Below are 949,626 nucleotides of genomic sequence, written 5' to 3'. Positions count from 1 at the left end.
TTACATAAAATGAAGGGACCCATACCAAAGCCCACATTTGAATCTCAGGACAATGAAGTCGACAGGAAGCTACTCTCTCCTCCCCCGGGTTACTACAGAGCCACAGACTGAGCGGGTGCTGTCGCCTGGCGGGGTGCGTGACACCACGTCTTCCACGCCCTCCCAACGCGTCCGAAAGGCTCCTCGCCGGACCACCCCAAACCGCCCCACACACCAAAACCAACCACACAAAAAGAAACGACATTGGGAGCTGCTCCGATCGGGAAAACCCCTTCTCCAGCAGCAGCGCAGCCATTCCCTCCGCTGCTCCGCCCGCACCCCTGCAAACTGCTGGGGCGGAGGGGGCTGCACAAAGCCAGGAGAGCCAGAGACGATTCAATACGTGGACACTTGGAGGGGAAGCCGGGACGCAGCGCCCAGGGACGCAGGGTTGGGGGGCGGTGGGAAGAAGGGGCGCCCCCGCCGAGTCCCAGGTCCAGGGCGGGGGCGGTGCGCGAAGCCTCAGGGAAAAGCCCCTCGCCGCCGGCCCGCAACCCCTCCCGCCGCGGGCCGCGCCCGAGCCCCCGCTGCAAACCCGAAGAGAAGGATGTGGAAAGGCGGAGGCGAGGGCATCGGAGCGCATCACTCACCCCTCACTGCTGAGAGGGACCGGACGCGGGGGCGAGGCGCACCGCGTCCCGTGAGTCTCTCGCAAGCGTCCTCCCTCACCCTGTCGTCATCGCCGCCGCCGCGGTCGAGCTCTTGGCCTCTCGGCGCCGTTGGGCAATAACGTTATTCCGCACACGCGCCGCACATACGGGTAACAAGGAGCGGCCGCCCAGTGCGCAGGCGCCCGGGGAGAGGAGCCCAGCCCTACCCCTGGTTGGTCCGGCCCAGTCCCGGCGAACTCCTACTGCGCAACCGCCAAGCACAGACAATGAAAAGGGGTTGTGCGGGGGGTGGGGTGGGGTCTCACCCACAGGCCTCTCCAGCTGCCGACTGCGCAGGCGTATACCAAAGACCAGCTTCAACAATGAAGTGGACCGGGCTTTAGCTGGGACCGCAACTGGCAAGGACTACAGTTCCCAGCCGGCAGTGCGCCAACTCCAAACTGTGGTCGGGTCGCTGGGCGTGCTAAGATTCGTAGTGTCAGCCGCCTTCACGATCTACGCTGTTAAGGAGATTCAGAGCTTCTTTTTTTGAGAATTTATTTCGCGTTGTTGGCAGATGTTGCGGCTGAAGGGTTTTGAGCTTGTTATTTGCGTTCTTGAGAAGGCTCAAGGATCAACAGCATATAAGCGAATTTAGAAGAGTAAAGGCTTTCAGTGAGCCCTTTCTGTCAGTTAGGTGGTCCAGACAGCAGAATGGGATGAAGGCAGGACTAAGCCTGGCTGGGCTACAGAAATGGGCGACTCCAAGGAGTCTCTTGGCAACCGGAACTTGCCTCCAAACCGCCAAAGCTTGAGCTTGGAGCGCGTTGCCCTCTGGGAATTGTAGTGTCATTGGGAGGGCTCTTAGGAGCTTCGACACTGTAGGCCCGGACACTGCGGACTACAACTTCCGACGTTCACCACGAGGGCCCGTGGGTGGGAAGAGGCCGAAGAGCTCAGTCCGGGATTCTGTGCTCCCCAGGGACAGCAGCAGCAGGAAGTCGGTGGGCCCCTTCCGGGGGCTGAGGCCACTTGCTCTCCGAGGGGAGAACACTGGACCCTTCCCCATACAACTCCTATCTCTGGGCCCCGAGTGTGTTCATGGCGAAGTCCCCGGAGAACTCTGCCCTGGAGGAGATTCTGGGGCAGTATCAACGGAGTCTCCGGGGTGAGTTGCTCGGAACCTCTGTGCCCTAAGCCCCTTGATAGCAGGGCCTAATGGGCGGGAGCTGACCGGGGGCGTTTCCTAACACCTTGGTTCGGCCCTAGCCAGAACGCAGAGGAAGAAGATGGATGTTGCTGTGGAAAGATTAAATAGTTGTGTTTGTTTTTACGTTTAAGCAACGTTGTTTCCCTTGATTCCCATAGTTACCTGAACCAACTGCCTGATCTTTTCTTGGGCATCTTTTTTACCCGGCGCCCGCAGAAACTCTTGGACGGCTCAATGCCAGTTTTGCCTAGTTCCCATACTTTATAATCCAGTAAATTCCTGATGCGCTCTTTTTACACATTCAAATTATGGTGTAGTGGATTGAATGTGATTTATTGGACCAGGAAAAAAAAAACCCACTAATAATTATTTTAATCACAACAGCTTTTATTTAGTGGTCTAGGCTATTTCATACATTAAATTACTTAAAACTTACAATCTTGTGAATGTCCCTCTTCTACACATGGGGAAATAGAGGTGCAAAGAGGTTAAGTTAGGCCAAAGCCAACACAGCTAGTTAGTGACAGAGCCAGGTATTAAATTCAGTCAGGCCCATCTGCCTTAAAAGCCTATGTTTTTCTTTATTAATCATATTACAATTACTATTACTGAAACTTTTTAGTTAATTCAGGTTTTAATACTATAGTACCCTATGGGTAGCTGAAGAAGTGATATACTTGTAGATAGCTCTATCATCTTGAACATCATATATAACATCTAGAAACCTCATTTCTCTTATTTTAAAGTAGAAGTTATGATGTTGTCTACAGGGTTCTTGTGAGGAGCAAATAATTCATGTAAAGCAGTGATTTTCAGGCTTTTTTTTTTTAATCTTAGCCATAAGTAAGAAATGTATTTGGTATGGGACATAGACATATAGACTAAAAGAAAAGTTTCATTAAAGAATATTTATTCTACTAGATGTAATTCACCCTACTTTCTGTTCTTTTGCATTTTCTTAACCATTTAGGCTATGACCAACAGCTTAAAAAATATTTAAAGCATTTAAAACACTGACTCATTTATTTAGTATCATTTATTTATCATTTATTTAGAGCCTGGGTAGTCTCCAGTGTCGGGTAGCCTCAGGCCAAACAACCAACAGGGAGGAAACCCACTCCCACCAATCAGCAGTCAAATGGATTAAAGTTTTACTGAGCTCTGCCCACCAGAGCAACAGCCAGCTCTACCCACCACTAGTCCCTCCAATCAGGAAACTTGCACAAGTGACTTAGATAGCCTCATCCAGCAGAGGGCAGACAGTAGAAGCAAGAAGAACTACAACCCTGCAGACTGTGGAACAAAAACCACACTCACAGAAAGATAGACAAGATAAAAAGTCAGAGGGTTATGTACCACATGAAGGAACAAGAAAAAAACCCAGAAAAACAACTAAATGAAGTGGAGATAGGCAACCTTCCAGAAAAAGAATTCAGAATAATGATAGTGAAAATGATCAAGGAACTCGGGAAAAAATGGAGGCAAAGAAGGTCAAGAAGATGCAAGAAATGTTTAACAAAGACTTAGAAGAATTAAAGAACTAACAAACAGAGATGAACAATACAATAACTGAAATGAAAATTACACTAGAAGGAATCAAGAGCTGAATAACTGAGGCAGAAGAACAGATAAGTGACCTGGAAGACAGAATGGTGGAATTCACTGCTGTGGAACAGAATAAAGAAAAAAGAATGAAAAGAAATGAACATAGTCTAAGAGACCTCTGGGGCAACATTAAACACAACAACATTCACATTATAGGGGTCCCAGAGGAGAAGAGAGAGAGAAAGGACCCGAGAAAATATATGAAGAGATTATAGTGGAAAACGTCCCTAACATGGGAAAGGAAATAGCCACCGAAGTCAAGGAAGCGCAGACAGCCCCATACAGGATAAACCCGAGGAGAAACATGCAAAGACACATAGTAATCAAACTGGCAAAAATTAAAGACAAGAAGAATTATTGAAAGCAGCAAGGGAAAAATGACAAATAACACACAAGGGAACTCCCATAAGGTTAACAGCTGATTTCTCAGCAGAAATGCTACAAGCCAGAAGGGAGTGGCATGATATAATTAAAGTGATGAAAGGGAAGAAACTACAGCCAAGATTACTCTACCCGGCAAGAATCTCATTCAGATTTGATGGAAAAATCAAAAGCTTTACAGACAAGCAAAATCTAAGAGAATTCAGCAAAACCAAACCAGCTCTATAACGAATGCTAAGGGAACTTCTCTAAGTGGGCAACACAAGAGAAGGAAAGGACCTAAAAAAACAAACACAAAACAATTCAAAAAATGGTAATAGGAACATACATATCGATAATTACGTTAAACGTGAATGGATTAATACTCCAACCAAAAGACACAGGCTTGCTGAATGGATACAAAACAAGACCCATACATATGCTGTCTACAAGAGGGACACATTCAGACCTAGGGACACATTCAGACTGAAAGTGAGGGGATGGAAAAAGATATTCCATGAAAATGGAAATCAAAAGAAACCTGGGGTAACAATACTCATATCAGATAAAATAGACTTTAAAATAAAGAATGTTACAAGAGATAAGGAAGGACACTACATAATGATCAAGGGATCAATCAAAGAAGAAGATACAACAATTATAAATATATATGCACCCAACATAGGAGCACCTCAATACATAAGGCAACTGCTAACAGCTATAAAAGAGGAAATCAACAGTAACACAATAATAGTGGGGGACTTTAACACCTCACTTGTACCAATGGACAGATCATCCAAACAGAAAATTAATAAGGAAACACAAGGTTTAAATGACACAATAGACCAGATAGATTTAATTGATATTTATAGGACACTCCATCCAAAAACAGCAGATTACTTTCTTCTCAAGTGTGCATGGAACATTCTCCAGGATAGAACACATCCTGGGTCACAAATCAAGCCTCAGTAAATTTAAGAAAATTGAAATCATATCAGGCATCTTTTCTGACCACAGTGCTATGAGATTAGAAATGAATTACAGGGAAAAGAATGTAAAAAACACAAACACATGGAGGCTAAACAATGTTACTAAATAACCAAGCGATCATTGAAGAAATCAAAGAGGAAATCAGAAAATAACTGGAGACAAATGACAATGAAAACATGATGATCCAAAACCTATGGGATGCACCAAAAACAATTCTAAGAGGGAAGATTATAGTTATACAAGCCTACCTCAAGAAAAAAGAAAAATCTCATATAAACAATCTCACCTTACACCTAAGGAACTAGAGAAAGAAGGACAAACAAAAGCCAAAGTTAGCAGAAAGAAAGAAATCATAAAGATCACAGCAGAAATAAATGAAATAGAAACAAAGAAATCAATAGCAAAGATCAATAAAACTAAAAGCTGCTTCTTTGAGAAGATAAACAAAATTGATAAACCATTAGGCAGACTCATCAAATAAAAAGAGGGAGAAGAAACAAATCAATAAACTTAGAAATGAAAAAAGAGAAGTTACAACAGACATGGGAGAAATACAAAGCATCCTAAGAGACTACTACAAACCACTCTATGCCAATAAAATGGACAACCTGGAAGAAATGGAAAAATTCTTAGAAAGGTATAACCTTCAAAGACTGAACGAGGAAGAAATGGAAAATAGGAACAGACAAATGACAAGTAATGAAATTGAAACTGTGATTAAAAACATTCCAACAAACAAAAGTCCAGGACCACATGGCTTCACAGGTGAATTCTATCAAACATTAGAGAAGAGCTAACACCCATCCTTCTCAAACTCTTCCTAAAATCTGCAGAGGACGGAACCCTCCGGAACTCATTCTACACGGCCACCATCCCTCAGATAGCAAAACCAGACGAAGATACTACAAAAAAAAAAAAAAAAAAGAAAACTACAGAGCAATATCACTGATGAATATAGATGCAAAATCCTCAACAAAATACTAGCAAACAGAATCTAACAACACATTAAAAGGATTACACAACATGATCTAGTGGGTTTATCCCAAGGATGCAAGGATTCTTCAATACATGCAAATCAATCAATGTTATACACCATATTAACAAATTAAAGAAGAAAAACTATATGATCATCTCAATAGATGCAGAAAAAGCTTTTGACACACCTCAACACCCATTTGTGATAAAAACTCTCCAGAAGGTGGGCATAGAGAGAATCTACCTCAACATATAAAGACCATATATGACAAAGCCACAGAAAACATTGTTCTCAATGGTGAAAAACTGAATTCATTTCCTCTAAGACCAGGAACAGGAAAAGGATGTCCACTCTAACCACTATTATTCAACATAGTTTTGGAAGTCTTAGCCATGGCAATCAGAGAAGAAAAAGAAATAAAAGGGTAACAAATTGGAAAGGAAGAAGTAAAGCTGTCACTGTTTGCAGATGACATGATACTACACATAGAAAATCCTAAAGATGCCAACAGAAAACTACTAGAGCTAATCAATGAATTTTGTAAGGTTGCAGGATGCAAAATTAATGCACAAAAATCTCTTGCATTCCTATACACTAATGATGAAAAATATGAAAGAGAAATTAAGAAAAAACTCCCATTTACCATTCCAACAAAAAGAATAAAATACTGAGGAATAAACTTACCTAAGGAGACAAAAGACCTGTATGCAGAAAAGTGTAAGACATTGATGAAAGAAATGAAAGATGACACCAACAGATAAGAGAGATATACTATGTTCTTGGATTGGAAGAATCAATATTGTGAAAATGACTATACTACCCAAAGCAATCTACAGATTCAATGCAATCCCTATCAAATTACCAATGGCATTTTTTTTATAGAACTAGAACAAAAAAATCTTAAAATTTGTATGGAGACACAAAAGACTCCAAATAATGAAAGCCATCTTAAGGGAAAAAATGGAGCTGGAGGAATCAGACTCCCTGACTTCAGACTATACTACAAATCTACAGGAATCAAGGCAATATGGTACTGGCACAGAAACAGAAACATAGATCAATGGAACAAGATAGAAAACCCAGAGATAAACCCATGCACCTATAGTCAACTAATTTATGATGAAGGAGGCAATGATATACAATGGAGGAAAGACAGTCTCTTCGATAAGTGGTGCTGAGAAAAGGGGACAGCTACATGTAAAAGAATGAAATCAGAACATTCCCTAACACCATACACAAAAATAAACTCAAAATGGATTAGTGACCTAAATGTAAGACCAGACACTATAAAACTCTTAGAGGAAAATATAGGAAGAATATTCTTTGACATAAATCAGAGCAAGATCTTTTTTGATCCACCACATAGAGAAATGGAAATAAAAACAAAAATAAACAAATGGGACCTAATGAAACGTAAATGTTTTTGGACAACAAAGGAAACCATAAACAAGACGAAAACACAACCCTCAAAATGGGAGAATATATTTGCAAAGGAATCGACAGACAAAGGATTAATCTCCAAAATGTATAAACAGCTCATGCAGCTTAATATTAAACAAACAACAACTCAATATAAAAATGGGCAGAAGGGCTTCTCTGGTGGTGCCGTGGTTGAGAGTCCGCCTGCCGATGCAGGGGACACGGGTTCGTGCCCCGGTCTGGGAAGATCCCACATGCTGCGGAGCGGCTGGGCCCGTGAGCCATGGCTACTGGGTCTGCACGTCCAGAGCCTGTGCTCCGCAACTGGATAGGCCACAAGAGTGAGAGTCCCATGTACTGCAAAAAAAAAAAAAAAAAAAAAAAAAAATAATGGGCAGAAGACCTAAATAGACATTTCTCCAAAGGAGACATACAGATGGTCAAGAAGCACATGAAAAACTGCTCAACATCATTAATTATTAGAGAAATGTAAATCAAAAGTACCAGTTAGAATGAGCATCATCAGAAAATCTACAAACAACAAATCCTGGAGAGAGTGTGCAGAAAAGGGAACCCTTTTGCACTGTTGGTGGGAACTATGTTCTCCACTATGGAGAACAATTCGGAGGTTCCTTAAAAAAACAAAAATAGAACTACCATACAACCCAGCAATCCCACTAATGGGTATATACCCAGAGAAAACCATAGTTCAAAAAGACACATGCACCCCAATGTTCATTGCAGCACTATTTACAATAGCCAGGTCATGGAAGCAACCTAAAGACCCATCGATAGATGAATGGATAAAGAAGATGTGGTATATATATACAGTGGTATATTACTCAGCCATAAAAAGGAACGAAATTAGGTCATTTGTAGAGACGTGGATGGATCTAGAGACTGTCATACAGCATTATATAGGTCAGAAAAACAAATATCGTATATTAATGCATATATGTGGAACCTAGAAAAATGGTACAGGTGAACCAGTTTGCAGGGCAGAAATTAAGACACAGATGTAGAGAACAAATGTGCGGACACCAAGGGGGGAAAGTGGCAGGGGGTGGGAGGGTGGTGTGATGAATTGGGAGATTGTGTTTGACATGTATACACTGATGTGTGTAAAATGGTGACTAATAAGAACCTGCTGTATAAAAAAAAATTAAATAAAAAAAGACAGTTACTAGAGCTGCTCTCTCTCCCTACCCCCATGTCCCCATCCCTCCAGCCTTGTGTCATGTGAGGACAAAGGTAGAACGCAGCTATCTGTAAACCAGGAAGAGAGCTCTCACTGTCACCCAACCTTACTGGCACCCAGATCCCAGACCTCCAGCCTCCAGAAATGTGAGAAAAGAAATTTCTGTTGTTTAAACTACCCAGTCTAGCTCTACTGCCTCAGCTTCCCAAGCGAGCCCTCTGGCTGCCAGGGCACCTCCTCTTATGGAGTAGGAGCAGGATGGTCAGAGGGCTGCAGCAGCACCAGCAGCTGTGAAGTCGCCTGGCCCCCCGATTGACTGGCACAGTGGAGAAACCACCTCATAAACGGAAAAGCAGGTGTGTGGCTGACAGGGTCTTGGTGCTCTGGCCGGGTGCCAGTTCTGAGTCTCTGAGGTGGGAAAGCCGACTTCAGGACATTCGACCACCAGAGACTTCCCAGGCCCACATGATATCAAATGGCGATAGCTCTCCCAGAGATCTCCATCTCAACGCTAAACCCAGCTGCACTAAATGACCAGCAAGCTACAGTGCTGGACACCTAGTGCCAAACAACTGGCAAGACAGGAACCAACCACACTCGTTAGCAGAGAGGCTGCCTGAAATCATAATAAGTTCACAGACACCCCAAAACACACCACCGGATGCATCCTTGACTACCAGAAAGACAAGATCCAGCCTCATCCACCAGAACAAAGGCACCAGTGTCCTCCAACAGGAAACCTACACAACTCACTAAACCAACCTTACCCACTGGGGACAAACACCAAAAACAATGGGAATTACAAACCTGCAGCCTGTGAAAAGGAGACCCTAAACACAGTAAGTTAAGCAAAATAAGAAGACAGAGAAATACACAGCAGAAGAAGGGGCGAGATAAAAACTTACCAGACCAATCAAATGAAGAGGAATTAGGCAGTCTACCTGAAAAAGAATTCAGAGTAATGATAGTAAAGATGATCCAAAATCTTAGAAATAGAATGGAGAAAATACAAGACACATTTAACAAGGACCTAGAAGAACTAAAGAGCAAACAAACAATGATGAACAACACAATAAATGAAATGAAAAATTCTCTAGAAGGAATCAATAGCAGAATAACTGAGGCAGAAGAACGGATAAGAGACCTGGAAGGTAAAATAGTGGAAATAACTACTGCAGAGCAGAATAAAGAAAAAAGAATTGAGGACAGCCTCAGAGACCTCTGGGACAACATTAAATGAATCAACATTCAAACTATAGGGATCCCAGAAGAAAAAGAGGGAAAAAAAGGGGGGACAGAGAAAATATTTGAAGAAATTATAGTTGAAAACTTCCCTAATATGGGAAAGGAAATTGTCAATGAAGTCCAGGAAGCACAGAAAATCCCATACAGGATAAATCCAAGGAGAAACATGCCTAGACAAATATTAATCAAACTATCAAAAATTACATAAAAAAGAAAAAATATTAAAAGCAGCAAGGGAAAAACAACAAACAACATACAAGGGAATCGCCATAAGGTTAACAGCTGATCTATCAGCAGAAACTCTACAAGCCAGAAGGGAGTGGCAGGACATATTTGAAGTGATGAAAAGGAAAAACCTACAACCAAGATTACTCTACCCAGCAAGGGTCTCCTTCAGATGCGACAGAGATATTAAAACCTTTACAGACAAGCAAAAGCTAAGAGAACTCAGCACCACCAATCCAGCTTTACAACAAATGCTAAAGGAACTTCTCTAGGCAGGAAATACAAGAGAAGGAAAAGATCTGCAATAACAAACCTATTAAGAACAAATTAAGAAAATGGTAATAGGAACATACATACAATAATTCCCTTAAATATAAATGAATTAAATGATCCAACCAAAAGACATAGACTGGTTTAATGGATACAAAAACAAGAACTGTATATATGCTGTCTACAAGCGACCTACTTCAGACCTAGGGACACATACAGACTGAAAGTGAGGGGAGGAACTTCCCGCATCCCCTGCATTGGAAGGTGGATTCTTTACCACTGGACCACTAGGGAAGTCCCTCCATCAGTTTTTGAACTGATAGATTGTGCATATCCATACTTTGGAATACTACTCAGCAAAAAAAAAAAAAAAAAAAAAGGAACAGAATATTACTCAAAACCATGAATGAGCTCAAAAACATTATTTCTAAATGAAAGAAGTCAAACACAACAGACTCAAACTGTAAGATTACACTCACATGAATTTCTAGAAAATGCAAAAATATAGAGACAGAAAGAAGATCGGTAGTTGCTCTTGGCTGGGTTAGGGAAGAGGACTTCCAAGACGGGTGGAACTCTTCTAATATCTTGACTGCAGTAGAGATTATGTGACTGCATACAAATACCAAAACTCATCCCACCATACACTTAAAATTAATGAATTTTATTTTAAGCAATTTATGCCTCCATAAAGCTACTTTTTAAAATATAAAGCTAAAAAAATTAGTGCTAAAGATGACAGAAGTTCAATGATCAGAAATAAATCATTTGTATAATAATGGCTTTAGAAACAGATGCCCAGTTCTTCCATGGTCCAGCTTCTAAAACAAGGGCTATTCACCTCAACATCATTTGGCCAAAGGATGGATGACTCTTTAGCTCTTTTTCCAATTACCAGGGTGTCTTTCACAATCCAAGTATTTTCTTTGCCCTTATTGGTGTTAATACATCATTTGTATTAAAAATATTAATAAAATCAATTATAGCATAATTTTTAAAATGTTTGAGTAAAAATGCTTAACCTAAAATGTACATGTATAGTAATAAAGTTTCAGCCTTCAGAAACCAGGGAGGGGAAGAATATTTGGGGATCAAAAATATCCTTAGCACTCCTTAAATGACATTCCTCAATATTCACTCAAATATTTATTAAACTACATGCTAAATTCTTTCTAGGTGCTTGTGATACATCATTGAGCAAAAGAGATGTGAGTCAGTCAGGAGAGACAAACTCTTCCAAAATTTTAATGGCTTCCACGACAAAGGTTCCCTTCTGACTGATGCTGTCTGACGATTGCTGGTTAGCTGCAGTTCTGCTGCACATTGCTTTCCCTTTGGACCCAGCCTGCTGAAGTAGCAATGAAAAGACACAATATTATGAACTCAAAAAAAAAAATGACTGACTCCAAAAATATTATTGCTAAGTGAAAGAAGTCAATTGCAAAAAATGTCATGACAGGATTAAAAAAAAAAATTGTAGACCACATGCTTGTTCCTAAAACTTTTGACAACTGGAAGGTAATTTTATGCTGTTTCCACAATACACTCTTAGGATCCCAAAGGTAGAGAAAGAACTAGAATGCACCTGAGCAAGGGGTGGAGCCAGTGGGGAGAAGGGAGACTAGAATGTGTTGAACACCCACCTGGTGCCAGGCATTTCTCGTACAATGTTGCACCTCTGCTCACATGTCATTAATCAGAGCAAGTCATGTAGTCAAGTCAATGGGCTGGGGGAGGTATAATCCTCTCCAGAGAGCATCATAGAACATATGTGGATAATAATACAGTTTATCTGCTACCTATTATAATATTATATAATAATACAGAAGGAAATAAGGATTATAGAAAAAATAGTAGTACAGGGTACAGTGGATCAGATGCAACAGTATAGAGTATGATGCAGTATTAAAGAGCTCTCAGGGTAGTCTTCAGTGAGAAGCACAGATTTGAAGGAATGAGGGAGCTGGCCAAGTGCAATCTGAGGATAGAGCATTCCAAGGAGACAGAACATCTGGCGTGAAGACCCTGCAGTAAGACCCTGCCCAGGATTCTGTAGGAACAGTACAGAGGTCTGTGTGGCTGGAGTGGAATAGGAAGGAGAGCATAGTAGGAGTGGAGGTGATCAGGTAATGGGGTCGGAGCAAACAGACAAGACTCTGTAATCACTGTAAGAATGTGAGCTTTTGTGCTGAGTGAAATGAGGGCCAGTGCTGGGTGATGAGCAGAGAAATATCTGATCTGACTTACAACCTATGTCATATCTTAAAAAGATCTCTGGCTATTGCACTGAGGCCAATGAGAAGCAGGGAGACCACCTGAGAGGTCAGTGCAAGAATCCATGCAAGTGGTGAAGGTGACAGCCTGGGAGAGAGCTGGAGAGGTGGTGAGAAGTGGTCAGATTCTGGGTATGTTCAAGGTAAAGTCAATAGGATTTTGTAGGACACTGGATGTGGGTGTGAGAGAAAGAGGAGAGGCAAGGATGACGCCAGTGATTTTGTTTGTTTGTTTATTTGCCTGGGCAACTGGAAGGATGGAGTCGCCCTGAGGTGGCAAGGCTACAGGGGAGCAGGTTTAGTGTAAACTGGGAAATCTGGGGTTTAATTTAAAACAGGTTCAATCTGAAAAGTCTGCAGGGTACATAGGCAGAGTTCCACTCCACTCTGGGTCAAGCAGGGCTCACATTTCTATCGTCCGTCCGGTGTCTTAGAATGCCCACTGGTACCAGAAGCTCTCCGACCTTGGGAAGGTCACTAGTACATTCTGTCTCTCCTCATCTGTACAGTGGGGTAATCACACATGTCCACAGGGCTGTTATGAGCCTCCAGTGATAAATGTACATGGCAGAGCTCCACAAGCTCAAACATGGGATAGAAAATGGTCTCACAGTTGCTGTGGCTGCTGTGATTCACGGTGGTGTTCTCATAAAAGAGGCCAGCTGGCTGCTTTGGGATGAAACACACCAAATAAATTATACCAGAGTCTCAAGACCCAAGGTATCAAAAACTACAATTTGGAAACACTGAAGTTATTGAATTTTTTTCTTCCTTTGATAGGATAGTTTTTCATTCCAATCTACTTCATTCTGAGATAAATCCCTGTAGAATTCCTTGAGCAACATAAGATCTTTTGGTGACTCAGATAAAATCAGAAATGACATAATGCCCTGTGACCTTAGTTGGAAGCTGTCCCACACCAGCTGGCCACCAGGTCTGGTCCCAGACCCTCAGGACCAGACAACACTGAGGCCAGCTACTGCTGAGCCCTGTGCTCCATACCCTGGGGAGCAGCAGAGCACAGACGGAGAGCCAGTCCTGTGTGGTCAGTAGCAGTGGGGACACACTTTGAGTCACAGGCCTGGAAGTGAGAAACAATGTTCCACTGGACCACATGACGTGGGCAAGCTGCTCATTTTCATAAGACTCTGCTTCCATTTCTGTAAGATACAATGGTAAGTTCACCTGACCAAGTCTGGGGAGAATGAAGTGTGACACTGTGTGTGCAATGCCTGGCACCAGGTGGGTATTCAACACATTCTAGTCTCCCTTCTCCTCCCTGGCTCAGGTGCATTCTAATTCTTTCTATGCCTTTGGGATCCTGGGAGTGTATTGTGGAAACAGCATAAAATTACCTTCCAGTTTTCAACTCAACATGCCCCCAGACAACTTCCTTTCTCTATCAAGACCATTATGACTTGGTCATACATTGATTACCTTGTGGAATCAATCCCCAGTTCCCTATAAGAGAGAAGACCTGAGAATGCCTCATTATTAGCTTTCCCTCCTTCCCTGTTTCACTCTCCCTAATCCTTCACTCCCATCTTCTAGAAACACTTGCCAAAATTAGAAAATCCTGGAAGCTAATTAAGGCAACAAAATAGGCAATTATGTTAAGTAATCTTGTGATAGATTATCAAGAGACTTTGGAGAAATCCTCTCATCTAGCCTCTGCAACTAAGGGAAGACAACAGCTAAGTCATTGAAGGAAGAACCATTGTATTTAAAACAAACAAACAAACTCGGAAAAATGAAATTCTAAAATCTTTTGTAGTAATTCCAGTATGTATTCAGATCTCCATTGTGTATAAACTTTCCTGGATAGAAGGCAGGAGATACAGAGGCCTGCATGTTGGACACAAGCCCCAGTGTCTAATTGCATGAGCCAGTGTTGCACTTAATGGATTTTGCCCTTCTCAGCAATGCTAGCTCAGTTTCACAAGAGCAGTTCGGTGCCAAGTCAATTCTTTTTACATTCTGTCTCCTTCAAGTGTATGATAAGTAGATCTGATGAATTACTCTCCTTGTTAGACATGCCAGAAATTCAGTATCAATTTCAATCTTTTAACTGATTGACATTCTTAAAGCATAAATCAGATAAGAGAGGGCAAGGAAAAATATCTTAAAACACCTTTTCTTTAACTTGAAACAATTCAGGCATACAAAAAAGCACAAAAGATAACAAATTCTATGGCATACCATCAAGATGAGACAGTTATTAATACTTTATCTTAATTGCGTTGAACTCATTATTTTAGCAAACAAAAATGTTACATTTTAATAAAATATTACAGCCCAGCTAAAGGCCCACCCAATGTCCATCCCCTTCCTCTTCTCTCCATCCTCAGGGATAACTTGATTCAGAAATCAGTATGTGTCATTTCCACATATGCTTTTATTCTTCTTCTGAACAAATATGCACCCATAAACAGTATATCAGTTCCCTGCATTCTAGCTTTTGTTGCTGTTGAGAAGTCTAGTTGTAGTCCTTGGTTTAAAAATTTTTTTTCTCTTTCTCTTTAATTAATTCTAAAATTTTCTCTTTGACTTTTGTGTTCTACAATTTCACTACAGTGTAACCAGGTACTAAAGAAAAATGTATCAGGCTTGAGATTCACTGTGATTTATATATCTGAGGATCTGAACTCAGATTTCTGGAAAAAGACCCTCTTTCTTCCTCACACATTGCCCCTTTCTCATGCCCAGTCACATTTTGCCTGAGGTGGCTCATGTGACAATTGCAGTTCTGACCGCCTACCACTCACACACGCACACTACAAGGCTCATTTCCTCTCTTTGCATGAAATAAAGCCCAAGCCTTCTGGGCACCAAGAAGCCGTGACAGCAGTCTCTCAGCAAGATCACAGAATCAGCTCTGCATTTCAGTTTCCTTTTTAATTCTGGCCCCTGGGAATTTTTGAATTCAGTTATGCTTTAAAATTAAAATTAAATGAAAAATGTTATGTTTTATCCAATGTTTCTAGACACTAAAAGGGAGCAGGATTTTATATCTGGCTGATATTGCTGGAGCTAAAAAGCCAGGACAAAATATCTTAAAATATATCTTCTTGTGGATTCCTCTCTCCCTCAGGATATAATAAGAGGCAATAGCTTGAAAGTCAGAACTTAAGCTTAGGGGGACCCTGGGGACAGTATCTGCTGATCCACTGGATATAGATTATGAATATAAGAGGCAGGCATGTCAAGTCAATGCATATATCACTCACCTCCCTGAAGATTTTCAAAGGGGACCTACCCTTGTAGCCTGCAGAAAACTTAAGACAGTGACTAGAGATAAGGTGAGATTTGATCCCAGAAACTGCTGAGTGATTGAGTGGAGGTGGGGGGAGAAGAATGGTGAGGAGACAAGAAGCCCCAACATGCAGAAGTTTCTCTCCAGCTCCACAAACCCCTGCATTGCTTTGTGAACTCTGACAATTATGTGTCAGGGCTGTTGCTGGGCTAGGAAACCATCTTCAATGTGCAGTAGCCCAGAAAGTTCCAAAAGGTCAGGAACTTTTGGAACAGCAGGCCTTAATGCTGTACTCCAGTGCCAACCACAGTGCCTGAGATAAGTAATGTTCAATAAATACTTCTTGAATGAATAGAAAATCTCATACATTTCCAGAGGGCTGAAGTGCTCTGGCTAGAGAGGCATGGGGAGTTCACAGCTGATTTACAGTGAATCCAAAGAAACTTGTTTTTCAAGGCCCTTCACTTGCATCAGCCCCTTCCAAAGTCCCGGATGGACTTAGCCATGTGTGGACACGTTCATATGTTTTGTATAAAATTTGCAGTTGGTTAAGGCTACTGTCTCTTTTCATTATGAATCCCCCTCTGACAGCATTTAGCTTGCCATCAGGTGACATCAGAATGATCATGGGCATGAGATCCAGATAAAGGAAATTTGATTTGGGGATGTATTTTGTATCGGTTTACTAGCATATAATTATGTGGTTCACAATCCCTTGGTGCAGTTAAGCTGTTGCTACCTTTTCCCGTGTAGGAATGGTCTCTTGAAACCTTCCTACCAGCCACTGCTGCCAACTAACTCAACCTGCAAGGTGAACTCAACCTGCACGGTGTAACCTGATAGTGCAGACATGATAGGAAAGTGCCCAAAAGCACCCCATACAGGCAGTATGCGGTTAGTGGAGAGAAACAAGGTCTTCAATGCGTGGAGCTAGAAGCTGGTCTATGGAAACACCCTTTCCATTATCTGATGTATAATCGTGTATAAGCAGGAAAAGTGGTTTTCATTGATGCCTAGTCAAAAATTGAAGTTCTCTCCTATCACGAATATGTTTGTGAATGCAGCATAAACAATTATAAGTGTACCATTAATTGGTTTTCTTTTTCATGGGAATAGCAAAAACATAGAATTCATCAGAATTTCTGTGCTTATATGGCACAAACTTAACAGCAATACTGTAAACAGCAAGTCCACCAATGTATGAAGTCTCTTGTTTTGTGCACCCAACTATCAAAAAGCAAACTCGATCAACCATGCTAGAGGAAAGACAAATATCTTTCTATTCTCTTGGTAGAAAGTGATATTACAAAATTGTCATCACATGTAGAGGCCATCAAAGAAAATAAAGCCCAGAAATGCAGGGAAAAAAATATTATAGAGGTTTTTTTTTCTGGATTTGGCGATGTTGAAACCAAGCAGGACACTGCAGGGCCCTCCTGGGTACAAAAATCTTTCCATGTCCCTGGTTTCTAGTTTGTAGGAAAAAGGTTTCAGCCTCTTAGACTTTCCCTAAGTTCCAAAGCACAGATTCAAAAAGCTACTAGTTAGGGGAATGAGGAAACAAAGGAAACAAATGAAAAGCATATCCTCCTCAAGGGATATACATAACAATCTGATACACATCTCTGCATTCTACAGGAACTAAGGCCTCCACCCAGGTGGAGGATGATACTTTCAGGCTGAGCCAGGACATAGGCCCCAGACTGGTTGGAACCTGAAGGCTGATGACTGAGATTCCTGGAACCCTACCCTGTTACCCCACCAACAACCAATCAGAGGGAGGCCAAATACTCTACAGCCCTCCCCCCACATTTTGCCTATAAGAACTCTTCCCTGAAAACCATCCAGCAGTTGGGGCTTTTTTGAGCATGAGCTGCCTTTTCTGTTCTCCTTGCTTGGCCCTGCAATAAACCTTGTTCTGTTCCAAACTCCACTTTTCAGTCTCTTTGGCTTCACTGTGCCTCAGGCATATGAACTTGGGTTCAACAACAATGTTGCGGCATTTTTACAGCTTTTGAAACTTGTAAGTAGTTGCATCTCATTCTAAATAAATGTCATCTAAATGTCATCTCATTCTAAATAAATATTCACTTAAGTGCCAAATTTTATATTTGTAATTTTGTGTTCCTTGCCTTCAGAATGGCCCCATAAACAGTCTAAGCTTCAGGCCCACAAAACGTGCTCCACCCATGGCAGAAGCACCAACCTCCCAGGGATCCTACTGAAGAGAAACACTCTTCACCCTCTCCTGCATCCTTCACAGACTGACCCGAGGATGCAGGCTTCCCGAGGCTTTCCCAGCCTGCTTGGCCATGGAGAGGGGGCCACATGCTGGCACCGCCACCCCTCCAGCCCTTGGTCAGCAGCGTGGAGGCTGGATGGGTGCTCACCTCTCTCCTCTGGCTCCTAGCTTTTGAGAGTGAAGCTGAAGGAAGTGACGCCCAGGCTATTGGGTGACAAAACTGGATGTACATTTAATTTGTTATAAATAGAGACACTTTGGGGAGTGAAAGGGGCAAATTAATAATTGCCTGGACTGTCCCAGAGGAACTGACCTGGACTCAAACCCTGGCTCTGCTCCTACCAAGGATAGTCTACAGAATTCTGAAACTGATCAGGACCCTGTGGGGCTCCTAGGCACAAAAGCCTTTCTGTGTCCCCTATTTCTTGATTTCAGGAAATAGGCTTCATTCAGCCTCCATGACCTTCCCTGAGTTTCAATGGGCAGGTTCAAACAGTTGCTAATTAGGGACGGATAGTGTTGTGGAGACAAGGGAGGAACAGTCAAGAAATTACCAATGACATTTTTCACAGAACTAGAACAAAAAAACCTTAAAATGTGGATGGAGACACAAAAAAACCCCAAATAGCCAAAGCAATCTTGAGAAAGATAAATGGACCTGGAGGAATCAGACTCCCTGATGTGAAACTATACTACAAACCTATAGTCATCAAAACAGTATGGTACTGGCACAAAAATGGAAATATAGATCAATGGAACAGGATAGAAAGCCCAGAGATAAACCAACACACATATGGTCAATTAATCTATGACAAAGGAGGCAAGACTATACAATGGAGAAAAGACAGTCTTTATAAATGGTGCTGGGAAAATGGGACAGTTACATGTAAAAAATAAAATTAGAACATTCTTTAACACTATACACAAAAATAAACTAAACATGGATTAAAGACCTAAATGTAAGACCAGATACTATAAAACTCTTAGAGGAAAACACAAGCAGAACACTCTTTGGCATAAGTTGCAGCAATATCTTCTTCGATCCATCTCCTAGAGTAATGGAAACAAAACCAAAAATAAACAAATGGGACCGAATTAAACTTAAAAGCTTTTACACAGCAAAGGAAACCATAAAGGACATGAAAAGACAACCCTCAGAATGGGAGAAAATATTGGCAAAACAATGTGACCAACAAAATTAGTCTCCAAAATTTACAAACAGCTTATGCAGCTCAATATAAAAAATGCAAACAACCCAATCAGAACATGGACAGAAGACCTAAATAGACATTTCTCCAAAGAAGACATATAGATGGCCAAGAGGCACATGAAAAGATGCTCAACATCACTAATTAGTAAAGAAATGTAAATCGAAACTACAATAAGATCTCACCTCACACGAGTCAGAATGCCCAACATCAAAAAGTCTACAAACAGGGCTTCCCTGGTGGCACAGTGGTTGAGAGTCCACCTGCCGATACAGGGGATATGGGTTCATGCCCCAGTCTGGGAAGATCCCACACGCTGTGGAGTGGCTAGGCCCATGAGCCATGACTGCTGAGCCTGCCTGTCTGGAGCCTGTGCTCCGCAACGGGAGAGGCCACAACAGTGAGAGGCATGTGTACCGCAAAAAAAAAAAAAAAAAAGTCTACAAACAATAAATGCTGGAGGGGATGTGGAGAAAAGGGAACCCTCTTGCACTGTTGGTGGGAATGTAAATTGGTACAGCCACTATGGAGAACAGTATGGAGGTTCCTTAAAAAACTAAAAATAGAACTACCATATGACCCAGCATTCCTACTCCTAGGCATATACCCAGAGAAAACCATAATTCAAAAAGATACATGCACCCCAATATTCACAGCAGCACTATTTACAATAGCCAGGACATGGAAACAACCTAAATGTCCACTGACAGACATTTGGTACATATATACAATGTGTATACATATATGTACCACACCTTGTATACATATATACAAGATGTGGTACATATATACAATGGAATATTATTCAGCCATAAAAAAGAATGAAATAATGCCATTTGCAGCAACATGGATGGACTTGGAGATTATTTTACTAAGTGAAGTAAGTCAGACAGAGAAAGACAAATATCATATGATATTGCTTATATGTGGAATCTTAAAAAAATGGTCTTAATGAAATTATTTACAAAACAGAAACAGACTCACAGACTTAGAGAACAAACTTATGGTTACCAGTGGGGAAGTGTGGTTGGGAGGGATAGATTTGGAGTTTGGGATTGACATGTACACACTGCTATATTTAAAATAGATAACCAACAAGCACCTTCTATATAGCACAGGGTACTCTGCTCAATACTCTGTAATAACTGAAATAGGAAAATAATTTGAAAAAGAATAGATACATGTATATGTATAATTGATTCACTTTGCTGTACACCTGAAACTAACACAGCATTGTTAATCAACTTTGCTCCTATATAAAACAAAAATTAAAAACAACAACAACAACAACAATGCAGCCTTGGAACAGGGTCCTTGTTCCCCCCTCACGGGATATACATAACAATATCTTTGAGCTGTTTTGCAGATACTGAAACCCTCACCTGGTGGGAGAAGTTAACTCTGCTGACCACAAGCGTGTAGACCCCAGACTGGTTGGAACCACAAGGTTGATGATGCTGATGCCCACTTACTGCATCACCAACCAATCAGAAGAATATCCATGATCTGATCACACTCTCGTTGAACCATTATTATAAAACTCACTACGCCCCTCCAGGTCGGGACACACAGTGAGGACATTAGCCCACTGTGGCCCCCTTTGTCTGGCAAAGCAATAAAGCTATTCTTTTCTACTTCACCCAAAACTCTGTCTCTAAGATTTAATTTGGTGTTGGGGTACAGAGGCCAGATTCATCTTCAATTCCACACTGTGTCAAGCTGACCTCAGAAGTCACCCCTGAGAGGCCTACTGTCCTGGGAACCTGGCCTGTTGGTCCTCTGCTGCTTCCGTGCAGCAAGCAAGTCAAGGGGAACTTTCCAAGCTGTCCACAGTCCCAATTGCCCAGACACACATCCCACAGCTTTTCTTCAGGGATGCAGCTGCCTCGCAGTGGCGCTGCTCTGAAGCTATAGCGGGTTCTCCCCTTCTCTCTGGAGACAGAGGTCCTCATTTTCTAGGATGGAAGAAATCCTTCTCTCTTGGAATTCCAACTAAATTCTGAGAATCTGCTTTGTTTCACTTCTCTAAAAGTCATATGTATTCCCGTAAGGGCTTTGGTCTCTAAAACCTCAAAGCCAGAGAGAATTACAGTTGAGTTTTGCTTTCTCTCCTCCCCAGAGACTATGAGCAATTGTGGCCAAAGGGAGAAATATGATGGAAAACAAACTCTCAAAATACTGCCCTGGTCAGTAGTGCCTGGTGTATAGAAGGGGTTCAGTAAATGCTAGGCTTTTTTTCCGGGAAGTGGTACCATCATCACTAGGCCAAGTCACTGGCAATCTTTGTGTGGGCAAAAGTGAAATGAGCAAAATATCACGCAGCTTAAGGAAGAATAACATACGAATGCAAGAGTGAGCATCTGGCCAATCATTTATTAAGGGAACAGGAAGAGAGGCAGGATTACTGTAAAGACAGCAAAATATGTTTCTGCCTCAAATCTGAGGAAGAGAGCAAAGAGTGAAGTATCTGAAGGTCACAGAATACAAACTAATATAGCAGGAAAATACATCAGAGATCAGCTAGTCAACCTCCCTACTCCATTTTACAGACAATGAAAGTGAGGTGAGAATTGAAATCACTTGCCCAAAGCCAAAACTACATTAAATTTAGTTGCAGATTTCTAATTCCACTGAGTGGTTTTCTACTGCTTTTATACTATTTTGTCTCCTCATGACTGAAAATAAGGAGGATTGAAAAAGTCCGTTGGACCCGAGTTCAAATCTGACTCACACTTACTTTGTAATCTAGAGGCTCTTATTTGACTCATCCTCTGCTCTTTCTGTAAAATGGGATGAGTAATTCTTATCTATAATTCTGGGCTGTTGTGAAGATTAAATGAAGTACTAAAGGACCTAGCACAGTGTCAGCACATAATAGTTGTTCATTTTAGACTGATACAGTATTGACTCTTCATGTGTGTCTTGGCTTCCAGTTCTCCCAGTGCAACTCGTTTTGGTAAACTAAAAATCTTCATAAGAAATATCCCATTTTCTGTTTTTTAAAAAGAACACACACATGTCAAAGATTTTATTTAACTCGTTATTTAATGAGGGAACCAATAAGATTTTAAAACAAATACAAAGGAAAATGTAGAGTACAGACATCTATAGGCAAGGAGGAATGCTAATAGGTGCAAAACTTGTCACTTCTAGAGCAATCAGTTGCACCTTCACCTGACTTTACATTTCCTCTCCTCCTCCTCACCTCCTTCTCCTAATAGTAGTAGAAAGTAGTAATAATATCACTTTTAATTCTTCTTTTTTGGAAATAACTTTATTCACATATCTATTTTATATAGATACAGATAATAGATATGTTATAATTCAACTATTTAAAGTACACAATGAGTGGTTTTTAATATATTTACACAGTTGTGCAACCATTGACACAATCAATTTTAAACATTTTTGTCCCCCCAGAAGAAACTCTGTACCATTTAGCTATAACTCTCCAATCCTTCCATCCCTCCATTCCAACCATAGGCAACCCCTAGTCTACTTTTTGTCTCTCTATATTTATCTATTCTGGATATTTCACATAAATGGAATCATACAATATATGGTCTATTGTGACTGGCTACTTTCATTTAGCATAATGTTTTCAAGGTTCAATCATATTGCAGCATGTATTATTACTTCATTTCTTTTTAATGGCCAAATAATTTTCCATTGTCTGGCCCATTTTCTCTTACACTGACTACTTTTAGTGAGCTCTTTCTCTTAAGAAGTAAAATATGGAAAATTCAGAGATCTAATGGGTTAGGACATACCATTTCCCTTGAGAAGAACAGATACTTGCTACTAATGTCAGTTTCCCCATCCAAGCTACAGTCTCCAATACCCTTGGATTTTGGCTATTTTTCTGAAATTTATATTTGCTTCCAAACAGGTAGTGCAACCTGGGTAGAAGTATTTCCCACTCAGGTCTTGGCCAGTTTTCCACTGTTGGCAGGCACAGCGAACACTTCCATAAATCCCATCTCTGAAAAAACAGCATAAAACAAAGGTGTTCACAGAGACTACCAGGCAAATGCGGCAGTCTGCTTTGAAGGCCTGAGGTCTGATCTGGGGGTATGTGCTTAGAAATGTCAAAAGAAAATAAAGCTCCCCTTCCCTCTTGCCTATTCTCAGTGAGCTGTGGGTGAGTGAAGATTGCCTCCCTGGCTCCTGCTGGCCCTTTATCTGCCCTTTCACCTAGCACTGCCAGCACTTAGTGTTCTTTCAGAATGTTGGCTTCTCCTTCAAGTAAGCATCCTAGAGGACCACTTAATTCCTAGGAAATTAATGATTCTGCAGGAAATTTACATTTCTAGAAAGAAACCCACAAAAAGGGCCCATATGGCTTGAATAGAATCTCTTAGTGGGGCTTCTTGAAGCCCCTCCCTTCAAATCAAATGCATAATTCTGGTTCAAGTACAATTGAGATTAGAATTCAGCTTGCTCCTTTTTTACCTACCCATCCACCCACCCATCCATCCATCCACTCATCCATTCAACAAGAATTTATTCAACACCAGTTTGGTCAGTCTTCAAGCCTAGTGCTAGAAATAGGAGAGAAATCTGGACTGAAAACATTTTCATAAACTGTAATGAAATTATTTGTCTGTCTCCTCTGGTATACTTTGAGTCTTCATCTCCTTAAGGGAAGCATTGTATTCATTCCTAGATGATCAAATAAATATTTAAAAAATAAATGACTGAATGTATGTCAAATACCCAGCACAGTGCCTGTCTCTGCTGGTGGTGTGGTGTCTCTTCACTGGAAGCTGCAGATCTCTCCAACATGGTAACAAACCACAGAACCTGAGCTGGGCAGAGTTTTAGCACACTTATTTCTGTCAGGAGCTAAATGATAAGGACTTCAGTTCAATCATATTTCTTCACAACCATTGATTGTTTTTATCTAAAGAAGTCAATCCCAACCCTTAAAGTTTTAGCAGGTTGCTTAGTTCCAGATTGACCCCAGAGTGGGTGGCAGCAGATTTGGAGAGGTGACAGCAACATGTCCTAGTATGAGGACGCATTGGAGAGCTAAGAATCAGTGTAGGAAGGCAGGAAAGAGATGCGCATAAAAAACAATTTGAGAAAGTAATTACATGCACCAAAGTTATAGGGAAATATTCATGACTTTCTAACACAGATCAACTTTGAGAAATAATTTACATACAATTGAAAAGCACCTTTTTAAGTGTACAGTCTGATGAGTTTTGTCAAATGTATTCACCCTTTAACTACCACCATGCCAAAAACTCTCTTGTGCTTGTTTGTAGTCAATTTCCTCTTTTACCCCCACTCCTACCCATTACAAGCTCTGATCTGTTCTCTGTATTACAGATGTTTTGCTTTCTCTAGGATTTCACATAAATTGAATTATAAAGTATGTACCAGTTTGTGCAAGCTTCTTTAGCTCAACATGATTTTGAAATTGGTCTGTGATTGTTGCAGTAGTTTGTTCCTTTCTATTGTTGAACAGAATCTCATTTTATGAATGTAGTATCACTATTTACCTATTGGTGAACATTAGTATGTTTCCAGTTTCTGGCTATTACAAATATAGCTTCTGGGAGAGACCTTCAAGATGGTGGATAAGTAAGACGTGGAGATCACCTTCCCCCCAACAAATACATCAGAAATACATCTATACGTGGAACAACTCCTACAGAATACCTACTAAACACTGGCAGAAGACCTCAGATCTCCCAAAAGGCAAGAAACTCCCCACGTACCTGGGTAGGGCAAAAGAAAAAACAGAGACAAAAGAATAGGGATGGGACTTGCACCAGTGGGAGGGAGCTGTGAAGGAGGAAAGGTTTCCACACACTAGGAAGGCCCTTTGAGGGCGGAGACTGCGGGTGGCAGAGGGGGGAAGCTTCAGAGCCATGGAGGAGAGCGCAGCAACAGGTGTAAGGAGGGCAAAGGGGGGAGATTCCCACACAGAGGATCGGTGCCGACTGGCACTCACCAGCCCGAGAGGCTTGTCTCCTCACCCGCCAGGGTGGGCGGGGCTGGGAGCTGAGGCTCGGGCTTCAGTTGGATCCCAGGGAGAGGACTGGCTGCGTGAACACAGCCTGAAGGGGGCTAGTGCACCATAGCTAGCAGGGAGGGAGTCCGGGGAAAAGTCTGGAGCTGCTGAAGAGGCAAGAGACATTTTCTTCCCTCTTTGTTTCCTGGTGCATGAGGAGAGAGGATTAAGAGCGTTGCTTAAAGGAGCTCCAGAGACGGGCACGAGCCGCGGCTATCAGCGTGGACACCAGAGACGGGCATGAGACGCTAAGGCTGCTGCTGCCGCCACCAAGAAGCCTGTGTGAAAGGAAGGACAGGTCATGACCCACACCGCCCCTCCCTGGAGCCTGTGCAGCCCGCCACTGCCAGGGTCCCAGGGACGTGATCCAGGGACAACTTCCCCAGGAGAACACATGGCGCGCCTTAGGCTGGTGCAATGTCATGCTGGCCTCTGCCACCGCAGGCTCACCCCACATTCCTACAACCAAGATAACTCTACCCAGCAAGGATCTAATTATGATTTGACCGAGAAATTAAAACCTTTACATACAAGGAAAAGCTAAGAGAATTTAGCACCACCAAACCAGCTTTACAACAAGTGTTAAGGAACTTCTCTGGGCAGGATACACAAGAGAAGGAAAAGACCTACAATAACAAACCCAAAACAATTAAGGAAATGGGAATAGGAACATACATATCAATAATTACCTTAAATGTAAATGGATTAAATGCTCCAACCAAAAGAGATAGACTGGCTGAATGGATACAAAAACAAGACCCATATATATGCTGTCTACAAGAGAACCACTTCAGACATGGGACACATACAGACTGAAAGTGAGGGGATGGAAAAAGATATTCCATGCAAATGGAAATCAAAAGAAAGCTGGAGTAGCAATTCTCATATCAGACAAAATAGACTTTAAAGTAAAGGCTATTACAAAAGGCAAAGAAGGACACTACATAGTGATCAAGGGATCAATCCAAGAAGAAGATATAACAATTGTAAATATTTATGCACCCAACATAGAAGCACCTCAATACATAAGGCAAATGTTAACAGCTATAAAAGGGGAAATTGACAGTAACACAATCATAGTAGGGGACTTTAACACCCCGCTTTCACCAATGGACAGATCATCCAAAATGAAAATAAATAAGGAAACACAAGCTCTAAATGATACATTAAACAAGATGGACTTAATTGATATTTATAGGACATTCCATCCAAAAACAACAGAATAAACTTTCTTCTCAAGTGCTCATGGAACATTCTCCAGGATAGATCATATTTTGGGTCACAAATCAAGCCTTGGTAAATTTAAGAAAATTGAAATCATATCAAGTATCGTTTCCAACCACAATGCTATAAGATGAGATATCAATTACAGGAAAAAAATCTGTAAAAAAAAAAAAAAAAAACACACATGGAGGCAAAACAGTACACCACTTAATAACCAAGAGATCACTGAAGAAATCAAAAGAGGAAATCAAAAAATACCTAGAAACAAATGACAATGAAAACACAATGACCCAAAACCTATGGGATGCAGCAAAAGTAGTTCTAAGAGGGAATTTTATAGCAATACAATCCTACCTTAAGAAACATGAAACATCTCAAATAAAAAACCTAATGTTACACCTAAAGCAATTAGAGAAAGGAGAACAAAAAAACCCCAAAGTTAGCCGAAGGAAAGAAGTCATAAAGATCATATCAGAAATAAATGAAAAAGAAATGAAGGAAACAATAGCAAAGATCAATAAAACTAAAAGCTGATTCTTTCAGAAGATAACTAAAATTGATAAACCATTAGCCAGACTCATCAAGAAACAGAGGAAGAGGACTCAAATCAATAGAATTAGAAATGAAAAAGGAAAAGCAACAACTGACATTGCAGAAATACAAAGGATCATGAGGGATTACTACAAGCAACTATATGCCAATAAAATGGACAACCTAGAAGAAATGGACAAATTCTTAGAAAAGCCAGCCTTCCGAGACAGAACCAGGAAGAAACAGAAAATATAAACAGACCAATCACAAGCACTGAAATTGAGACTGTGATTAAAAATCTTCCAACAAACAAAAGTCCAGGACCAGATGGCTTCACAGGTGAATTCTATCAAACATTTAGAGAAGAGCTAACACCTATCCTTCTCAAACTACTCCAAGTATAGCAGAGGGAGGAACACTCCCAAACTCATTCTATGAGACCCCCATCACTCTGATACCAAAACCAAATAATGATTTCACAAAGAAAGAAAACTACAGGCCAATATCACTGATCAACATAGATGCAAAAATCCTCAACAAAATACTAGAAAACAGAATCCGACAGCACATTAAAAGGATCATACACCATAATGAAGTGGGGTTTACTGTAGGAATGGAATGATTCTTCAATATACGCAAATCAATGTTATACACCATATTAACAAATTGAAGGATAGAAAACATATGGCTATCTCAATAGATGCAGAAAGAGCTTTTGACAAAATTCAACACACATTTATGATAAAAACCCTGCAGAAAGTAGGCATAGAGGGAACTTTCCTTAACATAATAAAACCATATTTGACAAACTCACAGCCAACATCATCCTCAATGATGAAAAACTGAAAGCATTTCCACTAAGATCAGGAACAAGACAAAGTTGTCCACTCTCACCACTATTATTCAACATAATTTTGGAAGTTTTAGCCACAGCAATCAGAGAAGAAAAAGAAATAAAAGGAATACACATCGGAAAAGAAGTAAAGCTGTCACTGTTTGCAGATGACATAATACTATACACAGAGAATCCTAAAGACTCTACCAGAGAACTACTAGAGCTAATCAATGAATTTGGTAATGTAGCAGGATACAATATTAATGCACATAAATATTTTGCATTCCTATACACTAATGATGAAAAATCTGAAAGAGAAATTAAGGAAACACTCCCATTTACCATTGCAACAAAAAGAATAAAACAGCTAGGGATAAATCTACCTAAGGAGACAAAAGATCTGTATGCAGAAAACTATAAGACACTGATGAAACAAGTTAAAGATTATACAAACAGATGGAGAGATATACCATGTTCTTGGATTGGAAGAATCAACATTGTGAAAATGACTATACTACCTACAGCAATCTACAGATTCAATGCAATCCCTATCAAACTACAAATGGCATTTTTCACAGAACTAGAACAAAAAATTTCACAATTTGTATGGAAACACAAAAGACCCCAAATAGCCAAGGCAATTGGCTTTGAGAAAGAAAATGCTGAGAAAGAAAAATGGAGCTGGAGGAATCAGGCTCCCTGACTTCAGACTATATTACAAAGCTACAGTAATCAAGACAGTATGGTACTGGCACAGAAACAGAAATATAGATCAATGGAACAGGATAGAAAGCCCAGAGATAAACCCACGCACATATGGTCACCTTATCTTTCATAAAGGGGGCAAGAATATACAATGGAGAAAAGACAGCCTCTTCAGTAAGTGGTGCTGGAAAAACTGGACATCTCCATGTAAAAGAATGAAATTAGAACACTCCCTAACACCATACACAAAAATAAACTCAAAATGGATTAAAGACCTAAATGTAAGGCCAGAAACTATCAAACTCTTAGAGGAAGACATTGGCAGAACACTCTATGACATAAATCACAGCAAGATCCTTTATGACCCACCTCCTAGATAAATGGAAATAAAAACACAACCAAACAAATGGGACCTAATGAAACTTAAAAGCTTTTGCACAGCAAAGGAAACCATTAACAAGATGAAAAGACAACCCTCAGAATGGGAGAAAATATTTACAAATGAAGCAACTAACAAAAGATTACTCTACAAATTTACAAGCAGCTCATGCAGCTCAATATCAAAAAAACAAACAACCCAATCCAAAAATGGGCAGAAGACCTAAATAGAAATTTTTCCAAAGAAGTTATAGAGATATAAAGGATGCTCAACATCACTAATCATTAGAGAAATGAAAATCAAAAGTACAATGAGATATCACCTCACACCAGTCAGAATGGCCATCATCAAAAAATTTACAAACAATAAATGCTGGAGAGGGTGTGGAGAAAAGGGAACCCTCTTGCACTGTTGGTGGGAATGTAAATTTATACAGCCACTATGGAGAACAGCATGGAGGTTCCTTAAAAAACTAAAAAATAGAACTACCACAAGGCTCACCAATCCCACTATTGGGCACATACCCTGAGAAAACCATAATTCAAAAAGAGTCATGTACCACAATGTTCATTGCAGCTCTATTTACAATAGCCAGGACATGGAAGCAACCTAAGTGTCCATCAACAGATGAATGGTTAAAGAAGATGTGGCAGATATATACAATAGAATATTACTCAGCCATAAAAAGAAACGAAATTGAGTTTTTTGCAGTGAGGTGGATGGACCTAGAGTCTGTCATACAGAACAAAGTAAGACAGAAAGAGAAAAACAAATGCCATATGCTCACACATATATATGGAATCTAAAAAAAAAGAAAAAAAGAAAAAAAGAAAGGTCATGAAGAACCTAGGGGCAAGACGGGAATAAAACGCAGACTTGCTAGAGAATGGACTTGAGGATACAGGGAGGGGGAAGGGTAAGCTGGAACACAGTGAGAGAGTGGCATGGACATATATACACTACCAATCGTAAAATAGATTGCTAGTGCGAAGCAGCCGCATAGTACAGGGAGATCAGCTCAGTGCTTTGTGTCCACCTAGAGGGGTGGGATAGGAAGGGTGGGAGGGAGGGAGACCCAAGAGGGAAGAGATATGGGGACATATGTATAAATGATTCACTTTGTTATAAAGCAGAAACTAACACACCATTGTAAAGCAATTATATTACAATAAAGATGTTAAAAAAAAACAAAAACAACACAAAAATCCTAAATATAACTTCTGTGATCATTGTATTACAAGTGTTTTTGTGGACATGTGTCTTCATTTCCTTTGGGTAAATATGTAGCAGTGGAATGGCTGGGTCATACAGTAGGTGTATATTTAACTTTATAAAGTATTTCCAAAGTGGTTGTACCGTTTTTCTGTTACTTTTTCTCATGCTGTTTACATTATGAGATTTTCTAGGGCAATTAAGAATTCAAGGTAAATTTGTTTTTCTCTTGAAAGGAAGACTGTAGACTACAACCATGGGCACAGACTGGTAATAGAAAAACAGACATGACAAAGTTCACATATTTTTCCAAATGTTGAACATAAAAGTCTAAAAATAGCTGACAGTGTTGGCTGTGAAGGTTTCCATTTATCACTGAGGAGACACAGTAGAAAAGCAAGTGATCAAGTGGGAAATGGGTAGGGCCAGAGCTCTAGACACTTGGGAGCAAAAACTACAACGGAAAAAATCACAGAGCGACTGACTCTCTCTCTCTCTCCACACACACACACATACGTATATATAATCTAAAATTTTAATATATACATTATAAATGTACATTATACTATGTATAAATATATCTATTATATATGTATATATATATATATATATATATATATATAATTTAAAGAAAAAATTTTACACATTTCATTTCAACTTTGACAAATTTCTTTCTCAATCAGGGAAAATCCAACATCTCCCACCCTCATAGCTGGCATAGGAGATCCTCTTATAATTTATTTACAAGTGTCAGGTCATGCTCTGTTGGTCCAAAGGTTATTTCCTTTTCTCCAATTTGCTCTGCTCAGAGACAAGTATTGTAACGAATAGCTTAAGAGGCAGCTCCCTGGTCACAGGTCTGATATGGACTCACTAGATACAGCCATTCTATATTTGCAGCCCTGGATTTTGTCTCTTTAAAACAACAGTAGAGCAGAGTCAGGTCATAATTTGACATGGTTCTCCCTGAAGAACTCAACATCCAGATTTCTAGGAGACAGTTCATTATCTCTCTCAATGGATTTGTGTTCCATGTAAGGAAGACATTCTTAATATTTGGTCATTGCTTATGCTTGTTACCACTGGAGAAGTTTATTAGGATCCCCAGCTCAAGGAGTTCTACCCAGAAGCAGAGGAAGGACCCAATGACCTCTTCAGATCTGTGGTCACTGTCCTGAGACAAAGCACTGAAGAGCGGGAACAGGGCACTGGCTTGTCTGGCTGTACCAGTTGTCTGCTGCATGAGAGCCAGTGGAGGGTGGCTACAAAGAATTCGGACTTTCAAGTTAAAGAGCTCTTGATTAAATCCCAATGGGGCTGCTGAATACACTTCTTAACCTCAGGAAGCCTCAGTTCCTTTAACATATGAATAATAACAGCTTGCTTATTATAGTTTTTGTGAGGATTAAGAGAGATAATGCATGTAAGCATGTAATATACTGGCTGGCAAAAAATAATCCCTCACTCAGCACTAGTTATTTTATTTATAATAAAATAGTTTGAGTTTCAGCCTCAAACTTCAAATATGGATGAGGTGGTTGAACTACATGATGTCTAACATCTTGAGATCTAATTATACTGTGCCTCAAAATTTAAAGAACTTTCATACTTCAGTTTGTTAGACCTCATAGTAGTAGTGGCAGTAGTAGTAGTAGTAGTAGTAGTAGTAGCAGCAGCAGCAATAAAGTTATAATAGTAATAACTCTAAAAAGACCATAATCAATTAACAAATGTTTGTTGAACATTTCAGTATGTACACTGATACTAAAAAAGAATACCAAATATTCAACAAAAACCAGTTCCAGGTAGTGATATGTGCTAGACAAATTAAGTGGGGCCAGTATGGAGCTTTGCCTTATGGTCAAGATGCAGGAAAAGAAGCAAGAAGGGGAGGTATGAAGCTAACAAACCACACTTGGAAGAATGGAGGGAGTAGGGAACTTACTAAGGCTAGAAAGATGTTAAGTCTCAATTGAGAGCTGCAGAATTCAGATATTCCTTTGCTGGACTTCCATTATTCTGGTCATTCCAACAATCAAATAAAGCAAACATGGATTTCTCTAAATTGAGAGAGTGCCTGGGACTAATTTCTTCGAGAACTTGCATGCAACTTCAGCAAGAATTCAGCTGCTTAGTGGGGTCCCTCAGGGAACTGGCAGCAGAAGCACAGCACTGGAGAAGCTGCCTCATACCTTATCTAAAATCCAGTGTTAGTGATATAATGAAAGTGACTTTCAGGTGAATCAACAGACTATGGGCCTTTTGGTAGCATCTTTAGGATTTTCTATGTATGAAAATGCTACTAGAAAATGACTAGAGCTAATCAATGAATTTGGTAAGGTTGCAGGATACAAAATTAATATACAGACATCTCTTGCATTCCTATACACCAACAATGGAAGATCAGAAAGAGAAATTAAGGAAACAACCCCATTTACCATCACAACAAAAAATAAAATACCTAGGAATAAACCTACCTAAAGAGGCAAAGACCTGTACTCAGAAAACTATGACACTGATGAAAGAAATAAAAGATGACACAAACAGATGGAGACATATACCATGTTCTTGGATTGCAAGAATCAATACTGTGAAAATGACTGTATTACTCAAAGCAATCTACAGATTCAATGCAATCCCTATCAAATTACCAATGGTATTTTTCACAAAATTAGAACAAAAAATTTTACAAAGTGTATGGGAACACAAAAGACCACGAATAGCCAGAGCAATCTGGAGAAAGAAAAATGGAGCTGGAGGAATCAGGCTCCCTGACTTCAGACTATACTACAAAGCTGTAGTCATCAAAACAGTATGGTACTGGCACAAAAACAGAAATATAGTTCAATGGAACAGGATAGAAAGCCCAGAGATAAACCCACACACATACGGTCACCTAATCTATGGCAAAGGAGGCAAGACTATACAATGGAGAACAGACAGTCTCTCCTATAAACGGTGCTGAGAAAACTGGACAGCTACACGTAAAAAATAAAATTAAAACATTCTGTAACACCATACACAAAAATAAACAACATGGATTAATGACATAAATGTAAGATCAGATACTGTAAAACTCTGAAGAGGAAAACATACGCAGAACACTCTTCGACATAAATTGCAGCAAGATCTTTTATGACCTACCTCCTGGAGTAATGAAAATAAAAAAACAAAAATAAACAAATGGGATCTAATTAAACTTAAAAGCTTTTGCATAGCAAAGGAAACCATGAACAAGATGAAAAGACAACCCTCAGAATGGGAGAAAATATTTGCAAACGAAGCAACTGACAAGGGATTAATCTCCAAAATATACAAACAGCTCATGCAGATCAATACCAAAATAATAAACAACCCAATCAAACAATGGGTGGAAGGTCTAAATAGACATTTTTCCAAAGAAGACATACACATGGCCAAAAAAGACATGAAAAGATGCTCAACATCACTTATTATTAGAGAAGTGCAAATCAAAACTACAATGAGATATCACCTCACAGCAGTCAGAATGGCCATCCTCAAAAAGTCTACAAACGATAAATGCTAGAGGGGATGTGGAGAAAAGGGAACCCTCTTACACTGTTGGTGGGAATGTAACTTGGTACAGCCTCTATGGAGAACAGTATGGAGGTTCCTTAAAAAACTAAAAATAGAACTACCATACGACCCAGCAATCCCACTACTGGGCATATACCTGGAGAAAAACATAATTCAAACAGATACACACACCCCAATGTTCATAGCAGCACTATTTACAATAGCCAGGACATGGAAACAACCTAAATGTCCATCAATAGAGGAATGGATAAAGAAGATGTGGTACATATATACAGTGGAGTATTACTCAGCCATAAAATAGAACGAAATAATGCCATTTGTAGCAACGTGGATGAACCTGGAGATTATCATACTAAGTGAAGTAAGTCAGACTGAGAAAGACAAATATCATGATATTGCTTATATGCAGAATCTTAAAAAAAATGGTACTAATGAACTTACTTACAAAACAGAAGTAGACTCACAGGTGTAGAAAACAAACTTATGGTTTCCAGGGGATAAGGGGGGCAGGGACAAATTGGGAGGTTGGGGATGACATATACACCCTACTATATATAAAACAGATAATAAGAACCGACTGTATAGCACAGGGGACTGAATACTCTGTAATGGCCTATATGGGAAAAGAATCTAAAAAAAGAGCGGGTATATGTAAAAACGATTCACTTTGCTGTACACCTGAAACTAACACAACATTGTAAATCAACTATGCTCCAAAAAAAAATTTTTTTTAAAAAGAGAGAGAGACAGACTATGGGCCTAACTACACCAAACAGGGGAACCAAGGGGAAAGGGGAGGTTGGAAGTCAGACCACAGAATGTTCCCAGAAACCTGAATAAAAAGTATTTAATTAAATTATTTGTTGAGCAGTATGCACTTACTTTTAAGAAACTGTCTATTGGGAGAGAGCTATGTAAACAATCCACTGGGATGTAAGGGCGAATGTGATCCTCCCTCTGACATCATCAACTTATTTAACTAATTTTTATTTTCTGTTATCTGTTTCCCTATTCTAGAATATAAGGTCTGTGAAGGCAATCATTTACTTCTGTTCACCTACAGTAACCTCAGTGCCTATGTATGTGTTAGGCACTCAGTACACAGTTGTTGAATAAACATGATCTGGGCTATAACAAGGGGTTATGAGAACACAATGAAGAGAAGATTTTGTAGGGCAAGAAATCAGAGAAGGTTTTCTGAAGAAAAACAGGAAGGAGAACCATTTCACAGTCATAGACCACTTGGATTAGAAGGGACTTGGATATCAAGATGCTTTCATTCTGCAGATCAGAAGATATAGAAACACATTTTTAGGTAGTGAGGAATGGGTCTGGAGCCTAAGCTTCTAAGTCTAGTTTCCTTTCAAAAGTTAGGATCCTGTCAGGCAGAGACATATACGGCAAGCAAAACCAAAGACAGATGAAGGAAGCAAAACAGCACAGACATTTAAAAATACAGTATACCCAGGAAATAGAGATTATTAATTTAGAAGGAAGAAACACGTGTATATATAGTGCGGGAAGGGAAGGGGAAAAAGTAAGTATGTGGCGCAGCCCTTTGCTGTGGCCCAGTCAAGTGAGGGAAGCTTTATGAAGAGGTCGGTGGGACTCTGAAGAATGGAAGGAATGTGCATAAGCAGGAAGGAAGGGGAGGAAGAAGCAGTACACAGAATGGTGAAGAAGCTCCAGACTGTCAGGAACTCATGGTGGAGAGTCTGTACCAGGTGTACATTGACATAGAAAAAGAGCCACATTATGGAAAGCCTAAAAAGGTCAGGCCGGGAAACAGGATGCTGAATGATAACATTATTATTATTGTTAACAGGGAAATATTCAAGACTCTTGGGAACGAATGATACGATGAAAGAAAATGAGTCCAAATGGATAGTTCTTAAATTTAAGATGTATTTTAAATTCTTTTTTGTTCCCCAAATATATCACTGTCATAAAGTTTTCTGATGACTCCAGGCCAGTGAAAAATAAAGGCTGTGCATGTACCTATTACATTAGCGTATTAAGCTAAGAGAATTAAATTTGCTATAATTTGCTAAGAAAATATTTTCTTTTTTAGCCCAAAATAGTATGAAGTTTTACAGTTATCACATATTAATTAAAACTGAAGAATTTCTTCTTTTGCTAAACCTTGGAAAATGATATACAATTATTATATAAATTGATGAAGTATTAGCAATCCAGATGGTAGAAGAAATAAAATGTACAATCAACTGCATAAAGTTCCAGAAACACTTTATTTAAAAATGGAGCTGTAAATGCATAACAAAATAACATAAGTAATAAAGGTAACAAAAATAAATAAGGAGAATAATGTATTCATACAAAATAAAAATAACATAGTAAAAGGCCAAATGTTTGTAATTGAACAAAACTGTGTAAACACTTAAATGATAATGTAAGTAGAATAGATGCTAATATTTTCCTAAACAACTCCTTACCTTCTACTTCCATGTTGATATAATCAGTACTCAAACATTAAACAAAGAGGAAACAATGGTGATTACTTTGTTGTATTTTCTTCAAATGGATTGACCCTGTTTTAATGTTTCACTTATTTCTTCAAAGCAATTGTATCTTTCCATTCACGCTCTTTAAAATCATTTTTTCAGTCTTCCTTTATTAGACAGAATTGGGAATTTAGGTTTACAAGGAAAACAGTCCATTTACCCTTTTTTTTTAATTTAAAGAAAAATATGAGATCCATTATACAACAGACTTTTGTTTTTACATCTCTACAAAACAGTTTTTTTGCATCTTTAACTGGCCCAACAGTACAGGATTTTAAAAAATCCTGTAAAGTTTTGAAGTGAACAGAGCTACTTTCTTAAAAACAAATGTAGCACAGGATTATTGCTGAAATATTAAAGAGTATTTCATAAAAGTTGCAAAAGTTGCAGTTTTAACCTTTATAGACTGATGGGGTCAAGGTCTACTAATAATATTTAACTGAATTAATAAGATACACCCAAATTATAGTGTTCTGGAAACATAAAGATAAGTACTTTCTTTTTAAACTTATCCAAATGTGAACTTACTGGAAGGAGAAAAAACAAGTTTATAGAAGATACTTTTCATAAGCTTCCTGTTTAGCACAGGCCCAAAGCCTTGGTCGTTGTCGCCTTGCAGGGTCCTTATAAATGTACACGACTGAGACAGGATTTACTACTGGGTCCTACAGGGAAACACACAGAAGCAACTCATCGCTTGGGAATGAAACTATCCACTAATCTTATGACTACTGGTTCTCCAAGTTTCCTAATGCCAAAAATTTTAACTTCATGACCATTTCAAGGGAAAATGTTTTTTCAACTGTCACATATAAACTTGGTAACACAGGACCAATATACATGTTCTTAGTTTTAAAAATATACTCCACCTAAACTATCTGTCTAGTTTAATCCTTCTAATTGTTTGCCCTAAAATGAGACAAAATCTTACTTTCATTAAAAAAAAATGGTAAAAAGTGCCAAATTTATCTTTTTGAAAGTGGAGTAAAACACTGTGGGGTTAAAACAAATACAGTTATCAATATCCTATATACAAAAAAGAAAAAAAAGATGGTTAGTCCTTACTGACATACAGATATGTCCACCTACCACTCCCAGCGAATCTTAGTGCAAACGTAATAGTTCATCTCCATAAACCCCAAGAAAATTTACGCAGCAACAAAGTTATATAAATCACATATATGTTGGAAAATTTTAGAACACAAGAAGGACTGTTTTGAAAGGTCAGTTTGACTGTGGAGAGTAATATGTCATTGTATCCAATGGTAATGAATACTAATATAAATCCTATTATTTAAGAAGCAAATATAAGTGTTTAACAAATCTGTACAGATGAAGAGGAAGTCCATTTCAGGGAGCAGCTTGGCACAGGATACATGGGGGTCAGAAATGTTGGGTATTTAGTTTGCTTGTAGGTCACAGCATGGCTTAAAGAAAAAAAACAAAGATCTATGAAGGGAAAGGATGCAATTATCTAATTCAATTTGAAAATCATAAAACCACAAAATGTGAAACTGTCACAATCTGATTTTTCCTCTATGTGCATCAAATGGTTACCTAAATGGTTTGAAAGGATTACTATGACTCCACATTATAGATAAAAAATAAATAAAATTAAGAAGACAGAGATAACAAGATTGTAGTTGACCAAGCGTTCTTATTTTGTATAAATCAACACTATGCTGCTTCCAATATTCCTAGTCATTCCACAGGTAATTATTTCTAACAAGCAAGAGAAAGTCATTCATGTACTGTAACATCTTCCTCTTCCCCATCAGGGTTGAACCTACTGAAATGTGCACTGAAATCAGCCTCAGATTCGGCATTCTCAAATTCAGCTGAGACTGAAACAGCAGCAGGATGAAGAACCCTAGCTTCTGGTTGGCAAAGTGTCGGTGTCTGACCCGGGCTGCTGTGGTTATTCACAGGACTGGACTTCTGTTTTGATGGAGATGGCAAGATAGCACTGGGAAATCCCATGTTGTTCAGAGCTTCCAGAGTTCCATCTGGGTCAATCATAGCATTAATTGCTGAAAGAAAAAAAAGAAATAGAGGGAAAAAGATATAATTGTAGATACAGTTAAATCTGGATATGAATATTGCTTATGACTTTGATAATATTTCAATTACTGATGCTTATATGGGCTTAAATTTGGCTAATCCTTTGAATTCTATATTTTAAACCCCACTTTCAGGAATTCTGGGGCTGATCTATACTGTGGATTATAAAAACCTAAAAGCTTTCTATGGTCCCTTGAGTAGGCTACTTATGGGCATCTGAGCCTGCTGAAGGACTAGGATTTGGAGATATGGAATTCAGGAAAGATCTTTTTGAAATATGCTTTAATCAATATAAGAGGATGATGAAAACATTGGTTACGATTTAAAGAAACACTCCTGGCCTTATTTATTACTCAGATAATTGGAGATTGGTTGCTAAAATGCGGTTCAGAGTAACCTGAAAGTTGAGGAGGCCGAAGTAATATCAGCACACTCTGAATGCTACCACAGCATGTTGTCCTTCATCCTGGTGAGAGTGCTAGGGTATTAGCCATGTACAAGTATATATGTACCAGTGGGCCATAAAGTTCCCCTCATAGCCCAGATACTAATATCCCGTGGCAGCCCCAGCAGGCCAAATAGACCTTGCTACCTCATGGGAAGGGCCAGATAAAAACCAGCTTTCAATCCAAAAGATCCTTGCGTGGACAAGGGAAAATCTTGGACAGTGATTTTCAACTTGGCATTGGGTAGAGTGGGGAGTTGGGAGAAAGAAGCACCATAGATACAAGAATTATTTAAGAGGTCCTTTTAAAAGCATACTCCCTCCTACCAGCTAAAAATCATGTAAACAAGCCACTTTGCCTCATGGGGGTTATACTATACCCTTAGGTGTGCTGAGGCTGAAAAAAGGTTAAGAATCACTTAGTAGGACCAACATATCATGCCTCTGATAATTCAATCAACAAAGACAGTAGAATTAGCAACTAACTCTGGAATCTGCTTGTTGTACCACTGGGGACTTCTAGGTCAAGACACACATAGGCATAAATGCATAATTAAAGATCTGACATACACCAAAAACAATGTCCCTGTTGAAGTTCAGGAGGCCCCCAGTCTCTTTCTTTTTCTTCTCTACCTCCTCCTTCTGGTCCCTGTGTCCAATATGCACTCATTTCTTGTGGTTTATCCAAATGATTATTATTTATATTATAACATAAGTTCATTTGGGTTATACCATATATATAATTTAAGAATTATCAAATCAAGTAAACAATGCTAATAAGCATTTTCAGCTGCATATACACATTTTAATATTTTATATACTTTTCATATACTATTATTTATATATAAATAATAGATACTATATATAATACTATGAATTATAACTTCTAGCCTATGTGCCTAGAATTTAACTTTATTATATTTTTAATTATTTATACTGGTTTTAATACTTTCTTTTTATGAGTAATTTGAATATGTAGAACGTTATATCTTTATCCATACATCATTACACTTAATCAAACAGTGTTCTAATACTTAATAATATTTTAGAAATACCACTTAGAATGTACTTGTCCCAAACTGCTAGCTCTTTACACTTAATCAGTAGTAAATTTACCTTGTAGCTGCTTTTCAGCTCTTTTTAGCTCCTGTAAGATAGAAGAAATCTCCTGTAGGGAAAGCAATGACAAAACTTAGCTTACTTTAATTAAAACATTTTTATTTGATTTGATAAGCAATGAACCTCACACTAATCTTATTTGGAATCCTTAATATTATTGACATGGCACCACATCTGTAGCAACAGGATATGAAATGATTCATGATATCCAGTAAACAAGATTCAAATTTTAAAATCTTTAATGTTGAAACAGATTTTTTTTCAATGAGATAATGACAGAAGATGAAAAGTTCAAGATAATAATAATAATAATAATAAGCAAAGATTCTGAAAAACTTGTATTGATCACTCTTGCAACAACTTTGTAAAAGTGCTTAAGGATTTACTTTGGAAAATGTATAAACTGCAACCTCGGTTTTAGGATGAATTCCTGAACAATAAAAATCTGTAAAAATTTTTGAGGAGGAGACAAGCAATCTATTAAGTAAATAGAAATGACTCATGTCAACTTATATTTGAGTTTGGCTCCTATTTAAAAATTGCTTATTTATAACATATAATTATTACAAGAACAAGAGTGTATAACAGTGAGAAACATAAAAGCTTCCTCCATACCCTCTGCAACTTTGAAGCAGTCAACATTTTAAACCCCCGTGAGAGAAAATTGAAGGCATAAAATTCCCCAAATTTGTGCACTTATATCTTCTTTTATAAATGTCAATCAACAGTTTAAAAATAAGCATATCATTCCCTGAAAACAAAACCTTACTTTAAAAAAATGTTTTAATATTCAAGAAAAATGATCATACCATGCTTGAGGTTTTCACAATAGGGACTTCACTTTCAGCTCTTAACTTGCTTTCTATTTCATCCCAATTCCGATCTTTGTCTTTAAATAATATTCTATAAATAAAAAAATAAGCATTTTACTTTTCATATTTTAAAAACATCACATTTTTAATGATAATACAAAAGCAATGTATCTTTTCAAAGCTAAAAAAAACCACTAAGTGTTAACACGAACTGTGAATTAAATACTGAGCCAACATTACCAATAAACTCATTTATGTGAGAGATTTGTACTAATAAAGTAACTGACTGGTTATGAATACACACATAAACCCTTTAGTACTTATTCTTTACTGAAAACCAAATATAAAACAAATGTAGATGAATAACCCCAAAACTTTGTCTAATACTTGTAATTAACCATATAACTACCTTTTATAACAAAAACACAACTTCGTTCATATAGAACATACGCAGTATAAATATAAGATGAAAACGGGTTGAATTAGGTATAAACAACTGTGTCTGTTAAGACCTCTTTAAATAGGAAAAGGCTTCATATTGATTGAGCAAAGCATGTACATTATTTCAAAGGTTGAAAGCTAGAGTACTTATGCTGCTTTTCTTTAAAAATCCTAATTCTTGTTAGTATATTTGTACATAATAACCTATTATTAACAGTTAAGACACTATCCTTTTGACAAAAACAATTGCTAATAAAGATCCTTATGTTCAAAATTAATTTCAAGTATCTTAATTTATAAAATAAAGGACCACAAAATTTTGACTTGTCTTTCAAATGTGGTATGCTTCTCTCTTCAATCTAGAAGACATGATTCGGCAGCTTTAGAGAGCTGTAAATACTAGGTACCTTTTTAGTTTCCATTTGAATTTCATCATTGGGCTTGGAAATCTAGTTTAACTGCCTTATGTAAAAACCAACACTGTACCAGAAAGTAAAGTATTATTATTAGAAGCTGATCAGTATTTAAGTAGTAAACTAAATTATATTTTTATTTGTATTTCTTCAAAGTTCAATGTGCTAGGTTCAACTTATTTAAAAACATGAAATTCATAAACATCTAATCAAGTCTGAAACATCAACAATTACAAATAACCATACTTAAAAAGGCAACAATTGTTCCAGAATCCTATATAAGAATATTCTTCTGATCTACTGTTAAAATTTCTATACCCAAAAGACTAAACATCCTTGCCAGCTATCTAAGAGCTGTTATCCTAATGACTATGATATTAAGGCATAAGAAATTATTATGTGCTCTATAAAAGAGTCCTTACAGCATTAGGATTGGTGAAAGTAAGAAAACAATGACTATTTCATGGACCAACTTAGAATTACAATGGACTCATACAATATAAAAAGTCTGTGCTTAGCCACACTGAAAATTCAGTGAATTTTGCCAGAAGGTGGTTACTGAGTATAACGCTTGGGCTTTTTCAAACTGTTAAACCACACACATTTCACCTTTGCTGAAAATGTCTTAGAATTGTCACCTGAGGTTCCTAACTCACACACACACACACACACACACAAATGTCCCCAGAGTTCTAAGCCACTGAAGGGATAAAAAACTTAAAGACAATATGTCTTTATTGATAAGTTTACCCTTACCAATTTTCACATATAGCTATGAGTTTTAAAGAAGCTTAATTTCCTAGAGAGTAATAATTAATAATCATTCATCAACAAATAGTAACAAATATTGTACATTCTAGTCACTGTATGTTTAGACAAAGACCCCTACTCTCACGGAACTTACATTCTAGCTCATTTATTTGAGCAGGCAGCTGTCTTTGCCACCTACATGTGATTTGTCTTAATTTCATTATTTTGCTTTACCCTCTGTATTTTACTATTCACAACTTCTAATCCATCTAAGTCCAATCACCCCTTTTTATTATTAAAATTTATTTTATTATTTAAAAAATATTTTTATTATTAAAATCATGTTACAAAGAAGTAAAAGGTATAATAACAATATATTTTCACTGGATCTTTCTAAATTAAAAATGTGCACATTTTCAGGTTTATAACTGATTTAGAGAAATTACATTAGTTGCAGGCTCTTCATAAATAACACCATTTTCTAATTTCTGATTTGGCTTATAAATGAGTGCATTATTTTCATTTTAATTGCACTCAGTGATTAAGTCATTAGTGCTCTAACATCATCTTAGGTGGGGTATTGTGTATGTGTTCCTTTAATGACTACATCACTCCCAAGTTTGCTGATCCCATCATCTGCCACAAGTAAGAGAGCTCTCCTTCACATGACAAACCATTCTCCTATGATTTACTAATCAAGCATATGCCCAGAGACAAATGAAGCTCTCCCTTTCCTGGCGTAAAGCCCAACTGAAATTTGTAGGAAAAAAAAAAAGTCAGCTTAATCAATTAGTTATTACACATGAATTAACAAACCTTTAGGGCCCAATCATATGCCTACTATTTAATACTAGGAGACATGCCTTGAGTTGGGCTCAAGTACTCAGTGTAGTTGAAGGTGATATATAATGTTATCATTTTGAATTTAATTCCACCAAAGGGATATCCTAAAACTAGAGCATTATGGGAGGGTTATTAACCAAAGGACTAAATTAATGAAATAAACATCAATTAACAGAAACTTATATGGGAATAAAGTCTCCAAATTCAATCACTGATTGAATGATTTTTTGACTGCACATTATTTGTCCGGCACTGTTTTGATGCCCTCACAACTGAGTGCAGAAGGCAGCCAAGTAAGCAGGTAATTACAATTCACTGGGATAAGTGTAAGAAGGGAAATATAGGATGTGATACTGTGGGAACCCGTAGGAAAGGCACTTGAGAAAATTCAGAGAAGGGTTCTTAGAGATATTGCCATGCAATTTAAGTCCTGAAGGATGGGAGAGGTGTTGGACACTCGAAAACTGGGTCTAGTTGAGAGGGCTAGGGGATGATGAGAGATGACAATGGACATACTTCATGGAGGGAATTGAGGAATAGAAAATTCAATACAACACCGTCCCTATACACAAGATTCTGGCTAGCGAAGGGGTCAGACACTGAAAAAATTATTGTGATTCAACATAAATAAATAGCAAAGGCATTAGAAAATCTAGTTTTTGACGATCTACGGCCTTTTTACATAAATTTTCTGAGTCTTGCAAGAGTACTCATTTTGTTCTCTTTACTGATGAGGAAGCTGTACCTAAAGTTTGAGGTCTCATAAAAGATGCCCTAAAATTCTGTTAATTTCAAATACTTACTATTATTTTGTGGAAGAGTAAATTTTTCTGATTATTAATAAAATTAATCTAAGTGATTACAGCTGTTAGCTCTCAATTACCAAGGGGCTGATTATTTGGGACATCTGTTCTCTTTTTGTCCCCTTCGTGCTGTCTAGCATATAGCTATAATATCTAAAAAGGAAAGAACATGCTAGTGGCAGCAGTAAGGTTCAGTACCATTGACTTCATGAGTTCCCAGAAGCTGTGGTAGCAGGCTTGCAGAAAGTGGAACAGATGGTAACAGAAGCAAGGATGTTTGAGTAATACAACAATACCTGATCTTTCTAGCTGTCTTCTCTATGGACTGTCTTATCTTCCTAGAAAACTGAAAGACGGATGACAGCAGCAGATTATCTCCCATGACCTGAAACATGAAAAGAAAAGAACAGACATTAAAATAGTACTGCTCTATTGGATAACCACCAAGAATACTAGTCACAACTCACTACATTTAGGAGCATTCAATATTTATGCTAATTTTAATAAAGATCAATGAAAAATCTAATTAGAGTAATGTGTAACTAAATTGAGAAAGAAAAGTAAATATTAACAAAGGAGTTTTTTTTGTTAAATAACTTGTCAAGTTTCCATGTTATTTTTATCATATAACTTTCATAAAACAATCCATATTACCTAATCTTCAATTACTATCATGATCCTGTCCCTCATGCTTCCTATTCAAATGATCATAAATGGGAAAATGTAAGTAATTTATTATCTTTCAGTGTCTGACCCCTTCACTAGCCAGAATCTTGTGTATAGGGACGGTGTTGTATTGAATTTTCTATTCCTCAATTCCCTCCATGAAGTATGTCCATTGTCATCTCTCATCATCCCCTAGCCCTCTCAACTAGACCCAGTTTTCGAGTGTCCAACACCTCTCCCATCCTTCAGGACTTAAACTGCATGGCAATATCTCTAAGAACCCTTCTCTGAATTTTCTCAAGTGCCTTTCCTACGGGTTCCCACAGTATCACATCCTATATTTCCCTTCTTACACTTATCCCAGTGAATTGTAATTACCTGCTTACTTGGCTGCCTTCTGCACTCAGTTGTGAGGGCATCAAAACAGTGCCGGACAAATAATGTGCAGTCAAAAAATCAATCAGTGATTGAATTTGGAGACTTTATTCCCATGTAAGATTCTGTTAATTGATGTTTATTTCATTAATTTAGTCCTTTGGTTAATAACCCTCCCATAATGCTCTAGTTTTAGGATATCCCTTTGGTGGAATTAAATTCAAAATGATAACATTATATATCACCTTCAACTACACTGAGTACTTGAGCCAAACTCAAGGCCTGTCTCCTAGTATTAAAGAGTAGGCAAATATTCACCAAATGATAGGCACACAGAGATCAAGAAAATTATAATCCTTGTTCTCCACAGTGGGAAAGATAATTTTTAAAAACTTACTCAAAATAGTAAGTTTTAATGATGGGGGTGTTAACACCCCAGTTGAACTTTATGGGCAAAACCAAGGGTTAGCAAACTTCTGTAAAGGGCCAGAGAGTGAAGACTGGGGCCATATGGTCTCTGTCACAACTATGCATCTCATTATAGCAAAAGCAGCTACATTATAGCAAAAGCAGCTGTGTCATAATAAGACTTTATTTACAAAACCAGGTGGTAGGCTGAATTCGGCCTGCATCCTGTAGTTTGCCAAGAGCTAAACCATGAAAGGCACAGCTAGTGTGGAATGCTAGAAGAAGGACTGAACTTGGGACTAGATATGGGTTCTAAAATCAGTTCCTTACATTGTCAGAACTATATCTAGACTCTGTAAAAAAAAAAACCCAGAAAATAAGATATGGCCTTGGATGTTAAGATGCTTTAAACACTGGTAGGGGAGATAACAACAACATACAGGAAATATTATTAAATATTTTTATAAAAACAATGTAAATAAGTACTAATTGTGATTCACTGCTTTACGAACTCTAATGAAAGGGAGTTCAGTGAGCGGTGGCATTAATAAGGAAAGTATCATGGAAAACCAGAACTTGAGTATGATAAGTATTTGAATTTAGTGAGGGATAAAAGGTAACTTAGGGTGTGAAAAGCAACATAAAGACAATGAAAGGCTAAATAAGCATAATGGTATTTTGTGAGCCTTGAGAAAAAAGGCCAAATAAGAGTAGAAGACATATATTAATTAGGAAGGAGTGAGAAAGGGCAGGATAGTCTAAGGTAGATTATAACATAGAAAGGATATCTCTCTTTTCTACGTCATAGAGTTCAGTATCACAATGTATTAAATTTTTTTCTGATTATCAACTATGAGATAACTATCAATCTAAATGTTTCCATTCTCTTTAAAAATATAAACTTCTATAGTTTTATTACATTTGGAGGAATTTATCTTCCTAGACCTCAGGACAAGTAAGTATGAATAAGATTAGAGAATGGGCCCTTCCCCTGAAACCAAGTACAACTTATCAACTATCAGGACAAAGAAAGTGTGTTCTAAAACCATCTAGCATATTATAATTGCAGTTATGGAACTAGCTACAGTGCTTCTCCATCAGGTAGATTATTTTCTACTCTGTACTACTGCAAACATATATATTCTTATACACTAACTTTTACCTCCAGTTCCGTATATCCAGTGATCCACAGATGTGGTCCTAGCAACAAGAGAGACACATGGAGCAAACCTGAACTCAACCTACAACTTTTAATTGTCCAGCTGAGCAGTACCACCAGTTAACCCACAGGTGTGTGATAAATAAATGCCTATTGCTTTATGCCACTGAGATTTTTGTGGTCTGTTATAAAGAAACAGCTAACTGCTATACTCTACCTCTAGGTTTTTTCCATCGCAGCTCCCTGTCTCCCTCCGCCCAAGGTAAACAATGTCCTGAATCCCATTTATCATTCCCTTGCTTTCCTTTTTATATAATTTGTTAGATCTATTTCTGTCCTAAGTATATATTTTTATTTTATTAATTTGTGACAAAACACATTATATACAATCCTTTGAGAATTACTTTTTTCATTAAATGTTTTATTGCTAAAATTCATCCACATTGTGGCATGTTGCTGTAGTTCATTTGTCTTGATTACTCCATAAATTGTTCAATTTGTGCACATACCAGTTAATACATTCAATTTTCTTCAGATATAAACACTTAGATTGTTTCCAAGTTTTGTTACTGTCCACACCGCTATTATAAATATCCTTTTGCTCTCAATGGGAAAGGGTATGCACTAGCAGCAAAACTACTAGATAATGGACTATGTTTATGCTCAACTTTAGGAAATAATGTCAAACTGTTTGCCAAAGTGACTGGACCAATTTAACCTCACTAGCAACAATAAGAAATCTTATGTATCCACATCTTCTCCAACATTTAATATTTTAAGACTTTTTTATTTGTTGCCAATTGAATGAGTATAAAATAATCTCACTGTAGTCTTGAAAAGTATTTCTCTGAACACTCATGAAGTTGAACATCTCTTCATAGGCCTTGGGTACTTTCAGTGAAATGCTGTGCATGTTATTTGCAGATTTTTCTACTGGGATGTTTTTGCCTTTTTAAATTGATTGTAGGAGTTCTGATATATTCTGTATACTAATCCCTTGTTGCCTGTATGTTTCACATAGTCCTTTAACATACTCAAATTTACCAATCTTTTATTAAAGTCAAAACTTTTTGTGGCTTTTAAGAAATCATTCCCTACTGCAATGTTGAAAGATATTTACCTACATTTTACTAAAACATTTTAAAGTTCTGCTTTTGACCTTTAGGAACTAAATTCATTTGGAGTTAATTATTTGTATTTGATGTGATGTCAGGATGAAATTCCATTCTACCCATAAGGACAAGCACTTTTTTTCCCAGCCCTATATATTGAATAATTCTCATCTTTTTCCCACCAATGGGGCATGCCTCCTCTTGCCATTTGTTAAAGTTTATGGTTTACTCACTTCATCCCTGCTCCAGGTTCTCCGCCTTGTAATTGTTAAGTGATCAGGAGGCTCTGTTGGTTGAGGTCTTGGACCACTAGACCGACAGTTGTTTCCTTCTGGTGTTTTAGAATGAACTAATGGAGGGATCTTCCGGAAGTTGAGGCTTTCATCAAAAACACGATCAACTAACTAATAGGACAAAAGCAAATCCTTATGAGCACAGAGTAATTTGGAAAAACATAGATATTGGCATTCTAGTTTTTATAATTAGAAGGCATTCCATTCTCAGGTAGTAATAGAAGCATGAAATCTTCAATAAACCAATTACTTTCTTTTTATAAGCACTTCAAAGGTGTCTGTTTTATAAAATAAATGTTCATCTACATCGATTTTATTTTCAAAATCCAAAATATGTAACTATGTTAAATTTGAGTCTTCCATGGATAAAGTTTCCCCTAAATGGAAAACACAGATGGTAAATAGAAAAAACTGAGCCATGTAGATGGACAAGGAGTTCATTTTACTCACATTGCCTTGCCCGTGTAAAATAATCTTTCTTTTTCTTTTAGTTTCCTATCTTGTTTTTTCCTTTTTTTCTCCCCAAATCCAGGTGCCAAATTTCTTCACAGATAAATAAATTGCAAATTATAATTAAGGTTACAAAAGAAAAAAGGTTTTTTTAATTCACAAAGTATTTTTTGGTCTTAGATAAACTTTTAGCAATGTTACAGAAATGACATATTCCAGTACAAATGATATACTGCCATCTACAGTGCAAATTATACACATACGGTACAAAGTAGCTCAGGTTTACTGAAGAAGGAATAAACTCTAGTACAATAATAAGAAATAAAGCCAAAAGGAAAAAGTGGAAGTCTACTCAATGAAATGTTTGAAAAAGTTTACTGGGTCTGAGTGAAGGTACAATCATGTTAGGTAAAATTTAGTTAGACAGCTGTGAAAATAATACCTTCATCATTTAAAGTGTACCAGAGGAATTGTGTATGTCTTGCCACCAAGAGGATTCTTTTGTTTTTCACCAATAAGAATGATTTTTATATACAATTACAATTGATCACTGTGGTAACAAAACTCTACACAGGTTGATGAAACATCATTTACCAAATTAGACAACACATAAAGGGGGAAAAAAACAACCAAAAAAATGACCATTAAAGAATAAGATTATAAAGGTGACAAAAAGCAACTGAAGAAAATTTTAGTAGTACAGTTTACCAGAATTAAATTTGTCAAAGAGGCTAGCCATTTTTGGCTACTATTGAGAACATTACTTTATAAAATTAAGGGAGTGGAATGAATCATCAATATTAGGGGCTGGCAATTTTTTTCTGTAAAGGGCCAGATAATAAATATTTTAGGCTTTGCAGCCATACAGCTTCTGTCCGACTACTCAGTTCTGACGTTGTAGAATAAAACAGCCAGATGATAATTAAACAAATTAGTGTGGCTTTGTCCTAATAAAACTGTAATTCATTTTTCAAAATGCCAATCTTTTGTTTGTAGCTCTGCACCAAATCAAGAGAGCCAACATGGCCAGACTACGTTATTTTTATATTATATGTTAAAGGCACCTTCTTGAGCCATGTATGTACATGGTGCCCCCTGGAGTGGGAGGGCAGGAGGCCCTGGTTTTGGAAGGGCAATAGTCTATATATGCTAACTTACATTGCAGAGTTCACAAGAGTGTTTCAAAACTGGATACACATATTTGAGTGTGTGTGTAGGTATATTTCAATTTTTGAAGAATCTTTGTGTATACATATGCATGTGTATATTCATCAACAGAATTATTTTAAGTCGTGAAAACTGTAGAATTTTTCTCTTTCTTTGCTACTAGAGATAACTCCTAGTTAAGAAGCTATGTAAAATTTACAAAAACTTTATACAACTATTTATTATTTATACATTTACCAAATTTGGGTTTGCTTTTCAGATACCGTTTATTTTCATATTTTACAAAGTGCTTATTTTAAATCATTTTATAGCTTCATGTTAATAGTAGACAAAATGTTAGCCTTTACTAGTTTTGTTATAAAAACATAAAAGAAACTTGTTAAAGCAAAGTTGGAAAAGGCAGAGCTTCATGCAAATAGGAAGGGTGGACATAACTAAAATAAACTAAGCAAAAAGCTAAAAGCAAAAGAAATAAAGAAAAGAAAGAACCTTATGCATTTCTCCATGAAGATCTCCTACCTCTTCTCTAGTGTCTATGGCAGAGCCAGGGGTGGTGGCAGCAGTGCTTACTGTGGTACTAGGGGCAGTGCCTGATGAAGTCACTGAATCTATCTCTCCTGCTACATCGTTGATTTCCCGAGCAATGAGAGCAAGATCTTGGCTGATCCTGGCAATAATTTTAGAAAAGAAGTTTAATACTTTCAAATAACAGGTCTAGAAACAATCATTTTGATAGAATCAGTTACATAAGTTGTATATTTAGTTAAAGATTTGTACTCAAAACTTAAGAATTTTTGGACATGCTATTAACTATTTGATACTCAAAGTCTTAAACTTGAATTCCAAATATTAATAAAACTAAATTGTACATCATCTACAAGTTGTCACTTTGAAAAATACATGTTAAACACCTGAAGTAGTGATATGTCTTTTAAAAATACACTGTTAATGTTAATGACTATACAGGAGTTATTAAACTTGGGGGTGGTGAACAGAATTCAAGGAGTCCATGAACTTGAATGAGAAAAGCAATTACAACTTTATTTTCACTAATCTCCTAACTGAAACTTAGCATTTCTTTCAATTATAAATACAAGCAATAAACAACAGTGGTATTAGCAATACTGCTGATTTTTGTCAGCAAAAGTAATCACATTATAGTTGCTACAAGTACCTCAAAACACTTAGTCATCACTATTTCAAAATTACTGCAGTTCATTAAACCCACAGCAATAACATTCCATTTAGTATGTTAACAGAGAACCATATATTACTATATACCTTTAAAAATATTTTGATAACTGTATTTCAATATAATTGCATTTCTTTGTCATTCTAAGTATTTTACGTTTATGCATTTAGAAACATTCTTCTGAGAAGAGCTTCCTAAGCTTCCCCAGACGGCCCAAGGGGTGTACGGTACCAAGGTGAGGAACTGTGACACAGCATGGCACTTTACACCACATACCATACTTCACAGTACACAATATGTCATTTGAGGGTCACAAGGTAGAGGTAGAGCTTGTGAGGTAGAACTTATCTGATTGTGAATAAAGACACATTTTCGGAGAAAATTACTGGCTTGCTCATGACCACACAACTTAGAAGTAGCTAAGACAGGACCAGATTCCAGGTTTAGAGCTTATTTCCATAAAGCCATTTATTTGTATTTTTAGCTACATGGATTGAAGAATTAAATAATTGTTATTGGTGATAACTGAACTAAGTTATGCATCCACTGCACATGATCTCTATTTGGCTACTTCCACAGGGAAGGTTTTGGAATGACAATATTTGTAAAGTACCTGTTTTAAGATTCCCAACTCTAAAATCCAAAGCACAAAGTAACAGTTTTTTAACTTATGCAAAATGTGAGCTTGAAAGACTTTCAAGGAATGCAGTAATTGCATAAAAACTTAACTACAGATTTAAAAAGAAAAGCTATGTTGAAGCTTATGGCCCAACAGAAGCAATCTGTGGTCAATTCCTTTTTATCTACCAATAAATATTTACTGATCTGGCCACTGTGGTAGGCCCTAAGGGCTGCAATGGTGAATAAGCAGACAGGGTCCTTGGCTTCAGAAGCTTAGAATTATATTCTCAAATAATCAAAACCAATACTTACCATTATATTATAATCAAAACCATTATAAAGAAGCTTTATATTCACCAACTCTAATTCTTACAACCACCATGTAAGAGAGGTATTAATCAGCTTGTTTTGTAGATGAGGAAAATCAGCCTCAGGAGAGGTTATGAAACTATTTTTTGGTTAAGGTCACAAACAGTAAGTGGTGTAACCAGATCTTTCTATATGTCACACTGTATCTCATATTACCATTCCACATCTAATTTTTAAAAACTTGTTAACTGTTGATATAATTCTTTTGAGAATGGGTGTAAACTGTTTCCTTAGATAAAATATTCCACTCTTGTAATTTCCTAAAATAAATGAACTAGGATGAGAAACAGAATAACCCAGTTTAATGAGATAAGAAATAGACAACTTTTACTTATCTAACCATCTATTTTATTTTTGAAGTTTTTTATGCAGACATTTGTATGATGAAGCTTCTGATATTTGTAGAAAGCAGTAATGAATTAATTAGAAAAAACACAAACAACAGCAATGTCAACATGTTATACAGTAAAAACTGTACTACAATGAACTCTTAATGTATATACCACATATACTGTTCAGTTAGTAGGCATCCAAAAAGCTTTCTTTTAATTTACAAGTATGTTGCATATATACCAGCTGTTTCTTTGCATGGCAATTCCTATCTTAAAACTGACTGAATAATATAGACCATTAACTTAATTTAGATCTGCATTGCTTAAAAATCTTAGCACCTACTAAAACCAGTATTAGGCATTCTAAAAGACATATAAAATTATCAAGAAAAAAAAGCCAAAGTTATGAATATCTTCAGAAATAACAGTTTTATGACTCAACAGAGAGTATGGATCTATTCATATGGTGGTTCAATCTAGGTTTACAAATTAATTCTCTAATACTTCTAGATTACATTTATTAGAATATTTTACAATAATGTAGTTCTTTATATCTCTTGTATCCTGTGTTCTTTCTTTGATCTCCAAGTTTATAACCCCTGTTCTTATTCTCAATCTCCACCTCTATAAATCTGCTGAAGGAGGAAATTCTAAAATGAACAGACCTTTTATCTGGAGTTTTGCTTCCATCTGCTTCCTTTGCAATACCAATAAAAACTCAAGCCTTCTATTTAGAAAAATGGATAATTTTCACATTTAATTTTATTTTATTACAAAATATGGATAGGCTAACAGTCCTTAAGGAAGGAAATATAGTTTCAGGGTTAAGTTCTATAACATCTATGCTAATTTTGTCTACCTTAGTGTCAGAACCAATAATCCAATTTCAAAACTTTTGTAGAAATGAATATGCAGTATTTGTAAAAAGGTGGGGTAATGAGGACATACTTTATGAAGTTTATGATTTTCTCAGGTGAACTATCTCAGTAATGTCCCTTTTCTTATTTAAATCAATTAAAGGTTATTTCTCACTGAAGGGTTAAAAACAGGGGAAAATATATTAATAACACACTTTGGGTATACTGGAAGTTTAAAATATTGAAAATGAGAGTCCTTGTGAAATGTATGTCCTATTAAACATGCAATATTTGCAAGTGTGACCTAATAACCATGATAGAAACAAACTATCAGACTTTACTGACTTAAATTGCCAACATTAACAGTCTTTTAGGTTTTAAATTAACTGAAATGGAAAATATCTGCTTTATCTTTTTAAGAGCATATTAAGTTTCAAAAGTTTTTATATGTAATAGAGTTTCAAAGGATATACATATAAACCATGAGCATGAGACTGCCTTTGATATTACTGGAAAAAAGGAAGTGATGAGCTACTAAAGAAGTATACTAGCTTTAGAATCCTAACATTGAAACGAATGATAACAAATCAAACCTCTTGTTACTTTAACACTGGATAAGAGATTATAACTGTAACTTGACTTAGATTTTTTTTGGCGGTATGCGGGCCTCTCACTGTTGTGGCCTCTCCCGTTGCGGAGCACAGGCTCCGGACGCGCAGGCTCAGCGGCCATGGCTCACGGGCCCAGCCGCTCCGCGGCATGTGGGATCCTCCCAGATCGGGGCACAAACCCGTGTCCCCTGCATCGGCAGGCAGACTCTCAACCACTGCTCCACCAGGGAAGCCCTACTTAGCTTTTAAGAAATAATTTAGTCTACTTTTTAAATGACAGGAGTGATTAAAATATAAAATTAGTTTTAGGAGAGACATTAAGGGTCATTCCAGAAAATCTTATGTTGAGTCTGACTTTATAATAAAGACTCAAAGAAGCTTAGCTCTCAAGAGGCATGAAGATTAACTCATATACTTGACCTAGCTAAAGACTACAGGAAAGGTTCACAAGTTTCCTACTGATAAGGAAGACCTTATTCTTCTTTTGGTGGAAACTCTCAGTTATATTTATTATATGTTGATGGCATTTTGATGCAATATTACAAAAAACCTTAATGAAAGAATTATGGCAATCCACATCTATTGTGGGCATTTAATGAAAGCATGGAGAACTGGGAGAAATAGGTAATCTGAGCCACAAAAGACTGGCTTAGGTTGGGAGAGTAATGAATTGAAATTGGAAGCTCTTTTGGGTAGCCAAAGCAATTTAATGGCTGGCCCAAATAGAGGAATAAAGTATGTAGAATCTATTTCTGGCCATCAAAAGAGGTAGGGATTTAATTATATATATTTTTAAAAAGTTACCTCCCATTTTCTTCAATGAAACTAAGTTTAAATGCGAGCTTAGCACCACAGATAAGTTATATTTACTTAAGTGTAGTCTCTAAACTTATGAATATGCTTCAAATAAACTGAGCAAGTAATGAAGAGGTAATGGTAAGATAACTTTGAAGGTCTTAGCACACTCTTGGCCATCAATAAACAGTTCCTAAATAAATGAGAAAAATTAAAGAAACAACCACCACCACACCACCCCATGCCATCTCCACCAGACACAAAGTCTGCAAGTTAAAAGAAGATGATGTGAAGTCACCTGACAGGAAAATACTGCCCTTATTCAATGAGCAAGATTTGAGATAGCCAAAGTACATGCAAAGAGGTAGTATAAGGTACCCTCAGGTCAGAGAATATGATGAAGGCATAATATCTAGGAAATGCTGAGAAACTATACAGAAACTAAAGAATAACTGTCATTTGACAGTTATTCTGGGCAGATGTTTTGTTTCTACCCTTGCTATTTGGATCTGGCCTAGCCCAACAGAACAAACAGACACAGGCTGGACCTGGACTTCAGCTATTTTGAACCAATAAAGCTTAAAACTGACTGAACAGATGTACTTTATTCCTTGATAATGTAAGTTTTATCTCTATGGTGTTTTCTCCAAAATAAAAAATACTTTAGTATTATTAAAGCTCACTTCCACACATACCCCCAAATATAGTATATCCTTTAACTGTATTGCCATTAAAAGACTTTTTTAACTAAAATATATTGCTATGCATAGATGTTTCATTACATTACTTTATAGATTATAAGGAACCCCATACCACTTAATTCTGGCCACTAAATTAACCTGACTCTTACCAAAAATAAAAAATAAAAAAAAGCTTTTAGTAATGTAGTAAAATTACAAGTATTTGGTTTTTCATCATTAAGATTACCATACATTTGTAATTTTAATTGAAAATATTATTTAGGCTTGAAAAATATAAACCATAGTTCTATTTAAAAATTTTTAAAAATGTATTTGATAGGTATTCTTATTTAAATTTCACTAATAAAAGTATTATATGTAAAAGACTTAGTAATAATAAAAGCCTTTTCCCTCTTGACATGAAGTGTCAGATGACTTTACTTTGGAGGCCATCAAATCAGGGAGTAGGACTCATTAGGTGGATGCTCTGTGATACATTTATTTAACAATCATTTCAATATTTAAAAAAAAAACAACAGACCACTTACATATCAGTGTTATTATTCTCAGGTAAAAAAGAACATTTTAAAATAATGTCTGGATTGAAAATGTGAACAAAACCTTGGTTGAGATTCTTAGGTTTCCTATTTGTATAGGGTAAGCCTAATAGAATATTTTATAAATTATAAGAATATAGCATTGATTCTGAAACTCCAATTACATCTGGAGTCATAAAGAAAACAGAAAGCTCACAATTAAGTTCTAAATATAATCATATTTGAGTATACACACACACCACACTTTCTCTGCACTCCACTTAAATATAACATTTATTGATAGCTTACTATATGTCAAGCACTAGGTCATGTACGTGCATCAGTCTGTCAACTCTCAAGTTGGCACTACTGTTATGTCCATTTTATGCATGAGATCACTAGAGCCCAGTTACTTAACTTGTCAAGGGTCATACAGACCTTGTGGGTAGAGCTGGGTTTCAATATAGAAGGCCTGATCCCAGAGTCCACGATTTTGATCATTCAGCCATACTGCATCCTTGTAATTTAGGTTATACCTCTGAGTTCAACAGTATTCTAGGTTCACTCACCATTTCCTGGCAATATCGTCTATGACCACAGCTTCAAGTATTTTGTCTTTGACTTCCAAAACGATGATTCTAGCTCTCATCAGCTTCCTATGTTGCAGAGCCATACACTTTCACATGGCTGTTCCTTAAGTACCTTAAAGTCAGTATGTCCAAAACGAAGCTTGTCTTCCTTCTTGTCTTTTGTCTTCCTTATTCTTACCAATATCCATTTGAACAACCATGGAGTCATGCTGGCAATCATCAAACGCTGTCAACTGTTACACGTCCGTATCTCCACTTGTACCCTCACTAACACTATCTTGTCTCAGGTCTTCAATATCTTGCACATTAACTTCTAGAATAGATTACTAGTTTATCTCTAGGCTCTCTTCTCTCTCAAACAATTCTACAAAATGCCCTTCAGAGTTACTTTCTTTTAATATAGATCTTAAGTTACCTTCCTTTTCAAAAATCTTAAAGTTTCAACATACATAAAATAATACGCACACTTTGTAGCTGGCATTCAAAGTCTCCTATTATTTAGCTGGCTCCATATTATCTTCAATTTGGTCATCCAATAACTATACACCTTTACATCTTATACTTGGACAAACTTCGTATTTTTTAAAACCTCTTCTGTCACTCTGCCTGTATCAACTGCACACAACACTTTTGCTTCTTTCCTCTGACTCTGAACTGAGGACATCCATGTCTAAGTCATCTTTACAGTTCACTCACGCTAAACACTACATTCTGCTCATAGGAGTTGCTTAGGAATTCTTTGTTGAGTGGACGGGGATTACACGCATATACACAATATATATAAAGAACTTACACATACAAAAACTTGATTCAAAACAAAACTGCAGAGGTGTAAAGGTGCAAGAGGATCTCACCTTTGCAAATAATACCTTCAATCAACATTAGGATAAAATATTATATTGCCTTTATGATTTAATCCTCTCCTATAACATATCTATAATGAACTGGTTGTTAAACCTTAAAATAAAATATTGTTAACTAGAACTCTCTCCTAAAAAATTTAATGTTACAGTGGAATGTGTAATAATGAATCTAAAACACTGAAATATCTTTAAGTGCATTGTGATTCAAATGAGAATGATATAATCTTCCAGTATAATTTTTAGGTTAAATGTATTATATTTGATAATCTGCAAAGGTGGCATTATAGCTTTGTTTACCCTAAAATTCATAAAGGTATAACCTAAGAAATTCCCAAGGGAAGCAAATCTGTATCTGTGTTATAATGGAGAAACTGGGACAAGCGCTATTGAAAGCACATGTATTGGGGGTACCTGGAAAAAAGTTTCCTCTTCAAATTGAAAGACTAAATATATTATATTTTGCTTATATTCTTTATATTCCAGATGGAATTTTTGTGCTTTAAGTTTAAACGAAGGTAAATAATTACTATGTACAGACTTACAAAGTGCTGGTTTAGTAATATAGCTCTAATATCTAAACAAATAGACTATGACAAAGCAGAAAACATTTTGTAATAAATTAAAATCACTATTGTGCTTTTCAAATAAAAGTATCTTTACCTATTACTCTTTAAAAAGTATTGCTCCAGGGGCTTCCCTGATGGCGCAGTGGCTGACAGTCCGCCTGCCAATGCAGGGGACACAGGTTCGTGCCCCGGGCCGGGAGGATCCCACATGCTGCGGAGCAACTGGGCCCGTGAGCCATGGCCGCTGGGCTTGTGCGTCCGGAGCCTGTGCTCTGCAACGCAACAGTGAGAGGCCCACGTACCGCAAAAAAAAAAAAAAAAGGAATTGCTCCAGCATGTGAGTTTTCTTAAGTGAAAGTGGTAGCCAATTTAAAGAAATAAAGCTATGTATTTCTCCATTCTATTTAGTATGTGATTCATAGTTATTTGAAAATAAATTTCCTCATATTAAGCAAACTTATCAGCGTCTTACGGGAACATTAAGTATCAACATTAACTTTCTTTCCTTGCATACTTCCTATCCTCCCCCCGCCTTTTTAAATTTCTTAATAAACAAAAAGAACTTTCTCTTGCTTTGAGATGTATGGCTGAAAAATATACCTTGAAAAATTAAATCCCAATAGCAAGTTTTATTAGCATAATGCTACTAAGAAACTGGAGGAAAAAGGCATGAAATCATTAGAGGTTAAACAGCCTAGCTTTAGAGTACTACTATAGATAATAAAATATACATAGACAAGGGTAATAAAATGCACATACTAACAAAATAAAACTAAGTGAAAATATAACAGACAGTTCTTTATTCACTTTCCCCTTTGTATCATAATTCTTTTCTGTTTAGGGGCAGGGAAGTGGGTTTGGCCCAGAAGAAGGTGTTTAGTGTTCTAGTTTGGGGTAGAGATCTTGAGACACAAAGCCTCCTAAGAAAAAGCAGAACACTCTAGTTCCCTCAGGTACCCCTTGAGCTCACGTGGTGAGACTTCTGCATGGGAAGGAGAAAATGATGAGACAAGAGCAAGGCCTGCTGTTGCCAGCTGTGACCACAAGAAAAAATGTAGTGTCAAGATTCTCTCACTAACAGTTTTGTGGGCCCATAATAATTCATGGGTCCCAAAGCACATATATGCCTGTACTCTAATCAGAACTGGTTTATAATGCTTCAATAATTATTGTCATTTATACGGCCAAAAAACAATGTTTAAGCAGCGTAATGAGATTAGAAGGGCATGTTCTTTAAGAACTAAAAGCAATCACAAGTGAATAGTCATTAAAGACAAAAAACCCAAAAAACCAAAAAACCTAAACATTAAACTAATGAGCCAGAAAAAAACAATTCACAGAAGTCCACAGAGTAAAGAAAACAAAAGATGAACATCATAAAATCATCATAAAAGTTTTTTTAAAAAGCATTTATGAATTATTATAAATAAATTCTTTAATAAATGTTGTCAAGTATAAAACTTGAAGATTAGGGTCTTAAACTAAAGGCAGAAATGATTTTAGCATGTACACAGTGAAAATGTTTAGGTAACATGTGGCATACTTACAAACTTAAAAAACCCTTAACTACTATAGCATTTGAGTAGAGCCTCTCTTTAATGTTCAACTACAATGTTATCAATTAAAAATCACATCCACAGCATGAATTTTACTTTTTATTATGTAACCTTAAGGTTATTATAAATACATTTATTTAACATTCAAAATAATATTTTCATTTAATTATTAAAGGATTGTACTGACTGTATCTAGTGAACTCACCAAAGTGTGAATAATAATCTGACTAACTCTAATTCTCCCCAGAGAACATTAGCAACATCTCTAACAAGTACACTATTATCTCTTTGGAAGGTAAAAGGAAAGTAATCAAAAATTTAGCTGCACAATTCTCAATTATGTAGAGCTGATACTGACTACCTTTCAAAAATTATATTAATTCATCAGTATCTCTACTAGAAATAAGAAAGGACGGTTTACCAAAATAAATTAATTCTACAATATGTAAGTAGCACTCACATTAAAAATACCATATGAAAAAAAAAAGGATAGATAGTAATACTACCAACAAAACTAAGTTCATAGTTATCTGTGGATTTCATTCCTTGGACTATTAGTACAAACCAAGTAAAAGCTAAACTTGTTATCAAGTTGAAACAATTTCAACTCTTAGAGATAACCCATTAAAACCAACCTGGCTATTTCTTCTCGATGAGCAGTCCAATCTCGGATGTAGTCTTCCTGTTCTTTTATCCGGTGTTTGAATGAAGAACTAGTAGGCATTGCTGACCCAGAGCTCTGCAATCGAGTCGTTTTCAGGGCTGGAGAAGTACGTAGACGGGTATGTTTAGGGGAATTACGGTTTGATCCAAATTCATCTTCTGAGGTGGAAGCATAATCAGTAGGAAAGCGCCTCCATCTTGAATTTACTAAATTAGTTTAATTATTAAAAAAAGAATTATTATGTTATCTTTTAAAAGAGGTAAAATAAAAATCATGATTTCAAAAACACCATGAGAGCACACACAGCACAACTTTCAATAACTGATGTACACATACCTCACAAAAGCCATAAGTCTACTACTCCTTAAAGATAGAAACACTATACTTTGGTGAATTAAAAACAATGAGGAATTAAGAACAATAGAAAGATCACATTTTCTGTAGCATGGTGAATAAACATTCAGATGAAAAATTCACTAATGACAAACAACTAAGCAAGCTCTATTCATAAATGTTTAACTCGGGTACTATTTAATTGCAAATATTTCTCATTTAAGTGACAATATGGATTTTTTTTTAATGATAGCAACAACAACAACAAAAAATAAAAATAAAGGAAAAGATTTCCTCATGCCACATGGACTTTCAACATGGAGATGGTAAAAACCCTCTTTTCCCAACATACAAATATGCATAATTCCTGCTGTGGAAATTATGCCTTATGGCAGGAAAAAAAAACATTACCTCTGTCACTCAACATCCTGTTATGCTATGATTGGAAAAAATCTTTTTACACGGTAAAAACACAACAAAGCATCTTTAGTACAACTGCTGCTTTGACACTGAACGCATATGGTGAAAGCAGACAATGGCAATAAAACCTACAAGCTATTCTCACAACCACTGACATATATGGCACAGAAGATACTGACAACAGTCACATTAAAGAAAGTGGCAATCACTTTCTTATTTAAGGTTAGTAAAGATTTAAAAAATGGTTTTGCTGACACATTTGAAAATCAGAAGACAAATTAATGCAGACAGATCACTACTACCGTTAATATAAGAATCAAACATAAAGTGTGAAGCATAAAGTGGTAAAAAACAGGGAGATAATGGCTAATTCATGGTAAACTTCAAAAGGGCAGGAATTATGCCTATTTAAGCCACTAACGTGTACCTAGCACTTAGGAGAGTGTCTGGCTAACAAATGTTTAATAAATATGTTTGAATAAATGAATTAATTCCTAGATACTGACCATTTCCTTTTCTCAAATTAGAAAAAACTAGTAAAAAGCATGAGATGTTTTTGGTGGCTCAAGTGATAAAACCTTGGCTCCTGGTATAAGTTCCAACTGCTATTAATATTAGAAGAGTTTTCTTTCTCTCTCTCTCTCTCTCTCTCTCTTTTAAAACAGAAACTGACTCTAGGCTGTGTAGGTTTGTGAAGTCTAGAATTCCTTCATACTACTCCACTAGAATTTTATGCCTTTCCTTTCTTTTCCTCCCCTAACTACATTTTTGCCTGGGGCTCTGTAAGGCTGAGTTGGCTCTCAAACAAAATTGATACACACTGCGTCCAGTACTGCTTTAAGAACAGAGAAAAAGAAATCTGTAATCAGGACTACATCATAAATCAGAGCCTACCCATTTGTCTGGATTCAAACTCCTATTTGAGAGAATGAAGATAGGCAGAACCTTCACGGCTTTCTGTAAAAGTGTATGTAAATACATATATGGAACTCCAGGTAATTAATCATAGAGTGTTTTGAAGGGAGTAATAAATATAATTTCTGATTTTAACATTATATTCATTAACATAAATATTACTTTTACCATGGTGGAAATTTACTCATTTCTAGACATTTGAAAACTCCTTAAGTTGAACTGACCCTGAGACGTGAAAACAATTTTAGGAAAAGTTAAGGAACAAGAACAAAGAAGTTTTTTTAAAAAAATAGAAATATGGCAAGGCAATTAGATATATGGCAAACAGATCTATACTTTTTAATAAAGGCATTTCATTAAATGCTAAATGCTCTTTATTTTGCTATCCTAGAATATGATTTATAAAAGGAAATTCATAAATAAAAAAACATCATTTGTTAGAGTAAAGTTCCTGATTTTTGATGTGGAAACTATATAACCACACCTAAAACTGAAAATTGGAGAGAAGACAAAACCAATAACAAAGAGTTATAATAAACTGCAGAAGATATGAAAACATAAGCAGGTATTATAGAACTCAGGTAGTTAATGTAGAGGTAATTTAGAGAGAATGGCATCAACGGCTGATAGATTTCATGAGTGGCAGAGAGCATGAAAGCAGAATGAGAAAGTGAGAACTAAGTGCTAAATGTCAGGTGACAATATATAAGTTGAGCCACATTAGAATTTAATTTTAACAGTCTAAAGTCTTGAGGTCAGAGAATCATTACATTTTGGAGAAAGGAATAAAAGAGAAACTTCTTTTTCAAATGAAATTCATAAACTTTCCACCTATTTTTATAGGTCTATCTAGAATCCAGTAAGAATACTGAAGCTTCTAATAATAACTTGTAAAGGGGGAGAGGCAATATGGGGGCCCGGTGGGAGGCACAAACTACTGGGTATAAGATGGGCTCAAGGATGTATTATTATACAACATGGGGAATATAGCCAATATTTTGTAATAACTGTAAATGAAAAGTAACCTTTAAAATTATATAAAAAATTAAAAAATAATGGAAGGAAGGAAGGGAAGGAGGGAGGGAGGAATGAAGGAAAATAAAAAGAAAAGCAACCAAAAGAACAAAGCATATTTTAAAACCTGAAAGGTAACATATTTAGGTTTGTTCTCCTGAAACTGAGAGATAAAATAAGTAGGACATAGCAGAAAAGGAAAATATGATTAATAAGTCTTCAAACAATTAAAGGTTATCTTTACCAATGGAAAGCCTATCATACACGGTGTGCTATGAAGCAAAGCTCGAGTTAATCTCTGGACAAAACTTGGCTTGTGTAACAGCAACGTGTAGAACTGAGAAGTGAAACGATGACTACTGGTGGAAAAGGGACTGGGAAAGGGAGTTTAAAGTCAGGACCTCTGACCTGTTATTTGTCGAAGAACTTCTCTCAATACCTTTGCATTCTTAATCTTTGCTTCCAAACTGTAACATCAATACATTTTATCTGAAGAAAAATCCCTATAATCTGCTAGCTACTGCAGAGCAAACTTCAAGAAACAATGTTTTTAACTTTCCCCAGTGCCTTATTTCATAGAATTTTAGAAAAAAATGACCTCAGACATTAGATAGTCCAAATTCTTGAATTTATAGATAAAAATCAGGCCCAGAAAGGTCTTGCATTGCTTAAATCAAAGTTTAAGCCAGGACTACGGACTCCCAGAGTGCAAAATTCATTCCAAGTGCTTTACAAAAAATAAATATTTTATATTTAAAAAAAAACATTTCAAGTTAGACTAATTTAAAAAAAAAGACATCCTAGACTTCTCACAGAATGACTGTTTTTGTGATATTTCTTTTACCAGTGCTGAAAAATTTTTTTAGTTTTTTCTTGAATTTCATCATGCTTAGGTAAAATCATTTAGAGAATTAAATGTAATTTTATATCATGAGGCTTATTTCATACATTTGTACTAATAAGGCATTTCAGATAAATCCTTAAATTGAAAATTTGTATTGAAGGTATCTGAAATGCCAATGTCTAAGAAGCTTCTTGGGTTGATGAAGTGCTAGACAGCACATATAATAAAATGAGAAAAAGTTTTAAGATGGGCTTAATTCATTTTGTAGCTAACCTGAAAATTATTTTAGCTACATTAGTTAAAAAGACTTATTTTAGTTATAAAATTATGCAACACTCCCTCTTGTGGAAGTAATAAACTACTACATTCACTAAGAAAACATACTATCTATGATGTATAAATAATTTAAAAAGGGAAAAAGATTTATTAGGATCATTTATCTGTGACTGTTTTGATTTCTTTTACTGTTAACCAAAATTCTGTTGACATCAAAACACATCCACATCTACAGATGTAACAAATACATTTCAGAAAACAAACGTTGCATCTTCATACTTGTATCAGAATATTTTTGTGGGAAATTAAGCCACAAACACATTTTACATGTATATTTATAAGCAAGTAGCAATAAGACCATTTGAGGGAAAAAATCCCTGACAGTGTTCTGTATTGGTCTTTGACCTAAGAAAAAATAACTCAAGCCATGCATGCCCAACTTTTAACTCCTACCATCTATAAATTTTGAGGATTAGAATAAAAGTGGGAAAGCAAACGGTCTAAAAAAATTCTAAGATGTTAACATGATTTAAAAAATTTTTAGAATGTGTACTTAAAACATAATGAAAACCAACTGCTTTACTTTGATAATTCAGGGTACTAAGTTTTAAATGTATCGTATAAAAATAAATCTGGATATTTTAATGTAACTTCATACTGAAGGATCATTGAAGAAATTTTGGTGGTATGGGGGGAAACTGAACTCCTAAAAACAAACTACATCAGAATTAAAGAAGCATAAAAGAAACCTTACTCCTAATTTTGCTAAATCCGATATTTCCATGCTTCTATTTTTATCACATATATTTCTTTGAAAAGCTTTTTTTTAACATAGGTTAAAATACAGCTTCCTCTGGAAGCTTGCACATAAGTAGAGACAATTTCTCAGAGCTAGACTGGTTGTGGTCAAAAAAGCAATAGGTTGGGAATTAAAAGCCTTGGATTCTCAACCTGTTCTTGCTATATATATCTATGTGACCAGGGCAGGTTATTCCATCTCTTGGTCTTAGTTCCCTAAACTGAATAACCCTTCGAACTATTAAATTCCATGACTCTAATTATTTAATATACTGCTAGTAAGTATGGAGAAGGCCAAGATCACACACCTCAGTTTGCCCTAGGAAATTTCATTAAGCAATTCAAGGTACTTTTTGGACATAGAAAGATGTTTATCAAGTTCTGCATTCAAAGAAGCAGAAAACAAAATATATATGGCATCTTATAGCTGTTTCTTAGACTTGCTGAAGTAATCATATTTGGTTTGCATCTCAAATAAGCCCCTCTGGTAAATACTGAGGAATAAAATCCGATCACTCATGTGTTAAGAGCTAGATAACTAGTACCAAAGGAAGAGTTACCAAGAGTTTCATGCTACTTGGTAACATACAACTTATGTCACAGCTTATGTTAAGACAGGAGAATACTTAAACATTTTTATGTACTTAAATAGACATGAGGTGAAGAAACAAGCAATGTGGCAGAAGAAATCTGGTAAGAGTACACACCATAGAATGCAGCACAAAGAACTGTGAACTGAAGAAGCAGAGCCACATGGAACAACAGATAACAACACTGGGGAAACATAAATCAAGTGAGAGTACTTTTAAAATACTTGGCAACAAACCCATGAACCACCAACCAAAGCTTGAAGTGTAGAAACAAGGAGGACAACAGTAATAAGGGAAATGTCATCTGTTCTTTTGGAATCAAGACTGTATGTTATCTATCTTCAGCTTACATCCATGATGATCATCATCACCTCACCCATAGACCAGGAGAGAGATGGAATGTGAATGGAGTGGAGGAAAGCAGCAGTGAAGAGGAGAGAGGAGGAACAAAAAATGAAAAAAATAACACTCGCAAAGTACCACTAGTTTTGGGTCTTGTAGGCTATATTGTGATAGAAGTCAAAATTAAAAAAAAAAAGATTGCACACCAACTTTCCCTTTACTCTTCACTCAAGACTTAGGGCTCACTTAGATGACTGATGAAAATGAATCTTCAAGTCTTTTAACAGCTGGTTTCCCCTCAACTGTCCTTTTCAGCCACACCCACATATGAAGCTGATTATGAAGTGATGAGACCATGTTTACAGGATACACACCAATATCTGTCTTAGTACTCTTTGATCACATATGTATTCTCACTGGCTATGGCTTTGAATATGAAGTATATAAACAGACAAATATGCCAGAAGCAGTTAATTCTGGTGGGGAGAAAGTAGCTTTTGTAATTATTACAATCAATGACAGCTAATTACTCTCATTAGTTAAATGATATAACGGCACCTTATGAGATAATGCTCATAACCAGTTAAATTTCTATAGCCCAGTTTCACCCTCGTGCTTAGTGACTGTCTCTCAAATCCATCTTCTTTCACTGCAATAAATTAAGGATCAGTTCTCACCTGCCCCGACCATAAACAGATTTAACTTAAAAAAATACAAGATGTTTCAAAATAAATAGGAAAAAAGGATAAAACCGATTATTTCATTTGGCTCTGAAAGGAGAAGTAAAGGGTATACTGCTTTTCTTCAGACTCTTAGAATTATGTGAAGATGTTTAAAAGTTAAACATGTCTTTAGAAACACAATATTAATTTTTATTAATTTCTATTGTATAAACTAGATAATAATTCCTACTCTAACTTTGACACACAAATCCAGATACCTCACCAACTAGACAATTAAAATTCCCAAATCGGTTCAATATACTTCTAATTTTGAAATCACTATTTTGTACCAGGACATTAATTGGAAGTGTGTATAACTTCTGAATTTTCCATTTACTAAGCTAAATAAAGTAATTTTTATAGGAACAAAGCCCTCTACAGCATGAGTTTTCTGATGAAAATTTTGGGAATCAACACTAATATTTAATTTTTTAAAAAAGGAGTCCCAAAACATAAAAGAAATATGCTAATATTATAAAAAGTCTGGATCCCATTTACCTGAAGGAGAGCCATGTGTTGAGGTCATACTTTTGACCTTGGAGTCAGATAGTTGAGAGATACTGTTAGCTCTAATTCTAGGAGAAAATTTATCTGAAGGTACTAATCTGGCTCCACTTCTAATGATGGCTTCTGCGGTCCGTGAAGAGGCACTGCTTCTAGAGATTGTTGCTTCAGAGTCACTGCGAGCTGATAATGAGCCAAGCCTTGTTCTACGAGGCTGAGCTAACAAATCAATCCTAGAAATGTTACGCCTTCCTGTGGGAGGTTTCGATGTCGAACTTGTTGTGGACACTTCAGAAGCCACAGATGCTTTGTCAGCATCGGCGAGTTCACTGTCTGAAGCTTCACCAAGTCGGGCTCTGCGCAAGAGGGAAGTCCTGGTGGGTCGTGGCCTTGGGAGAGTGGTTGATTTACTGGATGAACCAGGTGCTCCAGGAGAAGTCTTGGATTTAGTTACTTTACTTCCTTCCAGTTTGGAATGTGCATGCTCATCCGCTGAGGTAAGTGGAGTCCTTCCGTCAGATTTACAAGAGTAAGTTTCCTGATCAGATGACATAACATCAGAGATGGCTGAATGAGGTACACTAGAGGTTTGGTCATCATCTGTTAAATCTACTGAAGGCTGCCTTATTCTTCCACTGGACTGCACAAATTTACGACCCTCTGCCCTAGAACCTACGTCTGTGGAACGACTTTTTGTTTTCTTTTCAATTTTCTCTCTAGCACCTGAAGATGATGACTTTGTAACATCTTTGGAAGGAGAACCTGTGGAACACCTATCTTTATAGAGACTAGTGAAACTCTTTCGCTTTTGGGTTGACTTCCTTTCAGTCTCTCCAGTAACCAGGCTGATTGTACTAGCTGTGTCCACATCAGATTCAGGTGAAATGGAGTTGTCTCTGTTATAACTGGGAGTATCTGGGCCTTCATCAGTTTTATTATCTTCACGCAGTTTAGCTTCTAGAAAAGCCATTACTGCTTCTGTGTCTTTTAGAATAAGGGTTGTGTCCAAACTAGAATCAGTATCCATAGAATCACTTCTTTCTCGTATTCTGCTGGCAGTTGTTAACGCTAAAGAAGAGGATGTAGATGAAGCCTGTTTATTTATATGGGGAATAAGTTCTATGGGTATGTTGGGGCTAGGTTTTTCTATAGTGAAGCTTCCTTGCCGCACTAATGACTTGGAGGATTCCTTCTTGTCTCCTCCCTTTGAAGTCTGACTTTTCAGAATTTCCTCAGCTTTTCTTCGCTTACTCTCATTTTGTATCACTCTTTCGCCTTTGCTTATAGAAAGTCCTGGAATTTTTTCTTGAGGTTGTGACTCCTGTTTGAAAGGTTCCTCCCTACATCTATCTATCTGACCTGAAATATTTTTTGAAGAAGATAATTTAGTAGGTGTCCACTGTGCCTGTTCCTTTTGTTCTTGTTGCTGGATTTTAGCTAATGTTTGCTTTACAAAAGAAGCTTCCTTATCAGTTTCACTTTTCTCCTTTCCAGAATAAGAGCTGCCTAAGTGAAGCAGGGTTTTATTATCTCCACCACTTTTAAGAGTCTCACCATTTACTGCCCTGTTCATTTTACTCAGGACTCTCTCAGCATCCTGTTTATCTTTCTGGTATACCTGTGTAGGTGCTTCTTTCTCCTGAAGTTCCGTGTCTTGCTTTTCTCCTATCTCTGACCTCTGTGCTATAACCTTTGTTCTGGAGCTCTCAAGAGACTTTTCTTCATTTGGAAGCTGGGGAAGGGTTCGTCTCTTTCTCTCTCCCTGACTAGCCAAGGAAGTTGCTGAGCGAGTACTTCTCACTGAAAGGCCAGATTCACTGATATCTGTATCTATAAAATAAAACAACAAATAAGGAACTTACTGGGGCAAACGAGTATCATATTATCTTAGATTCTGAAGTTAAGAAATGGCTTAAGTATAAAGTAAAACTTTGAGTAAATAAGCCAATATTGTGACAGTGTAGTTTAAAAAGAAAATACAATGCCAAACTGCACAAATAGGTAGATTACTAATAGAAGAGTCAAGAAAGCAAATTGTATGAGATGAAAATCAGGGTCATCTGATCTTAAACCTACATCTGTTGCTCTCTTTTTTCCCTTAATGTGTTTTATGGCAGAGAAGTTTACTGTGTTCATTCTTGCTTTTGTGACTTGTCGCATCTGTGAAGTTTCGCTCACAAAAAATGGACTCTACGTAGGGTACATAGAATTGCAAAAATAATGACTAATAAACACTGTTTATTTGTTATACTTTGAATTACATAGTAAAGAATAATAATACACCTGTTTTTTAATAAGCATTATTATCTACTGAAATAATGACAAGTTTGGATTTCCTAAGTAAAACAGAAAATGTAGAATTTTAACAAGGTTGTCTAAAGAAAAATTCAAAGTTCATTAAAAGATTTTTAAAAATTATAACACCGGAAAAAGGTGACAGGACCTGCCATAATTTTACAAACTGAGGTATTTTTAAATTATGATCTTCTGGTATATTAAAGCCTCAAACTGAGAAGCCAATGAGAAAATATATAACTTTGATTTTTCCATGTGAGAGACTTTGAGAACACTACTTAAGGAGGACTTTCCTGACTGCTTATAAACGGAATGTATTTCTGAGAAAATGGATCTTTTTAGGGAAATATAAATTAACATATAAAGCATTTAAATCTTTTGGGGATAAGTGGGAAAAAGATAATAGATATAGCTTCTGTGGGTCTTTTCTTCCTTTTATAATTCTAAAATTTTGGCATTTAAATTTCATAGCAATACTATGGTTATAATGTAGGAAAATACCTAATAACTTACTGATGTAACTTTAATTTAGCAATTAATCATGTTATTTGGTTATGTCTTATCTCCTTCGTGCTACGTGAAGCATTAAACTGTAATAGCTATTTTATCTTTTTGTATTTTTCTAGGATTTCTCACACTGTCCTGGCTCCTAACACACTCAATGAATATTTGACGAGAACATTTTAGATTATAAGTAGATTTATCAGCCTATCTAAGAAAGTTCATTTAGAACATGAAACAGGAATGAAATAATGAAGGCCAAGTACTATTAATTTTTATTACAAGTATAAAATTTTGCTTTCCACAGCGAATAATCATTTTATAATGATTCTTTTGTAAATTTGCCTAGCCTCTCTGTCTGTTTTCTTTGTTTCCCAAACAGTAATCAGTTTATGTGAACCAAGTTGCAAATTACTCTGTCTTTCCCAAGATTTTTGGTAATATTAAAAATTACTTCTAGCTTCTATGATAAATTATATAGCTTTTCTAGTACACTGATGTGTACCTTGCTCAAGTACTTGCTGACTAATGTTTACAAAATTCCTAAACAGATTTCTGGGTGCCACAGGTCAAAGACAAAACAAATTTCTATTTCCATTGCCAATAATACAACTAAGAATACAGGTAAAAAGCCACATACAAATTCTCCTTGAGAGTTTTATTTTTAATTAAGAACGTAATTAACTGAATCTAATAACAAAATCATAAGAGGCATATAATTTTGTGTTTTTTTAAAGAAACTTTATATTTCAGTTCACAGAAATATAATAAAAAGGTAATAAAAATCATATTACATAGGTTTGCAGATGATGTATTAAGTAAATTAAATACATATTAAGTAAATTCTTTTTCATTGAACGTATGGCATAAAGTGGCATTTAAATATTTGTTGTGTTAATGAATGGGATAGTTTGGAACTGTGTTAGTCTTATTTTTAAATTTTCATTTATATATATGTTGTATATATATAAATTTGTGTGAGTATGTATCTATATGCTTCATCTACAAATTATCTCTTTATCTTCAGTTAGGGTTATATTTTAATGATATCTACATTTTTATTGAAAATAAAATCTATATACAGTATGAGCATGAGACTACGTGAATATGTTTATTTAGGTTTAATTTACATCTCACTATATAGATTTAGCTTATAGTATTTTAAAAACTGATGTATGATTCACAGAAAAAAAGAAAGAAGGAAAGAAAATACCATTCTCTAAAGCAACAGGTACAGACAACTCCATTATCCTTTCTTCTTGATCATGCCTTGTATGATTGGCAGCCAAACTAGCCCATTGTGAAACCCAACGCTTGTTTCCAGATGAAGATGTGCCTTCCTAAAGGAGAGAAATAAGAGAATGCAATGACCTAGTCTGGTCAAATCTGATTCTTGTGTTCAGAGAATTCCATTTCGTCATTAAATTCCATTTAACCTATCATACAAAGCAATATTTAAACCTCACATTGATATATTATCATGTACTAAATTTCCTTATATATAAATTGAAGATTTTCTAGGCACCTCTTTTAACTACAACATTATTCCTGTGAATGTAGTATAATTTTCTGTACTTATTAAGTATAACAATGGTACTAAAATAAACTCTTAGAGCTTAAAATTTACTGCTACTAAATAAACTCAGGCGTACTACAATAGCTTTGTGGCTACCACAGTGAAGTTAGTTCTACTCCATTCTACAGAACAGAGTTTAAAGACCTATTTCTAAGTTGTTCTCCAGCCCTCTAAATGTTTCCAAGAATCAGACTGGTTCCAGAGTCTCAAGGAGTATTAAATCTCCCAGGTCATGTCTTCAGGGATTTCAAAAACAAACCCAAAGCTTTAGGCTTCTTTCTACAACACTTTAGTACTTCCAATAGAAGCTAGAAATGACTCAATCTTTAAGGATTTTTGTATAACCAGTCTGAACCTAGACCTGCCCCTGTCTACATCTGTCTTTAAGGCAAGTACTTAGTCAACTGTGAAACAGAATTTAATTCATGATATGCTTCCACAGACTTATGGATGCATATTGGTAATTCTTAAAACTAGGTCAATCTAGGCATTTAATATGGAAGATCTAGGAGGACAGAAAAAATGTTTCCTCACTGAAAGTTTAAGCCAATGCTTAGTATTGAACCTGTAATGACAACTAAGGAATGGATAGCTCTGACCACATTTTATTCTCAATTATTCAAAGCAATATTTTATTAAAAGTGTCAAATGACCGGCTAGAAACTGATAAATATTTCATATAGACTATATACTATATGATTTCAAGAATAATAGATTAAAATAGGAAGTTGTACACATAGTGACATACATACAGTGAAGCCTAAGGGTACCAAAGCCTGCTGAATCTTTGAATTTCCTCCAAGGTTTCCTGGGGGCTGCTCACAGTTCTGAGACTGAAGGAAGTACCAGTACAAATCATGCTAGGAATACCCACAACAGGGTGGGTTTCAAAGACACACATTTATGTAGACTCATTCTGTGCAGACTGTTCTAATGGCTTGTTTAGGTGACTCCTTCAAAGGTAGGTACATACTCAGGCTATATATAAATTTACTTGGCATGGGCTGAGGGGATAGAGAGGAGAAGAGGAAGTCCTACAAGTTCACAATCACCAGCACCCTTTCTAGATTAATCAGAATACTAAAACATTGCTTCAAGTAAGTATCACTCGCTTTCAATAATTACACATCTCGTAAAACAGAAATCAAAATAAAAATTCTCTAAGATGAAGGAGGAAAAAAGAATACTAAAATACAGTAATTGTTTTGACAGTTTTCAGGAAATAGCAGGCCATAAAGGAAAAATTTTTACATTAATAAGCAAATATGTATGTGTATTTAGTTGTCTATAAAGAATACTTACATTTCACACAAATACCTCATTTATATTTTGTTTTATTTATATCTTAAGATTTTATTTTATTTATATTCAACATTTATTTACTACTTGTATATTATAAATTAACTCATTTCCTGAAAGGCAATATATGAATAAAAGAATGAGTTAAGAAATCAAGTCTCCTTGAGGTTCAAATTCTGGCTCCACAAGGTACTAGTTTTAAGACACTGACCAAATTAATTTCTACATACTTCAGTTTCATTATTTGTAAAATGGTGCGCAGAAAGCATCCAGTGAATGTTAGATCTTGTTAGCTGAATAAATTGTAATTAATTAATAATTCTCAGTCATATACTTTTTTTTAACACTTCTTTCTGACATTATCAGTGTAGAATGAAATTCTAATATTTCGGATAAGGGAATAAACATTTGTTGACTGCCTAAATCTCAGACAATTACGATGCTGGGTACTTTCTAGGCTTCATATCCTTCCTTGTAAATAGGTTTTATCAAAAATGCCATTTGTATAGATGAGAAAACTGAAGATGAGAGAGGGGAAATGACTGACTCAAAGGTATTCTGTTAAATGTGGCAGTTCTGGGATTTGCACTCAGGTCCTAGAAGCTCTACTATACTATACTGACTCCAAAACTATCTTAACCAAGCCACCCTTAATTAATTTCACATTATTCTAGTTACATCCTGGGCTGCACTACAAGGGCACTTATTTAGGTTTCTGTTATATCTATCAGACACTACCATACATATGTTCCCTGGCATGACAGATCTTTCCATTCCAAATACATGACCTCCTAGAAAGTATATGCAGTGTATATTTTTTTGTCTTATCTCAAAATGTCAATTAGATTAGTGAGCATATAGCTCATTAATTGCTTACTGAAATTTAACATTTTCACTCACTGACAAAAGCATATTAATTTAAAGTATTTTATAAGAGGATATATCAATTGTTTATAATAATATACAGTTGACCCTTGAACAAAGGTGGGGGGGTGGGGGGAATAAGGGCTCCAACCCTCTATGTAGTCAAAAATCCATGTATAACTTTGCAGTTGGCCCTCTGTGTCCATGGTCCCCAATCCATGGATTCAACCAACCATGGATCATGTACTACCATAGTATGTACCTAGTGAAAAAAAATCTGTGTGTGAGTGGAGCTGCACAGTTCAGACCTGTGTTGTTCAAGGGTCAGCTGTAATTACAAATGATAAAAATTTATATTGTGTGCAAGTAAAAAATATGAGAAAGATGTGTATACCTCTGAGCTGTGAAATCCAGGTGTACTCAGTGGTTTTCTTTCTTCCATTACTACTGCAGCAGAATTGAGAGCCCAATCTTTTACCAGATCTTTATGTTTTTCTTTGATAACAGGCCTATTATAATCTTGATTGTCATCCACTCCAAATACCTAGGAGGAGAAAATTACTCTATAAATGAAAAGTCTGAGTACCAGATTAATATGTGAGTATTATCAGTAACTTCAGAGGCAAATAATATCAGGTTAATTTCATAGGTAACTTCAATAATGAGGGAAACTTGTTTAAAGATAGGGTAACATCCAATAGGAGTAAGAGCTGGAGACGAAAACAGGGCAGTGACAGCTTATGTAAATGTAAATGTCCTTTTTAAACATTTAGCAAAATGTACTATTTGATAATAAATAAGAGATATTCAGGATATTACATTTGTTTTGTTAAAAGATGTTTATAATGTTAAGCATTACAATAATGCCAAGAGTTAGGAAAGAGTACCACAGCTTGTCTCTTTGCTGTTATTTTTGAGGAGCATGTTGGAAGCTTAAAGGTATGGCTGATTTTATCTGTTCCTTCCCTAATAGATGCTTAACATTTACATATATGAGTTAAAGTTATACATATAGTTTTCTAAGGTCCTAAGTAACAGATTTTAACGTATGATCTTTGTATAGAATATACCATAATTCTCAAACTTTATATAGACTATAACATAATTTTTAAACTTAAAGGCCTTTGTCTGAAATGCAGATTCCTGAGTCTGTGCACACAGATCAGCATTTTCAATAAGAAGGGTGCCTATGGTCAACACTTCTGAAATATTCTAAACACAGAGACCAACAATCAATCATGTGCCTTTAAGGGCAGTTACCTGAGTCTTACTCATTTATTGGCACATAATAGCCCCTGAATAGACTGGGAAAAGGTTATAACTAAATAAACTTTAACATTCTGTTTTACTATTAAGCCTACTTCGTTCCCAATGCTTATTATTTAAAGCATAGTTACTTAGGACCTTAGAAAACTGTATGTATAAATTTAACTCATATAGGTATTTATGTGGCTCTAATTATCAAAATAAAGAATAATCATGTGTTTCAATTAGCACTTTGTAGAAAGGATCTTTAGAACATAACCAAAGAGCCTTCATTTGCCACCAAAAAGGGGAAAACCCTTAGGTTAAACTATTTTCCAGAAACCTTTTTAATGATATAGTATACCTAGCTGATAAATTCTGAAGTCCACATTTAGTAAAGCAGATACCAAAGTTTCAAATTCACTAAACTTGGAAATGTTACCACTAGATGGCATTACTTAATATTTAATTCAAATATAACTATAGTTTTCAGGAATTATGATTTAATATTCTGTTGAATCACTCAATATTTTAAATTATCTTTGCTTTAAGAGCAAATTGTGTATTATTAACTTTAAATCAAATATAAATTTTAATAATATATGGAAGCACAGTGTACAGAAGGAAAAAAACAAACCTGCTTCATTTTGCTAAACAGCAGAATTAGTAAGTTTAACAAGAACAGCAATAAAACCTGCGAAGTATACCTTTCCATGTGCTCTGCCTTCAACCCCACTTATAAAGAAAGAAATTAGAACTACTAAGTTATTTGACTATCTTAAAATAAAATTTTAAAATTATTTCTAACTCAAGTCACTTAACTCTACGTTTACTGAAGTTTATTTCCTTATTTGTATAATTACTAGAAAAAAATTACAGTTCAAGTTTGGAAGTAAAAGAAAAATAACCACATGTGATTACTTGCATGTTGTATCTCTCTGGCATGTTAATTTACAAATTACCTTCAGTTAATTTCTGATTTGATGACATTTAATTCTAATAGTGGACTTCCACAACTTGATTTCCTCAAATATCTAAGCACCAGCAGTTTCAAATATATTAAATCTCTCCAAATCGCTTCTGACACTATTTTGAAATAATAACAAAAGACCCCCACACACAGAGAACTAATGTTTTTAGGGACGGGGACTGAAGTTGTACAGAAAGAGTACTCAGATGACTTTCTACAGATTCCTCTTAAAACATTAGAGATAGCTGTGCATATATATCTGTCAGAGAAGTAGCAATTTATTTTCCAAGCAAGTGATAGGGCCTGAAGTACAGCTGTATGAGCAAAGAAGCCTTCAAAGTTCATACCCGTATTTTTGATAGTGTTTTGAAAAATTAGTAATAGTTATAACTAGCTCAGCTTGAAATCCAAACTGTCATCTTCGTGTCTAGGTACAAAAAATCCACAACTTTCGTGTGAAAACAAAGACAGAAACAGCTATACTGTCTATGTACTTTGAAGCTATAATACTTTCCATATCTAAAAAAGTACATATAATCTGACATGCAATACAATGCTTAAACAGAACTTAAGAGCTCCTCAAAGCAGAGACCAAGTTTGCTAGATTTTCTCATCTTTTCATTCTAGCTTTTGTCCCTAGGTGATTCCACCCATATCCAAGGCTTCACTTAAATCACCAACTGTAGACAGCTGCTCACCTATCTGTACTTTCTCCTCCTAGATGGCTCAAGGGTATTTCAAATACAGTATACTAACCCAGGCTCATGAATCTCTTCTCTTCCCCACTCTGACCGGGGCTCAATTAAACCCCCAAACCTGATAGAGTACAAACTCAGGTGTCCCTCACTCAGCTAGGAACTTTTTTAGGCTACAAATCTAAACTGAGGAAGGGAGAGAGATCAGATATCTGTCCAACTTTTATGCTTCCACTCTAAGTAGTACCCTCCTCCCCAAGTTTGTCAGTCAGTTTTTAATTCTTCTGAAGGGCATGGGGAGGAAGAAGGAGTGGTATGGGAACAGAAAATTTCTTTTTGAACTTATATTCTCTGAGCTCTCTGGGACTGGCAGTTTAAAGATAACTTATTTATCTTAGGGGTTGGGAGTGGCTTTCATGTGCTCTCTCCTATAGTTCCCATGATCCAGGTGGATGCATCTCTATATGGGGGAGTGACCTGTGACCCTCCCCACAGCCTCTAGGTTTAGGGTAAGAAGACAGAATTATGGAATGTGTTCTCAATCTTTTCTTTTGAATATGTGTATGTGATAATCTGGCATTTCACTTTGGGATTTCACACCTATATCTCATTGACTACTTTAAACAATTTTAACAACCTATTACTGAGATAGGTACTTGTTATTTGTAGGCTACTGGGCTCACCACCATAGGGCATTTAATATATATATATATAATATAGATATAACTCAGTCCTTGCTCTCGAGGAGTTTAGTCCAAAACAGGAGCTTAGAAAAAAAAAAAAGAGAATGTCACCTGAACCATGCAGGGGTATTTTGCAGTTAAAACAATATTTCTATAAGAACCAGACAATATTTTTAGATTTTAGTTTTAAATTTAAAGAAACTAAACATTCTTCAGATGATAAAGGGCTAGTATATATAACACAAACCAAGCCTATGCAAAGTTTGCCCTTGGTTTTTCACTAGCATATTACCATTAACGACATTTTTGTTGAAAAGTTCAGACTATACTAAAAATGCCCACCGTATCTAATTCTGAAATTGGAGGTTGGGGAAGGGGGAATAATGGTATAATCAAACCAAAGAACACAGGATTAACTTTCATGGGGGTAAATATTCCACCTATTGAATACTTGTAAAGAGAGGTCAAATTACATTTGGCAACCTCAGACATAGGTGGCTTGCTTCTTGTGACAGAAAGTGGAGACAAAAGGGGTGGGGGAAGGGAGAAGACTTAGGCATAGAAATACGATAATACAAATGTAGAGTAAATTGGCAATTCCATAGCAATAGTTCTTTATTTATTACTTAAAAAATTTTCCAAATCAGTTGAAATTCAGAATTCATCTTTCCACAGAAATGAGAAACATAATAGGTTAAATATCAAGCTCTTGTACGCCTATTTTAAAATAACAACTGAAGAATGGTACTGCATTAGTATACTGATCATATCAAAGGGTCTAAGTAAAAATGCACTGAAGTTTCACCCTCAGATGATGAGAACGTCTCTTTCTTCAATGAGCAAGGACCTCCTGGGTAAGGAGAGCAGGGTCTCTACCAGTTCAAATCAATAGTAGAGGTTCTCATGGTTTATGGAAATCACTTCACATATAAATAGTTCAAGAACTATGCAGAATGCTAGCCGCTAACATCAGGGAACAAAATCAGGAAGATTTAAGAGGAGAATTTTTTTTAACTTGTAATTTTCCATGAAAATCTAATTTCATTTTAAAAATGCAAAGTCCCACAATTTCAGTGGAATAAATGGTTCTGAATGTTTAACATTGTTATTTTTGTAACATATTTTTAATCAACTTCTAAATTGAAAATTCAGACAAAATTGTTAGAAAAAAAGGAGTTCAGAATGGGGGTAGGAGAGATATTTTATAATTTATCATGGTATACAAATAAACACATGTATATGCATGCTCATGTAGCATTACCCACAATAGCCAAAAGGTAGAAACAACCCAAATGTCTCTTAATGGATGAATGGATAAATAAAGTGTGGTATATCCACACAATGGTATATTATTCAGTCATAAAAAGGAATGAAGTGTTGATGCATGCTATAGCACGGATGAACCTTGAAAAGATATGCTAAGTGAAAAGCAGCAAGTCATGAAAGGCCACATACTATGAGATTCCATTTATATGACGTGGCCAGAATAAGCTAATCCACTGATGCAGAAAGTAGATTAGTGGTTTCCAGGAGCTGGGGGACGGAGGAATCTGAAGTGACTGCTTAATAGGTATGGGATTTCTTTTTAGGGTGATGAAAATGTCCAGGAATTAGACAGTGCTGATGGTTGCATAACACCGTGAATGTACTAAAAATCAATAGACTGCACACTTTAAATGGCTAACATGGTAAATGTCATGTGAATTTTACCTCAGTTTTTTAAAAACGGCACTATCTGGACTTACCTTCTTCCTTTTCACCTGTCTGGGTAAATCTTTGTCCCCTCCCAAAATCTATCCTACATCCTTGATTCTTCCCATTCCTTAGGAGTCTTACAGCCACAATCTCTTCCCTTTCCAACACTGTTTACCATTGTTTTTCTATTAGCTCCTCCTTCTGTATACTCAAATCACACTCAGGTCTATTCTAATGCTTCTATAGTTAAAATGTCCGATTTCTCTCCTCTTTATGGCTTATTTCACTGTCATGAATTCTTTTCTTTCATCCCTAAAATCTGACTGCTCATCAATGACCATCTTACCCTTCCTTTCCTTGCCAAAAAGATTCTTAAGCACTAAGTCGTTAGGTAGGTACCACTAGAAATGCAAAGGTATCTCTAGTTTTCTACTAATCAAGGCAATTCCCCTGAAACTTATACATTTCTTCTGACACAACCATGTTTCTTAGTACAAGAAATCATGTTTCTTAGTACAAAGAGAAGCTTATAAAACATACAAGGTTTTAAATTATACATTTTAACAAGTTACTTTGAAATCAAGATATAAACTAGTTTCAGCACGTAAAATACAGGAAAACCTGTTTGTGGAGGCCTGATTGGATTTAACCAATCTACAAATTCAATGAAATAATTTAGCTAATATATAGCTAACCACATACAAATATTGATAAAAATGAAAAAAGCATGTCAAAAATTTTTCTTTCTCATTCATTCATTCAACAGATATTGAGTGTCTACTACTACTACCAGGCACTGTTCAAGGCACAAGACATACAGAAATGGTCAAGGCAAATAAGATCATTCTAGAAAGGACAGAAAGAAAATAAACTAGCTAGAGGTAAGTTCTATAAAGAAAATCAAACATGGTAGTAAGAGGGGAATGCTAGGGCTATTTTAGGTAGGGTGGTTAAAGAAAGCCTCTGAAAGTAAATTATGAGAAGGAAGTAGGCATGGAAAAACAAAACAAAACAAAACCACCACACAGGGAAGAGCTCATTAGACTAGGGCACAGTAAGTGGAAAGCCCCTTAAAAGCAGGAAAATAAATAAGATCTCATATAATAATAGAGAAAGGAAAACAGGGGTAAACCTATTAAATGTTAAGCTTTTGACTGAAAAATAGGTAAGGGTTCCCTTATGAAGCTTTGAGAATTAATATAGCAGGATAGGGTTTCCTATACCTAAGAAGAACATGGGGGTGCTAAGAAGGGGAGAGGAGCATCAATCAGAGTGACCAAAAGTAAATTCTCCTGATAGAAAATTTTTTAAAAAATTGTTCAGTGAAGAGACCGCAAGAAAGAAGATTAGTATAAGAGGAAGAAAAATCAAGCTGTCATAATTTACCTGTTAAGAACCACTATTTGCTTCGGCCCATTAACTGAGATTATTTCTGGATTGACAGGAAGTAGAAAAAAATGTTAAGTCAAAACCCCAATGCAGCCTCTGTTATCAATGTCCTCTCTTATGACTCAAGCTCTTATTTGATCTCTTATCCTTTAGTTCCCATACATCTTGATTGGGTGTTTGAGTGGACTTTGAACATGCCTCCTTCCTCTGTGTTCTAACTGGCACTCTCTACCTAGATTCTGACTCTGGTTTATCATAGTTCCCTGGCTCTGACTTGGACCTAATGTAAAATCTTGCTGTGAACTTGAGTTTGGAATATCTCCATTCCAAACTGCTTAAACCTGGATCTAGGTTCTCAGCACGGACTTCCTCTGGGCTGACGCACCACTGTAGATGTTCTTCATTCCAGGTTTCCAGTCTTCTTATAGTTCTCTTGGTTCTGGATTTTTCCCTACCACCTGCTGCCTATAGAATCAGCACTGATAGATACAAGGCCCCATGAGGGGAGCGAATATGCTAATAAGAGGTATTTGGGGAGTCAAAACTCAGGAAAGGAGAAGTATCTGGAAGAACTGGTCTATGGTATGAAATTTATGGAGAAGAGAAACACTTTTTCAAGAGAACCTCAAGCCCTCTGCAATGACCAATTTTTCTCTTTTCATTTAATATTTAGCTTTCTGTTTTCACTACAACTGTTTCTCATTTAGCTTGAAAGGCTATGAAGCAGCCCTGACAACATCCTCCTCTTCCCTCAGCAGTACTGTGGACGAAGGAGTGGGGAAAGAAACTGGTACTATGATGGGTTCTCTAGGTATCATCGGGAAGTCAAAGGAGGGAGGTCTAGGGGAGATTATCATTGCAATGGAAGATAATTACCTTTAATCCAGGCAGTTAACAGCACTTTCTTATTATAGCGCATCCCCATGTAAGCTTAGATGTAAAACTTAAGAGTTCTTTATAAATAACAGACATTTGTGTTAATATTATAAAAGGTAAATTTGGGGACAAAGCATAAAATAAGTTTATCTACTGACAAACACACAACACAAAAGTACAAACCAAAATGCTGTAATCCCATAACTTGGGGGTTGAGGTGTGGATATCTCAGCACCTTTTAACTACCTAACAGTACAACCAGGACTGAAAAAGATAATAGGATTTCAGCTTGATCACCTCTTTAAAGAGATCCTATTTTAACAGTATGCAACTTCTCCTGAGTTCAGATGGAAATATATGTTCTGCTTATCTTCTCTAGACCCAGAAATACAATGCATTTTGGGGAAGAACTGAAAAGGCATTCTAGTACTTATATTTAATATCAGTGTATCATGTAACACTGCTGCTTACTCACTTTTTGAGTAAGTGAGTTTTTGATTCCAAGATACTATTTCCTTTTGGTTTTCTCTTAGTCCTCTGTTTGATCCTCCTTTATTCACTCTTATTCCTTTGTCCACCCATACTGGTGTTGCTAAGAATTCCATATTTGCTTCTTCTCAGGCTATACATTCTTTCCAAGTGATCTCATCTATTATTTTGCATTCACATCTACTCTCTTATAATTCCAAAACTGTTATTTTAGCCCAGACCTTTATATCTTTCCTAAGATCCAGACCTTTATATCCAACTGACTACTGGATATGTCAGCAGCTTTTTAATTGTCTTCTCTTCTTCCAGCCTTTCTAATTTTCAATCCATTCTTCACACTTACAACAGTGATTTGCACATCACTGCCAGATTTTAAAGTTTTCAATGATTCACCACTGCCTTTAGCATTAAAAAATCTAAAGTTCTGAGTACGATATGTAGGGGCCTTCAAGATCTAGTCCAATCTCATCTCTCTAAAAGTAACTGTGGTCCTCTGAACAAGTCCTCTACCCTCCTGTGCTTTTGAAAAGGTTGCTCCATATTTTTGGAAAACCCTCCTTGACCATACCTGTTAAAGGATTAATTCCACATGTTTCAAAATGAGCTCAGTTGGCAATTAAATTCAATATTTATTGAGGACATTTTATATACCAGGCACTAGGTTCCTGCAGTCATGAAGTTTATATTCTTGTGTGCAGATGCACGCGCGTGTGTGTGTTATAGGGGAGTGGGGAGGCAAATAAATAAATGGGAAACTATCAACTGGTTACAAAGCTTATGATTAAAATGAAACAAGCTGCTTTGACAGTGACTAGGGGAGGTTTTCTTAGATTGGATAGCTAAAGACTTCTCTGAGGAAAAGATATTTAACCTGAGATCCCCTCATGTAAACTATTGGGTACCCTTCCTTGAACAGTTTGTTTATCAAAGCATTCATCATACCATTTTTAATTCATATGTTTTTACTTGTGTATTTCTGTCCCTCCAAATACTTAGTTATTGAGGGGAAGAACCCTGTCTTTTCAATTTCAATCTCTCTCTCCTAACACAAAGCCTGGCACATGGTTCATGTTGAATAAAGGTTGATAAAAGTATAAATTAATGAAATAAACCAGCTCTCAAATAAGGGAGTAAAAAGGGAAAGAGACCACATTTTTTCAGGACCAAACAACAATTAAATTCAGATGGACAACAGCTGATGGTCCCAACTTCCATCCCACACACCCTAACTTCAAAAGGGAGAAAATGGATGACAGAGCTTACCCAAGCAATTTGATATGATGCTTGAATCTACTCCCATCCTCCCAAAGTCCTTCTTATGCCTTGATTCTGACTATTTTTGGTCTTTGTTTTCTTCATGCCCACAGGTTACCTCATCTTCTTCAGACATTTGTTTCCCCAGAGCCTGACTTTAGTTAGCATGAATCTAACCTCTAGCTTTAACCACAGCTAGTAGAATCTCAGCTCTTTTTCTTTGGTATTCACAAGATAATGTAGTGATTCTTGTTTTCCCCTAGACTTATGGTCTTAGCTTTGTTTTCTGGTTTATACAAACCAAGAATGACTCTGAATTACCTACTTAGTCACATCCTGACATTATTCCCTTAAATGAATCCTGCTTTAAAATCTTGGTTTCCTTTATCCATAGTGTGACCATATAATTTGTCATTGAAACTGGGGCTCTTTTTGAAAATGAAAAAAAGATGCTTATGATAATTATAGATAGCAGGTATACACCAGGTTTTGTGGTCCCTCTCTCTATCCAGCAGTTTACTTTTAAAGAGTCTCATCTGCAACAGTGACTTCTTTCTTGGCTTTCTGCTATTCTGGCCAGGCTATTCCCTCGCACTGTACCTTCCACTTGAACCTCAGATTTGGCCCTTTCAATGCTGAGGAACTTTTCAGGATTAATCAATACCTAGTGTAGAGATTCATATGTGGAAACTCCTAGTAAGGGTAATAACATAGCTAACATTTATAGACCTTTCACTGTAAGATAGGCATTGTAATAAGACTTTTATATATTTTACTGAATTCTTTTCATAACCTAGTGAAATCTCCTCCAGTTTATTAAAAAAATAAATACAGGCTTAAAGAGGTTAGTTTACTCGAGTTTACTCAATGTACTTTATCTAGTACATGTAGGGTTTGCACTTAATCTCACATCTGTCTGCCTACAAGTGTTCACGTTCTTAAATACTACAATATAACCCCCTCACTGTAAGATCTTTTAATAGAGAAAACATCAATAACTATGAATGAAGTATCCATAAACCGAACAAAGCTATAATAGGATAAAATTAATATTAATCTGAATTTTAAAACTTCTTAGCATTCTTTTTTTTCCAAAACCTATCCTTTTATTCTCTATTTGACAGTATTTTAAATAACACTATACTTGTTCTCAATAACCAGAGGAAAAATTATAAACTTTAAAATAATCTGAAAGAAATGTCATTATTGATTCCCAATGATGAAAATAATTCGAAATCACCAAGAGTCATTTTCTATTGCTACCACCGTGTTTTTAGGTTTCCTTTAATATAATCAGAAAAATCACTTTATCTGTTTCTTAGTTGCTTTATTTTGCTTATTAACAATTTTCATAACATCTATTTCCTAAATTAATGGTTCTCTAAAAGTTTGGAAGTCTGTACCCCAACAGTAAAAAATTTTGATCATGTGCTCCTCAATAAATGGATACTAGAAATTACGTACATACACTATAGAACACGCTCCTAAATAGAAATAAAAACTATGAAATTAAAAGTAAACATAGGGCTTCCCTGGTGGCACAGTGGTTAAGAATCTGCCTGCCAATGCAGGGGACCCGGGTTTGAGCCCTGGTCTGGGAAGATCCCACATGTCACGGAGCAACTAAGCCCATGCGCCACAACTACTGAGCCTGCGCTCTAGAGCCCGTGCTCCGCAACAAGAGAAGCCACAGTAATGAGAAGCCTGCGCACAACAAAGAGTAGCCCCTGCTCACCACAACTAGAGAAAGCCCGTGGGCAGCAACAAAGACCCAACGCAGCCAAAAATAAATTAATTAATTAAAAAAAAAAAAAGTAAACATAAATCCAGGGCTTCCCTGGTGGCAGAGTGGTTAAGAATCCACTTGCCAATGCAGGGGACATGGGTTCGAGCCCTGGCCCGGGAAGATCTCACATGCTGCGGAGCAACTAAGCCCACGTGCCACAACTACTGAGCCTGTGCTCTAGAGCCTGCGAGCCATAACTACTGAGCCCACGTGCAACAACTACTGAAGCCTGTGCGCCTAGAGCCCGTGCCCCACAACAGGAGAAGCCACTGCAATGAGAAGCCCGCGCACTGCAACCAAGAGTAACCCCTGCTCGCCGCTACTAGAGAAGGCCCACGTGCAGAAATGAAAACCCAATGCAGCCAAAAATAAATAAAATAAATAAATTTATATATATAAAAAAAGTAAACATAAGTCCTAATAATTTTCCTGTATCCCAAAGGGTTATTTACCTCGTCTTCTCTCTAAAAGACCACTCTGTAAACTCATCATGTGAACTAGTGCATCTCAAATGTTAATGTGCATATGAAACCTGCTTTTAAGCAGATTCTGATTCAGTATGTTTAAGATGGGCCTGAGATTTTGTATTTCTAACAAGCTCCCTAATGATGCTAATGCTGCTCACGTGCTGAGTAATAAGAACTTGAACAAGGGATTAATGTTTAGCCAAATTTATGTTTCTATCTTCCAGCGGATAAAATATACAGCTGATTCTAAAGTCAACCTTCCATTACTGGGAGCAAAACTACTCTTTAAACCATACAACAATCATTATACACATTAACCAATAACATCAAAAAACAAATCTGAAATGTAAATAATCATCATGACTAGGTATACACTTGGTTAAACTCAGAGTATCATAAACACACTGATTTTGTTTTTATACACTTTTCTATCACCACAGACAGCACTGAATAGAAAGTAAGAGAAGAAACTAAGGAAAAAGAACAAAATTGATTAAAACATATGTATTTTCATCTGCTTCCAAAATTAGTAGGCAGGAAACCTTTGTTTATTATCAGTTAATGTTCATGTTTATATTAACAGAGTCATAGCAATCTGGTTTTGATTTTTAGTTTTTAAATAAATGCAAAGTGAGAATGGCCAAAGTATAGCATTTGAAAAGTCAATCTTAAATTTACACAACTTTAAAAGGTCCAACCAGCTTATACGTACAGGACTTTACATATGAAACTCGGGCAAATTCAGAATATAAGCAGAATAAAATCAGAAAGCATTTGGGTCTTATTGTTAGTCTTGCAGTTCCCTAACAAAATCCTAAAGTTTCAAAATACTGACTACATGAAAACATTTTATACTCTCTAGTAATTTCCAATAGTAATACACCACGAGAAAACTAACATCATACCCAAATTTCAATTATTTACCTTGTCAATCATTTTTCTTGCTTCCACTTCCTCACTGTTGGGATTCTCTAACTCAATGGTATAAGTACCCTTGTCACTTTGGTCATCATCATTATCCTTTTCAGAAGCAGCAGAAGTAGCTTGATTTTTTAACATTTTATCCATCTCCTGGCTTGGTCTGTGCCCCAGACTCCCTGAACTTCTTAATAATGCAGTTTGTAGGAAGGGAATTGACACCGATGGCTCCTCTGATTTCTGTTTTAACAATTTCCCATGTGGAACACCATGCCCCCCTCGGTGGTGCGCAGAGCTAGTCTGTAAAGACAAAGAAACCACTTTGGCATCTGCTGTTGGAGATTTTGTTTTTTCAAGTTTTGTATGTGGTGCTGAATAAGTAGTTTCCTGACACAAGATTCCCGTACTGTGAGTAAAAGAATAGGACCTTCTTTTTCTGGGATTGTCTTCATCAAAGAATGCAATCATAAAAGCAGTTTGACTTACAACAGCTTGGTCTTGATGCTTTTCAGTAGCCTGGGTCTTCTGTAGCTTTTTCTGTTCTGAATGGTGGCGCCTTAAGTGTTCCTCAAGAGTTGCACGTTTGCTAGAGCGCCTGTGAGCCCCAGCATTTTCTGAGTCGCTTTGTGTACCATCATCATGTTTATTTCCTGGACACAAAAAAGAAACCACATAATAGAGAAGGAAAAAATCCCATGTAGAAAATTAGAAGCACATACAAAAGTGCTGCTTGTTTGGCCCCCTTCCCCTTTTCAATCAAAAGTCATATGTTCTTTTCAGTAACAGGCTCTGCAAACTTCCCTCAATTGCAATGCTTACATTCAAATTTTATCAACCAACAATGAGTCCTTTATAAACAACTGAATAGGATTACTTTTCTTTATCCAAATTTTAACTTTATAATGGTTCACCAATGCCTTAACAGATAAGCAATGCTATATCTCTGTGACACTCTGTATTTATAACATTAAACATTAATCCTGCCTTTAAACCTTATACTTTATTTAAGCAATCAAAAATTTATTTTTAGCATTAGAGAGAAAAAGACAGAAAAAAGTGTGATCCCACTGAAGTGCTTATCACTACATAGGAAAAGAGAATGCAAATGCCATAAAAAAAAGTGATGAAACTTAACTTTCAGTGACGTTCAAAACTTCCAAAAGTATAGCATACCTTGCCTTTTTAATATAAAAATGCAAATTTGTAGTTTCCACCATTTATTGTACAATTCTTTACAAACCTCTTTCTAGCTATGAGAATTTTCGCAATTTTGCATGTGTGCTCATTTAAACTCTGGTGGCTTCAGCGAGTTAAATAAAGCATGCTAAAAGGCCTAGCATGGAAAAGTGCAGTCTATGAAATCCTACATAAATCTACCAGACAAATGGCATGGTGCTAAATATAACTAGATAAAAATATGTCTTCTCTGTTAAACATATAGAGTCAAGTTAGAATACCGTAGTTGAATTTTGAAAACATCAGCTTCCTACCAGAGGTTTTTTTGTTACCCTTCATAGTTCTATTAGGGATTAAATGTGAAACTTTACGAAAATTACTTGATGTTTCACTGATTTAGAATTCTTATTATCTAAATAATAAGTACACTAGAAGAAATAATCAAATGACAATTATTATATTATTATAGCATGAATTTAATGGAAAGTCAAGAGCTATTCTATGCATGTTTTAGATTGAATCACAAATGAGGGCTGAATCACAAATGAGGGCTTAAATGATAGCTCTTTAGAAGAAAGCTATAAATTACTCTAGTCAACCACATGTATTCCAATACTTCCAGGACTAAATCTGAAAATCTTTCTTCAAACTAGCAACTACTGAAAATGCAATCTGAAAGGAAAAAAATGGTGTTTAATTTAATTAATGGAATTCGTGCCTTGGTAATTAAGCTAGGAATCATGGATAGACAGGTGGAATGCAGATATTTGCTAGTTCAAATACAAAACTCACTAAAAACAGGACATTGTACAACCTATTTCATGTTGCACTGGATGCACTGAAAAGGAATCCAGTTTGTGAGAGCTGTAAATAACTAAACTCCCATATTTCATGTGTAGTAAGACCAGATAACCCATATCACACACATATACAATATGAAAATGTCATCTTTACAGAATTTAGTTCTTGTAACACCATACAAACAGTTGGCACTTAGTTAGCATCAGGTCCTTTCAGTATCTTTTCTTTAAGTTTTGGGTTAAAAATTCTCTATAGATTAGCCATTTTCTTTTTTCAAAAATTATTATTCTTTTTGCATTTCTCAGTGTTATACAAGATAACACATCTGATCAGAACTGCAATTTCTGTTCTTACTTAACAAAAAAAAAAATCACTTGGAACTGTTCTTAACAAGATTCTTTCTGTTTTGTCTATTATTAATCAGTCATTAATATGTTGAAGTTTTTTCAGTATTTTTAAGGGTAGATTAGCTGTACCTAGTCAGGAGTTGTGGCCAAAAAAAAGCTGCAACTCTCCTAAAGGGTAAAATTGTATGGGTTTTGTGAACATTATTTTCTTTAACTGTCCCAAAGCGCGTGCACGTCACTCTTGCAGGAGCAAAGTTGTTTTGTTTTGCCTACTTTCAAGTTTTTGACTAAACAGTTGCTGAAAGTCTATTATTAAAGTACAGTTATAATAAAAGGGTGTAATAAGAGTTTTTTGTTTTTCATTTGTTTTCTTTTTTTTTTTTTCTGGCCACACTGAGTGGCATGCGGGATCTTAGTTCCCCCAGCAGGGATGGAACCCGTGCCCCCTGCAGTGGAAGCATGGAGTCTTAAACACTGGAACTCCAGGGAAGTCCCATAAAGGTACTTTTTAATGGTGTCTTTTAAAAGGATATTTTAGCTCATTTTTGTACATTTATTAAGGGTGGTCTAAAAAAGACGATGTCATTTCTAAATTTTCAAAGTTCACACTACTTTTTATATTAGAGGATATCAGTATTATTTTATCCAATTCATAAAAATGATCAATTTACAAATGGGTAGCTTTCATTTGTGAGCTTTAACCTATATATATCAATACAGGTATAGGTCTCAATTATATATTTGCTATTATCTAGTAGGAGTAAAGACAACAATCACATGTTAAAAGTTCATATGCCAGGTAACTGCTTATGATTATAATTAAATATAGAAATAGGCCCTGACAAAGAATTAGGTAATCACACTATCTCACTATCCTGAAATGCCTTAGAAATAAATCAGAAATAGGTATTTCTTCATTAGCTGAATAGAATCCCAAGCCATAAAGTACAGGTTAAACCAGGGTCAGTCTTGTCAATTATAGTGAAGTCATTCATTGTTTATTCAAATTACTGAGTACCTATCACATACTCAAGCCCCAGGAAAGAGATATAAGGCAAGTAATATATAATCTCTGACCTCAACAAGTGTTCTTTTAAAGCTCTTTAACTTTTTGTATAGTAACAGAATGGTCAGATTAACATGCAATCTTTTCCCTTACAGACAGCTTGTTGAATAAAATTAAGACAGAGTAACATAAAACTGTATTCAGAAAATTCTAAATTAATTAAATTAGCAAAATCAATGGAAAAAAAATGATCAGTTGATACTTCGATGTACAGGTATAAAGAAAGATTTTACTAACTTTCATCAACTATTATACTAATAAAACATATATAATAATTACTTCACAAATAAACCTTCAACTACAATTTTTATAAAAGTCTTACTAGTGAAAAAATTCTTAATTCAATTAATTCCCAATATCTCTAAACAAAAAAAAATTTTGTTTCATGACATGAGTAACCTGAGAAGAGTTTGAAACACTCTACCAACAATGTGACTATATTACCAAAGTAGAACTGTCATCCCATTATCCAATGGCTTAAAACTTTCAAAATCTACATACTGCTATTTTACAGGAAGCACATAATAGAGAAGAACAGAATTAAATATATCTTTTCCTGAAGTCAAGAAAATGATGAGAACTGCTTTCTAGGGAATTCCACTGGTGAAATGAATGAATCTTTTATTTCCATAAGAAAAAGAAACATATTTAATGGCATAAATACAAATTTACAAAACCAATCTGGTTTTGGCAAGAAAATGAAGGCAGACTGTTTTGAATGAGTAAGTTGGATGTGGGCAGTTTGGCTGGCTTTTGAGCTTTAAAATCAAATATAAACCTTCAAAAATGCAGAAGCTTTATACCATATAGTTATTTATCTAATAATAGGCTGGTAACTGTGAAGACTGAACTTTACCATAAAATAGCAAGTTCTAAATGATCAATTCACTTTACCTTTCAACCTTTTTAAGTAAACTGGAACATCACTTTTAATACTTTTGGAATCCTCTTCTGATCTTTCCCATACCATCTGAGGAGGGTTGTTCTGTGCCAGCCAGTCAGCTACTTTGTTTTCTGGTGCCATCATTCCAGTTTGAATCCCTGGCAGGTCTTGTGTTCCAGGAGAACACTTCTTTGATTTGTGGCGCTGATCAGAAGTAAATTTTGTCACATGATCTCTAATAGTTACTTTCCCTGGGGTACTGTCATCAAATTCAATGGTAAATGAAGCATGCCCTGCACCTGTTGTATGAGAACTTGGTGTGTCTTTTGTTGAGATTTCATGAGTAGTGCTCTCTGTTATTTGTGATGGTTGCTGAAATTCTTTCGTAGGGATTTCAAAATAACTTGGTTCCCTACAGAAAGGAAAAAGTACTTCTTCATTTGCAGCTGCAGATTGTTCCTCAACTTGCTTGGCATCTATGCTGCACCCTAATAAGAAAAATAAGAGAAAATTCAAAATATTTGGAAGCTTCTAGCACTTGAAGAAGTATAGTAATTGCCACTTGTATTATTCCATGGAAATCAGAAGGCAGATCATAGTCTGGATGAAAAAGAATGGCAAATGTCACAGAAGAGAAATAATTCTGATTATAAACGTAGCATTCAGTTACCAATAGGAGATGCAAGATAAGCAGCGCAGTGGCAAAAGATAGCAAAGCAGTTAAGAGATGGACCTTGCATGGCTAGGTCCATATTTTTTCCAACTTGGATCCAGAAATCATCAAAGTACAAAAGAACTGAAATCAAATGGAGATGGATATGCATGTTCAATGTACATATAGAGAGAGATAGAAAAAAATATAAACTTCCTTATCAAGTAAGGAGGATGAAATATCTGAAATATCTATGAAAACAAGTAAACTTCCAAAGGAGAACAGGTGCTCAAATGAAGAAAGAAACATGACCTCAATATGTAAGCAATGTTCTGGACATAATGATTCCACTTACCATTCTTCACCATCACATTCAGAGACATTACTTTTAGAAGGACAAAAATAATATTACCAATGTGTGATCCTTATAAGAAAATAGATACATTTTATAAAAAATAAAAGAATGACTAAAGATAAAACATGTGGTTTGCTTGTGGCATTGCAATCCAAGCAGCAGTATGAAAACAAGTAAGTTAAAAATAGACAATTCAGTTGCCAGACAATTAATTCCACAAGGAAATTCAGGTACATTTCTATACAGCAGAATACATCCAAGTGTCAAAATCCATGGAGGAAAAGCTGAACTATAAATCTCAGATCAAAAAGAGCTGGCATAAGTAAGCAACTCTGGAACACTGTTCCTCTGTTGCCTCAGGGACAAATATGAAGGTATAAAAACAAATGCATTTATATATAAAATATGTGAAGGCACATAAATGAAAATGATAACTGAACTGCTTTAGATGTGTTATCAGATACTGCAAATGCAAAAAGAATTTAAAGATTAAATTGCTCTGTTTTTCAGGAAACAAAAGAACTATTAGCAAGATGGTAAAGAGTGAATTCAAATGAAAAATATTTCCCTAAGGCTCAAAAAAGCATTCCTTTTAAAAAGAGATTGACAGAAACACCCTTTGCAGATAATTTATTAGGAAGGAAAGGCAATACGGGGGGGACGAGGTTGTTTCTAATCATTTTCTAATTAAGTGAAGTATTGGGTCTTGACACATTTTTTCAAATATCAAATATGGATGGGATTCTTCAGGTGCTATAATCAGTTTCTTAGCAATACGGTGAATATGAAACAGTCATAAAGCTGTTTGCTTTTAGGTTATAGAAGAATGGGACAGCAACATTTCTGTAGTCAAATGTGTGGCACAGGGTATTAGAAGACATCAAGTTCCACTTCCAAAAAAAAAAAAAAAAAAAGTGAAAGCAAACTACACAGACAGTAAACAGAATATATAACAAAAACAATTTTCAACATAAAAATTATCCTTTTCAAAATCTACTTTTTCTCAATACTGAAAATGAAAACAGTGTATCAAAAACACTCTACACTATCAAAGCAATAATTCTACACACTTTCTGGAGGATAAGCATATACAGGATTCTTAATAACCTAAGTCACGTTTTAAAAACTTCTTTATTACAGAGTTCATTTATCTTTTCCTTAAAGTATCCACTTGAGTGTTTACTCTGAAGGCCTGTCACTTAAAATTTCCATGAGAGTAATATGCATTAACTACTTTACATACATAAATAAACTCATTAATGTTTTTATTTTTTCAACATTGATTTATTTACTATGTATCATGTACTGTATCAGTACTATGTACTGCACTTGATCAATTTCATATAGTACAACTGGTTTACAAACCTATCCTACTGGCTCTGATGCTTGCTCAACTTTGGCAAGTGACTTCTTGCAATTTTCAGCACCTTTAGGAGAATCTACTTTACAATTAATCTCCTAACATTCACTTTTCAGCTGTATTCTATTCAGAATCAAACCTGTTAGACCTGCCTTCTGCTGACTTCTCAGCTTCCGTTCTATCCTTCTTGGATGGCCGTGTGGCTGACAGGGTCTTGGTGCTCCAGCTGGGGGTCAGATCTGAGCCTCTGAGGTGGGAGAGCCGAGTTCAGGATATCAGACCACCAGAGACGTCCTGGCCCCACATAATATCAAACGGTGACAGCTCTCCCAGAGATCTCCATCTCAATGCCAAGACTCAGCTCCATTCAATGACCAGCAAGCTCCAGTGCTGGACACTCTATGCCAAACAACTAGCAAGACAGGAACACATCCCCACCCATTAGCAGAGAGGCTGCCTAAAATCATAATAAGGTCACAGGCACTCCAAAACACACCACTGGATGCAGTCCTGCCCAACAGAACGACAAGATCCAGCTTCATCCACCAGAACACAGGCACCATTCCCCTGCACCAGGAAGCCTACACAACCCACTGAGCCAACCATACCCACTGGGGGCAGACACCAAAAACAATGGGAACTACGAACCTGCAGCCAGCGAAAAGGAGACCCCAAACACAGTAAGTTAAGCAAAATGAGAAGACAGAGAAATACGCAGCAGATGAAGGAGCAAGGTGAAAACCCACCAGACCAAACGAATGAAGAGAAAATAGGCAGTCTACCTGAAAAAGAATTCAGAGTAATGATAGTAAAGATGATCCAAAATCTTGGAAATAGGATGGAGAAAAAATAAGAAATGTTTAATAAGGACCTAGAAGAACTAAAGAGCAAACAAACAATGATGAACAACACAATAAATGAAAGTAAAAATTCTCTAGAAGGAATCAATAGCAGAATAAATGAGGCAGAAGAACAGATAAGTGACCTGGAAGACAAAATAGTGGATATAACTACCACAGAGCAGAATAAAGAAAAAAGAATGAAAAGCATTGAGGACAGTCTCAGAGACCTCTGGGACAACATTAAACACACCAACATTCGAATTACAGGGGTCCCAGAAGAAGAAGAGAAAAAGAAAGGAACTGAGAAAACATTTGAAGAGATTATAGTTGGAAACTTCCCTAATATGGGAATGGAAATAGTCAATCAAGTCCAGGAAGCACAGAGACTCCCATACAGGAGAAATCCAAGGAGAAACATGCCAAGACACATATTAATCAAACTATCAAAGATTAAATACATAGAAAAAATACTGAAAGCAGCAAGGAAAATAAAACAAATAACATAAAAGGGAATCCCCGTAAGGTTAACAGCTGATGTTTCAGCAGAAACTCTGCAAGCCAGAAGGGAGTAGCAGGACATACTTAAAGTGATGAAAGGGAAAAACCTACAACCAAGATTACTCTACCTAGCAAGGATTTCATTCAGATTCGACAGAGAAATTAAAACCTTTACAGACAAGCAAAAGCTAAGAGAATTCAGCACCACCAAACCAGCTTTACAACAAACGTTAATGGAATTTCTCTAGGCGGGAAACAAAAGAGAAGGAAAAGACCTACAATAACAAAGCAAAAACAATTAAGAAAATGGGAAAAGGAACATACATATCAACAATTACCTTAAATATATATGGATTAAATGCTCCAACCAAAAGACACGAACTGGATGAATGGATATAAAAACAAGACCCGTATATATGCTGTCTACAGAGACCCACTTCAGACCTTGGGAAACGTACAGACTGAAAGGGGGATGGAAAAAGATATTCCATGCAAATGGAAATCAAAAGAAAGCTGCAGTAGCAATTCTCGTATCAGACAAAATAGACTTTAAAATAAAGACTATTACAAGAGACAAAGAAGGACACTACATAGTGATCAAGGGACCAACCCAAGAAGAAGATATAACAATTGTAAATATTTATGCACCCAACATAGGAGCACCTCAATACACAGGCAATTGCTAACAGCCATAAAAGGAGAAATCGACAGTAACACAATCATAGTAGGGGACTTTAACACCCCACTTTCACCAATGGACAGATCAACCAAAATGAAAATAAATAAGAAAATACAAGCTTTAAATGATACATTAAACAAGATGGATTTAATTGATATTTATAGGACATTCCATCCAAAAGCAACAGAACACACTTTCTTCTCAAGTGCTCATGGAATATTCGCCATGATAGATCATATCTTGGGTCACAAATCAAGCCTTGGTAAATTTAAGAAGATGGAAATAATATCAAGTATCTTTTCTGATATGCTATGAGACTAGATATCAATTACAGGAAAAAAACTGTAAAACTCCTAACACGTGGAGGCTAAACAATACGCTATTAAACAACCAAGAGATCACTGAACAAATCAGAGAGGAAATCACAAAACACCTAGAAACAAATGATAATGAAAACATGATGACTGAAAACCTACGGGATGCAGCAAAGGCAGTTCTAAGAAGGAAGTTTATAGCAATACAATCCTACCTCACGAACAGGAAACATCTCAAATAAACAACCTAACCTTACAACTAAAGCAATCAGAGAAAGAAGAACAAAAAAACCCCAAAGTTAGCAGAAGGAAAGAAATCATAAATATCAGATCAGAAATAAATGAAAAAGAAATAAAGGAAATGAGAGCAAAGATCAATAAAACTAAAAGCTGGTTCTTTCAGAAGAGAAACAAAATTGATAAACCATTAGACAGACTCACCAAGAAAAAAAGGGAGAAGGCTCAAATCAGCAGAATTAGAAATGAAAAAGGAGAAGTAACAACTTACACTCCAGAAATACAAAGGATCATGAGCGATTACTACAAGCAACTCTATGCCAATAAAATGGACAACCTGGAAGTAATGGACAAACTCTTAGAAAAGCACAACCTTTCGAAACTGAACCAGGAAGAAATAGAAAATATAAGCAGACCAATCACAAACACTGAAATTGAAACTGTGATTCAAAATCTTCCAACAAACAAAAGCCCAGGACCAGATGGCTTCACAAGTGAATTCTATCAAACATTTACAAAAGAGCTAACACCTATCCTACTCAAACTCTTCCAAGATATACTAGAGGGAGGAACACTCCCAAACTCATTCTATGAGGGCACTGTCATCCAGATACCAAAACCAGACAAAGATGTCACAAAAAAAGAAAACTACAAGCCAATATCACTGATGAACATAGATGCAAAAATCCTCAACAAAATACTAGCAAACAGAATCCAACAGCACATTAAAAGGATCATACACCATGATCAAGTGGGGTTTATCCCAAGAATGCAAGGACTCTTCAATATATGCAAATCAATCAATGTGATACACCATATTAACAAATTGAAGCAGAAAAACCATATGATCATCTCAGCAGATGCAGGAAAAGCTTTTGACAAAATTCAACACTCTTTTATGATAAAAACTCTAAAGAAAGTGGGAATAGAGGGAATTTACCTCAACATAATAAAGTGCATATATGACAAACCCACAGCCAACATTGTTCTCAATGGTCAAAAACTGAAACCATTTCCTCTAAGATCAGGAACAAGACAAGGTTGCCCACTCTCACCACTACTATTCAACATAGTTTGGGAAGTTTTAGCCACAGCAATTAGAGAAGAAAAATAAATAAAAGGAATCCAAATCAGAAAAGAGGAAGTACAACTGTCAGTTAACAGATGACATGATACTATACATTGAGAATCCTAAAGATGCTACTAGAAAACTACTAGAGCTAATCAATGAATTTGGTAAAGTAGCAGGATACAACATTAATGCACAGAAATCGCTTGCATTCCTATACACTAATGATGAAAAATCTGAAAGAGAAATTAAGGAAACACTCCCATTTACCATTGCAACAAAAAGAATAAAATAGCTAGGAATAAACCTACCTAAGGAGACAAAAGACCTGTATGCAGAAAACTATAAGATACTGATGAAAGAAATTAAAACAGATGGAGAGATATACCGTGTACTTGGACTGAAGAAGTCAAAATTGTGAAAATGACTCTACTACCCAAAGTAATCTACAGATTCAATGTCATCCCTATGAAACTAGCAATGGCATTTTTCACAGAACTAAAATAAAAAATTTCACAATTTGTGTGGAAACACAAAAGACCCCAAAGAGCCAAAGCAATCTTGAGAAAAAGAAACAGAGCTGGAGGAATCAGGCTCCCTGAATTCAGACTATATACTACAAAGCTACAGTAATCAAGACAGTATGGTACTGGCACAAAAACAGAAATATAGATCAATGGAACAGGATAGAAAGCCCAGAGGTAAACCCACACACATATGGTCAACTTATCTTTCATAAAGGAGGCAAGAATAAACAATGGAGAAAAGACAGCCTCTTCAATAAGTGGTGCTGGGAAAACTGGACAGCTACATGTGAAAGAATGAAATTAGAATACTCCCTAACACCATACACAAAAATAAGCTCCAAATGCATTAAAGACCTACATGCAAGGCCAGACACTATCAAACTCTTAGAGGAAAACATAGGACACTCTATGACATAAATCACAGCAAGATCCTTTTTGACCCACCTCCTAGAGAAATGGAAATAAAAACAAAAACACACAAATGGGACCTAACGAAACTTAAAAACTTCTGCACTGCAAAGGAGACTGTAAACAAGACGTAAAGACAACCCTTAGAATGGGAGAAAATATTTGAAAATGAAGCAACTGACAAAGCATTATCTCCAAAATATACAAGCAGCCCACACAGCTCAATATCAAAAAAAACAAAGAACCCAATCCAAAAAAGGGCAGAAGACCTAAATAGGCATTTCTCCAAAGAAGATAGATATACAGATTGCCAACAAACACATGAAAGGATGCTCAGCGTCAGTAATCATTAGAGAAATGCAAATCAAAACCACAATGCGGTATCACCTCACACCATTCCAAATGGGCATCATCAAAAAAATCTACAAACAATAAATGCTGGAAAGGGTGTGAAGGAAAGGGAACCCTCTTACACTGTTGGTGGGAATGTAAATTGAAACAGCCACTATGGAGAACAGTATGGAGGTTCCTTAAAATACTAAAAATAGAAGTACCATATGTCCCAGCAATCCCACTACTGGGAATATACTGTGAGAAAAGCATAATTCAAAAAAAGTCATGTACCACAATGGTCACTGCAGCACTATTTACAATAGCCAGGACATGGGAGCAACCTAAGTGTCCATCTACAGATGAATGGATAAAGAAGATGTGGCACATATACAGAATGGAATATTACTCAGTCATAAAAAGAAACCAAATTATTTGTAGTGAGGTGGATGGACCTAGAATCTGTCATACAGAGTGAAGTAAGTCAGAAAGAGAAAAACAAATACCATATGCTAACATGTATATATGGAATCTAAAAAAAAAAAAAAGTTCTGAAGAACCTAGGGGCAGAACAGGAATAAAGATGCAGACTTAAGAGAATGGACTTGAGGATGCGGGGAGAAGGAAGGGTAAGCTGGGACGAAGTGAGAGAGTGGCATGGACATATATACACTACCAAATATAAAACAGACAGCTAGTGGGATGCAGCCACTTAGCACAGGGAGATCAGATTGGTGCTTTGTGACCACCTAGAGGGGTGGGAGGGACACGTAAGAGGGAGGGGATATGGGCATATAAGTATACATATAGCTGATTCACTTTGTCATACAGCAGAAACTAACACAATGTGAAGCAATTATACTCCAATAAAGATGTTAAATAAATAAGCAAACCTATCCTATCTATCTATCGTCATTCATTCATTCATTCATTCATTTTGCTCTCCACATCCTTACAGGTAACAGAGTAACCCTGAGAACAAGGGTTAGTAGTTTCCTACTACCACTACCTGAATACCCAAATAAAATGATGTGGCTGAACTATGAAGCAATAACTACAAAAAGCTGGCCCAGAGGTATAGCATTTATCATTTACTTGTTATTCACGATTCAAATGAGTATGTTTCCAATTTTCCTCCCTTGTGAAAAAAAACTTCACAGTTAATACTGACATACTTTTAATATGTTTTCACATTATAACACATTAAAAAAGCAGAGATCAACAACTGCACATAACTATGTTTAAGATTATTATTTCCTAAGTTAGTCCTACTTCAAAATTGCCTTTACTCCAAGGACTAGAAACCCTGAGACTTACACAAGTTAACACCTAATTTAACCAGAAATCGCTTATCTAACAATGTCAAGCAGCACAACAGAGTGGAAAGGCAGCATATATGATATGATTAGTGGAAAGTAGTGAGAAGATTTGAAATCAGGTAAGTCCTGTCTCTATCAGTCCTTAATTCTCATTTTCCTCATTGTTAAATGAGAAAATAATATCTACCCATAAGATTGTTGTGAAGATTCAGTGAGATAAGTTATCCAGAAAAAGTCTGGCACAAAGTAGGCACAAAAGTAAATGTTTCTCTTACTTTTCCTCCCCCAACTCTTCAACATAGCTAATTAGGGAAACAAGAAGCTAAAACCAAAAATCTAACTCTAAAATAAAAAACCCAAGACAGATATGACAACACCTATATCCTCATATTTGTGATCTTTACTACCAGGAAAGTCCTTCATTGAGAACCTTTTTTGACTATTTACTCAGATTACATGTGGCAAATCTGGAGGGGATATAAAAGCAAGGATTAAGGTCAGACATATTGCGCTAAGAAGAGTCAAGTTGTCGAGATAAGACAAAAAACAATCAAGAGCAGACACACGGCTCAAAAACACAGTAGTTCAGAACCATTCATTCAGTATATGGAGCAAACAGTCTTACATACTTCAAGTCTCCCAAAGGCATCACTGTAATGTATCATAGTTCAATCACTGATGTTCATAATGATGCTTCTGAGTCATAAAGCAAACATTTAAATTATATTCAGCCTTCTGTGCTTAAGAAGGCAATGACATGGGTAATTCATTTAATAGAAATATAGGAAATGGTTAAACTTAGAAAAAAATTTCAGTTGTAAAAGTAAAGTTCAGTCATCTGGAAAATTCATTATGTAGAGGAATTCATTTCTCTGAAGATGATAAAACCAGATCAAGTGTGGGCCTGGTATATTTTGGAATTGTACGCCCACTAGAAAAATTATTAGGGGTCTTCTAAATTAATATAGAAAAATAAAACAGCTTTCCTCTTTCCGTACACTGACGAAACATTCTGAAATTTATGAATTTAACATGCATTTCTATTCAAAACCTATTTTGCTTATACTAAAGTAAACTAAATTATATACTAAAATACTAATATTTTATTTATACCAATATTTTATTATTAATCTCAATTGCTAGATATTTAAAAGTATTTAATAACTGATTATGCTAGAATTAATTATGTTTATCAAAATCAGAAGAGCAATATCCTTAAATTCTTAAGGTATTTTATGATTGTGTGACCTTCCAGGGAAACTGATAACATACATAATTCAGAAAATATGTTCCCTTCATTCTTCTGTACTAAATTAAATGAAATATTAAGCTGTTTCAAGATGATAAAGACTATAATTATGAAGGCAAATTCTGCTTGAGATATCCATCCAACCTAGTATATTCAAGTACTTCAAATTACAAAGACTGGGAAACTCCTTTTACCAAAAAGGAACTACAACTCAAAAGTTTTCAAATTTAGTTTAATTAGATTAAAAATCAGTGTAAAAGAGCCAAAAATCTACTCTTCACAGTTGTACACACCTTTTCAAACTGTATGCAACACTTAAAGGTCTTTAATTGTAACCTAAGAAGTGTTTAAACCGTTTAAACCAAGTTAGAAGGTAGAAGAGCATACCTGATCTAAAATGAGGACAAATTCTCCTTTAATAGGACTCAAATATTCACACAATTTCAGGAGAACGTGATTGCTCTAATATTTGCTTCTAGGGTTCTTTGGGCTTTAAGGGAAATTGGTAGGAGATTCTGGATACACATGGACCCACAGAAAGGGACATAAAAAGTTACTAGGTAGTAGATTCTCTATTATCCTTTCTGGAATGTTCACCTTTCAAAATAAATACTAAGATTTTACAGTCTAAAAATTGGTAACCAAGAAGCAAATAACTTTTTGCTTTTACCAAAAAAGCATGCTTAGAGCACAAATAAACTAATCATTTATATTTCATAATCTGAAACACTAAAAAAAAACCTTAATTTCAAAATGACCAAGTGAAATAGCATTCAATACGCATTTTCAAATTTGATTCTACAATATATGCTGGCATCATAAATTATTTCAAATTAGTAAACTGTTTCTCTCACCCTATATTTTAAAAGACTACAAATGATAAATCTGAAACAATAACATCCTCATACTAATATAAGAAAGCAAATGAGACTCTCATTAAGGCTTTTAATCAGCTGAATCTGACAGAGTGCTTCAAGCTACTTAACAAAAGACGTGCATCACTTAATTCCTTCTAACTCAAAAATAATCCCAAGATTATTAGACAGCTTTTGTCATCTGGCAGAAAAGATACTCAATGAGACACGCCACACAGCTGGTAATCATTTAAGAATTTAGTTTCATTCACATGGATGAAATTACTACTGGATGTTTCACAGTTTGAAATTCATTTCATTAACTTAGGTATGAGAGATCAATTTTTTATGTCAATTTGTTTTTGGAGTGCTTGTTTTAATCTTTATACTATACGAAGTATATTCTTTTGGAGTGACTGTGTGTGTGTGTGTGTGTGTGTGTGTGTGTGTAATGACTGCTGAAATGTTAGCTGTTTGTGGTTAAGAGCATGGACTCGAGTCAGGCTACCTGGGTTCAAATCCCAGCTAAACTACTTGCTAGCAGGGTGACCTTGTGAATAAATTCACATAACCTTGCCGCCGTTTCCTTATTTATAAAATGGGGATGATAACAGTAACTACTTTTAGGTATCACTGTGAAAGGATTAAATGATTAAACATATGCAGGGCACTAAGAAGAGTGTCTTGATAAAGCAAGCACCACCGAAGTGTTAGCTGTTGTTAATAAGTCATGGTTCTGTCTCCAGGACAAAAATTACATTTACTGTATTTACATTTATTATAATTACATTGATTGTATTCTAGAAGATATGTATTTCAGACTTCAAAAGTTCTTTTGTGTGTGAGGGTGGAAGGATCTTTAATGGCCAGATAAACTCAGTATCACAATTATTTTCAGAATTTGGCAACAGTTAAATTCTGCTGTGTTTTCTTCTAAGTTAACCACCAATTATTAGCACATTTTTTTTCTCACTCTCCTCTCTCTCTCTCTCTCTCCCCCTTCCTTCCTCTCTCTCTCCCCCTCCCCTTCTCTCTCTCCCTCTCTCTCTTTCTCCTAGATGGCTCTAGTACACAGTGATAATATAATATGTGATTCCTGAAGGAACTTATAGTTTAGATGAAAAGGCGTACACACAAAATACTGAAGGAAAGTGTTACATATTAGCAATAGATATAAACAGACATACCCTTTAGAATTTTATATTACCTGATTTATGTGTATACATGTCTGTGGGAGAAGAGCAGGCAGGAATTAGTCTAATTTATGTGGAAATGCACTGGGAGAGAGCACTAAACAACTGGTAGTGGGACGCAAGGCTAAGAAAGTGGGACAAAATTAGAGAGAACTTTGACATAATACCTATTGGGCAAGCAAAAGGAAGCTACTGTAGTTTCTTAAAGAAAGGAAAAAAAAAAACGGCAGCTTAGATTTATTATACAAAATGAACTGCAGAAGGGTTGAAACTGGAAATAGTTCAGTTATGATTAATGGAAAAAAAGGGCAACAGAAGTAGGCAATATAATAGATGAGGTGAAAGGAAGGGAAGACACAAAGATTTCATATAAAGTAGACATTCTTGACTGCCTTCCAAAATCCATTTCCTATTCCTCCCTCCTACAAGAACTCCAACATTCCCAGGTATCTCTAACTCTTCCCTGATACAGCTCATGTGCCTTAGGGGGAAAACTAACCCCATATTCAGCTTCAGGATGGGTACAATTGGCTTAAGGATAATCTCATAACCCTTGCCAGGGATTGGTTCAGAAATAAGCAGGTGACCTACTCCTGAACCCATGAGAGGCCAATGAGATGACAAATGTGTTGAAAACTTTGGGGAGAGTTTCCAGGGGTTCTTCTAGAAGCGACCTTTGCTATTTCCCACTGGATGTGATCAAAGCAGCATGCACTCCAACTGCTACTGGCAAGCAGCCTATGAGTACGAGGGGAAACTCCCTCAGTATGCAGCCACTGTGAATAGAAGGGCAGAAAGTCCGAGAGAAAATAGCTAGCTGATGACACCATTGAGATGCTGCATTAACCAATCCTGAAGAGGTTCAGTTATTTATTTTAGCCAGTAGAATTCCTTCCTGTTTAGTCTCAGGTGGCATTTCTATTATTTGCATTTGAGGGTATGCTAAATAATACTAAGTTTCTGAGCTTGAACATGAAGAAAAAAACGTGTTGGCCACAGAAACAAGGAAACTGAGATGGGAATTTATTTGCAAAGTTGACAACTTTCAGTTTGGGGCACTTTAAGATCAAGTTGATAAGGCCAGCTTTCTAAGACTTGTACTCTGGTGAAATTAGAGCATATTTAAGCACCAGTGCTCTTATTCTCCAGCTAATAAAAACCTCTTATTTACCTTGTAGAATTATGGTCAAAGGTAGAAAGTTGACAGAACTTCTGATGGAATCTATCCTTAACTCAGAGTCAAAGTTGGCTTTCCATACTGCTCCCTGGTGCCTGTATTTAATTCCTCCAGTTCTAATCCTTATCTGCTATTATCACAGAAACTGGCTGTTCATCCTTCAGTGTTGATGTCCTTGTCAAGTCCTTATGTGACAGACAACTGATACCTCCATTTATTTCCTGGAAATCTTGATTTTCTGGCTTTTCACTTAGCTCATTACTCAACTCCTCCAGCAACAAAAGATTATGTTCCTTGACTATTTATCTGAGAATGTGATTCAGAATTATTTCTTCCTTCTGGCTGCTCAACAGCTAATCTTGTTGTTACCATACCCCAACAAATTGGGCATGCTGAGATTTTAAAGAAGTTTTAAACTTCATACATTTTGAACATAATAAAAAATTTTCATTTAAAAATATGATTATATGTTTGTGAATCTAATGAAAACACACAAAACTAGTTTGTATTTACTATTTTGGTCTAATTAAAACATTTAAAAAATTATTTTAAAATACTTAAAATGTCCAATTATATTACTTAACTATATATCAAGTTTTAACACCCTCATAAATAAGTTAAATAAGGAAAAATATTTTAAATAAAAGTGATTTACAAAGATATTAGAATTAATACTTTATGAGAGAATCATTCATAATAAATAAATTTAATTTAAAATGACAATGTCATTAAAACATTCATCAACTATTTTTAACATATTAAAGAATAGGGGACATCTCTTTTAAGGGTAGACAGATTTTTGCTTTGATGATAAGTTCTTCCTAAAATACCTACTTAATGTCATAGTCTGAGCTTTTTTTACCTGATGTTCCAGTTTCATGATTTTTCTCTTCAGGCTTGCCATTTGACTTGAAAGCTCTTTGTTCATCCACCTCATCATCCCCCCACCATGATGGTTGCCCATATAATGGAGTACCACGGGGCATAGCAGAAGTATCTGGAAAGAGGTGGGAAAAATCTGTCTAAAGCATATGAAACAGAAAAAAAAAAAAAAAAGCTTTTGCAGAATGCTAGAATCGCCCAGTTGATTTATTAAATGAAGAAGTACAGCTGACCCCTGAACCACATGGGGTTAAGAGCCTCAACTCTCCCTGCAGTTGAAAATCTGAGTATAACTTATCGTCAGCCTTCCAAATCCACAGTCCCCCCATATATGCAGTTCCACATTCGTAGATTCAACTGAAGTGGATCCTGTAGTATTGTAGTGTTGACTACTGAAAAAAAATCTGCATATAAGTGGACCTGCATAGTTCAAAGCAGTGTTGTTCAAGGGTCAGCTGTATAGTCTAGATAGCTGAAAAGTACTCTAAGTTGAATAACTTAGTATTTGTGAATCTCATTCAATATTGAACATGATGAAATAAATGAAATTCTGCACTGGCTATTATCTAAGTAATGTAAACTGCTATAGCCCAATAGCTTTTTGTCAAAGTGTAATTAGTTCTTTGGTATATAGAAATGGCTCATAAATCTAAATATGAAGGCCAAAACTAAATTTTGGTATAAGTGACCATTTTTTCTTTTTTTTATTTAAACCTAAGGGCATTGCACAGTAATTAAATTTAAACTAGCTGTTAACTGGACTAACAGATTTATATCTGAGCAATCTGGTAATGTCTAGCAGTTTTAAAAATATCTTTTGTATGAATGGGATTATCTATATAAAATATATTTTACAGTTCCTGGAATACTATAAATACGATAATTATGATGATGTAGGCATTATTGGACATTTCCTTTTCATTCATTTCAGTTACAATCCAGAAAAAAAAGTAGCAAACATGAAATAATAAAAATAGTATAAGGCAAATTATACGTACTTTCCTCAAATATTTAAATGTATTAAACACACCTATATACAACTGCCATATAATTATATGTTTTATAATGCTTTCTAATGAAGCACTGGCTGCATTAAAACCCACTCTGAAATTGTCATTGTTATCATTAATTATTTTTATAAGGATATGGCCAAGCTTTTGAGAACAAAGCATGCAATGTCTTCATAATCGAGTATAAATACGATATTTTGAAAGAGGTTAACTTACCTATGGCTTTTTCCTCAGATTTTAGTGCTTCTGTAGCTTTGTGCGGCACTTCTGCCGTGGTATCTGCTACCTTTGAATCTATGCTTTTGGCACATGCAGATTTCAATAATTCTGATTCTGAAGATTTTTGGGACAATTGAAGCTGAATGGTAAACTTCTCGTGCTATAAAACATTTTAAAATGGAAGTGAAATATACCTGAGTGAAATCAACCCTAGTAAATGGTAGATTTACAAAAGAAATAAGTAAAAACTTTTTACCTTTAGAGCTTCTTCAGGGACCCTCATTTCTCCTCGTACTACAGTGAAAAGATTTGTATGTAAACAGGGCTAAGGAAGAGTATCATATCAAAATTCTGATAATCAAGCTTAAAATGATCAAAGATAATATAGAAACTGTCCTATTTTCTACAGGTAGTTACAGTAGAATGACTATATTCCCTTTAAGAATTAAATGTTAAAATATGCTCACAAATATAAAAATTTTTAAAGACTAAATAAAATCTTAAAATCTAGCAAGTAATTCTAAACTTAGGTAATCATGGCCTTCAAGAAGCAAATAACTGGATGATTAACTGAAGCACAAAAGACATTTTCAGTTCTCTGGAACAATAATATGACCACAAAGAGAAAGCAGCTGGATCAAACTATATTGATAGCTAATCACAAAAATCTAAAAAGAAGTACGTCATCAGTGATTACCCAACAGTAAATCCTGAAGGAATTCAATTACTCCTTCTTCACAAGCATTGATAAAATGAAGTTCATCTTGAAAGTGCAAAAGAAATGCTATAATTAGGGTCTTAACAGCAACTACAACCACTCCTTCCCCCCATGAATTGCAATCAGGGTCATACTACATTATCAAACAACTGATTCTATACAGATTAGAACCAAAAGCTAGATATAATGAATGCTTTCATTATTATACCAAAAAGAACAATGCCTCTGTATATTAAAAAGATCTTTCACTAAACAGTAGAGGTCACATTTCTCACCATTACTTAACCCCGTAATGAAAGGACTTTTATAACCACATATTAATTCTAGTCTTCTTTACCAATTCAGAGCACCCATGACTTCAAGCGTAGAAAGCTTTAATTACCACGTGGGAGAAAAACAGACTTCCCATGCATAACAAGCAGTAAACTTGTTAACGAGTATTTGACCCATAGTTCTACTCATTAAAATAATAAAAACTCAGAATTTTTTAGAATTGTAAAGCGCTTTGGGAATATCCTGTTCAATTCCATTAACCAGCCTTCCCATTCTATAGATGAGGAACTTGAGGACTAACGGGGCAGAACCCAAGATAACAATCTAGTCAACTGAATACCAGGTCTAGGGGTTTCCTATCAGTTTACACTGCTTCCTATAACTGTGAAGTAATAAAATTTTCCTTTTTTGTTATGTACATATGCTGATACACATTTGTTGGTATATATGACAATATACAGTTCATAACTAAGTATAGCTAATAAAAAGTAAGAATCTAGTAACTTTGTTTTACCCCCAAGAAACTTACTAACAGCTGGAGAAGATTCATAGCATTCTTACATTTTCAATGTTAAACACAGTATCTTAAAAATATTGAAAGCCATTTCTATTTTTTTCAATGAGAAACAAATGATTTTAGCCTGTTGTGTTTTCTGATGCTTCTAGATTCTCCTGGGACAGCTTTTAAGGCTATTCCTCAAGGCTAGTCTGGGGTATTCTCTTTAGATTTAGACTTTTTTAAGATCAAGGAAAACTTATAAGAGGGTGTAACTCATAGGTTTACACACTTTACCTTACAAAAAAACTCCTGCGTGGGGCACCAAAGCCCTCAAAAATCCTTCTGTTTAGGTCATAAATTTACCTGAGAACTCTGGTATGACTACGAGATTTTGAGACTGCCCTAACTCCAGCTTTTCCCTCCAAAGCTACTATCTTCCTAGTGGTACGGACCCAGGTAACAGTTTCTAACTTGGTTAATTCAGAAAAATGACAATCTAAGGTACAATTACTTATGATGCCAATAAGTTACAAAACATACAATACAGTAATATTAGCTATAGTTGTATGTCAATTATATCTGGTATATCTCTTGCATTCTTTTACTTTTAACCTGTTGTCTCTACATTTGAATTAGGCAGCATATAGTTGGTCTTACTATTTCATTCCATCTACCAACTGGCCGTTCCCGTTCCTCTCCTCAGGCCACCCTATTCCCTAAGACACAACGACACTGAAATTAGGCCAATTAATAACCCTACGATAACCTCTAAATATTCAAGTGAAATGAAGAGTCACACATCTTTCACTTTAAGTTAAAAGCCAGAAATGACTGAACTTAGTGAGGAACGCACGTCAAAAGCCAAGACAGAACCAAAGCTAGGCCTCGTGTGCCAGTCAGCCAAATTGTGAATGCAGAAGGAAAGTTCTTGAGGGAAATTAAAAGTGCTACTCTAGTGACCACATGAATGATAAGAAAGCCCAATAGCCTTATTGCTAACATGGAGTAAGTATGAGTGGTCTGAAAAGAAGATCTGACCACAACATTCTCTTAGGCCAAAGTCTAATCCAGAGCAAGGCCCTAACTCTCTTCAATGAAGGCTGAGAGAGGTGAGGAAGCTACAGAAGAAAAGTGTGAAGGTAGCAGAAGTTGGTTCATGAGGTTTAAGGAAAAGAAGCTGTCTCCATAACATAAAATTGCAAAGTGAAGCAGCAAGTGCTGATGTAGAAGCTACAGCAAGTTATCCAGAAGATCTAGCTAAGAATTATAATGAAGGTGACTACAATAAACAACAGATTTTCAGTGTAGACAAAATAGTCTTCTTTGGAAGAAGACACCCTCTAGGACTTTCATAGCTAGAGAGAAGTCAATGCCTTGGCTTCAAAGCTTAAAAGGGCAGGATGACTCTCTTGTTAAGGGCTAATGCAGCTGGTGACTTTAAGTTGAAGCCAATGATTACTTACCATTCTGAAAATCCTAGGGCCCTTAAGAATTATGCTAAATCTACTCTGCCTGTGCTCTAACAGTTCAACAATAAAGCCTGGATGACAGCACACCTGTTTACAAGATGATTTAATGAATATTTTAAGCCTACTGTTTGAGACCTACTGCTCAGAAAAAGATTTCTTTCAAAATATTTCTGCACAATGACAATGCACCTGGCCACGCAAGAGCTCTGACGGAGATGTACAAGATTAATGTTGTTTTCATGCCTGCTAACAACATCTATTCTGCAGCCCATGGATCAAGGAGTTATTTCAACTTTCAAGTCTTATTGTTGAATAAATACATTTCATAAAGCTGCCATATACAGTGATTCCTCTGATGGATCTGGGAAAAGTCAATTGAAAACCTTCTGGAAAAGACTCACTATTCTAGATGCCGTTAAGAACATTCATGATTCATGGGAAGAGATTAAAATATCAACATTAACAGGAGTTTGGAAGAAGTTGATTCCAATCCCCATGGGTGACTTTGAGCGGTTCAAGACTTCAGTGGAACAAGTAACTGCAGATGTGGTGGAAACAGCAAGAAAACTAGAATTTAGAAGTGGAGCCTAAAGATGTGAGTGAATTGCTGCAATCTCATGATAAAATTTGAATGCATGAGGAGTTGCTTCCTATGAAGGAGCAAAGAAAGTGGTTTCTTTTTGTTTTTTGGCTGCACCGTTTGGCATGCGGAACTTCCCCGACCAGGGATCGAACCTGCACCTTCTGCACTGGAAGTGCAGAGTCTTAACCACTGGACCACCAGTGAAGTCCCAGAAAATGGTTTCTTGAGGTGGAAACTCCTCCTCATGAAGATGCTGTGAAGATTTTGAAATGACAACAAAGTATTCAGAATAATGCATAAACTCAGTTGATAAAGCAGCAACAGGATTTGAGAGGACTGACTCCAATTTTGAAAGATGTTCTATGTGCATAAAATGCTATGAAACAGCATTGTGTACTACAGAAAAATTGTTCTTGAAGGGAAGAGTCAATCGATGTGACAAACTTCACTGTTGTCTTATTCTAAGAAATGGCCACAGCCACCCCAACCTTCAGCCGCCACCACCCTGATCAGTCAGCAGCTGTCAACACTGAGACAAGACCCTGCACCAGTAAGAAGATCAGGACTCGCTGAAGGCTCAGACGATAGTTAACATTTTTTAACAATAAAGTATTTTTAAATTAAGGTATATATAATTTTTTTACACATAATGCTATTGCACACTTAATAGACTCCAATGTTGTTCATAAACATAACTTTCATACTCATTGGGAAACCAAAAAATTTGTGTGACTGGCTTTTTGCAATATTGCAGTGGTCTGCAACTGAAACCACAATATCTCCAAGGTATGTCTGTACTTAGGGGAATTTTTTTTTTTTGGCGGTACGTGGGCCTCTCACTGTTGTGGCCTCTCCCGTTTCAGAGCACAGGCTCCGGATGCGCAGGCTCAGCGGCCATGGCTCACGGGCCTAGCTGCTCCGCAGCATGTGGGATCTTCCCGGACCGGGGCACAAACCCGTGTCCCCTGCATCGGCAGGCGGACTCTCAACCACTGCGCCACCAGGTAAGCCCTAGGGGAAATTTTATAGCACTAAATGCCTATATTAGAAAAGAAAGAAGATCTTGAATTATCTCAGCTTTCACGTAGAAGAAATTAATAAAGACAGCAGAAATCAAAAAGAAAACAATAACAGTAGCAAAATTCGATTAAACCAAATTCAGTTAAACCAAATTTAAATGGATTTGGGGGAATATTCTTCCCATTTTCTCCACAATATCTGCTCTACCCACAGAATATGCTGTCAGTTAATGGTGACTCCATTTTTCTAATTGTTTAAATCAACTGTAGTCTTGTATTCATCCTTGACTCTTTTCTTTCTCTTAGTCTACATACAATCTAATCAAGAATATTCAAGAATATTACTGGCTCCATCTTCAACATATGTGCAGAATTCTATCATTTCTCACTACCTCTGCTTCTGTCACCCTGGTCCAAACCTCCATTATTGCTCACTTGGAACTACTGCCAACTACTGTAACAGCCTCCTAACTGGTCTCCCTCCTTTCACCGCTGCCCACTTAACCCCTTAGTCTTTGAAAGAGTAACCAGAGGATTCTTTTAAATATATAAGTCATTATCACATCACTCCTCTGATCAAACCCTCTAATGGCTCCCCATTTCACTTAAAATAAAAGCCAAAATTCTTATAGTGGCCTATTTAGAGTGATACACTCTGGCTCCCCATATTCTCCTTCTCTTCACTGGCTCCAGCCACACTGACTTCTAATTCTAAGGCTGTTCCTCAAATATGGCAAACATGTTCCTGGTTTAAGTCTTGCACTTAACTCTTCTATCTGCTTGAAGAGCAGTTTCCCCGGATAGATCCATAAGGCCAGCGTCTTTACCTGCTCCATTGCTGGCTTCTCAGTGAAGTCTTCATGAATAGCCTTTTTAAAATTATAACTTCTCACACACCAGCACTAGCTCTCTGTCTCCCATTCACACTTTTTCTCCATAGAATTTATCACCCTCTGTTATCCTTTTTGTGCGTGCTGTCAGTTCCCTCCAACTCCATTAAAGTATAAGCTCTAGGAGGACAGAGACTGTGGTCTGTTTTATTTAGTACTGTACCCCAGACTGCAGGGACTATGCCTGGCACGTAGGAGACATTTAATAAATAATTGTAAAATAAATGAACTTAGGCTTGCTTACCTGCTACATTTCTGGCCATCTGGAGATATATTAGCTCCTTCTAAAGTTTATCTTGATTACTGCAGCATTTTACTATACCTCCTGAGTTTATAGTCATTTTTTAAACTTGGATATTTCACTACTTGCTTTTCCAAATCAATTTCTCTGGTTAGAAAAAAAAAAACTTTTGGCAGATAAATTCTGTTTCTTAGTTCCAGTCTCAATTCATGGTAAAATGTTCTTTCTATTGCTGTGGCATTTTAATTAAACAGTTTTCAACTACAAGGTATAACAGTTTGTAGACTAGCTAACTATTAAACTTAAGTTTAATTATGAATAAAGCATGATAGTTACTTCAGTCTGGTATCGGAATATATTTGTTTTTAAAATTTCATCCTATCTAATAAAATTTCTGCCACTGAAACAGCCCAATGTTCATTTATACACAATCCTCAAAAATCAAAAGCAATATGCTACATATATATATATATTTTTTGCAGTACACGGGCCTCTCACTGTTGTGGCCTCTCCCGTTGCAGAGCACAGGCTCTGGACGCGCGGGCTCCACGGCATGTGGGATCCTCCCGGAACGAGGCACGAACCCGTGTCCCCTGCATCGGCAGGCGGACTCTCAACCACTGCGCCACCAGGGAAGCCCTGAGATGCTATTTTTAAATAATGAAATCAACTGAGCCTAACCTGAGGATCTGGGTAGTCGTTCTGGCTCAACACTGATTTACAGCCCTGAAAAAGTCCTTGGGAACAAAACATTTGTCCCAGGAATTTTCAACAGAAATATTGTGAGCAAGTATATAAGGAAATATTAGTTCTCTATTAAGAAATCATTATACAATCTATAAAAGATGAGTTGCTTCTCAATAGCTTCTTCTTGATTTAAAATTCAAAATAAACTTTATAGAGTTTTACTGAAACCCAAATTTCCTACTATTTTCTCATGTTTTGAAACAGCTGATGTCAAATGAATTGAGTTACTTAAATTCAAAATATACCTGTATTTACTTTTTGATGAAACTTCTGTTGGTAGAAAATAACCCATGAATCAAGGCTTTAATGCTAATTCCTAATCATTTTATGTGATACATATTTTTTAAAGGATTTAAAATATACAAATCAAAGGTATTAATGTTTAATGGTTTCATTTTTCACATGCTGCTTTGACTCTACAAGTATAAAGGTTATATGATGTGCTACAAAACTATTTTTTTCATAAATTTTAAGTTAAATCTAAAATAAAAACTAGTTATGCTCTAGGAACAATTTTAAAGTATCAGTACATTTACTTTACCTAAGTATCAGCTCTACTTAGCTGAGACATTTTCTCTACTACAGTGATAAAAGTACATCCAAGTTGCCAGTACATTTGATACATTGCTTAATATCAAAGTCCAGATACATGCAGTAAATGAAAAAATTAAAAGTGAAAAAAAAACATTCAGCATAATTGTAATATCTATATTTTAATTAAATGTAAACAAGTTCTTTTTACAAAGCTTTTTGCCTTGTATGAATAGAAATGCTTTGATTCTTCTTCATCCAATCATGCCCCTTCTCTTCACTAGTGATTCTTTACTAGGAGAACACCATCATATCCTTATTCAGTTCTTAGCATCCTATTTTCAAACAAAAGAATTTTAAATACATGCTAAATGCATAATGTACTTAGTCAGGGAGTGTGGGTCTCAGAAGACACAGGATATGGAAAAATTTGAATTGAACAGGCAACAGAAATGGAATGCATAAAATGGAGTAAAAGTGGGGACAGAAGGAAAGACAGGGTTAAATTCTTTACATTCCTCCTGGAGGCTGACCTGTGTCATTATCATTTAACCAGGAAAAAAAAAATCCCTGGGCTGGGCTACTATTACACACTCTCTGTCCTCTCCCCAGTTACATTCTTTGATACCCAAACTGCATATATAATAGCACTGCAGGGATACTTCTGCTGAAACTATAATACAGAGTGAGGAGAAAAAAAAGAGTCCATCAACTTTTCCAGGATTATTTTTAGGAACAGGCATTATAACCAAAAAAAAAAAAGTATTATTTTTAAACATGTATTTTAGTTTGGAAGGGCACAGAGACTTCCAGCATGCCTATATTATGAATTCTTATGTCTCAAGAAATGTTAATTTATACTGGAGTAAAGATTTTTGAATAAATTTAATAAATGCACGAAATCAATAAGGATATCATATCCAAATCTCAACTTATCTTCAAGTTTCAAGGTGATATAAGTCTGTTCTGGAATTCTTACATCATTCACAAAAGTCTACAAGAGAAAAAAAAAGATGTTAAGTTGATATATGAAGTATTAATTATTAAAATTTAGACAAGCAAATACTCAAACCTTATGCTTTAAAGTTATATCAAATGGTGGCTAATACAGCTTGCGTATCATCATAAAATGCGCTATGCATCTTATAGGCTAATAAATGATTTCATACTAAGCCCTTTATGACCATTACAAGTAACACACAAAGAACCAGGGTGCGGTTCCTCTGAGTCTACTATGCTGCCATGATAAATTTAGGCACCTAAAAATGACGTCAAGAAAAGCTCTGACCTGAAGCTAGAAATTGTAAAGGGTAAAATATAATATAGTTCTCAATATACCATCAGGGCCCACTGGACTCAATTTTAACTTTTCTGGACAACTGTAATTATCTGTGAGGATTGAGATTTCATCATTTTTATTCCTAGAAGTCTTCCAAGGAAACAAAAAGAAAATTTACTTAAAAAAAACTGAATAAAACTCATTCTATTTTACAATTGCCAATGAGTCCTTTGGACCCTTTTATGAATTTAAGATACATTATAGGACCCTTACATGAATCTAAGATACATTATAGATACATTATTTTTTCTGTATGTTGAAACATTGTTTCATCATCATCATCCCATAAGTATTTGAACTTATCAATTACTTCTAACTTTGTTGAAAATGACTGAAATAATAACAGAAGAATGGAATTACCTAGAACATCACTATCCAACAGAAACACTGCAAGCCACAAATGGAAGCTACACATATACTATTAAATTTTCTAGTAGGCACTTTAAAAAGGCAAAATGAAAGAGGTGACATTAATTTTGATAATATACTTTAAATTTAACCCATACATCCTAAATACTACTATTTTAACAAATAATGAATATGAAAATTAAGAAGACATTTTACCATTTTTTTTTTACCTTTTTATTTTTAGACTAGTCACATTTCAAGTGCTCAACAGACACACATGGCTAGTGGCTAGTGCAGCAAATAGCACAGAGCTAGATGGATGATACAATTGTGAAATAAATCATTACTATTGCATCAACCTTTAGGTTTCTTACTGCATGGCCCAAAATATTGCACCATCTTCCCAAGAAGATATAAAAGACATCTGGAGACACCATCTTTGTCTTTTTTTTTTTTAAGCTATCAAAGAGCACAATTGAGAATTCAGAATTTTTTATTTAACATCCATAAAGGCAAAGAGAAAAAAAAAAAAAGACAGGAAGATATTTCATAATTATAAGGTAAATACAAAAAGTAGAGCAGCAGCACTCACTCTAGACTAAAATAACAATAAAATGATAATAGCGTAAGCAAAATATCAGACTGGGAGTCTTCAGATGAAGATAATCCTAGATGAATTTTCCCTAACACAAGAATTGATTAGAGAAGAATGTTTCCAAAGTCAAAAAGAAACTAAGATCTTTTTCATCCAGTTAGCCTAAATCAATAAGAAGAATCATGCAATATTTTTTAACATGAAACTGATGATTCTGTATTTTAAAAGAAATTTTGACAGTTTTCTCTCATCTTCTAGTGTTTGTGTTTCAATACTCATTTGATTTAGTATGTAAGTGGACAAATGATCAAGGCGGGTATCTATACAAAGGTAACTAGAAGGAAAGAGATGACATAGAAATAAAATTATTGAATTGATCTTGTAACTGTTGTACTGTTTTACAATTATGGAAGAAAAAGAAAATGACTTTCCTCTTAAAATTTTAAAATGTCAAAGTCTTAAAAATAATGCATTTTGATAATGCAAGAGCAAGAAAAACTAGAAATAATGGTAAGCTAGAACTAGCTAGAGATGTCCTTGAAATCTGAAATCAATATTTATAAAATAGATATATATCCCAGAGAAGGCATGACAGCTAATGAACAGATAGTGGCATTCAAAGAACAATACCCATTTTGCATGTTATGTACCTTTCAAAACCAGGAAAATATGGAATAAAAATTTGAGTCTGTCATGCCTCATTTTTTATTAAAATTTCAAGTTGTTCTCTCATCTTTTCTTACTTGTGTAAACTATTTGTAAAAAGACTTAAGAGGTCCATTGGACACAGATGGTTAATGGTGATGACTATTTTTCCTGGCAAACTAGAAGTTAAAAGACCTAGAATTCTCTAGATTTATAAAACATAGAACAATGTTATACTTAATTGCCTGGAATGTGAACATCATATAAATACCCAATATGTTTTTCTTTGATAAGTTGAAACTTTAAAAATTACTTTACTCTTCCCTTTTAAATTTCATTTTTCCTATCTTTTATGTTATTGGATTTGAGATGGCCACGATACCTTACTTGGGAAGGTTCCCTCCGTAATGAGGAAATTTAGAAGGGTCCTGAATGTTATACAGTAAAATATATAAGGGGATTGGGTTGTTATGATCATGTTCTCAAATTCCTTTGCATAGCTAGCACTTTGTAACACGTCATAGAATACCAGTTTCTAAATCTACCAAAAACAAACAAAAAAATTAGAACTTGTAATCTTATTCCAGATATAAGGAGAGAGCAGAATACTGCTAAAACTCAAGATCACACATTAGTATGATTTATGAGTAATCCTAAATAACAAGTTTCTTACATGCTTCACAGAAAGACTGAAATGTTAATACAAAGAAAATTCAAAGGCTTCAGGCATTTATAAACTCAAATTTCAGGTTCATTTCCAAAACGAACATTCTTAGAGTGTTTTAAGACTTATATCTTGAGTTTACCAAAATATTCTATATTAATTACAAAAGAGAAAAGCTGAGGAAAATGATGGAAAAGAGAAGAATAAAATAAAATGTTAATTAACTGATGTTTGGTATGCAGAAGATAAATAATTAGGTACATGGTATAAGAGAGATGCCACAGTTCTAAACCAATTTATTTAAAACTGTCTCAACCTAAAATACCATAATTACTCAAAAGGCCTAAGATGAGCTCTAAGATTCACTCAAAGCTTATTGCTTGACTCTCTTAAATGTTAAGCACCTATTGTTTTTAACATATGTACTAGGTACTTTCAGAGATTAAGAGACACTTAATTTTAACCTGCTGGCATTTATGACAGAAATATTCCGTAAGGTCTAAAAAGGCTCAGGATATATGAGCCAGACATGAAGTTTCCACTCGCAAAATGTAAGTGAAAACACTTGGGAGCAAAAAGTCTCCTGACGGTTGAAAATTATAAAAGGAGAGAAAATTTCAAAGAGCTACAGGAAAAAATCACTTAAATAAATCAATTATGAAGCATTTTAATAAATTAGATATGGAAAGAAAAAGGTTTTGTTTCTTATGTCAACATCATTTGATCACACCTCTACCTGGTAGGTAGGACAGGTGAGGACAACGAGGCACAGGGTGCAAAGCAACAATCAAGCTCTCAGAGTTCAGAAGCAGAATTACTGGGATTCAAATTCAGCTCTCTGAACTACAAACCCCACATTCTCTGCACATCAAGGAAGCCTGGGTGCCCAAGCCAGGCCAAGCCAGCTCCCCAAACTCCCCCAACCAAACCACTAACCTCAGAGAAGCAAACCAAACCAGATAAATATCTATTTAATTTACATACAAACAAATCATATAATTGACAGTATAAAATCATATAACCACCATGTACTGCATTAATGCTCTGGGAAATGTGAATGGAGTGGCCAGCAGCACAACCACCTCAATCATGCTGCCAGTGAGAAAAGTCTCGTCTTCTTCCTCTAACCACTCCTTTCATACCTTCCTCCTTCTATGCCATACTGGTCTGATGCTGCAGGAACGTCAGTGTGAAAGGGGACACAGCATGGGCTGGAACACAAGGAGGTGAGGTGGAATGGGATGGGAGTGGTACGACAAAGGTCAATGGTGGTTATCAGAGAGGTGCAGGTACTCCAGTGCATGGAGGGGGCAGGAAGAACTGAAGGCAAACAAGGGCTCTCATAGAAAGAGAAGCTTCGAGGGGCTTGCAGGGAAATAGCCTACTATCACATCAGCTACCGAACCAGTTCCAGCTTCCCTAAGCAGAACAACCTCATTTCTGGTAGTAATAAAAGCAAGTGTGGACCTAGGTAATTTGGGAGAATATTTTAGGGTAGGGTGAAAGGACATGAGAGTGGAAGTGGTCACAGGTAGTTATTTATAAGTTGAGTTTAGTTGATAAGTGCTTTCCAAATAATTTAACTGTGTATGTATTCACTGAAAAGTATGTAGACTACAGGATGCTAAACTTGTTTTAACTGCTTTTCTTACCATAACAACAACAATAGTAACTAACACTTACTGAACTAGGTGTTTAAAACTATTAACTTATTTATAGCTTCACAACAACCTGAGAGGAGTACCATTTTACTATTTCTGTTAAAAAAACTGAGGAAAAGAAAAATTAAGTAACTTGTCCAGGGTTACCTCACTAGTAAGAATTCAAGCTGGGGTCATAACCACCTATACTGTGCCCCCTCTGAAATTACTACTTTTAACCAGATGCTCAAATTTCTAGAATTATATGAATGTTAAGAATAAATAGGCTGTGGATAATAATCTACAAGTTTTCCATGAATAAAATGCATGATAGCTGGTAGTTCACAGACTTTGGCTACCAAAGTCCATTCTGGCATATTTCTTAGGCTATCCATTTGGGTAACAGTGCATTTATCCATTTGTGTAATATTTTGAAGTTCTGTACCAGGCACATACTCACATGTATTGTCACATTTAATCTCATAACAGTACTACAGAGCAGGGATTATCATTTCACTATTTTAAAGTTGAAGACAGGTAACTAAATTTTGCATTGAGGCTTCACATTCATAACCTTCAACTCATTACATTTTCATACAACTTTGGGAACTAATATGAATATATATGAGGAAACCGAATTTCAGAGAGTTTATGTAATTTGTCCAGGGTTATAATGCTGGTAAATTACAGACTGAGATTCAAATCTAGGTCCTGATTTCAAGTTCAAAATGAAGATGTCACTCTCTGTGAGTTATTGTATTTCAGACAATTACTGAGTACAATCAAATTATAAGAAAGGTCAGCCTAGATAAACTTAGAAGTTAATATTTCACCTGATATTTTTTAAAACCAACATCAATAATTTTTATATTTGATCACAATGTTTTAAAAGACTAAAACACTGTGATGTAATTCTCACTTATTATTTTCCAAGATAAAATGTAAAGACACCTAAGAATAGCAATGTGGTCAAGACGAAACATTCTAGGCTTCAAAACAGAATATAACATTGTTAAAATATTCCACATATAAAAGTGGATTAAAATTTTTCTCTATAAAGTCTTTCATATAGAAAATTCATTCAATTCCATTCAAAAAGATTTACTGGGTTCATGCACTGTGCAGAACCTTGTGCTAGGCACTGCGGTGTACTTACCAGAAGCAAAAGGCACATGAACTGTTCAGAAGCACATAATTTAGCACAGTGAGAGATATGCACAAGCAGATTTAATACAAGGCTCATAAAGCATCCAAAACAGAGATTAAAACAGAAGTTTGTAGGTGCGGAGAAGGAAGAGAGTAACTCCTTAAATAGCACCTTGGAATCGAAATGCTTCCTGACAAGGCCCATGGTAAAACAGTTTCTACCTCATCTGCCTATCTCCTTCTACTTTAATCCATTCAACATGTAAATAAGTCAATATTCTTAAATACCTTTTCTCTGCTCCCTTCAAGAAGATGTAGAATTTGGATTTTACTTTAAAAGTAAGTACAACTTTTACACATGACAAGGCAGATGGAAGAACTACTGGGCTGCAGAAAATCTAACAAGTTATTTGGAGAAGGAGACAGTATAGTAGGAAAACTACTGTTTTGGAGGTACGGCAAGGAAAATGTGATGGAGCATGAATCTGGAAAAGTGGGTGATGCCAAATGTGAGGTATTTCAATTCAAACATGAGGAATTAAGACAGTTTTATGTGTCATGAGAAACAAATAAAGGTGTGAATAAAACTAACATAAAAACATGCCTACAAAAAAACTATCTCAGTGAATAAACATAAAAGTCCTTCAGTAGCAGGCCAATTCAGGACAAGAAAAAAAAAGTTTTACCATATTTGCCAAATTTCTGCAGATGTTTTTCCATATAATGTTTAATGTATATTTTGAAAAGAAGCAGCAGTTAGAAGAAGTTTGGATACATTTAATTTCTGTTAAAGTCATTTCAAGAAATTCAACGGCACAGATCTGAACAAAATTATATTTGCTTATGTTAGCAGAGCCATGAGAAAATTGAGAAAAAATAAGATAAATTATTCAATACTTTAGCATTCTCTTATTCTGCAGCTACTTACATTCTGCCAACGTAGAAAAATCAAATGAAGAATTAGGAAAAAATTCACTGCAATAACACAAAAATCTTCAATGTAGGAAACCAAAGAAGCAAAAATAAACACTAGTATTTAGATCATATACCACATTTGTTAAGGTAAATGGATGTGTTTCACTCCTTTTTACTCTAGTATAGAAGATCCTCCAACCATCTGGTACCAAACCACGTTTGCGTCTTTTTTTTCTAAAGTTAACCCACACCTCTCTGCCTCCCAAGAGTGCTTTTTTGCATTCTTACTGTCATGACTTTCCACTGCTTTATCACATATAAATTCAAGCCATTCAGTAAGGGCAAGCTTTCATCTTAACCTCCTTAAAGAAGTCTTTTTTTAACCACTGGATAATAACAACCAACAACCATCTGAATTCCTGTTAAGTATTTACTACCAACATCATTTCTTGGGAACATGGGCTACATTCATATTCTGCTGTATGGTCCTCAAAGTGCTATGTACCTAGTAAGCACTTAAGTAAGTGCAAACTAAAGAAAAGGAAATATAACACAAACAGGATTTTGTGTTATATATGTTTTCTTACAGTATTAAACAAAAATTCAAATAAGACAAAAAGCAAACTCTTAACTTACCCCATTTAGGCTGCCCAAATCTTTCACCAAATGTTCATCAGTAGAGGCATCATAATTGATTACAGCATGTTGCTTATCCACACTACGAGACTGAAAGAAAATTCTTTAAGTTAATAAACACAAGAAAATGCTAGAATAAATAACAAAAACAAAGACTTTTGTCTAAATACTTTATATTAATAAGATAGCAGATAAATATAGGGAAATACCAAAGTAAAAGTAGATTCAATAAGATTTAAACTGTTACTATTCAACAGAAATTTGGCATCACTTCCCAGAGGAAAGCAGCCAAAATTTTAAGACATTCTTTTCTACCAAAGTCACACGTTCTACTTTTGAGAGAATTTAATTCAGTTGACTTTGTTGAATGTATCGAACGACAATAGTTTTTTTTATAATCTGAAATTCTTATATGGAAATATGTGAATTATAATTTTATGTTTTATATACCTCACTGTAAGAAAAATTACCATATAGGATTTACATCTTTCAATACCAAAGATTAAGGGACACAATGTAGTATGTTCCTGAATAAAATTATCCTCGCTTAAAACATGGGTTCTAAAACTCATGGGAGAGGTCTAAGAGAGAAAGAGAAAGTCAAAAAAAGGAATCAGAATGGCAAACTGATTTTTGAAAACTGCTTTTAAGTCTCTTAAAGTACACACACACTCTCTTTCTCCAGAGCTTAGTGAGTTATCTGCAAATGGAAGTAGCTCAGAGATGAACTACAAGCTTTTGGAAATTTGTATCCAAAGGAAATATCACTACAGTCACAGGAAGAAATAGTCTGAGAACCACTGAACGTGAACTCAACAACCATTTACTACTGGTTTACCATGTGAACCTTGGTATACTAAAAGCAAAGGAAGCATCCAAAATGGGGAGGAGTTATAATTTTCAGTTTCCAGTCCAGCATGTAAGGAGCTTGAAAGTCATCGTTCCTATCCTCATAACAAGAAAAAAGTTAAACTAAAAATCAAAAACTTGTCTTAGTTTCATCAGAAAATTGAGGTCATAAGGTCAACTGCCACTCTGAAATCTGGAGAGACAGGCGAATACAGAGAATCATAGCTCACTGCGAGCAGTTGAAACGACTGCTGCAACCACCAACTGGTGGGAAAGCTTAAAGGTTAAATGATTAATTGATGGAAACTTGAATGTCAACTAGCTTGAAAGCAAGAACTCCTGGGGGCACAGCCTTGGCGGGAACATCATTTTTTCATGAGTTTTACCTCCAGAAGCCCCACAAGGACCTCAGGGTGAGGATTGGAGAAAAATCTTCTCATGCTTCTGGCATGGTAAGGGGGAAAGTAGTCATTTTGAAATACACCCATTCTGTTCTCCTCAGTAAGAGCCTGTCCTCAAGGAAAACTACTTTTCCAGAGCTCACCCAAATCAACCAGTGTGGGTTTTACCAGAGCCTAACTGACATGGGAGAATGGAAATACCCAACTGCAGCCTCAGCTAGCCTTCCTGTCTCACCTAAGGAGGTGAACAAAAAAAAAGCTGAGATGTACTTGTGAAGGTCAAAGACTGAGAACTAATAGTACTTCAGCATGCTTCCCCTCCTCCCAAACCTTACCATCATATCAACAGGGATTTACAAATAACTATTATTATTACCATTACAGTGGGAGTTTCAATACAATAGAAAAAACTGTAAAGCACTATATAAGAAGGAGCCTCTAGGAAAACTCAAAGACAACAGGGGAGAAAAAAACAAGGACAGTATAGGAAATATTAACCTCTGACACTTGTAGCTATAACAAACAGTAAAGACAGCCTTACTCCTAGCCACATTGAAAAATAGGAAAGGTCAGCAACTAATAAAATAATAATAAAGATATAAATCCTAGTTGAAATGATCCTTTCCAAATAAATGTTATGAAAATTAAAAAGTCCCTTACCCAATTAGCTTAAATTCTATATTGAAAAAGTTTTGGTCTTTCCTTTCAGCACACAAAACTCTATATTAAAATAACTGACATTAGGAAGAAACAATATGTGACCTAAAGCAATCTTCCAACAAAATCTAAAGATTTATCATACATACACTTTTATTCTTCTTAAAGGTTGATCTGGGGAGGGGGGTTGTTTTGTTTTTTCTGCAATCTCAATTTCTCTAGCACAAACTGCAAATCTCAGAATTAAGAGTAACTTCATGAATAGTACTATTTACCCCCACTTCTCTACAGCTTGCCTGAAAAACCATCTATTATAGCAAATTAGACTGCTGCAAAACACCTGCATTAAATCTAAAAGTTACTTAAACTTTGTTTTGGTTTTATTGTCATGTTTAAACTGTCACTCTGTTTAAATTAATGAAGTACTAAATTCAGTTATTAGGGTGATAAGAAGCAAATGAAGCACGAAAAATATGAAGCACTACAAAAATAATTTGTCCTAACTGTGGATTTATCAAGTTGAATTAGTCTAAGGAAGAAAAAAAATCTCTACATGTTGTAAGGCAAGTGAGAGTTCAAGTATATGCAACCTCTAAATAAATAGTGACTAGACTACTATAAATAATCTCTCTGTGAGGAAGAGAATACAGAGAAAGGGCAGAAGTTCTTAGAAGAGAGTGTGATGGAATTCAAGGGGAAAAAATCTAAACGAGACTTGAGGAAAAGAAATCAGAAAGGAAAGTGAAAATTACTGTTAGATATGGGGGAAAAAAAAATCAAATGGCTGCTCATAGAGTCAGGGAATGGCAGCTTTTGAGGGAAGTCTACATGGCTCAGAGATATGGAGAAAAAACAGTTTGAGGAGGAAATAATTTGAAGCGGCCAATTCCCTAAGTTTACAACTTGCTAGAAACCTGGAATATTCTGAATCTGACATGCACCCTGCCCTCAAATCGTTTATGGGGGTAGATAATACAAGAACACCTACTACTAAACGTAGAGCATACTTAAGAAAATGAGAGTCCACTGAGATGCCACTACAGCTTCGGAGATTGGGGAGTGAAGGAGTGGGCACATTATATGGAACCAGAAAAAGTATCTTTTTTCTTTGTTTAATAAAGACCTTAATAACTTTTTGAGAAGACTAGTCTTATGAACTCAAGGCAAGGGATATCATCGGTTTAGAAATCACAGGACAAGTCATTGCATTTGTGTAACTCTTCAAAAAATAACAGCCAATGAAAGCAAATAAAAGTCTGTTCTTATTTATCACATGTATTCAAGGTATCAATGTGTTTCTGTACCCATCACAGAAACTAAGCAGGAAACCAAGATTATAGAAGGTAATATGTCAAGTAAGTGGTCAAGAAAAACTGAGGGAATAAAAAAGATTTGTTATTTACATCTAACCACACAAGCATTAAACCATTTTCATTTCCAGATAAATTCACACTTCCTCTAGATTAAACTGAGCCAGGAGAAGGTGCACTGCAACTTAATTTTCACAACCCATTTGAGCTTTTCAATAAAAATTTAATAATCTCTCAGAAACATATAATTTAAACCCTGACAAAGACAGCTAACTTCATCAAATTTCTAATACTAATGGAAAAACCTTAGCTGGTCCAGGTTTAAATCACAAAGATAGTCAGTTTTGACCAGATCTCTTATTTGTTCCACCTTATGCCTTTGGTAAGAATGCAAGACTCTCTAGTCACTATCCCCTTATAGTCATTTCCCCCACAAGAGCCTATGCCTCTTCCCTCATAAGTTTTACTTTCTACAAAGACCCTCTTCCCAAGGCTTTTACACTATACTCTTGAGAATCCTCCTTACTTGAAACTCCTCTTCATTCTCAAGCTCTTAGGGTTATCTCTTACTTCCTTCCTTTAAAATCTGGCTTTCCCCCTGAGAACACTATTTCCACGACATTCCTTTAAAGTGGAGGATATCCTCCTAAATCCAATATTCTGTTGAGTTCAGAGATGCAGTCTGAACTGCAGTCCAGTCTACTATTGTGGCTTCTAGACCATTACTTTCCCCCTCTAATGAAAAAAACTTTTTACTTTTCTGAAGTTCTTGTTATCCACCTATATATAAGTATAAATAAATATATATACACACTATATATTTACACACACACACACACACACTCACCTCCCAGGTTGCTGCAATCATTTGCGGTCATTCTAACTTTTTGACTTAAATTTTGGGGTAATGGTAAATTCAAATTCCTACTTCTTCATGGTTGATTTTAAATGTCTCTGTAGATAACCCATATAAAAATCTAGCCTTCTCTACTCCCACAACCCAAATCCTTACTATATCTTGTCATACCACTCCCACTGCTAAACTTTATCATGCAAAATTGATTCCACCTATGGAATCTAAGCCATAGTATTTTTCTCTGTGACTACATTCTCCTATTCTTACAGTTTTCTCAATTACTTACAATAGTTTACTAGTATATTACCTAAGTCCTTTGACAACAGCAAGATATCTAATATTCTGACCCCTTCCTTTTCACCCAAGCAACCACATCCTATAACTCTGACTTTACTTCCTTCTCTATATAACCTAGATTCCCCCCTGGCTTCAACTATTCCCTTTATGCTCCTAATCCCCAAATCTCTACCTTCTTCATGGACTACCCTGCTCAGCTTCATATATTTATTTCCAGTTTTCTGTAATCTGAGTATCCCTCAGGAATCTCAAACTCACTATCTTATTCCCCAAAAGTACACCTCCTGAACCGCTACTTCATCTATTTCCATGCCCGAAAGGCTAGGTCTTACATTCTTTTTCTCTCCCTCGTTCATTATATATAACTAGAAAGCACAGCCTTCTATTTTCAATCTCTCTCCTGCTCTGTCTTCTTTTCTTCATTTTAAATGATACTCTCTTCCTTAGAAATTAACTGTCTCTTCCTAGATTATTATAATCATCTAACTGCTTATACCAATTCCAATCTCTAATCCTAAGCAGTAATATAGAATACTAGTTTAAAGCACAGGTGTTGGAGTCAAAAAGAACTGGTCCAGCCACTTGCCAGTTGTGGGACCTTGGTAAAATTACTAATCTTTGTATAATCATTCTACAAAAAGGTATACCTAGCTCACAGATTTTTTTTGTGAGGATTAAATGCATGAGAAGCATCTGAAAAGGCAATATCGCTCTGCTTAAACACTCCTCAATCCTCTTACTGGCTAAGGTAAGATACACCAAGTCTTTAATATAGTACACAAGGCCTGCCAAGATCTGGCCTCTTCTAATGCCCAAGTCTTAATCTCTCAAAATGTTTGCCTTCATATCTTATATACAAACTATAAGGAACTATTTTAATTTACCTAAATAGACACTGAATGCCATGCTATCTTCAATACCACGCACTCAACCACACTCTAACCTTCCAGAAACCATTTATTCATCTTCTACGATAATTCAGCTAAAGCCATCTCCTCCAGAAGTCTTTCCAGATTTCACATTCCCACATTTCCTTGCAGGCACAACTGACCAATCTCTTTTTTCTGTACCCCATACCAACTCTCATCACTGTCCTGTATCATACTATTTATACCCACTTGTTTACATACACATATCTTTCTACTAGACTCTAAGCCTTAAAGGACAGAGAGACCCTATCTGTATACACGTTGGATATGAAATGGCTATTATTTCTTTCCCACTAAAAATATGAGAGAAAAAGACACAAATACATGGATACATATGTTAAGAAAAAATTAAAAAGAGAAAGATTGCCACTGTATGTCTCATCATTTAAAAATTTTAAAAGAGGGGCTTCCCTGGTGGCGCAATGGTTAAGAATCTGCCTGCCAATGCAGGGGACACAGGTTCGAGCCCTGGTCCAGGAAGATCCCACATGCCGCAGAGCAACTAAGCCTGTGTGCCACAACTACAGAGTCTGAGCTCTAGAGCCCATGAGCCACAACTACTGAGCCCACAAGCCGCAACTACTGAAGCCCACACGCCTAGAGCCAGTGCTGTGCAACAAGAGAAGCCACTGCAATGAGGAGCCCGCACAACGCAACAAAGAGTAGCCCCCGCTCGCCACAACTAGAGAACACCCGCGCGCAGCAACGAAGACCCAACATGGCCAAAAGTAAAAAAATAATTAAAAAAAAATTTTTTTAAAGATAGTGTAGCTGAAAGGTTCTTTAAAAGTCCAGTTGCATTTTTACAGTCATAGTAATAAGCAGTGATTTATCCTTTGCTATGTGCTCCAAAGGATAGATGAAAATTACTAACCTATAATCTTCAAAACACATTCTGTTGTTAATACATCATACAAAAATTAAAATATTAAAACAGTGAGTCAAATATAATTTTATTATATTTTCTATTATGCATTAGGAAAGCTACTTAATTAGTATGATGATGATTCTCCAAATAGAGCAAAATTCATGCATTTGGTACAATTTAAAAAATTTATGAAGATAAATTAGAATTTAGATATGAACTTTTTTCAAAATGCAAATCAACTTGTATACAGAGGAATCCAATATATTGTAATAAAACACAGTGACTAATCTGAATCTTAATTTATCTTAATTTTATCTTATTTATCTTATTATCTTATTTATCTTAATTTTATCATCTGTAAAATGGAGATAATTATATCTTTAAGAAATTCTTGAGGAACAACTGAACCAACATAAATGAACACTGAGAACAAGAGAAAGTATTATTCAACTGCATGGTACTTTTAATAGTAGTAATATTGTGTATCACTCAAAACAAAGACAGTATAAACTTTACCTAATAATTATACTTTATACCTTTCATTCACGGCTCTCTAAGATTTATTTTACATAATATGTCTTATGGAGCATAGCACTATATAATCATCTTTCTATAGCAAGACAAACAAGCACAGCAAGTTCATTAATTTGCTATGGCCTTCCAAGGTAAGTGGCAGAAACAAAACTCGAATTCCAGAATCCCTTGTTTAATCACCAAATCTTTAATATCCAAGCACATTTTCTTCTCAATGACCACATTCTTTAGACTACCATTTTGGAATGAGATGAAGTAACAAAAAAAAATTCAAAACATTTTTTTTTGTCATAATTAACAAAAAAATGTAATTGTAATCAAACAGAGTGTATGACCTCATGGATCATTTGTTTCCATTTTGCAATGGGTTTTAAGCTACATTATCATCAAAGTATTATTTACAATGCCAGTAAATCTATTTGTAGTTGAAACCTTTACAGATAAGAAACTACTGAAAATTATTCAGAGGCAGAGATTCTAAAACCTAACAACTAACCAGTTGTTTCCTGTATGTTAAAAATAAAGGGTTTTAAACCATAAATACTATATTAGGTTAACAAAATTTAAAGGATCTTTTATTTACTCATTAAAAAAGCAAATAGTAATTATTTGTATTTCTAACAATTTTACTTATCACAACAACTGATCTAACCAATGTAGAACCATTTCATCTACAAAACACCTTAAAATGAAAACATAACTTCATCAACTCTACAGCTCTAAGTTTTCAAAACAAATATATTTCACTAATATTTATATACTTGTAAGTCTCCACTTCTCCATACAAGAGCTTAGTTCACTTTTCAGAAATAATATAAAAAGAATAGTAAATTTTAAATAATCCATTTATTTTACTAATATGCTATGAAAGACTAAACCATTTATTTATTTATTTTATTTTACTTTTTACGGCTTAGCCTTTCTTTTTTTTTTTAACATCTCTATTGCAGTATAATTGCTTTACAATGGTGTGTTAGCTTCTGCTTTATAACAAAGTGAATCAGTTATACATATACATATATCCCCATATCTCTTCCCTCTTGTGTCTCCCACACTCCCTATCTCACCCCTCTAGGTGGTCACAAAGCACCGAGCTGATCTCCCTGTGTTATGCAGCTGCTTCCCACTAGCTATCTATTTTACATTTGGTAGTGTATATATGTCCACACAATTCTCTCGCTTTGTCCCAGCTTACCCTTGCCCCTCCCCGTATCCTCAAGTCCATTCTCTAGTAGGTTTGCGTCTTTCTGCCTGTCTTACCCCTAGGTTCTTCGTGACCATTTTTAATTTTAGATTCCATATATATCTGTTAGCATACGGTATTTATTTTTCTCTTTCTGACTTACTTCACTCTGTATGACATACTCTAGGTCCATCCACCTCACTAAAAATAACTCAATTTCGTTTCTTTTTATGGCTGAGTAATAGTCATTGTATATATGTGCCACATCTTCTTTATCCGTTCATCTCTTGATGGCCACTTAGGTTGCTTCCATGTCCTGGCTATTGTAAATAGAGCTGCAATGCACATTGTGGTTCATGACTCTTTTTGAATTATGGTTTTCTCAGGGTATATACCCAGTAGTGGGATTGCTGAATCGTATGGAAGTTCTATATTTAGATTTTTAAGGAATCTCCATACTGTTCTGCATAGGGGCTGTATCAATTTACATTCCCACCAACAGTGCAAGAGGGTTCCCTTTTCTCCACACCCTCTCCAGCATTTACTGTTTGTAGATATTTTGAAGATGGCCATTCTGACCAGTGTGAGATGATATCTCATTGTATTTTGATTTGAATTTCTCTAATGATTAATGATGTTGAGCATTCTTTCATGTGCTTGTTGGCAATATGTATATCTTCTTTGGAGAAATGTCTATTTAGGTCTTCTGCCCATTTTTGAATTGAGCTGTTTTTTTGGTATTGAGCTGCATGAGCTGCTTGTAAATTTGGGAGATTAATCCTTTGTCAGTTGCTTCATTTGCAAATATTTTCTCCCATTCTGAGGGTTGTCTTTTCGTCTTGTTTATGGTTTCCTTTGCTGTGCAAAATCTTCTAAGTTTCATTAGGTCCCATTTGTTTATTTTTGTTTTTATTTCCATTTCTCTAGGAGGTGGGTCAAAAAGGATCTTGCTGGGATTTATGTCATAAGAGTGTTCTGCCTATGTTTTCCTCTAAGAGTTTTATAGTGTCTGGCCTTACATGTAGGTCTTTAATCCATTTTGAGTTTATTTTTGTGTATGGTGTTAGGGAGTGTTCTAATTTCATTCTTTTACATGTAGCTGTCCAGTTTTTCCAGCACCACTTATTGAAGAGGCTGTCTTTTCGCCACTGTACATTCTTGCCTCCTTTATCAAAGATAAGGTGACCATATGTGCATGGCTTTATCTCTGGGCTTTTTATCCTGTTCCATTGATCTATATTTCTGTTTTTGTGCAATACCATACTATCTTGATTACTGTAGCTTTGTAGAGGAGCCTGAAGTCAGGGAGCCTGATTCCTCTGGCTCTGTTTTTCGTTCTCAAGATTGCTTTGGCTATTCGGGGTCTTTTGTGTTTCCAAACAAATTGTGAAATTTTTTGTGCTGGTTCTGTGAAAAATGCCATTGGTAGTTTGATACGGATTGCATTGAATCTGTTGATTGCTTTGGGTAGTAGAGTCATTTTCACAATGTTGATTCTTCCAATCCAAGAACATGGTATACCTCTCCATCTATTTGTATCATCTTTAATTTCTTTCATCAGTGTCATAATTTTCTGCATACAGGTCTTTTGTCTCCTTAGGTAGGTTTATTCCTAGATATTTTATTCTTTTTGTTGCAGTGGTAAATGGGACTGTTTTCTTAATTTCACATTCAGATTTTTCATCATTAGTGTATAGGAATGCAAGAGATTTCTGTGCATTAAGTTTGTAACCTGCAACTTTACTAAATTCATTGATTAGCTCTAGTAGTTTTCTGATAGCATCTTTAGGATGCTCTATGTATAGTATCATGTCATCTGCAAAGAGTGATAGCTTTACTTCTTCTTTTCCAATTTAGATTCCCTTTATTTCTTTTTCTTCTCTGATTGCTGTGGCTAAAACTTCCAAAACTATGTTGAATAATAGTGGTGAGAGTGGGCAAGCTTTTCTTGTTCCTGATCTTAATGGAAAAGGTTTCAGTTTTTCACCATTGAGGACGATGTTGGCTGTGGGTTTGTCATATATACCCTTTATTATGTTGAGGAAAGTTCCCTCTATGCCTACTTTCTGCAGGGTTTTTATCATAATTGGGTGTTGAATTTTGTCAAAAGCTTTCTCTGCATCTATTGAGATGATCATATGGTTTTTCTCCTTCAATTTGTTAATATGATATAACACATTGATTTGTGTATATTGAACAATCCTGGCATTTCTGGGATAAACCCCATTTGGTCATGGGGTATGATCCTTTTAATGTGCTGTTGGATTCTGTTTGCTAGTATTTTGTTAAGGATTTTTGCATGTATGTTCATCAGTGATATTGGCCTGTAGTTTTCTTTCTTTGTGACATCTTTGGTTTTGGTATCAGGGTGATGGTGGCCTCGTAGAATTAGTTTGGGAGTGTTCCTCCCTCTGCTATCTTTTGGAAGAGTTTGAGAAGGATAGGTGTTAGCTCTTCTCTAAATGTTTGATAGAATTCGCCTCTGAAGCCATCTGGTCCTGAGCTTCTGTTTCTTGGAAGATTTTTAAACACAGTTTCAATTTCAGAGCTTGTGATTGATCTGCTCATATTTTCTATTTTATCCAGGTTGAGTCTTGGAAGGTTGTGCATTTCTAAGAATTTGTCCATTTCTTCCATGTTGTCCATTTTATTCGCATACAGTTGCTTGTAGTACTCTCTCTCAATCCTTTGTATTTCTGCAGTGTCAGTCATTACTTCTCCTTTTTCATTTCTAATTCTATTGATGTGAATCTTCTCCCTCTTTTTCTTGATGAGTCTGCCTAATGGTTTGTCAGTTTTGTTTATCTTCTCAAAGAACCAGCTTTTAGTTTTATTGATCTTTGCTATTGTTTCCTTCATTTCTTTTTCATTTATTTCTGATCTGATCTTTATGATTTCTTTCCTTCTGCTAACTTTGGGGTTTTTGTGTTGTTCTTTCTCTAATTGCTTTAGGTGTAAGGTTAGGTTGTTTATTTGAGATGTTTCTTGTTTCTTATGGTAGGATCGTATTGCTATAAAGTTCCCTCTTAGAACTGCTTTTGCTGCATCCCATAGGTTTTGGGTGGTCATGTTTTCATTGTCATTTGTTTCTAGTTATTTTTTGATTTCCTCTTTGATTTCTTCAGTGATCTCTTGGTTATTTAGTAGTGTGTTGTTTAGCCTCCATGTGTTTGTATTTTTTACAGATTTTTTTCCTGTAATTGATATCTAGTCTCATAGCGTTGTGGTCAGAACGGATACTTAATATGATTTCAATTCTCTTAAATTTACCAAGGCTTGATTTGTGACCCAAGATATGATCTATCCTAGAAAATGTTCCATGAGCACTTGAGAAGAAAGTGTATTCTGTTGTTTTTGGATGGAATGTCCTATAAATATCAATTAAGTCCATCTTGTTTAATGTATCATTTAAAGCTTGTGTTTCCTTATTTATTTTCATTTTGGATGATCTGTCCGTTGGTGAATGTGGGGTGTCACAGTTCCTTACTATGGTTGTGTTACTGTCAGTTTCCCCTTTTATGGCTGTTAGTATTTGCCTTATGTATTGAGGTGCTCCTATGTTGGGTGCATAAATATTTACACTTGTTATATCATCTTCTTGGATTGATCCCTTGATCTTTAGGTAGTGTTCTTCTTTGTCTCTTATAATAGTCTTTGTTTTAAAGTCTATTTTGTCTGATATGAGAATTGCTACTCCAGCTTTCTTTTGATTTCCATTTGCATGGAATATCTTTTTCCATCCCCTCAGTTTCAGTCTGTATGTGTCTCTAGGTCTGAAGTGGGTCTCTTGCAGACAGCATATATTCAGGTGTTGTTTTTGTATCCATTCAGCCAGTCTATGTCTTTTGGTTGGAGCATTTAATCCATTTACATTTAAGGTAATTATTGATATGTATGTTGCTATTAAAATTTTCTTAATTCTTTTGGGTTTGGTATTGTAGGTCTTTTCCTTCCCTTTGTTTCCTGTGTAGAGAAGTTCCTTTAGGATTTGTTGTAAAGTTGTTTTGGTGCTTCTGAATTCTCTTAGCTTTTGCTTGTCTGTAAAGGTTTTAATTTCACCATCAAATCTGAATGAGATCCTTGCTAGGTAGAGTAATCTTGGTTGTAGGTTTTTCCCCTTCATCACTTTAAATATGTCCTGCCACTCCCGTCTGGCTTGCAGAGTTTCTGCTGACACATCAGCTGTTAACCTTATGGGGATTCCCTTGTATGTTATTTGTTGTTTTTCCCTTGCTGCTTTTAACATTTTTTCTTCGTATTTAATTTTTGATGGTTTGATTAATGTGTCTTGGCGTGTTTCTCCTTGGATTTATCCTGTATAGGACTGTCTGTGCTTTCTGGACACGATTAACTCTTTCCTTTCCCGTATTAGGGAAGTTTTCAACTATAATCTCTTCAAGTATTTTCTCAGTCCCTTTCTTTTTCTCTTCTTCTGGGACCCCTATAATTCGAATGTTGGTGCGTTTAATGTTGTCCCAGAGGTCTCTGAGACCCTCCTCAGTTCTTTTCATTCCTTTTTCTTTATTCTGCTCTGCAGTAGTTATTTCCACTATTTTATCTTCAAGGTCACTTATCCATTCTTTTGCCTCAGTTATTCTGCTATTGATCCCTTTTGGAGAATTTTTAATTTCATTTATTGTGTGGTTCATTACTGTTTGTTTGCTCTTTAGTTCTTCAAGGTCCTTGTTAAACATTTCTTGTATTTTCTCCATTCTATTTCCAAGATTTTGGATCATCTTTACTATAATTATTCTGAATTCTTTTTCAGGTAGACTGCCTATTTCCTCTTCATTTGTTATATCTGGTGGGTTTTTACCTTGCTCCTTCGTTTGCTGTGTCCTTCTCTTTCTTTTCATTTTGCTTACCTTACTGTATTTGGGGTCTCCTTTTCATTGGCTGCAGGTTCATAGTTCCCGTTGTTTTTGTTGACTGCCCCCAGTGGCTAAGGTTGGTTCAGTGGGTTGTGTAAGCTTCCTGGTGGAGGGGACTAGGGCCTGTGTTCTGGTGGATGAGGCTGGATCTTGTCTTTCTGGTTGGCAGGTCCATGTCTGGTGGTGTGTTTTGGGGTGTCTGTGGCCTTATTATGATTTTAGGCAGCCTTTCTGCTAATGGGTAGGGTTGTGTTCCTGTCTTGCTAGTTGTTTGGTATAGGGTTTCCAGCACTGGAGCTTGCTGGTCTTTGAGTAGAGCTGGGTCTTGGCGTTGAGAGGGAGATCTCTGGGAGATTTTCGCTGTTTGATATTACCTGGAGCTGGGAGGTCTCTTGTGGACCAATGTCCTGAACTTGGGTCTCCCACCTCAGAGGCACAGCCCTGACACCTGGCTGGAGCACCAAGAGTCTGTCATCCACATGGCTCAGAATAAAAGGGAGAAGAAATAGAAAAAAAGAAAGAATAAGATAAAATTAAATTAAATTAAATTAAAAAGTTATTAAAATAAAAATTAAAAAAAAATTTTTTAATAAAGGAAAAGGAATGAAAGAAAGAAGGGAGCAACCAAACCAAAAAAGAAACCCACCTATGACAAGAAGCGCTAAAAACTATAGTAAAAAAAGACAGACAGAACCCTAGGACAAATGGTAAAAGCAAAGCTATACAGACAAAATCACACATAGAAGCATACACATACACACTTAGAAAAAGAGAAAAAGGGAAAAAAAATATATATATCATTGCTCCCAAAGTCCACTGCCTTAATTTTGGGATGATTCGTTGTCTATTCAGGTATTCCAGAGATGCAGGGTACATCAAGTTGACTGTGGAGAGTTAATCCGCTGCTCCTGATGCTGCTGGGAGAGATTTCCGTTTCTCTTCTTTGTTTGCACAGCTCCTGGGTTTCAGCTTTGGATTTGCCCCTCCTCTGCATGTCAGTCACCTGAGGGTGTCTGTTCTTCACTCAGACAGGATGGGGTTAAAGGAGTAGCTGACTCGGGGGCCCTGGCTCACTTAGGCCAGCGGGAGGGAGGGGTACGGAATGTTGGGAGAGCCTGTGGTGGCAGAGGCCGGCGTGATGTTGCATCAGCCTGAGGCACGCCGTGCGTTCTCCCAGGGAAGTTGTCCCTGGATCACGGGACCCTGGCAGTGGTAGGCTGCACAGGCCTCTGCGAGGGGTGGTGTGGACAGTGACCTGCGCTTGCACACAGGCTTCTTGGTGGATGCAGCAGCAGCCTTAGCGTCTCATGCCCGTCTCTGGGGTCCGTGCTGATAGCCACAGCTCGCGCCCATCTCTGGAGCTCCTTTAAGCAGCGCTCTGAATCCCCTCTCCTCGCGCATCAGGAAACAAAGAGGCATGAAAAAGTCTCTTGCCTCTTCAACAGCTCCAGACTTCTCCCGGACTCCCTCCCGGCTAGCTGTGGCGCACTAGCCCCCTTCAGGCTGTGTTCATGCCACCAACCCCAGTCCTCTCCCTGGGATCCGATGGAAGCCCGAACCTCAGCTCCCAGCCCCAACCTGTCCCGGCGGGTGAGCAGACAAGCCTCTCAGGCTGGTGAGTGCTGGTTGGCACCAATCCTCCACGTGGGACTCTCTCCACTTTGCCCTCTGCACCCCTGTTGCTGCGCTCTCCTCCGTGGCTCTGAAGCTCCCCCCCGCCCGCCACCCACAGTCTCCGCCCGTGAAGGGGCTTCCTAGTGTGTGGAAACCTTTCCTCTTTCACAGCTCCCTCCCACTGGTGCAGGTCCCATCCCTATTCTTTTGTCTCTGTTTTTTCTTTTGCCCTACCCAGGTACGTGGGGAGTTTCTTGCCTTTCGGGAGGTCTGAGGTCTTCTACCAGTGTTCAGTAGGTGTTCTGTAGGAATTGTTCCACATGTAGATGTATTTCTGATGTATTTGTGGGGAGGCAGGTGATCTCCACGTCTTACTCTTTCGCCATATTGAAGCTTCTCAACTAAACCATTTAAAAACTAAATACAATTTGCAAATACTTGTTCTTACTTCCATACAAAAGATGTGTCTTTCTGTATTAAGAAGAGTTCCATTAATTTGTAGCACTGATTCTGACTACCAGGTAACCATGAAGCCGATCAAATCATGGAACTTTTTCAGAGAATACACTGTGTCTAGGGCAGTGCTAAAAGGAGTATGCTCCTATCAGATAAAGGGCAGAAGTATCTTTAGAGGTGGAGTCTGAGGAACAGGTCAAAAGTGGTTTTTTTCTTGCCTGATCATGGAATTTCACCAACTTCATATTTTATTTTTAAAATAAAGCATAAATTTAAAAATAGTCATAAGTAGAACAGATGCCCACATCAGACTCATTGATGAATTTTAAATAAAAATGTTATTTTAATGTTTGACTTCTTATAGTGGTAATAGTGGTTTTTGTGCTTTAAAAATTATTGATTTTCTTTTAATTTCTGTTTTGATTATAATACCTGAATCAATTCAAAGATGTTTTAAAATTCTATTGCCATTGATTTTCCTCTAGATTTTTCACTGTGGTAAAATATATATAACATAATATTTGTCATTTTAACCATTTTCATTGTACAATTCAGTGGCATTAATTAAATTTACAATGTTGTGCAATCATCACCATTGTACAATATCCGATTCCAAAATTTAACACCCCAAACCATACCCCTTTCTAAAATTTTTTCATCACTCCAAACAGAAACTGTAACTGTAAAGCAATAACTCTTCAACCATCCTTCCTCTAGCCACTGGTAACCACTAATCTACTTTGTATCTCTATGAATTTGCTTGTTTTAGATATTTCATGTAAGTGGAATCATACATTTGTCATTTGTTTCTGGCTTATTTCATTTAGCAGAATGTTTTCAAGGTTCATTTCTGTTGCAGCATGTATTCAAACTTCATTTCTTTTTGTAACTGAATAATAATCCATTATATGTATTGATATATACTGCATTTTGTTTATCCCTTCATCTGTTGCTGGACACTTGGGTTGTTGTCACCTTTTGGCTACTGTGAATAACACTACAATGAACACTGACTTAAATACAAGTATCTGTTTGAGTCCTAGCTTTCAATTATTCTGGGTATAGCCTACTAGTGGAATTGCTGGGTCATATGATAATTCTGTTTAACTTCTGAGGAACCACTAAATTGTTTTCCACGGCGGCTACCCCATTTTACACATTCCCACCAGCAAATTACAAGAATTTCAATTTCTCCACACCCTTACCAACACTTATCTTCTTGTTTTTTTTTGTTTTTAACATTACTGCCATCCCAGTAGATATGAAGCAGTATTTCATTGCAGTTCTGATCTCCATTTCTTAATGACAAATGATGTTGAGTGACTTTCATGTTATTATTAGCCATTTTTATATCTTCTTTGGAGAAATGTCTACTCAAATCTTTTGACCATTTTTTAAGGGGATTGTTTGTATATCTGTTGTTGAGTTGTAGGAGTTCTTTATATACTCTGGATATTATAAGATATGTATGGTTTTGCAAATATTTTCTCCAATTCTGACAGTTGTCTTTTTCCTCTCTTGATAGTATCCTTAGATGCACAAGTTTTTAATTTTGATGAAGTCCAATTTACCTACTTTTGCTTTTGTTGCTTGTGCTATTGGTATCACATCTAAGAATCCACTGCCAAATCCAAGGTAATGACGATTTATCCCTATGATTTCTTCTAAGAGTTTTATGGCTTTAGCGCTTATATTCAGGTCACTGATCCATTTTGAGTTAATTTTTATATATGTTGTAAGGTAGGGGTCCAAATTCATTCTTTTACATGTAGAAATTCGGTTGTCCTAGCTTTATCTGTTGGAAAGACCACTCTTTCCTCTACTGAATGGGCTTGGTCTCAAAAACCTACTGTAGCAGTTTCCTTGGGCTGCCATACAAAAGTGCCATAAATTGAGTGGCTTAAAACAGTCCAAGTGTATTCTCTCAAAGTTCTGGATTCACGAAGTCCAAAATCAAGGAGTTGGCAGGGCCATGTTTCCTCCAAAACTTCCAGGGAAGAATCCTTCCTTGCCTCTTCCAGTTTCTGGTAGCCCCAGGTTTCCTTGGCTTCTGGTAGCGTAACTCTTAATCTCTGCTTCTATCTTTACATGGCTGTCTTCTCTCTGTGTCTGTCTTCTCCTCATCATATGACACTAAGTTATATTGGCTTAAGGTCCACCCTAATGACTTCATCTTAACTTGATCACATCCTCAAAGACCCTATTTCCTAATAAGATCACATTCACAAGTATGGGATATTAGGACTTTGATACATCTTTTGGGGGGGACACAATTCAAACCATAACAGCCATAGATATATGGGTTTCCTTCTGAACTCTTCATTCTGTTCCATTTGTCTGTACGTCTACCCTTATTCCAGTATTGCTAGCTTTGTAATAAATTTTGAAGTTGAGAAGTGTGAGTTGTGCAACTTTATTCTTCTTTTTCAAGGTTGTTTTGCCATTTTTAAATTTTGCCAAACTTCGCCAAACTCTTCAGAAACAAAAAATCTTTAATCTGTCTTCATTATGGGTCACATTTTCCTGCTTTTTTACAGGCCTGATAATTTTTTATTGGCTAACAAACACTGGGAATTTTACCTTTGTATTTCTGTATTCCTATAAATATTCTTAAACTTTGGTCTGGGACACAGCTAATTTACTTAAAAACAGTGTGACCCTTTTGAGTACTGTTTTTAAGATTGAGATAAGAGTAGAACTCAGACTAGGGTTAATTATTTCCCCACTACTAAGGGGTAGAGACCAATGCCCTGTGAATTGTGAGGTTTTCCAGTCTGGCTATTAGCAACAGGCACCATTCCTGACCCTGTTAGTGCGGGTACTGTTAACTCTAATTAACAGGGGACTTTTTCCCCTGCCCTTGGGTAGTCTCTTCACATATGTGTGCTGATCAATACTCAAATGCATACTCAAGGGTAATCCTCCACAGAGTTCTTTCTCTGTGTAGCTCTTTCCTCTCCGACGGTGTGTCCTGTGAATTGGAACCCATCTTGGTCTCCTTGGACTCTCAGCTTCCTCCCTCCACCTCACAAATTGTCAGACAACTTACATTTGTTACACATAATCCAGGACACAGACACCTTACCAGTCATGTCTCTTAATCTTATCTTCATGTAAGAAAAGATTTATTCTGCAAGTTCCTAAACAGCCATTCCCACATTTCCTAAGATACTGCTCTGCTGGTTGATACAAATGCCACATAGAAAGTACCTCTTCCACTCTCTAATGAATGAGTTCCCCCCAGTTTGAACCTAAGATATGTTTCAGTTACAAGGGGCCTATATCCAAATAGAATCATTACTGCCTTCTTCTCAGTTGCTAGTCTCACTATTCCATCTCACTGAGGAGCCCAGAAAAATCTCTGTACTATTCTATTTCTCTCATTGAATTTCTTTAAATAAGGTTTCATTATACATGTAACTCATATACTCATATAGCTATACAGTGGCTTTACTTTTACTGTCTCAAAACTATAAAATAAGTTCTTTAATTTTAAAGTAAAAACGTACGTAAACATATGCAAATCTGACTTTTCTGGGGACAATGTAGGGTTTCTCAGTCTCAGCACTATTGATATTTTTGGCCAAATAATTCTTTGTTGGGTGTGTTTGGTGGGGGCGGTATAAGGGGTATGAAGAAGTATGTTATATACTGTAGGATGTTTGCAACCCCCCCGGTCTCTTGACCTTTGCCTACTGAATGTCAGTAGCAAACACCTCCAACCCTCTACCATGCACAACAATCAAAATGGGGACTTCCCTGGTTGTCCAGTGGGTAACACTCTGCACTCCCAATGCAGGGGCCCAGGTTCAATCCCTGGTCAGGGAACTAGATCCCAGTGCAACTAAAGATCCTGCAACTAAGAAATCTGCATGCTGCACCTAAAGATCCTGAATGCCACAACGAAGATCCCATGTGCCGCAACTAAGACCTGGGGCAGCCTAAATAAATAAATAAATGACTAAATAAATAAATAAATATAAAAAACAAAATCAACTGTCTCTAAAAAAAAATCAAAATGTCTCCAAATACTGCCAAATATCTTTTGGGGGAGTTGGGGGGAGGCAGGATCACCCCAGTTGAGAAACAATGGGCTAACAGAACAAATCTCTCTATTCTAAGTATTTGTTTACAGTTTTCAACCAACAAAAGCGGGGAGGGCAAGGGGATAAGACTCTATTCTAGATTGTCAGGACCTATTAAAGTAACTAAATGTCAAAAACCTGGGGATCCATTTTTCTAATTACTTTGCTCAAAAACATCTTAAAAGGGCTTCCCTGGTGGCGCAGGGGTTAAGAATCCGCCTGCCAACGCAGGGGACAGGGGTTCGAGCCCTGGTCGGGGAAAATCCCAAATGCCGCGGAGCAACTAAGCCCGTGCCACAACTACTGAGCCTGCGCTTTAGAGCCTGTGAGCCACAACTACTGAAGCCCCTGCGCCTAGAGCCCGTGCTCCACAACGAGAAGCTACCACAATAAGAAGCCCGCGCACCGCAACGAAGAGCAGTCCCTGCTCACCACAACTAGAGAAAGCCTGCGCGCAGCAATGAACACCCAACACAGCCAAAAATAAATTAAATAAATAAACAAATTTAAAAATAAATAAATTAATTAAACAAATCTTCAAAGTATGTTTTAAAAGTAACTCCTTTATACATAATTCAGCAAGTGCCAACAATCTGTATGCTCAAACTACTGGAAGATATTATAATGAAAACCTCTAAAAGAAAAAGAGAGATTAATTCCAGTATCAATTAAGTACCCATGATTAAAATTCAGTTTTACTTCATGCTATACTAATTTTATGAATTATTTACAAGTCTTATTTTAAAAGTGTAGAATGTGAAACTTCTTACTTCTTAAAAACAAACTTCACTACTCAAAGCTCTCATTTTTCAAAATATAATCTCTGAGACTTAGAACTTATTTTTACATGATACAAGGGGGAGAAAATTTATTAAACTAGTAACTAGAGCTTAAAGAGGGAGGGCCAGAAAGTTCAAATGTTAAGCAGAGTTGCTCTCCAAAGGAGTAGAAAAATATTTCATGTCAGTTCCAGGTTTTGAGTAGACACATACAGAAGGCAGACACAATTACCTGCAACATGAGCTCACACTCGTCTCTTCCAACAAAAATCATTTCTCGTGGCAGCCTGTGGCGAGTGCCTCCACTGCTCACCAAAAACCAGGATGTTAAGCTCATTTTCTGCTTAGCTTCTAAGTCTTTGGCAAAGGTACGTCATCCTGCAGAGAGAGATTCAGAAAAACATACATTTAGATATTTTCAACTTTAGTATCTATTCACCAAACCCTTGGAATAGAACTGCATTCAACATTTACCCCTGACTACATAAATAAGACAGTCCACGAGTCCCAGGAAACAACATATCCACCAAATTCTCAGCAGTAAAGTAAGTCCATGGACTCCATTAAGAGTTCACTTAAAAAGGAATACATTAGGCAATTAAGTAGGTAGTCAACTAATAACATTTATCATATCTCTATAGCTTATAAAGGTCTACAATTCTCAAGTAAATGATCACATTAGTATCATGTTAACTGCAGTAAACACTAGCAATGTTATATAAATAAGTTCTCAATTATAAATGTTTTGAGAAAGACACTCAATTCAAATGAATATATTTGATATCTGATTAAGAGCTAACAATGGACACCAAAGAAATTGCTTCTTTGTCTACCAAGTGTAGACCACTTAATGCACTTTCAAAAACATGAAATTTCAATTTCTCTGTCCTAACATGTATGGTACTTTTTTTTTTAAAGTGAATGGTTTTTTTAAAAAAATTTTATTTATTTTATTTTTGGCTGCACTGGGTCTCCATTGCTGCACTCGGGCTTTTCTCTAGTTGAGGGGAGCGGGGGCTACCCCTTGCTGTGGTGCACGGGCTTTTCACTGAGGTGGCTTCTCTTGCTGCGGAGCACGGATCCTAGGCGCGTGGGCTCTAGAGCACAGGCTCAGCAGTTGTGGCGCACGGACCCAGCCACTCCACCGCATGTGGAATCCTCCCAGACCAGGGCTCGAACCCGTGTCCACTGCATTGGCAGGCGGATTCCTAACCACTGTGCCACCAGGGAAGCCCTATACTGTACTTTCTAAATATGTTTCTTCTAGAGCAGCAGCTCCTAAACTTTTTGTCCTTAAGACTCTTTTACACTCTTTTTTTTTTTTTAAAGGACCCTAAAGAACACTTTGTTTACATGGGTTAGATATATTAATATTTACCGTATTAGAAATACTGAGAAACTGGTATGTATTAATTCATTTAAAATGATCAATAAATCAATTTTACAGAAAAAATGGCTAACATTTTAATGAAGATTTACTATATTTCCAAAACAAATAATTAGTGAGAAGAATAGCACTATTAAACAATTTAAAAAATCTCTTTAAGTTCTGGCTTAATAGAAGATTTTCATATCTGCTCTGAATTCAATCTGTTGCCATATACTGTTTAACTTAAAATATTTAAAGGCCTAGCTTCATACTTATTCCCAGATAAGTAGTGGGAAATGGGAAATTTATTTTAATAGTCTTTCCAAATAACTGAAGATAGTTTTCTTTGATACTACATCAAAACTTCACAGGTGGTAATTTCCTGAAAGTTATTTATAACATGGAATCTGAAACTTTCCATACATTTTAACATGAAAATCCATCTTCTGCTTTGAAGAGATTTTGTAACACTGTGCATTGGTCATTTGAAAAACACTGGTTCCCTGAGTTACACAGATCTTCCAAGTGACGACACATTTCATTATACTATTTTAAAATATCACCTTCATTTATATCATCACCCATCTCATCTGAAGTCTTTAATTACTGGGCAGCTGTTAAGCAGCAGACTCAAGCTCCTAAAACTCTAATTTTCTCTTAGAAAATTTTGCCTAAATTTTACTGGCAAAAAAATACTGTCAATTCTTTTCCTTGACGTGACAGGTTTATACTGTCTGCTAAATACTCAGGTCTACAAAACCATAATTTTTGTCTGTCAGTCATCGTTTCAAGTAAAAATCATGTTCTATGAAACAACTGGCTAGTTCAGCTCACAACTCAAACAATTACACAAATGCTTTTTCTTGAGACAACCATGGCACTTTGGTATACAGTGTTAAGTGCTTTATGTGTAGCTCCATTTAGTCTTACAAAACACTAAAAAGATGTAATTCAAAGGTCAAGACTTAATAAACTTAATCATTTTTAACACTGCATCAAGGACATTCTTAAGTGAAACTGGCTTTTTTTCTTATCTGCAAGTGCATGCCAGTGAAGAATATGATTGCTATTAGCATAGTATGGTGCCAATGCCTTGACTAAGGAAGCAGCAGCTTTAGCCACCATTGTTTTTCCATATTATCAGTTCAAAGGTCTATACAATAAAAAAGCCAATAATGTTTTGATAGTATTATGAAAATAGTTTTGACCTCGTGACCCTTGAAATGGTTTCAAGGATTCCCACAGGCCTGTTGACTGGGCTCTAAGAATTACTAGTATCTTAGAGGATGTGACTATGTCATTAAGAGCATAAACTTAAGAGTCAGACAGACTGGTGGAGAAGTCTGACTCCTGGTTCCACCACCACTTATTTCCACATGACCTTGGGCAAGTTACTTACCCTGTGTCCCTTAGTTTCCTCTTGTGTAAAATGGGAATAAGGATAGTATCTACTCAACAGTTTTTTTCTTATTGATCAAAAGAATATTACTTGTAAATATTTTTCCCATGAAATTCCCATATACATTCTTATATGATTTAATTAGAAGCTATACTACAAAACAGTGAAACGAAACATTCTGCAATAAGAAACACATCTATATATCAAAAAAGAAACCTTTAAAATGTAGAATTTCATGTTAAGGTAAAAATCCCATATATTATGAATTTATCTACACATATATGAAACAATTGGTTTCACCAAAATAAGCAAATAATTTTCTGTAAAGTTAGAACAATTACGTCTTACTCCCTTCTCAATTTATTGAATTGATATGGTTAATTTATGTGGATTCTTAAATCTTCCATTCACCTAATTCCTTGATGCAAATGTTGTTGTTAGTCTTCCATCTGTCTACTTTCTGTCAAAATGCTTTTTAGCATTTTATATGTATGTCCTGGCCAAATCAACAGAGAATCAAAAAAATTTTACCAGAAGAAAAAACCTTCCATCTAAATATGGTACATAATTTGCATACTGCCTTTCCAAGGAAAGACAATTTTAAAACATGACATTAATAAGTAAGTCAACAGTTATAAACTCATTTAAGGGAACTGAAGAAAAAAACTTGTCAGCATTTGTATGGGCAATGTCCATAAGACATGTTAAAGGAAATCAAATTAACCTAAATACAGTAAACGAAACACCAGAGCCAACCATGGGCAATAAGAACAGTTTCCAAACATTTTTTAAATTACAAAGTACTATGTAAGCATGATTCATATGCTACAAAAATATTTTAAGTATTTAGACAATAGCAAGCATAATTATATACCAATATGTAATATATAACTCCACAATATAAACATACAGTAATTATATAACTATATAAAATAAAATAAAGTTAAAATAATGGCTTTTTATATATTTTATTTTGACTTTCAGTGACACTTAAAAGGTAACAAATATACACATTTTCTAAAAAACAAAAATGAAACGCATAATCCTCAAGATGAAGGGTATTTATTTACTGGGGTGGGACAGTGACCATGAGTCATCTTCTAGTTTTTTCTACAATGGGAGGGAATGAGATATGATATAAACCCACTGTCTCTCAGTTCTCACATGGGACTCTATTCCCTTATCTAAGACAGCTTTCTCACTGGTCCCTTAGTTGCAATGCTCTTTTCCTCCTCACTGAGTTAATACTGACACTTGCACATGGGTAAAACTGAAAACTGAGCTTCCTTCCTCAGTGGCCAAGGCAGAAGTTTCAGCTCACCTTCCTCTAAAGGGCAGGAAAAGGGGCCTTTGGGTTTGCCGATTGGACAGAATATGCCCAAGGTCTTGACTTGGGCACTTCAGATATCCTATCTGTAAAAATGAAAAGAAAAACAAAATAACCCAAAACAACAAGAAGAGAGCACATCAAGATAAAATGAGATATAGATATGCTATCCTGTAGTATCCAGCATATTGGGAGGCACTCAATTTATGCTCATTGCCTTTTCTCCCTCTCCTCCTAATCTTTTCTGCCAAATAATACAATAATGCCATAATTTGAGACTCAAAATACATCAACCAAACAATAAACATATGTTGAATATCTTCTATGTCAATGTTCTAAAATTATTCACTTAAAGAAATAATTTAGGGTAAAAATTACGGCAATATAATATGCCTTATAGCTTACTCATAAAATTAAAAATACTATAACCTTTATTTCATACATATTTCAATTCTGAAAAGTACATTTAATGGATCACTGATTAAAATTCCTGTAACACTTTCTCAAAGCACAAATAGTTTTCAGGTCATACTGGGGATCTAAAGACTGAAGAGGATGGAGGACCACTGACCTTTGCAAAGATTATAGTCCCAGACCTTATTACAACTCAAGTACAGCCATAAACTATAACCTTTGCCCTATGACTTTGCAATTCCTCCAATTAAAGGTGGGAGTATAACTTCCCACTCCATAACTCTGGGCTCTGCCTCATGACTTGTTTTGGCCAGTGGAATGGTGTTAATAGCTGTGATTGAAGTGGAAGCTAAAATGTGCTTGGGCAATTGGGTTTGACCTCTGGTACCTCTGCCATTACCATAGAAAGAACACGCCCTAGCTAGCCCATTACTTCAAGAAGAATGAGACACATGTAGAACAGATGTGTTATCTAACACAGAACTTGAAGCAGGCCCTCAGTTATCATTCAACCCTTAGCTGAAAAATAGAATTAGTGTTGTTTTAAGCCATTGAGCGATGTGCAGTGATTTGCTTCATCACTGACTATAATGCACAAAAGGTGAGTATAATTTACTGAAATATAGTATCTTTTTAAAAGTACACTGATAGTCCAATACACTCACTTGAATATTTTCAGAAATACACAATTGAAATTTTGTTGAAATTGTTCCCTTTTTCCCAGTTTCTTCATCTCAGAATGGTAACATTTATTTGTATAATTAAACCTAAGGCTGTTATGTGTTACACAACTACAAATTGTAGATAAAGGAAGCTTATTTTAACAAGAAGTCCAACAAGGAGAGAATCCAGCTATAGAAGAAGATGCAAGATCACTTTTTCTTTGGGAAAAAGGTCAACATCTATAGTTTACTTTTTCACCATCTGGAACAGCTCAGTTTACCATAGGAGAATCCTCCAATCTCCCCCCAAAGTGGGCAAAGCACAATAATGATGCTGTGGGAGCCAAGTCAAGAAGAAATAACTGGGGGGAACCTCACCATTCCATGTGAAGAGTTTCTATGTATTTATCTCCTTGGTTAAGCATAGCACCTTATCCCACCCTTGAATGAGCTTGATGGTCACATGTTTAGAGTCTCTCTGATTTAGTATCTTCGGATAATAAACCTCTAATCTTTTGTGGGAATAGGGGTTTGGGCAATGGAGCCTACTAGTTCTTTATATGAACTTAACTGATTTTCTTGGTTTCAGTCCACCCTGCCTTCCAAGATAACTGGTATCTCACATTCCCAAGCCTTTCCAAGATTCTATGAGAATTCCTTTTTTTCTTTATTTCTTCCTCCCACAGCTCCCCCTCTTCCAAAACTTTCTCAACTTCTCTTCCCAAGTAGCCTCCTCTCATTCTCTTTGTATTAGTGAGACTGGGAAGGAACAGAGAAAACTCCAGGGGCCCTATTCAGTATACTTCTAGAAAACTGCTTCTTTTATCATATGATTTTGAAATAAAATAACATTAAAATAAACTAGTTATTCAAAATATAATAAAATATCTCAATGATCATATATTATCACAATTTTCTTTAGTGTCATAATCATTGTTTCCTTTTCTTTTTTCCAGATTGACTCAAGAACGTTAGCTACTCTTAAGAGAAGTGAATTCCCAATGATAATATCTGCTCTCCATATCTGTAGTTTGGTTACTTCATTCTAATTGCATTGATTTCAAACTTCAGGTTATATGCTATTAAAATTACAAACACCAGCTATGATTCAACAGAAGCTAAATAAAAGGGGCAAAAGTCTCCACAGTCATGCTAATCTAACTCTGGATATGCCTCCAAACAATCCCGGGACAAATGAGCATTGTATAGTTCATCAAACAACATATGATATGCTAATGTTTCCATACTCTCAGATGAAATGGCTAAAAGAATATTCTTGGTAAATTTATGAATTTGGAAAGAAGTTACAATAAGGAAAACTAATGGATCAGTTCAAACACTTATGTATTTCAAGGTACTTCTTCATAAAACCTTTGTATTAAATTCTCCTATTAAAACAGAAAAAGGCAAGCTGGATAAAATAAAAGGATCCATCTTCATGCTATCTATGAGAGAGTCTGTATATGTAAGGACACAAAGAGGTTGAAAGTAAAGGGATAAAACAAGAAATTCCATGCAAACAGGAATCAAAAGAAAGCTGAGGTGGCTATGTTAATGTCAAATAAAATAGATTTTAATTCAAAAAAGCTTACAAAAGACAAAGAAGAACATTATATATTGATAAAAGGTTCAACACAGCAAGAAGATATAAAAACTGCAAACATATACACACCTAACAATAGAACATCAAAATATATGAAGCAAAAATGGACAAAATTAAAAAGATAAGTAGACAGTAGAACAGTAACAGTGAAGACTTCAATGCCCCATTTTCAACTATGAAAAACAACCAGACAGAAGATCAATAAAGAAAGAGAAGACTTGATAACACTATGAACCAATCTGACCTAACAGATACATACAAAAGACTCCACTCAACTATAGCAGAATCACATTCTTTTCAAGTGCACAAAGAATATTCTCCATAATAGACCATAACGTTAGGCCTAAAACAAGTCTTAATGAATTTTAAAAGAAGAAAATATTACAGAACTTTTCTAGTCACAATCTAATGAAATTAGAAATCAATAACAGCAGGAAAGCTGGAAAATTCTCAATATGTAAAAACTAAACAACACGCTCTTTAACAATGAGTAGGTAAAAGAAGTAATCGTAAGAAAATTAAAAAATAAATTGAAACAAATGAAAACAACAATACAGAATAACAAAACTCATAAGATTTGCTCAAAAGCAGTCCTAATAGAGAAATTTACAGCTGTAACTACTATAAAAAAAAAAAACCAAGCAAAAACAAGATCTCAAATCAATAATCTAAATGCACACCTTAAGGAAACCAAACCCCAAAGCAACTGAAGCAAGAAAATAATAAAGATTACTGTTTCTAGTTGTGGCCTTTCTTTTTTGCTTAAAGAAGTCACTTTAACGTTCTTGTAAAGTTTGTTTGGTGGTGCTGAACTCTTTTAGTTTTTGCTTGTTTGTAAAATTTTGATCTCTCTATCAAATCTGAATGAGAACACTGACAGGTAGAGTTTTCTGGGTTGTAGATTTTTCCCTTTCATCACTTTAAATATATTATGTCACTTCCTTCTGACCTGCAGAGTTTCTGCTAAAAAATCAGCTCAGTCCCTTATGTGTAACTGTTGCTTATCCCTTGCTGCTTTTAATAATCTCTTTTTATCTTTAACTTTTGCCATTTTAATTACAATGTATCTTGGTGTGGTGCCCTTTGGGTTGATCCTGTTTGGGACTCTGTACATCCTGGACCTAGATGTCTGTTTCCTTTCCTAGGTTAGGGAAGTTTTCAGCTGTTATATCTTCAAATATGTTCTCTGCCCCTTTCTCTCTCTCTTCTCCTTCTAGGACCCCTATAATGTTAATGTTTTTACACCTGACTTTGTGCCAGTGGTCTCTTAATCTATTCTCATTTTAAATTTAAACATTTTTCTGTTGAGCTTGGGTGACTGCCACTACTCTGTCTCCCAGTTTGCTGACTGTTCCTCTGTATCATCTAACCTACTGCTGATTCCTTCTAACATATTTTTAAATTTCAGTTACATATTCTTCAGCTCTCTTTGCTCTTTACATTTTCTAACTTTTTGCTTAACACCCCACTTACATCAATGAACAGATCATTCAGACAGCAAATCAATAAGGAAACATTAACCTGAAATGACACATTAAAATGGATGGACTTAATATATATAGAACATTCCATGCAAAAGCAGCAGGATACACATTCTTTTCAAGTGCATATGGAATATTCTCCAGGATAGGTGACATGCTAGGCCACAAAATAAGTCTCAGTAAATTTAAGAAAACTGAAGTCATATCAAACATCTTTTCCACCAAAATGCTACGAGACTAGGAATCAACTATAAGAAAAAAACTACCCAAACCACAAACAGATGGAGGCTTAACAATATGTTACTAAACAACAAATAGGTCACTGAAGAAATCAAAGAAGAAACCCCAAAATACCTGTGGACAAATGAAAATGAAAACACAATGATCCAAAATCTATGGGATGTAGCCAAAGCAGTTCAAAGATGGAAGTTTATAGTGATACAAGCTTACCTCAGGAACAGGAAACAAGAAAAATCTCAAACAACCTAACATTACACCTAAAGGAACTACCAAAAGAAAAGCAATCAAAACCCAAAGTTAGATGAAGGAAAGAAATGATAAAGATCAGAGCAGAAATAAATGAAAAAAGGGGCTGAAAAACAATAAAAAAGATCCACAAAACTAAAACCTAGTTCTTTGAAAAGATAAACAAAATTGATAAACCTATAGCCAGACTCATCAAGAAAAAAGACTGCCCAAATCATAAAATCAGAAATGAAAAAGAAGTTACAACCAATGCCACAGAAACTCAAAGGATCATAAAAGGTTACTGTGAACAATATTATGTCAAAATGGACAAATTCCCATAAATGTACAATTTTCCCAATACTGAACAGGGAAGAAACAGAAAAGACTGACAGACCAATTACTAAATAAAATTGAATCAGTAATTTAAGAAAAAAAAAAAAAAAAAGCCTCCAAACAAAAGTTCAGGACCATATGGCTTCACAGGTGAATTCTAACAAACATCATTACAGAGGAAGGAACTTTTCCAAACCCATTTTATGAGGCCAGCATCACCCTGATAGCAAAACTAGACAAAGACACTACCAAAAAAAAAAAAAAAAAAAAATCACAGGCCAATATCACTGATGAACCCAGATGCAAAAATCCTAAACAAAATATTAGCAAACCAAGTCCAACAATACATTATAAAGATTATACACTGTGATCAAATGGGATTTATCCCAGGGATGCAAGGACTTTTCAATATCTGCAAATCAATCAATGTGATACCACACTAACATACTGAAGAATAAAAATCACATGATCATCTCAATAAATGCAAGAAAAGCTTTTGATAAAATTCAGCATTCATTTATGAAAGAAACTCTCCAGAAAATGTGTTAGCAGGGGAACATACCTCAACATGATAAAGGCCATATATGACAAGCCCACAGCTAACATCATACTCAATGGTGAAAAGCAGAAAGCATTTCCTTTAAGATCAGGAACAACACAAGGATTCCCACTCTTACCACTTTTTTTAAACATAGTTTTGGAAGTCCTAGCCACAACCATCAGAGAAGAAAAAGAAACATGAGGAATCCAAGTCAGAAAGGAAGGAGTAAAACTGTCACTGTTTGCAGACAACGTGATATTACACATAGAAAATCCTAAAGATGTCACCAGCAAACTACTAAAGTTCATTAATGAATCTGGTAAACTTGCAGGATACAAAATTAATATACAAAAATCTGCTGCATTTCTACATATTAATGATGAACTATCAAAAAGAAAAATTAAGAAAACAATCTGATTTCCCATTGGATCAAAAATAACAAAATACCTAGGAATAAATCTAAGGAGGTAAAAGACCTGTAACCAGAAAACTGTAAACACTGAAGAAAGAAACTGAAAATGATACAAATGAAAAGATATACCATGTTCATGGATTTTTAAGAATTTATATTGTTAAAATGTCCATAATGCCAAAAGCAAATAACTAGAACAAATAATTCTAAAATTTGTGTGGAAACACAAAAGACCCTGAATAGCCAAAAGTAATATTGAGACAGAAGAACAAAGCTGGCAGTATCACACTCCCTTATTTCAAACCATACTATAAGGCTACAGTAATCGTAACAATATGGCACTAGCCTAAAAAAAGACACATAGATCAATGGAACAGAATAGAGAGCCCAGAAATAAACCCATGCTTATATGGTCGATTAGTCTATGACAAAACAGGAAAGAATGTACAGTGAAGAAAAGACAGCCTCTTCAATAAATGGTGTTGATAAACCTGGACAGCTACATGCAAAGGAATTAAACTGGACTACTGTCTCACATCATATACAAAAATAAACTCAAAATGGATTAAAGACTTAAATGTAAGACCTGAAACCATAGAACTCCTAGAAGAAAACACAGGTAGTACACTCTTTGACATTGGTCTTAGCAATGTTTTTTTGGATATATGTCCTCAAGCAAGGGAAGCAAAACAAAAAAATAAACAGGTGTGACTACATCAAGCTAAAACATTGTTGCACTGTGAAGAAAACTATCAACAAAATGAAAAAGCATCCTACTGAATGGAAGAAGATATTTGCAAATTATGTACCTGATAAAAGGTTAATATCCAAATGATATATCTGATAAAGGGTAAATATACAAAGATCTCATGCAACTCAACATCAACAGGAACATGAAAAGATGCTGAACACTGCTAATCAACAGAGAAACGTAAAGTGAAACCACAATGAAATATCACCTCATACCTGTCAAAATGGCTACCATCAAAAAGACCACAAATAACAAATGTTGGCAAAGATGTCGAGAAAACAGAACCCCTGTACACTGTTGGTGGGAAAATCAATTGGTACAGCTACTTTGTAAAACAGTATGAAGGTTCCTCAAAAAACTCAAAATAAAACTACCATAGGATCCAACAACCCCACTCCTGGGTATGTATCAGAAGAAAACAAAAACACTAATTCAAAAAGACATATTGGGGCCTCCCTGGTGGCGCAAGTGGTTGAGAGTCCGCCTGCCGATGCAGGGGATACGGGTTCGTGCCCCGGTCTGGGAGGATCCCATATGCCGCGGAGCGGCTGGGCCCGTGAGCCGTGGCCGCTGGGCCTGCGCGTCCGGAGCCTGCGCGTCCGGAGCCTGTGCTCCGCAGCGGGGGAGGCCACAACAGTGAGAGGCCCGCATACCGCAAAAAAAAAAAAAAAAAAAAAAAAAAAAAAAAAAAAAAAAAAGACATATTGAATATACACCCCAATGTTCATAGAACCATTATTTACAATATTCAAAATATGGAAGCAACCTATGTGTCCATCCATCAAAAGATGAACGAATAAAGAAGACATGAATATATATTTATATAGAATGAAATACTACTCAGCCATAAAAAAAGAATGAAATTTTGCCATTTTCAACAACATGTATGGACCTGGAGGATATTAGGCTAAGTGAAATAAGTCAGTGAAAGACAAATACTGTGTGATATCACTTATATGTATAATCTAAAAAATAAACTAGTGAATATAACAAAGAACAAACAGATTCACAGATACAGTGAACAAAGTAGTGGTTACCAGTGAGAGAGAGGAAAGGAAAGGGGGAGGGGCAGAATACAGGTAGGGGATTAAGTGGTACAAACTATTAAGTATAATATAAATAACCCTCAAGGATATATTGTACAGCATCAGGAATATTTTATATAACTATAAATGGAGTATAATCTGTAAAAATTTTGAATCACTATGTTGTACACCTGAAGCTAATACAATACTGTAAATCAACTATACCTCAATTTAAAAAAAAAAAGGAATTAACACCAATTCTTTGCAAACTCTTCCAAAAAACTGAAGAGGGAAGACATCCTAATTCATTCTATAAGGGCAGCAATACCTGATACCAAAGGTAGACATAGAAACTACAAGAAAAGAAAACCACACTAAGATATTACTGATGTAACAATCTTCAACAAAACACTGGCAAACTGAATTCAGCAGCATATTAAAAAGGATTATATACCATGGCTTCATGTGATTTATTCCTGGAATGAAAAGATGGGTCCACATATAAAAATGAATCAAGGTAATAGAGTATAATCATAAAATGAAAGGCAAAAATGATCAGAAATTGCATTGGTTAATTATGCAGACTGATGCAGAAAAAGTATTTGACAATATTCAAAATCCTTTCATGATAAAAACACTTACTAAAGTAGGAAGAGAAGGAAAATTTTGAACATGATAAAGGCCAAATATGAAAAGCCCACAGCTAAATTCATACTCAATGGTAAGAGACTAAAACCTGTGCCCCTAAAAGCAGAAACAGGAAAAGAACACCTTCTTTCATCATTTCTATTTAACAAAGTACTGGAAGTCCTAGCCAGAGTAATTAGGTAAGAAAGAGAAATTAAAGGCATCAAAATGAAATGGAAGAAGTAAAATCACCTCTGTTCAAAGATGACATGATCTTATATGTAGAGAACTCTAAAAGGTCTACCAAAACAACAACAAAACCCACACTACCTCAGCTAATGAATGAATTCAGAGAAATTGCAGGATATAAAATTAAGTAAAAAATCAGTTGCATTTCTAGTTATTAGCAATAAACAATCTGAAAAGGAAATTAAGAAGAAAATTCCATTTATAATGGCATCAAAAAGAATAAAATACTTAGGAAAATATAACCAAGATGACCCAAGACTTATACCCTGAAAAATAAAAAACACTGCTGAGAGAATTTAAAGGAGACCTAAATAAATGTGAGGACATTCTGTACTCACAGATCTGTTAGGTGATAAGACTACGAAAGCAATCTACAAAGTCAGTGTGATCCTTATCAAAATCCCAACAGTACTGTTTGAAGAAAAAGAAAAATCCATTCTATAAGTCATATGGAATCTCATGGGACTCTGGATAGCCAAAAAAATCCTGAAAAAGAAAAGCAATGTTGAAGAACTCACATTTCCTTATTTCAAAACTTCCTACAAAGTGACAGTAATTACAACAGTATAGTGCTGCATAAAGATAGATCTATATGCTAATGGAACAGAACAGACAGCCCAGAAATAAATCTTCACCTATATGGTCTGTTGGTTTTCAACAAGGGCGCCAAGAACATTCAATGGGAAAAAGACAGCCTTTTCAACAATTAGTGCTGAAAAAATTGGATACCCACATGCAAAAAAATAAAGTTGTACTCTTACCTAATACCATATACAAAAGTTAACTCAAAATGGATCAAAGACTTAAGCATAAGAGCTAAAACTATGTAAAACTCTTAGAAGGAAAAAGCAGATAAATTGGACTTTATCAGAACTTAACATTTTTGTGCATCAAGGGACACTATGTAGAGAGTGAAATGAATGGGAGAAAATATTTGCAAATCATTTATCTGATAAGTGACTCATATCCAGAATATTATTAGGGAAATGCAAATCAGAATCACAATGAGATACCACTTTATACCTATTAGGATGGCTATTATCAAAAAATGAAAATAACAAGTGTCGGTAAGAATGTGGAGAAATTGGAACCCTGTGCATTGCTGGTGGGGATGTGTAAAGGTGTAGCTGCTATGGTTTCTCAAAAAGCTACACAGAGAATTTCCATATCATCCAGCAATTCCACTCCTTGGTACATACTCAAAACAACTAAAAAAATGTGGACTCACGCAGATACTTGTACACCAATTTTCACTGCAGCATTATTCACAGTAGCCAAAAGGTGGAAACAACCCAAGTGTCTATCAACAGATGAATAAAAAATATATATGTACATATAAGGGAATATTATTCAGTCATAAAAGGAAGTGAAGTTCTGATACACGCTACAACATGGATGAATCTTAAAACATATTATATTATGCTAAGTGAAATACGACAGATGCAAAAGGGCAAATACTGTATGATCCACTTATAAGAGGGACCTAAAACAGGCAAATTTATACAGTCAGAAAGTAGAATAGAGGTTATAAGGGGCTGAAGGGAGAGAATAAGAAGTTGTTTAATGGGCACAGAATTTCTGTTTGGGATGACGATAAAGTTCTAGAAATAGTGGTGTCAGTTACACACTGTGAATTTGATGTCACTGAGCTGTACACCTTATGGTTAAAATGGTAAATTTTATGTTATATATACTCTACCATGATTTTTAAAAAAGTGTTATTGACAAAGAAAGGCCACTCAAGTCCTCTCTCTGCCTTGATTCCACTGTTCTTAAATTGGAGACATAGTAAAACTTTATTTCGTTTAGTTTTGTATTTGGTTCTGTCTATCTTAGAACAAGGTATTTTGGACATTCAAGTTTTCCACAGAAGTGAGAATTTTTCCTTAAATCAGGGATTGGCTAACTTTGGCCTTCTGCCTACTTTGTGAATAAAGTTTTAATGAAACACAAACCTTTTGTATTACAACAGTGGAGTTGAGTAGTTCATACAGAGATCATACGGCTTGCAAAGCCTTAAATATTTACTTTCTGGCCCTTTATAGAAAGTCTGCCTTAAAGTATCAACATCAGTTTTTTTTTTTTTTTTTTTTTTTTCGGTACGCGGGCCTCTCACTGTTGTGGCCTCTCCCGTTGCGGAGCACAGGCTCTGGATGCGCAGGCTCAGCGGCCATGGCTCATGGGCCCAGTCGCTCTGCAGCATGTGGGATCTTCCCGGACCGGGGCACGAACCCGTGTCCCCTGCATCGGCAGGCGGACTCTCAACCACTGCGCCACCAGGGAAGCCCTCAACATCAGTTTTTAGTTTTACCATTTTCAATGAAAATATTTTAAAATATATTTCATATTTACCCACCTTTTACAATGCAAAATATTAACTACTGTATTTAACTCTACTAGTAGCTCATGATCATCACTATTATCAATAATTATTAAACTATGCTGTAAAAGTGATTTCATCAGAATATATAAGGAATATGGGCTATATCTGTCCTAATACTATCTGTTGATAGTTCTGCTTTTCTGAGACCCCGTACTCACATCATACATGTTTCTTCTGTCTTCTCGCTTCTCATCAGTATTTATTTTTCACTTTAAAGCCCCATTCCCTCCTGCAAGGCCTTAAAAATAACATAAGTATATTTCAACTAGGCTCAAAACGAACAACAAGAATCTGAATGAGGGCTCTTGTGAATAAACTACATGTGTTTTCATTTGAAAGATACATTTTGTCACTCCGCAAGCTTTAGTTTATTTTTGGATCTTTAGTTGTAGGCAGCAGAATTCTACAGGTGAGATGCTATTGTAAAATAGCATTGTATCTCCCTTCCAAATTAAAGATCAAATTAAATAAGGATATTGAGTTCTTTGAATTCAAAGAAAGGAACTTGATATACACAGAGTATGGAAGAATTTTATCTAAAGAGGAATTAAGAGACTAAAAGATTGGCCCCAAAACTTACTAGTATAGTTTCAGAGATTAGACCATATGGAGTATGCTTACCCATTAATCATGAACATATAATTAACATGTGCAAGGCTTAGGTTTAGATTTAACAAGCTAAATAGATTCAGGGTCCTGAGAGTTCTATACGTAATTCTGAAAAATCAAAACTCTAAATACATGTGCATGTGTTTTGGGCATGAGAGAAGGTAAGAGCTTTCATCACAAAAAGTAAAAACTCCAGGAAATCTCACTAAAGAATTACAAATATTAACGTCTATTATTGAGAAATGAATAAATTTTCTTGCTTCATTTAAAGCGATTAACAATGTAACTAAAACACAACTCAAGACTCTTCCATTTCCCATAGCATCAATTTCTAATACTGGAAAAATTTAAATCGAGAAGCCTACAATCTTAGATATGTAGACTAGACATAAAATTCTGTTGTACATTCTATGGGTTATGATGGCATGTATCTACCATTATGGTATCTTAGAGTATCTTCATTGCCCTAAAAACCCTCTATGTTTCTCCTATTCATCCCTTCCTGCACCAACCCCTGGCAACCACTGATTTTTTTTTACTGCCTCCATACTTTTCTACAACATCATATAATTGGAATAATACAGTATGTAGCCTTTTCAGATTGCTTTCTTTCACTTAGTAATATGCATTTAAGGTTCCTCTGTATCTTCTCACAGCTTGATAGCTCATTTCTTTTTAATGCTGAATAATATTCCACTCTCTGGATGTATGACAGTTTATCCATTCACCTGTGAAAGGACATCTTAGTTGCTTCCAAGTTTTGGCAGTTATTAATAAAGCTGCTATAAATATCACATCTTTTTAACCTATCATACTGAGAACCCAAAAGATATGTGACTAATTTTTAAATAAATGTATAAATTCAGGACTACTATTTCACATTTTCCCCCTACTAAATCCCTAATAGAAAATATCCTCAACACTAAAGGCTCTGCCTCTGACACCTTATATTTCTGAAAATGAAAAAAACATTAGGGATGCATTTCAGCTAAGGACTCAGAATCAAATAAGGTACAGATATGATTGATCATATGCTATAAAGGCAAATAAACATCATTTTCTATAATCTTTTACTTATAATAATAGATAGCATTTATTGACCATTTACTGTATGCCAGACGGTTCTAAGAACTTCATACACACACATGCACACAGCTTTTTAACAACGAAAATTATGTAAGTTCTAGAAAGTAGACAAACATTATATAACAGTTACACCAGAGAACTCTTGTTTTACAGAGTACTACACAATGAATTAATCTATTTTTTCTTCATTCATAAAGTATGTACTATGCACTAGTAACAGGGAAAGAGTGATAAGACAGAAAAAGTTCATAATCTCATAGAAGCAAAAATAGACAAACAAAAGCTAAGTAAATGAATAGGACAACTTCAGTGACAATGGGAAGACTGAAACATGAAAAACAAGAACAGCATGATGTAACAGTTCTAAGGTGGTGCTGTTTAGGCCGGGTGGTCCGGGAAACGTGTCTGAGAAAGTGACATATACTTAGAACATACTCAGAAATTCAACTCTGCTGTATAATTAACTTGATATGGGAGAGATAATGAAATACATTCTTGGGAAAAATTTATTCCTTTTAAAATCCCCACCCCCATTTGAGACAGTACAGTTAATCCCCAAAATTAAATCCACAGCTGTGCTTTTTTTGGATACCTACCAAGATACTTGTTCATGAGCATGTGAACAAATTCTGTACTGGGAAAACTTCTGCTTTCATATACTCTTGATTATTTTGGAACGACTGCTCCAAATTTTACCTTTATAATCTGCCACATACATTATTAATTAAATCTTGAAAAAACCAAATACATGTGGAGAAAAAGCCTAATTTACAACTTTTGCCTAAAACAGCATTAAAAGGTAAAAAATTTTTTCATTAAGGAAAATGAAGACGATATTCCAAATATCAATAGTCATACATTCTATATCTGAGTTTACTATATACTTTCAAAGGAAGACTTAGATTTGAGATTTGATGATATACTTTTCTACAAATTGTCGAGGCATTAAAAGTTTCTGCCAAAGGACAAGAATAAAGATACAGACGTAGAGAATGGACTTGAGGGCACTGGGAAGGGGAAGGGGAAGCCGGGACGAAGCGAGAGAGTAGCACTGACATATATACACTACCAAATGTAAAATAGATAGCTAGTGAGAAGCAGCTGCACAGCACAGGTAGATCAGTTCGGTGCTTTGTGACCACCTAGAGGGGTGGGATAAGGAGGGTGGGAGGGAGACGCAAGAGGGAGGGGATATGGGAATATACGTATGCATATAGCTGATTCACTTTGTTATAGAGCAGAAACTAACACAACACTGTAAAGCAATTATACTCCAATAAAGATGTTAAAAAAAGTTAATATTAAGGATGAAATTTTCCTATTTAAGGACTATTTCAGAGAAATAAGAATATGCATTTCAAAGACACAAAAGGAATTTTTTCAGTTTCTTATACAACATCACGAAGACAAGGTATTTTTAAAACACCCTTCAAAGCATAAAAAAAAATCTAAGAAGCAAACACTAAATGATTTATATGTAAATGCCTGTATAAAAAATCAGTTGATCTTCCTTTTGTTCACATAAACGTCTTTTTAAAGAAAAAAAAAGTTTCTACCAAGTTTTCTCTGCCAGTTTATGAAAAATGTAAAGGCTGACTTGTTTTCTTTTCTAGAACTGTACAACTTTGTTAAAACATAATTTTGGTGTTTTACACTAACAAATCAAGACTCAGATTCAAATATTTATCACGTACCTCCTTTGTTCCAGTAACTGTACTAGGTGCTTATACTTTCATACAAGCATGAATGAAACAAAACAAGCATGGGAGAAACATTTTTCCCTTGAAGAAAGCTGAAGTTAAATGACTTAACCAAGGTCACAAATCTAGCTGTAGTAAACAGGAGCTATCCGAATTCAAACCTGGGCTTTCAGATACCAAGTTCAGGGGTTCTTCCACAACTACTGTCACCTTTGTATTTTCCTCAAGTATGCCTTAAAATGGTGCTGGTGATGTCAATTCCTATAGATGAAGATTTGGCTAAAGAGTTTGAATATGACTGAAAAGAACGTATTTTTACCTAGTAACATGTTCTGTGACACTGTCTTTTTACACAATAAACACTGACAGGTCGTGCAAAATTCAATCTATTTTCAATCTACCTCTTAGCTTCCTGATGGGCTACCAGTAGTAGGTTCCAAGGTTTTCTCCCTGAGAAGTCCATAGACAAGGAAGAATGAATCAATCAATTTATATTAAAATCAAAGACCAAAAATCAATGATCCATCTAGAGGAATGGTACAAATTCAGTAAACTGGGGTACAGCATAGATCAGAAACCTAGAATTTGAAAGAACAGTAAACTATCTCTAAGCTCAATGCACAACTATGAATCTGAAAAACTTTGTCAGGTCAACTATTACCAGGAGCAGGAAAAGGTGCACCAAGCTGTCTCAAAGAACTGAAAACAGAACCTACAGGAGGGAGTGACAGTGGAAGAAAGCAGCTTGAGTTAAGGGTTTATAAGAGCCTGAAACCCAAATGTTTTTGATTCACCTTTCTTAGTTCACTCTATGACAACAAATAGTTTCCTATGACTGCATTAAACAGATAAAATCATGTCACACTACTAAAGACCAACCTATGGGGTAAACGCCAGCAAAAGGAAAAATATATATTAAATTAATTAGTCAGAGTCCTGTTGAGATTTCTATTAAATTTTATTTGAAGTAGTTTACTGCTTCCATTACATGTTCGAGAATCCATAAAAAAGATATAATAATCCTGCATTTCATAGATATCCATTAATTTCTTATTCATATCCCATGCAGACTTAGATCAGACACTTTCACATGATCAAATAAAAATACTCAAAATATGAAAAGCAGTAAATAATTTTTATTTCCAGTAAGTGCCTAGAGACTCAGATTCATAAATTTCATAATTATTCTTACCTGCTCTGGATATAAGCCCTTATTCTGTCCTTATTTTTAACACTGATATATTTGATAAAAATTTTGCTTTTGCTTCCTTCATTTATTTTGGATCCAACACAGAAGGTTTACTCAAACTCTAATACATTTTTAAGAAGTGATCTTGATCATTATATTTGAATTTTGTAAAATAGTAAACTTACTTTTTAGAGTATATGGTATATATACATTATCAGAGAAAGACTCAAATCTCCTAATCAGAAAGCAATTTTGTAACAGAACTCAGTACCCATATTAGTAAATTTGGATTTCCAAGGCCAAGGTAACTTTTGGATTTTGAGCATGATACCCTTAGACAGCAACTTATTTTAAAAAGTAGCGTTACTAGTTTTAATAAATGTTATTTCCTGTTAAGAAACTATAATCCAATTCTTAAGACTAGCTCCTTTTACACGCAGCAAAGTTGGAATATAAAAATACAAGTGCCCTATTAGAATCTAAGGATATCTTACCCTTTCAGAATCTATGTCCTTAAAATTAATGAACTTTCAAATAAAGGGATTAATATATTATCATATGTTTTAAGAGCTTATTCTATTTTAAATGTAAGTTTTTGCATTTTGAAAATTTGTTTTACAAAAGAACTGTTAAGAATGTGCTTTAAAATGATTAGAAAGCATGAAAAAATGTTTAAAGCCTTGAAAAAAATAAAGTACAGACAGTATATAACTCACCTAAAAGAGCTCTCCTTCCTTCTGTTGAGTGCTAGGCTTTAAAAAAATTTTAAAGTCTTGAAAAAGAAAATAAAGTACAGAAAATAAAGTACAGACTAGTCTGCTTTTGCTAATCCACTTCCTCACCTTTCAGCCATTCTTGAATTTACCCTATCTTCTGAAGGTTTACTGAATTTTTGTCCTCTCTCTTCCTCTTAACTGCCTTACTGAATCATAATCAAAAATGACCTCATAATTGCTAAACCCAATGATCATTAACATTCCAATTACATCACCTCTCAGTATCGGTGACCATTCTTACCTTCTAGAAACATTACTTTGGTTTCTCTGACTTCTGTGGCCACTCCTCAATCTCTTTGAAAGTCTCTACTTTCTCTTTAAATCCATGTTTTTAGGAGGTTACTTCCCAATACATGTTCGTTTTAAGACTTCTTTGAAGCTACTGGACTTCAAATACAGTTTATTACATTAAGTCATGCATCTAAGTTTCAAGTCAAAACCTCTTTTATAAGATGCAGACCTTAATTACTTAGAAATCATTTTCAGTTCCAAGTCCCCACTCACCTGTCAAAATTAATCTGAAAAAAAAAATGCATCATTCCATCTTCTGAACAAAATCTGCCTTCCTCCTGTTTTCTCTATCTTGATAAATGGCAGTATCAACCACCCAGGTACTCTCTCTCACAACATCCCTTTATTTAGATAAATCACTGATGAAACGTGTACACGAAAACACATATTTTCTAATTCCTCAAAAAGACCCCTTCAGCTTGGACTGACTGGGTTGACAACATGGGAGAGTAGGGATGGGGGAAATGGGCTGTAATTGTGAAGACTAAAGAGACAGAAATTTAGAAAGTACTAGGGCACAGGAAATACACAATGTCTTGACTTAGAATGCTGAGGTTGGAGGGAAAAACTACAAATTGCACCCAAGAAAAAGAGAGAAAGGGAAGAACAAGTCAGAGATTAGAAATATTAGTGACAAAACCAGATACCTGAAAATCAGATGAAAGAAAATGGTTGTCAAGATAGCATTCTTTGATGAAATACCCATCTTATACAAACCTCATATCTTTGGGGAGCAAGGGTTATGAACTTGCAATTAACCTAAATACCATTAGCAAAAAAGGTGCCAGTTTCCATTAATGAATTATGTTCTGAATGTCACTAACAATAATTACTAGACACTGAATAGCCCAATTCTCTTTTCCCTAAGCCACCCTCCCCAAATAAATTTCTGAATTTCACTTTACCTTTCATTTAATTGCACTCTATTTGCTCCCACCTCTCCAATTTACAAATTTTAAATTCCTTATTCCATATAGTACATCTTTAACATTCTGGAATTTGTTACATGAACCACTTAAAATCTTAGGGTCTAACCGTGCTCTCTTACTACAAGCAAAGGCTCTTATTTTTCGTGAATAGCCCAACACAGAATTTTTCACATAAGTGAAGGGTAGGGGAATAGTCGAAGTGGAAGGTAGTGAGATGTAGAACTGAGAAGAAATATTTCACTCCTGGATTTGCAACTGAAGGAAATAGCAAAATTACCAGATTAGAGAAACAGTGTATGTTTCATTCAATAGCTCTTCAGCTTAATCAAAAACAAAAACCAAATTATCTACCATTCCTCTTCAAAAGCACACACACACAGATGAACATACACACAATGAATACCCCTGTCCTCCAAAAAAGGAATAGCTCGGTGTCATCAGTGTCAATTTCGTAAGCTAGCTATTTACAGAAAAATTGAGTTCAGTAATACTACTGGAATAGAAAACAGTATATTGCATTTTTAAACTATTGCTTAATATGATAATGGTTGTTGGAAAATATTTCAAAAGCACATTCAGAAAACTTAAAACTGAAACAATATCAAACGATTTAAGAACCCTTTTCTTACACACACACACACACACATGGATGTCTACAGTTTACTTGGAAATGGATCAAAATGTAAGATAGACTGATGAATAGACAATGGATTTATGACCAGATATGTGATAAAACTAACATAATATTAATGGTAGAATCAAGATGGTGGGTATATGAGTAGTCACTATGAAACTGTTTCAATTTCCCTGCCTGCTTGAGAATTTTCATTAAAAATACTAGGAAAGAGATATGGGGACATACGTATATGTATAGCTGATTCACTTTGTTATAAAGCAGAAACTAACACACCATTGTAAAGCAATTATACTCCAATAAAGATGTTAAAAAGTATACTAGGAAAAAAATCCACAAGAACAATAATAAATCACATACACACAGGCCCTGTATTTAAAAACAAAAACTTACCTCACGAATTAACTCTGGTGAAAAGAAATAAATAGTTTAAAAAGTAAAAACTCTGAGACCAATATATGTAAAATCTAAGGAAGGTACCCAAAGGTGTACTGATAAAAAAAATTTACAGCCTTAAGTGTTTTCCACTGAACTGAAAAATAAAAATAAACTTACTATCCGACAACTAGTAGAAATAAGTATTAAAGATTTTTAAAAATAATAAATTAAAAACATAATGACAAATCAAAAAGCTCATTCTTAAAAAAAAAAAAAAAAAAGTACTAAAACCCCTGGCAGATTTTTTTCTTCATTCCTCACAAATATTTAGCTTTGTAAAAGGATGTAACTGGGACTTCCCTGGTGGTCCAGTGGTTAACACTCCGTGCTTCCACTGCAGTGGGTGAGGGTTCGATCCCTGGTCCCTGATCGGGGAACTAAGATCCTGCATGCCTCATGGTGCGGCCAGAAAAAAAGGTGTAACCACAGACATGATCTTTTCAATTTACAGAATAATTATATCTACAATTTGAGGTTTCTAAATTTGAAAATCTCGAGTGAATAAACTTCTAGGCAGATAAAAATGACATAAGTGACTCAAAAACAAGTAGAAACTTGAATAGACCTGAAAACACTATTAAAAACTAAGGCCTTAAATACCTGTTTGAGAGTTCCTTTGTCATCTTTGAGATCATAAATAAATCAATAAACTCAGTTTAATCTCAATCAAAACCCCAAAAGGGGGCTTCCCTGGTGGTGCAGTGGTTGAGAGTCCGCCTGCCGATGCAGGGGACGCGGGTTCGTTCCCCGGTCCGGGAGGATCCCACATGCCGCAGAGCGGCTGGGCCCGTGAGCCGTGGCCGCTGGGCCTGCGCATCCGGAGAGGGCCGCGTACCGCAAACCAATCAACCCCAAAAGGATTTTTTCAAATGAGCGTAACAAAATAACCCTAAAACACATCTAGAAAAAAAAAAGCATACAAGGATAACTAGGTAAATTATATGACACCAGAATAGGCTAAGGAGAAAAGTACCCATTTGTAAACAGATACTATAAACCTATGTTATAATACGTGGTAATAATATAGCAGTGCAGGAATAGGCAGCAATCAAATGGAATAAAAGATCCAGAAATAAATCTATGCATATTAAGAAGACATTTCAAATTGTGATAATGAAGCGTTATGCAATACATGACAAAAGGCTATATATGTGCCTAAATATATTTTAGATAAATTAACACATTTCCATGTAAAAATTCAAATCATAAATTCTACAAGAAAAATATAGGTATGTATTCAATAAAATTTTGTGCAGTGGGATTACTTCGTAAGAAAAAGGAAAGAAGAAATTAGGCTATATACAAGTTAAAGCTTTTTGCTGGGTAAAAATAACAAACTTAAAAGGCAAATGGTAATCTAGGAAAAAGAAGTTGTTACAAGTGAATATGATGAGCTATTCACTAAAAATAAGAGCCTTTTATTTTAGAAATAAAAATAACCAATAAGCATTTTTAAAAACCCTTTCAGATGTATTACTAATAAGAGAAATTTAAATAAGGTTTTTAGTTTATCAACTGGGCAAAAATTTTAAAAAGATATGTAATACCCAGCAGTGGTGAAGCATTGAAGAAACACAATTTCATACCCCAACGAGGGAGGTGTACTTTGGCAATAGACTGAGGTGGGGAGGGGGCAGATGGAGTATTATCAGTACGTTAGAAAATTAGAAAAGGTTTTAGAACTCTACATGTTCTTTGATACAATACATTTCTTGAAATAGTGGGAAAGGAAAATACTGATTTGCACAGAAATTCAGTTAGAAATGTCCACTATAGGGTTGTTTACAATTTTAAAAAACATCCTTAATTTCTATAAATTGTAAGTAAATTATAAGCTTCGTAAAATGAAAGTTTAATCTCATGATAAAATGTTATCAGATTAAACCAAAATAGACAAGAATATGTAACAGCGGTGTCACTAGCTAGTAGGATTGTAAGAGTGTGTTCTTCCTGACTTAATGGTATTTTCTAGATATTTTGAAGTTATAGTCCTATTGCCTAAAAAAGCTTACCACAGAAAGTCCTCTATTTGCAATGTTCCTTTTTCACCAAAATAAAGATTTTATACTTACTTCTCCATCATCAAGGGCATTCATCTCCCCTACCCTCCGTTTCATGAAATCAGTTTCTAGCTGGCTGACTGGAGTTCAAGACCCCTAATCAACCCTTAAGCTTTGAATGTGAGAAATCCTTATCCAGTAAAAAGCTAGTTAAAATAGGAAAATGCTCTTTTTTGGCCTGGAAAAAAAGTAAGCTAGGCTGCTTACTTTTTTCTGACTTCATTCTCACTTAGACACAATGCTTAGAATTGAAAGATGTGCTTACGAATGGAGAAAGTTATTATTTCAAAGCCTCTTTCTGGCCTCATGTCCTTTCCTCCAACCCCAAGAGTATTGTTAAATGATGTGGAAAACTGCCTGTGGGGACAGAATGCACAAGAAGTAAAAAACTATTCCTACAGAGTCAGAATGAAAACATACTTCTATTCATCACCCAAACCAAAACATTTCTTCAAATCTAACACTATCAAGTGGTACCACACTTGGGGCACTGGGAAGGGGATCCCTACGTGCAATTATACCTTTCATGTCTTTTATGTCGATCTCATTTGTTTTACAAATAAACCTCTGAGGTAGTTGGACTACTGCCAGCTTTATTTTACAGATGAAGAAACTGAACTTCTGAAATGATGTGACATGCCCAAGATCACACAATTAATGCCTCTGAAGCAATTCCTGATAGCAAATTCTTCTCAGTGAACAGCAACCATCTCCCCTGTACAAATCTCAGTAGCAAAGAAGCCACATCAATCGACCTAAGAAACAGCAGCAATATATTTGTGAGTAAAACTTTGTTCATGGCTTTAGATTTAGTAGTTTCTGGGGGAGAATAATAATGAACATCTCGGGAATTCCCTAACAGTCCAGTGGTTAGGACTCGGCACTTGCACTGCAGTGGCCCAGGTTCAATCCATGGGTGGGGAACTAAGATCCTGCAAGCCGCATGGAGTAGCCAAAAAAAAAAAAAAAAAAAAGAACATCTTCACTGATAAATGAGAATAAAGACAGGTCTGATAATAACTTTTTCAGAGATAGTTAACAAGGAAAAAGGATATAACCTGATTTCTTAAGAAATGTTTAAGTGATTAAAGGTGGTATAGTTGACTGATCACTCCTTATCTCTAAACATACTTCTTAAAAAAAATTTTTTACTTTATATTATTTTATTTTGGCCATACCTCGCAGCTTGCGGGATCTCAGTTCCCCAACCAGGGATCAAACTTGGGCCCCATGCAGTGGAAGCGCAGAGTCCTGACCACTGGACTGCCAGGGAAGTCCCTAAACATACTTTCTTTACTTGTCTTCTGGGACACCACACTCATTACCTCACTGGCCACCTCTTTTCAATCCTTGATGGCTCCTTCTCTCTTGCTAAGCTTTCACTATTGGAGAGTATCAGGTGCAATTCTTTCTTGGACCTCTTAATCTAATTACTCTCAAACTCTCAACCTAAGCGATGTCTTCCAGTCCTAGAGCTTTAAATATGGTCTACTGGTGATGCTTAAAATTTAAATATCTTCAGTCCCAACCTCTCCTCTGAAATCTAGACTTGAGTATTCAACTGCCTACTTGATTATCTCCACTTGGACATTTAATAGACATTTCAAACCTAACATGTCCAAAACTCTTGATTTTTTAAAACCAGAACCTAATAACTCACTATCTCCACCACTACCACTCTAGTCTAAACCATTAGCACCTCAGTTTAAAGTATTCCAATTGTCTCAACTCATCTCCCTGTTCCCATTCTTTTCCCCTCCAGTCTATTATCCACAAAACAGCCAGAACCATATTTTAAAAATGTAAGCCAATTCTTTTGTCACTCCCCTTCTCAAAACACTCCAATGAACTCTCAAGGCATTTTAAACAAAGTCAACCAATACAATCTCTATCCAACCTCGTTTCCTCCTATTCTTCCTTCCTCTTGCTCACTCATCTCCAGCCAGTGGCCTCTTTGTTCTCTGAATTCATTCATCCCACTCCTGTCCAGGACCAGAGCACTCTCCAACCAGATATCTACATGGTGTGCTTCCTCACATAATATAAGTCTCTGCTAAATGACACCTTCTCAAAGAGTGGTATTCCCTAACCAGCCACTAAAATAGTAGCTCTCAATATGCCTCTTTTTTTGTATAAAGAGGCTATCTTTAGTGTAAAAGGAGGTAAGTAGGTTAAAAATATATACTGTATTTACTTAAACTGAAAACAAATTCACGGGAAGGATACATGAAAAGTTACCTATTAACTCAGCAGATAAGGTAGATGGGTGGGAGGATTTTTCACATTGTTTGTTTTTAAAATATCGTTTGATTTTTTTTGAACCATTTTAATATTATTTGAATGTCTGTTTAAAAATAAATAAAAAATAGCAGTCCACCACTCTCTATTTCTTTACTCTAATTTATTTTTACTCACAGCATCTACACTTACTTGACTTCATATCATATAATTATATAATTATCCATATCTCCACCAGACAGTAAGCTTCAACCAACTCCCTTAGTACTAGAGAATATAATGATTTTCTCCTTAACTAAAAACAAAACATTGAAATGGTTTTCATTATCTTTGTGTCACCTTTTTCCTCCAGCACACTTTATTTATATAACTTTTATTCTATTTATAAATTTGCATGGTATGTCCTTGGCTATATCCAATACATGCACAAGATGAAGACATAAGAGGGCTTGCTTGTTAAATTTGTAAATGTCAAAAAGCCAGGAAGAGAAGCTAATCCCTTGGATGACAGAATCATTATTCAAGAAGGTTTCAAGGACTTCCCTGGTGGCACAGTGGTTAAGAATCGCTTGCCAAAGCAGGGGACACAGGCTCAAGCCCTGGTCCGGGAAGATCCCACATGCCCCGGAGCAACTAAGCCCGTGCACCACAACTACTGAGCCTGCGCTCTAGAGCCCGTGCTCCGCAACAAGAGAAGCCACCGCAATGAGAAGCCCACGCACCACAATGAAGAGTAGCCCCCACTCACCACAACTAGAGAAAGCCTGTGCGCAGCAACGAAGACCCAACACAGCCAAAAATAATAAAATTTTAAAAAAGATCTCAAGTTTTAACTACACTCCAGTAGATGATAATTAAAAGGGTTAAAGGTACATATTGCTTAAAAAACATCATCTACGTGTATATACAGAATGGGAAAGATTTTAACATACAAAAGATGTGGGTTTATGTTGCCTACATCAGTGATTTCCAGACAAATTTTTCAAAAAACAAAATAGGAAACTACAAAGGTGGCCTCTCCCGTTGCGGAGCACAGGCTCCGGACGCGTAGGCCCAGCGGCCACGGCTCACAGGCCCAGCCGCTCCGCGGCACATGGGATCCTCCCGGACAGGGGCACGAACCTGCGTCCCCCGCATCGGCAGGCGGACTCTCAACCACTGCACCACCAGGGAAGCCCCAAAAGACTAACTTTTTATTGCTTATGCAAAAACACAAAAACAAAACCCGAAGACAAATATCTAAAGAAACTTACCGACTACTAACACTATCATTTCATAAAAAAAGGTTATTTTAACATTAGAAAAGTAGAAATACAGAATGTAAAAAACAAAAAATTCCTTGAATTGGATAAATATAACTTGAAAAGCCACATAACATTTTTCTCTCATTTTTTTGCTTAGAACTGGCAAGACATTACTGTTGTTAGAGTTAATGAAATTTTAGACCATAAACACAAGTGTATCGCTTGAATCAAGAAAAGGGGTAATTTCACTACACTGCATTCAGACCACAACTGCAGAACTAAAGCTGGAAACAGAATCAGGACAAAAAAGAATAGCACTGGGCTTCCCTGGTGGCGCAGTGGTTGAGAGTCCGCCTGCCAGTGCAGGGGACATGGGTTCGTGCCCCGGTCCGGGAAGATCCCACATGCGGCGGAGCGGCTGGGCCCGTGAGCCATGGCCACTGAGCCTGCGCGTCCGGAGCCTGTGCTCTGCAACGGGAGAGGCCACAGCAGTGAGAGGTCCGCGTACCACAAAAAAAAAAAAAAAAAATAGCACTGACAAAACTGATTGTATCTAGTGATAGAGATGAGGAAAGTAAAGGAAACTGTATCACATGAAATTGTAGGGGTTGTAGTATTTAATTTAGAAGAGGGAGAACTTAACAGAGACCCAATATATTGAGAAAAACCTTACTGTATCTTACTCTTAAAGACAGAACTGCAACCAACGGAAGAAGTTACACAGTAAAGCAGATACTAGCTCAGTTTAGTAAAATCTTTCTGTTACATTTTTCAAAAGTGAAATTACCATCCTATGCCCATTTTTTCATGCAAGTGTTTCTCATGGAAAAGCTGGACTCAATAAGATCTCAGGGATATTAGTAGTAAGCAGCACATTGTTTGAGATGATTTCTAAAGTCTCCTCTAATTCTAAAATTTTGTGAATTAGAAGGGAATAAATATTGCCTTTTATAACTTACTGAAAAAGATGAGTGGAAAGAATTTGGGCTTTAGTCAAAAAGACAAATGTTCAGTTATAGGCTTTACCACTTAATAATGTGTGACAGAGAGGCAAAATTATTCACTAACTCTGGACCTTAAGTATTCTGAACTTTAAATGTAAAATAATACCATACTTACACAACTGCTGCATGAATTATGCATAGACACACACAATGTCTGGCACTTAGTAAGTGCTTAATACATAGTAGATATTACTCACTTATTCAGTAAATAATATGTTCCAAAGGATAATATTTTCTATTATTTATTAGCCATTTATATACTTAAATAAGGACTTACTCTCTGCTGTCTCGTTCTTTGCTTTTCAAACCTAAGCAATGCACGCTTAGGATTCATTTCCACTTCCATGCTTCACATAATCTCTATTGGATGAAAGAAATTTTCATAACCTTGCTTTTGTTGGTTTCCTTTCTACCTTTGACACAAAAGTGGGGTTTACTTTTAATACATGTCAACTATGTCATTCATTTTGGCAAAAGAATTTATAATATACTGTTGCATAATCATTTCAACTAAACTGGACTATATATCCAGTTTAATCAAGCCTACTACCAGACAGATGTTTTCTTACTCTTTTAGATAGCCCACACTGGCTACCTCATTGGTGAGCACTTCTCTCAAGAAATATCTGAGTAAATAAAGACCCATTTCACCAAGGGTAGTTATTAGAAATCTTGGTTATTAACAAAAGTTTACGAAATAAAAATAGTCTGAGGTTTCTCCCCATTAGATGAAACCCATTCCTTACTGAAACATATCAATACTTAATGCTCCAGCCAATATTATCTACCCACCAAAATTTTTCAGATGGTATTTAATTCTTTTTTTTCTTATACTTGCAAAATAATTGACAACTATACAGATATTTTAGTTGGCAATTTAGTATCATGCTGTCTGTTAGATATTTATTAGAACAGTGTACTGCTTAACCCCCCAATGTTCATGATAAAGAAGAAAAAATATCACTACAGAATTTTGTTGAATAAAAAACATGTTGACAAGTTTAAACATATACAGTATTCAGTACTAGATGAATGATATCAGATGCAACAATAAAACTAGGGTGTTTTTTTGGGGTTTTTTTGCGGTACGCGGGACTCTCACTGTTGTGGCCTCTCCCGTTGCGGAGCACAGGCTCAGTGGCCATGGCTCACGGGCCCAGCCACTACGCGGCACGTGGGATCCTCCCGGACCGGGGCACGAATCCGTGTCCCCTGCATTGGCAGGCAGACTCTCAACCACTGAGCCACCAGGGAAGCCCAATAAAACTAGTTTTGGGGTCTTTTTTTTTGAAGTGATAAAAGGAAACAAGAAACTGATACTTGTAACAAATAAATCCCTAAGCATAGAATTGTTAAAAGCACCTTGATATTTACATTAATAGACATAACGGATGATAATTTTACAGTGTAAAGTTGGAAAATGTGCAGATGGTTATTTACTTCCATACAAAGTAATTTTAGCACACCACGAAATTTAACAGTAAAATACATTTCAAGTTTGATTTAATATAATTCCACATGGTGAATTACAGATTACTTTTTTTTTTTTTTTTTTTTTTTTTGCGGTATGCGGGCCTCTCACTGTTGTGGCCTCCCCCGTTGCGGAGCACAGGCTCCGGACGCGCAGGCTCAGCGGCCATGGCTCACGAGCCCAGCCGCTCCGCGGCATATGGGATCCTCCCAGACCGGGGCACGAACCCGTATCCCCTGCATTGGCAGGCGGACTCTCAACCACTTGCGCCACCAGGGAGGCCCCAGATTACTTTTTAAGTAAATTGAAATTTAAGAGATATACTAATTCTTTTTTAAAAGTCTACTAAAATACAACTAAAAATAGAACTACCATATGACCCAGCAATCCCATTACTGGGCATACACCCTGAGAAAACCATAATTCAAAAAGAGACATGTGGGCTTCCCTGGTGCCGCAGAGGCTGAGAATCTGCCTGCCAATGCAGGGGACACGGGTTCGAGCCCTTGCCTGGGAAGATGCCACATGCCGCGGAGCAACTGGGCCCGTGAGCCACAACTACTGAGCCTACACGTCTGGAGCCTGTGCTCCGCGACAGTGAGAGGCCCGCGCACCGCGATGAAGAGTGGCCCCGCTCGCTGCAACTAGAGAAAGCCCTCGCACAGAAACGAAGACCCGACACAGCCAAAAATAAAATAAAATAAATAAATTTAAAAAACAAACAAAAAAAGAGACATGTACCACAATGTTCACTGCAGCACTATGTACAACAGCCAGGACATGAAACCAACCTAAATGCCCATCGACAGATGAGTGGATATAGAAGATGTGGCGCATATATACAATGTAATATTACTCTGCCATAAAAAGAAATGAAATTGAGTTATTTGTAGTGAGGTGGACACCTAGAGTCTGTCATACAGAGTGAAGTAAGTCAGAAAGAGAAAACCAAATACCATATGCTAACACATATATACGGAATCTAAAAAAAAAAAAAAATGGTACTGATGAACCTAGTGGCAGGGCAGGAATGAAGATGCAGACATAGAAAATGGACTTGAGGACACAGGGGAGTGGGGGTGGGAGGGCAAAGCTGGGGCAAAGTGAGAGTAGCATCGACATGTATACACTACCAAATGTAAAATAGCCAGTGGGAAGCAGCAGCATAACGCAGGGAGATCAGATCGGTGCTTTGCAATGACCTACAGATGTGGGATAGGGAGGGTGGGAGTGAGGCTCAAGAGGGAGGGGATATGGGGGTATATGTATGCATACAGCTGATTCACTTTGTTGTATAACAGAAACTAACACAGTATTGTGAAGCAATTATACTCCAATAAAGATCTATTAAAAAAAAAAGTCTATTAAAATACAATTAAGGGATAAAAAGTATAAGACAACAAAAAAGCACTTTATGGCAAAATCAACTTAATAAAAGAGCACAAATTCAATTTTAATAAAAAAGTTCAACATGAATTATTTCCTCAAAAAGTAAGCTCTTGTTTAAGCTGAAAATAATAAAATTCATTAATTGAAGAAAACTGAACTTCATGGGTTCTTGTTATGTAGCAATTTCATTTTTCAGAGTTTATAGAGTTGATCATATTATAAAATACTACCGAATAGCAGAAAATATTATTAAAATATGGTTACTGATAAGAAGTGGGGAAAAAATTCCAACAGTTTCCATTTTTATGAAAAGCCCATATTAAGACATCTCTTCCTATATCAGTAAGTTAATTTATAAAACTATAGTTCCACTTCATTAGAATTATTACTTTCACATCAAAAGAAAAAGACTAGACTAATACAACTATGAGGTATCAATGAACTTGATTGTCACAGACAACTCAAAGAGCAGGCAGAGAAGCTTTCCATAAATTTTCACAGGGTTGGGGGACTAGGGGACACAGCTGAAAAGAGCACACTGTAGAAGAGACCTTGGTTTTATTTGACTCTGCCTTTCATTAGCAGTTTGGCTTGGACAGCCAAGTCAGTTAACTTTCCAAGTTTTAATGTCTTCCTCTTTCTCTGTCAAATGCATTTAGACTCTTCAGTTTTAAAACACCAAAATTCTACAATATCTGCAAAGTTAGGAAAAAGTAAAAGCAGCACTGGTTTTACTTTTTAAAAAACAATGGCAGAAAAATACAAAATGGTTTGTAACTTGCAATGTAGTATTTCCAGAGCTGAATTCCTAAATCATTGCAGCATACCCAGCTAGGGTTATATCAGCGAAGATCTGGATACCGTATTCATAATGTCACTCTCTCCTCTCACATCATTCCTCCACCTGCTCCTCCCCATCCGGCTTCAATCTCTCTTTTGCTTGTTTTAACGCCAGCAAACGGTTGTAAGCTTAATAATCAAATCATTTTAAAAGATATATTTTCAATCAAGTATGTTATCTTCACCACATTTCTCCCAACTGGGTGAATTTTCATTAAGAGAATAAAAATATGAATAAAAAATTCAGAAAGAGAAATGTACCAGGCCTATGTTTTATTTTGAATGCTTAAAAAACAAAACGGAAAGATGTATCCTAACCTATTCCCTTAGGAACGTGAATGCGTTACCCACTCTATGAAAAAACATTCTGCTGGTTCATTTTCCTGCTACACAAACAGCTTCGTCGTCAGGCCCTTCCTGGTCCATTCTTCATCGTGAGCTAGTAATTTTATACTGATCACCTTGGCAATGTTTGGACAGGCACTGTCCTTGTCTTCCAGGAGCTTACATTCTCCAAGTACTCCGCTAAACACTAAAAAAACAGATACTATGACTTAGGGTACAAATCCTACATCTTCCCGCCCCTTGTTAGGCAGCTGCTAATTTTTCTTTTCCTTACATAAAATGAAGGGACCCATACCAAAGCCCACATTTGAATCTCAGGACAATGAAGTCGACAGGAAGCTACTCTCTCCTCCCCCGGGTTACTACAGAGCCACAGACTGAGCGGGTGCTGTCGCCTGGCGGGGTACGTGACACCACGTCTTCCACGCCCTCCCAACGCGTCCGAAAGGCTCCTCGCCGGACCACCCCAAACCGCCCCACACACCAAAACCAACCACACAAAAAGAAACGACATTGGGAGCTGCTCCGATCGGGAAAACCCCTTCTCCAGCAGCAGCGCAGCCATTCCCTCCGCTGCTCCGCCCGCACCCCTGCAAACTGCTGGGGCGGAGGGGGCTGCACAAAGCCAGGAGAGCCAGAGACGATTCAATACGTGGACACTTGCAGGGGAAGCCGGGACGCAGCGCCCGGGGACGCAGGGTTGGGGGGCGGTGGGAAGAAGGGGCGCCCCCGCCGAGTCCCAGGTCCAGGGCGGGGGCGGTGCGCGAAGCCTCAGGGAAAAGCCCCTCGCCGCCGGCCCGCAACCCCTCCCGCCGCGGGCCGCGCCCGAGCCCCCGCTGCAAACCCGAAGAGAAGGATGTGGAAAGGCGGAGGCGAGGGCATCGGAGCGCATCACTTACCCCTCACTGCTGAGAGGGACCGGACGGGGGGGCGGGGCGCACCGCGTCCCGTGAGTCTCTCGCAAGCGTCCTCCCTCACCCTGTCGTCGTCGCCGCCGCCGCGGTCGAGCTCTCGGCCCCTCGGCGCCCTTGGGCAATAATGTTATTCCGCACACGCGCCGCACATACCGGTAACAAGGAGCGGCCGCCCAGTGCGCAGGCGCCCGGGGAGAGGAGCCCAGCCCTACCCCTGGTTGGTCCGGCCCAGTCCCGGCGAACTCCTACTGCGCAACCGCCAAGCACAGACAATGAAAAGGGGTTGTGCGGGGTGGGGGGGGTGGGGTCTCACCCACAGGCCTCTCCAGCTGCCGACTGCGCAGGCGTATACCAAAGACCAGCTTCAACAATGAAGTGGACCGGGCTTTAGCTGGGACCGCAACTGGCAAGGACTACAGTTCCCAGCCGGCAGTGCGCCAACTCCAAACTGTGGTCGGGTCGCTGGGCGTGCTAAGATTGGTAGTGTCAGCCGCCTTCACGATCTACGCTGTTAAGGAGATTCAGAGCTTCTTTTTTTGAGAATTTATTTCGCGTTGTTGGCAGATGTTGCGGCTGAAGGGTTTTGAGCTTGTTATTTGCGTTCTTGAGAAGGCTCAAGGATCAACAGCATATAAGCGAATTTAGAAGAGTAAAGGCTTTCAGTGAGCCCTTTCTGTCAGTTAGGTGGTCCAGACAGCAGAATGGGATGAAGGCAGGACTAAGCCTGGCCGGGGTACAGAAATGGGCGGAGCCTCCAAGGAGTCTCTTGGCAACCGGAACTTGCCTCCAAACCGCCAAAGCTTGAGCTTGGAGCGCGTTGCCCTCTGGGAATTGTAGTGTCATTGGGAGGGCTCTTAGGAGCTTCGACACTGTAGGCCCGGACACTGCGGACTACAACTTCCGACGTTCACCACGAGGGCCCGTGGGTGGGAAGAGGCCGAAGAGCTCAGTCCGGGATTCTGTGCTCCCCAGCGACAGCAGCAGCAGGAAGTCGGTGGGCCCCTTCCGGGGGCTGAGGCCACTTGCTCTCCGAGGGGAGAACACTGGACCCTTCCCCATACAACTCCTATCTCTGGGCCCCGAGTGTGTTCATGGCGAAGTCCCCGGAGAACTCTGCCCTGGAGGAGATTCTGGGGCAGTATCAACGGAGTCTCCGGGGTGAGTTGCTCGGAACCTCTGTGCCCTAAGCCCCTTGATAGCAGGGCCTAATGGGCGGGAGCTGACCGGGGGCGTTTCCTAACACCTTGGTTCGGCCCTAGCCAGAACGCAGAGGAAGAAGATGGATGTTGCTGTGGAAAGATTAAATAGTTGTGTTTGTTTTTACGTTTAAGCAACGTTGTTTCCCTTGATTCCCATAGTTACCTGAACCAACTGCCTGATCTTTTCTTGGGCATCTTTTTTACCCGGCGCCCGCAGAAACTCTTGGACGGCTCAATGCCAGTTTTGCCTAGTTCCCATACTTTATAATCCAGTAAATTCCTGATGCGCTCTTTTTACACATTCAAATTATGGTGTAGTGGATTGAATGTGATTTATTGGACCAGGAAAAAAACCCCACTAATAATTATTTTAATCACAACAGCTTTTATTTAGTGGTCTAGGCTATTTCATACATTAAATTACTTAAAACTTACAATCTTGTGAATGTCCCTCTTCTACACATGGGGAAATAGAGGTGCAAAGAGGTTAAGTTAGGCCAAAGCCAACACAGCTAGTTAGTGACAGAGCCAGGTATTAAATTCAGTCAGGCCCGTCTGCCTTAAAAGCCTATGTTTTTCTTTATTAATCATATTACAATTACTATTACTGAAACTTTTTAGTTAATTCAGGTTTTAATACTATAGTACCCTATGGGTAGCTGAAGAAGTGATATACTTGTAGATAGCTCTATCATCTTGAACATCATATATAACATCTAGAAACCTCATTTCTCTTATTTTAAAGTAGAAGCTATGATGTTGTCTACAGGGTTCTTGTGAGGAGCAAATAATTCATGTAAAGCAGTGATTTTCAGGCTTTTTTTTTTAAATCTTAGCCATAAGTAAGAAATGTATTTGGTATGGGACATAGACATATAGACTAAAAGAAAAGTTTCATTAAAGAATATTTATTCTACTAGATGTAATTCACCCTACTTTCTGTTCTTTTGCATTTTCTTAACCATTTAGGCTATGACCAACAGCTTAAAAAATATTTAAAGCATTTAAAACACTGACTCATTTATTTAGTGCCTATTATATGTTAGACATACCAAATGCTGGAGGTACCATAAGGAACTAGACAAAGTGACTGTCCTCAGGGAGCCTCTGGATTAATGCAGTGAAGCATGATAAACAAAATAATTACAGATTACTATGATAAAAAAGAAGGGTGAATATCAGTGCTTGGCACATAAGCACTCATTAAATGTTAGCTGCTATTTATAATTGGTACTTGTAGCAAAGTGAAGATTTTTCAAGGAGATTAGCAAATGTATCTTCTAGTGAGTCTAGACTTTGAAAGGGTTATTATTTATTGTTTGATTAGCAAATTTATCTTCTAGTGAGTCTAGACTTTGAAGGGGTTATTATTTATTGTTTCCATCTGTCAACAGTGTTACAAACTATCAACATTCTCAGTATTCAAACTGCAAGAATAAAATAATTGGTCTGAATGAATACCTTCATCAGCCTACTGATGTTTCAAGAGCTGTTAGATACAGAAATAACCACTTGTAACTTTTCATTTGAAAGCAAGAAAAATACTGTGCACAATAATACCAGTGGCATTTAATTTTTGAGGTTGATAAAAAAATCTTGTTTTCCATTATGTTTCTCCTAGTGATTCTCCTCCTTTGACCTTAATTTGAACCTTTATTTAAGTATTAGAGGCTATTTAATATTAGACTTGATGCAGTAGTTAATTTCAAACTAATGTTATAGTACTATATTTAATACCCATGTTAATGCTTTCAGTAATTATAGTGAAGAGTTTTTATTCAAAGATAATTCATTTTAAAATAAATTTAAAATTTAGTGTTATAACAATATAAAGTAGTGAAAACATTTATAATCAAGAGCAAATAAAGCAGAGACAAAAGTTAGTTTGTTTTTTATTAATTTTTAGTGATAGTTTTAACAATGAATCAAGAAATGAAACTTGAAATTTTTCATGGGTTTTCAGGACTCATTTTATGGTTTGTTAAGTAGCATTATAATTTTTAGGTTTATTTAGTTTATATAATAGCTTATGGAAGGAAACAAAACAGAACTAATATAGAAGTGAAGCATGATCAGAAGTTCTTCACTTCACACGTATAAATTACCACTCTTAGATAGGATAATTCCCTTTAACGTCAAAATGTGTCTTTCTGAATAAACACAGTATGGTGGCATTATTTTGTATACGAAATTTCATTATTTTAAGCGTTTTGTGCCTAATAACTTGAGAATTGTGTTACTATGCAGTCAGATAAAATGCAATTTAAAGTTCTTTTGTTTTGTTTTGGTTTTGTCTATCCACCATTACTTCCCCAAAATGGCTTGTCTAGTTCATGCTTAAAGAAAAGGTAATAGGTATTCTTGCTCTTTCCTCACAAGTTATTCCTCTGGTTTCTAAATAACTGTACATGTAATCATTACTAATTCTTTCAGTTGTATTTAGCAAGGAAGTGGGCATATAAAAATGCAAAATGCTTTTATAATTTTCCCATGATAGTCTCTCATTTTATATAGCTTTTCCTCATTTCTTTACTTGAAACACAATTTTTGGTACTATTGTAGTATATGAAGAATTTGAAGTTCTGATGTGTAAAGCAGAGTCAATGTTGCTTTCTTGCTTTTAAAACTTAAGAATTCTTGCCTCTCCTTGAGTTTGATGACCCTAGAGCAGCCATGGAAGTAGAGAGCCCAACTGCAGGCTCTATGCTCACCTCTTATTCTTTCCCTGACACCTTTCAGATGTAGTCACCCTCTAAGGATAACTTCTGCTTTGGATTGTCTGTGCCCCCACTGTAAGAATTGGACTGGTTGAAAGACTTCTTCAAAGTAAGAGATCTGGCAGAAAAACTAGAAAACTTCATTGCCCCACAGATCTGTAATATTATTCCTACATAGTAGATGATCTGAAAGTTTTCAGTGCGGTATAAAGTGGGCATATCCCAGGTATCCTGGGAGTCACAGAGTTTAATCTAGAACCAGAAGTGACTTGGGAGGTATTCTGGCAATATGGTTAGGTGTTCATTCACTCTTGGCATCTAAAATTCAAGACTCACAGAATTATATTGATAACTGGGCAGAATAGCAACTACCCCTCCTCTAATTTAAATTCAACACATCATAGTGCAAGGTCATGAGGTATAAAATAAACTAATTTATAGCCAAGAAAGGGTCAGGGAAACCAGAATAACAGGAACTTCAGGCTGTTTTAGATTTTGTACACTTGAATGTAGGGATATGATGTTAGAAAGAAGGAGAGAACTTGTTAGAAATTCAGTGTCCCAGCCTTAACAACTGAATCACGTTTCGTCTATTGCTGCAGTGTTAGCTATGGATACAGTTTTATACCTGTATACATGACTCACCTATTCTCCAACTTTCTGGCCACCTTTGATTGAGTGGGCATAAAGAAATGGAACAAACTTATACCGAGACAGGAATACATAATTTACTTTCTATATACATTTTATATGCTGATTCCTCCTTTTTCTTTCAACATTTTGGTGTTTTAGACTCTAGATTGAATTTGTGGAAGAGTATGATATATTCAGAGAAGAGAATGTGGAACTAGGATCCAAGTTACAACTCTTACTGTTGCTTTTCTAATAACCATCTCTTACCTTAGGCAAGTTAATAAACTGTTCTTGGATTCTTGTTTCCTCATCTGGAATATGAAGAGTTTGGACTAGGTGGAGAATTATTGCCTTTAGGAGCCAAGCAGATGGCAAAATATGTGATGGAGTCAGTGGAAGACACTAGGGAATGATGAGGCTCTGGCCAAACTGGGCATTTTATGCTTTTCCTAAAAACATTCCAGTTACTTTCTTGCTCCCTCCCTCTTTTTTCCTTCCCTGTCTCTTATTCTTTTCCCTTTGTCCTATACTGTGTGGGTCAAGCAAAACACATGAGAGCTTGGTTTGCCTTTAGGCACTACCTCAGACCCCTGGATCTGTAATGTCCCTTCTATCAACACTGGATTGGAACACATGAATGATAATGGTTCTGTTTCTGTCTTGTAAAAATGAGAGTAAGGAACTAGGTTCATAGAAAGTGACAGGTTGAATATGGGAAGAAAATATAAAATTGGGGGGGTGATCCTTTTCTTTGTAAGTTGATCTAGTTTGATAAAACTGAAGATAATATTGATGGGCCAATTGTACACAAGTAAAATATAGAGCATCTTTCTGATTCCTACAAAGTGTTTTTTTTTCATTCCACAGAAGGACTCACATCTGTGGAAAGCCAGTGTTAATCTTGCTAGTCAATGCTTTGGTCACTGAATTAACCAGAAGTGATATCATCAGGACCTTTGGCAGACTTGAGAAAACCTGTGTATAACTACTTAAGTAAAAGTTCCTCTTTTTCTCAGTTTTACTCATCAGACTTGTATTTCTTCTTCTTTTTGTTTTTGCTTTTCTTAAATGTTTTCTAAAATTTTAAAATATTCTTTGCCATATACAGTATATATTTATGCACACACACATATTCTCTACAGCTAATGTTTGCTTATGTGTTTAACTCTGAGCCTCATTGAGACCAAGACAGGCAACAACGTAATAAAAGCTCTGGAAGCATTTATTATGAAATGAGAAAATTATTTTGGTGTTTTAGTGCAGACTGAAACATATCTCTCTTTTCTAAAAATTAAAGAAATGGAACTATTGGCTATTAATAAATAAGGATTGGTAATGCAAATGAAGTTTGTAAACATTTGAGTTTACTTTTTTGCTGATAAAATTTACATATATTCATTTTTTGTTTTATATACTTATGTGGCTTTTCTCAGTAGTTTTAACATTTATGACTATTTCTTCTACCAGAATAGCAAAAAGCTAGTAGAATTCCATTTTTTCTTCCCTACTAATAATGAGGTAAAATAGGCAAAAGACAGGATTTAGCAGCCCAAAAAGGGTGTTTTACAAATAAATAGTCATCCTGAAATAATGTGGTTCAGTGGTTCAGTGGTTCAGTGTTATGAGATTGTAAGGGCATTTTCACATGTTGGACATGTTTGGACAGGAAAAAGAGATGAAGTTGTTCTCAAGCTTTTGAGGTACTGAGAATAATTATATTAACTCTTGGGATTTTTAAAAGACTTAAACTCTGATCATTTTACCAGTTTTTGCTGAGGTTTTCCACCTTTTCACTTAGTGATACTCCTTTGAGGATCAAAAGGTAGGGAAAGTAGCTTGACATGCGCTTGTGTACTTGCTAAAGCAACCTTGATTATGGGAGAGCTTCATCAAAGCCCACTGGAATATTTAAAGGAATGATCACCTAAAGTAGCTCTGAAATATGGCCTTAGAGTACAACTGTTGCTTCATGTATTAGGCCTGGAAACAAAATGAAACTAAATATGAACTTCAAGTTTTTAATTACAGTAGATATAACAACTCCAGATACCTGGATCAGAAGTGCCTCATGGTAGTGATGGCCATGGGTTGTGCACTGCCTACCACAGTGGCAGGATGGCTCGCTATCCTGACCACTTTTCATCAAGAAATACCTGTAGTTACAAGGTAGCAATGTGGGAAGTTTCTCCTTAAAACCGAACAGGGGCTATCTCGTTTTATTAATCTAAAGCAGCAATTATCAACCAGGGTGACTTTTTTTCCATCCAGGAAACATCTGGTAATGTCCAGAGGCAGTTTTGGTTGTCATAACTGGCAGGGAGGAGTCTACTGGCATCTAGTGGGTAGAGGCCAGGGACGCTGCTATACAAACACAACACATCACCTTACAGTCAAGAATTATCAGGTCCAAATTTCAATAGTGCTAAGATTGAGAACCATGATCTAGAAGTAGCAAGGCATTGCTCATAACATTTACTTTGTGAGAATCATACTTGAGAATAATTACAATTAAGGGTACAGATTGTATTTGCTGATAATTTTACCTAGGTTCTGCCAGTCTGGCTAGGATTACTTCTTTATCAGGAAAGTGACAGGTGTATAAGTCCTCTCAGTTGGTGCCAAAAAAATACCAGGTGTATCCCTCATAATGCATATAGTCAATCTTGATTTGCCAGCATCCATCCATCATTAATGATCTTCTAGACACTGCTCTCTTAAGATGTTTACATTCTTGTTCGGATTATCTTTCACTCCTGGCACCAACCATTTTCACGTTTTTCAGCTTTTAGAGTCTTATGATAGTATTTTTTTTTGAGATTTTGTAGTTTCTGCACACTACTTTTAATCTCTGTCATTATTATAATTGCCATTTACAAAGCTCTTTTTCTCTGATTTTGGATTATGCTGTTTTTATCTTGGTCATACTACCTGTCAGTTCCCTAGTAAACAGTGACAACAATCTTCTGAACTACCTGAGGCCCAGTCAAGTGTGGACAGACACATATGTCTCTTACCTTGCCATGGTTTCATTTTTCTGCTTGTCTGTCCTGGTCTAAGCGTGTTTTAAGAACTGCGGCTCGTCTCATGCATGGCCTAGGGAGGTATGGTTCATTGCATGTTTTCTGAGAGACAGCTGAGCACTTCACTGGATGTGGTTCCGCCTCCCTGTCACCAGGATAATCCTTGTTCACATCTCCCAGTACAGATGGAGAATGTAGACATCAGTAATCCACAGTACGTATATAAGTGATGATCCTTCCTAGACAGGGACATATTTGCCTTTTGTTCAAAAGCATCTTGATGAAGAGAGGCTCAGTGTTGAGCTAGGAGTTAGAGAGTAGAGCAACTGGATTACAAAAATGAATAAAACAGACTTAAATTTCTCGGCAGTCAACAGCTTAATAACCTTTTCAGTGCTCATTGTATTGATTGATATTTGGATAGTGGACCAGCAGAAGTAGTATTTACTTACATTTATGTTCATATGATCCTGTAGGACTCAGAGGTTGTATTTGTGTTTGTATTCTTTTTTTTTTTTTTTTTTTTTTTTTGCGGTACATGGGCCTCTCACTGTTGTGGCCTCTCCCGTTGCGGAGCACAGGCTCTGGACGTGCAGACTCAGCGGCCATGGCTCACGGGCCCAGCCGCTCCACGGCATGTGGGATCTTCCCAGACCAGGGCACGAACCTGTGTTCCCTGCATCGGCAGGCGGACCCTCAACCACTGCGCCACCAGGGAAGCCCTGTTTGTATTCTTAATTAAGTTTAATTTTTATTTTTCTTGTGATGAGAACGTTTGAGATTTACTCTTCAAACCTACAACACAGTATTATTAATGATAGTCACGGTGCTGCACATTATATCCCAGGACGTAGTTTAGTTTAGTTTATAACTGGAAATTTGTAGCTTTTGACCCTCTTTGTCCATCTTGCCCACACACCCAACCCCTGAATCCATATTTTTCTAATTAAAAACCCTCTTCTCTTTTCCCCTCTATCACTGTTTCTTTTCTTTTTCTTTCCTAGCATCTTTATTAGAGTATAATTGCTTTACATTGTTGTGTTAGTTTCTGCTGTATAACAAAGTGAATCAGCTATACGTATACATATATCCCCATATCCCTTCCCTCTTGCATCTCCCTCCCACAATCCCTATCCCACCCATCTAGGTGGTCACAAAGCACCTAGCTGATCTCCCTGTGCTATGTGGCTGCTTCTCACTAGCTATCTATTTTACATTTGGTAGTGTATATATGCCGCTCTCTCACTTTGTCCCAGCTTACCCTTCCCGCTCCCCATGTCAAGTCCATTCTCTATGTCTGCGTCTTTATTCCTGTCCTGCCCCTAGGTTCATCAGAACCTTTTTTTTTTTTTTAGATTCCATATATATGTGTTAGCATATGGTATTTGTTTTTCTCTTTCTGACTTACTTCACTCTGTATGACAGACTCTAGGTCCATCTACATCACTACAAATAGTTCAATTTCGTTTCTTTTTATGTCTGAGTAATATTCCATTGTATATACGTGCCACATGTTTTTTTTTTTAATGCAGCTCTGCTATATAAAACATGCCTCTTTTTTAAACATCTTTATTGGAGTATAATTGCTTTACAATGGTGTGTTAGTTTCTGCTTTATAACAAAGTGAATCAGCTATACATATACATATATCCACATATCGCCTCCCTCCCACCCTCCCAATCCCACCCCTCTAGTGGTCACAAAGCACTGAGCTGATCTCCCTGTGCTATACGGCTGCTTCCCACTAGCTATCTATTTTACGTTTGGTAGTGTATATATGTCCATGCCACTCTCTTGCTTTGTCACAGCTTACCCTTCCCCCTCCCATGTCCTCAAGTCCATTCTCTACATCTGTGTCTTTATTCCTGTCCTGCCCCTAGGTTCTTCAGAACCTTTTTTTTTTTTTTTTAGATTCCATATATATATATGTTAGCATACAGTATTGGTTTTTCTCTTTCTGACTTACTTCACTCTGTATGACAGATTTTAGGTCCATCCACCTCACTACAAATAACTCAATTTTGTTTCTTTTTGTGGCTGAGTAATATTCCATTGTATATATGTGCCACATCTTCTTTATCCATTCATCTGTTGATGGACACTTAGTTTGCTTCCACGTCCTGGCTATTGTAAATAGAGCTGCAATGAACATTGTGATACATGACTTCTTTTGAATTATGGTTTTTTCAGGGTATATGCCCAGTAGTGAGATTGCTGGGTCATATGGTAGTTCTATTTTTAGTTTTCTAAGGAACCTCCATACTGTTCTCCATACTGGCTGTATCAATTTACATTCCCAGCAACAGTGCAAAAGGGTTCCCTTTTCTCCACACCCTCTCCAGCATTTATTGTTTGTAGATTTTTTGATGATGGCCATTCTGACCCGTGTGAGGTGATACCTCATTGTAGTTTTGATTTCCATTTCTCTAATGACTAGTGATGTTGAGCATCCTTTCATGTGTTTGTTGGCAATCTGTATATCTTCTTTGGAGAAATGTCTATTTAGGTCTTCTGCCCATTTTTGGATTGGGTTGTTTTTTTGATACTGAGCTGCATGAGCTGCTTGCATATTTTGGAGATTAATCCTTTGTCAGTTGCTTCATTTACAAATCTTTTCTCCCATTCTGAGTGTTGTCTTTTTGTCTTGTTTATGCTTTCCTTTGCTGTGCAAAAGCTTTTAGGTTTCATTAGGTCCCGTTTGTTTATTTTTGTTTTTATTTCCATTTCTCTAGGAGGTGGGTCAAAAAGGATCTTGCTGTGATTTATGTCATTGAGTGTTCTGCCTATGTTTTTCTCTAAGAGTTTTATAGTGTCTGGCCTTGCATTTAGGTCTTTAATCCATTTTGAGTTTATTTTTGTATACAGTGTTAGGGAGTTTTCTAATGTCATTCTTTTACATGTAGCTGTCCAGTTTTCCCAGTGCCATTTATTGAAGAGGTTGTCTTTTTTCCATTGTATATTCTTGCCTCCTTTATCAAAAATAAGGTGACTATATGTGCGTGGGTTTATCTCTGGGCTTTCTATCCTGTTCCATTGATCTATATTTCTGTTTTTGTACCAGTACCATACTGTCTTGATTACTGTAGCTTTGTAGCATAGTCTGAAGTCAGGGAGCCTGATTCCTCCAGCTCTGTTTTTCTTTCTCAAGATTGCTCTGGCTCTTCGGGGTCTTTCATGTTTCCATACAAATTGTGAAATTTTTTGTTCTACTTCTGTGAAAAATGCCATTGGTAGTTTTATAGGACATTCCATCCAAAACAACAGAATGTACTTTCTTCTCAAGTGCTCATGGAACATTCTCCAGGATAGATCATATCTTGGGTCACAAATTAAGCCTTGGTAAATTTAAGAAAATTGAAATCATATCAAGTATCATTTCGAACCACAACACTATGAGACTAGATATCAATTACAGGAAAAAAACTGTAAAAAATACAAGCATATGGAGGCTAAACAATACGCTACTAGAAGAAATAAAAGAGGAAATCAAAACTACCTAGAAACGGATGACAATGAAAACAAAACCCAAAACGACCCAGAACCTAAGGGATGCAGCAAAAGCAATTCTACGAGGGAAGTTTATAGCAATACAATCCTACCTCAAGAAACAAGAAAAATCTCAAATAAACAACCTAACCTTATACCTAAAGCCATTAGAGAAAGAAGAACAAAAAAAACCCCAAATTAGCAGAACGTAATTAAGTTTATATTCAGCCCATAGTTGGTGCTGGAGAGAAGAAATCAGGATGTATTGTGAAATCTCTTACTGTCCTCTCAGAGAGGAGAGGAAATGAGTATTCTTTCCATCTCTCGTTTATAGACAGTTAAAGCTGTGCCCATTAAAAGTGGGACAGGAAACCATAACTGGAACCTCCTGTCTAATCTGGTTTCCTTACATGTAAGCAGCAGATAACTGCATCTGGGGAGCAGTGTTCTTAATAAGGATTATGGGGCCTTCAGTTGCAATGGCTCCAGTTGAAGAGCAGTGGGGTTTTATATGTCTTGAAAGATCTGAGTGTTGTTATTCCTCAGGATTAACTCTGTTTGTCTGTTGCAGTGTATAATTATGTTAGTATGTATATATTTGAAAAACATTTAACATGTTTTGAAATGTAGTATTGAAATGACTTTAAAATATCACTTACCTCCTTAGTTTTAGTTTTAGGACACAGTTCTTACAAATTCCTTGTTTCCATCTCTTATGCTAACAACTAAAGTCACTCGTTGGAAAAAACCCCTAACCTTGTGTAATCACTTCTCTTTGGGATGGTTGTTGAGTTCAATATATTACTATTTCACATAATACTATTTTCATAGTGCAATTTAACACATGGTCTTTGAATGTTAAAAATTCTAAAAGATTAAACAATATTAGGAAAGGGATTAAATACGCTCATAAATCTCTGCCATCATTGTAAGCTAATGAAAGAAGTCTACCTATAAGGATTTACAACTACACAATTTTTTTCAGATTTCCTTTCCTTTTCCTAATATCGCTTATTAGCTTTTAGTCAGATTAGGTATAAATAAATAATTATCCTTTGTCTTATAGATGAAGTCATTTGATGGCTCCACAGAGCACACTTATAGTGTAATTCAAACCCTCTCTTTCCTTTTAATGGATGCAGTAAGGATAAGTGCTTTATTCATAGATTTCAGTGCATTAAGTCTAACGCTGTGTGAACTAAATTGCTTATCAAGTAACACTTTGATTTTCCTTTTTAACAAGTCTCTTTAGAAAATACTGAGTTATTGAAAAACTATTGCTGCTTCTCATTTTACTAAAACCAGGAATGCATCTTATCTGGACTTTTTTAAACTCATGAGGAGTAAAAGGAGACCAGGCTTGGTTAGTTATCAATTCCAAATTCCAGTCAGAGAAAGGTCTGCGTGGAAACAGGATTGATGTGGAGAAAATTGTAGTGGTAAATTCCCTGGGTCTCTTGTGTAGTTAGTAGTAGAATTTCACTGTTGAACCCTGACCTAAAAAAACTGTTTTCTTTAGTTTAATCAAGGTAGAAAATGAGTTGCTGTAAGCAAAGAACCTATATTAGAGATTTTGTAAGATAGAGAATATTTTTTTCTATTAAGTTAGTTTTTTAAGTTATTTTTTTCTGGTTTCAAACTTAAATTAATGAGCTTGGAGGAAGTATAATCTATGTTTCAAGGTCCTGTAGAATATATGTTTATAAATATATTTCCATCCATGACTGGTAATGAAAAGATAGCTGTTTTATAGCTTTTTTAGGGTTCCCACGTAGGTAGTAAGGAATAGGAGCTTTTTCTCCTGAGTACACAAGACGAAATAGATATAATTGTCAAGGAAGGGCCTTGGTCAGAAGAAAGAGAGAACTTCATTGGCATCATTGTTATGTGTTGCTCTGAATTAGGGAAAGTTTTTACTTAGAAAAAAATCTCTGAAAATCTTAAGAATTATTTAGATAGAATCCATTTGAAATAGATAATAGCTATACATGAACTTGCATGGGAATTCATCTTTTTCTAACATAAATTTCTATGTTAGATATATGTAAATATTTGGTAAATTTATGAATTAAAAATAACTTTCAAATACAGATGTCAAAATTTGAAAATGATGAGTGAAATCTGGGTTTCAGTTCTAATGTACAAGGAACATTTTTTTGTTATAGTTAATGTTTTCTAGATTGGAACTGGAGAATTTAATCATAAGAGATTAGCAGAAATAACAAGTTTAAACCTGAGGAAGTAACTGGACTTTAATTAATGAAATTACCAATTGATTGCCTTGTTCTCCAGTTGTCATACATGTAAAATATCCATAAAATGGGGTAGAATTATTAGTAATGTCATCACCAGTATCATTAGTATATTATTATAGTATAGTATTAACATATGGTACAGTATAATATTACTATATTAGTATAGTTCTGTTATTAATGTAAGACTTTGATCCTTTGCTGAAGATTTTTTTGGGTAAATATTTCACTGAATAATTATTTCAGTTCATCTATTGCTACTTAACAAGACACTAAAGCTTGATGGCAGAAAGCAACAACTAAAAGCATTTGTAGTATCTCTCACAGATCTGTGGGTTAATTGGACTCAAGCTGGGCAGTTTTCGGGTCTCTTTCATGCCATTGTAGGTAGATGGCCTCTGGCGCTGCAGTCATCAGGAGACTCCACCGGGCTGTTAGTGGGGCTGGGCTTCTCTCGTTCTCCCTGTGGTGGTCTGAGGGGCTTTCCTTTCCACATGGCCTCTTCACAATCTCTCCAGCAAGGTAGCCAGACTTCCTACTTTGTTTGGCTTGGAGTTTACAAAAACCAGAGTTCCGAGAGGTTAGAAGCAGAAGCTACCAGATATTTTAAAGATGTGACTGGTCTGGCGTGGTGTGCCTTCCATTGCATTCTCTTGGTTAGTGCAGGTTACAGGCCCACTGAGTTTCAACCTGGGAGAGGACAGGGATGTGAGGCTGGGTTCTTTGGGGGCTATTTTTAGAGATGAACTACTAGAATAATATACCTTAAAATACTTCATTTTGACTATTTATGTTAAGTATGTGCTAGTGAGTTTAAGCTTCAATTCTAGGCGTAGTCAGGTACACTAACCAAGAATTTCTACATAAGCTGTAGTCAGCCAGCAGTACGTAAGTACGACTGTAGTACAGAGGCTGCCGCTATAAGCATGTCAGCTGTTCAAATCTTGATCAAAACTAGGCCAGGTAGTCATATGTCTGTTGCTGCTAGAGGGACATCTGGCCCACAGGGACAAGGAGGCCTCCTTGGGCAGGAACTTGGTGTGGTGGTGTCCCTTTTGCCAGTTTTGCCCACCCACCCCTCTCCAGAAGGGGTAGGGGAGTCTTAGGCATTGAGGGGTTAGGATAGTGCTTTCCCTGTGAGGCTATTGTTTGGAGGATTGGAGGGGGGAGAAGCTCTCCCATTCAGTCCTCCTCAGCAGTAGAGCTATATATAGTGAATATCAATCAATCACTGAGGTGTCAGGGACCTTAGAGATCATCAAGTCTAACTTCTAACCCATGAACTTAATCTCTCACTTCCTCTGGCATGTTCCTCAGCAAGCTAGAAACAAAACTATGCTTTTTTCCCCATGAAGTATGAGAAATGATTGCTTTTCCTTTAGAAATTGTCTTCTTGAGTCAGCGTACCTTTGGTCGCCCAGATTTCACTGGCCCTGATTTTCATCATGTTGTTACAGATCGTGCCAACAGAAGCATTCACCAATTGAAATGTGCCCTGAGAGAAGGTGATGTCACTATTGGAGAAGATGTAATGGATCCTTCTTTTAGTACCAGTGTAGGAAATGAGGATTCTGGGAATGCCTGGCGTGAACTGCAACACAGCCATGCTGGTGAGTGTGAATGTCAGTCCTGACCTGAATGACACACAGTGAATTCTTTAAACTCCATACAGTAATGACTCCAATCTATCCTTTACTGCTAGGATTTTAGTCGAGAAACACAAATCAGCTAATCTAATTCCCTTGCTTATTTTTTTTTTTATTTTGACTTCTCAATGCCTATAGGATGTTGTAGCAGTATTTCCTTAAGATGAATCCAAGCTGCCTCTCCAGCCTTATTTTTCTGTTTTCCTTTCAACTGTCTATCTTTCAAGCCATGTTCTAATCATACCAACCTATAGCCATGCTTCTATGCTTTGCATGAGCCACACATTCTAACTGGATTTTTTTCTCACCCTTTTCTGCTTGGTAATCTCCTGTATATCCTTCACGGTATTGTCTTCTCTGTGAAAACAATTATGTGCTTCCTCTTCATAGCACTATGCATAGCTTAGGTCTACCTAGAGCTTATTATATTGTTGTATATCTGTTAGTTATATCCCTCTTGCTCACAAGCAAGGTTCTTAGCTCTTAAGTGGTAGAGGTTTTCTTGTTTGTCTTTGTGTCCCCAGTCAGTAGCACATTTTGTGGTGCATAATACATATTTAAACAATATTTGTCAGATTGATGGATGGATAGATGGGTGATAATAAACCATGGATCTAAAATAAGGTGAATAAACCCATCACTTTTGCTCCATAGTTAATCAACTCAAAGCTTTGCTATGCCAACAAGCAACTAAGGAAAGTGAGATATCTCCAAGAAGACAAAAATTGTCCCCTTTGGTAAGTATCAGCTTTTGCAACCTGACAAAAGCATTATTTTTCTAACTATGTTTTAATTTTACTGTGTCATTTTAGTAGTACATATTGTAAACAGATACTGAGCAGGGCCTGCTAATAGTGTAAAACATTAAAAGAAATTATTTTCCCTCTGATTATTTTGGCTGAAGAAGAGAGACTTACATGGCAGAGAGAATTCTGATTTTTTAATTTATTATTCACTTGAAAAATGTGAGTGAGGAAATAGTTTGGAGAATTTACTTTGCAACTGTTAGCAAATATAAAAAAGAAACAATATATGGAAAAGATTAACCATTGCTTTTTTAGAGGGGCATATCTATATTTTATTATTTTTAGAATTTACTGTTTAATTCTAGCAGTCCTTTGTTTTACTCTTTTATGTAATCTTATTCTAAATTTTAAAATATATGGTTATAAATTTGTGTGATACAAGAAGCTGTACTCTGCTTCTTCTGAAGCTGTTTTCTCTTGCTGTTGCTTTGACGGAGTGTATTATTTCTGACTGAAGCAATGTGATATAAAGCCTGAGGTAGGTGGGAGGGCAGGGTAGGTGTGAGGGAGAGTGGGTGTGAGGGAAGGGTACTGTGAAGGAAGGGTACTGTGAGGGAAAGGGTATATGTGAGGGAAGGATTTGGCCAGGTTTAAATGGTCAAAATAATAATCTAGGCTTTAGGTCTATCTAGGGTCTATTATGTACTCTCTCACAGGGTTTTTGTAATAATAAGATAAGATCATATATTTAAAATTCTTTAGAAACCTATGAAGTATGACACAAATATAAAATGTCATAGCAACAATAACTACCTTGCATTTTTTTTTTTTTTTTCTTTTTACGGTATGCGGGCCTCTCACTGTTGTGGCCTCTCCCGTTGCGGAGCACAGGCTCCGGATGCGCAGGCCCAGCGGCCACGGCTCACGGGCCCAGCCGCTCCGCGGCATATGGGATCCTCCCAGACCGGGGCACGAACCCGTATCCCCTGCATCGGCAGGCGGACTCTTAACCACTGCGCCACCAGGGAGGCCCCTACCTTGCATTTTCAATGTCCGTGACAGTTGGATACTAAGGCTACATGCTGGAAACTTGGAGACATGTCAGTTTCCTTTACTCACAGATGAAATGTCATAAGAGTACCCTTCAATTAACACTTCATTCCAGCCTGACACATACTTTCATGTTTAATTCCCACTTTAGAGAAATGTACTACGTACTCCTATTCAATATTTATAGGTATAAATTATAATTTAAAAAAATATTTCATCATTCAGTGAATTTATTACTGTTGACTCCTAGTTTCTAGAATGCTCTTAAGCACACATGGGTGGAGTACTTTTAAGTCTAGTAGATTAAGGTGCTATATCTGTTGAATGCTCAGACATGCTTAGTAGCATTTTAAAGATAAAATTGAGCAGTGATATTACAAAACTTATTGACTTCAAATAGGCAAGAAAACTCTCAACAAAATCATCAGTTGTATATACCAATATGCAGGTCTATTTATATTGGAGCTATGTGAAAGAATGGAAATTAGACTCTAAATGTATATGACCTACATGTGATGATTATAAGCCATAACCATGGTAAGTAGCTTTTGAAGATTTTACCCTTTAGAATGCAGTTTCATAGCCAATATGACATATGAGAAATATGTGGCTGTATTGATAGTGAAACTGAGGCAGTGTTGAGATAGAAAATGTCTAAACATTATTACCTGTTATTTTAAAATGTGGACATCCAGATTATAATAAACCCTTCAAAGTATATACAAGTTATTTCATATGGAGATTTTCCACATGACATAAGCTTGTTTTTAATTTTCACATTGACTATCCCCTATATACACATAATAATAATTCATATTTGTCTATGTACCGAACCCCTTTCTATTAATATTAATTATTATAATTAGTTACTTTCTACTTAACACAGATAATTCATTTAATTAAAGTCTCTTTGGTTTTTAAATTTATTAAATATTCCCAGAAGGAAAGCTCTACTGAATTATTTTGCCATGGGAGCTGGTACTTCATCATTTATAGGAATTTCTGCTGGATTGAAAAACAAAATGATTGTGTGTCTCATCTCAAGCATTCCTCTGGGTTCATCTAACTGGTTGAACCTCATTTTCCCTTTCCTCTCTTCCTCTTTTCTTTAAATAATATCATCGTATGATGTATGATTTATAAACCATTTTATAATCATTTTAGGATAAGCTAAGATGTACATTAAAAAATCAATTCCAGGACTGCTGCAGAAGTAAAGAGAATTAACACTTTTTATGATGTCTCTTCATTGAGTCCTCAGTGCAGTGTATCTCAGTTTATGTATGTATCTGCTTCGGCACTCTAGTCTTAGAGGCTCCAGAACAGCAGTCTCGAATTGTCTTGAGTACTAGGGTCAAAAATCAAAAATCAGGTTTTGCTAACGTACTCCTTAGTAGATAGAATTTTACCTTACTGACACACATTTGGCACATTTGTCTAAAGAATCCCTCCTTCAGGCAGCTTGTTCTGCAATTTTAGCTAGCAGTCCTCTTCTATGGTGGTTTCTTGAAGAGCTGTCCCTTTATCTCAGAATTACTGAGTAGGATATCACATTTTCAGATGGCTCAAATAGGCAGTTCATTCCAGCCAATTATACTACTCCAGCATTTTTCCATTTGCCATATGCTTTTTACAACCACTTTCACTGTCCATCTTTAAAAAATGATATTCATATCCCTGATTCTTATCTATTTGTAGAATTTATAGAATAAAGAAATAAATACTATTAGCCACATTGTGATCTAGTCTATGTTTTTAAATTATTTTTTATACAGCAGATTGTTATTAGTTATCTATTTTATATCTATTCGTATATATATGACTGTCCCAATTTCCCAATTCATCCCCGCCTTTCCCCCCATTGGTGTCCATAAGTTTGTTCTCTACATCTGTGTCTCTATTTCTGCCTTTCAAACTGGTTCATCTGTACCATTTTTCTATATTCCACATATATGTGTTAATATACGATATGTGTTTTTCTCTTTCTGACTTACTTCACTCTGTATGACAGTCTCTAGGTTCATCCACGTCTTTACAAATGACCCAATTTCATTCCATTATATGGCTAATATTCCATTGTATATACGTACCACATCTTCTTTATCCATTTGTCTGTCGATGGGCATTTAGGTTGCTTCCATGACCTGGCTATTGTAAATAGTGCTACAATGAACAGTGGGGTGTGTTTGTCTTTTTGAATTATGGTTTTCTCTGTGTATAGTCCCAGTAGTGGGATTGCGGGGTCATATGGTAATTCTATTTTTAGTTTTTTAAGGAACCTCCTTACTGTTCTCCATAGTGGCTGTATCAATTTCCATTCCCACCAACAGTGCAAGAGGATTCCCTTTTCTCCACCCTCTCCAGCATTTGTTGTTTGTAGACTTTCTGATGATGCCCATTCTAACCGGTGTGACGTGATACCTCATTGTAGTTTTGATATGCATTTCTCTAATAATTAGTGATGTTGAGCAGCTTTTCATGTGCCTCTTGGCATTCAGTATATCTTCTTTGAAGAAATGTCTATTTAGGTCTTCAGACCATATTTTGATTGGGTTGTTCGTTTTTGTAATATTGAACTGCATGACCTGTTTTTATATTTTGGTGATTAATCCTTTGTCCATTGATTTGTTTGCAAATATTTTCTGCCATTCTGAGGGTTGTCTATTCATCTTGTTTATAGTTTCCTTTGCTGCACAAAAGCTTTTAAGTTTCATTAGGTCCCATTTGTTTATTTTTGTTTTTATTTCCATTACTTTAGGAGGTGGGTCAAAAAAGATCTTCCTGTGATTTATGTCAAAGAGTGTTCTTCCTATGATTTCCTCTAAGACTTTTATAGTGTCTGGTCTTACATTTAGGTGTTTAATCTATTTTGAGTTTATTTTTGTGTATCGTGTTAGGGAGTGTTCTAATTTCATTCTTTTACATGTAGCTGTCCAGTTTTCCCAGTGCCATTTATTGAAGAGGCTGTCTTTTCTCCATTGTATATCCTTGCCTCCTTTTTCAGAGATTAGGTGACCATAGGTGCATGGGTTTCTCTCTGGGCTTTCAATCCTGTTCCATTGATCTATATTTCTGTTTTTGTGCCAGTACCATATTGTCTTGATTACTGTAGCTTTGTAGTGTAGTCTGAAGTCAGGGAGTCTGACTCCTCCAGCTACGTTTTTTTCCCCTCAAGATTGCTTTGGCTATTTGGGGTCTTTTGTGTCTCCATACAAATTTTAAGATTTTTTTGTTCTAGTTCTGTAAAAAATTGCCACTGCTAATTTGATAAGGATTGTATTGACTCTGTAGATTGCTTTAGGTAGTATAGTCATTGTCACAATGTTGATTCTTCCAATCCAAGAACATGGTATATCTCTCCATCTGTTTGTATCATCTTTAATTTCTTTCATCAGTGTCTTATAGTTTTCTGCATACAGGTCTTTTGTCTCCTTAGGTAGGTTTATTCCTAGGTATTTTATTCTTTTTGTTGCAATGGTGACTGTGATTGTTTCCTTAATTTCCCTTTCTGATCTTTTGTTGTTAGTGTGTAGAAATGCAAGAGATTGGTGCATTAATTTTGTACCCTGCAACTTTACCAAATTCACTGATTAGCTCTAATAGTTTTCTGGTGGTATTTGTAGGATTATCTATGTACAATATCATGTTATCTGCAAACACTGACAGTTTTACTTCTTCTTTTCCAATTTGTATTCCTGTTGTTTCTATTTTTCTCTGATTGCCATGGCTAGGAGTTCCAAAGCTATCTTGAATAATAGTGGCGAGAGTGAACATCCTTGTCTTGTTCCTGATCTTAGAGGAAATTCTTTCAGTTTTTCACCATCGAGAATGATGTTTGCTGTGGGTTTGTCGTATATGGCCTTTATTATGTTGAGGTGGGTTCCCTCTATGCCCATTTTCTGGAGAGTTTTTATCAAAATGGGTGTTGAATTTTGTCTTAAGCTTTTTCTGCATCTATTGAGATGATCATATGGTTTTTATTCTTCAGTTTGTTAATATGGTGTATCACATTGATTTGCATATATTGAGGAATCCTTGCATCCATGGGATAAATCCCACTTGATCACCGTGTATGATCCTTTTAATGTGTTGTTGGATTCTGTTTGCTAGTATTTTGTTGAAGATTTTTGCATCTATGTTCATCAGTGATATTGGTCTGTAATTTTCTTTTTTTGTAGTATCTTTGTCTGGTTTTGGTATCAGAGTGATGGTGGCCTTGTAGAATGAGTTTGGGAGTTTTCCTTCCTCTGCAATTTTCTGGGAGAGTTTGAGAAGGATGGGTGTTAGCTCTTCTCTAAATGTATGATAGTATTTACCTGTGAAGCCATCTGGTCCTGGACGTTTGTTTGTTGGAAATTTTTATTCACAGTTTAAATTTCATTACTTGTGATTGGTCTATTCATATTTTCCGTTTCTTCCTGGTTCAGTCTCAGAAGTTTGTGCTTTTCTAAGAATTTGTCCATTTCTTCCAGGTTGTCCATTTTATTAGCATACTTTTGCTTGCACTAGTCTCTGATGATGCTTTGTATTTCTGCAGTGTCTGTTGTAACTTCTCCTTTTTCGTTTCTAATTTTATTGATTTGAGTCTTCTCCCTCTTTTTCTTGATGAGTCTGGCTAAAGGTTTATCAATTTTGTTTATCTTCTCAAAGAACCAGCTCTTAGTCTTATTGATCTTTGCTATTGTTTTCTTTGTTTCTATTTCATTTATTTGTGCTCTGATCTTTATGATTTCTTTCCTTCTACTAACTTTCGGTTTTGTTTGTTCTTCTTTCTCTAGTTCCATTAGGTGTAAGGTTTGATTGTTTATTTGAGATTTTTCTTGTTTCCTGAGGTAGGATTGTATTGCTATAAACTTCCCTCTTAGAACTGCTTTCGCTGGATCCCATCTGTTTTGGATCATCGTGTTTTCATTGTCATGTATCTGTAGGTGTTTTTTAACTTCCTTTTTGATTTCTTCAGTGATCTCTTGGTTATTTAGTAACATATGGTTTAGCCTCCATATGTTTGTGTTTTTAATGTTTTTTTCCCTGTAATTTATTTCTAATCTCATAGTGTTGTGGTAGGAAAAGATGCTTGATATGATTTCAGTTTTCTTAAATTTACAAGGCTTGATTTGTGACCCAAGGTGTGATCTATCCTGGACAATATTCCATATGCACTTGAGAAGAAAGTGTATACTGTTGTTTTTGGATGGAATGTCCTATGAATATCAATTAAATCTAACTGGTCTATTATGTCATTTAAAGCTTGTGTTTCCTTATTAATTTTTTGTCTGGATGATTTGTCCATTGGTGTATGTGTGATGTTAAAGTCCCCCAATATTAGTGTGTTACTGTCATTTATCTCTTTTATAGCTCTTAGCCTTTGCTTATGTATTGAGGTGCTTCTCTGTTGGGTGCATATATATTTATAATTGCTATATCTTCTTGGATTGATCCCTTGATCATTATGTAGTGTCCTTTCTTGTCTCTTGTAGCATTCTTCATTTTAAAGTCTTTTGATCTAAGTGTTGCTACTCCAGCTTTCTTTTGATTTCTATTTTCATGGAATATCTTTTCCCATCCCCTCACTTTCAGTCTCTATGTGTCCCTAGGTCTGAAGTGCATCTCTTGTAGACAGCATATATACAGAGTCTTGGTTTTGTATCCATTCAACCAATCTGTGTGTTTTGGTTGGAGCATTTAATCCACTCACATTTAAGGTAATTATTGATATATATGTTCCTATTACCATTTTTTAATAGGTCCTTTTCTTCTCTTATGTTTCCCTCTTAGAGAAGTTCCTTTAGCATTTGTTGTAGAGCTGATCTGGTGGTGCTGAATTTTCTTAGCTTTTGCTTGTCTGTAAAGCTTTTGATTTCTCTGTCAAATCTGAGTGAGATCCTTGCCAGGTAGAGTAATCTTGGTTGTAGTTTCTTCCCTTTAATCACTTTAAGTATATCTTGCCTCTCCTTTCTGGCTTGTAGAGTTTCTGTTGAGAAATCAGCTGTTAACCTTATGGGAGTTCCCTTGTATGGTTTTTTTTCTTTCTTTTTTTTTTTTTTTTTGGCTGCATTGGGTCTTCATTGCTGCACGCCGTCTTTCTCTAGTTGCGGTCAGTGGGGGCTACTCTTCATTGTGCACGGGCTTCTCCTTGTGGTGGCTTCTCCTCTTGTCATGTGGGCTCTAGTCATGTGGGCTTCAGTAGTTGTAGCATGAGGGCTCAGTAGTTGTGTGTTGGGGGCTCTAGAGTGCAGGCTCAGTAGTTGTGGCACATGGGCTTAGCTGCTCCACAGCATGTTGGATCTGCCCAGACCAGGGCTTGAACCCATGTCCCCAGAATTGGCAGGCAGATTCTTAACCACTGTGCCACCAGGGAAGCTCCCCTTGTATGTTATTTGTCATTTTTCCCTTTTTGCTTTTAATAATTTTTCTTTGTCTTTAATTTTTCTCAGTTTGATTACTATGTGTCTCAGTGTGTTTCTCCTTTGGTTTATCCTGCCTGGGACTCTCTGTGCTTGCAGCACCTGGGTGTTTCGTTTTCCATATTAGGGAAGTTTTCCACTATAATCTCTTCGTATATTTTCTCGGGTCCTTTCTCTCTCTCTTCTCCTCTGGATCCCCTATAATGCGAATGTTGGTGCATTTAATGTTGTCCCAGAGGTCTGTTAGGCTGTCTTCATTTCTTTTTATTCTTTTTTCTTTACTCTGTTCAACAGCAGTGAATTCCATCATTGTCTTCCAGGTCACTTATCTGTTCTTCTGTCTCAGTTATCCTTCTATTGATTCCTTCTAGTGTGTTTTTCATTTCAGTTATTGTATTGTTCATCTCTGTTTTTTGTTGTTTAATTCTTCTAGATGTTTGTCCTTTAATTCTTATAGGTCTTCGTTAAACATTTCTTGCATCTTCTTGATCTTTGCCTCCATTCTTTTTCTGATGTCCTGGATCGCCTTCACTATGATTATTCTGAATTCTTTCTTTGGAAGGTTGCCTATTTCCACTTCATTTAGTTGTTTTTCTGGGGTTTTATCTTGTTCCTTCATCTGGTACATAGTCCTCTGCCTTTTCATTTTGTCTGTCTTTGAATGTGGTTTTCATTCCATAGGCTGTAGGATTGTAGTTCTTCTTGCTTCTGCTGTCTGCCCTCTGGTGGATGAGTCTATCTAAGAGGCTTGTGCAGGCTTCCTGATGGGAGGGACTGGTGGTAGGTAGAACTGGGTGTTTCTCTGGTGGGCAGAGCTCAGTAAAACTTTAATCCGCTTGTCTGCTGATGGGTGGGGCTGAGTTCCCTCCCTGTTGGTTGTTTGGCCTGAGGCAACCCAGCAGTGGGGGCTACAGGCTCTTTGGTGGGGCTAATGGCAGACTCCCGGGAGGGCTCACGCCAAGGAGTACCTTCCAGAACTTTTGCTGCCAGTGTCCTTGTCCCTTCAGTGAGCCACAGCTACCGCCCGCCTCTGCAGGAGACCCTCCAACACTAGCAGGTAGGTCTGGTTCAGTCTCCTGTGGGGTCACTGCTCCTTCTCCCTGGGTCCTGATGCACACACTACTTTGTGTGTGCCCTCCAAGAGTGTATTCTCTGTTTCCCCCAGTCCTGTCAAAGTCCTGCACTCAAATCCTGCTAGCCTTGAACGTCTGGATCTCTGGGAATTCCTCCTCCCGTTGCTGGAACCCCAGGTTGGGAAGCCTGACGTGGGGCTCAGAACCTTCACTCCAGTGGATGGACTTCTGTGGTATAAGTGTTCTCTAGTTTGTGAGTCACCCACCCAGAAGTTATGGGATTTGATTTTATCGTGATTGCACCCCTCCTACAATCTCATTGAGGCTTCTCCTTTGTCTTTGGATGTGGGGTATCTTTTTTGGTGAGTTCCAGTGTCTTCTTGTTGATGATTTTTCAGCAGTTAGTTGTGATTCCGGTGCTCTTGCAAGAGGGAGTGAGAGCACATCCTTCTACTCTGCCATCTTGAAGCAATCTCCCTAGTCTATGTTTATACTATGTTTATATGACATCAGTGCTAAATTGAGTATGGAGATGGTATTAACTGATTCTTTGCTAAATCCAAACATCCTTCATTTGTTTTTGGTTTTGCCTTAGAAGTCATCAGAATATGAGGAAACTGATATGACTGCTATACACAATTTTGTTCCCATCATCAGTGACCAGTCTCAATACATTCATCATTTAGAGGCAGAAGTCAAGTTCTGTAAGGTAAGTTTCTCATTAAAAATTTAAGCCAACCTAAATTAAAGTTGATATTAATAATGCCTTGTATGAAAATTTGCTATTATTAGTCACGTTTATAGCAATGCATTTACAGTTGCCATCTTTATATGAGTGAAAAGACTGATGTGTAATAGGAGCTTCTCAGTCTTAGGAATGATACTCCTGACTATGCCATTTCTGAATATTTAATTTCCCAGTAGTCTATAACTATGTCTAATATTTTGATAATATTCTCTCATGTTTCAGAAATTTTCCTTTCCACCCTGTTTACTTTAGCCCAGCTTATGGCAAATGCTTTGGAATAGTAATACCAATCATTCTCCCATACTTATCAACCTATTGAAATTGTTGTGCAGCAAGTAGGGATTCTAAGCAGTAGATTAGATCTACCCCATGTCAGTATAAAGGTTCTTACCTTGACTTTGAATATGTATAGCTCATTGGGGTACTGATACTTATGATCAAGAAACCAGATGTGTCACCTATGGCATGTAACTAGATGTTACATGTTGCATGACTGTATGAACTGTATGAACTTTAGTAATGTCATTAATGCCATTGGAGCCTTTCTGCCTTCCCAAAGTATGTTAATGTTTTAGTTTTTTGGGTTTTTTTTAATATCAGTGCATCAGATCATGTGATATTTTTATAGGAGTTACTGATATCTTTTTTATCAGTATTATATGTATTATATTTTCAACGTTTGGCTACTCTTCCAAGGTGTAAGTCTGATAGGTAACTTAAGAAACCTTTAAACATTTAATGTCTTGAGTTTTCAAGGGAGTTTCCTGATCTTAGCATGTCATTTTCTCTTTGTTCTTGAGGATACAACCATTATTATACAAGTATTCTTGGATTACCAGAAAAGCTGAAATAATATCCTAGGACTCAGTCCATTAATAAGCTTCTGTTAATTCCTAAAATGCTGTGGGTAAAACTTAAGAGATATTGTAGGGGAAATAAAAGTTTAGCTCTGCCCTTTTAGTGTCTTTGGTTGGACCTTAAAATTAAATTGACATAAGACAGATTAACAGGATGAAAGGATACCCATTTATTTAATGCAGGATTTATGTGACATGGGAACCTTCATAAGGAAGTGAAGACCCGAAGAAGTGGTGAAACCTAAATGTTTTTATACTTGGTTGAACAAAGAGAGGCAGCTGTGGAAGTGTAACTAAAATATGTGGGGAGGTAAAGAAGATGAGTTCTTCTAACAAGGTCTGTTTGTACAGATTTCTCTCAGCCTCTACTTCTTGTCTCTGGTGATAAGAATGTTTTTTTCTTCCTGGTGTAGGGAGAGCATCTTTCACGTGAGAGTTTTATTCCTGCTTTCAGGAAGAAAAGGGGAGGTCAGAGCACTCTTTTGTACCTGCTGTTTTTCACATGCCCTTAGCTCAAGATAATTCTTCCAAAGTGACATATTAGGGGATGGCAGATTCTGCCACTCTGCAATATACATCATAATAAACTTACCATCTAGTTGAGAGCACTGTTAACCTATGAGGACAACAGCAGCCCTTTAGAAGATATAGTGTAGCCATTTATTTTGTGGTATAAACTATAATTATAATGAGAGAAGAAGGTTACTAAAAGCTAGTGTCTTTGGAGATGTTTTTATGGGAGAGAATAATCTTAAGGCGTAGGATCATTAGATCAGCAGAAGGGAGATGAACAAATTTCAAAGAGAAAACAGCAACAATGAAAGAATATATTCAGGATGAATATGATTTATTTATGGGGGACATGAGACATCTATTTCTAAATTCTTACAATGGAGGACATCTCTTAGAAATAATTAAAATAATGCTGAACTGATAAAATGGAAGATTAAAAAATCCTTGAAAGTCAGACAGAGTATAAATATGATGCATTTTAACAAGTGAGTAAGATAATGAAAGTAATGTTTAAGGGCCTAGAAATCTTATTAGTTTGATTAATTAATAGACTTTATTTTTTAGATCAGTTTTAGGTTAACAGAAAAGTTGAATGGAAAGTACATAGTGTTCCCAGGTACTCCCATGTACTTCATAGCTCCACAGCAGTTTCCCCTGTTATTTACATCATGCATCAGTGTAGTACAATTGTTTGTTACAATTGATGAGCCACTATTATTACATTATTATTTACTAAATTCCTCAGTTTACATTAGTGTTCACTCTTTGTGTTTTATATTCTATAAGTTTTAAAAAACGTATAATGACATATACCCACCATTACAGTAGCATGCAGAATAATTTCACTGCCTTAAATATCATCTGCACTGTGCTATTTATCCCTTCCTACCTGCTAAACCCCTGGCAACCACTGATCTTTTTACTGTCTCCATAGTTTGGCCTTTTCCAGAATGTCATATAGTTGGAATCATACAGTTTTGTAGCCTTTTCAGATTGGCTTCATTGAGTTCATAATATACATTTAAGTTTCCTTCATGTCTTTTCATGGCTTGATAGCTCATTTCTTTTTATCACTGAGTAATATTCCATTGTATGGATATAACATAGTTTGTTTATCCATTCACCCATTGAAGGAAATCTCGCTTGCTTCCAAGTTTTGGCAACTATGAATAAAGCTACTGTAAACATTTGTGTAGAGGTTTTGTGTGGACATAAATTTTTTACTCATTTGGGTAAATACCACAAAGCACAATTGCTGGATTGCCTCGTAACAGTATGTTTAGTCTTTTTTTTTTTTTTGCGGTACGCAGGCCTCTCACTGTTGTGACCTCTCTGGTTGTGGAGCACAGGCTCCAGATGCGCAGGCTCAGCGGCCATGGCTCACGGGCCCAGCCGCTCCGCGGCATGTAGGATCCTCCCGGACCGGGGCACGAATCCGTGTCCCCTGCATCGGCAGGCAGACTCTCAACCACTGCGCCACCAGGGAAGCCCTGTTTAGTCTTATAAGAAACTGCCACACTGTCTTCCACAGTGGCTGTGCCATTTGTTTTCCTGCCAGCAAAGAATAAGAGTTCCTGATGTTCCACATCATTGCCAGGATTTGGTGTTGTCAGTGTTTTGATTTCTAGTGTGTTAAAGATATGTTTTAATTTCAATTCCCTGATGACATACAGTGTTGAATATTTTTTTCATATGCTTATTTTCCATTTATATACTTTCTTTGATGAGGTATCTATTCAGGTCTTTTTTTTTTTTTTTTTTTTTTTTTTTTTTTTTTGCTGTACGTGGGCCTCTCACTGCTGTGGCCTCTCCCGTTGCGGAGCACAGGCTCCGGACACACCGGCTCCGCGGCCATGGCTCGCGGGCCCAGCTGCTCCGCGGCATGTGGGATCTTCCGGGATCGGGGCACGAACCCGTGTCCCCTGCATCGGCAGGCGGACTCTCAACCACTGCGCCACCAGGGAAGCCCTATTCAGGTCTTTTGCCCATTTTTTTAATGGTGTTGTTCATTTTCTTATTGTTGAGTTTCAAAAGTTCTTTATGTGCTTTGGGTACCAGTCATTTATCACATATGTCTTTTGCAATTCTTTTCTCTCAATTTTGGCTTGTCTTTTGATTTTCTTAACAGCGTCATAGAGCAGAAGTTTTTAATTTTAATCAAGTTCAACTTATCAATTTTTTAATCAATTTTTTTCCGTGGAATTGTGCTTTTGGTATTATATCTAAAAATATTGTGAAACCCAAGGTCACTAATATTTTCTCTTATTCTTCTTCTAGCTGTTTGATTATTTTGTGTTTTACATTTAGATCTGTGCTCCATTTTGAGTTAATATTTGTGAAGGTATAAGATCTGTGTCTAGATTTATTTAAATTTTTTTTCCATATAGATATCCATCTGTTTCAGCATCATTTTTTGTAAAGACTATCTATATTGAATTACCCTTATTCCACGTTAAAGATCAGTTAACTGTACTTGTGTAAGTCTATTTCTGGGCTCACCATTCTGCTTCATTGATCTATTGGTCAGTTCTTTCACAAATACCATACTGTCTTTTAAAAAAAAATTTAAATTTTTCATTTATTTATTTTTGGCTGCATTGGGTCTTCTTTGCTGCGCATGGGCTTTCTCTAGTTGCAGCAAGCAGGGGTTACTCTTCATTGAGGTGTGCGGGCTTCTCATTGCAGTGGCTTCTCTTGTTGCAGAGCACGGGCTCTAGGCATGCAGGCTTCAGTAGTTGTAGCACACAGGCTCAGTAGTTGTGGCTCACGAGCTCTAGAGTGCAGGCTCAGTAGTTGTGGCGCACTGGCTTAGTTGCTCTGTGGCATGTGGCATCTTCCCAGACCAGGGCTCGAACCCATGTCCCCTTCATTGGCGGGTGGATTCTTAACCACTGCGCCACCAGGGAAGTCCTACACTGCCTTGATTATTGGAGCTTTCGAGTAAGTCTTGAGGTCTAGTAGTGTCAATCTTCCAATTTTGTTCTTTTCCTTCAATATCATGTTGGCTTTTCTGGGTCTTTTGCCTCTTTATATAAACTCTAAGATCAGTTTGTAAATATCTACAAAGTAACATGCTGGAATTTTGATTGAGATTGTATTGAAATCTATCAAGTTAGGAGGAGGTGATATTTTGACAATATTGAATCTTCCTCTCCACGTACATGGAATATCTCTCCATTTATTTAGATATTCCTTGATGTCTTCATCAGAGTTTTGCAGTTTTATTCTTATAGATCTTATACATATTTTGTGTAGTTTATACCTGAGTATTTCATTTTTTCAGTGTTAATGTAAATGGTATTGTGTTTTTAATTTCAAATACCAATTACTCATTACTGATATGTAAGAAAACAATTGACTTTTGTATATTAATGTTGTAATCTGCAACCTTGCTATAATCACTTATTTTAGCAGTTTTTTTTGATTCTTTGAGGTTTTCTTCATAGACAATAATGTCATCTGTGACAAATACAGCTGTCTTTTTAAAAATTTTCTTCTTGTATAGCTTTTATTTTCTTTTCTTGCCTTATTGTATTAGCTAGGACTTCTAATATGATGTTAAATAAGAATGATGAGAGGTGACATCATTGTCTTATTCTTGATCTTGGTAGGAAGCCATCTATTGTCTCACCGTGAAGTACAATGTTAGCTATGAGTTATTTGTAGATGTTCTTTATTAAACTGAAGATGTATTTCCTTTATTCCTAGTTCACTGAGGTTTTTATCTTGAATGCCTCCTGGATTTTGTTACTTGCTTTTTTTGCATCTATTAATATGATCCTATGATTTTTTTTCTAACTTGTTGAATTATGTTATTTGATTTTGAAATATTGAGCCAGACTTGCATAGGTAGATTAAATTCAATTTGGTCCTGTTGTAATTATTTTGATATATTGTGGGATTTGATTCACTAATATTTTGATGAGAATTTTTGCATCTGTATTCATGAAATATTTTGGTCTGTAGTTTTTCATTCCTATAGTGTCTTCACCCGGTTTGCGTAGTAGGTTAATGCTGACTTCGTAGAATAAGTTAGGAAGTATTTCCTCTGGTATTTTATAGAAGATATTTTACAGAATTGGTCTCATTTGTTCCTTAAATGTTTAACAGAATTCACCAGTGAACCAATGTTGGGCCTGGTGCTTTCTGTTTTGAAAGATTATTAATTATTTATTCAATTTCTTTAATAGATGTAGGCCTATTCAGGTTAACTGTTTCTCCTTTTGTGATTTGGTAGATTGTGTCTTTCAAGGGGTTGGTTCATTTTCTCCAGGTTATGAAATTATGGATATACAGTTGTTCATAATATTCCTTTATTATCCTTTTAATGTCCATAGGATCTGTAGTGGTATCATTTCTGATATCAGTAATCTGTGTCTTCTCTCTTTTTTTCTTAGTTAGCCTGGCTAGAGTCTAATCAATTTCATTGATCATTTCAATGACCAAGCTTTTGGCTTTGTTGCTTTTCTCTGTTGATTTCCTGTTTTTAATTTCATTTATCTCTACCCTAATTATTTTTATCTTTTCTTCTGCTTACTGTGGATTTAATTTGGTTTTTTTTGTTGTTGTTTGTTCATTTTAGTTTCCTGAGAGTATTGATTTGAAATCTTTATTCTTTTCTAATATTTTTCCCTGATTTAGTTGCATCGCACAAATTTCGATTTGTATTTTCATTTTTGTTAAGTTCAAAATATCTTCAGTTTATTTCTTGAGATTTTGTCCTTGACCCGTATATATTTAGAAAGTGTTGTTTAACCACCACATATATTGGGAGTGTTCCAGCTATCTTTCTGTTATTGATTTCTAGTTTAAGTCCATTATAGTCTGATAACATACTTTTTGTGATTTGTATTCTTTTTAATTTGTTAACATATGGTTTTAGGCCACAGAATATGGTATGTCTTGGTGAATGTTCTGTGTTAGCTTGAGAAGAATGTGTATTTTGTTGTTGTTGTATGCAGTAGTATATAAATGTCAATTAGATCCAGTTGATTAATGGTGCCATTCAGTTCAACTATGTCCATACTGATATTTTGCCAGTCTGCCAGATCTGTCAATTACTGATAGAGGGATATTGAAATCTCCAACTGAAATAGTAGATACATCTGTTTCTCCTTACAGTTCTATCAGTTTTTGCCTTATGCATTTTGATGCTCTGTTGTTAGGCACACACACATTAGGATTATTATGACTTCTTAGAAAATTGACCTGTTTATCAATATGTCATGCCTCTTTATTATCCCTGATATTTTTTTCCTTAGTATGAAGTCTGCTTTGTCTGAAATTAATACAGCTACTCCAGCTTTCTTTTGATTTATGTTAGCATAGTATGTCTTTCTCCATCCCTTTACTTTTAAAGTATCTGTGTCTTTAGGTTTAAAGTAGGCATCTTGTAGACAACATGTACTTGGGTCTTATTTTTTCTGACAGTCTGTCTTTTCATTGGTATAGTCAGATCATGGATGTTTAATGTGATTATTGATATAGTTAGATATCTATCATACCTACCATATTTGTTACTGTTTTCTATTCATTGCCCTTGTTCTTTATTTCTTTTTTTTGTCCTCCACTTGTTTTGTCTGCCATCTCTGGTTTTGAGTGACCATGTTATATGATTGCATTTTCTCCTCTCTTAGCATATCAATTGAACTTCTTTTTTTTTTAACTTTTATAAGTGGTTGTCCTTGAGTTTGCAGTTACATTTACCACTAATCTAAGCCTACTTTCAATGAGCACTTCAGGGGTTGGGAAAGTTCCTTATAACAGGGTGACCAGTTCCTCCCTCCTGACCCTTATGCATTGCTGTCATTCATTTCAATTATCCATAAGCTATGATCACTACATACACTATTGCTAATATGATACTGAACAAACTGTTACCTGTTAGATCAATTAACATTAAGAAAAATAAAAGATTTTACTTTATCTTCATATATGCCTTCTCAAATGCTCTTTCTTTCTTTATGTAGATCTGAGTTTATAACCTAAATAAATTTCCTACTTTCTGAAGAGCTTCTTGTAACATTCCTTGCAAGGCAGGTCTACCAGAGACAAATTTCCTAATTTTTGGTTATCTGAGAAAGTCTTTATTTTTCCCTCACTTTTGAAGGTTGGTATCACTGAATGCAGAATTCTAGGTTGGTGGTGTTTTTATCTTTCAAAACTTTAAATATTCCATTGCATTCTATCCATGCTTGCATAGTTTCTGAAGAGTAGCTGATATAATTCTCATCATTGCTTCTTGATAGGTAAGGGTATTTTTTTCTCTGACTTCTTTAAAGAATTTCTCTTTGTCTTTGATTTTCTGCAGTTTGAATATGCTATTCCTGGGTGTGCATTTTTTAGTTTTATCTTGCTCAGTGTTCTCTGAGCTTCTTGGATCTGTGGTTTGGTGCTTATAATTAATTTGGGGAAATTCTCAGTAATTATTGCTTCACATATTTCTTTTCCTTTTATTATTATTCCACAATTCTTGGATATTCTCTTCTGTCTTTTTCATTCTTTTTCTTCTTTGCATTTCAATTTGAGAAGTTTCTGTTGACAGTTCTTCAAGCTCACTGATTCTTTCCTTTGTTGTGTCCAGCCTAGGGACTTCCTTGGTGGTCCAGTGATTAAGACTTTGTGCTTCCACTGCAGGGGGTGCAAGTTCGATCCCTGGTTGGGGAACTAAGATCCTTCATGCCACGTGGCATGACCAAAAAAATAGGGGAAAAAAAAAAAAGTTGTGTCCAGTCTATTAATGAGCCCATCAAAGTCAATCTTCATTTCTACTACAATGTTTTTGATTTCCAGCATTTTGATCTTTTTCTTAGTTTCCATTACCCATCTGTTCTTTCATGTAGACAACTTTTTCCATTTGACCCTTTAGCATGTTAATCATAATTACTTTAAGCTCTCCATCTGATAATTCCAACATCTCTGCTATATCCAAGTCTGGTTCTATGCTTGCTTAGTCTCTTGCATCTGTGTTTTAAGTCTTTTAGTATGCCTTCTAATTTTTTGTTGAATACTGGACATGATGTACTGAGTAAAAGGAACTGGGGGAAATATGCATTTAATGTGAGGTTTTTTGTTTGTTGTAGGAGTTAGACTGTGTTTACTGTTTGCTGTTAGTATAAGTGTCAGAGGCTAAAATTTCCTCTAGTGTCCTGGTTTTTGTCTCCGCTGTTGTCTCTGGGCTTCCCTCGAGAATTCTTCTTTTTTTTTTTTTTTTTTTTTTTTTGCGGTATGCGGGCCTCTCACTGTTGTGGCCTCCCCCGTTGCGGAGCACAGGCTCCGGACGCGCAGGCTCAGCGGCCATGGCTCACGGGCCCAGCCGCTCCGCGGCATATGGGATCCTCCCAGACCGGGGCACGAACCCGTATCCCCTGCATCGGCAGGCGGACTCTCAACCACTTGCGCCACCAGGGAGGCCCGAGAATTCTTCTTAAATACATTCTGAGATGTGCAGTTATTTTAGTGTATTCACTTGTTATGATATAAGAGCCCTTTTGATGTGGTGGTAGGGTATGGGAGTATGGGGAGCATTTTGTAGTCCTATGATTAATTCTCAGTCTTTTAGTGACCCTGTGCCCCTTGGCTATGTCCTTCACAAGTGTTTCTCAGTCTCCCCCTCCCCTTAAGTGAGATGGCAAGGCTAAGAAGCTGGAGTTGTTTTTTTTCCCTTCCCCCAGTTCACTTTGGTTCTGAAAAAATAAAATGTTTTTTAGGCTCTGGTAAGATAGTTTCTCTTGAGGCAGGCCTGTTTAAAAAGAACAGAATGCTTTTTGGTTACTTTTCTTCTCCTACTGGAGGAAGCAGGAGGGAAGTTTTCACTAGTCTTTGCTGTAAGAACCTGGTAGTGTCCTATAAAAGTGTAGGAGACACCTTCTCCCCAGAGACTGGGTTCTCCTGGAGTTTTTAATTCAAACTGGTCTACACTAAGCTTCCAGCATTTCATCAATTACTTTATTGATATATTTTTCTACCCTGGCACTGGTCCCCCCAGAAATTTCTGCTCTGGTAGGTTGTGGTTCTCAGGAGTGCCTGTCTGTCTGTCCATTTTGAGGGATAATAGTTTTCCCTGTGACCTTAATTCTCTGATGGATCTAAGAAGAGTCGTTGATTTTTTAGTTTGTTCAGCTTTTTTTCTTATTGTGAAGATGGCAGTGATGTCTTCCAAGCTGCTTATATGGCAGACCAACAACTGGAAGTATGCAGTGTTTGTTTAAGTACAGTTTTCAATTACAGCTTTGATTTTTTTTCTGAATAAAATAATTGAATGGAATTTTCATATATTGTGCAATAGTTTTTTACACAACCAGTGTAATAAAAAATGATTGCACAATTATACTGGTAATGAAGATTAAGTTAAGTATTGTACCATCAATATATCAATATTTTTCACATTTTTTCAGGGTGAGATGCAACTTGATAGCTTTTCTAATTGCTATATACTGGTAATTCTTTATATTATGCCCTGCACGGCCAAGGAAACACTCTTTAAGAACTCTCCACCAAACTATTTCACTCATAATTTCCTTCCATCTGGCTAGCAGTTCATAGATATTCATTGTAACTTTCCTTGCCTTTCTATCTCAGTGTCCTCTATTATCTGTGTAGTCCTCTGTCAATTTTCAACAAGTTATTGGCATTTGAGCAAGAATAATAATATATCTTACCTTATTTTTCAGCAGTCTACCTCATTCTTAAAAGTCTTTTAGATAAACCCTTTAATTAAAGCATTTCTGTAAGCCTGCAAAAAATTGTCAGAAACCACACAGTCCTGTGATATGGCCATTAGCAGGTCCTCTACTATCTTCCCCCAGCCTTCTCTTTGTTAGCTAATGCTTGAGTTTCTTTCCTTGTCTAGATGTAATTATAATATTTCTGAAAATGGATAGACAGCATCAGTCTTCCATGCTTTATATCATATTGGATCATCTAGTAATCAACAAAAAAAAGCACTACTTCAAACTGCTTAATGTATGCAGTCCACAAGTGGCATTTCTTAAAATAAAAGAAAAAAATGCTTAATGTATTTGGTATTTGTTTCTGTTTTTTATAGGAGGAACTCTCTGGAATGAAAAATAGGGTACAAGTAATTGTGCTTGAAAATGAAAGGCTCCAACAAGAGCTGAAATCTCAAAGGCAAGAGGAAGCAATGAGGGAACAAACACTTCTGGATGCATCTGTAAGCATTTATTTAAACGATTAAACTAAAATACATAGTTTGAATGTTGCCTCCTACCCTTTCCCCCTGCCTTCTTAACTGCTTAGATTTTTTTTCTGGCAGTTTGGCAGAAGTGCTATGCTGGCATTCACTTGGGGCCTCAAAAATTAAAATTCACTATTTTAATTTATTGGTGGAATGAATCCTTAAATGAAATGATGTAGTGATGCCTAATATCCACTCTGGTTTCCTTTCTGAGCATACCATTTATGTTTTTTCCATATGGAAAGAGCAGGTCTGAAAGCAAGAAGTATGTAATATAGGAAGGACTTGGTAAAATCCAGCAACTATTCAGAACTGTAGCTTAGATTTCTGTTGTATTTCTCTAAATTTTCTTTGAACTTTGAGTTCCAATAAGTCTAGTTAGCATGGTGTAGCGGGAAGAACACTGACCTGAGGGTCCAAGATTCAAAATGTTAATCTTCCCATTGTCCCTAACAAGCTGGGTGTTGAACAAGTAATTTTATGGGACTTTCAAGCATGAAACCTCATGAGTCCTCTGTTTATTTATTGGCATTTGAGAAATTCACCAATATTAGCAGTTCTTAATCTTTAATGTGAATGGCACTCACTTGGGATATTTGCTGACAGTGCAGATCCTGGGCTTCATTCTCTGAGAGTCTGATTCAGTTGGTCTGGGCTAAGTCTTTGAGTTAAAAATATGAATTATTAGCAAGCTGCCTAAGTGAGTCTAGTATCAGTGGACCACATTTTGAGGAACAGAGAATTAGATGATCTCTATAATTCTGTGACATAAAACTTTTATTATGATATTTAAATAATGTTTAAGCTTAATATCTCTTTATGAATTGTCAGAGATACTTCTGCCTTAAAAATGTTTTTTACTCTTTTGCTATAGGATGTAGTTAATCACAGCTTATATTATTATATTATTAATATTAGTATTTAAAAATTTCATCTTAGTTTCTTATTATTTTCGTGTCAATTTGAAAATGATATAGCCACATAGAAAGTACTTAGAAGTAAGTTCATTTTTAAAATAAGTATATTCTTTTGCTTTTCCTCCAAATATGCAGCGAACAGTGACTCAGTTATTCATAGTCTTCAATATTTATACAATGGAAAGAAGTGGAAGATGGGGAAGTGAAATAAGAAAGGAAATTAGGCAGAGAAGTGAATCAGAGGGCAAGAGAAGTGAGTAATGCAAAAGGGGAAGGAAATGATGGTAAACGCTCACATGCTTTGCCATGTGAACAAAGGAAACTTGCTAAAGAAAACTACAGATATACAGACTATAGAAAGCATAAAGTTGTAGAGAGGTTTTTGTTTAAACGTTCACATGAGCTAAAACATAGTGCTAATATTGAAACGGTTGTTGCAGATGTGTCAGGTGACCTTGATATCTATTTTAATGTTAGTCTTCTGTGTTATTTTGTTGTTACAGAATTGTTACCCCCCACTTTTTACTTGTGTAGGTGAATTGAGGCATTTCAGCAACCTATGCATGGTGTTGTATTGAGAGTTTTGAGGTAAATGAAACTATTTAGAATATCTTGAATATAAACAGATCAAGAGATATTATCTTCTTTTTTTTCTGCACTCTTTTTAATGAGCCTATTACCATGTTGATAGTAAATCTTGCCAAAGCTGTTGGCAGATTTGAATATATATTTTCAAAGTTTCTTAATGCTTTCTTTGGAAAAACAATTGAAATAGTTATATAGTAATAATTAGTATTTATTGATGACTACATGGCTATGATATGACAGGTACTGTATCAAGTACTTTCTTTACATTATATTATTTCAATTTTATGATAGCCACACAAGGCAGGTGTTGTTATGTCTATTTTCAGGTGATTAAATTAAGGTACACAGCAGTTAAGTAACCAAAGTAACTGGTCTAATGTCACAAAGCTGGGACTCAAACAAAGGACTATCTGACTCCACAAATCCATCTACCTGGCCTCGAATTATACTGCCTTTCTGCCTAGATTAGGTATAGCTTGTCAATATTGAACCAAACCATCTTCGTTTGCCATGGACTGGGTCTTGGATGGCAGCCTACATGACTTTTAGCTTTTAGCCTAGTTTATGACCTAGCAGTTGAAGAAGAAAGCAGATTATTTCTAAAAAACTAAAACCATTCAAAGAGTACTTCATTTCTATCTTCATTTTTCATCATTTTTCCTTCTTAAGGGGCTTTTCTTGAGAGTTCAAAAAATTATATTAAAATATGCCTTTTATTAGAAATTTTGGCATGTGTGGTCAGTCAAAGATCTAGCAGATTTTTTTTTAAGTAGAAAATTTCTGAGCCATTTCTTTCCATGTCTCTTCTCATCCCCATCCATTCCAACCCCTCCCCTCAGTTAAGAAATCAAAGGTTTTCAGTGATCTTCAGGGATGTAAATGTAATTTGATTTTTGAAATCTTGGTCAAATATCATTGGAGTTTTTGTTTGTTTGTTTTGTTTTTTGCGTTACGCGGGTCTCTCATTGCTGCGGCCTCTCCCGTTGCGGAGCACAGGCTCCGGATGCGCAGGCTCAGCGGCTATGGCTCACGGGCCCAGCCGCTCCGCGGCACGTGGGATCCTCCCGGACCGGGGCACGAACCCACACCCACTGCACCGGCAGGCGGGCTCCCAACCACTGCGCCACCAGGGAAGCCCCATTCGAGGTTTTTAAAAGCTATCTGTGAAAGAACAAAGTGTCAATTAGATTAGCACTTCTTTCCAAAGAATAACAATATTTTATATAGTAAGTCAGTGATCTATAGTCTACATACTGTCTCCAGTTTCTCCATAGGAAATTAGTACCAGCCTCCTTCATTTCTCTGCAAGACTATTTTGAATGCAATCACATCTTGGGTGATTTTTTCCCTACCTACAGAATCAAGTTCAAGCTTATTAGCATTGCATGCTTTACTTTTCAGACCCTTATTTAACTCTCTAGCTTCTTCCTTTTTTTGTTTTTTAATTTTTTTGTTGAAGTATAGTTGATTTACAATGCTGTGCCAATCTCTGCTGTACACAAAGTGACTCAGTTATACACATGACAGACATTCTTTTTTTATATTCTTTTTCATTATGGTTTATCACAGGCTATTGAATATAGTTCCCTGTGCTATATGTTAGGACCTTGTTATTTATCTATTCTAAATGTAATAGTTTGCATATACCAACCCCAGAGTCCCAGTCCATCCCTCTCCCTCCCTCCTCCCCCTTGGTAACCACAAGTCTGTTCTCTATGTCTGTGAGTCTGTTTCTGTTTTGTAGATAGCTTCACTTGTGCCATATTATTGATTCCACATATAAGTGATATCATATGGTATTTGTCTTTCTCCTTCTGACTTACTTTACTTAGTATGATAGTCTCTAGTTGCATCCATGTTGCTGCAAATGGCATTATTTCATTCTTTTTTATGGCTGAGTAGTATTCCATTGTATATATGTACAACATCTTCTTTATCCATTCATCTGTCGATGGACATTTAGGTTGTTTCCATATTTCGGCTGTTGTGAACAGTTAGAGCTTCATCTTCTGACATTCATTGCCTTGTGCTTCAATCTTTAGTAATGCTGAATTGCCTAAAGGTCTCTGGCAGGCACCAAGCTGTTTCACGCCTCTGTGAGTTTTCTCATGATGTTCTCTCTTCTTGGCATGCCCTTCCCATCTAGCTTACTCTTTTTCACCCTTCAGATATCATACCAGTGTCAAAACTTCTCCAGAAAACTTTTCTTGACTCTCCAGTTGCTCTTAGTATCCCTTTTCTGTTCTGGCATAGTCCCCCATGCACACCTCTGGCCTAGCACTTGCCTTGTTAAATTGAAATTATCTGCTTGGGTGTTTCTCTTCTTCATTAGCCTGTAAACTCCTTGAGAATAATATTGGTCTTGCTCATTTTTATCCCCCTCCCCAAGCTTTTAGCACAGTGCCTGAACATAGTAGGTACTACACAGAAGTTTCCACTAAACTGAACTTCCCAAAGAATATGGAATAGAATCTCAGAATACTACTTTGGAGGAATGCAGTTTACTACATTCTAACATATGACACTGCAGTATAGTTCTGTGTTTGGGGACATGTCCTCATTAATACTACTGTGTCCCTTGGCCCTTAGCAGGAGTTCAATAATTACTTGTTGAATAAATTAATATAAGTATTTTAGTTCTTGGTTCACACATAAATCACCCAGTTCTTTGGGCTGCTTATTTCATTGAATGTTGAAAGAATGCCGAAGTTCTCAAGCTGACAGTGGGTTCACCAAATTCAGTCTGTAGGCATGTTTTGTTTGTTTGAAAAACTGACTCAATATTTAACACTGTTTCAGTTGAAGAGCCAGATATCTGCCTCATCTTTTTAAAAATCAAAAGATTTTTTGGTAATGTGAGTTGGTATTCACACATGGCAGCAATTGACTGAAACTGAGTAGTGACTACTTCCTTTGGTTGCTCTGTCATGGTCCCTACCATTACTTTCTGAATCCTTGACGTTCAGGCTGCATGTCAGTTCTGTTTATCACCATGCACTGTTTTTCTTATTGAAGAGAAATAATTTTCTGAAAAGGCAGAAGAGCATAGTGGTTTAGGACTCTGGAGCTAGAATGCCAGGATTCAGATCCTAGCTCTGCCACTTATTAGCTACTTTCTACCTCCGTGACTTTTAGCAGTTACTCTGTGTGACTCAGTTTCCCCATCTATAAAATGGAGATAACAGTGAAACTTCTCTCATAGGATTGTTGTAATGATTAAACGTGTTAATATATGTGGAAGACATAAAACAGTGTCTGGCATGTAGAAAACATAAACATCATATGTATTATTATTATTATTAGTCATGCCTTTATGAAATGTGGAAAATGAAAAACAAACCAAGAGAGGTTTATGTGTTTCAAGAGTATATGTCTTCAAAGAAGTAAGAGATAAGTTCACTTGTTCAATATACTGATATCCAGCCCTCTTTGCTCATTTACGTTATTGCCTGTACCTGTAGGAATGTGACTTTATAACACTTGTTTGGAATATGACCCTAATAGCTTGAAAATGTAAAATAATTCTTGATTTGTATTTAGGAGCATCTGCTCTTTTTCTTATTCCTTTCATCACAGATAATAATCAGTATTCCATTTGTAAAGTATGTATATTGATTTAAAGTTAAAGGCTGAATGCAAGTACTTTCACATTTTATTTTAGGGAAATATACAGAATTCTTGGATTACAACAGGTGAAGATTCTAGGGTGGATGAAGCTGCCAAGAGATCATTTTCCCATGGCAATGCAGATATTATCAAAGCTGCATCTGCTAGTGAGGCTGAAAAATGGAAACTAGAACTGGTGAGTATTTGGGTACTTTTCTCTTAGGCATCTACTTTTTTGGGTACTTTTTTATTGTGGTAAATATATATAACACAAAATTTGCTATTTTAACCATTTAAAAATTTAAGTGTATAATTTATTTACACTAAGTACATTCACAGTGTTGTGCAACATCAACACTATTCATTTCCAGAACTTTTTCATCATCCCAAACAAAAACTCTACCCTTTAAACAATAACTCCCATTCGCTTCTCCCTGCAACCCTTGGTAACCTCTTCTACTTTCTGTCTTTGAGTTTGCCTATTCTAGGTACTTCATGTTAAGTGGAATCAAATAATATTTCTCCTTTCATCTGGCTTGTCTCAGTTAGCATAGAGTTTTCAAGTTTCATCCATGTTGTAACATGTATCGTAATTTCATTCCTTTTTTTAAAAAAAAAATTAATTATTTATTTATTTCTGGCTGTGTTGGGTCTTTATTTCTGCGTGAGGGCTTTCTCTAGTTGCGGTGAGTAGGGGCCACTCTTCATCGCGGTGTGCGGGCCCCTCACTGTCACGGCCTCTCTTGTTACGGAGCACAAGCTCCAGATGCGCAGACTCAGTAGTTGTGGCTCACGGGCCCAGTCGCTCCGCGGCATGTGGGATCCTCCCAGACCAGGGCCCGAACCTGTGTCCCCTGTATTGGCAGGCAGATTCTCAACCACTGCACCACCAGGGAAGCCCCCTCATTTCTTTTTAAGGGTGAATAGTATTCCATTGTACATATATACCACACTTTGTTTATCTATTCATTTGTTAATGGATTTGGGAGGGTTTCAACCTATTGGCTATTGTGAATAAGGCTGCTATGAACATTGATGCACAAGTATCTGTTTGAGGCCCTACTTTCAAGGCATTTGGGTATATACTCAGAAATGGAATTGTTGGATCATTTGGTAATTCTTCATTCTTTTTTCTTTCTGCTTCTCAGACTCAATAATTTCAATTTTCCTATCTTCAGATTTACTGATTCTTTGTTCTGCTGCCCATATCTTCCCTAAAATCTCTCTTTTTTTTTTTTTTTTTTTTTGCGGTACGCGGGCCTCCCACTGCTGTGGCCTCTCCCGTTGCGGAGCACAGGCTCCGGACGCGCAGGCTCAGCGGCCATGGCTCACAGGCCCAGCCGCTCCGCGGCATGTGGGATCCTCCCGGACCGGGGCACGAACCCGCGTCCCCTGCATCGGCAGGCGGACTCTCCACCACTGCGCCACCAGGGAAGCCCCCCTAAAATCTCTTTAGGGAATTTTTCATTTTAGTTTTAGTTGTTTTCATCTCCAGAATTAGTTTGGTTCCCTTTTACAATTTGTTTTCCTGACTTCCTTTAGTTCTTTGTCCATGTTTTCTCTTAGCATTTTGAACATATTTAAGACAGTTGTTTTAAAGTTTTGGTCTAGTAAGTCTGATGTCTATAGTTTCATTAGCATGGTTCCTGTAAATTTATTCTATTTCACTGAGTGAGCCATGTTTTCTTCTTTCTTTGTATGCCTGGTGATTTTTTTTGTTGTTGAAAATTGAGCATTGAAATGTTATACTGTGGAAATCAGATACCCCATTTTTTTTAAGGTTTGCTGTCTTTTTTATTGTTGAAGGCTGTAGTAGTCCTTTTGTTTTAAGAGTTTTCCAAACTATTTCTGTAGGAACTATCCCTTGTCATGTGTGATCATTGAGGTCTCTGTTTCATTAGCTCATGGTCAGCTGATGTTTGACAGATTTCTTTGCCAGGAGCTGAAACAAACAACAACAAGAAAAACACCAAAAAGTCCCCCCAAAATAGAAAAACCAACTCTCCAAGTCTTTGCAGTTTGGCTGTGCTGGTCTTCACCATTCAGCTAGGCTTGCTCTGAGTCTAGAGATCAGCCTGAGTGAAAGCTTCAGGTCTTCTTAGGACTTTTCTGAGCATGCATTTTCCCTGGGCATGTTTGTGGCTTTCTAAACTCCCCCTATACACAGATGCTTTTGAATGTCCTAATTTCCCAAAGAGTCTAAAATAATTCTATTTTAAGATCAAATGATACTTTTAAATCCTCTGATCTGGGTAAAAACAACACCAAGAATGGAATGTTCTAGGGAATATAGAGGGAATCAGTTCTGCTGTCATTATCATCTACAGGTGTTGTTATAGTTTTCTAAAGGCTCTTTCTGGCCCAAATCTCCCTGTTCTTTCTCATTCCCTAATTCAAGCTTTATTCTACTATTTAGGAAAGAGTTCCTTTCTTTAAAAAAAAAATCTGAAAGACTAAATTATATGTTTTTTTCCAGCTGAATAAACTATAATATCTACTTAATACCCATAGGATTAAGACCAATCTCACAAGCCATCTACAATTTGCTTCAAACTACATTTCCAGACTCACTTCTCACTCTACTGTCACACTCACAAGTATTGGCTATAAGCATGCAGACCACTCACTACTTGCTACTTCATAAACATATTTCCCAATTCCATTTCTCTTTGAAGAATTGACTTTGGTTTATGCAATCATCCCTACCTAAAATATTTCCTTCTTATCCTCTACATATTGAAATGTTTCCAGCCTGCCAAACTTAGTTCAAATGTCCCCTCCCACTCTACCTTCCCTGATTACATGCTTCCATTCCTCCTTTTCCCACATTAGAATTATTTTCCCTCTTATGCCTTCTCTTAGTGTTCTATTTATAAGTATTATAGGTTCACTTTTTTTATCCTGTGTGTGTCAAAGGTCACATCTGTGTGCATTTGTGTGCTTTATGTTCCAAATCTTTCTCACTTTTTTCAAGTATTTCACTCTTACACTTACCTCCTCTTGTTCTTGTATCTTTTATCCCTCTTGACTGGGTTATTTTCAGCCAAATATGTGCTTTACTAGCTCCCATCTTAAAGCAAACAAACACAAAATATGTTCTCTTCGTCCTACATTTCCTTTGAACTATCACCCAGTTGCTCCCCTTCATACCAACGTCTTTCCAAACAGTTGTCTATACTCATGCCTCTGTTCTTCACCTCCCATTCTCTCTTCAACATACTTTATTTGAGCTTCTCCCCACCTAGATTCCCCTAAACTGTTTCTTTCCAAGGTCATTAATAACCTCCATATATCAGTCCTCATCTTCCTGAACCTTGGAGCAGCATTCTGTAATATGTACATTAGTTGATCATACCATCCTTTGATTTTTCTAATGAAACAATTTAACATAAATTCAGAGAAGTATGCAAAACAAAAATGTACAGCTTAATGATATATCTCCAAATGAACAAGCATATAATTTTCACCTGTAAGATGTCTAACATTACCATGTCCCAGAAGCCCTGTTCATACCCACTCCCAGTCACTGCCCCTTCATTCTCTTAAAGCTAATCACTATCTTGACTTTTATGAAAATTGATCCCTAAGCATGATCCCCAAACACCCGAATTGATTTCTGCCTGGCTTTTAAAACATTACATAAATTGAATCACATAGTACATATTATTTTTTGTCTAGCCTTTTTTGTTCAACATTATATATGATAGATTCATACATGTAATTGCATGTGTAAGAAGTTTGTTTATTTTCATTGATGGGTCTACTGTATGACTATAACACAATCTATGTATCCATTCTATTGTTGAAAGACATTGGTATTTTTTCAGTTTGGGGCTATTGTGAATATTGCTGCTATGAACATTCTTTTATATGTCTATTGGTGTGCATTGTACACATTTACATTGGGTATGTACCTTGGTGTGGCACTGTTGGTCGTAGTGTATATATATGTTCGATTTGAGAGATAGGGCAAACTTTTCCAAGGTTGTTTTTACCAGTTTACACTTCTGTCAGCAGCATATGAGTGATACCATTGCTCTGTATCCTTGCCAACACTTGATATTCTGTTTTTCTGATGGGCTTGTAGTGCTATCTCATTGTGATTTTCATTTTCATTTCTCTGATTACTCATGTGATTGAACATCTTCTCATATATTTATTGGCCATTTGATGTGCTCTTTTGTGAGATGCCTGTTCTAATATCCTACTTACTGTTTTGAATTATCTGACAATGTTTTTTTTTAAGTTCTTAATATATTATGGATACAAGCCCTTTTTTGGTTATATCTGTTAAAACCTATTTTCCTACTCTTATGGCTTGCCTTGGAACTCTCTTGAGAGTTTTCGTTTTCTCTTTCTTGATTAGAATTTCTTAATTTTAATGTGGTCCAATTTATCAGTGTTTTCCCTTTATTTTTTTAGTGCCTTTTGTGTCCTATATAAAAAGCGTTTCCCTACACCCAAGGTCATGAAGATATTCTCCTATATTATCTTTCAGAAACTTTATAATCTTGCTTTTTACATTTAGAACTACAGTGTACATGGAATTTATTTTTGTATCTGATGTGAAGTGTAGGGGGTTACTTCTTCCATAGGGTTATTTATATATCGCAGCACCACTGTTGAAAAGACAATCATTCGCCTGCCACATTTGTTATAAATCAGGTGTGTGTATATGTGTGAGTCTGTTTCTGGGCTTTGTGTTTTATTTCCTTGGTGTCTGTGCTACTACTTCTTTGTGCTACTACTATCCTGTCTTGATTCTTATAACCCCGCATCTGGTAGACCAAGTCTTCCAACATTGTTCTTTTACCTGAAGAATGTCCTGACTGTTTCTTGCCTTTTGCATTTCCAAGTACATTTTAGAATTAATTTGTCAAGTTTCAAAAAGCCATTAAGTGGTTTTGATTGAGATTACATTTAAGGTATAGGTCATTTGCTGGGGGGAGGAATTGATACCTTTACAGTAATATATTGTGAAATATTAAAATCACGTATCACTCTATTTAGGTCATCTTTAATTTTTGTCAATAATCTTTTATAATTTCTGAGCAAAGGTCTTACATATCTTTCTTTAGAATTAATTTCGAGACTAGTTATGATATTATCATAAACAATATACATATTTAAAATTTTTCATTTTCTAACTCCTCAATGCTGGTATAGAGAAAAGCACGTGGTTTTTTGTATTTTGACTGATTCCTACTTTCTTTTGAAAGTAGTGTAAGCAGGGTATTTTTTCCCTATCCTTTTACTTTTAACATAGTTGTATTTTCATATTTAATATGGGTTTCTTGTGAACAGCATATAGTTGAGTTTTGCTTTTTTTTATCCAATCTGACAATATCTGTCCTTTAAATGTGATTATTTATATACTTGGGTTTAAATCCACTATCTCGCTGTGTCTTTTTTCTCCCATCTACTATTTCTTCACCTTTTTTTTTTTCTGCCTTCTTTTGAATTAGTTGAACATTTTAATGGTTCTATTTACCTCCTTTTCTCAGTCTGGAAAAATCTTTAGCATCAGCTTTCACCTGGTTGCTCAATTCAGCAACCCAGGGTATTTTTAATGTCTTTTTCTCCCCCACATCTATTCAATCATAAAATTCTGTCAACTTTACATGACATGATAGAAATCCTAGAAGGGAACATAGGCAAATCATTCTCTGACATAAATCATAGCAATATTTTCTTAGATCAGTCTCCCAAGGCAAAATAAATGAAAGCAAAAATAAACAAGTGGGACCTAAAAGCTTTTGCACAGCAAAGGAGACCAGCAACAAAACCTATGGAAAAGGAGAAAATATCTACAAATGATGTGACCAACAAGGGGTTAATATCCAAAAATACAAACAGCTCATATAACTCAATATCAAAAAAACAAACAACCCAATAAAAAAATGGGCAGAAGACCTAAATAGACATTTTTCCAAAGAAGACATACAGATAACCAACAGGCACATGAAAAGAGATTGTTAGAGAAATACAAATCAAAACCACCATGAGTTATCACCTCACACTGGTCAGAATAGCCATCATCAAAAAGTCTACAAATAATAAATGCTGGAGAGAGTATGGAGAGAAGGGAACCCTCATACACTGTTGGAGGGAATGTAAACTGGTGCAGCCACTATGGGAAACAGGATGGAGCTTCCTTAAAAAACTCAAAATAGAGCTACCATATGATCCAGCAGTCCCACTCCTGGGTATTTATCTGAAAAAAATGAAACCTCATATTTGAGAAGACACATGCACCCCAATGTTCATAGCAGCACTATTTACAATAGCCAAGACGTGGAAACAACTCAAGTGCCCATCAACAGACAATTGGCTTAAGAAGATATGTTTATATATATATACATATATGTAAAATGGAATATTACTCTGCCATAAAAAGAATGAAACACTGCATTTGCAGCAACATGGATGGGCCTAGAGAATATTATACTCAGTGAAGTAAGTCAGACAGACAAATACAAACACTATATGATATCACTTATATGTGAAATCTAAAAAATAATACAAATGAATCTATATACAAAACAGAAATAGAATCACAGACATAGAAAACAAACTTATGGTTACTGAGGGAGGGAAGGAGAACCAAATTAGGAGTATGGGATTAACAGATGCAAACTCCTATGCATAAAATAAATAGGCAAGAGGATTTACTGTATAGCGCAGGGAATTATATTCAATATCTCATAATAACCTATAATGAAATGTAATCTGAAAAAAATGTATATGATTAAATCACTTGGCTGTGGACCTGAAACATATACAATATTGTAAGTCAACTATACTTTAATAAAAAAATAAATAAAACTTAACACTAGGACTTCCCCGGTGGCACAATGGTTAAGAATCTGCCTGCCAATGCACAGGACATGGGTTCGAGCCCTGTTTGGGGAAGGTCCCATATGCCGCAGAGCAACTAAGCCCGTGCACCACAATTACTGAACCTGCACTCTAGAGCCTGTGAGCCATAACTACTGAGCCCGCGTGCCTAGAGCCCATGCTCCGCAACAAGAGAAGCCACCGCAATGAGAAGCCTGTGCACCTCAATGAAGAGTAGCCCCTGCTCACCACAACTAGAGAAAGCCCACGCACAGCAATGAAGACCCAATGCAGCCAAAAACAAATAAATAAAATAAATAAATTTATAGAAAAATAAATAAATAAAATTTAACACTAAATTAAGAGAAAAAAATTCTGTCAATTTTACTTTTATATACTGCTTTGTACTAAATCTTTTCTATCTTTGTTGCTTGATTTCTCTTATTCATGCACTTATCTCTCACCTATTGATGTTTATTTGCAATGTCTTCATTTGTGATGATCCCCTTTTTCCACCCTTCAGAGTAATTTAAGATTCAATACTGATAAAAGATTTCAATGTCCATCTAATACATCAACTACATAGAGACTTTTATTTAGTTGTATAGACTAAATAAAAGTCTTCATATTTTTATTCTTCTCACTGACCACCTTACCTAATCAGCCCATCTCTATCTACTCTTCCACCTAGCAGTCTACATTCTAGTGATACTGATTGGCCAAATATATAGCATGCCTTCTCCAGCTTCTGTGCCTTTTGCTCTATTGGAAATCATCCTTCAAGTCTTTGCATCTCCTCCAATGAAGGCTTCTGTACTCTTCAGCTGAATTACAAGTTCCTGCCTTTCTGATTTCATTTTACCTTCTGTATTTTCATTAGAGTAAATTATAAATAGTTGTAATTGTTCATCTGTCTTTCTGTTCCTTCTTAAAGCTTCTGGAGGTTAGTGGTGTCTTCGTCTTAGAAACCCAATAAATATATGTTGAATTAAAGAAAAACTGGATATCAGCAGAGGCTTGTAGATTGTATATCACTTTGGTCTGTCATCCTGTGATTTATAGCATCCTTTTTATCATTCATCCAGAACATATTTTTTGGTATGTCAGCTATGCAGCAGTCGCAGTGGGAGATTCCAGGAAGATTTGATCCTTGTCCTCATGGACCTAACAGGTTATAATTGGTTTTGCCTAGAGTCACACTTTTTTTTTTTTTTTTTAACACAGTGAATCAGAGAGGTACTCTCCTGCTTTTTATTTATTTATTATTATTTTTTTATATTTATTTTTGGCTGTGTTGGGTCTTCGTTTCTGTGCGAGGGCTTTCTCTAGTTGTGGCAAGCGGGGGCCACTCTTCATCGCTGTGCGCGGGCCTCTCACTATCGCGGCCTCTCTTGGTGCGGAGCACAGGCTCCAGACACGCAGGCTCAGTAGCAGGCTCACGGGCCCAGTTGCTCCGCAGCATGTGGGATCCTCCCGGACCAAGGCTCGAACCCATGTCCCCTGCACTGGCAGGTGGACTCTCAACCACTGCGCCACCAGGGAAGCCCCGAGTCACACTTTTTTAAAAATAGGAACTGATGTATGCAATTTTGAAAAAAAAATTTTTGTTAGTAATCACCATTTTATGACTCAGTAGTTCTTTGCAGGCTTCCCGCTCAAAAAAAATAGAGTATTTGGGGTGGACTAGGGAAAGTGATTCCAGAGGGGACTCAATGATCTTCCTCTTGGGTAAAAAGAAAAAATGAATTTAATATTAATAATTAAAATTTGCTTATAAAACACAGGAAATGGAGAAATATACATTTTTTTTTCTTTTCTAAAGGAGAGACTAAAACTTACTTATGAAGAAAAGAGTAAAATCCTGGAATCTCAATTGATGTTTTTGAGGTAAAGTATTGATCATCCATTTAAAGTTATTGGCAAAACCATAATGATCTTAAAAATATGTTTGAATGTTTGCTGAAATGCCAGTTTTAGTCAATATAGGAATTACTTGATGCTATTTTATATGCAATATATAAAATTTGCTAAGGATGGTAAAGGATAAGGGGATTTGTGAAGTCCTTTTTCAAATCCCATTTCAAAGAACTGTGAGCTAAATTATAAATTTTATCCCTTTATCAGTTGTAAAATATTTGTATTTTCCCATAGAAAAAAGAATCAGAAGCTGCTCTTATAGAACTTGTTTTTAAAATAAAATAGTGTAAATAAAGCACTTTAATTTTCAAATTACAAGCAAGTATTTTTTTCCTCTGTAGGTAGTCTTCGTCTAATTTTTAAATTGCAACAATAATATAATAGTTTGAGAATTTGTATGCATGGTGAATTTGAGTATATATGAATTTTCATGTACTTTTTGATATGTTTTCAAAAATCCCAATAAAACCTGTATATTATAGATTAACCATTAGTACTTTGTTATATATTATGAGTTGGAAAAGATAGGAATTAATTTTTTTTAAATTAAAGGTTAATTGAAATAGTGGTAATGAAATATTTCCAAATGAAATAACCTTTAAAATATTTTTATAATTTTATTTTGATAAGTCTAATTTGAAATAATATTTAACATCTTCCAGGCTGTACATTGTCTAGAGGCAGAACTAGAGTAATACTAAGAACCAGAATTCATGGCTTTTGTTGCAAATGTTATTGTTCATTTATTTTAATATACCCTTATGCTTTTCACGCCTCATAAGGTTGAGGATTTCTCTAGAGATCTTTACTAGACCTTTCATGAAGAAACCTAAACTTTTAAAAGGTGGTCTAATTTTTGGTTTCTTTATTTGCTATATGTTGATTTCTATTGTGTTTTGGTTCTTCAGGGTTTTTTTTTTTTTTTTTGCGGTATGCGGGCCTCTCACTGTTGTGGCCTCTCCCGTTGCGGAGCACAGGCTCCGGACGCGCAGGCCCAGCAGCCATGGCTCACGGGCCCAGCCGCTCCACGGCATGTGGGATCTTCCCGGACTGGGGCACAAACCCGTGTCCCCTGCATTGGCAGGCGGACTCTCAACCACTGCACCACCAGGGAAGCCCCGGTTCTTCAGTTTTTAAAGTGATATATTTCTAGGTCATTATATTTATGGGAATGTGACTTATTTTGTCTCATTAACAATTCAACTATGCAATCTTTAATTACATTAAAACGTCACTTTGCAATGGACCAGACTTTGTTTCCTGCATCCTTCTATTTCTTCATTTTCTTTTAGTGTAATGTAAGATTATTTAAAGAAGCATTTTCTTAAAGAAAGAAATAAAATCACTACTCTTATAAACTGGTTTTATGTTACCTATTTGTTTTTAATTTTCTTTTTGCCATTTCATGTAACTGAATCTACTTGAGTGTTTTGAATTTGAACCTGACAGAAATAGTAATGGAGACTCTTTGACTTTGGAATGTACTTCTAAAGTTCTTTTTAAGGCTTTGAAAGTCAGACTTTTTCTACATGATACGTAGAAAGAAAACTTACTATGTTGTAGATATCATCTTGGGAATATGACATAAACAGCTCCTTTTTTTCTGTTTCAGAGAGTCATTAGATTAGCTTTTTTTAACCCTTAGATTTCCTGTAGATCTTTTCCACCTCTCCCAGGCTGTCTCAAAGCCCCCTAAATCCCAAGAGTCGAGGTAGTATGTGACAACCAGGTGTCTTGATTATTGGCTTCTCCTTTGTGACAGTGAACAAATTAGGATAGCTATAAATCTCTGAATTTAATAGAAACAGCAGAGAATAGTCTGAGCCAGAGGTAAAATGCCTGCCTTCAGCAGTCTAAGAATTTAAGAACAACTTTTTCCTTTTTAAGTTAGGAAGTTTTTAAAAAATACAGCATGAAAGGGATGTGTATGCAAGGAAGCTCAGTTACCCAAGTTGACTTTACCAAAGCTTTTTTGGGGAGGGGGAGGAAAATACAACCCATATACTGGTCTTTTAATCCTTGACAAGTCAACTTGGAGAAAAACCTCATCCAAGAGCTATCCCATTAAAACAAACAAACAAAGAACACACATACACAGTTCCTCAGCCTTTTCTTTACCAAGTTGCATATTTCCAGCTAATAGCTGCTACTTATGAAATCTTATGTCTGGCAAGTTCTATCTAACTTCTTTCTGTAGCCCACTCTCTTTTGAAGCAATTCTTTGTAGATTAGATAGTTTTTTTTGAATTTAATTTAATTTATTTTTTTATACAGCAGATTCTTATTAGTTATTCATTTTATACATATTAGTGTATATATGTCAATCCCAATTTCTCAATTCATCCCACCACCATCACTGCTCCCCCACCCACTGCTTTCCCCCCTTGGTGTCCATACGTTTGTTCTCTACATCTGTGTCTCTATGGATAATTTTCTTTTTTTTTTTTTTACTGAAGAAAAATGAACAGTAATAAATTACTCATGCATAAAATCCATTTTCTTTATGTGATCTTTTAAGGTTGTCTTTACAAATTTTAAGGGGTTAACATTTGAAATGGGATCGGGTATTTCCCTCAATTCAAGGATATCGTGTTATGTTGCTCCACCCCTTTATTAAGAGAAACTATTTAGGATTTGTGTTTGGAGTTTTATCTTTTTGCATGGAGATAGGATCCTGTGAAAAGAAAGCCAGTATCAGAGGCAGACTAATCTGTTAAAATCTTAAAACAAATTGAAATTTAATATTTTCAAGGCTCATTTTATTCAGAGTGTCAATTAGGATAATCACACCTACATTTTAGGGCTGTGGTAAGAAATAACAAGGTACTGTATGTAAAGCACCTAATAAGGTAAGCACCAGTAAATGATAGTAGTTATCAGTATGATGATACATTTAGAAGTAGTATACTTTTATCTGGCCATTTGCTGGAGCTTTTTTCCCTTCTTTTTAGGAAAGACCTAGTTGAATATCAGAAAAATTGTGAAGATCTTAAAGAGCGACTAAAGCATAAGGAGTCTCTTCTTGCTGCTAATATTTCTAACCATGTTGGTGGTCTTTGTTTGAAATGTGCTCAGCATGAAGCTGTTCTTTCCCAAACCCACAATAATGTTCACATGCAGACCATTGAAAGACTGTCTAAGTAAGTATGTTTCTATATGTGGAGTCTTTGGCAACATGGAAACTCATGTCTTTAAATGGGCACAGTAGTTTTTTATCCCCATGCTAAATCGCATGTTAAGCTTCAAATAAAATGGATTTTAAAAGGTCCCTTCATTGTAGCTTTCTTAAAGACAGAATATGTGGGTTCTGCCAACTGTGTATAGCCATGTCATTTTGGACAAATAATTTTATCTTCCTTGGTTTCAGTCTCATCTGAAATGAGAGAATTTAAATAGATAACCTTTATAATTCTGTTCATTTCTATAACTCTATAATTGCAAATCCAGCACTATTCATAACAAAACTGAGTTTGAGAGGAATTCTTTCGATTTTGCCTTATTTTGGATATCCCTGCTGTAGTATAGGTAAAGTGAGTTTTTATCAAGTTTTTATCATGTGACTGTTATGAAGAATATTATGAGTACACTGGAAGAAGGGCCCACTATATCCCATTATTAATATTTGAGGATCGACTAAGGACAAATTACAAATGAGCTTTTATGGAGTCAAAGTTTTCATCTAGGCTGAAATACTACAATTTTCTGTGTACATCTTTTTTGTTTTGTTTTCAGTATTCCAGAGGAAGCCCTTTCCTATGAAAATTATATTCTGTAGAAGTTGAGAATTATTATTTAATATACCATCCAGGGCCTCCCTGGTGGCGCAAGTGGTTGAGAGTCCGCCTGCCGATGCAGGGGATACGGGTTCGTGCCCCGGTCTGGGAGGATCCCATATGCCGCGGAGCGGCTGGGCCCGTGAGCCATGGCCGCTGAGCCTGCGCGTCCGGAGCCTGTGCTCCGCAACGGGGGAGGCCACAACAGTGAGAGGCCCGCATACTGCAAAATAAATAAATAAATAAATAAATAATATACCATCCAATGATGATTTATAGAGGGTGTTCTCTCTCACATGCCTTCTACTTTTCTCTATGCTCAAGGTCACCTCTCTCTGTCTGTTTGGGTTCATTTAAATAGTTCAAACATCACTTCCTCTTAGAAGTATTCTCTCACCAGCCTCACCCCATTTTGTCCTCAATTGATTTGGGCTCCTTCCTCCTGTAATTTTATAATATATTGTGTATACTTGCAGACAGCAACTGTGTTTGTTTATTTCTGTATCCCTGGCTTCTAGCAGAGTACCTGGCCTACAGGCATTTTGGCATTTATTGCTTAACATCAGAGATTGTCTGATTGGAACTGGTGTTGGGAGTCGAAAGACTTGGTCAATAAAGTTGGTTTTGAACTTTGGACAAATGACTTTACTTCCCTAAGTTTGGAGTCTTCTTTTGTTTGAGGGAATAATACCTACCTCTTGGGATATTATAGAGGCAGCTTAGCCTTGTGACTAGAGCACTAGCTTTTGAGTCAATCTGCCTGGGTCCATACTTTGGTTCTACTGATAACTTACTATGTAACCTCACAAAAATTACTTAATTTCTCATGCCTCAATTCCCCCATTTGAAAATGGAGATAAAAGTACCTAATAGTGTTATTTTTGAGGGGACATTGAAAGAATACCTATATAGTGCTTAAAACAGTTTCTGCCATATTGTAAATGCTCTATAAATATTAAAACCCTTCCGTACCTCGCATACTTTAGAAGCAGTCAAATTGTCTGGTAGCCATGGTTTCTACATATGACTAACCTATTGTCTGTTGTATAAAAACTGCATTTCTCCAGTGGTAGTTTTCATGATCTACAGTGGTAGTCCTGCTTTTTCTTAAATATTATATTAATTCTTAAATATATTATTAACTTACTCATATATATTTAACATAATGACAATTTATTAAGTATGTTAAATATATTTTCAGATACAAGTAACGTGTAGTAAACATTTCTTATATGCCAAGGACTGTGCCAGGAAATTTAAAAACAATCTCTTTTAATCTTAGTAAAAGCATTGGTGAAGTAAATACATTACCCTCATTTTACAACTAAGGAAACTGAGGCTCAGAGAAGTTAAAAATTTGCTTGTTGGGCTTCCCTGGTGGCGCAGTGGTTGAGAGTCCGCCTGCCGATGCAGGGGACACAGGTTCGTGCCCCAGTCTGGGAACATCCCACATGCCGCAGAGCGGCTAGGCCCATGAGCCATAGCCACTGAGCCTGTGCGTCCAGAGCCTGTGCTCCGCAACAGGAGAGGCCACAACAGTGAGAGACCTGCGTACCGAAAAAAAAAAAAAAATTGCTTGTTTATATTTGAAAAAAATAATGGAATCATACTTCACAAAAGTAAATTCAAGGTGGTTTAAAGACCTAGATATGCTTCTAGACTACAAAAGTATTAGAAGAAAATATAGAAAAATATCTTAATGGCCTTGGGCTAATTAAAGTTCTGAGCATGATGAGGAAAGTGAGAGTCATGAAGGAAAAAAAAAAGATAAACTCGACTCCATTAAAACAAAACATTCTTGTGATACAATATTGCAAACTAAAAAGATGGGAAAATATTTACATTTTATATAGCAAAAATTTTGGTACAATGTATAAATAATTTCCTTTGAAAGAAACAGAAAAGAAAAACTGCCCAGTTGCAAAGTGGATATAGATTAGGAACTGGTAAGCAATAAAAGAGGAAGATAATACATGAGGAAGTATTCATTCTTTTTTTTAATTGAAGTGTAATACTATGTCATAGTACATAAATACATAGTCACAATATTATGTTAGTTCCAGGTGTACAGCATAGTGGTTTGATAATTCTATACATTTGCAAAATGATCACCACAATAAGTCTAGTAATATCTGTCACCATGTGAAATTATTACGATATTATTAACTATATTCCCCATGCTGTACATTTCCTCCTTTTGACTTATTTATTTTGTAACTAGAAGTTTGTAGTGCTTAATCTCACCTGTTTTACTCATCCTTCCAAACCCCTCCTCTCTGGAAACTCCCTGTTTGTTCTCTGTATCTATGAGTCTGTTTCTATCCTGTTATGTTTGTTCCTTTGTTTTGTTTTGTTTTGTCTTGTTTTTCAGGTTCCACACATAAGTGAAATCATATGGTATTTGTCCTTTCTCTGTGTGACTTATTTTAGTTAGCATAATACCCTCTAAGCCCATCCATATTATTGCAGATGGCAAGATTTTATTCCTTTGTATGGCTGAGTAATATTTCATTGTTTATGTATGTGTATATACACACATACATCACATACTCTTTAATCCATTCATCTGTTGATGGACATGTACGTTTCTTCTATATCATGGCTATTGGAAATAAGGCTGCAATGAGCATAGGGGTGCATACATCCTTTTGAATTTCTGTTTTTGTTTTCCTCTGAAAAATACCCAGAGGTGAAATTGCTGGATCCTATAGTAGTTCTACTTTTAATTTTTTGAGGAACTTCCATACTGTTTTACCTAATGGCTTACTAATTTACATTTCCAACAACAGTGCTCTAGAGTTGCCTTTTCTCCACATCTTTGCCAACACTTGTTATTTGTTGTCATTTTGATGATAACCATTCTGACAGGTATGAAGTGCTATCTAATTGTGCATTTTCCTGATGATTAGTGTTGCTGAGCATCTTATCATGTGGCTGTTGGCCATCTATTTGAATTCTTTGGAACAATGTCTATTCAGGTCCTCTGCCCAGTTTTTAATCAGGTTATTTTTTTATGTTGAGTTGCATGAGTTCTTTGGATATTTACCCCTTATCAGATATATTGTTTGGATATTAACCCCTTATCAGATACATAGTTTACCAATATCTTCTCCCATTCAGTAGGCTGCCTTTTCATTTTGTTGATAGTTTCCTTCACTGTGTAAAAGCATTTTAGTTTAATGTAGTCACACTTGTTTATTTTTGTTTTGTTTCCCTTGTGAGATGTATCAAAAAATATTGCTAAGACCAATGTCAAAGAGCATACTGGCTATGTTTTCTTCTAGGAGTTTTATAGTTGCAGGTCTTACATTTAATTCTTTAATCCATTTTCAGTTTATTTGTGTTTATGGTGTGAAAAAGCAGTCCAGTTTGACTCTTTTGCATGTAGCTGTCAAGGTTTACTAACACCATTCATTGAAGAGGCTGTCTTTTCCCCATTGTATGTTCTTGGCTACTTTGTCATAGATTAACTGACCACGTAAGCATGGGTTTATTTCTGGGCTCTCTATTCTGTTCCATTGGTCTATGTGTCCATTTTTGTGCCAGTACCATATTGTTTTGATTACTGTAGCTTTGTAGTATGGTTTGAAATCAGGGAGTGTGATACCTTCATCTCTATTCTTCTTTCTCAACATTGTTTTGTCTATTCAGGGTCTTTTGTGTTTCCAAACATATTTTAGAATTATTTTCTCTGGTTCTGTGAAAAATGCCATTGGCATCTTGATAGGGATTGCATTGAATCTGTAGATTACCTTGGGTACTATGGACATTTTAACAATATTAATTCTTTCAATCCATGAACAAGGGATATCTTTCCATTTTTTCTGCCATCTTCAGTTTCTTTCATTAGTGTTTTATAGCTGTCCAATTATAGGTCTTTTACCTCCTTAGTTAGATTTATTTCTAGGTATTTTATTCTTTTTAATGCGATGGGAAACTGGATTGTTTTCTTAATTGCTCTTTCTGATAGTTTATTGTTAATGTATAGAAATTCAGCAGATTTCTGTATATTAATTTTGTATCCTAGAACTTTACTGAATTCATTGATGACTATTATTTTTTTGGTGGCATCTTGGGGATTTTTTACATATAGTATCACATGACCTGCAAACAATGACAGTTTTACTTCTTCCTTTCCAATTTGGATTCCTTTTATTTCTTGTCTGATTGCTGTGGCTAGGACTTCCAATACTATGTTGAATAAAAGTGGTGAGAGTCAAAATTAAATAAGTTGACTGTGTAGAATAAGTGGAGCTGCAAGTATCATCTCACACCAGTCAGAATGGCCATCTTCAAAAAATCTACAAACAATAAATGCTGGAGAGGGTGTGGATAAAAGGGAACCTTCATACACTGCTGGTGGGAATGTAAATTGATACAGCCACTATGGAGAACAGTATGGAGGTTCCTTAAAAAACTAAAAATAGAACTACCATATGACCTAGCAATCCCACTACTGGGCATATACACTGAGAAAACCATAATTCAAAAAGAGTCATGTACCACAATATTCATTGCAGCTCTACTTACAATAGCCAGGACTTGGAAGCAACGTAAGTGTCTATTGACAGATGAATGGATAAAGAAGATGTGGCACATGTATGCAATAGAATATTACTCAGCCATAAAAAGAAATGAAATTGAGTTATTTGTAGTGAGGTGGATGGACCTAGAGTCTGTCATACAGAGTGAAGTAAGTCAGAAAGAGAAAAACAAATACTGTATGCTAACACATATATATGGAATCTAAGAAAAAAAAAAGTCATGAAGAACCTTGAGGCAAGACGAGAATAAAGACACAGGCCTACTAGAGAATGGACTTGAAGATATGGGGAGGGGGAAGGGTAAGCTGGGACAAAGTGAGAGAGTGGCATGGACATATATACACTACCGAACGTAAAATAGCTAGCTAGTGGGAAGCAGCCGCATAGCACAGGGAGATCAGCTTGGTGCTTTGTGACCACATAGAGGGGTGGGATAGGGAGGGTGGGAGGGAGGGAGACACAAGAGGGAAGAGATATGGGAACATAAGTATATGTATAACTGATTCATTTTGTTATAAAGCAGAAACTAACACACCATTTGTAAAGCAATTATACTTCAGTAAAGATGTTAAAAAAAATATTACTCGGCCATAAAAAGAAACGAAATTGAGTTATTTGTAGTGAGGTGGATGCACCTAGAGTGTGTCATACAGAGTGAAGTAAGTCAGAAAGAGAAAAACAAATACTGTATGCTAACACATATATATGGAATCTAAGAAAAAAATAAGGTCATGAACCTAGGGGCAAGGCGGGAATAAAGACGCAGACCTACTAGAGAGTGGACTTGAGGGCATGGGGAGCAGGAAGGGTAAGCTGGGACAAAGTGAGAGAGTGGCATGGACATATATACATTACCAACTGTAAAATAGATAGCTCGTGGGAAGCAGTCACATAGCACAGGGAGATCAGCTCAGTGCTTTGTGACCAGCTGGGAGGGTGGGAGGGAGGGAGATGCAAGAGGGAAGAGATATGGGGATATATGTATATGTATAACTGATTCACTTTGTTATAAAGCAGAAACCAACACACCATTGTAAAGCAATTATACTCCAATAAAAATGTTAAAAAAAAAACCAAAACCAACGCAGCCAAAATAAATAAATAAATAAATTTATTTATTTAAAAAAAAAAAAAAGAAGTAAGGGTGCCTGTTAAGCACCGATTGGCTGGGGCTTGAAATGATTGCTTAGTTACAAGGAGGGATCTTGAGACCATCAGGTTGCAGGTGGCAGCTGCCAGCAGATACTGTTTTGAGAATAGGTGGTGGTGTCCTTGAGTCTGATACTGTGATAGGGAAGAACAAATCTGACTCCATATAAAATCTGTTCCTTTTATTTTAACCTTTGTATTCTATGGCTTTTGCTTCAAGTTAATAATGTTGCCTATAGCCTAAAGTATACAGGATAGCGCATTCTCAAGGTTCTGACCTTTAAGAGTATAACACTTTTCCATTCATATAAAGATAAAAAGTTGAAGAACAGAGAGTAACATTTGTTTTGTTGGAGGTTTACAGGAACATTGTGACCTAACCTTCATGGATGAAGGATTCCTGCACCAAGAAGTTTGCAACAACCAAACTCACCCCTCCCTCAGCTTGCCCTTAAAAATATTTTGCTGAAACCGTTCAGGGAGTTAGGGTTTTTTGGGGGATCAGTCCCCCATTTTCCTTGCATGGCCCTGCAATAAACCTTTCTCTGCTCCCCCTGCCCCCCTGCCAAAAAATAGTGGTGAGAGTGGGAATCCTTGTCTTATTCCTGATCTTAGAGGAAATGCTTTCTGCTTTTCACTGTTGATTGTGATGTTAGTTGTGGGCTTATCATATATGGCCCTTATTATGTTGAGGTATATTCCCTCTAAACGTTTTTTTTCTGGAGAGGTTTTATTATAAATGAATGTTGAATTTTGTCAGAAAGCTTTTTCTGCATCTACTGAGATGATCATATGGTTTTTATTCTTCAGTTTGTTAATGTGGTGTATCACACTGATTGATTTGCAGATATTGAAAAATCCTTTCATTCCTAGGATAAATCCCATTTGATCATGGTGTATGATCCTTTTAATGTATTGTTGGATTTGGTTTGCTAGTATTTTGCTGAGGGTATTTAATTTCCATCTAGGTTCTTCAGTCTGGTTTTGGTGTCAGGGTGATGCTGGCCTCATAAAATGGGCTTGGAAGAGTTCCTTCCTCTGCAGTTTTTTTGGAATAGTTTGAGAAGGATAGGTATTAACTCTTCTCTGAACATATGGTAGAATTCACCTGTGAAGCCACCTGGTCCTGGACTTTGGTTTGTTGGGAGATTTTTTAAATTACTAATTCAATTTCATTATGAGTAATTGGTCTATTCATATGTTCTATTTCTTTCTGGTTCAGTATTGGGAGATTGTACATTTCTGGGAATTTGCCCATTTCTTCTGGGTTGTTCATTTTATTGGCATAATATTGTTCATAATAATTTATTATAATTCTTTGGGTTTCTGTGGTGTTGGTTGTAACTTCTCATTCATCTTTTCTATTGTTGTTTTAGTCTCTATTTTGTTTATTTCTACTCTGATCTTCATGATTTCTATCCTTTAGCTAACTTTGGCTTTTGTTCTTCTTTTTCTGCTACCTTTAGGTATAAGGTTAGGTTATTTATTTGAGATTTTTCTTGTTTTCTGAAGTACGTTTGTATCTATAAAATTCCCTCTTAGAACTGCTTTTGCTGCATCCCATAGACTTTGGATCATTTTCCTTTATCTACAGATATTTTTTATTTCTTCTTTGATATCTTCAGTGGCCCATTGGTTGTTTTTAGCATATTGTTTATACTCCATGTATTTGTGTTTTTTTTTTTTTTTTTTTTTTTCTTTTTGCGGTATGCGGGCCTCTCACTGTTGTGGCCTCTCCCGTTGCGGAGCACAGGCTCCGGATGCGCAGGCCCAGCGGCCATGGCTCACGGGCCCAGCCGCTCCGCGGCATATGGGATCCTCCCAGACCGGGGCACGAACCCGTATCCCCTGCATCGGCAGGCGGACTCTCAACCACTGCGCCACCAGGGAGGCCCTATTTGTGTTTTTTGTAGGTTTTTTTTCCTCATAGGTGATTTCAAGGTCAGAAAAGATGCTTGATATGATTTCAATTTTTTTTTAATTTACTGAGGCTTGTTTCATGTCCTAGCATGTGATCTGTCCTGGAGAATGGAAAGAATGTATAATCTGCTGGTTTTGGATGAAATGTTCCACATATATCTATTAAGTTATTTGGTCTAATGTATCATATAAGGACAGTGTTCCCTTATTGATTTTTCTGTTTGGATGATCTGTCCATTGATTTAAGTGGGATATTAAGGTCCACTTCTATTATTGTGTCAGTAACTCCCTTTATGGTTGTTAATATTTGCTTTATGTATTTAGGTGCTCCTATGTTGGGTGCATATATAGTTATACTTGTTATATCATCTTCTTGGATCAATCCCTTGATCGTTATATAATGTCCTTCTTTGTCTCTTGTTACACTCTTTGTTTTGAAGTCTATTTTGTCTGATAAAAGTATTGTGCTCCCAGCTTTGTTTTGATTTTCATTTGCATGGATTATCTTCTTCCATCCTCTCACTTTCAATCTGTGTGTGTCTTTAGATCTGAAGTGAGTTTCTTGTAAGCAGCATATATACAGGTGTTGTTTCTGTATCCATTCAGCCACTCTGTGTCTTTAGATTGGAGGCTTTAGTCCATTTACATTTAAAATAATTAGTGATAACTCTGTATTCATTGCCATTTTGTTAATTGTTTTGGGGTTATTCTTGAAGTTCTTTTCTGTCCCTTCTTCTCTGCTATTTTCCTTTTTCATTTTATGACTATTTTTAGTTTCTTGTTTGTACTTCTTTCTCATGTGTGTGTGTGTGTCTACTACTCTGTCTTCCAGTTTGCTGATATTTCCTATGTATTATCTAACCTACTATTGATTCCTTCTAGTGTATTTTTAAATTTCAGTTATATATTCTTCAGCTCTGTTTGATTCTTTTTGTATTTTCTAAGTTTTTGTTAAACATCTTCCTGTGTTCATCCACTTTCCTCCCAAATTCATTGTGCATGTTTATGATCATTACCTTGAACTCTTTATTAGAGACTGCTTATCTCCACTTCACCTAGTTCTTCTTTGCAACTGTTATCTTATTTTTTTTTTTTTTTTTTTTTTTTTTTTTTTTTTTTTTTTGCGGTATGCGGGCCTCTCACTGTTGTGGCCTCCCCCGTTGCGGAGCACAGGCTCCGGACGCGCAGGCTCCGGACGCGCAGGCTCAGCGGCCATGGCTCACGGGCCCAGCCGCTCCGCGGCATATGGGATCCTCCCAGACCGGGGCACGAACCCGTATCCCCTGCATCGGCAGGCGGACTCTCAACCACTTGCGCCACCAGGGAGGCCCTGTTATCTTATTTTAAAAGGTATTCATTCTGTTATTATTCAAGGAAATACCATTTTAAAAATGCCAACTATCAAATTGGTGAACATTTTAAAAAGGTCTCAAGAACGATGAGGCTATGAATAAGTGTGTATTTTCATACCCTGCTGGTGGAACTATAAATTGACACTACTTTGAAGGGTAATTTAGCACTATTCATTAATATTTAAATTATGTATTACACATTTCAAAATCTACCATAGAGAATGTATGTATGTGCATAATGGGGCATTTGTAGGAACTCTTTTTGCAGCATTATTTGTGATGGTATCATGATATTTTGATTTAATAAGAAATATGTATTTTGGTCTTCATCTCCTGTTCCTTGCATAGAGCTCCTAAAACTCTTATATTTTTCTAAGTGGTAAAAGTAATAGGTACATATTTTGTACTAATATTTGGGTTTTGTCCCCTGCTTCTGAAATAGGTTGTTATTCTTAAGAAGCCCATTTCATCCACTCCTCTGAGTTTATGTTAAGTAGATGACTTTTGGAAACCCACTAAGGATGGGAGTGCTGGTTGCCACAGAAACCATCCATATGATTAGAAGATTGGAATTTTCTGTCTCTACTCCCCAACCTTTAGGAAGGGGAAGGGCTGGAGATGGAGTCCAGTCACAAATGGCAGTGATTTAATCAAGCATGCCTATGGAACTTCTATAAAAACCCTAAACAATGGAGCTTAGGGAGCTTCTGGATTGGTCAAAACATTGAGGTGGTAGAGGGTGACACTCCCAGACAGGGCATGGAAGGTCCACACCCCTTCCCGCATACCTTGCCCTAGGCATCTCTTCTGTTTATCTGTTCATGAGTTGGGTCTTTTATGATAAAGGGGAAATAGTAAGGAAAACACTTTCCTCAGTTCTGTGAACTGTTCTAGCAAAGTATTTAATCCTAGAAGGGGTCATGGGAGCCCATGATTTCTGGCCAGTTGGTCAGAGATACAAGATACCTGGGACTTGCAGTTGGCACCTAAAGTGGAGGACAGTTTTGTGGGACTGAGCCTTAACCTGTGGGGTCTGCACCAACTCCAGGCAGATAGTGTCAGAATTGAGTTAGTGTCCACTGAGAATTAAGAGAAGTGCTGTATGTGGAAAACCTACACATGTGGTATCAGAAGTGTTGTGAATACAGAAACTGGGTGTAGGAGAAAACAAGAGGTTTTTCTTTTAGATGTGAACAACCTAAATATCCTTCAAAGAAGAATAACTAAACTGCAGTTGAGATAACTATGAAATTTTATGCACAGCCAAAAAAAATGATTGAAGTAGATCTATATGTACTAATGTGGGACTAAGCTCCAAAATATGTTGTTGAAGGAAAAAAATAAAACCAGATGAGAAAGACATACCTGGTATGAAACTGTTTGTATTCTTTCAGAGGTCCATTCACAACCTTATTATATATTTTCTCCAGGTTCATACATATGCATAGAAAAAGATATGAAAGAATAAACACACAATATTTAACAGTGATTACCACTGGAGAAGTAGAAGAAGGCATTGAAATGGAAAGTATGTGTTAAATAGGTCTCTAACCATATTGGTAATTAATTATAAGGAGAAAGTAATGAAAATTAATTTTTAAATGGAAAAAGCATATTCAAAGTCATGCAGATAAAGAGGATAGTCTAAGATAAACTAAGTCTGACAAAACCAATCAACAAATAAAAAACTTTTTTCCCCCTATTATATTGCATTTCATATTATCCTTTTAGGTCATGAGAAAAATATTTTGAAAGGAAGCTACAGTGTTTACATTGATTCCAAGTCTGGCAGTCATTTAGAAATTAGATTCTTGCTCAGTTATATATTTCTTTGTCTCTATCCTAAATTTCAGCTCTTAGCCTCTTAAAATAAATGTTAACCTTCTCAGTTCGGTTTTCTGCTTTTGTCAGCATGTCATTGGCTCATGTTCTACCTTAATAACAGTATACTATGGAAGGTTTCTGCTTTTATTATAAATGAAAATCTTTGTCTATATGACCTAAGCTGGTGTTCAGTTTCTTTCAGTTTACTAATGCAGAATGCTGAATACTGAGTGTATGCTGACTTTGAAGAGTGACCAAAACTTTTTACATTTGGATTTCTAGTTTGAAACATAATTAGAAGCCTGAACCCTCAAAGAACTGTATCATAGTATTTCCTGCATGACTCTAATATGGATTTTTAAAAAGTTATATCCCAAATATGATAAATCAAAAGAGTTTCCTGGTCTCTATTCAAAATGTAGTATTGTAACACTAGTTTTAAGCTACGTTGTTGATTTTTTAGCATGTAATTTATTGACTCTGTGACATAACATTGGGCAGCTGAAAAGGAGAGGATCAGGCACAACTTGGAGACCAGACAACCCATATGTTTGTGGTGTTTTGTTAGGGCACTTGGGACTTTTTGGAGAGAATACTTAACGGCTGCTGAGTACATTGGATATAATTTAAAAGTTGGTTTGAAGTCCTTATAGTATTTTTTAATTTCTGCCTTCCACTCAGACCTCATTATGTCATGAAGTAGGTAAGAGCAATAATAACTGCTCTTTCTTTCTTAATGATCAAAATACTTTCAAATGGGAATCACGGTGGAACTGCTTTATATTAAATTCCTTTCTGTAGCTCATAGTGCCTTGGAGGAGCTTCAATGTACTTTTCAGACAGGAGAAATGATTACTACTGTACTATCCTGGGACTTCAGTCCAGCTTGTGACTTGGGGCTGTTTGATTGGCAATCTTCTGTATAGCTGGCTTTGAAAGACTATGAATAGGAACTTCCCAGAAATGAGGAAGAAGGAAATGTTTTAGTTAGCCCTCTAGACTTTCTTTTTAAAAACAGTGATAATACTTATTAACAATGCTTAATAAAGCTTAAAACTGCTAGCAACTGTGGAATAACTTAAGAATTAAAGGCACTTCTTAGGCACTCCATATTTCAAGATGAAGCTCATGTATATATCAGCCCAACTCTCTCTTTTCCTTATTTTAAACATTGGCCAAGATTATTCAGGGACTTTCTCCTTTTTGCTCTGATTGTTACACTAGGCTCCTTAAATACTACATGCTCGTTAGTTCATCCCAGAACTGACACCCATGCTTCTTACCTCATCTTCTGTCTCAGCTGCTCTTTCATCTGGATCATGATGGCATGTTACAGAGTTAATGCTGTATTGCTTGTTTTGTTTGAAAAACTCCTTGATCATATTCATCAAAATATTCCCATGGTATTTTTAAGCAGTTAAAGAACTTTTGCCTTGGAAGATGGTAGCTTGGAGAACTGCCCTCTCATTCTCACATCATGTAAATTTGTAAAATTTCCCATTGTGAGAGGCTCACTCAGGCCTGGCATTGGGCTGGCCATGTAGACTTTTATATGGATTTATTTAATCCATAAGATTGGATCCTTACTATTTTACATGCCAACGCATTTTGGCATTCAGTTCAATTCTATCCCCAAGAAATAGCTTAGCCTAGGGTACTTCTGAAAATTGCTAAGGAAGGGATCTAGGGATCTAGGCAAGTGTCAAAACCCGTGGGATAAGATTTTGTAAAATGATGAACATTATATGTGTAACCAGGGCACTTGAGTGATTCAACAGTACTACCCATTGAAAGAAGAAATATGTTCATAAGTAGGTGAAAGTTTTTAATTCATAGAGAAGGGTGAAAAAGAGGATTGTGAAGGAAGATGAAAAGGAAAGGACATATGTTTGTTCTATTAGAGAGGAGACTCGGCAGTGTAAACAAAATCTCAGTAGTCCCTTCTTACCATGGTTACTTCTACTTTGAAGTACAATCCCCACCTTCCCTACTTTATTACTTTTTTCTCCTTTTCTGCCCCCCACCTTTTAAATTTTTAAAGTATTTCCTTTTTTTGGGGCTTCCCTCTCCAGCCCTCAGTGTGCCAGTCCTCTCCATAATTGGTTATTATCCCACATGGATGCAGTCCTGCCATGAACGCTCACAGCTTTTCTGGCTGCTCTGCCTGCCCCTCACCAAGTGAGGACAGAGGGTCTTTCTCTGGGGTGTGCTTGAATATGTGCTGAGCTGGCCTGCCCTGGCTCTTCTTCTAATACATATTAATGCTTTTTTTTCCTGACGTATGAATACACGATCATTTGATCATTTGTTGTTTTCAATATTCTTTTTGTGCTGACAGAGAAAGAGATGACTTAATGTCTGCACTAGTTTCCGTGAGGAGCAGCTTGACAGAGGTGCAGCAAAGAGAAGTCAGTGCTTATGAGCAGGTGAAACAAGCTGTGCAAATGACTGAGGAGGCCAACTTTGAGAAAACCAAGGCAAGTCTAATAAAATTAAAACAAAGGCATGCCATAATTGCCTTTTTTTTCTTTTCTGAGTATTTGTTTGGTTATTCTCCATAACTAAACCCTTTTTTCCAAACACACAAAGTGAATACCAGTTTGTTAATGTTGACTTTCTAAATTAAACAAATTTGCTCTTTGGAGAATTCTTATTCCCCTGCAAATTCTCTTGCTGTATCACTATTGAAAGAATAGTATTATGATGTGATACAGTACTGTGAGAGACTTGTATGCTTAATCTTTTTATTTGCTGATAACTTTTAATGCGAAGTTAAACTATTAGCACCCATAGTCACCCATTTGTGTATGCTCATGTATGTGAAGACAGATGTTTTTCCTCTATACCTGGGAAAGTTTGAGAACATCCAGATATGCCACAATAATAATATATGTGTACTTAATAGCATCTTTAGCTATGAGTCTGTATCCATTGTGTGCTTAAGTCAAACACATTTAATGATAATGATAATGACAGTAATAGTTAACACTTAGTGATCAGGCAGTGTTCTAAGCACTTTGAATAGTAGGAGGTTACTGATGATTCATTGCTGTGTTTGGGGGCCACACCTTAAACCATTAAAGTTGCTATGTATTTTCCCTAAACACACTAGCCACGCTTCAAGTACTTAGTAGCCACATGTAGCTAGTGATTACTGTATTGGTCAGTGCAGATATAGAACATTTCCATTATCACAAAAAATGCTTTAGATAGCATTGGTCTAAGCCATATAGTAGCATCACTATTTTATTAAACTATTGGACTAATCAACTTTATATTAAGCTGCTCCTCAGTCATTGCCTTACCCATTTATCTCTATCCAGGTCGTCTTTAACTCTTCCTAGACCATTTGACCCTCATAATGCCCCTATGCCTTTTGAAACTTATATTCATTCTGACCAAATGCCCTAACGTATTTTGTTTCCTCAAACACTCTTACTTCTTCATTTGGAGACTGACTCTAGCTGTCCCTTGCTGATGTTATGACCCTCAAAACCTCCAGGGAAGCCCTTTGCTGTTCATTTCATCTCATGTGGCTGTGATGGAGGGGTCAGCATTCATATCACCCCATACTGCTGTTTCCAGGCCTTTGCTTTCGTACCTACTCCTAACTCCTCTTTGAAATTAGTTTACCACTTCTCTTTGAAATCATCGTTGATTCTTCTCTCCCTAATTTTTTTTTTTTTTTCTTTTTGCTGTATGCGGGCCTCTCACTGCTGTGGCCTCTCCCGTTGCGGAGCACAGGCTCCGGATGCGCAGGCCCAGCGGCCATGGCTCACGGGCCCAGCCGCTCCGCGGCATATGGGATCCTCCCAGACCGGGGCACGAACCCGTATCCCCTGCATCGGCAGGCGGACTCTTAACCACTGCGCCACCAGGGAGGCCCCTCCCTAATTTTAATCAATATAAACTCTCAATCTAGAAGACACTGTTTGACATTTTTTTTTAAAGAAAATCATCCATCACTTGGGTTTATAAAATAGTTGTAAGATCTTTGACACTTTTTAAGAGCTTTAGCCTCTGACACTTTTCCCCCTTGTCACGTCCTTTCAGGCTGCTATAACAAAGACACCTTAGACAGGGTGGCTTAAACAACAAACACTTATTTCTCACAGTTCTGGGAAGTCCAAGATCAAGGCACCAGTAGATTCGGTGTTTGGTGAGAGCTCACTTTCTGGTTCATAAACAGCTGACTTCTCACTGTGTCTTCACATGGTGGAAGGGGCAAGGGAACTCTTTGAAGTCTGTTTTATAAGGGCACTAATCCCATTCATGAGGGCTCCACCTTCATGACCTAATCACCTCCCATAGGGCCCACCATCTAATTCCATCATATTGGGGGTTAGATTTCTACATGTGACTTTTGGAGAGGCACACACATTCAGTCCATAGCACCCTCTACTTTATTTCTTTTCATCATTCTGAAAGGTTTCCACATCCATACTGTTAACATATGCAACATCTTAGTCCCAACACACTTTGCTTTCCTTAACTCTAACATTTTCTCTGTTCTTCTGTAACTCCCACATGAACTGAAGGGTCCACGAGATCTCAAACTCTAAAAGTGATCTCTCTGACCAGAGCCTTTTCTCTTCCTCCCTATCTCAGTTAAATCTACTCAGTGTCCTCATAACTGCCTCCAGTTCTTCTACCTCCTCTCATATCTCATTTTATCTATTATCTTCAGGCTGTTCCTCTTCCCTTTCCATTTAGATGTGAATTTTATGATCTCAAACTAACTTCATTATATTCACTTCATCAAAACAGCTGTGTTGTATACCCACTGAATGGCACTTTTGTCCACTGTCATGCCCTGATTGGGAACTGGATGTCATCCTCTCCTTTGGCTTCCAACCAATCACTAAATAGGAGTTTTAATCCCTGAAGTTTGCTTGAATTCTTTCCTCACTGTCACCTTTCTTGTTCAGGATACCATCATCTCTGGATTCATGAATTATAACAGCCCTTGTCTCTTTTCCTTCACTCCATTCCCTACAATGCAGCTAGAAGTGATCTTTCTTCAAAGCAGATTTGATCATGTGACTCTCTGACTTAAAATCCATCAGTGATTTCCCACTGCCTTCAGGGTAATCTCCAAACTACTTCACATGCTTATGAGGTCTGTCCTAATGTGCTTCCTTTCGACCTTTAGTGTCACTTTTTACTCTCCCCCAACAAACTCAGCCCCTGTCAGCTTGGAAAGGCAGTAGAATTTAGAGGTTGGTCATGGTCTTAGTAGAGTTAGCGAGACCTAGATTCAACTTCCAGCTCCACCATTCACCAGCTGTGTGACCTTGGGCAAGTTATTTAATTCTCTGTGCCTCAGTTTTTCTTCATCTGTGAAATGGAAATAATATCTGACACATAGGATTTTAATGAGGACTGTATTTTAAAATTTATATCTGTTATCTTATAGAAACTCTAAGTAGTTGTGGTGATGGTGATGGCTATTAATCCCTGTGTTTATGCCATGCTTTTTCTAGCCTCTGGGTCTCTGTACATGCCATGCAAATTCTTCTCCACACCATTGCTTGGATATTTTTTCATCCTTCATGCCACTGTCTCTAGAAAATCTCTGATCTCCCATGTCTAGATTTGATGTACCTCTTATGTACTTTAAAAACAGGGTTTCTCAACCTTGGCATGATTGACATTTTGATGTACATAATTCTTTGTTTTAGAGATTGTCCTCCACGTTATAGGATATTTAGCAGCACCTCTGGCCTCTACCCACTAGATTCCAGTAGCACATCCCTCTCCCCCAAGTTCTGATAACCAAAGATACCTCCAGACACTGCCAAATGACCCCGAGGGGGGTGGTGCACAATTGCCCCCAGTTGAGAACTACTCATTACAGCATTTATCAAAATGTATTATTATTGGTTATTTGTCTGTATCTTTCATTAAACTTTAAACTCTCTGGCAGGAAGTAACTTGTCCATCTTGTCACTATTAAACCCCTAGTATCTTACATAGTGTTTGGTAAGTAATAGGTACTCAGTAAATATCCGCTAAGGGAATTGCAGTGCGCTCTCAGTAACACTCTAGAATTCTGTTATTCTTACCTTTCCAATTTAACTACTTTACCAGTGCCACGTGAAAGTTAAGCCAAATCATACATGTTTTTTCCTATCATTTTCAGCCTATCGAGTGTTACTGAGGGAAGCCATGTAAGAAAGCAACAGAATGAATTCCACAGGAGAGTAATACCAGTCACGTTCAGTGTATAAGTACTGTTTAGCAATTCTTTTCTTTGCAGTTGACTACCACATAATACTTTTCTAAATTTTATTTTATTTTATATTTTTTAACATCTTTATTGGAGTATAATTGCTTTACATTGGTGTGTTAGTTTCTGCTTTATAACAAAGTGAATCAGCTATACATATACATATATCCCCCCATATCTCCTCCCTCTTGGGCCTCCCTCCGACCCTCTCTCTCCCACCCCGCTAGGTGGTCACAAAGAATTGAGCTGATATCCCTGTTCTATGCAACTGCTTCCCACTAGCTAGCTATTTTACGTTTGGTAGTATATATAACTCCATACCACTCTCTCACTTCGTCCCAGCTTACCCTTCCCCCTCCCAGTGTCCTCAATCCATTCTCTATGTCTGTGTCTTTATTCCTCTCCTGCCCCTAGGTTCTTCAGAACCTTTTTTTTTTTTTTTTTTTTTTTTTAGATTCTATATATATGTGTTAGCATACAGTATTTGTTTTTCTCTTTCTGACTTACTTCACACTGTATGACAGACTCTCCGGCCATCCACCTCACCACAAATAACTCAATTTTGTTTCTTTTTATGGCTGAGTAATATTCCATTGTATATACGTGCCACATCTTCTTTATCCATTAATCTGTCACTGGACACTAGATTGCTTCCATGTCCTGACTATTGTAAATAGAGCTGCAATGAACATTGTGGTATGTGACTCTTTTTGAATTATGGTTTTCTTAGGGTATATGCCCAGTAGTGGGATTGCTGAGTCATATGGTAATTCTATTTTTAGTTTTTTAAGGAATCTTCATACAGTTCTCCATACTGGCTGTATCAATTTACATTCCCACCAACAGTGCAAGAGGGTTCCCTTTTCTCCACACCCTCTCCAGCATTTATTGTTTGTAAATTTTTTGATGATGGCCATTCTGACCCGTGTGAGGTGATACCTCATTGTAGTTTTGATTTCCACTTCTCTAATGATTAGTGATGTTGAACATCCTTTCATGTGTTTGTTGGCTATCTGTATATCTTCTTTGGAAAAATGCCTATTTAAGTCTTCTGCCCATTTTTGGATTGGGTTGTTTGTTTTTTTGATATTGAGTTGTATGAGCTGCTTGTAAATTTTGGAGATGAATCCTTTGTCAGTTGCTTCATTTGCAAATATTTTCTCTCATTCTCAGGGTTGTCTTTTCGTCTTCTTTATGGTTTCCTCTGCTGTGCAAACGCTTTTAAGTTTCATTAGGTCCCATTTGTGTATTTTTATTTTTATTTCCATTACTCTAGGAGGTGGGTCAAAAAGAATCTTGCTGGGATTTATGTCATAGAGTGTTCTGCCTATGTTTTCCTCTGAGAGTTTGATGATGTCTGGCCTTACATTTAGGTCTTTAATCCATTTTGAGCTTATTTTTGTGTATAGTGTTAGGGAGTGTTCTAATTTCATTCTTTTACATGTACCTGTCCAGTTTTCCCAGCACCACTTATTGAAGAAGCTGTCTTTTCTCCATTGTTCATTCTTGCCTCCTTTATCAAAAATAAGGTGACCATATGTGCGTGGGTTTATCTCTGGGCTTTCTATCCTGTTCCATTGATCTGTATTTCTGTTTGTGCCAGTACCTTACTGTCTTGATTACTGTAGCTTTGTAGTATAGTCTGAAGTCAGCCTGATTTGTTTTTTCTTTCTCCGTTTTTCTTTCTCAAGATTGCTTTGGCTATTCAGGGTCTTTCGTGTTTCCATACAAATTGTGAAATTTTTTGTTCTACTTCTGTGAAAAATGCCATTGGTAATTTGATAGGGATTGCACTGAATCTGTAGATTGCTTTGGGTAGTATAGTCATTTTGACAATGTTGATTCTTCCAATTCAAGAACATGGTATATCTCAAGAACATGGTATATCTCTCCATGTGTTTGTATCATCTTTAATTTCTTTTATCAGTATCTTATAGTTTTCTGCATACAGGTCTTTTGTCTCCTTAAGTAGGTTTATTCCTAGCTATTTTATTCTTTTTGTTGCAGTGGTAAATGGGAGTGTTTCCTTAATTTCTCTTTCAGATTTTTCATCATTAGTGTATAGGAATGCCAGAGATTTCTGTGCATTAATTTTGTAACCTGCCGCCTTACCAAATTCATTGATTAGCTCTAGTAGTTTTCTGGTGGCATCTTTAGGATTCTCTATGTATAGTATCATGTCATCTGCAAGCAGTGACAGCTTTACTTCTTCTTTTCCGATTTGGATTCCTTTTATTTCTTTTTCGTCTCTGATTGCTGTGGCTAAAACTTGCCAAGCTATGTTTAATAACGGTGGTGAGAGTGGACAACCTTGTCTTGTTCCTGATCTTAGTGGAAATTGTTTCAGTTTTTCACCATTGAGAATGATGTTGGCTGTGGGTTTGTCATATATGGCGTTTATTATGTTGAGGTAAGTTCCCTCTATGCCTACTTTCTGGAGGGTTTTTATCATAAATGGGTGTTGAATTTTGTCAAAAGCTTTTTCTGCATCTATTGAGATGTTCATATGGTTTTTCTCCTTCAATTTCTTCATATCACATTGATTGATTTGCATATATTGAAGAATCCTTGTGTTCCTGAGATAAACCTCACTTGATCATGGTGTATGATCCTTTAAATGTGCTGTTGAATTCTGTTTGCTAGTATTTTGTTGAGGATCTATGTTCATCAGTGATATTGCCCTGTAGTTGCCTTTCTTTGTAACATGTTTGTCTGGTTTGGGTATCAGGGTGATGGTGGCTTTGTAGAATGAGTTTGGGAGTGTTCCTCCCTCTGCTATATTTTGGAATAGTTTGGGAAGGGTAGGTGTTAGCTGTTCTCTAAATGTATGGTAGATTCGCCTGTGAAGCCATCTGGTCCTGGGCTTTTGTTTGTTGGAAGGTTTTTTTTTTATTTTTTATGCAGTATGTGGACCTCTCACTGTTGTGACCTCTCCCTTTGTGGAACACAGGCTCTGGACACGCAGGCTCAGAGGACATGGCTCACAGAGCCTAGCTGCTCCACAGCATGTGGGATCTTCCAGGACTGGGGCACGAACCTGTGCCCCCTGCATCGGCAGGTGGACTATCAACCACTGCACCACCAGGGAAGCCCTGTTGAAAGATTTTTAATCCCAGTCTCAATTTCAGTGCTTGTGATTGGTTTGTTTATATTTTCTATTTCTTCCTGGTTCAGTCTCAGAAATTTGTGCTTTTCTAAGAATTTGTCCATTTCTTCCAGGTTGTCCATTTTATTGGCATATAGTTGATTGTAGTAATCTCTCATGATCCTTTGCTTTTCTGCAGTGTCAGTTGTTACTTCTCCTTTTTCATGTCTAATTCTATTGATTTGAGTCTTTTCCCTTTTTTCTTGATGAGTCTGGCTAATGGTTTATCAATTTTGTGTATCTTCTCAAAGAAACAGCTTTTAGTTTTATTGATCTGTGCTATCGTTTCCTTCATTTCTTTTTCATTTATTTCTGATCTGATCTTTATGATTTCTTTCCTTCTGCTAACTTTGGGGGTTTTTTGTTGTTCTTTCTCTAATTGCTTTAGGTGTAAGGTTATGTTGTTTATTTGAGATGTTTCTTGTTTCTTGAGGTAGGATTTTATTGCTATAAACGTCCGTCTTAGAACTGCTTTTGCTGCATCCCATAGGTTTTAGGTCATCATGTTTTCATTGTCATTTGTTTCTAGGTATTTTTTGATTTCCTCTTTGATTTCTTAACTGATCTGTTGGTTATTTAGTAGTGTATTGTTTAGCCTCCATGTGTTTGTATTTTTTTTACAGTTTTTCTTTCCTGTAATTGATATCTGCTCTCATAGCATTTTGGTCAGAAGAGATAGTTGATGATTTCAGTTTTCTTAAATTTACCAAGGCTTGATTTGTGACTCAAGGTGTGATCGATCCTGGGGAATGTTCCATGAGCACTTGAGAAGAAAGTGTATTCTGTTGTTTTTGGATGGAATGTCCATAAATATCAATTACGTCCATCTTGTTTAGTGTATCATTTGAAATTTGTGTTTCCTTATTTATTTTCATTTTGGATGATCTGTCCATTGGTGAAAGTGGGGTGTTAAAGTCCCCTACTATGACTGTGTTACCGTCAATTTCCACTTTTATGGCTGTTAGGATTTGCCTTATGTATTGATATGCTCCTCTGTTGGTTGCATAAATATTTTCAATTGTTTTATCTTCTTCTTGGATTGATTCCTTGATCATTATGTAGTGTCCTTCTTTGTCTCTTGTAATAGTCTTTATTTTAAAGTCTATTTTGTCTGATATGAGAATTGCTACTGCAGCTTTCTTTTGGTTTCCATTTGCATGGAATATCTTTTTCCATCCCCTCACTTTCAGTCTGTATGTGTCCCTAGGTCTGAAGTGGGTCTCTTGTAGACAGCATATATATGGGTATTGTTTTTGTATCCATTCAGCCATTCTGTGTCTTTTGGCTGAAGCATTTAATCCATTTACATTTAAGGTAATTATCAATATGTATGTTCCTATTATCATTTTCATAATTCTTCTGGGTTTGTTAGTGTAGGTCTTTTCCTTCTCTTGTGTTTCCTGCCTACAGAAGTTTCTTTAGGATTTGTTGTAAAACTGGTTTGGTGGTGCTGAATTCTCTTAGCTTTTGCTTGTCTGTAAAGATTTTAATTTCTCCATCAAATCTGAATGAGATCCTTGCTGGGTAGACTAATCTTGGTTGTAGGTTTTTCCCTTTCATCACTTTAAATATGTCCTGCCACTCCCTTCTGGCTTGCAGAGTTTCTGCTGAAAGATCAGCTGTTAACCATATTGGGATTCCCTTGTATATTATTTGTTGTTTATCTCTTGCTGCTTTTAATATTTTTTCTTTGTATTTAATTTTTGATAGTTTGATTAATATGTGTCTTGGTGTATTTCTCCTTGGATTTATCCTGTATGGGACTCTCTCAGCTTCCTGGATTTGATTGACTATTTCCTTTCCCATATTAGGGAAGTTTTCAACTATAATCTCTTTAAATATTTTCTCAGTCCCTTTCTTTTTCTCTTCTTTTTCTGGGACCCTTATAATTCGAATCTTGGTGCATTTAATGTTGTCCCAGAAGTCTCTAGGAGTGTCCTCAATTCTTCTCATTTTTTTTTCTTTATTCTGCTCTGCAGTAATTATTTCCACTATTTTATCTTCCAGGTCACTTATCCGTTCCTCTGCCTCAGTTATTCTGCTATTGATTCCTTTTAGAGAATTTTTCATTTCATGTATTTTGTTGTTCATCATTGTGTCTTTGTTCTTTAGTTCTTCTAGGCCCTTGTTAAACGTTTCTTTTATTTCCTCCATTCTATTGCCAAGATTTTGGATCATCTTTACTATCATTACTTTGAATTCTTTTTCAGGTAGACTGCCTATTTTCTTTTCATTTGTTTGTTCTGGTGGGTTTTTACCTTTCTCCTTCATCTGCTGTGTGTTTCTCTGTCTTCTCATTTTGCTTAACTTACTGTGTTTGGGGTCTCGTTTTTGCAGATTTCAGGTTCGTAGTTCCTGCTGTTTTTGGTGTCTACCCTCAGTGGCTAAGGTTGGTTCAGTGGATTGTGTAGGCTTCGTGGTGGAGGGGACTTTGCCTGTGTTCTGGTGGATGAGTCTGGATCTTGTCTTTCTGGTGGGCAGTACCATGTCCACTGGTGTATTTTGGGGTGTCTGTGGCCTTATTATGATATTAGGCAGCCTGTCTGCTAATGAGTGTGGTTGTGTTCCTGTCTTGCTTGTTGTTTGACATTGGGTTTCCAGCACCGTAGCTTGCTGATCATTGAGTGGAGCTAGGTCTTAGCGTTGAGATGGAGATCTCTGGGAGAGCTTTCACTGTTTGATATTACATGGAGCCGGGAGGTCTCTGGTGGACCAATGTCCTGAACTCGGCTCTCCCACCTCAGAGGCACAGCCCTGACACCCAGCTGGAGCACCAAGACCCTGTCAGCCACATGGCTCAGAAGAAAAGAAAGGAAAGAAAGAAAGAAAGAAAGAAAAAAGTAAAATAAAATAATTTTATTAAAATAAAAAATTATTAAAAATTTAAAAAATTAAAAAGTAATAAAAAAGAAAGAAAGTAAGACGAGAGCAACCAAACCTAAAAACAAATCCACCAATAACAAGCACTAAAAACTATACAAAAAAACAAAGAAAAAAAACGGATAGATAGAACCCTAGGACAAATGGTAAAAGCAAAGCTCTACAGACAAAATCACAGAAAGAAGCATATACATACACAGTCACAAAAAGAGAAAAGGGAAAAACGTGTATATATATATATATATATATATATATATATATATATATATATATATAAAGGAGGAAGAAAGCAACTGAATCAATAAACAAATATACCAATGATAATAAACTCTAAATACTAAACTAAGATAAACATAAAACCAGAAAAAAATGAGATACAGAAAACAAACCCCAAGTCTACAGTTGCTCCCAAAGTCCACCATGTCAATTCTGGGATGATTCATTGCCTATTCAGGTATTCCACAGATGCAGGGTACATCAAGTTGATTGTGGAGATTTAATCTGCTGCTCCTGAGGCTTCTGGGAAAGATTTCCCTTTCTCTTCTTTGGTCGCACAGCTCCTGGGGTTCAGCTTTGGCTTTGGCCCCGCTTTTGTGTGTAGGTCGCCTGAGGGCATCTTTTGGGAAGTCTGATATTTTGTGCCAGCATTCAATATGTGTTCTGTAGGAGTTGTTACACATGTGGATGTATTTCTGATGTATTTGTGGGGAGGAAGGTGATCTCCACGTCTTACTCCTCCACCTTCTTGAAGGTCTCCCTGCCACATGTACTTTAGACTAGACAGGAATGCCACTTTGTTCACTTTCCCAACTCCACTCTTAGCACCTCACTCTCAATAGCTGACCTATTTTACTGGGATCACAACCAACTGACAAGAGCCTCATCAACACTTTCTCATCCCTCAAATGTGTCTTCTCATTTTTTTCTTTCTTATCTGGTCCTCTTACTTCCCTAGATGAATCTCTCTAAGTTCTTGATATCTCCTACTTCCAGGGTTTCAGGGACATTGAGATGTTTGTTATCACATCTTTCTTGTATCTTCCATCCTTCATTCTCCATTGTTTTTACCTTTGTAGCTTTCCATTCACTTCTGAACACATTGCAGTCAGTCTTTTAACAAATTGTAGTCTGATTTCATGCTACTGAATTGGTCACATTATGATCACCAGTCACTTCCTGATTACTAAACCCAGTGAATTCATCTCAGTCCTCATTTGACCCAACTCCAGGAAGACATTAATTGTACTAGCATAACATATCATCATTTCCCCTTGATTAATCTGATGTTTCACTCTGTGGGTCCTCTTTGCATTGCTCTTGTCTACTCTTCCACATGTCTTTTAACTTGTTTTCCACAAGCCTAGAATGCAGACATTCCTCAGTCAGTTCCTAGCCGTCCAGCCATGTTGTCCTAATTTCCAGGACTTTGTGTCTCCCCCTCACTTGACCACCCCCACATTGTGCCTTTAGCTCTAAGAACTCCTCTGTGCCCCAGACCTACATTTCTTGCTTCTACTAGACCTCTTATATGGATGATATGCCATTAGCATCTGAAACTCTACACCACCAAATTGTAAATTCTCTCCTCCTTACTGTCTATCACTCCTTTTCCTTCTACAATTTTCTGTATTATCTTTTCTCAGATAATGGTATTATCATCGTACAAACAGCCCTGGCTTGGAACCTTTAAAATATCTTGGGTCCTCCCCATTCCTCACTGTCAACATCCAATCAGTTATCAAACTCGCACCATATCTTCAAAAACCCCTACTAAGTTATGCCCGCGGCTTCCATACCTATACTCCTGCTCTGGTTCAAGTCTTCACATACTCTTATGCAGCCTATTGCAATAGCCTTCTAATTGGTCTCCCTCAGGTCTCTTTCAATTCCAGTATATCTTTCACATTGCTGCCAAAGTTTTCCTAAACTGTAAATCTCTCTGTTCAGGCAGCTGTCTTCTTGCAGTAGAATAAAAGACAAATCCTTAGCATGACCTTCCAGATCTTTCACTATATGGTCCCACTCTAACTTTTCTAGCCTTATCTTTCACTACAAGTTTTCATATAACCTATGCTGTTTCTATAACATGACCTACAATTGACTATTTCCATGAATTTGCTCATGCTGTACTTTTCTGCACTGTATCCATCTGTGAAGTATCTATTCATTCTATGAGGGGCAACTCTGATGGCAGTCTTCCCAGAAGTTTTCCCCAGCACCTTCTTGTTTGAATTAATCTCTTCCTTCTCTGTATTCCTAGTGAGCTGTGTATAATTTTTGTGGCTGTTTACATAGCCCTCTTCACCAAAAGACCTTAAAAACCAGGTCTGTGACATCTATCATTGTATTCTTCGCATGGCCATTTACATATTAATTGTACAATAAATGTTGTTGAACTGAAGTAAAGTTAATTATTAGCTTTAAATATGAGTATGAATTTTTGTAATTAGTGCTTTTAAAATCCTAATGGTTAAGAACTAGAAAGGCTGTTGTGTATTGTAAATCTGTTTTTCACTGAGTTAGTAATAATTCAAGGATTGATTTCTAAGCAGTTTACAAAATGCAGTGCAAGTCTGGTAGTTTTTATCTCTAAGGTATGTTAAAACATATTAGGGGAGAAAATATTTGCAAGCGAAGCAACTGACAAAGGATTAATCTCCGAAATATACAAGCAGCTCATGCAGTCAATATCAGAAAAACAACCCAATCCAAAAATGAGCAGAAGACATAAATAGACATTTCTCCAAAGAAGATATACAGATTGTCAACAAACACATGAAAAGATGCTCGACATCACTAATCATTAGAGAAATGCAAATCAAAACCAAAATGAGGACTTCCCTGGTGGCGCAGTGGTTGAGAGTCTGCCTGCTGATGCAGGGGACACGGGTTCGCACCCCTGTCCGGGAGGATCCCACATGCTGCGGAGCGGCTGGGCCCATGAACCATGGCTGCTGAGCCTGCACGTCGGGAGCCTGTGCTCCGCAACGGGAGAGGCCACGGCAGTGAGAGGCCTGCATACTGCAACAAAACAAAACAAAACAAAACAAAACAAAAGACACAATGAGGTATCATCTCACACTGGTCAGAATGTCCATCATCAAAAAATCTACAAACAATAAATGCTGGAGAGGGTGTGGAGAAAAGAGAACCCTCCTGCACTGTTGGTGGGAATGTAAATTGATACAGCCACTATGGAGAACAGTTTAGAGGTTCCTTAAAAAACTAAAAATACAACTACCATATGACCCAGCAATCCCACTACTGGACACATACCCTGAGAAAACCATAATTCAAAAAGAGACAAGGGGCTTCCCTCGTGGTGCAGTGGTTGGGAGTGCACCTGCCAATGCAGGGGATGCGGATTTGTGCCCCGGTCCGGGAGGATCCCACATGCCGCAGAGCGGCTGGGCCTGTGAGCCATGGCCGTTGAGCCTGCGCGTCCGGAGCTTGTGCTCCGCAACAGGAGGGGCCATGGCAGTGAGAGGCCCACATACCGCAAAAAAAAAAAAAAAAAGAGAGACATGTACCACCATGTTCATTGCCGCACTATTTACGATAGTCAGGGCATGGAAGCAACCTAAATGTCCATCGACAGATGAATGGATAAAGAAGATGTGGCAGATACATACAGTGGAATATTACTCAGAAGTAAAAAGAAACAAAATTGAGTTATTTGTAGTGACGTGGATGGACCTACAGTCTGTCATAAAGAGTGAAGTAAGTCAGAAAGAGAAAAACAAATACCATATTCTAACGTGTATATATGGAATCTAGAAGAATGGTACTGATGAACCTAATAGCAGGACAGGAATAAAGACACAGATGTAGAGAATGGACTTGAGGATGCCACGGGGGAAGGGGAAGCTGGGACAAAGTGAAAGAGTAGCGTTGACATATATACACTACCAGATGTAAAATGGATAGCTAGTGGGAAGCTGCTGCATAGCACAAGGAGATCAGCTCGGTGCTTTGTGACGACCTAGATGGGTAGGAGAGGGAGGGTGGGAGGGAGGCTCAAGAGGGAGGGGATATCGGGATATATGTATACATATAGCTGATTCACTTTGTTGTACAGCAGAAACTAATACAACATTGTAGCAATTATACTCCAATAAAGATGTATAAAAAAAAGTATTAGGAATTTTGCTTTCTGAGGTTAAAAAGTGAAACAGCATACATATTTTAATTTTAAAACCAACTACTTTATTACTGAGTTATGAAATGGTTACTTTCTTCTTATAGTTCTTTAACATTTGTTGCCATCTAGTGTTCTATTTTGCATATTGCATGCTAAATAAATAGAAGCAATTACATTATATTACATTAATATTGTATTATATCATGTCATATCATATTCAGTCCTCCCTCTTTATTGATGGGGGATTGGTTCCAGGACAGAAATCTGTGACTGGTTGAAACCTTGGATGCAGAAACTGTGAATACAGAACCTGCAGATAAGGAGGACAGTCTATATGTACTTTTACAGTGCAATGAAAACACCTGAGAATTTTATTAGAAAATGAATCTATAACATGAGAAAATTATAATGCCATGCATGGATTCAGTTGTGTAACTTCTTTGGATCAAATCCCTATTCTGCCACTTTCTAGGTCTGTGCTCTTGGGCAAGTTACTTAATGTCTCACAGCCTCAGTTTCATCAACAGAGTGATAAAAGCCACTTAAAATTCAGTGAGAGAGTTAAATAAATTAATCCATGTAAGCCATTTAAGAAAGTATATGGCACACAGTAAGTGATCAATAAATGTTTTTGTTTTTCTTTGAAATTTTTGAGTCATTACAACTGGGAATAATTTTAAAAGGGAGAAAAAATTAACCTGGGAATAAATGAAGGTAGAAAAGTAGAGGTTTTTGCAGTGATGTTTGGTAAAGCTGCAAGATAAAAAGGTTAACTAGGCCTTAGACCTGCCTGCCTCTATTGGAAGGGAAATTGTCAGCTTTGGCATGATGTTCCCCTGAGCATATCTATAATGAGATAATCCTCTAAAGAGATTTTTTTTTTTTTTTTTTTGCGGTATGCGGGCCTCTCACTGCTGTGGCCGCTCCCGTTTCGGAGCAGAGGCTCCGGATGCGCAGGCTCAGCGGCCGTGGCTCACGGGGCCCAGCCGCTCCGCAGCATGTGGGATCCTCCTGGACTGGGGCACGAACCCGTTTCCCCTGCATCGGCAGGCGGACTCTCAACCACTGCGCCACCAGGGAAGCCCTAAAGAAATATTTTTAAAAAAATACCAACCCAGAAGGTTGAATAAATGTCCCCCCAAACTTTTTTTTCCTTTTTAAGTATTCAAATTATTGTTTTCCTTAGGCGGCAGCGGAATCAGAAAGGCAAGAATTAGAAAACCGAAGTAAAAGGAAAATCAGAAAAGCCTTGAGCATTTGATTGCAAGCACAAATGTAGAATATAATGTTTCTTGATATGTACACTATCTTCTACAAGACAAAAACAAATTATAAATATCTTGAAAATGGGAGATAGGGATAGACTGACTGATAGGTTCCTAGTAAGGACGAGCTTATAAATTAATAATGAGTAGTTTGCATTATTTGTAAATTAAATGCCTAAAACATGTTGAAAATCATTTTTATGTTGTGGGCTATATTTCATAAAAATGAAAGCATTTTCATAAATTTTTAAGTTTATGTTCATAAGTATGGACTCTACTATTCCTCATAATTCTTTAATCCTATAATCATGAATTCCTTGATCACAAGGATATCTAGGAACCTAACACTAGCACTTGGGAAGGACTTTTATATTTCCTAAAAGAGTTTCCCTATTTTAAGAATTGAGTTGACTAGGTACAAATTTATTTTGGAAAATGTTTTGACTCCATTAAGATAGTAGTGCATACTTTTTGGTTTAATAAAACTAGGACTGGGAATATCAAGTCCAATAAATTATGTTTTGAAAAATGTGTTACTGTGGCCAACAAAGAATGACCACAAATAAATTTCCCAGAAGAGAAAAGACCCTTTGAAGACTGAGTCTACTGGAGGGTGAGGGTTGTGTAAATCCCCAACTCCCTAAGACCTACAGCCATTTCCACCAAGAAAGGGATTGTGCTCAGGGAAAGGAAGGAGCCACGACCTTGGGAACTACTAGGAGAAATGGCAGCCGCAGATCCCAGACTAACTTGGTCTCCTGTGAAGATCCATCAGTTAATTGGGTTGGCCAAACATCTTACAGAAAAACCCAAACGAACTTTTTGGTCAGTAGTCCTTGAGGATTCAGTTATATGCCTTTACTGAATGATTATATGGAGTATAATCAGGGAGTACTGAGTCATCTGGGATTCTGAAAACTAGGAGAGTGAGTCTTAGAATTAAAAGACAAAGCTTTAATGGAAAGAATGTATAAATATTTATTTGGTAAACCCAAATCTTGTATATGAGGATCATTGTAAGATTAAATGACTTTTCTAATTCCAAATGTTATGTAATATTTTCTTCATTGTGACCAGACATATATATTAAAATCAAAATAAATAAAAGCAAAAGCTATTTTATATGGAATCATTGGCTACAAACTGAGAGTGATCAATATCCAGTTTTTAACCTAATATTTTTATTCAGTGTTTCGTTACTGCTTTCATACTCACCATCACCTCTCAGTGGTGGCTACTCCTCATAGAATGCCATCCATGAAACCAAGGCTTCAGCAGCGGTTTTGTTTAAGTGATTTACAACTTCTCACTTGTGCTTTTTGTTTATATCATCTTAGCATTAGGCCTCTTACCTGTCAGGATCACTTACTGTTCCTTGTTCTTGAATTGATTGAATTCTTTGAATTGACTCTTTAGTTGCTCTTCATGTTAACCTGATCTTCAGCAGTTCCTTCCACTGTTCGTATACCTAATAAGGTTGATTCCTGAGTTTTTATTCAATGAAAAACCTTCTGATTAAATATATTAGTTTATAGTCCATAATCATTTTAGTCTTTCATGATATTCATATATCAGTGAACATTATGAACATTTTTATTAGGTTCATAAAAATATTTTACACAAGAGCAATTGTGTTCTGAAGTGCAAAAATCTCTAATTCATAGTATTTCAAGCTCCAAGGGTTTAAATTATTGAAAAATGATGCTTTTCCATTTCTTTTAAAATCTAATGTAAAATTTTATTTTCCAGACATTTTCAACTAGAATTGGACTTGGGACTAACTCCCTAGGAGAATCTTTTTTTCAGGCATTTTATTCGCTTATCAGTAAATCCGGGACAGTTGCATTTTATCTTCATTTTTTATGCCTAGGAGTGTGGAACATTTCCAGAAGAGTTTGAAAGAAATTAGGGTTTAATGCTCTCATGATAAAAAGAAGAAAATTCACATATCCTAAATATTTATTGTCTATATTTATTATAGCTTTCACCAGAGGGAAGCATAGCAATGCATAGAGCTTACAGTGCTTACTGAGACTGCTTTCATCTCCATTAACAACAACTGTGACTATCAAATTATAATTACATAGTATATAAGTCATATGAGACTTGAGTTTCTCTCAATTCAGGGGAACACATAGAGGTTGAGTGAGGAGGATATGATAAGGAGCCACTGGGATGAGACTAAGACACCATAGTATGACTCAGATTCTCTATGTCAAGCACCTTAATTTTATTTTTTTCTTGAGATTTTGAATTTAGTTTATTATTGTATAATAAACTGTGTTATGTATAATATATGTGTTATGCATGTATGTATAATATATGTGTTATGCATAACGATATTGTAAATATAGCCAAAAGGAAGTTAGAGAGAATTTACTTCTGGAAATTCAGAGTGGGAAATTTAAACTAAAGGACAATTATCGACTTTTAAATTGCCAGAAATGAAATATAACACTTCTCATTTTACAAAACTAGGTGGTAAATGCTATTTCGAGTCTTTCCTTATCTAAACTTGATTATTACCTAATTTTTACTTTAGTTATGTGTGTAAGGAGAGTGAACCAAATCTTATCTTACTTCTATTTAAGAAAACTCAGTTATTATATAATGTTAAACAATAAATGCCTGTATTAATGATAAATACATCTCATCTTAAAATTTTGATCTGTTTATCATTTAAAGTACAAATAATTTTTAACCATGTCCAGATGAAAAATAAGTTAAATTAGATACTTATATATTTCTTGTAGTATAAACATGATATATAATTGAAAATACTAGAACACTTGTTTTTTCTGATCCCCTTTTATAAAATTCAGACTCCTCTGTGGCCCTTATCAAGGTTTGTTACCTGAATTTTCTTAGTTGATTAGTTAATATAGCCTTAATTGTGCAAACTGAAATATGTGAATAAATACATTTGAATACATATAACATTTGAATACATGTAACATATGAATCAGTAAGTGGTGTTGACAAACAAATATAAAAATATTCTTTACTTTGACTTTACAGTGAGTTGTAACTATTTTAAATAAAATCAAAGCTTAATTGTCTCATTTCCCTCTTATTTCTTCTAAATTCTAAGGTCCCATTTCACTCTGTCTTATTCTGGCAGGCTTTAATCCAGTGTGAACAGTTGAAGAATGAACTGGAGAGGCAGACAGAGCGACTTGAGAAAGAACTCGCATCTCAGCAAGAAAAAAGAGCCTTTGAGAAAGAGATGATGAAAAGAGAAATAACAAAAGAAAGAGAGGACATGGGCTTAAAGGTATTTAAAGGGTTCAATTTGTTATCCACATTGCAGAAGAAATGTTTGTGGTGATGTAATTGATGAGTCTACAGGCTGCAATTCTTGAATGATCTTTATTTAAAAAATGTTTTTAATATCTTTATTGAAGTATAATTGCTTTACAATGTTGTGTTAGTTTCTGTTGTACAACAAAGTGAATCAGCTATAAGTATACATATATCCCCATATCACCTCCCTCTTGAGCCTCCCTCGAATGATCTTACATGTTTAAACCATTTAAGTAGCCAAGTTGCTTATAACTTAGAGTTCATAAAAATTTTCTATTCTTCAATGTGTTTCTCAATAAAAGTTATATTCTCTGACCTTTCCAAAGAAAATAATCAATTAGATTTCATGATAGGAAAATGTGAAATTTACTCTAATCCTGCCATTCTGTTTGATTCCCTTTCTGTTTGTCAGAGGAGAGCAGGTGCTCTGCAGATACCCAGATTTTATTTCAAGTTTGGTTAAATCAAGGAGAGATGACTCCCCCATTTCATCCCCCACTCCTAAATTAGCCTTTAAGAAGGTAAAACACTTGTAAGAAACCAAGTAACCAAAAAAAAAAAAAAGTGATGATATACTCTGTACAAAATACATGAAGGTACGGTATAGAGTACCATGAGAATGTGTAACAGGCAAATATAACTTAGTCTAGGCAGTCATGGAAGACTTTCCTAAGAAAGAGGTTTTGCAAATGAGGCTCAAAAGAGTTGAGTAGGAGTGGTCAGGTGAAGAGTTGAGGGGAAGAGTTTCAGACCCAGGAAAACAACACTCCCAAGGCTCTGAAGCTAGAAAGCATCATACTTTCTAGGAATTTAGAGAGGGCTCAGGTGACTGGAGCATAGGAAGTAAGGGCCAGAGTAGTGGAAGATGAGTTTGGAGAAGTATGCAAGACCAAATCATGAATGGTCTTAAAGTCCATGTCAAAGGTTTTAAATGTTATCCAAAAGTGAAGGGAAGCCATTGAATGGCAGTAAACTGGGCAGTGTCATGATCCCATTTATATTTGAGAAAAATCATCTGTCAATAGATTTGAAGGAGGACCAGAATAAACCCCTGGAGATCAGGTGGGAGGTAATTATAGTAGTCTAGGTGGGAAGTGTTGGTATCTAAGACACATTTTTCAAGGACTATTTCAGATCACTTTATTCCCCTCAAATTCTCTACCATACCACCTCTCCCCTCATTCTCGGCAGAGAGCCTTACTTCCCTAACAAAGAAAGTTGACAGCCATTAGATGGTAATCACCTTATTTATCACCCCCCCACCTCTGCCTAAAGTAAAATTTCACCTGTACTGCAGCCGTGTCAGAATGGGAGTGGCTTAATCCTAATCCTTTCCTCTTGCTCTGAATCCCATCCTCTTCCACCACCTCAGGGACCTATTTCCATTAGTTCTCCACTCTCTTCTGAATCTTCAACCTTTGTCCTTCACTATAGCCTTTTCCTTATCACCAGGAAAATAGTCTCAAATTTCTCTCACCTGTTGAAAGAAACAATCTTTCTTCTAATCCAGTCATTCTCAATCTTGGCTACACAGAAGTTCCAAAACTCTCATTGCCCAATCTGCATCCCAAACAAATTATGGGGGAATATCTGAGGGTAGGATCTAGGGGTCAGTATTTTAAAAAATTGTCCAGGTGATTCCAATGTGTGGCCAAGGCTGGAAGCCACCTTAGTAGTTCCATATCCCTCCTTACTCTTCCCCTTAATAATCAAGTTTCTTGAAAGATTTGTCCATACATGTTATCTTCATTTTCTTACTGCTCATTCACTCTTCAGCGCACTACATTTCAGCTTCTGTGCCCATAGCCAATGAAATTACCATTGCTGTGTTCACTAGAGACCTCCTTGTGCTATTTTTAGTGAATATTTTTTCGTTCTTATTCTCCTTAAAAGGTTCTGTTTCTTTGATTTCTCTGAATCATATTCTTGATTTGGGAGAATGATGATGTGTGCCTTTTAGGTTACTCTGAGTTTAAGCTGCCTTTGAGATAATGAAGGAGACACATCCAGAAAGCACCTTGATAGGAGGTTCTAGAGTTTAGCAGAGAGCTTTAGATTTAGGTGTGTTTAGCACTACTGTGGCTTTAATTTCATGTATATGCTGTTGATTCCTAAATCTTTAGGTCTCTAGTGAGCTTCCAAACCAGCTGCACTTCCCATCTTCCCTCTCATAGTAGAACCACTCTTCATTCATCCATTTGCCCAACTCAGAAATCTTGCTGTCATCCTTGTTTCCTCCTTCTCCCTCACCCTTTACGTCAAGTCATCAAGTTCTAGAGTTTCAGGCCCTTACTGATTTTACATTGCCCTGTCTCTCCATCCCACTGCTCTCCATATCTCACCCTTGGGTGATTCCTACAGCCCCAAGTGGTAGAAGCCCCTTGCTTCTAGCCTCACCTCCTTATCTGTTCTCTTACCCAAAGATCCAAGGATGATCTTTCTAAAATGAACACGTCAGTATGTCAGTCTCTTGCTTTAAAATCCTTCTTGTCTCTCTATAACCCCTTGGATAAAATTTAGGATCTTTTACTATAGCATAAAGATTGTACATTTTTTCCCTCTCTTTGGTTCTCCAGTCTCATCTCCCTTCTCTTTTCTTCCTTGTATTACCACCATACTGATCTACTTGCACTTCCTCAAATGTGCACACATGCCAGTCTGCCATACTATTTTTTCATTTCAGGATTTTTCAGGGCTTTGCCCCTCCCCACACCCCCCACCTCACCCCCATTGCCTAGAGGAATCTTCCTCTGGCCTTTCTGACTGATCCTTCAGAGTTCTCGATACCACCTCTTCTCACAGTCTCCCAGTGATAAATTTTTGGGAGCCCCTCCTATGGGCTTCTATAACTCAATTTATTGCAAAGTCTTATTGAATTATCTCCCCTAATTTACTATGATTCCCTTGCATATATGGTTTGTTAACATCCTTATTGCCTTATTGCCACATTCCTCCCACATAAAATGTGTTCAGTATATATTTATTGAATGAATACAAGGGGAATAAAAAAGGGAAGGAAGAAGTCCCCATGCCATTGGAAAGGCATGACTAAAATACTGAGAGTTCAGAGGATCAGAACAGATTTCTGTCTGCAAGAGATCACGGAACACTTGGTAGAGAAGGTGGCATTTTAACTGAGCTTCAAAAAAACAGGCAGGATTTAGAAATGCAGAGTGTGAGGCAGATGTACCAACATGAGTAAGGTATGGAGGGAGGTAAAGTTGCAAGCTGAGCTTTGAGAGAGAGAGAATGAATGGCGTCAAGAGCAAAGATCAGCTACCCTTCATGCCTAGGAGACTTTTTTTCTGGGTTGTTTAGTGGAAACTTTTGCCTTGCTGAGTAGTTCTACTATGTAAAAATATGTTGATGAGAATTCCTGATAAGAAGAAATAAAGGAAGTCTGAACTGTGCCAGGGAATATTCCAGGTGCTTTTTGTATAACTTTCTTAAACTGGTAATTTTTCATGAATGAAAATGGCAACAGAAATACAATGCATTTCTTTTTTTTTATTTATTCATTTATTTATTTTTGGCTGCATTGGGTCTTCATTGCTGCACGTGGGCTTTCTCTACTTGTGGCGAGCGGGGGCTACTCTTTGTTGCGGTGCGTGGGCTTCTCACTGGCACTTCTCAAGTGCCTTCTCTTGTTGCAGAGCACAGGCTCTAGGCACGTGGGCTTCAGTAGTTGTGGCACAGGGGCTCAGTAGTTGTGGCTCGCGGGCTCTAGAGTGCCCGTGGCATGTGGGATATTCCCCCACCAGGGATTGAACCCATGTCCCCTGCACTGGCAGGCGGATTCTTAACCACTGTGCCACCAGGGAAGTCCTACAATGCATTTCTGAGTCTGAGTCCTTTTTTTCTTTTTGCCTCCATTAAGCCTTATTTGACATTTAATCTGAAGATCCTGCCCTAAATAAAGATGTATGAATAAAGAGCTGGAAGTGATCCTAGCACTGAAGCAAGTACTCTCACAGAAAGTGGCAGAAAGAAGCTCTGAAGTAAAAGGATTTAGTGTTGAATCCAATTTGACCTTTATGTGACCTTGAACAATTCATTTAACCTCTCCAAATTTCAGAGTAGTAGATCCTTGGTTGATCTACTCAAGGAATTGATAGGATTAAATGAGAGAATGTTTTGAAAGTACCTAATATAATACCTGGCTTAGGTTAGACCATTTAACAAATTTTAGCTTGTGGCTATTATTCTTACTCTAGTGAAAGAGAGAATTAACTCTATTGGGTAGATTTCTTGGACCTTTGTGTTAGTAAAAGCAGACAAATTTTAATATAAAGTCCAGCTTTACTTTTTTTTTTTTTTTTTTTTTTTCTTTTTGCGGTATGCGGGCCTCTCACTGTTGTGGCCTCTCCCGTTGCGGAGCACAGGCTCCGGATGCGCAGGCCCAGCGGCCATGGCTCACGGGCCCAGCCGCTCCGCGGCATATGGGATCCTCCCAGACCGGGGCACGAACCCGTATCCCCTGCATCGGCAGGCGGACTCTCAACCACTGCGCCACCAGGGAGGCCCCAGCTTTACTTTTTATTTATTAGCTTGAATGAACTTGGGAACATTACTTTTCATTTTTTCAACTGAAAGTTAATCCAATACATTCCTTTCCAAAGGGAATTAAAAGAGAAAATTATCACACTGCCTAGCACAGGAAGTTAATTTAATAGGGAGTCTGAACAATTAATCATAACGTAAGTTCTCATGGTTAGTGCTGGAGCAGGTGTCTCTGCTTTCCTAGTGGTAGGAATGCTCGTGAGACTTGTAGATTTTCTTTCCTTCTTTTTATTATTTTTCTTCTTTCCTTTCTTCTTACTGCTTAAAAATTTCATTCGTGTGGGAAGCTCTAGGAGAGCAGATGCCTTCTACCTAGACAGATTTTGAATCATTCCCCCATGAACAGTACTTGCTGTGAGTTTGCCTGTTGGCATCAGTAATAGTCTTTGGTTGCACTACACCACTAAGTTAGTTCGTTCAATCAGTCCTTCATCTATTTATTGAATGCACCCTGTGGTTTGTGAATTTTCTCAGTTGGTTCCCTTGAAAATAGCCCATTGCTAGAATCCTTAATTCTTGTACCTTTTTAATGAGGAATGCCACTTTATACCACGTTCAGTACACTAGGGACTGCTTTAGTGTAGAGATTTCTATCAAGCTCTCCCATCCTGGGTGTCCTTGTCTCTTGCTTGCCCCTGTCAAAGTTTAAAGGACTTATGTGATGTCAACACCCTGGACATCCAGCAGTGTTGCAGCTGTCTGTGTTACTTCTGCCCCTGCAACAGATGTGGATGGAGAAGCTCCTGCAGTGTAGTGTTGACTTCCAGATGGTGGGCATGGAGAAAAAGAAGGTGTGACAACAGGAGGGGAGGCCTTGAGAAGTGGGTGACAGAAGGGAGCAGACAGGTAGTGGGCAGAGGAATGAAGTGATGGGTGGCAGAGGGAAGGAATCATATGAAAGGTGTATGATTTGTTACATGCTATAGAAACTGACTCAGAATTTACCATTAGCAAAATAAATTTCTGCCCATTTACTTCAAAAAAACCACACAATATTAATATGTTTACCATAGATCCACATAAATAAGTAATATATGGTTTTTAGTAGCTGGTAATTAAAGTTTGTTATTGTTGTATGGTTCCAGAAAAGCTATAATTACATATTCATAATATGCTTACTCATGAACTTGAATTTTTAAATTAAGAAAATTCAATTAATATTTTTGATTTGTTACATTTAACCTCTTTTGACCTTTAATTTTTGTTTCAGATTGTAATCTGCATAAGGATAGTTTGTAGCTTGGTATTAGTAAAAGTAATTTTATGTGCAAATTAGATTTGTAGCCAATCTCTTGATGAAAGAAGGACATGTAAACAGCCATAAGTTAAATGTACAATTCTCCACAATCCCCAGGAATGTTAATTAATACATCTACCGTCTAAATTAGAAAATAGCTACTAGGGCTCATTATTTTCAAGTTGTCAATTTTAATTAGTTGACAAAGGTAATCTTGATTTTTATTACAAAATTTTAGTTATTGATTTCAGTTGTAAAACTGAATTCACACCCATGTTAGTGTACAATGACAGGTTTTAAATATTATTTCAAATTTGTCATCAGTTTGTATTTTACCTGATTAAAAACTGATAGCTATCCCATATGTTTTGATCTGGGGCAAGGTAGCATTTCTTCATCACTTTAAAACTACTAATACAAATGAGAAATTAATAGCCTAGAAAAGTTTGACCTACTGGAGCAGAGTAAAATGTAATTGCAAACCAAAAACTATAAAGATTAAATCTAAGGTCTAGAAAACATGTCTGACCCTGGGAAGAAAAACTAAGAACCTGATATCCATATAGTCCCTCAGAAAAGCCATTTATTCTAATGATTCATTCATTCATCAAACATTAAACATATACCTCTTGAGAAAAATGCTCTTGAGGAACATCTAGTCTAATGAGGAAACAGACAACTAAAAACAGTGTGATGTGTTAAGTACTGTGCATGTAAATAATTTTAGTTGAGAAATAATATATCAAGAAAATTTGAAATATATTTTAACATGGAGGATAAATTCAGCACCTTTATTTTGTGTCTACCATAGTACAAAATTACTAAAATACTTCGTGTTTTTTAAAATACTATTTTATATTCTTATTGAATTTTTCAGATATTGGGCACATCTTTATAAGGTGGTAAAGGACATAAAACTTTGGTATTCTTACAGGGTTAGTATAGCATATGGAAGTTTCTTAATAAATATCTGCTGATTGATTCTATTTTTAATATTTAAAAAGCATGGTGACTATAGTTAACAATACTGTACTGTGTATTTGAAAGTTGCTAGGAGAGCAAATCTTAAAAGTTCTCACCACCAGAAAAAAAAGAAAATTACGTGAGGTGATAGTCAAGGGTGATGAATTGAGAATGCAGAGCAATGGAGATACCCAATCCACAGAGAAATGACTTACAGAGAGAGCCCAGTGGCCATGCTGAGACTCTACTAATTCAAGATATTTAAAATATTTTTGTCAAATGACATTATCATTTAGGACTTTTATTTCCTCGTACAGACGTTGACCCTATCTGAGAGTATTGCCCAACTGGAGACTCAGGTGGAAAAGATTACAAGAGAGAAAATTTCGGCTGTTAATCAACTAGAGGAAGTTCAAAACCAGCTTGCTTCCCGGGAAATGGATGTCACAAAGGTACAAAGAGAGATTTTAGTTGACTAATTACTTAAATATTTTAGTTGAAAATTTTTTCGTAGTGTAAAAAGCTCAAAAAGAAGTCTGGAGTATAAAAAATTTTGTTATTTCAAGATAATAAAGGTCCACATAATGGTCATTCAGCAAACATTTACTTATTATCAGCAGGCCCTTTTCTGGGTGCTGCAAATACAAAGATGAATTAGACACAAATAACGTCCTCAAAGAGCTTAAGGATTAAGTTGCTGAGACACACTTGTAAATAAACAAGTTTTATTACTTTAATTATTGAATATCTGATAAAACTTGTACATCTGAATTAGTCAACTAGGAGTAATTTTTTTTTTTTTTTTTTTTTTTTCCTTTTTGCGTTATGTGGGCCTCTCACTGTTGTGGCCTCTCCCGCTGCGGAGCACAGGCTCCGGATGTGCAGGCCCAGCGGCCATGGCTCACGGGCCCAGCCGCTCCGCGGCATATGGGATCCTCCCAGACCGGGGCACGAACCCGTATCCCCTGCATCGGCAGGCGGACTCTCAACCACTGCGCCACCAGGGAGGCCCAGGAGTAATTTTTTGCATAAATTTGATCTTCACAATAATACTAAAAGACATGTATTTATTTATAACATGAAAAGTGTGCTTAACATAATTCTCCATCTCTCATTCCTTTCAGACCTGTTCTCTAAAATCACGATTCTAATACTACAACTTCTTATTCTGTTGGTCCTTAAATTTATACTTTACACTGTGGTATCACCGTGTCTGCACTATGGGCATCACAAACTTGTGAACCAAGAACTAAAATGCTTAATGGTCTTAACTGGCTAAGGTACATGTTTAAGAAACACTAGAAGTCTGTGTAGATTTCAGTAATCATTGCTTTAAAACTAAGTAACAAAATATGGACATGCATGATGTAATAAATTAAATCAATTTATTTTTCATCAATACATACACAGATAATTTTATTAAAATGCATACCCATTTCATACTGCATTTTACTTCTCAACATATTTTCCTAAATTTGGACACATTTGTAATGCCATTATTGTTTTATAACTCAGTAATTTAAATTAACTTTAATATATATTAGGAAAGGAAGCCTATTTTTTCTCTTTTTTCCTTGAATTTATATAGTTCTTCATTTGCTTTCTAAAATTTAAGCTAGCTAATGTAGAAGCTTAAAATATCCTATTTGCCAACATAATTGATGTTTGTGTGGAGGTAGGGGTAGAAGTAAGGGAACTGGTGCAGAGAGATGGAAATGGTTAACCTGGATTGATAGGTGAAAGCTATGATGAGGATTTTCAGTTCATTATAAAGGACAACTTTCTGTTGAAATATGATACAGTAAAGAATGATTACTTGTCTTTAGAACTGTCCAAAAGGACTCGAGCATCAGAGGAGTGCCTTAAGACTGCTTCCAACCCTGGGATAATATAATTCTAGTTAAATTTAATTTATTCATTTATTTTAGATGAAATTTAAGTGTTACAGATAAACTTAGCAAATGCATTTTAAACTGAAATTAGTGAGGCAAGGAAACTTTAAAAATAAAATTAAGGGGTACAGTCATTTTAAACAGGACCTAATGCTTAGATATTTATTATGTATAGTAATTTTGTACTGGTGTTGGGTTTTAAACACCATGGTTGTATAACTGTTATGTTCTGGTATTATAATTGGGGTCTTTAAATTTTATTCCTATATGTAAATCAAATAGATTGGAATAGTGAAGAAAGTCAGTTAAGGCTCCTCTAATTTTTTTCTGTAATTCTTAATTTTTAAATTTTATTTAGCTTTAGTAACTTTTTGTGAATTACTAATATTTTTGAAAGGGGAAGGATCAACTCTTACATATTTGAATTTCAGATACAATTTGTAGTAATTTTATTCTTTTTTAGCTTTTTGAGGGTCACTGGGGAGAAGCTTAACTGACTTTTTTTTCTGTATTGTCACTATAATTTTTGAACACAGATTCGTTTATTTTTAACGTATTTTTTATTTGAACATAGGAAATACATATAGGTTTTATAAGATTCTAATACTTCAATAATGATGAAACTAATTTCTAAAATTCTAATGATCATTTTTGGAGAACTACCAAAATTGTGAGGTCTCAAACAGGTATAGCCATTAGATGATACATGATTTTTAAAAATTTGTATTTGTAACTTAGAAGCTGACTTAGCAGATGTGTGTATTACTTGATCTCTCTACAAGTTCTCAGTTATCTCAAAAGTTCATAACTTCTTTATTTAGATTTATCTGCTAATTGTATTTTCCAAATGTATATATCTGTCTGTAGATGCCCTGGATTGAAAAAAAAAGATTATATAAAGAATGATACACAATTTTAAGATACTGAGTGTGTTTATTATTTAACAATATGTTAAAGTCATTTCACTTACATGTATATTTTCCTTTTATGTTGAATGCCATAGCTATTTTAAAAGCAGAGTGGGCTTAGTCGCAGTCTATGACTTTTAACTTTCTTAATTTAAATATATAGTATTGTGCATGGTAAGATTGACATAATCTGCAAAGCCTACGGTAAATACCGGCTGGGTAATACTCTACTCCTAAATATTGATAATATAGTCTATTAGCAGAGAGAAAAATACCTTTATAAATTTCCTTAAATAAAAGTCTAACTGATAAAGAGTTTAAAGGAAAGTTTTTAATATAGAGTATCTATATAACCATGACAATTTGAATGAATAATGACATAGCTTAATATTTTAATTAATAATTTTACCTAGTTAAAAGCAAGATGATAGTGCATTTTAGATGATAATATGCAATTGAAACTATTATTTTACATGAAAAATCTTGTATATATCACTTAAATTCCCTGGTTATGCATTTCTTTATCTGTCATGTGAAATTGTAAGACTCAATAACATCTGATATTGCCTCCACATCTTAACAGAATATATTGAATATGCTAATAGAAAATGCCATTCTTAGAAAAGTTCTATTGTATTTTATTTATATGACCTCTAGGGGGCACCAAAAGATCTAATTGCAGGCCTTGCCTGGTAAATTCCAGCAGCTATTGATCTAGTTTTTATAATCTAACAGGTGTGTGGAGAAATGCGCTATCAATTGAATAAAACCAAAATGGAGAAGGATGAGGCAGAAAAGGAGCACAGAGAGTACAGAACAAAAACTAAAAGGGATCTTGAAATTAAAGATCAGGTAAGATTTGATAGAAGCGTAACTGCAGCAATTAAAGACATAACTAATGTTTTTTTCTGAAATGTTTGTGGTTTTAGTCCTAAGTCATTCATTTCTATTATATTGTTTCTAACTAATGGAGTGATCCAATTTATACTGTTAAAAGAATTTCATCTACAGTTGCCTAAAATTATCACCTTTCACATGAAATTGTGAGAATACAACTGCATGCATATGAAATTACAATCTGACAGGTCATAAATATACATTTGGATATGTGTATCTATTACTTACAAAAGTAAAAGAAAATGTTCTAATGTTCATTTTGAACCTAAAATATATGTACATAAAGTTCTTTAAAGATGCCAACTTGCATCCAATTTTAAGTGAAAAAGTTTAAAATTTGTGAGATGAGATGAGTTGATATGTAAATATGTCAATCAAATTGATCGTTGGCAGAGTGAAACCAGTTTTAACTAAGATAACCATGAATACGTTTGCTCAGGAAACCTAAATACAGTAAAATTGGAAATGTTAGGAAAAAAACTGCTCCTTACTTCAATTTCAGTTTGAACAGATGTTTTACATTATATCTTTGTTGAGATCATGTAGATACTTCAATTTTAATTGACAACATGGATAAAGTTTTTAGAGAGGCAGTTCTAATAGGCTGACTTTTGATTTTCTAATTTTGTTATAGTACAAAACATTGAACACTTTCATTCTTTTTATTCAGTGAAAGCAGGTTGAGAAATCTATTCAATTAAAATAAGACTGAGTCCTCAGTGTCATTATTTTAAAGAAATCACTATGGTTTAAAAGTGGGTAGTCCTAAATAAATTTTTTTGAAATATATTTCTAGTTCAACACTTTTTACTGTATTTTCCAACATATCTCCCTTTCAACCCAATCAGCTCTTCTATGCAAATGATGCAAAGACAATTGGGAAAAGTATTGAAAATGAAAGTGATAATGAAATTTAGTACAAAAAGTTTTTCAAGTTGTAACTGAAATCCCTGGCATTAAATTAAAATCTAAATAACCAAAATCAAATTATGCTTTTGTATCACTATATTCAAAGTGTTCTAACGAGTTTTAAATTTTCAGAAGAATTTTCCTTGTTAACATGTACAAATAATGAAACTGTTGATATTTCATTCCATCCAGTTGGGGGCGTGCCTGATAGTGGAATTAAAAATCCTTTCTATCAGGAACTGAAGATCTAGGATTACTAACCAACACAGAACTTTCCTTTTATGATATATTATACAACTTTTTAAAAAAGGTATCATATTGGCATGCTCACTAGCATTATTATATACCTTTTCTGTTATTCTGTAGCATCTGCCAGCATAACATTTTGGACTAACTGGAAAAATACAGTAAGGAAGAGTCTCTGAGTTATTTAAAAATTACATTTTAATATTCTAGAGAGAGAACACTATAGGAATAATAAGGTTATAATATCCCTTGTAAATGAATAATGTGTGTAGAAGTATTTGTAATATTTGTCTTTTAGTGCTATATCTCATTTTAATTAATCACTAATGAGGTGGAGGCTAAAGTTGCAGGATTATAAAAGGAGCAGTTTTCATTTGTAAATATTTCCTGCTAAATAGTGAAACATTGACAGTTTTTATAATGATTTTAGTATTATTTTTAGATAGAGATGTGCCTTTTGAGGACGTCAGAGATGTGATGTGCTTATTACTATTTTTTCTTGGACATAATTTGAGGAAATCTTATAGGTACTCCTTGTAACTATTTTGTATTGAATAGACAGTTTAAAAAAAAAAGAAAGTAGTGGCGTCTCATTCCATTGATGATCTGGAGTAGCAAAGCAGCAATTGTTCTTTGGTCTTTCAGCCATGACCTGACCTTCTGTCTTTATGACTGAAGAGCTACTTTGCTTGGCTACCATCTGCACTCAAGAGAGAAATTTACATTTAACTTTTAAAAGCTGGGCATGTTGAGTGTTTATCTGAAGTACCTATAAAGTGTATTTTACTTTTAAAGTGTTACATATCGTGCAATTCAGAATAACAAGAAGGCTATCTCTATGTTTACAAAAAAGGGGGTTCCTTGTAATATAGTCATTTTATTTATATTTTTGTTAATCTGGCTTCTTACATTTTTAAAGTAGATGGGAATCTGTCAGATTGGAATGTGGTGAGAACAAGAGCTTTTTGATGTATACAAAATAGGGCAAATGGTTGACCACCCAAATCATTTTCCTTGTGACCCAAGCCTTGACTCTGGCATAATTAGAAGGAAAGGTTAGGAGAGTAACAATGGCAATCTCTTCCTCCCATTTTCTCCTTTTCTTTTTTTTTTATTGTGTTAGGAACTGATGGGCAGATTATCCTTCCCATCAACTCCTTTGTATCTCTTCAGTTTAGAGAGCTCCTGTCAGCCTCAGAGGATGCTTCTCGCACTAAAAAAAAAAAAAAAAAGACATTTGGTATGAAGGAGAATGAAAAATCTGTGCCCTGATTTTTATCAGAAACTTTTTGTAGACAACAGTTATACACACACGTGCACTCCATTATGGAAATTTAAAGACATATATGAAGATAAAGAGACTATTATAATGAATTCCCACATCTCCATCACCTAGGCTCGTCATTTTGCCAATCCTATTCCATCTACCTCACAATTTTTTCTCTCCTTCATCTTCACCGTCATTGTCATCTTCATCTTCTTTGTCATCCTTTTCTTCTCCATCTTCTCTTCCTCTTCCTCTTCTGTCTTCCCTCTCTTCTGCTTTTACTGAAGTATGTAAAGCAGATCTCAGACATTGTGTTATTACCCAGAAATGCTTCAGTGTGCATCTACAAAGGATTTTTTTCACAATCACTGTCATCATCATACCTAAAAATATTAATAATTCTTTAATATCCTATAATGCCCAACCCATATTCAAATACCATCTCTACAGTGTTTGTTTTACAGTTAGTTTATTCAAATCAGGGAAACCTGTGTTTTTGTATGTTAGAATGTTATGGTATTACCTTCTTTAATAGGAAATAAAGGGAAATCTTAGAAACATTTCAATTTTCTTTGTTGTTATCAATAAATTTCATGCATAATGTTTTGATTGTGCTTTATATTTATAAGGTACCTCCTCACCATTCTAAGGAAATGAGTTAATCCTGTAGCAAACTGTCTGAAGGAAATGGCTACCTTGCAGCAACCCCAATCATCATATTCTGAAAGGAGCCCCTTAGTCTGAAATCCAAAATACATAATTAATTTCAGAGCCTTACATTTAAGATTTAGGAAGGCTGCAGGAAACCTGTTATTACCCTGATGGTATGAAGGTTAGCTGACTCTGAAATGAGTGATGCATAAGTGGAATTTTCTTTATTAGCTTCCATTTTGGTAGATGAGTCTCAGAAGATGATTCTTTACAGCCCCTAATCTTTGATCAGGGCCTAGTACCAAATGAAAACACAAGGCCCTTTGTTCAAAAAGCAGGAAAAAAGTGATGTTAAAGGTACTGAATTACAAAACGTTTTCCTTTCTCCTGCAGGCAGCCTCTCCTCTCTCTCTCTCTCTCCCTCTCCCCTTCTCCCTCTTCCTCCCTCCCTCTGAATGTCATGGTGTTTTTATTTGCTATTTAATGTTGTACTCCCTCCAGCACAGGGATATTCATGTTGGGGGGAATGCAGACCCCCATAGGTGCCCCATGACTGGGTGTACAGATGAATCCATGGTTTCTAGGTTCTCCATGTCACTAGCCACAGAACCTATACACCATGCCCCGGTGGGGAGGGGAGAGAGTCAGTCTTCTCCCAAGGTGGTCAGCTGGGCAGGCCTCTAGAGACTGCAGCCTCCACACAGGGAGACACTTGGTAGAGGGGTCAGGGTGGGAAGAGGCTCCACGCTGGGTCCGTTGACTGTGCTGTAGTGCTGCCAGGAGGGAGGAGGGATAGTCAACTCTGTGTCCTACCCTCAGGCGATAGGGGTGTACACACTCAACCCAACCTTTCCCAGGCTCACATCCAGGCTCCCGCCAGAGGTAAAGGATAACGGCAGAACGAATGCCTCCCCCTAACACTGCCATGACCTGGTCCCACCCAACATGGAGAGCAGCAAGGTCCCAAGGCAGGGGCCAGGAAGAGGAAGCTGGAAGGTAACAAGTGTCCAAGAAGTGCCCCAGGGCTGCCATGAGTCAGTGGAGAGACAAGACCACAGATGTGAGTGGGGCTTCCATTGTACCATCAGACTTCACCTATAAAACACAAATTCTAATATAAAATCATTAAGAATCTTAAGACATTGACCACAGAGCATTAAACTGCAAGTTCAGGGCCCTTCTAAACACAGGGCCCTGTATGAGCACACTGATCACATGCCCATGAAGCCACCATGGCTATGGGGATAGGCAGATAGAGATTTGATGCACTAATGCACACATATATACTCCTACTTACATATGCAGATATGAGTGCATGTTTAACATGCGCAGGTGTCCTGTATCTGTAAAAGAAGCCTGGCCAGCTACAGAGTATGGGCCAAATCTGACCTGCAGTCTGTTTTTACAAATAAAGTTGTAGTAGAGCTCAGCGACACTCAGTTGTTGATGTATTGTCTATGGCTTCTTTCCTGCTACAAAGGCAGAGTTGAGAAGTTGTGGCAGAGACCCCATAGCCCACCATGACTGAAATACTATCTGAGCCTTTAGAGAAAAAGCTTGCCAACCCCTGCCCTGAGTATAAAGATAAAACTTTGTTTCCCCTGCCCTGCTAGAGTGTGGAGTTTTGAGATTGAAGACTTATCAATCTTAAATTATAACTTAATGGTTTTAGAGTGTTTTGAAATACAGACAACGTGCCTGATCCCTGGTCTCTTAATCATCTAATGGCATCAGCAGGTGAGTATATGATTGGTTATAGTCTTATTATCTTATTATTAGTGGCACATGGCTTAAAAACTGGCTTGGATGAGAATACACATATACATAAATAAATTGTTTTATATTACAACATTTTTAGGTTGGTTCAATTTCTTTCAGAGATAAAAAGACTTTCTTATCAGTATTGTGTAAGTTATAACTTTGGAGTTGTGGCTAATACTGAGTAGGAAATGTTGAAGTTCAAAATTACCTGAAGGGGGTAATCAAAGCAAATATTTAAGGCTAGAGCACATATACAAAAGAAATAGATCAGAAAATTTTGGCTAGAAAATGAGCACAAAAAAAGGTTTGAGTGTTGCTCGTACGTACAGCAGTATGACTCCACAGTTTAATGCTGACATTAAAAAATGTGTACTGTATCAACACAGGAGTTATTTCCTAAGTTCAGTTGAATGAATTACATTGTTGGGGGTAGTACTGCTATTTTGTATGGCTTTGTGTAAATATGAGAGGAAGCCCAACACGTCCTAAAGGTTAAGTCCTACGTAAGGCCAGAGAAATAAAAGTAATAAAGAAAACTTGAAGAATTGTACCTTTCTACTTAGAGAAGACTAAAGCATTGCTTCACTATCTTTAAGGACTTGACAGATAATTTCAAGGAGAAAGTTAAACACCTGTTCTCAATCTTTAGTATGGAAAGAATAAGAACAAAGAGATTTAATCACAGCAACTGGAAATCACAGCAGCCTGAAATAACTTTCTGACAGTAAGAAGATTGAAATAGATTGCTACAACAGGCCATGGAACTTTCTTCCCTGAAATTTTTAGTTTTAAACGGTAGCAGTAATATGCTTTACCTAAAGACCCAACTAATGGACCTCTGAGGTCCATTGTCTTTTATTTGATTCTGGAAACATCCTAGGAGTATTTCACTGTATGTGTTAAACTGGCTAGTAGTGATATTTGTCTTTTCTACTCGTAATTTAGCAACTACAGATTAAAGAAAAATCCCATTCGTCTCTGTTCTCTCTTATGTATCTGTAATGCTGTATACTCTCCTCAGAAGGCTTTTGGGGAATATATTGAGATAATGGATGGCTTCTGAGAGCTAGACTTCAGAAACTATCCAACTACCACCTGCAGTCTCACTTCTATCTCTAAAAAATGACTGGGATTGGGCCACTTGGGCATGCCGTTAGTACATGTAATCACTTGGTCCTGGTGATGACAGAGTTGCTCTCCAGTGTTCTTCACACCGTCTTTCAGTGCTGGAGGCTTAGCACATTCGTTTCCCTGCTCCTCACTCAGACCACAGCCATTCGAGAGGGCTTGGCCTGCCCAGACCAGAGCGCTAGGCACTGTGGGGTGATAACTAGAAGACCAAGGTCCTGCCCTTAGGGGGTTTATATTCTAGTTTAAGAGACAGAGTACACATTTGAACATGCGTTAAAAATACTTGCAAAGTAGCATATCGACAAGTGCAAATTAATGTAGTGTGAACTTCATGCTGGCTACAGCCCATAAGACAGAGAATCTGGTTCCATGTGTGTGATGCAATAAAGCTTTTTATTTTTTTTTAAATAGCATCTTCCCTAAGTATGCCCTAAAGCATTGTTCATCATACTTAGATAAATTTGTGTTCTTATCACAAGCTAACCAAGAATTCTGAGAAAATTCTTCACCCTGGCATATGTCTAATAAATCAGCTTCTTTTGTTCTTGTGCTGTGTGATGCTTGAATGGAACAAATAGGATTACGTAAATACTTTAAAATATCTCCATTTTTTAAAATGTTATCAACTTATTATTTTTCTAAAACACCATATAAAGTTAATTTCTCCGTTTAAGATTATAATTATGTTTGTGAGGTCAGAAAAATAGCAGTAAAAAATTGAGTTTGATTTTTTTGAACAAAGAAACAGTTCCAAATCAATCCAGTGAAAAATACCAAGTTGCAGATCCTTGGGGCATTTAGCATTAGTAACTTTAATAATGATTTGGGCCATGGTTTTAGGTGGCAGTATATGTATATCTCATTCATAAAACCACTATGGAAATTCATATGTTCAAAAAAGTCATTTGATTTTCCAGCGAAGATGATAATGCTATTCACCATAATAATATATTTTTTTAAAAAATCAAATATGCACAGAAACAATATATATGAAAGTAGCAATATAGGGCTATTTAGAGATAAGGGCACAAATAAGAAACAAAACAAGCCCTTTTAGAAATAATACGCCTTATGGGATAAATATTTAGAAATAAATGTGTGCCTTTGGATAGGAATATAAAACTGTAAAGTGAAGTCAAGAAATATTTGTGTGTTTTAAGGAAGTCATAAGATTCATCAACTATTGGTCCTAAAGAAATACAGTTTTTGCCGTGTTTCAATTTCAGTGGATGATTCATATTTTGGTCCTTAAAAAATTTGTGCATGCTTATTTTGACCTTAAAAGTTGACCCAGCCATCTAACCTTACAGGTTATCTTCTCTGATTACCAAGTCTGCAATTCTGGTGACTACCAGGTGGCAGCAGTTCTTTGAATATGTTTCCATGCAGGCCGGCAAACTGAGTGGTATTGACATAGGACAGCTACAGATGCTTTTTTTTTTATAGTCCATAAATATTAGTACCAATATCCAGTATATTACTAATTACTACATATGTATACATTTAAAAAATATTTATTGTATAAACATAGACACATTCACAGAAGCCAATAATTCCACCACCCAACAGAGCAAATTGTTTTCATTTTCTGTTTTACCTTCTACTTTTTGTCCATATGCATATATAATATTTTCAAGTAGTAAGCATAGCCTAGATGTAATTTTGGTTTTTACTTTTTCCACTTAACAATATCTTAAGCATGTGTTGCTGCCTTCTCTTCATAGATCACTTTAATATGGCCATTTACATGTACTTTCAAAGGAAAGTGATAAGTCATATTTTGAAGAGAACAGATACTGTTATAAATTTAGAATCCTTTTGCCCTAAACTTCACTCGTTTTTTTTTTAACTCAATAACCATATATTGCGTGCACTGTGCTGGCCTAGAATGAACCTTCTGTTCTTAAAAAAGGGAGTATATAAGACAGGTTTGCAAATAAATATATGTCAAAGAACATAATAACTATCATTAGCAAACTACCGAAGGGTATGATGATTTAGGAGAAGGAGAGAGGGCAAACTTGAAGGATGGTAAGGATGTTGCCCACCATAGATGGGAGACGAAGGCATTTAGGTTGGAAAATGGCAGCTTGAGCAAAGGAATGGGGATAGGCATGCAGGGGAAGGAGGAGATGTTCAAGGAATGCATGTGTCTTTTGATTCCATAGCATACTTGTATCACTGACCTCAGTATCTCAAGTGCCACGTCTCTGTTATAAAAGATTGCCCATAGAAAAAAGTCTTCTATAAGGTTCAGAATCCCAAGCAATTGCCTACTTATAACATGCTGCATGTCCTACAGTCAGGCACAGAAGTCATATTATATTTTGGGAATATTTGCATAAGTTTTTCATTTCCTTTGTAGTGTTTTCTATGTAATGAGACAATTTTAAGATTTTCAACATCATTTTCAGATGACATACAAAAAATGTCATCTTATTAACAGTGTCAGAATCAAGTAGGATTAGTTTTCTAGAAATAAAAGAATTGACAGTTACTTTAACGATTTGTAGAAGATTTCCACATGACTAATAATGGAAGGTGAAACACAGAGTGTACAGGGTAATATTTTACCTGTGGACTGTGAGTCCAAAGACTTGATTTGACTTTTCAGCTAACTTCCTGAGCTAACCTCTCAGAGCCTCATTTTCTTTCCCAGTGAAATGAGAAGCTTGGATAAGTGAAAGCTAAGTTTTTCTTTATGTCTAAATGCCTATGTTTTCAGAAACATAGGAAATATTTCTCTGTTCTTAATTATAAATTAAGTATTAATAAAATCAATAAAATTACATGGAGTCTCAAGTGTCATTCCAAATTTCCCATTCACTCTGATTTTATAAAAATGACACTTCTGTTATGATAAGAATGAAATTTTACTGTCATCAATTTTAGGTTTTATTCTTTTCATTATGATGAATAGTAGAACAATAAAACATCTAGCCTTTTAAACAGTTGAATTTAATTACAAGATAGATACCATTTAATCTGCAATAAGGATTAAAGTCCTAGTCTGAATTAAGAATGAAGGTCTATTGGAAGGATTTCAGTCAACAGCAAACTGCCCAAGATAGTATTTTGGAAGAGCAGTCACTTTTCAGGAAGCCTGCAGAATTAAATACCCTCAGTCAGAGTTTCGTATCTGTGTGAACCCATGACCCCTGGGAATATATTGGTAACTCCTTTGGAGAAAAATGGCATTAATAGTTAATGCTTTCACTTTCAGTTTTTCCTTGGTGCTCTCATAAATCCAGCCATGGAATGAAATGCTGTGGCAATTCTGGATCTAGATGACCTAGAATATGATCATATTTTTTTGTATTTTGATTTTTTAATCATCAGAATGAGAACAAGTTTTTAATTCTCTTAGAGATTTCACATATCCCTGGCATGTTCCCCTGACCTTCATTGGAGTACAGTGTGAGAGGCTGCCCTAGACATAGATTCTAGATATAACTGCAGGCTGCTCATGACTATTAATAAATTGCAAGATGTTTAGATTTTCATGCTACTATTCTTAAGAGATGGTCAAGGTAATTTAACCCTTCTCGGTGTTAACATCTGTATTTAAGTGGATCACTTACACTAACATTTAGATTTTAGGGGAAAGACAAGAAAACAGCAGTGTCCTTATTTCTGACCTGCTTTCTGACTTCCCTGAGAATTTTTGGCATTCCCTGTGGAGAATAGAGAATTCTTTTCTGTATAGAATCTCTCTGCTTACAACTGAAGTTCTGATATTCATTCATATTCATCCTCTCTCTCTTTCTCTCTTCTTCCCCTCCACCCCCTGTCACTGCCGCACCCCCCCCACCCCAGCCATGGTAATAAAACATGCAAGTAATAGCATTGGCCTGGCTTCAGAAGTCATGAGTCAACTGTGGTTGAAAGTCCCCCGTAAAGTACAAGGGAATGCTCGTGTCTTAGAGAGAGTGGCAGCCAAGGAAAAGGGGGAGGTAAAAACTTTTAGGGAAATCTTAAGAAGATGGAGGAGAAAGAATTATTGAATTCTTTGACATGAAAGATTGTCCCATCATTGCAAGTACTACCTTTTCTTTTGGGTCCTTCTTTCACTTGCTCAGAATTATCTGCATAGAAATCTGAACTCACTCATTTAAAAAAATTTATTGAAACATAGTTGATTTACAATGTGTTAGTTTCAGGTGTGCAGCAAAGTGATTCAGTTATATATATATATATAACTACATATATAGTTATATATAGATTCTTTCCCATTATAGGTTATTACAAGATATGCTGTACAGTAGGTCATTGTTGGTTATCTGTACATGTAGTCGTAGATACATTTTAATCCCAAACTCCTAATTTATCCCTCCCCTGCTTTCCCCTTTGGTAACCATAAATTTGTTTTCTATGTCTGTGAGTCTGTTTCTGTTTTGTAAATAAGTTGATTTGTATCATTTTTTTAGATTCCATATATAAACGATATCATATGATAGTTGTCTTTCTCCGTCTTACTTCACTTAATATGATAATCTCATACTGAGAGGTAATTGTCATATCCTAATTTGAATTAGAAACTTTAGAGTGTCATTTTCAACTTGTCTCTACACTTAAGTTTATCATAGAAAAATAGGGCTGGGTCAGCGATTCTTCCCTAAGTAATTGAAAGTCCACTGTGTGTACAGTGATTGAAGCTGTTTAACGGTTTATATATCAAGAGCCAGATGTTTTGGTCTAAAAGGGGATTTAGGCAAATGGATGAATCAAATATCTATTTATATATTTAAAAATCTAAGGACAAATATCTTTGTGTGTGTGTACATATACAGATATATGTATGTATGTGTATATATATATATATAGATATAGATATATGGCACATATATCTCACTAATACATAATATAAGAAGTGTGACTTACTGATAAGCAAGCTTTTCTTTTTCTTTTTTTTTTTTTTTGCGGTATGCAGGCCCCTTACCGTTGTGGCCTCTCCCGTTGCATAGCACAGGCTCCGGACGCGCAGGCTCAGCGGCCATGGCTCACGGGACCAGCCACTCTGTGGCATGTGGGATCCTCCCGAACCAGGGCACGAACCTGCGTCCCCTGCATCGGCAGGCGGACTTTCAACCACTGCACCACCAGGGAAGCCCAAGCAGGCTTTTCTTGAGCAGAGCCTGAAATCTCTAAATGCTGAATTTAGGATACCTTTGACTTACTTCATCAGCCAGGAGAGAACAAAGGACTCTTGAGTTGTTCCAGTTATAAAAACAAGAAAAGGAGAGTAGAGGAAAAGGAAAAAAAACAAAGTAGGAAGAGAAAATGAGAAAGATTTTAGAAGGCATTCTAAAGACATTTACACTAAGAACAACTGGGCTTTCACCTCTATTTACTCTGCTTCACATTCAACTATAACTTAGAAGGGGCCAACATGACCACAGATCCATCATTATATTCTATCCGTATTTTCAGGAGGGATCCACAATCATGGATTTTTTAAAACTGTAATTGCTATAGCTACTTTTCGCCACCCCCGTTTCCCCCAACCATTGCTGGTTGTTAAGAGTAACTTAATATAGCTTGGCATTTTTCAGGAGATGTTTTCTAACCACATAGCAATAAAATTCATGAAGGTAATTTTTATCTTTAGACTCCCTTGTTTCAGTGGCTTCATACGAAGGATCAAAGGGAGGACATCAGATAGTAAAGGGCAGTAGCTTGGTGGGTACTGACAGCCAAAAAGACTTTAATGACTTAGTTTGGCCCCTTCATTTCATAAATGATTAGACTGTGAGTAAGCTGAGAGTTAATACCTCATTTTAATGCATTCATTTGTCTAACTAAAAGCTACTGGTAACCTGTTAGGTGTCACTAACAAATAGGTACTGGGGTTGCATTGAAAAATAAAATATATGTATTGCTCATACAACTCTTATAGTCTGGTGATAAAGTTGAGTGTGATAAGATGAAGGCTCAGTGGAACTGTAGCTTTGTTTGGTGGGAGAGAATTCAAAGTGATTTTACACAACAGTCAATCAGTTTTCAACATGGAAAATAAGAAAATTCAATGGGTGAAAAATAGTTTTTCAACAAATGGTGCTGGGAAAACTAGATATCCACGTGTAAAAGAATGAAGTTGGGCCCCTACCTTATATTATATATAAAAATTAATTCAAAGTAGATAGAAAGACCTGACTGTAAGAGCTAAGCTTACAAAACTCTTAGAAGAAGACATAGGCATAAATCTTTGTGAACTTGAACTAGGCAATGGTTTTCTTGGATATGACACCAAAAGCATAAGCAACCATAGAAAAAAATAGATAAATTGGATATCATCAAAATTAAAAACTTCTGTGCTTCAAAGGACATCATCAAGAAAGTGGAAAGAAGCCCCACAGAATGGAAGAAAATTTTTACAAATTACCTATCTGATAAGAGACTTGTTACTAGGATGTATAAAGCAGGCTTACAGTTTAATAATAAAAAGGTAAACCATTTCCAAAGCAGGCAAAGAATCTTCATAGATATTTTTCCAAAGAAGATATACAAATGGCAAATAAGCACATGAAAAGATGCTCATCATCATTAGCTATCACAGAAATGCAAATCAAACCGAAAATGAGATACTACTTCACACCTGCTAGGATGGCTATAATCAAAAAGATAGATAATAACAAGTGTTGACGAGGATGTGGAGAAATTGGAGCCTCACACTGCTGGCAGGATTATAAACTATGCAGCTGCTTTGGAAAATAGTCTGACAGTTTCTCAAAAGTTACCCCGCAATTCTACTACTAGGTCTATACCCACGAGAAATGAAACATGTCCACACAAAAACATGTTGATGAGGTACATCCCTGGTTGCTCAGTGGTTAAGAATCCACCTGCCAATGCAGGGGACATGGGTTCAAGCCCTGGTCCGGGAAGATCCCACATGCCGTGGAGCAACTAAGCCCACGTGCCACAACTACTGAGCCTGCGCTCTAGAGCCCGCGAGCCACAACCAGTGAGCCCGTGTGCCACTACTACTGAAAACTGCGTGCCTAGATCCTGTGCTTTGCAACAAGAGAAGTCACCGCAATGAGAAGCCCACACACTGCAACGAAGAGTATTCCCTCCTCGGCGCAACTAGAGAAAGCCCGCAGGCAGCAACGAAGACCCAATGCAGCCAAAAATAAATGAATAGATTTATTTTTAAAAAAATGTTCATGAGTGTTCATATCAGCATTATTCATAATAGCCCAAAACTGGCAACAACCCAAATGTTTATCAACTAATAAATGGATAAATAAAATGTGATTATCTATATCTATGTCTATACAGCTATATGTTGGCAATAAAAAAGAATGAGGTACTGATACATTCTACAACATGGCTGAACCTTGAAAACATTATGCTAAGTGAAAGAAGCTTGTCACAAAAGACAACATATTGTATAATTTATATGAAATGTCCAGAATAGGCAAATCTATAGAGACAGAAAGATTAGTAGATGCTTGGGCTAAGTGGGTTGGGGGCAAATGGGGAGTACTGCTAATGGGTATGGAGTTTCTTTTGGGGTGTTAAAATGTTCTAAAATTGATCAAGGTGGTGGTTGCACAACTCTGAATATACTAAAACACATTCAATTATATACTTTAATGGGAGAGTTGTATGTGAATTATGTCAATAAAGCTGTTATTTAAAAAAAGATTCTACCATAAAATTCATATTTCAACCTAGTCTGGAGGGGAACAGAGAGAGTGGGAAGGGAAAGCCATTCAGGCAAAAGGGACAGAATATGCAAAGACACTGTTCCATATACACCTGGAGGGCAAAAGGAGGCATAAGAGATGAGGATAGAAACACTGAGCCCCAGAAAACTATTATTTGCCAGAAGTGTCTGTAAACTACTATGAAGTCAGAGTCCATATATTATTCATCAGTGTATCCCTGGTATCCAGCTCAGAGAAGGCCTACCGTAAGTTTTATCTGATAGTTCAATGAATGAGTAAATGAATGCCTAAGTGAACTAAAGAATGAACTTTAAATAATTAGTAATAGTACCTAAACTAGATGACAGATCCTCTAACTCCTAGTTTACCTTTGTTGTGCTATATCAAGCAGAAAGTTTTTTTAAAGTTTTTATTTTTATACAATTCAAAAGGTTACTTTCCATTTACAGCTATTACAGAATATTGGCTTTATTCCCCATGTTGTACAATACGTCCTTGAGCCTGTCTTACATTCAGTAGTGTGTACCTCCCACCCCCCGCACCCCTACATTGCCCCCGCACTGGTAACCACTAGTTAATTCTCTATATCTGTGAGTCTGCTTCTTTTATGTTATATTCACTAGTTTGTTGTATTTTTTAGATTCCACATATAAGTAATATCATGCAGTATTTGTCTTTCTCTGTCTGACTTATTTTACTTAGCATAACGCCTCCATGTCCATCAGATTTCATTCTTTTTTATTCCATTGTGTGAATATGTGTGTATATATATATATATATATATATATATATACACACATATATATATATACACACACATATACACACAATGTATATGTGTATATATATGTATATATATATATATATATATATATACATACATATATATACCACATCTTCTTTATCCATTCATCTGTTAATGGACACTTAGGTTGTTTCCATGTCTTAGCAATTATAAATAATGCTGCTATGAACATTGGGGTGCATGTACCTTTTCAAATTGGTGTTTTTGTTTCTTTCAGATACATACCCAGGAGTGGAATTGTTGGGTCATATGGTAGTTTTAGTTTTAACTTTTTGAGAAACTTCCATATTGTTTTCCACACTGGCTGCACCAATTTATATGCCCATCAGCAGTGTACAAAGGTTCCCTTTTCTCCACATCCTTGTCAATATTTCTTATTTGTAGACTTTTCATTTATAGCCATTCTTACTGGTATGAGGTGTTATCTCATTGTAGTTTTGATTTGCATTTCCCTGATAATTAGTGATGTTGAGCATCTTTTCATGTGCCTCTTGGCCATCTGCATTTCCTCTTTGGAAAAATGTCTATTCAGTTTTTCTGCCCATTTTTTAATTAGGCTGTTTTTTTTATGTTGAGTTGTATGAGCTGTTTATATGTGTTGGATATTAATCCTATATTGGTTATATCATTTGCAAATATTTTCTCCCATTCAGTAGCTTGTCTTTTCATTTTGTCAATGGTTTCTTTTGCTGTGCAAAAGCTTTTAAGTTTAATTAGGTCCCATTTGTTTATTTTTGCTTTTATTTCCTTTACTTTAGGAAAAGGAAAAAAAATCCAAAAAAATATTGCTGCGATGTATGTCAAAGAGTGTTCTACCTAGAAAGTTTTAAAATCAGGATGAAAATAACTTCTTTTATAAAGATATTTATATTTCAGCAATTATATTTGTTTAAAGTGTTTGATCAGTCTTTTTATATGCTGCCATTCTGGTAAGTGTATAATGATATCTCATTGTGGCTTTAATTTGCATTTTGCTAATGATTAATGATATTAAACATCTTTTCAGATGCTTGCTTGCCATCCCTATATCTTCTTCCGCTATATCCACTGCTATACTCTCGCTCAAGGTACTATCATTTTCACCAGTGTTATCACAGTAATGTCCTAATTGGCTTCCTTTTTTCTGTGCTTCAACCCATTTTAGTCCCTTCACAGACAGCAAGGACAAATCTTGTCCCTCTTCTGATTGCAACCACCAGTGGTTCCCTACCTTAGTCATGGTAAAAGCCAAAGTCCCCACAATTGATCTACAAGATACTGCACAGTCTGGCCCTCCTGTTACCTCTCTGCCCCTCATCTCCTACTTTTCTCCTACATCACTCTGCTCTAGCCACATTGGCTTCCTTGGGTTCCTTGCGGTTCCTCAAACACATCAGATACAATCCCACTTCAGGGCCTTTGTCCTTGCTATTCCCTTTGCCTGGAACACTGTTCCCCATGATAGCCTTATGGATCACTAGCTTAATGCCTTCAAGTAATTGCTTTAATATTTCCTCTGTGAGCCCATCCCTGACCACCTTATTTTAAATTGTACACCACTCCCCAAGTACTCTCTTTCCCCTTTCTGCTTTATTTTACTCCATATCTTGCTCACTTATTGTGTTTGTTGTCTGTTTTTTCCTTGCCACGATATTAGCTTCATGAAGTCATGTCCCCCCTCAGGCCATACACAACATATTAGCAAAGGCAAATGTGAATTGAATCACGTTGTTCTTCCATTTAACAGCTTGGAGTGTCTTCCCATGTGCATTTAGAAATATAAATCCAAACTCTTTTCCATAGCTTACCAGGCCCTGTATAGTCTGATCACCAATTGTCTTAACATCTACTCTTCCTATCTACTTTTCTTTTCTGCATTCACTTGAGCCTCATGGTTTTCCTTTAGCTTCTCAAAGATGCCAAGGCCTTTGGACAAACATCTGCCTTATATGTTCTTTTTCTGTCTTCCTGTGCTTAACCACCTCTTTCTCTTTCTTTGGTTTCTGCTTAAATGTCTTCACTTCTCTAACTATTAATGTATATCCCCTTGCACTGCTCCATTATTCTCTCATAGTACCTTGTTTCCTTCATGGAACTTATTATAATGTTTTATTATTTTTTTTACTTAAAAAAATCTGTCTTTTTCATTGGAATGTAAGTTTGAGGTCAGAGACTCTTACTTGTCATATCCACTTTTGTGTTCCAGTGCTTCAGTGCCTAGCATACAATTAGAGTCCCAGGAACTGGATAGGTGGGTGGTTAGGTAGCAGGAAGTTCAAAACCTGAAAGTAGATTGCCTAAAGTCAAATTCTCACCTTAATATCTACTACCGGTGAACTTGGTCAAATTACTTAATATAGCCAAGCCTCAGTTTTCTTATCTGTAAAATGAGGATAGATAAAATTACCACTTTATAGTGTTTTGTAAAAACCTTGAGGTAATCTCTTAGCCCAGTGCATGACATTAATAAGTGATCTATAAATATTAATAATTATTATTTTTACGAATGCTGTTATGATTATTATCCACATTCTATATCCTCATTTCTCTCTCCTGTGTTCTATTTTATCTAGTTGCTTTAAAGAGTCATGAAGATAACTAAATATGATATTTTTGGTATGACCTCAGCAGTACATAGAAGTGGAGCTGTCATCTAAGCTTATATTAATCTAGCTTCAGAGCCAGTTATCATTTGGGTTATGTGTTTATCAAAACTCTTAGTGAGCTTAAATTCAGTTAAAACCTCTAATGGCATAAGTCTACTGCCCTACAGTTGGGCAGTAAATACAGATATTTGCATTTGTCTCTCTGAAACTTGATCATTTTAGTTTGGACCTATGGTGTCAGCTTGTCTGAACCTTTTTGGACTCTGTTTTTAACATTTCACCATAATAAATTTGTCCTCTCAGGTTTTTGTCACAGGCAAATTTGATCATCGTATCATTGGGGTCCTCATTAAAGTCAGTGGATTAAACAGTATAACATGAAAGGCAGGGCAGAGCCCTGCAACCTGTTGCTAAAGACTTCCTTATAGCTTGGTATTTTCCATTCTGCCTTACGTATGATTTTTTTTAACTGATGTGTTTGTTTTCCTGTTTAAGATTCAGACCATTTACCTTCTTCAAAATATTTCTAGTCAAATCAAAAAATATTTACTTTTGTACCTACTATGTACAGTTAGTGTGCTTAGGTACCACTGAGCCATGTGACAGAAGATTATAGTGGTGGCAAATGGTGAAAAATTAGGCATGGGTGGCTAAGAAATCAAAGTGCCTTTGTAAATATGGAGTGGATTAATAGTTGGCAGGATTTAAACCTGTGCTGGGAAACTCCCAAAGGAAGGGGAATGGGCCTGCCTGGAATTTTAGTTTCTTCATCTAAATAATCTGGATAAATGGACTAAATTGGAAATTTAAGGAATTAGAGTCTACAAAATCATTTTTTTGAGATTTCTTCTATTGATTCTGTTGACCTACTCTCATTTTAAAAGTGTTTTGTCCATATACATATATCAAATCATTATGTTGTACACCTGAAAGTAATACAATGTTTATGTGGCAATTATATCGCAATACAAAAAAAGTGTTCTGTCCTAATCATTACCCTATATTTATCTGTTTTATACCTATTTCATTTTCCTCTATGAAAATGAGTGAAAGCAAGAATTATGTGTTTTGTAATTATCACAGCATATAAATTCAGTACTGCATATGAAAGTGTTTTCTAAGCTATGAAAAGCTGTATACATATATAGAACTTTTATGATTGGATAGATGGTCAATAAATTGAATAGATGGATTTACTCCTTTGTATGTGGATGCTATTAATTTGAAAGAATCATACTCCAAATTAACTAAAGCATCTACTTTACATTGAAGCCTTCTTGCCAAAATTAGTTAGAAGATATAGGTGGTTTTAGAGTTAAAGCTTAGTACAATGAATTGCTTAAGTTCCCCAAATAGTATTTTACAGAAATATTTACATAATCCACAGCTAAAGTGAATTTTCTAAAATCTCTCCATAAGGTGAGATTACGTACGCCCTGTCTCAGTACAGAAGGATTTTTTTTCAATCAGTTGTGTCTCTAAAAATAAACCTAGTTTTCTTGTTATTTTAACAACAAAATTATTTGCTGTTTCCTCTTCACATAAGAACATCTCATTAATTTTGGTGAAAATCCTCCAACAAGATAAGATTAAATTGTCCAGTTTTCCAGTGGAAGAGGATCCATTTTGTGTCACGAGCAGAGTAGAAGCAAAGAGGTGAGTTGAAGACAGATTTGCTGTTTCAGTGGTCAGAATATTTTGAATCCAAGTATAAACGTTCAGGGAAGAGCCTGTAGGTCTGAATGCTCTAGGAATGCTTTCAGTAATGTTCCACTTCTCTTACTCTTTAGAGTTTTAGAGCCAGAGCATTGATATGATGTTCTCTGTAATCAGGTACACCAAGGAGTAATAGAAACTGGGTAGGTAGAAAGAGAGGTGACCTCACAGAGGTCCAGTGTATTTGTATGGGAAAGAACAGGAGCTGTGTTCCATCATCTGTACTGTTAAGCGTCCAGACTCCTTGGATAGAGGTTTCCTTTTCTCAGTCATGTGGAATTGATTTAGTAAAAAATTAAAATATGATTTCCTATAAAATAAAATCATTCCATTTTAAGTAGGGAGATCTTGAATAGGTTTGAGCTTTTCTTGGTTTGAGAGAACAGAAATATTTTGTACTAAACAGTAATGTTGATAAAAATAAAATCCAATAAATATATTTTCCCTAAATTAACAAATGATGTATATTGTCTTATGAAACTAGCTTTTTAAAAAGGGGGTCTGAGTCTTAAACTTGTTCTGATTGTCAGAGATTGACAGAATTTAACTAATAAGAGAATACATAGAGAAAAAAGGAAAACTTCTTGTTGAATAACAGTTGTCAGAGAAGAAACAGATGATATGTTTTCTTTATTGCATTAAAAAATTAATTATTGCCAATAGAAGCTTGTTTGTGCTCATAACTGAGTTAGCTTTGTGGTTTGGCATTATTCCATGTTTGAAGGGAACTAGGTATGGGCGAAGAGCATGAAGCCTGGGTTCGAGCCCAGTTTAGTGGGCCTCAGTGGGTCATTCAATCTCACTGGAGGCCAGTGCTCTCATCTGTAAAAGGAGGGGATAGATAAAGATGATAACTGAGGTGTCTTCTAATTTTAACTGTGTCCTTCTTTAAAGGCCTGTGCTTTTATTAAACAAAATCTTGATGTAAACAGGGGAGTTAAACTCCCAAATGTTTCAGGGTCCTTTTGGTTGGAACACATTTTTGTAGAAGAAATATAGCCAGCACAATATTTTTTTTTTATGTAATAGAAAATTTTAATTTTAATGAAGTCCAGTTTATCAATTATTATTATTATTATTATTATTTTAATTTAATTTTTTTTATTTTTTTATTTTTTATTAGTTTCTGCTTTATAACAAAGTGAATCAGTCATACATATACATCTGTTCCCACATCCCTTCCCTCATGCATCTCCCTCCCTCCCACCCTCCCCATTCCACCCCTCTAGGCGGTCACAAAGCACCGAGCTGATCTCCCTGTGCTCTGCGGCTGCTTCCCACTATCTATCTACCTTACGTTTGGTAGTGTATATATGTCCATGCCTCTCTTTCGCTTTGTCACAGCTTACCCTTCCCCCTCCCCATATCCTCAAGTCCATTCTCAAGTAGGTCTGTGTCTTTATTCCCGTTTTATCACTAGGTTCTTCATGACATTTTTTTTCTTATATTCCATATATATGTGTTAGCATACGGTATTTGTCTTTCTCTTTCTGACTTACTTCACTCTGTATGACAGACTCTAGGTCTATCCACCTCATTACAAATAGCTCAGTTTCGTTTCTTTTTATGGCTGAGTAATATTCCATTGTATATATGTGCCACATCTTCTTTATCCATTCATCCGATGATGGACACTTAGGTTGTTTCCAGCTCCGGGCTATTGTGAATAGAGCTGCAATGAACATTTTGGTACATGTCTCTTTTTGAATTATGGTGTTCTCAGGGTATATGCCTAGTAGTGGGATTGCTGGGTCATATGCTAGTTCTATTTTTAGTTTTTTAAGGAACCTCCATACTGTTCTCCATAGTGGCTGTACCAATTCACATTCCCACCAGCAGTGCAAGAGGGTTCCCTTTTCTCCACACCCTCTCCAGCATTTATTGTTTCTAGATTTCTTGATGATGGCCATTCTGACTGGTGTGAGATGATATCTCATTGTAGTTTTGATTTGCATTTCTCTAATGATTAATGATGTTGAGCATTCTTTCATGTGTTTGTTGGCTGTCTGTATATCTTCTTTGGAGAAATGCCTATTTAAGTCTTCTGCCCATTTTTGGATTGGGTTGTTTGTTTTTTTGTTATTGAGCTGCATGAGCTGCTTATAAATTTTGGAGATTAATCCTTTGTCAGTTGCTTCATTTGCAAATATTTTCTCCCATTCTGAGGGTTGTCTTTTGGTCTTGTTTATGGTTTCCTTTGCTGTGCAAAAGCTTTTAAGTTTCATTAGGTCCCATGTGTTTATTTTTGTCTTTATTTCCATTTCTCTAGGAGGTGGGTCCAAAAGGATCTTGCTGTGATTTATGTCATAGAGTGTTCTGCCTATGTTTTCCTCTAGGAGTTTGATAGTGTCTGGCCTTACATTTAGGTCTTTAATCCATTTTGAGCTAATTTTTGTGTATGGTGTTAGGGAGTGATCTAATCTCATACTTTTACATGTCCCTGTCCAGTTTTCCCAGCACCACTTATTGAAGCGACTGTCCTTTCTCCACTGTACATTCCTGCCTCCTTTATCAAAGATAAGGTGACCATATGTCCGTGGGTTTATCTCTGGGCTTTCTATCCTGTTCCATTGATCTATCTTTCTGTTTTTGTGCCAGTACCATACTGTCTTGATTACTGTAGCTTTGTAGTATAGTCTGAAGTCAGGGAGCCTGATTCCTCCAGCTCCGTTTTTCATTCTCAAGATTGCTTTGGCTATTCGGGGTCTTTTGTTTTTCCATACAAATTGTGAAATTTTTTGTTCTAGTTCTGTGAAAAATGCCATTGGTAGTTTGATAGGTATTGCATTGAATCTGTAGATTGCTCTGGGTAGTAGAGTCATTTTCACAATGTTGATTCTTCCAATCCAAGAACATGGTACATCTCTCCATCTATTTGTATCATCTTTAATTTCTTTCATCAGTGTCTTATAATTTTCTACATACAGGTCTTTTGTCTCCTTAGGTAGGTTTATTCCTAGATATCTTATTCTTTTTGTTGCAATGGTAAATGGGAGTGTTTCCTTGATTTCACTTTCAGATTTTTCATCATTAGTATATAGGAATGCCAGAGATTTCTGTGCATTAATTTTGTATCCTGCAACTTTACCAAATTCATTGATTAGCTCAAGTAGTTTTCTGGTAGCATCTTTAGGATTCTCTATGTATAGTATCATGTCATCTGCAAACAGTGACAGCTTTACTTCTTCTTTTCCCATTTGGATTCCTTTTATTTCCTTTTCTTCTCTGATTGCTGTGGCTAAAACTTCCAAAACTATGTTGAATAAGAGTGGTGAGAGTGGGCAACCTTGTCTTGTTCCTGATCTTAGTGGAAATGGTTTCAGTTTTTCACCATTGAGGACGATGCTGGCTGTGGGTTTGTCATATACGGCCTTTATTATGTTGAGGAAAGTTCCCTCTATGCCTACTTTCTGCAGGGTTTTTATCATAAATGGGTGTTGAATTTTGTCAAAAGCTTTCTCTGCATCTATTGAGATGATCATATGGTTTTTCTCCTTCAGTTTGTTAATATGGTGTATCACATTGATTGATTTGCGTATATTGAAGAATCCTTGCATTCCTGGAATAAACCCCACTTGATCATGGTGTATGATCCTTTTAATGTGCTGTTGGATTCTGTTTGCTAGTATTTTGTTGAGGATTTTTGCATCTATGTTCATCAGTGATATTGGCCTGTAGTTTTCTTTCTTTGTGACATCCTTGCCTGGTTTTGGTATCAAGGTGATGGTGGCCTCGTAGAATGAGTTCGGGAGTGTTCCTCCCTCTGCTATATTTTGGAAGAGTTTGAGAAGGATAGGTGTTAGCTCTTCTCTAAATGCTTGATAGAATTCGCCTGTGAAGCCATCTGGTCCTGGGCTTTTGTTTGTTGGAAGATTTTTAATCACAGTTTCAATTTCAGTGCTTGTGATTGGTCTGTTCATATTTTCTATTTCTTCCTGATTCAGTCTTGGCAGGTTGTGCATTTCTAAGAATTTGTCCATTTCTTCCAGGTTGTCCATTTTATTGGCATAGAGTTGCTTATAGTAATCTCTCATGATCTTTTGTATTTCTGCAGTGTCAGTTGTTACTTCTCCTTTTTCATTTCTAATTCTATTGATTTGAGTCTTCTCCCTTTTTTTCTTGATGAGTCTGGCTAATGGTTTATCAATTTTGTTTATCTTCTCAAAGAACCAGCTTTTAGTTTTATTGATCTTTGCTATCGTTTCCTTCATTTCTTTTTCATTTATTTCTGATCTGATTTTTATGATTTCTTTCCTTCTGCTAACTTTGGGATGTTTTTGTTCTTCTTTCTCTAATTGCTTTAGGTGCAAGGTTAGGTTGTTTATTCGAGATATTTCCTGTTTCTTAAGGTGGGATTGTATTGCCATAAACTTCCCTCTTAGAACTGCTTTTGCTGCATCCCATAAGTTTTGGGTCGTCGTGTCTCCATTGTCATTTGTTTCTAGGTATTTTTTAATTTCCTCTTTGATTTCTTCAGTGATCACTTCGTTATTAAGTAGTGTATTGTTTAGCCTCCATGTGTTTGTATGTTTTACAGCTCTTTTCCTGTAATTGATATCTAGTCTCATAGCATTGTGGTCGGAAAAGATACTTGATACAATTTCAATTTTCTTAAATTTACCAAGGCTTGATTTGTGACCCAAGATATGATCTATCCTGGAGAATGTTCCATGAGCACTTGAGAAAAATGTGTATTCTGTTGTTTTTGGATGGAATGTCCTATAAATATCAATTAAGTCCATCTTGTTTAATGTATCATTTAAAGCTTGTGTTTCCTTATTTATTTTCATTTTGGATGACCTGTCCATTGGTGAAAGTGGGGTGTTAAAGTCCCCTACTATGATTGTGTTACTGTCGATTTCTCCTTTTATGGCTGTTAGTATTTCCCTTATGTATTGAGGTGCTCCTATGTTGGGTGCATAAATATTTACAATTGTTATATCTTCTTCTTGGATTGATCCCTTGATCATTATGTAGTGTCCTTCTTTGTCTCTTCTAGTAGTCTTTATTTTAAAGTCTATTTTGTCTGATATGAGAATTGCTACTCCAGCTTTCTTTTGGTTTCCATTTGCATGGAATATCTTTTTCCATCCCCTTACTTTCAGTCTGTATGTGTCTCTAGGTCTGAAGTGGGTCTCTTGTAGACAGCATATTTATGGGTCTTGTTTTTGTATCCATTCAGCCAGTCTGTGTCTTTTGGTGGGAGCATTTAGTCCATTTACATTTAAGGTAATTATTGATATGTATGTTCCTATTCCCATTTTCTTAATTGTTTTGGGTTCGTTATTGTAGTTCTTTTCCTTCTGTTGTGTTTCTTGCCTAGAGAATTTCCTTTAGCATTTGTTGTAAAGCTGGTTTGGTGGTGCTGAACTCTCTCAGCTTTTGCTTGTCTGTAAAGGTTTTAATTTCTCCATCAAATCTGAATGAGATCCTTGCTGGGTAGAGTAATCTTGGTTGCAGGTTTTTCTCCTTCATCACTTTAAGTATGTCCTGCCACTCCCTTCTGGCTTGTAGAGTTTCTGCTGAGAGATCAGCTGTTATCCTGATGGGGATTCCCTTGTGTGTTATTTGTTGTTTTTGCCTTGCTGCTTTTAATATGATTTCTTTGTGTTTAATTTTTGACAGTTTGATTAATATGTGTCTTGATGTATTTCTCCTTGGATTTATTCTGTATGGGACTCTCTGTGCCTCCTGGACTTGATTAACTATTTCCTTTCCCATATTAGGGAAGTTTTCAACTATAATCTCTTCAAATATTTTCTCAGTCCCTTTCTTTTTCTCTTCTTCTTCTGGAACCCCTATAATTCGAATGTTGGTGCGTTTAATGTTGTCCCAGAGGTCTCTGAGACTGTCCTCTGTTCTTTTCATTCTTTTTTCTTTATTTTGCTGTGCAGCAGTTATTTCCACTATTTTATCTTCCACCTCACTTATCCGTTCTTCTGCCTCAGTTATTCTGCTATTGATCCCATCTAGAGTATTTTTTATTTCATTTATTGTGTTTTTAATCGATGCTTGATTCGTCTTTAGTTCTTCTAGGTCCTTGTTAACTGTTTCTTGCATTTTGTCTATTCTATTTCCAAGATTTTGGATCATCTTTACCATCATTATTCTGAATTCTTTTTCAGATAGACTGCCTATTACCTCTTCATTTGTTAGGTCTGGTGGGTTTTTATCTTGCTCCTTCTCCTGTTGTGTGTTTTTCTGTCTTCTCATTTTGCTTATGTTACTGTGTTTGGGGTCTCCTTTTTGCAGGCTGCAGGTTCGTAGTTCCCGTTGTTTTTGGTGTCTGTCCCCAGTGGCTAAGTTTGGTTTAGTGGGTTGTGTAGGCTTCTTGGTGGAGGGGACTACTGCCTGTGTTCTGGTGGATGAGGCTGGATCTTGTCTTTCTGGTGGGCAGGTCCACGTCTGGTGGTGTGTTTTGGGGTGTTTGCGGACTTTTTATGATTTGAGGCAGCCTCTCTGCTAATGGGTGGCGTTGTGTTCCTGTCTTGCTAGTTGTTTGGCATAGGGTGTCCAGCACTGTAGCTTGCTGGTCGTTGAGTGAAGCTGGGTGCTGGTGTTGAGATGGAGATCTCTGGAAGATTTTCGCCGTTTGATATTATGTGGAGCTGGGAGGTCTCTTGTGGACCAGTGTCCTGAAGTTCGCTCTCCCACCTCAGAGGCACAGCACTGACTCCTGGCTCCTCAATTTGGGATGATTTGGTGTCTATTCATGTATTCCACAGATGCAGGGTACATGAAGTTGATTGTGGAGCTTTAATCCGCTGCTTCTGAGGCTGCTGGGAGAGGTTTCCCTTTCTCTTCTTTGTTCTCACAGCTCCTGGGTCTCAGCTTTGGATTTGGCCCCGCCTCTGCGTGTAGGTCGCCGGAGGGCGTCTGTTCTTCGCTCAGACAGGACAGGGTTAAAGGAACAGCCTCTTCTGGGACTCTGGCTCACTCAGGCCGGGCGAGAGGGAGGGGCACGGAGTGCGGGGCGAGCCTGCAGCGGCAGAGGTCGGCGTGACGTTGCACCAGCCCGAGGCGCGCCGTGCGTTCTCCCAGGGAAGCCGCCCCTGGATCCCAGGACCCCTGCAGTGGCAGGCTGCACAGGCTCCCGGAAGGGCGGTGTGGACAGTGACCTGCGCTCGCACACAGGCTTCTTGGCGGCGGCAGCAGCAGCCCCAGCGTCCCACGCCCGTCTCTGGGCTCCGCGCTTTCAGCCGCGACTCGCGCCCGTCTCTGGAGCTCCTTTACGCGGCGCTCTTAATCCCCTCTCCTCGCGCACCAGGAAACCAAGAGGGAAGAAAAAGTCTCCTGCCTCTTCGGCAGCTCCAGAGTTTTCCCGGACTCCCTCCCGGCTAGCTGTGGCACATTAGCCCCCTTCAGGCTGAGTTCTCGCCGCCAGCCCCAGTCCTCTCCCTGCGGTCTGACCGAAGCCCGAGCCTCAGCTCCAGCGCCGCCCGCCCCAGTGGGGGAGCAGCCAAGCCTCTCGGGCTGGTGAGTGCCGCTCGGCACCGCTCCTCTGTGCGGGAATCTCTCTGCTTTGCCCTACCCAGGTATGTGGGGAGTTTCTTGCCTTTTGGGAGGTCTGGGGTCTTCTGCCAGCGTTCAGTAGGTGTTCTGTAGGAGTTGTTCCACGTGTAGCTGTATTTCTGGTGTATCTGTGGGGAGGAAGGTGATTTCCGCGTCTTACTCTTCCGCCATCTTACCCGGAAGTCTCCTTACTTGTGCCAGCACAATATTTAAGGAAGAGAAATTTTATTTGATAAATTAAAAATGTACACTGGGGCTTCCCTGGTGTTGCAGTGGTTGAGAGTCCGCCTGCCAATGCAGGGGACACGGGTTCATGCCCCGGTATGGGAAGATCCCACATGCAGCGGAGCGGCTGGGCCCGTGATCCATGGCCGCTGAGCCTGTGCATCCAGAGCCTGTGCTCCGCCACGGGAGAGGCCACAACAGTGAGAGGCCTGCGAACCGCTAAAAAAAAAAAAAATGTACACTGAAGTCTTGAAAGTTAGGTGCAAAACAGCCCAAAACCTATCTTGTATTTTCCCTTCAGGAATCAGAATATTTAACCAACATTTTTCTGAAAACTCCTATAAAAGCAACATTGAGTATAAGAGTTTTAATTTGTTCTAGTTGCAAAATAATAAAAATGTGTACAGCATCTGAGACAAAATAGTTATGCCAGCATTCCCTGTTTTTCTAGGTAAGAATAAATGAGCTAATTTATTTTTACACAATTTTTAATGGCTGATAAAATAACTGAAAAATCATGCTTATTATTGGAATAGGAACAGCTTTATTTAATAGGTTTTTTTTTGGAAATTGTGATTTTTGTAGTTGTCAGTACTTTTATATCTACTCTAAAAACTTTTTGGCTTTGAAAAGTATACTTGAATATTATATTGGTATTCCTGTAACGATAGTATCTGAAAAAATACTACATTAAAAAAAATACTACATTTAAAGCATTAAAGGAAAATATAGGAAATTATTGAAATTCCACATTGCACTGAACTTTATGCTGCAATTCATGTAAAGTAATAGTCTCAATTTTGAAAAAAACGATTTAATTTGGGATTATAAATAATATCCTTAATGTCTTTTAAATATTTTTAATCTTATAATGAGAACCTGACATCATTGTAAATACATTTAGTAATAAAAAGATATTTTATAAACCATAAATACATAACAAACTTCACATATTTAAATTTACTTATAATGTTTCTGGTGGCAAAATCAGATATAAGTTTAGAATTAGCAGTATTTTCAGTTCACTTAAATTTATTTATCTTTATAGATAGATAAATATAATAAATAAATACAAAGATATAAGGATATCTTACTTGAAAATGCCTTTCATTCTCTTGTTTATTAAAATTGTTTTAGTGTGGTTTTATATTTACTCTTATTTTTTATTTGTGTTTAGTCACATTTCTACACATAAAGAATGCTGCAATATCAAGAACACTGTAATTAGTAGTGGACAATATGACCAGTTATTGTAATCATATATTCTAATGTATTTTTTTTTAACATCTTTATTGGAGTATAATTGCTTTACAATGGTGTGTTAATTTCTGCTATATAACAAAGTGAATCAGCTATACATGTACATATATCCCCATATCCCCTCCCTCTTGCGTCTCCCTCCCATCCTCCCTATCCCACCCCTCTAGGTGTTCACAAAGCACCGAGATGATCTCCCTGTGCTATGCAGCTGCTTCCCACTAACTATCTGTTTTACATTTGGTAGTGTATATATGTCCATGTCACTCTCTCACTTCGTCCCAGCTTACCCTTCCCCCTCCCCATGTCCTCAAATCCATTCTCTATGTCTGCATCTTTATACCTGTTCTGCTCCTAGGTTCTTCAGAACCTTTTTTTTTTTTATTCCATATGTATGTGTTAGCGTACGGTATTTGTTTTTCACTTTCTGACTTACTTCATTCTGTATGACAGTCTCTAGGTTCATCCACCTCACTACAAATAACTCAATTTCATTTCTTTTTATGGCTGAGTAATATTCCATTGTATATATGTGCCACACCTTCTTTATCCATTCATCTGTTGTTGGACCCTTAGGTTGCTTCCATGTCCTGGCTATTGTAAATAGAGCTGCTTCTAATGTATTCTAATGTATTTTAAATTGAATTATTCTATTGGAAAATATTCACAGCTTTAATATACAGAGCTATAAGGAACAAAATTATACCCAAAATGTAGTAATATAATCTTAAAATTATGGGTAGACTTCATTAACATGAATCCTGGAGCCTTAATATTAATGCTTATAAGACATTTTCTGCTATAAATTTTTATAAGAACTAGACAAGAGTATGGCAGTAATTTCTGTTATTTACCATAGCCCAGATGATTATAAATTTGAGGAGGAAATGATATAACAGTTTAGATGTATCACTGAGTTTGCCTTTTAATCAAAATGATAGGAAATTAGTTTATATTTTAATAGTTATAAAGGACAAGAAAGAGAGTGAGATGAAGAGTAGACAGATTGGATATATATTTGTAATTGGCCACCTGGATTACCTATATAATCCAGGTTATATATATAATATATAATATACATACTATACGATGTCTGGCACATAGTAGGTACATAGGTACTCAAAAATATTTATTCTATTGAACTGAGGGGTTGGGAAGGAATTGTTTAAGGGGGAATAAAGTAACAGTTTGTTTTTCTAAATTGGAATTATTTTATTTTATTTTTACTTTGGTTGGTTTTCTCAATTGGTAATAAAACTATTTTTCAAATGGTGATAAAAGTCAACTAACTGTATTGAACATTTGAGCTTGCAGTAACTATTTGTAGATTTTTTTCTTTAGTAATTTTTTTATCTTCCAGTTTTTATACTTATTAGATTGTTCCTCTTTCATCAGAGAGAAAAGCATATCAAATAAATTTTTTGGTCTTTGAAAACACCAATCTTTTTATATAAAGATGTCCCATCAGAAAAGAGAACTTCCTGCTTTTAATACAGTTCACTTTGAGAGGAACAACTCCAGGTTTATTTTTCTTTTGAATGTACTTATTGTAGCTAGCAAAATACTTTTGAAGTGTCTTCAAAAGGATTGGGTTAGAGTTAGGTCTAACATTTTTTAACATGAATTACTACTATTAAAAAATTGTGTTAATTTGTTAGGAAATGCACGTCAAAGACTCCTTTGCATTGGTGACTCTTATCTCAGAAACAGTGGGGTTATCTTCCCTGACCACCCTCTCCTGCCCCTCAGCCAAAGGACCATGGCCCCAGTTCTCAGGAAAGAATGGAAGGAGTCATAGTTTATTCTTGGCTTTTTTTTTTTTTTTTTTTACTAATGTCTTATTTATCTTATAACTGGAAGTTTTTACCTTTTGACCACCCTCACCCATTTTATCCACCCCCTCACTCCCCAACTCTGGCAACAACCAGTCTTTTCTCTGTGTCTATGAGTTTGTTTTTTTTCAGATTCCACATATAAGTGAGATCATACAGTATTTGTCTCTCTCTGTCTTACTTATTTTACTTAGGATAATGCCCTCAGGTCCATCCATATTGTCACAAATGGCAGGATTTCCTTTTTTATGGCTGCATAATGTTCCATTGTGTGTGTGTGTGTGTGTGTGTGTGTGTGTGGTGTGTGTGTACCACATTTTCTTTATCCATTTATCTGTCAATGGATTCTTAGGTTGTTTCTGTGTCTTGGCTGTTGTAAACAATGCTTCAATGAACATGAGGGTGCAGATATCTTTTCAAGATAGTAATTTCATTACCTTTAGATAAATATCCAGATGAGAAATTGCTCAATTGTTTGGTAGTTCTATTTTTAATCTTTTGAGGACTCTCCATACCATTTTCCATAGTGGTTGCACCAATTTACATTCCCATAAAGTCAGTTTTATATTTTAACATTTTAAATGTAAAATGGTTTCTCCTTTTATTAAATTGGAATGTTACATTGGTGACATAAGTTTCCTTCTAGAAAATAAGAAGCCAAACAGTTATTTTTTGAGCCTTTCTTTGTTTTAAAAGTTATAACATGGGTGGTTACAGCATATTAAAGGATTTCCTCCATAAGTACACAGAAATTTAGACCTGCATTAGTCTTTTTAGTTATATTCTCTCCACAAAAAACATTACAAGACTGTTTAAATGTCCCCATGCAACATTTTAAGATATGTGCAGTAGAATAGATGCCATAGGATTACCATCTTTGTAAAACAAGAAACTGCCAAAGATCTAACGTGTTTTGAGTTTATTAACTCCACTAACACAGCTCATGGTACTGCTGTGAATAAAACACAGAAATATTCTCTTGGATGATAATTCAGTTAGGTGGGTTTGTAAGCAATCAAGCAACCATTCCTAGGAAGTTTTTACTTACAGATGCATTAAACTTTGTAGTTGTCCAGTAGTCAGGTATTACTGATTCAGTCAACTTGCAACTGGGAGTGGGGGGAGGGTAGGAGACAGTGTTCAGAAGCTGGTTTCAAGTCTTTGAAGTTACAGCAGACCCTTGATGTTTCTAGGGACAAATCCCAAGGTCTTCACTAATGACAGCAAAAGCAATTAATTCCTCCTGTTAAATATAGTAAAGTACAACTGACCCATTCAACCTCTAGAATGTTTATAAATAAAGAACTAAAATTATCTATGAGCCCATTGAAATAAATTCTACTGCTAAAATAAACTCAGCATATTTCACTCCAGTGTCATGACATTTCAGGAGTGGGTTATGCTCTAAATTTAATTGGAAAAGTAAAGGTCAAAATTACTTTCTAAAATCTTTTAAATCACTCATAATTTACATAGTCTACATGGATTTGTATGTATTGATTTTTTATGTGTTGAGCCATATATTCCTACTACATTGGAGACATTCATACTGTTTCTCAAAAACTTTTTTTTTTTTTTTTTTTTTTTTTTTGGCTGCACCAGTAGGTCTTGCGGGATCTTAGTTCCCTGACCAGGGATTGAACCTGGGCCCTCAGTAGTGAGAGTGCGGCCTCCTAACCACTGGACCACCAGGGAATTCCCTCAAAAACTTTAATTCATATCATTTTACTTTTATGTTTGGGACAGATTACTGTTTATTCAGACAGGGACCAGATATAAACAAGTTAGCTTGTGTTTGAGAGCTCATGTATATGAAATATATATTTGTTATAGGAATTATACTTAGTGTGGTGGGATGCTCATACTGTGAGAGGTACACATGCACTTTGACTGATGAAGGGCTCAATAGATTCATGTCTCACTCTTCATATTCATTCCAAGATGTCCACTTACTGAGTTGAATGGTATTCAGAGTCACTTACACTTCTTCCATTTCTTTCTTGCTGTTAGACATTGAAACTCCATCATATATTCCTGTTGCAGTAATGTTAACTCTCAGCCATCTGATTCTGTGATCATAATGAGTGAAGACAAGGATGAAATGTACCACACAGCAGGGCAATGTGAGATTGCATCCACTGAGGGCCCTTGACATCAAACTATAGAACAGAAACAGGGGAGCTTCCAGGTAGAAGATGATGAATTCAACCTGGGTAGGTGGCAGGTATACCTCTGAAGTGGTAGATTCTTTCTTATCATCATGATAGATGGCTATCATTTTTAGTGCATCTCTTGATACATTTTCTGGCATTGAACCAATGCAGAATTTATTCTCAGACCATTTTAACTCCACATCATTGATAGATGCTGACCATGTGGTATGGTCAGCAATTAGCAGATTTATATAAATTTAAAGAATCTTCCATCTTCCTTTATAAATTGAAGAATCTTCCATTTACTTCAACTTTGTGTTATTTAACTTCACTTCTTTTTACCCACAGTGTGGGGTCTTTTTATCCATTTTGATCTGTGACCTGCAACTAGCTCTTAGTCATGTTCATAGCAACCTAACAACTTTTTTGCAATGCATCATTTCAAAAATTTATCACCTCTTTTTTATGGCTTTCCAGCAGTTACATCTTATTTCAGATTTTACCTCATCCAGAATCATCTTAATTCTCTGTATTTCCAACAATACCTAAACTCTTAACATCAGCAGACATAAAAGGCCAAGATCTCTCTCTCCATGGTGTTTACAGTGTGAATGTGTAAGCATATGATGATTTGAATGTTGTTAATACTGCACCGTTTTAGAACACTGAAAGAACATAGTAGAATTGGGGACAAAAAAAAACCTCAGTTTTTTTTTTTATATAAATTTATTTAATTAATTAATTTATTTTTGGCTGCATTAGGCCTTCATTGCTGCACGTGGGCTTTCTCTAGTTATGGCAAGCAGGGGCTACTCTTCATTGTGGTGTGTGGGCTTCTCATTGTGGTGGCTTCTCTTGTTGTGGAGCATGGGTTCTAGGTGCACGGGCTTCAGTAGTTGTGGTGCGCAGGCGCAGTAGTTGTGGCTCGCGGGCTCTAGAGTGCAGGTTCAATAGTTGTGGTGCACAGGCTTAGTTGCTACGTGGCATGTGGGATCTTCCTGGACCAGGGCTCGAACCCGTGTCCCCTGCATTGGCAGGCGGATTCTTAACCACTGCACAACCAGGGAAGTCCAACACCTCAGTATTTTAAAGAAAAAAAAATTATAGACTTTATGAGTGGCCTGATATTTTGTCTGTGATGAGAGGGCAAAGCAAGCCCTTTATCTACTCCTAGCAAGCATAAAGCATTTATTAAACCAGCCCAAAAAAGTAGTGCTATCACCTCAGCTCTTTTTTTTTTATTAGTTTCTGCTTTATAACAAAGTGAATCAGTTATACATATACATCTGTTCCCATATCCCTTCCCTCTTGCGTCTCCCTCCCTCCCACCCTCCCTATCCCACCCCTCCAGGCTGTCACAAAGCACCATCAGCTCTTTTTTGTATACTGACCACAGAGCTGCAATGATTCTTATTTTTGCCCATGAACTTTCTGGCATCACAGAACAGCAATGTGAGCTTGGTTTAACCAAAAAGGCTGCTGTATTGTCACAGTGTAACAGAATCAGCTTTGTATCAGGTGTCTTAAATTCTTCTCTTCTTTAGATACATACTTTTAGAAAGGCACTTCTTTTTCTGCCAGAGACCCATGTCATCTGTTTTGAAAACTTGTTTTGAAAGCTACTGTAGCTCTAAGGAAGTGCTTCTGAGTATGCGATCAGTTGATGCCACTTCTCTTATCATTAAGGAAAGAAAAAAAAAAACTTTTATTAAAATCATTTAAAGAATATTTGCTTAGAGTAAGAATTGATTTAGTAACCAAAAACTGAAAAGTTTCACTGAAATGTTACATACTGTACTGGGGAGGCTAAAAGGTCAAGCGCCAGGTTGACTTTCATGCTGTGTAGAATCTTTGTGATGTAAACTTTGGGACCTGAGGCTAAGCACATCCAAACTCCAGTTCCTCGAGGCTACCCCTAAAGTCTCATGGGGAAACGCTTCTTCAAAGTGAATCTTGGCCAGCGCTTTGCAAATTGAGAGCCCTGTGTTTGCTAGTGTGATGTTTGATCCCAGCCATCTGAATTAATCTTCTCCCAGTGTCTGTCTGTGTCTTCTACCCATGCCAAATTGCAGGCCAAGAGGTTTTAGAAAGCACATCGTGTCATTTTTTTCTTCATCTTCTGTTACATCCAGAAGGTTTGTGTAGGGAGACAATATACTGTATAGTGAAAAGATTATAGGACTTGAAATCAGACTAATCCCATTTTGAGTCTCATCTCTGCCACCATATAATTTTGTATAAGTCACTAAATGTCTGTGTCTGTTTTCTCATCTGTAAAACAAGAATAGGATATCTACTTTTACAAGATTGTCATGAACACAAAATGAGATTAAAAATACAAAATTTAAAAGTACAGAATGCTAATACAGCACCTGACACGTGGTAAGCACTCAAAAATGATAGCTGGTATCAGTGTTACTGTTAGGCCTGAAGTAAAAACATATTAAATCAATGTTGTGTGCCCTCAACAATGATACCCATGATAACAGCAACCTTCTGTTACCGAACTCAAGTTTGGCTGCTTGCCACTCAAAAGCCAATAATCGAGGGGCAAGTCTCGATAGAAAGGAAAGGTGCTTCATTCAGAAAAGGTAGCGATCTGGGGAGAAGGTGGACTTGTGTCTAGAGACCAACTCTGAAGATTCTGCTCAGCCATGTCAATATTTAAAGGGAAAAAGGGGAAGCAATCGTAATCATTAAGGCAGGAGGTCAGATTCTTCATCATCTTTCCATTGCATGCAGACCTGCTGACTTCGTCTGATCTTCCTTGGGATGCTGTCTTGCTCATGTGGTCCACTTGCAGTTGGAGGCTCTCTTGCCCACATGGTCCAACTGCACCTGTGGGGTCCACCTGCAAATTTACTAAAGGGAAGCTGGGGGTAGAGAGTCAATCATTCTTTAACTACTTAATTCTTCATTCTTACTCCTTCTAATCCGGGAAAGGAATCAATAGATTAGGCAAGGCATTGTGTACATTCAGTAAAGCAGAAATCAGGAACTAGATTAAATGTTGCCTGGTAATCTTGTCTTTATTATCAAGACTGGAGGAAAACAGGAATGAACAAACAGAAAAGGGGCAAAGGAGCTGCTTACACTTCTACATCTACTACAGTAAAGAGGACAGCCATTTTGTCCATTTCTAAAATGACTTTCTTACTACTAATAATATCTTTGTATTTACCTAGGCTGGTTCTCCAAGAGTCTGGTTTGGAGAGTGAGTCTTAGAAATAAATTTGACTATATCCTAGACCAGTGTTATCAAGTAGAATTTTCTGTGATGATGAGATATTTTACACCTGCACTGTCTGATATGGCAGCCATGATCCATATGTGGCTGTTGAGCACTTTTGTGATTAATGCAACTGAGCAACTACATTCTCTATTTTAATTAAATTAAATTTAAATAGCCACAGGTAGCTAGTGTATCTCCAGACAAAAGCTTATTAATGATTTGATAAAATCATTCTTAATATCCAGGAGTTAATAAAAGTATCAGGGGGTGAATACTCAATTTCTAATGAGTACATATTTTTTACCCACACAGAACTTGATAGAAACTATTGTTTATCTCCCAAGCGATAGATGGTTATGTTTTATTTTTCAATATCATATGCCACTTTACTTTTCTAAATATATTCTATGAATTCATCCATTGGGTTCTGAGTGATAAATTCATATTGTCAAATTTTCTCAGCTTCAAAACCACAGGTTCTTCTTTCTCACTATGCAAGGAAGGGTTCCAGTCTTCCTACTGTTCTTTAGTATTTTTTTCTTTTCTCCTCATTTTCTTCTTATGTATACAAATAAATTACCCTGTATTAATGATTAGTAAATGATTTTTAAGTCACATAATGTTTAATAGCAGGGATAAATCACTACAATTGATTAAAATAGTTCCTATATGCTACCTTTTCTTTCCAAGTAAGGTTATCCTTCAGGATTAAGATGACATAAAATTTTTTAAATGGGTTTTGCATTCATTTCTTAAGACTTTTTTTCTCAGGAAATCAGGAGAAGTATATAATAGAACTTCTCTTAATGAAATTTTTTATTTCATTCTATTTAATTTATATAAAATATATAGTTTTTCTTTTACTCTGCAAATGATACTATCAAGAGAATGAAAGACAAATCGCAGACTGGAGAAAAAAATTGCAAAATACATTTCTGATAAAATCCAAAACACTAAGAACATCAAATGCTAGCCAGATTGTAGAGCAATAGGAACTCTGACCCACTAGTGGTGGGAATGCAAAATCGTACAACCACTTAAGAAAACAGTTTAGCAATTTCTTATAGAGCTAAACATAGTGTTACCATACAAACTGGGAACTGTAGTCCTAGGTATTCATCCAAATAAGTTGTAAACTTATGTCCACACAAACACCTATATACAGATCGTTTACAGCAGATTTATTTATTATAGCCTTAAAATTGGAAGCTACCAAGATGTAGGTAAATAGTTAAGCAAACTATATTACATCCATACAATAAAATATTATTCAGAGATAAAAAGAAATGAGCTATCAAGATACAAAAAGACACAGAGAAAACTTAAATGTGTATTGCCAAATGAAAGAAGACAGTCTGAAAAGACTGTGTTACAGTATGATTCCAACTATATGACATTCTGGAAAAAGGCAAAACTATAGAGACAGTAAAAGACCAGTGGTTGCCAGCGGGTTAAGGGAAAGGAAGAAGGGTTGAAGCACAGATGATTTGTAGGGCACTGAAACTATCCTATATAATGCTGTAATGATGGATACATGGCAGTATGCATTTGTCAAAAGTCAAAGAAATACAAAAAGTGAAACTTCATAGAAACTATGGGCTTTAGTTAATAATAATGTATCAATATTGCTTCATCAATTATAATAAAGGGGCTTCCCTGGTGGCGCAGTGGTTGAGAGTCCGCCTGCCGATGCAGGGGACACGGGTTCGTGCCCCCTTCCGGGAGGATCCCACATGCCGCGGAGTGGCTGGGCCCGTGAGCTATGGCCGCTGAGCCTGCACGTCCGGAGCCTGTGCCCCGCAACGGGAGAGACCACAACAGTGAGAGGCCCGCGTACCACAAAAAAAAAAAAAAAAAAAAAAAAAAAAATTATAATAAAGGTATCACACTAAAGCAAAATGTTACTAATGGGAAACTTTATGTGGGAGGGAGAGATGGATTTATGGGAAATTTCTGAACTTTCTGCTCAATTGTTTTGTAAACCTGAAACTTCTCAAAAAAATAAATTCTATTTAAAAAGATGTAAAAAAGTGTATATATATAGTTTATAATCAGAAATATACCCTACTTTTATTTTATATTTTTAAATTAATTTTTATTGGGGTATAGTTGATTTACGATGTTGTTAGTTTCTGCTGTACAGCAAAGTGAATCAGTTATACCTATACATATATCCAGTTAGATTCTTTTCCCATACAAGACATTACAGTGTACTGAGTAGAGTACTCTGTGCTCTACAGTAGGTTCTTATTAGTTACCTATTTTATATATAGTAGTGTATATACGTCAATCCCAATCTCCCAATTTATCCCTCCCCCCTTCCACCTTGGTAACCATTAGTTTGTTTTCTATATCTGTGACTCTATTTCTTTTTTTTTAAATTTTTATTAGAGTATAGTTGATTTACAATGTTGTGTTAGTTTCAGGTGTACAGCAAAGTGAATCAGTTATATGTATACATATATCCACTCTTTTTTAGATTCTTTTCCCATATAGGACATTACAGAGTGTTGAGTAGAGTTTCCTGGGCTCTACAGTAGGTCCTTATTAGTTTTCTATTTTATATATAGTAGTGTGTAGATGTCAATCCCAGTCTCCCAATTTGTCCCTCCCCTGCTTAACCCCTGGTAAGCATAAGTTTGTTTTCTACATCTGTAACTCTTTCTGTTTTGTAGATAAGTTCACTTGTACCCTTTTTTTAGATTCCACATATAAGCGATATCATATGATATTTGTCTGTCTGACTTACTTCATTCAGTATGACAGTCTCTAGGACCATCCATGTCACTACAGATGGCGTTATTTCATTCTTTTTTATGGCTGAGTAATATTTCATTGTATATATATACTGCATCTTCATTATCCATTCCTCTGTCGATGGACATTTAGGTTGCTTCCATGTCCTGGCTATTGTAAATAGTGCTGCAGTGAACATTAGGGTGCATGTATCCTTTTGAATTTACAGTTTTCTCTGGATATATGCCCAGGAATGGGATTGCTAGATCACTTGGTAGCTCTATTTTTATTTTTTTAAGGAACCTCTATACTGTTCTCCATAGTGGCTGTACCAATTTACATTCCCACCAACAGTGCATGAGGGTTCCCTTTTCTCCAGACCCTCTCCAGCATTTATTGTTTGTAGATTTTTTGATGATGGCTATTCTGACCAGTGTGAGGTAATACCTCATTGTAGTTTTGATTTGCATTTCTCTAATAATTTGTGATCTTGAGCATCTTTTCATGTGCTTTTTGGCCAACTGTATGTCTTCTTTCGAGAAATGTCTATTTAGATCTTCCGCCCATATTTTGATTGGGTTGTTTGTCTTTATTATTATTATTATTATTATTGATATTGAGCTGCATGAGCTGTTTGCATATTTTGGAGATTAATCTCTTGTCAGTCAGTCACTTCATTTGCAAATATTTCCTCCCATTCTGTGGGCTGTCTTTTCATTTTGTTTATGGTTTCCTTTGCTGTGCAAAAGCTTTTAAGTTTAATTAGGTCCCATTGCTTTATTTTTGTTTTTATTTTCATTACTCTTGGAGGTGGATCAAAAAAGATCTTTCTGCGATTTATATCAGAGTGTTCTGCCTATGATTTCCTCTAAGAGTTTTATAGTATCCAGTCTTACATTTAGGTCTTTAATTCATTTTGAGTTTATTTTTGTGTGTGGTGCTAGGTAGTGTTCTAATTTCATTCTTTTACATGTAGTTGTCAAGTTTTATCAGCACCACGTATTGAAGAGACTGTCTTTTCTCCATTGTATATTCTTGCCTCCTTTGTCATAGATTAGGTGACCATAGGTGTGTGAGTTTATCTCTGGGCTTTCTGTCCTGTTCCCTTGATCTATATTTCTGTTTTTGTGCCAGTACCATACTGTTTTGATGACTGTAGCTTTGTAGTATAGTCTGAAGTCAGGGATCCTGATTCCTCCAGTTCCATTTTTCTTTCTCAAGATTGCTTTGGCTATTCAGGGTCTTTTGTGTTTCCATACAAATTGTAATTTTTTTGGTTCTACTTTTGTGAAAAATGCTATTGGTAATTTGATAGGGATTGCATTGAATCTGTAGATTACTTTGGGTAGTACAGTCATTTTGACAATGTTGATTCTCCCAATCCAAGAACATGGTATAGCTCTCCGTCTGTTTGTGTCATCTTTGATTTTGTTCATCAGTATCTTATAGTTTTCTGAGTCTTTTGACTCCTTAAGTAGGTTTATTCCTAGCTATTTTATTCTTTTTGATGTGATGGTAAATGGGATTGTTTCCTTAATTTCTCTTTCTGATCTTTCATTGTTAAGTGTATAGAAATGCAAGAGATTTCTGTGTATTCATTTTGTATCCTGCAACCTTACCAAATTCATTGACAAGCTGTAGTAGTTTTCTGGTAGCATCTTTAGCATTTTCTATGTATAGTATGTCATCTGCAAACACTGACAGTTTTACTTCTTCTTTTCCAATTGGGATTCCTTTTATTTCTTTTTCTTCACTGATTGCCATGGCTAGGACTTCCAAAACTATGTTGAAGAAAGTGGTGAGAGTGGATATCCTTGTCTTGTTCCTGATCTTAGAGGAAATGCTTTCAGTTTTTCATCATTGAGAATGATATTTGCTGTGGGTTTGTCGTATATGGCCTTTATTATGTCTAAGGAGGTTTCCTCTATGCTCACTTTCTGGAGAATTTTTATCATAAACATGTGAATTTTGTCAAAAGCTTTTTCTGCATCTATTGAGATGGTCATATGGTTTTTATTCTTCAGTTTGTTAATGTGGTGTATTACATTGCTTTATTTACATATATTGAAGAATCCTTGCATCCCTGGGATAAATCCCACTTGATCATGGTGTATGATCCTTTTAATGTGTTGTTGGATTTGGTTTGCTAGTATTTTATTGAGGATGTTTACGTCTATGTGCAGCAGTGGTATTGGCCTGTAATTTTCTTTTGTGATATCTTGTCTAGTTTTCATATCAGGGTGATGGTAGCCTTGTAGAATGAGCTTGGGAGTGTTCATTCCTCTGCAATTTTTTGGAATAGTTTGGGAAGGATAAGTGTTAACTTTTCTCTAAATGTTTGACAGAATTTGCCTGTGAAGCCACCTAGTTCTGGACTTTTGTTCGTTGGAAGTTTTTTATCACAGTTTCAATTTTAGTAGTTGTGATTAGTCTGTTCATATTTTCTATTTCTTCCTTGTTCAGTCTTGGAAGGTTGTACCCTTCTATGAATTTGTCCATTTCTTCTAGGTTGTCCATTTTATTGGCGTATAGTAGCTTTTTTGTTGTGAGGATTATTTTTAGTATACATATCTGCCACCTCTTTCCTCAGTGTATGCTGGCCATTATCCCCTTTACAGGAGGTATGACTGATGTTGTGGTGACCAGAGCTTGCACTGGATATTGAGCAGGGCCTCCCCTTTGCTCTGTGGTTGTCACTGCCCTGTCAGACATGGGGTCTGCTCCCTAGTTGTTGGACTAGAGGCCCCCAGATCTGTTTCTTAGCTGTGTTTCTGATCTGCGGTGTGAGGTAGGCAGGTTTGGAGCACTCTCACTGGGAGGGAAGCCACTAAGTATTCCTTCTCTGGACCTGTTCACCTGTGGCTATGCTCTGTTGTGTCGCCTTTCACCCATTGTGTGATCTCTCAGATTGCACTGTTGTTGACACTGCTCTCGGCCCCTCCTTAACTGTGGGTATGCCGGCAGTTGGCCCTGATGTCTCTCAGATGTTGTTTTCACCAGGCCACCAGCGTAGATCCACTGAAGTCAGGTCCCAGGACTGCAGTAATCATAAATCTGGACCCGCTGTGGATGCTATGGGAGCAGCTCACACTCTGGCCTGGCCCAACCCCCATGTGTTTGTGCCCACAAAATTTACAGCTGCTAAAGCTAGACCCGTCATGGCTGCAGGAGCACTGGATGTCCGTTCAGATGTTCTGTAGGCACTGAGTTTACAAAACCAGTGGGGGCGGTGTCAATTCATGGTTTGTGCAACGGGGAGGAGAGATTTCAGCTTTTCTTCCTTAGTTGCACGGCCCCTGGGGCTTGGCTGTGGTTCCAGCCCCATAGAAGTCTGCTCCCAGGACTGTCCTGGAGCACATGAGTCTGCCCCAGCGAGGAGGGGCAACAGAGGCGGCAGTGGCCAGCGTCATGAGAGTGCCTGCTGTGGTGGGGACAGGGAGCGGAGGAGAAGGCTGCAGCCTCTTGGGTCGGGGGAGCTCTGGTGGGGACGGATGCGTGGGGGAGCCTGTGGCCACGTGCGCAAGAGAGATGACCTCAGGGGGGACAGGGTGCTTCGTGTCGCAGGTAACCGTGGGTGGGAGCCCTTCCTAGTGCCCAGGGAGACAGGGGGCGGTGCGTGGGGAGAGAGGCTGCAATGGCGGCCCCGCCCCTTGCGTGTCACTCAACAATGGTGCTTAGCTTCTATGGCCGTCAGGGTTTCCTCCGCAAGCATTCCAGTTGCGGATTGCCTCACTCCTGTTCCCTCAGTCTGTCTCCTACAGCAGTCCTCTTCCTGGGTTTGCTTTGCAAACCCCACATTCCAGCTTCCAGGCCCTGTCTGCACCAGCGGACACACATCTCAGGCTGGGGTACAGACCATCTGTGTAGGTCTCACTCTGTCCTGCCTGCCACTGACCAGTTGCTGTGCTCTCCTCTAATAGCCCCCGATGCTCCCCTTCTGTCCCAACTGATCTCCCCGCCAGTGAGGGGGCTCCCCCAGATGCAAGAACCTCTCCTCTCCTTCAGCACCCCCTCCCCCCCAGGGAGCTGTCCCTCTTCCTCTCCTCTTCTTTTTCCCTTCTGTTTTCTTTTGTCCTACCCAGTTACACAGGGGTCTTTCTTATCCTTTTAGGTGTCTGAGGTCCTCTGCTACTGTTCAGCCAGTGCTGTGTGAAAACTGTCCCACTTTTTTTTTTTTTTTTTTTTTTTGAGGTGCGGGCCTCTCACTGTTGTGGCCTCTCCCGTTGCGGAGCACAGGCTCCGGATGCGCAGGCTCAGCGGCCATGACTCACGGGCCCAGCCGCTCCGCGGCATGTGGGATCTTCCCGGACCGGGGCACGAACTTGCGTCTCGTGCATCGGCAGGCGGACTCTCAACCACTGCGCCACCAGGGAAGCCCTGTTCCACTTCCTGATGCATCTGTGGGGAGAGGTGAACTCCATGTCCTCCTACTCCTCCACCATCTTGGCTCCTTCCCTACTTTTTAAATTGTAGGATCATGAAATTGGTTTTATGGGGTGAAACCAAAAGTTTTTTTTTTTAAATGTGGAATAAAATAAGAAGGAATAGGAAATGTCTGAGTGCTTCACATATAATGAGGATTAATATTGTTTTATGAAATGATAGTTACATTTATACATATATGTGGGAGAGTGTGCATGTTTCTAAATTGTGATGTAAAATGGATTTGTTACTATGGATCTTGGTTAAAAAGGGAAGAAAAGAAAAAGATTAAAAGCTATTGTCTAATTTATGGTATGGTATGGAGGAGCAATGTCAGTACATCTGGTTCGACTTAGATTTACTTCTTTGGACAATCATTCAATGTTTTTGACCCTCAGTTTCTTATTTGGATAAACAAGGATACATGCCCTATATGCTTCGTGCAGTTGTTTCAAAAATGAAATAAATTCTAAGATGATATACAGTTGTAGCACTCCTTGTTCCTTTAGAGTGGTTTGTCAATTATTTTATATTGAAGAAATTCATGGCTTACAATAGCAATCATTTATGCTCATGTTCATCAGTCTTCAGGTCAGCTGGAATATGATTGATCTGTTGTGCTGCATTTGACTGGGTGTCTCTGTTTCAGGTTGTGGATTGTGGGTTGTCTTAGCTATGGTTTGGGTTTGGTTCTGATCCACATGTGTTTATTGTGTGGTCCAGGCAAAAGGGGCATCATCTATCCAGGGCATGCTTTTCTCATGGAAAATCACCAGTATATAAAAACAAAGTCAAACCACATAAACATATTTAAGACTTCTGCTTTCATTATAGACATGAAAATTCCATTGGCCAAGTGAAATCACATGGCTAAGCCCAAAGTCACTGGGGAGAGATAGCGTATTCCAATCCCAGTGGAAGGGTGATAGAAGTGAATATTTGCTGAAGAATAATCTAAACTATTACATTACCCAAAAATCATTTAATCCAAACTTTTCTTAAGTACTTCATTCTCAAATATGAAAAGACAGCCAAGTATCACTATGTATTTGAAGAAAGCCTCTTATATAATAGAGTGTCTAAAACACATAAATAGCAAAAAAGGAAACTGAGGCAATATTAGCAGAGGCGAACATTTAAAATACTTTAATATTTTAATGGAGACATACAATATTGTATTAATAAGATAAAAATAGCATGCTACATAAAAACAATGAAAAAAAGAAATAGCTCATGGAAATGAAAACTGTGCTAAATTTTTTTTTTCTTAAATTCAACAGAATTTTTGGAACATGAACTCAAGGGACTATCTCAGAAGTTAGAATCAGAAAACAAATAGAGAAAATATATAAGAAAATAGATGATCAATTCAACAGAGCCAAAAACCAATGTCCAGGAGTTCCAGGAAGAGGAATTATTAAAATATATAGCATCAAAATATTTTAAAATAATAGTACAAGAAAATAGTTTTAAACTAAAGAAAACAAACCTCCAGATTGAAAAGGGCCTACTGAAAATCCAGCACAATGCATGAAAAAAGGCCCATCCCAAAGTCTAACATTGTAAAATTTCAAAATTCCAGGGAAAAAAAATTATTATAAAAGCTTTCAGAAACAAAAAGCAAATCATAGACCAAGTATTAGGAATCAGAATGGCATAGGGCTTTTAAATTGTAATATTACAATCTTGAAGACTGGAGTAATCCCTTAAAAATCCTGAATGAAAATTAATTTCAGCATAGATATTCATACCTAGCCAAATTATCAAGTGTATGCATAGAATAACAGCATTTTCAGGCATACAGATACTTTTTGAAAATGTATTATTCCTGTAACCTTTCTTGTGAAAGTTACCTGGAGAATGTACTTCAACCAAAAAAGGGAGTAAACTGTAAAACAGGATGACTTAAAACCCAGAAAATAGGAAACTGTAATAGGAGCATGGGTAAGGCTTAACCCAAGACAGAGATCAACCAGGCCAGACATAAGTCACCAAGAAGGATATATCTAGGAAAATAATTTAACAGAACTGATGAGTTATCTGATATGTTTCATTATTTGAAAAAATTTTATTGATGAGTATTTGAGTGACCTGTTTGAACATTTGGGGGAAAATGTTACTTACCTAGAAAAATAACTATTAAAAAGCAAGCAATTAATTCTACATAAATAATAAAATGTTTTACAAGAAAATTAATTTAAGCAGAATAATGCTTGTCTCAATAGTGAATAATATTTCTATAATCATTATAATGTGAATGAACTACTGACTAATGATTTAACCAAAATTGTTATATGGGAGGATGAGGTAGGTATATTGGGTAGTATAAGAGAGCTAAATCACTACCTTTTTTAATATAGGAAGTCAGTAGATGATGTCTAATGTAGCAAAATCAAGGGATAGCATTATAAGTCTGTTACTTAAAAGTATGAAGATAAATATCAGAGGTGGATACTGTGTGCCATTGAGGATTAGGCTTGGAGATGGGTGTACTCTCTGACTTAAATTAGGCACATTACTTTGATAAGAAAATCTAATAAATAATTATAATAAAGTTTACCATGATTAATAAGAAAATTTGGTACATTACAGATTATAAATGAACAGTAATGAGTCTCCCTTTCTCCACATCCCATCCTTGGTACTATTCTCCTGAGGTAGCCACTTTTAACAGTTTCTACTTTTAGTTATTCCTGTGGTTACATTCATGACTTGAAGTGTACCTCTTGGTACAGTGTAAAGCTATCTGGACTTGTCTTTGCCTGGTTAGCCAAAAGATGGCCATATCAAACTGCATTGTACATTGCAGGTTAATAGTGTACTTTGAGAGTAGTGTACAATTGGCCTACGACTGTTGTTGGTCTTTAATCCCTGAGCCACTACCTACAGCCAAGGAAGCAGCCTTGACCTAGTTGGGTGAGGCAAAGGGTTACCCTGCCAGTGGGAGTATGGCATTTCTGGCAAGAGATTCCTCTTCTAACTGTTGGAGTTGGTGCCATGGCAGATTTTCCTGACTCAGGGAGTAAGTGTTGAGCCCTGGTCCAGCTGGTTAGATTATTTGTTGATTTTGATTATCTGCACCAATAAGCTGTTTCTCTGGCACAGATAATCAGAAGCAGGCAGTAATTTTCCATCTTCCTAGCAAAAATGCTTTTTGCATTTTGAAATTATAATAAAGTTTTATTCAGTTTTCTCCAAAACAGGACTTTATCTGGAAATTTTATTGAACTAAATCAAGAACTCTTTAGTCCTCAGTGATAACTATATATCCTTAGGCAGGTCTTTTTCTTCTACTTATATTTTTGCTCTTCTTGAAAGACAGAGAAAAATCAGTAGTAATGATACTAGCTGTCTTTTTTTCAGCTCTTACTATATGCTAGGCACTCTGCTAAGTACTCATCATCTCATTTTATCTTCACAGTAGTTTTAGGAGCTTGCTAGAGTTATCACTCCCATTTTAGACTGAAGAAACTGGTAAGAGTTGTGTCACTTGTCCAAGGTCACAGAGCTGGAAAGTGCCAGAGCTGTGTCTGAAACCCTGATTTGTGTTGACTCTTGGGCCCATGTTCTTTATCTCTGTGTTTGACTGACTTTCAGTGTGGCCTCTGACTTTTTTTTTTTTTTTTTTTTTTTTTTTCTTTTTGCGGTATGCGGGCCTCTCACTGCTGTGGCCTCTCCCGCCGCGGAGCACAGGCTCCGGATGCGCAGGCCCAGCGGCCACGGCTCACGGGCCCAGCCGCTCCGCGGCATATGGGATCCTCCCAGACCGGGGCACGAACCCGTATCCCCTGCATCGGCAGGCGGACTCTCAACCACTGCGCCACCAGGGAGGCCCTGGCCTCTGACTTTTTATTACATGAGATTAAGAAAGCAGCTGCTTTATACTTAAAACCTAATTACCAATGTAAGGTTACATACGTTGTTGTTGTTGGAAAGTACTTATAAAACTTGTTGCACATTTTCTTTTTTATTTTAATTAATTAAATTTATTTTATTTTTGGCTGCATTGGATCTTCGTTGCTGTGAGCGGGCTTTCTATAATTGCAGAGAGCGGGGGCTACTCTTCGTTGTGGTGTGCGGGCTTCTCATTGCGGTGGCTTCTCTTGTTGCGGAGCACGGGCTCTAGACGCTCTGGCTTCAGTAGTTGTGGCACGCGGGCTCAGTAGTTGTGGCTTGTGGGCTCTAGAGCGCAGGCTCAGGAGTTGTGGCACACAGGCTTAGTTGCTCCACGGCATGTGGTATCCCCCAGGACCAGGGCTCGAACCTGTGTCCACTACATTCTCAGGCGGACTCCTAACCACTGCACCACCAGGGAAGTCCTTGCACCTTTTCTTTTGAAGAAAGTTTGGAATTTTATACATTTTCTATTTCTGTCATTTTTTTTGTATCCTCTCAATTCAAAATTCTTTGTTGTCTCCTGATAGCTCTCCTTTTATTGATATTTACATATACTCATCATGTTCTCTTTATACTTCTGTTTTAAGTGTCCCTGCTTCTCATGTTTGGAGTATTGCACCTGTCTTTGTGTGGTCTCCCTACTGCCAGTCTCTACTATCTTAATGATCATACACATTGATCCAGTTTTTTGAAGCTCTGCTCTCATATTGCATACCTGTTTAAACCATTTTCCCCTCATTCTCTATAAGAAAAATACAGCTTTATACATCTAGAATTCAAGATGTTTCATAATTGGTCTAATCTATCATTCCATGAGTTTATGTGGCCTTACCTTCTTTCCCACTTTTCTTGCCCATGCTAGTGTATCCCTAATCTGGCCTGCTGAAGCACAGATTTTCTCTGAATCTCATTTGTTGTTTTTTATATGCTTTGTATTTTGATAGTCTTTTTGTGTGTTTATGTCTCATTTACTCAACTGAATTGTTAAGTCCTGAGTGTAGAGATGGAAACTCTCTGAGTCCACCATAATATTTAGTATAGATTCTTGCATATAGCACTGTGTAAAAAAATAATGAATGAATTTTTGAAATTTTAAAATTAATGTATAATTCCAATTCTATATTTCTTTGCTTTTTTGTTAATTTCATAAATGTTAGACAAAATTTAGGAGACTTTTATATTTTTCCATCTCTTTAATTATGTTTAGTTATGAATGGAAATATATTGATATAACTTTAATGGTTAAAAATATTTTAAACAAACCAGTTTCACTTAGTATCCTAATCTGAAAGATATAGAAAATCTACTCTGAATGAAAGCAATATACTCATTATTACTTAGGATTTTTTAAAATAAATAACTTATAGTAAGTTGTTTTATTATATTGTTGGTAATGTACAGTTTTGATGGGGATAAACTGAATATTTGTAGTGTAATAAATGTAGAAAAATAAATTATTTAGTTTATCCTGCCTGATATATTAAATATAATTGTAGATTGTTCAGAATATTGAGTAATGACATGAGGAAATTAGAATGTACTTAAATACCCAGTTTAAAACTCTACTTAGACATGGTTTTGTTTTCCAAGAGTGGATTGCATTTTTGTGTATTAAAATTGCTTCTTGCTTTCTGCTGAATTTGAAAACGTTTCAACCCTTTACTTTCCCCTTTTTTGTTTTAGTAGTCTTGTTTTAGTAGTCTGAATATTTATCTCTTCTATTTTCTTTTTATTTAAATTATGGAGGTTCCATAATAAATAAATACTTGTACTTTAATGTATAAATTATTTAAACTATGTTCTATGTAACATATTTTTGCTTTGAAATATTTGAGTTTCAGTAAAAAAACGATAATTTCATACTGAGACCAAAGAATAAACTATCATAAATTTTCATATGTTTTAGATGTTTATTAATCTTAGAGTGCTTTTGTTGCCTTTGTAAAATGCAATTATAATGCAATATTATTTTAGCTCAGAAATGTCATACATTCAAAACGCTTGAAGGTTCTCATGCTTTATTTTTTCCTAAATTATTTTTTTCCAAATAATATTGTGCATCATAATGATGCCTTCTTTTACACCTCACGTTTTTCTTAAAGATATCTTAAATTATTTTACGATCTAGTTTGGTTTTCAAAACATCCAAATGAAACCATAAATGTATCTTTTAAAAAAAAGACTCTCATATTTGATGTAAATCACTGCACATGTCTGATCTAATCTCACAAACAGAAATGTTGTATTTTAAAAATAGTGACTTTTTAAGTTCGTATTATTTTTTAAAGGGACTGAGCCTTAGATTCAAAGTGCAGATTATCCATTTTGACTATTATCATTTAATCATTTCATTTTTAAAATTAGACTGAATCTTACAATCTGAAAAATCCTCACTAATGTGCAGTTTGGGCTGTGTTAATTCCCTTTGTCATAAAATGGAAGCTAGCCTAAATTTTCTAATAATTTTTCATCACATTAAAATTCATGGCAAAAATAAAAATGAGATAATTTTGAATTCAAGTGCATATATTTTATAGGATGCTTTTTCCCTCTTCTCTCTACCTAAGGAAATAGAGAAATTGAGTTTAGAACTGAGTGAAAGCAAGCAGCACTTGGAACAGGAGCAGCAGAAGGCAACCCGGGCCAGAGAGGAGTGCCTGAAACTGACAGAACTGCTGGGCAAATCTGAGCACCAACTGCACCTCACCAGGTACTGCCTAATCCCATTATGCACCATAGCACCAATTTCATTCCACTGATTTTTGCCACAGGCTTCCAAACAGTTGTTAGAGTTAAGTCTTAGTCATTCAATTAACACACAGTTTTTAGGCATATTAAGAAAAGTGGAGACGTGGTAAGCAAAACACCCAGACATGTGAATGATAAGTGTGGCAGGGAATTACTGATATATTACAAAACCTTTCATCTACAATGCTCAAATATTTAGGTGGTTCTCTAACAATATAAGCAAAATGACATATTTCTTCTACCACTACACTACCTCTCACGTTAATTCTGTGTCTAATAAAAATGTTGAACTGAAGTATCTGAGGAATATATTTAGGAAAATAATCAAATACTGTCAGTGGTGAAAGAGACAAAGTAAAAGACATTCTAAGATGCAAACTGAGATGGAACTGATACAAAATAAGCAACCTGAGTCCTAAGGAGGTGTAAAATTTAGAGATGAAATTGATTAGCACTGTTCATGTTTAAACCATTACTATAACCATGCTTACACTATCATGATTTCAAATTACATTGCTTCCATCATGAGATATTGTGATGTGATCATCATTGTCATAAAACTTTAGTAAACATGTAGCTCAGCCCTAAATTACAGTAAGACATTTTTGGTAGTAAACATTGGGCAATTTGCTATATTGAAAACACACACACACATACATAAATATACACAGAGAAAAATTTAAACTGAAATTGTAGGTAAGTCACATTACCATATAAATGGGTTCCTTTTCCCTTTGAGTTTTAGTACAGTTTTTCAGTTTTCAGATCAAGGCTTTGGGTTTGTTCAATTCTTAGAGTTTTCCAGTTTTTAGAGAGAACTTTGTCTAAATACACATGTAAGTTTATAAAATTTGGTTTATTCATAAATTAGAAAAACACTGGTCTTCTAATCATAGTAATATGTTGAATTTAAACTATGAAAGGGGACTGATCCCTTTTACATTAAATATGACAATGTAATTCTGAGCACGGTATGATAACAGATGGAGAAAAGCACCACTTGGACAGCCTGCATTTGGAGAAAAAAAATATTCTAGAGGTTGGTGAACCTCCCAAAGTTTTGGGTTAGTGTTAAGATGCCTCTAGTTCTGTTAAAATCAAACTTGGTTAAAAACATTTTGTTATGATAATATTCCAAATGGTTTGCCAACTTCCTTTTTAAACAATGAAAGAAAAAGAGAAGAAAGAAGGAGAAAGAGAGAAAGGAAAAAATGAAAGAAAGAAAACAAATCATTTATACATGTGTGATATCTGGAAAAATCCCAAGAGATGAAACACTTTTATGAGAAAAAATTTCTTAATATTACAGAACAGTAACCATTCTTTTAATGCCCATTTAGAGTATTGTCATTGTAGAACTGAGAATGTAATGTTAACATAGTTCCTATGTTATTTAATCTTAGAAGTTTTGGAATTTAGCTTGATCATGATAGTTAACCGTTCTTCTTCTCTGTCAGACTTCTATTGAGAACCAACCATTTGTGTGCTAAGTACCACTAACCCACAGAAATAAGACAGCTTTTAATGTCTTAGTGTGGCTGAGCTTCAATAAATAAATATTAATGCTGGTTTTGTCCCCTTTGCCATTCTGTCTTATTCAGAGAGTTAATTTCTGAAGTCAAAGTCCATAGAGAGCTTTCCTGTGCAGTATCAATTTGTACTGTCTGACAAGATCCATTTCTTGCAAGTAAAGCATATTAAGATGCAGCAACTGCTGAAAATGGACTGGTGGTAACTAATTCCTTTGTTCTTAAGAAAAACGGTTTTGCTTGGTTCCATAGAAAGCTTTGTCTATTGAGCTTTATTTACAACACGTCTACCAAAATTTAACTTAGTCTTATAGAAAATAAAACTTAATTACCTATTTTCTAAATGTAGTACTCTTTTGTAAGCATTTTACACTTAGTCTATATTGATGTTTTGTAAAATCCACATTCATAAATTTAAAGATGACAGTAAAAAATGGAAGGAACTGTGTATATCTCTCTTTTGCACTGAAAATGTGACTTGGTTGTTGGGCTAAATATTTCTGATATATAATTTGGGGTTTTTTAGAGTTTGCTTCCCCTCACCATTCTTTATTGATTCATATACTCAAGTGTATGACTGGGAAACTTCACGTCTTTCTTTTCCAGTGTAAACCAGCTGAAACAAATAAATCCCACACAGGTAGTGCTTCATTTAGTCTTAATTTAAATATTTTGAGAGGCATATTCTAAACAAAGTTTAAAATTAAATATGAAAAAGATGATATAAAGTAATGATAAAATAAGGATTCAAATCTTCTAGGGCAAAGACAATTAAAACTGGGGTAGAAATCCACAGGCAAATCTGAAAGAAAAATAACCTGTCACTTTTTTGGAATTTCCCTTTATTGTCTAATTGGACTTAAAAATGGAAAATAGAAATTTGTTTATGGAAGGACCCAATTAGTAAATATAACATTCACTTATTTAACAAGTATTTATTGAGCACCTACTAACTTTTAAGTACATTGGATGGCCCTGGACATAGAGAGAAAAAAAAAACCTCAGTTCCTACCCTTAGGTTGTTCACACGCTACTAAGGAGCCAAATCTATATATGCAATTATAATAGAGTGTGATAACAGTGTAATTAGAGAAGTGAAGATTGCCGCAGGAGCACATACAAAGGAGAACTGGCTCATTCTACATTGCTGCTGAAGGTGATAGGGAAAGCTTTCTGAGTTCATGAATAGGAGTCCTCAAAGTGGAGAAAGGTGGGGTGAATACCCCAGGTAGAGGGAACAATATATGCAAAGACATAAAGATGGGAGGGAATATAAACTCTACAGTCACATTAGGTGTTTGGCAAGAGACAAACCTGGAAAGGGGAGAAGAAAGAGAGGAAGGGTCTTGTGGGCCATATTCTGGAGTTACCCTTGATGTACTTTAATCAGGGCTGCCAACATGATCAACTTTTTGGGTTGGGATCCTAACTCAGACAGCTGTGTAGAGAGTGAACTTGGAGAGTTGTTGTAGGAGACAAGAAGGCCAGTTAGAACAGAGGTGGAAGCTACAGCCCATAGGCCAAATCTGGCACATTTTTTTATGGTCCATGAGCTATCGATGTTTTCTATATTTTTAAAGGGTTGGGGGGAAAAAGAAAAACAATGTTTTATGACACATAAAAATTATACATGCATAAGTAAAATTTTATTGGACACAGCCATGATTATCCTTTATGTATTATGTGTAGCACTGCCATGGCAGAATTGAGTATGGTCCTCAAAGCCTAAAATAGTTATTATCTGGCCCTTTATAGAAAACGTTTACAGTTCCTCAGTTGCGAGGCTGTTTAACTCAAGTAAGAAGTCAAGAGAGCTTGAACTATGATAGGATCCAATGTGTATTTAAAGAAGGTAATTGAAAGGCACTGTGAAAACAGATTGGTTGTAGAAGAGATGATTGGCAGATACTCCAATTAGAATATAAGTACAGTAGTAGTCCTCAGCTGTGACTGAGCCAGTAAAATGGAAAGGAAATAGTATCTTCAAGAGGCATTTAAGGTAGTGATAAGAGAGGCTAGAATTAAAGGTGATTCCAAAGTTTCTAGTCTGTGTTAACTGGATGATCCATCAATTCAACTAGGGAATGTAGAAGGAGTAGCAGAGGGAAGAATATGTTTTATTTCAGAACTCCGATGGAGATGTCCAGTGTAGATCTAGCATGAGGAGAAAGATCAGGACTAGAGGTTTAGATCTGGGTACTTTTACATAAAGATATTGTAGCCGAAGGAGTGGGTGAAAGCATGTAGAGAGGACCATGTTTTCAAGTACTGTGGAAGAATAGCTAAGGAGACTGAAATGGGACCTTCAGTGTATAAGAAAAGAATAAAGAGTGATTCAAAGTATGCTTTTGGTGAAGTAACAATTAAAACCACACACTTTACTAAGGGTGTGGGGGGGCGGTTGGTAGGTATCCTAGGGTTAAGGAAACTGAGTTATAGTATCTTCTCACAGGCATTCACTACCTTTGCAACTTTTGACAAGTTACTTAATTCTTTGAACCCACATAACTTACCTATAAAATTAGGTTAGACGAGATCATCAAGTTTCCTTCCAGCTCTGATAGTCAGTGATTCTAACAATGATTTAAGACAATGCATTATTAAATTCCTGTTTCTGGACATTGGGTATTTAAATTGCTTGGAGTATCCTGTGTTTAAAATGTTTCCTTAGTTTGAAGCTCAAAGAGATTTCATAGAAATGTCCTTCCTACCCACCATTTACATTCATCATAATTTAGGCTCTGCCAGCTTCTCATAAGGGTTATGAAAATACTCTCCTAACATCCTTCCAATCTCTTGTGCCAACCACTGCTAAGTGCATATCCATAAGCACTGTCTTGACTCTGTTACCTGCTCTCAAAACCTTCATTGGTGCCATGCTATTGTAGAAGGTCCAGACCACTCAGCATTTAAGGTTGCCTGACAGGCTCCCAACCTTCTGGTTTTATTTCATTGCTACCAGTTTCATCCTCTCACATGCTGATTTCCAACATGTGATTTAAGCAGATGCAGCCCTCCTTCAATTTTTGGACTTTTCTCCCCTTTTACTGTTCTCTACACCCGGAATACCCCTTTGAGCTTCTCTAGCCCTATTGTAATCTTACCTTCTTTTCCAGGTCTCCCTGAAATCCTGATTTTTCCACTGTAGTCCTCCCTGATGACCCATGCCAGAGGGAGCACGTTTCCCTCTGATTCATCCTTCCTACTTAGAGCTGAAGGCACTTCCTACTACTGAACAAATTCCTCAAAACAGGAAAAATGAAAATCTGAAAAAAATAAATTCATACTCTGAAGTTTTTATGTACCTGCTAGTCTTCCCTTCTATAATGCATTATTCCTCAAGTGGGAGGAGAGGCCTTATTAATATTACATTTTTCAGAGCACCTACCTCAGCCCTTTGCAAAGAGTTGGAGCTCAATAAGTCATTATTATAGGAATGGTTAATATATTGCAAGTTTACGACTATTTGTTCAAAGCCCAGTATTGATATATAAATAAACAAATATATACATATATATGTATTATCAGGTATATCAGGGTAAAAAATAAGACATGGAGTTAAGATTGAAAATTTTTGTTGGGAATTTTTCTTGTACATATTATACTATGTTATGATTTTGTAATATTTTTTCATTTTTAACTTAGTATGCACATACTTGTTTAAGCATAGCCGAATCAAATGATAACCATTCTAACAATTCAAGTAGGGTTGGTAAAGTGTAGTATGCCTCTCCCCTAAATATGCTCACTTGAAAACCTCAGACACACACACACACACACATACACACACACAAAGATTTTTAAACTAGAGGTCTCTGTAATGAAAAGATAGCCTCTCTGACAGTGTTTGAAACCAGTGCCTAATAAACATGATCATTAAGCATACATAGCCCAGTATACATGTAAACAAAAGCAAGACTACTCCCTTGCCAGTTATGTCTTTGCTAGTAGTAGTCAAACAACTTCTTTCTTTTCAATAACAAACTTCGAAGTACATTTAAAGATATCTGTTCATGTATTTGCTCACTCTGCATGGAACGTTTGCTGTTACAAGACACTGTGCTAGGGATGATGGGAGATATAAATATAAAGTAGCTTCATATGCTGCCCTTCAGAAGCTTATAGGCTAGTGGGGAAGAAAAAAAATACACAAAGAGTTGGTAAGATAAATGATAAGATCCAGAAGGGAGATTCCAGATAAAGTATTACAGGGACAGAGGGACAGGTAATTTCTTAGTGATCCTTGGTAGCATTTGGATATAGGAAAATGGAAATGAAGGAAGTTTCATGGGAAATTCCAGAGGGAAAAATGGCATTTGGGAGGTACACATGCATACATAAGAGTAAGTTAAATACATACAAGTATCAGTCTCTGAGGTTAAGAATATATTCATCTTAGGATCTGCTTGGTACCATGCCACATGAAGTAGCTTTTAAAAAAATAATAATAGAGGTAGGAGCTAAAGGCAAGGGGCCATCATTTACTGAACCTCTACTGTGCTCTGGGAACTGAGCTGAGTGCTTTTCATTTATCCCTCCCAATAGCCCTGTAAGATGCAGACTACTATTTCCTTGTTTTACAGCTGATGTAACTAGGCACAAAGAAACCAAACGATTCATCTAAAGTCACACAGCTGGTATGTATTTGAAACCCAGCAATTTGCTTGCAAAGCCTATACAGTTATCCATCAGGCTGTAGTTCTATGTGAATTAGTAGGAAAATGGATTAATGCGATTGTTTCTAAAAGACAACCAAGAAAATCTGTAACGTAAATTTATAATAGAGATTAGTGTTAGCTGCTCCCTTATACACTGATATAAATACCTGTCAGTGAACTGTAGTCTGGGCTATGCTTTTCCTAAGAAACAGTGTCCTTTGGCTCATCATTTGCCTTAGTCATTTAACACATTGTAATACAACTATCATTCTCCTTTACTTCACTCCTTTTTTACCCAAGAGGAGAGAGAGGCTTTTATTAAAAAGTGGAAATTCCTTCACATATTTGTTTTTGACATGTCCCAACATCTTTAAAAAGCTATAGAATTTAAATCCCTCTCACAAGACTACCATTTACATACATGTGGGCAGATTACTTTATGATATTACATATTAGGCTCCAGCTTATATCAGCAGGGCTACCTTTAAAATGTGTATTTCCCCTTTTACATAAATAACGTTTTTAATGATATGTACTTCAAAGCACTTCTTACAGCAGGAATCTAAGAGAGGTCCATAAAATAGGTATTATGCTATGACCGACTTTTGTGATCTAGATGGGACAATTTGACCTTATGACCTCGAGAGATAGCAACTTGAGCTATAGTGTTCGTATCTTTTTGAAAGTGAGAAAGAGTATAAGAGAGAAGTCACCAGGTTATCCGATTATGATGGGTGCTTTACTTGGGGAGAGGTGATTAAGGCTTCCATTCCAGAGCCTTTAGCTTCCACCTAATAACTATTGGTAAGTGCATTCTTAGTGGTTTGACCTCTCAGATTACCAGTATGAGTCAGGACTCTTTGGTTGAGGTAATAGAAACCCCAAAAGGGGGAGTTATTAGTTTGATAACCAGACCATGTAAAACCCAGGTGCGACTGGGGCCTCAGGGTTTCTTGGACCAGGGACTCCAGGTGGCACCATCGTGCAGTTATTTTCTGTCAATCGCAGGGCTCGACTTCTGTCTGAATGTTGGCTCATTCTTTCAGGTTCTTCCACAGCATGGAGCCACATCCTTCAATCTGAACTAAACATAAAGGAGATGCCCTTGATTTCAAACTGTAAGAATGTGATGTCCTGGCTCCTCCACTTCCAATTCAGAACCTTCAGTTCAAATTTCAAAGCTGACTCATGTGCACACACACCCTTTTGGGTGCTGTAGCTGGCAGCCTTGGCAGAACCTCAAGAGTAAGGGAAGAGAGTTGTACTAAGCAAGGGGAGGTGCTCTTACTAGGGGAAGGTTGTCAGGATCCTGAGTAAATAAAACAGCAGATGTCCCTTCTATTGTCTTTTCAACAATCCCTGCTTTTTTCCTTTGGTTAAGGGATGGTTGGAAGTGGAAAGAGAAAGAGGAGTACATCTCTGTCATGTTGGTTTGAGAGAGATTCTCTATTGTCAACATAAATCCAAGGAGGCATGATCAGTTCTCCACAGGGATGCTTTGTGGTTTTATTTAAAGAACTCTTAGAATATAAAAAGAGAGATATAAAGGATGCATAGGTGAATGTTTAGCACATGCCAAGCACTGTGCCTTGTTTTCCTATAACAGTGCTATATAGTAAGTGTGGTCCATGGTGGGCTGTAGGTTACTACTCTGTGGCAAGATAGATCCAAAGGTGAAAGTGTTTGGAAACGTTTTTATCATTTTAAATTGCTGCGATATCCAAGTACGTGGTCAGTGTGCTCTTTTTTTTTTTTGTATCTTTAAATTAAAAAAGCATTTCTAATAATTCTTTTTTTTTGCATTTTACAAAGCTAATGCTTTGTAAAAGATTAGATATTTTACACAAGAAGCTTGAGACACCCTGCTTTCTCAGTCAGAACAACCAGCCCAACAAGCCGAGTCTTGGAAGGGTGAGACAAGGAGTCACACAGGGGGAAGAAGGAGGCAGACTTTGAACTGGGTCCATCACACTCTAGAACCTGTGATCCGGATTCGTGTTCACAAAGAAGCATAAAAACATTATTCAAAGCTAACTAGAAATACTTTGGGGATTGTAAATTCTCAGTTCATGGGCCAGGAAGCAGGCCTTTTTCATCTCTGTGTCTCCAGCACCAAGTTCGTCAGCAGGCTGTTTGACAAGATCTCTGTAAATGCTGGATAAACGTGCCTTTCATCTTTGTTGTTAGTGAAAAATTCAGAAGGAACTGCACTCTTCTTCAGGTGACAACTAGCTTAGGTCAAAAGAACAAGCTTTCAATATCTCTTCGTTTGAAGGGGATGGTATAACATTGACATGTATTCTTGCTATTCCATAGTGAACTGTATCTTTTTTTCCCAAATTATTGAGGAATTTTTAGCCTTAAGTTTCCATTTAAAAGTTAAGTTCATTTTTTTTCTTATACTCCTTTCATGAATAAATTAAGCAGAGAACGTGTCAAAAATAATTTTAAATGGATATATGTGCAACCAACATCTTCAAGTCTTGAAATAGACAGCCTGGGTACTGTTTTAAATTGCGTCCTCTTTTCCTTCCCCCACCCAGTATCAGAGGGAACAGGCTGTCAGAGAGCCAGGAAAGACAAGGGATTTCAGTTTGCTCTGGTGGACACCACGTTGCCCAAGCCCACTCAGCTCCACCTGTTTGATGGGCTAAGAACCCTGGTCTCAGTGTGGCCCGGGACAGGGGAGGTTAGAGTCAGAGGCTGCCAGGGAATGTGTCTCTGAAGGTTCTGCTTAGCGTTCCCTGGCTTGCTTCTCTCAGTCTGTGAAGCCCGAATGTGTGTGCAATGAAAATCCATGCTGGGATGTACTCTTCTCCCTGCCGCACAGGCCCACAGCCTGGAGCATGGTGGTGGTGGCTGCCAATTCATTTTCTGAAGAAGCCCAGAGGAAACTGAGAAGGCATTGTCCACACCACTTGCCTGATTCAAAACAATGAACATCAAGTTCAATGAAAATAGGAGAAAAAAAAGCAAGAGCAGAATTGTTATCCTAGTAGCCCTAAGTCTGAATAATTTTCTGCAGGAAAGCTCTGCTCTCTAATACTAATTTAAGGTAAAAGAAGTATAAAAGATCATCAACTTAGTATTAGGCGTTACTCACTTGTAATTTAATGTCTCCCTGATACCCACAAGTAGATCGTAGAGTGATTCATTGGTTGGTAAATCCTGGAATCAAAGCTCATTTTAAGGATACTGAGAAAAGAGGAGGCTTGGACAGTGCCCACCTCGGCCATGTCTCATGGAGGACCAGGGCCCAATTCAAGTAAACAAACTTTTATTAAGCTACTACTTTATTAGATTGGCCAAGCAGAGGAGACGGTTCCCTGAACTCAGGAACTCAGAGTGGGTACAAGAGAGGTCAGAAAATGTTTGGAAGCAGCCTGTAAAGCCGATGACCAGCTGAGCAAAGACTGCTTCACCTTGGGTCTGTGTGGCCTCTCCCCAGCAAGCACAGGTCACCTGTGGGAGGGTTGAGCATCCCCTGCCCTGACCAAGTGATGGGGAGGGTGGGGCACAGGGAGAGTGTCAAAGGAATTCCTGCAGGGAGGGTACCAGTGTCTTTGTAACTTATCCCTCTGACACCTATGTGTGACTACCTCCAAGAAGCCTATTATTGAGCAAGGGATTTACCAAAAGAATGCACCCTGTGTTGAGGGAGTAGTTATAAATATAACTGTACCCACAAAAGAATTATATAAAATAAAGTAACAAGTCACTATGGGAATATATGCAAGAGATAGATGTAGGCAGTGTTCAAGATGGGGCCTTAAAAGTGGGTTTTAGCAGTGTTCAAGATTTTCTGATCTTCCAATAGCAGATCTGAAGTGTGGTTCACCTGGCTGTGCATAGTTCTGTTTACGATTATCTTCTGTCGCCTTGGGAAAAATCTCCTACTGTACTTTATTTCCTGCAGATCCTTACTGTGATTTTATGAGGATATATGTGAGTATGAAAATCATTTAAACTCATTCAGGTTTCTGTAAATCTGAGGTGCTGCTCATCTATTCAGGGACTCCTATGCTATTAATAATGAATTCATGTAAAATTAATTATCAGTCACAGTGTGTTGCTCAATCTAGAAAATGTTAGGGCAGTGATCAAATTACTCAAGTCCTTTTTTGCAAGGTGGTGGTGGTGACAAATTAGGGACACAAAGAGAGTATATTGTTAAATATATGACTTCCTATTTTCTAAATCTTAAGTAGTCCTCTTTGTCTTTAGAGGAAAAACCGTCTTGCCATTCCTGATATTAACTGTTTGTTAAACAAGATCTAACGGAAGCAGCTCCACAACTAGGGGCTCTTTAAGCTCTGCTTTGTTGCACTGATGGCAATTCTCTATTCTTAGCCTATTTCTGAAATAAGGCATTTATTCGCAATCATTCGCAAGTGAATTAATCATCAATGTTTGGGTTGAAGAAAGCTGATAATTATATTAAGGAATAATAAAATTAATCTACAGTGAAAATAGAGCCCATGTCAGAACTCTAGATGTACCCAAACTCAGATCCTGCACTCAGACTAATTTCCACAAAGAATTATCTGTTAAAAGTGGAAGAAAGAATGACAGCATGAGACAACTCATGTAACTAATAAACTTTAAAAATGCTGTTTCATATGTTTGCTTTTCATTAAATTCAGGAATGGTTCCGACTATGTTGTTGTGATTCAGTCAACATTTATTCCTATCTGTTTTTCATATACAAAGGCTTAGGGATGCCAGCAAATAAACTGTTAACGGAGAATTAACTTCTTTGGCATGCTTTCATACTTATCTTCCAAATTAAAGAAAATGAAATGGGCAGAAACAGAGTGTAGATTACCTCCTTTTTGTCAAAAATGGTGGGAATTTGAAAATTAATAATAAAAAAGGGAACAGATGCAGTAACATGCCAGAGGGAGATTAATGTGGAGAGTAAAATCTGTGAGCAACAAAACTGAAGCAAACTGAATCAGTGGGAGGTGGTTGTACAATCAAAATCAGGATAAAAGAGAAATTACAAACAACCCTGCACTTGTCAAAGTAGTAGTAATGAAATCCTGACTCTGCCAGCAGTGAGAACCTGTGTTAGCACTTTGGGGTAAGGATGGTAGCCGGGTGCCAGGTAGGAGGGCAGTGTTAGGTTGCTGGGCAGCAGCCATCTTGTGTAGAACAGATGGCACCGAAAGCTGGCAGGGGAGGGGCTCCTTAGCAGAACTAATCAGACAGTAACAGATAGGGCAGCTGGGAAGACTGACCACAGAGAGGGAGTCTGCGGGGTAGCCGAGTGCCATGATGTTTGCAGTGGTGTGCCCATTGGTCTGAGATAAGACCTTGCAATGTCTTTCCCATCTAAGGAAGAACTGAAACTTTTGTTCAAAAAGAAAAATCGAGTTGAATTGCTTCACAGTTGGGGGTGGGGTGGGCATCAGGGTAGAGACTGAGAAAGGAAGAATTGTCTATCTCGGAATTGTCGTGTGAGTTTTCAATCCCAGTTTTCATGGAACTTTGGTTTTTGCAGTTTGTACGTTTCTGCCGTCCTAATGTGTATAGTGTGGCACATGGAATGATCACTTTATATATTTTATGCATCAAAGAGTTTGCAGTATCAAAGCTATAGTTAAAATTAGCGAAGACTTTTTGATATGATTTCTACCACGTCTTTCACAAATGAAAACCAAAAGCAACCATACGATACATGCATTTGTGCTTAATAATGTCTCATAACCTGATTTAAGCCATGCTTGATTCAGAGCCACTTGCCCTTCTTTTTTCCCCCGTGTAACTGGATTGAACATCAAAATGTAAGCATAATTCAGAACATAAAACCTTAAAACAAAAATCAAATTAAGTCATTCTGAAAGAAATGGAAGAGAAAACTGACTTACTAAATTTAATAACTTATTAAGGAGTCATGTTTTTTTAAATATAGAAGTGGGACATTCATGCTAAAACTATTACTTTAACAAAGAAATCCAGATCGCCTACATCTGTTTTTGAACTAGTATATTTCTTTTTTCGCAGAAGGTTTGTAGCTTGGCTCAATTTATTCATTTAGAAGGGGGAAGGGAAACATTACCAGGATTTGAAATAGGTGGTATAACATAGCCATATGCTATTTATGCAGCAGTTTCTGCAATAAATCTAATTTGGTGCTGTCAAAAAATTAGACTTATTTGATATAGCAGCACATTAGTAAATGATTGTGGCAGATTTAAAGTTGTCATTTAGTCTCTTCTTACTCTTTAACAGAATCTTGCAAATCCGTTTTTCCCCCTTGATCAACTCTATGAAAATGTCTCAGTTCTTTGTCCTGCAGTCCTGCAAATATTTCCACATCTGAAAGAAGGTCTTGCCTTAAGGTAATTGAGGAAGGGGGTGGAAGAATGAATATCCTCTGGTATTAAAAGACTTCATGAATATATAGGCAGAAAAATCAATAAACCAGAGGAAAATAATAGTATTTTCATCATTTTCAGTTCTTAGAAAAGCAGAACTATTAGTCTCATTCAGAATGTAGATAAATTAAGGTCAGTTCTTTATTAAGGAGTTTAAATATTTTACCTTCCATCCTACATCCCTATGCTGTTTTAGGAAAACTGATGTTAAAGAATGTGAACGACATCAGCTCTTGGTCTTTACCTGGCAGTGCCCTTAGAAACGGCTTTCCTGTTCTCTAGTGCAACCGGGCAACATTGCTTCAATGCCTCTTTATTTTTTCTGTAAAATTTGTGTTTCCCGTGTTGGTAGCAAACTATCTAAAACTTTTTCCTAGTGTTTTCTATTTAAAAGATAAAATAAGCATGTTATACATTAAGCAAATTAACATTAACAGTAGTCTTTGAATTCCTTAAATTAGCTCATTTGTAAAAGTAATCATAGTATTATTTCCCTGTTCTTTTTCTTACGTATTTATGGAGGGGAAAAGTGTGTGTGTGTGTGTGTGTGTGTGTGCACATTCATGCATCTGTGTGACTATCAGTGATGTTAAACTGAGTGGTTTTTATTTATGTTCTTATTATAAAAATTTCCAAAACAAGCCTACTAGTGCGTTTTGCAAACGCAATTTGCTAAAAATGAAGAGTTCCTTTACGGTAATTTAAGCAGCCTCTATTAAACTAGCATTTTGCTAATACTTCTCTCTTTTATATAGCAAATCAGACCGTAGAAGTGATCAAATTAGCAGTATTCTTTCCATGCTATTCAGAAGCAGGGATCCAGGTAACCAAACTACAGCCAAAGCACAGATTACACTAAAGGGAAAAAATACCCGGAACAGTGTTAACAAACTTGCTGGGTAAATTAGATATTATTTTTGAATTTTTTTCCACATAAAATAGAGTTATTTAGAAATTACGTTTTAGGAGGATGAAAGAGAAAGCACCTCTTAGAATTCATATTTTGTGTTCAAAATCCATATATTAAATTATATTATATATATTACCTAAGAGTGCTTTATAGGATATAGAGTATTTTGGAGATTAGTAATAAAATTGAAATTAGAGCTAAAAAAGAATGTCTTTGTACTTGGATTTTAAGCTATCGTTTTTTGGTTTTTGTTTTTACTTTTATATTTAGTATTATAATAATTTTCTTAAAACGCATCTGAAAAATTTCTCTGACAAAGTCTTTTTTAATAAATTACATTTAATCAGTCCAAGCCTAAGATTCAAATTTTAAATTGTGTGTTTTTAGACTCTTTTTTATTAATAAAACCTGCTTTCAATTATGTGGCAGTGAAAAAATATTTAATTATCTTTTCTAAAAATAATATAGAAAAGTTTACAGACTTGATTAATTTTACTTCATAAAAACACATGCAGTAAGATTAACTCTTGGGGTCATTCTTCCAAATTATAAAAGCAACATTGTGAACAAAGTGCCTTTTAGCTTTACATTTGTAACAGTGCTTTGTTTAAAATATATTTTCTCCTAAAAATTGATATTCCTTTTTCTTATAAGAAATTTGAGTCAAGTCATTTCTTTGCCTTTTTCCTAAAGAATATAGTTGTCTAAAATAGTGGTGAATAATTCAACATAAAGTAATTTCATGTTCAATTTATGAAGGTAGGGTAAGTACTTGATAGCTGTAGATGACACAGAATAAATTTAATTGAGAGAATCATTTTCACCTAATTCCTATGAGTTTATTTCTGTCACAAAACTGGCCTATTGATACAACTGCATTTCTTTAGATAGATAATGTGTTTGTTTGGCAACATATATCTGAGTATTATTTAAGCAGAATTGTTTATTTTTTAAATGATGGAATTTAAAATATACATGAATTGATTTGTATATCATGGGTTAAGGTTTTCAAAGCAGTAGTGGAGCTGTGTGTTAATATATAGCTTATAATTGAAATGGTACATGTTTGTACATTTTAAGCATTTCAGTGTAAAATTTCTTAATTGGAATACTCTTTCCCTTGGCTAATTCATTAGTGAAAATATTTATTCCTCAAGTTAATGCTATATAGTATGAAGCAATTTTTACATAGTGTAAACTTGTTTATGATATTCTGATTTCACTTTAAAACTTTTATTTTGCTTCCTATACATATAGTTCATACTTGATATAATAAGAAGTGCAGACACACATGAAGGGAATACATATCAGCTGTCTGGTTTTACAAATGATCATTAAAACACTATGTCTTACTACTTTGACTCCAAATTATTGTCTTCCCGAACCCAAAAGTAATTTTCACAAGTACATTACACAGCAGAACTTCATCTTCTGCTGGTTAGCGGTAGAGGATTTAAATCCATACCGACAGTTCATTTGACAATGACCTTGAGGGGCTTTGCTTCTTGAAGAAGAAAGCAGAAGCTTGCGGTAAACAAAGTTCACTTCTGACAGATGGATTGAATGACAGAAAGGTTGCGAGTGCCAGAATAGCCCTGGCAGAGGAGGAAATGTTCAGTGGAATCCAACAGGAGAGGAGGTGTGAACAGGTGCAGGGTTGCTGACGGAAGGGGAACCAGATGGAAGGAGCCAGAGCCAGTTTATTTAAAGGAAAAGGCAGAAAACATTGAAAGGCTGTGCGATCAGTGGCTAAAAGTGTTCATAGAGGAAGGTAAAAATTCACAAAGCAAAACTGCACAGTGGGGTAGCTAACACTTAGCATAATGGTAGTAATTTGTGAGTTTAGTTTGGAAGTTGCAATTGAAATACATTCATCTTGGCTCTTGACACCATCAAGCATAGATATTTGAAAGTTGTTTATTTTTTTTAAGTTTCTAAGCTTTTTTTATCCATCCATTAATTTAATTTTTTCCAGCCAGAAGCTCCGTTATGATAATACTAAAATTGTGTCGTCAGCTAGGAAAAGAAAAAAAATTAAAGTGAAGATTAACATTCCATTCAAATTTATCTGGTGATGCCTCAGTTTTGTTCACATATGGGAAGCAAATGCACGCACTGTTGGGTGACATCTGTAATATCTAAGAAATTTGCAATGTTAAAATAGATGCCGTTGGTTGCTTTTGTTGTTTTAAGTCTCTGTTCATTTTTTGAAGTCCAGTTTGATTGTTTCAGTTGGAATAATGTTCTCTGAAATATATGTTTACCCGCCATGATCTTCAGGTTAATTTCTGTTGCTGAGATTGCCCTGATTTTCACTGACTTTCAGTGACCTGCCTTTAGGCAGACACCTGCAAATTAAGTATCATTTACAATAGGAACAGTTTACAGCGGGGCTAAGAAGGAGGACTTTTAAAAAAAATTTCTTAGACCTATGAAAATGAAACCTTCTCTCTGCAAACTAAAGACATCTTGCTAATCATCTCTCTGGTCACATCATGCATGCCATTTATGTGGGCCCTTGTCTTCCACTCTTGTCCATGAAAAGTTCCTGTTAACTTACTGATAAAAAGATGCCAATAGAGGAGGAGCTGTTATAAAGCAATCACTAGGAAAAACAATGAAAATGCACAATTATTTTGGGATTTTAAAGATCTAATAATTTATTCACAAGAGTTTCTGCATTCTCCTCACAAAGATTAAATACTCAGAGTAAATTCAATGAGCACTGTATTCACATTCCCCATCTCAGAGCAGCCTAGATCAAATAGATTACATTTGATTAGGGCAGCGTACTTTGGGACGTTCTGATTTTAGAGAAAATGTCTGTGATCCATGGCATGCTTTTGTCTGTAAAGAGAACTGAAATTTAATTAGTAGTTATAGAAGATGTTTATTTACGTTTATATTGTTTGTAGAGATCAACACTTTTGGTCACTTTAAAGACTGGATGAGGCTACATACAACTATACATTTGAAGGGAAAATAGTTATGTCTTCTAATAAAAGGAAATTGATAACCTGATTTTAAAAAATCAGCTCTAAATATGCTTTTTTTCCCCCAACTCATCAAGAAGTTTTCATCTAATAGATATTCTTATTAATCTAAAATTTTACATAAAATTGATTAGAACATACTTGCTTTCACTGTAATATACTGATTTTGCCATCTCTTCTATCATAGTTACTAAACACCTTTTTATAGTAATGTTAATAGCATGGTGCTGCTGTATAAAATAATACCATGAAACTCACTTGAATTATGGGATTCAAATTGAAAGGTAGTGAACAGAAACTGCAACAATTAGTGTCATCATCTGATACTCATACTGCAAATTAAATTGCAAGCTCTTTATAGGTAAAACTAATAGCTTTCCAGAAATATGTAAACTTAGTTGTACCCAGCATAGTGTCTTACATCATAGGGGTCTTGAATTTTTTTTGAATGAAGGGATAAGGGTTGATTGCTGTTAAAGAGGCATTTATTCAACATTTATTGAGTACATGTTCTATTCCAGCCGTAGAGGGAACATTTAGGCACTGTAAAATTTTTAAATGAAGATAACATGATTCTTCTTTATAGTTATCCTACAACCTAGTGGACAAGAATTATGTAACTACGTACTTTGTGTGTGTGTGTGTGTGTGTGTGTGTGTGTGTGTGTGTAAAATCTAGAAAACAGTGTATTTAGATTTATAAACTGTCCTGAACTGAAGATATCTTAAATGAATGAATTAATGAAACTCCCATGTAGACCAATACTCATTATAATATGTGAGAACTGAGATGCAGAGAAGTTCAGTGATGTGCCCAAGGTCAATAGTCATTTAGTGGAAGTTAACCTAGAATCTCCATCTCCTTGCTCCTGGTCTAGTGCTTTTCCCTGCATTTCACATACTACTCCTTTGTATTCATTGATAATATGACTAATCTGAATAAACACATTAAAATCTTTCTGTAGAAATCTCACACAACCTGTTGCTGAAAGGGAAAATAATTTTCCTTTTGGACTCGGGCACATGGTTATTGGTTCTTGAAACAAAAAAGCAAAGAGGTTTAGCTTACAAACAAAAATTACTGCTTCTTGGAACACTCCTCCTGGGGGTGGTGGTAAAGATAGCTCCCTGATCACACTGCTTACTCCATGATGAGCACATTACTCACATGAACTCAATCTCCATGCAACCCTTCCAGGTGGATGCTGCCATGAGCCCCATTTTACAGATAAGAAAACCGAGGTGTCTGCAGATTAATACCTTGGCCAAGGTCACAGCACCACCAAGTGGTGGAGTTGGGATTCAAGCCTAGGCAGTTAGGCTCCAGAATAAGGTTTTATCCATTGTACTATCTGCCTCTGATGGTGGTGGGTGGTGTGAAAATATTCCTTTTGGAAAGTTGAATTATATAGGGTTCTTGACAGTAGGGCTTCTCAGAGGTTTTAATATGCTAACACACAGTATGACTTTCTTTAGAAGGAAATTTAGTTTTCAGTATTTCAGTCAAATTTATATGACTTAGGGAAACTTTTCTGTTAAATCTCCACATATCTCCCAGGAATCAGGTTTTGGGGAATACATAAAATTAAATTATTTAAATTATTTTGTGGTAGGACAACTGAGAATTATCACGTGGAAATTATTTGTTTTCTTATCTCATCTGTGCCTCTGGAACTTCAGTCTCTGCCCCCACCTCCCATTTTACTTTCATTCACAAAGAGAGCAGGGAGGTAAGTAACTTTCACTTTAGATGTAATCAGTGCTCTGAAATGGAAGTGAGAGGGGGAACATCTTTGACTGTTACTTGAACAATTAGCTGTGCCAGAGTGACATTACAGCAAGTTCTTCCATATCCGCTGTTCCAACTTTGCCTTTATATGTTAACAGTTCTGGAAAATAAATTTGACAATTAGATAACTTGATGCCAGTCAGCTAATTAAATTTATGTACCTTTCAAAGCTTGATTCTTAGAATAAGATTTTATAGAATAAAACATTATGGGTACTTTTGGGTATAAATTATTTTAAACAATCTTCTGCTAAGGATTATTGGCACAGATTTAAAGTATGGGACCCTAAGTCAAACTCTACAGTAGATTTCATTCTCCTTCCATTCTTGGCATACTGATATTCCTCCCTTCTGTGTGTATCCTTTACTGTATTCTGAAGAAATGCAGCAACTCATGGGCAGTAAGCTCTAGAGATTAAGAAGTTTAGCACTCATAATGTGTTAATGTTTCTATAAATACACTTGGAGGTGCCCATAACTTATAAATATTTCAAATGAGATTTTCTATAAAGAATGACTTTGTAATGATAATGATGACTGGAATTGTGATTCTCATGAGGGCTTACTATGTGTGGTCCTGGCTTTCCCACTCATTCTCCTTTCCGGATCCTTGAATTATATTTCTCTCAACAAATAAATTCCACCAATGTTTCTAGAGGTTTGAAACCATTCAGCAGCTTATTTGTATTTCATGAAATGGAGATAATGTTTTGCAATAAGTAAAAACTACAAAGGCAACAGATTAACTCACCAGGCAGTAGGATAATTTATTAAAAACTGGTTGACAGACTGATTGACTAACTAATACTCTTGATAGACTTTGAAACTGTTAGCTTCTTACTAGAAACAAAGAATGAATGATATGAGGATGATTGCTGAAGATTCAGGACAGAAATCTGTGGGAGGGTGGATCATAGAGAATCTGCTATTTCCCATTTAACAATTATAGACTATTAAATGATAAATATTTTCCAACTATATGCACATTAACTTATTAGGAGCCTACAATCCATGTATATAACTGTTCATTTTTCTATAATTTGCCAGCTTGGCTGTATGGAATAATTTTTAATATGCTTTATAATTTAATTTTAAATATGAATATGTATTTTGGGAGTTGCTTCAAACCAAATCTGATTTACAAAAAAAAAAAAAAGCTTGTATTGCTTACATTTGTATAATATGGTGACTACTTCAGCTTTAGCTTTTCTTAGTTTTCTATTAGAATTCTTTGTTTCTCCTTTTCAAGTAATGGTGACTGGCTGATGCAAATGAGAAGTTTATCAAGATAAGAAAATGTTATTTTAATAGTTTTGGCTTTTTATAAGAATTATGAGATTTTATATCTTCGTGAGACATTTAGAGTTAGCAGTGTTTGGCAACATAGTTATTTTGATTTATGGAACATCAGGATTAAAAATGATGCTCTGCTTTAGGGAAGGAGAAAAGGAGTTATGCTCAAATCAGCACTGTCCAGTAGAAATATGAGAGCCACGAAATGCAAACCACATATTCAATTTAAAATTTCCAGATAACCATATTTAAAAAGAAACAAGTGAAATTAATTTTAACAACATAGTATACTTAACCCAATATATAGAAAATAGTATCTTTTCAACATGTAATCGATACAAATTAATTAGATATATTTTACTTTTTTTTTTCTAATTCTTCACAGCACTCCAGACTTGAGGCATGTCTCTCTTCAAACTAGCCACATTTCAAGTACTCAGTAGCCACATGTGGCCAGTGGCTGCCACTGTAGCCCTAGATCTTTTGTTCCTCAGTTTTCCTGGCTTTCCCACATTGCCCACTGTAGATGCAGTCATAAACCCTAAAGTCTATTTCTACAATAATTGGAATCATTCTGTACAAATAAGAAAATCATGTCAGCTTTTTAATTTAAAGCTCGTAGCCAGGACTAACTTTGGTTAATTTTTTTCTGAGGAACTGTCACTTTGAGGGGAGGTGGAGGATAGAGAAAGCAGCTGAAGAGTTAGCTGTACCAGCAGCAAATTACAGTAAGTTCTTCCATATCTTACTGTCCCATCTTTACCTTTACATGTTAAGAGCTATGGAAAGTAAATTTGACAAATAATTAGATGCCAGTCCATTAGTTGAATTTAGGCACCTTTCAAATGATGATCTGGGCTGGACATTGCTGGTTGCTTTATGTAGACTATCTCACATATTCTAATAATATCATTTTATTAAATGATAAAATAAGCTTTAGGCTGAAGTTCCACTCTGGTGTCATGCAACTAGTACATAGTGAAGCCAGGGTTCAAATCTGGACTGTGTGTGTCCAAAGCCCAAGCTCACATCCACCGTGCAATACCACCTCCCCCTATGTAGGTTTTATCAGTAAACTGAGGAAATTTTTTATTCTTTCCTCAAGGTGTTTTGCCTTTGAGGTAATTATATTGATTGTTACAGTTTGAGTAGTCATCTTTTAAGAAAAATAATGATAATAATAATGGCACTAATTGATATTTTTGAACACTTACAATGTGTCAGTACTATACTAAGTGTATTTTACATACAATATCATGCTAGTCTTATAAGGAGAGGTACTGTTACTAACCCCATTTCACATTCGAGAAAACAGTGATAGGGTAAGTAACTCACTTAGGGTACACAGCTAGTAAGTGGAGGTATGGAGACTCTGATGCCCAGTCTGCCTGACACCAAAGTATGCACACTTAATCCCTACCTCCTTGTGTACAAAGAATGACCAACCCAGCCCTGCTGGCAGTGAAGTTTATGTACTAAGGGATAAAGGCCCAAAGTACGACATTATTTTGAGACATATTTTAGGATTTTAGTTGCTCATGTTCCTTTTCTTAGGGCACAAATTCTGCTGGTTTGGGTAAGCTCAAGACACGCTGCCTCCCAGAAATGAATTTGAATATAAATAGATTTAGAATAAAGGTAAAAGCAGGTTCTCAGGAATAGAAAGGACAGTTCTGCAACTATAAAAATGATGAGGATGATGGCTTAGAAATGGCTTGAGGAAGAAGAAAATCCAACAAACACTTTAAGTTCCTGAAGCAGAGGAAACAGTTAAGGATGTAGATAAAAATAGTTGCAAGCAAGTGTTAACAAGCCAAATAGAAATAACGTTAAATCATGAAATGACTAAAAGGAAAAATGTTTTGATGAGGAAAATGACCTAATTACTGTGACAAGAACAATGATTTTCTTATTTTGAAGAGTGAGAATTATACTGGAGTAAGAATCTGAAAACTTGGCCTGGGGTCAGTTTTTTTCTTCCATAAGCGTAGTATTTTTCAGCCCCAGAGGTTTGTGCAACAATGGAGAGGTTATAGAGATCTTAATCAAGCTTTAAAAATGAACTGTGTTTTTGTTATCAAGCCAAGGTCAGTCAGCAGATCACAATCCTAATATCTTTGTACAAACATACTGAGTGGTTGACCAAAGGCCATCACTTTAGAACAATGAAAACCCTGCTGTCTTTCTTACAGAACTTCCCTACTTCCTCAGACGTAGACTTCTGGTAAATTCAGCCATTTGACACATAGCCATAAACTGAGATATAAATTTAAAAGTACTTTTAAGAAGCAAATAACTATCACAAAGCCCTTGCACTTTTCTGTGTAGGATCAGTGGAACTATCCTAAACATCAGTTTTATATATTTAAAAAATTTTGAAACATAACAAAACAAAAAACATGGCAGCAAATCATAGCAAACCAATCAATAAAAAAAAATTGTAAGAAGCAGATTAGTGCTTCTGTATGCTTTCTGTTTTGTTAGAGTAGCACCTGAGACTTTCCATGCAACAAATCGTATGGAGTGTCTGCTGTTTCCAGTCACTATGGTAGATACCTGAAGATAAAACAATGAGCAGTGACTCCTAGGAGCTTCCTAGCAAAGGGAATGCAGCTGCAAGCAGACATTATGAACCTTGATTATGAAGAGTTTGTTATATTTGGTGTAGTTTGCTTAAGGAAGCAGAGATGTAATATATTTTAGGTATTTCTACTGCAAATGATCAGATTTGTATGGGTCTAATACCTGGAAAATTCTCTCTCGTGGAACGGCTCATCTCCCAACATTCCAGATAAAAGAAGCATTACTCTGTTATGCTTGAGAAATGAGACATTATGACATGTATTTCATAATTGTAACTCTTGCTATTATAGCTTATTTCTGAATAAATTTAATAGCCACAAAGTAATCAACATGTTCCCCATTTAAAAAGGATCCTAGAAATTAATTCCAAAACATTTTAATAATAGAATATAAACTCTTTCAGTCAGTTGTACTGCAATTTGACAGTGATGCAGATCCATTGAGAGGTTACAGAAATGCCATTATAATATATATTGATCCTACTGATGTCTAATTTGAAGTTACTCATCAGAAGGATTAATTACTTATTGGGAATATGTAGATAAACTGATATTTTTCAGAGAGGAAAGGCAAGAGTGGACCAATGTGATTAGTTTACACAGAAAAGTCAGAGATGGAAATATGAATATTTTGACAATATGAAGATGCAAAGGCAAAATCATGATCTAATTTATTTCATGCAAAAGCATGCTTGTTCTTATTCTTTAGTCGTTAGAATTGGGCCCATGGTATTGTAAAATAGAACATAGGAGGGCCTAATATTCTCCCAGGAACTTTTATCAAGACAAGCACTTAATGCATCTGAGCCCTCTGAGCTACTTAAGAAATTTCAAGGCTGAAAATCCTGAAATGTGCATTTGATGGCTATTCAGTCTCAGTATCTACCTATGATATCTACTATATCTAAGAAACAATTACCAAAATTGCTCTTGCTATTGCTGTAGTAATAAGTGCTCTCCCTGCTTCTAATGTTGTCCCTTCCCCATCTGTTCCCCACACTGCAGCCAGAGTGATCTTTCTAAAGCTCGAGTGTGATCACAACACTCCCCTGCTTAAAACCCTACATTGGCTCCCTATTTCCCTGAGGATGAAGTCCTTAAAAATAGCTTCATGTTCTGGCTCCTGCCTACATCTCCAGTCTCATCTTTCTTCAGTCTCCCCTCCACCAACTGCTCGCTTCTACCCCACAACACATATATTCCACCCTCCACTCGTGCCAAAACTGTTTGCAGTTTTCCAAAGGCACCTGATTCTCTCTCTTCCCTGGGCCTTTGCACCAGTTGTCCACTTCACTTGTAACGATATTCCCCTCTTTCTTTATATGGCTAATTACTACTCATTTTAAGCCTCTAATATTTTAAGCTTCCTGAAATCCTCCCTCACTGTGCCTAGCTACTCCCCAACTCCTGTCCTATCCACTGTAGGATAGCAGGAATTTAGCTCCATTTTATTATTTACCTTACTATTTTAGTCGTTCTTCCTTGTCTATTTTCTTCACTAGACCGTGAACTCTTCAAGGGGATGGTCATGGTCTGTATCTTGTATACTGATGCATCCCCACACTTCTGTGCCTGGCACAAATTGGTGTTTAAGTATTTGTTGAATTGGATGAGCAATAGAATTTTACTAAACTCATGTAAGGCAATGCCGTGGAATAGAAAGGACACCAAACTTACTAGTAGCTGTGCGGTTTTGAGCAAATCTCTTCATTCTCTGAGCTTGAGATACTTCATCTGACAAACAAGGATATCTGCTCCATCTCCCTGCCTTACAGAACTATTATGAAGAATAAAGAGGTCAATGCATCTGACTGTGCTTTGTAAAATAGAAAGCACAGACACTGGAAGATGATGAGGTGGTAAAAGCCTGTGGGTTTTGTCTTAAGTAAATGTGAGTTATTCAGGAGGTGTAATAGAAGCTGGCAATATAGAGTCTAGCACACCTCCTTGGCCTTGAAGGTTAGAGTTTTCAAATTATTTTGGAGATACTGTAAGAGAACATTTTGGGAGGGAAAATATTTTTAGGAAAGTTTCTGTGAATTATTTCCTTTCTTTTGTGTTTATTCCTTTGAAAGAAGTTGACCTCCTTCTTTTCTGCTTCCTTTCCTAGAAGTGACTCATTCTCTGATCTGATAACTCACCTTCCAACATTGTACTTAAAATTCTGATATACTTTGCGGGAAGAAAATAGAAATAATTTCCTCTAGGAAATATGTATAATGCCATGAAGTTTTTTGCATACTTGAGGAAGTAGGGATCACTGAATCCTAGCCCTCTTGTATTTTCCTTTCCCTATTTGTTCCATCCCTGTATTTCTACATTTGCTCAAATATGAGAACATAGTCCTTGTTAATAGTAAACAAGTACAGGATTTTGGTTCTTCTCAAACATGGAAGATATCATTCTTTCTACTAATTTTACTTTGTTTTTATTTTGTTGTTATTATCAATAACAATAATAGAACTAAATTAAATTATTGGCCAAAATAGGGATTATTTTATCCCATTCTCTTCTTCTAATCAGTAGGTAGGAGGATCCTTAAACCTGTAAGGATACTTAGTATTTTCTGTCCCTTAACAGTTGTTCATTCATTCATTCACTCGTTCATTCATTCATCAAATACTTGTTGACTGCACAACTATATTCCACGCACCATTCCAGGCTCTTGGAATAAATTAGTGAGCAAAACAAAGGTCTCTATTCTTCAGGCACTTACATTCCAATTAAGATGTGCACGTCTTATCTTTCCTGGGAGTCTGTGATAAACTTGAGGCAGGAGATGTATTTATGTGCCTTTTAATGTTTTTGCAAAAGTCAATATATTTCTTTAAGGAGGATACAACTAATTGATGGTGTCATTGTAGGAGGAAGTGTTCCAATAACATTTGGGACAAATGAGAAAGGAGAAGGAGGACTAGCTTGGGATTGGCTATCAAGATATATAATATGGGTAGTAAATGACACACACACACAGATAATTGAAATAAGACTCTTGTCATCCTTTATCTCATTTATCTGAGTCCCTGACAGAGTAAGATATTGAAGCATAGAGATTCATACTATGGACTTTAGATTCAGGTAGGCCTGAATTTCCTGGCTATGTCCCTTAATAACTGGGGGACTTTGAACAAATTGTACACCCTCTCTAGACCTCAGTTTCCTCATTTATAAAGTGAGGATAATAAGAGAACCTACCTCTTAGGGTTGTTTGAGATTAAATAAAAGAATACATGTAAAGAGCTTAGCTTATGCTAAATGTTAGTAAATAATAAGTTACTAAAATTATTAACTCTTAAAGTAGGCTTTTTTCCTGCCCTATTTTCAGGAAGAACCCCTGGATTAAAAGAATTAAGTTACTTGTTCATGATCACATAGGTAATCAGGAGGTAGATACTATACTTGGATCCTCTAGCTCTGTGAGTTTTCTACTGTACCCCATTGCCTCTTTTTTATTTTTATTTTTTAATTTATTATTATTATTATTTTGGCTGCATTGGGTCTTCGTTGCTGTGTGTGGGCTTTCTCTAGTTGCGGCAAGCGAGGGCTACTCTTCGTTGCAGTGTGCAGGCTTCTCATTGCAATGGCTTCTCTTGTTGTGGAGCACAGGCTCTAGGCATGCGGGCTTCAGTAGTTGCAGCACGTGGACTCAGTAGTTGTGGTGCATGGGCTTCAGTAGTTGTGGCACACGGGCTCAGTAGTTGTGGCACACAGGCTTAGTTGCTCTGCGGCATGTGGCATCTTCCCGGACCAGGGATCGAACCATGTCCCCAGCATTGGCAGGCAGATTCTTAACCACTGTGCCACCAGGGAAGTCCCTCCATTGCCTCTTAAAATGTGGTTTTCCCAGAACACAAAGAGAATCAAGTGAAAAATGGTGTGTATGCTTTTTAAAAAAAAAAAGCATTAATAGATAGACACTGCTACATATAAAATAGATAAAAACAAGGATTTACTGTATAGCACAGGGAACTATATTCAATATTTTGTAACAACCTATAATGGAAAAGAATCTGAATCACTTGGCTGTACACCTGAACTAACACAATATTGTAAATCAACTATAGTTCAATTTTTAAAAAAGCAAAAACTATAAGGAAATATTTAATTCTAGTTACTCATAGATTTGATTTCCATAGTAGATTAGCAACTTAGAAAGCACTTCTGTGTGTACCAAGTTTGAGAAAATGAGTATGTTAAAGAATGGATTCCAAGTTTCTCACTGTTGAGGAATAATGTTACACTTAGGGAAAGAGGGAAGACTAAGTTCTATCTATGTTATTGGATTGGAAATAGAGACATCAATTTGAATGTGTATGTATATATTCACATAAAGACGTATAGACAAATATTCATATTTATATTTATATATTCATATGTATATTCATATACTGGCTCTGTCTACTAAGGTGACCTAGAAGCCAAGACTTGTCAGTAGCAATAAGTACCACCTAGTGACAGATCTTGATTTCTAAATACCATTCTCCACCAAAAGGCACAAGAGCTCCTTGAGCAAATGCTGATTCCAAGACTGGTAAAGGACAGTACAAGATGAAACTGGAACATCTTGTAGGAATAGGAAGCCAAGAACTGCCCAAGAATAATAGATAATATCATATTATTAAAATAGGACCTGGTAGAAGTATTTATAATGAAAATTGGTAAACACTGCAAATGAGGGATACCCCCCAAATCAATTATTAAACATTTTCCAGCATACCAATAACATCAACCAAGTGATCAAAGATAATATCACCATTATTGGGACAAGTGTACATCATGTATCTTAACTCACAATAGCACCCGGCACCTCCCTGCTGCTTCTCTCTGTAATTCCATCAAGAATGGCTCTCAGCTAGTAAGTATGTTATAAATGGTCTCATACATTTTGTTACACCAATATGCCACTGTCACAAAGCTCTCTCTATTTTACTTTAAAACGGAAACACCTTTTAACCAAAGGGTTGTATGTCTAATACTAGAACTTCAGTCACTAGTAAAAAGGTGAATAGAAACATGGCAGACAGGATTGGTGCCTCAAGTCACTGGCAACACCACGTCCTTGTCCTCAGGTTAGACTTGAGGCTTTCATCATTTCATCATTTCCGAGCCACACTCACTGGTGAATTTTAGGATCTTCCTTTAATGTAGTAGTAAAATTTTAATTGTACTTTAAAAAAATCTAATTAATCATCTTTGCTCTGTGACATGGATTTTTCTAAATAGCAAGATTTAAAATAATAAATGATATGGAAAAGTTGAGGATTAAAAATGTAAAGTTAGGGCTTCCCTGGTGGCGCAGTGGTTGAGAATCTGCCTGCCAATGCAGGGGACACGGGTTCGAGCCCTGGTCTGGGAAGATCCCACATGCCGTGGAGCAACTAAGCCCGTGAGCCACAATTACTGAGCCTGCGCGTCTGGAGCCTGTGCTCCACAACAAGAGAGGCCGCGATGGTGAGAGGCCCGCGCACCGCGATGAAGAGTGGACCCCGCTTGCCACAACTAGAGAAAGCCCTCGCACAGAACCGAAGACACAACACAGCCATAAATAAATAAAAATTTAAAAAAAAATACACTAGAACTCAAATTGAAAGCAAATCACATTAAAAAAAATGTAAAGTTAATTCTTCAATCCCATTTTTTAAGTGGGATGGTAAATGACATTTTAGAAAATATAATCAACCAGAATTATAATTGGAAAAAAGGAGAGACTAAACCTCAATGTATGCTTAGTCTGTGTTTGAGGCCTACCCAGTACTTGTTCCCTCCTTTTAACTCTCAATTGTTATCAAGTAAACATCAACATGGCCCACACGCCCATGTGTTGCCACAGGTGATGTGGATAACTTGGAGAAAAAGATGGATGTTCCTATTCTAATACCTTTGCTCCTTTTTAAAGTCAGCTCTACTGAGGTAAATTTAAATATAATAAAAATCACCAATTTTAAGTTTGCAATTAAATGTGTTTTGACAAATGTACATAGTTACAGAACCATCATAACCATGATATAGAACATTTCTATCAACCCCAAAGTTCCCTCATGCCCATCCCCTACCTCCAGGTCCTGGAAACATTGACCAGTCACTCTATAGTTTACTTTTCTAGAATCTCATGTAAATGAAATCATGAAATATGTCTTTGGTACCTGGCTTCATTAAGCATACTGTCTTTGAGATTCACCTAGGTGTCATATGTAACAATAGCTTTTTATTACTATTTTATTACTACTATTGCTAGTATTCCATTGTAAGGCTATACCACGATTTGTTTATCTATTTAGCAGTTAATGGACATTTAGGTTGTTTCCAGGTTTTAGCTATTATGAATACATCTTTCAGCCTTATTTTAATAACAACCAAGAAATTCTTCTTTACTGCCATTGCTTTTATTCCAATTTGTAAAATATGGTAACTATAAGTTTGGTTAAGTGAGATCATCAATATTTTGAGTAAGAACTGAATGAAACCATTTGGGGAAGCCTGGCCCAGCTATCTTTCACAAGGCTCTCACACCCAGCTGGAACTGACTTCTTATTTTTCTATGCTTTAGTAGTTTTATTCCCTAGTACCTTTCTTGTGGTATATTTCACCTTTTACCTTCTATTTTGGCCATTTTTAATTCCCTATTGGGACAAAGACTATGCCATATTTATGTATCTTTGTTTGACCTGTGCCTAACAGAGTGTCTTTCAGAGTTATGTTAAATATTAAATGAATTGGTTTGGATTCTTCTCCGATCACTTCCTTGGATAACTAAGTGATTTTTATTAACTCTTTCAACCCATTATTGCATTACCTGTAGAGTGTTATAAAATAAGTTCCTAAATCAAAATATTTCAAATCCCACCTCTGCCTTTACAGCATTTACAGTAACCTTTGAGCAGATTTCTAATTCTTTATGACCCTCCTTTTTTTTTTCCAACTATAATGTGAGAGGATTTGATTAAACAAATTTGAGATTCCTTCTCCCTTTTAAAATGTTAAGGTTTTATAAAAAACCTGCTAAGTCAGAAAGAACCTGCAAGGTGAGAGGGCAACATAGAAGGAAAGGGGTATATAAAGAAGGTAGGAAAACAAAAATATGCCATGTTTTTATGCAATTGAAAAGAAAATGTGTAGTTTCTTAAACAGAGTAAAAGTTGGGCAAGGATTCAAGAAACAAAAGTTGTTGTGTAACAACATTTGTTGGTAGAGAATTCTTTTAAATTGTTTTATAAGGAGAACTACAATAATACAGTAGTTCTTTTCTCTAGTAAATTTAGATCAGTAATTAGGTTCCTCATTCTGAAAATTACTGATGAGACTGGCAGCCCCTTTGTGTAAGTGAACTATAAGCCCCAGTTTACAAAGGGTAGTCCCAGTTATGACTGTTTGTCTTGGTATAATTACTTATTATTAATGATTAATAATGCCCGTTTTCACTCTCAAATGGGTATTGGTTTTGAACAATGCATTTTTTCATCACCCGATTACTGGGGATCTCAGAATCCTAGGTCTCCCGACCTATATCCCCTGCTCTAGCTAGGGTTCTCTGTCTTGGGGATGGTTACTCAGTGAAAGAAGCCACAGTGCTCTCTTCAGGCTAACCCCTTCAGTGGCAGCATCTCCACCTGGCAACACCATTAGAGCCGTTCTCTTCCATACACTCTTCTCTCTTTTTTTTCACGTCTGGAAAGTTTTTGCCTCCTCATATAAGACTTGAGCAGATTCTGCAGCTTCACTTAAAGACTGCAGCCTTCTTTCCCCTATGGCAAGTATATAAGAACATCCGTTCATTAAGCATTCACTGCCCGCTTCCTGTGTGCCATGTACTGAGCTGGGCTCATTGTATAGAGAGACAAAGACGGCAAAAAGGGACAGACAAGTAAACCAATAACCAAAGTGTGATAAATGCTATCTTCGTAGGATGCATACATACACAACATATACTGATGTCACTGTAGAAAGAACAGTTAATTTAGGAGAGAGGGGAAAGAGAGGAGGGGAATTTTGAGCAGGTCCTAAAGGAGCAGTATACATTGAGCAGCGGTGACGGGTTGGTGGGAGGCAGAGAGGGGTGAGGTGGGCGGGGGAAAAAAACGTCCCAGCAAAACACAGAGACATGTGCAGCTTTCCGTGGCCAGAAAATACGTGGTATGACTGAGGAGGCAAAAAGTGGCCTCGACGCACTATCCATGTATTGCAGCATACCAATTTGGAACTGAGTGTGAGGCAAGACCTTGGAGCAAGTCCACAGGGTGTTGTTACTAGAAGTACCAGAAGGGACCTTATTTCACATTTAGCGTGGCCCCCTGATGATCCATTTGATTGAGGTGTGGGTGTATTTTCATTCTGGAATTTTGTACTACAACATTACCACATGCCTTGACTGATTTCAATACACACTTTCCTTATGTTGCTTTATGATGAGAAGCCAGTGATTTAAAGTTCCACAGCAGCACATAGACTAGTAGTGATAGCTTTATGGAATTGTTTATTTTTAGTTTGGCAAGACAAGACAGTAAATATCTCAATTAGTAAACTAAAGCAGCATGGATGAGAAATGCCCACAAGAAGATTAGGAGTTAGAAATAACTAAGCCAATTAATTGAAGGAAACTTTTATATCACTTACCCATATTTAGAGAATAAAGAACCAACCAACCTAATGTGTGTATGTGTGAGTGTGTGTTTGTGTGTATGTGTGTGTGCTCACACACAGTGTCATTATCCACAGTGGTGCCAGTAATGAGGTCCTTTGCATTCTTCAGGTTCTAATTGTTTAGGAAGTTTCTCTCTTTAGGAGCCACTGTGATTGGATATTGACCCATCCACTGGTCAATATCTAGTCACAGTGGGGTGAGATACATCATCTTTGACTACAGAAGCTTCTCATCCTGCAGTTTCTTTCAGTGTGACCCAAAAGGGATCTTATTATGAAGTGCTGGGAGAAGTTTTTTATTTTCATATTCATATTTATATTCACATTACATGGCCTAATGTGTGAAAATGTTTAATGAAAACATGCATGTGGTACTGCAGAATCATTTACTTGCCTCCAGATAGAATCTCCTACATTATATTTGAGATTCCGTTTTAAGTCTGGGAGGAAAAGCAGAGGTGATCTACAAAACTTAGTTTCAAGAATTTAAGTTTTGGGTGTATTGAGTCATGCTGTGCCTGTAACTTCAGGATCTTTAGGAAATATTGACCATTCAAAAGAAAAAAGATGGGCTTCCCTGGTGGCTCAGTGGTTGAGAGTCCGCCTTTCGTGCCCCAGTCCGGGAAGATCCCACATGCCGTAGAGCGGCTGGGCCCCATGAGCCATGGCCGCTGAGCCTGCGCGTCTGGAGCCTGTGCTCCACAACGGGAGAGGCCACAACAGAGAGAGGCCCGCGTACCGCGAAAAAAAAGATTAGTTGGCGGTACGTAACACTGAGAATGTTATAGAGAACGGTGTTTGTGTTTTAAAGTTATAAAATAGCATTATTCAGTTGTCATGATTTTTTGATTTTTAAAGTTGCTTACTTTAGTCCATTTAGATGTATGGCAAGTATTTAACATTGTATGAAAGATCCTTTGGAGTTTCTGCCTAAAGTAAGGGGGAGTCTGTAGAAAGACTGTTGTCTACTTATGCTTAACAATTTACTACGTATCAGCTCTCTGTGGTCTGTAGGGGAAATGATGGGGATTAGTGCATCTGTAGTTTAAATTTCTGTGTCTCCTCTCTGCCTTGTAGACTGGAAAAAGATAGCATTCAGCAGAGCTTTAGCAACGATGCAAAGGCCCAAGCCCTTCAGGCCCAGCAAAGAGAGCAGGAGCTGACACAGAAGATACAGCAAATGGAGGCCCAGCATGACAAAACTGGTAGGTGGTAGGGAAAGATTAGAGCCTGGGCACTTGCTCACAAGCCAGGCCCACGCCTTACTGTGAAATGACATCAGGAACACCTGTAACCTTTGGCTGGCCGAAGGGAGCAGATGCTAACTACACCGGAGATTCCGAATTACATATTAGTTAGCGTTTAAAAGAGAAAATGGAAAGTATTGCCCACTGTCTGTTGATTTCAGAGTGCTGCTCTCACATCTGTTGCACCATCTGGATTATGAGTTTATTTACCTGTGTTCAAGAAACGTAAAGCTGAGAGAGACCACAACAAAGTAGAAAAACAAAGGGCTTGTTTTTGGCTGGGTTTTCAGGCACACATGTTATATAAAGAAAATAGCATCAGAAGCTCTGCGGGAAATGCTCTGAGCTTACAGTTAGAGCCTCCTGAATAGCATTGAACAGTTCCCACAGTACACACATTATAGCTACTCTAAAAGCCTAATGAGTTTGCTTCAGCATCCAAACTGGAGAAAAGCTTTAGCCATTAATCGGTTCTTAATTCACTGTCGCAGCTGGATGTAATTCAGTGGCTCCAAATTGATATGTTCCTTTATTTAATCTTTGCAGCTTCGAACATTTTTAGCATTTGTATGATTTCCCCACCTCCCCCAACCCAGTCTAGAGTGATGTTTAATCCTTTGCATTCTTCAAGTTCTCACAACTGCTGTTAAAATTCACTAATACAAGGCATTGACCACAGCTGGCAGCTTGGCTAAAAATTGCCATCTTTCATCACATTGGCACTATTCTGCAGACTGAGTTGGCCAGTAACTCTTTACCTTTAATTTGAAAGTAAAATGCACTTTGAAAATAGGCAGTTTGATTTGTTCAGTCGGAGCATTATGTAGTTCCTTTCACTTTTGAGTTGTGTGTTCACAGACAGTGTTAGTCAAAACAAGACAGTGTCAGTCATTATAATTCCACACCACATACACCAAGCTGATTGTACTATTAAAACAAAAGTTTAATTGATCCTGTTTCTTCCAGAAAAATGTTGCTTAATTTTTAGTGCCTTGATTTATTTTGCTTTGTATGCTATATGCTTTTTTGTCAGTCATTGTCTAAAACTGAAAAGAAAGGGCCTGTTAAACCTTTCACCTAAAGATAATTTTCATGTGATTTAATGTATACTATATTTGATGACATGGTAATAAATGGTTGCTTATCCTGTAAGTGAAAAATTGCTAATGTAAAATTCATTAAATAATCTGTTTGCTAATAAAGAGGCAAATGTCATATTGATCCACATAATTCACTCCATCACTTTCAGTAGAGATTTTCTTCTCACAGTGTTTGGCCAGAAGAAATGAAAATTCACCAGGCTTGGTAGTTGTTTTTCCACTAAAAACAAAAGAAGAAGATTACAGAATGAATTATTGTTTGCCTCCACTATTATCAGGATCCCGGTGATCAAGGAGTCTTAGGCAGTATCTCTGAGTGCTAGATAAGAGTATTGACTGAGCCACCATGAGAATACTTCCTTTTGTTTTGCACAAAAATACATACTCTCTTTAGTTTCTTTGATCAGATCTTCATTGAAGCTCACACTAATAGATGAGGAAAATTATTTATTTCCAGTAAAATAAGGAAAGTTATGTATTTTTCTTTTATGATTAGAGAAGTATATGCAAGATGGGAGTAGTGAAATATGTGAGCAGATATGAAATATAAAGCATGAGTTACAGCGTAGAAAGAGTTCCTCAATTATTTTAGTTTTGAATTATCTGGTTGTGATCAATTTGACACTCTGTTTAGAGTAAAATTATCAAAATAAAAATATATTGCATATTACAAAGATATAAGCATCTATGGCTCCACTTGAGGTATTTGACAATTTATTAACATGTTAAAAATTACACAAAGCTGATATGATCAGATATGTTTCTGGTGTGTAATTATTAGGGAAATAAATGTCTCACAAGATTTAGTGTCTTGCCAGATGAGCATTCCTTTGACCTAGGACCGTAAAAGTGATCTAGAGTCTTATAGGAAAAGTGTGGTTGTCTTAGCACGTTTACCACTATACATGTGGAAGCACTGCAGAGCTACAACCATAAACATCTTATGTTGCTGGGGGGGGGGGTTATTGTTATTTCTAGAAAATGAACAGTATTCATTGCTGACCTCCCAGAATTCATTTCTGACAAAGTTAAAGGAAGAGTGCTGCACATTAGCCAAGAAACTGGAACAAATCTCTCAGAAAAGCAGGTAGGTAATATAATACTTTCAGAGCACTGTTTATATGAATACTGTCATTTTTTTCTTAAAAGACAGCATTTCCACTATTTTATAGTCTAATGTCAAAATTAGATATGTATTGACATATTTCCTGTAAAAAACATTTTCTCTCTATGAAAATTTTCTTAATTATCCATACAGACACCTTGATGTTTTTTCATAATTAGGTATACATACTATAATTTTACTTTTTTAATGTTCAGAATTGAAAACTATGAAATTTCAGAGCACAAAGGTCAAGATGGCATCCTTTTAATAAAGGATGCAGATAAATCAAGCAGTTCTAAAGTCATATTTTAACACAGCTAACATATTTTAGTCTATTATCATAGTTCTCCATGAACACATAAAAGCTATCTTTAAGGCAAATGATAATGGATAAAATATGAATGTATAAAAATAAAAGTAGATGATACTTTGAAATAAACCAAAACCATCTTTTCTTTCTCCTAAAATTGTTTTATTTTAATAAAATAGCCATCATTGATTTTGTAGGTACATGCTCTTTTATAAATCCACTGATTGGGTTCTTAGTGAATTTTTTTCTGTACATTTTCTAATCATATTATCTCAATAAATGAATTATTTATATTCTAAATTCTAAGAAGCCTGAGTTCTCATCTTAGCTCTGACAGTAGCTGTGTAATCTTGGACAAATTTATTTGACCTGCTTGAACTGTGGTTTCCTCTTGTAAATGAATGATGTTGAACAGAATCAATTTGACTTGAACTCAAAAGAAATCATTCATTTAACTAGCTAGGTATAAAATGTCGCATTACAGTATAACCTAATGGGAAAATAATCTGTGAATCTTCTCTTGCATACTTTTCTGAAACTCACTTAGATCATCAAAGAACAAGGAATAGGGCTCAGCAAACCAACTACTGACTTAGGTTTATTATTCAGAAAGAATTTCTAGGAGGGTCAGAGCAAGTCTGATCACTCTGAGCCCTATCTTGGGTTCCTGCATCAATAAGCTGGCTTACGTTATGGAATCCCCATCCCTTAATTTTTTTGAAAATCGGGGGGCTTATGAATCCAATTCTTTCTGCTCACAGGAAGGCAGAAGCTCCTATAACCACCCAGAATGTGCTCTGAACATGCACCTTCTTAGTGAATACTAATTAAGTATCTTGTTTGGGATGGGAAAAGGCTTAGGGTACCAAAATACCCAGTATTTTCAGGAAATTTGACAAGGAAACCCAAATAATTTTGCCATGGAAGAGACCCTCATAATATATCAACAGGAGGTATTCCTAACTAGAAATATTTGATTTACCTCAGATACCAACAAACTAGATTAATAATTTAAGAAAAAATTATTTTGAATTGGGTCTTAAAAGATTGTGTTATCTTAAGAGTGCTTTGGGATTGATTATTGATTAATTATCTTGCTGTCTAAGGAGACATAATTGAGGAATTGGAAGTGTATAAAAGAGAAAGAGAAGCTATATGCTTGCTATATATTATTTAATTCTCACAACAGCTTGAGACATGAATTATTATCTTCTTTTACAGAGGAGGAAACCAATACTCAAAGTGTTTAAATAGCTAGTAAGTAGGAGCACTAGAATTCTAACTTAGACATTTCTGGTTCCAAAGCCTATGATCTTTCTTACAATAAGTATAATTATTTTATATCTACTACTAAAGAAAATCCAGGCCAAAGTAGTTACAATGGGAAAGTTTAGGAAAGAAAAATTAATCTTTATATTTCCATGGAGAAGTAAGCATACTTCGCATGTGAGTGTTAACCTGTGAGCCTGGGTTAACCTGTGCCATGCGCCCTGAGGCCTTCTTTCCCCTGCTCTAGGTCTATCAATTTACCCTGTACTAGTCTAGTGAACTTGAACCTCAGCCTCTCTTCTCTTCAACTCCTCTCACTTCTGATTCTAGCTCCTGACTGCTACTTTGTAAATTGAATGTGTTCCGTTACGTCTGATACACAGCTGGCACCTGATACATATTTACTGAATGAATGAATGAAACAAATAAGCCCGGGGCTACTACCCCCTGTATCCTGATCTGACTCTGATTCCAGACCATTCCTTTGTTGATGACAGGCAGTGTGCAGTAAAAAACACTTTGGAATTCAGAAGGAACAAGGTTTGAATCTTGCTCTGGCACTTAGCTTCATAACCTTGCATACATCGCTTAATTTCTCCAAACCTCGGCTTCTCCATCTGTAAAAACCTTTTAAAAACTATGTTGCAGGATTATGATGGGAATTAGAAATTTAGAGAGATGTATATAGGTACACACATATATGTAACACCTAACACCATGCTTGACCCATAGAAGAATACAGTAGGTGCTATTGCTGTCATTGATAGTATCATTTTAAGGGTCTTGACTGGCAATTAGGATATCACTTCACCTAGCTATTATTGTCTTTGCTACCGTCCGAGTGCCATAATTCTCTGACAGACATAAAGTCTATACCACAATGGAAAATCTTTTTGAAGGCAATGCAGGATCAGGAAAATGTGGATTTGGTTGCGTTTCAGCTCCTGCTCTGGTACCTTGTCTTGTAAGTCTGAAGAGTTAAAATACGTATCTACTGTAACTTTATAAGTTGATCCAAAACTAAAACCTAGCAAATAATAAAGACTAGATAAGTTGTAACTTATTACTGTTAAAACTTTTAAGTGCCCCTAAAATTTACAAAATGTGCATTTTGTGTGTCTCGCAAGAAATTAGCATTATAACTAGGATACATTGTGATTTGGTGGTGTGGGGGCAGGTTGTTCATTTCTTTACTCTTCTCATTTCACTCTGGCTTCCTACATGAAAGACACTGCATTTTGATATTACCTTTGCTTTGAAAACACCTATAAAACTTGAAGGACTCAGAGTATTTCTTTTAAAGTAAAGCTATACATTTATTAAGCCTTGTAGAAGCCCTCCAGGAGTGAGCCTCTGCATACCCTCTACTAAACTTTTAGGATAAATAATTCCCCCTGTGCTTTAAAGTGAGGAAATCTTGAAGTTTTTTTGAGCTTTCTAAACTGTTGTCATTGTGAAAGCACAGTCTCCAAAATAATTATTTAGACCATATGGTAATTTTAATCCAGGTTTTCCTCAGAGTACTGTAGTAAAATTTTTCCTGAAAGTAAGTGTATTTATTTCATGTTGACTAACAGTTTAAACATTTTTTTTGTCTAAGAGTTTCATGTTATTCAAAATCCCATACTAAATAAATGGATTCATACCATTTAAAATACGCTTTTTTTTTTTTTTTAACTCACAGATCTAGTCCTCTGACTAGAGCCCCTGAAGAATCACTGGGAAAGCTGACAATCCGGGAGCACCAATCCCAGACACTCTTACTCTCTATCCCATCCTCATGCTAGGCTGCTTTATGAAAGTGTTTAGAAATGGTTCCTCCGTGTGTGTGTCCTGTTATATATGTTTCTTCCCAAGTAGATGTAAGTCGCATTATGGCTGTGCCTATGGCTTCTGCTGTCTGCAAGCCCTCCACAGTGAAGAGCCGGTACTTCCTGCACAGTATGCCTTCCACACTGCTCGGGTGGTGTCTGTAACCCCAGGGTTTGTGAATGGCACATCCCATTTTAAAACTAAAAGTGAACTGCCAATTCCATGCATTTTATACAGTTTGTTTTTGAGCATCAGACAAGACAAGTAATTCCATTTTGCTTTTAATTGGCACTAGGCAGACATTCTGGCTGATTTTAGATGAAACTCACATAAACTTCAGCTCCCTTTTGTCTTTATTCCCCAGGACTCTGAGAGCTTATTACAGTGGTAGGGTTGTTTCTGAAGTTGGTAAATGGAGATATTTAAATATCTTTGGTGCAACTGTGATTTTTCTTTATCAAAGTGAAGGAGGTGTTCCCTCTCCCCAGACACTTAGATGAATCAGCAGTAAAATGTTTGCAGTGCAGTTTGCAGTGCAATCTAAAACATGGCCTGGGGAGAGCTCAGAGAGGTTGGGTACCGGCTAGGAAGGGAGCCTCTGCCAGCTGCAGAATGGAGATCCAGCATGTGCTAGGTTTTCACCTCTCAACACTTCTGCCCCAGTGAAAAGAAAAGGATATAGAGCATAGAACTGGGGTCTGCATGGTTTTGCTTCTCTTCCTTTTCTATCATTGTCACTTTCTGGGTTGCTAGGTTCGTGGATTGATGTCTAACCCTACCCATTGTGTATTTGTGATTTGCGTTTTGTAATTAAGAGGAACAATGGGAGTCCATTGGGTCTCGTTATATATAATGGTTGGTTTAATTTGTTTCATTTCTATCTTGTTAATTGTAAATTGATCATTAAGATTTGAATTCTAATCTGTCACCAGGGTTGTGGGTATTGAGGCTAGAGCAATGATCCTGGTTTTAATCACTGATGATGAGAAACAAATTTTATAATTTTGGTACATATTGCAGTTCATATATTTTAACACTGTATTTTATGGTGTTATAAATATTGTTAAATGACTTTTAGTGTAGTTTTACTGTGTGGACTATAATGTATAAATTATATTACTGTTTTGGCAACAGTAGGTATCCAACTGTGTGAGTTTAATTGAAGTAAAGAACACATACCCGGTTGAACTATTTTTTTTCCCTGGCATGTTTAGATGATGTTAGTTTGGGATGCTACAAAAATTATATTCTACAAGAAGAAACTGATATTGTCCTCTGCTAATTATTACTGAAAGTTGAATGAGACTCTAAAAGAGTAAAAAATTAAGGGGATATGTTTTTCCTTAAAAAGCAATTATCACTGTAATCCTGATTATCATAGTAAAATATTATACTTCATGAAAATGTAATTACACAGTATAACTGGTATATAAAAATGCAGTGAGAAGTTCATGCTTCTGTAAAGGCAGAAATTACCTAAATTTTCTATGAAAATTGATTAGAATCAATTTTCTTTTTATATAACACTAGGATAATCATGCCACAAATGTAATCTCAAGCTAACATAGAAGCTCGTAAATTTACTCTTTGAACTTTTCAAACTGCTAGCTCTTTCAATATATCATGGACTCTAGACAGATAAAAATGATGTCCATGTACATATACCAAATTTTTATTGAACATTGGAAGTTGGTAGGCAAATTACTATTATAAACAAAGAAAAGCATACACATAAAATATGCAAAGCAGAAAAGTACTGTAGCAATAAAATACCTGATAGTAATATGTACTTTACAATTAACATTTATATTTTTGAAATTCTGTATATAAGATATCCTCAATATAGGGCATTTGGTTATAAATGCAAAGAAGAATTAAGGAAAAAAATTTCCTGTAACATTACCATCCAGCTAACTATCGTTAACTTTTGACATGTTTACTTTCAGTCATTTTCCATGTATAGGTAAATGTGTATGTTACCATGCATTTATATTGTGAGTGATACACATATGTGTGTGTGTATATATATATATATATATACAGTTTTATATCCTGCTCTTTTTACTTAATATTATCTAATGAACACTTTTCTACATCAGTAAATACTCAGAAAACATAATTTTAGTTGAATCATTTATGAATAATAATTCATCAGAATTTTAAACTCTTTTTAAATGTAATGAATAATATAATAATAATTTTATACATAAATCTGAATTTTTTCATGATTTTCTTAGTTGAGATGTCTAAAAGGGGATTGCTGGTCCAAAGACTGTGAACCCTGTTAAGGCTGTTAATGTGTATGACTTTGCTCAAGTACTGCACTAAATTCTGCTCAGTATATACGTGTACAAAGCAGTTTGTGACAAAAAGAAGTGAGAGGTTTTTCAAAAAAGGAGTGAGTGGCCATGTTGCACAGTGGGTGGGACAACCCCTTTAGAGTTGGACAGACCAGTGTTTGTGTCTGGGCTTGGGTAATCACCATTTAGGTGACCTTAGGCGAATTATTAAACCTCATATTTACCTCCCAGAGAAAAGGGAATAAACACTTACATTGTAGAATTAATTGAGATCATAATGTAAAGGATGAATTCCACTACCTAGTGTAGTGTGTGTAGTGTAGGCATACAGTAAATGTTTTATTAGGCATTTCTTTGAATAATAGGGAAATTGAATGTTTTATAAATGTTTGTTGATCATTTATGTTTCTTCCTCTGTGAGTATTTTTCATATCCCTTGTACTTTTTTAATTGGAATTTTGATGAAGAGTGGGGATAGCAGTTTATTATATAATGCTTCTAATCTTCATTTGTCTCATTTTTTACGTTCCCCTTTTTTTAATATTGAATAATTTGTTCCCAGTTCTTTGTTTCTCAAGAATTTTTTCAAAATCAAGGTGACTTTATTTTTTGTTTTAAATATTACAATATATGTCCATTGTAAAAATTCAGAAAATACAGAAAAGGAAAAAAAATATTTTATATTTCTAATCTGGACACCAAGAGATAATCAATATTAATATGTGGTATACATGTCAAAATATTTTTTATTTTATAAAATAGAACTACCTTATGCTGATTTTTAATATTTTCCTTTTTTACCAATATGTCATATTTTAGGTCAATATATAACACCAATAAATAGCCATATTATCAGAATAGCATCTTGATATTTCTTTTTTTAAGTAATGTAACTAATCATCTGTTGATACATTTCTGGGTTAAGTTTTCATATATTGGGTTGCAGAGCAAGGTTGTTTCTAGAAACAGTGCTACAAGGAACATGCTCATGAAAACATATGATTTTGTTGTATGTAAAATCTTTATATTGTTATATTGTAAAATCTATGTTTCCTTCGTGACTTTTAAAAAGTGACTTGTTTTTCTGGGAAAGTACCTGAGAACAGATAAATAATCTTATGCATTTTTTCTAATCCGGTTTAAGGATATGTTTGGTCCTTTTGGAATTTTAGTGCATATTGTGATAGGAAATACTAATCGTGGAAGAATACTAAATTAAAAATTTCATATAACTGCTCCTAAATTCTTTTATATTGTATGTGATTTTGAAAGGATAGACATAGTCATTATTAACTTATTTAGACTATTTCAAATATAAGTAAATTCTTATTAGAAGAAGTAAATATAGATTGAGTGCTTAATCTGAGCTTGAAAATGAGATAATCCATGCCCTTGTGTGGAATCTGGAATCTAGCAAGAAAGATGAGGCACAGAGCACAATTCACAGGAATAAATTATAAGCTAATGTATGCATAAAAGCTAGAGGTGGTTTCAAAAAATGTGCTGACATACTGAGAACTGCAAGTATTAATCAGAGCAAGCTTTCTTCGAGATGAGACTTGAACCAAGGTGAAAACAAAATGAGGAATGAGGTGAACTAAAAGGGAGCGATCGCTTCATGCCCTGTGAAGCAGCTTAGTCCTTGAGATAAATTCCCTTAGAAAATCCAAATCTTTTCCAGGAAAAAAAAAAAAATGGCTCTGTCACCTAATGGAGGAATCCTTTCTTTGGAGGGAAATAATTTTACATCAAGCATCTCACATAAACCTCAAGAAACAAACCAATTGTTAACTATTCGTATTTTAATGTGCAAGACTTCTAAGCTTTCAGTTCTAACCTATGAGGCAGTAGAGTATGAGGAGATGGTGGAGTAAGGAGTAATGTTTAATTAAATCAAGGAAAAAGTACAAATTTTCTTGGACAGATGTCTCTCTTAGCTTCAAATGTTGAGCCTTGAAATGGCCATCCAAGACACTGAAGAAGTAACGTTATTTCCTGACAAACACCAATCATCACCAAAGTAGGTAGATATCTGTAATCCCAAATGAAATAATGTGAAAGCAGAAAGAAAATTGGGGGACTGGTACCTCACTTAGCAAATGAAGGAAGGTGAGTCTTAAATGTCTGCAGACAGGGATACTTGTATGTGAAGCAAGCTGATCTGCTCTCAGAATCCCAGAAAGACTTAGAAGGCAGGAGTGGAATATAGGACTGAAGCCAAAGTTGACAGTTCTACCCCCACCCCATGAAGCCAGGTGACTATCCCTCCTCCACCCAGAAAACTAGGAGCTTCCCCTCTGAAGAGATTAAACCAGCAGGCACTGGTGAAAATAGCTGCACTGAAATTAGAATAGAGGAATTAATTAAAAGTCTACATTCTGAAAGGTGAGTACACCACCCTTCTATTTCCAACCAGCTCCTAGACCACTGATGGTTAGGGTTGTACACAACAAGCAGGAAAATGGAGAATCCTTCTTTTGAGAAACTGAATGGCCACAGGGGAAAGAATTACGGATACTGATAATATTGGGAATCTCCCATCAGAAAAGATGGCTTGCCACTCAATCATTCTACACTAAAGCCCACTTGTTTAGGGAAAATAAATGTACACAAATGCTTGTGTAATCATATGATTAGACAACAAGGACCAATATTCATGTAGCTGTTATGACATAAAACGGATACTGATTTAACTACAAACTGAAATATTAATAATTACATTGACAAGCTGGAGGTGGAGTCAGGGGGCAGAGAACCACCATTTTTTTTTTTTTTTTTTGCGGTACGCGAGCCTCTCACTGTTGTGGCCTCTCCCGTTGCGGAGCACAGGCTCCGGACGTGCAGGCTCAGCGGCCATGGCTCACAGGCCCAGCTGCTCCGCGGCATGTGGGATCCTCCCGGACCGGGGCATGAACCCGCATCCCCTGCATCGGCAGGCGGACTCTCAACCACTGCGCCACCAGGGAAGCCCCACCATTTTTAAAAACTGTATGATTTTAATCATGTACCATTAAATTAGCTATGTTAATTAAAAGAAACAACTCTCTGTCAGAAATTAGGCCTGGGGTTGTTCCTGTAACAGCATGGTAGCTGGCCTGTAATAAATACTCACTAAACATTTGGTAAATTAATAGCTGTCTTTTTAAAAACGGGATTTGATTATTATCATTTTTGTCTTGTTCCTTGAAAAAACTCTCTCTGTTGAAGTTGTTATTCCTTTGTCTACCAGTTGAGTTCCTGCAGTGTGTATATCCTTCTACTAGACATTCTGTAATTTCTGAAATATTTTATTTTACATAAAATAATTTTTATTGACACTGTTATGTTTAAGTACAGAGTTCAAGAAAATGATAAGGTTATACAATACAAACATGCTCTGGTAATAAGAACCTTTAACATCTGTCACTTCTCTGTTTACACCTCTCTAGATCTGAAATAGCTCAGCTCAGTCAAGAAAAAAGGTATACATATGACAAACTGGAAAAGTTACAGAGAAGAAATGATGAATTGGAGGAACAGTGTGTCCAGCATGGGAGACTACATGAGATAATGAAGCAAAGGTAATAAAGACTTAATAATCAACTGATGTGCCACATATTGGATGTGTTTGGTTCAAAAACAGAATGGGAATTGCTGTGGAATAAATAGAATTCATGGTTACTATGGTACTCAAGGAACATGCTTAAAATCTAATATTTCTATATATTTATGCTTTCTCAATTGAGGTTGTTCTTATAATACACAGAGAGGAGAACACATTCCCTCTTTACTATTCTCTAAAGACACAGAAGTATTGAGTATTGAGTATTTCTTTTCTTACATCTGTATATTGTTTTAGAGTTCACAAAATTCACCTCACTCATGTTTTCTTACCTTTGTAGGAAAACCCTCTACCTTTAAGGTGCAAGCTGGTAATGTAATATGCAGGAATTTCAAAACTTCTCTTCTAGAAATTAGGTTTTGTATGTATTTTTGTAAGATAAAACATGTAAGGCCTAAGAAGGTTAAATATATTGCTAGAGTCAGAATTTGACTCCAGACCCTTTGGTTCTTCCTAGTGGTGTACTTTGAGCAAGTTACTTAACCTCTCTGAGCATCAGTTTCTTCATCTATATATTGGAGCTAACAATAGCCACTTTGCAGTTTGATATAAAGATCAAATATAATATATGTAAAGCACCTGGCTCATAATAGCCACCTACTAAATGGAATCAATATTTACTCTCTTTTTCTAGATGGAGAAGCTCAAGCTGAGAGATACTAATGTATTTGCTCAAAGTGCCATATTGAGTAAGTTGGTAGGGTTCAAACTTGAATCATGATCTTTTGATTCCAAATTCCTTTCCTTTTTTGTGCAGTATTTTTTTGTGTGTGAAAAACACAGTCCCTTATTGTTTACTATAAATGTGTCATTCCTAATTTCTATACAGTGTTGAATTACCCAGGAAAAAAAAATCTCAGCAATCACATACATAACAGCAGTTAACCTTCCAGGCGAGACAGTTTTCTTGGCATCCATCTCCCCATTTCTATCCCATCCCCAGACACCCCAGGCCTACTCTGTTTCAAAATCAATTGTTCATATAACTGAGGGGAAAAGAAAATATTTAGATACTCCTTTTATCATTATTTTTAAGTTAAAGTAAACATAGAGTCCCTCGGCAGGGGGAGGAGGAATGTTTATAAATTTAATCACTTTCTCTATTGAAGAGAAGAAAGGTACTCAGAAAATGACATCAAAATATTAAAATATGAGTATATTTATAAAGTATTAATCATTCATTTATTTTCTAAGCCAGAGATCAGCAAACTATTTCTTTAAAGGGCCAGAGAGTAAAATATTTTAGGCTTCCTGGGCCATGAGTAGTCTCTGTCACGTAGTCTTTGTTTTGTTTTTGCTTTTTTTGACAACCCTTTAAAAAGACAAAAACCATTCTTAGCTAGAAGGCCAAAAAAATGAGTGAAAAGATTTGGACCTTGGGCTATAATTTGTTCCTGTACTATGCAACCAACTCATCTTTCTAATATTTCTTTTCTTACATCTGTATATTGTTTTAGAGTTCACAAAATTCACCTCACTCATGTTTTCTTACCTGAAACAAACCTGGGAAGTAGTTGTTATTATCATCTTCCTTTCCAGGTGGAGAACTAAGGCTCAGAAAGATAAAGTTGCCAACTGAAGGTCAGATAATAAATTAATTGTTCATTCATTCAACAAATATTTATGGATTGCTACCATGTGTCATGTTTTCCACCACATGCTGGGAATAAAATAGCAAAGTAAATATAATTCCTAGTCTAATGGAGTTTACAGCCTAATAGGGAAGATGGATACTGACAAGAGAATTTCACAAATATCTAATTAATTGCAGTAATGATTAGTTACATGAAAGCGAAATATACTTTGTGGTATAAACACATTTAATAAGGTGATTTACCCTGATCAGAAAAAGTTTCAATGAAAAAAATGGCACTTGAAATGAATCTGTGAGTGGCAATATAGGGATTATTAGTCCTAGGGCAGGAGCTAGCAAATTAAACCCCAGCCCAAGCCCATTTTGTATGGCTCAGAACATATTCATGCTCATTTTTTTACATGTTATCTGTGGCTCCTTTCACCCTACAATGTCAGAGTTGAGCAGGTGAGTCAGAGACTGACCTATTGGCTCATAAAGCCTAAAATATTTACTATCTCGCCCTCTCCTAAAAAAGTTTGCCAGCTCCTCTTCTAGAGAAAAGAAAACTCTTTTCTTTTTCAAAACTCTTTGAAGGTCCTGAGGTAGGACTTTTAAAGAAGGAAAGAAACTGTGTTTAACATAAAGAATAATGGAAAAAATAGCATGTGATGAGGTTGGAGAGGCAGGTGAGGGCTGGATAAAGACAAGGCCTTTAAGTTTCTATTGTAGACCTTTCATTTTATCCTTTTACTAAAAGGAAGATATTAAAAGATTTTTTTAAAAACAAAGGAGAATTATGTGATCAAATTTGCATTTTAAAAAGAGCATTCAAGCTCCAGAGTAGATAATGGATTGGAGCAGAGCCACGGTGTTTACACAAGACCAGTTAGGGAGCTACTAGAGCAGTTAGTCAAGTGGTGATGATGGCTTAGGTTGAACTGATAATAATGATGCTAGAAATAAACAGATTGGTGAAGTATATAGGAGGTGAAATCAACAGCACTTAATGACTGATTGGCTATGTTGGGTAGAGAAGAGTGCATATCCATATTTCTGACATGAGCAATACATACATAGTGGTAGTACTTAGTGAGAATAGTAAATACACAAAATAAGCAGGTTTGTGGTCAAGATGGCCTGGGTTTGGGATAAGACCAAGTGTTAGGTTTTGACCCTGTTGAATTTAATGTTCAAGAGCATTGTACAAATGGGTATCTTGAATAAGCATGGGGACACAAGGGGCTAAGCTCAGGAGTGAGGACTGGGCTGGAGATAGAAATCCCCACTGGCTTACAGAGGATATTAGAAACCTTGGGAGTAAATGTGGTCACCTAGATAAATAAAGTGAGAAGGAAGATGGGCTTACTGAATCCTAAAGAACATCCAAAGTTTTAAAGGTAAGGTAACCTGAGAAATAAGTAGAAACTGAAAAGGCTTGTTATCATGCTTGCCGACAGATGGAAATACTTCAGGAAAGAGGAGGTGATCTACCAGATGCTGCTGAGTGATTAAATAAGATTGAAAACTATCCATTGGACTTAGTGACATGGACAGCACTGGTTATGTTAACAAAAATATTTGTACTGGAAGAGTGGGTACAGAAATCATATAATATGGATTGAAAACTTAGTGTGAGTTGAAAAATTGAAATAGCAAATTTAAACCACTTTTTCATAAGATTTGGGTGCACAGAAAAGAGGGAAGCAAGAGAAAGCAAGAGACAGACCAACCAACTGGTGGTGGGTAGATGTATTGGGAGGGGCATTTTGGAAAAGAGAATTTTTTGAGTTGCAGTAGATGTGAATTTATTAAATTCTGATTGTCAAGATTATTAAAGTTATAAAGTCAGGAAAGTTACATTTTCCAGCTGGTAGTTTGGAACCCCTGGTGTCCACAAAGGCAGACCAGGGAATTCAGGCTAAAGATAGCAATGGTATTTCTTTCTAGTTATATTTTAAAATAAGTATTGATTCATATATTTCTCCCTAGAAAGTAGAACCACGTGAGAACTCCACAGTGTATACAGAGGGAGCAAGCCCTAGAGCTAGTGGAAATGGGCTGAACGCACTCATGTGTTCTCATGTGATTTAGTATTATGTCACCAACCCCCAGAAATCCTGGTTGTTTTTTTGGTTATACACTTTCACATTTTAAAAAATTTCTTATGATAGTGTATTGTTTAAATTATATACATAAAAACCATTGAATGGGGACTTCCCTGGTGGCACAGTGGTTAAGAATCCTCCTGTCAATGCAGGAGACACGGGTTCGATCCCTGGTCCGGGAAGATCCCACATGCTGTGGAGCAACTAAGCCCGTGCGCTACAACTACTGAGCCTGCACTCTAGAGCTCATGAGCACTGAGCCCGTGTACCACAACTACTGAAGCCCGTGTGCCTAGAGCCCGTGCTCAACAACAAGAGAAGCCCACGCACCACAATGAAGAGTAGCCCCGGCTCGCTGCAACTAGAGGAAAGCCCACGAACAGCAACGAAGACCCAACACAGCCAAAAGAAAAAAAAAAAAAATAATAATAATAATAAATAAATAATTTTAAAAAACATTGAATGAAGCTGCTGATTGAAATGTAACAAACTAATTATTAGTTTAGAATTGGTAATTCTTTTATAAACTACCTCACAATGATCTTTACCAAATCTGTAAGCTGTATTTTTCTAATAGAAATTTTATTCCTTGAAAACTAGGGTTAAAAATAAGAAGTAAAGTATTGATTTTTATCTAATTCAACATTAAATTTTGGAGGACTGTTCATTATTTTCCGAGAAGTGCTTGAAAAAATGTAATATTGGCAAATAGAATCCAACAGCATTTAAAAAGAACTACACACCACAGTCAAGTAGGATTTATTCTAAGTATGCAAGGCTGATTCATTATTTGAAAATTAAATGTAATCTATCACATCAATAAGCTAAAAAAGAAAAATCACATGATCACATTAATAGATGCAGAAAAAGCTTTTGACAAAATCCAAACACATTCATGATTTTAAAAAACTCTCAGTAAACTAGAAATAGAGGGAAACTTTCTCAACTTGATAAAGAATATCTTTAAAAAAATCTACAGCTAACATTATACTTAATGGTGAGAAACTCAAAGCTTTCCCCATTGATCAGGTATAAGTCAAGGTTATTCCCTTTTACCCATCCTTTTCAACATCATACTGGAAGTAATGCAATAAGACAAGAAAAGGAAATAAAAGGTCTAAAGACTGGGAGGGAAGAGAAAAAAAAACTTGATTGCAAGATGACATGATCATCTATGTAGAAAATCTGAAAGAATTGATGAAAAATTCTTGGAACTAAAAAGTAATTATGGCAAGGTTGCAAGGTACAAGGTTAATATCTGAAAGTTATTTGCTTTCCTATATAAAAGCAATGAACAAGTGGAATTGAAATTAAAAACAAAATACCACTTACATTGGCCCCCCTAAAATGAAAAATTTGGGTATAAATCTAACAAATATGTACAAGATCTAGATGACGAAAACTATAAAACTCTGATGAATGAAATTAAAGAAGAACTAATAAATAGATATTCAGGTTAATGGATAAGAAGACTCAGTGTCAAAGGAGGTCAAGATGGTGGAGGAGTAGGAGGATGTGGAGTTCACCTCTCCCCACATATGCATCAAGAATACATCTACAGGGCTTCCCTGGTGGCACAGTGGTTGAGAGTCCGCCTGCTGATGCAGGGGACACGGGTTCATGACCCGGTCTGGGAAGATCCCACATGCCATGGAGCAGCTGGGCCCGTGAGCCATGGCCGCTGAGCCTGCGCGTCAGGAGCCTGTGCTCCACAATGGGAGAGGCCACAGCAGTGAGAGGCCTGCGTACTGCAAAAAAAAAAAAAAGAGAAAAGAATACATATACAAATGGAACAAGTCTCACAGAGCACTGGCTGAACACTGGCAGAGGACTTTGGACACCAAAAAGGACAAGAAAGATCCACCATAACCAGGTAGGACGAAAGAAAGAAGGGGGAAAGAAGAGGAGAGGAAGCAGGACGTGAACGGCAGCCCTGGGGTGGAGCTTGAGGAGAGGAGAGGTTCCTGCATCTGGAGAAGCCCCCTCACTGGTGGGGAGATCAGTTGGGACAGAAGGGGAGCTTCGGGGCTATCAGAAGAGAGTGCAGCAACTGTTCTGTGGCAGGCAAGACAGAGTGAGACCTACACAGACGGTTCGTGCCCCAGCCCTGTGTGCCCCAGCCCTAGATGTTTCCCTGGTGAGGATGGGGGCTGCATGCTGAAATGTGGGGTTTGGAGAGCAAACCTGGGTAGAGGACTGCTGTTGGCTATAAGGAGACAGCCTGAGGGGACAGGAACGAGGACATTGCAACAAGGAATGCCTGTGGAGGAAACCCAGACAGCCATAGAAGCAAAGCACCATTGTTAAGTGATGTGTAAGGGGCAGAGCTGCCATTGCAGGCTCTCTCCCCATGTGCCACCCCTGCCTCCCTGGGCACTAGGAAGGGTCCCTGCTGGGGCCAGCCCTCTTGAGCCAGCAACCGGGTGCAAGGAGGGGCCCCTGCCAGGGCTAGCCTCTTGTGCAGGGGGCCGGGCACTAGGAGGGGCCCCCACCAGGGCCGGTTCTATCATGCTGGCAGCCAGGCACTAGGGGGACCTCTCTGGGGCCTGCTCTCTCCTGCCTGTGGCTGGGTGCTAGGAGGCCCCCCTCCCTCCAAGGGCCAGCTCTCTTGTGCCTGCGATGGCTGGCTCCCTCACATGCCTTGTCACCACCGGGGCCAGCTTCCCCACATGCCTCATCAACACTAGGGCTGGCTTGCCCACGCCTGTGGCTGGGTATTAGGAAGAGCCCCCACTGGGGCCGACTCTCTTGTGCCTGCAGCCGCCAGCTCCCCCTCATGCCTGTTGCTGCCAGGGCTCCTGTGACCCCAGCCGCCATGCTGCTGCCACAACCCCTTCTTGCCAGGGTGGACTCCTGTGCTCCAGGGCAGCCTTGACAGCAGACCCCTATGGGTGGCCCACAAGCAGAGGTGGGGCTGAAACCACAACTGAGCCCTAGGGGCCATGCAACTAAGAAAGAAAAGCTGAAACCTCTCCACACAGCTGTGCAAACCATGAATTGACAATGCTGTGGCTGGCTTTGTAAACTCAGTGCCTACAGAACATCTGAAAGAACAGCCAGTGCTCCTGCAACCAAGATGGGCCTAGCTTTCGCAGCTGTAGATTTTGTCGGCACATACACATGGGGGTTGGGCCAGACTAGAGTCAGAGCTGCCACCATAGCACCCATAGTGGGTCCAATCCATGATTACTACAATCCTGGGACCTGACTTCAGTGATCTATGCTGGTGGCCTGGTGAAAACAACGTCTGAGAGACACCAGGGCCAACTGCTGGCATACCCACAGTTAAGGTGGGGCCTAGAGCAGTGCCAGCAACAGTGTAAGAGAGCTCGCACAACAGGTGAAAAGTGACATAACAGAGCACAGCCACAGGTGAACAGGTCCAGAGGAGGAATACTCAGAGGCTTCCCTCCCAGTGGGAGTACTCCAATCCTGCCTACCTCACACTGCAGATCAGAAACACAGCTAAGAAACAGATCTGAGGGCCTCTACTCCAACAACTAGGGAGCAGACCCCATGTCTGACAGGGCAGTGACAACCACAGAGCAAAGGGGAGGCCCTGCTCAATATCCAGTGCTGGCTCTGTTCACCACAACATCAGTCACACCTCCTGTAAAGGGGATAATGGCCAGCATACACTGAGGAAGAGGTGGCAAACATCTATACTAAAAACAACCCTGCACCAAAAAATATTAAACCCATGCAGGCTACATAGGGACATTCCCACATAAAATAGCCCTCCAAGACAGTCTGAGGGTCTGGAATTGGGTAAAAGAACCCCCAGACCATTTAGCCATGAAGGCCAGCAGGGCTTGAGTGCAGGAACTCCATAGGGCTGGGAGAAACAGAGACTAAACCCTTGGATGGCACACACAAGGTCTCACATGCACTGGGACCCAGCACAAAGCAGTACCTCAATAGCAACCTGGGCTACACCTACCTAGGGATCTTAGAGGGTGTCCTGGGGAGGTGAAGGTCGACTATCGCTCACCACGAGGGCAAGAACACTGGTAGCAGAAGCCCCAGGGAATATTGATTGGAGTGAGATCTTCCGGAGGTCCATATTTTGGCACCAAGACCCAGCCCCACCCAACAACCTGTGGCTCCAAAGCTGGAAAACCTCAGGCCAAACAACCACTAAGATAGGAATACAGCCTCACCCATCAGAAGACAGGCTGCCTAAAGTCGTACTGAGCCCACATCCACCTCAAAACACACCCCTTGACATGGCCCTGCCCATCAGAGGGACAAGACCCAGCTGCACCCAGGAGAGGGCAGGCACCAGTCCCTTCCACCAGGAAGGCTGCACAAGCCCCTGGACCAAACTCACCCACCAGGGAGCAGACACCAGAAGCAAGAGAACTACAATCCTGCAGCCTGTGGAAAGGACACCACAAACACAGAAAGTTAGACAAAATGAGATGACAGAGAAATATGTTACAAAAGAAGGAACAAGATAACAACCCACAAGAACAACTAAATGAAGAGGAGATAGGCAATCTACCTGAAAAAGAATTCAGAGTAATGATAGTAACGATGATCCAAAATCTTGGAAAAAGAGTGGAGGGATAGATCAAGAAGATACAAGAAATGTTTAACAAGGAGCCTAGAAGATTTAAAGTTCAAACAAACAGATGAACAATACAATAACAAATGAAAAATGCAATAGAAGGAATCAATAGCAGAATAACTGAGGCAGAAGAATGAATAAGTGAGGTGGAAGACATAGTGGTGGAAATGACTGCCACAGAACAGAATAAAGAAAAAGGAATGAAAAGAAATGAGGACAGTCTCAGAGATCTCCGGGATAATAATAAGCACACCAAAGTTCTCATTATAGGGGTACCAGAAGGAGAAGAGAAAGAGAAAGAACCTGAGAAAATAATTGAAGATATTTTAGCCAGAAACTTCCCTAACATGAGAAAGGAAACACTCACTAAGTCCAGGAAGCACAGAGAATCCCACACTGGATGAACCCAAGGAGGAACATGCCAAGACACATATTAATCAAACTGGCAAAAATTAAAGACAAAGAAAAACTGTTAAAAGCAACAAGGGAAAAGCAACAAATAACATATGATGGAAACCTGATTATTATTATCAGCTGATTTTTCAGCAGAAACTCTGCAGGCCAGAAAGAGAGTGGCATGATATATTTCAAGTGATGAAAGGGAAAAACCTACAACCAAGAATACTCTACCCAGCAAGGCTCTCATTCATATTCGACAGAGAAAACCAAAGCTTTACAGACAAGCAAAAGCTAAGAGAATTCAGCACCATGAAATCAGCTTTACAACAAATGCTAAAGGAACTTTCATAGGCGGGAAAGAGACTAGCAAATTAAAACAACCTTGTACATATATAGACTGCTAAATTAAAACCTCATGGGAATAGCAAACCCAAAAACTACAATAGATACACAAACAAGAAAGAAAAAGCAACCCAAACACAACAGTAAGGATGATCATCAAACCACAAGAGAAGGCAACAAAAGAGTAAGGGAAGAAAAAATAAAACCCAAAACAGTTAAGAAAATGGCAGTAGGAATATACATATTGATAATTACCTTAAATGCAAATGGATTAAATGCTCCATCCAAAAGACATAGACCGGCTGAATGGATATGCTGTCTACAGAGACCGACTTCAGACCTAGGGACACATACAGACTGAAAGTGAGGGGATGGAAAAAGATATTCCATGCAAGTGGAAATCAAAAGAAAGCTGAAGTAGCAATACTCATATCAGACAAAATAGACTTTAAAATAAAGACTGTTGTAAGAGATAAGGAAGGACACTACATAATGTTCAAGGGATCAATCCAAGAAGATATAAAAATTGTAAATTATATGCACCAAACGTAGGAGCACCTCAATTTATAAACCAAATGCTAACATCCATCAAAGGGGAAATTGACAATAACACAATAATAGTGGGGGATTTTAACACCCCACTTACACCAATGGACAGATCATCCAGACAGAAAATTAATAAGGAAACATAAGCCTTAAATGGCACATTAGACCAGATAGACTTAACTGATATCTATAGGACATTCCATCCAAAAGCAGCAGAATACACTTTCTTCTCAAGTACACATGGAACATTCTCTAGGATAGATCACATCTTGGGCCCAAAATCAAGCCTCTGTAAATTTAAGAAAATTGAAATCATATCAAGCATCTTTTCAAACTACAGACTATGAGATTAGAAATCAATTACAGGAAAAAAACTGTAAAAAACACAAACACATGGAGACTAAACAATGTTACTAAATAACCAAAGGATCACTGAAGGAATCAAAGAGGAAATCAAAAAAAATACCTAGAGACAAATGACAATAAAAACACCGCAATCCAAAACCTATGGGATGCAGCGAAAGCAGTTCTAAAAGGGAAGTTTACAGCAATACAATCTTACCTCAGGAAACAAGAAAAATCTCAAGTAAATAACCTAACCTTACACCTAAAGCAACTAGAGATAGAAAAGCAAACAAAACCTAAAGTTAGTAGAAGGAAAGAAATCATAAAGATCACAGCAGAAATAAATGAAATAGAGGTGAAGAAAACAATAGCAAAGATGGATGAAATTAAAAGTTGGTTCTTTGAGAAGATAAACAAAATTGATAAAGCTTTAGCCAGACTAATAAAGAAAAAAAGGGAGAGGACTCAAATCAATAAAATTAGAAATGAAAAAGGATCAGTTACAATGGACACAACAGAAATACAAAGGATCATAAGAGACTACTACAAGCAACTATATGCCAATAAAATGGACAACCAAGAAGAAATGGACAAATTCCTAGAAAGGTATAACCTTCCAAGACTGAACAAGGAAGAAATAGAAAATACAAACAGAGCAATCACATGTACTGAAATTGAAACTGATTAAAAATCTTCCAACAAACAAAAGTCCAGATGGCTTCACAGGTGAATTCTGTCAAACATTTAGAGAAGAGTTAACACCTATCCTTCTCAAACTCTTCCCAAAAATTGCAGAGGGAGGAACACTCCCAAGCTCATTCTACAAGGCCACCATAACCATGATACCAAAACCAGACAAAAATATCACAAAAAAGAAAATTACAGGCCAATATCATTGATAAATATAGATATAAAAATCCTCAACATAATACTAGCAAACCGAATCCAACAACACATTAAAAGGATCATACACCATGATCAAGTGAAATTTATCCCAGGGATGCAAGGATTTTTCAATATCTGCAAATCAATCAATGTGATACACCACATTAACAAACTGAGGAATAAAAACCATATGATCATCTCAATAGATGCAGAAAAAGCTTGTGACAAAATTCAACACCCATTTGTGATAAAAACTCTACAGAAGTTTTTATCATAGGGCATAGAGGGAACCTACTTCAACATAATAAAGGCCATATACAACAAACCCACAGCAAACATCATTCTCGATGGTGAAAAATTGAAAGCATTCCTCTAAGATCAGGAAGAAGACAAGGATGTCCACTCTAGCCATTTTCATTCAACATAGTTTTGGAAGCCCTAGCCATGGCAATCAGAGAAGAAAAAGAGATAAAAGGAATTCAAATTGGAAAAGAAGTAAAACTGTCACTGTTTGCAGATGACATGATACATAGAAAATCCTAAATATGCTACTAGAAAACTATTAGAGCCCATCAGTGAATTTGGTAAATTTGCAGGATACAAAATAAATACACAAATCTCTTGCATTCGTATACACTAACAATGAAAGATAAGAAAGAGAAATTAAGGAAACACTCCCATTTACCATCACATCAAGAAGAATAAAATACCTAAGAATAAACCTACCTAAGAAGGCAAAAGACCTGTACTCAGAAAACTATAAGATACTGATGAAAGAAATCAAAGATGACACAAACAGATGGAGAGCCATACCTTGTTCTTGGATTGGAAGAATCAATATTGTCAAAATGACTATACTACCCAAAATAATCTACAGATTCAATGCAATCCCTATCAAATTACCAATAGCATTTTTCACAATCAGAACAGAAAATGTTACAACTTGTATGGAAACACAAAAGACCCCGTATAGCCAAGGCAATCTTGAGAAAGAAAAACAGAGCTGGAGAAATCAGATTCCCTGACTTCAGACTATACTACAAAGTTACAGTAATCAAAACAGTATTGTACTGGCACAAAAAAACAGAAATATAGATCAATGGAAAAGGATAGAAAGTCTAGAGATAAACCCACATGCCTATGGTCACCTAATCTATGACAAAGGAGGTGAGAATATACAATGGAGAAAAAACAGTCTCTTCAATATGTGGTGCTGGGAAAATTGGACAGCGACCTGTAAAGAATGAAATTAAAATGCTACCTAACACCGTACACAAAAAAAAAACTCAAAATGGATTAAAGATCTAAATGTAGGACTGGATTCTATAAAACTCTTAGAGGAAAACATAGGCAGAACACTCTCTGACATAAATCACAGCAAGAACTTTTTTGATCCACCTCCTAGAGTAATGGAAATAAAAACAAAAATAAACAAATGGGACCTAATTAAACTTAAAAGCTTTTGCACAGCAAAAGAAACCATAAACAAAACAAAAAGACAACCCACAGAATGGGAGAAAATATTTGCAAATGAAGCAACCGACAAGGGATTAATCTACAAAATATACAAACAGCTTCTGCAGCTCTATATGAAAAAAACAAACAACCCAACCCCCAAATTGGGGAGAAGATATAAATAGGCATTTCTCCAAAGAAGACATACAGATGGCCAAGAGGCACATGAAAAGATGCTCAGCATCACTAATTATTAGAGAAATGCAAATCAAAACTACACTGAGGTATCAGCTCGCACCAGTTAGAAAGACCATCATCAAAAAATCTACAAATAATAAATGCTGGAGAGGGTGTGGAGAAAAGGGAACCTTCCTATACTCTTGGTGGGAATGTAAATTGATACAGCCACTATGGAGAAAAGTATGGAGATTCATTTAAAAACTAAAAATAGAGCTACCATATGATGCACCAATCCCGCTCCTGGGCATATATCCAGTGAAAACCATAATTAAAAAGGATACATGCACCCTAATGTTCATTGCAGCACTATTTACAACAGCCAGGATATGGAAGCAGCCTAAATGTCCATTGATGGAGGAATGGATAAAGAATATGTTGTACATATATACAATGGAATATTACTCAGCCATAAAAAATGAAATAATGCCATTTGCAGTGACATGGATGGACCTAGAACTTGTCATACTGAGTGAAGTAAGTCAGACAGAGAAAGACAGATATCATATGATATCACTTACATGTGGAATCTAAAGAAATGGTACAAATGAACTTATCTACAAAACAGAAATAAAGTCACAGATATAGGAAACAAACTCGTGGTTACCACAGGAGAAAGTGGGGAGAGGGATAAATTGGGAGATTGGGATTGACATTTACACACTACTATATATAAAATAGGTAACTAATAAGAACCTACTGAATAGCACAGGGAACTCTCTTCAATACTCTGTAATGACCTATGTGGGAATAGGATCTAAAAAAGAGTGGAGGAAAAAGAAAAAGAAAAAAAAAGAAGACTCAATACCATCAAGATATCAGTTCTTCCCAACCTGATCTGTATATTAATACAAGTGCAATCAAAATCCCAGCAAGGTATTTTGTGGATGCGGACAAACTGCTTCTAAAGTTTCTGTATGGGGGGGGGGGCAAAAGACCCAAAATAGCCAAAACAATTTTAATATATTGAAGAACAACGTTGGAGGACTGGATATTACCTGACTTCCAACTTACTATAAACCTACAGCAATTAAGACAGTGTAGTATTTAAGAAAGAACAAACAAATATATCTATGAAACAGAATAGAGAGCCCAGAAATAGACCCACATAAACATAGTCAACCAACCTTTGACAAAGTGGCAAAGGCAGTACAGTGGCGCAAAGACAGTCCTTTCAAAATATAATGCTGGAACAACTGGACATCCACATAGAGAAAAATGAATGTAGACACAGATCTTACACCTTACATGAGATTAACTCAATATGGATCACAGACCTAAATATAAAACGCAAAATTGTAAAACTCCTAGAAGATAACCTTGATGAACTTGGGAATGGTGATGACCTTTTAGATATATCAAAAGCATGATGCATGAAAGAAATAATTGGTAAGATGGACTTCATTAAAATTCACAACTTCTACTTTGAGAAAGACAATGTCAAGAGAATTAGAAGACAAGCCACATACTAAGAGAAGATATTTGCAAAAGACATATCTGATAAAGGACTGTTACCCAAAATATACAAAGAACACTTAAAGTTCAAGAACAAGAAAACAAACAACCCAATTAAAAAATGGACCAAAGACCTTGACAGATACCAAAGAAGAGATACAGATGGCAAATAAGCATATGAAAAATCCTCCATGTCATATGTCATCAGGGAAATGCAAGTTAAAATGGCAATGAGATACCACTACCCACCTATTTGAATGGCAAAAATCTGTAACACTGACACCACCAAATGCTGATAAGTCTTTGTAGCAAAAGGAACTTGAATTCATTGCTGGTAGGAATGCAAAATGGTACAGTCACTTTGGAAGACAGTTTGTCAGTTTCTTGTAAAACCAAACATACAATCCAGCAGTGGTGCTCCTTGGTATTTACCGAAGGGAGTTTAAAAGTTATGTCCACCACAAAACCTGCACATGGATGTCTACAGCAACTTTATTCATAATTGCCAAGACTTGGAAGAAACCAAGATGCCCTTCAGTAGGTGAATGGATAAATAAAGTGTGGTACATCCAGACAATGGAATATTCTTCAGCACTAAAAGGAAATGAGCTATCAGGTCATGGAAAGACCTGGAGGAAACTCAAATGCATGTTACTAAGTGAAAGAAGCAAATCTGAAAAAAATATATACTGTATGATTTCCAACTATGTGATATTCTCAAAAAGGCAAAAATATGGATACAAGAAAAAGATCAGTGGTTGCCAGGGGTTAGGGGTTGGGTGAATAGGTGGAGCACAGAGGTTTTTTGTAGGGCAGTGAAACTTCTCTGTATGATACTATAAATGGATACATGTCATTATGCATTTGTCCAAACCCATGGAATGTACAACACCAAGAGTGAACCCTAATGTAAACTGTGGACTTTGGATGATTATGATGTGCCAGTGTAGGTTCATCAGTTGTAACAAATGTACCACTCTAGTGGAGGATGTTGCTTAATGGGGGAGGCTATGAACGTGTGGGAAATGTGTATGAGAAGTGTCCGTATCATCCCCTCAGTTTCTCTCTGAATCTTTAATTACTCTAAAAAATAGTCAATAACAAAATGAGGAATCTATAAAAGTAACAGTGGAATTTTACATTAAAAAGTAAGAATTCAAAAAAATATCATGAAGCTCTTTTATATGTTTTTGTTCTATACATGGACTTAATTTCAAATATGCATTTTAGAACACATTTTTTAAAAACGTTATTGGCCAGTTTTGCCTTTTTTCTTACATAATTAATTCAGTAAGAATTTAATTTATGAAATAAATAGCTGTCTTTTGTTACATAGGAAAATTACATTTATTTAGTTTTTTATTTGGAAGTAATTTTAGACTTATAAAAAGATGCAAAAATAATTGAGAGTGCCTATATACCCTTCATCCAGTTGCCAACATTGTCAGCCTCTTACAAAACCACAATACAGTTATCTGACCCAGAAAATTAGTATTGATGCAATACTAGAAACTAATCTCTAGATCCTATGGGGATTTCACCAGTTTTTCCCCTAATATTCTAATTCTGGTCTAAGATCCTATGCTGCATTTAGTTCTCATGTCTCTTTAGTGGTCTTTAGACCCTTAATAATTTCCCTTGAGTGGAGAAACCTGATTTGTGACAGTTCCTCAGTATTTCTCCATTATCCACAAACTTGACACTTAAAAAAATTTTTTTTTTCTATTTCTTTTTTTTTTTTTGGCCACGCCATGCGTCTTGTGGGATCCTAGTTCCCTGATCAGGGATCGAACCGGGGCCCTTGGCAGTGAAAGCATGGAGTCCCAACCACTGGACCTCCAGGGAATTCCCAGAGTTGACAGTTTTGATGAGAACCGCTCGATTTTTTACATAATGGTCCTCAGTGTGGGTTTGTCTGATGTTTCCTCATGATTAGATTGAGGCTGTATATTTGGGGCAGGAATCCCAAGTGTCCTTCTTGGTGCATTGTGTTGAGGGGTACATGCTGTCAATTTGTCCTGTCACTGGCGGTGTGTACTTGGACCACTAGGTCACGGTGGGATCTGCCAGGTCTCTCTGCTCAAGAGAAATTATTAAGTGTCTTATGGAGAGGTACTTAGAGACTTTGCAAATACTCATCATATTTTTTAATAGACTTCGTTTTTTAGAGTAGTTTTAGGTTCAAGAACTTTTAAAATGAATTTTATATTATAATCCTTAAATATATACTTATTTCAAATAAAATGTTTTTACTTAAAATTCCCCTCTTAATCATATTACGTAAAATAATGAAATAATTTAATTTCTAAGGGGTTTCGTAAAACTGTGTATTTCTGTGAAGGGGACTTTTAGAATCAAAATAAATCTGGAGAAGCTGAGGTAGACACAGAGGCAATGTTATGTGTCCTGAGAGTAGAAGAGGGTTGGGACACCAAGCATTGAGCAGGAATTAATCTTGGACTGGAAAGAGTTACTTCATACATTGCTACAGCTGTGGTTGAAAAGAGCATATGAGCTGATGAATGCAGGTTTGTGGATATGGTGCTGGTAAAGTAAGCTGAGGCCTCAATTTGTTTGTTCTATATTTATTAGGCGACTATTTTGTACCAGTCGCTGTACTCGGCCAGGGGATACAAAAATAAGAAGTGTCTTCACCTCTGCCTCATTCCCATGGTTGCAAGCTCCCTCTCTATTTGGACTGGTCAAGGCACTTTGAGCTCAGCGTCCAGAGCAGCTGTGACACCACCTGCCATCTCGGGGGAGGTGCCTTCTGGCTGCTCTGTGCATCCTGAAACCCCAGAGGCAAAAAGGAAGGATGTCCTGGGGGACCAGCCACCCTTGGCAGCCTGGGTAGGAGTTGGTTGCCTGGAGGATTTTTTGTTGTTGTTGTTGTTTTATCTCCTATTCTCTCTGTTTTGCACAAACCAAAAGTCTGTTGATAAACTTTCCCTATTCCTGAGGAAATTTCTTGAGTTGATCATTCCTCATTAAGAAGGGTAATCAAAATATAGACCAAAGCTCCCTGGGTACTGATGGCCAAAAAACTGACCCCAAATTATAGGTCATTTCTGCAGTTCTTATGGGCAGTTTTTAAATCTATTACGTGAATGTTGTAAAAGCACTGAAATTTGGGTTTTATAAGCCAAAACAACTTACTGAGAATGCTAGTGCAGTATTTCACTGGCCTCCACACCTTGCAGAACTCCTGTGATATTGCACAAGCGCCAGTAGTTTAACTTCTGATGATTTGGGGGAAGGACATTTAGTTCATATTGCATTATTAGTGTTGCACTGAGGTCATCTTGGTCTTCAAATGCTGATATTATTAGTTTTAACTATAAAATGCTCTCCCTTTAGCTTCACGGTAATTAATTTCATTTGTTGTGAGTTGTTTTGCTGACCTCCTATAGTGCAATACCACATATTTACATCAGCAGTGTATTATTTTCTCAATAACTATGTTTCAAGTCCTGTATGAATTGTAATTCAGAAGTGAATCATCCAGCATCTCTTTTGCTAAAGCAAATATATGTATAATCCTCACCTCCTATCTGTCCATCACCACCACCAGTTTTCTTTAGAGAGGTACTCCTTTGATGATGAGCTGCTTGGGAACCTGTGTTTCTAAATAACTGACAACATACTCTTAAAAGTTAATTAGTGGGCTTCCCTGGTGGCGCAGTGGTTGAGAGTCCGCCTGCCGATGCAGGGGACACGGGGTCGTGCCCCGGTCCAGGAAGATCCCACATGCCACGGAGCGGCTAAGCCCATGAGCCATGGCCGCTGAGCCTGTGCGTCCGGAGCCTGTGCTCCGCAACGGGAGAGGCCACAACAGTGAGAGACCCGCGTACTGCAAAAAAAAAAAAAAAAAAAAAAAAAAAAAGTAAATAGCATAATTGCTGTGTTATTTTAAATTTATATGCCATTATTTTCTAATATCAAATTGTAGGAACTGGTATATAATCCATATATACTAGGAAAGAAGCTCATTTCCACTCTATTTTGAAATGTTTCTTGGTTATCAGTAGCTTTCATTTTGCTGGACCCATGGATTAGGTAGGCTGCCTCCCCTAAGGGGTCTAAAGACAAACAATCTGAGAGTACTGTGTAGAGGAAAAGAGGAAGCTACAAAAAACAGAAACAGCTTAGAAAACTTGACCCTTTCCCCCAAAATTGTACCAAATATATAAGTCAGTTGGAGTCAGTAAGCAATTTTTTAAAAACTCCAATTATTCTACGTATTATTGGCAAATCCCTAAGAGGACTGGAAGGCATTTTCAATTACATTTTATTGGGAAGACCTGAAATCAGATGGCTTTCCCCCCTCCCAGTAACAGAGGAAGTTCTAGCTTTAGGAGTTAGATTTTGATCTAAGAGTGAATAAGTTATGTAGCTGGAACAAGGCAGACAGTATCATAACTGATAACATGGGAGAAAATTAAATGGGAAATATACCCAACAAAAGAGAATGAGGAAAATGTCAGACATTTTAATATAATTCACACTTATTCCTAGAATAGGCCCAATACCCAGGAAAAGGAAAAAGTCTCCCTTTTCACTTCTTCATCAGATATTTATTGAGTGCTTATTATATATAGCACTGATGTGCTTGGGTAAATCACTGGACAAGCAGACAGCCCTGCCCTTATGGAGCTTACATTCTTTAAACAGCCTTCAGGTTCTGGTTCTATGCTTTTAAGACCTAAAACTGAAAGTAGAGAGACAGTATTGTTGACCTAAAGCAATAAAACAGCCAGTTATTTTACCAGCAAAATAGGTTAATTCGGGAACAGAAAAGAATTGCAATTCAGGACATCTAATCTGTGGCGATCCACAGGCAAGTCCAAATGACAAAGGAGAGGAATGTGCTTTTCTAGAGAAGGACCTGGGCAGGCCTGTTATTAAACAAAGAGTTCACTGGAGGCAACTGGGAATTCAAAGTGTGGCTTTTCATTGGCTGAGTTGTGACAGCCTCTAATTGATTGGGCTGTTGCCTGGCAAGGAGGTTTTTTTTTTTCCTTCCTCTTCCTGGGTAGTAAAGTAGTAACCTTCTACCTGTTGGAGATACAAAGTATGTCTTTTCTTCATGGGTCTGTGATTAACATGGAGTGGTAGGGCCTGAGAGTTACCCTGCTGGCCTCCCAACTCCATTTTTTTTTTTAACATCTTTATTGGAGTATAATTGCTTTACAATATTGTGTCAGTTTCTGCTGTATAACAAAGTGAATCAACTATATGTATACATGTATCCACATATCCCCTCCCTCTTGTGTCTCCTTACCTCCTCTAGGTGGTCACAAAGCACCGAGCTGATCTCCCTGTGCTATGCAGCTGCCTCCCACTAGCCATCTGTTTTACATTTGGTAGTATATATAAGTCCATGCCACTCTCTCACGTCGTCCCAGATTACGCTTCCCCCCTCCCGGTGTCCTCAAGTCCATTCTCTACATCCGCATCTTTATTCCTGTCCTGCCCCTAGGTTCATCAGAACCTTTTTTGTTTGTTTGTTTGTTTTGGATTACATATATATGTGTTAGTATACGGTATTTCTTTTTCTCTTTCTGACTTACTTCACTCTGTGTGACAGACTCTAGGTCCATCCACCTCATTACAAATAACTCAATTTCGTTTCCTTTTATGTCTAATATTCCATTGTATATATGTGCCACATTTTCTTTATCCATTTATCTGTCAGTAGACATTTAGGTTGCTTCCATGTCCTGGCTATTGTAAATAGTGCTGCAGTGAACATTGTGGTACATGTTTCTTTTTGAATTATGGTTTTCTCAGGATATATGCCCAGTGGTGAGATTGCTGGATCATATGGTAGTTCTGTATTTAGTTTTTTAAGGAACCTCCATACTGTTCTCCATAGTGGCTGTATCGATATACATTCCCACCAACAGTGCAAGAGGGTTCCCTTTTCTCCACACCCTCTCCAGCATTTATTGTTTGTAGATTTTTTAATGATGGCCATTCTGACCAGTGTGAGGTGATACCTCATTGTAGTTTTGATTTGCATTAGTCTAATGATTAGTGATGCTGAGCATCCTTTCATGTGTTCGTTGGCAATCTGTATATCTTCTTTGGAGAAATGTCTGTTTAAGTCTTCTGCCCATTTTTGGATTGGGTTGTTTGTTTTCAGCAGAAACTCTGCAAGCCAAAAGGGAGCGGCAGGGCATATTTAAAGTGTTCAAAGTGAAAAACCTACAACCAAGATTACTCTATGCAGCAAGGATCTCATTCAGATTCGACGGAGAAATTAAAACCTTTACAGACAAGCAAAAGTTAAGAGAATTCAGCACCACCAAACCAGCTTTATGACAAATGCGAAAGGAACTTCTCTAGGCAGGAAACACAAGAGAAGGAAAAGACCTGCAAAAACAAACCCAAAACAATTAAGAAAATGGTAATAGGAACATACATATCTATAATTACCTTACATGTAAATGGACTAAATGCTCCAACCAAAAGACATACACTGGCTGAATGGATACAAAAACAAGACCCCCTGGGCTTCCTGGTGGTGCAGTGGTTGAGAATCTGCCTGCTAATGCAGGGGACATGGGTTCGAGCCCTGGTCTGGGAAGATCCCACATGCCGTGGAGCAACTAGGCCTGTGAGCCACAACTACTGAGCCTGCGCGTCTGGAGCCTGTGCTCTGCAACAAGAGAGGCCACGATAGTGAGAGGCCTGCACACCGCGATGAAGAGTGGCCCCTGCTTTCCACAACTAGAGAAAGCCCTCGCACAGGAACGAAGACTCAACACAGCAAAAAAAAAAAAAAAACAAGACCCCTATATATGCTGTCTACAAGAGACCCACTTCAGACCTAGGGATACATACAGACTGAAAGTGAGGGGATGGAAAAAGATACTCCATGCAAATGGAAATCAAAAGAAAGCTGGAGTAGCAATTCTCATATCAGACAAAATAGACTTTATTTATTTATTTATTTATTTATTTGCGGTATGCGGGCCTCTCACTGTTGTGGCCTCCCCCGCTGCGGAGCACAGGCTCCGGACGCGCAGGCTCCGGACGCGCAGGCTCAGCGGCCATGGCTCACGGGCCCAGCCGCTCCGCGGCATATGGGATCCTCCCAGACGGGGGCACGAACCCGTATCCCCTGCATCGGCAGGCGGACTCTCAACCACTTGCGCCACCAGGGAGGCCCAAAAATAGACTTTAAAATAAAGACTATTACAAGAGACAAAGAAGCATACTACATAATGATCAAGGGATCAATCCAAGAAGAAGATATTAACAATTGTAAATATTTATGCACCCAACGTAGGAGCACTTCAATACGTAAGGCATATGCTAACAGCCATAAAATGGGAAATCAACAGTAACACAATAATAGTAGGGGACTTCAACACCCCACTTTCACCAATGGACAGATCATCCAAAATGAAATAAATAAGGAAACACATGCTTTAAATATCAAAAAACCAACACCATTTTATCTTTTTTTCTTTTTTTTTTTTCCATACGCAGGCCTCTCACTGTTGTGGCCTCTCCCGTTGCGGAGCACAGGCTCTGGGCGCGCAGGCTCAGCGGCCATGGCTCACGGGCCTAGCCGCTCCGTGGCATGTGGGATCTTCCCAGGCCGGGGCACGAACCCGTGTCCCCTGTATCGGCAGGCGGACTCTCAACAACTACGCCACCAGGGAAGCCCCCCAACACCATTTTAAATGAGATTTCTTTTTACCAATTTTCACAGTATGTATAGTAGTTAAGAGCATGCACCCTAGAAGGAGGCTCTCTTCCTAGATGTCAGGTCAAGAGCAAATTCCCTAAATGATAAATTTCATCTTCCTTATTTCCTCAGTTTCTCACTTTCATTATCTGAAAAATGCTACCTTATAAGGTTGTGATAATGGCCTAAAATTACCCTTGAAAACTCTTTAAAACAGTGTCTGGTGCAGACTTAGTCTGCAACAAATGTTTCACACTATTATTTATTCAGCATCCTTCATTCAACATACTTACCAACCCCTTAACGTATACTAGGTTCTGTTCTAGATTTTGGACATGCAACAGGAACTTGAGAGGCTAACATTCTAGAAGGTAGTTTATTTATATTTTGGGTTAAATAGGCTCTGTGAACTAGTCCGTGAAACAAAATACCATGTTTACATAATGTTATTTCTAAGGGTAAATGCCTTCTGAGTTTTCAACAAGTGATTTACGGAACAACATTTTGGACAATACTTGGGATATGCCTATGATATTCTAAGTGTTTGTGAGTATATGAATGTATGTGTGTGTGTGTTTGTATGTGTGAAAGTAATATGAGCCCCAAATAAAATTTCAAGAGGGATACATTTACCTAGTTGTTTTAAAAATCATATTTTCAGCATAATTGGGAGTGAGGAGCACTCTTTTTAAATCCCCAATTTTACCTATTTTAGGTTCTGACTTTAGAAACAGAAAAAATAAAAAAAGGCTATCAGATTTTAATTTCTATTCCTGGGAGGGAAATTTTTATAACATTTAAACATTAGAAAAGAAAAAACTCTATGAACATAAAGTACTAGGAAATAGCTAATGCCTTTTTGGAGACAAATATTCTATAAAACCATCTATAATGAGCCAGTTTTAATATTTTTATAATGTTTATTATTTTTATTTTTCCTCAATTAAGTCTGGATTTTTAAAAATATTCAATTAAAAATAGGTGCTAGACACATGTTAGAAATGTACGAAGAACCACAAGAAGTTATGAGCATTGAACATCACTCTTTGGACAGAGCTTTTGCTAAAAAGACAGAGCAGGTAAATTTCTGTTCTTATATTAGAAAAAAAAATGTATTTCCATGCTTAAGATCCCTAAACATTTCTTCCATACATCCAATGTAAGTCCAAAAAGTAATTATCTCTACCCTTAAGGAGCTCTCATTTCTGCTCAGGAGCACACAGTAAGCACAGGGGTATAATCTGATATGATGAGAGTGAATCAGGATGCTCTGGGGCATACCAAACTGACAACCGACCTGGGTTTAGAGACCCAGTGTACAATTCCTTAGAGAAATAATACCTGAGAAGTAGAAGTACCCTTAACCGAGAAAAAGGAATAGATGTTTGAAGGTCCTGGGAGTCAAGGAGGACATGGTCTCTTCAAGAACTTTACTGTGGCTTTAAAATATAAAGGGAGATTGACAGTAGATGAGGCAGAGGTAGTATGCAGGAGTTAGATCTTCCCATTCGCTTTGTTTCTCTCCTCCTTCTGGGATTCCAGTTATACATTAGTTAGATCATTTGATGTTGTCCCATAGCTCTTAGATGTACTGTTCTAGTCTCTTCTCTCCCCACACTACCCCCTGTGCCCCCCACCTTAACTCCTTTCTATCTTCTTTGTAGTTAGCTTGGATAATTTCTATTGGCCAATCTCAAATTTAATGATTTTCCCTCCCTGTGTTGAATTCAGTCTGTTGATAGGCCCATCAAAGAAATTCTTTATTGTTGATGCTGGGTTTTTTTTTTTTAACGGTTGTTTTTTATTTCTGGTTTTTCCATTTGCCTCTCCTTGTGGTTTATGATGGGCATGGGGTTGGGCATGGGGATGGGATTTCCTGCTGCCTCTTCAGGGTCAGATGCAGTTGCGTGCTGGAGCTGATTATTAAATTTTTATAAATGTGTGAGTCATTTAACATCATCTTGATAGTTTTATATTGGCCACAGTAGAAGTATTTACTTCACAGAAATGGGCAGACGCTACAATTCAGAACTTCCTTTTCCCCAGAGAGCTGGATTTCAAAGTCTACCATCACAGCAATGATGGATTTTGCTTTGACCTATTCCTCAGTGAAAGTTTACCTATTCCTAGGGCCGCGTGAAAGAGGGTTGCACCCCTCCCAGGGGAAGATAGCTTTTGCATCTAACGTTTCCCCAGAGGCACTGAACCTTTTCCTGGGAAGATTTCTTGCCCCTTCCCCAGAAGCTTGAGGCTTTTGCTTCATATGAAAAAATAGAGTCTACTCTGTGAGCAGGGTTTTTGCTTGTGCCCTTCCCGGTTGGGGTGCACGTCTCCTCTCCTGCTCCCAGTCTTTCTTGTGAGCATCCAGTGGAAGGAAACCAGTGGAAAAGTGCTTAAGAATGAGTGCAAACTCTTCTTGTCCTCTCGTGTCTGGGGGTCCCAGGAATTCTAGACTATCGCACTAGCCTACACTCTAAGAACTGATCAGAATATTGCCTGCTTTCCTCTTCCCTCCTTTTTTTTTGCCGTACGCTGGCCTCTCACTGTTGTGGCCTCTCCCGTGGTGGAGCACAGGCTCCGGACGCGCAGGCCCAGTGGCCATGGCTAACGGGCCCAGCCGCTCCACGGCATGTGGGAATCTTCCCGGACCAGGTCACGGACCCGCATCCCCTGCATCGGCAGGCGGACTCCCAACCACTGCGCCACCAGGGAAGCCCTCTTCCCTCCTTTTATAGTGGCCACTTCTCTTTTCCATGCTCTGCTAAAGATAAAAGAATTCAAGTGTTTCTGCCTCTCCTCAGAGGGACACTCTGCCTTTTGGAATTTAGTTCACCTGGTTATCTTCCAACCTCAGCTCTCTGGCTCATGAATAATTATGGCTTTGTTGATTATCTGACTCTTCTTCTCATTGTTAGGGTGAGAGTAATGTTTTTGTGGCTTCCTACATATTAAGAGGAGGTGGGACTCTCAGAAGTTAGATCTGGAAGAGTCTTTCTCTTGAATCATGTAAAAATGTTTGAAATTTATTCTTCACTGTGAGAAGGGAGTCTTTGAAGGATCTTAAGCGGATAGGGGAGTGGGGGGTGGCATTTCTGTGATGTTAGCCTTTTAAACATCATGATATTTATCTCCTACTTGGAGAGCCAGGGGGCCCCCTGATAGCTTTCTGCTTATTTCCCATCTGTAGTCTGTTTCTGATTTCTGAGTTTATTGACTTTTCACCAGTCATTTTGCTTACATTATCAGACTACTTACATTTCCATGACTAATTATGTCTTTTTATGTCTATTTTTAGATATATTAATTAACTGGGTAATTTCAATGATGACTTTGCCACTTCTGCTGTCCTAGAACTTGAACAAGGGTTACATGCTAATGTTTATTTTAGCTGCAACCCAGGGCAGTGAGAGTGAGGGAAAGGAAGGCGAGGCATAGAATAATGGAAAATAACGTAAGGCAATGTGTTACCATACTGGCAACTGCTTCATGATAAGCCACAGAGTCACAGCCACACAGGCTATTTCTGGACAGGCTGTACAGAGAAACTGCCTCCAGATAGCTCACTGGAGGGAGGAAAGGAGAGGGACTTTATCTGCCCCACTTCCATCTCATGTCTCCCATGGGTCCAAAATTTTCCTCATGGGAGATAATTCCCCTGCACTTCATATTACATTTACCAGTCCTTTTAGCAGTTGCTTCAGAAGCCAAATCCTAAATTCTAGAATTTGGCATGTCATTGGACTCCAAGTGGCAGGAGGAACCCAAGACTTGAGTTGCATGCAGTGAACCTCAGGTTGCAGAGCAAAGAGGGTTCCATGAAATCAGTGATCTCAATAGCAGTGGCAAGGGATTGAGGGCCCAGGAAAGGATGGCACCGAGAGAATCTGGTACACCTGTCATGGATACTAACATTAAATAATGTCAACCTCAAGGCCAACCCTTGAGAAAACTTTCATTATGTGCATCTCCTATCCTCTCTACTGCTTCGCTTCTCTTCCCTTCCAGAGCCATCAATTACCATTCACTGGTTACAAGCATTCCTGCAACCATGTCTTGGTTAAATATCTCTCATTTTCTTTTCTTCATTCTCCTCATGGAAACTCTACCTTGGCTTCTGCGCTCCAAGCAAGCCTGGGTGCTGCACTCTCATTGGATGCGTAAGAGGCCCCCTCAGTGCAAGCTGCCTGACATACAAACCAGAGGCAGCTACTCTATTCTCTCCAGGATCTTGGAGCAACTAGTATTTATTTCTACTTTTTCACGTTCTTTCACTTTCTCCATTTGTGTTGTAAGCTTATTGCATGCAGGCGTCATGTCTTCTGTGGAAACACAGCAAATTATAAGAATCCTGGATAAGGAGCAAAAGCTCAGAGTTTGTGGGCCAACCATGTCACCTGCCAACATATGATCTTGGCCAAGCCAAATAAACTCAGGCTCAATTTCCTCATCCATAAAATAGGGATTGAATACTATGCAGATTAGTAATGAGTATCAAATCAGATCATACGTGTGAAAATGTTTGAAAAGCATAAGCACTAAGTATGGTATTATAATCAACTGTCTTGTAGTCATAGTATTATGGAATCACAGTATTTGTTAGGTAGATGGGACTTCGTGATCTCTAACACACACTGCAGTTTTGTGATTAAAGAATCTGCAGCAGAGAGGCATTGAATAATTTAAGCATCGGATCAATTCTATTGAGATAATATTCTTGTCTCCTATTTTTTAGAGGGGGAAACTGAGACTCCAAGAGTTTATGTGACTTACCCACAGTCACTTAGCTAATATGTCCCATCGCCAGTCTAGAAATGCAAGGTTGTCTAATGCTGGAGCCCGTGCTTTCATCAGTATGCTGCCATACCTCTCTGAGTTTCCCCAGGAAGCCAGCATCTGAGCTGGTCCTGGACTCCATTCCAGGTCTCCAGAGTCGCAGGCCACAAAGCCCCGCAGCAGATTTTCCCACTCTAACTTGTGAGTGACAGTGTGGTATCTAAGAGTCAAAGTCTCTGCTAGCAGCTTTTCAGGCTAATGTGCCTTAGAAATCTCCCCAGGTTATTATAGCAAGACTAAATGAGATTTTAAAAAGATTTTTAAATTACCAATAGAACATGTGGTGGATAGTGGTTAAAAACATGCAGTTTCTTGGGCTTCCCTGGTGGCGCAGTGGTTGAGAGTCCGCCTGCCGATGCAGGGGACACAGGTTTTCGCCCCAGTCCAGGAAGATCCCACATGCCGCGGAGCGGCTGGGCCCGTGAGACATGGCCGCTGAGCCTGCACGTCCAGAGCCCATGCACCACAACGGGGGAGGCCATGACAGTGAGAGGCCCGCGTACCACAAAAAAAAAAAAAAAGAAATGCAGTTTCTGGAGCTTCCTGCCTGGATTCTAAGCCCACGCCCACCACTAAACAGGCTGTGGATGTTGGGCAAGTCACCTCACTTCTTGGTGACTCAGTTTCCTCACGTGTAAAAGGAGGGAAAACAGTTCCCATTGCCTAGGGCTGTTCTGAGACTGAAATGAGCTTGGAATCTGCTTGGCACATAGGAAACAATATATACTTTTGTTAAATGTAAGTTCTTGGATTTTATTTTGCAATTCAAACTTAATAGTATATACTCATTAAATAACAAAACAAAACAAAATAGAAACACAAAATAGCAGGTCTTCCTTTAAAACTAAATAATCTCCATAGTGGCTGTATCAATTTACATTCCCACCAACACTGCAAGAGTGTTGTTCCCTTTTCTCTACACCCTCTCCAGCATTTATTGTTTCTAGATTTTTTGATGATGGCCATTCTGACTGGTGTGAGATGATATCTCATTGTAGTTTTGACTTGCATTTCTCTAATGATTAATGATGTTGAGCATTTTTTCATGTATTTTTTGGCAATCTGTATATCTTCTTTGGAGAAGTGTCTATTTAGGGCTTCTGCTCATTTTTGGATTGGGTTGTTTGTTTTTTTGTTATTGAGCTGCATGAGCTGCTTGTAAATTTTGGAGATTAATCCTTTGTCAGTTGCTTCATTTGCAAATATTTTCTCCCATTCTGAGGGTTGTCTTTTGGTCTTATTTATGGTTTCCTTTGCTGTGCAAAAGCTTTTATGTTTCATTAGGCCCCATTTGTTTATTTTTGTTTTTATTTCCATTTCTCTAGGAGGTGAGTCAAAAAGGAAAACAGTATGGAGGTTCTTTAAAAAACTACAAATAGAACTACCATACGACCCAGCAATCCCACTACTGGGCATATACCCTGAGCAAACCATAATTCAAAAAGAGTCATGTACCAATATGTTCATTGCAGCTCTATTTACAATAGCCAGGACATGGAAGCAACCTAAGTGTCCATCAACAGATGAATGGATAAAGAAGATGTGGCACATATATACAATGGAATATTACTCAGCCATAAAAAGAAATGAAATTGAGTTATTTGTAGTGAGGTGGGTGGACCTAGAGTCTGTCATACAGAGTGAAGTAAGTCAGAAAGAGAAAAACAAATACCGTATGCTAACACATATATATGGAATCTAAGAAAAAAAAAAGTTAATGAAGAACCTAAGGGTAAGACAGGAATAAAGACACAGACCTACTAGAGAATGGACTTGAGGATATGGGGAGGGGAAAGGGTAAGCTGTGACAAAGTGAGAGAGTGGCATGGACATATATACATTACCAAACGTAAAATAGATAGCTAGTGGGAAGCAGCCACATAGCACAGGGAGATCAGCTCGGTGCTTTGTGACCACCTAGAGGGGTGGGATAGGGAGGGTGGGAGGGAGGGAGACGCAAGAGGGAAGAGATATGGGAACACATGTATATGTATAACTGATTCAGTGTTATAAAGCAGAAACTAACACACCATTGTAAAGCAATTATACTCCAATAAAGATGTTTAAAAAAAAAAACTAACTGAATAATCTCCACTGATAGATAGGACCGCAAAAAATCTCACTTTTCTCCCAGAAAATACTCAGTTTTAGGCTGCTTTTGTGGAGTTTTGTTCCAAGGCAGACCTTTTTCACCTGACTTGGGAGGGGCAGTCCCAACAGAGAGCCCATTACCTATGGGCTGAAAACCCAGCCCTGGCCTTCAGGGTACTTGGAGTTGGGGCTGTGTATGCAGCCCTGTAGGCAGTATTCTTTTTTATGCTCTTTTATCTCTTCCATGTTGCACAAAAGACATCTAGAATCAACCAAACATAATGAATTAACTCCTTTGTGGGATTCCATGTTGTTTTTGACATGTCTTTGGTCATTTTGAACAAAGTAACTTCTGAGGTGATTACATAAGGAGAGTAATGCCTTTAGTCCTTTTTAAAGTGTTTTCCTTTGTTTAGTTAAACATTTCATGAATTGGGTTGCGGGGAGCAATTTCATACATTGTTTTTGCCATGATGGGAATTTAACAGATTAGAGAAAATTCGGTTTTATAGTATCTTGATGATAGAGTGATATTTTCTGGGTTTTTGTTTTCTATAAGTCAATTGGTTTTAAAAATGGCTATTATATTGTGTGTGTGTGTGCGTGTGTGTGTGTGTGTGTGTGTGTGTGTGAGAGAGAACAGGGGCAGTACCGTTTTCTCCTTATCACCTATGGAAAATAATGCAGCCATTTAAAGAGCAGATATTTTAAAGGCGTTTTGCAGAAATATAGAAAAGCCACATTAACGTGGCTTTTGAGTCAGTCTTTTCCCCTTAATGCAAATTTTAATATTTATATGCTAGGCAAATGTCATTAAAAGAAAGGAGACATCCATCTAGCTGATGCATTACTGACTCTGGCTGCTAAGTGAAGCTTAACCAGTCCCCTACAAATGTGGGGATGTGGGATAGATGAGTATTGAGATGCCAAACGTGCAGTTCATGCTGAGTTGTTTTCTAACCAGCCAGTGCCGCTTATCTGCTATTTCTTTATCTTCTTCTTTGTCTGATACTCCCCCTCACTTTTACATTACTCTTCCTCTATTTTTTCATGCTTCTGTTGCTTTGCTTCGACTTTTTATTTCTAGATACCCACCTGTGGCCAGATTTCACACTCTTATGCAGTGAAATGGTGTGCCTTGGGTGTGGCATTTTGTTAGAATTCACACTGTTAGGAGGTATTATCCAAAATCTGAGACGTACTAATTATGAATTTTAATCAAATATCTAGTTGGCAGGAAACTCTGGGTTCTTAAAAAAAAGTTATAGGACACATAGATATTGAACTATCTTAACACTGAGGTGTTTTTTTTTTTTGTTTGTTTGTTTGTTTGTTTGTTTTTTGCGGTACGCAGGCCTCTCACTGTTGTGGCTTCTCCCGTTGCGGAGCACAGGCTCCGGATGCGCAGGCTCAGCGGCCATGGCTCACGGGCCCAGCCGCTCCGCGGCATGTGGGATCTTCCCGGACCAGGGCACGAACCCGTGTCCCCTGCATCATCAGGCAGACTCTCAACAACTGGGCCACCAGGGAAGCCCCTGAGGTGGTTTTATACAAGCCAGATAACATGTAGGAAGAAATCAGTAAAAATTGTAGTTGCTCATAATTTTTGGCCCTTTCTGAATTTTGTTATAGAAAGAAATGCCTTATATTCAGCTTGATTCTTTAACGTCATAGAAATTCATTCAGGAAAGTTTGATGAATAGGAGAAGAAATCTTTATTCACTGGCTCAAAATTTATACTCTGTACCTAACATCTTCATGTATGTCTAGATTAATACTGCCAGTTTTCTATTGCAAAAAGAGTCTCAAGACTGAAATGATTAAAACCTTGTATTTTCAATTCCTAAAATATCTCAAATAGATAGCAGTTAAAGTAAATTCATGATGATTTATAGCTGAGGTATAAATTTGGCTGTGTAGTAAATTGTTCATCATATTATACGCAGGGGTGATTTTTATACCTATCAACAGTGCTTCTTGAGGCTTGGGGTGTGAGTAAAAGATCTTATAAGGCTGGCAATTTCCAGCAGATGTGTATCTATACCTCCAGCATCACTGATTATAATTTAACTATAAAAATGTTGCACTATCTGGGTAGCAAAATGGGTGAGGTCTGCTATTACCTGCGATTGTAAGTGTGAAGGATATTTGTTTGACTTCACAGACACTGGATTTGTAAAAGGAGAAATGTCAGGCAGTGACTATGTGGTGTGCTGCTGCGATGTGTCTGCAGCCAGCTTCCTGGGGTGGCCTTCCCTCAGACGTCCAAGGCTTACATTCAAGTGTGTTTTAAACCCTCCTGCGCTGTTGGTGAGAATGTAAATTGATACAACCACTATGGAAAACAGTATGGAGTTTCCTTAAAAAACTAAAAATAGAACTACCATATGACCCAGCAATCCCACTACTGGGCATATACCCTGAGAAAACCATAATTCAAAAAGAGACATGCATCACAATGTTCATTGCAGCACTATTTATGATAGCCAGGACATGGAACCAACCTGAAAGCCCATCGACAGATGAATGGATAAAGAAGATGTGGCACATATATACAATGGAATATTACTCAGCCATAAAAAGAAACGAAATTGAGTTATTTGTAGTGAGGTGGATGGACCTAGAGTCTGTCATACAGAGTGAAGTAAGTCAGAAAGAGAAACACAAATACTGTATGCTAACACGTATATATGGAATCTTAAAAAAAAAAAAAAAGGTACTGATGAATGTAGTTTCAGGGCAGGAATAAACAGATAGACACAGAAAATGGACTTGAGGTCATGGGGTGGGAGGGCGAAGCTGGGGCGAAGGGAGAGTAGCATTGACATACATACACTACCGAATGTAAAATAGTTGGCTGGTGGGAAGCAGCAGCATAGCACAGGGAGATCGGCTAGGTGCTTTGCAATGACCTAGAGGGGTGGGATAGGGAGGATGGGAGGGAGGCTTAAGAGGGAGGGGATATGGGGACATGTGTGTGCATATGGCTGATTCGCTTTGTTGTGCAACAGAAACTAACAGTATTGTGGAGTAATTATGCTCCAATAAAGAGCTATTTAAAAAATATATGTATATATACATGTATATTTACTGTGCTAAAAAAAAAAAAGTGTGTCTTAATTCCTGGTGACACAGTACTGCTAGATTCTCTGTTGGTTCTACCTTCAGTTTAAAGCCTTGATTTTCATGGATAGCCTAATCTGTAGAAAGAAAGAACATTAAAAAAAATTTTTTTTAGAGCATAGCCATAAAAGCCCTTTCTACTAATAGTGGATCTTTTTTTTCAAAGAGAGAAACCAAATTACAGCCTCACTGTCACAGCATCTTCCAATACTGACAATCAAAAGCTGATCTCTTCTTCATGGGGAATAGCTTACTAACTCCTCTGGGCTGCCACTTTAGGATGAATTCTCGAGACCAGGCAGTCCCTTCTGATTTGTAGAGACGTCTGGCTGTGCACCTCCACAGTTAGAGCTGTTAGAGTTTTTGCTGATTTGCTTGGCACATGTCCATTAAAATTAGTCCATTAAAATTCAGATGCTTTCCCAATAATTGAGACAATCAATTTACATTAAACAAGACACAATTATAATTTCATGTGCAATTTAAATTCTATAGAAAATAGTCTGTGTGCAATAAAGAGGAACACTTATTTTGATGCAAAGAGATGTTTTTATAGTCTGCATAAACAAATCATTCATATTTTCAAAATAGTTCCCTCATTATCTTTGGTGTTGAGGAATTCTATTGTGTTTTATTTTGATGTAGGGACAAGTGTGTGTGTCTAAATCTGCATGTTTAGTAGGCACTGTGACTTTCTCTCAATGGCATTGAAATGGAAAGGGTTGAGCTTGATAGGTACTTGCTTGAGATATGACATGGACTCACTCTCATAAAAAGAACAAACAAAGAGGATGCATGTTGAGTGAGTCTGTTGCCTTTGTGCCAGCAGTAGTGAAATGGGCATCATGCATATACTTTTACCTTTGTGCAATAGACCAGGTAAGGTACCTATTGCTCTGCCAGGGATTGTGTGCTAGTTCCTAAGAAAATCATTCAAAGGAATTTGGGAAGGATGCATAGGATGGGGGAGGAAGTTGCCATGGATGTGTGTGCCTTTGTGCTGAAGAGTTCCTGGGAAAGCTTCAAACCCCCAGCAAGTAGGCTCACAAGGCAGCCAGACTCCATGAACATGCCTGAATCCTCTACAACTCTCATTTGTAAGCTCTTAATAAGATTGGTATTGTCCGTCAGGAAATCTAGAACACTGGGGAAATATTATTAGGAAGAATATAGTAAAAGTAATGACAAGATAGAAAACAAATCCTGTCAGAGCCCGAGAATATATTTGGCTTCTGCTTGCTGTGTCTGTCTGTTTCTATAAATGGTCCAGAATAGAAACCGGATGTTTAAAATCTCTCTCCCTTTCACATGCTCTCCTCCCGCTCCTGTCTTCCTTCCTCTTCAGTATTAGTAGACTTACTATTTTTATTATTTTTTATTTATGTTCCTATTTTCAATATTTACCATTTGTGTGGATAACACGTTAATTTTTAATAAAATATTTTATACTCTTAGAATAGCTGAATCATAAAAGAAAACTTGAAATTGATATAGACTCCAAGGGAGCATATAAACTGAGTATTACAGTTTCTTTTCCCACTCACAAATAGCAAATGGTTATTTTAAAAGATGATGTATACTTAGATTTAAATCTCTTATCTTTGTATATGAGTCTTAATTTGTATTATTTTTGTGGCACAAAAAGTGATTCAGGCATCATTCTGTGAAAGAAATACCAAGACAATATGTTAGGCAGTACTCTCTAGCAATTTTCTTTTTATCTAGAAACACATTTTTGACAAGACTCACTGCTGTTAAAGAAATTCAGTTGGGCTCTGAACTGAGTCTTGAGCTTAATTTTTCATTTTAGTTCTGTTGCAGAACTAATGAGTTTAAAGAAGGCAGCATTTGTTTCTTTCAGTAGTTTATTTTTTCCAGTCAGTAATTGTAGTTTTGTATTTGTAACATTAAAATTAAAATAAAATAAAATAAACCTGGGAATTATTTAAACAAGTTTATATTACATGCTATTTCCAGAACTATAGCTTTGTAATCCACTTTGGAAATATAAATTAATAAAGATAGTTTCTTCCAAAGGCTTTTTATTGTAGAGAGCATGGACATTTGAAGTGTAACATCTTAGAGACTTTTTTTCCCATTCTCAAATTATAAGGATATCAGTTATCAATTTTATGTTGGCAACTTAGATCTTATTTGAATCATTATGTGTGTGAGTGTATATATATGTGTGTGTGTGTGTGTGTGTGTGTATAACTTTGTATTTTCTTTTTTGTAATTAAAATTTCTAAAAAAGTTTTCTAAATAATGTTACTTTTCTCAAGTAAATTTACTTACTCTTGACATTAACAATGAATTTATATATTTTTTCTGAATATTTATATTTTATATTCCAAATAAAAATTAAGAGATGCTTTAAAGAACTCTGTCTTATATAAGCTGAATTGCATAGAATGGCATTTTAAAGAATCAGGAGAGACCTGAAAGATTATCTAGTCCAACTCCTTCTCTTATCATCTACCTCTCATCCTCCATCCCTACACACAACATGGACACTTCATAGATGAGGAAAAAAGTGGCCCAAAGAGATAAGGTGACTTCTAAGACTACAGTTCAGGTAATCACTAGAATCTGTGTTTTCTGACTTCTGCTTTAGTGTTTTCTGCTGTACCCCCTCAGTAATTTACATGTTCCCAGAAGTAGGGAGGTGGGTTGGTACTAATAATGAAAAGGAAAATACTAAGTGCAGATAAATAGATGTTTAGCAAAAACTGGCTCATCCAGTAAGCTTGAGACTGGAAGTAGGATGGTTAATTGAAAGGTCAGGAAATCATAGCAAGTGATAGTATGTTTAGGCCAAGACATTTTCTTCGTGTGGATTACCTGATTTGGAGTGCCATATCATCTTTCCTGGATAAACCATGCCAAAATTGCCTCTTTTGATGCACCCAATTATGATTTCGCTAAAACAACTGAGGACATAAAGACACTTGGGAAGCAACCTCCATGCAGAATTTGAGACTTTAATGACCCTCTTGCTCTCCCACCACATCTTTTACATTTATTTCACGCACACCTAATTTGATGGACTTTTTAACTCAGCTTTGTTGATTCTTTCTAAATCATTCTACTCTGTTTTCATAGAATCAGCAAACTCTTTTTTTTAATAACCGTATTTCTGAGTTCACTAAACATTAAGTTATGCTTATGTTAGCAGCATAAACAGACTTGGGAAGAAACACAACTGACTTTGGGAAGTATAACACAACTGGTGAGAGCAGAAGTGTCCAGTTGTACTATAGGGTAACAGCCAATGGCCATGAGTATTGCATGCGCCCTAGACATCATTCAATACATTTAATAGAGAGGAACGGAGAGTGTTGGTTCATTAGGTGATTGGGGTAAGTGGCCTTCCATTCAGAGAGTTTCTCCTATACTTTGGAAGGAGCTACTAGAGTCAGACAAGTAAAGGTATACAATGAACAAGTTTTACAAGAAGAATCTTCATTGCATTCTCCATACACAGTTTTCCCCTTTGTACCAGAGAGGAGGCAACCAACCAGGAGGCAGAAGAAAGTGAACTTTCTTTGTTCCCTTTGTGCTTTCTCTTCCCCTGGGTCTTAGGCTCGCCTTAACCCACCCAGAAGATGGGCCAATGGAACATTCTTATAACAAACAAACTTTCCACAGCTGCTTGGCAGTAAAAGCAGTGGCCACTGTTCAGCCTAGAGAATCACCCCTCATGTACAGATTTTCAAGTGACCTGCTACTCAGTTGGGGATTCTTGGGGATGCAGCCCTGCTTTCTTTAGGGAGCTGCTCTACTCTTTGCATAAAGTCCTGGAAGAATTGCTCTCCTAGGAGGTTGCACAGCTGAAAATACAAGTGATTTCAAAATGGGTTTTGATAAACTCTTGGATTAAGAACCCATGTCTGGTTTTTAAAGGGTACTGTGAATGCATTAAGTCTCATTCCTCAATAATGCATGAACAAATCAACAAGTAATTAACAACTATCCTCTCTCTAAAGTGGGTTATGAATATAATCCTTCTACTTCTCCTTTTATTATTTTCTTGGTTTGAGCATCCATTCCATTTTCCTTTCTTAATTAAGTCATGGTATTTATCAAGATGATGATTATAGCACATAGCCACTTCACAAAACAAACACACAAACATGCTATATAACTGCCTCTTCACTCCCTTGCTACATTTGTTGTGGCCCAAAGGGCTGGGGCAGCATTTTTCAATGTGTGTTCTATGGACAATGTGTCCTATAAAATGGTCTTTGAAAAAAGGAATGCAGGATGTTTTAGTTTGGGACATATTGCAAAGACTATCTCTCTCTGAAAAGTCAAAATGCACATTAGAATATTAAAAGTCTTGATAAGTCTGAGAAATTATTAATCATTTTTAAATTTAAGTTGGCTTAAAATAATAATATAAATTAAAATACTTGTAAAAATTTAAAACTTCACAAATGAGGATGTGGCATGAAGACCTATAAACTGCTCTGTAGGGCTGTTTTTGGAGACCTGTCATTAATCTAAGGGTGGAAATAACCCTCTGTGGCACTTCATGGAGGACCTGCATAGTTTTTCATGGCTCTTTGATCATCTTTCGCCCCTTACTCCTCTTATTACAAACATGGTTTTCCACTTTTTCCTTTTATACTCTAATGTGTGGCGTGAATACCAAGTCCACGCTTTCTAACCCATAGGCAGGAAGAGCGGCTCATGGCTGTTGTGTACAGCTGCACTGCCAAACAATGGGAGTCTGCTATTTACAGGTGAAAGTTGAGGTGTGATTATTCCAGGTTACTGAGACTATATCAAGGAATGGATCTGGAGAGGAATAGTTCCCGGAAGTCTTGATTATCTCTATTACAATGATGAGCAAGGAGAGTAACAGCTATTTTTTTCTCAGTTCATGGACTCTCAAAAGGGATTGTTCTTTGTTGCTATGTTTTTCCTTCTTCTTGGGGATCAGGAATCATTTCTGAATGCTATATACAGAAAGAGGATTTTGTGTTCATCCAATTATTAATCTGTTCATTAACTGTTTTACATACACTCTAGATATTTACTGAGTGCCAGCAGGGACTTGTGCTAAGCTTAGGGATTAAAAAGATGCATAAGTCTTGCTCTTGTCTTTGAGAATTCATAGTCCAGATGCTCTTGCCTGTGCTTCCCAAAGCCTAAAATAACTTTCCCTTCTCTACCCAGAGATCTCTTCTTTCTTGAGATTCAGGTCAGCTGTCATCTCTTCAGTGAAGCCTTCCTTAACCCCACTCTCTGTATTACTCAACACTTCGTTCAAACAGCATTTTGATCAAGCGCACAGGACATGATAATTATTCTTTGAATGTCTGACTCATTAGAAGGAGTTCCTTAAGAACAGGAACCATATCCTAGTTATCATTGTTTCTCTCGTACATAGCCAAGGGCCAGGCACTTAGAAGTCACTCACTAAATGAATTTGCAGTCATTTTTGTCTTCTAACTCATCTTTTTCAGTCTCCCAAAACTGTAGAAGGGAAAAAAATAATGAGACAAAAGCAGAGTTTGATGTGTATACACAACTTAAAAATAATTTATAACCTCTTATCTACATCCCCACATTTGGAAAAACTGCTCAATACATGTGCATCTAATTACTGTCATTAAGTAATATAAATCTAAATTTTTATTGCATAATGATGTACAACCAGAGAGCACTCAGTAAATATTAATCACAATTATTAAATATGCTTTGATCTCATTAACACTGGAATGGCTCCCTCACACTATTTAGGCCATTTAACTACTCATTGTGTTATTAGTTGGTCCTTATTTTGCAAGGTTTGTAGGTCACATTTAATGGAGCTGCTTGTTAAGGTTGTTAGCAGTTATATAAGTGACTTTGACTTTATAAATTTTATGACAGTAATTTGGAATGAGTTAGGCATTTTCCAAGCGTTTGGTTTCCACAATGGCCTGATAGATTACAGAATGATTGTTAAGATGCAACTATGTGAGAGTTTTTTTTTAATCAGCTAAATTTTACATCTCACATAATGCTAGTAATTTCTGTATCACAGATGAAGGAGATAATGTAGAATTGAGGCTGGGAAACATTTTTCTTCTTTTACAGGGCCAGGCAGAAGAGCCCTTAGAAACTGATCCTTGGAAGGAAATGATCATTTCTGGTTCAAACCAAATATACTTAACTTCTATATCTGTCCCACATTTAAATAATCATTTTTGTGACCTATATCTGGAAGTGCTCCAGTTTTTCCACATGGCTCTTAGAACATAGTGTTAGTGTTGCATTTCACATTTCTTATTTTGAATTATGCCACTGTGTTCACCTGCAGGGTTAGCTCCTGCTAGGCCTGGCTGGGTCATAGAGTCCTGGACTCCTTTTGGCTTTTTGCCTAGAACAGGGAAGCCTAAATGACTGTAAATGAGGCAGCCCAGACAGCCTCCTTTCCCTCAAGTCCATATTCCCATCTTAGTGTCCTAGATCTCCCCCTCTTCACTATGGAGACTAAATGACTAAAGGAAAGGCTGAAAAATACATTTGGGCCTGATCTCTAGATATCTCATATGAGAACTGCTTTCAGGGAAGGATATGGGGGGTGGGTAGGGGTGGGACTAATAGAAAGTTTGAGCTCTCCCTAGAGGTCAACATTCCTTAATTCTAGACAGTTAGTCACTCCCTCTTATTTCTATAGTAAATGTTTCTATTTTCTAGCACTTTGAGCACTGTATTCATGGCGTTTTATGTCCTTCTCCCTTGTTAGATTGTGAAGTCTTCAGTGTGAACCATGAGTTATCAATCTCTGAAGTCCCAGTGTATAAAACTATGTTGAATTAATGAGTAATTATCTAGGAACTGATTTTGTTTTAATTTAAAAGCTGTTAGTTAATGGTTAGGATTAATGTGTGCTGATTCCATATGTGTCCTCATTTCTTTCCACCAATCCATTAGGATTTGAACTCACCTGGCTTTATTAGCTCTTTCAACCTTTTAAAGCTACAGAATGGTATGGCCCATCCAAAACAAAAACAAAAAAAACAAACACAAACAAAATTGATTGAATACCTTTTGATGATGGCCATTCTGACTGGTGTGAGGTGATACCTCATTGTAGTTTTGATTTGCATTTCCCTAATGATTAGTGATGTTGAGCATCCTTTCATGTGTTTGTTGGCAGACACAAATGTAGAGAATGGACTTGAGGACATGGGGAGGGGGAAGGGTAAGCTGGGACGAAGTGAGAGAGTGGCATAGACATATATACACTACCAAATGTAAAAGAGATAGCTAGTGGGTAGCAGCTGCATCACACGGGGAGATCAACTCGGTGCTTTGTGACCACCTAGAGGGGTGGGATAGGGAGGATGGGAGGGAGACGCAAGAGGGAGGGGATATGAGGATATATGTATACATATAGCTGATTCACTTTGTTATACAGCAGAAACTAACACAACGTTGTAAAGCAATTATACTCCAATAAAGATGTTTAAAAAATAGTGATTGAATACCTGTTACATGCTAGGAACTGCAGGTCATGGAGATATAGAAGATAAATTAAGCAGTTAGGAACTGCAGGTCTTGGAGATTTAGAAGATAAATTAAGCAATCACTGACCTCTTGCTCTCTGGAGAAGGAGGTGTAAATCCTTCACTCTAGCCCCGCATACCTCATGTGGTAAAGAGATAGGCATGTAGCAGCATAGGATTACTGAAGAGAGGCACAAATTCAGCCCGAGAGATGTTGGGGAACTTTTTGGAGGTAGGGAGGCCAAAACTTAAGTTTATAGGATGTACAAGGCTACATGCCAGGCAGAGAGGAAAACTGGAGGAAAGCTCTGGAGAGAGAGGTGCTATCTTGTGGTGTAAGAACTACAAACAGGTCAGTGTCGGTAGAGGGGTGGGGAAGGCAGAAAGCAGGAATGAATTGGAGATCCGTGCCAGGGATCTGGCTTTTTATCCTAAAGGTATTGGGGAGCCAATGAAGAATTTTATGCAGGTCACAACAGCAGATTGGCATTTCAAGTAACTCACTCTGGTGGCTGCATAAAAGATGGATTTGGGGGAGCTAGGCAGGGAAACTAGATAGGAGATAATTAAAGCCTGAAATACAGATGAAGAAGAGGCGATAGATTAGAGAAATATTTAGGGGGTAAAATTGGCTAGCAGTTGATAGGATATGAGAAATGAGGAAAAGGGAGGAATCAAGTAATTTTTTCCCCCTGTTAGTAGCTGTTTCTCTGGTCTAAATCCCAGTGACATTTTTGATATCTCTGGGAATGAATCTTCAGAATGCCTTAAAAGCAAATGATTTTAAAATGACATTTGTTGGTCATGTCTTCGTTTGGCTTAAATATTCCCTAAAGCAAGTCTACATTTTTTTTCATATTTACATATCCCTTATTTCTGTGACCGTTCAAACTAGATTTATAGTTTTTACAATAAATATTTTAAATCCCAAGAAATGGGCTCAAGAATTACATCAGAAGATAGATGGTAGCTGACTTACAAGCTCCTGACATTCCCAGTGTTTAGCCTTCCTTCACCTCCCAGCCATGCTGATCTCTCCTCCCTGCAGCACACTTATCATATATACTGTCCTTGGTGCAAGGTACAAGAGTCCTAGCAGGACAGAAATCTAAATAGATAATAAAATACAGTATAATAAGTATAATGATACCTCTCTTTGGCCAGTCTGCAGCACACTTATCATATATACTGTCCTTGGTGCAAGGTACAAGAGTCCTAGCAGGACAGAAATCTAAATAGATAATAAAATACAGTATAATAAGTATAATGATACCTCTCTTTGGCCAGTCCTACTAATTATGACTCCAAGCAGTAGTATTATTTCTAAGAGAAGAACATTAAAAATAATCAAATCAAAATATTAAATCAAATAATCAAAATATCCAACATCAGGAGATTAGTTACATAAACAATATGTAAATTCCCTACAATGGAATTATAAAATGTCAATAAAACCATTTATTGGAAGAAAAGTGTTTATTGACATTGCACATGTTCAAAATATATCTCCAAGGGCAAATAGGATATAAGTAGTATATATTATATGATATGATTCTATTTTTTGCAAAAAAAAATAGGTATGCACCCAAAATATCATGTCTTCTTCACACTCTAGATTTTGTATCTCACACACGTGAACTCAAATTTTGCCCTATGTCAACTTGTATGTAGAACTCCACATCTCCTAGAGTTCCCCAAAGGCTTCATATGTACAAAAGCACTGCTGAGCAGCATGGACTTTACTAAGGATATTGTAATTAAGAAAATGGAGAACACTAACACCATACATCTCTTAGAAACAATGTAATGATCTCCACTGATACTTAGTTCTCTCCTTCAAAGTCCTTTCTAGGCTATATATCTACATATCTACTCTGGTACTTTTTTCCTTGCTCCTGCTTCCCCCCTCCCCCATAACTTTCAAATTATTTGCTTTCTCCTGTTCTGGGGACCATAAATTCCTTACCCCTCTATTATGCAGCATAATCCAACTCTGCCCCAGCTCTTGCCTCAAATGCATATACATTCAAACTAACCTGGATGTTGAGTAAAAAGTAAATTTAACATTGCCACCTTGTACACACACACACACACGCGCGCACACACACACACAGCACACAAGAGGATATAATAAATTAACCGTCTCTAAGCAGTGGGATTATTGGTGTATTTTCTTCCTTCACATATTCCAATAATTGCTACGTTTTCTGCATTGAGCATGTGTTACTTTTGTAAAAGGAAATGTAAACAGTAAAAATAAATAAATAAATAAAGTCTCAGTTCATGTTTTGCCTCTTTTAGGAAACCTTTCCTGACTAAACCCTTCCAAAGAGAGTTAGATCCCTGTCTGTTTTTCCATTTTGCCTTATTGATTGCTCTTGCCCTGCACTTACACTATTGCTTTGTTTTTATCATGTTTTCCTCTGAGTTCTCAGACCTTTTCTCTTCTGCTGGTTTATCAATGTTATAGATCGCTTCTCTTTTCTTAAACTGAACTCCAGAGATGGGCTACGAATCTCCAGAAAATGTATGCAAAATTTAATGTCTATTCATTTCTTTTATGGGAAGCAGATCCAGGTAGTTTTTGGGTGCCCCCATTGTAGCAGGCAAGGTTCTAGAGCTGGTCTTTAATCAGAATCTCAAAACAATGAAGAACTCCTGACCCACTGTTCTCTATACTTACCCTGTTTATTCTCCTTGTTTAGAATGTGTCATGAGGCCAGGACTTGTCTATCGTGTTCATCACCAATTTCCTACTGCCTAGAACAGTGCTAGAATATAGTAGGCACTCAAAAAGTGTAACATTTTGAATGATTAGGCATTATGAGGCAGAAAAGACATTTATTTTATTATCCCCAGTTTTCAGAATTGATTAAATATGATGTTACTTGAGGAAGCAGGAAGTAATCAAAAGCAACCTGAGGGGCTTCCCTGGTGGCGCAGTGGTTGGGAGTCCACCTGCCGATGCAGGGGACACAGGTTCGTGCCCCGGTCCGGGAAGATCCCACATGCCGCGTAGTGGCTGGGCCCATGAGCCATGGCCACTGAGCCTGCGCATCCGGAGCCTGTGCTCCGCAACAGGAGAGGCCACAACAGTGAGAAGCCCGCGTACCAAAAGAAAAAAAAGGCATTCTGAGACTGATAATTCAGACTGATGTTTATGCTGTCTTGTCACACAATTGGCCTTGAAGCAGGGTTGGATTTGGCACCTGAGTGAGCATCTGTCTCTTTGTCTCTCAGGCTGGACTTGGTAGTCACTTAAGCTGTTTCTGACTCTAAATTTCGTTCTTGGCTGGCTCGAGGCCCCAGCCCAAGTCAGCAGGTCTCCTGACTCTCAGGTTTGAGAATGTGCAGCATTCTTGAGTTTGACCTTCCCTTGGCTTCACTTAATCTAGTTCATTTTGTTTTTGAAGGTAATTTGTTCCATGGAAACCAGACAGGGTGCTGTTTAAATAGTAGGCTGTTGTCTCAGTGTAACATATTGGCCCACTGAGATCTACAAAAGTGTGAATCACAAACCCGCCTCTGTACTTTTCTGATATAGTATGAATGTTTTGGATGTAAAAAAATCCTGTTAAGAATGATCAGGTTATCTCATTTTGCCATCAGTCGTATTTTGTAATGTTCAGTTGGTACAATAACTGCTATTCCTGGCTGAGTAGATTCTCTCAACTACTGCAAAATATTTTTAAAATCAGGTAATTCAGTATCTAATCCAAATTGTATTTGGTTTATTTTCTTCAGACTGTATATATGACTGGGACTGTGTATTTAAAGTTCAGCTTTGTGTGTGGTATTCCTGTGATAATTTCAGTACCTAAAATAAGATGCTTACAAGAACCAACCTGAGACCAATACTGTACAGCAGTTTAGCAGCAAATTTCTACTCTGGGTATTTAACAATAATTGGGATCTTTCTACTGCCTTTACATAAACTCAGATTAGTAGTAAAATCTAAGTACCAGCCCATTTGGCAAACTCTTACCCTTCAAGCAGTCACAAATTTGCTTCTGATTGTGCTTTTCATTCGCACCTAGCTCAGATTTTTGCCTGATGCTTTTTTAAATCCTCTAATTTACATACTGTGGTAAATTTAAAATGAGAACAGATGAATGCTGCTAAACTTTTCTATTTCACTGATGAATATGGTATTTTGCTTCAACTATCTAGCTGTTATATATTCAGTGACCTTTAAAACATGAAATAGATACTTTTTTTGTATATACTGTGCAAGATGGATCCATTAGTATTGTCTTCCCTTTGAGACAGAGTCTGAGACACAGAGGCCAACCAGAGCATCTGGGAACTAATTGTAACAGGGCTAAAATTCATAGTTTCCTGTTCACGGTTCACATGAAGTCATCTGGGCAGAGAAGCTTCTTTCACATTTGGTTTTCTTGGAGCTGTGGGAGGGCGATGCAGCCACTCTGCACGTATTTCTTCTTGCCCTTCAGTCCCAGTGCACCACAGTCTGTGTTACTGTACCCTTTTGGGCATGTTAGAGCATATATTTTAAGTGTACGTAAGAAAAGAAGTAGTGTTTTCTGAATGACTAATATGGGTTTGGCCTCAGCTAAGCTAATATTTTATCTCATTTTTATTATTGATAATAATAATCTTGTTCTCCAAAGGAGCAAAATAAGTCTTATAGCAGTATCAAAACAAAAAACAAAAAAACAGAGCCTTACAGAAGCTGAAGTGGTAAAAACAGATTTTATTGAGGCACTATTGCAATAGGGGGAGAGAGAGCTTAGTACAGAACTTGGCTCAATTTCAAATACAACATGGAGGAAGGAGTGTGAGGGCTCATAGTCAAAGGAGCAGGACTGGGGGGCAGGTGGGAGTGTGGAATCAACTGGTAGATAGAAAATTACTAAGAAGAAACTTCAGAGATAAGGGAGGACTCTGGCTAAACATATCTAACAGGATCCTTCCTGAAGGCAGGCCAAGATGATCAGACCCGTGGGGAATGGTGAAGGTTAAGGAATTGTGATCAGATATTTAGGCTGATCAGCTTTCAAGGGTAGGGGATTCTCTTTAAACTGACAATATTCTTGCTAAAACTGGGCAAGGCAGGCCTGACAAGGGCAGACACTGAAGCCCAAGGTCAAAGCCTGGTTGAAAAGAGGGCTTAGAGGAACCTGACTAAAGATTGGTCAAGGAAAGAATCTTTGTCAAGTGTGTAATTATTAAAAAGCTGAGATTTCTAAAACCCATGCTTTTCCAGTAACCTGCACTGTCTTCCTGATTATGTAGACCGTGTTCCCCGCTGGATGGTGAGCTGCTTGAGAGAAGTGTTCTTTTTTTTAACTGAAGAATAGTTGATTTACAATGTTGTGTTAGTTTCAGGTATACAACAAAGTGATTCATTTATACATTTTTTTTCAGATTCTTTTCCCTTATAGATTATTACAAAGTACTGAGGTTAGTTCCCTGTGCTGTACAGTAGGTCCTTGTTGGTTATCTATTTTATATATAGTAGTGTGTTTATGTTAATCCCAAACTCCTAATATATCGTTCCCCCCCTTTTCCCCTTTGGTAACCATAAGTTTGTTTTCTATGTCTGTGGATCTATTTCTGTTTTGTAAATAACTTCATTTGTATCGTTTATTTTTTTAGATTCCACATATAAGCGATATCACATGATATTTGTCTTTGGCTTACTTCACTTAGTGTGATAATCTCTAGGTCCATCCATGTTGCTGCAAATGGCATTATTTCATTCTTTTTTATGGCTGAGTAATATTCCATTGTATAAATATACCACATCTTCTTTATCCATTCCTCTGTCGATGGACATTTAGGTTGCTTCTGTGTCCTGGCTATTGTAAATAGTGCTGCAGTGAACATTGGGGTGCATGTATCTTTTCAAATTATGATTTCCTCCAGATATATGCCCAGGAGTGGGATTGCTGGGTCATATGGTAGCTCTATTTTTAGTGTTTTAAGGAACCCGCCGTACTGTTCTCCATAGTAGTTGTACCAATTTATCTTCCTACCAACAGTGTAGGAGGGTTCCTTTTTCTCCACACCCTCTCCAGCTTTTATTATTTGTAGACTTTTTTTTTTTTTTTTTTTTTTGCGGTATGCGGGCCTCTCACTGTTGTGGCCTCCCCCGTTGCGGAGCACAGGCTCCGGACGCGCAGGCTCCGGACGCGCAGGCTCAGCGGCCATGGCTCACGGGCCCAGCCGCTCCGCGGCATATGGGATCCTCCCAGACTGGGGCACGAACCCGTATCCCCTGCATCGGCAGGCGGACTCTCAACCACTTGCGCCACCAGGGAGGCCCTGTAGACTTTTTGATGATGGCCATTCTGACCTGTGTGAGATGATACCTCACTGTAGTTTTTATTTGCATTCGAGAGAAGTGTTCTTTATTTGTTTTTCCATCTTGCATAGTGAGCAACATAGCACTTTCTACTGGATGGGCCATTTGTCTGGTCAGGATTTCAATAAACAAGACAAGTGTACCATCCACCATGCTGGACATCTAGGTTGGTCAGAGAAAACTTGCTAGAGGATGTGGAGATAAATGCTTGGTCAGTGAATAGAATCCACCACATAACTTTGTAACAATGTTTATTTTAGATTCAATAACCAAAATAAATATTAATTTTAAAGTTATGTACACTACTTAGAATTAAAATGCCGTAATTCCTCAGACAAGAAAAATCTGGGGCACATTTTAAAAGTACAACAATTTTTTTAAAGGGAATCTGTCTATTTCAGAATGAAGGAATGAAAAGTTTTAAAAATTATAACAGAAAATTCCTAGGGAATTTTGAAGTTTTATTTTACCCTAACATGAAAAAGTAGTCCAATGATTAACACTTTACTTCTATCTATCTTGATCACATTCAGTTGTGCAAAGAGACTGGAGACTCTGAAATTTAATAAATGACCCTAATTCAAAATGTCTCACCCCAAATTCAGCTTGATAGAAAGCCAAGCTATTGTCATTATATCTCACTTTAGGCAAACCTGATATATTAAATCCAATTTTACAAAATTGATTACTTAAGTGGACATTCTTCCCTTAACATAACCCACTGTAGTAAGTTCTCCTTGTAATGTTTTTAAATGTGGTTCAGTTTATTAGACCCCTCTGTTTGTGCCCATATCAAGGGCAGAGTATATTTGATAATGTTACCTAACAAACCAGCAGTTTCAAATTTGTCACCATACTTGGTTGGGCACTGTCCTGGGCGCCGAGAAAACAAAAAATGGGTCAGAATGGTCTCTGCACTCAAGGCATGCGTGTTCCAGGCGCAAGGACCAGTAGAGTGGGCTAATGGCTGTGCCAGCGTCCGGGGGGCCTCAGAACGCGGCTCCCTTCTTTGGTCTTCATCATTCTAGTTTTCTTTCTCCTCCAACTGCTTATCCACTGCATGAGCCAGGAGCTCACAGAGTTTATCTGGATAGAAAACGCTTCTCCTCAGCTTCCTCTCCTTGGTTTGGTTCACTGAAAGGGAAAGCCTGATGTAATTAGGTCAGAAGAGTGGTCATGTTCTGCTTTCATCCTTAATGCTGCCCTGGCCAGTGGGGAAATTCTCTTATTAACTCTGTGGCTGGCCTGGGTCACGCAGGTGACCCAAGGCCACTGAGCCATTCACGTTATTCAAAGTTAAGAGATGCGAGGCATTTCAGGGAATTAGTTTAACGAACCTGCAGAAATAGTCAGATGACAAATTTGGGATTATAGTGGCAAAATAAAATTCATCTTAAAAAATGGATGCCTCCACATGTAATGAAACTAGAATGGGAGAATCTACTTAGAAAAAGCAATAAAAGAAATTCACATGAGCTGTCAGCTGTGTCTATACTTCATTTCATGCAAATGCCTAAGGAAAACCAGTCTTATAGCTTTTATTTTTACACTAATGTGCGTAGGTCAAAATGGATCATTCCCAGCATTTTAAAAAAATGGAGGGGAAGCAGTTTACTTGTTTGTTTTTGCTGGGGGTGGGGTGGGGGGAGGTTGTTTCTTTTTTTTCTTTTTATTTTGGGAGGCAATCTTCCATCTTTATCCCCTCTTTTTTATAGTGCTTTTCCTGGACCTTTTATTCTGATCTTATTTAACTCTCTCTTGTAGAATTGGGCTGGAAGAGCTAGAGTTCAGTTTCAAGGTCTTTTGGTAGATGCTATATTTTTAATAAATATTAAATATACTCATCATGCTGTATTTTAAAGAACATTTGTTTTTTAAGGGTCTTTGTGTATTCATCTGGGGGAAAAAAATCAACGAAATCTGCTTTATTGAAATTTCATATTCTAGGGGAGCAGATTGTCTCAGAATATACAGTGGTGAACTTCCAAAAAGGAAAATGGGTGGAGGAATCATAGGTATTTACCATACATGTTAGAAAACATTAATGCTTTGTAAGTAACAAATGGACCTTCTATCTTTTTTTTTTTTTTTTGCCAGATACATCCTTCTTTGTAAAAATTAGCTTATTGATTATTTCATAATTTTTCTTTCTGGAAAGAATCTTATAAATATTTAAATTCAGTGTGTGTCTATTGTGTTGATCCTGAACACTGAAGACATTAAAGAAATTTCATTTTCAGTGTCACATCAACAGTGAAAATCATCACAAAGCTAAAAATAATTTATTTAAATGTCCACATTATTTAATAGTTGGTTTTGGATACGAGACATAGTTCTTTCCTTTTAAATTGATCATTTATAGTTGATAATTTTAAATGTAATATAGGAGCTCTATAGAAAATATAGGGAGGGCTTCCCTGGTGGCGCAGTGGTTGAGAGTCCGCCTGCCGATGCAGGGGACGCGGGTTCATGCCCCAGTCCGGGAAGATCCCACATGCCGCGGAGCGGCTGGGCCTGTGAGCCTTGGCCACTGAGCCTGCGCGTCTGGAGCCTGTGCTCCACAACAGGAAAGGCCACAACAGTGAGAGGCCCGCCTACCGCAAAAAAAAAAAAAAAAAAAAAAGTGTCTAAGATCAAGCTCAGAGATAGACAAGTTTGTGTGTTTGAGCTGGTGTTTGAATATGCTGCAAAGGCAAATCAAATAAATTTAGATTAAAAAAAAGAAAATATAGGGAAAGACTCCACCGTTTAGGTAAAAATGTATTTGCTTTGATTGGCCTATCAGTATTCATATTTGCAACAGTTTCCCGTTGTTGACTGGCATCGCTACATGGAGAAATAGCGTTTCAAATACAGTGAATTTATTTCTTAACTTTCTGCAGGTAGCAGTCCTTGTGCAAACCTGACATTTGTAATGTTGATGTCAAAGTACAATATGTCAGGCCAGTTTTTCATTAGTTTTATAAAGCTTTTGTCCTTAACACATTTCAGTCACTCAAAATTGATTCTTAAAAGAGAGATATTGTCTCTGTGTTTATATAATTCCAACAGCAAGTGTCCCTTATGAATTTCAGCTGGCACTCTCCAACCCTCTGTTAAGTGGTTATCAAGGGTGGTTATTGTCATTTACAATATGAGGAGACCAAGAGACAGCGATTTTATTGACTTAACACTGTGAGACAGCATTGGTGCTAGACTGTTGTTATATGTTTTCTTCTCTTTTGGGCTGCAGTACACAAGGTATCTCTCTCTGTCAGAAATATAATTGTCAAGTATCATGGTATGGATAGAGAGCACCCTGTAGGAACCTTCAGAATCCATCCCAAAATGAACGATCAGGACACACAAGACAAAGTTCTATTTGGTCTTGACTTTTGTGTGGGTCTGAGCAAGTTACTAATTTTAGGACCATGCTCCTTATGAAGAAGTCTGAGTATTCAACAAGGACAATCTTAAGAACATGGCTTATATAAAAGAAATTCATCCACACCTTTAGCTTCCCTGGCCCAGGGCCATGTGTCTGCTCTCATTTTGTGCTTTCAAGGCTTCTTGATTCCTGGCCCTCTCCTTGATTCCCCAGTTTCCACAATTTGATAGCCATTGAACACTGTATTAAACCACCTGCTATGATGTACAAATTTCCTGAACCTCTTACAGTAATGATAATTATTATACAGTATATAATTACACAACAGATAATAAATATATAATATTTGTCAAAATCATTATCATTATCATTGCAGCAGCTAATGTACATAGTCTTTACTATACACCAGCCATTGTTCTTATTCTAAGCACTTACCTTCATTAACATGCTTAACTCTTATAACAACCCTGTGAGGCAAATGCTAGCTTTGTCTCCATTTTAGCAAGGAGGAAACTGAGGCATAATGAGGTTAAGTAACTTGCTCAAGGTCACCCAGCTACTACATGACAGAGGCTGAACTTGATCCCAGGCAGTGTTGCTCCCAAGTCTATGAAGAAGGGATGCTGATGCAAAGAATCTTAGGAATACTTTAGCTCCCATAATAGCAATTTAAAAAAAAATTCCTCCTGTACTTCCAACAAGATTTGCTATTGTTTTATGTTCCCATTCTCTGTGCTATCTGAGCTGCTTTCCTGCCATTAAACTGCTACTGTTGTCCTACAAGGAGCACCTTGATCAGTTTCTGAATTGAGTCCCAACATACATGTCTTAAGCTGTTGCATACATATCTTAAGCATGAGTATCCTTTGTCTATATGGGAAAATCTTATGTTCTGATACATGGAAGAAAATGTGGTAGAGAGAGTAAAATATTAACAGTTTCAAATATATTTATGTTACCTTAAATTTCAGGCAGATTGATGAATAGTGAGAAGAAAAAGTGAAGCAATAATTTGAAATAAGATGATGGCAGAAAGGGCAATTCAGTAAAATATTTTCTTTCTGTAACGTCATTCCTAGTTATTGACACTTTACCCTGCCGTTACACTAGGTGCTCTACAACAGCCCTCCAAGGTTTACCCCAATTCACAGATAAGGAAACTGAGGCTCGGAAGAAGGAAATGTGACCCCAGTTGCATAGTCCATGAGAGGTGAAGCTAGAAATTAAACAGGTTTGCCTGACTCCAGAGCCTGTGCTCTCCCCACAACACCTCACAGTCTTTCTGCTGCTAAATGGACCCAGCAAATCAGTGGCTGTCAGGGGGGTTGTCAAGATGTAGTCAGGTAGAGGCCTGAGGAGTGTTGCCAGAAGCAAAAGTCACTGAAAACGTAGAGGAGCTTTACCATAAGCTTACAGTGGGGCAGGGATGGGGGAGATAGTTGCACACTGAAGGAAATAAAATATATAACCTTTTGAAAGAACGGGAATGGAAAGTGATGGTAAAATACTTAGGAAGTTATTAAGTTTCTAAGCAGTTAACATGCTTTTGAGTATGTTAATGCTTTTTAATTTATTGCCATTCAGTGGTGATGTGGTAATTCCAGACTTTTTCGGAAACCTTTGTGCCACCAAACATCAGTCACACCCTGGTTTGTTGTATATATGTTGTATTGTGTTTGTTCCTTTTTAAGGCTTTCTCTGCTTTTTCCCTCTCTGTTACCATGGCAATAATAATGTTATTGATCTGGGTGGAACATGATGTTATTTACCATTGTGGCATAAATTAGATTTGTTTAAAAATAACTATTTAATAGAGCAGTTTATCAGGGGTTAATAAAGTGCATACATTATATATAATTTGGGTAGCCACCCAATATAGAGTCCTCTACTTAAGGTAATTAATACAGGGGTACAATTTTCTCACAGGATGCATGGTTTATTATTTTAAACACAAAGTTTGTGCAGTGAACACTACTTATATAGGAGGATCTATAGGATTTGCAGTAGCACATTTGTTAGTTTTCCCTGAGGCTGCAGGAGAGAATGGGATTGGTGCCAGCAAGAATGGTCACTCTGAGCAAGCCTAACTCGCCAAGTAATTGATCACCCCCTCAACAGTGTGAAAACTGGAAATTTCCTATTCTTAGAAAAGTTGAAGCATCTTAGTCTTGAAGAATATCTAAGTGGGCATTTAAAAATAGACAAAGATGATTCAGAAAATAAGTAGCCCAAGCTGTCCATTTAAAGGTCCAGTTGATTGCCACAAAGTGTAAATGATGCACATTCATCATTAAAAAATAGGTGAAAAGGGTAGAAGTGGGAGCTTATTTAACTTTCTTTCAGTAATGTCATGGTCACACAAATAAGCTCCCAACTGCCAGTCTCCATGGATAGCTTTTCCCCCTTTTTCCTATTTGTGTGCACTCCCACCAGCAAATTCTCATGCTTGCTGCATTTCTCAGGGGGTTGAAGTCAGTGGCCCTTTAGTTTGTATCTCCCAGCACACTTGAGGGAAACCACGATTCCCAGCAAGGCACTGCCTGTTATATCTTACTGCTTAATTACTCTACCTATTTAATGCCACTTAGAACATTGTCAGCTGTTGAGAAAGGTAATTATCACTAGTCAAATGAAAAACACTTTTTTGGCTGCCTTACGGATACACATTTTACTGGTACCTTGATACATAATGAAGCCTGATAGCAAAACTTTTGCTTGTCTCTTCTTCAAGCCACAGCTGTTTCCCTGCTAAATTCATCCCATCTGTCTTCCCTTCCGTAAAGCTGTAGGCAGTATAGCATAAGTACAGAAGCAGTTCAGTGCTATTTTGGATAAACATAGCTGAAATTTGAATCTTTGCCATTTGCGATGCACACATTTTGTTTTACTGCTGTAAAGAGAGCTGTCAAAATACAACTACATGGATAATTTACTAAAATACAGTCAAATATAAGGGTGATCAAAGAGAAAGTATGTTGGGTCAGTCTGACTGTTCCAGTATGTGCTCTGTAAGGTGTCCCTGACCTCGTTGTGAGCCCATGAATTCTGTTTGGGGAGAGCAGCCTCTAAAGTCTTTGTTGCAATCTGCAGAATGGCTTTCAGGAGTTACCCGTTCCTTATAACTGTCTGGGGCATGACTTGCAGTCTTTGAGAAGCTTTAGAAGTCCACTTTCTTAGTCTCCAAAAAAGTTTGCATTAGTGGGAAACATTTTCTATTTCTGGCACATCCAGTCAGATTTGCGCTACATTACCATTCTACTTTGTTTTGAAATTTATCACATCGAAGCCTTTGTTACCAGCTAGAGTGTCTATTCATTTCCATCCCCTTACTTATTTCTGCGTTATTGATGCATATAAATGCACTGTTGTACATTTTTAAAATCAGTAATACACAGTGCTTTAGAATCAATGGAGAAGTTTTCTTGAATGAATTCCTATTCTGAATTCTAAGACCACTCACTCACACCTGGACCATTCCCTTCACACGTATTTAACTGCTTTCTTTCTCCCATGTGCACAGGTCTTTTCCAGGCCCAAATGGGCTGTGACCTCTTTGAGGGGAGGGGCCAGTATCACATATTTTGGTAGCCACTGTGACCAGAACTCATAACACGTATTTGGACTTCTTGCTTTAATAACATTTTTTGGATTCCACACTGTGGAAGATCATTTGAGACTTAAGGCCCAAGATGAGAAGCAGCACATCACTTCCAGCTGACTGCCCTTATATTCCCAATATCATGGCGTGGTTCTTTGCCTTGTTGGACCACCTGATGACTCAGCCAGCTAATCAGGAGTGTCCCTGTGGCTTTTTAGCCCCAAGACCATCCTGGCTCAAACACTTACTGTAATGCCTATACAGCATAGTCCAATTACAGGATGAACTTATAGGCAGATTTTTATTTTGGGAGGAAAAATAATATACATAACAAAAAAGTTATCTACAGTAATGTTACTCATTAAACTCACCTTTTTTTTTTTTTTTTTTTTTTTTTTTTGCAGTACGCGGACCTCTCACTGTTGTGGCCTCTCCCGTTGCGGAGCACAGGCTCCGGATGTGCAAGCTCAGTGGCCATGGCTCACGGGCCCAGCTGCTCAGCGGCATGTGGGATCTTCCCGGACTGGGGCACGAACCCATGTCCCCTGCATCGGCAGGTGGACTCTCAACCACTGCACCACCAGGGCATCCCTATACTCACCATTTAATGAGTGTTGTGCATTTTCCAGCAATCCATCAACACTTTCTCCCCATCTTTATGATAATTCTAGAACCTGTGCTTTTGACTCCATTTGTGTGTGTCATCTGTGAGAGGGAGGACAACGTGACGAGTCTGTCAAATGGGCATATGCCTGCACAGGCTACTGAATGTGATGGCTCCTGCAACTGATGTGAGCTCCCAGTGTTCCTATGGCAGCCAGCAGATGTAGGGAGCTACTGTCCAGAGAGAAGTCTGGAAATAACCCTCTAGTCAGACCTCGTGAAGAAAGTTGGGTTGCTGTGGTCAGGCCCTCTTGACCCTAGGTGGCTAACATGGTTTAATGAAATGATGTTCATAGGCGGAACGAAAGTGGCTATCAAGAGCTAACATGGGGCTTCCCTGGTGGCGCAGTGGTTGACAGTCCGCCTGCCAATGCAGGGGACACAGGTTCGTGCCCCAGTCCGGGAAGATCCCACATGCCGCGGAGCGGCTAGGCCTGTGAGCCATGGCTGCTGAGCCTGTGCGTCTGGAGCCTGTGCTCCACAACGGGAGAGACCACAACAGTGAGAGGCCCGCATACCGCAAAAAAAAAAAAAAAAAAAAAAAAAGAGCTAACATGGCCCTGATTGACACTTGATCCCCAGAGTAATATTTATTTCTGGAAATTCCAACTGAAAACATGTGGTGGTATTGGTACTTTAAATTTTTTTTCTGAATGTTGTACACTTAGGCTCTTCGGTTATTTATGCTAATTGTTTACCGGGAGCTTACATACTTGTTCCCATCTTCTGGGGTAGGCTACTTGCTATGTTGTAAACTTTAACCTTTGCATCTGCCTCTGTTTATTTTCATGGGAGGTCACAACTTAGTGATTCTGTCTAGTATTCAAGGAAATGACTATAAGTGCTGCATGGATTCATCTAGCTAGAATTTGATTTGAAAGGCACAAAGACTTATGACTCGTTGTCTGAGACTATACTTAATATTTCATTGTGCAAGTAAGCTTGCATCTACTTAGTTAACTGGGATGCCAGGGAATTACTCAAAAAAAAAAATCCAATTAACACACATGATTCAACATATTTACACACACTGAACTATTTCAATCCAGGAATGCTGGAATAAAGACAAAATAATACTGTGTATTTACATAACACCATTAACACCTTTCATTAGGAAAATCACAAGCCTTTGCTAACTTAGTAAGCTGCACAACACCCGGTGAGGTATGTAGGAAGTAAGGTAGAACAATAAACAAGAAGTAGATGAAGGGAGAAAGGCAATATCACTCTATCACTTGCATAGAGTGATAAAGATTCCTATTGGGCACCCCTGGCATTCAAGGTCAGGTCACCCCATCCTAAGGGAACATAGATTGAAAGTACCTGTAAATATCACAGGCGATAATGGATTTTAGTGTGCTTCTTTATGCTGTTGTTTTTGTTGTCTTTCCAGTCTAGACTGAAGTCTGTATTTTACTTGAATTGAATTGGCTGGAATGATGAACTGAAAAGATTTAGAGTTATATCTACACTGGACTGTGACAGTGACTCCCATTCAGGTCACTTGATTCATTGTTTAACTTTTCCTGGGCCCAACTAAATAAGATTTCCTTTTTTTTTTTCCTTAACTAGTGTGTGACTGTCCATTCTCTGGAAATGCCTAGAGGCAGCCAGAAGCATGCTAGTCAGTGGGAGAGGCAGTGGTGAGCCTGGTTTCTTCTGGGAGGGTCAGGGTAGATGGTAACAAACCCGAGCCCAAGCCTGCTCAGTGGCTGCCACGCCCTTCACCTCCATTCTAGGCCTGGCCCAGCACAGAGGCACAGAGAACACCCCAGGACTTCTATGGAGTGCCTGGGGCAGGCCTGGAGCTCGGGGCAGTGGCGTGCCCAAAGAACCAATGTGAACAACAAGAATATCAACAGACCATAGGAATAGTGAAATTTGCATTTAGATTTTAAAATAGCACATATTAACATCTCTGAATGAATTTTGGATTTAATATTCTGTTGGATTTCCATAAAGTTTGGTGCTGGAACTTAGTACTCATTAGGTTATGCTACACAGTAGATTTAATCACCTGATCCTTTGAGAAAAAAAAGAACTTTTTCTCTCTAAGTCTTTCTCACAGTAAAGTCTTTATTTCGGCTTAACCTTTCAGATTTTTGGATAATTTAGGTGTCACAGATACCCTTGATAGGATAGCTTTCAGACACTGTAATTTAAGTGTCTCTGAAATGTAATAAATAGAGCTTTGTCTGGGTTTTAGAAATAATATTTTCTTCCCAAACATCTGTTCATTTGTATTAACAATTTTCTCTGTCTCTAGAAAGGCAGTGTTTCTTTTTATGTATATAATCTCATCACCCTTTTCATCACATAAGCTGTGTCCAGTCAGTTGTTGTGGTATTATTTTTAATATCCCTGTGTAACATGGGCAGGTGACAAACCTGACCTCAGGGGCTTCCAGAAGGGAAGATACCACTCGTTTTGCTCTACATTAGTCCAGGTCAGACAATCGTTTTGTGTCTTAGTGGAGCTGGCTAATTTCACTGTCCTTTCAATTCATCTGAGACTGTTTTGGAAAAGGCATTTAAACACCAAATGCAGTATGAACAAGTCTTTGTCCCTGTCTTTAACTAGCAAAGCAAAGGATCCTTGGTTTTTCATTTTGGAGGCCCCAATTAGCACCCAGTGGCAACAACTTATGAAGCTATGATGAAGATGGTGATGACTAACTATGAGCTCTGGCCATGGTAGTTACCAAAATATACTAGATACTGGCCTCTCCCCTCAAAGAGGTCACAACCGACTTCAGCCTAGAAAAGACTTCTGCACATGGGAAAAAGAAAGCAGTAAACATGTGAGAGAATATAATATACATATATCCACCCTTTGACATAGATAGGTGGGACAGTTGTTGTTTAAATTATGTTTTGCTTTGAAGAAACTCAGGGTCAAAGAGGCTAAATGACACCAAATTCCCATGGCTGGAAGGCTAGGTAGGCATCATATCCTTTCCTACATAATGTCTCTGAGAGTCATTGTAGGGAAGGGTAGTTAAGACTGTGCATCCTGAACCCAGATGGCTTAGCTTCTGTGCTGTGTGATTTGGGGCAAGGTACTTAATATGAGCCTATTAAATCATGAGAATTGGTTAAGAGAACTGAACAAGTTAGTACACAGAAATGTTCAGAACAGTGCCTGACACATAGTAAATTGCTCAGCAAACACGAGCTATGTGAGTTGCTAAAGTGCCCAGCACACAGAACAAGGTGTAATAGGAAATCAGAGCTTGTGTTGTACTCCAGGAGGTGTAAGTTATATAGGTCCTATTCAGAGTGTATAAGCTAGCTCAGGAAGTCACACTCACTTATGATAAGGGAAGTCCATCCTACCCATACCATTAGCAAAGTTAGAATAAAATAGTATTTTTGTTCTCATGCTACAACGCAGGACTACTGCAGCCTGTGAAATTAGTGAAAGACATATCATTTAAAATGTCTGCCTCTGGGGCACCTAGTCTCACTCTCGTGGGACAGTTAATATGTAGGTCTCCATTCTTGGTAGATATGAGCGCTGCCTCATAGTGATGCATTCCAGAGTACTCTTGAGAAGCCTTTGAGATTTATATCCTTTAAGTCTGAAACCCGTGGGGCACCTTGCACTTACAGAGCACTAAATTCCAAGTAACACATTTCCATTCACAATCCATGTGCTGGGACCCTCCCTCCACATTGACTAAAGATGTGATCAAAGATTTATGAATTTGGAAACACTGAAGTGATATCAAAGGCTCCTGCTTGTTTATTTTGTTTGTTTGTTTGAAATCCTGTTCCACTTTGAACTGGGTTGAAGTCAGCAGTGAAATTAGGAGCCTGGAAGCTCTGGTAATAGAGGAGAGAACCAATGGGGAAACTTGACTTACAGAAGTCAGTCCAGGTCCAATCAGATAAAGGGGACGCAGGGAGGGAGAGAGCAGAGAGGTCAAGAAGAGCCTACCTGAGATGACTGCCCCCTCGTGCCACTGCACCAGAAACAAGGAGAGAGTTCACAAGAGCATCTCCATGGCCTTATTTGGAGAAGGTTGTCTGGTAAAGCACATATGTGAACCATAAATCCAGATTTTAGTTGCACCAGCTCCCATTTCTTCATGTCAGCATATGGTCAGCAACCTCTGAATGTTCTAGTACCCCTAGCATATAATTTTGATTTGGAAGCCTTCTACTGACAGTTAATTTTTATTGAAAGACTATTATCTTGATAAAAAAATTTTCTGACAGTTTCAGTGATATTAGTTTCCAAATATATAATGACAGCTTTGTTGGTGTGTGTTTATGTGTGTGATGCATTCACATGCATATGTCATGTCCTGCCATCTTATAAAAGAACCCCGCTTTACTGTTTCACTGTGCCGTAGGGGAGCACCCAGCACTCAGGCTCTGTGTGAGTGTGCATTGTTTATGACACTTGAACCATGAGCCCTACAGAATTCTTTAGCATACATAGAAATCTGGTAAGGGCAAGGATTTTTATGCTAGGAAATTTCGTTGTCACATGTACAGTAGCTTTAGATAAGTCCCAAAGGACAATGTGGTACAGACAAAAGGGCCCTGGATTTTAAACAGAGAAATCTGGCTTTTAGTTCTGTCTGCAATATTTTACAGCTATTGTTAGTATCGTGGGTTTAGAAGACAGACCTGGGATTGTTTTCCAGCTCCGCCACTTACTAACTATGTGAATTTAGGTGAGATATTGGCAGCATCTCTTAGCCTCAGTTTCTTGTCTATAAAATGAGAATTATAAGAGTACCAGTAATACCTTCTTCAAAGTGTTGCTATTACAATTGGAAATGGCTAGAAAAGCACTTATCACAGTAACTGCATGTAGAAATAATAATATTATAATAATATTATTTTATTATTATATTATTAATAATAATAGCTCATGTTATTTATTGCTTTAGTTATTTAATTTTTGAATCTCAACTATCTCATTCATTAGATTCGATTCATTAGATAGATTCATAACATTCATTACATTAGATTCATTAGATTCATTAGATAGAAGAAAAACTTCTTACATTCCAGGGCTGTTTTCAGAGTTGAATGAGCTAATGTATGTGAAAGCACTTTCTATATGCTCCGAAGCCCTCAATTGAAAATAATAATAATAATAATGATTGTATTTTCATTTATTGAGAATCTACAAAGTCCCAGGCACTTTACATGTTATCTCTAATTCTCACAACAATCCTGTGAGGTAGGTAGTATCATTTTGCATTAGAAATGAAACAGGCTTAGAAGCATTTGCCTCGGATCATGCTCAGATTTCAACATACATCTTTTTTTTAAAATTTAAACTCATCATTCTACATAGCCACATCTCAGTGATAATAACAGAATTGTTAATGATGGTTTGTTGTTCCTGTTGATAATAGAATCAGGCTCATATCTGCTCTGAGCTGTTGATTCATCATAGATTAGTATAGCATAGACTGCAGGTGTTTTATTAAAACATATGATTTTGATGAAATGCACTTAATATACACTCATTCACAAACCTACACGTGTATCCACTAAGCCCTAGGCTATGAAGGAACATGTCAGCAAGTCCTAGGTGATGGCAGTGTGGTTGAAATGCATGTACTGGCCCCAAGGTGAATTGTTTAAAGGGCATACTTTTTGAATGGATAAATTCTGATATTTTTATTATAATGTTCAATGTTTTTTTTAGTCACGTCTCATGTTTTTACATTTCAGTTACATGAATCTGTATTCATGTTAAAAGTACAAGTAAATGGAATTTACTATTTGATGCCCCTGCCTGAATACTAATTATAACTGGTGTATTGCTCACCAGCTAATAGTGACCTGCTTAGACTGGCATACTTGACCCTGGGCATATCCACTAGGTAATGCTTGTGTGTATAAACATAGCTGCACACCTGGGGCCTCCTGGACTGTAAGTGAGGTAGGCATGGCCTTTTGAGTTTGGCAGTTCCTAGCTGCATAACTTTGCCAAAGTTCTGGGATCTTTTGTTTCTTTTTTGTAATCCTTTCTAAGCCTCAGTCTCCTTATCTGTTAAATTGTAATAATAATACCTATCCCTTAGAGTTTCTAGGCGGGTAAAGGGATATTTCGTGCTCAGCAATCAAAAGATGTGGTTTCCCCTACTCTTCTTTGACTTAAAAAAAGTACTTTTGCAACAATGGAATATCTGCTTTGCTTTTTTGCTGCCATATATTTCTACAGACTTGGTAAACCATGTATGGTCAACCAACATATGGTTCAGACAAATTTACAAGAAGATCTGAAACTTAGCTTTTCTCCTGTAACTGAGATGGTGCCATTAGTGGGGCTGTCTCATCTGCAGAGTGCCCTCTGCCCGGTGTGGTGGGAACGTCCCAGCTACCCGGTGCAGCCAAGGCTACAATAATGGCCCCTCACCCTCACTTTTCAGGGTTTGCTCCTGAAGCCAGCATCCTGGCCTTGATCACTCACATATGTCTACCAGGTTTAACTTTTAGTTTAAAAGAAACCCATAATTTTCACCTGTGTCTTTTTGATTCCTAGCTTGATAGAATATCTTAGAATGTTTTGCTAATGTCCCCTCCCCCCGCCCAACTGCTCTAAGTTGCAAATGGCCAGATTTCAGTCATCAGGAGAGTAGAAAATGTATTATTTTTTTGCAGCCTGTCTTACTGGGGGCCAGATTCCAAGGAGGCAGCCCGTGTGCTCACAGGCCAGGAGAGCCAGGATTTCAACAGTGTCAACAATCTTTGCTCATCACACCAAAAAAGCAGCGTGTCGGTGCCGATGCATTAGCATACAGCCGCGTGTGCTTGCTAACAAAGCAGGCTCTGGGTATCTGCTAGTTTCTCAGCTTGTCTGTCTTCCTTGACCGAAAAGAAGAGGAGAAAGCACTTCAGGCAAGGGTGCTGTCCCTCTCCTTCGGCAAGAAAGCATTTCAAGAATTCCCAGAGGGAGAGCTTTGAACCCGTTTTCCTTTGGAGAAAGGAGATCATCCATCCTTTGTTTTTCCAATCTTGATTTAAATCATTGACAAGCAAATAAATCTGCCATGTTGTCTAGTAAAAAATGATCCAGCCCTGAATAATCCCAGTCATCCCCATAATAGTTTTATTTAGTTAGAATCTGTAAAAAGAAATAACAATATAGGCAGAGGTACACACGCATGACCTCCTCTTGGTCTGTCTCTCTATCTTTCTTTTGTTGGGGGGATGGAGGGAAGAAGAAACGCACAAGCAGATGTGCTGCTAGATCTACAGGCTTCTGCCAACCATATGGCATCTTAAAGAAAGATGGTTAGAGCGTCTGGATTAGCAAAGAGTCGGGATGGGAAGCCATGTGTCGTGTTGGTACAGGCAGTTGTTTGAGCTTTCTCTAAATGGCTTCAGGAGATTGTGTAATGGAACAAATGGTCCTGCGAGCCCAGGAACAGCCTTGCCGCTGCTGGAGAGGCAATTGGCCCTCGGGCGTGTACTGCTTCCCTATTTTCCCCCCCGTATTGTGTGTTCTTCTTTTAATGTTCTCTAAACTCTGAGAACTGACTCAGAACTTTTCAACTTATAATTACACTCGTGAGTTCTCCCTGCCTCTGTGTCCACTTGAACTCTCCTCTCGCTGTCTGCTCTGGTGATTAACGATGCTCCGGTCCTGCTCAGCACAGTGTCCTCTCCTGCCACCCTCCGCAGGGGTCCAGGCTCTGCACACCAGCCTCCAGTGCTGCCTGACAAAGGGTTTTCTGGGGAGGTTGCCCAGCTACTGCGGGGGCAGGGGGCGGGGGCGGGGGGGAATGTCCTTCACCATCAGAATTTACAGAAACCCCCGAAGATGGAAAATCTTTCATTTCTTGGTCAGTCAGCTGGGAGTTTTATGTGGTCCCAGGTGTTGAGCACACAAGAGTTGTGTCCCTTCACTGTTTTGGACCTCCTGTGAGACTTGAAAAAAATGTATACTAATTCCATACTGTGAACTCTCTGGAATCTGAGGTCACACATGCCATTTATCCAGCAATTTGAGACCGTTAGGATTCTGTTCTCTAATACAAATGTAAATAAAAGTGTAAGAATTGATACACTGATGGTGGCAGCACATTGGCAGTATTTCAGCTGCGGTCAAGTCGTCTGCCCATTCTTGTTCTGAGAGGCTGAGGCAGAAGAAGCCACGAGACCTCCCAGTGAGAGCAGGTCTTTCGAGTTTGTTCTCTTAACCAAGCTTTTTGGACATTTCAGCTACGTTTTCGGGCAAACAGATCTTATTTTATTCTCACTTCAGGGCCATTGCACATATAATGAAATACCTTTAGCTGCTAGAAAAGTTAGGCCCACCTCCTCAGTTGGATAGATAACTAACTCTGAGGCTCTAGGTGTACCATAAATCGTGGTTAATGGAAAGTGAAATGAATAGTTGATCCAGTCAAAGAACTGACCAAATCATCAAACCAGTTTGAATGAAGTAGTCAAGTCAGTGGCGGTCGCTGGTCAGCGCCTGGTTTGTGCTGTGTGAGTGGCCACCTCCCTTCTCAGAGGCCGTGAGCCCAGCTACCAGGTCCCAGACAATGGAATCAAGTAAGAAATGCAACATCCAGGTTAAAAATGAGTTGGCTGTGGTAAACTGTAGCAAGTGGGAGGCTACCCTGTCTACTACAACTTCTATCAAAGGTATTCTGAGCAAGGAAAATACATTCTAATTTATTTTGCTTTGTGATGATGCAGTCTTCCCTCCAAAGAGAAATGAAGCCTAGAGCTTCTGTGCTGCAGGAGGAGAAAAGGACACAGTGTCCTGACATCTGAATGTGTCTTCAGACTGTCATTATGTTTATGTACTTGTGGCTGAGGCAAATGATTTTTACTGTCTTAAGGTCATCAGAGAATAATTTGAAGATTGTTACCGACTTTTTTCTGAATAACTACTTTCTACAAGGACAATAACATTACCCAGAAATTTCAGATAAAGTGCTCTTTCATTTCTTGTGAATTCTTTGTATTTATATTGAAAAATTATTCCTATCTCATACACATAGGTTAAAAACACGTTCCTTTCTTTCTTTCTTTCTTTCTTTTTCAGAGCTCATTTCATACTGAACATGCTAAGTGTTAGGCTATTCTTACTTTGTCGTCTGAATTTAGGATCAAGGGCAGGGGGATTGTCTGTGGAAAGCATAATTTTGATTATCTACCAGTTGGAAGAAATTACCACTTCAATCCCTTTTACCATCCAAGTGTACATGGTCCCAAATTTGTCAGCATTAGAACTTCTTGAAACAATGCAATTAAACTGCAACATATTTCCTAACATTCTTAATTAAGACAGTAACTGAAAAATGTAGATTAACAGAAGTTACTGTTTTTATCAACATATTTTCTTTCTTTCCCTCCACCATCACATCCCCACTCCCCCCACTCTTTTTTTGCTTTAAATGTCTGATGTCAGTTTTGTCCACATGTACATTATGCACATGGCACCAAAGAAACAAAGTGAAAAATTCTCTTTTAATTCTGAGCTGCTCGCCCAGCGCCACATGCACTGTCTGTTACATGTCGCTTCATACGAGGTTCATGCTGGGAGTTTCTTTTTAAAGGCAAAGTGTTTCTGAAGGAAAGAGTTCAGGTTGGGCAGATTGTGTTAGAAAAATCTCACTGTCTCCGAGTGGAATTAATATACTGATTATTCTGCGCAAGCTGAAACTGGCAGCATGTGCAAAGTTCAAGAGTGTCTGGGAATTGAAATATGGAGGAGAATTCCGGAGAGTGAGCAGAGACAAAGAATTGGAAGTAGGGTTTAGAAGTGTAACTAATGGTAACTTTGTAAGAACGGAGAGGGAATTCAAGCATGAACAACTGTGTCATAAAGCAGTACTCAAGATATTTTTATGGAATCAGGAAGTCCTGTTTTCTATGGCACATTTTAGGATTGATCATAAAAGTCAGTTTAGTTATTGGGCGAGATTGGAGGGGGAAAATAAAGACATGTCATACCCAGCACCCTTTTAATTTTCATTTCTTTGAGTTCTTAAGATATTCGCCAGTTTCAATTAAGTCACGTGAGAAGCTTAATCACTAACATAGATATTAAAACGGGTTGTAGTATTTCTTCAGCCTCTCTATTAGCAAAATTTTTTTCCTGTTTAATTAAAATTGGAGTCCTCCATGATCAACAAACAATGCTTAATTTTTTGTTGTTGTTCACAAATAAGGAATTAAAAGGTAAGAAAAGGAAACACAATCACGCAGCACTTTCCCATCACAAGGAAACCAAACTTTTTTCGCACTGCTTCTCAGGGGAAAGAAATTGGGACGTGAGCTTGGAGTTAATGAAGCTTTCATCCATCTCCTTCCTTCAACTGCCATCTCAGCTTAATCCTCTCCTTCTGCCGCAGTCCAGAGGCCCCGCGAGCCCCCGCGGAGCCTCCGGAGCCAGATGCCGGGCACCAGCCCCCCCGCCCGCGGCCCGCCCGCCGGAGCCTGCGGCCCCCACCATCTCGGGGCCGGGCCGAGCCGCGAGGAGGACGCCACGCGGGGCCGGGCGGGGCCCGCGGCGGCGGCGGCGGCGGCGGCGGTGGCGGCGGGAGCTGAAGCGCGAGGCCGCCCTGCCAGCCGCGGGCGCCCGGAGGGGGCCGAGCGCAGGTGTGGGCGCTAGAGGCGCACGTGGAGCCCCGCCGACGCTTCAACCCGCAGAGGCACAATCGCCCAGCGCTGGGTGGGGGCCGGGCTGGCGGCTCCCGGACGCGCAGTGGCCCGGGAGTGCTTTGCTTGGTGGGCTCTTTGGACAAGCGGGCCCCCGGAAAAGGCACAGCCGCTCCTGACGCCGCCGTCTACGGAATCTCACTAAAACTATTAAGATGAATCCTTTCAGTGGCGGCATGTAGGATGCGGGGAGGGGGGGACCTACCTTCTGCTTGGCAGTTGCTCTTTTCTAAAGCAGGAAATTATCTCTGGGGGTGACTTAGGATACAGGGTCCTCCCATGGCTCTGTGGGGTCAGGGGTTGGGAAGATGTCAGCATCCTGCCTGTACACCTCTTAAAAGGGTGGGGTGCAACATGAGAGGGGCGGCGCTGCAGGGTAAGGCTGCCCTGACCACCACCCCTCATCCCCCAGCACACACCCCTGCGGCCTCATCCCATATGGTAACTGGCTATCGGGGCAGTTGTTTCTACTGCCCTTAACCTTGCCTCTCCCATCACAACCACTAAGGAACGACCATATACAGATTAAATGCTGGATGGATGATTTAGCGCGTCCGGGGCTTTTTCTTCTTAAAATCTGGGCACTACTGCCTGTAGGGATTCCTAGTCTACACAGCGGGTGCTCACCAGGAATGAGGGTCAGGACTGGCTGTAGGGATTCCTAGTCTACACAGCGGGTGCTCACCAGGAATGAGGGTCAGGACTGGGAACGGAGTCCTGTGCTGTGAGGGACTCAGGTACGACACTGAACCCACTGCCAGGGGCCTGCAACGTGCTGCCTCTTGTCACCCAGTGCAGCCCCCCGGAGGCCTCGTTTTCCCTTTCTCTTCTGCCATTCTTTTTTTTTTTTTTTTTTGGCAGTACGCGGGCCTCTCACTGTTGTGGCCTCTCCCGTTGCGGAGCACAGGCTGCGGACGCGCAGGCTCAGCGGCCATGGCTCACGGGCCCAGCCACTCCGCGGCATGTGGGATCTTCCCAGACCGGGGCACGAACCCGTGTCCCCTGCATCGGCAGGCGGACTCTCAACCACTGCGCCACCAGGGAAGCCCTCTTCTGCCTTTCTTATACAGAGCCCTGACCCTCTCTGAGACCATTCCATGGTGATACTCCCAACCCTCTGAGTTGAATCCTGTCTCCCTTGCTATCTCAAGGACTGCATATTTTGTGCACATAGATGACTTCTGCTTGGAGCACCTAAAAGTTGATTGATGACAAAGAGATGGTGCTAGACATTTTTATTCCAAAGCAATCTTGGTGTTTGTTCTCTTTGCCACCTTCCTCAAGGCCACAGTAGTTTCCTGGGCTACACGGGGCGTTTTGTTTACTTGTGGTACTTTAGAAAAATAGAGTAAGGAGTGTTGGAAGCCTGGACTGGTTCTCTTGCCACTTCTTAAAACTCAGAATTTCGCAGCCCAAACATTAAACAACCGATTTAGCTGCTTCCTTCTCCCCCATGGTCGCACGTAAATGGGCAGGATCGGACTCCTCTGCTGTTTGAGCCCAGTAGCAACCAAATGAGCCCTCTGGCAGGCCTGATCACTCTGATCTTCCATGGACCTTCTCGCTGGAAGAGTTATGCATTCATATTATACCGACACTCATCACTGTGTGGAGGATCCCCTTTTACTAAATGATTTATTACTCTTAGCAGAATTCCTTTGGCTGCAGATTTTATTTCTGAGTCACTCTGTTCAGCTCAATTGGTTGCCTTCAGTTACCCTGGCAACCAGCAGATGGGGTTCTTTGACAAGGGTCAGCGGGGAGGCTGCCTCAGTATAGATGGAAGAGAAGCTAAATAAAAAAGCTTTCAGCATTGACAGTTCTATAGTGGATGACCAGGAGTAGTTATCAAATTACTTTTATTAAAAGCTAATTAAATGTGTGCCAGTAAGTGCGCCGTGGTGACTGAGTCTGGTTCCTTAGCTGCCGCCGTGGGCTCACTCTCACTTCGTCACACCTCTGTGACCAGTATGACTACCTCAAGGATGGGGCTGGTCTAACATGAAGAAACTAGCGGGAACCTCACTGCAGTGTGGAACCTGACACACTCCAGGACCGCTCGAGGAGGGTTTTAGCCTCTGGGGGCACCCGGAGGACTGCCTGAGAACAGACTCTTCCTGAAAACGCCACACTGTGCAACTTTTTATAAGTATGAAAATATTTCCAAATAACTAATTTTTGTTGTTGTTTTTGTTGTTGTTGTACGCGGGCCTCTCACTGTTGTGGCCTTTCCTGTCGCGGAGCACAGGCTCCGGACCCACAGGCTCAGCGGCCATGGCTCACGGGCCCAGCTGCTCCGCGGCATGCGGGATCCTCCCGGACCGGGGCACGAACCCGCATCCCCTGCATTGGCAGGCGGACTCTCACAACCACTGCACCACCAGGGAAGCCCCAAATAACTAATTTTTGAAAAGAGAGTGCTCGAGCTTAGGTTTAGGCCGGGTGTGGCAGGAGAGGTGATGTGGGTTTTTCTTCTAGAACATCTAAGTGGCCTGGATGCTACTCTGCAAAGATTATGATTTTCAACAGTTTTCATTCCTCTGTCCTGTTTTTCTTTGCACACTGGAGCTGTGCTCACCATGACTCTGCTCTTGTTTTACAAAGAACTGGTTAAGGGTATCTGAGGCTTAAGGCAAATGGTCTCCTACGTCCTTCAGAGTCTAAGATTCTTGCCATGTCAGCTCCTGTCCCCGCTGTTTCGTGATGCAGATCCTTTATTCATGCCCAGCCCTCCAAGGGAATTACAAGCTCAGCCAGGTCAGATAGCACATGCTCTTTTAAGACTGCAAGGTAGCTACGCAGCAGATGTTCCTAAATGACCTGAGGGGAAACTGTGCCTCTTTTCCAGAGTCAGCTGTGTTTTAAGCAGTTGTTGGTCCAGCAGAGAGCCAGGGACCTTGTCAGGGACTCCAGGGTGCCACCGCCGGGGCCCTCCCTTGCCTCAGGCTCGCCCAGAGTCCTGTGGCGCCTGAGCCGCCGCCAGAGAGTTTTCCAAGCTGGTTTTGGAGCTTCTGGCCTCTGGTTCCTGCACCCTTCATGCCAACGCCAGTCTGTGGTTCCCAGACCAAGGAGTCCTCAAACTGGTCGGTGACAAGGTAAGAACAGAGATTGAAAGTGCTTAGAAACTTTTATAGCAATTAGGCAGTGTAACAGCATTTTTATAGTACTTCACAAAACTATCAGTCTGCAACAGAGTGGAAGTTAAAAAAGGACAATAGGGGCTTCCCTGGTGGCGCAGTGGTTGAGAGTCCACCTGCCGAGGCAGGGGACACGGGTTCATGCCCCGGTCCGGGAGGATCCCACATGCCACGGAGCGGCTGGGCCCGTGAGCCATGGCCGCTGAGCCTGCGCGTCCGCAGCCTGTGCTCCGCAACGGGAGAGGCCACAACAGTGAGAGGCCCGCGTACCGCAAAAAAAAAAAAAAAAAGAACAATAATAAAATCCAAACTGGTGCTCTTCACGGAGGCAGGTAGAAAAGCACTGAGCTAGGGATTGCCTCCTTCTTCCCCAGCCTTTTTGGGGAAATGGGTCAGCCATTTCCCAGTACGTTACCCAGTGTGTCACCTTTCTCAAGGTCCTTATTTTTTAGTATGGAATAGAAGTCAGGGCCTTTAAAAAAAAAGGATTTTGAAATGCTGCAGAGGACTGATCTGGAGTCAAGAGACATGGGTTTCAGTCCTAGATTTACTCTAGACAGTCTGTGGGTCCTTGTACAGATCACTTGTACTCTCTGGGGCACAGATTCACCATAATGGGCAGGACTGAATGACCCCTAAGTTGCCTCTAACATGTCTAACAGGACCTGACCCTTTTGAAGAGAAGAGCAGGGGTCTTTTCCCTGGTGCTGCCCTAAGCCGCCGCCCCCTGCTGTACTCCACAGGCAGCCAAGGCTCATTGGAAATTTGAGAGAATGAAAAATTAAAGGGGCAGTACAGGAATGTAAATTGTCTTTATTGGAAATGTAAACTCTCCCCAGAATTTCAGGACCCTTAGAATGAATTCCTCCATTGAAATCATTATTGAAAAGGGTAGATTTGGGCAAAGGATATTTAAACAGCAAACCAGCTAGTGAAACTGCCTTAATTTTCTAAGTGAGGATAACTGGCTAGAATGTGTTCCAGATTTCCGAGCACATGGCTTATTCTAGCTGATCTGTATGGCCACGTTAATGAGACGGAATTTCATAAAATGTGGCAGCAATTTTTAAGCATTGGAACAAAGTGTACAACTTTAATATGGCTTATTCACCAAATTAATTACCTAGAGCAGTAGTAATTAGGGTAATTGGGTTTTCAAAACTTCGACTTGGGCAACCTAGGTGTACTGTTTTGACTAGATAGCTGGCGGTGTTTGAGGATAGGGACATAGTACAATTCTATAAAGTCAGTATTGCAGAAGTTTGGAGTTCAAAGAGAACTTAGTCATCTTCTAGTTCAGGGGCTGGCAAACTTTGTTTTCTAAAGGGTCAAGTAATAAATATTTTAGGCTCTGTGGCCATATGGTCTCTGTTGCAGCTCCCCAACTCTGCTGTTACTGTGCAAAAGCAGCCATAGACAATACGCCAGTGGATGAGCATGGCTGTGTTTCAATGAAAGTTTATTTAGGGGCACTGAAAGTTGAATGTCAGAGAATGTTCACATCACAAAATACTGTTTTTCTTTTGATTTTTTTTTTCAATCATTTAAAAATGTAAAAAACATTCTTAACTTGCAGATTGTACAAAAACAGACAGTGGACCAGGCTGGATTTGGCCTGTGGTGTGAAGTTTGCTGATCCACTTCTAGCTTATCCTGTCATTTCACATGTGAGGAAACCGAGATTCAAAGTGATCACACAATTTGCTTAAGTTTTTATGACTGACACCAAAACTTAGGAGTAGACTAGGATAGTTTTCATTTAGACAGTTGGCTGTTTTGATTATCAAAATTGGAGCCACGCAAAATACATTATTCTTCAGAAGAACTCATTTTGTACGTGATTGATACTGTGAATTATAGCATACCAGTGGTTCTTAAACTTGAGAATTCATCAGAATCAACCAGAGGGCTTATTAAAACACATACTGCTTGGCTACACCCCCAGGGTTTCTGATTCAGGAGGTCAGGAGGTATTCTTTGCTCAATTTTAGAAGTGGAGAACCTGAGATTGAGAGAGATCAAGCCTCTTGCCCAAGTAAAATAGGTAGTTTGTGATAGGAATTTGAACCCATGTCTCCTGTTTCCAAGTCCAGCACTCATTCATCTGTTCTAGGATTCTTTTAATTAAGTGACAGATTTCAACAGCATACTTACAATTATTTGATTTATATGTTATGTTCTTTCGGGAACAAAGTTATTAAATACTAAAACGTACTTATACTATAGATGAAATTACAGGTATTATATTTGGTATAAATATTGTCCACTGGTAAGTGGTTTGCTCTTTCATTTTTTTTTTTTTTTTTTTTTTCCTGTACGCGGGCTTCTCACTGTTGTGGCCTCTCCTGTTGCGGAGCACAGGCTCCAGACGCGTAGGCTCAGCGTCCATGGCTCATGGGCCCAGCCGCTCTGCGGCATGTGGGATCTTCCCGGACCGGAGCACGAACCCGTGTCCCCTACATCGGCAGGCAGACTCTCCACCACTGCGCCACCAGGGAAGCCCGGTTTGCTCTTTCTGACACCATTTGTCCAGCACCTTGCTAAGTGCTGGAGATGGAAAGCTGAACAAGATCCCATTCCTGTCCTTAAACGTTATTCATTGTTCAGTGGGAGAGGCCGACCAGCAATGATTGTAGTAAGTGTAGATGGGTGCTCTGGTGGGATGCGTGGGATAGAACAAGCTGTGGAGGGGTTTAGAAGGTTTAGGGGATGGTCCACAGAATCGATGTGGACAGAGAGGGAAGAGGCAAGGAGGACTCAGAGACAGGTGACTAGGGTGGTCCCACCCATGTGCGAAGGGTACAGAAGGAGGAACCCGCCATTTGTGGCTTGTTAATCCTGGCTCCACCCCTTCTGGTTGTCTGAACTTGGGCAAATGACTAACTTCTCTGTGCCTGGCTTTTCTTATGCACAAAATGCAGATGATAAAAATACCTACTTGTAGTATTGTTATGAGGATTCATTAGTTACTGCCTACAATACTCCCTGGCCTTTAGTAAATGCTCAGTAAATATTAGAGTACTCTACTGGGAATAGTAGAGAACTGAGTGCACATTTTACAGTCACAGTATGTGCACCTTTGAAATTCACATGTTAGCTGAAAAGTGTTCTTCATTTACATGAGGAAGCCCCTCTTCCAGGGAAATTGTGGGTCTGAGCATTTTGCAAACACTTATCTGAGAAAGGGCTCTAGTCTGAAAACATTGCAGGACAAAAGACATTTTACCACGATCGCCACCAGAAACAATCAAGCAAAACAAAACACCACCCACAGTAGTTTGTAGGGAGCTCCCAGGTTAAATGTTGAGTGAAACAAAAACCTCTGATCAAAAACCATATATGCATGAGGTTACTGGCCACCTCCGGGGTAAGTAGGGGGCTGGGCTGGAGAAAATACATAGGGAGTGGTCCCACAGCACTGGCACCAGGTTCACAAGTGTTCATTTGATTATTATGCCTCATAACTTATTTAGACACTGCATATATTTTGTATGTATCACATACAACATACAAAAATTTAAATGTATGTATTCACTTGCTTTCACAGTATTCATAGCAAATGAGTGTCTGAAGCATAGGACCAGAGCTGGCAGCTTGCACTGCTTCTGTTTTGCATAAGATATTTTTCCCAGCCCACTCAGCTCCATAAAGTTGTTTTGTATTTCACCACTTGCTCCATCTTATCTTAAAGTCGTGCATATTTAAAAAAAAAAAAAAATGTTGGTTCTGATTGTGCATGCGGGGTGTGGCGGAGAGCATCACTGTTGGACCAATAGAGACATGCCTGGGCCCAGCCCACATTCCAGTCTCCTTTAGTTGTATCTGCATCCTGGGCTTTGGAAACCTGGGCCTGCTTGTTCCCATCGTAACTGCTGCCCCTGCCCGTCTGTAATTCCCAGGGAGCCTTTGTACAGGTGAGCCCTTGCTATGCAGCAGGTCTTCTCCTCTGAGGGGCCCCAGTCTGCCCAGTGGTGGCAGGTCCTTAAGGAAATGGGCCCTGATCGGGATGGTGACCCCAGCCTGGGTGCAGAGTAGCCTGGAAGTGTCCTTCCTGTGGCTGCAGTGCCCTGTGAGGACAGGGGAGCCCCGGGGCTTCTCAGGAAGGGATGGCCTCCTGCCCCTGAGGGGCCTGGCCTAGCCACAGCTCCCCTGGGGGCCGGGACAGTACGGTGCAGACAGTGAGCATGTCCTGGGGGTCTCTGGGAGAGGATGGAACACCTCCCCTTCCTGTTCCGGAGATGTACACCTGCCTGTTCCAGAGATGAGGTACAGGCCTTGGGAAAGGAGCATCCCAATTAGGGATTGAAGTCTGAAAGCTGATGATTCCGCTCTCTTTCCTGCTGTGCAGAACCTCTGTGTGGTTGGCAGGCTGTCGGCTGGCCCCTCCTTGCAGGAGGGGCTGCTGTCTGAAAGGCCCCTCCTAAGGGCCCTGAGGGCAGCCTCGCTCTCTGCTTTAGTTACTTCACGCCTTGTTCAGGAAGTGGCTCAAAACAAAGGGCCCAAACAGAACAAGAAATTGCTTCCTCTCAGAAGGACATTTATGCTGAGACCTGAACGTTGAAAACAAGTAGTTTCCAGCCCTGTGAGTTAGGAGGAGTCATGTTCCAGGCAGAGGGGGCCGCCAGCTTGTGGGTGGAAGCAGCCAAAGGATGTCTGGGGCCCACTGACCCAGGCTTTGCAGGGCTCGGAGAAGGGGGTGAGATCATCCGGAGGGCAGGTTGGGATGCCAGTGTCCACCTGAGAAGGCACCCCTTCAGGAGACACTGCCCCTGGCCAGCTCCCTCATCCTGCAAAGCACCTCCTGTCTCGTGGCCTCCTTTCTCAGCAAACCGTCGCACCCTCTACCTGCGGCAGAATAAGGAGGCTGCTGAGCAGGAGGCCTCTCAGGTTCAGGCTCACCTTGCCTGCCTCCCTCTGCCTCTGGGAGAAGGGCCTGCCTGCTGCCCAGGTGCCTCCTGCCTCTGGAAGCCCAGCTCTGAGGATTTCTCTTCCCTCCTCCAGGGCACCCTGCCCAGCGGCTCAAGTCTCTCCATCCTCAGCACACCCTCTTGCTGCCTCGTGCTCAGACAGGCCCCTCTCTCGGATGGTCTCGCCTCTCCCTCCCCTGTAAGCAGCCTCTGCCACAGTTCCCTACTGAAGGGCAGGCGGCCACTCACAAGCTGCCCTGCTTCTCCCACAAGCCTCTCTCCTCTCCCGGCCTTCATCCGCCCTCCCGTCATCCATCAGTGTATTCTGGCTCCATGCCCTCTGCCAGCCTTGACAGGCGGCTCCTCCCCAAGGCCTGGGCCTGGCCATGTTCATTCTTGCTGCAGCAGAGGTTTTGGCCAGTAGGTGGTGGGGGCCTGGGTATCTGTAATTTTAACAAACTTGAAAATCTCTGCCAGACTTTCCTGGCACGTTCACGGCCTTACCTCTTGACAGGTTTGGGCGGCACAGCTGGTGATCCAGCCTGACACTTCTAGGCCCCAAGCTGAATAAGTTCTGGGGGGGTGAGTGGGCATCTCATAGGTACCTCACCCTGACCCCAGGCCTGTCCCTCCTCCCATTCTCTCTTGGTAAATGGCAATGCCGTTGTCTGAAGGACAACATCCATTGTTAGTTCGGCTCAAATCGCTACTGGGTCCCAGCATCACCTCCCTCCAAGCAGCCCACAGCCTCTGGTCAAGCCACACTGCACAGATCAAAGTTTCCAGACACCACTGCCTTTACAGTACCACCTCCCATGTGGGAAGGCCCTGCCCTGGCCCCTGCCAGACCAATACCCGTTCATCTTTTCACATCCCAAATTTCCAGCCGAGTGACCTTGGACTAGTCATATGCTGTCTATGCCTCAGTTTCCTCATCCTTAAAGTGGGGATAACAACAGTTCCTGCTTCATGGAATTGTCATGAGCACTAAAAAGTTAATAAATGATAAGCACTTGGCACATAGTAAGCACTTAGTAGATGATGGTGAAAATGGTGATCCATTTCCTAAGTAGGCACAAGCCTTCCTGGTCCTTGCACTTACCGTACTGACCCTGTGGTTTAATGCCTTGGTGGTACCCTCAGTGCAGCACCCTTTTTGTCTCCTTAATTGGCTGGGAACCCCCTAAGGGAAGGGATCTTTTGTATTTCTTGACATCATGAGAACTGTTTACCAAGAGTTGGTTGGTTTGCTGAGGTAACTCAGTGAATTAACCAACTGTTAACGGTGGTTAAGAACACCTGTACTCGGCCTAGCTTTGCCTCCACGCTCTACCACTTATTCCTTGTGTGACTTTGTGCAAGTTAATTGAACCTGTCGGTTTCAGTTTTCTCAGCTGTAAAATGGGATGATAATCCTAGCCGTACCTCTTAGGATTGTAGTGAGTTTTAATGGAGGAATAAGCTCAGAGGCTCAGTAAATGTTAGCTCTTGTCAGTGGTGGCAGCTGCAGCTATGGTTGGCTGAAGACTTGAGCTTAGAAGCACAACAAAAATGAGAGCAGTAACCGCCATGGAAAATAAAACAGTGTATGTGTCAATAGGACACCCCAAGAAGTCTCTTTTAGCTGATGGTAATAAAGCATTCATGAATAGCGTAGGCTGGGTTGTACAGTGTTTGGGGAAGGCTGTTACAAAAAATAACTTTTTAATTAAAAAAATGTCTGTTTTCCTAATATTCAAAATAGGCCTTGAGAGAGCCGCCACTGAAATATATTTCCATAACAAAGTCTGTTTTATGTAAAACCTGGGTTGTAGTGTTTGCTTTTTTTTTTTTTAACAAATGTGAATTTGGGTTTGTTGTTGTTTTTACCGTTTCTGAGCTTGTGATTGACTTTATTGCTGCAATAAAGTGACACAATAGAGGCTGACTCTGAGAAAGGAGGGAGCATTTTTTTTTTTTTTTTTGGCGGTACGCGGGCCTCTCACCGCTGTGGCCTCTCCCGTTGCGGAGCACAGGCTCCGGACGCGCAGGCTCAGCGGCCACGGCTCACGGGCCCAGCCGCTCCGCGGCATGTGGGATCTTCCCAGACCAGGGCACAAACCCGTGTCCCCTGCATCGGCAGGCGGACTCTCAACCACTGCGCCACCAGGGAAGCCCGGGAGCGTATTTTTTAAAGGGAGAAAAAATACTCCTTAGAGGGACTGCTTGGAGTTCAAGTTGAATCAGAGTGAAGCCATCCTTGGCTCTTCAGCTGTGAAGCTAGTGAGGCTTCAGCCTCCTGGAGGGAAGGCAGGACTTTCCCAAGGGTCTCACTCCTTATATCAGTGGTGCTTCTGCAGGAAAACCCTGGTTTGCTGCTGATATGGGGCTCACACCTGGGGACTTGATTGATCTGGCCTGGGCGGGACCTGGGCGCCTGGATATCTGCTGCAGGGTTCCAAGGCCCACATGTTGCAGAACACCACCAGCTGAGCCTCATCTAGGTTCTGAGGGCTCCACTGGAGGAGGGTCTAGGCAGGACCTGACCCCACTTCTGGCGGTGAGCGGTGCGGCCAGCCCACGTCCGGCTGTTTGTGCTGAGAGAAAAGGCTTTGGCTCAGCCCATAGCCCTGAATCCGGCAGCCACTCTTTCGAGGAGCCCCAAAACACACACTAAACCCAGCAGTCAGCAGGAACGTTATCTCACTGACCCATACACAGGGCAAGGGACCACGTGGAGGATGACCACTCCTGGCACCTTCTTGACTTTAAGCCTCGGTGATGTCACCTATTTATCACATGTTGCTGTTTCATTTGTTTCAAGCAAACTTGAGGTCAGTGGGCTACTGATACCTCAGTAGCTCTTAGCCTGTGGCTCTCTCCACACCCAAGACTTGACTGGAGGGGGAAAGCCACCTACACCTGATGGTTTAGAGAGCTCAGCTGCTAATGAGGATGTTTTTGCCTGTCTGATTTAAATAGCAAAGCATTAGATTGTTTGCTTCTCAAGGAAAAAGTCTGTTCTCAACACCTCTGTGTCTTCAAAGGTACCCACTCCAGTGCTGGACCCACTCCAGACCCATGAGTCGCTGCTCAGATGAGTGGGTCAGCCTGGGCAGAATGCCCCCCTGGCCCTAGCTGGCTGGCCTGGCTTCTCTGCTCCCTGGGATGTCGATGTCATTGCTCCTCCCAGCCTCTCCATGCTGAGGATTCGGTGGAGGAAAACTTCGCTTTGGTCTGATACCACTGGGGTGGGTTTGAGACTGTGCTCTCAGGAACAATTGCTGCACGTAACAGCGTGATGGATGGCAGTGGGGGGCAGATGGGGCTTCCCAAAGCTGCGATGCCAAAGCTTCACCAGAGGAACATTTTTTTCCTCTCCTCCAATATCAGAAGGAGGGCAATGGGGACAAGGTGGGGGAGGGGTGGGGGGAGGGTAGGTAATGTAATTTATACAGTACGGAAGCAGGAAAGTGCTCACACTTGGATGGAAGATCCTTGCTGTTGGTTGGGTTCTGCCCCAGCCTGATCCAGGGAATCGGGAGCCCGGGCAGGGCCAGACTGCAACCCAGACTCGGAGCGAGGGAGACCCTGAACCTGGTCTTAAGTAGCTACAAACACAGGAAATAAGACTCTCCTTGGCAGGAATAAAGACGCAGATGTAGGGAATGGACTTGAGGACACGGCTGGGGGGCAGGGAAGGGGAAGCTGGGACCAAGTGAGAGAGTGGCATGGACATATAGACACTACCAAACGTAAAATAGATAGCTTGTGGGAAGCAGCCGCATGGCACAGGGAGATCAGCTCGGAGCTTTGTGACCACCTAGAGGGGTGGGTTAGGGAGGGTGGGAGGGAGATGAAAGAGGGAGGAGATATAGGGAAATATATATATGTATAGCCAATTCACTTTGTTATAAAGCAGAAACTAACACACCATTGTAAAGCAATTATACTCCAGTGAAGATGTTAAAAAAAAAAAAAAGGCAGAAGACCTAAATAGACATTTCTCCAAAGAAGACATACAGATGGCCAAGAGGCACATGAAAAGCTGCTCAACATCACTAATTATTAGAGAAATGCAAATCAAAACCACAATGAGGTATCACCTCACACCAGTTAGAATGGGCATCATCAGAAAATCCACAAACAACAAATGCTGGAGAGGGTGTGGAGAAAAGGGAACCCTCTTGCACTGTTGGTGGGAATGTAAATTGATACAGCCACTATGGAGAACAGTATGGAGGTTCCTTAAAAATTAAAAATAGAACTACCATATGACCCAGCAATCCCACTACTAGGCATATACCCTGAGAAAAGCATAATTCAAAAAGAGTCCATACCACAGTGTTCATTGCAGCACTGTTTACAATAGCCAGGTCATGGAAGCAACCTAAATGCCCATCTACTGATGAATGGATAGAGAAGAAGTGGTACAGATATACAATGGAATATTACTCAGCCATAAAAAGGAACAAAATTGGGTCATTTGTAGTGAGGTGGATGGACCTAGAGTCTGTCATACAGAGTGAAGTAAGTCAGAAAGAGAAAAACAAATATTGTATAATAACGCCTATATGTGGAATCTAGAAGAATGCTACAGATGAACTGGTTTGCAAGGCAGAAATAGGGATACAGATGTAGAGAACAAACGTATGGAGACCAAGGGAGGAAAACGGGGCCGTGGGGGGTGGTGATGGGATGAATTGGGAGATTGGGATTGACATGTATACACTGATAGGTATAAAATAGATAACTAATAAGAACCTGCTGTATAAAAAAAAAAAAGGACTGTCTGTTCCTTGCTCTCTCCAGAAAGAGCAGGGGCAGTGGGCGGGGCATAGACCTATGGGCGTGGTCAGAGCAGGCTCCTACCTGGGGAGCATGCGCAGCGCCTGCTAGACCCCTGCCTCCGGTATTTCCAGTTCCCTCCTCTCACCCTTGCAATGTGGGACACTTCGAAGGAGGGGTAGTAGAAAACCAGGTGTGACTGAAAACCCAGAGCACAGAGTGTTCAGCGGAGAGGATAGGGGTGCAGACCGGGGTGCAGTAAGTGTGCCTTCTGGGGCAGCTTGAACAGCCTCCTGCAAAACCCACTGGAGCTCGAGAAGGGGTTGGGGCAGGCGGTAGGTGCCATCTGGGAAATGGGGAGGGTTGCCACTGGCGGAAGAACCCGAGGAGAGCGTGAGTAAAATACTAGACCACTGTTAGGTTTCCCGGGGTGCAGTTTTAGTTCTACCTGTCTCCAGGTGCTGCATCATTTTAGTAAACAAGTCTGCCCACCCCTACCTAAGTCCCGAATGTCTGTCCTTGCAGATGTTTAGTTGTGGTCAGAGCCCGCCAGAAACGGGGTTGCAGGAGAGCTTGAACTGAGGGCAGGCTGAGCCCGGGGTCTGCAGAACCATCTTCGAAGTTTTTGACTCAATGCGGGACATGTAGCCTGAAGTTTGAAATGCATCTTGAGCTTTTAAAATCCTTTTCCCGTGAAAATACAACTTAATTTCACTGTTGGTGCTTTTTGAGGATTGTGAGGAAGGGCATATGACACACCCAACTTCTTTCCGGAACAGTTCTGGGTAGTTGTTCAAGTCTAAATTTAATCCAAGGCCTACATTTCCATGGGTGAGTGTGCTACTGGCTGTAGGAAGCCGTCTGTGGACAAATGAGGATAATAGTGAATTAGCAAGTCTGGAGAGGAGAGCCCATCAGCAGAATGACAAATTTAGGATCTTTAAAGACATCTGGTCAGCGATGCCGGAGCTCGTGATTGACTGAGTGATTAATAATGGAAAACCCTTAGTTCAGTGTTTCCGCCTTCCCTCGCCCACTTCCCCAGCCGGGACCGGCTGTCTGCTCCAGCCTGCCAGAGATGTTTCCAGCTGAACAGTGGAGGCATTTAGGTCCCTCATCTTTGACCTCTGGGAGTTTAAGGTTTGAGTTTTAATTCAGTTTTATCTGTGGGCTCCCTAACTGACAGCTCACCGAAAAGACTCCCAATTCCCTTTCGTATCTGATACACTTCCATTCACCTTAGGGAGTCCGTCCAAGGGCCTCACTTCAGGGTCACCCTGACTCCCAGCTCGCAGTTCGTTGTCAGGACCTTCCCTCCAGCACACAGAGCCCTGGAATACAGGGAGGGGGCTGAAGTCTTTGCTCCCCTGCTCTCTGAGGCCTACTGCCCCCAGTTTTCAGAACCCATCTCTAATTCTGCGGTGGATTTTTCTCCAGGCTACAGCAACTAGACAAGCACAGCCAGGCCACAGCCCAGCAGCTGGTGCACCTCCTCAACAAGCAGAGCCAGCTTCTGCTGGAGAGACAGCCTGTCTGAAGAGGTGGGACGTCTGCGATCCCAGGTACTGTGCAGGGCGCCTCACCCACCAGAGCACGCACCGGGGTACACATGGTCTTTCCCTTGTTCCTTTTACAGGGCTGCGTCTTACCAGGCTAAAATCCCCGGGGGGTCACGTTGGTTAGCGAATGAGCTGGGAGGGAGATCTTGAAGACTGTGCTGGGCACAGTGGAGGACACACAAGTGCGGGCCCTGGACCTGCCCTCTCTGGCGAGCTAAAGTTCGTACGAGAGAACAGACCCACAGTGAAGCATCTAAGCCACACGGAGTGCACCACCGCCGAGGAGTGCGGGAGGCGGGAGAGCAGGGCGGGCTGCTGTGGTCAGGAGGCTTTCTGGAGGAGGTCGGCTTTGAACTGCCCCCGGGGGACGTGTCTGTTTGAATTGGTGAAGGAAAGAGGTGCTCCCAATTAGGGGAGTCCCCGTGAATGGAATGTAGGAGTCTTGCTTTAAATCAGCTGGCTGATAATTGAGCTAGGGTTTGGAGTGCTTGTGGAGGGTGTGGCAGTGATCCGTAGATAGCATGCATTAACTCTCATTACTCTTGAACAAGCCTGCAAGATTGATTATCCCCATCTTACAGATGGGGAAGCTGAGGCTCAAACAAGCGCACACAGCTAGCAAGTAGGGACACTGAAAATGGAGCCTAAGTCTGACTCCTTAACAGACTTACCCCGTTCAGGTTAGGTCTGGGGCCACCAGCAGGGATAATGGGGGAAAGAGTGTCCAGGTGAGTTTGTTGTAGGGAATGAAACCTTTTTTTTTTCCCCTAAATTGCTTCTCTCCCTGTCAGGGAGGCTGGGCTTTTTACCCCATCAAGCAGTTTGTTAGGATAATGAGGTGCTCCATGAGTGCCCGGGGGACGCCGTGCAAGAAGTGCTTGGAATGATTAATGGGAAAAATGCATCAGGAAATGAAAACGATGAGGCATTGTCTCACTCTTTTTTCAAAATGGCCATGTGCCCAAACAGGTATAGAGGAGCCACTGTCCTCTGAGGGGTTTTTCCCACTCAGCCCACCAAACCCCTCTGCAAAAGTCCTCATTTGTTCCACAAATAGTAAATGAGCATCACCGGGAGCCAGTCATTGAGCTCAGGCTGGGGGACAGAGACACACCTGCACTGTCCCCTCCCAGGGCCTCTGAGGCTGCTCGCAGGGAAGGGTGGTGCACAAGCCACATGCCCTACAGTCACACAGGCATCCGGGCTGCTTGTATAAGCATCATATAACATATAAATAAAGGAAGATGGGTTCCAGGGCTTCTTCTCACACGCACCAAGACAGCATCTCTGGGAGCAGGGCCCAGGAATCTGCATTTTAACGAGCTGTTTGGATAATTCACTGAAGACACTAGGGTTTGAGAGCCTCTGAAAGTGTTGGGAGGCAGAAAGAACAGAGAATGATTCCAGAATGCATCGTTGTCCCTAGGCCCTGAACAAGTCATTGAAGTCTCTTCTAAGCCTCACTTTCCACATCGGCATAGTGGGTACCATACCAGCCTAACTCAAAGGGGCACTGGAAGTGTTAAATGAGGGCAGCTGCGAGGCGCATGGCAGGTTGTCTTGCGTATTACAGGCCAAAGAAATATCAGGGTTTTTCTTTTCCTCTCTCCTCCCCAAACTGGGGAAGGTCCTGGGAGAAGCACAGGTTGGGCAGAGATCCTGTGGGACCAACAGCCAGGGAACGATGTTCACTGCCCTCACCCAGCTCCTCCAATGTGTGCAGTCACCTCATCCTGTACCTGTGCGGCCAGACCTCAACCAGAACTCAGCTGTCTGGGCAGGTCCTTGAGGGGGCCCTGGGTGGTGCCAGCCAAAGGTTGGGGCCATCGGGGCTCCAGAAAGCTGGAGAGACTCACAGCACCAGTGGAGCTCCTGGCCTCCAAGAGCTGAGAACGACTTCAGAACTTGGGTTGTGGAGAGTCTTCTATACAAGCTCTGAGCATGTGGCAGTTTCTTCTCCATTCTGGACCAGATCATTATCCTGTGGGGTTTTTGCCTCTTAACTCCCCATCTGCCTACCTGACAGCCCACTTAGATCTTCACATGGATCATCAATGCTTAGAAACCTCTTCCAGGGCTTTAAAAAACCCGATAATTGCCAAATGGATTGCAAAATTTTTGTAAAATGCATTTAAAAAAACCCCTAAAACCTCAAAATTCTTCAGAAAAATGAGCAGGTCTTTTTTCCCTTGCCTGAAGCAACAGAAACGATTTGACCATTCTATGCTATCTGATACTGGCCCATCTGGCTCATCTCTAAAGGGATCTTTCAGATTCAGATATTGCATTTGGAATTATTTTAATGTGAACATGACAAAAGAAGCTTGGTAGAGAAAAGGTTGGCTTTCATTAGCAAATACTAGCATTCAAAGAGGAGACAGGAACCCAGGCAAGCTCCCTACTCTCTAAACCAAAGGCTCACTCTTTGTGCCCAAGTGCGGCGTTAGACCTGTTTCTGCCGTGGAATAAACTTGAACTGTGAGTTTAGTTTCCAGGGAGCCCTTGAGGTAAGGAAGGCCGCCATGTGACCCCGGCAGGTGTTTGGAGGGTGCTGCCTTCCGAGGGTTCCAGAGTCACCGGCCATACCCACTTCACACCCACCCTTCTCCCGGAGAGAGTCCTCTGGCTTGTCTCTGGTTTCAGGATGGTTTAGCTAAAGGCTTCCATTTTCCCAGCCTGGATGAAATAAGCCTAATAATTTTGCACGTCAAACTCTAAAAATCTCCATCCACTGGATTCTCAAAAGAGAAGGATATTTTCTGGCCTGGGCAGCTGCTCTGAAGCTGAGTCACATCTCTCCAATTTGTTCCTGTGCCTGAGCCCTGGGCCCTGAAGCAGATGACAAGCTCGGGTTGGCCAGTGGCCTCTGACAGGAAACATCTAGCTGGTTTAGGAGGCTTTATTGTTCTAAATTGTTCCTGCTTAACTTCTGAAACATGCACAGCAACATGCCTGGCCGAGGGGGCCGCTCAACGTCCTAACTGCCACTGTGACATTCTTTGGCCATGAGAATTCCCGTCTCCCCTGAAACGCTCCTGTCGTGTGGTGGCCAGCCTGGCGAGAGTCGGGCCGGCCTTGCAGCTGACCCAGTGGACGTGGCTCACTTTGCTGATCGCCAAGTTCAAGGCTGCTCTTCTGACTTGTTCTTAGTTTAGGACTGATTAAAAACATTGGCTTTATGAATCTCCTGCTTCACTCCTGGGGAAAACACTTCTGGGAGACAGCTTTTGAAACATCATGAATTGCTATGTTAGTTCTTGTAGCGAAATAGAGACATGAAAACACTAACCCAGTCTTACCCCAAACATGATTCTCCTCTGTTCTCTTCAGGGACGGGAGTGGACGACTGGGCCGTGGGAGTGATTGTGGTTGTTGGGGGGTGGGGACTTGAGGGGTGGTGTCCGGGATGCAGAACCTGGGCCCCAGGGGAGTCTTACCAAAGGCCTGACAGCTGGGAGCAGGGTCAGGGGTCTGTGACCCAGCGCCTGGGGCTCTAACATCTGGCCGGGATGGGTGGCGGCAGCTGGTGAGGAACTTAAGAGTCTTTTCTTGGGTAGAATGGCATCTGAGAGGCGGGAAAGAATGGAGATGATCTGTCCACTTAGAGGACTGTCATTTACATCAAGATTATTTTACTTGTACATTTATTTGGTGATGGATATGGTTTCAGCTGATTTGCACTTTCTGATAGGCTCTGTCCCAACAGGCTGTTTGATTCCGTCTTCAGTGTTCAGTCTGGGGAGGGATGCCTTTTTAGTCCCTTCAGATGCGTCACTTTTACAGTTTAGAAAACAGCATCTGAAACCGACTTATTGGTGATTAATCAGTTGGCCCTATGACTTTTGAGCATTTTTGGCAGTGAATTTACTTTCTAATTTGATTTAAACTTGTGCATGGATCCAGCAGACATATGCGATTATGTTCAAAATCATGGAGATTACCTCGTTACACCAAAGGATTCATGAAGAAAGCTGGAAACACGCACAAGAAACAAAGACACAGATGATGACGAAGGGAGGAAAGGCCCGTTTATGACCTGAAGGTAGGGGGAGGCTTCAGAACTGTGAGCTCCAGTGAGGGCCGCGCAGCTCCTGCGGGCCCCTGCAGACTGAGCTGTAGGGTCGCCCAGCTGGGACGTGGAGGTGTCCACAGAGTCTGTGGTGGTCCTTCCTTGAGCCCTGAGGGCTTCACCCAGTTATGTCGGCGCTTCCACGAAGCTAGCTACCTGCGAGACAGATGGTGCTTGAATAGAACAGCAGATACACTGAATAAAATAAATTAAAAAGCCTCCTCCTGAACCAAGATTTTTTGGAAAGAATTCTAAATAGATGAAAACAAACAATTTGATTTCAACCAAATTGTTGTTTTTTTGTTTTTATCCCGATTTTCACCCGAATTGTCAGTCTCAAAAATAAACACTGATACATTCCCAGAAAATATTTTTCAAATAAAAACTGACTCTGTTAAAGTTTGCCCTGATTCTTTCAAAACTGTGTACAAGACACTGTCAACCGAAGTGACTTGCATATTTTTTTAAATAAACTTGAACATATGCAGCGAAAATGTCATTAACTCCCTGCTGCCTGAGGGTTGTTAAAGAATGACGTAAGACCCCTGGCGCAGCATTTCTAACCTGGGGTCTGGCGACCCTCAGAGAAGCTTCCTCAAACTCAAATAGCATAGTTTAACTTTTTTTCTTTTTTTAACTAAAGGCCCTGTGTGTAATTGATATTGAAAAGTGCATACAGCTTCATTTAAGCCAAACTTGCTCTTCGTTAACAGTTAGTTCACTTTGTCCAAGACTGAATAATTTCAGAATAAGACTCATGGAAGAAAAATAAATTGAATTTTACATTGCTTCAGATACATTTGCTCCACTTATTGCTTCCCGAGTCAGACATTACATTTTGCAATATAAATTCACAATCAAGATTTTAAAGGGAGCTAAATATTTTAATCCAATTAGACAAGTGAACAAAACACTGAATATTACATGTAGTGTAGATAAGTGGTTCTTGCCTTTAAAAGACTGTAATTCCGTCACATTACAACCCCAAATGTCAATGTTGTCTTTATTTTTAACGCTTTCAAACATGAGGCAGCCAGAGGCTCCACTCTCTGCTGTTGGTGACACTGTCTGTCCTTTGGGAATTCTTAAAATCTATTTACCATGGAAACATGGTGCGTATAAAACACAGACCCCTGCCCATGTGCAGGGGAAGTTCTCGTGACTCATGAGATTCAAGAACGCTGGAAGATGACACGCTGGGGATCCCGAGGGTTGTGGAAGGAACCCCCATGCTGGAGTGTGCTCTGGGGAGAGCCTGGCACAGCAGTGCCGCCCCTGGGCGTGCGTGGCCTCCGACTCTGACCGCTCCTGTCTGTGCACGGGGCTCCCTGCATCCCCCCACGTTGCAAGTCCCAAGTCCAGATCGAGCTGCTGTTTTCCAGGAAGCTAAAGCGTCATTGTCCTCACTTTCTTTCTGCAAGGAATTCTGTCCTGCCTCTACCGTTGCGTTTTTCTGGCTTCTGTAGTTCTCCGATTTTGGAGCCCAGAGGCAGCAAAGCCAGGCCCCAGAGTCCAGGGAAAATGGAGCCTGAACTCTGCCTGCCACAGAGCTTTCATTGTCAGAGACCCAGCCAGGCAGCCGGGAGGGAAGAATAAATCGAGGATCTGTGGCGACCTTGCCGTGAACTCCTGCCCCTTTGGCAGCTGTGCTGGCCGGAGGGGTACGCAGCTCAGCCAGAGCTTCGGTGACTTGTGTGGGGCAGAGGCAGGCCTCTCCTGACCTGCAGTTCACGACCTTGAGCCCCGTGCTGGGTGGAGAACTGCCTTCTTACAGGTCAGTGGTCATGTCTGAAGCCACGTTTCCACAAAGTTCTGCAGGAGACTGGTGAGGACAAATTGGTGACCACCCATAGGTGACATGGCTGATTTATTCCGGGTTGCCTGATATATTTGATTCCTACTTAGTCCCAGAAATATCAAACGTGGTTGCTCTTTCACTAAGCTGGTTGGAATAGCATTAAAAAGAGCCTGGATTTTGAGGTCAAACTGCCTGGGTTCAAATCTCAGTTCTGGACCACCTCAGGTAAGTTTTTCGCTTCCACATTGCTCAGTTTCTGGTTAAAAAAATGGTAATAGAGCCAGCTTCCTTTTAAAACGGAGCTCTCTGCATTACCAGGGCCCAGAAGAGATGACTAGAAGATGACTAGAAGAGATGCTACCCCAGCAGGGTAGCACTGTGCTTGCTGAAGGCTTCAAAGGGCCACTTGGAGAAATCATTTAGTATCCATTTTGCACAGATGGAAAAATCAGGCCCAAAGGAATGGAGTGACTAGAACTGGGAAATGAATGGGCAGGGAAATGAACTTCCAGAGAGACTGGTATTCATTCTCTGGGCCATGGACTGCGTGGAAGGGGGAGGGAGGCCCCTCTCTCCCAGGGCAGCAGCCTGGAGCTGGGCCCCAGCTGAGAAAGCCGCAGAGCAGTGGCCTGGCTCCCAAAGTGGGGACACATGGAGGAGGGTACTGGGGGCTTCCCTGGAGCTCTGTCAGCTGAGGCCAAGCTTTGAAATGCCCCAGATAGAGGTTGGGGGAAGGATTCTACCTACTTTCTTGAGTTAAAAGTAGATGCTTTTCTGCCAGAGGCATGAGGAGCAGGTCCTTTTTTCTTTCTTTTTTTTTTTAACCTGGCCACACAGAGACGGAAAATGTACAAATGAGCAAGGGAAAGAGCAAGAAGGAGGGATATTCCATTGGGAGGGGCTGCTAAGAGGCCGGGTGGAGATGCACAGAGAAGAGACACATGGTGGAAACACGGGGCAGGCTGAACTGTAAGCATCCGTATGCGTAGGGTCTAGCTGGTGCCGTGATGTCCCTGCCGGGCTGTAGGCTTGGGAACAAAGCTGCAGAGAAGGTTCGGCTGGACCTCGCAGTGTGGTTGCTTGGGGAACAATTCAGGTCACCCAGAGAGACTCGTTTTTTAAACTTTGAATTTAAACTTCGGAAACAAATTATACACACAAGTCAGGGTTTGTGGAGAGAAGGCTCTGTTAGGGTTTAAAATGAGAACAAAGAAAACGGGTCACTGATAGCGGGCTTGCAGTTGGGGAGCATTTATATCATCTGTGGACAGCACTTCAGAAGAGCAGCTGCCAGGGTGCTGTCAGCCCTCCTCAATCTGTAGGGCAGCCACCGACAACTGCAGATGTGGCCACACCACCCAGGGGGGCCACAGCAAGGGGCCTTGGGGACAAGTGTGATGGTCCAGGGATGGGAACATGGTGGCTGAGGGCTCAAGCCACGGTTCACACTGGCTGTGTCCCATCGGCACACACACCCTCGTCTCCCTTACAGCCCGACCTCACGGTGTCCACAGCGGTGTGGGCAGTGAACCAGCTTTCTGGAAATAGGCATGGCTAATGTCCCTAAGAAGTGATGGCAGACGAGCCAGATTTTGGCAGTAACTAAAGATTCTGTCTCTCTGGACATGCTCCCTGCCTAAGGGGAAGAACCGAGAAACATTCTTTACTAAACATCCAGACATCCAAGGGTGACACCGAGAGCTATTTAGCAGGAAGACAGTGACATAACAGGGTACATGACTCATTCAGTCACATTTGCTGAATGCTCACGACGGGTCGGGCAGTGAACAGTAAGTACTGTGATATGAAAGTGAGGAGGAATGCAGGGCTTTGCACCAAAACCAAATGAAAGAGGAAACCGATGGAGCCCGGGAGAGAAATGTGGGCTGAGCCCTGGGCAAGTGCCAGCAGGGAATGGGCCAGGCGACGGGCAGTTCCTGGCGGGAACTGCGAAGACTCATGAGAACTGCCCGTTTCCTGGAGCTTGGTTTTTAAAAATTCCCACAATACATTTCCCTTCTACTTCAGGTCTTTACTGTTCTGTGTTGTGCATGTTACAGGTATGTGTCTTTTCTACCTCAAATTCAGTTAAATTTTTTTTTTTTTTAAAACGTGCCTATTGCAGTTTATGCTTATTCTCGTATTCAAAGACGCCCTTGAATCTCTAAAGTTAGAAAGTAAGCCACCATTTCCAGAGCACCCAGTGGGCAGGCAGCCTGCCTGTCTGTGGGACAGGAGGGTCATTCAAGCCAGTCATTCACTGGATCAGTTCAGTCAGGACCAGAAGGCAAATTATTTGGAGAGCCTGTGTTTGATGGGCAAATGGATCTGGCGGCAGCCTCTGAGGACAGGGGGCGCCCTTTCTGCAGTGGCAGGGCCCTGGGGCTCCCTGGCTTCCTTACGGTGCTCCAGGAGCCCCATGGGCGCCACGAAAGAGGATCCATCCACCTCCCAAACCCCCGAAGAGATGCACACAGACACCACTCGCTTCCTCGCCATGTCAGGGGCCCCCCACTGTCTGAGAGCAGGGGCTGCACACTACACTCTAATTGCCCTGCGTCGAAACCCACAGAACTGCCCACTAAAAAGTCATGAGTGTCTCCCATACACTGGGAAATCTACGTGAAATGTCAACGTTTTCTCATTTTTTAAAAAAGATAACAGGCTAATTTTCATATTTTTCTTGTGCAAACTCTGATCTTGGAAACGCTGATTGCTCGTTGTCCTGTCTTGGAAATCCTCCACGAGTAATCGTGGCTTCACTTGGGTAGACAAGAGCCCTCTCTAATTCAGGAACTCTCTGTTGGGGAGTGCAGAGCCCACTTGTTTCTCTTGAAGATGATTCTCACCCAGCCAAACAGAGACCAGATGGGGCCCGTGTCCCTGCATTACATTCCAATTCATCTCTTGAAGTGAAAACTGGGATTTGGTAGTTATCATCCTAGCCCTCTATCTAGTCCCTACCATCCTAGTGACTTCACACTCCTGGAGGGCAAAGACCGTGTCTTAGTCATCTTCCCACACAGTACACAGTAGGTACTCGAGAAATGTCCTGTGCAATGTAACTATTTCCAGTGGTTTCTGACACCACTTCCTGACGTGGGTTAAACTAATTTGAACAGCCATATCCGCTAGAGCAGGCAGCAGTACTTTGCTAACTTGCAACTCCCTCAACCCAATTTTCATGAGCTAGTTTTGAAACATTTATTCCTGTTTAAAACTAGGAGAGGACATACACTAAATTCCCTCTTGCACCATGTGGTAGGTGGTTTCCATGTGAAAATGCCTTTATATATGTTAAAACACATTGTCTGCATCTAAACATTTGGAGGTGTTAGCTTGTTATTTCACCAGGAATTTCTTAGGGACACTTGGTCTATCCACATCCTGGTTTTTTTGTCCAGTTTTACTCACTGTAATGTCTGAGCAATTTTCAGTAAACAGATTCTGGCACGAATCAGTGTCTCCTTTCTCCTGTCCATGGGGGAAGAGATGGCTCTTTAGCTGTGTCCTGTCATCAGACCACACTTATTTAAGAGACACGCAGAGGTCTGGAATATAGCTTGTTTTCACATGTAAAGCATTAAAAGAGTTCACCTTATATTCCTACAAACGTTTCATACAGTTGGTTACGTACAATTTCTATATTTTTTGCATAAGAACTTTCTACAAAAACTTAGAAAGAGGTAACTAAACCAGTGAGAAGACAAATCACATTGAAGAACATGATCTATTTAAACTTACTCTTTATTATCATTTTTTCCATTTACCCAGCATGCCACAATCTGATTGCTGACCTGGATGAAACAGTGAAATAAATGATTTACAAAGAGATATTTACATTCATCTGATTTATACGTAATATGTCACAATGCACCGCGACCTTCCCAGTGGACCCCACCTTAGACTGCGGCGGGCTGCGTCATCACCGCCACATTCATTGCCAAGCGGTCCCTGCAGGATGGATGGGTTGGAGCTGAAGTCTGACACTAGATGAGGAGACCTCCTGGTGTATGTTTTCAGAAAAGGTTCGAAGTTATTATGTTTTTATATCTGCTCATTTGTATGCTTTGTTACACATGTGAATTTCAATAAATGAATTTTTTGAAGACTTGAAATGTTTCCTTTTTATCTTGTAGTGATGAAAAAAACACACCAAAAAAAGGCACATATTTTAACTAGTCTAAAGGGTATTAAGGACCAAACCTTTTTTCCTGCCATTCATGTTTCTTTCCCTCTTGGAGAGATCTATATATATTATCCTTCAACTTTATTTGCTTTTAATCAACATCCCATAAGACTCCATTATTTATCATCCTGCTAATTTGTGCACAATCAGCAGACACCAGGAAGCACTAGGCATTATCCTCTCCACTCTGTTAACAACAAAAACAGACAAAAAGCATCTTTGGCTTGGTGGTGTCATGTTTCTTCTTCAATATGCAGTAATTGAGAGGAGGCTAAAAATGTACTCAGTGAAATTACAAAATTTACTTCTATCAAACATCTGTACACAGATCATCATTTTAGTTTAACATAGTATTTCTACTATACACAATTAAGCCCTCAAGTGCTTTAAAGTAATAAAAATGGGCGCTGAAAGTGTTGTGTTGTCCTTGAGGATGACAATGGAACACTAAGGGCAAGGCTGCAGTCGCGACAAGTCCCTGACCTCAGGCTGTTCTCCCTGGCACAGATCTGTCATCATCATCACATCACATCACATCCTCCTCCTCATCATGGCCTCTCAGAAGGATGTGGATTAGGCTCTGGAGGCGGTGGGATGATACACCCGCTCAGACCATTGAGTCTCTTGAGCATGGACAAGGTTCAAGCCTGAAAGAATAGAACTTCTATTCAGATTCAGAAGTTTTTTTTGATTTCATCAAGTGTGCTAGACATAAAGGTTGTCACATAAGATATATTAATTGTCCCTAATTCTGTTTCAGGAACAGGAAATAAATTACACAATATTCTAAAAATAGCACCTTTAAAGAATTATAGAGGTCACTTTATGTTAGCCTCCTGGATCTGTCAACCCCAGTGGTTTTGAGAGAAGAGCACATGTAAGAATGCCCTCCACTTTGGCTGTGTGACATACACACAACATGCTTGACCAACTTTGGTCCCAAAGCCGTTCCTCTATCTGGCTTAGTCACAGGAGCAAAGCCAAGTTTCTACAATAGTACATAGGTTTATGAGGTAAAATCAGAAAAATGACCCTAGGTAAATCAGACTGTAGTCCAACCATCCTACCCATCTATTACCCACGTTTCAGTTGGTTAATTTGCCATGACGTTTTAAAAATATACTCTTAAGAAAGGAAGTATGCAGCGCAACACGTTATCAGGAAGACATCATTACTGATGAGCTACATTCCTTAAGAATTCTGGGTCCAAACCACCTGGTGTGAGGACTGTTAGGAGCTTAACAAATCTCAAAAAATACCTATTCTATCTCCAGCTTCACAGATCTCTCCTAAACCCATTGTTGGGAAGTCAGCATCCCCCCTTTGGAAGCAGCCCTTCATCAAAGTTTGTATAGTTGCATTACTGCCATTTTATTGAAGTAATAAAATAAATCCTGTGTGTGTTTTGAGCTACAAGAAATTTACATACTTTCCTGTCACACTTTATATAGAATGGGTTAATACCAGGTGACGCTATTAATCTTTTTTTTTAGAAAAGAATAATATTTAATTTTCTGAGATTACGGAACCACATCCAACAACAATAAACAGAGAAGTAGCAGATTGACATAGTGCTTTATTTAAGCTGTCTGTACGAAGGAAAATAATGTGCATCCCTATCATATACGTGTAAAAATACTAAGGATGTACAGTGTACAAAAACAGTTTCTTGTAGTTATTTCACATCCTTGTGGGTCATATACTTAAGGAAATAAACAGTTTTAGTATGACCAACAGTAAGAGTAATACAGTTTCTTGGGTTCATAGTTGCGTCTGCTTAAAATCCTTAACCAGATGACTAGATCTTGCGCGGATCTAATGAAAGAACTAGCAAGGTCAAGAAATGTCACAAACTATAAAGCTACGGGGAGGTAATTCAATTACCAATTTAGAGGTTTTCTTCTTATTTAAATAAATACTTTACATTTCATGCTTGCCTGTAATGCAGTACCAGGAGCAAGATAAGGGAATTCTACTGTAGACACAGTACAAACAGTAGCAGCAAAGTGTGTACGCTGAGGTGTAATAGAAAGACCCTGCAGTTAGTAAGGAAGGCCCTTACTTTGTACTCTAAGAGAAGCAAGTGGCCCTTGCAAGAACAGTCAGCTTTAAGAAGCTGGAAATCAGGTATGGGAAATGGAAAACACTGGAATAATGCTATGTAGTTAGTGTGGAAAGCAAAGCTGTGAGCAGCCCTGCCAAAGATCCAAGCAGAGACGGCCAGTTTCCTCCAAGATGGCTGCATCATGGCAAGAGGCAGACTTCAAGGAAGTTAGTACAGGAAGGAGTCTGCAAAGCCTGAACTTCTGCTATTCTGACAGAGTGACTCCAGGGCCAGGCCTTTCTGTCCACCAGAATCCGAAACTTCAGCTATGGGCAGACATGAGGGAAGTTTTAGAATCTCCTTCTACACACATTTCTGTTTTTCTATTGTTTTTCCATGCCAGCTGACTGAGATCAGGGAGTGAAAGTAAGGGATTCTTAAAATCAAAGCCAACAACACACCCTGTGTGACGCTAACGGAATCTCGGAGGGGATACGGGACTAAGCCCCGGGCACCAGCTGGGGACGGAGAGCCAGCTGTGCAGAGTGGCCGGCCTGAGGCACAGTCAAGGCTGTCGTTAATCCTTAGGAAGTGTCCTTGGCCAAAGTCATGGAAATCACCTTAAGATTTGGGGGGGAAAATAAAACCCCAAAACTATCTGTGTGCTTAGTGTATGGTGTACTTTCCCTCTGAAGAAATGAATGCTCTGAACACCAGCCAGTCTCAGCTTTCCTCTCTTCCTCTCACCTGTTTCTTTTTTATATAATGGATGCAAGACAAGACAACTTACAGGACATACCTTCTAGTCTACTTTCTTGTCAAAGTGAAACATTCAACATGATTCCAAGTGAAAAAAAAAAAAAAGTTGAGCTCTATGTGTAAGTAAGAATGAACTCCTACTCAGTACTAAGGATGAACTTCACTCAGGTAGAAATATGAAAAATTAGGATAAAATCTATGTCTGAATATGTCTTAGCTGCCTTAGTAAAATGCCCTTTAACCCCCTGTCAGTCCCAGTGGTCCACCCACTGCCAGCAGTGGTTTCATATCTGTAAACCCACACTTCCAGCGTCAAGAAGCTAAGACATCTGCATATGAATATGATTCATCCTACTTAGAAAGTCACTTGCTCTTTCATACAATGCAATCATAACACTACATCATGCTGTAGTCTTCCATTTGGGAGCTGTCAGATAGTTTAACTAAAATACATCTCCACGATGGCTCCAAGAAGTCAGGAGCCCCCTGGACTTCATAGGCTGCTTTGGAAAATGTCAGCTCCTAGCACCAAAGGGTTTAATCTGAAGATCATCATTAATGAAAGAGAAAGATGAGGTTTGCATACATGTCCCCTTTCAGTGAGAAATGTCGGAATTTGAGGACATGAGTATATACAGAAAAAGAAAAGTTGGAGGTGTTCTTTTTTGTTTTGTTTTTTCCCTGATGGCTTAATTCAGTGATAAATGTACCATGATCAGAATAAACACACCAGGCCCTTATCCTTTACTGCCCACTTTGTAAATACTTGAGATGTGTTCATTTTGCCAAGTAAAGTTCATTTCTTATCATCCAGGTCTCAATTTTCTTCATTACATTATGTTGCCAGGCCGTCATAATATTTCAATTCTCAAAAGAGCAAATATAACATCCATTTGTTTCAACCCCTTGGCATGGATAGTTGAGGATTTCTCATTTTTAGCACCAAGGGGTTAAATGACAGCATCTCTTCTCCTAAAGCCAAATTCTAATCTATATGTACAATTTCAGAGCCTCATCAAAATTATTTTTACATAGGAGAAAAAGTGCATGATTCTCATCGGCGTGTACATTCCTTGCACATGGGTCAAAAGAAACTGCAGTAAGTCTGTTTTATGTTAAGTTGGAGCTGCATTTGCTAACATGACATACAATTCTCATCACTAAAAAATAAATACTACTGCAACATAAACAAAATCGTAAAAGGACATTCAAAGTTTTAACATCCGAGAAAAAGCTAATTCACGTAGAACTGAAAGTAAAAAATTAAAACAAATAAGGCAAACACCTGTTTACCTTGGTGTACAAATTTTGGTGAAAAGCAGGATCATTACACCTGTCTACATTCTTCAGCCATCAGAGGTGATAATATCAAGAAGGGAAAAAGGTTTCCAAGCACAGGGGAAATAAAACTCTCTCTGGTGCAAATCATATCATAGACCCTTTAAGTGACCTACTCTGCTGTGCATATGCTTCCTTCCTTGGTCGAACAATGTTCCTTTGCCAACAACTGCCTGTGAAATCTGGACATCCACATGTAATACCAGGCTTCCTCTGCAGTATCGAATAAGAATTTAAATTTATAAATGTATATATCTATCTTAATAGTTGTTCATTCCTTCTCTCAAATGCTTCCTAATGAATTCCAGTAGGATCTTACTGATACATACCTATTTTACGCACTGATCTGATATGCTTTACTAAAATTTTGCATATGCACATCACCACGCTTCCACAATAGCTTGTTCTGAATTATAAACTAAATCTTCTTAGTCTAATTAGTTTTTGATTTATCGTCTAGAAAGTTAAAAAATGTACCTAGAATCATTTAGCCTTCACTGTTAGGGAAAAACAAAAATTAAAAGATCAAAAGATGACAGTTGGTGCACAAATGAACAATGGTGGGCTCATGACTTCCAAAGATTGTAAAATTACCTCTTAAAGTTGCTATAATAGTAAGACAGTAGCAGCAACAGCATGAGACCTTAGACTGAGATACAATTTCATGCAAAAACAAAAGTCGAGTATGTCTGCATATATGTGTGTTCTCATGTGGGTGAAAGGCGGCGAGGGGTGAAGACCTTGGACTGGTCTGGGATGTCTGAAGGTGCTCCTGCATTTGTAAGAGCTAGGACTGCTGTGATGTCCAGGAATCATTTTCAGTAATAAATCTAAGATGACAGTGAAGTAGCAGAAGAGACTTATTCTCGTCCGCTTGCAGAGTAGGAAAACTGAGGGAAGTGCGGCCGCCTCTCATTGTCCATGCAGTCCATACCGTCCTCATCATCTGTGGGCAAGAAACAGCTATTTTAATTTTACAGTAATTTTTTGCAACATAATCTCCGGTCTATATAGTTCTAACCCCTAACGTAATAAAGATTAACGGAGGCAATAGCTCCCAGAAACTTGTGTTTATCAATAAAACATAGGATGGATACACTTATTTCAAAAACTTTCTCACTTTCAAACACATGACCTATGAAGAAATAATACTATCAAATCATCTCCTTCAAGACTAACATTTCAAGGCTCAAACTGTGAAAAACTATTGCAGAAGACAAGATTTTTAAAAATAAAAAGGAACAAATGATCTTCAATAACCTTTACTTTCATGAAAACATGCATGTCAAAGTTACAAAGTCAAAGAATCCTAAGGCACCCAAAGTATCTGCCTAGAATCCAGTATCAATCTGTCTCCATATGCTTGTATTTCTTCTTCATGGTGCTTTAGGTGTGATTGCAGAATAAAGCTTATTAGGATTCCATTTCATTTGAGCCCTTGATTACATGTTTAAGATTTTACATTCTTTATTCTACATCTAATATCTGCCTTAACTTACTGTTCCTAATTTTCCTGTGATAAAACTTTAAAGTAGAATAAAGAGAATAAGTCAAGGAAAGAGAGGGAAAGAGGCCAGCATCTAAGTATTAGTTCATCAGGAAACAAATTGGGAGACTTGAAAGACATGTAAAGAGACAACTTCCACTTAAGCTGCTCCTCCCTTTCCTCTTCCCTGTTTTCTTGCATTCGAAAGGTTACGAAGGATCACCCAACCTCTTCCCATAACTATTCTGATGATTAAAATCTTGCAGTGTCAGAATGCTCTTCCTTTACGTGTGTCATGAATTCAGTCGCTCAGTCCACAACGTTCCCTGTGCATCTGTTCCGGGCTCTGCGCAAAGTCCCTCCCTGTGTCCTCAGAGCTCACCCCACTAAACCCCCCTGCTCCACTTGCAGTGCCTTTGGTCGTATGCTGTGCTACAGGAAATGAGCGAGGGTCTTTCAAATTCCCAACCTTCTTCAAGCAAAATAATTCCACTTCCTCAAATTCATATAGGAAGTACATTACCAATTCTTTTAATTTTCCAACCTCTCCAGGGAGCATCAATTTCATGTAATAGGAGAAGGAATACAGGCCAGACCCCACTGCATCACGGGCACTGACCCTGTTACACAAAAAGGATGATGCTTTGCATGCCTCTGAAGAATAACAAACATTCATGCTCTTTTTTCACTGTTCTTTTCAGTATTCTATTTTTAATAGGAGATTCTAGAAATGGGATCAAGTTGCTGAGCAAACTTTGTAGCCTTGAATGTACCAGAAAGTATCACTGTATTAGGTGTTGGACTCAGTCTCACAAGTAGCATCTGAGGCTCCCTGCTCTGTGTAAACCTCCCTCCTGCAAACAGACCTTTTTAACTATAGTCCTCATTTCCAGATAGTACTGTGATTTGGGGAAATCTCTGCCTCCTTATAAAATACCAGTTAGGTACCAAGCAAACCATCTTTTAGGTCAAACACCTTCCACAGAATTTTCAGATATACTAAAGATGGTAGGAGCTGTGGATGGCATATAAAACCTCTGTAAAACTCTATAAAAAGTCTCTAGGGGAAAAGCAGCTGAAATCTTAATGTTCAGACACTGACACGTGCCAATCACATTTCAAAGGAATAGTTTTCCCCGCTAGCAGCTTTGTTTTGCTGGGTGTGTTTCTGCACAGCGAACAGACAGCACATGTGGGAAGCCTGATGTTGTCCGCCAGAGAAGGGCTTGTCCAGCTCGCTGGGCTGCAACCAGGCCTTGCACCAGAGCAGGGAGGCCTGAAGCCCAGGGCAGCCTGGCTCTTGACAGGAGGAGGGGTTGAATTTCCTTTCCAAGGAGTATTATTGCTATGAGGCTGCACTGTCAGCTGAAAGTTAAAAGAGAATCTTCACTCTGTCACTTTAGTAACAAATTAATCCCATTTCCAAATGTAAATCTAAATCTTGTTGATGACCATGTGAGGGCCCCGCATCTGGATCTTCTTTAAAGTCAATTATATCACCCTCTCACTCCATCTCCCTCCTGTTCTTTTGAGCTTGGCGGTAGTGAGGGGCAAGTCTCTGATTGTGGCCCCAAGAGGAGCTGTGAGTTGGGAAGGTGCTGGGGCAGGAATGAGGCTTTCCCCTGGGCCCTCAGTGCTGCGCAGGCCAGCGGGGCTGTGGAAGGAGGAGAGCTGGATGCAAGTGACAGCTGACAGGACAGCCGGCTGCCCCAGCCAGGCCTTCACACCCAGTCAACGTATATAAATACGTTCCTGCACTGAAGGAAGGTTCAGAGTGAACAGTGATGATGATGGACATGAACTATGCCAAAAAACCCAAATAGCACACATCCGGGAAAAGAAAACAGGGTGATCAACCCTACATTCTACATCTGAATCCCTGGATCCAGGCAGAATTAGTTGCCTAACTTCCTTAGAACATTTAACCAAAGTAATTATATGGCAGCAAAAGCTACTAGGAGCTCAAACAAATCCTCTTTTTCTCTAAGAGGAAGGCAGAGGACCATTAATGGATATAATGCAAGATGACACATTCCAAAATCTGTTCAATTAATTAACACCAGTGAGGAAAATCTGGCATGTTACTGCAGCTGTTTGTAAAAAAGGAACATTTGCCTTTCTAACTGCTGATTTGTTCTAAAAAATAACTCCATTCTGTTTTATAAAAGCAAGGTGGCAAGTGGGAAGACAATCGCTAACTTAATGGTCCTACTGTGGGTTTTTATGAACAAAACCTCTGTGCTTTTAGCAGCTTGAGAGCTGCAGTGGTCTCTCACCAGCAACACTATTCAAAGCTGCAAGAAGAAAAGATTATGTTAAATGTAATCACAGTTCAAGGCTTCACAGATTTTCCTTTGATCGGCCTCTTAAGGGAATTTAGGATATACCCAGGGATCATCCAAGAAAAAACACTGTTCTTATGCCCTGGAAGAACCCAGGTGCTGCAGTCCACAATTACTGAGGCTACTCCCTAAGGCAGGAGCCCAGCCCTGCGGCCTGGTGCTGGGAGCCGCAAAGGACAGGCTGCTGGTGTCCACACCTGGGCCTCAGCCCACCTGCTGAGCTCTTTCCCCTGATTTTTCTCTCTAGAAACCCTGAATTGGAAAATAAGTTGGCAGGTCACAGGGTCCTCCTGCCTCTAGACTGTGGTACACACTGTCAGTCTAGATGATGCTTGCTAGATGCATGTTTTGGGGCCACTTAGGGCCCAGCATCAGGGCAGGGCCACTCCTCACTGCTAGCAGCATATTTTAGTAGTCTCTCCCCCATCCCCATCCCCATGTCCACTCTTTTTTGCTAGGTATTTACCTACCATCACCCTTCACATAGTGGGACACAGAACAAAGAACACTGTGGATTGGTTAACCTGATGCTTAAATAAAATTAAAAATAGGGTTATTTAAACCTATAGAGAACTCTGGGTGCCCTTCCTAAAGAGATGGATCCTCAGGCACACACAGGGGAAAGATGGGGCTCCTGGAGATTATCAGCCCTGCACTCCCCTTTGACCTGTCACATTCCAGAGCTAGTGAGGGGCAGAGCCAGGACACAAAGCAAGGTCTAAGTCCAGGGCTTTCTGCAATCCCATCATTCTCTTCTACACTGGGATTTTACTTTTAACTTTTTGGAGTAAAATATGCCCTCATGTAAAGAAGATGTGGCACATATATACAATGGAATATTACTCAGCCATAAAAAGAAACGAAACTGAGCTATTTGTAATGAGGTGGATAGACCTAGAGTCTGTCATACAGAGTGAAGTAAGTCAGAAAGAGAGAGACAAATACCGTATGCTAACACATATATATGGAATTTAAGAAAAAAAAATGTCATGAAGAACCTAGGGGTAAGACAGGAATAAAGACACAGACCTACTTGAGAATGGACTTGAGGATATGGGGAGGGGGAAGGGTAAGCTGTGACAAAGCAAGAGAGTGGCGTGGACATATATACACTACCAAACGTAAAATAGATAGCTAGTGGGAAGCAGCCGCATAGCACAGGGAGATCAGCTCGGTGCTTTGTGACCACCTAGAGGGGTGGGATAGGGAGGGTGGGAGGGAGGGAGACACAAGAGGGAGGAGATATGGGAGCATATGTATATGTATAACTGATTCACTTTGTTAAAAAGCAGAAACTAACACACCATTGTAAAGCAATTATACTCCAATAAAGATATAAAAAAATGCACTCATAGCTTTGCATTTATTTACACAGCCTACCTATTTCTATGACTTTTAAAATAGCACATTTAGTTTGTTCTAAGAATTAGAATCCACAAACACCAAAAGCTCTACTTAACTTCCCAAAGCTCCCTGTGAAGTCACGTGAGGAGGTAAGCCAAACACAGATTCTGGGCTGTGAAGGGCAACAGCACTGTCTGGAGAGGGTTGGGCCTCCTTCTGGCCCTGAGACAACCAGGCCTCGCCATAATCCGTTTATTTACTCATTTAACACATATTCATTGAATACCTACGCTGAGCCAGGTACCTAACTCAGAGCTGGGGTTAGCAGTGAATAAGACAAACCAAATCCTTCTCAGAGCTACTGCATTCAAGCTGGAGAAACAGACAGTAAACAAAGAGACAAATTAACCAGAAGGATACCAGCAAGTAAAGGTGTCAAGGTAGAGAATTGGCGGGGGTGGGTGGTGATGGGGTCTGATGGACTGCATTGCTTTTAAGGTCGGGAGGCTAAAGAAAGCTTTCTGATAAAGTGACATTTAAAGAGATCTGAAGGACAAGTAAGAATTTATTCACGCATATGTCTGGGAAGAGAGAATTCTAGGCAGAGAAGAGTAAACACACAGTCCCAAGGCACAGTGAGGCACAGTGTGTTCAAGGTGGGGATGGAACCCAGGGACTGTGGAGAAGATGGACAGGATGAGGTCTGAGGGGAGGATGGGACCAGATCTGACAGAGCTGTGCAGCCAGTGTGAGCAGTTGGATTTAGAGGGCAGCAGTGGGGCCCCTGGAAGGTTTGAAGCAGGGGAACGATGTGGTCTGATTACAGTTAAGGTTATATCCAAACGATGAGGCTCTATGGTGGGAAGTACTCCTAGGCCAGTCCAACAACTCAGTGGTGTTGCCCAGAATTTCAGACAACTGTATCACCACAGCCCGCGCTGGGCCAGGGGAAACCATGCCAAGGCTACGTCCACTGCTCCTACTCAGACGGTCCTTAGCTGATTGCCCACAACTCCACAGGCTTTCTAACATCATCTTCAACTCTCAGAGATTCTGATTCTAGCAGTGAAGCCCTCACCCACTGCTGGTGACAAACCATGAGCAGTGCTTCAACATACTGCCCTCTCACAGCTTGACCTGGGCATCGTCGGCCAGGCTGTAACTGCTGCTCGTGACTACAGCTAACACTAACTGCGGGACTTAGGGAAGCTCAGCTTCTCTCTGGGTTTTAATTTCTTCCCTTATAAAATGAAAGTTAAGAGGCTCTTAACCTCTTGCAAGTCTAAAGAAAGAAAAGTGCATATGCACACATAATTATATCTTTCATTTCACAGTGTTCACAGTCCCTCTTTTTGTCAGGCCCTGGGTCTCAGGTTAAAAACGCTTGGCCTAGATGACTCCTAGTTTGCCTTTCAATGCTGTAATCAATTGACTACATCCACAGTTGAAACAGCACTTTAATCTTCCGTCTCATGGATACTCAGTGTAAATTAGCACCATCAACTAATCTGCCTTTTAAAAAGGAAAGAGAGGAGAAGGAATGTAGGAAAGGGTATAATAAAAAAGCAAAGGAGAAAAAAACTAAAATGATGTTATTGTGAGCCAAAAGCTGTGTGATGGAAGAAATCTTGTAGCCAAATGTGTCCTTGAAACTCAATTTTATCCTTGCTCCTTAACTAATGATGACAGAATACAGACCTCTGTCAGCATATGAGAATGTTTATAAATTATATAACAACCTTTTCTTCCCTTTAAGTAAAAGGTCTTCACCAAAGTGTTGAGCACACACTAGTGCATGTGGAATGATTTTAAGTGGTGCATGAATGTACAGCTTTAATAGATATGTAATTTAATTTATAATATCAAAAATTACTAGCAAACCAAATTATGACTTCACAGATATTATTGCTTAAGACACAGTTAAGTAAAAAAGAGTGATTCCATTTAAAGTGAATTTAAAAACTACTAAGTAAGCAGGAGACCAGAATTAGCAAAATTTAGAAGGTGGTGTCTGAATGAGCAGTGGGAAACGTGGGAGGTCTTCATTTCAGAATCCTTTCAGCTGATGTCAAAATAATCTATTAGAGAATAGTAAGGAAGGGCTAGTTAGTCTATAATTTGGTCCATAATTCTCAACTCTACAACTTTTCCATATATAATTTTTTTTTACTCAAAAAATCTTTTCTCTTAGCTACCAGTATTTAGATATTTCCACACTGAAAACCCCATGTTCTTAAATGGAACAGAATAAGTCACTGTGGAATTTGACCTTGAAAATAACCAGTTAAAAAAATGGCTGTTTTCTTCAATTGTATTAGAACATAATCAATTTCCTTCTAGATTTACTTACACTTTTCAGGTGGTGTTATTGTAATAGTCTGAGCTGTAAATTCTTCATCAAAGTATCTGGTGTCTGTCTCAGATGTTACTTGAGGCTTAAAAGGAGGTACAAGCTGTAAGAAGCAAAAGAGTACTGTTAACAGACTTCAGTTTAGGAAAATTCACTTCTAGGATAAAATTAGAGAGCAAATACTAAATGAATAGTGCAAGAGGCTAGACTGCTCAGTGACTGTGTAAGGTAAATGTGGTATTTGGCTTCACAGTCAAGACTAAACACAGAACATTAGGTACCTGGTTGTTCTATATTATATTTGAGGGATTATGTGAAACAGAATAATTGAGAACCAAAGAACAGGGTGCTTCCATGTCCTGGCTATTGTAAATAGAGCTGCAATGAACATTGTGGTACTTGACTCTTTTTGAATTATAGTTTTCTCAGGGTATATGCCCAGTAGTGGGATTGCTGGGTCATATGGTAGTTCTATTTTTAGTTTTTTAAGGAACCACCTAAGTGTCCATCGACAGATGAATGGATAAAGAAGATGTGGCACATATATACAATGGAATATCCTCAGCCATAAAAAGAAATGAAATTGAGTTATTTGTAGTGAGATGGATGGACCTAGAGACTCTCATACAGAGTGAAGTAAGTCAGAAAGAGAAAAACAAATACTGTGTGCTAACACATATATATGGAACCTAAAAAAAAAAAAAATGGTTTTGAAGAACCTAGGGGAAGGACAGGAATAAAGACGCAGAGATAGAGAATGGACTTGAGGATATGCGGAGGGGGAAGGGGAAGCTGCGACGAAGTGAGAGTGGCATGGACATATATACATTATCAAACGTAAAATAGCTAGCTAGGGGGAAGCAGCCGCATAGCACAGGGACATCAGCTCAGTGCTTTGTGTCCACCTAGAGGGGTGGGATAGGGAGGGTGGGAGGGAGACGCAAGAGGGAGGGGATATGGGGATGTATGTATATTATAGCTGATTCACTTTGTTATAAAGCAGAAACTAACACACCATTGTAAAGCAATTATACTCTAATACAGATGTTAAAAAAAAAAAGCAGAAAACAAAAAATAGGGTGGGAAGAGGATACTGAAAAGTCTGTCCTAATATTTTTTCCTAGTAAAATACATACAAAACCGATGGATTTGGGCTGAAACAAAATGTAGGCTCTTCCTAGGGCGGGAAAAGCGCAACCTTGCTAGCTTTCTCTAGCACTTCCTGGTGCCTAGCTGAACAGGTTATTATTAAAAGCGCAATTTGATAACATAGTTGTTACATACACAGTTGTTACGTAGATCACAGATTGAGTTCTGCCTCTATACTTGGTGGCAAAGAAATATAACCCTGCTTACTTGAAACCCTCTGGAACAGGGGTTCTTGGCAGCCCGCGAAGTGACGTGCAAACGTTTTGTCCATAGATTTGTTTGTTTGCTTGTTTGTTTTTGCGGTACGTGGGTCTCTCACTGATGTGGCCTCTCCCGTTGCAGAGCACAGGCTCCGGACGCGCAGGCTCAGCGGCCGTGGCTCATGGGCCCAGCCGCTCTGCGGCATGTGGGATCTTCCCAGAACGGGGCATGAACCCATGTCCCCTGCACTGGCAGGTGGATTCTCAACCACTGAACCACCAGGGAAGCCCTGTCCATAGATTTTATCCCGTTCCTCAAAAGGAACCATAACCCCAAAGATTAAGAGTAGCTGCTCCAGGGTTGAGAGAACTGGACTCATTCACCTCTGACCAGCAGCAGGCATGGGGTGGGGGAAAGTCTTGGGGTGCTGGAGATGACAGAAGCCTGAGCCATGTGAACCTCCACTTCTGCTACCTCTGTTGGCTGGGAGGGACTGGAACCAGGAGGGGGGTCCTGATTCTCAGGGCTCCAGCCTCACAGGTGAGAGCCTACAGGTTTCTTTTTAACATAGGAAGCCCAGACTCAGGGCGTGGAGTCAGAGTATGTGCTCTGATGAATACCATTCAGATAGAAAAATGGAAAACAGAGTGACAGAAATTAGTATACTTTATAAAAATTTTACAGAAACCAATACACAACTGGCATCATTCAATGCATTTTCCACTGTTACTGTCACCAAATTTATGTTAAATGAGACAAAAATCTTTGCATTATTCTCCAATGTGTTTTTTTAATTCATGCTATTTTATTTATTTTTTTACATCTTTATTCGAATATAATTGCTTTACAATGTTGTGTTAGTTTCTGCTGTACAACAAAGTGAATCAGCTATATGTATACATATACCCCCATATCCCTTCCCTTTTGAGCCTCCTTCCCACCCTCATCACAAAGCACCAAGCTGATCTCCCTGTGCTATGCAGCAGCTTCCCACTAGCCATCCATTTTACATTTGGTAGTGTGTATATGTCAGTGCTACCCTCTCACTTCATCCCAGCTTCCCATTCCCCCCGTGTTCTCAAGTAAGTTCTCTACATCTGTCTCTTTATTCCTGCCCTGCCACTAGGTTCATCAGTATCGTTTTGTTTCGATTCCACATGTATGCATTAGCATACGGTATTTGTTTTTCACTTTCTGACTTACCTCACTCTGTATGATAGACCCTAGGTCCATCCACCTCACTACAGATAACTCAATTTTGTTCCTTTTTATGACTGACTAATATTCCACTGTATACATGTGCCACATCTTCTTTACCCATTCATCTGTCGAAGGACATTCAGGTTGCTTCCATGTCCTGGCTATTGTAAACAGAGCTGCCATGAACATTGTGGTACATGACTCTTTTTGAATTATGGTTTTCTCAGGGTATATGCCCAGTAGTGGGATTGCTGTGTCATATGGTAGTTCTATTTTTAGTTTTTTAAGGAACCTCCATAGTGGCTGTATCAATTTACATTCCCATTAACAGTGCAAGAGGGTTCCCTTTTATCCACACCCTCCCCAGCACTAATTGTTGGTAGATTTTTTGATGATGGCCAGTCTGACTGGTGTGAGGTGATACCTCACTGTGATTTTGATTTGCATTTCTCTAATGATAAGTGATGTTGAGCATCTTTTCATGTGTTTGTGGGCAATCTGTATATCTTCGTTGGAGGAATGTCTACTTAGGTCTTCTGCCCATTTTTGGATTGGGTTGTTTGTTTTTTCGATATTGAGCTGCATGAACTGCTTGTATATTTTGGAGATTAATCCTTTGTCACTTGCTTCATTTGCAAATATTTTCTCCCATTCTGAGGGTTGTCTTTTCATCTTGTTTATGGTTTCCTTTGCTGTTCAAAAGCTTTGAAGTTTCATTAGGTCCCATTTGTTTATTTTTGTTTTTATTTTCATTACTCTAGGAGGTGGATCAAAAAAGATCTTGCTGTGATTTATGTCAAAGAGTGTTCTTCCTATGTTTTCCTCTAAGAGTTTTATAGTGTCCAGGCTTACAATTAGGTGTCTAATCCATTATGAGTTTATTTTTGTGTATGGTGTTAGGGAGTGTTCTGGTTTCATTTGTTTACATGTAGCTGTTCAGTTTTCCCAGCACCACTTATTGAAGAAGCTGTCTTTTCTCCATTGTATATTCTTGCCTTTTTTGTTAAAGATAAGGTGACCATATGTGCGTGGGCTTATCTCTGGGCTTTCTATCCTGTTCCACTGATCTATATTTCTGTTTTTGTGCCAGTACCATACTGTCTTGATTACTGTAGCTTTGTAGTATAGTCTGAAGTCAGAGAGCCTGATTCCTCCAGCTCTGTTTTTCTTTCTGAAGATTGCTTTGGCTATTCAGGGCCTTTGTTTCCAAATAAACTGTAAAATTTCTTGTTCTAGTTCTGTGGAAAATGCCATTGGTATTTGATAGGGATTGCATTGAATCTTTAGATTGCTTTGGGTAGTACAGTCATTTTCACAATGTCGATTCTTCCAATCCAAAAACACGGTATATCTCTCCATCTGTTTGTACTGTCTTTAATTTCTTTCATCAGTGTCACATAGTTTTCTGCATACAGGTCTTTTGCCTCCTTAGGTAGGTTTATTCTTAGGTATTTTATTCTTTTTGTTGCAATGGTAAATGGCAGTGTTTCCTTAGTTTCTTTTTCAGATTTTTTCGTTGTTAGTTATAGGAATACAAGAGATTTCTGTACATTAATTTTGTATCCTGCTACTTTACCAAATTCATTGATTAACTCTAGTAGTTTTCTGGTGGCATCTTTAGGATTTTTAGACTATGTTTTAGAAAGCCAAGGGATGAGCAGAATTAAAAGCATTTTTTCGAAATAAAGGACCACATTTCAGTTTGCAGAACATGTTACACAGCATTTTAAATTTCTTTTCTTTTTAACATTCTTTCTCTGTGCCCCCAGTACACAGATATTCTAAAGTCTCTATCATTAGCAATCACTACTTTTGGAACTGAAACAAATTCAGGTTCCACTCATGAGCTGTAATGGCTGCTAAGGTACCAGAACACATTTCTATCTGCTCTGTTAGGATGACTGGAAACAAGCAAGCAGTTCACTCCACTGATGGAAATCTTCCCTCTTCCATTCATTCAAAAGCTCATTCTCACACTGCTTTGTTTTTCTTCAAGACTTTTCAACATCTGACACATATACACATGCATCACCATTACAGCTCCTTCCCAATAAAATAAAAGTTCCACAAGAGCAATGATTTTTAAAGTCCCTCACCGGCGTCATACACATGCACACAACACCAACAATGATAGTGACTGGAGAATTTTGTTTTCCTTTTAGAAAACTGAGGGATAACTGCCTCTCTGGCAGGCAAGTAGGAGACTGGGATTCTGGTTGTGACTTTCTTTCTGATTCACCATTCTACAAATGTTCAAAAAATAGGTCTCATCCTTTCAATAAAAAAAAATTAACCACAAGAAATTCTTCGAGCAGAAATGGGCTTCTATTGGGCATGTGGAGTAGGTTTTGCTTACCTCTGCCCACCCTTCCCATATGGTTCCTTCTGATGGCAGAAATGTAAATCTTAAATCTGCCTTCAAGTTAGGGGAAAGCTGTTATCTTTTTAGATGAGAGAGAGAATGGTCACCTGAAACTTTAAAAAAACTGAAACAAATCTTTAAACAGTTTTCAAAAGATTACAGGGTGCTTACACTAGTCTGTTAAAATGTCATGATACTACATTTACCTGACCTCCTCTCTCAAACAGCTGCCCTCCCCATTACTTTCTATCCTCACACTGCTTTTTCTTTAAAAGACTTTTCAACATCTGACACATACACACCTATATATACACATGCAAAATACATGTTTATTGTCATTACACCTCCTCCTCAGTAAAATATAAGTTCCACAAGGGTAAGTACTTTTAAAGAACAGTTTTATGATCGACATACAATAAACTGCACACATATCTTAAGAGTGTACAAAAAGAGTATACAATTTGATGTTTTGACATATGTATATACCCATGAAATCAAGATGATGAACATACCCATTGCTTGTAGATATTTTCTCATAACCCTATGTAATCCTGTCCTCTCCTGTATCCCCTTGCAGGCAACAGCTGACCTGCTCTCTGCCATGAGTGATTTGTTTATATTTTCTTGACTTTTACAGATTTGGAATCAAATAGTATGTATTCTTCATCTGGTTTCTTTCACTTAGCATGATTATTTTGACACTCATCCACATCATTGCTTGTATCAATAGCTCATCCATTTTACTGTTGGGTAATATTCCATCATACAGATGTACCTCAATTTGTTTAACCATTCACCTCTCCATGGACTTCTGGGTTGCTTCTAGTTTGGGGCTATAACAAATAAAGTTGCTAGGAATCTTTATGCCCAAGTCTTTCCCAAAGTAGTTGCATTGCTGCATGTTCCTATCAATAGCGAAGAAGAGTCCTAGTTGTTCCACAGTCTTGCCAACATTGTTTTATTCTAATATGTTTTATTCTATATTCTAATATGTGGTGGCATTTCACTATGTTTTAATTTATATTTCCCTAATGAATAATCAATCACCTTGTTCACAAGTTTATTTCTTCTTTGATGAAGTGTCTTCTCAAATATTTGTCCTTCTTTTTCCTTCTCATTAGGTTTAGAGAGTTCTTTATACATTCTGTATGCATGTCCTTTATCAGATTTGTGATTTGTGACTACTCTCTTTGTTCTCTTATTGGTGACTTTTGAAGAATACACATTCCTAATTTTGATAAAGTCTGATTTATTACTTTTTTCTATGGATCATGCTTTGCCCTTGTCTAAGAAATCTCTGCATAACCTAATACCACAAAGATTTTTCTCCTGTATGTTCAGAACTATAATACATTTGGAGTTAATTTCACATATACTGCAAATTATATTTTTTAACATGGATGCCCAATTGTTTCAGCACCAATTGAACTATCTTAATATTTTTATTGAAAGTCAATTAATCATATATATGTGAGTCTCTTTCCAGATTTTCTATTGAGTTGTATTGATCTCTTTGCCCAACTTTATGGTGAATAAAGATGTTATCTATTCATTAACAAGCTCTCTTGATTTGATTACTGTGAGTTAATAATTAGTCTTGAAGTAAGGTAGGTAGGCCCTCCAACTTCATTTTTTTTGTCAAGTTGTTCTGGCTCTTTTAAGTCCTCTATATTTCATATGAATTTTAGAATCAACCTAATAATCTCTACAGAATAACCTCCTAGGGTCTTGGTTAGGGTTGTGCTGAATTTATCTATCAATTTTGAGAGAACTAACATCTTAAAAATATTGAGTCTTCTAGATCATGAACACAGTATATCTTTCCATTGCTTTAGGCTGTTTTTTAACTTCTCTCAACAATTATTTTAGTTTTCAGTATAAAGGTCTTTCAAATCTTGTCAAAAGCATCCCTAGAAGAGACCTTCAAGATGGCAGAGGAGTAAAGACGTACAGATCACCTTCTTCCCCAGAAATACATCAAAAATACATCTACATGTGGAACAACTCCTACAGAACACCTACTGAATGCTGGCAGAAGACCTCAGACTTCCCAAAAGGCAAGAAAATCCCCACATACCTGGGTAGGGCAAAAGAAAAAAGAAAAACAAAGAGACAAAAGAATAGGGAACCTCTGGGAGGGAGCTGTGAAGGAGGAAGTTTCCTCACACTAGGAAGCCCCTTCACTGGTGGAGACAAGGGGTGGGCAGGGGGGAAGCTTCAGAGCCACGGAGGAGAGCGCAGCAACAGGCGTGCAGAGGGCAAAGTGGAGAGATTCCTGCACAAAGGATCGGTGTCAACCAGCACTCACCAACCTGAGACGCTTGTCTGCTCACCCGCCAGGGTGGGTGGGGGCTGGGAGCTAAGGCTCGGGTTTCACAGGTCAGATCCCAGGGAGAGGACTGGGGTTGGCTGCGTGAACACAGCCTGAAGGGGGCTAGTGAACCACAGCTAGCCAGGAGACAGTATGGGAAAAAGTCTGGATCTGCTGGAGAGGCAAAAGACCATTGTTTCAGGGTGTGCGAGGAGAGGGCATTCAGAGCACCGCCTAAACGAGCTCCAGAGATGGGTGGAGCCACGGCTATCAGCTCAGACCCCAGAGGCGGGCATGAACTGCTAATGCTGCTGCCGCTACCACTAAAAATCCTGTGTGCAACCACAGGTCACTTCCCACACCCCCCTGGGAGCCTGTGCAGCCCGCCACTGCCAGGGTCCTGTGATCCAAGGACAACTTTCCCTGCAAAACACACAGTGCACCTCAGGCTGTTGCAATGTCACGCTAGCCTCTGCCGCCACAGGCTGGCCCCACAATCCAATTATGACTACCGTACCCCTCCCTCTCCCTGGCCTGAGTGAGCAAGAAAGCCCTAATCAGCTGCTGATTTAACGTCCTCCTATCTGGGCGGGGAGCAGACTCCTGAGGGCAGCCTACACTCAGAGGCGGGGCCAAAACCAAAGCTGAACCCCAGGAGTTGTGTGAACAAAGAAGAGAAAGGGAAATTTCTCTGTGCAGCCTCAGGAGGAGTGGATTAAATCCCTACCATCAACTTGATAAACCCTGCATCTGTGGAATACCTGAATAGACAACGAATGTTCCCCAAATTGAGGTGGTAGACTTTGGGAGCAACTGTAGACTTGGGGTTTGCTTTCTGCATCTAATTGGTTTCTGGTTTTATTTTTATCTTAGTTTAGTTTTTAGTGCTTAATATCATTGGTGGATTTGTTAATTGGTTTGGTTGCTCTGTTCCTCTTTTAATTTTTTGATTTTTTCCCCTTTTTCTCTTTTTGTGAGTGTGTATGTGTATGCTTCTTTGTGTGATTTTGTCTGTTTAGGTTTGCTCTTACCACATGTCCTAGAGTTCCATCTGTTTTTTTTTTTTTCTCTTTCTTTTCTTTCTTTCTTCCTTTTCTTCTGAGCCATGTGGCTGGCAGGGTCTTTGTCCTCCGGCCGGGTGTCAGACCTGAGCCTCTGAGGTGGGAGGGCCGAGTCCAGGACATTGGACCACCAGAAACCTCCCAGCCCCACGTGATATCAATTGGCGAGAGCACTCCCAGAGATCTTCGTCTCAACACTAATACCCAGCTCCACCAACGGCCAGCAAGCTCCAGTGCAGGAGGCCCCATGCCAAAAAACTAGGAAGACAGGAACACAATCCCACCCATTAGCAGAGAGGCTGCCTAAAGTCATACTAAGTTCACAGACATCCCAAAACACACCACCAGATGCAGCCCTGCCCACCAGAAGCACAAGATGCAGCCCCACCCACCAGAACACAGGTACCAGTCCCCTCCACCAGAATGCCTACACAAGTCACTGAACCAACCTCACCCACTGGGGGCAGACACCAAAAATAATGGGAACTACAAACCTGCAGCCTGTGAAAAGGAGACCCCAAACACACTAAGTAAAATGATAAGACAGAGAAATATGTAGCAGATGAAGGAGCAAGGTAAAAACACAGCAGACCAAACGAATGAAGAGGAAATAGTCAGTCCACCTGAAAAAAGATTCAGAGTAATGATAGTGAAGATGATCCAAAATCTCAGAAATAGAATGGAGAAAATACAAGAAGTGTTTAACAAGGACCGAGAAGAACTAAAGAGCAAACAATGATGAATCAACACAATAAATGAAATTAAAAATACTCTAAAAGGAATCAATAGCAGAATAACTGAGGCAGAAAAATGGATAAGTGACCTGGAAGATAAAATAGTGGAAATAACTGCTGCAGAGCAGAGTAAAGAAAAAGAGTGAAAAGAATTGAGGACAGTCTCAGAGGTCTCTGGGACAATATTAAAGCACCAACATTCAAATTACAGGGGTCCCAGAAGAAGAAGAGATAAAGAAAGTGCCTGAGAAAATATTTGAAGAAATTATAGTTGAAAACTTCTCTAACATGGGAAAGGAAATAGTCAATCAAGTCGAGGAAGCACAGAGAGTCCCATACAGGATAAATCCAAGGAGAAACACGCCAAGACACATATTAATCAAACTATCAAAAATTAAATTCAAAGAAAAAATATTAAAAGCAGCAAAGGAAAAGCAACAAATAACATACAAGGGAATCCCCATAAGGCTAACAGCTGATCTTTCAGAAGAAACTCTGCAAGCCAGAAGGGAGTGGCAAGACATATTTAAAGTGATGAAAGGGAAAAATCTACAACCAAGATTACACTACCCAGCAAGGATCTCATTCAGATTTGACAGAGAAATTAAAACATTTACAGACAAGCAAAAGTTAAGAAAATTCAGCACCACCAAACTAGCTTTACAACAAATGCTAGAGTAACTTCTCTAGGCAGGAAACACAAAAGAAGGAAAAGACCTACAATAACAAACCCAAAACAATTAAGAAAATGATAGTAGGAACATACATACTGATAATTACCTTAAATGTAAATGGATTAAATGCTCCAACCAAAACAAACATATTAGCTGAATGGATTCAAAAACAAGACCCATATATATGCTGTCTACAAGAGACCCACACCAGATGTAGAGACACATACAGACTGAAAGTGAAGGGATGGAAAAAGATATTCCACTCAAATGGAAATCAAATGGAAGCTGGAGTAGCAATACTCATATCAGATGAAATAGACTTCAAAGAAAAGACTATTACAAGAGACAAAGAAAGACACTACATAATGATCAAGGGATTAATCCAAGAAGAAGATATAACAGTTGTAAATATTTATGTACCCAACATAGGAGCACCTAAATACATAAGGCAAATGCAAACAGCCATAAAGGGGAAATTGACAGTAACACAATAATAGTAGAGGATTTTAACACCCCATTTTCACCAATGGGTAGATCATCCCAAATGAAAATAAGGAAACACAAGCTTTAAAAGTCACATTAGGGCTTCCCTGGTGGTGCAGTGGTTAAGAGTCCACCTGCCGATGCAGGGGACATGGGTTCGTGCCCCGGTCCGGGAAGATCCCACATGCCGCGGAGCGGCTGGGCCCGTGAGCCATGGCTGAGCCTGCGTGTCCGGAGCCTGTGCTCCGCAATGGGAGAGGCCACAACAGTGAGAGGCCCATGTACCGCAAAAAAAAAAAAAAAAAAAAAAAAAGTCACATTAGATCAGACGGACTTAACTGATATTTATAGGACATCCCATCCAAAAACAACAGAATATACTTTCTTCTCAAGTGCTCATGGAATATTCTCCAGGACAGATCATATCATGGGCCACAAATCAAGCATTGGTACACTTAAGAAAACTGAAATCGTATCAAGTATCTTTTCCAACCACACGCTTTGAGACTAGATATGAATTCAGGAAAAAAACTGTTAAAAATACAAACACATGGAGGCTAAACAATACACTACTAAATAACCAAAAGATCACTGAAGAAATTGAAGAGGAAATGAAAAAATAGCTAGAAACAAATCACAATAAAAACACAATGACCAAAACTTATGAGATGCAGCAAAAGCAGTTCTAAGAGGGAAGTTTATAGCAGTACAATCCTACCTCAAGAAACAAAAAACATCTCAAATAAACAACCTAAGCTTACACCTAAAGCAATTAGAAAAAGAAGAACAAAAAACCCCCCAAAGTTAGCAGAAGGAAATAAATCATAAAGATTAGATTAAAAAATAAATGAAAAGAAGAGAAGAAAGAGAAATAAAAGTAATCCAAATCAGAAAAGAAGAAATAAAACTATCACTGTTTGCAGATGACATGATACTATACATGGAGAATCCTAAAGATGCTACCAGAAACCTACCAGAGCTAATCAATAAATTTTGTAAAGTAGCAGGATACAAAATTAATACACAGAAATCTCTTGTATTCCTATACACTAATGCCGAAAAATCTGAAAGAGAAATTAAGGAAACACTCCTATTTACCATTGCAACAAAAAGAATAAAATACCTAGGAAAAAACCGACCTAAGGAGACAAATGATCTGTACACAGAAAACTGTAAGACACTGATGAAAGAAATTAAATACAGACAGATGGAGAGATATACCATGTTTTTGGATTGGAAGAATCAACATTGTGAAAATGACTGTACTACCCAAAGCAATCTAAAGATTCATTGCAATCCCTATCAAGCTACCAATTGCATTTTTCACAGAACTACAACAAAATATTTTACAATTTGTAGGGAAACACAAAAGATCCCGAATAGCCAAAGCACTCTTGAGAAAGAAAAATGGAGCTGGAAGAATCAGGCTCCCAGACTTCAGTCTCTACTACAAAGCTACAGTAATCAAGACAGTATGGTACTGGAACAAAAACAGAAATATAGATCAATGGAACAGGATAGAAAGCTCAGAGATAAACCCATGCACATATGGTCCCCTTCTCTTTGACAAAGGAGCCACGGACATACAATGGAGAAAAGACAGCCTATTCAATAAGTGGTGCTGGGAGAACTGAACGGCTACATGTAAACGAATGAAATTAGAACACTTCCTAACACCATACAGAAAAATAAACTCAAATTGGATTAAAGGGGCTTCCCTGGTGGCACAGTGGTTGAGGGTCTGCCTGCCGATGCAGGGGATGCGGGTTCGTGACCCGGTCCGGGAAGATCCCACATGCCGCGGAGCGGCTGGGCCCGTGAGCCATGGCTGCTGAGCCTGCGCGTCTGGAGCCTGTGCTCTGCAACGGGAGAGGCCACAACAATGAGAGGCCCGCGTACAGCCAAAAAAAAAAAAAAAAAAAGGATTAAAGACCTAAATGTAAGGCCAGACACTATAAAACTCTTAGAGGAAAACATAGGAAGAACACCCTATGACATAAATCACAGCAAGATCCTTTTTGATCCACCTAGAGAAATGAAAATAAAAACAAAAATAAACAAATGGGACCTAATGAAACTTCAAAGCTTTTGAACAGTAAAGGAAACCATATACAATACGAAAAGACAACCCTCAGAATGGGGGAAAATATTTGCAAACGATGCTACTGACAAAGGATTAATCTCCATAATATACAAGCAGCTCATGCAGCTCAATAACAAAAAAACAAACAACCCAATCCAAAAATGGGCAGAAGACCTAAGTAGACATTCCTCCAACGAAGATATACAGATTGCCCACAAACACATGAAAAGATGCTCAACATCATTAATCATTAGAGAAATGCAAATCAAAATCACAGTGAGGTATCACCTAACAGCAGTCAGAATGGCCATCATCAAAAAATCTACAAACAGTAAATGCTGGAGAGGGTGTGGAGAAAAGGGAACCCTCTTGCACTGTTGGTGGGAATGTATATCGATACAGACACTATGAAGAACAGTATGGAGCTTCCTTAAAAAACTAGAAATAGAACTACCATATGACACAGCAATCCCACTACTGGACATATACCCTGAGAAAATCATAATTCAAAAAGAGACATGTACCACAATGTTCACTGCAGCACTATTTACAATAGCTAGGACATGGAACCATCTTAAATGTCCATGGACAGGTGAATGGATAAAGAAGATGTGGCACGTATATACAATGGATTGATACTCAGCCATAAAAAGCAATGAAATTGAGTTATTTGTAGTGAGGTGGAAGGACCTATAGCCTGTCATACAGAGTGAAGTAAGTCAGAAAGAGAAAAACAAATACTGTATGCTAATACATACATATGGAATCTAAAAAAAATATGGTTCTGATGAACCTAGGGGTAGGATAGGAACAAAGATGAAGACGTAGGGAATGGACTTGAGGACACGGGGAGGGGGAAGGGTAAGCTGAGATAAAGTGAGAGAGTAGCACTGACATATATACACTACCAAATGTAAAATAGCTAGCTAGTGGGAAGCAGCTGCATAGCACAGGGAGATCAGCTCAGTGCTTTGTGACCACCTAGAGGGGAGGAATAGGGATAGTGGGAGGGAGGTGCAAGAGGGAGGGTATGTGGGGATATATGTATACATATAGCTGATTCACTTTGTTATACAGCAGAAACTAACACAACATTGTAAAGCAATTATACTCCAGTAAAGGTGTTAAAAAAAGAAAAGTATCGCTAAGTATTTCACATTTCTGTTGTTATCATAAATAATATTTTTATTCATTTCCACTTTGGATTGTTGCTGCTGTATAAAATTACAGTTCTTTTTATATCCTGAACTCTATATATTCATCTTGTATCAAGTACACCCATAGGTTAAACTTTAGTAGCTTTTTTATAGATTCCATCTTATTTTCTACATATATAAATCATGTTGTTCATGAATAAAGACAGATTCACTTCTTTCTTTCCAATCTATATGCATGATAAATTCTTTTTCTTGCCTTACCTTATTAGAACCTCCAGTACAATGGTGAACAGAGTGAACATTTTTGTCTTGTGAAACCATTCAGTCTTTCTTCATTAAGATATTTAATATAGGTTTTCCATAGATGTTCTTTATCAGGTTAAAAAAGTTTCCTATTCCAGGTTTACTGGGAGTATTTTTGTTTGCTTGCTTTTTGGCTTAAATCAGAAATGGATGTTAGATTTGTTTTGAACGCTTCTTTTCCTGCATCCATTGAGATAAACGTGTATTTTTTCAGTCTATTAATATGATAAATCATAGTGATTAATTGAATATTAAACCAACCTTGTATTCCTGGAATAAACCCCACCTGGTAAAGATGTGCTATTTTTTTTTAAAAATCTTTTCTTGTACTTAATTTGCTAAAATCATGTTAAGTGTTTTTACTACATATATGTCTATTAAGGAAATTTGTTTATAGTTTTTTTTCTTGTACTATCTTTGCCTGCTTTGGGTATCAGATTAAGCTAGCCCCATAGAATGAATTAGGAAATATTCCCTAATATTCAATTTTGCAAAAGAACTTGTATAGCACTGATACTATATCTTACTTAAACGTTCAGTGGAATTCATTGGTGAAGCCACATGGGTCTGGAGTCTTCTTTGTGAGAAGGGTTTTAACTAAAAATATAATTTCTTTAACACACACAAAGCTATTCATGATTATCTCTTTTGCTTTGGCAGTTTGTGTCTTCCAAGGAATTTGTCCCTTTAAGCAAAATTGTTGAATTCATTGACAAAGGTTTTCATAATATTTCCTTATAAACCATTTAAAAGCCATAAAATCTGTAGTACAGTCACCTCTCTCATTCATGATATTAATAATTTTCTTCTCACTTTTTTGTTAAATTTTGTTAGAAATTTATCAGTCTTCTAAAAAATACTAGCTTTTCCTTTCATTGATTTTCTCTATTATTTTTCTGCTTTCTTTTTCATTGACTGCTGTCCCAATCTTTATTATTTCCTTTCTCCTACTTACACTGGGTTTAATTTGTTCCTCTTATTTTAGTTTCTTAAGATAGAACTGATCTTAGATCTTTCTTCTTTTCAAATATAATCAATTGGTACTATAAATTTCCCTTGAACTATTGTATTAGTTGTATCCCACAGATAAACATTTTGCTTTCATTTTTACTCAGTTCAAGATACTTTCTCGTTTCCCTGCTGTTTTCTTTGACCCATGGATTATTTTAAATTGTGTTTAGTTTCCAAATACTTGGAATTTTTCCACATATCCTTTTGTTTTGATTTCTAATTTAATTCCCTTTCATTCAAAGAGAATATGCTTTAAATTATTTGGATCCTTTTAAATTTATAGAGAGTTGTTTTGCCCAAATATGGTATATCATGGTAAGTGTTCTGTATGGCCTTGAAAAGAATAAGTCTTCTGTTATTGGGTGGTTTTCTATAAACGTCAGTTAGATTAAGTTTGGTTGATAGTATTGCTAAAGTCTTTTGTAATCTTAATGATTTTCTCTCTACTTCTATTAATTACTTGAAGATAGGTATTGAAATATCCAACTATAATTTTGGATTTATCTATTTTTCCTTGCAGTTCTATTAGCTTTGCTTTATGTATTTAAGTTTTGTTATTAGGTACACAAATGATTAAGATTGTAATGTCCTCTTGATGAACTGATCCCTTTGTTATAATGAAATAATCCTCCTGATCTCCAATAATATTACTTGCTTTGAAATCTACTTCATAGATATTAATATAACCACTCTCGTCTTCTCTTGATTGGTATGAGCATGGAATATCATTTCCCATTTTACCTATCTGTATTTTACATTTAAAGTGGGTTTCTCTAATCCACATAGAGGTGTTTTTTGCTTTTTATCCAGTCTGACAATCTCTGTCTTTTAATTGTGTTTAGAGTTTATCTACATTTAACGTGATGACTGATATGGTTGGGATTAAATGTACCATCTTGCTATTTGGTTTTTTTTTTTTTTTTTTTTTGCGGTATGCGGGCCTCTCACTGTTGTGGCCTCCCCCGTCGCGGAGCACAGGCTCCGGACGCGCAGGCTCCGGACGCGCAGGCTCAGCGGCCATGGCTCACGGGCCCAGCCGCTCCGCGGCATATGGGATCCTCCCAGACCGGGGCACGAACCCGTATCCCCTGCATCGGCAGGCGGACTCTCAACCACTTGCGCCACCAGGGAGGCCCTTGCTATTTGTTTTATACTTGTCTCATCTGGGACTTTGTTTTACACTTAGGCTATATCCCTAATTCCTTAAACAGTGCTTGCCACATAGCAGTACTCAATAAAACTTCCTGAATAAGTGAATATATCATTCAATCGGATGTCAGAGAACATTCGGTCTACCATTTTAGAGATGAGGAAATTAAAGCTAAAGTTAGTAAAATAACTTGCTAAAGATGATACAAATAGCAACTGAAGCAGCAAAAACCTAGGTTTCCTGATCCCAAGCTCTTTCTACTATAGTACTTAGAATGTGAAGACTGCATGAAAACTGTTTTTGCCTTTGATTGCTTCTCCAGACATTAGTTAAAGATATTTATGCTGGAGGACATTATTTCTTGCGCAAGCCCCCCTCACACACAGAAGCAGAAGGCAATACAGTTAAATGTAAACATATGTACAGGGAAGTAAAAACCCTAAAATTTTATATATGGGGAAAGATGTGAGAGAGATTTGCAAAAAAAATGCTACAGAGGTATACTCACAGAAATCATCAAGAATGCTCAGACCTTGGATTTTATCACAGATTACTAGAATATACATTTAAACAATAAGTGAACAAATTTCAAATATTTAATTATTATGGGCTGAACTGTATTCCCCTCCAAATCCATATGTTGAAGTCCTAACCTCCCCCAGTGACTATTTGAAGATAGGGCCTTTAAAGAGATGATTACATTAAAATGGGGCATTAGCCTTAATCCTACCTGACTTGTGTCCTCATAAATGGAGAAAATTTGGACCCTCAAAAGGACACCAGGAGCATACACACACAGAGGACAAAGTAAGAAGGCGGCCATCTGCAAGCCAAGGAAAGAGGCTTCAGAAGAAACCAACCCTGCCAACACCTTGATCTTAGATTCCAGCCTCCAGAACTGTGAGAACATAAAAATTTCTGTTGTTTAAGTCACCCAGTCTGTGGTATTTTGTTATGGCAGCCCTAGCGGGCTAACACATTAATATTCTATTTTGTGTTTAAACCAATATCGTCTTAATATCCTCTTCTTTTCTCTTTGCACACATCTCTCAAAACACTCCTGCATCAATTGTCACAATGTAAGCTTTCATTTAGTAATGGTAAGGTATGGACAAAGTCAGGAGCACTCAACTGTAAATCTCAGCTACCTTTATATGTTACCTCAATGAATGGCCATAGTGTCATTAACTGCAAACTTAACATATTTTCCCAACGACACATTAAATTTGGCACAGCTCTTTCTCTAAAAGCTAATTTGTTTTCAGACAATGTAGTTCCCAAAGATCAAAACAGGAAGATCAAGGTGCTGGGTTCAAGACAGTGCTTTCAGTTTACTGAAAAGGTATAGACATAATTGGGTTTACAACCTCAAGTCCCTACAGTGGCAACGGAGTTGCAGCTCCGTAACTCCTTTCTGCAGTGATCCTCTACCACACTTCCCACACTGACCCTCTACCAAATTTTAACTGTTACAAAATCAGTCTGTTATGTGCTATCTAGAATTTCTAAAAGTAAATATTTTTATGTTTCTTTACAGTGTAAGGGAAAGAATGGAGAGAGAAAAAAATTACCTAAACTTGCTAGAGTAAGTCACATTCACCACTTCTAGTATGGCTGGAAGGACAGCATGGGTGTTTGAAGGTCAGTCTCCCTGACCTTCCTTAGCAACAAAATCAATTGCTACCACAAAGTCTGTATATTCTTCTGTTTTCAGTTTAGGTACTCTAAAATAAACAGCAGGGCTTGAAACTTTCAGAGAAAGGTGACACAGTGATTATGGAACATTAATTGCCATTTTAATTAAATAAATACTGTGGTTATCTCATACACTATTCTGTGATGACATACATGGATCAAAAGTACTGGAAACATAGACACAGTAAAAACTGCCAACTATTGAATGCTTAGATTTGTCACAGACATTAATCTGATGCTATAATTCCACCTCTTCAAGATAACTCAAGAGAGTAACTAAGATTAGGTAGGGATTCTGGTTTATTTAATCTCTAGTTCTTCTGAAAAACTGGTTTTATGGTTTGTGTGTGTGTGTGTGTGTGTGTGTATGTGTGTGTGTGTGTGTGTATTCCAATATACACATGTATTGGAAAAAATGGGAATATGGAAAGAGGATTTATTTCAAACAAAACTAACAGATCTATGACAAACAAGATTTAATTATATTTTCTGCTAACCTTTCCCATGTCAATTAACTTTTCTTGACAGATGATCAGAAGCTCAAAAAACTATATTTCATTTTTGCAAAATCACACAATAGTAATTCATGTCCATAATGTTGACCTTGATCCTATAAAAAATGCACCAAGGGATCCAAGATATACAGTAACATACAACTATTATATCATAAATTGATCCCAACGAAATGACTATTTTAGCTATAACACACATTAAACATTTAATTAATATATTTGGAACTTAGAAGGGCTTTTAAATAAACAGTATTTTATTTGAACTGCTTTTAAAGTAATTCCCAGAAATTTGAACTCATGTTTTTTTTCCCTTGATACATTCTCTCATTTAAAAAGTTCACAAGCACTCATTTCAATGACTGTAGGTCTGTCGATAGGTGATACTATTCGCAAACATCCATAGATACAAGGCATATTTGAAGATTTCAGTTATATTTGGAGAAGAGCTGCTAATAAAGGTAAAAGAGTTCTCATTAGTGAAATGAAGAGGGCCTTACTGAAAGTCAGGGGACAGTAGTAAAAATGACTTTGCTTCTATGATAGTGATTATGGGCAAATTGCATGCATTATAAACCTCAGTTTTCACTCAGAACCTGCTGAAACAATGTATTCTTTATCCCTCATCCAGGAGATTTCATAGGTACTGTCCAGCATCAGCAGTGTAGCAGCCACTCATCACTATTTCTCTCTCTCTCTCTTTTTTTTTTTTTTTTGCAGTATGTGGGCCTCTCACTGTTGTGGCATCTCCCGTTGTGCAGCACAGGCTCCGGACGCACAGGCTCAGCGGCCATGGCTCACGGGCCCAGGCGCTCCGCGGCATGTGGGATCTTCCCGGACCGGGGCACGAACCCGTGTCCCCTGCATCGGCAGGCAGACTCTCAACCACTGCGCCACCAGGGAAGTCCTCATCACTATTTCTGATTAGGAATGTTCAAAAACATAGGCCAAAGTTAAATGAGTATGTAAATTGGGGAGAAATTATATATAGGCAATTTCCAATTTATAAATCAGTTTTGTTACAAAAGCCTGCAAGGAAGTTGGAGAAAACCTGAGACCTATTTCAATAGACAGAAAACAAAATCAAACAAAAAAATCCTACACAGTGTGGGTAGGCTCCCAGGCAGTAATATTAAAGTCTATTAAACCTAAAATACAGGGGGGAAAAAGCAATGTTAATAATAAAGCTACCAACCAATAATCATAATATTTTCATAGAGAAGTTCATATTATATTTCTATGAGGATGACCAAGAACCTAGCTCCTTTGCCCAAGTTCCTGCAATGACAGCCACTTTCTCATTATCACACCAGATCAACTCCCTAGAAAAGATCCAGTGATAAGGGAGCTCCTAGGTTGGGGGGATGAGATTTTGGTGAGAAGTAAAGAAAGAAAGGTAGGGGCTTTAAAAGTTGAGGAGGAAAAGGTGAAAGTTTAATTTGAAGGAAGGAAGAGTCAGAGAGCAGTTTCTATGAAAGCGGTCATAAGAGGTTCTAAACACACACCTATCTTTCCTAAGTTGTACATCCAAGCCTCTCCTTGTAGATGTACACTAGCAGCTGAACAGCAGAATCGTAAAATTAGAAGAAATAACAAGTAGCACTACCGGCTAATCTGGGAAATTTTCAGTTAAACAGGACTTGAAATGATCTGAATTACTCCACAGGCATACCTCGGAGATATCACTGGCTCTGGAACAGACCACTGCAATAAAGCTAATATCGCAATAAGGCGAGTCACAAGAACTTTTTCGTTTCCCAGGGCATATAGTTATGTTTACACTATACTGTAGTCTATAATGTGTGCAATAACATTATATCTAAATAACTTGCTAAAAAGTGCTAACCATCATCTGAACCTTCAGAGAGTCCTAATCTTTTTGCCGGTGGAGAGTCTTGCGTCCATGTTGACAGCTGCTGACTGATCAGGGTGCTGTTTGCTGAAGGCTGGGGTGGCTGTGGACATTTCTTAAAATAAAATAACAATGAAGTTTGCTGCATCGATTGACTCTTCCTTTCACAAATGATTTCTCTGTAGCATGTAATGCTGTTTGATAGCATTTGATAGCATTTTACCCACAGTAGACTTCTTTCAAGATTGGACTCAATTCTCTCAAACCCTGCTGCTGCTTTATCAATTAAATTTATGCAATATTCTAAACACTGTGTTTTCATTTCAACAATCTTCACAGCATCTTCACCAGGAGTAGAAAGAAACCACTTTCTTTACTCATCCATAAGAAGCAACTCCTCATGTGTTCAAGTTTTATCATGAGGTTACAGCAATTCAGTCATTATCTTCAGGCTCCACTTCTAATTCTAGTTCTCTTTCTGTTTCCACCATATCTGCAGTTACTTCTTCCACTGAAGTCTTGAACCCCTCAAAGTCACCCATGAAGGTTGGAATCAACTTCTTCCAAACTCCTATTAATGTTGAACTTTTGACTTCTTCCCATGAATGATATGTTCTTAATGGCATCTAGAATGGTGAATCTTTTCCAGAAGGCTTTCAATTTATTTTGCCCAGATCCATCAGAGGAATCACTATCTACAGCAGCTAGAGCCTTACAAAATGAATTTCTTAAATAATAAGACTTGAAAATTGAAATGACTCTTTAATCCATGGGTTTCAGAATGGATGCGTCTTAGCAGGCATGGAAACAGCATTAACCTCATCATACATTTCCATTAGATGACCAGGTCCATTGTAATGAGCAGTAGTAATATTCTGAAAGGAATCTTTCATCTGAGCAGTAGGCATCAATAGTGGGCTTAGAATATTCAGTAAACCATGTTGCAAACAGATGTGCTGTCATCTAGGCTTTGTTGTTCCATTTATAAACCACAGGCAGAGTAGATTTAGTATAATTCTTAAGCACCTTAGGAGTTTTGGAATGATAAATGTACACTGGCTTCAACTTAAAGTCACCAGCTGCAATAGCCCCTAACAAAAGAGTCAGTCTGTCCTTTGAAGCTTTGAAGCCAGGCATTAACTTCTCCTCCCTAGCTATGAAAGTCCTAGATGGAATCTTCTTCCAAAAGAAGGCTGTTTCAACTTCATTGAAAATCTGTTGTTTAGTGTAGCCACCTTCATCAATTATCTTAGCTGGATAACTTGCTGCAGCTTCTACATCAGCACTTGCTGTTTTACTTTGAACTTTTATGTTATGGAGACAGCTTCTTTCCTTAAACCTCATGAACCAACATCTCCTAGTTTCAAGATTTTCTTCTGCAGCTTCCGTACCTCTCTCAGCCTTCAAACAATTCAAGAGTGTTAGGGCATGAGTCTAGATTAGGCTTTTGACTAAGGCAATGTTGTAGCTGCTTTGATCTTCTATCTGGACCACTCAAACTTTCTCTACATCAGCAGTAAGACTATTTTGCATTCTTATAATTTGTGTGTTCACTGGCATAGCACTTTTAATTTCCTTCAAAGAACTTTTCTTTTACATTCACAATTTGGCTAACTAAAGCAAGAGGCCTAGCTTTGGGCTTATCTCTGCTTTCAACATGCCTTCTTCACTAAGCTTAATCATTTCTAGCTTTTGATTTAAACTGAGGGACATGTGATTCTTCCTTTACCTTGAATACTTGGAGGCAACTGTAGGGTTATTAATCAGACTAATTTCAATAATGTTGTGTCTCAGGGAATAGGGAGGCCTAAGGAGAGGGAGAGAAATGGGGGAATGCCCAGTCAGTGGAGCAGTCAGAACACACACAATATCTATTGCCCATCTTGTAGAAGTGTGGTTCATGGTGTCCCCAAAATATTACAATAGTAATATCAAAGATGACTGACTACAGATCACCATAACAAATATAATAATAATGAAAAAGTTCAAAATATTTCCAGAATTACCAAAATGTGATAGATACATGAAGTGAGCAAACGTTGTTGGAAAAATGGCGCTGATAGACTTGTTGGGGGCAGGACTGGCACAAACCTTCAATTTGCAAAAACGTGCATTATCTGTGAAGCACAATAAAGGGAAGTGCAATAAAATGAGGTTTGTATGTATTGCTTAAGAAGAACAAAGAAGTAGGTTTGGAGTATCTCTTATTAATGCATTTTAATTGAACTATAAAATATTTGCACTGGAAAGAATTATTATAGACCTAATCCAAACCCCTCATTTTCAAATGAGAAAACCAAGGCCTGAAATTTTCATACTAAAGTTATCCAAAAGCATCATAATGTGAATAAAATTCCTATTAATTCTAATCTAACCCTGAAGTGCAGGCTCCATAACTGTTTCTTTATTCTTAAAACCTAGGTTAGGTATCCTTTGAAATACTCCTACCACCTCTGACATGCCATGCTCATCACACAGAAATGCAAATGGCATACTTCTTTATGTCTCCTCTACTAAACTGTGAGGAACTTGAGGACAGGGATCTTAATTTATTTATCTTTACTTGATACAAAACAGATGAGTAGTAAATGTTTGTGAGTAATTTTATGGAAAATTGTTCTTTCGGCTATTGATGACTACTCAACACCAAAAGGTAATAAAAATTACACAGTTTCTAAAATAGTATGAGCTTGTTACTGAGAATTGGGACAAGTAGGGAAGAGAACAGTCTTGAATTACCTTGTTCTGAACTAAGCACAACATTCACTGGTAATTCATAGTGTTTAAATAACCTATTTCACTTACATGAACTCTTCAGAATGTTGCACAAATATGAATTTGTGGGATAATTCTTTTTTTAAAATTTATTTTATTTATTTTTACTTTGGCTTCATCGGGTCTTCGTTGCTGTGTGCGGGTTTTCTCTAGTTGCGGCGAGTGGGGGCTACTCTTCATTGTGGTGTGTGGGCTTCTTGATGCAGTGGCTTCTCTTGTTGTGGAGCACGGGCTCCAGCAGTTGTGGCACGTGGGCTCAGTAGTTGTGGCTCACGGGCTCTAGAGTGCAGGTTCAGTAGCTGTGGTGCATGGGCTTACTTTCTCTGCAGCATGTGGGATCTTCCCGGACTAGGGCTTGAACCCATGTCCCCTGCATTGGCAGGCGGATTCTTAATCACTGAGCCACCAGGGAAGCCATGTGGGATACTTCTTGCATGAATAGAAAGCATTACTGTGTCACCAGAAGAAAAGATTTATATTTGGTATGTAATAATGCACAATTCAGAACAAATACTAAGTTTTGCTTGTGTTTAATGGCCAAGCAGTTCCTACTGGATCAAACCTCCTATGGATAATTATAAACTCTTGAAAAAATATGAAAAGCTGGAAACTCTGGAAAAAATCTGAAGGTTCTGGGAAGCAACTGGAAACAGGTATATACAGGGGACGTAGACACTACGAAGAAGGAATGGTGCCTGATGAACTTCCCATTTTTGTGGCTTTTAGCCTGAAAATGGACCCAAGTCTATACCATTCAGGGTTAAAACTTGGATTAGAAACCTACAATTTTACTGCCATGAAGAATCAGGGGACAGAGTTTGGGATAAGCACAGTAGCTTTAAAGTGAGGGAGGAGGAGATTGGCCAAAATAACAGAGTAGAAAGACCCTGAGCTCACCTTCTCTCATGAGCACACCAAATTCACAACTATTTGCAGAACAACCATTGATGAAAACAACCAGAACCTACCTGAAAAGATCTTCTACAACTAAAGGCATAAAGAAAGAGCCATAAGGAGACAAGTAGGAGGGGCATACCTGCACTAAAACAAGTCCCATTTCCCCAGGTGGGCAACCCACAAACTGGAGAACTGTAGGAATGAGAGTTCTGAGTCCCATGTTGGGCTCCCCACCCTGGGGTGCTGCAATGGAAAGATGAGTCCCCAGAGCATTGGGCTTTGAAGAACAGTGGGGCTTAATTTCAGAAATCCCAAAGGACTGGGAGAAATAGAGACTTCACTCTTAAAGGGCACATACAAAACCTCACATATACCAGGACCCAGGGCAAAAGCAGTAATTTGCTTGGAAACTGGGCCAGATCTACCTGCTAGTCTTGGAGAGTCTCCCAGAGACCTGGTAGTGGCTATGGCTCACCTTGGGGACATAAATACAGGCAGCAGCCATACTTGGGAGCTTTCTACTGCATGGACACTGATGCCGGCAGCCACCATAGTGGGATTCTCCCTCTGGCTCATTAGCGCCACAACCTGGCCCCACCCAATAGCCTCAGGTGACACTTCAGGACAAACAACTAACTGGGCAGGGAAACAGCACCACCCATCAGCAGGAAAGCTGCCTAAAGATTTCCTGAGCCCACAGCCACTTTTAGACATGCCTTTAGACACTGCCTACCAGAGGGCCAAGACCGTAGTCCACCCACCAGTGAGTAGGCACTGGCCTTGCCCTCCGGGAAATCTGCACGAGCCTCTAGACCAACCTCACCCACCAGAGGGCACACACCAGATGCAAGAAAACCACAGTCCTGCAGCCTGAGGATGCAGCCTGCCAGCAGCATGCCAGATCCTGCCCTTAGAGCAGCTGGGCCCTGGCCCTGGCCACTAGCAGGCCAACAGAAGCTTAGGGACACCCTGGGCTCCACAACCAACTGTGTAAGGAACAAGCTCCCCCTGTCCCCATCAGTGATCTGACACCAGCTCTGGGATCCCAGGACTGTGCAGCCAGAATACAAGACCCAGATCTGCCTACCTATAGTCTGGCACTAAGCCCAGGACCTGGCTTCACCCACCACTAGGAGGACAAAGGCCACGGGGAGTCTTCTGGACCTTGACTCCACCCACCAGTGAACCAGAACTAGTCCTGGGGTCCCCTGGGGTTCTGAAGTCAGCTGTCTAATGACTAGGCCCCACTAATAAGCAGCTGTCAGCCTCCACACAAGGCAGGGGCTGGCAACCAGCTGGACTAGGGGCCAACTAAGCCTACCAGGTCACCCACATAATGGCCCCAACAGAAGGACCCACACAGCCTTCATAGGGGGAACACGCAGAGCATACACTTTGGGTGACAAGAGGGGAGTGCACCACTGGGACGCATAAGTTGCCTCCTACAGAAGGCAACTTCTCCAAGGTTGGGAAATGTAATGAACCTACCAGATACATAAAAATAAAAACATCAAAATAGACAAAATGAGGCAGCAGAAAAACATGTTCCAGATGAAGGAACAATACAAAACCCCAGAAGAACTAAGTCAAGTGACAATAGGCAATTTACCCAAGAAAGAATTCAGGGTAACGATCGTAGAAGTGATTAAAGACCTCAAGACAAGAATGAATGTACAGAGCAAGAAGGCAGAAGTTTTTAAAAAGGAGTTAGAAAATATAAAGAACAGAGATGAAGACTACAATAACTGAAATGAAAATTAAACTAGAAGGAATCAACAATGAAACAGAGGAGAATGGATCTGTGAGCTGTTAGACATAGTGGTGGAAATCACTGATACTGAACAGAAAAAAGAAAAAAGAATGAAAAAATATGAGGACAGTTTAAGAGACTCTGGAATAACATCAAGCACAATAATATTCTCACCATAGGGGTCCCAGAAGGAGAAAAGAGAGAGAAAGGGGCTGAAAACATATATGAAGATATAATAGCTGAAAATGTCCCTATCCTGGGAGGAAACAGTCACCCAAGTCCGGGAAGCACAGAGTCCAATACGGGATTAACCCAAAGAGGAGCACACCAAAACGGATTGCAATTAAAATGACGAAAATTAAAGACAGAGAATACAGTACATCCCCTACATACGAATGAGTTCCATTCCAAGAGCACGTTTGTAAGTCCAATTTGTTCGTAAGTCCAACAAAGTTAGCCTATGTACCCAACTAACACAATTGGCTATATAGTACTGTACTGAAATAGATTTACAATACTTTTCACACAAATAATACATTAAAAAACAAAAAATTTTAAAAATATTTAATCTTACACTACAGTACCTTGAAAAGTACAGTAGTACAGTACAACATCTGGCATACAGGGGCTGGCATCAAGTGAACAGGCAAGAAGAGTTACTGACTGCAGGAGGGAGAGGAGGTGGGAGATGGCAGATCTGAAGGATCGTCAGCAATAGGAGATGGAGGGTAGGCTGTAATTTCATTCACGCCTGACAATGATGGAACACACGTTTGCATCTTTGAAAGTTCGCAAGTTGAAAGTTTGTATGTAGGGGACTTACTGTTTTAAAAGCAGCCAGGGAAAAGCAACAAATAACATATAAGCAAACTCCCAGAATTCTATCAGCTGATTTTTCAGCAGAAGCTCTGCAGTCCAGAATGGAGTGGCACGATATATTTAAAGTGATGAAATGGAAAAACCTACAACCAAGAACACTCTACCCAGTAAGGCACTTTTCAGATTTGATGAAGAGACCAAAAGCATTAGACACAACTAAAAGCTAAAAGAATTCAACACCACCAAACCAGCTTTACAACAAATGTTAAAGGAACATCTCTAGGCGTAAAAGAAAAGGCCACAACTAGAAACAAGAAAATTATGAAATGAAAAATCTCAATGGTAAATGCAAACATTGAGTAAAGATAGGATATCATCCATGTACTATGCTAGTGGGAAGGTTCAAAGACAAAAGTAGTAAAACTGTCTATATCCACAATAAGCAGTTAAGGAATATACAAAACAATTAGATGTAAAAAATGATATCAAAGACAGTAATCATGAGGGGAGGAGAGTACAAATGCAGGGTTGTTAAAGCATATTTGAAATTCAGAGATCAGGAGATTGGATCAAGATGGTGGAGTAGAAGGATGTGCGCTCACTCCCTCTTGTGAGAGTACCAAAATCACAACTAACTGCTGAACACAAGCAAGACACAGGAATTCACCAGAAAAGATACCCCACATCCAAAGACAAAGGAGAAGCTGCAATGAGATGGTAGGAGGGTGCAATGACAATAAAATCAAATCCCATAACCGCTGGGTGGGTGACTCGCAAACTGGAGAACAATTATACCACAGAAGTCCACCCACTAGAGTGAAGGTTCTGAATCCCACGTCAGGCTTCCCAATCTGGGGTCCAGCAACAGGAGGAGGAATTACCAGAGGATCAGACTCTGAAGGCTAGTGGGATTTGATTGTAGGACTTCAATAGGACTGGAGGAAGCAGAGACTCCACTCTTGGAGGGCACACACATAGTAGTGTGTGCATCAGGATCCAGGGTAAGAGCAGTGACCCCATAGGAGACTGAACCAGACCTACCTGCTGGTGTTAGAAGGTCTCCTGCAGAGGCATGGGGGGGGCGCTGGTGGTGGCTGTGGCTCATCGTGAGGACAAGGACACTGGCAGCAGAAATTCTGGGAAGTACTCTGTGGCATAAGCCCTCCCAGAGTCTGCCAGTAGCCACAACAAAGAGCCTATAGGCTCCAGTGCTGGGTCGCCTCAGGCCAAACAGACAACAGAGAGGGAGCTCAGCCCCACTCATCAGCAGACAAGCAGATTAAAGTTTTACTGAGCTCTGCCCACCAGAGCAACACCCAGCCCTACCACCACCAGTCCCACCCAAAGCTAGTAGACGTAAAGAAATCATAAAGATTAGAGCAGAAATAAATGAAATAGAAACAAAGAAAACAAGAGCAAAGATCAATAAAACTAAAAGCTGGTTCTTTGATAAGATGAACAAAATTGATAAACCTTTAGCCAGACTCATCAAGAAAAACAGGGAGTGGACTCAAATCAATAAAATTAGAAATGAAAAAGGAGAAGTTACAATGGACACCACAGAAATACAAACCATCATAAGAGACTATGACAGGCAACTCTATGCCAATAAAATAGATGATCTGGAAGAAACGGACAAATTCTTAGAAAGGTATAACCTTCCAAGACTGAGCCAGGAAGAAATAGAAAATATGAACAGACCAATCGTATGTAATGAAATTGAAAGTGTGATTAAAAATCTTCCAACAAACAATAATCCAGCACGAGATGGCTTCACAGGTGAACTCTATCAAGTATTTAGAGAAGTGCTAAAACCCATACTTCTCAAACACTTCCAAAAAATTGCAGAGAAAGGAGCACTCCCAAACTCATTCTACAAGGCCACCATCACCCTGATACCAAAGCCAGACAAAGATGCCACAAAAAAAAGAAAATTACAGACCAATATCACTGATGAATATAGATGCAAAAATCCTCAATAAAATACTAGAAAACAGAATCTAACAACACATTAAAAGGATCAGGGCTTCCCTGGTGGCGCAGTGGTTGAGAGTCCGCCTGCCGATGCAGGGGACACAGGTTCATGCCCCAGTCCGGGAAGATCCAACATGCCATGGGGAGGCTGGGCCCATGAGCCATGGACGCTGAGGCCATGCGTCCAGAGCCTGTGCTCCGCAACGGGAGAGGCCACAACAGTGAGAGGCCCGCATACCGCAAAAAAAAAAAAAAGGATCATACACCATGATCAAGTGGGATTTATCCCAGGGATGCAAGGATTCTTCAATATACACCAATCAATGTGATACACCATATTAACAAACTGAAGAATAAAAACCATATGATCATCTCAAAAGATGCAAAAAAATCTTCTGACAAAATTCAACACCCATTTATGATAAAAGCTCTCCAGAGAGTGGGCATAGAGGGAAACTACCTAAACATAATAAAGGCCATATATGACAAACCCACAGCAAACATCATTCTCAATGGTGAAAAACTGAAAGCATTTTCTCTAAGATCAGGAACAAGACAAGGAGGTCCACTCTCACCACTATGATTCAACATAGTTTTGGAAGTCCTAGCCTTGGCAATCAGAGATGAAAAAGAAATAAAAGGAATCCAAACTGGAAAAGAAGAAGTAAAACTGTCACTGTTTGCAGATGACATGATACTATACATAGAGAATACTAAAGATGCCACCAGAAAACTGCTAGAGCTAATCAATGAATTTGGTAAGGTTGAAGGATACAAAATTAATGCAAAGAAGTCTCTTGCATTCCTATAAAACAACAAGGAAAGATCAGAAAGAGAAATTAAGGAAACAATCCCATTCACCATTGTTACAAAAATAATAAGATACCTAGGAATAAACCTACCTAAGGATGTAAAGGACCTGTATGCAGAAAACTATAAGACACTGATGAAAGAAATCAAAGATGACACAAAGAGATGGAGAGATATACCATGTTCTTGGATTGGAAGAATCAATATTGTGAAAATGACTATACTACCCAAAGCAATCTGCAGATTCAATGAAATCCCTATAAAATTAACAATGGCATTTTCTATAGAACTAGAACAAAAATCTTAAAATTTGTATGGAGACACAAAAGACTCCGAATAGCCAAAACAATCTTGAGGGAAAAAAACGGAGCTGGAGGAATCTGACTCCTTGACTTCAGACTCTATTACAAAGCTACAGTAATCAAGACAATATGGTACTGGCACAAAAACAGAAATATAGGTCAATGGAACAGGATAGAAAGCCCAGAGATAAACCCATTCACCTATGGTCACCTAACCTATGACAAAGGAGGCAAGAATATACAATGGAGAAAAGACAGTCTTTTCAATAAGTGGTGCTAGGAAAACTGGACAGGTACATGTAAATGAATGAAATTAGAACACTCCCTGACACCATACACAAAAATAAACTCAAAATGGATTAAGGACCTAAATATAAGACCAGAAACTATAAAACTTTAGAGGAAAACATAGGAAGAACACTCTATGGCATAAATCACAGCAAGATCTTTTTTGACCCACCTCCTAGAGTAATGGAAATAAAAACAAAAATAAACAAATGGGACCTAATGAAACTTAAAACTGTTTGCACAGCAAAGGAAACTATAAACAAGTCGAAAACACAATCCTCAAAATGGGAGAAAATATTTGCAAACGAAGCAACGGATAAAGGATTAATCTCCAAACTACATGAACAGCTCATGCAGCTCAATATTAAAAAAAAAAAAAACAACCAGATCCAAAAATGGGCAGAAGACCTAAATAGACATTTATCCAAAGAAGACATACAGATGGCCAAGAGGCACATGAAAAGCTGCTCAACATCACTAATTATTAGAGCAATGCAAACCAAAACTACAATGACGTATCACCTCACACTGGTTAGAATGGCCGTCATCAGAAAATCTGCAAACAACAAATGCTGGAGAGGGTGTGGAGAAAAGGGAACCCTCTTGCACTATTGATGGGAATGTAAATTGCTACAGCCACTATGGAGAACAGTACGGAGGTTCCGTAAAAAACTAAAAATAGAACTACCACATGACCCAGCAATCCCACTACTGGGCATATACCCAGAGAAAACCATAACTCAAAAAGACACATGCACCCCAATGTCCACTGCAGAACTATTTACAATAGCCAGGTCATTGAAGCAACCTAAATGCCCATAGAGAGATGAGTGGATAAAGAAGATGTGGTACATATATATAATGGAATATTACTCAGCCATAAAAAGGAATAAAATAGGGTCATTTGTAGAGACGTGGATGGACCTAGGGACTGTCATACAGAGTGAAGTAAGTCAGAAAGAGAAATACAAATATCATATATTAATGCATATATGTGGAATCTAGAAAAATGGTACAGATGCACCAGTTTGCAAGGTAGAAAGAGACACAGATGTAGAGAACAAACATATGGACTCCATGGCGGGAAATGGGAGCATGGGGGTGGTGGTGGTATGAATTGAGAGATTGGGATTGATACATATACTCTAATACGTATAAAATAGATAACATTATAATAAGAACCTGCTGTAAAAAAATATATAAAATAAAATTCAAAACAAGAGAAATTCAGAGATCAGCAACTTAAAACAATCATTCGTACACACACACAAACACGCTCACACACACACACACACGCACATATATATGTATAATAGTAACCTCCTGGTAACCACAAAATATCTATAATAGACAAACATACAAAAAAGAAAAAGGAAGCCAAACATAACACTAAAGACAGTCATCAAATTACAAAAGAACAAAAGAAGAAAGGAAAAAAAATGGCTTCTGAAACAAGCCTAAAACAATTAACAAAATGGCAATAAGAACATACCTATTGATAATTACCTCAAATGTAAATGTGCTAAATGCTCCAATCAAAAGACAGAGAGTGGCTGAATATATACAAAAACAAGACCCATATGTGGCCTACAAGAGACTCACCTCAGATATAATGACACAAACAGAATGAAAGTGAGGGGACTGGAAAAGGTATTCCGTGAACATGGAAATGAAAAGAAAGCTAGAGTACAAATACTTATATCAGACAAAATAGACTTTAAAATAAAGACTGCTGCCAGAGACAAAGAAGGACACTACATAATGATCAAGGAATCAATCCAAGAAGAAGTTATAATAATTGTATATACATATACATATATATATATATATATATATATATATATATATATATATGCATTCACCCAACATAGGAGCACCTCAATATATAAGGCAAGTAGTAATGGACATAAAAAGTAATCTAGAGAGAAGAAATCCTCAAGAAAATATTAACAAAGTGAATCCAACAATACATTAAAAGGATCATACACCATGATCATGTGGAATTTATCCTGGGGATGCAAGGATTTTTCAAAATCTGCAAACCAATCAACGTGATACACCACATTAACAAACTGAAGAATAAAAACAATATGATCATCTCACTAGATGCAGAAAAGCTTTTGACAACTTCAACACCCATTTATGATAACAGCTCTCCAGACAGTGGGCACAGAGGGAACATACCTCAACATAATAAAGGCCATATATGACAAACCCACAACAAACATCATACCCAACAGTGAAAAGCTGGAAGCATTTCCTCTAAGATCAGAAACAAGACAAGGATGCCACTCTTGCCGTTTTTATTTAACATAGTTTTGGAAGTCCTAGCCACAGCAATCAGACAAGCATAAGAAATAAAAAGAATCCAAACTGGAAAGGAAGAAGTAAAACAGTCATTGTTTGCAGGTGACATGATTGTATACACAGAAAATCCTAAAAATGTTACCAGAAAACTACTATTGCTCATCAGTGAATTTGGTAAAGTTGCAGGATATAAAATTAACATACAGAAATGTTTCATTTCTACACGTTAACTACGAACTATCAGAAAAAGAAATTAAGGAAACAATCCCATTTACCATCGAGCCAAAAAGAATAAAATACCTAAGAATAAATCTACCTAAGGAGGTAAAAGAACTGTACTTGGAAAAATATGACAATGATGAAAGAAAGTGAAGATGACACAAAAATATGGAAGATATTCAGTGTTCTTGAATTGGAAGAATTAATATTGTTAAAATGGCCATACTACCCAAGGCAATACACAGATTGAATGCAATCCCTAATAAAATACCAATGGCATTTTTCACAGAACTAGAACAAATAATTTTAAAATTTGTATGGAAACACAAAACACCCGAATAGCCAAGACACTCTTGAGAATGAAGAATAGAGCTGGGGCAATCACATTCCCTGACTTCAGACTGTATACAAAGCTACAGGAATCAAAACAGTGTGGTACTGGCTCAAAAACAGACACATAGATAAATGGAAGAGAATAGAGAGCCCAAAAATAAACCCATGCACTTATGGTCACCTAAACTATGACAAAGGAGGCAAGAATATACAGTGGAGAAAAGACAGTCTCTTCAATAAGTGGTGCTGGGAAAACTGGACAGCTACATGTAAAAGAATGAAATTAGAATATTCTCTAACAACATATACAAAAATAAACTCAAAATGGATTAACGAATTAAATTTAAGACCGGATATTGTAAAACTTCTAGAGGAAAACATAGGCAGAACACTCTTTGACATAAATGGCAGCAATATTTCTTTTGACCTGTTTCCTAAAGCAAAGAAAATAAAGGCAAAAATAAATGGACCTAATTAAACTTAAAAGGTTTTGTACAGCAAAGAAACCATTGACAAAATGAAAGGACAACCTACTGAATGGGAGAAAATATTTGCAAATGATATGACCAAAAAGGGGTTAATATCCAATATATATAAACAGCTCAAAGACTGAAAATCAAAAAAATAAACAACTCAATTAAAAAATGGGCAGAAGAACTGAATAGACATTTTTCCAAAAAGGAAATGCAGATGGCCAAGAGGCACATGAAAAAATGCTAATCATCAGGGAAATGCAAATCAAAACCACAATGAGATATCACATCACATCTGACAGAATGGCTGTTCTCAAAAAAAAAATGTTGGTGAGGATGTAGAGAAAAGGGAAGTCTTGTACACTGTGGTAGGAATGTATATTGGTACAGCCATTATGGGATACAGTATGGGGGTTTCTCAAAAAACTAAAACTAGAACTACCATGTAACACAGAAATTCCACTCCTGGGTATAGATTAAAAAAAAAAACCCAAACCACTAATTCATAAAAGATACATGCACCCTAATGTTCACAGCAGTATCATTTACAATTGCAAGATACGGAAGCAACCTAAGTGTCCACCAACTGATAAATGGAAAAAGATATGGTTATATATATATTAGTGGTTATATATATAAAAGATGTGGTTATATATATATTTACTGCTCAGCTGTAAAGAAAAAGAATGAAACTTTGCCATTTGCAGCAACATGGATGGACTTGGAGGGTATTATGTTAAGTGAAATAAGTCAGACAGAGAAAGATAAATACTGTATGATATTACTTATATGTGAAATCTACAAAATATAACAAATTAGTGAATATAACAAAAAAGAAGCAGACTCACCGATATAGAAAACAAACTAGTGGTTGTCAGTGGGGAGAGGAAAGGGCGGAGAGGCAATATAGGGGTAGGGAATTAAGAGGTACATACTATTAAGCATAAAATAGGCTAAAAGGATATAGTATACAACATGGGGAATATAGCCAATACTTTATGGTAACTATAAATGGAGTATAACCTTTAAAAACTATATATCTATATATACAGTAAAAACTGTATATATGCAGTATATATATATATATATATATAGTAAAAACTGTATATATACAGTATATATATATATACTGTAAAAACTGTATATATACAGTATATATATATATATATATATATACTGTAAAAACTGTAATATATATATATATATATATATATATATATATATATATATATCCTTACAAAGAATAAAGCTTTAACAGTTAGCATAAAATTGGGCTCTAAAATTTTCAATCTCAGCTAGACCCTCAAGCAGTATCTGGAACCTCTTTACATGTCCCTGTTAGGTTTCTCTCTGGTTCTCTCTCCTCTCCCTATATAAGACAGTTGCTCTCCCCAAGCTTTTGACACTGACCATACACATTCTTCTCACTCTAAGAAGGCAGGGAAAGTATGGCCTTTAGGTAGGAATTATCCCAACTTCCTAACCAAATATTTATAAACATGTTTGCTTCAGTGGGCATTTCTATTTCTTTCCAATCAATGTCTCTACAAAGGTGCCCCACTTCTTTTGTAAAGGCTAATCCCTTCAGCTGTGCTTCATAGATCTTGCTTTTTTCTTATATCTTACCTTTTTGTATATTTATTAATCTTACAGCTTACTATCTATATATTGTATATCTTACTATCTGTATATTCTCATCTTAAATCTTATTTTTCTAGATAACCCCACTTTCAGAGTCCTTATTGGATTTTTCCCCTAAGTATACAGTTGTCCCTCATTATCCACAGGGGATTAGTTCCAGGACCCCTTTTGGATACAAAAATCTGTGGATGCTCAAGTCCCTTACATACAATGGCATAGAAGTTGCATATAACCTCTGCACATCCTCCAGCAAACTTTAAGTCATCTCTAGATTACTTATAATAACTAATATAATGTAAATGCTATATAATTAGTTGTAAATACAATGTAAATACTATAGAAGTAGCTGCCTACCTGCAGCAAATTCAAGTTTTGCTTTTTGGAACTTTCTGGAATTAAGAATTATATATATGTGTGTGTATATATATATATACACACACATACATATACACACACACATGCACACACACACACACGCACAACTGGTTTGATTCACAGATGCAGAGCCCATGGATTCAGAGGGCTCACTGTATAGGGAAAACAAAAACAAAAACAAATATAATCCATTCTATAGGTGAAGTTCCATTTAGATACTACTTCCTCTTTATTCTTCAAATTTATTGAGTAGCCCATGCTTGGTATTTCCATTTATTTCACCTTCCATTTGAATTTTAAAATTAAAAAAAAAAAACTATTTCAAGAATAAAGGAAAGAACAGAAAAAGAAAACCACACCTAAGGGATGTTAACATTTTGTCACATATACTTTCAAACTTTTGGTTTTTGGAATATAAAACACAGAGATGCAGTAAAATACCTTTCCCTAAGATTCAAACATTTTAACCTACAACAATGATAATCACATATTCAAGCAAATACTGTTGTAGAGTTACTTTGTATCATTGACATGCAAGTTTTTATACTTTTCTCCCACATATAGACAGTCATAAATATAGTCATCTCCTAGTTCATTCTCAGTTTTTGTAATAATGGTATCACGTTTCCTAAATATCCTTTGTAGCATGCCTTTTTATATTTAAATACTTGAGATTCATCAATATTGATACAAGTCCAAGTTATTAATTTTTTATTGGGTATAATATTCCACTGTAAGAAAAGGACAAAATTTAATTATTATATACTCCTCTGTTAAAGATCTTTTCCTTCCTTTAAAAATCATATACCCCTTATTTCCGTTTCTTATCTTTTTGTGTTGGCTATAATCTATGATTAAAAACTGCCTAGATGTGATATTGATAGACATCCTTAACTTGTTCTCACATTTAAAGAAAATATTTGTAATATCCAACCAGTACCTATAAAGCTTGTAGAATATTTTTTAATAAAAACCTATTTATTTATTTTTTTATTTATTGAAGTATAGTTGATTTACCATATTATACTAATTTTAGGTGTACAGCAAAGTGATTCAGTATTTTTACAGATTGTACTCCATTAAAAGTTATTATAAGATAATGGCTCTAATTCCCGGTGCTATACAACATTCCATCATTGTTTATCTATTTTATACACAGTAGTTTCTATCCCTTAATCCTATACCCCTAACTTGCCCCTCTCCTTTTCCATCTTCCCACTGGTAACCACTAGTTTGTTGTCTACATCTGTGACTTTGCATATACATTCATTTGTATTATTTTTTAGATTCCACAGATAACTGACATCATACAGTATTTGTCTTTCTTTGTCTGACATTTCATTAAGTATAATATTTTCTCGGCCCATCTATTTTGCTCCTAATGGCAGAATTTCATTCTTTTTGTGGCTGAGTAATATTTATATATATATTTACACATACACACACACACCTTACCTTCTTTATTCATCTGTTGATGAACACATGGGTTGCTTCCATATCCTGGCTATTGTAAGTAGTGCTGATATGAACATAGGGGTGCATGTATTTTTTACAAATTAGTGGTTTCATTTTTTTCTGTATATAAACCTAGAAGTGGAATTGCTGGATCATATGGTAGTTCAATTTTTAGGTTTCTGAGGAAACTCTACTATTTTCCAAAGTGGCTGCACCAATTTACATTCCCACCAACAGTGTACAAGGCTTCCCTTTTCTCCACATCCTCATCAACAATTTGTTCTTTGTATACTTTTGGATGATAGCCATTCTGATAGCCAGGAGGTGATCTCTCATTGTGGTTTTGATTTGCATTTCTTTGATTAGTGATGTTGAACATCTTTTCATGTGCCTGTTAGCCATCTGTATGTTTCCTTTGGAGAAATGTCTATTCAGATCTTCTACCCATTTTTGATCGTGTGCTTGTTTTTTTGATATTGAGTTGTATGAGCTGTTTATATATTTTGGATATTAACCTTTGTTAGTCATATCATTTGCTAATATTTTTTCCCATTCCATAGGATGTCCTTTTGTTTTGTTGATGGGTTCCTTTGCTTGTGCAAAAGCTTTAAACTTTAATTAGGTCCTCATGTGTTTATTTTTGCTTTTATTTCTTTTGCATTAGTCATAACACTGTATATAGAAATTCTTAAGGTCTCCACACGAAAACTACTAGAACTAATAAATGAATTCACCAAAGTTGCAGGATACAAGATTAATATACAGAAACCTGTTACTTTTCCACAGTTTTAATAATGAACTATCAGAAAAAGAAAGTAAAAAAAAAATCCCATTTAAAATCGCATCAAAAAGAATAAAATACTAACAAATAAACTTAAGCAAGAAGGTGAAAGACCTATACTCTGAAAGCTATAAAACATTGATTAAGGAAATTAATGATGATAAAAAGAAATGGAAAGATATTCCATGCTCTTAGACTGGAAGAATTAATATTGTTAAAATAGTCATAAGACCAAAAGTGATCTACAGATTTAATGCAATCTCTATCTAAACACCCATGACATTTTTCACAGAACTAGAACAAATAATCCTAAAATTCATATGGAAACACAAAAGACCCTGAATTGACAAAGCAAACTTGTTCTTTAACAAAGATAGAGGCATCACACTCCCAGACTTCAGACTATACTAGAAAGCTACAGTAATCAAAAGAGCAGAGTACTGGCACAAAAACAGACACACAGATCAATGGAATGGAATAGAAAGCCCATATATAAACCCAAACACCTACAGTCAATTATTTTACAATAAAAACCTAGGGAACCTTCAAGATGGTGGAGGAGTAAGACGTGGAGATCACCCTCCTCCCCCAAAATACAACTACATGTGGAAAAACTCCTATAGAACACCTACTGAATGCTGGCAGAAGACTTCAGACTTCCCAAAAGGCCTAAATGAGCAAGAGCACCCTAATGAGCTACTGCCTTAACACCATCCACTCTGGGCGGGAGCAGATGCCTGGAGGCGACCTACATGCAGAGGTGGGGCCAAAACGAAAGCTTAAGTCCAGGAGCTGGGCGAACAAAGAAGAGAAAGGGAAATTAAATTTCTCTGTGCAGCCTCAGGAGCAGCACATTAAACTCCCACAGTCAACTTGATGTACCCTGCAGCTGTGGAATACCTGAATAGACAATGAATCATCCCAAAATTGAGGCGGTGGACTTTGGAAGCAACTGTAGACTTCAGGTTTGCTGTCTGCAACTGATTTGTTTCAGATTTTTATGTTTATATTAGTTTAGTTTTTAGCACTTGTTATCATTGGTAGATTTGTTTATTGGTTTGGTTGTTCTCTTCTTTTAAAAAAATTATTATTATTATTTTTTTTTATTTTAATAATTTTATTTATTTATTTTTCATTCTTTTTTTCTCCCTTTTCTTCTGAGCTGTGTGGCTGACAGGGTCTTGGTGTTCCGGCCTGGTGTCAGCCCTGAGCCTCTGAGGTGGGAGAGCTGAGTTCAGGACACTGGACCAACAGAGACCTCCTGGTCCAATGTAATAACAATTGGCAAGAGCTCTTCCAGAGATCTCGATCTCAGTGCTAAGACACAGCTCCACCCAACAGCCAGAAAGCTCCAGTGCTGGATGCCCCATGCCAAATAACTAGCAACACAGGAACACAACCCCACCCATTAGCAGAGAGGCTGCTTAAAATCATACTAAGTTCAAAGACACCCCAAAACACACCACTGGATGTGGCCCTGCCCACCAGAAAGAGAAGATCCAGCCCCACCCACCAAAACACAGGCACCAGTTCCCTCCAGCAGGAAGCCTATACAATGCACTGAACCAATCTCACCCACAGGGTGAAAACAGCAAAAACAATGGGAAATACGAACCTGCAGCCTGCAAAAAGGAAACCCTAAACACATTAAGTTAAACAAAAAGAGAAGACAGAGAAATGTGCAGCAGATGAAGGAGCAAGATGAAAACCCACTAGCACAAACAAATGAAGAGGAACTAGGCAGTCTACCTGAAAAAGAATTCAGAGTAATGATAGTAAAGATGATCAAAGATCTCGAAAATACAATGTAGAAAATAAAAGAAATATTTAACAACGACCTGGAAAAACTAAAGAGCAAACAAAAAATGATGAACAACACAATAAATGAAATTAGAAGTTCTCTGGCAGGTATCAAGAGCAGAAAAACAGAGGCAGAAAAACAGATGTGACCGGGAACATAAAATAGTGGAAATAACTACTGCAGAGGAGAATAAAGAAAAAAGAATGAAAAGAGTTGAGGACAGTCTCAGAGACCTCTGGGACAACATCAAACACAACAACATTCGAATTATAGGGGTCCCAGAAGAAGAAGAGAAAAAAAAAAAAAAAAGGGTCTGAGAAAATATTTGAAGAGATTGTAGTTGAAAACTTCCCTAAAATGGTAAAGGTATTAGTCAAACAAGTCCAGGAAGCCCAGAGAGTCCCATACAGGATACCACCAAGGAGAAAAAAGCCAAGACACATATTAATCAAACTATCAGAAATTATAAATACAAGGAAAAAATATTAAAAGCAGTAAGAGAAAAGCAACAAGTAACATACAAAGGAATCCACATAAGGTTAAGGTTAAGAGCTGAACTTTCAGCAGAAACTCTGCAAGCCAGAAGGGAGTGGCAGGACATATTTAAAGGGATGAAAGGGAAAAGCCTAAAACCAAGATCACTCTACCCAGCAAGGATCTCATTCAGATTCAACGGAGAAATTAAAACCTTTACAGACAAGCAAAAGTTAAGAGAATTCAGCACCACCAATCCAGCTTTACAACAAATGCTAAAGGAACTTCTCTAGGCAGGAAACACCAGAGAAGGAAAAGACCTACAATAACAAATCCAAAACAATTATGAAAATGGTAATAGGAACATATATATTGATAAACACCTTAAATGTAAATGGGTTAAATGCTCCAACCAAAAGACACAGACTGGCTAAATATATACAGAAACAAGACCCATATATATGCTGTCTACAAGAGACCCACTTCAGACTGAGAGACACATACAGACTGAAAGTGAGGGAACAGAAAAAGATACTTCATGCAAATGGAAATCAAAAGAAAGCTGGTGTAGCAATTCTCATATCAGACAACATAGACTGCAAAATAAAGACTATTACAAGAGACAAAGAAGGACACTACATAATGATCAAGGGATCAATCCAAGAAGAAGATATAACAATTGTAAATATCTATGAACCCAACATAGGAGCACCTCAATACATAAGGCAAATGCTAACAGCCATAAAAGGGGAAATAAACAGTAATACATTATAGTAGGGGACTTAAACACCCCACTTTCACCAATGGACAGATTATCCAAAATGAAAATAAATAAGGAAACACAAGGTTTAAATAACACATTAAACAAGATGGACTTAACTGATATATATAGGACACTGCATTAAAAAAAAAACAGAATACACTTTCTTCTCAAGTGCTCATGTAATTCTCCAGGATAGATCATATCTTGGATCACAAATCAAGGCTTGGTAAATTTACGAAAATTGAAATCATATCAAGTATGTCTTCTAACCACAACGCTATGAGACTAGATGTCAATTACAGAAAAAAATGTAAAAATTAAAAACACATGGAGGCTAAACAATACACTACTAAATACCCAGAGATCACTGAAGAAATCAAAGAGGAAATCAAAAAACACCTAGAAACAAATGACAATGTAAACACAAAGACCCAAAACCACTGGGATGAAGCAAAAGCAGTTCTAAGAGGGAAGTTTATAGCAATACAATCCTACTTCAAGAAACAAGAAATATCTCAAACAACCTAACTTTACACCTAAAGAAATTAGAGAAAGAACAAAAAACCCCAAAGTTAGCAGAAGGAAAGAAATCATAAAGATCAGATCAGAAATAAATGAAAAAGAAATGAAGGAAACAATAGCAAAGATCAATAAAATTAAAAGCTGGTTCTTTGAGAAGTTAAACAAATTTGATAAACCATTAGCCAGACTCATGAAGAAAAAAAAGGAAGACAGAAATCAACAGAATTAAAAATGAAAAAGAAGTAACAACTGACACTGAAGAAATACAAAGGATCATGAGAGATTACTACAAGCAACTATATGCCAATAAAAGGGAGAACCTGGGAGAAATGGACAAATTCTTAGAAAAGCACAACCTCTGAGACTGAACCAGGAAGAAATAGAAAGTTAAACAGACCAATCACAAGCACTGAAATAGAAACTGTGATTAAGAATCTTCCAACAAACAAAAGCGCAGGACCAGATGGCTTCACAGGGTAATTCTATCAAACATTTAGAGAAGAGCTAACACCTATCCTTCTCAAACTCTTCCAAAATATAGCAGAGGGAGGAACACTCCCAAACTCATTCTACGAGGCCACCATCACCCTGATACCAAAACCAGACAAAGATGCCACAAAAAAAGAAAATTAAAGGCCAATATCACCAATGAACACAGATACAAAAATCCTCAACAAAATACTGGCCAACAGAATCCAACAGCACATTAAAAGCATCATACACCATGATCAAGTGGGGTTTATCCAGAAATGCAAAGATTCTTCACTATACGCAAATCAATCAATGTGATACACCATATTAACAAACTGAAGGATAAAAACCACATGATCATCTCAATAGACACAGAAAAATCTTTTGATAAAATTCAGCACCCATTTACGATAAAAACTCTCCAGAAGGTAGGCAGAAAGGGACCCTACCTCAACATAATACAGGCCCTATATGACAAACCCACAGCCAACATTGTTCTCAATGGTGAAAAACTGAAACTATTCCCTCTAAGATCAGGAAGAAGACAAGGTTGCTCACTCTCACCACTGTTACTCAACATAGTTTTGGAAGTTTTAGCCACAGCAATCAGACAAGCATAAGAAATAAAAGGAATCCAAATCAGAAAAGAAGTAAAACTGTCACTGTTTGCAGATGACATGATACTATACTTAGAGAATCCTGAAGATGCTACCAGAAAACTACTAGAGCTAATCAATGAATTTAGTAAAGTAACAGGATATAGCATTAATGCACAGAAATCTCTTGCATTCCTATAGAGTAATGATGAAAAATCTGAAAGAGAAATTAAGGAAACACTCCCATTTACCATTGCAACAAAAAGAAAAAAATAGCTAGGAATAAACCTACCTAAGGAGACAAAAGACCAGTATGCAGAAAATTATAAGACACTGATTAAAGAAATTAATAACGGTACAAACAGATGGTGATATACCATGTTATTTGATTGGAAGAATCAACATTGTGAAAATGACTGTACTACCCAAGGTAATCTATAGATTCAAGGCAATCCCTATCAAACTACCACTGGCATTTTTCACAGAACTAGAACAAAAACTTTCACAATTTGTATGGAAACACAAAAGACCCCGAATAGCCAAAGCAATTTTTAGAAAGAAAAAGAGAACTGGGAGAATCAGGCTCCCTGACTTCAGACTGTACTACAAAGCTATAGTAATCAAGACAGTATGGTACTGGCACAAAAAATAGAAATATATATCAATGGAATACAATAGAAAGGCCAGAGATAAACCGACACACATATGGTCACCTTATCTTTGACAAAGAAGGCAAGAATATACAATGGAGAAAAGACAGCCTCCTCAATAAATGGTCCTGGGAAAACTGGACAGCTACATGTACAAGAATGAAATTAGAACACTCCCTAACACCATATACAAAATAAACTCAAAATGGATTGAAGACCTAAATATAAGGCCAGATACAATAAAAACTCTTAAAGGAAAGCATAGTGAGAACACTCTATGACATAAATCACAGCAAGATCCTTTTTGATCCACCTCCCAGAGAAATAGAAATAAAAAGAAAAATAAACAAATGGGACCAAATGAAACTTAAAAGGTTTTGCACAGCAAAGGAAACCACAAACAAGATGAAAAGACAACCCTGAGAATGGGAGAAAATATTTGCAAATGAAGCAACTGACAAAGGATTAATCTCCAAAATATACAATAGCTCATGGAGCTCAATATCAAAAAAAACGAAACAACCCAATCCAAAAATGGGCAGAAGACCTAAACAGACATTTCTCTGAAGAAGATATACAGATTGCCAACAAACACATGAAAGAATGCTCAACATCGCTAATCATTAGAGAAATGGAAATCAAAACTACAATGAGGTATCACCTCACACTGGTCAGAATGGCCATCATCAAAAAATATACAAACAATAAATGCTGGAGAGGGTGTGGAGAAAAGGGAACCCTCTTGCACTGTTGGTGGGAATGTAAATTGATACAGCCACTTTGGAGAACAGTATGGAGCTTCCTTAAAAAACTAAAAATAGAACTACCATATGACCCAGCAATCCCACTACTCGGCATATACCCTGAGAAAACCATAATTCAAAAAGAGTCATGTACCACAATGTTCATTGAAGCACTATTTACAGTAGACAGGATATGGAAGCAACCAAAGTGTCCATTGACACATCGATGAATGGATAAAGATGATGTGGCACACATATACAATGGAATATTACTGGGCCAGAAAATAAACGAAACTGAGTTATTTGTAGTGAGGTGGATGCACCTAGTGTCTGTCATACAGAGTGAAGTAAGTAAGAAAGGGAAAAACAAATACCATATGCTAACACATATATATGGAATCTAAAAAACAAAATGGTCCTGATGAACCTAGGGCAGGACAGGAATAAAGACACAGCCATAGAGAATGGACTTGAGGACATGGAGAGGGTAAAGTGTAAGCTGGGGCAAAGTGAGAGAGTAGCATTGATATATGTATTATCAATTGTAAAATAGCTAGTGGGAAACAGCTGCATAGCACAGGGAGATCAGCTCAGTGCTTTCTGACTACCTTAAATGGTGGGATAGGGAGTGTCGGAGGGAGTTGCAAGAGAATGGGGATATGGGGATATATGTATACATATAGCTGATTCACTATGTTATACAGCAGAAACTAACATAACATTGTAGAGCAATTATACTCCAATAAAGATGTTAAAAAAAAACGTTTTTTAACCTATTTACTTCTAACATTACTAAAAGTGTTTTCAATGTGTTTTTAAAAATAATGAATAGTTTCTAACTTCATCTTCATGCAAAGTTTTTCTATAAAGATTGAGATGATCATGTGGATTATACAATTTCTAAATAAGTTAAATGAGATTAAAACATTTTGTAATCTAATCATATTTCTAGAAAATATTCAACATGAATATGAGAATGTAAATATTTTATGCATTGTTGGAAATAACTGGTTAACACTTTACTTAGGATAAGTTAAGTCTATGTTCATAAATGGCCAATAATTTTTTTGCTTTATGAGCCTTGTCAGGGTTTGATATCAAGGTTGTAACATAAATTTCAGATGCATGCAACATGTTTTTCTCCTTTTCTTCAGGAACAACTTGTATAAAATATTTTTAATGATAGAAATTATCTTTTCTTTGAATGTTGTATGAAGATTCTCTAAAAAAGGCATGTGGGCTTGACTTGTTATTTCTATATTTGGGTGGAAACACTGAAGTTGAAAAGATGACAGATTTTATACTAATTTAAAGATTAGATATAGATATGTTTTAACATTTTTCTTTAGTCCGCTGATAATTTATAGTTTTATAAAAATTATCATGTAATTCTTTCATTGTAGTTGCATTATATTTTAACTACTGTATTGTAGTTGTGCCCCATTTCACATATTTTTGTGCTGTCTCATTTTTCTTGATTAACTTTGTTTGAGATTAGTTTACTTTTGTAATCTTTTACATAACTGCAGTTTTGTTTTCTTGATCCTTTCAAATGCTTGCTTTCTATTTCATTCATTTTTACTTTTATATTTATTATTTGCATCTACTCACTTCCACTGGGTTTATTCTGTTGCTGGTCATTTCCCCCCTAATTTGATTTGGAAGACTTACTAATTAATTTTTGACCTTTCTTTTCTGTTGTCTGCTCTCAACACAATACAAGTATTTAAGAACCTCTTTGGACCTCCCTGGTGGCACAGTGGTTAAGAATCCGCCTCCCAATGCAGAGTACATGGGTTTGAGCCCTGGTCTGGGAAGATCCCACATGCCGTGGAGCAACTAAGCCCAGGTGCCACAGCTACAGAGCCTGCACTCTAGAGCCCACAAGCCACAACTACTGAGCCCGCGTGCCATAACTACTGAAGCCTGCATGCCACAACTGCTGAATCCTGCGTGCCTAGAGCCCGTGCTCCAGAACAAGAGAATCCACCGTAGTGAGAAGCCTGTGCACCGCAGTGAAGAGTAGACCCGCTCACTGCAACTAGAGAAAGCCCATGTGCAGCAGCAAAGACCTGATGTAGCCAAAAAAAAAAAAAAGGGAAAAAAGAAGAACCTCTTTGGCTGCATTTCACAAACTTTCATTGTAATTCAGTTCTAAATATTTTCTGATTTCCAATGTGCCTATTTTTTTAATCCATGAATTATATATTAAAGTTTATTTTAAACGTTTGGGTTTTAGAGAAGTATTTCCTTGCTGATTGCTCCAAGTTTTACTGCAATGTGATCACAGGGTATGATCAGAGCTATATTGTAGTTCCTTTGTTCTACTGAGGCTTGATTTGTTGTTTTAAAAGAAATGCACATTCTAAACTACAGACCAATATCCCCATGAACATTGCTGCAAAAATCCTCAATAAAGTATCAGCAAAATGAATTCAGCAGTATATTAAAGTGATTTTATATGACCATTTCAGAAGGATTTCACTGAATCAGTAACATCCACTTTGACCAGTAATTATCATCTCAACAATATTAAGTTTCCAACCCACAAACATGGGATGTCTTTCCAATTATTTGTCTAATTTATTTAAGCAATGTTTTGTAGTTTGCAGCATATAAATTTTACATCTATGTAATTATATTTATTCCTAAATATTTTATTCTTTTTGATGCTATTTTCTATGGAATTGTTTTCTTAATTTACTTTTCAGATATAGCTAACGTGTAGAAATATAATTATTTTCTGTGTGATTTTGTATCTGCAACTTTGCTGGATTTTTCATTAGCTTTAAGAGGTTTTTTGGTGTGTGTCTGTATTCCTTAGTGTTTTCTACATATAAGATCATGTCATCTGTTAACAGAGATAGTTTTACTACTTCCTTTCCCATTTGATTGCATTTTATTTCCTGTTCTTTCTAAATATTCTGACAACAACTTCTAGTACTATGTTGAAAAGAAGTGCTGAAAGTAGGAATCCTTGTCTTCTTCCTTATCTTTGGGGAAAAGCTTTCAGACTTTCATCATTGAGTGTGTGACCTGTGGGTTCATACATGGCCTTTATTATGATGAAGAGGTTTCCTTCTATTTCTAGTTTTCTGAGTATTTTTTTTTTGTTTTATTTTGTTTGTTTTACCATGAAAGAGTGCTGAATTTTGTCAAATGCTTTTTCTGCACCAATTGAAATCACATGGGTTTTTTCTTTATTCTGTTAAAGTAGGGTATTACATTGATTGATTTTAGTATTATGAATCTTTGCATTCCTGGAATACAACTCACTTCATCATGATGTATAATCCTTTTAATATGCTGCTGATTGGTTTGTTAGTGTTTTGTTGAGAATTTTTGCATGTGTATTAACTGGGAATATTGGTGTATAGTTTTCTTGCAGTGTCTTTGCATGATTTTGGAATCAGGGTAATGCTGTCTTCACAGAATGAGTCAGGAAGTACTCACTCCTCTTCAGTTTCTTGGAATAGTTTGAGAAGGATTGGCATTATTTCTCCTTTAAATGTTTGAAGAATTCTCTAGTGAAGCTATCTGGTCTAGGGCTTTTCTTTATTGGTTTTTTGATTACTTTGTCCTTATTAGTTCTTATTAGTTTTAGGTCTATTCAAAATTTCTATTTCTACTTGAGTCATTTTGGCAGTTTGTACGTTTTTAGGAATTCTTCCAATACATATAGGTTACCCACTTTATGAGTGTACAGGTGTTCATATTATTCTCATAATTCTTTTTATTTCTGTAAAGTCAGTAGTAATGTTTTTCACTTGTGATTTTATTTTATTTTATTTTTATTTTTTTTTTAATTTATTTTTATTTTTTTGCGTTACACGGGCCTCTCACTGTTGCGGCCTCTCCTGCTGCCGAGCACAGGCTCCGGACGCACAGGCCCAGCGGCCATGGCTCACGGGCCCAGCCGCTCCGCGGCATGTGGGATCTTCCCGGACCGGGGCACGAACCCGTGTCCCCTGCATCGGCAGGCGGACTCTCAACCACTGCGCCACCAGGGAAGCCCTCACTTGTGATTTTAATATTTGCTTTTTCTCTTTTTCTTAGTCAATCTATTTAAAAGTTTGTCAATTTTGTTGATCTTTTCAAACAATGAACTATTTTTGGTTTTACTGACTTTCTCTATTGTTTTTCTATTGTCTATTTCATGTATATCCACTCTAATTTTTATGCCAAAAATTGGCTAACCTAGATGAAGTGATGAAATTCACTTCATGAAGATATAACAGTCTTAAATCTGGGTGCACCTAAGAACAGAACTTTAAGTTTAAAGTAAAGACAAAGTGATAGAACTGAAAGAGAATTAGTCAACACCACAATTATCCTTCAGGATTTTACTTATCCTCTCTTAGTAACTTATAAAAGCAAGCTGTCAAACAATCAGTAAGGATGTAGAATACTTAAAACTATTAACCCCCTTGATCTAATTGACATTTATAGAACACTGTATATAACGAGAAGAATACACATTATATCAAATGCACATGCAACACTCATCAACATAAACCATATTTTCTTCATTAAACAAATCTCAATAGATTTAAACTACTTAATATTATACGAAGTATGTTCCTTAACAACAACAAAATTTGACTAGAGATGTAAACAGAAAGATAACTAAAATATCTCCAAATATTGTAAATCAAACAACACACTTCAGAAAACCATAGGGTAATAGAAGGAATCACAAGAAAAATTAGAAAGCATTTTGAAATAAAAATTAAATCATAATATGACATAAAACTTACATGATGCAGCTAGGGCAGTTCTTAGAGGTAGTAAAAATATAGCACTACAAGCTCATATTATAAAAGAAAGGATTCAAATCTAATAAGTTTTCAACATAATTGGCTAAAAGGAAGAGCTAATTTATAAAACAAGGTAAAAGGAATAGAAAAAAAATAAAGAAAATATTCCATCAATTTGATGCCAATGAATTCAACAATTAGACAAAATTTTTTAATTCCTTGAAACACAGATAAATTACAAAATCTCACTGAAAAGAAACAGAAAATAAGAGGTACCGTATACCCACTAAATAAATTGAATTTCTAGGCTCAGACGGCTTCACAGGACCTTCTGTCAACATTTAAAGAAGAAATAAGAGCAATTCTATGCAAACTTTTCCATAAAATAGAAGAGAGAACACCACTTATTTTTGGTGTCCAACATTATCCTGATTCTAAAACCAGATATAAAATGAAAAGAAAAATATAGTCCAATATTTCCTATGACTATAAATGCAAAATTCTTAACAAAATACTAAAACAATCTAGCAATATATAAAAAAGATAATATACCATGATTGTTTAGAGGTTTATCCTAGGCATGCAAGTGAAAATCAATCAATGTGAGTCAATGTATTAATAAACTAAGGTAGAAACATCACATAGTTATCTCAATGAATGCAGAAAAAAAGCATTCAACAAAATCCAGCATTTATCCATAATAAAAATGTTCATGAAATAGAAATAGCAGATAATTTTGTCAACCTGAGAGATGGCATGCATAAAAAACCCTACAACTAATATCATAATCAGAAGGGAAAATGCAAATTCTATCTCCCCCAAATTAGTAATAATTAAATGTCTGTTCTCACCATCTCTACACAACATTGTTCTGGAGATCCTAGTCAATGCAATAAGGTAAGAAAAAGAAGAAATAAAAGGCATACAAGTTGGAAACAGATGACATGATCATCTATGTAGACTACATCCTCAAAAAAAGAAAGGTACTAAAACTATTAAATACATTCAAACCTGATAAACTAGTGACATACACAAAAAACCTCCACTAAAGACCTATTTACCTCAGTTTCCTTGGTTTCTTTTACTCAGTACCAAATGCCTGACATTCAACAAAAAATTATAAGACATATTAAAAGATAAAAAAATATATTTCAAGATACAGAGCAAGCCTCAAATATGGAAGAGAGAGATGTTGGAATTATGAGACTAGGAATTTGAAGCAGCTATGATCAATATATTAAAGGCTTTAGTAAAAAAAGTTGACTATATGCAAGAACAGATGGATAATATAAGTAGATAAATGGAATCTCTAAGAAAGCATCCAAGGAAATGCTAGCAATCAAAAACACCATCACAGAAATTAAGAATGCTTTTGATAGGCTCACCAATCAGAACACAGCAAAGGACAGAATCAGTGAGCTTGAAGAAATGTTAATAGAAACTTTCAAAATCGAAATGCAAAGAGAAAAAATAAAAAACAACAGAATATCCAAGAATTGTGAGACAATTATAAAAGATGTAATGTACATGTAATGGGAATATGAGAAGAAAAGAGAGAGAATGGAACAAAAGAAATATTTGAAGCAATAACAGTATTCCAAAATTAGTGCTAGGCACCATACTACAGGTCCTGGAAGTTCAGAGAATATCAGTCAAGACAAGTACCCCCAAATCTACACTTAGTCATAGGTATAGCCATTTAAACTGAAGAAAATCAAAGACAAAGATAAAATCATGAGAGAAGGCAGAAATGGGTGTGTGTGCGTGTGCACATGCACACACACAACAAAAAAATTTATCTATAAAGGTGAAGGCTAAGAATTACATTGAATTTCTCTTCAGTAACCTTGCAAGCAATGAAAAAATGGAGTGAAATACTTAGTGTTGAAAGACAAAAGCATCAACCTAGAATTCTGTGTATAGCACAATTATCCTTCAAAAATAAGGAAAAATAAAGACTTTCCCAGACAAAAAACGGAGGTAATTTGTCACCAGGAGACCTACCTTGCAAAAACTGTTAAAAGAAATTCATCAAAAAGAAGGCAAATGATATAGGTCAGAAACAGATTTACATAAAGAAAGGAAGTGTATTAAAGAAGGAATACACGAAGATTAAATATTTTTTCCATATTCTTAATTAAAATAATTAGACATAAATTTGTTCACTTTGAGTTTATTTTTGTGTATGGTATTAGGGAGTGTTCTAATTTCATTCTTTTACATATAGCTGATGAAGCAACCAACAAGGGCTTAATCTCCAAAATATATAAACAGCTCATGCAGCTCAATATCAAAAAAACAAAAAACCCAATCAAAAAATGGGTGGAAGACCTAAATAGACATTTCTCCAAAGAAGACATATGGATGGCCAACAAACACATGAAAATATGCTCAACATTAATTATTAGAAAAATGCAAATCAAAACTAAAATGAGGTATCACCTCACATCAGTCAGAATGGCCATTATCAAAAAATCTATGAACAATAAATGCTGGAGAGGGTGTGGAGATAAGGAAACCCTCATGCACTGTTGGTGGGAATGTAAATTGATACAGTCATTATGAAGAACAGTATGGAGGTTCTTTTAAAACTAAAAATAGAATTACCATATGACCTAGCAATCCCACTACTGGGCATATACCTTGAGAAAACCACAATTCAAAAAGACACATGCACCCCCAAGGTTCTCTGCAGCACTATTTATAACAGCCAGGACATGGAAGCAACCTAAATGTCCATTAACAGAGGAATGGATAAAGAAGATGTGGTACATATATACAATGGAATATTATTCGGCCATAAAAAGGAATGAAATTGGGTCATTTGTAGAGACATGAATGGACCTAGAGACTGTCGTACAGAGTGAAGTAAGTCAGAAAGAGAAAAACAAATATTGTATATTAATGCATATATGTGGAATCTGAAAAAAATTGGTATAGATGATCTTATTTACAAAGCAGAAATAGAGACACAGACGTAGAGAACAAACGTATAGATTCCAAGGGGCAAAGGGGGGATTGGACAAATTGGGCGACTGGGATTGATATATATACACTATTGATACTATGTATAAAATAGATAACTAATGAGAACCTACTGTATAGCACAGGGAACTCTACTCAATGCTCTGTGGTGACCTAAATGAGAAGGAAATCCAAAAAAGAGGGGATATATTTATACATATAGCTGATTCACTTTGCTGTAAAGTATAAACTAACACAATATTGTAAAGCAACCATACTCCAATAGAAAAAAAAAAAAGTTTGTTATGGGACTTCCCTGGTGGTCCTTTGGTTAAGACTCTGTGCTCCCAATGCAGGGAGCACATGTTCGATCCCTGGTCAGGGAACTAAGAGCCTGCAGCTGCATAATGCAGCCAAAAAAAAAAAAAAGTTTGTTCAAAATAATAATGCAACAATATGTACAATAATTCTAGGTTATGGACAAGTGACATTAATGAGAGCAATGTTATAAGGAACTTGTACTATCCATGAAGTGGTATAGTATTATTTGAAAAAGGCCTTGAATTAGTTATAAATATAGACTGCAAACTCTAAGGTCAAGCACTAAGAAAATTTAAAAGAAGTGTAAAGGATAAGTTAAGAGAGAAGGAAAAATGCAGTCTTAGAAAACGCTCCCTTAAAACCAGGCAAGTCAGAAAAAAAGTAAAAAGTGGAAAAGAAAAGAAGATACAAAGAACAGGATAATGAATAGAAAATAAATTCAACTATTAATTCAATGAACAGATATTAATTCAACTATGTCAATGTCACTTTAAATGTCAATGTCTAAAAACAGCTAAAAGACAAAGACCGTCAGAGAGGTAAAAAAACAAGACCCAACCATATGTTATCTACAAGAAATCCACTTTAAATATAAAGACACAAAGAGATTAAAAGTGAGGGGATACCTATTTAAATCTTCTGCCCATTTTTTGATTGGGTTGTTTGTTTTTTTGATATTGAACTACATGAGCTGTTTGTACATTTTGGAGATTAATCCCTTGCCAGTCATATCATTTGCAAATATTTTCTCTCACTTTGCAGGCTGTCTTTTCATTTTGTGTATGGTATCCTTTGCTGTGCAAAACCTTTTAAGTTTAATTAGGCCCCATTTGTTTATTATTATTTTTCCATTACTCTAGGAGATGAATCCAAAAAGATATTCCTCAGACAGTGTGCTGCCTATGTTTTCCTCTAGGATTTTTATAGTATTGGGTCTTACATTTAGGTCTTTAATCCACTTTGAGTTTATTTCTGTGTATGGTGTTAGAGAATGTTCTAATTTCATTCTTTTACATGTAGCTGTCCAAAGAAGACATACAGATGGTCAAAAGGCACATGAAAAGATGCTCAACATCACTAATCATTAGAGAAATGCAAATCAAAACTACAATGAGGTACCACCTCACACTCCTCAAAATGGACAGCATCAAAAAGTCTACAAATAATAAATGCTGGAGAGGGTGTGGAAAAAAAGGAACCCTTCTTCACTGTTGGCAGGAATGTAAATTGGTACAGCCACTATGGAGAACAGTATGGAGGCTTCTTAAAAAACTAAAAATAGAGCTACCATATGATCCTGCAATCCCACTCCCAGGCATATATCCAGAGAAAGTCATAATTCAAAAAGATACATGAGGTTCATAGCATCACTATTCACAATAGACAAGACATGAAAGCAACCTCAATGTCCATCGACAGATGAATGGATAAAGAAGATGTGGTGTATACATATACAATGGAATATTGCTCAGCCATAAAAAGGAATGAAATAATGCCATTTGCAGCAACATAGATGGACCTAGAGATTATCATACTAAGTGAAGTAACGCAAGCCAGACAGTGAAAGATAAATATCATATGATATCGCTTATATGTGGAACCTAAAAAAAAAAAGTTACAAATGAACTTATTTCCAAAACCGATATTTCCAAAACAGAAAGACACTCACAGATATAGAAAACAAACTTATGGTTACGAAAAGGGAAAGGGGGTGGGGGGAGAGATAAATTATGAGGTTGGCATTAACACTACTGTATATAAAATAGATAACCAACAAGAATCTACTGTATAGAACAGGGAACTATACTCAATACTTTGCAATAACCTATAAGGGAAGAGTATCTGAAGACAAGAAAATATACATATGTATAAATGAATTGCTGGGCTGTACACCTGAAGCTAACAGGATATTGTAAGTCAACTGTACTTTGATTAAAAAAAAACAAACTAATGTGATCTAAGACTGCATTAATTGCAGGTTAAAAAATAAGTAAGGGAAACCATGGTAACACTTATCAAAAGAAAGCTGGAGTAGCTATATTAATTTCAGACACAGCCGACTTCAGAGTAATGAAAATTATCACAGATTAAAAGAGACATTACATAATGATAAAGGGGTTAATTCTCCAAAAAGACATAACAATGCTTAATGTGAACACATGTAACAAGAGAGTTTCAAAATACAATGGACAAAAACTGATAGAACTGCAAGGAGAAATAGATTAATTCACTACTACAGTTGGAAACTTTAACATCCCTTTATCAGTAATTGACAGATCCAGCAGGCAGAAAATTAGTAAGGACTGAAAAGCACCATCAGCCAACTGGATCTAATTGATATTTATAGACTGCCTTCTCCAACAACAGTAGCAATACACATTCTTCTTAAGCTCACAGAACATTCACCAAGACAAACCGTATTCTAGGCCATAAAACACACCTTAAAAAATTTAAAAGAACAGAAATCATACAAAGGTATGCTCTCAAACAACAATAGAATTAAATTGGCAATCAATAAGTTAAAGATATCTGGAAAAACTAAAAATACTTAGAGATTAAATAATATAGTTCTAAATAACATATAGGTCAAAAAGATGTTTTAAGAAAAATTTAAATATATTTTTAACCAAATAGGGCTTCCCTGGTGGCGCAGTGGTTGAGAGTCCGCCCGCCGATGCAGGGGACACGGGTTCGTGCCCCAGTCCGGGAAGATCCCATATGCCACGGAGCGGCTAGGCCTGTGAGCCATGGCCACTGAGCCTGCGCATCCGGAGCCTGTGCTCCACAACAGGAGAGGCCACAGCAGTGAGAGGCCTGCGTACCACAAAAAAAAAAAAAAAAAAAAGAAAATACAACTTATCAAAATTTGTGGGATGCACTATAAACAGTATATATAGGAAAACGTATAGCATTGAATCATACATTTGAAAAGAAAGATGGAAAAGCAATAATCTATGCTTCCAGTTTAGGAAACCAGAAATAGAAGAGCAAATAAAATCTGAAATAAGGAGAAGAAAATAAATAAAACCGAGAGCATAAATCCATAAATTTGAAAATTGAAAACTGATAGAGAAAATCACCAAAATCACAAGCTGGCTCTTTCAAAAGATCAAAAAGTTGATGAACATCTGCCACATTAAGAAAGAAACTGCATTTCTATCAGGGCTTCTGGCATTTCTAATAGTGTTTTGTGCACATAAATGCTATTATGCTGCAAAAATTTTACTTTTTATGTTGGAGATCATACTATTGTTCATTATGCCAAAATTTGACTTCTCCCATTTAATATTTATGTGTTGAAATCTACTTAGCTCAATATTATAATTGTCTGTGTTTACTTTTTGTGACATTTGACTGTTAAACCTCTATTCACCCTCTTATTTTTTACACTTTTCTGTGTAATTTTGTTTTAGGTGAGATTCTTGTACAGAACATCTAGTTATATTTTGTTTTTAACCCACTTGAGGACTTTTACAGCTTAAACCATTTGCATTTCATATCACAACTAACGTTGGTTTTGACAGCTGTCTGTGTTCTTTTATATCCTCAGTGCAATGCCTCACAATCAACAGAAGAGAGTAATTTTAAAGTTAAACTGTCAGAACATTTGGTAGATATTTGTGGCTCATCTTTCTTTGACCTGAAGTTTTAGACTCAACCACCATTTGAGTAGGATAAGGAGAATATCAACATGAAGCTACCTAGAAGCATCTTTTTAGCTTCTCTCTCTTCTATGTTAGTGTTCATGTTATACTTGTCTAACCTTGCTTTTTGAAAACAATAACAATCACTAACATTGGCATGACTGTCATCAATCACCAAACTCCTCATGCTGAGTTTTTCAACCAGAAAATAGAGAGCCATGATTCAGTCAGAAAAGTGCCACTGCAACTTTTAAAATAATACTTCACAAAGGACCTTGACACACCTTACATAAATGTGTCCTCAAACCAACTCCCATTCCTGACCACGGATATTTTTTAATACTCAATCAGAGCTCTCAGTGTTCTCATACCTTCCCTCCCCCTGTGTCTCTCTCCCTAAGTCTCCTCCCCTTTCCCATTTATTTTCGATTCCTCTCCTTTTTATAGAGGAAATCCATTCCCACAACTTTAAATTCATTGAATTTCCTTACTGATTCTTGCTCTCATTTCCAAATGTTAGTGCTGTATTTCTAGCCCCGAGATAATTCCATTTAAAATTAAATTATTACCAAAACCAGCAATAATCCTTCCCCATTTCCCCAGGATTGTCAGACTAGATTACTAATTCTTACTTCTTTAAAATATCTATAGAATTCACATTTCCTTTTCCTTCCTCATTGCCTTTATTCTGTTTCATTGGACTCTACCGCATAACACTTGTAACATTGCAGCAGTCTCTAAATGAGATTCTGTTTTTCCAAACTCTTCTGCCTAAAAGTCTATACCAACAAACTTGAAAAGGTCCAATCATCTTATGTCATTCCCCTACTTCAGGATTTATAATTCTGGTAAGTAGGTGGATCAATCAAACATGAGCTAAATTTTCAAGAAACAATACCAAATTAACAGGCTCACTTCCCCATTTTCTGCATCTACCATAAATTGCTGGTTCTTCCCAGCTTCAGAATTATTTCATGCACTTCAATCATAACGACTTTATTTCTTCTTACATTGGTCTCCCCTCTGAAATGTCACATTCCCATCAATTCCAAGCCTGTATTTCCTTCAAATGCATTCTTTTTTCCATGAATACTTCCAAATTAGGGGGATCATGTTTTAGACATGGAGCTAAATGAGCTTTAGAGTAAAGGCTAAAGAAAAACAATGAAGAAGAAAAAAAGAAAACAAAACAAAAAATGATACCAGATGGAAGCATGGATCTACATAAAGGAATGGAGAGTGCTTCTAGTAGTAAATATAAAGCATTTTTCAGCACATTAAAATATAATTGTCTAAAGCTAAAGAGAATTTTGATGTACTGTGATGCTTATAACATATGAAAGTAAAATACATGAAAATGATAGTATAAAGAATGGAAGGGGAAACAGAAAAATGCTATTGAAAGTGATATGTTTATAATATTAACTGAAGGTACAGTGTGATAAGTTAAGCATATATATGGAAAACTCTAAAACAATCTCAAGAGAAGAAAACAAAGGAGTATAGCTAATGACACAATAGCTCAGATAAAATGGAATCATAAAAATATTCAATAAATCCAAAAGAAGGCAGATAAAGAAACAAATAAAAAACAAAATGCAAGATGGCAGATTTCAACCCAACTATGTCGATAATTGAATTAAATAAAAATGGGCTGCACATTCCATTAAAAGTCATATATTGGGGCCTCCCTGGTGGCGCAGTGGTTAAGAGTCCGCCTGCCGATGCAGGGGATACGGGTTCGTGCCCCGGTCTGGGAGGATCCCATATGCCGCGGAGCGGCTGGGCCCGTGAGCCATGGCCGCTGGGCCTGCGCATCCGGAGCCTGTGCTCCGCAACGGGAGAGGCCACAACAGTGAGAGGCCCGCATACCGCAAAAAGAAAAAAAAAAAAGTTATATATTGGGCTTCCCTGGTGGCACAGTGGTTGAGAGTCCGCCTGCCGATGCAGGGGATATGGGTTCGTGCCCTGGTCTGGGAGGATCCCACATGCCGCGGAGTGGCGGTGCCTGTGGGCCATGGCCGCTGGGCCTGCGCGTCCAGAGTCTGTGCTCCGCAGCGGGAGAGGCTGCAACGGTGAGAGGCCCATGTACCGCGCCAAAAAAAAAAAAAAAAAAAAAAAAGTCATATATTATCTAATGAATAAGGAAAAATCAAGGTATGGTATAGTGACTAAGGTGGCTGTGTGTTCATCTTCCTCCTCTTGCCATGGGTCCAGATCCCCTGATGGTATACAACTGTGCTGAAGTCTGGCTGGTGTCAACTGTCTCCACAATGCCCCCTGCCCCCCAACCAAGAAACCTGCTCAGGCTGGGGGAAGCAAAAAAGTGGAGTAGAAAAAAGAAGATTATTGGAGACAAAACTTTTGGTCTAAAGAATAAGAAAGGAGCAACGCAACAAAAGTTTATCAAGGCTGTCACTCATCAAGTTCAATTTGGTCAACAAAATCCACATCAGGTAGCATAAAAGGAAGCCAAAGAGAAATCGAAGAAAGATGACAAAAAGTAAGAATTGCAAGAGCTAAATGAGTTATTCAAACCTGTAGTTGCTGCTCAAAAACTAGGTAAAGGTGCAGATCCTAAATCTGTGGTATGTGCATGGGCAGAGCACTAAAGGAGATAAGTATAAGTTCTCTCATGACTTGACTGTCATGAGAAAATGTGATTGATGCAAGCAGTGAAGAACTTGAAAAGTATACTACAGTTAATTGGGATGAGAGAAAAACTGGAAGAAGCAGTAACAACCACAGTGAGGTAGAAGAGAAAAACTCCAAAACTGTTAGTGTACAGACATTTCTTTGAAGCTACTGAAAACAACAAATATGGCTGGCTTTGGATATGCCATGGAGGGGGAGATATTTGCATGTATCATGATACACTTCCTCCTGGATTTGTATTGTATTCATATTGTATTGTATACTTTTATCTTTTATAAAAGGAAAGAAGAGAAAGAACAGAGAATTTCATTAGAAGATCTAATTGAAAAAGTGTTCTGCCCTAGGTCCAAATGCTGCCAAAATAACTCCAGAACCTTTTCTTACATGCAAGGAAAAAACAAGAAGAGATTGATAAACTTAAGCAAGAAATGCAAAGAAGGAAAGCAGACTTCAAAACGGGGTAGGCACTAGTTTTCAGTAGTTGTGAGATGTTTGATTTTCATCCTGAGCTGATGATAATGAGGAGGAAGCAGACGATACCTGTTACACCCAGGGAACAGGTGGAGATGAGGCTAATGATTCAATGAGCGATGCAGATGAAACAGGTATTACTGTAGCCAGTCTTGAAAGATTTCAGCACACATACTTCAGAAAGAGATAAATTAAGCAAAGCTTACAGAGGTAGGGCTAAAAATGGCAAAAGAAGTGATTTGGAAGAAGACAATGAAGGGAAGGAACAGAAAAATGGAGCCATCGATGCTATTCCTATTGATGAAAACCTTTTTGGGGGAAGATGTGGATGATCTAAAAGAACTTAAACACACTTGGTTTAGAAGAATGACATCATACAAGTCAATGAAAAAATTAAGCCAGCTCAGCATGGTTGAAATTGACTACATTAATTTTTCTGCCTAGAATTCTTCAATAGGATGTTTATTTTCCATGCTAATTCTGGTGGGCTTACTTGCCTCCAAAAAAGGAATATTCTCCCTAACTCCTATATTCTGACTTTAGCTACATCTCATAGTAAGTTCAGAGTGGTTTATGATAAACTGAAAATGATTGACTGTTCTAACTGTCCACTCAGGTAGGAAGTGTAATTGCCCTTCAAGCTCCTGATTTTCATTGGGCATGTATTATTACAAGGACAACATAAATGTAAATTTAAAATACCCTTCATTTAACAAAGTTTTTAATAAGTGATTTCATTTCTTTTGTATTTATATGTTTAAAAGACTGCCTAGGGCTTCCCTGGTGGCGCGGTGGTTAAGAATCCACCTACCAATGCAGGGGACATGGGTTCGAGCCCTGCTCCGGGAAGATCCCACAAGCCTCAGAGCAACTAAGGCCATGTGCCACAACTACTTAGCCTGTGCTCTAGAGCCCGAGAGCCACAATTACTGAAGCCTCTGAGCCTAGAGCCTGTGCTCTGTAACAAGAGAAGCCACTGCAATGAGAAGCCCGCGCACTGCAACAAAGAGTAGCCCCCGCTCACCACAACTAGAGAAAGCCCGTGCACAGCAATGAAGACCCAAGGCAGCCAAAAAGAAATAAATAAATTTATTAAAAAGAAAAAAAGGACTGCCTAAAATATGAGCACTGTAATTCATAAAGAAAACCACAGATTTAGTATTGTATATCTTTGGACAATTTGATGGCTATTTAAAATGGAACTTCTTAAATCTCACAGGATCAGCTGCAGTAACCTATGTTTAATTTTTTTGTTGTTGTCGTTAATAATGTTGTAAATAAAATCCTCATACATTAAAATCCAAAAAAACAAAGCAAGAATCAACTATATCATGTCTAAGAGAAAATACACTTAAATATAATGATATAGGTTAAAAATAACAAGATGGGAAAAATATACAAATTCAAAAGGAAGCTGGACTACTCATATTAATGTAAGACAAAGTAGATTTCAAAACAAAGATTAATGTTACGAATATGAAAGAACACTTCATAATGAAAAGGGGGTAGATTCACCAAGAAGACATAGCAATCCTAAATTGCTATGTATGCAACTAACAATGAAGCTTCAAAATTCAAGAAGCAGATCTAAAAAGAGAAACAAGCAAATCCACAATTATAGCTAAAGACTTCAATGATCCTTTTTCAATAACTGATAGAACAAGTAGACATAAAATCAGTAATAATATAGGAGACATAAACAACACTGTCAATCTTGACCAAATGGATACTGGTAGAATATTTTATGCAATATAAGTAGAATACACATTTTTTTTTCAAGTGTGTATGAAACATACACCAAGATAAACCATTTTATTGACCATAAAACAAATCTCAATAAATTTTAAATGATTAATATCATATGAAATATGTTTTCCAACCATAGATAAGTAGGAATCAATAACAGAAAGATGTCTGAAAAATCCATATATTTGGAAATTGTGAACAACACTCTCCTGAATAATCCCTGAGTTAAGAAGTAATCACAAGAGGAACTAAAAATATTTTGAAATGAAAACACAACACATCAAAATTCGCAAAGCATGGCTAACTGTCCTTAGATAGAAACATAGCATTAAGTGCTTATGTTAGAAAAAGAGAAAGGTCTCAAGCCAATAATCTTAGCTTCCTCCTAAAGAAGATAGAGAAAGAAAAGCAACATCAACTCAAAAGAAGCAGAATAAAGAAATAATAAAGATGAGAATTAATGACTTTGAACACAGAAAAACAATATACCAATATCAGGAATAAAAGAAGTCATCACTACATATACAACAAACACTATAAAGATATAAAGAGAATATTGCAAACATTTTATTTATTTATTTATTTATTTATTATTTTTTTGCGGTACGCGGGCCTCTCACTGTTGTGGCCTCTCCCATTGCGGAGCACAGGCTCTGGACGCGCAGGCTCAGCGGCCATGGCTCACGGGCCCAGCCTCTCCGTAGCATGTGGGATCTTCCCGGACCAGGGCATGAACCCGTGTCCCCTGCATCGGCAGGCAGACTCTCAACCACTGCACCACCAGGGAAGCCCCCATTGCAAACATTTTTAAGCCAATAAATTAGCAAACTTAGATGACAAATCCCATGAAATCCATGAAATACCAAAACGCAATCAAGAAAAAAACAGATAACCAGAATAGTCCCTTAACTATTCAAGAATTAAGTTCATAGTTACAAACCTCCCAACAATGAGAAAACTCTAGGCCCACGGGGCTTTACTGTTAAATTCTACCAAAGATTTAAGGAACATTTAATATAAATTCTACAGAAATAATTCCATACAATTGAAGAGGAGGGCATACTTCCCACCTCATTTTAAAAAGGTAAACATGATCCTGAAATGAAAACCATACAAAGACATTCTAAGAAAAGATGACACCTCAGTATCATGCATGATTTAAGCATGCAAAGAATCCTTTAAAAAATACATTGTATCAAATCTAGCAATACATAATAAGGATAATATCATCAGTAAGCAGATTTTTCCCCAGGAATAGAAGGTTCATTTAACATTAGAAAAACAATCAATACAATTCACCATTTTAACAGAATATAAAGGAGACCAACCATATGATCGTCGCAATAGATGCAAAAAACTTTTTATAAAATTCAACACTAGGGCTTCCCTGGTGGCGCAGTGGTTGAGAGTCCGCCTGCCGATGCAGGGGACATGGTATCGTGCCCCGGTCTGGGAAGATCCCACAGGCCGCGGAGCGGCTGGGCCCGTGAGCCATGGCCGCTGAGCCTGCGCGTCCGGAGCCTGTGCTCCGCAATGGGAGAGGCCACAACAGTGAGAGGCCCACATAACGCAAAAAAAAAAAAAAAAAAAAAAAAAAATCAACACTTAGTCATGATAAAAACTATTACCATACTAGGAATAGAAGGAACTTCCTCAACCCAATAAAGGAGGTATTAAAAACCCTACACTTAGATCAAAGTTTTATAACTTGTTATACTGAAATAATTTTAGGCTTAGAAAAGACTTAGAAAAATACTACAAACAGTTCCCATATATCCTTTACACACCTTCCCCTGATGCTAATAGTTTATACAGCCATAGTACAGTTATCAAAACTAAGAAATTAAATTGGTACAGAAGTATTAACTACCAAATTTATTTAGATTCCACCAGTTTTTCCACTTATGGCCCTTTTCTATTCCAAGATCCAATCTAGAATCCCCACATTGCATTTAGTCATCATGCCACCTTAGTCTCTTCCAATCTGTGAATGTTCCACAATCATTCCTTGCCTTACATGAAGTTGACACTTTTGAGGATTTCTTAGGTTTTCTCATGATTATACTGAGGTTATGCATTTTGAGGGAATATAGTACAAAAGTGATACAGCCTTCTCAGGGCATCATATAATGGGTTATAATGATTTCAGTGTCTTATTACTGGTGATATTAATCTTGATCACTTGGTTTAAGACAGTGTTTGCCAGGGCTTTTTACTGTAAAATTACTCTTTTAATCTTTGTAAATAAGTATTTGGGGAAAGATACGTTGACACTATGCAAATATCCTCCTTCTTAAACTTTTGCCCACTAATTTTAACATTCATTGGTGAATCTTGCATACAGCAATTTTTACTCTGGTGTTTTAATGGTAATTTTCTATTTTCCTGATTCCTTCTACATTTATTAACTGGAATTCACCTATAATGAAGACATGTCTCTTCTCAATATTTTATCTATTTGTTCAATCATTAATTTCTGCAGTATAGACTCATGGATATGTATCTTATTTTTTTGGTCATATACAATATTTGTTTTGCTACTAAAATTGTTCCAGCTTTCACCACTGGGAATTATTTAAGGTTGGCTCCTGTGTCCTACAAACATGCACCTTTTTCCATCTACCTTCGTTTTTTTATTTTCTGGTACCACAAAATTCCTTGGGCTCTTCTTTCATTTTCCCCATCCCAGCTGTGGGATCAACTACTTCTCCAAATAACCTTGGTTCTTTTTACTGGAGAATGACATTTAGTAATGAAGATTTAGGTGCTAGATGTGATTAACGTCATATTTAATGGTAAAAAATGTTTTCTCCCTAAGATTAGAAACAAAGCCAGGATGTCAACTCTCACCATTTCTATTCCACTTTGTAGAAAGGTCCTAGCCAATATAATAAGGCAAAAGAAATAAAATGCGTGCAGATTGAAAATGAAGTAAAACTTTTTATTGATAGAAGATATGATCATCTATTTAGATAACCCTAAGTCATGTACAAAAAAGCTACTAAAACTAATAGCTTGTAGGATACAAGGTCAATATACAAAAATCAAGCCTATTTCTACTGGTAGCAAACAATATGGAAATGAAATTTAAAAATACCATCCACATCAGAAGACATGAAATACTTATGGATAAATTTAACAAAATATGGGTAAGAACTAAACACTGAAAATTATGAAACATTCCTGAGAATAATTAAAGAAACATTCCTGAGAATAATTAAAGAAGACCTAAATAAATGTAGACGTATAGCATGTTCAAATGCCAATTCTTCCCAAATTTTTCTATAAATTGAACATAATCTCACAGAAAATCCCAGCAGACTTTTTTGTAGACATTGACAAACTGAGTATAAATCTTATATAGAAATTTAACTAGATTAATTCATATTATGAAATATCCTACCAGAGAATCCTAAAGCTTGAAGATACTTCAAAGATCATAATTTTATGTGGAAGTAAAACAGCTTGTCCACTTCCACACAAGAGGGAAGAAGCAGATCCAGGATGAGTATTTCCAGCTTCCAGTACCAAGTTCTTTAGAGTGGTACATCATGATACTTGTAATTAAGATTAATTCACTTTTAACTTTGCCTAGGAAGAGATTTAGCTTTCCCCTAAAGATACCAGGATCTTTACATGTGCCTTCATCTCTAGGTCTGCCACAATATATAGAAAAATGGCCAATAATCATGTAATAAATCTATAAAAATAGTAAATGTCCCAAAGCAATTAGTAAAACTGTAATAAAAAATACCTGATCTTAGAGATGAATTAACCTTTTATGAATAAGTTACGTGTTTTAAAGACATAGGACCCCTTAAAAATGTTTGAAAACATTAGAATTACAAATGAATTCATTAAAATAGCTACTGGCATTAGCATTCCTATAATTGATTCCTTGTTTGTTAGTGATACAATACAAACCCAAATAAAACCAATTGTATTTTCACATCCTTTTAGAAGGAGTCTCAAAATTTAAGCATGCTGCTATGATGTTGTTCTTCTTCAGGTGTGTGAAGATGGCTGAAAACATTAGTACCTCATCTGACATCCAGTATACTACCCACACCCCCAGAGTAAACCTGTAGCAGGCGTAAATGAGTGTAGAAACTTTGTGATTTTTGTGGTTGTGCTTCGTTATGCAAGATAGCTAACACCTTTGCTCAAATTAAGTAGCAACTATTTTTATCAACATACTAACAATTTAAACTCATTTCTTCACATATATCACCCAAAGCTGTGCTTTGGCAGCTCCTTCTCCTACCCTACTTGCTGGCTTCTCTAGTTCCATTCACTACAAGGGAGCTGCCTGAGTAGACATCTTAATAGTACCTTCGCTCTGGGCATGTTGAGCCCAGTGGAACAGTGACAGGATAAGCCTTGCTTCTTCACTGTGTGGTAGGTGGGTTCTCAGAGCGTTCTCTAGGTGATGCCAAACTACAATTTAACATGAAAAGCTGCATGCTGATGACGAAATCTTTGTAGCATATCTTACTCTCTGAATAGGACTGAAGAAAGTCCATGTTTTGCCCCTTCTTTAAGGTTAGCAGTGCCATACTGGTGCTCCACATTTGTCTCTTAAAGAAATTTTTCTTTCTGTCATATGTTGTTGGTGGTGGTTGTGGTGGAATCCTCCTCAGACAGGGTATATCAAAGGAATATTTAGTTGTGGCTTATAACTTTGTCTGCCAAAGAAAACCTCTGACCATGTATTATTTCTAGGAGACATGCCAAGATCCTGATACTTTTCAGATTTCTTTTTCAGGTTCTTTTTTTTTTAAATTAATTTATTTTTTTATACAGCAGGTTCTTATTAGTTATCTATTTTATACATATTAGTGTATACATGTCAATCCCAGTCTCCCAATTTCATGTTCTTTTATACTGTACTGACATGATAAACAGTACATAGTGCATTAGGGGCTATATATGGATGCAACTCATAAAGAATATCATCAGTGTTATAAAGTGGATGTATAACTGTCTACATGAAGTTAATAAACACTGAGGAAACTTAAGAATGGTCACAAGCTTCTCATAAGGTTTGAGAAGGATCCAGTACTTACCTCAGTGCTTTATACATGGTAGAAACTCAAAAGTTCTTTTTTTTTAACATCTTCATTGGAGCATAATTGCTTCACAATGGTGTGCTAGTTTCTGCTCTATAACAAAGTGAATCAGCTATACATACACATATATCCCCATATCTCCTCTCTCTTGTGTCTCCCTCCCACCCTCCCTATCCCACCCCTCTAGGTGGTCACGAAGCACCAAACTGAAGAGATCTAAGTTTAATTGAAGTGAAGTTTGAGTAGAGGTATCATAACATGGTGCAACTATTTTAAACACCTAGTTACAGGAAATGCTTACAAAATCACCACACTCCCTATTACTGTAACATAATACAAAAATGAAGTACTCATCTCACTTCCTCATAACTCATATTATGTCATTCTATCTTTAGGGGTTAATAGAGAAGAATATTTGGCACAAAGTAGACACTACATAAATGTTGACTGATATATGTTTTAGAGAAAAATATGGAAACCTGGAATAAATTGAAATGGAAGGACTAACTACACAAACTGACTAGATAAAATTTCTAAGCAAATGCTGAACTACATAAAAATTTCATAGTAAAATTTTTATATGAGCATTTGAAAATCAAAATATAAAAATCAGTGTCTGTACTAACAATATCTGAAGTAGTAAAAATAAAATTTTAAAAATTTAAAAGATAGAACAAACACAATAATTTCCTGTTCCTAAACTTAAGTAAACACTGCAGTATTCAAAACAAATACTAAGCAGATTACAGTAAAAATAAAATTATGTAATTTGTAGCATCCATTCTCTGGATCTTTAAGTTTTGTTTCAAATAACAGAGACGTTCCAAAGAAGACAAATAAATTTATTACTTTGTTAAATATTAAAACTAAATTGCTTTAAATTCCTTTTAAAATAAGAAATTGTATAAATAAATATGAAGAGTTCACTTTAAAATGAAAGGAATAGAGACAAAGTTTTAAAATTATGATTGTTTTGCTAGTTAATTTTCCTGAAGAATAACATAACATTGGTGCCTTTATTTTTTATGAATTAAGGAAATGATGAGAAGCAAACTAACAAATTATTGTGATAAAAAAAGAAAAGCTGATCACATTGAATAACATTTCAAAATGCATTTCGGGAGTCAAAACTATCAAGAAAATTTTGTGCTAAGGAGTCCTACATTCAATTAAATGACTGAGTAAAAATGAAAAATATAATTACATCATTAACTTTTATTCACTTAAAAATTTTTTTGCTGTAAATTCATTTTAACCAAAATATATAAACACTATGCCATGAAGATAACCTACCTTTTTATCATACACATCTTGCCAGTTTACTCCAGAAAAGAAACTGTGTCTCATAATTTCTTTTGCATCATCTGGTCCTCCACCAAGGCTGCGAGGACAGAAATAAAATTAAATGAGTATAAAACGTTTACATAAGCTGAATGCATAACTACAAAGTTTTTGTGAAATGTAATTTTCTGTGTGTAAATAGTTCTTGTGATAAATAGCCATAAAAATAAAAAGCTTTTATTTTTAAAATAAATTGTAAGATCTAATTTTCCTAATATGCTATTAATAAGAACTAGCCTTAGGACAGTACGGTATTTGAAAAGAGTATAGGCTTTGGAGACAAACCTGAAACAGGCAACCGGCTCGGAAATTTATGAGATATATGACAATAAAATAGTTGCTTAATCTCAGTTTTCTCATCTGTATAACGGGATTAATAATACCAGCCTGGTGGATTATTGCAAGGGTTAGAAATAACGTAAGTACCTAGCACAATAAATGGTAGCTATTGTCAATTCTATAAACCAAATTTATTTTAGAACGACTTTAGTCAAAATGCACCCTTGTTAACAAAAATTCTGAAAAGACTAGATAATTACTTAGAAAAAACAATTTGGAGGGCATTGCTAACAGACAGAAACTCATGGAGTATTTTCATATCTCAAATGAATTTTCACAGAAATGATAAATTTAATCTATGAAATATCACTGCAATATAATATGCTATGCAAGTTTCAATATAAATTAAAAATTTAAAAATACTCCCACCCCATCTTTGAAGGTACTGTTATTCAACTGATACCTGACACAATCTGAAATTCAGGTGCTTTCTAGCTTTCTCAGTTTCATACAGTGCCTACTAGTCACTATGAAGAAAGGATGAGAGAAACAGAAAAAAACAGAGAAGGAAGTAAGGTGGGAGGGAAAGAGGAAAAAGAGAAAAAAAAAGAAAGGACAGGGAAAGAAAGAGGAAAAGAAAGGAAACCTATTTAAATCTGAATTTGATACAGCAAGTTTTATTTGATTTTACTCAGCATTAGAAATGATATGTGCTGGTAAATGCTTAACAATCAGCTCTCTGAGGGAAATTATGCATATACAATATAATGGATTTTATATATATTATTATTTTTACTGATACAAGATGTGTGGAAGTAAAACATTATATAGTATTTCTAACCTCAAAATATATAATAAGCAAAATAGATAAGTAACCTCAGAAGCATAGATAAGAGTAAAATTTAACAACATTATTAAAGAGTGATGAGTTTTGAGTATTTTTTACCCGTGATTTTAATGTTCCTGATTTAACTGTAAGTTTATATAATTTATTTTATTTATTTATTTATTTATTTTTTTGCGGTACGCGGGCCTCTCACTGTTGTGGCCTCTCCCGTTGCAGAGCACAGGCTCCGGACGCGCAGGCTCAGCGGCCCTGGCTCACGGGCCCAGCCGCTCCGCGGCATGTGGGATCTTCCCGGACCGGGGCACGAACCCGTGTTCCCTGCATCGGCAGGCAGACTCTCAACTGCTGCGCCACCAGGGAAGCCCTATAATTTATTTTTTAATAATGACTGTATTCAACAACCAGCTCACAAAATTTTTGAAATTTAACAATTGGCTATTCTAAGCTGGTACATTTCAACTCCCAACACAACACTGAGTAGGAAGAAACGCAAGTAAGTCATAGAAAACAAACAATTATACAATTTTAATGAACTCTGGTTATTATTAGGTATAAGAAATACATGACTGGGAAGAATCCAGGATCCTCTGACACATTGTCAGAATGGAAAATAAAACAATTAGCTGATATCTGAATATCTGTAGTGATGATCCTATAGTTCCCACTATCTAGGTCTCCTATCTCAAGATTCATACAGAATAAACTACACTCCTGATATGGAACTTTTAGATTGGATCAGATCATAATAGTTGCATGCATATTTGCAACTTTCAGACTGGCAAATCTATATTTAGTTAACACTCGGCACTTGACTCCCTGGCCTCACTCTTTTTCATTCTATTTCAAGTTGTATATGTCTCTCTCCTGGTAGAATGCAAATTCTTTGGAGAGGAGAGTTCAATACTGGATTATCCAAAAAGCGTTTTAAAGCTTGTGCTTAGGGAGCCAGAAAAGCAGAAACACCAAAACACAGGCTTCTGAAAAGAATTATTCAACATTTCAAAGTATGCATTAAAGTAGTATGCACAAGAAAAATCAGCAGTTCATTGTATTTTCTTACATTTATGTTATTGTTTATTTCAATACTGTTTTCAATCTTAATTATATATATGAGAAGATGGATGAGGTAGCAGTTGGAATGGAGAACCGTAAACATTTTTGTAATTCAAAGGTTTTAATTCAGCTTCAGTTTTTCATTTTTATGTCACCCCTCAATTCTCTAGCAATAGTTTTGCTTTGGACATAGCCAGCATTTAATCTATATTTATCAAATACATATAAAATTGAAGTATCGGCCATGAATGCTATACAACGACTAAGAATATAATCTTAGGCTACCATTTTAGAAGTTGGTAGAGATTCTTTAACACAAGCTTCTTCAAAGTGTGAAACTGTCAAAAATTTCAATGTCAATGACTCCCTAATATACAATTTAAAACTTCAAAATTATATCAAAATGTGATTTACATTAAGATATTTTTGTCTAAGAATACCAAATTCCCATATCAGAAAGCCAAACTAAAATCCTCAGCTACTATGGATTCTTCATAACTAGAAACAACATCTAATTCACATTTTCCTTGTGTTATTGAATGGAACATGAGGTCATGCTTTTCCTACAAAATTTGCATAGGAGGCTAAAGGAGATACTAATAGAATAATCATAAAGTAATGCAGAATAAGAAATAAAAGCAAGATGAGAGCTGACTCTTTGATGGAACTGATAGCAATTCGGTAAAGAGTATCAGAGAAATTCAGGCAGTATTGAAAATAGTTGAATAGGAATAATAAAGAGGTATACTATAGTGCTATCTTTGATTACGTTTCCAAAGACTTTTGGAAGGGTCCTTTGTTGGCTCTTTCTCTTCTTTCTACCTCTTAAATTTTGACATTTCCCAAGACTCTGTCCTAGGCTGCCTTCTTTTTATATTCTACTCTTTTCACTATTCTCATGGCTCCAGCTACCTCCTAGATATCTACAGATCCCAAATCCAAATATTCAGTTTTGTGTTTCTTTTTTTTAAATTAATTTTTATTGGAGTATAGTTGCTTTACAATGTTGTGTTAGTTTCTTCTGTACAGCGAAGTGAATCAGTTATACGTACACATATGTCCCCTCTTTTTTATATTTCCTTCCCATTTAGGTCACACAAAGCATTGAATAGGGTTTCCTGTGCTATACAGTAGGTTCTCATTAGTTATCTCTTTTATACATAGTAGTGTATATATGTCAATCCCAATCTCCCAACTCATCCCACCCCATCCTTCTGTCCTTGGTATAAGTTTGTGGATACCAAATCTGTGTCTTTATTTCTGCTTTGCAAATAAGTTCATCTTTGCTGGGAAAACTGGACAGCTACATGTAAAAGAATTAAATTAGAACACTTCCTAACACCATACATAAAAATAAACTCAAAACGGATTAAAGACCTAAATGTCAGGACGGACAGTATAGAACTCTTAGAGGAAAACATAGGCAGAACACTCCTTGACATAAATTGTAGCAAGATCTTTTCTGACCCACCTCCTAGAGTAATGAAAATAAAAACAAAAATAAACAAATGGGACCTAATGAAACTTAAAATCTTTTGTACAGCAAAGGAAACCATAAGCAAAATGAAAAGACAACCCTCAGAATGGGAGAAAATATTTGCAAATGAAGTAACGGACAAAGGATTAACCTCCAAAATATACAAACAGCTCATGCAGCTCAGTATCAAAAAAACAAACAACCCAATGAAAAAATGGGCAGAAGACCTAAATAGACATTTCTCTAAAGAAGACATACAGATGGCCAACGAACACATGAAAAGATGCTCAACATGACTAATTATTAGAGAAATGCAAGTCAAAACTACGATGAGGTATCACCTCACACCAGTCAGAACAGCCATCATCAAAAAATCTAGAAACAATAAATGCCAGAGAGGAGGTGGAGAAAAGGGAACCCTCCTACACTGTTGGTGGGAATGTAAACTGGTACAGCCACTATGGAGAACAGTATGGAGGTTCCTTAAAAAACTAAAAATAGTTTTTAGTTTGACCATATGACCCAGGAATCCCACCACTGGACACATACCCAGAGAAAATTAGTTATTGTGTTTCTATTAAGCACTGGTACTATTTTCAGCTGCCTGCTTGACATCTAGGTTTTCTTTAGATACCTCAGACTCGGTATAGCAAAACTAATATCAACATCCACACCATCAAGCCTCTTTCTTTGCCTGTACTCCTTCTCTGTTAATAATAACTCCATTCTCCAAACTAGTCATCCAAGTTGGAAACCTCAGAGGCATCCTGACTCCTTCCCCTTCCTCACCATTTCTATTTAATCATTCATAAAGTTCTATTTAGCACTCTTTACAACTGCTTTAGGAAGGACTCCATCTCTTATCTGGACAATTCCATATGTATTCTTAATTACTCTGCCTACATGCCCCTGGCACTTCACTGTTCTAATCTATCCATGACAAAGCTTCCTGAGTTACCTTTTCATAACACAGACCTGATTACACCATCCCTTACTTTTAATAATTCAGTGGCTTCTCATCCCCTTCTGAATAAAGATTAAATATTTTCTAAGAAAGATAAGGTCCTTACAACCTAACATATTGGCTTCATCTGCCAATGTTACCCAACTCATATTCTACACTCCAGTTGCTGAACTTCTCAAATGCCATGTTCATTTGCAATTCTAGCTGTTATTTACATGTAAAATTCTCTTCATGAAAGCCACTGCAAATTGCAACTCCTTCATGAGCCAGCTCAAGTTTTCCAATCCCCTTAACAGCTAATAATTTCAAAAGCATTTGTATGTAGTTTAACCTGAGCATCTGTGTGCCCCACATTATTCTATGAACTAGAGCAGAGATTGTCCATTTTATTCATCCTTGCATTCCCAGTATTTTAATGTAGCAGTGGAGGGGCTTGACATACCTACCTTAAAAGGAAATAACAGATAGTTAAAAATACCACATCTTCTCTTTAGACAATATCAACCTCTGGGTAGACAAAACTTTAAGAGTTGTCCTACATACCAGGCCACTAACATTCTAGAAATTTACCTCACGTGTGTTCAACAATTATTAAATACCTACTACGTGCTATCCCCAGGGGGTGGGGTGCGGGTGGAGGGTGGGAAATGACAATAAAAAAATGAATGAGACATAGACATGAAAACCAGAAGGAGTCAGAAAAAGATGGGCTAAAAGTTCACTGCCCTTGAAATCTAAGGCAAATATTAGATCCAAAACTCAACTAGATAAAATTGAAATCCTAGCTCTATATAAAGATTATCTATTGCCAAGTACCACTTGTTACAATAGTTGTGAAACAATAACATCAAATGGAATACATTTTAAAACCTAAACTAAGAAAACGGTGCACTGTAAAGAAGATACAAGAGAAATATCAAATAGGCACGTATAAACTTGATTTCTATTCTTGTTCTACACGAATTTTCTGTGAGAACTAGGATAAATCACTTAACCCTCCCTGGGCCTCATTTTCTCTTCAGTCAAATGGAAATGAGAATAATATCTATCCTACCTACTCCACAGGCTACTAAAAAGCAAGGGAAACAAGAGATGTGCAAATGCCCTGACAAAGAACACAAAATCACTTCATAAATATAAGGTAAGGTTTCAGTTACTAGAATTATGAAACATGTTTGAATGGTTCTTCACAAAGCAAAAAGATGGCACCTCTTTTATTATGTTTGCTTATTTCTGCTGAAGGTAAAATCATGTTCCTCACAAATTTAAAAGCTAGAAGTATGTGATGGAAACTATCTCTAAGGTAGACAAAGCCCACAATTTAAAATTCATTTATTCCTTCACTCATTAATTCAGTCTGTCAACAAATACATACTGAGCATCAACCATAAACAGAACATTAACAAAAATTATGTGAGGTGTTACAAAAGATTAAACAATATATGAAATGGGACGCTTAAGGTCTAAGAGATTTTCAGAGACATACTGATATGCATATATATCTACTGGAACAAAGAATATACATATGTATATACAAACACATATATTAAGTGACATTTTAAAATTAATACTCATTTCATGTATGACTTATAAAATGTATGTGTAAATAAATATATGAACATGAACAACGAATATTATAGCTCATTAAGCAAAGAGCTGTAGGATTCTTCAGGTCATAGCTATAGCTACAAAAGTAGAAAAACAAAGTATGCAAAGACATTTTTTGCCATTAGTCCTTTCAGCCATGCGTGGAAAAGAATTATCTTCAAAGACAAAAAAAGTAGTTAGACATGTTAATATGCATACATGTGGGAGGAGAGTACAGAGACAGTTCTATAAGTTTTATAATGTAAATCAGCAGAAATATAAAGCCCAGAGACTGAGAGGAAAAAAGGGATCCTCCTATCCCCACAATAGCAAGCACCATGGCAATTAAGAAACTGTTTGTTCATAAAACTCTCAAAATCTTTATGTGGTAAAATCTGTATAAAATTTCCAAGTTAGGAAAGAGTTGAGGAAATTTTTTAAATGTTCTATATTATGCAGTTAAAAATAAGTCAGTGTCTCAGTGGGAAGATGTCTATACCAAATACATTGCTTCTTGGAGTTAGTTATATTTGAGTTAATTTCCATATCACAATTCCTAACCACATTCATCAGTAACTCACTGTGTGCTATTTGTGTCTTACCGTTTATTTGGATCCTTTATCAAGAGCCCTGAAAGCAATGATTTTGCATCTGAAGAGAGTGTTCGAGGAAATTTAATGTCTTCCATTAGAATTAGTTCAAAAAGTTTCTCATGATCCTGGTTGTAGAAAGGTAACCTCCCGCACATCATTTCATACATGACAACCCCAAGGCCCCACCAATCCACGGCTCGGCCATAGTCATTATCTTCTAACACCTAAAAGTGAAACCAGTAAAAGATCAATTTTTACACTTAGCTTTTAAAGCATTATTTATAAAACATAAGATTTTTACATAACCTAGGTAGGCTGTTCTGAGATCTTGACATTTAAATTATGAAGCATCCTACAAAAGATAAAAATCACACCAAATATGTGAAATGTTCAATATATATCCAGAAATGACTGGGTACCAAAAAAGGTATTGCAACAGATTCTTAGTAAATGAATATATGAGTGCCCTAAGGATCAAATGAAAACTATTTGCGTATTTTCATTTAGGCCTACTTAATTTTTCATTCTGGTTCCACTAACATGGACTTTAAGTAACAACTTAGAGCTAAACTGTGCTGATTATAGAGAACATAATGTGTCTACCACATTCTTGTACTGAGAAGAACCAACTACTACAAATCAAACAGTGAAAGATAGGAATAAACAAATGCAATGTACTAGAGAAGAGTCCAGGGCATGACAACCATGAAAATAAATATAAAAACTTTTGGAGGCCCCTACATGTTTAAACTCTTTCAGGAAATATTTAAGCAACAGGTGAATATAAAGATTTACTGTTTGGGTTGTAATAAACTTTGGTATCCAAAGTTTAAGTACCTCACAACAATTTCTATTAAACACAAACAATAAAAATTATGGACTCAATATTTGTAGGGTATATGACCTTAAATTTATTTCCTAAAACACATTACATGTAAAATGAATTTAGTAAGAAACAATATGCAAGTATAAGTTAGGCTATTAGAGCAACCTGTTCAAACTGAAACATGATGACGCGCCATTTATCCCAGAAAGGTAAAATTTGCTTTACCTTTCTACTGCATATGTTTCTCATCCAATGGAATTTTCTTTATCTATTTGGATCTTTCAATATTTTATTTTAAGATACTATCTTTGAATAATCTTAAAGCTTATTTTATCTGATCCTCTTAACTTTGGGATAAACAGATCAAGAAAACCATATACATGAAATTAATCAATCAAAAAAATCTTATAATTGATGACATTGGAGAGAATTTGATATAGAACAAAGTAGTACTCATGTTCTAAACTTTCTTAGTTTGAGTTAAGTATGTTGTTGAAGATTACGCCTATGTGACTTTTATTTAAAATTTAACTAATAATTTTGTAAAATGCACATAATATTTTTGACAGCTACACTATGATTACTATAAATACTATGAAAGGCACTTTGGTAGACAGGGTATTTAAAGGTGGAGAATGTAATTTTAAGAAAAAAACTATGTTACCTAAAGATCTATTTAGTAGTGTTTTCAAATGCTACGAAAAGATTTTTTTCTTCCAGTTTTACCAAGACATAATTGACATACAGCTTGATAATTGATATACAGCATGGTATAAGTTTAAGGTGTAAAGCATAATGATTTAACTTATATACATCATGAAATGATTACTACAATAACTTTAATGAACATCTATCATCTCATACAGAAACAGAATTAAAGAATTAGAAAAAAAAATTTCCTTGTGATGAGAACTCAGGGTTTACTCTCTTAACAACTTTCATATGTAACATACAGCATGTTAACCATATTTATCATATTGTACATTACATCCCTAGTATTAATTCAATTGTATCATTGTTTTGTGGCTAAAGACAACTAGAAACTGCATTGGCAATATATAAACATAAGTCCAGTTTCTACATTTTTCCAAAACCCTTTTGTAAATAACAAACTAAGCAAGATGTTTTTGGGGAAAACAATAAATTCTAGTTTCTATCTTTAGCCAAAAATATTTAAAATTTCTACTTGTTTGAAATGAGTAATGTGAGAACATATAGAAAACAAGAAACAACTTGAAGTAGAAGGAATTCTACTTGTGTACTTAAAGGAAATGCTGTATATATAATTTTTAAATACCAGTGACTTTTGAATCTCTCCCACATCAAATTAGTAGAATGTGCTGTTTGTAGGCCTTTATCTAATAGATGCAAGATTTTACCTAATAACAAATTTTTTTAAATCTAAGTAACCTTTTACTGCATTCCTACAACAGCAACAAAACAGTGGTACATACAATAAAGAGCCAAATGTAGCTTTTAACCTCTTTTTTCATAAAACCATAAAAAGCATAAAAGCTGGATTAACTGCCTCCCGAACCCACATTTCACCAGCCGGGTTCTCATCCCCAGCTGGCAAAACTGGCAATCCTTTATTTTTGTTTAAATACCTGGTTTGCAGCCAGCAGGGAAAGTGAGTACATAAAAAAAGGGTTTTATTTTTGAAGAGAAATAAGCAACTGAAAAATAAAACTGCATTGTAAAAAAATCTGCTTGATAAAATAAAATACATTTTATTTAGCTTTGTAACACAAACACTGATTCTCAAGATATGTGGTTTTGCTTTTGAACATACGAGCTTTAATTGAAATATACATACATAATGTTACAGTTAGAGCTGTTTGCTATATTACTTTGTACTAAACAAATCTGATGTAATGTATTATCTTACTGACATGTAAAACTTAGGCAATGTTGAGGAGAAAATACCCCAACAACTCAGCCAGGCCTCTTTATCTAAGAGTCTTTGCTATCAATTAAAAAGAAAGATTTCTGTTCAACTCCTACCTCAAGACAGCTGGAATATGAAATACACAAGAAATAAAAATAAAAGTGATTATAATATTCTACATGTGGCTATATAATAAAAAACATGTTACCACTGTTCATACAATGGCTTTTCTCTTTCCTTACATCTAAATTATTTCAAAATACTATACTTTGAAATAATGTAGAAATTCCAGAGTGAAATTGAAATCCACAGCCTAGTAATATAAAAAATTTACATTCTTTAACCTAAGAGTTGCAATTCCTTCTGGTTACCCCTGACATTTTTTTTTTCCCTAGCAAAAAGGCTAATTTACTTCATGGTTATCATGAGGATTGATCCAACCAGTAGGATAAATGGTAATGTAGAGGTACAACGATGGTAAGTTACATTTCAACTCCATTAAAATGCAATTTATCATATAATCTAGATATAAATGCAGGTCAAAACCTGCTCCTAAAGAAATAATCCACTGAAAGACTTATCCTGAAGAATTAAATTAAAGACAGTGTCTGTTTTCCATGAAATCAATGTCACTAATGTTTAAACTAAAATTAACTTTAAATATGAATGCAGACATTTAGTATTTCCTTCTGCACCTACTGTCCTCTGTAACCATAGATATAGCTTCACTTTATAAGCACATTTAACACAAATGTCCAAACAGAGATAAAGAACAAGTGGGGATTTGGAACACTAAAAGAATGTAAATGTTAACAAATGACAAGAGGTCATATCAATAAACACCCCAACAGAGCACAAGCTCTAGGAAAAAAAGCTTAGATTCAATGTTTCCACTACAAGCCAGAGATTGCTTCACTTTATGATATAATAAAATCTAAGACTCAAGGAAGTCACAGCATGTTATCAATTACTCTTAAATATTCTGGCAATATTTGATTAATATTTGATAACATTTAATGTAGATACTTCTACTTATCAAAACCCAGATGAGTTTTAAAAAATCACCATGAACAGCTCTTGAATGGTTACTAATTTCAAAGAATGACATTAAATAATAAATTATATATTTTAAAATGATACCATCAATTAAAGTTCCCAATGTAAAAATCTGGCTACTGGGTACTTTCAAAAAACATACTCATTTCAATATTCTTTACCAATTAAGATTTACTGGGAAGCTGAAGGAACACCTTCCTCCCTCAGCTTGTTCGCCAGGCCACACAATGCACTCAAGGCAAGCAGTTATGAGGAGGCTATGTATGCCCTGGAGTGGCTTACTGTTCAATCAATAATCCTGACAGAACAGATGGGGGAAAAAATTAAACATCTAAACAAACTGTCTGTACACCTATGTTGTGAAACTAAACTGCGAACTTGGATGAACCAATTTACCGCTAATTCAAAAACATTTTTTTCTGGTAACCTTATACTTCAGGTAACTTATATGTGTGTTTTATATATAAACACACATTTATATACTTTATAATTTACAAAAATCCTTTAATATTCCTAACATCACAGGAATTTGCTAAAAAAATGAACTACAAATCTTCTAATTCAGATTCTAAAATGTACTGCAGCTTCAGTGGAACTATATATTTCATAAGAATTATGAATTCCATGGTTTATTGGTATTTTATTCATAAATATATACTTTATATCCAGTTTTCAACCACTCTAATTCTAAAGAGACTGAAACTGTAAGTGCCATTTGTTCTGAATTAAGATGCTGTAAGCTTTATGGCTACCTCCTAGCATGCAGACACAAGTACTTGCATGCAGCTAACATCGTACTTTCAAAAGCATTCTCTGCCTAGAACAGGCAACATTCCTGATAAGGAGAAAAGCTAAATGGATACAATACTGGTGATTAAATCATACTTACGTGTATCTTCCCAGAGATTTCTATACTTCCTTTTTATCCTGAAGCAATAAACAATATAGGATTCTAAGAAACTGGGTCTTGGTAACCAAAGTAAAAATGGCCATTGTAAAACACTATAGGTAATCACTTCCAAAGTACTGAATGCAAATATTCTGATTGTTAAAACCAAAAGACTATATAACACTGAAAAGAACTTTAGGTGAAAAATAGCTACTATAAGAACTGACAGAACTCTAGGGAAGTAAAAGCTGCTACTTATAAATATTGAGAGAGATTAACATTGAACTAAAAATATCATTTTTCTTCATATTTAAACAATACCCAATGAGACTTTTTTTTACTATGAAATTTTTTAAAAATTGAAATATAGTTGATTTACAATGTTGTATTAGTTTCAGGTGTATAGCAAAATGGGATGGTTTTAATATCCAGAACAGTATGAACAGTCAGCCAACTCATGACAGAATTTCTTAAATATAAATTCTAACTATAAAGCAGACAACTTCTGTCTGAACTAATCACTGTGCTCATTTACTTAATTTTCCCCTTAATATTGGTGATGAGACCTTTTTAGAATCATCAGAAAGATGAAGGTTTTCAAAAACACCTCAAGAGGGTAATTGTTACAAGAATCATTAACAATTAAATAAAATATTAGGAATGTATACAGTTTTGGGAAAGCTACTAAAATAACTTTTAATTTTTACAAAAAGTTTAGATTTTGAGATTTAGTTTCATAATCTGTTAGAACCAGTAGAATTTTGTCCAAGGGTATGCAAAATGCAACTATGTGTGCTACTATTTTTATCTACAGATGAAATGTACAAACATATATAACTTTGACCTCATTCATTTATTTTAGGATCCCCTAAAGAGAATATTGATAGAGCCCATAAAATTTTTTTCATTTATTCTTTGTTGTATTTAAAATAAATAAATAAAATTCCATTTAGTACTCTTAAATCGAGTTTGGTTCTAACTACTCCACCCATGTACACTACCCTCCACACTACAAACTACCTTCACCCTTAATTTACATGATTCTCTCAACCCATTCTGAAGAAGTTATTGTATACTTTTGGTATTTCATTTACATAGAATTTAATTTCCATTTGTGCTATTCTCTATATAGAATCACAATGACTTTAAGTAAATCTTTGTATCAAAATAGTTATCAAGGACTTCCCTGGTGGCTCAGTGGTTAAGAATCCGCCTGCCAATTCAGGGACATGGGTTCAAGCCCTGGTCCAGGAAGATCCCACATGCCGCGGAGCAACTAAGCCCATGTACCACAACTACTGAGCCTGCACTCTAGAGCCCGTGTGCCACAACTACTGAAGCCCTTGCACCTAGAGCCCGTGCTCTGCAACAAGTCACTGCAATGAGAAGCCCGCGCACCACAAAGAAGAGTAGCCCCAGCTCCCTACAGCTAAAGAAAGCCCATGTGCAGCAATGAACACCCAATGGAGCCAAAAATAAATAAATAAAATAAATAAATTTAAAAAATAGTTATCAAAATATTCTTGTCTATTTCAGATTTTGACAAAATACATATTATAAAAGATATTAAAACTAGTAGGCTTCAAAAGAAAAGTGAATAAAATGATACCAAGTAAATGTTTTCCAAAAATGAGGTTCTGAAAACTAGGAATACATCAAAAAATCCATTTTCAGCCACTGAAAAACAGTATTTTACACATATGAAATAAAATTATATACACTTTTTTCCTGAACAGCAACCACGACTAGATACTACGTATTTTCCAACAATCAAGTCATTTTTTGCAACCTTCTTGTTAGTTCTAACTTGATTATCAAATAATTTTTATTTTTACACTATTACAGAAGTGCATTTCTCTAGGTTTCCAAAACCACCTTATTCAACCTTCCCCATCTGTCACCATCTGCTTCTTTTTAGCATGTACTTTTTGTGTGATCACATAAGCATGTGAAAAATAACTAACATTCAGATGATTATCTGCTGGTACATTTGAGGACTGGGCATAATAAAAGTGAACTGCCAAAACGTACTTAACACTTTTAATTTTGTTGGGTCTTGCATGTAAGCTACATTTGATTTTCAAACTGTTTTACAGTTGGAAAGTTGATCAGGTACTGCTAACTCAAGAGCAAAGCTGAGACTCTAAATAATTAGCACTGCATAAAAGGATGGTTTGGATTCAATGAGAGCCAAGTCAAATAATAAAATTTAACAGTAAGATTTTATATGTGATTTCTAATTTCTTTATAATTTCTAGGCATGAAAATATAGTAAAGATTATGAAAACAAAATCCCCTCAAAATATCTTATAGTCCATAATATATGGCAGGTCAAATTTATTTCCTTCTAATACAAGAAAGAGCAAAAACACTTTAAAACTATATATACTAATGAATTTTTAGAGATGTAGCACACTAAATGTATAGTTTATATGCCTGCTAGGACTGTATCTCTGCAACCTCTTTTAAAAAAGACACGATTTTTTTCCCTTTAATAATAAAGGTCTATAATTCTTCAACAAAAGAAGAGAACAAATACTTTAAAAATACTTTTTTTTCAACAAATGGCATTTTTATACTATAAAACTTTTCTTTTCCTGGTGGTCTTTGCCACAAGAAAAAACTTAAGTTCATTTAAAACTAAAGTTTATTTAAAAATCAGCTATGAGCCTGAGATATAGTACAGTTAATATATCAGCTTTGAACCGATTTCTAACAGTCTTTTTGAAGTATCTTTTAAATACCCTTCAACCACCTTTAAACAGCAAAGCATTCCTACCAGATTAAAAGTTTAGGGATGGGCAGAGATCACCTTCCTCCCCACAGATACACCAGAAATACAGCTACACGTGGAACAACTCCTACAGAACACCTACTGAACGCTGGCAGAAGACCCCAGACCTCCCAAAAGGCAAGAAACTCCCCACATACCTGGGTAGGGCAAAGCAGAGAGATTCCCGCACAGAAGAGCGGTGCCGAGCGGCACTCACCAGCCCGAGAGGCTTGTCTGCTCCCCCGCCGGGGCGGGCGGCGCTGGAGCTGAGGCTCGGGCTTCGGTCAGAGCGCAGGGAGAGGACTGGGGCTGGCGGCGAGAACTCAGCCTGAAGGGGGCTAATGTGCCACAGCTAGCCGGGAGGGAGTCCGGGAAAACTCTGGAGCTGCCGAAGAGGCAGGAGACTTTTTCTTCCCTCTTGGTTTCCTGGTGCGCGAGGAGAGGGGATTAAGAGCGCCGCGTAAAGGAGCTCCAGAGACGGGCGCGAGTCGCGGCTGAAAGCGCGGAGCCCAGAGACGGACGTGGGACGCTGGGGCTGCTGCTGCCGCCGCCAAGAAGCCTGCGTGCGAGCGCAGGTCACTGTCCACACCGCCCTTCCGGGAGCCTGTGCAGCCCGCCACTGCCGGGGTCCCGAGATCCAGGGGCGGCTTCCCTGGGAGAACGCACGGCGCGCCTCAGGCTGGTGCAACGTCACGCCTACCTCTGCCGCTGCAGGCTCGCCCCGCACTCCGTGCCCCTCCCTCCCGCCCGGCCTGAGTGAGCCAGAGTCCCCGAAGAGGCTGCTCCTTTAACCCTGTCCTGTCTGAGCGAAGAACAGACGCCCTCCGGCGACCTACACGCAGAGGCGGGGACAAACCCAAAGCTGAGACCCAGGAGCTGTGAGAACAAAGAGAAAGGGAAACCTCTCCCAGCAGCCTCAGAAGCAGTGGATTAAAGCTCCACAATCAACTTCATGTACCCTGCATCTGTGGAATACATGAATAGACAACAAATCATCCCAAATTGAGGAGCCAGGAGTCAGTGCTGTGCCTCTGAGGTGGGAGAGCCAACTTCAGGACACTGGTCCACAAGAGACCTCCCAGCTCCACATAATATCAAACGGCGAAAATCTTCCAGAGATCTCCATCTCAACACCAGCACCCAGCTTCACTCAACGACCAGCAAGCTACAGTGCTGGACACCCTATGCCAAACAACTAACAAGACAGGAACACAACGCCACCCATTAGCAGAGAGGCTGCCTCAAATCATAAAAAGTCCACAGACACCCCAAAACACACCACCAGACGTGGACCTGCCCACCAGAAAGACAAGATCCAGCCTCATCCACCAGAACACAGGCAGTAGTCCCCTCCACCAAGAAGCCTACACAACCCACTAAACCAACCTTAGCCACTGGGGACAGACACCAAAAACAACGGGAACTACGAACCTGCAGCCTGCAAAAAGGAGACCCCAAACACAGTAACATAAGCAAAATGAGAAGACAGAAAAACACACAACAGGAGAAGGAGCAAGATAAAAACCCACCAGACCTAACAAATGAAGAGGTAATAGGCAGTCTATCTGAAAAAGAATTCAGAATAATGATGGTAAAGATGATCCAAAATCTTGGAAATAGAATAGACAAAATGCAAGAAACAGTTAACAAGGACCTAGAAGAACTAAAGACGAATCAAGCATCGATTAAAAACACAATAAATGAAATAAAAAATACTCTAGATGGGATCAATAGCAGAATAACTGAGGCAGAAGAACGGATAAGTGAGGTGGAAGATAAAATAGTGGAAATAACTGCTGCACAGCAAAATAAAGAAAAAAGAATGAAAAGAACAGAGGACAGTCTCAGAGACCTCTGGGACAACATTAAACGCACCAACATTCGAATTATAGGGGTTCCAGAAGAAGAAGAGAAAAAGAAAGGGACTGAGAAAATATTTGAAGAGATTATAGTTGAAAACTTCCCTAATATGGGAAAGGAAATAGTTAATCAAGTCCAGGAGGCACAGAGAGTCCCATACAGAATAAATCCAAGGAGAAATATGCCAAGACACATACTAATCAAACTGTCAAAAATTAAACACAAAGAAATCATATTAAAAGCAGCAAGGCAAAAACAACAAATAACACACAAGGGAATCCCCATCAGGATAACAGCTGATCTCTCAGCAGAAACTCTACAAGCCAGAAGGGAGTGGCAGGACATAATTAAAGTGATGAAGGAGAAAAACCTGCAACCAAGATTACTCTACCCAGCAAGGATCTCATTCAGATTTGATGGAGAAATTAAAACGTTTACAGACAAGCAAAAGCTGAGAGAGTTCAGCACCACCAAACCAGCTTTACAAAAAATGCTAAAGGAACTTCTCTAGGCAAGAAACACAACAGAAGGAAAAGAACTACAATAACGAACCCAAAACAATTAAGAAAATGGGAATAGGAACATACATATCAATAATTACCTTAAATGTAAATGGACTAAATGCTCCCACCAAAAGACACAGACTGGCTGAATGGATACAAAAACAAGACCCATATATATGCTGTCTACAAGAGACCCACTTCAGACCTAGAGACACATACAGACTGAAAGTAAGGGGATGGAAAAAGATATTCCATGCAAATGGAAACCAAAAGAAAGCTGGAGTAGCAATTCTCATATCAGACAAAATAGACTTTAAAATAAAGACTACTAGAAGAGACAAAGAAGGACACTACATAATGATCAAGGGATCAATCCAAGAAGAAGATATAACAATTGTAAATATTTATGCACCAAACATAGGAGCACCTCAATACATAAGGGAAATATTAACAGCCATAAAAGGAGAAATCGACAGTAACACAATCATAGTAGGGGACTTTAACACCCCACTTTCACCAATGGACAGGTCATCCAAAATGAAAATAAATAAGGAAACACAAGCTTTAAATGATACATTAAACAAGATGGACTTAATTGATATTTATAGGACATTCCATCCAAAAACATCAGAATACACATTTTTCTCAAGTGCTCATGGAACATTCTCCAGGATAGATCATATCTTGGGTCACAAATCAAGCCTTGGTAAATTTAAGAAAATTGAAATTGTATCAAGTATCTTTTCCGACCACAATGCTATGAGACTAGATATCAATTACAGGAAAAGAGCTGTAAAACATACAAACACATGGAGGCTAAACAATACACTACTTAATAACGAAGTGATCACTGAAGAAATCAAAGAGGAAATTAAAAAATACCTAGAAACAAATGACAATGGAGACACGACGACCCAAAACCTATGGGATGCAGCAAAAGCAGTTCTAAGAGGGAAGTTTATGGCAATACAATCCCACCTTAAGAAACAGGAAATATCTCGAATAAACAACCTAACCTTGCACCTAAAGCAATTAGAGAAAGAAGAACAAAAACATCCCAAAGTTAGCAGAAGGAAAGAAATCATAAAAATCAGATCAGAAATAAATGAAAAAGAAATGAAGGAAACGATAGCAAAGATCAATAAAACTAAAAGCTGGTTCTTTGAGAAGATAAACAAAATTGATAAACCATTAGCCAGACTCATCAAGAAAAAAAGGGAGAAGACTCAAATCAATAGAATTAGAAATGAAAAAGGAGAAGTAACAACTGACACTGCAGAAATACAAAAGATCATGAGAGATTACTACAAGCAACTCTATGCCAATAAAATGGACAACCTGGAAGAAATGGACAAATTCTTAGAAATGCACAACCTGCCAAGACTGAATCAGGAAGAAATAGAAAATATGAACAGACCAATCACAAGCACTGAAATTGAAACTGTGATTAAAAATCTTCCAACAAACAAAAGCCCAGGACCAGATGGCTTCACAGGCGAATTCTATCAAGCATTTAGAGAAGAGCTAACACCTATCCTTCTCAAACTCTTCCAAAATATAGCAGAGGGAGGAACACTCCCAAACTCATTCTACGAGGCCACCATCACCTTGATACCAAAACCAGACAAGGATGTCACAAAAAAAGAAAACTACAGGCCAATATCACTGATGAACATAGATGCAAAAATCCTCAACAAAATACTAGCAAACAGAATCCAACAGCACATTAAAAGGATCATACACCATGATCAAGTGGGGTTTATTCCAGGAATGCAAGGATTCTTCAATATACGCAAATCAATCAACGTGATACACCATATTAACAAACTGAAGGAGAAAAACCATATGATCATCTCAATAGATGCAGAGAAAGCTTTTGACAAAATTCAACACCCATTTATGATAAAAACCCTGCAGAAAGTAGGCATAGAGGGAACTTTCCTCAACATAATAAAGGCCATATATGACAAACCCACAGCCAGCATCATCCTCAATGGTGAAAAACTGAAACCATTTCCACTAAGATCAGGAACAAGACAAGGTTGCCCACTCTCACCACTCTTATTCAACATAGTTTTGGAAGTTTTAGCCACAGCAATCAGAGAAGAAAAGGAAATAAAAGGAATCCAAATGGGAAAAGAAGAAGTAAAGCTGTCACTGTTTGCAGATGACATGATACTATACATAGAGAATCCTAAAGATGCTACCAGAAAACTACTAGAGCTAATCAATGAATTTGGTAAAGTTGCAGGATACAAAATTAATGCACAGAAATCTCTGGCATTCCTATATACTAATGATGAAAAATCTGAAAGTGAAATCAAGGAAACACTCCCATTTACCACTGCAACAAAAAGAATAAAATATCTAGGAATAAACCTACCTAAGGAGACAAAAGACCTGTATGCAGAAAATTATAAGCCACTGATGAAAGAAATTAAAGATGATACAAATAGATGGAGAGATGTACCATGTTCTTGGATTGGAAGAATCAACATTGTGAAAATGACTCTACTACCCAAAGCAATCTACAGATTCAATGCAATACCTATCAAACTACCAATGGCATTTTTCACAGAACTAGAACAAAAAATTTCACAATTTGTATGGAAACACAAAAGACCCCGAATAGCCAAAGCAATCTTGAGAACGAAAAACGGAGCTGGAGGAATCAGGCTCCCTGACTTCAGACTATACTACAAAGCTACAGTAATCAAGACAGTATGGTACTGGCACAAAAACAGAAAGATAGATCAATGGAACAGGATAGAAAGCCCAGAGATAAACCCACGGACATATGGTCACCTTATCTTTGATAAAGGAGGCAGGAATGTACAGTGGAGAAAGGACAGTCTCTTCAATAAGTGGTGCTGGGAAAACTGGACAGGGACATGTAAAAGTATGAGATTAGATCACTCCCTAACACCATACACAAAAATTAGCTCAAAATGGATTAAAGACCTAAATGTAAGGCCAGACACTATCAAACTCCTAGAGGAAAACATAGGCAGAACACTCTATGACATAAATCACAGCAAGATCCTTTTTGACCCACCTCCTAGAGAAATGGAAATAAAGACAAAAATAAACACATGGGACCTAATGAAACTTCAAAGCTTTTGCACAGCAAAGGAAACCATAAACAAGACCAAAAGACAACCCTCAGAATGGGAGAAAATATTTGCAAATGAAGCAACTGACAAAGAATTAATCTCCAAAATTTATAAGCAGCTCATGCAGCTCAATAGCAAAAAAACAAACAACCCAATCCAAAAATGGGCAGAAGACCTAAATAGACATTTCTCCACAGAAGATATACAGACTGCCAACAAACACATGAAACGATGCTCAACATCTTTACTCATTAGAGAAATGCAAATCAAAACTACAATGAGATATCATCTCACACCAGTCAGAATGGCCATCATCAAAAAATCTAGAAACAATAAATGCTGGAGAGGGTGTGGAAAAAAGGGAACACTCTTGCACTGCTGGTGGGAATGTGAATTGGTACAGCCACTATGGAGAACGGTATGGAGGTTCCTTAAAAAACTACAAATAGAACTACCATATGACCCAGCAATCCCACTACTGGGCATATACCCTGAGAAAACCATAATTCAAAAAGAGTCATGTACCAAAATGTTCATTGCAGCTCTATTTACAATAGCCAGGACATGGAAGCAACCTAAGTGTCCATCAACAGATGAATGGATAAAGAAGATGTGGCACATATATACAATGGAATATTACTCAGCCATAAAAAGAAATGAAATTGAGCTATTTGTAATGAGGTGGATGGACCTAGAGTCTGTCATACAGAGTGAAGTAAGTCAGAAAGAGAAAGACAAATACTGTATGCTGACACATATATATGGAATTTAAGAAAAAAATGTCATCAAGAACATAGGGGTAAGACAGGAATAAAGACACAGACCTACTAGAGCATGGACTTGAGGATATGGGGAGGGGGAAGGGTAAGCTGTGACAAAGTGAAAGAGCGGCATGGACATATATACACTACCAAACGTAAGGTAGATAGCTAGTGGGAAGCAGCCGCATAGCACAGGGAGATCAGCTCGGTTCTTTGTGACCGCCTGGAGGGGTGGGATAGGGAGGGTGGGAGGGAGACGCAAAAGGGAGGGGATATGGGAACATATGTATATGTATAACTGATTTAATTTGTAAAATAAAATTAAAAAAAAAAAAAAAAAAAGTTTAGGGACGTCCCTAGCGGTCCAGTGGTTAGGACTCTGTGCTTCCCCTGCAGGGGGCACGAGTTCCATCCCTGGTCGGGAAACTAACATCCCCCATGCCATGCAGTGCAGCCAAAACAAACAAACAAACAAAAAAAAGAAAACAAAAAACAGTTTAAAAGGTAAAGGATGCCACTGCTAGATGAATGATAGGTTGCAGAAAGATCTCTCCATAATGGGTAAACAAGTCTTCTATAAGAAGAGAAGAAAGGAAAATATTGACAATGAGCCCTTCAAAAGAGAAGCAGTGCTCAGGCACATATTCCAAGTCTGATAAACAGCTACTAATCAAGAAATGTCTGGCATTAATAATGGTATGAACTAGAAATTTCAAGGTTCAAAGAAAGTGAGAGATACCATCTGAAGTAAAGGGAAGAGGCTAGTCTCGGCTCTTGCCAATCCCTCTCTAACTCTGACCATCTATATCTGATCACATTATTGCCCTGCTCTTAGTTCAAAAGCGATTTTTCCTTGTCCATGAGATCAAATCTAAACTCTTTTGCATTCTGATCCCAATCTATGTGTCCAGCCTCCTCTCAGTCTGCTCCCTCTTTACTGTCACCAGACCCTCCCACCACCCTTCCTTTTCCTCAGCACGCTGTAAATAATTCTAGTAAAGCAATTATTTTCTTGCACAGTAAAGATTATTTTCCATATCCTATCACCTTAGTAAATATAGCAAGCTACTTGAGGACAAAAACCATTTCTTATGATCTTTGTATTCCCAGCACCTAACAGAATGCATGATACCTAATAAATAGTCAATAAATATTTCTTTAATGAATGAATGAGTGTCCTTCAGTGAAATGGTCCATATCAGAGACCAGAAAAAAGGACACAAATTCTTGTTTTTAAAAGTAAGAGTAAAGTTACCCTGATTTAACAAAATGCAGTGTTGGACACAAATACTTAGAGTATAAAAATATAACTGCATGAGGGCTTCCCTGGTGGCGCAGTGCTTGAGAGTCCGCCTGCCGATGCAGGGGACACGGGTTCGTGCCCCAGTCCGGGAAGATCCCATGTGCCACGGGGCGGCTGGGCCCGTGAGCCATGGCCGCTGAGCCTGTGCGTCCAGAGCCTGTGCTCCGCAACGGGAGAGGCCACAACAGTGAGAGGCCCGCGTACCGCAAAAAAAAAAAAAAAAAAAAAAAAAAAAAAAATATATATATATATATATAACTGCATGAGAAGTTAGTTGTTTCAAGATTTGTCATCCTCAGATAGTAACCACAATGCCACTCTCCCCTGTAAAAACAAGGTGTCAAGATTTTAATTATGAATCAACATCTATCAGACATGGGGTATATAAACTTCTTTTAAAGACCAGACTTCTGCATCATTTTTTTAAAAGGTATACAGAAAGGTTTTCTTACGAGTCTTTAAAAAGAAATTGACAATAGAATTGTAAACTTTCTATTTAGAAACAATTGGACTCTTCTTGCATTAGATTCTTGGTTTTGTTCTTCAGTTGATGACATTTGCATATAAAACAATATCTTTGTTTCTTAGGAGATCATCTCCTTCTGAAATGAGATGTATTTATCTTCTACAGAAATAATTTACCCTAATGTGACACAACTAATTTTGTTATTCTAAATATGGGATATCATCAGCCATGGTAAATGTATAGCAAGGGCAATTGGAACTCCAGAGAAACAAAGATTTTGTTTTTCATGACATTCACAAAAACAATCCTATTCTAGAAAATGTAATCTTGTATTTGAATAAACAAGAAACAACATTTCTAGACTTTTACCTAATTCAGCTACAAAAATGGAAAATTTTAAACTCCAGATTTCATAGCAGAAAAAATGTTATTTCTGGCAGCCCTTGATAAAATAATATTTGGAAATTGACTCTGAAAAATACTGCTAATATTTCAAATTACTAGCATTTATTTACAGTAACTCAACATTCTTGAAATGCAAATTTAATCTCTGACTGAAAAGAACTATTGTAATAATAAACTGGCATTAGTTACTATATGTATAGGAATGCTAGTATCATTCTGAATGTATTCTTATTTCCTAATTCTTCTGATTACCTTTTGCTGTTGAGCATTTACAAAGCATCTATTTTATTTTATTTATTTGTTTGTTTGTTTGTTTGTTTGTGGTACATGGGCCTCTCACTGTTGTGGCCTCTCCCGTTGCAGAGCACAGGCTCCGGACGCGCAGGCTCAGTGGCCATGGCTCACGGGCCCAGCCGCTCCGTGGCATGTGGGATCTTCCCGGACCGGGGCACGAACCCGTGTCCCCTACATCGGCAGGCAGACTCTCAACCACTGCACCACCAGGGAAGCCCCAAAGCATCTATTTTAAAATTGACAATTATTTACATCTATAAGTGGCCTTGAAATAGTGACTTTTTTGGGCCATGATGTGTGTGGTTAAAAAAGTAAAAATAGGCTTTATAAGATGAACCTAGTTAGAATCCTGATTCTATCTCTACCACCTCCTAGCTGTGCACAGTAAGTCCCCTACATACGAACAAGTTCCATCCCGAGAGTGTGTTGTAAGTCCAACAAAGTTAGCTTAGGTACCCAACTAACACAATTGGCTACATAGTACTGTACTGTAATAGGTCTACAATAGTTTTCACACAAATAATACATACAAAACAAGCAAACACAAAAAATAAAGAAAACGTTTTTAATCTTACAGTACAGTACCTTGAAAAGTACAGTAGTACAGTACAACACCTGGCATACAGGAGTTGGCATCGAGTGAACAGGCAAGAAGAGTTACTGACTGGAGGAGGGAGAGGAGGTGGGAGATGGTAGAGCTGAAGGATCGTCAGCAATAGGAGACGGAGGGCAAGCTGCAATTTCACTCATGTCTGATGTTGATGGAACACGCGTTCGCATCTTTGAAAGTTCGCAACTTGAAGATTCATATGTAGGGGACTTACTGTACAGATTACATTAGAAAAATTCTGATCCTCAGTTCCCTCACCTTTAAAAAAATAGGTTTTCTATAACAAAAGGTTATTCCAAATATGTAATGTACTATATATATAGCATGTGGCACATAATACATGTTCAATAAATAGTTATCTTCATCCATCAAAGATTAATGCCTCCCTGTTTGGCTCTAGCCACACTAACCTTGTTGGAGTTTGAGGGAAGAACTGAACTTGTTCTGCCTCACAGTTTTTATACTAGCTGCTCTCTGTGTTTGGAAAGCTCTTCCCGTCTATTTTTACAATAGTTGCCTCTTAGCATTCAGGTCTCTGATTAAACCTCACTTTCCCTGAACATTCTATCTGTAGATTATATTTTCCAAAGACAGATGTAACAGTATCTCCCATCTCACATGCTCTTTTACAATATAGAGGTGGGGTCTATGTCACTACCCCTTAAATATGTGTAGGCTTAGGAATTCTAAACAAATAAGCATATGACAGAAATGAAGTGCAGTTCCTGAAACAAAGCCATAAAAGGGGATTCACAGAGAAATGTTCATAGCAGCATTATCAGCCAAAACCTGGAAGCAACCCAAATGTCCATCAGCAGCTGAATGGATAAATAAAATGTGTTTATGTTCATACAATAGAATATTCTTTGGTCATAAAAAGGAATGAAGTATCAATAACATGCTGAAGCATGGATGAATCTTGAAAACATACTAAGTAAAAGAAGCCAGACACAAGAGGCCACATATTGTATGATTCCATTTATATGAAATGTCCAGAACAAGCACATCTACAGAGACAGAAAGTAGATTAGTAGTTGTCTGGGATGAGGGGAGATAGGGGAGGAACTAATGTGTATGGGGTTTCTTTGTTGTAGTGATGAAAATATTCTGGGGCTTCCCTGGTGGCGCAGTGGTTGAGAGTCCGCCTGCCTATGCAGGGGACGCGGGTTCGTGCCCCGGTCTGGGAGGATCCCACGTGCCGCGGAGCGGCTGGGCCCGTGAGCCATGGCCGTTGAGCCTGCGCGTCCAGAGCCTGTGCTCCTCAACGGGAGAGGCCGCAACAGTGAGAGGCCCACATACCGCAAAAAAAAAAAAAAAAGAAAAAAGAAAATATTCTGGAATTAGACAGTGGTGATGATTACACAACTGTGAACATACTAAAAACCACTACTGTGCACTTTAAAAGGCGGAATTTATGGTATGTGATAACAAAATTTTTAAAAATATACTATGAAGAGAAATTTTCAAAAACCAATGAAACATTTCTTCATGGTTTGCTAGGTTTTAGAAAAATGGAAACAGTTTCTAAACTGTTGCCTAGGACGTTCACTTTTAGAACCCACAGCCAAAATAGTCTGGCTACCCTGAAGCCACCAGTATGAGGAAACCAGGCCACTTGGAGAAGCTGAGGCTTTTGAGAGCCCTGTAAGGTACCAGTTGAGAGCCAGCATTAACTGTCACACAGAAAGAGGGGAGCTTCCAGATTCCAGCCTCCAACCAGAGTCACCCCCTGCCGTGCCCCGTGTACCATGGATCAGTCATTCCTGCTGTCCTGACTCAGAACCTTCAATCACATAAAATGGTTAGGTTTTGCAGTGGTCTGTTTTGTAGTAATAGTAATGAGAACACTACCTAACACATCCACCACACCACAACCTCCCTTTATCTAGCTTCTTTTCCTTCATGACACATTTTCATCGCATGACATTGTTATAAATATTTTTTTATTCTGTCTCCCTCCACCAGAAGTGAGTTCCCTGAGAGCAGGGTCCTTTGTGTCTTGTTCATATAAACACACCACCCAGAAAAATACCCAGTATATAGTAGATGAATAATATATAATTGCTTGAATAAACAAATTAATGAATTAGTATTGAATCCTCAGCATGGGGAGGGCACTAGTTGAAGCTTGCTTTGGTTTGGCATGATTTCCAAAATATAGCTACTGTCATTTCATTAACTCTCCCAATGAAATACTTCCCAATAACTAAGTATGAAAACCCGCACTATTACAAATACAAATTATCACTGTTTCTTTGTTTCTAAGGAAAATCCAAGGTGGTTTATAAAACTGTTCACATTCTTGCTGTAGTCATTCACTTATTCTATTTTAATAAATGAAATAAAATAGGCATAATCAAGAAATAAAACACACATGGCCAAGAAATAAAAATGGACTTTATTGTAGTTACTAGTATCCTTGTACTGATATAGTTTATAAAGTTTAACTTATATATATTTTTGCCCTAGAATACCATGTTGAACAAGTGGGAGCAAAACAGATTTGATTCATGTTGAAATCCAGGTCAAAGTAGTAGACACTGCTATTTTTTTAATGCTTAAATGGTTTACTTTGCAAAACATTGTATCAGTGTTATTTTTTTCTATGAATGGAAACATAGCCTACCTCTGGTGCCAGATATTCTGGTGTACCACAGAACGTCTTCATGGTGGCTGCATCTGTGATCCCTTCTTTGCAAAGTCCAAAATCTGTAATTTTTATGTGGCCATCTTTATCCAGCATCAAGTTCTCCAACTGTGTAGTAACAAAGATAACATAATTTGTTCTATAGTCTTCAAAATAGGAAAATACTGTTTTGAAAAATAATTGAATGTTGACTAAGATATTTCGGAAAGAGGACACAGAGTTAATAGAACTTTTCAGTACTGACAAACCCTGTAGCTTCCTAACTCATGTGTAATAAGAAACATTTAATCAATTACTTCACAATAATAAATTGATTTTTAAACCTAAGAGTAAGAGCTGTTATTGTATAAGTTCTGAGAAGTAAAGCCTAATTAACTTCCCAAAGCAAACATTAATCCTCTTTTTTCCTGTTTAAAATAAATTGTGATCTAAACAATCCCAAAGAGACAAGCATCTTCTTCTGGATATATGCAGATGGTTTTCAACCATTTCTCTTGGGAGTCTAGTGCTACTCTAAAATATTCACTTACAGAAATGTTTCTTTGGTGGTGGTTATAAATCAAACCTAAATCTTGTTTTGTAAGGTAAGGCAATATCCTCTTTTGCAGTTCTTTGTAATAAAGAACTACCAACCCTTTTACACATAAAAAGAATATGTTAAGTTAAACATTCAACAGTTAATGAAAACATATAGCACAGGTATTATAAAGTTGGAATATCTCTGAATCCATTAATACAAAAAGAACAATCTTGAAGATGTGACCAAACAGTAAGATCATCTGCCTCAAGTGAAAATTATGAAATGCAAGGGGGAAAAGAGTTTGTGCAAAGCCAATGCAATTAAAAATAGTAACAATAACTGATCTTTTTCTTCCAATTTGAACCTAAAGTTACAATTACCATCATGCAGAGATACATGTGAGTTCTGAGCTGTAACCTTATAGTCTTATATATAGATGGGGCCCCTAATCTTGCTCAGTCATACAGATATAACCTAAAGGAATACACAGAAATGCATTCACAAAAAAACACGTGAAAAAAAATAGTAGCAGGATGAATAATAATTAACTTACTTAAGGAGTAGATCATTATTCTACTCCTTAACATAATGATGTATGAAAGTGCCTACCCAAACTCTGAAGTCAGTATCAAATTCAAAATAGAACTCCATATAAGAACATAAACAGACAACAATCATATAAAGTGTGATGTGGTATATACTCTGTCATATTATCCAGTGTCTTATAAACCAGAAACTAAATACAGTCAAGCAAGTTGTGCTCAGTGAAGGAAAGCTCAGAGTACACGTAAGTCCTTAAGTATAGAACTTAAATGTGCTACCCAACTGAACTCAACGCTCAATGTTTCATGTACTGCATAGACTTCAGAGAAGTGAGTCTGTTTTTGACTTGTCTACAGAGAGCTGCATGAACCCTAAATGTATTGCTAAACCTTTCAAAAATGAAAGTTCTCTTATTTTATCTAAATTCAGAGACACTGCATCTTCCTCATGATTCTCTACTAACTGGACCCCAAAATCAAACCCAATTTCCACAAATGGCAGTAAGTTCTAAATACGGAAACCAATCAGAAACGTCAAGAATCTCTGTCTACTTCTCTTTCTGCCTTGAAAACCCTTCTCTTCTTTCTGCTTCTGATTTTCTCCCCTTTTTCCTTCTCTTTCAAACAACACTCCCTTCTTCCTCCTGCTCCTACCTTGCCATAACAAGAAAGAGAAGTATACACTAGAGTGTCTGTTGTTTTGTTGAATGAAAATATATATGCTCTTTTCTTAACTTTTAAAAATATGCTTATTGTTCTAACATATGAATACATCGTGACATATAAAAACAAAACCAAATTAAGTTCTTAAAATACTATAATATCTTTTATAATACACAAAAATTCTTATAAAAACGTTAAATAATACATAATAATATTGAACAAAATGTGTTTGGTGTATATTATGTCAATTCACTTTATGTGCTTTACATGCAAAGTGAAACATGATAGTATGCGCTAATGTGCTAATTCTCCACATTTTGACGAGACTATTTTGAAGTGGATAGATACAGAAGTATCAAAACATATAAATACTGTTTTTAATACCAATAAGTACATACATTTTTAAAAATCCCGATTCATACCTAATTCTCTAATCTCATATCTCATTTCCAAGATACCAAGGGTTGAGGGATGAGTAATGAAATGAGATGCAGGGACAGGGTTTGAGTGAAGAATAGGAACAGGATGAAAGTGACCAAGAGTCCCAGTTTACCTAGAACTGAGGGGGGTTCCCAGGATGCAGGACTTTAAAGTTCTACAACTGGGGAAGTTCTAGGCAAAACAGGACAGTTGATCATTCTACTTGTTTTATAAATCAGCTTAATTACAATGATATAGTCAGAAATAAGGTCAGCCTACGGGATGACTGTGAGAGATGGGGTAAAGGTCACCATAATGGGGATAAGGTAGCATATTGCATAGGAGGCAGTAGAGAGCAATGTGCATAAGATTATGGAGTCAAGTCAGAGAACTTAAACGTAAATTCAAGTTTTATCTCTTACTGTGTAACCTTGTGCATGCTGCTGATATCTATGTGCCTCAACTTCATCTATAACACAGAGTAAATAACAGTAACGATCCAATGTGATTGTTTTGAGAATTAAATAAGATACTGAATGTAGAACTTAATCAATAAATGTATTGATCATTTATTAAACATGGAGAGTTTAATGGCTGATTTATAAATTATCAAAATGGTGTGTGCTCTTCTATACAAGAGCAAAGTTCAGAAATGGAACCCTATAAAACACTTTTGTCAGCTCAGTGACTTCATTAAAAACACTTTTTTTTTTTTTTTTTGCGGTACGTGGGCCTCTCACTGTTGTGGCCTCTCCCACTGCGGAGCACAGGCTCCGGATGCGCAGGCTCAGCGGCCAAGGCTCACGGGCCCAGCTGCTCCGCGGCATGTGGGATCTTCCCGGACCAGGGCACGAACCCGTGTCCCCTGCATCGGCAGGCGGACTCTCAACCACTGAGCCACCAGGGAAGCCCCCCAAAAACACTTTTTAATATGCAACAATTTCTTTTGAATAAACAAAACAAATATTTTACAATTTTTGAGCCAGTTATTTTATAATGGTGTCCACCTTCTTCCATCAATTATTTTTCTTCTCTCACCATCCTGAAATGTCATTTTGCTGAGCATGAATAACAAAAACAACTTGTCCATCAGTATGAACAACAGTCAGAGATACATCACCTTAAAAAAATGATATCCCCAAATCTAATCTTGTATAAAGATAAATTGGGGCTAATTAAATATCCAGTCTGGTTTAAAAAATAAATAATAGTTTTATGCAGATGCATAACAACGTTTTCATAAAATATAAGAACGATCAGTGTTATGATTCACAATGTGAAGGATGCACAGAATCACGTGGTAATCTTTCCAAAGCAGATCAATGGCTTAGATATATCAAAAACACCTGGAAATCACTTCCTTAGTGCATTTGACACTAACATAAAGATTTCTTCAAACATTTTTAGGGACCCTTCCACTGTGTAAAGGAGGAATAAAAATATTTACAAATCACCTTTCTTTGGTTCTCTCTCCTAAATCTAATGCTTTCCTTCCTCCTTTTCTTAACCATAAAAGGAAAAATGTATACACTGTAACTGACTGTTCAGGTACTCTCCATTATAAAACTTTATATGCATGTGTTTTATCTCCACTGTCAGTCTTAGCATCTAGGATTGAGAGCAGGGCATTATGTTTACGCTTAATGGATGCATCTACCAGCAAAAGCAATGTATGAAGTTAAATAGGAAGTCTGAAAGAAAAGATTATATATTCAAATCTGGGTAATGCTTACAATTTGTATCAGAGGGTTGTTTGTTATCTAATAGTTCATACTTTGAGGAGACAAAAATATTAAACATCCTAGAGTTTCCATGTAAAAAAGGCAACATTTTTTACCCAGTTGAATTGGACAGGCATTATTTGACAGAGGATCTTGATTTGGTAGATTTTGAAATCTTTTATCCTCTGTGCTTGGTGAACAAGAAACTATAGCAAGAAAACACTATGCTCCTTTTTCTGCTCTTGCTGGTGCCTAGAATAAAATTAAACTCTTCCTATTAGAAAGTTTAAGAGTTTTTAACTTTTAAGTTTTTAAAAGCTTTCTAATATACAATTCATATATATTCTAATATCTATCTATGATAAACATACACACACATATATATATCTTTTAGGTATCATTTTAATTAAATGGCTGACACTTTGTGATTAAACAAAGGAATGATAATAGCAGTTCCTAAGGGCTCTGACAACTACTGTAGCAATACCAAAAACAAGACCCTTCACTCACTCTTACAAACCCTTTTTAGCACAGTTACATCAGTACCAAGACTGCCTCAGGCTCAAGAATGTAATAAGAAAGTCCTCCCCTGCACACTGCATATTTAGGTTTATGGGTATCCAAGTTGCAAATGTCACATGGCTGACCTGCAGGAACTTAATGACCATGGAATTAAGACAGTGTGTTGAAATGCTGAAAGAAAAACTTTGAACCTTCCTAAGAGGGAAAAGAATTCACAATATACAACAGCAGAGATCCCATCTAGGTTGGGGTTTAAGAAAGACTACATTTAAGAATTTACTACACTTGAGTAACATAGCCCAATAGTATAAGTTAATGTTAGAGGTGGAAGGGGTTCTTAGTAGCAGTGGCTTAAAATTTTTATAAAAGAGGGAATCCAGAGTGACTGGTTAGAAGTGGGAGTTAGAGGATGTGTCTTGAGATTCTCTATGTAAAGTAAGCACACTGTTTCATTCAGACGGCTGGTTTACTTAGGAGCTGAGGAAGATTGCGAGGGCTGTGATATAAGGCTCTCTGAAACCATCCCTTTGTGCCATCACTGAGTCTTAGAAATTATCTAAATCTATCTGGCAGTTTCTCACATTAACAATGTAAGTGGTTAAATTAACCATTAAATTCTCTGATTAGGTAGAAAACAAGATTAAATTTCCCCAAGTAGAATACAGTAGCAATTTACGCATTTTTCTTGCCCCTCCCCCTGTCATAAACTCTTGGGAGAAATTAGTTCTTTTTTTTAAAAAAAAAATATTTATTTATTTATTTATTTTTGGCTGTGTTGGGTCTTTGCTGCTGTGCACAGGCTTTCTCTAGTTGCGGCGAGCGGGGGCTACTCTTCGTTGTCGTGCACAGGCTTCTCATTGCAGTGGCTTCTCTTGTTGTGGAGCACGGGCTCCAGGTGCGTGGGCTTCAGTAGTTGTGGCACGTGGGCTCAGTAGTTGTGGCACATGAGCTTAGTTGCTCCGCAGCATGCGGGATCCTCCCAGACCAGGGATGGAACCCGTGTCCCCTACATTGGCAGGCGGATTCTTAACCACTACGCCATCAGGGAAGTCCCAGAAATTAATTCTTAATGAAATTCTAGTATCAGTACCTTTGCAAATGTCCCTAATTCAGCCTATTCTATCCTTGGATGGCCATGGTCATTGAAAAGAAAGGTTATATTGAATACTTAAAAAAAAAAAGAGCTAAGCAGAAAAGAAGTTTTCAAAAAATTTGTACTACTGACACAGTCTTAGGAGAGATTTCTTCAAATTTTTATGCTATCATAAAGCAACATCAGTTTTTCCTAAGTAATCACAAAGAATTTGGGTCCTTACTGAAGCAAAATTTAATATCATGACATGTATTGATAAATTATGCAAACTTACTTTTTAAAGTACAACAAAAGTTGCAATAATTTATCTGTTGCTGTGAACACCAAGTTATTAGGAACTATGAACTGATAAAATGTCTTAAATTAAATTGCACATGAAATAAGTCTTTGCCTCTAATGATGAATGGGGCAGTGGCAAACAGGTACTGATTTACTTGAGAGGTGCAGCTACCATAAGTATCTCAAATGGATTTGTATTTGAATAAACACAAGGTCATTAGTAAGGAGAAGACAGAGACAAATCTGAGACAAATCAAAGTGGGTACCTAAATCAGTTTTTGATAATGCTATTTTGAATATATTTTGTATAAATATATTTAAAACATTCCTTCTCTTATCTTTGGCAGCTTTATTCAAATTTTAGATTTACAAAGACCTCCTAGAATTAATCCAATGAATTCCCCCACCTAAAGTTCATTTCATCTCTAGGAAGGCAGAATGGTGTAATAAAAAGAACATTATACCTGGAGCTAGGATTCATGGAATCCAATAATCTTGACTATGTCACCAACTTAGTCCATTACTTTGAGTAAATGCCTTACTAGGCTTCTAGTCTTCAGTGAGCTCAGCTGTAAACTATGGGTCAGCTCTAAATTTCTATGATTCTACATAAAGATCTCATTCTATCATGTGCAATATGGAAACAAACAACATGTATAAATTTTGAATGTCTGACTTTTCACATTATCCATTCTTCTTGGTGTATGTTCCATGGATTCTGTCCAATGTTATACATTTACTGAGACCTTTAACTTAAGGTTATATTAAAAAGTAAATAAATTTAGAGAGCAGAGGCCACTTAATTGTCTAATAAAGTTAGTGGTCTGTTTATATGGTAACTACATGACTGGTATTCATAGACAAAGTACTGGCACTGTGGCTTAATAAGTTTAGTTTAATTCCATCATCAGAAAGGATGGAGCAACAAAACTCATTAAATGAACTTCAATGTACCAATATGCTGATTCATTAATGAGAAATGATCAGTGGAGATACTGACCAAAACCATCCTAATTATATCATTCCTTAATCAATGCTAGCAATCAAGTGAGTATTCTTTTGTTTCTTTAGACTAATAATTCCATCTTCCAGCTTTAAGCATTTTGGATATATTACTAAGTACTTCAAAATTATTCTCATTTTCTTAAGTCCAGGAAATCCTCCCCCTTCTCCCTACAAACAGAATTCATAAAATATAAAGTGGGAATGGTCGGGGGGAGTAGATCAGGCAGAGAAGAGCTAACTACTTCTAAGTAAATTTGGAAATGCTATATAACTTATGTTTTGTCATACCATATAACTAAATTCTTTTCTAAAACTCTGGATTCAAGACATTTAAACATTATAGGATTATTTGGCCATTCAGACATCAGATATAGGGATGCTGAATTCTGCCACTCCTGGCTATAAAAAGCTGCAGGCTAAATACAACCATATTGTTGATTTATAGCCATCTCTGGTCTATTTGGGCACTTAGTTCATCATCCCTGATATAGATATAGTTACACAGTTCATTTTTCCTAAAAACAGAATTTTATAGCTTCTTTAATCAATATGTTAAGAAATAAAACAATAAAGAAGATGTGGCACATATATACAATGGAATATTACTCAGCCATAAAAAGAAACGAAACTGAGTTATTTGTAGTGAGGTGGATGGACCTAGAGTCTGTCATACAGAGTGAAGTAAGTCAGAAAGAGAAAAAATACCATATGCTAACACATATATATGGAATCTAAAAAAAAAAAAAATGGTTCTGAAGAACCTAGGGGCAGGATAGGAATAAAGACGCAGACATAGAGAATGGACTTGGAATTGAGGACATAGGGAGGGGGAAGGGTAAGCTGGGACAAAGTGAGAGAGTGGCATGGACATATATACACTACCAAATGTAAAACAATAGCTAGTGGGAAGCAGCCGCATAGCACAGGGAGATCAGCTCGGTGCTTTGTGACCACCTAGAGGGATAGGATAGGGAGGGTGGGAGGGAGACGCAAGAGGGAGGAGATATGGGGATATATGTATATGTATGGCTGATTCACTTTGTTATAAAGCAGAAACTAACACACCATTGTACAGCAATTATACTCTAATAAAGATGTTAAAAAATACATACTATATTTCATTGTCATCATGTAAAATAATATTTTTTGAGATAGTTACTTCTTAGGGATCATTCATAATACAAATGTATATGATAGTAACATCTTAAAATAACTTAGACAACTGCTTAAATAATTAGATAACTTAAGAATCACAGGTGTTTAAAAAGGAGTGAATGGGAGTGAGGGGATAATTGTGATTTCTATTATGTGCTATAATATGTAAATATATACCTTATTTCATAGAAACAGAATTTTGTAAAAGACTAGTATAACTTCTGTCTCTACAAATCATATTTTAAATGAACTAATACTTGATAAATAAAGCAATTCTGTGTCACATTTTAATAGGTCAAGATTATCATATGATTTACTTTTTAAGAAAGTAAGATTGTCACATTTAGAACTTGTTCAGAGTGTGTCATGGTACAAATTTCCTTAATATGACCAATCTAATTCAAAACAGTGTCACGAGAATTACTGCTACCTTTTATGAGTTACTCCAGGGGTCAGCAAAATATGGCCTGTGGGTGAAATCTTGCCTACTGCCTGTTTTTGTAATTAAAGTTTTACTGGAGTACAGCCAGACACGCTCATTTACATATTGTCTGTGGCTGCTTTCACCCTAGAACAGCAGCACTGAGGAGTTGCAAAAGACACTGTAAGAGCAGCAAAGCCTAAAATATTTACTATCTGGCCTTCACAGAAAGTTTGCCAATCCCTGAGCTATTCTGAGCGTCTTAACAGAAAGAAACTTAGAGAAATAAAGTCACTATTACTGATAAAACAAATACAGTGCTTTTTAAAATGGAAACTAAACAAATTGATAAAAGGCTATATTAAAATGCTTCAGGTATTTAAACCCACTAAAAATGTAATACCAAATCAAATATTTTCCTTCCCCCAAATAATCTTATTTATTATAAAAGTTTCTTCATAATACATCACAAGATGTTAGAATATAATAATGAATTTTATTTTAAAATGTCACTTGCAAAGTTACTTCACTTATAATCAGATGTTTAACATTACTCATTACACTTTCAGAAAAACAAAACTATTATTGGTAGATCATATTTGATCAGAGCAGTCAAGAAGAACTTATTTTGCATGTCAAAAACTTGGACATAAAAGAACTACACATTTATCAGTGAATGAAATTTCCTGTCAAATACAGTGAACCAAATTCTTAAACAGAGTGGTTTTATTTCCCAACTAAATCTGCTTTTCTCCAAACTGTGTAACTTTGTAATTACTTTGTGTTTGTCCCTACAGCCTCTGCAAAAACAAATTCTGATTACTTTTCTTTTTTACCTTGAGATCACGGTACACAATCTTTCCGGAATGTAGATAGTCCAAGGCAGAGACAATTTCTGCACCATAGAAACGTGTGCGGTCCTCAGAGAACACCCTCTCTCTCGACAAATGGAAAAACAGCTGCAGGGTAAACAGCAGGGACAGGATTGTAATAATTACTGATTTAGTGGGGGAAATTAACACAAACATAAAACACCTCTCATCACCATATTGTGATGATAGATAGTGTACTCTCAGTGGACACTGAGCACTCTTAGACAGCAGCTGGCTTATCTTTTCCAGGTTTCCAAGGGGAGACTGCGAGCTGTTAAATCAGCGCTTTAATCAATATACCAATCTTGTTTAAGGCATTCTGCTTGCTACCCATTTAACCTTCAGTTACCAGAGGAAAAAGTATGCATCATCAGATTACATCTCCCCCTCAGTATACTGTTGCTTCACTCTTTCAAGGATTAGGTATTGAGACTTTATTAAAATAAATGCACATAAGCATAGATGTAATATTTCTACTTAATTATCTGATTTACCCTTGATTTCAAAGAAAGGACTGCTGATTTGTGGAACCTTATTTATGTGAACTTGTTAAATTCTACAACTCTTGATTCATCATGATACCTCTAGAAATGTTTTCAATGTTTAAATCCATGTTTTCTGCAATGAGAAACTGTGAGGCTTTACATTTTCAATTTATTTTAGTAATGCCCCAAATGGACTGAGAAGCTCCCATTATTCCCCTAATAGTTCTCAAGGTATACTCTTCCTATTTCAATAATAATTAACTATGACACCAATCTTTTCTCATGTAATCACTTAAAACTATAAGCCCATCCATTTCCTGTTAACAACAGTCAACAAATATTTATTGGGTTCTCACTGTGGTCAAGCATCCAGCTCTCCATTTAGACAGCCTCTTTATTTAAGAAACTGCCTGTCTCAGCTCTCAGTTCAATAATGTATATGAGGAAGGAGCCGGTTTCAGTCACTATGAATTGACTACTGACCTTTTTGGGTACTGTTTCACTGTATTAAGAAATCCACCAAGAACAACAAAAGATGGTTCGCAGTGCTGAGTACACTGCCGAGTATCACAGTAGGTACTCAATACATGTCTTTGATTAAAGAAATGAACCAATCAGTCAATGTATCCTTGACTGCAAGATCAGAAATTAACTATATTTTCACATGGATTACTTCTACAAACTGCTTCTACAAATTTATAAGAATTATGGTTAACTGAGATTTGTTTCTCACACACCAAATCATAATTTAGGTAACATAAAAGAGGTTCTCTATAGATTCCATCTCCCCTTTTCCCACCTCCAACTTCACTTAAGAGTTTATTATTATTTTAAGATAAAATTTATGCATAACCCATTGTCATAGTAAAGAGAGGGAGGTAATATCATGTAACTATTGCCAAAAAAGACAGGCTCAACATTACTTATAGTAAAACTAAAATGTTTGGCGGATAGTCTCTAAACTTTAATGCTCTCTACTATATTGTCATATTTTATCAAATCTAAGATGCTGTTGATTGCAACTCCACCAACTTTTTATGTTAATATCAAGAATTATAAAATGAGGTCAATTAAAACTATGACACACCATCAAATATAAAAGGCATTCTGACTGAAGAAATGTTCAATGTGTCTTATAAATGACCAAATATACTATGCCAAAAATCAAGCCAATGTATAAAATTACTCAGGGATATGCTTCAAAATTCATTCATTTTATACAGGCACATACATGTCATTAATGCTCTACCATTCAAACAAAGACAGGAAGTAGAAAGAAGCATGGATCATCAGTAAAACCATTCTGAAATATTTCTAGGTCAAAGTGATTTCTGTCATCCTTTAATACAAAATATAACTAATTTTGACGAAGGAATCTCTGTGACCCAGATTTATGGTAGTCTTCTAATGATATGAAAATAGTGGTTAGATTTCTAAATTTTCTTCAAATGTCAAGCCTAGTACCCACTCATCTACAATACAAAAGATATAGATCTTCCCTAAATCAACATAATACATGCAGGCTTGTAGATCTTATTTAGACCATAAATCTTCAATTTGTCTTCCAGCCAATTTCTGTAAAAAATATCAGCTAAAAAAAAGTTACTTACGGAGAAGAACTTTATTTATTTCTCAGTCTGCTCTCCTCTGATGTCTACCCTTGCTACTTTATGGAACTTATTCCTGTTAACATAACCAAGAACCTCTCGTTCTGGAGCTTAGAACATCACTTATTACTCTCTCCTTCTTATAAACATTCTTTGGCTTTGGTACTACAACTTTCCTGATTTTCTCTGAATATTCCTTCTAAGTTTCTACCTTGGCTTTGAACCAACTTTCCATTTAGTGAGCATCAGTTATTTTAAAGTCACTGTTATTGGACACTGGGAAGAGAAAAAGAGGGCATATAATGGTGATTAAGACATAATCCCTGGCCTTAAGAAATTCAACCCGATGAAGGAGATATATGCACAGATAAAAAACAAGAGAGCTACGAGAAATTCTGTAATTCTAATATTAAAAATGCTTCAGAGGCAAAGTATGATTAATCTTTATTGGAATGATCTGAGGAGACTTCACAGATAAGGTAGTATCTCACATTTTGAAGGATGGAGTTTTCACAAATGGAGAATATAAAGGAAGCATACAAAACAGTGCAAGTTTTATCCATCTTAATATTTTGACCATAGCCTAGTAATAGTACATCAACATAGTAGGTAATTAATAAATGTATGTGGAACAAATTAATCCCTCTTAATATCCACCTTAATATTTTGACCACAGCCTAGTATAGTCCATCAACATAGTAGGTAATTAATAGCTGTATGTGGAAGAAATTAATTCTAAAGAAAAAAAGTAGTAATGGCAAGGAAACAACACATAGGGAGGGCATGTAGCTGAAGAACAATAATACACATTCATGATAACGACAGAACTTAAGCAAAAAAAAAAGAAAAAAACAACAAAAAAACCCCCCACAAAGATGAGGCCAGATTGTTTAGGACCTTGACTGCCATGATATGGTTTAGAGATTAATTTTGTAGATAAGGAGTGTCAAAGACACTTGGGTGAAAAAATTTAGCATAATTTTATTTACTTATTTTTGGCTGTGTTGGGTCTTTGTTGCTGCGCATTGGCTTTCTCTAGTTGCGGCAAGTGGGGGATACTCTTTGTTGTGGTGGGCAGGCTTCTCTTGTTGTGGAGCATGGGCTCTAGGTGCACAGGCTTCAGTAGTGTGGTATGTGGGTTCAGCAGTTGTGGCTCGCAGGCTCTAGAGTGCAGGCTTAGTAGTTGTGGCACACGGGCTTAGCTGCTCCGCGGCATGTGGGATCTTCCTGGACCAGGGCTTGAACACATGTCCCCTGCATTGGCAGGAGGATTCTTAACCACTGTGCCACCAGGGAAGTCCGAAAAAAATTAGCATAATTTTAAGTAGACAACTCTGGCAGCAACTAGAGAATCAATTAAAAAAATCTGAGACTACAGTAGTCAGGTAAACAATTCACAAAGTGCAACAAAACTTACTGAACACCAATTCAGTACAAGCATTGTGAAAAAGCTGCAGACAAAATGAGAGGAAAAGGTACCAATCTGAAAGAATAGCACTATTTGGTTAGAACAACCAGATATATAAATACACTAAAAATATGTAGTTATGGGCCTCCCTGGTGGCGCAGTGGTTGAGAGTCCGCCTGCTGATGCAGGGGATACGGGTTCGTGCCCCGGTCTGGGAGGATCCCATATGCCGCGGAGCGGCTGGGCCCGTGAGCCATGGCCGCTGGGCCTGCGCATCCGGAGCCTGTGCTCCACAACGGGAGAGGCCACAACAGTGAGAGGCCCGCATACCGCAAAAAAAAAAAAAAAAAAAAAAAATGTAGTTATAAAATAGAAAGCACACTTAAAGAAGTGAATAAGTATGTTTGACAATATAAGAAGTAACATTTGAGCTGGATAAGAGCTTCTGAGGAACATTAGTGCTAGTAACAGACCTTTCAAGAGAGTCAATATTCCAGAGGGAACTAGCTTGCACCATTTGGGCAAAGGCAGAGAGCAACAGTGTTGAAGTTTCCCTAAGGATGGCTGAGTGGGTGTTGCTGCCAGCAGTGAAAAGGAAAAGAATGGGGATGGGGACAGAGGAGCAATGGACTTTATTTTGACCTGTTGACATTTAAATAAGAACTTGATAGCACAGCTTCAGAACTATGGGACCAAAGGGTATAAAGGTAGATGTGTAAGTCATTTATATAAAGGATACTATTGACACCAAGGAAGCAAGGTATACCCCAGAAATTTAGTAGAAACTGAAAATAGAGTTAAGGTCAGAATTTTAGGGTATGACTGCACATAAGGACAGGAAAAAGAAGCAGAACAGCATATTAAGATAGAGTCCTAAAAGAAATACAAACAGAAAGAATACCTGAAGAATAAAGGAAAAGAAAGTTTCAGGAAGGAAATTAACATTTACCAGGCATAGGAATTAGGTCATATGTTACCTTTCAGGGAAAAGATGTCATACTTAGGTGGGCTAAGAAGAGAATATAAAAGTAGAAGTGGTATGTGACTCTTTCATAAAAAATGAGTGAGATGAGCCAAGATATTATTGAAACAGAAGATCTTTGCTCAACATATTAATGCTCTCAAGAAAACTTCTGTCTGAAGAAATTGAGAGATACTATAAAGCTACAATTCATATGGAATAGGCATACAAATTAAAAGAAATATCAATGAAATCAGGTGGCCAGAAATAGGTTACTTTATAAAAATTTAGAATATGGTAAAGTTGATGATTACACATAAGGATATGAAGTACATAGGAAAAAAATGACCATTTCATAAATGGTGCCACAATGTTTGCTTAACTTTGGAGAAAAGTCAGAAGAGTGTCATTATTGAACACACAGGCATTCAGTAGATATTTCAAAGAAGTCAGAGTAAAAGCTAAACCATACAATAACAAAGTTAACAAACAAGAGTGTAAAATATCATATTTGCAAATAACTGCTCTCCAGAACAATATGTAACACTCTTTGAAGGAAGATAACAAAATCTAAACACTCAAGTAAAATCAAAGTATCTAGTATACAATCAACAATTACTAGACATAAGAAGATGCAGAAAAGTATGACCCATCACCAACAAAAAAGTCAGTCATTAGACACAGACCTCAAAAATAAGAGATGATGGAATTAATAGACAGTAACTTTAAAGCAGTATAGGAACAGAAAGAAGAGATAATGGGAAATAGAAATAAATAGTACGTTTAAAGATGAAACATAGAATATCTGAATAAAAATTTCACTAGATGGGATTAACAACAGATTAGACACTGCAAGAGAAAAGACAAATGAACAAGAAATCATAGCAGAAGAAAACTATATAAATTGCACCTGAAAAAAAAAAATCTCAGCAACCTCTTGGACAGTGTCAAGGAGTCTAACATATGGATAACAGCAGATCCTGAAAGGGAGAGGGAAACATCTGCAAAATAATGCCTAAAATTTTCCAAACTAGGATAAAAAAGATAAATGCACAGACTAGGTATTTCAACAAAACTCAGTGAGATGAAAACTCACAAACATGCAGGAATACTCAGAACATAACCAGTCAGATCACACTAAAATTGCTGAAAAACCGGTGACAGAAAATCTTTTAAAAATTCTGAAGGGAAAAAAAAAAAAAAACAATACATTAGAAGAACAAATAGGAGAATTTCCCCAGACTTCTCCTCAGAAACTATATAAGTGAAAGGACAATGGAACAATATGTCCAAATTGCTGAAAGAAAAAAAAACACATCCTAAAATTTTGCATCCAGTGGAAATATCCGTAAAGTATAAAGGTTAGAGACTTCTGTTTTGACCATGATATAAAATAAATAAAACAAGGATTTTCATACATTAAGCATTAGGCTTCAAGGTACAGTGACTCCAAAGAAAAGGGAAACAAGTTGGTAATTATGGTTGTTCCAGCTTGCTGCCTGGAGTGACCATCCAGAATGTAACACAGGGAAAGAAAACCGAAACAGAACCTGTGGAATCCTTGAAGGATAGAGAGTTCAGAGACTGGGGAGACCAAAGTAGCTATAATTCATGAGGCAGAGAACCACAAAGAGGAGGGCTCCAGGGACCTGCAATGAACTGCCTCTGAGTCTTACTAATCAGCACGTGTATATGAGGAAAATTCTGAGGTCAGGGAAAAGAGCCATTGGAAAGAATCAGGTGAAAAAAATCACAGGCTCATAGAGCTAAAAATACTTTTTGTTCTCACCAGGCAAAATGGAAAAACTTCTTAAGAAATGTCACACCCACTAGAGTCCTTGAGGATACTGCCTCTATAGTGCAGCAGTATTAGTGTTAGAGCAAAGGACACACACATATGTCAAACTGATTTTTGCCAAAGGTGTCAAGGTCATTCAACAGAGCAAAGGATAGACTTTTCAACAATAGATTCTGGAATAACCAAATATCCACATGGGATAAAAAATGAACTTCAATCCTTAGTTTACAGCATACATAAAAATAAAAAAATATCATAAACCTAAATGTAATAGCACAATTATAAAAGTTATAAAAGGAAATATAGGAGAAAATATTTGTCATCCATGATAGACAAAGATTTCTTAGATAGTATTTTAAAAAAACCAAAGAAGACAAACTGATAAATTGGATTTCAAAATTTAAAACTTCTGTTGCTCAGAAAATATCACTGAGACAATGAAAAGGCAAGGTACAGTCTGAGAGGAACTATTTATAATACATACATTTGGCAAACTATTTGTAACCAGAATATATAAAGAACTATTATAATTCAATAATAAGATAACCCAATTAATAAAGAGACAAAATATTTGAACATACAGGTAAAAAAAATGTATGCAAATGGCCAAAATGTGAAAATATATTTAATATCATTAGTCATCAGAAAAATGCAACTCAAAACCAACTGCAATAATATACTTCTATATACACATTAGAATGACTAAAATTAAAAAGACTGACCATACCAAGAGTTGGTGTGGATATGGAACAACTGGAATTCTTGTGGCATTGATACTGGGAATGCAAAATGACACAACTACTTTGGAAAACAGTTTGGGAATTTTTCAAAATGTAAATATATGCTTATTATAAACTCAACAATTATACTCCCCAGTATTTAGCCAAGAAAAAAGAAAACTTGTACATGTATGTGCATATCAGCTTTATTCATAGTAGGTAATGACTGGAAACAATCCAAACGTACACCAAAAGCAGGACAGATTAAAAAACATTGATATAGCATGCTCATAACTCAGCAATGAAGGAACAAACTACCGAGACACAGATAATCTCAAAAACATTAGGCTGAGCAAAAGAAATAGAAACAGACATAAAAGAGTACATATTGTATGAATCCATTCCTGTGAAATTTTAGAAAAGGTAAATCAAATCTTTAGTGTCAGAAAGCAGATCAGTAGTTGCCTAGGGCCAGGTATAGGAGCAGGAGATGACAGAATGAGACAGGGAAGACTGACTGCAAAGAGGCATAGCAGAACTTTTTGTGGCAGTGGAAATGTTCTGCATCTTTATGTAATGGGGACTACATGCATAGATGTTTGTCAAAAGTCATATAAGTTATGTATACTTAAAGTGAGTACATTTTATTGTATGTAGCTTATACTTAAGTAAAGTTGGTTAAGTAATGGAAACAATCTAAACGTTCAAAAATATAGTAAGGATTTAATAAATTACATCTGCATAAGTAATTACTAGGCAACTAATATGTATTTTACAATATTAAATAAAATGGAAATTATGGGCACAGTATAAAAACAGGAAAATCCATTAATATGGTAATAGTGATCATTGCTAGATGGTAAGATTTAGAGTATTTTTTTTCTGTTTTATACCTTGAAAATTACCTGTAATAATTTGTTTAATATCCATTTCCCAGAGCACTATACTTTCTTTAAATGTGAGACCATCTGTCTTCCTCATGCCACATACTAAGTACATAGCACAGTGACTAGCTTGTAGGACGCAGTCAATAAATAAGTATTTTATCAATTGAACTGAAATAACTTTTTGATGTTTTCTGCAATGTACATGTACTGTTGTTACTTTCATAATGGGAGAAATTTTATAAAGGTTTTAAGTAAACATACTGTTGATGCTTTTACTGATTTAGACTTCTGACAATTTTTTTTTTCTTGGCAGAGGCACAGGAAAAAGAGGAAGACTGCACAAGTGCTCTATAGTTTTGCATCCTCAGCACCAAGCCTAGCATGTAGCACATACTAGGTACCTAATAAATATGTACTGCAAAGAATAAAGTTAAATTAAAAAACACTTTCCAAAGAATTATTTATAAGGAAAATAAGGCTTAAAGTTTTGAAGGTATTTTTATTAGAAACATTAAAAAATCACATACAATAACTAAATAATCTTGTTTTTGTTAAAAAAATGAATTTTTTGCTCCTCTAGCAAGGAAGATACCTTTAGAAATTTAAGTTCCTTTAGCAATGACTACATGTTTGTGTGTGTGTGTGTGTTGCGCTTAGCAATGCTGTGGGAATATAGTAATGTAAATATTAATAGATTGCCTTAATGATCTAAATATACAAGTTTATATGTCATTACAAACCTGGAATGTTTATCTTTAAAATAAATTGTTATATTTTGAAAACTATGCAACAAACTTTTTTAAAAAATAAAGATCTAGGCTTAAACAACATCCTGAGAACTATCACTGCAATCTGAGACTTTAAATTCAATTACATTTTTTTCCTGCAAATACTGTCTACACAAACTTTAGTCACTCCTTTTGTAATAGCAAAATATCAGTTAACAGAGAATAACAAAATATGCTCAATATGGGTCAATAATTGCAATGATTACATTCATTATCATAATATTGATTGAGCTTGGAACCTAAGTACCCTAAAGACAACTAATTAGTTAAGCAATGAGACATGGTAGTCTGTGCAATAATGCTGATTAACACATCCCTTAGGTTTACAAAAAGACCTAAGATGAAAAGAATGTCTCTAGCTCACATACAAGAAAACTAGTCAACAATACTGCCTTAGTCCATTTAGGATGTTATAACAGATTACCACAGACTGGCGGATTATAAACCACAGAAATTTATTTCCCACAATTCTGGAGGCTGGGAAGTCCAAGATCAATGCACTTGCAGATCCGGTACCTGCTTCCTGGCTCACAGACAGCTGTCTTTTCACAGTGTACTCACAATGGGGAAGGAGCAACTGAACTCTCTGAGGTGTCCCTTATAAGGGCACTAATTCCATTCAGGAGGGCTCCACCTTCATGACCTAATCACTAGAAGGCCCCACCCTCCAAATGCCATCACACTAGGGATTAGGTTTCCACATATGAGTTTAGGGTGGACATAAAGATTCAGTCTGTAGCAAATACTATACTACACAATTGGAATGGTATCAGTTATACAATAAAACAAATGTTTAAACATGTACTTTTATAGGATCAAATAAAAGTACACTTTTAATAGGTAATTCATTTTAGATCATATTAGATCATGTCTATCCTCTTCTCATGCTGAACTCAGTTTCTATGCATTTCACACAGAAAAATTAATGTAAAGTAATGTAAATTTACATTTAGTTTTTGAAGAAAGTTTCTTCCAGAAAGGATAGTGATAAAATGCCATATTTTAATAAATAGTTCAAAATTACATTTCTTAAAATACAAATTAAACCCTTAGGATGCTTCAGGAGAATTGAAAGGGATCTAAGGTCAGATGGCTGGACTCTGAAACAGTTGTTTGTTTATAAATTTCCAGCTAAATACCTCAAGCCTTATTTCTCTATTTCTTGCCCTCTTCTTACAAGTCTGAAAATGTAAAAAGAATTCTCGATCTAACTAGGTGCCTGATACCAGAAAAAGTAGCCTGTAAGCTGGCAATTTTTTTAACATCTTTATTGGAGTATAATTGCTTTACATTGGTGTGTTAGTTTCTGCTTTATAACAAAGTGAATCATCTATACATATACATATATCCCCATATCTCCTCCCTCTTGTGTCTCCCTCCCACCCTCCCTATCCCAACCCTCTAGGTGGTCACAAAGCACCGAGCTGATCTCCCTGTGCTGTGTAGCTGCTTCCCACTAGCTATCTAATTTTTAAATAATTAATGCAAGGCATGAAAAGTTAAGGAAATTTTCTGGGATCAAGAGTCACCTAATGAAAATACTTCATAATATGGTAAGTACAAAAATAGTTCCTTTAAAATTTTTTTAAATTTTATTTCCATAATTAAAATAATTTACATTAAAGTATTTTGACTCTACTAACAAGATTAAAAAAGAGATTGCTCAGTTCTACCACATTAAATATTAATAGATTTTTCATTTGGAGAATAAAATATACTTTTAAAAGAGTAAAAATTCTCAAGGTAATTATTTTAAAATATTTAAATCTATTAGAATATAATGTGAAATATTTGGGCTATTTATGAAATATATTCAATACCAACACAATAAAAATAATAAACACTACAATTTTTGAGCATTAAGACATTACATTCTAACAACAATCACAAAAGCTACAAAATGCTATCTCTATATTATATTATAGATGATTAAATATAATAAATATAAGTTATTATTACTATCACAATAGGCACTATTTTTGAGTACTGCTACTTGTTGGGCACTATACTAAGGAAGTTACATGCATTATTTATTTATTTATTATATTATTTAATCCTCAGAACAATGTTATAAAATAGGTACAATGATTATCTCTATCATACAGATGAGAAAACTAAGATTTAGGCATATTACGAAGCTTGCCTAGCATCACATAGCTCTAAGAGGTAGAGTTGAGATTCAAACTTAGGTCTCTGGTATCTAGAGCATATCTATTTATTATTCTAAGTACAGTTTCTATTAACTTGAGACAATAAATGTATAAATTATTCAATTAAGAAGAAATTTCATTCATAAGTCTCCTTTATAATTGCATAATATGAACTGCATGAGAGAAAGAACCTTGTATAGAGTACAGTTGCCTTCTCAGGGTCTAGAACTAGATAGGAATTCAACAATATTAGGCAAATTAATTTTAAAAATTAGATGAAATAAATTCCTGGAAACACACAACCAAAGGTCACTCAAGAAGAAACAGATAAAATGAATGCCTCCATAAATATATTTTTAAAATTTCACTTCATTGTTATAAACCTTCCTACAAAGAAAACTCTTGGTCTCAAAATTTCACTGGTGAATTCTACCAGAAAATAGAAGAAGCAATGCTGCCTGACTCATTTTAAGAGGTTAGCATTACCCTGAATCCAAACCCAGAGACATTGCTCAGGGTAGGGAAGAGAAGGGACCCTACAGAATGATATTTCTAGTGAACAAAGATTTAAAATTCTTAACAAAATTTTAGCAAACTGGGTTCAACAACATACCAAAAGGATAATACAACATAACTAAGTGGGATTTATCTAAGAAATGCAATGTTGTTCTAACATTAAAAAACCAAACAATGAAATTCAAGATATCAACAGAATAAAGAAGAAAAACCACATGATCATCCCAACAGATACAAAAAAAATAATTTGACAAAATTTTACATCCTATAATGATTTATAAAAAAAAAAAAGAAAAAGCTTAGCAAAATGGGAACAGAAAGGAACTTCTTCAACTTGTTAAAGGGTATCTATGAGAAACCTACAGCTAACAACATTCTTAATGGTGAAAAGTAAAAATGCTTTTGCCTTAAGATCCGGTATAAGGCAAGGGTGCCTGCTCTTACGTTGCTATTTAACATTGCTCTGAAGGTCTTAGAAAATCTACTGAGACTGAAAAAGAGGAAGTAAAACTGTCTTTGCTCCCATATGATGTGATCATCTACAAAGAGAATCTCAACATACTTAAGAACAAACAAACAAATAGACAAACCGAGCAAGGATGCAGGATTCAAGGCTAATAAGTAAATATCAACTGCATTTCTATACGCAAACAATTAAGATTTGAAACTTTAAACAAATCATTTATAATTTAAAAAAATAAGATAAATAAGAATAAATTTAACAAAAAATGTTCAAGACTTGTACACTAAAAACTACATGATACTGTTGAAAGAATTAAAGAAGATCTAAATAATTGGAAAAATATACCATGTTCATGGATCAGGAGACAATATTGTTAACATGTCAATTCTCCCCAAATTGATCAATAGATTACACTATCAGTTAAAGTCCAGTAGACCTTCATGTAGCAATCAACAAGCTTATTCTATAATTTACATGAAAATATTAGGGTTGCCAAGACACTTTTTAAAAAGAAGAGCAAAACTGGAAGACTTGAACTGCCTCATTTCAATACTTACTCTAAAGCAAAAGTATTAAAGACAGTGAGGTATAAGTATAAGGATGGATGGATATAGATCAATACACAGAGTCGAGTCCAGAAACATCCCACACATATATATGGTCAATTGATTTTTGACAAAGGTGTCAGGGTAATTCAATGTGAAAAAAACAGTCTTTTCAACAAATATGCTGGAAAAATTAAATATCCAGTTACAAAAAAAAAATGAACCTTGACTCAAGCACCATAAACAAAAATTAACTTGAAATGGACTGTAGACCTAAATATAAGTCCAAAAAACTATTAACACTCCTAGAAGAAAACATAGGAGAAAATCTTAACACACTTGGGTTAGGAAAAGATGTTTTAAATTAAACCCAAAATGCATAAACCACAAAAGAAAAACACTCATAAACTGTATTTCCTCTAATTTAAAAGTTTTGTCCTTAAAAAGACACTTGTAAGAAAGCATATCAGTGGTTGCGATGACAGGAGGTGATGGTAGGAATTGACTGTAAAGGGGCGTGAGAGACTTGTTTGGGTGATAGAACTGTTCTATATCATGACTGTGGTGATGGTAAACTACACATTTGTCAAAACTCACTGAATTGTACACTTAAAAGTGGTGAAGTTTACTGAATGTAAATTACATACGAACAAGATGACTTTTAAAAAATGGATTTAAACAAAAATATACACAGGAAAAAAATTCCCCACTAAAAAATGAAAAGGCAGAATACAGACTGGGAGAAAATATTTGCAAAACATATATGATAAATTACTTGTGTCTAGAATATATAAATAAGTCTGATTACTCAATATTAAGAATACAAACAACCCAATCAAAACATGGACCAAAGATTTTAACAGATACTTCAGTAAAGAAGACATAACATGGCAAATCAGCACAGGAAAACATGTTCAATATCATTAATCATTCAGGAAATTCAAGCTAAAACTATAAGATACACATCAACTAGAAGGGGTAAAATTAAGACAGACTAACCATGCCAAGTGTGGTGATGATGATAAGTAACATCCTAGAAATGCAAAATGGTACAATTTGGCAGTTTCTTATGAGTTGAACATACCAAATAACACAGAAATTGTACTCCTAGATATTTACCCAAGATAACTGAAACTATACACCCACACAAAGATTTGTACTGGATTATTCACAAGAAAGTTTTTCATAATAGCCCCAAACTGCAAGAACACCAAATGTCTATCTACTAGAGATTATATAAACACATTGTAATACATCCATCCATATAATAAAGCCATAAAAAGAAATAAGCTACTGATATATGCAACAATATTGATGAATATTAAAAGTATCATGTTAAGATGCAGAACACAAATGACTATATACTGTGTTTTGGGATTAGAGTTTTTAACATTTAAATATTGTTTTGTTACATTTCATGTTTTGTTTTGTTTTGTTTTCTTCAGGGACACAAATTACACATATATTGTGCCTTCTGTTTTCACTTTCTTGAAATGCTCACTCTGGGGTAATCCAACCTTTATGCAAGAAGTTTGACTACCCTGAAATTGCCATCGTGTGCCATAACCACATGGAGAGAAATTGTGAAAACAGATAAATGCCTGGGCAGCTCCTGCACTTCCAGTCACTTCATCTGATATTCTAGATATAAAAGTAAGCGTCTTAGATGTTGAGGCTAGTCAAGTCTTTGGATTATTACTTTAGATGCAGAGATATATTGGCTAAATGAATTTTGGGAAACTAGCCTTGAAATATTATAAAAGTATATACTAAAAACATTCCCGAATTTATTTTGCCTTTATGTGGTAATGTGAATATTATAATGCATCCTTCTTGTCTTGAGGCTTTTTCCAAAAGCTTTGGGTGAAAACAATAGAATTCTGATAAAACCTATGTAATATATTAATAACTAAAGTAGTAAAGAAGTTAGCTTGTCAGACTCTTGACAACAGATATTCATATATCTATAAAGTTAGTAAAATTTAAAAAATCATCACTATGAATATGAAATGATACTTTTAATTTAAAAATCACCCAAGTCACACCTCCACAAATTAGTAAGTAGAACTAGAATGCTGACTGCCGGCACTTCTGTCTCATGTGAATTTAAAATGAGATAATTGAAGACAAAATGCCAGCCAGATAATGAGAATCTGAAATAAGTATGAGAGGATCTCAAGATTGGCATGAAACTGGAAGTCATATGCAAAAAGAAAATGAATTTTATCAAAGGGCTTACTATAGAGTGTACAATGAGCTAAAATGTGGACAAGAATAGTAAATAACGGAAAGTGTTAGGTTCAGTTGTTCCCACATAAAGAATATAGAAGAATGTGAAAAATTTATCAGATGAGTAACATTTCTTTCTAATGATTTTCCTTTCCCCACTAATGAATCTCTTAACCTCCAGGAGATTTCAGCCTGGAAAGGGATTTATACAGATTTGGTTTACAGGCCTGAAAGAAATAAGGCTATGAGTAAGATTTTGGGAAAGAGTCCTAAGTAGAGACATTCTAAATCAAACTAAACACCTTAGTCAGTTTTCAGTTTACTTTTCCTCCCCACAATATTTTTCTGCTTCTCATATGAATTTGATAATACTTAAGCTACAAAAAGAGAGTGGCTTGGATATGTCAGCAGCAGTGTGATTGGTCACATTATTAGAGTACTTTTATAGTCTCCAGATGCTGATTTACTGCATACCAAAGGTTGCACTGAACTTTCATAACCTTGTTCTACTGAGCTCCAAACCAATCCTTGTATATTCTATACTATAGCCAAGGTACATACCTTGCATCATGCCAGAAAAAAAGAAGAATCCATGGTACTCTGCTTAGGAACTAGTAGTAGATGTCAAATCCAATGAATTCAGTTGCTATCTTTCAGTTGTATATCTTTACTATACTCTTACATTTAATATACTTTCCTTAACTTTTAAGGCTTCTCTTGTCTGGCTCCTTCTATCCAGGATCCTCCTTAGGCTTCTCTCATCACCAACATGTCTGATGTTGGTATCTTCAGGCACCATTCTTAGCCATTTATTTTTCTAACTACATACTATTCCCACACTGGACATTTCTTCCCTACCTTCGTTTCAGCATTGCTGCTGAAGTCTATTTGTATCTCTGACCTGACTCTCCCACTTCCTTCAGATCCCCACGAGGTAACTCACATACAGGATGATCAACTCAGAACTCATTCCTTTTACTGTGTTTCCTGATTTTACAAACAGCCCAGTATCCACACAATTCCCCAAGCAGCAAATAGGAAACTGTGTGATGTTTCCCTTTCTCTCCATTTAGTCATTAAATCCTGGAAATTCCAGTACCTAAACACCATTCAGAATTTGATTCCTTCTCACTAATACTGGCTCAATTAACAACCTTATCATTTTTATGATCAGATTACCAAAACCTTCCAACTTCAGTAGCTTCTAAGTAGTTTCCTTGTATCCAATTTTGTTTTTTCCAATACAAGCCTCATACCACCACCAAAGTCTTCTTTGTAAAGATTTCATACAGAAGTCCTTCCATGATGCTTCACTGACTTCAGGATAAAATCTAAATTACTTGGGAGAGATCTGTCCTAACATGACCCTACCTACCTGGTTAGATTCTTCTGGCTTTTCTCTGCAGGACTCTATGCATCATCCATACTGTGCTACATCTGGGGAGATGGGGGAGAGCTTGCATGAGCTCCATCACACTCTAAACATTCTATTTTCTCTGTGTAGGAATGCTCTCCCTCTCATCCTTATTTATGTAACTTACAGTTACATTCAAGACTTAGCTTAGCAACTACTTTAAGAAGTGTTTCCTACCCTGGCATTCTCCCCCTTCCTCCTCTCTCTTCCTTTTGGATTGATTCAAATAGGCATTCTCTGTATCCCACAGCAACCAGTGTTTTCATAGCAATAATGACACTGCATATGTATATTTTCTTGTCTGTCTCTCCAATTAGATACTCATCTTCTAAAGTAAAGTACCATATTTTCCTTATTTCTACATCCTCTGAGGTCCAACTCATAGTAGTTACTCATTAAATATTTAATAGGCAAATGGACTATAATGGAGTGGGTTCTAAAGTTAACACATAGATTATGAGGTATAACCAAAATCATCCTTGGAAATTCCTTCGGAAGGTACTATGCTGAAGACCAATATACTGTCTCAATATAGTTAAGCTCAGCACAGTTTTTCCTCTAGCATTGAAATAATATAGTTTCTTTAGATGAACACCTCTACTTACAAAGCACTTAATGACAATGTTTTATAAAAACTATGTATTTTTAATCAATAGAATTTATAGCCCATGAAACTCTAAGGATGACAAGTAGAAACTGACGTGGAATAAAAGAATAGCAAATTTCTCTCTCATCTTGAGGTCACTCTGAATATACTCAGCAAGCAGAATGGCAGAATCACCATTTCCTTCTTCCCTTCCCTTCCACTCTCCTTCCTCCCCTCCCTCTCTCCCTCCTTCCCTCCTTCCTTCCTATCTATCTATGTTATCTCTTGCTGAGACTATTTCTTTGAATTCATATAAATTAAATAAAATTATGATATGACTCCATTGTACTGATACGCTTATAAGCAGCCACTGTTGATTTTTCACAACCAGTATTTCTCTCATAATCTACTTCCACCAAGATTATGTAGTGCTTTAAACAATATTGGCAAATATAGGGATAATAACAAGCATGGCCATGAGCATGCTAAACTCTTGTGCAGTCTATCAGGCTGAAAGAAGTCCAGATAGTCACAAAAATGTGAAGAAAGTATAAAAAAAGAAATGTCTCAGCTGTTGATCTTATGTTTCAAAATAAACATTCCAGAACATAGGCTAAAAGAATACTATTGCTAATGAAAAATCAATAGACAATAAATATGAATTGAGTGAAAACTGAGCTAGTTATAATTAACTTCAATGGGTCCACTAAAGAAGCCTATCTCTGGGCAAATACTGGGTAGAAAGAGATTTGAGGATGCTGCCATTTGGGTGAGTACTATCAATTTACCAGAGCTTACTTTTCAACAGGCTAGTATTCTCTGCTCAAGTTTGCTAGATACTACACAGACATTCCACATTTGGGAAACTCATGGTGTATCAATAAGTGTTGGTATGGATTGTTTGTATGAATTTGTAGATTTCTGTACTTTACTTCTCTCTACTTCAATCTTATCTTAAAAACGTAAGTTCTACGTTTACTAGTTTTTCTACAGCAATTGAGTTTTCTGCATTTCTAGGAAGCATCTCTGAGCAGAATAATGGCATGGTGAACCTAAAGCAAAACCAAAATAAAATAAGTCACCATAAGCATATACTGAATATAGATTTCCTTCTCAGATAAATTAAATAGGTGAAATAATCCCATCGCTAAAGAAAACCATCTGGCTAGTCTGAAAATTTGCTTTTGTGTAAAAAAAAATTTTTTTTAACAGTCATCAATTGATTAATCGCCGAAGTACTCTAGGTTTAGAATAAAAGTGCAGGTGCCACCTAGCTCCCTCTACTAAGCTTCTAGGCAGCTTCCCTTCATCCCACCATCCAAAATTCTTTTCTTTCCTGTGAAGTCCCATGGTCCTTAATCTATGCTTCTGATACAAGTGATAATTATCACTTTACACTTAGTATAAATTTTGTACCTAATCTTCCCCACTAGATCATAAACTCTTTGAGGGTAAAAGTTATGTTTAATTGAGATTTGTATGCCCCACAGTATCTACCAGCGTGCCCTGCTCATACTCAATAAATATGTACTTTATAAATACACTCAAAGATACTTCCTCCTGAAAAAAACATTTTCAGCTTTTTTTCTAAAGTAAACTATATACCATATTACTTTCTATTTTTCTTCCTATTTCTCAGCAGTTCCTAGTTTACCACTTTTGCTAACTTCTTTCATCCCTGTTCCCTGAGGGAATCTGTTCATCTATTCACTTATTTACTCATTCAAAACATCTAATAAATATTTGAAGGTGCCAGGGTTAGACCAGTAAGTCCCTTAGGGAGCTCTGAGCCTAGTAGGAAAGATAGACAAGTAAATACGTAATTATAAAACAATGTGCTAATTTTTGTAATAGATGCAAACACATGATACTGTCCAAGAGTACTTCTGCAATTTAAGAGTGCTTCTCCAAGTTTTTGCCTGCAGTTTAGCATTCCCCTCATACTATTCTCTCCCCTGGTCATCCATCCATCCATCCCGCCATCCATCTGCCTGCCTATTTTCCATCCTTCAATTTTAATACACAAAATACAAAAGCTGCACAAGAATAAATAAGTGAAAAATAAGTCGTCCTCCCATCTTTTCCCCAGTGACCCAGTTTGCCTTCCCAAAGGTAAGCAATAATGTCCAGTACATAATTCCAGAGATATTCAATGTATACACAGATATATATATACACATATATATGGTCTTACTTTAACCCAATAGAAGCATACTTTATATTCTGTCTGCACCTTGTTTTTTTTTATTTCATAACATATCTTAGAAATTGCATTGTCTCAGCCCATATTGGGCTACCTCATTCTTTTCAATAGATATAAAGTATTTCACTGCATGGATGTAACACTGATTAAGCAGTCTCCTTACTGAATGCTCATTTAAGGTACTACGATAGAGCAATGAATATATTTATCCACATATTATTCTGTGGTATATTTGTTGAGTATGTTTGTAGGATAAATTCCTGGAAATGAAATTGCTGGGTCCCAGAATACGTGCTTTTTAAATTTTGATAGATACTAACATAGAAGTTTCACCAATTTCATTTCCCACAAAATAGGAAATATCCACTTCCATAACTTAAATTACAGTCTTTATGGGAATGGCTCCCAAATCTGTATCCATATTCGGACCCTTTATTTATTCTCTGTGATATCTCCACATATGTTTTTCTTAGAACCTTAGGAAAAAGCTTTTCAAACCCAAATTTATAATTTTACCCTTAACACATTCTTCATAAACTCACTGTACATATTAATTTTCCTGATCCCAACCAAAAGTCACTTTTGATATGTCTTTTTTTTAAATAAATTTATTAATTTTATTTATTTAGTTTTGGCTGTGTTGGGTCTTTGCTGCTGCACGTGGGCTTTCTCTAGTTGCGGCGAGCCAGGGCTACTCTTCGTTGCGGTGCACATGCTTCTTATTGAGATGGCTTCTCTTGTTGCACAGCATGGGCTCTAGGCACATAAGCTTCAATTGTTGTGGCACGAGGGCTCAGTAGTTGTGGCTCACGGGCTCTAGAGCACAGGCTCAGTAGCTGTGGTGCACAGGCTTAGTTGCTCTGCGGAATGTGGGATCTTCCTGGAACAGGGTTTGAACCCGTGTCCCCTACATTGGCAGGTGGATTCTTAACCACTGCACCAGCAGAGAAGTCCCATGCCTGGGCTATTATAATCTAACTACTCAACTTCTTCCTCTGGGCTTGCCTACCAGTGATTCTGCTCATATCATCCTCTCCACCTGAAATATCCTCTCAAATCAGTTTCCTTGATGAAATCTCATTAAGCCTACCCTAAATGCTAGATCATCCATAACACATTTTTTAAGAATTTATTAATACTTAGGTCTTTCACTATATAATAATATACTTATAAGATAAATTAAAAGCTCTTTCACTATATATTCTAATTTATAATACAGTTATAAGATAAATTATAAACTCTTAACACATTTGGACAAACTCACACTGCCAAGGCACTCAAAATGTGTTTACCAAATGAATGAATGAATTTTTTGCAATGGACTAATTCCTCTAAGTCAGATAATTCTACAGGGGAAAATATTGTATAAGGGATATTTTCTTCTTCCTTCCTTCCCTCCTTCCTTCTTTCCTTCCTCCCTCCCTCCCTCTCTCCCTCTCTTTCCCTCCCTTCTTTGTTTCTTTCTTTTCCTCCCTCCCTCCCCCTCTCTTTTCTTCTATTCCTCCTTCCCTCTCTTCCTTCCCTCCTTTCGGATAATAAGACTATTTTAAGGTCTGTGAGATACAAGCCCCTATTTAATAATTAAATTTATTTCAGAACACTCACAATGTGAAATATTTCCAGTTAACTAGTGCAGTTAATTACATTTTGCCCTCGCATTGATTTTGATCAAATATAGGGAGGAGAAAGGATAAAGAATAAAGCAATAGGTGAAATACACTACTAAAATGATTGAATTTCCCTTCAAAACTACAAAATTCCTTAAAAATCCCTTACATACAGTCAAAGTTACTCTAACTACTATGTAGAAGAAGAGAGAACTCAACCACAATGTGCCTATGGCCTATTGTTAAACTGAGTTTAAAATGTGCAAAATAATTTTTTATAAGTTTCACAAAACTTGAGGAAGAACTATGTAAAGCATTATAAACCCTCTATTTCTGGTTTTCAAAATTAAAAACCATGATTTTAAAAATCATATCTGTAGTAAAATTTTTTGCATTTAAAAAATTTAGAAAAAAGAGTATGATTAAACTTTCCTATACATAAAAGTCATTGTAAAAAATAAATGATCCTTATATTTCATTAGAAAATTATTCAGCTCCCATTTACTAAAATAGTAGAAAGAGCTATACAAATCCCTATCAAGAAGTAGAGAACTATTACATTATAACTTGTATTGTAGATAAGTTTTAAAAAATAACAATACTACCATGCAAATGAAAGTGCTGGTTATACTTCTTGACTCACCTCTCCCCCATTAACATATTCCATCACAAAACACAAACGGTCTTTTGTCTGGAAGGAATATTTCAAGGACTTGAAATGAAAAAGAAAAAATGTTATATTATAATCCTACATTCTTACAACGGTATCAAAAAGAGAATACTTAGAAACAGTAAGCATGATTGATAAAATGAATTGTTCTTGTTCCTTAAGAGTGTATTTATTCCCTTAAGAATGCTTAAATAAAAGTTTATGAGAAATATAAAACAAATTTTGTGAAGATCAACAATGAGTATTATTTGGGGAAAAATTAGAATTATGATTTTTAATAAAAATAAACTTAGTAATTGTTATGAGCACTTCTCAATCTACTATGTCATCTACTTGAAACTGTATTGGTCCCCAAAGTCCTTATCCATGAGACCTTAAAAGTAAGGCCTACAAATTACTTCAGGGAAAGTCTTAGGAGTACAGTTATACTTGGGATTCTAACATAGTTTCAGTATCACTTCTTGCATAGAGGTCGCATAACATGACCCAATCCAATAGAGAAGTTTCAGATAATTTTATAGGTTATAAAGATATTAAAACTTTAGAGCCAACTATCTTAATACACTGAACTATAAACTCACAACAATGTAACAAAGTAAGTCTATGTATCTGGTGATACCTCTGAAGAAACCTACATAATAATCCTAAATCTTTAAAAGTTTCTCCTTTTGAAAGTCTGTTATTTTTAATCTTAATACACTTCATTGGAACCAGGAACATACAGAAACTTTGCAAATTATGGCTCTATTACAAGCAATCTAAATGGGACTAAAAAAAAATCAGTCTGTTTCAAAATAACTAATTTATATGTATTTAAGTCACAGTTTATACTTTATCTAATAAAGAAGATGTACCATGACTTATCCTATTTTTAATTTAAATGCTATCTTTAAATTTAAATTTATTTTTAAGTGTATTTGCTCTACTTTTTTAAGGCAGTGAGAGTTATGGGAAGAAAAAAAAACTCAAAAAACTCATGGGTATATAACGAGAGGACTACAAATGCATGCATATTGTAAACTTAATCCATACATTCTAATAATTTCCCCAAAACTGACTTATCTACAAAGAAAATGTCATACCTAAATAAATGTTATTTAAAATGTTATTTTTCATAGCTTAGTTGCTATAATTAAACTTCCTTAAATATAAAATGTTATGATTATAACATCTTTCCTCTAGGCACTTACTGTTAAAAAGGGATGTCTAGTGTTCTTTAATACTCTGCTTTCAGTTAAAGTGTGTGCCACTTCATCCTACAAAAGAAAAAGGCAAACCTTTAATAAATGTTCTGAGCACAAATAATATAAAAATTTTTGCTATTTCTCTGAGACCAGAAAAGGTAAACACAGACACAGAAAAAAATTTTAAAACACATGCTCCGTTTATTGCTAAGCTTCTCTTCCACCGAAAAAAAAAAAAAATCAAATCAAATTAGTGATTTAAATCAGATGGCTATAATGTATAAACTCATATAAATTCAGTCATACTTAAAGTATAGCAATAATGATATAATAATCAGCAAAAATTATCAGGGACACAGAAAATGAAATAGTAAGCCTTTCCCCTTGAAGAGAATGCCTTATCAGTTAACAGCTAGGCATGGAGTAGTTAATATTTCCATGTTTGTATTACATTGTATTCAGGGGGATTTAGAGGATATATTTCATTAAAGATCATAGAATTTGTTGTACGTCTTCTACCTAAAAGAAAAATCAGTTATTGAAAAGGGGGACACAGTACCTGTATAAGATTTAATTCTAAATTATACATTTTAGAAATAAAAACAGAGTATAAAAGCTGTATATTTTTGCTTGTGGCTTTTTTAGCATGTTTTTTTTTTTTAAAAAAAAGGTCACAGCCTATTCTAGGTGACACTTTTTAAATCTGCATATATTTCAAACCAAAAATACACTAAGAGTGTATTTCCCCAATCTTGTACATAAATTTCATCTTGACATCAAAAGTGAACTAGGAAAGATTTCCTCAACATATGGGGAACTGGAAAAATGTTTCATATTTTAAAAATAACACTATCTTAAAGAATGAAAGGAAAGGAAGACAACTGCTGAAACTAACACAGCATCTCTGGTCTCTGCTGCTGCCAAGATCCTGAACAAGGCCCTTACAGGATCAATTTCTTAATATTGCTGGCAAATCGCAGTTAGGTTATAAGTAAGACAAGGGAACATTAGGACACTGCATTATATTTATTATTTTTATAAAAGCATCTGACCTTAGTTGGACTTAACAGATAAATGAGCAATAGACTGATCAAAGATGCTAAAATGCAAAAGCCATTCCAAGAGGGTGAGACCAATTCTGTCTGAACAGAAAGTAAAGTGTAATGACATAGTATTTAAAACCAGCGAAATAAAGTATGGGTAAGAAAGCATTCCAGTCTTATTTGTTTAATAAGAACCAGGCTTAAGTGCTCAAAGAGTATGAAAGCCTCTGTCATATCATACTATAACTTCTAAATTAATTAGAGTAATACCAAACATCTTAATACAAAATAAATAAGAAGCAGAAATGACACCATAACTAATTTCTGTGCCAACAGTGCCTAGCATAATGATTAGCATACAGTAGGTACTTATTAAATGTTTGTTGAACTTAGCTGTTTATCATAGGAATGAATTCCAAGATGTCAAATGTGTGGGACTTCACTCATCCAATCATTTATTCCTTCAATATATATGAAACAAATATATTCTGGGTATTTTTCTACCCATTGAAGACAGGGAAACTAAACAACACAGACCAAAGTCCTGCTCTCATGGAGATTTCATTCCAGTTAGTCAGATGGTGGTCAGTATTAATGGAAAAAACAAAGAAAAGAAGGGGAGGGCTTCCCTGGTGGCACAGTGGTTGAGAGTCCACCTGCCGATGCAGGGGACACGGGTTTGTGCCCCGGTCCAGGAAGATCCCACATGCTGAGGAGCAGCTGGGCCCGTGAGCCATGGCCACTGAGCCCGCACGTCCAGAGCCTGTGCTCCACAACGGGAGAGGCCACAACAGTGAGAGGCCCGCGTACCGCAAAAAAAAAAAAAAAAAAAAAAAAGAAGAGAAGGGGATACTGCAGTTTATGGGAATCATATAATGAATGTAAAATACAAGATTAAGGATTATACAAGTGGCTATTTTGAGATACAGAACGGAATTCAATGATTAAAAAACAAAATCCTCGATATGCATTTACTTAATGTTAAGACAGTGCAAGTATAAAGTGGTTTAAAAAAAAGACATGATTCTTTTGCTCATGGAGTTCACATGCTAGTGGAGAAGACAAAACAAATTGGTAAATATCCAATTTAAGAAATAATTATGAATTCTGATAAGTGATCTGATTTTTCTTAAGGGAAAATTGGGGTATCTACTATAGTAAATGGATAATGAAGGAAAATCCATGCTACTGGAAGATCATAGGTAGGGTAATGTGATGATGTAGGAGATGGAGGCTCAGAGGCACACAGCTGATTTCTGTTTTTCAGTTTGCTCAGTCTTCTCTGAGAAGGACAGCAAAAACAGGAGGGATCAATCAAGAGACAACTGCAGTACAAGAGTGAAATGAGGATGGCTTGGATGACAGTAACAGCAGGAATAAGAAAAAATGTTTGAAGTATTTTTGAGATATAAAATTAATAGTAAAAAAACTAACAGCTATATGCTCCCAACAAGACGGTAAAGCAGAAGAAATATTTCTTTATATGCAGTAAGAAAGAGATTCACAGAAGACATAACATTTACCTATTATACTTCAGGATTTTAAGTGATTTGAGGCAGTCAACTAGGAAAAGACTTAAAGAAAGGTAAGTATATGAAACCAGAAAAGATATTCTAGTATTTCAGAAAACATTTCTGGCAGATATTTCATTCTATTTTGTTGAAACAAACTCATTATATGTAACAGTTGTTTTTCTAAATCAATTAGTAAGTTTCATGAAAGATTATATTTTTTCTAAATTCTATGATCTGCCTAATCACATTAAAGGAGCCAAGTAAAGATGTAGGTAGGCAAAAGCTAAAACAATATTTCTTTGTTGTAAGAATGAAACCAGAATTAATACCATGTACATATCTTTCATGTATTAAAATGTATTTTCTACCATATTTTTACATCTGATCATATTAGAATTTCCCCCTTAATGCAAATTTAATGGTACAATATTTCACATACTAATTAGTTTCTGCTATGAAGATAAGGTATGCACAAGCTAAAAAGTAAACACAGATGTCAATAATTTTTAATTACAGTTAAAAGCAATATGTCAAAACAAAAAGTTATAAATAACAGCGATAAAGCCTAGTGGTTAAAACAATATGATGCTTTTAAAAAAATCCATTTGTTGATCATGATTACAAATGAAGAGTGCTTCGGTATATAATGTAAGTATAATGTTTTCATGAAAAAGCTTCTGAAGTATAGCTTCATGTATATTCATCCATGGTAAAATACTAAACAGTGAAATTTAAAATTTAATTTCTTTCATAGAAAGACGTTTACAGAGAATGGAAATTTTTTTTTTTTTTTTTTTTTTTTTTTTTTTTTGCAGTACACGGGCCTCTCACTGTTGTGGCCTCTCCCGTTGCGGAGCACAGGCTCCGGACGCGCAGACTCAGCGGCCATGGCTCACGGGCCCAGCCGCTCCGCGGCATGTGGGATCTTCCTGGATGGAGGCATGAACCCGTGTCCCCTGCATCGGCAGGTGGACTCTCAACCACTGCGCCACTGGGGAAGCCCGGGTGTCATCTCCTTTAATCCTCGTAGTAACTTAGCGGGTTTGGTTTGACTAGTCCCATTTTATATGAGGCAATCAAGGTTCACAGAAGTTAAGGTTCTGTGAGCAAGGTTCACCAGCTCAAGTTGCAGGTGAAAAGGTCAATATTGATCCCATCTAAGTCCAACATCAATGGTCATTTCCACTTCACCACACTGTCTCCCATATTCAAAAACCTTGGTAGCAACTTAACTAGGTACTTTAACTCTGTTCACATTATTTTCTCCATTTTGACCACAAGACTATAATGATTGACTTTTATCAGAAGCTGGTTGAAATCAAGATACATCATATCTAAAGCATCTTTTTTTTTTTAAATCCAGAGCTATAAATGACACTCAGAGGAGGAGATGTAGCAGGTGGGGAAGCAGGGAGAAGAGGGGAGAAGTTTTTACCTTGGCACCTTTATTCTTAATTAAACCACAATGACTACAAGTGATCATTATTTACTTGTTCTGTTTTGACAAGCCATATGTCAGCAATCTATACTTTTTTCTTCCATAGGAAAGATGTCATATTATCAAGCTCTAAATTTTGGGGTTGTAACTTCCCCCTCTTTGGAAAACTTGAGCAACGGCCCAGATGCAGACTTCTAATACTTCCACTCTCCAGCTCTCACACTTTCTCCTCACCATTCCTTCATTTCTACTGCTATACCTTTTTGAACATCTTTTTCATCTTGATGGAAAAAACGAAAGCACAATTGTTCCCTGATGTCTATGAATAGTATATCACCTTTATCAAATGTTGTTATTTGATAATTTATTCTTGATGCTCTTGTTCCAAATATCGGGCTGGCCAAAAAGTTTGCTTGGGTTTTTCATGTGATGTTACCGAAAACCCGAACAAACTTTTTGGCCAAACCAATGTTACTTGGATGGAGGGCTACATGAACTTCTTTGACTTCAATCATAACATAATCTTTAGCACCTAGTCCCTCTTAAATTGTAGAACATGCTGCTTGTCTATATTGCCCTTCACTACATTCCCTTCTTTCCTTCTGCCTCTTCCAATTCCCAGTATTGGAATAAATCAATCTCTACTTTCTCACTTTTATTGATATATTCCACATCTCAAGGGGAATAAAATCACAAACATACTGACTAGCACCATTATAATGCCCTCTCTAATCTCAGCTGAATCTTCTTAGGATTCTTTAACTCATCCCTACCAAGGTCATTCTTCCATTCCTCAGTATGAATGCTTCCAAACTTTCCCAGGCCTCCTACCAGGCCTGGTATGTATGATGAAATGTACACACAACCCCACAAGGTTACCTTACCTAGTTAAACTACTGAGCTGAGATTGGCACCGAGGTCTACCTGACTTTCATTAACTCCAGGAGATTTTCATTAAGTTGTCTTTCTTTATCTCAACCTCACTCCCACAGTTTCAAAGTGTAATCCTACTTCCTACTCAGAATAGAGGTCATTAACCTCTTCCCTTCATAGGTACACTCATTCTCTTGGTGACTTCATTCTGACTATGACCCGAAATACAGTCTATATGATGATCATGGACTTCCACATTTGTGTCTCAAATGCAGGCTTCTTCCCTAAACTCCAGAAATGCTTATTTGACATGGATGTCTAATAGATGCCTTTAACTTGGGTGTCTAACAGAAATACCAAATTTGACATGTCCAAACCTAATTTCTAATTTCCCATGAAAAGGCTTGTTTCTCCACAGAAAAAAAATCATCCCCATTGCTGCAAATGGCAACAGCATCCTTCCAGTTGCTCAGGCCAAAAACCTGGCAATGATCCTCAACTCCTTACTTTCTCTCATACCCTACATTCAATCTGTCAGGCAATCCTGATGGTTCTTCATCAAAATATACCCCGGATTGATTATGTCTTACCACCTCCACTGCTAATACCCTAATGTAAGCCACTATATCAATTATCTGGATTATTGCCATTAACTCCTAACAAACTCCCTGCTTCCAACCCACAGTCTATTCTCAACACTGCAGCCAAAGTGATGATATTAAAATAAAAATTATATCATGTCACTATACTGCCTAAAAACTTCCAATGGCTTCCCACTACACTGAGTAAAAACCAATATCCTTACAACATCTGCCACTACCCTAAACAACCCTTCACTACTCTTACTCTACACAAGCCATGCTAGACTAGATTCCTAGCTATTTTAAAAATATGCTGCTTCCTCAGTGCTTTTTTGATTGTGATTTCCTCTGCCTGGAATATTCTTCCTCCCAAATACCTGAAGTCTTCCTCCCAAATACCTTGCTTCCTCATTTCCTTCAAATGTTCACTGAAATTTCACTTTCTCAGTGAGGTCTTCTGTGATCATTCTATTTAAAACTACAAAACCCACAAAAATCACAAACACTACTATTCCTTGTTTCCCTACCCTACTTAATTTTTCTCCATGGTATGTATTAATTTCTTACATACTATGATTTACTCATTTGTCATGTGTCTGTTTCCTGACTAAAATGTAATTCCCAAAGGGGAGGAATTTTGGTCAGTCTTATTCATTCACATATTCCCATTGCCTAGGGCAGTAACTAGTAAATAATTAGGTGTTCAATTTATATTTGTTGAAAGAAAGAATGAATGAATCAGTAAATAGTGAATGATAACCCTAGGAATGATGCTAAAGAATGATAGAATCGGGCTTCCCTGGTGGCGCAGTGGTTGAGAGTCCGCCTGCCGATGCAGGGGACATGGGTTTGTGTCCCGGTCTGGGAAGATCCCACATGCCACGGAGCGGCTAGACCCGTGAGCCATGGCCGCTGAACCTGCGCATCTGGAGCCTGTGCTCCATACCGCAAAAAAAAAAAAAAAAAAAAGAATGATAGAATCTTCACGACTGCAAGAAGCAAATCCAGAACACAAATCAAATGAGATCATACCTCCGATAGCACAATGACAAATGATGAAGATGCAGCAGATCAAAGCAAATACATTCATTATCTGCTTCCTACAGTAAACCACAATCATTTGCACAATAGATAATACAGAGGTTCATGAGAATCTGAAAGAATGGATCAAAGAAGCTGGCAGATGATAAGAATTTCTGGTTAGGGGCCAGCACTTAATAACTTAAAAGCCAAGGAAAGAGAAATGTCAGTAGTTAAGTCAAAGCACTAGTTTGATATTTTAATAGGTGCATGTGTAGGGAAGAATGAACTCAGAAGGCCTGGATTGCTCAAACCCTGTACACTCACAAAGAAAGTGATTCTCAGGACTGTCCCTTGGCTAGCTCTTGGGAAATAAGCTCTGATCCCTTAGAATATTCTACCTGGTAAGAGCATTTTTGCATGCCAGAGATCTTGGGCCACATGACACCAGTTTGACTAGACAGTTCATGCAAACAACAGGAAGAATGATGAATGCTGTGTGCCTGATTTTGCTCAGGGTGGCTAGGGAAACCACACAGGTGTTGCTTGCCTACATGACTCACTTAAAATAAAAATCCGGGAAACCAAGGCTTGGGTGAGTTTCCTGGGTTGACAACGCTTTGCACATGTTGTCACACATTGTTACTGGGGGAATTAAGTGCATCCATGTGACTTTACTGGGAGAGGACACCTGAAAGGTTTCTCCTGGCCTTTGTCCCATATGACTTTCCTTTTGTTGATTTTAATCTGTATGTTATCACTACAATAAGCCATAACCACTAGTATATCAGCTTTCCTAGATCTGTGATTCCTAATGAAATATTAAGCCTGAGAGTGGTCTTAGGGACCACTGACATTTAGCACCAGAAATAGGACTTGTTAGGAATGACGTCAACAAGATGGAGGGCTAGGAGGTCCCAATATTAGGTTATCCTACAAAAACAACAAACAACTACAAACTCATGAAAACAGCTTTTGAAAAGCTCTGGACTACAATGAAATCAGCAGAAAGCAATGAAGCAGCATAAACCCTGTAAAGTTTTTAAAAACGAGGATGGCTGCCAGAAAAGTATAGGAAGCATTTTTCCTGTGACATCCCATCCCCTAGACCAGGGCAGTTAGGCACCAAAAAAGACGGCCTCAGAGGGATTTCCCCCTATGGGGAAAATAAGAGCAAGAGAACTCCAACAAGCTTCACTGCCATGCTTGTTTGCAGCTTTCACTACTGAGGATTCCCACAGTCTTCACCAACACTGACTGAACTCAGCTAACAGAGCTACCAAAAGTCCACACCACTGCAGCTCCTCTCTGGGGCAGGAGCTGTTGCTGCGGATGACACATGGCCCCAGGGACCCTAGTTGCTGCTGTGTCTGGCTCCCTGGATCTCAGGATGCCACAAAATCTAGCCATCCACAAAGCCAAGCTGCTGCTGCTCTGAGCCCTACCACTGAGTCCTAATCAGGGCTTTGACTTGCCATACGAGGGCTACTACTCTGTCTCCTGCCTTCCATGTCCCACTTTGGGGCTCTACCATGCCACAACCAGGGCCATGGCTGCTCTGCTTGTGTTCCACTCCCAGGATCCAGTTGCAGCTTTGACCTGCCATAAATGGGGCTGTGCCACTGCTCTGTACCCTGCCACTGGGTCCCAAGTTGTAGCTTTGACCAGTCATAACTTGGGCTGCAATACCACTGCTCTGCACCCTACCCCTGGGTCCTAAGACAGGACTTTCACCTGTCATAAGGAGCCACTCTGCTGCTGCTCTGCACCCTGCCCCTAGGGTCCTGACACACGGCTTTAATGGGCCATTACCAAGCAATGTTGCCACTGTTCTGCAACCACCCCTGGGTCCTAAATTGTGGCTTTGATCTGCCATCATCAGGCTGTGCTGCTGCAACTCTGTTCCCTGTCCCTGGGTTTCTGTCACCATTTGACCTGCCATTACAGGGCCACATGCTGCTGCTCAGCACACCGTCCTTGGGGTTCCAAGTCAGAGCTCTGACCCAACATAACTGGGGCAGTTGGTGCTACAGGTGCTCTGTACCCTGCCCCCCGGGTTGAAAGTCAGGGCTTTGACCTGCTCATCAGTAGATTGTGCTGTTGGAGCTCTGCAACCGCCCCCAGAGTTCTAAGTTGCTGCTATGACCCAACATTACTGGGGCCCATCTGTTACTGTTCTGCAACTGCCCCCTGGGTCCTAGGCCATGGTTATGACTTGCCATTGCTGAGGCCAAGAAGTTGCTGCTATAAAACTGAACCCTGAGGCCAGAGTCAGGTATCTGACCCACCATCTATAAGAAGTACACTACTGTACTCTGGCTCTGGGTCCCAAGCCACTGCTGAACCCTGTCATCCCAGGAATACTGCTGCTACTGCATCCCCCTTTACCCCAGGGCCTGAGTCACTGTGCTGATTCCCAGGAACCCAGACCCCAGTTCCATGGGAAGTTTTCATGTGCCTGCACCTCAGAAACCAGTGCCACTGCTACTGCAAGTGTACCTGTGCCCCCACAACTCAGGTGTTGTGGTAGCTCTGTGTGCACCAGGTCCCAGGATACCAGCTCCACTGATGCCCCAAGTGTCAGCACACCAGACCTGCCATCAAGAGGGATTCCCTTGGCTAGAATTTTGACAGGCAAAAAAGAATAGTAGGATCCTTGCAGCTTTTGCCACCACTGCCACCCACATCTTCTAAAAGAAGATGTCACAATCTACGCTGATGTTGATCTCAGCTGACAGAGCTGCATGGAAAGGACTTTAGTGTGCCCTCCCTGGAACCAGGGACACTGCACCCTACCCAGCTGGCATATTCACAGTCATCTTTAGGTAATAATCTTTCCCCAGTGAAGCTAGTCTTAAAAAGCTGAAAAAGGCAACTGCTTCCTTGAATGCACGATTATCAACTCAAAGACATTAGAAACATGAAGAAGCAAGAAAAGCATGACACCACCAAAGGTACACAAGAATTTTCCAATAACTGAAACCAAAGAAATGGATTTGAGTTACATGAAAAAGAATTCAAAGTGTTTAAGGAAGCTTAGCAAGATTCAAGTGAACACAGAGAGACAGCTAAATGAACTCAGAAGAACAATACATGAACAAAACAAGAAGTTTGACAAATTAGTAGAAATGATAAAAAAAGAACCAATCAGAAATTCCAGAGCTGGAGAATACAAAGAATGAAATGAAAAGTGCAATAGAGAAATTCAACAGTAGGATCAATAAGGCAAAAAAAAAAAAAAAAACCAATGTGTGAACTTAAACACAGATCCCTTGACATCTTCCAGTCAAAGAAAAAGATGTAAGAATGAAAGAGTAAAGAAAGCCTCTGTGACTTATGGGATACCACAAAATGAAACAATATTCAAATTATAGAAATCCAGAAAAGGAAGGGACAAAGGAACACAAAATATATTTAAAGAAACAAGGGCTTAAAACTTCTCTAAGCTGGAGAGAGATATGGACACCCAGGTACACAAAGCTCAAAGCTCCCCAAACAGATTCAATCAAAAGAGATCTTTACCAAGATACACTGTAAACAAGCTCTCAAAAAATCTAAGACAAAGAGAGAAATTTGAAAGCAGCAAGAGGAAATGTATTCATCATATACAAAGAAACTCCAATAAAGCTATCAGCATATTTTTCAACAGAAATCATGCAGGCCAGGAGAAAGTGAGATGATATATTCGAAGTGCTCAAAGAAAAAAAGAACTATCAACTTAGAACACATTACCCAGCAACCCTGTCCTTTAAAAATGAAGGAAAGATAAAGACTTTCCCAGAAAAACAAATGTTGAGGAAATTTATCAGTAGACGGCTTTACATAAAATGTTAAAGGGAGTTCTTCAAGCTGAAATGAAAAGATATTAATCAGTAACATAAAAACATATAACCATATAAAATTCACTGGTAAAGGTAATTATACAAATCTGAAACACTCTAAAACTGCAGTGGCAGTGTGCAAGTCACTTTGATCTCTAGCATACAAGTTAAAAGACAAAGCATTTAAAATAATTATAGCTACAATATTTTGTTAATGTACACAGAATACAAAAAATATAAATTGGGACATCAATAACATAAAATATTGGGCGGGAAGTAAATGTGTAGGACTTTTAAAACCAATTGAAGTTAAAATGTTATCAACTTAAAATAGACTGCTATGACTATAAAATGTATTATGAACAGCAGGGTAATCACAAAGCAAAGAACTCTGATACACAAATGATAAAAAGAATCAAATATACCACTATATAAAATGAACAATTCACAAAGAAAGCAAGCAAGAGAGGAAGAAAAGAAAAAAGAAACTATAAAATAATTAGAAAGCAATTAAACAGATGGTGATAGTAAATCTCTCATCATCAATAATTCCTTAAAATATAAATGGTTTAACATCTCCAATTAAAAAACACACAGTTGCTGAGTGGATAAGAAAACAAAACCCAACTACATGCTGCCTAAAACAGACTCACTTAAGCTTTAAGGAAAGTCATATGATGAAAGGGAAGGAGGGATGGAAGAGGATATTCCATGTAAATGGAAACCAAAAGAGACAAGGAGTAGCTATACTTCTATCAGACAAATAGACTTTAAGTCAAAAGTTGTAAGAATTGAACTTTAAGTTCAATTTTGACTTTAAATCAAAAGTTGTAAGAGAAAAAGAAGGTCATTATATAACGATAAAGGGATCGATTCATCAAGAGGACATAACAATTGTAAATATATACACACCCAATATGAGAGCATCAAAATATATTAAACAATTGTCACCAAATATGAAGGCTGAAATAGACAGCAATGCAATAATAGTAAAGGACTTCAGTACCCCACTTTCAACAATGGAAAGATCATCCATATAGAAAATCAACAAGACAATAATGGATTGAACTACCCTTTAGAGCAAATGGACCTAACAGATATATACAAAAGATTCCAACCAATGGCTTCATAATATATATTCTTCTCAAGTATCCATGCAACATTCTCCAGGATGGAGTATATGTTAGATCACAAAACAAGTCACAACAAATTTCAAAAGATTAAAATTATACCAACTATAGTTTCCAACCACTGTAGTATGAAACTAAAAATAACAGGAGTAAAGCTGGAAAGCTCACAATTATATAGAAAATAAGCAAAACACTTCTGAAGAACCAATAAGTCAAAAAAGAAATCAAAAGGGAAATCAAAAAATTCTTGAGACAAAAGAAATGGAAACACAGTGCACCAAAATTTATGGAATGCAGAAAAAGAAATTCTAATAGGAAACTTGGTACTGATAAATGCCTACATTAAGAAAAAAGAAAAATCTAAAATAAAGAACCTAATTTTACACCTTAAGGATCTAGAAAAAGAACACAGTAAGCCCACAGTTGACAGAAGGAAGGAAATAATATAGATTAGAGCAGAAATGAATGAAACAAAGATTAGAAAGACACTTTTTTATTTTATTATTATTATATTTTTTGCGGTACGCGGGCCTCTCACTGTTGTGGCCTCTCCCGTTGCGGAGCACAGGCTCCGGACACGCAGGCTCAGCGGCCATGGCGCACGGGCCCAGCCTCTCCGCGGCATGTGGGATCTTCCCAGACCGGGGCACGAACCCGTGTCCCTTGCATCGGCAGGCAGACTCTCAATCACTGCACCACCAGGGAAGCCCTAGAAAGACACTTTTAAAAAAAATCAACAAAACTAAGAGTTGGCTTTTTGAAAAGATAAAATTTACAAACCTTTAGCAAAACAAATTAATAAAAGAGTAGAGGGCTTCCCTGGTGGCGCAGTGGTTAAGAATCCGCCTGACATGGGCTTCCCTGGCGGCAAAGTGGTTGAGAGTCCGCCTGCCAATGCAGGGGACACGGGTTCGTGCCCTAGTCTGGGAGGATCCCACATGCCGTGGAGCAGCTGGGCCTGTGACCCATGGCTGCTGAGCCTGCGTGTCTGGAGCCTGTGTTCCACAATGGGAGAGGCCACAGCAGTGAGAGGTCCGCGTACCGCAAAAAAAAAAAAAAAAAAAAAAAAAAAAAAAAAAATCTGCCTGACAATGCAGGGAACACAGGTTCAAGCCCTGGTCCAGGAAGATCCCACATGCTGTGGAGCAACTAAGCCCATGCAACACAACTACTGATCCCGCGTGGTACAACTACTGAAGCTCACGTGCCTAGAGCCCGCGCTCTGCAACAAAAGAAGCCAATGCAATGAGAAGCCCACACACCGCAACAAAGAGTAGCTCCTGCTTGCTGAAACTAGAGAAAGCCCACACGAAGCAACTAAGACCCAATGCAGCTGAAAATAAATAAACAAAATAAATTAATTAAAAAAAGAAAGAAAAGAGGAGACATGACTTAAATGAAATCATAAACAAAAGGGGAGACCACTCAAAACCGATACCACAGAAATATAAAGGATCATAAGGGTCAGTGAACAATTATACGATAACAAATTAGATAACTCAGAAAAAATGCATAAATTCCTAGAAACATACAGCTTACCAAGACTGAATCATGAAGTAATAGGAAGTCTGAACAGAAGAATAATGAACATGGAGTTTACATCAGTAATCACAAATCTCCCAAAAAATAAAAGCCCAGGAGCAGGTGGCCTCACTGGTAAATTCTATCAACATTTAAAGAAAAATTAATACCAGTCCTTCTTCTGAAACTCTTCAAGAGTACAGAAGATGACAAAACACTCTAAACTCATTTTATTAGGCTGGTGTTACCAGGATATCAAAAAGCACACAACATCACCACAGAAAAAGAAAATTACAGACCAATATCTTTGATGAATATAGATGCAAAACTCCTAAATAAGGTATCAGCAAACTGAATTCAACATACATGAAAAGGATCATACACCACAATCAAGTGGAATTTATTTCAGAGATGCCAGGATGGTTCAACATCTGCAAATCATTCAACGTCATACACCCCATTAACAAGAGGAAGGATAAAAATCATATGATCATTTCAATAGATAAAGAAAAAGCATCTGACAAAATTCAACATCCATTTCTGATAAAAACTCTCAACAAAGCGGCTATAGATGGAACATACCTCAGAATAATAAAGGCCATATATGACAAATTCACAGCTAACATCATACTCAGTGGAAAAAAGCTGAAAGCTTTACCTCTAAGAACAGGAGCAACATAGGAGGCCCAACCTACCTCTTTTATTCAGCATTGTATTGGAAGTCCTAGCCAGAGCAATTAGACAATAAAGAAATAAAATAAAATAAAAGGAATCTAAATCAGAAAGGAAGAAGTAAAACCATTTCTATTTGCATAAGCATAATCTTATATACAGAATACCCTAAAGAGTAGTAGAACTAATAAACAAATGCAGTAAAGTTGCAGGATACAAAATCAATATACAAAAATTAATTGGTTTGTATACACTAATAACAAAGTCTCAAAAAGAGAAAAGTTTTTAATATTTTAAAAAAGTTTTTAAAAATACCATTTATAACTGCATTAGAGGAATTAAAATACTAAAGAACAAATTTAAACAAGGAGGTAGAAGACCTGTACACCTAAAACTACAAGGCTTTGATAATTCAGTACCATCCCTACCAAAATTCCAATGACATTTTTTACAGAAATAGAACAAAAAAACCTAAAATGTGTATGTAACAACAAAGACCCCAAACAGCCAAAGCAATCTTGAGAAATAACAAAGCTAGAGACATCATGCTCCCTGATTTCAAACTATATTGCAATACTACACTCATCAAAATGGCATTGTATTGGCATAAAGACAAACACAAATATCAGTGGGACAGAACAGAGTGCCCCAAAATAAACCCATGCACATACGGTCAATTAACTTACAACTAAGGAACCAAGAACACATCATGGGGAAAGGACACTCTCTTCAATAAATGGTGCTAGAAAAACTAAGCAGCCACAAGCAAAAGAATGAAACTGGACCACTTTCTTACACCATACACAAAAATCAACCCCAAATGGATTAAAAACTTGAATGTAAGACCTAAGACATGAAATTACTAGAAAAAATATAGGTGGTAAGCTTCTTGACACCAGTTGTGTCAATTAATTTTTTTAAATTTGATATCAAAAAGAAAAATCAATAAATGGCTTATGCACAGCAAAGGAAACCATCAACAAAATGAAAATAAAACCTACTAAATGGGAGAAAATATTTGCAAGTCATATATCTGGTAAGGATTTTTTTTTTTTTTTTTTTTGCGGTACGCGGGCCTCTCACTGTTGTGGCCTCTCCCATTGCGGAGCACAGGCTTCGGACGCGCAGGCTCAGCGGCCATGGCTCACGGGCCCAGCCGCTTCGTGGCATGTGGGATCTTCCTGGACCGGGGCACGAACCCGTGTCCCCTGCATCGGCAGGCGGACTCTCAACCACTGCGCCACCAGGGAAGCCCTGGTAAGGATTTAATATACAAAATATTAAGAACTCATATAACTTAGTAGCAAAAAACCAAACAATCTGATTGAAAAATGGTCAGAGGATCTGAATAAACAATTTTCCACAGAAAACATTCAGATGGCCAACAGGTACATGAAAAGGCGCTGAACATCACTAACCATCATGGAAATGAAAATCCAAACCACATAGAGCTATCACCTCACACCTGTTAGAATGGCAAGAAATAAATGTTGGCGGGGGTGTGGAGAAAAGAAACCACCGTACACAGTAGGTGAGACTGTAAACTGATGTAGCCACTATATAAAACAGCATGGAAGTTTGTCAAAAAAAATTAAAACTACAATCTGATCCAGCAACTAAACTTCTGGGTATTTGTACAAAGGAAACAAAATCACTATTGTGAAAAGAAAGCTCCACTCCGCTGTATGCTGCAGCATTATATACAATAGCCAAGACATGGAAACAATTTATAAACCCATGTATCCATCAATGGATGAATGGAAAAAGAAAATGTGATACACACAGTGGAATATTCTTCAGCCACAAAAAGAAGTACATCTTGCCACTTGCAATAATATGGAAGGGCCTTGAGGGCATTTTGCTAAGTGAAATAAGTCAGTGAAAGACAAATACTGTATGATTCCACTTATATGTGGAGGAAGGAAGGGAGAAAGAAACAGAGAAAGAGAGAGAAAGAGAGAAAGGGAGGGGGGGAGGAAGACAGAGAAAGAAGAAAGAAAGAAAGAAAGAAAGAAAGAAAGGAAGAGAGAGAGAGAAAGAAAGAAAGAAAGAGAAAGAAGAAAGAAAGAAAGAAAGAAAGAAAGAAAAAAAGAAAGAAAGGAGAGAAAGAAAGGCCTGAACTCACAGAGAACAGCCTAGAAGCAGTAGGTGGGCAAAATGGGTGATGGTGGTCAAAAGGTACAAAATTCTGAATGAAAACAGAAATCAACCACAGAAAGAAAAATGTGAAAAGAACAAACATGGGGAGACTAAACAATATGCTACTTAAAAATCAATGAGTCAATGATGAAATCAAAAAAGGAAGCAGAAAATACTTCGAGGCAAACAAAAATGATAACACAACCTTACAAAATCTATGGGATACAGCAAAACAGTGTTAAGAGAAAAGTACATAGGGATACAGGCCTTCATCAAGAAACAAGTAAAATCTCAAATAAACAACCTAACCTACCACCTAAAAGAATTAGAAAAAGAACAAACAAAACCCAAAGTCAGCAGAAGACAAGAAATTATAAGATCAGAGATTGAATAAATAAAATAGATTTTTAAAAAAACCCAGAAAAGATCAGTAAAACCAAGAGCTGTTTTTTTTGAAAAGATAAAATCAAAAAACCTCTAGCCAAGCACACCAAGAAGAAAAAAGAGAGGTCCCAAATAAAGAAAATAAGAAATGAAAGAGATGTAACAACCACCAATACCTCAGAAATACAAAAAATCATAGAGAATACTATGAAGAGCTGTATGCCAAAACACTGGACAACTTAGAAGAAATGTACATCTCTAAAAACATACAGTCTGCCAAAACTAAGTCAAGAAGAAACAGATAATTTGAACATACCAATCACTAGATGTGAAAGAGAATGTGTCATTTTAAAATTCTGTCAAACAAAAATCCAGGACCAAACTGCTTCACTGGAGGTTCTAACAAACAAACAAAGAAGAACTCATAACAATCCTTCTCAAACTATTCTGAAAAAATGAAAGAGGCAGGAACACTTCCAAATTTATTCCATGAGGCTACCATCACCCAGATACCAAAACCAGACAGACATTACAAAAAAAGAAAATTATAAGCCAATATCTTTGATAAATTTAGATGCAAAAATCCTCAACAAAATATTAGCAAACCAAATCCAACATGACGTAAAAAGGATCATGCACCATGATCAACTTGGATTCATTCCAGGGCCAGAAGGATGGTTCAACATACACAAATCAATCAATGTGGTATACCACATTAAAAAAAAGGAAAGGCAAAAACCACATGATCATCTCAATAGATGCAGAAAAAGTATTTGGCAAAATTCAACATTCATTTATGATAAAAACGTTCACCAAAGTAGGTATAGAGGGAGAGGGAACATATTTCAACATATTAAAGGCCATTTACAGCAAAACAACAGCCAACACAAAATGAACAGTTAAAAGCTGAAAGACTTCCCGCTAAATTCAGGAAAAAGACAAGGATTCTCACTCTTACCATTTCGATTCAACATAGTATTGACAGTCTTAGTCACAGCAATCAGATAAGAAAAGAAATAAAAGGTATCCAAATTGGAAGGAAAGAGATAAAACTGTCATTAATTGCAGATGACATGATACTCAATATAGAGAAGCCTAAAAGTTGCGACATAAAAACTATTAGAACTAATGAATTCAGCAAGATAGCAGGATAAAAGACCAATATACACAAATTGGTTTCTTTACATTAATAATGATATATGATATATGATATATATCATATGATATATAATGATATATCAACAAGAAGTAAAAAAACAATCTCATTTGAAATGCTGTAAAAAAATAAAATAAAATACTTAGGAAGAAACTTAACCAAGGAGATGAAGATCTATACATTGAAAACTATAAAACACTGATAAATGAAACTGAAGAAGATTCAATGATGAAATGGAATGCCCATGGATTGGAAGAATTAATATAATTAAAATGGCCAAACTACCCATTACATCTACAGATTTAATGCAATTCCTGTCCAAATACCTATGACATTATTCACAGAGCTAGAACAAATATTCCTAAAATTTATATGGAACCACAAAAGACCCCAAATTGCCAAAGCAATCTTGAGACAGAAGAACAGAGCTGGAAATATCATGCTCCCTGACATCAGACTATATTACAGAACTATAGTAATTAAAACTGCATGGTACTGGAATGAAAACAAATATATAGCTCAATGGTACCAAATAGAGAGCCCATAAATAAACCCATGCGCCTACAGACAATCTTTGACAGAGGAGGCAAGTATATAAGATGGAGAAAAGACAGTTTCTTCAACAAGTAGTGATGGGAAAGCTGGATAGCTGTGGGTAAATCAGTGAAATTAGAACACTCCCTCACACCATATACAAGAATAAACTCAAAATAATTTAAACACCTAACTATAAGACAAGACACCATAAAAATCCTAGAAGAGAACATAGGCAAAACATTCTAGGACATGGGCCTCCCTGGTGGCGCAGTGGTTGAGAGTCCGCCTGCCGATGCAGGGGATACGGGTTCGTGCCCCGGTCTGGGAGGATCCCATATGCCGCGGAGCGGCTGGGCCCGTGAGCCATGGCCGCTGGGCCTGCGCATCCGGAGCCTGTGCTCCGCAACGGGAGAGGCCACAACAGTGAGAGGCCCGCATACCGCAAAAAGAAAAAAAAAAACAAAAACAAAAACAAAAAAACATTCTAGGACATACATTGAAGCAATATTTTCTTAGATCAATATTCAAAAACAAAAGAAATAAAAGCAAAAATTAAAAATGGGACCTAATTAAACTTAAAAGCTTTTGCACATCAAAGGAAACCATCAACAAAACAAAAAGACAACGTATTAAATGGGAGAAAAATATCTGCAAATGATGCTACTAACAAGGAGTTAATATCTAAAATATACAAGCAGGTCATGGAACTCAATATTAAAAAAAAACAATCCAATTAAAAAATGGGCAGAAGACCTAAGTAGACATTTCTCCAAAGAAGATGTGCAACATCACTAATTATTAGAGAAATGTAAATCAAAACCACAATGAAGTATCACCTCACACCTGTCAGAATGACTATCATCATGAAGTCCACAAATAATACATGTTGGAGAGGGTATGGAAAAAAGGGAACCCTCCTACATTGTTGGTGGGTATGTAAATTGGTGCAGCCACTATGGAAAACAATATGGATATGCCTTAAAAAACTAAAAACAGAGCTACCATATGATCCAGCAATCCCACTCCTGGGCATATATCCAGAAAAGACAAAAACTCTAATTCAAAAAGATACACGAACCTCAATGTTCACAGCAGCACTATTAACAATAGGCAAGGCATGGAAATGACCCAAGTGCCCATCAGTAGACGGTTGGCTTAAGAAGATGTGGCATACACACACACAAACACACACACACACATATGTATGTAGGTATATGTGTGTGTATATATATATATATTAAATATATATATATACACACTCACATACACACACAATGGAATATTACTCAGCCATAAAAAAGAATGACATAATGCCATTTACAGCAACATGAATGGACTTAGAGATTATTATACTTAGTGAAGTAAGTCAGACAAAGACGAATACTATAGGATATCACTTTTATGTGGAATCTAAAAAAAAAAGAATCTATATACAAAACAGAAACAGACTCACAGATATAGAAAACAAACTTATGGTTACCAGAGGGGAGGGACTAATTAGGGGTATGGGATTAACAGATTCAAACTACTATACATAAAATAGATAAGCAACAAGGTTTTACTGTATATCTCTGAATTATATTCAGTATCTTGTAATAACCTATAATGGGATATAATCAGAAAAAATAACTGAATCATTATGCTGTACACTTGAAACTAACACACTATTGTAAATCAACCATAATTTATTTATTATATATTTATTTATTAAACACACACATACACACATATGTATGTAGGTATATGTTTGTGTCTATATATATATTAAATATATATATATATACACACTCACATACACACACAATGGAATATAACTAATAAATAAATATATATTTTTTAAAATACAAATTATAGTTATGAAGTAAAGAATTCATGAGAATTTAATGTACAGAATGATAAATACAGTTAATAATACCATAATGTATATTTGAAACTTGCTAGAAGAATAAATCTTAAAAGGTCTGACCACAAAAAATAAAGATTGTAACTACGTGTGGTGATGGATTTTAAGTAGAAGTATCGTAGTGATCATTTTAGTTTTATTATTCTAGTATCTTAAATTTATTAAGAATGCTTTTCCATTCCATGATTACATAAAATTTATGGGCACAAATAATCTATGCTAATAATCTATTCTATTCACTATTTTGTTTAATAATAAAAAACTCAGAATGTTGGAGGGAAATATCAAAAAGTATCACTACTTCCTACAGCCCGAAGAGAACGGCTGCTTCGGTCCCAGGCAGCGCGGTGCTAAATCTGAGCTCTTAGCTCCAGACTGCAGAGCGCGCAGACAGATCTCCGCAGTGGCTGCTCAGGAAAGAAGCCCAGGGGCCCCCAGTGAACTTACGGACTGGTGAAAGTAATGGCCACTTATTGAGCACCTGTGAATCAGCCGGGTGGATGAAAGGCTCTCGGTGCTGCAGCCGGGAGCCAGTGCTGTGCCTCTGAAGTGGGAGAGCCAACTTCAGGACATGGGTCCACAAGAGACCTCCCAGCTCCACATAATATCAAGCAGCGAAAATCTCCCAGAGATCTCCATCCCAACACCAGCACCCAGCTTCAGTCAACGACCAGCAAGCTACAGTGCTGGTCACCCTATGCCAAGCAACTAGCAAGGCAGGAACACAACCCCACCCATTAGCAGAGAAGCTACCTAAAAACATAATAAGGCCATAGGCACCCCAAAACACACCACCAGACGTGGACCTGTCCACGAGAAAGACAAGATCGAGCCTCAACCACCAGAACACAGGCATTAGTCCCTCCCACCAGGAAGCCTACACAACCTACTGAAACAACCTTAGCCACTGGGGTCAGACACGAAAAACAACGGGAACTACGAATCTGCAGCCTGCAAAAAGGAGACCCCAAACACAGTAACATAAGCAAAATGAGAAGACAGAAAAACACACAGCAGGTGAAGGAGCAAGATAAAAACCTACCAGACCTAACAAATGAAGAGGTAATAGGCAGTCTACCTGAAAAAGAATTCAGAATAATGATGGTAAAGATGATCCAAAATCTTGGAAATAGAATAGACAAAATGCAAGAAACAGTTAACAAGGACCTAGAAGAACTAAAGATGAATCAAGCATCGATTAAAAACACAATACATGAAATAAAAAATACTCTAGATGGGATCAATAGCAGAATAACTGAGGCAGAAGAACGGATAAGTGAGGTGGAAGATAAAATAGTGGAAATAACTGATGCAGAGCAAAATAAAGAAAAAAGAATGAAAAGAACAGAAGACAGTCTCAGAGACCTCTGGGACAACATTAAACGCACCAACATTCGAATTATAGGGGTTCCAGAAGAAGAAGAGAAAAAGAAAGGGACTGAGAAAATATTTGAAGAGATTATAGTTGAAAACTTCCCCAATATGGGAAAGGAAATAGTTAATCAAGTCCAGGAGGCACAGAGAGTCCCATACAGAATAAATCCAAGGAGAAATACACCAAGACACATATTAATCAAACTGTCAAAAATTAAACACAAAGAAATCATATTAAAAGCAGCAAGGGAAAAACAACAAATAACACACAAGGGAATCCCCATCAGGTTAACAGCTGATCTCTCAGCAGAAACTCTACAAGCCAGAAGGGAGTGGCAGGACATAATTAAAGTGATGAAGGAGAGAAACCTGAAGCCAAGATTACTCTACCCAGCAAGGACCTCATTCAGATTTGATGGAGAAATTAAAACCTTTACAGACAAGCAAAAGCTGAGAGAGTTCAGCACCACCAAACCAGCCTTACAACAAATGCTAAAGGAACTTCTCTAGGCAAGAAACACAACAGAAGGAATATACCTACAATAACGAACCCAAAGCAATTAAGAAAATGGGAATAGGAACATACATATCAATAATTACCTTAAATGTAAATGGACTAAATGCTCCCACCAAAAGACACAGACTGGCTGAATGGATACAAAAACAAGACCCATATATATGCTGTCTACAAGAGACCCACTTCAGACCTAGAGACACATACAGACTGAAAGTAAGGGGATGGAAAAAGATATTCCATGCAAATGGAAATCAAAAGAAAGCTGGAGTAGCAATTCTTATATCAGACAAAATAGACTTTAAAATAAAGACTATTAGAAGAGACAAAGAAGGACACTACATAATGATCAAGGGATCAATCCAAGAAGAAGATATAACAATTGTAAATATTTATGCACCCAACATAGGAGCACCTCAATACATAAGGCAAATACTAACAGCCATAAAAGGGGAAATCGACAGTAACACAATCATAGTAGGGGACTTTAACACCCCACTTTCACCAATGGACAGATCGTCCAAAATGAAAATAAATAAGGAAACACAAGCTTTAAATGATACATTAAACAAGATGGACTTAGTTGATATTTATAGGACATTTCATCCAAAAACAACAGAATACACATTTTTCTCAAGTGCTCATGGAACATTCTCCAGGATAGATCATATCTTGGGTCACAAATCAAGCCTTGGTAAATTTAAGAAAATTGAAATTGTATCAAGTATCTTTTCCGACCACAATGCTATGAGACTAGACATCAATTACAGGAAAAGATCTGTAAAAAATACAAACACATGGAGGCTAAACAATACACTACTCAATAACGAAGTGATCACTGAAGAAATCAAAGAGGAAATTAAAAAATACCTAGAAACAAATGACAATGGAGACACGACAACCCAAAACCTATGGGATGCAGCAAAAGCAGTTCTAAGGGGGAAGTTTATAGCAATACAATCCCACCTTAAGAAACAGGAAACATTTTGAGTAAACAACCTGACCCTGCACCTAAAGCAATTAGAGAAAGAAGAACAAAAAACCCCCAAAGCTAGCAGAAGGAAAGAAATCATAAAGATCAGATCAGAAATAAATGAAAAAGAAATGAAGGAAACGATAGCAAAGATCAACCAAACTAAAAGCTGGTTCTTTGAGAAGATAAACAAAATTGACAAACCATTAGCCAGACTCATCAAGAAAAGAAGGGAGAAGACTCAAATCAATAGAATTAGAAATGAAAAAGGAGAAGTAACAACTGACACTGCAGAAATACAAAAGATCATGAGAGATTACTATAAGCAACTCTATGCCAATAAAATGGACAACCTGGAAGAAATGGACAAATTCTTAGAAATGCACAACCTGCCAAGACTGACTCAGGAAGAAATAGAAAATATGAATAGACCAATCACAAGCACTGAAATTGAAACTGTGATTAAAAATCTTCCATCAAACAAAAGCCCAGGACCAGATGGCTTCACAGGCGAATTCTATCAAACATTTAGAGAAGAGCTAACACCCATCCTTCTCAAACTCTTCCAAACAATTTCAGAGGAAGGAACACTCCCAAACTCATTCTACGAGGCCACCATCACCTTGATACCAAAACCAGGCAAGGATGTCACAAAGAAAGAAAACTACAGGCCAATATCACTGATGAACATAGATGCAAAAATCCTCAACAAAATACTAGCAAACAGAATCCAACAGCACATTAAAAGGATCATACACCATGATCAAGTGGGGTTTATTCCAGGAATGCAAGGATTCTTCAATATACGCAAATCAATCAATGTGATACACCATATTAACAAGTTGAAAGAGAAAAACCATATGATCATCTCAATAGATGCAGAGAAAGCTTTCGACAAAATTCAACACCCATTTATGATAAAAACCCTGCAGAAAGTAGGCATAGAGGGATCTTTCCTCAACATAATAAAGGCCATATATGACAAACCCACAGCCAACATTGTCCTCAATGGTGAAAAACTGAAACCATTTCCACTAAGATCAGGAACAAGACAAGGCTGCCCACTCTCACCACTCTTATTCAACCTAGTTTTGGAAGTTTTAGCCACAGCAATCAGAGAAGAAAAGGAAATAAAAGGAATCCAAATCGGAAAAGAAGAAGTAAAGCTGTCATTGTTTGCAGATGACATGATACTATACATAGAGAATCCTAAAGATGCTACCGAAAAACTACTAGAGCTAATCAATGAATTTGGTAAAGTAGCAGGTTACAAAATTAATGTACAGAAATCTCTGGCATTCCTGTACACTAATGATGAAAAATCTGAAAATGAAATCAAGAAAACACTCCCATTTACCATTGCAACAAAAAGAATAAAATATCTAGGAATAAACCTACCTAAGGAGACAAAAGACCTGTATGCAGAAAATTATAAGACACTGATGAAAGAAATTAAAGATGATACAAACAGATGGAGACATATACCATGCTCCTGGATTGGAAGAATCAATATTGTGAAAATGACTCTACTACCCAAAGCAATCTACAGATTCAATGCAATCCCTATCAAACTACCACTGGCATTTTTCACAGAACTAGAACAAAAAATTTCAAAATTTGTTTGGAAAAACAAAAGACCCCGAATAGCCAAAGCAATCTTGAGAACGAAAAAAGGAGCTGGAGGAATCAGGCTCCCTGACTTCAGACTATACTACAAAGCTACAGTAATTAAGACAGTGTGGTACTGGCATAAAAACAGAAAGATAGATCAGTGGATCAGGATAGAAAGCCCAGAGATAAACCCACGCACATATGGCCAACTTATCTTTGATAAAGGAGGCAGGAATGTACAGTGGAGAAAGGACAGCCTCTTCAATAAGTGGTGCTGGGAAAACTGGACAGGGACATGTAAAAGTATGAGATTAGATCATTCCCTAACACCATACACAAAAATAAGCTCAAAATGGATTAAAGACTTAAATGTAAGGCCAGAAACTATCAAACTCTTAGAGGAAAACATAGGTAGAACACTCTATGACATAAATCACAGCAAGATCCTTTTGGACCCACCTCCTAGAGAAATGGAAATAAAAACAAAGATAAACACATGGGACCTAATGAAACTTCAAAGCTTTTGCACAGCAAAGGAAACCATAAACAAGACCAAAAGACAACCCTCAGAATGGGAGAAAATATTTGCAAATGAAGCAACTGACAAAGGATTAATCTCCAAAATTTATAAACAGCTCATGCAGCTCAATAGCAAAAAAACAAACAACCCAATCCAAAAATGGGCAGAAGACTTAAATAGGCATTTCTCCAAAGAAGATATACAGACTGCCAACAAACACATGAAAGAATGCTCAACATCATTAATCATTAGAGAAATGCAAATCAAAACTATAATGAGATATCATCTCACACCAGTCAGAATGGCCATCATCAAGAAATCTAGAAACAATAAATGCTGGAGAGGGTGTGGAGAAAAGGGAACACTCTTGCACTGCTGGTGGGAATGTGAATTGGTGCAGCCACTATGGAGAACAGTATGGAGGTTCCTTAAAAAACTAAAAATAGAACTACCATATGATCCAGCAATCCCACTACTAGGCATATACCCTGAGAAAACCATAATTCAAAAAGAGACATGTACCAAAATGTTCATTGCAGCTCTATTCACAATAGCCCGGAGCTGGAAACAACCTAAGTGTCCATCATCGGATGAATGGATAAAGAAGATGTGGCACATATATACAATGGAATATTACTCAGCCATAAAAAGAAACGAAACTGAGCTATTTGTAATGAGGTGGATAGACCTAGAGTCTGTCATACAGAGTGAAGTAAGTCAGAAAGAGAAAGACAAATATCGTATGCTAACACATATATATGGAATATAAGAAAAAAAAATGTCATGAAGAACCTAGGGGTAAAACGGGAATAAAGACACAGACCTACTTGAGAATGGACTTGAGGATATGGGGAGGGGGAAGGGTAATCTGGTAAAGGTAAGCTTTTGACAAAGCGAAAGAGAGGCATGGACATATATACACTACCAAACGTAGGGTAGACAGATAGTGGGAAGCAGCCGCAGAGCACAGGGAGATCAGCTCGGTGCTTTGTGACTGCCTGGAGGGGAGGGATGGGGAGGGTGGGAGGGAGGGAGATGCATGAGGGAGGGGATGTGGGAACAGATGTATATGTATGACTGATTCACTTTGTTATAAAGCAGAAACTAATAAAAAAAATAGAAAAAAAAAAAAGTATCACTACTGTAATTAGTGATATAGGTCACAAATATATAGTGAAAACATTATCCCAAACACACAAACATAGAATAAATATTTCCCTCTCAAATGAATACAAATAGATTCTAATAGTCAGATGATATTACAAACTTCGAAACTTTTAATACTGTAAATAAATATTAATATACAGATATTATTATAGCTGTAGCCTACAATCAACGTTTTGGTTATTTAATGGAATTTCTACACTTTAGTCATGTGCATGCATGAACACACACACTTGTGGACACCATAAACAAAAATTTAATAATCAACTCTAGTAATCAGTTACCTTGGCAATAATAACTTCTTTCTTCAGAATCTTCATAGCATAGTATTTTCCACTTGCTTTCTCTCGAACCAAAATAACTTTCCCAAAAGTGCCTTTACCTAGTAGTTTCAAATAGTCAAAATCATTCATTGTCTGAAAAATACAAATGAAAATACATAATATAAAACATTTGATACAATTTATTTGTAAACTTATATGTATATATTTGCATTATCTACTCAAAATCAAATTTTACCAACTTCTAAGCCCACTTAAATGATGAAGAATCAGAATGGCATTGGCCTTCTCATCACCAATCATGGATGCTGGAAATAATTTAAGCAATTCTCAGATAATGGAGACAATAATTTTAAACGTAGAATCTCACAACTACTCAAATTGTTAGTAAGGGCAAAGGGAAAATAAAATCATTTTCACTCACTTCCAAGAACTCAAGTTTCTAAGGATTTAGTAGTGCCACTACTCCCGGACAATGTGACAATCAAAAATGTCCTCCACAAACATTTCCAAATATATCTAAGAGAAAAGGATCGAAGGGAGTGTTTGAGAATGTACTATAACATAATAAGGATGGACTCCAAGAAAGAGAAAGATACATGTATAAGAAATGTTGAAAACAATTCTGGAGCCCAGTGCAAAGAAACAGAAGAACAACAGCAGTATATCTTCTGAGAAAGCAACTGGTCCAATGCAGAAGGAGTCATGGAACTCTAAGAATGTCTTTAATCTGCCTGTTTTCAGTTTCATTTCTCATTCTCATTTCTAAGTAGTAGGTGATTGCCAGGATTTTGCCAAGCGCAATTACTATTGCTCCCCATAGCCCCCGCTATGAATGCTTTTCCTACTCTATTTATCCACAAACATCCAAAATTTTGAAAATGTTTCTCCACTAGTGTCCTTCCCTCATACAGCTTTTCATTTTTATGGACTTGTCCCTTTTAAAAATTCCTATGCTATTATTTTAATAGGCTTTTAGATGAAAGATGAGGTATACTCAGTTTATCATTTTAAACTTAAATTCAGTTTAGAGGGTTTTAAAAATAACAATTTAAGGACCTGGGGTTTTACCCTACCAACAATCAGAAGTTATTGAAGATTTTTGTGCCTTTTTAGAAGTATTTCTTTCCTCTTTACCACCCATTTAAAGTAAATGTCAGAAATGTCTCAAACCGATGACCTCAGCTTCTACCTTAAGAAACTAGAAAAAAGCAAATTAAACCCAAAAGAATGAGAAGAAAAAAATAATAAAGATCAGGGCAGAAATCGATTAGGGACTTCCCCGGTGGTCCAGTGGTTAAGAATGCATGCTTCCATCGCAGGGGGTACAGGTTTGATCCCTGGTCAAGGAAGTGGATTCCTACATGCTGTGTGCATGGCACAATATAGCCAAAAAAAAAAAAAAAAAAAAAAAAAAGAAAAGAAAAGAAGAAGAAGAAAGAAAAGAAAAAAGAAATCAATTAAATTTTAAGAAGAAAGAAAAGAAGAGGAGGTCATGATGGCAGAGGAGTAGGAGGACATGGAGTTCATCTCTCCCTATAAGTGCATCAAGAATACATCTACAGGGCTTCCCTGGTGGCGTAGTGGTTGACAGTCTGCCTGCTGATGCAGGGGACATGGGTTCGTGCCCCGGTCTGGGAGGATCCCACATGCCACGAAGCGGCTGGGCCCATGAGCCATGGTCACTGAGCCTGTGCGTCCGGAGCCTGTGCTCCACAACAGGAGAGGCCACAACAGTGAGAGGCCCACATACTGCAAAAAAAAAAAAAAAAAAAAAAAAGAATACATCTACAAATGGAACAATTCTCACAGAGCACAGGCTGAAAGTTAGCAGAGGACCTTGGTCACCTTAAAGGACAAGAAATCCCCACGTAACTGGGGAGGATGAAACAAAGAAGAAGCAAAAAAGAAGAGAAGAGATTGCCACACCTTGGGAAGCCCCTCACCAGCAGGGAGATCAGCTGGCACAGAAGGGGAGTTTCAGGGACTATTGGAAGAGAGTGCAGCACCCGGTCTGTGGCAGGCAGGACAGAGTGAGAACTACACAGATGGTCTGTGCCACAGCCCTGTGTGCCCCAGCCTGAGACATGTGTCCCAGTGTGGAAAGGGGATGGGTGCTGGAATATGGGGTTTGGGGAGCAAATCCGGGGAGAGGATTGCTGTTGGCTGTGAGGAGACAGCATGAGAAGATGGGAGTGAGGAAATCCACAACTGGGAATGCTTGTGGAGGAAACTCAGACTGCCATAGCAGGAAAGGGCCATTGTTGAGTGGCACAGAAGGGGAGGAGCTGCCATTGCAGCCTTTCTCCCCATGCACTGGCCCTTGCCTCCCTGGGCACTAAGAAGGGCCCCCACTGGGGCTGGCTCTCTCGCTGCCTCTGGCTTCCCTACGTGCCTCATCAACGCCAGGGAAGGCTCTCTTGCACCCGTGGTCGAACACTACGAAGGGCCACCACTGGGGCCAACTATATCATGCCCGCGGCCACCAGTTTTCCCAGGCACCTGTCGTCACTAGGCGTCCTGTGACCCTGGCTGCTACACAGCCTCCGAGCACCCTCCTTGCCAGGGCAAACTCATATGCTCCAGGGAAGCCTCACAAGCAGACCCATGTGGGTGACCCACAAGCAGAGGTGGGGTTGTAACCACAGCTAAGCCCCAGGGGACATCAACTAAGGAAGAAAAGCTGAAATCTCTCCTCGTAGCCATGCAAACTGTGAAATGACATCTCCAAGACTAGCCTTGTAAACTCAGAGCCTACAGAACATCTGAACAAACAAGCAGTGATCCCACAGAAAACACAAGCCTAGCTTTAGCAGCTGTAGATTCTGTTGGCACATATATGTGTAGGTTGGGCCAGGCTAAGATGGAGCTTGCGCCATAGCACAAACAGTGGGTCCAGATACATGATTACTGCAATCCTGGGACCTGACTTCAGTGGATCTCTATAAATTTAAGAAAACTGAAATCATATCAAGCATCTTTTCCAACCACAACGCTATGGGATTAGATATCAATTACAGGAAAAAAAACTGTAGAAACCACAAACACATGGAGGCCAAACAATACGTTACTAAATAACCAATGGACCACTGAAGAAATCAAAGAGGAAATAAAAACATACCTAGAGACAAACGATAATGAAAGAATGATGATCCAAAACCTATGTGATGCAGCAAAAGCAGTTCTAAGAGGGAATTTTATAGCGATACAATCTTAACTCAGGAAACAAGAGAAATCTCAAGTAAACAATCTACCTTTACACCTAACACAACTCGACAAAAATAACAAACAAAACCTAAAGTTAGTAGAAGGAAAGAAATCATAAATATCAGAGCAGAAGTAAATGAAATAGAGACAAAGAAAACAAAAGCAAAGATCAATGAAACTAAAAGCTGGTTCTTTGAGATTAACAAAAATGGTAAACCTTTAGCCAGACTCATCAGGAAAAAAGGGAGAGGACTCAAATCAATAAAATCAGAAATGAAAAAGGAGAAGTTACAAAGGACACCACAGAAATACAAAGGATCATAAGAGACTACTACAAGCAACTCTAAGCCAATAAAATGGATAATCTAGAAGCAATAGACAAATTCTTAGAAAGGTACAATCTCCTAAGACTGAAACAGAAAGAAATAGAAAACATGAACAGACTAATCACAAGTACTGAAATTGAAACTGTGATTAAAAAACTTCCAACAAACAAAGGTCCAGGACCAGATGGCTTCACAGGTGAATTCTATCAAATATTTAGAGAAGAGTTAACACTTCTCCTCCTGAAACTATTCCAAACAATTGAAGAGAAAAGAACACTCTGAAACTTGCTCAACAATGCCACCATCACCCTGATACCAAAACCAGACAAAGATAACACAAAAAAAGAAAATTACAGTCCAATATCACTGATGAACATAGACACAAAAATCTTCAACAAAATATTAGCAAATCAAATTCAACAACACATTCAAAGGATCATAAAGATGGAAGACTATGAGGACATGGAGTTTGCATATTCTCACAACTAGGGCACCTACCACGTGGGGGACCACGGAAACCTAAGGGGACAGGAGGAACACCAGAGCAACAGAGTAAGACGTGGGAGGGAGGGAGGAGGGAGGAGAAGTGGAGGCAGGATGGAACTGGAGGCTTGGAGGGGCGGCTGGGGGAGGGAAGGGGTTCCCACTTTTGGGAAGCCCACCCACAGTGAGGGGATCAACAGGGATGGTGAAAGACCATCGGGAGAACAAAGGATTGGAAGGGAATGCGGCCAGTGTTTCCCCTGCCCACTTGGGCCCCAGAAAGCCTGCTGAGGTCCTAATCATCTGATCCTGTGGTTCCCTTCAGCCATGCTGAGCATAAGCCCTGCACCCACCCAGAACCTTACCTCTGCACTTCACACTCCAAGACCCCCTCTGAACAAGTTGGGCGTAAACCCTGCCCCCGCACCTCCACCCAGCGCCTTACCTCTGAACTCTGCACTCCGAGGCCCTCTCCAGCAGTGCTGAATATTCAGGTTGCATGGGTCCTGAGCCTAGGTCCCGCCCCCTGCCTAAACATCGCTCTCAACTAAGCCATGCCCCACCCCCACAGCCAAGGCCTTTTCCAGCATTTTTTTTTTTCTTTTTAAGGTTGTGGTTCCATTTTATTTTGTTGTTTCATTTTAATTTTTATTTTTTTCAAATAAATTTTGAAATTTTTCTGATTTTATTTTATTCTTTATACATTGTTATTGTTCTACCCATTTTGGATTGATCCCGCCCACCTGTTTTTTCTGTTGTGGTTCTGTTTTGCCTTGTTTTCGTTGTTTCACTTATATTTTTCTTTTTCCTAATATATTTTTTCTAATTTTATTTTATTTTTTGTTGTTTGTTTTTGTATTGCTCCTTTTTTTGAATTTTATTTATTTTTTTCTAAGCAGGTTCATATTAGTTATCTATTTTATACATATTAGAGTATATATGACAATCCCAATCTTCCAATTCATCGTCCCCCACCCCGCCCCAACCAGCTGCTTTCCCCTTTGGTGTCCATAACGTTTGTTCTCTACATCAGTCTCTCTATTTGGTCCTTTTTTTTCTTCTTCTTCTCTTTTCCCACACCAGGTGGTTTGAGGGATCTTGCTTCCCAGGCCGGGGATTGGGTCTGAGTTCCGGTGCAGTGTGCCCCAAGCCCAAACCGCGAGATTAATAGAGAACCTCAAACCACAGGAAATATTAATCAGAGTGAGGTCTCCCAGAAATCCTCATCTCAACACCAAGACCCGGCTCTAAACAAATGCCTGTAAACTCCAGTGCTGGGTGCCTTGGGCCAAAAAACCAGTAAGATAAGAACACAGCACCACCCAACAAAAAAAAATAAGACAACAAAAAAATATGTTACAGACGAAGGAACAAGGTAAAAACCTACAAGACCAAATAAATGAAGAGAAAATAGGCAAGCAATATGAAAAAGAATTCAGAGTAATGATAATAAAGATGATCCAAAATCTCAAAAATAGAATGGAGGCACGGATCAAGGAAATACAAGATATGGTTAACAAACACCAGGTAGAACTAAAAAACAAACAGTTGAAGAACAACACAATAACTGAAATGAAAAATACACTAAAAGGAATCAATAGCAGAATAACTGATGCAGAAGAAGGAATAAATGAGCTGGCAGACAGAATGGTGGAAATAACTTCCAAGGAGCAGAATAAAGAAAAGAGACTGAAAAGAACTGAGGACAGTCTCAGAGACGTCTGGGACAACATTAAGTGCACCAACATTCGAATTGTAGGGGTCCCAGAAGAAGAATGGAAAGAGAAAGGGTCTGAGAAAATATCTGAAGAAATTAGAGTTGAAAACTTCCCTAACATGGGAAAGGAATTAGTCAATCAAGTTCAGGAAGCGCAGAGAGCCCCATACTAGATAAACACTAGGAGAAACACGGCAAGACACATATTAATCAAACTAACAACAACTAAATTCAAAGAAAAAATATTAAAAACAGTAAAGAAAAAGCAACAAATAACATACAAGGGAATCCCTATAAGGTTATCTATCAGCTGATTTTTCAGCAGAAACTCTGCAGGTCTGAAGGGAGTGGCAGGATATATTTAAAGGGATGAAAGGGAAAAACCTACAAGCAAGATTACTCTACCCAGCAAGGATCTCATTCAGATTCGATGGAGAAATCAAAAGCTTTACAGACAAGCAAAAGGTAAGAGAATTCAGCACCACCAAACCAGCTTTACGACAAATGCTAAAGCAAATTCTCTAGGCAGGAAATGCAAAAGAAGAAAAATACCCCAAAAAACAACCCCCAAACAATTAAGAAAATGGTAATAGGAACATACATATCGATAATTGCCTTGAAGGTAAACGGATTAAATGCTCCAAGCAAAAGACACAGACTGGCTGAATGGATACAAAAACAGGACCCATATATGCTATCTAAAAGAGACCCTTTTCAGACCTAAAGACACATACAGACTGAAAGTGAGGAGACGGAAAAAGATAGTCCATGCAAAAGGAAATCATAAGAAAGCTGGAGAAGCAATACTCATATCTGATAAAATAGACTTTAAAATAAAGACTGTTACAAGACATAAGGAAGGACACTACATATCAATCAAGTGATCAATCTAAGAAGAAAACACAAAAATTATAAATACTTATGTACTCAACATGGGAGCAACTCTATAAGGCAAATGCTAACAGCCAAAAAAGGGGAAAAAGACAGTAACACATTATACTCAGAGACTTTAACACCCCACTAACAGCAAAGGACACATCATCCAGCAAAAAAATAAATAAGGAAACACAAACTTTAAATCTCACCATAGAACAGATAGACTTAATTGATATTTAAAGTACATTCCACCCAAAAGCAGCAGAATACACTATCTTCTCAAGTGCACATGGAAGATTCTCCAGGATAGATCACATCTTGGGTAAGAAATCAAGCACTGGAAAATTTTTACCAATTGAAATCGTGTCAGACATCTTTTCCAACCACAACGCTATGAGATTAGAAATCAAGTAGAGGAAAAAAACTAAAAAACGCAAACACATGGAGGCAAAGCACTGCAATGCTAAAAACCCAAGAGATCATTGAAGAAAGCAAAGAGGAAATAAAAAAATACCTAGAGACAAAGGACAATGAAAACATGATGACACAAAACCTACAGAACTCAGAAAAAGCAGATCTAAGAAGGAAGCTTATAGCAATTCAAACTCACCTCAAAAAACAAAAAAAATCTCAAATAAATAATCTAATCTTACACCTAAAGCAACTAGAGAAAGAAGAACAAGGAAAGCACAGAGTTAGTAGAAGGAAAGAAATCATACAGATCAGAGCAGAAATAAATGAAATAGAAATGAAGAAAACGATAGCAAAGATCAATAAAAACAAAAGTTGGTTCCTTGAGAAGATTAAAAAAAAATTGATAAACCTTTAGCCAGACTCACTGAGAAAAAAGTGAGTGGACTCAAATCTTTAAAATTAGAAATGAAAAAGAAGAAATTACAACTGACACTGCAGAAATACAAAGGATTATAAGAGACTACTACAAGCAACTCTATGCAAATAAAATGGACAACCTGGAAGAAATGGACAAATTATTGGAAAGGTACAACATTCCAAGACTGAACCAGGAAGAAATAGAAAATGTAAACAGACCAATCACAGTAATGAAATTGAAACTGTGATTAAAAATCTTCCAACAAACAAAACTGCAGGACCAGATGGTTTCATAGGTGAATTCCATGAAACATTGAAAGAAGAGCTAACAACTATCCTTCTGAAACTATTCCAAAAAATTGCAGAGGAAGGAACACTCCCAAACTCGTTCAATGAATCCACCATCACCCTGATACCAAAACCAGAAAAAGATATCACAAAAAAAGAAAATTATGGACCAGTATCACTGATGAACATAGAAGCAAAAATCCTCAACAAAACACTAGCAAACAGAATCCAACAACACATTCAAGGGTCATGCAACATGATCAAGAGGGTTTTATCCCAGGGATGCAACGATTCTTCAATAAACGCAAATCAATCAATGTGATACATCATATTAACAAATTAAAGGAAAACCATATAATTATCAATGGATGCAGAACAACCTTTTGACAAATTTCAACAACCATTTATCATAAAAATCTCCAGAAAGTGAGTGTACAAAGAACCTACCTCAACATAATAAAGGCCATATAACAAATACACAGCAAACATCATTCTCAATGGTGAAAAACTGAAAGCATATCCTCTAAGGTCACGAAAAAAACAAGGATGTCCACTCTCACCACTATTATTCAACATAGTATTGGAAGTCCTAGACACAGCAATCAGAGGAGAAAAAGAAATAAAAGGAAGACAAATTGGAAATGAAGAAGTAAAACTGTCACTGTTTGCAGATGACATGATACTTTACATAGAAAATCCTAAAGATGCCACCAGAAAACTAGCAGAGCTAATCAGTGAATTGGGTAAAGGTGCAGGATACAAAAGTAATGCACAGAAATCTCTTGTATTTGTATACACTAAGAACAAAAGATCAGAAAAACAAATTAAGGAAACAATCACATTTACCATTGCAACAAAAGCATAGAATACCTAAGGAGGCAAAAGACCTGTACTCTGAAAACTATAAAACACTTATGAAAGAAATCAAAGATGGCACAAACAAATGGAGAGATAAACCATGCTCCTCGATTGGAAGAATCAATATTATGATAAGGACTATACTACCAAAAGGAATCTACAGGTTCAGTGCAATTTCCATCAAATTACCAAGGGCATTTTTCACAGAATTAGAACAAAATATTTTACAATTTGTATGGAAACACAAAAGACCCTGAATAGCCAAAGCAATCTTGAGAAAGAGACACGGAGCTGAAGGAATCAGGCTCCCTGACTTCAGACTATACTACAAAGCCACAGTAAACAAGACAGTATGGTACTAGCACAAAAACAGAAATAAAGATCAATGGTACAGGATAGAAAGCCCAGAGATAAACCCACACACATATGGTCACCTAATCTATGACAAAGCAGGCAAGAATATAAGATGGAGAAAAAACATCCTCTTCAATAAATGGTGCTGGGAAAACTGTACAACTACATATGAAAGAATGAAATCAGAGCACTGCCTAACACCATGCACAAAAATAAACTTAAAATGGATTAAAGACCTAAATGTAAGACTGGACACTATTAAATTATTGGAGGAAAACATAGGCAGAACACTTTCTGACATAAATCACAGCAACATCTTTTATGACCCACCTCCTAGAGTAATGAAAATAAAAACAAAAATAAGCAAATGTGACCCAATTAAACATAAAAGCTTTTGCACAGCAAAGGAAACAATAGACAAGACGAAAAGACAACCCTCAGATTGTGAGAAAATATTTGCAAAAGAAGCAACAGACAAGTGCTTAATCTCCAAAATATAAAAACAGCTCATGTAGCTCAACAGACATTTCACCAAAGAAGACACACAGATGCCCAAGAGGCACGCAAAAAGATGCTCAACAGCACTAATCATTAGAGAAATGCAAATCAACATCACAATGAGGTATCACTTCACACCGGTTCAGAATAGCCATCATCAAAACATCTACAAACAATAAATGCTGGAGAGGGTGTGGAGAAAAAGGAACACTCTTGCACTGTTGGTGGGAATGTAAATTGATATGGCCACTGTGGAGAATGGTATGGTGGTTCCTTAAAAAACTAAAAATAGAGCAAGCATATAACCCAGCAATCCCACTACTGGGCATATACCCAGAGAAAACCATAATTCAAAAAGTCACAGGGACTTACTTGGTGGCGCAGTGGTTAAGAATCCACCTGCCAATGCAGGGGACACAGGCTCGATCCCTGGTCTGGGAAGATCCCATGTGCCGTGGGGCACTAAGCCTGTGCAGCACAACTACTGAAGCATGCACACCTAGAGCTCATGCTCCGCAACATAAGAAGCCACCGCAATGAGAAGCCTGTGTTATGCAACAAAGAGCAGCCCCCGCTCACCACAACTAGAGAAAGCCCATGCACAGCAACGAAGACCCAATTCAGCTAAAAATAAATACATAAAATAAATAAATTTATATTAAAAAAGTCATATGTAACCCAATGTTCACTGCAGTACTATTTACAATAACCAGGACATGGAAACAACCTAAATATCTACCAACAGATGAAAACATAAAGAAGATGTGACACATATATATAATGGAATATTATTCAGCCAGAAAAAGAAATAAAGTTGGGTCATTTGCAGTGATATGGATGGACCTACCATCTGTCATACAGAGTGAAGTAAGTCAGATAGAGAAAAACAAATATTATATATTAACACATATATGTGGAATCTATAAAAATGGTACACATGAACTTATTTGCAGGGCAGGAATAGAGATGTAGATGTAGAGAATGGACCTGTGGACACAGTGGGAGAAGGGGAGAGTTGGATGAATTGGAAGATTAGGTGTGGCATAAATACACTACCACCTGTAAAATACAGACCTAGTGGGAACCCGCTGTATAGCACATGGAGTTCAGCTTGGTGGTCTGTGATGACATAGATGGGTGTGATGGAGGCGGGGAGGGAGGTCCACCAGGGAGGGGATAAATATATACATATAGCTGATTCACTTCATTGTACAGCAGAAACTAACACAACATTGTAAAGTAATTATATTCCAATTTTAAAAATTCATTAAAAAATAAAAAGGGTCATACACCATGATCAAGTGGGATTTATCCCAGGAATGCAAGGATTCTTCAACATACGTAAATCAATCAATGTGATACAGAACATTAAGAAATTGAAGAATAAAAATCATATAACCATATCATTAGTGCAGAAAAGGCTTTTAACAAAATTCAACAACCATTTATGATAAAAAATCTCCCATTAGTGGGCATAGAGGGAACATACCTCAACATAATAAACACCATATATGACAACTGCACAGCAAACATCATAATCAATGGTGAAAAACTGAACACATTTCCTCTAAGATCAGGAAAAAGACAAGGATGTGCACTCTTGCCACTTTTATTCAACATAGGCTTGGAAGTCCTAGCCAGGGAAATCCAAGAAGAAAAAGAAATAAAAGAAATCCAAATTGGAAAAGAAGAAGTAAAACTGTCACTCTTGAGAACTTCTGCTGCCAGTGCCCTTGTCCGCACGGTGAGACACAACCACCCCCCACCTCTGCAGGAGAACTTCCAACACTAGAAGGCTTTACTGGTCCTTGTCCTCATGATAAGACACAGCTGGCCCCCACCTCTGCAGGAGACCTCCAAAACTAGCAGGCTGAGCCATGTTGATGAAACGCTCTTGGTGCTGCAGCCAGGAGTCAGTGCTGTGCCTCTGACGTGGGAGAGCCAAATTCAGGACACTGGTCCACAAGAGACCTCCCAGCCCCACGTAATATCAAATGGCGAAAATCTCCCAGAGATCTCCATCTCAACATCAACACCCAGCTTCACTCAATGACGAGCAAGCTACAGTGCTGGACACCTTATGCCAAACAACTAGCAAGACAGGAACACAACGCCACCCATTAGCAGAGAGGCTGCCTAAAATCATAATAAGGCCACAGACACCCCAAAACACACCACCAGACGTGGACCTGCCCACCAGAAAGACAAATACCAGGTTCATCCACCAGAACACAGGCACTAGTCCCCTCCACCAGGAAGCCTACACAACCCACTGAACCAACCGTACCCACTGGGGACAGACACCAAAAACAAAGGGAACTAAGAACCTGCAGCCTGCAAAAAGGAGACCCCAAACACAGTAAGATAAGTAAAATGAGAATACAGAAAAACACACAGCAGATGAAGGAGCAAGATAAAAACCCACCAGACCTAACAAATGAAGAGGAAATAGGCAGTCTACCTGAAACTGAATTCAGAATAATGATAGTAAAGATGATCCAAAATCTTGGAAATAGAATACAGAAAATGCAAGAAACATTTAACAAAGACCTAGAAGAACTAAAGAGGAAACAAGCAATGATGAATAACACAATAAATGAAATTAAAAATACTCTAAAATGGATCAATAGCACAAGAACAGATAAGTGACCTGGAAGACAAAATAGTAGAAATAACTACTGCAGAGCAGAATAAAGAAAAAAAGAATGAAAAGAACTGAGGACAGTCTCAGAGACCTCTGGGACAACATTAAACGCACCAATATTCAAATTATAGGGGTCCCAGAAGAAGAAGAGAAAAAGAAAGGGACTGAGAAAATATCTGAAGAGATTATAGTTGAAAACTTCCCTAATATGGGAAAGGAAATAGTTAATCAAGTACAGGAAGCACAGAGAGTCCCAAAAAGGATAAATCCAAGGAGAAACATGCCAAGACACGTATAAATCAAACTATCAAAAATTAAATACAAAGAAAACATATTAAAAGCAGCAAGGGAAAAAAAAACAAATAACACACAAGGGAATCCCTATAAGGTTAACAGCTGAACTTTCAGCAGAAATTCTGCAAGCCAGAAGGGAGTGTTAGGACATATTTAAAGTGATGAAGGAGAAAAACCTACAACCAAGATTACTCTACCTAGCAAGGATGGCATTCACATTTGATGGAGAAATTAAAACCTTTACAGACAAGGAAAAGCTGAGAGAGTTCAGCACCACCAAACCAGCTTTACAACAAATGCTACAGGAACTTCTCTAAGCAAGAAACACAAGAGATGGAAAAGGCCTACAATAAAAAACCCGAAACAATTAAGAAAATGGGAATAGGAACATACAGATCAATAATTACCTGAAATGTAAATGGATAAAATGCTCCGACCAAAAGACACAGATTGGCTGAATGGATACAAAAACAAGACCCATATATATGCTGTCTACAAGAGACCCACTTCAGACCTAGGGACACATACAGACTGAAAGTGAACGGATAGAAAAAGATATTCCATGCAAATGGAAATCAAAAAAAGCTGGAGTAGCAATTCTCATATCAGACAAAATAGACTTTAAAATAAAGACTATTAGAAAAGACAAAGAAGGACACTACATAATGATCAAGTGATCAAGCCAAGAAGAAGATATAACAATTGTAAATATTTATGCACCCAACATACGAGCACCTCAATACATAGGGCAAATACTAACAGCCATAAAAGGGGAAATTGACAGTAATACATTCATAGTAGGGGACGTTAACACCCCACCTTCACCAATGGACAGATCATCCAAAATGAAAATAAATAAAGAAACACAAGCTTTAAATGATACATTAAACAAGATGGACTTACTTGATATGTATAGGACATTCCATCCAAAAACAACAAAATACACATTTTTCTCAAGTGCTCATGGAACATTCTCCAGGATAGATCATATCTTGGGTCACAAAACAAGCCTTGGTAAATTTAAGAAAATTGAAATCATATCAAGTATCTTTTCTGACCACAACACTATGAGACTAGATATCAATTACAGGGAAAGATCTGTAAAAAATAAAAACAAATGGAGGCTAGAAAATACACTACTTACTAACGAAGTGATCACTGAAGAAATCAAAGAGGAAATAAAAAAAATACCTAGAAACAAATGACAATGTAGACACGATGATCCAAAATCTATGGGGTGCAGCAAAATCAGTTCTAACAGGGAAGTATATAGCAATATAATCCTACTTTAAGAAACAGGAAACATCTCGAATAAACAACCTAACCTTGCATCTAAAGCAATTAGAGAAAGAAGAACCAAAAAACCCCAAAGTTAGCAGAAGGAAAGAAATCATAAAGATCAGATCAGAAAAAATGAAAAAGAAATGAAGGAAATGATAGCAAAGATCAATAAAACTAAAAGCTGGTTCTTTGAGAAGATAAACAAAACTGATAAACCATTAGCCAGACTCATCAAGAAAAAAAGGGAGAGGACTCAAATCAGTAGAATTAGAAATGAAAAAGGAGAAGTAACAACTGACACTGGAGAAACACAAAATATCATGAGAGATTACTACAAGCAACTCTATGCCAATAAAATGGACAACCTGGAAGAAATGGACAAATTCTTAGAAATGCACAACCTGCCAAGACTGACTCAGGAAGACACAGAAAATATGAACAGACCGATCACAAGCACTGAAATTGAAACTGTGATTAAAAATCTTCCAACAAACAAAAGCCCAGGACCAGACGGCTTCACAGGCGAATTCTACCAAACATTTAGAGAAGAGCTAACACCTATCCTTCTCAAACTCTTCCAAAATATAGCAGAGGGAAGAACGTTCCCAAACACATTCTATGAGGCCACCATCACCCTGATACCATAACCAGACAAAGATGTCACAAGAAAAGGAAACTACAGACCAATATCACTGATGAACATAGATACATAAATCCTCAACAAAATACTAGCAAACAGAATCCAACAGCACATTAAAAGAATCATACACCATGATCAAGTGGGGTTTATTCCAGAAATGCAAGGATTCTTCAATATACGCAAATCAATCAACGTGATACACCATATTAACAAATTGAAGGAGAAAAACCATATGATCATCTTAATAGATGCAGAGAAAGCTTTCGACAAAATTCAACACCCAATTATGATAAAAACCCTGCAGAAAGTAGGCATAGAGGGAACTTTCCTCAACATAATAAAGGCCATATATGACAAACCCACAGCCAACATCATCCTCAATGGTGAAAAACTGAAACCATTTCCACTAAGATCAGGAACAAAACAAGGTTGCCCACTCTCACCACTCTTATTCAACATAGTTTTGGAAGTTTTTGCCACAGCAATCAGAGAAGAAAAGAAAATAAAAGGAATCCAAATGGGAAAAGAAGAAGTAAAGCTGTCACTGTTTGCAGATGACATGATACTATACATAGAGAATCCTAAAGATGCTACCAGAAAACTACCAGAGCTAATCAATGAATTTGGTAAAGCAGCAGGATACAAAATTAATGCACAGAAATCTCTTGTATTCCTACACACTAATGCCGAAAAATCTGAAAGAGAAATTAAGGAAACACTCCCATTTACCACTGCAACAAAAAGAATAAAATATCTAGGAATAAACCTACCTAAGGAGACAAAGGACCTGTATGCAGAAAATTATAAGACACTGATGAAAGAAATCAAAGATGACACAAAGAGATGGAGAGATATACCATGTTCTTGGATTGGAAGTATCAATATTGTGAAAATGACTCTACTGCCCAAAGCAATCTACAGATTCAATGCAATCCCTATCAAACCACCACTGGCATTTTTCACAGAACTAGAACAAAAAATTTCACTATTTGTATGGTAACACAAAAGACCCCAAATAGCCAAACCAATCTTGAGAACGAAAAACACAGCTGGAGGAATCAGGCTCTCTGACTTCAGACTATACTACAAAGCTACAGTAATCAAGACAGTATGGTACTAGCACAAGAACAGAAATATAGATCAATGGAACAGGATAGAAAGCCCAGAGATAAACCCATGCAAATATGGTCATCTTATCATTGATAAAGGAGACAGGAATGTACAGTGGAGAAAGGACAGCCTCTTCAATAAGTGGTGCTGGGAAAACTGGACAGGTACATGTTAAAGTATGAGAGTAGAACACTCCCTAACACCATATACAAAAATAAGCTCAAAATGGATTAAAGACCTAAATGTAAGGCCAGAAACTATCAAACTCTTAGAGGAAAACATAGGCAGAACACTCTATGACATAAATCACAGCAAGATCCTTTTTGACCCACCGCCTACAGAAATGGAAATAAAAACAAAATAAACAAAAGGGACCTAATGAAACTTCAAAGCTTTTGCACAGCAAAGGAAACCGTAAACAAGACCAAAAGACAACCCTCAGAATGGGAGAAAATATTTGCAAATGAAACAATTGACAAAGGATTAATCTCCAAAATTTATAAGTAGCTCATGCAGCTCAATAGCAAAAAAACAAACAACCCAATCCAAAAATGGGCAGATGACCTAAATAGACATTTCTCCAAAGAAGATATACAAATTGCGAACAAACACATGAAAGAATGCTCTACATCATTAATCATTAGAGAAATGCAAATCAAAACTACAATGAGTTATCATCTCACACCGGTCAGAATGGCCATCATTAAAAAATCTACAAACAATAAATGCTGGAGGGGGTGTGGAGAAAAGGGAATACTCTTGAACTGCTGGTGAGAATGTGAATTGGTACAACCACTATGGAGTACAGTATGGAGGTTCCTTAAAAAACTACAAATAGAACTACCAGCAATCCCACTACTGGGCATATACCCTGAGAAAACCATAATTCAAAGAGTCATGTACCAAAATGTTCATTGCAGCTCTATTTACAATAGCTAGGACATGGAAGCAACCTAAGTGTCCATCATTGGATGAATGGATAAAGAAGATGTGGCACATGTATACAATGGAATATTACTCAGCCATAAAATGAAACAAAATTGAGTTATTTGTAGTGAGTTGCATGGATCTAGAGTCTGTCATACAGAATGAAGTAAGTCAGAAAGAGATAGACAAATACAGTATGCTAACACATATATATGGAATCTAAAAAAAAAAATGTCATGAAGAACCTAGGGGTAAGACGGGAATAAATACACTGACCTACTAGAGAATGGACTTGAGGATATGGGGAGGGGGAAGGGTAAGCTGTGACAAAGTGAGAGAGTGGCATGGACATATATACACTACCAAACGTAAAATAGATAGCTATTGGGAAGCAGCTGCATAGCACAGGGAGATCAGCTCAGTACTTTGTGACCACCTAGACGGGTGGGATAGGGAGTGTTGGAGGGAGGGAGACGCAAGAGCAAAGAGATATGGGAACATATGTATATGTATAACTGATTCACTTTGTTATAAAGGAGAAACTAAAACACCATTGTAAAGCAATTATACTCCAATAAAGATGTTTAAAAAAAACTGTCACTGTTTGCATGATACTATACATCAAAAATCTTAAAGATGCTACCAGAAAACTAATAGAACTAACTAATCAATGAATTTGGTAAAGTTGCAGGACACAAAACTAATACATAGAAATCTGTTGCATTTCTATACACTAAAAACAAAGATCAGAAACGGATTTTAACAAAACAATCCCATTTGCCATTGCATCAAAAAAGAGTAAAATATCTAGGAATAAACCTACCTAAGGAGACCAAAGACATGAACTCTGAAAACTCTAAGACACTGATGAAAGAAATTGAAGACATTGCAAACCATTGGAAAAAGAGACCATGTTCTTGGATTGGAAGAACGAATGTGGTCAGAATGACTATACTGTCCAAGGCAATCTACAGTTTCAATGTAATTCCTATCAAATTATCAATGGCATTTTTCAAAGAATTAGAACAAAAAATTTTTAAATTTGTATGGAAACACAAAGGACCCTTTATAGCCAAAAGAATCCTGAGAAAGACAAACAGTGCTGGGAGAATCAGGCTATCTGACTTCAGACTATACTACAAAGCTACAGTCATCAAAACAGTATGGTACTGTCACAAAAACACAAAAATATAGATCAATGGAACAGGATAGAAAGTACAGAGATAAACCACACACCTATGGTCACCTAATCTATGAAAAAGGAGGCAAGAATGCACAATGGAGGAATTCTTCCATAAGAGGCACTGGGAAAACTGGACAACTAGATGTAATAGAATGAAATTAGAACATTCTCTAATACCATACACAAAAATAAATTCAAATGCATTAAGACATAAATGTAACACCAGATACTATAAAACTCTTAGAGAAAAACATGGGCAGAACACTCTCTGACATAAATGGCAGTAACGTCTTTTTTGATCCACCTCTGAAAGTAAAGAAAATAAAAACAAAAATAAACAAATGTGATCTAATTAAGCATAAAAGCTTTTGCTCAGAAAAGGAAACCATAAACAAAACAAAAAGAAAACCCATAGAATGGGAGAAAATATCTACAAACGAAGCAACAGACAAGGGATTAATCTCCAAAGTATACAAAGAGCTCATACAGCTCAGTATCAAAAAAACAAACCCATTTAAAAAGTGGACCAAAGATCTAAACAGATATTTCTCCAAAGACATACAGATGACCAAGAGACACATGAAAAGTTGCTCAACATCACTTATTATTAGAGAAATGCAAACCAAAACTACAGTGAGGTACCACCTCACACAGGTCAGAATGGCCATCATCAAAAAATCTAGAAAGAATAAATGCTGGAGAGGGTGTGGAGAAAACGGAACCCTCTTGCACTGTTGGTGGGAAAGTAAATTGATACAGCCTCTATGGAGAACAGTATGAAGATACCTTAAAAAACTAAAAATAAAGCTACCATAGGATCCAGCAATCCCATTCCTGGGCATATACCCAGAGAAAACCATAATTCAAAAAGATACATGCACCCCAATGTTTACTGCATCGCTATTTACAACAGCCAGGACATGGAAGCAACCTAAATATCCATCAATGGAGGAATGGATAAGGAAGATGTGGTACATATATACAATGGAATATTACTCAGCCATAAGAAAGAATGAAATAATGCCATTTTCAGCGACATGGTTGGATCTAGAGTTTGTCATACTGAGTGAAGTAAGTCAGACAGAGAAAACAATATCATATGATATCACTTATATGTGGAATCTAAAGAAATGGTACAAATGAACCCATTTACAAAATAGAAGTTGAGTCACAGATGTCGAAAATAAACTTGTGGTTATCAGGGGGGAAAGGAGGGGAAGGGATAAATTGGGAGATTCGAATTTGACATATACATACCATATATAGAACAGATAAATAATAAGAACCTGATGAAGAGCACAGGGAACTCTATTCAGTACTTTATAATGACCTATATGGGAACGGAATCTAAAAAAGAGTGGATATATGTATATGCACAACTGACTCTGCTTTACAGCAGAAACTAACACAACACTGTAAATCAACTATACTCCAATTAAAAAATGAAAAAAAAATAAGAAGAATGAAAAACTGATGTAACCAAAAGCTGGTTCTTTGAGAAAATCAATAAAATTGATACATCTCTAGCCAGATTATTCAGGAAAAGAAAGAAGATGCAAATAACTAATATTAGGAATGAGAGAGGTAACAGCATTACAGATTCTACAGATACTGAAAGGATCCCAAGGGAGTATTATAAACAACTTTATGTCCATAAAATCAACAACTTATATGAAGTGAACAAATTCCTTGAAAGGTTCAAATTCAAAGGTTACTCTAGAAGAAATAGATAATTTGAATATCCTATATCTATCAAGGAAATTGAATTGTGGTCAAAAATCTTTCAACAAGAAAACTCTAGGACCAGATGGTTCACTGGTGAATATGTCTGTAGATACATGTAAAAATTCTAAAAATTTTAGAATGAATGGTTTCACTCCTTTTCAATAATATTTACTACCGATAATCTTGATAATTTTTCCAAATGTCAAGTTACACTGTCTTAATCATTTAGTAGCATCTCTAATTCAAAGAAAAGTAGCAAGAGATAGGGAAAATAACCAAGTATATATATATATATATATATATATATATTTTTTTTTTTTTTGCGGTATGCGGGCCTCTCACTGTTGTGGCCTCCCCCGTTGCGGAGCACAGGCTCCGGACGCGCAGGCTCCGGACGCACAGGCTCAGCGGCCATGGCTCACGGGCCCAGCCGCTCCGCGGCATATGGGATCCTCCCAGACCGGGGCACGAACCCGTATCCCCTGCATCGGCAGGCGGACTCTCAACCACTTGCGCCACCAGGGAGGCCCCAAGTATATTTATTAATTCAACTAAAAACCAAAGACGTCACTCTAAATATACAGAATAGAGTTAACAGAATTATTGTTATTTGAACAAACAGTAGGTAATACTAAGTAATTCCATTTTCATTAACAGGTTTTTAAAAATCAAGTAATACTATATTACCACAAAGCTCTTTGTGCTAGGTAGTCTCCAAAAATGGCAGACACTAATTCCTCCAGTCCCGACTCCCTGTATGTACATGCCATTCCTCCCATGAAGAAGTGGAGTCAACTTTCCCTGTCCCTGGGCTGGCTTTGAGTCCAGCTTTAAACACAAAATACCATCAAAGTGATAGAGTGCCAGTTCCGGACTTAGCCTTTAAGTCTGGGAGCGTATGCTTTCTCCTTCTTGGAAAAGTTTCATTCTTAAAAGTCAGCTCTCATGCTGTAAGGAAGTCCAGGCTATCTGCTGGAGAGAAAGGCCATATGGAGAGGCCCTGGAATATGAGACATCACATGAACAGAGAGCTCACTGGAGGAGAACCAAAAATCCAGACATGGGAGAAAGGCTTTCATGGATCTTCCAGCCCAGTCCATGTGCCAGCTGAATACAGCTGCTTGAAAGGTCCAAGTGAGACCAGCAGAATTGCCCAGGCAAACCACAAAATCAGAAGAAATTATATACTGTCATTGTTTTAAGATATTAAACTTGGGAACTTTACTTCACAGCAGTGAAGAACTGACAGACATTATTCTCATAAATAAGCCATAATGTTATTTTTATTGCTCAAAGCTTCATTTGAACAGTACCCACTTAATTTTATATCTAAAAATACTGGGAAATGATACTTGCTGTGTCCCATTACTAAATATCATATAAACTGAAAATGAATTCTGGGGATAAAAATTAGAAAATAAGCTGTAAATTGCTTTATGACATTTTCACATGAAAAGCAATATATAATAATGAAATAGTACCATATTCTTTAAGGATTGTAATTCTTAGGGACAAGGAGGTTTTCAAAAAGGATGACAGCCTTAACGCTAAATTTCATAGCTTCTGTCAGTATGTCAATCTTAAAAAAAATGAGGAATTTACATGGAAACATATTACTAACAAAAATTTACATTACTATATAAAATTTATATTAGTATATGATAAAATGAGAAACATTTATCGTATCTATTTTGATAAAACTTTGGAAAATTTAAAAATTATCTTTAATACCAAATGTTCATCTTTAGTGCAGTATACACGGTGATTATCTAGTCTTTACAAATGTAATGTAAACTATTTTCCTCTTTTGGATGGTGTTAAGGGAAAAGATACAATAAGATTTTAATTAAAAATAAGAGCATAACATACTATTTACAATAGCCAAGATATAGAAGCAAACTAAGTGTCCATGAATGGATAAAGATATGATACACACACACATACACACACACACACACACACACACACACACACACACAAAATGGAATATTACTCAGCCATGAAAAAAGAACGAAATAATGCCATTTGCAACAACGTGGATGGACATAGAGATTACCATACTAAGTGAAGGTAAGTCAGAGAAAGACAAATATTACATCACTTATATGTGGAAACTTTTTAAAAAGTACAAATGAATTATTTCCAAAACAGAAACAGACTCACAGACATAGAAAACAATCTATGGTTACCGAAGGGGAAACCAACACAAACTGTAAATCAACTAACACAATACTGTATATCAACTACACTTTAATAAAAAAATTTTAAAAATAAGAGCTGAAACTAGTGCAATATTGTAAATCAACAACATTTCAATAAAAAAATTTTTTTAAAACAGCATAAGACACGCTCCAGAAAAATTAACCCTCTAAAATCCAAACCTAAGAATTTATTAGGGAAATATTTTACAGAGTTATACTCTTTCTTTTACATAATCTCTAACATATCAATGTGGCTGTTTTAGGTTAAGAGATGCATGTGCATATACAAAAAGTGCTTACTCAGTATATTCAAATCACACACACTAGAATGTAAGAAAAAGATTGTCTAGCCCCAAAATTAGGTTACAAATATTTATATATAATTGAAGAGGAATACAAGGAAAAAAATACAATGGTTTTAGCATATTTGGTCAAAAAAGATTAATTCCACATATATTTACAATGTAAGTAATAAACCAAATAAGGCCCATGGAGTGAAAAGGAGGCTTTCAAGAAGTTCACTTCTCTGCCCACTTCCTCTAGTGCTTTTGCCCAAGGAAGGGGAAGCTTTAATCTTATCAGTCAACTTCTACAACACTGATTATGCTGCTCCTCCCTCTGGGTAGGAAGTGAGAGATCACTTGATTTCAGCAGGTCTGTTCTTTTATTCCTCTCCTTCTCTGTATGCTAGCCATTGTTATCAGTTATGGTAGTCAGGCAGTAAGTAAGAAAATTCCAAGAACTGGAATCAGACAAAATGGGAATATAGGAGGTACTGATTATACTTCTTACCTAAGTCATGAGATGATAAACAGCTGCTCCCAGAGAGGTCTATATTGGTTACTTGAAAACTAAGCAGAATTTTTATTCCCATTTGACTATTAATCCTTTTATGCTGTGCCGCTTCACATACATGACAGGGTATAGATAATGGCAGCTTGGCAGACCAAGATTAAGCATTCCTGCGTCCTCTAATCCAGTAGACCCCAACCTTTTTGGCACCAGGGACTGGTTTCGTGGAAGACAATTTTAACATGGACTGAGGGTGGGAGGGATGGTTGAGGCAGTTACGCAAACAATGGGGACCAATGGGGAGTGACACATGAAGCTTCGCTTGCTCACCCGCTGCTCACTTCCTGCTGTGCAGCCTGGCGGGGGTGTGTGTGGATGAGGGGGGGTTGGGGACCCCTGCTGTAATCAAATTCCTTTGAAAAATCATCTTTTAATTTAAACAAAGATCAGCACTAGAATCTGGTTGCAAGGCCTTTGCCTCTTCTCTCCGCCACCAGTATCCTTCCCTCTCCAAGAGTTTCAAGCTGCACAGCAGACACTATGGCAATACTCTACCACATCTGTCTGATCCAGGTAACAGAGAGCAGTTAAGACAATTCTCAGCATAGCTACTATAATCACTAGATATTCTCTTCATCCTAGTGCCCATTTGTCAAAAAGTGAACAAAGAAGAAAATATATTCAGTAAATTATGAGAAGGATATTCATTTTTTTAAAACATCTTTATTGGGGTATAATTGCTTTACAATGGTGTTAGTTTCTGCTATATAACAAACTGAATCAGCCTTACATAAACATACATCCCCATATCTCCTCCCTCTTGTGTCTCCCTCCAACCCTCCCTATGCTCCCAAGTGGACACAAAGCACCAAGCTGATCTCCCTGTGCTATGCGCTGCTTCCCACTAGCTAGCTATCTTACATTTGGTAGTATATATATGTCCATGCCACACTCTCATTCGTCCCTGCTTACCCTTCCCCTTCCCTGTCTCCTCAAGCCCATTCTCTACATCTGCTTCTTTATTCCTTCCTGTCCTGCCCCTAGTTATACAGAACCTTTTTTTTTTTAGATTCCATATACATGTGTTAGCATATGGTATTTGTTTTTCTCTTTCTGTCTTACTTCACTCTGTATGACAGATTCTAGGTCCATCCACCTCACTACAAATAACTCAGTTTCATTTCTTTTTATGGCTGAGTAATATTCCATTGTATATATGTGCCACATCTTCTTTATCCATTCATCTGTCGATAGACACTTAGGTTGCTTCCATGTCTTGGCTATTGTAAATAGAGCTGCAATGAACATTGTGGTACATGACTCTTTTTGAATTATGGTATTCTCAGGGTATATGCCCAGTAGTGGGATTGCTGGGTCAAATGGTAGTTCTATTTGTAGTTTTTTAAGGAACCTCCATACTGTTCACCATACTGGCTCTATCAATTTACATTCCCACCAGCAGTGCAAAACGGTTCCCTTTTCTCCACACCCTCACACTCTCCAGCATTTACTGTTTGTAGATTTTTTGTTTGTTTGTTTGTTTGTTTTTTGCGGTTCACGGGTCTCTCACTGCTGTGGCCTCTCCCGTTGCGGAGCACAGGCTCCAGACACGCAGGCCCAGCGGCCATGGCTCACAGGCCCAGCCACTCCGCAGAATGTGCGATCTTCCCGGACCGGGGCACGAACCCATGTCCCCTGCATCGGCAGGCGGACTCTCAACAACTACGCCACCAGGGAAGCCTTGTTTGTAGATATTTTGATGATGGCCATTCTGACTACTGCAAGGTGATACCTCATTGTGATTTTGATTTGCATTTCCCTAATGATTAGTGATATTGAGAAACCTTTCATGTTTTTGATGGCAATCTGTATATCTCCTTTGGAGAAATGTCTATTTAGGTCTTCTGCCCATTTCTGGATTAGGTTGTTTGTTTTTTTGATATTGAGCTGCATGAGCTGCCTGTGTATTTTGCAGATTAATCCTTTGTCAGTTGCTTCGTTTGCAAATATTTTCTCCCATTCTCAGGGTTGTCTTTTCATCTTGTTTATGTTTTCCTTTGCTGTGCAAAAGTTTTAAGTTTCATTAGGCCCCATTTGTTTATTTTTCTTTTTATTTCCATTTCTCTGCGAGGTGGGTCAAAAAGGATCTTGCTGTGATGTATGTCTTAGAGTGTTCTGCCTGTTTTCCTCTAAGAGTTTGATAGTGCCCGGCCTTATATTTAGGTCTTTAATCCATTTTGAGCTCATTTTTGTTGTTGTTGTTCTTGTTGTTTTTTGCGGAATGCGGGCCTCTCACTGTTGTGGCCTCTCCCGTTGTGGAGCACAGGCTCTGGACGCGCAGGCTCAGTGGCCATGGCTCATGGGCCCAGCTGCTCCGTGGCATGTGGGATCTTCCCGGACTGGGGCACGAATCCGTGTCCCCTGCATCGGCAGGCGGACTCTCAACCACTGCGCCATCAGGGAAGCTCTTGTGTCCATTTTTCTGTAAGGTATTAGGGAGTGTTCTAATTTCATTCTTTTACATGTAGATGTCCAGTTTTCCCAGCACCACTTATTAAAGAGGCTGTCTTTTCTCCATTGTATATTCTTACCTCTTTTATCAAGATAAGGTTACCATATGTGCATGGGTTTATCTCTGGACTTTCTAGCCTGTTCCATTGATCTATATTTCTGTTTTTGTGCCACTACAATACTGTCTTGGTTACTGTAGGTTGTAGTAGAGTTTGAAGTCAGGGAACCTGATTCCTCCAGCTCCGGGTTTCTTTCTCAAGATTGCTTTGGCTATTTGGGGTCTTTTGTGTTTCCATACAAATTGTGAAATGTTTTGTACTACTTCTGTGAAAAACACCATTCGTAGTTTGATAGGGATTGCACTGAATCTGTAGATTGCTTTGGGTAGTACAGTCATTTTTCACAATGTTGATTCTTCCAATCCAAGAACATGGTATATCTCTCCATCTGTATTTATTTATTTCATTAGTGTCTTATAGATTTCTGCATACAGGTCTTTTGTCTCCTTAGGTAGATTTATTCCTAGGTATTTTATTCTTTTTGTTGCAGTGGTAAATGGGAGTGCTTCCTTAATTTCTCTTTCAGATTTTTCATCATTAGTGTATAGGAATGCAAGAGATTTCTGTGCATTAATTTTATATCCTGCTACTTTATCAAATTCATTGATTAGCTCTAGTAGTTCTTTGGTAGCATCTCTGGGATTCTCTATGTATAGTATCATGTCATCTGCAAACAGTGACAGTTTTACTTCTTCTTTTCTGATTTGGATTCTTTTTTTTTTTCTTTTCTGATTGCTGTAGCTAAAACTTCCAAAACTGTGTTGAATAATAGTGGTAAGAGGGGGCAACCTTGTCTTGTTCTAGATCTTAGTGGAAATGGTTTCATTTTTTCACCAGTGAGAATGAAGTTGGCTGTAGCATATATGGTGTTTATTATGTTGAGGTAAGTTCCCTCTATACTTATTTTCTGGAGAGTTTTTATCATAAATCGGTGTTGAATTTTGTCAAAAGCTTTTTCTTGCTAAAGCTTTAACAAGATGATCATATGGTTTTTCTCCTTCAATTTTTTAATATGGTTTATCACACTGATTGATTTGTGTATATTGAAAAATCCTTGCATTCCTGGAATAAACCCCACTTGATCATGGTGTATGATCATTTTAATGTGCCTTTGGATTCTGTTTGCTAGTATTTTGTTGAGGATTTATGTATCTATGTTCATCAGTGATATTGGTCTGTAGTTTCCTTTTCTTGTGACATCTTTGTCTGGTTATGGTATCAGGGTGATGGTGGCCTCATAGAATGTGTTTGGGAACGTTCTTCCCTCTGCTATATTTTGGAAGAATTTGAGAAGGATAGGTATTAGCTCTTCTCTAAATGTTTGATAGAATTCACCTGTGAAGCCATTTGGTCCTGGGCTTTTGTTTGTTGGAAGATTTTTAAATCACAGTTTCAATTTCAGTGCTTGTGATCGGTCTGCTCATTTTTTCAATTTCTTCCTGGTTCAGTCTTGGAAGGTTGTGCTTTTCTAAGAATTTGTCCACTTTTTCCAGGTTTTCCATTTTACTGGCATATAGTTGCTTGTAGTAGTCCCTCATGATCCTTTGTATTTCTGCTGTGTCAGTTGTTACGTCTCCTTTTACATTTCTAACTCTATTGATTTGAGTCTTCTCCCTTTTTTTCTTGATGAGTCTGGGTAAGGCTTTATCAATTTTGTTTATCTTCTCAAAGAGCCAGCTCTTAGTTTTTTTTTATCTTAGCTCTTGTTTCCTTCATTTCTTTTTCATTTATTTCTGATCTGATCTTTAAGATTTATTTTCTTCTGCTAACTTTGGGTTTTTTTCCCCTTCTTTCTCTAACTGCTTCAGGTGTAAGGTTAGGTTGTTTATTTGAGATGTTTCTTGTTTCTTGAGGTAGGTATTGCTATAAACTTCCCCCTTAGAATAGCTTTCGCTGAATTCCATAGGTTTTGGGTCCTCGTGTTTTCATTGTCATTTCTTTCTAGGTATTTTTTGATTTCCTCTTTGATTTCTTCAGTGATGTCTTGGTTATTTAGTAGTATTGTTTAGCCTCCACATATTTGTATTTTTCACAGATTTTTTTTTCTGTAATTGATATTTAGTCTTATGGCATTGTGGTCAGAAAAGATACATGATATGATTTCAATTTTATTGAATTTGCCAAGGCTTGATTTTGACCAAGATATGATCTATCCTGGAGAATGTTCCATGAACACTTGAGAAGAAATTGTATTTTGTTGTTTTTGGATGGAATGTCCTGTAAACATCAATTAAGTCTATCTTGTTTAATGTATCATTTAAAGCTTTTGTTTCCTTATTTTCATTTTGGATGATCGGTCTATTGGTGAAAGTGGGGTGTTAAAATCCCCTACTATGATTGTGTTACTGTCGATTTCCCCTTTTTTCGCTGTTAGCATTTGCCTTATGTATTGAGGTGCTCCTATGTTGGGTGCATATTTACAATTGTTATATCTTCTTCTTGGATTGATCCCTTGATCATTACGTAGTGTCCTTATTTGTCTCTTGTAATAGTCTTTCATTTAAAGTCTATATTGTCTCATATGAAAATTGCTACTCCAGCTTTCTTCTGATTTCCATTTACATGGAATATCTTTTTCCATCCCCTCACTTTCAGTCTGTATTTGTCCCTAGGTCTGAGGTGATTTTCTTGTAGACAGCATATATACAGGTATTGTGTTTTTATCCATCCAGCCCTTCTATGCCTTTTGTTTGGAGCATTTAATTCATTTATATTTAAGGTAGTTATTGATATGTATGTTCCTATTACCATCTTTTAAATTGTTTTGGGTTTGTTATTGTTGGTCTTTTCCTTCTCTTGTGTTTCCTGCCTAGAGAAGTTCCTTTAGCATTTATTGTAAAGCTGGGTTGGTGGTGGTGAATTATCTTAGCTTTTGCTTGTTTGTAAAAGTTTTAATTTCTCTGTCAAATCTAAATGAGATCCTTGCTAGAAGAGTAATCTTGGTTGTAGGTTTTTCCATTTCATCACTTTAAATATGTCCTGCCACTCCCTTCTGGCTTGCAGTGTTTCTACTGAAAGATCAGCTGTTGACGTTATGGGGATTCCCTTGTATGTTATTTGTTGTTTTTCCCTTGCTGCTTTTAATATTGTTTATTTAATTTTTGATAGTTTGATTAATATGTGTCTTATCGTGTTTCTCCTTGGTTTTATCCTGTATGGGACTCTCTGTGCTTCCTGGACTTGTTTGACTACTTCCTTTCCCATATTAGGGAAGTGTTCAACTATAATCTCTCCAAATATATTCTCAGTCCCTTTCTTTTTCTCTTCTTCTTCTGGGACCCCTATAATTCAAATGTTGGTGCATTTAATCTTGTCCAAGAGGTCTCTGAGACTGTCCTCAATTCTTTTCATTCTTTTTTCTTCATTCTGCTCTGAGGTAGTTATTTCCACTATTTTATCTTTCAGGTCACTTATCCGTTCTTCTGCCTCAGTTATTCTGCTATTGATTCCTTTAGTTCTTCTAGGTCCTTGTTAAACATTTCTTGTATTTTTTCCATTCTATTTCCAAGATTTTGGGTCATCTTTCCTATCATTCCTCTGAATTCTTTTTCAGGTAGACTGCCTATTTTCCCTTCATTTGTTTGGTCTGGTGAGTTTCTACTTTGCTCCTTCATCTGCTGTGTGTTTCTATGTCTTCTCATTTTGCCTAACTTACTGTGTTTGGGGTCTCCTTTCGCAGGCTGCAGGTTCGTTGTTCCCATTGTTTTTGGTGTCTGGCCCCAGTGGCTAAGGTTGTTTCAGTGGGTTGTGTAGGCTTCCTGGTAGAGGGGACTGGTGTCTGTGTTTTGGTGTATGAGGCTGGACCTTGTCTTTCTGGTGGGCAGGACCACGCCCAGTGGTGTGCTTTGGGGTGTCTGTGACGTTTTTATGATTTTAGGCAGCCTTCCCACTAATGGGTGGGGTTGTGTTCCTGTCTTGCTAGTTGTTTGGCATAGGGTGTCCAGCACTGTAACTTGCTGGTTGTTGAGTGTAGCTGGCTCTTCCCATTGAGATGGAGATCTCTGAGAGAGCTTTTACTATTTGATATTACATGGGGCCGGGAGGTCTCTGCTGGACCAATGTCCTGAACTCAGTTCTCCCACCTCAGAGGCTCAGGCCTGACACCTGGCCAGAGCACTAAGACCCTGTTAGCCACACAGCCAGGTATGAGGGGAGTTTCTTGCCTTTTGGGAAGTCTGAGGTCTTCTGCCAGCATTCAGTAGGTGTTCTGTAGGAGCTGTTCCTCATGTAAATGTATTTTTGATGTATTCGTGGGGAGGAAGGTGATGCCTTACTCCTCCACCGTCCTGAAGCTATCTCTCAGAGAAGGATATTCTTATCTGAAAATATTTGTGTTTACAATCTAAAATTAAAAATAATCTGAACTTGTAAAATTATTTTTAAAACTGACATTCATAAAGGATATATAGCTGACTCCTGAACAACATGGGTTTGAGCTCTGTGGATCCATTTACATGTGGATTTTTTCTACTGATTTTTTTTGATCCACTGTTGGTTGAATCCTCAAATGCAGAATCACAGATACAAAACAAGAGTGCATATGGAGGGAATGCTGCATCAGAGGAACCACAGATAGGGGGAACTGGGACACAGAGGGCCAACTATAACTTATAGGCAGATTTTTAACTGTGCAGAGGGCAGCTCAACAAGCCTCTGTGTTGTTCATGTGTCAACTGTAGTTTTAGAGTCATCTTAAGGAAATGATAGTAATATTTCACCCTTTTGAACCAAGTTATTGCGATTGTTATAGCATAGTTAGTGGTACAAATGTTCTTTTTCTGGACTCTTTGTTATTTCAAACTATTTTATACTATTTCATTTTAAATAAAATTTTAAAATTACAATGGAAATAAGATATAAGCTAAATAAGACAATGGACCCCCACCCCCCAAATTCAAAATACTTCTATCAGTTTTTCATTTTGGAGACTTAGTTTCAACAAGAGAATTCTAGGAGACTCCACTTTAAAAATATGTGAATGTTTAATTATCTTTATGTGGATAAAGTAGAATACTAGCTAATAATAGCTAATATTCATTGAGCACTTAGTATATATGCACTTCACATATATTCTAAACTATATTTTAATCCTCACAACTCTATGAGGTAAGTACCACTGTTATCTCCCTTTTATAGATAAAGGGAATAAAGTACAGAAGGATTAAGGGACTTTCCCCACAATTACACACATTGTAGACCCAGGACATGAACTCAAGCAGCAGGACAACAAAAACCTCACTTTCTACCAGTATTCTATAATATTAAAATTCTACTGATTTTTCCAAGAGTGTGCTAATATAAAATGAAATTAACTAATATTCAAGCACTGTGTAAATGCAACAATTTGACATACTATTTTGAGAAACAGAGTACAAATATAAGAGACCTTATGTGTATAATTTTGTTTCTAATATAGCTCGGTTATGTAATGACTATAACAATTATAGAGATTATAGAAGCTCAAGATATGTGAATCAATAAAAAGTAGACTGCATACTGAAGTTGCATAGTGTGTAAAGTCATTATATGCTTGAATAAGATATTTAACTTCTTTAAATACCAGAAGACTCAACTGTAAAATGGGATAACAGTACCTACCTCATATGATTCCTATGAGGATCAAATGAGATAACACATATAAAAGTACTGCTCAGAGCCTAGCACAAAATAAGCATATAATAAATCTTTATAAGTGATAATTAGTGAAGGTGATAAATTCTAAGATAATCAACAGTGGTAACAAAACAGGAAAACGTATTATGCTTTAATAATCATTTACAACCAGCCTTAACAGAAAAAGAAGGATCTTCCATAGTTTTCCACTTTTATATCTTTCAAAAGGTTGTCTCTCTTCATTCAAAGTTCTTCTGCAAATTTTCATATTCATTTCCAAAATTCTTACATCTATCAGTAACAGTATTTCTAGTTAGAGTGTTATAAACTTCCCACTTTCAACCTCTAACTGCCTAAACAGCATCTTACTATTAATCTTTCTAATTAAGAAGTTCTACAGCAGTCTAGCTTGTTACTGAACAAGGTAGTTTATTACTCAAAAGGTGAGAATAATCAGGATATGACTTTAAATTTATGAGCATAGTCAAATTTCAAATTAATTGTGTACATGTGCACATACATGAGCAAAAGAAGTTTTTTCTCTCTGAGAAGGTGGGTAAAGCTAGATTGTATTTTTCTCTTTGCAATAACTGAGGAACAAGCGAAGAGCGTTAAGGTGATTCAAAAGAAAACAGGGATACAATTCAACTGAAAAATAGAGGATTAGTCTTCAAGGAAGACATACAGCATTCTCAAACATTTGGCCAAGATCAAGTATAGAATATTATTCTAATTAGAATAGAAATTTCAGGTAAGGAAAGGACGATTAACTAAATCTAAGTTGTAACTGTAAAGCTCAGCAAGTTCACATGGTTTTAGCACATAGGAAAAAGAGGATTTGAACTCAGGCAGTCTAATTCCAAAGAGTTCTTAATCACTGTGCTAATACCAAATTACATGGATCATTACCCTAAGAATTAGCATTTTCCTACCTGAAGATTAATTTAAAATCTATTATAACAAATATATTCTAACATTAAAAATGGCATGTTCATCTATTTTGAATACTTTTACCCTTTATCTTAAAATACCACTTTTTACATAGGGAGTTGCTTTGCAATTTTCTATAGCAATGAAAAACATAATTTACAATTCTCATAAATATATAAATTGGCCATTATTATGCTGGAGCACTGAGGGAAGAAAAAATCTGTTTCTCTCATTGGCTCAGAAGCAGCCACTAAAATAAAAAGTTATAATTTCCAAGACTGTTCGCTTTCCTGCTGACATTAGTGAGACTGGGGCACCAAGCAGGAAGTATACCAGAGACATTTCACCTTCTGCTTTCAGGAGAACACAAAATGCCAAATAGAAAAGGACCATATTAGGGAAAACACTTGATTTCCAAGTTTCTAAAATAGTATTAAAAACAATAAGGGAAAAATGCAAATTATAAAGCAGTATGATGGCACATCAATCACAACTTCCTAACAAGCCCTTTCAGCATTCAGTGGTAGTTGCTGAAACACTAAAATAAAGTGATGTTTCAATTATTTGGTTTTAAACAATGACAGGTTTAAGATTCACCTGATTAAAAACCATCCACACAAATATAATAGCATATCATAAGATACTTGGCAAACAGTTTTTGCAAATGGCAGTTGTTAACATATTTTTTCTACACATATAAATGTTGTGCTGAGGAGGAGAGTAAGATGTTCTTTTCTACCTTTCTTTTATGATGGGTTGTAGAAGCATCCATCTCTTCCTCTCCTATATTATCAATTTGTGAAGTTGGACTACAATTCATTCTCTCCTCTTCTTGCCTCTGGAGTCTGTCTGCTACAGCCTGGATAGCTTCTGTCCATTCTTCCCTACAAAAACAAGAAAAAATTTCCATTAATAAAGAATTGTAATGATGTAAATATTTCTTTTATAAAATATAAAATCAACACAAAGTCTATTCCAGAGTAATACGTAAGCCCCATCTTCAAGATATACTAGCATTTATTTGGAGGTATATTAACAAAGAAGGAGGAGGAGGAGGGAGGGGGAGGAGAAGGGGAGAAGGAGAAGACGATTGTAAGAAAACTGACTAAAAATCCATTTAAAGTATGGTTAAATTTTAATTCTCTGCACACATCTTATCTATTAAGTATATAGACCCCCAAAGTTTTGCCACACTTTTTAAATGTATTGTTTAGCCATTGTAAGTCCATCACTGACATACTCAGTTTCTTTATTATGGTCCAACAGATGTTCCAAGAAAAAGCTTTCAAAGGCAAAACCTGTTCCCAGATCATATGAAAGTTTCTGTTTTAAAAAATGATAGGCACAGTTTGTAGCTTAAATAATAAATCTCAGGAGCAGTAGTATGAAGCTTTTACTTTTTGACACTTGTGCTATCAGATAAAGGATCACTTATTTCCATATAAATAAAATCAGTTTGCAGATTTCTTAAGACAAAGTCTGTTAGAATTGCATTAAATCTGTAGGTCAATCTGGAGGAAATTGCCATCTTAATAAATTAAGTCTTCCAATCCATGAACATGGTATAGCTCTCCATTTATTTAGGTCTTCAATTTTCCAATGCAGTGTTTTGTAATTTTCTGTGAAAATGTCTTGCAAATCTTTAATTGAATTTATTTCTAAGTATTCTTTTATGCTATTATGGAGGTTTAATTTTTTTCATTTTCTAATTTTTCTTGCTAGTATTTAGAAATACAATTGCTTTTTCTATGTTGACCTTTTATTCTATAGCCTTAATAAATTCATTTAATATTTCTAACAGCTTTTATTTTTCTGGATTTTCTACAAATACTACCATACTGTCTACAAATAAGAGCAATAAGTTTACTTCTTCCTTTCCAGTTTGTTTCCCTTTCATTTCTTTTTCTTGCCTTATAATGCACTAGAACAGACCATCAGTACAATGTTAAATAAAAGTCGTGAGAGCAGACATTCTTACTTTGCTCCAGATGTTAAGAGAGAAAATATCAAGCCTTTTACCTTTGAGTATTATGTAAACTGTAGTTTGTAGATACCCTTAATCAAGTTGAGTAAGTTCCCTTCCATTCCTAGCCAGCTGAGTGTTTTTGTTATGAAAGAGTGTTGAATTTTTTCAAATGCTTCTTCTGCACCTGTTGAAATGACCATGTAGTTTTCTTTTATCCTATTAATACAGTGAAATTAGTTGAATGATTTTCAGATGTTAATACAACTGAATTCTAGTATAAACTCCATTTAGTCATAATGTATTAACCTTTTTCTTGCATATTTTTTGAATTTGGTTTGTCAAACTTTTGTTAAGAAATTTTGCATTGACTATAGTCACAAGTATATTGGGCTACTTCTTTCTCCTTTTTTTAAATCAGTATTTTTAGTGAATTATAGTTGATTTACAATGCTAATTTTGCTGTACAGCAAAGTAATACAGTTAAATATATATACATGCTTTTTTTAACGTATTCTTTTCCATTATGGTTTATGATAGGATATTGAACATAGTTCCCTGTGCTGTATAGTAGGACTTTGTTGTTTCTCCATTCTATATATAAAAGCTTACATCTGCTAACCCCAACTTCCATTCTATCGCTCCCCCTACTCCCTCCCCCTTGGCAACCACCAGTCTGTTCTCTAGGTCTAAGATTCTGTTTTTGTTTCATAGATAGGTTCATTTGGGTCATATTTTAGATTCCACATATAAGCGATATCATATTTTGTCTTTCTCTTTCTGACTTACTTCACTTAGTATGATAATCTCTAGTTGCATCCATGTTGCTGCAAATGGCATTATTTCGTTCTTTTTCATGGCTGAGTAGTATTCCATTGTATATATGTACCATATCTTTATTCATTCATCTGTCGATGGATATTTAGGTTGTTTCTATGTCTTAGCTATTGTGAATAGAGCTGCTATGAACATAGGGACACATGGCTTTCTGAATTATACTTTTGTATGAATATATGCCCAGAAGTGGGATTGCTGGATCATACGCTAATTCTGTTTTTAGATTTCTGAGATACCTCCGTACCATTTTCCACAGTGGCTGCACCAACTTAAAGTCCCACCAAAAATGTAGGAGGGTTCCCTTTCCTCCACACCCTCTACAGCATTTGTTATTTGTAACTTTTTAATGATGGACATTCTGACTGGTGTGAAGTGGTACCTCATTGTAGTTTTGATTTGCATTTCTCTAATAGCAATGTTGAGCATCTTTTCATGTGCCTATTGGTCATCTATATTTGTTCTTTGGAGAAATGTCTATTTATGTCTTCTGCCCATTATTTGACTAGGCTGTTTGTTTTGTTGTTGTTATGAGCTATTTGTATAGTTTGGAAATTAAGCTCTTGTTGGTTGCAATATTTGCAAATATTTTCTCCCATTCTTGTAGGTTGTATTTTTGTTTTGTTTATCATTTCCTATGCTGTGCAAAAGCTTGTAAGTTTGGGGCTTCCCTGGTGGCGCAGTGATTGAGAGTCCGCCTGCCGATGCAGGGGACATGGGTTCGTGCCCCAGTCCGGGAAGATCCCACATGCCGCGGAGCGGCTAGGCCCGTGAGCCATGGCTTCTGAGCCTGCGTGTCCAGAGCCTGTGCTCTGCAATGGGAGAGGCCACAACAGTGAGAGGTCCACGTACCGCAAAAAAAAAAAAAAAAAGCTTGTAAGTTTGATTAGGTCTCATTTGTTTATTTTTGTTTTTATTTCTATTGCCTTAGGAGACTAACCTAAGAAAACAATGTTAAGATTTATGTCAGAGAATGTTTAGCCTATGATCTCTTCTAGGAGTTTTATAGTGTCATTTCTTATGTTTAAGTCTTTAAGCCATTTTGAGTTTATTTTTATGTATGGTGAGAGGATGTGTTCTAATTTCGTTGATTTATATGCAGCTGTCCAACTTTCACAACACCACTTGCTGAAGAGATTGTCTTTTCCCTGTTGTATATTCTTGCCCCCTTTGTTGAAGAATAATTGACAATTGGTATGTGGGTTTATATCTGGGCTCTCTGTACTGTTCCATTGATCCATATGTCTGATTTTGTGCCAGTACAACACTGTTTTGATAATTGTAGCCTTGTAGTACTGTCTGAAGTCTGGGAGGGTTATGCCTCCTGCTTTGTTCTTTTTCTTCAGGATTGCTTTGGTCATTCTGGGTCTTTTATGGTTCCATATAAATTTTAGGATTATTTGTTCTAGTTCTGTGAAAAATGTCATGGGTAATTTGATAGGGATTGCATTAAATCTGTAGATTGCTTTGGATAACATAGCCATTTTAACAATATTTATTCTTCCAATCCAAGAGCATGGGATATCTTTCCATTTCTTTGAATTATCTTCAATTTCCCTTATTAATGTTTTGTAGTTCTCAGTGTATAAGGCTTTCACCTCCTTGATCAAATTTATTCAGAAGTATTTTATTTGGGGGGATGCAATTTTGAAAGGTATTGTGTTTTTACATTCCCTGATAGTTTATCATTGGTGAAAAGAAATGCAACCGATTTCTGTATGTTAATCTTGTATCCTGCTACCTTGTTGAATTCGTTTATCATTTCTAGTAGTTTTTATGTGGAGTCTTTAGGGGTTTATATACATAGTATATTATCATCTGCATATAATAACAATTTGACCTCTTCCTTTCCAGTTTGGATACCTTTTATTTCTTCTTCTTGTTTGACTGCCGTGATTAGGACTTCCAATACTATGTTGAATAGAAGAGGTGAGAGTGGGTACCTTGTCTTGCTCCAGATTTTAGCGGGAAAGCTTTCAGCTTTTCACTACTGAGTATGATATTGGCTGTAGGTCTGTCATGAATAACTTTTATTATCTTGAGATATGTTCCCTCTATATCCACTTTTGTAAGAGTTTTAATCATGAATACATGTTGAATTTTGTTAAATGCTTTTTCTGCATCTATTGAGATGATCATGTGGTTTTTGGCTTTTATGTGGAGTACCACATTGACTGATTTGTATATGTTGATCCATCCTTGTGAACTTGGGATGAATCCCAATTGGTTATGGTGTATGATGATTTTATGTGTTGTTGGATTTGGTTTGCTAATATTTTGTTGATATAGTTCTCTCTTCTTATGATAGCACTGACCATTTTTTGGAATGAGGGTGACACTAGCTTTATAAAATGAGAAGGGAAGGGTTCCCACCTCCATTATTTTATGTAATTAATTGTGTAGGCTTGGTAATATTTCCTCTTCAAATATTTGACAGAAGTAAACATTGAAGCCATCTGGAATTGGAGTTTTTCTTCAGGAAAAATTTTTTACTCAAACCCAATACTGTTCATTAATATTGAGCTTTTCAACTTTGCCAATGTTTTCTACGGGTCAGTATCAGTAATTTGTGTCTTCCCTCTTTTTTCTATTTTTTCCTAACAATCTTACAAGCCATTTTTTGACTCTATTAAGTATTTTCAAAGAACTAACTTTTGTTTATGGATTATTCCCTATTATTTTTCTGCATTCTATTTAATTGAATTCTACTCTCTATTGTTTCCTTATTTTGGATTGCTCTGGGATTACTTTACTCTACTTTTCTACTTTCTTAAGATGGAAACTTAAGGACTAGAGAACTTTCTTCTTTTCAAACACAAGCATTAGAGGTGATACATTTCCCTCTAAGCACCTTTTGCATCCATGCTCATCAGTAATATTTGTAATTTTTTTTTTCTGATATCTTTGGTTTTGGTATCAGGGTGATGGTGGCCTCGTTGAACGAGTTTAGGAGTGATCCTCCCTCTGCAATTTTTTGGAAGAGTTTGAGAAGGATAGGTGTTAGCTCTTCTCCAAATATTTGATAGAATTCACCAGTGAAGTGATCTGGTCCTAGACTTTTGTTTGTTGGAAGATTTTCAATCACAGTTTCAATTTCAGTACCTATGATTGGTCTGGTTATATTTTCTATTTCTTCCTGGTTCAGTCTTGGAAGATTGTACCTTTCCAAGAATTTGTCCAATTCTTCCAGGTTGTACATTTTATTTGCACATAGTTGCCTGTATTAGTCTCATGATCCTTTGTATTTCTGTGGTGTCAGTTGTAATTTCTGCTTTTTCATTTCTAACTTTATTGAGTCCTCTCCCTTTTTTTCTTGATGAGTCTGGCTAAAGGTTTATCAAATTTGTTTATCTTCTGAAAGAACCAACTTTTGTTTTTATTTATCTTTGCTATTGTTTTCTTTGTTTCTATTTCATTTATTTCTGCTCCAATCTTTATGATTTCTTTCCCTCTGCTAACTTTGGGTTTCCTTTCTTCTCCTTTCTCTAGTTGCTTTAGGTGTAAGGTTAGATTGTTTATGTGAGATTTTTCTTGTTTCTTGAGGTGAGATTCAATTGCTATATACTTCCCTCTTAGAAGTGCTTTTCCTGTGTTTTGGAAACACAGTTTTGGGTCATTGTGTTTTTGTTGTCATTTGTTCTATGTATTTTTTTTTCTTTCCTCTTTGATTTCTTCAGTGATCTCTTAGTTTTTTAGCAGCACACTGTTTAGCCTCCAGATGTTTGTGTTTTTTACAGCTTTTTCCCTCTGATTTCTAATCTTATAGCATTGTGGTCAAAAAAGATACTTGATACGATTTCAATTTTCTTACATTTTCCGAGGCTTGATTTGTGACACAAGATGTGATCTATCTTGGAGAATGTTTCTTGTGTGCTTAAGAAAGTGTATTCTACTGCTTTCGGGTGGAATGTCCTATAAATATCAATTAAATCTATGTGGTCTATTGTGTTATTTAAAGCTGCTGTTTCTTTATTTATTTTCTGTCTGGATGATCTGTCCATTGGTGTACATAGGGTGTTAGAGTCCACCACTTATTATCATGTTACTGTTGATTTCCCCTTTTATGGCTGTTAGCATTTGCCTTATGTACTGAGGTACTCTTACGTTGGGTGCATAAATATTTATAATTATTATGTTTTCTTCTTGGATTGATCCCTTGATCATTATGTAGTGTCCTTCTTTGTCTCTTGTAACAAGTCTTTATTTTAAAGTCTATTTTATCTGGTACGAGTATTGCTGCTCCAGCTTTCTTTTGATTTCCATTTGCATGGAATAGCTTTTTCCATCTCCTCACTTTCAGTCTGTATGTATCCCTAGGTCTGAAGCGGATCTCTTGAAAATAGCATATATGGGTCCTGTTTTTGTATCCATTCAGCCAGTCTGTATCTTTTCGTTGCAGCATTAAATCCATTTACATTCAAGGTGATTACTGATATGTATGTTCCTATTACCATTTTCTTAATTGTTTGGGGATTGTTTTTGTGGGTCTTTTTCTTCTCTTGTGTTGCCCACCTAGAGAAGTTCCTTTAGCATTTGTTGTAAAGCTGGTTCGGTGGTGCTGAATTCTCTTAGCTTTTGTTTGTCTGTAAAGCTTTTGATTTCTCTGTCGAATCTGAATGAGATCCTTGCTGGGTAGAGTAATCTTGGTTGTACGTTTTTCCCTTTCATCACTTTAAATATATCCTGCCACTGCCTTCTGACCTGCAGAGTTTCTGCTGAAAAATCAGCTAATAACCTTATAGAGATTCCCTTGTATTTTATTTGTTGCTTTTCCCTTGTTGTTTTTAATTTTCTTTTCTTTTAATTTAAATGTTGTTAGTTTGATTAATATGTGTCTTGGTGTGTTTCTCCTAAGGTTTATCCTACATGGGACTCTCTGTGCTTCCTGGACTTGGGTGGCTATTTCTTTTCCCACGTTAGGGAAGTTTTCAATTATAATTTCTTCAGATATTTTCTCAGACTCTTTCTCTTTCTATTCTTCTTCTGGGACCCCTATAATTTGTTATGCTGTTGCATTTAATATTGTCCCAGAGGTCTCTGAGACTGTCTTCAGTTCTTTTCATTCTTTATTCTGCTCCTCAGTGGTTATTTCCATCATTCTATCTTCCAGCTCATTTATCCATTCTTCTGTCTCAGTTATTCTGCTATTGCTTCCTTCTAGTGTATTTTTCATTTCAGTTATTGTGTTCTTATTTACTGTTTGTTTGGTTTTTAGTTCTACAAAGTCTTTGTGAACCATCTCTTGAATTTTCTTGATCTGTGCCTCCATTCTATTTCTGTGACTTTGGATCATCTTTACTATCATTACTCTGTATTCTTTTTCAGGTAGGTTGCCTATTTCCTCTTCTTTAATTTGGTCTTGTAGGTTTTTACCTTGCTCCTCCATCTGTGACATGTTTTTGTCATCTCTTTGTTCTTGATGGGTGGGGCTGTGTTCCTGTCTTACTGGCTGTTTGGCTTGCGGCGTCCAGCACTGGAGTTTGCAGGCAGTTGGGTAGAGCTGGGTGTTGGTGCTGAGATGAGGACCTCCAGGAGGCCTCACTCCGATTAAGATTCCCTGGGGTCTGAGCTTCTCTGTTAGTCCAGCTGTTTGGACTCAGCGCTCCCACCACAGGAGCTCAGGCCCAACCTCTGCCCTGGGAGCCAAGATACCACAATCCATGCATCACAGCAGTCATTTCCAGAGAAGCTTTGGGATTAGTGGAATATCTGACATGGACTGAAGTGTTATTTAATTAATTTATTTACTTATATCAATTTTAACAGCTTTATTGGAATATAGTTCATATATCACACAAAGTACTCCTTTAATGTGAACAAGTCAGTGATATCTAGTATGTTCACAAAATTGTGCAACCAATACCATAACTTAAGCACATTTAAGAATATTTTAATCACCCCAACGAGAAACCCTAACCTTAGGCATCTACCAGTGTACTTTCTGTCTGTCTGCCTGTTCTGAGCATTTCACATAAATGGAATCATACAATATATTGTTCTTTATGACTGGCTTCTTGTGATTTAACAAAATGTTTCTGAGGCTCATCCATGATGTACTTCATTTCTTATTATTTTTGAATAACATTACATTTTTAAAATGTACCATATTTACTTATCCAGTTGTCAGTTCATGGATATTTTTATTGTTTGTACTTTTTGGCAATTATGAATAATGCTACTATGAACATCATATACAAGTTTTTTTGAGTATACATAAGTTTTTATTTCTTTGCGGTATATACCTAGGAGAGGAATTGCTGGGTAATATGGTAACTCTATATTTAACTTTTGAGGACCTGCCATATTGTTTTCCAAAGCAGCTGTACCATTTTACACTCCACCCAGCACTGTATGAGGTTTCCAATTCCTCCACACTTGCTATTATCTGCCTGTTTTATTGTAGCTATCCCAGTGCGTGTGAAGTAGTATCTCAGTGTGACTTTGATTTTTGTTTTCCTGAAGCTAATGATGTTGAGCACCTTCTCATGTGCTCATGGGCTATTTGTATATCTTCTTTGGAGAAATTTCTATTCAAATCCATTGCCCATTTTTTAATTGTGTGATTTGTCTTTTGTATTGAGTTGTAAGACTTCTCTGTATATTCTGGATACAAGTCCCTTATAACATATATGATTTGCAAACATTTTCTCCCATACTATGGGTTGTCTTTTCACTTTCTTGATAGTGTCTTTTAAAGGATATAAGTTTTAATTTTGATGATTCCAAATTACCTATTTTTGTTTCTTCTCTTGCTTGTGTAGCATACCTAGGAAATCACTGCCTAATCCAAGATTATTAACATTACATCTGTGTTTTCTTCTGAGGAAATCATTGCCTAATCCAAGATTACTGACATTTACATCTATGTTTTCTTCTGAGTGTTTTATAGTTTTGGCTCTTACATTTAGGTTTTTTTTTTTTTTGTGGTACACGGGCCTCCCACCGCTGCGGAGCACAGGCTCCGGACGCGCAGGCCCAGCGGCCATGGCTCACGGGCCCAGCCACTCCGCGGCACGCGGGATCCTCCCAGACCATGGCACGAACCCGCCTCCCCTGCATCGGCAGGCGGACTCTCAACCACCGCGCCACCAGGGAAGCACACATTTAGGTTTTTGATCAATTTTTAGTTAATTGCTGTATACAGTGTGAGGTATAGGTCTAAATTCATTCTTTTGCATGTGAACATCCAGTTATCCCAAGACCATTTGTTGAAACATTATTCTTTGCCATTGAATGGCCTTGGCACACCTGACAGTAATCAACTGACCACAGAGATATGGGTTTGTTTTTGGACTCTCCATTCTATTCCATTATCTGTCTATATACTATCCTTATGTCAGTATAATACTGTCTTGATTATAGTAGCTTTGCAGTGGGTTTTGAAATTGTGAAGTATAAGTACTTGAACTTTGTTCTTCTTTTTCAAGACTGTTCCATCCATTCCAGGACCATTTTATTTGTTACTGTTAGAATTCTAGGGTCAGATTGTTAATTTCTGGGGGGAAGAGCAGTTCAAATTTTGATAGGGATTTTATTGAATCAGTAGGTATACTAGGAGACTATTGCCATCTTAACACTAACTCTTCCAATCCGTGAATGTGAGGTGCCTTTCCACTTATTTAGATCTTCTTTAATTTCACTCAAAAATGTTTTGTGTAGTTTTCAGTGTCCAAGTCTTGTATGTCATTTGTTAAATTTATTCCTAAGTATATTATCCTTTTGATGCTATTGTAAATGGAACTGTTTTCTTAATTTCATTTTTGAATTATTCATTGTTAAGTATATAGAAATACAATTGATTTTTGCATATGATCTTGTATTGTAACCTTGTTGAGTCCCTGTATTAGGTCTAATAGTTTTGTGCAGGGGGCGGGGGTTCTTTAGGATTTTCTATACGCAGGATTATGTCATCTGCAAATAGAAACGTTTCACTTCTTTTCCAATGTAGATTCATTTTATTTCTTTCCCTTGCCTAATAGCCCTGTCCAGAACCTCCAGAACAATGTAGAATAGAATTGGTGAGAGATGACATTGTTGCATTGTTCCTGATTTTAGGGGGAAGCATTTCTGTCTTTCACCATTAAGTATGGTGTTAGCTGTGGGTTTTTCATAGATGTCTTATATCTTGTTGAAGTTGTTTCTTTCCATTTCTAGTTTGAGTGTTTTATCATGAAAGGATGTTAAATTTTGCCCAATGCTTTTTATGCAGCTACTGAGATGATAATGTGGTTTTTGTCCTTTATTCTATTGATGTGGTATATTTAACTTAATTGAGTCTTAATATTAAATCAATGTTGCATTTCTGTAATAAAACCCACTTGCTCATGCTGTTTAAAAAAAAAAGGCTTGGCTGTTGGGGGCAGGGCTAGAAAGGGGCAGGGCCTAGGCTTAGGCAGGCAGAAGAGGCCCTGGGGGGATGGTGGTGGGGTGGGGCCTAGGCCCCCAGAAGGGCCTCGGGGTGACCCCACCCCAGCCCCTCCCCTCCCCCAGCTGTCCCTCAGGGGCACCAGTCCCTTCTTGCCTCTACTTTTCCTCCCTCCCTCCCATGCCCCCAGGCCTCACATGGCCAGAGGGGGCCTTGGAGGGCAGAGGATCAGGTGCTGGACCTCACCAGGCTCCCTGGGCCTGAGTGGGTGTGGGAAATGCTGGCTGTGTTCCCTTCTGATCCTCCGATCCCGAGAAGGTCTCCCTCTATTCCCGCTGATTTCCTCGGCCCCTCCCGAGGGTGGGAACCCCTCCCCTCCCCCAGCCGCCCCTCAGGGGCACCAGTCCCCATCTAGCCTCTACTTTTCCTCCCCCTCCCTCCCACACCCCCAGGACCCATGCAGCCAGAGGGGCCCTCAGAGGGCAGAAGATCAAGCCCTGGACCTCAGCAGACTCCCTAGGCCCAAGTGGGCAGGGGAAACACTGGCTATGTTGTTCCCTTCCAATCCTTTGATCCCTTGAGAGTCTTTCCCTGTCCCTGTTGATCCTCTATCTGTGAGTGGGCCCCTCCAGGCTTGGGAACTCTTCCCCTCCCCCAGCCACCACACAGGGGCACCAGTTCTGTCTGGCCTCCACTTCTCCTCCCCACTCCCTTCCTCAACGTCCTACTCAATCGCTCGGGAGTTCCTCCTGTCCTCTCAGGTGTGTGAGCTCCCCCACCAGTGCCTGGTAGGTGCCCTAGTTGTGAGGAGATGAGAACTCTACGTCCTCCTACTCTGCCATATTGAACCCGCCTGTATCTGTGGTTTTGCATCCTCAGATTCAACCAACTAAGCATTGTGTAGCACTGGAGTATGTATTTATTGAAAAAAAATCCACATATAAGTGGAATAGTGCAGTTCGAACCCACATTGTTCAAAGATCAGCTGTAATTTGTAATGGCTCTTTTTTTTTTTTTTTTTTTTTTGTGGTACACAGGCCTCTCACTGTTGTGGCCTCTCCCGTTGTGGAGCACAGGCTCTGGACGCACAGGCTCAGCGGCCATGGCTCACGGGCCCAGCCGCTCCACGGCATGTGGGATCTTCCTGGACTGGGGCACAAACCCATGTCCCCTGCATCGGCAGGCAGACTCTCAACCACTGCACCACCAGGGAAGCCCTGTAATGGCTCTTTTGAATTTTGTTTTTGACTCAGTGATTACTAAGACATATGTTATTCAATTTCCAAACACCTGCAGCTTTTCTGGTTTTCTTATTCACTTGATTTCTAATCAATCATTTTATAATCCAGGATTATAAACCAGGATACACTTAATCACGGTGAATTAACCACATGTATTTGAAAACCGTTTATTCTCCCAATTTTGGGTATAGTAGCCTGTAAATATCAATTACATCATGGTGGTAGTATAATTCTATGTCTTTGTTGACTTTTTGTCTAGTTGCTCTTATTGAGAAAAATTTTTTAATTTCCAAATATGATTGTGGGATTGTCTGTTCTTCTCTTTTTAATCATTACTGTATGCATACATATTAATAATTGTATATCATCCAGATCAATCAACCCTTTTATCATAGCTGTCTTACTAGTTTCTAGCAATATTTTATTTTGAAATCTCATATAATACAGCAAATCTTTTTATGCTTAATGAATGCATGATACAACCTAGCTCTCTTTACACACACACACACACACACACACACACACACATATATATTTTTATTGTTGCGGTACGCGGGCCTCTCACTGTTGTGGCCTCTCCCGTTGTGGAGCACAGGTTCCGGATGCGCAGGCTCAGTGGCCATGTCTCACAGGCCCAGCCGCTCTGTGACATGTGGGATCTTCCTGGACCAGGGCACAAACCCGTGTCCCCTGCATCAGCAGGCGGACTCTCAACCACTGCGCCACCAGAGAAGCCCTCTCTTTATATTTAAAGTACATCTCTTACAGAGAGTATTTAAGTAAACCTTGCATTTTCATCAATTCTGAAATTCTCTGCCTTTTAACTGCAGTGTTAAATACATTAATACTTAATACAATTATTTATATGGTTGCACAAGAGTCCACTGTTTTATTTTTTTCTGCTTGTTTCCTCTTCTTATTTTCCTCTTTGCTTTCTGGTTTTGTTTGATTATTTTATACTTTTTTCAGGATTCCAGTTTAGTTTTCCTTCAGGGTTTTCAGCCATCTTATTCTGCATTGTTTTAAAATATACTCTTAACTTACACAGAGTTCACTTATATAATGTAAAACAGATTAATTAATGTTTTATAATTCTATTTCTCTTCATATTATCTTGGTGATCATCATACCCTTCCTCTCCTTTTAGAAGTTATCCTTGAAATTATAACATTCATCCCTGACTTAGCAAAGTCTAATATATCAATACTTCTAACTCTTCCCAGAAAACGTGGTGAGGTCTCTAGAAATGAACTCCATTTTCCTGTTGACCTCAATTGATGCTATTATTTCAGATTTGTTTTATTCTTTATATAATCAAACCACAAAATATATTATTATTGTTCATAAGATTAATACTCATTTGGCTTTATCAACTTATTTACTATTTTAACTGTTTTTCATTTATTCTTACATCTTTGCTCCCATTTGGAATGATTTTTATTCTGTCTGAAGAAGGATTTCCTTTACAGTAGGCCTGCTGGTAACAAACTGTATCAGTAATCTTCTCTCTGCTCTGCACTTTAAAATTCCTTTAAAAATATAAGTATGCATTGTGAACTGAATACCTCAGTAAAGCTAATTAGCATTCATTACAACACATAGGTACCTTTATTTTTTTCTTTGCATCCACCCTATCTGGCCACCACCTGTTTGTTCTCCATATCTATGTGTTTCTGTTTTGTTTTTAGATTCCACATATAACTGAAATCATATGGTATTTGTCTCTGTCTGCTTTATTCACTTAGTATAATACTCTTTTAGGTTCATCCATGTTGTCATGGCAAGATTTCATTCTTTTTTCCATTGTATATGCATACCACATCTTCTTTATCCATTCATCTATTGATGGACACTAAGGTTGCTTCCATAGCTTGGCTACTTTAAATAACACTGCAATGAACACAAGGGTGCATACATCTTTTCAAATTAGTGTTTTCATTTTCTTCAGAAAAATAACCAGAAGTAAACTTGCTAGATTGGATGGTAGTACTATTTTTAATTTTTGAGGACCCTCCATACTGTTTTCCATAGTGGCTGCACCAATTTACATTCCTGCCAACAGTGTACAAGGGTTCCCTTTTCCCCACATCCTCATCAGCACTTGTTATTTCTTATATTTCTGATAATTTCCATTCTAACAGATGTGAGGTGATATCTCATTGTGGTTTTGATTTCCATTTTCCTGGTAGTTAGTGATTTTGAGCATCTTTTCATGGGTCTGCTGGCCATCTGTATGTCTTCCTTGGAAAAATGTCTATTCAGATCCTATGCTTATTTTTTATTCAGATTGTTTTCCTAATATTGAACTGTGTGAGAGTTCTTTATGTGTTTTGAATATTAACCCTTTACTGGATATATCATTTGCAAATATTTTGTCCCATTTAGTAAGTTGCCTTTTTGGTTTGTTAATGGTTCTCTTCACTGTGTAGAAGCTTTTGTTTGATATATTCTCATTTGTTTATTTCTGCTTTTGTTTTTCTTGCTTGAGAAGACCTATCAAAAAAAATATTGCTAAGACTGATGTCAAAGAGCATATTGAGGGCTTCCCTGGTGGCACAGTGGTTGGGAGTCCACCTGTCAATGCAGGGGACATGGGTTTGAGCCCTGGTCCAGGAGGATCCCACATGCCATGGAGCAACGAGGTCTGTGCGCCACAGCTGCTGAGCCTGCGCTCTGGAGCCCACGAGCCACAGCTGCTGGGCCCGCGTGCCACAACTACTGAGGCCCGTGTGCCTGGAGCCCAAGCTCTGCAATGGGAGAGGCCGCCACAGTGAGAGGCCTGCGCACCGCAATGAAGAGTAGCCCCTGCTTGCCTCAGCTGGAGGAAGCCCGCGTGCAGTAACGAAGACCCAATGCAGCCAAAAATAAATAAGTAAATAAATTAATTAATTTTAAAAAAAGAGCATACTGACTATGTTTTCTTTTAGGAGTTTTGTGCTTTCAGGTCTCACATTTAAGTCTTGAATTCATTTTGAGATTATTTTGTATATAGTTTAAGAAAGTAGTTCAGTTTCATTCTTTTGCATGAAGCAGCCAGTTTTCCCAACACCATTTATTTAAGTATTTCTTCCTCTTCAATTTTTTTAGAATAGCTTAACAAGGATAGATATTAGCTCTTCTTTAAATGTTTGGTAGAATTCACCTGAAAAGCTGTCTGGCCTGAACTTTTGTTTGTTGGAAGGTTTTGGTTTTTTTTAACTGATTCAATTTCAATTACTGGTAACTGGTCTGTTCATATACTTATTTCTTCCTCATTCAGTCTTGGGAGATTGTACATTTCTAGTAATTTATCCATTACTTCTAGGTTGTCCATTTTACTAGTGTATAATTGTTCACAGTATTGTTTTATGATCCTTTCTCATTACTGTGGTTTTGGTTGTAATGTCTCCTCTTTCATTTCAGATTTTATTTATTTTGGCCCTTTTCTCTTTTTCTTCAAGAGTCTGTCTAAAGGATTTTCAATTTTGTTTACTTTTTCAAAGAACCAGCTTTTAGTCTCATTGACATTTTCTATTATTTTTTCAGTCACTATTTTATTCATTTCTACTCTGGTCTTTATTATTTATTTCTCTCTACTAACTCAGGGTTTTGTTTATTCTTTATTATTCTATTCCTAGTTTTCTTAGGTGAAAGGTTAGGGTGCTTACTTGAGGTTTTTCTTGTTTCCTGAGGTAGGCATGTATTAGTACAAGCTTCCCTCTTAGAGCTGCTTTTGCTGTAACCCACTGATTTTGAATCGTTGTGTTTCCATTTTCATTTGTCTCAAAGTATTATTTTATTTCCTCTATGATTTCTTTAGTGACCCACTGATTGTTTAGTAACATATTGTTTAGCTGCCATGTGTCCATGTAGGTGATTTCTAGTCTCATACCTTCATAGTCGGAAAAGATGCTTGATATAATTTCAATCCTTAAATTTGTTGAGACTTGTTTTGTGGCCTAGCATGTGATATATCCTGGAGAGTCTTTCATGTGCACTTGAAAAGAATGTGTATTCTGCTGGGTTTAGATGGACTATCTTCTCTCTCTCTCTCTGTATACGTGTGTGTGTATGTGTGTGTATGTATATTATCTGGTCTAATGTGAAATTTAAGGCCAATATTGCCTTACTGATTTTTCTGTTTGGATGATCTGTCCATTGATGTAAGTGGGATGTTAAAAGTCCCCTATTATTGTGTTATTGTCAATATCTCCCTTTAATATTTGCTTTATGTATTTAGGTGCTCCTATGTTGGGTGCATATATATTTACAATTTTTATATGTTCTTCTTGATCCCTTTATCATCATGTATATCCTTCTTTGTCTCTTGCTACAGTCTTTGCTTTAAACTCTATATATTGGCATTTTGTATTTACTGGCATTTTATTTATTGCTTTCTGGTTATTTTTGTGGTTATTTTTTGTTCCTTTCTTCTTCTTTTGTTCTCTTCCCTTATGACATGATGACTAGCTTTAGTATCATATTTGCATTATATTAACTTTGTATGTCATCATTTTAAGTTGATGATCACTTAACTTCAAACACATTCTAACAATCCACCCCCACACACACATTTAATGTTTTAGACATATTTTACATCATTTTGTTTTGTGTGTCCCTTAACTACTTATTGTAACTATAAATGATTTTACTACTTTTGTCTTTTAACCTTTTTACTAGCTTTAAAAGTGATTGATGTAACCATCATTATTATATATTTACCTGGTTACCAATGAGATGTTTCCTTTATTAATTTTCATATTTTCTAGGTGTGGTCTTTTATTTCCCACTCAGGGAAGTCCCTTTAACATTTCTTGTATAACTGGTTTGGTGCTGCTGAACTCTTCTAGATTTTGTCTATAAAACTATTTCTCTCTCCTTCAAATCTGAATGACAGCATTGCTAGGTAGAGCATTCTTGATTGTAGGATTTTTTCCTTTCATCACTTTAAATATATCATGACACTCCCTTCAGGCCTGCAAAAGTTTCTACTGAAAAATCAGCTCATAGTCTTAAGGACATTCCCCTGTACATAACTACTTGCTTTTCCTTTGCTACTTTCAAGATTCTCTTTCTTTAAATTTTGCCATTTTAATTACAGTATGTATTGGTATGAATGTCTTTAGGTTCATTTTATTTTGGCCTCTATGTCTCCCGGACCAGATGTCTGTTTCCTTTTCCAAGTTAAAGAAGTTTTTAGCTATTATTTATTCAAATAAGTTCTCTCCTCTTTCTCTCTCTCTTCTCCTTCTGGGACCTCTTATAATGCGAATGTTAGTATGCCTGATGTTGTCCCCAGGTCTCTTAAACTAAGTTTATTTTTTTTAATTCCTTTTTCTTTTTTCAGTTCATCTTGTGTGATTTCCACTACTCTCTGTCTTCCAGTTTACTGATCTTTCCGTCTATCATCTAATCTACTATTGATTCCTTCTAGTGTATTTTTTATTTCAGCTATTGTATTCTTCAGCTTTCTTTGGTTCTTCTTTACATTTTCTAACTCTTTGTTAAACTTCTCACTGGGTTCATCCATTCTTCTCCTGAGTATGTTGAGCATCTTTATGATCATTACCTTGAACTCTTTATCCAGTAAATTGCTTTCCTCTACTTCACTTAGTTCTTCTGGGGTTTTATCTTGTTCCTTCGTTTGGAACATATTTCTCTGTTACCTCACTTTGCATAATTCTCTGTTTTTATTTCTATGTATTAGGTAGGTTGGTTACATTTCTCAGTTTAGAGAAATGGCCTTATGTAGGAATCATCATATGGGGATTAGCAGCACACCTCCCTCTGGTCACCAGAGCTATATGGTGCCTCCATGTGGGCTGTATGGTCCCTTCTCTTGTGGCAGGGCTGACCACCATAGGCACAGTGGTAGGGGGTGTTGACCCCCGAGTTGGTTGGATAACAGGCCCTGACATGTGGAGGCTGCCAGACTACTAGTGGGTGGGGCTGGGTCCCAGTACAGCTGGCTTTATGGCCCAGGAGATGCTGAGGCTAGTTCTTATCTGCTGGTGGTCAAGGCCAGGTTCTGGGGTCACCAGATGCAGGGCCCAGGGTATTTGGGTGCTACCCGGTTGGTAGGATAGCTAGGTCATGTCCCAAGCCAGCTGCTTGTGGGTTCTCGGAGGTCCCAGTGATGGTGCTGGTCTGCTAGTAGGTTGACTGTGGTGCCTGAGGGCTCCCAAGGCTGATCCAGACCCACTGGTGTGTGGGGCCCTGGGGCTGGTGGGCAGAGCCAGGACCTGTTGGGTTCCATGCTGGTGCTTCCTGGCTGATGGGTGGGCAAGCTACCAGTGCTGATAATCTAGAGGGAAAACTTCAAAATGCTGCTTACCACCACCAGTGTCCTTTTGGTAGAAGGAGCTCTCCAAAATGGCTGCTGCCAGCATCTATATCCCTAGGGGGAGTCATAGTTGCCTTCTGCCTCTCTGGGAGGCTCAAGATCATCAAGCAAGTGGATCTGACTCAGGCTCTCTTCAAATTACTGCCTCTGTGGCCTCTGCACTGGGAGATTTTACATGAGCCCTTTAAGAGCAAGTCTGTTTCCTATAGTTCTCCAGCTCTCCCATATGTGAGTCTTGCTCACTTTCAAAGCCAGACATTCTGGGTGCTCCTCTTCCTGATGCAGGATCCCTGTGCTGGGGAGCCTGATGTAAGGCTTGGACTTCTCACCCTTTGAGGAGAACCTCTGAAACTGTCCCCACTCCTCCTACCCATTTTTATATCTTTAGTTTTGAAAAATCTCTCCTGCTAGGCTTCAGGTTGTTCTCATCTCTAAACAGTTGCAATTCTGATGTGCCTGTGGGAGGAGTACAGCTCCACGTCTCCCTTCTCCACCATGTTGGCCATACCTCTTAAATTATTATCAATATTTGACTGAAATTATTAAAATATTCAACTGAAATATTTTCATTTTACTTTTACTTCTGGAAAATATTTTAGGTCATTAGCACTTATTTTCTTTCAGCACTTTAACTCCAACTATCATTCCATTCTATACATTCCATGTCAGTGGTTTCTGTTGATCTCTTATCTCTTGATCTGATTGTTGCTCCTCTGAAGGCAAAGTATCTTTTATCTCTACGTGCTTTGATGATTTTCCTACTTTCTTCTGTTTTCAAAAGTCTAATGAAACTAGGTGGGTTTTCCTTCATTTTTTCTCCATAAGATTTATAGGACCTCTTGAATAAGTGATTTGACATCTTTTTAGACATTTTAGAAAGTTTTCAGCCATTATCTCTTCAAATACTTTCTGCCCCATTCTTTCACGCTTATTTTTTGAGACTCCAATTGTGTGTTATGTAAGACCATCTCACTGCATTCCATTTACCTTACATTCTGCTCTTATTTATCTTTATTTTCTATCCTTCTATCTTTTTATTTTTCAACTGGATATTTTAGAACCATATCTTTGAGTTAACTAACTTTCCCTAATGCTAGGCGAAATTTATTACTAAAATCTCCCACTAACACTAAGAACTTTAAATATCTTATTTTTCAATTTTATAATTCTCATTTTATTCATTATTTTATAATTTCTAGCTCTATGCTGAATTTCTCAGCCTTAACTTTTATTTCCTTGAACATACTAATACATATTTATTTTAATCTGCCTGATAACTCCATTATCTGGAGCCCTTATGAATCTGACTCTGTTGTCTATTTTGTTTTTGTGTTTTTGGCCACACTGTCTTGAATATTTGTATACTTGTTTTTTTTAATGAGTATTGAACAATGTACACGAAAAAGGAAATAGTTTGAGGCCTAATAAGATATAATATTCTTTTAGAGATTTGCTTTTAGCAGGCTTGTAGGAGACTCACAAAAGGGGATTATGTTAACCATATTTAAGGAATGAAATAATTTCATGCTAAACTTCAATCCTTAAAAGGTAAGTTTATACCCAGTTTACATTTTATTATAGGGTATAGTCCTTTAGAGTGCCAACCTAAAATACAGTCGTTTACCATGTCTCCTTTTGGAAGGCCCTGGATTCCAAAATTTGATTCACAGATCTGACAGTTACTCCAAATCTTAACATCTCAGACATGTCTTCTAGAATTGGCAGATACCCCTAGAGAAAGAGTGAGCTCACTTTTCTGGGTTTCTTTCTTCCAGAGTGTTTTGGCCCATAATTCTTCACATCCTTATTGGCTCTTGGATGTCACCTCCCCCCAACCCTTTTTGTGAAAATTCTGTCCAGCTTTTCTAGTAAGTTCTTAGGTGGATTACTAACCTAAATTACCTAATTCACCATAAGTGAACAACACAGAGGTGTGTGTGTGTGTATGTATGCATATGTGTGTGTGTGTGTATGCAAAAGAATATTGGGCCCAAGTATCTCACTAACTGAAAGAAGGTATCCAATTTTCTAATTCTTATGTAATGTTGGAAAATGCAGTCAATTTAGAAAACAGAACACAGACTCCTATGAAAACGTATTCATCTTAATGTATATACCACTTATACAAAAACTAAACAATTTTCATAAGCTAATCATTTATCTGAAAACAAGTATTTAATTAAAATATCTAATATATGAGTGCTGCTAAAGCTCAAATAAGGCATGGAGTAGGGAGAACTTACAGTGATAGGGGAAGCCTATTGGTATTGTGAATAAGTATCACAAGGTGTCACAGGTAAAATATAACAAGTATGTTTTGAGTACAGTGGTGTCTAAGAAAAACAATGGAAAGTTTGGGATGGGGATCAAGAGAAAGGTGATTTATAAATGGAAATGTACAATGAGTTGGTACAGGAAGAGAATGTGAGGAACAGACAGACAAAGGAAGGTATTCCTATCACAGGGGAAAAAAAAAGCCAGAAAGAGCTCCAGGTGATGTGAGAACCCACTATTAGTATTTGGTAAACTATAGGTAAATAAATACAGCTATAACACAAGGGGCATGTATGTGTGAACATGCAATTGTGGGTGTGAGTGTAGTGGGGCATGGTGGTGACAAAGTGATCAGTTATAAGAAAAGGAAATGACTTGTTTCATAAAGTCAATGTTCCTGATGACATAATAAAGTATATATAAAAAATCATATTTAACAGTGAATATTTTGAAGTACATTTATTAAAATCAGAGAAAAAAGTATATCTGCTGTCATGAGAATTATTAAATATTGCTTAGAAACACAGAGAAATAATAGATAATATGATCAGAAAGGAAGAGACAAAACTGGTGTTACCTGAAGATGCTATGTCAACAAAAGAATAAATGTTTTGAGTTACATAATAAACAAAAACCAACAGCTTTGGTTCTAGACACAATAAATAAGAAAAAATAATGACAAACATCCTAATCACAAAAGCAATAAAAATATGAAATAGCTACAAATAAGCTTGCTGTTTCAAATAGAGAAAAAACTCTACCAAAGTATTTAAGTAAATATAAACAGCATGTACTCTACTGTAATGCTAATTATTATAAATGTATCAATGTTTTCCAAATTAATTTATAAGTTTAAGGCAGTTCATTTAAAATATTAATAAAGGGCTTCCCTGGTGGCACAGTGGTTGAGAGTCCGCCTGCCGATGCAGGGGACACGGGTTCGTGCCCCGGTCCAGGAAGATCCCACATGCCACGGAATGGCTAGGCCTGTGGGCCATGGCAACTGAGCCTGCACGTCTGGAGCCTGTGCTCTGCAATGGGAGAGGCCACAACAGAGAGAGGCCCACATACCACAAAAATAAATAAATAAATAAATAAAATAAAATACTAATAAAGATTTTCTTTAGACCTTAAAAAAATAACCTGAAGAATGCACTGGAGACATCAGAAAAATGACAGAGTAGGAGGCCCTAGATCCTCCTTCCCCCCAAAGAGACACTGACTCAATAACAATACATAGATTAATTTCCTTTGTGAGAAATCCAAAAATCAGTTAAGAGGCTCCTGTATCCCAAGTAAGCAGCCTCTCCCTCAGGGGATAAAGAGAAGAGTTCAGTGTGCATCCAATATTCTGGTTTTTCAGGAACTGCCCGTGGGACTGGTTTCTGTTTCATCTGACTTGGAGCACTGATGGGACCCGGCATAATCTAGAAGCCTAGGTGGTGCTGAGAACAAAACAGAGCTAGGGGACTTGCAGTGGCTCCAGAGAATCGGCAGTACTGGAGACAAGCACTAGAAGGAGCAAGAGATTATGAGCTCCTGAAAAAAGAAACCTGCAAGTCTTTCTAACTGGAGATTTACTTGCACCAATCCAGAGAAGTCACATCCACAGACAATGCTGAAGAGTTCACTAGAATCTGTAGCTGGGCTGACTGGTAAAGGTCATTCCCTGCACAAAGCCAATTTCTAAAGATGGGAGAGGTGGCTGTTTTTACAAGTGTGCAGATCCCAACACAAACTTACAAGACAAATGAAGAAACAGGGAAACATGACCCAATTAAGAGAATTAAATAATTCTCCAGAAACAGACCCTACAGACAAAGAGGTATATCAATTATCTCACAAAGAATTCAAAATAACTGTAGGATAGATGCTCAATGACCTCAGTACAATGATACTTGAACAATATGAGAATATCACCAGAGAGAGAATATATATTTTTAAATTGGAGATTAAGAATACAATAACTGAATTGAAAAATGCAACAGACAGTTTCAACAGCAGTCATGATCAAATAGAAGAAAGAATCAGCAAACTCAAAAACATGTCATTTGAAACTATCCAGGTAAAGGAGCAAAAAGAAAAAAGAATGAAAGGGAGTGAAGAAAGCCTAAGGGACATATGAGGTACCATCAAATGGACCATTAAATGCATTACAGGAGTCCCAGAAGGAGAAGAAAGGGAAAAGCAGGCAGAAAGCTTATTTGGAAAAATAATAGCTGAAAACTTCCCAAATATGGGAAAGGAAAGGGACATCCAGATTCAACTAGGATGAACCAAAAAAAAAGTCTACACTAAGACACATTATAATGAAATTGTCAAAAGTCAAACACAAACAGAGAATCTTTAAAGAAGCAAGAGAAAAGCTACTCATCACCTACAAGGGAGTCTCCGTAAGACTATCAGTGGATTTCTCAGCAGAAACATTGCAGGTCTGAAGACAGTGAAATGATATATTCAAAGTGTTTAAAGGCAAAAACTGCTAACCAAGAATAAATAATTGGCAAAACTTTCTCCTTCAAAAATAAAGGAGAAATAAAGACTTTCCCACCTAAACAAAAGCTGAGGGAGTTCATCACTACTAGACCTGCCTTACAAGAAATGCTGAAGGGAGTCCTTCAAGTTGAAACAAAAGGACACTAGACAGAAACACAAAAAGATATTAAAAATACATAACATTGGAATACTGTAACAATGGTATGTAAGTCACTTAATTCTTGTACAGAAGTTAAAAGACAAAAGTATTTAAAAAATTAAATATAAAAACATGTTAATGGATACTCAATATAAAAAGATGTGATTATGAGACCAAGAACATAAAGTATGAGGATTTAAGTAAAAGAGTAGAGGTCTGTATGCAACTGAAGTTAAGTTATTAACATTTTAAAATAGATTGTTATAACTTTAAGATATTTTATATCAGCTCTAAGGTAACTACAAAGAAAATACCTATAAAAATACACAAGCGAAAATGAGAAAGAAATCAAAGCATGTTAATACAAAAACATCAATGAAACACAAAGATGACAGGAGAGGAAAAGAGGCAACAACAACAACAATGAAAAATGCAACAAGTCAAACAGAAAACAATTTAAAAAATGGCAAATCCCCATCAGTAATTACCTTAAAAAGGTAAATGGATTTAACTCAATAAAAAGATACAGAGTGGCTGAATGAATAAACAAAGATCCCATGATACGTTGTCTAAAGAGACTCAATTTAGATATTAGGACATACGTAGGTTAAAGTACAAGAATGGAAGAAGATATTCAAAAATGATAAACAAAATAGAACAGGGGTAACCATACTTACATCAGACAAAATAGACTTTATATCAAAAACTGTCACAAGAGACAAAGAATGACATTATATAATGATAAGATGGTCAATTCACCAGGGAGATATAACAATTATAAATATGTATGAACTCAACAAGACAGCAATATATGAAACAAACACTAACAAAACTGGAGAAGTGACAGCATTACAATAATAGGAGATTTCAAAACCCCTCTTTTAATAACAGATAGAATATCCAGACATAAGATCAATGTGGAAACAGAACTTGAACAATGCTATATACATCAAAGTGCTCTAACAGACATATATAGAACATTCCACCCAACAGCAGCAAAATAAACATTCTTCTTAAGTGCACACTCTCCAAGATAGATAACATGTTTGGCCATAAAACAAGTCTTAACAAAGTTAAGAAGACTGAAATCATACCAAGTATCTTTTTTGACCACAATGAGATAGAACTAGAAATCAATACCAGAAAGCAAAGTGGAAAATCTGAAAATATGTGCATATTACATACTACTGAACAACTAATGAATTCAAGAAGAAATCAAAAGAGAAATAAAAAAAATCTTGAGACTAATGAAAACAAAAATAAAATATACCAAAACTTATGGGTTGCAGCAAAAGTGGTACTAAGATGGAAGTTTTTTGGCTGTAAATGCCTACATTAAAAAAGAGCAAAGACCTCAAATAAGCAACCTAACTTTATACATACACACTAAGCCTACAGTTAGCAGAAGGAAGAAAATAATAAACATTAGACCAGAAACACACAAAACAGAGAATAGAAATATTCAATGAAAGTAACAGTTGGGTTGTTGAAAAGTTCAACAAAATTGACAAAGCTTTAGCTAAACTAAGAAAAAAAAGGAGAGAAGACTCAAATAAAATCAGAAGTGAAAGAGGAGACATTAAAACTGATACTACAGAAATAAAAAGGGTTATAAGAGATTACTATAAACAAGTAACCTGCTTTTTAAAATGGCCAAAAGACTTGAATAGTTATTTCTTCAAAGAAGATATACAAATGATCACAGTTATATGAAAAGATGCTCAACATCATTAATCAACATGGGAATGCAAGTCAAAACCACATGAGACATCATGTCACACCTGATAGAATGGCCTCTATAAGACTGTGAGAATGTGGAGAAATTGGAACCCTTGTGCACTGCTGATGGGAATATAAAATGGGACAGCCACTATGGAAAACACTATGGAAGCTCCTCAAAAGATTAATTAACACAGGAGTTTGGGATTAACAGGTACAAACTACTATATGTAAAATACATAACCAACAAGGACCTACTGTATAGCACAGGGAACTCAATATTTTACACTCAATATTTCATAATAACCTATAAGAGAAAAGAATCTGAAAAAAATAGATTTATATGTATAACTGAATCACTTTGCTGTATACCTGAAACTAACACAACACTGTAAATCAATTAGACTTCAATTAAAAAAATTTTTAATTAAAAAAATTAAAAATAAAACTACCCTGTGATCCTGCAATCCACTTCCAGGTATTTATCCCAAAGAATTGAAATCAGGATCTTGAAGAGATATTTGTACTCCCCTGTTCAGTGCAGTATTATTCAAAATAGCTAAGTGGTGGAAACAACCTAAATGTTCATTGATGGTTGAATGGATAAAGAAAAAAATATGGTATAAACATACAATGGAACATTATAGTCTTAAAAAAAAAAGAAGGAAATCCTGTCATATGCTACAACATGGACATCATGCTAAGTGAGATGAAACAGTCACGGAAAGACAAATATTGTATGCTTCCACTTATATGAGGTATCTATAAGGTGAGGTAGTCAAACTCATAGACGCAGAAAGTAGAATGGTGGTTGACAGGGGCGGGAGAGGGAAATGGGGAGTTGCTATTCAGTGGTATGGAGGTTCAGCCATGCAAGATGAAAAAGTTATAGAGATCTGCTCTACAGTAATGTGCATATAGTTTATAATGCTATACCATAACTTAAAAATTTGTTATGTAGATTTCATATTATATTTTTTAATCAAAACTTTTCAAGAATGTACTAAAAAAGCTAAGACTATTTTGAAAAACTAGTAATAATTATTAAGATACGGCTTAAGTCCAGCTTTGCCAACATAAATGGCAAAATTAATGTTTCAATGGGATGTTATAAACCCACTAAGAATAATAGTTTCAAAGACTATATACTGACATGGGAAAAGTTCTGTTCATTCAGCCAGTTAACAAATACTATGTCAGACCTTGGACTGCGTGCTAAATATAAAATAATAAGCAAGGAAGATATGATACTTGCTAGTCAAGAATCTTATAGTCAAGTGAGAACGGCAAACAAAGATTACAGTGGAGATATACTTGATACAAAGGATACAAGGAGATAACTAAGTATGTAGCAAGGGAGTCCTACCTCTTCTATAAGAGTCAGAGAATGTTTTGTAGGAAATGTGACATTTTAAGCTCAGATATGAAAGATACATGGTAACTAGCCCAACAATGGTTATGGGTGGAGACATAAGCAAACTGAGGATCCAGCACATAGAAATGGCCAGGGAAGACAAGGGTGCGTAGGGAGGGAGGACATACCAAATTTTATGTATACCAAAGACCTAAATACATCTGCACAGAGTAAGACTGGAAGAATATAAAAGAAAATATTATCAGTCCCTAACTCTGGTTGTAGAATTAGAATTCTGAGTAAATTTTCATTCTTTTCTATTTTTCTTCTTTTCTATATTACCTGAAGTAATTAATCATACGTTACTGTTTACTATTTATTGATGAAAAGAGTATTATTAAAATAATACTTTACTATTTACTACATTTTGGGAAGAGGTTGTTTTTGTTTAGACAAGTCTCTTAGGACCTAGTTTATTCATTTGGAAAATAAGGCTAATAACATTTAACTTCACAAAGTTTCTGATTTGTATCATATATGATAACGTGTAGAAAAGTGATTTTGTGGTTGTTGGACCTAACTCAGTATCAGAGTCACCAGATAAAAGGTATTAAGACAGAATTGGAGAATAGTAGATCAGGAGGATGAAATGTGGGCCTGATGAAGTTGGTGTGCTAGTTACCAACATTTTGCCACCCCCCTCTTTAGTAATGATGATAGTCAATGACTATCAAGCCCGATTTTTTTTCCTCACTGAGCTTAGACCCAATCTCAGAATCCTTCTCAGCATAACACTCCAGGAAGTCACTTGCAAAATGGCACACTACTTGAAACCTTTTGCCGTCACCAGCCTTAGAATTCCAAATATGAACACAATCAATTACATGATTTTTGAAAGGTAGCTTGGTGATTAAAATGTCCTCTTTAATTTACATTTTAACTTTTAAATGTTCTATTTTCTGTTAAAAAGTACATCTTATAGCACTTGTAGAGGTTTTGATTTAGTATTTTTGTAAGCCTGTCATTTATCTGTTATACCAGAAACAGAATAATTAGGGGACTATAGCATTTTACAAGTATATTTACAGATATTTACAAGTGGTCAAGTCAGATACATATACACCTTTTGACTGATTGTCACTTTCTCACAAAATGGAAAAAATGAGTTTCTTACCTTTCCTCTGGAGTGTCTACATGAAATGTTCTCTCTATAACAGTGGTCCACTGGAGACATCTGATAATAAATGTGTTTGGCTTTGGTCGTTCTGTTTTCATTAACTGGCATTCTAGAAATAAAATAAAATGTCTCTTTGAATATACTTATACTTAAACCAAGAAGTAAACAGTTGAGAAGTACAGAGTTCTATTCTAAACAAACCACTGCAACATCACAGATTTCTATGGATCTCCACTCAAGGCTGTTTGTTCATAATGTAAATTCAGTATTCCTTTCCAATCCATCACCCATTCTGGTCACATGCTCTATTAACCAGCCAAATTGGACTATTAAACTTTCCTTAAATACATCTTACTCTTTCCTCTATCTATACCTTTGATCCAGCTAATACTACCATTTGGAATGTTTTCCATTTATTTTACCCCTAACCATATGTAATCCCCAACAGCCAAAAGAATAACTGTCCTTCAAGTCCAGATCAAATTCTACTCCTTCCATGAAGCTTTTTATAACAACCTGGTCCTAGACTGACCATTCCCCAAGCTATATTCTCATAACATTCTCACTACATTCTCCACTCTACATTCTCATTATTTATTATTGTACCCCTCATTTTTCACTTAACATAGAGTATCTTATATTACCATTTATCATTTTTAAGAAGGTATCCTTATCCCTACCTAGATTATAAGCCTTTGACAGTATGCACCCCCTAAAACTCTTAGTAATCTATAGCACCTAGAGCCAGTCAGTCAGAAGTGATAAATTCTGTCAGCAATTATCTATATCTAGGAAGACTTCAAAGAAAAGGAACATAGCATAGTGGCTAAAAGTATGGATTTCAACACTACTGTACCTGGATTCAACTTTTTTCCTACCATTAATGATGCAAGCTTAGACAAGTCAATGAATTTCTCTGGTCTTCAAGTATTAAATGGGAAGCAGTAAGAGTACCTACATCATAAAATTGATGTAGGGATTAATAATACGTAATTGTAATACTTAGCATAGTGTGTGACACACAGTAAGTTTTCAATAAATGTTAGCTGCTATTATTAGGTGTACACCTGAGCTACACTCCAAAGGATATCTGGTATTGGACAACAAGAGAAAATAGGATAGGGCTGTCTGCTGACATTGCAGCAGACAGTGTTGTTGAGGAAATGCACTGCACTCTCTTTAGAGCCTTTTGTCTAGTTGTGGCTTCTGCCAGGCACTCTTCCCCTCACACAACCCCACAGTTAACTCCTCATCTCCTTCAAGTCTTAAATCAATTCTAACCTTCACATTGAAGCCTACCTCAACCATGCCACTCAGTACTGAAATCTGCATCCTCTACCCAGGACTCCCCAACTCCTCTTACCTGCTTTACTGTTTATTTCCCATATCATGTTTCCATCTTTGTACATATGAGATGACTAACTTAATATCTTTCTTATTTACTGTCTGCTTCTTCAACTAGAATATAAGCTCTACTAATATATTGTTAGCACCGAGAACTAACATATAGCACTCAATAAGTATTTTCCAAGCAAGTGAATTCTGACAGTAATAATCCAACAAGAAGGTAATTTTGATGATACAGGAAAGAGGAGAAAAATTTCTGGAGCAACTTCCTTATATGGTCAAAAAGGGATAGGATTCACTGAACAAGTAAAGGGCTGGCTGTAGTCAGGAGTATAGAGAGTTTAGTGATGCAACAGGAGAGAAGATAGGGTAAAGGAGCCCAGAGCTGGTAGAAATTATTTGCTCATTGCTTCTACTTTTTCAATGAATTAGGATGTAAAGCCATCCTTAAAAATAAGGTTGGAAGAGGATGCACTGGGGCTCTGAGAAAAGAGAAAATATAAAATAGCCTTCTAGGAGCAAACAGACTAGGGAAATATCCATGACTGCTAAACAGCATTAAGGGTCTAATGGAATTTAATAATTAAGAATTTAAAGTACCACCAGGGATCATGGTTGTATATTTTTCCCCAGATAACTTCAGTTACATGGGTGCAGATGGGGAATACAAAGGACTGCATTTAAGCAAAGCTATAATTTAACTAAGTAAGTTTGAAAATGCAAGAAAGTGAAGCAGAATTCAGGATGCAAGACAAGGGACTGGTTTAGATAATCAACTAAGGAACTAAAAATGGGTAAGGAGGGAAGTGAGAACCTGGTGGTATGTAAAATAATGAAAAGGTCATAGAATCGACAGATCATAAAATCCATCGTTTCAGTTAAATACTTAACAATGTTACACACTTTCTGAAATATGAATGTTAAAAAAATCAAATATAGTATGCCAATTTATATTTTTTGTTTGAAATACAAAAGTTTTAAAATACCAAAGATATTATACTAATTTACACCAATAAAGAACCACATAATTTCCCCCAACTTACTCTGCCTATAAGGTAGACTCAATCTGATTCTCTTTGAAGCTCATTTTTCCTTCCTGTTTCCTTCTTTATAAAATTCCTATCAAGCTTCCAGCCAATGGTTCACTATACAGTCTTGCAGACGTTTAATTAATGTTAATTTGATGTCCTAGCTAGATGAATTACTTAAAAGTTAGGAATTATGTATACAACTCTTCCTCACAGCACCTACAGCAGTGACAGCACATAAGGTTACATAGTAAATACCTGATGATTGAGTAATTGACCCATTGGTGTTTTTTGTTTCTGTTTTTGTTTTGGCCTTGCCACGTGCCTTGTGGGAACTTAGTTCCCCAATCAGGGATCATCGAACCCGTAGCCCCTGCAGTGGAAGCACAGAGCCCTAACCACTGGACAACCATGGAATTCCTGTCAATTGGCTTTTAATGTAAAGAATGGAGAACAGACACTTAAAAAGAGGGACAGTCCTGACAGAAATACTCGAGAGTGAACCATGGAGTAAAGGGACACAGGAAGAACAGAAAAGGAAAGAAAGAATGCCCACTCTAGGGTTCACCTATTTAAGTTTTACTTAAGTTTTCCATTGTGGTGATGTCAAGATAATTAAGATAATAGACTTTAGAATACCAGATTCAAATCTAGCCTCTATCACACACTATCAGCTATTATTGCCCAAGGCAAAGTACATTAAACCCCAAGATTTTCTCATCTTTAAAAGCACTATGAGAAATTAAACTTTAAAAGAAGCATATTTTCAACACTACACCTAAATGAAGTTTAAATGCTATAATCTAAAGAACTTCTTAATGGTATAAATGTCAAAGCTAGTTAAAATACTATGTATGAGATTCTAAGTGGTTATTAATTACTGCAATTTATGAAAAGGAAAATGAAAGTGATTAATTACCATTCCCAAGCAAACTACCAAAAAGTAACGTTTAGAAAAGAATTAAATATTTGTATTTATGCATATAATTGTTTTGGAATATTAAAATAATAATAAAATGACATAAGTGGTTATTCACAACATGCTTGTTTTGACTAAATATGCTAAGTATTAATGAATCAACAACATATATGAAATGCCAATTATGGGCCAAGCACCAGATTCTGGGCATAGTAAGAAAAATGAGTAAGAAACTCTACAAGCTTACAGCATATACTAAGCTCTATTTTTAATCATTCTGTGTAATTATAAAGTAATATTCTACTAATGGTATAAAGGTTTTAATCAGGTCCTCCTGAAACCTGTAGCTCAACAAAAATGTTACATGTAATTATGGACATGAAGAATAGAAATAAACCTATATGTTTACAGGTTTCAGTATGAAATACTCTGTAAATCAATCCAACTTCTAAATAATACCCATTAGATTGAAACTATAGGAGAAGGGGCTACCAAAAGTCAGTCCACAATATTCAAGTGACAGTCGAGTCAACATCAGAAGAGAATATTCTACCACAATGCCTCAGGGTTTACTGCTGTGCATAAACAGATATAATTAAAGAGCTGAATCCAAACTCAAAACAGTTGAAACTTTAAATTACCATATTAAAATAGCTGAGCCAGTAAACAGAAACACTTTGGGCTCTTTCATGGTAGCCATAACATGGAAACATGAACACATCATACAGTTCTCTCTAAAATGAAGAAAAATATGCCATGAAAGGTTTCAGAACATGGTGCATGTCTGAAAACACTTATTTTGAAGAGAATTCTTAAAAAGGACAGGGTTAATAAATAGGCTGACCAATACTTCTTTAGAAGAATATTTTCCTTTATATTATGTAAAGATTCCTAACTCAAGGTAGGACAATTTAATTTTTTTTTAAGTAGAAATTTTGGATAGAGATTCTAAAAAGATATTAACCAAATGATTATCTATGACTTCTGGAACAATTTAATATGCAGGAATAAAGCAAGCATTCTTAGATAAAATGTCAGGTAGGTAGCTTTTATTATATCATACCCATGATATTTTTCTTTTTTCAAAAAATTTTTATTTTATATTGGAATACAGTTGATTAACAATGATGTGTTACTTACAGGTGTACAGCAAAGTGATTCAGTTATACACATAAGTATATATTCTTTTTCAAATTATTTTCCCACTTAGATTATTACAGAATATTGAGCTGACTTCCCTGTATTATACAGTAGGTCCTTGTTGGTTATCTACTTTAAATTTAGTACTGTGTACATGTCAATCTCAAACTCCCAATCTATCCCTCCCCCCACCCCACCCATTCCGTCTGGTAACCATAAATTCATTCTCTAAGTCTGTGAGTGTTTGTTTTGTAAATAAGTTCATTTGTATCATTTTTTTCTAGATTCCGCATATCAGTGATATTAAATGATAAATTTGACTTTCTCAGAATGACTTACTTCACTTAGTGTGGTCATCTCCAGGTCGATCCATGTTGCTACAAATGGCATTTTTCATTCTTTTTAATGGTTGAGTAATATTCCATTGTATATATGTACCACATCTTCTTTATCCATTCATCTGTCAATGAACATTTAGGTTGCTTACATGTTTGGCTATTGTAAACAGCATTACAATGAACATTGGGGCGGATGTATCCTTTCAAACCATGGTTTTCTTTGAATATATATCCAGGAGTGGGATTGCTGGATCATATGGTAGCTCTATTCTTAGTTTTGAAAGAAACCTCCATACTGTTCTCCATAGTGCTTGTACCAATTTATGTTCCCACCAACAGTGTAGGAGGGTTCCCTGTTCTCCACACCCTCTCCAGCATCTATTGTTTGTAGACTTTTTAATGATGAACATTCTGACTGGTGTGAGGTGGTATCTCATTGTAGTTTTGATTTGCATTTCTCTAATACTTAGTGATGTTGAGAATGTTTTCATGTGCCTCCTGGCCATCTGTATGTCTTCTTTGGAGAAATGTCTATTTAGGTGTTTGGCCAGTTTTTTGATTGGGTTGTTTATTTTTTTGATATTCAGCTGCATGTGCTGTTTGTAAATTTTGGAGATTAATCCTTTGTCAGTCACATCATTTGAAAATATTTTCTCCCATTCTGTGGGTTGTCATTTAGTTGTGTCTATGGTTGCTTTGCTGTGCAAAAGCTTTTGAGTATAATTACATTCCATTTGTTTGTTTTTCTTTCCATCACTCTGGGCGAAGGATCGAAAAAGACTTTGCTATGATTTATGTCAAAGAGTGTTCTGCTTATGTTTTCTTCTAAGAGTTTTATAGTATCAGGTCTTACATTTAGGTCTTTAATCCATTTTGAGTTTATTTTTGTGTATGGTGTTAAAGAATGTTCTAATTTCATTTTTGTACATGTAGCTGTCCAGTTTTCCTGGCACCATTTATTAAAGAGACTATCTTTTCTCCATTGTATACTCTTGCCTCCTTTGTCATAGATTAACTGACCATAGGTGCATGCATTTATTTGTGAATTTTCTATCCTGTTCCATTGATCTATCTTTCTGTTTTTGAGCAGTAACATACTATTGTGATGACTGTAGCTTTGTAGTATAGTCTGAACTCAGGAAGCCTGATTCCTCCAGCATCCTTTTTCTTTCTCCAGATTGCTTTGGCAGGCCTTCCCTGGTAGTCCAGTGGTTAAGACTCCATGCTCCCAATGCAGGGGACCCCGGTTGAATCCTTAGACAGGAAACTAGATCCCGCATGCCTCAACGAAGATCTCACACGTGGCAATGAAAATCCCGCATGCCGTGACTAAGACCTGGCACAGCCAAAACATATTTCAAAAAATGATTGCTTTGGCTATCCAGGGTCTTTTTTGTCTCCATACAAATTTTAACACATTATTGACTGGGGGATTTTGGCAGAAACTAATGCCTGTGGCTGGCGATTTGTTATGTAAGTGAATACTTAAACACCCGCATTTGAGTAAATATCAACAACTTTTTTGCACTTAATGTATTTATTTGAAACTTTGTACATATCTAACTAAAGTATTCTAGTACTTTGTTCAAGTGTGATACGCAGTATAGCAGTCACCTCTGTGCAGAGGAACAGAACATCTATTACAAAAAAGCAGAACCTACATTTTCTGGTGGCATTTTTTAGTCCTGTGGGTATTATTTCCTCTAGAATATGTTTGTTTCTTTTACCTGATAGTCAACAAGGTGGATCTTTGTGGGCGGGCGGCTCTTTTAAAAATGCCACAAGAAGGACCAGGTGCAGTACTACCATTACATTCACCAGAATGGTCAGTTACACATTCTCTAGCTACTGCTAACAAAAAATTGCTTGTAAGTCATTTTACTCTGTGCATTAAGGCTGCAATAAATTTTAAACGCATTGAATAAACCACAATTACTCAAATAGAAACCCACTTTCTTATACCATTTTCAAGTTTTCTGGAGGATACTAAGTTTGCCAAATATTGATCAGATCGATCAACTCCTTTCATATATTTATTATACTCTAATATACAAGTGGGCTTAGTTATCTGATGACCAGTCCTCCTTCCTTTCCTGTAGATGCTATGGAGGTGTCATGAATGGTTGTCACCAGGCGGACTAACCTCTTGTCTTTCCATATAAGAATCACATCTCCCTTCCATGTGAATGTCACTTCTCCCTTCTGTAGATTTTTAGATTTCTCCTTTAATTGGTTTGATAGACCAGGATTCTCTCTTATAGTCCCACAAACTCTGGTTTTATTTTTCAACATTTCAGATGTGGACACACTGCTGTAATAACTGTCTTGGTAAGTATGGTGCCATGAACCAAGATAAGGTTGTAGGACTGATAATATTGTTTCTTGCAATTTCTTTCCTTCACCTGTGTAAATCTCAAGTTTGCATATATATCAGTTTCGCATTTGCTATCCATCCTGACCGAAATTCCATATTTTGCACATTTTCCAGGATTATAGGTTTTGAATCTGAGTCATCCTCTCCACAAGTGATGGCTCTTGTTTGGGTATACAGATGGAAAATAATCCAGAAGAGGTTTAACTTTTGAAATTCTGTCTGCAGGAAGTGGAGTTTCCAAGCTACCACTAAAGTGAATAAATATCATTATTTGTTCCAAACATCTTCTCATCATAATCTTTGGAAAAATAGGTGTTTCAAGTAAGGGATCAATCAACCAATATTCTTTCCAGTGTGACTTTATTTGTCCCATCAAAATTATTAATCCAAGAAACTTTTTCATGTCACTATTGGTTACATCAGTCCATTTTAAAGCCTTCTCATACTTCTTATGTGATTTTTCATTCTGTTCATGATACAACTTTCTTTGAGAAGCGACCAACTTGAAAAAGTCCTTACCAAAAATTAATTCTGTTATTTCACTAACACTTTGCAGGTTATTACATTCAATACTTACACCTGACACACCTGTAAAGTCTTCTAATTTCATGAAATGTTATCTTCAATCCACTTCTGTAGAAGCAAAGGAGCATTCTCCAGCACAGTGGGTTTCATTTTCACTTTCCAAATCAGAATCAATTGCGAAGGTTTTTTATCTTTTTGTTGGTCTAATATTCACAGTCTGAATCAGAACTATATTCTGAAGAACTATCATCTTCTGAGACAGTAGTATATATGACACTTGGACAATCAGAGAAATTTCAGTGCATGAAATTCACCCACAAATTCTTCTTCACTCAAAATTTCACGATGCTTCATTTTTGAAAATTTTATGGTAATAAACTTGTGTTGATAATATACACAAGGTTAGAACAAAAACCTAACAGAGCAAAATGTAAATGCTAACAACAATCGTTAAGTTGTAAAATGAAAAATGAAAAATAAATAAAAAAAAAATAAAACGCTTGATCAACTTTAGGCTTCTAACAATTTTGCCCAGTGATATTAATTGTATTACTCTCTAAAAACGTATTGATACATCTCCAGTCAATAATGTTCAGGTAACAAAACATGTACTGATATGTCTCTGGTCTATGATGTGTCAAGATTTTTTTTTCTAGTTTGGTAAAAAAATGGTAGTTTGATAGGGATTGTATTGAATCTGTTGATTGCCTTGGGTACTATAGTTATTTTGACAATATTCGTTCTTCCAATCCAAGAACATGGTATATCTCTCCATTTATTTGTGTCATCTTTGATTTCTTTCATCAGCATCTTACAGTTTTCAGTGTACAGGTCTTTTGCCTCCTTCGGTAAGTTTATTCCTAGGTATTTTATTCATTTTGATGTGATGGTAAATGGGATTGTTTCATTAATTTCTCTTCCTGATCTTTCAATGTTAATGTATAGAAATGCAATAGATTTCTGTGTACAAATTTTGTATTCATTGAAGAGCTCTACTACTTTCTGGTGGCATCTTTAGGATTCTCTATGTATAGTATCATGTCATCTGTGAAGAGTGACAGTTTTACTTCTTTTCCAATCTGGATTCTTTTTATTACTTTTTCTTCTCTGATTGCCCTGCCTAGGACTTCCAAAACTATGTTGAATTGCGGTGGTGAAAGTGGACATCCTTGTCTTGTTCCTGATCTGTGAGGAAATGCTTTCAGTTTTTCACTGTTGAGTATGATGTTAGCTGTAGGTTTGTCATGTAAGGTCTTTATTATGTTGAGGTACGTTCCCTCTAGGCCCACTTTCTATAGTTTTTATCATAAATGGGTGTTGAATCTTGTCAAAAGCTTTTTCTGCATCTATTGAGATGATCATATATGGTTTTTATTCTTCAACTTGTTGCTGTGGTGTATCATACTAACTGATTTGAGGACACTGAAAAATCCTTGCATCCCTTGGATAAATCCCACTTGACCATGGTGTATAACCCTTTTAATGTATTGTCAGATTTGGATTGCTAGTACTTCTGTTGAGGATTTTTGCATCTATGTTCATCAATGATATTGGGCTGTAATTTTGTGTGTGTGTGTGTGTGTGGTCTCTTTGTCTGCTTTTGATATCAGGATGATGAGTTAGGGAGTGTTCCATCCTCTGCAATTTTTTGGAATAGTTTCAGAAGGATACGTGTTAACTCTTCTCTAAATGTTTGATAGAATTTGCCTGTGGAGGCATCTAGTCCTGGACTTTTGCTTGTTGGGAGTTTTTAAAAGTTTCAATTTCAGTACTTGTGATTGGTCTGGTCATATTTTGTTTCTTCCTGGTTCAGTCTCAGGAGATTGTACCTTTCTAATAATTTGTCCATTTCTTCTAGGTTATCCATTTCTTTGGCATATAGTTGCTTCTAGTAGTCTCTTAAGATCCTTTGTATTTCTTTGGTGCCCGTTGTAACTTCTCCTTTTTCATTTCTAACTTTATTGATTTGAGCCCTCTCCCCTTTTTTCTTGATGAGTCTGGCTAAAGGTTTATTAATTTTGTTCACCTTTTCAAAGAACCAGCTTTTAGTTTCACGGATCTATTATTGTCTTTGTCTCTATTTCATTTATTTCTGCTCTGATCTTTATAATTTCTTTCCTTCTACTAGCTTTGGGTTTTGTTTGTTGTTCTTTCTCTAGTTGCTTTAGGCATAAGGCTAGGTTGCTTATTAGAGATTTTTCTTGTTTCCTGACTTAAGAGTGTATTGCTATAAACTTCCCTCTTAGAACTGCTTTTACTGTGTCCCATAGGTTTTGGATCGTCATGCTTTTGTTTTCATTTGTCTCTAGGTATTTTTTGATTTTCTATTTGATTTCTTCAGTGATCTATTGGTTGTTTAGTAGGATATAGTTTAGCCTCCATGTGTTTGTTATTTTACACTTTTTTTCTGTGTAGTTGATTTCTAATCTCATACCATTGTCGTCAGAAGAGATGCTTGATATAATTTCAATTTTCTTGAATTTTTCAAGGTTCGCTTTGTGCCCCAGCATGTGAATAAACCTGGAGAATATTCCATGTGCACTTGAGAAGAATGTGTAATCTGCTGTTTTTGGATAGAATGCTCTATAAGTATCAGTTAAGTCTATCTGGTCTAATGTGTCATTTCAGGCCTGTGTTTCCTTATTGATTTTCTGTCTGGATGATCTGTCCACTGATGAAAGTGGGGTATTAAAGCCCACCACTATTATTGTGTTACTGTCAATTTCTCCTTTTATGACTGTATTTGCCTTATATATTGAGGTGCTCCTGTGTTGGGTGCATATATACTATCAATTGTTGTATCTTCTTCTTGGATTGATCCCTTGATCACTAGGTAGTGTCCTTCTTGTCTCATCTTTAAAGTCTACTTTGTCTGATATGAGTATTGCTACACCAGCTTTGTTTTGATTTCCATTTGCATGGAATATCTTTTTCCATCCTGTCACTTTCAGTTTGTATGTGTCCCTAGATCTGAAGTGGGTCTCTTGTAGATAGCATATATATGGGTCATGCTTTTGTATACATTCGGCCAGTCTATGTCTTTTGGTTGGAGCATTTAATCCAGTTACGCTTAAGGTAATTATCAATATGTATGTTCTTAATGCCATTTCATTAACTGTTTGGGGTTTGTTTTTGTAGGTCTTTTTTTCTTCCCTTATTCTTTTGTTCTCTTCCCTTGTGAGCTGATGACTAATTTTAGTGTTGTGTTTGGATTCCTTTTTCTTTTTTGTGTGTGCATCTATTGTAGATTTTTGATTTGTGGTTATCATGAGGTTTTGAGAGCATTCTATATATAAACAAGATTGTTTTAAGTTGGTGGTCTTTCAACTTCAAATGCATTTCCAATCACCTGCATTTGTGCTCTCTTCTCACAATTCCTGGTTTTGATATCATATTTGTGTGTGGATAATCTCCTACCTTTACTGTGTGTTTGCGTTTACCAAAGAGCTTTTCCATATGGAATTTTTTTGTCTCTAGTCTTGGCCTTTTCATTTCTGCCTAGAGAAGTTTCTTTAGCATTTGTTGCAAAGCTGATCTGGTGTTGCTGAATTATCTTAGCTTTTGCTTGTCTGTAAAGTTTTTGATTTCTCTGTTGAATCTGAATGACAGCCTTGCTGGGTAGAGTATCCTTGGTTGTAGGTTCTTCCCTTTCATCACTTTAAACATATCATGCCACTCCCTTCTGGCCTGCAGAGTTTCTGCTGAGAAATCAGCTGATAACCTTATGGGAGTTCCCTTGCATGTTGTTTGTTGCTCTTTCCTTGTTGCTTTTAATATTTTTTCTTTGTATTTAATTTTTGTCAATTTGATTACTATGTGTCTTGGTGTGTTCCTCCATGGGTTTATCCTGCCTGGGACTCTCCACACTTCCTGGACTTGGGTGATTGTTTCCTTTCCCATGTTTGGGAAGTTTTCAGCTATTATCTCTTCCAGTATTTTCTCAGGTCCTTTCTCTCTTCTTCTTCTGGGACCCCTATAATGCAAATGTTCGTGCATCTGACATTGTCCCAGCGGTCTCAGGTTGTCTTCATTTCTTTTCACTCTTTTTTCTTTATTCTGTTCTGCGGCAGTGATTTCCACCATTCTGTCTTCCAGCTCACTTATCCATTCCTCTGCCTCACTTATTCTGCTACTGTTTCCTTCTAGTGTATTTTTTTTATTTCAGATATTGTATTGTTCATCTGTTTGTTTGTTCCTTAGTTCGTCTACATTTTTGTATCTTCTCAAGCCCTGCCTCCATTTTTTCTTGAGATCTTGGATCATCTTTACTACCATTATTCTGAATTCTTTTATGGGTAGATGATATTTTTCAATAAATTTTTTGTTACACCAGTATTTAAATTAAATAGATACACTAGCTACACTCACCTGACCAAGTTAAACTCTAAGCTGAATTTCAATCATCCTATTTACTTTTAGACCACTCTGAACCACAGATGACAAGTTTCATTCAAAGCTGTAATTACTCTGTAAACCTGAAAGCCAAATAAAGAGGAAATGCAAGATGCTAAATCAAGAAAATACATACCAAAAAATTTTTTAGACATCACCTGTTCAGATTTTATTTAAAAGATTAGGTTTTATTTCAAACGCTTTAACCCTTTAAGTGCTAACTATATTCTTTTAAAAATAGTTCCACTAACATCCAATGTGAAAAACAAACACATAATAATAGATTCTATTTATAATTAAATCACAAAATTAAATAATGCTCTTTGAGTTATAATGACCATAAAGAGAGTTTATTTTTAAGGCCCCAGATATAATACTATCACAGATATTCTTTAAAAGAGGGAAAAAACATTTCTTTAAAGGTTTTATTATCCAGGGAGCAAAAAAGCATAGCATCCAATTAAGACTCAACACATCAATCTTAAAGAGATTTATTAATTCCACTGAGGGGATAATAGCTTAGGGGTGGCAGGTACCCTGGTAGAGAGCAAGATCAGTAGAGGATATGTGCACTGCAATCACTATGTGCCAGGCACTGCACTGATTAGAGGTTTCTAAACATTAATTTCATGTGAAGGTCAAACCTAAGAGCTGTTACGTTATTATCCTCCACATTATAAATGAGAGAATTGACACTGAAGCTAGCTAAATAACTTGCTCACAGACACACAGCTTGTAAGTAACTGTATAAGGATTTACCCGAGGTCTGTCTGAATCCACATTCCATGCTCATCTGGAAAGAATACACTGCTAGGAAAACTGCCTTTAAAAAAAAATCAGTAGGGCTTCCCTGGTGGCGCAGTGGTTGAGAGTCCGCCTGCCGATGCAGGGGACACGGGTTCATGCCCCGGTCCAGGAGGATCCCACATGCCGCGGAGCGGCTGGGCCCATGAGCCATGGCCGCTGGGCCTGCATGTCCAGAGCCTGTGCTCCACAACGGGAGAGGCCACAACAGTGAGAGGCCCGCGTACCGCAAAAAAAAAATTAAAAAAAAAAATCAGTAATCATCTGCAGCTGAAAGGACTATCTGTTCCCTCCTCTGTGCCTTCCCCATACCTTCCTGTGATTGACTGTTCTCCCTTCTGTGACATCTTTTCTTCTACAAAGAAATCCAGGATAACTTTCATCTGATAACAATGTTTGAAGAGGGAGGTGGGCCCCAATGTGTTTGCTCCTGGCTCTGAATACACCATAGGAATGGTTAGCGATGAGGATTACCCTTCGTAGGATACTGATGCTGCCACTTTTTGTTTCTCCAAGTAGGCATGTAAGGGAAAGGTGGATTCAAATGAGGAACAGAAGAGAAAGAATGCAGCAAGGAGGGCAGCAGAGCCTCCAGATGTTTTCACTGCTGGATTTCACAAACTGCAATACCAGTAAAGCTAGTGGTAATAAAAAATTTCAATTAGTAATGATAGAAAAGTGATTCCCAAACTTGCATTGGTCCAGCTGCATGTTTCTAGTGTTTGGGTCTGAATCATTTACCTATTACCCAGAGTCAACATACCCTTCTCCATATAAGGAAATAGAAGAGAAAAAAAAAGTTATTTTATAAAATACAAAATTCTATACAAGAGGGGAGTAAGACTGGGTCACTAACATTATTTCCACTCTAGAAGATGTTTTCACTTTGATACGTATTTCAAATTCTGACATTTTAATTATCATAAACCTTACTTCTTTGGTTTTAACATGGATACTACTTGTGGATTTAACTGTATTTGAAATCACAACATGTTAACATGAACTTCTCCTAATATGCTTTTCTTTCATGAATATGGTCACCACAGATAACACCATTTACCAAAAGTACATTTAGAGCCAACACTTTCCCCATCAACATATCTCCATCTTGTTGGTCCACCATATCCTGCTTCTAATTAATCAAACAAATACTTCAAGAGTCTTCTAGAACAGCTGTTCTCTGCATACCCTCCATATACTTGAAATTTCAGGTAAAAATACACTGTGGTCACTGTGGGACAATGTTTAAGATAATGAAAATGACATGAGGCATTTCCTAACAGAGTTGTAAGAGTCATGCAAACATCTAATATACCATTAGGCAAGCTATTTTTTGGTTCTGCTTTTTGTTTGTTTTGCAATACAATAGCCATTAGAGTTCAGTAAGCTATTTTCTCTACTTACCTGTATGTCTGAAAAATTTTATGATAAGAAGTCAAAAACAGAAACTCCTTCCAAAATACTATTAGATTCTTTCCTCAAAGTATGTACCAAAAATGTCCAAGAAAATTATTTTTTGAAAATGAAGTGTATATTTGAATACCTAAAATAAAGACCCTTCTAGTGAATTAAACTCATTGAACACAAGTTAATAAACTTCAGAATATTTCATTGGGCACTGAAGTTTAAAGGTATCACTACTAGAATAATCAATTTATTTGTATCAACTTTAATTTACAACTTAAATACCTCAAGCTTCCATGTATCAATGTGACAATTTCTACTCATCTTCACAGTTGCTTATCAATGCATACCAGGGTGAACAAACAATAAATATACACATAGAGCAAGATGCACATGTATTGAATGCTGCTTTCCTTCCCTTTAAAAGACATTATTTACAAGAGTGGCCTTTGTTACATATTCCTTAACCATTTAGCTAAGTTGTGGTTTCTACCAGTCTCCTGAAATCTTCTCATCAAATACATTTTCCTTTTTCTCATTTTCATTTTTTTGCTGCATCTGATGCTCCTGACTCCCTACCTGTGAGTCACTCTCCCAGGTCCCCATGACAGAGACTTGCCTGATTTTACCTGCAACTCTCTGACCATTCATTAATCTTCTTTCTTAAGGATTCTTCCTTAGAACTGAGCTGCTCCCTTATGCTGAGAACTTTGTTATGCTTTTCTTTTATGATAATTTTATCCTTAGTAAATTTAGACATTCATTAAACAAATATTTATTGTGTGCTCACAGCATGCCTGACAACAAGCCAGGCACTGGAAATACAGCAGTGAAGAAAACAAAGTCCCTATTTTTCATAAAGCTTATATTTTACTGAGGAGATAAGTGGTCAAGCAATAAACAAGTAAAACAATTAATTTATAACATAATAGATGATAATAAGTACTATGAAGAAAAATTATGTAGGGCAACAAGTTAAAATGACAGGGAAGGTGGTGCTATTTTAGAAAGACTAGTTAGAAAGGGTATTCCTTAATGAAATGGGCAACCAATGCAGACATCTGTGGGAAGAGTGATCTGGGTCAAAGGAACAGTAAGAGCAAAGACCCACAGTTGGAGAGAGCCCACAGACATGTCTGAGAAATGGCAAGTCCAGTGTGACTGGAGTAAAGTAAGTTCTGGGTGTGGTAGGAGATGAGATCAAAAGGACCTTCAATGACCTGGTAAGGACTTTGGATGTCATTCTGAAGAGTCTCTCTCATGGCTCTGCCGCAATTATCACCTGACGTTTGATGACTCTTAAACCTGCCCCTCTAGTGCCAGCCTTTCCATCGAGCTCCATTTCCATAGGCCAAAACTGGCATCTCTCTTTTGAGGACCTATTATTTCCTCATTCTCAATATATCTAAAAGGTTGTTTCTTTTCATCTTCCAAACTGAAAATTACAACACCAACACAATGTTTCCATTCATTTTATTTCTGTATCATCTTCCTAATCATCCAAGAAACACATCCTCAGTCATCTTGGATTCTCCTTCAACCCAGCCTGCAACGTTCACTGTAACAGTTCTTTTGTAACAAACCATCCCTTCTTTTCACTGCTAACGTCCAACTGGAGAATTTATTACCAAAATCTGGATCCCTAAAATGGCCTCCCAGATAGTCTCCCTTTCTCCAGCCTTCTCTCCCTGTCCAAGTTGTCCTACATACTATTAGCCTGATTAGTCTTACTCAAACTCATTTAAAAAGTTTCAACCACAGCCACAAACAGGTCTCTGCGTCTTTGTAACAGTACAAAAATACTTAATTTATAATTTAGTTTGATACACTGCAAGCCAAATGAACAGCATACATTGGGATAATCAGCTCATTCATCTCTAGCAGAATAGAAAAAAAATCTCATCTTTGCCAACTTAGGTCAACAGGGAAACTATGCTTTCCATTATATATTTCTCCAAAATTCATTCTTTTTCAATAATTAGCTACTAAGTCTTTATTTTAGCATATTATTAGCAGCTTACCCACAACATTAAGATATTACATGCATTATTTCTCACTTCACTCTCCCAATAAAGTTCTAAAGTATTTTCATCATTTCCATTTCACAAATAGAAAAAAGAAAATGAAAGCTGTCTGATTTTTAAGTCACTTGTTCAAAATCATCAAGTCATTAAGGTTGTAAAGCTGAGTCTCTGATTCAGGCTTTCTAGCTCTAAATTCTTGGATCTTCTTAGTATGTCACATATTGTTTTAGGAATGTTAGCTGCTTATAAGAGAGAAGGAAAGTTTTATTTATTTATAACAAGTTTTATTTATATGCTTCACTTTCAAGTGTCTGCAATACTAAAGTGATAGAAACAGGTGACATGCAGAGTACTGAAACAGTTTTCCACCAAAGAAAATTGGCCAAAGTTACATTGGAAAAATGTCTTTCTGTCAATATTAGATTATTGATACAAAGCTGAGAGCACATTTGAAATATTTATTGACCAAAATGTTAAAAACCTAACATAAATTAACATGTAACTAGAGTTATTGGAATCGGAACTTTTTCAGGTTTGTCAATCTAAGCCAACCTTGTTGGTTCCTTAGTCATGTAAAATAATCTAGCTATAAGAATAGAGAGCCATTAGCAGAAAAACAGTGGAAATGTAAGTTCCTAAAGGCACAGAAATCCCAAAGAATTTAGGAGGTAACAGTAGATCTGTAAATAATACCGTTTAACAAAAATATTTTAACAAAATGTCCTATTTCCATAGGACGATTGTAAAGCTCAAAGGAAACAATGCAAATGGAATAATACAATAAAGAATTACATATTTTAATTACTTTATAAGAATATCCTATAGAGACAGAAACTTTATCAGTGTGCTTTTGGAAGCAATAACTGTTGCTGGTTGGATGATTCAATTAGCATGAACTATTCTGGCATGTTTCAAAAGCACTGCCATTTTAAAACATTAAAAATGTCTAAAAATGCAACCATAGTAATAGTGCACGGGTTGGGGGGTGAGGGAGAAAGACAATGACAAATTGGTCCAAAAGGACACTGAGACTTCATAGTTGGAAGACCATTGTGCTGACAATTAGTAACAGGAAGCAGAGCACAAAACAAATGAATGAAAAAAGCTGAACTTGCAATGAAAGACCTTATTATAGTGCAGAAACATTATTGTAATAAAGGGGCAATGTACTCTCCTCCATAAAACTTTCAAACAGGCACCCTTGCCTCTTTTTTCATGCTCTGCATTTCATTTTTTCATTAGCATCTGCTTGATTATGTATTATTTCCAACCCCAAAGAATGCCTCTCTATCCTTCCTAAATTCCAAGGCTTAAAGGTCCTTCCCCTGACTGCGGCCTTGAGCCTCATTTAACTTTATTCAAAATATAACAAATGCTTTAAAATAGCATATAGATATAGGGGAAAAAACAGAAAGGCAGCGATTTAGTATATAACTGCAGCAGGATAAAAAACGTGTCCCTCAAATCTAGTTTGTTAAAAATGCAATGATAATATAATTAGTTCTAATATCCAGATGATTCTGTCTCTAAAAATTAGTTTCTCCTATGACTTCTTTGATATAATTGGAAGAAGAAGGCTGAAATCTTCACCTACTAAATTCTCTGCATTAAGCTACAGTTTCCTTAAATGGAAATATCCAAAAGCTCTGAAATATATTTTCATATACTAGTTGAGAATGACAAGATTTGATCTATGATGCTAACATATAATCTAGTCTAGGGGCATGGAAAGCCCACACCTTCTGAACTGCCTATGCTAGAAAACCTCTTACCTGAAGACCCTACAGCAGCCAGAGATGTTTTAGTTAAGCAGTGGTGTGAAAAAAGCACTGGCCTCAACACCTGAAAGCTGTGGGTTTAGCTTTCAGTTCCAAAGTTTATTAGATGCATGACCACTGGCAAATTCTATGAGCCCAGTTTCCCTAGCTATAAAATAGAGATATTATGTATCCTGAAAAAAATGTCAGCAGGACTAGTAATATACATATAAAGTGCATAGCACACAGGTGCTCAACAAGTGGTTATTATTATTATTACTTCTCAATAGACTGAATGTTCCAAGAAATTATTATCTGCTGCTGATAGGCAAATCATTGACTTCTAGAAGAGAAGACTTCAGAGATCCTTCATTCCAACTCCTTCTCATCACAGATGATAAAACACCAGGGTGGTGAAGTGACTGGCCCAATATTACATAATAAATTTCTATCAAATAATCAGCCACCTGGCTACCACCTCCATGCTTGTCCCTCTGCTGTAGTATAAATAAATTTCACAGTTAAATAAAATATACCTCTTGAGAACAATGAGAGTCTGCTATTAACCTACTGTTAGTAATACTTGACATATAACGAAGTTTTTGTGGTACTGAATATACATTACTTGAACAGTGTCGTCATCTCTGAACCCCATTTATGATTAAATGCATTCAAGCCAGATGTTAGTCCAGAATCTAAATCATAGTTAATTGTCCCATGTACTTGCTTTGAGACTCTAGGAAAGTTTCTTAATCTCTCTAGGTCTCAGTTTCACTACATAGTTTGGTTTTTTTAAGGTAATATTCATTTCATGTTTTTCTTGTCATGTTCCTGTAAATAAGGCACCTCATACATAGTAGGCGTTTAAAACATGTTAGTTCTCTTCCTTTACTTCCTTAAGTCTCTGTTAATGTCATATGTATTAATTATAAGTAAGATGGGATTAAAGCAGCAAATATAATGGGCATATAATCATTTTTTAATTTACAATTTTGGGATTTTTTTTGGCTGCAACATGCAGCGTGCAGGATCTTAGTTCCTTGACCAGAGCAGTAACAGGGCAGAGTCCTAAGCACTGGACCACCAGGGAATTCCCTAATTTACAATTTTAAAAAGTAATTACACATAAAGCTCTACTTTTTAGAAAAAAAAATTTAAGTTAAAAAACAAATATTAAACAAATAAGGCAGCTAGGTTTTATTTACATTTAACTTAACCAAAAATAATCTATAGAAGTAATCAGGTGATAAATGAGTATACTCAGAAATGTGTGTAAAAAGAATTATTTTTACTCTTTAGATATGGAAGGGTATCATAGAGGAAAATTCTAGGATCAGTAATAAGATAAAACAGCAGTACAAGGATCCTTAGCACCAAAGGCTAGCTGAGTGTTATACGCTCAGTAAAATTTTATTTGAAAAACTGAAGTATATTGACCTATTAATAATTAATTTAATATTAAAAAATTATACGAAAATCCACCACAGCTGCTTATTACACACAGGCTGCAGGTGGTGATCCTCCCACCCCACACCCAGTAATCACTCCGCATTCACACCACCTCAGCTCTCTTACACAAAATAAGTTGGATTTTGAAAAAATAAACAGATAGATGATGCGCCCCTTTCCAAGCTACAAGCTACAGTTCAAAATATTTTTAGCTAAAAAAAAAATGATTGACTTTAAGATGATATTTTAAAATAGAATATTTATTTGCATCAGTAAAATTATTTTATATTCTACTAGAAGAGAAGATGAATAGCAATGTTACTACAGAAACTGCATGTAAAACGACAAGTAAGCAAATAGGGGACCAAATGCCTAACTCTGACACTAAGAAAACAAAGTATCTGGTATGATTATGGCATTCTGCTAAATATTTCAAGTGCCATATTTATTCCTATCATTTATCCTTCTTTCTCCTTTGATATTTTTCACTCTATACAGGGATAAAGAAATAACATACCATCTGGAGATTTCATTCATATCTGAGGATTTCATACCCATTTAAATTAACAATAAGAAATTCAGCCGAAGTTTCTTAGAAATAATGTTTTCAAATTATTGCTATTCCTGTTACCTGGAATAATGCCATTTTTTGAAATCTTACTATTTCTCCAAACAATCTCAATTTTCAATGAGGCTTTTCTTGATGATCTAGTCCTTAATGATACCTCCCTTTCCTAAACTCTTACTGAATATATTAATTATAAATTTACTTCAGAACTGAACCATCAAAATACCAATCACAAAATACTAACTCCAAGGGTTTGTGGCATATTTTTGGTACTAGCTTATAAATTCTTCAAATCCAAGAGCTATATCACATGTCTGTGGATTAATGAAAATGAACGCAGGCTTTAAGGTTAGCATTCTGTTAGACACAGGTTGAAATTCTGGCTCTGCCATTTGCCAGATAAGTGACCTAAAGCAAGTCACATAATCTCTCTCAGTCTCTTTAAAATGGAGAACATAATACTTACCTCAGAATGTTGTTGTGAAGATTAAATGAGATAACATATGTGAAAGGGCCTGGCACATAGTAACGCTCAAAGAAAGGTTGGTTTCCTTCCTTATTTCCTTCTTTTTTCCCTCAGTACCTGGTACAATGTTGAGAACACAATAAACCCTCAATAAAAACTTTCTAAATATTCATTTGAACTTAGATTTCCTAAAAATATGTTTAATTATTAATTGTGATAACTCCTATGTTTCCAAATTGTGTTACTTTAAATCATATGCACATAAGGTAAGAAATTTCAAAACAGAACAAAGCGTGTGAAGTTGTTACTTAGGATAATGAGAAAAGGAAGTAAAGAAAGGTAAAAATATTTAAAAACAATTTAATTTAAAAGTATTTAAGAAGAATTCAGTGAAAATTATTACATGTATGGTGTTCTTTACATAAGTATCTTTGGATAAGTGAGAGTTGATTGCTGACCTTAGGGGAAGTTGAATGAGAGAGGGAAGGAGGGAGGAAGCAAGGCAGAGAGAGAAGGAAGAAGAGGAGAAAGGGAGGAAGGGAAAAAGAAAGGGATGAAGGAAGGGAGGAAGGAAGGTTGGTTCTGCTGGGATCTCTTCTATGTCCTCACATTAACGTAAGCTATTAACATTGATCACTCCTTGCCTGCTTTCCCCTAAAAACAATCCCCATTGCAAACTCTGTCTTACAAAAATGCAATTATCTAATGGGAGAACGAAATTAATTTAAAATTTTTCCACAGTGGACGGTAACCAAAGGATCCTCTTAGAACAGTCAGAAAGATATCTGAGGATTTATTACTTTTATTAAAAAACAAAAAACTTCTGACTAAAACTTCTAATTAAAGAATTTGGTCTGCACCCAGTTCCTCTGAGGTCAATCCAAATGATGCTGCCCTTTCAGCTGCAGTGATGTCTTCTTCGTTTTCCAGAAAGGCCATGGGCGTGGTTTAGGGGTCTAACTCATGTTGTTTAGTTATAAGAAAGACTAGCCTCTACAGACAATAGTCTTCGGCATTAAATAAAACTGAAAATTTTCCCCAAACCAAACAAGAGCTGCTGGTCTCAACTTCAACCTCGTTATAGACAGGTTCTACTTAAAACTTGTAATGGTCTTTAAAGAAAACCCAATAGAGTAGTTTCCACCCTACTCCAATGTAACTTAGCTGGAGAGGGGAAAATGGCTGCCATTTAACTCAATTAAGAAAATATTACTGAGCATATTCTATCTTATGTTATTACTTTTATTTGTATAGCATTTATAATTTACAAAGTGTTTTCACTTATATCATCTCATTTAACCCTCACCATAATCCTGAGAAGTAGATAACCTCACATTTAAAGATGAGAAAAACGAAGATCAGAAAAGTTATGCCATTTGCCCAAGGTCACATAGCTAGTAAAGTAGCAGAACCAAGACTCAAACTTAGGTCTACTGACTCCAAGTCAAGTGACCTTCCAATATACCAGATCTTATAATAAATGTTATAGGAAATGTTTTAAATGAGTATACACAGTGATTGTACTATGGAAGTTTATCATTTCCCTTGATTCTACATAAGATCCCATAGTAAGTTATATGCTGATGAATGGGGCTGAGAAGGTAAAGACTACAACTAAATAGATTAGCTCTAGAGTAAATCAGAAAAGAGGGGTGAGAGATCATCTTTTCCTGTATTAGGGGAAATACAGGCTCTAACCAAAATCTTAGCAGGTCACCTGCAGTACTATAATAAAGGAAGTATTAAAATCATGAGATTATCTAATAGGAAACTCAAATGATACACACATAAATTTATGTTTATAAAGGACATGTAACTGATGAAATCTTTCAGAGATACAGAGGGTTGTTCTTACATGTTGGAGGAGCTGGATTTGAAACTCTAAATCCATTAAAATGGGATTACACATTTTCTTTTGTGCACATTCATTGTACAATGTAGAAAAAAGGAGGAAGGAGTAGAAATTCTGTGAAAATTTTTTTTCTTATCAGATTGAAGTGTGACTTGAATGAGAGGAAGGAAATGTGTGACTAAATATGGCATTATACTGTTTAAAATTTTCTAAAAACTATTCCTTTCAAAGTGATTTTTAAAAAAGGTTCTCTCCACTCCCAATTCTAAACTTGGTTTACGGGTTAAATTTTGCAAATATATGAATATAGTACCACCCATAAAAATGGAGGATAGGAAGAAATCTTGATTAAATTTATAGTAATTCACTTAATTTTTAAGTAAGGCATTCCTTACAGTGAGATAGATGCACCTAGTACCAGATATAACTGTCTGTTTTCCTAAAAATCTGAACCCAATTAGAGGGAAAAAAGCACCAAATCTTCAAATGACCAAGTACATAAAATAGTCTAAAAATCACTCAAAACAAAAGCAGGGTTAGAATTCCACATGCAATTGAACCTAATAAAATCTAGCAATTTAGGTCCCAAAAATGTATGGAACATTGAGGAGTAATAGAAGAAAAAAGGAATACTTGAATATATACAGTATAAACATAAATATGAAAAAAATTCATCTTCCTCTTGTGAAAATGGAGAAAATTTAAGATTCTTCTGAGCAAGATGATATTTGCAAGGGAAGATTTTTTTTTGAAGATGAATCTATCTTATGCATTGCTTCCAAATACTCCAGAGAGGAGAATACTTGAAGGCAAGAGATCTATTAAGAGACTATCAAAATAATCCAGGGGGGGAACTGATGAAGAACTGAACTAGGATGATAACAGTAAGACTGGAAAATAAGACAATCTCTAGCTGACTGATTGACTCATGGTAGAAAGAGAAAGTAAACTACTCATCTATGGATGAATGCCTTCTACTGTACACTATAACCATATAGGTTCTTTTTTAATCAAACAGTGATTGGATATCTAATGCTCAAAAGCCACCAATGGTTTGCTCAAAGGCCACCAATGATTTTCAATGGGTTTCCATTAAAAACATCAAACTGGTATTCAAGAGCTTTCACAACCTGATTACAATTTATCTAATTGTAACGTTTTTTTCCTCCAAGAAAAACTCTCTATCCATCTAGCATATTGCCTATACTATTCACAAACAGGCTACTCCTTAATTCCAGACTTCATATTTGCTTATGTTGTTAACCTCACTGAGAAAGCCTTCCTTCTTCCAAAAACCTAAATATCACCTGTCCTTCTGGGCTCATGTTAACCTTATCTCATGCATAAATTCTTATCTAGTCATCTTACCTTACCTTTACCTACTCTCTCAACTTCTACAGCATTTATTTTCCATAAAATTCATCTCATTTTTCCTCCCATTGCTATATGCTCTATTCAAATGTGTTCCAGAGTCAATGATAAATTCCTACAAACAAAAATTGTGTTTTATACTCCTTTTAGAACCTAGTATGGTTCTAATAATCAATAAGCCCTTTAAAAGTAAGCTATTCTGATCTCTCATAATCCTTGTATACATTTATATAGCATAGGGTTATTTTAGATTTACAGGATTGCTTTTCTAGATTGCAGACTTTTCTATTACGTGTTGTGTAAGACTAAGAATCAAGTCATAGGCTATTTCTCTATCCCCGTGAACAACCACAATGAAAGCATTAGTAGGAATCATTGATTTTTCTACACATTTAAAATCTCTGAGTCTAATATTTATTCAGAGGTAAAAATGGTTTTTGGTAGGTTAAAGTCCCATAATTCCCTTACTTTCTTTCAAAGAGAAGAAGAAAAACAGATTAGTGAGTAAACATGTCATTTCACTTTTAAAACTGGACTACGAAGTGCAGACTGACCAATTTCTTTTTTAAAAAAGATAGAAGAGGGCCTCCCTGGTGGCGCAGTGGTTAAGAGTCCGCCTGCCGATGCAGGGGATACGGGTTCGTGCCCCGGTCTGGGAGGATCCCATATGCCGCGGAGCGGCTGGGCCCGTGAGCCATGGCCGCTGGGCCTGCGCATCCGGAGCCTGTGCTCCGCAACGGGAGAGGCCACAACAGTGAGAGGCCCACATACCGCAAAAAGAGAAAAAAAAAAAAAAAAAAAAAGATAGAAGAAGATAGAAGAAAGGTTTCAGAGAGGAAAGGGATATTGTCAGAGTGGGCCAGTTTCTGCAACATGGAATAAGGGAGAATTCTAGTAGGTGCTCCTGGGGACACAGGTTCGCACTTCTCCCTTCCCAGCACTGTGAGGAGGAAGGATTAGATCAAAAGTAGGATGAGCCTCAAGACCTGGGCAAATGTTCAAGTTCTCCATTGGGCAATTGTTCCCACTTCTGAGTTGGGCTAATAACTGTCAAAATGTCAGACCATGTCTACTAACTGGGTAGACAAGCTATTGTGCTCAATGTACCTTTGAAAATAGCTTTGCAACAATGCTTGTATGTATCCTATATTATTTTTCAGTCAAAGTGTAATGTTTCCTATGCCAAGATAAACCTCAATATATAATTAGTAACTTAGCTAACCATAATTCTGATTAGAGATATAATTTTCTTGAAAAAAATATTATTTTACTTCCATTTCTATAGTATATTTAGAAGGCAACTACACATATAGTTCACATTTGTTCCACCCAAAAAAGGATAAAGGTCAAATACTGTTATCCGCATTTTATAGGTGTTGGAGGGTTCACAAACCGCATGCCAAAGGATATTTAGAATTTAAGAGTTGGAATCTGACCCAGAATCAGATCTCAAAGCTCTAGATAAGGAAAATGTCACAGAATGGAGGCGGGGAACTGGTGGGGGGGGGGGACGGGGGGCTAGCACAGAGCGGGAGATAACAGCTAAATGATGGAAGAGAGATTTGAGTTTTAATCTTGATACTTAACTACCACTACCTAGTAAAGCAACCTTAAAAAGATCACTGAATTTTCAAAGGCTTCTTTTTTCTCATCTAAAAAAGGAGAAATCTGGACTAGATATTTTCAGACATTCATTCAAAAACAGTTATTAAACCCCAGTACATAGGCACTAGGAGATATAACACTAGGCTTTTTCCCCTAAAATAACTCACAGATTAGTGGACGAGACATACACATGAACAAGACAACCAAGAAACAACGTGATAACAACAAAAGATAACAGCGTTGTAAAGAGCAGAGAGGAATAATTTAGCAAGGAATGAGGATAGGGATTTAAATCTGAATTGTCTTAAAGGATGAAAAAAAAATTATTCCGGCAAATAGAGGACAGAAGGACATTCCAATCAGAGGGAACAGCAAAAACAAAGGCTCAGAGTAGGAAAGCAGCATAGTTTATATAGGGAATTATAAGCAGTTCAGTACTGCCAAAGTATAATTGGACAGCAAAGGAGAGATGAGGCAAGAGTTGAAAGCAGAGGCCAGATTGAGGAGATCTTTGTGTGATATAGAAGGAATCTGGACTTTATCCAGTAGGCAATGAAGATCCAGGGCAGGGCTTTCACAGGGTAGCAGCATAGTTAGGATTTAATTTTAGAAAGATCACTTTGACAGTCATGTGAAGGAAGAATATGAGTGGTAGAAACTCCAGGCAGAGATCTATAGTTAAGAATTTATAGCAGAGATGATAAGCAAAACCAGCAGGACTAGAAATGAATTGGGAGTGGGGTGAAGATTTTTTTTTTGCAGTACGCGGGCCTCTCACTGTTGTAGCCTCTCGAGGCGATGGCTCATGGGCCCAGCCGCTCCGCAGCATGTGGGATCCTCCCGGACTGGGGCACCAACCTGTATCCCCTGCATCGGCAGGCAGACTCTCAACCACTGCGCCACCAGGGAAGCCCTGGGGTGAAGATTTGAAGGAAAAAAAGGGCATGGAATAGATCCAGGTTTCTGCTCAAGACAGAACTGAGGTAGTGAGACTTTCGGGGGGAAAGCTGACAAAATTATCTTCAGTTCAGCTTAGGATATGTTGACTACAAAAGAATATCTAGGTAGAGATGTCTAGCAGTCAGTTGAATATAGTACCTTAATGCTCAGAAAAGAGGCCTGCCCTGAAGATACGTAAGTGTGGGAGCAAGCTGCATACTAGGAGTAACTGAAACCTTAATGTGAATGTGACCATCCAGGGAGAGGGTACATAGTGAGAACAGTCCTTGGCCAGAATCCAGTTAGATATCAAAATGCATGCAATAGGCAAAGGAAGAAAACCAGGAAAGAAAAGCATCCTAGAACACAATGGAAGAGATCATCCCAAAAAGGAAGTAATAATCAAAAGTATAAAATATATCCCAGATATAAATTCAGGAAAAAAAGAACTGAAAAATGTCTACTAGTCTTAGCAATTAAGGGGTCACTGGAGAACTTACTAAAAGTGGTTTCAATCAAGTGAATAAGAAAGCAAGTTAGGCTGCAGTGGACTAGAAAGTAGAAACAACTAGTATAAAGACTTATCTGTTTGGAAATTTTAAATCAGAAGAAAAGGAATTTGAAACTTCATGAAGTTTGGAAAGATCAATTCCAAGTCCCTTCTAGTTCCCATACTTTATTTTTTTCATATGGATAAAAAACCTATTTTGGTAAAATTTCATTAACACCCACAAAGATTAATTTTTGAAGTACCATTTTTAATTATCAGGAAAAATAGGGGACTCATTGTAGCTATGAATAGAATACATGTGTATATGTAACATTTCCCAAAGTAGCTTTGAAATACCTTGTATTTCTAGTTTCTTTTTTCATATAATAGTACCTTTTTTCATATACTAAAGTGGGCTAGGACAAAAGGGAAACTATTAGTGGAGTAACCCTCTCTGGCTCCAACTGTTCCTTCTCTTAATATCTCATGAAAACATTCTTTGCTACTCTCTGCCTGGAATATCCTTCACCTCTATTTTAATTTGCTTAATTCCTACTCACTCTTCAAGGGCCTGCTCAAACTCCCCTCAGAATCACAGAATGTTAGAGACAAAAGGACCTTACAAATTCATTGAATCCAGATGTTCTCACTATGCTGATGAAGGGACTAAAGACCACAGCGTCTCAGAGAATGACCTGCCCAAGGTCATACTCATGGCTTTTGGTGGAGCTTAAATTTGAACTATTTCTTCAACCAGGGCCCATTTCACTACACATTATTTCCTCAGATAATTATTATTTATAAAACTTACAATTGCAATAAGTCATGCGTTAAAATAATCAATTTAAAATAGTTTATTTAGTGTAAGATCCACATTAACATCCTTCCAAAAATTAAGGAGCCGGTCTATAACTTCACTTATTAGTTTGAGTCAACTATCCACAACTACTTGATTATACAAGCAAAAATTACAGATGTTGACTAATATTGATTTCATGGATAAGTTGACTGTCAGTCACTAAATAGGTTTTCTCCTCAAGAGTGCAGCATTTATTTCAGCCTCTGCCAGTGGAAGTGTCAGAGCAGATGTTGGCAGACTGTGACATACAGTATGTCTTTAAAACTTGTTGAGGTGTGAAATTTCATAAGGTCAAAGAATGCTGCATTTTGATCAGCAGATACAGGAGTTCTGTACTTTATAAATTATTTCAGACAAACCAATAATAGCATTTGCTAGTAAAATAGAAGAAACTAAGAAACCATACTGGCTTTAGGTCAGATATGATAATGTATGTTGCTTATGTTTTAAAAGCCAATTTCCATCACTTTAAAGCAAATGCTTGCACAAAAGATCTTTAGCAAGAAAATGCATTCTTAAAGTCAATACAAAGTACAAGATATTATTTCAATTGACAATAGGATTTCTAAAATAATTTTCTACTGAAAGAAAGCCATAAATTTGGTGGAGAGAAAAATTATTTTCTTAATTAATACACAAATACAACAGTATTCTCACTTTTTAAAAAATGAAATTCCCTATGGAACAATCCACTTATATAAACAGAGAATTTTTTTTTAAGTAAGATTTCACAAACTCTTTGTTTTATTGTTTTACCTTATTGTTTAAAAAAATTGAAAGAAAGTATCCATAAAAAAGACTGGGGCTTTATATAATGATAAAATGACTTTTATAATATTCGAGGATTTTTAGTACCTTGCATTTTCTGATGTTGCTATTTATTATATTTTTAATTTATTTTTTGCTTTAATTTTCCCTCAAATCTTTTCTAAACGTCGCTAATAGATAACAACATACAACCAAAATTAAAATTAAGAATGGTGTCTAGTTAAAGATTTTATCCCAATGGTACAAACTTTATCTCTTATGCAAGTTTGTTTTAAGTTAACATAACTTTTAAAATGCTTTACTCCTAAATCAACACAGAAAACTCCTTTCATTGATTAATCAGTAATTTGAACAATCTGAAAGCCTGGTCATAACAATTATAATCATCATCTTTCAGTTTATTTTGTGCTATGTTCAAGCAAATATACAATTTCTAAATAAGTTTAAATTACATTTTTGTTAGATATTTGTAAGGAAGAAAAATTTACTACAAACATAAAATCTCCCCAGAAAATAATGTCTAATGTAAATCACTTCTTTCTTATCATACAATCAATCAAAAGAGCTAAAATTATGATAGGAAACTTTGATTAGAGATGCACTAAGTACTGCAACATCTTACAACCAAGTTCAGTCCAGCAACCAAGTTCAAAGGTCTTTGTTTACACTTTATAGAGAAAAACTTGAGATATGTATTTGAGGAATTGTTTTTATCACAAAGTACTAACTATAAAAAATATTAAACTATTTTGTATTATCGATAATCCCTATGCTAAGGAACTGAAATTCTATCCAAGCTGAAAATTTCTCTGCTATTAAATACAAACCTAAACTTTTTCATAGGCTTTTCATATATCCCATGATATGTGACACATAAGGCCATACAAATAAATAAATACAAGGTGAATCAACAGTTATAATTAACTTACTTGCTACTGAAAAGTTGTTGAGGGGATAAGGTAAATCCACATCTTGGGGTTTCTCTTTATATCCTATGAATGAGCCATCTGTCTTCAAAAGGAAATATCTTGGCCTCCAGTTTTTTATATATTCTCCTACATGAGGAAAGCATGCATGTTAATGCTGGAGGAAAAAAGGAACAGCAGCTTTTATGTGAAAAATAAATTATGGTACAATATATGTCCTACAACACTGGCCTCCAAAAATTTAGATAGGCAATTTTCTTTTAACTTAGTTTACAAAAGAAAATACATAAGCCTGCAATTAAGATTCAATAAAAACCCAAACATGTTTTGTTTTTAATGATTTCACACTTTGATAATTCATTTGCACCATTATTTCTTCAGAGAATCATTCAACTGAGTACACATTTTGTTCAGTTTTTCATATCAGATGGTTGTTAGAGCATATTTTCAGCCGTTTTAAAAAGCCTTGGAAAATAAATCATACACACAGTATCAAGGAATTTCAATGAAAAAACACTTATCATAAGAGGGACATGAAATAGATGTTTCTCTTCCATGTACCAAAACTAATTGTGTCATTTTTTTAAAAGAAAGGGAAAAATTCTGTTTTCATTGTTAAATCTTGGTCGTAACTTGTTTAAACAACATTTCATTGTTATGCATGAGAAAAAAACTGTACAAATGCTGTAAACAAGTCAAGGAAATGAAAGAACATGGGTTAATAGAGCTTAAAAACCATACACACACTCATACACACAAATGTAATAACTAAGAACACATGGTAGTGCCAAGCACATAATGGTCAATAAATGTATATTTTATCAGGTTTTGATATAAGCTATCACCTAGCCACCAAAATATAAATTTTTAACAACTGGATCGCCATTTGCTTACTTCATACTTCTTTTAAATTTTAAGCAACAGAGGTGTTCCATGATACTCTCAGAGCTGGAAGGCTCCCTGGTCTCAATTTTCAGTTTTCTACTGGATGTTTCCACCTGGCTTTTCAATCTCAAGTGCTTAATCACAGCACTACAAAAATTTGAAAGCAGTTCAGCTTTCCCTACAAATCCGTTTCTCTTGACACCAGTTATCGAAGCTCAAACCTAACAATTGACTGTTCCCTCTCCTTATCCTATCAGTAGGTAGGTCAATACTGCCTTCACAAGTCTCTCTCTCTCTCTCGTTTAACCAACCCAAACTGCCCTAACACCTTACATCTGCCCTTCTGCTAATGCACTGTGACTGCTCTCCCATTCTACTCATCCCCCTCCTTCCATCTTATACATCTATCACCTCCAGATAATTCTAATGTCTGTATGTACTGCTTTCATTATATCATTTTGTGCTCAAAAATATTCTGACTCCTTACTGTTTACTGTAAAGTGTCAGTTTCTTAGTATAAAATGTGAGCTCTTCCATAATCTCACCCCAAACATGTATTTCAGGTGTGGAATCATTCCTCTGAATCAGCAATTCTCCAAATTCTTATCTCAGAACTCTTTACACTCTTAAATACTTTTAATATTTAAATACACCCAACAAATTTTTGTGTATGTAGATTAGATCTATAATGTTTACTGTATTAGAAACTGAAAAGAAAATTTAAGTTATTACTTCCTTTAATAGTAACAATAAACTCATTACATGCAACATTAATATTTTTATGAAAAGTTTTATTTTCTAAAACAAAAAAGTTAGTGTGAAGGGCAGAACTGCTTTACATCTTTGCAAGTCTCTTTAATCTTTGTCTTAACAGAAGACAGCCAGTCTCATACCTGCTTTAACCTGTTACGGTATGTTGTTTTGATTGAAATATAGAAAAAAAAAAATCTGGCTCAAACAGATGTGTAACTGGAAAAGGGCAGAGTATTCAGATAGTTATGGATGTCTTTCTTTGATACTACACCAGCATTTGACAAACAGTCATTTTCTAAAAGGTTAACTGCAATGTGGAATTTGAAACAGTTATCAATGAACTTTCTGTACTCTGCTATGTTAAGTCCACTGGTCTGTATTTCACACTGAATGAATCTTTTACACTCTGCATGATTTTGTAACATCACTCACTCTTCGTTTAGAAAACACTAGTCCACCAAGTTATACTGGTCTTCCAAATATTGACACAATTCATTATACGATCACATTCATTATCACTACAAATCAAAGTAAGCAGTAGGAAGCTGTGAAGCTCATGATGGCAGATATGTTCTCCAAAATTCTACTCTTTGCCTTAAAACTCAGTTTTAACCATCGGAAGTAAACATTGTCAGTTCTTTTTCCTTAAAGTGATACACTCCAACTGCCCAACCTAGTGCCTGCCACTTTATCAATGCTCAATAATAACTTACTAAATGAATAAATATGTATATGAATATCTTCCCCACAAGTATATAAGCACACAAAAGGAACTTAAGGGAAGAAAAGGAAAACCTGACACCCCTCCTCAGTTTAATTTACTTAAAAATATGGCCCTAATGTGAATAAACACAGGCCAAATTTATAAAACCAGAATGCTAAATCCACAGTCCCCATTAAAAAATGAAACTGTTCCTTTCTTGATTGTACTTATTGTTTTATTTTTCCATTCATATTTAAGTATTCCTATATAAAATATAAAATGTTCTCTAATTAGTAATATAATATTTAGAGTTCAAATGCTATTTTAAAACAATAACAAATTTATACAGGTACAAAGTGCTATAAGTCTGATAAGCTAAATAATAATGGTTTAATAATTATACCAAGGATAAAATGAAACAAATTCATTTTGAAGATTTTAAAGAAGAAAAAATCGGTAACACCATTTCTTCTTATACATCATTTCTTCTTATATTTTAAGAGTACTAAATACACTTATTTAAAAAGTGTATAATTAAAAGAAATAAAAGTTTTCATTTCTACAAATAATTTCCTGTCAGCCATTAAGTATTTACATGCGCAGATGAAAGACACAAAAATCACCACAAAATTTTATCTTTTTATTAAACAAATCTTAAGAAATTTAAAGTATTTTATGTGGTTTATAGCAGGACTGCTAGTTACCAAAAAGTTCTTAAAAATAAATTTATTATGCATCCCTGACAGGTAATACATTATACCCAGACTGTGAGATAGTCATTTACCCAGAAGAAAAGCTGTAAAGTCAAAATTTCCCTTCTTTATTAGATAAAAATAAGTATTTCTCACAAAATTTTATTACTAATTTTGAATTGATTCAGTTAATCAACAACTGTACTGTCACGCTAAGCTAATAGTGGATCTCAAACTTTCAATGAAGACTCCTGAAGGTAATCTTTATTTTCTTGTCATTTTTCATCTATAGTATGAATGGACTTTCTGAGAAAGTGCTTTGAGTGCATTCATGTATTTACTAATTTATTCTAGGTGCTAGGAACACAGTTGCAGACCCCCCCCAAAATGGTCTCTAACTCATAAAGCTTATATTCCAGTATTACACAAGATTTCAGGTACCCCCTAAAATTTGCAGAAGGGTTCTGAGTATCCCTGAAAGTGGATCCTTTTTTATAGGTTCCTATAAACATTCTTAACTAAAGCTCATATAATAGCATGATGTGTTGGCCTAATTAAATATTCATTTTCTAGTTCCAAAAGTGGAACCGAGGATCAAAGAAATGGGCCTTACGAGGACACAAACTCATAAGGTATTAATAAAAGAAAAAAGTGAGCTTATTGCCACCTTCCAGACCCAGTACAGAAGAAGAATAATATTCCTAGCTTAAAAGAATAAAAAAAGTTATAGCTTTTCACAACACCTTGGCAAGACACTGTGTAAACTGATGGCAAAATAGAATTGTTCCTGCAGCCTTGGGGTTCCCAAGAAAACCGGATCTTGTCCAGCTGTTCATGGAACACTTTCTTAATTCACTCAGCTGAGGCAGTGAGAGTTCAAATAAGGCACATCTTCTCAGGCTGCTCTAAAAATATGGCCAAAAAGTCCTGGCTTTTACAGGGGCTAAGTGCCTAGAATAAAGTTACCCTCTCTGCCACAAATCCTTTTAGACAGACTGCTAAAAGTCAACCACATTTTATTTTTTAAGCATAGCATTTACACCTAAGTTTATACCTGCTGCATTAAAACCAAGTTGCATCATATTTTTATATTTATAGCCCATAGATTTCAACTAATTTAAGAGACAGCCTGGTTATAATGGGGAGAAAGTCTTGTTAAATAAAGCAGCAGCATTTATGGGGTACCAAGTCCTCTGAAGAGACTGTTCTATGGATACCCATCAATATACATTCCAAATTTGTATGCACTGTCAGCAAGCACCACAGTTACACCTGGACAAGATTTCCATCACAACTTTCTATCTACCTTAATGCGTGCTTCCAATTCTTTCATACTCCTTGGCTGGAGGCTTTATATATTTTGAAGTATACTATTATGAACATCATAACACATAATTTCTAACAAAGTTTCTGATATTTTGGCTTCTGTAGTAGACTGAATGGTGAACCCAAAATGTATGTATACACCCTAATCCCTGGAAACTGAGAATAACACCTTACATGGCAAAAGGATTTTGAGAAGAGTAGCTTCTCAAAAGAGAAGCTTATCCTGGATTATTTGGGTGAGCCCTAAATCCAATTACAAATATCTATAAAAGTGAAGCAGAAGAAGATTTGACACATAGAAAAAAGGAAGAGGCAATGTGACCATGGAGACAGATATTGGAATGATGCACCACAAGCAAAGAACTATCTGAAGACACCAGAAGCTGTAAGAGGCAAGGATTCTCCTCTGAAGTCTCCACAGGGAGCCTTACACCTGGATTCTAACTTACACCTGCTGCTTACACCTGCTGATACCTTGATTCTAATTTCTGGCCTCCAGAACTGTGAAAGAATAAATGTCTGTTGTTTTAAGCCACCCAATTTTCCGTAATTTGTTACAGCAGCCCTAGAAAACTAACGCAGCGTCTCAACACCATAACCAAAGGCTTGTTTACAGAAAACAAACAAACAAACAAAACCCTACTGATTAAGTTCTTGGCATGAGTGGTATAGAGACTCATAGTTAATACCTTATGCATACAGAGGGAAAAATCCACATCACTTCTATAAATAGCAGGGAATCCTATTTATGAAATGTGGGGTTGGAAGAAGCTGTTTACTGGAGTTCACAGTTTTACTTAGTTATGAGGACTTCAGATTCTGGACTTTTGCCAGCTTTCTTACCTTACTTAATAATTTACTTCTTGTAATTTCTTAAAGCAAACTGAAATTATGGTTTCTGTTATAGATACAGGTGATATAGCTTTTAAAATTACCAATGGCCACTCATACTTGCTATAACAGAGGCTTCAAAAGCTAATCACTCGCTAAGGAAGAGGCTGAAGGCATTCTCACATGCATGTCAGGAAACAGGCATTATTGTTTTGACTCGTCATAAAGCTGAAACTTAGCTTTCCTGAAAACATTGAGTTTTTTATGTTCTACTTTCTTGTTTAATCACAGTCCAAGTTTTTTTCTTGGCTGCACCACGCGGCACGTGGGATCTTAGTTCCTCGACCAGGGATCGAACCCGTGTCCCCTGCGTTGGAAGTGCAGAGTCTTAACCACTGGACCACCAGGGAAGTCCCACAATCCAAGTTTTTAAGATGTAATATTATTTGTCTTTGTCATCTTTGAGGGGTAATAGCTTGAGTTTGAATTCTGACTCTTCCATTTATCAGCTGCAGGAAATTAACCTCTCTACACCTTAGTTTCTTCACCTGAAAAATGAGAATCATAACAGTACCTACCTGAAGGGTTTGGAAAGACATAAAAAGGACTTAGAACATTACCTGGCATATAACAAGTGTTCGATTATTATTGTTATTATTAAATGAAGCCATTATCATTTATGGTAATATTTACAATTCACCTCACGTTAAACATTCTACTACTCAATACAGCACTTATTCAGGAGTATTTACATAAATGAGGCAATAGGCAGCAGTCAGTAATAAGTTTACTCCATCAGCAGAAAAAAAGTCTCTTTAACTAGTTTCAGGTATATAAAACAAAGCCTAGCTAAAGAAATAAAACAGATTATCCAATATCAAAACACAACACTGATTTAATACCTCTTACTTTTTTTTTAAAGATACGGGTAGGGTATCACAGAGGTAACTAGTCTTCCAAAGAAAAAAGCACAAGTCTTAGATCTCTCTGAATTACTTTTATTAAATGACATACACAGGGTACAATACCATGAAAATAGAAGTATTTTAAGAATTTCCAAAGAAGTGCTTTAAATAAAAAAATGACAGTTTTCAATAAAAATAAATTTATGACTTTAAGAAACCATTAGTCTTAAGTAAGTCTTCATGGGTCAATTTTTACTTAAGACAAAAAAAGCCCTAATGTTAATTTCAGTATAAAATCTACTTAATTTTATGGTTCACAATACTGTAAATATTCTGCTGCTTGTTGACAGATGCCAACCAAATTTACACATGTGAACTTCCTCCAAGAAAACATAGCAGAATCTTTTTTCCACTAGTGGATTTTCATAAATAAATATTAGCACTATAAATAAATGAATACTGAATATATAATTCATAATAGTGTGCTATATTGTAAATATCTTAAAACTAAATATAGTTACTGAAGAAATGTATAATGATAAACATAACCAAATATTCGCAATTCTTGAAATTGCCTGTTACATTTTTATATAGCAGATCCAAGTATCATATTCCAATTAGTTCTAAGTAAAAGCCCTATTTCTATCTCTGAGGGAATAGAAGAAATGAGTTTCTATTCTATTCACTGAAATTATCATCATACTGTTTTATAGATGTCTTGAAAATAATCTTAAAGAAATTTTTTTATATTATCTACATTGCAATGAGCTAGCATAATAACAATTTTTCAACTGCATAGGGACAATCTGAAATTTTAATAAATGAAAGTGCTTTTGAACATTGTAGGTGCTTACTAAATATATGTTGACTCTTTCCCAGCTCCTGCAAACCTAAACTTTTAGGTTTTCATTCCCCTTTCTTTAAGTCCTTTTCAAGGATGTTCTTTCTTTGCCCTTGGGCAAATTAAAATTGTTAAATTCTATGGTGTCTTCTATGCAATCTCTTCAACAAACAGCCATTAACCAGCTCTGGATGTGTGCTGACAGTCTCTGAAAATTAGGTGACGTCTGCAAAACATGCCAAAAGCATTAATGACTCTTGCCCAGCTCAGTCATTTTAAGGTACTGCTCAATGAGCATCACAGACCAATGAATAAGGTTCTTTAAACATTTTTATTTAAAATTGGGGGAAATGGGCTTCTAATAGATTCACTCATTCAAAAATATTTAGTGAGTGTCAAAATACTTACTAAAAAAAGGCACTAAAAAAAGCACTGAGAATGCAACAGTGAATGATACAGGCATAGTACCTGCCCTCATGGAGCTTTTAAGTACAGTAGGCAGCAGTGAAAATAGAGCTAGAGAAAAGCAGATGACTGAGCAATTAAAATTTAAAACGAAAACTTCTTCCACTTCTTTAATCATTTTTCATGCTCCAGGAGGTCATACCAAGGGATGGCAATATCTCCTATGCCTTGGCATTTCCAAATAGCAACCTAAGTGCCTTGTGAAAAAGGTGTTCAATAATATTTGCTGTTTGATGCATTTCTGTGGGGGAAGAGACTGGGAGCAGTATCAGCATATGGTCCTTCAATGTTTCACAAATGAACTTTGTTAATCCAGGTTTGCTGCTGTGTTAATTCAAGATGAGGCCCTGCACCCCTTCCTCTCTGAAGCCTCATGACAATGCAAGCAGAGAAGCACGGTTATATAGTTTATGATACTATTTCCATCCAGCATAACATATAACACACTTTTGCCTTTCACATTTCAAGATACTGCCCAGGCCTGTCTTTTCCTCTCATGATTTTCTGTATAGTATTGATTCATGAGGTCATATTGCAAAACATTCAGATCTTTATGATGATTTCACCCAGGTTGTATGACTATCACATAAGGTCACTGAGAGATTTGTCTGCTCTTGTACTAGTCAATGTTACCACTGCAACTGGACAGATGGAAGGTGTTTACAATTTTGGTGATTTCGCATCATGCTTCCAAGATGCCTTAAATGCTTTCCAGATGTACCCACATTCCTCTGCTTTACCACATATGCTCTTTCATGATTATTTTGAAAAGTATATTATAGTCAAGAAATTTTGCTTCCACTGCATAATGCATGAACTTGTCATTTTTATATTAAATATAGTTTTCATATCTACTTCCTAAAGAAGCCTGGGATCCATGTTTTGCTTTGAAGCTTGAAGCAATCATGAGAAAAGTACCTATGCACTGAATACCACAAGATGTTGGAATGCCAGCTTCTCTAAGATCTCAGAATGCCGGGTCTGCCAGTACTTAGTCTACTTTATAATTTTCTTTTGTTATCCAGAAAATTGCACAATTACCATCTACCTTTAAACATTCTGGTACTTGTTTCATGGTATTCTGTAAATTAGTTAATCAAATCCTGGTTCCCTTTGTTTTTAGGAAACAGTATACTGTAAGCCAAAAATGTGATACTTACTAATTATTCTTTTAAACATAAGAATATCTTAATAGAGTTATAGTATTAAGTTTTAATGTGAGAGAAAAGCAAGGAAAATGGAGAGAGAGAGAGAACAAAGCACACATACAAACTAGCCAACAGAAATACAGCATCTTGGCAATTTAATGGAGAATAAACCGCGAGATTAGTTTACTTAGCAGTAGATATGTTGTGGAGAATTACTCAATCTGTACTCAGCTTCCTGCTGGGTTAAATGTGAACTAAATTATTATTTTGCTTACATTTACGCCCTTGTAGATTGCAAAAGCAAAGCTTTCTTTTTAATCTGCTTCCTGCATTATAAGGAAAAAGTCTCCAGCTCCACACACTGCATTAAGCATACAGTCATTCCTGCAGTATTTTAACAGAGTAGCTAGGGCCAACAGAATTTTAAACTATTTCAAAGAAATGGACCAATTTAAAAAGACTTTAATAGAAATTTTTACCACTTCCTTACTGTAAATATTTTGCATTTCACCACATCATATTCTCTAAATATTAAAATCAATGTAATATCTTACACTGCAGTAAACAGTCTTAATGAGTATCAAACATGGAAAGGCTGAGTCCATTTGCAAACCTACTTACATGTACCACCAGCACCTACCACAGAGAAGGCTGGCATTTTTTAGTAACTGAATGGATGAATAAACCTACCACTATGAAAAACAGGGACTACACTCATGTCAGAAAAGCTCTTTCAAATAGAAACCCCACTATAACACAACCCTGCAAAGCTCAATCCATTTTTCTGTTGTAACTCCTGATGGGTAAAATATACAACAATATATACAATAATAGTGTCACACTATGGCAGGGACAGGGAGTTGGCAGAGAAAGTTGTATGTTTGCTCATCAGGAGGAGGCCTGTGACATTTGAAAAAACCCTCAGGTGACTCAACCTTCCCACCCCTATATTAAAATCACTGCCTTATAGAACAGAACTCAACAAAATAGAATCAGGTTTTATCTTGGACTCTCACCAATGGAGTGTCTCCTATAATAGCTTTCCAATAGCATGGGACCCAAAAATCACACTGCATCAAATGACAAACTCTATTATTCTGAGGATGAATCCATGGCCTTCCGTAACTTCTCTCCTCCCTCCTTTGTTTTCCCTAGGCGATATACTTACTAAGACTTACTGAGATTTGTATCACAGTATGTAAGTGGTGAAAGCAAGGCAGGCAAGGGCACTTGAATGTACTGAGCCAAGACTGTGCTCAGGAATTACGCACAAGAGACCTCTTCACATAGGCATGGAGAGACTGGTGCTAGGACATCCTCACGTTACACAGACAGTGATGCTGAGGCTCTGAGACACTGGTAACAAGTAAAGGACCAAGTTGAGATCTGAATAAAAATCAGAGCACACATTATGTGAAGTCCAGAGTTCAAATGCCAACTCTGCCACTCACTAGCTGTGTGCCTTTGGGCATGCTGTTTAATCTGTGCCTCAGCTTCCTCTTTTGGAAAGTGGGGACAACAGTAGTGAAGAAGAAATAAATTAGTACTTGTAAAGCACATAGAACATCTGGCTCATAGTAAGTATTATACAAGCATTTGTTAAATAAATAAAACCTCTTAAAAGTACAGCTAATCAAAAAAGACTTAGTGAGTGCCTAATATGTACAATGTATTAAACTGCACAAAAGTAAATCGAGTATTTAAAATAAAATGTAAAAATAAATTAATTAATAAAATAAAATAAAATAAAACGTGATTTGTTACAAGAAATAACAAATGCTGGAGAAGGTGTGGAGAAAAGGGAACCCCAGGATGCTGCTGGTGGGATTGTAAACTGGTGCAGCCACTATGGAAAACAGTATAGAGTTTCCTCCAAAAATTAAGAATAGAACTACCATATGACGCAGCTACCCAACTTCTGGGGTAGCTTTATCCAAAGAACATGAAAACACTAATTCACAAAGATATCTGTACCCCTATGTTCAGCAACATTATTTACAATAGCCGAGATATGGAAACAACCTAAGTATCCATCAATGGATGAATGGATAAAGAAGATGTGGTGTATATATACACAATTTATACAATATATATAATGGAATACTACTCAGCCATAAATAAAGAATGAAATCCTGCCATTAGCAACATGGATAGACTTTGAAGGTATTAGGCTAAAGTCAGACAGAGAAAGACAAATACCATATGGTTTCACTCATATGTGGAATATCAAAAAACAAATGAACAAACAAAAACAAACTCGTAGATACAGAGAGCAGATTGGCGGTTGTCAGAGGGGAAGGAGGCTTGGGGCGTGGGCAAAATAGGTAGAGGGTATCAACCGTATGGTGATGATGGTGATCACTCTGTAGTATATACAGATATTGAATTATAATGCTATACACCTGAAACTTATATAATTTTTTACAATTTCAAACGTAGGGTTTGTTCCCTGAACAGGCTACCAACTGCCCCCCCAAGAACAAAACAAAACAAACAGACAAAAAACCAACAACAAAAACCAAAAAAACTTTCAAATGTAATTTGTTAATTTCATTTATACAGACTATCACTGTTCCACATTAGTTGAGCAAAGTATGTGCTGTTTTTTAGTGGATAAAGTTTCAATTTTTGTTATTCACTTTGCTTATATCCTATTTTTATCCCCCATTATTACTGATAATAATGAATTACATGTCATTTATGCTCAACCAATTTAAATCTTTCACTAAAAACTGGTAATGCTGTCACAGAAATACTCCTTAATTCAGTATCAAGTAACTCCAGGAGGAAAAAAATAAGCAAGCACTCCATTGGATTTACTACTAAACATCTCAATGTTTGTTTCAAATTATCTCATAAGAAAGTTACTACATACAAAAAGCAAAAGGCAAAAGCATGCAACTCATTATTTTCACATCAGGCCTTTCCCACTTTACTCCTTTATTACACAAGTTAATTATCATTTAATCTTAAATACTCTGAATTCAGAGACATGTTAAACCACACATTAATGTTAGGCTTTTATAAATGGAATAATAGTGTATTTCAACTTTTAGTATATTTATATTTACATATAACAATTATATATCCACTGAAGTACATTATTCTGGATTTATTGTATTTGAAAGATGTGATTATGCTTAAGTTTATAAAACTGAAGGGAATATAATGCTTCCATTTCAATGAATGCTGCCATACATTCAAAAGCATGGTTCAAATAATTTTGAATACCAGAATATTTGCTATCAAAGAGACAAAAAGTAAAACACACCCACATACCCAGTAAAATCATCTTAACTTTTCTAGGTAATTTTCTTATCCTCTTTGTAAACCAATCTAATTTGGCAATATGTGGCCAGTCGTCTGTTATAATTTTCTTCGAAAAGAACTGAACATGCTTAGAGGCTGTCATCAAAGTGAGGTACACAGATACAGCTAACACATTTAAAGAACAGAACAAATCAAAGCGATGCAACCATAAATCAAACGCTATTCAATGATTCAAAGAAGTCCATTTTTCCTCCCCAGAGCCAGTTTAAAGATCAGATAAACAGCAAGAAAGCTGCTTCTCAATGTTAAAAATGAATTTACTTACCTTGGCCCTCTGAGGGCAGTATTACCTAACACATAGACAAATTACAGAAAACAGTCTTTACCTACCATTCTAATAAAAATAAATTTTAATAAAACAACCTGTATATTTGCTCACTGATTTCTTTTCTTGTCATTATCCATACTTCTACAAGCAAATAACACTCGTTTTCAAATGTTTCCAGTAAGCTTGAGAGGAAAGATTTTCTTAAAACCAAGGCATCATGAAGGAAAATGACTTGAAGACTCAATATCATGAAAGTTATTCAAAATATAATAAAATGCAAAATTATATAAATGATTCTGTGCTGTTTAAATATTGTTTCTATTATAATGGTCTCTGTAGAATAATTTGCTTTTTAAAAATTGCAGGACATGAGAACATACAAATCTTTCAGTAAAGATAAAGTACTTCACAGAGATTAACATTCAGCCCCAAACTAAATAGGGGTTCTAGTTTCTTCTTATAAGCAGCTAACAGCCAATAGGCTCGTTTGTTATGAACCACTCATTTATTAATAAAGTATAATATGAATGACAAACTGGCAGTGAAGGATCAAAGCATCCACTTAATTTTCATGCTGATTCTGAAACTATAAAAATCTTTACATAGCGTAAGGATTATCAATTTACTTTCTAGAATCTAATGCAATGTGCATTGGGTGTTTTATTCCTTTTCCTCAGAAAGTACCTATTTCACACAAAGTAGGAAAAACATTTTCTGGTATTCACTTGTCAAAGATCTTTTTAGGATGTACAAAACACTGGATAACTCACCCTGTATAGACCAGTGGCCTGACAGACTTTTAATTTAAGAATGTGAAAAGTGCTAACCTTCATGTCAGAGTTTTAGGTGTAACTTAATTAGTGACTATCCAAGTCCAAACTGCACATCACCACCACCCCTCCCCCGGCCACCCCCTAAATAAACACAGTCTCGAAAAGGAAGAGCTGTCTTATAGTGAATGACCTGTTGAAAGGAGATAAAAATTATCAGAAGCAGGTAAATAAAATTTTCTTTTGGACAGTAAGATCTCCTGAAATATGGTTTCCACTTAGTAGAAAGATGCTTTTATTTAAAATTTGTATTTACTTTTAAGAAAAGTCCTTGCTTCTACAATTTTGGGTATATTTCTCCACTTAGGAACTATGCCATTACCTGGCATAACTTTGCGTAAACTAGATTTTAAAAATATGTACTCCTGGAATTAAACAGTTTTATTCTTTTTAAATTATACTATACCATGGAGTTTTCTAAGGTCAAAAAAATTTTTAAACTGAATTCCAAGTCCTATTTTACTAAAACAGAAAGTACAAAGAGCTATCTTAAAAGAGTCAGTTGAAAATAATGCAAATGCAAAGACAGAAAAGAAGGTCATTTCATAAAATTCTTTTCTATAACAAATATATACACTTAAGTTTAAATATCTCTTCAGAAAGATGCCAGGAAACAACAGCTGCTGTTCTATGTGCTTTCACTTAAAAGTATAAAATTATGAACTGTGTTCCAGTTGTTGATGTGTGTTCCAGTCTAAAAGCAAATAAGTGACTCGCCTAGCCAAAAAAACACATGAACTTCATGGTTTATGCCTTTCTGCCTTTGTATCTTAATCATCTTCTGTTCTAAAAAGTGTTATCAAGTTTACCAACATCTTTAATCAGATTTTCTTGAAACTAAACACATTAAAAATTTTAAGCCAAAACATTTAGCAAGATGCCTTAAAGAATGTCAGACAGTGAACTATTCTTTCAACATACTGGCCAATATTTTTAAAAATTACTATTCATGCAGTATTTTTCTGAGGCACAATTCAAATACATCTATATGACATTAAAGCTAGAAATTCCTAAAGTTATTTTGAATTATCCTGAAAATCACCAAGTACAGTTTCACTCATATGTGAAATGTCCTCACTGTGAAACAGTTTCATCCTAATCTGTGATACGTTTCATAGGCTATGGGATATTTCCACTTCTTTGGTATTATAAGTTGTTTTTGGTAAACATACAATTTTTAAAAAAATATAAGAGTACAACACTTAACTATCTGTATCTGAATGCTGGCATCCACTACCCATGTGCTATTAAACATTAAAATATACTAGTATGAAGCTAGCATTGCTCAAACTGAAGTTTATTTTTTTTTAATATAACCAATTTATTCTTCAAAACTAAAATAGAAGTTCTTGGTGACTATACCCAGTCCTATTAACCACTCTTAGAAACTGGATCAGGCAGCTTTCCCAGGTGCAACATCCCTTGCCCTTCATCCAAAACTGAGTAGTATTTAGTAAAGAGAGAATGCCTGACAGAAACAACAATTTTAAAAGAAAAACCTTAAAGAACCACCAACATCTGAGTGGTAACTAGCCATCCTATACTGAACATATTGATTCCCTCAGGTCAAAGCCATTTCCTCTTCATTCCTCTAAAAAAACACTTCTGCTTATCCCAGGACTTTCACCACTATATGAGCTTGATCAGTTTCTTTGTCTGCAAAATAAAGTGCTGGAACAATCAAATAATGCTTTAAAATGCCCGGAGGAGATAAAACATTCTTTTTAGTGTTGTTTGCTCACTACAATTATTACATTTATTAACTGTAATGTGTTCCAACACCTTATTTTAAAAATAATTATAACCCAAATACAGCTTAAGTATTGGCCATAGCAGAGAAAAATATGGCTACAAAATAATGAGATTAATATTGAATTAAGGGAATGCATACAATTTTCAGCAATCCCGTGCTAAATTTTTTAAGTAGAAAAATGATTTTACAGGATACAATATAAAATAATCATTACTGAATAAACACTGATCTCACACCCGGAAAAAAGTTACTTTCAACAATTTTCTTGATATTCCCTTGAAATAACTGATTTCCCTTCAGATTTATGAAATAATCATATAAATCACTAAATAAATATAAGGTTCTAAGAAAACCACCTTATATATCTTAGATGGCCTCTAGAACTTTGTATGCTCACTTTGCAACAGAGCATTATATAAGCACTCCAATTACAATAGTTACAGGCCTTTCGACTTACACATCATACCCAACAAAAATAAAATATTAGTAACAGCTACCATTGCACATGTTCCAGGCATTCCAAATATACTATTATCTCATTTAGTTCTTACAAGATCCTTGAATATCAGTGATTGTTTCCTTCTTCCAACACATGAAGATTAAAGATTGTGTTAAAAAACACAAACAGATTAAAGGGACTTTCATAAAGTCACTCGTCTAAGTTAACTGACATTTAAATCTGGTGGAGGTAACTTCAAAGACACTCTGCCTTGAATATTTCAATCACCTTAGTAAGTATATTTGCCTGCACTAAGATTTTACAAATGGTTCTGAAGTAACATGATATGATGAACCAAGCACAGAACTGCAAGCCTGCTTTTATACAAGCTTGCTTTTGCTCAACCTCTCACTAACATCCTGGCCGCTGTCAAACCACCTCTTCTCAGTTTAACACCTCTACCTGAAAAATGGCATGTTGCTTCCTCCCAAGCTTGGCAAAGGGATATCAGGACTGACTACGAAACTATAAACATATGTACATAATTCTACATACAAAAATATGGACATATGTGTGGCCTTCCAAATAAAAGAAAAAACTAAATATACAAGGCAAAGGAAAGGTCCAATGTAGCTGATGGTTCTCTGTGCCTTTTCAGCAAATACAGATTAGAGTCACTTGTGGAAAAATCGACAGTAAGAAAGTTTTTCTAAATAGACCTGACCTCTATTTCTTTATGAAGAGTAGAAATAACAGATAATCTCCCTTTAGTCCTTTCAGAAAGACATTACTCTGGACACAAAGCTCTGTCAGTATGTTTGCCTTTCAACCACATTTAAGGTTTTTTGTTTAATAATTAGGCAACAAAACCCTAAATGTTTTAGGAAAGCATGAGTTTACCAAAAGTCAAAATAAAAACTCTTTAATTCCCCACATTTTTTTTTTTTTGGTAATAGAAATCCAAATAGGAAAAAACAAAAAACAAAAAAGTCAGAGCTTCTCTTTTCATTTTCTCACTCATATTGTGATTGGTTTTGATGTTTACAAAAATTTGAGGTGTTCTACAACATAAATACCTTTGAGAAATTTTACCCAACATCACTATTCCTTCTCAATTATTTAAGGTCAAAGTAATAAAAAAAAGACATTAAATAAACATATACACTGCACCCTGAAGTTAAGTGTTATCACAGCATTTAAAAACATTACAGATATAGCAAATCTCTAATACCTAATAACAGGAGCGGATCAGAAGGAAATATACAACCAATTCATTACTCCATAATGAAAATGTGTAACTGTCATTTATAGAATCAAAGAAAACCAAGAGAAAAAGAGTGGTACCCACTAAGGCCAGGTTCCCATATAACTTTGTTTCACAACTAGTAACATCTAAGTTCAAAGTATGATGGAATTACTGAGCAAAGTGAATTTGGTACTCCATCTCACCCCTAGTGGTAGGCTATAAAATCAATTCAGTTTCAAATAATAGTTTACATGCTGACTAGTGTTAAACTGTTAATATATGTATGCATTAAGAGCATGGTGTTTCACCTGACTTATTTCCTAATCAAAATCTCCTGTTATCAGTTAGAAGTTCACACCTAATACCAACCAAATAGATTAGCTATCATCTATATGGAGAAATAAGAAAGGTTTTATTGCCATTTTAAGAGAAGTTGTTTTCTACAACTAGATGTGAATAAGAGAAGGAAGAGGAAGTACTAAACTCCTAAACTAATTAACAAGCTAAGGGGAAGGGGCATGCAGGAAAACAATGATAATTAGTATGTAGCCTTGGTTAACCAAATCCACACATACATTCATTCTGTATATGCACAAACATCAGCAGCATCATAAACCGTCTCAAGTTCTAGCCATTATTCAGTTCGACATCTGCACATGTTTATGCGTCTCTCCAAACAACCTCTTGAACACCCTGCTGGAGCTGTCATTTTTTTCTTCTCCCTATCTGGCAGATGGCAAGTCAACAATCGGCATCAACAGCAGCCGAATATCTCCCCCTCCATTCTACCCCCCCTAAACAGACACAATAATAACTTCTTTGTGCTTCCCTACAATGCAGCTGCTTAAACCATTTCGCTACAAGGCTGCTTTGCCTTAATACAAAAAAAAAAAAAAAAAATCCCTTCTGTCAAGTCTAAAAAGCAGCATAATGTTAAGCAAGCTAAAGCCACAGCACAGCTGCAAACGGGCAGACACATTGACAGCTCCTCCCTTAACAAAGCCCTGTGAATTGAAGGGGGTTCATCTGAGGCTCACACAGTAATTAGTATAAAAAAGTCCGACAGCCTCTATTATGCTAAAGGAAAAAAAAAAAAAACTGGACAGAACTGGGCTGCTGTTTTGCGTCAAGAGTTCTGCTGCAGAGTAGATAAATCATGTTGGGTTTTTTCCTCTCTTTTTAAAGACAGTAATAAGGAGGATGAGAGAAGCTAATTTGAAAACTTGGACACAGTAATTGTACCATATGGTGAGCATTTATCCTTTCTGAAATGCACGCTAACAGTCACTTACATGCACACTGCTTTGTTTTACAGTTGTTATTCTCTCTACCATATTCATAAAATGGATTTGAATATCTGATACTCAAGAGAAGTTGTATGTAATTAGCAACAGAACTGCCTGGGTTTAATTTATTGGCCTTGCACTCCAATCTACTAAATGCAAAACAAAATTAAACAATGTGTCCACTTTGTAAAATGTTTTTTCTTTAACTCAGTAAAAAAGAATGAATACAGGTTCATTGGAGTGTTGCTGTTAAGGTACAGTATATTTTGAAAATTCCAAAAGAATAAGCTATGGCTGTTGGAAAGATTTCTACTGACACATTTCAAGATACCAAATCACCAAGTGATCTTTCATTGAGATCATGTGGTTCAAGTCTATATTTCACTGATGGAGACGTAACTCTTCTCCATGTGTATCAGTGAACCTAGACTTAAATTTCCTTGTATGTGTCCTAAAATTTTCTTCAAGAAAATTTGTCAGTTATTAAATAGTTTAACTACCATGTGCCAAGCACCATGATAGGCACAGGGAGGATATAATATCCAAAAGTTTTCATATTTCTAAAAAAATTTTTTTACATAAAGTGACTTATTTTTTTGTCTGTCTACTTCAAAATCTATAAAAACTCACTATTTTAAAAAAGTCTTCAGTAACATTAGGGCATTGCTTACAAATCCAGTATAAGTGACATTTTTCTGACAAAAATGTGTAGAAAAAAATTGTAAGATTTGTCTTTCTCTAATCAGGAGTAAATTCATTTTGATGCCAGTTGTGTGTCTCTTTAGATAAAAATGTAAAGTGTTTATCTTCTATGAACTACATTTTAAACACTGAACTACTCAACTAGAACTCATATGAATCACTGAAATTTCCAGTGAAGTGAAATAAAATCATAGGTCTGAATTTTCACAATTTACATGTATCCACAAGTACTGTTCGGATCAGTACTTTGGGGACACGAAAAAGTAAAATATTTTAAGGAATTTTTAGTTCGACATAGAACTCAAGAGTCCCTCTTCAAGCCTGAGGTAATCTGTGTCTTCAATTAACAGTACCCTATGTTTGTATCAATGGTAATAAGATCCCAATACCATCCTAGAGGACTGTGATCCCACCAAGGAAAGCAGGCATAATTACATTCAGAAGGATCAGCCCATCCAACAAGTTGCAACAATAATTTCCTACAATAAATCTCTACCTTGGAAGATATAAACTTAGAAAATAAAAACCTTATCACCCACTACTGGTATAGTGGCTTTCCCTCATGCTACTAGTACTGAGCCACAGGACCAATTTACCCTAAAATTAAAATATTTCATTTTTGTATTCTGCTTTCTAGTTTACTAAACATTTCCAAATATTAAAGATTGGCTTGACTTAAAGAGAAACTGTGCTACAGCATTTCATCATCAGTTTTTCTTAGCTAATCTACCAACAACTTCTAAACTATCTGAAACCATTTTGCATTATGTAATGATAATGCAAAAAAATCTAATTGTCCAAGGGGATAAATTAAGATGATTTTAAAAGTCTCTTTTAATAAGAAGCATTTGTCAAGAGTACAAAGAATAGTTTAAGATGAATGCTTTCTTTGTGTAATCACAATTCTGAAGACTTTACCTAAGGGGGGATGGCAATGGGGAGAACAAAATTCAGTCTGAACTAAACTGTTAAGAAAATGTTTATAGATTAGAATTACAGAACCAAATGATACTAGTATGTCCAATAACATTCTCATTTCGGTTTACCTACAATGTATCTTTTTAAGAGCTCATATATGCCACAGAAGTAAAAAGCTGATGTTTTCTTATTAAATGTGAATAACTGAAGTCCTCAAAATAGGTATCAAATACAATTTATATTGTATAGCATACTCTTAAATACCTGCATATATTTGGTCAAAGTCTGTGACACACCACTAAGAAAACAATGATTGGTCTGCTGATGTCCTAACAATGATGGCAAACCTGCTCCAAGACTTAAAAGATTCAAGAAGAATAACACGCGTACAGACTTCTTCAGCAGAAATAAAAGCAATGCATCAGTTTACAACAAACTTCTCATTTCTATAATAAAAGCAAATCAAGCAATAAGAATGAATTCACAGAATTTCAAATCAAGAGGGCCTAGAAGTTAAAAAGCAACGATTACTTAACATTTTATTATGATTATGTAGAAAAGAATGGAAGAAAAAGAGGTTATTTCTAGAATAGTAGTCAGAAGCAGGCCTCAGCCAAAGATTACCCTTGATATTTTGTCTCTACCCTTAGTGCTCTTTTAGGGCTCTTTCAGTTGCAAGGAACAAAAACCCACTAAAGCTAATACAAGTAAAGGGTTATTTATTGTAAGAATACAAAAATCTCATCCAAGGAAAAGAGCTGTATAGGTAGAACTTGGGCGAATTAGATCTGGAAAATGACAAACATCACTTCCCTTTGTCTTGTTCAGGGACTGTGGATGTTCTGGTCTCTTTCTGTCTCCGGTCTCTCTTCTTTCTCTCTCTCCCATTCCCCCTACCACTCCACTGCATCTCTCTCAATATGTCTGCTATATTTTCACATTCTCTCTGCCCACTAGGTCTTCACCTTGCTTAGAGGTTTGGTTCCCTCATAAATTAATACCAATTCTAACCCCAACACAATGTTATGGTTTCACCTCTCCATCTCTTAGCTACTTCAGTCTTTCACCTCTCCAACTCCTTGAAGAAGCTCTTGGGTCAGATGTCCACTCATCAGCTTGACTGGGGCAGAATTATCTATCCCAAATAATAGGGAGTGAAGGTAGAACATTTTCCCTTAGAAAGGGCTACCTACCGAGAGAGCAATAAATCCTTGGCGTCTCTAGTACACTTAGCCATGCTAGCTGTGTGCATGTGTGTGTGTTTCAAGAAACATATTTCTAGTTTACTGGATTAGTTTCAGCAACTGGAAAATTACTAATTAAAAGCTTTCAAGAATAAGTCAATGAACATGGTAAAAAACAATAACTCACCCAAAACTGCTTTACGTTTCGTATGACTACTAGATAGAACTATTAAGGCATCCAGGCAGAACTCACTTGAGTCTGTCATCCACTTTTAGTACACGAAACACAGTCCTCTTTTTATGCAAGTAGTTTTTACACAATATATTCAAGAATAACACTAATCCTGTGGCAAAAGTATATGTGACTTCCATATGACTACAAGTTCAGTTTATATTATAGTCTTTAGGTAACTACTATTGTACACTGAGAATCTAAATGTCTCCCCAAAAGTCTTGTCCAGTAGTTTTTAAATTGTGGGTCAAGATTTTTAATTTGTGGAGACTAGGTATCATCAAAAATACTAGGGCACTGACAGACTCCATCTGACAGACAGTGTTCCAAAGGTTATTTAACTTGTCAGGGATTGAAAACTTAGTTTATCGCAGAAATAATTTCACTACTATAAATGGTAGTTAATTCCTACACAAGTCATTAGTTGAAAAATCACTATCCAGTATTAATCATAAGATTTGATATTTTCATAATACTTCACTTCGCTTTCACTCCCATTATTTCGTGTGATCCTCTCCTTGACTTGTGAAACAGACAGGTCAAGTATTAATATTCCCATCAGCAGTTTCTGCTCCTGTAGATGGCACACAAAGAATGGAGAGATGTTTTGCTCAAGAGTTTGAAAACTGTAAGCACTCAGTGGGAGAAGAGAATGGGATCTTGAGCTTCCTATCATTGGATGGCCATATACCAAAGATATTGTAAAAGAAATTGGAGTGAAAGTTTGTGCCAAATTGCTCCTTAGGTCACTTTTAACACTAAGATTGTAGGATATTATGATTTTACAGATTAGGAAACCAAGACTGAGAGCTGTTAAGAGACACACCCATGGACCAGTTCTTTTGACTTTAAGCCCAGTGCAGTTCTAGCTAACTTATAGATTATATAGCATACATTCCACATTATACTTGTAAGAAATCCTGGAAACTCAAATCACCTTTAATAGCATTTCTGTTTTAAAATGCATGATAATGAAACCAGGACACTGAATTTACAACATGTCATGATCTTCAACGTGCACGGGACTAAGTGTAGCTTGAAAGAAGAGAGCTATATTCTTTTCATACTGGATGCTATGCCCAGGAAGAGAAAGGACCTTTCCCTTCAATCAAAGGTTGCCATTGCTACCTCAACAATGCCCAAAGTGCAGGTCAGGTAGTATCCTACCACTTGAATAAAAGGTAATTTCATCTGCAGCTGAGCTGCTGTAAACAGTGGGTAAGAAAACTGTCACATCTTACAGCCACTGCCACCATACACAAGACTTGGGACATTAGTATTCATCAGCCAGTGACTGCACATATTCTCTTCGTTATAATTTACACAGGAGATGAAAACTGGAAACATCAGATCAGTCGTGTTGTACATTTTTAACTTACATGTATTATTAACTCTTCATTTTTAAAGCTTTTCTTAAAAAGCTATCTAAGCCACAATATTTAACCAATCTGCTTTTTTTATTGGGTGATAAAATCCAGGTTTGAGGCAAAAAAAGGTTAAATGGTATCAACTTAAAATATGAAGAGTAAATGTAAATGTTAGTAAAATGAATTCATAAATGTTCTCCTTTTTAAACGTTCTATGCAGTATTTTACGTCTAAAACACAAGACAAATTTCACCTATATTTAGGCATTGTAAAAGTATGATATACTGTATTTTATATAGGCATAAAACATAGTCATAATTCAATTCTTTTCATGTACCTAAGAGAATGACTCATTTCGGAAATAATCCGAGTAATGAATCTAAATTGCAGCACACACATGTAGGTTTGCAACTCTGCTCATTTAATAATGACACTTTTTTCTGAATATCACGTTTTAACAAGATAGTCATTAAACAAACCTGCAATAAGCAAAAAACACATTTGTAAACTGCATATGGAATGAGGCAAAATTCCTATTTTGAAAACCAATAGTGTTTAAAATCCTATCCAACTGTGAGATTTGATTTTCTTATTTAACAATGCCCCCTACTCCTCCAGCTCCCAGGACTGCTCTCCTAATGTGCTTATACCGTTAACTCCCTGCTCTCTCTCTCTGTTTTTCTTATCAGTTCCCTAACACATCATTCTAAATTTTTCTCACTATCCTTTATTCATCTCTCATCTTTTGAGTTAGTTTCACATTGACTCCTCCTCCAACTGGAGCCAAACTCAATTTCTCACCGACAGTTCCACTTTGTTTTCTTGACTTCCACTTCCAATTCCTAACAAACAGAATTAAATTTTGAGTAAACTAAATTATTCACTATAACAAGTGTTCAGTGTATTCGTGAGCTGCTTAAAGAGATAAACCATGGGATCTTACTGGCTTAACACACCCAAAATTTTATTTAGGGCTCAAGTAAAGTCAAACAAATACTCCTGATATGTGGGTGGCTCTCCTCCAGGCAGTGATTCAAGGACCCAGACTCCTTCCTTCTAGAGGCTCAACCATCTCCTTGGCTTCATGATTGCCATTAGAAGAGACAAGAGAAAGAGGACTGAATACAGGAGACATTTTTAAGCCATGCCTAGAAGTCACAAAACTTAATGCTGCTCATATTTCAGGGATCAGAACTTAGACTTATGGCTACACCTAGTATCAAGACAACTGGGGAATAGAGTCTGGATATGTAGGGCTGGGGTGAGAGGGGTATTCAAATGAGTTTAGTGAACAAGCAGCCAATCTCTGCTATATTGAACATCTAGTATACATTCTCAATAAATTCTGAACTACCTTACATTACAAGGGACACATAAGAAATGAAAGCAAATGTACAACTAAAAATGGTTAAAGTGGTAAATTTTATGTACATTTTACCACAATAAAAAGATTTAAAAAGAAATAAAGGGATGAAACCAGTCTCTGCCACTAAGGAGCGTAAATTTTTTTCCGTTAACACACACGAAACACTCAAAATCATATCTCAATATAAAAAGTATTAAGTCAAATATGAGCAAGTGTCAAATATAAGTACAGTCTTCATGTGCTTTACCACCCGTATTACATAGAGTTCTATGATTTTTATCCAAATAGGGTCTCAACCTGACTGAGCCTGCTTAATCTGGTCTAAAAGATGTGAGGAGAAAAAAGCAGACTTGGTAATATCACAATATTGACCTAATTCAAGAGTTTAACCAGTTAAAGATGTATTCTCCTGAAATACAAATATCTTTCAAAACTATAACCATAATAAAATTATGTATTACTGCAATTTGCATCAAATCAAAATGTGAATTACCATTTTCTTTTAAACATCTTCCTAACTCACAGTATACCTCTCAGAAAAAAATAAGCACGTAAACCATTCTTTTAAAGTACCTTCTGCAACACGTTCCATTGGCAAACAGGGTTACAAAAATAAGTAGTACTCTTACAATTCTTATATTTTCTTACTATTTTTTATATCATGGTGAGAAAAGGGAATTAATAGCCCTGGAAATTTTATTATTCCAATGTAATCCTATCTATTTGATACTTTCTTTAACAAAGTATCAGTATATTCATAGACTCCAAAATGGTCAGTGCTAAAAGGAAACAGATATTAGTGTTAGATAACACTTTCTGTTTCTCCTGGACAAGGTATATCAGAGATGAGATTATCCTACAGATAATTTTTTTAAAAGATTTTTAGAACTAGGAACTATGATATGCTTCAGTTTTTATACCAAATCTGAATCTCTTCACATTAAATACATAATAAAATCTCTAAAAGAGCCAAGCATAAAACATTCTAAATAATTTCCAAACACATTTTGGAAAAGAAAACATTTTAATTTTACAGTCACTAAAATTTACATAGCTTAAAAGGTCACAGCAGGTGTTATGCTATTCTCATGAACAAAATGTTTAACATTAAGAACAATTCATACATTCTGACACATCTAGTAAATTCATGCTGCAAGTACTAGACTGCTGGCTTAAGTTTTTACTGCTTACATTTGAACTTGTTACTGTAAAAGAGAAACATGCTATAACATTTTAGAGAAAGAGATCTCTAATTGAAACAGAAATGATCTAAATTTACTTTATAATATACAGTCATAATTCCATCAAAGCAGTTCCATCTAATTTTTTACATTTCTAAGACATATTTTATGCATTCCTTTGAGTTCAGACATATGAACAAAAATGTTAAGGAGAAAACAATATAATTGTCAAATTTATTTTGAGAAGATATTCCTCAATCACAAAACTTTCTATTTTCCAGTGACCACCATACCTCCCCAGGCCAAAGTCTTTAAATAAAGTCTGAGGGCCATTATATCACACATAGAGGGTCAACAAATTCTTTCCAACTAAAAAGAAGAAAAACTCCAAACTGGAGAACCCTGAATGAGAGTGCCCTGCCCAATCCCACTGGAAGAGAAAATTTCTTCCAAAATGCAGAAAAATAAAGATTCATATGTTCCATAAAACGTCAACAAACTCAGAAGAAGAAATATCATGACAAATTCATGCCTGAAATATTATATTAGTCATGAGTAATATAAAACAAGTATTACAAAAATTACCTTGTCTAGGAAGTAATTAATCTTTCTTAAGAAATGGATGAAATAAATCCGGGTACTTGTTTTGAAAATTATCAAAGCCACTTTTCATTCAACATTATATCGGGAGTTTGGGACTGACATGTACACACTGCTATATTTAAAATAGATAACCAACAAGGACCTACTGTATAGCACAGGGAACTCTGCTCAATATTCTGTAATAACCTAAATGGGAAAAGAAAAAGAATCGATATATGTATAACTGAATCACTTTGCTGTAGACCTGAAACTAACACAACATTGTTAATCAACTATACTCCAATATAAAAAAAATTTTAAAAAGAAAGTTCTTTCAAATATGAAGACAAGGTAATTTGGAATTCATTTTTTTCAATGCCTCGGGCCTTATTTTCCAAGTTCCCATTAGGAACATATACCTGTTCCTTTTGTATTCTCTAAAAAATCACAGAGCTAGATTGAGCAAAGTAAATGCTTATCTCCCTTATTTCTTTCATTTATCACTGAGAGTGAATAATTGATGCTTATTTTCCTTATTTCTGTCATTTAGCACCGTGAATAATGTTTTAGAAAAATATCAACAGTTATATACATTATTAAGTTTTTGATTATAATGAACGCACGTTATTTAAAAATCAATAAAGAAATAAAACTTATCTCAAAAATTTAAATAAAACACTCAAAGTGAAACTGTTGATATGTATATGTTGTCTTTTTTATATCAGTTTATAAGTATTAGTAAGTTCTGAAAGATTTATAAAAATGACTAGATGCTGCTATATTCAAAATAAACAAACCATAAATATTTGACCTGGCTCTTACCAGAAGCATATTAAAGAGCAGCCAAAAACTCAATCCCAATATAAGGAAAATAAAGTTGGCTGGCTTATGAGAGTATTTTGAAGTGCTTTCTGTATACCTCAGTCTCACACTCAAATCAGGAGCATCTGTCCACCAACTGTCAAGATAATGTCTAGCCTAGGAGTTTTCCTGTATTAACCACTATTTATAGATTCCCTGTCACTATGCAAAAAAAAAAGAAGAAGAAGAAGGAAAAGGGGAAGGGGAAGGAGAAGGAGAAGGAGAAGGAGAATATAATAAATAAAAAGCCATACTTCCAAAGCTATTTTCTTTTTCTATATGACATAGTAGAGGTAAATACTATCACTTTGAACCCAGTCAACTCTGAATCAACTGCCCCTCCACCTCCAGATCTGAGAATGCAAGTTAAATTTTTTTAGACTTCTGATAATTCACTAGGTCCTATTAAAACTTCTCACTTTATATTGTTACTGATTCAAGGATCTGATCCCTATACTCAAAGCCTATACCTCACCATTATTTTCATAACCAGATATAAGGTAAAAGCACAATGCAGCCATCAACCCCTAAGGAAAATGGTACAACAAAAGATAGAGTATTTTTACTGACTTCTTTTTAGATGACACTATAAAATTCAAGTTAAATAAAGTTGTCTCCCTCAAGAAACTTCATTTAAAGTTGATTTCTATGAAATGTATATCCTTTTTTTCCCACATCATATGAAACAAATTACATTTCCTAACAAACATACAAACAGTTCTCAAATCACTCAGAAATGCTTTCCTGAGACACAAAACAAATCTCAACAAACTTAAGAGGGCAGAAATTATATCAAGAATCTCTTCCAACCAAATCAGTATGAAACTAGAAATAAATTACAAGAAGAAAACTGGGAAAAACACAAACACATGGAGACTAAACAACATGCTACTGAAGAACCAACAGGTCAACAAAGAAATAAAAGCAGAAATCAGAAAGTACCTGAGACAAATGGAAATGAAAACACAACCTTCCAAAATCTATGAGATATAGCAAAAGCAGTTCTAAGAAGGAAGTAATAGCAATACAGGCCTTCCTGAAGGAACAAGAAAAATCTCATATAAACAACATAACCTATCATCTAAAGGAATTAGAAAAAGGAAAAAAACAAAGCCCAAAGTCAGCAGAATGAAGGAAATAATAAAGATCAAGATCAGAGTGAAAAGAGAGACCAAAACAAAAACAAAAACCAAAAACAGTAGAAAAGACCAATGAAACCAAGAGCTGGTTTTTTGAAAACATAAAAAAAATTGATAACCCTTTATCCAGGCTCATTAAGAAAAAAAGAGAGAGGACCCAAATAAACAAAATTAAAAATGAAAGAGGAGAAGTTCCAACCAATATCACAGAAATACAAACAATCATAAGAGAATACTATGAATAGGTATACACCAAATTGTACAACATAGAAGAAATGGATAAATTCCTAGAAACATACAATCTTCCATGACTGAATCAGGATGAAAAAGATAATCTGAACAGACACGTTAGTAGTACTGAAATTAAATCAGTAATCAAAAAAACTCCCAGCAAACAAAAGTCCATGACTGGTCAGCTTCACTGGGAAATTCTACCGAACATATAAAGAAGGGTTAATACCTATCCTTCTCAAACTATTCCAAAAAACTGAAGAGGAGGGAACACTCCCATATTCATTCTATGAGGCCAGCATTACCCTAATACCAAAACCAGGATAAGTGTCCTACAAAAAAAGAAAATTATAGGTCATTATCTCTGGCAAATATAGATGCAAAAATCCTCAACAAAACATTAGCAAATGTAATTCAACAGCATTTAAAAAGGATCATACACCATGATCAAGTGGGATTTTACTCCAGGGATGTAAGTATGGTTGAATATCCACAAATCAATCAAAGTGATACACCACGTTCACAAAACAAAGGATAAAAATCACATGATTATCTCAATAGATGCAGCAAAATCACCTGATAAAAATTCACACCCATTCATGATAAAAACTCAACAAAATTGGTATAGAGGAAATATAGCTCAAAAAAAAAAAGGCCATTTATGACAAACCCACAGCTAACATCATACTCTATGGTGAAAAACTGAAAGCTTTTCCTCCAAAATCAGGAACAAGACAATGATGCCCACTCTTGCCATTTCTATTTAACATTGCATTGGAAGTCCTAGCCATGGCAATCAGACAAGAAAAAGAAACAAAAGACATAAAAACTGGAAGCGACAATTAAACTGTCACTATTTGCAGATTACATGATACTATAAATAGAAAACCCTAAAGTCACCACCAAAAAACTATTACAACTAATAAATAAATTCAGTAAAGTTGTAGAATACAAGATCAATATATGGAAATTTGTTGCTTTTCTATAAACTACTAATAAACTATCAGAGAGAGAAAACATGAAAATATGCCAGTAACAACCACATCAAAAAAATAAAATACCTAGGAATAAGCTGAACTAAGGAGGTGAAAGACCTATATTCTGAAAACTCTAACACACTGACGAAGGAAGCTGAAGGTGACAAAAAGGAATGAAAAGATATCTGTGGGGCTTCCCTGGTGGCGCAGTGGTTGAGAGTCCGCCTGCCGATTCAGGGGACACGGGTTCGTGCCCCAGTCTGGAAAGATTCCACATGCCGCGGAGCGGCTAGGTCCGTGAGCCATGGCCGCTGAGCCTGCGCGTCCAGAGCCTGTGCTCCGCAACAGGAGAGGCCACAACAGTGAGAGGCCCGTGTATCGCAAAAAAAATTAAAAAAAATAAAAAGATATCTGTGTTCATGAATTGGAAGAATTAATACCGTTAAAATGTCCATACCACTTAAAGCAATATACAGATTTAATGCAACCCTTATCAAAATACACATAATATTTTTTACAGAACTAGAACAAATAATCTTAAAATTTGCATAGAAACACAAAAGACCCCAAACAGCAAGATCAATCTTGAGAAAAAAGAACAAAGTTGGAGGTATCATGCATCCTGACTTCAGACTATACTACAAAGCTACAGTAATCAAAACAGCATAGTATTGGCACAAACACACACACATAGATCAATGGAACTGAATAGAGAGCTCAGAAATAACCCCCTGCACATATGGTCAATTAATCTATGACAAAGGAGTCAAAAGACACAATGGGGGAACGTCTTCAGTGATGTTGATAAACTAGACAGCTACATGTAAAAGAATAAAATTAGAACATTTTCTCACACCATATACCAAAATAAACTCAAAATAGATTAAAGACCTTAATGTGAGACCATAAAACTCCTAAAAGAAAACATAGGCAGTACACTCTTGACATAAGTCTTAGCAATATTTTTTGGGGTATGTCTCCTTAGGTAAGGGAAACAAAAGCGAAAAGAAACAAATGGGACCTAGTGAAACTTAAAAGCCTTTGCACCGTAAGGGGAACAACAAAATGAAGGCAACCTGCTAAATGGGAGAAGATATTTGCAAACAGTATGTCTGATAAGGGGATAATATCCAAGATATATAAACAGCTCATATAACTCAACATCAAAAAACCAAATAACCCAATTAAAAAATGGGCAGAAGACTGGAATAGATATTTTTCCAAAGAAGACATACAGATGGCCAACCAGCACATGAAAAGATGCTCAACATCACTAATCATCAGGGAAATGCAAATCAAAACAAAATGAGATAACACCTCACACCAGTCAGAATGGTTATAGTCAAAAAGACAACAAATAATGAGCACTGGTGAAAGATGTGGACCCCCAGTACACTGTTGGTGGGAATGTAAATTGGTACAGCCACTACGGAAAACAGTATGGAGGTTCCTCAGAAAATTAAAAATAGAAATACTACATGATCCCAAAATCCACTCCTGGGCATACATTCGAAGAAAATGAGAACACTAATTCAAAAAGATATATGCACCCCAATGTTCACAGTAGCATTATTTACAATTGCCAAGATACGAAAGCAACTTAAGTGTCCCTCGACAGATAAATGGATAAAGAACATGTGGTGTATATATATACATTGGAATATTACTCAGCCATATAAAGAGAATGAAAGGCTGCCATTTGCAACATGGATGGGCCTGGAGAGTATTATGCTTTGTGAAATAATTCCAAGAAAGACAGATACTGTATATTTTCACTTTTATGTCAAATCTAAAAAATAAAATAAAGGAATGAACATAACAAAACAGAAACAGACTCACAGATACAGAGAACAAACTAGTGGTTACAAGTGGGTAGAAGAACAGGGGGAGAGGCAACATAGGAAGGAGATTAGGGGGTACAAACTACTATGTATAAAATAAATAAGATACAAGGATGATTACATACAACACAGGGAATATAGCCAATATTTTATAATAACTTTAAATGGAACAGAATCTATAAAAATATTAAATCACTGTGTTGTATACCTGAAACTAATATAACATTGTAAATCAACTGTACTTCAATTAAAAAAAAAAAAGTTTTTCTGAGCCATTGTACCAATGCTGTGTGAGATTGGTGGGGAAGACAGGGTCCTTGTCCCTGAGGTCCTCAAAGGAAAAAGTCTACACCCAGGAACAACTAAGACAATATGAGGCAGATCAAAAATCAAGAAAGAGGGGGAAAAAAACACCAAGAATTCAGAGAAAGGTAAGACTACTATTTTCTACTTTACATAGAATCAATAACAAAATTGGCTGATTATATCTCTATTTTCAGTTTTTTAAGGCTACACACTTTTAAGCCTAATTAGAGAACTATTATGTGAACAAATCAGTAGTCAATATCAAAAATTGAGAATCAATAAGTTAGTTTCTAAAGACATAGTTTTTTCAAATATAAAAATGAGGAAAAAATTTCCACATTATATAACTTACTGTACTTTAAAATTAGTTCTATTTTTGACAAAATTATGTATTAAATACACATCTATAAGCTGAAATATATTTTTTCATATTGATTTTCATCATAATTTAAGAGAATGAGTCCTAAACTTTAGTGTAAATATGAATTACCAAGAGCACTTAATATAAATATACTTATCTTGCAGGATCCCAAACGAAGACATTGTAATTCCTGTTTCTGGAAAATTGCATTTTTAGTAAGTATCCCAAGGGATCTAATACTGGTGGACTATAGCCCATCCTTTAAGAAATACTAACTTAAGTGCTAAATTTCTACTGGGAGAAGATATTTGGTCTTTTCAAGTCTGTTTTGATTACTCTGCTGCTGGGCATTATAACAGATCTTAAGTTTGTTGAATTTGGAGTTCCAACTGGGGGATAACCTACTCCCCAATACAGAGGTCAAATCCACTTCATTTATTTATGAAAGGTATATAGTAAAAGAATAAGACTGATTTTATATGTGTTAGAGTATGCTTAAGTAAATTCTGGTAGTAACATCTGGAAAAATTCCCTGGATGAAAAGTCAGTTTTTCTAATCTACCCCAAAAAGTTGGGTTAATATCATTTGACCTACCTACTAGATGTAAAAATATTTTATACATATAAAGTGAATTCAACTAATGCAGATAACCTAAAATTACAGCAAATACTTAATACAGTCTTTTAGTAATACCTAAATTCAGTTTCTATAATAACTTACAAAGGTAACTTCTCAAAATAACAGAAAACAATTTTCCTGGAAAAGTTTGTAGTTGCTCAACTTATCAACCAATATTCTCTTTCTCAACCCAAGAGAAAGTTCTTTATCTATGGGCAAGTCCTCAGTCCCCACAGCCATAAAAGAGTTGTCAAAACAACATGAAAAAAAAAAAGGATCAAAGATATAAGGTTCCAGGGCTTCCCTGGTGGCGCAGTGGTTGAGAGTCCGCCTGACAAATGCAGGGGACACGGGTTCGTGCCCCAGTCTGGGAAGATCCCACATGCCGCAGAGCAGCTGGGCCCGTGAGCCATGGCCGCTGAGCCTGCACGTCCGGAGCCTGTGCTCCGCAGCGGGAGAGGCCACAACAGTGACAGGCCCGCGTACCGCAAAAAAAAAAAAAAAAAAAAGATATAAGGTTCCAGATGGGTCAACATGCTCAAATTGGGAGTCAAATTTGTCCTCTTTCATGGTTCTCATAGCCCTTAAAAGCCAAAGCATCCTCATGAAAAAGCAGGTAATTTGGTGGTGATAGGGGTAGAGAGCAAAGAGGAACTCATTTTACCCAAACACCTGACATCCTTCAACCAATATATCCATATAAAATCAAAGCAAGGCGGATAAGGTTCTGCCAATCCTATGCTGTTTAGACAGTTGCACAGGTGGCCTGGCCAAGCCTCCCTGCCTGAGCTGAGGAGAGAATGTCAGCACTGTGGAAAAACCTGCCTCCTGTGGTGGGCCCACTCAGTCTCCAACAGATTACTTCCACTCCCCCAGGTCATGACAGAAAATAAGCAGTTCACACAGTATAAATGTTTTTGGTTAATGTGAACGAATTAACATTCAAAAGGATCCCAACCCAGATAATACACACTGGGGCTGAATACACACACCACTGGTCAAAATCAGGACAAGGCAGCTCAACCTGACATCTGTTAAAGGAATAAAAATAAAGAGCAGACAACAGACAACATTTAACTAGGGTCAGTCTTCATAAATCAGCCTACAATACCAAAGGTTTATTATTATAAGGATTCTTGCCCTTAACTGCAATTTATAAGGTCGAAACATGCAAAGCTGAAGCCCTATTCTTCTTGAAACAATGACTTAGGGGTATTTAGAAGTCAGGAAACCAAGTTTCACATCCTCTTAGGCTACAGAAAAAGAAACTCCACCCTCTTATTTCAAAGTATTTCTAGTAAAGAAAAAAAGTAAAACCAAGAATATGAAGCATCATAAATATTTTAGAAACATTTACTCAAAAATCTAATAGATCTGATGCTGACCTGAGTTTCATAATAATAAAAATAATACAATTATAATACTGATTTGATAGTTACCCATAGTGCAATGTTGATATTTTATAAGAATTCAACTGTGTGGCCCTCAGTTACATCTCTTTAAAATAAGTGAAAAATCACCATTCCAACAGCTTAAAGTACCATGTTGCAATCCTATGACACTAAGCTATTCAACGGAAAGTATCAACAGAGAGTTTGCTAAGATTCTTTGAATCCCTTACGTGTTATCATGGTTCTTATACAATCCTAATCAAACACACACATGCGCATACACATGCACACACACACACACAAACACACACACCCTGTAACGGCCCACCTTAAACCAAACTTTGGTCCTCAATACATATCAACCTTGCCTTTTTCCCTCTAAGACACTGCCAAAAAGCTCTGTCCAGGTGGTAGTCTCACTTACTGCAGCAAGCAATAAATTCAGCTTTGTCTTACCAACACATTGTGAGGGAGATATATGGAAAGGCAGCATTTGACACTATACCAATTATAAATTTTAATAATTATCAAGAAAAAATTTATAGAGTTCTTGAGAACTTTCAGCTTGCTAATGCATCATACTAGCAAATGTGAATTTGGATTATAGAGCTTATTTTACCTACAACCTTATGAAACAGGGCTAGACAGGCAATCACAATGCTCTTTTAGAAAAACTTCTGGTCATAACCTGTCAATTCCTCAAGGTTTCACAGGATAACCAGCTGAAAGAAAACTTCGAAACACTAAAATCTTAAAGCTTTCTAAGATTTATGAGTTTAAGGTACATATCCTAAAAATAACAAGGAAGTATTTTTCCTTAATAGATTTAGTCTCACATTAACAATACTACCTGAGAGGCTGAATATGAAAACAATGACCAGACTATATATTATGACAACAGAACTCTGACCTCTGCAACCAGCCCAGGAAGCCAAACTACAAGCTCTACAGCAAGGAGCCCGGAACAGTCAGGACCTGGGCAATGACTAGCCTTGCTCATTTTTGCCTCTGCTCCTAACTCGGGACCAACCAGAGAAAGCTAAACATGCTCCTCAAACCAATCACATTAAGATACCCACCTCTAGCTTCCCCATGCCAATAATCTCCAATCAGGGCATACCTGAAGCCTCCGTTTTTACTCCCCTGCCTTCCTTGGAGTATCAGGCAAATGTAAGTGAAAGTGGCTTACTCTCTTGCTGCTCAAGTTCTGAGTAAATAGTCTCCCTTTGTTCTCTTTTCAGGGTAGTCTATGTCAATTTCCACACCACAAAAGTACAGGTCTGAGAGGCTAGCTGTATTCTAATATATAAAAATAAATACTTCACTAATAACATGTAAAGTGCTCCCCCATGCACCACCTAAACCGCTGCATTGTACCTGGGTTATGGGCAGGACTGCTAACCGCTGCAGGAGTCTCAGTCAAATAGGCCAACACTGTAACCTCCTAGGGAGATGAAGTTAACAAGCTTCTTTTCTGTGCTACTATATGAAAAGTCTCTTCTTTATTAATACTTCTAAATCAGAACTTCTAAAGTTTGACGGTACTAACAGAATATTTTATGCAGGGAGGAAAACCACACTTAGACCTCTAGAATGCTAAGTTAGTGAGTGACCATCTGTCTACAACTTTATAGGAATCAGGAATGGAAGCCTGAGTGGATGTGAGTGTGGAAGGGAGTGGGAAAGGAAAATAATTACCACAGCCTCATAGCTTATATGGAAGGCTGCCTGAAATGCCTATGACCCTCCCTTTGCACTCATATTTCAAGATGCAAAATTTGAGGTCTAAATATTCCCACAACAAAGCTATTCAACAATGTAATACAAAGCTAGAACATTAGGAAATAAGAGAATGTATTTTGTTTCTTTGCATATAGATCTATTTATCTTAAACTTACAGTTTTTTTATACTGGTCTAAAAGTCCTCCAATGTGGATTGAATTTAGCTGTCCAATAAGCTTAAATGTTTCTCAATCTCTGCAATTATTAAATATGTCTAATGTGTTTTTAAAAGTAATAACCTCAGACTCTAGTTGGTCTAGAAATTTGCTACTTAGTGGTGACTTTAAAGAGTTGTTGTATAACTGACACTAACTAGTTCATTAAAAAGAACAAGAGTTTGTGTACTTTTAAATAAAAACAACTCAAGTTCTAAAAAAACGAGAACTAAATACCAATGAACAAACAAGTACCCTCAAAAACTATGTGGTAACACATCTATTGTTATGTGCTTTTTCCAATCAGTATTGTTATGGTTCTACAAAGATTCCAGTGCACCAGACTGTAGCTAATTATGTATATTCAAGTGATTAGCGAGCACTTGTTGCCTCTTTCACACCATCCTCCAAACAGCAGCCTTTGAGAGGAGAATAGACTGCAAATTTATTGAGAGAACACTGTTAATCCTTTGGGGAGAATGTAAATGTAAACAGGACTACTCTACATCAAGGTGCTTTGACAACAACAATCATCTGCATAAACACATGCTCAACAACAAACAGGTGTTCTATTTCACAACTAGCACCCATTTGATGCTTTCAAGTAAGCATAATACACAAACTGTCAGAAGTACTTTGAAACCAGCTGCAATTACTATAATTAGCTGCTTTCCTACACTTTATTTCCTTTTACCTGTTCAGTATCATGCAATGCCAACTCATATACTCTAAGTAAAATGACCAATTCGGGGCTTTTGCTCTTAAGGTGTAGAGAGGACACACTAGAGTCAATTCAAGCTAATTTAGCTGGAACCTTCTGCAAAACAACGCAATTAAAAATACCAAAGTCAAAACTCAAAACTTTTGTTTTAAAGCACACACAGACACAAACGATAGTTTTGTTTTGTTTTTTTAAATTTATTTTCTTAATTATTTTTGGCTGTGCTGGGTCTTCATTGCTGCGCAGGGGCTTTCTCTAGTTGTAGTGCATGGGCTTCTCATTGCAGTGGATTCTCTTGTTGCGGAGAACAGGCTCTAGGCGTGCGGGCTTCAGTAGTTGTGGCTCATGGGCTCTAGAGCGCAGGCTCAGTAGTTTTGTGGCACACAAGCTTAGCTGCTCTGTGGCATGTGGGATCTTCCTGGAGCAGGGCTCAAACCCGTGTCCCTTGCATTGGCAGGTGGATTCTTAACCACTGCAGCCAACAGGGAAACCCAAAGATAGTTCTTTTTCAAAAGCTATTTAAAGTTTTGACTGAAGAGACAAATCAATACTGTAGTATTGATTAAATAGAAAGGGAAAGGCGGAAATATTCTAAAAATTTGTCAAAGAACAAGTAAAATGCAGTGCTAGTTACTCAACTGGAATACTAAACAGTAGTTAAAAGGCATGACCTACCAATAGTTATAGCTATGATACATAGCATGGATACTGCCCAGAAACACGAATACAGAGTGAAACAAGGAAAATTTTCAGAATGCTAAGAAGTAAAAGCTAACCATCATAAAAAATATCCAGGAACCAAATCCATATCTATATAACTATAGATGTAAGTCTAAAGTCAGGATTTTCAAATATATTAACACAAAACCTAAAACCCACAAGAAGTCAAACATGGCAAGACCCCTGAACAGGAAAAATATGGCTAGTCCGATCCTTCTAAAATCCAATTCAGTGATAGATATGCCGTGAAGTCCATGAGGGCAGAGGCTGTGTCAACTGTGTGTGTCAGCATATCTCCTGTGCCTAGCTAACACTTCCAGTAAATGGTAAGTATCTGACCAAAAAAGAATTCATGAATGAAAGAATGTATGAGTGAGTGAATGAGTGCATAAAGGTCACAAATAAAGTGAAATGCTAGAAATATTGTTTTTAAAACGTGAGCTATGAAAAGGAAAACTAGATCATAATATTACATTATTTTAAAATATTTGTTAAAATATCATTTTTGTAAGATATTTAAAACTTTACAGGCTAATTATACTGAAAATAATTAGTAATATTATCTTACAGCAAAAAAAAATATTGTTCTATTTCCCCTCATAACATGTTCCTTCATTATCAGACATTACTATAGCACGCCCAGAAACAAACTTTAGCATCTGAATGGCTGTCTTCCTATCATCATCATCATTTTCGTAGTCATCATTGTCATTGTCATCACTGTCATTATTATTAGTCTTTCCAGCAATTTCTATCCTTCTTAATTAGACTGAGCTGAAGTAAACACATGTTTGACACAATCATATGTGGAACACAAAATTTCAATTCAATACAAGGTTCACATTTCAGAAGTAACAGAAAGGAGAGGAAGAAAATGGTGGGTATGTGAGATGGTGCCATGGGAAGTTAAACAGAACGGCAGAATGAATTTGAGGTTGAAAATTAATAATTCAAATATTATCAAAAAAGTGAAACTATATCCTTTTGCTAGTGCTAAATGCAAAATATGTCCTAAGTAAATATTAAGTATAATGGTGATTTAGGGGGAAATACGTTTAGCATTGGTTATATTTAGTCTAAACTATCTGCCAAATATTTATTTTTAAAAATACAAATCTGTAAACATAAGAAAATGTAAATACCAGGCAGGAAGCTTGAGATGAGGTAAAAAGTGTATGCTTTTTTTTTTTTTTTTTTTTTTTTTGTGGTACGTGGGCCTCTCACTGATGTGGCCTCTCCCATTGCGGAGCACAGGCTCCGGACGCGCAGACCCAGCGGCCATGGCTCACGGGTCCAGCCACCCGGCGGCACGAACCCATATCCCCTGCATCAGCTGGCGGACTCTCAACCACTGCGCCACCAGGGAAGCCCAAAAGTGTATGCTTTTGTAGTCAGATACTTGAGTTCAAATCCTGGCACTCCAACTATTAACAGTGTGGCATAAAGTTAATCTCTCTGAAGCGCTATTTCTTTCTCCATAAAGTTGGACAATAATAATGCCTACCACACAAAGTCGTTACAAGGCTTAAATTACATAATATATATAATAAATATAAAGCAGTCAGATAGTGCCTGGTACATACTATATTGAGTGACTGATAAATGTTAGAAATTACAACCACTAACCATTAGCAGCTACAATAATCAACAAATTCCAAAAAACTGAAGTCAAGGAAAAAAAATGGTCTCAAATGGCTAGGCTTGATGCCCAGTGTTAATGAAATTTCCTAGAAAGAAAGGTATAAAGAAGGCTGAAGGAAGCAAAGTCGCAGAAGAAAATGAAAAACAAGAATTAGGAAGAAAATGGCTCTACAGATAAAGGTTTAAAAGTCAGGAAAACACCAGCTGTAGAGCAATTTTGTTCTTAAAGATATTTCAAAGGGAAAAGAAAACAAGAATGAAGAATACAGTAATAGGAGAATCTTAAAGAAATCAGGAAACTTGGAAAGTGCTGAGTGCTAAGATAAAGATGGAAGCCTAACTGCAAAATGAGAAAGTCAAGGCATATGCCAATTTAAAACAAAACAAAACAGAGAGAGGTACAAAGACTTTGCTCAAGATTCCTCTACATTATGGGCTTCCCTGGTGGCACAGTGGTTGAGAATCTGCCTGTCAATGCAGGGGACACGGGTTCGAGCCCTGGTCTAGGAAGATCCCACATGCCGCGGAGCAACTAAGCCCGTGAGCCACAACTACTGAGCCTGCGTGTCTGGAGCCCGTGCTCCAAAACAAGAGAGGCCGCAATAGTGAGAGGCCCACACACCGCGATGAAGAGTGGCCCCCGCTCGCCGCAACTAGAGAAAGCCCTCGCACAGAAACGAAGACCCAACACAGCCAAAAGTAAATAAATAAATAAATAAAATTTAAACTGTTGATTCATTCATGTAATTAAAAAAAAAAGATTCATCTACTTTAAAAACCGCGAAGTCCATCTGACTCTGTTCAGATGGATGCTACCCATATTTTTCTATTTTCTTCCCAACTTCCCAATGGACAGTACCCATGCAAGTGGCACTTTGTGGATATTTACAAATATTTGCTGAATAAATGAACTGTGGCACACTTAAATAGCATATGAAAAATATTATCTGAATACAGTCCCTTCCTCATCGACTACCCAGCCCTACAGATCTACTTTCCCTTCCAGAAAGGTGAGAGATTCCATTCTGTCATACTTTTGTTGGTCCCCTTCCAGTAACCTGATACCCCTCACACTGTAGCAGGTAACTTACTCTTCCTTTAAGTCTCAGTTTTACCTTCACAACCTCTAGAAAGCTTTCTTGACTCTATCATGTATAAGACATATGAGCTTGCACAAGTCACTTCAGAGCACTTATCAAAGTGTGGATTCAGTTATATTTAACTAAAGAAGATGATAAGTAGAAAGAGAAAAAGAAAAATGAAGAAGTAGAAGGCAAAAGGAAAAGTGGGCACTCAAGGCAGGGATGAACAGAGTAAGAAACGAGAAAGGGTAGATTTCCTTAATGGGACATTAGTAAAACAAAACTAAAGTCCTGTTTTAAGAATTTCAATACTTTCCTCTTGATAAAGGTTTTACATTAGATAAGACAACAGAGTCCACTAGGGAAGTAACTGGGTGTCAATGATGAGAATAATATTTTGCTATGAATCAGATGAAATGAAATCAAGGGTCAAAAAGTGTCTTCATCCTAATCTGCGAATTAAATTCACACATAAAAACTCATCAATGCTGAAGTAGGACACAGTTGAAAATTATAAAAAGATTCCAAAATACTGTAGTACTTTAGTCCTTTTATACAAATTAGCTGTTCACTTAAAAACAACATAGAGTAGCATTCTGACCAGTGATTAAGATAAACTAATATACTCAAATTGCACCAACTACATCTATAGCCCAGCAAAGTTAAACAGAAGAAAGCAACAATGAATAGACTCGTCACCAAAAAAGAAATGTTTGTTTTTGCAGGTTAGCTCCACCATTTTTTTCACATTTGCATCCTAATAGTTCTACTTGGTCTCCCCATTATGCAACAGTTCTTTACAATACAGCCAACTTCCCTGACAACTGGGTTCCTTTGCCAGATTGGCTTTGTCTAAATCCTAAAGCTGTGCTTGGCTTTGCACTGAGCCCAGTGGCTGCCTGTGATTTGAATGCCAATGAAGACTACAGACCCTGTTGTCTAACAAGTCAGAGACTGAAAGATCTCTTTGGGGTCAACAAACTGTCTCGACTACTTTCATAAGCTTAAGAGACTGGAAAATGAAGCTAGAAATGCATCCTATTTCTTAGAAGGCCAGCAGGAAAAAGTATTAAATGTTTAACATCCATCAGATATTTTAGGGCTTCAGCTTTAAATATGGGCTAGTAAACCTTCACATGTAAATAAAGCGCTTGTTCTTTTAAATAGAAATAAGCTTAATCTTAAAGAAAACATGTAAAAAAATTTCAATTATATCAAATTGGAGGGCGTTGAGAGACTTCATATACTCAAAATTATATAAAAACCTTGTGCCCCACACTTCCTACTTGGTAACTGATGGAAGGAGATTAATGACAACGATATAAAGATGGTAAACTATTACACTGTAAAATTTGGCCTCCAGCTATAATCTAAGAAATGCAAAATTATGTAACTCTAAAGAGCCAATTCTTAGGTAATACCTACTAAAGAGCAAACATTAAAAATGCTAAAAATGCTAAAAAAATTCAATAGTACAAGCAGGAAAATACTGCTACATAGATTTAAATTGTCAATGAAAAATAACATGTATTGTTTTTTGTTTGTTTAATTTGCTATTCAGGTACTACTATGCATTTCCTTATATTTTAGTGCTTTGAGGCTCCCTTTTTCTCCTTACAACTAGTTTGCCACCTCTCTTATTTAATCAAATGCCAAATCCTATCTGTTTTACCTCCTAGATAGTTCTCAAATTTATCTACCTTACCCTGTTGCCCCAACCCTAATTCAGATCATCCTGATGTCTCACTTGGATTCTTCTAAGAGCCTCCTACCTGATCTCCAGCCAAAGTGATCCAACAGATACATAATGCAAGCCACATATGCAATTTAAAATTTTCTAAAACCACGTTTAAAAAAGTAAACAATAAATAATTATATATAAATAATATATTTTAATTAACCAAATATATCCAAGATACTATCATTTCAATAAGTAATCAGTAAAAACACTGAGATATTTTACATTCTTTTTTTCCCAAAGCATGAATTAAAAATCCAGTATGTTTTATACCTACAGTACAACTCAATTCAGATGCTATATTTTCAACAGCTTAAGTGGAATGTAATCCTACCAAAACAATAAACAATCCTTTAACAAAAGTTAAAGTATTTTTATTGCTCCCATTTTTAATTAAAATTAAATAAAATTTAAAATCCACTACCACAGCCATACCAGCCACATTTCAAGCGCTCAACAAGCACCTGTGGCTCGCGGCTACCGCGTTGGGCAGTACAGCAGTAGGGTTTCAATCTTTGTCTCTTCTGATCCAAACCCAACGTATGCAAAAATGCAAACTTCTAAGACCTTAAGTCTTAAAGCCCTTTAACCACTTCTCAGTGATGTTCGGACAAACCAGACTTTCACAGAGACCCTGCAACATTGGCTTCCTCTTCCTTTTCCAGCCTCGTCCGTTTCCACTCAAACAATGTTCCTTACAGGGGACACACTGAGCTGAGTTGTCCCTTTTTTTTTTGCATAACAAGTTTATTTTTAAAAGGCATATAGACAGTAAGCAAAGTAAACATCCCAGCCAGATCTTAACTTCAGCCAAGTGTTATCTGTCCTAGAATTGCTCCATTAAGTTCCAGTCTCTAGACATCTTAAATTCAATAATCGTCATCTTCATCAGAGTCCCTTACTTTTCTTCTGCTGAATTTAACTGTTGTTTTCTTTTCTGTTTGTTGGCTTACTTTTTCGAGGATTTCTATTAAACCTTGTTCTGATACCTTCCCACTTAGTTGTCCATACCGTGCCATCTGTGTAAGGTAATTCTCTACTGCTTTAGTTTTCTCAGGCTTTACAAGTGCGAAGTTACTTAATCGGGCCCGGGTTGACTGATCCAGAACTTGGGCTAAGATACTGTTCCTCATTTCTGCTTCCCTTTGCTTTGCTTCCTGCTTTGCTTCCTGTTTAGTCCTACTGAACACTCTTTTTCCTTCCCCATCCCTGTCAAATGGCCACCTCCAGCTCATCCTTCAGGTTTCAACTTAGAGATCATTTTCTCTCCTCAGATCCCTCCCAGGTTCATGACACAAACCCTTGTGGGGGCAGGAACCATGTCACTCTTGTTCACTGTTACATCGCTAGCATTTATCAAAATGCCGGGCACTCTGTAGGCACTCAATAAATATGAATCAATCAACAGAGTAATCTAAGCTATCTTAAAGCATGCCCTCGTGTCAACACATGTGGCAGAAAGATAAGAGTCCTCCTGTGAGCTCATTAACATGGTTTTGCTATCACTAGCCAGAAATAAACTGGTGATGAAAAACTATGCCAAAATTAACACTGACAAACACCAAGACTCTCAAAGTTGAAATATTCAGTATGAAGTAATGCTTTGTACCTAACAGGATCTTGTGTGTGTTCACTGGAAGGGTAGTAAGCCTGAAGATCAGAGGAAAACTTTCCCATTTCCTATAAGGAACGTTCATTAGTATAATTCCAGGCTTCTTTCTTTCCCTTTACTCGCTCAAATTCTGGAGTAATTTATCTGGTGGATAAAATTGGGGGAAAAAAATCTTGGTATGCAAAATTAAGCTCAGCCCTTTTTCTTCCTTTTGAAGCTAGTCTGCTGTCTTTGTTCTTATGTGTAAGAGATCAGCAAACTAACTACACAAGACCTGCAGTCTGTTTTTCTAAATAAAGTGTTGTTGAACACAGCCATGTCCATTAGTTGGGTATTGTGTCTGGTGGCTTTCCTGCACTACAATCAGAGTTGAGTAGCTATAGTTGTGACAGAAACCATACGAACTGCAAAGGTATTTACTATCTGGTCCTTTACCAAAATAAGACCCAAGTTCTATGACACTGTCTTCTTTGTACTGCCTGAAATGTGCTTGGGAAAGTCTGTCTAACTCTGTAATTCAGTCAGCAAGCCATTTGGCTCTCACATTAAGACCTCCAATTTAATCTTTATCGGTAGTATACTTTGGCCTCCATCTTTACTCTTCATTTTATGCCTAACAGTATATACAAGGCCAGATAGGAGAGAGTAATTATTTATATTGTGCCCTCTAGAAACTCTAAAACTTCATCTAAGTAAATTTTCTAAGCATATTTATTAAGCTCAAATATGAAATTTGAGGGGAGGGGCTGAGTCAAGTACTTGCTCAAGCTATGAAGTACCTGGAAATCTTTTTTTTTTTTAACTCCACATTTATTTATTTATTTTTGGCTGTGTTGGGTCTTCGTTTCTGTGCGAGGGCTTTCTCTAGTTGTGGCAAGCGGGGGCCACTCTTCATTGCGGTGCACAGGCCTCTCACTATCGCGCCTCTCTTGTTGTGGAGCACAGGCTCCAGATGCGCAGGCTCAGTAGTTGTGGCTCACGGGCTTAGTTGTTCTGCGGCATGTGGGACCTTCCAAGACCAGGGCTCGAACCCATGTCCCCTGCATTAGCAGGCAGATTCTCAACCACTGCGCCACCAGGGAAGCCCTGGAAATCTATTTTTTGAAGGAAATGTTGGCCGTACACCTGGGAAATGTATGTTAGGTCTTTCATTTTATAAAAATTTATACCTCTATTTTCTGTAAAAAGTTTGTCAGTCTTTAGACATTATTGATTTTTGTCTCCTTGAATGTTTCTCTCTTTCTCTCAAAACAAATCAGTATTACAAAACGTAGCACTACATCAACTATTTCCAGTAACACTAGTAAAAAACTACTCCAATAATTTATTGAGGAGCATTTATCTTTTATCATACTAATGTTGTTTAAACTAAAACCTTTTGGCTAGTAACAATTCTATTACACTTACCTGTGAAAATTTACATGTAAGAATATTAATCTTGACAATACCTCTAGAGGTTAAATATTTTCCTTTTATAAGTTTATAGAACACAGTCCAACAATAATCTTACATAAGATATTTAAATAGTCCAGTGAGAGAGCTGCATATTTTTATCACATGCTTCTTATTCATTTCAATTTCTTAACCAATTTTGTCCTATTTAAGATCATTTCCCTGGTACCACACATCTAACATTTTCAACGTTTTCTACTCCAGGCGATTAAGTAATTTAATACAAGATTAGCAGACACATGATGATATATAAAACACTTCTTTACCTCAAGTTATTAACTAAGGCTTATTTTTGGTTGCTGGGAATTCTTGCTAAAACAAAACCAAGAATAAGAAATAAGCAAATTAGAGCTTTTCAAAGAAATCACTTATGTATAAGAAAATTTAAATGATAGATGAAGATAAAAAGGACTTATTTTTCTAAATAAAGCATTTTTAATCTCAATTAGGGTGTGTTCTTTGTATTCACAATGTTCAGCAAATACTGGTAGACTACAATACTTTTTTCATGATCCTTCAATATATTCTGTGACATACACCTATTGTGAGAGTTGTCACTTTCCTAAACTGAAAAAAAAAAAAAAAAAAAGGCAAACCAGTTAGAATCATGTGGAAACGATGGGATTCGACATAAAGATAAATATAACTCTGTGACGGCGCAGGGAGAGGACTGGGGCTGGCGGCGAGAACTCAGCCTGAAGGGGGCTAATGTGCCACAGCTAGCCGGGAGGGAGTCCGGGAAAACTCTGGAGCTGCCGAAGAGGCTCGCCCCGCACTCCGTGCCCCTCCCTCCCGCCCGGCCTGAGTGAGCCAGAGTCCCCGAAGAGGCGGCTCCTTTAACCCTGTCCTGTCTGAGCGAAGAACAGACGCCCTCCGGCGACCTACACGCAGAGGCGGGGCCAAACCCAAAGCTGAGACCCAGGAGCTGTGAGAACAAAGAAGAGAAAGGGAAACCTCTCCCAGCAGCCTCAGAAGCAGCGGATTAAAGCTCCAAAATCAACTTGATGTACCCTGCATCTGTGGAATACATGAATAGACAACAAATCATCCCAAATTGAGGAGCCAGGAGTCAGTGCTGTGCCTCTGAGGTGGGAGAGCCAACTTCAGGACACTGGTCCACAAGAGACCTCCCAGCTCCACATAATATCACACGGCGAAAATCTTCCAGAGATCTCCATCTCAACACCAGCACCCAGCTTCACTCAACGACCAGCAAGCTACAGTGCTGGACACCCTATGCCAAACAACTACCAAGACAGGAACACAACGCCACCCATTAGCAGAGAGGTGGCCTAAAATCATAAAAAGTCCGCAGACACCCCAAAACACACCACCAGACGTGGACCTGCGCACCAGAAAGACAAGATCCAGCCTCATCCGCCAGAACACAGGCACTAGTCCCCTCCACCAGGAAGCCTACACAACCCACTAAACCAACCTTAGCCACTGGGGACAGACACCAAAAACAACGGGAACTACGAACCTGCAGCCTGCAAAAAGGAGACCCCAAACACAGTAACATAAGCAAAATGAGAAGACAGAAAAACACACAGCAGGAGAAGGAGCAAGATAAAAACCAACCAGACCTAACAAATGAAGAGGTAATAGGCAGTCTATCTGAAAAAGAATCCAGAATAATGATAGTAAAGATGATCCAAGATTCTATTTCCAAGATCCAAAATCTTGCAAATAGAACAGACAAAATGCAAGAAACAGTTAACAAGGACCTAGAAGAACTAAAGATGAATCAAGCATCGATTAAAAACACAATAAATGAAATGAAAAATACTCTAGATGGGATCAATAGCAGAATAACTGAGGCAGAAGAACGGATAAGTGAGGTGGAAGATAAAATAGTGGAAATAACTACTGCAGAGCAGAATAAAGAAAAAAGAATGAAAAGAACTGAGGACAGTCTCAGAGACCTCTGGGACAACATTAAACGCACCAACATTCGAATTATAGGGGTTCCAGAAGAAGAAGAGAAAAAGAAAGGGACTGAGAAAATATTTGAAGAGATTATAGTTGAAAACTTCCCTAATATGGGAAAGGAAATAGTTAATCAAGTCCAGGAGGCACAGAGAGTCCCATACAGAATAAATCCAAGGAGAAATATGCCAAGACACATATTAATCAAACTGTCAAAAATTAAACACAAAGAAATCATATTAAAAGCAGCAAGGGAAAAACAACAAATAACACACAAGGGAATCCCCATCAGGATAACAGCTGATCTCTCAGCAGAAACTCTACAAGCCAGAAGGGAGTGGCAGGACATAATTAAAGTGATGAAGGAGAAAAACCGGCAACCAAGATTACTCTACCCAGCAAGGATCTCATTCAGATTTGATGGAGAAATTAAAACGTTTACAGACAAGCAAAAGCTGAGAGAGTTCAGCACCACCAAACCAGCTTTACAACAAATGGTAAAGGAACTTCTCTAGGCAAGAAACACAACAGAAGGAAAAGACCTACAATAACGAACCCAAAACAATTAAGAAAATGGGAATAGGAACATACATATCAATAACTACCTTAAATGTAAATGGACTAAATGCTCCCACCAAAAGACACAGACTGGCTGAATGGATACAAAAACAAGACCCATATATATGCTGTCTACAAGAGACCCACTTCAGACCTAGAGACACATACAGACTGAAAGTAAGGGGATGGAAAAAGATATTCCATGCAAATGGAAACCAAAAGAAAGCTGGAGTAGCAATTCTCATATCAGACAAAATAGACTTTTAAATAAAGACTATTAGAAGAGACAAAGAAGGACACTACATAATGATCAAGGGATCAATCCAAGAAGAAGATATAACAATTGTAAATATTTATGCACCCAACATAGGAGCACCTCCATACATAAGGCAAATACTAACAGCCATAAAAGGAGAAATCGACAGTAACACAATCATAGTAGGGGACTTTACCACCCAACTTTCACCAATGGACAGATCATCCAAAATGAAAATAAATAAGGAAACATAAGCTTTAAATGATACATTAAACAAGATGGACTTAATTGATATTTATAGGACATTCCATCCAAAAACAACAGAATACACATTTTTCTCAAGTGCTCATGGAACAGTCTCCAGGATAGATCATATCTTGGGTCACAAATCAAGCCTTGGTAAATTTAAGAAAATTGAAATTGTATCAAATATCTTTTCCGACCACAATGCTATGAGACTAGATATCAATTACAGGAAAAGAGCTGTAAAACATACAAACACATGGAGGCTAAACAACACACTACTTAATAACCAACAGATCACTGAAGAAATCAAAGAGGAAATTAAAAAATACCTAGAAACAAATGACAATGGAGACACGACGACCCAAAGGCTATGGGATGCAGCAAAAGGAGTTCTAAGAGGGAAGTTTATAGCAATACAATCCCACCTTAAGAAACAGGAAACATTTCGAATATACAACCTAACCTTGCATCTAAAGCAATTAGAGAAAGAACAACAAAAACATCCCAAAATTAGCAGAAGGAAAGAAATCATAAAAATCAGATCAGAAATAAATGAAAAAGAAATGAAGGAAACGATAGCAAAGATCAATAAAACTAAAAGCTGGTTCTTTGAGAAGATAAACAAAATTGATAAACCATTAGCCAGAGTCATCAAGAAAAAAAGGGAGAAGACTCAAATCAATAGAATTAGAAATGAAAAAGGAGAAGTAACAACTGACACTGCAGAAATACAAAAGATCATGAGAGATTACTATAAGCAACTCTATGCCAATAAAATGGACAACCTGGAAGAAATGGACAAGTTCTTAGAAATGCACAACCTGCCAAGACTGAATCAGGAAGAAATAGAAAATATGAACAGACCAATCACAAGTACTGAAATTGAAACTGTGATAAAAAATCTTCCAACAAACAAAAGCCCAGGACCAGATGGCTTCACAGGCGAATTCTATCAAGCATTTAGAGAAGAGCTAACACCTATCCTTCTCAAACTCTTCCAAAATACAGCAGAGGGAGGAACACTCCCAAACTCATTCTACGAGGCCACCATCACCTTGATACCAAAACCAGACAAGGATGTCACAAAGAAAGAAAACTACAGGCTAATATCACTGATGAACATAGATGCAAAAATCCTCAACAAAATACTAGCAAACAGAATCCAACAGCACATTAAAAGGATCATACACCATGATCAACTGGGGTTTATTCCAGGAATGCAAGGATTCTTCAATATATGCAAATCAATCAACATGATACACCATTTTAACAAATTGAAGGAGAAAAACCATATGATCATCTCAATAGATGCAGAGAAAGCTTTTGACAAAATTCAACACCCATTTATGATAAAAACCCTGCAGAAAGTAGGCATAGAGGGAACTTTCCTCAACATAATAAAGGCCATATATGACAAACCCACAGCCAACATTGTCCTCAATGGTGAAAAACTGAAACCATTTCCACTAAGATCAGGAACAAGACAAGGTTGCCCACTCTCACCACTCTTATTCAACATAGTTTTGGAAGTTTTAGCCACAGCAATCAGAGAAGAAAAGGAAATAAAAGGAATCCAAATTGGAAAAGAAGAAGTAAAGCTGTCACTGTTTGCAGATGACATGATACTATACATAGAGAATCCTAAAGATGTTACCAGAAAACTACTAGAGCTAATCAATGAATTTGGTAAAGTAGCAGGATACAAAATTAATGCACAGAAATCTCTGGCATTCCTGTACACTAATGATGAAAAATCTGAAAGTGAAATCAAGAAAACACTCCCATTTACCATTGCAACAAAAAGAATAAAATATCTAGGAATAAACCTACCTAAGGAGACAAAAGACCTGTATGCAGAAAATTATAAGACACTGATGAAAGAAATTAAAGATGATACAAATTGATGGAGAGATGTACCATGTTCTTGGATTGGAAGAATCAACATTGTGAAAATGACTCTACTACCCAAAGCAATCTACAGATTCAATGCAATCCCTATCAAACTACCACTGGCATTTTTCACAGAACTAGAACAAAAAATTTCACAATTTGTATGGAAACACAAAAGACCCCGAATAGCCAAAGCAATCTTGAGAACGAAAAATGGAGCTGGAGGAATCAGGCTCTCTGACTTCAGACTATACTACAAAGCTACAGTAATCAAGACAGTATGGTACTGGCATAAAAACAGAAAGATAGATCAATGGAACAGGATAGAAAGCCCAGAGATAAACCCACGGACATATGGTCACCTTATCTTTGATAAAGGAGGCAGGAATGTACAGTGGAGAAAGGACAGTCTCTTCAATAAGTGGTGCTGGGAAAACTGGATAGGGACATGTAAAAGTATGAGATTAGATCACTCCCTAACACCATACACAAAAATAAACTCAAAATGGATTAAAGACCTAAATGTAAGGCCAGACACTATCAAACTCTTAGAGGAAAACATGGGCAGAACACTCTATGACATAAATCACAGCAAGATCCTTTTTGACCCACCTCCTAGAGAAACGGAAATAAAGACAAAAATAAACACATGGGACCTAATGAAACTTAAAAGCTTTTGCACAGCAAAGGAAACCATAAACAAGACCAAAAGACAACCCTCAGAATGGGAGAAAATTTTGCAAATGAAGCAACTGACAAAGGATTAATCTCCAAAATTTGTAAGCAGCTCATGCAGCTCAATAACAAAAAAACAAACAACCCAATCCAAAAATGGGCAGAAGACCTAAATAGACATTTCTCCACAGAAGATATACAGACTGCCAACAAACACATGAAAGGATGCTCAACATCTTTACTCATTAGAGAAATGCAAATCAAAACTACAATGAGATATCATCTCACACCAGTCAGAATGGCCGTCATCAAAAAATCTAGAAACAATAAATGTTGGAGAGGGTGTGGAAAAAAGGGAACACTCTTGCACTGCTGGTGGGAATGTGAATTGGTACAGCCACTATGGAGAACGGTATGGAGGTTCCTTAAAAAACTACAAATAGAACTACCATATGACCCAGCAATCCCACTACTGGGCATATACCCTGAGAAAACCATAATTCAAAAAGAGACATGTACCAAAATGTTCATAGCAGCCCTATTTACAATAGCCCGGAGATGGAAACAACCTAAGTGTCCATCATCGGATGAATGGGTAAAGAAGATGTGGCACATATATACAATGGAATATTACTCAGCCATAAAAAGAAATGAAATTGAGCTATTTGTAATGAGGTGGATGGACCTAGAGTCTGTCATACAGAGTGAAGTAAGTCAGAAAGAGAAAGACAAATACTGTATGCTGACACATATATATGGAATTTAAGAAAAAATAATGTCATGAAGAACATAGCGGTAAGACAGGAATAAAGACACAGACCTACTAGAGAATGGACTTGAGGATATGGGCAGGGGGAAGGGTAAGCTGTGACAAAGCTAAAGAGAGGCATGGACATATACACAGTACCAAACGTAAGGTAGATAGCTAGTGGGAAGCAGCCGCATAGCACAGGGAGATCAGCCCGGTGCTTTGTGACCGCCTGGAGGGGTGGGATAGGGAGGGTGGGAGGGAGACGCAAAAGGGAGGGGATATGGGAACATATGTGTATATATATATAACTGATTAAATTTGATAAAGCAAAAAAAAAAAAAAAGGCAAGGAAGCACTTGAAGACTAAGAGACCCAGAGCCAGCTTGAAGGGGCTTCCACTGGTCTTTGAAATAAATGTGAGTATCAAAAAGAATAAAAAATATATATATATAACTCTGTGACACTCAGAAACCTTAAACATCTGTCTGTGTTTTCTTCTCATTTGGTAGTATAGTAAAACAAACTTTTTGGTCTTTTTTATTTTGCCATCAGAAACCTATTTCTCCTCATAAACATATTCTCTGAACTCTCGTATTTAAGGAAGACAGCACTCTGCTCACAAAAATCATGGATGGGGCTTCATGGTATCTTCTAAATATATATATATATATATATGTACACACACACACACACACACACACACACACACCATTTACTGAATTCAAACTGTATTAGGTTACTTAACCCTGACTGCTAGAACAGACCAGAGCTGGCTGGCTTCATGGTATCTTCTAAGTATATATATATATATATGTACACACACACACACACACACACACACACACACACACACACACACACACACACCATTTACTGAATTCAAACTGTATTAGGTTACTTAACGCTGACTGCTAGAACAGACCAGAGCTAGCTGGCTTCATGGTATCTTCTAAATATATATATATATATGTACACACACACACACACACACACACACACACACACACACACACACACACACACACACACACACACACACACACACCCATTTACTGAATTCAAACTGTATTAGGTTACTTAACCCTGACTGCTAGAACAGACCAGAGCTGGCTGGCTTACTACAGAGACTTTGGAGTACATAGCCTTCAAAGTCACCACAGCAAAAGAAAAGATCAAGGGAGGAGGTACACTGCCTCAGCCCAGAAGTGACATAATATTTTTGCACACAGTCCACTGGCCAGAAACTAGTCATAATATGTATCCAGTATAACTACATGGAAAGGTAGAAAATGTAGGAGCACATGGAAAAGTCGGTCTCTACCTCAGAAACATAGCTCTAAAATACTTCTCAAAGAAATTCCAAACTCTGTGTTAGAAGATAAGGCTTTATGTAATTGGCCACTAAAACTAAAATTAGTTAGATAGATCAACTTTAAATTACACTCTCTACGAAGTCTAGTATTTTTCTTCTGGTGCAAAAAAAAAAAATATATATATATATATAAATATAAATATATATATATATACTATTTGTTTAAACTACTTCATTTTGATAGCTTTTTCCCAAAAATGATATCAATAATTAGTTTTAAGAACACTTAAAAGCATTTGAAATTAATTTCATGGTTTGAAATACAGAGAATGTTTTATTAAGTTAGAAATGATTTTCAAAGCATTTCACAATTTAACAAAAAGAGGTAGAACAAGTGATTATGCCAAATGTTTTATATAATATCTAATTTACAATGCCCCTTCTTAACATATGGAAGTTTAATTTTTTTTCGATGCAGTGTCATAAAATTATTTTAGTACTCCACATGAATAGCAAACGTAAGAAAGGGGCTCAACGACTTCAGCAGTCATCGGGGAAAAGCAAATTAAAACCACAATGCCGTATCACTATATAGCCAACAGAAAGACTAAAATTAAAAAGACAGACAATCTCAAGTGTTGGTGAAGATACAGAACAAATGGAACTCATAAACTGCTGATGAGAATGTAAAAAAAACCCAATCCTTCAGGAAAGTATCTAACAGTATCTACAAAAGCTGAACATAAGCATATCCTATGGTCCAGCAGCCCCACTTCTAGGTATGTACTCAACAGAAGTGTCTCTATAGCATACTGAAAGACATACAGCAAAAATTTTTAAAAATCCAAATATCCAACAATCGAACAGATAAATAAACTGTGGTATAGTCATACAATGAAACATCATACAGCAATTGGCATGAGAGAACTAATGTTATACGCAACAACATGGATGAACGCTTAACAAACAAAAAGAAACACCACCACAGGATTCCATATTCAAAAGCAGGCAAAACTAATCTGTGGTGCAGAAGCCATCCTATTAGCGTGGTGGAGGATAGTCACTAGAGGGACAGCAGGTGAAAACATAGAAGGTACTGGTAATATTCTGTGTTTTTATATGGATGCTAGTTACATGGTGTGCTCACTCTGTGAAAATTCAGAGGGGTTCTCTTATGATTCTTTTACTTTTCTGTATGTATCTCATACCCTAATGAAAAATTTACCTCAGAAAATTATTGGTAAATTGGTAAATTGGTAAATTACTGGTAAAAGAATCTCCTGATTTACTGTATTTTACACCATGATGTATTAGTTCCAATATTCCTTACTATGTTCAATGGTAATTTTTGAAATGGCTATTCTTGTCACCATGTGGGGATCTCACTTGTGATAACTATACTTATTAGTCCTTATGAATTAAAATATATGTTTATTATTTTCTCAAAAAGATATTTCTTTTGCAAGTAATGGGAGAGGTTTTCTAATTTCTTGTAATGATCTTGTTCAAGATCTCAGTTCTAAAACAGAAGTATGGGGCATATTTATATAATAAAATGAAACACAACACTAAAAACATTGATTTTAAAGTATCACACTATGTAAAACATGCAGGAATTTTTGAGATGATTTAGGTCAATCCCTCTTATTTTACAAAAAACAGGTAAAGTAATTTGGTGACAATAGATGATATTAGTACTCAGCTCTCCTGAATGAGAGATTATGAATCTCACCTCTGGACTATTCTCCTGCCCATCTGATCACTGGTACTAGGAATGGAGATTTTACTATTTCTAGGGATTTCCTAGAAGATGCCTTTGAAGCTGGGTTTAGTGAATTCAAGACATATACTAATTATATAAAATAAGCATCAACAGTACTCAATAATATTTATCTTGAAAATAGCTTTCTAAGAAACAATGCATTAAACTTATTGTAGTGATCATTTCACAATATACACAAATAACAAATCATTATGTTGTACACCTGAAATTAATACAATGTTGTATGTCAATTATATATCAGTTTAAAAATGTAGACCTGCAAAAAATTAATTTAGCAAAATCTGCATTAACTCTGGAACATAACGTTAATACACATTATCAACGAACTGCAAAAGCACAAATTCCCAGTGTGGAACCAAAATGAAAAGATCTTTCACCGAACAGTTTTTCACTTTGCTTTGTTTCTATTTCCCTAGTTCAATACTTATTTTACTAAATTCAAATATAGGTAGTACTTTATATTCAAACTTTCTCTCTGTATCTTTTTTTTCAGTAGTTTAACATCCATCTCTAACTTGGCCTATCAGTTCCATGTCTTTTTAGATCTCTCAATTACAGCTGTGTTATATATTTCATAATATCTGAATCACATCCTAATTAATTATTTAGTTAAAATGTATTCTGTCTTTACATTTCAGTGAGCTAAACATGATTTATCTTGAGTGATATTTTTTTCTCTAAATAATACCAATACAAGCCTATAGATGATAAAGCTAGTTAAGCAAAACAAAAAAAAAACTTTAGAGACAATTTCTTGTCAACCAGTTTGTCAGGGAATTAAGTCATTAACTGCCACTTGCTTGGGTTATCTGTACCTTTATTTTTTTCAATAGAGAACATAATAAGAGATGAAACTTCAAAGTTTGATAACTAGGCCATAGTCAGAACTGCAGACTGAATCTCTGATTCCTAACACTTTACTGAGAAGAGGAGGAATCCCATAACCTCTGGATACTTACTGCCTGTTGATATACATATTACTTAATTTAATAAATGAGTTTAAGACAGTAAGGCATCAGAGAAGACATAGAGAAAAGAGAGAGAGCAGTCACAAGCTCTTTCCCTTGAAAATCTCCAGTAAACTTTATGAATGGAAAAGAATTATGAGGAAGAGAGAATGAAGAAGGCATCAAAAATATTCAGCCCTCTATTTTACCACTGGAGAATTCTTATCATCTAGAAGAACATGAACATGGCAGTGGGCTGAAGCGGGGGGAGTACTAGTACAGGAAAGGAACAACTGCAAGCTGCCATTCTGAGCTTAAAAACAATCATCAAAAGGGGCTTTGGGAGCTCACCAGCTGCAAAGTTTTTGTATTAGGCTGTGATTCCACTGGGAGGATGGGAGCCCCTAAATAATGATGTCGAAAGAGTTTTTACATGCTTAGAAAGCTATTTCAAGCAAACAAAAATCTACATTTGTTCCTAATGGAGGTTAAGGCCTTTAGGGATTAGAGATAGAGAGCATAGATGGCCATTATCTAAATAAACTTATTATTCTCAGTACAACAAAGGAATATATTCCTAAAAAGGAATATATAATATTTTCATTGTAAAGCCCCAAAGAAATGAACTTACTTTTTATATTCCAATATAAATGTCAGAAAAAAGTTTCATTTTGAAAATTATATGGCAAAGTGAATTTAAGAATAAAAAAGTGGTTATAGAAAAATTCCCAGAGGAATTTCATTAATGGAGCATTGCTGCATCATAGCTGAATGCTTTTTTTTTTAACCATAGAGGCTATAACTCATAATGATTAATTCAACATAATTTTGAGAAAGCAAAATTATGATGCAACTGCTGGGAAGTTTTTACTGACCTCCTTTCCTGTTTTACCGTTCTACCTAGTATGATTCAGTAAATGCAATGTTCATGTTTACCTGTCCAAAAAGCAAAATAATTTTTTTCAAGAGACATTTAGAGATTAAAGGAAGATATCTTCACTTAATAGACCAAAATATTACCTAACAATATCTGGTCTTAAGAACCAATGAAATAGTAAATATTTTTCTAGTCAAGGAATAGTCTTTCGTAAAATTCTCAAAGCAAGTTGCAGTTGCATCTTCTGCCTATTTCCAGTTATTCCAAATAATGTATTTGTTTCCTTCTTTGCAGCTTACCAAGTCTGTGCCACAAGTTCTGTTCCTGGCCCCTTGATGCAAAGGGCTCTCCTGATTAATACTTGTTTTTATATAGACCATAATGATGTTAGCAAACAGTTACCTTTCCAAATGAAAGTATTAATATTACATTGGGAAGTACCACAGAAAATCACCTTAAACTATAAACTGACTTTGTCCATAAACACAATAAAATTCAAAAGAGAGAAATTTAAAACAGCATACTTAAGACACAGTATTGATTTTTTGTAAACATGGCTAAAAATCATTTAAGATCATAATGGATCACAAGTAACTAAGGGTCAGCAATAAAATGGGTTATGTAGAAAGCACTGGGATATATGGTTAGGCATATCATATGCAGAAAGTGTGACACTATGCTTTTTCTACTATAATGGTTTTCAAATTGTTTATACTGAGACCCAATGGTTCAAGCAATGTCTCCTCGGGCTCTTCAGTCTAATGAAGAAAAATTAACATAAATGAAAACATAAGAACATAAACAGATCCTATAACATATACAGTGTGCCTGGGTATTGTTTATATGTGTGTTTCTGGGAAAGTCAACATCATTTGTCAGTTTGTCTGTTTTTTGCATGTTTGTTTAAATAATCATATTTCAAAGCTGTCCAAGATTGTTCAGAGGTTTTGAAAGAACCAAGTTGGAAAACCTTGTGGGTAGGCAGGAAGTCTGACAAGCTTTCTAAACATGACTCCTTTATTTGAACATGAAGACAAGGAAGCAAAACTACTTGGTGATCCTATCTGGTTGGGATAGAAAGCAAGAATGAGATTTTTTTTTTAATACGCTGAATAGATACTGTGTGCTTCCTTAGAGTTGAGAACAGAAAGGCCACACAAGCAAAACTTCACACTCACAGTATAGTATAGACATGCACAATCTTGAACAGTTAGTAACAAGAAGCTTCGTTCGTCCATATAAAAACTCATTCATCCCTATAAAACAACAACCAATCTAGCAAACAACAATATTAAGAAAAGAAAATACCTGCACAAACTCTGGTGTAGGATTTCAGAAAAATTTAAAGCTCACTAGAGGAATACTACTAATTAAGTGTGATTAACATAGCAAAAATAAATCAACAATGCAAAGACAGTATTAATCACATGAAATTTTCAGGGTTTGTTTTTGTTCTAAAGGAGGTTTTCTCTGGATGTAGCTGTACAAATAGGATACCTGAATTAGAACGAATCAATCTTCGTAAACTTGTAAAGATTGCCTATTTATGTACATCTGACTTTTAAAGCCCTGTATCTTGAGGAGTCTCAAGTTTAGACTTGCCATATGAGTCAGAGTGACATCTAGTGGCAACTCTGTTGAACAGTACCTATTTGGTACTTCCATCTCTTGTAAGAAACTACTATGAACAGTGCCCAGGAAACGATGGGCACTCAAATACTGCTGAAGGAATAAACTACTCTACCGTTAGTATTTTAAGCTAATATTCCATTTCCCCACTCCCACTGAACTTCTTCCTTCCTTTTACTTACATTTCTAGTCCTTCATTCTCTCCCTAGTTTCCCTGTCTACAAGTTCCCATCTACCCTTACTCATTTGTCTTTCTCTGTGGAATCCTTGGTCAGTCTATATTTTTTCTCATCTACTTTTTCTTTTACTGCACACATTTTATCAATCTCCACCCTTGGTATACTATCCAATCTATTTTCTATGTAACTGTTCTGAGTAATAGTACATTAATTCATGAAACTAAGCCAAAGGAATACACTGTAATTCATGTAACCTTGGGAAGTTAACCCATCGTTAGTTGACTTGACCATCTAACAAGTCAAATTGATAGATGATTATTTACCAAAAGCAGACATCTTCTTTATTCAAAACCATCTCCTTCAAATGCCGTCTCTCTTATTCTATAATAAACTTACTTCCCAGAAAACATGGAAATTACAGAATATAAATAATCTCAACTTCTCAATTCTCCATTTGAAACAGTCTCTTTATTTGGAATACCCTCTTTCTCTATTTCAAAGGAGGCCATATACATCCTCCTTTTCAAGGGCTATCCCCTGTTCTTGTGTCCCATTTTTATTGTTATCTATAAACATTTTGTTAGTCAATGATTATATCTCTCTTGAATCTTCAGAATTTCACTCTGCATTTTGACTCTTTCCCTATAACCTATGAACATGCTCACCCCATTCAAACATCATCTGCCTTTGACCTGCTGCAATCTGTTTTCTTTCCTTTTATCAAAAAATAACTCAAAAGAATAATTTATAGTGACTTTCTCCATTTCTTCAATATCTATTCACTCTTCAACTCCCCGTAATTTGTTTATCATCACTACTCTATTGAAACTGGTCTCTAGAAGGTCACTAATGAGGCCATCAGTGACCTCTTTTCAGGCCTCATTCTTAAATCCATACATGTTCTGATAATTGCTCTCACTTGGCTTCTATGGTACAGCAATCTTTTTATCTTTTCTAATCTCCTTCATAAACCTTTCCCTGCCTACTTCTTCTCATATTGCCTAAATGCAATATGGCCTCCCATATACTTCAATATAAAGAGGCAAAGTATTGTTTCTATCAATAAAGTGGTTCGGTTAGTAAGTGGAAATTAGTTTGCCCATGAACTTAGCTCAAATTCACATTCTGCTAATCTGCCTTCCCTCCTTCAAAACACTGCTTTAAACCTCCTTCATTTAAACTTACCCCAATAATTTCCAATCATAATTCATTGTCTCTAATAAACCAAATTTTATATTGCATTAGCATATATTTTGTCATCTTTAGATGTGTCCTAAGTCTTTTTAATTTCACACCATAATGGTTACTTGCAACTACTATATGCATCCCCTAACCTACCCCTCTCCTCCCCTCCAGCTCTCCCTTCCTTGCCCTCTCTCCCACTCACACACACACACAGACACACACACACACACACACACACACACACTGTATTTTACAAGGACAGCAAGTTCAATGTCCTTGTCCTCCAATTGGGGTTATTTCTAAACATACTACCCTTTACACATTCGGTTCTTAGTAAACACTATTGTTAAGGCTGTCTAATACTTGGTTAATTTACTGCTAAGAAATAATAAAATCATATTTTTAAATTACTTTAAAAAAAGAAAACTTCCTTTTGTTTTAGTTGCTGGTACTCACACACTACTAGGTTATAAACACATATAGGAAATGAGTTAATGTTTCGGAAAAAAAAGATTATTAATTCTGAGCTACCTGACCCAATTTACTTGTGAAAATTGCTCTATGTCACAACTCTAATTTACATCAAAGCAGACATACATTTTTTAAATGTTTCTCAAAGAAAGACTAAAGGGAAAAAATAACTTCTAGAAAATTATTACCACAGAATCATGAAGAACAACACATTTTAAGTATCTATGCATCTTCTATCAATATAACGTGAAGACATTTGCCACAAGGCAAATACCAAGACCCATTCATGTGACAGAACTTTTAAAGTGTATCTAAGGCAATTATAAATAAGTTGGACTTTTCCACCAAATGTTTGGATTTGGATTTATTACTCATTTAAGAAAGCTTAAATGAGTAATACTCTAAGAAATACAATTATATCTAAATTTCATATATATAATACACTCACATTTCCTTTTTTTTGGAGGGGGCAGTGCTACTTGCATCTTTTAAAATGATACAGTCTTTGTTTTGTTGTTTTCTTTTCCTCCTTAGCCTACTTAAGAGAAAGACAGGATATTCTGCTATGTGCCCTGTTCACTGTTGAAGGGAGAATGGTGCTTTGTTGATCTGAGAGGTACATGGGGGCTCCAACTCAGAAATGCAAAATGGAGAAGGCAGAAACGTTCATTGCAGAATGAACTTTTGTCTGCAGGAACAGGCCTGAGATATACATGGAAGAACTGAAACAGGATCCAGCCCATAGGGGAATGGGGCTGGGAGGAAAAGGGTTGCAGGGTGGGTTGTGGGGGGAACACAGAAAAGCAGGACCTAGATAGGTAGTAAAAGCTAAGTTCCTAGGTATCAAGGAGGTTTCAGGAGGTTGGCTAGCCTCTAGAAACTTCAGCCTAGGGGCCTACAACTGCTAAGCCAATCTGCTATTCACACTGATATTCCACCCAACCAAGACTCCACTGGCTCCAGGGAAAGGTGGGAGAACTTACTTATAGAAGCCTGGTTGGCTAATCACAACCAGCGGCTGAGCCAGGGCTAATGCTGTGTATGGGGTCTGTAACAGTGCTTTTTGGGTGGCCTCTGTTTTATTATTTAACGTAACTACAAGTTTCTTTACTTTTGGTACGAAACCAGAAGTCACCAGATAAGAGAATATTTTCAACTAAGAAAAAAATCTACGCAACATGGGAAGGTACAAAAAAAGTGCTACTTATCCAAAATGAAGCACATAAGCACCTAAAAGGTGTATCTAGTAAAGTGATATGGCATGGCATTTTAAATAGTCCTAAAATGTTGAGTTAATTATAGTGACCATGAGCAGTGCTTTACGAATAGCTTTGATTCTGAAATAAATGTTCTTTGTATTTGATGATACTAATTCAGCCTTTTCTGTAGTTGATGCTATAAATGTTACAGAAATTATGTACTGTCCATGTTCATTACGTAAATTTCACATAATAATAGGTTTGTTAAATTAATTTTTCCCTAAAATAGACAAACTAATTAATCCTTATTAAGGATTAATCATTTGCCAAATTTAATTTTCTAAAAAACCTCATTTCAATTACACACAAGTATTAGATTTGGTGTTTTCAACTTTTTATTTTATTTTTTCAAACTCAATAGACTTTAAACTTTTTAGTATCAGAAACACTTTGCAGGTTTCTAAGTGGTCTTGTACTCTTTTAACTTCAGGGGTAGATGGTGGGTACTCTGAATGCTCTGTTTCAGAGAACAATGCTGTAAATAGTCATTATATTTGAGGATGTCATCACAAAGGTCTATTTAACTTGGTTAAATACTACTAACCGGTACCAACTAAACCAGTCTTAAATCAAGGTCCTTCAAATGGAAGGGTGGGGAAAAGGAAGTTTTTATCCCTCTTCCCAGGCACAAAATTGGCAGTAAGCAAATATTCGAAATGGGCAAGCGTACCTTCGACATAATTCCTGCATCCTTTTCCCAATACATATTTTTCTCCCACATTCTGCTGTTATTTCTATAAGTTTCAAGGTTTTCATGCCTTTTCCATCATGTTGTACCATCTTGACCGGCCTTAACTTCCCCAAATGCTCCATATTTCAAAGTTTACGATCTTTCCTACACCAACCCCTGATCTCAGCAAGGCAACAAAAAGAATGCAAACAGATTTAAAGGAGTAGGTGAAAAGCCATGCCTAAACCTTTTAAAAGATAATTTATAGTTTTAAATACCTTGGCCACTAACTTAAAAGTTATAATTTATGGCGCCTTTAGTATAAGAAATTAAAATATAAGCAATGTTTAATAAAGAAAACCAGGGAATATGAAGATAAGTTGATATAAGAATAATCCTTGGAGATCAGTTTTTTATAAAAGACTTATAGATATTTGGTTTAAGAAAAATTTTTTCTTTCAATATACATACTTGATAGTTACATAATATTGTTCTTTGATAACCCAATGTTGATACTATCAAGGCTGGCATAAAAAGGAATGGTTTCTTCCAGAGCAGATAACCATTTCATCATGTTACATTCCTCATCAAGACTCTCCAGCAGTTCTCTGTTATCTGCTACATCAAGTTCAAACTCTCCAACAGGTTAGGAAATTATGAAGCAGCGTGTAAGAACTGAAAACAGTTCTTACAGTTGAGTCACGTTAGAAAGAACCTCAAGTACTAAATTAAAGACTTGGAATCCCAGCTTTCTTCATGAAGCCTTCATAAAGTCAAAATGGAGAAATAACAATGAACCACCTCTTATATTAACATATGACAAAGTTTAGTACTTAATTAATATATTTCCTTGAATTATTCTCTACTTGTTTCATATATTGGTCTTTTTCCCAGAGTAGATTATAGAAGCTTGGAATTAGATTGTGAAGTCCTCATGTACGAGTTGCCTTATTTCTACTTGTTGTTCCAACTTGGTTATTAATAGTACACTCTTATACTCCTAAAAGCCTCCTATTTTGTATGACTCATTATATAGCCAGCCTACCCTTAAAGACCATTTATTTTCTTACATCAAGTACCTAATATATAATCAATAAAAACTTTCATCTGTTTTCAGTATGGAGTTATCTTTTTCTTGGCTCTCTGTACTTTTCTTAATTAGCATTTATCACAGTTGATAATTATATATATCATTAAATATATATGAATATTTATAATAAATAAATACATATATTTGAATGATTACCTGTTTAATATCTGTGTCTGCACTTGATTTTAAGTTCTGTGATCAGAGGTACTTAACCAGGAGCAGTGACTTTGCTCCCACCCCTGGTGGACATTTGGGAATATCTAGAGACATTTTTGGTTATTGCAAACTGGGCCAGGAAGGGGGGGGGGCGGGGAGTAGAGGCAGGCTGCTGGTATCTAGTGGGTAGAAACCAGGAATGCTGCTAAGCATCTTACGATGCACAAGACAGCCTCCTCTAACAAAGAATTATCTGGTCCAAAAGTGCTAAGGTTGAGAAACTCTATTCTATGAGGGTAAAAAGTTTGTCTATTTTGACTCAAAATAGACAATTTTCCCAGGGGAACAGTGTTTGATGCATATGAGATAATCAATAAATATTTGCCAAGTTAATGAATAAACACATCACTCAAGACCCTTTACTAATTCTCATACTGGCTCCTTTTTGCTCCTTGCCTCCCTTTTGTCACATCTGTAAACTCACATGAGACTAGAAATTAAACATTAAAGTATGAATAAATCTTTGAAATGCTCTAATTACTAATATATTGATAGATTAGCTAACGAGCTAAAAAGTTTTTATTAGTTAAATGAGCTGCATGTTAATCATGTTCTCCATGTTATCATAATTATTAATTATAAAGAAAACTCTCAGGATTCGCCACACCATTTTCTTATGAAGTATAGTCTGATTTTATTACAAAAAGCTTTGCTTTAGGTTAGCCATTAGGTAAGTTCAGGATATAGCAAACAATGTTCATAAAGAACAGAATAAAAGTTCTTATAAGACTTATCAAAATAGATTAGTTACACAGAGGAAATCATCAAATAAGTAACATATTGAAGATAATTGGACCTAGTTTCTCACTGCAAATTATAAATATAGAAAGGCCAAACTATAAGGAACTCTGCAGTATTAAGCAGGAATTGAGATATTGATATAACAGGAATTAATATACATATAAATGTATATATACATACCTACACACATATGTATACATATATACCTATATGTATGTACACACACACACTTCCTATGTACTGAAAGGGTCTGAGAACAGTGGCAACTAATACAACGAACAAAAAAACTACTATCCATATTTTAGGTTCTAAACATCATTCTCTACACAAAAATGATTCCTTGGAGCACACTGATCCCAGAGCTAGGGTAGGGATATTGCAGGATGAGCCTAGAGCATCTTGTGGAGATAGTAAACATGTGCTCAAAGAATGATGGAGACACTGAGGATTAAATGGTAGTGACTGATGTATCAGTATTAATTTCTTCATAGTTATACTCTTCTCATGTAGAATGCCCTTGTTTGTAAGAAAAATTCGCCAAGGTATTCAAGGGTAATGGAGCATCTTATACTCAAATGGATCAGGAAAAAAAGCCTGAGTTATTGTTTCAACTTTTCTGTAAGTTTGAAATTATTTCAAAATACAAATAAAAAATAAATAAAATGTGAAGGTTTTTACATTTGTGTTCCTTATTTGCATTTTGATATAGATTTATCTAATTTAAATAGGTTCTAGTAATAAATTTCATTCATATGTTATTCACTCAACAAATATTGAGTGTCCTATTCTATGAGAGGCACTGGGAACATAGTAGGAGAAAGTGGACAAAAATCACTGCTTTCATAAAGTTTATATTTTGATGGGGGGGAAATGAATACATAAAATGTTAGATACTTATAAGTGCTAAGGAGAAAAACATAAAACAGTGAAGGAAGGAATATAAAGAGTTTGGAGGGGATGGGGGAGCTAAAGTTTTAGATACGGTAACCCAGGATGGTTGTCACTGAGAAGGTTACTTTTAAGGAAAATTGAAAAGATATAAGGAAGCTAGATGCAGATATCTGGGGGAAGAGTCTTCTTGACATAGAGAACAGCAAGGCTTTGAGATGGGAACATACCTGACATGTTCCAGGAACACAAAAAAGCTGGAATGGTTAGAGCATGAAGAGCTGAAGAACAAGGGAGGGACTAGTAAGAACAAGGTCAGAGAGGTAATGAGGAGCTCCAGATCACCTAGAGCCTTCCGAGAAGGGACTCTGGCTTTCACTGAGATGGGAAGTCATAGGACGCTTCTGAGCAGAGAAGCCACATCATCCGACTTAAGTTTTAGCACGATCACTGAGGCTATTGCTAGAAAATACAATAAAGGGGGACAAAGACGGTTTTGATAAGAGGGTAACATTAATCAAATTTAAGTTCTCCACAATAGCCAGTCATCTACTATAAAATACAATAAAAACCTAAGTGAAAACAAAGAAGTCATGTTATACACCATTTCTTTCCAAAATAATATGAAGGATGAGGATTCACTTCATAAATTATAAAAAAGAGGGGCAAAAAACAGAAGTAAAAAAATCAATGTCTTGTTCTAACTCCCAGGTTTCATTTTTTTTAAATCAGTTAATTTACTTCCAGTATTACTAAAGTAATGTGAAGACCAAATCTTAGTGTAAATCTAAAAAACGTACTTAACTGAGAACATTTATTCAATCTTATAACAATTATAGCAAATGCTTCAAATATGAAAGAAAACACAAAAGAAGGGAAAGAGGGAGACAGAAATGTGAAAATCATGAGAAGGCAGAAGAAATTAAAATTAAGAAGAGAAAAAGGAAGGGAGGTTCTACTTTAGTAAATGTGAGATTAGGTAATTCAGCTGGATACTCCACCAAGAATAATTTTAAATGTTAGACAAAAGGAAGACTGATAAACTAACACCCATGCTAAGCTGGAATCACAATGATTACTCTCTGATGGTAGTGGAAAACCAAAAAATAAACTAGATCTTACACAGATCTGCAGTCTAGCTTCATGACATCTGAGTGGACCAGCAAACCTCAAGACCTGAACTTAATTTATGGTGTTCCCTAGATTGCTAATGCCTCCAAGGCATCTGGCAGATACAAAATCAAATCCCCTCAGAGAGAAGATAACATTATTAAAGGCTTCATATTTCTACCAATAATTTTCACATACAGTGTTGAGTATACAAAGTCTATTCTCATTATTCCAGGATTCTGATTTGCAAATTTGTCTACTCACTAAAATTTACTTGTAATCCAAAAATCAATACACTGGGTGCTCTTGCAGTTATTTCCAGACACACAGAACAGACCTGCAAAAAAAATTGAACCAGCAGGTGAAATTGAAAAAGGTGATGCTGCCTTCTTGCTTCAGCTCTCCGACTGTAAACAAGTGTCCTTTCTACGGTATAGTTAGTGCCCCTATTTTCACACTTTTCTGCTTTTTGTTAATGATTTCACTGTTTAAAATGACCCACAAAAGTAGCGCTAAAGTGCTGTCAAGTGTTCCTAAGCACAAAAAGGCTGTCATGTGCTTTACGGAGAAAGCATACAGGTGATAACTAAGGTTCATTCATGCATGAGTTAGTGCTTTTAGCTTGGAGTTCAATGTTAATAAATCAGTAACACATACTAAATGGCTTTAAACAGAAACACACATAAAACAAGGTTATGTATTGCTCATTTGATGAAAATGTGACCAAAAGATTGCAGGAAACTAACCCAAATCCTGCATTTTCTCTAGAAGCAATGATTCAGTTTTTGTGGCTACTTTATATAACATAGCAACCATGAATAACAAGAATCAACAGTATTTACAATGAGTACAATGAATATAACAAGCATCTTAGATGAGCTAAGACACCAGAAGCAAAAACCAACAGAAACAACAAATTACAAAAACAGACCTATAGGGATTCCAGATACTGAAATATCACAGAGTGTAAATAAAACAACAAACCTACCATGTTCCTGGAGATAAAAGTCAAATCTGAAATTTTCAGCAGTGAAATATAAAACTATGCAAGTAACATAGCTAATCTGAAAGACACAAATATAAATTCTAGAATTAAAAAATACAATAACCCAAAAATAAGAACTCGATGGGTAAGTTTAATATCATGTTAGATACCAATACAGAGAGAAAGAGTGAACTGGGAAACCATCAGAAGAAACTAGAATGAAGAAAAAAAAAAAAAAAAGATGGAAAACATAGAAAGGGTACAAGATGCATAGAGTACACATAGGGAAGATTTTACAAGTTTTTTTTATTGTTATCCTAGAAGATCAGAGAGAGAATGGGTTACTGAAAGTACCTGAAGAGTGAACAGCTAAGAATTTTCCAGAAAGACATTAATCTACCTATATATTCAAGACAGTTAATGAATATTCAACCAGGATAAATAAGAAATACATGTCTAGGCACAAAACAAAGAGAAAAATCTTAAAACTACTCAGAGGAAAAACAAGATTACTTTCCAAGGCCTAACAGTTACACTAACAGCTAACATTTCAATAGTAATAGTGGAAACCCAAAAATAGAGTAATGATATCTTCAGTGAGTAAAAGAAAATAAGTATCAACCTAGATTTCTCTATTCAGTAAAAAATATCCTTCAAGAATGTAGGCAAAATACATTTTCACACAAATAAAAATTAAAAGACATCAACAGATGAGTGGATAAACAAAATATGGTATATACATACAACAGAATATTATTCAGCCTTAAAAAGGAAATTCTGCCACATGCTACAACATGGATGAAGCTTGAAGACATTATTCTAAGGTTTATAATAAGCCAGTCAAAGAGTATAAATACTATAGGACCCCACTTATATGAGGTACTTAGTCAAATTCACAGTAATAAAAAGTAGAATCATGGTTGCCAAAGGACGGGAGAATGGGGAGTTATCATTTAATGAGTACAGAGACTGAGTTTTGCAAGATGAAAGGAGTTCTGGAGGCAGATGGTGATGATGGCTGAACAACAATGTGAATGCACTAAATGCCACCGAACTGTACATTTAAAAATAGCTAAAATGGTAACTTTTATGTTATATATATTTTATCATAAAATAAAACAGTATATTAAAGAAAACTAAGAGTTGCCACCAGCCAGATGTACTAGAGGAAGTTCTAAAGGATATACTTCAAGAGGAAAAAAACACAATCTCAGATAAAAGATGTTAGATATAAGAATAAATGAAAGAATGACAAATGTGAAAAAAAAATGTTCAACCTCATTAGCAATCAGGGAATGACAAATACAAACCACCATAGGACAGTAACACACACACACATACACACACACCCCATTTTGGTAGAAACTAGAAATCTGGTAATATAGAAGACTGGAGATGATACAGAGCAAACACTGTTGGCAAAAATGGACATTGGTACACCCATTTTGGAGAATAGTTTTTCATATTCTAATAAAGTTGAGTATATATATTCCCTGTGACTCAGTAATTCCACTCCTGGATATAAACCCTTATAGAAATGTGCACATGTATTCACCAGGAAGACGTGTATAAGAATGTTCAGAGTAGCATAGTTTGTAAAAACAAATTAGAAACAACTCAAATGCCCGCCTGCAATAGGATAGATAAGTAAGTTGTGGTACAATAACACAATGGAATACTATACAGCAAAAAAAAAATTAATGGGCTAAAACTACACTAAATATGGATGAATCTTACAAACCTAATATTGAGTGAAAGAAATAAGATACAAAAGAACACATAAAGTTCTATCCCAACTTACATAAACCAAACAAAGGAAAAATTCTGTATTGTTTAAGGAGAGATATATAACTGCTAAAGCTATAATATTGTAAAAACTAGGTAATTTAATACCATAAAAGTCAGGAGAACATTTACCTTTAGGGGAAGGAAAAGAGGATGTGAGCAGGACTTATGGATGGCTCCTGAGGTACTGGAAATATTGTTTCTTCATTTGCATGGTGACCAGTTGAAAGTTCAATTCATATTCTTTCATCTTACTCTAAGTCTATGTATGAAGCACTATTCTGGTCTAAATGTATTACATTTTTAAACAAAATAATTTTTTAAAGGGAATATTAAGAGCTGAGAGGAAAAACACTAGACCAAGAGCCATAAGCACCTATAAAGATGCTGATTTTATGTGTAACTTAAAGAGAATCAGTTGCTATTTTACAATCACTCCTACCAGCAAGGTAGCTACATTTCTGTGATATTAAAGAATATATACTACTATGGATTAAATATTATTTCTTCAGACCATAAATAATATGGATAGAATGCATCTTATATATTAATAAAGGCACCTTTTATACCATAATACTTGTAAACAATTTACCCTAATACTCCCAAACTGCACTGTAGGTACATGATGTGGTTTTATACTTTAGGTGGCCCATGCTGTCAGTTGAGAAAACACCCAGCTAACAAAGGCAATGGCTTCTGCCTAAGAATATGCATCCCCAGGTATGAAGGGGCCATTGTTGTGCTACATGCCCTAACTTCCTGCACAAATCAAAGAAGCCCAGCAATCACCTGATTTAGTCCAAATCACCTGGAGGACTAGACTTCGCTAATAAGGTATACATCATAGTAGGTACATCTTACCAAGTGAAACCTCTCCCCTGGCCCATGTTTATCAACCTGAGATGCAACAGGATATGATGAAGCACACTGAGGGAATTACTTAGTGAAGCCCCACAGCGGTCATATGCAGGTCATATGTGGGGCAGACCTGTCACAAGGTCTTTACACTAGCTAACCTCTTTCTGGAATTGATGTCCCCCATACATGGCTAGTACTAACTTAATCCTTCAGGCCATCCTATCTAAAATTTCCAGATGACCCCCACCCCACCGCTGCCAACCTGGATGTTTCATATCCTCTTTCCCAGACTTGATTTTTCTCTGTTGTCTAACATATCATATGCTTTATGTATTTATCTTTATTTGCTATCTCCCTCACTTGTATGTGAGCTCCATAAACACAGTAGGAACTCAATAAGTATTTCTTGACTGAATGAAGAAATGAACAGATGGAGAACAGCTGGCAGAGAAAAGACTCAGCTCCCATTTTGGTAAGCCCTTCCCCTTCACCCTTGCTCCAAGTACTTACTGAATCCAATATTAAGTTTAAAACTTGGGAGTTGACAGAATATCTTCCCTGGCTCCTGAAAACTCAGTCAAGCAAGGAACAACAGTTTAGAAAGATTTCCTAAAACCCTGGGTGATCATCTGTCAGCTGCATCATCAATATGCACCAATGAAGGACCTGTCCCAGTTATCTAAATGTCTGAGCCTAAATAAGACAGATCATCCCCATGACTATATTCAGAGGTCTAATGATCTTTCTCTGTTCTGTCCTTAACATTGAAACATATAAAATGACATACTACACGCAAAGCACACAGCACCATGCCTGATACATAGTAAGGATTTAACGTTAGCCATAAAGAGATACCATCTAACTTAAAGACAATTTTTTCAAGAAAATAATATGAATGTATTTTAAAGAATATAATAACATATATGCATTTAAGAAATGTAAGTAGTTTATTGTTGAAGACAAAGTGCACAGAATTTAAGTTCCTTTGTCTTAGAATCTTTCTTGCTGCCTGAACTAGTCCAAATCCAATATCTCATTAGAAATTATGATGCTAGGATAATTTCTAAAAGTCAAAATAACAGATTTTTGTCAGTATACCTGGTAATTGTAAATGAATAAAGCATCTACATTTTCCCCCAAGTTTCAAAAGAATAAATGTAATAGTTTCATAGTAATTCTGAGAAGTTCTGGCACATATTTAGTGAATAAATTACATGAAATGGATAGACTTTAAATATGTTTATTAATCTTTCATTCCAGAGGCAAAAAAAATCATTAATTCTCAGGCTAGATGATCATCTGTTCTTAAATTTTTTCTTGTCAACAGAAAATACTAAAAATCATAAACAATGAATTTACTATACATACTTTTAATTGCCAACTATGAAACTCCTTTGTAATGATGTGATCAAGCTAACACACCATTTTACAGAAGCAAGGTATTTAGGGAAGCAAAGACAATGTCAAAATTATCTTTTTTATCTGACTTATGTATAATCAAATATCCACCCTCCACAGATGGCTATGAAAGCATCCAAAAAAAAAATGTTTCCATGTGACAGAGCACATCATGCTCCACAAAATGGACTACTTTCCATACTATTAATAAGACTCTTAACATACTTTCCTTCAAAACCTTCTTTTTGATCATAAATCCTTTCAAGAGTTACTAAGTAATTTCAGAAAATAAGATGTGAATGGTTAAAACACTGACCTCAGCACATCTGGCAACACAAATTATGCATGGCAAGGTAAAGACTGTTGACACTGTATTTAAAATGTAAATCTCATCTTCCAAAATCATTCACTAACTGTTCCAGAAACATTTCTAGAATGAACCATAGCTTTCAGAATTGGCGCCAAGTCTTATAGTGAATTTTAATGTTGGCTTATGGATTTGATATCTGTCATTTACTTACTTTATGACATAAAGACTTACCAGAATAAAAAATATTTTAACTTATAAAGCAAAAAAATGCTATTTCTAAGTATAATTATTCAACTATGAAACCAAATCAAATATCAAATTTTCATACTGAATGAAAAACTATCATCTTGCCATTCATCATTAAATACTGCCTACTACTAGAATTATACGGATTACTTTAATTTTTTAAATTATCCAATTTAATGATTATTGTTGATAATTAACAAAACCAATCAATTAATTTCTAAATCATTATTTTACTCTACTGAAACTCTCATAAGTTCTAAAAAGTGAATAGTCTATTCACTAAGATTTTGTTTCTGAAGATTCTAATCACCATAACAATCTTACCAACTAGATTATTTAAAATTTACAGCACTGGAATAAATCTCTAAAGTCATTTTTCAAACTGGTAAGCTATATTCAGAAAATCCTGCTATCTTTAAGACTCAGTGTTCACAGATAATTAGGTAATAATCCAAATTTTAGAAATTTTATTAAATTAATGAGAAAGTAAGTGCTTTATTGTGAGTCACTTGAAAGTTCACCTTTCTTACTTAACTTAAGGCTTAAGTTCAGAGCCCAACTGGAGCAAAATACTCCAGCAGTCCCCTCATGAATATTTGTCTTTGTCACCATGGGCTAAAAAAGCATGTCAACTGACAAGGAAAACTTTGCAACAGATTCAAAACAGGGAAGAATTCTAGAACAGATGTCCATACCAAAATTATTTGTAGGATACTCAAATTTAAATGAAAACAATTGTGGTAATATAAAAAACGTTTAGTAAATCAATTTGGGAGGTTTCTAGACACGTTAGATCCTCTAACTGTATGCAAATTTTTAAAGTAAGAATATTAAAATGTACAGTAATATTCTGAATAGTTTCTAGATTAGAAACCAAAGGAATGTTACATTTATCTCATTCATAACTCTAGAATTTTCACAATACCTTTCCTTTAAAGTTTAAAATTATATTCCTTTCAGTTTATTTCATTTTAGATGCAAATACCACTTTTCATTTAATATCAGAAGACTTAGAAAAGCACAGCCTTCACATTTATTTTTCATTTCATCAACCTAATCAGCAGAATATTGAGACCAAGAGAAGTTAACTTGAACACCCTCCAGTGGATGGCTCTGCAGCACAACAGAAGCATTTCCATCCTGAACTTATTTTACTGTGCGTATTTCTGAATGATAGTTAGAAATTTTTAATTTATATACTAGATTACAATCATAAAAATTTTGGTAAAAATCCAACTTTTAAAAAAATGAAAAACTCGGGCCTCCCTGGTGGCGCAAGTGGTTGAGAGTCCGCCTGCCGATGCAGGGGATACGGGTTCGTGCCCCGGTCTGGGAGGATCCCATATGCCGCGGAGCGGCTGGGCCCGTGAGCCATGGCCGCTGAGCCTGCGCGTCCGGAGCCTGCGCGTCCGGAGCCTGTGCTCCGCAATGGGGGAGGCCACAACAGTGAGAGGCCCGCATACCGCAAAAAAAAAAAAAAAAAAAAAAAGAAAAACTCAAAGTCACTACTTAACTTGTCTCTACTGCAAAATTCTTAACTCAGAACTTCCTCTACCAAGGTATTAGATACTATTTTAATAAAAGAATGGTTATTTCCTTTTTAATCTGTTGTCGTAATCAAGCAGTATTCAGAAAGTAAGACTGGAATGAAGGAAATTAGTCCAAATACAAATAGTGAATCCTTCTGAGAGAAAAATACAGCTGAATTTTTAAAATATGTATCTATATATGCTGCATAGGTAACCACATAACATTGGGGGGATCTTCATTCAAGGGTAATTTGAGTTAAACAATGTGTACTGAGAGTATAATCCCCCAAACACTGGATTTTTTTTTAATTTACTTTTTATTTTTTAAAGAGCATATTATATTTTTTCTTAATGAATTTATTTTATTTATTTATTTTTGGCTGCGTTGGGTCTTCGTTGCTGTGCACGGGCTTTCCCTAGTTGTGGTGAACAGGGGCTACTCTTCGTTGTGGTGCACTGGCTTCTCATTGCAGTGGCTTCTCTTTGTTGCAGAACATGGGCTCTAGGCACGTGGGCTTCAGTAGTTGTGGCACGCAGGCTGAGTAGTTGTGGCTCACGGGCTGAGTAGTTGTGGCTTGCGGGCTCTAGAGTGAGGGCTCAATAGATGTGGCTTGCGGGCTCTAGAGTGCAGGCGCAGTAGTTGTGGCACACGGGCTTATTTGCTCTGCGACATGTGGGATCTTCCTGGACCAGGGCTCAAACCCGTGTCCCCTGCATTAGCAGGCGGATTCTTAACCACTGCGCCACCAGGGAAGCCCCTGGATTTGTTTTTAATCATGTAAGTATAATACATGCATATGCTGAGGGAAAAAAAGGGATGTATTTTTAAGAAAACTTTTTACTAAATTTATGCCAATTCAGAGTAAAGTGTTCATGCTAATATTTTAAATATAAATCATTAAATCCTGAGTACTGACCTCCGGAAAGCTAAATTAATTTTAAAATACACAGTAACAAAGAATGATAATAAAAGAAGAACAACCAAAAAAGTCTGTATTTAACTGGCTGCTCAATCATTAGAAAGGTGCCCCATAACTACCATATGTTACTCAAATATGTTATCACACCTACAATTTCATCATATGTCTCCCAAGAAATTAATTAGCTCTAACTTTTTCAACTTTGACAAAAACGTCTGCATCAGTCAGATTACTAGCTGTTGCAAACATTTCAAAATTCAAAGCTTTCTTCAGCTTATATTTAACCTTTTAATTACTATTAATCACTTAGCAAAATGTAGAACAACATTCATTAGACAGATGACTAATTTTAGAATTTTGAATAATGTAAAGATATTTATACACATATTTACTTTTGGTACACATTTGCTTAACAATTTTAAAAACTAAAATTAATCTAAGGTCTAAAACTATTTACTGATACATCATTTCCCAGCTATATTTAGGTTAAAGAAAAGAACTGCTAAAATTTTCGTTTTCTCAAAAATCTAAAAAGTCATAAGAAGTTGAGATCATATGACTTACAGTAATAAAATAAATTTAATGATTAGGACACATATAAATTACAAAAAAGAAACCTAATAGCACATGCGCATTTTAAAGAGATTTAACAGCAGTAAAAAGAAACAAAAGTGGCTAAGAAGGGAATTTTCATAAATATTCTTTATCACATGTTTTAAAAGGAGGGGAAAAAACCTATTCCTGTTTGATTTTTAAATCACTGTCAGCTCAGGCTATCCTCAACCATGTAAACCAGCTTCCATCCCCACTATTTTATTCGAACTACTCTGTTAAGGCTACCAATAGACTTCTTAAGTATTCGTTCAACAAATATTTATTTAGCAATGAACACAGCAAAAATTCTGCTCTCACAGAGCTTACCTTCTAATGCGAATGAAAGTGAAAACAAAAATAAGTAAATTTTGTATAAATTAAGTATAAAAATAGTGTATTAATAGTGCTAAGTACAAATATCTCCTAATTCCCTTGTTAACCAAAGAAAAATCAAACAAACCACAAACAAGGAAAGCTTGCACTGGCTTCAGTAAAGCCACGTACAACACTGCTGAATTCTCCTTTGAGTTATTCTCAGCTAACAAAATAATGGGTAATCTAAAAATAATCTCTATCTAGTAAGGAATTCAATTTAAATTCCAGAGTTACTACTTAGGTTGAAGTAAATATTCAAATTAATCAGAATGCGGGCAGCCATGGGAACAGCCAAGAATATCCTGCTGGTAGCAGTCAGTCTTTTCTTTGCGGCTACCAAAGATTTTGTTACTGCTAAGGAAAATGGCACCTATGAATTATACAATTTTTGAGCTGAATAAACCTTAGAGATACCAGATGTCCTCTAGGAAGCTTTCCATGACCTCCACAAGGATATTTAAGCGTTTCTTTCTCTTTATTCCAAAATTCCATAAAAATCAGGAATAATGTTCTTATTTATCTTTGTATTCCCAGAACCAGTCTTATGTCTGGTAGAAGAGTTTGACTAGAGTTTTTAACAATGTTTTACTGTTTTAGAAAAAATCAGTCTGGGAATTCCCTGGCAGGCCAGTGGTTAGGACTCTGCGCCTTCACTGCTGAGGGCCCGGGTTCAATCCCTGGTCAGGGAACTAAGATCCTGCAAGCACCACAGCACGGCCAAAAAAGAAAAAAAAAAAAAAAAATCAGTCTGATGACAATAAAACAAAGATTCAAAGTTTAAGGTTTGTAACTGCTGTGAAATTATTTGTATTATGTATAAGTACACTGCTCTCAACTAAGCAGGAAGCATACCCATTCATATTCAATAAGTACTTATTAAGGTCCTACCCTGTGCAATGTTATATTAAAATGTATATACTTACATATATATTAGAATGTATATATATAATGTGTAAGGCTGAATGGTCCCTACCATCACAGGAAATAACATTCAAAGGGGGGAAAGATAATAAAAAAGAAAATAAACAATAATTTTAGATTGCAATAAGTTCCATGACAGAAATTTACAGGGCACATTGATAGAGACTGTAGTGTTTTTATGGGATTCTCAAAGAGTACTTTATATAGGATGCACTGCAAGGGAAAGACAAGACCTTAAATAGATATTACAGGATATTACATAGTAGGTAAAGAGATTAGAAATCCAATTCAATTCAATTAACAATTTAATGAATATTACTATGTCTCATGTATTATGGTCGCAGCATGAATGAAATCCAATCTTAGCCCCTGAAGAGTATGAATTCTAATAAGGGAGAGACACGTATATACATCATCTTGACTGTGGAGAACACACAGGGTTTAGGGAATCACAGAGAAGAGCACTTAGATGACCTAAAGGTAGTTAGGAAATTTCCTAAAGGAAATGCTTAGAATAGGTAATAATAATGAAAATGCAAATAACATATTTTGAAGGAAGAGTTAACAGAACAAGATAATAGGATGTGCATAGGAGGTTGAAAGAGGAGGAAGATATGAATATTTCTAGCCTAGTGATTTGAAGAAGTCTAATAATTTGTCAATAGAGGAAAGGTGAAGGGGAATCAGTATTAATGAAAAAAAGATGAAAATTTTGAAAATCTGAATTTATCATGACAATGGGATATCCATGGGAACATTTTAAATAGTCAACTAGAACATTAAAGAGAGGTTCTTTCATTGACTAGTAACAAATATTTGGGCTTCACTAATACATACATAATGTATGTTTATGCAGCATTACAGCAGAAATAAAGAGTTTGCAGAGAGAACAGAAGAGGCTCAAGAATAGAATAAGGATGAGATATAGTTGCATGTAGAGGATATCAAAAGATAATGTGTCAGTAAAAGAGCACTCCAATACAGGGATGAACCAAGAAAGTCAAATGTCAGGGAAGCCAAGAGAGATGTGTGTTCAACAAGGACTGGTAGCCCATAATGTTAAATGATACAGACACTCCTATAAGGCGAAGCAGAAAAGCCCATTGAATACGGTAAAAGGATATAACTACTGGCTGTAAAGTTTCACCATGCCTAAGTCCTAGTTAATCATAATCAATCATAACAAGGAACATAAAGACTATGAACCACATTCTCATAACGTTAACTTTATCATTTTATAAGCATACCTAATATTTATTAGAAGAAATGAACACTGTATATATGCAAATTAAAAAACTATATAAAAGAGTAACAAATTAGCTATTCATTTCCATCAAGAGATAACTTTTTAAATAATTTGTTTTCATATGGAAAAATTTCCAAGTTAAAAAATACTCAATAATACATATTAAAAAGAAAAGAATTCTTTTCATTGAGATATATGAACATGCATATAAAGTGATGTAACTTCTGAGATTTGCTTCCAAATAATTTAGGAAGTGAACGAATAGGTGGGTATATAATAAAATAAGATTGGCTATGAGTTGGAAATTTTTGAAGCTGGTGTTGATTACATGGGTGTTGACTATATTATTCCACTTTTGTACATGTTTGAAATTTCTTCTTAATAAAATATTTTATTACCTAACAGCAAAGAGAAACAAACATTTGTATTTATCCCAACTCTATAGCAAATAATGCTTACAAAGATCTGAAATTAACCTCAAACTGTCAAAAGGAAAGAAAACAGTAGAATTTTTATATGAAGGAAGGTTGAAAACTTGGCTTATAAAATATACAAATAGATTAAGGTGGAGAAAAAAACAGCATAAACAAATTATAGAATCTAGCTCTGGTTTCATGAAAATTTTAAATTATAAAATGTCATACACTAAAATTTTTAAATATTTACAATCAAATCATGAAAAATAAATGTTTTCCCCAGAAGGTTAAGATACATAATTTTTTCATAATATACATTAAAGGATAATTAAATTATTCAAGGTAAAAGATCTGTGACAATCTTACATAGTGCCAGAAGTAGGAGCCTATACCTGTTAGAACTAAGATTGTCTTTAAGTTATTAATTCTGATATATTCGTCCCTGTTTCCTAATTTCCAGTATACCAGTTTTTTCACCTAGGTAACTTCAATTCATTCTTCTGGTCTCCATTTAAATGTTACTTATTCCAGGAATCTGACCCCCAACTCCACACAGTAGGACAGAATGTCATACTGTATCCTCCCATGGAAACTTTATTACCCCTATCATATTAACAGTTCATTTTAGCACCATGAAGGACCATGTCTTTTAAAAACAAAAAAATTATTGAGATATAATTCACATACCATAAAATTACCATTTTAAAATGTACAGTTTTGTTTTCAGTATTAATATATTCACAAGGTTGTATAAACAACACAACTAATTTCAGAATTTTTCATCACCCTAAAAGGAAACCCTGAACCCATTAGAAGCCACACTCCATTCCCTCTTCCTCCTAGCCCTGACAACCACTAAACTACTTTCTGTCTCTGTGGATTTGCCCATTCTGGACATTTCATATAAATGGAATCATACAATATGTGGCCTTTCATATCCAACTTTTTTCACTTAGCATAAGGTTTTCAAGGTACGTCCATGGTATAGCATGTATACACTTCATTACTTTTCTGGCTAAATAATATTCCATTTTATGGATTATTCCATATTTTGTTCACCCATGCAACAGTTACTGGATATCTGGGTTATTTCCACTTTGGAGCTTTTATGAATAATGCTACTATGAATATTCATATACAAGTTTTGTATAAACATATGATTTCAATTTTCTTGGGTATATACCTAGGTATGAAACTGCTGGGTCATATGATAACTCTGTTTAAGTTTTCAAGTAACTGCCAAATTGTTTTCCAAAGCAGCTGCACCATTTTACAATCCCACAAGCAGTGTATGAGTGTTCCAATGTCTTGATATCCCCACCAACACTTTTTATTCTCCGTCTTTTTGATTAGTGCCATCCTAATGAGTGTGAAGTGTTATCTCATTTGATTTCGATTTGCATTTCTCTGCTGGCTAATGATGTTGAGCACCTCTTCATGAATTATTGGGCATTTGTGTATCTTCTTTGGAAAAATGTCAATTCAGATCCGTTCCCCATTTTTAATTTGGGCTTTCTATTATTGAGTCATAAAAATTCTTGATATACTCTGGGCACTAGACCTTTATCAGCTGTATGATTTTCAAATATTTTCCCCATCCTGTGGGTTCTCTTTTAATTTTCTTAAGAGTGGCATTTGACACCTAAGTTTTTAATTTTTTTTAATATCTTTCTTGGAGCATAATTGCCTTACAATGGTGTGCTAGTTTCTACTTTATAACAAAGTGAATCAGTTATACATATACATATGTTCCCATCTCTCTTCCCTCTTGCGTCTCCCTTCCCTTCCACACCCTCCCTATCCCACCCCTTTAGGCGGTCACAAACCACTTAGCTGATCTCCCTGTGCTCTGCGGCTGCTTCCCACTAGCTATAAATTTTACGTTTGGTAGTGTATATATGTCCATGCCTCTCTCTCAATTTGTCACAGCTTACCCTTCCCCCTCCCCATATCAAGTTCATGCTATAGTAGGTCTGTGTCTTTATTCCCGTCTTACCCCTAGGTACCTTCATGACCTTTTTTTTTTTCTTAGATTCCATATATATGTGTTAGCATACGGTATTTGTTTTTCTCTTTCTGACTTACTTCACTCTGTATGACAGGCTCTAGGTCCATCCACCTCACTACAAATAACTCAATTTCGTTTCATTTTATGGATGAGTACTATTCCATTGTATATATGTGCCACATTTTCTTTATCCATTCATCTGTTGATGGACACTTAGGTTGCTTCCATGTTCTGGCTACTGTAAATACAGCTGCAATGAACATTGTGGTGCATGACTCTTTTTGAATTATGGATTTCTCAGGGTATAGGCCTAGTAGTGGGATTGCTGGGTCGTACGGTAGTTCTATTTTTAGTTTTTTAAGGAACCTACATACTGTTCTCCATAGTGGCTGTATCAATTTACATTCCCAACAACAGTGCAAGAGTGTTCCCTTTTCTCCACATCCTCTCCAGCATTTACTGTTTCTAGATTTTCTGATGATGGCCATTCTGACCAGTGTGAGATGATATCTCATTGTAGTTTTGATTTGCATTTCTCTAATGATAAATGATGTTGAGCATTCTTTCATGTGTTTGTTGGCAATCTGTATATTTTCTTTGGAGAAATGTCTATTTAGGTCTTCTGCCCATTTTGAAATTGGGTTGTTTGTTTTTTTCATATTGAGCTGCATGAGTTGCTTGTAAATTTTGGAGATTAATCCTTTGTCAGTTGCTTCATTTGCAAATATTTTCTCCCATTCTGAGGGTTGTCTTTTGGTCTTGTTTATGGTTTCCTTTGCTGTGCAAAAGCTTTTAAGTTTCATTAGGTCCCATCTGTTTCTTTTTGTTTTTATTTCCATTTCTCTGTGAGGTGGGTCAAAATGGATCTTGCTGTGATTTATGTCATAGAGAGTTCTGCCTATGTTTTCCTCTAAGAGTTTGATAGTGTCTGGCCTTACATTTAGGTCTTTAATCCATTTTGAGTTCATTTTTGTGTATGGTGTTAGGGAGTGTTCTAATTTCATACTTCTACACGTACCTGTCCAGTTATCCCAGCACCACTTACTGAAGAGGCTGTCTTTTCTCCACTGTATATTCTTGCCTCCTTTATCAAAGATAAGGTGACCATATGTGCGTGGGTTTATCTGTGGGCTTTCTATCCTGTTCCATTGGTCTATATTTCTGTTTTTGTGCTAGTACCATACTGTCTTGATTACTGTAGCTTTGCAGTATAGTCTGAAGTCAGGGAGCCTGATTCCTCCAGCTCCGTTTTTCGTTCTCAAGATTGCTTTGGCTATTCGGGGTCTTTTGTGTTTCCACACAAATTGTGAAATTTTTTGTTCTAGTTCTGTGAAAAATGCCAGTGGTAGTTTCATAGGGATTGCACTGAATCTGTATATTGCTTTGGGTAGTAGAGTCATTTTCACAATGTTGATTCCTCCAATCCAAGAACATGGTATATCTCTCCACCTAATTGTATCATCTTTAATCTCTTTCATCAGTGTCTTATAATTTTCTGCATACAGGTCTTTTGTCTCCTTCGGTAGGTTTATTCCTAGATATTTTTTTTGTTGTTGCAGTGGTAAATGGGAGTGTTTTCTTGATTTCACTTTCAGATTTTTCATCATTAGTGTATAAGAATGCCAGAGATTTCTGTGCATTAATTTTGTATCCTGCTACTTTACCAAATTCATTGATTACCTCTGGCACTTTTCTGGTAGCATCTTTAGGATTCTCTATGTATAGTATCATGTCATCTGCAAACAGTAATAGCTTTACTTCCTCTTTGCCGATTTGGATTCCTTTTATTTCTTTTTCTTCTCTGATTGCTGTGGCAAAAACTTCCAAAACTATGTTGAATAAGAGTGGTGAGAGTTGGCAGACTTGTCTTGTTCCTGATCTTAGTGGAAATGGTTTCAGTTTTTCACCATTGAGGATGATGTTGGCTGTGGGTTTGTCATATATGGCCTTTACTATGTTGAGGAAAGTTCCCTCTATGCCTACTTTCTGCAGGGTTTGTATCATAAATCGGTGTTGAATTTTGTCGAAAGCTTTCTCTGCATCTATGAGATGATCACATGGTTTTTCTCCTTCTATTTGTTAATATGGTGTATCACGTTGATTGATTTGCGTATATTGAAGAATCCTTGCATTCCTGTAATAAACTAGACATGATCATGGTGTATGATCCTTTTAATGTGCTGTTGGATTCTGTTTGCTAGTATTTTGTTGAAGATTTTTGCATCTATGTTCATCAGTGATATTGACCTGTAGTTTTCTATCTTTGTGACATGCTTGTCTGGTTTTGGTATCAGGGTGATGGTGGCTTCGTAGAATGAGTTTGGGAGTGTTCCTCCCTCTGCTATCTTTTGGAAGAGTTTGAGAAGGATAGGTGTTAGCTCTTCTCTAAATGTTTGATAGAATTTGGCTGTGAAGCCATCTGGTCCTGGGCTTTTGTTTGTTGGAAGATTTTTGATCACAGTTTCAATTTCAGTGCTTGTGATTGGTCTGTTCATATTTTCTATTTCTTCCTGGTTGAGTCTTGGCAGGTTGTGCATTTCTAAGAATTTGTCCATTTCTTCCAGGTTGTCCATTTTATTGGCATAGAGTTGCTTGTAGTATTCTCTCATGATCTTTTGTATTTCTGCAGTGTCAGTTGTTACTTCTTTTTCATTTCTAATTCTATTGATTTGAGTCTTCTCCCTTCTTTCCTTCATGAGTCTGGCTAATGGTTTATCAATTTTCTTTATCTTCTCAAAGAACCAGCTTTTAGTTTTATTGATCTTTGCTATAATTTCCTTCATTTCTTTTTCATTTATTTCTGATCTGATATTTATGATTTTTTTCCTTCTGCTAACTTTGGGGTTTTTTTGTTCTTCTTTTTCTAATTGCTTTAGGTGCAAGGTTAGGTTGTTTATTTGAGATGTTTCCTGTTTCTTAAGGTAGGATTATATTGCTATAAACTTCCCCCTTCGAACTGCTTTTGCTGAATCCCATAGGTTTTGGGTCGTGTCTCCATTGTCATTTGTTTCTAGGTATTTTTTGATTTCCTGTTTGATTTCTTCAGTGATCACTTCATTAAGTAGTGTATTGTTTAGCCTCCGTGTGTTTGTATTTTTTACAGATCTCTTCCTGTAATTGATATCTAGTCTCATAGTGTTGTTGTCGGAAAAGATACTCGATACGATTTCAATTTTCTTATGTTTACCAAGGCTTGGTTTGTGACCCAAGATACGATCTATCCTGGAGAATGTCCATGAGCACTTGAGAAGAATGTGTATTCTGTTGTTTTTGGATGGAATATCCTATAAATATCAATTAAGTCCATCTTGTTTAATGTATCATTTAAAGCTTGTGTTTCCTTATTTATTTTCATTTTGGATGATCCATTGGTGAAAGTGGGGTGTTAAAGTCCCCTACTATGATTGTGTTACTGTCGATTTCCCCTTTTATGGCTGTTAGTATTTGCCTTATGTATGGAGGTGCTCCTATGTTGGGTGCATAAATATTTACAATTGTTATATCTTCTTCTTGGATCAATCCCTTGATCATTATGTAGTGTCCTTCTTTGTCTCTTGTAATTGTCTTTATTTTAAAGTCTATTTTGAAGTTTTTAATTTTGATGTGGTCCAATTTATCAATTTTTCATTGGTTGCTTGTGCATTTGGTATCAAATCTAAAATACCACTGGCCAATCCAAGATCACAAAGATTTATGCATTTTCTTCTAAGAGATTTATAGTTTTAGCTTTTATATTTAGGTCTTTAATCCATTTTGAATTATTTTTTGTACACAGTATGAGGTAGGAGTCTTAATTGATTCTTCTGCATGTGGAAATCCAGTTGTACCAGAATCATTTGTTGAAGACTATTCTCCTGCAGTGAATGGTCTTGCTACCTTTGTCAAAAATTTACCAGAGTTGTATACGTTTCTCAACTCTCAGTTCTCTCCCATTGATCTATGACTATCCTCCATGTCTCTTTTTGACTACACCACCTAGCACAGAACCTAAAATATGAAAGCACTCAGTAAAGATTTGGTAGGTGAATAAATCCCTTGTCAATAATAAAATGATTAAAGTGTGAGTTGAGCAATACCTTAGGGAGCATTATCCTAACCCAGTATTTAAAAAGCAAGAAACTGAGGCCTAAGAGAGGTTACCTGACTAGCTCAAAGGCAGAGAACAAATTACCTAAGAGCCAGAGGCAGGACCTGAATTCAGCTTTCCTAACGTCTGGTGCAGGGCTCTTTCCATAATATCATGCGGCTTTCTCAACTAAACTGAATTGCCTTAACATCTGCCAATGTGTCTGCCTACGAGAACCAGCATGTATATTAGAGACAGACAGGCACATATCCTAATACTTAATCATAGGGGAATTCTTCATAAGTATAATTCACCAAAAAGACTTACAATCAAAATGGGCCAGGAAATCATTAATATACCACTGAATGCAATGTTTCCCTCCAGACAACTGTCTTCTAACTTCACTTTCAGCTCAAGAACATAGCTAGTCATACTTTCAGTCCTTAGAGTATTCTAAATAGAAGAAAACCATTTGTACGACAGTAAAAATAATAAAGCAATCAGGCGCCTAGTTCCATTACCCTGCTCTCCTCACCATTTCCCACCATCATTGTGATGTTTCACTGACTACTAACTGTTGTGAAGAATGCAGAAATAGAGCAATCGTCATAAATTTAACTTTCCTCTACTATCCAGCAATTAGTCTGCCTCTTTCCAAAAACCAGAGAAATTTTACAGCAGCAGAACAGAAAAATAAAGGGAAACAAGCAACTACAGGAGAAGCCTTCTAAAAGATATATGGAGGATGTATGATTTAGAGGTAAAGGGAAGACACTAAGTGTTCAAACTTAATACTACATTTATGCATACAAGTAAGGGAAATGCTGTCCGTGCAAATGTTGTGTATACAATATGTATGAGCAGATCATGAATTTTCCTGTAGTCAAGAATATATTCGGCCTTCAGTTTAAACTACCTCTTCTCAAAATCTTTCCGAGTCACCCAAGCACAATTAACTTGTCCTTCCATAGTGCACCCACTCTTCCTTCTACAGATTCCATAACTGTAATGATTATAGCATATTTTAATAGTTACCTCACAAGTTTGTCTCCCTTCTAAACTATCATCTCACTGAGGGTAGAAACCATGTGTTTTTAGTGTTGTGTTGAGTGTAGAATTTAGCATAGCCCTGGCATATAGCAAGCACTTTATAATTCTTCATTGAATGGACATTTTCAAAATGTTTTGTAATACTGAACATATCTGTTCAAAAGTATCAATAACAAGAAATTATTCATTCTTGCTGTGATAATTCCCAAATGTTATAGTTCACATGCATACAGTTGTCATACTGTATATACACTTAGAGTATATGTACTTAGGAAGTATATGTCATACACTTCCTTACTCTAAGTACAAACTTCAAAGTTGGCCAATCTGCTAAAAACAAATAAATCTAACTCAATATGTTTAGAGCTGAATGTTGTAGTGCTGACCATCTCTGCTAATAAGGCAATTTTATACTCCTAGGCAAAAACACAATAAAAAGTTCAAGACTAATCAACCACAAGCAGCAGGATCTAAGTGGTGTCTTACGAAGGAGATGGGGAACCTCTCTATAGAAACACGTAAAGGAATTCTTGAGGGCAAGATATTTTATGTTCACCAAAAAGAATTATAGATTAAACAAAAAAAATAAAATGACTGTCAAATACCGGTCTACTGGTAAATGTAATAGCTTTGGAGTCTGAAAGTCCTGATATTAAGATATGCCTCTGATGTGACCTCTTTAGGAAGGTCACTTCACCTGTCTGTGCCTCTTTCAGTTCCTCTTTTGTAAAATGTGAATAAGAATGCCTACCTCACAAAGCTCCCCGTGAGGATCAAATGATACTGTATAAAGAACCTGGCACAGATGCTCAGACACTAGCATGTAACAGTGTTCATTCCCTTCCTACCTGGCAACAGGTTGTCACTTAAGGAGCAGAGTCAGAAAACTCTCTTGGCTGAAAATATTTCTCCCAACAGATGTCAGTCAATGTTTCAAGTTTCACCATAAGGAAATTCTGTTTGGATTTTCAAAAGCCCCAATTAAATGTTTAAAAATCTGCCATTTAATGTATCTGTCTTTCAAGGATAACCTGTCAAGGCCCTAAAGTACTGGGGGATTTCTTTTGATAAAGATAAAACAGGGAAAGGCCTATGGAGGATAACTCCTAAATGAGGAGGTTGAAGAAACAAGGAAAAAGCAGTGAAAGGGTCCTAGAGAAAAACTTTTTCTACTTTATAATATTACAATCAGTCTCATCTAACTACATACCACACATACACTCATAGAAAATCCATAAATTCATCAGTAAACCTGCAAGCCAATTTAAGGTTATATTATTAAGAGGTGAAATTTCTGTTATTAAAACAAAAAAGATAAGTCCCAAACCACAATTTAATGATGTATTTCTGACCACTATTACCAAAGAAAAGATGTAGTAGTCTGGGATAAACTATTTGTCTATGTTCCTGCAAACTGTTGACTGTGTGCTCACAGTGTGAATTTTGATAAAATCGTAGTACAGATGGCACAATAGCTATGTCATATAAATTATTAATAAATTTACATAAAGAAAAAACTCAAAACCATTCCATTATCTTTACAGACCTGACCAAGACAATGTAATGTCCCAACTTACTCTTCAAATTTATTCCTATTATTAAGGTGCAACCACTACTACTTTTTTTTCCAAGTCCAGCCCAAATTCTCAGTCACTCACCCGCCCTCCATCTTATGAATCCTGTGCTTCCTCTCCGCCTGTGGCCTCCACCAAAGGGACTCTATAAAGTAAATGTGGAGAATTACTGCCCAAAGTGAAAGAATTAAACATACTTAAAGTCCTAGAAAGGCTAATAAACCCTTGATTCATTAACTTAGAGAGGAGAAAGTAAATCCACAAGCTAGAGGATAGGAATATATTATACTCCAATTCTAAAATGTCAAAATATGTCTAAGATTCAAAATGTCTGAAACAGAACTTTCCAAAATCCAGCAAAACAAATTTAGTATTATTTGTGGATGAAGATATAAATGATATTTCTGCCTTCCTGGGCTCACAGAAAAACTCATCTTTATCAATGAAATCAGAGAAAAGAAAAATAAAGATTTGAATAAAAACAATTAAGAACTGCATTTTAAAGATCATATACATATAAAGAATATTAAAGGTTCTCTTTTCTTCTACTCTTAGCATTTTTATGCTACATCTATAAACCTAACATTTGCATCCATCTTCTCCTTGTCTCTTGATAGAGTGAAGAAAGCACCTCTAATCAGAATGCCTGCAATCCTGCTCTTCTTCCTACATTTCCCTTCATAATAAATATTATCACAACCTCCATCAATGAAGAGAAAAATCACTAATGCATCTGTAATTTTCCTCCATTACCCCATATGCAAAATTTATGCCAAGTCAAAATAATGACAATGATGACAACAGGTTAAACACATCACTTTTTATGTTAGAGGCACAGTGCTAAATGCTTTCCATAAATTATTTAATTCTCAAAACCACTGTATAAGATAGTGCTATGGACTGTTTGTGTCCCCGCCACAAATTCATATGTTGAAAGCCTAACCCCCAGTGTGATGGGGCCTTTGGGAAGAAATTAGACTTAGATGGGGTCACAAGGGTGGGGCCCTCATGATGGCATTAGTACCCTTATAAGAAGAGACGTCCAAGAGCTTGTTGTGTCTCTTTCCACCTAGTGAGAACACAACGAAAAGGTACTGCCTGCAAGCCAGGAAGAAAGTCCTCACCAGAACCCAAAAATGCTGAAACCATGCTCTCAGACTTCACAGCCTGCAGAACTGTGAGAAATAACTTTCTGTCATTTAAGCTGCCCAGTCTATGATATTTTGTCATGGCAGCCCAAGCTAATTCCCTGTTTTACAAGTGAGAAAACTATGGCTTAAATAGGCTAAATAACTTTCCTACAGAGGATCCAGGCTACAGTGGTAGAGTCGGGATTTAAACCTGGCTTTTAATACTGTTGCACTAATGTCTCTACAATATTGAGTTCCTAATAAGTAACCAACTATATTATGTGCAAGAGATCAAAATAAAGTTGCCTTAAAAAACTCATACATCTAATCATATATTATAAACAAACATACGGACTGCCAAAGTATGAATTCCTCCAGGTTTGGTACCCAAGAAATGTTTATTGAAATAAACAGAAAAAACATCAAACAATAATACAATGTGTTGAGTGTTGTATGAGTAGGTCAAATAAAGTAACACAAAGGTTTCCAGAAGGAAGCAATTAATTCCAGGGGTGAATAAGACAACTATTATGAGATTGGTAAAGTATGAAAAAAGTCATAAGTAAATGAAAGGCAGTCAGAACAGGGTATAATTAATTACATTTGGTGGGAATTTATCAGGGATTACTAGTAGATATTACATATAAGCTGTCTCTTCAAAGATGAATAGAATATCACTTTTGGAATAAGAGATCATTCGAGGTTGAATGGACTATATGGACAAAAACATGGAGTATGAAAATGTAGCTGCCTGTTCTTTTTTGATCCCATATTCAACACTGTAGTTTACAGTATAAAATATCTTAACAGATGCCCCTGTCTCTCATAGCTTCCTTTTCCAAACCACTCTACAGAAAGTATAAAAGTAATCATCCTAAAACACAGATCAGATTGGCTCCTTGTTCAAAACACTCGATAGTCCTACTCTGCCTACAAGATACTATTTAAATTCCTCAGACTAGAATGTTAGGTCTCTCACAATCTGTCCCTGTTTTTCCTTTCCTTCCCAATTCACCTTGAGTCATGATTCCGCTACACTGAAGCTACACCGGATTATTTGCTGCTCTTAAACAGGCCCTGTTAAAATGTCCCACACTGGACCATGGCACATCTTCAAGACCCATGTGAAAGAACTTCTTTGGAAATATAACCTTGCCTATTGTCTCACTTATTACTCTCTGTCTTGTGTTAGTTACATTCCTACATGTATGTCTCCATTAAAGACTACAAGCTCTTTGAGAGATGACTCCTACCCTACACACAGAGTTATCAAAAAAAAAATTGAATCAAATCTTTGAGTCTATATGTCTAGGTACTATACAAGGAGCTGAACGTTAAAATGCAATATGATAAGAGCACTACTAGACAAATTGTGTGAGTATTACAACAATCACCCAACTCAGTCTGCAGAGGTGCAGAACAGCTTCCCACAGAGCATGACAAACTGATTCTTAAAAGGTGAATATGAAGAAGACATAGGTAAAACATACACACACAGGTATGAAACAGTGCCACGTGTAAGAACTAGAAGAAATTCAATGTTGCTAGAACGTAAAATACGGAGCCAGAAGTGGCGAAGTATAAAGCTATAGAGACAAAAGGCTGCATACGTTGTGTTGAGAAACATTTTATGCTGTGGGCCAGTGGTTTAGAATTAGTAAAAAGCCTCAATTCGTACTGCACCAAAACCAGGTGTAAGTTATACTGTAAGACATTTAAAAAATTGAATTAAGCAGGTGGTACTGATATTTGCAAGTCTCGAAAGTCAAACAGATTAAAAAGGTATACAGTAAAGAGTCTCATCACACCTCTGTCATCTGCCCAGTTCATACCCTACTTCCTGGGGAAAAGTGTTAGTTTCTTCTTTTTCCTTCCTGAGTTCCTTATGCCAACAGAGCAAACAAATCTAGTTCCCCTCCTTTACACAAAAACTGCTGTATAATATGTTCTGCACCTTACTCTTTTCCTTTTTACTTGCAACGATTTTTCCATGATTTTCCAAATAAATACTATTCTTCCTATTCTTTTTCAACTGCATAATATTCCATTATACTGCTGTATCATTACTTACTTAACCTATCCACTATTAATGGACATTTGAGCTTTTGTTTCACTCTACTACAATATATTGTTTTGGTTGACATATATGAAGAAAATCTAGCCTTATGCAGGTATGACTAGAAAAGGGGAGAAAAACGTTAATAAAGTTTTCAGATTATTGTGGATCATCTCCAAATCTTTTGCTATTACACACAATATTTGTATGAATAACCCTGTACATACATCATTACAAAATGTGAAAATACACCTGAAGGATACATTCCCGAAATGGGAATATACATTTGTAATTTTGATATATATTATCAAATTATCCCCAGAGAAATAGAACCAGTATAGATTTCCCACCAGCAATGAATAAGCAGTGACACTGCCTGGTTCCTCAGAGGATGCTAGGGAAATCTACCTTTTAAAATCGTAATCAAGGGCTTCCCTGGTGGTGCAGTGGTTGAGAGTCCGCCTGCCGATGCAGGGGACACGGGTTCGTGCCCTGGTCTGGGAAGATCCCACATGCCGCGGAGCAGCTAGGCCCGTGAGCCATGGCCGCTGAGCCTGCGCGTCCGGAGCCTGTGCTCCACAACGGGAGAGGCCACAACAGTGAGAGGCCCACGTACCGCAAAAAAAAAAAAAAAAAAAAATCAGGGCTTCCCTGGTGGCGCAGTGGTTGAGAGTCCGCCTGCCGATGCAGGGGACACGGGTTCGTGCCCCGATCCCGGAAGATCCCACATGCCGCGGAGCGGCTGGGCCCGCGAGCCATGGCCGTGGAGCCTGTGTGTCCGGAGCCTGTGCTCCGCAACGGGAGAGGCCACAGCAGTGAGAGGCCCGCGTACAGCAAAAAAAAAAAAAAAAAATCGTAATCAAGGAAGAAAAATCCAGAAGAAGCATGACATAAACAATCAAACAGGTCAAGAAAAAAAACAGGAATTATGAGGTTCTGGAGTACAAGCAAGAAGACATGATTGGTCTCTAGTGTCAAATATTACCAGGGAGATCTAATAATTAAATAATAAACTAAACTATAAAACTTAAATAATTAAAGCAGTATGGTTAGCCATGCAAAAACAGAACAAATCAAGATAGAATAAAAACATACAGTAATGAAGAATAAAGGTAATTAAGAATAAAAGGAAGATAATACTATTCCCCACCAAAAGGAATCAGAGCTCCCTGGAGAAATTGGTTGATTCTAGAGCTGGGAAACTATATGATGAGCCTGGAATATTTTATTGTGTCAGAAAGTCTTCATAAATTGATGGGAACATGTCAAAAGAATATAGAGCTAGCTTTTCAGGGCTTACATGGGCCAAATCTAGGATAATTTGAGCATTTCAGAATTAATAATGATGGGAAAAGACTATAATCCATTGAATAAAATAGCATTCATGAAGGAGAACCTTTTTTTGTAGTGAGAAGTCAATTAAAATTAAAGAAGAACAACTAAATTAGAAAATCACCATGAATAACAAACAGCTGGCTCAAACAAGAACCATAATTGGATGCTGAAACTCGTGGGCCAAAGTTTGAGGAGCAACCAGATATTTATATGGTCACAAAGTATTACACCACAGGACTTCCCTGGTGGCACAGTGGTTAAGAATCCACCTGTCAATGCAGGGGGCACAGGTTCGAGCCCTGGTCCGGGAAGATCCCACATGCCGCAGAGCAACTAAGCCCATGCGCCACAACAACTGCCCTAGAGGCGCCCTAGAGGCCGCGAGCCACAACTGCTGAGCCTGCGTGCCTAGAGCTCATGCTCCACAATGAGAAGCCACCGCAGTGAGAAACCTGCACACCTCAATGAAGAGTAGGCCCAGTTCACCTCAACTAGAGAAAGCCTGCCCGCAGCAACGAAGAGCCAGCGCAGCCAAAAATAAATTAATTAATCAGGGTTTCCCTGGTGGTGCAGTGGTTGGGAGTCTGCCTGCTAATGCAGGGGACATGGGTTCGAGCCCTGGTATGGGAAGATCCCACATGCCGCGGAGCAACTAGGCCCGTGAGCCACAACTACTGAGCTTGCGCGTCTGGAGCCTGTGCTCCACAACAAGAGAGGCCGCGATAGTGAGAGGCCTGCGCGCTGCGATGAAGACTGGCCCCCGCTTGCCACAACTAGAGAAAGCCCTCGCACAGAAACGAAGACCCAACACAGCAAAAATAAAAAATGAATAAATTAATAAACTCCTACCCCCAACATCTTAAAAAAATAATAAAAAATTAAAAAATTAAAAAATTAATTAATCAATTTAAAAAAGGTATCACACCACAAGATTCTTATTAATTACAGAGGGAATAATAATAACCTTACAATGGAGAAGAATCTTGGTAGACACCGTTGTAACCAGTGATCAAAGTTAACATCACCAGGATTGGGACGGAGCAATATCATGTGCTTCCTGATTAAAGTAGACTAAAGAGACATGACAACTGATGTATCAGTTGCATGACCAGACATGATGATGTCACATAATAACTCTTGCATGATGATCCAAGATTTTTTTGGAGAGGGAGGGCTTATAAAGGTTATTATTGACAATATCTGGATAATAGCATTGTGTCAATGTTAATTTCTTAATTTTGATAACTATACTTCAATTATGTAAGATAACATCCTACTTTTAAGTAACACACACTTAAGTATATAAAGGTAAAAGGGTCATCATGTCTCAAAAGGTTCAGAAAATAAATCTATGTATTTGAACCTAAGTATCTTTAAATATATTTAAAATATTTTGATATAAATATATTTTAAATACCATATATTGATGGGGAAGGAGGAACAAAGCACTGAGACAGAGAGGAAATGACAGGGAGGATAAGGACAGAAAAAAGAAAGACAATGCAAACATGGAAAATGTTAACATTTGAGGAATGAGCATATGGACTTCTCTGTACATCTGCCTCTGTCAAATGCCTGTTCATATTCTTTGTCCACTTTTCTATTTATCTTTTTCTTAATGTTTTATGGACACACACTATAAAAAATGTTAATCTTTATTTTTTCCCCAATATGTGATGGCTTTTGTTATAGAGAAGATTTAGTTTTTACAAAATCAAAACTTTAAAAATTCTTAATGCTACAATAATGATGATGTTTGGGTGATGTGGTTATGGATGCTTTACTTGTTTTAAGTTTTTTTAACTTATCTGTATTTCACAAATCTTTACTAAGCACCTATTAATTTTTTAATGAAAAAAGGGTTATATTTTTATATTCCTTAAGCAAAATCCCAGAACTTTTCACAGAACCTGATTCTAAAAATCAAATGGATTTATTTAACAATTTCTCTCTTAAAAACCTTTGGAGACAAGAAGAGCTAAGCCAACAGTGAAGAAGAGTAAAAAGAGTTTGAGACTTGCCTTGGAGAGATCAGTACTTGTTGTAAAGTGGTACTGGTACAGGAATAAAAAAGCAGGCTAAAAGAGAGCAGAGAGAGCCTGGAAGCAAACCCACATATAAAAAGAACAATATGATGGATTACCCAACAAATGAGATTGAGGCAACTATTATACTTTTAGAAGAATAATAAGATTAGATCCCCTTCTTAACACCCCCACACACACACACACAAAACATAACATCCTCAAGGTGGAATAAAGAAGAACTAAATGTGAAATAACTTTTAGATATCTTATGAAAAAATGTAAGACACTCTGGTAGTGAGGTTCCAAGACAGCCTTCAGTGATCCTCTCACGCTGGTATTCCAGTCTCAGTATGGTCTCCTCCCACAATGAACAGGCTGAGTGACAGTCTGTGACTTCAAAGCCTAGATCATAAAAGACATTAGCTTCCACTGATCTCCTGGCTCACTCATTCAGGGGAAGTCAGCCTCCAAATTATGATAACACTACAGTGGCCCTAGTAAAGGATCACATCAAGAGGAACTGAGTCCTCCCACCAACAGCCTACACCAACTCACTGGCCATTTGAGTAGGCTATCTTTAAAAGCAAGTCCTCCAGCCTTAATTAAACCTACAGATGACTGAAGCCCTGACTGACATGTTGACTGCAACCTCATAAGAGACCAAGATCATAACCACACAAACACCCTGCTCCTAGAAATGAAAAGAAATAATAAATATTTATTGTTTCTTTTAACCAAATATGTTTTGCTGGTAATTTGTTATGCAGCAATAGACAATAAATACAGACTATTGTTATAACCTCAATGTAGGAAAGGAAGTTCTTAAAAATTATTAGAACTATAAGAACTATAAGAATTATAAGAAGCAAAATTATAAAGGAAAAGATTGACAAATGTATCTATATTGAAAATGAAAGGTTTTGGTACAAAAAAGTTAGTACTCATACAACTAAAAGGACAAGCCACAAACTAAAAGAAAATATTTATAACTCAAATACCAAATAATGAATATCAATTCTTGAAAAATTCCTACAAATCAACAAGGACAAACCATCTAATACAAAAAAGGGGGTGGGGCAAAGAGTAGAAAATGCAATTTATGAAAGAAATTACATAGCAATAAACATATGAGAAGAACTAGAAATCCCATTAATAACCAGAGAAATTCAAATTTAAAACACCAAAATACCATTTCTCACACATCAGAATGATAAAAATTATGTGTGACAAGAAGAAAAGTCTCACAAACTGCTAGTGGGAGTAAACTGTTAACAACCACTTCAGAAAACAATATACAAAATCTAGTAAAGGTTAAGGCAGAGCATACCCTATGACCTAGCAATTTTCTATTTGCAATAAACATTTCACATATACATGGGGAACGTACAAAAACATTTGTTGCAGCACTGCTTGTAATAGGTAAAAAACTGGCAACCACTTAAAGCTCTTCAACAGAACAGTTTTAAAAAGTGTGGTTTATTCATGCAAAACCACGCAGCAGTGAAAATGAAGAAATCAAAACTCCGTGTATCAATATAAATACACCTTAAAAACATAACACTAAAAAAAGGTTTATAAAGGCTATCAGCTGATTTTTCAGCAGAAACTGCAGGCCAGAAGAGAGTGGCACAATAAATTTAGAGTGATGAAAGGGAAAAACCTACAACCAAGAATGCTCTACTCAGCAAGGCTCTCATTCAGATTTGATGAAGAAATCAAAACCTTTACAGACAAGCAAAAGCTAAAAGAATTCAGCACCACCAAACCAGCTTTACAGCAAATGTTAAAGGAACTTCTCTACACGAAAAAGAAAAGGCCACAACTAGGAATAAGAAAATTACGAAATAAAAAACATCACCAGTAAAGGGAAACATACAATAAAGGTAGGAAATTATGAACACACACAAAGCTAGTAGGGAGGTTAAAAGACAAAAGTAGTAAAATCATCTCTATCCACAATAAGGGATACACAGAACAATTAGATGTAAAATACAATGTCTAAAACAGTAACTGTGAGAGAAGGAGAGTGCAAATGTAAGGTTGTTAAAATGTATTCGAAAGTGAGAGATCAGTGACTTAAAACAACCAAGTATATATATAGAGTGCCTTAAAAAAAACTTATGGTAACCACAAATGATTCACTTTGCTATAAAGCAGAAACTAACACACCATTGTAAAGCAATTATACTCCAATAAAGACGTTTAAAAAAAAAAAAAAAAAACCTGTAACAGATATACACACAGAAAAGAAAAGGGAATCCAAACATAACACTAAATAAAGATACTCATCAAATCACGAGAAGAGAACAAAAGAAGAAGGGGGTGAGACCTACAAAAGCAAATACAAAACAATTTAAAAAATGGCAACAAGAACATACGTACTGACAATTACCTTAAATGTAAATGAATGAACTAAATGCTCCAGCCAGAAGTTTTGGACTGACTGAATGTATACAAAAACAAGACCACGGGCTTCCCTGGTGGCGCAGTGGTTGAGAGTCCGCCTGCCGATGCAGGGGACACGGGTTCGTGCCCCGATCCCGGAGGATCCCACGTGCCGCGGAGCGGCTGGGCCCGCGAGCCATGGCCGCGGAGCCTGTGTGTCCGGAGCCTGTGCTCCGCAACGGGAGAGGCCACAGCAGTGAGAGGCCCGCGTACAGAAAAAAAAAAAAAAAAAACAAGACCACATATATGCTGCCTACGAAAGACTCACTTCAGATCTAGAGACACATAGAGACTGAAAGTGAGGGGATGGAGAAAGGTATTCCAGGCAAATGGAAATCAAAAGAAACCTGGAGTAGCAATACTCATATCAGACAAAATAGACTTTAAAACAAAGACTGTTACAAGAGACAGAGATGGACACTCATCCATCTATGATCAAGGGATCAATCCAAGAAGATATTAACAATTATAAAATACATGCAGCCAGTATAGGAGCATCTCAATATATAAAGAAAATGTTAACAGACATAAAAGGAGAAGTCGGGGGGCTTCCCTGGTGGCGCAGTGGTTTAGAGTCCACTTGCCGATGCAGGGGACACGGTTTCATGCCCCAGTCCGGGAAGATCCCACATGCCACGGAGCGGCTAAGCCCGTGAGCCTTGGCCGCTGAGCCTGCGGGTCCGGAGCCTGTGCTCCGCAAAGGGAAAGCCCACAACAGTGAGAGGCCCGTGTACCGCAAAAAAAAAAAAAAGGAGAAGTCGACAGTAATACAATAATAGTAGGGGACTTTAACGCCCCACTTAACATCAATTGACAGATCATCCAGACAGAAAATCAATGAGGAAACACCGACCTTAACTAACACATTAGACCAAATGTACTTAAATGATATATACAGAGAGCATTCCACCTGAAAGCAGCAGAATACACATTCTTTTCAAGTGCACATGGAACATTCTCCAGGACAGATCACATGCTAGGCCACAAAACAAGCCTTGGTGAATTTAAGGAAATTGAAATCATATCAAGCATCTTTCCTGACCACCAGTCTGTAAGACTAGAAATCAACTACAAGGAAAAAACTGCAAAAAAACACAAACACGTGGAGGCTAAACAATATGTTACTAAACAACCAATGGATCACTGCAGAAATCAAAGAGGAAATCAAAAATCAAAAAATACCTAGAGACAAATGAAAACACAACAATGGGACATGGCAAAAGCAATTCTAAGAAGGAAGTTTATAGCAATACAAGCTTACCTCAGGAAACAAGAAAAATATCAAATAAACAACCTAACCTAAAGCAACTACAGAAAGAAAAACAAAACCCAAAGTTCGTAGAAGGAAAAAAATCATAAAGATCAGAGCAGAAATAAATGAAATAGAGACTAGAAAAACAACAGAAAAGATCAATGAAACCAAAAGCTGGTTCTGTGAAAAGGTAAACAAAATTGATAAAACTTTAACCAGAGTCATCAAGAAAATAAGAGACAGGGCCCAAATCAATCAAAATAGAAATGAGAAAGAAGTTACAAACGACACTGTAGAAATACAGAAATACATCATTAAGAGATTACTCCAAGCAACTATACACCAATAAAATGGACAACCTAGAAGAAATGGAAAAATTCTTAGCAAGGTACAGTCTCCCAAGACTGAATCAGGAAGGAACAGAAAATATGAACAGACCAATTAACAGTAATGTAATTAAATCAGTAATTTTAAAACTCCCCAAACAAACAAAAGTCCAGGACCAGATGGCTTCACAGGTAAACTCTACCAAACATTTAAAGAAGCATTAACACCTATCCTCCTGAAACTATTCCAAAAAATGGCATAGGAAGGAAAACTTCCAACCTCATTCTATGAAGCCACCATAACCCTAATACCAAAACCAGACAAAGATATCACAATAAAAGAAAATTACAGGCCAGTATCACTGATGAACATAGATGTAAAAATCCTCAACAAAATACTAGCAAACAGAATCCAAAAATACCTTAAAAAGACAACACGCCATGTCGAATGGGATTTGTCCGAGGGATGCAAGGATTTTTCAATATCAGCAAGTCAATGTGATACACCACATTAACAAATTGAAGAATGAAGCAACCTAAACATTCATTGACAGATGAATGGAAAAAGAAGATGTAGTACATACATACAATGGAATGTTACTCAGCCTTTAAAATGAATGAAATAATGCCATTTGCAATAACACGGATGGACCTGGAGATTATCACTCTAAGTGAAGTAAGCCAGACAGAGGAAAACAAATATCATATGATAGTGCTTATATGAGGAATCTAAAACAAAAATGATATAAACGAACTTATCTACAATACAGAAACAGACTCACTAACTTAGAGAACAAACTTATGGTTATTAGGGGGGAAGGGTGGGCGGGAAGGAACAGATTGGGAGTTTGGAATTGACATGTACACACTGCTATATTTAAAATAGATAACCAACAAGGACTTACTGTATAGCACAGGGAACTCTGCTCAATACTCTGTAATAACCTAAATGGAAAAGAATTTAAAAAAGAAGAGATACATGTATATGTATAACTGAATCACTTTGCTGTATACCTAAAACTAACACAACACTGTTAATCATCTCTACTCCAATATAAAATAAAAATTTAAAAAATTGAAGAATGAACACCATATGATCATCTCAATAGATGCAAAAAAGCTTTTGATAAAATTCAACATCCATTTATGATGAAAATTCTCCAGAAAGTGGGCATAGAGTGAACATACCTCCATATAATAAAGCCCATATATGACAAACCCACAGCTAACATCACACTCAATGGTGAAAAGATAAGACAAGGAAGCCCACTCTCACCACTTTTATTCAACACAGTTTTGGAAGTCCTAGCCACAGCAATCAGATACGAATAAGAAATAAAAGGAATCCAAATTGGAAAGAAAGAAGTAAAACTGTCACTGTTTGCAGATGACATAATACCGTACACAGAAAATCCTCAAGTAGCCACCAAAAAACTACTAGAGCTCATCAATAAATTAGATAAAGTTGCAGGATACAAAATTAATATACAGAAATCTGTTGCATTTCTATACACTAACAATGAAATATCAGAAAGAGAAATTAAAGAAACAATCCCATTTACCATCACATTGAAAAGAATAAAATAGCTAGGAATAAACCTTCCTAAGGAGCCAAAAGACCTATACCCCAAAAACTGTTAAGACACTGATGAAAGAAACTAAAGATGACATAAACATATGGAAAGATAGCATTTTCCACGATTGGAAGAATCAATAATTGTTAAAATAACCACATTACCCAAGGAAATCTATATATTCAATGCAATCCCTATCAAATTACCGATGGCATTTCTCACAGAACTAGAACGAATAATTTTTAAATTTATATGGAAACACAGAAGACCCCGAATAGCCAAAACAATCTTGAGAAAGAAGAACTGAGCTGGAGGAATCGGGCTCCCTGACTTCAGACTATACTACAAAGCTACTGTCATCAAAGTAGTATGATACTGACACAAAAACAGACACATACATCAAAGGAACAGGATAGAAAGTTCAGGAACAAACCCTCACACCTATGGTCAATTAATCTATGACAACAGAGGCAAGAATATACAATGAAGAAAAGACAGGCTCTTCAGTAAGTGGTGATGGAAAAACTGGACAGCTACATGCAAAAGAATGAAATTAGAACATTCTCTGACACCATACACAAAAATAAACTCAAAACAGATTAAAGACCTGAATGTAAGACTGGACACTATGAAACTCCTAGGGGAAAACATAGGCAGAACACTCTTTAACATAAATCACAGCAATACTTTTTTGGATCCATCTCCTAGAGTAATGAAAATAAAAGCAAAATTAAATAAATGGTACCTAATTAAACTTTTGCACAGCAACGAAAACCATAAACAAAACAAAAAGACAACCTGAAGAATGGGAGAAAATGTTTGTAAATGACACAACCAACAAGGGATTAATTTCCAAAATATACAAACAGTTCATACAGGTCAACATCAAAAAACAACCTAATCAAAAAAATGGGCAAAAGACCTAAATAGACATTTCTCCAAAGAAAACATACACATGGCCAACAGGCACATGAAAAGATGCTCAACATTGCCAATTATTAGAGAAATACAAATCAAAACTACAATGAGGTATCATCTCACATCAGTCAGAATAGCCATCATCAAGGTCTACAAATAATAAATGGTGGAGAGGGTGTGGAGAGAAGGGAACCCTGCTACACTATTGATAAGAATGTAAATGGGTGCAGCCACTATGAAGAAAAGCATAGAGGTTCCTTAAAAAACTAAAAATAGAGTTACCATATGATCCAGCAACTCCATTCCTGGGCATATATCCAGAAAAGATGAAAACTCCTATTTCAAAAAGATACATGCACCCCAATATTCATAGCAGCACTATTTATAATAGCCAAGGCATGGAAGCAACCTACATATCCACTGAAAGAGAAATGTATAAAGAAGATATGATATATATATATGTATATGTATATATATGTATGTATATATATAACGGGATATTACTCAGCCATAAAAATGAACAAAATAATGCCATTTGCAGCATCATGGATGGACCTATAGATTACCATACTAAGTGAAGTAAGTCACACAGAGAATACAAAAGTCATGATATCACTTAAATGTGGAATCTAAAAAAAATGATACAAATGAAGTTATTTACACAACAGAAATAGACTCATAGGCACTGACAACAAACTTATGGTTACCAAAGGGGGAAGCGGGGAAGGTATAAATTAGGAGTATGGCATTAACAGATACATGTTACTATATACAAAATAGGTAAACAAGGGCCTACTGTTTAGCACTATATTCAATACCTCGTAATACCCTATAACGGAAAAGAATCTGAAAAATAATTGATTTATATGTATATATGTATAACTGAATCACTTTGTTGTACACCTAAACCTATCACAACAATGTAAATCACCTACTTAAATAAAAAAAAGAAAAAAGTTGGAGAAGGTACGTGCAGTATGGTATCATTTATACAAGTTCTATTATTAATATATGCATATATACATAAGAAAATATTTTAAATATAAATGCATGAGAATGGCAAACAGAACTAGGTATACCTCTGGATAAGCAGGGTAAAAGGAGATGGAGTAACATGAGAGGGATGCATAAACTTCAAGTGCATCTGTAATGCTCGACTAATTAAAAAAAAGGATCTGATACTAAAATATAATAAAGCTAGAAGACGGGTACTTGAGTGCTCATCTTATTATTGTCTATAGTTTTTTGTTTGCTTGAACATTCCAAAACAGAATGCTTTTAATCAAAATATAATGGAAGATAACAAACTTAAGCAGTATTTGCAGAAAAGATCAAAAGAGCATTTATACAAATTGATAAGACAACCCAGCATTACATTCAGTGAATACAACCTGTAAGAGACAAAGTTTTTTTTCTCTGTAAGAGAAAAATGGCATGCAAAAAACATTAACAAAATTAGAAACTAAATACATAGCACAGAAATACATAGCAAAATGTACAAGCTCATTAGTAACACTTCATTCAAAAAATATCCATTGAGTGCCTAAAGGTCCAGATGCTATTCCAGGCTCTGGGAATACAGCAGTGAACAATATAACTCTCATAGATGAAGCTCACATTCTCAAAGGTGGAGGCAGTCAAAATATAAACAAACAAAAAGTCACGTGCTGGTAAATGCTTTAAAAATATTAGAACAGGTGATGTGGTAGAGATAAGGGAGGAAAAAAAGGATACTTTGGGTGTTCATAGACTCTAGAAGAAGTACACTTGTCCTGAGAAGTAAATAATAAAAAATCCTTCAAAAAGGTAAGGAAAGCCTCCTCAGGCTCAGCCTGTACCTGGGTTGCGCTGCAGCCGCCTTCTTGCTGGGGACCTTGTTCTCCCTGGTCTGCCCGAGCCCATGAGCCCCGCCACCCAAGTTAACTGCCCTCTAGAGATGGTTGGCTGTTGCCGCCCACCTCCGGGCAGAGAGGGCACCTTCAAGATGCCGGAGGAGTAAAACGTGGAGATCACCATCCTCCCCACAAATACATCAAAACTACACCTACATGTGGAGCAACTCCTACAGAACATATACTGAATGCTGGCAGAAGACCTCAGACTTCCTAAAAGGCAAGAAACTCCCAACGTACTTGGCCGAGTGGCTGACAGGGTCTTGGTGCTCCGGCAGGGTATCAGGCCTGTGCCTCTGAAGTGGGACAGCCGAGTTCAGGACACTGGTCCACCAGAGACCTCCCAGCCTTACATAATATCAAATGGCGAAAGCTCTCCCAGAGATCTCCATCTCAATGCTAAGACCCAGCTCCACTCAACAACCAGCAAGCTACAGTGCTAGACACCCCATGCCAAACAACTATCAAGAAAGGAACACAACCCCACCCATTAGCAGAGAGGCTGCCTAAAATCATAATAAGGTCACAGACACCCCGAAAAACACCACTGGACATGGTCCTGCCCACCAGAAAGGCAAGATCCAGCCTCATCCAACAGAAAACAGGCACCAGTACCCTCCACCAGGAAGCCTACACAATCCACTGAGCCAAACATAGCCACTGGGGCCAGTCACCAAAAACAAGGGGAACTATGAACCTGCAGCCTGTGAAAAGGAGACCCCAAACACAGTAAGTTAAGAAAAATGAGAAGACAGAGAAATACACAGCAGAAGGAGCAAGGTAAAAACCCACCAGACCAAACAAATGAAGAGGAAATAGGCAATCTACCTGAAAGAGAATTCAGAGTAATGATACTAAAGATGATCCAAAATCTTGGCAATAGAATGGAGAAAATACAAAAAATGTTTAACAAGAACCTAGAAGAACTGAAGAGCGAACAAACAATGATGAACAACACAGTAAATGAAATTAAAAATTCTCTAGAAGGAATCAATAACAGAATAACTGGGGCAGAAGAATGGATAAGTGACCTGGAAGATAAAATAGTGGAAAAAACTGCCACAGAGCTGAATAAAGAAATAAGAATGAAAAGAATTGAGGACAATTTCAGACACTTCTGGGACAACATAAAAGGCACCAACATTCGAATTATAAGGGTCCTAGAAGAAGAAGAGAAAAAAAAGGGACTGAAAAAATACTTGAAGAGATTCATAGTTGAAAACGTCCCTAATATGGGAAAGATAATAGTCAAGTCCAGGAAGTGCAGAGAGTCCCATACAGGATAAACCCAAGGAGAAACATGGCAAGACACATCTTAATCAAACTATGAAAAACTAAATACAAAGAACAAATATTAAAAGCAGCAAGGGAAAAACAACAAATAACATACAAGGGAATCCCCATAAGGTTAACAGCTGATCTTTTAGCAAAAACTCTGCAAGCCAGAAGGGAGTGGTAGGTTATATTTAAAGTGATGAAAGGGAAAAACCCACAACCAAGATTACTCTACCCAGCAAGGATCTCATTCAGCTTCAAGGGAGAAACTAAAAACTTTACAGACAAGCAAAAGCTAAGAGAATTCAGCACCACCAAATCAGCTCTACAACAAATGCTAAAGGAACTTCCCTAGGCAGGAAACAAAAGAGAGGGAAAAGATTTACAATAACAAACCCAAAATAATTAAGAAAATGGTAATAGGAACATACATATCGGTAACTACCTTAAATGTAAAGGGATTAAATGCTCCAACCAAAAGACATAGACTGGCTGATGGATACAAAAACAAGACCCCTATATACGATGTCTACAAGAGACCCACTTCAGACCTACCTAGGGACACATACAGACTGAAAGTGAGGGGATGGAAAAAGATATTCCGTGCAAATGGAAATCAAAAGAAAGCTGGAGTAGCATTTCTCATATCAGACAATATAGACTTTAAAATAAAGACTATTACAAGAGACAAAGAAGGACACTACATAACGATCAAGGGATCAATCCAAGAAGAAGATGTAACAATTGTAAATATTTATGCACCCAACATAGGAGCACCTCGATACAAAAGGCAAATGCTAACAGCCATAAAGGGGAAATCGACAGTAACACAATCACAGTAGGGGACTTTAAAACCCCACTTTCACCAATGGACAGATCATCCAAAATGCAAATAAATAAGGAAACACAAGCTTTAAATGATACATTAAACAAGATGGACTTAATAGATATTCGTAGGAAATTCCATCCAAAAACAACAGAATACACTTTCTTCTCAAGTGCTCATGGACCATTCTCCAGGATAGATCATATCTTGTATCACAAACCAAGCCTTTGTGAACTGAAATCGTATCAAGTATCTTTTCCGACCACAACACTATGAGACTAGATATCAATTACAGGAAGAAACCTGTAAAAAATACAAACATATGGAGGCTAAACAATACACTACTACATAACCTAGAGATCACTGAAAAAAATCGAAGAGGAAAACAAAAAATACCTAGAAACAAATGACAATGAAAACACGATGACCCAAAACCTATGAGATGCAGCAAAAACTGTTCTAAGAGGGAAGTTTACAGCAATACAATCCTACCTCAAGAAACAAGAAACATCTCAAATAAAAAACCTAACACCTAAAGCAATTAGAGAAAGAACAAAAAAAAAACCCCAAAGTTAGCAGAAGAAAAGAAATCATAAAGATCAGATTGGAAATAAATGAAAAAGAAATGAAGGAAACAATAGCAAAGATCAATAACACTAAAAGCTGGTTCTTTGAGAAGATAAAATTGATAAACCATTAGCAAGACTCATCAAGAAAAAAAGGGAGAAGACTCAAATCAACAGAATTAGAAATGAAAAAGGAAAAGTAACAACTGACACTCCAGAAATACAAAGGATCATGAGAGATTACTACAAGCAACTCTATGCCAATAAAATTGACAACCTGGAAGAAATGGACAAATTCTTAGAAAAGCACAACCCTCTGAGACTGAACCAGGAAGAGAAAATATAAACAGAACAATCACAAGCACTGAAATTGAAATGTGATCAAAAATCTTCAAACAAACAAAAGCCCGGGACCAGATAGCTTCACAGGCGAATTCTATCAAACATTTACAGAAGAGCTAACACCTATCCTTCTCAAACTCTTCCAAAATACAGCAGAGTGAGGAACACTCCCAGACTCATTCTATGAGGCCACCATCACCCTGATACCTAAACCAGACAAAGATGCCACAAAAAAAAGAAAACTACAGGCCAATATCACTGATGAACATAGATCCAAAAATCCTCAACAAAATACTAGCAAACAGAATCCAACAGCATATAAAAAGGATCATACACTATGATCAAGTGGGGTTTTTCCCAGGGATGCAAGGATTCTTCAATATATGCAAATCAATGTGATAAACCACATTAACAGATTGAAGGAGAAAAACCATATAATCATCTTAATAGATGCAGAGAAAGCTTTCAACAGAATTCAACACCCATTTATGATAAAAACCCTCCAGAAAGTACGCATAGAGGGAACTTACCTCAACATAATAAAGGCCATGTATGACAAACCCACAGCCAACATCATTCTCAATGGCGAAAAACTGAAACCATTTCCACTAACATCAGGAACAAGACAAGTCTGCCCACTCTCACCACTCTTATTCAACATAGTTTTGGAATATTTAGCCACAGCAATCAGAGAATAAAAGGAAATAAAAGTAATCCAAATCAGGAAAGAAGTAAAGCTGTCACTGTTTGCAGATGACATAATACTATACATAGAGAATCCTAAAGATGCTACCAGAACACTATTAGAGCTAATTAATTAATTTGGTAAATTAGCAGGACACATAATTAATGCACAGAAATCTCTTGCATTCCTATACACTAATGATCTGAAAGAGAAACTAAGGAAACACTCCCATTTACCACAGCAGCAAAAACAATAAAATACCTAGGAATAAACCTACTTAAGGAGACAAAAGACCTGTATGCAGAAAACTATACAACACTGATGAAAGAAATTAAAGATGATAAAAACAGATGAAGAGATATACCATGTTCTTGGATTGTAAGAATCAACATTGTGAAATTGACTATACTACCCAAAGCGATCTACAGATTTAATGCAATCCCTATTAAACTACCAATGGCATTTTTCACAGAACTAGAACAAAAAATTTCACAGTTTCTATGGAAACAAAAAAGACCCCAAATAGTCAAAGCAATCTTGAGAAAGAAATACAGAGCTGGAGGAATCAGGCTCCCTGACTTCAGACTATACTACAAAGCTACATTAATCAAGACAGTATGGTACTTGCACAAAAACAGAAATATAGATCAATGGAAGAGGATAGAAAGCCCAGAGATAAACCCACATACATATGGTCACCTTCTGTTTGATAAAGGAGGCAAGAATATACAATGGAGGAAGGACATCCTCTTCAATAAGTGGAGCTGGGAAAACTGGACAGCTACATGTAAAAGAATGAAATTAGAACACTCCCTAACACAATACACAAAAGTAAACTCAAAATGGACTAGAGACCTAAATATGAGGTCAGACATTATAAAAACCTTAGAGGAAAACATAGGCAGAACACTCTATGACATAAATCACAGCAAGATCCTTTTGGACCCACCTCCTGGAGGAATGGAAATAAAAACAAAAATAAACAAATGGAACTTAATGAAACTTAAAAGCTTTTGCACAGCAAAGGAAACCATAAACAAGACCAAAAGACAACCCTCAGAATGTGCGAAAATATTTGCAAATGAAGCAACTGACAAAGGTTTAATCTCCAAAATTTACAAGCAGCTCATGCAGCTCAATATCAAAAAAACAAACAACCCAATCCAAAAATGGGCAGAAGACGTAAAAAGACATTTCTCCAAAGAAGATATACAGATTGACAACAAACACATGAAAGGATGCTCAACATCCTAATAATTAGAGAAATGCAAATCAAAACTACAGTGAGGTATCACCTCACACCAGTCAGAATGGCCATCATCAAAAAATCTAGAAACAATAAATGCTGGAGAGGATGTGGAGAAAAGGGAACCCTCTTGCACTGTTGGTGGGAATGTAAATTGATACAGCCAGTATGGAGAATAGTATGGAGGTTCCTTAAAAAACTAAAAACAGAACTACCATACAACCCAGCAATCCCACTACTGGGCATATACCCTGAGCACACCATAATTCAAAAAGAGTCATGTACCACAATGTTCACTGCAGTTCTATTTACAATAGCCAGCACATGGAAGCAACCTAACTGCTCATCGATAGATGAATGGATAAAGAAGATGTGGCATATATATATATACTGGAATATTACTCAGCCATAAAAAGAAACAAAATTGAGTTATCTGTAATGAGGTGGATGGACCTAGAGACTGTCATATAGAGTGAAGTAAGTCAGAAAGAGAAAAACATATACTGTATGCTAACACATATATATGGAATCTAAAAAAAAAAAAAAAAAGGTTATGAAGAACCTAGGGGCAGGACAGGAATAAACACACAGACGTAGAGGATGGACTTGAGGACACTGGGAGGGGGAAGGGTAAGCTGGGACAAAGTAAGAGCGTGGCACGGACGTATATACACTACCAAATGGAAAATAGCTAGTGGGCAGCAGCTGCATAGCACAGGGATATCAGCTCAGTGCTTTGTATCCACTTAGTGGGGCGGGACAGGTAGGGTGGGAGGGAGATGCAAGAGGGAGGAGATATGGTAATATATGTATAGCTGATTCACTTTGTTATAGAGCAGAAACTAACACACCATTGTAAAGCAATTATACTCCGATAAAGATGTTTAAAAAAAGTAAATAAATATATCTTCCAAATAAAAAAAAAGGTAAGGATAAAGTGGAATACCCAAGTGCCTAAGGCCTGACATGAGAGCAAACGTAATCCATTTGAGGGACAAACAGATGAATATGTCTGGACTGCAATGAATGAGGGGATGAGTATATGAGATGAGGTTGAAGAGGCAGACAAGAGGAAATCCAGGGTAGATCCAGGTTTTAATGGAGCTTGAAGCTTGTAAATTGGGGGAAGAGAATACAAAACTATAAGAACAAAATTAAGTCCTAAATTGAGTATTTCTTCAGAATGAGAAAGAAAACTACATTAAATTACAAAATTGTAATAGTTCTCAAGCACATCAAACAATCCTAACATAGTATTTTAAATAATTAACTCCCTGGCACACCTTTATAATTTTTCCTACATATCTTGGCTGTATTGCACTTGACTGTCTCTTCATGACAATGATTTTGTAATATCATTTTCTATAGAGTCATCAGAGAGAACAGTTCAGTCTTTCACCTAGAATAGAGGGTGTAAATTTATTTTTTATAACTGATAGTTTAGAAAAGTTTCTTTCAGCTTCACAACTGCCTGTTGATGACGCTCACTTTGTCCCAGCTTAAATACTTCAAATTACTGAATTTGTGAAAACCTCTTCTACATTTCTTTCACGAGTTGTAAGATTAGAAGAATGTTTAACCAACTTTAAAATGGTCATCTTGGTTTCTCCTCCATTATCCACATTCTTCCAGTCCTGACTGGGTGTCACGGGACAAGTTCATATCACTATTCAGCCTCTGGCCTTGTACCTTCATGTGAGGATCCCAGCTGCTAAACATTCTTAAACTGGGTCAACCCGCAATAACTAAACTATATGTGAAAAGGTACTGCAAATCACATAAATGTACCAACACATCTCTCCTTAGGATTCCAAAACTCCCTATGTCCACTCCAACATAACCTGCAAGGATGCAGAGTGTGACAGGGAGGAAGTCAAAGTGTAAAACTATGGTGGCCTTAACCAATTTAGGTCCCGTCCAGGAAACAGCCTGCAAAAGCAAGAGACCTCAAGCTTTAGCTTCATGGTAACTCTACCCCTGTCCAGAGCATTCTGAGCCTTAAAGATTATTCATAGCAGTTTGGTTGTTTTTTCTTCTGTAAGAGACAAGAAATCGGTAGAATTTTCACCAAGAGATTTGAATTATGTTTTAACAAGTACACACTGAGAAATGTACTGACCTAAGGCTATCCTCTAACCCTGCTCAAAAAGGGGTACTCAAGCATGAAGTAGACCAAAATTATCCTTTCATATTCTGAAAATTTGTGTTTCCTTTCTCCCCATCTCTGGATTTGAAATCCCAGGATATACAAATCCAGTCATCCCATTATTTCCCCTACAATAACCTCTGCTTGAAAAGAAAAGTAATAATTTCTCAACTTACAAGTTTATAATTAAAGAGCATAATAGGGCTTCCCTGGTGGCGCAGTGCTTGGGGGTCCACCTGCCGATGCAGGGGGCATGGGTTCGTGCCCCGGTCCGGGAGAATCCCGCGTGCTGCGGAGCGGCTGGGCCCGTGGGCCATGACCGCTAGGCCTGCGCGTCCAGGGCCTGTGCTCTGCGGCGGGAGAGGCCGCGGCAGTGGGAGGCCCGTGTACCACAAAAAAAGAAAACGAAAAAAAAAAGAGTATAATAGCTATATGAATGTAATTTAAAAAAGCAAAATACTCAGTTACTGAATATTCTCTCTCCTACAGCTATTTTGGGAATGGAGGCACTTTCCCAGCTGTGTAGCCCCAATTCTGACAGCCTGGCCTCTCCATCAATCAACTCCAGGAGACCTCCTTTCTGCTTAAATTAGCAAAATTTAACTAGTAACTTTGTTTTTACAAACAATTAATAATTCGGTATCTAACAGATAAGTATTCAATAAGCAAATAAGAGCAAACCAGTCAATCATGAACCCTGAAGTTATTAAAAGCACTGAGGGTAGAGATGTCAAAAATGATTAGATGCTGTTGAACCAGAAATGCTGGAGGGTGACAGCATTCCTCAGCCCTTGAAACTCACCCATAGTCTCCTGTTCTGCCCTTTGATCCAGGCTTTGGAGAACAGTGTCATGAGAGTAGTACAGCAACTTCTCACCACACAAAATACTCCTGCTACTGAAATGCAAAAGAAATAGAAGCTGCAAAGAAAAGGAAATTAAGGAATGTAAAAAGGGGGAGGAGGCACATAAGAACTGATTTGAGAACAAAGTGTAATATAACACATACAGAAGATCATAATTCAGACAGATATATAAATTTAGGAGCGGGAGACAGAATAAAAGCACGGTTGGATTAGCACTGGGAAACGTCACACACAGATTCCATCATTTGACAAATATTTATTGATCATTTACTTCACGTGAATCTAAGCTAGATGACAGCAGTGGGAATGGAAAAAATACTGATGAACATTATGGAAAAATTAGGCAGCATTTGGTTATAGGCATTGGGGTTATGGTTGGATAAGACAAAGGAAAAGGTCAATAATGACTGTAGTCTCATGTCTAAGTGCTAGAAAAGGGGTAAAACAGTATAATCAAATAGAAAAGCTGGGAGGTATAACTACTTTGGAAGAAATGGTTATTCTGCTTTCAGACAGGCTGAATTTGAGATAACAGGTAGCATTTTTCATATTAATTACTAATTCCATTTCTACTTAACTAATTCAATCAAAAGAATCAAGCCCCTCATCCAACTATAAAGGATTAAGATGCATAAATAGAGAATCTGCAGCAAATGCTAGACTTCTGAGACGTATTCAAAGGCATGGGCTAGATAAGAATATTACATGAGTCCACTGTTTCACAAAAGATGTCCCATGACACAATAATCATCCTCTTTCTGAACATGCTACTGCCACTATCTCTCACACCCTCCCATGCCCTCAGATCCCACCTGAGAAGTTTCATGAGAAAAAAAACTGTGTCACAAGGAATTTTTGGAGAATCTCACAAAGTATAATTACTTTTTGGAATTCTACAATGTACACTTTTGAGAACCCTACTAAGGAAACCTTCTATTTTGTTTAGTCCAGGTATTTCCCAAACTTATTCAAAAGCAGAAATCTATTTTTGAGGAATACCTACCCATAATGACTTTGGGAAATGGTACACAGTAAGCTACTTGAGGGCAGAGAATTTCTTAGTATTCTTTGCCTATTCACCGTACCTAACATGGTATGAAACACACAGGAAACAATGTGTGCTGAAACAAACAACTACTTATAGGGTTTATGTAAAAGCCACATACTTTGGTCCTTTTCTAAAATCTGTTCCAAAACAATAAGGATCATCCTAGGTTTTTTATAAAAGTTCTTCATATACTTCATAAAATCTCTACCATAAATTAATCATGAGTATATTATCCCAATACCACTGGATATAAGCATACTTTTTTTTGCTTCCAAAATTAAGTCCACCCTCAACACACCTGAAGACACCTCTGACGCATAACAATAAATAACTCAAAATAGAGCATTAAGTAAAATGGCTTCATAAAAACTGTGAAGTAATATATAACATCAAACTACTATTCCACATACTCGTTAAAGTATGAGAACTGGATGAAAAACATATGCTTTATATTAATGACAACAATTAAAAGAAGAAAAAGAAATAGTGAAGAAATCCTTTTCCCTTACCTCCTAATCAATTCAGGTAAACCTAAATAGTCACTTATTCCAGTCTCCTTCCCACAATAAGGAGAAGAGGAAGAAAAACATTCTGCCACTGGGTGGGGGAAAGAACAAAGTGTGCCCCTCCAAGCTTCATTCAGTAGCTCAGGGCCAAATGAATCAACATGTTTATCTACTAATACAGCTGAGCTCACTTTACAGTATTATGCACTTGAAAGGAAATGAACTTTTTAAAAATGAAACTAGTACAAATGAGAAAGTTTTTGTTTTTTGTTTCTACAAATTTAGTTAAGCTCTTTGTTTATAAAGACCAAAATTACAGAATAAATCTTTCATTGTGTCAAAATGTTTACTCCAAACTGAAGAAGATTTGAGGAAACTCAGGCTCTAAAACATTTGATCTAAGGGTCAAGGACAGTCTGACTTCTTAGTTCTGCCAGCAGTTTTTAAAACTTGCTTCCTGTACTAGGGAATGTTCACTGTTCTTGCACAAACAATAATAAAAGTCATTTATACAACCACCTTGGTTATTTTTTCCTTTCATTTTAGATTCACTGTTTTGTAAGAGCAAAGGCTACAGTTGTTAATTCTAGTAAGTATTTTGAGTTTTTATTTACCACTATATTTCTACTCATTTAATATTTGTTGGGAAACAATATGAATTAGTTTATTGAAAAACACATCCTGAATGTCTATTATGTGCCAGACATTTTAGATGAAAGTCAGCAAAAGAAATGTGGTTACTGCTCTCCAAGAGCTTTCAATCCAGCTGGGAAAAAAGATACTATAAAATCAGATATATATATAAATATATATATATATACACGTATATATATAAATACACACACACACACACACACACACACACACACACACACATAAATATAAAATGCAGACTATGAGAAGCAAAAAACCACCACGGAAACAAATAACATGATCTAGCCTGGGGGTCGCTTTGGTAGTGACAACTGAACTAAAATTAGCATAACATTAAACATGATTTAAAACAAACACATACACACACATATCCCAAATCATGCTGGGAATAAAAATGTCCACAACTGTCGGGAGGAAAGGGTTTATAGGGGCAATGGTAAAATCTATATGACATCGAAAAAAATAACGGTGATAGCTTCATGTGAACAGCACTAACAGATCACTTATCTCTGTAGGAAGAAAAACAATGGCTAGTCCTGGTATATTTCCAGTCAAAAATAGGTTTTATAGCCAGAACTATTTTCCAATGAAAGAGCCAAACATCAGCTATTAATCTAGTTATTATAATCTCCAATAATCTCAAGTCTTCCAAACAACTATATTGAGTTTGTAACAATACATGTATCCCAAGCCTTAACACCTCACAAAACCCAGGTCGCAAAAAGACAACTTCAGCTTCACAGCTCACAGGATCATATGATGTTAGAGCAGAAACAAATTTCTAGATGTCATCTTACAATAAAACACTTTCACTTTTCAAATCAAACATGAGACCCAAAGTGGGGAAGTAACATATACAACCGTCATTCATCTAGTTAGTAAGGAAGCTGACTAGACCCTGGATCTCCTGAGTCCCAGTCCTATGCTCTTTCTACAGCATTACAATAGCAAGTATGTCAAATGACAAGGAACACACGTGTTGCAAATAAGGAAAAGTTTAAAAACACAGGAATTCCATTTCAAACATGTTACATACCTTCAACTGACATGCACTTCCCTTAAGTCCCTCTTAATGTTCCCTCTTACTACATACCTCAAGGGTAAAAGTGAAGGAAACTACGAACATTTACTGACCCTATAGGGTCCAGGAACTAGGTTGAGTGATTTTTACCTATTTTAATTTCACTTAAATCATTATAACTACCCTCTGAGTAGGATATTATTAATCTCATTTTACTGATTTAGATTTTATTTAGATTCAGAAACACTAAATAACTTACTCAAGGTTACACAGCATAAAAATGGCAGAGGCAGGATTTGAATTCAAGTCTGTATGACTCTAAATCCACGTAGCCACTTTACCACAAAAAAGTAATTTTTAACAGGAAAATATTACACAAAACAGTTCAGTCTCCCGGAGCACTCACCTATGTCCATTTAACTACTGAAGAAAAGTTTTTTAAGTTTCATCTGGGAATCTCATAACCATTTACTACATTATTTTACAAGGAAGCACCAAGTTTTAAACAACTACTTTACGAGCAAAATTTAGAACACATTCTTAGGTTGAATATTGTTTGTATTTTCTTTTCAGCATCCTTTTCAATACCACTGTCACTGCCACCCAGAAAAGCATCAGCTATCCATTCCTTTGAAATGTTGGTTCACGAATAGGGAGAAGGGTACAACACATGACCACTTCAGAGAACCACATGAAAACAAAAACTACATTTTAATAATTCCAATTTCTCCACTGGTGGATAACCCATTAACAGCTCCAATCAGGAGAGAGTATACTACTCAAAAAATAAGAACTAGTAGTGCAAATAAAACAAAGCACATCATAATTGAAAAAAGACCGACTTCTGATTGCATAACTAACCATATCACAGAACTAAGTTTCTGCTTTCCCAGCTCTGCTAAATCTGTATCAGGTTCTCAGCTTCCGGTAGTTGATATTTTCTTTCTGCTGTCATCTCTCATCCAGTTCTCTTTACCCTCATGGATTTATGCTTTAGTTTTCTCTATCATTTTAGTAGGGAGAGAAGTAGGTGTCTTCTCTGATAATACTATTAGAGGATTTTTTTTTTGATCCCTATGGTCTGTTTTCTTCCAATACTCCAAGTATCACTCCCCTTCTCCACCTCTTTATTTCTGTTTGCTTATTTTGACCTCTCTTTTTTTTATGGAGGCTTTCCTCAAATGTCTGATGGTCCTGGATTCTTAGTTCATAGTTAAGAATGAGGTTCTGAAAAGAACTGATTGAAAGATCTGTGTGGGGGAATAGGGCTTGTCAACAGGTGGAATTCACTCTGGGGGCTCTTGTGGTGAGCCAACCAATACCTTAAGATGGTTCAGTTTTCTGCAGGAGATGAGCTGGATAAACTGAAGTTCTGCAAGGAGAAAAAAGGAAGCAAGCTAGACGTTCCAGAGTTTGGATGTACATTTCCCTTAATCTTCCTGTTTTAAATAATCAGCCATCCACTGCCCCTGGTTTCAAAATGCAGGTACTTCTTCAATTTTTTTTTTTTTTTTTTTTTTTTTTTTTTTTTTTTTTTTGCAGTACGCGGGCTTCTCACTGCTGTGGCCTCTCCCGTTGTGGAGCACAGGCTCCGGACGCACAGGCTCAGCGGCCATGGCTTACGAGCCCAGCCGCTCCTCGGCATGTGGGATCTTCCCGGACCGGGGCATGAACCCGTGTCCCCTGCATCGGCAGGCGGACCCCCAACCACTGTGCCACCAGGGAAGCCCCACTTCTTCAATTTTATAAAGAATAAACCTTGGCCTACTGAGGCCAGGATTGGTGGTGGAGGCAGTCACCTACCTATAAGGATACACAGAGAGAGAACCTATAAACGTACCTATTTTCTGACCAATCTCCATTTTCAGGTCCACTTCTGACCTCAACTTTCCTTAGTATCTGGTGCCTCCCAATGCTGAGCCTCTTGGGAGGTTCAGAAAGACACAATACAGATAACCCTTGAATACATGAGCTTAACTGCACAAATCCACTTATACACAGATTTTTTTCACTACATAAGTACTATAATGCAACATGATCTGTAGTTGGTTGAATCTGCGGATACAGAACTCCAGATATGGAGGGCTGATTGTAAAGTTATACGTGGAGTTGTGACTGCATGGGGGTACCCTGTGTTCTTCAAGGGTCAACTGTATTACACCTCTTACAGGTATTGTGCACTTACAGGCATTGTAACCTTTCCTTTCTGCTAATAAGTTACTGCCTGTCCATCTGCTTTCTGATTTCAAAAAATCAGCTATTTCTGACTCCTGCTGTATCTCATTCAGCAGGTGGAGAGTTACTGTCTAAAGCAGCAGTCCCCAACCTTTTCAGCACCAGGGACTGGTTTCGTGGAAGACAACTTTTCCACAGACCGGGGTGAGGGGGGTGAGGGTGGGGAGAGGCAGGTGGGGGGAGTCAAGGGCATTACATTTATCGTGTACTTTATTTCTATTATTAATGCATTGTAATATATAATGAAATAATTATACAACTCACCATAATGCAGAATCAGTGGGAGCCCTGAGCTTGTTTTCATTTGCCACTCACTGATACGTATTTTGTTTAGTTTTTGGTTTTTTAATTAATTTATTTATTTATCTTTGGCTGTGTTGGGTCTTCATTGCTGCGCACAGGCTTCCTCCAGTTGCAGCGAGCGGGGGCTACTCTTCATTGTGGTGTGTGGGCTTCTCATTGCAGTGGCTTCTCTTGTTGTGGAGCACGGGCTCTAGGCACACGGGCTTCAGTAGTTGTGGCACGTGGGCTCAGTAGTTGTGGCTCATGGGCTCTAGACTGCAGGCTCAGTAGTTGTGGCTCATGGGCTTAGTTGATCTGTGGCACATGGGATCTGCCCGGACTAGGGCTCAAACCCATGTCCCCTGCACTGGCAGGCGATTCTTAACCACTGCACCACCAGGGAAGTCCCACAGATAGGGTTTTGACATGAGTCTGCAAGCAACTGACTATGGTCTCTGTGCAGTCTAACCTCTCTGCTAATGATGATCTGTATTTGCAGCCACTCCCCAGTGCTAGCATCACCGCCTCAGCTCCACCTCAGATCATCAGGGATTAGATTCTCATAAGAAGCGCGCAACCTAGATCCCTCTCATGGGCAGTTCACAGTAGGGTTCGTGCTCCTATGAGAATCTAATGCCGCTGCTGAACTGACAGGAGGAGGCGCTCAGGCGGTAACGCGAGTGATGGGGAGAGGCTGTAGATACAGATGAAGCTTTGCTCGCTAGCCCACTGCTCGCCTCCTGCTGTGTGGCCCTGTTCCTACCAGGCCACAACCAGTACCGGTCTGTGGCCCAGGGGTCGGGGACCCCTGGTTTAAAGAGTATAGTCATCCTTCGGTATCCACAGAGTTCCAGGACACTCACAGATACCAAAATCTGCAGATGCTCAAGTCCCTTACATAAAATGACATAGTATTTGCAAACAACCTATGCATACCCTCCATATACTTTAAATCATCTGTAGATTACTTATAATATCTGAAATGATACATATACTATGTAAATAGCTGCCAGCACAAGGCAAATTCAAGCTTTGCTTTTAGGAACTCTCTGGAATTTTTTTTTCAAAATATTTTCAATCTGTGATTGCCTGAATCCACAGATGCAGAACCTTTGGATATGGAAGGGGCCAAGTGTACAAAGTTTCGGTTTTGCAAGATAAAAATAGTTCTGGAGATGGATGGTGGTGACAGCTGTACAGCAGTGTGAATATACTTAACGCCACTGAACTATATGCTTTAAAATGGTTAAAATGGTCAATTTTATGTTATGTAGATTTTACCACAATTTTAAAATATAAGTTTTAAAAAGCGAGGTTTAAAAAAAAACTTACTTCCTGAAAGTCTCCTTCCAAGATCACCATCTGCAAAGTTATCTCTCTCTCCCCAACCAGGGTAACTCTAGTTTTCATAGTACATACATGGTTTACTTTCTTTGTAGCACTTATTGCTGTATGAAATTATCCTGTTTGTTTAACTACTTATTTATTATCTCTGTCCTTCAATTAGAGAGTAGGCACCTGGGCCACCTTCTGACATCACCTACACATTATGGTAATAAGACAATGGTAGGAAAGCAATCAATAAACATTTGGTAGGTGACTTCCCTGGTGGTCCAGTGGGTAACACTCTGCACTCCCAATGCAGGGGGCGCAGGTTCAATCCCTGGTCGGGGAACTAGATCCCACATGCATGCCGCAACTAAGAAGTCCACATGCCGCACCTAAGATTCCAGTGCAGCCAAAATAAATAAGTAAATATTTAAATATTAAAAAAAAATTTCGTGGATAAATTAATTGGTTTCTGGGTCCTAATCCAGACCCCTTGAATGAGAATCCTGGGATTCTCAGGCACTGATTTATAAACACAGAAAACTTGCTATTTATGACACAGTAGCACCCCTCCCTCCAGTTAGAACAATTTGACACATCTGACCCTTAAAACAGATACTCTTTTTTCTTACCAATGAAGACCCATTTGTTTTTGCTTGGAGGACTGAACAACAGGGAAGTTACGGATAAAAGGAGTTTCTAATTATCTTCATATAGGAATACCAGACAACATAGTCAGTATAATTCCTTTAATTCTTTTTACATGATTTTAGCACATATGCCTATTAGAAGAGCTTCCAGATCATAAAGATGTTTACTGATCTATTTTATTATGTAATTCAAACGTCAGGGTAGCAAAAAAAAAAAGAAAAAAAACAACCCTCTTTTCTATTTGTGTACTTGATATTATCTAATTTCCTACAGGAATTTGTTCTATCATCTTCTCTCTCTTGTCCTTTAATCTCACTTTGCCAGTTCTTAGCTCACTCCTAGACAGCAAATAAATTCATCTCCTCATCTCACTATAAAAAAGTCACTTGATCATACAACAAACTCAAGCTACCATCTTCTCTAATCCCCTTCACCACATCAAGCTTCCTAGAAGACTACTTTCTCATTTCCCATTGATTCCTCAACCTTCAATTCCAAGGCAACTAATAAGGCTGTCAACCCCTTAATACAGCAATTGCCCTCTCAGCAGTGACCAATGAGCTCCCCTCTTTCTGATACTCATCATATTTCCCTATCTGTTTAAGTTCTGCTCCTCCTTTCAGATGACTTAAATTCTTTTTTTTTTTTTTTTTTTTTTTTTTTTTGCATTACGCGGGCCTCTCACTGCTGTGGTCTCTCCCGTTGCGGAGCACAGGCTCTGGACGCGCAGGCCCAGCGGCCATGGCTCACGGGCCCAGCCGCTCCGCGGCATGTGGGATCTTCCCGGACCGGGGCACGAACCTGCGTCCCCTGCATCGGCAGGCGGACTCTCAACCACTGCGCCACCAGGGAAGCCCGACTTAAATTCTTTTCATCCTTAAAAAACCCAGAGAGTTCTGGGTGCGAGCCTGGCTCTAACACTTGCTACACTTTTCTGAGCTGGTTGACTCAGGGGCTGGTCTGTCTCCCTAAGGCATGAGTGCAGGCAATACTTATTCATCTTTATATCCCTGAGCTCAAATGGCACATACTAGACTCTCAATAAGGTTTGTGGGAGGGCAGGAAGAAAGGACAAAGGCGAGAGGTGGGAAGGGAGAACAAGGGACAATGAGGGGAAAGATGATACAGGAAAACAGTTATACTTACCTTTTTATCCCTAAGTACAAAGCAGAAAAATTAACCATACTGGAGCCTCAATGTTTGGTAAATCTAACTGAACGCCTACATACTACCTTATTTAATAGTTTTGTTTTATTCAATTTCATTAAACATTTACATTTAAAATTCTAAGAACTGACTATACATTTATCTTAAAGGTGTGGTTGTAAAAATCAAACTGTTAACTATAGTTGTAGACAATAATAAATTCATAGTTCTAGAAATTATTAGTCAGTGAAGCAAAAATATACTTTAGCATTCCTTAACTTCCAGATGGGATAAAGGGGGACACAGCTAGGCTGGAGTCAATATGATATGAGGTAGAAATAGGACAACATTAAAATATGGCAATAAGGTAGGTTAAAAAAAAAAAAGCTCCATAAATTCCCTACCTAAAATTAACTTTTAGATCTATGAAGAAACTGTCATAAATAAGTTGATAGCTTTTTAAAAGCCTTTTCAAAAGTGTGATTTCTGTTACTTAAGGAAAAAGAAGATATCCCTAAATTTAAAAACAAAGTACACATAAACAAACTGCTTTAAATAAATGCTCTTTCACTATATTTCAAGAGAAAACTGTCTAATACTTCGGGGCACTTATTAAACAGTGAAAAGGAAAATACCTCTTTCTAATTAAAAAAAAAGAGGATGAGGATAATTAGAGGAAATAAATCAACTTCACCAAATTCTACTTTGTATAACTTAAAGTTCCTTCCTTTTAGTTTCTACTCGCTGCCATATCTCCAAGTTTCTATTCCCTTTACTTGCTTTTAACTCTCAGTATTCTCCAGAGCTCTGTCCTCCCCCTCTTCCCTTAAGCATATTTGCAGAGCGTTCTTGTGTCACCACAAGGCATAATGGCTAGGAGCACACCCTTTAGGACCAGTGTGCCTGCATCTGAATCCTGACCCCATGACTTACTAGGTGTGTACTCTTAAGACTTAACCTCTCTGTACCTCAGCTTACTCATTTTTAAAAAAGAAAGATAAAATAGTACCAGCCTCACAGGGTTGAATGCTGTCTGGCACATAATAAGTGGTTCAAAAGTGTTAGCTAGAGGGGGACAAAAAATTTATCATCCAAACCAGGGCACTTCTGAGACTTAAAGAGAAGACTATAAATAATCCCACTGGAGCAACAGGGCATAAACCAGAACTGTCCCAGGTAAATCAGGACAGAGTAATCCAATTAGTATAAGAGAACTACAAATGTTGATATGCAACCGTTTCTGCCCTACAAATATCACACAGCTAACCTAATATTGTTCACTTCCAGTTAAAGAAACCTACTTACTTATATACCATTATCTCTGAAAGTGGGTTCAGTGAGGGGGAAAAAAAGGGAAAATAGGTCAGAAAGTTTCAGAAACACCAAATTAAACAAAGTTAAACAAGTTTCTTTCCATCTAGCCTACTGAAAAGTCATTGGTATAATAAAGGCTTAATTAATCTTATAGCTTCAATTTTATTTTGCAACTACAAAGCTATTATAAAATAAAATTTAAATGAGCCACTGGCTTTTTTTCTTAATATAAAGTATGTTACCTATCTATGTTCACTGCTCTTTTCCTCAGTACCTAGCCCATAATGAATAAATATTTGTTGAATGAATTAATACTAAAAAAATTCCTCATGAAAAATTATTTCAGGAACTAAAGCAAAATAAGAAAAAAAATAGAACCCTAGTTTGGGATTTGGGATGAGCTTCTTCAGTTTTGTGGGGGTTTTGTTTTTCGATTGAAGGTTCCAGTAGACTCCTTAGATAAAAACTGCATTGGAGGACTTCCCTGCGCAGTGGTTAAGGATCCGCCTGCCGATGCAAACGACACGGGTTCAAGCCCTGGTCCAGGAAGATCCCACATGCCGCGGAGCAGCTAAGCCCGTGAGCCACAACTACTGAGCCTGTGCTCTAGAGCCCGTGAGCCACAACTACTGAGCCCATGTGCCACAACTACTGGAGCCCGCGTGCCACAACTACTGAAGCCCGCGTGCCCAGAGCCCATGCTCTGCAACGAGAAGCCATCGCAATGAGAAGCCCACGCACTGCAACGAAGAGTAGGTCCTGCTCGCTGCAACTAGAGGAAGCCCGCACGCAGCAAGGAAGATCCAACGCAGCCAAAAATAAATTAATTAAAGAAAGAAACTCCCAAATTGTTAAAAAAAAAAAAAATTGCATTAGATTTTCCATTGCATTCGTTCTCGACTAAATGTGGTTTGCTGATCATGAGGAAACATACTCCTAGAAGAGGAAAATAACAACAGTAGTAGCTAATGTATAAGAAAAATACTATGCTTAAAGGGCTTATATACTTTGGTTCCTTTGATCTTTACAATAACCTTAAGTGATATCTATCTAGCTTGATTTCGGGAATCTTAGTAGATCCCAGGTCCACAGCTTATTTCCAATGGCCTAGTCAGAATTTTCTTAAGTTTGTATGCCTCATTTTTGCTAGCATAATTTGCCTTTCATCAGGTATATTCCAATACAACCTCCTACTAAGCCTAACTCTTGGTAACATAGCTAACCATTAAGTGCTCAAATCCTGTTATGAAATGGTCCATATGAATTCTCTACTACATGGTCTCAAAGGGAAGCATGTCACAGGCATAATGCAGCTGTTATGAATATACATTTATAACTATACATTTGTAACTTAAGAGTAATTTTCCTAGATAGAATTTATCAGAAAAGTTATGATGGGAGAAATGAATATTCATGTAGCAAAAATAATGCCAAATATCAAATTTTGGAGCTTGTAGGGGACTTTACAGAAACTAATAAAAGTAAAATTTTACTGAGCAGAAATCAAATGCATTTCTATCCTTACACTTCAAATCAGGTGGTATTATTATTATTTCCATTCTTTACATGAGGAGACAAGGTTTAGCAATCTGTCCAAGTTTACACAGCTGGTGAGTAGAGGAGCTGGAATTCAAATCCAAGTCTGTCTAACATGAAAACTAGGATCATTAATTTTCTTTACAGTATATTAAGATTCCTCCTATTTAACATTTTTCTGTAACCCAAATTACTCTATTAAAAATAGCAGAAAATGGGCCTCCCTGGTGGCGCAGTGGTTGAGAGTCCGCCTGCCGATGCAGGGGACACGGGTTCGTGCCCCAGTCCGGGAAGATCCCACATGCCACGGAGTGGCTGGGTCCGTGAGCCATGGCCGCTGAGCCTGCGTGTCCAGAGCCTGTGCTCCGCAATGGGAGAGGCCACAACAGTGAGAGGCCCGCGTACCGCAAAAAAAAAAAAAAGAGCAGAAATTTAGAGCTTCACAAGATCTCTAATCCACCTATCTATTTTTACAGCCCCAGTGGTGTAAGTAGTTTTATGTGTTGTTTACATACAGTTAGTTACTGAAAGAGTTAAGATTAAAACTCAGGACTTCTGCTAGATACACATCCAGTTCTTTTCAGCATCACACAATGTTTGTTTTGCTACTATTGAAGTCAAGCCATGAACGACTTCTCCATTTTTGTGAAGGCTGGAAATATTGTGATATATAGCATAGAAAACACTTTTACTTGTAAAAAAGAAAAGGCTTCTACAGTATCTTTATGAAATCATAAACTTAAAAAGCTGTTAAGACTCATTTATATAAACAATCAAAGGCTGATTCTTTCCTAAGGAATTTGACACAAGGCATTCATTACACTACTTGGTTTGTTACAAAACAAATAAGTACGTACACACACACACACACACAACTAGAAGGAAATGTGCCAAAGTTTTGTGCCACCACCACTTCAGCTCAGTTATTGTGACCTCCTTCAAGAAATGATCACATAACCCAGGCTCTATACTATCAGAGTATGTATACCCCTGGCTACGGTGATAATTAGGGGTGAAAAAATGACACAACCTACTCTGGTATCTGCTTTACAGCTGGTGGGAAAAAGCCTATCTTCCTTTCAGATAGTGAGCCATGATGATATTGCCCTGGGGCTTCTAGTAACCACATGCCTACTACAGAGCAGAACCTTGCTTGAAAATGAGAACATCACAGATGGAAAACAGCAGAATGGAGCAGAAGAAAGAACGCCTGACACCATCACCAGGATTCCTGGATTTGGGAATACCTGAAATTAGTCCATCTTGGATTCCCCATTTATATAATCTAATAAATCCATCCCCTCTTAATTTTTCCGTCATTGCTTAAGCTTGTGTTGAGTTGTTGTTGCTTAAAATTTGAAAAGTCCTAATTATTCTCATAAAGTCCTTAAAAAAAACGCTGCAAAATTTTAAACATTAGATTAGTAATTTTATCTATATATACTTTTAAATTTATATACTAACAAAATTTTTAAAATTAAACCCAGTAATATTGTGTTCCTAAACAGGGTTTTAAATCTTTATGTATTAACAACAATTGCATTTTTAAATATTAGAATATTTTGATGTTCAATATTTTCTTTGTATTAAAATTTTTCTAATGGTAGAAAATACCATGTGTCTACCCCTTTGCTCCTTAGCCTTCTGCCATGCCACTCCCCAACTTTAGATTACACTGGGTGGGTAATTCCTCTATTAATGCTCCTAGAATACATAAATCAAATAGAAAATTAAAAAACCAAAATGATTTTGCTCTATCCAAACTCACAGAGAATGTAATAACACCACATATAAGTTCCTTTTTTACACTTCTCTTCCTTAATCATCCTTCCTTTTCTGTTCTTCCTTCATGATCACTTCCTTCCCTTTGGACCAACTAGAAGCTTGCCTCTCCTCCTTTCCAAGGCTAATCCTTTCTTTTATGTTCTCATCTCTTCCCAACCCTTTGCTCCATCAATTATGCTCTGCCAACTTGTAGTATCTCCTTTCCCACTGGCATGTTCCACTCTGCCATCATACATGTACAAGGCTTTCTCTAACTTTTAAAAGAAATTTCACTTGACCAAACTGTACTCATTCTATTGCTACCCTACTTTTCACTGCCGAAGTTTTCGAACAAATGGTTTAAATCCAGTATTTAAGCATAAATCATTCTCTTTTTCCCCAGAAAAGTGGCTTCCAACCCCCTCCCCCAAATCACTGAAACTGAATTCACAAAATTATTTGTCAGATCCAATGGCCTCTTTAAATTTTTTCATTTCCTTTGTACACTCTGTTGTGATATTAACCATCCTCTTGCAAAATTTCTTGTCAACTGGTTCTAATGACATTACTGTTTTAGCTTTCTTCCTTCCTAATAAATAATGCCTTTTGTACTTCCCTAAGGAGGTCGCCTTTTCCTCCCATTCCTCAATTGTTAGTAGAGTTAAGTGTTTCCCGGGTTCATTCTTCAGTCCACTGCTTTCCATATACTTTTTTTGAAAAATTGTACATACCATTAAAATTCAACTGTGTTGTTCTCCTGTATGAGAAAAAATTACACACACAAAAGGCTGAACAACCGACACACAAAAGGCTGAACAACCATTTCTATCATCCCCTCCCCCAAATCAGGACCACTTCTGAATTTCCTGAAATGGCATCAACAGGCTCTAAAACCAAGCCACACACTATCACACCTCTGGGCATTTGGGCTCATCTTCTATTGCCTAGAATACTCTTCCATTCTCAATCTAAAAACTTCTCCTCAGACTCAAATGCCACTTACTCTGTGAAGCCTTTCCTGTCACACATCCACTTCCAAAGCAATGTGAATTCCTAGTTCTCTCTCCTATACAGCCTTGGCACTAAGTAGATACCTTTATTATAGAATTTTTAATGATTTTATATAGTATACATCCCTGTGATAGTACAGTATCATCCTCAATGATAGTGTTTCAGGGCAAGGGACATGTTTTATTCTTTTTGCTTCTTCGGTTGCTATAACATGGTAGGCACTAGATTACTTATTGGAATATATGTTTCAAAAGCCCAGGTTCAGGGCTTCCCTGGTGGCGCAGTGGTTGAGAGTCTGCCTGCCAATGCAGGGGACACGGGTTCGTGCCCCGGTCCAGGAAGATCCCACATGCCACGGAGTGGCTAGGCCTGTGAGCCATGGCTGCTGAGCCTGCAAGTCCGGAGCCTGTGCTCCGCAACGGGAGAGGCCACAACAGTGAGGCGCCCGCGTATCGCAAAAAAAAAAAAGCCCAGGTTCAGAATGTCAGTGACATCCTAAGATATTCGTATACCTACACTGCTTTTGCACATGTCAAAGTTCAAAGTGACTGTTTCCTGAACACAAAAATCATTTACTGACTATACCAGTGATTCAGCATATATGCTTTCTTGCTGTGAATATTACTCTATTTTTTTTTTTTTTTTTTTTCTTTTTGCGGTATGTGGGCCTCTCACTGCTGTGGCCCCTCCCGTTGCGGAGCACAGGCTCCGGACGCACAGCCGCTCCGCGGCATATGGGATCCTCCCAGACCGGGGCACGAACCCGTATCCCCTGCATCGGCAGGCGGACTCTTAACCACTGCGCCACCAGGGAGGCCCCTACTCTATTTTTATATGCAGATGTGCCTTACCTTCTCAACTAATCTGGATAAGTATTTGAGGCCTACAGTTTTTAATGTTAAGTACATTATACTATCTGGTGTGACTCCTTACACTGTAGCTGGTATTCAAAAGTATCGCACAACTGTTCGATGAGCCTCACTGTTAGGAATTCTAAAAACTATCCGACAGATCTGTTATTAACTTATTGTTTTAAATTAAATCAAAGTTTTTCAAAATTCTTCATTAAGAAAAATAAATGTACATGGAACTCAGACAATAAATATATTCAAATCCACAGTCCAAATAACGTATTTATTATTAACAAGAAAAAACAACAGTGGATTATTTCAGTGGTGCTAAGGAATTTTTTTTTTTGCAGGAAACTGCAAATATGGATATATTATATGGCCATTACAAAGGAATTTTCCTTTGGAATTCACAATGTAAAAATTGATTCAGGCAGTGGCACCAATGGAAGTTTAAAACCAAAGTGAAAGGTTGTTGGGAATTATGACCCCACAGGTTTTTAAATGGGGAAAAAATATATCTATAGTGAAGAGATCCAGAAGTCACCTTCTTGATCAACTATACATCATCTACGCAGTATTTTCACCAAAAAAGATTCAAACTGGATGTAATAATAAAGAAAAATTAGACAAATCCAGAATGTGGAATATTCTACAAGGCAACATGATGCATAAAATCCTCAAAGAAAATTAGAATCAATGTCATAGAAAGCAACATAATGTCACATTTTTATTATTCCAGAATAAAACGGGCTAGAGACATAACCAAATATACTGTATAGATCCTGGATTTTTAAAAACATATAAAAGCTTTTTTGGACTGCCATATTAGATATGATTGTTGAATGTATTAATTTTCTTAGTTGTATTAATGATAGTTATAAATACCTCATTCTTGGAGATTTGGGCTAACAGAACTAAGGGATGGAGCAACATCTGCATCATACTTTCAAATGATTCAACTAAAAACAAAAGTAAAACTGTAACTGGGTGAGGTAATGAATATGTTAATTAGTTTAATTATGGTAATCATTTCACCATGTACACATATATCAAAACATTGTATTGTATACCTTAAATATATGCACGTTTTAGCAAATGTACCTTCAAAGGTGGGGGAAAAAAGCACACATAAAGCAAATGTGGTAAAACATTAAGGATGTTTACATGCTCATTAACTCTGTAACTTTTAGCTTTACTGTATAACTAAAATTTTCAAAATTTTCAAGTAGAGTTAAAAGTGAAAGTAATTTCCTCTTCTTTTCATCCACTTTAAAGATAAGTAAATTGATAAAAGCTGAGTACAGAGCCCTACTGTATCTAAGATTTATTTATTTTAAATACTTTTATACAAAATTAATGTTGACCTCTGAGAATATACACTATGTAAACAACTTTGCTTACTAAGAAACAAGGGTAAATGGTAAAACTAAAGGTAACACAAGTAGAGTTCTTTCCCATTTTACACATAAAATTCTGGTCCTTAGCAATAATTATTGGTAACTCCTTTCTCCACTGTGTAACAGAACACACATTAATATTCTTGACTTTACATCTTTTTCCAATGACAAACAGTCAGCCCATGATTCTAACAGATCAAGACCTTTGAAATCAGAGGTCTTATTTTCCCTCTGTGTTCATGTTCTCCCCCACTTCCAGGGCTGAAATGTCTGCAGGGTTCTCTTCTCAGCCTTCCAATTTCAACTTGTCACTGCATTAGTTATCTATCACTGCATAACAGATTACCACAAAACTTAGAGCTTTAAAATAACAATAAGCCTTTATCATCTCACAGTTTCTGTGGGTCAGAAGCTCAGGACCAAAGGTACAAAAGGCACAGGGAAACTACTATAGCACTGCTGCTCAAAAGAGAGAAATCAGGAGGTGGATGAGTCACTGGGCTCATAGCAATTCTGAAATCCAGTGCAATACAGGTAATCCCCGATCAGAATTTAAGGCCTGTTTCTGTCCTCTAGGCTCTTGGTTCTGCTTTCCAAGTCATCCTTTCGTTTCCATAAAGGGTAGCCCATGTTTGCAGCTGTGCAGTTTTCTCAACATGCTTCCTGCCTGCAGAGGTTCAGGGATCCAAAGGCTGCTTTTCGTTTGTACTGTCTTTGTCCAAGTCCAGTGCAAGCTGACAGTGTTTTGGCCAATTCATTCTCATTAAAAGAAAGAAAACGAGGGGAAAGGGAGGAAGAGAGGAGAGAAGAAACTGTGGATCTCCTGAGAATCTTACCATGGTTTACTCCATTGTGAGACAAAGGCCATACCCATAAATCTCTTCAAGATAAGCCCTTCCTTCTATATGTAGGCCTCTGATGAGACTGCTGAGGGACAACTCTAAATGCTCTTAGAACCCCTACTGTTTGACTCAAGAGGTCTTTGAGACAACACCTTGGATCTTTCTGAGGTTTTAAAGGATTTTAAAGTCACATCCTCAGCTTCATCTGTAGAACATGTTTTCCTGAGAGTGTCTTGGAATTGCTGTTTCCCAGAATCTACTCCTTAATTTTAGCAACACTGGTCAAATGAAGAAGCTAGGAATTTTCAAACTCAACAGTTCCACGCTCCTTTTTGTTTAACAGTACTTCCTTTGATTGGTCCCTCTCCTTTTACATTTTATATATAAGCAGCAAGAAGAAACTAGGAATATTTTTAACATTCTGCTACAAAATCCCCTTAGCTAGATCACCTAATTCATTGTGTACATTTTCCTGCTTCTCATTTTATTGCCGGTGACAGAGTTCCTAAACTTTCTGCCACTACAGAACAAGAATCTCCTTCCTCAAATTTCTGATAACATTTTTCTTACTTTTCTCTAAGCTCTTACCCACAGTCTTCTCAAAGGCCTCAAACTTCTACTAACAATCTATTCAAGGCTTTTCAGGCTTTCACTAATGCCTCAAAATCTTTCTAGACTGTGTCCACCACTGAGTTCTAAAGACAGGCCTCCATTTCAGGTTGTTGTTATGGCAAAATAAAACCACTTTGATACCAAAATCTGTACAACTTCTATATAACTACCCCAAAAGTTAGCGTTTCAAATACAGTAAACTCCTGCACAGTTTCAATGGGACAGGAGGGGCTTAGTCAGGTGGTTCTGGACCAGGATCTCTCCTGAGATTGCAGGCAGCATGTTTACCACAGCTGTAGTCATCAAAAGGCTTTACTTGAGTTTACTTAAGTTATGTACAGGTTGAATTGCTTTCTAAACTAGCATATCAACAGCTTATCTTACATGTTTTAAATCACAAAATTTAAGCAATTTATAATTTCACTACAGTTTTATGGGTAACCAGCTGAAACCCTTTTTACAACATGTAAAAACTCAGTAGTGATTATCAAAAGCTGAAGGGTTGTCTCTGTCAAAAGGGGCTATCTAGTCATCTTCCACTAGATTCCTAAACCAAAGATTCAGGGTCCTACTGTCAATAACAAAACCTGGTAGACACCACCCCAGTGTTTCTGACACTGACTCTAGCCCAGCTACCACGCCTATGATTTATGTTGTGAATGAAGACTTAGATTCCATAAAATTAAAGATAAAAGGCACAAAGAAAAGGGAGAAGGCTAAAATGTAGGATATATTAAAAGAAAACTAGAAAAGAAATGAATATAGGCAAAGTAAAAACAAAGGCTGAACTAAAATCCACACTGTAACAAAAGAACAGAAATTTTAATCAGTGAAACAGAAGACAAACTACAAAAATTCACTGAGGACCAAAGAAAAAATAAAAAGGTAAAACATAAGGGAAGAAACATAAGGGATAAATCATGGAAGGTAGAATGCAAATAGCCAATCAAAAATAATGCACCATGCTACTACTGTAGATTAAGGGGCCACAAATTCTTTGCCACTCTTTCCATTAAGAGATGGACTCTGTTCCTCCTCCTCTTGAATCTAGGCTGGCCTTGTGACTTGTTTGACCAATAAAATGTATTAGAACAAATACTGTGCCAGCTCTGGTTCTAGCCTTTAGTAGGGCTGGAAGTTTGCATTCTCAGAAGCCAGCCAAATGCTCTGAAGTTCAGGCTGTCCTGCTGAAGAAAGGCAACAGGAAGGAGAACCAAGGCACTCCCAGTCAACATTCAGCACCAAGGACCCAAATATGGGAGCAAAGCCTTCTGGGATCTCCCAGTTTTGCCTAGTTACCCTCTAAATGCAGCCAACTGAGTGACCCCAATTGAGATCACCAGAATAACCACTGAGTCAAACCACAGAATCATGAAAAATAATAAATCATTGTTTTAAACCACTAAGTGTTGGATAATGTTATATAGCAGCAGATAACCAATGTAGCTATACTGCTCTAAAACGACACAGTACTACTGTCAAAATATATAGCTATGTGTCTAGTCTGAAGTATAAGATACTTGCATCCCAAGTCCTTGCTAGAAAGTATTATCTTAAACTATCTGAAAACCCAGCTTGTTTCAAAAGCCTGGTTAAAAATAATAGTTTTTTCTATTTCTTAAATTACCCTCTGTTATTTACTTATGTGAAAAAATATTCTAAATTCTATCCTAGGATTAAGTCAGGCATAGAAGACTGGGTGATAGATTTTAATACTACATCTTCCAATTCTACTGACATCTACGTTAAGATGTTTTAAGAAAATTTCACTTGTGTAACTTCTCTGATTCCTTCCTTTGAGGACTTACTATGCAGTAGGCATTCAATAGCAAAGATAAACAAGGTAACTATGAAGCAGAATTGAAGACAGGTAAAAATTTTATCACTCCCCTCCCTTTTCCAGGGAGTCAATCCCTGCCTAGTCTGTGTTCCCAAAGCACTCTGTACAAATCTCTATTTTTTAATAATAATAGTAAAAGCAGCTAACATTTATGAAGCACATACTATGTGCCTGGCGTAATTCAAAGCCTTTCACATGATTTAACTCAATCCTCACAATAACTTTCATAAGGTAAGAACTATTATTATCCCCACAATACAGAGGGAATTAACTCATCTTAAAGAGTCTCTTCCCCCACTTAGACTCTAGACTCTATGAAGGCAGGTGACCTGCATCTCCATATCCTCCCCAGTCTCCAGTACATACTTCTCTAATTTGATTAAAGAAATGAGTTTATCCAAGTACTAGAAATAAATATGCTCACTTATTTTACAGGAACAATTTTTCACTCCTCAAAAGCATAAAGTGGTAACACCTTTTTAGACTAAGATAAAATTGCTTGGGGCTAAATAAAAATCTCTGGGTAACTGGTAAGAAAAATTAACAAAAAAGAAGTTTATCAATTCATTGATAAACACAACTATTAAGACCTAAACTTTTATAAACAAGTCTAATTTGAGAGTAATCTATTTTTATTCAGCACCATTTTAATGCTGAAAGCCATAAATATCACCCTGAAAGCGATATAAATTTGCATTAAAAATAATTTTTTTAAAGAAGTCAGTGACAGAGGAATAAGAAAATAAGGGGTAGTACTCATTAAAATATATGGATGAAAAAATCCAAGTAAATATAAAATCCAAGTAAATATAAAACCTAACACTTTGAACAATGTAATTTGGGTCTTTTTGGGTTGGTAGAGTTGGAATCATCAGCTATAAAACCTGTGACTACCAATTTCGTTGCATACTGACTTAAAAACAAAAAGGAAAACCTTTATATAATTGACTTGATACACTAAAAACTCACAATCCTCAGAAAACTGGCTAGAAACTGAAATTTGGATTCTGCAAGGAGAATCAAGTCAAATTGAGGATCACTTTACAAACATACTTCCTAATTCACTATCAACTCAGAATACCAAACTGCCCTTTTTTGTTGCTTTTTTTGTTTGTTTGTGTTTTTTTTTGTTTTGCGGTACGCAGGCCTCTCACTGTTGTGGCCTCTCCCATTGCGGAGCACAGGCTCCAGATGCCAAGGCTCAGTGGCCACGGCTCACAGGCCTAGCCGCTCCACGGCATGTGGGATCTTCCCGGACCAGGGCACAAACCCGTGTCCCCTACATCAGCAGGCGGACTCTCAACCACTGTGCCACCAGGGAAGCCCAAACTACCCTTTTTTTAAGAAGGGAGCACAAGTCTAGTACTCCTACGAACAGAAAAAATCGCTATATTTTAGAATAATCTCCACAGGGGTAAATTTTAGAGGATGCTGTGTGCCAAATTTTCAATCTGACCTCTATAAAGGTTGGAAATTGTCTCTGCTAGAAATCTAAGAACTGAAGTACAAACATTATAACTATATATATATATATATATATATATATATATATATATATATATATATGTCATACTTTTTGTGGCACACATTGTTGGTTCGCTAATGCAGTATCAATTCCCAATACCTTTTACCCTGGCCACCTCCCACTACAGACTGAAAGCCATCTTAAAACCTTGAAGCAACAACTGCAGGAATGAAAAGCCAACAAGCTAAAGAAGCAGAGAGAGCTTGAATCTTTGGTGATTTTATCCTTATCTGATAAACAACCAGCTACTGCCCACCTTTACCCTTCTTAGGTAAAATAAATAAACCTGTCTTTGTTGCTGTTGGCTACCTCGTTATTCAGTTATTTTTAGCAGAATGCTTGCCTTATTAATACATTTAAAACATATAAAGAATATGGTTCTCTAATTCCTTTAAGTAAAAAAAAGTTATAGTACTTGTGTAAATAAACAACAGTCATACTGATGCCAAATGTATGACAATCCTATATATTTTCCCTTAATAATATTTTTCTGATTATAAAAGTTACACATTCAACTTCAGAAATTTTACAAAATACAGAAAAATATAATGAAGAAAACAACCCACTACCCAGAGATAACCACTTTTAATATTTTGGTATATTTCCTTCCAATCAATTTTTACACCTATATCAATATACAGAACTATGCTTTTTATTTTCATAAATTGGTATCATGCAGGATACCATTTATTATTACTATTAACTAATACACACACAAAGTAACAATAATTCAGTAACAGATGAAAGAACGTAAGACTTAAAATTAAACTGTCTCTTCCACCATTCACACACAACCCCCCCACACCCTCACCGTTCCACTTGTCAAAAATAGCCACTTTTAATACTTCTGGCATTATAGCTCTTTTTCTTATCACCTGTGACCGTATCAACTGACTTCCCACTATGAAGGTGAAAAATTGTTCCCCTTCGCCTTTCTTCCCAATTTTTACTACTTTTATTTTCATTTTTAGTTTTTCTATTGGTTGATATCACAACATTAAAAAATATACTTAAGCCTCTATTTCTTGACACATGAATTTTAGATAGAATGTCTTAGTTTGCAAACGTGGAAGATAAGGAAATTAGTGTTCTTACATGGCAAACATTTTTAGTCAACCACAGGATTAAAATGCAACTATCATTTGGCTTTACCCAATCCTGAGTGAGGAAGAAAAAATATATACATACTTGTTGCTGTAGCACTAATTCATTTAATTTAAGAAAAAGTGTTGGAAAAGATAGCAGTATCATAATAGCAAATACAGGAAAACAAACTAATTTTTGAAAATGTTAAAGACACACATAACTTTTAAAATGATAAAAGATGAAGACTGAGGAAGAGAGCACAACATTCAGGCCAGACAACAGAAAAAGAGTACTAACTCCTCTTTTACACTTGTCTTCTCACAAGAGAGCCATCATAATGCAAACACTGATGTCCAAAGGTGCTGAGAAGATAGTAAGTTATCACTTTGAGTTCCAGTTAGCATCAGTAATCTTTGAGAAATAGAGAGTATCAGAAAGGTACTAAAAACAAAACAAAATAAAAACCTGTACAGACAAGGATCCTTAACTGTTTTTATAGGAGAAAACAATAGGTGAGACTAAATATTAAATATTAGTAAACTTGATGTCAAAGTTAGCAATATCCTATAACATATTAAGTAGCAATAGCAGCTACTGTTTATTAACTGTTTAGTATATCCCATGAACTGTGATAAAACTAATCAAACATTATGACCTTTTATATGGTCTTACAACCATATAAAACAGACATTATTATCATCTCCATCTTACAGATGAGAAATTTAAGGCATATTAAGACTGAGTATTTTGCCCACAGTCAGTAGTAAAAGGCAAAGCCAAGACTTGAAGTTCCATTCTCTTAACCACTGGACTAAACTGACAGTATATGAGTTCTTAAAAATGAGAAAAATAGATGGATGAGAAATAAGAATAGGTTCACTAGAAGCAAGTTTTATCAAAGTAGTCATTCTTTTCTGAGTTACCATGTTGCAACAGCATAGACAAATCTCTAAGACATATTGTTAAGTGATGATGATGCCATTTATGGAAAATGAGACAAAACAGAAAGATCCAAATGTTTATACAGAATAGAGCACAGAAGTCTCATTTCTTCAATTATTCCTATTCCTGTGCCCTGCCCAATTTTCTTCAATCCTAATCTCTGGGCAAGAGACAAATACTACTTACAGTTGGCATGTATCTTTCTGGTTCTCAAATATTTGAGGAAAAATTTGACTTTATTACTGGCACAACACACTTGACACTAATATTTCTGAGAAGGAAAATAATAGTGGAGGAGTTATATGGTACTCTATTTATTTGCTGCTTTGGTCTTTTATAAAAAGAACTCATATATGACTTCCATAACACAAATGTTTAAAATCATAATGATGCTCAAAGGAAACAGGGCAAAAGTTTCTAAGTATGGCCTCAATGGCCTCCTTGGAAGAGAAGTTTGATACGGTAGAATATGTAACACTTAAAAACCTTTGCCAAGACAAAACTAAAGTTAAAAGGCATAAACAAATCAGGAAAATATCAATATCTGCAACAGTGACAAAACAATCAATAAAGTAACAGTATCCGGGATATATAAAAAGTTCTTACAAATAAATAAGAACATATACAATTTATGAACTTGACTAAAGACAGGCTTCAATACAAAAACTGACTAAGGATAAGAACAAGCAATTTATTTGAAGAAAGCAATGGCTAAAAGCAGTAACAATAAAGTTAAGCCTCAGTAACAAAGAAATGTAAAATAAAATAGCAATATAATGGCAAAAACTAAAAAGCGGGGGAAGCAGGGGAAGGAGGGATAAATTGGGAGACTGGGATTGACATATACACACTACTATATATAAAATAGATAACTAATAAGGACCTACTGTATAGCACAGGGAACTCTTCTCTATACTCTGTAATGACCTATATGGGAAAAGAATGTAAAAGAGAGTGGATATATGTATAACTGAGTCACCCTGCTGTACAGCAGAAATTAACACAACACTGTAAATCAACTATATACTCCAATAAAAACTAAAAAAAACCAAACAAACAAAAAACCAAACAAACAAAAAAAGAATAACACCCAGTGATGGCTATGGTATGAGAAAGCACAAACTTTTACAACTAGTGATGGGAAAGTATAATAAATACATTGTTACGTTCACTTCTGGGCACTACATTCTAAGACAAACTGAGATATTTCCATAGTAGGACAAGATTACGTATGAGAGCTAGAAATCATGTCATACAATAAATGAATTAAATAAAAGAGAACACTTTGCTTAAAAAGAAGATTTTAGAGAAGACATCATAGTGACCTTGAAATATCTGAAGGCCTATCACATGGAAAACAGAACTTGTTTTATACTGCTCAGGAAGGCAAAACAAAGACCACTAGTGCTCAGAGCTGTTAAAAAATGAAACAGTCATGCCTTATACAGTTAGATTTTAGTTACAATAAATGATCCATCAGAAATACATCAGAAAAGATTCTTCTTATAAGCTTGAAAAGTTAAGTTTCATGAACTCAGAAGCACTTCTCAGTTCTAAGAGTAAAGCAAAAATTACCCTTAAAATATGGATAAACCTTCCAGAACTATGACCACTACTGTATTTTCACTACAGTGTCCCACTTACCTGGTTTAGATAACTTATATACTCACCTATTCTGGGACTAAGAGGGTTCTGCCCAGCCACCTCTGCCAGGAATAACCATTTAGTCAGTTCTACTAATTCCTACCCCATTAGTTCCTACACACAAAAACACACCAGATATATGACCTGATCTGGAATCCCAAAACTCTATCCTAGGTACAGGCTGCTTTCATAACTGTGATGATCTATTCTATATTCCCTGCCTTGCTTCAGCTGTCCCAAATTGAGTTCCTTGCCCTGAAATCTGTGACATACTGCTATTTGAACCTCTAGAATTGTCTTCTTCCTCTTCCTTATTCATTCGTCAAAAATAAGATTAAGAGCCTACTATGTTCAAGGTACTGGTGGACCCTATATGGGAAAGAAATATAGTTATACTGGACAAGTTTCCTGCCCTCAGGGAGTTTATAATGGAGAAAGTAAAATTATGGGTCTATGTAATAACTAGTTAATATAAAGCCTCAAGGAAGCAAAGGCATGAAAGGGATGTAATATTAGAGACAAGAGAATTCATTCTAACTTTGTAAGACTGTGATGTGGGAAAATACCAAGGAGGTGATACTAAAACTTGGCTTTGAGGGTCATGAAAGATTTTCACCAACAAAGACAGAAGGAAAAAAAAAAATGCCAAGCAGAAAAACTGGCATAAGCAAAAACATACCTATAAGAAAATACAGTGGTAGGTGCATGGTTATAACATCAGTAAGACAATGTGACTGAACAGAATGCCAATAATTAAAGAAAGTTTCTCCATGTCAAAGGATACAGAAGCTATGGAGGTAGCTTCTCCAAGGGAGTTAACACAACAAGTTCAAGAGGTATAGCTTCCCTGCACTCCCCAATGGCACATGAAGTTTCCACCAGATGGAAGATACTCCCCTTTTCCGTTCTTAGACAGTTTTAAACCCTCCTGTCCAACAGTTCTTACCCCCTCACCAGGTACTAATAATAGATTTTTAAAAAGAACTCCAGTACATTCCTGAGTGACAAGAAAGAAACAAAATATGAAGTATCATAAAACTGGCAATAAAGAAATTCCGCTACTGGTCCTGGCTCTGGCTCTGCCCCTGACTCAAAAAATGACCTGTTTTCTAATCTGTAAGATAAATGGGTATAATACTAGACAACTTCCAAAGTCTCCTCTAGCTTAAAATTCTATAAATTTACTTGGAAAAAAGGTTTAGCTATGTTTACAGGTGACTGGAGCTCAGCTGGTTTAAACCATTGTTTCCTCAACCACAAAGGCAGACGAAACTTCTACTCCTCTTAATCTGGTATGAGTAATTAAATTAACAAATAACAAAACTAAGTGACTTATAAAGCTTGAACAATTTTATATCTATACATTAAAACATATGCCTAGCAGAGTTCCACTTCCAGTGATTGCAGGGTGACTTGTATTAGGCTAACTTTCCCATATATAAAATTATAATTCTGTACAAAATACTAAAAAAAAACTATCTGAAGGCAGTGGAAAGCACCAAAAGCAAGCAGAAACTGGGGGGAAGTTGGCCCCTGAAAGAAGGGAACTGCACTGGATGAGATTTGTATTTTTATAATGGCTTTTTGCTTGAGGGGCTCCTCCATTCCTTGAGATTAGTGTGGATAAAAACTTAGACAAAAAATCATAGTCTTGCTGGCTTAAGGAGTCAGATGATGGAGTTCAGAACTGCCAAAAACTTTTCATGGCTAGAAAGTAAGAAGGATATCCCACGAGAGAGGGAGACACAGAGGAGCCCCCAAACCTGCACGTAAACTCTGCCCAAATTCTAGATAAATACTGCATGTATAGGAAAAACTCCAATGCATAGGAAAAACTCCAATAAGCCTGAAAGCATAAAGCAAAAAGTGGAGGAAAAAAGCAGAGATTTCAACTGCTTTTCACAACAGGAGAAATGAACTATAGAGACTGAATAGAATCAAGTTAAGTACCAATTAGAACATAAAGCAGTGGTGTTCAGTAGGAAATAAGAGATCACCACAATGAACTGTATACAGCTGAAAATTACCAGATGTGAAGTAACAAGAAAATGTAATCATAGGCAAAGAAAAAAAAACAATCAATAGAAACCAACTCCAAGAAAATCCTAACGTCAGAATTAGCAGACAAAAGAACAACAATAGATGAAATGGACAAATTCCTTACAATACACAATTTACTCAAACTGACACAAGATGAAACAAAATCTGAATAGTCCTATATCTATTAAATAAATTGAATGTATTATAAAAAAACTCACAAAAATGCTCCAACCCAGATGGCTTCACTGATTGCATTTTATCAAACATATAAGGAAGAAATAAAACCCATCTTCTGCAAATTCCTTCAAAATTTGAGGAGGGAATTCTCAATCTATTTTATGAGTCTACCATAACTTATGCAAAACCTGAAATGAAAATTATCAATCAATATTCTGATAAATGTAAAAAAGGATCCTTAACAAAGTATTAGTGAATCGAAACCGGCAACATGGGACTTCCCTGGTGGCGCAGTGGTTAGAAATCCACCTGCCAATGCAGGCGACATGGGTTCAATCCCTGGTCCAGGAAGATCCCACATGCCGCAGAGCAACTAAGCCCATGTCCCACAACTACTGAGCCCGTGTGCCACAACTATTGACGCCTGGGTGCCTAGAGCCCATGCTCTGCACCAAGAGAAGCCATCACAACGAGAAGCCCTAGCACCGCAACAAAGAGTAGCCCCCGCTCACCACAACTAGAGAAAGCCCGCACGCAGCAACAAAGACCCAATGCAGCCAAAAATAAATTAATTAAATTAAAAAAAAACTGGCAATATATTAAAGATCATCATAACTAAATGGGATTTATTCCAGCAATGAAAGTAGTATACTATATTAACATATTAAAAGAATAATGGGAAAAATTAAACGGTAATTTCAATAGATGCCAGAAAATCTCCTGAAAAATTTGAATACCCCCTCATGATAAAAACTCTCAGCAAACTAGGGAATAGAAGGGAACTTTCTCAACCCAATAAAGGGCAGCAATGAAATCCTACATGATACTTAGGGGTAAAATAAATGCTTTCCCAGTAAGATGAGAATTAAGGCAAAAATGTCCACTCTCACCAATTATACTCAACATTATATTAGAGGTCCTAACCAGTGAAGTAAGACCAGAAAAATTAATTAAAGGCATAAAGACTGGAAAGGAAGAAACAGAACTGTGGCTCTTTGCAGATGACAATCATCACAAAATATTTAGAGTAACTAACATTAATAAGTAAATTTAATGAGACTGTAGGATATAAAATCAATACACAAACTCAACTGTTGATTGGTAAGGTGTGTAATGGCAATTTTATAATTATATAACCCTAGAATGCATATGAAAGCTATTTGATGGTTCTCTCCATTTGGTTTACTTGATTAAAATTTTCAAAACAAATATATTGAAACAATAGGAAAAACAAATTTCATATTACAGCAAATACATTAAATCTCCAAGTTTCAATGCTATTAGAAAATAAATTTAATTTTTCCATGTTTCTTCTCCATTTATAACATCAATAGTCAAAGCGAGCTTCTCTAATCTACCAGGTGGTTTATATAGTCACTACCACCACTACCACCGCTTTTTATTCTCTATGGAAAATGCTTGCTGCTGAGTAGTAAACAGGAAATCATACTGTCATTTTCTCTCTCCTTTATCACTTCATATTTCAAAGGTCACTTTGTGAATAAAACTTGAACAAAATGTACACAAGTACATACAAATTAAAGGAGAAGGAAAGACCCTTGGACTTAGATAAGCATCCCCAAAAATGCACACTTTGTTTTCTGTAACAACTTACAATTGACTAGATCACAACACGCGTTAAAAACATAACCAAGCTTACATTCTTCGTTACTGAGGTATATTTTGCACAGTGGGGATTAAGCTGTTTTGTGAGAAAACTCATAAACATATAAAGTTTTAGTTTAGAATAACCAAATACTAACATTCTAGTTCATCTAATCAAACCATTTCACAGAATATAAGACAAATGTCATTCAATGGACACAGTTTATAGATATCCCTGAATTGGAAACTATAAGTACAAGGCAAACTAGGGAAAAAGTTCTTTAAAAGCACAAGCTGGTTACACACACAAAACACAACATGAAAGTTAGATTTGTTAAATACAACAAAAAGTGTAAGTAATTAATATACCATGCAGCATTTTCATCAATCAAAATGTTTTAATGATAAAACTACCTCTTAGATTTGTACCAATTTCAAAACATCAAGATGATGAGTTGACTAGAAATACATTACAAATTTTAATTTGTTATCAAAGGAACTGGCTCTCCACATTAATAAGAGACTACTTAGGTTTTTAAGAAACAGTACTATTAACCAAACAAAATTTTATGAATTACAATAAACCCTTATGTAATATTATTACAATATACTTATTTCTATAATTTAAACCCTTTAAGCAGGTTAAATTTCCCACTTTATTAATACAATAACTTTCTTAAGAGCATATATTACTACTAAGCTGCATTGGAAACTAAGAAAGCAAAACTTTTGACATCTAGTTTAAAGATTGAGTTACCTAGAGTATGCCTACAGGCTGGTCTTTGAAGAAGGTAAATTAAGAAGTGTCTAATACATATGCAGATGCCTCTTATCCTGATGTGCAGTCAAACTGTGAGGTGCTCTCCTAGGACCAGTAAGAAGGAAAACGCAGATAATACTCCAGTTTGCAACTGACGTTTCTTTTATTGTCATTTCTAACACCAACAATACTATGTTAATGTGTTATCTCAATTAATACTCACCATTTTGCAATTGCTCCAGCTAAGTACAGGAAAAAAGGTTTCACTACTGATATATCGCTAATAACCAAAGTTAGGAAAGCATTTATCCTACATAAAATCAGTAATTATCTTTAAGTCTTTTCTTCCTTTTCTAGGAAGATATTTACTTTAGAGCAACTTATTAATACTATAAGTACAAATAAAATGAGATTATACCTGGATAGGAGCTAAGAACTGATTCATAAATACAGGTTTGAGAAAAAGGACTGATAGTCAAAGTAAGAACTATAAATTTTTCTATATTCACTTATTTTATTTATAGTTTAATAGTTTAAAACCACTCCTCTACATACATTATCTCACAATGCTTACAATCACACTGTGATGTAAAGGAGGCAGATATATTTATTTTCAAATGAGTATACCAAAGTTCAGGTGATAATAATCTACCCAGGGTAATAAGCAAGGAGCAAATAATAATTAATAATCTTTCAGAAGAAATTCTTTGAACCAAAATACAGCCAAACAACAACAGGCTATATAATGAAATTTGCTTGACTAAAACATAAAATTATTATTAAAATAACACTGAAAATCTCCAAAGGAATAAATTAAGAGTAGAAGAAAAAAAGATGTCCAACTGTTTCAACTAATCCTGTCAAGAGTACAGTTAAACACTAGCATCACAAATCCTCACTCAGTGAAATCTAACTTATCAAAGTATAGGGAAAATACATAAATTGTAAAAATAGAGGACACTATCTGTAACCCCAGTCTTTCATTCAGAAATATACACAGACTAAAAGGGATCACCAGACACCTGAAGAAAACAACCACTACAAAAAAAAGAACCAAAATAAACAAACTGGAAGAGTTATTCAATGAGGAGAAAAAACTTAAAATGTTTTTAGTGTCGTAAGATTACAGATTATATTATATATGTAAAATAAGAGCAGGTGACTATCAACTAGACGGAATTCCCAGAAATATAAAGTAAAAGCTGAGATAAGTAATTCAATAAAGGGCAAGAAGAGTCAAGGAAATCTCTCAGAACAAAGAGAAAAAACAAAGACATAAAAGAAAAACTTCAAAACAGAGTATTGGTATAGAAGCTCTAGGAAAAAAACATGAAAGACTATAGAGAACATAGAAGGGAAAAAATAATGAAAGAAATACAGAAGATTTCCCAGAACTGAAGAACAGCCCACATTTTCAAAGGATCCACCAAATGCTTTATAGGATAAATTTAAAAGGACTATAACTCATCCTCCTTAAATTTCATAACGCCAAGGATAAAGAGGCATCAACACAAAAAGATTCCAGAAAACAAAAACAGGTTACCTACAAAAATACTATTCATCTTAGCATCAAACCTCTTATCAGTAAAACTGGTTACTAAAAGGTAATGAAACACAACCTTCAGAATGCTGAAGGAAAATTATTTTAAACTTGAACTCTATACCAACCAAGGGCACGTATCAGGTGCAAAAGTGAAAAGGACATTACAAAAATGGTGTTGACAAGCACCCAAACACATTCTTTCTGAAAACGGTACTTCAGGAAGTACTCCAGAAAAGTACAAAATAAATCCAAAACAAAAAGAAGACAGACATGAGAGCTAAGAAAACACTTTTCCAAAAATGCAATTAAATAATGATATTAGCTAAGCATTATACTCAGAAAAAAGTCAGTTCATATTAGAACTTCAACAAACAGTATGATTAAAAAGCTAGATAACCAAGTGATATGATGAAGAAGGGACACCCTCTTCTTCCAACAGGGGGAAAATGTAGTAATTAGAAAATCCAGAAATAAGTTATATGCCAAACTAGAAGCCAAACTAAAGTATGGGATGATCTTGAGTACCAAGAGAGTATAAAAATCCATCTATTCAATCCAAAAATGGGCAGAAGACCTAAACAGACATTTCTCCAAAGAAGATATAAAGATTGCCAACAAACACATGAAAGAATGCTCAACATCATTAATCATTAGAGAAATGCAAATCAAAACTACAATGAGATATCATCTCACACCGGTCAGAAGAGCAATCATCAAAAAATCTACAAAACAGGGCTTCCCTGGTGGCGCAGTGGTTGAGAGTCCGCCTGCTGATGCAGGGGACACAGGTTCGTGCCCCGGTCCGGGAGGATCCCACATGCTGCGGAGCGGCTGGGCCCGTGAGCCATGGCCGCTGAGCCTGCACGTCCGGAGCCTGTGCTCCGCAACGGGAGAGGCCACAACAGTGAGAGGCCAGCATCCCGCAAAAAAAAAAAAAAAAAAAAAAAAAAAAAAAATCTACAAACAATAAATGCTGGAGAGGGTGTGGAGAAAAGGGAACCCTCTTGCACTGTTGGTGGGAATGTAAATTGATACAGCCACTATGGAGAACGGTATGGAGGTTCCTTAAAAAACTACAAATAGAACTACCATACGACCCAGCAATCCCACTATTGGGCATATACCCTGAGAAAACCATAATTCAAAAAGAGTCATGTACCAAAATGTTCACTGCAGCTCTATTTACAATAGCCAGGACATGGAAGCAACGTAAGTGTCCATCAACAGATGAACGGATAAAGAAGATGTGGCACATATATACAATAGAATATTACTCAGCCATAAAAAGGAATGAAACTGAGTTATTTGTAGTGAGGTGGATGGACCTAGAGACTGTCATAGAGAGTGAAGTAAGTCAGAAAGAGAAAAACAAATACCGTATGCTAACACATATATATGGAATAAAAAAAAAAAAAAAGAAAGAAAGAAAAAGAAAATGGTCGGAAGAACCTACGGGCAAGAGGGAATAAAGATGCAGACCTACTAGAGAATGGACTTGAGGATACGGGGAGGGGGAAGGGTAAGCTGGGACAAAGTGAGAGAGTGGCATGGACATATATACATTACCAAACGTAAAACAGATAGTGGGAAGCAGCCGCATAGCACAGGGAGATCAGCTCGGTGCTTTGTGACCATCTAGAGGGGTGGGACAGGCAGGGTGGGAGGGAGGGAGATGCAAGAGGGAAGAGATATGGGGACATACGTAAATGTATAACTGATTCACTTTGTTATAAAGCAGAAACTGACACACCTTTGTAAAGCAATTATACTCTAATAAAGATGTTTAAAAAAAAAAATCCAGGCTTCCCTGGTGGCGCAGTGGTTGAGAGTACGCCTGCCGATGCAGGGGACACTGCCCCGGTCCGGGAGGATCCCACATGCCGCGGAGCGGCTGGGCCCGTGAGCCATGGCCACTGAGCCTGCGCGTCTGGAACCTGTGCTACGCAATAGGAGAGGCCACAACAGTAAGAGGCCCGCGTACAGCAAAAAAAAAAAAAATCCATCCATTCTCTATGGATCCCATCATACTACTCTGTTTAGCAGTATTATGTACATAATCATAATATGGATTAATGCTTATCAGAATCAGCAAATATAACTATTATAAACCTTAAAAATATAAAATCAATGTTACAGTTGACATAAAATGGGAAGGGAATGTGGAATTCAAGGGAAGGATTGTGAGGGGTACTAATCTTCCTCAACTTATAAAGTGGCAAGTTTATACTTTCTAGAATTAATGGTGCAAGTGCTAGAAGTTTAATTACAAACACCAAAAAGTAAACAAATATCAATAAAAGAAAGAGAATAGGCATTAAAACTTTAAATTCTTCATTTTTCCACAATGAAGATATACTAGATTACTTAAGATTTATCAAAAACAATGTTTAGCATATTATATATAAAACTGGGATAATAATCAGGAGAATTAGAAATAGAAAAGGTCTCTCTGAGGAAAGAAACTAGTTAGAAGAGGTAGAGTTACTTTTCATTCTATACCTTGTGTACTATTCAAATTCTTATGCTTATATGACTATTACTTCCCAAAATACACACACACACACACACACACACACACACACACACACACTCATTACAATCCCCATTCACTAAACAATTCAGGAAAAACACTGAGAAATTCTTTTTCATTTTTCTATATTCCATGCACTATACACCAAACTTCTATTTTGGTATTTCATACAAGACACGATTAATTAAATAAGACTCAAGAACCACCCTAAACCCTTGATAAAATGTGGTGATAGTAATAGCTTACATTTGTGTTAGAACTGCCAAAACACATCCATACCTACTATCTCATTTAATCCTCACAACAGTCTTGTGAGAGCAAATTTTTGAGATTAATAAAGTAAAACTCGGGCTTCCCTGGTGGAGCAGTGGCTGAGAGTCCGCCTGCCGATGCAGGGGACACGGGTTCGTGCCCCGGTCCGGGAAGATCCCACATGCCGCGGAGCAGCTGGGCCCATGAGCCATGGCCGCTGAGCCTGCGCGTCTGGAGCCTGTGCTCCGCAACGGGAGAGGCCACAACAGTGAGAGGCCCACGTACAGCAATAAATAAATAAATAGAGTAAAACTCCAAAAGGTTTAAGTTATTTGCCAGCCCCCCACAAAAAAATAGGAAAAATAATATAAATGTAATGGACAAGTTAAAAATTTTTAACTGCTGGTGGGAATGTGAATTGGTACAGCCACTATGGAGAACGGTATGGAGGTTCCTTAAAAAACTACAAATAGAACTACCATATGACCCAGCAATCCCACTACTGGGCATATACCCTGAGAAAACCATAATTCAAAAAGAGACATGTACCAAAATGTTCATAGCAGCCCTATTTACAATAGCCCGGAGATGGAAACAACCTAAGTGTCCATCATCGGATGAATGGATAAAGAAGATGTGGCACATATATACAATGGAATATTACTCAGCCATAAAAAGAAATGAAATTGAGCTATTTGTAATGAGGTGGATGGACCTAGAGTCTGTCATACAGAGTGAAGTAAGTCAGAAAGAGAAAGACAAATACTGTATGCTGACACATATATATGGAATTTAAGAAAAAAATGTCATCAAGAACATAGGGGTAAGACAGGAATAAAGACACAGACCTACTAGAGCATGGACTTGAGGATATGGGGAGGGGGAAGGGTAAGCTGTGACAAAGTGAAAGAGCGGCATGGACATATATACACTACCAAACGTAAGGTAGATAGCTAGTGGGAAGCAGCTGCATAGCACAGGGAGATCAGCTCGGTTCTTTGTAACCGCCTGGAGGGGTGGGATAGGGAGGGTGGGAGGGAGACGCAAAAGGGAGGGGATATGGGAACATATGTATATGTATAACTGATTAAATTTGTAAAATAAAAAAAAAATTAAAAAAAAAATAACTTTTATACAGCACTGAAATGTGAAAATGCTTTCCAAATTTATAATATGAGAATAACATGAGAAAAATTAAACTTAACGGTACGAATAGCCACTTTGGAAAACAGTTTAGCAGTTTTTATATAGTTAAACATACACTTACCAAATGACTCAGTAATCTCATTCTTAGGTTAATACACAAGAAAAATGAAAACACATCACACAAAGACGTGCACTCAAATGATCACATCAGCTTTATTCATAACAGCCAAAAACTAGAAACAACCCAAGTGTCCACCAACTGGTAAACAGATAAATTGTGGTATGTCCAGATAGTGGAATACCACTCAAGAAGAAAAAGGAACAAACTAATGATATATACAACAACACAGATGGATCTTTAAAGTATTATGCTATGTGAAAGTAACCAGACACAAAGGACTACATATTGTATGATCCTACTTATATGAAATTCTAGAAAAGCAGAATTATAGTAACAGCAAATCAGTGGTTGCCAGAGTTCAGGGAAGAGGACTGTGTAGGGGAATGAGGGAACTTGCTGGGATGATAGATATGTTCTGTATCATGATTTTAGGGTTTGTTACACTAGTGTATAAATTGAGCAAAATTCATCAAAGTAAAAATTAGTGGATTAAAATTGGTGAATTTTATTGTATGTAAATTACAACTCAATAAGGCCGATTTTTTTTTTTTTTTTTTTTTTTTTTTTTTTTTGCGGTACGCGGGCCTCTCACTGCTGTGGCCTCTCCCGTTGCGGAGCACAGGCTCCGGACGCGCAGGCTCAGTGGCCATGGCTCACGGGCCCAGCTGCTCCGCGGCATGTGGGATCTCCCCAGACCGGGGCACGAACCCGTGTCCCCTGCATCGGCAGGCAGACTCTCAACCACTGCACCACCAGGGAAGCCCAATAAGGCCGACTTTTTAAAAACTCATTAACACATAATCATATTAACTATTGACAACGCTTTTTAGCCTAAGTATTAACTACAGAACTTCAAAGAATATTAAAAATCACTAAATTATTAAAAGGTAACTCTTAACCAGAAAACAGATATATGAGAACTTAAAAGCTCTGAGAATGTAACCATCTTCATCCTACTGAATTTGGCCATGTGGATAAACAGTAGTTGCCTGGCAACTAATCTAAACTCTAGTCTAGATTTCTAGTAAACACACTGACTACATTAGCAGGTGATCTCATGGAGGATAAACTAAGCTTTACATTGAAGAGTTCCTTTAGTATTAAAACATAATAATGCATTTGAATTATTTATCTAAAGTATCTAAATAACTTTACGAAATAAGTAATAATTATTTCTTATTATTAACAAGGAATAATAAAAGTAGATCATGAAAAATTAAAATATGAAATTAAACATACATACACACACACACACACACACACACACACAATCCCTTTCCTCATTCGGTCTTTTACCTTAGGACTTTACTTATCTAACTATGGGATTACTGAATCCATGAGTTTGTGAGTGAATCCTTCCTCTTTATTACTTTAAGCCCCTTCCCTGCCACCGCCCAAACTGGCTTAATATAACTGAATACTTTTATTTATATATTTACATGTCTTTAAATGCATACAAGTTAAATACTTTTCTAGATATTAAATCATTCTAAAGACATCTCTCTGGATTGTAGAATCTGTGGACAATACAGAAAAATACAACATGAACTTTCTGTAACATCCATGCACACAACATACCAGAAAGCCAAACCTTCTTGATTAGAAATGATCAAAATCAAGAATTACAAAGAATTCCTAAATAACAAGCAAATTCCTAACACATATGTTAAATATCGTTTCTATCTTAGTGGACATAGTATGTCACAGTTTACTTTGTTAACAGCATCAGAAAAAAATATCAACTTCCAGGACACCACTTAGTGTTAGCACACTTACCAACCATATTATTTTCAGTTTTGTTGAACACTTACCCCTCTTCTGAACCCAACCTTCTTTCACAATGGTAACATCGCTCATGATGGCGCCCCTCTGAGCCCCCAACTTGGAGAAAAGGTACTTTGTGATACCAGCTTTGGGGTTTGGATTCTCTGCTGCTGCTGCCCTTCCCACTCTCTAGTGATGACTCAGCCTGGAAGGAAGTATTGAAGAAAGAATTTCTTTTTTTTCCATTCTTGCAACTCACATAGCAATAACAAACAACTAATTCTTTGTAAATGTCTTCAACTGGCCTGACCTCACATAAAAGTCTAGCTCTTCAAACTGGGGAACTTATTTATTAAGTAGTTTTATAATGAATGCACTTCCCTGGTCTTGTGACAGAACTTCAAAGGACAGTGAAACTTTTAACCTACGAGGTTGCAACAAAAAAAATTTCTTAAGAAAACCACTGTCACACCTACCCAAATAATACAGAAAATTTCCTTGGTAATGTGTGTTTGAGGTGAAAAGGGAAGAGAACAAAAGTGAGGTGGACTAAAAGTAAATCTTCATGTATGTCTAGTTTCAAAATCTCAGTAAATTTAGAAATAGTATGGCAAAGCAATTGTGAATGTTTTTAATTGCTGGATTTTATGTAAAAAACAATGTGCTAAGTAACCTACATTTATCTATGCTTACTCTGCCTGTTCCAATAAATATTTTAGGTAGATTACAATAAATAAAATATTATAAATCATATAAAATCAATTATTTTTTAAAGTAGATGGAGCAAAACAAAGGGAATATGAAAGTGGGAAAAAGTATGGAGTATTCAGGACACGTCAAGAACTATTACAGGTGCTTACATCTATTATACAATTAACTCCATTTCATAGATGGAAAAACTGAGGCTCAGAGATTAAGTGGCTTGCATGATTTCAACACAGCTAATGAATGATGGCACCAAGATCTGAACCCAATCTACCTGATTCCAGAGCCTGCATTCTTATTGACTTATGATAAAAAGAAGCCAGAGTAAAAATCTACATATTTGTGAAAGATGGATCACAAATTTAACTTGAAGCTTTCAGGAAGCAATACAAATAAGGAAATACAATCTGTTTCAATATTTACAGTATCCATAAATATTTTTAAAAAGAAAAAAAGAAGTTGTTCACAAGGAAACAATTCGTTCTAGGACAAAAATCTGAAATTTAACCCATAGGTCTTCATAAGATACCTTGTAGTGTACTAAACAAAAGTCCTCAAAAATATCCTCACATATATACAGCAATGAGCTTTACTGGCTATTTCTTATTGTCCCTCTCAAGCTAAAAAGGAAAGTGCCAAGATAAAATTGAATTAAAGCATTTCCACAGAAAGGGACCAAAAAACGTGACACAGGAACCCAGGCATAAATTTTAGATAACCAGAAAAATGGATGTATGGACTATAGAACTATACTATTTTCTCAAATATGGCTTTAATAAATAGTGCATAGGAATAAGTTCAAGGTTAGACTTCCTAGCCAGTACTGAAATGAATTACAGTTCTTTTTCCAATGCAAATTAAGTACAGAGCCTAATCATTTAGCAGTCAGGAACTAAGACTACCATTCTCTTAAGAAAAGACTGACAAAGTTTATATGGCTGAATAGAAGACCACCCCACTCATGTGCCATGGGACTGAGGGCAGCAACTACAGGCTGGAGCAAGACTGTCCTCAAAATCATTCAGGTCTGCTACTGTACAGAGTCAAAAGGAATATTAGAATCTCGGTGTATTCTCCCAAAATATGTTTGACAGAATACAAAGAGAAATTCCAGAAAAATAAGAAAAAGAGGGTTAAAAAAAGAAAAAAAAATTATTTGGTCAAGTAAGTTTGCAAAATACTATAAACCATGCCTTTCTCTTGAAACAACACTATTACCATATTAAAGGTACAAAATATATAATGTATAAACTTATTTATCTCAGCAAATCCTAAACTTACTTGAACACACAGGGCTTTTTTTTTTTCCTTTAGTAACATGTATTGAAATCCAGGGGAACACACTGTGAAAAACAGCCATAGGAAATGGCCACATAATTCAAGACAAGACCCATTTCACCATTAAAAACAGGCAAAAAACAAAAACAAAAAAGCTTTCAGTAAAGAATCAAAACATCATTTTAATTTGATTTATGTAACTTCCTGTAGAACTCAACATGGTCAACTGGCTACTTAATATGAAGCTAGATAACTGAAAGGGTTAACTCTATATACAACATAAATAATTACAATTAACCCTTGAATAACATGGGTTTGAACTGTGCAGGTCCATTTATACGTGGTTTTTTTTTTTTTTTCAATAAATACAGTACCTGCATTTTCATTTTACAGAGCTTTAAACTAACTGCGGGGAAAAGTTTGTGTTCAATTAGAGACCACAATATGTAGAATCAAAAGAACTAAAGTTTGAATCCTTATTTTATCCAAACTGTTTCAGTTTCCTGCCCTTGGATAAGTCATTTATCAATTCCTTTGTTTTTGAGACAGAGGTAGCAGTAAGCAGATTTTTGACACTGGGGTTGGGGTGAGGGAAGCAACCCACCCCAGTACTGGTCAAGAGTCAACTGTATAAGGGAGTTAAATATTAGGGACACTAGTGCAAAATGATGTCTTTAGAAGAACTGCTCTTAGACCTTCTCTTTGGTAGTACTTACAGCAAGAGGCCTCACATCTATTAAGCCATTCTTGGTTTCTGACTATAAAATTGTATACACTGGGTAAATGAAAATTCGTATCTTAATATCCTTGGGATTGGAAAGGGAAGAGATCAGCGACCAACACTTAGTAATAATCAAAAAATAATATACATCCAATAAACATATATAGAATATTTTCCTATTAAAATAATTTGTATTATAATACCCTTATATAAAACACTAGAAAAACAAAAGTATTTTCAAATTGGTTCTATTTTTTTCTAAGTGGACATTTCATTGATAGAATCTTAAAGCTAGAAGGGACCCTCATTTTACTGTTGAAGAAACAGAAGTCAAGACAGATAAGTGACTTGCCCAACATCATACAGCTAATTTATAAGAGAATCAAGACCACAAAAAACAGGTACACACTTTCCACTAGCACTGCCTCTTCAGGACGAAACAATATATTGAAATATTCAGATCAACCCAAAATCAATGAATTCTGTTTTATAAAGAAACTGTTTCCAAAAACTAGTTTTTTAGATAAAGATGTTTATCAGTGCCTATACATTTAAACTTTTTAAATGTATATTAAATCAACAGGACAAAATTTATCATCTTCAACAGGGCAGTGAACCAGGTACTACAGAGATGGCTTTATCCATTTTGCATCTTAAAATGTTACCAAATTCCACCCATATTCATAATTTTCAGCTTTAAAACTGCTCTGGGTCACCTCTGGCTAAAATTATACATTATTTGAACACAATTTAAAAGACGTTCAAAGGTATACTACTCTAGGATTATGACCAATAAGCTAGAAATAAACGATGTCTTTAGTATAGAACCAATGCTATCGACTCTCAAGCAGTAAACTATATTCTTTGATCTACTTTTCCTACAGTGGCAACACTCTTGCACCAAGTCAAATACGCTCTCCCACTCAGTTTTCCATGTTATTAAAAACACTAATCTGCTAAACGATGGGCTGTACTTTAGGCATGTAATCTGCTTCCTAAAGTAGAGTCCTATAGTCCTAACTTCTTTAGAAATGTGTTCTATCCAATGAGCTGTAAGAAAGAAAATTTGGTTTATTTTTCTTTTAATCCTATTGCGTTAAACATTCATTGCAGGGTAATCTAATTTTTCCCATTCTTATAAAAAATTTAATACAAAATTCTTAGTAGATTCAACTTATAATTTACACAAAGCAGTTACACTAGAAGTATTTTCATACAAAATTATCTGAGAATTTGATAATGATAATAATTACATTTGAATGTCATTTTACAATTTACAAAACATTTTCACATCTTTTACCTCATTCAATAGCATTATTATTTAGTAAAGCAATTTAATGCTGCCTGGCACATAAGAGATGCTCAACAAATATGGAATAAATGAATGAATGGATGAATGAAAGAACAAAGATGCAGCTTTAGATACCTAATAAAGACGAAGCAAATTAATACTGTAAGTCGACAGAGAATGGTATGAAGCCTGGTAAAAACAAACCTGAACTTAAACATTATGGAAGCACCTACAAAAAAATAAAGTTGAAATAAATATTCTTCCCTATTCATTAAAGTATGTTTCCTATAGACCTCCATTAGTTTTAAGGCCTAACACACATTAAAATTATCCTTTTTTCTTGACATTTTTTTGACTCTTTTTGTTGAGATGGTCAAGTTTCAATTCCCAAACAAATCAAGCATCAACACTGCCCAAAATTATCCATGAGAGGAAAAAGGGAAAGAATACGGTATTTTCTTCATGATACTTTTAAGAATTTTTAAAAGATATCTGTTTACTTACAGCAGCCAACCATTCAATTTTAAGCAATAAAGTTCTTCAAACATCTGTTTAAAATATCATTCATGCAAGAAAACATTATATACATATATATATATATATATATATATACACACACACACATATATGTTCATTCAGTCAATAAAGATGTATTGATTATCTACTCTGTGACAAGAACTATAATTGAGTATACAGGGGGTAAGCAAAACTAAGGATTTCAAAAATCTTTTCCAAACCTATAATAATTTGTTATCAAAGTGCTTTCACATACATATTCTCATTTAACTCTAAAACAAATTTGTGCAGTAGCTATCACATCTACAATTTTGAACCTAAGAAGACCGTAACCAATCAATAATGATGACATTTCCTCACAGTTACCATAACAAGTTAGTGACAAGTAACTACTTCTTCTATCAGTTTGTTGTGCTTTCTACAAAATAACACAATATGAGCTCTCAAAAACATGTACATTTGTGAATAGTTCTGAACATTATTTTCTGTAACAAATTATATTTCAGAAGTCCAGTAAAGCATGTTTTCAAATAAATTAAAAATTAAATATAACTACTGTATCAGAAACGAAATTATAACAGAAGACTAAAAGTTGACATAAAGTTAAAAAGCACCCCCAGCAATTCTATTTTATAAAGAGCGAAGTTCATAGGTTAATAATTTCCTGTATGTTAATTTCTAAGTTAAAAGCCATGATACAAATCTATAACACAACCTGCTATAAACTACTATACATTTGGCTATAATTAATACTATGCAGAATATACTTGTTCTGCACCCACATTTTTTATATACTTTAGATATGCTAGTCAAACTAAAGTAATGAACTGATATCCAAATACAATAGAAAGTTGCTACTTTGAAAAACAAATGATGGTCAAGGGTAACCATGGTGTAATTCTATGATATTTACTGATTTTAAGAAATAGGTGAAACTAATGTATGCCATAATAAATGCATAAGGCTAATGAAACTTTTAAAAGGATTTGAGAGAAAGGAAAAATAGTGGAGTGGAAGGGAAATTCAAGGTAATCTGATCTCCACTTCAAATAACTCTAAGCCTGTCTGTCCTTTTAAGAGTTGTTATCCTGCTAAAAACATATCATATAGGGAAGTGAACCATACAAACTATATACTTTGGATACCATTCCTCTCTTCATACTACAATACAGTTTGTGGATTTTCTTTCAACTCTTTCTATATAGATATCTTCACTGTTTCACACTATGGGAAAATACCTGAATAAGCAAAGGAAAGATTTCTAAATTTCACACAAAATATCAGTTATTCTAAATAGCCAATTCTTAAAAATCAGCTTTATAAACTTTGAAATATGCATACAAAACCATAAAGCATTCCCCCCCCTCTTCCCTACCCTTGTTTAGGGCATTTGCATGCCATTTCAACCAACACATCCATTATTAATCGAGTAAAAAAAAGCAACTCGTGCTGGGTGATATATTTAATATTCTAATTTGAAACAACTAAGAAAATGCTTATTGGATTCCTCTGGCTCACCTAAACCACTGAACAAGCTCCTGACAAATTCACCCCTACATTTCTCATGTAAAATGTGGCTTGTCTCTATTTGAAAGCACTTATGTAACAACACACGGACAGGTTGAGGGTTGCTACTAAAACAATCTTAGTTGCACAGTTGGCCATATTTTTCCAATACACCTGTAAAATCCTTCTAAAATCTGACTCAGGGACCTCCCTGATTATAAAACAAAAAGAATCCACACACACAAAAATGCCATTAATCAGCCTGACAGATTTTACTCCTGATTAAACTGAAAGTTAACCAGTAGGTATGGAATCCTGTAACAAAGTTCATTCAATGGTGCATTAGAAAGAGCACAGGACAGGACAAGAAACTTGGGTCCCTATTCCCAACTCTGCCCGGCCCAGACTAATGCTATATAAGGTCCTTTAATTCTCTGTGACTCAGTTTCCTTAGCCATAAAAATAAAAGTGTAGCATTAGATGAACTCTAAATAGCTCTTATTTATGGTTCTTCAAGTTTAAAGCTACTGAGTATCTATTTCACTTATAGATGGCATCTTAGGTGATAGTATCCTGATTATACACAGTTCCTGTCCTCAAAAGGTTAATATATAGTTGAGAAGATAAAACATTCAAACATCAATTCCACTCAGACAAAATTTGGACTAAATTCCACTACTGGCAAAAATACCATCTTCCTCCCCCTCTCATCCCCTAGACTCCCAAATATAGTCAGAGGCTTTTTCAATTAACATAGGGAAGAAAAATTCTCATTTGAAAATCTCCCAGTGATTTCTTCCAATATTTTTTTTTTTACTTTTCCCTCTGAATATTAGCAAAATATACCCATTTAAAAGTGTGAAATATCTGTAACTGGTGACAAATAAATATAAACAGAGTATTGAAAAGAACTAAAAAACAAATCTACAGGTCAAGAAGCATACACTAATTTACCTATCGACTACTATTTGAAGATTTCCTGGCAAAGGAAATGTTTACATTTAACATGTTCAAAGACTATGGTGCTACAATAAAACATGTAAACATCTGTGGCATTTAATTCAGCATTTGAAAGAAATGAAATGAAAAAAAAAGTTAAGGATCAGTCAGTATGTTTTACTATATTATCTTGATTTCTGTGGAAATTATACTGTACAAGTTTACTGAAATTTAGCATCGTCATTGTGAATTCTAATAGCAGGTACAAACAGGCTAGGACAAACACTGAAAGAAAAAGTGTTTCAAAATTACTAAAGTTAAAATGAAACAAATTTTTACAATGCCAGAAAAAGTATTTTCTCCTGTGAAAATCACTTTCAAAAGTGTAACAGGCTACTGTGAAGATTAAATGCATTTATACATGTTAAGCACATATTAACAGTACCTGGCACATGCAAGCGCTCATCAGGCACTGGCTAGCATTAACTGTAAATTGAATGTAGCTCTATCATACGTAAAAGGCCATGATAAAACATGTAAGTTAACATCAGATGATTCAGGCAACTACAGAAAAGTACATGGTGTACGAAACGAACATTTAGAATTCTGATGCGCACTCTGAAACCTGGAGTAAAAAACAGAGAAATTTTAAATAATTTAAATAATCTAACACAAATCTACAAAAATTAATCATGTGCATTAATTTATATTAACTTAAAAATAAAAATGCAAGTCAAATTACATGACTGATTTGGTCAAAATGAAATGGTTTCTTTTTCTGTCTTGCATCTTATGTTAGTCATATATTCTTATGTTAAATATTTTTTAGTGCTTGAAACTTAATCACACTATAAAGACTAGATCCTATCAAATCATGCTAAAAATCCAATTAACACATCATTAACAATTGCCTTATCTTCCCAAGGGTGAATTATAGTACTAAAAGATATAACAACAAAAGAAAGTATAGCCATCTTTTCATAAAAATATGCAAAGTTTAAGTAAATTCTAAACTTCCACAAAATTAATTTGTAAAACCAGTTCCTCTTTTTAAAGAAAAGTAAGTAGTCGAAAATTTCCATTGAATTTTTTGTAAGAATGTCTCATGTTTAAATAGAAAGCTAGAGTTTAAAAAACCTTAAATCCTTACTTTGCACAAGACTCTATGCTAAGTACATGTGTCCCATATGTTTAACGAAAACATGTTTAGATTTGCAGTGATTAGGAAAACAAATTCACTGTCTAATAGTAGTGATCTTCTGGATGAAATGTAAATAGTAAAAGTTTTTAATCAAATCAGTCCCTACCACACAGTTCACACTCTAATATTTGTTGAATGAATGAATGAATGAAATCTTATTTAAAATATTTTACAGCCATTTAAGTTACATAAACAAAAACATCCAAAGCAATATTCTGACATACACAATTTAAACTAAGAGTCAAAGTAAAAATTAATTTTAAGTTGGAAAACAATTCACTAAAGTAATCATTACAGAACGGCTAAAAGTAGGAGACAAAATGAATACAAATAATAGTTTCAAAAAATTTTTTGCAGAATTACTTTAGACATTATTTTTCAAACACTCTAAGAAAACATACTACATACTGCAAATACACGGTACAAACATAAAACTAAAACTTTACATTCACCTAACTTCCAATGTTGTCTCATTCGTGTGATATATGCACTTCCCTTACTTTAAAATTAAAAGTTCAAACCAGTCAAAGATATTGGGATAAACCCTAGTGAGAAAAACAAAAAACAGGTCTTCAGATACAATCTCACTGGTGAACTTTCAAAGTCAAGACTATGTATCGGCAAAGGAAAAAAAATCTACAGTCCTGACTTCTATCTTGCAAATAATTGTGCATCCTGTCATATACCTTAAAACTACTAATAAGTAGATATTCCAATAAAAGATGTTTTCACGTTTTAGACAACCACCTCCTGTAATATTCCTATTCATTTACACTTATTTCGCCATGACAAGTTCTGAAGACACAGTTCCCTAAACCATCTTTATGGAATTCTTCCTCCTTTGACTTTTTCAACTACTTTCCAACAATGCATAACCTAATTTAGTGACTTTCTATAAAAAACAAAGCCCAGTAGTTGTCTAATGATTTACAGTCCACTAAAAGATATTACATGACCATGCTTTACCAAAGATGGAACATATATCTAAATTGATGATTTGAGGCAGTTGCCAACGTATTAACTACAAAAAAAGTCACTATTCCACGTTCTTTAGCTTCATGATGAACTAAAAAAGTGTGAACATTTTATTGACACCAGTAATTAATATAGATACCTGTGTTTCACTGTTGAATTTCTACTTGGAAACGTTATCCATTACAAACTACTGGGCTTTCAACCAATTACCACACTGGTGAAACGTGTTGGTTCTATTTTCATAACATGATTTTGGTGGAAGAAACGTGAGTATGCCAGCCTTGACTTATGGGTAAACATTTCCTCTGCTTTCAGAAGATAAACAGTAAATACCGGTATTGAAAACAGGGCCCCAAAGAAATTCAATCTAGCCTAACTGTAGATTCCCGGGAAATCCCAAACAAGGGGTGACCCCGCCTAGGAGTCAGGGTGAACACAGCAACCAGCTCCGCTTCAACTTTGGGCTCGGAAGGGCCCCACTAGCATCATGGCTGATGCAGACCGATGCGCAGGAGAAGGTGGACGAGGAAGAGGCTGGTTTGTTTACTTGCAGCCAGAGCCGCCGCCGCCGCCGCCAGCAGCGACAGCATCACTGGATCCGCCAAAGCCAGCATCTTCCGTACATTTCTATTCTTAGCACACAACTCCGGAGCGGATCAAAACCCCACTACTATTAAAAACACAGACAAGCACGTTCCCCACCTCCCACACACCCCCACCCCACCAGGGCCGTCTCTTCCTGTGCGCCGGCGACGGGGTGGGGGTGGGGGGGGCGGTGTGGAGAACAAGACCCCGGGGAGCCGTCGCATCCCTGCCTTCCCCCACCCACGCGCACACAGCCCCCTCCCCCACCCAAACGCCCTGACACAGGCGCTCCCCGCGTTACATAACCCCGCCGCCACCCCAGGCCGAGCGGGCCCCCTCCCCTAGCCGCCGGCCGGCGAAGAGGGTAAGCGGGCTGGATCGAGAGTGGCGCAGAGACCAGAGGCGCCGGGCCCGAGCGGCCCAGACCCGGACCGCATCGCTAGGCCAGGAACACCCTCCCCGACCCCCGCGCAACGCCGCCTCAGCTTCCCTCAGCAAAGTGAGGGGTGCGGTCCGTCCGCGCCGGGCATCCCCGGCCTCCGCACCCGCATCCCAACCCCAGCCCCCGGCGACCCAGCCCCCGCCCACGCCCCCGGCGCGATGACAAGCCGGACGCCCCCACCTCATTCACCCACCGCCAACCCGCCTGAGGGGGACCCGGAGGGAGAACCGACGCGGTGGGGAGAGGGCGAGAGTGGGGGGCGGTGGCTGTTACCTGCAAAGGCGGCGGCGGCGGCCCCGCAGCTGCTCGGGCGGCGGCGGAGGATGGAGCCGGGGGGCGGGGGGAGGAGAGGGGGCGACTCGGGGGTCCCCCTCCCTCCTCCTCCCCTCCTGTCCTCCCCCCACCCCGCAGAGCCTCTGGCCCCCCTGGAGCCGGTGTGGCCGGCGGGAGGGCAGGCGGCGGGCTGCAGGGGAGGGAGGGAGGGAGCCGGCCGGGCCGCGGAGCTGGAGCGGGAGGAGGCGGAGGAGGAGGCGGCGGCGGCGGCGGCGGCAGCGGCGGCGGCGGCGGCGGCGGGAGGAGGGAGGCGGCGGGGGGAGGGGGCGGAGACTCTACGTGGGAATCGGATCTCGGCTACAAATTCAATTCATCACCAGAAAACTCCGCTCGGGCGGGGGCCGGGTCGCGCCGGCGAGGCGAGGCGGCGGCGGGTGGAGGCTCTGGGCCCTGGCGGCCTGGCGCGGGTCGGGGGTCTGCGGCCTCCTCTCGGGCTGCGCCCCGCTGGGGGGCCCGCCGCCGCCTCCCCGCCCCCTCCTCCCTATGGGGCCGCCGCTGATCAGCTCTCGCCGCCGCCGCCGCCGCAGGCTTGTTGTTGACTTTGAGGAAAACTCCTGACGTCAGGGACTGGCGCACGGCGACTGGCGGGAGCTGTTTCCCCGCGTCCCCAGCCGGCCCGCCGCCTCTGCCCCCTCCCCGCAGGTCCCCGTCCGCGGGCTTCCCCGCGCCCCCAAGCCCGCGGCGGCCCGCGCCCCTTCTCCTCTCGCGAGAACACGCCCCCCCTCGCCAGCCGAAGCCGGGAGCGGGGCGTCGTTCCTGGGCGGGAAGTTGTGGGTTTTCCCCGCGCCCTCGTGGCGCGTCGCGGGCACCCGAGGCCCGGTAGGGGAGGCTCTTCTGCCTTCTGCGCGCAGCCGTGCCCGGGGCTTTTCCTCCCGCCCGCCGCAGCTCCAAGGAGGTCAGGCCGGGCGCGTGAGGGGCCCAGACCTGAGGCCCCAGAGATGGGCGGTGCCCTGGGGGGGGCGCGCCCCGTTAAGCTTAGAGCCGGGCGAGAACCGACCCCACCCCTCTGCACCTCAGAGGTCAGTCCAGAGTCTGACACCGTTCCTGACTCCTAGGAGACCTATCGTCCAGTCTAGAACACCTCTCTCGGAAGAGCCATCCTCCCTGGGCTTCCTGTAAGCAATCACCGCACATAGTGTACGGCTTGCATTAGCATCGTAATTCAACCTTAAAATTTCACACTTTTTAGAGACAGTAGTTTTCATTGACTTTGGGGAAGCCATGATGTATTGCATTCACTACAAAGAAGATAGATAGCATTTCTTTCTTTTGAAGTTCATGGCTTCTGAGGATATTTGCAATGGAAACACTATGTTTTTTTGTTTCAAAATGGCCATTTTTTTAAACTATACATCATACTCCATAAAGTTATAAAAGAAGTTTACTTTTTCTGACACCATGTTGCTTCTGGAACACTTTGAAAAAACCGTATTATTTCACCACGTGGCTCTAACCTTGATGGGGTGGGTACCTGTTATTTCTCCCAGTGCAAGATTCTTGTTAGTGCTTTTAGCTTCTTTCTGTAGAAGAGTGATTCCTTCTGACGCGCACTTCCTACTCTTACCATGTCCTGACAACATTGGGATGGTAGTCATTCTTTTACACTATATCCCTAGTATTTATATAGGGAGTTGTATTTATACATCTATGTCCACACCTTTTATGAAATGCACATCTATTGGGATTGTGGACAGGGATATGAAACCTAATTTAAAAAGTGCTTTTTAAGTCGATTTTCTCCATTTGTAAGGGAAGCACTTCTCTGACCGTTTCAGAACAAAATTTGCCATTTTAATATATACAATCCACCCGAGAGTAAAAGTCCTCAATTGCTGCTTTTCTCCTTCTTCCGTATTTACCAGCGCGTCATGAACTGATTAATAAATATACACTGTCTCCTAATTCTATTTAGTTTATCTGTGTATAAAATATAATTTATTACCATAATTATCAGACCTCTAACAGCCCCTATTGGCAAAGTTATTCCGTTACAGATTTCTTGCTTGGGAGTAACAAAAATGGGTCAGATTTTTATTCTATAATAACCCAACCCACTTTTTATTTTTAAGAAAATAGTCACTATGACACCAGCACTAAAAAGAGTGTCTCAAAAGCTCTTTTAAATACTTAACTCTGAGAGTGGTGATATTCTGAATTACCAGATATCTCTTATCAACTGCAATTTTCATTTGTTTCCAATTTTAACATCAACATATTTGTGAGAACCAAATTTGTCTTATGAGCCATACTGCCTCAAAATATTTCTCCATCTCATCAGATTGTATTAAATCTTAACTGGATTAAATCCTAAAAGTAAATATTGTATAAACTACAATGGATTATATACTCTGGGCTTCGTGTATTTGAAAAGTTGTAAACTTCTATTTCTTCTGTGTTTTGTACTTCTACTCTAGTAGTTTCATCAATTTCTGTAATAAAAGCATATCAGTTTTTATTATACAATTATTTATTATAGAACTATTATTTACTTAAGTACCATTGTTCTTTCTCTTAGACTGTGCCATCATGAATTTTGCAGAATCTGCCAATTGTGATATGATGGTACTCCATACACAGTGTATGCTAGAGATCTCCTCTTCGTTGTCATCACTTTCCAATAATATGGGCAGCAGGAGCATGTTTATCCATGGGAATGTCCCTCCTAAATTTTGGAGACAAAGCCCTCATTCTTTATTAAGCCAGAAATTCTTAAGGCTAGTATCTCTCAGTAGTAGTTACTTATGCAGCTTAAGAAAAGCATTCACTTTTCTTGACTACCAATGAGTAAATTAGATACTGAGAGCTATTTGTTAGTACGTCCACCATTTCTTGGGTGTAACTTAAACTAGAAGGCACATTTAGAATTTCAGGACATCAGGTAACAAAAATTAAGTTACTGCCTCTCTGCCTTTATAACAAGCGTATCTTGTCTCCAGTGTCTAGAACAGAACATGACACAAAGTATGCACAAAATGTGTTTGTTGGATAAATTAATGAATGAATGGGCAAATAACTCTGTGTCCTATGTGCAGTTTATACTATACTCTCCTCTTGGGATGGCTTATTGGAAAGATCATGAACACACTTTGGAGACTTGGAGATCTGAGTTCAAATCCTCCCTCTGCAGAATTTAGGTCTCAGGCAAGTTTCTTAACTTTTCTAAGCTTTAATTTCCTCATTTGTGCAACGATGGTTACAACTACTTCAACAGCTTATTATGAGAATTAAATGTGATGAAATATTAGATAGTATCTAAAACATAGTGAGTGATTAGCAAGCTAAAATTCCTTTACCATAAACATGAATATATTTGTTAACACTAGCTGGTACAACAAATAAATACAAAAGTCTATCCTGGCACACAGCAATAGAAGTGTATTTCTCATCCATGTAAAGTTCAGAATGGCAGGCAAGTCTCCTCTAAGCATTTATAAGAATAAAGTTTCTTCCATGTTAGAGTTCTGACGCGTTCAACACATAATCACAACATCAAGCTGGCAGAAAGGGGCAAAACATGGAGGATCACTCAAGGGAGGTTTTGTGCACATCACTTCCATTCCCATTCCACTGGCTAGAACACTCCCAAGCCACCAAACTACAAGGTAACCCATGAAATGGAGTCTAGCCCAGGAAGAAAAAGAAATTAGTTTGATGAACAGCCAGCAGTCTCTGCCACAGTTGGTTTCTGAAATAACCATGCTAAGTCTATAGCTGTAATTAATGAATATTCTAGAAGATTAATAGAGCAATTTCCAAAAGAACATAGTTTAAATCCAGGTATAAGTAGCAGAAGAGTAAGTTGCAATAGTTATCGATACTAATTGTCTTTTCTCTTTTTTACAGATATCTTTCTTAAGGTATAGGTCTGTATTAGTAACAGATGAGAATACCTGAAGAACAGGTATGTCACTAATCTGATGCCATGTGCAAAGGGGATACTTAAAGCTCTCTGGAAACCTCCCTCTTGTTTTATATTGGCAGACTTTTTTTTCCTGCTGTGTTACTAGAGTGTGAATGAAAAATTTTTCATTCATATTGTCATGTTCTCTCTTAGATGGCTAAGTCTGTTAGCAACTTAAGCAATCTCTGGACATTAGATTTAGTATTTCAGAACACTTGGGTCACAGAAAGTTACCACAATTAAATAACTGCTCGTGGAGAATTGACCTAGAATTCATGTTCTGATTCCAGAGCAACAAGCATACATATTATTATTCGGACTGCGGGTGAATAGAGGTATGCAATAATACTAATACCTACATATTTTAATCCCAGAGCCTCATTTTGGGATATAATTTTAACTTCCTGAGGTGGTGTGCATTTCTAGCTGTTTCAGAACCTGCTCTGTGAGGACTGAACTTCTTAATACAACAGCTAGCAGTGAAATAATGACAGTAAATTTCCAACCCTCACCTAGGTAATTACCTCAACTCCTTCCTCAGTTATCTCATGTAAATACAGTTCTGTTCCAGAAAGTTTCCCCATCGATTTTAAAACAGCTTCTTCTACTAATGAAGAAGTAATAAAGTACTAAAATACTTTCTGAGTCAACTGGAAAGCTTCAGATCTACACCTGACTTTTTTTTAACCCACTACAAAGTCCTTCAACTGTTGAATTTGTAATATTTCATTAAATAATACTAGTTTGCTTTCTATGGTAAGAGGAAATTCAGTATCAGAATTTTTCTATCAACCTTTAGTTCCTAGATAGAACTATGGCCACTTTGAGTTGCAAACACTATCTCAATCAGAAATTAGATTTTAACCAAAACACTGAATTTGATTTAGAATTCAAGCCTTCTTTAGGCTGAAAACGTGTATGGGGAAAACAGGCAAACTCAGCTTCTCTATTTCTCCATCTCGTTTTCCTCTTACCCCCACAAGTCAGTCTCTGGGTGAAGGACAAAACAGTTCTTATCCAGCTGGTAATGTTGTTATCCAGTTTTGCACTCTCTTGGCCTGACACACAGAACCCCCCATAGGATTTACAGGACCCAGTGCAAAATGGAAATACTGGGTCCCTTGTGGCAAAATAATTAAGAATTTCAAGACAGCAAAGCAGAGGATTAAACAAAGTACAGGTCTCTGTGCACAGGTCTGCACAGGTCACTGGCCCGTGAAGCTACTGATATGTGTTTAAGGTTGGCTCTCCAGGGTCTCTTTGGAGAGTTGCTTCTGGGCTTCTCTAATTGCAACCCCTACAATGTGGGTAATGCAACTTTTCTTTTAGCTGCCTGCTCCTAATCACCCCTCAGGTCCTGTTTCGTCAGCCCCGTTGTATTCTCCCTACTGGAGTCCTTTCACCCTCTGGCAGAAGGTCTCCTAGGCAGGACTCAAGATGGCTCCAACCAGCTCCTTCTCTCCCATGGGACTTCACCTGGTCCTTGGGAAATACTCACACATCCTTTGCCCTGTAGGCCATTCTCTCCCTCTTGATTCTGCCACAGAAACAGTTGGGCAACCTGCTTCCCAATTTCTACAGAATCCCCTCATTGCAGGGAACAAACACATCCCAAGCTCTCACATGATCCCACGGAAGCCCATGGAAGCCCCCTGGCATGAGCTGAAGAAGCATCCTCCATGCCCTCCCCACTGGAGTTGGTGAGCTCAACTTTCCCCAGTAAAATCCCTACACAAATCTCCTCTGTCTCAACTATTTTATATTCTTAAAGTGAATAAGAGCATTTGAGTTACAGAATAGGCTTTGAATTATTTCCTTCATGATAGTTACCTAACTTGAAATTTCATACTTTTTTGTATTGGGGGATTTCAGTTAAAACTTCAGTTTTAAATTCCTATTAAAAGGCATATTCTCTCTGTGGTATAAATATTTTCTGTTTCTTATTTAGATGTGTGCTCACATGTATAAAAAAATTATTAGCTATTACCGAAAAAATAATGTATTGAGGTTAATAGGTGTTCAAGGCACAAAATTAATTAAAATAGTATCTTCTCTACATATGCTTATATTTCTGTTTGACAAATATGTGACAACAAATTGCCTTTTTCATACATTGTTATCCACATTAATGATATTAAATATTTAGATTCTTGCCTTTGGTTAATTTCTCAGAATTTTTTCTTAAAAAATTTGAACACTATGAAATTTTATGTCTAAAGAGCCTAAAAAATATAAATATGCCACAAAGTCAAAAATAAAAATATAGAAGTACAATTTGTACTAAGAGTTGGTAACTTGGACTAAGGTTACACTGAGCCATGAAACCCCTGTATACTGGCATGAATCTCAAATCAGATGGATTTTTTTTAATAGTGTAAGGCTGCCTTGATTTTGCTTTAATGTCTGTGATTACCAAAAATGAGTTGCCTTCCTTTGTTCTATATCAAAGTATAAAAGATTCAGAAAATGATTGGGCTTTGGTGTCTAGTTTAAACTCCTTAACTTTATCTTGCTCCATTCAAAGTGCTATTGTGAGCCTTGAGTGTACAAGTCAGAGAATGACAATTTACTAAACAAGTCACACATGCCTACAGAAGGTTCTCATTCTATTTCTTCTCTAACGAAAAGTTACTTCCTTCTAGATGCCTGATTCTTAATATCTACATTTACATGACATCAGAGTTACAGGATACCTAGAACTCTTGCTACTGAGCAAAAGCTTCTTTAGTTGATGCATAAGGGAAAACTGATAAAGATTGAAGAAAAAGGCAAAGTCCCCAACTTTTGTTATTCTTTATATACTTCCTCCTTAATCATGGGTTATCATAAACTCTTTTTCTGAAATCTCCAGTCAGGGTTTCATAAAACTTATTTGCATGTTTGCCTAGTCCTATTGTCTTCCCTGCTAAAACGTTTTATACCTCACATCATACAGTTCACATTTTAACATTCATTTCAACTTAATTCCATAAACACTTGTTGACTCTCTATACAAAGGTCTAGAAAGAGATAGGAGTACAACCCAGTGCCTACCCTCAAGATCTTCCATTCTATTAGGATACCAACATAAATAAGCACCAATACAAATAAGTGCAATAATAGAAACATATATAAAGGGATAAGAGAACACATCACGGAACAATTAACAGTGGGATGAGACGGACTAAGTCAGGTCAACCTAAAGAAAGAGAGGTTAATGACATTTTAGCTGAGCTTTAAAATGAAGTCAGGGAATTTCCTGGTGGTCCAGTGGTTAGGACTCTGTGCTTTCACTGCTGAGGGCCTGGGTTTGATCCCTGGTCAGGGAATTAGGATCCCATGAGCCACACGGCCCAGCCAAAAAAATTTTTTAAATAAATAAAATGAGGTCAGAAATTGATAAAGCAGGAGGAGACTTTCCAGGCAGTGAAAGGAACACAAAGAAAAGCAAGAGAGTACCATCAGGACCTCTAGGAAAAGAAAATGGGTGCAGGGAAGGTTTCAGTGTCATGAAGGCATTTGAGCTGGGCTTGAAGAATAATCATGAGAAAAAATAAGAGAGTCTATATTCATGTAAAAGCAGTGGAGAGAGAGAAGAAGGAAGAATCTCCTGAGTAACTTCTGATGTAGAATCATCAGGGCAGAGTGATTAGATGGCAGGCAGAGGGGTAGTGAAAAGAAGAAGAATGAAGAATGATGTCCAGAATTATGCCCTCCTTGCCCTGGGAGGAGGAATGTGCATATGTGTGTGTGTGTGTGTGTGTGTGTGTGCACATGCACACTGTGGTTGTTATTGCTTATTTTGGGGTGGAGGGTTGTCGAGGCAAGGTTATGAGGGAGAAAAGACAAAATGAGCCATTTTTGACATTAACATTGATGTACACCTGTGAGACTTTCAGGTAGATACAGTAATAAACACAGTAGTTAACATGATTGAGTGCTTACTCTGTGTCAAGCACTGTGCTAAACACTCTACATAATGTCAGAGGCATCTGAGAATATGAAAATATGGAGGTCTGGCTAAAAGACTTGGTCTGAAAGTATAGGTCTGCATCAGATAGTGGGGTAAATTACATCAGGCAGCAATGTGATATAAAAACTGAACCATGGTAAACACTAATACTTGAGGACAGAAGGAATAAAGAAAAAAAATAGCCAAATGAGTAAGGAGAGAAACAGAAGTTATAAAAACCAAGGTAGAGAGAGTTTCAAAAAGGGGGGATGTATTTGCCAGTGGAAATGCTTCAGAGGAGTTCAAATAAAACAGAAAATTTGATAAGTTCCTACTGAATTTTACCACTGGGGAGTAAATGGTTACTTTTATGGAAGTAGTTTCATGGTGTAATGGCGATGATAGCTTCACTGCGTTAATGAGAAAATGGCCAATTGAGGAAGAGGGGATAGTGGAGTGATGGGAATAGGAACTAATATTTATTGAAACCTACTATGAGCTAAGTAAGTTCTGTTCTGGCATTTTGCTTAAGTGTGGCAGGATGCTATCTTGAAATATTAACCATTGTTTTCTGGTTTCTGACTCCCCTAGCTCTTCCTTGCCATCTAGAGAACTAGAAGATCATTGCCTCGGGAAAGAGGTGGCAGAGCAGATTGATGAGGAAAGGCTTCCTCTCCTGGCTTTTTAGTTTCAGAAGTCTAGCCCTCAGGGCGAAATGGAAATAACTCTAGGGCTTAAAACAGCAGACTTGGGAGAATATGTGGTGCCAAGAGCAAGGCCTCGCTCACTCAATACCACCACCACCACTGGAAAGCTCCTCAGGCTAGCAGGAGGAAGAGAATACGGGAGTAGATGGCTGGGTTTCTGGGGAAGGGCCAGCTTTACCCCCTGCTCTATGGGGCCAGCCCGAGTAAGAAAATGAGTAAATAACCTGGTAACCTTCAAGATTCCAGAAAAAGAGAAAAGTTGTGTTTCGTTCCTTGCAAGAGCATGGATGGATGGAAGGACCAGAGGTTAACTCTTTCTTATGGTTAGTGTAGGCATTCAGCCCCCACAGAACTTCCTGGGGCCCAGCATGACTTGGACAGCAACACAACAATTCCTGTGTGACCAGGATTTCTGAGATTTCTGACCAGATCTCAGAGGCAGACATCTGAGATCCCCACGCTCAACTATGATGCAGGATTAGCACTGCAGTTCTAGCACATCAGCAAATGACATTGAAGGGACCAAGGGACAGCTCAGCAGCAAAGGGCAATTGAGATGACCGACATCTCAGAGGATGCCAGTGTGTACAACCAAGACCAATAGCCCTTTCCCTTCTCGTGAACTGTTACCACGTAAGCCATTCTCCCCACTGCCTTAGCTCCAGAACTTCATCACAACCCCATGCAGAAAGGAAGTTTCTAACCACCCAGCCAAATGGAGACTCAATATTGAAACATTTGAATTCAGTTCAATTCTAGAAACACTTGAATTTGGGAAATTAAATTCATGCCCACCATATCTATTCTACGATATTCAATTCTTAACCATCATTAAATAGGAACTGCCATTCCCACATTACAAGTGATGAAATAGGTTCAGAGAGATTAAGGAATTTTTTTCGGCTAGCAAGGGACAAAGCCGGGGCTCACACCAAGGTCTGTTTTACACCAAAGCCAGTGTTCTTTCTACCAGACCACTTTGTATTTTCAAAAAGTTTGACAGAGAAGAAGAATAGTAGCCAGAAGGGGATCCAGGGTGATGAGACTTTTTTTTTTTTTTTTAAGAATGAGAGAAATCAGACAATATAAATGGGGAAAGGAAAAAGAGCTAGTTGAGGGAAAGACATTGAAAATGAAGGAAAAAGGGGATTATTAAGGAATGATTCTAAAGGATATGGGAGATGAATAAAGATAAAGGGATAAACCTTGAATGGAAGGTAGGTACTTCTCCAAGGTAAGAGTGAACATGGAAAGGATTTACATAGATAGAAAGAGTTTTGTAGACAGGTGGGAAAATTTTGATGGCATCAGTGCTTCATGACATGAAGGAGGAAGGGCCAAGTGCAATACCTGTAGGATGCATGTAGGATGCAAACTGAATCATAACTTGCATTTTAGTGCCTTGAACAGAAGGTGGTATATGTCATGCATTTGATTGAGTTCCTTCAGCACTGTAGTGGCATTATGCCCAGATCTGAAACCCATCCTTTGAGGACTGAAGCAGACATTTCTCCAGCTGCTCAGAATGTTGGTCATTGACACTTCTTAATTCCCCTTCCCAGGAATTGTCCTCTACTGAGAGAGCAGGTTTACCCCAGATTACATCCCCTACCCAATGACTGTTCCATCTGGGATGTAAGGCCTAGCCCCTTGCCTCAGTTCAGGAAGCCTATAGGACCATCCATATCCTCAAACTTCTCTACTACTCCCCCATCACAACACACACACACACACACACACACACACACACACACACACACACACACACACACACACACACACACACACACACACACACACACACACACACACACACACACACACACACACACACACACACACACACACACGATTAACTGAGGTCTTCGTTGTGATTATGCTGCACTTCACCCTCTGCCCAGTCCTGCTTCCTTCACTCCCCCACAGGAATTCCCCCAAAACTTCCTGCAGGCACTTAACCCATTCTCAAGTCCCTCTGTATGGGGGACATGTCTGGTCCCCCCATGCCAAAAGAGGCCTACTCTGCAGGTGTGGCTTGGGGTTTTCTGGTTCTTACGTGAAGTTTTAGCAAGCTCACTTGTCTGAAGGCCTAAATGCACATTTCCAACTTGTACTAATGTAAAGCTGCTATTTCTTTTCCAATGCCTATCTTTTGTATGTATTTTTCAGTTGGGATCCAAATTCACAAGGAGAGAGAGGAATTATTTTACTCTCTGAAAACTTGGAAGTGGTAAAGAAACACTTTTTAGCGTTTGGGTGAGAAACAGCAAGAATGACAAGGAATGTGAAAAATAAACATGATGTGGAATCTAAGATTAAAAAAGTGGTTCCAACATTTAGAAAATGTCCATGAACTCTAGTCCTGTATACAAAGCAGTTCCTACCGAAGAGAAGGAGTGAATCACAAAGGGAATCTACCCAGGCTCCCAGTCATTAGATTTAAATCATTGTTCCTTATTCTCCAGATTTTTGGCTTAGTTCAGAAGATTTATAAAGAACCAAGAATGTTGACTCTGTTACAAAGAAGAACTGCAACAGCTTTTTGCTAAAATCAGTCTTACCATTACCTTAATTACATTTTATTACCAAAAGATAAGTACGCTAAATGGATCTACATATCAAAACATCTATTATAGGTTTGCAGAAGTGATGGTAAGGATGACACTTTTTATTAATGCCTATTTTTAAATTACTTTAATTTGACCCCATTTTACCCCAAATTACCCTTTGAGATACTTTTTCAGGCTTAGTCCCAAGTTAAGGACAGCTCTGAAACTTTTCCATAGCAAGAAATTAAATTAGGTAAGACTTCATTTGTTTTGAGAATAAGCAAGATTCACAAACCTTTACACTTTAGACTGAGTGTTTCAAGAGTCATATTTTACAGATTTCACATTTAATATAATTCTAATTCTGATATTCATTTTTGTTACTCTACAAACTAACCAGAAGTAATAAGGTTTCAGGAGCGGGAAAGCATGTATTTGGCTTTTCTCATCTGTTTGGGTCAATGTTAGGATTTCTAAGGTACCATGAATTGTGTAGTTAATTATTGATGAAGTGAATCCACAAATTTGTTTGCTGCTTGCCGGTTGTATTGCTTATCTATAATGTTATTACCAGTTTCCTCTAAAGCATGAAGATTTCCTACAAAAATGGAAGCTATGCAGTTGTAATTTTTCACCTTTTATAAGATTATGGGGTGCAGGAAATGGGGAAACAGAGAGGCCTTCAACTTCTCCATCTTATGGTAATATTCCTTGCCATCTATGATGTGAAGAATATATGAGATAACAGAATGGCTCTGCTCTCAGAGGTGATGATGGGTTTGCTCTGAGCTATCAACACTCATACCTGGGCCTCTTATGATCAATGACACACAATTTGGAGACGGCTGACTGGGGTTAATGGTGCAATCTGTGGCTTTGGAACAGAGTTCTTCTCTATGTGAAACTAATTGGCCCATATGGGGATTAAACTGGTAACAGTGTCCTCATTTGTCAACCCATCTATTCAGCATTTGAATCTGGTTATGTTTGAGTACTTCCCACAATTCAACCAATGTATTTTCAAATGATAATATAACCTCAGAAAGAGGAAGAGGTAATTGTTTAAAATATACAAGCTGTTTATCAACCCAAATCACTGTAAGAAAGTCATTATAAATTAAATAATAATTATCCTATTGCCAATTATTCTTAATTGAATATCCCAAGCTGTGGGAAACAGAACAGGAGGTAAGTGTGCTTCTCATTAAGTAACTTATTCCATTGTAAATGCCAGAATTACTTTGAAAATTCTCCAAACATGCCTTCAGAGTATCCTCCTCACTGCCCAGGGACTGCTTAGAGGGTTACCATCCCAGCAAACCCAGCTCTTTCCCAAAACATTAGGTTTCAGACTGGGACCTGACCTTTTTGCTCACTTTCTTTTTCTTTGCTTCTATGCTCATCAGCTTTAATCCTGACCCCAGAGTATTTTTTATATCCATTTACCAATTACATTATTAATATGCTGACTTTGCAGGGGGAAAACCACTCTTTGCCACAAAATAGAGGTCTGTCCTTCTATAGAGACATCCATTCACACTTCAGTTCAATTAAGGACATATCTTGACAACACAGCATACTTTTTAGATCAGCTTAGATTTTTCTCTCTCAGTATTCTTTTGATTAACCTGATGCCTTTGTCCAATTCAACTGATGCTTAGTATCTGACTAACAGATAAAAACAAGTCTCAAGTTGTCAAATTATGTTATAGTAGAGCCTGCAGCATAGTGGAAACAATAAAGTCAAACTAGTAAAATAGAACAGAGAGTGGACTTCCCTGGTGGTGCAGTGGTTGGGAGTCCGCCTGCCAATGCAGGGGACAAGGGTTCGAGCCCCGGTCCGGAAAGATCCCACATGCCGCGGAGCGGCTAAGCCCATGTGCCACAGCTACTGAGCCTGCACTCTACAGCCCGCGAGCCACAACTACTGAGCCCGCCCGCCGCGACTACTGAAGCCCACGCGCCTAGAGCCCGTGCTCCTCAACAAGAGAAGCCACCACAATGAGAAACCCATGCACCGCAATGAAGAGTGGCCCCAGCTCGCCACAACTGGAGAGAGCCCACACACAGCAACGAAGACCCAACACAGCCAAAAATAAAATAAATAAATAAATAAATTTTTTTAAAACAATAAAATGTTTATTACTAGGGGATAGGGGATGGGGGGATAAGATAGATGTTATTTAAGGGTACAAACTTGCAATAAGCCCTAGAGGTCTAATGCACAGTATAATGAATATAGACGACAATATTGTACTATCTATGTGATGGGATAAATATCACTACAAAGGCTATCATATCACAGCATATAAATGTACCAAAGTAACACGTTGTACACCTTAAATTTACACAATAAGTCAAGTTTATAAAATTAAAAAAAAATAAAAGAGAAAAAACTAAGAAATTGAAAAAAAAAAAGAGGTTAAATAGGAGGCCCAGAGGGGATGGATAACAATGAGCCAGGTTGTCAAGGTGACCACATTTACATGCAGTAGAAGAGCATTTTCTTTACTTAAACCCTCAGAAGCTATCTTTTCCTGCCAAAAAGAATATTAAAATAAGTGAACTTCAAGCAGTTATAGAAATAGCAAGCATTTCCCACAAAGAGTGATAAAGACCCAAACATAAGAAAGTAACAGAGCAGTGTGGTCCAATAAAAGTGTGAGACAAAGCAGAGCATCAGCAGAACCTTGACAAAGAGAGAAGAGTTATGTGTGCTGGGGTTAATGTAATATCTGTAATATCATCTTTTTCATTCCTGATATTGGTTTTTTTTTTTTCTCTCTCTCTCTGTCTGCCTCTCGCTCTCTTGGTTGATTCTCACCAGAAGTTTGCCAATTTTACCAACATTTAAAATTCATTAGTTGCTGCTCTCTAAGTTTCTATTTTCTAATGTTTTGGGGGTTTATTTTGCTGTTCTTTTTCTAACTTTTGAGATAGATGATGAACTCATTAATTTTCAGCCTTCTTTTCCAATTATGTGTATAAGTTACACATTTTTCTCTAAAGACTTCTTTAGTTGTGTCTCATATGTCTGAGATGTGGTCTTTTCATTATATTTTAGTTCAAAATAATTTTTATTTGTGTTCTGATTTTTTTCTTAGAATTGTATTTAATTCCAAAAAATATGTGAACATCCTTTGTATGATTTCAATCCTTTAAAAATTATTCAGACTTGTTTTTTGTCCTAGCTTTTGCTCAGTTTTTGTAAATGTTCCACATATGCACTTGAAAAAAGTATGTATTCTGCAGTTGTTGGGTGTTATATCATATACATATCTTTATATGTCCATATACATAAATCTTTAAAAATCATGATGTTAAAATCTTTTATATTTTTACTGATTTATTTGATCTCCATAGTCTATCAATTACTGAGAAAGGTATATTAAATTTTCCCATTATGATGTGGATTTATCTATTTTTCTTGAAGTTTTTTCAATTTCTGATTTATATATTTTCAGTCTATGCTATTGGAAACATACAAATTTAGAATTCTTATAGCTTCCCTATTAATTGAACCTTTTATCATTATGAGGAGACCCTCTTTATCTCTAATAATGCTTTTGACCATAATGTCTATTTTGTGTCATATTAAAGCAATCACCCTTTCTCTATACACACATATACCTATATGTATATAATAATGCATATATGTATATACTATGTAAATACATATACACATATACATATGTGTATATGTATTTACATAGTATACACATGTACATGTGTATATACAAGATATATACACATGTATATGTGTGTGTGTGTGTGTGTAAAGCTATACCAGTTTTCCTTTGGTTAGTAGTTACATGATTTTTTTCATCCTTTTACTTTGAATCTTTCTTTAAACCTTTCTGTATTTTTACACTTTGTATGGATTTTTAAAAACGAAATCTGAAAATTTTGTCTTGTAACCAGACAACATAGCAGTTAGTTAATTTACATTTCATATAACAGTTCACAAAACTGGGTTTTTTTAAGATCTATTATCCTATTTGATGGTTTCTGTTTGTTCTGCCTACTGTCTGTAGCTTAATAAGAAGCTCCCTCAGCAGATCCTAGCTCAGTGGAAGGACATAATGCAGATGAGATCCAGAGGCTCCCATTCAATAAGGCCATGTTCTTGACCAGGAATTTCTCACAGTTGCAGTGTTGAACTGGTGTCCCCTGCCTCCTTCCAAGTCCCTCATAAACATATAGAATTGCATAGCACAGGGCCCTCTGGAGCTCGGCTTCTCAAGCTAGCCTCTCTATGGAATAATGAGAAATGGAGCCTGGGGGGTATTTTCAGCTGCTCCATGCCTTCAAGTTTCCCTAAAAAACCTGACTTTAAATTTATGTCCTGTCATGCTAGTGGTATATGTGTGAACGCTGCTTTGCCCAACACCTTTCTTACTTTCCTTTTGAATGATTACATTTTATCTTTTTTTTTTTCTTTTTTGGTCTTCTATTGATTTGGCAATTACTTTCTTTGTCTATTATTTTAGTAATTATTTTAGAAATTACAATATGCAAAGTTAACATATCAATGTCTGAGTTTCCTCAATACCTTTACCCTCCTCCTGGAGTGATAGCAGGAACAACAACAAAAAATGCTTGAACTCAATTCCCTCCACACCTACCAAATTAATATATTTTATATATTTTTGCAGTTGTGCATCTTAAATATCTTTTGAAAAATATCCCTGAGACATTATTATTAATGTTTATACAATCAGTGATTATTTTATTTAACCAAATATTTACCATTTTCTTTTCTCTCCATTCCTTTGTGCATCTTGAATCATCCTTCTTTGAAAAGCATATTCTTTAGCACGGTGTTTCTTAAACTATTTGTGGTATAGGACTTTATTTTTCTTTTAATCATCACAGACTAATTTTTTTAAGTACAATAATATGAATTACATTAAGCATGACAGGACTTCCCTGGTAGCACAGTGGTTAAGAATCCACCTGCCAAGGAAGGGGAAAAGGGTTCAAGCCCTGGTCCGGGAAGATCTCACATGTCACGGAGCAACTAAGCCTGTGTGCCACAGCTACTGAGCCTGTGCTCTAGAGCCCACGAGCCACAACTACTGAGCCCACGTGCCACAACTACTGAAGCCCATGCGCCTAGAGCCCATGCTCCACAACAAAGACAAGCCACCGCTATGAGAAGCCTGAGCACTGCAACGAAAAGTAGTCCCAGTTCATGGTAACTAGAGAAAGCCCGCACTCAGCAACAAAGACCCAACGCAGCCAAAAAATAAACAAATAAATAAATTTATTTAAAAATACATAAATAGGGCTTCCCTGGTGGCTCAGTGGTTAGGAATCCACCTGCCAATGCAGGAGAGAGCGGTTCGAGCCTTAGTCTGGGAAGATCCCACATGCCGCGGAGCGGCTGAGCCCATGTGCTGCGACTGCTGGGCCTGCGTTCCACAACTACTGAAGCCCACTTGCCTAGAGCCCGTGCTCCGCAACGGGAGAGGCCACCTCGGTGAGGGGCCCACGCACCACGACAGGGAGTGGCCCCCGTTTGCCGCAGCTAGAGGGAGCCTGCGCTCAGCAATGAAGACCCAATGTGGCCAAAAATAAATAAATAAACATTTTAAATTAATTAATTAATTAATTAAATGAAGAAAACAGAGATGAAATACAAGCCCCACATTTTCATTATTAGATTCAATAGTCAGAAAAGTACTCTGTCAAATTGCTGTACATTTTCTGAATGCTTACTCCTAGTTCCTGGACTTCTTTCATCTGGACTAGTAGCCAAAGCTCACAGACTGGCATTAATCTATAGACCTCACTTGGAGTGACAGTGTTTTAACATTCTCCTTAGTGAGGATGTACCTGCTAGTAATGTACTCTCAGTTTTTATGTGTGTCTAAAAATGTCTCTTTAAAGCCTTTATTTTTTTAATGAACTTTTTAACGTAGTACAGTGTGCATACAGAAGACTGCACATGTCATGAGTGGATTGCTCAATAAATTATGACAAAGCAAGTTCACCCAGGTAATTGCCAAATAGGTGAAGATATAGAACACTACCAGTGCTCCTGGAGCCCCTTCCTACCCCTCCAAGTCATCACCCTAGCTGTCTCACCAAATGTAACCACTACCCTAACTACTAATATCATAAATTAGTTTTGCCTGGTTTTTAAGTCTATATAAGTGAAACATACTGTATGTATTTTTTAAAAATCTGCCTTATTTCCCTCAGTAATGTGCTTGTGGGATTCATGTGTTGTTGCCCATAGCTATATTTTGTACATTGTCATTGCTGTGTAGTACTTCATTGTATGAGTATGTCACATTGAAAAATAAAATCCATTCCATTGTTGATGGACACTTGGATTGTTTTCAGTTTGGGGCTATTATCAATAGTGCTTCTGTGAACATTCTTGTATGTCATTTGGTACACAAATATATGCATTTCATTTGGGTAGATACCTAGGAATGGAAATGCTGCATCATAAAATATGTGTATGCTAGATTTTGCTACCAAAGAGTTATCTCATGTGAAAACCTACCTGGACCAAAAACTGGAACTTCTGTTACTGCATTTATATTTTGTAGCAAGAGAATTTTTCACTTTTTCTAGGTTGAGTAATACTTCTTCCTTAGAAATATATTCAGAACTTCAATATAAATTTCATTGAGTTCCAAGTTTGTTTTCAGTACAGTAAATCTGCAGCACATATGTGTATGCATATTTATGAGCATAACAATTTCCAGGTAAATTGTTATATTTATCTTATTAATGAATATCATTTTGCATTATTTTGCCATTTGATAAGTAAATCCCTTTCCAGTGACCCACCTTCCAATGAATAGTATGCAGAAGGAGTGTTTTTTTCTAAAGATAAAATATTAATTAACTGTATAACATTTGATGCTTCTTTATCTTTTAGTTAGATCATGGAGGTTAGAACCTTGGCTTCCATGTTACACTTGTTAATAGTATGTGATATAAAGGGTACAAGACTAATCCTGGGAGTACAAAATGAGAGAAATCACTAAGAAATCCCTAGACAGAAACTCGTATTGAGGAGAGGCTTAAATGCAAGGAACCATTACAAATTCAGTACAATTTTAAGACTATTCCTGTCCAACAAAAGTAAAGAAGAAAATAAATGTAGTTTGAGGTCACTTGCTCATTAATTTCTTCAGAGCATTAATGAAGGAGAGGCTTAGGATTATTAGTCTTCTAGAAAAGCCTGCAAAATAAATATACAATATTGGGTTGGCCAAAAATTTCGTTCGGGTTTTCTGTAAGATCCTACAGAAAACCCGAACGAACTTTTTGGCCAACCCAATAGAGTGGAATTGACAAAGGATTGAAGACTTGGAATTTTGGTTTGAGTCCCAGCTTTACTATGTACCAGCTATGTGAAACTGGACAAAGGATGTAATAAGACTTCCATTTTGCAATCTGTACAATGGAGATAATAATAATACAGCTAACCCTCAAGGAACATGTGTTTGAACTGGGCAAGTCCACTTATATGCAGATTTTTTTCACTAAATACATACTGCAGTACTACATGATCTGATGTCGATTGAATCCTGGAATGCGGGACCATGGATAAGGAGGACAACTGTAAAGTTATATGCAGATTTTTGACTGTGAGGAAGGTGGGTGCTCTTAAGCCCTGAGTTGTTCAAAAGTCAACTGAACTTACTTCAATGGTTGACAAGAGAGACTTGTCAGTCAGTGCTTGGTAAATGACAGAGCAGAATTCTGGGTCACAGATGTATTACCTTAGTCTCATGTAGGTATTTTTCTAAAAGTTTTAATTAGCTGTCATTTTTTTAAAATTTGAATTTACAGCTTCTTTTTTTATCAACTTTATTCAGGTTTTATTTACATAAAATACAATTCTCTATTTTAAGTGTGCAATTTCAAGAGACATACAAATTTATAGACCTCTGCAACCACTACCACAGTCAAAATAAAGATCATTTCCATCACTGTACAAATTTCCCTTGTACCTTTTGCCAGTCAGTCTCCCCACTACACTTCTGCAGTTGTAACTATTTATCTGCTTTCAGTAATTACTGCTTTGTTTTGCCTCTTTCTAGAATTTCACGTAAAGGGAATCACACAATATGTACTCTTTTGTATTCAGCTTCTTTTGCTCACCATATTGTTTTTGAGTCACCTGTTTTGGGTATATCAGTTGTTTATCCTGTAATACTGCTAGGTGATTACCTGTTGTACAGCTATAGCATGATTTATTTATTCATCTGTTGATTGCCATTGTAGTTGTTTCCAGTTTGTGGCTGTTATGAATAAAACTGCTATGTACATTATAAAATTTCAGATGGACATATGTTTTCATTTCTTTCTGGTAAATATCTAGGAATGTAATAGCTGGGTCATGTGCATCATATGTTTAACTTTATAAGAAACTCCAAACTTTTCCAAAGCGGTTGTACCATTTTACATTTCCACTAGCAATGAGAATTCCAGTTGTCCACATGCTCACCAATACTGAGTATATTATCAGTCATGTTAATTTTCACCATTCTAGTGGGTGTGTTGTATTAACTCACTGTGGTTTTAGTTTAAATTTAATGATATTGAGCATCTTTTCATGTATTTGTTGGCTATGCATTTATTTTCTTTTGTGAAATGTCTTCTTACATCATTTGCCTGTTTTTTATTAGAATATTTGTCTTCTTGTTATTAAGTTGTAAAGTTCATTACATATTTTGGGTATAAATCCTTTGTTAGATATATGAAATGCTACTATTATCTCCCAGTTGGTGGCCTGCCTTTTATTTTCTTAATGGTGTTTTTTGTTTTGTTTTGTTTTTTTATTGAAGTATAGTTGATTTACAATATTGTGTTAGTTTTGAGTATACAGCAAAATGATTCAGTTATATATATTATATATGTATACAAATATATATAAATATTTATATTTTTCAGAGTCTTTTTCACTATAGGTTATTATAAGATACTGAATATACTTCCCTGTGCTATACAGTAAGTCCTTGTTGTTTATCTATTTTATATACAGTAATGTTTTTTGAAGAGCAGAATTTCTTAATTTTGATGAAATCCAATTTACCAATATTTTGTTTATGCTTTTTTTGTAGCATATCTAACAAATCTTTGCAAAGATTTTTCTCCTAAGTTTTCTTCTAAATATTTTATAATTTTGCCAGTTGCAACTAGTTCTATGAGCCATTTTGGGGTAAATTTTTGTGTACGGCATGAGGCAAGGATTGAGGCTCATTTTTTTCCCCAGTGTTGATATCTAGTTATTCCAGTATCTTTTGCTGAAAAGACTATTATCTTTTCAACATCAAAATCAAGTGTCCATATATATGTGCATCTATTTCTGGATTCTCTATTCTGTTCCATTGATTTTTATTCTATACTTATGCCAACAGCATATTCTTTTGACCACAATAGTTTACTGGTAAGTTTCAAAATCAGGCACCTTGAAGTCCTCCAACATTGTTCCTCTTTTTAAAAATTGTCTAATCTATTCTAGGTTATTTGTTCCATGAAAATTTTAGAGTCAGCTTGTCAATTCCTGCCAAAAAAATAATACTTCTGGACTCTTGATTGGAATTCTGTTGAATCTCTAGATCAAGCTGTGGAGAATTAACATTTAAAAATATTGAAATGGGGTTTCCCTGGTGGCGCAGTGTTTGAGAGTCTGCCTGTCGATGCAGGGGACACGGGTTCGTGCCCCAGTCCGGGAAGATCCCACATGCCATGGAGCAGCTGGTCCTGTGAGCCATGGCCCCTGAACCTGCGCATCCGGAGCCTGTGCTCCTCAACCGGAGAGGCCACAGCAGTGAGAGCCCCGCGTACCGCAAAAAATATATATATATCTGTATATATCTATATCTATATATCTACATATCTATATATCTATATAGATATATATATTGAAATGTCCAATTCACAAACCTGGCATATCTCACCACTGATTTAGGTAAATTTTTTTCTCAACAATTTTTTAAAATTTCCATGCACAAATCTTATATATATATATTGTTAATTTTATCCTTAAGTGTTTCATGGTCTTCAAAACTATTATAAATGGTTCTTCTTCAGAAATTTGATTTTCTAATTATTTGTTGCTAGCATATAGGGATACAACTGATATTTTTATATTGACCTTGCATCACAGGACTTCGCTAATTAGTTTATCAATTTCTAACAACTTTTGTGTAAACTCCATATGTATATGATTATGTCATCTACAAATAAAGATAATTTAATTTTTTAATTCAAATCTGTATGCTTTTTATTTCTTTTCTTTGCTTTATTACACTGGTTAGGACTTCCATTTTAACACTGAATAGAAGTGGTAAAGGGATGTGGTATGGGGGGAAACATTCAGTATTTCACTATTAAGTAAAATGTTAGGTATAGGTTTTTAATTGCTGCCCTTTAAAAGACTGAGAAAATTTCCTTCTATTCTTAGTTTGCTAAGAATTTTTATCATAAATTTATGAGAACTTTGTAAAAAGCTTTTTCTGCATCTATTGAGATACTTATTTGGTTTTTCTCCTTTGTCCTGTTAATATGGTGAATTACATTAGTTGATTTTTTAATGTTAAACTAACCTTGCATTTCTTGGATAAACCCCACTTGGTCATACTGTGTTAACCTTTTTATATACTGCTGAATTTGATTTCCTAATTTTTAAAGAAGATTTTAAACCTCTGTTCATAAAGGATATTGGTATGTAGTATTTTTGTAATACCATTTTTTAACTGAAGTACAGTTGGTGTACGATATTATATGTTACAGGTATACAGTATAGTGATTCACAATTTTTGAAGGTTATACGCCATTTATAGTTACTATAAAATATTGGCTATATTCCCCATGTTGTTCAATATATCCTAGTACCTTATTTTGTGCATAATATTTTGTACCTCTTAATCCCTTACCCCTATATTGCCCCTCCTCCTTCTCTCTGCCCATTGGTAACCACTAGTTTGTTCTCTATATCTATGAGTCCACTTCTTTTTTGTTATATTCACCATTTTGTTGTCTTTTTTAGATTCCACATATAAGCGATATCATACAGTATTTGTCTTTCTCCATCTGACTTATTTCACTTAGCATATTAACCCCTTATGTGTCATATCATTTGCAAATATTTTCTCCCATTCAGCAGTTTGTCTTTTTATTTTGTCAGTGATTTCCTTTGCTGTGCAAAAGCTTTTAAGTTTGATTAGGTCCCATTTGTTTATTTTGGCCTTTATTTCCTTTGCTTTAGGAGACAGATCTAAAAAAATATTGCTTTGATTTATGTCAAAGAGTGTTCTGCCTATGTTTTCTGGTCTTAGATTTAGGTCTTTAATCCATTTTGAGTTTATTTTTGTATATGGTGTTATAAAAGGTTCTAATTTCATTCTTTTTCTTAAAAAATTAATTAATTTATTTATTTTTGGCCATGTTGGGTCTTCGTTGTTGCATGCAGGCTTTCTCTAATTGTAGTGAGTAGGGGCTACTCTTTGTTGTGGTGCATGGGCTTCTCATCGTGGTGGATCCTCTTGTTATGGAGCACAGGCTCTAGGTGCTCAGGCTTCAGTAGTTGTGGCACACAGGCTCAGTAGTTGTGGCACACGGGCTTAGTTGCTCTGTGACATGTGGGATCTCCCCGGACCAGGGCTCGAACCTGAGTTCCCTGCATTGGCAGGTGGATTCGCCACCAACGAGGCCCTAATTTCATTCTTTTATATGTAGCTGTCCAGTTTTCCCAGCACCACTTATTGAAGAGACTGTCTTTTCTCCATTGTATATTCTTGCCTCCTTTGTTGTAGATTAGCTGACCATAAGTGCATGGGTTTATTTCTGGCCCCTCTATTCTATGCCATTGATCTATGCATCTGTTTTGTGCCAGTACCATACTGTTTTGATTACTTTAGCTTAGTAGTATTGTCTGAAGTCAGAGAGCACGATACCTTCAGCTCTTCTTTCCCAAGATTATTTTGGCTACGGGGTCTTATATGGCTCCATACAAATTTTTAAATTATTTGTTCTAATTCTGTGAGAAATGCCATTCCTTGTTTTGGTTATCAGGGTTATGTTGTCCTCATAAAATGAATTAGAAAATATTTTCTTTACCTCTGTTTTCTGAAAAAGCTTCTGTAGAATTGTTATTATTTCTGCTTTAAATGTTTGAGAGAATGCAGCAGTGAAGTTATTTGGGCCCTGAGTTTTCTCTGTGAGAAGGTTTTTTAAAAATTCAATTTGTTGAATGGATATGGGAGTATTCATATTTTGTATTTCATCTTGTGTAAGTTTTGGCTTATACAATTTTAATGAATTTTTCTATTTCATGTAAATTGTTGGATTAACTGGCATAAAGTTAATCATAATATTCTTTTATTCTCCTCTTAATATCTATAGGTTTATAGTGCTAGCTTTTCTTATATTCCTGATATTGATAATTTGAGTCTTATTTGTTTTTTGATTAGTAAAGCTAGAGATTTATTAATTTTATTGACCTTTTCATAAAACTAGCATTTGATTTTATTAATTTTTCTCTATTGCTTACATATTTCCTATTTTATTGATTTCTGATCTTATCTTTATGATTTCCTTCCAGTTGTTATAATTTCTTAAGATGGAAGCTTAAGTTATTGATTTAGACCATTCTTTTTCTAAAATAAGCATTTAAATCTCCCTGCAAGCACTGCTTTAGAGGTATCAAAAACATTTTGGTATGCTATATTTTCATTTTTAATCAAAATATTTTATAATTCCTATTATTTTTGGGGGGACCATGGTTTCTTTAGTTATGTATTGTTTAATTTCTACATATTTTGATATTTTTCAGACATCTTGTTATTGATTTGTAATTTAAATCCATTGTGAATAGCGATCATATTCTGTATGACTGTAATCCTTTTAAAAGCATTGACAATTGTTTTATGATTCAGTATATTGATCTATCTTGTTGAATGTTCCATATTCTCTTGAAAAGAATGTATATTTTGCTGTTGCTGGATATAGCATTTTATAAATGTCAATTAAGTCAGTGTTGTTGCTAATGTTCAAGTCTTTTATATCCTTACAGATTTTCTGTCTACTTGTTTAGTTGATATATTCTCAAGTTCAAAGATTCTTTCCTCAGTCATGTCTAATCTACTAATAAGCCCATCAAAAGCATTATTTATTTCTATTACAATGTTTATCCTGTATTTCTTTTTGGTTCTTTCTTAGGATTTCCATCTCTCTGCTTTCATTGCACATCTGTTCTTTTTTTTTTTTTTTTTTGTGGTACGCAAGCCTCTCACTTTTGTGGCCTCTCCCATTGCGGAGCACAGGCTCCAGACACGCAGGCTCAGCAGCCATGGCTCACGGGCCCAGCCGCTCCATGGCATGTGGGATCCTCCCAGACCGGGGCACGAACCCGCATCCCCTGCATCGGCAGGCAGACTCCCAACCACTGCGCCACCAGGGAAGCCCTGCACATCTGTTCTTGCATGCTGTTTACTTTATCCATTAGAGCCCTTTACATATTAATCATAGTTGTTTTAAATTTTTAATTGAATAATTTAAAAATCCCTGTCATGTCTGGTTTTGATGTTTGCTCTGTTTCTTCACATTGTATTTTTTTGCCTTTTAGTATGCTTTGTAATTTTTTCTTGATATCTGGAACATGAAGTACTGGGTAAAAGGAACTGCTGTAAAGAGGCCTTTAGTAATGTGGTGATGAGGTATGAAGAGAGGAAGTGTTCTATAGTCCTACAAACAGATATTAGTCTTTTAGTGAGCCTGTGCCTCTGGACTGTGAAGTTCACGAGTGTTTCTCAGCTTTTCTCTCCCACCTTGGGTAGGACAGAATGGCTGGAGTTGGATATTTCAGGTCCCAGCTCAGTAAGGCTCTGATAATACCCTAGCAGGTTAGGCTGTAGTTAACTAGTTTCCCCTGAGGGCAGGCCTTGTTAAGAAGAACAGAGTGTTCTGATATATTTCAAAATGATTCCTTTTCTCCTTCCTCTGCTAGAAGCCCAAGAGGATTTTCCCTGATATTTACTGTGGGAACCTGGTCAAGGTAAATTTCACAGTACAGTATTTTGGGATCACCATATGACTGGGTCATCCTAGAGTTTTAACTCCCAAATTTGTCCACGTTAATCCTCTGGCAACTTGTCAATTAAAGTTCAGCTCTCCCTACCCCTGAGGCAGTTTCTACTCCTTAGTCTCTGCTCCAGTAAACTGTGACTACTTTGCCTGCCTGTCTCTCCAATCTTGGGAACAGTGGCTTGCTCTGTGTCTTCACCTCTCTTACAGATCCAAGAAAATTTGTTGATTTTTCAGTCTATTCAGTTTTTTTCTTGTTAAAATGGAGTGGCAGCTTCCAAGCTCCTTACATGCAGAACTGGAAACTAGAGGTCTCTACTTGTTTTATCAATTGGTGAGAGGATGTTGAAATTTCTAAATATAATTGTGGACCTGTCCATTTCTCCTTTTAATTCTGTCACTTTTTTCTGTATATTTTTAGTATCTGTGTGCATACATTCAGGATTATATTGTCTTCTTAACAAATTGATCCTTTACTATTATAAAATGTCCCTTTTTATTTATGGTAATATGCTTTTTCATGATGTCTACTTTGATATTAATGTACCCACTCCAGATGCCTTAGGATCAGTGTTTGAGTATTATATTTTTATTATTTTTCTATGTAACAAATCTGTCTGTTTATATTTAAAGTGTGTTTCTTGTAGACAGCATATATTTTGGTCTTGTTTTTTTACCCATTCTGATAACCTCTGATTTTTAATTGGAGAGTTTAGACCAAAGGTCATTAATGTGTAGTCCCTGGACCCCTGGAAGTACCTAAGGCCTTTTCAGGGTGTGTTTGTGAGATCAAAATGATTGTCATAATAATACTAGGATGCGATTTTTTTTTCTTACTATGTGGACATTTGCATTGTATGCAAAAGCCATGGTGGATAAAATTGCCTTAGTATGAATGAAGGCAGCGACATCAAACGTACTACAGTCATTGGCATTCAGCATGTACTTAAAAAAAAAAAGTTTCACTTAAAGAACCTCCTTTATCAAGGAGTAAAATGTATCAATTTTATTAAATACATATTGTTTAAATGTACACATAAAGCACTTCAGCTACATATTGAAGTATGATGCCCTGTGTAAAAGAACTTGTGAGATTATTTGAGTCGCAAGCTGAACTAGCAATATTTTAAATGGAGTACTGTTTTTACTAAGAACAACTAACAAAATATGGTAATTCAAACTTGGAGATATGACAGTGATTCTCCCAAAAATAAATGTAGTGATCCAATTACCTCAAGGAAAACTACTGAGGTATTTTTTACTGATAATAACATTTATGCTTTCAAGTAAAAGTTAGAATTTTGGAAAACTTTTACTTGTCACTGTGAACTTGACGGTTTACCAATAGATGAGGTAGGTAATGATATGAACAACTGTAATTTTTTCAATGTTGCAAATGTGCAAACATTTGCAAAACTCAGTGAACCAGTATGTTCCGGATGATTAATGCATGGTCTTAACAGGGTAAAGAACCATACAAGGTGCTAGATAGACAAATGGATTTTAATGTACTTGACAATGAAAAGTTCGTTGATATGGTTTCATTGTCCACATTGCAACTAACTTTTAAGCAACTACCACTTTTCAAGTTTTGGTGTAGCATCAAAGATGAATATCTACAGTTATACAAAATAGATATTAACATAACTTTTCCACGTACATATCTGTGTGAGGCTGGATTTTCTTCATATACTTCAGCCAAAAGAACCAATTACAGAAGACAATGAAGAAACAAGAGTATCCAACTGTCTTCTGTCAAGCCAACATTAAAAGAAATTTGCAAAAATGTTAAACAATGTTCTCGCTAAATATTTTTGTTTTGGGAAATATAGTTATTTATCATAAAAGTATGTTATGCTATTTTAAATGAATTAATATGTAAATACATTAAACATTTCTCATTTTAAGTAACTAATATGGTATTTTTTGCATGTTGTATATATTTATTTATATATAATATATTCTTTTTTGATATATATATATATGTCTCCCACATGAATAAAAGCTCTTTGGAGTCCTCAATAATTTTTTATTAAGGCAAAGTTTTGTAAGACTGAGTACGCGGGCCTCTCACTGCTGTGGCCTCTCCCGTTGCGGAGCACAGACTCCAGATGCACAGGCTCAGCGGCCATGGCTCATGGGCCTAGCCGCTCCGCGGCATGTGGGATCTTCCCGGAATGGGGCACGAAACCGTGTCCCCTGCATCAGCAGGCGGACTCTCAACCACTGCGCCACCAGGGAAGCCCGGTAACTGCTAGTTTTTACTTTACTTTTGTATGATTATACATATGGTTGGGTTTAAGATTACCATCTTGCTGTTTGCTTACTATTAGTCTCATTTATTTTTTGTTCCTCTGTCTTTTTTTTATTACTTATGAAACTCTTAGTATTTTCTTTTTTCTCCACTATTATTTTATTGGTTATATTTCATTGTTTTCAAATGACATTCACTCCTTGGAGTTGAGCAAATGGCTGTCCGTGTCAGAAGGAGCATAGTTCCTTCATTTTGATACACTCTTTCACTTATGTATGTTACGTGTTATCTCCTGTAGGTAATTGAGTTGGAACCCCTGCTGTAGAGTCTTACACCAATGTTGGCTTAGGAACAAGAATAATAATGGTGGTATTAAATCACCAGTGCGTTTGTCCTCTTTCTCTGCTAAATTGCTAAATTTAACAATTTAAATTGTAGCCATTATAGGTGGAATCTCTCTACTGCCTGAGTTCTCCTTTAGGGTTTAGAAACTGCTTTTACAGTGTTAATATTAAGTAGATTTAGTATATACTCATAAGATCCGTCATAACTGGTTCAGGAAAGAAGAGGAAAAATGGCATGGAAAACTGTCCTGTAAAAATACTGTTACATCCAATGTAGTCAACAAACCCTTATGAACTTCTTTCTTCATAATAGACACTCCATGGGGCACTGGAGACAGACACAAAGACAAATAAGTAATGCATCCTACTCTCAAGTCCTGTATTCTAGAAATGGAGAATAAGCATGTACACAAGACTTTTAGCTGACATAATACAAGTACACTGGATGGAACTGTCAAACCATAGGAGAAATTTTATGTTTTACTTTAGGGGAAAATAAGGAAAGTCTTCACAGGGAAGTTCTTGGGCTCTGTTTAAAAATATGACTAAGGGGGCTTCCCTGGTGGCGCAGTGGTTGAGAGTCCGCCTGCTGATGCAGGGGACGCGGGTTTGTGCCCCGGTCCGGGAGGATCCCACATGCCGCGGAGCGGCTTAGGCCCATGAGCCATGGCCGCTGAGCCTGCGCGTCCGGAGCCTGTGCTCCACAACGGGAGAGGCCACAGCAGTGAGAGGCCCGCGTACCGCAAAAAAAAAAAAAAAAAAAAAAAAAAAAATATATATATATATATATATATATATATATATATGACTAAGGACTTCCCTGGTGGTGCAGTGGTTAAGAATCTGCCTGCCAATGCAGGGGACACGGGTTCAAGCCCTGGTCCGGGAAGATCCCACGTGCTGTGGAGCAACTAAGCCCGTGCACCACAACTACTGAGCCTGCAGTCTAGAGCCTGTGAGCCACAACTACTGAAGCCTGCATACCTAGAGCCCGTGTTCTGCAACAAGAGAAGCCACCGCAATGAGAAGCCTGCACACCACCTCAAAGACTAGCACCCACTCAACACAACTAGAGAAAGCCCGCCCGCAGCAACGAAGACCCAACGCAGCCAAAAATAAATTAATTAAATAAATAAATTAATTAAAAATAAATATGACTAAGAATTTACCAGACTAAAAAAAGATTATGAAGAAAGTGGGCTGGCATCATTGGGGTGCTACAAGCAGTTCTGAATGGCTGTAGCACTCTGCAAGGGGGAGAGGAAATATAGTGCAAAAGATATGGTTGAGCAGTAGTCAGGGACAATATCACTGAGACAGCATTTCATGCTAAAAAATTTGGACTTTATACTGAAGGTTATCACAGTCAGGATTTTAACAGGGAAAGCACAAGTAGATTTTTGTTTCAGAGCAAGAGAGAGAGCTCTAGAGCAGTGAGGAAGATGGAGTGAAGAGCTTCAAGACCTGGAGTCAGGAAACATCCTTAGGATACTATGGGATCTCCCAAGAATGCTCATTTGTTAATTCTGAGATAGAGACTGACTTTTTCATGCCCTACTGGTGTTTCCAATGCAAAGCCAGGGTAACAATCATTTTTAGACTCTTGATACCTGTTAATTCCTCTTTCATACCGATTTTGATCCTGTGCTGCTTCTGCAGCTTCTCATTTATTTATTTAACACACATGTATTTTGTGTCTGCTATGTGGCAGGCAATATGCAAGCCCTGGAGTTACAAACACAGTCCTTTTGTTCACGGAGTTTATGATCAGGAGATTAACAAGTTATTAGAAATGTAAGGCATGGTTTGAGTATTTCCATCTGGTTAAATGTATTTTTTTTCTCCTCTTCCTCTCAAAATTCCACTAAAATGACAGTAAATAAATAAAAGGGATATAACTCAACAAGGGCAATGAAGAGAGAAAATTGGTGGGTGAGAGAGAATTCATTCATTCAAGGAATTGGTGGAAAATTAAATATCCGAATTAGTGAAGCAGAGTCAGCTAAAACACAAGAGTTGAAAGAAAGGATACCGAGGAGAAGCAAGAAGTTTGGGAACACATCTTCCCACAGTTGAGCCTTGAAATGACTATAGCTCAGGCTGACACCTTTACTGTAGCCTTGTGAGAGCCTCGGATCTAAAGGCACTGAGCTAAGCCATGCCTGATTCATAGAATCTATGAGATAATGAATATTGTTTGTTTGTCTTAAGATGCTAAATTTTGGGGATAATTTGTTACACAGCCATCAATAACTAATACATAGTAGTTTGTCTATTTTTAAAATTTGATTATAAAACCAACTTTTGGATTTATTTATTAGTTCTACTGTTTTTCTGTTTTCTGACAATAATTTCTGCTTTAATTTATTTTTTAATATTTTAATTTTATTGGAGTATCGTTGATTTACAATGTTGTGTTAGTTTCAGGTGTACAGCAAAGTGATTCAGTTATACATATATTCACTCTTTTTTAGATTCTTTTCTCTTATAGGTTATCACAGAATATTGGTAGAGTTCCCTGTGCTATACAGTAGGTCCTTGTTGGTTATCTATTTTATACATAGTAATGTACATGTGTTCATCCCAAGCTCTTGATTTATCCCTCCCCCCCACATTTCCCCTTTGGTAACCATAAGATTTTTTTCAGTATCTGTAAGTGTGCTTCTGTTTTGTAAATAAGTTCATTTGTATCTTTTTAAAATTAGATTCGACATATGAGTGATATCACATGATATTTGTCTTTGTCTGACTTACTTCACTTAGTAAGATAATCTCTAGGTCTTGCTGCAAATGACATTATTTCATTCTTTTTTTTTTTTTTTTTTTTTTTTTTGCTGTACGCGGGCCTCTCACTGCTGTGGCCTCTCCCGCCGCGGAGCACAGGCTCCGGACACACAGGCTCCGCGGCCATGGCTCGCGGGCCCAGCCGCTCCGCGGCACATGGGATCCTCCGGGATCGGGGCACGAACCCGTGTCCCCTGCATCGGCAGGCGGACTCTCAACCACTGCGCCACCGGGGAAGCCCATTTCATTCTTTTTTATGGCTAATATTCCATTATATATGTATATCACATCTTTATCCATTCATCTGCTGATGGACACTTAGGTTGCTTCCATATCTTGGCTATTATAAATAGTACTGCTATGAACATAGGGGTGGGTGTATTTCTGTCTTAATTCTCCTTTTATCACCTATGGTTTATGCTCTGTGAAAATCATTGCTGTTATATTTGATAAATAAATATTAGTAACTATTATATCTTCATTGTGATTAGAGCCTTTAGTATTATAAAATGTTTTTTATATCTTTTTATGCTTTTTGTTCTGAATTCCACATTGTCAGATATCATGATTGTGGATCCTATCATTTAATCTTAGTTCTACGCGTGAATATTTATTTATATAATGCTCAACAGTAGTCCTTACTTTTTTTTTTATTTAATTAATTTATTTATTTTTGCTGTGTTGGGTCTTTGTTTCTGTGTAAGGGCTATCTCTTGTTGTGGCAAGCGGGGACCACTCTTCATCATGGTGCGTGGGCCTCTCACTATCGTGGCCTCTCTTGTTGCGGAGCACAGGCTCCAGACGCGCAGGCCCAGTAGTTGTGGCTCACAGGCCTAGTTGCTCTGCGGCATGTGGGATCCTCCCCGACCAGGGCTCGAACCCGTGTCCCCTGCATTAGCAGGCAGACTCTCAACCACTGCACCACCAGGGAAGCCCAGTAGTCCTTACTTTGATGTCTCGCTAGTCTTTCTGATTCTTTGAAGCTCTAGCAGATTTTTCTGGAAGTCATTATGGGAACAGAATTATGTGAGTTCTTGCATGTTTATAGCAGTTTATCTGTGACCTTCATTCTAGAAGTTAATTTGGCCTGGATAGTAAATCCATGATTTCCATTTTCTTCTCAGTGTCTTAAATATGTAACTCTACCATCTTCTGGTATAAAGTATTGCTGTAGAAAAGTCAGATGACAATCTGCCTTATTATTCTTCATTGCAAGATGTTGTAATTTATAATATTATAATATTATATTATAATGTTATAATTTTTAACATTTGTTCTGTTCCATTGCTTTGGTTTTCTCCTTTGGATTCCTGTCATATGTTTGTTGGCTTTTTTGGTCTATCTTCTATATCTATCTATTTCTTTCAAATCTTTATTATTATTTTCTTAATTTCTTTTTTATTTTTCAAAACTTTCTATTTTTCATCTTCTGTTTCTTTTAAAACATTATCTATTGTGTGTTATTCTGATTTTGCTTTTGTTTAAAAAAAATTTTTTTTTCTAATTCTTTCTTGAGTTCTGTCACCTGTCTTTTCAAATATTTGTTTTCAACAATCACTTGATTTCTGAATTTTTCTAATTCTGATATATTTTCACATAATTTCTATCATGTTTTATTTTTTTAGATTTTTTAAGTACAAAATTATAGTTTTCATTTTTATAGGCTTCTTATGGCATGACTTTTTTTTGCCTACAAGGATATTATTCTACTCATTCTGTTTTTTCTTATAATAACTTTGTATGAGATTCAGCTATAATCTTTTTCTGATGCTCATTTTTAAATGAAATGAGCTTTCCTGTACTTTCAGGAGAGGGGCAGAAGATTTTTTCTTGCTTTATAGCTCTAGAGCTCTATCTTCTGTATGTTTTTATTTTCAAAGTGATTAAAAGTAATTTCTGTTGTTTGTCTCCTATCTCCTTGCTCCCCCTCCCAGCTTTTAACTGGTTCTTATCTTTATTTGCCCTTCTAGTTTGTATCCTGCTCAATTTGGATTCTCCTTTCAGCACCTTGTCCTCAGTGTGGGGCTTTGTCTTGTAGGGGAGATTTGTTTATAGGACCCAGACTGCTCCATTAGACTTTATTACAACACAATCCCCTTGAATTTACCAATGAATTTTATCCTCCTAGTTTCAGCTGTTGTTCTCAGATTGGCCCATGCTTTGTAGTTAGTACCACATGGTGCTTTGGGGGTTCTTGGTCTCAGAGCCATTAGAAGCTCATTTGTCAGTGCTCTTTTTCTCCAGCACAAATGCTGATATTGCTCAAGTCTTGTAGCTGAGGGTGTTGAGTACTTGGGGGATCATAGGAATACCTGGTCATTTAGATTTATTGGAGGTATCATCCATGGGCCTTTTGTTTTGCTGTCATAGCTGCTTTTTATGTTTTTAGAGGAATTTAGGGAGATTAAAACTATGCTGCCTCTGCTGCTACCTTCTTACTCATTCTTTTTGCTTCTCAACTTGTGCCATCTTGGGCCAGTGGAAATGCATTCAATTAGGCTTCTGGGTTTTTTTGACATTATCCTGTTAGTACTTGATGGTTTTCTTACTTTATAGAGCAAAAAGATATTCCAGACATTTCCTGTCCTGGACTTTGAATCAACATTTCTACAAAGAGCTTTAATTTTTTTATCCATAGGACTTTTACATTAAATATACCCATTCACTGGAGTGAGAATACTACTTGAAACCCAGCTGGAAATAAAGACTTATCAAGTAGTGGAATACAAAGTGAAAGGAAAGCAAGAAGGAAGGAAAGAAATTGCTTCCTGAGAGTCTATCATTTGTCAGATAGAGGGTTCAGGGTTTTTGCATACGTAACCTTGTTTGACCCTTAGAAAAATCCTGTAGGCATGTGAAGTAAGTATAATTATCCTAATTTTTACAACTGCAAAAACAGAGGTTCAGAGAGTTTACTCAAGATCATCTCACCAATACATAGATTGGGTAATATGACAGAGATATGGAAATATTATTGTCCTAAGTTAATGGCTTTAAAATTTGCTAAAAAAGAAACAAACTAAACAGAGTACCTGACAGTTACAGCTATTTTACCAGGAAGTAGACACACACAAATACACATACACACACAAACATACATCTACATTCAGTTTTTAAAACTTTATTTTGAAATAATTGTAGAATCACGGCAAATTGCAAACAGGGAGTTTATACATATACAGTATAGTAAGTTTATACATATACAGTATAATAACAATATAGGAAGTTCTTCTATATCCTTTACCCAATTTTCCTCATTGGTTACCTCTTATATAGCTACAGTACAATATCAAAACCAGGAAACTGACACTGTCATAATATGCATGTATATTTCTATGTCATTTTATCTCATGTGTAGATTCGTATAGACACCATCACAATCAAGACACAGACCTATTCCATCACCACCAAGATCTCCTTTGTGCTGTTTATAGTCACACACACACCCCATCCCCACTATCCATAACCACTGTCAGCCATTAACCTGTTCTACATCTTTATAATTTTTTCATTTTGAGAATGTTTTATAAATGGAAATATGCAGTATGTGACCTTTTGAAATTAGCTTTTTTCACTTAATCTAATGTTCTTGAGATCTATCCAAATTGTTGCATGTATCAACAGTTTGTTCCTTGTTATTGCTGAGTAGTATTCCAAAGTATGGATATACCACAGTTTATTTAACTCTTCACCTATTGTTGAACATTTTGGTTGTTTCTGGTTTTTGGCTATTACAAATAAAGCTGCTATGATCATGTATAGGTCTTTGTGTGGACTTAAGCTTCCATTTCTCTGGGAAAAATGCCTAGGAATGCTGAATCATAGAGTTAGTATATGTTTAGTTTTTTAAGAAATGCCAAACTATTTTTCAGAGTGGTTGTACTATTTACATTCCCACCAGCAATATATGAAAGATCCACTTTCTCTGTATCCTTGCCAACATTCGATGTTGTCACTTTATTTTAAATTTTAGCCATTCTAATAGGTGTGTAATGATAGCTCACTGTGGTCTTAATTTTCATTTCCCTAAGGGCTATGATGTGAAACATTTTTTCATGTGCTTATTGCCATTCATATATCCTCTTCACTGAAATGTCTCATGTGTTTTGCCTACTTCCTAATTGGATTTTATTGTTGTTATTTTGTTTTAACTTTTGAGAGTTCTTTATGTACTCTAGACACTCATCTTTTATCACATGTGTGATTTGAAAATATTTTCTCCCAGTCTATAACTTGTCTTATCATTCTCTTAACAGGGTCTTTCACAAAGCAAATGTTTTTAATTTTGATAGAGTCCAATTTACCAATTTTTTTTCTGTTATGGAGCATGTATTTGATGACACATCTAAGAACTCTTCATCAAGCCCTAGGTCCTAAAGATTTCCTCTCATATTTTCTTCTAAGGGTTTTACAGTTTTACATTTTATATTTACAATTATGGTCCATTTTGAGTTAATTTTTGTATAAGGTGTGAGGTTTAGATTGAGGTTTCTTTTTTTTTGCATATGGATATCTAATTGCTGCAGCACCATTTGTTGAAAGGCTGTCCTTCATTCTTTGAGTTGTTTTTCCACCTTTATAAAAAATCAGTTTTATGTACTCATGTGGGTTTTCCTCCTGCCTTCTTTATTCTCTTCCATTGATCTCTGTGTCTATATCTCCACCAACACCACATAGTCTTCTTGAAATTGGGTACAGTGATTCCTCCCTCTTTATTCTCCTGTTTCAAAATGATTTTAGCAGTTCCACTTTCTGTGCTTTTCCATATAAAGTTTAGAAAAATTTTGTCTAGATCTTTAAAAGAAGTCTTGCTCACATCTTGATAGGCATTGCATTAAACCTACATATCAGTTTGGAGAGAATTGACCTCATTATAGCATTAAGCCTTCCTATTCATGAACACAGTCTGTATATCCATTTATTTATATCTTTTCTTTTTAAAAAATATTTATTTATTTATTTATTTTTGGCTGTGTTGGGTCTTCATTGCTGCATGCAGGCTTTCTCTAGTTGCAGTGAATGGGGGCTACTCTTTGTTGTGGTGCACGGGGTTCTCATTGCAGTGGCTTCTCTTGTGGAGCATAGGCTCTAGGTGCGCAGGCTTCAGTAGTTGTGGCACACAGGCTTAGTTGCTCCACGGCATGTGGGGTCTTCCCGGACCAGGGCTTGAACCCGTGTCCCCCGCATTGGCAGGCAGATTCTAACCACTGCACCACCAGGGAAGTCCTTATTCCTCTCCTTAAAGAACAAGCTTTTTGTTTCCTTGATTTTCTGTATTGTTTTTCTGCTTTGGAAATCATTGATTTCTACTACTATATTTATAATTTCTTTCCTTCTGCTTGCTTGTGGTTTACTTTGATCTTCTTTTTCTAGTTTCTTAAGGTGGGAACTTAGATTATTGACTTGAGACTTCCTCTCTTGTCTAAGATACACATTTTGTGGTATAAATTTCCCTCTCAGCACTGCTTTAGCTGCAACCCACAAATTTTGATATGCTGTATTTTCATTTTCATTCAGCTATGTGTATTTTTTTTTTTTTTTTTTTTTGCGGTATGTGGGCCTCTCACTGTTGTGGCCTCTCCCGTTGCGGAGCATAGGCTCTGGACACGCAAGCTCAGCAGCCATGGCTCATGGGCCCAGCCGCTCCATGGCATGTGGGATCTTCCCGGACCAGGGCACGAACCCTTGTCCCCTGCATCGGTAGGCAGACTCTCAACCACTGCGCCACCAGGGAAGCCCAGCTATGTGTATTTTTAATATTTCCCTTGAGACTTCCTCTTTGGCCCATGGATTATTTAGATGTGCATTGTTTAGTTTCCAAGTGTTTGGCAATTTTCCTGTTATCTTTCTGTTAGTGATTTCTACTTTGATTCTATTCTAATCAGAGAATATACTGTGTATGATTTCCATTCTTAAAAAAATTTGAGGCTTGTTTTATGGTCCAGGATTTTGGTATTTGTTTTGTGAGTGCTTGAAAAGAAGGTGTATTTGGCTGTCATTGGGTGGAGAGTTCTATAAATGTCAACTAGATCCTGTTGTTGATGGTATTGTTGAGTCCTTTCATATTCTTGCTGATTTTCTGTCTAATTGTTCTATCATTTTTTAAGAGAGGTGTGTTAATGTCTCCAACAATAATTGTGTATTTATCTATATCTTATTTAAATTTTATCAGTTTTTGCTTCACATATTTTTCAGTTCTGTTTTTTGGTGCATATATTTTTAGGGTTGCTACATCTTCTTGGTGCATTTACTTTTTTATCATTATGTAATGTCCTTCTCTGTTCCTGTTAATTTTCTTTGCTCTGAAATCTACTTGAATAGACTTCATAGGTAATTATTTCTAAAGTCTACTTTAATAGACTTTAATAGGTAATTTGCTCTGAAGTCTACTTTATCTGATATTAATATAACCATTCCTGCCTTCTTTTGATTAATCTTTGCATGGTATACCTTTTCCCATCATTTTTCTTTCTGCCTACCTACATTATTATATCTGAGGTGAGCTTCTTGCACACAGCATATAGTGTTTTGCTTTTCCATCCACTTGGCCAATCTCTGTCTTTAACTGGTGTATTTAGACAATTTACATTTAAGGTAATTATTGATATTTTAGGGCTTAACTATACAATTTAATTTTCTGTTTTCTGTTTATTCTCTCTGTCTTTTGTTCTTCTGTTTTCTTTTTCCAGTCCAGGTGGGTTACTTAAACATTGTTAGAATTCCATTTTGATTTATCTGTAGTATTTTTGAATGTATCTTTCAATATAGATTTTTTAGTGGTTGCTCTATGTATTACATTATACATTCGTCCTCAGTATCATAGAAAATTGGTCCCAGGACCCACACTGACATCAAAATTTGTGGATGCTCAAGTCCCTAATATAAAATGTTGGGGTACAATTGGCTTTCCATATCTATACATGGGGAACCTGTGAAATAGGAAGGCCGACTATATATACATGATTTATCACAGTCTATTTGGTCTTGACAGTTTACTAGTTTGGGTGAAGTGTGGAAATCTCAGTTTCCCTTTCCATTACATCCCCTTTACACTCCTTTACCCCTTATACAATAACTGTTTTAAATATTTCCTCTACATACACTGAGGATCAAGTCAGACAGTGTTATAAGTTTTGCTGTACCATCAACCACTATTTAGAAAACCCAAAAGGAGAAGGAAAATCTATTGTATTTACCATATCTTTACTCTTTCCATCATTCTTCCTTTCTGATGTTCCAAGATTCTTTCATTTACAATTTCTTTTGTTTAAAGAACTTCCTTCAGCCATTTTTAGAGCAAGTCTTCTGCTGACAGATTCCTTTATCTTCCTTATTCTGAAAATGTCTTGATTTTCCCTTCATTTATGAAGGATATTTTTTACTGAGCCTAGAATTTTGGTTTGACAGCTTGAAAAATATTATGCCACTTCCTTATGCTTCCATGGTTTCTGATGAGAAGTCTCTGTCTTTTGAAATGCTTTTTTTCCCCTATATATAGGAAAACATTATGTCTCATTGGTTTCAAGAGTTTGTATTTCTATTTAGTTTTCAGAAGCTTGACTATGATGTGTCTTGACAACGATTTCTTTGGGGTTTTTTGTTTGTTTGTTTGGGGCTTGCTCAGCTTCTTGAATCTGTAGGTTTATGTCTTTTGCCAAATTTTGGAAGTGTTCCAGCATTATTGCTGAAAAGCCTCATTTTCTTTCCCTTCATCAGAACTCCAATAATATGAATGCTAAGTTTTTTTGTTATAGTCCCACAGATCTTTGAGGCTCTGTTCATTTAAAATTTTTTTAGTATATATATTTTTAACTGTTCAGATTGGTTATTTGTATTGTTCTACACTCATGGTCACTAATTCTCTCCTCTGTCCTCTCTGTTTTGCTGTTGAGCCCATCACTTAAGTCTTTTTCTTCAGTTATTGTATTTTTTTAGTTTGAAAATCTCTATTTGTTTCTTATATATATTTTCTATTTTTTGCTGAGATTTTCAGTTTCTTTGCTGAGATTTTCTATTTTTTTTTCCTCTTTGGTGGAGGGGATCCTCATTACTCTTGAGTAAGGCTGGGTGTTCTGGTTCCCTAGTAGGCCTCTTCTGACACATGAGCACTAGATGGGGCAGCTGTGTCTCACTATGGCTCCCCACATGACCTCCACTGACACTGAGGTGGGGGGAAGTTGGCCTTGTTACTGACATGTTTTAGTTTGTTCAGGCTGCCATAATAAAATACCACAGACTTGTTGGCCTAAACAACAAACATTTATTTTCTCACAGTTCTAGAGCCTGTAAGTCCAACTTCAAGTTTCCTGCGGGGCTTGGGTCCTGGTGAGAGCTCATTTCCTGGCTTTCAGCTGGCTACTGTCTTGCTGTGTCCTCACATGGAAATGAGAGAAGGGGAGAGGAAGAGAGAGAGAATGTGCTCTCTGGGTCCTTTCTTATAAAGACACGAGTTATATTATATCAGGGCACCACTCTTATGACCTCATCCCTATCTCCAAATACAGTCACATTTGGGGGTGAGGGCTTCAAGATAGGATTTTAGGGGGATACAATTCAGTCCATAGGATGATGGATGGTCATGGAAGTCCTGTATCTCTTGTAGGCCTCCTATGACACAACCTCAGAGGGGAGAGGGAGGAGCAGCACATTACTATAGAAAGGAGTAGTTTTTATTGACACAGCAAAAGTGATGTGTCACAAAGGTGATGGGGATAGTTACTCTTAGGTTATGTAAGACTCTGCTTTATCAGAATGGAGAGAGGTTCTCCTGCTGCCCTGGAATAGGAAAGTTGTCATGTGAGAGGGCCTGTGAGGGGTCACATGGCAAGGAACTATATATGGCTTCTAAGAGTTGAAGCAGTCCTGCTGACAGCCAGAGAGGAATGGACCTCAGTCCTATCGCTGCAAGGAATGGAATTCTTCCAGTAACCACATGAGCTTGGAGGAAGACCCTGAGCTCCAGAAAGGAAGCAGCCTGGCTGACACCTTGACTGCAGCCTAGTGAGACCCTGAGTAGAAGGCCCAGCTATGCTGGGTCCAGACTCCTAACCTAGAGAAACTGTGAGATGATGAATGTATGTAGTTTTAAGCTGCTAAATTTGGGGTAATTTTTTATAGCTCAGTAGATAACTCATACAGCCCTCCACTTTCCAAGTCTTTATATTTGTGTTCTCTTCTCAACCACCCTACACACTGCATCAGTGACATAAACAAGTGGTAACTCTAAACATTTGAGGGCATGCTTAACGATCTGTCTGCATTGAAAGCTGATAAAAACTTGATACATTTCTTGTCACATGAAGTAAGTGGGCTTATTGGAAAATAGTCTCTTCTGCCAAAAGTTGGAGGAAACAACATAGGGTAATACAATCTAATATCATAGAGGAGAGGGTGACAGATGGACTGTAGGCTTAAAAAAATGAGTGTTGGAATCTCTAAGGTGAATGAATCCTTTATGACTAAAAATGAAAGACAGGTTTTATAAGTATACAGCAAAATGAATAACTGAGCAAAGTTGAACTATCATGAAAAAGGTTGAAAATAAAAAGTTAAAAGGAACAAACCTACAGTTAGCATCAAAAAGTACATCTGTGCCAAGAAGTTAATCAAAGAATAAAACAAAACAATTTTAATAAGGAAGATAGTAGTAACAAAATGTCTCATGTTAAGGAACATGAAAGTCAAGACCAAATCACTATGGAGCAAATCATGATGATGCTGGCATGGGGGCTAAAATATCACCAAAGAAACAAGTCTTCAGTCCAGAAGCACAAACATGTCAGTCATTTCTTGCCCATTTCGAAATTCCAAAAGAAGTTGGGTCCAAGATATAGCATGAGTCTCAGGCTAGCTAAACATCATATTATTTTCTCCTCAAATCTTCTTGGTGAGCTACAAATGTTTCTTTTGTTGCTAACCACTCCAGGTGGGCCTTGTTAGCTCCCAGTTTACTGCCAGATTGTTAAGCCCACTGTCCAACTGAGTGCTGTCATTTTCTCCTCTTCCCACATTTGCTACCACCACTCTCAAATCACACTGCCTACCACTCCCACTTTCCCCTTATACTGCCACCTCCTCATGAGCTTCCACATGGCCCTATATGGTGGAAGCGAAATCCTCTTCTGCATCTGACATCACCTTTCTCCTACGTACTCCTCCAACTAAGCTCACCTCTTCTGGGAAGGCAATTCTGAAGTGACTTTAATGACAAATTTAAGTAGCACAGAATCTACTAGTCAAAATAATCCATCTTTGATCTCAAGGAGGTCCATACTTCTCCCCTTTAACACAATCCGCTCTCCCCCTCCTTTCCATGTGTCCTTGAGTCTTGACTACTAAGCAAATAGGAATTACCAGCCCAAGGGGAAGAAACTAAAACTACGCTCCAGGTAGTGTCTCTCCTATTAGAGAAGAGCAGACATAATTCTTAGCTGATGGGTGAAAACGTTACTGGCAACTTAACCTCCAATTCTGAAAATTATGTTATTTAATTGATTGATTTAATTAATTCAATAACTGCTTCTTGCCCGCTGATTATGTGCTGGGCAGTGCTCTGTGCTGTACGTATATTAGGGGGAAAACAGACTTTCTATTGTGGGCGGTAATCAAGGTTAAAAATGAAGGAAAACTATAGATTATGGTAAGTGCCTTGCAGAGATTTCGGTGGTGGGATAAAGTGGTCGAAAAGTCCCCACTACAATTACTTCAGTGACAACATTTTTGCTTTGTTCCTTTTTTTGGCCTCTGCTCTTTGTCTTTCTGTTCTTCACGACTTTCCTTCCTATTCCACTTTCATGCTCCTACTCTCTATCAATTTTCTTTCTTTTTTACTTAGAGGCAGGTACCTACCTGCTGCTTATACCTCAAAAAAGGAGATGCATTTGCACCCTGGGTTCTGGAGTCTGATCTCCTCTGGCCTGGAATTCTGGCTTCTCCACTTGCCAACTGTGCAAAAGTGTAAATTTCTTCTCAGTTCCCTCATGTATAAGATGGTAATAATTATGGCTCATATGTCCTAAAGTAGTTGAGAGAATTAACTAAAATAAACCATTCAAAATAATTAATGTAGTACCTGGTACATAGTAAAAATCAGCGATGTTAGCTGTTCCTGCTATTTCATCTTGCCTGCATTTGAGATAAGCTGCCTTTATAGGTATGTGTGTGTAGAGGTGGTGCTGATTTATGGTACTATGGTCCCCAAAGATCCAAGCATCCCATAAGCATAATTAACTGAGTTGAAAAGATTATTAGTTTCAATCACATACATTTATATACAAATATATTTCTTTATTGCAATGACTTTGCACACATGTTAAAGCACAGTGTAGTTAGCTGACTACACTAGAGGACAGTTTAAAGAAATATAAATACCAAGGCAACTATAGCACCTTTATAATTAATCTATTTGTAATCACTATTTATCCCAGCCCCAATTTTCCTTTAAAATTCGACAATAACCAGTAGAAAGAAGGAAATCAAACTCATCCTGAATCTCTTTTGGAGTGAGACCACTTCTACGAGGTTCTGAGAATTTAAGCCAGTTTATCATTACTAGGTTTCTGGGCTACAGTACTCAGCTGCCCTATTTAAAAGATGATTTTATTATTCTCTCTGATTCCACTATGTTCATCTGCTTAGATTTGTGTTAAACACACCTGGGCTTCTACACCGCTCCTGAACTTTGGTGTTAAGTCCCTGTAGACCCCTTCATAGCACACGTTATAATGCTCTCAGCCTCTACTTCACTTTGCTACTAAAGTGAACCCCAGTGGATTCTTAGCACCTTTTCCTTTGGACCTTAACTTTTCAAGAAAAGATTGAGGCCACACAAGTGCTATTAATCTCCATATGCTGGTTACAAGAATCTTGGTGCTATCTTTTTTGTTGTTGTTACTTTAAAGGACATTCATCATTAGCCCAGTTGCTTCTCTTGATCTTAGCTCTTTGCTCTTTGAAACTAAAGCCTTACAGTTTCTAATTTGTGCACAGTTCACTCAGTGGCCATTTCTTTTGGAAAGAAATGCTTTTGGAAAACATACCATGATGTTCCTGTATTACATCTGTCTACATGGTCACCTCTGTGACTGGATGCGCCTCCTTGAACATAGAGACTGTGCCTTTTTCTTTGGTCATCACAGGACCTAGAATAGTGCCAGACACATAGTAGGTGCTTAAGAATGTTTGCTGAATAAATAAAGAATGCTTAAGTATATTCAAACGTTTGCTGCAGTCTATAATAAGATTATTTATTTTACATAGAGCAAGACCTGCTACACAAATCTAATTACATGTAAAATTTGACAAGGTCAAGAAAACAGACATATAAATGGCTTCATCACTGTTTTTATAGTTTAGTAGGTGGTAATTAGATTAACAGCACAGACTTCTTTTCCTGCCTTAAAATTTGTGTTAAATATTGAAATGGTGCTTAAGTGTGGCGCTCTACCTGTACTTCTGAGTGAATTAGAATATGCTGTACTGTTTGTATATCTTTATTATCTGTTAAGGTCCATTTCATGTCTGACTCAATATTAGATTGTGCATGTATAAACACTATACCATACTGAAGAGTTGGAACTCATATAGGGAAAACCTACTAAAAAAATTTAGCACAAAACTAATAAGCCTTAATAAATATTTTAAAAATAAAATACAGTCCATTTGAGAGAAGCATAAATTTTATTTTCATTCATTAGGGTGATCTACTCACTGACTCATTGTTCTAACTTCCTTTACTAATTTGAAAAATTAGTCACTTTATGTAGTGATATGAACATTGAAAATAAAGGTCTGATATATTTTTGACTTGCAAAATTCATAAATACTATCTATAAATACTAGTATTTTCCTCAAAGTTGGAAATTATATAACGTCAAAAGAAAACTCAAACCAACTATTGTGATATGTATAATTTACTTTCAAAGCTCTTAAACAGAGAGCTTTATTTGAAATGAATTCAAGAAGCAGCAGCAACTTTTTGACCAAGCAGTTTTCAATAAGGACACTTTGTATCAACATCTTTTAGTATTACTATTTTAGTAAAACTTTTACCTTTCCCCATCTCTTACTTACCCTCCCCAAAATATACTTAATAGGGAAAAGGGTGTTCTGGAAAATCATTGCTCTTTTCAAACTTTCCAGGAGTTGCTGTCTTCCTCTGGTAGTTATAATCTTGTTCAAATAGACAGTGATTATTACAAAACAGAAGTAGCCGTTTCCCATACACGTATTTTACTTCTGAACAGGTATTTCTCTTTAAGTGGCCTTACATGGAGCAGGTGGAGTGGGGTGTAGTTAAACACTTCATATAAGAAGTTTCAATGGTTAAAAGTTTTTCCTAAACTTTCTGTGACAAAGGTTCCAGAATACTCCTCTTGAAATTTTTAGTAAAGCTGTACAAAGCTATTGCCTCCCTGAAGCACGTTCTCTCTAGGATATGACTATGGAAGGGAACAGTGGGAGAAATGACAGGGGGCAAGTTTCACTGAATAACTGGGCACCAGGAGATTGGGTTTCCTGCAGAAAAAGCAACAGGTGGAAATCATAGGCTCATCATTGTATTTCATCTTTAGGATTTGGTTCAACACAAAAGACACTGCCTGACGCATGCTCATTTCTCTGCATCAGGCCTGACAGAATAATGCCTTTGTCAACTTTGCGTGTGAAGTGGTAGTATTGTGGAACCTGCAGCGAAAGACTTGTTTGCAAATCTTTTGATGACGCTCTGTGTTTGCAGTGAGTGGCATTGTAATTTTCCTTTGAGGGACTTTAAGGATGTGGAACTGAACTCCTGAGCTAATTCTTTAATGTTAACTGCCTTCCTCAGCGAGGAGAGAAAACATATTGCAGAGCCATGATATGAGTTACAGTAGCTGAAAAGTAAATTTCCAAAAAGGAACCTTCTCCAAATTTCCTGGTTTCAGATTTTAGGACAGAGAGAAATGCTTGAGAATGTATGAGTCATGATACGCTCTTAGTAATTTCGCTAGAACCTCAAGGATGAGGTGCTGGTGTTGCATACTGCTTGCATCTGGATGGAATTAGAGCTTTTAGTGTTTCCTCAAGAAGTCTTATTAATAGCAGAGGACTAAAGTAATAAGTGTGTGGCATGTATAACATTTGAGGAAATGAACAATGCCAGAGAAGTTTTATCAGGACTTGCTGTTTGTTCTTTCTCCACCCCTGGGAAAACAGATGTATTGATCAGATTTTTAGAGAAAAACAGCCTGCAATGGGCTTACATGATAGAATAGGAGTTTTGTTTTTTCATGATAGCCCAGGAAATATCCTGCCAGAAAGACTCAAAGAGCTGTTAACCTGATTGGCAAAAGGAAGGCTGTAACACATAGAGAAGGTAAAAGATGTCAGGTTAATTTCTGGTTTAAATTCTCTTAGCCTCTTATGGTAACGTTGCTGACTCTGGATATATATTAATTCAAAATAATTATATTCCAAACTTAAGGAGTCACTAATGAAAATGTCTTAAGAATAACCACCTTTTCCTCCCTACCCCTACCACTATATCTCCAGCTCTGTAAAGTAGTCCAGAAATTTAAAATGCTTTGTGTAGCTATGAAATTGAAAAATGAAATATACATTATTAAAGATGTCAAACTAAAACTAATAACAAGATAAGTGGGCACCACATAAGCCACATGTTTGTGTACGTATAAGCTGTAACATTTCCTGTTGTTTTTTTTCTGACTGAATCCATTACCTAGGGAAACACACTTAAGTGGGTAGAAATGAAAAAAAATTAATGGCTCATATAACTGAAAAGTTCAGGAACCTGGTTTCAGGTGGAGTTGGATCTAGCTACTCAAATGATGTCATCAGGATTCTTTCTCCATCTTTCAGCTCTGCCTTACTCTGCATTGACTTCATCCTCAGGAAGATCTCCCCATATAATGGTTCCTAGCAGTTACAGATTTATATTTTTAACTTGGTAACCCCCAAAGAAAGCCAGTTTCAGCCAAAGTCCTGGAATCGAGTCTCATAATTGGGTTTGGGGCCCATCCCTGAACCAATTACTGTAGCCACAGTGATGGAATGTATCTGATTGATCTCATCTGAGTTGTCCATCCTCTCCAGGAACTAGACTGAAAGTGGGTAAGGGGCTCATTCCCAAGGAAAAGCAGTATACTGTCATCAGAAGAGGGAAGGATAGGTGGTGAGCAGACAAAGCAATACATTTACACTTCACTTGGAATTGGTAAATATGTTGAGCTTACTTAAGGAGGTGAGAATTTTTTTAAAAAAAACAGTCTATCAGTCATTTATATCTGAACATGGGCAGCCCCCATAGGAAGCTATATGCTTATTCAAATCATGTGAACTTTTACTCAACATGATTTTTTTTTAACTCCAGGTTTTTAAAAAAGTAGGATGGCCAGGGAAGACCTAGTTTATTTATTTAAAAATTTTTTAAAAATTTATTTATTCATTTATTTTTGGCTGCATTGGGTCCTAGTTGTGGCACAAGGGCTTGTCTCTAGCTGTGGCGTGCAGGCTCCAGAGCAGGCGGGCTCAGTAGTTGCGGCATGCGTGCTTAGTTGCCCCATGGCAGGTGGGATCCTAGTTCCCCGACCAGGGATGGAACCCACGTGTCCTCCATTGGAAGGCGGATTCTTAACCACTGGACCGCCAGGGAAGTTCCTGAACTCCATTTTTGAATTGCCTCCTGAGTCAGTTTACAATAACTTTTACATGATATATCTAACAATATTAAATAGACTAGCATTCTTTCCCACTGTTTGAGAATGAATATGCAAAACAAAATTCCAAAAATGGAACTTAAAAAATGATCTGAGCAGAAGAATTAATGGATTAAGACTAGAACTTCCTACAGAACCTATTTTGAAGGGGACATTACTCACTGGGTATAGAAGTCACTTTTAACCAGTTCCTTACCCTTAAAGAAAGGTTGGCCTTACCGTCATTTTGAGCGTAAGTGCAAAAGGAGGCAGAACATTTAACAGCTTATTCCTGAGAGACATTTTTATGGGAGAGCTGGAGGATAGAAGTTGTGAAATTGATTAAACAAGGAGGCCATTAGACTGAGGTGGCTCTAATGTTTTCATGGTCTATGTAAGCAAACCAAAATCTAAGCCTGCAAATGCCTCAAGGTTATGAAATCAAGACCAAGACGCTAAGGACAGCTGATCACAAACAGCCAAGTAGGTCATAAGCCATAGCAGTGCAAAAAATGTCCTTTCTTTGTTTTCATTCCTGTTCTGTAATATCTTTCCCTGGCTCCTGTTGGCAGAGTGTTCCTAACCATTGCCTGGTTGGAATTGATAAGTGCTCAAAAAACTCTTTAAATTTTCAATATACCTCACTTTATTTTTTAGCAAGTGAAGCAACAGCCATTTTGTAGCTCACACACCTTCTCGCTTACCTGCAGGCTCATCACCTCATGGTGTGAAACAGTGACTCAGCCAGCAACTGCTCCACCCTGCCCTGGACCCTCTTCAGCTTCTCCCACTCCTGGTCCGGCTGTGGGTGGCAGCACTCTGGCTTAGGCAGATGCCCACACCATAAAGGTCAGAGGCAACAAAATCTGATATGGGTTTCAGTTTGTCCTGAGGGACTCCCTCTCATGCTTATGAGTTCCAGATTGCTCTTATTCTTTCTTTACTTTCATATTTCCTTCCTGGCTGCCCATCCTGTGGACTTTAAACTCCAACATCAGATGCAAAGAGAATAGACTTTCAGAGACTCATAAGCACTGTCTACACTGTGTAGGATCAAATCCCTATTAAAAAATCCCTTAATATATGTGTGTGTGTCTGTCTGTATATATATAAATTTTAAGAATTTAATACAATAAACAAATGGGACCTAATCAAACTTATAAGCTTTTGCACAGCAAAGGAACCATAAACAAAATGAAAAAACAACCTACAGAATGGGAGAAAATATTTGCAAGTGATGTGACCAACAAGGGATTAATTTCTAAAATATACAAACAGCTCATACAGCTCAATATCAAAAAAACAAACAGCCCAATCAAAATGGGGGCAGAAGATCTAAATAGACATTTCTTCAGAGAAAACATACAGATGGCCAACAGGCACATGAAAAGAGGTTCAACACTGCTAATTATTAGAGAAATGCAAATCAAAACTACTGTACAATGAGGTATTACTTCACACTCGTCAGAATGGCCATCATCAAAAAGTCTACAAGTGATAAATGCTGGAGAGGGTGTGGAGAAAAGGGAACTCTCCTACACTGTTGGTGGGAATGTAAATTGATACAGCCACTATGGAGAACAGTATGGAGGTTTCTTAAAAAACTAAAAATAGAACTACCATATGATCCAGCAATCCCACTCCTGGGCATATATCTGCAGAAAACTCTAGTTCAAAAAGATGCATGCACCCCAATGTTCATAGCAGCACTATATACAATAGCCAGGACATGAAAGCAACCTAAGTGTCCATTAACAGATGAATGGATAAAGAAGATGTAGAATATATACATGCTGGAATATTACTCAGCCATAAAAAAGAATGAAAAAATGCTATTTACAGCAACATGGATGGACCTAGTGACTATCATACTAAGTAAAGTTAAGTCAGACAGAGAGAGACAAATATCATATGGTATCACTTATATGTGGAATCTAAAAAAAATGATACAAATGAACTCATTTACAAAACAGAAACAGACTCACAGTCATAGAGAACAGACTTGAGGTTGCCAAAGGGGAGAGGGAGTCGGGGAGGGATGCACTGGGAGTTTGGGATTAGCAGAGGCAAACTAGTATATATTGTATGGATAAAAAAACAACGACTTACTGTATAACACAGGGAACTATATTCAGTAGCTTATAATACCCTATAATGGAAAAGAATTTGAAAAACTATATATATTTTTATACATACATATATATAACTGAATCACTTTACTGTACACTAGAATGTAGCACAACATTGTAAATCAACTATACTTCAATTTAAAAATTCTATACAATAAAATTTTAAGTATTAATTTTCTTCTTATTTAGTATATAGTGATCTTTTCAAAATGTTGAAAATTTGAGAAGCTAATTTAGTGATTTAGATCATGATAATAGCACTTAGTTTGCTAGTTGTTTATTGATAACCCAACATTCTAACAATTTTCATAACTTACTAGAACATACAAGTTTTACTGAGCCTACAAAATTATATCAACTTTTATGTTTAATAAAGATAATATTTTCCTGTCTAGTCCCAATCAGGCATTTGACACTCTCATTGCATTCCCTCTCCCATGGCACCAGATTAAGAAAACACAAGAATCTGCTTTTACAAATGTCCTCTGAAGGTCCCTCCCAAAGAGAGATGCTCATGGTAATAAACAAATGGAGTAAGAAGAGAAGGAAAGTATGTGTCTTAACTTCATTACACCCATTAACCTATTTTTATCATGTGTGTCTGATGTTATATATATATTTTTAATTGTGCCCTGAATTATTTTAGATCTCAGGTTTTTGGATTACAGTGCTCCTCTTTTCAAATGACAACAATAAACCTAGCAACCTGTCCAAATTATTACATGTTTCAAAATCTGTTTGTTATTCTAAAGGAATAATATACACTTGGAGCGCCTGTCTTATTGCAAAAATGCTCTTGAGATTTCATTTACTGCTCTAAATAAATAGTTGCATGGTTTGCATTTGCATATACCCACTTTCAATATCAGAATTCCAATATAAAAAGAACTCACCCAAAAGCTCCTTTAATAAACTTGAAGAATTACGTACAATAAAAAGCTTAAGCATTAGGCTTTTTTTTTTCATAATCTTTTGTAGAGTGAAAATAGTACACAGTCTCAATATCCTTTATAATAGATACTTAGTTCACTCTCACTGCTCTGCATGAGATAGGTCAGTATTCAGTTCTAATATCTGCCAGTGAGAAAGAGACACCCAGAAGTTAGGTGACATGTGGTAACATAGTAAGCAGCTGTGTCAAAACTAGAATTTACAACTTTTAATTCTCAATTCCCAGGGTATTCAAGCCATAGTCCTGAAAATTATGCTTTCCCAGTAATAAATGTCAACTCTATTATATATCTGAATTGTAAAATGAAATCTGCTATAGAATTCCATTTACCATTTTAGCTAGAAAACCGGAAAACACAATCCAGGAGAAAATGAATATCAAAACTGTAGATAATCTTTGTATGAACTGAAAACAGCTTAATTAAACCAACAGGACAGGTAAGGCAATTCTGTTATTTAATAACAAGTCTCAGCTGTTTAAAATAACCATCTTAATAATCAATACCATGTTGAGACTTTCACCTAGCATTTAGTTTAAGGAATGTCTTGTTTTGAACAATCATTTTAAATCCTAGTAAACTGAAGAATTAATTAGCAAGCATGGAGGCTCAGCAAACTAATGCCTTAGTCTGTCCAACCATCTGCTTAGGAGCACCCTTCTCAAATCTTCGCCTTACGGAGGATGGGGGAGCACATACTTCCAAAGCTTATGCTGGTACACAAGTTGCTCCTCAGTACTTAACCATTCCATCTTCCAAAAACTCATGAAGAAACAAGATAGGACACATACAGGAAAGGGAATTCTAGGAAAGGTAGTTTAGCCCAGCCAGGCTGACACATTACAAAGCCACCACACCTACACTGAATCAGTCACCAAGTCCTGATCACTCACCCTCTTAATCTCCCCATTGCACTTGCTTCTCTCATCTCCACCGCCACCATAGCTCACCCAAGCTATTCTAATGGCCCTCCAGCTCACCTCTCTGCTTCTCCCTTGTAACTGATACTCAGGCTAATTGGTTATTCAAAATAGGATCTGATGTCCTGCTTAAAACGCATAACTGCCCTTAGAATAAAATGCTGCATCGATAGTATGACCATGACAGCCCACAGTGAGTTGACTGCTGTGCCCACTCCCACCTGGTCGCCTGCCCCTGGCTGTGGGCACTCTGAGCTCCAATGAACTTACTCTTTCTATGATCGCACCAAGGTTCCTCTTACTTTACTGATTTACATATGCTGATTCCTTTCCCTCTAACATTTTCCTTTATCTTTCCCTCTTTTCTCCTTCCCAAAAACTCTTTCCTGCTGAGCTCCGCTCCCTACTGAGGTCTCGTGTGAATACAGCTAGGTGGAGAAGCCTCCCCACCTGTGCTGCCACCTCCCATGGTGCCCTGTTCTACCCTCGACATAACACTGCCACGTTGTGCTACTTAATGCTAATCTTCCCTGCCAAGCTCTGGGATGGCAAAGATGGTGCCTGTCTTGTTTATTGTTATATTTTCACAGGCTGGTGCATAGAAGGTGCTCAATAAGTGTTTGCTTAGTAAGGGAAATAGTTAAAGATTGTTAAGAATTACAGAACAAAGCCTTGCCCTACCCCATCCTAGCTGGAGACAGAGTAGATACAGATTTGTTAACAGTAACAGTGCACATGATGATTGCTTTCATGGAATTTTATTGAAGGTACTGTCTAGGAGACAGGAAAGGCATTCTTGAGGGAAAGTGTGGAAGCTGAGACTTGACAAACCGGGTGGGATCGAGGCAGAGGGAAGAGGGTCTGCAGCGTCACACAGGTGAGAGATACAGCACAGGTGAGGGTTCACCTGAGTTGAGAGGCAGAAACTGAGGCCCAGGAAGAAGAGGCAAGACCAGAAGTCATGACATGCTCAGGATTTGAAACCTCTCTCCCATATGGAAGGAGAAGCTGTAAAGAGTTGTGATGCAGGACTGTGTCTCCACATTTGTGTTCTGGAGAATCGTCTGCAGCTATGTACTGATAGAAGATGGATTGGGAAAAGTGAGCTGTGGGTGTTAGGCTCTTCCAAGTTTTAAGTGATAGAAACTTGCTTAGTCCATGGGGGACTGTTGAGGGATTTGTGGGGAAAGTAGGGAAGAGATAACCATGTCAACCACTGCCCAGCAAGACCTTGTGAAAATTAGAACAATGTTCTGTGCTCAGGGCCCTGTCCTGTCTTGGTGCCCATTCAGCTTTAGGCTGTCTCTGGTGCCTCCACGTGCAGGTGTGTGTCTGCAGCCTCTCTGTGTGTTTCCCAAGAGGGAGGATTTGATTGGCAGCCAGTTCTAATCCAGTGTGGACCATTCCCACCTCTCATCCCCTACCCCACTTTGGCAGGACTCTGACACTGGACATCCTCCTAGGCCTGCAATTGGCTGCCTTTGGGTCAGCATCTTTCATCAGCTGTGGGGATGTGGTAGAACACATAAACAGTTGGGCTTAAGAAACCTCCAGGAAGAGTGCTGTAGGCATGGTAGGCACTCTAAGGCAGGGGTCCCCAACCCCTGGGACATGGACTGGTACCGGTCCATGGCCTGTTAGGAAGCGGGCCGCACAGCAGGAGGTGAGTGGCGGGAAAGCAAGCAAAGCTTCATCTGTATTTACAGCCTCTCCCCATCACTCACATTATCGCCTGAGCTCCGCCTCCTGTCGGATCAGCTGTGGCATTAGATTCTCATAGGAGCGCAAACCCTACTGTGAACTGCCCATGCGAGGGATCTAGGTTGCGCGCTTCTTATGAGAATCTAATGCCTGATGATCTGAGGTAGAGCTGAAGCGATGGTGCTAGTGCTGGGGAGTGGCTGCAAATACAGATTATCGTTAGCAGAGATTACACAGTAGACTGGACATAAGCAACGCACTTCAGGTGCCACTGTTTCCCATCACCCCCAGATGGAACCAACTAGTTGCAGGAAAACAGGCTCAGGGCTCCCACTGATTCTGCATTATGATGAGTTGTATAATTATTTCATTATATATTACAATGTAATAATAATAGAAATAAAGTGCACAATAAATGTAATGTGCTTGAATCATCCCCAAACCATCCCCCTCAGCCCCCCATCCCCCGTCCGTGGAAAAATTGTCTTCCATGGGACCGGTCCTTGGTGCCAGAAAGGTTGAGGACCCCTGCTCTAAGGTTTCTCAGAGAAGAGAGTGGTGCTGAAAAACCCCTCCCCTGGGCGTGTGCTACAGGGCCTGCGCCAGAGGTAGGAGATCACCCGAAAGGTTTTTGTACCAGTGAGAGGTGGTGAGGACCAGAACAAAGATACAGGCGACATGTATGAAGAAGAAGGGGTGAATTAAATATATACATTGAGGAGGTAGAATTGGCAGAACTTGGTGACTTGATTGATCGGGTTTGGGGCGTAGGAAACCTGACTCCTAGGTAGAAATGGGCGGGTTCTACCTAGTAATATTCAGTGTATTGGGAAGCACAGGAAGAGAAGAAACTGATTTACTATGAGAGAGGGAGGGAGTTGGGCTTTAGATATGTTTGCTTCTTAGGCATCTGTTGGACCCCTAGATTGATTGATGCAATAGGCAACTGACTAATGTGTCTGGGGAAGATCTGGGTTGGCTATCCAGTCAGTGCATTGAGGAAGAAGTTCAAAGAGAGAGAATGGATGGATCACCTAAGGAGAATATGCAGCATGAAAGAAAAGCAGTCTGAGGAGCAGCCGAGGTAAATAAGCTGATGCAGACTGGGATGAAGTAAACAGGCAGTCCCATCCCTGAGAAACATACGATGCAAGTAAAGCACTAGTATTTTAGACATTTGTAAGGTAATTTATCAATGAGTCTTCGAATGTATTTAATGAAAATTATATTTACATCTCAGATTTCTTTCTGCTGCTTCTAGCAAGATTTGACTGTATGTCTGAAAACTTCATCTGTATCAGATATTTGCATCACCTTCATCTTCTCTTTAGATTGCTAAAGATGTAGTTTGTGGTGTGCAAGTGTGAACAGATGTAGAACAGGAGAATAAATTCGAGAGGTATTTAGCCGTTCATTTTTTTCTATATTTACCACCATTTGTAGTGTAATCAAGGTGTTAGGTTTACTACCCTTTAGTTAATGCCCTTTGTGAAATGGTACTTCATTAGATTTAAGTTTATCACTTCCAGGGCAAAGAATGTTCCTTGTGTTCCTGTGGTTAATATCTTTGTTAAGGTACATCAGCCTAAATACTCTAACATTGTTTAAGTAATGTCTTTTGTTTTTATTTCCAATGTACTTCTTGACAACTTTTTTGATGTTTTTAGCTGCATACTGACCGATCCCAGACCACTATTTTTCAAATTGCAGATTGTGACACATGGGCTGTGAAATCAGTTTAGTCAGTCATGTCAGTCTTTAAAAAAATTAAATGAAATGGAACAGAAAATATTACACTGTATCACATGTAGAAAGGACAAGTTTGACTTACGAAAAGTTTGTTTCAGTTGAGTGTTGGTTGCATGTGTTTGCATATGTGTGCACGAAGGTGTGTATATGTGTGTTTATGAGTACAGGATTGGGATAAAAAGCTTATTTCTTACAGTGGATTGTAGTTTTTAAAAAGTTTTTATTTTGAGAAACACTGTCCTGACTCCTTTTGGGTTGATACATGCTAACTTAGACCCCATTACACTGTGGCTGTGAACCCTTTTTTTTTTTTTTTTTTTGCGGTACGCGGGCCTCTCACTGTTGTGGCCTCCCCCGTTGCGGAGCACAGGCTCCGGACGCGCAGGCTCCGGACGCGCAGGCTCAGCGGCCATGGCTCACGGGCCCAGCCGCTCCGCGGCATATGGGATCCTCCCAGACCGGGGCACGAACCCGTATCCCCTGCATCGGCAGGCGGACTCTCAACCACTTGCGCCTCCAGGGAGGCCCTGTGAACCCTTTTTTCATCTTAGTAATCCCAGAATTTAGCACAGTGCTTTGTACGGGGTAGACACCAAGTAAATACTCATACAATAAATGAGTGAGTGAATGAGTGTATGAGCATTAGGGTAGTATGGGTTAATTTTCCCTGTACTCATTATCCTACATTTGCTGATGTTCAAGATAGGCTGATACAGGGAGAAAATAAGGACAAGAAATCAACTCGGTCCCTTCATGAGCTTTAAAAAAGGAAATTCAATTTGGACAGAAACAATTATTATGCATCGCAGTCACTGCACTGCGCAGAGAATGCCTGGGACACTAAATGGAAATGCTATGTATTGCATGTTTACAAAGTTTTGAAATATTACTGCACAGCCACAATCTTGTTCATTCCATTTATAGTAAATACATCAGTCATTTTTTTAAAAAAATTCTTTGTTCTGTTAAGGAACAATTTATCCTGATTCTTGAGCTTCCATATAAAATGGTCCAGCCTAGTGAATATCTGATTATGGCTAGGAAAAACACAGGCAGATATTTTAACATATTTTATTCTCTTTCATGATGAAGAAAATTGCAGAGCTTTGTATTTCTCAGGTACCTGGGTCATGAGACTTTAGCCAGTGACATCTTCCCAGTGGGAGCTGTTCTCTCTGGAATGAGCTAAGTTTAGTCAGCTTCTCAGATGGAACTTGAAGGCAGAGAAACTCACGGCTAATAGAAATAGAAAACAGCAGATGAATCCCACACTCCTGGCAAAGAGAAACTGAAATCACTGGTGCAACATCCTGAGAAATTGAACCTTCCACCTGAGGGAAAATCTCAAATGTTCTCTTGTACAATATCTGAACAGCTTATGCAATTTTATAGTAGAAAAATCTGCAATAGATTTTTATCTAGTTTACTTTTCTTTTCCTGTTTTCTGTTAGCTATTAAAGTGAATTCATTGTGTAATGGTGAGTAACCAGAATTAAGTGATCAACATATCAAACCATTTTTCATCAAAACTCTAATGATAGCAGAGGCTCTCAAAATTTGAAATTATCCATAGCACAACAAGTAGCTGCTCACATGCTCTCACCAAAAAGTATCATCTTGTACTTGAGGAATAATAAATAATTTTTTAGTACGTTTTTGTGATCATAGCATTTCAGGGTTGAAAGGACTCCTAAACTCCTACCAAATATTGGCCCATCAACTGGTGCTAGCTGCAGAGGAAGTTTTTCTGGTTTGCAATAAAAGGAAAATCTAAGGACAGTGTAGTGATGTTTTTCAATAAACAAAATGATTCTATTTGCAGGGCTGTTCTTTATTCTATGATTATAGCTATCCTACTTTTTTTGTATAAAGATAATCCTTTTTCTAAAAAAAGTAAAGTTATGGTGATAGTTGATCTTTTTTTTTTTTTTCTCCAAATGCTGGGAAAAGGGTGGCAACCCTAAACTGGGAACTACTGATCTAGTCCAGACCTCTAGCTGGCATTTGAATCCCTTCCTCAGTTCTTCTGTGGTAATTTCACTTAGCCTTTGCCAGATCACTGTCAGAAACAGGGAATGTACTCTCTCCCGGAGAATATGCATCTGAAGAGAATGTTCTTAGAATGCTCTCTGATGCCACTTAGAGCTCTCTTCATTGAGGATGTGTTTATCTAAAAGTTACCCTAATGGTCCTATTTGACCCTGGTGCTTGGGAGGATGCAATTAATCAGAAAATGTGTAGAACTGCTTCATTTCCTGGTGAGACACTTGCAGATATATTCTAAATTATTTTAGTGATTCTCTTTACAGTATGTGCATTATAAAGAATATTGTTAAAATGAAAAGAGCTGTGATGAACCAAATTACTTCCATTCCCTACTAGTGAATTTTTCAGTTCTAATTCGCAATGGAATGAAACCCCAGAAGGAGAACATTTAAGCATATTTTGAATTTATTATAATAGTATTAACTTGTACTTGAGGGAAATAGGTTGACAATTTAGAGCAGCTATCCTCTGAAATGTGATCCTTAATCCTGACAGCTTGTACATTTCATAGTCTCTGTGTTAAATTACTATCATAGTTTCTAATCAATCCCTTACATTGAAAGGTACTTTACAGTTTACAAAGCTAGTTCACATCACAGTCTCACTTAATCCTTACGATAATCCTGTGTGATGGTAAACCAGAGCACAAAAATAGTAAGTTACTTGTTTAAGTTCAAGCAACTTGTAAATAACAGGGCCAGGGTTTAATCCTAGGTCCCCTGACTCCAAATCCATAGCTTTCCCAACAAACTAGGAAAACCTGTATCTGGGTACAAGGATTAATACTCTTCCTCTTATCTTCAAGTTTTCAGCACAGCATCTGATGTTAAATCCACTAGGAGAAGGTACATCAAGGAATACATGATCAATGGTGAATCTCTGGTAAATAGATTTTTAGATCAATTTGTTCTAGCTAAATAGAGTCAAACAAACAGTAAGATCAGTCTTCTACTATTCTGTGTACACATGAGCCCTCAGTAAATATTGTTGACAGACTGTTGTAATAAAGTTAGCACACAAAACTTAAATAACTAAAAAGTCATGATACTTCTGACTTGGTACAAACCCAAAGGCACTTCAGTAAAGAATTCTGGCTATATATATATATTTTTTTCTATGTACTATATATATATATATATAGTACAATGTATATATGTGTGTGTGTGTGTGTATATATATATATATATATATATATATATATATTACATAGAGCATATATCTATATATAATTTGTTCATGGAATTTCTCCCAACTCAACTTATGATTTTGAATGACCAACCCGAAATAAGCTTTTCTCTCATATTTTTTTCTTTCACAAGAGAGAGCAGTTCAGAATAGTAATAGTAATTAGTATTCTGTAAGCAGCAACCCATCTTCAGCTGCAATGGCACGGTCCAAACAACCTAAGCCAGAATCCATATGATAGGAGCTCAGTTCTTTTTATTTACTTATTCTAAACACATGTGGTCTCTGTATCTCAGTGGCTTGGGATTGTGATTATAAGGCAGGATGACAATTTCTGCAAAGGAAAATGGTTATTTGCTTAGCTAAAGTTTAAAGCTGCTAAACAGACTACTATGAAATATAGAATTAGCTTATGCTTTTACCTGCTGGCTGTAGCACGTCACCTATGTTCAACAGTTTCTCAAGGACAAGAGAGAATTCGTGCTGGCTTTATATCAAAAAGCTAAACTCCAAGTAGACAAGAGAAACAAAAGCAAGAGCAGGACCAATAGATAAATGAGCCCTTGTTAGTGGATTAAAGCGGCTGCTACAAATAGGACAGCGGAAGGAGGGGTGGGAGGGGCAGAGTGAAGCAAGGTCAAAGAAGGATGATATCAATAGAGTATCTCCAAATAGCACAGAATGCAGCAAGAAGTAGCAGCAGATGTCAGTCCAGCCCAGTGTCAACCCCCGTGGAGCTATGTAGAAAGACTTGGAAAGAAACAGCATCACTGCAGTCGGTATTAGGAGTAAAGAGAGAGCAGATGATACCTTTCTCCCCATGAATCGAAAGCCACAACTTGCCACTGGCCACAGCCTCAGCTCCTTAACTGGCCTCACTCAAGCGTATAGATTTTTTTCTCTTTAAGTCAGATCTTTACTCCCCTCCATTCTTTTTGATTTCTTTTCTTTTTCCAGACTCTCTTGCTGCCAATTCTGACTCTGGTCCTCACCCCACTGGCTGTTTCTTGCCTATGCCACCAGGTACTCTGGTTCCAGATGCTTACCCTGGCCTCAGCAACGTTCCAGGACTGATGATACATAACCAAGAGAATATATTTACTGCAGCACTCAGAAAATTCCCATCATGATTTTAGACACTGCTGGCATGGATTGACTTTCATAACTGTGGAGGAAAGCCAAAAATGTATAAAGGAAGTCTGTTTTCAGAGTTCATATCCCTTAATTTTAGTGAATGGATGTGGGTGTGTTGAAAACTTCGTTTCTTAAGAACTTCCTAAATTTCATAATTATTTCATTTTCATCCGCTCACAGATGGCTTTGCCCTGGGTGTAAAATTGAAGAGCCAATATAAAATGATGTTACCTTTACTCTGGCAGTTAAATTTTAAATTTCAAACATTGGTTTTCAGAACCTTGGAGAGCATCAAGCTCAGCCCTCCACTTCCCTCTCTGGAGCCAGCTCAAGTGTAGGCTGATTTCTTCCGTAAAAATGTGAAATAAGAAATAATGGGATAAGTTGACAGTGAAACTAGTAAATTTTGTAACAGAAATGCCTTCCACAATAACTTATTTTTACAGTTTAAGTTTCTGTTTTATAGTGTTGCATGGATTTGGAGTCAATAAGACAGGTCCTGCCAGTTATGCACCTTTAGGCAATCCCCCTAAGCCTTAGCTCTTCTCTTCTGTAAAATGGAACTACACGTAGTAGCTACTCCACAGGGTTGTTCTGATGATTACATGAGATAATGCGTGTAAAACCTGTAGCATACAGCAAGCACTGACTGCTTTCTCCATACTTTTGAGTGAGTTGTTTCTGAACTAGTTGACAGCAGCTACAGTGACCAATACTGAGGGTCTGGGGACTCTTTCAGGCATTCTTTTCCAGGAGAATGGCTTACCCAGGAAGTAAGGAAGCAGCCCAGTCCCAGCCTTGTCAGTTTCAGCTTTGTGTTCTGGAGTTGACCTCCAGTTTTACTCATCCACTACCCAGAACTTCAGTTGATTGCAGTTTACCTGTTTGGCCATTTCAATAGTGTTATCAGCCTTTGATGGCATTTCCTTGCTTTTCTTTGTGCCTCTCTCAGAGACAATTGGATCATACGTCTGTTTGTTCATTTCACACATATTTATTGAACATCTACTTAGTGTCAATATTGTATTAAATGCTTGAATAATGAACAAAAGGAAATGATTCTTTTTCTCTTTGCAGGAAATTTCTCACCATAGGAATCTTGGTACAAGTTGGAGCCCACCTCCCATTACAGAAGCTAAAAGGGCCAGACTACTCATTTCTCAGTCTTCCTTGCAGTTGGGGCCAAGACACATGACCTAGACTCAGTCAGTTAGACTAACCTGCCACAGACTAGTGATCCAAAAAAGTAGACATAGTGAAAGATTCTTTCCGGTGGTAGCAGTGGTAGCTGAAACATATAAGTTCCAGGGCTCCAAGAATGGTGGTGCTGACATCAATGTATGGTGCCCAGTGCTGGCACTGTTGGGGCCACAAGTTACTGTGACTCGTGTCTAACATGACTGCACAGCAGAATCAGCCAGACGAGTTTAGTGGCATGATTTGGGCTATGGTTCTGCATGCATAACTTCCTTTGCTCTTGGCCATTTTTCTGAGGCTGTTTGTGTAGCCCTCCTGGAGCTCTATAAGCAATCTATTATCCAGTTAATAAAATTTTCTTTTTGCTAAAACCAGCTAGTCAGTTTCTTTTTCTTTTCTTTCTTCTTCTTTTTTTTTTTTTTTTTTTTACACGAGCCTCTCACTGTTGTGGCCTCTCCCGTTGTGGAGCACAGGCTCCAGACGCGCAGGCTCAGCGGCCATGGCTCACGGGCCCAGCCGCTCTGCAGCACGTGGGATCTTCCCGGACCAGGGCACGAACCCGTGTCCCCTGCATCGGCAGGCGGACTCTCAACCACTGTGCCACCAGGGAAGCCCTGTACTTACATATCTTGACTGCCTCACCTGAGACTCAAATCCAAATCCATACTTGAAATCTCGGTGATCTTGGGCAAGTGAGGCTTCTCCATAAGCCTCAAGCTTCTTATGTATAAAATGGAAACTATGGTAGGTGAAAGAATATACATAGGGCTTCCCTGGTGGCGCAGTGGTTGAGAGTCTGCCTGCCGATGTGGGAGACGCGGGTTCGTGTCCCGGTCCGGGAGGATCCCAAGTGCCGCGGAGTGGCTGGGCCCGTGAGCCATGGCCGCTGAGCCTGCGCGTCCAGAGCCTGTGCTCCGCAACGGGAGAGGCTACAACAGTGAGAGGCCCGCGTACTGCAAAAAAAAAAAAAAAAAAAGAATGTACATAAAGTGCTTATCATCCAATATCTAGAACACATTAGATGCACTATATGTTAGCTCCTATTAACCCATTTAAAAAGAATAAATGAGGGCATGAGAAAGGAGGCAAAACTTGTGAGTGAAACTCTGGACTATAACATATGCTGCTCAAACATGAAAGAAAATGGTCAAATTTATTTTAAATTATTTCAGTTATTGAGAATATTATTGAGCTATAAGGAGGCAGGCAAGCTTTAGGTCAGAAAAATTTAATTTCTTTTTGTGTTCAGAGCATTAAATGAGGTTTCCAGATACCTATGTTAGAAAAAAATGTCAAAAAGAGAATACATCAGAATAATTGATTGAATTTTTAATGTCAACTTAATATTTAAGCAACACATATATACTGATACAGAATCTTTAAGGTATAAGAGCCCTCAAAAAATTTGTTACAGGTTGCGAACAGTTATTACAAGCTCTTGCAACTAGCTAGTATGATCCTAAACTTTCAAAATTCATGTTTACCTCTCCTGTTCATAAATGCTTCCATTTGTGATTCTCACAACCTTTCCCCCAAAGAATTGAGTGCCCAACTTTGTATCCTTATTATTCCAGCTGCTGCTGTTGTACTCTCTCTCATTATATATTATCAAGAACTTGTGTCCTGTCCAATAGTTAACAGAAGCAATGTGCTCTGTACTGTTTATGGTCAAAAATCAGCTTGGACCAGTAAGAATCTTCTAGAATATTTCTTCATGAGCACCATAATGGAATTTATATGATAATCTTTCCCTTGAAACCAGCATCCTTCAATAGTATTTTTTAAAAATTCCAAATTTCAGTGCAAATTATTGCTTTATGGTTTGACATGGCTGTTATTTTTTACATATTATCTAATGTTACAATGTGTATAGCAGTCATAAATTGTGCGTGATTATTAATTAACTAAGTAATACTGATAAAACATTTTGGAAGTTCTACAAATGCCTTGACTTTAGGCAAAATAACTGAAGTGTTAATTACCCTGGAAGCATGCAAAGAGATAACATTCTTAGTGGGTACCCACTAGTCTTCACTCAAATCAACCTTCTTTCCATAACTAGCCACCAAACCAAAAGAGCTTGATTAGTAAAAACCCTAATATGTATCAACAAAACTCAGAGCATGAAGAAGATTTAAACAGCTGCAGGAGTGTGTTGCTTGGAATGAAAGTCCTAGCTTATAGCCTGTGTGAAGGTATTTGTAGTAGGAAAGATAATTTACTTTTTAGGACAAAGAGATGGAATGTGGAGTAGCATTAATAAACCAATATTAAGAAGTGGAATGGCAAGTGATCTTAAGAAAAGAAACTTAAGGATAGATTTACATAAACTGTGAAGAAATAAATTACTGGGGAAAAGGGTTTCCATTTAATTAAGAAATGGGCTTTGGGGACTTTGGTCAATAAGAAACTTCCTTCTAAAGTCAACATCTGTTTTGGATTCTTTTTTTTAAGGATCCTATCATCATGAAAACAAACAAACAAACAAAACAAAGGCTGCAGGTCAAAACTGTATATGAATAATTGTGGGGAGAGGGTACAGATTTTACCTTTAAGCACCAACAAATTACTTGGCACTTCACTAAACAGAATGTCTTAGTGATTCGCATTTTGGTACAGCTAGGGGTTTGACTATAACTTAATTTCTTATCTCTATTTATTTGAAGTTATAATTTTTATTAAAATTACTAATGGAAAATCACCTACAATGAAGGACTTGTGTCTGTGTATTAACTCTAGCAACTGGTTCTCAGTATCCTGAAATTCAAAAAAAAAGACAGTTTTTCAAAGGGTGAAGCTGCTGGTTTGAAATATCTCTTTTCCTTTTCACTAACATTGTCAAGTCATTTAAAACTCTCACAACTGGGTAAGAATGTAGCTTCATTTTTTACTTTCATTTCCTACTTCTAACAAATGTTTAGATTCCTATTTTCTTTTTTATATCATCTCTTGATCTTTTCTATTCTTTTTACTTTGAGATTTCTTTCATTCAGCTGCTATCTCTTTTACTCCAAAGCTCATTTTCCCCCTTTATTCCTGTTATTTGACATTTTTTAGAAGTGTGGTTTGAAAATATCCTATTCCTTTAGACATATTACTTCTTTTAAACACAGAAACTTCTTCAGGGGGTGAGCTGTCAAAATAGTATTCAGGTGGTGAAAGTATGGAGGCTGTTATTTATCAATGGGAAATATGTGTCAACTTGTGTAGAAAGATTTGAAAATTACCCCTAAAAAACAGTGGGAGTCTAAGCTGAATACAGACATGAATCCTTGTCAGCATGATTACTGGGAAAAGGACTCATTCAAATGTTGGCAAGAAAGAAAAAAACTTTTTATGGGATAAAAATATACTTGGTAAATTCTCCTTGTTTGCAGCAGCCTATTAAAGTGAGGATTAGGAAAAAAAACACAAGTAACTGCATTACGCTCTATATTAAATCTCAAAAATGAGACAAAACAGAAGCTCTGTTAGGTTACTTGCTACTCTAAGTTCTTGCTTTTTTTTTTTTTTTTTTTTTAGTTTCCGCTTTATAACAAAGTGAATCAGTTATACATATACATTTGTTCCCATATCCCTTCCCTCTTGCGTCTCCCTCCCTCCCACCCTCCCTATCCCACCCCTCCAGGCAGTCACAAAGCACCCAGCTGATCTCCCTGTGCTATGCGGCTGCTTCCCACTATCTATCTACCTTACGTTTGGTACTGTATATATGTCCATGCCTCTCTCTCGCTTTGTCACAGCTTACCCTTCCCCCTCCCCATATCCTCAAGTCCATTCTCAAGTAGGTCTGTGTCTTTATTCCTGTTTTACCCCTAGGTTCTTCATGACATTTTTTTTCTTAAATTCCATATATATGTGTTAGCATACGGTATTTGTCTTTCTCTTTCTGACTTACTTCACTCTGTATGACAGACTCTAGGTCTATCTACCTCACTACAAATAGCTCAATTTCATTTATTTTTATGACTGAGTAATATTCCATTGTATATATGTGCCACGTCTTCTTTATCCATTCATCCGATGATGGACACTTAGGTTGTTTCCATCTCCGGGCTATTGTAAATAGAGCTGCAATGAACATTTTGGTACATGTCTCTTTTTGAATTATGGTTTTCTCAGGGTATATGCCCAGTAGTGGGATTGCTGGGTCATATGGTAGTTCTATTTGTAGTTTTTTAAGGAACCTCCATACTGTTCTCCATAGTGGCTGTACCAATTCACATTCCCACCAGCAGTGCAAGAGTGTTCCCTTTTCTTCACACCCTCTCCAACATTTATTGTTTGTAGATTTTTTGATGATGGCTATTCTGACTGGTGTGAGATGATATCTCATTGTAGTTTTGATTTGCATTTCTCTAATGATTAATGATATTGAGCATTCTTTCATGTGTTTGTTGGCAGTCTGTATATCTTCTTTGGAGAAATGTCTATTTAGGTCTTCTGCCCATTTTTGGATTGGGTTGTTTGTTTTTTTGCTATTGAGCTGCATGAGCTGCTTATAAATTTTGGAGATTAATCCTTTGTCAGTGGCTTCATTTGCAAATATTTTCTCCCATTCTGAGGGTTGTCTTTTCGTCTTGTTTATGGTTTCCTTTGCTGTGCAAAAGCTTTGAAGTTTCATTAGGTCCCATTTGTTTATTTTTGTTTTTATTTCCATTTCTCTAGGACATGGGTCAAAAAGGATCTTGCTGTGATTTATGTCATAGAGTGTTCTGCCTATGTTTTCCTCTAAGAGTTTGATAGTTTCTGGCCTTACATTTAGGTAAGTGCTTGCTTTTTTAAGGGGACTTGCTACAGTGGCAAATGGAAATGATACTGCAGAGGGCTCTGCTGTGTGGGAGTACTCTTAGTCTGTTAGGTCTTTCGGCTCTTAACAACCTATAATGTAGATATAGGTTATCCTTGGGTACAGCTTAGGACACTGAGGCTTGGAGACCTTGGAGAAATTTCTAACATGCAAATCTGGGAAGGAAAAAAACAGGGACTTGAATGCAGGACAACCTCCCTCCAAGATCCATACTCTTTCTGGCCTACATTTATTCTAATAAATTGACCCTGCATTTATTTTACTTTTGCCCAAAGGGATTTTCATCTGTGCACACAGTGTCCTTTTCCATGATTTAAACTGAATTCCAACTTTATGTTTGTTTCATCAGAACACATTTGTCAGACCAACCTTAATTGTTATAGTAAGAAAGTGAAGAAGACTCATTGGAGAAAAGTGATCCAGCACTCCCCATGTGGTGGGACCGTGCTGAGGGAAGAACTCTAACTATTTTAATTAATCTTCAAAATAGCCACATATTAATTCATTGACTGAATATTTATTCATTCAATACATTGTTATTGATCTAATATGTGGTCCATATCCAGGCTCTGGGGATACAACAGTGAATAGGACAGACAAGATCCTTGCCCTCGAGGAGCTCATGATTTAGAGGAGAGACAGACAAGAAACAAGCAAGAGACATGGAAGCACACGTTACAGGATGTAAAATACACTGTTGATGACATTTGGGCTGAGACCTGAAGGATGTGGAAGTGAAAGCCATGTGAGAATCTGGAGATGCAAATGGAGGCAACAGTGAATACAAAGAGCCTGAAAGGAGAGCAAGCCTGGAGTGCTGAGGGACAGAAAGGAGGCCTGTGAGGCTGAGTGTAGTGATGGGAGAGGGCAGGGGGTAGGGTGGGGAAACTAAAATGTTGAACTTACAGAACTTGGTAAAGGGGGCTTAGAGAAAGGGAGGGATGAAGAAGGACTCCTAGATTTTAGTGTAAGCAACTGAGCACATGGCAGAGCCACCTACTGATGTGGATGACTTAAGGAAGTATAAGGTTTGGGCAGGAAAATCAAGAGCTCTGTTTCGGATATATTAACTTTGAAATATTTATTAGACACTCAACTAGAGATGACAGGAGAGAGTTGGCTGTGAATCTGGAGTTTGGGGGAGGGGTTTGATAGTAAAAATAGTAAAAAAGAAAAAGACAAGTTTATTATATAGTAATATGTATGTTTCTCTGTGAATGTATTACATTACAAGATCTAGCAATGGGTCTAATAACTACTGTAATTTTTTTTTTTTTTTTTTTTTTTTTTTGCGGTACGCAGGCCTCTCACTGTTGTGGCCTCTCCCATTGCGGAGCACAGGCTCCGGACGCGCAGGCTCAGCGGCCATGGCTCACGGGCCCAGCCACTCCATGGCATGCGGGATCTTCCCGGACTGGGGCACGAACCCGTGTCCCCTGCATCGGCAGGCAGACTCGCAACCAATGAGCCACCAGGGAAGCCCACTACTGTAATTTTTAAGTCATGATGAAGCATGAATGCTATTTGGAGATGTCAAAACATTTATGATTTCTACTGCTGATAAAGATAAAAAGTCTTGCTAATACTACTGTGATTTGTTCAATTAATGAAAATAGAGATTTAATATTTTTCCCATTTAAGTTCACAAAATTTCTGAATTCTCTCCAAGAACTCCTAGTTGGGTCTATGGACACTTCTTCCATTATAACAGGGGAGATAGCAAAGATAGGTACTGATGAATGCTGGTAGCAAAGATAGGTACTGATGAATACTGGGTTTGTGGATTTGGTGGCTTCTGTTTTCTCGAGGAAGACAAGGTCATCAGCTGAGAGTAGAGAGGTTGGAAAGGGGTAACGAGGTATGAGGAATAAAATACTCAGCTCTCATAGAGGAAGCAAAAACTTTAGGGAAAAGCAGTAGCCTTGCTGGGCTGCATAGGACTGTCATTAAGGCTCAGAAGACAGTCTTCCATGGTTTGAATTCAGGCTCCATCACTTTTTTACTGTGTGACCTTGAAAATGTGCTTCTATTTCTTCACCTCTAAAATCAGGAAGTAATTGTACTTACCACATAGAGTTGTAGTCAGAATTAAAACAGTCAATGCAAATAGAGTTTAAATTGTGCCTGAGATAAATTAAGTGCTCAATAAATGCTAATCTTTATTTTTAATACTAAGGTAGTAGAAATGGTTATGGAAACAAGTGCATAGATTTAAAAGATACTTATGAGGTAGAACTGCCAAGTCTTAGAGATTAATTTGATAGGAGTGATACAGAAGGAGGAGTCAAGATTGATCTGTATGTTTGACTAACCTAGTAGATGGTGGTGCCATTTTCTGTCAAGGAGAATAGTGGAAGAGCAGGTTTGTGGTATAGAGAGGAAGAGGAGAAAAAGTTGTCAGGTTGCCCAGTGAGCCACCATATAGACAGACCATGGACTTTGGGACCCAAAACAATGAGGCCAGCAGTCCTGGGGATTGCTGCACCTCTATGTTCATAGTCATGGCTTTGGAGTTTGTCTTAATGGATTGGGTGGAAACACACTCTTTTTTTTTTCTATTCTAGTCCATCTTTGTGCAGGTTAGAGATGAAGAAACCAACCACTGATTACTAAAGATTAACACTTTGGGGGTGCTAAGGATTGTTTACCAATAATCCCTCATTTAATTGTCCCTTCTTTTCATAATCTTTTATTATTTCTCTCTTATTGCCCATTATACATTAATTTCTCCACTTCTAAACAGAATTGAAGGCAGTTTTCTTTTTTGTTTGTTTTTATTGAGATATAATGGACATGTAACATTATATTACTTTCAGGTGTACAACATAATGATTCACTATTTGTATATATTGCAAACTTATCACCACATTGTTTTCTTAACATCCGTCACCATACATAGTTATAGAATTTTTTTCTTGTGATAAGAACTAAGATCTACTCTCATAGCAACTTTCAAACAAGTAACACAGTGTTATTAAGTATAGTCACCATGTTGTACATTACTTCTCCATGACTTACTTTATGACTGGGAGTTTCTAACTTTTGACTCCCTTCATCCATTTGGCTTACCGCACCCACCCCCCGCACTGGCAACCACCAATCTCTTCTCTGTTTCTATGTTTCTATGTCTGTTTGTTTGTTTTTTAGATTCCACATGTAAATGAGATCATACCATTTTCGTCTTACCCTGTCTGACTTATTTTGCTTAGTATCATGCCCTCCAGGTCCATCCATGTTGTCACAAATGGCAATATTTCATTCACATTTTCTTTATCCGTTCATCCATCATTGGACCTTAGGTTGTTTCCTTACCTTGGCTATTGTAAGTAATGCTGCAATGAACATGAGGGTGCAGAAATCTTTTTGAGTCAGTGTCTCTGTTTTCTTTGAATTAAATAACCAGAGGTGGAATTGCTACTATCATATGATAGTTCAATCTTTAATTTTTTGAGGAACCTCCATACTATTTTCCATAATGGCTGCACCAATTTACATTTCCACCAACAATGCATGAGGATTCCCTTTTCTCCATGTATTCACCAATACTTGTTATTCTTGTCTTTTTGATACTAGACATTCTAACAGATGTGAAGTGATATCTCATTGTGGTTTTGATTTGTAGTTCCTTGATGATTAGTGATGTTGAAACCGTGCATCTCAGATTGAAACATGAACCCACAGTCTTTTAACTGAGATTACACACCTTGTCTCAGGACTCAATGAAGTTCAGCTTCTTGATGTCTCATCACACAAAGAATTCAGTGAGAGACAAAGTGATAGGTAAGAAGTAGATTTATTTAGAGAGAAACACACTCTACAGAGTATGGGCCATCTCAGAAGGCAAGAGCGGCACCAGGGTTTGGGGTTGTCAGTTTTTATAGGGGTGGGTAATTTCATAGGCTAATGAGTGGGAGGAGTATTCCAGCTATTTGGGGGGAAGCTATAGGGATTTTCAGGAATTGGGCCACTGCTCACTTTTTCAACTTTATGGTCAGCCTTGGAACTGTCATGGTGCCTGTGGGTGTGTCATTAGCATGCTGATGTGTTACAGTGAGTGTACACTGAGGCTCAAGGTCTAGTGGAAGTCTCATCAACCATCTTGGACCTAGTTGGTTCTAACCATTTATGTCATGTCCTATGGCTATGTCATTCTTTTAAAGGTTGTGCCCTGCCCCCTTCTCTCCTGTTTCAATGTTGAGCATCTTTTCATGTACCTGTTGGCCATCTGTATATCTCCTTTGGAGAAATGTTTATTCAGGTCTTCTACCCATTTTTTGATTGAGCTGTTTGTTTTTTCTGATATTGAGTTGTATGAGTGTTTATATATTTTAGATATTAACCCCTTATCAGATATGTGATTTGCAAGTATTTTCTCCCATTCAGTAGGTTGCCTTTTCATTTTGTTAATGGTGTCCTTTGCTGTGCAAAGGCAATTTTCATTAAAAATAAAGTCTTCATAGAAGCAGGAAGCATGTCTGTTTTATTCACTAGTATTTCCTCTATGTCTAGCAAGTACTTTTGTATGTATAGTAGGCACCCTTAAGTAGGGTTCCTAAAAAAAGATTAAAAAGTAAAAAGAAGATAGAATAGGAAGAAACAATACACTAAGATCTTAAGCCAAGAGTCCAGGATTATTCTCACACTTAAAAAAAAACTAGAATCCTTTTTCAAGTGAAATATCACCTGGAAACTCAATGTACATTATATTAAGGGATTCTGAGTATATACAAACTAATTTAGAACATGTGCTTTTTCAACTCTCAAATATTAAAAAATAATTTTATTTACTCTTTAAATGAATTTTTAATATCAGTGCATATTAGGGTACTCCAGAATCAATAGAATATATATATTTATGTTATATATATTATAACATTATAATTATATATATGTAATTACATATTATATATATACATATACATACATATATATTATATATATATATATATATAGAGAGAGAGAGAGAGAGAGAGAGAGAGAGAGAAAGAGAGAGAGAGAGAGAAAGAGAGAGAGAGAGAAAGAGAGAGAGAGAGAAAGAGAGACTATGAGGAATTGCCTTGTGCAGTTACGGAGGTTGAAACATCCCATGATCTGCTATCTTCAAGCTGGAGACTCAGGAAAGCAGGTGGTATAATTTAGTCTAAGTTTGAACACCTGAAGACCTGGGGAACCAATGGAGTACATCTCAGTCTGAGCTCGGGAAAAATGAGATGTCCCAGTTCAATCAGTAAGGCAGAAAAAAGGGGCAAATTCCTTCTTCCTCCAATTTTGTTCTATTTAGACCCTCAATAGACTGGATGACATCCACTCCCACTGTGGAGGGCAATCTATTTTGCTGAGTCCACTGATTCAAATGTTAATCTCATCCAGAAACACCCTTATAGACACATCCAGAATTAACATTTAATCTGGGCAGCCTGTAGCCCATTGACACAAAAAATTAACTATCACACAGTGTCGTCATCAAATGGAGTGACTTTTTGAGTCACAGACAACATTTTTTTCTTTAGAGAATATTATCTTTTCATCTAAGTTATTTGGAGTACAGTATTTTTTTTTGAAAATAAATTTTATTTATTTTTTTATTTTTGGCTGTGTTGGGTCTTTGTTGCTGTGCATGGGCTTTCTCTAGTTGTGGCGAGCAGGGGCTACTCTTTGTTGTGGTGCACAGGCTTCTCACTGTGGTGGCTTCCCTTGTTGCAGAGCACGGGCTCTAGGTGTGTGGACTTCAGTAGTTGTGGCACGCGGGCTCAGCAGTTGTGGTTTACAGGGTCTAGAGTGCAGGCTCAGTAGTTGTTGTGCACAGGCTTATTTGCTCCAAGGCATGTGGGATCTTCCTGGGCCGGGACTCGAACCCATGTCCCCTGCATTAGCAGGTGGATTCTTTTTTTTTTTTTTTTTTTTTCTTTTTGCGGTATGCGGGCCTCTCACTGTTGTGGCCTCTCCCGTTGCGGAGCACAGGCTCCGGATGCGCAGGCCCAGCGGCCATGGCTCACGGGCCCAGCCGCTCCGCGGCATGTGGGATCCTCCCAGACCGGGGCACGAACCCGTATCCCCTGCATCGGCAGGCGGACTCTTAACCACTGCGCCACCAGGGAGGCCCGGCAGGTGGATTCTTAACTACTGCGCCACCAGAGAAGTCCCTATACAGTAGTTTTTGAATCTATATATGATGCAGTCATTGGAACTTTATCTCAAGACACAAATGTCATTTAAGCAAAACCAGACAGTTGATTTTCAAAAATTTGTTCTATTGGTATATATCATGGGTTAAATTGTGTCCCCCCAAAAGATATGTTGAAATACACCAAAATGGCAGACCAACGGATTGAGATTTTAATCACAAAAGACTCAGATCCAGGACTTGGAATTCAGAAATCTTTCCAATTCGGTGTCTATTCTCCAAATTGAGGCAGGACTGTTACTGAAAGCTTGGCCTCTCTGTACACTGGTGCCAAATCAAATCCCAGAGACAGAGTCTTGAGTGAAGTAGAAAAGGATAGCTTTATTGCTTTGCCAGGCAAAGGGGAACACATTGGGCTTTTGCCTTGAAAAACTATGTGTCCCAACCCCAGAGGATTTGATGAAGAGTTTTAAAACAGCTTCAGAGGTGGGGTCTCTGACAAGATTAGGGTGTGAACAGGACTTGCACTCCCTTAATCTAGTCCCAGGGGGTCTCCTAATCATTTTTTAAATTAATTTAATTTAACCTATTTATTTTTGGCTGCATTGGGTCTTCGTTGCTGCACGTGGGCTTTCTCTAGTTGTGGCGAGCAGGGACTACTTTTCATTGCGGTGCGAGGGCTTCTCATTGCATTGGCTTGTCTTGTTGTGGAGCATGGGCTGTAGGTGTGCGGGCTTAAGTAGTTGTGGCATGCAGGCTCAGTAGTTGTGGCTTGTGGGCTCTACAGTGCAGGCTCGGGAGTTGTGGCACATGGGCTTGGTTGCTCTGTGGCATGTGGGATCTTCCCGGACCAGGGCTTGAACCTGTGTCCCCTGCATTGTCAGGCAGATTCCTAACCACTGCACCACCAGGGAAGCCTTCCTCTCCTAATCTTGATGAGCTTCCCTGGTCCCTTTAACCTTGCCTCAAGTGGTTTCTTGGCTGCTCCTCCTTTGATTAGCAACTGTTCAGTATCAGCCCTTTAGAACTCAGGGAAGGTCCTGGAGGCTGGAGTCTTGCCTATAAGAAATGGTAGACAAAAGGAGGCTTCTATGCCCAGGCCTCACTTGGTTTCAGGGCTTGGGAGCCCCACAGGGCCCCACTTGGTTTCAGGACTATGCCCCATTTTAGCAGGAAGTGGCCAGAACCATCGTCGCCCAGTTTCCTGAATTAAAACTGAACAGGACTCTGTGGGGCTCTGGAATACAAATCTCTTTTGTGTCCCCTGTTTCTTGTTTGTTGGATATAGACTTCATTCAGCCTCCTAGACCTTCCCTGAGTTCCAAAGGGCAGATTCAAACAGTTGCTAATCAGGGAAGGGAGGGGATACAAAAACAGGGGAGGAACAGTCAAATGGTGGTGCAGCCTTGGGGCAGGGTCCTGGTTCCTCCTCAAGGAGTATGCATAATTCTATTTTTGAGTTATTCTGCAGGAACTAAGGCCCCCACCCAGGTGAAGGATGGGGCACCACCAAGATTCCTGGAGCACTACTCTGTTACCTCACTACCAAACAATCAGAAAAAAAGTCACACACCCTGCAACCCTGACCCCAAATTTTGCCTCCTTTTCTGGGCTGGGCAATGACCATCCTGTTAGGCCTCCTGTTTGGTCCCTGTCTTTTTCACCTGCTTCCAGGTTCATCTCTGACAGGGTCCAACAGTTTCAGGCTAAATTGTTGTTACTACAAGGGTGAATGCCGGTTTGGGGCACAGAATACCTCCATTCAGATCAGGTGGAGAGAGACTTCTACTCTACTAGGCAGGATTATGCCCATTCTCAGCAGGAAGTAGTTACAGAAGAAAGAGACTTCCACCCTAATTCGCAAGAAGTATCTTTGAGTACAAGTCTCTCAGGGGGGAATTGTTAGGGGAATTACTGACTGAAACCGCCCACCCTGGCCAGGCCTTATAGTAACCACTTTCATGAGTTATCTTAAACAGGAGGTCCTTGTAAAGAACGTGGAACTAACAAGGTACCACCAACCAGAATAATTTGGGAAATGTCAAAAGGAGAGTAGATGCCAGTCCATATGTCCTACCAACCTCTCAGAATCCTCCTTGCTGGAATCCATCTTGGCTGATGGGCCAGAGACAACCCAGAAACTAACCCCATCACCATAAAACCTGAGACTGTGAGCCATGTGGCTGAGCAGTCCTCCTGGATTCCCTTACCCTCCTGGGTGCCCCTTCCCAATAAAGTCTCTTGCTTTGTCAGCACATGTGTGTCCTCAGGCAATTCATTTACAAGTGTAAGACAAGAGCCCACTCTCCGGCCCTGGGAGGGATCTGCCTTCCTGCAATATAACCCTTAGTGTCTCAGAATGTGACTTTATTTGGAAAAGGGTCTTTGTTGATATAATTAGTTACAATGAGGTCACATTAGAATAAGATGTGCCCTTGATCCAATATCCAAGGAGAACAGGGGAGAGACACAAAGGGAAAAGACGGCCATGTGGTGATGGAGGCGGAGATCAGAGTGCTGCACCTATAAGCCAAGGAAAGGCAAAAACTGCCAATAAGCACCAGAAACTAGAAGAGGCAAGGAAAGATTCCCCTCTACAGGTTTCAGGGGGAGCACAGCCACACCAACACCTTAATTGCAGGTTTCTAGCTTCCAGAATAGTGAGAAAATAAATTTCTGTTGCTTTAAGTCAACAGTTTGCGATACTTTGTTACGACAGTCCTAGGAAAAAAATGCAGTATGTATTTGTGATCTTATAACATAATCACTTATTTTATTGCTTTTTAAAAAATGATCTTTAAAAGGCTTATTTCAGTGGCATTGAGAAACTTTCAATTGTGAGGTCATACCTCCAGAAATAGCTACTTCAATCTGTTTTACTTTTTTTTTTTGTCTTTCCTAAATAATATTTTGTGGCTAAAAATAATTGGTTCATACCCGGTAACATGAGAGAGTTTTGTTTTTGTTTTTGTTTTTTAATTTGGCTGCATCAGGTCTTAGTTGCGGCACTCAGTATCTTTCCTTGCAGTAAGCAGGCTTCTCTCTAGCTGTGGTGCGCGGGCTCCAGAGCATGCAGCCTTAGTTGCCTGGCAGCATGTGGGATCTTAGTTCTTCGACCAGGGATCGAACCCACATCCCCTGTGTTGGAAGGCGGATTCTTAACCACTGGACCACCAGGGAAGTCCCTGAGAGAGTTTTTAAGGGCACATATATAAGAGCAATCCCTCTTTTCTGAGGGCTAATTTTGGAAGGAAGTGAAACTGCCTTTTATTTGGCATCTATGGCAGAACAGGTAAAAGCAGAGTCCCCTAGTGGTAGAGGGGTTTGGTCCCTCAGCCCCCTCAGTAGCTCCTGGGAGCCAGTTTAAACACTACTACCTGAAGGAATTTTATCAGGAGAGTCAATACACAGAGCTATTAGGAGACATGAAAAACATCTGCAGCAAAAGATTTATAGAAAAGGGAGCCATCATATGACCATTTCATTTTAAACCCAGATAGAAGCCAAAGGTGTAACATGATAACATAAACACGAGGGTATAACATGATAATGTAACTCAGCAAAGGCATTTCTGTGGAGTACTAATTTAATGAGGTCTGTGTGCAGAGCTAATGATCTTACTGGTGTGGAGTAGTACTGTGCTAATACCTACAGGAGCAGTGGACAGTAGGCCCCTTAGATGGTCTTTTTTGAATTTCACTCCTCCTGGATGGGCTTTTGCCAAGCATCAGACAACAGGACATTCCTATGCTTCTCAGACAGCCATGTGGCAAGACTTACATTCCATTATGAAAGTCATAAACCCTGAAGGTTGTTCTCACCCAAATGGGGTACTGTCCCACTTTGGACTCAAAGTCTGCTCTCATTTAATCATTATTGGGTAAACAGAGAGATTTGTTTTCTTCTTAAAAATAAACATTTGGGGGGACTTCCCTAGTGGTCCAGTGGTTGAGAATCTGCCTTCCAGTGCAGGGGATGCGAGTTCTATCCCTGGTTGGGGAGCTAAGATCCCACATGCTGCATGGCAACTAAGCCCGCATCCACAACTAAAGAGCCTGCATGCTGCAACTACAGAGCCCATGCACTCTGGAGCCTGTGTGCCACAATTACAGAGCCCACACGCTCTGGAGCCCACGTGCCACAACTAGAGAGGAGCCTGCGCACTGCAACAAAAAGCCTGTGTGGCAATGAAAGATCCCACGTGCCACACTAAGACCTGATGCAGCCAAAAATAAATAAATATTAAAAAAGAAAAACTAAAAACAAACATTTCATTTTTCTTTATTACTCATAATGCATATTAGTTGAAGATAAATTAAAAACAGAAAGGAGAAAATAAAAGTCACAATCATTGGGTACTAATGTTTTGTATGCCCTTCCAGACATATTTCTATAGACTTTTTTTTTCAATAAAAGGTATTGTGATATGCATACTCTTTTTAAAAAAATTTTTTTTTAATTTTTAATTTTTTTTTTTTTTTGGCCGTGCTGCGTGCATGTGGGATGTTAGTTCCCTGACCAGGGATCTGAACCTGTGCCCCCTGCAGCAGAAGCGTGGAGCGCTAACCATTGGACTGCCAGGAAAGTCCCTGATATGAATATTCTTTTAACATCTGCTTTTTTTCTTTTAGCAATACATTGTAAGCAGTTTTCCTTTGTATGGATTATGTAACTTACCTAAAAGGTTCCCTACTGATGGACATCTAGATCTGTTCCCATTCTTTTGGTATTTTGAAGAATGCTGTATTGACTCTTCCTCTAACCAAATTATTTGGCATATTTACATTTATTACCTTAGGATAAAACTCCATAGGTAGAACTGCTGGATCAAAAATACACACATTTTAAGGCTTTTGCTAAGTATTTCCGCATTATGTCTTAAAAGTTTGCTCCAGTTTTCTCTCCCAGCAGCAGTATATGAGATGGCACACTCTACCTCATTAGGTATTTTTTTGGAAGAAGAGTCAGGTTAAAATTCAGTATATTTTTGCTGTTTGATTTCATTTCTTTATTCACTAATGAAACTGAAACTTTCCCCCCACCCATTCAGCACAGTTTTCTTATTACTATGCCCCCAGACCTTAACAAATCTGCCTGAACTTTCGTTCACTGCCTTTTTGTTTTCTGAATTATCCAATTATTCCCAGGAACATAGCTTACTATTTCGGGCATTTTCCAAGATGCCAAGGAGATCATTTGTCAGCAAATAAGAAACCTCTGTAAAGCACCCTCCTTTCATCCATCTCACTGAGAATGGCTGGGACAGAGGGTTCATGTTTTTACAGCTTGGTTTTTAAGTCCCCTTCTCAGAGGGAGAGACTTTTTTCATCCCCTTTAATGGGGAAACTGGAGCTGCTGCAAGTGGAGGCTTTCGTTGAACCTGCGCTCTTACAGAAGCCAGGGAACTTCCATCGCGCCAGGCTTTGCCAGTGAAAAATTGCGAGCCGTCTCTCCAGCTTCTTCCACCTCATCTTCTCCACTTGACTGGCGTGTGAACTCCTCGGTCTCTCCAAATGAGACAGTTGATATGGAAACATAGATGTGTTTATGTCAGGGTGACTCTCGTTGCAGGTTACACAAAGTTCCGCGCTAGTGACAGCTGCCGCAACATGTAACTTAGCGGTGAAGAATGTGTTCTCTGGAAATGTGATTTCACGTCCAGCTCCCCCAGGATTAGCTTGTGCCTCAGTTTCCTCATCTGTAAAATAGACCGACCTCGCAGTGTTGTTTGACGATTATGACACTTTCTGTAAGGCTCTTAGAACAGAGCCTGGAGCACTGAAAGTGGTGAATGAACCAAGAGGATGGAAAAGCCGAGGGGAGCAGAGGGTGGAGGGTTTAAAAAATCGGGTAAATCCCAGGTGGAACAGAGCAAGAACTGCTTTGAGGAGAAAGACCAACCTGACCTGTCTTCTTTTCCTCTTTCCTCCGAAGCCTCACTGAGGAGGACGTGGAAAGGCAGCTCTTTCCTGTCGTGCTCTCCCCGCCCCCCGCCTTCCGCGTGGGGCGGCGGGGGCGACGCGGGGGCGGCGCGGGGCAAGGGGCCCGGAGGTGGCGGGCCGAAGCGGGGCTCCGGCGCTTTGTGAGCCGCACTGAATGGCGATGTGCGTGCGCGCGGGGCCGCGCGGATTAGCCGTGCTTTCCCATGAACCACAAAAGAACGCCCGGATCTGGGACGTTTGTCATCAAGGGCAGGCTGCTCAGGATGCAAGGTAACCAGAGCTTTTCCCGGACTGCTTCAGTCTTTTGGGACGTGGGGTCACTCTAATCCTTCCTGTTTATATTGTGAAGGCGTACGCAGCCGGGCTTAAGCTCTGCAGTGGTAAATAAGAATCACGATGCAGGCATTCCTGAACAGCTACGTCCTCCGGGTGCTTTTAAGTTTTTTCTGGAAGGGGCACTGTTCCCTCCCGTTTACTCAGTCCTCTCACAGACAGCAGCGCAGCAGACGCTGCCCTTCTGCCCACCGTAACCCCGTTTTGTTCTGGGATAGTGTAATGCTCTTGCTTACGCTGTCATTTCTCTCTTTTATTTCTTCTTTCTTCAGGCAGCCCCTTTGCCTTATTATTGTTAGGATTTCAGAAGATTGTTAGTGCATAATTGTCCATACACATCTCGTTTAACACTGAATTCTCAGGAAATGACAACTGTGTTACGGTGTTTGTGGAAACTAGGAGAGAAATTTATTGGTAGAACCCTATCAAAATTTACTCAGAATTCGCCCCCCACCCCAAATTACACGTGTTCCTCTTTCATTCAAATTTGGTATGTTTCAGTACCTGGAATCTCACGTCTGCAGTTTCGGGCAATTAGACGTCCATTTTTGGTGAAGTCTAAACATGGCAACCCCACTCCTGGTCAAAAGGAGAGAAACACATCCTGAGAAATGAGCCCGAGGTCGGGGCTCCTAGAAGAAGGGCCATCCCTGTGGGGTTGCGGGGAAGGGACCAGCTGCTGAAGATGAGAGCTCACCTACGATGAACACGGAGGCTCTCAGCAGACACCTCTGCCCAAGGACCAGACCCATCTTAGCCTTTTCATCTTCTCAAAAAGTGAACCGTTTTTCCTGATTCGTTCATTGGATTCATTCCACTAGCAAGCATGAGGGATTACAATATTCTGAGTCTTGTGCTAAGACTTGGAAGACCAATGGGATGGAGATCCTGCTTTAGGGTGCTACTTGTGGTTCCCCAATTTGCCCATGCTTTGGAATGCCTTGGGGGGTGGTGACCAAAATTCATATTCCCTGGCTTCATCCTCCACCTACAGAATTAGAATTTCTGAAGGGGGCTGGGCAGGGAACCTGTGTTTAACAAGCCAATTAGCTGACTCTGTGCCAGTCAGCTGAGCCTTTGATCCCATTTAAAGCAGAGTGACTGCGGGGTGGGAGGAATATGGTTTGGGGCTAATGGAACAGCATGTGCAAGTAGAGCAGAGGTGAGAAAGACCTTATTTGGTCATTGGTGTGTAGCTAAACCATTTGTTCCAAAAGTATGTTGTTGGTATTTCTGTAACAACTATGTGGAAAGCCTTTATTTCTAGAATTTATTTGTTCGTTTAGCTTGACATTTTTACTACCGTAGTAGAAATCAGTGGGGGGAAAACACATATAGTTCTTGATTTAGGACCCCATTCCAGCAACAACAACAACACACACACACTGCTGGAATGTATCTAGTTAATATAATGAGAGATACCTGTTTTACTGGGGATTATGAAGTACCTGATGCAAAGTCTTAGATAAAAGGTAAATTCTTATTTAAAAAAACTAGACTAATAGGTGAATGTTTATTGTATAAGTAAATAAATTTATTTTGCATATACATTTCTCTTAAAATGTATTCATAAAGGTTTTTCATATGATCAGCAGGGATAGAAAAAGTTTTCAAGATGCTTGTGGGGGAAAGTTATTGTACAGAATTGTAAGCAAGTGACCCTCTAAGCCTTGTAACTAGCCAATGATAATGAGTGTTGAAATAAAAGAGTGGAGGGATTTATTAATTTTCTCAACTAAGCAGATATTCTAGCTTGATTTTCTGTTTCATAATTAAAGCTTCAAGCCTTCTGACAGATACTAATGCAACACATGTCACCTCTGGTTATTTTCATTTCCTTATCCTTTTTCATTGCTGAACATTTAAAGAAGTCATTCCTTCTGTCTGCATTAACATTTAACTCCACACCTGCGTGCAAAGATTTCCTTAAATCTAACCTTCCGGTGGAGCTTTTTCTAATTAAATTAAGGGAACTTGTACTCCCTCTTCAGCTCTTGGTTTAGTAGCCCTTCCTCAGGGAAGGCTTTTCGGATCCCTCAGATCCTGCCCTCCATCAGCATTTGTAATTCTCCTCTTGAATTACCCACCATGTAGTTTTTATTTGTTTAATGTCTGTCTTTTTCACTCCCTTATTCTTCTTGAGGACAGAGACCTCATATATCGAGTTCAACAACACCAGAATCTAGTGCATATACATCAAGTTCAACAATGTCAGAATCTAGCACGTAGTAATTGTTCAATGATACTTGTCATGCTAGTGAATAAATATGGACTTTCCTGGATTGAAAGTACCATCCTTCCATTGACCGATAACTTTCAGCATTAAAATTTCTGAATTTCTTCATGTGGGTGCTACAGAAAATGACCCAATCAACTTATTATTTCCTGCGATATATAGATCCTCTCTGTTCAAGAGGCCAGGAGACATGCTTCAGTGTGCTCTCCCAAAGGGTGTGGGGAGCTTGGCAGCCATTTGCTATCTGTGATTAGCAAGCAGGGGTATACCTGTGCTTTTTATGTATTTTATACCAGAGTCTGTTGCTTTTGTTTTACTCTACACGTGGCTATTTCAACTGAGCAAACATCTATTGAGTGTATGTTGAGTGCTTAGCGCCCTGCTGGGCAAAAAATGCAGCATTAGATTTGGTCCTTGCCCTCAAAGAACTTATTATTTACCTGAGGAAATGATACACAGACATAGGAAACAAGCAGTAGAAGAATGAATCATAAAATGAATGGTACAGACAAGAAATTTAGGATGGCTTCAGAGAAAAGGTAAAAATCAAGTTGTGAAATGTTAAGGATGTGGAATTTAAAATAGCCTTTGAAGAACAAGTAGGACCTGGTTAGTCTGGGAGAAAGGAATAGTATAAAAGAGTTGAGAACAAGGAATGACAGTTTGCAGCCGGACATCAGCGAGGTGGCCGTTTGCCCAGCTGGTGAAGTCTGGGTGGGTGGCACTGCCTCCAGGCACTTTGCTTCAAAAAGGCCTGAAGGAAGAAGGGGAGACTTATTCAAACGCCTGGCCCCAGAGTTATGGTTACTGAGCATAGTGAAAACATCACAAAACTTGACAAAATGAAAATAATATCACCAATAGAAATTTGGGGATACAGATGGGAGGAGGCTAATTACCCCATCTATCAATCCTCACTATAGTCTAACTTAAACATTTGATTCTCTTTTTTAAAAATCTTAGATATTTTAGGAAACAGTGTATCTTATGGTCAATAAATATTTGTCTAAAATGCAAAAGTTTCACTTCAAGTTGTTTTTCCTGCAGATTAGAGTCAAGTAAAATTAAATTTAATATTTATTAAGAAAATAAATAGAATGTCCTCATTAAATTATTTCTATCTAGGTCTCCATTTCCATATCCATCTCACATGCCTAGTGATGTGTTCAATTATGCTCATCAAATGTCAACATTGGTTAGTTCTGGGCAGTGGGATTTGGGGTGGTTTATTGCTTTTTGTTTTTTCTTTGTACTTTTCTGTATTGCTCATTGGAAAAAGTGATGAGTATATATCATTTTTTTTTTTTTTTTTTTTTTTTTTTTGCGGTATGCGGGCCTCTCACTGTTGTGGCCTCCCCCGTTGCGGAGCACAGGCTCCGGACGCGCAGGCTCCGGACGCGCAGGCTCAGCGGCCATGGCTCACGGGCCCAGCCGCTCCGCGGCATATGGGATCCTCCCAGACCGGGGCACGAACCCGTATCCCCTGCATCGGCAGGCGGACTCTCAACCACTTGCGCCACCAGGGAGGCCCAAGTATATATCATTTTGATGAAAGCAATTAAGTCATTACTTAAAAACAAAACAAAACAAAACACATATCTGGCCAAATGAGAGAGAAACTTGGGGAGAAGGGCTAACCATAAAGAGACAAAGGAAACAAACTTTTCTAATGGCAGTTTGCTGGTAAAAACTCCAAGCTCACACCTTCCCACCCCATTGCTATGTGTAGTCATGATGCTAGACATTTATTTACCCAGCATGGGGGATATAATTGATGGGACTCTCACAGAGTCTTAGACTGAAAATATTTTGAGTGATGTAACAGCCACAATTGTTTGTCTACTCATTCTCCAGTGTCCTTATACTCAGAGAAGAGGTCCTGAACCATTCCTGGGGTGAAACTTGATCGGTCCAAACCTTTCCTGGTGGTCTTATTTCTCTTTGCCAGTGATTGGTTTAGCATGAGCATGTGACACAACTCCAGCCAATTCTATGTGAGAGGAAGATTTCTCAGCAGTGATCTTCTGTGAAAAAGGGATTTTTGCTTTTCAAAAGAAACATTAAGAAATGTCTTCATTTTCCTATCTCTTTATGTTATTGTGTAAGGATAAAATGCTCCGAACTACTGCAGCCATCTTAAGACCCCAAAACAATAAACCTGAGGACAAAAGCCACAAGACTGGGAATGGGAGAGCGGAAAGAAAGATTCTTGATTACATAGATCTGGTTGCGGATTAACCCTAGAACTGTTTCACCTATAGTCTTCTTATGTGAGATAATAAACACTGTATGGTTTAAGGAACATTAAGTTTGGTTTTCTGTTCTTGTAACTGAAAGCATCCTAGCAGATACATGTAGCCCTTGGAAGCACTGTGACATGCATTAGTCTGGCAACAGGAGCAGAAAGAACCTCATAATTTTTTCCTACAACCAGAGCCCAGGCAGAGAGTTAAAGTTCTATGTGTTGCAATTCCATGAGTTCCACTTTAGACCACATCCACATGCACAGAGGCTGCTGTTTATTGAACATTTATTCTGTGCTAAGTGCTTATCTTATTAATCCAAATAACAACTGTAGAACTACTTTACAGATAAATAATCTGAAATACAAGGGCAAGGCCCTGCTAGTAAGTGGCAGAGCCAGGATTTGAATCCATGTCAAAGCTCTCTTTCAAAGGATGACATTGGTTCTCAATTGTCAGATTATTAATATTTGTTATAGAGTATATACTTACAAGTAATTTATTACTAATAACCAAGCACCAAGTTAAAAAGGAATGTACGAGGGCAGATTCAAGGCTATCCCTACATAAGCACTCTCATGAACCTGTGTTCCAGTGTGTTCAGTTTCTGCTGGGGGAGACAAAGTGGTGGCTCTCCAACCCCCAGGGAATTATGCCCATCCTACAGCCCGCCTTACCTGTGCCATATCCCTTGGGATTCTAGCAATTTACCCCTGTGTTAGGGTAAGAAATCTGTTCCTCCAAAGGGTTTTCATTCAGTAGGGTCTTTTTCTTTCTTTTTATTTATTTATTTATTTATTATTATTATTATTTTGGTACGCGGGCCTCTCACTGTTGTGGCCTCTTCCGTTGCGGAGCACAGGCTCTGGACGTGCAGGCTCAGCGGCCATGGCTCACGGGCCCAGCCACTCCGCTTCCTTTAGAGTCTTGTTTTGCTGTCAGCCTGTGGCCCTCCAGAGAGCCCCCATTTTGCATTCTGTAGCAGATGGCTTCTGATGTCAGAAAGTGTTCCTAGAGCCAGGCTGGAAGTGAACCCCCAAAAGGCAATAAATATCCACATTTGTAGTAAGCTAAGTCATCAGTTGTAATCATTTCTATTTATTTCCTTTTTCTTGCCTCTTTAGAAAAGTCTTATTTATGTCTTGCAACCTCACCTCAGCTGTGGCATAGGACATCAAGAGGAAACTGGGGGTGGTGATACTTGGGCCTGGGGGAGGGAGTACAGCCTCCTTCCCCCGACCTGTCCCAGCAAATCCAGAGTGGGTTGTGGTGAGGTTGATTCTCAGAGAGCATTCACAGAAAATGCCACTCTGGCCTTCAATATCCTGTTGCTCTTCCCACAGGGGGAAAATCTCCCTTTGCCCTCAAACCGCCCAGGCAGATATGGATTTCTTTGTCTTTTTTTTGGGAAACTAACAGTTTTATGATAATGTTCTATTAGGATTGGACAAGCAATAAGAGCCACAGAGTGTGGAGGAGAGCTGCTTGAATTTGTCCCGCCAGGTCAGGTTTGTCCCAGAGACCTGGTGTAGAGCTGGGTCCTGCCATGGGGGAGGGGCAGAAAGCAGCTGTTGGTGGCTGGACAGTCTGATGGGAAGCATTCTTTCAAAGAAGATTGTTTTTTTCCCAACTAAACACATCTAATAGATGGTCATGGAAGATAGACGAGCGAGGGACACTTGTGACCAATTCTGTACAGCCCAATAGCAAGATCCCTCAGTGAATCCTGATCTCTGCCCTCTGCCTTCCTCTCTGTTGCCAGGTGAGGGAACTTGCCTTGCTGTTGTCAGCTCTGATCCTAGAGACCAAAGTCACAGCTTCAACAATATAAACCTGAACATAGGAACTACAAGCAGACTCACCTGCGTTTTTTATTTTTAGTGAAATAGAAGTGGATCAGTTGATGTACAAGGACAAGGCTATTCAGACATGGGAGGTGATTGATAAGAGTAAAGGCTCAGAGGCAAACATAAGAGTAACAGACAGACGCTGCCAGAAGAAAAATTATATAGCTATACCAAGAGAAGAATTGGTAGGAAACAGTAGGAAAATGCCTGGAGAGACAGAAGAGGAACAGATTTTTTTAATTTTTATTATTTTTTTTGCGGTACGCGGGCCTCTCACTGTTGTGGCCTCTCCCGTTGCGGAGCACAGGCTACGGATGCGCAGGCTCAGCGGCCATGGCTCACGGGCCCAGCCGCTCTGCGGCTTGTGGGATCTTCCCGGACCGGGGCACGAACCCGTGTCCCCTGTATCGGCAGGCGGACTCTCAACCACTGCACCACCAGGGAAGCCCCAAGGAACAGATTTTGAATATAATATCCTATCTGGTGTGCAGCCATTTTACACGGGCCATTCTTGATAAGATCTAAGAAATTCCATGTGATGGTGGAGTTTTTGGAGAATGGGGAGGAAACTGGGACCCGGCCCATTGCAATAGATTGTGTTCCTTGCTTTCCCAATAGCCATTTGCCCATATCTTCCCCCCACCCCACCCCACCCCCACAGGTATCGGGCAGAGATTTCATTCAGGGAGTGAATCATGATTGTCCTTAACCTGTTTTCATTTTCACTACTGATTGGTCTACAAATAGACAAGAGACCCAGTTCTACCAGTAAGATCCAAGGGGAAATCTACAGAGTGCTTCCCTTCCTGAATAAAGAGGGAGCCTAGCAAGGACAAAACTTGTGTCTCTGCCCTTTCTTCCTTGCTGGGATGCCAGTGAGAGAACATGATACCCGAAGTTTTGCTAGCCAACTTTGGACTCTGGGCTGACAAATACCTGAATGAAAAGCCAATACACAGAGGATGGTGGAACAGAAGAATGAAAGAGTTTGGGCCCTCGAGGGTACCTTTGAGCTGCTGAACTACCCTGAAGCCACCCACCCCTTCAGACCCTTATGAGACCAACAATTAAGCCATGGCTGATTGTTTTTTTTCCTCATGTTCTAACTCATGCTAGGGAATACATCAACAACTTTTATATATTTCCTATTTCTTTAAATGATCTATTAAACCAAGTTCTTAGGAAATGACTTACATTTAAAAAAAAAAAAGCAAACCAACTTTTTTTTTTAATCCTGAGAGTTATGCAAAAGGTTATGGAAAAATGGAATTCTTTACAAAAATAACACACTGCATACATACTTGCTTGATATTGTGAGAAACACTCAGGCTTAAAGAAACATTTTATAATGTCTGGTTTTGTTGATCTTGGACATGGTTATCTTACTCTCTGTCAACTGATGAATTCCCACTGAGAAGCAGCTGCTTACTTTTTTTCCCCCCTTTTTGTTCTGACGATGCTAAGGATCCCTTGTATGACAGACAGAAAAGAATGCAGGAGACAAATGGGGAAATGCATTCAGTTCACATAAGCATTTAATGAGTCAATCTAGATTACTAACCTCTTACTGGCAAGGTTATATCTTTGTAGTGATTTGTTCTCACCTACCTCTCTTATTGTTTACTTTCTCTCTGCCAGCAACAGTAGTCACAGAGTTTAGAGTGACTTGCTATTTGTCAATAGAGATTTAGTGGCCTGAGGTTTTGAGCTGTGGCTTTTGTTCCAGCTAGATATTTTCATGTAGTTTAGATTAATAAAACATGAAGGAATTTCTAGTATAATGCATGTGCTGTGCTTTGCTCTTTGGTTGCATATTAATTATATGCATATATCTTCCTTCTAAGAAAATAGAATCACACATCGCTAAGCTCTAACTTGCTGTCCAGGTTCCTGTTTATTCTTCCTCTTTTTTTTTTTTTTTTTTTTAGTAAAAAATATGTAATAAAAATAAGGATGGGTACTTTGGTTTTTGTTGTTGCTAATAACAGAAAATTATTAAAGCAGCTCTTTTTCTCATCCTTCGTCATGGGAAAGAGCTATGCTAGCAACGCCTGGGACTGAAGGTCATGCTGCCTAGCTTTGTGGGGACAGATGGCCATTGCTCATCATGTTAGCAAGAAGCTTGATGCTGACTTCTGGACATCAGCTGCTCACTATGTATATTAAGTGATAATTTAGCTTCAGGTGGCACTAGCCCTTGTGCTGTCTGATCTTCTGCCATCTTAATGGAAAATGTTTGGACAGCAGTACCTTACTTTCTTGTGCTCCATTGTGAGACAAAAGTAGACTCTTCAGTGAATCTCATAATGATAATAACAAACAGTATTGCTTCTGATCATTTGGATTTTGCTTTGCCGACTAGGTATTCTGGATTTAAAGCCCCAAGGGGCAAATTTGTGAGTTACTTGGGGGGGGGGGGCAACAACAACAACAAAAACCTTGTGAAAATAAAGCCACAGGAGCACTTGGGCTGGGGTGGGAGGAAGGAGCAGAGCAGGGCAGGGGTTGGGGGAAAACATCAGGAGCTGGACTGTTACTTGGTGTCGGAAGAATATTATCTTCTTTGGTTGTGGTGGCTTTATTGATGTATTCTCTGCTTCTGAAGTACCTTAAAGTTCTCTAGATCAGCTATATCATTAATTCTTATTGCATTCTAATAAGTTAGTGTTTCACAGGTAAATGGAAGAGCCAGGCACATAGCACAGGCAAGTCTCCTTGGGTGATGTTCATTATTGGTCCCAGTTAGAAAGTTATAGAAAAATTAATTTATTTCATTCATTTATATTCCTTACAACATTCCACAATGGATTGGATGCAGTATCTACACTATATATTGTATAATAAGAGAGAAAATATGAATATAGAAATCAGAGCTAGAGAAAACATGGATAGGATTGGAAGACCATTATCCAAGATAACATGGAGATGCACAGGTCATAAAATCTGAACCTGCTAGCAAATTTGGATCTAAGTTTCCTGGTTACCAGATGCAAAAGGAAATATGTAAAATATTCTCCATTTCAGAATTCACATTTGCATGGTAAAAAGCATGCTACTTTTTAAAAAGATGCAGATTTTTCCTAACTCTCAGGTCCTAATAAAAGTTCAGAAGTTAAGTAAATAAAATAAATTTCTGTTGTTGAAGCCACTCAGCTTAGGGGACATTGTTATGGCCACCCTAGCAAACTATGGCTAGGATGGAACTATGGAAACTACAATTCCATCCATGCGCAGAATCGTGCCCGGTTCCCTTTTTCCTTTCCTGAAGCTCTCCTGACTGATTTTCTCAGATGCTCCCCTCATACAGCATTAAAAAAGCAGGGGTGAATCCCCCCACCCCCGTGCCCCCTCACAATAGCTGTGGAGGTAAGACCTAGGCGGCAAATAAAAAGGAAGTTAGTGATTTCCTAAGGTCAGGCCCCGCGCTTAAAAAAGAAACCAGGCTTCTCTCCACATCCCACCAGGATATTAACCATGGAACCAATATCATGTCTAGTAATTTGTTTCTAGCTTACAAGGAAATACCTGTGGGAAGCAACCTAAATTCAGTAGTATATTCAACATACCGAACAAAGATGTCGGTGAGAGGGGAAGGAGGCTTACTTGGAAGAGGGGCATTTTCAATATCTATATAACAAATTGTGGAGGCGGAAGTGGAAGTTCCTCTGAGAGCTAATGAGTGTACTCTGGAGCCCTTCTCAGGAGATATTCTTAAGGCCTCCACTCCAGGGATGGGCTAGGACTACGGGATGGTAAGTGCCTTCTACTTTGCAAATACATGCAAATACATTATTTCATTTGAGTTTCACAACATTCCTGAAAAGTCATCATTCCTCATAAGAAATTGGGACTCAGAGATTAAGTGATTTGTCTAACTGGAGCCACAATTTGCCTAAAACCTGGTATATTCCCCAGGGCCTGCCAACTAGCCTGTTTCTGCAAAATAGGAAAGGAACAGTACTAAGGGGAGTTCCTTACAGCTCTGGAGCCAGACTTTTGGTTCAAATCTCCTTGCAGTTGCAAGTTTGTTTAATATCTCTTTGCTTTGGTGTCTTCATCTGCAAAACGGGAATGACGACATTATTTACCTCAGACTCGTGGAATTGCGGTGAGATTAAACGATGTACCGCGTTTGAGCACTTTAGAACATTATGTGGCATATAGGGAGTGTTCGGTGATGGTTTATCATTTTTACTGTCTGGTTGCTTTTCTCCACCCTCCTCTGGATCTCTTTCTTTTCCTTTCTCTCCTACAGGTCTTTTTTTAGTCCAAATTTTACCCTGCAGCACCACAAAGAACATCACAGACCGATAGTCATCTCAGGGCAGAAAGTTCAATCCCAGCTCTCCAATTCTACTCGCGTCCCTGGAATCTGGGACCAATTCTCGTCATCCTGAGCAATAAGTAAATCTGAAAAGGAAAGCTAATTCTAATCCTTTCCCTCCTGGGACCTCTTAGCATGGATTCAGGTGTGTGTGTGTTTTGTTTGTTTGTTTCTTTGTTTTTTAAAGCAGAGCCACTTTCACTTTCAAGGGGCCCGAAAGTATTTTCATGTCAGGGTTCGGATGAGCCCCAGCCTCTCTCTCTATCAGGCTCAGGATCCTCCTGGGCCACTTTCTCTCCCTCCTGGGAACCCGTCGCCACTCCGGGCGGGGAGGGTGGGCCGAGGGGCGCGCCGGCATCTCCGCGACCCGCCCAGCCACTCGCGCCCGACAGAGGGGGCTTCGGGAGCGGGGCTGAGACCCGCAATGGGACGGGATTACAAACGGCTTGGTGCCCGGCGAGGGCACAGAGAGGGGATTAAGGCCCCGCTGGTGAAAGGGGGGGACGGGCGGCTGATAACGCGGCTGTGAACCCGGCGCATTCCTGTCATTTCTGCCACGATCGCCGTGGTGCGAGCGGGAGCAGCCGGGGAGCAGTCCCGACCCCGGGCGCCCTCCCGCCGCGCTTTCCGCGTCCACCCGCCGGGCCTCCGCGAGCGCGGGCGGAGGGGCGCGCGGCACTCACTTTGAACTCTCACTGCGCTCGCCAGCTGCACAGCATCCGGGCTAAGCTGCTGGAGGTTTAAAGGAGACTGTTCGTGAAAAAGGTGGATCAAGACATGCAAAAGAGAAAACCCCAAGCGTATGCTTGAATTTTCTGAGAATGCAGATTCCGATCTGATGGGATAGGTCTTCTGCAAACCTTTCAATGGCTCCTTTAAGCAGGAAAGCAACCTTCTCTATGATTTTTACAGTTAAGAGGCCGAGGGTGAGAAAAGTTATAAATTCTAGGATTAGAATAGGGTCTCTGGCTTTCTATTACACCTACCAAAATACTAAATGTGAAAGTTGGTTGCTGGGAGCCACATGAGCTCAGGTCACATTTTCCCTCTGTCAGTGTAGCCTTTGGTTATTCAGAGTGCTGGAATGGACTATTGTATCTGGATGGGTGGGAGAGAGAGAAGGGATATGTGTGTGTGTGTGTGTGTGTGTGTGTGTGTGTGTGTGTGTGTGTAAGGAACGAAGTTCTTAGCTTTAAATTTTCAAGGGCTGTGAGCGGTATGAAGAAAGATAAATTCGTAACTTCCAACCCTTGCTGCATTTCAGTGCGTCCTCTGAATTCCAAATTCCCTTTAGCTAGAGATAAAGGGTAGGGCAGGAGATTGTAGGCTGTGGGCAGTAGGGAGTGGCTCCAAGGGTATGGCCCCAGGCTGAGACAGAACAGTGTGTAGCTGGGCATGTGGCCTCCCCCACCTCGTGCTGTGGGGTGTTTACCAGCCCCTCCCACCTGGCTCTCCTCGCCCAAACATCTCTGCTCCAAGCTTACAGGTAAGGTGTAGAGCACGCCTACTAAAAGCAGGTGGGGTTCTAACAGTGATTTGGCTTCTGACAAATCAGGTGAATAAGAATCTTTGCAATCACTTACTGTGGTTGCACATTACCTACCAAATGTATCCTTATAAATGACTGCAGTGGAAAGGTAAGTCAGCTAAGCTGTGTGTCTAATTCCTTTCAAAAAAACATGTATGGATTACCTGCTCTCTGTCAGGCAATTCCTCTTGTTGCCTTTTTATGGAAGGCATTTTGGAGGACTTGAGCTTTACTCTGTGCTCTGAGATTAGGAGGGCAAACCTCTAAGATGCTGGTCTTTCTCATATTTATACCCTGACTATACTCTCTTGCTTTATTTATTAAATGTCTTTTTAGGGCTGTTCCTAAAGAATGTCATGTTCAGGAACGAGTCAAAGCAGCTCAATCTTTGGTGCTGCTGGAGGAAAGAGGCATTTTGCTATAAACTAAGATCAGCATGCCAAAAAAAAAAAAATTAGTCCACCAGGCAGAAGACTCATGGACCACTTACCTATATACTCCCATGTGCCACACTGCAAAACAGCAGAGAGGGGATGGATGTCACAGAAGAGAATGGAGGGACTTCCCTGGTGCTGCAGTGGTTAAGAATCTGCCTGCCAATGCAGGGGAAACGGGTTTGAGCCCTGGTCTGGAAAGATCCCACATGCTGCAGAGCAACTAAGCCCGTGTGCCACAGCTGCTGAGCCTGTGCTCTAGAGGCCACAAGCCACAACTACTGAGCCCGTGTGCCACAACTACTGAAGCCCACGTGCCTAGAGCTCGTGCTCTGCAACAAGAGAAGCCTCCACGATGAGAAGTCCTCGTGCAGCAACAAAGACCCAATGAAGCAAATAAATTAAAATATTAAAAATAAAGAAGAGAATGGAGAGAGTGGTGCTGCTTTTTCTTACATGCTGCTTCTATTTTTTTAAGAAGTTTTTCTTGGCAGTTATTTTACATTTTACAATAACATCATCACTTAGTTAACTCTAAGTTTTACTTAATCAGTTACTTACCATACTTCTTATATAGTTTGCTTCACTCTATTTAGAAATTTTTGTTGCAATTTAATTTTTGTTTTGCCAGAGTACTTCCTTGAGTGAGTTTTTCAGAAAGAGAATAAAATGGGATACACTTAAAATCCTTGCATAACAAAAATATTTTTAGTTTTCCCTTACATATGAATAATTTATGGTCAGGTATAGAAATCTTGGATCAGACAACTTTTTTCTAGAAAGTCTGAAAATGTCACTCACTGTCTTGTGGTTTTAGGATTGAGTATGAGATAGTGCCGGAATGATTTTCTTTGCTTTAAAGGAGGAGTACTCTCTGAGAGCTGTAAGATTTTCACTGGAAATGAAAAATTGTCCCAAACCTAGTCTGGATTGAACTTTTTGCATGATGTGTTTCTCAAGTTCCTTCTGGGAAGAAGTTAATATTCCTGATAAAACACTTGAGTAATTTAAAAATAAACTTTAATGAGCTTAAAGAGAGCCTGCCTCTGGGAGATTAGTTTCCCACCCACTTACCCGACTGTCTGTCAAGAACCTAATGATCTTTAACCAGGGCTTCTATTCTAGTCCCTCCTTTTTTCCTATTAATGTGTCCACCAAGAGAGGAATCTTTAAATTGGTCTGTTTCTGGACACTTCCTTTGAAGCAAGTGCACATAACTCAACTTTCTGACTTCTTTTTCTTTTTAACCTTTATTTTTGGGGTTCAGAAATCTCCCTGGGACAAGACTATAAAGAGACACTGCTGTTGATGAATCACAAAAAAGGGAGGCATAAGAAAGCCATTAATTTGTTCTAGATTTTTAAACTGCAAGTAGTGGGGAACCATTGAGGTTCTGGATGAGAGGGCTTTGGGAAGATAGTTCTGGTGGTGGTATGTATGCCAAGAGCACAGACATACTCATACTATAAAAGGCACCCTACAACTGCTTGTCAAAACTCTGTGGACTTGAAGAGCTGGCTGTAAGAGCTGGTTGGAACCAGGCTTTCACTTACCCCAGGGGTTGCAAACTTTAACCCCCCTCCAGACCAGACGAATCAAAATTCCTTGGCGTAGGGTTCAAGCATCATGACTGTTGTTTTTTTAATGTGCACAAGTGATTCTAAGTGCAACCAGGGTTGATAAATAGTGTAAATATTTTTCTGCTACTGGACCCCTATCCACTATTCCTTCCAGGTACAATTCCAACTACTCCTACCTTTGTTCAATTTCTCCTATACCTTGTTGCCATAGAGTATCTTCATTGACTTAGATGTATTATTACCCACTTTAATCATCAATGCAACAACTATCTGTAGAACATTTATGCCAGAACTATGCTAAATGACGGCGCACCTGCACTGTAGGGGTTCCATAACAATTTAGTGTCCTCTTCCCTTCCTGACTTGGGTCGCAAAGGCACTGCTCCCAAACTCTCACTCCCATCACTACCTGGGACAGAGAATGTCTTGCTTGTCCCTGGATTCTTAAGCATAGTACTGTCCTGCTCTCACCCCCAAATTTTCTGCTACCCAACTATGTGTGCTTCTTATTCCTTCAATGCATCTCTGTCTTTTTTTTTTTTTTTTTTTTTTTTGCGGTACGTGGACCTCTCACTGTTGTGGCCTCTCCCGTTGCGGAGCACAGGCTCTGGACGCACAGGCTCAGCGGCTATGGCTCACGGGCCCAGCCGCTCTGCAGCATGTGGGATCTTCCCAGACCGGGGCACGAACCCGTGTCCCCTGCATTGGCAGGCGGACTCTCAACCCCTGCGCCACCAGGGAAGCCCACTGCATCTCTGTCTTGTTGGAGGCAATAGGTAAGTAGGGGCAGCAAACCTCCCCAAACAATCCTTTACTGGGGCAGAACTGCTTTGAACTGAAACAGTCTTTAGTCCATGCAGTACACAATAACTGGAGACTCAGAATGAACAAAATGCCCATGTGAATATAGAAGGAAAAATGTGCTGCAGAGATTGACTCTCAGAGCCTCTTGGCCCATATAACATTCCTTCTTTCTCCGATATTCCAGTGCTTTCTGCTGTCTTTCTCATGAATAAGACACTGCATCCCTTTCTCCGTTTCTTCTTTGGGTTGTCAGAGCCAGGAAGCACAACAGAGTGACTGGGAATATAGTGTATATTTGGCTGAGTATAAAAGGAACATATGATTTTGTGGTCAATTTATTTTCGCCTCATTCAGTCTCAGGGGTACATGGTTTTCGCCTCATTGATTTTCTGTGTTCATTGACTTGAAGCCTGCTGTGTACGGGAGGTTGCTTCATGCCTTCTTAAGCCATCTTTTTTATTGTCTTGGCAACTCTCTGCCTTAAGCTTGAACTAGTTTGAACTAATCTCAGTGGTTTACTTACTTGACATGACACGTCTTTTTAGTAGGAGTATTATATACTATTTAATGTTTGTACTATAAATATTAGAGTTTGAAGGGATCTTACAGATCATTCTAGTCCAGCTCCTTCATTAAATATGAGGATACTGAAGACCAGTGAGGTTGAAGGATTTGCCTAAGGTCACAGAGCCAGAAAAGCAGCAGAGCTAGACTGCCTCCTTAGAATGGAAGGAAGGAATGAAAAATATAGAGAGGTGGGACTGGAGGAAAAGAAATGAAAGAATTTTGCCCCAGATATATCAGTTAGGATGCTTTTGGCTGCAGGGAATAGAATATTTGACTCAAACTGGCTTAAGTCGTAAGGGCATTTATCATGTCACACATCAAGAAGTCCCAAGCTAGGAAGGCTCCAGGAGTTCTATGATTAGGGCTCTGACTCCTCTTCTCAGTGATTCCTGACTTAACGCATCTCTGTGTGTCGGCTTTGTTCTCAGAATGGCTTCCCAGCAGCAACAGGGGCAATGTGCTTCCATGTCCACACCCAGATGGAGAGACAGAGAGAGCGGGAGGGAGAGGGAAAGAGAGAGCAGGAATCAGAAGTCCTTCCCTTCAGGGTGATTGGGCCAGCTTAGGTCACATGCCCACCCCTAAGCTAGTGATAGTCGCTGAAGGAAGGCCATGGGTTCTTGTCTGTGTTCCTGAGCCAATCTCTGTCAAGGAGAATGGACTCACTATGTTTCATTTAGACCCCACATATATCACTACCTACCTCTGGAGATGGGGTTGGCATCAACTTCTCAGGTGTTGCTTAAGCTTCGTGGGGGAGCGGTTGATCAGGTTTCCCTTAGAAAGAAGAGAGGGAGGGGTGGAGGGGTTGTGTAGGCAACCAGAAGCATCTCCTACACCAGAAACCATTAGGCAGTAACTTCCACGTGGATAGCACATGGTACAGAGCCCACATTTAGTAGACAGCAAATGACCAGCTCGTGGTGCTGTTTTTCTTACTATTTATAAAAGCCTGGTGACGTGAGGGATACCTATGTTGGGGAGGGAGGTGATGAAGTTGGAAGAGAGCAAGCCATGCCTGTTCCTGCCTGTGTAAACTCTGTCCTGTGATGTGAGTGGCCAGATGGAAAGAAAATAGGCTTTCCTTCATGCTTTGAGGACGCTACCTTGAGAAGGGGTGCCTGGGTCAAAGTCCTACCTTAAGATGCCTTCCTTAGTGCATGAGCCATGTGGAAACTTCAGTCTGAGTAGGGATCCTTGCTGCCTCAAAAGGATTTGAACTAGCACAGACCAGAAAGAAGATTAGGGGCCTCACATGAAAATTTCCTCTTGAATTAACTATAAGCATCTCTTGCCAAAAAGTGATCCTTTCAGGTGGGGTTGGCAGTGGGTGTCACCTATCAGTCTTAATGAGGCTCCCAAGCAGCCCTGTGCTTGCCCTGTTCCTGGCTTGGGCTTTTTCCTTCTTTCTCAAGTTTTTATTTATTACCATCCATGAATGCTAGTCTCAGGGCAGAATTCCCTCCCCACCAGATGCATTGTTTTGACTTAAGGCCATTCCTGGAACTTTTTACTATTCTGAGCACTACTCATCTCAATTTATTGTCCTGGCCTTTCGTGGCTGCTCCATTGGCTATGTTCGATGGAGAGTGCTTTGAGGCTTGTGGAAGGCATTTCTGAGACACTTGCAGTTAGATAACATCCCTGGGTCTCAGGGATCCTTTTTTAAGCATCACCACCATCTACATTAATCATCCTGTTTTTGATGCATAGACAAAGGATGTGGAAGAGTTTCTGTAGGGCTTGAGGTAGGGGGCTGTTTCTAGGAGCTGTTTCTTCCAGTCTGAGTTGCGGGGGCAGTGTGGAAAAGCTTCTGGCTCCTGAATTACAATAAGGATTTGAATCAAGAGAGCCCACAAAGATTCTGCCCATAAAGCTGCTTCACTCTCATTTTCTTTTTTTGGAAGCAAGGTCCCAAGTATTAATGTTTTCCCCCACTGTATGCAATTATGCATGTAGAGTGCAAAAAGAGGGGAGACTCAGAAATTATTCCATCTCTCTCTCTCTCTTTTCCTAAATAACTTACTTGAGTTCTCAGAACCTTGGGGAGCATAAGCAGATCTGTTCTGAGTCTGGTGATACTCGTTTACGAGGCTGTGATGTTCTGTCATTCTCTCAGGCTCGTCGGCAGTGCCTTGCTGCCCCTGAAGCCGTTGTCTTTAGTTTCTCCTGCTGAATGTTCTGATGCCTTCACTGGCTGGCTCAGTCTAGCCCCAAGTTCTGAGCCAATCCTGGCAATAGAAGTGTATCTTCAATCTCAGCCCAATCTACCATCCAGTACCTCTGAGAACTAAATTAAATGCCCTGCAGATGCAGGACACCATTGCTATGCCACATCTGCTAACTTTCACACCTGCCAATGTCCTTTGCTGCCAACCAGCCCGAAGGGTAGGCCCTGATCTCCTGTTTGCCCCCAGAGTTGTTGCATGCCACCACACCCTATGATGCTCCATTCGTCAGATGCCTGCTTTGTTCTAGCACTCCTATCTCCAATAGCCTCTACCAAGCAGAGTCCTGCCCTGAGCCTCAGCCTGCTGGATGGACTTCTTCATATCACACGAGGCTCCTTCCTCCCTGGTGCTGATCCACGCCCTATGCCTT

At 37.2% G+C, this 949,626-nt stretch overlaps 4 protein-coding genes and 1 pseudogene across 16 annotated transcripts; 3 read left to right on the top strand and 2 right to left on the bottom strand.

Moving 5' to 3' along the window:
- Nucleotides 1-35,876: 35,876 nt before the first annotated feature.
- On the bottom strand, nucleotides 35,877-173,870 carry CEP170 (centrosomal protein 170). Of its 7 annotated transcripts, none has more exons than XM_060090912.1 (21): nucleotides 173,621-173,870; nucleotides 139,667-139,812; nucleotides 119,746-119,835; nucleotides 112,733-112,811; nucleotides 105,104-105,162; nucleotides 104,845-105,007; nucleotides 103,599-103,733; nucleotides 89,685-90,161; nucleotides 85,887-86,050; nucleotides 85,407-85,700; nucleotides 73,328-73,477; nucleotides 70,408-70,534; nucleotides 66,393-68,228; nucleotides 59,612-59,846; nucleotides 49,898-50,075; nucleotides 47,732-47,902; nucleotides 44,075-44,163; nucleotides 40,526-40,619; nucleotides 39,714-39,765; nucleotides 37,996-38,121; nucleotides 35,878-37,518 (listed from the first exon to the last, which is right to left on the bottom strand). In XM_060090912.1, the coding sequence occupies exons 2-21, from the start codon at nucleotides 139,769-139,771 to the stop codon at nucleotides 37,508-37,510; spliced, it is 4,635 nt and encodes a 1,544-aa protein (XP_059946895.1). In that variant the 5' UTR covers nucleotides 139,772-139,812; nucleotides 173,621-173,870; the 3' UTR covers nucleotides 35,878-37,507. The 7 variants fall into 7 exon arrangements, with proteins under 7 accessions (XP_059946889.1, XP_059946891.1, XP_059946893.1 ...); XM_060090909.1 differs by having other exon boundaries at nucleotides 35,879-37,518; nucleotides 37,882-38,121; XM_060090906.1 differs by having other exon boundaries at nucleotides 35,877-38,121.
- Nucleotides 173,871-174,609: 739 nt separating this feature from the next.
- Nucleotides 174,610-449,370, top strand: SDCCAG8 (SHH signaling and ciliogenesis regulator SDCCAG8). Of its 4 annotated transcripts, XM_060090898.1 has the most exons (18): nucleotides 174,610-174,793; nucleotides 188,400-188,552; nucleotides 189,243-189,325; nucleotides 198,457-198,570; nucleotides 209,026-209,151; nucleotides 214,342-214,482; nucleotides 222,946-223,010; nucleotides 225,992-226,180; nucleotides 239,941-240,079; nucleotides 258,384-258,536; nucleotides 265,643-265,777; nucleotides 268,861-268,977; nucleotides 317,600-317,742; nucleotides 349,627-349,754; nucleotides 351,875-351,983; nucleotides 361,121-361,252; nucleotides 439,310-439,434; nucleotides 449,073-449,370. In XM_060090898.1, exons 1-17 carry the CDS (start codon nucleotides 174,727-174,729, stop codon nucleotides 439,407-439,409), a joined length of 2,094 nt encoding a protein of 697 aa, XP_059946881.1. In that variant the 5' UTR covers nucleotides 174,610-174,726; the 3' UTR covers nucleotides 439,410-439,434; nucleotides 449,073-449,370. The 4 variants fall into 4 exon arrangements, with proteins under 4 accessions (XP_059946881.1, XP_059946882.1, XP_059946883.1 ...); XM_060090899.1 differs by lacking the exon at nucleotides 225,992-226,180; XM_060090900.1 differs by lacking the exons at nucleotides 351,875-351,983; nucleotides 439,310-439,434; nucleotides 449,073-449,370 and having other exon boundaries at nucleotides 361,121-361,214.
- On the bottom strand, nucleotides 449,028-855,701 carry AKT3 (AKT serine/threonine kinase 3). 4 transcript variants are annotated; one of them, XM_060090902.1, is made up of 14 exons: nucleotides 854,963-855,701; nucleotides 844,578-844,735; nucleotides 699,649-699,774; nucleotides 670,298-670,409; nucleotides 643,156-643,300; nucleotides 611,072-611,203; nucleotides 584,906-584,971; nucleotides 583,689-583,757; nucleotides 562,644-562,766; nucleotides 553,446-553,574; nucleotides 534,082-534,296; nucleotides 527,225-527,312; nucleotides 461,151-461,253; nucleotides 449,028-454,574 (listed from the first exon to the last, which is right to left on the bottom strand). In XM_060090902.1, the coding sequence occupies exons 2-14, from the start codon at nucleotides 844,621-844,623 to the stop codon at nucleotides 454,489-454,491; spliced, it is 1,440 nt and encodes a 479-aa protein (XP_059946885.1). In that variant the 5' UTR covers nucleotides 844,624-844,735; nucleotides 854,963-855,701; the 3' UTR covers nucleotides 449,028-454,488. The 4 variants fall into 4 exon arrangements, with proteins under 4 accessions (XP_059946885.1, XP_059946888.1, XP_059946887.1 ...); XM_060090903.1 differs by lacking the exon at nucleotides 449,028-454,574 and adding an exon at nucleotides 460,844-460,878; XM_060090905.1 differs by lacking the exons at nucleotides 844,578-844,735; nucleotides 854,963-855,701 and adding an exon at nucleotides 784,535-784,572.
- LOC132483817 (zinc finger CCCH domain-containing protein 15-like) lies at nucleotides 486,282-519,486 on the top strand (annotated as a pseudogene).
- LOC132476086 (basic salivary proline-rich protein 2-like) lies at nucleotides 854,848-856,141 on the top strand. The gene is made up of 3 exons (XM_060077811.1): nucleotides 854,848-855,123; nucleotides 855,343-855,549; nucleotides 855,587-856,141. Exons 1-3 carry the CDS (start codon nucleotides 854,848-854,850, stop codon nucleotides 856,139-856,141), a joined length of 1,038 nt encoding a protein of 345 aa, XP_059933794.1.
- Nucleotides 856,142-949,626: the final 93,485 nt, after the last annotated feature.

Source organism: Mesoplodon densirostris, chromosome 2 (assembly GCF_025265405.1).
Source record: "Mesoplodon densirostris isolate mMesDen1 chromosome 2, mMesDen1 primary haplotype, whole genome shotgun sequence".
Lineage (NCBI taxonomy): Eukaryota > Metazoa > Chordata > Mammalia > Artiodactyla > Ziphiidae > Mesoplodon > Mesoplodon densirostris.
This window is presented reverse-complemented; position numbering and strand designations above follow the sequence as displayed.

Excerpts from the sequence above, each read along its gene's own strand:
- CEP170 (XM_060090906.1), bottom strand. The coding sequence starts at position 139,771 with ATGAGCTTAACATCCTGGTTTTTGGTGAGCAGTGGAGGCACTCGCCAC. Across the intron at positions 90,162-103,598 it reads TCATGAAACTGGAACATCAG|GGTGCAGCATAGATGCCAAG; the intron begins GTAAAAAAAGCT and ends TTTTCTTATTAG. Across the intron at positions 85,701-85,886 it reads AGCATCAAGACCAAGCTGTT|ACTAGCTCTGCGCACCACCG; the intron begins GTAAGTCAAACT and ends TTGTCTTTACAG.
- SDCCAG8 (XM_060090898.1), top strand. The coding sequence starts at position 174,727 with ATGGCGAAGTCCCCGGAGAACTCTGCCCTGGAGGAGATTCTGGGGCAG. Across the intron at positions 209,152-214,341 it reads AAACACTTCTGGATGCATCT|GGAAATATACAGAATTCTTG; the intron begins GTAAGCATTTAT and ends ATTTTATTTTAG. Across the intron at positions 240,080-258,383 it reads CCAACTTTGAGAAAACCAAG|GCTTTAATCCAGTGTGAACA; the intron begins GCAAGTCTAATA and ends TTATTCTGGCAG.
- AKT3 (XM_060090902.1), bottom strand. The coding sequence starts at position 844,623 with ATGAGCGATGTTACCATTGTGAAAGAAGGTTGGGTTCAGAAGAGGG. Across the intron at positions 583,758-584,905 it reads CTAGACATCCCTTTTTAACA|TCCTTGAAATATTCCTTCCA; the intron begins GTAAGTGCCTAG and ends TTTCATTTCAAG. Across the intron at positions 461,254-527,224 it reads AAGATGTGTATGATAAAAAG|CTTGTACCTCCTTTTAAGCC; the intron begins GTAGGTTATCTT and ends TGCTTCTTACAG.
- LOC132476086 (XM_060077811.1), top strand. The coding sequence starts at position 854,848 with ATGACAAGCCGGACGCCCCCACCTCATTCACCCACCGCCAACCCGCCT. Across the intron at positions 855,124-855,342 it reads CTCTGGCCCCCCTGGAGCCG|AAAACTCCGCTCGGGCGGGG; the intron begins GTGTGGCCGGCG and ends ATTCATCACCAG. Across the intron at positions 855,550-855,586 it reads CGCCGCCGCCGCCGCCGCAG|GGACTGGCGCACGGCGACTG; the intron begins GCTTGTTGTTGA and ends TCCTGACGTCAG.